Genomic DNA, 1,064,191 nt, shown 5'->3' with positions numbered 1-1,064,191 from the left:
GTTAAAAAAAAAACTAAACTACTAAACCTAAAGTTACCATAACGTTACCATTTAAAAAAAAACACAACGACAATACACATAGGAATTTAACTATAATGTCAAGTTAAAAAGAATAGAGTTTTTAAGACAATAAGACTAAGTAGAATGGCTAGTATTTGCTATTTACATAAAAATGTATGGAAATGTATGATCATTGGCATCATATAACATACATACCATAGGTTAAGGGTAGACACAATCTTGTTTTTAATATTAAAATCTCATTAGGCTAGAGTGTTTATTAACTGGGATGAAAAAATCTTCATTTCTTATAGTACGTATGTATATACCAAATTTAATAGTGACTGATTAAGCCTTTAAGGTACTATGAGGTGGTATATTTTAATAGATGGTAATGGAATGGTAACCCTGCCTGCGCTAACGGTATACGCTGACGGCCACCAGTGAGGAATGATAGGATAGGTGAGGGTGAAAAGGCAAGTTAGTTGGCCCATCCTGATGACATTTGGAATTCAGCACGATGGTTTCCAGAGAGAACCAATGTGGAGGTGTGTGGACTTTGTACAAAAGTCGATTGCTTGGGTACCTCTGTCACATTCGTGTTTCAACCGTGAAGCAGTTGTGTTTGCATGGCTGTGTTTCGGTTTGAAGGGTGGGATTTGGCGTGAATTTACTGGGTACAGAGGAATAACACCTGAGTCCTCAGGAATAGCAACGCATGGGGAGTATCATGTGCGAAACAGTATACTCTGTTATGTCCATGGTACTGCTCATGTCTATAGGCGACGGTTACCACTTTCCATCAGGTGGGCCGTCAGTTTGCTTGCCATTCTAAGTTGTATAAAAAAAAATGGGATTGATAGTCCACAATACAAACAGTCCCTCCCCCCCCCCCCCCACGGCGCTATGAGTTAAAAAGCAAATAAATTTTCACATTTATCATATTAGCACAGTTTTCGTTTATAAAACTAAAAAAGAATTAAGAGACTGGCTGGCTATAATCTAACTATACTTTTCTGTCTCCCTTAAAAACTTGACAATTCAACGCTAATGGAGGAATAAGTCCAAACTTTCATCTATTTACTACGCATTCTTGTAATTTGTTAATTATGGTGATTGTATATTAAAGATAACATTTTTTATTGCCTGTAGTTCCTGAAAAGGAAACTGTCTAAAGAAACTTTCATAGAGCAATATTAAACAAAAAATTGCAAAAATGTTCATTTACAAGTTTATGGCTGGTGTGGTCGAGACCTTTACAGGCGGTGGTATGTAATACATACATATATACTATGTATACATTCATAGACAATATGCACTAGTTGGAGCTAGTTATACAGGAAAACAGTCTACTCTTATGGAATGCTATTTTCTGCAGAAATAACTCGAATAATTTAATTATATCTACTTTTGTGATTTGTTATTTATTTATTTATTTATTTATTTTACACTTCATTGCACCGAGTAAAAAGAGAAATAACAAATACAGTACATATTAATGAGAAGTGATACAAAAGGCGGCCTTATCGCTAAGCAATCTCTTCCAGACATTTAATAGTTTGTACAGACATAAACATACACTTATAAGTTATTATTTAAAAAAAAAACAACAGTCCATGTTCTTGGCCATTTTTCTCAACTGTAATTAAGCTTCAAATTGGACCACAGAAATATATTTTTTTACAAAATTTGTAACAATATTTTTTTTATGATACATATAGAATGGCAAACAAGTTAACTGCCCACCTGATGGAAAGTGGTATCCCTCGCTTATAGGCATGTTCCATATGTCTATAGGCGAGTGTCGTCATGGTGCTGTTCTAACAGCACCATGAAGATTACAATCTACTGTGATGCCCATGGCACCCCTCATGCGTTATCATTCCTGAGGACTATAGTGGAATGACCCTGTAAATTCTATGCCATGTCCCCTAAACTGAAACACGGTCATGTAATCACAGCTACTATGGTAGAAACATGAATGGTAGATAGGTGTCTATGCAAATTACTTCTCTTTCTATATTTTTTTTTATTTTTTTTTCGGTATTTCTGCACATTTGCCTGAAAAGGTTACTGGTTACTTAAATGTGACTGCGTAAATTTGGTTACTGCGTTCTATTTTAAACACCTATATTTAGACTCTGATTTATTTATGCAACTTAGAATGGCAAACAAGCTGACGGTCCACCTGATGGAAAGCAGTAACCGTCGGCTATAGACATGAACATATTATAAATGATTGTACACCTTGAGTTTTTATACCTATGTACATCAACTAGTTGAATGAACTACTTGCCTCCTTCGCCTCCCTATCACGTCTATTTTTTCTTACCGGTATGAAAAAAAAACCAATTGGATCTAAAGATACGTAAATAGAAAATATAATTAAAATCAATTGAGCAGTTTTGGAGATATAGGTCAACGAACATCGTAAAACTAGATTTTTATATTTTAAGATGTTATTACTTTTTTATAGCTACAAAGGGGGGAAGGGATTGTTAGTAATGGGATCTAACAGCTCCATTGCTAGCAATATACCATATCAGGCTAATTCTCGCGGATTTCTTCACGATGGGCTAACTGAGCTGCTTTCGTCCTCGCCTATCATCCCTCACTGGTGCCCCGTTAGCGTATACCGATAACGCGGGCAGGGTTACCATTCCACATTCACTAAAAAAAAACTACAAAGGTGGGTAAATAAGTGTGCAGTTCATCTGAAACTGATGATATGCATACTATACCTGCGGACATATTGTTTGTTTGCTATATTTTGTCCGTGAACTAAATACGTTTACCACAGTAGTAGCTCTTATCAGTGTCGGAGTAAACACTGGGTATAGAGTATGTTAAATTGATTGCTTATGACTCACTGATCATTTACGCCTAGATGGCGCGATGAGTGTCAATTATTACCAGAGGGAGAGATATGTTACCGATCCTATGTTACCGACTCCGGAGTAAGCCAGGGTAGTACCCTGGGTCCATTGCAGTTCCTAATTATGATCAATGACTTGCCAGATGTTGTTAACACTGCTCAGTGTCTCATGTTTGCTGACGATGTGAAGCTATTCATGGCTATCGGAACCATGGAAGACTGTGTAACTCTACAGCGAGATATTGACAACGTTGTGGCATGGGCTGGACATAATAACTTGGAATTTAATATTTCAAAGTGTAAATCGGTCACATTCACGCGGTCTCGTGTTCCCCATTCTTATGTCTACAATATATCTGGTACGCCGCTTGAACGTGTGTCACAAATACGCGATTTAGGCCTTACGCTGGACACTGCTTTAACTTTTAATAATCATATAACCATCGTTTGTAGTCGTGCATATAAATCGTTAGGTTTTGTGATAAGACAGTCGGCACAACTTCAAGATAAAGGTGCAATATTATTATTATATTATTCATTTGTACGAAGCATTTTAGAATTCAATTCAATTATTTGGAACCCTCATGAAACAAAATACAAGATAATGATAGAAAGAGTTCAGAGGAAATTTGCACGTGTTCTATATAGTAAACTTTACGGCTACTATCCTTATTTGTACCCATCACTGTTCGTATCCGGTATGGTAGGTCTAGACACGCTCGAGGTAAGGCGAAAGTGCAATTTGATGATGCACTATTATCAGTTGCTCAACGGCGGAATAGACAATCCTGTAACTCTTAGCCGTTGTTCTTTGTACGCACCCCAACGCTGCATGCGATTGCGTGCTTGTAGACTACTATCGGCACCGCCGGTTCGTACCTGTACTGCTCAGTTTGCTCCCACGTATCAGGCTATTTCTCTGCTCAATTCTCTGATTGCTCAGCAGCCAGATATTGACATATTTAATTACAAAAGAAGTATATTTTTAAAATGTTGTACAAAATTTGTAAGTTTATGAAATAAAACTTTGGCTCACTACATGTTTTGGGAAACTGTAAGTGTAGTGAGAAATTTTCAAATAAATAAATAAATAAATAAATAAATAAATATATATATATATATATATAAAATAGTCTACGACCTATTCTTAGACCTACCAAATATACATTATAAACATAAAAATTCGATCATAACAAACACTGTGACACGAGATTTTTATGGTGTTTTTTTTAATAGAATGGTATCCCCTAATACGTCATCGGTATATACTGGTGGGGCACCAGTCATAAATGATAGGTTTAGGACGAAGGCAGGTCAGTTGACCTATCGTGAAGAATTCGACAAAAATTAACCACGATGGTGTCCAGTAAGGACCGCGTGGAGGTTGACCTGACTAGCCCCATTGTCAGCAATGGGGCTGTTCGAACTCATTACTATGTATAGATAATTTACAAATCGTCACACTTTTGCAGCTGAAGAGGATACAATTATATTTGATCCTCATGCACATCGTGTCATAGAAAAACCAACATCGTAAGTATTTACAGAAGAATATCTTAAAGAGATCCGTTCTTACTTACATATGTTCTTTTACAGCCTATGACATATATGACAGTGAATTTACAGGGTACAGAGGAATAACACCTGTGTCCTCAGGAACGCATTGGGGGTATCATGGGCGAAACAGTATACTTTTTTATGTCTATAGTACTGCACATGTCTATAGGCGACGGCTACCACTTTCCATCAGGTGGGCCGTCAGCTTATTTGCTATTATAAGTTGTATAAAAAAACCGACAACCGATAGGTAATTAAAGTTCTTGATCGGCGATCCCGTACCAGCAACCGTAGTGTAGGACGACTCCCACTAGATGAAGTGATAAGGGGCTGTTGTGTGGTATGCACGCATAAGAGGTACCATGGGAATAAAGGTGCTTTCTATAATTTTCATGTCTATAGGCATCGGTTACCACTTTCCATCAGGTGGGCCATCAGACTGTTTGTCATTCTGTCATAAAATAAAAATATGGAACAGGTACCTGGATACAATGATCCATCTTCTGAAGGCGAGCATTGGAGCAGGTATTCTGTGCATGCCGGACGCCGTGCGACGTCTGGGTTTAATTAATGGCGTTATTGCTATTCCTGCTATTGGATTCTTCGCGACTTACTGCATCCAGCTACTGGTATGTGGAATGTATTTTACCCGACTGGGAGAAAGTCGAAGAAATTGTCCTCTCGGTTGATTATATGTAGAAACCTTGTTATTAACTTGCCGAAGTACTACATAGAGATATATTATTTCATTTTGGCAAATAAAATAACATTGGATGCTTCTTTATAATCCACATACCAGTCCAATCCATTTTACAGAGGGAGACTTTGTACAAAAGTCGATTGCTTGAGTACCTCTGTCCCATTCGTGTTTCAACCGTAAAGCAGTTGTGTTTGCATGGCTGTGTTTCGGTTTGAAGGGAGGGATATGGCGTGAATTTACTGGGTACGGTGGAATAACACCTGAGTCCTCAGGAATGGCAACGCATGGGGGGTATCATGGGCGAAACAGTATACTCTGTTATGTCCATGGTACTGCTCATGTCTATAGGCGACGGTTACCACTTTCCGTCAGGTGGGCCGTCAGCTTGATTGCCATTCTAAATTGTATAGAAAAAAACATGCATTTTACATGTTCCGTCAATTCGGGCCCGGTACTTTTGCAAAGTGACTGATATATGACAAGGAGTATTTTAAATAAGCAGGCATAATTTGTAACGCATTCACATGCATCATCTGTAATTTTGAACAGAGAAGATTAAACTTTCCTACCAATCTCTCCACATTCCAGTGAAAGTCTCAGCTAATCCTCTGCAAACTTTATAAACTCAATAAAGAATGCCATGTATGATATTGATGAGCTATAAAATGTAGAATGAGTTCCCACAAACAAACTTTGTCACGTCTATTTCAGTTATTCTGTTAAATTTTAGATCATAGCACAGTACAAAATATGCCAACGAGAAAAGAGAGGTTATATGGCATACCCGAAATCCATGCTATTTGCACTACAATCTGGACCACCGTGTTTACGATGGAGTGCAAAATTAGTTTATTATTTTGTAGACATAGTGCTAGTTACATGGCAACTCGGGATATGCGTTATATATTTTGTATTCGTCGCGGAAAATCTTAAGCAGGTGAGTGTAAGAAATTACCAAAATTTTCCATATTACTATAAAAAAATATTGAGCATATGAACGGAATATCATTGATTTAGTATCATCTTGACGACCAATTTATTGTCAAACACTGAATATAGGCGTAGAATTTCAAGAAACAGCTTTGAGCTACTTATACCAATCCATTTTCTGAAACAGGTTTCAGGTCATTTCTCCGTTTAGTAGAGTATCTGCTGTATTTAACTTTTGGTCGAAATTTGTGTAAAGTTTCATCCATTTCGTGATGATTTGTAACATACCCAAATATGTTGCCAACATTATCACTTCAGCTTTACAAAACAACGAAGTACAATCGGTTGCTCAATTAAAAATATCATAATTTATAAATGCTCAAGAATAAATAATCATTATCAAATGAAGATATTGGTAATTATGGTAAAGACCTTAAAATTTTAATATTTTTTGTTTGCCGTGACAGGTTTGCGACCACTACAATCTTTTTGAAGCGTCGTTGAGGCTGCATCTGTGTTTAATCCTTGGACCACTTATCTTAATAAATTTAATCAAAGATCTGAAAATGATGACACCCATGTCCACTGTTTCCAACATAGTGACAATTTTTGGCTTGATCCTGGTATTTTTCTATCTCGTGGAAGATGACGTTTCGTTGCCTGATGACGCATATGAATTAAAAAGCCTCGTCGATATTCCAGTGTTCATTGGAATCACTCTATTTGCTCTCGAAGCTGTAGGAGTGGTGGGTGTTTCTTTATATCTTTACCGAAAAATTATACTTGTGCATCGAGTGTTCAGTACTAATTATTACGCGTACAAAATACTACCAATTTGCAGACTTATAAGCTGTGTACCAACAGACAGATTGATACGATAGTTTGCAACAATTGTTATTTAAAACGCAGTTAAAAATTTGTATACTAGCTATTATTTAATTCAATTAACTATTGATATCATGAGAAACTGAGCAATTTTTACGTCTCGATGTATTTGTTTAATAAATAATAAATTTCACATAATCCCACGAACCTTTGGGGGCCACCAGAATGCCCAGACTCAATTTAGAGAACTTCATTTCCTAAATGGATCAACCAAGAATCCAGCACCTAACTGCTAACACCTTTAAACACACAAATCATTAAACCTAAAACTTGTAGTCAGTACAATACTTAGTACTTCTAGTCATTTGTTCTTAATTAATATTGTTTATATTAATTAAGAAGAAATAGCTTGTATTTTATTTTTAATGGGTGGTAATGGAATGGTAACCCCACCCGCGCTATCGGTATACACCGGCGGGGCACCAATGAAGGATGATAGGTGAGGATGAAACAGGTCAGTTAGCCTATCGTGACGAATTCAACAAGAATTGTTCGCGATGATTTCCAGGGGGAACCACATGGAGGTCGACCTAATAGGGCATATTGCCAGCAATGTGGCTGTCGAACTCCATTGCCAACAATCCCTTTCTCCCCAATAGCTTATACTGGCATAGAGTAGGCCACCTCTTCCATTCCCGTGGGTGTCATAAGAGGCGATTAAGGGAAGGCGATAAATGGGCAGTAGCGTCTCTCTTAATATGAGGTACTTTAGATTTCTGATTTCGAAAAAGATACCGATTTTGACGTACAATCGGTTCAAAGACTACTAATAAAGTACTAAAATTAATTGATTAATTAAATATTAAAAAAAAATGATTTATTATTATGTTCCCGTATGGTCCCGGCATAGAATAAGCCACACCTTCCTTTCCCGTGAGTGTCATAAGAGGCGACTAAGGAAAGGCAAGGGTTGGACAGCACCGTCCTTCTTAAAATATCTCCAAAGCCCGACTGCGGTTGTCAATCCGCCTGACTAGCGTGGCAACTACTGGCAGAACCCCCCAAAGGAGGGTTATATTCAGCAATGGACAGTTAAAAGCTGATATGATTTCATGGTTTTATAATTTGTGTATAGTATGTATTATATAATATAGTAAATATAAATAATAGTGAGGGGGGGGGGGAATAGCAATGGAGTTTGACAGCCCCATTGCTGGCAATATGCTCTATCAGGTCGACTTCTATATGGTTCCCCCTGGAAACCATCGTGAACAATTCTTGTTTAAATTCGCTAACTGGCCTGCTTCATACTCACCTATCACCCTTCACTGGTGCCCCGCCGGTGTATACCGATAGCGCAAGCGGGGTTACCATTCCATTATCACTCATTGAAAAAAAATATATAAATAATAGTATATAATATAGTAAAAACATTATATTAAACTCTTTTACTATTTGCTTAAATATATCATCAGATTTTTCAAATGCAGATTTTGGCATTGGAATATAATATGGACTGTCCAAAGAAGTTCACCGGAATTTGTGGGTTGTTCAATTTAGGCATGATAGTTATTATGATTCTGTACACGCTGGTGGGTGTGTTTGGGTACCTCAAGTACGGCAACAACATAAAGGCATCCATCACACTAAATCTGCCTTCAGACCAAAAGTAAGTACTCGTAAATGGAGATAAGCGAACCCTTGCCTGCATCAGCCTTGCCTGATTGTAAAAATGCCTAAGTTTATAATAATAATCAACTATTATAAACTCGCAATTATTTTGTGTACAACAAACTAGAATATTTTGATTTATAGTATGAGTATACTTTATTTGCATTATACAATACTAGCGGCCCGTCCCGGCTTCGTATGGCTGGACATTTTTACAACATTTTAAAAAGTGGTCATTGTGACATAACGATAATAGTTGGACATATAGTATTGAGAAGTTTTTTGTAGTTATTGATATTATCTTCAATATTGTAGAACATACTTTTGTTCTATCACCAATAGTTTCCGCAGCGCACGCGACGAAAGATATTTTATATTTTTATTTTACATTTTTTATACCTTCTGTTACGTTACTAAAATTTTAGTAAGGATCCATAATCTTTTCTAGCAATAAATATAGCCTATGTTACTCAGGGTGAATGTAGCTTTCTAATGATGGAAGAATTTTTGAAATCGGCAAAGTAGTTTTGAGTTTATTCATTATAAACATACATACTCACATAAATACAAATCTTTCCTCTTTATAATATTAGTGTAGATAGAAAATAAGCAAGACGACAAATATACAATACAATACGATAATATTGGTTTGTAATTTTATGGTAAAAGGCGTTTTATAATGTAAACAGCATATCTTGGAAACGCTGAAGTGTTTTTCTACAAATTTTAAACATATAATCTCTAAAAGTGAAAATTTAGAAGTTTTACCATTTGATTATTGTATTATACTTAAAAACTTCATAACTTCATGATAATATCTTATTAAACAATTATAAGAAGTATGTTAAAAACCGGTAATAAAATAAAAAGTACTCATAATTAAGTTTATAAGTTAATATATTAAGAAAAAAGGAAACTTCTGATTTAACTGCATCAGTCTACCAGCCTAATTCGATTCAACCCCTTTTAGCTACATATATACTATAAAGATTCTTGCTATTTTTACAGAAAAGCTCAAGTAGCCAAAGTGCTGTTCGGGATTGCAATCTTTCTGTCGTTTCCACTGCAAAACTTCGTTGCATACGCGATCACGTGGCGCAAGATTAAAAAGAAAATTTCAGAAAAACGCTCCCTCTTTGTCGACTATTTGTTAAGAATAGTTCTGGTTCTTATACCCTGTAAGTATTATTTTATTATTGAACTAAGGTTATTTCGTAATTCCATTTACCTATTATCATATTTTATATAAATATATACTTGTATGTTTTTTTATAGCACTTAGAATGGCAAACGAACTGACGGCCCACATAATCATCAATAACCCAATGATAATCCATTGCTGGATATAAAACTACTTCAATGCCTACCAGTTCCCACCATCATTATAAGTATACCTCTATCCGACCCGTATTTCTACAAAAAACGCCTATATTTCTGTTTGGAATATGATATCACAGTAACATTACAGTATGCATAGACCATAGTCCTCAATGATAACAAGGCATCACATAAGAGGTACAAAGGGCGTCACAGTGTATTCTATGATGCCCACAAATTATAATTAAATTAGATTCTATGATGCCCAAGATCCATATCTATCGGCAACGGTTACTATTTATCCGTAAGTCGTACATTTGTAAAAACAAATTAAAGCAGTCCTACGCTTTTTACTTCCTTTGTCCTTTTGGAGTTCATTCCACCTGAAGGGAAGAGCATTTATACCTACATGGTTTGTACCGTATGTGGCCTGCACTGCTATAGTTTAAATCCCGATCTGTCATGCCTCAACGATTTATAATATATTTCAATTAAGCTTTTTTGTTCGCCAGTTGCTGTCGCGGTGGCGGTCCCAACACTGGGTCCTTTCATATCGCTTTTCGGTGCCCTGTGCCTGTCTCTACTCGCGATCGTATTCCCCGGATTGATCGACGCTTGCGTCTGGTACCCGACCACTTACGGTGTGTTCAAATATAAACTGTTTCGCGACATTACAATAATTTTAGTAGGCATGTTCGCCTTAATCTCTGGCTGTTACACTAGCATAATGGAAATCATTCAAGACTTTTAACATTGGCCGGTCGTCTTGAAGAGTTAATAATAATAAAAACTAACTTTTATTATGGACTTTTTTGGTCCATTAAATATTTATTAGTAACAATATTCTTAAAAACTAATGTTAGTAAATTTACATACACAATACACACACACATAATATATTATAGTATACAGATAATCACCGCTGTACAATTCCATTGGAGATTGCGCAGCAGTGATTAACGTACACACAGTGCAGCCTGCTTGCTATCAAACTCAGGGCGCTGTTGGCGCTGGCACGTACTCTGAGTACTAGGGATGTGCTCTTTTTCCGCATCGTGGCATAAAAACAATCAACACGATGCTCTGCGAACATCCCCGACGCGCTATAGAATCGTGGCAGCCCCATCAACACCCTGACGGCTTTATTATATTGGATACGGAGGTTGCTGTAGGATTTTTGAGTATATACAGCTCACAGGTTGCACGCATAGAATAATGTGCAATATGATATAAATAATGTAGTTTTAATAAATAATGTCGGTCATAAATGACAAGGTAAAGGATTTTCTTAAAAAGATTTTTTTATACAACTTAGAATGGCAAACAAGCTGACGGCCCACCTGATGGAAAGTGGTAACCGTCGCCTATAGACATGAGCAGTACCATGGACATAACAGAGTATACTGTTTCCCCCATGGTACCCCCCATGCGTTGCCATTCCTGAGGACTCAGGTTTTATTCCTCTGTACCATGTAAATTCACGCCATATTCCACCCTTCAAACCGAAACACAGCCATGCAAACATAACTACTTCACGGTAGAAACACGAATGGAACAGCGGCACCCAAGCAATCGACTTTTGTACAAAGTCGATACGTTAACGCTTTATGTTTTTTTTTTCTAACTATTCCTTAACGTGAGGACTGACTACTTTTAAAGGATATTACACTATTCTTTTATATAAATGTACTCATAATATATCATCATCATTACCATATCAGCCTTTCTTTGGTCACTGCTGATCATAGGCCTCCCCCATAGACTACCATAACAAACGTGGCTGTTCCTTATTTTAGTTTACCATTGAGAGGATTTTTACTCTGTACTATATAGATTTTACTCTGATTTCAACGCTATTATTATGTATATTTAAAAACAAATTTTAATTACAGCTTAATGAATTATAATACTGTAATAAAAAATTTTTACAGTCCAGTCGGATTATGAAATGATAAAATTAATATAATTTAAAAATTATTGGCGTATATCGCGTATATACGCCAATAATTTTTTTTTTAATTATTGGCGTATATACGCGTGCATCCTGTAGGCTGTATATACTCAAAAATCCTACAGCGACCTCTGTATCCAATATAATAACGCGTCCAGGTATTGATGAGGCTGCCACGATTCTGTATCGCGTCGGGGATGTTCGCTGAGCATCGTGTAGATTGATTTTATGCCACGATGCGGAAAAAGTACACATCCCTGGTACGCAGAATATATGCCAGCGCCAATTTTAAATACATAATTTTAAAATTATTAAGATATCTGACTTGATAATATCAAATAGTGTTTTGAAAATAACATGTATTGTTATGTATTAAATTAGTTTTATATAATTGTTGTTTTATTTCTAATATATATATATTCCCACTACCACTTCATCCTATACTGAGAGTATCCTGAGGGTACGTAACGGGTCTTCTTGATATCACCATTCTATCAGTCGTCCACTGCTGAATAGAAACCTCCCCTTTGAGAGAGGTTTGCCAGTAGTTGCCACGCTTGGCAGGCGGATTGGCAACCACAGGATTTGATGTTGTTTTAAAAAGGACACTGCTGGCCATACCTAGAACATTAAGTTCCTTTAGTCACCTCTTTCGACACCCACGAATAAGAAAGGGGTGACCCATTCTATGCCGGGACCACACGGCTTCTTATATGATAGAACACAATGATTATGACCGTCTAGGTCCCGACATAGAATAGTCCACCTCTTCCTTTTCCGTGGGTGTCGTAAGAGGCGACTGAGATAGAGCAAGAGGTGGACACCAGCGTCCCTCTTAAAACCCCTCTAAAGCCTAACTGCGATAGCAAATCCGCATGCAAAGCGTGGCAACTACTGGCCAAACCTCCAAAAGGCTTATGAATGAATGAGTATACTTTATTTGCATTATACAATATAGGAAATAAGCAAGACAATTAACAAACGCAACGATACAATTGTATAAGTACAGTAAGGCGGTCTTATTGCTGAGAGCAATATTTTCAAGACAACCTTAAGGTAATGGACTAATTGTTGTACAAGTAGGTATGATAGTGCTTATGTTCAGCAGTGGTCAGTTAAAGGCCGACATGATGCTGACAATCGATGATTCGATGATTACAGGTTTACCCGCCATACTAGTGAGCAAGTGCTACCTTTATACGTATATAACTCTCGGAAATAGAGGAATGTTTAGGGTTACAAACATAACCTTCAAGAAAAGAGCATATTCCCTTTTAAAAGGCCGGCAGCACACCTGCAATGCCGTTGGTGTTGTGGGTGATCATGGGCGGCGGTAGTCACTTACCATCAGGTGAGCCGCATGCTCGTTTGCCCCGTGTTGTAAAAAAAAACATGTCAAAACTGCTTTCTAAATAAGGACGCTAGTACACTTAAGAGGGGGGGAAAGGGATTGTTAGTAATGGAGACTGAGATACCCAACCAGGTCGACCTCCTCGCGGTTCCCCCTGGAAACTATCATGGTTAATTCCTGATGAATTCACCATGATAGGCTAACTGACCTGCTTACATTCTCATCTATCACCCTTCACTGGTGCTCCGCCAGCGTATCCCGTTAGCGCAGGCGGGGTTACCATACCATTTTTACCCATAAAAAAAAAAGTATATTTAAGAACCTCACCAGGTGTCGAATTATTGATACAATTTATATATATATATTTTTTTTATATATTGAAACAAATGTTAGGGTTGTCACAGCCACATTTATGCTGCAAGAGTTCGATCACTGCTTCACGGTGCGAACTGGAAACGGCGGCGCGGCCCGGTCGAGCGCGCGGTTCAACCGCTTGATGTGGCGGAGCTGCCGCAGCACCAGTCGTACGTGAGAGTCGCGTAACGCTCGCACCCCGCCTACCCACTCGTCCTTCGTAGACAACCGTTTGGACCCACCTATATATGACGGAAAAACACATGATTATCATAGGCGCTTAAATTATATACATGGAGCATCGAACATCAAAAACGGATCAACTTTTGTCAGGTAATTGTCAAATTAACTCGTTTTTTTATCAGTGTTTTTTTTTTAATGAGTGATAATGGCATGGTAACTCCGCCTGCGCTATCGGTATACACTGGCGGAGTACCAGTGAGAGGTGATAGATGAGGACGAAAAGGCTGGTCAGTTAGCCCATCGTGACGATTTCAACGATAAATTAGTCACGATAGTTTCCAGGGGGAACCGCGTGGAGGTCGACCTGATAGGGTATATTGATAGCAATGGGGACTAATCTCCCCATTACTAACAATACCTTCCCCCTCCCTTTTTATCAGTGTTCTATATGCTTGTTCTTGTATCTTGACGTATTATTTAATAAACAAAATGAGTGTTTACACATTAAAAAGATGCAAAAATAAAGGAATCACTCATAACTATTTATTACGCAAAATTGTATGAAAAAGTTGACCTGTTTTTGTCGAAACATTTCTATGAGGATACTATATATATTAGATTATATAGACTTATTTAAGAACAAAATTGTCTGGTGGTAGTTATTATTTGCCTGTCTATGTATTATTAATATTTATGCCATGCATACGGCCCACCTAATGGTAAGTGGTTACCGTAGCCTATGAACACCTGCATTACCAGAGGTATTACGCATGCGTTGCCGACCCTGAAGAAACCTTTTTACCTCCCTTTTGAAGAACCCCATGCTGTAGTCTCTTGGGAAAACCTCGGCAGGGAGCTCATTCCACAACCTGAGTATTCGTAGGAGGAAACATCTCTGAAACCGCGCAGTACGCGATCATTGAGGCTGTAGGACATGAGGATGAACTCACTGTCGATGGCGAGCCGTACGATGGTAGAAAGTGGCTGTGAGTGGGTACTGTCGTCGCAATACGCTAAAAAAAAAGCATACGCTGTCTACTGTCGTCTAACTTATTGGCTTGCCACTCCTAAAATCCACGCATACGAAGTCGAGCACTAAAAACTAGTTTTCAATACATTAGTTGCGGTTATTTTCTGCCCACATTTCATCAAGCATTTATTTGAAGGGTGTCATATTTGAGTCTAAAACGGTAAGAGGCGAGTCCATAGAGTCAGTTGCATTACCACCATTGCAATGCCTGAGAATCTAACTGGATATTCCTAACCTCGATTGAGAGAGTGAAACGATGGGAAGAAGAAATAACAATGATACCAAGAAATTTTACAGCTAACTTACCTTTCAACCGAAACATGCAAGCAAGCTGTTTGGTAGAATAAATAGGTAGGTAGGTAAGGCGGAGAAATATCAATTTATACAAAATCTACCTCAAGACATATAGATGCGATTTCATCTACACTAATATTATAAAGAGGAAAGATTTATATTTTTGTGTGTATATATGTTTGTAATGAATAAACTCAAAAACTGCATTGCCGACTTCAAAAATTCTTTCACCATTAGAAAGCTACATTCACCCTGAGTAGCATAGGCTATATTTATTGCTAGAAAAAATTAGGGATCCTTAATAAAACTTTAGTAACGTAACTCAAGGTGTAAAAAAGTGCTATAAAATATCTTTCGTCGCGTGCGCTGCGGAAACTATTGGTGATAGAACAAAAGTATGTTCTACAATATTGAAGAAAATATCAATAACTACAAACAACTTCGCGATACTATATGTCCAACTATTATTGTTATATCACAATGACCACTTTTTAAAGTGTTGTAAAAATGTCCACCAGTGCGAAGCCGGGACGGGCCGCTAGTACATTAATATAGCAATATGTATATATTAAGAGTCATTCATTCTATCAGCCCATAACAGTCCACTGTTGAACATAAGCCTCCCCTATGAGTTTTGCCTGTAGTTGACACGTTTGACAGACGGCTTGGAAACCGCAGTTAGGCTTTTAGTGATATTTTGAGAGGGATAAACCCACCCTACGAGACGCCGCTTACAACACGCATGAAAGGAAGGGGTGACCCATTGTATGTATATTTTCTATATATATGAAGATGCAGAAAGGGTTCCCAAAGAGGGTTGACGTCAGGCAGGCGGCCGGTCGTAAAACTAAGTATAAAACAATTCTTTTTGTAATATTGATAAAAAACATATTACGCCGACCCCAAATACTAATTGGGATGAGGGTAGGAAGGTGATGATGACGATTTGAAGGTGCAGAAATGTATATATTACATTATTATTATTACACCAGAGGGAGACTTTGTACAAGTCGTTTGCTTGGACACCACTGTTCCATTCGTGTTTCTACCGTGAAGCAGTTGTTTGCACGGCTGTGTTTCGGTTTGAAGGATGGGATATAGCAGTGAACTAACTGGGTACAGAGGAATAACACCTGAGTCCTTAGGAATGGCAATGCATGGAGGGGTATCATGGGCGAAACAGTATACTCTGTTATGTCCATGGTACTGCTCATACCTATAGGCGACAGTTACCTATTTCCATCAGGTGGGCCGTCAGCATATTTGCTATTCTAAGTTGCATAAAATAAAACTACATTATGGGCATATTACACTTACTTATTATATAGCCATCATCTTGGTACTTCTCTGCACATTTTCTGCACAAAAATACTTTAATTAAATCCCATTTTTTTTATAAAGATACAAAAGTCATTATTAGTAAAGTAACACGAATTGCTTTTCAATAATAATCCAATAATAAAAATTGTACAATAATCTATTAATATGTAACTCTAATATTTTTTTTAAACTTGCCAATTTAATTCACTGTTTATCATAGTTACAGATATTATTCACAATACCAGCATTATTATATGTATATTTCCAAACTAAAAAGAACTATTAAAATATTTTTTTAATAGATAACAAATATTTTAAACGTTATCATTATCATCATCATTATTTCAGCCATTATTCGTCCACTGCTGGACATAGGCCTTCCCTATATTATTCCCTATATTTCCCATTCGTGTTTCAACTGTGAAGCAGCTGTGTTTGCATGGCTGTTTCGGTTTGAAGGGTGGGATATGGCGTGAATTTACTGGGTACAGAGGAATAACACCTGGGTCCTCAGGAATGGCAATGCATGGGGGGTATCATGGGCGAAACAGTATACTCCGTTATGTCCATGATACTGCTCATGTCTATAGGCGACGGTTACCACTTTTCATCAGGTGGGCCGTCAGCTTGTTTGCCATTCTAAGCTGTATAAAAAAAAATATTATTACCTAATTTCTTAAAATTGTTTTATTTCTTTTCATATTGATTGATTATGTTAAAGCAAACGCTGTGAATACCTTTAATAGACATATGCATAGATATTGTATTGTATTTAATGTTTGTTATATGTGTCATAATGCAATATGCTGTTGATGTTCCTAAAAATAATCCAAAATAAATCAATAAATAGCCCGACCGTTTTAACGTATTGATATGTCTACCATAAAAAATTAGCAATACTGATATTCCTGCAACAGAAGAAGTAATAGAATAAAAATAATGATTTTTGTGAATTACATGCGTCCAGACGCCTGCACTGCCACGTGCTTGCAATCAGCTGAAGTTCGTGGAGTGGGCATCAGAGATACAGAAGCGGCGGCCACAGCTTGGGATACTCTGAAAAAAAAATGTAAGCGGTATTGGTTTTAAGGAAGAAGAGTAATTATAAACAGTTTGATCGGAGGCACGATGAAAATTCTATAATTTTTAAATATGGCGTTGTAACATGTAATAATGTTAATTTATATCCCTACTCATTATATATGTGTACACATACATATACACATATACATACATACATGCATATAAACATCTACACAAATACATAAAAATATATAAATACTGCTCACATGTATACGTAAATCACAAAGTTATAAAATTTTTAGAGATCTGAATAAATAAATAAACTAACTAGACAAATAAACAAATTAAGATGACAACTTTTTCCAATAAAAATTATAATACATGACGTGACATCCGTGAAGCTGTTCTACAAGCGACGGTTATCACTTACCATCAGGTGGGCCATCAACTTTAGCATTTCGAGTAACATAAAAGAAATGACAGTAAATACTTCGCTGCTGTTAGGCATGTGGATGACATATTTGTCTCTTGACAGGTGACAGGACACGGAGACACGGTGGCAGACAGTGGCAAGCTGGTCACCAGGTCGTGCAGCAAGCGACGTACAACACGTCGCCGATGGTGACCGCTTGATTTTCTCTTCGTTTCTACGTGTTGCTACTTCCACCATGTGCAAAGATGGTTCGAGAAGATTTAAACAAATTACTTTTTTTATGCAACTTAGAATGGCAAACAAGCTGACGGCCTCCCTGATGGAAAGTGGTAACCGTCGCCTATAGACATGAGCAGTACCGTAGACATAACAGAGTATACTGTTCCGCTCGTGATACCATCATGCTTTGCCATTCCTGAGGACTCACTCACTAAATTCACTGCCATATCCCATGCTTTAAATCGAAACACTGCCATGTAAATCCAACTGCTTCACGGTACAAACACGAATGGGACAGAGGTAACCAAGTAAACGATTTTTGTACAAAATCTCCCTCTTAAACAAGAAAGCAAGCAAAATAGTAGTTGCCAAGATATTCATTCCTCAGTATATGCAAGGGTAGATGTCAATTACTAATAACATCATAGGAAGCAACAATACGAGTAAAATATTGTGTTGTGGATAGTTATGGCGACCATAGCATATTTTACAGAATCCAAGATTAGATCTCCCTCTGCTCCACCCTTGCTTCTGTCAATATTTCAAAGGTGAATTATGGCAATGAAAATGCAAGATAAAATATAAGACCGTAAAAATCATTAGAATTAGCACCGTATGAGGTATAGCGTGGACTCCATTGAGTATTCTGTAATGACCATGGTGTAGTCCAAATTGTATAAAATATATAAATATAATTTTTCTTTCTTTCTTTATTCTTTATTACATGTACACAAACGGTTATTAAAATGTAAAAACAAACATAATAGTGCACAAAGGCGAGCTTATCTCCAATAGAGATATCTTCCAGCAAACCCAATATGAGAAAACTGACAGTTTATTAGTAGTTACAGTCATACAATTGTCCCAATCGACTTAAATGTTATAGTTAAAAAAAATAAAATAAAATGTCTTTACAATTGAAAAGACCAATAGGTATTTTTACCTTTATTTTCGGTGGATCAAGTATTGAGAGCTCATTGTCTTCAGGGAAATTCATCGGAAAAATCGCAAGATCCGATTGTCGGTGTGGCGATTCATGTCTTGAGGACATCACAGGTACCGGACTGGCCATAATGGGTACAAGCCGCAGAGGGCCCTTCGGCGGCTTCTCCGAGAAGTAGGCAGTGACATGCGACCAATCCGATCTAATATTCGAACAACTATTGTCAGAAACTTAAGCCAGATGGCCACTAGTGACGAATTCGACAACTAAACACAATGATTTCCAGGAGGAACCCCGTTGAGGTCGACCTGTCAGGATATATTACCAGCAATGGGGTAGCTAGTTCCCATTACTAATAATCCTATCCCCCCGCGTGGACGGGGGCCAATTAATCTTAGATCATCTTCATCTATCATCCTTCACTGGTACCCAGCCAACGTATACTGAAACACCATTCCTTTTCGTCTCATAAAAAACATTCCTAGAATGATGGGCCTCGCGCACTTTACAACAATATGTCGGCGCACGAGTTCACCATGCCACCGAACGAGATCGCTCCAATGCTGCCGGACGAGAGCCTGCAGGCATCCACTGTCATCGCCGGCCTCATGCCCGACTCGTTCGGCGTGATGTTCAACTTCTTAGACGGGGACAGTTTTGGAATTGGTTGGTCGATTTATTTTTTTATTTGTGTGGCGGTACCCTCTCCTCAACTAGTAGATATTTTTAGTTTGTGACGTCACGTGTAAAGTAAACATGCGCTTCCGTTTTTGGTATAATCTACCGGCGGCCTCCGTAGCACAAGAGCGGTTGTTTGGCTTTGCGATAAGGAGGCTCCGGGTTCGAGTCCCGAGCGGGCCAATGCAGGAGACGACCTTTCCTGTATAGGCCCGGGTCTGGGTGTTCTGAGTGGTGCCCTCAGATGTGTCCCCTTTACCGGCATTTGTTGTGGGTCCGGTCTTGTTATTGATTGTTGGCACTATGTTTTAAAAAAAAATAAAAAAAATAAACACTAGGGGGACACGTTTTTGTTTTAATGAGCGAAAAATAAAAAATAATTACAATTCATAAAGGTATAATGAAGACCTCAAAAAAGAAGCAGGTTCTATGTTTAATTGTAATTTTTTTTTTTCATATATGTCCACCGATTTTTCAATCAATTTTGGATTGGTTTTAAAATTGGCTTCCATCATCGCCTCAGCAGCCTGAAATTATGGGAGGGGAGAGGGATTATTAGTAATGGGAAGGTTAATCCCCATTGTCAGAAATATACCCTGTCAGGTCGACCTTCACGTGGGTCCCCCTGGAAACTATCGCGCTGAATTCCAAATGTATTCATCACGATGGGCTAACCGGCCTGCTTTTTCATTCTGACCTATCATCCCTCACTGGTATCCCGCTAGCATATACCGTTAGCACAAGCAGGGTTACTATTCCATTATCATCTATTAAAAAAACAGACGCATTGTTAGCAATATACTTTATCAGGTCGACTGTGTAGGCGGTTCGCCCTGGAAACCATCGTGGTTAATTCTAGTTCTTAACTCTTCACAATTAACTAACTGACCTGCTTCCATTCTTACCTATCATTCCTCACTGGTGCCCCGCCAGCATACCGTTAGCGCAATCGGAGCTACCATTCCATTCTCACCCATTAAAAAAAATATTCCACAAAGTATGAACCTGGACCATTTGCATACAGTAACACGCTGCCTCATATTCTAGAAATTTCTTTCCCCTTTGCTTTAATAATATGTATTTATTACTTGTTTATGGGATTAAATTAAATTAAGCAAGTATAAGCAAGCTGAAGTGGCCATGGGCTAGTCACATAGCTCGAAGAACCGACAACCGATGGAGAAGAAAGACTCTTAAGGTGCGACCCGGTACGGGCAAACACAGAGTATGACGACTCCCCACTAGAGGGAATGATGACCTAAAATGCATAGCAGGGAGTCGGTGGATACAGGTGGCTCAGGACCGTTCCTTATAGCAGTCTATGGGGGAGCTTATGTCCAGCAGTGAACGGAGAATGGCTGAAACGTAGATGATGAACTCGAAATTACATTTGATTGCAGCTGCATTCAGGTTGCAACGGATACGAGCAGTTGATCGCAGGGGAGTGGCGTCGAGACGACGCAGATGGACTGCGTGCGCGGGGCGCCGACGACACTGCACATCTGTTTTAGGAAAGATTAATTATGGTATATCTAAAATAATTAGTAATAGTTACAGTGGTCGAAATTTGATCACAATTTAAAATATAATTTTGAACATTATTAAGATTCTGTTTTCAAAAACTATACTATACATATATGTATAATGTGATTGACATACAATAAGACTATAGACAAATAATATTAAAAACTATTAATTAATTTAAATTAAAAAAAAGGAAAAAAAAACAATAAAAAAAATTAAAAACAAACAATAACCCCTTCCTTTCCCGTGGGTGTCGTAAGTCGACTAAGGGAAAATGATTAATGGGCACCAGCGTTCCTCTTAAAACATCTCTGAAGCCTAACTGCGGTTGCCAATCCGCCTGCCAAGCGTGGCGACTACTGCCTACTGCCTGCTACATAAGCCTCCCCCTTGAGGGGGAGACTTATGTTCTACTGCCTCCCCCTCAAGGGAAAGCAGCAGTGGACAGTTAAAAGCTGATATGATGATGAGTTAAACTAAGTTCTTTTCTAAAAGAAAAAAGTACTTGAAGTACGAATACATAAGCGGTGTTTCCCAACGTGGGGCTCGCGCCCTACAGGGAGGCAATTTGATAGTTAAGGGGGGGGGGGCATATAAAAAATGGACTCGAAGCTATTTTAACCCTCTTGCTCCGGGCCAATTAAAAGTAACGCTATGAGTAGATATTTGTGCTAAATTTAACAAAAAAGAGTAAATTAAAAACAATTCTGTAAATATTTATTAGGTATAATTTCGTTTAACATTACCAAAATATCAACTAGGCGATTATAATCGTCAAGTAAACTTTGTCCGGAAAAATTATGTATGGGGTATAAAAATTTTAGAAATGTTCAAGTGAGGCATGGCACAAAAAAGGTTGGGAAACACTGGTCTAAACAAACTTACCGAACTGGCGACGAGCGCGACCGACGACGGGAACTCCTCCCTGGCCGATTGAAATGAATTTTAATACATTTTTACATAATTAAATCCTTATAAATAAATGTGAAAATTAGTTTGTTTATCTGTTTGTTAACAGTTTAAGATATTTACCTTATACTTGATTTTTTTTATACAACTTAGAATGGCAAACAAGCTGACGGTCCACTTGATGGAAAGTGGTAACCGTCGCCTATAGACATGAGCAGTACCATGGGCATAACAGAGTATACTGTTTCGCCCATGATACCCCCCATGCGTTGCCATTTCTGAGGACTCAGATGTTATTCCTCTGTACCCAGTAAATTCACGCCATATCCCACCCTCCAAACCGAAACACAACCATGCAAACACAACTGCTTCACGGTTGAAACACGAATGGGACAGAGGTACCCAAGTAATCGACTTTATATAGTGATATAGTGAAGTTCATACCAGAAAATGATACTGTAACCAACAATAATAAGTTATTTTTCAAGTAAACATAAATATAAGCATTTTTGAATAGTCATTTTTTAGATATACCTCCCAATGTGGAATGCAAATTCAAAGTTGCAATGGGAGATTGCAACATTTTTTTTTATTTGTTCCTGTTCCGCTTATCTGTATCATGTCCCTCTTAAAACATCTCTAAAAGCCTAACTACGGTTGCCAACCTGCCTGCCAAGCGTAACAACTACTGGCAAAACTTCCCTTATGGGGAAGGCTTATGTCAACCAGTGGTCAATTAACGGCTGAAATAATAAAAAAAAATGTTCTTATACCTCGTGCAGGCAGAATATAGGACCATGGTTTTCCCTCGCCAGCACCGACTGAAGCCGCACAGTCACTGCCCTCGGATCTGTTAGTTTTAAACTTTTTAATACACAGCAAGTCTGGAGAAAACTATTTCACCTGATCATAAACGGCCACTGCATTTGTGGTCTATAAATGCTCGCAACAAGGGAGGAAAGGGGGATATGGCGTGAATTTACTGGGTACAGAGGAATAACACCTGAGTCCTCAGGAATGGCAACGCATGCGGGGTATCATGGGCGAAACAGTATAATCTGTTATGTCCATGGTATTGGTCGTGTCTATAGGCGACGGTTACCACTTTCCATCACTTGTTTGCCACGCTGGTTTGGGACGCTGTTGCCCATCCCTCGCTCTCCCTTAGTCGACTCTTACGACACTTACAGAGGAGGAAGGAGTAGCTATACTATGCCGGGACCATATGGGTAATTTTATATGACGATCACATATTATAGGATATATAAAAACTTACAACAAAATAGATGCCATTGTAATTGTAATTAGTTCTGTTATTAGGACGGTACCATTGAAGATTTTAGGATATTTAATGATTGCGCCAATCCCACGAGCCCAGACCAGTCTATATTAATAATGACATGGTGTGACATTGATAAAAGTGCATGGACTTATTTTTTTAGAGGACTATTGTAAATAGTTTTGTATATTTAATAAATGAAGTGACTTTTCAAACTACTTAAAAAAGAAGGCAGTTCTTAATATTTTTATATTTTTATGTGTTTTCTTTCCAAATTTTTTTCTTTCAAATAGACTTGTTTACAAGCACTTTTAATTTTTACGTCATTTTTTTAGTATATATATATATATATATATATATATATATATATATATATATATATATATATATATATATATATATATAAGTTCATATACATTTAGTTTATTTGTGGAAGAAGCGAAAGAGGTTTGTTTGAATCGAAGCATTTGGCGTTCCATTGTCTCTGCCTACCCTAATGGGAGACAGGCGTGACCGATATGTATGCATGTATGTATACATTTGTTTTAATATACTATGTTTAAAAATACTTGGTTATTAAAAACTTGTAGATGATTCGACTAACACTATAATACGTTTGTCATTAATATATCAAGAGTAATTGTTTAGTTTGTTTTATTACCTCATAACTCCGCCAGTTATAAATCGAATTGGAAAAATCTTATATTATTTGAAAGGATATACTTATAGATTGGTTCGAAAGAAATTTTATATTCGATCCAGCAGTGTAGTTTTGGAATCATAACTGGGTTTGCCACAATTGTGAAGTCGGTATTTTTTTTGTGAATCACAATCTTAATTATGTTATATTATTAAGAATAGAATAGAACAGAAATTATCTTTATTGTCGTATGGTCCCGGCATAGAATAGGCCACTCCTTCCTTTCCCGTGGGAGTCGGAAGAGGCTATTAAAGGAGGGCGAGGAATGGACAATAGCGTTTCTCTTAAAACGTCTTCAAAGCCTAATTGCGATTGCCAATCCACGTGCCAAGCGTAGCAACTACTAGCAAAGCTTCCCAAAGGGTAGACTTATGTTTTATTAGACTAACTTTTCCATTACTAACGACCTCTTGCCCCCACGCAGGCAAGGTTACCATTCCATTATCACCCATAAAAAGAAAACCCACTTGCTAATAGGATATCATCAAATCATATCATCAATGCAAATGTTTCGTTAAACGATACATTATATATATATACACATATGGCTAGATTTCCCAGTGTTCCCATCATGAGAACATGATTTGGTGACAATGAGAAATTTCACACTGCACGAGTCCCATACAAAAATATGGCAATACGAGATAAAACGACCTTCATCGAATAAAAAATATAAAATTTGTCACCTAATAGTCTTTATTATTCTAGCACCAGTCTCTCACAAAATTGGTTTTCATATCAAATTGTACCTCAAGTTGTCACTTTATTCTACCTTTTGTGAAGAGAAAATAAACCATTCATTCATTCATTTATTCATTCATTATTGACACTATAAATCATAATTTAATATAATATTCATTAAATAATACCTTTATAAATTGTAATTATTTCAGATTTATTGTTTATTGTCGTCGCCCTAGGGTCTTTTTTTATTTTATTTTGTTTTATAACACAGTGCCAACAATCAATAACAAGACTGGACCCACAACAACAAATCTGTAATTCTTTCAGATTTTTCGTTCATTAAAACAAAAAGGTGCAATGGGGGTTTTTATTTTTTTTATAAAATAGTGCCAACAATCAATAACAAGCCCGTACCCACAACAAATGCCGGTAAAGGGGACACATCTGAGGGCACCACTCAGAACACCCAGACCCGGGCCTATACAGGAAGGGTCGTCTCCTGCATTGGCCCGCCCGGGACTCGAACCCGGAGCCTCCTTATCGCAAAGCCAGACAACCGCTCCTGTGCTACGGAGGCCGTCGGCAAATTCTAACAAAAATGGAAGCGCATGTTAACTTTACACGTGACGTCACAAACTAAAAATATTTACTAGTTGAGGAGAGGGTACCGCCACACAAATAAAAAAAAAAATAAATCGACCAACCAATTCCAAAACTGTCCCCGTCTAAGAAGTTGAACATCTTTTTCAAATTCAAATTCAAATTCAAAAATCATTTATTCATGTAGGACATTTTAGCCGCTTATGAACGTCAAATTTTTACATTATAATTTTATATTTACCCTACCGTCCAGTTCGGTATATAGATCCAATTGAGAAGAACTGGCAAGAAACTCAATTGAATTACTTTTTTTTTTAAAGCCAGTTTATTTACAATGTATATTTATATAGGTGTCTATGTCTAACATTAAATGAAAATTCAGTGCATGAACAACTATTGCCATGCACACTCGTCATTCAAGTAATCGTTTAGTGAGTAATAGGCTTTGCTCAGTAAATATGATTTAACAGATGTTTTGAATTTATTTAAGGGTAATTCCAACATATCCTTTGGTATCTTATTGTAAATTTTTATACCTATTCCCATAAAAGACCTATTAACTTTTTCTAAACGATACTTGGGGACAGCAAGTTTGTCTTTAAATCTAGTATTAATATTATGAATATTGCTGTTTTTTGGAAATAAGTCAAGATTTTTATGAACATATAGAATATTTGAATATATAAATTGAGAAGCAACGGTGAGAATATTTGCCTCTTTGAATTTCTCTCTTAATGAGTCACGACTCTTCATACAGTAGATCGCTCGAACGGCACGTTTTTGTAATATGAATATATTCTTAATATCTGCCGCTTTTCCCCATAGTAATATTCCATAAGAGAGTAAACTATGAAAATAACTAAAATAGACTAATCTAGCAGTATCAGTATCAGTGTACTGTCTAACTTTACGCACGGCAAAAGCTGCTGAACTTAGTTTCGCTGCAAGGCTTTGAATTTGTGCACCCCATTGTGTTTTATTATCTAGTGTGATTCCTAGAAAGACAGTAGATTCTATAAATTCGAGAGATTCGTCATTTAATTTAATATTGCAATTAGTATTGAAACTTTTAGATAGAGAGAAATTAACACATTTTGTTTTTTTAGCGTTTAACATAAGATTGTTAGTTGTAAACCAGTGCAGGAGACGCCGCAAAGCACTATTTACATCGTCATAATTATTAGTCATTCTATTAACTTTAAAAATCAATGAAGTATCGTCTGCAAACAATACTATGCCGCATCTATCCTGCATCTCGCCGAACGAGTCGGGCATGAGGCCGGCGATAGCAGTGGATGCCTGCAGGCTCTCGTCCGGCAGCATCGGTATCGGTATCCCAGTATACGTTCGTGGGATACCAGTGAAAGATGATAGATGAAGATATGTGGGTACTAGCGACCCCATTACCGGTAACATACCTTGACAGGTCGACCTCCAAGCGGTTTCCCTGTAAAACTATCGTAGTTAATTGTCGAATTCGTCACTAGAGACTTGCACAGTAGCTTGCTATCATACTCACATATATTATCTATAATTTCGAGTATGAATTTTGAAACCTGTGTATCGGTTTTGCGAAAAAAAATTTTTATTTTTACATTTATATAACTTACAATATAAATATTTTTAATTTAAAAAAACACAGGTTGTAGTTTAAGTATCGAATTTTATTATACATTTTTTCAGATTTTTACTGTTAGATAGTATAGACGACGTACTCCAAAATGATACCACTTTAATAGTTCCACTAGTGTTTTTTTATATTTATTTACATAACAAAATTATAGTTATAAGACATTACACACAGAGATACAAGAATGGTATACAAAAATTCAAATCATTCTTATTCTTTTTTTAAATATACTATATGGCTTCTTTCCAGCCATGACCATACCGCCCACCAAGGACTATATGACAATATTGTCCTTAATCCGCCCACCATGAATAAATACTTCACAAAATTAAGATAACTAAAGAATAAACAATGTCCTTGGTAGAAATTTAACAATATTACACTACATATAATAATGAACAAACATAACATAATACTTTGAACTGCTTTAGATCTGAATTATAGTTATCAATTAATGTTAGATGCTCACTCTTAAAATAAACAAAATAACTATGGTAGAAAACAAAGTTTTGATACAGCCCTTTTTATAATGCTGTTTTTGCAGCGTAAACTAACAACACGTGTACCACCGTCCTATTCCCGGGTGCTTTTCAACTATAAAGCCATAAAGCCATTATACTCGTATGCTGGCGGAAGATCATTCTCCATCACCAACACTATGTCACCTATTTGTAGTTGTGGGACCTTATGATTTCATTTATATCTATGATGAAACCGAAGGAGATACTTAAGTAAACTTCTATATATTAATGAGAGTATAATGTAAAAACTGCGTAAAATAATGTACTGATGATATGTACCATTAATATTAGTACATTGCGACTGTCCATCATCTCTTAGAGTTTCATCTTCATCATTCCACGGATTCGAGAAGGTAAGTACACTTTTCTTATTACTAATCTTTCTTTTTTCTTTCAGATTCTTTAATTCATCGACCAGGTAAGTTTCTTGAAGATTCTCTAGATATTGTAACCATTTATTCAAAAGTTGTATTAGTAATTCTTCCTGTAAACCTATTTCAGAGAGCCATAACTTTTGAATGAATATTTTTGCTCGAATAACAACAGGTGCTAACCATCCAACTGGATCAAAAATCCGAGAAATTTCGGAAATAACTTTTCTTTTAGTTACAGGTGCCTTCAGTTCAGGAAGTTGTACAACATATTCAAAATGATCACAACTTCGATTCCAGGTAAGTCCTAGAATTTTCATAACACTATTTATTTTTAATTGCACGCTTTCTTGTGAAGCTATATCTTCTTCATTAATTACTTTCAATAATTCATTACTATTGCTACTCCATTTCTGAAGCTCAAATCCTTTTTTCAATAACTCTTTTATGTCCTTATAGATTTTAATACCTTCTTCGACTGATTCACAACCTGTTAGTAAATCGTCCATATAAAAACGATTTAGAACTCTTTCAGCAGCAAGAGGATAATTTTTGCCTTCATCATAAACAATTTGATGTAAACACCGAACAGCAAGGTAAGGTGCTGATGCCGTTCCAAATGTTACTCGTAATAGTCTCATATGTTGCAGTTCACTTTCCGGATGATCACGCCATACCAGACGTTGAAAGTTAGTATGTCTTTTTTCAACCTTTATTTGTCTATACATTTTAATTATATCAGACACAATACATATAGGATAACGACGCCAACGTATTAAGAGATGACGCAAGTCAGCTTGAAGAGTGGGTCCTACTAATAAATCTTGATTTAAAGATACGCCATTTGTACCAAGACAACTTGCATCAAAAACAACTCTTACTTTTGTAGTGGTTCTATCCTCCCGCACCACTGCATGGTGTGGTAAATAGACTGCTTCAGGATCATCTTGTTCAGTTATTGGTACTTTCTCCATGTGTCCTAATTCTAGATGTTCTGAAATGACTTCGGCGTATTTAATTTTTAAATTAGGATCCATTGATAATCTTTTTTCTAGTTGCAGAAATCTTTTAGTTGCAATAATTTTAGAATTGCCATATTTACAACTGGGATCATCACTACGGAATGGAAGATTAACTATATATCTTCCTGAACTGTCCCTCTTCGTACTATTTGTAAATATTTCTTCACATTTCTTTTCTTCCTCAGATAAATGTTTTTTAATATCTATATTGTTTTCAGCTTCCAACTCCCAAAATTTCTTTAATAAGTCATCTTCACTTACATGAGAAATATGCATACTAATCAGTGGCCTTTGTATATTATTTCTATCTATATTAACAGGGCCAGAAATAATCCAACCAAGCGTTGTTCGCTGAGCTATAGGTACACCTGGTGGACCTTTAATTACACCATCTAACAAGATCTGACTGTAAACATCTGCTCCGAGAAGAATATCGATTTTGTTTGGTGTATGAAATGATGGATCTGCCAGTTTGATATTTGAAAACTCCGACCACAGTTCTACAATAATTTGCCTCTCAGGGAGGATTGAAGTGAGTTTACTCAAGACAAAAGCTTGAACCTTAAATGTAAAATTGGGATCATGAAGTGATTGTAATGAAACCGATACCATAGACTTAGAGGTCAATGAATGACCCTGATCACTTCCTAATCCTGTAATTACACTTTTGTGTGGTATCTTCTTTAAGGTCAGCAATTGCACAGCAGATTCAGTAATAAAACTAGCTTGAGAACCTGGATCTATTAAACATCTCAGTGTGATACCGTTACCTGATTTCGATTGTGCGCTAACTAATGCTGTTGCAAGTAAGACTTGACAGTTTGAGGTCGAAACACAGGCCGTGACACTAGTGGATTGATCTACAGACGGTGATGTTGTTGCATGTGCAACGACATCTTGTTCAACCGATTGATTTGCGATACCTGTAGTGTCGGTTGAATTGATATTGGTAACATTTTTTAGATGGAGTAGAGAATGATGCTTCCGTCTGCATAAACGGCAACGAGAGATTTGACGACAAGCATATACTGAGTGCCCTGAACATAAACAATTAAAGCACAAACCCTGGGAATGGACGAATTCGCGTCTAATATCAGTTTCCTCTTTAGAAAACTTTTTACAATTTGCTAAACGATGACTTTCAGAACAGTAAGGATATATAAAATTGGTTGTGTGATATACTTTAGGGCTATTATTAATAACATTACTTTTATGCACTACATTAGACTTACACAATTTTGGATCAATAAACTCTAACGCTCTAAATCTAGTTTCTAAAAAGTCTTGGAATTGCTTCAAGGTAGGTAACTCATCTGAGAACTCGCTGATTTTGAGTTCCCACTGCTTGCGAGACTCCATATCTAATTTTTGACATATAATATAAATAACAAGCACGTCCCAAGTACTGATGTCTATTCCTAAATTGTTAAGCCCATGAAGACATTCATTAGTAGTATCTAGCAACTCCTTTAATGTATTAGCTGATTCAATACTGATGCTTTTTTGATTCATAAACCTTTTCAGAATACAGTTTGAAAGATATTTTTTATTATTATATCTTCTCTCCAATTGTTCCCAGCAAATAGTGTAATTATCATGCGTAATCGGTACATGACGTAGTAATTGCTCCGCTTCCCCAACTAACAATCCTTTCAAGTAATGCAGTTTTTGTACGTCATCTAAATGTTTATTATTGTGTACCAATGATACGAACAGATCTCTAAAACTAATCCATTCTGAATATTTGCCTGAGAACGGAGATATAGATATCTTGGGCAGCTTTAAATTGCAATTAAGATCTTTATTACTATTGTTTTGTTCGGAACAACTCGCACTTTCAGTACTAGACTGCCTTAAACTAGTCAACGCTTCCTTCAGTAGAAATTTGTATTCTATATATAACTCTTCAGTAGAATCATAGACGTTATTACATACGTAGGAACTAGCATTCAAATCTTTGTAGTTTGTATTTTGAATGAGTTTTGTATGTGTCGAACTAAACTGACGCCATAATTCTTCTAAAGCTTCCAATCTAGTACTAATATAATCTATAGAACGAAGTCGCTGCTTGGGTGCCTTTTTGAAATTGGACTTTGCCTTACTAATTCTTTCATTTAAATCAAGCTGTACTTTTATATATGAATCCATTGTATAAGTTTAATTTTAAAGTTTTAATAATATCCAAAGTTTTTACAAGTAAATATTTATATGAAATGTTTAGAGTAAGTTCCTTAGTCTTCTGTAATTAGATAAATAAAATGTACTCACAGTTCACCAGCACTTATCACTTACAAACACTATGTTTAGTTCTTCTTCAATGTCCTTACGGCTGCAATATGACGATTCAATATTCAGCAACAACAATTGACGCTCGCAGACTTCGTACAAAAATGCAGTTTTTAAATTTGTCGTTAATCCTCGATAATCCGGCTCGAAGGACCAAAATATAGACGACGTACTCCAAAATGATACCACTTTAATAGTTCCACTAGTGTTTTTTTATATTTATTTACATAACAAAATTATAGTTATAAGACATTACACACAGAGATACAAGAATGGTATACAAAAATTCAAATCATTCTTATTCTTTTTTTAAATATACTATATGGCTTCTTTCCAGCCATGACCAGATAGTCCAATCTAGGGATAATGTATTAAAAATGACTTTATCTAAAATGAGAAGGAAACTTCATTCGTATGAATTAAGACTTAATCATTTTAACATTAATTCTCTTATAAACAGATGATCTATGTCTGATTTCATTACTCTTTATAAAATAATAAATTATAAATGGGACAGTAGCATATTGTTGAGCCTTGTTTCATTTCGTACAGGTAATAAAAGAATACAAAAATTATTTTATATACCGATTTGTAATAATAATGTATCGTATCACAATCCAATTATCCGCATGTGCAGAAAATATAACAATGTATGCAAAGACCTTGATATTTTCCAACAATCCTTGCAATGTTACATTAAGGCTGCCAATTTGTTACTTTAAATTTATAGCCGTCATTCTTTTAATGTATATAATATCGAATGTTATGCAGAGCAGTTATTGGAGTGCAAATTTAATGCCGTTTTATGTAATATTTATTTTATAAATGTATTAATTTGTAATCTGTTGCCTTGATATAAATAAATAAATAAATTACTCTTTCATATCAAAACTACTGAACGGTTTTGAATAAAATTTGGTATATAAGTAGGTCATACACTATCTAAATTATATACAGTGCATTGGATACTTTATACCGACTGATTACTTACTGATTTACGCGGGCAAAGCACACACACGGGACACAGCTAGTATTCAAATTATCTGACTCAATAGATTCGTCGTACCTGTATTAATAAAAATAAAACAAAAGTATATAGGTATATTTTTTTAGTGACTTTATTATAAATTTTGCCCGTGTTCAAAATTCGCTTGGATCTGTGAATCATGTATAAATTTGTAGGGACCGGAATTCGGATCACCACCTGAAAGAAGATACGAGTGTAAATATATATATATATATATATATATTCTTTATTGCACTTGAAAATTACATTATTAATGCATTTATAAATGTTGTGAGCAAGGGTGGACTTATCTCTAACAGACATCTCTTCCAGACAACACAATGCAGTTAGAAAACATGTTGCTAGCGGGCAGCTGAAGTGCTACAACTATTAATATTTAGAGTACATAAACAAATATACAGTTAAATTAGATTACATTATATTATATTACAGAAACGTAGTATTAACGTAATGGTACTGTGTGAATTTGGCAGGCAATATTTCTAGCAATGGGACTCCTAGTCCCCAATACCAACAATCCACTCTCGCTCTGCAAACTACGGTTTTATCCCACTGTACTTTTTTTTATCAGATGTGAATGAAAAGATAACCTCACCTCTACGGGGAGAGGGTTTGTTAATAATAGAGATTAAGGGCTCCATTGCTAGCAATATATCCAACCAAGTTGACCTCCACGTGGTCCCCCCTGGAAACCATCGTGCTGAATTCCAAGTGTATTCATCACGATGAGCTAACTGACCTGTCTTTTCATCCTCACCTATCATCCCTCATTGGTGTCCCGACAGTGAATACCGTTAGGGGTTACCATTCCATCATCACCCAATAAAAAAAAACCTCGCCTGTACTATCAATGTACGTTCGCAGCGCACCAATGAGGGATGATAGGTGAAGATGAAAGCAGGCCAGTTGGTGAGGTGACGAATTCTACAAGAATTAACCATGAAGGTTTCCAGAGGCAACCGTGTGGTGGTCAATCAGATAGGGTATATTGCTAACAATGGGGTTGTTAGACCCCATTACCAAGAATACCTTTCCCCTGATACGCCTTCAAACAAACATAGCCATGCACAAGTGCCACACGACTGCAAACACGAATGGGACAAAGTTACCTAAACGAATAGAGTCCTCGCCTGGTCTTACCTGCACCGTCGGCTGATAAGTGTGCGTTGCCAACGATAAGATCTTCAGGTGCACCATCTCGACTGTCCGATCTGAAGTTGGCAGGTTGCACCTGGGTAACAATATATAGCGCTTTACATACAAACTTTTTTAATGGGTGAAGATGGAATGCTAACCCCGCCCGCGCTATCGGTAAAGACCGACGAGGCACCAATGGAAGATGATAGGTGAGAATGAATCCAGTTCAGTTGGCCCACCATGTTGAATTCGACATGAACCACAGTGGTTTCCAGAGGGAACTGCGTTGAGGTCGACCTGAGAGGATACCCTCTTATCATTATAATATTGCTAGCAATGGGGCTATTAGACCTCATTATGAACAATCCCTTTCCCCCCACATTTTTAAATACCCATCCACCAAAAAGGAGAATAATATTTTTCTCGTGTATTATGTACCTAAGTAACTCCATATATTTGTATGATGGATACTTGATAGATTTCAACCGAATTAAAAAAAAAAGGAAAATTATGCGGCTGTAATTTTTTTATCACTATGCCTGTAACCTCATAACTCCGTCATTTATAAACCGATTTGGCAAATTCTTCTTTTTTTCATCTGAAAAGATATACTTTCAAATTGGTCCCACAGGAATTTTATCAAAATCTGTCCAGTAGTTTAGTTTTTGAATCCAAATTACTAGTATTACGACGACTAAGTCTTTTGGAAGATGTTTTGGATTTTGTTTTGTGGAAAAAACTGATTATAGCAAACACAATGTTGTCAAATACGACGTACATTAATATACACTTTTTGAAGAACCTCATACTGTAGTCTCAAAGGAAAACTTCGCTGGAAGCTCATTCCACAGCTTGAACGTTCGCGGGAGACAACTCCTTTGAAACCACACCGTATGCAACCATTTAGGTTCTGGTTAGGTTAGAATAAATTCCCTATCGATGGCGAACGGTGCGATGACATAAAGTTACTGTACTATGTAAAAATCCTTTTGTTTTAATAAAGACGAGAAATCTCGTGTTCGTTTCTAGCAGAAACAAACAGTACTGTCTTTTTTCCTCTTAAATATTTGTTTCTTATGAACCACACGAATCATGCCAAGTCTATAATTATATCTCTTAGTCTTTTTCTCCTCCCTACTTTATTTATTCTTCTCCTAAACTATTATCTAAAGCATTATGACGAACTTATTGAAAAGGTAAACAAAATTTGTTGAAATTGTCACAGAAATATATCAGCAAATCGAATCGAAACATTCAATTGTTAAATTTTTTCTTTCCACTACCATTAGACATCAGCGGCCTGTCTCATGGTCGGGCCAAATATTCTTTATTTTACATTTATGATCGTGTTCTCTTGATAGAGACTCAATATATCCGAACTATTGTCACCTGTCCCTCGTTTCTCATCAAGTCAGCTGGCACAGCAGCTCCTGGATATCGGTTGTAGATGCCGTTCAGATTGTAATGCAGATTCATGTCTGGCCCGATGTTAGCTTTCAGTAGCTGCTCCCAAATACCACCTAAAATGTTTGTAATATACATCTTAATGCGTAACACTTCTAGCTCTATTTATGGGAAATAGTTCTTTATTGAGAAAAAAATATTATTTTTCCAGTAACTTAATTATGAATAAAGCCTCATAATTAATGCTACATTCATCGCAATTTTCTTTTTATTTATTTAAATATACTGATCTTAAATATATTTCTCCGAAACAGAATAACGATTTACATGATACATTGAAAAAAATTACAATTATTTAGACTTTTAATCGAAAACTAGGCTATACCATTCAAATATATTTATTTATATCAACCAATTTCTTAAATCTTCTATTAAAATAACAACACTGAAATCGGTCCATACATTTGGGTCCTTATATACTTTCTATGTTCATTACCCTTAACCCAAAAAGAAGCATGGCGTCATAACATTCGAAAATACTACGATCGATTAATAATTTATCATCAAAATAAATTTTATATTCTTAACACGACACGGAATGAGTCACCCCTTCCTTTCCTTTGAATGCCGTAAGAGGCGACAAAGAACATAATGGCCTAGGGATAGGCAACAGCATCCCTCTTAAAATATCACCTAACTTCAGTTGCCACCGCACCTGCCAAGCGTGGCAACTACTGATGAAATCCTTCATTATAGTCCTATGTTCAACAGCGGTCCCGGCATAGAATAGATATCCCCTTCCTTTCCTGTCGGTGTCGTAAGAAGTAACTAAAGGAACTGATAGAGGGATGGGCAGCAGCTTCTCTCAAAAAATATCTCTAAAAGCTTAACTGCGGTTGTCAACCTATCTGCCAAGCGTGGCAACTACTGGCGAAATCCTCTATTTTGGGGAAGGCCTATGTTCAGCACTGGACAATTGGCGGCTGATATGATGATGACGAATTCTTACCTTTGTCAATGGAAACTATCGGCCTGTTAGATTCCCATGGATATTCACCGTGAGCTTGGAAGTATATGGCGTACGTCGACAGCTAAAATTAATAAAATGTTGCAGTAATTATTCAGTATATTTTTTATACCTTACGGTAGGTCAGCGACACCCTCAGTCCAAGAACACATGCAATATCAAAACCATTACTAGAGCATGCATCAAAAAATAACTTTGCGACATGAAGAACTTAGATCACAGTACCCAGTGGGATTTATTAGTCAATGGCAGGGCTTCGTTTTGACGGAACCCCCTTGACGACAGAAAAAGTCATTGAGAATCCGCGCTGTTCACTCGATAGTTGAATTTAGGCGTTCCTTTATTAATATCGACGGCCCGGGAACCTCCTGATACCTAATAACTTCGGCAGAGACGAGAGGGAGGGGGATACCACTCATCCTGCCCAAGGGAAAGGAATTATTACCAATATGGTCTAACAGCCCCATTACTTGCAATATACCTTGCAATATCTCAGGTCGACCTCTACGCGATTCTCTCTAGAAACCCTCGTGGTTAACTCTTGTTGAGTTCGGCACGAACCAACTGACGTGCTTTTATCCTCTCCTATCATCACTCACTGGTACGGTATCGACGTATAACGATGGCGCAGGTGGAGTAGCTATACCATTTTCACCCATTAATAAACCCACCACTCCCTTCGCCTTTTTCTTGTAATACTGAAAAATTGCTATACCTGAGTATAATACAGAGCAAGCCAGTATTTCCCTCCATGTCCCACAAAAGCTGTTTCATTGGCATCCATCAGAGCAGCAGGTAATTCCTGGTGGAGCATTTCGGGGGATATGCGTAGGTTACATCCGTACCTGACAGTTACAACATGGTTAATAACGAAACATGAATGAATGAATGAGTATACTTTATTTGCATTATACAATATAGGAAATAAACAAGACAATTTACAAACATAACGATACAATTGTATAAGTACAGTAAGGCGGTCTTATTGCTGAGAGCGATCTTTTCAAGACAACCTTAAGGTAATGGACTAATTGTTGTACAAGTAGGTATAATAGTGCTTTATAATTAAAAAAGCATCTTTTGCAAATTAAAAATATATAAAAATTATATACATATATACACACATATACACATACATATATATACATACACATACACACGCATACATATACATACACATACATATATACACAATTACATACATATACATATCAATCAAACAAAATTATATAATCCCATGTGTATTGTATTGGAACATGTGTATTGTCATCATTTATCATAATCTTCAAAAAACCTCATTGGCACAAGTCTTCTATGTTATTGTGCTCCTACCAGGAGAACATAGAACCAGTAGAAGGAGAGAAAACGTCGTGAGCGACGCGCATACTCCTCTCATCATTATCTCTACCATATTTCGTCTACTTTCAATACACTACCGGGTCTTAGCGCAATACAATTGCAGGTAAACAGTACCTAGCAATCGCATCAAGTTCCGACCTCATCATCATATCAATCATTACCTGTCTGCTGCTGAACATAGGCCTTCGCCATCGACTGCGGCCATACGGACGCGCCATAAGGAACTGCCCTGAGCCACCTGTCTTCACTGACTATCTCAACAATCGGCAATGCATTCGAGGTCATCACTCCATCTATTGGAAGAACTTCCTACACTGCTATTGCCTAGAGTTTTTCACTTTTTGTTTAAACACTATTGACCAAGAAAACGTGTTACAAAAGGCGTTCTTAATGCTAATGATTTTCACTAGGGGGAAAGGGATTGTTAGTAATGTAGACTGCCAGTCCCATTGCTAGCAATATACCTTCTAGTTCGACTTCCACGTGGTCCCCCCTAGAAACCATCACTATCTCCCACCAGTTAAGTATTGGGTATTTGTGAAGTGCAGAAAAACATCGAAGGTAGTTTAGTGAGGATTAAAAATAATGTATTCAAACATTCAAAAAATTCTCACCAGTCAGGACAAGCTTTTAATAGATCATATGGTGCTCTGTAATACTCCGCCCTGCGGACCACCGGGTTCCTGATGTTGAACCGTTCGTTGGGGTCCGTTAGATTAATGCGTTTTATCTTTATATTTTTTCGTTCGCATATATAGTCGTAGTGGAACTTCGGCACTGACTCGCCACGAGCGCAGTATGTTGCTAAAAACATATATTGGCTTTAATAAAAATTATTATTTAGAACAATATATTAAATAGAACTCAATTCTAATTCGTACATAATAATTTGAAATGAGTAACTGTTGACTTTCTTGCGGGTTCTTCTCAGCAGATGACAACACCCTAAACCCAGAAGTCCAATCATAATCAAATGACGATTTAAAAGAGCTTGTAAACAAGTCCATTTGGATAAAGATTCTCTTCTGATAGATATTATTCTAACTGAACGGTTCTATACTAGAAAATAAATATTTTTTCAATAATATTATAAAAGAACTATATATGTATGTCGACCAAATAAGCGAGGTGCTGAAGAAGGGCTAAACTAAAAGTACCCGTGAACAGCGAGCATGTATGAAAGGATTTGTAAATGTGGCTGAAGCGGAAGAGGTCTCTATTGATCAATCCATTTGGCGTTTCTACCCTAACGAGAGACAGATGTGACAGATGTTGCGAATGTTAATACAAAAATAAAGAACTTATTCTCGTGGTATTATTATTTACGATATAGTCTCGGAAATCTCGGGAATAGTCAGTAGCTCCATCTATCTGATGACTTATCTAGCTGCCTTCAACCTTTAAATTTTTTTATACCCTACGGTTGTAGGGTATAAAAAATTTTAAAGGGTATAAAAAATTAAGCTAATTGCATTTAAGAAATTTAAGAAATAAGTACAGCCCAAATCAGTAAATAAACTTACTTTTATAAGTGCCATCCAATGAGTTCACTGCCGCGTATTTGTCGATGCAGTACCTGTACCCCAACACAGTGGGGTATCGGAGATATGGCACGTTACACGTGAACCTGGCTTCTTGGTACATTGCACCCTGTTCAATAAGAAGTCTTAATGTAGTCCGATGGGACTACATTAAGACATAATAGAACGATGGTTCTATTAAATAAATCCTGCAAGTGGACTAAAAATAAACCTCATAATTTCATGTATTTACATAAATCATCATCATATCGTTTGCTTGGGTACCTCTGTTCCATTCGTGTTTCAACCCTAAAGCAGTCGTGTTTGATGTCTGTGTTTCGGTTTGAAGAATTGGATATGACAGTGAATTTACAGGGTACAGAAGCATAACATTTCTTTTTTTTTATATATATTTTAAGGGCTTTTACCTTCTTCAGGTATATCAGTCCTATTGTACCCTGAACTGATTTCTCAAACAAAACTTTATCTACCTTCTCTAGACGCGGAAAGAGAAGAATTAATGGGCATCAATAATTTACAGAGATGTTCAAAAATTTCTGGTTTAAGTTCAGCTAACATAGTTTGAATAAGACCAACATTCAATTTATTTAAGTTTTAATCCTCAGGAATGGCAACGCATGAGGGGTATTAGGAGCGAAACAGTACACTTTGTCATGTCCATGATACTGTTCATGTACTGACACGGCTGGGCAGTGTTCGCAAACAGTATACTTTATTATATCCATGGTACTGTTCACGTCTATAGGCGACGATTACCACTCCTCCATCAGGTGGGCCGGCAGCTTGTTTGCTATTGTAAGTTGTATAAAGACAATCTGAAGCAACAATGAACCGATCGCGCCATATAACTCGAAGAACCGTTCCATAACCTTTGAAGAATGCAGGTTCTTTTGCGGTAACCTCAAATCGTAGTGTCAAACAAATCCAAACTGATGGACTGAAAACCTTAAACGGGTTATAGGAAGTCTGTCAATCGGATAACTCAGAACCTGTTCCGTGAAGTAGTAATAAAGAATGCTGAAATAACTGATTAAGATTATAGACGTAAACATATTTTATACTAGCAGTTTCCCGCGGCTTTGCCCGCATACATCAGTGTCTAAAGTGTCCTTTGTGTTAAATTAGGATACAGCCTATCTGTACACCAAATTTCATTTAACTCCAGTTAGTAGTTTTTATGTAAAAAAATAACAAACCTCCGTCTGTCCTCAGAAACTTTTGCATTCCACAACCTCGTCTATGCGTTTACTGACCGCCATAAAAAGTAGCCTATATCGTTCTCCAACCCATATAGTTTGTATATACTTAATTTTATTATGATTGGTCAAGCCGTTATGGCGCTATAAAGTAACCAACAAACAGACGACACTCACTTTTTTTTATACTACTTAGAATGGCAAACAAGCTGACGGCCCACCTGATGGAAAGTAGTAACCGTCGCCTATAGACATGAGCAGTAACATGAACATAACAGAGTATACTGTTTCCCCCATGATACCCCCCATGCGTTGTCATTCCTGATAACTCAGATGTTATTCCACTGTGCCCTGTAAATTCACGCCATATCCCACCCTTCAAACCGAAACACAGCCATGCAAACACAACTGCTTCACGGTAGAAACACGAATGGAACAGAGGTACCGAAGCAATCGACTTTTGTACAAAGTCTCCCACTGGTAGAACTTTCACTTTCACGATTCTAATATGAGTAAGGACTAACAGCTACTTGTGTACAAACCTTGCAAATGACGCTCCTCCTGCCCGGAGGCCGCGACACGCCGCCGAAACAGTACGTTCTAGTTCCATTGCTCATGATCTCAGTGGCTCCGATGTGGGATATAAGGGTGATGCCGTTAATGCCGGCAAGGGCGAAGCGCTGCAGCCCCGCCCTCTTGCGGACCTCCACGTTGTTCTTCATACTCATAGTGTTAACTATCGACTGCCAGCCGTACACGAACTCGTGCATTGGACCTGAGAAATTATATTTTAAAAATCGATCCAGGACACTTGAAATGGTGAGTGGTTACCGTAGTCTATGGACACCTTTAATATAGATAAAAAAAAACTTTAAATACAGTTTAAACAAACCAATATTAGACCTTTAATCTGTATGAAGTCGGTAAAGTATCGATTGAAGTATTTGAGTATTGGAGTATTATTGTAGACTAGCTGTTCTCCGCGACTTCGTCCGCGTTTCCGTCGTTTTTCGTAAAATAAGTAGCCTATGTCCTTCTCCACGGTTCAGTGGTTTTGATGTAACAGACACATTTCCCTTCACTGCTCTGCTCCTATTGATCGCAGCGTGATGAAAAGTATACTATAACCTACCCAGGAGTATGAAGAATAATTGTACCATGTTTCGTTAAAATCCGTCTAGTAGTTTTTGTTTCTATAACGCACATACAAACAGCCAAAAATTTTACTGATTGCCTTTTTGGAATCAGTATCGATCACTAATCACCCCCTGATAGTTATTTTGGAAATATATTTCATGTACAGAATTGACCTCTCTACAGATTTATTATAAGTATAGATAAATTTATATAATGTGACAGTAGATATAGCTATGTGGTCCCGCCATAGAATAGGTGACTTCTTTCTTTCCCTTGGATGTCATAGGAGGTGACTAAGATAAGGCGACGGATGGGCAGCAGCGTCCCTTTTAGAACATTTCTAAGGCCTGACTGCGATTGCCTATCCGCCTGCCAAGCGTGGCAACTACTAATAAAAGGATAGGCTTATGTTCGCTCACTGCATTTGCCCGAACGGGGCTGCCACTCAAGAACCTTTCTTCCCCATTGTTTGTCGGTTCTTCGAGCTATGTGACCAGCCCATTGCCACTTCAGCTTGCTCATCACCACCCACCTCAGGAGTATAATCGTTCGAATAAAATAAATAATTTTAAAAACGATCCAAAAATGATTGAGAGTTCGGTGTGCATATATGAAAAAAAAACAATATACACTGAAATATAGAACCCCCTCTTTTTTAGAAGTCGGCTAAAACTCGAATTTAAATTTAATTACAAGTCATAATTTAATGTAATATTCATTATACCTTTATAAGTTGTAATTCTTTCAGATTTTTCATTAAACAAAAAGGTGTAAGGGGTTTTTTTTATTTTTTTATAACATAGTGCCAACAATCAATAATAAGCCCGTACCCACAACAAATGCCGGTAAAGGGGACACATCTGAGGGCACCACTCAGAACACCCAGACCCGGGCCTATACAGGAAAGGTCGTCTCCTGCATTGGCCCGCCCGGGACTCGAACCCGGAGCCTCCTTATCGCAAAGCCAAACAACCGCTCTTGTGCTACGGAGGCCACCGGTAGATTATACCAAAAATGGAAGCGCATGTTAACTTTACACGTGACGTCACAAACTAAAAATATCTACTAGTTGAAAAGAGGGTACCGCCACACAAATAAAAAAAATAAATCGACCAACCAATTCCAAAACTGTCCCCGTCTAAGAAGTTGAACATTTCGCCGAACGAGTCGGGCATGAGGCCGGCGATGACAGTGGATGCCTGCAGGCTGTCGTCCGGCAGCATTGGAGCGATCTCGTCCGGTGGCGTGGTGAACTCGTGCGCCGACATATTGTTGTAATGTGCGCGGGCGCCGTCACCCTACGAAGATTTTTTATGAAACGAAGTGGAATGGCGTCCCAGTATACACTGATGGGGTACCAGTATAGGATGATAAATGAAGATGATGTAAGGTTAAGTAGGTCCCGTCCACGCAGGGAGAAAGAATTATTAGTAACAGAGCATTGCTGATAATATTCCCTGACAGGTCGACCTCCACGTGGTTTCCTCTGGAAACCATTGTGGTTACTTGTCGAATTCACAGTTATTAGGAGCCAATTGACTTACTGTCATCCTTCAATGGTGCCCCGCCAGCGTATACCAATAGCACAAGCAGGGTTACCATTCCAAAACGTAGTCTGTTTGTGACTTAAATTTGGGTACACCATGCTTTTCCCACAACTACATGTGGCATGTTCTCGCGTGGGGTAACTATCCAGATTATTTGTATTGGCTAAAACGGACTGACCAAAAATATTGTACACTCCATTGCGCTAAGATCTTGGTTTATTTTTCAAATATAAAAAAAAAAAATATTGTTCAAATAAAAATTCCGCCCACGAAGTAGAGGTGAACGATGAAAGACGAAGGATGAAAAGCCCATCGTAATGAATTCACCTGAAAATAAACACAATGGTTTCCACGAGGGACTCGGAGGAGGCTAGTTTCGATATTAGCCGGAGACCTTCATGAGTTTTATACGTAAACAATAGATGGAACATACATTGTTTACCATAAAGGTGGCAAACAAGCATACAGCCCGTCTGATGGTGGACGATCAATGTAACCTATGGAAGCCTGCAATACTAGGGGTTTCTGAAAAAAATCTTAATATACCCTTTTTGGAGAATCCCATTAAATATTTGAAGATAACTGGATAGATTTATTAATCATTTTTAAACAAATAAATATATACCATTGTACATATTACAGAGCGTCATCTATTTCTAAACTAAGCAGCTTCCGTGCTTCACCAGAGGAAGGCTTTTGCTTGGATACCTCTGCTGTCCCATTCGCGTTTCTACCATCAAGCTATTGTGGTTGCTGTTTTTCGGTTTGAAGGGATATGGCAAAGAATTTACATGATATAGAAGCATGATACCTTAGTTCTCAGGAATAGCAACACTTGGGGGGGGGGGGGGATAAAACAGTATACTCTACTATATCTATAGTTTATTTTGGGTGATAATGGAATGGTAACCCCACCCGCGCTATCGGTATACACCGGCGGGTACCAGTGAAGGATGATAGGTGAGGATGAAGCAGGTCAGTTAGCCCATCGTGACGAATTCAACAAGAATTGTTCACGATGGTTTCCAGAGGGAACCACGTGGAGGTCGACCTAATAGGGCATATTGCTAGCAATGGGGCTGTCAAACTCCATTGTTAACAATCCCTCCCCCCCCCCCCCCTATATCTATAGTACTACTCTTGTCTATAGGCGACGGTTGCCCCTTACCATCAGGTGGGCCGTCAGCTTGTTTGCCATTCTAAGTTGCATAAACAAAAATACATACACGTAAATACAAATGTCTGTATTGTGAGGGAACTCAATGCTCGTGGGACGGGCAGCAGCATCTATCTTAAAACATCACCAAAACCTAACTGCGGTCGCCACCCCGCCTGCTAAAAGCGTGCCAACTATCAAACCCCCCAATATGGGAAGACAGCAGTGCAGCATACGGCCAATATCGTCATAGTCGTAGAATACTGACGGATCTGACAAAGATTACATATATAGATCCGTCAGTATTCTACGACTATGACGATATGATGATAATGATTATGTACTGTCAGGGAATCGAACCTACTGTTATCAGAAGGTAAAACGGTGTGCAAGAATAAAGATAAGAATAAGAGTAACTTTTATTGATATAAATGTAATTATAGGATAGATAGATAGATAGATACACTTTATTGTTTCCTCCAAAAGATTACAATAGTAAACTTATTATAAATATAAACAATTACAAGAAATAATCACAATGAGAAAACAATGGGCGAACTTATCGCTAAAAGCGATCTCTTCCAGGCAACCTTTGGATGGGAGGAGTGATTATAAACAATTTTTATTTGTAAATAGTATTTTTTTTTATTATTCTACCGTCTATTTGAAATTAATTTTCAGCTGAGAAAAACGGACACTAATATATATATAATACAAATAAATATAAAAATTATGAGGTATCCCAATATTTTTTTTTTTAATTTTGTCTGTCTGTCACGAAAAAACTACTGCACCGAATGTGATGTGATTTCACAGTTGTATTTCTAAAGGTCACTCTTGCGCCACCTACCCACTTCTTTATATTGTCCTTTAACCAAAGGTTGTCTGTAAGAGATTGCCCTAGCGATAAGACCGCCTTTTGTACCCTTATGTGTATATTTCAATCTGTATTTATGTTACTATATTTCACTTGAATTACTCACTTGTCATTGTATATTTTTTTAGTGCAATAAAGAGTTAAATAAATAAATAAGGTCTAAATTAAAATCTGATGTATGTTTTATCTTGATACCCCATCAAGAAGTAGTCAAAATCATTGGTTTTCCAACTTGTAAAATTAAAAAACGTAATAATTAGTTTTTTTTTTTTTTTTTTTGATGGGTGAAAATGATGTGGTTACCCCGCCCGCGCTAACGGGATACGCTGGCGGAGCACCAGTGAGGGGTGATAGATGAGAATGAAAACAGGCCAGTTAGCGCGTCATGATGAATTCATCAGGAATTAACTATGATAGTTTCTAGGGGGAACCGCGAGGAGGTCGACCTGGTTGGGTACATTGCTAGCAATGGGATTCAGTCTCCATTACTAACAAACCCTTTCCCCCTCGTAATAATTAGTTGCATTGAATTAATTTGCATTTGAAAACATTACCTGTGCAAACCATAATGCAGCTAAGGTCACCGCAAGCCACATGATGTCAATCGACGGTGACGGCAACTAGCTGGCGACTATCAACGGTATCAAATTTAAAAATAATTGGTCCCGCCAAATTGCTTGTATATTTTCATTTAATAATTGGTTACAACTGATAACATTTGATTCCTATAAAAAACTAACAATGCGAAATACATTAGGTATAAACAGAACGTAGTCCACTGCTGGTCACAAGCCTTCCCCAAAAGGGGAGTTTTGCCAGTAGTTGCCACGCTTCACAGGCGGGTTGGCAACCGTAGTTAGGCTTTTAGAGATGTTTTAAGAAAGACGCTGCCGCCCATTCCTCGCCCTTCTTTCCTCTGTTCAGTTTCAGAGTCACCTCTCCCTTCAGCTATATGTATATTAAAATGATGAAGTGTACATACAATAATGCTACGATGTCTATTCGAGTACAGAACCAGAGTACAAAACCCATCCCAGTGCAGAAAGTTGTAAGACAGGGTGACGTCATATCCCCGAAACTCTTAGACTTGAAAAGATATAGTATAAACATCAATGGCGAATACATCACTCACCTTAGATTTGCCGATGGCATAGTAATCATGGCGGAATCCCTGGAGAACTTGAACACTATGGCACAATGACCTCAATGGTGTTTCTCAACAGGTAGGTCTTAAGATGAACATGGACAAGACTAAGATCATATCTAACGTTCATATCACACCTATACCGGTTACTATTGAGAACACTACGCTCGAAGTTGTCGACGAGTATGTACTCCTGGGACAAGTCGTCCGAATGGGCAAGTCCAACTTCGACCAAGAGACCAACCGACAAATCCAACAGCTGGGCAATGTTCGAAAACAGTATACTTTATGTCCATGGTACTGTTCATGTCTATAGGCGACGGTTACCACTTTCCACCAGATGGGCCGTCAGCTTGTTTGCCATTCTAAGTTGAATAAACAAAAATACATGCACGTAAATACAAATGTCTGTATTGTGAGATAACGGTCGAGGGATGGGCAGAAGCGTCCCTCTTAAGCAAAACCCCCCCTAGGGGGAGGTTCATTTAGCAGTGGACAGTTAAAAGCTGATGACCTGTATGCTGTTATCAATATGTCCTTAATGCTGGTAATACTGTACCAGGCTTGTAATGTAAATTGGACTCTTTCCCGCGCTTAGCCTCTCATTTGGGCTATTGTGCGTAGTCATAGCTAGTACAGCCAACCCAGCTGCGCCCAGAAGCAATGAAGTTACCTGGGATCTTCATAGTCCTCACGGAGCGACCTCACCGTTCCGAGGATTTCTAAACTCTGAAGGGCCACAGCTTTTCAGGATTAAGTGAGCAGCCGTTTCTTCAGCATCACAACAAGCTCGACATAGAAGGCTGTCTGTGGCTTCTATACTGTACCAGGCTTATTTACTACTAGATAATCCTCGTTAATACGTATGTGTAGATTTGAGAAGTTGGAAAACCAATTAAACCGTCCACTTTTAAATGGCAAATTGTGTGTGAAAACCTTGTCTATTTTGGTGCAGTAGTTTTTGAGTGATACCGGGACAAATATATAGACAGACAAACAATTTCTATTAAATTTTTTAATAAATATTGTTTTGCCCTCTATTGGTCTTATCAAGACCCCTATCATTTATTACTATTTTCTTAAATCTCTTCCATGTACAGACACAGTTCAGTTACAATTTTAGTAGTAAAATTTAACTGTAGAAGGGATCACCATAATTTGCAATTAATTAAAACAATAAATTGAAATTGATACATGTATTAATTTTATTTTATTGTACACTAAATATAAAATAGAATATAATACTGGCTACACAACCCAAAATAAAAATATTTTTTTTATAAATTTCAAAAATTCAAAAAAAGAACAATCCATCAAATTACACAATAGTACGACTAAAATAATAAAATATATAAATTAAAAGTAACTGTAACCATTAAAAAACAATGGCGATATTTATATAAATTATTTAGAAAACAAAAACTAATAAAATTGTGACATTATTTAGGTACAAAGTATGGCGTACATGATATTTACAACACAATTTCTTTATAAGAAATTATATAGAATTAGATGAGCAAATAACAGTGTGTAAACTAGACAACGCATAATTGCATCACCTGTTTGATTCTTAATAATAGATATTGTGAGTTGTACAAAGATTCACGCTAAGAATGATGCTAATGTTCACATCGACATTATGTACTGACAACAGCGCCTCTAGCGGACGATTTGTGAACTCATGAAATTGTTAACGTAAATTTTTGTACAACTTTTAGTACTCAACTAAAGGATATTGTATCCACCACTTACAATTATAAATATTATGAAAACCGATCAACAGATAAGAACTTACTTGACCGATCCAACGGTAATTATCAGTTTTTTCTATTATTTTTTTTTTATTTTATTTTATTATTTGCCACTACAGAAGGCACGTTATCTGTTAGTCTCGGCTATTATCGAGACGACAGTCTTTATGAATAATCTAATCTTATGTACTAATTCGAGAACGATATATCTCTATATGATGTCTTATTGGTGACTGTTTAAATGATTAAAAGATGTATACAATCTTTATAAGTGAAAATTAATTTTAAAACTCATATTTGCAACATTTAATTTTTTTGCGGAGCATGCAAAGCTGTTTTCTGATAAACAAGAGCTTTCATGTATAACAAAGGTGGCGTAGAAACTTTCACCGCCAAAGGCCGGCACCTCCAAACGAGTAGTAGTAAAGATGGTACATGTTTTCACTTATAAAGGTCGTGTTTTATTTCTTTGGCACATCACTGGCTTCTGCAAATTAATTTCCGCCATAATGGATAGAATTTTAATAGTGCAAACCGTGTTTTTATCCCCCACCCCCTCCTAAGATCACTGGTAATTATTGGAAGAAATACCTTACTGTATCCCTTAATATAATGAACATCTATGGTGCAAATGAAGTAAGCCCCCATTCACAATACGTCGGTCGGATTATTTCGCTGTTTCATCGAATCAGTCATTCACATTCAATCAAATCCGACACACCGAACACAATGTTGAAATAATTGAGTACTGTCTCAGTTTATTGTCAGATCGTCTACACAGAGTGTAACCGGAATCATTGGGCTCCATTCTCTTCATGCATTCTCTCTATTCTCAAAATCTTGATTATAAGAAGCAATACGACTAATTTTCAAATAGATTTAAGTCAAAATTAATGTAATGTATTATTATTAAATTAATATATTAGGTACAAGAGATAAATTTAGAGAAATTACACCTCGGAATCGAACCCATTACCATCCCTTTAAAGGTATAGTCTGAACAGTGAATTTAATATTCCCAAAAAAAAAAATTTGGGTCTCGCAGATCATCGAACGCAACTACATACACCTTAGTTGTTTTATCAATCAATTTTTCTTTGAGGGAAATATTCATTTTCACTGACTCTCGATGCGTAATGATTTCGGTTACATTAGGTATACGAACACAGACCACGCGACGCTACAGCCCGACTGACGTAGTGTGAATGAGGCTTTAAACCCAGGTTTAGTTTGATCAATATATTACCATTATATATTTATACTAAAGAGTTTTTTAAAGGTGACAAGTATAACAAAAGAACACACATCGTTTAGACAAAGTAATCAGGTTAACAATTATTAACATTAGTTCAATTTTAACGTGACTTTTTAATTGAACGCGTATTTTCGGTATTATTATTAACTATATTTAGTGAAAATCAAACCGCATACTAAACAGCTGGGAAAGGTATCTGGTTAATTATTACAACCAGGTCGTTAATTAAAAGCCAGTTGTATAATATCAATATTCATTGAAGATCCAAACACAGAAAATAAAAAAAAAAAACAAATATTCGAGTATCAGCAAATTATCGTTAATTAATAATATTGGTCTCGAATTATTTATAATTAATTTATATATATATATATATATATATATATATATATATATATATATATATATATATATATATATATATATATATTCTGCTTTCTAAGATTCTTCGAAAACAAAAATGCTATTTCAATTTTGTTTTTTTTTTATTATTAACACTTGTGGGGGCTTTTAACACGAATTGTATAAACACGAGTTGTATAATATATATATATATATATATATATATATATATATATATATATATATCTCTATATATATATATATATAAAAAAAGAATTAGATAATGATAAATGCAGTACGTACCTCACTGGACATTGAATATGTTACACTAATTGTGATCAATCTACTAGAGACCATAACTAGTCTTATTTTTCTTCACTGGTACTAAACAATTACCTTTTTAACCGACTTTTATAATGGAGGAAGTGTCTTATAACAAGTGCATCTTTTATGTGTTTATGTGTATTAGAAAATCTAAAAAACACTCCATTATTTAGTAGAACTACACGAGTATATATTTATTTTAATACTAAATATATAAAAGTAGAAAATTGCACCCTTATTAAGCAAGTTTATACTGAAATTTAGTAACGCCTGTATGTATGTATCAATATCTTTAAAAAAAAAAAAAACAAATTTTGAATTAAATATAAATAATAATAATCAAATATTAATTTTATATTAAAATATACAATTTTTTTTTCTTAATAGCTAAACATTCCAAAATTTCCATTTCCAAATGATTTGAAAAACAAATATAATTCATTTAATTATATCTGCTTACCCCATTCAGAGACTGGGGTGACGTTTATGATACAGACGTTGCCAAATTTTAGTATATATTGTACGAAATTTAATATAACTTTCTAAGCATGCGCATGAAACCGCAGCACCTAAAAATTATTACTGTGTTATGCGTACGGGGCATATTTTGCGCATTTTTTACAAACAAGCGCTCAGAGCCTTAATTTTTCAATATATCTACTTCAATCAACATATAAAAAATAATTTTTCGAGTTATACAAAACCGTTATGGGAGAAGAGATTCAAAATTATAGATTCTTCTTGTTTTTCCACTGAGACTCTGATAATTTTAGTCCTCCGCTTCCTCCACCGCCGTTAGGAACAGCTTTTGGAAGGCATGTGTGATCTTAACTGCAACAAATAAAGAAGGGTTTTTCCATGAGGTTCAGTACCATGAACACTCTATATAAGCAACTCATTTGAACAAATTTCAATAAAAAAAAATTATTGGGAAAAGTTGCTTATAGGGAAAAAATAAAAAATGTTACAGTGCGTTAAAAAAGCTCAATACATAACAACCAGAGGGAGACTTTGTACAAAAGTCGTTTGCTTGGCTACCTCTGTCCCATTCGTGTTTCTACCGTGAAGCAGTTGTGTTTGCATGGCTGTGTTTCGGTTTGAAGGGTGGGATATGGCGTGAATTTACAGGTTGTACAGAGGAATAACACCTGAGTCCTCAGGAATGGCAACGCATGGGGGGTATCATGGGCGAAACAGTATACTCTGTTATGTCCACGGTACTGCTCATGTCTATAGGCGACGGTTACCACTTTCCATCAGGTGGACCGTCAGTTTGTTTGCCATTCTAAAAAAGTCACCATTGATTCATATCCTGGTAGTGAGAGTTGACCACTACAAGAAGGTTATGGTCCATAGAGACATACCTGATATAGCTCCAACGGATTTCGGCTTGGACCAGACAAGGGCATAGTAAACAGGCACTCCGGCGAGGGTCATCGTCGCGCCAGCTCCCACCGCCACCGGCTCACTCAGTATTGGCACCACCAGCAGTACGGTGCACACCGTCACGAACACTGTGGGCATCCACAGCTGGACCTGGTGATAAATGGAAGAAGGGGATAATTAGTAATGGAAATTGTAATCGTGAGGGAAAGGGAGTGAGTAAAATCACAAAATAAATACCATTTTTCTTTTTTTATGGATGATAATGGAATGGTAACCCCGCCTATGCTAACGGTATACGCTGGCGGGGCATCAGTGGGGAATGGATAGGTGAGGATGAGAAGACAGATCAGTTAACCCAACGTGATGCGTACACCTGTAATTCAGCACGATGGTTTCCAGAGAGAACCATGTGGAGGTCGATCTGACAAGGTATAATGCTAGCAATAGGACTGGTAGTTCGCATTACTAACGATCCCTTCCCCTCAATAAACACCATTGGATATATCACACAACGCAGTCTAGTCCAGAACTAAATAAATCTAGACCTATACAGGGTGAAAGGAACAGCTTGGCCAAAACGAAAACAGCTGATTCATATGAATGGTCTGAATCAGATGGCACATTATTTCCCCACCGGAAACGCACCACAGCCATATAATTAACGATTCTTAGTTTTGACGCCGCGCAATGTATTTGAAATTTTACGATCCGCACGACACATAATACATAGGTATGGCGCGGTCAGTGTCGCTTCTTCGTAGGCAGTTTTGGTACCCAGCTTATTCCACGCGTCGCGGTAGTATTTTAATACATGCATTACATTGCTGTTTTTTGGTATTTCATAGTATTTTATTATAAAATATTATTTCTTTATATTATGACATAATATGATAGAATACTCGATTTTAAATGAAAACAGGAAAAAAATATTTGTATTTTTCCTTAATAAATTTCCAATGGTTTTCACTTCAGAATAATAGTTTGAATTCACTGTTTAAATTTTTGCTAACATGCCTTTTTGCTAACACTCTTTATAATATGTATGTATGTATTTACAACCATTTTTCTTAAATACATACTGATAGATAGATAGATAGATAGATAAACACTTTATTTGAGCCATTTAACACACGTAAATTAATGAATAAAATGATACAATTTGATTATTTACATTTTTTCAAATATAAAACAACATATAAAACATAAAATGAATATTGGAGATATGTTTTCACCAAGTGTGTCGCAGTGACCCAAAAAGGCTACAGCTCAGTGATACTTTTGCTTAAAAGCAAAGCACTGATTTTCAGCTGCAACCTGAATACCTGAATACTGTATATACAAAACAGTCCCAAGGAGGGGAAGATTGTTTTATTTAATGGATGATAATGGAATGGTATCCCGCTTCGCTAACGGTATACGCTGGTTTGGTTTCCAGAAACTATCACAATGACAGTTCTAGATGTGTTCATCACGATGGGCTAATTGACCTGCTTTTTCATCATCTCTCACTGGTTTTGCCGGTAGTTGCCAGGCTTGGCAGGCGGGTTAACAAACGCAGTTAGACTTTGTAAATGTTTTAAGAGGAACGCTGCTGCCCATCCCTCGTCCTCCTTTCTCCTCTCACGATACCCACGGATAAGGAAGGCCTTTGTGATTAATTGGAACTAACCACGATGCTTTTCTCCGACTGAGTTGTCGTCGCTCGTTTTTAATATTGATAACGGTACATTTATATGACTGGCATTCTATTGGTCACAGTACCTTAATAGGCCTGGGAAGTTGCGGTTTCTTGTAGCGCAGCCAGAGTACCGCGCTGCAGCTCAGCGTGGTGAAGAATGACTCTACCACCGTGCAGTAGGTGATCAGTGAGGTCAAGTTGTCAGGTATCAGCATTATCACGGACATCACCATCTGCGTAACAATTGTATGTATAACTAAAATTGTTTTTCAAAAACTGACTTCAATTGTAATAAACCCAGTTATTTTTATTAAAACTAAACTACGGACTCGAGTTTGTATATATATAATTCTTTTTATGCAACTTAGAATGGCAAACAAGCTGACGGCCCACCTGTAGGAAAGTGGTAACCGTCGCCTATAGACATGAGCAGTAACATGTACATAACAGAGTATACCGTTTCGCCCATGATACACCCCATGCGTTGCCATTCCTGAGGACTCAGGTGTTATTTTTGTGTTGTTTATATATATCTATTCAGATTCAAATTCAAATCGGTTTAAAAGTGGCGAAGTTATGATGTAACAAACATTAAAAAAATTATCGTCCATCTATGTACTCACGTGGAACACCAGCGAAGGCAATGGTGACATGCACTTGACATTGATATGCGCAAGCAATTCCGGCATATGGCCGTTGCGAGCGCCGGCGAAACACATCCGCGACGACGCCATTATGTGGACCGACAGTCCACCGACCACGGCGATCGCGACCAGCGTCGGCATTGCCCATTTTAAGAAGCCTAGAGCTGATACTGCGAAGTCCTGGAAACATACATTTTTTTTAATAGGTGATAATGGAATGGTAACCCCGCCTACATTATCAGTATACACTGGCGTGACACCAGTGAGGAATTATAGGTAAACATGAACAATGAAATGGTTAAAAAAATATCTCAGAAACACTTTTTAAATGAAATCAGAGATCAATCTAAATATTCAATAAATTAACGCTCAAACTGTTGAGAACTCAGCGGGCAAAATTGCCCACTAAGCTCTCCTGATGAGTTCTCAGCAATTAAAGTGTTCAAGTGTGCAAGTTTTTGATTTGCACAATCAGTCACAGTCACAGTATAGTTGGATCTAATTATTTTCTTTATGCAACTTAGAATGGCAAACAAGCTGACAGCCCACCTGATTGAAAGTGATAAGACATGAACAGTACTATGAACATAACAGAGTATATTATTTCGCCCATGACACTCCCCATGCGTTGCCAAACCTGAGGACTAAGATATTATACCGCTGTACCTTGTATATTCACTGCCACGTCCCTCCCTTCAAATTGAAACAGCCATGCAAACAATTGCTTCACGGTAGAAACACGAATGGGACAGAGGTACCCAAGCAAACGACTTTCATACAAAGTCTCCCTCCAGTGAACTGTCAAGTATGGAAAATTGTATTTTTTTTTTTTATTAAAATACTTACCACGGCAATAGCTTCTGTGGCGCGTACCCCGATGGGCCCGAGCACAGCCAGGTACGAGACGTTAGCTAGCAAGTATATCGCCGTCACCAGCGGCAGCGAGAGGTAGATGGCGCGTGGTAGATTCACGAAAGGATCCTTCAGCTCCTCGGTCATGAAGTTCAAGTAATTCCTGCAATTTCTTTAATATAAGGGAATGTCTTCATTTGCACGTATACGTGAAGTGTCTTTTGAGAGATACCTTAGAAATACGATGGTAAGGCGTTACCAATCCTCGTTATAAGAATTCACAAGTTTTCAAGGCACCAGGCTCCATCTATACAATCTAAGTTAAACCGTTAAGGGGCTATATATATTTTTATAATATTAGTAAGTATAATATAAAAAAATAACAATTGACTTACCAGCCTGAATACGAGAATATTCCAGAATAGAAGGCGATGGACCAGTCGCTCACGGACGTCTTGGTGCCCGCCCAGCCGTCTTCGAAGTACTCCACACCACCTATTAACAATACCACAGGTCACTGACCTTGACTGATCTATATAAAATCAGGTATTAAAAAATAAAAAAAAATAAATACAAACATGTTTATAATGTTAATCCTGCATTTGGGAATCGTGAAATGTTTATTTATTTATCTATATTTTTTTATGCCAAAAATTTTACGTATTCAAACTCCATAGTTCATTCTAAAATTACTATAGCATCGATGTGATAACGAAATGATAACTCCACCTGCACTAACGGTATATAGAGGCGGGGCACCAGGGGAAGGGTTGTTACAAATGGGTTCTAATAGCCCCATTTCTAGCAATATACCCTAACAGGTCGACCTCTATACGGTATACCCCACCCACGCAATTGGTGTACGCTGGCGGGGCACCAGTGAAAAGTGACAGGTGAGGATAAAGGCAAGTCAGTTGGCCCATAGTGACCAATTGAACAAGAATTAACCACTATGGTTTCTAGGGGGGACCGCGTGAAGGTCAACCTGGTAAGGTGTATTAACAATCCCTTTCCCCCCAGTAAAGCAGGTCAGTTGGCCCATCATGACGAGTTCCACAATAAATAATCACTATGGTCTCCAAGGGGAATTGTACGCAGGGTGATTTGATAGGGTCAGTTAGACCCTATTTACTAAGAAGTCCTGTCCCTCGGATTCTTAGACAATCTATCTATCCATTTAAGAGCTGCGCTCTTGTCGGTGGAGCTCTTGCCACTCACTACGATTTTAGACAATAACACAGCTAAATAAAAAAAAAAGAATCTTATTGCATGATTTACATTTGAGTTCGTTAACAAATCACTTTTTAAATAATTATGGTCATTGTCTTAAGAAAAGAAATTTTTTTTATTCCTCCTTGTATACAGGGTGTAAGAGATTGGCAAAAACTGAAACAGTGAATTCAGACTATTATTCTGAACCGAAAAACAGTGGAAATTCTTTGCAAACATTCGGAATGTTTTAACATTTAAAATCATGTCATTTATTATGTCATAATATAAAGAACTAATATTTTATAGTAAAATACTATGAAATACCAAAAAACAGCAATGTAATACACGTATTAAAATACTACCGCGACGCGTGGAATAAGCTGGGTACGAGAACTGCCTACGAAGAAGCGACACTGACCAACGTACTATGCGTAGTGCGGATCGTAAAATTTCAAAATACATTGCGCGGCGTCAAAACTAAGAATCGTTAACTATATAGCTGTGATGCATTTCCGGTGGGGAAATAATGTGCCATCTGATTTAGACCATTCATTTGAATCAGCTGTTTTCGTTTTGGCCAACCTGTCCTTTACACCGTGTATAATAAAAAAAATTGTGTGATGCTTTTAAATTAAAATTAATAAAAACTTAAACAAAGGAATAATTAATAATAAAGATCATCAACATACCTCTAGCAATCCACATAATGCCAGCTATGATGATGACGAAGAGAGCGGAGATCTTGGTGAACATAAACACGTTCTGCACCCGCGTCGTGAACTTCACATCGTAGGCGTTGATGAACGCGAGGAAGCCTGCAGAGAAAGGTGAAGCGTTACACCGGATTCATTTCATTACTTTTTCTATATCTAGTTATATTATTAGCCATCTTAGATTAGTTTAAGAAATGGTTACAGATACAGGAATGGCAAATAAACTTTTTTTTTAACAGAGGGCAAAAGAGCATGCGGCTCACCTGATGGTAAGTGACTACCGCCGCACATGATCACCCGCAACACCAGAGGCATTGTAGGTGTGCTGCCGGCCTTTTAAGAAGGAATATGCTCTTTTCTTGAAGGTTATGATGTCATATCGGTTCGAAAATACTGCTGCTGGAAGTTGAATCCAGAGAGTGGCTGTGCATGGAAGAAAGTGCCTTGAAACACGCATGATGGAGGACCGCCACTCATCCAGATGGTTGGGATGGAACTTTAGTCTGTGGCGGATTATACGATGGTGAAAATCAGCAGCAGGTATCAATCCGAACAATTAATAAATAATGTAATAAGACAACAAAGGACATTTTGGATCGACCTTTTAATAAATTTAAAACTGTCATTAGAAAGCACGTATTGTACAAAGTCCAATTACTAACCTTTTAGGTACAATGATGATAAACATGCTGGCAATGATGATATGTCTTTGGTGATATATTTCACCATAGAGGTGATGAAATATACTGATAAAGCTGGCGACGACGGATGCCCGGAGCCGTCTATCGCTGACTGAAACAGCATGACGCGCGTACGCACGTAACTAATTACGAACGCCGGTCGACGACCAGGGAACGTGTTCTCACCGTCAGCTATTCATAAAGACTGGCGAAATTCCAGCGCGCGAGCCGTATATATATGAAGATATTATGCCGCTTATTGGCAGATAGGACGATACGACAATACTGTGTTACCTAGAATAAGTTAGCAATCAAATAATTTGTATATCAATGAGCCGAAATAAAGAATGTAAGGCATCGACACATGCATATGTCCAAACACGTGATACCCCTCACCTATTAGTACCATTCAAACATATACTAGGAGCGCAGGCAGGGTTGCCATTTCATTTTCATCTCAAAGAAAGACCAGAAGTCTTGCTGATGATTTAAAATTAAATAGACGAAGAACACAAAACGGCGAATTACACAAAATGGCGAATGGCCCAAAATGGAAATTCAATAAAATAGCTAATGACACAAAGCTGCGAATAACATAAAACAAGCGGATGACACATATTTGCAAATTACACAAAAAGAGCGAATGACACAAAAGGGCAAATTATACAAAATGGCGAACGACACAAAATGGCGAACGACACAAAATGGCGAATGGCACAAAAAGGGCGCTTCACATAAAACTGTTGGGTCTGTTGAATAAAATATTTAGTACTTTTTATATGAAATAGTTTTATTTACTTCTTACTTACATATAGTAGCAGCCGCGATCAGCTTCCGGCACATAGGATCAATTGGACAATTCGGGAATATTGGCTCCAATATGTTATTAGCAAATGTCAGCGCCATTATTGCATTTGTACTTGGGCTGGGGACAAAAATAATCATTTATACTAAGTTTATAGCGATGCCCGCTTTCTGTACCATATTTTAATTAGTTTTTTTTTTTTTTATAAAACCATAAGCTTATTCGATATACACTCCTCGCAAAAATTAAGGGAACATAAAAATTTTTGAAATTTTTGGGTGATTTTCAACAGGCTGTATTTCAGTGAAAAATAATCGTACAGGAAATTTAAAAAAAGGGTTTTGAAGCTTGAAAACTCTAGTTTTCAGATTTTTTAGTGAAAACATTTTTTGAGCTCCGGTTTCCATGCAATTCTTAAACAAAGCTGAAAATAATTTTTTTCTAAATTTTCTAGGTTTCGTTTTTTACTCTATGGGCATGGAAAAAATTTTTCGAGCTACTCCATTGTATAGGTCTCTTAGCGTGTTTATTCAGCTTCAAAAATCGCTTTGGATGGCTCAATTACGACCATTTGTCTCCGAGATATCGAACTTTGAATGCAAAAGCATCCCTTTCCATTCAACTGCTAATATCTCTGGAACTACTGGTCGCACAGCAAGCGGGCGCCGAGTTTCTTTTTCTGCATAAAATTTCCAATAAAGCACAGTCAAGAGTTAGTGAAGAAAAAAATTTTTCCCACCTCTAACATTGAATTGAAAAAAGTGGAAAAAAGTGACTTTTTCTCCTTTTTTGGTTACTTGGCTGTATCTTCGCTAATATGGGCGGGAAAGCTAAGGTTTGAGGAAAATTTTACAGTCTATTGTTCCTTAAAGAACCCCTAAATCCCTGGAGCGATCGGTTCAACTGTTTTTCCCGGACCAATTGATTGAAATTTTGGAAAAAATAAGGGAACAAGGTTTTTGTCCCTTAAACTCACCCTAATCCATTCAAAAATCAATAATTTCATTTGTTTTTCACTTTTTACTCATTTTTTTGTTTTTTAAAAATTCATTATCAAAAAAAAATCGAAAAAAATCAAGAAAATTTTTAAGAAAAGTGAAAAACAAATGAAATTATTGATTTTTGAATGGATTAGGGTGAGTTTAAGGGACAAAAACCTTGTTCCCTTATTTTTTCCAAAATTTCAATCAATTGGTCCGGGAAAAACCGTTGAACCGATCGCTCCAGGGATTTAGGGGGTTCTCTAAGGAACAATAGACTGTAAAATTTTCCTCAAACCTTAGCTTTCCCGCCCATATTAGCGAAGATACAGCCAAGTAACCAAAAAAGGAGAAAAAGTCACTTTTTTCCACTTTTTTCAATTCAATGTTAGAGGTGGAAAAAATTTTTTTCTTCACTAACTCTTGACTGTGCTTAATTGGAAATTTTATGCAGATAAAGAAACTCGGCGCCCGCTTGCTGTGCGACCAGTAGTTCCAGAGATATTAGCAGTTGAATGGAAAAGGATGCTTTTGCATTCAAAGTTCGATATCTCGGAGACAAATGGTCGTAATTGAGCCATCCAAAGCGGTTTTTGAAGCTGAATAAACACGCTAAGAGACCTATACAATGGAGTAGCTCGAAAAAATTTTTCCATGCCCATAGAGTGAAAAACAAAACCTAGAAAATTTTGAAAAAAAATATTTTCAGCTTTGTTTAAGAATTGCATGGAAACCGGAGCTCAAAAAATTTTTTCACCAAAAAATCTGAAAACTAGAGTTTTCAAGCTTCAAAACCCTTTTTTTAAATTTCCTGTACGATTATTTTTCACTGAAATACAGCCTGTTGAAAATCACCCAAAAATTTCAAAAATTTTTATGTTCCCTTAATTTTTGCGAGGAGTGTATAAAGTTGTTATATGTTGAAAAAAGCCCACAAGAATGGATGAAGGTTGCTTAAAGCCATAAAAGCGGCATAGGGTAACAAAATAAGGATTAGTATAAATCAATCCTTCATATGAAAGAAATATGAATAGAAATAGATATACGTATTTATTTATTGTTTATTTATTAATTTATTATTTATTTAATTTTTATTTATTTATATATTCATTCCAAAAAAAAATCAAATACAGCTAAATCCAAGATCCAAATCTTTGGCTGGTATAACTCTTAGCTATATTTGATTCTTAGTGGTTGGCACGTAACTGTATTTGATACCAATGTCGGTTTTTGAACTGAATTTGCTAGAGATCCAGCTGCATTTGTTAGTAAACTGAATACACCAAAGCGTATTTAACTAATTAAACTAGATGGAGCCACGATTAAATCATTTTACGATTTTATGGCGTTTAGCTGCCTTTGATTTTGTAGGCTTTATATATATAATTAGCAATATATATTCCTGTATTTATTCTTGTTAATTACTTATAATAGTTTTTTTTTTTTTGATGGGTGAAAATGGTATGGTAACCCCGCCTGCGCTAACGGGATACGCTAGCGGAGCACCAGTGAAGGGTGATAGATGAGAATGAAAACAGGCCAGTTAGCCCATCATGATGAATTCATCAGGAATTAACCATGATGGTTTCCAGGGAGAACCGCGAGGAGGTCGACCTAGTTGGGTATATTGCTAGCAATGGGATTCTCACTCTCCATTACAAACAATCCCTTTCCCCCCTACTTATATTGGTTATTGATCCATTTTCCTGTTTATTAATTACAGTGTATAAAGAAACATAAGGACAATCGAGCAGCTTGAATCATGCACATAAATTTTCAACTAGAAAATGTAGTTCTTACAACGTAAATATTAGGCCATTAATATATTAATACTTCGTTTCCCGTGGATGTCGTAAAAGGCAACTAAGGGAGGGCGAGAGATGAACAACAGCGTCCACCTTAAAACATCTCCAAAGCCTAACAGCGATTGCCAATCCACCTGCCAAGCGTGACAACTACTGGCAAAACCTCCGAAGAGAGGCTTATGTTCAGCAGTGGACAATTAAAGGCCGAGATGATGATCATGTTGATGATAGGAAGTTCATTTTCCAAACCCCAAAAAACATTCCTACTTCATAAAATATATATCATCATCATCACAACATTGAACTGTCTACTGCATAAAGGGGGTTTTACACGCTTGGCAGGTGGATTGGCAACTGCAGTTAGTCTTTGGAGATATTTTAACCATTCTGTGCATGATTTTTTTTATTGGTGAAATAAATCAAGGTGATAGAATTCATGTTTAAAATTAAAGGAAAAATAGTTAAAAATATAAATTTGACAGCTATGTTTTTTTTTCCTGCAATGGACATTAAAAAGGTATCCAGAAACGATCATCTTAAAGTGAACTTGTTCTTTTATATAATTTTTGGGCATTCAATGTTACGATGGAAATTTCCACCATTATGTAAAGAAGGATTAAGAAGGACACTCCTCGCCCTCCCTTTGTCGCCTCTTACGACACCCATGGGAAAGTAGAAGGCGTCTTATTCTATGCCGGGACCACATGATAATCATCAACATCTTAGTTATCAGTTAAAACTAAGAGTAAATAAGTAACTTCCTTTATAGTACAATAGTAAATTATCACTATAAATTTAATTTTGTGAAATCACATACATGTTTTATGATTGCTAAGTAAACAAATCATCAACACTGGTATTTAAATTGATCAAATAAAAAAGACATAAAGCACCATCTATCGGTTTACGATTAAACATGTTCTCCGATAGATGCGCATGCGCACGACCGCGCTGATTAAAGGAATTCAATCTACGGCTCAGTGGTAAATGCCGTATTATTATTGAGTTGGAAGGGAGTGTCACTTTTACTTCGCCCTTATTCCTATAGTTATAAGTAACATTAATAATACACCGGGCCCTTTTTCGGTACGTCATGTCCAAAATTGACTCGCACAGTAATTGGAGTTCAATTAGACGGGGCGGAATGAAGACGAATACATTCCATATGGTCGCAGCACTCGACATGTCTTTAATTAAACTAGAATGTGCTGCCACCAATAAAAACTCTCTCAGATTAATTTGATGTAGTTGTGTTGTGTAGCCTCGAACTAAATTATTGTTTCGTCATACCTTTATCGCCGTAAACAATAAACAAGGAATATGTGTCGACTCTTTAGTAAACTTTATGCACTTTTAATTAAATTAAAAAGCCTCTTGTCTTTTTATATAAAATAGATAGATACTCTGACTGAATTCTTATAGGTGATTTAATTTCCTCTCATTTGAGCCATTGTGCGTATAGTCATGACTAGTACAAGCAACCCAGCTCCACCCAGAAGCACAGAAGCTTCCTGGGATCTTCACAGGCCTCAAGGAGCGACCTTACCGTTTCGAAGATTTCTAAATGCTGAAGGGCCATAGTTTCACATTCCAGGATTACGTGAGCCGCCGTTTCTTTGGCGTCTAAACAGCCTCGAGATAGAGAGCTGTCTGTGGCTCTTATTGTGTATAAATGTTTGTTTAATGGACAATGACCCGTTATTGTCCCTATTATTGTTTTAAGATTTTTTTATACTACTTAAAATGGCAAATAAACTGACGGCCCACCTGATGGAAAGTAGTAACCGTCGCCTATAGACATGAGCAGTACCATGGACATAACAGAGTATACTGTTTCGCCCATGATACCCCCATGCGTTGCCATTCCTGAGGACTCAGGTGTTATTCCTCTGTACCCAGTAAATTCACGCCATATCCCAACGTTGGCACGACCAATTTTTGATTGTCTGCAATCAGTAGCCTGTGTCCATCTTTGGTTTTGTATGTCAGCAGATCTTTGACGAATCCATGTTCAAAACTGCGAGAAAGGAAAAGGAAGAAGTGAATACGGGTCTAACACCCTCGTTCCTGAACCTCTTCTAGCTAGTTCGTCTGCGGCATCGTTACCATAAGATTCACTGTGCCCTCTTATCCACTGGAGGATAACTCGATTATTGTGAGATATCTTATCCAGTGCCCGGTGGCATTCGATTATTAATTTGTTATTTGTCTTGTTGTTTCGTAGTGCTTTTAGTACCGCTGTGCTATCAGAGAAGAATCTAATGCCAATACCATTTATTCCCAGCTTATGTACAGCTGCAGCAGCCTCGGTTATTGCTACACATTCGCATTGGACTATTGAGCTGTGTACACCAAGCGGTATGTATATGTTTATATTAAGGTCTAAAGAAAAGACTACGGCTCCTGAAGTCTTGGAGCCATCAGTGTCTATGCGTAATTCATGTACTCCAGATTGGTCCTTTGTCTCTTCTTTTATTTGTAGTCAATTCTATTTGTATTAAGTTAGGATATATCTTAATACATTGGATACCATATATACTAAACGCAAGCGAGCAAAGCCACGGAGAACGACTAACATTCAATATTGGAATATTTACTAGAAAATATTAAAAAATAATCAAATTTACAATATTTGTAATGTTAACATATATTAAAATATACATAAAAAGTATATTGTGTTGAACTATATTGCCATCCTATTGCCATTCCATAGGAATGGCATCGCATGGGGGGTATCATGGGCGAAACAGTATACTCTGTTATGTCAATGGCACTGCACATGTCTATAGGCGACGGTTACCACTTTCCATCAGGTGGACCGTCAGCTTGTTTGCCATTCTAAGTTGTATAAAAAAAAAATCCTAAAGGGAGATAACTGTAATGTATACTGAACCTAGTTTTAAACATCTAGTTCTTTTTTTTTAAACTTAAGTATATTTTTAACAATGTTACACATATACATACACGACGGGAATTCTATGAAGTTACTATGTTGCCATTTCCGACAATAGTTTCGACTACATCCGGAAATCTTTTTCAGGGACGCTTGCGTCACTGCATCTCGTCTCGTACGTAAGCCGTATTTTTTTAACGCTGTTTCCTGTTATTTTCAGTCTCTTAAGTTCATAAAATATATGCATATAGAGATCAATACTACCTTTAGAAACAATTAGAATTAATACTGAAATCGCCACTCATGACTAAGGGTTAAGAATGGTCCTAGAACTAGTCGAGGTTTTTCGACAAAATAACGGCAGTTAATTCATTAAAATTTATTTATTACTTACACAAACACTAGATTAGCATCCCACAAGTACAAAAATGCTGGTAATTCGCCATAGGCTTCGTTTATATAGTGGTAATCGCCTCCGCTCTGCGCCAATGTCGTACCTGTTTATGAAACAAAAAATATATAATTAATTTATAAATAATAAGAAATTTATCATAAAAATAATTAGATTTTTTTATGTATAGTGTATATTTAATAAATTTACATAATCTTAACTTTAAGTTCCATGCAGTATGTATAGTCAAAAGTCCTTTATTTTAATTTCAAATTTTTCTTTTTATATTCTTTATATTTCTTTTTTTTTTCCTTTTTTTTTATAACTCATTTCCTTGTCACTGAGCAGGATAAACAGTAGCCCAGTGTTTCCCAACCTTTTTTGTGCCATGCCCCATGCATGAACATTTCTAAATTTTTTATGCCCCCATACATAATTTTTTCCGACAAAGTTTACTTGACAACTCTCATTGCCAGTTGATATTTTGATAACTTCAAACGAAATCTACCTAACAAATATTTACAGCATTTTTTTTATTTACTTTTTTTGTAAAATTTGGCATGATATCCACTCCTATCATTGAATTTAAATGGCTCAGAGCAAGAGGGTTAAAATCGCTTCGAGTCAATTTTTTAATTGCCCCCCCCCCCTTAACTATCAAATTGCCCCCCTGTAGGATATGGGTCCCACATTGGGAAACACCGCAGTAGACTATGTCCTCCATCCCATATAATACTAATATGATAGTAATGTGTACATCTTCCATAGCGATTGATTAAGCCATGAACATGCTATAAAGTAACAAACAGATCCACTTTCACATTTATAATATTAAGTAATTGTTCATAGTATTTATAAGACAGCTTAGCCTTTGACCTAGAGCTCTACTATTAAACACCATTTTTTTTCATCCATTGCCTTTTTCTGTATATTGACCGAGCAATTCCTCTTAAGTCATAGACCTCTTTCTCCAGAACTCTCTTTTCCATCTCTTAGATATCCATTAATCAATTTATATGAGAATATTGACAAAAATAGTAACTCTTGGTAGAAAAATAAAATGTTATGTAATGTTATGTGGGATCAACGATTAATATTTTACCAGGGGTGAATATATAATGGGATGCTATACTGTTTAAATGATTTATTTTATGATGCAGAAGAAGAAAAAGAGATGCATATAAGAACAGATGCCTTTGGCATTGAATTCCCTTCACCTACTGTACCCCAGGAACTTTGAAAATAGAAATTTATGTAGTTAAAGTTATGCTTATTATACCTTGAAGATGAAATGAATGGGATCCTCTTTATGTTTGGCAAATAAATATATTACTAAGTTTTTCTTTAATATGTAATTATTGATAATTTTAATAAAATGTTGATAATAATGGTAATACTAAGGAGACGGTCCAAATAACAGTGCCACAATTGACAATGTCATTAGCAGATAAAATTTAAATAGTAAAATATATAGTGAAAGGAGCGAAAGTGATTCAAAACTGTGCTGAATACTTTTGCATGTCATTAGAGGATTTTTATATAACATACTTATATAAGAGTTTGGTATATTTACATAGACTATAAACTAACTATATATATTGTCTTCAATTTCTAATGTAAATAAAACATTATAGTGTATATATATTTGCAGTCAGAAATGCAGACTAAAATAGTTATCTTCAATTTTTTCTACTGTAAGTGGTGGATAGATGTACAAACCATAGCAAAATATTAATGGTATAGTCAGCCATTAACATTTTGCAACTAACGATTTTGCATTTTAACGATTAGTTCATCATGGACATAAACCATAAATGCAATGTGCATTTATGGTTTATGTCCATGATGAACTACTCGTTAAAATCAAATTTATGAAAAACCAACTTTTAAAACTACCTTTCCTCTGACTACCCTCCTTGATTAATTCCAATTAATTTCAATGACAGTTAATGACATCGATGTCATTATTCACATCAACTGTACTAATAGATGGATATCACTGACATTTCGGGGTATTCTACGATGCCCAGGGTACTGTTTATATCTACCCCATAACAAATATCACTTTTGATCATGTAAGTTGACAGCTTGTTGGCTATTCAGAGTTACATAAAAAAAAATATGGAAATAACACCTCCTTTGTTTTTATAAACACCTGAATCAGGTTTAATGAAATTCAGTATGTAGATAAGTAACTGAAATGAAAAAATAAAGAATTTCTGTGCATTGTAGTACTGCAACTGGCACTTTGTAAAATTTGTTAAATTATTAATTATATATATATATATATATATATATATATATATATATATATATATATATATATATATATATATATATATATATATATATATATATATTATTATTTTACTATCACCTACATTATGCTATAATGCAGTATAAGTAGTAAAGGTATTCACTAACCATAATTCTAAGTAAACCAATTTTCGAGTACAGGGATAGACTAGTCATGTGCATCATATCTACTATATATTTACTTTTAAAACAGAATAATTAAATTACTTACATATTTACAAATGTAGGTATGTTATTAATTTAAAAACTTACTTAAATATTGCGTAATTACTGATTTAAAACAAAAAAAGTGTAAGGTAGGCAGTTGTTTTAAAACCAGCCAGTCTAGTTTTTAAAAATAGGGAGAGATAAATTATATTTTGTTGCGTACATAATCTGAGTATTTTACTTACCTAATTCAGCGTAAGATAATGCTCCAAGAGTAGCCAGGATACCACATACCGCCCACACCGACAGTGCTCCCCAAACCGAACCAGTTTTTTCTATAACTTCCTTAGGCGAAATAAAAATACCGCTACCGAATATTATGCCTAAAATTATAGCCACACCCTCTAACAAACCTAGCTGTTTACGCATTTTCACCCTTTCTTCACCCATTTTCAAAATATATTAAAAAGGCTTTTAAACTTTTGACTAAATACTAAAAATAATTACGAGCGTGCTATGATAACGTACAGATAAAACTTTCTGATCATAGGATATTTTACATTTTAAATTAACACTAAGTAAACGTATAAATTACTAATCGTGAAAATATTAAAAGATTCACATAAAAAAAAGAAAATGTTATTTCGACAAACACCACAGTACAATACAAATAGAAGGTGCACTCTTTCCAAGCTAGAGCTTTTCTTTCTTGGAATTTTTTTCGCGCTATTAGATCTGTAGGGACGTAACGCCATCACCAACTAAGCATTCATCGATTGTGATTTAATAAAATCGAAGAATTTAATATTTTTGATATTTTATATTCATTTTTTTATGCACTATTATTTTAATTTTATATTATACTCTTTTGATAATGTACCATTGAATTGAATAGAACAGTATAAAAATATAAAAACTTATCATTTTCAAAAGTAGCTTTTCCTGTGTAATAATTGAAAAAAGACTAAGCAAATTGAATTAATACCAGTTTTAAATATTAACGTTCTTATTTTTATTTTGTACATCAGATATATTTTAACATTCATAGGTAATCGAATAATCTAATAAATCTATTCCTATCTCATTTGTATCGAGTCTTAGGCCTTACATATATAAAGCAAATATTGACTTTTTTGTTAAAAGCTTATTGTTGTATAAATTTATATAATTTTAGTAAATAACGTTCAAGGACTTTTCAATTTCTGACACTAATATGTAAAAAATATTTACACCTAAATAAAAACGATCCACTTTTACAAATTTACGACTACCTGAACAGTAACACGATTTATATAAATAAGCGTAACATGTCAAGTAAAATGTCCAATATTTATCTATATTAAATTATAATTACAGTAACTAGTTAAAATCATCGTTAATCTCATTTTATTACTTAATTTTTAAATTATAATACATTTCTTTATTGAAATAGCTTGAAAAATGGTATAATCAGAAAAGTAGCAAACCAGATGTAGATAACAAAATTATTTAGAAAAACCGACCAAAATTACACCATTTTATTCATACTTCTGTTTAATCCTTATCCAAATAAATCATATTGTTTTCAAAACTGTTTGAATTTATGTAGATCATTTTTTTAATTTTTTAAATCGTAGATATATTATAGCTAGCTAACCAGGCATTGTAGCGGTGCGGGAGAGGGGCAGGTAGGGGCGGGCACATTTATAAAATGTTGTAAAAATATCCACCCGTGCGAAGCCGGAATAGGCTCCTAGTAACTTATAAATAGAAAACTAAAAAATAATGAAAATATTAGTTATAATAATGAGTATCTAAATTTTTTTGTTAATTCTTTATTATAATATATTTAAAATAATTTTGGACTAATTTCTGGGTCCGGATCTGGATAATATTGAAGCAAATCAGCAACTGGTGCTTCTTGATCTTCATAAAACTCACACGCTAGAAGATATTCTCGCTTAGAATAATCGTCTCCTTTGCAGAACATTTCACCTGTATTAAAATATAGATAGATAGAGATATAGATGTACTGGACCGCATTGTATTGGATGGTTAGCATACCCACCATCATGCGGGCCGTATGCTTGTTTGCTACCTCAGTGGTAAAAAAAAAATTGTCTACGTGCCCAATTTTAACCGATAAGAGCATTTATTGATTTTAACGACAATTAACATTCGTTATGCAAAGAAAAACAGAAGATAGTAAGATTTTCAAATAACGTTGAACATTTTATTTAGGTCATATATATTACATCATAATGACGATGTTCCTGATATTGTAGATTTTAGTTTAAAAATAACTAAAATCTGGGCTCGTTTTGATATAAAACTAACAATCCTTGTGCGCGTTATATATATATATATATATATATATATATATATATATATATATATATATATATATATATATATATATATATATAACATTCACAGCGAAAACTTATATTACTTAAAAGATCCCAAAATTTATCGTATAACTGCATACCTTCGATATCCATAATATGAACTGGGCTTTTTGATTCCAAAGCCCCCACACAATAATGTTCTTCTGTAAGATCGGGATGCCAATACATGATCGCATCACGGCAAGAAGTACCAGCGATGGGCAACAATATTCTATCCTAGAAAATAAAGTATTATTTTCTTTTGTGAGTACACAGCATAATCTAGTCCTAAACTAGAGTATATACAATACTGCTGTGATATATAATAATATGTATGATAATAGATAACTAACATAATATACTCAGATATTTTTTTTAAATCAAGCATACCTAGAAAATTAATATATAATACAAACAGAAATATTTATGAATAATAATAATAATTTGTGTGCTTGAAATGTGGTATGTAGGTACAATAGGTCCTAAATAATGGTAGTGCTAGACATTTTGTTTTATATAAAGGTATATGTACAAAATTTTGCCTTTGTACATAATAGTAATTTTCAAGACGTGATTTTTAATACCATTAATAATTATATTTCATTATTAAGGACATAACCTCTTTTATTCATTATACAAATGCAACAAGAAATAAATAAATTTATGTTACAATCTCATTAATATTTTCTTTTACTTTGTACATACCAATATAATCATTAGTCATTTTTCTTAATTCTTCTACTTAGACCTTAAGTGATTGGCGGTGATTATTAATTTTTAATGAATGTAACTTACCTTACATATTATTTTGTTATTTACAATAGGTTCTTTGACTTCACCGGTGCAAAAGAATTTTCTCTTTTTTCTCATAATTACTGTACTAACTTCCAAAACTGTCTTGATACTATTTCCTAATAAGATAAGTATATTTTTAAATAATTGCATTACATTTACAAATCGATTATTCAACAATAAATATATATTTTCGTGCTATCTTAAAAATAGGTAATATTATTTTTGAATCACTATATATTTATAGCTTTTAATTAACATTCTAAAGACAAAAATGAGCGATCGCAATATGTCTATTACCTTTTTCTCCATTTATTGCTTCGAGCTCTCGCAATCCTCTTGCTTGGGTTTCTCTACTATTTTGTTGTTTCATATAATTAGATAATCTATTCATAGCCTCGACAAATTCGTCAATAGGACCTATAATGTTTTATTTTTTAAAGTACCATAGATGTACATATTAAATTAAAGGAATCTCTAAAAATGAGAATTTTCTTAGAATTTTCTGGTTTTAGATAAAAAAATAAAATAAAGGTGAAACAATTATTTACCTGTACCAAAACTTCCACCGTCTAAATAATTTAGAAATTGATAAAATCTTAATGCCTCATCAGATTCAATTTCATCCATTACAGGTCTCTGTATCAAATATATTATTTTATTAAATAGTATTTAATGTTATTTATTTAAATCTATATAAAAAATATAAAAATAAATTAAAGTAGGTGCTACAACTTACAAATTTGCCACTCCAAGCTCCTACATCAGAATAGAGAGAATTCACTCTACTTGGCATCCAGTCCAGCGACGAACGAGCTACTAAAACAGGATGCTGCAAGTAGAAATGGCAGTTTCATATAACTTGTATTACATTACAACAACAAATATTTCAGATATTGTTTATCACATATGGTCTATTTTTTTCATTTGTCTGACTCACTATCAATATTATAAATGTGGATAATATTTTTTTACATTATTTGTTTATATTGCCGAACTTACTAATGACGCCATCTTTGAGACAACATATTCAACCATTAAAACCAGAATCAAATAATTGGTTAACCAAGACCCCATTTTTACAACTACGTAGTTGAAAAGCTAATTTCTCATAGCTCATACAGAGTTACAGTTTATCAAGAACTGTAGTATATGCTGAAGTTTTAATTGGTATGTGTGCAGTTTTATGACTTCAATTAAATAGTAATATTTTTAAGCTATAAAATATTAATTAATAGCTGTATGTAAAATGTATTTTATTTAATATATTGTTTAAATTTATTTTTAAATTCATGATTTTTTTTTTGTAAATTTATACACATAGGTATCAAAATTTGTCTGTCTTATTTGGATACACATATCCATTTGATACGATTTTTAATAATAAATATTTTAAAAGTTCGAGATACTTCAAATTCTCTTTATGACTTCGCTTAGCGCAGCTAATGTAAAACACATAGATGTAGTACCACAATCCATAACTGAAAAGGAAGGCACACCAAAATGTCACCAGTGTGGTGCTGCTTTAGACACGGTGCAGCATGCGCTTCAATATTGTTCACAATAGACGCTGGTAAGACAATAATACATACCGATCGTGGATATTGATCTTGCGCTTCTTACCTCATAGAGAGAATAGTCTGGGACGAAAAGTTATGGAAGACAGTGTTTCCTAATTGCGAACATATAATGTCGCGTAAGAAGACTGACGAGAAGGAACGAGAATTTCGAAGGAACGAATCTTCGGATAGGACCAGCGACAGACACTTTCGCTGGCCCTGTCTGAAGTAGGTGTAGCAGGTGATGCAAAAAAAAAAACCGCGGCTAACCGACGGAATTTTTGCGCAGGTTATTGGAGTGTTCAACATCACAAAAATAAGTTTCAGTGTCCACCACAATCCATATACACACCACCACATTGTAAAGTATTTTTTCTGACGAAAAATATTAATTTTGTCGTGGACTTCATGGAATAGACAGTAACGTCCGTAGTAGATCTTATACGTGATCGCTTACAAGAACAAAGTTCTTGTGCATTCGTGCCTAATATTTAAGTGCTATTATTTATATATGAGTGTGACTTACACTTCAATCAAAATAATATATATCTATAATTATTTCCTATTTGCTGAATCGTGTGAGGTGGCATATAGTATCCTATGTATAATAAATTGCATTCAAGTCGATATAACCATTTGAGCGTCATTTAGTAATAAACACCTAAATATCTTTATATACATTTACATTAATTATAATATTAATAGTATCTAAGATAAGCCGACGGCCAGTCGTAAAACTAGGAGCTGAAATATTGAATAATTTTAATAAAGTCAGATTAATCCGAACTATATTCATTCATATTAAATAATATTGATAAATCGTTTTAAATAGTATTTAAATTTGACAAAAATAATTTCACAAGCAAACAATGTATAGAAAAGACTAAGAATTCCCTAAGAAAAAAAAAATGTTTATTAGGGAACCTTAGCTTAATTTACAGTTTTCTTTATTCGATCGATAATAACTATATTAGTCACAAAGAGATTGTGTCGCAGCTATTAACGACTGATTTATAATACAAAATGTATATAATAATAACGTAGGAGAAAATTAACAAAAATAAAATATTAAATGGGTTTTGTATATGTGCGCGTGTGTGAGTGTATGTGTGCCTATGACTGTGTTTGTGTGCACGTGTGCACATATGTGTGTGTGTGTATGTGTGTGAACGTGCGTGCGTGCATGTGAATGTATATAAAATTTTGATCAATTACTCGATATCATTATATTCAAGAGTCATTAGCCAATTAATCAATTTCATTTCATAATCACGTAATGAAATTGAATAGTTTATTAATAACATATTTATTTCATTATATAACTTGCTACTCATGTAATTATAATAACGGTTCATTTGATTTTTGTGTTTTATTAGAAGCTCTCCGTACAGTTATACCATAAACAATAATGAATTTTATAAGTGCAAAATAAGCAGTTTTCAAAATTTTAAAATCAGCGCCATTCCTCAATTTATTAAAAAGAATAAATTAGCTTCTTTTTACGTGTGATCACAAATTCAACGTGTCTATTCCAAGATATTATACTATCTACAATTATTCCAAGGTATTTGATATTGTCTTTACGTGATATAGAGAGGCAATGACAATCAGAGTTGACTCTAGTATTACATTGGTGTGCTAATATTTTTAAAAGTGTATCTGGTTGAGAGAGTTTATTGGATTTCGATTGTGCGTTGATTGGCTATATCAACGCACAGCCGAAATAGCTGATTATATAACCTGCAGATATTTGTAGATAGGTTTTCTGTAATGGTAATAAATAGTAAGAAAGAAATTTTGTATACATAACCCCTAACTGGGTAAAACTTGCAAACTCCATGCACACGAACTCGCGAGCAAAAGCTAATTTACTATAATATCTTGTTTTAATCTACCGATAAATGTTGGTATATATTGTAATGTGAGCATGAGTGTACAATAATTGGACATGTGAGCAGATTCTACGGATGAAGTTGTAGGAAATAAATAATATATACTAGATAATTTTACTGTATGTCAAGTTAAGTACTTTTCAAATACCTTAATGTGTATTTAAGAGTATATTTGGAATATTTCCAATGATTAATAACTTATTTTATAAAATTATTATCACAATTAGTCTACTTTCTTATGTATCTTCTATTTAACGGAACCTGTTTAGCATTTTAATTTTTAATTACGTACTATTATGAATTCTTTTAAAATCGATCGATTTACAATGTCACGTAGTACACAACCCTATTGTGTAAGCTTAATTTTCATTGGACGCATGTGACAGCCATTAAATTGTCATTTTTTAACAGTACGTGCCTTGTCTATTAACTCCATTTGCCGCCATTTTTTCATTAATAACACAACACACATTTTTTTCTTTATTCGATATTTTTATAAATGTTTTTATTTTCCAGTTTTATTGATTTTAGCATTTCGCCAAAATGCATGTTCGCGTGAGAATGTTAGGTAAACCTGATACCATAGTGGCTGTTGAATCAAGACTGACTAAGATAGACGGGTTCCGTAAAGTTATAAAAGAAAAATTTGGCGTTCTTCCGAAATTACAACGTCTCCTTTACGGCGGAAAGTTGGTAAGTGCTCTTTTGTATACCATAAATAGTAGTATGATAGTGTATACTGTAAATAGTAAAATTTTTTCTCTAAATACAGCTTTTTTTTTTTTTAGAAATACCTACCTACTTAAGTGTTTACAAATTTATGTAATGAACGCTAGTTTTTACCCATTATGATGATGCTCATGATGATTTCACGTGACTTGCACTTATTCTTGCGTTTAATATTTTTTTTTATGGGTGAAAATGGAATGGTAACCCCGCCTGCGCTAACGGGATACGCTAGCGGAGCACCAGTGAAGGGTGATTGATGAGAATGAAAACAGGCCAGTTAGCCCATCATGATGAATTCATCAGGAATTAACCATGATAGTTTCCAGGGGGAACCGCGAGGAGGTCGACCTAGTTGGGTATATTGCTAGCAATGGGATTCTTAGTCTCCATTACTAACAATCCCTTTCCCCCCTGCGTTTAATATTATTAGCTTATAACTGATGTACCATATACCATATGGGTTGTCGGGCTGTGATTCGGGATTGATACTTCATCAGCATCATCGTTTTACCCATTATCCTTCCACTACTGGACATATGCCTCCCCCATAGACTGCTATAAAAAACGGCCCTAAACCACCTGCATTCACTGACTCCCTACAGCACATTTTAGGTCGTCCCTCCATCTAGTGAGGAGTCATCCCACACTGTGTTTACCTGTAGCTGGTCGCCACTTAAGAACCTTTCTTCCCCATCAGTTGTCGGTTCTTCGAGCTATGTGACCAGCCCATTGCCATCTTAGCTTGCTTATTCTTCATGCTATTTAGGTTATTTTAGTTCTTTTGCGGATATCCTCATTTCAGATTCTATCACGCAAAGAGATTCCGAGCATAGCCCCCTCCATAACCCGCTGAGTAACTTGTAGCTTTTGCATATGAGCAATCATGTAGGACCATGTTTCGGTTCCATAAGTCATCGGTGGCAACACATACTGGTTAAAGACCTTTGTCTTCAAATTCTTATTTTGGATGAAAAGATGTAGTAATTTCCCAAATGCTGCCCAGTCACCAGATATGGTGGCAGATTCTACTCTTTGGTCTTCTGTATAATCTGCCGTAGTGTATGTATGTGGTTTATGGGGCTAAAGTCTTTTCGGAAGCCAGCTTGTTTGGGTGGCTGGAAGTCGTCGAGTCTATGCACAAGATAATTGGTCTGGACACCCGAAAACAGTATGTAGATGCGATTCAGATGGGATATCGGTCTATAGTTATTTCGGGATTCATACTTGTTTTGGCAAAAATATTCAATATATATATAGTATTATTTTTAAATGAATCCCAGTTTATAGTGATCATTAAACCCTATTTTGAAACTGGTTATAAAATAAAATTTGTAGAAAAAAAATTAACCTTTACATATCTCTTCATCCACTTTACATATTAATATTATTTAATTAGATAAATATATTTTTAGCTAGAAAATGGTTACACATTCCATGACTACAACATTAAAATTAATGATGTTATACAACTTATGGTGCGAACCCAGCCGCTGAACCTAAACAACACAAAAAATGCCAAAAAGGAGAATACCAATGAAGAACAAAACACAGTGGATTATAAAGGTTTGCCTTCATTTGATGTAATGTTCAAATAAAACAGAATTAATCTGTAAATGTATTTTGTGTAAACCAGTGTTTTTCAAAGTGTGGTTTGTGACCCCTTGTCAGGGTTTCCAAGCCTCAACACGCAAAGACATCGAAGCAGTAAAAAAAAAGTTTTGTAAAATAATCGATGTTTTTTTCAGATACCTTCAATATGTATTATTTATTTGTTTTATTTAATCCATACCTAACTAAGAATATAAATAATTGTACTATAATAAAATACATATAGGTTCCGAACTGCGGAGGGTAGAGGGTCGCAAGATATTTTTACATACTAAGGGGGTCGCGTTTTGGAAAGATTGGAAAACACTGGAGTAAACCAACCAATATAACCTTTTCGTAGCTGGACCCAAAATAATTGGAACTCATCTTTCTGCTATGCAGAGAGTGTTACCATTTACATAAGATATTTTACATATGGTGTTGTCGGAACTTGGTCCCATCTGGTCTTGATTGTGCTTATGAATATGTATCAAACCAAATTAAAGTTAGGTTGTAAAACTTACATTTATGTGTATTGAACATAGCAATGGGTGCCAATGTGACATTAGGTGAGCCTACTGCTAACCTTTAATCACATAAGTTTGGTTGGTTATTAATATTTTCTATTGTTAGAGCTACAATCAAAATTTCAAACTAATATAAAGTATTTTTTTTATGGGTGGAAATGGAATGGTAACCCCACCTGCACTATGGATATACAGTAGCGAGGCACCTGTGATAGATGATAGGTGACGATGAAGGCAGCTCCGTTGGCCCATCTGAAGAGTTTTACAAGAATTAACCACAATGGTTTCCAGGGGGAACCATGTGGAGGTCGACCTGATGCTGTTATAAATGGAGCTTTTAGAACCCATTACTTTTCCCCCTTTACCCCCAATATAAAGTATTTAGGATTGGATAGATTTCTACTATAATCTTTGTCATCAAAATATTTTATATATATAAAATAAACATTTCTTCCTTGATCTTCATAGATGCTGAGAGTGTACTGTATGAAATAGGGGATTTAGTTGATATAAGAGATCAAGAACATGGTGTTTGGTTTGAAGCTAAAATAGTGGGGATAGTTCACGATCCTAATGCATCCGCTACCGATATTGAGGCACAACAGTCCAACAATATTACAGAGACAAAGATTGATAAAGAAAATGACTCGGAAAATAAACCTCCAAGTGTTCGCACTACTGCTAATAGCTCTAAGTCCAAGGAGAAAGGTATAATTAAATATTTAACTAAATCTTCAAAAAGTGTTAAGAAAAAAACTGTCAAATTTGCTGACCAGTGCAGGACAACAGATGTAGGATTGTTGTACAAAGTTCAACTGGATGCAGAGTAAGTTTTACATTAAATATATTTATAATTGATTTAAATGATTTCCATATATGTAAATGATTTTGATAGTTAAAGTATCACAATATTTGAAAATTTGTTGGCTCGTAACCTTGGCTTTATAACCATATAAAAAATTTAATGAAAATATTGTCTCTAAAGAGGATTGTAATTTTAAACTAGTAAATAATGTGAGTGGGACATCATATTAAAATTTGAGCTCTTTTTAATTCATTCATATTGGAAAAGGACTTAAATGTTGAACATAGTACTTTTCAACCGACTTAAAAAGAGGGAGGTTTTCAATTTGATTGTAGTTGTTTGCTTTTGTTTTATATTTAACTCAAAACTTTGTCATAGTAAACCAATTTGGAATTTTTTTTTATCCGAAAAGATAAGTTTGATTACATAGAAATTTTATCCAAATGGGCTCAGCAGTTTAGTTTTAAAATAAAAATAACTGGTGCTGCCAAAATTTAAGTTAGCTTTTTTTTATACAACTTATAATGACAAACAAGCTGACTGCCCACCTGATGGAAAGTGGTAACCGTCGCCTATAGATATGAGCAGTACCATGGACATAACAGAGTATACTATTTTGCCCATGATACCATACCCATATCCATGCGTTACCATTCTGTACGCTGTAAATTCACGCCATATCCCACCCTTCAAACTGAAACAGCCATGCAAACAACTGCTTTTCGGTTGAAATACGAATGGGACAGATGTACCCAAGCAAACAACTTTTGTACAGTCTCCCTCTGGTAATTCAACTCAACACCGTGAACCATAAATAAGCTGATACCAAAGGGCAAGTAAGAGTTATTGGTACATAGTATGTGTCATTGTAGTGAAATGAAACAAAAATCCATAATTCTAATATTAATATTTTTATTTCAGAGAGGAGGATTCAAACCAGTATATTACGTTAAAAAACATTAGACCACGTGCACGCAATGTGATCAATCGACAAGATTTGAAAGTGGGCCAAAAAGTTATGTTGAACTATAACCTAGAGGAACCCCAAGAAAAGGGATATTGGTATGTCAGTTTGTTCTTTTAAGACTTTTTATTATCTTTTTTTACCATTACTCTATTTGTAAAACAAACATTAATATTGTCAATAAACTTGACCTTCTGTCAAGAGTTTTTTTGTCACATAGGTGGCAAGCTGCAGTGACCGTTTACCACCAGATGGGTTGTATCTGTCGATGGTAAATGGTCATTGTAGCCTATGGATGCCTGAAACACTAGAGGTGTCACATGTGTGTTGCATTGCATATATATGTTAAATACAACATATACATACCAAATAAAATGTATGTATTATATAAAAAAAAAACAGGAATGTTGTACAATTTTATATGTTAATTAATAAATGTTTTGTAATCAACAGGTACGATTTTAAAATTGAAGAAATAAAAGAAGCACGCAGGAGCTATAGTCTCGTAGGAACAATATATCTGGGCTCCGAAGCAATCCCTCAAAACAACACTGAAGTCAGGATTTCGGACAAAATATTTGCAATAGAAGAAGTCATTCCATTAGCTGAGAGAACTGAAGAATATAAGAAAATGATGGTGACACAGCCTGAAAAAAGTTAGTACTTATTTCTTAGTTATTTTTACAGTGTGACACAAATTTTTACTGGAACTATGTATTAAAATTTTTTGGATACATGTCTAATTGCCCTGTCTGCCCTGGCATAGAATGGGCCACCCCTTTCTTTCCCGTGGGTGTCGTGACGATCAAGAGAGGGCGAGGGATGGGAAGCAGCATCCATTTTAAAACATCTTTGCCACAACACATAATAACGCTTGCCAAGCGTGGCAAGTACTGGCAAAACTCTTTTTTTTTTATGGGGAAGACGTATGTTCAGCAGTGGACAGTTAACAACTGTAATAATTATAATAAAATGTTTTTTTACTCTAGGATCGCGACCCTTAAATTGTCTCACATGTCGTGATAATGAATATTCTCTATGCAAGGACTGCGGCTGCTGTGTGTGTTCAGGGAAGGACTTTCCAGATAAAGTGAGTAATTTTTATGTGCTACCATACTACCATCACATCCTGTATATTACCTTTACCTGAATCACATCCTAGATATTTTATACAAAAATGCCATGATGAATGGCTGTATCTATTGCATTAATAAATGACGCTTATATACTCACTAATGTATATATATATATAAACAAGCGATTTGCAACATGAGCAGTCCCATGGACATAACAGAGTATACTGTTTCACCCATGATACCCCCCATGCGTTATCATTCCTGAGGACTCAGGTGTAATTCCTCTATACCCTGTAAATTCATACCATATCCCACCCTTCAAACTGAAACACAGCCATGCAAACAACTGCTTGAGGGGAAAGGGATTGTTCGTAATGGGGCCTAACACCTTAATTGCTATCAATGTACCTGAAACAGTGGGAACACGTGGTGAACACGGGGAACAGTGTGGAGGTCGACCTCCACACTGTTCCCTGTGGAAACCATTGTAGTTTCTCGTGGAATTCTTCACGATGGGCTAACTGACCTGCTCTCTTCCACATCTGTCACCTCTCACTAATGCTCTGCCAGTGTATACCGATAGCGCATTCAGAGTTACCATTCCACTTTTACCCATTAGAAAAAACTGCTTCACGGTTGAAGCATGAAGAATGGGGTAGAGGATTTGAAATGTTTGATTTTTACAGATAGTCTTATGTGATGAATGCAACAACGGGTACCACATGATTTGCCTGACGCCGCCACTGCTCGAACTGCCCGAGGAGGACTGGTACTGCCCGTCGTGCAAACGGGACACCACCGAAGTGGTCGCGCCTGGCGCTGCTAAGCAGGCCAAGAAGAGGAAGGCTTCCAGCAGCACCAGGGACTGGGGCAGAGGCATGGCTTGTGTTGGTGAGTTCAATCGTTATTGTTAAGTTTTGGAATCCATTTTGGAATCTATTTATTTATTTAAAGGATCACCAACATCATATTGCATTATGACACATATAACAAACATTAAATACAATACAATATCTATGCACATGTCTATTAAAGGTATTCACAGCGTTTGCTTTAACATAGATAGATAGATAGATAGATAGATAGATAGATAGACAATTTATTTGCATTACTTACAGCACACAAATTACAATAAAAAAAAAAAAAAAACATACACGTAATACACAGCAAAAGAGACAAAAGAATAAAAATAAAAAAAGCACAAATAAAAAAACAAAAATACAAAAACAAAATACATAATCTAACAATCTCCTTTGTTAACATTCCTTCATGCGTGTGCCATAGTAACACAAAATGGTCACAGCTCAGTTTATTGCTTTGCCCTTAAAAGAGCAAAACACTGATATTCTGCTGTGGCCAAGAGTCATAATTATACAGTATGAAATAAAGTAAACAATTCTTGGGGAATTAAATAATACTAGACTAGAAATATTTTAAAAGTTGTGTTATTAGTTATGGAAGTGTACATGTAACCAGTGTTGTAATATATATATATATATATATATATATATATATATATATATATATATATATATATATATATATATATATATATATATATATATATATATATATATATATATTTTTGCTTTGTGAGTAATATTAATAAATATGATTGTAAGCGAATTATAATATATATGTATATTGTTGTTTTTGAATTGAATTAGTGTTCTATGATAATTTTCCTTTTAACCATTTCTCTGTTACTCTTTGCTTATACAAAAACTGCGAATTCTGTATTTTTCTCTTATGTAAAAGTTGTTTGCTATTCGAATTTATATATATTCTTTATTGCACTAAAATATACAGTAACAACAATAAATTAACAATGTTAGCAGAGGCGAACTTATCTCTAAAATATATTTCTTCCAGTCAAAAAACGATAGTTCACGATGGTTTCCAGGGGGAACCACGTGGACGTCGACCTAATAGGGCATATTGCTAGCAGTGTGGCTGTCAAACTCCATTGCTAACAATAGCTTTCCCCCCTAGTAGTGGATGGTTAACGGCTGATATGATGATGATGGTGCTAATTTTTTTTTTATTTATTTATTTATGTAGGCTTGATTTATATTCTAAGTTGCGAAAGTCAGTTTTGTATACACCAATTATATTTAAAACTAGCAATCCGATCCGGCCTTGCATGAATGGACAGAATTTTCGAAAATCAATACATATAACAGAAAAAAAGTTCAACTGATCAGGTTATTTTATAGCATTTTATATGTGATTCTTTAGATTGATATAACTTTTTTTTTTTTATTTAAGAACCGATTGATATAAGACAAACACTATATGTTAAGTGGAGCAAACTGCAATGCAATAGCGAATACTGTATTGAAATCTGTTAAGTCGTTTCTGAGATTAGCATGCACAAACCTACAGATAAAAATTCTAAAAATAATTGTTTTGGGTTCTATTGCCTTCATAAAGTCCTCCTATAATAGTTTTTCTTATATATCTTTCATTTATAGACGGCGACGAATTATTATATATATATATATATATATATATATATATATATATATATATATATATATATTGAGTGATGAAAAATGAATATTATATTTTAGGTAAAACGAAGACTTGCACGATGCCTGCTAACCATTTTGGACCCATCCCAGGCGTTGATGTGGGCATGTGCTGGAGATTTAGAATACAGGTATGGTATGATTCATTCTAGGGGAATAACAAGGTATTTTTTTATTGATGGGTGAAAATGGTATGGTAACCCTGCCTGCGCTAACGGGATACGCCGGCGAAGCACCAGTGAAGGGTGATAGATGAGAATGTAAGCAGGCTAACGCCTATCATGGTGAATTCATCAGGAATTAACCATGATAGTTTCCAGGGGGAACCGTGAGGAGGTTGACCTGGTTTGGTATATTGCTAGCAATGGGATTCTCAGTCACCCGTTACTAACAATCCCTTTCCCCCTTGAGGAATTAACAAGGTATTAGGGTACCATAGACAATGTATTCTGTAATGGCCAAAGTGCTTTTCATGTCTATAGGCCAGTGTTTATCTTATGTTAAAAGTTATTTCAAATACTAACTCTTCAAACATCGAACTTGTTCAAATACCATTGTTTTTTTTTTTCTTTTCTAATAAACTGAATCGAATTGTTGCGAAAATTAAAAACATTTTAGTATCGAATACAATTTTTTTTTAAAGAATGTTTTTAGTACTACAATAAATATATAAATGAGGCAGACAGAGAGAACTGTGTGTATTGGCGTATTTCAAATTATTTTCCAAAAGGGACCTGGCCCCTTAAAAAGGAAGTAAATTTACACTCAGACATGTCTTTGAGTTTTTCTTGAATTCTGTGGTGGCCATCAGATAGTTGTAAGGTGGAGTACGTCCTACCCGTCAGCCTTTAAATAATCTTATGATCAAGTGCCGAAGGCTGCTTCATACACTTTTCGATGTCAAAAATTTGCCGATTTCAAAAATTCTTACACCATTAAAAAGCTACATTCACCTTGGTTAACATAAACTATATTTATTGCTGTAAAGGATTATAAGTCCTTACTAAAACTTTAGTAACGTAACTCAAGGTGTAAAAAAAAAATATCTTTCGTCGCGTGCGCTGCGGAAACTATTGGTGATAGAACAAAACTGTGTTTTACAATATTGAAGAAAATATCAATAACTATAAAAAACTTCTCAATACTATATGTCCAACTATTATCGTTATGTCACAATGACCACTTTTTAAAATGTTGTAAAAATGTCCACCCGTGCGAAGCCGGGACGGGTCGCTAGTATTGTTATAATTTAAATATTTATTCCATAAAATATATCCCAAGTTCAATCGTGGACAAACCAGTTGTTTTGATTAAAAACCCAATCTACTGAACCGATTTTGATAAATTTTTTATTAGACTAATCGTTCAGTGACAATAAAAAAATCCAAATCGATTTATTAATGATGGAGTTATGAGGTAACAAACAAAAATATATTAAAGAAAATACTTTTACTACTATAATAAATATATTAATGAAATTTATATGTATATAAAATTTATTACAGCTCTCAGAGACTGGGGTGCATCGACCTCCCGTGTCTGGTATTCACGGACGTGACGTAGAGGGCGCTTATAGTATAGTACTGTCAGGTTAGTACAGTGTTGTCATCACAAATGTAATTAGATTCTTTAAATATGCATAGAGTAGAATATAAAATATTGCCAGAAAAATATAGTATATTTATATGTAAGAAGTGTCTCAGACAAGAGGAAAGTGTTTTAGCTGATTCAGTGAATGTCCCAGCGTTAGTATTCAGCCAGTACATAATTTAACATAATTTCTTTAGTCTTTGCTAATTTAATATTCTTGTTTACATTTGAAGAGGATTCTTTTTTAAATGTACCTTACTGTAGCATAAAATCCTAGTAAAATGTGCTAACAGTGATACTTTCTAAAAGGTGGTTATGAAGACGACGTAGACAATGGGAACGAATTCACGTACACCGGGAGCGGAGGCCGAGACCTGTCCGGCAACAAACGGACAGCCGAGCAGTCCTCCGACCAAACTCTCACCAGGGAGAATAAGTGAGTTTTTTTTTTTAAAGCTGCATAGCTGTGTTCTGTTTTCTGGCAAAACCCTTCAGTGGGATGTGTATGTTTAACAGTGGATAATTATATAATTTAATAGTGGATAATAAAGTCGACTGCTTGGGTACCTCTGTCTCATTCGTGTTTCAACCGTAAAGCAGTTGTGTTTGCATGGCTGTGTTTCGGTTTGAAGGGTGGGATATGGTGTGAATTTACAGGGTACAGAGGAATAACACCTGAGTCCTCAGGAATGGTAACGCATGGGGGGCATCATGGACGAAACAGTATACTCTGTTATGTCCACGGTACTGCTCATGTCTATAGGCGACGGTTACTACTTTTCATCAGGTGGGCCGTCAGCTTGTTTGCCATTATAAGTTGTATAAAAAAAATTTGATAGTCACTTAAACAAATGTGATGAAGTAAGACGGTTTTTATTGATTTATAATAAATATTATAAATAAATGTGAAGCTTTGAAAGATGTTTATAGTTGGATCACGCTTAAATGGTTGAAAAGATGATGAAGAATGATGAAATATTGTACATAAGTATGTTATAATCTAACTTAATAACCGTGTGGTCCCGGCATAGAATAGGCCATCCGTTCTTTTCCCGTGGGTGTCGTAAGAGGCGACTAAACGATGTGGTCGAGGAATGGTCGGGGGATGGGCGACAGGGCCCCTCTTTTATGTGCATTTTGTGTTTATTTTATGATTATAATTAATAAGTTACATCATGTAATGTAAGTTTTTGTTGTGTAGAATTATAGATACTTGTATCTCTATTTTAAATGTTTGAAGGAGTGTATATTACTCGCCAAACGATTTATGGCCGATTGTAAATTCTAGATTTACGTACACTGGAATTTATTATATTTGTAATCACTTATGATAAATAAAGAACTTTTGAAAACAAAACAAGTGCCCCTCTTATATAACATAACCAAAACCTAACTATGGTTGCCGATCCGCCTGCCAAGTGTGGCAACTACTTGTAACACCTCCTCAAGGGGGCCTATAGTCAGCAATTAACGGCTGATATAATGATGATATATTTTTTGTTTTTTACTAAATTGAACACGTGATTGCGATGTGTACGAAAAGTTTCAAAATTAATACTATCTTATATGATATGTTATAAAAAGACCAATTATATTTGCAACAGGGCCCTGGCGAGGAACTGCGCGGTGAATCAGATAAATGAGAAAGGCGGTGATGCGGGTGAAAATTGGCGCATGGGCAAACCAGTGCGCGTGATACGATCCTACAAAATGCTGAAACATTTCCCAAAGTACGCTCCGAAGGAAGGCATACGGTGTGTATACGAGTTGTAAATATTTAGACTTATATAACACAATGTCCCAACGTCCCATTGCTAGCAATATAGTCTATCAGTTCGACCCCCACGTAGTCCCCCCTGGAAACCATCGTGCTACATTCCAGGTGTGTTCATTATGATAGGCTAATTGACCTGCCCTTTCATTCTCACCTATCGTCACTCACTGGTGCCTCGCCAGCCTATACTATTAGCGCAGTAGGGTAAAGGTACAGTACAGGTAACCTGAGTCCTTAGGAATGACAATGGAGGTATCATGGGGGAAACAGTATACTCTGTTATGTCCATGGTACCGCTCATATATATATATAGGTGACGGTTACCACTTTCCATCAGGTGGGCCGTCAGCTTACATATATGACATACAGAAATTATAATGTACATATGTTTATTAATATATATATTGTGCAGTATTCGTATGCCTGGCAACAGGCACTCAGCTTTTGCTGGACTGATGTGCGTTCAGCGCTGATTTTCAGTTTGCACCTACACGAGGCACCGTTTTATGATAAAATATTTATATATATTGATGTAGATGTTACTCAATAATTGAACACAAATAAAAACTCAAATAAATAGTTTATAAAAATAATAAATAAAAGAAAAAAAAAACAGAACAAAAATCCAGTGTACCAACAAATTAATGACAAAAAAATCCTTAAAAAGTGATATACAATTTGCAAGTGCATTACATTCTTTGATGAGAGCCGGCTCCACGATCCGAGGGTTGCTTCCGTATAAGTAAGATCCTTTTCTTCATTAATCTTTTAAAATATAATGGCGTTAATGGTTGGTGTGAGGGTGGAGGCAGATCGTTCCAAATTTTTGCGACTGTAAATTTAAAACCTCGTCTATAGTTTGCAGATCTATGTGGTGGATTTTTTTAAGATATTTAATCTGCACTCTCGAAGTCCTCTATGATGTCTATTTCTAACCCAGTCCAGTTTTTGGTACAAATATTCTGGACGTCCACTATGAACAATCTTCTGGACAAAACAAGAGAAATGAAGCTCTCTTCTTGAAGCCATTTGTTGTAATATGGTGTAATATTCTTTAAGAATATTTGACATTGATTGAACTCATATTTCCTATTTATATAAATATCACTTTTGTGTAATTACAGATACGACGGTATCTACAAAGTGGTCAAATATTACCCAGAAAAAGGATTGTCCGGTTACAAAGTGTGGAAGTACCTGCTGCGGCGAGACGACCCCAGTCCGGCGCCCTGGGAGCCTACCGCGAAACAGTATCCTATTATTGTGAGTATATTTTGACTGATAAAAAATATAAATACACTATCCGGACTTAAAAAAAAAACAGGTATGTAGACACTTCATCTGTAATTTTTTTTCGTTCCGTTAAGTCCCAAATAGTGTATTTAAAAATGCCCCACAAGGGCGCAATTTGATAGTTAATGGAGGGCAATTAAAAAATTTACTCGAAGCGATTTTAACCCTCTTGCTCGGGACCATTTATAATGCAATGCTACGAGTAGATAACAATGCCAAATTTAGCAAAAAAAGTAAATTAAGAAAAATTCTGTAAATATTTATTAGGTATAATTTCGTTTAACATTACCAAAATATCAACTAGGCGATTAGAGTCGCGCAAAAATTATGTATGGGGGCATAAAAATTTTAGAAATGTTCAAGTGGGGCATGGCACAAAAAACACTGCCTTATAGGGAAGGTTTATATTTAGCAGTGGACGGTTAACGACTAAAATGAAAAATGATGAGTTAATAGATACTTTTTCTTGGAACATATAAAAAAAAACTTTTTTTTTTCAGTATCCAGATGGCTATTTAGAAGCGGAAGCCGAGAAACAGGCAACAAAAGAGAAATCCCGTAAAGGGTCCAAGTTATCTAAGAAGCGAGCACTACGGGAGAATAACCAAGGATCTGAAGGCGAATCACCTCCACCTGTCAAGAAAAAGAAGGCCAATGATATCAAAGTTTCAAAACAAGGCGGAAGTAAGTACTGTAGAATGTTAGATTAAAAAAAAAATACACTATTCTTTCTTGGAAACTTAGGTTTTTGAATGTCTCATTATTAAAATAAAATCATCAACTTTGATTAGCAATTTGCTATTATATATTGTATATATTTTACGTGCGAGCACGTAAACTGCACTTATTCGATGTTCCATTACGAAGAACAGAGTTCGCTAAGCATGCTCCCCTATCTCTTGCATTGAAACTACTCAATGATATTTTGAGCCAGTATCCGCAATTGGATGTATTTGCCTCCAACTTGCTGGAGTTTCGTCGAGTGACCACAGAGTGTTTGTGTTCAGACGTTTTTGCTTAAGTCTTTTTATATTATTCTTGTTATTTATGTATAATATTCCTTTTTTATATGTTATTGTACTGATGCTTTCCTGGGTGAGTGTATTGGAAGACTGTAAGGCTCACCCAGTGGATGTAATAAATAAATAAATTATTATTGTCTCCTTCAGAGACAATTTGACTACTTCATTTCTTTACAAGTAATAGATAGATAGATACATACATACTCTTTATTGTTTCCTCCAAAAGATTACAATAGTAAACTTATTCTAGATATAAAAATTTAAAGTTGTTTTCCAAAAATAAAAATATAACTTCAATTGTGGTAAAACAAAGTTATTTCAATTTAAAAACGGAATTATTGAATCGGTTTAAAAAAAAAAATCTATGAGACCTATCTGTATGAATATCCAATCAGATAGAAACAAATTTAATGCAACTTACAACTAACTAGCGGCCCGTCCCAGTTTCTCACGGGTGGACATTTTTACAATATTTTAAAAAGTGGTTATTGTGACATAACGATAATAGTTGGACATATAGTATCGACAAGTTTTTTGTAGTTATTGATATTTTCTTCAATATTGTAGAACATATTTTTGTTCCATCACCAATAGTTTCCGCAGCGCACGCGACGTAAGATATTATATAGCAATTTTTTTTTACACTTTGAGTTACGTTACTAAAGTTTTAATAAGGATCCATTTTTTTCTAGTAAAAAAAAAAGAAAAAGAAAAGATTTTTCTAGTAAAAAATATAGCCTATGTTACTCAGGGTGAATGTAGCTTTCTGCTGGTGAAAGAATTTTTAAAATCGGCAAAGTAGTTTTTGAGTTTATTCATTACAAACATACACACAAACAAAAATACAAATCTTTCCTCTTTATAATATTAGTGTAGATGGAGTTATGAGGTAACAAAAAAAAAATCAATGCCAGAATCTCCTTGTTTTCAAAATAGGTTGAAAAATACTTTAGCTCGTGAGGATGGCAGGAACCAGGGTCGTCATAAAATATTATATGTGCCTATTTATATCTATAATTTATAGATCTAGAAAAGTTATTGAATGGTTAAAATATCCCTTAAAAATAATCCCACAAAATCTTTTACCAAGTTATTCAGAAATGTGTTAACTCTCCCTAGGAATTATGTGTTAAATTATTAATATCCTTTAATATTTATTGTTTCAGAAGCCAAGAATAACGTTATTGTTATGAATTCAAGAGAAAAGATAGCCAGAACGGCGGGGGAAGGTCCCGCGGAGAATATTACCAAAGGGAAAAAACAGAAACCAAAAGCGACTGAGACGAATGACGGCCTGTCAGCCAACGAAATGGAAGCCATTAAGAAGGACACTCTCAATGAGAAGCTGTGGAGGGAGTGCTTGGTTGTGTATGAGGTCCGCGGGAAAGGGGTAAGTAGTATGGCTTTTGGCATCATGAACCCTTAACGACTTGATACAGGCATGATATACCTCTCTGCCTTATTAATTTAGCGTTGTGCTAATGTGGTAGACAGTTTCTCACCATCATCATATCAGCTGTTAATTTTTTTTTTTATACAACTTAAAATGGCAAACAAGCTGACGGAAATGCTAATGGAAAGTGTTAACCGTCGCCTATAGACATGAGCAGTATCATGGACATAATAGAGTATACTGTTACGCCCATGATACCCCCCATGCGTTGTCATTCCTGCGGACTCGGATGTTATTCCTCTGTACCCTGTAAATTCACTGCCATATCCCACCCTTCAAACCGAAACACAGCCATGCAAACACAACTGCTTTACGGTCGAAACACGAATGGGACAGAGGTACCCAAGTAATCGACTTTATTATCCACTGTGAAATTATATAATTATCCACTGTTAAACATACACATCCCACTGAAGGGTTTTGCCAGTAGTTGCCACGCTTTGCAGGCGGGTTGGCAACCACAGTTAAGTTTTTGGTGATGTTTTAATAGGGAGGCTGCTGCCCATCCCTCGACTATTGCATTCTCTTAGTTGCCTCTTACATCCACGGGAAAGGAGGGGACGGCCTATTCTATGTCAGGACCACACGTCCTCATTCAATACATAGGATACATTATATACTCGTATTCATTTACGTGAGCGAAGCCGCCGTATACAGCTAGTTAATTATAAAGATTTTCTAAACAAGTTGCTTTTACATTCTAGTAGTAAATTGATAAAAGAAAAAGTAAATTGGAAGAGATTACTTTAGCGATAAGATCGCCATTTGTATTTTATTAGTGTAGTTAATAATTATCTTTGTATTTTTTTTTTTGCTGGGTGTAAATGGTACGGTAACCCCGCCTGCGCTAACGGGATACGCTGGCGGAGCACCAGTGAAGGGTGATAGATGAGAATGAAAACAGGCCAGTTAGCCCATCATGATGAATTCATCAGGAATTAACCATGATAGTTTCCAGGGGGAACCGCGAGGAGGTCGACCTAGTTGGGTATATTGCTAGCAATGGGATTCTGTCTCCATTACTAACAATCCCTTTCCCCCCATTATCTTTGTATGTATTCTTTAAATGATGCAGTAAAGAATAAATGAATTGTTTTACTGTCAGTTAGTTGCTTTAATCTGACATGTTTGTTACAGCAATTCATCGAGTATTTAACACAAATGTTCCTGTGCATCATATGCCAAGAGGTAGCCGTCACTCCAGTCACCACGCCTTGTCTCCACAACTTCTGTTTAGTAAGTAATGCACTTGCTTTTTTTTACTTATGATTTTCTTTCTAGTATTAGTTATTTCTCGCCCCCTGCTTAATAGAAAACTAACCAGAGGGAGACTATACAAAAGTCGATTGCTTGGGTACCTCTGTCCCATTCGTGTTTCAACCGTGAAGCAGTTGTGTTTGCATGGCTGTGTTTCGGTTTGAAGGGTGGAATATGGCGTGAATTTACTGGATACAGAGGAATAACACCTGAGTCCTCAGGAATGGCAACGCGTGGGGGGTATCATGGGCGAAACAGTATACTCTGTTATGTCCACGGTACTGCTCATGTCTATAGGCGACGGTTACCACTTTCCATCAGGTGGGCCGTCAGCTTGTTTGCCATTCTAAGTTGTAGAAAAAAAAAAAACTAATTTCGAATGTTACCTACATCACAGTAGAAACGGTCGATAAAAATCATTGTTTTTTTTTTTTATTATATCCATTATGGATGTTTTTAGTGGATGAATATGGAATGGTCTACTCGCCTATCTTAATTGTACTCAATAGCAGGACATCAGTGAAGGATGAAGTCAGTAGGTATATCATAGAAAATTCACTCTGAATTAACTTCATGATACCCAATAGAGACTGCTAATAATGGACACTTACAACTTGCATTACTAAATTATATATTTTTATATCCCCCAGAGCTGCATAAAGGGAGCTTTCAAATCTACCGGCAAAAAATGCCCGTGCTGTCGTCAAAGCCTGTCGAAATACAAGCCGGAGACCAACAAGGAACTAACGAACGCCCTCCGCAGTGTCTTGACTGGATACGACGCCGGCAGGAATACATCTGAATGGTAGACGTTAACACGCTGTACGCTGTGCATGATAGATACTGGAGTTACTTAATTTTATATTACAATTTCATTGCCATTTATTATACCTACATATAATTACAGGTTTTTTAGTGAACAGTGCGCATAAAAAAATATTGTATTAACTTATTAATTATGGATAATTCGTTTTTATTTATAAATTTGTTTAAAAATAATTTATGTACACTCTTAGATTACATTGAAATAAAAATCTGTACATGTCAGTCGATAATGGCTGGACCGATTTATATTAATTCAATGGAAATAATAGAATAAGGAATATGAACAAGACATTATGGTGGATTCTAAGGCGTCTATCTAAACTTTGAAATTAAATTTTCCATTTAATATCACAGGGAAATCTATTGTAAGGGCCGATTTGAACTAATTTTAACACAAACAGGTAATGCTGCCCGTTATCTTGGGTGCGCTGCCTGGATATGGCGCGATTAAAATATAGGTAGAGGTAAGAGATAAATTTACAGTACCATCCCCTTAGAATCTATCTCAGCCACTGTCTAAGTGTACACAAAAAAAAAGCAAAAAACAAAAAAGCAAAAAAAAAATTGAATATAATATCTGTTTTTTTTTTAATTATAATTAGTAACCTGTTTTTTATAATTTGTTTTTTTTTTAGCGTTTTATTTGGTGAATATGTTGTGATTTGTGTTTTAGTGTAATTGATAATTTAAAAATAAGATTAGATAAATAAGATTTTAATACATAAATAATGTTATCCACGTCAGTTTGATCATTTTTAGAATATATTATAAGATTTGTTTTTTTACTGAATAAGATAAATAGAAACGAGTATATTTTGATGTGATTGTTTGAAGTATGAGCACCATTGTATGTTTAATTGAATTTGATTTTAATTGGTATTATTGATTTTTTTTTCATTTTTTATTAATATTGCTATACATAAATACATACAGAAGTTAATACGTGGATAAGGCACGAGTGTAGTTTAATATTTTTTTTTATAGTCAGACATTTGTAGGCGGTTAGAAATTAGTGCATGATTGCGTTTCATTTTTAGTGTTTTTCTTAGTACTGTTTTTAATTTAATTGTGAGTTAAAAATTATTTTATATGAATGATAATGTTATGTAAGTTAGTAGTTTTTTTTTTTAATGTACAATTAAGAATAAGCATGCCAATTGATTTAGTTTAAGTTGGTGAATGATTATGTGTAATTTAATTTTTATAATGATAATGTGTAATTTAATTTTTAAAAATAAACGTGTAATTTAATTTTTAAAATAATTACCAAAATAAATATTCGATAGATAACAATACCTCTTTTATAACATAGAAATCGTGAAGTGATATGCTGGTAACACTAAGAACCATTCGTCTCGTAAATGCATATTATTTCACTTTAATTAAGACTACAGTAGCGTTTGATTTGCAGTAATGTATCGATCTTTTAAAGACTTGACACATTTACTAAATGATACAAATATTTTCTTTTTTTTTTTTTATTTGTTTAAAAACAGAACAGATAAAAAGTATTATTGTGCAGTAATTTACGTATATTATTGAGTAGTTTGAAATAATTATAACGATTCGATCACTGTTTACAGTTACAGCACTGAAGCAATACTGTCATTTGGTAAATTAACCACTTTCCAAAAAAAAATGTTTAAATTTCTAAATTATTTAGTATTCCAAAAACGCAGGGTTCTTCATTTAAAATAGTGTAGTAGCTAAATAAAAAAAAAAAAGTATTAATATTTTTTTAACTTAGCTAGGTATTTTCTAATGCACCGTTGTTTTGTAGAGGGCATAGCAAGATTCTTAATTAATTGTGTCAAAAATAGACTTATTTAAGAATAATTGAAGAATAAATATCTCTCCGTCTACTTCATTCATACCAAATTTTTAACGTAAAGTGTAAACTTAAATACTTAAATAGTTATAGAATGCTGTTTTGCGTAACGCTGATTGTCAATAATTTAGATAATTATACATTCCTACCATTTTATGATTATAATATAATATAGTACAAACAGTTTTAGTTTATAAATTTTATGTGGAATAAATTAAATTGATTACAGATTTATCAGTCTTTCATTCAATTACCTTTACCCTGTTATCCTATAGCCAATGGAAACCTAACGTCAGTTTGTCAATCAACAAGGGCTTCTCATGCCCGCCGGATGATGTGTGGGCGGGCGAGGTAGGGGCTTAGGGGTATACCCCTCTACCCCGGCTTCAACTCCGGAGGCGACGACCTCCGGGTCGCTGGGTTCTTCAGCCGTCTCATTAATAGTATTATATTATCTGCGTCGCAGATAAAATATATCCAGTTTGAACATTGTAATTAGTGGTTTTTTTTTAATGTGTGAAAATGGAATCGTTACTTCGCCTATCGGCATACCCTGGCGAGGCACCAGTGAGCAATGATGGTGACGATGAAAGCAGGTCCGTTACCTTATCGTGACAATACCACGATAGTTTCTAGGGGGAACCGCGTGGAGGTTGACCTGATATATTGCTAGTAATGGGGAAATTAGATCCCATTACTCACAATCCCTTTCCCTCCCCCATCGGATACAGTTAGAATGAAATAAACATGGTTGTTTGAGGGGAAAAGGGATTGTTAGTAATGGAGACTGAGAATCCCATTGCTAGCAATATACCCAACCAGGTCGACCTCCTCGCGGTTCCCCCTGAAACTATCATGGTTAATTCCTGATGAATTCATCATGATGGGCTAACTGGCCTGTTTTCATTCTCATCTATTACCTTTCACTGGTGCTCCGCCAGCGTATCCCGTTAGCGCAGGCGGTGTTACCATTCCATTTTCACCCATCAAAAAAAAAAACATGGTTGTTTGAAACAAAATTGGGTTGACTTACAAATCTGCAATGAAGAATAAACAATAAACAGTATTCTGGTTCATGTAAAAAAGCAATTTAGGCAAATTGAAATAAAACAATCACTTTAATATAATGTTATATACTTTATTCGTGGGTTTCGACCCTAAATATATCGCTCTGAGCACAATATCACTGACGTGTGGAACACATCTCCAATACATAAAACTAATGAAACGAAACTACTAATATTATACATACATTACAACTATGAAACATCACAGATTCTTTAATAAAAGTTATGACCGGGTATTTTATACTATGTAAATATCATTTGTAATTATAATAGTATAGATTCTACCATTCATATATTGGATTTGAAGCACTGCGCAAGTGTAGAAGACACTTTGTATACGACACCAGCCATCTTGCTAGTTATAGGCCCAGGGCCCGATTTAGGAGTTTACCGGGCAAACGTTCAAAGTGGCAAAATGAGTACATAATTGTGGCATTTTTTTGCCCGTGACGACAAAATGTCTAACACATGATCTGAGTCATCGTAGTGTGTGTGTACCATCTACAAACACAACATGTTTCTCATGACAGTGTAGTATTGGTATTAAAGGAATCTACATTTGGGCAGTGCGTTAAAAACTATTAGTCAAGATACAGATGGCATTAAAAAAAGAGATACAATTTTATTTATATTTTTTAAATTAAATTTAATCATTACAAATAAAGAGAAGTTATTATTACCTATTATAAATCACGGGTTTCGGTCAATACAGACTTCGTAAATGATAAATAAGTGTAAAATATAAAATATTAAAAAACATTGCATTATTATTGGTTAAAATAATTAAAATAAATATATAATCATGATAAATAATGATGTAAATATATTAGTAATAATAAATAACGTAGAAAAGCCTAGCAAGAACATGTAAATAGGTATGGGATAAATTTTAATATCAGTATCTGAGACAAAAGGAAATATTTTATATTAGACTAAATAATTTTATATTATGCATTACGTGTACTAAAACAATGTGTACTCAGTATACTCGGCTTGTTTATACTAATTTTTTGTTGCAACTAAATTAAAACTAAATTATTCTCGCTTACGGGATTGTCACTTTTTAATAAATAATAGTTCCTTGCGTTACGCTTTAATAATATACCTTATATGATTGGAGAAAATTTAAATTAAACACTATTCTATTGTAATCAGGGTTGCATATTTAAAATTGCATAAAATTATGATATAAACATGGCCAATACAAAAATAAACTTTAAAAGTTCATTATTGCAGTTCAAATTTTAATCAGCACAGGCATCAAATGCCAAAGAAGTTATTTCAGAACATCTAGATGTGTAAATACAAAAAAAAAAATGAGTCACTAATTTAAAGAATGGAGAATAAACGCTCCAACAGACAAAGCAACGAAGGTTACGAATCAGACGGCGATATAATATACGTACATATGTACTTATACAAAATATTTTTGTCAATCATACGACACGTCCGGTCATGCAACGCAACGGAACGGTAACAACGCGAGGTCAAAGTGATTTCATAATTATTCTTGCCCTATTACAACTATATGATAAATAGTATAAATGCCGCCATTAAAGACAAATCTCATACAATTAATTGTATTGTTATTAACAATTGTAATCTAAAAACATTTAATTTCTTGTGCAGACTGTACTCTTTTGACGACACATATACAATATTTGCCGAAAAAACATTTTTATATATTACATACAAATATATTGGCACCAATCTACGACCCCTTGCTAATATGACGCGACTGTATATGTATTTTAAAAATACGTATAGCCTGTCAGATTTATTGAGTCATTGGTGCACCATTTAAACATTTAATATATTTATACATATCTTATAATAATGAAATGCCATGCGTCTCTCTATGTATCATAGGTAAAGGTATAACAGTTACTCGAAGCAACAACTGTAATTCTATAATTAAAAATATGGGCTGGCGGATCTTATTGGTGGTTCAAGTGTCTATGGAATAAACTGTGCAAATTATATATAAAAAAAAAAACATACAAGTACAGATTTCGAGTCAAAAAGTGATTTATTATTTGATAAAAAAACACAAAGTTACAAACACAAGATACAGTGGGCGCCACACTAGACGAAACTGTATCGTGGGAAATAAAAATAAAGTAGTATTAATAAATTAATTGTATTTCAAATTCGTATTGTAAAATAGTTTTTTTTTATGATATTTAATTCTATCGCACCAATCTGGTTATGAGACATGAATAGTTCAGAATTCGCCAGCCTATTTTAAATATTCAACCATTTAATGGCAAATAGCTCATTCAAGCGGACTCCAGGTCGCTTCAGAAATGGACTTTGATGTATGTCCGTTTATACATATACTATATATATACATATATATATTTAAACTTAACATTCATAATAATTAATAGTTCATCTCTTACACTATTTGTTAACAATACAATGGAAAGGTCTATAACAATAATACGTCGAAGAACTATGTCTAAACTTACTACCACATTGCCGTAAGGTCTCCCCGGGCAGTTGTACCATGGCACATTGCACTAACGTTACTGGAACGTCATTGTCCGCACACTGACCCCAGCTCGATGCGAGCTGCGGGGCTCGCTTAGACGCCATCCGTTATACTCGTACCGTTGACGGGTTCCGTACCATTGAATACGGGATGGGCGGCCCCGCCGGAAAACTTGTGGATGATGCCTTCAAGAGAGGTCCAGGTTCCGACGACGAGGCCCAAGATGCCAAAGATGACGACGACAGCGTTCTTGATGATCATGCGGATGCGTTCGGAGCGCGACACGTAGTACCAGTAGGTGCAGCTTTGAATGAAGGCGGGGAACGCGAGACCCAGTGCGGACAGGCAGAGGGCACCGAACAACGAGATGAAGAGGTCCAGCTCAGGAACAGCCGCTGCGATGCCAACTGTGAACGAAAGAAAAGATTGATGAACATTGTGACAGTATTCTGTAACATATCTTCTTGTGTTAAAAGTTTTAAAGCCCGATTCGTTTTGTTCAAAGATATCTGAGTACGTTGACCCAAAGATGCCATAATGGTCTTTGAGACGAAAAATCCAAAGATTAATTCGAAAAATTCATTTTATCTATAATATAATAAATAGGTGACAACAGAAACACCATAGTCATAGATTCAAAACCATTGAAAGTGGAAACTAATACGTCAATGCCATGGTTTTAATAAATATGCCTAAGACATTTGAGCGCAATTTCGATGTACCAACCCCAAAACTCATTTTTCATTCTTTCATTCATATCAGCTGTGAACTGTCCACTAATGAACATAGTTTATATTATTGTCTGTAGTTACCATGCTTGGTAAGAGGGTTTGGCAACTGCAGTTATGTTTTTGGTGATGTTTTAAGAGGGACATTTCTGATCACTCGACCTCTAAGTTCTTTTAGTGTCTTCATATGACATCTACGGGAAAAAGTCGAGTGGCCCATTCTATGCCGAGACTTTCTTTTTTGATGACTGAAAATGGTATGGTAACCCCGCCTGCGCTAACGGGATACACTGGCAGAGCATCAGTGAAGGGTGATAGATGAGAATTAAAACAAGCCAGTTAGCCCATCATGATGAATTCATCAGGAATTAACCATGATAGTTTCCAGGGAGAACCGCCAGGAGGTCGACCTGGTTGGGTATTTTGCTAGCAATGGGATTCTCAGTCTCCATTACTAACAATCCCTTTCCCCCCTTAAACTCTATGCCGGGACTATACGGTAAAACACAAAACTTATACCCGAAAATTATTGAGTATTCAGAAATTTTTTGAGTCCATATCTACAACTTAGTGAGAAACTTACACGTGATGAGTACGATGGTGGTTCTGAGCACGTATTCCCAAATGAGACGATGCTTGCTGTTTAATAGTCGGCAGCCTATGTACTCATTCCACAGAATGTCGATTGCAACGTAGCAGGCCAATCCGTGGGTGATGAAGATCGCGAACGCTAGCAGGCACTGCACTACGCTGGCCAAACTGCAGAAGAAACAATCACAAGGGATTTTGAAAATGATCTGTACAATTTTGGCTTAAAGTTTAATTTACTTTGATACGTAATTATCATTTGGATCTTATACTAAATAACTGCACTATTTTTAGTATTTCATCTCAACCGTTAACTGTTCACTGCTGAACATGAGTTTTCCTCGTTTTGCCAAAAGTTGCCAAACTTGGCAGACGAACTGGCAATGCAAGTAGGGTTTTGAGACGTTTTGAGAGGGGCGCTGCTGCCCATTTCTTTACCATTATTTTCCCTCAGTCGCTTCTTATGAGACTGACGGAAAAGGAAGCAGTGGCCAACTCTACGCCGAGAACCCACGGCTGTTATTAGTATATATGTTAGTATATAGTGTAATATTTTCAGATCCCGATCTCTACCTTTAATTTCGCTCTATGCAAAAATTAATAATTGCTAATTTTCAACCGACTTAGGCTCAATTAGGTTGTATTTTTCTTTTTTATGTTTATTACCTCATAACTCCATCAGATATAAACCGACTTGGAATTTTTTTTCTATTCTTTGGAAAGGATTTACATATTGCTCCCAAAGAAATTTTATCAAAATCGGTTCAGTAGGTTGGGTTTTAAATAAAAATATCTGGATCTGCCATAGTCACGGTAGTAATAGGTTATTTTCTGGAACACTCTCTTCAACCACAAATATGAATGTTTCTTTAACTTGCAATTAATTCATAGGCATTCGTCAAACTGATCGAGGGTGGGAGAGGGAGGGGAAAGTAAAGTAAAGACCCCTCCTTACTTTCGATCGGGTACTGTGTGTACAGCGAAATATGCAACTTACACTTCTTTGTCGGATGGCAGGTTGAGCGTGATGCTTCCTTGAGCGTTGTCTCCATACTGCAGGTACCCAAACAGTCCCATGCCCACGTACAGAATTATAATGCTGATCATCGCCCGGTTCAGTACACCGAACTTGCCTACGAAGTCTCTTGGGGTCTTCATCTCGTTCTCTAATGGTAGGATCTGTAAATGGTAAATGGTGGGAACAAATGTAGGAAAGCTCATAAAATATTATACCGAATTTAATGACAAACACTCCTCCTTTTACCGAGAGAGTTAATGAGTTAATTAATACGTTTTAGAGGAACTATATATTTAAAAGATTTATCTGTTTATAAATTTAAGAGTCGTTACATCATCATCATCATCATATCGGCCGTTAACTGTCCTTTGTTGAACATAGGCCTCCCCTATAAAGAGGGGTTTAGTCAGTTGTGGCCACGCTTGTAAGGCAAATTGGCAACCACAGTTAGGTTTTGGTGATGTTTTTAGGGGGACACTGCTGTCTATCCGTCGGCTATTAAGTTGCCGTTATGTCGTGTCTTACGACAATCACGGGACAGGAAGAGGTCGTCTATTCTATGCTGGGACTAAATGGCAAAAGCTGTTTGATTCGATCGCTTTATTCAAGCCAAAACTTTTGGAATAAATATTTCGATGAAAAAAATTAGTAATTCCAGAAATTTTTTTATACAACTTAGAATGTCAAACGGGCTGACGACCCACCTGATGGAAAGTGGTAACCGTCACCTATATATATATGAGCGGTACCATGGACATAACAGAGTATACTGTTTCCCCCATGATACCTCCCATGCGTTGTCATTCCTGAGGACTCGGATGTTATTCCTCTGTACCCTGTAAATTCACTGCCATATCCCACCCTTCAAACCGAAACACAGCCATGCAAACACAACTGCTTTACGGTTGAAACATGAGTTGGACAGAGGTACCCAAGCAAACGACTTTTGTACAAAGTCTCCCTCTGGTAAATAACATACAAATAATAAATAATTTAAATACAAATAAATATCTCACCACTCCAATGGCTTCCAAAGCGAACAGTACAGTACCGAAGAATAATGGGAATTTAGCCAGCTCTCCTACTGGTGATTTGCCCTCAAACGTCGGTACCACTCTGAAGATGTAATACAGAATGATGCCGAAGCTCACAATGGTGACTGCATTGGCTATAGCCGAGAATGGCGCCAAGTATTTCAAGTCCCGGACCCAGTTGATCAAGATCAGCGGCAAGAGGATCCCCGCCATCACGTGTATAGCCTGGACTTCCAAGCCGAACTGCTTTGTCAGAACAAATTGTATGTTTTCAGCAACAAACACGACGTAAACGCAGCACGTGCCGATTTGGTATATCAGGAGAAACGCATTGACCACATGTCTGTAAGAGAAACAGTTTTCGTGGCAAATAACAATGGATGCAAATTGTGTATGAATATAAAGTGATCAACAAATAAAAAGTATATAAAATGCATTCGCACAGCTCACTTTTGCCGTAAATTAAAACATGTAATTAGCACATAAGAAATTGCTATTTTATTCATAATATATAGTACATAATATATATATATATATATATATATATATATATATATATATATATATATATATATATATATATATATATATATAATAGCGTCCCCCCCCCCCCTCATTAGATTACGACAACATTAGAAACCTCTAAAATTATAAACGTTCTTCTACTATATTATACATGTATTTTAAATATAAACCTTCCTCTTGAATCACTCTATCTATTAAAAAAATCGCATCAAAATCCGTTGCGTAGTTTTAAAGGTCTAAGCATACATAGGGGCAGGCAGACAGGAATCGAATTTGTTTTATACTATGTAGTGATAATGGACAAATATGTACATATAACATTATTGTGTTATGGACTCTATCAAAGCTGGAATGTATATGCATTATTTGAAAGATCAAAGATAAAATGGTCTATCTACATTTATATGTTGGTCTATAATGATCTAATGTCTTATTAGACCATCTTATTAGACCAACTTATTGATCCCTATGCCACTGTGTTCGGTTGACTGGAAGAAAATTTTTTCTACTCTCTCAGAGATAAGTTCACCTTGCTTACTTGCTTGTTCAACTTGCTTATTTATTATTATATTTATTTCTATTGATATTATTACTGTAAATCTTAGTGCAATAAAGAATATGCAAATGCAAATGCAAATAATGCAAAAAAAAATATATATATAAATAAGTAAAAATTTGGGTTAGTCGCCTGGTAGCGATTGCTTTCAACATAACAATTATTGTGGTAAATTATTTATATTGTATGTTTAATTAATTAATGAAATATATTATTTATGCATCATTTATGTAAATATGTTACTATATAATAAAATTTTATCTTTGGCTGTTAATTTGGTCACATGGGGTTACACTCTGGGTTTGTTGTACGCGTCCGTGTAGCCCAAGTTTAGGCTGCAGCTGAAACCCAGTGCTTTGATTTTAAGTAAAACTATCACTAGCTGAAGCCTATACGGGTCACTGCGACACACATGGCGAAAAATATTTTTGTATTTTATCTTTTGTTATATATTTAAAAAAAAAAGTGTAAATAATTTGATTGTATGAACTCATTTGTTACTTTACATGTGTCATAAATGGATCAAATAAAGTGTTTATCTATCTATTTATATATCTTTTCATTTAAAAGTTTCCTCTTGTCGGTGCAACTAATTCATGCATCGTCCTCCAGCCAGCTCTATCCCAGGCCATATCCTTGGCCACCCTATACGACATGACACCTAGTGTTTCCTTTATCTGTCCCATGTAGTTATTCCTCGGTCTTTTCTTTCCTTTTTTTGCTCTCTATTTATATACCAAGACTTAGTAAAAATGTAATTCGCTTGGCATTGTTAATAAGGTATTCGTATATGTATATGTTAAGGTTTTATTTGAATTTTATTTATATTCAAAATACATCTTGGAGACTTATTATGAGCATTTAAAACCTGACAATAAATCATAATAATTCTGAATGTGTAAATTAAATTGAGCTGCACTGAGAATTGGCATTAAAAGCTTAGATAAAACAGGTCGGTTTGTAGTCACGCAACCTACTTGTAAATTTATCATATTTTAATACTTTATAATAATCTCCTAAAAGAATAAAAGCAATTAAAAAGCATACTTACGCAGCGTAAGGCGCGCACGCTTTGCACCAGTCAGGACCTTCGGATAACGCCGCCTCAGCAGCGGCAGTATAGGTCAGGGATGGCACCTTCCGCCTCTTGCAGAGTACGTAACACGCGTCAATGAGTATGTGGATGCAGTAAGTGCACAGCACACCGATTACAATGGTGCCTATAGATCCCACCACGTACCCGGAGTTTGAGAAGGCATGGGGCATTGCCAGGATGCCTGTGCCGAGACTGCCTTTGAGTAAATGCAGCAAGGTTTCCGTGTTCCTGTGAAAAGAAGAATTCATTGTATGTAGACACATTTTTTTAAGATATGGAAACGAAGAAGTCCTCTGTTCCATTCGTATTTTTGTCACGAAGCAGTTTTTTTTTAATGGATGATAATAGAATGGTAACCCCACCCGCGCTATCGGTATACACCGGCGGGGCACCACTAAAGGATGATAGGTGAGGATAAAGTAGGCCAGTCAGCCCATCGTGACGAATTCAACAAGAATTGTTCACGATGGTTTCCAGGGGGAACCACGTGGAGGTCGACCTAATAAGGCATATTGCTAGCAATGGGGCTGTCAAACTCCATTGCTAACAATTCCTTTCCCCCCTGTCACGAAGCAGTTGTGTTTGCATGGTTGTGCTTCGGTTTAAAGGGTGGGGTATGGCAGTGAAATTATAGGGTACAGAGGCATAAAACCTTAGGCTTAGTATCTTGGGCAACAAAATATACTCTGTTATATCCATGATACTGTTCATGTCTATAAGCGATGGAAACCCTTGGAAACTATCGTGCTGATTTCTTGGACTATGGATCACGATGGGCTAACTAACCTGCCTTTTCATCCTCACCTATCCAGATGTATTCATCACGATGGGCAAAGTAATCTACTTTTCTATTCTCACCTATCATCACTTTTTGGTGCCAGAGTATACCGATAGCGCCGGTGGAGTTATCATTCGATTATTACCCGTTAACATCGGTACAGAATGTTTACTGTGAACATGTTTATGTATTTTATCAATAGGTAGATTTCGAAATAACTAAGTAATCGTGTTATATGGATGGACTACTTAAACTACTTTAGATAAACTGTATTTATTTTGCAAAGAGATAGGTATTGAAGATTCTACTGCAGTGGAGAATGTCAAGTGAACGATGACCTTGGTATGGTGAGTATTGTATCTACTCGATTAACTATGTAAAGGACAGTAATGTATCTATTTGTTTTAAAAATAAAATATTTATTTATAAATTATTATTTGGACGTAATGTAAATAATGTAAAAAGTTAAGAAGTAACCGTTTATCCTGGTATGGGCACGTGATGCGCAGGAATGGGGAGCATATTCTAAAAAAAGTATTAAGAATGAATGTAGATGGCTATAAGAGGAGAGGAAGACCTAAAAAGACATGGATGGATTGTGTGAGGGACGATATGTCCAGAATGGGAGTGAATGCGGAAATGACTGGGAACAGAAAAGAATGGAAGAGGAGAACATATTACGCCGACCCCAAATGATAGTTGGGATAAGGGTAGGAAGATGATGATTATTTGGATGTAATGTTTGGTAATAAATAAATAATAAATAAATAAAAACACAAAACCTTACTGATTCACCAATAACGTTCAGTTTATTATACTGTGGACTTGTTTATTTATTATTCAATTATCAACCAATCATTAAGTATATCCTTTCAGATAAAAAAAAAATTCCAAATCGGTTTATAAGTGACGGAGTTATGACGTAACATACATAAAACGAAATGTATGCTTAAATTTTTAAAACTACGCAACGGATTTTGGAGCCGTTTTTTTAATAGATAGAGTGATTCAAGAGGAAGGTTTATATGTAAAATACATGCATAATATTGTAGAAAAACATTGATAAATTTAGAGGTTTCTAATGTGATGTCGTAAATAAACACATTTTTTTATGCTTACATTGCAAATGCTGGCTGAACCTCACGAGATAAATCAAAATAATGTACTACAGTATTATACACCTTAAAAAGGTCAACAAAAAAGTCTTCAATGGTATATGTCTATCTCTTAAGGATAACCCGCAATAACCATTTTTTATTCTTTACATTTTACGGGGAAAAATGGCTTATTTACGAAATGATTTCAAGCAATACAGCATTAATTTTTATCCAATTAAGTACCTTAAATACATTGTCCATTTAATATAGATCAATTACTTTTACAGCATGTAGTTTAAATGAATAGTATCAGCACTGCACCCGTGCAATGTCGGGACGGTCGCTAGTTAAATATAATATACCAATGAAGGTAGCAACAAGAGGCGAAGAATTCAAGTGTATGGAACGATTTTTTTATTATTATCCTCGTAGTACTTAGATGGTAAAATTGAAATTGCATCAATTTGGATAAAATGACCTTTGATATTTGCGTAAAAATCAATTACGTCTGTCAAACCTGTCCAGTCAAATGTTATCTAAGGTGCATATTTATGTACATTTTTTTTGTTACAATATCAATATATACATATATTGGCCAAATAACGGACATATTAAATATCTTTTTTTTGTACAACTTAGAATGGCAAACAAGCTAACGGCCCACCTGATGGAAAGTGGTAACCGTCGCCTATAGACATGAACAGTACCATGGACATAACAGAGTATACTGTTTCGCCCATGATGCCCCCCATGCGTTGCCATTCCAGAAGAATCAAGTGTTATACATCTGTACCCAGTAAATTCACGCCATATCCCACCCTTCAAACCGAAACACAGCCATGCAAACACAACTGCTTTACGGTTGAAACAGGAATATGTAATAACGACGTGAAGAACTTCACCGAAAAAAAAAAAACATAGTTATCCGTCTGATATGTAAAAAAGAATCTAATATTGTAATTATTTATATTTATAATAAATATACTATTGTAATCTTTTGGAGGAAACAATAAAGAGTATCTATCTATCTAATATGAAGATATTGGATTTAACACCGATACAGGCCTTGTCTAAGTGCCAAAACTCATGTATAAACGATAAGTTATCCACGAGGAAACGATTCGTGTAATACTTTATTAATTTAGTAAGTAGGAAAAAGCCTTCCACTTGTGTCCTTGTATTAATGGTACCGTGCAAACGGGACGTCAGGAAATGACGCCGTCTATGTGCAGATTATGCATTTGTCACTCCTAATTGTAACAATAAAGGTCGAGACGTAAATATACCCTAATAAGATTAACGGAAATACGTCCTGTTGCCTTGTTTAGAACTAGTCTCACCTAGAGAGCTGGTATAAATAGGTATTCACGATTTGCTCTTTAATAAAAGCGACTACAACTGTAATAAAATGTACCACATGACATTAGGTTTACTCGATATAATATGTATGTATGTAAAGGGATTGTTAATAATGGAGACTGAGAATCCCATTGCTAGCAATATACCCGACCAGGTCGACCTTCTCGCGGTTCCCCCTGGAAACTATCATGGTTAATTCCTGATGAATTCATCATGATGGGCTAACTGGCCTGTTTTCATTCTCATCTATCACCCTTCACTGGTGCTCCGCCAGCGTATCCCGTTAGCGCAGGCGGGGTTACCATACCATTTTCACGCATAAAAATAAATACATTGAGATATGCTTGTATTATAGTAATCAAATTATAAATATAATTGTGAGAGACTGGTACTTGAGATAGGTATAAGAATACCTGTATTACAGCTCACCAGGGCCTCACTCCGCAGGGTTATTTAATAAGTATGTTCAAAATTAACCTTTTTATACATTGACAATTGTAGTTTTTTATAAAAAAAAAAGAATATTTATAAACAATTGAAATAAAACAAAAAAATACATATAATACATCAAGTCAACAGACGGCAATTTTATTTTACAATTAATATAATATAAATAATAATATATAATAACAAGAACCAGCATATTTTACAAACAAAGTATATAAGTATAATAATATAATATAGTATGTGCATAAAATATAATGAATATAATTTATTGGAAGAGATGATTTATTATAATTCAATCTGAGAGTAATGTGTGTGTGTGCGTATGTGTGTGCGCGCGCGCTCCCGTGTGTGTGTATGTGTTTGCGTGCGTGTGTATGTGCGTGCGTGCATGTGTGCGTGTGTGTGCGCGCGCGTGTGTGTGGTTGTGTGTGTGCGTGCATGCGTGCGTGCGTGCGTGCGTGTGTGTGTGTGTGTGTGTGTGTGTGTGTGTGTGTGTGTGTGTTGTATTGTACATTAGTTTGTGCCAGCTGTTGAGTACGCAGAAATTTTAAAACTATGTGACTCTAAATGACGTGTCGAGATAAAATATACAAGATTTTACGTTGAACCTTCAGGAACACAACTGCAAAAATCGCATTCAATTTAGTGCAGTAATTAACGTGTGATATATATAACAGTAGCATAATACAAAAATAGACAATTAACTGACAAAATAAAAAAAAAATATTGCCTTGGCTTTTATTTTCTATTGTTATAATTAAGACTCTTCATATATACTTTTTTTCTTAAATCCGTCCTATGTACAGACGTCGTCTGTTTAAAATTATATTACATAAAGTCTTTATCAATCGTTTAGTAACATATAGTACACAGCTGTACTCAGTCTGAGACTAGATGACGTTCTCAGAATTCACTAGTCACATAATTTCATGATTTATTAATTTATTAAATGAAAAATGTTTATATTTATTTATTTACACATACACTAAACAAACCTTACATTTAAATGACATCATTAGTTAAATACAATTGCTCTTAAGAAAAATAATATAAATTATACATGTTACATATAACAAAACAACATAATAATGAAGATTGCACGATTATATAATAACATTACCATTTTACTTTTAATTTTGAATAAAAGAAAAAACATATAAAAAGAAAAAAAAAACAAAATGAATGTAGCAGTGTTTGTGCAAAGGACTGCTAACTCAGCATATGTCGCAGTTTCAAATCTGAAGCTACGACACTGATTTTCAGTAGGCCCTAAATATCGAATATCTATCATTATAAGAATTATATAACTATATATCTACTATTTTAATTTACTCAGAATAGCAGAGAGGCTAAAGGAAAACCATGATGGAAAGTGACAATTGTCACAATGGCCATAACCAGAGTGTTATTGCTTCTCTAACAATATTTAGCATGTACCAGGCACCTCTGTCACTCTTGCACAAATAATTTGCGTTGCGTCCTCGAGTCGGTTCAAAATACGATATTTCAAAAATGGTCGCTATTTTATAAACAATAGGACTTGAAGTGCAACGCCTTAGCGTTAACGGTCCTGATAATGAGCTATTACTACTGACCTGTTTCAAATGTCATTGAAATGAATTCTGAACTTCACTTTTGTTGATGGTCGAGTCATTAAAATAACTTAAAAATACTTGCTATACCTAATATGTATGTGTTGGGGGGAAAGGGATTGTTAGTAATGGAGACAGTGAATCCCATTGCTAGCAATATACTTAACCAGGTCGACCTCCTCGCGGTTCTCCCTGGAAACTATCATGATTAATTCCTGATGAATTCATCATGATAGGCTAACTGGCTTATTTTCATCCTCATCGATCACTCTTCACTGGTGCTCCGCCAGCGTATCCCGTTAGTGCAGGCGGGGCTACCATACCATTTTCATCCAATAAAAAAAAATATGTATGTGTTGGGGGGAAGGGATTGTTAGTAATGCAGACTATCAGTCCCATCCCATTGCTAGCAATATACTCTGTCAGGTCGATTTCTCCGTGGTCCCTCCTGGAAACCATCGTGCTGAACTCCAGGTGTATTCATCACGATGGACCAACTGATCTGCCTTTTCATTCTCACCTATCATCCCTCACTGGTGCCTCCCCAGCAAACACCTTTAGAGCAGGTGGGGTTACCATTCTATTTTTATCCATTATAGCTCAGTATCTGTCCATGAAGTGATGTAATAAGACTATTTTAATACTTTTTTTTTTTAAATTGTGTACCAAAAAGGTACAAAGGAAGAAGGAATGGTCTGTTACAGCACTATATCTCAGCAAATACTAATGACATTGACTTGAGATTTGAAATAGTTTTTCATATTATTGGTCCATATATATTACAATAGAAAGATACTCCTAGTGGAACTTAGACAATTTTAAAAAAGTCTTTTTTTCACCCATAAAAAGCTAAATTATCAGTGATAAACATAGATTGTATTTTACTAAAAAGAAATCGTGCGAGAGCACTGCGAGCTGCTTGCTACGTGATTAAAATGAAAAAAAAAACCATTAGAGATTAGGGATTTATATTTAGTCGTTGGCATAATAATTTTTAAACAATTTTTTAGTTATAAAGTAAAATCATTACTCACGTAGTCGGATGCTCCACCACTCTGTTGTCGTAGGGCTCATATTCTTCGACCTCCTGTATGTTCTTCTCTTTCATATTGACGAGGAAGATCCCCTTATCAGCACCGGGCCTTTTTTTCTCATCCTTTACCGGTGATAAACTGAAATATAATACATAAATTTATTTTACGTTGAAAAATATGTTAATTAATCCAGTATAATTAACTGTAAACATTATTTTTACATGGCAATGTTGACAAATAAGCACAGAGTTCCGTTTGATGATGGCCTACATACGCCTCCAACACCATGGAAGTAGCATGCTTGTTGTTGGCATTAAAAAAAACAATAGATTACCGTTTGGATTCTCACAAAAGTATGCACAATTTTAAGAAACCTATTTTAAGTATCTTGGGAAAACCTCGACGAAAACTCAGTAGAGGAAATACCTCTGAAACCGTATAGTTTTATCTCACCGGTTTCCGGAATACCGATATCCTCACCGCATGTCTTGTAGGATATAGGCAGAGAGAGAAAGAGTATAGTCCAAACGATGTCTATGCTTACTAAGATATTTATTCACTACTTTCACTTTTAACAATTGGCAAACTTGAATACTGTAAGTGTAAAATATTACATATATACCTATTGACATGTATAATTGTTTTTTCGCACACAATTTTCATTATTTTAATATAAAAAAAAATAAACACACACCTATCCGGTCGTTGAATCTCTATATTGTCGAATTCCGCCGTCATTTCGATATATATATATATATATATATATATATATATATATATATATATATATATATATATATATATTTTTATTTACAAATAATTTATTTTATTATTCACTTAACGTAACAATAATATTTTGAAAATTAAATTTATTGTTATAAATTTGGCACTGTTTGTTGACGACTAATATTTTACATTTTGTTATTATTTATAATTTTAATTTAACCACTTTTATATATTGTGACTAGTTAAGTATTATTAGTGAAATACATTCTGTTTATTTTCCCGTCGTGGACTGCAGCGGACGTCAGTAGCTCAGGGATGCACAGTATGATTGACGGTGGGCTGGTAAAGCTTGATTTGCCATCGCCTAGGAAACCAGGGTGGGCGCCCGTACTTGTTTGTTTATTGATCTACGTACCATACGTTTGGTTTCAGCTGATTCCATCGGGTTTACATTTTCCCAATTCCATTTCTATTGAACCAATCACATATTGTTAAGTTATTATTGTTAGTTTTACATATATGTAGTTGTAATTGTATAGTGAAACACAAAATTCGAGTTTCAAAAACTTTGAACACGTCGCCTCAAAGTTTCTAACGATATTTTGTTTTTGTTTATAATATTTATTATATATATATATTTTCTTATTATGTTGGATTTTTGTCTATATATGTTACACGACGTCTTTATCAGTTCTTTTTTTTATAGTAATGATAAAAATAAATTTAACTAAACCACAGATCTTTTGATTATGTCCACCCTGCTGTCTGGTGCTCACCACGTGACGCGGAGCAGAACTTTTAGCTATGCGTAAAAACATGGCTAAATATAAACTTAAATATGGCTGTAAAACTGATAGATATACTGTAGATGACAAAAAAAAATCCAGGAATGAAAATTAAAAATATATACGTAAAGGACCAGCTTTCTTTCCCGTGTGTGTCGTAAGAGGGGATCAAGCGAATCTAATGGTCGGGGGATGGGCAGCTGCGTTCCTCTTAAAATATCACCAAAACCTAATTGCGGTTGCCTACTAACCAAACGTGGCAATTATTGGCAAAACTACTCAATAGGGAAAGCCTATGTTCAGCGGTGGACAGCCAATAATAAAAAAAATCACGGAAAATAAGAAAAGTAGAGCCGTGAATGGGTGTTAAAAAGGAACAAAAGAAAAATGTGCCAATTTCGAATTTTGTAAATAATAATATAAGAAATTATAAATATGTAGTCTGTACTCCAGATGTTTAATTTTTTTTTTTGTAAATACATACATGTTGGACATAAAAAACACCCAGACCAATACACACATACATACACATGTTTGTATTGTGCGAGACTCGAACCTGCGACTGGAAGGCGAGGGAGAATGTTGAACCGCTACTCTACCAAGTTTGTCGTCATCACCATATCAGCCTTTAACTGTCCACTGCTGAACATAAGTGTCCGCCTTGAAGGGTTTTGCCAGTATTTGCCATATTTAGCAGGTGGCTTGGCAACCGCAGTTAGGCTTTGGAGATATTTTAAGAAGGACACTGCTACCCATCCCCAGCCCTCCTTTAATCATCTCTTACGACACCCACGGGATAAGAAGCCCATTCTATGCCGGGACTACACGGCTTGCTTGTCGTAAATATATACATACTTTTTTTATACAACTTAGAACGGCAAACAAGTTGACGGCCCACCTGATGGAAAGTGGTAACCGTCGCTTATAAACCTGAGCTGTACCATGGACTTAACAGAGTAACTGTTTCGCCCATGATACCCCCCAAACGTTGCCATATCAAAGGACTCAGATATTATGTCCTCTGTACCCTGTAAATTCACGCCATATCCCACTCTTCAAACCGAAACACAGCCATGCAAACACAGTTGCATCATGGTAAAAACACGAATGGGACAGAGGTGTCCAAGCAAACGACTTTTGTACAAAGTCTCCTTCTAGTAAAACATATATATGTATATACCTGTAAAACATAACTTATTTCCCGTCGTCTGTCGGTTGACTACTAAAGCCTTATATTTGGCATTACAGATTCACTAGTTAGTTTATGCATTGATTTAAAACAGCCGGGCGAAGGTCACAGTGACTGACTGGTGCAGTGTATCAAATATTGATTCGCCTCTAAGTTTAGATTTAACACGATTACATTTGATTTATTTACTTAGACACTTAAGTTGTCATTTGTTTTGAAAGAAATATAACACTTGTTCATTCTTACTAATATTATACATGTGAAAGTGTGTTTGTTTGTTTCTTACTTTATAGCTCCTTAACGGCTTAACCAATTACTATGAAATTTTATATACACGTACTATATGACATGGAGAATACTTGATAGCTACTTTTATCTATTTATTTCTATGTTTTTGTATATTCACTTATAGTACAGTATATAGGCTTATCCCTTAGAGTAATGTCTTCCAGTCAACTTTGAGAACCCAAAAGGAGAAAATGTTTATAGGGCTTGTATATGTTGCAGTTAAAACTCTTAACCAGTCAAAAGTACTATTGACTAGCAAAATCAGTCAAAAGTACTTTTGACTGAACAGCTCGGTCAAAAGTGGTTTTAACTGAAAATTATTGGTTTGAAAATAATTATTACTGCAAATTTGCGGTCAAAAGTAATTTTAACTACAGTAAAGCATCAGTCAAAAGCACTATGAACCCCCCAACAGGGGGAGGTTTAAGTTCAACAGTGGCCAGTAACGGCTGATATCATCAATATCGTGTTCTATAAAATGGGTAGATATGTTTCCTGTTATGGAATTCATATGGCTGTTGAGGTAGTCAGTGGGACAATTGCTTTTATTATTCAAAATGACATTTCAACAATAAATAAATGTACAATGGCCAATTAATTATTGACGTAATCCAATTAGTTTTACAGTTAAAGGGCCAAGATAGCTCACATTGTGAATTAGAACTCGATACCAATCCGTCAAGAATATGTTTTCTGTCAGTCTGTTCACAATATTACGTGTATAGTAGGGCAAGAGTTTCTATGTTGAGCCATCAGTATTCTTGACATCTCAGCTACGACCTTAAGTAGCTAAATTGTGTCAAAAATGGCTACATTTCAAATGTTTGACCGAAAATATAATAATATGCATTATATTCAAACAAAATTTACAAAGAAAATGGTAGTTAGGTTTTCTTACTCTCATCATTTCAGCCGTTAACTGTCCATTGCTGAAAGTCTGTCCTAAGAATTTCTCATAAAAGGAGATTTGCCAGTAGTTGCCACGCTTGGCAGGTGGATTAGCAACCGGAGTTAGGCTTTTAGAGACGTTTTAAGAGGGCGCTACTGCCCATCCCTACGTGTATATATATATATATATATATATATATATATATATATATATATATATATATATATATATATACGTATATTTATTTAAGTGATGACTATGTCTAAAATTACATGGCCATTATAAGGCCCGTGCATAATCGACTAACACCATGCATGCTTATCATTCAAGTAATAGTTTAGAGTGTAACAGGCTTTGAACGATAAATGTTTTTAATGACAGTTTAAAATTTATTAAAAGGTAGATCCAAAATATCCTTCGGTATCTTATTATAACATTTAATGCCCATTCCTATAAAAGATCAATTAACTTTTTCCAAACGATACTTTGGAACAGCAAGTTTGTATTTATATCTAGTATTTATTAAGTTTATTAAGATCGTTGTTTTAGGGAACAGTTAAAGGTTCTTGCGTATATACAAAATGTTTGTATATACTATACTGTACTGTGAAGGTACGAGAAGAATATTTGCTTCGTAAAATTTTTCTCGAATTGATTTACTGCTTCCTATAGAATAAATCGCGCGAATTGCACGTTTTTTTTTTAAATAATATGCCTTGGATGTCGGCTGCTTTATCTCATAATAATATTCCATAGGACAATATACTATGAAAGTAACTAAAATAAGCTAATCTGGCAGTCTCAATATTAGTATACTGCTTAAACATACGCCGCAGAACTTAATTTAGTTGCAAGATCTTGATTGTGAGTACCCCATTGAGTTTTATTATCAAGAGTGATTCCAAGGAAGACAGTAGAATCTATAAACTCAAGACGTTTGTTATTTAATTTTACAGTAACAATGGAATCGTGATAAGAGAAAAAATTACGGAGTTTTCATTTTGCATTCAACATTAGATTAATATTTGTAAATCAATGCAAGAGATGCAGAAATGCATTATTTACATTGTCATAATGTTAGGTCGATTTATCGACCTTAAACATTAAAGAAGTATCATCTGCAATCTATGCCACATCTATCTGTACATGGCAAAGGCGAGATCATTTATATAAACTAAAAATAGGAATGGCCCAAGAGTAGATCCTTGAGGTACACCCATTCGTACTAGTCACCCGTTTGATGTAACACTATTTTATTTAATGTTTTTAAATAAATTAATGCTTTTACACTCAAATATGCAAGGTTGTCGTCCAAATTACAAAATGCAAAAAAAAAAAATACGAAAGTAATATTAAATGTGGTGGATATAGTATATATATGTTGTACATTTAAAGATTTTTACGAATATCTATATATATATATATATATATATATATATATATATATATATATATACTAAATTTAATCACAACAACATACAAACTAAACAAGGCCGTCGTCACATCACGAGCTTCACTCTCGTAAGTTAATAATAATCATTCATTAAACAATAAGTTACTCACAAAAGTTGCTCGAGTAAAACTTGCACGTGTAAAGAAGGCATACAACTGTACACAAAATAGTTTGTATATATATATATCATTACAATGATATTGCGATAATTGTGTAATATTATTTGAAATCACATTAGCGTCAACCCTCTGCCATTCGTTACCGCAGATCAACTTTGTTTGCGGTATGCGGTCAACGGTGTGCCTCTTTTCGAATTCCCCTTTGTTATTATATGTAAGTAAGTGGTTTTAACATTGTACTCATTGGTGATGTGTACACATATGACTATTACTATTATATGTGTGAGTTGGTCGCCATCTTGTAAACTTTCTAGACCTCTTTCGCTGTAAATATAGGTATCCGACAATCATAAGCGGGCATTACCTTTGCGGTGTGAAATCGTCCGGTTCAAATGAAGGATTGATCATTGGTCCACTTTGTCTTCGTGCCCATTCTTCTGCTTCCTGTAAACAAAGAAAAAAATATATATTAGCACATAAAATGGCCTTTCGTTGTGATTATTTAAAAAAAATGCGAACACTGCATCTTATATCTATTATTATAAAAAATGTTAATTGTCCAGTCCTGAACATAGGCTTTCCTCATAAAGGGAGTTCTGTCAGTAATTACTACATTTGGCAAACGAGTTGGTAATCGCAGTTAGACTTTGGTGATGTTTTAAGAGAGACAGTGTTGCCTATCCCTCTACCACTATGTTCTCTTAGTCTCTTACGACATCCACGGGGAAAGGGATTGCCTATTCGTTGCTCGGACTTCATGGCAAACATTACATGTAGATTATGGCAATTTAGTGAATTTATTCACATTTTCTTGTACTCAACAGGTGAAAATATTCCAAAAAAAAAAAAAATTGCGATGACATTTGAGTAAACTTATGTAAATTGCATCATCGACAATCCACTATAATCATGAAAACCACGACCGTTTTACGACGAGTTACGACCGAAGAGAGAGATGTACTTCGAGTTTTTTTGAGAAACGATGTAGATTACTATTTATTCACTCGATCGATATATCTCGGACACGTAGACGAAGTCGCGGACGAAAATTAGTCAAACTAATTATTATAAAGAAGAAAGATTTGATTCTGAGTTTGTAATGGACGAACTAATAAATACATAAGCGATATTAAAAATTCTTTCTTTCCTGTAGGAAGTTCTATCAATAGCGAGTAATGTGGGATGTATTTTAATAAAAAAAATCTACCTATCTACATGGTCGAAGCCGGGATGGATCACTAGGATAGTAGATAAAGTTTGTGTATAGGAACCGCTAAGGGGCGCGACGCGGCGCCCACGCGGCATTCACAATATGTCACACACTGCGCGCGCGCACCACTCTCTACCAAAGACCCAAATAAGAACAATAATCGATCTTCGTGTGAATGCCCTCTAATCAGAACAATAGAGGATCATCTATCAAGAAATTATCTTCACACTCAATAAAGCAAATTTGTAATTGACAATTTTGTATTGGAATTCTTTGTTGGCGGTTTCCAAACGTGGCATGAATTTGAAAGTTTACGAGTATTAATTGGAAACATCGAAGAAGTTTTTGTATTGAGAATTACAATAATGTTACTGTACATCTCAATTATCCGAACATCGCCTACTGAATATCCGATTATCCGGACTTACTCTTCAAGGCTCTAATTACCAATTTAGAAATGTTATTATGTATTAATTAGGTAAATAGGTAGTTTATGGATGATAATGGAATGGTAACCCCACCCGCGCTATCGGTATACACCGGCGGAGCACCAGTGAAGGATGATAGGTGAGTATGAAGTAGGTCAGTTAGCCCATCGTGACGAATTCAACAAGAATTGTTCACGATGGTTTCCAGGGGGAACCACGTGGAGGTCGAAGGTAAATAGGTAGTATGTAATCAGTTATCTTTATAGCTCGTGTTTTTTTTATTTGATTTGACTTAAAAATACTACTGGATATCACTTCAGAGAGCAGAAGAAGAAGAATAAGAGAGCTCTCTCTCTTTCTTTCTCTTAGGGTCTCTCTTATGGTCGGGTCAATTATTAGTTTGTTTACATTTTCATTAACTGGTTACTTAATTAGAATTATTTTGTTTAATTCCGCTACCAATTAGTATGTGTATGACTGCCAATACTCGAAGATTGGCCGCAATCAAATTAATGATCAATCTTCGAATGTTGGCAGTCACACACATACTAACGGTAGCGGAATTAAACAAAATAATTCTAACTAAACAACCAGTGATGTGGATTTCCACAAGATAATACCTATTTCAGTTAAATATTTACGTTAAGTAATCAAACAAAATGTGATTATTATGGTATACCATAAAATGTGATATGTTAAAGTTAAAGTATACTTTAACTTTAACATATCACATTTTATTTGTTCTTCACAAATACATATTTATTAAACTATTTTGGCACTTCAATGCGTTAAATATGAATGAAAAACTAAAAGCTTCTTCGATTACATGTCGTGATCGATGTATTTGCGTGTATGTACCTATCATATGAACGTACAATACGCGGACATGTGACATGTTCATTTATTTTCGACGTATTTTTGTTTATGGCAATAAGTGCCAAATAAACACGTTGACTATTGGCTACCGCGTTAGTGATGTCAAATGTCGATTTATCAGAAAATATCGATATATATTTACAATTGCTATTTCCCTGAGTGTGGATAAGAAATATGTATGAAATGTGACATCAATCATCTTTTTTATCAAGATGTCGTAAGAAGCGATATAAACATGGTACAATATACTAGTAAAAGAGAAAGAAAAAGTAGATATAAGCCGACTAGAGACTGTGATATTAAAGGAATGGAATTTATCTTTCTTTATTTATTTTTTTACAATCAATAACATTATAAATATTTATATAAAAATAATGGTTTGAACTAGATTGAGACCCAGACAGGTGTACACACAGTATGGTTAAAGCAGTCGGCAAACAATGTTAAATTATAAATTATATAAAGAAAGCATATTTAGTGGCAAGAGACCCACATGCATTAGTTAATTAAGGTAAAATTATGTTGTTATTTATTTATTTATTTCAACAAGTACACATTACCGAAACTTAACAATAATGTATTAATTTATACAGAAAATAATGTTATGTTCAAGTTAGTTCTCCAAAAATATGCGTGATTCACAGCATGAGATGATGCATCATGAGCATGTATAAAAATATGCATCAATTTATATATATACTTATATTTATTTATTTATTTATTTATAGCAAGGCAACAGATTACAAATTAATACATTTATAAAATAAATATTATATAAAACGGCATTAAATTTGCACTCCAATAACTGCTCTGCATAACATTCGATATTATATATATTAAAAGAATGACTGAAATATTATAAAAAGACAAAGTTTGATTTTATGTATGTTTGTTAGTTGGTAATGGATTAATTCGAAAACTACTTAACCGGTCCCAAAAACAATTCATTATTAACATGTAACTTGAACAGTACTTTGTTTGTACAAAAGCAATGCGAAGCCGTGGTGAGTCACTAGTGCACAATATAAGGGATTAACTGCAAACTACAGAGGAAAACAATTCATGCATGTTGCGTCAGAAATTATTTAACTTTTGATCAAATACATCAATTGTGGCCATGTGACCGATGAAACCTCAAAATTTGTGGCTGTTGCCAATACGTTACCATTATTTTACATTAGATGAATAAAATCCTATCGATTTATTAAATATATCGATGTTCTTTTTTTAAATAATAAACATCCCTAATGTGTTAGTTCAACAGGCGCCTGCATGTATCTATTCTAATATTTGCTAAAAGAAATACACAGATGCCCCATTTGCATTTAAGTGTTGCCAACACTAAAAATATTTTGTAATCAGTATAAATAATATTATGAAATAGTTTGTCTGTCTTTAGATCGTTTTACAGACTACCCATCTAATGTAAATTGTCAAATAGCCTTACTAATATTATAAACTTACCATTCCGTTACCATTCATTTAAAAAAAAAGACCCCTTCTTTTCTCGTGCGTGTCGTAAGAGCCGTCAAAGGAAATTTAATGGACGATGTATGAGTAGTAAGGGCCCTCTTAAAACATTACCAAAGACTGTGGTTGCCAACCCGCCTGCCAAGTTTGGCAACTATTGGCAAAACCCCCCAACAGAAGGGGTCCCATGTTCCGCAGCGGACAGTTAAAGGTTTACTGTGGCAGTTACTTTTTAAATAATCATAAAAAAATTTAGAAAAATTGAGAATTGTTTCTTTACCTATCAATTTGGGGGGAAAGGGATTGTTGGCAATGGAGTTTGACAGCCCCATTGCCAGCAATATGCCCTATTAGGTCGATCTCCACGTGGTTCCCCCTGGAAACCATCGTGAACAATTCTTGTTGAATTCGTCACGATGCGCTAACTGGCCTGCATCATCCTCATATATCATCCCTCACTGGTGCCCCGCCGGTGTATACCGATAGCGCGGGTGGGGTTACCATTCCATTATCATCCATTAAAAAAAAATACTTATCAATATTCAAAAGGGAATATAAAAGTTGACAGACTTCCCTCTTTTGTAAACCACAATATGTCTTTTTTGTTTACAAAATTAATTCTAATAGCAACGTTGTCTAAGTGTTGAATAAACGGCCATCACTTCGCTACACAACTACGATAAAAACAAATATTGTGTTTGAAACATATAAAAATAGTCAAACAATTCACACTTTTTTACAAAACTTACATTTATTTGTATAAAAATCATGTGTACATCTGTAGGTATTATTACCGTATTACCGTATATTGAGATTGTCGCACGTTTTCCTGTCATTAAAATCGGCTTTGTCATTTTTTATCGTTAACATACGTACGTAGAGATTACTTACTAACAACAGGTGAGTGACATCATTATAATTTTGCGATGTACCATCAGTCACGTTTCGAAAATAAAACTAAGGTATGTCAACGTTTCGAATTCAAATAAGACGATACAAAAACATCTCTGCGTATTTACTATTTGTATTACAGATAGATAGATAGATAGATACTCTTTATTGTTACCTCCAAAAGATTACAATAGTAAACTTATTATAAATATAAACAATTACAAGAAATAATCACAATGAGAAAACAACACAATTATGTGTACGAAATACCCTTTAGTATAAACAAAACTTAACTACGAAGGACGTAAATGTCTTTAAAGTACCGTTATAAGATATGAAAATTGGTTCAAGGCTATGCACAATTGAGGTTTCTAATGTCCCTTTTCGAATACAAAGAAAAAACCAATTAGACATTTCTCCATAAGATCTTTATAAAGGAGAAAACACTTGTAATACTTCTATTGATTTATGATATATTTAATTATATTCTATTAGCCGACTAGTTTCATCGTATCAAGGCATTATCGAAGGTCTTATTAGCTTTTTTACTTAAAATAGCGTATCTGTTCCGGCTCTATACGTGCAATAGACAGATAGATTTTACCAGAGGGAGACCTTGTACAAAAGTCGATTGCTTGGGTACCTCTGTCCCATTCGTGTTTCAAACGTGAAGCAGTTGTGTTTGCATGGCTGTGTTTCGGTTTGAAGGGTGGGATGTGGCGTGAATTTACTGGGTACAGAGGAATAACATCTGAGTCCTCAGGAATGGCAACGCATGGGGGGTATCATGGGCGAAACAGTATACTCTGTTATGTCCATGGTACTGCTCATGTCTAGGCGACGGTTACCACTTTTTATTAGGTAGGCCGTCAGCTTGTTTGCCATTCTAAGTTGTATAAAATATATATATATATATATATATATATATATATATATAGTTATATAATTTATTTGATTTACTTACAGCACATAAATCACAAAATATAATATATACACATATGAAAATTCTTTCAGCCATATTCTATGGATGAAAGAATTTTTAAAATCAATTAAGTATTTTTCGTTTACTTATTACAAACAAAATAGTATTAGTTTGCATGGAAACGTTTTTAGGGTTCCGTGCCTCCAAAGGAAAAACGGAACCCTTATTGGATCACTTCGTTGTCCGTCCATTCGTCCGTCTATTAAGATCCTTTTTCTTAGGAACGCGTGGAGGTATCAAGTGTGAAATTAATATCATATACGCAGGTCTACAATCTCTTAAAGCAGTGAAAAAATGAAGCTTCTAAATCGACGCAATCAAAAGATATGGCCGTTTATGTTCAATTTATATCGCATATTTTGACATTCGCAAAGGGAATCAAAATCTATATGGTACTACCCATTGACCTAGAATCATAAAATATGACAAGATGCAATATCATGTATCACAAGTAAAGGAAAACATCCGCGATTCGTAAATTTGTAGTTATTTCACAAAAAAATACACTTGATGATTTTGTACGGAACCCTAGTTGCGTGAGTCCGACTCGCACTTGACCGACTTCTTTTAAAGCATCACGTGACCACTATACTTTTTATATATCCGATAATTTTTAAACGCTGCAGCTTGTAACCTAAATGTGTCGACACTAGCGCTCCACTGTCTAAAACAAGATCAACTTCCTTCAGACTTGTGTGTAACGAGCGACTTCCCTCCACTATGCACATCACAATTGGGGCCCATCATAAGTGCATTCAGGTATTGGCACTGATTCCTCACATCCCTCTTCTTTGCATTTGCAGCTGATGTACATGTATATTTGTATGCTGTTTTGGTACAACTATTAAATACTCTTATATGAAAGTGATTTATGCAACTTGATTAATAAATACGCTGTCACCAAGCCGATGCAAAGCGCTTCGTATAGTCATTAGTTGTTCTGTGACTTTGCCTGCGTGAATTAGTACAGAATGTACTATTTTTATTTTACACAACTTAGAATGACAAACAAGCTGACGGCCCATCTGATGGAAAGTGGTAACCGTCGCCTATAGACATGAGCAGTACCATGAACATAACAGAGTATACTGTTTCGCCCATGGTACCCCCCATGCGTTGCCATTCCTGAGGACTCAGATGTTATTCCTCCGTACCCAGTAAATTCACGCCATATCCCACCCTTCAAACCGAAACACAGCCATGCAAACACAGCTACTTCATGGTTGAAACACGAATGTCTCTCGTATATCGTTATGTTTCCACAGCTGAACATGTCATTTTATAATTATAGATGCATATTGTTTTTACAATATCCAGGTATAAATATGTGTACATAGAAGATTAACAAATGTTGTTTTATTTTTAATAAACTATTTATTTAGTAATCGATGTGACCCGTAATTTTACTCGAATGAATAAGCGTAAGACAAAGAAAATAATATTAGTAAACTAGAGAAATAACACCTGAGTCCTCAGGAATGGCAACGCATGGGGGGTGTCATGGGCGAAACAGTATACTCTGTCATGTCCATGGTACTACTCATGTCTATAGGCGACGATTACCACTTTCCATCAGGTGGGCCGTCAGCTTGTTTGCCATACGAAGTGGTATAAAAAAAAATTAAAATGGTTTACAGATATATAACTTTACAAAAAAAAAATCTTTGATAAACCTTATTGGAGATAGCAAATTAAAATCGGAAAACGTTATGTTCAAAATATGATATTTTTAATATAATAACTTATTAATATTGCTATTTCTAATAAGAACTCTCCCTTTTTGGTTATATCAATAGCCAGAAAGGGAGTGAATGCTGTAAGGAGGATGGAAGAGGAAAACATATTGCGTAAAACTCAAATAATTGGAATAACACGAGGACGATGATAGTAAAAATTTGAAGCTTGTTTGTGTTCAATCGACTTTTTTAAATTTAGAACATTTAATTTTGATGAAGCACGTTCTCCATTCGATTGTACTTTTTTTCTTTTTTTTTTTAGAATAAAACCTAAAATATTTATTGCCAGTAAAACACATAGTTATAACAAAAAGTACAATAATTATAATATAATATATATAAGAAATGTCTTCAAACCGAAACATCTTTAAATCTTTGATGTCAAGTGGCAACTATAAGTAATATTATAATATTGATTTTTATTTCTTTTATTTTTACTACATTATTTTTTTTTTCTTTCTGTATTTAAAGACTTAAAAAAAGAAAGGTGGAGTATGTGTGAAAATTCTCCTTCTATAAATATCGTGGCTAGAAGGAAGACTCCAATAGCTTTTATACGTAATATTTATTCTAAATCAAAGTGGCAATACACGCTAGGAGACGAGTTCGACCTTGTGAACGAATTCTCAGAACACTATTGATACAGTGTACAGTGATACGCTTCATTGAGTTATTTCTATCGTTTTTACATAAAGCCATAAAATATTACATTAGAATTCACATTAATTAACCATCATGTATAGCAAATATTTGACACTTTTATAGATTTTTAACAGAATTATATTATTTAATGGAATTTGACAGCGGATCTCTGAGTATAAAAACATATAGGCTCCACATATGTTTGCTTTTATAAATAATTTGATGGATTTGCCCTCGGTTTTCGTTAATCGGAAAGGAGGGCAGCAGCGTCCCTCTTAAAACATCTCTAAAGCCTAACTGCAGTTGGTAATCCGCCTATCAAGCGTGGCAACTACTGGCATAATCCCCAAAGGGGGAGGCTTATATTCAGCAGTGGACAGTTAAAGGCTAATATGATGATGATGATGAGGCGATATTCTAACCAATGATGCATCTAATTTGATCATCATTTTTGGAAATATTTAATTATCTATACTTATAATAAATCTGTAGAGAGGTCAATTCTGTACATGATATATATTTCCAAAATAAATATCAGGCGGTGATTAGTGATCGATACTGATGCCAAAAATGCAATCAGTAAAATTTTTGTCTGTCTGTCTGTATGTACGTTATAGAAAAACTACTCGACGGATTTTAAGAAAACTTAGTACAATTATTCTTCATACTCCTGGGCAGGTTATAGTATACTTTTCATCACGCTACGATTAATAGGAGCAGAGCAGTGAAGGGAAATGTTGTAAAAACGGGAGATGTTACTCCATTTTTAAGCTTCCGGCGCGTGTGCGGCCTTAACGGCCACTTTTTAAAATGTAAAAATGTCCACCCGTGCGACGCCGGAACGGGCCGCTAGTCTTTAATATTAATCTTGTATCGGTTGCAGTCGATACCTATCTGTGGAAATAACTCTGTGTTAACACTAATACATGCCTAGACAATGGCGGACCGGTATAAACGTAGTGGGTAGGCCGTGTAAATTATTACAACGGAACGGTCACCATACTACCCTGCAAATTGTATATTAATCACTCGGTTGAGACGCCCTCTGTGTGACACTACACTTTACTACTACAAGACTGTCTTATTGTTATGCTGTAAATCTTATGATAATATATCTTACCAGAGGGAGACTTTGTACAAAAGTCGATTGCTTGGGTACCTCTGTCCCATTCGTGTTTCTACCGTGAAGCAGTTGTGTTTGCATAGCTGTGTTTCGGTATGAAGGGTGGGATATGGCGTGAATTTACTGGGTACAGAGGAATAACACCTGAGTCCTCAGGAATGGCAACGCATGGGGGGTGTCATGGGCGAAACAGTATACTCTGTTATGTCCATGGTACTGCTCATGTCTACAGGCGACGGATACCACTTTCCATCAGGTGGGCCGTCAGCTTGTTTACCATTCTAAGTTGTATAAAAAAAAATAATTAATAAAGTTTAAATATATTAAGGACTATTACTGCACCAATCGGAGTATTTATTAATATTGTAACAAACACTCTGGAATTATTAATAATCATTGATAACAGTGCTTACTTATATCCACTTGAAATGGATAGATCTTCTAGCGTTCTACATCGGTTTTGCAACACACCAATGCAAATTCCAACACGTACAAGTGTACCACGAACAATACACATTTTGATGTTATCTTATTGAAATTTGGCGAGATTTACGATCCATTAAATGACGTTAGACTGTATTATGAATAATTTACAGGTTATCATAACATACGGTACATGTTGTAATAGTTAAAAATAAACTGACCCACTATACCGCAAGCCTTAAAATCATGTTGAAGACACGGTCTTTGCAATCGCCCCAGTGTAAGTACCCATGTGGTTTCCATGTGGTAACAGAGTAGTAATACACCGTTCCTTTTCACTTCCTGGTCGACTTAATGGTGAAAACCACATGTTTATGCCTTAACATAAATTATGTGTCTATACTAATATTGGAAAGAGAAAGACTTATTTCTATTATCTATTTTAAAAATTGTTTCATCTATAGAAAATTACATTATCAGAAAGTGGTAAATATTCTCGAAAATTTTCGAAAAAACTGGAAGTCTATTTTTGTTATTTAATAATAGTTCGTGTGGTCCCGGCAAAGAATAGGTGACCACTTCCTTTCCCGTGGGTGTCGTAAGGTACCGTAAGGCAGGCGGATTGGCAACTGTAGTCAGGCTTTAGAGATGTTTTAAGAGGGACGCTGCTGTCCATCCCTCATTCATTCTTCACGCTTAAATCACTAGTTTTTTTTAATGGATGATAATGGAATGGCAACACCGCTTGCGCTATCGGTATACGCTAGCAGGGCATCAGTGAGGGACGATAAGTGAGAATGAAATGGCAGGTCAGGTCATCGTGATGAAAACACCTGGAATTCAGCACGATGGTTTCCAGGGGGTCCACGTGGAAGTCGACCTGATAGGGTATATTGTTAGCAATGGGAGTGGCAGTCCGCATTATTAACAACCTCTTCCCCCCCACCCCTTACTTGTATAATTATAGACAGAGAAAGCCACTTTTATATTATATAAATGACTGTCTAAATCTATAAATAAATATGACTAGTTCTCAATCTAGCCAAGTGGTATCGAGCTCGAAATCGTTGTGATATGATTCATTTCAGAATCGCAACTCGATTACAGATCAAGGGCGTTATTAGCCTAATGACGACGTGAGAGATTCCATTCTTCGTGTTATTTGCATTCGAGATTTGATTTAAACCTCCAACTATCGGAAAATCGTAATAGTTTATAAATGTACGATTTATATCTGTTTCGTGTAACAGTAACTCGCCACCTAATGTTGCAGTTTACGCTTAAACAATTTAGGTAAATTTTAAATTAAATTTTTACACTTATAAATGAATAACATTAACTTAACCTACTTTTTTTTTGTATGTTATCCAGCATGTGAATCATTCTGCAACGATTCAAGTACTGGCAATCTGGACCGTCCGCAAATACCCTTAGGATAGTGTTAGAGCCGTCCCGGACCCTACGCATCAGAGATGTGCACCGCTTTCGCATAGTAGCGTAGAAACAACACGCGCCTCGGCGAACATTCTCGACGCACTACAAAACCGGGACAGCCCCAACAGTACCCTAAACGCATTATTATACTGGACTCGAAGGGCGCTGTACTGTTTCTGTGTATAAAAAGCCCACAGACTACTCGTGTAAAAGGACGTACAAAATGCTCTAAAAAGAGTGATTTTGACGTACCTCGAACAAAATAAAAAAATAAGTAAAAATTGTACTCTTTTTTTAAAGACATTTTTGTGAAAAAGAATTGTTGGAAATTAAAATAAAATTACTGTAGACATGTTTTTCTAGATTATGTGTTTGTTGAGGGATGGACAGCAGCGTTCTTTTTAAAACAACATTAAAACTGCAGTTGGCAACCCAATTTGCCAAGCCAAGCGTGGCAACTACTGGCAAAATCCTCTAATAGAGGTCTTTATTCAGCAATGACTAGCAAACGGGTGATATTATGGTATAGTAACTATTTATTTTAACGCTACAATTTTTATGGTATTTATAAGGACACCCATGTTGATAGCACACCTGGTGGAAAGTGGTAACCGTTGCCTATAGACATGAACAGCACCGTGGACATAACAGAGTATACTGTTACGCCCATGATACCGCTCATGCTTAGTTGCCATTCTAAATTGCATAAAAAATAATATCCCATTCTCCAAATTGGAACATCTATGCAAGCCACACGCCAGTTTCACGCCAGTAACACGACAGGGGTACCCAAGCAGACGAATTTTGTACAAAGTATCCCTCTAATTTCGTAAACAATACTGGCATTTTATGGTTATGAGCCGAAGCTCAAAATGTCCATTGATCATTCATTGACCGTTTGCCATCTGTACGATTCCATGCGTTCGGATAACAAATACTTAAAGTATAAAGACACATTCATGTACGCGCTAAAATACGCTTTAAAAAAAAATAGTTCACTTTTTTATTAGACATCGTTGACTAAAGAACAAAGCAGACACAGCTATCTATTTTTTTTTTAATCTTCACATTGGAACTTGTGACGGTGAAATATGAAATTTTCACACCTGCAACGCCTCTGGGGATGCGGATGATCATAGGCGGCGGTAGTTATTTACCATCAAGTAAGCCGCATGCTTGTTTGCCATTTGTATTATAAAAAAAAAATTACGGGCTACGGAGGGTAAACATCTTGTCCTCGGGAAAGGCAACGCGTGAGGGGTAACATGACAACATATTACAAAATATGTTACTATATCTGTGATGGTTATTACTTACTATTAAGTGAGTAATCAGCTTATTTGTCATTCTAATTAGCATAAAAAAATATAGTAACAAACTATTTGATAATAAAACCTAACTAGCTTTTACAGTGCACGGAGTCAGGGCTCGCATATATATATATATATATATATATATATATATCTGATTCTGGTTTCTTTTATCGCCCACAATATGTCTATCAGTTATACAGGCGTTTATATGTATTTTATTTTTTTATATATTATAAACAAAATATTAAATTATAATCTATTAAATTAAATAATTTAATCCGAAGTGGTGATATATTTCAGTTATTAATTTAAATACAAATAATGCACAAGGTAATTAAGTTTGATTGGTTTCATACAAGTAAAATGCAGTGAGTGTTATTTAATCAAACACGTAGTTTGATTAAACCCAACATAATTGTACTGTGGTATTAATTAAATATTTGCTAATAGATATAATGAAGTGTCTACTGAGTAAATTCGATATGATGAAATAAGACAAGTGTTGTTTTGAAAGACGTGAATGAAATTACAGGATACGGGAGCATAGTACCTTAATGTCTTAGCTTACCAGAGGCAGACTTTGTACAAAAGTCGTTTGCTTGGGCACCTCTGTCCCATTCGCGTTTCAATACCCTGAACCAGTTGTGTTTGCATTGCTGTGTTTCGGTTTGAATATGGTGTGAATTTAAGTTGTACATTAAAAAAAAAAAGAAAAGAAAAAAACATCATTCAGTATTTTTTACTTTAATAATTAGACATATCGAAGCTATATACGGTTTTATAAAACAATCTTTTTAAATATATATACTCGTGTCAGTTACAATCGTGCGTTACAAAAATAAATCACATTTACGATGAAACCGACTGCGTAAATATTGTTTCAATGGTGGTTATACAAAATGTCATCATATCCAATACAATAACGTTCGATTGGAAATTTCCGATAAATCGAGAATTTATTATTGTTCACGGATGAGTAAGTCAGAGTGTCGCCATTCGGTTTAAAGCATATATATATAAATAAATAAATATATATATATAAATAAATAAATATATAAATATAAATATAAATAAATATATATATATATATATATATATATATATATATATATATATATATATATATAAATTAATGCCACTTTTCGTTGTAATTTTATAACTCAAGAACGGATTCACCTATCCAAACCAAATGTTTAGACTTTGTTTGGACGAGCCAAACGAGCAAATATAGGAACTATAGGAACTAGCTAGCAATTAATAATTTTTTTTGTTTGATGTTAAAATAAAAAAAAAGTATTACTTCACTTTATACGTAGCGAAGCACCTACCGGGCCACTAGTATATATATATATATATATATATATATATATATATATATATATATATATATATATATATATATAAAAATATAAAAAAATATACGTAAAATTTATTAAATTAACGAGTATTTTTCCACAGGTTTCACTGAGTCCGTGCCTGTTTAATAAATGGTCGGACATCTTGGATCGGTTATAGCATTTGCTGACACAAAGTATTGTTATTTATATTGTTTATCTTCATTTTTTTTCTATTATTTCACAAATTAAATTCTTCTTTTAGTTTTATTATAAAATTTTATTTTTTTATAAAATTACTATAAAAAATTAAAATAATATAAATTAGGTCATTGTACTAGAGAGTGAGAAAAACAATATTTCAATTTAAATATTAAAGTGTACGTCATTATAACAGCAGCAACAGACGGTTTTATAGTGACGTTCGTTTAATTTATTTTGAACTCTATATTTTTACAATAAAGATGACTTATTGAATGAATTACTCTGTCTTCTTCAGAACGGAAAACAAAATATGTCATAACAAATTATCTGAATCTTTTTTTATTGGATTGTACGTATTCTTAATATCAATTTTACGATCCTAAGATCAGGCAATATCGACGTCCTTGTTTAGGCCAACTTTGAAATTTGATTTGCTGTCAAAATATACTCGATACAAAAATATACATGTATAATTTTATTTTTATTTATTGCCATATACAAAAAATTAAATGAGATTTTTTAATGGAACTGAAATACGGAAAAAGGACTTGTTAGTAATGGGATCTAACTCCCCCATTGCTAGTACTATGCTCTATTAGGTCGACTTCCCCTGGAAACCATCGTGGGCAATTCTTGTGAAATTTGTCACGATAAGCTAACTGGCCTGCTTTTATACTCACCCATCATCTCACACTGGTAACCCGCCGGCGTATACCGATAGCGCAGGCGGGGTTAACATTTTAATATCACCCATTAAAAAAAAAATTGGATCTCTTAACATGACATAATTACATACCTAATATTAAAATATTATCAATATTATAAATGTGAAACTTCACAGACAAATACCTAAACCATGACAGTAGCTAGAAGGAGCGGGGGCATTGAGGGGTAATGCCCTACCTTAAAAGACCCAATGCCCTACCTTAAAGTGAAAGGCCCAACAAAACTAGACAGATTCGCTTTTTCGAAGTCACTTAATGATGGTTTCTGCTCTGCCCTATCAAAAAGTTCTTTTGCCCTACCTTAAACTTAGGTCTAGCTACGGCCCTGCCCTAGACGTATTATATGAGATAGATATGAACATAGGCTATTATTTATCACGGTCATTTAACAAATTCCGGTCACGAGTACGAAGTCGCGGGTAAAAAGTTTAAATTAAATTCTACGATGATCACGGTAGCATATGGACAGGGGCGGCTTTAAAATATCTATAGTGTAGGGCACACGGGCGCTTTACAGAGCAGGCAGGCAGGCAGGGCACACGGGTGTAGGGTCTTAGGGGGCGCTGAGCGTCACGCGCGATACGCCCAAAGGGCACACGTCACTCGCCTGCATTGTTAAATACATATTTTGCTAATGCAAAAGCACAGAAAGTTACTATTTGTATTGTAATACGACCGTTCTTTAATATAATTATTTAAAAAAAAATTACATTATTTTTCAATAACTACAAAGTTGTGTTTTTTTTCTTCTTTCCTAAAAAAATATTTTTACTGGTGTACCTATCTTTCCCGATATTATTTAAAATTGCACTTTACGGCCCCGAGTTTTCGTATCTGTAAGTATTTTCAAATTTTTAAATGTAACTGTAAGTATATAATTTTGACTGGGCACCTACTAGAGGGCACCATGGTATTGATTACGTACCGATATCAGAACATTACGAAATACATTAATTTGGAAATAAAATTTAAGACATTCGACTAACGCCTATATTTATTAAAAACAGAGTACGTCTTGATGTTTAATTCTGGTTAAAAATTCCCATAATTCTTAAAATAAACAAGAGTTTGTAAACTAAACAAAAATCTTGAATTATTTTGCTCTCATGAGGCTTTGGGCAAATATTTGAACGTAACATTTTGGCAAGGTCCTCGAGTAAACAAAACGAAAACGCTTTCATTACTAACGGCGTGTCTCTCGTAAGGAAACTTAAGCTGATCGCACATTAGCTAACTGTCGCTTCCTCTCAGGTAAAGTTCTTTGTATACTCGGCAACAACTTGGTGTTAGTCGATCATGCACGGGTTTTTTAACGACCATGTAATTTTATACATAGAATATTTAAATAAATACACATAATGTTAACAGAGATTTAAAAGAGTAACTCTTGAGTTTCTTGCGAGCACTTCTCAACAGATAACAATTTTCTGATAATAAATAATGATTTAAAAGTGCTTGTAAACAAGTCTATTAAAATAAAGATGATTTAAATTTGAATTTGAACTAATGAGTCGTTATACATCATGTTTTTATTTAGAAATATTATACAACGCATGACATTGTTAGATTATAACCGCGATTCCCATCTTGTACTGAACCACATCAATACTAATCACGATAAATAGTGTGTTGCGTGTTAGTTTATTGTATTGTACAAAAGCGAGTTGTATTGCCACGTGGTTATACTGGATCGGTCGCAATGTACTTTATTAATCCTGACTAATATTATAAATGGAGGTGAGAAGTGATTGTTAGTAATGGGGATTGGCAATCCCATTTAACAAATATTTTCTGTCAGATCGACCTCCTGCCGGTTTATCCTGGAAACCGTCGTGATTGGTCTATTGTTGAATTCGTCACGACGAGCTAACGGACCTGTCCACGTCTTCATCTATCATCCTTCACTGGCGCCTCGCCAGCGTACATCGTCAGTGCAGGCGGGGTTACCATTTCATCCATTAAAATATTATTAATGTGACAAAAGCATTTATCAGTTCAACAAATTGTAATGAAATTTGGTACACACATACTATTTGAGATGTATAAAGGCCTAGGCTACTTTTTATCACTCGACATATGCCGAATGCGAAAACGAAGTTGCAGGTATGGATTAATAATTTCATAAATAGAAAACAAAACACTCATCGCGGAAACTAGCAGTCGCTCAAGTGTTTGTTAATGTACGGTTAGCTTTAAACTTAAAATACATAATACCGTCGAACGTTGACCGTCACTCACAAACGCGTTTACTTTATTTACTCCCAATATACCTAGTCGAATAACAAGTACCTAATTGAAGTACTACTGTACGTGCCATCAGAATTAGCAGGTGAAGATAAACAATATATTTGGCTATTGGCGTTTTGTTTTTTTTTTTTAAAGGATTCGTGTATTGTAACTTCTTGGAAATGTCGTCTATGGAGTAAAAAGTCGTGATCATTTGCAAAGTAACCAAGTGTATGTTAAATAATTGATTAAACATTGACATAGTTAAATTAACAGTCCTTTGAATAAGGTTGAATGGAAAATTACTGATGGTTGTTATTACAAGTACAATGCGAAGTTTGTATTAGTCGAGTATAAAAAAACTTGTTTACAGCCTACTTTCAATTTTTATTATCTAATTCGTAAAACAATTTCATTTAGAGTTGGCAACACTCGCCTTTACTATTGCTCTTTTAAAAGAATATTTGAATTTTTGATATTTAGAAATTTCGTGTGAATAGATATTACATAACAATAATAATTTAAGATTTAGTTCCATAAAAAAACGATTAAAACAAAAGTGAACTTTATTAACTGTAAAAAGAATCATCGAAATCTCTACAGAACTGTGAAAGGCATCGTGTAATAAATTTAAAATGAAAAATACCTTCGAATAGAGAACATCTATTTAATGTCGCTTAAAAAAATATATCAAATGTATACATACATAAATTAGAGTTAAGTAACGAACTGGTTATATGTCAACAAAAAAAAGTCTTAGTAATTTGCCTCAATAAGTCTTATATATATATATATATATATATATATATATATATATATATATATATATATATATATATATATATATATATATATATATATGTTTTTAATATTAATATGTATGGTCTGTACAATGTGTACAGGCCTTAACCCAGTCGCAATAACCGGATAGAACTGGATACGCCGAGAGTGATGGACGCCGAACGGCGTTGTGCAAAAGACACGCAGTGTTTTTAGCGAATTATATTTTTAATTAATTTTTATTTTGTATGAAACTTATTATATATTTGTATGACTTACAGGATGATGTTTAGATGAGAAAGAAGTTTATGGCACAATATATTCTTCATTTGACATGTGTTTTTACTTACACGTTTCTTTAATTCTTATTTTATTGAGAGATTAATATCATAATATCGGTGGGAAAGGGATTGTTAGCAATGGAGTTTGGCAGCCCCATTGCTAGCAACATGCCTTATTAGGTCGACCTCCACGTGGTTCCGCCTGGAAACCATCGTGAACAATTCTTGTTGAATTCGTCACGATGGGCTAACTGACCTGCTTCATCCTCACCTATCATCCTTCACTGGTGTCCCGCCGGTGTATACCGATAGCGCGGGTGGGGTTACCATTCCATTATCATCCATAAAAAAAATATCCTAATATCGTTAATTATTTTGATGACTATTAAAATTATATATTTTTTTTTATGTGTACAATGCAAAACTGTGTAAAAATATTTAATACAAAATTAAACTATTATTAATATTCTACATACAATTAACATACATTTTTTTATTATATATTTTAAAATATGTGTCAACAACGCAAGTTTATAATTAACTAATGCTACAATTGTTGTGTTGCTTGCACTTACGCTAATCACATTTACTAAATAACTGACTAACTAAACTAACTAATTACTAACTACGACTAACTAACTAACTACTAACGACTAACTGAATAGTGCCACTAACTGCCAAAAAAATATACGGTAATGCAGTGGACAAAAAGTGCAATTTACAGGTATCTATACACTGCAGAGTTTTAGTCATGACAACAACAATGGTGGAGTCAGCGAGCGACTTGCAGTTAGTTTAATCGTGCATTTACCAAATTACTACGTTAGCTAGTTTGTCGAGTGTTTTTTTTTTTATACAACTTAGAATGGCAAACAAGCTGACGGCCCACCTGATGGAAAGTGGTAACCGTCGCCTATAGACTTGAGCGGTACCATGGACATAACAGAGTATATTGTTTCGCCCATGATACCCCCCATGCGTTGCCATTCCTGAGGGCTCAGGTGTTATTCCTCTGTACCCTGTACATTCACGCTTCGATGCTCTATCTATATAATCTAAGACAGTAACGCAATGGAATAATTTCGTTGAGTTTAAGCGAAATTGATTTCATCATCAAAATCATCATACCAGCCTTTAACTGTCCATTGCTGAACATAAGCCTCCAACTTGGAGGGATTTGCCAGCAGTTGCCATGCTTGGCAGGCAGATTAGCAACCACAGTCAGGCCTTAGAGATATTTTAAGAGAGATTCTGCTGTCCATCCCTTGCCCTCCTTAGTCGACTCTTACGACACCAATTGGAAAGGAAGGGGTGACCTAATCTATGCCGGGACCACACGGCCATATTGATTTAATGATCTATAATGCATTCAAAGCCAACGTTGTTGTTACATACAGTGATTTGAACGTATCATTACAATGTTGAAATGTTGTTTACTCACATTAACTTTATACTTAAACCTGTTTTCTGAGAACGAACGAGTTTTTTGGCACATTGCACCTTAAGTTATGCCACTTTTATTGCGGAACGGCATCTTATCTATTATTAATTTATAACTATCAAATTTTGCGTGTTAAGTGGCGACCGAGTACGGGTAAACGCAGTGTAGGCCAACCTCCCATTAAATGGAGTGACGACTTTAAATGTATTGCACGGAGTCAGTTTTTATTTTTATACAAATTAGAATGGCAAACAAGCTGACGGCCCACCTGATGGAAAGTGGTAACCGTCGCCTATAGACATGAGCAGTACCATGGACATAACAGAGTATACTGTTTCGCCCATGATACCCCCCATGCTTTGCCATTCCTGAGGATTCAGGTGTTATTCCTCCGTACCTAGTAAATTCACGCCGTATCCCACCCTTCAAACCGAAACATAGCCATGCAGTGAATGCAGGTGGCAGGACCGTTCTTTATGGCAGTCTATGGGGTAGGCTTATGTCCAGCAGTGGACGGATAATGGCTGGGATGACAACGATACAACTATCTGTTTTAATTTTAGAAAAATATATTCTATTAATACCTCCGTCTTCTGTCATAACGAAGACCTTTTGTTAAGAACAATAACAATTAGTTGCGTACGTTAGCCGTCAATTGGCAGCTGGCGCCACAAATGGCATAACATAGTTTGATGTTCCGCTAAAGAGTGGACACTAAATGTGGACATTTTGACTGCGCAAAAATTCCTATCATGTAAGTGATGTGACAGCCCTGTGGTCCCAGTATAATGTGTGCTACAAATGTGGTACAATAAGGTAAATTTTTTTTATACAACTTAAAATGGTAAACAAGCTGTCTGCCCACACAACTGAAACACAGCCATGCAAACACAACTGCTTCACCGTTGAAACACGAATGGGACAGAGGTTCACTCATTTATCCGTTCATTCAAATGTAGTAAATTAGGACCTAACCTAACCTATCCTATATTACTCAAATCCGTCCAATACTTGTTGCTTAAAGAGTAACAAACCATATTTCCATGCATAGATCGTTACGAACTTTCACATAAATAATGTTAGTAAGTATATAGTAATAGTAAAATAAATAGGTATTCCTTAAGTATATAAAATCCACAATAGCTAAACGTCGCAATAAAAACATACAGAGTAGCGTTCGTAAATTAGATCGTAACTTGCTATATAGTAATTGGCGGTAATAAATTTCATAATACCGCGGATGTTGCCAACCACTGTTTGTCCGTTGCATAGTGCAATAAAAACTACCTAGTTGTAATGGTTATCTAGATTTAATGCATCCCAACAAATGATGCATTTATGGTTCATGCAAATAAAGCTACAATGTCAACTTTTCTTAACACCAAGATTAGCGTAAGGGGCAACAATAAAATTACAAACAATTTAACAATATATTTAATGTTGGGTGGTTACCAGAGGGAGATTTAGTAGAAAAGTCGATTGCTTCAGTACCTCTGTCCCATTCGTGTTTCTACCGTGAAGCAGTTGTTTGCATGGCTGTGTTTCGGTTTGAAGGTAGAGATATGGTGTGAATTTACACGGTACAGAGGAATAACATCTGAATCCTCAGGAATGGCAACGCATGGGGGGTATCATGGGCGAAACAGTATACTGTGTTATGTCCATGGTACTTCTCATGTCTATAGGCGACGGTTACCACTTTTCATCAGGTGGGCCGTCAGCTTGTTTGTCATTCTAAGTTGTATAAAAAAAAATGTAAAGGTTACCCAAAAACGTATGATATTGTCTCACAGTCATTGCAATAAATTTCATTTCGTTTCATCTCATTTTATCTCATTTTTTCTCATTTCATCTCTTTCATCTCAACTCATTTCTTCTCATTTCATCTTATTTCAACTTTTTTTGATATCATACCAAACCACCTGGCCAGTGATAATAGAATACGCATGTACCCTATAATATCAGTACCGTTCTGATACCTATATATGATATATACCTATATATGATAGATGATATATATTGGGTTTCTCCGAACATTGATAACGGAAAAAAAGGTCGTTACCCATTTGATATTGCCCATACTAGTTGGATATATATATATATATATATATATATATATATACATTTTGTACGGGTACTTTATTTCAATGTTATATATTGGATAACTGATATATCATATTAACATAGATACTACATATATATATATATATATATATATATATATATATATATATATATATATACCTGTACTCTTATAGGGAAAGCCGTATCTATTAGCGGAATGTTAATGCTGTGTTATGGAATCAGTGTTTACGAGTTTTTTTTTTATGGTACTTATCTGAGAATGGCAAACAACATGGCGGCCTATCTGATGTAAAGTGGTAACCGCTGTGAATAGGGTTTTTCCAAATTTTCTCTTCGTAAGAAAAAAGATTAAAAAAATTGCGAAATCGATCCAGCCAGATAATTTTAATTTATATGGATAAACATGGGCACCTCCTGGCTTCGCACGGATATTTCAATGAAATATATACCATACTACTCTATGATAATGTAACTTTCTATATGTGAAAGAATTTTTACAATCAGTTAAGTAATGTTTGAGTTTATCTATTAAAACAAACACATTATTTTTGTTTGTTTATATATATGTTCATATATTCGGTGAATGGAAATCCTTACTAATATTATAAACGTGAAATTAAGATGTGACACACACACACAGACACACGCACACGCACACGCACACGCACACGCACACGCACACGCACACGCACACGCACGCGCACACGCACACGCATACGCACACGCACGCGCACACACACACGCACACACACACACACACACACACGCACGCACGCACGCACGCATACGCACACGCACACTCACACGCACACACACACAGAGAGAGAAAGAGAGAGAGAGAGAGAGACACGCGCGCCACGTGTGTGTATATATATAGCTACTATATAGTATGGAAAAAGGTTACTTTATTTTGGTCAATAAATATATTTTATATCTCATGCGGACGAAGTCGCGGGTAAAACTAGTATTAATATAGATCTCTAATTGGGTGTATTTACGAGTAGATACCTATTACATTGCGCAGACGCACAACGACCTCTAAAAGCAATCTATTAAGGACGTCTGGGATTGCACAACTTTGTGTTCAATATTCGTTTGATTTTCCTTTGTTTTATAGAAATCTCAGTTAAAGAGACATATCATCTTGACAGATGACCTTGATCTAGCGGTTTACACGGACATATATCTCTATATTATTTATTGGTTTTGTTACAGTTGGGGTTTTTTTTTGATGGGTGTAAATGGTATGGTAACCCCGCCTGTGCTAACGGGATACGCTGGCGGAGCACCAGCGAAGGGTGATAGATGAGAATGAAAACAGGCCAGTTAGCCCATCATGATGAATTTATCAGGAATTAACCATGATAGTTTCCAGGGGAAACCGCGAGGAGGTCGACCTGGTTGGGTATATTGCTAGCAATGGGATATTCAGTCTCCATTACTAGCAATCCCTTTCGCTCCTACAGTTGTGGTTTTAAAATAAAAAAAAGAAAGAAAACCTTTAGTTATGGTGAAAAATTGAAAAATTTTAAATTGTCTATTTGAATGCAAAAAGGACAAAACAATAGGGCTGAGTAAGATATAACAGTAACTATATATTTTAGTTACAATATCTGCATATTGGCCTAATAACGGATATATTAAATATCAGTTATGCAATATACCATATAATAACGAAATAAAGAACCCGATTGAAATTAAAATACTTCTCTCCATCCAAAAGTTGCTTGGAAGAGATTGCTCTTAGCGATAAGGTCGTCCATTGTTTTCTCATTGTGATTATTTCTTGTAATTGTTTATATTTATAATAAGTTTACTATTGTAATCTTTTGGAGGAAACAATAAAGAGTATCTATCTATCTATCTGTACATGTGACATTTAAAAATGTAAAAAAAAATCAATCTGCACTAAATTGTGCAACGGGAGTGACCTTCAACAGACCGGTTCGTACGAGCAGCGCCCGTTCACGAGTATGACGGATCTACGACAAAAGAGACAACGTCTAATCTAATTCTTGTCTAATAGTAAAATACGTAGATTTGGAATTTGGATGTATGCCATTGTGAGTTTTATTGCCGACACGTGGTCCGCGCGTATGGCTGTTAAAAGCTTATGAAGCCGAATAATAAGTAGAGCTATTCTGTGAAGAAAAATTCGAATTTCACTAGGCGATTTACATTTACAGTATTCTGTAAACGAGTAACTAGGGCTATATCACTAGTATAGTAGTATAATATATATATATATATATATTAGATAAGACAGATATTGCATAAAATACCACCGATATGGGTGATATCGAAAAGAGGAAAAAGATATCCCAAAGAACCCTCTTTTGGATATTTTCTCCCTTTAATCTTTAATCCTAATTCGTCATTTTTAACAGATTTATAACATATAGGTATTTTTATCCCCATATGTACATATGTGACGGAAAATTAATGAACTCACTGCGTTTTTGTCGTTTTCGACAACATTTTTTGTCTCCTTTAAAATTATGTTCATATTAATTAAGCTACTGGTAATATACCAGAGGGAGACTTTGTACAAAAGTCGATTGCTTGGCTACCTCTGTCCCATTCGTGTTTCTACCGTGAATCAGTTGTGTTTCTGTTTGAATGGTGGGATATGGCGTGAATTTACAGGGTACAGAGGAATAACACCTGAGTCCTCAGGAATGGCAACGCATGGGGGGGTATCATAGGCGAAACAGTATACTCTGTTATGTCCATGGTACTGCTCATGTCTATAGGCGACGGTTACCACTTTCCATCAGGTGGGCCGTGAGCTTGTTTCCCATTTTAAATCGTATAAAAAAAGCTGTATATTAATTAAGCCTTAATTGAGCTATTATAGTTATATAGAATAGCTTAGTTAAGCCAAATTTTTTTATCTGTATTTACAAATAAAAATACATTCAGTCCCCGTAGACAACGTACAAAGGGCATGTTTATGATTTCATATGACCGGTGCATTGAAATGCATTTCATTAAAAAATGACACGGTTATTGTTTTATCTAACCAACTTCCTTACTAATAATATGTCTGTATGCATGTCTGTTTGTAACATTGTCTGTCGTATTCCAGTTAAATTATTTTATACAATAAAATGATACAATTCATATGAAAGCTATGCAAAATGTAACATTTGACGTTATCACTGATTACACTATAAAAAAGAAATATTATTAGGTATATTATGGTATCATTTAGCAGAGTGAGACTTTGTATAAAAGTAGATTGCTTGGGCACCTCTGTCCCGTTCGTGTTTGCATGGTTATGTTTCGGTTTGAATGGTGGGATATGGCAGTGAATTTACAGGGTACACAGGAACAACACCTGAGTCCTCAGGAATGGCAACGCATGCGGGGTATCATAGGCGAAACAGTATACTCTGTTATGTCCATGGTACTGCTTATGTTTATAGGCGACAGTTACCGCTTTCCATCAGTGGGCCATTACTAACAAGCTTTTCACCCCCATCAATGGTATTAGTCTATATTTTTAATGGATGATAATGTAATGGTACACCCCATTTGCGTTATCGGCATACGCTGCCGAGGTCCCAATCTCTCTAATCTGGGGGTATGATGCTCTTTGATAGTGATGGATGATGATTGCATGATTAGTTCAAGTACCGAGGGTACCTCGTTTAAAGGTGAAACACGTGTCGCAAAACATGCGTGGACGGAATGGCGGTCGGAGATTGATGCCGAACACGGAAGGTTGTAGAACTTCTGAGGGCCTACCATGAAATGTTTTCCGAAATTTCGGAGCCAAACGAAACAGAAATTTGATGTTAAAATTACATAAAACATGCCGTTTGGAAATATTAAAAATATTAAAATATTGTTCCTTTGGATTTTTATGATATTTTGGATGTATGATGAACGAAATGTTAAACTCCATTTATTCGTCCGATTTTGGTATAAACAAAAACACGAAATTGAGTCCGATATTTCGGAATTTCATTTCATGGTAGACCCGCTGATAATAATGATAATAGTCAATCTTATGTTAGCAATAGTGTTGGCAGTCGCTCGCACACTAATAGTGACGGAATTGAACAAAACAATTCCAATTAACTCCAACAACAACAAATCAACAAATAACAAAAAACAATAAAACCATGAATAAATAGTTCAATAAATTATATAGACAGTAGTCCAACTGAATCAGTGTCGCTAAAGCGTTAGAGTGACACAAAAAACATTAATACTTACGTAATTATTTGCTAGACATGTAAAAAAAAAAACTTGTTTACTTTTGGCATTGGTTCGACGCTGAACGAACGGACGACAGCTCACGAGACGTTAGTATACCTCCCGGATATTTTGAAAACGATGTTTGATTTTTAAATCTGTGTAGTGTTTATTTTGCAATTAGGATATTATTAGTTCCTTTAACAATTTTCAAGTTTCTCAAAAGCCTTTGATTCGAAATATAAGATAACGCCAAGTAAGATCTTGACATATTTGGAATCGGTTATAATCAATATCGCAGACAATTGTATCAAATAATGTAATATTTAGAAATTTCTAATATAATTTTGTTTTGTTTTTTATTTTTTTATTTAACTTTCTTTACGTTTATGTTTCTATTTATGTTTAATTTTTTTTTTCACTAATAGTTGCAACCGAATGGCTTCGTTGCAGTCGCATTTATTATTGGATCGTGCTGTGTGTGCGCATGCACATGTTGTGGCAAGTTTACCTGAACAATACATTAATGTACTTGCATGTTATAATTTAAGTTTGTATTTGTAAACTTCTGTTATGTGCGCCTAATAAATAAAATAAAATAAGACGCGTAAATTCATTGTGAAATAAATAATAAGTTTTCTTGATACCTAATTACGATATTTACCATTAAAAAATAAAATTAAAACAGTAGATAACTTTATGGTGAACTGTCCAATAATGGCGGAATCTTTATACAAGCTGAAAAGCCTTGTTTACAGATTTTGTGCTCCAATGTGCTGCTTTGTGGTCCCAGCATTGAATGAGCCACCCCTTCGTTTCCTGTGATTGTCAAAAGTATAGGCAGGAGTGTCCCTCTTAAGAATTCGTAACAGCATAACTGTGATTGACAACTTGTGATTGTTAGAAAAGGAAAATGACTCCATTTATTAGGTTGACCTTCACGCAGTTCCCCCTGGAAACCACCGTGGTTAATTCTTGTAAAATTCATCGTAGTGGGTTAACTTTTTTTTTCATTTAAGAGTTTCCTCTTGTTGGTGCAACTAATTCATGCATCTTCCAGCCAGCTCTATCCCAGGCCATATCCTTGATCTCCCTATACGACATGACGCCTAGTGTTTCCTTTATCTGTCCCATGTAGTTATTCTTCGGACTTCCTCTTCCTCTTTTGCCCTCTATCTTTCCTTCTACTATGCTCTTAAAAAAATCGTCATGTCGTATAAGGTGGCCCAGCATTTTGCCTCTTCTATTCTTTATTATGTGTTAAGTGGGTTAACTAACCTGCCATAATTTTTCAGTGTTTCTACCGTGAAGCAATTGTGTGTTTAAAGGGTGGGATAAGGCGTGAATTTACAGGGTACAGAGAAATAACATCTGAGTCCTCAGGAATGGCAACGCATGGGGGGTATCATGGGCGAAACAGTATACTCTGTTATGTCCATAGTACTTCTCATGTCTATAGGCGACGGTTACCACTTTCTATCAGGTGGGCCGTCAGCTTGTTTGCCATTCTAAGTTGTATAAAAAAGAAATTGCTGATTCGCCAGCGCATACCGTTACCGCAGATGAGGTTACCATTCCATTTTCAAAAATAATAATTCTGTATTCTTCATTCTTTCGATCTATGTACATAAAAAGCGATTGACTGAACGTATGCGTCTCGTCATAAAAACTAATAACTAACGCAAACTGACAACGAAGCCAAGCGTCAGCTGGCATGCAGTAGACGCCGGTGTTGGCACAGCGGCCGCTGTCGCATACCTCTTCAGTTTTGGACGAATTCTGTTCGCGCTAAATCCGATATTCTAAACTTGCCAGCAATTCGTACGTACTGCCACATGTTTCAAATATTTCTATATCCATGCCACTGTGTGGTAACGTCAGGCTAACTGAAGTTAACATATTGTACACCATGTCTGCGCCAAATTAATCTCGTGGAATGAGGTAATTATTTAAATCTACTTTTATCTGAAGTTCGAAAGTGGAATTTGGTTTAATTTGCTCCATTAGTCGGAAATTTAGAATTAAACAAAACAAGTAGGTGATTGACATATATTTATGATGGTATTTATGTGCATTATGATTGTAAATGATGGTATCTGGTGGCCCCATTAGAAAGAAAGAAGAAAGAAAGATGAAGATTTATTGGCAACTAGTTGCATTAATGAAGTAAAAAAAAAATAGAGCCAATAATATTAATTTGCTACAACTAATTTTTTTCTTTTTTGATAGGTGAAAATAGTATGGTAACCCCGCCTGCGCTATCGGTATACACCGGCGGGGCACCAGTGAAGGATGATAGGTGAGGATGAAGCTGGTCAGTTAGCCCATCGTGACGAATTCAACAAGAATTGTTCACGACCGTTTCCATGGGGAACCACGTGGAGGTCGACCTAATAGGGCATATTGCTAGCAATCGGGCTGTCAAACTCCATTGCTAACAATCCCTTTCCCCCCACAGTTAAGATTTGGCGATGTTTTAAGAGGGACGCTGCTGTCCATCCCTTGAGCATTCAGTTCTTTTAGTCATCTCCTATGATACCCACAGGATAGCAAGGGGTTGCCCATTCTATGTATATATATATATATATATATATATATATAGCTTTCTGCTGGTGAAAGAATTTTTGAAATCGGCAAAGTAGTTTTTGAGTTTATTCATTGCAAACATACACATACACACAAAAATACAAATCTTTCCTCTTTATAATATTAGTGTAGATTCGCAGCGAACACAAATCATTACAACAGTTTAATGATTCGTATCAACACACATCAAAATGTTGATTATTACATAACGGAAACGATACAGAAATAAGTTTGCGGAAACGATAATTAAATTTTGAAATGTCAATATGCTAATGTCTTGATTTGCAAGTGTTAAGAGTTTTAAGCGTGAGTTAAACTCGTATGCATGGGGTTCCGTATTTTTTTTATGGTGTAAATGGAATGACAACCTCCCCTGCGCTACCGGTGTACGCTGGCGAGGCACCAGTGAAAGGAGACAGATGAGAATGAAAATACATCAAAACTAGCTTTTTGTCCTCTAGCTTTTTGTTTGGCGGTCTTATTACTAAGCAATCTTTTCCAGACAACCTTTGGGTAGAAAGAATAAATCAATAAATAGGTATGTGGCCTAAATATACCCAAGCAGGTCGATCTCCACGCGGTTCCCCTTGTAAACGATCATGGTTAATTCCTGATGAGTTCATCATGATGGGCTAACTGGCCTGTTTTCATTCGATCAAAAAAAAATTTATTATGTGATTTTTTTTGATGGGTAAAAATGGTATGGTAACCCCACCTGCGCTAACGGGATACGCTGGCGGAGCACCAGTGAAGGGTGATAGATGAGAATGAAAACAGGCCAGTTAGCCCATCATGATGAATTCATCAGGAATTAACCATGATAGTTTACAGGGAGAACCGCGAGGAGGTCGACCTGGTTGGGTATATTGCTAGCAATAGGATTCTCAGTCTCCATTACTAACAATTCCTTTCCCCCCTAATTATGTGATTTACGCAGTTGTATTTGTTAAGGTGTAACTTAATATCTATAATATGTTTTATTCCAAAATCCACATGTATGAGAGAAGTCGCGGACAAAAAGCTAGTTTTGGTGTAAAATGAAAGTGAGATGTTTTTGTACAATTGTCAATCAAAACTTGTACTTTGTACTTTATTAAATTAAATTAAAATAATTAAATTTAAATGATTTTAAATTTATTTTTTTAAATAATACATGAAATTATTTATTGTAAATCGTCAGTAAATTTTTAAAAAGATATAAAAAAATATATCTATCAATGTGAAAGTCAAATTCACTTTGCTTTTTTATTTGCAGTTTAACTGTCATAGTATTTGGAATGAAGAAGAGCATAGGCTACTTCTTATATCAGGAAGTTACTGTTAAATTAATCACATATGATTGGTTCGAAGTTAAAAAAATAATAAACGCTACAACGATAACACCTGAGTGGCGCAACAAGTAGGTAATCGACGCAGGCTCAACCTAGATAGCCTGTTAATTCCACCTGCTCCCGAAGGTGGCGACTGGTGAGGAAAGCGTGGAAATTTTCCACTATCTGTGGAACCGGTCGTGCGCGTCGACCGGTCTGCGCGCGCGCATGCACTGGTACGCGCTCACCAACTGCACACGTCGGTACGGTGATTGCAATATTGAATGATGTATATGTATATATATATATATATATATATATATATATATATATATATATATATATATATATATATATATATATATATATATATATATATATATATATATATATATATATATATATATATATATATATATATATATATATATATATATATATATATATATATATATATATATATATATATATATATATATATATATATATATATATATATATATATATATATATATATATATATATATATATATATATATATATATATATATATATATATATATATATATATATATATATATATATATATATATATATATATATATATATATATATATATATATATATATATATATATATCAGGATGTATGTATTTGTATTTTCCATTTTCCTCACCTTTTTTAGACATTTTGTATTTTGGTTTATTATTTTATTATGTTAATTTTGAGTAAAGGCAAACTGCTTTTCATAAAGTAACGACCACAGCCAAACACATACTGTCTTATGAAAAATATTCATAAATATAATATAATATATTCCCGTTGCTTTTGAGACTACGGGCGTGTGGGGAGCGGAAGCAAAATCCTTCATAAGAGAGTTGAGTCTGCGCATTGCGGATGGGGGCCATGATCGCCGTTCTGGTTCGTATCTGGCTCAAAGGATATCTCTGGCAATCCAACGCGGAAATGCCGCAAGTGTCATGGGGACCTTTGGGTACGGGTCATGAATGGGACTGAACATTAATTTTTTTTTTGTGATTCTAAGAAGTATATTAGTTTTATATACATATTATAGATTATGTAAGTAAATAAGTTCATAATATAATATGTATCTAGTTTTATTATATTAAACAGTAAGATATTCACTTTACTATAAAAAACACATTTCTTTCATCTAACTGGAATACTGTCTGGGCGACAAAGGAAACCAGGACTGAAATTTAGAATTTGAAAATTAAATATATATAAATAAATATTCACATATATATGTATAGTTATTTATATATGTATTGTACGTGATTTATGTATGTAAATTATTTGTAAGTATATAATTCTATATGTTTGTATGTTTATTTATCATAAATTGGTATCTTTCAAAATATTTATTTAATTTACAATGTTTTTTTTTAGTCTAAACACCGCTATTTACTCTCTCCGTTTATCGTAACGGTTCACTGGTAGAGAATGCCATCAGGCATTAGGTCCGCCCTGTAGACATGTTCTAATGTTTGCAAAAGTAAATAATATAAAATAAAGTAAATAAAATAAATTATATAAATAAATTAATTTTTCTTTTAATTGATCAACCTGTCAATTGTTTTTAAAAAGAACCTTTTTAAGATTAAAATAATATGTTAATTAATAAACGTTACTATGATTTAAAATAAATATATTAAACATAGACATAAATAACCATCATTAGTTAATATTGTCTCATTATAATTTTTCTGTTATGTCCACGGTACTGTTCATGTGTTTCAGTTTGAAGGGCGTGAATTTACTGGGTACAGAGGAATAACACCTGAGTCCTCAGGAATGGCAACGCATGCGGGGTATCATGGGCGAAACAGTATACTCTGTTATGTCCATGGTACTGCTCATGTCTATAGGCGACGGTTACCACTTTCCATCAGGTGGGCCGTCAGCTTGTTTGCACATTCTAAGTTGTATATAAAAAAAAAGATTATATAGATAGATCCTTACTTACTGATATACATCGAGCCTTAAAAACGAGTCGACTTTTTGTCAGCTAATTGTCAAAATAACTGACTCGATTTTTTATCAGTGTTCTATATAATTACGCACGCAATGTATCTTGACGTATCTAATATTTAATTATTTAATAAATAAATTGAGTTTTCGCGCATTAAAAAGGTGCAGAATTTATAAGACAAAATAAATATAGAAGTTATAATGGAATCACTCATAACTATTTATCACGCATAAATTGTATGAAAAAGTTGACCCGCTTCTCTCGAAACATTTGTATGGGGACACTCTATCTTTATAGTTTATGGTCGTAAAGTATATTCCATACCGTTAAGTAATTTGGGTGTCCCTATCCCCAATTTGTATGGCAGAACGTTTGCCGGGTCAGCTAGTATAATATTAAAATATACTTAAACCAATAAAAGATTTTGTCGATCCAAATATTAATTTAGAACAACATTTTATGTTAAATAGATTATTAAATATTTATTATTAAAATATTTCATATGTAAAATTAACATTATACGCCCACGCGTTGCAGTTTTGGACAATTTTGAGCCATAAATGGAATTTCTATAATCGTAAATAAAAGGCGACAATGACCTGAATATACAAAAATAAAATAATAAAACATATCCTACACAAGTTTGCGCAAATTATAAATAAAATAAATCCATATTACAACCGTGGTCACTAATTTTAAATATTTAGCAATTCGCGTATAAAAGTCACAATATCTGGTTGCGACCAGTTTTGTAAGATTATCTCATTCAAGGATTGCAAGCTACTAACTAGTTCGGACGACGTACGCTATGCATCTAGAACAAGTCTCCAATTTCAATGATTATTGCCTATATAATGAATGAATTTATATTAGAACGTATATTTTTATTGATAAAATTGTTTTAGAGTACCTAAGATCAAACTTCAATGCGGATAATGAATTTGTGAGGTAAGGCGTCGTGGTGAAACAAGAAAATATGTTTAAAGTTTTTTGTTGTTTTAACCCATATCTAGAATATTTGGGTGAAAAATTAAAATATATTTACAATATATTTTCATTATCTATTTCACTATAATAAAATAAAATTTCGAAAAGTCACTATATTCCTGTCTACAAAGACAGGAATATACTGACTTTTCGAAATTTCCATACGAAATTTTAAAGACGAAGTCGCTGGAAGTAATTTTAGAAGACATAGGTTTCTTATTCAGATTTCAGTCTGTAAAATTTAACAAGTATGTTTGTAAAATATGCTGGTTCTTGTTTTATATATTGTTTTATTTATTAATTATATTAGTTGTAAAATAGTCGTCTGTTGACTTGTTGTTATGTATTTTGTTCTTTTTCAATTGTTTTATAAATATTCTTTTTTTATAAAAAAACTACAATTAATCAAAGTATATAAAAAGGTTAATTTCGAACATATTCCACATAGGAAAAGGTGTGAGAGAATTTAACAAATCATAGAAATACTTAAAATGAATTATTATCTTCTACTAGAAACAAAAGTAAACAATAATGTTGATATCGATTGCGTTGAACACGCATCATGTTACGCTTAGGACAATCCATCACGGAGCTGCCTAATTCCCATATCCTTGTAAATTCTGGTCTTATCACACAGCGGTCAAGTTTCCGAAGCTGGATAAGTCGATATTTGATACGTCTTCTTAATATGAGAATGAGGCATCGTATTATTGGCATGAGTATTTTTATATCTAGATTTTATTTCATACAGCTTTTGTTATTTGTTTATATCGCTGATGAATGTATAATGGCGCGTGAGAATGCCTTTTAGTGCTGTGCGTTTATTAAGCGATTTCTTTAAATCGGCCATAGTTTTTAATAATTGGTTATTATCGTGTTGTAAGTATTGTATATATAATGTAGGTTACTTACGATTGTGTGATCTATTGATCAGGGTTCGATATATTCTTCTGTTGATATATTTTTTTAATATTATTTATCCGGCTCGAAGGACCACTTATTATGTTTGTAAAATATGCTGGTTCTTATTATTATATATTATTATTTATATTATATTAATTGTAAAATAAAATTGCCGTCTGTTGACTTGATGTATTATATGTATATTTTGTTCTTTTTCAATTGTTTTATAAATATTCTTTTTTTTTTATAAAAAAAACTATAATTGTCAATATATAAAAAGGTAAATTTTGAACAAAATAGAACACACGATTTTTTTTATATCACTGAGGATGGCAAGCAAGCATACGGCCTACCTAATAGTAAGCGGTTACCGTAGCTTTACCAGGGGTATTAGGCGCGCGTTGCCGACCCTGAAGAAACCTCTTTACGCCCCCTTTTGAAGAACCCCATGCTGTAGTCTCCTGGAAAAACCTCCGCAGGGAGCTCATTCCATAACCTGAGTATTCGTGGGAGAAAACATCTCTGTATGTATGTGAAAACTTGATATTACACTGTGTCAGTTTGTCATTGCAGAATGAGTTACTCGCACGTCGTATCTAAACTGAAAGTACCTAAGTAATACCTATTAAACCGCTTTTAAACTTGCCCAGTGGCTTCAGATTATGAATTTGTATCTAAACACCACTTAACTAGCAAGCAACAAGGTAAGTTATCCACTTAGCCGTTTGCTATAAACGGTACCGCCATTCGAGATGTAGTTAGCGGAATAACTTCGACATTACAGATCCAAGCAGTTTCCCTGACGTTGTTTATTTATTTATTCTTTATTGCACAATAACAATTTGTATAACTGGCCAGTTTTATACTATATTAGATTCTCTATCGACTAACTATTGGGTAGAAACAGAAAGCGTATGAAAGGCAGTGTCAGTAAGTAAAATGTACATTTATATATATATTTTTTTATACAACTTAGAATGGCAAACAAGCTAACGGCCCACCTAATGGAAATGATGAAAAGTGGTAACCGTCGCCTATAGACATGAGAAGTACCATGGACATAACAGAGTATACTGTTTCGCCCATGATACCCCCCATGTGTTGCCATTCCTAAGGACTCAGGTGTTATTCCTCTGTACCCAGTAAATTCACGCCATATCCCACCCTTCAAACCGAAACACAGCCATGCAAACACAACTGCTTCACGGTTGAAACACGAATGGGACAGAGGTACCCAAGCAATCGATTTTTGTACAAAGTTTCCCTCTGGTATATATTCATATATTATTACATTTATATATTCACATTATTATATCTTTATATATGAAGTGTTACCAAATTATCTGCATTCCCTTTAAGGGGATATGGTATTACGCATATACGTAACGATAATGATAGAATTTCGTGTCTCAAATGCATAAAATTTTTCATACAAAAAAAAAATTAAATTTTTCACCCTGCGTATAAAGTGCCTTTTAAAAAACGTTACGCTAAATTCTTCCTAGTGAGCGCGACCAACAATGTGATAGAGAGAAGTATAGTTATAAGGACGTTTTACAAGCAAAGAAAAAATTTAGATATTTTATAATTTTTTTTTTTAAATATATTCATACTATTTTTAACATGAAATTCCTTTTTTATCGTAATGTATATATCTAATACAATACCCTGTAGCAGGGAATGCAGATAATTCGGTAACACCTTATATATTTTAAATTTAAAGAATTTTATTGCGCTGTCGAGTAAACTATTTATTAGGGGAGAAAGGGATTGTTAGTAATGGAGACTGAGAATCCTATTGCTAGCAATATACCCAACCAGGTCGACCTCCTCGCGGTTCTCCCTGGAAACTGTCATGGTTAATTCCTGATAAATTCATCATGACGGGCTAACTGGCCTGTTTTCATTCTCATCTATCACCCTTCACTGGTGCTCCGCTAGCATATCACGTTAGCGCAGGCGGGGTTACCATACCATTTTCACCCATAAAAAAAACTGTATATATATATATATATATATATATATATTATATAGTATAAAGAGGAATATAACTCTCCACTCCATCCAAAGGTTGTCTGGAAAAGTTCGCTTTTAGCAGTAATACCATTATTTTTTCAGTATGACCTTTTTTGTATTTTTTTTTTGTATTGTTTACTAAGTCGATTAATGCGATCTTTTGAAGGAAACAATAAAGAATCGTTCTTGAATGACTCGAGTGTTATTCCTCTGTACCCTGTAAATTCCCTGCCATATCTCACCTTTCAAACCGAAACACAATTGATATTTAGTATAAGCTTGGCAATTCCTACGTTTAGTTAGTCAAGTTTCACGTTCTCGTATTATTTTGCTGTTTTGATATATTTCAAACACAACGGACTTTGCCAACAGATTGGTATCTAGAAGCAAAACATATTGTTTTCTGAATGAGTCTTAATGCATAATCTGGTTTAAACCAGATAAAATCGGTTTTGTATGTTATAATCTATCCACTGAGGTCGTGCCTACACGGTATTGCGTATTTGCTAAATTTAAATAGATTTTGTATTTATTAAAACATGGATAATTGGCAGGTACAATATATTATTTGGTTACAGGAGTTGTTTAGTTGCATTTATGTTTTGATATAATAATATGCAATTTCTCTTTTTTTTTTTTAATTTTATTTAAATTTAAATTTTCAGTTTTTACACGAAATAAATGTCAAAAATAGTTTAAGGATCAAAAACAGCAACGACACACACGCACAAAGAAAGAGACAGAGAGAGAGAGATACACAGTTACATATATACATATGTAATAATAACAGATATAGAAAAATTATTGCGTGGTGACTCCGTACAGACAAGCGAAGTATAGGAGGACCACCCACTAGAAGGAGGGACGACCTCAAATGCATTGCGGGGAGTCAATGGATGCAGGTGGCTCAGGACCGTTCTTTATGGCAGTCCATGGGGGAAGCCTATGTCCAGCAGTAGTTTGATAATGGCTGAGACGATATGATGATATATGATGATAATCATGATGAAGAGGTCCCAAGGGCATCATAGTGTGGAGCGTAAAAGGTATTTGCCCTATTGCCACCCCTTCCTTTCCCGTAGGTGCCGGAAGAGGTGACCAAGGAAGCGCGAGCGATGGGCAGCAGCGTCCCTCTTAAAACATCTCTAAAGCCCAACTGCGGTTGCCAATCCGCCTGCCAAGCGTGGCAACTACTGCCATAACCCCCCAAGGGAGGCTTATGTTCAGCAGTGAACAGTTAAAGGCTGATATGGTGATAATAATAATATCTAAATACGTATAGCATTTTGTTAACAAAATATTTATATTATAGTGCGCCGTCTATGATTATGTAGATCTATGTTTTTAATTACGTCTCGAAACACGTGAAAGACACGTTAAAATGTAATGAACAGTTAAAATGTGCCACCTGGTAGTTTTATTGACTTTAACCAACAAATAGTACTGTACTGTTCATCACATAATAAATAAATTTATTTATTTATTTATTTATTATGGGAGTGTGATGTGTATGACATGTGATAAAGGATAAACGTGCCTAGATCAGCTATCATTAAAACAATCATCACAATGACTTACCATTCGTATGCAAATTTAAATACCGTTTCATTCAATTACCGCAATATAACTAAACACATCTATTTTCATGATGTATTTAATTACTATTTTGTTACATGCATGGAAAATTATTCGCATCCATACATTTGAATAGTAATGACACTGAAAATGTACAAGTAATTCAACAATAATATATACATATTCAATATAAAAAAAAAAAAAATATCTGCCTTACATATGGCCATTCTTATCGATTGTTCGCAGTAATAAATCCCAATCTCAGTACTTCAAAACCTGTACTATATATAGCGCAAGCAGAATTACCATACCATTATCACCCATTAAAAAAAAAACTACTGGTTAATCATAAGGGTATGAAGCAGACTTATGTCCAGCAGTGGACAGTTAACCTTTGATAAATATAACTGATTTTTATATGCATATTTATTTATTTTATTTATTTATACTTTTGCACACACTGAAAAATGTCTACAGGGCGGACTTAACGCCTGATGTCATTCTCTATCACTCAACTACCACGCCAAACAGAGAGCGCAAATGGCGGTGCACAGATTAAAAAAAAAAAATAGGAAATTAAATAAATATTTTAAGAGATAACAATTTATGATAAATAAACATACAAACATATAGAATAATATACTTATAAAAAATATTCACACATAAATCACATACAATAATATATAAGGGGGGAAGGGATTGTTAATAATGGGGTCTAATGAACCCATTGCTTGTAATATACCCTATCAGGTCGACCTCCATGTGGTTCCCCCTGGAAACCATTGTGGTTAATTCTAGTGGAATTCGTCACGATGGGCTAACTGACCTGCTTTCATCCTCATCTATCATCACTCACTGGTGTCCCACCAGCGTATACTGATAGCGCAGGTGGGGTTACCATTCCATTATCACCAATTAAAAAAAATACATATATAAATAACTATACGTAGTATATACTAAATTAATAAATATATAAATAATAACTAATTATATAAACAGATTAAGGCTTTTCATTGTTGTGATAAATTGAAGTAATGTACACGAAGGGATTTTTTGAAGGAAAATTTGGTTAGGGACTTTTTGATATCAATAGGCAGTGCAATCCAAAGGTTTATAGTAAGTTAAATAATGCAGTAAGTTAAAACGATAGATCGTCTAATATGGGTCATACACACCCCACACTGATACCACCTGTTTTTTTTATTAATATATAATAATGAAATCGTAACGCCGGCTGCGTTAGCGGTTAACGCCGGCGGCGCACTGAGGGAAGACAGGTGAGGATAAAAGTAGGTCAGTTTAGCCCATCGTGGCTAACTAACACAGTGAATAATTAATCTGACCATAAGCTACTGTTGTCCAATAGAAATAAAAACATAGAATCGATTAACAAATTGAATGTATCCATTTTTTTACTAATTTTGTCCACAGAGTGTTTTTGTGATAAAATCAAGTAAATTTGGTCATATAATAAATGATTGACTAGAAGAGATCTCTTTCAGAGATAAGTCCACAATTGTTAACAATATTTATATATATATATATATATATATATATATATATATATATATATTCACTAACAGACTGTACCTATGTTATAAGTATTCTGAGGAAATCATAAGGCATAAGGCATTCATAGGCGCGTAAGCGGTGATTCCCTGCGTATTCACAATTACGTAAGTACTTACCTACTTTTTAATCGATGATAATAGAATGGTAACCCTGCTTGCGCGGGGGGAAAGGGATTGTTAGTAATTCAGACTATCAGTCCCATTGCTAGAAGTATACGATATACCCTATCAGGTCGACCTCCACGTGGCTTCTTTGGAAACCATTGTGCTGAATTCCTAGTGTATTCATCGCGATGGGCCAACTGACCTGCCCTTTCATCTCACCTATCATCCTTCACTGGTGCCCCGTTAGTGCAGGTGGGGTTACCATTATCATCCATTGAAAAAAAATCTCCACTTGCGCTATTGGTATACGCTGGAGGGGTACTAGTGAGGGATGATAGGTAAGGATTAAAAGGCACCTCAGTTACCCATCGTGGCGAATACGTCTAGGATTTAGCTCGATGGTTTCTAGGGCGACCACGTGAAGAGCGATCTGACTGTTGCTAGCAATGCAACTAGTAATCTGCATTACTTAAGATACTAACCTACTGTTACTATCATTTTGTTTAAGGATAAATAAACGTGCTTATTTATATTAAAGATATAAAATCATAAAGATCGATGGCCGCGCTAGAAATTTTACAGTCTTATATTACTAATAGTAATAAAACTGAACGGTGTCTGTGCATGGGTGATATGAAAAATTGATATAACGGCTCTTAGTATGGGCAATAGAGGTCAAAATATAATTTTTTTGTTTCAAATTTTGTCTGTCTGTATGTCTGTTTCGGCGTCACCCCAAAAACTACTGCATCAAATTGTCTGCGCTCCTCTCAGTTGTGTTTTTGAAGGTCTCACATGAAATCTGGTTAAAATAGTTTACATTATAATACGCTATTTGGGGGGGGAAGGGATTGTTAGTAATGCAGACTACCAGTCCCATTGCTAGCAGTATACCCTGTCAGGTCGACCTCTATGTGATCTTCCCTAAAAACTCTATATCTCTCTCTCTTTGTACAAAAGTCAATTGCTTGAGTACCTTTGCCCCATTCGTATTTAAACCGTGAAACAGTTGTGTTTGCATGGCTGTGTTTCGGTTTGAAGGGTGGGATATGGCGTGAATTTACTGGGTACAGAGGAATAACACCTGAGTCCTCAGGAATGGCAACGCATGGGGGGTATCATGGGCGAAACAGTATACTCTGTTATGTTCATGGTACTGCTCATGTCTATAGGCGACGGTTATCACTTTTCATCAGGTGGACCGTCAGCTTGATTGCCATTCTAAGTTGTATAAAAAACAAAAATTCTACATTTCGGGCATTAACCGTTCACTTCTGGACATAGGCCTCCCTCGTAGACTGCCATAAAGAACGGTCCTGAACCACCTGCATCCACTAACTCCCTGTAATGCATTTCAGGTCCTCACTCCATCTAGTAAGGGTTTTATAGCTTGTAACAGGCGAAGTATACCGATCATCAATGATAATCATGTTAGCATAATTACACGAATCACATGTTTAAGTAAAATCTAATAAGACGTCTTACCTCGCATGTCCTACGTATAATTGATTTAAATTATCGACTGCATTTTGCTCGATAATATTAATTTACCGGATAAGTAGTCATTGTTATGTATTCCTTCTATTTAGTTCTAGACTTTGTCATTGCACCGTTCGCCATCGACAGGGAATTTATTCTTACAGGCTTGAACCTAAAATGGTCACGTAGAGTACGGTTTTTGGGAAATTTCTTCCTCAAACGCTGAGGCTTTGGAATAAGCTCCCTGCCAGGTTTTCCCTAGAGACTACAGTATGGTATCTTCAAAAAGGATTTATTAAGGTTTAAGGTTTCTTCATGGTCATATATATATATATATATCTACCTATCTACATGTCACATTGCATAGGAATTCGACTTTTGCCTCAAATGCGGAACCGAAGCGGTTATCCTTCGATTGGAATGGAACTGAGAACTGCCAAGTATCAATTAAACTGCAGTCGGAGTCTTAAGCCACGGTTTATACATATTAAACCTTAAATTAAATTATAACTAGAAGTAATCCAATTAAATTCTATCGCAAAAAAAGTGTAACTGGTGGATTCCAATACAGTTATTCGATGTTTACAGTCATCATTCTCTTATCAGCCGTTGATTGTCCTCATAGGCCTCCCCATTAGGGCGGTTTTGCCAGTAGTTGCCATGCTTGGCAAGCGGATTGGCAACTGCAGTTAGATTTTGGTGATGTTTTAAGAGGGACGCTGCTGCCAATCTCTCGCTCTCTCTTAGTCGCCTCTTACGACACTCACAGGAAAGGAAGCTGTCCACCGTAGTGGACAGATTTTTTTGTAAATGTGATAATGGAATGGTAACCCCGCTCGCGCTATCAGTTAGGTGTGATAGGTGACGATGAAAGCAGGTCAGTTAGCCCATCGTGACGAATTCCACTAGAATTAACCACGATGGTTTCAAGGCGGAACCACGTGGAAGTCGACCTGATAGGGTGTATCGCTAGCAATGGGGCTGTTAAACTCCATTGCTAACAATCCCTTTCCTCCAGCAGTGGACAGTTAAAGGCTGATATAATGATTATAACGAAATTATTGTGATGGCAGGGTGTGATCATTTTGACAACCTTTTAAAAGAATATAATTTTTATTATATAAGTATGGCATAAAGTAAACAAATATAGTACATATTCTCGCTAGGCTATATAGGCTATTTTATTTTTATTTATTTATTCATTAGTACAAATATGTGTACATAGCGGACTTAATGCTAAAAGTGTTCTCTCCCAGTCAACCATAGGGAAGTGTCAGAATACTCGAATGCGGTACTAGTAATTATTGATATACATACATACTAAAATTACATATATAAACGAATAAATATATATGAATAACAAATATACTTATACATATATGATATATACTATATTATATACGAATTTGGGAATAATATAAAGCACTTACTGTTCGGATAAAGATAAAAAGTGAGCGTGAACGCTTTTTTTGAAAGACGGTTTAGTCGGTAGTCTCTTAATGGCATCAGCATTTATATCTTAATTTACGCGGTAAAAACCGCGAGGCAGAGCTAATAGTAAATCAGCTATGGCCGTAACGTCGTTCATGTGGTGAATTAGGATTTTCCCATAGCATCTACTAGTACCGCATGTGGGTATTTCAACAATTCTCTAAGGTTGATTAGGAGAGAATGCTTTTGGCATTAAGTGCGACTTGTACAGATGCATGTACTAATGAATAAATAAATAAATTATAAATTATAATACAATTAAAATACAATTTTCACAATTTTTTCCAATCCATAGGTTTCAAACAGGAGTTAGACCCAGTTAAATTTTATGATTATCGAAGCCGTCAATTTACTTTGTGGAGCAAAAAAAAGGTATGTTGCAAAAATAAAATTTGTAAACATGTTATTCTACATTTTAAATTCATACATACACATCTGTCACGTCTATCTCCCATTATCCCTTTCGCTTCTACCACATTCATCAATCTTTTCACACACGTTAGCCGGTTACGGGTACTTTTAATTTGGCCCTTCTTCAGCACTCCGGCTATTTGGTCAACATACGTCCGTCTAGAATATTATTATATGCGATTACAAAACATCATATCATTTAACTTTTTAGTGGAGCAAAAACGATTTATATTTAGACTAATTGTACATACAAATGTAATATAATATTTTAATTTATTTTAAAGCCATAGGAAAACAATGACCAAAAAATATGGATCCAACACAACAGTGAATCCTGTCGATTGCAAAAACAATAAATCGTGAAAATCAGATTAGAATTGGCTAACGTACATGAAAACCTAGATTCCTCTCCTACTTGTTAAGTAAATACACAACCTACTTTAAAAAATAGCTAAACAAGTTCATAAAATGCATCCATAAAGTGCTTTGTTGATGATATTGTTTGCGTCGTGTAATGACTGTAAATTGACGTAGACAGAGGTTGATAGTAAACAAAATTCAATCAATGAAGTCATGACGTGTGTAACACACCACACCCACTTATGACGCAGTCGCATCGTCCCAAGTCGAGAGTGATGCGTGATGATACAGATATTTTAAATGATCCTGGCTCTTACCCGCAACTTCGTACGTGAATTTTGAAAGTAAACATTCCTAGATGGCGTACGAGTGCTTAAGTGAAACATATGTCCTTATTTTGTCGTGTGGTCTCGGCAGTGAATGGGCCAGCCTTTTCATTCTCGTGGGTGTCGTAAGAGGCGACTAAGAGAAGTTTATCAGAGGGAGACTTTGTATAAAAGTCGGTTGCTTGGGCACCTTTGAGCCCCTCGTGTTTCTACCATGAAGTAGTACTGGTGCCCCGCTAACGTATCGATAGCACAGGCGGGGCATCAGTGAGGGATGATAGGTCTCCACCTATTATCCCTTACTGCTTCATCTCCATGAAGCAGGTCAGTTGACCCATCATGATGAATTCTTCAAAAATTAACCAAGACGATTTCCAGGAGGAACCGCGTCGAGGTCGACCTGATGGAGTATATTGTTAGCAATAAGATTGTTAGATCTCCATTACTAACAATCTCTTTCCCCCCCAAGTGGGCAACTAGTGGGGAAAGGGATTGTTAGCAATGGAGTTTGACAGCCCCATTGCTAGCAATGAAAGCCCTATTAGGTCAACCTCCACATAGTTAGCTCTTAAAACCGCCGTGAACAATTCTCGTTGAATTCGTCACGATGGGCTAACTGACCTGCTTCATTCTCACCTATCATCCTTCACTGGTGCCCCGCCGGTGTATACCGATAGCGCAGGTAGGGTAACCATTCCATTATCACCCATTAAAAAAAAAGTGGACGACTTGTATAAAGCGTTTCTCCGATCTCGTATTAGCCGTGCGGTACTATACGAGTATATACAGACAATAATGCATTGTGATAATATCGTGCGCATGCGCAGGCGTGAACGTGTAGTAACGGTAACTGAGCGCAAGGTCAGAGGCACGGAGTTTACGATTCCTTCGTCAACTAACAACAAAGTCGGTATTGGTGTTCTAGTTAAATCACTAACTGATCCCCCCCTTGCCCCTCTCCTCTTTTAATTAGACGAAAATGGAATGGTAACCCTGCCTGTACTATTTATACGTGCGAGATACCTTCAAGTTTTTTTTATTAATGAATTTGCAATTTGGAGCTCTAATCTATGCCACAGATAATATAATACTATTGTCTATTCTAAGGCTAACGGTATTTTTTTTTAATAGATGATAATGGAATGGTAACCCCGCCTGCGCTAACGGTATACGCTGGCGGGGCACCAATGAGGGATGATAGGTGAGGATGAAAAGGCAGGTCAGTTAGCCCTTCTAACTGATCTAAACAATCAGGGTTCCGCATTTCACACTACAGTCACCATCAAAGAATATATTCCTCCCCCATAGATAGATAAATATATACTGCCATACACATAACTAGGGACTGCCTTAAAGAACGGTCCTAGGTCACTTGCATCCACTGACACCCTGCAATACAGTTGAGGTCGTCACTCCATTTAGTGGCGAGGGGGTCGTCCTACACTGCATTTGCCCGTACGGGGTCGTCACACTACAAGTGGTAATTATAAAATTAAACACGTATATTTTTTATAACAATATTTGTAATATTATTATTATTTTTCATCGTCATCATATCAGCTTTTAACTGTCCACTGCTGAACATAAGCCTCCCCATAGGGAGGAGGGGATGTCCATTAATTGCCATGTTTAGCATGTGGATTGGCAAACGTAGTTAATTTGCAGATTTGTAGATATTTGCAGATGTTTTAAGAGGAACGCTGTTGCATCATTAATTATTTATCTATACAAATTTGCGACAACAATATTGAGTCCTCAGGAATGGCAACGCATGGGGGGTATCATAGGCGAAACAGTATACTTTGTTATATCCATGGTACTGCTCATGTCTATAGGCGACGGTTACCATTTTCCATCAGGTGGGCCGTCAGCTTGTTTGCCATTCTAAGTTGTAAAAAACATCAGAATAAGTGGTACAAAAAGAAGACTGATAATTTTGACTGCAACGAGCCACTTACAAAAAATTACATCAGTGTCACTTCTACCGAAATAATTCTTATGTTAATACATCATATTATACCTACAGAGTCGGGCGCGTACAACTGTCGTCAACACGGAACAATAAAAACAAAGGCGTTACGAATCTTATATTATGTTACTTCTTAATGGCATACTCAGAATATGGATAATGATTTTCATACAATTACTCTTTACTAAAATGTCTCGCGTATATTTATTTATTTATTAAACACAAGAAAATTACGGTGTGAGAACATCGGAGCCCGCACTAGGCGAACTTGTATCGCAAGAGTCCATAAGAGATTACTAAGACACGGTGATTTATAAATATAAATTAGCGAGCCAATTTTACTCTGACGGCCTACCGTGAAATGTTTTCCGAAATTTCGGAGCCAAACGAAACAAAAATTTCATGTTAAAATTACATAATACATGCCGTTTGGAAATATTACAAAATGTTAAAATATTGTTCCTTTGCACTTTTATGATAGGATGTATGACGAACGAAATGTTAAACTCCATTTATTGGTCCGATTTTGGTATAAACAAAAACACGAAATTGAGTTCGAAATTTCGCAATTTCATTTCATGGTAGACCCGCAGAATAGTTTGTTTGGCTTTGAATAGTTTGTCAGACAGAATGCAGATTTATTTATAAATATTATCTATATATAAAAGATAAAGTTGGTATCTGTATCTGTCCGTCAGTCCGGTACCTTCTTTCGAATAGTGCAATGAATTTTATTACATGTGTTATTGTTAATTTAGATATTTTTAATAGTTTTTATGTATTTATATTTGTATGTACGTATAGTAAATTTGTATGCGGAAAAACAATAAGAGAAATACACCAATAATAATAAAAGTGAAGTTTGAAATTCGACAGTTGTTTTCAAATACAAATAACAAGCGAAATTCAAGCAAAAATGAATAAAATGCACCTACTAATCAGCGACTAGATGTTTTATAGACACATTAGATTCAAAATATTGAATCTTCAAATGTGAAATCCATTTCATATCAATTCGTATTAAGGAAGTAAAACTAATCGATTCCATAATGAATTATTCAAAATTAGTTCAAAATTTACACTAATATATAGATAGTTATCAACTCATTTTGAGAGGCCACTGATATTATAAATGTGAAAGTGTGTTTATCACCTTATAGCGTCTTAACAGCTTCATAGTAATTAGCACTATAAAATGTGCGCATCATATGGGTAGAGACGTTAAGGTAAAAATAATTTACCATCATTAATATCAGCCTTTAACTGCCCTTCCAGGTCGATCTCCACGTTGCCTTCCCCATAAAAACCTTCGTGCTGAATTCCAGGTGTGTACATTACGATACGCTAACTGACCTGCTTTTACAATCTCACCTATCATCCCTCACTGGTGCATAAGGTAATGAACAAACTAACTCGCATTCTCATTTATAATATTACTAAGGATTGGAAAGAGTCAATATATATGCAATAAAAAAAACATGGCCGTATAGCCCCGGCATAGAATAAACCATCCCTTCCTTGTTGTAGGAGATTTGTAGGGGTCGACTAAGAAAGGATGAGGGATGGGCAGTGGCGTCCCTCTTAAAACATTGATTTGATTGCTAAGCGTGGCAACTACTGGCAAGACCTCCTAAGGGGGAGGCTCTTCAGCTGTGGACAGTTAAAGGCTGATATGATGATGATGATGATGATGAAAAGAAACATGAGTTAGAGAACGAAAGAAAAATCTATGCGGCTGCGTCGTTTTGTATTGGAGGCTGGAAATTTTTGGTATCGAATTATTTCTGTTACGCTATTAAGCATTTACAGAACAATGTATTCACACATGTATAGTATAATAAACGAGTATTGTAATTAAATTGTATGTTTAGTGCCAATTGAGACATAGTTTAGATAATAACGAGGCATTGAAACCGATTTCGTATCGTACCGAGAGCTGTACAAACAAAAGGCAGTACAGTACAATTTGACATTGGGGTTCGGTGAGGATTTTGATATTATTTCCTGCCGGCTGCGTGAATCAGTATACAAAGTAAAATGATGTGTTAAAATGTAACCTATTCGTGTACCAAACTTCATTGAAATCTGTTGAGCTATTTAAACGTTATTTAAAATTCAAACCGCTTTACTAATTTTTATTTTTTTAATTATTTGTAGGACTGGACACTTATCAGTTAAGCTTGGGTACCTCTGTCCCATTCGTGTTTCTACCGTGAAGCAGTTGTGTTTGCATGGCGTGAATTTACAGGACACAGAGGAATAACACCTGTGGGGTATCATGGGCGAAACAGTATACTCTGTTATGTCCATGGTACTGCTCATGTCTATAGGCGACGGTTACCACTGTCCATCAGGTGGGCCGTCAGCTGGTTTTCCATTCTAAGTCGTATAAAAAAAAAGTTACTAGTATATATTTATATGTCATCATGTCAGCCTTTAACTGTCCACTGCTGAACATAAGCCTCCCCTTTGGAGGGATTTGCCAGTAGTTACCTATAGTTTGTATGTTCACTTAGCCATGTTTAAATAGCTGAACAAATTTATCTATCCTATTTAAGAGCTGCACTCTTGTCGGTGGATCTCTTGCCACTCACTACGATTTTCAGCGAGTCTCTTCACCTCACGATACGACACGACACCAACTCCTTCCTTGATCTGCCTGATGTAACTATATCGTGGTTTCCCTCTTCCCCTCCTTCCTTCTATCTTACCTTCTATTATAATGTTCATAAATGACATGATGATGTTGATGAGTGAACATACAAACATTCAAATGACTTCACTAATTTATTAAAAAATATTAGTAGATATGGATATATATTTATCAACTATTAGTATATATTTATATTAATATGTCAATTATCAATAAATAAATTTATAAACATCATCAGTTTATCGTCATCTGAAATGTAGTTGATGACTCATATATTAATATTGTATTAAAATAAAATAAAAATATCAAAACATGAAACAGTATGTAAAGTTATAGATACAATTTCTTATAAATATAATTATATATTGCCGCCGTATATATTGCCGTGTGGTCCCAGCATAGAATAACCCAGCCCTTCCTTTTCCTTGGGTGTCGTAAAAGGAGACTAAGGGATAGCAAGGGATGGGCAACAGCGTCCCTCTTAAAACATCTTCAAAGCCTAACTGCGGTTGCCAATCCGCCTGGCAAGCGTAGCAATTACTGGCAAAACCCCTGAAGAGAGATGCCTATGTTCAGCGGTGAACAATTAAAGGCTGATGTGGTGTTAATCTTTGTAGGTGTATCAACAAGCTATATTCAACTTATCTCAATATCTGACCACTATAAACATAATGCTGATAAATAGCTATCGTAAATAGATAGCGTACAGTAGTAATAGCGTACTTTTATAGTGTATACCATAGTTTAAAAAAAATCTGATACTAGTTTGAGATAAAATAGATATATATCTAATATATAAAATTCTCGTGTCACGGTGTTTGTTACCGAACTCCTCTGAAACGGCTTTACCGATTTTCATGAAAGTTTGTGTGCATATTAGGTAGGTCTGAGAATCGGTCAACATCTATTTTTTATACCCCACAACGATAAGAGTGAGCCACCCCTAAAAATTTTTTTTAATGTTTTGACTAAATTTTGTATTTTTATTTTAATATGATTTAGCATTGAAAAATACATACAACTTCAAATTTTTACCTTTTCACCCCTGTTTTTTAATAGCGATTTTGACATTCCGAAAAAGGGTTGCAAGATGGCAATTGAATATTCAATAATTGTAGTACGATATATTTTCATGTATAGTTCTAGAAATAATGTATATGGTAAAACAACGTTTGCCGAGTCAGCTAGTAATAGATAGAAGTTAGATGAAGCAAACATATACCAGGGCAAAAAGTAACTTGTGCTTCTCCATTTCAAATACTGCGTACCGTTCTTATACCAAATTACATATAAGTACGTTCTTCAGCTGCCCGCTAATGACATGCTTTCTTACTGTATTGGGTTGACTGGAAGATATCTCTGACAGAGATAAGTCCACCCTTGCTCACAACATTTATAAATGCATCATATTATATGTAACTTACAAGTGCAATTGGCTGTTTTAAAATTGTACACTGCTGTATCCGCTGACATTGATGCTCCTTTCCACTTTGGGTGTTGCTAGAAGAAAACTCTATCAGAGTTAAGCTCGGCTTTGTACTTTTGTTTACCTCTGTCATATTTTTATAACTAATGTATACAATAAAGTATTAAAATAAATAAATAAATAAATATATGTATATATATACATGTTAGTTATAGTGTAATTAATAGTGTATACAGAGTGTAAATGTAGTAAATTTAGAAAACCGTTACAGGAAAACTTAATAAAAAAAATTAAATGTCCTAAACAAATGGCATCAGTATATTAACCCGACATGTATATTCGACGACAAAATATTTATCTAGTAATACTATCTGACAAATAATTCTTGTAACAGATAATTGCAGTTGTATCCACTTGCATTTTTATTGTAATATTTCGTTGAGAAAGGAACTGACTGAAAACCAGCGCTGTGCAGCTGGTACACATTGCACTGGGACACTCGCAGCGTCAGCTGAGCCAGTTCCTTTTGCCTAATATGGAACACTTCTTATACATGTAATATTTTTGTATTTGATTTTAAAATTGTGTTTTTCCAGCCATAAATATATTTTGTTTTATTCTATTGTAAATTTTCATATTTCGATTAAAGCCAAGTTTACACTAATTTTTTAATCCGTCGAAGGTACAATAATAATAATAATATAATAATAAAGCCTTTATTCTCTGACATTTTTACTTTAACTTATATACTACTTATTACTAAGGTAGCTTTCTAGCAACCATTATGTTAGTCAGGTTGTCTGTCGACATAGGCCTCCCCCAACTGTTTCCACTTTCCCCTATCCCTAGCTGACTTTCTCCATCCTTTAGGTAAATCGTCCTCCCATCTTTTGATTTGTCCTCCTCGTTGTCTTTTCCCATTTCTAGGATACCATTCTATTATATCCTTCGTCCATTTTTCTTTGTTGGTTCTCATTATATGTCCAGTCCAATTCCATTTAAGTTTTCTTATTTTTTGTAACACGTCATTGATCTTTGTTTTTTTTCTTATTTTTGAAGTTGTCCATCGATCGAAGGTACAATACAATGCTTTCAATATTATGTAAGAGATGTCGAAGTCGAAAGACTATGATGGAGAGGAATTGAGAGTTTTATTTATAATGTAGAACATAAAAGAATGAAGCATGCCTGGTATCTTGTTAACGTAAAATAACAGCGCAGATAGCATTATCATCCCCCCAGAAACTTTCCTAGAAACCATAGGTTCCCTCTAGAAACCATCGTGGTTAGTTCTTGTGTAATTCGGTACGATGGGCTTGCTAACCTGCTTTCGTCCTCACCTATCATCCTTCAATGGTACCAATCGGGTTACTATTCCATTTTCACCCATAAAAAAAAAAGTTAGAAAATGTATTTCACATGTATGACTTACGAATAAACAAACACCGCGACTAACAGGGAAAATAAAAAAAAAATATGGCATCACCATAAGGTGAATAGAATTAATAGTGAATCAGATAGAAAACAATTGTTCTAAAATGTGTAAAAATACCATACACACACACACACACACACACACACACACACACACACACACACACACACACACACACACACACACACACACACACACACGTACGCAAACCCGAGTACGAATAATTACACAAACATATGGACAAAGAAGTTTTTTTCCTAGTTGACTATTTAATGACCGCATTCCTTTGACGTAATAAAATAAATTATTTTTATTGGAAAATTACATTACGCATAAATTATACAAATTAATATTGCTAAATTGTATCTTCCTTGTGACTGTACCATATGTATACGTACATGAATTTTTATAAAACAACACATACTCACACTATTATAAGTAGGTACATATTTCCTAAAAATAGTAATATAAATATTCATAATTGTTGAAGCAATATATTTGGTACATTTCGATCAAAATTTTTCCTTATTGTCGCTCCTTAGTTCCTATTTGATAGTGTTGACTTTTATACTGTCAAAATTTATTTTATTATTATTATTATATATATCAGAATGTATGTATTTATATTTTTCATTATCCTCGCCTTTTTTTTAAACATTTCGTATGTGAATTACTGATCTCAAGATTTATTTTGGTTTATTACTTTATTACGTAAAATATTTGGTACATTTCTGTAATTTTTTTTCCTTATTGTCGTCCTTTAGTTCCTTGTTCCAGTATTTGATAGTGTTGACTTTTATACTGTCAAAATTTATTTTATTATTATTATATATATATATATATATATATATATATATATATATATATATATATATATATATATCAGGATGTATGTATTTATATTTTCCATTATCCTCACCTTTTTTTAGACGTCTTGAATAAGAATTACTGATCTTCAGATTTGTTTTGGTTTATTATTTTATTATGTTAATTTTGTGTGAAGCGAGGTAAACCGCATTTCATAAAGTAACGACCACAGCCAAAAACATACTATCATATGTAAAAAATATATGTAAATAAAAACGTAAAGTAATAAAAACAAAACGAAATGACATAAAAATAAGTATAGAAATGATAACAACTGCCTTTTAAAGACATTGGGGTCGAATTTGATGTTGATACTAGTTCGTAAACACTATTTCTAAATTTCATAGTTTAGCCATAAGAATAAATAACCTAATCTAGTGCTTATTATTTTAACGAACTAGATTTTTTTTTTATAGGAGAAAATGCAATGGTAACCCTGCCTGCGCTCACGGTATACGCTGACAGGGCACCAGTGAAGGGTGATAGATGAGAATGAAAACAGGTCAGTTAACCCATCATGATGAATTCATCAGGAATTAACCATGATAGTTTCCAGGGGGAACCGTGTGGAGGTCGACCTGATTGGGTATATTGCTAGCAATGGGATTCTCTATCTATAAAAAGGTGTTATATTGCATAAATTCATTATTGATGAATTATGCAATATAACACTATTGATGATGATTATAAATGAATTATTTTAATTCCGCTACTAGTATATATAGGGGAGAAAGGCATTGTCAGTAATGAGGTTTAATAGCCCCATTGCTTGCAATATACCATCTCAGGTCGACCTCCACGCGGTTCCCCTTGGAAACCAACATGGTTAATTCTTGTCGAATTCATCACGGTGGGCCAACTGACCTGCATTCATTCTCACCTATCATCTTCCACTAATGCCTCGTCGGTGTATACCGATAGCGCGGGCGGGGTTACCATTCTGTTTTCAACAATTAAAAAAAATACGTTAATATATTTGTGACTGCCAACACTCGAAGATTGATTACCAATATTATTTTATTATAATATTAATAATTCACTTATGTTTACATTAGAAAACGTCGTTTAGTTCTGCCTATGTCCAGTGTACCGGGTGATCGTAGAAAGAACGACAAAGCTAAACTAACAAACTATAATCAATCCGACATAGGTTACTATTTATATTTGTCGCTTGTACAGTTACGATGCACACTTTTACCAGAGGGAGATTTTGTACAAAAGTCGTTTGCTTGAGTACCTCTGTCGCATTCGTGTTTCAACTGTGAAACAGTTGTGTTTGCATAACTGTGTTTCGGTTTGAAGGGTGGGATATGATATGGCAGTGAGTTCATAGGGTACAGAGGTATAACACCTGAGTCCTCAGGAATGGCAACGCATGGGTGGTATCATGGGCAAAATAGTATACTCTGTTGTGTCTACGATACTACTCACGTCTATATGCTACGGTTACCATTTTCCTTGTTTGCCATTCTAAGTTGCATAAAAAAACACTGGTTTAAAACGTTACTTTAGATACATTTTAAATTAATGATACCACAAACAGGAACTGAATTACTCAGATTGTGTTTAAAGAAAATCATAATATGTTCACGCACATAATCTCAAATAGGGTAGTTAGAGGCATTTGTCGATTGTTAAAGCTGTGATGAACGTCACACTCGAAATGCCAATGATTAGAATCTAATAAGACAGTTGACAAGCCACCATGTGTGGGATATGGCGTGAATTTACAGGATACAGAGGAATAACACCTGAGTCGTCAGGAATGGCAACGCATGGGGGGTATCATGGGCGAAACAGTATACTCTGTTATGTCCACGGTACTGCTCATGTCTATAGGCGACGGTTACCACTTTCCATCAGGTGGGCCGTCAGCTTGTTTGCCATTCTAAGTTGTATAACAAAAATGTCTTAATATTAAAAAAAAAAAAACATTATTATTAATTGAAAAAAAAAAACTAAGTATCCATCTGTACTTTAGTAGTTCCAAGATCATTTTACTTTCTAAGTGTTCAATGTCACACAATTGTATTGTCACGACGCATGACTCATGGACAATAGTGGTTTTTTTTTAACACTTTTTATAATTAAATTTGTCAATCGCCGAAGTAACATTCGCAATGGCCAACACTCGCCTCGCCTGAGATTCGCAACACCATTATGTAATGTACACATAACATAGTGAAAATTATGATTATTGATAGTTGCTTTGACTTACCTTCACTTTGACGACTCCATGCATCAATACAGACACTACCGTATACTCGGATGAATTACTAAATATATATAGTATTTATTTACTTATTTATTTACACATACACTGAACAAACTTTTCACTAAAACAATATCATTCATTAGATAAGATACATTCTCTTTTTAAAAATTAAAAAAAACATATATATATATATATATATATATATATATATATATATATATATATATATATATATACAAAACAACATAAAAATTATGATTACACAATTACATAAAGTATTAGATATATACATTACGATAAAAAAGGAATTTCGTGCCTAAGTAGTATGATATTATTTAAAAAAAAAATATGAAATACTTAAATTTCTTCTTTGCTTGTAAACCGTCCTCATAACTATATTTTTCTTTATCACATTGTTGTTGGTCGCGCTCACTACGTCAGTTTTATCGTTTTTTAGGTAAAAGGCACTTTTTATACAGGGTGAAAAATTTACATTCATTAAAGATTTTTTTTGTGTATGAAAAATTTTTGGAATGGAATTTATGGAAGTCGACTTGATAGATTTTTTTTTTATACAACTTAGAATGGCAAACAAGCTGACAGCCCACCTGACGGAAAGTGGTAACCGTCGCCTATAGACATGAGCAGTACCATGGACACAACAGAGTATACTGTTTCGCCCATGATACCCCCCATGCGTTGCCATTCCCGAAGACTCAGGTGTTATTCCTCTGTACCCAGTAAATTCACGCCATATCCCACCCTTCAAACCGAAACACAGCTATTTATATTTCTCCGTACTTATTGCTATAAATGTATCAATATATGCTGTGTTTGCCTATAAAAAATTGTTACGATTAGTTTTAAGATCCATAATTGTATATATATATTTACATTATTTTGTGGAAACAATTATTTTTGAACCTAAATAAATAAATTATAGGTGAATATGAAGTAGTTCAGTTAGCCCATCATGATAAATTCATTAATAATTAAACGCTATAGTTTCCAGGGGGAACTGCTTAGATGTCGATATGTAAGCAATAAACTGAGTTGTGACCATTTTGTGTTACTATGGCACACGCATGAAGGAAGGAAAAGAAAGGAGATTGTTATTTTATATGTTTTGTTTTTTTTTTTGTTTTGTGCTTTTTTATTTTCATTCTTTTATCTCTTTTACTGTGTACTATGTGTATGTTTTTTTTTTATTGTAATTTGTGTGCTGTAAGTAATGTAAATAAATTATCTGTCTATCTATCTGTATATATTACATCTACACCCATTAAAAAATCCCTTTCAGTTTTCAAGCACAACGCATGCAGTGTAGTTCATGTCGATGTACTACAGTCACCAGACTGTCCTGAATAACATGAAGAAAATGACATCGCCTGATGAGTAATAAATTAACAATTCCTAATTAAACAAACTCCATAATTGTGTAAAACGTAACACATCTGACATGTGACTTTGTACACTTGTACAAATATTATAAATCATTCATTTCGACCAATTGTGATTATCACAAATTACGTTTACAATAATATTGTTTTATGTACTTGTAAATTATGTTTTTTTTTTAATTAATGATAATGGTATGGTAACCCCACCCGCGCTATAGGTATATATCACCAGTGAATGATGATAGGTGAGGATGAAGCAGGTCAGTTAGCCCATCGTGACGAATTCAACAAGAATTGTTCACGATGGTTTCCAGGGGGAACTACGTGGAGGTCGACCTAATAAGGCATATTGTAAACAGTGGATCATCCCTCACTGGTTCCTATTCCATTTTCATCCATTAAAAAAACCTGAGGATTTCAGATTGCAAATTCTATTGCACAGCGTGTTGTATTTCGTTTCATAATATCTACTAGAATTTGATAAAAGAAATTATATCACTGATACTTTCACCTTGATTCACAGGTCTACAACGGAAAAGTATTCGAAATAATTTTAACAAATTTCTACTCAACTACCCATGCTGAATACAAATTGACAAGTGAAAGTGATTTATTAGTTTGAGTTTTTGCAATACTTGACATTTTCCGAATTTAATGATTCTACCCTCACTGAACTTGATAATGCTGATTATATTTACTTAGTCGGCATCGAATGTTAAAAATATTATGTTTAGTTAAAGTGATCTGTATTACTAAGTGATAAAAGTATTAAAAATAAAAAAAAATACGTATAATTTATAGCAAAATGTCTCGAAAATGTGTAAACAATTCCGACAATTTTTGTTACATTTGTGGTGAAGTGATATTTAATAAGCAAAAGTGTTCAATATCACCTGCAATAAAAAAAGCTTATTATTACTATTTTAACGAAAGCATAAAACATCAGGATAAAAGCTGGGTTCCACATTTTTGTTGCAATCCGTGTGCTACAGGCTTAAGAAATTGGCTGAATGGCAAAAAACCATCATTTCGATTTGCAGTGCCAATGCAGTGGCGAGAATCGACAAATCATGCAACTGATTGTTATTTCTGCCTGACAACCCATGTATTTGGAAAAGGCAAGGGTGTTTCTAAAAAAAAGAAAAAAACCATAGTGTATCCGAATGTACCATCGGCTACTCGTCCTCTGCCGCACAGCAATCTTCACCCGATTCCGAAACGTCCTCATATTGAGGAAGATGAAATTACACTTACTTCACCATCAATTTCTTCAATGTCAGAATCCGAAGTACCTAGTACGTCATCACAGCCACACAGGATAACACAAGCCGAATTAAATGATCTTGTAAGGGACTTAGATTTGCCCAAGAACAAAGCAGAACTTTTAGGATCGAGACTGCAACAATGGAACCTATTAGAAAGTGGTGTGAATATTACATCTTTCCGTACTAGACAAAAAAACTTAACGCAATATTTTGAAATGGCTGAAAGTTTAGTTTTTTGTATAGATGTTAGTGGTTTGATGAAAGCTCTTAAAATTACGTATAAACAGAATGAATGGCGACTTTTCATAGATAGCTCGAAGTTAAGCTTGAAAGCTGTTTTGTTACATAACCGAAATATTTTACCTTCGATTCCTATTGGTTACGCGGTCCATATGAAAGAGTCTTATGAAAACATGAAAACCCTTCTGTTGCGGATTAAGTATGATAAACACCAATGGCAAATCTGCGGGGATTTGAAAGTCGTAGCTCTGCTGCTCGGACTACAATTAGGCTACACGAAATTTTGTTGCTTCATTTGCGAATGGGATAGTCGTGATAGAAAAGAGCATTATAAAAAAAAGTTGTGGCCCCATCGTCAGACACTTCAACCTGGACAAAAAAATGTTAAAAATGACCCTTTAGTTAACCCACAAAATGTTTTACTTCCGCCATTGCATATTAAACTAGGACTGATGAAAAATTTCGTAAAAGCAATGAACAAAAATGGAGCTGCTTTTCAATATCTTCGCCAGAAATTTCCAAGATTAAGTGACGCTAAGGTCAAGGAAGGAATATTTGTAGGTCCTCAAATAAGAAATTTATTTAAAGATGATAACTTCGACTCGGTTCTAGAAGGTAAAGAAAAAAAAGCCTGGGATGATTTTCGCCTTGTTGCAAAAAACTTCTTAGGAAATAAAAGGAGTGACAACTATGCTGAACTTATAGAAAATATGTTATCATCATTCCAAAAACTGGGTTGCAACATGTCCTTGAAAATCCACTTTTTACATTCGCATTTGGATTTCTTTCCGGATAATTGTGGGGCTTTAAGCGATGAACATGGGGAGCGCTTTCATCAGGATATTGCCAACATGGAAAAGCGATATCAAGGCCATTGGAACGTTTCAATGTTGGCGGATTATTGCTGGACTGTTTGTCGAGATATTCCAGAAGCAGAATATAAGAGGGCAGCGAAGAGACCACGTCGAAATTCCACTTATGATTAAAAAAACTGTATAATTTCTGTAAATTTTTTCAAAAATCGTCTTATTTTTTTTTCTAAATAAGGGAAACTAATTTTAATGTTTATTAATTATTTTTGTGTTTAGTACGTGGAAATCAATAAAAAAATCTACTTTCCATGAACAATACTTTTTTAAAGTCAAAATTTGTAGACCAGTGTATCATAGTTATTTAGTTATTGCTAATTTTTATTATTAGTAATGAATTATTATCAATTTACGAATAAAATAAATTCCGACATTATTTCTCAATTTACAATTTACACAATTTGTTTAAATGTTAATGTTACAAATTTTTTTTTTTATGCAATTTAGAATGGCAAACAAGCTGACGGCCCACCTGATGGAATGTGGTAACCATCGCCTATAGACATAGACGCTAGTCTAGTTTATATTAATAAAGAATAGAATAGATTAATAGATAGATACTCTTTATTGTTTCCTCCAAAAGATTACAATAGTAAACTTATTATAAATATAAATAATTACAAGAAATAATCACAGTGAGAAAACAATGGGCGACCTTATCGCTAAAAGCGATCTCTTCCAAGCAACCTTTGAATGGAGAGGAGTAACTATAAACAGAATTAGAATATTTATTTATTTAAATAAACTCGTTCATAAGTACTTTTAAAGCATCATTTTCTTTAAATAGACCCTTGGGTTCGAGCGTTATTATTTTTTGAAAAGAACTCGTAGGGAACTGTTTGAACAAAAAAAAAAAAAATATTAGATAGATACATTACATAGGTACGGAAACAATAAATGCTTGTTCGACACGCGATTTCAGCTTGTTGTTACCTATATCAAGGCTGCTGTGTCCCTGTGTGAAGATGTATGTTCGCACAGTTCCACTAACAAGTGAAATAATACTAATTTTCAAGCATTGCACATACGGTAATTGAGTATAAAATAATGGGTACTATTCAAGTCGGCCACTTAGCCACCTGCTTGCCTCTTATCCTTATATTTTTATAAAACATCGTCTCTAACAATAGGTACAGTAAAAATTAGAATAAATCTATTTTTGAAATCGTTTAAAAATATATGTGACAATACAGCGACGATAATAGCATTTCGTAAGACATTAAAAGATGCATCAGTGGTACTATCGCATCGTTCAGATACGGAGATCTTTGTACTATTAATAATTTTTTTACAACTTGTACTATTGTGCCATATTTTTTTCCATTTATCCCTACTGGACATACAATGGTAGGGACAGGTGGGAAAAAAAATTCCACTCTTACCCCCCAAAGGGTAAAGTTGGTAGGATGAAGTGGAACTGGCCATATTTTTGACGTTTCGCAATTGTGCTTGCATGACTGTTCCATTTGAAGGGTTTTTTTTTAATGGGTGATAATGGAATGGTTACCCCGTTACGCTATCGGTATACGCTGACAGGGCACCAGTGAGGGATGATAGATGACGGTGAAAGCAGGTCAGTTGGCCCATCGTGACGAATTCCACTAGAATTAACCACGACGGTTAGGGGGGAAAGGGATTGTTAGCAATGAAGACTAAGAATCCCATTGCTAGCAATATACCCAATCAGGTCGACCTCCGCGCGGTTCCCCCTGTAAACTATCATGGTTAATTCCAGATGAATTCGTCATGATGGGCTAACTGGCCTGTTTTCATTCTCATCTATCACCCTTCACTGGTGCTCCGCCAGCGTATCTCGTTAGCGCAGGCGGGGTTACCATACCATTTTCACCCATCAAAAAAAAATATTTTATTTTATTATTTAAACAATTATTTTATTTATTACATTGCATATTTCGTTTCTATACTTATTAAATAGATACAATCTCACAGAGAATAATAAAAAAATGCATTCTATTGAAAACAAATTTTGCTGCGAAGGTCGCATGTTACCGCGCCGTGCATAGAACACGTTTAAACAGCACTAGTACTTTTGACTGAGCAAGGTAAACTTGTTACTAGTTCTATTCTCGACTCGATATTTTAAGAATGTTTTATAATAAATATAATTAATCACAAATAAACATGTGTTTGAGAAAGTCCAAGTACATAAATCCAAGGTTTTTTTTTTATAGACGAAAATGGAATGGTAACCTCGCTTGCGGGGAGGAGGAATTGTTAGTAATGCAGTCTAACTCATTGCTAGCAATATGCCCTATCACGTCAACCTCGATGCCATTCCCCCTGGAAACCATCGGAGTAATTCTCGTGGAATTCATCACGACGGACTAATAGGTATACTAGACTATACCGCTTATAGATATACTAGAGGGAGACTTTGTAAAAAAGTCGTTTGCTTGGGTACCTCTGTCCCATTCGTGTTTCAACCGTAAAGCAGTTGTGTTTGCATGGCTGTGTTTCGGTTTGAAGGGTGGGATATGGCGTGAATTTACTGGGTACAGAGGAATAACACACCTGAGTCCTCATAAAAAAAAACCTTGTGGTATATTGCGTGCTAGCACCTCCAAATAAATTACAGTTAGTGTGCAAGAATGAATGAAAATATTTAGTTTAGCAATCTGGAATTGGCTGTGTGGTCCCGGCATAGAATAGGCCGCGGCCAAAGGAAGGGCCTTTCCCGTGGCTGTCGTAAGAAGCGACTAAGGGAGGGCGAGGGATGGATAGCAACGTCCCTTTTAAAACATCTCTAAAGCCTAACTGCGGTTGCTATTGCCGTTGCCAATCCGCCTGCCAAGCGTGGCAATGATTGGAAAACCCTCCAAAGGGGGAAAACCCTCTATATGATGATAATGATATGTTTTTGCCATGAAACAGCTGAACTTGCGTAGCTGTAATAGACATGAAAATATAATACTACTATCACGAATGGGTGTCACAGTGTATTCTGTGATGTCCCTATCTATAGGTAACAATCACCACTTTTGATCTGGTGAGTCGATAGCCCGTTTATCATTTTAAGTTGCATAAAATTATAATTAGCCTGTTACAAATTATAAGTTATAAATAAATTGTTATTTTTTTCATATCAACACAAGGCTTATAGTGATTTCTTTAACTAAGCATGTATAATTGGTCACAGAGTACAGACGACAATGTAACATAAAATAAACAGTTTATTGATTACTATGTAAGATGTCCGATGATTTTTGCGGTCACTGACCGATCAATAGGACCTACTTACTTTATGTACCTAAAAGAATACCTCAATAATAAAATCATTAAATGCAAAATATAATCAGACTCGTCTTAGTTGCGAGAGGTCATCATTACCGATGTTTATTATCAATGTAAAGCCATTTGGTTTAACCATCGCCTGATGACGGTATGATCTCGCAAAAAACTTGTTATAAAAAGTTATTGAAAGACTCGTGACTGTCGACGAATACAATTCAAAGACTTTTAATTGGATTCGATAAATATTTGTTTAGTTTTTTTTTTGTACTAACTACTGGATTATTGGGGGGAAAGGGATTGTTAGTAATCAGGTCGACCTGCACAAGGTTCCCCCTGGAAACCATCGTGGTTAATTCTTGTCAAACTCTTCACGAAGGGCCGGCTGGCCTGTCTTCATTCTCACCTATCATCTACCACTGGTGCCTCTACAGCGTATACCGATAACGCAGGCGGGGTTACCATTTTAGTTTTACCCATCAAAAAGACTACTGAAATATTAAGAGAGGCAATCTTACTATTTAAATTAAAATATAATGCATGTATATCTACCATGAAACTTCCAAAAACTACAGAGTCGAACGAAACAATAAATTGACGTTTGAGTAACGAAAGAGATGCTGTCAAAAATTCACAATCTTTCAACCGACTTTGAAAGCGGGGTAGGTTCTCGATATGGTTGTATTTTTTTATATTTGTTACCTCGTAACTGCGTCATTTGTAAACCGATTTGAAAAAATCCATTTACATCTAAAAGGATACACTTTCTGATTGATCCTACATACAGATCTATCATGCCTGTTTCCCATTACGGTAGGCAGAAACAATGGAACGCCAAATACTTCGATTCAAACAAACCTCTTTCGCTTCTTCCACATTCATCAATCTTTTCACACACGCTCGCCGGTTACGGGTACTTTTAATTCGGCCCTTCTTCAGCACGTTTCGTAGTTTCGTGTTTCGAAGTTTAGATTTTAAACCGTAATAACTGGTTTTACCATAATTTAAGTCGGTTTTTTTGTGAAACACCTTACTATATCAGCCGTTAATTTTTCGCAACTGAACATAGGCCCCTCTTTATTGGAGAGGGGTTTTGCTAGTAGTTGCCATGTTTGGCAGGCGGGCCGGCAGCCGCAGTTGGGCTTTAGGGATGTTTGTAGAACACAATCCTAAATTAATATCGTTCACATGATCGGTAACAACGAATTCGGGTGCGTCACTTCAAAATTTGTTTACATGGTAGATCCACAGGTGATTTTTCTAGCCTGTACCTATCTTTTTTTAATGGGCGATAATGAAATGGTAACCCCACCCGCGCTATCGGTATACGTTGGCGGGGCACCAGTGAGGGGTGATAGGTGAGGATGAAAGCTGGTCCGTTAGCTCATCGTGATGAATTCCACTAGAGTTAACCACGATGGTTTCCAGGGGGAACCGCGTGGAGATCGACCTGATAGGGTGTATTGCTAGCAATGGGTTCATTAGACCTCATTACTAACAATCCCTTTCCCCCCCTTCTAGCCCGTATCTACAAGTTAGTCTCATTGTACATACACACTCGTACGTTTGTGTTAATTGTGATTCATTATGTATATGGGGCGAGTGACGGGTGGTTCGCGTATTAGCGCTTTAGCACTGATGCAATGTTTCCCAGCCCATTAGCAGTTTTATGGCTGGCATGTTTGCAGAGAACAGGGCTAATGATTTTTTTGCTATTTTACGTAATTATAAGGCAAAATTTCATCAAAGATTAATGACAACAAGTAATCATATTGTAAAGACTGTATTCCTCACAGCAAATCTGACGACGAAAGATTTTATAATGAAATAATTTAAATTTGTATTTTATAATTAATGTGTATTTTTAAAAAATAATAATAATAGTTTATATAATTTATAATGTAATTGTAAAGTATGGATATATACCTAAAAATAAACCTCGATTTCGGCTTTCACGAGGTTCTCGTCATGCGGTATGGTGACATCCACCAGAAACACCCTCGAGAGTGCCCGAGCCATCACCACGATATTAGGTTTGTTCGCAAGTTATTATTATTATTGCATGGCAGTGGTTGATTTAACGTTCAGTACGGATATACAGGTTGAGCAATCGAGATCGGTCGGTATGAGGAAGTGTGGAGCTGTCACACACAAGGAAATTCGTTGATTGCGCCCGATACTCATAGTTAGGTACGCTTCACGCTTCACTATACTAGTATTATACGAGTACGGACGATTTTATTGTGAAAAAAAAAATTGACTGATATTTTTTTTTTTTTTATACAACTTAGAACGGCAAACAAGCTGACGGCCCATCTGATGGAAAGTGGTAACCGTCGCTTATAGACATGAGCAGTACCATCTACATAACAAAATATACTGTTTCGCCCATGATACTTCCCATGCGTTGCAATGGCAATTGGCGTTGAATGCCTGAGGACTCAGGTGTTATTCCTCTGTACCCAGTAAATTCACGCCATATCCTATCCTTCAAACCGAAACACAGCCATGCAAACACAGCTGCTTCACGGTAGAAACACGAACAGGACAGAGGTACCCAAGCAATCGACTTTTGTACAAAGTCTCCCTCTGGTATAAAAACAATTTAAGATTTCGTCTCTTAAAAAACATTACCTATCTCTCTAATTCGCTTTGACGTTTACTATGTGTGATTTACCTTGATCTATTTAGTATATTAATGTATTTATGTTTATGTATTATTATTTATATTATATATGTATGTTTGTGTACTGTAATCTTATTTTTATATTTAGAATATTTTGCATTTTGTTTGATTCCTTTTATGTATTTATTGTGTCTGACTTGCGCCATCTACCTTTCTCTCTGTACTTATCCATTCCTTTTATGCCAGGTTGTCTGTATGAGATTGCTTTAAGCGATAAGGCCGCCTTTTGTATATGCACATTCTGTATAAATACTCCTTGTATACATCTCTACTGTGCGCAATAAAGAATTTATTACACGGACTTCAGTGATGGTAAATCCTGTTATTTTCATTTAGGGACTAAAGTACTAAACCGATTTTGGTACAGTTTCTATGTGTGATAACATTTTGGTTTGTAAACTAAACAACTGAATCGATGGAAGATTTTTCAAATCTATATAACAGAAATCGATTTATAAATCCGTCATTTAGAAATCGATTTCGAAAAATGAGGTAAGTAACAAACAATAATCGAATTGAGTACCCCTTACTATTTTTAAGTCGGTCGAAAAATTAAAATTTAAAATTACATTAAAATTTAAACTTAAAAAAAAAACTGTTCTGAATTTAAATAAATAAAACTTTTACAGAACAATGACACAAAATTAATATAATTAATATAACTATGGAAGTAAATTTTTCAATATGTGTGCTAAAAACCCAATACATAAAAAGATATTCAAATTGAGAAAAACTCCTTCGCAACTGAACATAGGTCCCTCTCCTATAAGAAAATACATCGTTAGCGGAAAACTAATTTTTCTTTATATGACTAAAATCATACTTATATTACTTAGGTTTCCAGGTTCTAGCGCACTTGTAAGGTATCCATCTCTTTTTTTTATAATAAAATAATCATTGTACCGATGTCACAAGTGACTATGTAAGTATATAAATAAACATCAGGAAGCCAGCGGAGTGGCACCGCGGCCGGGTAGGTACATAATAAACGTCTTGCCCTACTGTAATGGTCGTAAGCGGTCATTTCCCACACCAATATGCCTGTGAACGGTCCGAATGCACCTGACAACTTGGTCGCCTTGAGAATGCGCGATTGTCGAATCGGGGTTCAATGACCGCCCGTGATCAGGGTGAAACCTGAGGGCCTACTATGAAATGTTTTCCGAAATTTCGGAGCCAAACGAAACAGAAATTTGATATTAAAATTACATAATACATGCCGTTTGGAAATATTAAAAATGTTTAAAAATTGTTCCTTTGGACTTTTATGATAGGATGTATAACGAACGAAATATTAAACTCCATTTATTGGTCCGATTTTGTTATACACAAAAACACGAAATTGAGTCCGAAATTTCGGAATTTCATTTCATGGTACTCCCGTCGATGCACACTGTCTTGAGGGTTTCACTATCAAAATTTAAGTACAATTCGCGTTCGCTACCTCGACTTACGCGGACTTAGAAATACGCGACTTTTTAATCTTGTCGATTCGTTTTTTATTTCAACGCAAATTCAAATCTCGTTTACCTCGCATACTAAATTATAAGCATATTATTTTCTTCAATATGCAGCTTTAATTAATAATATATATATATATATATATATATATATATATATATATATATATATATATATAAACAAAGGTCAAGTAGACAACTTATACTAGAGATGCAATTGTTGCTTTTGCTCTTATGCAGTAATCAATACGCTTTTACAGTTTGTTAAAATAATTTATTAATTTGGACAACTATAGTACAGGCTTTTATTTTCTATTTACTGTAATAAATTATAATAAATAATTTTATGACTAATGAAAGGAAATGTAAAATATAATATATATGTAATTTTTTTTACAACACAGGGGGCAAACGAGAATGCGGCTCACCTGATGGTAAGTGACTACCGCCGCCCATGATCACCCACAACAACGGCATTGCTGCCGGCCTTTTAAAAAGGAATGTACTCTTTTCTTGAAGGTTATGTTGTCGTATCGGTTCGGAAATACTGCTGCTGGAAGTTGATTCCAAAGAATGGTTGTGCGTTGAAGAAAGTTCCTTGAAAACGCACGATGGAAGACCGCCACTCGTCCAGATTTATATATATTTTCAAACATTTGCACGCCGACATAGAGGCAGAATGTATATGGGAAATTTAAATCATTTCTCTTTCATCTAAATTTTTTTTTTTTTTATATACAACTTAGAATGGCAAACAAGCTGACGGTCCACCTGATGGAAAGTGGTAACCGTCACCTATAGACATGAGCAGTACCATGGACAGAATAGAGTATACTGTTTCGCCCATGATATCCCCCATGCGTTTCCTGAGGACTCAGGTGTTATTCCTCTGTACCCAGTAAATTCACGCCATATCCCACCCCTCAAACCGAAACACAGCCATGCAAACACAACTGCTTCACGGTTGAAACACGAATGGCAGAGAGGTACCCAAGCAATCGACTTATGTACAAAGTCTCCCTCTGGTAAAAATTACCTACATTCTAACAAAATACTCCAAAATTCATTTCATTTCATATGTATTTAATAGTTAAATGCGCAATTATTCATCGACTTACGTGGCTCCAACGCTCAGTTCCACTTATAGCCTTAGATTTGTTAATGTTTAAAGCATACCTTGCGCTGAACGTCAAAACAATCTCAAAGGAGAGTAATATAAGAACCTTATGAAATCTCTATTACTGTTTATTTGTATTATGCTAAATTTCCTGCGGCAATAATCTTAAATATAGAGCAATTGTTTAAAATCAAACTTCCTGATTAATTCGATACGTGCCTCTCTTAATCATAGGATAAATACAGTACGTGAAGTTCGCAGAAATTGCCTTAAGCGAAATTAGAAATTTCCATGTAACAGCTCGATTACTAGCAGGGTATAATCTATACTTATAATAAATCTGTAGAGAGGTCAATTCTGTATATGAAATATATTTCCAAAATAACTATCAGCGGGTGATTAGTGATCGATACTGATGCTAAAAATGCAATCAGTAAAATTTTTGTCTGTCTGTCTGTATGTTCGTTATAGAAACAAAAACTACTCGACGGGTTTTAACGAAACATGGTACAATTATTCTTCATACTCCTGGGCAGGTTATAGTATACTTTTCATCACGCTACGATCAATAGGAGCAGAGCAGTGAAGGGAAATGTGTCTGTTACATCAAAACCACTGAACCGTGATGAAGGACATAGGCTACTTATTTTATGAAAAAAGACGGAAACACGGACGAAGTCGCGGGCAACAGCTAGTTACTAATATTTTGTTAGTAATATATATCAGTAACGCTTATAATAATAATACCAAAAGTTACTTTAAACTTCGGACATACATTTTTCATTAAGCATCCAAATTTATTTTTTCCCTCTGTATATATTTAATTTCGATAGTTCCTGTCAATTGCACAAATTAACACCAAAATGGATTCAGAGCGAAGATAAAGGATAACATGGGGTCGATTTGAAATCTCTTTATTGTACACTAGCGGCCTGTCCCGGCATAGCACGGGTGGTAATTTTTAAAACATTTTAAAAAGTGGTCATTGTGACATAACGTTAATAGTTGGACATATAGTATTGAGAAGTTTTTCGTAGTTATCGATATTTTCTTCAATATTGTAGAACATACTTTTGTTCTATCACCAATAGTTTCCGCAGCACTCGCGACGAAAGATATTTTATAGCATTTTTTTACACCTCGAGTTACATTACTAAAGTTTTAATAAGGATCCCTAATCTTTTCCAGCAATAAATATAACCTATGTTACTCAGGGTGAATGTAGCTTTGTAATGGTGAAAGAATTTTTGAAATCGGCAAAGTAGTTTTAAAGTTTATTCATTATAAACATACATATACATAAAAGTACCAATCTTTCCTCTTTATAATACATATTAGTGTAGATTAACGCGAATAGGAAACGGATATCAATAGTTTTCGTGTGTAAACAGACGAAATAAATGAAAGAATGTTCATGAAAGAATGTTCATGAAAAAATGTACATGTTCTGGATAAAAAATTAATAAATAAATAAACGAATAAAATGGCAGTACCTAGTCACAGGCATTCAATCGATTACCCTATGATCTATATTACATTTTTTTAACGCCTGATCTCCTTTTAAATGTCTTTATCATCAAAGTTGTGTTTGCATGTCTATGTTTCAGTTTGAAAGGTGAGATATGGCAGTGAATTTACTGGGTACAGAGGAATAACACCTGAGTTTTCAGGAATGGCAACGCATGGGGGGGATATCATGGGCGAAACAATATACTCAGTTATGTCCATGATACTGCTCATGTCTATAGGCGACGGTTACCACTTTCCATCAGGTGAGCCGTCAGCTTGTTTGCCATTCTAAGTTATAGCAAAAATTATAGCAATAGTCGTTATAAATGTATATTTCTGAAACATATAAACTATACAGACCAATATTAATATACGGCCACGTGTCCGACTGTTTATAGAGAGCGGGGATCGAATTCGCAGCCACGGAATGGAAGGCGCCTTTAAACCGCGCCACCACGAAGGTCGACGAATTAATACAAACATTTCTTGTTATTATTACAGACCCTGGCACGAGGCAACTGTTTGTCTATATGTTACAAACTTAGGTTATATAGATAGAGCCTCGAGCCTTAAAAACAGGTCAACTTTTTCTCAGCTAATTGTCAAATTTGCTGACTCGTTTTTTTTTATCAGTGCTTACGCATAAAATGTATCTTGACGTGTTATTTAATAAATAAAATGAGTGTTTAAGCATTAAGAAAAAAGCAGAAATTATAAGACAAAATAAAAAAATAGAAGTTATAAAGGAATCACTCATAACTGTACACATCACGCAAAACGCGTTTGATCTATATTTATTTCTTTTTTTTTTTTTTAGTGGTATTTCGCGGCTCACTTTAGGCCACAACAGAATATCAGTGTATTGGTCTTTTTAGGGCAAAGCAAAAAGCTGAGTTGTAGCCATTTTGTATTACTGTGGCACACGTAGGAAGAAAAAAAATTGTTACTAATTCTATGCATTCTGATTATGTTTTTGTTTTTTTTTTTATTTTTGGACATATATCTTTTTTTATCTTTTTTTCACTTTGCATTTGTATCTTTTGGTAAGTGATGCAAATAAATTATTTATCTATCTATCAAAATGTTTTTTATAATTTAAATGAATACTTCAATCTTAAAACTAATTAAATTAATAATTAATAATAATTGACATGTAAGTGAAATTATGTTTATTTTATTTTAATTTGGTTATGATTATTCTTTGTCTTGTTAATTGTATTGTATAATATTTCATATTTATTTGTAATCAAGTAATGGTAATAGTATTGAATGTTTCGATGTTAATATAATTACCTGTTCTTAAATTGTTGCATGCCCGATAGGGTATAACTGTTGATACTGATGTCAAATTCAAAGCAATAGTTACTGCTATATGTATGTACACAGTTAGCAATAAAATTCTATTCTATTCTATTCTATTCTATTCTTAAATTGTACGAAAAAGTTGATCGGTTTCTCTCGAAGCATTTCTATGGAGACACTCTATGTACCTATATAATCTAAGGTTACCAAGTTATCTCAAATCGACGGATCATTGACAGACGCTGGGGTTTTTTCGTTTAACATTGATGAATATTAAGTTAACTGATGACGTAAGGAGATATCCGTCGCAAAATCAAAATTCAACGCAGGCAAAAGGAAAATGTTATAATTTTGTTCTATTCTTCTTGTGTGTCACTGTAGATCGACGAGATGGCCGTTTGTTGCTCGGGTAAGTCGCGGGTTTTACCTTTGCACTGTCCGTAAACCATAAATATTACAATATAAAAATTACCAGTTGAAACTGGTTGAATGTATGTATGTACATAATTATCATGTGTATGTTAAGGATTCCCCGAGCTCATTATTTTTTTAATAGCCAAGGAAACAACGCTGAGTTTGTCTATTTGTTTGATGAGTTATAGTTATATTATTTTATATACCCGAAGGAGACTTTGTACAAAAGACGAATGCTTGGGCACCTCTGTTCCATTCGTGTTTGAACCGTGAAGCAGTTGTTTGCATGGCTGTGTTTCGGTTTGAAGGGTGGGATTTGGCGTGAATTTACTGGGTACGGTGGAATAACATCTGAGTCCTCAGGAATGGCAACGCATGGGGGGTATCATGGGCGAAACAGTATACTCTGTTATGTCCATGGTACTGCTCATGTGTATAGGCGACGGTTACCACTTTCCATCAGGTGGGCCGTCAGCTTGTTTGCCATTCTAAGTTGTATAAAAAAAATTATTATTGTTTACATTGAATTGCTTATTTCTCAGCTTTTAGCGTTGGTAATTATACTACACTTAGGAGTACGTGACCAAGTATCTAAGTGCAGTATGTATGTTTGTATGGAAGGTTATGCTTGTGTATGTCGGGTGGCTACTTCATCCTCATCTATATCTAAGAATTTTCTGACTATTCTGCAAGTATTTAATATAGCAGCCTTTTGTAGGGAGATGTAGAGATTTCTTCGTAGACCTATTTGTTTTAAACAATGGTGTAAATGGTTGGGAATGACACCTGTAGATGAGAGGACTATCGGTACTATGTAAACTTTAGCACTGAAAAATACATACAGATTTAAATTTTCACGTTTTTACGATCAACCCCTGTTGTTTAATACCGATTTTTATATGCCGCAATAGATTTACAAGATGACAATCGAATATAATAATTGTAGTACGATATATTTTCATGTATAGTTCTAGAAATAATGTTTATGGTAAAACAATGTTTACCGAGTCAGCTAGTATAATATAATAATGTACAAAAAAATTAATACATTAAAAAAATCAACGCAATGACTGTAAACTGTGGGTATATACCTAAAACGATTTAATATTATTATGATTAACCAACATCGAAAAAGGAAGACTTATATATGTATTTTTATTATTTTAATTTACTATGATAACCGCTTGACCGGTTTTGCCTTTGAAGTAACATTTCCATTTGTTTTCTATGGTGCAATTAATTGACTTCAATGTCATTTTTTAGTTGTACAAGTCAACTTGGTTACGAGTTAATTTCGCCTTAGTATGAACGCAATTTTATGGTATCCTTTTGACCTTGACGATGAAGGTTTATTAATTAAAATATTCTTTTTAAATACGTTTTTGTAATTGTATTTTTTTTTCATACAACTTAGAATGGCAGACAAGCTGACGGCCCACCTGATGGAAAGTGGTAACCGTCGCCTATACACATGAGCAGTACCATGGACATAACAGAGTATACTGTTTCGCCCATGATACCCCCCATGCGTTGCCATTCCTGAGGACTCAGGTGTTATTCCTCTGTACACAGTAAATTGACGCCATATCCCACCCTTCAAACCCAAACACAGCCATGCAAACACAACTGCTTCACGGTTAAAACACGAATGGGACAGAGGTACCCAAGCAATCGACTTTTGTACAAAGTCTCCCTCTGGTAATCTATCTTATTGTATTTATTTTGTACTTATATCTACCGTGTAGTTTTTTTTTTGATGGATGAAAATGGTATGGTAACCCCGCCTGCACTAACGGGATACACTGGCGGAGCACCAGTGAAGGGTGATAGATGAGAATGAAAACAGGCCAGTTAGCCCATTATGATAATTCATCAGGAATTAACCATGATAGTTTGCAGGGAGAACCGCGAGGAGGTCGACCTAGTTGGGTATATTGCTAGCAATGGGATTCTCAGTCTCCATTACTAACAATCCCTTTCCCCCCATCCACTGTGTAATGGAATCATAGAATAGGCAACCCCTTCGTTTTCCGCAGGTGTCGTAAGAGGCGGCTAAGGGAATTTTAAAGTCGAGGATTGAGCAACAGCGTCCCTCTTAAATCATCACTAAAGCCTAACTGCGGTTGTCAATCCGCCTGCCAAGCGTGGCAACTACTGTCAATACCTCTATCTATGTGAGGTAATCCATATAAATACCGTGAGCGATGGTAATCCCACAATTCCATTATGATCCATTAAAAAAATCCTGCAAATGTACCGACAACGTTTTCCTTAAAGTTTTTTTTAAGGAAACGCATTAAATTTTACATATGTACCTATGTAGCGTAATTCGCAAACTCAGCCGAATTTAATTTGAGGTGATCGACCTTGATTAATATTTTATATCCTTACACATATGTACACATTTTATTACAAGTAATAACACATTTTTATCTTATTTCTTAAATTAACTTATCAAATAAATTAAACGAATAAGGGCTCGAGTATTAAATTTAACAAATAAACATAATATTTTCAACTTATAAATGTTTATTTAAACCAGTATAATTTTTGAAATAATGTATGAAAATCTATTTATTTAGGTGTATAACAATCTGCGATTTTTGCACGGTAAAAAATAATTAATTTAAGAATTCAATTAAAAAAAAATATTACACATGTATAATTGTATTGTTATTCTTTAAGTGGCGCAAAAAATAGTAAATAAGTAAATAAATTAAGTGACTATTATTCTATTCTTGTCAATATTATAAATATTTAAAAAAAAACTTTTAAAATTTTATTACGTTAATTTTTCGTTAATTTCAATCTTTCGCATGTTTTATACACGTATTTATACGACGTACGTACTTATGTTAGAATCCAGCGATATTTTAAACATTACTTTCATATCAAATTTCACATGAAACAGTACAGTCGTCTTTATGTACTAAAAGTTACATACATACATACATACATATCTGTCACGCCTGTCTCCCATTAGGGTTAGGGTAGGCAGAAACAATGGAACGTCAAATGCTTCGATTCAAACAAACCTCTTTCGCTAAAAATTACGTATCTAACATTTGCTCTTGACATGAAATTTATTATTAGGATCGTTTTATATATTAGCTATATATTATATATTAGCTATATATATTAGCTAAACATATATATATATATATATATATATATATATATATATATATATATATATATATATATATATATGTTAATTTTCGAAATTCTGTCCATTCATGCGAAGACGGGTTGGATCGCTAGTAGCTAATATATTGGGGGAGAGGTATATGACAAGTAGTGAAATATTAGCGGGTTAATATTACATTTAACTAAATACACATAACTTTAACAGAAATCTGAAAAGATAACTGTTAAGTTTCTTCTCGTAAAATAACTTCTGGAATCCACAGTGGTAACACAAAAAAAAGGTTTTTAAAAGAGCTTTTATGTAGACCTTTTTAAAAAAAAAGTTTGTATTTGAGTGAAACAATAATTTATATTTGAATTTCTCGTTTACATTTAACTGTAACCAAGATTATTTTATTAATATTATTATACCAGCTAAACATTTCAATAACACAAATAATTTATAGAATATCGATTACAAAAAAAATTGTAGTGAAACATTTGTTTTGGCGTTACTCCAAGCGTCGGCGGGTCATGGCGAGGAATTAGTACTACCGCTACAGCGTCGCCATCGGGCCGCGTGAAGCTGTACCAAGCAGTGGCACATTTACAGAATTTGATAGATGCACATCACTCGTGCCGCCAGATTCGGCGCCGTGGGCAATTATTGACACGGCACACTGAGATGCGTGTAGACGTTATTTCCGTCCGACCCTGAGACGCCTGAGTCTAGCCATACCATTCGGCAAGCGGTTTATTTTGATGAATATCTCGAAATACCCATAGTGCCTGAACGCAAGCGGGAAATAGTGTACGTTTCCTAGTTACGCGTCTTACGTTTGGCATTGGCGAGCGAAACTGTATCGAGAATCGAGACGAGCGGACGTTCGAAGTTTACATTGCACTTGTCCGTAGACGAAACACGATTGTTTTATATCTAAATAAAACAGAAACGATAATTTAAAAGAACTATTTCAACACAACTCTTTTATACATAAATCTTATTTAGGTTTCCTTGATAATAACATCTGTTAGACATTCATTGAGTCAAATTAAACTAGCCCAATTTTAATGGGATTGCTATTGTTTTATTACAAAATTGTTAGAAAAGTTTGAAGGAGTTTTGCCTCCATAAACTTTTGTTAAAATATTCGCTTTAAAAACGCCAGCCTTAAAAATAATATTACACATTTTAAACAGTAAAGATATAATGAAACAATTGAAATGAACGCTTCTAAAAACCTTATGGATACTTATGAAAAACTGTATGCCTTACCTTTTTATTCTGGCGAGCGGGCGTCAGCCCCACCTGGGAGCCCATCTCAGCCAATATATTCTTTGGCATCGTCACTGTTACAAGTTCACACAACAAACGAAATTCTAATAAAGTACGAGAGTCGCACGTGTTACGGTACAGCCGGGCGGCGTGAGGTGCGCGTCGTGCACGCCGTGTAACGAATGAGAGCGCGCGGCGCACGCGCACCAATATAACGCTGCTGCCGCGCCGCGTGTGACGTCAGCCGGTCTCGCGAATCCGCTCCAAGCCTTCCGCCTGCAGCCGTGGATGCAGCCAATGACGACGACAACCAGAGGTACCGACTGCGCTGCAACCGTAAAGGTTCTTTAATGGATGCTAATGGAATGGGGGGAAGGGATTGTTAGCAATGGAGTTTGGCAGCACCATTGCTAGCAATATACCCTATTAGGTCAACCTCCAGGTGGTTTCCCCTGGAAATCATCGTGAACAATTCTTGTTGAATTTGTCACGATGGGCTAACTGATCTGCTTCATCCTCATCTATCATCCTTCATTGATGCCCCGCCGGTGTATACTGATAGCGCGGGTGGGGTTACCATTCCATTATCACTCATTAAAAAAAAAGATAATGGAATGGTACCCCGCCTGCGCTAGCAGTATACACTGATGGGGAACCAGTTAGGGATGATAGGTGAGAATGAAAAAAACAATTCAGTTAGCCCATCGTGATTAATACATTTGGAATTTAGCACAATGTTTATTTATTTATAAAAGACACACCAACAATATGCTCACAATAATTAAGCAGACAATGTACAATGTTAAAAATAAGTAAAAAGTGAAAAATTACTACTCAAAAATGCTTAAATCTAAATGTTTACTTGAACAAAAACATCTCACTCCTCCCTACCAAGCATAAGGCCATATGAACACATCAATTAAAGGTGTATACAGCTCTCACAGAAAAGCGTCAATGTATACTAAGTAACAATTATACAATTAGAAAAGACCTAACTACCAATCCATATTATTAATAAGCCTAGTAAACTACAGTAAAGAATTACCAAAGATGTCGATATCATGGTCAACGTTTACGGCTTTATTATACGATGATAAAATTCTGTTGAGAGGAGAATTGGATCCTAAGTTAGTACGAGAAGCCTATGTTGAAAATGTGTTAACTATTTTAGCAGTTCTAATATTGAAATTACGTGGTACTATCAAGCGTATATCCTTAACAACGTCAGGTATCAAAATAAGGCCATTTAAAATCTTGAATAACATTATAAGATCTATAACCTTTCTACGCTGACTCAGTGACTTCATCTCGGAGAATTCCAGACGATCAGCATAAGATGCAGTTATTGGACATAATTTATCTTTGTAAGCCAAGTAACGTGTGAAACTTCTTTGCACTCTCTCAATACGATCATTACATACATTGATATTGGGGATTCTATATCAGAGAAGCATATTCAAGTGTACTGCGTACGTATGCGTTATAAAGTATTTTTAATGGCCTAACACCTTTAAATCCTTTACAAGTTCGTTTAAGAAATCCGAGCATTTTATTGGCTTTCTTAACTATATTATCAATAGGTCCATTAAGTGATAGTTTTGAATCCAGTATCATACCATATCGCTAGCAACAGGGTCCTTAGTCTCCAATACTAACAATCCCTTGCCCCCAACCATAAGGATTGTAGTTCTTTATCAGTCAATAGGGTCGACACCGATGGTGTGGTGGTTGAACAGACCGGCACATTTTCCTACGGTCGCGGGTTCAATTCCCGCGCAATACAAACCACTATACTCATTAGTGTAATTGTTTGTATTGGTCTGGGTGGACACCATTTTTTTTATTTCACTAATACGTATACATGCAGCTGCAATAAAAGTATATATGTGAATCTACCAGTTCCTAGGCAGGCTACATTATAATAAAGTCAGGTCAGTTAGCCCATCGTAACAAATGCCACTAGAATTAACCACGATAGTTTCCAGGGGGAACCACGTGGAGGTCGACCTGACAGGGTGTATTGCTGGCAATGGGTCAGTTTTTTTTTTAATGGATCATAATGGCATAGTAACCCCGCCTGCGCTATCGGGATACGCTGACGGGGCACCAATGAAGGATGATAGGTGAGAATGAAGCAGGTCAGTTAGCCCATCGTGACGAATTCAACAAGAATTGTTCATGATGCTTTCCAGGAGGAACCACGTGGAGGTCGACCTAATAGGGCATATTGCTACCAATGGGGCAGTCAAACTCCATTGCTAACAATCAGTTTCCCCCGGCAATGGGTCAGTAGGGGGGAAAGGGATTGTTAGTAAAGGGGTCTAATGAATCTATTGCTAGCAATACACCTAATCAGGTCGACCTCCACGTGGTTCCCCCTGGAAACCATCGTGATTAATCCTTGTTGAATTCGTCACGATGGGCTAACTGACCTGCTTCATCCTCACCTATCATCTCTCACTGGTGCCCCGCCAGTGTATACCAATAGCGCGGACGGGGTTACCATTCCATTATCACCCATTAAAAAAAAATGGGTCAGTTAGGCATCATTACCATCGATCCCTTTCCCCCAAACAAACACACTTTCAAATTATTTAATATATTAGAAGGATTAATCAAGATTTATTGATATTATGAATCTAGATTTACTCTGTTTACATTCGAGTAATGTTTCCATTTTCACCTTAAACTCGAACGAATATTAATTATGGAAATATAACAAATAGCTCTCAATAACAATTTATTAGGAAAAGTTTTTTTTATACAACTTAGAATGGAAAACAAGCTGACGGCCCACCTGATGGAAAGTGATAACCGTCGCCTATAGACACGAGCAGTACCATGGATATAACAGAGTGTACTGTTTCGCCCATGATACCTTCCATGCGTTGCCATTCCTGAGGACTCAGGTGTTATTCCTTTGTACCCAGTAAATTCACGCCATATCTCACCCTTCAAATCGAAATACAGCCATGCAAACACAACTGCTTCACGGTTGAAACACGAATGGGACAGAGGTAATCAAGCAATCGACTTTTGTGCAAAGTCTCCCTATGGTAACAAGTAAAAGTACGTAAATATCCCAGTGAGATATACTTTCTATAGGTGAAAGGGTTTTTAGAAAAGACCCAATAGTTTTTGAGTTTCTGCATTACAAACAACTGATCAGAATTTTCATTATTATATACATAAATTAGTCTGTGGGTACTAGCGGCCCCATTACTGGCAATATACCTCGCCAGATTGATTTACATATCATTCCCCTCTAGTAACCATTGCAGTTGTTTATTCTCGGTGAACTCTTCATGACGGGTCACCTGATCCGACTACATCGTCGCCTGGCTGAATGAGCGGTGGCGCTCACTGAAATTGCGGGTAAAAACCAGTATATTCAAAATATAAGCACAGGTGCGTGTATTTGCTTGCGTGTATGACGTCTTGTAGGGCCGAGAAGTCTTGCTAACAGCAAAGCTTGTTGGTCAATATTGCTTGTTTATTATTAATATACAACTAGGAGAATAATTTGGGATTACAATAAACAATATTGGGGAAAGGGGATAGTTAGTAATGGGGATCAAATAGCCCCATTGCTAGCAATATATTCTATCTCACTGGTGCCCCGCCGACGTATACAGAAAGCGCGGGGGAGATTACCATTCCAATATCATCAAAAAAAATATATACAACATTTGAAAAACAATGATAGTTCATAGATCTGGAGATAGATGGCGCCACTATAAAGTAAACACTTTTCAATTGCGAGTAATAATTAAATTTCCTACCTATTTTCTTAAAAAGACTTAAATGTTTTAATAAATTTAAAAGAAAATACATTTAAAGAAGTGTACGGAGGGATAAGTGCCAATAACAGGTATTGTGTTAATGTTTAAAATTTTTTGCAATGAGGGTACTTCATAAAATAAAAGTGCGGGTATAAATGTGACAGTTCAAACGTCACATTAACTGTTTATAGATTGTTAATTTTGCATGTTCTGATAAGTGCAAGTTGGTACAGTGGCGATTGCCTCACTGTCGGCGGAGTTGATTACATTCAGGACATGGACGGTCACGAATGTAATCGGCATCGCCTTTTTTTTATGGAATATTTTTCCTTTTTATAGCATACAAGTATTTAAATAATACTACATCAAAAACAAATGTTTGAAAATTAAACCTCTCATTAACTTACTAATATTGTATTTGCGACAGTTCGTGACGATGGATAGATGAAGGTTTGTTACTCTTTCACGCAGAAACACTGCACGGATTTTGATGTAACTTCACAATGTTATAGGCTATATATTTTTTTCTTACAACATAGGGGGCAAACGAGCATGCGGCTCGCCTGATAGTAAGTGACTACCGTCGCCCATGATCACCCACAACACCAGCGGCATTGCAGGTGTGCTGCCGGCCTTTTAAAAAGGAATACGCTCCTTTCTTGAAGGTTATGTTGTCGTATCGGTTCGGAAATACTACTGCTGGAAGTTGATTCCAAAGAGTGGTTGTGCGTAAAAGAAAGTGCCTTGAAAAACGCACGGTGGAGGACCGCCACTCGTCCAGATGGTTTGGATGAAATTTAAGTTTATGGCGGGTTGTACGATGGTGAAAATCAGCAGCAGGTATCAATCCGAAATATATCAGTAAACACATAGAAATAGTCATAGCATTTAGACATTTTGTAAATTGGTGAATGTATAACTATATTTGTGTGGTAAGTCGACAGAAAAACCTACCATTTGAGAGCTATTCGGCGTGTGCAGCATAAGAGTTTGCCTTTCTAAGTTGTATAAAAAAAAATTCGATGAGTGGTTTTTGACTTTATCAAAAAAAAAAAAGAAAATATTTGATTGTTTGTTGGTAATCCAACAAACAATCAAATATTTTCTTTTTTTAATATTAGTGTAGATATTGATTAGCTTGTGGGGACTAACGGCCCCATTATTTGCAATATACCCCGCAAGATCTCCGTACCATCCCCCTAAAAACCATCGCAGTTGTTAATTCCTGGTGAACTCTTTATGATGGGTCACCTGACCCGACCACATCGTCGCCTGCCACCGCTCACTCAGCCAGCGGAAACCAATACGGCAAGTAAGTTTACCATTTCCGTGTACTTCAGAATATGGTTTGCTTTTAACTACGGAATACTTTTTGATAACTTGTGTTAGGTACAATCTTATTAAAGTTGCTTCGAAAATTGGAAAAATGAGAAAATAACTGTACTTTGAACGGCAACCCCGCCTGCGCTACCGGTATACACTGGCGGAGTACCAGTGAGCGATGATTGAGAAAGATAGACACATTTTGCCCACCGTGACAAATTCGCCGAGAATTAACAATGACATATGATAATTGTTATCTATGAAATTTTGTGTACACTTACTATATGGGATTGAAATAGTCAGGCAGACGAACTCGCGGGTTAAACTAGTATGTTATAAACATAAGTGCATGTATTTGCTTGCATGTATGACGTCTTGTAGGGCCGACAAGTCTTGCTAACAGCAAAGCTTGTTGGTCTATATTGCTCGTTTCTTGTTGACATGCAACTAGCTTGCTTCCATACTCACCTATCATGCCTCACTGGTGCTCAGGTATACCGATACTGTAAACGGGGTTGCCATTCCATTATCATCTATCAAAAATATATACAACATTTGAAAAACAATGATGGTTCATAGATCATCGATAGATGGCGCTACTGCAAAGTATACACTTTTTAATTGCGAGTAATAATTAAATTTCGTACTTATTTTATTAAAAAGACACTTTAAATAAATTTAATAGAAAATACATTTAAAGACGTATAAGGCAGAATAAGTGCCAATAACGGGTATAGTATTAATATTTAATAATTTTTGCAATGAGGGTAGTTCATAAAATAAAAGTGCGGGTATAAATGTAACAGTTCAAACATCACATTAACTGTTTATAGATACAGATTGGTAATTTCGCATGTTCTGATAAGTGCAAGTTGGTACAGTGGACACTGTCTCGGCTTACGCTCCGAAGATGGAATTTTCGATATGATCAGTCGGAAATTTCACTTTCGTGGCGTTTTTTTTTTTTCCTTTACAAGAATATTTGATTAATACTATAACAAAAACAAGTATTTGATAATTAGATTTCTAATTAACTTATTAATACTTTATTTGCGACAGTTCGTGACGATGGACGGATGGAGAGATGCATGTATGAAGGTTACTAATTTCACGCAAAAACACTGCACGGAATTTGATGTAACTTCACAATGTTATAGCTTATATATCAGAATAGCGCATAGGAATGGTCTTAGCATTTAGATATAATGTAAATTGGCCAATATACCAGAGGGAGACTTTGTACAAAAATCGATTGCTTGGGTACCTCTGTCCCATTCGTGTTTCAACCGTGAAACAGTTGTGTTTGCATGGCTGTATTTTGGTTTGAAGGGTGGGATATGGCGTGAATTTACTGGGTACAGAGGGATAACACCTGAGTCCTCAGGAATGGCAACGCATGGGGGGTATCATGGGCAAAACAGTATACTCTGTTATATCCATGGTACTACTCATGTCTATAGGCGACGGTTACCACTTTCCATCAGGTGGGCCGTCAGCTTGTTTGGCATTCTAAGTTGTATAAAAAAAAAAGCAGGGTATCCTGGGTATCAGGTTAACCTCCACCTAGAAACCATGGTACGTGTTCATCACAATGGGTTAACTGCCGTGCCATTTCATCCTCATCTATCATCTCTCACTGGTGCCCCGTCGGCGTATACTGTTGGTCAGATATAGATAGTACAGGCGGGACTGTCCTTCCATTGTCATAAATAAAAAAAAAATTTAGTTACAGAGATAATAACAAGACCATTTAGCATAAAGGAGGACATACACCATTTTTAAACCCGGTTAAATAAAATATCCCTTCAAATAAAGTTGCGGATAGACTGCGCTATTGGTATATACTGGCGGGGCACCAGTGAGGAATGATAGGTGAGAATAAAAGCAGCTCAGTTAGCCCATCATAACGAATACAGTATTAAACACGATGGTTTTCAGGGAAACCGCGTGGAGGTCGACCTGACAGGGCTTGCTAGTAATGGGGCCATTAGTCCCCATTACTTAAAATCCCTTTTCCCCTCTAAAGTGACATGAGTAGCTATTTGGATAAAGATTAATTTATAAAATACAGGATTCAATTGAAATCGTTTGCTATGTCACCATTTTAATATATATTTTTTATATGTATTTATACATGAAAGATATATAAATACAGTCGCGGATTTTTTTCTAAACTTTATAAGAAAAACAATTCCGCCATACATTATTTTCGTCTAACTCTAACGGTTTGTTCATATGCTGCACACGCCCAATAGCTCTCAAATGGCAAGTTTTTCTGTCGACTTACCACACAAATATAGTTATATATTCACCAATTTACATAATGTCTAAATGCTATGACTATTTCTATGTATTTCCTGATATATTTCGGATTGATACCTGCTGCTGATTTTCACCATCGTACAACCCGCCATAAACTTAAATTTCATCCAAACCATCTGGACGAGTGGCGGTCCACCACCGTGCGTTTTTCAAGGCACTTTCTTTTACGCACAACCACTCTTTGGAATCAACTTCCAGCAGTAGTACGAGTATTTCCGAACCGATACGACAACATAACCTTCAAGAAAGGAGCGTATTCCTTTTTAAAAGGCCGGCAGCACACCTGCAATGCCGTTGGTGTTGTGAGTGATCATGGGCGGCGGTAGTCACTTACCATCAGGCGAGCCGCATGCTCGTTTGCCCCCTGTGTTGTAAGAAAAAAATATATAGCCTATAACATTGTGAAGTTACATCAAAATCCGTGCAGTGTTTCTGCGTGAAAGAGTAACAAACCTTCATCTATCCATCGTCACGAACTGTCGCAAATACAATATTAGTAAGTTAATGAGAGGTTTAATTTTCAAACATTTGTTTTTGATGTAGTATTATTTAAATACTTGTATGCTATAAAAAGGAAAAATATTCCATAAAAAAAAAGGCGATGCCGATTACATTCGTGACCGTCCATGTCCTGAATGTAATCAACTCCGCCGACAGTGAGGCTATCGCCACTGTACCAACTTGCACTTATCAGAACATGCAAAATTAACAATCTATAAACAGTTAATGTGACGTTTGAACTGTCACATTTATACCCGCACTTTTATTTTATGAAGTACCCTCATTGCAAAAATCATTAAATATTAATACAATACATGTTATTGGCACTTATCCTTTCGTGCACGTCTTAAAAATAATTTTCTTTTAAATTTATTAAAAGAATATTTTTAAGAAAGTAGGTAGGAAATTTAAATATTACTCGCAATTGAAAAGTGTTTACTTTATAGTGGCGCCATCTATCTCCAGATCTATGAACTATCATTGTTTTTCAAATGTTGTATATTTTTTTTTATGATATTGGAATGGTAATCTCGCCCGCGCTTTTTGTATACGTCGGCGGGGCACCAGAGAGGGATGATGACGATAACCATGCCATTTTCACCCATGTTTTCATGTCTTCCCCTCTCTCCTCCCGGGAGAGTCAGAAGACTTGTCGTCATCGTCGCTGGCGAATCGATAAAGAGTTATTATTTTGACTTTTATCTTTGAACCGAAACATCGCGAATGGTATAAATTTGTTCCGAATTTTTTTAATATACTTAGATACAAATTAGATGTAATTTGATAAAGGTCTACCAATACTAGTATTTTTTACATAAAAAGGAACTTGAATAGAAAAATAAAAACAAATCATCGACAATCGAACTGGGGTCTTATGTTTTCGGGACAGTCCGATTTCCCACCTGAGCTACCCACCCCACCTGAGCGTTTTTTTTTAAATGGAACCTGGCTAAATCGGTTAATCGCAACCAAAATCCCATGCATACTAAATTTCATAGAAATCGTTAGACGTTCCCAATATTATATATATATATATATATATATATATATATATATATATATATATATATATATATATATATATAGTAGTAGATACATACTGTATCACCCATCGTACTCCTCATACGTTGCCATTCAGGAGGACTAACATGATATGCCGCTTCTGTGTAATTTCATTGCCATATCCAACCCTTTAAACTGAAACACAGCCGTGCAAACACAACTGCTTCACGGTTGCTGTCTGCACACTGCTGCCCATCCATTGTGAAGTTACATCAAAATCCGTGCAGTGTTTTTGCGTCCATCGTTAAGAACTGTCGCAAATACAGTATTAGTAAGTTAATTAGAAATTGAATTTTAAAATATTTGTTTTTGATATAGTAATAATTAAATATGCTACAAAAAGGAAAATAATATTTTATATAAAAAAAAACAATGATGGTAGCATTCACGACGGACCATGTCGAGAATTCTACCATCATTGTACTAGCCGAGACAGTTTCCACTGTTCCAGCTTGCACTTATCAGAACATGCGAAATTAACAATCTGTATCTATAAACAGTTAATGTGACGTTTGAACTGTCACATTTATACCCGCACTTTTATTTTATGAAGTACCCTCATTGCAAAAATTATTAAATATTAATACAATACCTGTTATTGGCACTTATCTTTCCGTTTATTTTTTATTTTTTTTCATTTAACAGTTTTCTCTTGTTGGTGCAACTAATTCATGCATCATCTTCCAGCCAGCTCTATCCCAGGCCATATCCTTGATCACCCTATAGGACATGACGCCTAGTGTTTCTTTTATCTGTCCTATGTAGTTATTCCTCGGTCTTCCTCTTCCTCTTTTGCCCTCTATTTTTCCTTCTACTATGCTCTTTAAAAAATCGTCATGTCGTATAAGGTGGCCCAGCACTTTGCCTCTTCTATTCTCTATTATTTTAATTAATGTTCTTTTCTCGTTCACTCTTTTCAGGACTTCCTCATTCGTTAGTTTCGTACACGTCCTTAAATCTATTCTCTTTTAAATTTATTTAAAGAGTTCTTTTAAGAATATGGGCAAGATTATTATTCGCAATTAAAATGAATTTACTTTACAGTGGCGCCATCTATCTTCTGATCTATGAATCGATATTTTTTTTAATGGATGATAATGGAATGGTAACCCCACCCGCGCTATCGGTATACACCGGCGGGGCACCAGTGAAGGATGATAGTTGAGGATGAAGTAGGTCAGGTAGCCCATCGTGACGAATTTAACAAGAATTGTTCACGATGGTTTCCAGGGGGAACCAAGTGGAGGTCGACCTAATAAGGCATATTGCTAGCAATGGGGCTGTCAAACTCCATTACTAACAATCCCTTTCCCCCCTATGAATCATCATTGTTCTCCAAATTTATTTTTTTATGGATGGCATTGGTATGGTAAACCTGTCTTCTACGCTCACGGTATACCTGAGCTCCAGTGAGGCATGATAGGTGAGTATAAAAGCAAGCTAGTTAGTCCATCGTGATGAATTCTATAAGAGTTGACTAAGTAGTTTTTGATATAGTAATAATTAAATATTTTGTAAAAAGAAAAAATGTTTAATAAAAAAATAAATAAAAACGCCACGAGGGTGTAATTTACGAATGATCATGTCGAAAATTTCGCCCTCGAAGCGTGAGCCGAGACAGTGTCCACTGTATCAACTTGCACTTGTCAGAACATGCGAAATTACCAATCTGTATCTATGAACAGTTAATGTGACGTTTGAACTGTCACATTTATACCCGCACTTTTATTTTATGAAGTACCCTCATTGCAAAAAATGTTAAACATTAACACAATACCCGTTATTGGCACTTATCCTGCCTTATACGTCTTTAAAATTATTTTCTTTTAAATTTATTTCAAGAATATTTTTAAGAATATAGGTAATCAATTTAGACATTACTCGCAATTAAAATGTTTTTACTTTACAGTACCGCCATCTGTCTGCCGATCTATGTATCAGTATTGTTTTCCAAATTCAAGATTATTCGCCTAATTCCATTTTAACAAGAAACAAGCAATACAGACCAACAAGCTTTGCTGTTTAGAACGGTCCTACAAAATATCATACGCGCAAGCAAATAAATGCACCTATATTTAACTTTATAATATACTAGTTTTTACTCGCAACTGCGTCCGTGTGACCTTCTCCATCCCATATAGTTATGATTGCCATCTTTAAAATTTGGCAATCTGGACAAGACCTCTGAAAACCATGGATTTTAGAGCCCAGAACCCGGACATATCAACAGGTTCTTTAAACATAGTGTAATGAAAAACAGTTGAGAAATTGTGTTAACTGTCCACTGCCAAACACAGGCCTCCCCCTGTGCGGGGATTTGCCAGGGGTTGCCACACTTCACGATTGCCTTTGGTGATGTTTTAAGAGGGACACTGCTGCCCATCCATTGTGAAGTTACATCAAAATCCGTGCAGTGTTTTTGCGTCCATCGTTAAGAACTGTCGCAAATACAGTATTAGTAAGTTAATTAGAAATTGAATTTTAAAATATTTGTTTTTGATATAGTAATAATTAAATATGCTACAAAAAGGAAAATAATATTTTATATAAAAATAAACAATGATGGTAGCATTCACGACGGACCATGTCGAGGATTCTACCATCATTGTACTAGCCGAGACAGTTTCCACTGTACCAACTTGCACTTATCAGAACATCCGAAATTACCAATCTGTATCTATAAACAGTTAATGTGACGTTTGAACTGTCACATTTATACCCGCACTTTTATTTTATGAAGTACCCTCATTGCAAAAATTATTAAATATTATTAATTTATTTCATGAATACATATACACAGTTTATGTAATTGTAGGTACAGTTTGCTTGATTACAATAGGATTTGTTAAATTATTTATTATTTTAACTCAAGTGGTGTGTTGCTGTACCACTGTCATTATCTGCTTTACACAATTATGCGCATTTCGAAGACATATTATTTAGAAGCGAGCTGAGATTCGTACACAGCTATTGATACTTAATCACGCATTTATTTAAAGTAACTTTTTAACAAAATATTTATAATTATGATATTATTTATTTCTCGCAATTAAAATGTGTTTACTCTACAGTGGCGCCATCTATCCGCCGATCTGTGACTCGTCATTGTTCGGCAAATATTGCTTATTTTGATCCAAGTTTATTATTGTCTGGCACTGAATTCTTAACAAACAATGAAATATATATATATATATGTTTATTTTTCCTGAAAATCTAAAATTTCATTCTTCTTACATAATAAATCATACCTTGTATGTAGCGCAAAATACTCTAACAGGTTGACCTCCACGCGGTCCTCCCTGGAAATTATCGTGGTTAGTTTTTGATGTATTCATCACGATGGGCCAACTGAACTGCTTCATCCATCCACAGAAAACCTAGCGTAATAATAATAGCATTAAATCTTGATGCGGTGTGATCTCTGCGTAGAATAGGCCACCGCTTCCTTTCCCGTGGATGTCGTAAGAGTTGACTAAGGGAGGGCGAGGGATGGGCAGCAGCGTCCTTTTTAAAACATTTCTGAAGCCTAACTGCGGTTGCCAATTCACCTGCAAAAACAACGGCTGAAATATAACCTGGGGGGAAAGGGATTGTTAATAATGGAGACTGAGAATCCCATCGCTAGCAATATACCCAACCAGGTCGACTACCTCGCGGTTCTCCCTGGAAACTATCATGGTAAATTCCTGATGAGTTCATCATGATGAGCTAACTGGCCTGTTTTCATTCTCATCTATCACCCTTCACTGGTGCTCCGCCAGCGTATCCCGTTAGCGCAGGCGGGGTTACTATACCATTTTCACCCATCAAAAAAAAATCCACCTACCCTTTGTCCTTTTCTCAATGTCCTCTACACAAATTGAATGAGATTGCTTTTGTATCACAAATATTCACTGTATTTATTATTTTTTACTTGGTGCAATAAAGTGTAAAATAAATAGATTAAGTAATATAATTAATTTCTGACATTAAGCATCTGTATCGTACCATTTTTTTATTTTTTTAATATTCTCATGCCTTTTTTTATACGACTTAGAATGGCAAACAAGCTGACGGCCCACCTGATTGAAAGTGGTAATCGTCGCCTATAGACATGAGCAGTACCATGGACATAACAGTACACACACACATACTGTTTTGCCCATGATACCGTCCATGCGTTGCCATTCCTGAGGACTCAGGTGTTATTCCTATTTATCTAAACAGGTCCTAGGTCTTCCTATCACCAAGATGATTTTTACTTGATTACCACCCGCTTATATCGAAAAAATCTTTTTATATCTGAACACATACGTTCGTATATAAAAAGATTTTTTATTTACGTACTTATTTATTTATTACGTACGTATACCTTCAAACTTCAAGTTTTAAATAATAATAAAGTTTCTGCTACGACTAGTCCGTTTCCTTTTTCAAAAAGCATAATTTATTACGATATAACCTGCCTGTGATCTGATACATTCATATACATGGATTGTGTAGTTAAAGTTTGTAAATAAGCAGAGGGCCCGTGACTTCGCGACACGGGAAATCCTAGTGTGAAATCTTGGGAACAAAATGTGTAATTGTTACATGTTTGTTTGGATTTAAATAAATATTAATATTATTATATTATCATTCTTTGTTTTAATTTATAATATTATATCTTTTAAAGACACGAACCAAATAAAAAAAAGGTGTTTAATACACTATTATTATACTTTTATGCAGTTATACATACGTAAAAGTGAATTAAAAAAAATGGGATCCACCCAGACCAATACAAACTACTACACTAATGAACATAGTGGTTTGTATTGCGCGGGATTTGAACCCGCGGACATAAGAAGATGTGCCGGTCTGTTCAACCACCACACCACCGGCTCCGTCTCTATAGACACATAAAGAACGCTACCCTTGCGGCCGCAGTGTAAGCGGTAGGCGTGGAGCGGATTCACGGGACCGACTGACGTCACACGCGTCCGCGTCACGCGACGTCATATTGATGCGCGTGCGCCGCACGCACTAAGTTCGAATTTCATAACTATATGAAATATTTAACTGATCGTACAGACATTATTAATTTAAAAATGTATTTTACTACGAGTGTTTGACAATTTACTACTATTATTATTGCTATTCAGTCACGCTTAAACTGCTTACGGATTCAAATGGAATTTAGTTTTTTATCACACGGCAAAAACTACACAAGGAAAAAATAAATAAGTAGAGTAAAGGTTCAGATGGAATGGTAACCCCGCCTGCCGCCTGCCGCTGGCGGGGGGACCAGTGAGGGGTGACAGGTGAGGATGAAGGCAGACCAGTAGGCCCGTAGTGATCAATTGAACAAGAATTAACCACTATGGTTGTCAGGGGGAACCGCGTGTAGATCGACCTGATAGGGTGTATTGCTAACAATGGGTGTGTTAAACCTCATTACTAATAATCCCTTTCCCCCCAAAATAACACGTTATATACATTATGATATGTATTTTATTAATATTGGCATTAACCATATTGTGAATTCAAGTTTATCAGAATGGCTTATTAACAGACTAATTAATAATTAATGTAAGTAAAAATCTATCTTTTATGCAACTTAGAATGGCAAACAAGCTGACGGCCCACCTGATGGTAAGTAGTAACCGTCGCCTATAGACATGAGCAATACCATGGACATATTAGAGTATACTGTTTCGCCCATGATACCGCCCATGCGTTGCCATTCCTGAGGACTCGACAATCTCTCGAGCAATCGACTTTTGTACAAAGTCTCCCTTTGGTAATTAATCTAAAAAGGTACATACATATCTGCTTTTTAATTTCTTTTTCTACGCACTATAAAGATTATTGACTTCTGGTGAGTTCTATAAGTTATAAAATGCATAATTGGTGCCGTGTCATGGACGCCGGCATCGTAATGTTTCCACTAGTAGTGGGTACCTATTTCATTCATCAACATCGACACCAATTAAGGTGAATATGTTTGAATAAATTACTCATAACGTTTTCTATTGAACTTATGCACGTTAATGACATTGTATATAGGGGGGAAGGGATTATTAGTAATGGGAAAGGTAGTCCCTTAGTAACGGCAAAGTTGGTCCCCATTGATATCAATGTATCCTACCAGGTCGTCCTCCACGCGGTTCCACCTGGAAACTATCGTGACTAATTTATCGTTGAATTAGTCACGATGGATTAACTAAGCTGCCTTTTTAAAGCGATGGGATTTGTAGAATGTAAATGTTTATTAATACACTAATTCTTAAAAGAAAAGGATAAATACAAGTACAGAAGGAGAACAATAGAAAACATAAAAAAGGTATAAGTATCAAGACGACATGTATGTACGCGCCAACAACAACATTCCTCCATATACGCATGCGCGGCCTGCGCGCGCAACCCGTGGACGCCGAGCGCCTGCGCGTCCTGCGCGCGCTTTGGTACAACAAACGAGCTGCGTGCGCGACCGATCGGAGTAAGCTGGCGGGGCACCAGTGAGGGATGATAGGTGAGGATGAAGCAAGTCAGTTAGCATATCGTGATAAATTCAATAAGAATTATTCACGAAGATTTCCAGGGGGATCATGTGGAGGTCGACCTGATGGGGTATATTGCTAGCTATGGGGTTGTTAGAGCCCCAATATTAACTATCACTGCCTGGATTAGCTTAGGTATACATAAATAAAATAAGTTTTAAATTGATCGTCTGTCCATTCACATCTTTAAACTGAACAAAGTCACTTCCAAAAAAGACATATTCTTACGGTTAAAGTTCGAACGCAACAGCAGTTGTTTCAAAAGTTTCGTGTCATTTATCTTAATCATAGATAAATTGGGCTCGATCAATATTAATAACATAGCCCGAACTAGAGCCATATCCATAACCAAGGGGAACCACGTAGAAGTCGATCTGATAGGGTATATTGCTAGCAATAGGGTTATTAGAACCCATCACTAACAATCCCTTTTCCCCACAACACCAGGGGTGGCACGTGCGCGTTGTCCACACTGAAAAAACCATAACCGTTTTAAAGAGTTCCATATTTTAGCCTTTAGGGAAAACCTCAGCAGGGAGATCATTTCACAGCTTGAATGTTCACGGTAAAAAAACCTTTGAAATTGCACTGTACGCGACAATCTTCCCAAGATTCAAGCGTGTGAGGAAGAATTCCCTGTTGATGGGGATGGTAAAAGGTAATGCGTCAAAGCTGTAGGCGTCATTTCAAATAATTCCTCCGAACACAATCCTTTATACAAGCTGTAGAAAACATATAATACTATAATATATATGTGTTATAATTTAGCATTAGTACTACTCAGATTGGTATAATAATTTTTTTTTCGTAATTTCTTTAAGTATATCAACAGCATCTCGAGTCGATAGACAAGACAAGACCAGAGGGAGACTTTGTACAAAAGTCGATTGCTTGGGTACCTCTGTCCTATTCGTGTTTCTACCGTGAAGCAGTTGTGTTTGCACGGCTGTGTTTCGATTTGAAGGGTGGGATATGGCGTGAATTTACTGGGTACGGAGGAATAACACCTGAGTCCTTAGGAATGGCAAAGCATAGGGGTACCATGGGCGAAACAATATACTCTGTTATGTCCATGCTACTGCTCATGTCTATAGGCGACGGTTACCACTTTCCATCAGGTGGGCCGTCAGCTTGTTTGCCATTCTAAGTTGTATAAAAAAAAAAAAAGTACAAACACCTATACATACATTTTCAATACACAATCGGGACTTAACGTGATGACAAAACCTTTGCAGGTAAATTATACCTACATACCTACTTCCTTATTACCGACGTTTACGCCCTATACTCATATAGTACACAAAATAATGAATTAATAATTAAAAATGTAAAATCGTGAATAATACATATTAGAAGACAGTTGATAAACAATTGAAATGTGAAGGTAAATCTTTCAGTGATACAGGCGTTCTGAATTGCAACACCTGCGGCCTGTCGCCAATAGAGCCGAGAATAACTCGAGGCGGCTCTAACTGGTTACAAGCGGTTCGGACATACTCGTATTATAGGACCGACGGCCCCGGCGGGCCAAACGGAAAGCGTGCGGCCGTCTGGCAGCGGACATTTGAGCGCCACTGTACATCAGAATAAAATTTTGTAGAAAGCTTCATTCCATTTTTTTTTTCTCACTTACTCTTCAATCTTGCTGATTACTCTGTTTGAGTCATTGATTGTTTCAATTGCTTTTTTTTTTATTTTATTTTTTACAACACAGAGGGCAAACGAGCGTACGGCTCACCTGATCTAAGTGACTCACCCATGATCACCCACAACACTAACGGCGTTGCAGGTGTGCTGCCGGCCTTTTAAAAAGGAATATGCTCTTTTCTTGAAGATTATGATACAGTTTATGCTCTTCTAATACTTAATTGTTTGTTTCAGTAATATTTAATTTTTATTTATTTATTTAATATATTATATGAATGTTTATATTAGTTTAATTATATGTTAATAATATATGAATATATTAAGTATTAATTTTTATATTTCCTCAATTAAATAATGCATCATTTACTTATCCTCAGTTTGCCTAATGCTTGACTGATAGAGAACTTCTTCCAGTGAAAAGGGATGATAGGTGAAGATGAAAGCAAGTCAGTTGGGCTATCATGATGAATTTCACAAGAATTAGTCCAGATTTCCAGGGAGGCACAGAGGTCGACCAAATAAGGTATATTGCTAGCAATGGGGCAGTAAGGTGCCTTTACTAGCAACCCCTTTGCTCTCTGTATACATGGGTAGGTGACTCGAATCTGTCCTGTACACAGAAGAATTACGGACTCGAATCTGTCCGTAATTCTTCTGTGTATGGCCCTTTCAAATTGGTGAAGGCGTTAACTCATTAGTCGATCTAAGCGTGACGTTCCTTGTATTTAGACCTCGCATTCCCTTGTCATCATCATCACGTGGACGGTTAATGGATGAAATAATGATGTTGACGATGATTCTCGTGTCACGATGTTGTTCACGCTAATCTTCGATTCCGCAAAATTATACAATGCAATATCCTATTAATATGTAAAATGCGAAAATTTGGAAAGTTGGATGATTGGATGGATGTATTGCAGACGTAACCGCCGCATCAGGCGGCCCGTATGCTTTTTTGTCACCTCGGTGGTATAAAAAAAAAGTTAAAAATAATATTTCTTACTCTCTCACTCAAAATCTACTAAATATTTTTTAATGAAATTTGATACACGGATAAGACATAACTTTTTACGTAGGAAATTTTACATACTAATTCACGTGGGCGCAGTCGTCGGATAAAAATAGTGTTTAATAAGTATTCCTATTATTTATTTATTTTTATTTATTTATTTATTTAACAAATTATTATATTTTAGGCATATTAATTACCTTAGATTATCATTGGCCGTGTGATCCCAGTATAGAATGGGCCACTCCCACTAATCCTATGAAATAGACCAATTCTAGACAACGTATCAAAATGAAACATACACCAGATTTTAAGTTCTCTCGCGTCACAGTCACTCATCACTAAGTATCACGAAATGATCCCGAAACTAGTCGAGCTTTTTCGATCTAATTTCACCGTAAGTTGAACCGGTACCTATTACATTAAAACAATAGAGATGCGTGTTAATTTAGAATTTGTTAAATAATAATATAAAAACTATAAATAATACCTATATGTGGCCTATACTCCTTACTAGGGGGAAAAGGATTGTTAGCAATGGAGTTTGACAGCCCCATTGCTAGCAATATACCTTATTAGGTCGACCTCTACGTGGTTCCCCCTGAAAACCATCGTGAACAATTCTTGTTGAATTCGTCACAATGGGCTAACTGACCTGCTTCATCCTCACCTATCATCCTTCATTGGTGCCCCGCCGGTGTATACCGATAGTGCGGGTGGGGTTACCGTTCCATTATCATCCATTTATACTCCTTACTGGCAAAATTATAGGCTACCAAATTAAAATTGTCCCAACCGTACCCAGTGTGTCGTACTCGTTTCTATTCAGCCAATATTTCGTTCCCGCCGATAGTGGGCAAGCGTGGTCCGAGGATAGTTGATTGATTGATGTAACTAAGTTCGTTGATGGTGATTAAATGTTGCCGATTTATTGACGACTAGCTGATGCCCGCGTCTTTGTCCGCCTGGTATTTGTTATTCCTGTTTAGTATATATCGATCGATAGGGGGGAAGGGATTGTTAGTAATGCGGACTACCAGTCCCTCTATTAGCAATATGCCCCATAAGGTACCAGAGGGAGACTTTGTACAAAAGTCGATTGCTTGGGCACCTCTGTCCCATTCGTGTTTCTACCGTGAAGCAGTTGTGTTTGCATGGCTGTGTTTCGGTTTGAAGGGTGGATTATGGCGTGAATTTACAGGGTACAGAGGAATAACATTTGAGTCCTCAGGAATGGCAACGTATGGGGGGTATCATGGGCGAAACAGTATACTCTGTTGTGTCCATGATACTGCTCATGTCTATAGGCGACGGTTGCCACTTTCCATCAGGTGGGCCGTCAGCTTGTTTGCCACTCTAGGTTGAATAAAAAAAAAGGTCGACCTATACGTGATCTGCCCTGGAAATCATCGTGCTGAATTCCTGGTGTATTCATCACGATGGGCTAACTGACTTACGTTTTCATTCTCACCTATCATCCCTTACTGGTATCTAGCCAGTGTATACCGTTAGCGCAGGTAGGGTAACCATTTCATTACCATCAATTAATAAAAAAGTATGTACCTACCTGTTTATTATGTCTGGGAATAATGGACCAAAATCAACAAATGACGTGTCGTTCTCACTCTTTGCCTTAAGTCAAAATTACTTTACTTAAGTAGGTTGTGTACTAAACTGTATAAGTTACTATAATTTTTTAACTATTCCATGGGAACTCTTTAATTTACTGTGATTAAAAGTATCTAAAATGTTGACCGGGAATGTGAGGTACCACCATGCAAAATTTCATTTAAATCGGTCCCACAGTTTAGGAGATTAACCTGTACAAACAAATTGTGAAACAAAAAATTAGAAAAAATCTGGATGTATTCTATTTCACTTCTAACATGCCTTTTTTGGTTTTTAGTGTTTTTTTTTTTCTATGTACAGACAATCGACCTCTACAGTTTTATTGTATGTATATATAGGACTAAATAGACACTCGGGCTTTGTAACACACTAGTCGCTAACTGGTATGCGATCCACAATTAGGTAATTAATATAGTTCAGAGGCGCCGTTTGATATACTTTGGCCTAGAAGTGAGTTAGAAAAGGACAAACATAATATCTGTTATTGCTGTTACTGTTACGCGATAGTAACAGGTACCAATATATCTAATGTAATGTCTATGGTGTCCCTCACGCGTTGCCATTCCAGAGAACTATAGTATTCCTTATTGCTCATAAAACTATGGCCTCTGTACCTTGTAATTTCATTGCCCATACACACACCTTTCAAATAGAAACAGAGCAATGCATGCACAGCTGTTCAACTGCAGACGCACGAAAAGAAAAACCTAAAATAGATTTTTTTTTGATGGGTGAAAATGGTATGGTAACCCCGCCTGCGTTAACGGGATATGCTGGCGGAGCACCAGTGCAGGGTGATAGATGAGAATGAAAACAGGCCAGTTAGCCCATCATGATGAATTCATCAGGAAATAATCATGATAGTTTCCAGGGAGAACCGCGAGGAGGTCGATCTGGTTGGGTATATTGCTAGCAATAGGATTCTGTCTCCATTACTAACAATCTCTTCCCCCCCACCCCTCCTTAAAATAGAATGGTGAACGATCCCTGCATGTGGAAGTAGTTTAAAAATAAGGAAATCTCGCCGCTGATCATACTTATTTAGGTTCGCCGTCGTCACGGCCGGCAGTCGTTGGACAATAGCTCGGCAACCGGAGACCAAATCGAGCCAAGGTGATGGTTAGGATATAGGGCATCAACAGGAAGAAGGCGATTGTCCGCGCAAGGTTAAGAGGTTAATAATATAGCTGCCGCTACATGTGACACGACATGGATACTGTAGGTGGGTCGACGTCTCGACTGATTATATTAATACATTTAAAGAAGTAGCCAATGCCCACAAGGATTTCTAGTTCACGCGACTTCCTTAGAGTTTGTATAAAATTTGTTTTTCGTAAGAATATCTTTTATTGAGAAATCATCATCAGCTATCATTCGTCTATAGGAGAGGCTTATGTCGTACTGGACAAATAAGACTGCCATATTATTGAGTAAATTTACTAAAACGTTACCTTTATACATCTCGAACGTCTAATTAGGTAGGGAGAATAAATAATGAAAAGCAAACTAAATTTATAAATAATTTTATTACAAAACATTATAACACAGCCTCGCCAAACAAGTGCACAGACGTTTTACACAGTCACAAGGAAGCGTAATCCTTTCCTTTAATGAAACTTATTTACACAAAATTCATTTATTTAATATTAAAATCTTTCTTATCAGATATAGACATCTGTTCAAATTCAAAATTAATTGGATCATAAACAATTACAGACAAACACTAGTATTTACTACATGTACATAGATATGGCATATTATATTTAATATTGCGCATACATAAATATATGTATATAAATATATGTATATATATATATATATGTGTATATATATATGTATATATATATATATATATATATATATATATATATATATATATATGTATATGTGTATATGTATATGTGTGTTTAAGGGGCATGGAGGGAATGGGCTGTGGCCACCCCAGGATACGAGCAGTGCATTCAGTTGTGCTGAATGAACCGCTATATAGAAATGTCTGAGATATTTGGGTTATTTAAAGAGACACGCCTCGTCTGGAAAATAATCTAAAAGTGATTGGTGTAAAAACAAAATTGAACACGAAAAATACTGGCGCTAGGATGGTAGATTTATGTTTTTGTTGATTATTTCGTAATTAAACATAACTTGAAGCAAAATTTCTAAATTAGCGAATAAGTTTATTTAATTTTTACCGATATAGTAATAATTTAACATAACTTTTGTCTTTATTCTCTTGTACTATAAAACTTGGTTAAAAATATACACATATTAGCAAGGAACATTGTGATTGTTGGAATGCAGTGTCCCAGTCTTTTGCGCAACTGCTGTATCCCCCCCTTTCCTTTCCCACATAAGTCCCTTATTCCTCTCATTTAATAATTTCCTTTACGCATTTCCAACGTTCCCTTCCTTTTTTTCTCAATCCTCCCTTCCAAACCGTACGTAGCGGAAACCACCAACAAATGCATTAACAAAGAGGGTTGACGTCAGGCAGGCGGCCGGTCGTAAAACTATAAGCCAAATCCTTTAGTAATATGGATAAAACTATATTAGGCCGACCCCAAATAATAATTGGGATAAGGTAATGATAATATAATTTAATTATGAAAAAATGGCGTATTATGGGGGTAGGAATAACTAGTAGACAAAGCAGTGTAGCGTTCTAAAGCTATACGCCAATGCACAAATGACACGTGCATATGCATCACATCATACAAAAATAATAATATTACACTTAGATAAACCATACAACCATAGAGATCCAGTATTGAATTGTCTATGGTTACAAAAGGCTAGCCAATGGTAAAATATTTTCAATAATACTGCTTTAGTTTTAAAGCTTTCTTTGTGACTTATCAATCACATCATAGAAATAGAATAGCACCAGTAAAATTTGACCAAATTATACATAATACATTATAATTTCCCTTTTAAACATACAACACACTAGACATCACCAAATATTATCACCCTTCTATAATAATTATCAATAATATATTTTTGTAGAAACATTTGTATCAAAACTGTGACAAATTTATAATACAACATAATAATAGTTTAATCCTAAATAATTCGTTCTCATTAAGACGTGTATAATGAAAAATTATAAATCATAATTAATTATAAATAATGAAAAATATAATCAAAATATTGGGGGAAAGGGATTGTTAGTAATGGAGACTGAGAATCCCATTGCTAGCAATATACACAACCAGATCGACCTCCTCGCGGTTCCACTGGAAACTATCATGGTTAATTCCTGATGAATTCATCATGATGGGCTAACTGGCCTGTTTTCATTCTCATCTATCACCCTTCACTGGTGCTCCGCCAGCGTATCCAGTTAACACAGGCGGGGTTACCATACCATGTTCACCCATCAAAAAAAAAAAAAACTATGCGGTTCAGTTAGGTTACAAAGTTTCATTAAAATTTCCATGCGTGCAGAAATCAATGGCGGGATTTTAGGCTATACCAACTAATATAAACACCATAGATAGACAATATATTTAATTGACGTTATATAATTTCTTGTCATATTTTTATACCATATTTTATTTTCGATCTAACATTATGTCGCAATACAGGGGAGATCTATGGAGAAGGACTCTATGCCATGTAGTCACAGCATAAAATTGGCTACCATTCCTTTCACGTGGGTGTCGTAAGAGGCGATTAAGGGAACTCAATGATCGAGGTATGAGCAGCAACGTCCCTTTTGAAGATTAACTGCGGTTACCAATCTACCTACAAAGTGTGGCAACTACTGGTAAAATCCCCGACGAATGGACAGAGGTGTACAAAGTCTCCCTCTGGTATTTATTTATTTAAGGAACACCAACAGCATATTATTCACTACCGAACATAGTCTGTCCCCCCCTAGAATGCCATAAGGAACTGTTGTAAGCCACCAATGCATTTTAGGTCGTCGCTCCATCTAATGGGAAGTCGACTTACAACGTATTTGCATGTACAGGGTCGCTTCTCGAGAATCGTTCGTCTATTCTGAAGTTATAAGGTCAACCTATGGCATCTTTTCTGATTCTATCAAGTAATTAAATTTCCAATATAGCCCTCTTGGGGGGAAAGGGATTGATAGTAATGGAGACTAAAAATCCCTTTGCTAGCAATATACCCAACCAGGTCGACCTCCTCGCGGTTCCCCCTGGAAACTATCATGATTAATTCCTGATGAATTCATCACGATGGGCTAACTGGCCTGTTTTCATTCTCATCGATCACCCCTCACTGGTGCCTCGCCAGCGTATCCCGTTAGCGCAGGCGGGGTTACCATTCCATTTTCATCCACCAAAAAAAAAAAATATAGCCCTCTTTATAAAACATAATAATTACACATAATAATTAAATAAAAAATACTCATTTAATGACATTTAATAATTTAATTGCATTTTAATGTTTATCAAACACAAGGCACGCTGTGGTCGCCTATAAATGTAAGAACAGTTAGATCTAATCTGCCAGTGTATTGTATTGAAATGTTTCGCTGTATCTTATGTTGGTGATCCTATAAATAAATAAATAAATAAATAATAACCATTTGAATGTTTAAAAATTAAATATTTAAAAAAGCGAATGTCAATAATCAAATTATACATCATAATATAATAGCAATATTTAAAATAATTTATTTTTATTAAATATAACAGTAATAATTACATATATTTACAAATTATTCAAATATAATGATAAGAACACCAATTACGACGTGGACAATGTTTATACTTGCATGCATTCTGCTTCAATATATTAATTTTTCATTGAAACATATTTAAAAAAAAAAACATTTAAAAAAAAATAATTACAATAATTTTATATTTTATTACTCCTTCTGCCTATCAATGTTTTCTATTACTTTTTTTATAAGTTAAAAAACGGCCTTACTGATAAAAGTTTGTAAACACAATTTTGACATTTTCATTAAAACAGAACTGTCATTGAATAAAATTTAGATACAACAAATATTAGAAATAAAAATTACACAGTTGAATAAAACTAACACTCTTGATAGGCAGGTACTACCTACGTTAATATTTTTAACTGATATGTTTAGAGTACTATGGATTAAAATTCGAATAAAAAAACAAAAAAAATAAAAATAAAAGACATCAAAGCAAATTACAAATTCGTCGAAAACGAAAAAGTTTTCTTCAGTCAATTCGGTAGGCAAATAAAATTGTATATCTAATAAAACGCACAATTAATGTAATATTATCCGGCTCGAAGGGCGATACGGTATATTGGACTGCACGTATGTACAAACCACAGTATTATTTTGTATGATTAGTCGTGACTATCATTTGCTTACGTAATGAATGTATGAGTTATGATCATGTACATAGACACGATTTGCCACAGTATCATTAAACTCCGAGTAGTGTTTCAATATTACAGTTTAGAGAACAACCAACTGCATTTTTTCAATAAACCATACCGTCATCAATTAAAACTTCCTAAATAATTTTTAATTCATTTAACATTTTCATTCTTGCACTCATAAATTTCTTTCACTGTACATACATAAATTTATAATATATACAATACGTTAGTTACGATGTATAGGAATATTTTACAGTACCATAGACTAAAATGCGTGATACACAGTCAAGAACTAGCCTTTCTGCTGAAACAACCTTTCTGGCTTCAAATCACGTCGTAGTCACTTTTAAACTTTCGTATCATATGGTTTGTCCAGTCTCAGTAAGAATTCAAAAAAGTTATGCATAAATCCTAAATAATATGACGTGGACGCCTAGATAAAGCGAACATTTTGACACAGGTGACCTTGGCGAGGAGTAGGTTTCAATCATGTATCCCACATTTAACGTATAGGAATGTGTCATCACTGACCGTCATGGCCAGTCTATCAATCATTCATTACTCCATGTACATGCCCTTACTGCAAGTATAGACGAGTCACTACTCAGTAGCCCACGTCCCTACTGCCAGTATACCAATACTCGTAATGGAGACACGGGGCACGGGGAACCAAGCGGGGTTTATCTACCACTTACTGGTCCACGTGCGCGGTGACGTCACGGCTACGTCACAAGAGCGGGAAGTGCGTGTCGGCGTTGTGGTGGATGGCGCTAGTGAGCGTTGCGTACAGTGCGTGTGCGCGAGCGGGCGCGGGCAGCATCGCTAGTACGCGGGCCTCCGCTGCGGTCGTGCCCTCCGCACCAGTATACCGGGCTACACGGGCCATCGCTGCTGCACTTATCTATATGTACAAAACGATTTCTTACTACAGCATACAACTGGGTACAGACTTCTAAATTTGAATGTATGGCGTATGAGGATTTTCGAACTTCCATAAAAAACGATTCCTATACAATGCGTAAAATATTATACCGCCGTACATGCAATATGCAATACTCTATGATGTCCAAAGACGTGTCTATGGACATCATAGAGTAATGTCAGCGTTCGTGATTCACTGTTCATCCCAAAGGTTGACAACTAGAGAATGCTATTAAGTACGCCTTTTGTACCCAGTAACTACACTGCCACATCCAACTTTTAAACCGATAATAAACTGGCATAGCTAGTTGGCGGCAAATGTGTTTTCTGGTAAGATGATGCAATATTTTATAAGTGATTTTTAAAAAGAGATTACTCAAAAATTTAACAAATTTAAGAAAAATATATATAAATTATGTATTAGTACCTGGAACTCATCATCTTCATCGACGGCTCGACTCTCCGACGCCTTTGTAGGGCGCCGTTGTGTGACGCATAACTGTGACAAAGATTCATACGAGCATAAATAGTTTAATTTTGCATATATATACATATATAATTCCCAAGGAAAGTTGATGTCAGGTAGGCGACCGATCGTAAAAAGTATGTTGGTATGTGCGTGTGTGGGTGTGTGTGTGCGCGTGTGTGTGCGAGTGTGTGCGTGTGTGTGTGTGCGTGTGTGTGCGTGTGTGTGTGTGCGTGTGTGTGTGTGTGTGTGCGTGCGCGAGTGCGTGTGTGCGTATGTGCGTAAATTCGTGCGTTCGTGTTTGCGAGCGTGGATGCGAGCGTGAATGCGTGCGAGGATGCGTGCGTGCGTAATTGCGTGCATGCGTGTGTGTATGTATTTGTGTATATCTTACAAATATAATAAAATTCTACATACACGAGATGTGTACATGAGAGATATTTAAAAAAAAATATAAGGGATATTTAAAAAAAAATGATAGTCAATAGTTGCCAAAATATTAACATTTATTTTTTAATTTAATATTTTTCTATGAATCTACTGCAGAATTGAAATCTGATAAGAAAGACTCGCAAGAAAATCGACAGTTACACTTTTAAATCTCTGTTGTGTCTGAAATTTTGTTAGAGGATCTTTTTTTTACAACATTAAGGGCAAACAACCATACGGCTCATCTGATGGTAAGTGAGTGAAGAATTGCTAAGTTACAATCTTTTCAATTAAAACAACATGATCTATTTCTCGCGCGTAATGTCTCTGGTATATCATAGACTACGATAACTGCTTACCGTCAGGTGGGACGTATGCTTGTTTGCTACCTTAGTGGTTTAAAAAATATATTACCCAAATAGGCAAGAAATTAAGTAACATTTTTCTTTTAATATATAAAACGCTCACCTCTATAACATGCCCCTGGAAGGGGTGCAGTGTACAGAACCTGAAGTCTATCATTTCCACTATGCGCTCCGTTTCAGGATCCGCCACCACTAAGAACTGTAAAGAAATATAATGGTTAATTCTTAAGGCAAAAAAAAAATCCAATGCATCTACCAGATCTACGTCAATTCGAACAAAAAACGTTTGTATGTCACCATTTTCTTTTCCGTGAGTGTCGTAAGAGGCAACACAGGGAGGGCGAGGGATGGGCAGCAGCGTCCGTCTTAAAACATCTCTAAAGCCTAACGGCGGTTGCCAATCCGCCTACATGACATATTGTCAACTACTGGCAAATCCCTCCAAGGGGGAGGCTTATGTTCAGCAGTGGACAGTTAAAGGCAGTCAAGAACAGTCAAAAAAAGGTGATACCAATTAATTTAAATTTGGAAATTATATACGTTCAAATCAATATTTTTATTCTTTATTTAAATAGACTTTTTTTTTTTATTTACGTTTAATTTGGGATTTTTGTTTTTTAACATGTCAACCCCATACAATTTTAACAAGTTATCTACTATTATAATTATAACTTAGTAATGCTACTTACTAATTCACTTAAGCACAAAGCAATTTTGGTAGTAGGAGCATGCATTATGCTCTGAACAATCCCCACATCAAATTTTATTAATATTAAATGTTTTTAAAAATGTTTCCCTTTCCCTTCGGTTCCTGTCACATTCCATCAATAGGTGCTGCACATCTTCAACTTTTCCACAGACAATGCAATTTGGCGAATTTTCTTTTTTCAATTTTTTTTTATACTACTTAAAATGGCAAACAAGCTGACGGCCCACCTGATGGAAAATGGTTACCGTCGCCTATAGACAATAAGTCTATTTTTCAAATAGACTAATTTACAAGCTATTCTAAATCGTCAATTTTTATGATTGTACTGCTGGGTTCGGGATATAGTTACTTATTGAGAAGAAATCCCAAGAAACTTAAGTTACTATTTTCAAACTATTATGTACAAGACAATTTTACATTTGTATGTATACTGTGACTTCCCATTCTGCACGGTCATCAGCTGTGGCAGAGGGCCGATTTACTAAGTCATCGTGTATGGGGTTTAAAATATTTAAAATAATTTACAAATCACATTCTGATGATAAGTACCTTGTGCGTGATAAGGAGCTGCAGGGGTGCGTTGTCGAGCAGCACCTCGAAGCCGTCGACGGCGGACAGGTCCGCTAGTCTGAAGGTCCAGCGGACGCAGTCGCGTCGCCACCCGCTGATGCAGAGCTCGCCGCACTCGTACTCCGTGTGTAGTGTGCGAGGCTAAACATACACACACATACACACACACACACATAGGTAATCTATACTTATAATAAATCTGTAGAGATGTCAATTCTGTACATGAAATATATTTCCAAAATAACTATCAGGGGTGATTAGTGATCGATACTGATGCCAAAAATGCAATCAGTAAAATTTTTGTCTGTCTGTCTGTATGTTCGTTATAGAACCAAAAACTACTCGACGGATTTTAACGAAACTTGGTGTAATTATTCTTCATACTCCTGGGCAGGTTATAGTATACTTTTCATCACGCTACGATCAATAGGAGCAGAGCAGTGAAGGGAAATGTTGGAAAAATGGGAGAAGTTACTCCATTTTTAAGCTTCCGTCGCGTGTGCAGCCTTAATGGCCACTTTTTGAAATGTAAAAATGTCCACCCGTGCGACGCCGGGACGGGCCGATAGTGATGTAATAATAATATCCATTATTAATAATCCCTTTTCCCCCTGGTTACCTTATTTAGACTCTATCTATCTATCCTATTTAAGAGCTGCGCTCTTGTCGGTGGAGCTCTTGCCACTCACCACTATTTTCAGCGAGTCTCTTCACCTCTTGATACGACACGACACCAACTCCTTTCTTGATCTGCCTGATGTAACTATGTCTCGGTCTCCCTCTTCCTCTCCTTCCTTCTATCTTACCTTCTATTATAATGTTCATAAGTTCGTCGTGTCGTATCAAGTGTCCCAACATTTTTTCCCTTCTGTCCTCAATAGTTCTTATAATTTGTCTCTTTTCCTTAACCCTAAGCAGGACCTCCTCATTACTAAATCGATCTTATTCGATTTAGATTCTAAGAAGTAACAAACAAATAAACTCACTTTTAACTTTTTTTTATTACGTAAGTATATTATATTTCATTATAATTGTGTTAGTAAAACTATTTACATAATACTTACCGTTTAAAAATATTAAAAATATTATGGTAGGATTTATGACGAACGAAATGTTAAGCTCCACTTACTGGCCTGATTTAGGTGTGAACAAGAACACGAAATTGAGTCCGATACTTCGGAATTTCATTTCATGGTAGGCCTCCTGGTCATATAACGAATATGTTAAAAGTATGTTATCCAAAAAATAATATTGGATACTTTTAATATATTTTAAAAATAAATATCAAATGATGGGCGATGACCTTTTTTCCGCCATCAATGTCCAGAAGAATCTAATAAATAGATATGGGATCGGTCTCCATATTACCATTGCCTAAAAGACAATTTACCTGAGGTACAGGGTCCCAGCCGGTCTGCGTGAGTAGCCCGTGGCCGGCGTAAGCGACCAGGTCGGCGGTGGCGCTCAGCGGCTTCGTAAGTGCACCGAGCAGCCCTCGCCGCAGCGCTGCAGCACCGCTCTCCGTCTCGCCCACCGCCACGCCCACCAGTGGGTGATGGGCGAGACCGCCCACTGCGCCTGCGCATTTCACATGCGGATGTTTAAAACTTGTTAAATTTTTTAAGGTCTCCTACATGACACGCATCCTTCTTAAGATTTTTGCGACTATACTTATTATTTAACATAATTTCTTTTATCTCTTTCTAACATATATTTCTAGTCCTATTCATTCTGATAACTACTTAAATGTTTGTTACCAACCATTTTGATCAATTATTCAAGCGCATAATTTCAATCCACAATATTTATTGACATAAAAAAGTCTATTTTCATTGATTTAAAAACAAATTATTTAACGTAATTTCATTTGCGTAAATGAAATAAGGGGCGGGGGGGGGGGGGGGGGGTATCGTGGGCGAAACAGTATGTCTCTGTTATGTCCATGGTACTGCTCATGTCTATAGGCGACAATTACTACTTTCCATCAGGTGGGCCGTCAGCTTGTTTGCCATTCTAAGTTGTATAAAAAAAAAAAAAAATGAAAAATTTTAAGAATAACATTTTATTTTACAAAAAGAAACTTAGACTTCAATCGTGGCATTATTAATTATGTTGATTTAAAAATTAAACTATTGTATCGCTTTAAATAAAATTTCTTTACGACCAATCTGAAAGTATAGCGACTCAGACAAAAAAAAAAAATACTCCGAGTTGGTTTATAGATAACGCAGTTATGAGATAATATAAAACCAAAACCTTCTCATTATTGAAGTCTGTTGACAATTTGAACATCACTTTTATTAGAGTTTAAAAAATAACGACGTTTACAATGTCTTGTTGTAATAAAATTTTTGATTAGTTCAGTAACTGCAAAATTTAAATTTACTTTTTATTAAAACCGAAAAAAAGAGTTTATAAATCTATTATATTTAATTTATATATAGTGTTACTGCATAATCTATGGTTGCTGAAAGGAACGTGAAGTGTGAAGCAAATTGCGACGACCCACTAATCAGCAGCTACATTCACGTCATTCGTTATAATTTAATTGCATTATATATGCATATATATATATATATATATATATATATATATATATATATATATATATATATATGCATGCCCAAATATAAAGATAAACCAAAATAATTATTAATATTCTATGTGACAACTAACACTTACTCATCATATCAGCCGTTAAGTATCCACCGCTGAATATAAGCTTTCCCCATAAGGAGAGTCTTGCCAGTAGTTGCCACGCTTGGCAGGCGGGTTGCCAGTCACAGTCACGCCTTTGGTGATGTTTTAAGAGAGACACTATTGCCTATCTCTCGCCCTCCCTTAATCGCCTCTTACGACATCCACGGAAAAATAAGGGGTGGTCCATTCTATGCCGGGACCACACAGCGAACACTTACTATATCACATCTAATTATATGACAATCAACTCACCAAGTATATTGATCGCGAAGTTGGTTATCCCGGCCGCCAGCCCGGCAACGAAGCTGGGCGGAGGACGCCTCCTGGCGGCGGCGGCTCGTCTCGCATGCTCCTCATCACCGGCCAGCAGGTCCAAGTTCCTGGCCAGGGAGCCGGCCCACGCGCTCAGAGAACGAAGCAGCGCGGCCGCAGCAGCGGACGCCACCCCCCGGACACCCCCTGTAGCACCACCCACCCTGGCTGCTAGAGCCCCGGGAGCACCCAACAGCTCTAGTCCGCCCACTACCCATCCTGTTGTGGAGAAAAATGTATTTTCCCCATTATTATTATAGTCTATATATCCCACTTATGGATGAAGGGGATTGTTAGTAATGGGGTCTAATAAACCCATCGCTAGCAATACATCCTGACAGTTTTTAATAGGTGATAATGGAATGGTAATCCCGCTTGCGCTATAGGTATACGCTGGCGGAGCACCAGTGGGAGATAATAGGTGAGAATGAAAAGGTGGGACAGTTAAGCCATTTTGATGAACACACCTAAAATTCAGCACGATGGTTTCCAGGAGGGGACTACGTGAAGCTCGACCTGACAGAGTATATTGCTAGCAATGGAACTGGTAGTCCTCATTTCCAACAATCCATTCTCCCATCCTCCTCCAATACACCCTGTGAAGTCGACTTTCACGCAATTCCTCTTGGAAACCACCGCCTTTCATTCTTGTCGAGTTCATTATGATAGGCAAATTGGCTTGCATTCGTCCTTACCTATAATCCCTCACTGGTGCCCCTCCAGCACCGATAGCGTAGGCGGGATTACCATTCCATTATTACCTACTAAAAGCCCTTTCCCCAACTGTGTTAACTTCACATGATCTAGTCCAGAGTTCAAGCTAGTAGAAGAAAAAGTTTTGTTTTAAAATTTGTTTGGTGGCATCAGTTGTTTTAGAATTAGTATGGAACCAACATATGGATAAACCCTGTCGAATGTAAGAAGCATTATCAAGACCTCTTCCGAAGTATACAATTAAGTCAAGTTAGTGGACATGCAGAAAAAATATAGATAATTTAGCGCGGTTTCAAAGATGTTTCCTCCCACGAACACTCAAGTTATGGAATAAGCATCCTGGCGAGATTTTTTCAAGAGGCTATAGCATGGGGCTCTTCCAAAAAGGGATAAAGAGGTGGCCATTAGGTGGGCCGCATGCTTATCCAAACAAAATTATGTATATAAAAAATGTTGTATGCCAAACTGGCTCAATGTGCAAGCTACTTATCGTCATTGATTCCATCCCATTATGTATCACATTCACAGCAAATAAATATCATTTCATTGCAAGGCAATTGCCCAAAACGGCAAAAATTAACAAATCATCGTCTTCCTATCCTTATCCCAATTATTATTTGGGGTCGGCGTAATATAGTTTTATCCATATTACTAAAGGATTTGGCTTATAGTTTTACGACCGGCCGCCTGCCTGACGTCAACCCTCTTTGGGAAAATGAACAAATCATTAGTGTTAAAAGAAATTGTTAATTATATGATTACAATTGGATTACACTCGTGTGGGTGTTAGTAGGAGCTTTGTAACTATGGAGTCGTCTTACCGGCACCGAGTATGGCGGCGGACAGGTAGTGCACGGTGAGCGCATGCGTGAGCCGCTCCGGTGACGTCACCATGTCCTGCAGGCGGAACGCGCTCAGCCGCAGAGGGCTCTGGTCCAACGCTATGTACATACGCACCTGCGCAAGAGGATGGCTTGATTTTACATATTGTTCAAAAACACTTGTACTAAAAAAATAATTAGTAGCATAGTATGTATGTGCGTGCACTTGTGTATTTGTGTATTTGTGTGTGTGTGTATGCGTGCATGCGTGCGTGCTTGTGCATGTGTGCGTGCGTATGTGTGTGTATGTATACCAAAGGTGTTTGATTCAACTCCAAACAATGGGGAAACTGGATTGTTCGGATCAAAACACAATTTAGACACAAAATGTTTAAATTTGCTAACAGGCCAGTGCATAATTAATGTCAATTCTTCAAGTTATAATCACCATTATCCATCATTAAACCGTCAGCTTGTTGCCCACTAGAAGCAAACATAAAAACTTCTAAGGGATTTTACATAACCCAATAATTAGGAATGCAATTTTTCGGATTTCGTACCGCAGTGTGCAGTGTGAGCGTGAGATCGAGTGGTTGCACGTGTAACGTGCGCAGACGCAGCGGACGCTGCAGCGTGCGCTCGTCGGCCAACGCAGCGCTCGCCTCGCTGACTACAGTCGCTGGTAGCGCTAACCGCCACAGCGACACCAGCGCGCTCACGTACGCGTCTTCCACATACAGAGCTAGCGGACCCAGCGATATCTCCACCTCGGTTAGCTCTAAACAAGGATATCATAAAATATATGCAAATAATATATATATATATATATATATATATATATATATATATATATATATATATATATATATATATTTAACTCTTTATTGCACCATAAATAAAAATATACAATGACAAGTGAATAATTCAAGTGAAATACAGTAACATTAAATAATGATAGGTAAAGATGAAATAAACCAGGAATGAACCATAGAATATATTGCTAGATCTCATTTCCCGCCATTTATTCCCCTAGTCTATGATTTTAATACACTAAAAAGAACCTTACAGAAGGCATAAAGGAGATTAGATATTAGAATCGTTCAAGTTATGTACCGTTGTAGTCGCAGTTGGCGACGGTCCACTTGTCGTGTTGCAGGGCAAGCGTGAGCCGTGCGTTCCCGCTCTGCGACTCGAACGACTCTTGCTCGGCGAACATGCTCCACAGCGGAGGCCAGCGCTCGCTCGGCGAACGTTCGCCGCGTGTGCTCGCTACTACAGCGAAATCGTATTGTCCCGAGTCGTACTGTAGGTTGTCTATTTGTACGTCCGATATGGACAGCGTTGTTCTTGTTCTCTGTTTGGGATAAACAATTTTTATATTGAGCGAGAACTTCTCCTTATTATCATTTATCAATTTACTTTTTACAAAATATACTTCTTAGGAATCAGGAATAAATAGTATTTTCTCAAACATGCTTGGAAATGTGAGCATTATTTTGACAATCTTCTTAGATATAAATCAAAATTGCCGTACTGGCCAGATACATGCGGGTAGCGGCCGGCAAAAGTTGTATGAAAATCCATATCTGTCGTGTTTTGCGGCCAGATAAATTACTATGTAAACTCATATCTGTTCTGTAATTTAAAAATGGAATGACCTTTTACTTCGAAACATGGCTAAAAGTAAAATTGTGTTTTTGATTTCCGCGTATTGTTTGAGAAAAGTACTATACAAGCCTTGGCCACAACTAGGCATTGATGGAATCACGTATGTGTGCCTCGGCTACGCCTCGGTCCACATTTGCACGTTCGTCCATCAATACCTCAGTTGCTGGCCGCTGCAGTAATGTACTATTAATTATAACAACTGATTACTGATCATTTAAAAAATCTAACTATTCATTCGTCTCTGTATCACGATAGTGGTCGAGAAATGAGTCAAAATTTGAATTAGTTAATAGAAATATCTTATGGTCAAGTATTAGCTAGCTAAAATAATGAGATGGAAGGTAGTTAGAATATCTAAAATTATATTATAAAGAGGAAAGATTATATATTTTTTGTAATTAAAACAGGATTAACTCAAAAAACTACTTAATCAATTTTTAAATAATTACGGTACATTATTAACAAGTAGCAAGACCTATATTTCATTTCCAAAAACTTGTGCGAAGTCGGAGTGGATTGCTACTCGCTAGTGAACAATATATTGGTTTGGTCCTTCGGGTCGGATCGTTCAGGCGCTGTCCTATCGTCGCGCAGTCCTGTGCACGTTACCTTGCGGTCTGCGAGCATATGCAGCGCGGCGTGGTCAGCGTGCAACGCGAGTAACGGGCGTGCGTCAGTTGCGGCTGCCACCTCCAGCACCACTGCGTCCACCACGCATCGCACGCGCTCCATCTGCGGCCACGCGCCGCCGCTACCGCCGCCGCCTCTCTCCCATTCTAACACAACAATACAACACAGTCTTATACAACAGCATTCACAATTATAGCACATAATGACGAGGAGAGATGAGGGAGGCACTCTTAGTGTTAATATTGGGTCTAACAGGGATTGTTCTCTTGGTGACGTGCCTATTTTTTTTTATACAACTTAGAATGGCTTTGTTAGCCATTCTAAGTTGTATAAAAAACTGACGGTCCACCTGATGGAAAGTGGTAACCGTCGCCTATAGACATGAGCAGTACCGTGGACATAACAGAGTATAGTGTTTCGCCCATGATACCCCCCATGCATTGCCATTCCTGAGGACTCAGGTGTTATTCCTCTGTACCCAGTAAATTCACGCCATATCCCACCCTTCAAACCAAAACACAGCCAAGCAAACATACTTATACTTTTAAAGGTATTTTAACGTCGCCAATTTACCTGAAACTGGTACCTCGTTGAATGTGAACGCAGTGTTGGACGAATCGGTGTCGCCCAAATTGTTCGGATCGGTCTCGCCTTTCTTTGTCAGTGGTGATTTCTCAATTTCTATTCATGAAACACGAATCGTAAATTAATTCAAGATATTCATACTAGTAATTTCTAGACAAGTGGCGTACGAATCTATCGATAGATAGGATATCGCTACCACATACATGATATGAAACGAGACAGTGACGTCATAGTTTAATACGACTGATTATTAATGAGGAGAAGAATAGAAATAGTATGTATACAGGAAACTAAATGAAAAGGAGCGAAAGGTGGAGATATTAGGGAGGGACGTTTTTTTTAATGGGTGATAATGGAATGGTAATCCCGCCTGTGCTATCGGGATACGCTGACAGGGCACCAGTGAGGGATGATAGGTGAGGATTAAAGCAGGTCAGTTATCAGCTCATCGTGGCAATCATCCCATCAGCGTATCCCGATAGCGCAAGCAGGGTACCATTTCAATATCACCCATTAATAAATAGACTCAAATTATTCACGTCACCAAAGGAGGGCGATGGCAGTCTTTTTTTATCACTTTTTTGATGAAAATCTTCTGTTTAACTGGTAGAACACTTTATTAAAAGAATGATAACAATATTGATTTCACAGTGTACTTAAAAAAAAATATCGTACCTGACTCGATTCCTCCTCCATCATCCATCCCGGTTAACGTTAATGCCTTCATGGCATCCACGTTTCCATCAAGAGGCACGAGTGTACCAGCGTTCTGTACTCGCTCGTCCGGCACCTGTAGTTAGACATGGAATATAAAAAAAATAACACTGGTTATTTGATTAGAATCATTTTGTTTAATTCCGCTACCATTAGTATGTGTGCGACTGCCAACATTCGAAAATTGACCAACACTATTACTACCAGAAATTCCACAACCTTCCATATTAGCTATTAATCGCCGACTGCTATTTCGTTCAAGCACGTTTCGCGACACGTGTCTCACCTCTAAACGAGGCATCTTTAGGCAAATTAAAAATAACATGTGAAATTACATATGAAACAAAAAATCATTTATCACAGTTGTGATTTTTTTTTTCATTAATTAATTAATTGTGATTTTTTCAATATTTAATTCCCTTAACTATAAACTGCTATCATATCAGAGCGAATGCGAACATAGGTCTCCTTCATAAGAGATATTTTGCCAGTAGTTGCCACGCATGGCAGGCAAATTGGCTATGGCAGTTACGCTTTAGAGACGTTTTAAGACACTGCTACCCATCCCTAGACCATTACGTTACTCTTACAACATCCACGGTACTGTATAGACTGCTATCATCATCATCATCATCATCACATCAGCCGTCTACTGCTCACTGCTGAACTGTTATATTCAAAATCACAAAAGTTGTTTGGAGTTTCATGTTTCACTGGAGGCGTTAGTTCAATTTAATTTTCATTTTCTTTTTATACCACTGAGGTGGCAAACAAGTATACGGCCCTCCCGATGGTAAGTGGTTACCCTAGCCTATGAACACCTGTAATACCAGAGGTATTACGCGTGCGTTGCCGACCCTGAAGAAACCTCTTTACCCCTCTTTTGAAGAACCCCATGCTGTAGTCCCTTGGGAAAACCTCGGCAGGGAGCTCATTCCATAACCTGAGTGTTCATGGAAGCAAACATCTGTGAAACCGCGCAGTACGCGACCACTGAGGCTGTAGGATATGAGGATGAACTCCCTGTCGATGGCGAGCCGTACGATGGTAGAAAGTGGCCATGGGCATCATATTGAACAATTTATCTGATATATTACGAAATAAAAATAATCTATTCCTTGCCAACCTGCAGTGTCTCGTTCGTTTGCACAGTGCTGCCGGACGCGACGCTTTCCATTCTGGCAATCGCCACCGTTGACTTTTGTAAGTCTACTTCTGCCTTCTTAGCGGTTGGTGTTTGTTGCAGTACAGTAGATACATTTAATACTAGAATAAAGAGTCATTAATATATAAAAGGTTTACTTTTGACCTCAAATCCGATTCACTGCATTTTTTTTCAATTACATAATAATACCTTTTTTATTCTAAAGCTTTATCATATAAAAAAAAAATGTTCTGATCTCGTATTGGTCTTTCTGTGCATCTAATTTCTTTCCAACTCGTTCCACTATTAATACATAATTCGTCCATTACCTTAAGGTTGTCTTGAAAAGATTGCTCCCAGCAATAAGACCGCCTTACTGTACTTATACAACTGTAACGTTGCGTTTGTAAATTGTCTTGTTTATTCCCTATACTGTATAATGCAAATAAAGTATACTCATTCATGATTGAGCAAAACACACACGCAAGCACGCATGCACGCACGCACGCACGCACGCACGCACGCACTTTTATAATTTTAAAATTAAATAATAATAAAATAGCCCCTCTCACAGCACCACAGCAACAGAGTATAATTACATACATAGATTACACACATATACGTACATCACACATATAACACACACACTACTACACTTTGTTATGACCCTTTAGTATAGTAATACGCTAGCATAGTAGCGTGTATACCAATTAATACTTAGTAATAAAGTTAAATATAATAGTAATAAACGTAAAGTATGTAAACAAAAATAAAATATGGCATATCTGACAGGATCAAATACTAAAACTCACATTTCTCCTCGGCAGCTATCCTCTGCAACCCACATTTTGAATGGGAGTCGATGTTACTCTGAAAATATACGTACAACTAGCAATCCGACCCGGCGTCACACGAGTATAATACGAGATATATATATGTCCATGGTACTGCTCATGTCTATAAGCGACGGTTACCACTTTTCATCAGGTGGGCCGTCAGCTTGTTTGCCATTCTAAGTTGTATAAAAAAAAAATGTGTACATCAGAATTCGGCCGTGTGGTCCCGAGATAGAACAAGCCACCCCTTCCTTTCTCGTGGGTGTCTTAAAAAGCAACTGAGGGAGGACGAGGGATGGACAGCAGCGTCCCTCTTAAGACATCTCTAAAGCCTAACCGCGGTTGCCAATCCGCCTACCAAGCCTGACAACTACAGGCACTAAATGAAGCGGCTAAAGCTGCCAGATACAGTTAGTAATTGAATTCTAATTACCGTAAGGTTGGCAGAGTCTTGCGATATGAACGGGCCAAGTAATCTCCTTCTGATGTCGCTTGCTGATATGTCCCTCTGCGGAGTTAGGGTTTACTGATAGAATTATTATGAATTGATATATTTTAGCTGCTGTGAAAGGTCATTGCCACAAGTATAAATTGGATAAAATGGTATTATGTAATCCACTACCTATATAGCTTGTATTTATATATATATGTAATATGTACGTATGTAAAATCCTTTACATAATAAAAAATGATACGTAATGTAAAATTTAACTACATATTGCTTGTGTTGACTTCGAAATTTATTATCCGGATTTTCAATTATACGGTTTTATTTGATCCGGATAATCGAGATTCTACTGTATTTATAATGCTTTTTTATGGACAATATAAAAACTGCATCTTAATGAGATGTTGCTTTTATTTTTGACATACAATTTATATATGAATTATTTAAATAAATATATAAAAACTATATATTTAAAATTTATATCTAATCTATGTATGGGTATATGTGTAGGTCTATTATTCTTTATTTATGTATTATTATTATTTACATATGTAGATATATGCAGTTACTTTTTATTCTATTATGAACATACAGTTCAAATTTAACTAGTTATTATTGAGTTTTATCTTTAACTGTACAGTTTTTACTCTTGAACATTTTACAGTTTTTTTTTCAGCTTCTCAAATTTTGTCTGTAAGAGATCCCTCTATGGAATAAGTCCGTCATTGTATATTAAATCTTTTAACCACTTAATGCGAGGGCTTTTCTGTGAAATGAGGTCAAATGGCGAACGCATTAAATTTGAACGAGCATACAATAAATATACACTAAGCTCTATGAAATACAAACGGGCGAGAAGGTATCGCTCCAGATAAAAATATAAACGTAATATTTATAAGTGGCGAGAGGTACTCGAGATCACAAATCGGAACACATTTGATGCGCGACAGGGTCTCGTTCGAGATGCTTAAATGGGTAATGTGTCCCATTTAAATTATGTACCAATGTTACCATATTTCTTGCAAATAAATATTCATTATTTCATAAAAAAAAAATGTATGTGTAAATAAAGACAATACAATACAATGTGCACTATGGTCCGTACATGGTCGACGTCGTGCAGCTCGAGCAGCGTGGTGTGGTGGTGGGTGCGCACGCGCAGCTTGACCGTGACGCCGCCGCACACCTGCACCAGCTGCTCGCCCTCCGCCGCCGCCACCGCCGCGCACCACTGCGGCGCATCGTCTTCTGCTGTACAAGTAACACGAGCACCATGTGTAATATCACCACCATCATCATCATAACAGACTAACTGTTCACTACTGATCTTAAGCCTCCCCTTTGGGGTGTCGCCAGTAGTTGCCACGGGGGGGAAGGGTTAGTAATGATGAGTGTTAATGATGTGCGTTTGCGTTTTGATGATGAACGGGTAATGATGATGATGAGGAATAAATACACCTAGTATTTGAAGCGGTTTAACTAGGGTAAATAAAAATAAATAATTTTGAAGCGTTGATGTAATATAAATTTGATGTAATGCGCTGAAGTTTTTTTTTGCAAGTAAGTTACAGTTTGAAACCTGAAAGCTCATGTAAATTTCTCCTGCGTTATGATTGGCGTTCTCGCGATGTCGTGATGAGCGGCTCTTGTGACTGGTTGATGTTGTGTATGATTGTCTATTAATAACTTAGCAGTCGTCCATTGGCTTTACCGCTGAAACCGCTTCATTATACGCAGGAGTGATGAATATTCAGAGCATATTATTAATGCTTTAACAATGAGGTTAGCCCCTTTGCTATCAAGCTATTGCTATCAATATACCCTACCAGGTCGACTTCCACGCGGTTCCCCCCTGGAAACCATTGTGACTAATTTATAGTTGAATTCGTCACGATGGGCTAACTAACCTGCCTTTTCATCTTCACCTATATAGTATACCATCCAGTGTATACCATCATTCCATCATCATCCATTAAAAAAAAAAGTAGTTGCCACGCTCTGCAGGCGGATTGGCAACAGCAGTTAGACTTTAAGAGATATTTTAATAGTCTATATATAGATAGATCCCTCGCCAGAGGGAGGCTTTGTACAAAAGTCGATTGCTTGGGTACCTCTGTCCTATTAGTGTTTCAACCATGAAGCAGTTGTGTTTGCATGGCTGTGTTTCAGTTTGAAGGGTGGGATATGGCGTGAATTTACAGGGTACAGAGGAATAACACCTGAGTCCTCAGGAATGGCAACGAATGGGGAGTACAGAGTACAGAAACAGTACGATTATGTCCATGGTACTGTTCATGTCTATAGGCGACGATTACCACTTAACATCAGGTGGGCCGTTAGCTTGTTTGCCATTCTAAATTGTATTAAAAAAAATTAAAATAACGATTTTTCTATTCTAATATTTGTTAATATAATGAGTACTATATTAAATTGAAAGTACATATAACTGTACAATAAAACAGTACAGGTCTTCTTCGGTACAAGCAATCTACTTTTTTATTGATTCGATATTAAAAATTATACAATTTTTTTTTTTAATAATTTAACCTAGTTATAATTACCGTGTGATCCCGGCGAAGAACACTCAGGTTGTGGAATGAGCTCCCTGCCGAGGTTTTCCCAAGAGACTACAGCATGGGGTTCTTCAAAAGGGGGGTAAAGAGGTTTCTTCGGGGTCGGCAACGCACGCGTAATACCTCTGGTATTGCAGCTGTTCATAGGCTACGGTAACCACTTACCATCAGGTGGGCCGTATGCTTGTTTGCCACCTCAGTGCTATAAAAAAAAAAAGAAGAAAGAGCCATCCCGTCCTTTCCTGTAGATGTCGTAAGAGGAGACTAAAGCACCTTAATAATCAAATAATGTGCAGCAGGATCCCTCTTAACCCTTTTAGTGCCATTGATTTTTACTCATATCTATTTAAAAATGCCCAAGAAATCTTTGTCGTGTTGATGTCATTTACCCTTGTCTCCTAAAAAACTATATCTCCTCCAAAGATTATCCAATTTTAATATTTTTTTTACAGCAACCTAAACAGCGACTGATTTCACGAGCACTATGACGCTTGTCGGCACTCAAAGGGTTAAAACATCACCAAAACCTAACTGCGGTTGCCAAACCGCTTGCCAAACGTGGCAACTTATAAAGGGGGAAGCCTATATTTAGCAATGGACAGTTAACAATCGATATAATAATATTATTAAAGCATTTTTAGTCGACATTTGCATGAGTGTTATTTGTACCTAGTACACTTCTTATTATGTTACCTTTAGCTTTGGCGAAAATGAGGAATGGCACGGTAGGGGGCGCAGGCGTCGCTGGCGGCGGGTAGCGGGCACAGTGCGCCGGGCTCGAGTAGTGGGTTACCGCGTTGGGCTGCACCACGCACCACCATCGGACACCCGAGCATTCTGGTGTCGCCTGCGACCCGCGCGTAATGGGGGAAAGGGATTGTTAGTAATGAAATTTAAACAGCCCCATTGCTAACTGTGTAATGGACGATAATGGAATGGTTACCCTGCCTGCGCTAACGGTATACACTGGCGGGGCACCGGTGAGGGGTGACAGGTGAGGATGAAAAGACACTAGCCCATCGTGATGAACACACCAGGAATTCAGCACGATGGTTTCCAGGGGGGACCACGTGAAGGTCGACATATTGTTAGCAATGGGACTGATAGCCCACATTATTAACAACCCCCCCCCCCTCCGCCACATTGCTAGCAATAAACTATATCAAGTCGACCTTCACACGGTTCCCCTTGGAAACCATAGTGGTTAATTCTTGTTTAATTGGTCACTATAGGCCAACTGACCTGCCTTTATTCTCACCTGTCACTTTTAGCCATGTTTCGAAGTAAACGGTCATTCCATTTTTAAATTACAAGACAGATATGAGTTTACATAGTAATTTATCTGGCCGCAAAACACGACAGATATGGATTTTCATACAACATTTGCCGGCCGCTGCCCGCATGTATCTGGCCAGTACGGCAATTTTGATTTATCTCGAAGAAGATTGTCAAAATAATGCTCACATTTCCAAGCATGTTTGAGAAAAATATTAAACATGATTTTCATATTTTAATAATAGTTTTGGATAAAAAAATATATATATACTACGAGTATATAAGTATGTAATTGGTAGATCGCACAGGGTTTCGTCAGTAAACAGTTTTTCTTGGGTCTAGTCATGTCTGCCACTCGTATATTTTCTTGTTCAGTCAAAAATAAGTGAATGCTCACTTTATAAATTTATCATAACAATAGTAGCTAGTCATAATTTTATATATATATATATATATATATATATATATATATATATATATATATATATATATATATATATATATATATATATATATATATATATATATATATATATATATTTATTTATCTAGTTATAATTCACTGTTTATCCCCAAGACTGACTGATAGAGAATGCTACTAGCATTAACTCTTGTACCATATTTTCTATAGATCAATAAATTTAATTGAATAAATAAATAGAAAAATAAAACGTTACGCTTTATTATATTAATAAAAATAAACATACATTAATGTATGAGGTGGATGGTTCATCAGTGAAGTGCACGGGTTGAGCTACCGCCAGAGGGCAGCTCGTGCAGTTATGTACTACGAACTGCGGGCACGGGTCGCGCGCTACCGATATCAGCCACCGGCCGTCTTGCTTCAGCTGGGTCACTACCACCGCCACCTGTACAATATGTTTATTTAAAACATGACAAGCTAATTAAAAAAAAAAATCGACGTAGAAATAAAACAAGACGCAATTCCTCCCTTCCCTTCTTTTTTATTTTTCACGTTATCATCTCCCTACCCGTATCCCAATTATTACTTGGGGTCGGCGTAATACGTTTTCCTCTTCCGTTCTTCTCTATTTCCAGTCATTTCATTCACTCCCATTCTGGCCATATCGTCTTTCACACAGTCCGGCCATGTCTTTTTAGGTCTTCCCCTGCCCTTATAGCCTTTTTTAAAACATGCTCCTCATTTCTACGCATCACGTGCCCATACCAGGATAGACGGTTACTTCTTAATTTTTCTATCACTGCCGCTACTTTCATACTTCTTCTGATATTTTATTTTTTATTTTTCACGTATGTGTATAAATTCCTTTTTGCCTCATTGTTTCTTGTGACGATTGTAATATTTAGCATGAATAATTTTACAATTTACAGAATACAAGGAACGGGTTCACAGTGTGGTCCCGACATAGAAATGCTCACCCTTTCCTTTCCCATAGATGTCGTAAGAGGCAACTAAGGAAGTTCAATGGTTACGGGGAGAAGCATTCCTCTTAAAAAAAAACCACCAAAACCTAACTGCGATTGTCAACCCGCCTGCCAAACATGGCAACTACTGGCAAAAGCCTTATAGAGAAGGCTTATGATTTATGTTCAGCAGCGGACAGTCAACAGCTGATATGGAAGTACCTATTCGTTCTTGAATAAGTAAACTCACAGATCTGTTGTCGGCGTCGATGAGAGCTATAGCTCGCCTGGCTGGCGCGTGTTCATCCCCTACACGGATGGGGACAGGTGTGTGGGTGGGGTATGTTTCCTCGCCGCTCTTGCCTAGCGCCAGGCAGATATACATGCGCAGTTCTAAAGGGTTACCGCCGCGCCAGCGCCCGCGCAGCCAGAACCGGCAGAGCGGGGTGCCGTGGATGCTGGAAGGATAATAAATAATCTTTATTTCACTCTTTGTTACAATATAGTTTGAAGTCCCTAACTCCCGAGGTAGGTATGAAAAAACCTGTAATTCAGGAGTTAGTGCCCTCTTCTATATGTTGTTGTTTTACATTTTTAGTGAAACAATATGAAAAAAAGAAGTAACAAATACAAAAACAAAAATTACAATAGAATGTGAGTGTGCGAGTGTGCGCGTATGTGTGCGTGTGCGTGTGCGTCTGCGTGTGCGTGCGTGTGTGTGCGTGCGTGCGTGCGTGTGTGTGTGTGTGTGTGTGTGTGTGTGTGTGTGTGTGTGTGTGTGTGTGTGTGTGTGTGTGTGTGTGTGTGTGTGTGTGTGTGTGTGTGTGTGTGTGTGTGTGAGTGTGTGTGTGTGTGAGAGAGAGAGTGTGTGTGCGCCTGTGCGCGTGTGGATAAGTAGCGAAATTTGTTGATTTATTAACCCTTTGCACTCCAGGATAGTAACTCATGGAGGACACCAATAACTCGAGCACTATATTAAAGTAACATGGTCATTTAAAAGTCCCTACATGATGAACTAGAACAATCCACGTTTGTCATTCAAATAATCATTTAATGTGTAATAATAGGATTTGTAAAATAATACCACGTGGCGTGTAATAATTTTAAACTGTTTAATGCAAATAAACACATTTCATTTCATTTAAAAAGAAATATAACGTATTACTCCTGAGAGGTAACATTAATGTCATGGACGGCTCCGTATATTTCATTTGACCGCAATTAAATATTTTTTGAGAATTCGATTATTTATACAACAAAAAAAAAACCAGTCTGACCTCCCTTCCTTTGTAGGCGGCACCACTTTGAATGCTTTCGGACATAGAACGATGTCGTCGCCGACTTCATTCGGTACTGCAATCGCTGACACCTGGAAGAGTTTTCCTTCTAAATAGTATATAACAATATTGCTTTGTTCCTTCTCTTACTTCCTTTAAAGCACGTAATAAATTTTGGCACATATTAATTTAATTCCGCTACTTTATATATATATATATATATATATATATATATATATATATATATATATATATATATATATATATATATATATATATATATATATATATATATATATATATATATATAGATATATAATAGTACCAAACAATTCTAGTCAACTAACCAGTGACTTCCACAAAATACCATCTAGTTTAGTAAAACAGGTATGAGTTAATTCCTAAGAACAAGGAATTACATAGGAGTGATAAAATTGACAATTCATAGCGGGCTAGTGTGTAGAAAATGTTATACGGCCGTATAACCCTACCAAATGCAGATACAACCTGCTTGCATACTTTCTACATAAACCGTGTCTAATATATAATCTAGTAATGTAAAATTTGTCATTGACAAATAATTGACATATCAAACATTTTCTATACACTAGCCTGCTATGAATTGAGAAAAATAGCAACTGATGGTGTATCTTTCGTCCTCTTTTTACTAATTATATTAGCATAAGAAGAAAGGAGGCAACCGTATGATTTACAGTTTTTATTTTATCACTCCTTCTATGTAATTCCTTGTTTTAAGTTTAATTCAATCAACAACGTTACCAGTATGTCGTTGTCGAGCCTGTTCAGGAGCATGTACGTGGAGCCGACGCCGAGCACGTTTATTTCCTCTTTGATCTCGTAGTGCATCGTGAGTAGCGCCACCTGTCGGTACAAACACTTTATTTAAGAATAATTATCATTGTTTTCACTATTAGAATGTGACCCACAGAGCAGATGGTAGCCATTTTAAACTTGCTTTCTTTGCTATATCTATAATATATATGCTACATATAAGCATTCTTTTCGTTCCTTTTCCTTTTCAATTCTATCCTATCCTATTAATAGCTGGAAGATTATTTACCGACTATTATCAGAAATAAAAGATATTTTTAATCTTGAATATGTGTGTTTAACACGTGTTCCCTGGGCAAAAATTAAAGCAGGAATGAATGACAGCCAGTCTATTCATTACTGCCCTCTCCAAAAATTATAAAGACAAAAATAATGTAACGGATACATGATCGAATCAATTACAATACTTAAAAATCAAAAATAAAACAATTGACATTTCAATAATGTAATTATCATTTACGTGACAATATTTTATTAACATTGTACTATAAAATATTGTATTGTATTTATTAAATAAATATACTAACTAATCGAAAAAGGAATGTTGCGTTGGTTTGGCCATTTGGAGAGGATGGATGAAAGGAGAATTACGAAAGAGATTTATCGAGCAAAAAATCAGGCTTTTAAGGGTTAAAGTATCCAGTCCTCGTTATTGGACGCTGGTGATGAGCTGCCTATATATAGTTTATAGTGTAGTGTATTGTGGCGTCTGTAAATAAATATTGTAAATATTCATCTCATAGCCACTTGTCAATACAACATCATTACTTTCCTTTCCATCAAGTAGGTTAATTAAATTGTACATAGATATGTCACCTCTTTCTATCTTTCGCACTGGACGTACAGACATGACAGCGACGTTTACTTCTCACATTCATTTCTGCTGTCACTCTCTCATTATTATGTGAAATAATGAAGTTAGTTGTTGTGGCATATTTCCTCCAAACAACAACAGTGTAGTGCGGCACCTTGTGGCTGCACTGGACGGCGATGTGCGCGGCGTGGCCGAGCGCTAGCTGCCCGGGCGGCGGCGCTGCGTAGCGGCCCGGCTCGCGCGGACACACCTGCAGCTGCCCGCTCACGAACGTCTCGCGGCCCACCTCCACCGACAGGAAGAACGGCTTCTGGTGGTGCAAGTCCACAAACACTGTAGTCGAACGTCAACATGACAGGTACAGGTACCCACTGGTTTTATTACAGAGGTACCGTCACAGAATACAATGTCTCAATGAATGAGTACACTTTATTTGCATTATACAATCTAGGGAATAAGCAAGACAATTTACAAACGCAACGATACAGTTGTATAAGTACAGTAAGGCGGTCTTATTGCTGAGAGCAGTCATTTCAAGACAACCTTAAGGTAATGGACTAATTGTTGTACAAGTAGGATATACATACATATACATATATATATATATATATATATATTCTACTAATTACTAATAATGGGATTGGTATACCATATTATTAACAATTTTTGTCATCATGTTAACCCTTTTTTGATGGGTGAAAATGGTATGATAACCTCGCCTGCGCTAACGGCATACGTTGGCGGAGCACCAGTGAAGGGCGATAGATGAGAATGAAAACAGGTCAGTTAGTCCATCATGATGAATTCATCAGGAATTAACCATGATAGTTTTTAGGAGGAACTTCGTGGAGGTCGACTTGGTTGGGTATACAGCTAAGATTGGGATTCTCAGTCTTTATTACTTACAATCACTTTCCCCCCTCCCCCCCGGTGTGTTTTTTTTAATGAATGATAGTAGTATGGCAATCCTACTATCATTCTATCATTCAATTTGCACTACCTGTATACACTGGCGTGTTATCAGTGATAGATGATTGATGAGGATGAAAGCAGGTTAGTTAGCTCATTTTGACGAATTCAACTAGAAACAACCACGATGGTTTCCAGGGGGAACCACGTAGAGGTCGACTTAATAGGGCATATTGCTAGCAATGTCGAACTCCATTGCTAACAATCCCCCCCCCCCCCCCCCCCGGTATATTAGGTTAGGTTGGGTGAGGTGTGGTGCCGCACCTGTAGTAGGGCGGAAGGTGGCGCCACGGCGCGGCCTGGCTCCAGCCTGCACAGCGGCGCCGCGTCGTGCGCACGCAGCGTCAGCACAGTGGGCGCTGCGTTGCACAACAGCACCAGCGGGGACAGCCGCGCCTGCAGGCTGCAGCCGCCGCCCGCGCGGACAGCCTCGTACCGCACCTGGCGACCACGCACTCTTTTTATTTTTTATTTATTTATTTAAGGAACACCAACAACATATTGCATTATAACATATAGGTATAACAAACATTAAATATAATACAATATTAATGCACATACCTATTATAGATATTCACAGCATTCACTTTAAACATAGTTATACAGTGTAAGAAAATTAAGTAAATAACAAAAATAAACATGTAATCTAAGTTGTGAGCAATATCAGAAAATACGATTATGAGTGAATTAAAAAAAATATTAAAAAAATATATATTATGACAATTAGAGTAAATTTTCATAAGATTGTTGTACAAAGTGCTTCAGCAATTTATTCCTGTAGGAATTCGAAAAAATAGTGTTTAAATATTTTGTGGTGTAGGGCCCTTTGGTGACTCCTAGGCCCTCACCAACATTATTTATCCAAGGCACACTAATATTTACTGAGGGTAAATACAATGAGGTACAGTAAAAAATGAATTTACGCATAAACGGAGTGAACGCTGTTTTTAGTTATTAAAAGATGATTTATTTAAATGGTTTGCAAGCACATACACAATGATTTGTTATAATATAATATAAAGCGAAAATATACAAATAATATTTTTCTTTTATTTTTTTTTTAATTGGACATAGGAAATTTTTGATGTAACAAGTACCAGCCAGTCCTAAACACTTTAGACATACAAGGAATTACGCATTTAATTTTGAGCCCAGTTAATGTAATGTACAAAAAAGTAGAAAAAAAAAATAGTACAAAAAACCTAAATTAATAATAATAATATACTTTATTACTCAAACTACAATTTGGTCCATTTTGTTAGTAACAATTTTCTTACAAACTATGTTAGTAAAAAAAGAAAAGCAAATTAATTAAAGCAGTTCACTGAGATGTGAGCCAGCCGACTAGAACAGCATCTGAATGAAATGCCCAATTATACGCGAGTTATATTTCTCGCCTATTACTTTTAGAGTGCTGTTGGTGCTTGTCCTAACCCGTCGACCCTAAATTAATCGACGTAAAACAATTTAGCCGACTCCATACACAAATAAAAGATAAAATGCATAAAAACTCCTGTTGAATTCGAAACGAGTAACTACGAATTTAGAACGTAAGTTTTGGCTACAGTAACCAATTACCATCAGGTGGGCCATATGCTTGTTTGACACCTGAATGGTATAAAAAAAAAGGAAAGCCAACATAATATGTTGTTTTATTAGTGCAGTACAAAATTGACATTAGCAATAGATTAGATTAATATTGATATTAAATTCAAGAGTTCTACTTTTAATGCTATTTATTTATTATCATTACGGTGTTTTTTTTTTTATTATTTTTAATCTACACTTTAAGCAGAAAACGCTTTTTTATTTGTATACTATTGCTTTTTTTGTTCAGTTTTTGTTTCTTGTTTTGTGTGTTATTATGTGAGTCGCATGCCTCTTTAATTAAATTATTTCTTTCTTCTTCTTTTTTTACATAAATAATTACATTATATATTACATTTACTATTATATTGTTTTTATTTTACAAGTGCAATAAATACTATATACATTGTTTTGTGTTCTGTAATATATTTTTTTTATACAACTTAGAATGGCAAACAAGCTGACGGCCCACCTGATGGAAAGTGGTAACCGTCGCCTATAGACATGAGCAGTACCATGGACATAATAGAGTATACTGTCGCCAATGATACTCTCCATACGTTACCATCCCTGAAAACTCAGGTATTATTCCTCTGTACCCAGTAAATTCACTGCCATATCCCACGCTTCAAACCGAAACACAGCCATGCAAACACAACTGCTTCACGGTGAAACACGAATGGGACAGAGGTTATATCTTTGGCTATGTGGTACTCACGGTGACATCGCTGCGCGGCTGCAGCAGCGCCGGTTGCCACTCACCCGGCCACTGCTTGGCCACTATCGAGTACGGCCACGCGGACTTGGCGTCGCGGCCCGAGCGACGCAACCTGGAACCCACCACGTTCAATCATTTCTTAAACTTTAATACACATTATTATTTCAGCTGTAAACTGCCCACTACTGGCGGGAAAAAGATTGTTAGCGATGGAGTCTGACAGCCCCATTGCTAGCTAGCAATATACCATATTAGGTCGACGTCCACGTGGTTCCCCCTGGTAACCATCGTGAACAATTCTTGTTGAATTCGTCACGATGGGTTAACTGACCTGCTTCATCCTCACCTATCATCCTTAACTGGTGCCCCGCCGGTGTATACCGATAGCGCGGGCGGGGTTACCATTCCGTTATCACCCATTAAAAAAAAACTGCCCACTACTGGACATAAGCCTTCCCTATAAAGCAAGTTTTGCCAGTAGTTGGCAGACGGTTTGCTTTTTTTCTTGCTTTTTTTGTTTTTCATTCTCTTATCTCTTTTTACTGTGTATATCTGTATTATGTGTATGTTTGTATTATTATGTGTGTGCTGTAAGTAATGCAAATAGATTATCTATCTATCTATCAACCATTACAAGATGGCCGGTACACTCACCAGGCTAGTACCTCGTCGACGACTTCCTCGATGTTGTTGACGGGTGTCCGCTTGTCAAAAACAGACGTGTCCGTCACGCCGTAGTGCAGCGGCGCCGCCTCGCGGGTGACCGGGCACTCTATGTTCCTGTCCATGAAGGCATACATACTATACATACATTGTAATCTATACACAATACACAAACAAATTGAAAATTAATCGCGTAGTCATAGAATGGGCTACCCCTTCCTTTCCAGTGAGTATCAGGGGGAAAAGTAAGTTGTGTTTGCATGGCTGTGTTTCGGTTTGAAGGGTGGGATATGGCGTGAATTTACTGGCTACGGAGGAATAACACCTGAGTCCTCAGGAATGGCAACGCATGGGGGATATCATGGACGAAACAGTATACTCTGTTATGTGCATGGTACTGCTCATGTCTATAGGCGTCGGTTACCACTTTCCATCAGGTGGGCCGTCAGCTTGTTTGCCATTCTAAGTTGTATAAAAAAAACGATGGGTTTATTATAGGGTGATGATAACGAGGATGCAAGATTTAACCCCTTCAAAGTTTTATTTATCCATACCTGTATTGAAATGAGAGCTTGTGCCTGGCTGCTGTGGTGCCGGGCGCGACGAGGTGCGTGCTAGCACCGCGCCCCGGCGCCGTCTGTATCAGGGGCGGCGGCCGGCTCTGATCGTTTGGCGGCTCCGTCGACGATACTGCAGTGTCCGTCACTATCATCACCTGGTTATGTCATCATCATTGTAAATATACATATATCATTAGTGGACAAATATTGTAATACATATGTATTAACTATATGATTATTCCCACTTATATCTTATTCAGTGTAACTTTATGTACTGTTTTGTACGGGTAAAGCCGCAGGTATACTTTATTTTAGAGGTAAACTTAGGGAATGGTATCACAGAATCGAGCTCATCGCCAAACGATCATTCTTTGGAATCAACTTCCAACAGCTGTATTTCCGAACCGATACGACAACATAACCTTCAAGAAAAGAGTATATTCCTTTTTAAAAGGCCGGCAGCACACCTGCAATGTCGTTGGTGTTGTTGGTGATCATGGGCGGCGGTAGTCACTTACCATCAGGTGAGTCGCATGCTCACTTGCCTCCTGTATTATAAAAAAATATAAGTTGTCGGTGTGTACGTACGTCTGTGTCGAGGGGCAGCTGCGAGCGCAGCACGTACAGCGGCCACAGCGCGGCCAGCGACCGGCCGTCGCTGCGGGCGCGGGCCACGCGGCACCACACCGCCATGTACGGCGTCCCGCCCTCGCCCTCGCTCGGCACTGTTGCCGCACACATGTTATATAGTGTTATACACGCACACATACACATTGACTCAAGTACGCACGCATGCACGCACACACGCACACACGCACAAAAAAAAAAGAGGGTAGCCGTACGAATAACATCAAAGTTAACTAGGTCCGTAATATTTTAATTATTTATATAGTTTAATTTTATCTATTCTATGTTTTAAACAAGGAATTGTGTAATTTACTAGCTCTGTAACACTTTGGATTATTAATTCCCTAAATACTCTCACTTTCAAAAAGAAAAGAAAAGAAGAAAGCTTGATACTATTAATATGGATCTGTATGCAAAATTGAGTTCTAACATGGAGGCCATTGTTGACTTATTTAACTCGCGGATGGAGCAAATGGAGCGAAATATTCAGGAGCAGCAAACATCCAAACCCTCGCAGCCAAATCTCGAAACCTTGACACGTGAGTTCTATGATTTTAAGCAGCTTATTTGGAAATCAGTTGCAATGTTGAAAAACCAAATGGAGCTTATGCTGATAAGTCTGGACCGTCATGAAATGTCCTCTAGAAGAAAGGTCTTATTATTGCATGGTATTCCCGAAAATACAGATGAAGATGCTAAAACTTTGGTTACAAAAGTCTTCACGGAACAATTAAAAATGACGTCAGATTGTATCACTAATATATCTGTTGTTCATCGGCTTGGTTTTGGGCAAACTAAAGCAAGGCCTATATTGGTGCGTTTTATGAGTTATGCTATCCGTAGTCAAGTTTGGAAAAGTAAGACTCTTTTAAAGGGGACGCAGGTCACGATGTCTGAATTCTTGACAAAATCAAGGTATGACACATTTAAGGCAGCCAGAGCACATTTTGGAATTAAGAACTGTTGGACTTCTGATGGCAAAATCGTAATATTATTATCTAATAAGACGCGTCGCAAGATCGAACAAATGAGTGAGTTTCGTCTGTTAAGTACACAGTATCCAACAAAAGAAATAAACACGAAAGCCGCGGCGGCCCCGATGAAGTCGGCTAGGGGAGCTTTGGCCTCCACCAGACGTCAAGTTGCACGTAGGGATATGTAAGATACCGTTTCTGTGGAATTTTATACTATAGTAGTGTTCCTGCCTTGTGTGCAGTTATGAGCAGTATTTTTTTTTTCTTTTTTATTTACCTTCATTAAATTCTGGATTGGTGAGGGTGGGTGGAGAATAAAATAATAAATAAACTTGTTTTCTTAGAAATAAAAAGAGAATGTATAAGGGGTAGTTACATTTTGTTTTGAAGTGTGAAGTTATATTTTGTCTCCTAGTTTGCATTTAGGTTATTTTACAGTTGTTAATTTTAAACTTTTAAAATATCTCTATAGTTAATCAAATACATATGTCAATTCAGTGTAACACTGTCACTTAGCAAGCAACTGATGTATTGTTTAAGAGTTAACTCTCTTTTAAGTAAGACTAAGTGATCTATCTGTGCAACCATCTGCTAACATCAACGATCAAATGAATACTTAGATAGTATTAAAAACTTTATATGTTAATGTGTGTGTGTGTGTGTGTATATATGCATGTGTATGTATGTATGTATGTATATGTGCAGTATGTGTATGTGCAGCATGTGTATGTGCAGTATGTGTATGTGCAGTATGTGTGTGCGTGTGAGTGTGCGTGTGTGTGTGTGTGTGTGTTATGTTTATTACCTCTGTCTGAAATTAAAATATTACTAGATATTAAAAAGATATATGTAAGTAACTTGCATAATATAAAATTTTCGATTATGATATTCTGTTAGTATGAATGGTTGCACAGTTTTATTCGTAGTAACTTATGCTTGGATTGTGTTTATTATTGTTATTCATATACTGTTGTCAATCATCCAAATAAAATCAGACATTTTTATTCATAGATTAAGAATGCTTGCACAGCTATTTTTTTTACTTAGTTATTTTTGTTTCTCTCTTTCTGTCAATTATTTACTTCTTACATATCATCCACATGATTCTATTTCTGATAAATCCATTACGATTTCTTATGTAAATATTAATAGTTATAACATGTATCGTCTATTCCAGAGGATAGACATTTGTAATTGTATTTCTTTTTTTTTTTTTTTTTTTTTTTTTCCAGTTCTACCCAATAGTGTTGCAGAGCTGGGTCTGTGACTTTGTGAATTTGAATTATTGAGTCAGTGTAGTCCTTATAATATATTTTGTTACCAATAATTTATATTTATATATATAATATTTATCTTATTATAATTTATTTTATTTTAGTATGAATACGTCCTTAAACTTTAGTGATAGTTTTTTCAGCAGTTCTTCCGATGAATTTCATAGTGCAGTGAGTGATGATGATGCTGATCCTGATATGTTACTTAAAGATAAACTACAGTCTGCCTTTGCCTCCCATAAAAAGTTCTTAAAGATTGCTCACATTAATGCGCAGAGTGTATTAGCTCATTATTCAGATTTATATTCCACTTTTTCAGACCAGCAGGTTGACGCAATTCTTGTATCGGAATCTTGGCTTAAACCGTCTTTTTCATCAACTTTGTGTTCTCTGCCAGGTTATCATCTTTTACGCAATGATCGTGTTGGCGCTGGTGGGGGTGGTGTTGCGATATTTTTGCGTGCTAATATCCCTTACAGAATAATTAGTCAATCTGACTCAGTATATAGTGCTTCAGCGGAGTATCTTTTTCTGGAATTGTGTATCCATCATTCGAAAATCTTACTTGGCGTATATTATAGTCCATCTCTTCGTGTGGACTACTTTCAGTCTTTTGAGGCTCTTCTGGAATCACTTTGTCCCATATACAATGAAACTATTATTCTTGGTGATTTTAACACCTGCTTACTCAAAAATGACTCACGTTCTTTAAGATTGTGCTCTATTGCTTCCTCTCTTAATCTTCATCTCCTTCCACTTCAACCTACACACTCGCCTCCAAACAGTGCGCCTACACTTCTCGACCTCATGATTGTATCAGATCCTGATAAGGTTACTACATTCGGTCAGTTTTGTGCACCTTTCTCCTATCATGATCTAATCTATCTGTCCTACAAAATTCGTATGCCTAAGCCGAGAGTAAAATTTCTTGAGCTTCGAAATTTTAGGGAAATTGATTCGGAGAAATTACGGAGTGATTTTGGCAGGATTGATTGGTTCATACTTTATGATTTAAATACTATTGATGAAAAAGTCACATATCTTAATCAAACGTTAAATAATCTGTTCGATAAACATGCTCCTATCCGAAAAGTTAGAGTGAAGCATCTACCGGCCCCGTGGTTGTCACAAAACATACGCAATATAATGGCAAAACGTGATCAGGCTAAACGTAGGTATAAAAAGAATCACTCCATCGAAAATTTAAATAAATATAAGAGGTTGCGAAACCGAAGTAATCGAATGTGCAGAGATGCTAAGAGACGCTACTTTCATGAATCAGCTGAAAGTCTTAAGCCAGCTCAACTCTGGAAACTCCTAAGAACACAAGGGATTGGTAAATGTTTAAACTCGTGTCTAGTTAATTTAGATAGCAACGCATTGAATAGTCATTTTTCGACGCCTCCGGTAATTATGGAGGACCATATTAAAAAGACTACTCTTGGAGAACTCAAAAACTTGCCTAAACCCAATTGTAAACCATTTTCTTTCCTAGCTATTACTACGTGTGATATTAAAAAATCAATCTTGTCAATTACTTCCAAAGCAGTTGGTGATGACAAAATCTGTATTCAGATGCTTCGTCTTCTCTTAGATGAGCTTGCACCGATTCTTTCTCACATATTAAATTATTCTCTGGAAACAGGTTCGTTTCCTGCTGCCTGGAAAAAAGCCTACGTTATTCCGCTTCCCAAAACCAACAATCCCACGTACCTTTCCGAGTATCGTCCTATTTCTATCTTACCTGTTCTATCTAAAGTACTTGAAAATCTAGTTTACGATCAATTGTCATCTTATCTTTTTAAAATAAACTCCTTACTCCTTTTCAGTCTGGGTTTCGTACAGCTCACAGTACTGTCACTGCACTACTAAAAGTTACTGAGGATATTCGTCTTGCTAAGGATAGGAAACAGCTATGTATTCTCACTTTACTCGACTTTAGTAGTGCCTTTAATTCAATAGATTTTGATATCCTTCTCGGTATCCTTGACTCACTTAATATATCTCCACTGGTAATAGCATGGTTTAATTCTTATCTTGTGGGGCGTATGCAGTGTGTTCGGTCGGATGAAACCAGCTCCGACTGGTGTGGTCTTGTTGCCGGCGTTCCACAGGGTGGCGTCCTGTCACCACTTCTATTTTCTATTTTCATTAATTCCTTGGCAGGACGTTTTTCATCCTACTTCCATCTATACGCAGATGACTTGCAGCTGTACAGTTTTTTTGACATTTGTGATATCGGTACTGCTATAGACTTGATTAATCATGATCTGGTAAACATTTCAAGATGGGCAAATGCATATGGTCTATTAGTGAATCCAACAAAATCACAAGTTATTATTATCGGAAGCAGATACATGACAGATTTATTAGATCGTATGACTGTTCCACCTGTGGTGTATGAGGGGACAATAATATCATATACAAATGTCGTTAAAAATCTGGGCGTACTTTTTGACAGAAATCTTTCCTGGACGTCTCACGTAAACCAGATAAGTAAAAAAGTACATGCGACTGTTCACTCACTCAGACGTCTACAAAATTTTCTACCTATTAAAACAAAGGTCAATTTAGCCCAAACATTATTATTTCCCCTTATGGATTATGCAGATGTATGTTTTCTTGACGCCACTTCAGAGTTATTTTCTAAAATTGACCGTCTACAAAATTTATGCATTCGTTTCGTTTATGGTTTGCGTAAGTTTGATCATGTCTCCAAATATCGAAAAGAATTGAAATGGTTACCTTCACGTTTTCGATTGAATGTCCATATACTGACGCTTCTTTACAATATCTTGCATAATCCCTCCATTCCTTGTTATCTCCGCGAGCGTTATGAATATTTATATTCAAGAGATAAACCACTTCGCCCTCAGACACGATTACTTCTAAGAACTCCACCACATCATACTCAGGCTTTTGGGAATTCCTTTACAGTTATATCCATTCGACTATGGAATAGTCTGCCATCCGAAATAAGGGAATCGGCAAGTATAGGCATGTTTAAGCGTCGTCTAAGAGAGCATTACTTATCACTATGCTGACGTATTATGTATATGTGTATGTATATTTATATATGTTTATATGTGTATATATATGTATGTGTATATGTATGTTTGTGTAAATATATGTGTATGTTTACAGGGTATTTTATGTAATTTATAATGTGTAGTTTGTATTATTCTTTGTGTATACATAACTTATGCGTTTATGCAATATATGCAGATCGTATGACTGCCTATTTTTATTTATAAAATAACACATTAACATGGAAAGGTTTTGCTGGAAGAAATCTCTTATTAGAGATAAGCTCGCCTTTGTACATTATGTTTATAATGAATTGTAATTACCAGTATGTTTTGTGTACAATAAAGAATAAAGAATAAAGAATAAAGAATAGTTGCCACGCTTGGCTGGCGGGTTAGTAACCACAGTTTGGCTTTGGAAATGTTTTAAGAGGGACGCTACTGCCCGTCCCTATACTATCAAGTTCCTTTGGTTGCCTCTTATGACACCCACAGTAAAGGAAGGACTGGCCTATTCTATGCCGAGACCTGCATTGAATAGGCCATTAATGCTAATTAAATGTTTTATATTTACATTATTTTTTATTCTATTAAGAATATGTTAACTTACTTCTACCAGAGGGAGACTTTGTACAAAAGTCGTTTGCTTGGGTACCTCTGTCCCATTCGTGTTTCAACCGTGAAGCAGTTGTATTTGCATGGCTGTGTTTCGGTTTGAAGGATGGGATATGGCGTGAATTTACTAGGTACAGAGGAATAACACATGAGTTCTCAGGAAAGGCAACGCATTGGGGGTATCATGGGCGAAACAGTAGTCTGTTATGTGCATGGTACTGCTCATGTCTATAGGCGACGGTTACCACTTTCCATCAGGTATGCCGTCAGCTTGTTTGCCACTCTAAGTTGTATAAATAAAAAACTTGAATGGAAAATTTCAAAGTGGTAATTCTTCATAAACAGTACTATATCTGCACTATATTACGACACCCATATTGCTCCGGATCCTAGTAGTCTCATACAACGTCCATGGGAAAGGAAGAGGTGGCCTATTCTATGCCGGGACCACACAGTCTGTTTCAATATAACTTAATGACAATTTAATAATGTGTCTCATAAAAAGACCTACTAATTAATAATTAAACTAATGAAACTAATTAATCTGATTTGACAATTAAATTACTGAACCGATTATGGTAAAACTTCTATGGGACCAATCTGTAAGTATATTTTTTTAGATAAAAAAAAGAATATTTCAAATCGGTTCATTAACCACGGAGTTATGAGGTAATAAACATAAAAGAAAATACAATCGAATTGAAAACCTCCTTTTAGAAGTCGGTTATAAATAGCAACAGATGAATAATTAATATTTATTATTATTATTCGTTAGCAAAGTGCACTGTATAAAATAAATAAATCAAGGAAGGAAGGTAGTCTGAAAATCTTACCTTTCACTAACCACGGCACATTCTCTTTGGGGCATTCCTTCAATGGAATATCGCCCGACCAGCCGGTGTCGTGTGATGTGAACTTTATTCTATAATTACACAAAAAAAAATAGTAACATAGATGTCTCTGCGGAGACTTGTACCTTAAAAACATTGTCCATTTAATATAGACCAATATGACCTTTTACAGCATGTAATTTAAATGAATATTTCCGAAGATATTACAGATTTAAAATGCAGGGACATAGCGGTGCGGCGGTACCAGCGCGACCGGCGGCGCACTTTATCATGTTTGTATTGTCTAATGACAAAAAAGCTGTAAACGTTATTTATAAGGACATTTTGAAGTAGGTAGGTATATTTAGTATCAGCATTGCACCTGTGCGAAGGTAATGCGGGTCGCTAGTATATTCTAAAGTTAAAACTCTTAGCCGGTTCAAACTGGTTTTAACTAGTTAACAATAATGATGGCAATGCATACTTGAGCACCATGTCGCAGTCGGCGGCGCAGATGACGCTGCGGCCGACGCTCTCGTACTCGAGCTCGCCCGAGCACACGGTGCGCCACTGATTCGACGACGGACAGTGCGCACGCACCTGGAACGTGTACGAATTAACTATATTACTTAACGTTCGCTACCGATTGTGAAAAATACAATGTATAAACGGCAACATGACATCATAAATTAGAAATTAAATCCTGTACCTAACTATTTACAGTGGGGGAAAGGGATTGTTAGTAATGGAGACTGAGAATCCCATTGCTAGCAATATACCCAATAAGGTCCACCTCCTCGCGATTCTCCCTGGAACCTATCATTGTTAATTCCTGATGAATTTATCATGATGGGCTAACTGGCCTGTTTTCATTCTCATCCATCACCCTTCACTGGTGCTCCTCCAGCATATCCCGTTAGCGCATGCGGGGCTACCATACCATTTTCACCCATCAAAAAAAATCTATTTACAGTTGGATTTCTATCGCATATCTAAATAATTGAAATATAGAAAAAAAAGGAGAATTTCGACTTGTCTCTACCTTGAGGTTTTATCTATATTTTTTTATGTCTTTTACATATATATTCCATAAGACGTATTTTTTCCCGGAATAAAATGAATGAATGAACGATAACTTTATTTGCTCGAATACAGGTTATTACATTAAAAGTGTTTTATGTTAAAGAAAAGAACCTCTGAATTCAAGCGTGCGGCGTGCAAACAAAAAATCAATATGACGCCCACAACCACTTTCTACCATCGTACGGCTCGCCATCGAGAGGGAGTTCATCCTCATGTCCTACAGCCTCAATGGTCGCGTACAACGCGGTTTCAGATATGTTTTCTCCCACAAACACTCAGGTTATGGAATGAGCTCCCTGCCGAAGTTTTCCCAAGAGACTACAGCATGGGGTTCTTCAAAAGGGAGGTAAAGAGGTTTCTTCAGGGTCGGCAACGCGCGCGTAATACCTCTGGTATCGCAGGCGTTCATAGGCTACGGTAACCGCTTACCATCAGGTGAGCCGTATGCTTGCTTGCCACCTCAGTGGTATAAAAAAAAATCATTTGGAACTTGTTCTTAAAATATTACATTAAAATAGTCTTCAAGTAAATAAAGACATTGCTCTATAAGCCAATTGTAATGTTTTTCATAAAATTTTTTTTCTCTATCAGATATGAGATGACTGTATTCTGTCCGTAATTTATTATTTTTTACATGTTTTAATTTTTATGTTTTTTATGTTTTGATTATTATATTTTATATGTACACTGTAATACAATTATACCTCTATGGGTTAAGTACTTGGCAATAAAGAACATATAATTATTTTTTTTTTCAAAAAATTCACATCTCCCCTCTTAAGGAGAGGAGATGGGAAACTAACCCCCGGCAAAAGCATTGGTCGGGGTTCAGGGCCCCAGGGAGAGAAACCGGCGTACAATGCGGGCAGAATCTAAGAGCACCGCTTTCTGTATCTTCGCCGAGAGTGAGCCGCCTCGGAATCCCAACCGTCTGAGATGTTGTTCCAGACTAGTTGGGAAAAGACCGTTCACCGACAAAACGATTGGAATGATTTCGGTGGACGCCACCTCCCACATTTCGATCACTTCGTGAGCCAGGTCGAGATATTTTCTCTTTTTCTCGGTTTCGGCTTTCACGAGGTTCTCATCATGCGGTATTGTGACATCTACCAAAAACACCCTCGGGAGTGCCCGATCCATTACCACGATATCAGGTTTATTATTATTATATATGTTATTGCCATGTAAAAACAATTCTTGTGTTTAATTTAATAGTGTTTAAATTACATTAGTATACTGTACCTTGTAGAGCACGTTCCGCCTGAGCATGTTGGCGAGCGTAAGCCGGCCGGATAGGTGCATGGTCCTCGTCGCGCCCGCGTCCTCCACGCGCACGTGCACGTGCACGCCGTCTTCCAAACGGACGCGCGTGCTACCGCCCATGAATGGGATGCCTTACACATATACACATACAGTTGTAGTGTTATACAATGCCACAGTGTGAAGAACAAGTAGTGGTAGTAGATTTTTTTTAATGGACAAAAATAGAACGCAATGCCATAAAGAACAAGTAGCGACAATAGTTTTTTTTTTTCAATGGACACAAATAGAATGGTTACCCGGCCTGCGTTATTGGTATACGGTGGCGGGGCACCAATGAAGAATGATAAGTGAGGATGAAGCAAGTCAGTTGCTTCATCGTGATGAAGTCATCAACCACGATTGTTTCAAGAGGGAATCGCATGAAGGATAACCTGTTAGGGTATATTGCTAGTAAACGGGTCTGTTACATCTCAATATCAACAATCCCTTTCCCCCGGTAACAGTAGTAGTACGTGTAGTACCAGAGGTAACAGTCAGACAGCGTCGCCCTCTGGTGTCAAGTTTGTAGACCACCTTTATTGTGCATGCGGCCCTCTGACGTGGATAACTGACGTTTGACTTGACTAACATCACTGACTTATGCAAAGTCAGTCAAATTCTTGAATGAGCACATGACAGTAACGTATTTTACTCTGTAGGTGGACCTATCAAATGTTTATTTATTTATCTATTCTTTATTGCACAATAAAATTTTGTACAAATGGCGAGCTTAATGCCATAAGTGATTTTTAAGTGATTTTCTATAGAAATGATTTACTTTTCTATATGAAACACTAGCGTACTGGCCCGGTTTCGCACGAATAGATATAGCCTAAGTTACTCTCTAATAATGTACCTTTCTGTAAATAAAAGAATTTTTAAATTCGGTTAAATAGTTTTGTGTTTATACATTATAAACAAATCTTTATTATTTATGATTTATTAGTATAAATGAATGGAAATATCAGTTTCGAAATATCAGTAGGGGTCGCCCTAGAGGGGCGTATATCGATCAAATATGACGTGCTTAGATCTATAGATTATATAGATAGAGCGTCGAGCCTCAAAAACGGGTCAACTTTTGTCAGCTAATTGTCAAATTAACTGACTCGTTTTTTTTATCAATATTCTATATAGCTAACTTACGCATAAAATGTATATTAACGTATTATCTTATAAATAAAATTAATGTTTATATATTAAAAAGATGCCAGAGGGAGACTTTGTACAAAAGTCGATTGCTTGGGTACCTCTGTCCTATTCGTGTTTCTACCGCAGCAGTTGTATTTGCATGGCTGTGTTTCGGTTTGAAGGGTGGGATATGATATGATAAATAAAATTTTTATCTTTTTCTTTGTGTGCCGCCAAATTTTGAAATCGTTAAATATGTGCCGCAACAAAAAAAAAAAAGGTTGCAAATCACTGATCTATATAATCTAAGATGACCGTTTACGAATTGATAACAGAATGTGAAGAAATCGAAAGAGGTCTGTTTTACTCAGAGCATGCGGCGTTCTATTGTCTCTGCCAACCTCTATGGAGGACAGGCGTAACATATAATATACATGTAGATTTAAAGAGTTTCCATTATACGTATATGAGTGTATTTAGGACTATTCTCACTGAATATTTATTATTATTGTACTCACTGTTGGACCAACGCCAGTCAGCTGTGGGCCCAGCGAGGGCAATGCGCAGCTTCTTAGCAGCCACAGGACTACGCCACCTGAAAATTAACACATCATATAATAATACTAAAATAATAATATAAATGGTAGGTTGTTTCCAACCGACTTCAAAAACAAGATGGTTCCTAATTCGATTGTATTTTTTTTTTAATGTTTCTTACCTCGTAACTTCGTCAGTTGTTAACCGATTTGGATCTTTTTTTAACACATAGATCGGTGTCATATAAAAGTTATCAAAATTAATTCAGTATTTTAGTTTTGTCATTTTTATTACATACATACATACATATCTGTCACTGTCTGCCTGTGCATATATACATATCTGCCTGTCTCACATGTTGAATGTCTCAAGCATCTGTGTTTCCTTTTTCGTTATTGTCATTATTTTGATACATACATACATATCTGTCACGCCTGTCTCCCATTAGGGTAGGCAGAAACAATGGAACGCCAAATGCTATTACTAACATTACTAATACATAAATTACTTAATTATTACTTAAATTACTAATTACTCAATTATTCGCCAATTTTTATTACTAAAATATAACAGACAATTAGGCAATTTAAAAATGTTTATATGTACCAAATTTTAAATAATCATCATCTATCAGTTATTAACTGTCCACTGCTGAACATAAGCCTTCCCCATAAAGGAGGTTTTGACAGTAGTTGCCACGCTTTGCAGGCGAGTTGGCAACCGCAGTTAGACTTTGGAGATGTTTTAAGGGGAAAACTATTGCCCATCCCTCGCCTTCCCTTAGTAGCCTCTTACGACACCCACGAAAAAGGGGTGGCCTATTCTATGCCGGGACCATAATTCCAAACTTTTGAATGTTGCTACAATAATTTTAAAACGTTCATTGTTAGAGCAATTTTTTTAAATTTATTTTTTATGTAACAAAAAAAAAACAGTAAACAACAGTCCACGGCCAAATGGTCGTATATGTACATAGAACATAACAGAATACTCGGAGATGTCTCAAACATTGATATTTCTGACAACTAAAACGTTACGTAGACAATTTTTTTTTTGGTGGTATCTGGGAGTCGTGAAAGACTATGTACCTGTACGCGAGCCTGGCTCCAGGCCCTAGCGGTACGACTTCATCAGTGCCCTCTTGTCCGATACGCAGTGCGGACGCGCAGCTGTTGTGCACCCAAAGCGATACGCGGCCCTCCAGCGCTTCAGCCGCCGCCGCCGCCGCCTCGCCCGCAGTACGCACCTTCACTTCCGGTTGTGGCTCATCTGTCGCAGGCTTCCCCGCACACTGTATGCGTTTTGGTATATAGATTCGATTAGTTAGCTATTAAGATGGTATTTACAAAGAAAAATTATTTGAATTTCTCCCCTCCCCCTCCTCGTCGGCAAAAACATAACTGCCAATTAAAAACACTTGATTAGATTTTATTAATGAGATTTGGTTATAATTGGAAGCTCAAATTTATGAGTTCTAATAAAAACATCCTCGCTCTGAACTTGTAAGAATACCCTTTATAAATAACGCAATAAGGCAACGCATGGGGGGTATCATGGGCGAAACAGCATGCTCTGTTATGTCCATGCTACTGCTCATGTCTATAGGCGACGGTTACCACTTTCCATCAAGTGGGCCGTCAGCTTGTATGCCATTCTAAGTTGTATATAAAAAAAAAAACACACAAAACATGTATATCTAATCGCTATTTAGCAACAAAATTGTACATTTTGTCTGTTCGTCTTGCTTTTACATAATTAAGTATTAATTTTGTTTGAGAACATATTTTTAGGGTCGTACCTAGATCCAAGGTAGGGCAAAATAACTTTTTGGTAGAGCAGAAACTATAAATGACTTCGGAAATGCGAATCTAATATTCTTAGGAGGGGGGGGGGGGAGGGATTGTTAGCAATGGAGTTTAGTAGCCCCATTGCTAGCAATATCCCCTATTAGGTCAACCTTCACGCGGTTCCCATTGGTAACAATCGTGAACAATTATTATTAAATTCATCACGATGGGCTAACTGACCTGCTTCATCCTGATCTGCTTCATCCTCACATATCATCCTTCACTGGTGCCCCGACAGTGTATACCGATAGTGTGGGTAGGGTTACCATTCCATTCATCAAAAAATTCTTAGGGCCTTTGTCAAGGCTAACAGCCTCTAATTAATTTCTATTACATTTTGTACCTTGTCTATGGCAGCCTTCCAGTCGGCCGCGAGCGATAGCAGCGTTCGCATACGCGGCACGTGCAGTAGAGCGTGCACGCACGCGGCTCTACAGCGCACTCGGGGGCCGCCCGTCCCCACCGACGCGGCCGCCCGCACGCGGAACTCTTCCACCAGCTTCTCCATCGTGCCCGTCCCGCTGTCCAGGATATTGCTCCTGGAAGGTTAAATATATAGATAGAGAACCAGCCTGTACAATTTTCTGACAAAATAATCAAATTTTGTTGAACGTATCAAAGAATCCATTGGCCACAGTGACCGTTTACCATCAGACGGACTGTATACTTGTTTCTCACCTTTAGTGGTATAAAATAACAAGACACTAATAACTGTAACTACTAGTCGGATTTGAAAAACTCTTTTTGTATTTGATAGCTCGTTTCTTGAGAACGGTTGCAGGCCGTTCAATATCACAATATGGCCACGAGCGAAGCCACGGTATATACAAGTATAATAAGCTGACTCACCCGAGCTTAGCGTCGAGCAGGAGCATTTTGCCAGCGGGCGAGTCGAGATGGGCGTGGCCGATCACATCGCGAGCACTCACGCGCAGCACGCGGTGCGACCGCATCAGCGGACGCGACACGTAGTAGCCTTCCAACGCCGTCGCTTGGCTGACGTGCAATTTACGACACGACCAAATTTAAATAAAAAATATCCTTTGTAATATTAGAAACAATGAATGGAGAATTTTGACTTGGAGAAAGATGGGATGGAGAATTTTGGTTTAACACGAGTTTTGGTCCTAAAAGAGATAAAATTCGTGTCAGTTGTAACTAAAAGTTTATTCAATCTTATTATCTGGTGGGAAAAGATCATTAGTAATAGAAACTGGCAACCCCACTGCAAGAAATGCATTGCTATTGGAGCTATATTTATAATCTATTTATTTATATATGATAGGGTATGTCTTAACATACTCATAACAACAGAATGAGGTAGAAAGGGATTGTTAAAAATGCGGGCTACCAGTTCCATTGCTAACCATATATCCTGTCAGGTCGACCTCCACGCGATTCCCCCTGAAAACCATCGTGCTAAATTCCAAATATATTCATCACGATGGGCTAACTGACCTGCTTTTTTATTATCCGCCTGTCATCTCTCACTGGTGTCCCGTCGGCGTATACCGTTAGCGCAGTCGGGGCTACCATTCCATTATCATCCATTAAAAAAAAAACATAAGAACGATACAACATCGTATCCTTCAAGAAAGGAGCATATTCCTTTTTAAAAGGCCGGTAACACAGCAATGTCTCTAGTGTTGCGGGTGCTCAAGAGCGGCGGTAGTCATTTACAAGCAGGTGAGCTGCATGCTCGTTTGCCCCCTGTGTTATAAAAAAAAACTAACTGTTATGCGAATTACCTCAAATGGGTTCTTTATTTTTTAAAAAAAAAAAGCAATTGTTTACACTCACGATATATTAAAATAAATTACTTAGGACAAAATAGTTTGTATGTCCTTAGGCAACCGTTCGCTTTGAATGCTCGAGACAGACAGACATAAAAATGTGGCCATTGTTCGTCAAGGGAAGCAGAAATGCTGACCACGGTGGGTTAGAGCGCCAACGCAGCACTAACCCGTACAGGGCTATGGTACAACAGAACGTACCTTAATAAAATGCGATCGTTACCTAGTGAGCGCGGGCAAGGAATTGTGCGCGTTCAGCTCGAACGCGACCATCCGCAGCGAGAGCTTGGCACGCGGCAGCAGACGCGGCGCGAAGTACGAGTCCACGCGGAGTACGCCCGACAGCTGCTCGGCGGTCACGCCGCCGGTGGGTACGGACGTGCGGCCCGCCTGCGACCCGGGCGGACTCTCGCACGCCTGTTGCGAACAAACGCGTCAACGGATAAAGGCAATTCCATAATGAGCGAACGTGCTCAAATAAAGGCAATTCCATAATGAGCGCACGTGCTTAGATAAAGGCAATTCCATAATGAGCGCGCATTTTTTATACAACTTAGAATGGCAAACAAGCTGACGGTCTACCTGATGGAAAGTGGTAACCGTCGCCTATAGACATGAGCAATACCATGGACGTAACAGAGTATACTGTTTCATCCATGATACCGCCCATGAGTTGCCATTCCTGAGGACTCAGGTATTATTCCTCTGTACCCTGTAAATTCACTGTCATATCCCACCCTTCAAACCGAAACACAGCCATGCAAACACAACTGCTTCACGGTTGAAACACGAATAGGACAGAGGTAGCCAAGCAAACGACTTTTGTACAAAGTCTCCCTCTGGAGAAAGTTCAGTGCAAGTAGATCTACATTATAACCTATATCCAACCACCAGCGACACGTCATCGGACGACGGGTCTGCTAGAACGGCAAAGGCGTGAATTTACAGGGTACAGAGGAATAACATCTGAGTCCTCAGGAATGGCAACGCATGGGGGGTATCATGGGCGAAACAGTATACTCTGTTATGTTCATGGTACTGTTCATGTTTATAGGCGACGGTTACCACTTTCCATCAGGTGGGCCGTCAGCTTGTCTGCCATTCTAAGTTGTATAAAAAAAAAGGCATCATAGTCAACAGTGGGCAGACAACTGAAAAACTAATTAATTATTACTATCACTACATAGTATAAAACAAAGTCGCTGTCGCCGTCTGTCCGTCCCTATGTACGCTTAAATCTTTAAAACTACGCAACGGATTTCGAAGCGGGTTTTTTTAATAGATAGAGTGATTCAAGAGGAAGGCTTATATATATAACTAGCGGCCCGTCCCGGCGTCGCACGGGTGGACATTTTTACATTTTAAAAAGTGGCCATTAAGGCTGCACACGCGACGGAAGCTTACAAATGGAGTAACTTCTCCCGTTTTCCCAACATTTCCCTTCACTGCTCTGCTCCTATTGATCGTAGCGTGATGAAAAGTATACTATGTAACCTGCCCAGGAGTTTGAAGAATAATTGTACCAAGTATCGTTAAAATCCGTCGAGTAGTTTTTGTTTCTATAACGAACATACATACAGACAGACGAAAATTTTACTGATTGCATTTTTGGCATCAGTATCGATCACTAATCACCCCCTGATAGTTATTTTGGAAATATATTTCATGTACAGAATTGACCTCTCTACAGATTTATTATAAGTATAGAAGATATTGCGAAGCTGGGGCTGGCTGCTTGTAAACAATAAATAAATACAAACCAAAGGATCGGTTCTGGGCAAGAACTTGATCAGGTTGAACTCGAATGGTACAGTCTTGTCTAACGCCTCGGAGTAAGTGCGCACTCGCCACATTACGGCAAACACGGCATCTGAAACAAACTGTGATTGTAAAACAGCCCGCCGATGTCCAAGCAGTATTTCCGAACCGATACGACAACATAACCTTCAAGAAAAGAGCATACTCCTTTTTAAAAGGCCGGCAGCACACCTGCAATGCCGTTGGTGTTGTTTAGTGGATGATCATGGGCGGCGGTAGTCACTTACCATCAGGTGAGCTGCATGCTCGTTTGCCCCCTGTATTGTAAAAAATTCTTCTTTTCATTTAAGAGTTTCCTCTTGTCGGTGCAACTAATTCATGCATCGTCCTCCAGCCAGCTCTATCCCAGGCCATATCCTTGACCTCCCTATACGACATGACACCTACTGTTTCCTTTATCTGTCCCATGTAGTTATTCCTCGGACTTCCTCTTCCTCTTTTGCCCTCTATTTTTCCTTCTACTATGCTCTTTAAAAAATCGTCATGTCGTATGCGGGGCCACCTTGCCACGCATTTTGCCTCTTCTATTCTCTATTGTTTTAATTAATAATAGTATAAATAAAAAAAGCTGGTCAAGTGCAAGTCGAACTCGAGTAACGTGGGTTCCGTACAAACTAGTAGGCATGTAAAAAGTACATATTAAAATGAGAGCAGTTAGGCAAAAAAATATACAGCTACATTCACAAAAAAAAAAATGTTTTTCGTGAAATTATCCCATATTTATTGTATTTCAGATTTTTTCTTTTATTTGTGCTACATGACATTGCTTCTTGCCAAATTTCATGATTCTAGATCAACTTACACTTTAGTTATAAAAATATGACAGAGGTAAACAAATGTACAAAGGCGAGCTTAACTCTGATCAGAGTTTTCTTCCAGCAACACCCAAAGTGGAAAGGAGCATCAATGTCAGCGGATACAGCAGTGTACAATTTTTTAAACAGCCAAAATTAAATTAATTACATTATAATTTATTATTATTATTATTTATTTATTTATTTATTTAGGTCGATTCGTACAAATGTATGACTGTAACTACTAATCAACTGTCAGTTTATGTCATATTGGATTTGCTAGTTGTGTACGAATCGACTTTTCATCCTCACCCACCTGTCATCTCGCACTGGCGCCCCGCCAGCGTATACCAATAGCGCAGGCGGGTTTACCATTCCATTATCACCCATTAAAAAAAATATTGATAATATTGTGCACCCACCAGGTGGCGTGACGTACAGCTTCAACTCCCTAGGCTCGTGGACGGGCAGCTCGAAGTACGTGTGTGGCTGCCAGCAGCCCAGGGTCTGGCTGTACAGTTCCAGCACGCACTCTGTCTCCTTGTCCTACGCACATAGTACATACACAATGGTAAACAAATATATTTTGTAACTAGCGATCCAAACCGGCTTCTCACGAGTATATACAGACAGAATTTTCGAAAATTAATACATATCACAAACAATAAAAAAAAAAAATTCAGCGACTGTTTTTTTATACGTGATTCTTAAGATTGATATAACTTTTTTATCTATGAACTGATTGATTGAAATAAAACAAACACTAAACGTTAAGTGCAGCAAACTGCGACGTATTAGTGAAAACCGCATTCAACTCGGTTAAGACGTTTCTGAGAGTAGCGTGCATAAATGTACAGACAAACAGACAAAATTTCTAAAGATCATTGTTTTGGTTTCTTTTGCGTTCATAAAGCCTCCCTCTATAATAGTTTTTCTTATATATCTTCCATGTACTGACAGCAACCAGTTACGATTTTATTGTATGTATTGATTTTATAATTACACTCTGCAAAAAAAAGCAACTTTAATTCCAACAGATGCACGCAAACATGCATGAGTGCACACATACGCACTCTCAACACACACACATACATTAATAAATAACGACATCAATCATACACACTCGATTAAAAATATTTAAATTTAGAATACAGAATTCTTAATTTAAACATTTACTATCACTGTCGATTGTAAAGTCTTGTACAAAATTGACAACCTAATAGTGTAACATGGGGGGAAAGGGATTGTTAGTAATAGAGACTAAGAATCCCATTGCTAACAATATACCAAACTAGGTCGACCTCCACGCGGTTCTCCGTGGAAACTACACTCCTCGCAAAAATTAAGGGAACATAAAATTTTTTGAAATTTTTGGGTGATTTTCAACAGGCTGTATTTCAGTGAAAAATAATCGTACAGGAAATTTAAAAAAAGGGTTTTGAAGCTTGAAAACTCTAGTTTTCAGATTTTTGGGTGAAAAAATTTTTTGAGCTCCGGTTTCTATGCAATTCTTAAACAAAGCTGAAAATAATTTTTTTCTAAATTTTCTAGGTTTTGTTTTTCACTCTATGGGCATGGAAAAATTTTTTCGAGCTACTCCATTGTATAGGTCTCTTAGCGTGTTTATTCAGCTTCAAAAACCGCTTTGGATGGCTCAATTACGACCATTTGTCTCCGAGATATCGAACTTTGAATGCAAAAGCATCCTTTTCCATTCAACTGCTAATACCTCTGGAACTACTGGTCGCACAGCAAGCGGGCGCCGCGTTTCTTTATCTGCATAAAATTTTCTTGATTTTTTTCGATTTTTTTTTGATATTGAATTTTTAAAAAACAAAAAATTGAGTAAAAAGTGAAAAACAAATGAAATAATTTCATTATAGACATATCATAGAAAAATCTGAAAACTAGAGTTTTCAAGCTTCAAAACCCTTTTTTTAAATTTCCTGTACGATTATTTTTCACTGAAATACAGCCTGTTGAAAATCACCCAAAAATTTCAATAATTTTTATGTTCCCTTAATTTTTGCGAGGAGTGTATCATGGTTAATTACTTGTGAATTCGTCATGATGGGCTGACTGGCCTGTTTTCATTCTCATCTATCGCCCTTCACTGGTGCACCGCCAGCGTATCCCGTTAGTGCAGACGAGGTTACCATACCATTATCACCCATCAAAAAAAAAAAATAGTGTAACATAAACACAAAAATAGTCGTTTAAGAATAATGTACTGGAAATCGTTTAGTACACTTCGAGAATACTTATAATTTTTTTTTCTTTTGTTAATAGTATTCTATAGTATAGTACAGTATAGGACCTACCTGTCCAGGTATGGGGAAGGCAACGATCCGCGTCACAGTCCTGGGATGCGGGTAGCGCCACGACACCGCGTTTCCGTGTACCGTCACCTGATACGCCATCGGCAGCTGTCCGCCGCTCACAATCTTGAATGCACCACTCCTAAACAACCATATATGGCATACAATCTCCATAGAAATGTCTATATAAAAATGCTACGAGAAAAACGAGTCAACTTTTAAATACAATTTTGCGTGATAATTTTTTTTTTTTTATACAACTTAGAATGGCAAACAAGCTGTGTTCTATATAATTACGCACGCAATGTATCTTGACGTATCTATATTTAATTATTTAATAAATAAAATGAGTTTCTGCGCATTAAAATGGTGCAGTCAAAATAAAAATATAGAAGTTATAAAGGAATCGCTCATAGGGAGACTTTGTACAAAAGTCGATTACTTGGGTACCTCTGTCCCATTCGTGTTTCAACCGTGAAGCAGTTGTGTTTGCATAGCTGTGTTTCGGTTTGAAGGGTGGGATATGGCGTGAATTTACTGGGTACAGAGGAATAACACCTGAGTCCTCACGGATGGCAACGCATTGGGCTACATTATCGTGGGCTAAACAGTATACTCTGTTATGTCCACGGTACTGCTCACGTCTATAGGCGACGGTTACCACTTTCCATCAGGTGGGCCGTCAGCTTGCTTGCCATTCTAAGTTGTATATAAAAAAAAAACAGAGCGGATTTTTTACACTTAACTCACTCGTCACCGCTGGGGAGACTCTGAGATAAATACATCACGTTCTCATACATCGATAACAGGCATAATTACCTCAGATCATCCTTGTAGTAGTGATCACCAGCCTCGATGTCCACGGAGGCGACTGAGGAGGTGCGGGGAACTAAGCTCGGCACGGACGGCTGCGATATCGGACCGTCCTCGTGGACGTGACATGTGTCCTCGCTGTCTGAAGAGGTCGGCGGTGGACGCTAGCAAATCACAATGTCTGCTTATTAATCATAATAATACACACCTACATAAACTATTAATTAATATAGTCGAGGGATGGGCAGCAACGTCCCTCTTAAAACATCAAGAGCCTAACTGTAGTTGCCAATCCACCTGTCAAAAGTGGCAACTACTGAAAAACCCTCCAATGTTATATTTATTTATTTATTCTTTATTGACCACATTCCAAAAAAATGGTACAAAAGGCGGAATTATACTATATAGCATTCTCTCCCAGAATTTTAATTATATGGTAAAAAAAAAATCAAAATTGTTGTTATATGTCCTGTATTCACCAGTGGTCAGTTAAAGATTGATATGATAATGACGATGACTTATCTATTACATACAACTCACCACCTTCTCCCCGAATAGGTCGTCGACCGTCTGTTGTATATTACTGAGCACTGTGAGGTCCGCCGGTCGTAAGTCCAGAGTGATTCGATCGAAGTCCACGTTCAGTCGGATTGTCGGCTCGCAGGCCGCGTGGCCGCCCTCAGCACGACGCCACGCCTCCCACGTCGCTTGAAGCTCAGCTCTATTTATTCAGTGATAAGTAAAATTTTCGTAAACAATATATATTATATAATACCCATCTTGTGGGAGGCATATGTGCAACAGTGGACAGTAAAGGACTGGTATGGAATTGACTGGAATGGACTGGACTGGAATGGAATACAATGGAATGGACTGGAATGGAATGGAATGGAATGGAATAGAATACAATACAATAAAATAGAATAGAATAGAATGGAATGGAACAGAATAGAATAGAATGGAATAGGAATAGAATAGGAATAGAATAGGTAAAGATGAAGTAAAATATTCATATTTATTGCTCTGGCAAGCTCCGAGGCGTTTATTTTATAACACAGAGGTGTAATACTATACTCATTCGAAATAATACCGCGTGACAGTAGATACGGGCGTCACAGAGCGGACGCATCAGTCGTAGTTACATAAGACATGTAATGTAATGTAAATTGGACTCTGTTTTCCGCACTGAGTCTCTCATTTGGGCCGTTGCGCGTATGAGTCGTGGCTAGTACAGCCACACACACAGGCCTCACGAAGAGACCTTATCGTTCCGATGATTTTTAAACGTTGATGGGCCACAGCTTCAAATTCCAGGATCTCACGTGATCCTGGAATTTGAAGCTGTGGCCCATCAACGTTTAAAAATCATCGTAGTCGTTTCTTCAGCATCGAAACAGCCTCAACATAGAGGGTTAATTAGACACTACGTAAGACAGCACTTGCCCGATGATGAGAGGGTGAAGTAGCACGTGGCGGCGGTCGCTGGGCGGGCCAGCAGCCACGACCAGCGCGGTGATCAAAGCACGCGCGTGAGCTCGCTCGGGTCGGCTGCCGGCCGCGGCCTGCGCACACGCCGCGTCCCAGCCCACGGTGCCCTCTGACCCGCACACTAGCACCTGGCTCGTATGCACCGTCACACTCTCCAGCGAGTTTTGTACTGCAAGGCAAATATGTTACCTATAGTAAGACAGTCTAGTCCCATTCGTATTTCTACCGTGAAGCAGTTGTGTTTGCATGGCTGTGTTTCGGTTTGAGGGGTGGGATATGGCGTGAATTTACTGGGTACGGAAGAATAATATCTGAGTCCTCAGGAATGGCAATGCATGGGGGTATCATGGGCGAAACAGTATACTCTGTTATGTCCATGGTACTGCTCATGTCTATAGGCGACGGTTACCACTTTCCATCAGGTGGGCCGTCAGCTTGTTTGCCATTCTAAGTTGCATAAAAAAAGGCTACTAATGACCAAAAGTAGTACGAATTAAAAATCGATAAATCGAATGAATGTTTCGATTTGTTACTAATTTGATTTAGAGAACAAGTTTTTAAGAGAAACTTCGGCCATAAAAAAGATTATTAATCCAACATTCTAATAACAAAGCATTTTAATTAATACGCTAGCGACTTTAAGACTTCTACACACATCTCTATCTGTAGATACTTAGTAACAGCCGAATAATTTTATTATATTTGCTCTTTTTAAAAATTGCACATAATCTTGCAAGTGGTATTTTTTGTCATACAGTAATGTTATTTAATTATATTTTATTTTTATATTAAATATATTTATACTTTCACATTTTCCTATAAAATATTGAATATTCAAGTCAGTACAAAAAAAAATGCATCAATACGATTCGTAGAATAAATAAATCAAATCAAATCTTTGTTGTGGATCCTAAGTTAGTTAAAAAATAGGACATTTATCTCACGATTATATGCCGATAAAGTAAGTTAAGGACTTCACTGTCATATAATATTATTACAAAGGAAATAAATAAATTATCACAACATTAAATTAAATTAAAAATATATTAATTTTGTTGAATTAAAATAAATCAGTTTATTTAAACAAATCTCACGTCCAAAGTGATACGTTAAGCAAGAAGTCTATAACTGTCATGGAGGATTTTTCATGTTACCAATTTCCTTATTAATATTATATATACATACGTATACGAATATGACATAAAATTAAAATACATTTAAAATATGATAGTGGTATACCCATAAAACGTCGGAACTTGTACAAGAATGGTAGTTTGACCACGGGCGTCTGAAACTCCTGTACAGGACTCATTACTCTGCCCTCAATCTATAACAAAATATATCAAATTGACATCAGTTAATAATAATAATTAAAATTGTTAAATGGCATTTAATTATTAGAAAGATATTTTTTAATTTTATATCTATACAAGCTTCTACCCACAACCTCGTTCACGTGACTGTAATATGTTACTAACCGGGTTAAAATTAATTAATCTAGGTCCTTCTTCAATCCATGCAATGTCAAGTTAAGGCACCAAGAAGTAAACAAACAAACTTACTTTAATATTTATAACACTGGCAAGGATTAATATTGATTTTCACATTTGTAAAATTGTCTTTACATAATATTGGCCATTTTTTAATCAATATTGATCTTTTAAAAACAATACATAAGACAATCGTTCCATTGTGTCTACATAAGCATCGGTAATAACTTTCACCATGTGCAAAATAAATCAATTCCAGATGTATGATAGATAAATAAGAGAATAAAAAAGAAAAAAGAGAAACAGTGTCCATCTACGATGCAACTCACCAGTGCATGGATGCCTTTAATACGACGCAGCCTGTCTTCTGAGACTTCGATCTGTACTGGGCGTTCGACATCGATTCGGACAGTCCCGCGCCCGCTGCCGCTCGATGTGTATCCACCTGAATAACCAATCGATCGTATTAGTAGATCAATCTACCAATTTCAGCCGATCAATTAATTTAGGAAAATCAGTCACCAGATGGAGACTTTGTTTGTTTATAAAGTCATTTGTAGAAGTATCACCTGGATACTAGGATTGTATGTGAAACTAAGCAGGCGTGTACTTTCATGACTGTTTCGATTTGAAAGGCGAGGAGGACATGCACGCACGCACGCACGCACGCACGCACGCACGCACGTACGCACGCACGCACTCGTAACATACCCACAGAAAAAATACAGATGAATTGTTGAGCTACATTTTTTGGTTTTTTTTTCTATCGCAATCAACATTGTCTGTTAATATACAATATATAATATACTGTAACAACTCATTCCCATCAGCTGTTAACTGTCCACTGCTGAACATAGGCCTCCCCGATAATTGGAGTTTTGCCGGTAGTTGCCATACTTGGCAAGGGGGTTGGCAATCGGAGTTAGGGTTTGATGTTTTTAAGAGAGATGCTGCTATCTATCCCTCGGCTATTAAGTTCCCTTGATCGCCTCTTACTACACCCACAGGAAGGTCCATTCTATGCAGAAATGACATGGCAAGACAACCCATTAACATCCTAGAAATGCTCATGAGTCTCTGCATAGGGGAAGGAATATTGTCATGCTATAGCCAAGTCAATAACAAAACAATTACTATAGAATACATAATAGCCATATGTAGATACAAACCAACGGTGGGTACAACAATTTTCATGGTGGCCAAGGCGGGCGGTATATCGGTGACGGGGTCGGGCACGCCGCGGGCCGTCGACACGAGGGCCGCGTGCCACTGACCCTCCACTTGACCCACGCCGAGACCGAGCCACGCGTTGAACAGTGATACCTGGTAAAGACAATATTATTATTTGTCAATTTTGACAACCCTACTGGTGTGAGTAAGATAATTACTAGAACTTATTTTTTTACACAATTTAGAATGGCAAACAAGCTGACGATCCACCTGATGGAAAGTAATCACCGTTACCTATAGACATGAGCAGTACCATGGATATAACAGAGTATACCGTTTCGCCCATGATACCCCCCATGCGTTGCCATTCCTGAGGACTCAGGTGTTATTCCTCTGTACCCAGTAAATTCACGCCATATCCCACCCTTCAAACCGAAACACAACCATACAAACAGCTGCTTCACGGTTGAAACACGAATGGGACAGAAGTACCCAAACAATCGACTTTTGTACAAAGTCTCCCTCTGGTGACTCTCACTGGTGAAATGTATAGTAACCGATTCAATTAGTAATATATGCAGTCATATCTAATTCAAAGTGGTCTCGTTTGGAAACTCAATTCAAAAAAGTTAATTCCTAGTGAATTTATAAAGATGTTTCAAGTCTCTGCAAAAGACTGCACTCTTACTAAGTGCGCCAGAGGGAGACTTTGTACAAAAGTCGTTTGCTTGGGCACCTCTATCCCATTCGTGTTTCTACCGTGAAGCAGTTGTGTTTGCATGGCCGTGTTTCGGTTTAAAGGGTGGGATATGGCAGTGAATTTACAGGGTACAGAGGAATAACACCTGAGTGTTTGGGAATGGCAACGCATCGAGAGTATCTTGGGCGAAACAGTATACGCTGTTATGTCCGTGGTACCGCTCATGTCTATAGGCGACGGTTACCACTTTCCATCAGGTGGGCCGTCAGCTTTTTTGCCATTCTAAGTTGCATAAAAAAAATATCGCAGTTATATCATAGTCAACTGAATTGGACATAGTCGATTATTGTCTTTAATCTCCTATGATATTAGCACTTTATGGACAATTTACCTGAAGACTCTTCTGGTTTTTCCTCCTCCAGTAATAAAGGTTCGGCTGGTACAACGTCATGTGGAGCAGCGGCAGGTTGCCCTCGTGCTTCCTCACGTGGGACATCAGGGCCTGACCACATTCACATACAATTTAAATACATAAACAAATGCTGCTAGGATTTCCTGTTCGGAGCCTGTTAGTTAGTTCAAAAGAAAGTAATTAAACGTATTATCATCTACGTACCACCCATTACTGTTCACTGTTAAACATAAGCCTCCCCCTATTGGGGGGTTTTGCCAGTAGTTGCCACGATTGGTAGACAGGTTGGCAAGCTCAGTCATGCTTTTGATGATGTTTTAAGGGGATCGCTGATGCCCATTGCTTGACTATTTAATAATTCCCAAACTTTTTACACAACAGAACATCCAACAAATACCTTTTATTTTATTAGAAATATTTTAAAAGTTTAGCACTTTATAGTTAGTTTCCTTTAACTTTTTAATGTGAAGAATGAAATTGTTTCACTGTATAAATAATTTCGCGGAACATTGATGATTATTTTAAGCAACCCACTTTAAGAATTGTTGGATCATTAAGCCCCCTTAGTCGCCACTTACGACACCTACGGGGAAGATAGGGCCTGTTCTATGCCGAAACAACACAGCAATAGTTGGGTCAATTATTCTTTTGAAGCATTTTTAGTTTGTTTTGATAATGAAAAAAGAAAATGTATATTTCTTTAAAAAGTATCAAAACTAAAAATTTGTTAAAATAACCATAATATATAATAAAAATAATAAATGAATTAATAATAAAAATAATAAATGAATTAATAATAAAAATAATAAATAAATTAATAATAAAAATAATAAACTTTTTTAAATAAAGTGTCTATTATATGATACTAACCGCCCCCTCGAGCTTGGTCTTCCCAATGTCCGCGTTCCTGATCGTCTCCGTGAGGCTCCTGCTGCACTGAGAGCCTGCGAGCCTGTCGTCGTTAGCCGCCGTCTCCTTACTCTCTTCAACCACGGTCTAATACAATATAAATATTCTTTATTGCATTAAAACGTACAGTTATAATAATTAGAAACAATGTTAGCAAAGGTGAAGTTAACTCTCTGGAGATCTAAAGAGATGTCTTCCAGTCAACCTAACATAGTGGCGTAGGAAGTAGTGATTAGGCAATAGTAGTGCAAAATTGAAATCAATCGTTGTGATGAACAATCGTGATCATCATATCAGCCTTTAAATGTCCACTGTTGGACATAAACCTTTTATTGGGGGATTTTTGTCAGCACTTTCCACGCTTGGCAAGCGGATTGGCAACCGCAGTTAGGTTTTAAGAGGGATACTGCTGCCTAAACCTCGCTCTCACATATTTGTCACATATTTAAGCTTTAAAATATTCAATAACCGAGTAAAAATTTTTTCTACCAGCCATTTTTTTAGTTTCTTTTTAAATATATTCAAGTGTAGTGTTTTTATTTCGTCCGTTAATTTATTATAAATGCTTATTGTCATACAGTAGGCATTTCTGCTATACAAAGTTGTAGTTTTATAAGGTAGTACTAAGTTTTGATGATTTCTTGTGTTAAAATTACTGAGATCACTTTTTAAATAAATGTAAATGTGTTTTCGCGAATATGCATACTTCGTATATATATTTACATGGGACAGTAAGTATATTTAGACATGACCTGTATTTAGATACGGTGACTAAAATATATAGATAACTACATGCTATGTATTTTTAATGGGTGATAATGGAATGGTAACCCCAACCGCGTTATCGGTATACACCGGCGGAGCACCAGTGAAGGATGATAGGTGAGGATGAAGTAAGTCAGTTAGCCCATCGTGACGAATTCAACAAGAATTGTTCACGGTGGTTTCCAGGTGGAATCACGTGGAGGTCGACCTAATAAGGCATATTGCTAGCAATGGGGCTGTAAAACTCCATTGCTAACAATCCCTTTCCCATCTATTATTGCTATGTATTATCCACCCCAAGTAGTCATTATAATTGAATCCACAGTAATATAGTTTACCATGGTATGTCTTATACTTAAAGCCTAAAAGTTTTTAGTGTCAAACAGAAGCAAACTCATCGTGAGTTTATATATATATATATATATATATATATATATATATATATATATATATATACCTAAATAGGAATAAAAAAAACTACACTCACCTGCACGACAGGCTCTGTAGGCGCGGTGGACGGTAGCGTTGGCGGTCTCAGCGCTACCACTTCGGGGCTGCCGTCGTCAACAGTGTACAGCGACACCTCGATCATTCCCATCGTAACAAACACTTCCAAGAATTCAGACGCGTCAGCCCTGCGCGAGGTACTTGGATTAATATTTTTGGAATGGTTAAGACATAGATAATTTTCACTTAGTTATTTACAAAGTCTGTTTGTTTAAATCAAATCTTACATCATCATATCTGAAGATAAGTCTCTCTTTTTTGGGGGGTTTTGCCAATAGATGGCACGCTCGGCAGGCGAATAGCAAACGCAGTTAGGTTTTGATGTTTTAAGAGGGACGCTGTTGGTCATCCGTCGCCCATTAGGTTCCCTTAAACGCCTTTTACAACACCCACGGGAAAGGATGACTTATCCTATACCGGGAGCTACACAGGGAATGCAAATCTTGCATGCTAAATGAAACATTTTAGTAAAATTTTGTTAACATTTTTCTTACATCCTTAATTCTGAAGATAATACAATATGTAATATTGTACTATCCTCAGAACACACATATATATATATATATATATATATATATATATATATATATATATATATATATATATATATATATATATATCGCCGAATAACAGATATTTTAAATTAACGGTTATTTCAGTGCAATTAATATAAAAGGTATTCAAGGTATCCTAACTAAAATTTCAGAGCCAGTCTTTAAGATTTGGGTTTTTTTTACTGGGTGAAAATGGTATGGTAACCCCGCCTGCGCTAACGGCGGAGCTATGCTGGCGGAGCACCAGTGAAGGGTGATAGATGAGAATGAAAACAGGTCAGTTAGCCCATCATGATGAATTCATCAGGAATTAACCATGACAGTTTCCAGAGAGAACCGCGAGGAGGTCGACCTAGTTGGGTATATTGCTAGCAATGGGATTCTCAGTCTCCATTACTAACAATCCCTTTCCCCCCTAAGATTTGGGTTGAGCACCAGATCCCTATGCCGGCCAGTCTCAAAAAGTCCTGATGATCGGCAACCTCCAGTGGAGAAGACACGACAAGAAGAAGAAGAAAAAGAATGTTAATTAACTTACATTTGTTCCGCAAAAGCGACAGAGACGGACTTCTTGGTGAGGAGCGGCGTGTCCTCGGTATGGCGGCTCGATTTGTACGTAGAGTTTGAAGTTTCTACACCAGAGTCCGCTTGTACACTCTGGCCCATGTCACTAGCGCTCTTTGACGTTTCTAGTATTATATTGTTCCATATTTAATGTTACAATTTAAAAAATTATTCATTCGGGTCGGAGAAAAATAATGTACGTGACCTTTGGAAATTATTCCCATCCCCCCTACCATCCCTCCCATCACCCTGTCCATTAAAATATATAATAAACTGTGACAACCCATTCCCATCAGCCGTTAACTGTCTACTTATGAACATAGGCCTTCCTTATAAGGGATGTTTTGCCAGTAGTTGCCACGCTTTGTTTGCGGGTTGGCAACTGCAGTTAGGTTTAGGTGATGTCTTAAAAGGGACGCTGCTGCCCATCCCTCGACCTCTCTTAGTCATTTCTTACGACATCCACGGGAAAAGAGGTGGCCCATTCTATACCGGGATCATACAGCTAACTAAACTATTATTAGCACATCAAATAACACTGCTTGGTTTCTTCAAAAGGGGGGGGGGGGGTAAAGAGGTTTGTTCAGGGTCGGCAACGCGCGCGTAATACCTCTGGTATTGCAGGCGTTCATAGGCTACGGTAACCGCTTACCATCAGGTGAGCCGTATGCTTGATTGCCACCTCAGTGGTATAAAACAAAGAGATGAATTTTCGTCTCTGCAGTCAATCGTCACAGCTTGCATGACGGTGTTTCCATTTTATGGAATATCATAGTTAAATTACAGAGTACGGTGGTTTGAAACCATAGTTTGTTTGCCATTGTAAATTGCATAAAAATGTAAACAGTGATTAAAAATATATACTATTTGTGGGTGTTTAAATTGGAAAGTACCTTCGATGAGTGTGGAATCCGACAGTAAAGTGGGCGAGTCACCCGTCGTGTCGCGGCTCATGAGCAGCGTCGCGTACGGACACACTCCTGGCTTCTCGTCCTCCAATGTTGAGCCCGTATCCCTGAGAGATAATTTTAAAACAAATAATGAAAATGTATATATTATTCTCTTATTGTGATTATTTCTTGTAATTATTTATATTTATAATAAGTTTACTATTGTAATCTTTTGGAGGGAACAATAAAGAGTATCTATCTATCTATTATACATCCATATATATATATATATCTATCTATACAATTACTAAAAAAACTTATTCGAATTATTTATAGGCATTATAAGTATTTTCTATTATTCTCAATATATTTGGCATCAGTATCGATCACTAATCACCCGCTGATAGTTATTTTGGAAATATATTTCACGTACAGAATTGACCTCTCTACAGATTTATTATAAGTATAGATTACTGGTACTGCATTCGAGTATTCTGACACTTCAAAAATGCAATTAGTAAAATTTTTGTCTATCTGTCTGTCTGTATGTTCGTTATAGAAACAAAAACTACTCGACGGATTTTAACGAAACTTGTTACAATTATTCTTCACACTCCTGGGCAGGTTATAGTATACTTTTCATCACGCTACGATCAATAGGAGAAGAGCAGTGAAGGGAAATGTGTCTGTTACATCAAATCGCAGGCAACAGCTAGTAATAAATAAATAAATATCGCTTAATATGAGATGGAGAAGGCCACAGCTACGTACGTGGCGTGGCTGACGGCCCCGTGGATGTCGGCGAGCACGGCACGCAGCAGCCGCAGCTGGGCGGCGCTGAGCTCGACAGCGCAGTCGGACAGCAGGCTGAGGTCGACGGCGGGCCCGCAGCGCAGCACACCGCCAGCGTACAGCGCCGGCGCCACCACGCACCCCATGTCCACGCTGCAGTACCAAGTCACCACACGTTATATGGTATACACATACATACAGCATGCAGTGTCACAACGATATACCAGTCAACTAAGATGACGTTTGTCTGATTCCAATTGGTCACTTACACCGGGGATTCCCAACCTTTTTTGGTTAGGAATCATTTTTATATTATTCTTTTTTTTTATACAACTTGATTCACGATCAAATATAAACAAATCGAATATCTGAGATTTTTCACTTAATGCTATTTGTGATATTGTATGAAGTGAAATAACAGGTGCAACGCTTGATGTTGCATTTCATATGAAATTTCACATGCATACTGTGAAATGTGCAATGCCTATTTCGAAATATAGCAACTAATGTTGTTTGGGGGAAAAGGGATTGTTAGTATTGGAGACTGAGAATCCCACTGCTAGCAATATTCCCAGCCAGGTCAATATCCTCGCGGTTCCCCCTGGAAACTATCGTGGTTAATTCCTGATGAATTCATCATGATGGGCTAACTGGCCTGTTTTCATTCTCATCTATCACCTTTCACTGTTGGTCCGCCAGCGTATCCCGTTAGCGCAGGCGGGGTTGCCATACCATTTTCAATCCATTAAAAAAAAACTAATGTTATTTATATATATGTCAAATAAACAAAAAACTTTTACGATTATTTATAACTATACTATGATTATTTAGAAAACTATGAGGTTAATTATAAATCAATAATATTATTGAAAGTGTACAAACGCGTGCAACATGGGCGTGATGACGGGAGAGACAACTGGTTGACTCCACTTGAGCGCTGGGTTCTCGCCGCCAGTGCCCTTCATTATCTCCGACTCGCTCGCCTGCAATCCACACAGTTTTGTTAGATTTTTATGTTTTAAAAGATATATTTACTCTTCTCTATCCAAAAGTTGCCTGGAAGAGATCGCTCTTAGTGACAAGGCCGCCCGTTGTTTTCTCATTGTGATTATTTCTTGTAATTGTTTATATTTATAATAAGTTTACTACTGTAATCTTATGGAGGAAACTATAAAGGGGATCTATCTGTTTAAAGGTAACAAAAAACTTATTTAAATATTTATAATATTAATGTGTATAGTACTTAATATATACATGTTTCTGGGGCCATAACCTAATCTATACAAATTACGTTATGGGCCCAGAAATGCTTTTTTTATGATATTTATAGTAGCAAACAAGTTGACAGCCCACCTGGTAAGAAGTGGTAACCGTCGCCTATACATATGAACAACAGTATGGACATCACAAAAAGTATTCTGATTTCCATATCAGTCTTCCTGAGGACTCTGATCTTACGCCTCAGTATCCTGTAACATCACTTCTATACATACATATTTCACTTTTATCATACCCCTGTTAGGGTAGGCAGAAACAACAGAACACCAAATGCTTCAAACAAACCTCTTTCGCTTCTTCCATATTTATCAATCTTTTCATACATAGTTACGGGTACTTTTAATTAAGCCCTTCTTCAGCACGTCGCTTATTTTTTTTTTAATTGATGATAATGGAATGGTAATCCCGCCCGTTCATAACACGTCGCTTACATGATTTACATACGTCCGTATAGAGCGGGGTGGATGGTAAACATTGCTAATGGATATATCCTCTCTGGTCCACTACACGGTTCTAGTCGAATTCACCACGATTGGTCTGCTCTCTAGACAAGTAGCAAGCGAATTTATCGATGGAATCGACATCGCTAGTGAGTCTGTGAAGTAAAATGAGATAGCGACGTCGGATGTCTCATTCCAACACATATATTCGCTAGCGATGTCGATTCCATTGACGAATTCGTTTGCCACTTGTCTAGGAAGACTGATCTGCTTTTATGCTCGCCTATCGTCACTCACAGGTGAACCGCCAGGGTATACCGATAGCGTAGCGGGATTACCATTCCATTGTCATCCAACAAAAGCAGACAACTTTTATACAAAGTCTCCATCTAGCAAACTATAGACTCACCTCCTGGAAGACTAGCTGACTGAACTGCGCGGATCGTATGCCGACGTTCTTGACCAGCACTTCGTACTGGCGGCCCTCGTACGCGTTGCCGAGCCAACCGCTTTCGGCGCCGGCGTTGATCGAGCGCCTAACATATAATATGGCAGATTAATAAAATTATAGTAAATGTATATGTATGTATATATATATATATATATATATATATATATATATATATATATATATATATATATATATGATATAAATACTAATGAACCTCTTTATTCGTAAAAACTAAAACCTTTATTTTAAATATTACACTGTTCTGCCATTTTCTTTCAAACTATGAATTTAGTGTAAACGAAAGAGACAATAACCGAAATGGGTTTATGAGATGTTTTTTTTATGAATGAGAGGGTAAGTGTCTGTAAGTGTTCTCTTTTCATTTAACAGTTTCCTCTTGTCGGTGCGACTAATTCATGCATCGTCCTCCAGCCAGCTCTATCCCAGGCCATATCCTTTATCTCCCTATACGACATGACGCCTAGTGTTTCCTTTATCTGTCCCATGTAGTTATTTCTCGGTCTTCCTCTTCCTCTTTTGCCCTCTATTATTCCTTCTACTATGCTCTTAAAAAAATCGTCATGTCGTATAAGATGGCCCAGCATTTTGCCTCTTCTATTCTTTATTATTTCAACCAAGTGTAAGTGTTGTGAATTATTAAAATTTATTTTCATTCATTCATTTGCTTTGTGTAACCTGCTGATGTAAAAAATTTATAATAATAGACCAAATACGTCGTGGTCGTCAATACACGTCGTGGCCACGACGGAACAAACTGCCGACGTTTGTTCCGTCGTGGCCACAAAGAATAAAGAAGCTGGTACGTAGGTACGTACTATTTACCTGTAAAAGCTTTCACATCGCGTTCATTTCAGATTGTGTATTTAAAATATGTATAATAACAAATTAACTAAAATGGACTTAATATGATGATATGGGATATGGCGTGAATTTACTGGGTACAGAGGAATAACACCTGAGTCCTCAGGAATGGCAACGCATGGGGGGTATCATGCAAGCATACTCTTTTGCTAGTTTGAATTGACACAAATTTATAATTGTAAAATCAACTTTTTTTTTAACAAAAAACAACAGTTGAGATTTTTGCGTGTTCTTCTCACGTGAAATTACATTCATAATGGGTGGTAGATTTATAAAAATGAACTATTTAAAAAATGCTTGTTAAGTTGTTTAAGTTTCCTTCAATAAAAAAAAATATCAATACAGAGAACGCTCTATATAAGCAACTTCTCTATAAGCAACGTTCTTTATATTTTATTTATTCTATTCAGCTTAGTTAGTAAAAGAAATAAGTAAAAATATTTTCCAGACGGTAAGTATTTTTATACTCCTTTTTCCCCTGTAAGCAACTTTTACAAATAAGATTTTTCTTTATTGAAATTAGTTCAAATGAGTTGCTTATATAGAGCGTTCACTGTATTAACAATCCGTCAATATTACGCCCTTAATAAGAGGTCATTAAACACAGCAGGTTAACTAAAGCAAACATTATTATGATTCGTGCAAAGTGAGCTTTTAAGTTCATTTAAAATGTTGATTTCAAAACAGACCTGCATATAGGATTCTCCGGATGCGGGTTCACCGTGACCTTCCCCACCTAAACAAACGTAAGGTAACAATTTATTATCGTATCTTTTAATCCTAGTTTCATCACCATCTCCAGATTCTTCTCTATTCCCAGTCATTTCCGCATTCACTCTCATTCTAGCCATGTCGTCTTTCACACAGTCCATCCATGTCTTTTTAGGTCTTCCCCTTTTGGTCCTAGTATATTTTATTCCATCATATTCAGTCTAGTGGTACAATAAGAGCTTGTAACTGTATAGAACATTCTAGTACGTACTACAAACATAAAGGTGTCGTCATTCTCACTGTTCTCGTCCTCTGTGGTGACGAGGAGCCGCAGCCCGCCGGCGGTCACGTAGCAGAATGGCCACTGCCATGTAGATACCCTGAAATACATATAAAGTGTGTCATACTCGGTGAACGGCACCAAGGTTACCTACCCATCATACTCGTGGACGGAATCAAAGTCAGTCATTCGGCATACTCAAAAACAGTGTTAAAGTTACTCCTTTATCATACCCTTGGATGGAATAGAGGTCACTCGTTCATCATACTCGGTGACCGACATCAAGGTCAGTCGTTCGTCATTTTTGGAAACTACATGAAGGTATTCTACCGTCATACTCGTGAACGACACCAAGGTTACTCACTATTTATACACGTGAACATAAGAAAATTCAAATTTGCTAAACGATCATGAGTTTTACGTTCATTACAATACTCCATCTGATATACCCAATAGCTTGTGTACTTGCAACACTAGGATTATCATCACTATCACTGCATAGGAATTTTTCAATGAAAAAAATTAATTGTATTTGTACCTATTTGTTTTAATGTAATAATGTTTTATTTATTTTATGTTAATTGACGATATATATATATATATATATATATATATATATATATATATATATATATATATATATATATATATATATATATATAAGCCGTTTTCTTAATAGATATAGTGATTCAAGAGGAAGGTATATATGTATAATACATGCGTAATATTTTAAAGAAACACTGATAATTTTAGAGGTTTCTAATGTAATGTCGTGGATAAATACATTTTTTACGCTTACATTGCAAACGCTGGCTGAACCCCACGAGATAAACAAAAATAATGTACTACAGTATTGTACACCTTAGAAAGGTCAACAAAATAATCCGCGATGGTATATGTCTATCTCTTAAGGATAATCCGCAATAACCATTTTATATCCTTTACATTTTACGGGAAAAATGGTTTATTTACGAAGGGATTTTAAGCAATACAGAATTAATTTTTATCCAATTAAGTACCTTAAATACATTGTCCATTTAATATAGATCCTTTACAGCATGTAATTTAAATGAATATTTCCGAAGATATTACAGATTTAAAATGCAGGGACATAGCGGTGCGGCGGTACTGGTCCCGCCGGCGGCGCGTACGTATATAATAGCGCGTCGAAAGCCGCACTTCGCCCTATAGCACTTTATCATGTTTATATTGTCTAATGACAAAAAAGCTGTAAACGTTATTTATAAGGACATTCTGTAATAGGTAGGTATATTTAGTATTAGCATTGCACCCGTGCGAAGCCGGGGCGGGTCGCTAGTTGTGGTATAAAAATACCTATTCATACCACGTGACGTACTCGCTGCGCCATGCATATAAAAATAGTATTAAACTAACTTCCACACAGTATAGTATAGTAATAAATAATTATATAAAAAAAAACAATTACACCTGCACGTTGCCATCCTTAAAGAAACCTTAAAAAAATCCCGTTTTAAAAAGCTCTGTACAGTAGTATATTTAGAAATATCGTTTTATATTCACCTCTGCTCCACCTGTCCCTGTAGCGGGCAAAAAGACCGCGGCGACATCTGGTGTACGAGCGAGACAATGTTCTCCAAAACGCTCGGCTGCAGCACCACCTCTAGTGGCGCTAGCGTCGCGTATATTTCCCACATGCTGTCTGTACTCTATTAGAAAAAAAAAGCAATCTTCTGAAATATTTAAATGAATAATTTGTGGGACGTCAAAATAAAGGAGATTTCAAGATAAAGTTGATTATAAGTTTAAGACGAAAATAATATTAAATTAATTAAAGAATTAAAAAATAAAAAAATAAATTATTCCTTACAGTTTTCTGCTCCAGCAATTTTGGATGTAGTTCTTCTTTCCAGCTCGGTGGCAGATTTGAAATTCTAGAAAAAAATATTTATTATTATTCTAAAAACATTATCATTTTTTGAAGCAATTTAGAATGGCAAACAAGCTGACGGCCCATCTGATATAAAGTGGTAACCGTCGCCTATAGACATGAGCAGTACCATAGACATAACAGAGTATACTGTTTCGCCCATGATACCCCCCATGCGTTGCCATTCCTGAAGACGTAGGTGTTATGCCTCTGTACCCTGTAAATTCACTGCCATATCTCACCCTTCAATCCAAAACCCAGCCATGCAAACACAACTGCTTCACGGTTAAAACACGAATGGGACAGAGGTGCCCAAGCAAACGATTTTTATACAGACTCCTTCTGGTATATTAAATAAGAAGATATAATAACATGATGCTTTTTGTTAATACTTTTGTGAAATCATTTATTCTTCTTTTCCTCCATCTAAATAGACTTTTTTCGCCATTTTGACGACTATTTCTGGCTGCGTAATGTATAAAAGGCTCATACTGGATATAAAAATTATATTTATTTATTTAAACTTCAATGCACGATTATATAAATATAAGTTAGTGTACATATGGCGGACTTGACACCTAATGGCGTTCTCTACCAGTCAACCATGAGGCAAACAGAAAAAAAGTAGGCGGTGTATTTAATACTAAAATAAGTATAAATATTGTTACTACATATTACATACATACATACATCCATATATATATATATATATATATATATATATATATATATATATACACATATATATATATATATACATATATATATATATATATATATATATATATATATATATATATATATATATAATACACAACTATAATTCCGATGATAATAAATTAGAACAGCAGAGAAATTAGGCAGAAAAATATATCCAATTATTATTATTATTTCTGCTATCTACCATGTCTCGTTTTGCTATTTCAAAAGATTTTTTTTAAGAATAGAATAGAATAGAAACATTTATTGCCATACAATTACAATACAAAATACAAATAACATATACAAAAAGTGTCCCATACTCGGCAAAAGGAACCGGCTCAGCTGATGCTGTGAGTGTCCCAGTGCAATGTGACAGCACAGTGCTTGTTTTCAGCCAGTCCCTCTCTTAACAAAACAACCAAAATGCAGGGTACCACTGTAATTTTTTTTTAATTTATAAACGCGCCAATTTGAGTATTGTCTCAATCCTTCACATAGTTTTTTATTTTTATTTTATCCCCCGTTGCTATTCTATAAACCGATGCACTTACTGCGCCTGCGTGATGGTGACGGCGAGGAAGTGATTGTCTTCCTTCGCGTTGGTGGGCTCTCGCGCTTCCAGTACACGACCGCGGAGCACGCCGGCCGCCCAGTCGTCGTTGCTCGTGCTGTTTTAAAACAATATCAACGTTGTTTGACAAATAATTTATATAAACAAGTAATTTTTTTATACACGAATAAATAAAAAAAAATTAGTCGACCTGTCTACAATTAAGTAGATCTATTCAGCCATTCATATATTACAGAAAAAAAAAATTAAATTTGACTTTATTAAATTTATGATGAAAATAACGTCTAGAAATACCATGTTATTTCAACAAAGAAGGCCATGTTTAAAAAGAAAACCGATAAATGCTCCTTTCCAGATTATTTATAAGCACAGTTCATAAGCCATACTCTACCGTGATCTCTGGGATATCGTAACTCCCTTAGGGAGTTAGGAGGTAATAAACGAAATACAAAACAAAAATAATGAGATTCCCAAATCGAATCTGAATCAGAATTCTAAGGCAGTGGTTCCTAAAGTTGAGTATATAGCAACCCACCAAAAAAAACTACCGAACTTGGTACTCACTTCTAGGCTGACTTAAAATAAAAGGAGCCTGAACTACTAGTGATTCACAGGTTGGTATCGTGTTCGCAATTTAACAATATACAAAATAATTCTAATTAAATAATTAGCTAGGCCGTGTGGTCCCGGCATAGAATAGGCCACCCCATCCTTTTCCATGGGTGTCATAAAAGCCGACTAAGGGAGAGCGAGGGATGGGCAGCAGCGTCCCTCTTAAAACATCTCCAAAGCCTAACTGCGGTTTTCAACCCGTCCGCTGTGATGGTCCCCCCCTTTGTGCACCCCTTATAATAATAACCCTCTAAACTAACCTACACATGGAAACCTACAAAGCCTAAGAAAAGCCTACGAAGGCTTTACCTAATGAAATCCCATGAAAATCTAATGAAAACCTACCCTAAAGAATGACCTAACATCCTCAATATAATCCCATACCTATATTGCCTTATACACCCCAAACATCCTATGAATCATATAAACCCTTACAATAAACACTTAATATTGAACAGATCTTATAGTAGAACACTTGATCATCTGGCCAGATAAATAAATGTGTGATCGTCTAGTAATGTAGGACCCGTTGTGTGTGTAATAACCAAAAGGTTCTTTAATTGGTATATGATAGGAGTTAAATAATAAAGATGATTGATAAATCTTTAAGGATTAAGAATAATTAATGAATTATACTCATAATTCATGTAACTAGGAAGTTATGTTAATTTAATAGTAAATTACAGAATAACTGTAATAATAAAAAAATGGGGGAGCGGTCGGGCCCCTCACACGCCCGGACCAGTGGAAGACTTTCCAACTATCTATAACTCTTCCTCCAAAAAGGTAGGGAAGGGTATTACTATTTATTAATGCACTCTGATGGTAATAAGGGAATGAGTATTCTCAGTTCCAAACCAAACATAAGTACATTTACTTCAACATTACAGTGGCTCCACCAGCCCCACGATGCTTCCAGTATAAATTGGTGTTTGCCAGAGGCAAAAAGATCGGAACTGAAATCCCAGGATCACTCCGACACGAGAGCTTACTCATGGGCGATGACCCTTTCAGTCCTATATGGCGACATAGAGATCACCCACTAACAGTACGAAACTGTTTCCCAGCGTCACCCTGTTACGAGCTTACTCAATGGGGGTTTCCCTTCGGCTCCACAAGAGATCAGACCAAGAAGCGAGATCACCCAGACACCAGAACTTACTTTGATGGGACATAACCCTTCGGCCCTATAATGTGACATTAGAGATCACCTGTGAAGACAGTCCGATAGAGATAAAGATTTGTGTGATAGGGGATACCTTCCACACCCTGGAATTGGCCAAGCCATATAATGTTGATAATTGCTATATCATAACATAGCATTGTCAATTTAATATTATTTACTTAATACCAAGAATACTCAAGGTTCAAGTTAAATCTGTTGATTAGGCCGGAGCCTAAAAACGAGTAGTCCAACCCATAGGTCGAGAGCTACTAAAAGTAATGAGTGCTATTGAATGAACTATAAGTCCAGTCAATTATATATAATATTATTGTTGATTAACCACATTGTGAATTAACCAATTATTTATTCAGAGAGATATATCTAAAGGAACTATAAGTCCTTTAAAAGACACTGATTAATCACAAGTTAACAACGTCTCGTGAAATAACCAGTTGGGTTTTCTATAAGTTTGAGGACACTAAGTCCAACAAGCTATTATTGTGTTGAGAGTAATAGAAATCTTTTGTAATATTTGTAGAGGTTTGATTAATCACATTGTGAAATAATCAGATTAAATAATTATGTAGCTTTATAGAGAGGACTATAAGTCCTAATTGGTTGTTGTCATAAGTACTGATAAATTACACATTAAAGTGCCAGGTCAATTATTATATATAGGTATATAGGAAGGACAATAAGTCCTATTTGTGTATGTTGTAGTAGTAGAGGCAATATATTGCATAATTATAATGTGAAAGATATAGATTAAATATATATTTGTATAGAAAGGACAGTAAGTCCCATACAATTATTGTAGCTGTACTATAGTTATACTATATCTACTTCCTTTTAGTGTCTTAGTAAACCTATTTACTAAGAGGATTTCTCAGATAAACAAGTGTTTTAGTGTTTAAATCATCATGATTAAATCCCTAAGAAATTAGGTCTTTAAATAATTATCATATCATTTAAGTGAAATTTCTCATATAAATAATTCCAATATTTCCCCTACAGTTATTATAAAATAACAGAAAATTATATAAATTTTCTATAGACTTAGATATAGAATCATAACGTGTATAATCTCCTTTTTTGTTTGACGTCTGTCACTTCAATGACGTATTGATGTATCGAATTGAATTTTCATTATCTATCACATCTGTCAACGTAACAAATACTAGCAAGTTTGTTTATTTGTATTTGTTTAATATAATTAAATATAAAATCATCATATATCAACCGTAATATATAACTAAATTATCAGTGATATAAATAATCAAGGTTTACACCAGTAATAATTAATAGTATCCAGTAATACTGCAGTTTTATATTCATATCAGTAGCCAAGCTTACTTTCAAATTCAAGAATGAACAGAAGATTAGAAGTTTAACATTCTTATTGCAATTGCACTTGCAATAATATATACATACAGTACTAATTATCAAGAACATTCCTCAAATACATGTGTGGTGAAGATTTCCCAATATGCTATCTATTTGATTCCTAACCTCTAATGTAAATTTATTAAAGAAGTGAATAATCAGTGTTAGTGTTTGTTTTATTAATATTTAAAGTAATTGTCCTAACTTGATATTAATAGGATAATATCTCCTTGGATACAGTCCGACATAAACATATAACTCAATAATTAAATTTATAAAATACTAATATTATATTTTACTACTTGTATATCTCCATACTATTCCCATAAAATATTCAAACATGTATATTAAATATAAATCCAGTAAATATTCACTAATATTAACCCTGTCTGAATTTGTCTAGTCAATATAACATGTATAAACAACACACATACAAACCTTATCGCTATGACAACTTTCTTCCTAAATATGAGTAAAATAATATAATAAATAATAAATAACTCACACTTGTCATTTAGTACTAATTTTATACTGTACCTCATACCTAGTTAAGAGTAACTATAGTCAGAGAATCCTTTAGTACATTTATTACCATTAGGAAATAAATCCACACCTATAATATCAATATAATTAAATATTATTAAAAGCAGTAATATACAAAGAGTTGTTATTGTCAGCTTGCTCACTACAATAAAAGCAATATTAAAGTTTATAATAAATCAAGACAAAATATCTATTTAAACAATACAGGCTTGTTTACCATAAACACCCCACAGTCACATGAATTTATCTAATAACACAATTAATAATGTATTAAAAGTATTACATTCACATAATATTACATGCAACAGTTAAGCTGTTTCTTTGGACATCTGGTGTAAAACAAATCCCCACATGTAATCATGGGTAATTAGACGTATACAAAAGAATTATTAGTTCAGTCGACCGAGCAATGGTATGAAAACATTTTACCATAAGACGTTAAGCATGCACAGATATTCCAAACCAACACTGTAATAGTGTAATAAATACAACTATTCCATCATCATCATCGTCTCAACCATCATTAATCCACGACTGAACACAGGCAATTCCCACACACTACCACAAGGAACGGCCCGAGACTCCTGCATCCACTAACTCCCTGATCAACCTATAATAACTTTGCTTGCTTGCCTGACCGTTATAAATAAATAATGTTATATTAAACAATAAGCTGTCTTTATATAGGTGTTATAATAGCTTGATAGTTAATTCCTAAAGTAATCTCCAAATCTAAACAAGTACAACAATTTTGTAATAGTGGAACCTAAGTTTACATCAGCTTCACTGAATCAAAGTGATAAAGTTCTACTAAACAAATGTCTAATAAGAGTTTTGTATATGAATAGAATAACATAGATATATATCATCATATAGATTATTCATCATCATCGTTATATTGAAGTCAAAATTTTATCAAATGTGATAACATTTAAAGATTAAACGCATTACCTAAGCTTGTATTGACTCTAGTAAATATGTATTTCAATAGTTGGTGGAAATATTAAGTATAGACATTGCCTGCGATCACAGTCAAAAATCTAACTACGCAGTAATAAATGGAACGAGCTCACCGGATTCTCCAGTCTTCCATTGATTAATTTCACACTCTTAATCGATAGTGATACACTAAGGTCTCAAACCCCTTCATCGATCCAGTCCCTCCTAGATCTATATCCCAGTTAGTTTTTTATTTCTATTGCGCAATTCCTAAAACACGACTCCCGCGCCATTTTTTTTTTCTTTTTTTTTTTTTTTTTTTTTTATTCCTTTCTATTCTTTCTCTAATAATGTCATAGATTATGTCACCGAAGGGTAGATATTTCAATAATCAGATTTAGCCTATTATTCGAACTGAACTTTTCTTCAAATTCAATTTAATTATATGTTAACGTATTTTGGTATTTTTCTATTAATTTTATTATCGAATTTATAAAACTTTAAAGGCTCTCATAAACCTTATTAAACTGTGTTGTATGCATCCTTTTTACACCTGATGATAAAAGGTAAACTATAATTTGGTTATATATAAAATATAATATATTTTTGTTTAATTTATTTAATTTTCTTGTGACATCTACTACACTTTGGAAACACATCAAAGGAGTTTCCCTTCTGTGTCAGTATTTCATATATGGTAACGTCTTCTCTGTACGCTATTGTGAACCTTGACTTTAAAGTTTGTTTATATTAAATAGCTCAGCTTTCGCAGCGGTCACCCATAGGAACCCCTGTTTCTTTTCTATGTACTTATGGTATTAAACCTATTGTACTATAGGCGAACCGTCACACCGCCAAGCGTGGCAACTACTGGCAAACCGTCCCAAAGGGGAGGCTTACGTTCAGCAGTGGACAGTTAAAGTCTGATATGATGATGATGAATCAGCTAGGGAAAGTATTTCAGTATAGATCCCCATCTCACCGTTCGTAATGCCGCACGGAGGCGGACGCGAGCTTGACCTTGAGCTGGTTGTAGTGCTGCTGCACGTCCACGGTGGAGATGACGTCGTCAACGTCGAAGGCGAGCTTCACCCGCCGCGTGGACACCACCAGCGTAGCGCGGCTCACCACCCATTGCAGCCAGAAGAATGTTTTCATGTCCACCGGCTCTGTCGGTGTACAAAGGTTTGAGAGGCTTGAGGCTCGTTACTAATGTATTATGTACAGAGTGAAACCAATGATCGAGGGATAGACAGCAGCGTCTCTCTTTGAACATCGCCAAGGCTTGAATTCGGTTGCCAATCCGCCTACCAAGCGTGGCAGCTCCTGGCAAAACCTACCCAACAGGGAGAGACCTATATACAGAATGGATAATAAACGATTTATATGATGATTACAGTTATTATATATATATATATATATATATATATATATATATATATATATATATATATATATATATATATATAACTATAATTATATCACATATTTTTCACCACATCTGTCCTTCAATCGCTTTCTGTTTTTCTGTTTTTATCTAATAGTTAGCTGGTAGAGAATATCATACGGTATTAAGTTCGCCACTTGTTGTTGTACAAAGTCTTATTGTGCAATAAAGAATAAATAAATAAATAAGCTAATTACGAGGTCTGTCCGGAAAGTTCGTATAAAAGTGTTCTGGAATGCGAGAAAGAGGAGTGGGGAGGCCAGGTAAGCGCAGGACCCCTTCCTTATGTCCCTAACAATGCTTCAGTTCTGGTCTGACCGCCGTGCGGTGCGAACTGGCTTGTCACGCCATCTGTGAAGTTACCTCTTAACGAAACCCCGTCGGCATGGAGCCCGCTTCCGTTGAAGAGCAGCGCGTCGTAATCAAGTTTCTCTCGAAACTCGGCAAGAATGGCCGTGAAATTTTTTTGCAAAGAGTGGAAGATATCCGGGGAACCACGAACAAAAAAATCAAGAAAATCCCGCTCAAATGTCAAGACAATGTTGATTGTTTTTTTCGATGTTCGGGGGATTGTCCATCAAGAATTCGTCCCTCCAGGCCAGACAGTTGATGGAAAATTCTACGTCGATGTGCTCAGACGCCTCAAAGCTCGTGTGGCACGAGTTCGTCCAGAATTGGCGCGAGAGGGGCGTTGGATTCTTCACCACGACAATGCCCCTGCCCACACCTCTCTTGTTGTCCGTGAGTTTTTGAGTAAAAATTCCATTACGGTGACCGAACACCCCCCTATTCGCCGGATTTGGCCCCGTGTGACTTCTTCTTGTTCCCAAAAACCAAATTGGTACTTCGGGGGCGGCATTTGGGGGACATAAATGAGATAAAAAAAGCTACGACGGGGCAGCTGAGAAACCTACAACCAGAGGACTTTCAAGGAGCCTTCTCACAGTGGAAACGGCGTTGGCACAAGTGCATTATGTCACAGGGGGAGTACTTTGAAGGGGATAAAATTGATTTACCTGAATAATTGTAAAATAAAATTTTTAAAAACTTTTATACGTACTTTCCGGACAAACCTCGTATAATAAAGTACCAAAAATATTTGTTTCGCTTTTGACATCTACAAGTGTGAATGTTAAAATTTTAGTCTAATTCAGAGATAATGTTGTACCTAGTTACTGTATTTTGGTTTGATTAGTTAGTTAAATAAATATTATTAATTAGTTTTTTTTTTTTTTTACAGGGGCAATGAAGCATGCGGCTCACCTGATGGTAAGTGACTACCGCCGCCCATGATCACCCACAACACCAGCGGCATTGCAGGTGTGCTGCCGGCCTTTTAAAAAGGAGTCGGCCTTTTAAAAAGGAATATGCTCTTTTCTTGAAGGTTATGATATCGTATCGGTTCGGAAATATTGCTGCTGGAAGTTGATTCCAAAGAATGGTTGTGCGTGGAAGAAAGTGCCTTGAAAAACGCACGGTGGAGGACCGCCACTCTTCCAGATGATTGGGATGAAACTTTAGTTTATGGCGGGTTGTACGGTGGTGAAAATCAGTAGCAGGTATCAATCTGAATAATTCCTCAGAACACTGCCCATGATAAATTCGGTAGAAGATGCACAGAGATGCAATATCTCTATGCACTTTTAGCTACATAGTTAACGTATTATGATTTAAAATTTATGATTAATTTAATAGGATGAACATTCTTACTTTGCTGCACGGATTGCGACTCGAATATGGATATGAGTTCAGAGCGATTCTCGCTGGGCGTATCCTCCGACTGGCTGTTCTGTTCCTCCAACTCCGATACAGATCTACTAACATTTTACGCATTATTAGCAAACAGTCACTATTTTAATATAATTACTTATAAAAATAATTAAATATATATAATTACCGAGGAATAACTATATGGGACAGTTAAAAGAAACACTAGGTGTCATGTCGTATAGGGAAGTCAAGGATATGGCCTGGGATCGAACTAGCTGGAAGAAGATGCATTAATTAGCACCGACAAGAGGAAACTGCTAAATGAAAAAAGATATAATTCCTGATATTTTTTTATACAACTTAGAATGGCAAACAAACTGACGGTCCACCTGATGGAAAGTGGTAACCGTCGTCTATAGACATGAGCAGTACCATAGACATAACAGAGTATACTGTTTCGCACATGATACCCTCCGTGCGTTACCATTTCTGAGGACTCAGGTGTTATTCCTCTGTACCCTATAAATTCACGTCATATCCCACCCTTCAAACCGAAACACAGCCATGCAAACACAACTGCTTCACGGTAGAAACACGAATAGGACAGAGGTACCCAAGCAAACGACTTTTGTACAAAGTCTCCCTCTGGTATACCGATAGCACAGGCGGAGTTACCATTCCATTATTACCCATTAAAAAAATACAACCTTATAATGGTACGATGGGAGCCCCCCGCAGCGGTATGCACTTGTCGGGTCGCGGTCGGCGCGCGCTGTACTAAAGTCAATATGTGCTTGAAGCAGTGCAGAGCCGCTCCCACCACTTGCATCTGTTAAATGCACATGCACTATTAATAGTTCCGTTATCTTCTTCATATATAATGATTACCATTCCATTATCACCCCATTAAAAAAAACCACCGCAGTACAGCCCGTCTTCTATGCTGGTTTTGGGTGGCTTCGATGGGCAGATATATAGCACGGAATAGCTTTTTTTATTTAATTTGTCTAACACAAAACTGTATAGATAGATAGATAGATACTCTTTATTGTTTCCTCCAAAAGATTACAATAGTAAACTTATTATAAATATAAACAATTACAAGAAATAATCACAATGAGAAAACAATGGGCGAACTTATCGCTAAAAGCGATTTCTTCCAGGCAACCTTTGGATGGAGAGGAGTAATTATAAACAGTTTGATCGGAGGTACGATGAAATTCAATTATTTATGTATAATATGTTTGTATAAAGAATTTTTTATATCGATTGAGTGGTTTTTAAGATTATCCATTACAAACAGGCAATCAAAATTTTCCTTTTTTTTATACCACTAACGTGGCAATCAAGCATACGTCCCACCTGATGGTAAGCGGTTACCGTAGCCTGTGAACACTTGCAATACCAGAGGCATTAAGTGTTACGTTCCTGAAGAAACCTCTTTACCTTTCGAAGAACCCCATGCTGTAGTCTCTTGAGAAAACCTCGGCAGGGAGCTCATTCTATAAACATATTTCCTCTTTTAATATTAGCATAGATATAGACGAATGACTCGGTGTCATACCTGATCGTAGTCCAACCGGACAATGATTGGCGGCGTGTCAGCATGCACGTGTACCCCGAGCGACACCACCGGGCCCGCGACCGCCGCCGGCGCCGGCTGCTGCTTCGGCTCCGGCTACAATTTGACAAATAAGTAATCAGGATCATCAATGAAATGTAATAACAATACAACTACTACATAGATACCTAAATTAAAATTAATATTGTATAACTAAATTCAAGTTTAACTTTCAAATTGTTTATACACAATGTACTATACATTACTGCAGCGGCCAGCAATTGAGGCATTGATGGACGAACGTGCAAAAGTGGGCCGAGGCGTAGCCGAGGCACACAAACGTGAGTCCATCAATGCCTAGCCGGGCCAAGGCTTGTATAGTATTTTTCTCAAACAATGCGCGGAAATCAAAAATATAATATTACTTTTTAAGTTCAATAACGAATAGTGAACAATAATTTTTCACGCGCCATAATGTTCCTTTGTTTTTTTTTTTTCAATAAACAGCTTTCTATTTGCAAGCCAGTTCGAAATTTAAATAAAAAAAATTATTAGTTACCTCCTTGGTTCATGTTTCGAAGTAAAAAGTCATTATATTTTTAAATTACAGGACAGATATGAGTTTACATAGTAATTTATCTGGCCGCAAAACACGACAGATATGGATTTTCATACAACTTTTGCCGGCTGCTGTACGCATGTATCTGGCCAGTACGGCAATTTTGATTTATCTCGAAGAAGATTGTCAAAATAATGCTCACATTTCCAAGTATGTTTGAGAACATAATATTACAGTATACATACAAATAATTTCACACACCCTCCCACATACATACATTCAAATTACACTCTACACACAGGGAGCATATTTTTTCACAATTTTCATTAATACTAATTTTATTATTATCATCCCAGCCATAGTCCATCCACTGCTGAACACACGCCTGCCCCATAGACTGCCATAAAGAACGGTCCTGAGCCACTTGCATTCACTGACTCCCTGGTCCTACACTGCGTTTGCATATGGGGTCGCCACTCAAGAACCTTTCTTCTCCCAGCGATTGTCGGTTCTTCGAGTTATGTGATCAGCCCATTGCCCTTCCAACTTGCTTATCATTCGGGCTATGTCGCCATTATCATCATATCCACCATGTAACTGTCCACTGCTGAACAAACCTTCCCCATAAAGGAGGTTTTGTCAATAGTTACCACACTCGGAAGATTAGTAACCGCAATTAGCCTGCTGCCCATTCCTCGACCATAAAGTTTCCTTAGTTTCGCCTCTTACGACAACTACGGGAAAAGAAGGGGTGGCCATACCGGGACCACAAGCCAACAACAGTTATCGGCAGTTTTATAGACAAATATAAAGCGCCATCATTTAAAAATTCCAAAATAAATACAAAACTTACGTCTGGACTTGATTTTCTGCGTCTGAAAATAAAACAATATCAGTCATTAGTTATTTTGTTAGTAAATTATATAAAACGTTTTTATAAATAATACATACTTGGAAGGACCACGCACGAACTCTTTGAGTGTCGACGGCTTGAAGTCGATGCCGCCTTTAAAATATTTCATTCTCTGTACAAAAAAAAAAGAACAATAAGAAAAATAAGAAACGCGACACACATCCGTGCTGATCGTGCCTATTCGTGCTTAAAACTATGCAGCCAACTCGCCTCTTACACGAATTCCTCGAGTATATAATAATGAATTTTGTGACGTGAATTTATTCTTTATTTATTTATTTTTTATTTATTCTTTATTGCACAATAAAATTTTGTACAAATGGCGAGCTTAATGCCATATGGCATTCTCTACCAGCAAACCATTGGGTGAGAACAGAAAGCGTATAAAGGGCAGATGTGGTGAAAAATATGTGACAATTATAGTAACACATTAAGGCAATACACAATATAAATATAATATACACATATAATACATAAACATTACTTTTAATACATATGGATAAACTAATACATATGATATATATATATATATATATATATATATATATATATATATATATATATATATATACATATACATAAATTAAAACAACGATAAGCATTATGAGATTTAATAACTATTGAGTAATCTGTAACTACAGCTGGTTCTTTCAATCTAAATTGACATTTAAGAAGCTTGTTGTAAGAACTTCGAAACTCACATTTCCAAACAATTTTGAGAAAATAAATAGCAGTACTGAATATACTGTAACATACATGCAATGATAAATATTTGTACTCGAGTGTCTTGTGATTGCACGTCTGCATTGTACTTTTCCTTTTTGACGCAAACCAATTTTGTACTTTTATAATAATAAGAAATCTGTTATTAGCCTTAATATTTTAGATACTAGTATGTAAATCTTAACTGTAACGCCGTTGGTTTCTAATAAATAAATAAATAAAAAGATTGTCTGGGAGAGAATACTATATAAGCATTAAGTCCGCCTTTTGTACCAAACATTTTTTGTATTGAGGTCAATAAAGAGTCAATTAATAAATACAAATGTAATAAAAATAACCTTGAATGTACACATACAAGTGTACTTGATATTCTAGCGTTTATTTGAGCAAATCTTCTAAAGTTCTCAGTGTGTTTGCATGGCTGTTTCGGTTTGAAGGGTGGGATATGGCGTGAATTTACAGGGTACAGAGGAATAACACCTGAGTGCTCAGGAATGACAACGCTTGGGGGGTGTCAAGGGCGAAACAGTATACTCTGTTATGTCCACGGTACTGCTCATGTCTATAGGCGACGGTTACCACTTTCCATCAGGTGGGCTGTCACCTTGTTTGACATTTTAAGTTGTATAAAAAAAATCTACGTTATGAAATCACAGGTTTATTTCCGTGTTGCCAGCATTAAATCACTCGAAAGCCCTAATTAAGGGGTACACGGGGGAAGGGTTCTTGTTTTGTAGTTGGTTGAAAATAACACAAAATTACCTCCTCCTCTGCGGTAGCCTCGGCGTGTTTCTTCTGCTCCTTCCTGGTCATAGTTTTGATGTGCAGCGACTTGGTGACTACGGACAACGTGACGGTGGTGGTGACCAGCTCGAGCACCGTCCGCGGAGTCACCGCCGCCATCTTGATCTGCGAGCGGAGGCCGCCGGCCTGGTCGCGGGCAAGCGGCTCGGGGACCGGCCGGGCGGTCAGCGTGTAACACGACATGTCCGCTAGCCGCATCTTCCACGGGAACGACTCATCGTCGTCCGCTACAAAACAAAGATACGTGATTAAGTTTTAAAATCGGTTGAAAACTCATGCGAAGCCAGTCGAGTCGCTAGTATAGACATGTGCAGTGGCATAGCTAGGTAACCAAAGGCCCTGGGGCAAAAAGTAAACCATCCTAAGAATACAGGGGAGTTCCCCGCAAATTCTAAACAAAGATGTTCAAGACTTGTTGGGAATTCCCCCGTATTTTTTTCAAATAAGTTGCCATTATTAAAGTCGCGTTCCTGGAATCTGGTTTATTTATATTCCGCATGTGGAAGAAATTTTCACTAGTTCAATTTATAGTTTGTAAGTCAGAGTCCGAAGCGCTCTTGAGCTTGGGGACGGGCCACTAGCCCATCTAGCCCTTCGATAGCTACTCCATTGGATATTACCAAAGGGGGACTTACAAAAGTGTTTTGCTTGGCTACCTCTGTCCCATTCATGTTTCTACTGTGAAGCAGTTGTTTGAATGGCTATGTTTCGGTTCGAAGGATAGGATATGGCAGTGAATTTACAGGGTACAGAAAAATAACATCTTAGTCCTCAAGAATGATACATTATATAAAGGATATCATGGGCGAAACAGTATACTCTGTTATGTCCATGGTACTGTTCAGGTCTATATGCGATTGTTACCACTTTTCATCAGGTGGGCCGTCAGCTTGTTTGTCATTCTAAGTTGCATAAAAAAATATTTATAAATAAAAATATAATATTCTTACGATTATAATCCGGTTTTCTCATGACGAACGTGGGGCCATCGTGTTTTATGTCCTGCCACAGATGTTTTGTCATCGAGCTCGAGTGCATAGAGAGGCGACCGAGACTGGTAACAGTAAAATAATCTCATACTAAAGTCGCATTAAAAGCAATGCCCATTGCTGAACATAAACCTCCCCCTAGCGTGGTTTTGTAGTTGCCACACTTGGCAAGTTAGCAACCGCAGTTAGGCTTTGGTAATCATTTAACACAGACATTACTACCCATCGTTCGGGTGTTAAGTTCCCTTAATAGTCTCTTACGACATCCATAATAAATGAAGCAGTGGCACATTCTACGGTGGGACCATACGGCGAGGCTGACACACGGAGAGCCAGAATAACTGATTTTGTATTTGACATGTAATTTTGTGAAGTTGTGAAATCTCTTTTAGAGATAAATTTATTGCTTACATTGTTTCTAATTATTTTTATCACCGTCATCATTTCAACCATCATCCGTCCACTGCTGGACGTAAGCCTCCCCCATATACTGCCATAAGAAACGCCACTTGTATCCATTAACTCCCTCCACCCGTCGTCACTCCACCTAAAGGGGTTTATCCTACAATGCGTTTGCCCATACGAATCACTACTCATAAACCTTTTTTCCCCATCGGTTGTCAGTTCTTCGAGCATTCTATTGGGCGAAATGGTATGGTGCGAATCGCCTGATTTAAACAAAGATGTTCATTTTAAACTATTGCCCTATGTTTTTATATCAATTTAATAACTACCAGTTAAATTACGTGAATTTTAATCAAGAAGGAGACTTTGTACAAAAGTAGATTGCTTGGGTACTTCTGTCCCATTCGTGTTTCAACCGCGAAGCAGTTGTGTTTGCATGGCTGTGTTTCAGTTTGAAAGGTTGGATATGGCGTGAATTTATTGGGTACAGAGGAATAACATCTGAGTCCCCAGGAATGGCAACGCATGGGGGGTATCATCGGCGTAACAGTATACTCTGTTATATCCATGGTACTGCTCATGTTTATAGGTGACAGTTACCACTTTCCATCAGGTGGACCGTCAGTTTGTTTGCCATTCTAAGTTGTATAAAAAAAAAAGAAAAACAATAAAATTGTCCTATATTTTTTGCAAACAGGAACAAATATCCTACTATTTTTAATTATTGTTAAGCGTGTTGAGTCTCCCATCCGAGAAATAGGTATTGGCGAGCCGCACGCATGCTAAAGGTAAATGAGTTAAGGGGCCGCCTGAAAATCAGCGCTATATAGGTACATCTCGCTGAAGCTGTACATATATAGCAACAGCTGAGGTGGCTCCAGCAACCAGCAACATTAATTGTTTTTTTTTTATTGTTTTAATTTTTTATTTTCTTAATACTGGAAATAAAGGAATGTTGCGTTGGTTTGGTCATTTGGAGAGGATGGATGAAAGAAGAATTACAAAAGAGATTTATCGAGCAAAAATGAATGGAGATGTCGGTAGGGGCCGCCCTAGACGGATGTGTGTCGACCAAATAGGCGACGTGCTGAAAAAGGGCCAAATTAAAAGTACCCGTAACCTGCCGAGCGTGTATGAAAAGATTGATGAATGTGGAAGAAGCGAAAGATGTTTGTTTGAATCGAAGCATTTGGCGTTCCATTGTTTCTGCCTACCCTAATGGGAGACAGGCGTGACAGATATATATGTATGTATGGAAATAAAGGTTATTTATCTATCTATCTATTTTTTTTTTGCTCATCAGCTAAATAACAAATTTTAACGTAGTAGTTGGCACTTCAAGGACGTATTCGTATATCATGTGTAATACCTGAAGGCAATGACGTGCTTGTGGTCGGCGGCGTGCCTCTCCATCGCGTCGCGTACGGTGGCGCAGTCCAGCGCGGACGCGGTACGCGGCGTCACGTACACCAACACCAGCCCCAGCTCCACGCTCACCAGCATGTGCTTCAGGCGGCTGTGCGCGCGCAGCAACCATTCACCACTCCACAGAGGCTCGGGCGGCTTCGTCTGGACGTATAATTTATTATAACTACCCATTGCTGGGCTCAAGACAATTATATATTATGAAGAAAGAGGGAGCTGTTAGTAATGAAGCAATTCTTTATAAGGAGGAATGAATGATAACCCCGTCTGCCTTTTTTTTATACGACTTAGAATGACAAATAAGCTGACGGCCCACCTGATGGAAAGTGATAACCGTCGCCTATAGACATGAGCAGTACCATGGATATAACAGAGTATACTGTTTCGCCCATGATACCCCCCATGCGTTACCATTCCTGAGGACTCAGGTGTTATTCCTCTGTATCCAGTAAATTCAAGCCATTAACCGAAACACAGCCATGCAAACACAACTGCTTCACGGTAGAAACACGAATAGGACAGAGATACCCAAGCAATCGACTTTTGTGCAAAGTCTCCCTCTGGGCTGACCCATTACTGGCCTGAAGACAATTATTCATTATGAAGAAAGAGGGGACTTTTAGTAAAGAAGCAATTTTTTATAAGGAGGAATGAATGAGGAAACCATCGTGCTGAATTCCAGGTGTATTCATCACGATGGGCTACCTGTCCTGCCTTTTCATTCTCACCTGTCAACTCTCACTGGTGCTCCGCCAGCGTATACCGTTAGCTCAGGCGTGGTTACTATTCCATTATCATCCATTAAAAAAAAAACAGTCAAGTCAGTGCAATAAAATTGTTGGTTTACTAAGAAATGTAATAATTGTTAATTTAACACCGCACGTACTAGGCCAATGTATCGCCCCACCAATTATGTTTTAATTTCCTATATTTGTATTTAAATATTCTGTAAAACAACATATAATTCAATAAAAAAAAAAATTACGTACTGCCTGCGGCGGCGGCTTGGACTCCTTCTTTTCGCTGGGCTCGCTGCTCGAGCCCAGGCTCCGCGGCCTCACGTGCACCAGCTCAGCACCAGAACCCGTCCTGCTTGCACCGCGACCGCTTGACGACTGCAAGCAGTTACAATATTATAAACTTTCTTTATAAATATGAAAGTATGTTTGTTACCATGTAAACTTAACGTAACTTAAGGTTAGATTAGTTAACATTAGGTGGAGGAAGGGATTGTTAGGAATGTTGATTACCAGCAATATACCCTGTTGGGTAGGCCTCCATGTGATCCCCCCTGAAGACCATTGTACTGAATGAAAGTCAAACCTTGAATGTAAACACTGAACTAAAGTGATGCAATCAAACTACGTTTCAAATCACACCATGACTAAGCAAATGGGCAGAGCCAATGAAATAGCTTCTGCCAATCGCGTGATCCGCACAAAGAAACGCATGACCGACTAGCTTCAATCTACGGCTTTGCTCGCTTTAATTACCCTAAAATTATCCTATTGGTTAATCTAAAATGTGGAGCGTAAGGATTGTTAATCCCATTTTGCTAGCAATAAACCTTATCAGGTCGACCTCAACATGGTTGCCCTGGAAAACCATCATATTGAATTCCAGGTGCATTCATCACGCTGAGCTAACTGACCTGCCTTTTTATTCTCGCCTATCATCCCTCACTGGTGTCTCGCCAGTGTATACCATTAGCGCAGGCGAAGTTACCATTCCATTTTCATCCATTGAAGATCATTACATACACAAATATTTGTATTGTGTGAGGATTGAAGCCACGACTACCCTGAGGTGAGGTAGTGTAATAAACCGTTACACCATCAAGATCGTCAACTTTAACGATACCCATGAGAAAGAAGGAATAACCCGTTCCATTCCCATTCATACAGTAACCAGTAATACGGTAACCAGTACTTTATAACATATGGAGGGTAACCAGTAACATGGTAACCAATACTTTATAACATATGTAGAGTCACCAATAACACGGTAACCAATACTTTGTAACATGTGGAGGGTAACCAGTAACATGGTAACCAATACTTTATAACATATGTAGAGTCACCAATAACACGGTAACCAATACTTTGTAACATGTGGAGGGTAACCAGTAACATGGTAACCAATACTTTATAACATATGTAGAGTCACCAATAACACGGTAACCAATACTTTGTAACATGTGGAGGGTAACCAGTAACATGGTAACCAATACTTTATAACATATGTAGAGTCACCAATAACACGGTAACCAATACTGTAACATGTGGAGGGTAACCAGTAACATGGTAACCAATACTTTATAACATATGTAATCACCAATAACACGGTAACCAATACTTTGTAACATGTGGAGGGTAACCAGTAACATGGTAACCAATACTTTATAACATATGTAATCACCAATAACACGGTAATCAATACTTTGTAACATGTGGAGGGTAACCAGTAACATGGTAACCAATACTTTATAACATATGTAGAGTCACCAATAACACGATAACCAATACTTTGTAACATGTGGAGGGTAACCAGTAACATGGTAACCAATACTTTATAACATATGTAGAGTCACCAATAACACGATAACCAATACTTTGTAACATGTGGAGGGTAACCAGTAACATGGTAACCAATACTTTATAACATATGTAATCACCAATAACACGGTAATCAATACTTTGTAACATGTGGAGGGTAACTAGTAATAAGTAACATTGTAACCAGTGCTTTATAACTTAAAAAAAGGTATATAATTAATAAATATATAATAATGATAATGTGTTACTTACAGGTGGTGTGGTACGGCGTCTCAAGAAGTATTGCGTTGAAACAGGCTTCGTAGGGAGCGTAGTTGGTTGAGATTCTTCGAGCAAATAGAAAAAATATTAGGTATATAAGTGACAAAAACCGTCCAATATGATTAAATGATTTTGATTTTTTGTATAGACAATAGATATATATATATATTGTCTACACACAGCAGCATATAATAAATCGTGTGAAACATTCAGTATTTCACACGATTCAGTAACATAAACCGGAAAACAGCACAAAAACTGTAACTGGTTAGCTCAGTTACGGTTTTTGTGCAGTTTTCCGTATCACAGATCTTCTGATGATACGGAAAACTGCACAAAAAACACCTAGTCACAAACAGAAATGACGCATCAAAATCGTTACTCACCTGTGTTGGGTCTGACGATCGGTTTGTACGCGAGCCACGCCACGAGCAGCGGGTCGACCGCGACCGCCGTGGGCTCCGTCCACACGCCCACGAAGTCCAGCGAGTTGGCCACCGGCTGGGTGCACCATTGCACGGCGAAACGCAGATACGGTCTGAGCAAAACGATTACTTTTACGCATCATCTACACTACTTGGTTAGTTCCAAATTCGTGAATTTTTTTTTTTTTTTTGGTTCTACATTAGAATCTATCCATTATATTGTACAGTTAGTACTTCCGCCGCAGCAATTCACTAATAGAATCACAATTATCAAAACGGAAAAGCGTAGAAATTTTGAAAATTATTAATACATAAAAATCCATAAACTATGGTTCTACTTAATTCATAACCATATCGTAACCATAATCCATACTGACAACACACTGACAAAAAGATATATTTTTAAATTTATTGTTAAAAAAAAAACAAATAGCAATTTTACTAAATCGAATACATATATTAAAACTTTTTTTTTATACAACTTAGAATAGCAAACAAGCTGACGGCCCACCTGATGGAAAGTGGTAACCATCGCCTGTTGACATGAGCAGTACCATGGACGTAACAGAGTATACTGTTTCGTCCATTATATCCCCCATGCGTTGCCATTCCTGAGGACTCAGGTGTTATTCCTCTGTACCCTGTAAAATCACTGCCATATCCCACCCTTCAAACCGAAACACAGCCATGCAAACACAACTGCTTTAAAGTTGAAACACGAATGGGGCAGAGGTGCGCAAGCAAACGACTTACGTGGTGGTCGGTGCGTCCGGTGCGGAGAACAGCCACGCTTGCTTCAATTCTTCATCTTCTAGAATAGAAATATTGTGTAATCACTTATAAGTACATTAGGGACCTTTTTTTAAACTACTTTTTATTTTGGTCAAAGAATGTAATGTATATTTATTTATTTATTTATATTTATTCGCATGCCACGTGGTACAAATTAGATATTATAATAAGTTTATATAATATTATAATAAGCACATAAGACACGTGACACCCCGTAGGGGCACTGCGAATTACAGAGAGTACCATTCACTTTTGACGACAGTTAAATTCACATAGTATTATTTATTATTATTTATAATATTATATTATGAATTAAATGTAATAATAGTACATTACTGCAGCGGCCATCAACCGAGGCATTGATGGACGAACGTGCAAATGTGGGCAGAAGCGTAGCCGAGGCACACATACGTGAGTCCATCAATGCCTAGTTGTGGCCAAGGCTTGTATAGTACTTTTCTCAAACAATGTGCAAAAATCAAAAACACAATTTTACTTTTTTAGTTCAATGATGAATAACGAACAATAATAATTTATCACGCGCCATAATGTCCCTTTGTTATTTTTTCAATAAACAGCTTTCTATTTGCAAGCCAGTTCGAAATTTAAATAAAACCTTTTATTAGTTACCTCCTTGGTATCCATGTTCCGAAGTAAAAGGTCATTCCATTTTTAAATTACAGGACAGATATGAGTTTACATAGTAATTTATCTGGCCGCAAAACACGACAGATATGGATTTTCATACAACTTTTGCGGGCCGCTGTCCGCATGTATTTGGCCAGTACGGCAATTTTGATTTATCTCGAAGAAGATTGTCAAAATAATGCTCACATTTCCAAGCATGTTTGAGAAATACATATTAATTACTTATCATCAAAAATTTCATTTAATGTATAATATGTTTTATTTATTAGGTACTTTATTAAGTCAATTGCAATTTTTTTATGACTTTCTAAGTTTAGTAAAATAAATAACAAAGTAGTGAATGCGAATACTAACTGGTGGCGTGGTGAGCGGTGGCGCGTGCCGACTGTACGGAGAGTAGATGCGTATTGATATGCCGGGTCGTATAACCCCGGGCCGACACCTCCTCCGCAGTCAGCTCGATGGCCACGCACTCTGGAAGACATTATAAAAAGACTAGCAACCAGCCCCGGCATCGCACGGGTGCTTGCAGAAACAATGTGGTGCGGACTTATTAATAATATTACTATTCAGGATATCGGCAGTTACCTGTTCACTGCTGAACATAGGCCTTCCCCATAGGGGGGAATTAGCCAGTAGGTATACCATGCTTGATAGAGGGATTGGCAATCGCAGTTAGTTTTTTTTTAATGATTGATAATGGAATGATAACCCCGCCTACGCTATCGGTATACACTGGCGGGGCACCAGTGAGAGGAGATAGGTGAGAATGAAGAAGGTCAGTTAGCCCACCGTGATGAATCTAACAATAAATCAATCATAAAGGTTTCCAGAGGGAACCACGAGGAGGTCGACCTGGCAGGATATATTACTAGCAATAGAGCTACTAATCCTCATTACTAACAATCCCTTCTCCCTCTCCCCATCCGCAGTTAGGATTTGATGATGTTTTAAGAGGGATGCTGCTGCCTATCCCTCGATCATTAAGTTCCCTTTAATTGCCTCTTCCAACACCCACGGGGCTGGAAGGGGTGGCCCATTCTATGCCGGAACCACACAGCGAATGGTACTGTTACACCCATGATACCCCCCATGCGTTACTATTCGTGAAGACTAAAGCGTTAAGCCTGTAACTTCATTGTCATTGTATATTGTGAATGCATTTATTTTTGCAACCTTTTCCCTAAATCAGAAACAAATTTGATCATTTGTTTTCACCAAACCTTTCATTCATTGCATGGTGTTTTATAGAGCTCTTGCAACATTCTGGAATGTTAATGAATATTCTATTTTTTTTTTACATAATTTTGGTACAAACTGTCCTTACAAAAAAAATATAGTTACATTTATTTTTTATATTATATAAAAATAGATTACGAATACCGAAATAAATAGAATAGTATAAACTTATGTAGTTAATTAACAAAATTGAACTAGACTCGTATAAAGTACTAAACGCGTAAAAACTAACAGAGACATCGTATTTAACTGATACTGTCATATCGTACGTACCGGAGTCATTCAATGCATCCTTGGCAAGCGAGGTGTGCCGCAGTGCAGTGGAGGCCGCTTGCTGTACCAACGACAGCGGCACGTGGCACGCGGCCTGCAGGCGTGCTGCTGAACCGCACACCTTCGCCTCACCTGCGTTGAATAATTAAAAAAAAATTACATTATATCGTTTTTATCTAAAATACAATTTACAACGCCATCTAGTATCGACGGTAGAAAACAAACAATGTTAGAGTACTATAGTTGTTGACGGAAGGGAAGAGGGGGAGAATTAAAGAGAACAGCAATGGGATAATTTCCAATGATCACGTACATTCTTTTTCCCAGACCACACCAGACAGCTTACTATAATTTTACAACTATACCCTGTATATCCCCTATCTATCCTATTTAAGAGCTACGCTCTTGTCGGTGGAGATCTTGCCACTCACCACTATTTTCAGCGAGTCTCTTCACATCCTGATACGACACGACACTAACTTTTTCCTTGATCTGCCTGATATAACTATGCCTTAATCTCCCCCTTCCCCTCCTTCCTTCTATCTTTTCTTCTATTATAATGTTCATAAGTTCGCCATGTTTAAAGTGTCCTACTATTTTTTCTCTTTTAACCTTAACCCTGTATATATACTCACGTATTTTCAACGAGTAACTGAAATTGACGCTCTCCCGTCGCTCGAAGAACTCTCTGTTGAGCAGTATGTGCAGCAGCAGGCGTACGTCGAGGTGGGCGCACGGCCGCCGTTGGCACTCGGTCGGAGAGTTTATGCGTACAGCCAGCGACGATACTGCGGCCGAGATATGTAACCGCGCCCCTTGCCATAAAGGCCCGCTGTCGTCCGGCATCTGACAGGCCGCCGAGCACACCCTGGGGAGGACAACACGTATACAATTGTAATTTTTATAATTAACCGTAACGGTACAATGTCGACTCGATTTTATCGTCTCGATATAATGGGAGAAAAAATATATGTAATACTGAGACACCTTTAATTCTCCGCAACGATATCTTGAAATACAGCTTGATGATATCGTAGACGTGTGCGAATATTTAAAAGCGTTTACAGACAATTCTATTAAATTTTACTGTTTTAATTTATATCGTGGCGGTAAAATCGTACAATATTATACATACGCTCAATAGGAAAGTTGATCTTTAAGCTAGGGTTATGTAGCTTGGTGTTAAACAATAGGATAATGGTAAATTAATTAACTAAGCCACTTTCAAGAATTGTTTTTAAGTCTTCTTCAGGGCGAGAAAGGTGTTTACATCACACTACCTCATTTCTCATACAATATTTACAAGAACTCTTTACTTACAACACATATTCTATAGCACAGTGTAAACACAACAATGCTACGTCTTTAGCATGTCACAGCAGGGCAAAACAAAACACTAGGTCAAAACGTCGGTTGATTAGTTGTTGGAACGTTTTTTAAACTGTGTCTGTAAATTATCATAACTGTGACGATTCAACAACCCTTACCTGTGTGGATATAAGGGGCCGTTTATGAGAACGGTGGTATTGGGCAGTTCAAGGTCGAGCACGATCGGGGGCGCAGTGGACCGCTCGTGGGGCGAGTGATCCCACGGATGCACCCGCACTTGGAGCCCTGTCACTTCTATATTGACGCGACGCTGTGGCAGATTGTCGCAGAGCGCTTCACATTCTTCCACCGTTAGTGTGCGCATTGGTAAATCTGGGGAAATTATAAAAATGATAGTTGAAGACTAGACGAAACAAGATGAAAGGTAAGTGGCGAGGGAGACTTATATTAATCAATAAATCTCAGATAAATCATGTATTATCTGACGGAGGAGTCAGAAGACTTCGCAATAGGCGTATATTCATCATCATATCAGCCGTTGTCCACTGCTGGAAATAAGCCTCCCCATAAAAGGGAGTTCTGCTAGTAGTTACCACGCTTGGTACGCGGGTTGGCAACCGTAGTTATGCTTTTGATTTTTTAAGAGGGACGCCGTTGCCCATTACTCGACCTTTAAGTTCCCTTAGTCGTGCCTTACGACTCCCACGGGTAAGGAAGGGGTGGCCCATTCTATGCCGGGGCCGACACGGGGATCATCATATCTGCCATTAATTGTCCACTTCTGAACATAAGCCTTCTCCACAAGGGGAGTTTTGCCACGCTTGGCAAGCAGGTTGGCAACTGCAGTTAGGCTTTGGTGATATTTTAAGAGGGACGCTGCAGCCCATCCCACTTTCATTAAATTCTCTTAGTCGTCTCTTACGACACTTGTATATCCATGAGACAAATTATTATCATACATTTGAAAAGTATCTGCCAATCCACCCAAGCGAAACTGGGGCGGGTCATTAGTGCTTAATAAATAATAAATAATCATATAATTTCCAAGTAACATATATAATTTCCAAATTTTTTTGTTCGTGCGCAGTCGCATTGGATCTTTTTTTTATGCAACTTATGAAGAATGTTTTTTTTTAATGGGTGAAAATGGTATGGTAACCCCGCCTGCGCTAACGAGATACGCTGGCGGAGCACCAGTGAAGGGTAATAGATGAGAATGAAAACAGGGCAGTTAGTCCATCGTGATGAATTCATCAGGAATTAACCATGATAGTTTCCAGGGGGAACCGCGAGGAGGTCGACCTGGTTGGGTATATTGCTAGCAATGGGATTCTCAGTCTCCATTACTAACAATCCCTTTCACCCCTATGGAGAATGGTGACCTAATGGAGAATGGTTACCGTCGCCTATAGACATGAGCAGTACCATGTCATATAACATTAACAACAATAAACTGACCGGGCTGCGGCATCGGCGGTAGCTCTTTAAAGATGTTGTTGACGGCGGCCAGCCGGTGCACGAGGCCCATGCACACGCGCAACTCGACCAGCGCCAGCGTCACCCTCGTGTTGCACACCTCCACCCAGTCGCTATATGGCAACAGATGACATCATCAGGGTGGGGGAAAGAGACTGTTAGTAATGCAAGTCATCTAACATATCAAGTGAATCTAACCGTGCTCCCCCTAGAAACCATAGTGCTGAATTCCAGGTGTATCTATCTATCACAATTGGCTAACTGACCTACCTTTTCATTTTCACTCTCATTTATCATCCCTCACTGGTACCCCGCCAGTGTATACGGAATTGCCATTCCATTATTATCCATTAATAAAACATCATCACGACCAACCTTAGCCTACCTAGCATCCCTGGACCAACAGTACTACCATTAGGTTGATCCACTGCGCCTGCGCCCCGTCCGCGCTAACGGTATATGCTGGTGGGGCACCAGGAGAGATAATAGGTGAGAATGAAAGGCAAGTCTTTTAACCCATCAGTGATGAATTCAGCACGATGATTTCCAGAGGGAACCACGTGGAGGTCAACCTGACAGGTTATATTGTTAACTGTGACTAGTAGTCCGCATTACTAACAATCCCTTTCCCCCAGAGTATCTTAAAAAATTGTGTATGGTAAGACTTGTTCTCTGCAATCATAGGAGATTTTTATGGTGAAGCCCATTTACCTGTACTGAAACTCCAATGGCGGGTTGTCGTAAGGGTTGGTGTACGGTTGTGGCGGCGACCGCTCGTGGTTGTACTCCACGCTCAGTACGGGCGCTAGTTTACGCCAGAAGTCGTCACCTTCTTCGGCTTCTTGCATCTTAGGCTGCTCCTGCTGGTGAGACTCGTCCAGTTGCTCAGTCGTGGATCGGAATTCAGACTGCAAGACGAAATTGGTACATAATTTTTAATTAATAAAAAACTCTTTATTGTTTCCTTCAAAGAATGGTACAGATAATAAATAAAATATTTTTTTTACTTTCTATTTAACCAGACATTTACCATAATAAAGGCCATGTGACAGAACTTTTTGGTATTTGTTTAATTGCCTTAAAATTGTAGGTATGCACATTGAATTTATTAATTTAATAAGGATACATGGCGTGAATTTACTGGGTACAGAGGAATAACACCCGAGTCCTCAGGAATGGCAACGCATGGGGGATATCATGGGCGAAACAGTATACTCTGTTATGTCCATGATACTGCTCATGTCTATAGGCGACGGTTACCACTTTCCATCAGTTGGGCCGTCAGCTTGTTTGCCATTCTAAGTTGTATAAAAAAAAGACTGAAAACCGTGCGAAATGGAATAACATCATAAAAGAGGCAACAGACCCCTTTCAATAATACGTCCATCAGTAATGAAGTGGACGAAGAGAGAGAGAGGGACTAAAGATTAACAATATGTACATAAACAACAAGAATACTGAATTACATAAAAGCGTGACAAAGAGGCAACAATGGGCTTATTGCTAAACAACGATCTCTTCCAGGTAACCTTACTTCTTTATTGTACACAAAAGGTTATTTAAATAAAAAAAAACATAATAGTGCACAGATGTAAGCTTATCTCTAAAGGAGATTTCTTCCAGCAAACCTTTGATATGTGAAAAACTGACAGTTTATTAGAATTTACAGTCATACATATATACCAATCGACATAAATGTTATAGTTTGAAAATAAATAAATAAAATGTCTTTACAATTGAAAACACCGATAGGTATAAATAAATGAATATATATATATATATATATATATATATATATATATATATATATAGATACACCTTATTTTTATAACAGCTAATCTATACTTATAATAAATCTGTAGAGAGGTCAATTCTGTACATGAAATATATTTCCAAAATAACTATCAGGGGGTGATTAGTGATCGATACTGATGCCAAAAATGGAACCAGTAAAATTTTTATCTGTCTCTCTGTATGTTCGTTACAGAAACTACTCGACGGATTTTAACGAAACTTGGACAACAATTATTCTTCATACTCCTGGGCAGGTTATAGTACACTGGCGGAGCACCAGTAAAGGGTGATAGATGAGAATGAAAACAGGCCAGTTAGCCCATCATGATGAATTCATCAGTAATTAACCATGACAGTTTCCAGGGAGAACCGCGAGGAGGTCGACCTGGTTGGGTATATCGCTAGCAATGGGATTCTTAGTCTCCATTACTAACAATCCCTTTTCTCAATATGGATAAGGGTTAGCCCGTTATTTGTAACCCAGACTTGGCCACTTGCTCTGTGTTTTACTTAGCATAATTATTCAATTTCCTTCACCTGTAAATGCACCGGTGACACCCTGTAGCCCTCGTCGACTGCTTCTGCTGTCTCAATCTTGCCACTGTTCATATCCTCTTCGGGCCAGCACCACGCACCCTCCTGATCTTCGCTTTTACTTTTGCACAAATATATTATCGAGTCTTGATTGTTCTACACATACAAAATGTAAAAGTTACAGTCCGTTTGAATGGAAGTTAAGCAAAATGTAAATAAATAATTAACTTGACCATAAAAGAGTGTCTGCTTTCTTGTTATAAGACTGTTAATGTTAAAAACTGATTGTTTTCTCACTGTGATTATTTCTTGTAATTGTTTATATTTATAATAAGTTTACTATTGTAATCTTTTGGAGGAAACAATAAAGAGTATCTATCTATCTATCTATCAGCTTAAAATAGTAATAATAGTATAAATACCAATAATAGTATAAATAAAAAAAAATTTAATAGATTACATGTTTAGAGGGAGACTTTGTACAAAAGTCGATTGCTTAGGCAGCTCTGTTCCATTCGTGTTTCTACCGTGAAGCAGTTGTGTTTGCATGGCTGTGTTTCAAATCAAATGTTTCGGTTTGAAGGGTGGGATATGGCGTGAATTTACTGGGTACAGAGGAATAACACTTGAGTACTCAGGAATGGCAATGGATGGGGGGTATCATGGGCGAAACAATATACTTTGTTATGTCCATGGTACTGCTCATGTCTATAGGCGACGGTTACCACTTTCCATCAGGTGGGCCGTCAGCTTGTTTGCTATTCTAAGGTGTATAAAAAAAAAAAAATTTTGGAATTAATTCCATTTAAAATTTCTTTAATACTTTCAACTTGATTACTTTGTCATTAAACTTTATTGATAGAACATTTTAAATCCTATTTTAAATCTTAAAGTGCTTCGTTATGTGTGCATTTTGTTTCAAACTGGGAATTTAGTACAAAGACAGACATTTTAATAGTTAAAATAGGTTTAATATACGTTCAACCTTTTTATATTTTTTTACTCATAATATGGTTGTTTGTTTTAATTTTTTTTTTTATATCATAACGGTAGTAGTGGTCACTGAAACCCTAAGAACAAGGAATAAAAGTCTTTGCTGTAACCTATGTACGACCGCAACACTAGGGGTGTCGTGTACGCGTTGCTAATATATCTTTTTTGAACAATCCCATACTGTAGTCTCTAGAGAAAATCTTGGCAGGGTGCACATTCCACAGGCTGAAAGTTCGCGAGAGTAAGTTTCTTTGAAACCTCACTGGGCGTGGCCATTTAGGTGCAAGCGTGTGAGGATGAATTCCCTGTCGATGGCGAGCGGTGCCATGGTATAAGTCAACTCACAGGTGTGTCCAGGTGTCCGCAGGTACAGCGGCCGTGCGACTTCAGTGTGAGTGCGCGTGCACCGAGCCGCACACGCAGCGTTGTGGGTGCGCACACGCAGCTTTTAATCGCCGCGTGTGACGCACTCAACTCGAGCACGCCTCGCGCGCGTTTCCGCGTGCTACTGTCCACTTCCATGACCTGGAAATCGGTATTTCTTTGTTTTTTTTTTTTACTGAACCGATAGTGATTTATTTAAAATTAGATAGTAATAATAATAGTCGACTTGATATAATATAATAGTGTAATATACATAGGTATAATGGAATACAAGTGGATTTAAAAAAAATTTAATACGTTACGTAAACATACGTACGTAATATAAACGTTCGCATAGCCAGCATAGGTAAGCAACACAAGTATATAGAAAGGATTTCGTATTCGGCAAAAATCGTATCTTATGTAATATATAGCAACATATACGAACATATATCGTATTATAATTATATTCTTACGAATGAAAACAGAATAGCAACCATAACTGTAAGCATGGGTAATATGAATACCGATTCAATACCTATATATTGAGTTCTAGATATAAATGGTGAAAAAGGGTTATCAACTAATATCGATATCGACACAGTCTGATATCCATTTTCGAATATGTTAAAATTCTGTTATCCAATATTATTTTTTGGATAACATACTAGCCCTATTAGGTCGACCTCCACGTGGTTCCGCCTGGAAGTCATCGTGAACAATTCTTGTTGAATTCGTCACGATGAGCTAACTGACCTGCTTCATGCTCACCTATCATCCTTCACTGGTGCCCCGCCGGTGTATACCAATAGCACGGGTGGGGAAACCATTCCATTATCACCCATTAAAAAAAACATGTTCATTATTGGAGCAATATATAGATAGTTCTATATATTACCCACCCCTATTTAATTATGCTATTGGTGTACACTAATAGGGTACAAGTGAATGATGTTTATTTTCAAATCAGTTGACCCATTATGATGAATTCACCAGGAATTAATCACAATGGTTTCCAAAAGGGAATGTGTCATGTCACTGGATACGCTGGCGGAGCACCAGTGAAGGGTGATAGATGAGAATGAAAACAGGCCAGTTAGCCCATCATGACGAATTCATCAGGAATTAACCATGACAGTTTCCAGGGAGAACCGCGAGAAGATCGACTTGGTTGGGTATATTGCTAGCAATGGGATTCTCAGTCTCTATTACTAACAATCCCTTTCCCCCTCATCCCTGTATATTTCATTGTAGTTAATATATCACCAACCTTGAAAACAAATGAGACGTCATCCAAATAAGCGGTAAAGAATATAGGTGTGGGGGCGGCGGGCATGGGCGTCTCCTCAACACCCTCGCGGTCCATCCACGTGGGCAGCCACGACCACGCCCACTCCGACCAGCTCTCCTGCCGCGCGGGCTCCGCTGAGTTCGATGACATCACATCTACACAAACATACTATAATTAGTATGGTCAGATGCCATAAAGCAGTCTGCATGAATACTTCTGGCCCACACGTGTTCCTGCTAAGCTTCAAACAGCTAAGTTTCAATTTGTAGGAGATTACAGGGAGCTCAGGAATAGCAACACGTTTGAAGTACCAATGTTCATATTTACAGAAGATGGTTGCCACTGGAAAGTGGATCTGAATTTATATGGGATTAATGTTGCAAAAATTCACAAATTTATTATATTTTTTAATTCATTTCGTGGATATTCATAATTTCAATAACAATACATTTAAGGCATAATAGACTTCACATATTATTCCCACCAAGCCTTTTCGAGCTTATATTGTGTCAGTAAATAACCTACTTGTCTGTCTCGCTTTAACATATATTTTTCTCTTTTACATTGTCAATCTAAATATTTTTAATCTAAGGTCATGTTAAAATAGATACGTACGCAGCGGTGTGGACTGCACGACGCTGGGTTTGGGCGCTGGCGGCGGCTGCTTGGTGGCAGCGGTGCGCTCGCGCATCAGCCGCAGCAGCAGTACCAGCTGTTCGCTGGTGACGCCCCACGCGAGCCGCGTGGACCGCAGCTGCACGCTGAGGCTGCTCGCGCGCCTCGTGCTCGCAGACACCAGTCGAGTCAGTACCCTGTTCGTGTACGAGCATTCGTATCGTTGACACGCCATGACTTGATCGATTTACAACTTTAATGCATTTATCAGTTTATCGTGATATAGAAATATTTTTAAGAGAAGAAAGTTCTCAATAATTTTTTTTTTATGTTTCTATACCTTATACCACTCGGTATTACCTTATACTACACTGTCACTCCGTCATCACATTAGACAGAAATATTTATTTATTTACACTTTATTGCACCAAGTAAAAAGAGAAATAACAAATACAGTAAATATTAATGAGAAGTGATACAAAAGGCGGCCTTATCGCTAAGCAATCTCTTCCAGACAACCTTTGGGTAGAGGACATTGAGAAAAAGACAAAGAGTAGGTGGCGCACTATTATATAAATATTATCATATACAAACATATATAGATACATACATACATATATACACATACATATATAATATATACAAAATTAAATATATACATAACATACATACATACATACACATACTTAACAGCACACATACAACAGAAAAAAAAATGACGAAGGAAAACGAAGAGAGAACACAGGAAAATAGTACTAAAGTGAGAGGTAATAAGATTTAACAGAGGTTTTGAAGCTAGTAAGAGTTATTAATATAAATATTATTTCTCTATTAACTTTACTTATTGTATATCCATCACTTTCCATTTCACCATTACAGCCAATTCCCATAAATAATATAATAAATTAATTAATAACCCACCTGAGATCCAATTGACACCTGTACAACAATGGCTCCTGGTAGAAACGTATTTTGCCATCGGAGTCCGCACGGTCGAGACACAGTGTGAGGTCGTCCAGTCTCACCAGCCGCCTTATTACTGGCTCAGCTTGTTCTATATCTAGATTGAATAACAGAAAATAGTAGTTCTATGTTCAGTCTTATTACATATACAAACACAATACATATAACTACTATTAGTCGAATTTGACATTTGCCAAAAAAAACTCTCAAATTTCTTACGTGGTCATTAGGGATTAGTAATATATAGTAATATATATATATATATATATATATATATATATATATATATATATATATATATATATATATATATATATATATATTCATTTACAATATCTATACACTGATCAAACAACGATAATGTTAAAAGCCTGTTATCCAAAAAATAATATTGGAAAACAGACTTTTAACATATTCGAAAACAGCGGGTCTACCATGAAATGAAATTCCGAAATTTCGGACTCAATTTCGTGTTTTTGTTTATACCACATCAGATCAATAAATGAAATTTAATATTTCGTTTATCATACATCCTATCATAAAAGTCCAAAGGAGCAATATTTTAACATTTTTAATATTTCCAAACGGCATGTATTATGTAATTGTAACATCAAATTTGTGTTTCGTTTGGCTCCGAAATTTCGGAAAACAGTTCATGGTAGGCCCTCAGATATCTGCCGATTTGGGCGATAGCGAAATGGGTCATGACCTTTTTTCGCTATCAATATATAGAGGAACCCAATATATAAATTTTTTTTTGATGGGTGAAAGTAGTATGGTAACCCCGCCTGCGCTAACGGAATACGCTGGCGGTGCACCCGTAAAGGGTGATTGATGAGAATGAAAACAGGCCAGTTAGCCCATCACGATGAATTCCTTAGTTTCCAGGGGGAACCGCGAGGAGGTCGACCTGGTTGGATATATTGCTAGCAATGGGATTCTCAGTCTCCATTACTAACAATCCCTTTCCCCCAATATATAGATATTGGATAGATGTTCATACTATCTTTGCCTCCATATTATTCATGTCTAATGATCATCACATATAACATGCACATTACAGAATCTACTGTGACTCCCATGGTACCATTCGTCATGCATTGCTATTGATAAAAATTATGGTGTTTTTGCTATCATACCTTGTAACTTCACTCCCATATTCAACCTTAAAACTAAAACACAGTCATGCAATTGTTACACACACACATGTGAGTGCATAAGACTCGATATAGCATATTTGGTAGCTTTGACTTATTTTACCATATAAAAATATACCTGCAAAAGCGGGTTCCCAGTTGGCGCCAGCGCTGTCAACGGCCAAATGCTTCACGTTGAGCGATAGCACGATGTCGTCCTGCACGTACTTGACGATGAGGTGATGGACGCGGAGTGCTATGTTGCTGACGATTCGCCGCACCAGCGCCTGCATGTACCCGGGCGGCGCTTCCACCACTTGCGTCTTGCGACTGGTGGTAGTGAGTAAATAAATAGATAGATAGGTATATAATTTATTGCATTATCTGTAAGTTACAGCGCACAAATGACAACAGACATACACAGTAAAAAGAGATAAAAGAATGCATATATGTACAAAAAAAAACAAAAATATAAAACAAGTAACAGTTTCCATCATTCATGCGTGTGCCATAGTAACACAAAATGGACACAACTCAGTTTATTGTTTTGCCCTCAAAAGAGCAAAACACTGATATTCTGTTGTGGCCAAGTGCCAGTTGCGAAATTCCTTACTAAAACTTTTTATTTTTAGATAAAATTCTTAACCAGTCACTGTGTAAAAGAGGTAGAGTCAAAGCAGTTGACAGTTACCATTGATGTCATGTACTTAACATTCCACAGCATTTAATTATTAAAAAAAAATAACTGTATTTGTGTCAATATATGTTCTTTTATATTTAATTTACCTGGGAATCTCCGGCGGTGGGCTCTCATCGGGAGGTGGGGGTGGATTCAAACTCAAAACACACTCTGAAACAGAGTACATTTAAACCAATATTAATTTTAAAAATACTTGTAAAATAAAATGTGATAACATGAGAATCCTTTTCATTACTTTTTTTTGTAACTATAAAGTATGAAAATACCTATGTGACAGATACACAATTAAATAAGACTACCATTTTGCACGCCATAAAACAATGTGGCTAATTATGTGATTCTATAACATTAAGATCTACTTCAACCATATTTAATAAAAAAATAATTATTATTCTATTGTATTCTTCATTGAAACTCAACATTACATTTCAATGTAATATACTTATATTTTCGACTTTTTTTTATATATTTACATTTCTCCCATACAAGTACGTGTTGAAAAAAAAACAGCTTCACTTTTAAAGAGAGTTATATACTAGTATCACATTCAACTCACCTATTGTGTCTATGGTGACCACAATGGGCTCCGACATGATCTTCGTCCACGGCACCTGTATAAGCAGCTCGTGGATGCGGCCCGAGACGAGCGTGAATGGTAAGGCGACTTCTTGCTGCAGTACGTCAGCCTTGAGCACCAAGTTGTGAAGCGCCACCCCGCCGCCCCATAGTGACACCTAGTACCAATTCATAAATATTATTATATTATCAGAAAATTTTATTTCTACACTGACCCATAAACCCATATGGTATTGGCCTTTTACACTGTTTAAGTGTTAAAGTTGAATGAATAAATAAAATAAATATAATACAAGTTGTTATTTAATGCACTCACCTGTGCATCAGCTGGTTTGAAGTCCCGTACATATTTGTCGACGTAGCTGAGTAATATTGGTGTCACATATGACTCGATTTTAAACATTTTTCATTAGGCACTGATCACAGTACCACTGTGGTGAATTCCTAAACAGCAACTGTAAATAATTACATTATTGAAATTAGTCAGAAAAAAGAGACTAACGTAGAGTCATTTATAAATGTGGAAGCGAGTTCGTGTGGTACTGCTCATGTTTATAGGCGACGATTACCACTTTCCATCAGGTGGGCCGTCAGCTTGTTTACCATTCTAAGTTGTATAAAAAAAAATTAAAATAATCAAGTTAAAAATATTTATTCATTCTCCACAATACTGTATAAACAAACTATTTACTTAAAAATATGAGATTGACACTTGTGAGAAGGAAAAAGGGATTGTTAGTAAAGAATAATAATCAGGTCAACCTCTCTGCCGTCCACCCTGAAAATACTATGCATCATACTGAATTTCAGGTGTATACATCACAGTGGGCTAACTGAGCTGCTATTTTATCCTCACCTATCATTCTTCATTGGTGCCTTACCCATGTAATCTGTTAACACAGGCAAGTTCACCATTCCATTACCAAATAGAATATTTTATTTACTGATTCAAGAAGAAAAAGATACGACTTTTACATAAACTTCTTTCCAGATAACGTAATTAATTTTTAATGGGTAAAAAAATAATTAAATAACAATAAAATACACAAGTGTTTATTACTCGAATTCTTTTTTTATCAAACAGCCAGGATCAGGTGCTTAATAAACGTAGCTGATAAGAAATATACAGATATTAAGTATAACGCTTTGATGATTATAACATATTGATAATAAATATATTTGGTACATTTGAAGGCTAGTAAATTGAAATAAAACAAATTATCTGGTGACGTACTATATATACATTTTAACATTTAAATTAGATGTTATAACGTACCCATGGTAGTATAAATAAAATTATGCAGCAATTATGAAACACGTAAATTCACATTAGAATTATTGAAATTCGAAATGAAACATGACAGACATTATAAATTAATAAATAAAATACCGGTATATGAAATAAATTGTATTATTATTCAGTAGTAGATATATGTATTATTATGGTGATTGACGGATTGACATCCTAAATAATAACAAAAAGTTGACACTGATTGACAGTTATAGTGATGTACCTGAAGAAAGAATTAGTTTGACTGTAAATAATATTTCTATGAAATAAATACCAAGTGTAAAAGTTAAATTTCTCTAATTTTATGTTTGCTACTTAATTTACATAATAATTTATTAACATTTCTTTCATAATAAGTCTATATATATTTTTTATTAAAATCTTAATTACAATGGTAATGCCATTTTTTCTACCGATTCAAATCGTTTTAATTCAAATAGAATTAGAATTTTGAGATACAATTGAAGAATCTTGTGTATACGTATACGTAAACGTAAATCTTAATGTACTGTTTAACTGTGTACAACACACGCCACAGAAATTAATCTAGTTTCAAGGGTTTGATGTGTCAATGTCACTAAATTTTATTACCAATAGTTGTTCCAAGAAAGAATAGAATCTATGAAATTAATAGAGTCGTTATTTAATTTTATAGTAGAATAGATATTAAAGTTTTTGGAAATAGAAAAATTTACTCATTTTAGTTTTTAGCGTTTATTATTAGATTATTAGTTATAAAGTAATGGAAGAGATGCAACAAAGCACTGTTTACGTCAAAATTAATTTATCAAAATTAGTAATCAAGGAAGTGTCATGTGAATTTATGATTTTTTTATCTAAGAATAAGGAATTACAGAAATCTTTGGTATTTATAGATACATGCTTTACCGATTTGAAAGAGTCTGATTCCGAAATCTGAATAAATGAGTCATTTAAGATTTATACGCCAACAACAAAGTGCTGTTTGCATCGTCGGAGTATCAATTACAACAAATGGTGACAGTATGTTAATAGTTGAAGTATATGCAAAAAAGGTATGAAAATATGTGCAAAAAACATGAAAAACTGCATTTATTGAGTGAAATGAAGTTAACGGCATTCTAGATAATGATAGGACATGAAAGAATGGAATAAGTGAGTGAGTTTCTATTTTTGGGTTCATTCTTTATGACGGGATGGAAGGTGTAAGTAACGCATCTGCAGTTTCTGCAATTCAAATTTCATATTGTGGGAGTCTATGGACGGTAGGAATCACTTGCCATCAAGTGAACCGCATAATTGTTTGCTCTATATTATAAAAAAAAAAAAAAACTCATAAACCCGGCCGCGTACATTGGGTTATTGCAACATATTTCACGATTAGGTTATCGAGTTAGAGAACCTGAAGGCGTCAATTCTTTACAATAGAACGGTGCACTGCATATGGCGGGTTCTACGCACTCGATTTAAGTACCTAACATTTATTTATTTATTTATTTAACACTTTATTGCACCAACATAACAAGATTTGTTAAACAATTTTCAATACGTATAGTGTAGTACAAAAGGCGGTCTTATTGCTAAGCAATCTCTTCCAGACAACCGGTCAACAACATTCCGGTCAAATGGCATGCGTACGTAATATCGTCAACTCATTGTGTTAAACGACCAAATATAGTACCCGGAGGAGTGCTCGCCATCTATTCTCTATGTAGAGGTGCACATATTGGGTTCTTTTTTTAATGGATGAAAATGAAATAGTAACTCCTATGCTATCGGTAGTGTCGGCTACACTGACGAATCACTAGTGAAGTATGATAGATGAGAAGGAAGACATAGAGCCAATCGTGACGAATTCTACAAGAATTAATCACCATGATTTCCAAGAAGAACTATGTGAAAGTCGACCTGAGAGCGTATATTGCTAACAATGCAATTGTCATTACTAACAATGCCTTTCCATACACATCGTCGGGTTTGCTCGTTTGATTTTGTGGTCATTCTAAGTGTTGCTAGGATAGTGACGAACAAATATTATTCAAAATATGTGATACTTTGGATTAATCAATACTACAATTCTCAAATTTGTTATTAGGTAGATCGATACTTTTAAATTAAAGTTTATCATTTTGATAAACTCTATTTTAAAAAGGTACCAGTTTTCTGGGTAAAATACACAAATATATATTGGAGATCCAAAATATAACATGAAATTTATTTATAATAAAATACATTAATTTAAATAACAATAATTTAAAATTATTTTAATCACATTAAATTTATTTAAATTTATGAAATTTGTACCCGTATATATAGAGTAATAAATTTTGGAACAAGTTTTTTTATATATCCTCGATATTTTAAATAAAAATAATTTTGAAAAAGAATCGATTTCAATGGTTGTTGCTACTCCCAAATATTTTAGCCCCCAATACATTTTAAATGTTTGTGTACATCTCAAAAACAACTTATTTAATAAAAGTTATGAATACGCAAAACCGTTCTGAATATTATTTTACTATTTTGCGGCCAGAATTTGATTTAAATATTTCTATTTTACAAAATTGTGATCTATTGTAAAATATTACTATTTTACAAAAAAAAAAATTATTATAGCATTCAATTCTCTGTCTTTTCTTATATTAAATATATTTCGTGTTATAATTCAAAAGCATATTTTTAATTGAGTTATCAGTAAAATTCTATTTTCGTTGTTGTTTTATTTTTTATACAAATTCTAAGTGGAGTGGATAATTTTATCTCGATTTAACTCACTATATAATCATTAAAAATAATACTTTTGGTAGTACAACTCTATTTCTATATTTCTTAATCTGTGCAACACAGAAATATGCAAATTAGAGTTTAAGATACTGTCAGTTGAGTTATTTGACATGTTGACAAATCAAATGTCGAGTCGAGTTCCGACTGGAGTGATATGAGAGGTCGGTGGGTCACTAAAAATGTATTTTCACAGTATATTTTAGTTGCTCGTCATGGTTTTTGCTCTTTGTCTTTACGAATTATAAATTATGGCTTTTTATAGATACGTGTAAGTTGAACGCTCAATTTAATTACCCTATAATTTGTTGTAAGGTTACTCTGAAGTTTTGTTGTCATTTGGTTATTCATTTTATTTGGGTACTTACTTACCCTTTCTTTCGATTTTTTTCGGGTATTGATGGATTAAATATTGTTATATAATAAGGAACAACGATATTTGTATTGCATTCTTGTTTAGACCGTCAAGAGAGTGATTACACCACTAATTTTATTTATATTCTGTTATTACTTACAAATTAAATGTAAATCTTTGTTTACCAAGTACGTATAGTAACTGTTATTAATTATTGTATAAGAAAATGTTAATTATAATTTTAATACTAAATAATTTTTTCTCTTTCAGGTTACAAAGTTAATAATAATAAAAACAGAGCAAATTCCATGTCAAACAAATTTTTATAACGGAAATTATGCAAGAATAAGCAAATTAATTATGCTTGTATATAGTGGCTGTGGTTGCTAAGCTAGTCATAATTCCCTTAGCTAACATATATTTCTAAAGCTATGCTGAAACTGACTGACAGTTTTTACAGATACTTGAAAATCACATGTGAAACCGTAAGTTGTAGGACACATGTGAGAAAGATCACATATCTGAGTGTTACCAGGAAGAAATGCAGTGTGGAGGGTGGCATATGTACATTGTTCTCAAGCTCCTGCACTCCAGCTCAGTTACGGTTGTACTCAAACAAGAAGAAGTTAAATTTACAAATACCATTTTCAAGTTCAAATGAATCTGAAATACTCGAGCAAATGAGTGAGTTACAACCCAATCAGAAGCATGTTAGCCAAGGGGGGCGATTTCTTGTGTAAGTACAAAAAGAATATTCTTGTCAACTGTAATACCTGATAAGATATTATTTTGCTTCATCACAAGTCATCATCATCACATCGGCCATTATTATTCACTTCTTAGTGTAGGTCTCCCCCATAAAGTTTTGCATATTAGTTGCTATGCTTAGCAGGCGGGTTGGCAACCACAGTTAGTCTATGATGATGCTTTAATCCTTGTAGGTCCCAGCATAGAATAGGTCACCCCTTCCTTTTTCATAGGTGCCATAAGAGGCGACTAAGGGAACTTATGGCCAAAGTATAGGCAGCAGCGTTTCAAATGTTCACATACAAAGGCCTAACTGCGGTCACCAACCTCCCTGCCAAGTGTGACAACTACTGACAAAACTCGCCAATGGTAAACACCATAAGAAAACAGCTACCTGGTTTCTTTTAATGGGTGATAATGAAATGGTAATCTGTTATTGCGTTATCAGTATAGGCACCAAACATGGTGACAATGAAAGCAAGTCAGTTAGCCCACCATGACGAATTCTACTAGAATTAACCTCAACGGTTTCCAGGGGTAACTATATGGAGGTCGACCTGATAGAGTATATTGCTAGTAATGGGGCTGTTAGATCCCATTACTAACAATTGCTTTTCTCCCAATGGCCCCTGATTCCTGGTGGCTCTGCTATTCCATGCATTGCAAAGAGTCAGTTGATGTGGATGGCTCAGGATTGTTTCCTATGTTAGTCTATGGGGGAGGATAGGAATTCTTAGTAATGAGACTAACTAGCCTCCTTACAAGCAATATACCTTGTCAGATTGAACTCCTTGTGGTTCCCTCTAAAAACTATCATTATCGATTTATTGTTAAAGTCCTTATAGTGAGCTAATGGACGTGCTTCATCCTTGCTTATCATTTCTCACTGGTGCCCTGCCAGTGTATATGGATTACCAGAAGAAGACTTTGTACAAAAGTTGTTTACTTGGGCACCTCTGTCTCATTTGAGTTTCTTCCATGAAGCAGTCGTTTGCATGGCTGTGTTTCGATTTGAAGGGTGGGATATGGCTGTGAATTTACAGTGTACAGAAGAATAACACCTGAGTCTTCAGGAATGGCAACACATGAGGGTATCATGCGTGAAACAGTATACTCTGTTATGTCCATGGTACTGCTCATGTCTATAGGCGACGGTTACCACTTTCCATCAGGTGGGCTGTCAGCTTCTTTGCTATTCTAAGTTGTATAAAAAAATATTGATAGCGCAGACAGGGATACCATTCTATTTTCACCCATTAACAAATTATGAAGGAGGCCTATGTCCAGCAGTGGACGTATAGTGGCTGAAATGATGATGAGGATGTTTTAAGCTGCTTAATGCTGCTGTCTATCCCTTTAAGTAGGGGAAGGGATTGTTAGTAATATGAACCACTAGTCCCATTGCTACTAATATACTCAGGTCAACCTCCATGTGAGGGGGGAAAGGGTTTATTACTAATGGATTCTAACAGCCTTATTGCTAGCAATAGATCCTATCAGGTCGACCTCCACGCGGTTCCACTTGGAAACCATCGTGGTTAATTCTTGTTGAATTATTCACAATGGGCCAACTGACTTGCCTTTATCCTGAACTATCATTTATCACTGGTGCCCCGCCAGCGTCGATATCGGTAGCGTAGGCGTGGTAACCATTCCATTTTCACACATTAAAAAAACCTCCAACCCATTGATACCATTGTGCTGAATTCCATGTGAATTTATCGCAATCGGCTAATCTGCCTTTTTATTCTCACTTATCCTCTATCCTTTCGTTTCGCTAGCATACTCGTATACTACTAGTTGGCGGGGTTACCATTCCATTATCGTCTAGTAACTATCCCTCATACCATATAAATAAAATATTTAGTGTCACAGGATGAATATAACATTCAATTTTTCCCACATGTTCAACTATACTGATATCTAATGGGGCATTAGATCCTTTATCTGCCCTAATTACATTGTTTGTAAATGTATACACAGCGTTACAAAATATTGATACTTATCAATAATACGTATTAATTCGTGGGCAAATATTAATTACCAGTTATCTAGGTTCAAACTGAGATATTAATAAGTTAAGCGAATATTTAATTAGTTACTAATTAAATACATAGTAACAATCTAACTGCATGCAACGTTTGTTGATCTTACACCCTTTTCACATATTTGAACAAAGTAATCGAAAGTGCAAAATGTATACACCTATGGATAAACTTGCATCATCCATCTTTTTTTTTTTATTCTTCATTAAATTATTATTTTATTTTTAACAGTTACTAACAGCTAACCTGTGGGAGACTTTGTACAAAAGTCGTTTGCTTGGACACCTCTGTCACATTCGTGTTTCAATCTTGAAGCAGTTGTTTGCATGGCTGTGTTTCGGTTTGAAGGGTGGTATATGGCAGTGAATAACACTTGAGTCTTCAGGAATAGCAACGCCTTGGAGGGGTATCATGGGCGAAGCAGTATACTCTGTTATGTCCATGGTACTGCTCATGTCTACATGTCTATAGGCGACAGTTACCACTTTCCAATAGGTGGGCCATCAGTTTGTTTGCCATTCTAAGTTGCATAAAAAAAAGTTAATTTCGAGATGCATATTAAAAAGGTATAGTGCATAGAAATTGTTTACTTATCTTGCATGAATGAAAAATTTATGTTGTTGTTTAACTCCTGACAGCAATGGTAGTGGTCAGTCTTCGAGTGTTGGAAGTCACATACTTACTAACGGTAGCAGAATTTAGCAAAATAATTGTAATAAAGTTACCAAAAATTTGTTTGTTAACTTTATTAAACACAAGTAGCATATAGGTGAATAAGAAACAATATCATAAAATTTAACGAAATCATTTGTATTTTATATTAATTCTGCTTGCATACTTTTGCTATCTTTAAATATGGGACCAGGTCATATTAATTGGTACGAATAAAATATAACTTATGTGTCAACAAAGTTTTAGACCACAAAGCTATTGAGATGCCATAAATAAAAAATAACAACAAAGTATAACAAAATTAACTTTTCTACCAATTTTAAAAAGAGCGAGTTTCATATTTCGGTTTTTTTTTTTTATTTTTGTTACCTCATAACTTTGTTAGTAACAAATATTTTTTTTTTTATTTGAAAGAATATACTTACAGATTCGTTCTACAGAAATTTTATCAAAACCAGTTTGGTAGTTTAGTTTTTATATCAAAGTTGGTTTGGTTGCCACAGTTGTAGTCAGTTTTTTTGTGGAGCACTCTTTATCTAGCTCTATGAAATGTAAATAGAAAATAAACACCATTGTTTATGTTGTAATAATGTTTATTTGTTAGTTCACCAGACAACAATAGTGTTAATGATGATTGCGAGACCAAGTTTGGGGCTAACTCCTCAAGTAATGCCAGGAAACGCATCACCGTACCACCAGACTTCCGTGTCTGGGAGCCAGTAGGGAAAAGAAGTGATAAATCTGCAGGTAATGTACATATAGTATTCATTTTATTTGCACTTTTATGTACAATAGATTAAGCCAGTTTTTACATGCCACTTTGTCTGCGAGATACAGATGTGTTCATTAAAAAAAAAAAGGTTGTCTATGTCGTTCTCTATGGTATCGAATGAATAATAAAGTTCAGTAATTGCTTATATTATTAAAGTATTAGGAAGTAACAAACAAGTAAATTATTTTTCAGATTTATTTCAGTAAGGTCCAGCTATATTCTGTCGGTTTGCCTGCTTAACCCTTCTTTTCCATTATAACATTGAATGCCCGAAAAATTCACTTTTAAATTGATCGTGTCTGGATACCTTTTTAATGTCCATTGCTGAAAAAAAAAACATAGCTGTCAAATTTATTTTTTTCACCAAGTTTCCTTTGATTTTGAACATGAATTATATCACTTTGATGTATTAAACAAATAAAAAAAAAATCATGCAAAGAAGGGTTAAATTAGAATTAAATATACTGTACCTATTCCATTATCATCATATCAATTAACTGCCCACTGCTTAACATTGGTCTGCCCCTATTGGGGAGTATTGCCTGTAGTTACCACACAAGCCTAACTACGGTTGCCCACGTAATTAGGCTTTTGATGTTTTAAGAGGGACTCTGCTGACCATTTCTCGACTATAAAGTTCCTTTAGTTGTCTCTTACAACAGCTATGGGAAAGGACCCCATTATTTCATGTTATAAATAGATAGAGAAATATTGTTTCCTCCAACAGATATTATAGTTCAGTTATATATCAAATTTAATTCAAATCTCTTCGTCAAAGTGTGATTACAAATATATATTTACAATATTACTGGTACTAAAATATAGTTTTATTTGTTTATTTTTTTCTTATTTATCTGTGTATATTAGTGACCCAAACTGATCTGTTAATCAATTATGACATTGTTTATCGCAATCACAAAGATACTGGTCAGAGGGGGTAGATAAGCTTTCAGAATGGACGTGTAGGGCGTGCATGCATATGAGTTTTTAAATTATATAAAACCATAGTATTCGATTGACTATATTATTACCCCATAACTGGTACTATAGTTATATATAAATAAACAATCTATTGCTATGTATGTAAATAGGTTTTAATTTTTATTCAATAGCATATTTTAATTTTAGGTTCTTCGTTTAAATTCAAAGTAATGTCGTACAATGTGTTAGCGCAGTATTTATTGGAATGCCATCCGTATCTATACACGGACTGTTCCCCCAGGAACTTGAAGTGGAAAGTCAGAGCGGCACGCCTTTACGATGAAATCAACAGTTTGGCGCCTGATGTAAGAATATTTCGTATGAGTTTAATATAGTGTTTCAAAATTCTAACGAAACCCTCATAGTTATATTAACTCTTTATACTCCAATGTAATACTTCTTTTACCATACCAAAAGGGATTGTAAAGATTAGAATTAGGAATTATAGTATCTTGTGATTACTCATAAAATAAAGTTTATCATATACAAAAAAATCAATTTTGTTTACAAAATACGAAAAAACCCCTAAAACTTTAAAAACGCAATTTTAGCATGGAGCCGGTGGAATAGAAAGAAAAAAAGGCTTGAAGTGGAAAGGGTTAAATGTCTATTTAAATAGAAATTAATTAAAATTTAAATAAACGAATAATTTGGTCCGACCATAAGACAGTCTGTTGATGGTCCAATAGTAATACACATAAAAAAATCGATCGATCGATCGATCGAATGTTTCCATTTGTTACAAATTTAATTTAAGAGAGTGTTTCTGTGGTAAATTTAACAATACTTGGTGACTTTTGCATTAAGCTCTATTGTTAAGTTCGATCTTCATTCTTTATAAAACTTTAAGCATGGAATTTTATATCGAATACTTTGTTAGTTATTTAATCTCAGTCTTGTTTAGATAATTTTCCATTTATTTTTTACAATTTGAATAAAACACAATCAATAATAGACATATTGTATTTGCTCTAATAGTGTATTGACAACATTTGTGTGTTCAGTAGAATGTTAATATATATAATTTTTAATGGCTGACGATGGCAATGGGAATGCTAACATGGTAAGAGATGAGGATAGCTAGGAAGCTAGTCACTTGAATCATCATAACCAATTCATCAAGAACTAATTACGATTGGATTCTAGTACGGACCATGGAGTACAGCGTTAATGAGTCAATTGATTTGTTATATTATTGTCCACAGATAATTTGCCTACAAGAAGTGCAAGCGTCGCATCTTAAGAACTTCTACAACAAATTCGAAGAGATCGGTTACACCGGTATATTTAAACAGAAAACTGGCAACAGAAAGGACGGCTGCGCCATATACTACAAGCAGAGTATGTTCGAGAAAGAGGAGCACATCAGTGTAAGTGAAACGTTCATATCAAACAGTTATACAGTGCCTATCAGTTGACAAATTTTATTTCAACACTTGTGTATTATTTAAATCTTGGTGCTATGTCGTAATTGTAGTTATATTTTTTATAACATAGAAGATTCCGCCTTATATTTATGGTATTAAAAGTCATCGGCAATGTCGATAAGTCGTTTGTCTATACCTATAGTTGCTTGCCAAGCGAACTGTTTATACATATTCATATTGGGTTAAATGTACATGAATAACAGTGATTCATGTGCCTATCAAGTTATGTTCCATTTCCTGGTTTACAGTTGCTTTATTATTATTTTTAATTTTTTTTTGTGTGTGTAAAAAAACTATTTTCTTTTTCAATAATTTAAGATTGCAGAATAACCGTTTTCAATTTGGACGGGACCAATGTGAGAGTAAATTTCAAAATTGGCGTAAAAATCACGCAATATACAATTATACACACAAAAATAATAATCGCATTGATCACATGTTCCATGTTGAAATTGGTTGAAAAAGTAAAATCATTAATTGTAAATGATTGCGTTGGTATTTATATCCTAAAATGTGTGGGGGAACCTGCTGAACCTTGGCTCTTTGTGTATTTAGGCCATTTAGCTCGTCTCGAATGTTCCCGTGCTATTACATGATTTTGTCTTTGGTATTCGGTACATCACTGCAGACTATTTAATGTGAAGTAAGTCGCTTGCCGCCATTGATCCTGTGTACGGTGTTATTGAGAAGATTATTTTTTTGCCGAAAAAGGTAAGTATTGTTAATATATTTTAAAATCTGTTATTCCTGCAAGTCTTTTAAGGGTCACTTAACTTTTATATGCAATTGATTCCGCCTGGAAACCATCGTGGTTAATACTTGTTGCATGCAATCGTCACGATGATTATCGATTCAATAGTTTAGTTTTTATTGAAGTCTGCTTTTTTTTGTGTTGTAAGACAATATTTAGTTATCATTGCAAGTTTGTTGTTTTGATAATCGAGACTCTACTGTATACAGAAAAAATGCCTAAACCAACATAAATAAATATACTTAGAATAGTTCACGTATAGGCAATTACCAAGTGTGTCGATTTTACTTTGTCATGAAATATCCAATATTCTGTATTTGTTTCTATACAGAAATATCTCTCTCTTCTTTTCATTTCATCATCGAGTTTCCTCTTGTCAGTGCAACCAATTCATGCATTTTCTTCCAGCCAGCTCTATCCCAGGCCATATCTCACGACATGACCCCTAGTTTTATCTGTCCCATTTCCCATTCCCCGGTCTTTTCCTTCTTTTACTCTTTAGTTTTCCTTCTACTATGCTCTTTAAAAATCGTCATGTCGTATAAGGTGGTCCAGCATTTTGCCTCTTCTATTCTCTATTGTTTTTATTGATGTTCTTCTCTCATTCACCCTTTTCAAGTCTTCCTCGTTCGTTACTTTTTCTGTCCACCTTATCCTTTTCATACTCCTCCATGCCCACATGTTGAATATCTCAAACATCTGTGTTTCCTTTTTCGTTATTGTCATTATTTTCATACATACATACATACATACATATCTGTCACGCCTGTCTCCCATTACGGTAGGCAGAAACAATGGAACGCCAAATGCTTCGATTCAAACAAACCTCTTATTATTATTATTTTTAATGATAATTAAATTATGATATATTCTACTAATGAGTTTACCATAGTAATTTACTACACAGGTAAAATAGATAAGTTTTGCAATACAAAAATATTTTCAATTGTAGCTAGAAGAGTATATAATCTTACTAGAAATTTGTCTTATGACGGCAGATGCATATTTCAATAGTCACTCGTCAGCAATTGCCCAAAAAAATTTAGATTTTATAAAAGTAACTGAGCAGTTTAAAGACGAATTACGTGTTATATATGTAAGAAATGAATTCTGTATTTAAAAAGTATTGGCCTCATCGTACAATGATTTTTCGGTGATTTCGGAAATTCAGTCGCGCTAATTTTGGTGTAGAAGTTGCACCGAGGTCAAGACGTCTTATGGACGTTTGCACTGAAGAGAATGTAAAGAAATTTGAAACATTGATAAGAAAAGGCTGTCGAATAACTCATAAGCAGATAGAAGAGATCCTGCAGATTCATGCACCAAGCATTCACAACATTCTTCACGATATGATTCGAATAAAAAAAATTTGTATGGTTGGTATGGTATGTAGAAAATGTTAAAAAAGTATGAAAATGGAACTTCTAACTATATTAATAAAATCATCACTGGTGATGCAACTTGGCTATATTATTTTGATGTGCCTTCTAAAATCAAAAACTAAATTGTTTACCTAAACTAAATTGTGGGCCTACTTTAATTCAAGTTCGAAAGTTTTGGTCGGTAAAGAAGAAAATAGTTGTTGTATTTTTCTCAAGACGAGGAATTTTAGATAGAGTTGTTTGGGAAAATCAGCTTACAGTTACGGCCTTTTGATATATAAAAGAGTGTTTGCTACAGGTTATCCAAAAACTCAAAGAGCTCCGTCCAAAATCAAGACTCCATAATTGATGTTTTCACCACGATAATGGTCCTGCACATTTGTCACACTAAACTGTGACTTTTTCTATGTCATCGAAGTAAAACTATTTGAACATCGTCCGTACAGTCCTGATCTAGTACTCTGACTTTGGTCTACTCCCAGTCATTAAGAATCAGAGGGCCTACGACGAAATATTTCCCGAAATTTCGTTGCCGAACGAAACAAATTTGATGTTAAAAGTACAAAACTGTTTTAAAATATTAATAATGTTAAAATATTTCCATTTGACCATTAAGGAAAGATTTAAGACGAACGAAATGTTAAGCTGCATTTACTGGGCCGATTTCAGTAAGACCCGAAATACATAATTCAGACCGAAAATCCAGAATTTCATTTCGTGGTAGACTCCCTGTTTAAAGGAAATAGGTTTGCCAGTGACACCGATCTGTTAGCTGTTTTAGGCCAGGCCTCTCCCAGAAGAAAAATTGTAGCAAATGTTTGGTTTCTAAGAATAAGCGACAAGTTGTAATAGTAATTATTTTGAAAGATTGTAATAAATAAAGCTGTATTGCAAAACTTGTCCAGTTACCTCTGTAGTGTACTAGTTTACTTTGAACTAGTATTTTCATGAAACAGTATACTTGACTAATAATTAACTAATATTTATTCCGCCCTTCCTTTCCCGCGGGAGTTGTAAAAGTCGACTAAGTGAGGGCGAGGGATGGGCAGCAGTGTCCCTAAACATCTCTAAAGCCTAACTGCGGTTGCCAATCTGCCTGCCAAGCGTAGCTACTACTGGCAAGACCCCCCAAGGGGGAGGCTTACGTTCAGCAGTGGACGGTTAAAGGCTGGTATGATGATGAAGATGATTTATCAGACCTTCATTATAATAATTATGATCATATCAGCTGTTATCTGTACACTGTTGGATATACCCCTTCTCCATCCCGCGTCAGCTGTCTTGTAAATTAAACTAGCTTTTTCCCGCGATTTCATCTGCGTAATCGTGGGATATGTTTACTGATCGAGATAAAAGGTAGACTAAATCCTTCTCTAGCCCATATAGGGCGTGTATACAAATTTCATAGTGATTGATTAAGCTGTTATGGCGTTATAAGGTAACAAACAAATAAACTCATTTTCATATTTATAATGTTAGTAAAGACTAGTTATTGTCCGCGACTTCGTCCATTCGTAAAATAAGTAGCCTATGTCCTTCCTCACGGTTCAGTGGTTTTGATGTAACAGACACATTTCCCTTCACTGCTCTGCTCCTATTGATCGTAGCGTGATGAAAAGTATACTATAACCTGCCCAGGAGTATGAAGAAAAATTGTTGTCCAAGTTTCGTTAAAATCCATCGAGTAGTTTTTTTTTTCTATAACGAACATACATACGCACTACGTAAATTTTTCAATATGTCCATTTTCATTTGTTTTTTGTCAGCATACTTATGTAGCGTAAATATATAAAAAATCTTATATCTTTTGAATTTCTATAGAAAATTAAATAGTAATTAACAGGGCACATGCGAGGTTGCGTATGCAGAATAAAATTTGGTATTATTATTCTTTTAAATACATAGACGTTTCCCCATGCGTTGACATTCCTGAGGAATGGCAATGCGTAGGGAGTATCATGGGCGAAACAGTATACTCTGTTATGTCCACGGTACTGCTCATTATTATAGGCGACGGTTACAACTTTCTATCAGGTGGGCCGTCAGCATGTTTGCCATTCTAAGTTGTGTAAAAAAAAACAATTTAATTGAATATTTTAATTATTCGTTTCTCATACATATTTCAAAACGACTTCTTCTTTCTCCCGGCTATTATCCCAGTTTATTTGGGCTCTGCTTATCTGCGTAGGTACTTCAAAATTGTGTCAATACTTAATAGCAGTTATCAATCATTATTGATCATTGATCTAGCCCTCTAGTCTAGACAATTCGCACCAGAGGCTATCTGTCTAATTTATTTACAAACATGTTCAGGACATTGTTGCAGTCAGAATTGTAATCAATTTAATGTAATTATATGATTATTTATTGACATAGATACAATGTACTTACTCTCTATTAGTATTAGTACATTACTGCAGCGGCCAGCAACTGAGGCATTGATGGACGAACGTGCAAATGTGGGCCGAGACGTAGCCGAGGCACACATACGTGAGTCCATTAATACCTGGTTGTGGCCAAGGTTTGTATTGTACTTTTCTCAAACAATCAAAAACACAATTTTACTTTTTAAGTTCAATGACAAATAACGAACAATAATAATTTTTTCACGCGCCACAATGTACCTTTTTTTTTTCAATAATCAACTTTCTATTTGCAAGCTAGTTCGAAATTTAAATAAAACCTTTTAGTAGTTACCTCCTTGGTAGCCATGTTTCTAAGTAAAAGGCCATTCCATTTTTAAATTACAGGACAGATGAGTTTACGTAATAATTTATCTGGCCGCAAAACAAGACAGATATGGATTTTCATACAATTTTTGCCGGCCGCTGCCCGTATGTATCTGGCCAGTACGGCAATTTTGATTTACCTTGAAGAAGATCGTTAAAATAATGCTCACATTTCCAAGCATGTTTGAGAAAAAGTATTTTATCTTTATTTATACCTTTATAATTTTATTGGCTGTGTGGTCCCGGCATAGAATAGGCCATCCCTTAATATATTATGCTTATATTGCCATGTAGCCTCCGCAAAGCCATTATTTCCTTTTCCGTAGGAGTCGTAAGAGACGACTAAGGGAGGGCGAGGGATGGGCAGCAGCGTCCCTTTTAAAACATCTCTAAAGCCTACCTGCGGTCGCACATCCGGCTGCCAAGCGTCACAGTTTATTGAACTAATTATTATAAAACCTTTACGGTGCCAATTTCGAAGTACAGTGAACGCTTTATATAAGCAACTCATTTAAACCAATTTCAATAAAAAAATCTTATTGGGAAAAGTTGCTTATAGGGGAAAAAGGAGCATAAAAATACTTACCGTCTGGAAAATATTTTTACTTATTTCTTTTACTAACTAAGCTGAGTAGAATAAATAAAATATAAAGAATATTGCTTATAGAGAGTTTGCTTATATAGAGCGTTTACTGTATATCCTTTCAGATAAAAAAATAAGCTGAACTGTACTGCTGAACGTAGGCCTCCCCTTTTAGAGATTTTGACAGTAGTTGCTACGCTTGGCAGGCGGGTTGGCAACCGCTGCTAGGCCTTTGGGGATATTTTAAGAGGAACGCTGCTTCACATCTCTTTTTATAATGGATGATAGTGGAATGGTAACCCTGCCTGTGCTAACGGCATACGCTGGCGGGGCACCAGTGAGCGATGATAAGTGAGAATGGAAAGGCAGGTCAGTTAGCCCATCGTGATGAATACACCTGAAATTCAACACAATGGTTTCTAAGAGGGGACTACGTGGAAGTCGACCTGACAGAGTATATTGTTAGTAATAAGACTGATAGTCCGTATTATTAACAATCCCTTTATCCCCTGTTGCCCATCCCTCGACTGTAAGTTTCATTAGTCACCTCTTACGCCACACAGGGGAAAGGGATGGGTGGCCTATTATTTTATGTCGGGACCGCACTCAGATCATTAAAATGTTCAATATTAAAATGAAATCGTATTTAGATATGTCTGTACATGGGAGATAGTTAAGAAAAAATAACATACGGAGTCTTAATAATACCAAGGGCCGCTAGTTACATATAAACACAAAAAAACACCCACCTTTGGCACACGGAATTATATAAAATATCAAATAACTGTGTATTTATTTCGGTTTCGATTTTCAATGGAAAATTCTGAAGGTAACATAAAAAAAAGTCCTGAAAATAATAACGTTGTATGTATCTACATAATTACGTAATCGTACGTGTAGACATGTAGACATGCGTCAGTGACAAAAAAAAATCATGTCACAAAACCGGTACGAACTCGTCTTTTTACCCAAGGAACAAATAAAAAACAACTTGTCAAATAATAATCATTTATGTTTTTTTTTTTTTTATATATACAACTTAGAATGCCAAACAAGCTGACGGCCGCCTGATGGAAAGTGGTAACCGTCGCCTATATTGGGGGGATAGGGGTTGTTAGCAATGGAGTTTGACAGCCCCATTGCTAGCAATATCCTATCATATAGCCTATCAGGTCGACCTCCACGTGGTTCCCCCTGGAAACCATCGTGAACAATAATATGGGGTTCACTATGTATGTATATATTTTACAGAAGGTCTGTATGCATGTTTGTCATGCACCGGAGGGAGACTTTGTTCAAAAGTCGATTACTTGAGTACCTCTGTCCCATTCGTGTTTCAACCGTGAAGCAGTTGTGTTTGCAAGGCTGTGTTTCGGTTTGAAGGGTGGGATATGGCAGTGAATTTACTGGGTACAGAGGAATAACACCTGAGTCCTTAGGAACGGCAACGTATGGGGGGTATCATGGGCGAAACAATATACTCTGTTATGTCCATGGTACTGCTCATGTCTATAGGCGACGGTTACCACTTTCCATCAGGTGGGCCGTCAGCTTGTTTGCCATTCTAAGTTGTATAAAAAAAAATGCGTTGGCCTCTTCTAACTATATAGTTCCCGTATATCATTCCCATTGGAATACTTCATAAATCCAGTCTTATATTGTATTATATACATAAATAATAATTACATACCTAATACCTTCAAAAAAGGGGGAAAGGGATTGTTAGTGATAAAGACTGAGAATCCCATTGCTAGCAATATACCCAACCAGGTCGACCTCCTCGCAGTTTCCCCTGGAAACTATTATGGTTGATTCCTGATGAATTCATCATAATGGGCTAACTGGCCTGTTTTCATTCTCATCTATCACCCTTCACTGGTGCTCCGCCAGCGTATCCCGTTAGCGCAGGCGGAGTTACTATTTCATTTTCACTCATAAAAAAAAATACCTTCATAAAGTTTCAGCCAATTCAACTGATCGGTTATTTTATAGCATTTTATATATGATTCTTTAGATTGATATAACTTTTTTTATTTATGTACCGATTGGAATAAAACAAACACTAAATGTTAAGTGGAGCAAACCGCTACGTATTAGTGAAAACCGCTTTTAAATGGTTAAGCCGTTTTTGAGGTTAGCGTGCGCAAACGTACAGACAAAGAGACGAAAATTCTAAAAATCATTGTTTTGTGTTCTATTGCATTCATAAAGCGCCTCTGTAATAGTTTTTCTTATATATCTTCCATGTACAGACAGCGACCAGTTGCGATTTTATTATATGTATTGATTTATAAACTACATTAAAGTCGGTTGACCGATTTTGGAAATTTGTTTTTTGTATTTTTTATTTATGGATTTTGTATTTTTTTTTATTTTTGGATTTTGTATTTTCTTTTATTTTTGGATTTTGTATATTTTTTTATTTTTGGCTTTTGTATTCTTTATTTTATTTTTATCAATATGAAGTTTGTGATAGTCATTTTATCATATCACATTTTTGTTGAAAACTCAGCGTTTATTTAAAAAAAAAGTCACAGCCGAATTTCTTGACCGCACTCAGCTTTAATAGCATTCCGAACTGAACGGTAGATTCTTAAAAAAAAAACCTTCTCAAACATGCTTCTGTTTGAGTATATACTTGAATAGAAAATATATTTATTTATTGATTCAAAGCGTTTATCGTAGCCTGTGTATGGCTGCAACATCAGAGGCGTCACGTACACATCATTGTTGACCCTACGAAGTCATTAACTGACTTCTTGCATAAAGTTATTGTCCCACTATTTTATTATCACTTGTGTTAACACATCGTCAATCTCGCTACAACAATAAAACGCTACATATCTAAATTGTGTTTTATAAAACTAATTTGTCTTATTTAAACGATAAACATTTAATAAGTGTTATGTTTATTTGTAATTTTTTATTTTATTTTTTTTATTTATTCTTTATTGCACAATAAAACTTTGTACAAGTGGCGAGCTTAATGTCGTATGGCATTCTCTACCAGTTGACTATTAGGTAAAAACAGAAAGCGTTTGAAGGGCAGATGTAGTGAAAATATGTGACGTAATTATAGTATATATATATATATATATATATATAAATATATATATTAAAACAACGATAAGCAGTATGAGACATAGTAACTATTGACTAATTTGTTTGTATGTGCCAAAGCCTATAAATTATTTATTATATATATAATAATAAATTCAAAATATACATAATAGATTTAATTTCTCTCACTTATAGAAGTCTGCATTATCTACCAGTATATTAGGCTATATTTTTTATACCCCTGAGGTGGCAAACATACGGCCCACCTGATGGTAAGCGGTTACCGTTGCCTATGAACGCCTGCAATACCAGAGGTATAACACGCGCGTTGCCGACCCTGAAGAAACCTCTTTACGCCCCTTTTGAAGAACCTCAGTATACAGTGAATGCTCTATACAAGCAACTCATTTGGACCAGTTTTAATAAAAAAGTTTCTTATTGGGAAAAAATGCTTATAGGGGAAAAAGGAGTATAAAAATACTTTACTGTATCTGTAAATCTGTAGAGAGGTCAATTCTGTACATGAAATATATTTCCAAAATAACTATCAGCGGGTGATTAGTGATCGATACTGATGCCAAAAATGCAATCAATAAAATTTTTATCTGTCTCTCTGTATGTTCGTTATAGAAACACAAACTACTCGACGGATTTTAACGAAACTTGGACAACAATTATTCCTCATACTCCTGGGCAGGTTATAGTATACTTTTCATCACGCTACAATCAACAGGAGCAGAGCAGTGAAGGGAAATGTTGGGAAAACGGGAGAAGTTATTCCATTTTTAAGCTTCCGTCGCGTGTGCAGCCTTAAATATAAAAAATGTTGCTTATAGACAGGTTGCTTATATAGAGCGTTCACTGTATTACATTCTTAAATCGATCGACTCTTGCGCAACCATACCGATTTATTAGTTTTTAATAATACAAATTTTATTGTTTACGCATAAACAGATGTTAAACAATTTTTTAAGTTTTTCTTCGTAAAGAAAAATAGTTTTTTCAATCGTGCTGAATTCCAACTGTATTTATCATGATAGGCTAACAGACCTGCTTTTTTCATTATTCATCTATCATCCCTCACTGGTGCCACGCCAACGTATCCCGTTAGCGCAGGCGGGGTCGCCATTCCATTAATCGTGCAATAAAAAAATAAAAAAAACTGGGGTCATTCTCATCCTTGGCGTTTACATGGTGGTTTTTTGTCTAAATTATTTATTTACTTTCTTTGATAAAACTGTTAAGCTGCTATAATGTAACAAACAAACTCACTTTCACATTTATTATATTAGTCAGCATTATCATATCGGCCTTTAACGCTGCTAAACATAAGCCTCCCCCTTGGGGGGGGGGGGGGGGGGGGATGGTTGCCAAAAGTTGCCACGAACTAGCAACCGCAGTCCAAATATATGTAATATTGGACAGGACTAATAACTTGTGTTCTATACAATAGGGTCCTTTTTTGTGTAATGAGACTTGCACTATGATTTTTGCAAGGATAAAGACGTGTATTTGCTTCTGTTACTTTATTGGAACTAACTTCACAAGTGTTTGCGTTGTTTAACAACTATGATCAGGGAACACAGTATGAAGTTAGCCGTACAACAAGAGAAATAAAATTTGTAAATGATTTAAACAAAAACAACTTGTTCCTTAGAGTCTTAACAGTATCAACACTATATGGGATCGTGAGTCAGTGAAAACATTCCGGTCACGCGGACGAAGTCGCGGTTGGTAGCTAGTCCTATATATATTTAATACGACGTTGTACCCTTAATACAGTACCACTCAAGGTCCCTTGCACGCCCTATTAACTATCTGCCCTCAGGTCATGTAACAAATAGATAAACTATTGCTACCATAGTTTGCTCTACACGTGCCGTTTATCTGTTGTTATTTAGATGCATTACAGTGGTAATATATGTCTATGTACACATTACACAATGCTTGTTACAAATTATCCCTCTTTATTGATAAATACGTCGAAACTCTACGGTAAGCGGTAGCTGAACAGTTTTGTCCCTTTCTTCTACGCTAAGTTCCCAATTTGAAGGAAAGTGACAAACAATTCAATACTTGAAAGGTTGGTAGGTTTCAGTTTTTATGTATACCTAAGAGAGCACAGATTGTGTTTTTGTAAAAAACTAGTTTTCGGCCCCGGTTTCGCGCGGTAAGATAGAATTATCGAAAATTATAGCCTTTCGTGTCTGCTGAAATTTTCGAAAATAGTTTATTTTACTTGCTGATACGTGAAAGTATGTATAAAATTGCTCGAGTAGTTTTTGAGTTTATTCATTACAAACAATTAAATGTTTCCTCTTTTAATTTATCAAATTAAATTACATTAAAAATAAAATCTATTTTTTTTAAATATTTTAAACTAAGCCGTGCTTGTACTATGTGTATTAGACTAATATTGACAGACTTATTTCATTTCTTTTGGAAATAAATACTTGTTCATCATCATGTCGGATTTTAACTGTCCACTGCTGAACTACCAAAGGGGAGACTTCTCCCCCTTTGGTAGTTTTGCCAGTAGTTGCCACGCTTGGCAGGCGGGTTGGCAACCTCAGTTAGACTTTAGAGATGTTTTGAGAGGGACGCAGCTTCCCATCCCTCGACCATTAAGTTCCCTTAGTCGCCTCTTCCAACACCTACGGGAAAGGAAGCAAGGTTCATTCTATACTGGGACCCAACCGCAAATATACAAAATACATATGTAGATTTTTTTTACAACTTAGAATGGCCAACTAAATGGTAAATTGTCCATAAAGTGCTAATATCATAGGAGATTAAAGACAATAATCGACTATGTCCAATTCAGTTGACTATGATATCACTGCGATATTTTTTTTATGCAACTTAGAATGGCAAAAAAGTTGACGGCCCACCTGATGGAAAGTGGTAACCGTCGCCTATAGACATGAGCAGTACCATGCACATAACAGAGTATACTGTTTCGCCCATGATACCCCCCATGCGTTGCCGTTCCTGAGGACTCAGCTGTTATTCCTCTGTACCCTGTAAACTCACGCTATATCCCACCCTTCAAACCGAAACACAGCCACACAACTGCTTCACGGTTGAAACACGAATGGGATAGAGGTACCTAAGCAATCGACTTTTGTACAAAGTCTCCCTCTGGTAAAAGAATATGTTACACAAAAATATTCCCTTAAAAGAACTATGTAAACCCACCACGTCTACTTGTCAAGTCACTTGGAAGCCACTAATTTGTATCATCCTGGTACCCTTGTTTCTTTAAGAAATATGTTTGCTGATTAAAGTACTTGTACTACTTGAGCGGAGGGAGTGTACAGCCAATAAATCCGAACACGCCGCGTCTAGCCGTCAACTTGAGTGCGTGTCAACAGCGCCCTCTGTGGGGAAATGTTCGATTCCATCGGTGAAATACTTCTTTAAAGGGATGCCAATGATTTTTATTGCACGCTAGGGATTGGTATTATATTAACATATCTATATATCGCAGTTACAATAACTATATATCGGTCCAATAACAAGCATATTAAATGTACTATCCAATCACTTATTTTTTATTACTATTTCACTGATTTATCACACCATATCCTAGATTTCTTTTAATGGATGATAATGAAATGATAAACCCGCCTGCGCTAACGTTATACACTGGTGGGGCACCAGTGAGGGGTGATAGATGAGGATGAAGCAGGTCAGTTAGTCGGGCGTGATGTTCACATCTGGAATTTAGCGGGGGGAAAGGGACTGTTAGTAATGAGGTCTAATAGACCCATTGCTAGCAATATGCTATAATACACTCTATCAGGTCGATCTTCACGCGGTTCCTTCTGGAAACCATCATGGTGAGCCAACTGACCTGCATTCATTCTCACCTATCATATTTCACTGGTGTTCCGTCGATGTATACCGATAGCGCGGGCGGGGTTACCATTCCATTTTCACCCATTAAAAAATAACTAGAATTCAGCACGACGGTTTTCAAGGGCGGCCATGTGGAGGTCGATCTGATAAGGTTCATTACTAGCAAAATGGGATTAACAATCCTTTCACCCCACATTCTAAATTAATACATAGGATTTTTGTAGGGTAAATAAAGCGAGAAAAGACAGATTACAGTTTGCTAGCAAAATGAGATTAACAATAGGTACTTTCACCCCTCATTCTTCTTCATCCAGATTAACCAATAGAATATTTTTAGGGTAATTAAAGCGAGCAAAGCCGTAGATTGAAGCTAGTCGGTCATGCGTTTCTTTGTGCGGATCACGCGATTGGCAGAAGCTATTTCATTGGCTCTGCCCATTTGCTTAGTCATGGTGTGATTTGAAACGTAGTTTGATTGCATCACTTTAGTTCAGTGTTTACATTCAAGGTTTGACTTACCATGACACCCATCGTGACATTATTTACAGTTTTTTTTTTATGTAACTCAGAATGGCAAACATGCTGACGGCGGACTTGATGGAAAGTGGTAGAGCTAAATATAAAAAAAAAATGAGAACCGAATTGAAAACCTGCTTCTTTTTGCAGTTGGTTGAAAGAAATACCACTATCCACACGTAGGTAAAAGCTTGTCTATAAATAATAGTAAGGATTGCATCCAAAAAGGAAATGCTCCTTGTCGACAGGTGGAGTTTAACCAACCGGAGCTGCCCATCCTCAACCGGGATAACATCGGTGTGATGGTGAAACTGGTGCCCCGTTGCATGCCCCGGATGCCAATAGTGGTGGCCACCACCCACCTGCTGTACAACCCTAAGAGGACCGACGTTAGATTAGCACAGATACAGGTGTTCCTCGCCGAATTGGACCGGTTCGCTTATTACAACAATGGAAAAGAGTGAGTTAAATTAATAACAAATAAATACACTCTGGACATTTTTTTTTTATTAATTTTATTTTTTAATTTATTTACATCACTTACAGCACACAAATAACATTAGCTATTGGTACATATTTAAAGAAATTAAACCAAAACATATACAAAAAAAAAAAAAAAGAAAATACATAAAAGAGGTTACACAATTTCTCGTGAGTGTGTCACAGTAACATAGAGTGGTCACAAGTCAGTTCATTGCTTTGCCCTCAAAAGAGCAAAACACTGATATTCTGTTGTGGCCAAGAGTCAAAAGTCAGTCGCGAGACGAAGGAGAAGGAAGAGAAGAGAGGCATTTGGCTGTTGCTTTTATGAAACATAAGTGGCCCATTCTATTCCGAGATCTATATATATATATATATATATATATATATATATATATATATATATATATATATATATATATATATAAATAAATAATATTAAAAAAAAACTTTTTTTTATAAAACACCATTTTGAGTATTTAATGAAATTACACGCCCTTCAAGGCTCAAATATTATTTTGTTTTTTTTTTTTTTAAATATTAATATTTGTTATAGGTCGGGTCACTTACCCATAATCATGACGGGGGATTTGAATTCTACGCCGAACAGTGCCGTTATAAAATTATTGGACAAAGGTCACGTCAGGTGAGAATAAAGTCTAGCAACGCGGGAGGGAAACCGTTTTTTGTATGTATTTACACTTTATTGCACCACTTGCAAACATAATATCAAATTTCATTTCTGCTTTAAAATTTTTACACGGCACGGATTCAAATTAACAAATTTTTTTTTATACAACTTAGAATGGCAAACAAGCTGACGGCCTACCTGATGGAAAGTGGTAACCGTTGCCTATAGACATGAGCAGTGCCATGGACATAACAGAGTATACTGTTTCGCCCATGATACTCCCCATGCGTTGCCATTCCTGAGGACTCAGGTGTTATTCCTCTGTACCCAGTAAATTCACGCCATATCCCACCCTTCAAACTGAAACACAGCCATGCAAACACAACTGCTTCACGGTTGAAACACGAATGGGACAGAGGTACTCAAGTAATCGACTTTTGAACAAAGTCTCCCTCCGGTGCATGACAAACATGCATACAGACCTTCTGTAAAATATATACATACATAGTGAACCCCATATTATATATAACCCCATATGGCCATTACTTGGTGCATGTGATTAATAAAATAAAACACATAAAGAAAATTACTTTTTTATTCTTTTACAATGAAGGAGCGGGAAAAAAGCAACATTGCCGCCATTTGTAATTATTTTAAGTACAATATTTTTTTCTTTTCTGTAGACCATAAATGCTGCCATAGACAAAAAAATACCTAAATTATGAAATAATATTATTTGCGTTGTCTTCTGTCTCTTTTCATTCCATATAAGTTTTAGAACACAATAGAAAAAGACAGAAAACAATTGATTTTTTATGAACACGTGGCATTAAAAGAAGTTTGCAGAGATAGGCGCGGATAGCGACTTTATATTACACTGTCTAGAGTTTAATTTTGTTTAAATTCCAGTGCGAGCAAGTTCAGAGACAGTTCGGACTGGCAACGCATCGGCGTGACGGACAACTGCCAACATTTGTCTGTGTACTTGGACCGGTTACAGGGCAAAACTACGGAATTCAGCACCACACAGGTATTCAAATTCTAATTCACTGCTGACTGTGGCAGTAGATGGCGTCACAGTGTATACTGTGACACCAGTAACACCTATCTTCATGTGTACTGGCCACTTACCGCTTCAATCAGATGGACTGTCAGATTGTTTATTAAGTTGTATAAAAAAATCTTTACCGACTCCCTTGGGTGGGGGAAAGGGATTGTTAGTAATATAGTCTAAATGACCCATTGCTAGCAATTCACCCTATCAGGTCGACCTCCACACAGTTTTCCCTGGAAACCATTGTGATTACTTCTAGTGGAATTCGTCACGATGGACTAACTGATCTGCTTTCATCGTCACCTATCATCCCTCACTGGTGCCCCGCCGGTGTATACCGATCGCGCAGGCAAGGTTACCATTTAATTATCATCCATTAAAAAAAACACGTCAGCAGCCCGCTAACGAAATGCTTTCTCACTATATTGGGTTGACTGGAAGAGATCTCTGTCAGAGATAAGTCCACCCTTGCTCACAACATTTATAAATACATTATTTTATATGTAACTTGCAAGTGCAATAAAGAATATATATATATATATATATATATATATATATATATATATATATATATATATATATATATATATATATATATATATATATATATATAATTCCATTCCCAGATATACAATTCGGAGTACCGTCCAGCCGCGTCGGAGGGCCAGAGCCCGCCTGCTCTCCGCGAAGGTCACAGAGAGCTGTTCAACGGCAACCTGATCGGCCACTCGCTCAACCTCGTCTCCGCCTATAAAAAATACAAGCCGGACGCACAGTGTGAGGCGTCCACCTTCCAAGACAGTTGGGTCACCGTCGACTACATATACTTCAGGTATATTAGCTTTTAGACAAACGCACCGTATGTTTTATGAGCTTTTTTTTATGCAACTTAGATTGGCAACTTACATTGGATTTCATAATTGTACTATAATACAATTCATACACATTCCAAACCGTGGAGGGTGGGTGGTCGCAATATATTTTTTATTTAAAAATTTCATATACACTGGGCTATACTATCTGAAGGTGGCTGTTACCACTTTCCATCAGGTGTGACTCTTCCTGCCTGTCATTTCACGTTGTACAAAACTCTCTTTTCAGCTGCTGTGCCTCGCTGAAGCTGTTGGAACGTCTCCGTCTACCGACGGCGTCTGAATGCGAAGTGCTTGATTGCTTACCGAACGACGTCTACGCGTCCGACCACCTCGCGTTAGCAGCACTCTTTGAATTAAGACCCCTCATATCGTCGTTATAATATCAGAAGCCCTAACATCTGCGCAGACGACGGACAGTACCAGGTACACTCTAGTTGTTTTAATGTCTCTGACAGAGGACATTTTGTCCGCGTGCATAATAATACATTTTTATGCAAAATCCTATAATTGTATAATATATGGCAATGATGAATAGTTAATTAGGAGTGGTCTACACTATGGTATATCGAGATTGTGCCAGTAGTTCAGTCAATTTTAGTTAATTTTGTGTACACTTCTGCTCCGGTCCTAAGGACGAGTTCAGACAAGCGTGATATGTAATGTTATGCATCGTGTAATGTAACGCAAATAGTGTTTTTTTAATGGATGAAATGGAATGGTAACCTCGCCTACGCTATCGGTATACACCGGCGGGGCACCAATGAGGGATGATAGGTGAAGATTAAGCAGGTCAGATAGCCCACCGTGACAAATATGTCAATAAATCAATCACGATGGTTTCCAGGGAGAACAACGAGGAGGTCGACCTAACAGGGTATATTGCTAGCTTACTAACAATCCCTTCTCCCTTCTAACTCAAAAAGTTTTTACGTGTAATGTGAACGGTTTTAAGTTTACTTAAATCATGTCGATACGAATGTTACATGCAACGCTCGCGCTTGTCGTCTCTACGTAAAATGCGCGTTATGTTACACAGTATGTTACATGCTACACGTCTGTAGGCGGTCTGAAATGATTGTAATAACTGGCTGAAATTATAAACAGTGCTCCAATCTTGATATACATTTATATTCAATTCATAGAACTCTTTTCTAGTGATGTGCCTGAAAAGTAAGTCTTAGTAGTAAATAAAGGACCGCTTGCCATTTGTTAAACAAATTATTGTTGATTGATACTAAAAAAAAAAAAACAATTTTAATTGACAAGTAGTTAATTCGGATTAATAGTTTATAAATTCTAGTATTATTATTACAAAAATAAAATGGGATGTAATATAATTGGATTCTTTGAGTACAAATGTTTAAAAATCGTTAGTTTTACGCGTATGGGCTGGTTTTTTATTTAGACAAATCGTATATATTGGGACAGCAAGGTCGATACTGAAATGCGCTTTAAAATACTCTCTTAATACTAAAAAATCGTTACTTCTTTTATGCATTTTACATTTTCTTTTATTTGTTTATGTATTCTTTTATCTCTTTCTATTGTATATCTATGTCTGTTGCAATTTGCATGCTGTAATATAAATAAATTATATATCTATCTATCTAAATACATTTATTAGACTTATGTTGACTAATTAAGGAATTTTAAAAGCAATCCCAATATATCACGAATTGCCTAATTTAAAAAACACGACGTTCGCTTGCATTAGATTATAAGATTACATATATAATATTATTAGTATTCTAAAACCAGTCTATAAACACATTTTTTTTTTATCTAGTGAACATTATACTCTGCATTAGTTTATATAAAGTTTAGTTTTGTTTGAAAGCAAAAAGAACTACGCGCACGCCTTTACATGCGGCCCGTGAGGACTTTTGCTTCTAATATATACACATCATATAAATTATCATCACATTTTTACACCATCCTTTTAACATGTTTGTGTAGGTGTATGTTTAATTTGCTAAGTGTTAGAATATGATGAATGTATCATCACACCAGCTCGTGGTATTTAACCAGTTCACCACTATTAGAGTCGTTTTAGTTGTTTAGGTAACATATTTAATGGTGTTAGGTACAATTTCAGTCAATTCCAGACCAGCGATGCCAGTTCTTCTGTTAACAAGTTAATTACTCTCTTTCCGCAACCTCTGATCTAATCTCTATATATTTGTGCTCTAAATAATCTATTAACACTTCCTTACTTCACTGATCACTGTTTTGGTAATAACACACGTCATAACATGTAACATAACATATCGTGTAATGTAACACTAATAGTGTGCACGAGCAGGTATTCGTTGGTACCTGTTTTCTTTTTACACCCTGATGCTCGATGCCTGGTATGTTGGCACGAACTTAACAGTAGTGCTGTCCGTATGTGGATCCTTATTTCGTTACACGATACTAACGCATGAGTCTACAGGCCTTTAAACTTTAATATGAATAATATAATTCCATGGTATCATACTTTAATTTGGCTTCTGTCAAATCAAATAGTTAATTGATTTTTGTACGTCATTGCAGACACACTGGTTACTGGATTGGTCTTATTTTAACTTCGCCTATATACTGCCATTGTTGTAGTTGAATCATAAAATGTACCATTTTAATAAACAGCATTTGTTTATAATTTCCCGCTCGTAAAATCAATAATGTATAATTTGAGTTACATTATTTTTTTATCTTTTACAAAGATTTATTATGTACATTTTAAATTAATTGTTAATTTGTTGTATTCCGCCTCGTGGAATTAAAATAATACGTTAGTAACTAACATTTGTTATCTTTTATCGTTTTTAACATTTATATGTATTTGTTTTTCTTCATCATCACTATCATCATCAGCCATTAACTGTCCACTGCTGAACATAAGCTTCCCCTATACGGAGGGGCTTTGCCAGTAGTTGCCACGCTTGGCAGGCGGGTTGGCAATCGCAGTTAGGCTTTGGTGACGTTCTGAGAGGGATGCTACTGCCCATCCCTCGACCATTCACGAATCCCACGGGAAAGGAAGGGGCACAGGGCATTTGTTTTTCTTGAAGTACGTTATTTTTTTATAATTTACAAAATCTTTTAACATCTGTGTCTGTGTTAATTTATTGAATTCTACCATTGTATAAGCTTTACCGTGACACGTTTCTATGGAGAGTCGGTTATTTTTTTTATAATTTACATAAGTTTTTAATTCCTGTGTCTGTGTTAATTTATTGAATCCTACCATTTTACAAGCATTACCATGAGACGTGTCTATGGAAAGTTGATTATTTTTTATATTTTACAAAAGTTTTTAACTCCTATGTCTGTGTTAACTTATTGAATTCTACCATTTCACAAGCATTACCATGAGACGTGTCTATGGAAAGTTGATTATTTTTTATATTTTACAAAAGTTTTTAACTCCTATGTCTGTGTTAACTTATTGAATTCTACCATTTCACAAGCATTATTACCATGAAATGTGTCTATGGAAAGTCGGTTATTTTTTTTATAATTTACAAAAGTTTTTAACTCCTGTGTCTGTGTTAATTTATTGAATCCTACCATTTCACAAGCATTACCATGACACTTGTCTTGTGGCCTTGTACAATTTGTCCCATAACGTGTACACAAGTCTCATTATACATTATAAAAACAAAAGAAATATTTCTTGTCATCAATATTTATTGTAAAATTTCAAAATGGGAGATGGTTTTATTTTATGAATATTAAAATGTGAGAATATTGATTCTCTAATTCATAATAATTCTTGTGTAATTAATTAATAAATTTTACAAGTTTACATATATATATATATATATATATATATATATATATATATATATATATATATATATATAAATATATATATATATTTTAGTAAATAATGTCAAATTACCAGTAAACTTGTTTTAGCTTGAGGTGTTTAGTTCTTAGTTTAAATGTTTTTTTTTTATATAATTCCGAATATATTATGTGATTTTTACTATTCTATAATACAATGTTAAAATAATAGTATGTTAAATAATATTGTTACAAAAATATGGAAATTTTACTAAAGATAATATATATTCTTTTTAACTGATTATTTATAAGTATACATACCCCATAAAAAAAATAACATCACAATAGTCAGGTCTCAAAATTTTATTATATATATATTAAATTATTATCAATTAATCAAATGAGTATTAATGATACTGCAAATGGATTAAAGTTGTATAAACTGAACTGTCCACTGCTTCCATAAGAGGTGCTTTGCCAGTAGTTGCTACGCTTGGCAGGCGGGTTGGCAACTGCAGTTAGGCTTTGAAGACGTTTAAAGAGGGATACTACTGCCCATCCCTCGACTATTAAGCTCTCTTAATCACCTCCTACACACGCTCAGACATGGAAGCGGTGGCCTATTCTATTCTATTCTATGCCGGGACTACACGGCTTATATGCATACTGTTTTTTATTTATTGTATATGTGTAATTTTAAAAATTAAAAATTGATTAAAATTTTTACTTTTTTGGACAAAGTTTTGATTTTGAAGTGATGATCATTGGGTTTCGACTGGATACACTGAGCGCTAGGTACTGTTTTTATCACTCTCGAAACAGGAACCACTGTAGCAGTTGTATGATCCCGTCACTATCGTCCCCAAGTGTGTACAGTTAGGGTCATAATGTGACCATGAGCTGTTCGAAACTTGTTCTTTTGTTAATTTCCACTAGTAATTTGATTTTTATTGTATCTATTCTTTTAAATAAATTATAAACATTTTACTGTTTGTTTTATTTGCATTTGACCATACCCAATATGTAGGTGTTGGGGGGAAAGGGATTGTTAGTAATGGAGTTTGACAGCCCCGTTGCTAGCAATATGCCCTATTAGGTCAACCTCCACGTGGTTCCCCTGGAAATCATCGTGAATGATTCTCGTTGAATTCGTCACGATGGGCCAACTGACCTGCTTCATCCTCACCTATCATCCTTCACTGGTGCCCCGCTGTATACCGATAGCGCGGGTAGGGTTACCATATCATTATTATCCATTAAAAAAAAAACTAAGAGTTATATTATTCACTGATATTTTCAAAGGATCGCGTGGGTCTTTTAATGGTATAGTAACAGAATTGGGCCTCAGTTTCTGCCCCTTCTTTGTCCATTTCGTATATCTGTTGAAGATGCTGCTTGCGTGACTGTTTCGATTTGAAATTTGGTATATGACAGTGAAATTACAGGGTACGGGGGAGGAAGTTGCTAGGAGGCCCTATCGCTAGCAATATACCCAATCAGATTGACTTCCACGTGGTCCCCTCTGGAAGCATAGTGATTAATTCTGGTATTCACGATGGGAAAATTAATGTGCTTTCATCCTCGCCTATCATTGGTATACGGTATACGCTAGGAAGAAAGAGTATTGGTAGTAATGGGACTTTACAATCCCATTGCTGGCAATGGATCCTATCAGGTCGACCTCTACGCGGTTCTCCCTGGAAACTATTGTGATTAATTATATTGTTAAATCAGTCACAATAAGCCAATTGACCTGCTTCATCCTCATATATATATATCATATATATCATATAGGCGGGGCTACTATTCCATTTTCAACCATTACAAAAAAAAAACGATATACGCTGGCGGGGCACAATGTGGGATGATAAGTGACGATGAAAGCAGGTCATTTAACCCACTGTGACGAAGTACATTAGAATTAATCACGATGGTTTCCAGGGAGAACCGCGTGGAGGCCGATCTGATACCCTATCATGTATGTATTGCTAGCAATGGAGCTGTTAGACCCTATCTATTACTAACAATTTATTATATAGCATTTATTATTGGATCGTGCTGTGTGTGTCCATGCACATATTGTGGCAAGTTTACCTGAACAATACATTAATATACTTGCATGTTATAATTTAAGTTTGTATTTGTAAACTTCTGTTTTTTTTTATACAACTTAGAATGGCAAACAAGCTGACGGCCCACCTGATGGAAAGTGGTAACCGTCGCCTATAGAAATGAGCAGTACCATGGACATAACAGAGTATACTGTTTCGTCCATGATACCCCCCACGCGTTACCATTCCTGAGGACTCAGGTGTTATTCCTCTGTACCCAGTAAATTCACGCCATATCCCCCCCACCATTCAAACCGAAACACAGCCATGCAAACACAACTGCTTCACAGTTGAAACACGAATGGGACAGAGGCACCCAAGCAATCGACTTTTGTACAAAGTCCAAATAAATAAAATAAAATCCCTTTCCCCATCATACTTATCACTTCACCTCTTAGTACCCCACCATTGTAGACTATTAACACAGAGAGGTGGCTCATTCCACCATGTTTTCTATCAACTAAAGTATGGGATAATAATTGGTTACAAAATAAAACATCAATTACACTTTATTGAATCATTTATACAATTTTTCGATTTACAACTTATACGAAAAAAAACTCATTCTTACAGCATAGCACTGTTAACTCAAGTATACAAATTGGAAAAAGCTCCTGACCTATCATGGGAGAATAGAAATCGGAATCTGAAGCAAACTGTGTTCGAATGGTTTGGACGCATAGACGCGAGATATAAAAAACAAAGGAAAAAAAAACAATTTATCAAACAATTATAACATTAAATACGCAATTTGTATCAAACATTTTGTGTAAAGAAAAAAACAATTTACAATATAAGAAAATAGTTGAAAATACAGTTTTTTTTTTTAATCTTAATTATGCCAAAGTCATTTCACAGTTAAGGTATTAGTGATACCACGTAAATGATCGTGGAACACTAAAACATGAGCGATGGAAGTGACATCTACATCTGAAAAGCTATGTGCGTTAAAGTTTTTAATTAGTAAGTACACACAACTCTAATATTACAAATGCTGTTTATCATGAAACTAGATAAATAATAACATAAAACTAACAAATTAAAATAATACTATAATAATAATAATAATAGAGCCAATACTGCGACATCGTTCTCTTAAATTATCTCTGAAACCACAACTTTAGTTTGATAATTTCGCAAAAGTACCATTTTATGGTACATCCATAAACAAAACCCTATTAACATTATAAACATGGAAGATATTTGGATGTGAACCACACTGAAACAGCTATGTCGATTTTGTATCAAATTTAGTACATGGGAACAGTCTTAACACATTATAATAATAATTTATTTCAAAATAAATGTTACATTTTAAATATAGGTAAAACCCTGCTCCCTAAATAGGTAAATCCTGTACTTTAGGATAAGCAGTGCTCTTCCCTATACGGCATAATGACACAAAATTATATAAAAAAAGAAACAATACCATTTGAATACTTAGTGATTCATGCGCCGTGGAAAATAGTTTCAAATAATTTAGATTTGCAATACATGGAAATTTAATCCATATTGTTGCTTATAATACGAGTAGATTTCCCGTAATATCAAATGTAAATTTAAATTTTAAAGATAATATCAGAGAAATGGTGCCTCAGTATCGACGCCAATATATAACTAGTATAGAACAAAAAGTAGGGTCTAACGTCCAAACTATCTATGTTTACAGAATGTTTAAACATCTACTGTGTTATAGAGGAAGGCGTACCGACAGCGACTGGGGGACAAGTGGCACCACAGTCGCACGCTCCCATAACACGGCCCCACATTCAAGCACAATTCATTATGTATTTATAATATAATAACTGTAATTATTTCTGAATAATGCAGAGCTATATAATCTCATTACATTTTTGATGCAGTACCTACGCAATCACCACATTAAAAAACGGAAACACAATTGATCGCCAGCCGTAGTGATGGAATCTTATTTACACTATATGGCAAAATGTGTTAACAATTTACAGTGTATAAATATGCCACTAGCAGCGGGATCAATGTTTTACCAAACGAGTCCACACTTCGCCGTCTGTAGTGCTACTACGGACCCTAGGAACGATTTCATTCGAGTATGTTCTAATGCATGTTCTCATACACAATTCATTGCAACCACACTAACGATTGTAAACACTGCATTTGTTGAAAGGCAACACACTTGTTACTGAACACTCAGATATGGACAAATACAATAAGCGCACGTATATTTAATACAAATGTATTAATCGCCACCGAGTGGATTCTACAAAGAGAATAAAAATTCGAAATAAAAAGTCCAAAGGAACGATTTAAGGTTTTAAAACAGTTAATATCATATCTATGGATTTTTTACATGTTTGATAACAATTTAAAAAATAATAGAAAACAACCGAATGTCATGGAATGTAAACCGAAAAAAAAAATATCTGCGGTTGGTTTTTTGACTTGGCTGTAAAGCCGTCAACTTGGCTTATTTGTTAAATATACCCATTCGACGCAGATAGAACTAAATCAAATGATAAATATACTACTTTAATAACTCAACGTCGGTCAAAGTGGCAATTAATACAGTTTACAATTTCCAGCATCGAATTCTTCTTTTCTGAACACCTATCTGCCAAAAACGACAAGAACTAAACACTCTTCTAGACACGTCACAATCTAATTCTATTTCATTTGTTGGTCGCCTTTCTTGCTTCCTTTACACACGTTTGCTAAATCCACGTGATGTGTATCTACATATAATTATATATATATATATTATCTATATATCACACGAAGTACAATCTTGAGCCCCACACTGGAGTATTCGAAATACTTTCCTGTCTTCTACAATATAACAACATTCTGATTCCATCGCGTACTGTATCCAAAATTGCCTACGGTGTGTGTAAAGGGAGAAATAGTGTGGTTTACAACTTCGTCTACAATATTAACATTCACCAATTCAAGTACTCAAAAGTGCCAGACAGATAGCACTGTTCAACTAAACTCAACATACTGTAGACATCTAGACAGAGATTGGAGTGTAAAGAACGTCTCAAATAGCCAACTGCCAAGTCACGTGAATCTCATGTACAAAATGCTATTTTTTTACAAAAACGCAATTGCAGCCAGTACACATTTTTTATTTTATTTTCAAATCTGACGATCAGACGGTGTGATCTTGATTACAATAATCATATTATATGATTATATTATATTGTAAATGTGACAGCTTCCAACTACATTTAAATAATGTATCGCTACTGAAGACTTATTACTTGAAGGAGTTAACCAATATAAAGTATGTAACGCTATTTACACGAGATATGCAATAAATTACGAATTATAATATCTTAGAATGTATACAAGATATTATAATAAGAAATTATAATATAATACTGTAATGAATTATAAGTGTTTCTCCATCGACTCTCTTATAATTTAAATACGTATTAAATATCTTATGTGTTTCTAATAATAATAAAAAAGGGAATATTTCAACTCTATACAGTAAAGTTTAAAAAGTACGAATTACGCTGGTAGCGAGTGACTCACGCAACTTACTGAGATTCGCGTGACGCGGTTGGCTGATCCGTTATTTTTGCGATATTGTGAATTTAAATGTTCCATTTTTTGTCACTGTGTACAAGTCTTGAAGAACAAATAAAAAAAATAAATAATAATACATTCACAAAAAATAGATAAAATAGTACAAATAAATAAAACGATGTTACTATTATGTCATCAGTTACTATAAAAAAAATATTACAATTTTAAAAGAATGCCATTTTGAAAAAAAGAAACGATTATATAAAATAATAATTAATAAATATAAGTTAACAAATAAATTGATATAAATTCACAAATGTTTAATTAATAAAATAAAAATAATATGATTAAAATGTAAATATAAATAAATAAAGTTAATTATCAGTGACTTTTACAACATTTGTAGGGAGACTCTATCTAGATGTCTTGACTGACATGTTATTATTTTAATTACTTAGTGCGTAAAAAAGGTAATGTTTAAATATTGATATTTTTCAATTAACGTACATATAATGTATTCTTACATTTACTTTTATCATTCTCTATTGTTTGTAAGTCATTTTCATAATTTGAGACAACATTCTGCTTAATTAAACGACAATTATTTAATTCGGTCGCGTTGGTTCGACTCCATAGGACTCTATACGAGTCATTAGTTTTATCATAAATATGTGTTAAACCGATATAAGTAATCAGTTACAAATTCACTATGACTTACAATAGATTATACTTAATTTAATAACGTCACATTCACAATTAACTTCTCATTTCACATTGAAATAAATGCATCAGAATAAAATGTACACATAAAAAATGGCCGCCTTAACAGTTAATTTGGCTTAAAATGGCTAGTTAGATAATATGTTTCGGGTACCGTAGTGAACACTACACCAGCGACTCATCACGTATTCACTATAATTATCTAAAATTTAAAAATAATTATTCGTGATTTATAAACTAATAATGTCGACTTACACAGCACTATGAATGGGATCCCTCACTAAATGTTCACTATGAATATGGATCTCATTATTAAGGATGTACGATTTGATGAATTCGGAAACCTTCACGCCTCGTGAACTACTTTGGTACAGCGGTTACGTAGCGTTAAATTGTGCACGAGGTAATAAATGATCAACTTGAACAATGAAAGTCGTGTACGTACTATTTATTCATTATGTTTCTTTTAACTGTTTCCCTTTAAATAAACCTTGGGGATTGGTAGTTGGATCAACTATAAAGGTGGTATCGAAATCTATATTGGACATATTGGATATTATTTTCGAAGAAATATTAGTCAAAAAAAGACCAAATAACTTTGAGATTCCTATACTAACTTTACAGCTAACAGCGTCATGTTATTTCGAGAGGCCCAAGTTTCTGTCGTTTTTAAACTCTTCCTTTTTGATATTCCACTTTCACTTGTAGTAAAGTCCTTAAAAAGTTTACTAATGATTTATATTTTACCATGTACACTAGGTATGGAAGAGATTTTCGATATGATTTTTTTTAAGATACTTAGAATGACAAACAAGTTGACAGCCCACTTGATGGTAAAAGTTAACCATGGATCATGACTATAGGCGACTATGGACATAAACTACGAACTACACAGTAACGACCATGGTATTCCTAATATGGTCTAAATCCCCATTAAGACTATGGTGTTTCGCCTTCGTACTCTGTAATTTCACCATTATATCCATTTAATACGAAACATTCTAAGTATGATACAAAAAAACACAGCCATCCCAGAACAGATGCTTTATGGCAAAAAACACGGATGGGATATACGTTCCAAGCAGCTCAGTTTTATATAAAGACAGCTTTTATCTTGTAGTAACATTTCTAAACAATAATTGAGCACTTTTATAATATACCATAGTAGGGCATAATATCAATAAATTTACTGGAAAAAGAGCAAAATATACGCAGTACTGCCTTATGGTACAGTTCGCAAATTGTAACAGTTTATATTATTTTTTTAATATGGCAAGACTGCGCTCCGTCGCGCTCTTTCTGTCTCGATGACGACTCTAGTTTCTTTTTTCTTAAAACATTGTTCTTGCACTTTTGGATCGTAAAGGTGTCTCGTAAAGGTGGTAAAACTTCACACAAGTGAAGAAGCATTAATACGGATAAATGTATCGGTTGTCATCCTGTGTACATCCAGGACGTCGTGGTGTAAAATAAAAAAAGAATCCATATAAATATGATGGAAAAGAGGAAGAGGAAGACCGAGGAATAACTACATGGGACAGATAAAGGAAACACTAGGCGTCATGTCGTATAGGGAGGTCAAGGATATGGCCTGGGATAGAGCTGGCTGGAAGAAGATGCACGAATTAGTTGCACCGACAAGAGGAAACTCCTAAATGAAAAGAAGACAAACATGATATGGCTATTGTGCTGATCTAGGGTAAGTTATAAATGTGCTCATAATATCTTGCATTGATTCTGATTGACAAACTTAACTATCCAGGCCTTGTTCACACATCGAAGAATTGTAAATTGATATTTAATGCACGCGAACTGTCAAATACGACGGATACATTCAAAAATATGCAAAGACGAATCATATGTGAGAACGGTCTATTTTCCTTCATTTTAGTTAGAATACTAATAATAGTCCTGCGTTAGAACTATTACAATGTAAAGACTACCTTAATATAAGGCAGTAGAGTACACGATTCAACAGTATTAAAGTTGATCCTTTATTATCACTAAATCTATTCCGGCTCCTGGTCCCTGTATTAGGTACAGTGTAAACTCCATTATGTTTTCCACGACAAATTAATTCAGAATTGACTATAACAATGATGTGAACAATGCTATAAGTTGTTGTGGAAAAATAATGCGCTACAACTGTCCAGACCCACCTGGAGGTCACTTAGTACCGTTAATAAATAATTCGGAATCGAAACATTACAAAAATGTTATTAGGATTTCGGACTGTATGACCGCGCTTTAGGGATTACATTTGTATATCTTTAAAATCTTTTTGTTATTTAACGTAAGCAGCTGCATTGTAAACAGTTTCTTGTGTTTAGTAAAGTAAAACTCATTTTCATGAGGCAACTTATAATTTTATTTTGGGGAGAGACATATTGGATTTTGTTAAAAAAAATATTGATTTTTAAATTAAAAAAAAACCAATAATGTGAAACGTGCATTTTATTATACGAGTATATTTAAATTCGGCGAAACGAAGTCAGTGAAACGTATGGTATATGTAATACAAAATAAATTATTATTTGTCGTGAACCTGAAATATGTAATTCATAGTTTAGTTATTAAGTACATAAATGTGTTTTATCTATGTATGTTTATTCTGTATTTTTAAAATGTATCATTATGATACATTTTAAAAATATAATGCATTAAGTTAATGGGAGGGCAGTTGTAATGTTTCGATCACAAATAATTTATTTCGTTGGAGTCCCAATTCTGCTATTTTTTTTTTATTTTTTTTTTGTAAATGTTTACAGCAGCAAAAATTTAGTTTGTTGCCAGTCATGTATAATAATATAATGTATTGTGTATTTGTTTCGCTAATTATATATCTGATTATACTGTTCAGTTGTAAAATGTAAGTGGCAATAAATAGACTTATTAAAAAAAAAAAAAACTGTAAACATCAATTTTGAAAATTAAATATGTTTAGAAAAATAATGAATTAAAATTGGTCTACAATTGCTAGAAAAGTAGAAATCATATAATTAATTGAAAATGTTAATGTCATCTCAAAAAATAATGCCATTGTTGTTACAGTATATGAATTTCTATATAAAAAAAATATACCATTATTTTAATATGCTACAGAATGGAAAACGTATTAAATGCCAGGTAAATGAGAGTACGAAATGGTTGTTGCTAAACTAACGGTTCTAATTAGATAACATAATACACAACAAAAAAAAAATAAGTACTAAATGTCATCCTTGTTGGGAAGGCAAAATGTATCAAGACACATTTAATGGATTTTACAGGGAAGCAAAAAGGACCAAAACAACAACGTAAAATGTGATAATTAGTAGTATATTAAATGTCAAACAGTTATATTTGGGCGACGTTTGGAACAAACAAAAGTTGTGGAATGTAAATAAAATAAATATCTTTGATTGACCATTTTGTGACTTGGCTAATGCGCCACCAATTTTGAAAAAAGAACAAACTGAATTCAATGATATACATTTGCCTTTTCAGCGTCGATGTGGCAAATTATTTCGTCGAAATTCTGTATCGTGTATGTAGTAAAATAATAATAATGTAATAAAATAGCAGAACTTGGGCACGGAACATTCGAATAATACTATAAATACACTACGTCCGCGAGCGATGGGACCGTGGGACTAAGAGATCAGCTTGGAATATTTGTACTTAAGAATAATCTGTTGGCCAATTAGTGAACCTATTTTACATTAACACACTATTAGGAGCTAGAAAATGCCATTATCATTACACCTATTTATCTAATAATACTGGATGGATATTAAATACAATAAATTTTCGCGAAAAATTCAGATTATTTCATAAGACCTTATATTTTTTTTTTGTAAGTATACTAGTCGAAAAGCTCTTAATATTATAAATTCTTAATATCATCGTAAGAGGATTATGTAATTATGTATGTACCTAAAGAATACGCTCCTTATATTACGTGATGAAATTAAATACGAAGTGTCAATACCTATGTCAAGTAACAGGTAAGCTCATAGCAAACTTCAGCGAACGTTTTCAATGATTTATGAATAAAAACATTGTGACAACTCAAATATTACGAAGCTGTGTTATGAAAACAAACAACCCGCGGCGCGGTTGTTCAAATTCAATTTAGGGGGCAGTCTTTAAATAATTTTAATAAGACATTGGAGAAAATGAACGCCTCTGACTAACAAAAATGACTTATCGATTAATTCTTTTAGAAAATATATCCAAAAAGCTATCTTAGCTTTACATTAAAATATGTTGTGAAAAAACGATTCGTAATTGCATTGAAAACAATAATCTGAATTTAGAAATTTTCTCGAAACAAACATCTGTATAAATACACGATAAAAACACTTTTAATGTATAAAAAATGTAATGGACAATTTAAAGATATATCGATGCTAATTTAATATCCAATTGTATTTGTGATATATATTCAATTAATGAACACGCTTCAAACTGGACGGAGAGGGGGCAAGTGAACAAAGTAATTTAGCTACGGGGACAAGGTCGTACCACGGCAGAGCACTCGGTACACTGTTGTATGAAATGGAACTTCCCTAGAGTTAGTGTTAAGCTATAAATGTAACTACGTTAGGTGTCTAGAGAGGCGGTCGATGCACCGAGAGCTGTACGTGGCAAGCGAGGGGCAGGTGAGAGCGAGAAAGCGAGGCGGCGACGGATCGCTACATACACGACGGGTCCCATGGCAGGTTTCAGAATTCATACAAACGCAACGTCCACAACCGTTCCTAGCCGATTAAACAAGCAAAATATATATCTAAAACAAATTTAGATATACCACACAATGCTAAAGTTTGCAGTTATATCACCTAACTATAAATCTTAAAACAAATTGAATTCAATTTACAGATAAAATTACCGTTTACAGTTGTTACTAGAGACCATATTCAATACAGTCTGTTATACATAACGGACATTTTCAGACTTCTTAATAAATTTTAAATTTGCCAACTCCATCCTAACTACGAGATTGATATTCAAGTAAATAGAAAACGTGATTTCCTCAGCGAAATCCATGTGGGTTTATCTATCTACGATATTAAAAAATGTAATACAGGTAACAGAATAGAGTTTTAGTTTCGTGTAGCGGAGCTTTTCGGTGTGAGTCGTGGGAGTGAACTGAAAGTCTACGGTTGCACCGGGCCCGTATGTACAAGTACTACCTCTTGCCACACTTCTGCACATTCATCACGCTCCAGTACATCACACAAACGAACGATATTGTAACAACTAATAATACTGAGCGAAAATTATAATACACCATAATAGACGCGGCGTAACTACAGTTTTGGCCAACATGAGTAATTCACAAATATTTATAGCTTGCATCTCATGTGTAAGGATTTGTGTGGGTTTGACTCTCGGAGTCGGGGATACGCAAGCTATTAAGGGGAATGTAGTCACGCCTAAACACAGGTTGGCATCGAGATCGTTGATGTTATGCGAGATTTGTCGCTGACTTCCGATTCTGCTTCTGTCACCGTATGCTTTGGTGAAGTCAGTTACATTGGTTATTTCGCAAATTGAATAGCAATGAAACTATAGATCAGAGCGGTCCAAACCAATTAAGATCTCAGGATGATACAAACTATGAAATAGATTGGAGGGTCGCGGAAATAAATACTTTGAATTTTTTAAAAAAATACAAATAATGTTCATCCAAAATTATTTTATAAAAGGAGATTTTTCGTAGATAAAGAACATATCGCGAGATGCACGAATATAAGCTGCGTGCTTTGGACAGCTCTGCTACAGACGATGCCTACCTGGTCTTGTAATCTTTTTTTATTAAGGAAGTTTCGTTGGGTTCAAGATAATACAAGTCTTTGGACCACCGCACATTGTTATTTGAAAAATAATTGTAGATAGACACTAAATCAATCTAAAAACAATAATTTTGTAACACCGCGCAATACGGCATGCTACTAGCATACAAGTTTTTAAATAGATAATTGAAAAATCTGTCAGATTCTGATAAGTACAGATTCTTGAGATTTTCGATAATAAAAGCTGAAAAAATATTAATCTCACAGAAATATACAGAAGGTTGTCAAGGAGTATTAAAGCTCAGACATCTAAAACAAGAAGTTCTAATTCAGGGATCTTCAGAAAATTACTCAAAGAAGCTTATGCTTTTAAGAAAAACGATATTTGTGCATTAACAAGGGTCTTCTCTGGGCAATGCAAACTAAACAAGTACTTGGCCAAACTAGGCCTAAGCCCAATAAATGTTTGCACATTGTTATACTGAGGCAGATACGTCTCAACACGTCATTTGTTGTTGCAACCCACTGGACAAATGATATTAAGGAATTTTTTAAAAATTTATATATATTCTTAGGAAGGAAAGAACATCGCTACCAAGAGCTTTTTAAAATTCCTGTCACTGACAAGAATTAGCAACGAACTGTAAGAAAGAACGAGCATAATAGATCTCAGAGGTCGCAGTGTTTTTGCTTGATAAATTTCTTTCTTCAATGATAGTAAAAAGCAGTTTTAAACAGAAAAACAGGAGGTGTTTAAGAGCAAAATTCTCTGCAAGTAATCTGGATCTGTTTGAATTTAAATCTATCTATTAGCGACCTGAATTGCTGCTCATTCTTTAGAAAAAATAACTACGAAAACAAATCAATTTTAATACAAACATTAAAATTACGTGTCGACATTGACAACCTTCTTTTTATTTCTATGACGCTGGTATTATTGAGAAGTATCACTCCCTTGTTAATTTTAAATTAAAAATTAGGTGTGTTGTAATCGTGCAATGTTAAGTCTTGGTAATGAATTAAAATATGCTATTCTCCATCTCCAAAAACAAAATATGAGTTTAACACAGAGAAATTATTGCTGGAAGGACTATCTCCTCTAGTCTTAAGCTCACTGAGCGTTGTGATGTCTGAGAAATTGCTTTCTATCTATTGTAGTCTACGAAATACCGATGGCTTTCACATCGGATAGTTACAGTCTCAGTTGCTTTGTAATTTGGTCAAATCATCATATCAGATTCTAAAGACCAGTATGAACTATTATAAAATTATAATAGTAACTAGTAATAGTGGATCTACTAGAGACTAGAGTTGAGAATACTTTCAATTTAACTTTGCTAAATCATCAACTTATAAAATTAGAATTGTCAAAGCTAAGATTAGGGAATGTTACCACAACAATAATACCAATATTTTCTATTTTTTTGTTCAGTTAATAAAACAATATAATGAATAAAAGAACAGACAGCGTTCTATCTAACTTAAGCTGAATGGTTTTTTCAAAGATACATGGATGGAAAAAAGATATAATCACCTTTTATGCTAACTTGACACTGTTGCTGGTTGAGAGAGGTCCAAAACTTTTTGACCCATGTATCTATGAATAAACATTCAGTTTCATTGATATAACATAAGAGATAATGATTTCGATTAAACTCCCCCCTAGAAAATGTAAATCGGATATACCAATAGACATGTTATCGCTTCTGTATGCATGAGATAGCAACGTCTGGTGTTTTGTTCTATCTCAGTGTGTGTGCTAATAAAATAGAATAAAAAATATCTTTAATCAAATAAATTTGCTTATAAGCTTTTCTAAATCGTCACGTTTTGAGATTTTAATGCCGGGTTTGAAATGTTAAAAAGAGAAAAATACCCGCAAAAAAGAAAACCTGAAAAGAAACAATAATCACGAGAAACTCTTTTTCTACCAACTTTTTGAATAAACAGTTACTCTTTTAATTATGTAGAAAATAATTTTATATTTATATGTGTACAATGACAGTAATAAAATTAAATAATCAATTATTAGGTGTAAACACGACCAGTCTCCACAAGTTGCACCCGTTCACGAATATAACGAACGTGCCTATCATTATTACGCTCAACCATATTTTAGGGAGCTCAAAGACTAGTCTGGACCTTATATTGAACATAACTTGGTTCAGATTACTCGACCACGTTACAAGTATAACAAAACCTAATTAACGAAGACGTATCTACGGGTAATTTCATTGTCTAGGGGGTACTGTAAATCGAAAGAGGGCTAATAGCAGTGTGCACTGAGTATTGCGCAGTATTACATTAGCCAACTAGTCACGGGTCCCGTGTGCTAATGAACCGAAAAATTGTGTAACATCATGTTTTTATCACTACACGTCAAACAGATAATTATTACATTGTAACATCTTTGTAACATTGAAACATCTAATAGTTTTGTTGCAACAGCCTCGACTTCCTTGTTATGTATGTTGCACGGCTCCTCAGTACCGTCGTCTGTTGTTGCTGCATTCAACATTAGTTATGCTGAAGTACTTATGCTTACTGCTTATGCACTTTCAATGTTTGTTTCAACTCGTACGAGACACGCACTTGTGAGCACTGCTTTGAGATTTACGCTCACGACATGAATGCAACTGCATTGGAGTGATTTACAGCACTCACTGAGTGAGTTCTCAGCAATGATGTTAGTGGCAATATTTGGTTTAAGCTTATATTTTGACAATAAGTTTAATCAGCGTAACTAATTACAGATATGTCATCTTTTCGAACGGGTGTTATTTTTATAGGACGGTACAAATGGTAGGCCTAGATTGTAAGCAATATCTGCCGCGAAAAGACTAGCTTAGATATTACATTCCATTAAACAATTTGCATATTAAGTATTTATCAGTATTTTACAGGATTTTTTATCAATTTTAATTTCTCTTTGACATTTCTAAAATCTATTATGAAATTGTTATGTCAGACAGATCAAAGAAATAGTTGTTTTCGTGTCGTATCAAGAGGTAAACGGTATCGGCGAGAATCGTGGTGTGTGGACAGAGCTTCGCCTACAAATGTGCGACTCTCACACATGGAACGAATGGTTTGCTTTTCTCGGAAAAGAAAATTGTATACTTACTATGCAACTTGTTTAATATGAAACTGCTTTGATTTGCGTCCTATTCTCTTAAGAGGAAGATTGAATATTATTATGTGTTCAACATTTTTAAAAATGGTACTTAGTTACTTTGATAAATAACATTGGTAGCAAACTTCAGATCTCATTATCACTTCAGGTGAGATGGTAGTCAAACGCGCGTCAAATTTAATATGAAAGAAAAGTTTGAAGGCTAATATAAAGCAGATGGCAATAGATAATTCATGGCATGTGAATACTGCATAAATAAATAAAGAAAATTATTTGTTATTCGAGTAAATTTAATTTTAAATATACTTAAAAAAGGATTTTATTTTAATTACCGTACTGTACAGAATGCAATTTCAACTGAACTTCAGATGAACAGGCAAGAAACTCGATTATTATTTTATCAAACAAAAGTTGAATTTACTTGTATCCCATTAACGGCATAATGGGGAAAGTCAACTCTCTCTTCCTCCTAAGCGGTGTAAGCTATCGCGAACTAACATACGTAACGTAGATGAACAGTTGATATATTTCAAGATACGACTAAGGAATGCATCCGTAATAAGGGATTCACATCACACCAAACAAATATCATCTAAATACCGAGTACGTCCCATTGAATTTAAACACGCAAACATTCACTACATTAACATCGACAACAATGACTGTAATATATGTAAATAACACCGATCGAACTTGACAGGATGGTGCCAGAGTCATTTTGTAAGGAATGCTCCAGTTGACAAGGGGCAGTAGTGCGCAACCGTTATTCGAATTCTTGAATCTGTATTCAACCACTATTATGCGTTTCAAGTACATGTACTACCAGGGGCGTAGCTTTCTATTGAAGCCCTTACACCCCCCGAAAAATTGCTAATGAGGGGCTCAGAATAACAAGTAGGGGCTTCCTGCGCCACGTCGTCTGCGGACCGTCCGCCACGCCACTGATTATCGGACAATAAAATATTTCAAAGACATTTCATTTGTAACTGCACGACGTGTGAACTAGTTTACAACATAATCTATTCCTTTTCTATAGAATGTAATCGCTTTCTGCAATAATCCCGCGTCGCCACTGCCCCGCGAAATTGACGATCGGACAATTAGCGTCAAAAAAATCTATGCCCAGTAAAGGGGCAGCACTTAATTCTAATTAGATGCTATACCTACACTAATCTAATATATAGAGCGTAAATACCATGTCTTTTGTCTAGATGTAATACGCTATGAAATGTGTATTAATGATATGACGAAAAATATTAAGATGTATTTTAAATCTAGCACGTAATCATTAAATTCCTAATCCCATTTACACAACGATTATGTGCTGGCAGATTGGCATCGCCCATCATCCAGGCCGTATGCTTTCATTTGAAAAAAAAAAAGATTAATTATACGATTAATTGACATTTTTATGCATTAACGTATTGGAAAATGAATTAACGATCGGTTAATACCTGTGCAGAATTGAGTAAAAGTGAGGTGTCTACGTCCCATGTGTTGTTCTTTTTAATGGGCTCGCTAATGATAACGGTTCTGTTGATGGATTCGTTTGCCCTTTGCTCAGGACACCAGCCCCCCTAGACAAAGTACAAACGAATCTGTCAAAAGAATCGTTTCGTTAGCGAGCTCATGAGATAGAATGACATGGCGGCGTGCGCTGTCTCGTTTCCTCTCGTGCGAGCGTTGACCGAAACGATTCTGTCACTAGATTTGTTAGTACCACGTCTAGGGTGGGAGGAGAGAAAAAGGGAGAATATTAGGAAAATATCCCGGCTTAACTAAAAGATAGTTTTGATGATTCACGCGGTGAGCTGGTCGTATATTACTTGTTCGTAGTTATCCTAACAATCCGACACCATTGTTTGTGGAACTTCAGAAATACTTCGATATTATATTTTTTGGATACTAAGTGAAAGCCCAGATTTGATGTTTATCTTTTACAAGAAGCTGAATTTGATTTGGCATTTAGCTCTTATATCGATGTATTTTTTATTATTGTTGACAAGTTTACAGAAGGTGTAAGTACTCTGGTGTGTTACAACTTATAAGTTTATGTTAAACAACCAGTATCCAAGTGTCCATTCGTTAGGTGGCTGTCGGTTAATTGTGACGGAATGGTACAGTTACCTACATCCGGTTGAACTATTTTTATATTGTGACACTAGTGTCGTGTTGTCAGGTGTACAGTTTGATGTCGATATCAATCTGCCGGCGGACAATAACTTACGACGAACAACATATAGTAAGTAATAAATTCATGTCTTATCGGATATGTTTAGTGGTAACATTCTAAGCTATTCGTAATGTAATAGCTTCAAATGTCCCTGGTTATGTAGCCGCCTGGCAATCGTCGCCTCACAACCATCCACCCTATAATTAATGAACATCGACCAAAATACCAATAAAGCGCACCCGCAAGCGTTTGGCAGTGATAATAGCACGGGCCGCACTCGACTGCCGCCGGCCGGGTACGGGGCGCGTCTAAAACAACAAGATGATACGAGATCCTCATGGGGCGTAACTACACTGGCTCATAGAATATACTAACAACTACAACATTTATTAACTGTAACATCGAGTTCAAAGGGAATCCGAGGCTGTTGCACCACAAACACGCAGGTAAGGAGTACGCGGCGAGAAGTGCTCGCACGCATTGCTCTGGGATATTGAATATTATACTGGGTGTGTTACACGACATACAACATAAACAACTTATTCTACTACGTTCCTGCTCGCACGAGGTTGATATACTTAGCTCACAACCCCGATCTAAATGCGTTTGTTACCGAGACTGCGCATTGGACGTCGGAAACGAACTCTAAACGTATCATATTTAGAACCTGGTAGAATTAATGACAAGCTGCGCGAACGGCAAACCTACAGCGGCATGCGCAGGCGCAGGCGCGCGGCGCGCAGCGCCCGCAGTGGATCTATCAAGTGTCGGGCTACGCTCGAGCCAGGCTCGTATAGTTTGATCGATTATGGAGTATTTAAGGCCTACCAGCGTTAGGCCACAACGAACGAACAGCGCGGAGATGGTGTTCGCTGCTTCAATGGTATGTGTCATGTCTGTGTAGTGTAAGTCCGAGTGGGGCGTACGGGGGCCGCCCCGCCGCGAGTCTGGCGACTCGAGAACCGTTCGAACGGCACGGCCCGCGCCCTGCTCCCTGTTATATTAACGGTGGTAGCGGTGACGGCGCTGGCCGTCTCCCGCCCCGTTTGACTATTTACAAACTAGTGGTTAAGCAATAAGCGACACTCAAGAACGTTCCTCACGAACGAAACGAGTACTTCTATAGGCCTATTTTGATTATTTGTCATGAAGAACCATTCCTAATATTACACGTGTGTCGAAATGTAGAAAGTGACAAGCTGTATAAGCTGTTTATTATATGTATTGTAAGTACTATTTACAAAGGATCTGCGTCCGCGGCGAGTTGCGTTCGCAGCACAAGCTTATTTAAAAAAGAAGTATCATAGTACTCGAGAACACTTCGCCGCTAATATATGATTATCTACCTAACGGGTCGCTTTGCTTTCGCTCAAGTGAAGCACTTAGTAATAATATCAGGAGTTCATTTGACACTCAAAAGTCGGGGCGTAACGTGAGTAATAGAGTGGAGTGGACCTTAATGGGGCGGGCGGTGAGTTCTGCAGGGTCGGCGGTGTCGGCGGGGCGGGGCGCGCGTCACACGTGGCATGGCGGCGGCGAGCGCGCTGGCAGCCGGCCTCGCCACACTGCGTGTGCGTGCGCCTCCTCGCGCCCCGACGCCTTATCTGCAATATCAACGTACGCGCACATTTCACTACTGCACATCGGCATCCACTCTATACACTGTACGTATTTATTCTACCTATGGTTCACAGATATCGCTCGGACCACTCACACTTTATACACGAATACGTAAGTCAACATTGTGTGTTCATAAGTCGAAATGTATTGTTCGTGTACCTTCATGTTATTTTTTATCTGTGTACAATAACATTATTAATATAATAAAAAAAAAAAAGAGTTTACGAACTGAAATACCATAACAGCAATTAAATATGCGTATTTGATATTGTTTCGAAGAAAAAAAAAATTAAATAGAAAGAAAAAGTTCAAACAATTCGTTTGGACATTATTAAAACCATAATGCCTATATGAAAAGGGATTAAAAGGAATTGGCATTGACGTACGGATCCGTGTACTTATTGCATGCTTTACATTACACTCAAAACGTGCGAACTCATTCCTCAAGCGTCCACATGGGTTTTGTAGTGTTCGATGTATGGCAACAGTATGTACAATCTGCTGCTATCCCATCATATCTCAATATCAAATTATTATATTCACTGAAAACATCTATACTTTTATTGAAACAACATGTAAAACAGAGCACAAGGAGTTACATGAGCGGGGTCGTCAGGAAGCCATGCGTATCAGAGTAAGTATACCGTACCGTAGCCATGAACACAAAACACCTATAGCAAAAAAACATTTATACACAATTGTTTCAAAATCGTTAACGTCTCAAGTTTCAGACCTCTCTACTGAAGTTTAAAAAAATAGTTCTCATATAGATAATAATAGTGTAGTGCGACAGATAGTGAGTGTGTTTTGCGACAAGTTATTTGCGATTTACGTTGAAAATATAGATATACCTATAGATGACGTATTTATATATAATGTATTATAAACAATAATGAAAGTCTATTGTTATTAGAACATCGGGAAAAATACTTTGCGATTTTCGTGGTTTAACGACAATTAGATGTTTATTAAAAATGAAAACGAATGGTTTAGATGCCTTGTATTAATATTTAAAAAGGTTTCATAAGAGAGCGTCCTTTTTTTTAATCATCAGCCATAATTAGAAATGACGGTAGACAGGACCAACTTTAGCTCTAGTCAAAAGAGGAAAAGATATATATCTATGTGTAGTATGTCCCTATAAAAAAAAATTCTCTCTCGTAATTCTGTTTTGAGACAAAAGGACAATTTTTAAATTTAAGGAAACATTATCTATAAAATTGTCTCAGATGAACATTGTCATCAAAATCATGATATAGATAATATTTTTTTTTATACCACTGAGGTGGCAAACAAGCATACGGCCCACCTGATGGTAAGTGGTTACCATAGCCTATGAACACGTGCAATACCAGAGGTATTACGCGCGCGTTGCCGACCCTGAAGAAACCTCTTTACCCCCCTTTTGAAAAACCCCATGCTGTAGTCTCTTGGGAAAACCTCGGCAGGGAGCTCATTCCACAACCTGAGTGTTCGTGGGAGGAAACTCCCTGAAACATCTAATATAAATAAATAGTCCAATAGTTGTACTACTGAATTCCAATAATCACATATAATGAAATCAATATCATTAAAGAAGCAAATTGTCTTGAACATGATACTAATATAAAAAGTTAATAACATCTTTAGGGAACTAGCGACGAACTTTTTTAACGAAAAAGTTAAAAAAGTTACATCGACTTCAAGTTAAAAAAGAAATTTTATTTGGTATAGCGCAAGTCTGAATCAGATAAAGATTTGGGGGGCAGATCTGACAATCTTTGAGACAGTTAATTATCAAGGTGGCCAGTATCTAACTCTGATAAGACTGTTTTGTGGAAATTCTAGCGTTCTAACACCTCATACAATGGATCGGGCTTTGACTATGGACTTTAGCGATATGATGCTCCATCTTTAAGATACTGCAAAAGTACTTTTCACCAATTCTGTTTTTGTTAAGAGACAGTACACGTAAAAATATGTATAAAAATACGGCATCTATGAAGCTTCTGCATAACAAATAACTTGTCAATAAACTTTTATACGATGTCATATTAGTTGGTCAATTCTGCGACATGCGTATGTCAGTGTATGCGTAAGATCTGCCAGCAAAATTCCAGGTGAGGTCGCTACATCGGGACTAGCCTTACTTCAACTACTGCTGCTTCGACGAGTTTATGTACTCGCTCATTAGTAGGTACATTGCGTTTTATATTGTCCCCGTTTTTTCGATCACCTTGATTTTAAAACTGAAATCAATAAAACTCACTCATCTTTGACAATCTCATATAAGCATAGTTGATAGGTTACACTTGACGAAAACGGTTAACATCAAGAATACACAAACCACAGAAAGGAGTCATAAGTAGATATTGTTTAAGAGAATCACGACGTCACGAACTGCATGCGACAATTAGAGATGTCGTGTCCGAAGACAGCGCCCTTGTTACATCCAGATTGATGCATACTAAAGCGACACTAAGGAAGAGGACAGACAAAGGGACACTGGGACGTCCGCGCGCCTTACTTCTTACAATAATTTAGAATGTGTGCCAACGAGCCTGTCTTTATAATACCACAATGTATGCCAATTGTGTTTCTGTTACATATAATACATAGTCGGACGTATGGCAAGCGGATCCCGCTTCAAGGGGACATGCATTATAAAAATCATGTTGAACTTACACATTTACGAGCTTTGGTAATTATGTAGCTCGATTGTGCCTGAAGAAACGTAAAAATATGTTAATAATTTTTGAACGCTCAATTCCTGACGACATATAAAAAGTGGCAGACCCTAACAATTTAAATACATTTCTGAGTCTTGTTACGGGAGCGAGATCACTATCGGTTCCCGCTTCAAAATTTGGATGTTATCATGTGAGAGGAGCGTGGAGGACCGTGGAAAGGGGCGGGGTGTTGGTAGAGGACAGCAGGCAGCACGAGGGCGTGATGGATCTCGCGCGGCATCGATTCGGGGCTGCGACCGACCGACCCCGTGCACCCGAACACGTGGTTATGGTGTGGGGGCGGAACGGGGAAGCGACGGTCCGTCCGCCGGGCGGCGGGGGCGGGGGTGGGGGCGCGTGCGTGACGTCACGGGCGCGGGGCGGCCGGCGCGCTGCCGCAGCGGGTATCGATCCCGCACCATCCCGCATTCATTCAAGCCGGCGATCGAAGCCTGGCAGCTGCACCAATGCGCTGCGGTCGGCATGTGTGCCGTGAATGGTGCACGCCATTCAGTGCACGCCAGCCAACAAAGCAGCTTTGCATGTCAGAACCGCTTTCACGTTATGTACACACCACCCGGTGAAAAACTACCCATTATTAGGCCCCGACACGCTGGGAGGCCGCCCGAGATCGGTTCAGTCCTAGTTTCTTTCACGAGACACTTTTAATAAACATTATAATATTCGTGTTAGGCGGGTGTAGTGAAAACGAAAGTGTTACATTAAAAACATCTCATTGCTGACACATTATACACAAGTCACAGAAACAATAATAATTGTTTAATTTTATTTTGTTATTGCAAATGTTTATATATACCTACTCGTATAACAAATTACAATTTACAAATGGAAACAATTTCAAAACAAATTGTATTTCCAATAAATTGTCAAATAATTTTTAAACTATTTTTAATTATTTAACTAATAATTTATTTATTTACTAATTGTGTTTTATCATGTCAATTCGTTTTTATTTATTATAACTTTAGCATTAAAGATTTGTATTATAAATTAATTCACACATTTTTATTTATTTATTATTAATTTGTATTTTAATATAACGATATATTTTGAAATTGATTTAAAGTTTCGAAGGTAGTAGTAATCAGCAATAGATATAGCTATAAAAAGTATTTTTTTTATACATTTTAATGATCTTTTCTTACATTCGTATTAATCTATAATTTACCATCATAAAAATTCAATTAAAAAGTCTAGAAAATAAAGTCTAGTTGATTATCTAATTGGAAAAATATTTAAACCTTGTTCTTCAATATGTAAAAATATTTAGGATAAATAGATTTTATTAGTATTTCGAAAACAGCATTTACAAATAGAGATTACTGTTGCACAAACGTCACGATGATACTCGTAATAAATATTTGTTGACCATTTTTAATATAAAAAGAAGTGGTTAATCAATTTCTGAACATATTTGACGCCCTACCTATTTAATTATAATTAACAAGATATCGAGAGAAGCCAATGTAAATGTGTCCGATACCGATGAACAAGCACGAACGAAGCCAAGTAATTGTTATTTTCGTAATGATTTGATAAGGAAAGCATTTACGAAATTGTATAAGAAACTATGGACACAGAAAAAGATTAAATTTTTTATTAAAAACAAAATATATTTATTTTGTGTAGAAGTAATAATTTTATGTTATTTGTTTATTTATTTACACTTTATTGCACCATTTATGAAATGGTAAATACATTTAACTGTAATAGGAAATGATACAAAAAGGCGGCCTTATCGCTAAGCAATCTCTTCTAGACAACCTTTGGGTAGAGGACATTGAGAAAAAAAAAGAAAAACAAAGGATAGGTAGCGCACTATTATATATAAACAAATATATATACATATACATGTGCATATATATATATATATATATATATATATATATATATATATATATATATATATATATATATATATATATATATATTTGTGTTATGTGTATATATATATATATATATACACATAAACAAATACATACATAAACATACACAAACTTAAAAGTACACATACAACAGGAGAGAGTGACACTGGAAGATGAAGGTAGAACATGGGAATTTGTTACTTTTATTTTGTAAAAATATAATAAAAAAAGTATTTTATGTTAACTGCAAATGATTAATGACAACATTATTAAAATGTGGTATTACAAAAAGAATTTAATATTTAAATCACAATATAATTATTGAAACATTATTTACATATTTTTATAATATGTATCATCATTACATAATATAAAATAAAGTCTATTCTCGTCTGTTTGTCCCTATGTATTCTTAGATCCTTAAAACTACGCAACGGATTTTGATGCGGTCTTCTTCATTAGATAGAGTGATTCAAAAGGAAGGTTCATATTTATAATACATGCATAATATAGTAGAGAAACACTGATCATTTAATTGTACTTATAAGTATGTAAAGATAAATTAAAAATATATATATTAGAAATTGTATTTATTCTATAGTATATTTAGTATCAGCATTGCGCCCGTGTAAAGCTGGGGCGGGTCGCTAGTTTAATATAATAAAAATAATATTCTCTACACAATAGTTTTTTATTAGTTTAATTAATAAAACTGCAATTGATAAATTTTACGCAAAACTTTATGACTTCAATCAAATTTAGCAAATTGTCCTTTGGGACGATTTTTGAATTATTATAGATATTGGCGCCGTGTCGGTCCTGGCATAGAATGGGCCACTTTTTATTAGTTTTTTATTAGTTTAATTAATAAAACTGCAATTGATAAATGTTTATGACATTAAATGCGCCATTAAATATTATATTTCGATCAAACATTAATTATTAGGTTTATTTTACACATATTATTACAATTATTACATTTGTTATTGAAATATTTCAATAACAAATATTACAAGAATATAATAATATAATAACATAAAATTTTTAGATCGCTTTTAGCGATAAGGACGCCCATTGTTTTCTCATTGTGATTATTTCTTGTAATTGTTTATATTTATAATAAGTTTACTATTGTAATCTTTTGGAGGAAACAATAAAGAGTATCTATCTATCTATAAAATTATTTAATTTAATTAATTCTTTGTGTTATTCGGAATTTTATATTTATAATAAAAAAAAATATTTTAAGAGATGTGTTGGCGACAGACCTCTTTTTATATAATTTACCTTTTTAGCATTATATTTTTATATTATGAATATGTCTTTTTGATACTTATTTTGTTTTTCTATTTGATTGACACATTATTGTTATATTGTTGGATTGTGATTGTCTAAGAAATTATACTGGTAAGCCTCTCTTAATATTATTTATTATTGTCGCTGCCCTCCTCTCCAACTAGCGCCGTTTTTAGATGAGATGAGATTTATTCGTAAAAAACATAACTGTAGTTTCTTAACTAATATTAATATTATAGTTTTAAAAGGGTACAGCAGTTGTTTGTTTAAAAGCAGAGAAAGAGAGAGAGGGAGAAAGTGAAAAAATGTGTTAAGTAAGTATACTTAAAATAATTCTCTTTAATCTTTAACACATTTTTAATGATATTTGGTACTCGGTTCGAGCAATAGATACGTATAGATGTTGTGCCCCTCTCTCGGCATTCGTTTATTTCTGTTTGATTAGATCGACCCATTATCCTATATGGGTCAGCCGCATAGCGCGCTCTTTCCTTTCTTACGGATTCATTCGACCCTCGAGGTACTGGGGGAATGCGTCTCTTTTTAACGGTTAAATATATAAAGTTACTAGCTGACCCGGCAAACTTTATTTTGGCCTTTACCTGGCCCATTTTCCTTACCGGGATAAAAACTATTCTCTTAAAATTGGAGCAAACAATACGTTTTTCAATGAAACTGAAAGTATGCAACAATCAACGCGACAATATTATTATGGGTGTGTTTTTGATATTTTTACGCAAAACTTTATGACTTCAATCAAATTTAGCAAATTGTCCTTTGGGACGATTTTTGAATTATTATAGATATTGGCGCCGTGTCGGTCCCGGCATAGAATGGGCCACTTCTTTCTTTCCCGTGGGTTTTGTAAGAGGCAGCTAAGGGAATATATAGTCGAGAGATAGGCAACAACGTACCTCTTAACACATCTCTAAAGCCTAACTGCGATTGCCAATCCGCTTATCAAGCATGGCAACTACTGGCAGGTGGCTCAGGACCGTTCCTTATGGCAGTCTATGGGGGAGGCCTATGTCCAACAGTGGACGGGTAATGGCGGAAATGATGATGATGAAATGATGATGCATATTCTTAAATAACTCAATGGTAAATTCACATGAGTCCAGCAAAAGTTGAGTTTATATGTACTGCCAGTTATGTATACATAATGTATTTTGTAATATAATTATATCATATTACACTGATAACGATTGTATTGTAATTGTAAAATGTAAATGAAATATAAAATTAACTTAAATTAATTAATAAATTTTATTTAACTAAATAAACAAATAACAATTACTTAGATTAATAAACAAATAACAATTACTTAGATTAATAAACAAATAACAATATTATTATATTATTCAATAAATAGTAGATTTCAAACGTATGATCTACTTTTTTTTTATAATCATTTAATATAATCATTAATGTATAACACCTTTTGTTGTACTACTTAGTCAACTATATAATAATTAAATGTTATTTAATACATTACGTAAAACCAAGTCAAAATTTCGTGAAATCATTAATTCTAATGTCATGTACCTACGTTTACCTTAACGTAAGAGGATTTCATGTGTACCTATACGGATTTAACGCCTTTTGGCAGATCAAAGCGACCACAATGTATTTTATAGTATGCCCGTACTAAATCCAACAACCCTGACACCTGGATCGTGAATAGCTTATATAAATAATGCAAGATTTCAAACATGTCATGATTACCACAGATATAAACGGCGATAGATGACGCCAGTACCTTAATGGATATAAAGGCGTGTCACTGTTAAACTAATGATGTAACAATAAAAAATCTCCCCGAATTCTCCTTGTCGTAGATACCAACTATATTTTTTTTTAATCAATTATTTCATATCGCGTAGGGCTATTTCTGAACTTGCTTCTAATTAGTAGACTGTCGTTTAAATAATCCAATTTCATTGTGTTCATTTGCTTATATTTTGTTTTGGTGTTAGAAAACCATATATCTGATAATAAGAGGAAAATGACTCTATTGGTAGATAAAATATAGTTATAGATAGATTGATTGATTGATAGATTGATTTCTCTCTTAAATCCATAATAAAGGAGAAGACGTAAAATTTTGCTGTTTTGTTCTCGACATTTAATAGCGACAACGTATCCATCGACAGGTTTTTTATTCGACTTCGATGATTTCGGATATTTTGATACGTCAGTCTTATTGATATTGTAAACCCAAAGACCCGAATTTCAATAAATAATAAAAATAAATTTGTTGAACTCTTGTATACTTAATCGGAGTGAAATAAATTTATTTGAGCCTATTGAGGGCCAATTTTCAAAGAATATATGCAGTTGCGACATCTATTTTAATCCATATCTATGACCGTCATAAATGAGTAAGTAGGTGTGCTAATGGATGGTTAAAATTGGTCAATTCAGTGCATGCTTGTCAGGGTATTAGAGTATAAATATTTTATATAAATTTTAGTCTATAATCTTTAATTGAATGTTCATAATATTTAATTTCTCGAAACACTTGTTTTACTATTTTATTGTACTAAAGAAAAGGTTAAAAATCTTTTAAACCTATCAGCACGGAGGACAGCGAGGCACGCGCGCTGCTCAACAAGTTCCTGGGCGCCACAACGATTTTTTTCTCTTTCCTTTACACTAAATTCCCAACTTGAAAGAAAGTATATTAGATAAAGCAAATTTGTAGAAGGTTTCTGTTTTTATCAATAAAGGGGTAAAAGTAGAAGCTTTTTTTAATTAAAAATTGCAAAGGTAATATTAATTTTTCGATACAAAATAATGTTTTGATATAAGAATTATACAAATAATATTAAAATAAAATAAATCCTAGAAATCCTATTTAGTTGTCGGTATTTTAATACGCTTTTTAAGTTCTTTTTTAATTTCCTACAAAATATTGGTCTTGAAAAATAGTTGGTAGGTGTACTAAAAACTGTTTTTTATCCTTCTTTTTTTGTTTGTTTACAAGTTTAGCGAGGACCATGCTTGTTATTCTTGTTTCTGAATCCATCATGCTTGTTCATCGGTTTCGTAAAATTCTATTGGAAAATAACTGTTTAAAACATCTTTATTGGTAAAGTTAAAATAATATATGAAACATGTAGCCATCTATTTTATGTCATTATTTCATTAACTGACATAAATGTATTCAATAGGTCAGACGGCAGATCACTAATATTATAGTATGGAATAATAGTTGATTTTGAAATCACAAAAATGAAAATTTATTTCATAATGTTTCTTCATGACATAAGTTCTGATATAAGTGATATTCGTATTCCGTTTTGACTCTGTTCCTTTTTTTTTTAATTTAAAACACATTTTAATTTTTACGGTAAGTGGAAATTGGGCCGAATTTGTAAATGAGCTAAAATAATTTATTACTGTGTTACTAATACATTAACGTGCTATAAATTATATATGATTCATATTAAATTATCACTGAACTTTCACTTTTTCCAAATTCTAATGATTTGGAAAAAGTGAAAATTTGGAAAATTTAATATAAACTGACATTGTCAAATCAGTGATGTAATGTGACAGATTTATGTGAATAGCTCAATTTAAAATTTTTACATGGAAATAGACAATCTGTTTATTTTTTTTTTTCAATAGACAAAATCCGAAGTAAGGTTTCCTTTTGACTGCTTTAATAGCATATTTAATAAAAACAATTACAGATTTTTCTTTTAACCAAAAACTCCAATAGAACAGAAACGTTATTGTTTATTATAATAAATTAATTAATAAAGCCATTTATTTATTTGTGCATTATAATAAATGTAGTGGGGGGAAAGGGATTGTTAGTAATGGAGACTAAGAATCCCATTGCTAGCAATATACCCAACCAGGTCGACCTCCTCGCGGTTCCCTCTGGAAACTATCATGGTTAATTCCTGATAAATTTATCATGATGGACTAACTGGCCTGTTTTCATTCTCATCAATCACCCTTCACTGGTGCTCCGCCAGCGTATCCCGTTAGCGCAAGCGGGGTTTACATTCCATTTTCACCCATAAAAAAAAATGTAGTTCAATCTATGTGATAGGGGGGGAGGGGGTCCGTCATACGATAGAAAGTTTATCAAGCCTATACTTTACTGGATTAGTAATTATAACAGAAACTTTATATTAGTAGGTGTCTTTGTATTCAGCATTGATGTTTATATTTATATAATAAATATACGAATTTATTATAATTATATTAATATAAAAACGTAATTATTAGAATCCTTTTGAAGTATTCAACCAGCGAAACTATATTTTTTGTACGCAAAACGTGAAACAACAAAATTTTGGCCTTTCTTACTTGAAAGCTGAAATCGTATTGTTATTGTTATTAGATCATTAATTGAACACTCTATTAAATGAATGATAATGACAATGATTCAATCATCTTTATAACTACATGTATCTATATTCCTTTTACCATACTATTTCATTAATCGTTTGATCCTCAAGCTAGAATAATCTGTATTATATTAGGAATAAGGTAACAAATATTTGGGGTTACAAACCAGATACGAATCAATACAGAAAAATCCTTTTTTGAAATTGGCCCCAACCGAGAATCGAATTCGACACTTTATTTGCGTAGAGCAACCTGCCTCGGAGGTTGTTGAAAGATATATACATTTTATATTGTTATTATATATATACACGTCAGGTAAACGTCACTTACCTAATGGTCAGACGTCTGTCTCAATAGCTTCGGCGGCGTGAAGGTTGTTGACGCGCACGGTGCACGCGGCGCGGCGGCGAGCCGGCTCCCGGCGTGCTGGCTGAGCCTGGCCGCCCTCAGCGCGCAGCAGGCGCTGTGCCTGCAGCTGCTGCTGCTTCTGCAGCTCGTGCTGCTTCAGCTGCCCCACACAAACACCATAATGAAATATACAAAGTAACAAAACAAAATAGGCGATGTGCTAAAGAAGGGCCAAATTAAAAGTACCCGTAACAGGCGAGCGTGTATGAAAAAATTGATGAATGTAGAAGAAGCGAAAGAGGCCTGAATCAAAGCATTTGGCGTTCCATTGTTTCTGCCTACCCTAATAGGAGACGGGCGTGACAGATATGTATATATGTATGTAAAACAAAACATCTAAAGGTGTCATGAACCATATATCATCATCATGAATCATACTGAACATAGGCCTCCCCATACAGGGGGGATTTGGCAATAGTTGCCACGCTTGGCAGGCGAATTGGTATCCGCAATTAGCATTTGGTGATGTTTTAAGAAAGATGTTGCTACACATCCCTTGACCACTAAGTTGCATTAGTCGCCTCTTACGACACCTATTGGAAAGGAAAAAGTGGCCCATTCCATGTCGGGACTATAAAATTAAAGATAAATAGATGTTCTTTATTATTATTAGGTAGCGAAACTAAAAAAATACAAAAATAAAAGAAAGGGGATAAGGAGGAAGATGGGGAGGTAGATGGCGAGGATGTAAGAGAAAATACACTTTATTTGCACCACACATACATTTGGATATAAATAATGTTATTGCACAAACAGACAATTGGTATGAGTGCAATAAGGTGACCTTATTGCTGAAAGCAATCTTCCAAAGCTACCTTTGGGTAATGGAGTCGATTATAGGATAGGTAGATATGCAAAACAAGGAAAACAAGAAATGGAATACGAAATAAATAATAATAACAAAAAAAAACAGAGAAAAACAAGGCCGGACTTATGGCAAAAAAACAAATTCTAGGTTACTTTTGGATGAAGAGTAGTAATTATAAATAGTACAGATCTTTAACCAGTGTATATGTCGGTAAATATCTATGCAATTACAACCAAATTGATCTTTTCTGCTGTATTAGGAAGCTACGAGTTTTTCTTCAAGTTATGGAGAGGATTATATTTGGAGTTTCACTGCATGTTAGAAACCAGAATGAGGAAGAACTGAAGTGATTGATATAGTCCTAAGGACAACGAGCTGAAGGGGCAATGAGTTGGAGATAGCTCGAAGGGGGATAAAGGTTCTTGGATTAATAAATGGAATTAGTGATCAGGATCGAAAGTAGCTTATATCGTTCACTCCAAATACTGCTTGTAATCGAAATTTCAAGACGATAGCGGAGCCGTTAAAGGACTGTTAAAACTAATTACAAAAGTAAGAACTTATTGCAAGGATAAGATAAATACGTGAAGGTCTTTCATCGTCCTGTCCTTGGAAACTTAAAAATCCAAGTACTATAATTTGGATCCTCAATCAAAAATAGAACCCAATGATCTGAGAATAGAATTGTATGTTGCGAACCTGATTAAGACGCAGTAGGTCCTGGTGTTCGAGCGCGGCGATGTCATCCACATTGCCGGCTTCCATGGCAGCTTGCTGCTCTAGCAGCACCTTCTCTTCCTCCTTGAGACAGCGCAGGTTCTGCTCCAAGTTAGGGTCGGGCACCAGCGCATTCTCGTCCAGTTCCATCATATCGGAGGACGAATCATCGCTCATGGAGGACTTCTTCTGAATCGGCCCTGAAACTATTACACAATTCTCAACATTTGTCCAAACATCTTAAATACTTAAATACTTTGTACATGTCAACTACTATAGTAAAATTAGTTGTTTTAATAAATTTTATGAATTACTCGCAGTAATAGTTTTGTATATACAATATTCAAATAGTATGTTTAATTTAATAGTTAATATTATTTTAATTTACTAGGAAGTCTAAACAAGCTAAGGATTCAATCAAAGCATCTACAGTATCGAAAATAAAAGAAGCATTAAAAAAATTGTACACAATTATAACAAAAGGCAATTTATAAGCGATAATCTAACCTATTGTGTTGGTGGAAAGGGGTTGTTAGCAATTAAGTTTGACAGCCTCATTGCTAGCAATATGCCCTATTAGGTCGCTCTCCACGCGGTTATCCCTAGAAACCATCGTGAAAAATTCATTCATCATGTTAAATTCGTCACGATGGGCTAACTGATCTGCTTCATCCTCACCTATCATTCTTCACTGGTGTCCCGCCTGTGTATACCGATAGCGCGGATGAGGTTACCATTCCATTATCACCCATTAAAAAAATAAAATAAAATCTATTGTGTTGAATGCAATATAATACGATAAATCTTGACCCCCGGCGAAAAAAGCAGTTGTTAAAAGTTTCGATGCCTTTTGTCTGGCATTGTCGCTCGCGAAAGGGATACTTCAAAAAGTTTTTAATCCCTTTTTTTTGTGTGTATATTATATATAAGAAAACTTTTCTGTTAATCCTGAATTGATTTTGATAATCTTTTTGCAAACTTACGCTTCTCGTCAGTGTTTGACCAATATTATTTTGAACATGACGGGGGGACTTAACCTCATTTTTTGTAAAAATCAATATAAATTATTAAATTGTTGCCAGAGGGAGACTTTGTACAAAAGTCGATTGCTTGGGTACTTTTGTCCTATTCGTGTTTCTACCGTGAAGCAGTTGTGTTTGCATGGCTGTGTTTCGGTTTAAAGGGTGGGATATGGCGTGAATTTACAGGGTACAGAGGAATAACACATGAGACCTCAGGAATGGCAACGCATGCGGGGTATCATGGGCGAAACAGTATACTCTGTTATGTCCATGGTACTACTCATGTCTATAGGCGACGGTTACCACTTTCCATCAGGTGGGCCGTCAGCTTGTTTGCCATTCTAAGTTGTATACATAAAAAAAAAAACTGTGTGATTGCGTTTCTTTGTGAACATTAAAATTTTGCAATGGACCTTGTCGACCAGATTATGCCCAAAAATTAATAATTTTTTATGTTATTTATTCAATGTTATTGTATAAAATTTTTGGTAATATTAAACGTGTAATTTGTAAATAATGCTAGTACTATTTTATGGATCGGATAAAAACTCACTGTAAATGTAACAAAATATGATGCCGAGAGAGTAATAAACTCTGTAAATATTATATTATTTTATCACATCAGCTTTAAACTGTCAAGCTGCTAAGCATAAGTCTCCTCCTAGAGGGAATTATGCCAGTAGTTACCATGCTCGGCAGGCGGATTGGCAGCCGCATGGCTTTGGAGATGTTCTAAGATGGACGCTGCTGCCCATCTCTCGCCCGCCCTGAGTCACCTCTTATGTCATCCATGGGAAAGGCAGGGGTGGCTTATTCTATGCCGGGACTACACGTGAATATTATTATTATATATACTAGCTGACTCGGCAAACGTTGTTTTACTAACTATATATATATATATATATATATATATATATATATATATATATATATATATATATATATATATATATATATATATATATATATATATATTTCGATTACTATACATGAAAATTTATCCTACTACAATTATTATATTCGATTGCCGTCATACGCTATTGCGGTATATAAAAATCGCTATCAAAAAACAGGGGTTGATCGTAAAAGGGTAAAAATTTGAAGCTGTATGTATTTTTCAATGCTTAGTCGTAATAAAATAAAAAATAAAAAAATTTCATAAAAATAAAAAAATATATATTTAGGGATGGGTCACCCTTATCATTGAGGGGTATGAAAAATAGATGTTGGCCGATTCTCAGACCTACCCGATATGGACACAAAATTTCATAAAAATCGGTAAAGCCGTTTCGTAGGAGTTTGGTAACGAACACCGCGACACGAGAATTTTATATATTAGATTTACTAATTATATTATTATTTTATAGTTACCAAATAAAGTGATATTTAATTGCCAATATTGAGTGACTCTTGATTAAGCCCGATTTAGGTGAAATCAGTTTAAAATCTTGTTAATAAATTATGTTTATTAATATACCAATTTGGGGCACAAATACATAGATATGTAAGTTAAGATAATACAACTTTGTTTTGTGAAATAGTTTTATTTAAATAAATTAAAATGATTTATAAAATTAAATTAATATTGTTAATATTAATTCTTGATTGGCTCTTAAAAAAAAATTTTAATTATACCTTTTTGATTATATATTTTGGAATAATTTATGTTTTATTCTATCAATGTTACTTGCAGTCTGATTAATCGTCATCATATCGTCACAGTCGTAGAATACTGACGGATCTGACAAAGATTACATATAAAGATCCGTCAGTATTCTACGACTGTGACGATATCAGCTTTTAACCGTCCACTGCTGAACATAAACCTTCCCTTAGGGGTTTTGCCAGTAGTTGCCACGCTTGCCAGGTGGATTGACAACCGCAGTTAGGCTTTAGAGATATTTTAAAAGGGACGCTGCTGCCAATCTCTCGACCTTCCTTAGTCGCCTCTTACGACACCCACGGGAAAGAAAGGGGTGGCTTTTTTTAATGGGTGAAGATAGAATGGTAACCCCGCCTGCGCTATCGGCAGTATATATATATATATATATATATATATATATATATATATATATATATATATATATATATATATATATATATATATACTGCCTAGGCGTTACGCTACCAGTGAAGGGTGACAGGTGAGGATGAAGGCAGGTCAGATGGCCCATAGTGACCAATTGAACAAGAATTAACCACATTGGTTTCCAGGGGAACCGCATGGTGGTCAACCTGATAGCACCTTATTGCTAGCAACGAGGCTGTTAAATCTCATTACTAACAATTCCTTTTCCCCTAAGAAAGGGTGACTTATTTTATGCTAGGACTTTACAGCCATTTTTTTTTCTGTAATTAGCGGAGATGAATTCCTCATTTGATGAATTCGCTACGACGGGTCAACCAATCTGACCTCATCCCCTCAACGGTACCCCGTCAACGTCAATCAATAACACGGGCGTGGTTGCCATTCCATTTTCATCCGACAAATTGTTCCACGTAAATAAACAGCTATTTAGTTTCGAAATCCCCGAATTCTTAACAGTCTGGCCCATTGCCACGACGCCGTGTTAATACACAATATATTGTGCACTTGTTGATTTATAACTTAATTACAGTTTACATGAAGTGCAGTTTATCATCGTATTACACTTGACACCTGTGAAATTTAAAATGTTCAATCCGAATCGATAATCAATTAATATCAGTAACAGCATTCTGAGGGCATTGTGTAATAAATACGATAGCCCGATCCTCTCATTGTGGGTCAAAATTATTATAGGGGCCATAAAATAAATTTTGTATTTTTTTTTCTACTAACATAGTTTAAGTCAATTGTTACTAACGAGAATGGATCTTTGTAATCTATAAATAAATAAATATTATTATTATTATTATATTTGTCTCTTAACACAACTACATAGAGTTGATAGTCAACTGCATAGGTATTTTAAAACAATTATAATGGCAATTCGGTGTACGAAACATACAAACAGCAGCCGTGTGTATTGATAATCCAAAAGGGTTTACTGGAAGAGAACTCTTACAGAGTTAAGCTCGACTGTTGTACATCTTTATTTTATATATATTATATATTTGTAATTTTTTGTGTACAATAACGAATAAATAAATAAATAAAAGAACCCAATCCAGCGAAGACACTATCTCATTTACTCCCAAATAATTTAAGAGCGTTCCTACTGAAGTTCAATATATATATTTCTATATTGATAGTATTTAAAATAACGAACAGAGTTTCGTGCCTCCAGTCAAACTGTTTATAATTACTCCTCTCCATCCAAAGATTGCCTGGAAGAGATCGCTCTTAGCGATAAGGCCGCCCATTGTTTTCACAGTGTAATATTTTCTTGTATTGTTTGTATTTATAATAAGTTTACTACTGTAATCTTCAGCTTCTCGCAGGGCAGCTGCAATCAGCTGCGAGAAGGCAGCTGCGAGAAGCTGAAGACCGTGTAAAATGGAATAACATCATAAGAGAGGCAACAGACACCTTTCAAGGACACGACCTTCAGTAATGAAGAGGACGAAGAGAGATTGTAATCTTATGGAGGGAATAATAAAAAGTATCTATCTATCTTATCAAAGTATGGCAACGTCAAAACTATTATATTTTTTTATAAATAATTAAATATTTAATAATTTTCACTATTTGAAAAATTAATGCGTACCGTACGCACCTCAATCATATTTTATACGTTGGAAAATTTTCAAACACTTTCTTGTTATCGCATTCAAACATTTCACTGACAATAATAATACTCGTACTATTGCACGAATAACGTTTTACCCCTTTGTTCATAAAAACACCAAACGCCACATAAATCTATTTTTTTCCATTGAAGTATTTTGTCTTTATCTATTGCGCTAAGTTTCCAATTGGAAAGAAAGTGACACAATACTCTAATAGCTGAAATAGGTTTGATGAATGATGGAAAGTGGTAACCGTCGCCTAGACTAGACATGAGCAGTACCATGGACATAACAGAGTATACTGTTTTGTCCATGATATCCCCCATGCGTTGCCATTCCTGAGGTGTTATTCTTCTGTACCCAGTAAATTCACGCCATATCCCACCCTTCAAACCGAAACACAGCCATACAAACATAACTGTTTCACGGTTGAAACACGAATGGGACAGAGGTACCCTTCCGCTTCTAAAATTATTGTGTGTAATATTATTCCTGTAAATCTATAAATGTTTTCAGTTAACATTTCATATACATGTAGCATTTGAATATTTTGCTGAAGTTAAAAAAAAAATACAGGGTAATAAATATTTCAGTGTCGAAAACGAACACGAAAAATACATGCTGCGGCGATATCTATTTAAATTATAACCATGTTCATAATTTCATCGATTACCTCGTACGTCAGAACTTGGAAAGAGGCATTTATACAATCATCACATAGAACTGATAATAATAACAATTTGAATGGTAAAAATAGCATAGTGTCATCGAGCTAGAAAAACGGTATATTATTTATTTATTGTCGTATTTTTAAGGAAACTACCGTATCATTAATCTTGAAGATTGTAAAGCGACTTTTAAATCTATTAAATTAGAGTTTAAGCTCTTTTTTGTGTGTGCATGAAACAGTTTCACATCGCCAGTTGGGAAACTATTTTAATAATTATGTCTACAAACGACCGAGTCAACTGTCGTGTTGATCGTTTATTAAATTTGTGATGGTTGAAGCAACCGTTTATCTCTCCAGAGGTAAGTCCTATTTAATACTAAATGCGATAAATCAATAATGTTATTACTGTAGTTCATGGGTGTGTTTTAATCGTTTTAAATTAAGAATGTAACAGTTTTAAATTAAGAATATAGTATACAGGCATAGTGTAAAATGTGTTTTTTTTTTCCGGGCAGAAATAAATGTGTTACCAGCCAGTCTTAATACAATATTGGGCATAATCTACAGGGATTTATTTAATACCAAATTTCTATTTTAGTTGTATAGCAATCTACTCAACATCACACAACTATAAATGTCCTGAGCACTTATAGTTAGTATTCAATCTAAAAATAAGCATAGAAGCATAAAAAGCTACAAAAAAAAAAATAATTTACATTCACAAAATAAAAACTTACTTTCTGTCCATGTAATAACGGTGGGTAATGTGCTTTAATAAACTTATAAACAAAGAATAATTAAAATAAATATGAAAATAATAGTTTTAAGTGCTTTAAATCAATTTTTTTTAATATTATAATATCGTAAAGCGCACAGTACAATATGCAGTGTATATCAATAGAGTCGGTATATGTGGTAAGATTTGAATGAAGTCGGATTATAGAAAAGCATCTCTAAACGGCAACTCTTCGACTACAACATATTACACCTTATTATAATGATTGACGCGTAAGTAAATATTTAGAAATAATTAATTTTAAATTGCACGTGTGTGAAAATACTGAGAAGTACTCGTAAAGTAACAGAATTAACTTTGGTTTTGTAAATAAGCGAAGGGACGGGCGTAGTTCGAAAAATGTTGTATGGGAAAAATGTTCAGTTTCTCAAGTGGCTTACAACAAGGATGGTACTGATTTTGATTCTACCTCGGAATATGATTAATTTGAAATATGACTTGAATGAGTATACCGATGGATTTAGCACAGATAGCATTTTACTGTTGACATTCGAAAATGTACGCAACCAATATTTCATATTTATCAATCGTTACCAATTTTATAATAAACAAACAATACAAATTTCCCAATTCGTGTCCGAACACTCATTATGCTCCTATATGTAGTAAATAAAGCAAATAATTTGAAACCAATAAGATTTTTTTTTTTGTATTTTCAATCAAAGTAATGATGAGAATTCAATACTACATCGCCAATAAAAATGAGCTATATGTAATAATAATGGAACGGCAAAACTCACAAATAATATAGTTCAATCATGTCGAATATCATTAACTGTGTCCACGTGCTAACAAATAAACATAACCACTCAAATATAATTAAAATGAAAAATAAATAACAAATTTATTATCGTAATATCTTTACATCACTTATAACAATATTTACATTAGCACTACACTATTGCTCTTACTGAGTAGTATCACAAAAATCGTCTCTACCGATCGTATTTAGTCCGTAACGAAAGAGGGGGGGAAAGTACACTATCGTATAGTCATTGATCACTGCACACTTCGTCCTTCTCATCGTCCTTCCCACCTGAAATTATCGAAAATAACATAAAAGAAACAAATAAAATGAAATAAAAAAAAACAAAACATGCGATCCAAATCAAAGAGGAAGCTGTGTCATGCGGCTAAAATTCGAGTGACGATCCACATGTAACGCGAACATGATCACTCACTGCAATGAACGATGAATATGTGCTTAATAAAGAGTACGTTGGAACACGTATGAAGGCTATTTGATGATAACAATAATGGAAATGTAATAAATGTAAGTAGACTCACGCAAGTACGGCTCGCCCATGGTCCCGGGCAGGTACGGGCAGCTGGTGACGTGGTTGAAGTTCTGCGACTGCATCTCCTCTTGGTCGGTCTCGCGATGGTAGAAGTAATTGAAGTTGGACACGATGACGGGTACCGGCAGAGCAATGGTGAGCACACCGGCAATAGCACAAAGCGAACCGACAATCTTGCCCCAAACTCCAACAGGTCTATATTAAAATGGTACACGTTAATCTTTGTGAATGACAGGTTGGATAAATTAGATTTGTAATTAATTACGAGATTAAAAACTTTACCTCGATGTTAATAAACAATAATAGGTATACATGCGTTCAATTACTTGATATATACGAACCCTGTCGACGGAACTACTACACAAGGCAACAAATGACACTACTAAAATAAAATGTAATGATAAGGAAAAAAAAGTAAAATGAATGGTGGTATCATTTTACGTTTTCCATTGACTTCAAATATTCAGACCATTCGCAAAGCAACACTTGGGTAGACCGCAAGCAACAATTTCATACATCATCTTCCATACTCGCCAGCGTGTTACAGGAGTACTGTAACATTTTTAATTTATCGCTTTGCAGTGTTTATCCGCCAGCTGTGACATTCAACAATAGTCTAAAAACAGTTAACAAAAATGCATTGTACAGCTATTCTTTTTTTGACTTTATACATTTTGTGAACTCCATCGTGTGACACTTCGTCAAACTTTTCGCTGTTCTGACTGTCAAACTAATATTTGGACACGGAATTATTTATTAATAAACAAACGTTTCGCAGCAAAAAGTTAAACGCGATCACACCAACGGAGTCTCACGCTGAAGCTTTATCAAAAATTGAACAGATGTACAAATCATTTTTCATTAACAAGTTCCGCACGATGTTGAATGTGGTTTAAGAGTTTTAAAAAATAATTTAAAAATAAACAATACACATGACAAGTAAAACAAATAAGGGCACTAAAAAGGATTCTAAAACATCAACACAATCACAGGTGTTCTGTCTTACCTACTCAATCAGTTTTCGGTCATGCAGCTGATATTTAACGTCTAACATTCAGACACATGTACTCATAGTACCTCTATCGAAAATGGTGTGAAAGCTACGACGGGAAGCCATGACAAACTCAAGCATGACATATCTGAACAACAATTTTACATAGTAGCAGTCAGGTGTAAAATTTACCATTGGGACTAGTGGGAAGAGAAAGGTTGCTGGGCATTTGAAAGAAATTAGATAGAGAGAGATACTCGTAGACAAAATTATAGTCGGAACAAGTACTATATGGGGTGAACAAGCAAAATAATTGTAATGCCCTCTATGAAGAAAAATTGTGACGGCAACGTATGCGCACAATTGAGAATGGTCACCATTTTCGATGAGCTAATAATGTCAACATCATTTGTAACAAACACAACATCAATACGGGTAGGTAAACGGTATAAGGTATACATATATGTTAGCGAAAGCGTTACAGAGGAGTATACATTCTTTGGACGTGGGATTCATCAACAGGTTTCACTCCAACTCAGTCCCTGGTGTTCTGGCTAGGTACACTTTCGTTTCGTTCGTCACAAACACCACTAGAGTTGAAGTGTATTGGTATCACAATGAAAGCTCTCTCATAGAATACGCTTTGGGAGGGGCGATTGTCACACCGACGACAGACCACTTGGTATATACGAGCACGTTAATATTTTATGAGTGCAATGGATAATTTTACAGCTACGCTTCCATGTAAAATTGTAAAAGTTCAGGAAGATATGATGACAAAAGGACTGTAAAATAATAACAAGACATTAAGGGACGTTCTTAAACGTGCAATATTTCAAAAGAAGTGAATAAAAAGTGAAGTGATCGGTTAAGTTCTAAGCGAACCGACGATAAAAATCAAACTGAAGCAAATGTAGTTACATGATGTGGCGAAAGAAAATCACAGACGTGTTAAAATGCCAATGTGGGGTTGTAGGATAAAAATGAAATGACGAGAAGGCAAAGATGAGATTTAGGGTGAAGTCGCTGTATCATACGTCATGTCTCCGTATCCTACGGTCGTCATTGTCACGACCGCCCACCAAAACGCATCAGGTATGGATTTGAAGAAGCTGTTCTCACTTCCGGCCTCAGCGAAGTACACCGCAGATGAAAACAGCACCACACCTTTAAGAACAAGCACACACCAACGGAGAATACAGTGCGACATACAGTGGCGTTGGGAGCGGCGTTTGCGAGCGGGCAAGGGGGGCAGGAGTCAGGTCGCGCGACGCGGGTTTACCTCATGTCTCCATAGCCGACGGTGGTCATCGTAATTACAGCCCACCAAAACGCATCGGGTATTGAGGAAAAATTTGTATCGGGGCAATCTTTATCAGCAAAGAAAACGGCACTGGAGAACACGACCACTCCTGCGAACACAAAATACATTGTGCACGCAAGCTCGTGGCTGGCCCGCGCCGCGCCGGCACTGCACCGCCAGGCGAAGTCCGCGCGCCGTACCGAGCCTGCATAGCTGTCTCCACCGCATCGTGTCTCGTCTTTTCAGACCATAGATATTCAAGAAAGCACTGCCTTTATATCAAGGAAGCATTAGTATTTATGAATATATAAAGCGTCGTCCTTCCACTATTCAGAGGCGTACTTGAATATAAGACGTATCTATTATAATATAATCATCAAACCTATTATTACCCGTATTTGGAACTGATATTTATGGTAAAAACTCAAAATGCCTGCTATATTTTGAACAGTGAAAAAGTAAATAAAAAGTAATCAAAATTTGCTTGACACTTACCGATGAACAGGAAAAATATCAAAAGCCCAAGTTCTCGCATTGACGCTTTGAGTGTACGTCCAAGGATCTGTAGACCCTTGGAGTGGCGAGACAGCTTGAAGATACGGAAGACTCGCACGAGACGAATAACGCGGAGAATAGCGAGACTCATAGCTTGGTTGGTGGACTTGTCTTGCGGGGACACAGGGGCTCGAGGCAGATTCAAGGTGTCTTCTTCTTCTGCTACTACAGTGGCCAGAGTGATGAAGTAAGGGATAATAGCTATTATGTCTATAATATTCATCACGTCCCTAAAGAAATTGAACTTGTTCGGACAAGCTAAAAATCGCACTATCAGCTCGAAGGTGAACCAGATTATACAGAGTGTCTCGATCAAGAAGAACGGGTCAGTGATGTCGGGAACCTCGTCTTCCTCGATCTTGGTGCCGTTGGTGGTGGTGTTGAAGACCTTGTAGTGTTTGAATTCCGGGAGGGTTTCCAGGCAGAAGATGACAATGGAAAGAAGGATGACAAATACGGAGATGATGGCGACTACGCGGGCAGCCTGGGAGCTCTCGGGGTATTCGAACAGCAGCCAGATTTTGCGCTGACGTTCGTTGGAGGGCAGGGGTTTCTCTTCCTCCTTGATGAAGCCCTCATCCTCCCTGAAATCAAATTTGATCGTTCATATTGGATATATTCATAGGCCTGATATGTGTATGATGAACGCCCTTACCGAAATTTGTTGGTGGCCTGTTCTCCAAGCTCGTAGAATTTGATTTCTTCGGAGAAGACGTCCAGTGGTACATTAACGGGGCGGCGCAAGCGCCCCCCGCTTTGATAGTAATACAGAATTGCGTCGAAAGATGGGCGGTTTCTGTCGAAGAAGTATTCGTTCCTGGAACAACAATGAAACACATATCAATTGTTTGATTAAGAAATAAAACGATATCGTAACAATAATAAACATGTATGCCGATTTGTTTATAAAACATTTGGGAACTCGGTCAATGTAATATTTATATTCGAACAGTGTCTCACACAAATAGTAATAATAGATAATATTCTATTATTTAATATGTGAACTTAAAGTGCTTTTAATAAAATTGTTAAATAAAACCATTATGATCTACTCTCGAGGTTTTAGTCTGCGGGATATACATGTTTCGCTTGGATCTAGTTGGCATTTTTTAAAGTGGCACAATACGCAATGTATTACTTACTTACTAAATAACAATCATTATTATCATATCAGGTGTCCACTGCTGAACATAGCCCCTGCGTTTGGAGGGTTTTTGCCAGTAATTGCCACGCTTGGCACGCAGGTTGGTAATCGCAGTTAGTCGGTGGTGTTTTAAGAGGGACGCTGCTATCAATGCTACGACCGTTAAGTTCTCATAGTCGCCTCTTTCGATACCCACGGGAAAGGAAGGGGTGGCCCATTCTATGGCGGTACTACTGAAAGATGGGAAGCTGCAAATCGAAGATGCATAAAACGTCACCAAAAGGTAACAGCGGTTGCCAACTCGCCTGCCAAGTGTGGCAACTACTGGAAAACCCCTCCTTATGGGAGAGGCCTATGTTAAGCAGTGGACAGACAACAGCTGAGATGATAATGATGTTAAATTCATGGATTTTTTATCCATGAATTTACGTAAAATCTATTACTGATATTATTGCAATTTGTTAGTAATTTCTTGTTTTTTACTGTTAAATATATAGTGAGTACGCATTATATTTTAATAACAGACTTGCGCTTGAGTCACAGCTGCTTATGACTAAAGGTCCCGGATGGTCCCGAAACTAGTTGAGCGTTCTCGACTAAAATACACGTAACTGAACTTGATGGTTCTTCCAATGAAATAGAATGCGTATTATTCAGGCGTTACCTGTTTATAAAACATTAATTTGAACGCATTGTTATATTCGGTTTTTGGGGGAAACTGCCGGTGCATTAACGTCTCGGTACTCAGAAATGGCAATGCAAACAAGGGCGGCGCAGTATATTGTTCGATGTTTATGTTGGTAGGTGAAGGTTACCGCGTTTCATAGTGCAAATTGCCAGAATGTTTGTCACAATCTAAAAGATTCTCTATATATAGTTTATTACAATCGTAAATTTTGTCACAAAAAGCAAGAACTAATTCTATCTTTGATTGTTTTATATAAAACATTTATTTTGTTAATATTATTATTGTTAAATGTCTAGAAAATTCACATCTCCCCTCTTAAGGAGAGGAGATGGCAAACTAACTCCCGGTAGAAGCACAGTTGGCCGGAGTTCAGGGCCCCAGGGAGAGAAACCGGCGTACAATGCGGGCAGTATCTAAGAACACCGCTCTCTGCACCTTTCCCGGGAGTGAGCCGCCTCGGAATCCCAACCGTCTGAGATGTTGTTCCAGACTGGTTGGGATGAGACCGTTCACCGACAAAACGATTGGATATTATTATTATTATTATTATTAAAAGACGGGTTTATTCAATCAGAACGACCTGTGACGTTGCGACCTTTCCATGAACTTTTGTGCTCGCCCTTTTTAAAGTTCGCTGCTAATTCCTATCACTGATAGGAATTTTGTTATGTTTTTTGTAGCGATGTTTTTTATCTCTCAAGGTATAAAGTGAATTTTCCAAACAAGATATATTATATAGGGTGGGATATGGCGTGAATTTACTGGGTACAGAGGAATAACACCTGAGTCCTCAACTTAGAATGGCAAACAAGCTGACGGCCCACCTGATGGAAAGTGGTAACCGTCGCCTATAGACATGAACAGTACCATGAACATAATAGAGTATACTGTTTCGCCCATGATACCCCCCATGCGTTGCCATTCCTGAGGACTTAGGTGTTATTTCTCTGTACTCTGTAAATTCACGGCATATCCCATACTTCAAACCGAAATGCAACAAAAACACAGCCATGCAAACACTAGATGACGCTGAGTAGACTTGTATTGTACTCAATATAGATACATGGATTTAATATATAAAAGGCCAAAGTTAATTAGGAATACAATTTTTTATTCTCCATTTTTATGACAATTTTATTTATTCTTTATTTGAAATAAAAAAATATAATAAAAAGTTTTTATGCCAGTATTAATTTTTGTTGGAGTTTCCAACATGCTCGCCACACCAGCGGTTTATTAGTGGATAAATTACCAGAACAGTAACATGTGCTGCACAATATATAACATATAACAGAAAATGTCTTTACTTCATACTAATACAACTTGCATAAACATAACAGAACCATAAAAATATTACAGTTGATGGTTATATTAGTAAATCTAATATTTTGGGTGATGCCCAATTACATTACAATAAGTATAACAATAACAAATTGTATAAATAACTAAACAATTACAAATAACATATTCTTACTTCTCTTTATCGTTATACATTAAAAGAAGAAGAAAAAGAAAGCAGTTTAAAATGAGCAAATAATAATTAAATCTAGGCATCATTTATAGGAAGAATACATATACCAGATAAGGAACGTTTATAAGTTTTACCATTAGGTGTTACAACTTCGAAAGCTCTAACCTTCCCATCTCTACCTGGAAAAACCTTACTTATTCTAGCCATAGGCCAGTGCAAAGGAGGATTGTTTGGGTCCTTGAGTATCACCAACATTCCTACTGTTACATTAGGGTAACTCTTTTGCCATTTGGATCTAAACTGCAAAGCATTTAAATAGTACTTATGCCATATTTTCCAAAAACATTGTTTTAAATGTTCACATTGTTTCCAAAAACTTAGTCTATTAATAGGTAAATCTGATACATCATTTTCAGGATAAGCTACAATAGCATTACCAGTCAAGAAATGACCGGGAGTTAGATAACTAAAATCCGTTATATCAGAACTCATAGGTAAAATAGGCCTTGAATTTAAGACACCCTCTATCTGAACTAAAATTGTGTACAATTGCTCATATGTTATCAAAAGCTTTTGTAAAATCCTTTTTAAATGAAATTTGGTACTCTTGACAGCAGCTTCTGCCAGGCCAGCAAAAGTAGGTGAATAACTGGGTATGAAGTGAAATTTCACCCCTTGCTGCGCTGCATACGCTTGTATTCGCATTTGATGACCCTTGGAAGCTTGGAGCCGGTAAAGTTCAACAAATTGGTTCGCCGCACCCTTGAAAGCACCTCCATTATCAGCGAAATTTTCACTGAGAAGGCCACGTCTCGAAATGAACCTTTTAAAACAGGCGAGAAAGGTTTCGGTGCTTAAATCTGAAGCTAGTTCAAGATGAACCGCCTTCGTTACGAAACAGACAAATACACATATATAACCTTTAGTTTCGATTGCACGTCTGACTCTAGAATTCTTAACTCGAAGTGGACCGGCAAAATCTACGCCAACGGTCTGGAAAGGCCTACAGGCAGTAACACGTTGATATGGTAGCGAACCCATCAGTTGCTTTGCCGCCTCTGCCTTCAATTTAAAGCAAACAAGACATCTATAAGTTATTTTCTTAACTTGTCGCATGCCATTAATCAGCCAGTACCTTTGATTAAGACTCGAAAGGAGCAACTTCGGACCTGCATGAAATAATCTAATATGTTCATTCTGAATTATAAGTTCGGTTATTCTCGATTGCTTCGGTAAAACAATAGGATGTTTTTGATTATAAGATATTTCAGCATTATGAAGCCTTCCACCTACCCTTATTAAACCGTGCTTATCCAGGAAAATATGAAGAGGTTTTAAAATACCCTCTACATCTTTGCTTTCAGTCAACGATTTTATTTCAAGTCCTTTGTAGTTAAATAATTACATTTAATCTGATCATTTTTATTTTTAAGATTATGACAAAATCTTAATATGTAAGCTAACACCCTGATCATTTTATTTATATCCGAGTACTTATCTATAAGCTGATAGATATCACTCTTTATTTGTGTTGAGAGGGATACTACCTTAGAGGAATCTACAGCCGCACCAGAATTCTTCAATTCAGGTAAGTCAATAGGTAAGGAAGCCTTGTTTGTAAAATTGTACCTATTGTCTTTTAGAAAGTCTGGTCCGTCCCACCATAGAGAGCAAGATGGTAATTCTTTTGGATCTATACCTCTACTTATTAAATCGGTTGGATTTTCTTTTGTGTTAACATAATTCCATTGAAATTGTACAGTCTTTTCTGTAATCACTTTTACTCGGTTAGCCACATATGCTTGTAAATTAAAAATATCAGTATTAAACCAACCTAAAACAATCTTAGAATCGGTAAAGAGATAAACACTATCAATTGAAAGTTTGAGCTGTAACGTTTCATATGTCCTCCGTACTAGACTTGATAGCAATAAGGCCGCATTCAACTCTAACCGTGGTATCGTTATTGGTTTCGAAAACGAATTAATTCTGGACTTCGCACATAAAAGAAACATGCGCACATTACAATCAGAGTCTACCGTTCTAAGATATACACAGCATCCGTAGCCTATTTTACTTGAGGCATCAGCAAAGCCGATCAATTGCACAGCCTTAGAACTTGATGGAATTGGTATATTTCTATTAATATGAATAGGTTCCATTGCCTTAAGACCGTCAATAAAAAACAACCATTCTTCTTTAACATGATCGGAGGGAGAAGCATCCCAACTAATACCTTCAGCCCACAGTTTCTGCATAATAATCTTAGCCTTTACTATAATTGGACACACAAAGCCAAGTGGATCATAAAACTTAGCAATACAGCTTAAAATTGACTTTTTTGTTACCGATTTTATATCAATAGTTTCTGGGCATGTGATATTAAACCAATCATTCTTTACATCTAGATTTAAACCTAATACTTTCATGCTATAATTATCCTTTTGCAACTCTAGCTCGTCAAAATGTTGTTTACTAATTGGAATATCAGACAAAATTTCTGGATCATTAGCTGACCATTTATGTGTTTCAAAACTTCCTTTTTGTAGCAAAGATTGTAGTTGTTGCTTAGCTTCTTTTATTTCACTAAGATCTGATGACGAATAGAGGATATCATCGACATAAGTACAGTTTCGCAATATAAATGAAGCTATAGGAAATTCTTGACTAAATAGTTTAGTAAGTTCGAGTAAACAACGAGTTGATAAATAACCTGAACTTTTCATACCGTACGTAACAGTATTTAAACGTATACATTTTATTGCCTCATCAGGATTATTTCGCCAAAGAATATTTTGAAGAGCCCTGTGTTTGGGATTCACCAGAATATTCCTAAACATACGCCTTATATCCGTGGAAAACGTATATTTACCAATTCGGAACAATAAAATTACATCAAAAAGCTCTTTCTAGACTGAAGGCCCATTCAGTAATAAATCGTTTAATGAAACCTTTTTATCCGTCTTCATTGAGGCATCAAAAACGACTCTTGTGCGAGTAGTTTTACTCGATTTATTAATGACCGCATGATGCGGTAAAAAATATACAGCATCTTTGTCAAAATCATAGAAATCAAAATTAATAAAATCGCCATGACCTAGCTCTACATATTCATGAATAAATTTATTATATTCTGACAATAGATTAATATTATTTTGTAAACGCCTTTCCAAACTTAAAAATCGATACCAAGCTAAAACAAAAGAATTGCCCAAATAATTATGAATTTCATTATCCTCGACTTTAAGAGGTAAATTCACCTGGAATCTATTATCAATCAATTCTACAGAATTCTGAAAGATAGTTTCAGCTAACTCTTGTTCACCTTGATTCTCAGAAAAGATTTGTGGTATACTCTCAGCTTCCCAAAATAATTTGATATTAGCATTGATTTCAGGATCGCATTTAATACATAATAGTGATGTTACCTGTTTTGAAGCTTGCTGATATTCAAGCATTGAACCACCAATAATATATCTAAAACGTGTATTGATAATGCAGGGCGTAATGTCATCTTGACTAGGTAGCGGCCGGTGCAGATTTCGAGACCACGGTCGCTCAGGCTCATTGGGCATTATCACATGGAAAAATATGTCAGCACCCATTAAGAGATTTATTTCAGATGGAACATTAAATTGATAGTCTGCCAACACTATATTGGGAGGTAACTTCAATTGCCGAATATCAAGTTTTGTTTGTGGATGCTTGCAGGTAATTTTTTCGACTACATAAAAATTGGCAGTCATATTAAAAGAAGAATTAACAGAGTGTATGTTTAATGGAATACAATATCTTGTATTATTCTGAGCATTGCCTACACCTATTATATTTGTATTGTTGGGTGTTGGAGTTAAACCCAATTGTTGGATTAACTTGCTCGTAGCGAGGGAGGCTTGTGAACCTGTATCTAAAATCGCCTTCACTATTATCGTCTTTTTATCCTTTGTGAATAATTTCACTTGTACTGTGGGAAGCAAAACCTTAGAATCGTGGCCCTTGGATAATAAGGAAACAGGACCTTCGTCACATTCGTCATGATGAACTAGTGAGTTGTGTGCCTTTTTGCACTGATCGCATTTGAAATGAAATTTGCATTTTCCATTGTGCTTCTTCAAACAAATCAGACATAACTTATTGTCTTTACAGAATTTATAGCGTTCCACAGAAGTTATTAATTTGAATGTATTACAGGAAAATAATTTATGATTGTTAGACTTACAGTAATGACACGTCACCACTTTCTCACCAGCAGCCGCTACGTTGACTGATAAACCCTTGGCCTTGGTAGATGGCATCGCAGTTGACGGCGCAGCGTTCTCCAATGCAAGTGCCCTCTTCTCAAGATACTCGATGAAGTGCTTGACGCTGTGTTCCTCGGCAGTATCTTTTTCCATTTGATACGACCGAGCCGTGTATGTATCTAACTTACGATTAAGAATACAAACAATTATTGGATCCCAAGTTTCAACCTTCACATCTAAGTTTTGCAGAGCAGCCAAAGTCTGCTTAAGACTCGCTACAAAATCTCGAATGTTTTCAGGGGTTGATTTGACAAGCGCAGGTAAGTCTAGTAATTGACCAATATGTTCATTTACAATACGATACCTATTGTTATATCTCTCGTCTAATAATTGTCTAGCTTGATCATAGCTACTGGCTGTTAATGGTAAGTTCTTAATAAGATCATACGGTTCGTTTTTTAAATAAGACCTAAGATAATACAACTTCTGAACATTATCTAGTGTTAAGTCATTATGAATCAATGAAGTAAACAATGATTGAAACGCTACATATTTAACATAATTACCAGAAAATATGGACATTTGAATCGCGGGCAACTTAGTTTTTGATCGTGCAATAGTACTAACATGACCTTTAGAGTCCTCTACACTATAAGTCTTACGGCTAATCACTTCATTAAGAACGGTAAGAGTATATAGATATTTATCTTCAACAGCTGCTACGTCCTCGTCATCTGGTCGCATTGAAAGAATCCGCATATTAAATCCTTCATATTCACGGAAGGCTGTGAGCAGTCTTTCTTTACGCGTTGTAAGGGCCTGTAAGGTACTTTCTTCTAATTCAGACTCGTTGCTAACAAAACTGTGAAGACGAGTAATCGCCCCTTTAACATAGCCTCGCGAGGCGCGTAGTGAAGTTTCACTATCAGTGGCCATTGCACGACGATTGCCACAAAATTAAAATATGTAGATGTTATGGAAAATGTTCAAATGTATTTATTGAATATAAAAATCGTAGTTCCCACCTCGTGTCATGAATGAATTTGCCGTTGTTCGATGTATATTTTTCTTGCAGGCCAACTGAGATAATCGTTTGTCGTCGTCTATATAAATCTCTTAATTGACAACTAAAGAAATTGTAGTTACCACTCGGAGAAATATATAATATTTACTTGTACTTCAACAAAATTGCAATCGCCTGTCGAACGCACGGAGGAGAATAGATTTCATATATGTTGTATTCTTGAAACAATGGCGCTTCTCGTATCCACATATATTGAACTGAGATTTTTTGTAATTCGCTGTTTCTTGCCTTACGATGCTCGAAATGGACCAAATTTATATTGTACTCAATATAGATACATGGATTTAATATATAAAAGGCCAAAGTTAATTAGGAATACAATTTTTTATTCTCCATTTTTATGACAATTTTATTTATTCTTTATTTGAAATAAAAAAATATAATAAAAAGTTTTTATGCCAGTATTAATTTTTGTTGGAGTTTCCAACAGACTTTCCAGAGCCCATAGACAATGTATAAACAATTCTACGTATAGAATCATTATCGCCAGCGAGTCCATCTGATAGAATGCGATGGCGATATCGCTGTCTTGTTCTTTCTAATATGACCGCTGACCCAAGGGATTCTATTGCTAGAATCGTTTGTACTTTCTCTAGTGGGGCAGGTTTTTTTTTAATAGATGATAATGGAACGGTAACCTCGCCTGCGCTAACGGTATACGCTGGCGGGGCAACAGTAAAGGATGATAAGTGAGAATGAAAAGGCAGGTCAGTTAGCTCATAGTGATATATACACCTGGAATTCAGCATGATAGTTTCTAGGGGGGGCCACGAGGAGGTCGATCTGACAGGGTATATTGCTAGCAATAGGACTGATAGTCCATATTACTAACAATCTGTTCCCCTTCAGTGGGGCAGGGATATTATTATTACAATTTAAAAAGAGAAACAGTTGAGTTTGTCGCGGGTTCCTCTCAACAGATAACATTCGGGACTCAACAATAGAATCATAAAAAATGTCTATTTAAAAGAGCTTATAAACAAGTGTATTTGAATTAAGAGTATTTCAATACTATTCTACACTTACCGCAATGGATCAAAATATCGTATTCTCCTGGTTGGGTCTCCTAGCAGTGTTTCCGGGAATTGGTTAAGTGTACGCAGTTGGGTTTCGAATTTGAGGCCGCTCACCTGTTGACAATAGCAATATATTACTTATAGTCGAAATTAACAATATGAATAAGGCAAAATATAATACGAATAAATGGTATCCCATTTCATCCCAATCAATTTATCATATAAAAAATACATATAACCTATTTTTTTTTTGTTGGGTGAAAATGGTATGGTAACCCCGCCAGCGCTAATGGGATACGCTGGCGGAGCACCAGTGAAAGGTGATAGATGAGAATGAAAACAGGCCAGTTAGCCCATTATGATGAATTCATCAGGAATCAACCATGATAGTTTCCAGGGGGAACCGCGAGGAGGTCGATCTGGTTGGGTATATTGCTAGCAATAGGGTTCTCAGTCTCCATTACTAACAATCCCTTTCCCCCCAAAATAATAATCATATAACCTATTTATATGGTTTTTTTTAATGGATGAAAATGGAATAGTAAATCCGCCTGCGCTATCGGGATACGCTGGCGGGGCACCAGTGAGGGATGATAGGTGAAGATGAAGCAGGTCAGTTAGCCCATCGTTTTCAATTCATCAAAAATTAATCACAATGGTTTCCAGGGGGAACCGCGTGGAGGGCGACCTGTTTGGGTATATTGCTAGTAATAAGTCTGTTGGAGCTCATTATTAACAATCCTTGAAACAGTGACGTGTCGTTCCAACATAGAATAGGCAACCCCCTTCCTTTCCCGTGAGTTTCGTAAGAGGCGACTAAGGGAACTTAATGGTCAAGGGTCTTTTACTAGTGTGTGTTTTTTTTTTACATAATTGTACAGTACCAGAGAATTATGACAAAAATTATGATTTTTTTTGTACAACTTAGAATGGTAAACAAGCTGACGGCTCACCTGATGGAAAGTGGTAACCGTCACCTATAGACATGAGCAGTACCATGGACATAACAGAGTATATTGTTTCTCCTATGATACCCCCATGCATTGTCATTCCTAAGAACTCAGGTGTTATTCCTTTGTACTTTGGTAAATTCATTACTATAGTAATAAATTTAGTTGTTGGAGGGATAGTAAGATATATCCCGCCCTTCAAACCGAAATACAACCATGTAAACACAACTGTTTCACGGTAGAAACACGAATGGGACCGAGTTGCCCAAGCAAACGATTTTTGTACAAAGTCTCCCTCTGGTATATATACACATATAAATAAGTAAAAAAAAACTCCCTGTTCAAATAGCGGATACAAAACGTGAGGGAAATTAATTTCCTGAGCTCATTGTTACGTTGAAATATTAATATAGCTATTATTAATTCTGAAATATATTCTTTCAGATATCAAAGAACCATTTCATTGAATACACAAAGCTAAACATTAAAATTAAAAGAATTAATATTTTATTAAAAGAATTAAAATTAAATTAAATTAATAATTTATAATAAAATAAAATTAATATTTATTAAAAGAATTAAATTAATATTTTTTTTTTATTTACACTTCAAATCAATACGTAATGAGATTTTTGTAAAGATATACATATATAAATATATTTATAAAAACAAATATGTACATATGTGGCGGTGCAAAGTTCCCCCCTGTATAATTATTAAAACCTTATATAAATATTTAAGTAGGAAAATTAGAAAAAAATTTCAAATCCCTAATACATACATCATTAAAAACAGTGGAAGCTCGTATTACGAAGCAATTGCTTCTGTACTAGGTACGAGTCAGTGAAAAAAGCTTTAAGGGAAATTTTTCATCGACAAAGGTGGGCAGGGCAATCTATATGGCCCCTGGCTAAATTTATCATTAATATTACATTAGCTATTTTCCTTCTAATATATACAAATTATTCAAGCTACTAGTAAAACATATAATACTAACGGTTATATACTTAATAATATTAACAACGTGAAAGTGAGATTGTTTGTTACCAGTCACTATGAAATTTAATATACATGTAGTATGTGGATTGTTGATAGAAGAATAAATAGAACATGGAAGAAATATTGGGCTCAAAAAGAAATCCTTAAAGGGAACTATAACCTTAACTTGAAAAAGGCAATTAAAGACTCCTGCATCCTTCCAAGCCTAACATATGCATGCCAAACATGGACCTATACTGAAAAAATTAAGAACAAAATCCTATCATGTCAGCATGCGATGGAAAGAAGTATCTCAAAGCTAAGAAGAAGAAGAATACAGAAAACAAGAAACACTGATATTAGGAAGAAAACCAAAATAACAGATGCTCTTCAGTATAGTATGAAACAGAAGTGGAGATGGGCAAGTCATATAGTGAGGTACAAATATAAAAGGTGGACCCTCCATACAACAAAATGGCGAGGTCCAGCAGGAAAAAGAAGTGTTGGGAAGGCAAAGAAAGAGATGGGCTGATGACATAATAAAGACAACAGGAAAAAACTGAATAAATATTGCTACAGATAAGGAAAAGTGGAAAAAGATGGAGGAAGCTTTTACCCTTGGGGACCACTGAAGTGGAGAAAAAGCTATAATAATAATAATGTGGATTAGAGAAGGATTTAGGCTACCTTTTTATTTCGTTTATTGAATATATGCTAGTCAGATGAAGTCGCGGCCAAAAGTTAGTGTCCAACATTTAAAAACACGATATAAGAGGGGATTAACCCAAAAACTGTGTAAATAAACCCGACCTTGTTTATAGTGAAACGTGAAAAACGTATCTGAAACCTTGTACGGAGAATCAGTTCATCGTCACCTCATAAAGGCGTATGTTAATATTTTCATTGATAACACATAAACCTATTTTAATAATATTCATAAAGAACATCATTGTTTGTTGTATGTTTACGAGCGAATAAATTTACTTATCTGGACTGTTTTTGATGGAAATGTGTTTGTTTGTTTGTTACTTCTCAAGTATGTGTCAATTTATTAAATTGGGGGGAAAGGGATTGTTAATGATGGAGACTGAGAATCCCATTGCTAGCAATATAACTAGGTCGACCTCCTCCTCGCGGTTCCCCCTGGAAACTATCATGATTAATTCCTGGTGAATTCATCATGATGGGCTAACTGGCCTGTTTTCATTCTCATCTATCACCCTTCACTGGTGCCCCGCCAGCGTAACCTAACAATCCCTTCCCCCCCCTTACTATAATTGTACACTGTTGATGTACCTTTTAAAATAAATAAATGCTCACAATCATCACCTGTTGACCTTGCCCCTGTTTATTCGAAGTCAGCGTGATTTTTTTCCAGTTTACTCTATTTTTTCAGTTATTTTAGAATAAATACACTACCACGCTTTTGGTATAAAATTTCTAGCATTCAATCTTTTCAAAGGCTCGTGATTTTGTATTCTATTGGCCCTATTCCCTGGCGTCATTCCCCATCACCGAACTTCGGATTAATATAACTTTTCTATTCTAACTTGTAAAATTTACATCAGGCAATTTTCCCTAGAGCGTAGACTTCTTTACAGAAGTCTACTCTCTAGGGAAAATTGCCTGTATTATTGAGTTTATGCAGGCAAAGCAAACTGTATTATAACATGATATTAGTTGAGGTATTTATTATTTATTTCAGTCATTAACTGTCCACTATTGATCGTAAGCCTTCCTCATAAGAGGAGTTTTGCCCGTCTTAGTTGCTACGTTTGGCAGGCGGGTTGACAACCGCAGTTAGACTTTTACAGATGTTTTAAGTGGGACGTTGCTGCTTCCTCGACTTCCCTTAGTTGCCTCTTACGACAACCACGGGAAAGTAAGGGGTAGCCCATTCTAGGCCGGGGCGCAGACGACGATTAGTGGAGGTAACTGGGACTCAATTTTCCTATCCCTCCCATTAATGGGTATTCAAATCGGGACCCTATTTTTACCGATATACCCTATTAGGTATTTCTATACGCTTCATTATGGAACCATTGTAGTTGTTTTCTGGTAGGAAAAACTCAGCTACTTATCTTTCTTGGGGGGGGGGGGGGGGATGCTCTAAGAGAGTTCTAACAGGTCGACCTCCCCGTGGTCCTGCCTGGAAACCACCGTGCTGAATTCAAAGTGTATTCATCACGATGGACTAAATGATCTGCTTTTTTATCTTTACCTATCATCCCTCACTGGTGCCCCGTCAGCGTATACCGTTAGCGCAGGCGGGGTTACCATTCCATTATCATCCATTAGAAATAAAACTTATCTTTCTTTAATATCCCGCATACTATACTAATTTTCTGATATACTTAAACTTCGAAATTGTCACTGTCGAGATCAGATGTTGGCTACATGTGTTTGCATTTACGAGAATAGATATTACATTCGACTCCCCTTGACCTTTATTTATTTTTAGTGACTCAAGAATCTCGGTTTATTTGGACGTTCGTTTTGTACAATTTGGAATGGTAAACGAGGGAACTTTAGAAAAGTCAAAATTAGATCTGATTGTAAGAATAGCTCTACGCATGTCACAGAATACAAACATTCCCTTGCGTTTTTTTTTTAATGGGTGAACTTTTTTTTTAATGGGTGATAATGGAATCGTAATTCCGCCCGCGCTATCGGTATACACCGGCGGGGTACCAGTGAAGGATGATAGGTGAGGATGAAGCAGGTCAGTCAGCCCATCTCACGATGATCAACAAGAATTGTTCACGATGGTTTCCAGGTGGAACCACGTGGAGGTCGACCTAATTGGGCATACTGATAGTACTGGGGCTGTCAAACTCCATTGCTAACAATCCCTTTCCTCCCAATGGGTGAACTTGGAATGGCCATCTCGCCTGCGTTATGGGTATATGCTGGCGGGGCACCAGCGATAGGCAATAAGGATGAGGATGAAAGCAGGTCAGTTAGCCCATCATGATGAATTCGATAAGAATCAACCACGATAGTTTTCAGGAGAACCGCGCGGAGGTCGACCTGGTTGGGTATGTTGCTAGCAATGGAGCTGCTATATCCCCATTACTAACAATCCCTTCTCCCTTTACCCATGCGTTGTCGTTATTGAGGACTGAAGCCAGCGTGGTATACCAGGATCATATACTTCTCTTATATGATACCGTGTGGTCCCGGCATAGAATGTGATCTATCCCGTGGGTATTGTAAGAAGCAAATAACATTATGGTCAAGGGATGGGTTGCAGCGTCCCTCTTAAAAACATCACCAAAAGGCAACCAACCCGCCTGTCAATCGTGGCAACTACTGGAATAATTCTCCCAATGGTATACTGGCAAAAGGATCCGCCTCGTATCTTACGATAGTCTCTGGGTTGCCTATGTTCGACGGTAAACAGACAATGGCTGATATGACGATGATGATAAGACTAAACATGAGGCCCAGCAGTGGGAAGTAAGGGATTTTTTTTTGATGGGTGAAAATGGTATGGTAACCCCGCCTGCGCTAACGGGATACGCTAGCGGAACACCAGTGAAGGGTGATAGATGAGAATGAAAACGGCCAGTTAGCCCATCATGATGAATTCATTAGGAATTAACCATGATAGTTTCCAGGGGGAACCGCGAGGAGGTCGACCTGGTTGGGTATATAGCTAGCAATGGGATTCTGTCTCCATTACTAACAATCCCTTTCCCCCCGGAAGTAAGGGATTGTTATAATGTTGAATCCCACTAGGATATTAAATTGAAGTTTGTAAAGAGTTTTGGATTTTTATTCTAATTATTCGACCATAGTTAAACATTCAGTATTCAACAGTAGAACGTCTGACAACATCTCTGAAACTTAATTTACTAATCTGCCTGCCAAACGTGGCAACTAATGCTGATTGAAAGCTGATATGATGATGATTCGACAGTAGCTAGTTAGATTCGCACGAGAAAAGCTGTAAAACATAGTTATATTAATCATAAGTTGTATCAAATGCCATCCAGTGATTTAACTCGTGTCTCTGCTTTCTATCAGCTTTGTCTGCTTATTTGTGTTTCAAAGATTGGGATATGACAATGAAATTACAGAGTACCGAAGCATCCTTAGTCCAATGAAATGGACTCGGGAATGGCATCACACGAGGTGTTCCATGAGCATCACAGCGTGTTCCGTGATACGCATGCAGTCCATGTCTATAGACGACTGCTACAATTTTCCATCAGGCTTGTTTACTATAACGAGTTGCACAAAAACAATCGTGCACAATGTTAATAGAATAATACCGGGAACACGTTTAAAAATAACATTTTTACACTATGCGGTTGTATTGGGTTGGAGTTGTTACGAGTATATTTGAGAGCGCGCGCCACTTTGTCGAATCAATAATAAATATTTGTGGCCATTCGACTGGTTCACGGAAGTTTCATTAGCAACAGGTGGAGGTGGGTTTGGAGACTCGCTATAAATATAATGGCACGTGAGCTTGCCTTATGATCACACGTTTAGTTTTCGCTGGAATATCCTGAGACTTAAAGTCTCGGTTACATGTAGACATACTAGCATGTATGCAGTAGTTTCTATGTAGGGCACGCCTTCCTTTCCCGTGTCTGTCATAAGAGGCAATTAAGAGAATTTAATAGTTGAGGAAATAGCGCCCCTCTTAAAACATCGAAAGCCTAACTGCGGACGCCAACCTGCCTGCCAAGCGCAGGAACAATTAGCAAAACCATTGTTTATGGCGGGAAAAGGGATGGTTAGTAATGGAGACTGAGAAACCCAACCAGGTCGAACTTCTCGCGGTTCCCCCTGGAAACTATCATGGTTAATTCCTGACGAGTTCATCATGATGAGCTAACTGGCCTGTTTTCATTCTCATCGATCACCCTTCACTGGTGCTCCGCCAGCGTATCCCGTTAGCGCAGGCGGGGTCACCATTCCATTTTCATCCATAAAAAGCCCTTGTTTATGGGGGAGGCCTGTGTTCAGCAGTGGACGGTTTACGGTAGATATGATGATGAGAATGATGAATGTGTTGTGATAGGCAGATGACAACAATCAGACACCCAATAAAAGAACTATACAATCATGATAATTAAATAAAAATCTATCAAAGGACAATAAGTGGTGGTCAGACGGCTTGGTATAAGATTTCGTAATTTATTTTTTTAGTTGTAGAGGGGGGAAGGCATTGTTAGTAATGGGGTACAACTGACCCATTGCCAGCAATACATCCTATCAGGTCAACCTCCACGTGGTTCCCCCTAGAAACCATCATGGTTAATTCTAGTGCAATTCGTCACTATGGGCTAACTGACCTGCGTTCATCGTCACCTATCATCCCTCACTGGTGCCCCGCCAACGTATACCAATAGCGCGGGTGGGGTTACTATTCCATTATCACCCATTAAAAAAAATACTTTTTAGAGACAGGTTTTAAGTAATCACTTACACAAATTATGCCTTCATTATCATTTATAGTTTTATAAAATGTTGTCATTCTTTGACAATACATATCTTCGTGCGTATAACTTAACACTTGTCACGGAGTTAGCAAATAAACACTTCCGCGTGGATAAAACTATCGAATCAATATTTACAGCTCGGCCCGAATGCACCGGTACGCAGCGTATAAATTAATTTTACGATACGCGCGGATCCAGCACGGTTTCACACGATATTTCTTTCGATGGCGCGGATGTTACTCTGCGGTTGGCAATGTACCGTTCCAAAAATACATTTTATTGTGTATTGCCCAAGGGCGGCGCGAGGTGCGCGCACTGCAGGCAGCGAGGCGAGGACGGGCGGCGAGCCGGCCGTCAGAGCCCCGAGCCGTCATCAAAAAACTTTATGAAGTGATTTTAATTAATTTTCCAACGGTACAAACGCTGTAAAATCTGACCGCGAACGGTTCCCGGCATTACGGTTGGATTTTTATAACGTACGCTGTGAAGCGTGCGTAACGCGGTCGACAGAGGCTATGCGGCGCTCATGACGCATGGTTACGGAACGTATTTATCCAACTGCTGAAGGGGAGTAATATGAAAGCAGCCGCAAAGTGCTTGCTTGCATTTTTAATATGAAGGATGGGACTTTTTATAATGGAATAATAATCACGATCACGATGGACAAACTGACTGCCTTTTCATTCTCACCTATCATCCCTACTGGTGCCCCCTCCAGTGTATACCGATATCGCAAGCGGGCTTACCATTGCATTATCATCCATTTAAAAAAAAAACTATAATGCCTACAGTACCTTTAATGTGTCCTCATTCTTGAGAACTATGTCCTCCACACTCAGTAATTTAGTATATTGTATGAGAAATAATTCTCGTAACAAGCAATTTAGAGTGGTACCTTGCACTTTGGTTGTAATTTGTTAAGAGAGGGACTGGCTGAAAACCAGCGTTGTGCAGCTACAGACCTAGCGCTGGGACAGTCACAGCATCAGCTGAGCCGGTTCCTTTTGCCTAGTACGGGACACTTCTTGTATTTTCTATATTTTCTATTGTAATTGTGTGTTTACTGGCAATAAATGTATTCTATTCTATTCAGTAGATAATTGCACTGCCGTACCGCAATTTCCAAACAGAAATCCAATAAACCGGTCACGGTTACTATGTCAATATTTAAAGCAATTAAATTTTCCCATTACTTGATTGAAGTGCATTACAACCGTAATACGATGCACTGACAAGGCCGCAGTAAAATGTTAGGATATTTCTATAATTACTTCAAAGTTTACAGCTCACCGTTTACTGCAAGTAAAATTGCAATTTGTCAAAAGCGTGAAATATTATGTACTCTTAACGCCTACTACAATATAGAATTACTATTGCTAATAGTTTTTTTTATGCAACTTAGTATGGCGAACAAGCTGACGGCCCACCTGATGGGAAGTGGTGACCATGTCATATCAGCGGGAGACTTTGTACAAAAGTCGATTGCTTGGGTACCTCTGTCGCATTCGTGTTTCAACCGTAAAGCAGTTGTGTTTGCATGGCTGTGTTTCGGTTTGAAGGGTGGGATATGGCGTAAATTTACAGAAATAACACCTGAGTCCTCAGGAATGGCAACACATGGGGGGTATCATGGGCGAAACAGTATATTCTGTTATGTCCATAGTACTGCTCATGTCTATAGGCGACGGTTACCACTTTCCATCAGGTGGTTCGTCAGCTTGTTTGCCATTCTAAGTAGTATAAAAAAAGCCATTGACTGTCCATTGCTGGAAATAAGCCTCTCCTTATTGAGAGAGTTTTGCCAATAGCTGCCACGCTTGGTAGACACATTGGCAACCGCATTTAGGTTATAGGGATATCCCCATACCTAAATGCGGATTTAAATATTTAAATAGGGAATGATGTCCATTCCTCGACTATTAAGTTTATTTAATCATCTCTTATAATACCCACAGGAAAGTGAAGTACAAAGAAAAGTGTGGACCATTCTATGCCGGGACCACCATACTGGTAAAACCACTCTTATGGAAGATACCTATGTTCAGCAATGGACAGTTAACAGCTAATATGACGAATGGAGTCGCCACTTCGCAATCTTAACAATTCCTTCATTCCTATGTTTCAATATAAAGACATATACGAATACATATAGCGTAAATGGGTAGGGTCATGTTAAAATATCGACTTTCGTTACGTAAACTTGATTGCGTGCGATTGTACGGGTGGCAGTAGATGGCCACTGGCCAGTGCAGGTCTCGAACCTGTTGATTTATTGAGTTCGGAAGCTTGTTGATGTCCAAGTATTTTTTTTTTTTATTGTAATATATTGAAATAAGTACGTATCGTATTATGACAGATATAAGTGAAATTCCAAACACTGCACGGGAAATCACTACATAGTAACTGCCACATGATAGTAACTGGCACTGCTCTTATATTGTCGAGATAGGGAAATGAATCTGTGTAACCATCTAGAAGTATTAACACAATTTAATAAATGTATTCATAAAAATTTGTGGCCGCGAGTACTATTTCTGTACCACACAGTGGATGCAGGTGGTTCAGGACCGTTCTTTATGGCGGTCTATGGGGGAGGCTTATGTCCAGCAGTGGACTAATAATAACTGAAAAGACGAGTACTATTTCATCACCATATCTTTACTGTCTACCATTGAACATAAGCCTCCCTCTTTGGGGGGCTTTTCCAATACTTGCTACGTTATGCAGGTGGATTGGCAACCGCAGTTAGGCTTTGGAGATGTTTTAAGAGGGGCGCTGCTGTCTATCCTTCGCTCTTTCTAGTCGACACACTACGACAGCCACGGGTAAGAAAGGGGTGGCCTATCCTAAGCCGGGATCACACGGCGAGAGTACTGTTTACAGTCTATGAATTTGATCTTGCCAAGAGTTTATTTTTCTTAAACGAAAAGAAATCTTGTTAATAGTCTAATAAAATGTGCAATAAAATATTTATTATTTAATGCATTGTTATACCGTACAATATTCAAGTGGAATGTAAGGTATGTTTACTGAAGATATGAAAGCTTGCCAAAATCAACTAGCTAGTCGTTTATTTATTTTATTTACTTATTTACAAGAAACACGATAAGTGTATAGATGTTACAATAAGTATAAGTCCTCATATTTTGCCATAATTAGGCATGCAAATATTAACTTAAAAAAAAGAATAAATGTTAAATAATTCATTAAAATTCGAAATGTTATATAAAAAAAAATACATCAAAAATGTCAGACACTTGTCAACAATAAAAAAGAAAGAAATGTCACTGTCAAACCATGGACCATGGTTTGACATTTCTTTTCTTTATAAGTATGAACCATGGTTTTCATACATAGTCATTTAAACAAACATACTTATCACCTAAAAGATCGATAATTAAGGTAAGTATTGTAAAAATTAAGTTACTGACACTTCATTGTCATTATATCATTCAGTCAATCATTTATTTGTATAAACTTAGGTTCAACTTAGGTTGGCAACTGCAGTTAGGCTTTGGTCATGTTTTAAGACGCTGCTGCTCATCCTTCAACATTTAAGTTTCCTTAGTCGCCTCCTACACACCTACAGGAAAGGAAGGGACGGCCTATCTCATTCCAGGACCACACGGTACAGAAAAAGTATTTAAGAATGACTTAATAAATTTTATGTAATTATAAAATGCCAATATTTATAAAATACTGTAATCAAGTTTATTACTTTAAGTTATTTTTAATAAAACCTTTTTTTTTTGTTTAAACAGTTGTACATGATATTGTAGTAAGACATCAAAACATGCATTGAACACCAGCCCGTCGCTAGTTTAACCTTTTTGCGGTGAGACCGTCGAGTTTTATGTCTAACTCGTTCCTAGTTTTATATCTATGCCTTATCGCTAGAGATTCGCAGCTCGAGTCGGCCGTTAAACAGCTGTTTGCTCGGGACGGTCGCGTGCGAGCACTGCGACGGAGCACTACAAAATATACATATTACACGGATCGTTCGGTTTTTATTTATTCACATTTGCATACGCCTGGACTACCTACTCGTTTTTCTACTGGACGCTTCAACATTACGTGTCAGGGGGACTTCTAGTCGCATTGCTAGCAATATATCGACCTGCCCGTGGTCCCTCTGGAAACAATCGTGCTGAATTCCAGGTGTACTCATCACGATGGGCTCACTGATTTGCCCTTTCGTTTTCACCTATCATCCCTCACTGGTGCCCCGCCAATGTATACCGTTAGTGCAGGCGGGGTTACATTATCATTCATTGAAAAAAAAAGAAAAAACATCACGTGTCTGTCCACACAGACCGACTCGGATAGAAAATCAGATTTTGATCGAGTTTAAAGTTTTTTAGAATCTTAACGTCATTGAAATAAAGTTTCTTTTTCCATTTGTTATCCTTCACAGTATTCCGCTAGTTTAATAGCGTAAACTGGTTGTCCAATTTTACTATTGCATTTCATCTATTTCTCGTTTAATTCTGGCGTAGAATAGGCCACCCCTTCCTTTCCTGTGGGTGTCGTAAGAGGCCACTAAGGGAGGGCGAGGGATGGGCAGCAAGTTCCTTTTTAAAACATCTCCAAAGCTTCACTGTGGTTACCAATCCGCCTGATAAGCGTGGCGAATCTTTGGTTTGATATTTCTTATTGCAAATTAGCAGGTCAAAAGCTTATATAAAATATATATTTATCATTTGAGAAATATATAGGTTCGTATATATTTCTCAAAATTAACTTGAAACTAGATGGCGCTCTTTGTTACATAATACCTTAAAAATAAAACTTACATAAAAATAACAAATAACATCATTACATCATTAGATGTTTAGAAATCAGTGTTAAATTTACAACTAAATTTATGAGCACTATTTAAGCGATCTTTTTTTTTGTGGTTTTGATTTTTTTTTATATTTTTATATATATTAACTGATTGACCGCCAAACGTCGTTTTACCTTCTACCGCCATCTACCGGCCTACTTTGTCTTATCAGTAAAATAAGTATCTTATCTCAAGTTAGAGCAAAAAAATCATTAAAATCGATTTATTTTTGGAGATTAGCGTGAACGAATATCGTAACATGGAATTTTGTATAATAAATAAATAATTCTAGTAATACTTACATTTATAACTACTCTCTCGCAAAAGTCGTGATCGTGTTGTATTGGTTCGAATGTAACGACTCCTCCTTGGGGTGGCCGTCCAGTTTCTTCCTCTTGACTGCAAAGTTTCGGCAGCGACCTGAACAAAATATTATTGAATTAGTTACATGTCTTGTATACTGTGCAGAGGAGTGGGGATGCTTAGTAATATGTTGCTTAAGGATGGCATTTAGATAGCCGTATGGTCCCAGCATAGAATGGACCATCCGCGAGTGTCATAAGAGGCAACTACGGGAAGTTTATAGTTAGGTGTTTTTTTTTATTCAACTTGGAATGGCAAACAAGCTGACGGCCCACCTGATGGAAAGTGGTAACCGTCGCCTATAGACATGAGCAGTACCATGGACATAACAGAGTACACTGTTTCACCCATGATACCCCCCATGCGTTGCCATTCCTGAGGACTCAGGTGTTATTCCTCCGTACCCAGTAAATTCACGTGTAAGGGATGGGCAGAATCTTCCCTCTTAAAACATCACCAAACCCTAACTGCTATTAAAATACCAAAAAAAATAAGTTTATAAGGATATCCAAAGATATCGATGACGTATCAGAATTCATAGAGCACAGTCAAGCGGATAATGTTTTAATCAAAAACGTTGGTTGCTTGTCGGGAACTCGTTTGCATAATTATTATTTTAATATTTAACAAACAATCAAGTTTTACATTTAGAAGATTATTTTTCCTGTAAGTTAATATTTAATCTTGACGTATTTAAAAAAAAATACAGTTCGCGCGTCTTACATGATGGTAAGTGACTACCACCGCCCGCCCATAAGCATCTGCAACACTGTAGGCATTGCAAGTGTGCTGCCGGCCTTTTAAAAAGGAACATGCACTTTTCTTGAAGGTTATGTATATATATATATATATATATATATATATATATATATATATATATATATATATATATATATATATATATATGTATGTATGTAATTTTTGAATTCTTGTTTTAATTTAATATTGTTTACTACATTGTACCGTCGACTGGTAGATAATGCCATAAGGTTAAGTCCGCCATTTACACTTTCTAAATATCTAAGTTTAATTAATAAATAAATAAATGTTAGTTTTCGAATATTTTTTTCGAAGCTTTGCTTATTTTGAAATTATACGGACTGTGTAATAAGTCGAATGGTATTTATTATTTGAGGGTGATAATTGATTTCCACCTTTCAAGATTTCGTATACGATACAAAGACTTACAGTATTTATGCCAATAATAAGAACACTGTTGCGCAATGAGCGCAAAATGCCGAGAGTAGATATTTCATGAAGAAGTCGGACGTGCTCAAATACAAGCCAGGGTTAGAGAGCCCTCCAGTTTACCCGCCAACCATTTTTCGCTGCAGCGATTGCTTTCTGCCCTGTTAACCTTTAACAATAGGGTTGTCCAAATACGGTGTCTATATTTTCACACACCTTGTCTGCTTTGGTCTATCTAAAAGTTTATATTTTATCTCTGGAATGTCTTATAAAGCAGCCAGTGAGAAAAACGGCCATATGGTTTACTTGGTATCTCGAAACAAAAACCATTTAATTTTAGCAACCATTATTTAAATATACATGTATTTTAATTTAATTGAAAAATATAAGTAAAAATGACAGATTATAGTTGAAAATTCATAAAACATAATACGACTTAAAAAAAGAAATCGGTAACATTCTTAGACGGTTAAATTTTCTATTTGTTTCTATTATTTTTTTAATTGACGAAGATGGAACCGTGCATCCGTTTGTGCTAACGGTAGACAATGGCATCAGTGTAGAATGGAACGATGATGACGAAGACAGGTTACTTGGCCAATCCTGGCGGTTTCGGTAGGGTTACCCACGATGGATTTTCTAAGGGGATTACGGAGAGGCCGGCCTGACGCCATGACGGAGATTATTGTTTCAATTACTATCAATCCATCCTATCTCTTATATGTTACTATCAGTAGGCTTGTGAAGTGACAGCCCTGTATAAAGTGGTATTGGGAAAGTGCTGCGTTGCGCTGGACTCAGCACTAGACGCGGTGAGGGTCCAACGAGCGTTGTTTTTCTAGGCGCCTTTTATCGTGAATCGCTCTTCATACCACTCAAGATAACGTTTAAAAGATAATTCGATGAATTAAATACTCAGCAAGCAACAAGACCGTTAGCCAGAAATAGGTGAAGATCACTTTTAAGGGTCGCCCAAACGATGGATAATTTTTAGCGTACATATTTATCCGTTATATTAAAGCACAGAGAATGCGTGAGCGCGTGTTAGAGTTGTCCACCGGTTGTCTGTCGGTGATATATAGCAATATCTATATAGTGTTGTTACAATATCTATATATCGGTGTAATAACGGATATACTAATAAACATCAGTTATCCAGTATATAATATCGAAATGAAGAACATACCAGATAAAGAACACAAAAGTAAATTTTAAGTTATCCAGATAAAACAGTTCTCCATCTGGTTTGGTTTAATATTAAATAAATACAATTTTTAATATTAAATAAGATGAATTAATAATAAATAAGAGATAGTCTATATATATATATATATATAGAGTGTAGTTCCCGGCATGGAATAGGCCATCCCATCCTTTCCAGTAGGTATCGTAAAGGACGACTAAGAGAGCTTTTGGGGGAGGGACGAGCAGTAGCGTCTCTCTTAAAACATAACCAAAAGCCAAACTGTGGCTACTGCCTGTCAAGCGTGGCAACAACTGACAAAATTCCCCTTATATGGGAGACTATGTCCAGCAGTGGACAGTTAACGGTTGATACAAGAAAAAAAGTGGGGGGACCGTTACATTATCATCCATTATAAAAAAAAAAAACAATAAAATAAGTGACATCTAATATATAAAATTCTCGTGTCGCGGTGTTTGTTACCATACTCCTCCGAAACGGCTTTACCGATTTTTATGAAATTTTGTGTGCATATTGGGTAGGTCTGAGAATCGGCCAACATCTATTTTTCATACCCCTTAATCATAAGGGTGACCTACTCCTAAAAATTAATTATTTATTTTATTGACAAATTTTTTTATTTTTATTTTATTATGATTTAGAATTGAAAAATACATACAACTCCAAATTTTCACGCTTTTACGATCAACCCATGTTTTTCAATCGCGAATTTATATGCCGCAATAGGTTTACAAGATGACAATTGAATATAATAATTGTAGTACGATATATTTTCATGTATAGTTCTAGAAATAATGTATATGGTAAAACAATGTTTGCCGAGTCAGTTAGTTATTTTATATAAATGAAAATAGGTGGTTGAACTATCGTAATGAATTAACGATAAGGGACTTTTGCCTATTTTGCCTCAATGCCATAGATATAGCTGACGTTTAAACTTGCAAGTGATTATATTGTTTTCAACCAATCAACATATTAATTGTTATAAATCAATCCTGTGAATTCAGTACAAACTGCTCGCGTCTAAATGTAGATTCGTAAAGCTATAAAGTGAGAAACATTCCCATCAACTGATTTACAAGTGATACTAGTAGAATCGAGCTTAGTGTACTGGGGAAGTGCGAGAATCATTGATCTGTGTAAATAATAACAGCTCGTTTACTTCCAGACTCGTCTAAATATAATCATCGAATATAATACGTAGATCATCATCAGCCTACGCTTATCCTAACTATTGTCTGGTTTTGGGGGAAATGGATTGTTAGCAATGGAGTTTGACAGCCCCATTACTAGCAATATGCCCTATTAGGTCGACCTTCACGTGTTTCCCCCTGGAAACCATCGTGAACAATTCTTGTTGAATTCGTCACGATGGGCCAACTGACCTGCTTCATCCTCACCTATCATTCTTCACTGGTGCTCCGCCAGCGTATCCCGATAGCGCAGGCGGGATTACCATTCCATTATCACGCATTAAAAAAAAAACTATGGTATCAGCGTAAGTAGCTTTTCTTTTTCTTTTTCTTTATTTTCAGTCATTTCCGCATTCACTTCCATTCTGGCCATATCATTTTTCACACAGTCCGTCCAAGTCTTTTTAGGTCTCCCTCTACCCTAATAGCCACATTAATACTTAATACCTTTCTTAAAACATACTCCTCATCTCTGTGCATCTCGTATCCATACCAAATTAGAAAGAATATAATAAGTAAATATTATGGTAAATTAAATTTATTTAAAATAAATTTCAAATGTTCAAAGTCCTTTTTTAATTGCAAATCTATCAGCTTTTTTTCAATGAGTGTATAAAGGATATTTTTAAATTACCCAATTAAGTATATAAATTTTAAATAAAACGAGCATATTGCATTACGTTCATTAGCACAGGGAAATGGGACAGTTGTTACAGAGAATGTCAATATTAGAGACAAAGCTAAAGCGAGCCGGGGGAGATACGTAACAGTCGCTGCATAAAAGCATCTAACAAATCCATCTCACGGTGTTCCAGATATGTCGGGCGCACAAATGGCCGAATAAAACCACTGCGAGGACCCCCCTTTGTGATACGGCATTTATCTCCCAGCAAAGTTTCCTTAATGTGAGCAACACTCATTGATCTACGTTCACTTTGAGTTCGAGTTATAAAATAAATTCGGATATTGGAAAACATACCCGTCAGAAGCAACAATCACCATTATTGTTACCTTTTGTGTATGTTTTATGTATGTTTCATGGCAAATATTGAGCTATTGTGTTGGACATTACGTTGTATGTAATGATTAGAATTAACACTTATTGTGATACAGGTAAAATTAAATGCAATTTGCTTCATTTTGCCATCTTGCAATCCTATTGCAGAACATAAAAATAGCGCTTAAAAAACAGGGGTTGCTCGTAAAAGGGTGAAAATTTAAAGTTGAATGCATTTCTCAATGCTAAATCTTAATAAAATAAAAATAAAAAAAATTGACAAAAAAAAAAAAGAAATTTAGCTGTGCGTCACCCTTATCATTGAGGGGTATAAAAATAGATGTTGGCCGATTCTCAGACCTACCCAATATGCACACAAAATCTCATGAAAATCGGTAAAGCTTCAGAGGAGTTTGGTAACAAACATCGTGACACGAGAATTTTATATATTAGATATATATACATATATAATATAAATAAAAATGAATAGCCGAATGTATTATAAGCGGTTTTTACATCATAAGGTTATTACATCATAAGGGCTGCATCTTTTTGCCTAAACCCTGTAATTTAGTATATCCTTTCAAAAAAAAAAAAATCCAAATCGGTTTACAACTGACTACTTTTATGAGGTAACAAACATTAAGAAAAAACTAATTGAGAACCTCTCTCTTTTTGAAGGAGATTAAAAAAAATACCTTTTTTTTATCCACGTTTAATTTGGGATTTTTATTTTTTAACATGTCAATCCCATACAATCTTATCAAGTTATCTACTATTATAATTATAACTTAGTAATGCTACTTACTAATTCACTTAAGTACAAAGCAATTTTGGTAGTAGGAGCATGCATTATGCTCTGAACAATCCCCACATCAAATTTTATTAATATTAAATGTTTTTTAAAAATGTTTCCCTTTCCCTTCGGTTCCTGTCACATTCCATCAATAGGTGCTGCACATCTTCAACTTTTCCACAGACAATGCAATTTGGTAAATTTTCTTTTTTCATTAAATATGCAAACTTTCTTGATGGATCGTGACCAGATCTGATTCTTAAATACTTATTGCTCTTATTTGATGCAACAATGAGCAAAACGCTGTCCGAGCTCTAAATTGCTGCTGGCGGTAAACTTCCAGTCAATTCTATAGAGAGAGAGAGAGAATACTTCTTTTTTATGAGTTATATTTTATTGTTTCATTCACAACGACCTATTTGACTGTCAATCAACACAATTCCACGAAGGAATGTTTAAGATTCTTGGAAAGTTATAAAACAGTGAAACGAACGAATAACATTGGGATATACTCGTATACGTTATTTGTGTCACGTCTCTTTGGAGCGCTAATGGGATTTGATTATACGCTATTGTGCATTAAAATGATCGGAGGATATTTCATTGCACAGACCTAGTTAATAACTTGTTATTTTTATGTTTTTTTTTATACCACTGAGGTGGCAAACAAGCATACGGCCCACCTGATAGTAAGCAGTTACCGTAGCCTATGAACACCTGCAATATCAATGGTATTACGCGCGCGTTGCCGACCCTGAAGAAACCTCTTTACCCCCCTTTTGAACAACCTCATGCTGTAGTCTCTTGGGAAAACCTCGGCAGGGAGCTCATTCCAAAACCTGAGTGTTCGTGGGAGAAAACATCTCTGAAACCGCGTTGTACGCGACCATTTAGGTTGTAAGGTATGAGAGTGAACTCTTTTTATGTTATTTTAGCTAAATCTTTATTATCTTTAATATCAGCCGTTACCTGTTCACAGCTGAACATAGCTTTCTCCATAAGGGAAGTTTTGCCAGTAGCGACAGGCGGGTTTTTTTTTATGGGTGAAAATGGAATGTTAACCCCGCCTACGCTAACGGGATACGCTGGCGGAGCACCAGTGAAGGGTGATAGATGAGAATGAAAACAGACCAGTTAGCCCATCATGATGAATTCATCAGGAATTAACCATGATAGTTTCCAGGGAGAACCGCGAGGACCAGGTCGACCAGGTTGGGTATATTGCTAGCAATGGGATTCTCAGTCTTCATTACTAACAATCCCTTTTCCTCCCGCAGCAGGCGGGTTGGCGACCGCAGTTTGGCTTTTGATGCTGTTGTTGGACGCTGCTACGCATACTTTGATCACAAAGTTCCCAGAGCAACCTCTTACCGTAAGAGGTAAGAGTCTTACGGCACGAGAACAAGAGTGGTCTTTTCTATGCCGGGATCACATGGCCAAGTGTAGTCTACAGTAGTTTAATACGTTGCCAATTTGTCATAGAAGTACTATAACATAAGTAATAGTTATTCATGTATAGAAGAAACATTGGAAAATGAATGAATGAATGAATGGTTTATTTTCTCTTCACAAAAGGTAGAATAAAGTGACAACTTGAAGTACAATTTGATATGAAGACCAATTCTGTGAGAGACTGGTGCTTGCGGTAGGTTTAGAAGAACCTGTGTTAAAAGTCACCAGTGCCCCATCTCCAAAACACATAGTAAACAGTTTATGCTGTCCATAACAATCGTCAAGCCCGATGGAAGCATGTTGGAAGCTTCTAAATACAGATTGGTTGCGTATTCACACATATTTGTTTACAAACATTAGTTCGTAAGAGCAAAGTAGAATATTTGACGGATTTATCCGTCAACCGTGTTGGCAAAGCTGTGAGAATCGAAGCTGTAGCCGCACTAGGCAGTGAGTCACGCTCTCAGAGTTTATATGGAGTCGTTTACATTATTGAAATTATAATAATATAGATAATACTAGCGACGCCAAATGTATTAAGGCGGTTGTGTATTAAATAAATTTGGATACAAAACACTAGATGGCGCTAGAAACGAGAATCGTGGTTTTTGTACATTTTTTTATGGGTGAAAATGGTATGGTAACCCCGCCTGCGCTAACGGGATACGCTGGTGGAGCACCAGTGAAGGGTGATAGATGAGAATGAAAACAGGTCAGCTAGCCCATCATGATGAATTCATCAGGAATTAACTATGATAGTTTCCAGGGAGAACCGCGAGGAGGTCGACCTGGTTTGGTATATTGCTAGCAATGGGATTCTCAGTCTCCATTACTAACAATCCCTTTCCCCCCAGGTTTTTGTACATTATCGTGTGATGGCCTCAAATGCATTGTAGGGAGTCAGTGGATGCAAATGATTCAGGAACGTTCCTTATGGGGGTTTATGGGGTTGGCCTATTTTGAGGGAGGCAGTTGACAGATGATGGCTGAAAGGATGACGATGATAATGAATAGTGAGTGGCCTAAGTGGCTTAGAATAGTTTTATTTTAAATTCCCCCTCTTTCCTAATAGTACCAGAGGGAGACTTTGTACAAAAGTCGATTGCTTGGGTACCTCTGTCGCATTCATGTTTCTACCGTGAAGCAGTTGTGTTTGCATGGCTGTGTTTCGGTTTGAAGGTTACAGAGGAATAACACCTGAGTCCTCAGGAATGGCAACATATGGGGGGTTTCATGGGCGAAACAGTACACCCTGCTATGTCCATGGTACTGCTCATGTCTATAGGCGACGGTTACCACTTTCCATCAGGTGGGCCGTCAGCTTGTTTGTCATTCTAAGTCGTATAAAAAAACAAACAAAATAGTGTAATACATTATTCTTGTAAATATTTCTTATATAAACAATTGTTTACTTACTAAATCCCTATACACACGAATGCATCATTATAACAAAGACACTGTTCGAAGGTACACTGTGGGTGTGATATCCAAAACCGAACTGGTCCAGCTAAAATAAGGTTATTCTAATATTAGTCGAGTACGCTAAAACACACGGTCGGTTTGGAAAATCACAATAAATAGGAACATGCGGTGTGCGTGGGCGCCGACGAGAGACAGTTGTGACCACGCTGTGACAAGTGTGACGACATCGCCACACTGTCACTCTTTACTTGTCTTTAAAAAAAAAAATCATTTATCTAGTACAATTCTATCAGAGGGAGACTTTGTACAAAAATCGTTTGCTTGGGTACCTCTGTCTCATTCAACCGTAAAACAGTTGTGTCTGCATGGCTGTGTTTCGGTTTGAAGGGTGGGATATGGCGTGAATTTATAGGGTACAGAGGAATAATACCTGAGTCCTCAGGGATGGCAACGCATGGGGGGTATCATGGGCGAAACAGTATACTCTGTTATGTCCATGGTACTGCTCATGTTTATAGGCGACGGTTACCACTTTCTATTAAGTGGGCCGTCAGCTCGTTTGCCATTCTAAGTTGTATAAAAAAACACATTTTTATTATATGTACTTTGAAAAGCAAACAGGTTGATGACCTGCTTATTTGGATATGGTACCCATGTAATATGTAATACCACATTATACTCTGCATGTAATAGATAAAAATAAATTTATTCCTATAAACATCTGTGTGCAGTAAGTACATACTGGGTATTATAATGATGTTGTAGTTCTAACATGTTTTGCCAATATTGGCATGCAAATTTTTCGTTGACGACTGTAGCTTTACAAAAAAGATATACCTACTGCAATAATATAATAATAACAAATAATAATAATTAAAAAATAATGGACAAAAAATTAAATAGTTTTTGTAAATGTCCAAAATTTAAATGACATTTAAACATAGAGTACATAATATCTTTATAATTTACTTTAGTTTAGGTTTAGAGGCTATAAATATCAAGAACAAGTAATTAAAAAAATATTTAAAGATAAAAAATTTCTTTGAGTACACTGCCAGCTGGTAGGGTGCCTAGGATACTTGCTGCATTTCCACGCTGAATAGCAATGGAAATGCGTTGACCAAAGTATAGGCCAGCCTTCTGATCACAAGAGGTAAGTTTAGGTATGTCTTATTAAAATTTGTCAAATAGTTTTATTTGTTTTATTTTTCTTAAACAAATTTGTGTTTAAACTTTTGTTTAGCTCTGCAATTTTATTGTAGATTTTTAGTGTCATACACATAACACTTTTTTGCAGCCTAGCTGTATCGGTTGGAAAGAAATGTACTTATTACGTCTATTTCTAATGACCCTGTCAGATAATCTAGAAAATAAAGGTCGACTCCTACAAATATGGTCATTTCATGCCCATTTTAATCTCCTTTAAATTAACTTTATGTTTTATTTTTGGAGAATTTTCATTATTAATTCGACTTATACATAGGTCGCTACAAAGACTGGATTAGGTAAATCAATCTATGTAGAAAATGTTTATATAAAGCAGAAAAATTCTGCTCATTAGCTTGGCCGCGTGGTCCGGCATAGAATAAGTCACCCCTTCTTTTATCATGTAAGTCGTAAGAGGCGACTAAGGGAAGGCGAGGGATGGACAGCAGCGTCTCTCTTGAAACATCTCTAAATCCTAACTGCGGTTGCCAAGCGTAACAATTACTGGCGAACCCCCTAAGAGGGAGGCTTATGTTCAGCAGTTGACAGTTAAAAGCTGATATGGTCAACTCATGCTCACTTATATTTTAATCTAACATCTTACGTTACATATCTTCGAATATTTTGGAGTGAAAATAATTTTACATAACTCAAATTTGTAAGTACTATTGAAACCTCTTATCGTTACAACAGGATATGTGCTAATAAAAGTACCATATTATAATATGCAGTGATAGGGGGATAGAGGGGAAAGGGATTGTTAGTAATGGAGACTAAAAACCCCGTTGCTAGCAATATACCCAACCAGGTCGACCTCCTCGTGGATCCCCCTGGAAACTATCATGGTTTTTTTTATGGGTGAAAATGGTATGGTAACCCCGCCTGCGCTAACGGGATACGCTGGCGGAGCACCAGTGAAGGATGAGAGAAGTGAAGGGAGAACCGCGAGGAGCTCAACCTGGTTGGGTCTATTGCTAGCAATGGGATTCTCAGTCTCCATTACTAACAATCCCTTTCTCTCCAATAAACTATCATGATTAAATCCTAATGAATTCATCATGATGGGCTAACTGGCCTGTTTTCATTCTCATCTATCACCCTTCACTGGTGCTCCGCCAGCGTATCCCGTTAGCGCAGGTTCATACTATTCCATTTTCATCCATCAAAAAAAAAATTATAGTAATAGAAAAAACAAATAACTAAATCCCGACTGATAAATCTAGACAAAGCTTTGTAAAACTCCAGGAGACAATAAAATGGATGCGTTTATTTATATTCATAGGTGTAGTTGTAATATATTGTTGGAATTGCAACCGTCTGTCCATTATTTGCAGATTAAACCTAGACGGCTGTACGTGACCAGAGGAAAGAATGAGGATTTAGTACAAATGTTATTTGCTCGGGTGCATGGAGCCCACTATTCAGTGGCTTCGACCATAATTTAAAACGGACAATCGTGATCCGACGAATCAAGCGGGCAAACTAAAGAAGATCGCTTGAGACTTTTCGCATTATCCAATTTTATTGTCATTGATTAAGAGAAACTTGGCGTATTGGTGTGTCCCTTAATCCTTCTTTGCATAATGGTGGAAATTTCCATCATAACATTGTATGCCTAAAAATTATATAAAAGAACAAGTTCACTTTAAATTGATCGTGTCTGGGATAGATATCTTTTTAATGTTCATTGCAGCAGAAAAAAAAACATAGCTATGAAATTTATTTTTTAACCATTTTTCCTTTAATTTTGAACATTTCACTTTTTAAAGCAGATATAGCAAAAACATTTTTGAACTCTCAAGATCAATTATAATTATTTCTGTTATTGCTAATAAAGATTTTTTTTTAAACACTGCCTGTCGATTTTATTCGCTCTCTATTCATGTGTCATGTACCAAAAATGTTACTAATAATACATTAGTAACCGGACCCCTGATTCGGGAGAAGGCCATTTGTTTAAATTTATTTTGGCAGTCTTTAAATATCAGTTCTGCCAACGACTCGAGTCTATTCGAACTACTACTATTTCTTGTATAAACAAGTGGTAGCAAATGGTACCCAATAATGTTTGATGTATAACGCAATTATTTAACTAAACATTATTAAAAAAAAAAAAAATTAATCACACATGTTAAACTTAACCTTAATACTTTAACTATGATCACACATTATTCGTTTTATTTTTTAATTAAAAAAATATCTGTTCTCCTTTTGAATGGGATGTCGAAATTAGAAACAGTTTTCAGTTTTATTTGCAGATGTTCGATTGGCACATTTTTTAACACAACACATAATATTTATTTACTTATTTATTTGAGAATACCGTGCTTTAATAATTTAAAAAGATTAGTGGTCCCGGCATAGAATGGGCCACCCAATCCGTGGATCCATCCGTGGATGTCGTAAGAGGCAACTAAGGGAACTCAATGTTCGAGAGATGTATAGCAGCGTCCCTCTTAAAACATCACCAAAGCGCAACTGCGGTTGCCAACCCACTTGGCAAGCGTGGCAACTACTGTCATAACCCTCCAAGGCGAGGTTTATGATCACAAGTAGACAGTTAAAGGCTGATATGATGATGATGATGATAGAGCTGTTATTATTTGGATAATTATTATATTTCTCCTAACTTTACCAGAGGGAGACTTTGTACAAAAGTCGTTCGCTTGGATACCTCTGTCCCATTCGTGTTTCAACCGTGAAGCAGTTGTGTTTCCATGGCTGTTTCGGTTTGAAGGGTGAGATATGGCGTGAATTTACAGGGTGCAGAGATATAACACCTGAGTCCTCAGGAATGGCAACGTATGGGGGGTATCATGGGCGAAACAGTATACTCTGTTATGTCCATGGTACTGCTCATCTCTATAGGCGACGGTTACCACTTTCCATCAGGTGGGCCGTCAGCATGTTTGCCATTCTAAGTTGTATAAAATAAACTTCTATAAACTCATAATTAATTTTGCATCTATAAGTCTGGTATTTAAAATTTATAATTATTATCATATTATATATTATTAGCTAATATTAAACAGCTTCTTCAAAATTAGACCTATAGTAATGTAAAAGAGATTTTCAGTAACAAAAGCCTTTAGTCCCGCCCTAACAGAATATCTTTCTCTCTTGCTCCCATTACGATGCCTAAAAGTAGCATATGTGTCAATTTATTTTATATTTGACTATATGGTATGAATCCGTATGACAGTAATGAAAGAAATAGGGTAGAAAGGAACTGTTAATAATAGGGTCTAATGAATCCATTGCTAGCAATACACCCTATCAGGTCGACCTCCACGCGGTTCCCCCTGGAAACCATCATGGTTAACTCTACCGGAATTCGTAGCGATGGGCTAACTGACCTGCTTTCATCGTCACCTATCATCACTCACTGGTGCCCCGCCAGCTTATACCGATAGCGTAGACGGGGTTACCATTCCATAATCGTCTATTAAAAAAAATTAAATAAATAAATAAATAAACATTATATAGTGTGCAGTAAACTGAACAGGATTTGTACTTTATCAAGTCCATTGCGCACAGTGGAACGTTTATCGTACACATATTAATTAAAACATTTTAACAGGATGTCATTAGCACGCTAATTACCAGGCGGTGGAATGGTTCGGAATTAACTGGACATTGTATTACGCATCTATTTGAAAATAAAATGTGTTATATTTTTAGTTTTTTTTTTTTTTTTTTTTATTAACTGCGAAACTATAAAAGTTATTTGTTATTCTTTATCATAATATTAGCTGTTAACTTTCCACTGATGAATATAGGTCTTCCTTTATTTGCCACTCTTGGCAGATTGATAAACGCAGATAGGCCTTTTTTTAACCTTTCTTTGCATAATGGTGGAAATTTCCATCATAACATTGAATGCCCAAAAATTATATAAAAGACCAAGTTCTTTTTAAGTTTATCGTGTCTGGATACCTTTTTAATGTCCATTGCAAAAAACAAAACATAGCTGTCAAATTTATTTTATTAACTATTTTTCCTTTAATTTTGAACCTGAAATATATCACCTTGATTAATTTCACCAATAAAAAAAAATCATGCAAAGAAAAGTTAATAACGCATTTCACGAGTTTAGACGTTAGTTTAGAGTTTAACTTAGGTTAGCGAAAACATTAAAAAGATATATAGATGAACGTTCACGCTCACTGTTTTACTTTATCCGAGCAGTAAGTACTTTATATTATTCTCAATTTCGTGTATAATATAGTATATGTCATATATATGTAATCATATATATGTTATTTTTATTTATTTATTTATACATGTAAATTTATTGTACGTATGTATATCAATAATTACTAGTGTACCGCATTCGAGTATTCTGACACTTCCCTATGGTTGACTGGGAGATAATGCTTTTAGCATTAAGTCCGCCATATACACATATTTGCATTAATTAATAAATAAATAAATAGATAAAGAAATAAAAATAAAGATAATATAAACTTGACAGCTATGTTTTTTTTTGCAATGGACATTAAAAAGGTATCCAGACACGATCAACTTAAAGTGAACTTGTTATTTTATATAATTTTTGGGCATTCAATGTTATGATGGAAATTTCCACCATTATGCAAAGAAGGGTTAAAGTTTCTTACTACTACGCCCGAATGTTCTGAGATACAAATACAATTTCTAGGGACAGTGCAAAGCCGCGCCCAGTCGCAGCCGCACCGCGCCTCGCCGCATAGCGCAGGGTAATCGATCTTCCGACCATAGACGAGATGGAAAGACTGAGACGAGAATAATCGTTTGTCTAATATCACAAATATTCGAAAAGAGAGCGAGTGCCATTAACTGCCCACTAGTGAACATATAGGCCTTCCCCATAAGGGGAGTTTTGGAACTCGAATTGGAAACCGCAGTTAGGCTTTAGAGATGTTTTAAGTAAGACACTGCTGCCAATCCCTCTACCATTAAATTACCTTTTTCGCATCTTACAATAGAGTGAGGTGGCCTATTCTATTCTAGGATCATACGGCCATAAAAAACAAGAATACTGATCACATAGAATTGTTGGATTTTCAATTTGGATTTGTCAAATTCAGATTGAATCAGAAATTGGATTTTCTATGTAATAATTGACATGAGACAAAATATGAGTAAACTTTTCGACAACACACAAGAATAATCAAAACCAGTACACATTTCAAACAGATATTGCATGACATACAAAACAAAAATGTAAATTGAGAAACCCCATCCTTTGGATGTCGATCAGAACGAGATTATTTCACTTGGTAATCGAAAAAATTCTACACCTGGTGTACGTACGACGTTTAAGGTTTAATTTTTCCAATACTACGGAGGAAATTAACTGCGCAGTGAGATATATACATCGTTTCTAAATTGAATAAGATCGCGCATACAGCGAGTCGCTATTTGTTTTACGGAGTGTAAATTGGAATTATAATAAATATTATCTAAGCAACGGTAAATTGAAAATATTAAATTTCCGCGAGTAAAGTTGCTTGATTTTAATCGGCAAATCTCGCTCGTGGCATTTTTAAATACATTACAGCCGTTATACCTGCGTAATTGTAATAAATTAGAAATGCAAATAAAGTGTGCAAAATATTTAATAATCCTCACTAGTATTGCATCCTAGGCCATGTAGACCATCCCTTCCTTTCCCGTATGTGTTGTAAGAGTCGATAAAAGGATTTTAATTGTAGAGCGATAGACAGTAGAGTCCCTCTTAAAACATCTTTAAAATTCTAACTGCGGTTCCCAATTCGAGTTCCAAAACTCCCCTTATGGGGAAGGCTTATGTTCATTAGTGGACAGTTAATGGCTAAAATGTCGCTCTCTTTTCGAATGTTTATAATATTAAATAGATGATTTTTCTCATCTCATTCAAAGTCGTGATGCGAGCTTGGCAACTACTGGCAAAACCTCCCAAAGGAGAGGCTTATGTTCTCTCTCTTGTAAGGCTATTATCTCTTCAAAGCATATTGCCAAACATTCTACACGAGCAGCCTGTGGGTCAACTGCACACAGGCCTCACTCAGTGCTCTATGAATCCAGTACAATAATAGTTTTGTTGGGGTTACCTCGCTTTTATAGCGCTTCTAGCATGTTTGCTCAATCTCGCGTAGATGTTTACTACGCTATAAAGGGAAAGAGAACTGCATTATTGCTACATAAGGTTAGGACAAGCACCGACAGCATTCTAAAAGTAATAGGCGATAAATATTACTCGCCTACAATTAGGCATTTCATTCAGATGTTGTTCTAGTCGGCTGGCCCACATCTCAGTGAACTGCTTTAATTAATTTGCTTTTCTTTTTTTACTAACATAGTTTGTAAGAAACCTGTTACTAACAAAATGGACCGAATTGTAGTCTGAGTAATAAAGTATATTATTATTATATTATGCCCAGCAGTGGACAGTTAAAGGCGGATATGATGATAAAGCGTATAGTTCTATAGAGTATGATTCTAGTGGCGTTTGGGCTAGCGATCAAATTTCGTACTTTTTTACTAAAGTATTGTGAGAGGTATATTCATTCTATGCTTGCTTTTATTCATGAATTTACATTGGTGGAGTGAAAATACATTGTTTTGCTTTTAGTCTAAATCCTAGATTCTATATTGTAGTACATACATAACGTACAGACGTACTAGAATTTAGAATGAAATGTTTTTGTATAGTTTAATTTTTTTTACACAACTTAGAATGACAAACAAGCTGACGGCCCACCTGATGGAAAGTGGTAACCGTCGCCTATAGACATGAGCAGTACCATGGACATAACAGAGTATACTGTTTCGCCCATGACACCCCCCATGCGTTGCCATTCCTGAGGACTCAGGTGTTATTCCTCTGTACCCTGTAAATTCACGCCATATCCCACCCTTCAAACTGAAACACAGTCATGCAAACACAACTGCTTTACGGTTGAAACACGAATGGGACAGAGGCACCCAAGCAAACGACTTTTGCACAAAGTCTCCCTCTGGTAATAATTCCTTAGACTATAAGTTTTCATTTCATCATCACCATCTCAACCACGATAAGTCGATTACATATATCTTCCCCACAATTAGGAGGTATTACCAGTATTTGCCACACTTAGTAGGCGATTTAGCAACCGCATTTAGGTGTTTGGTGATGTTCTAAAAGAGACGCTGCTGTTTAACCCTCGACCATAAGTTCTCTTAATCGCCTCTTACGACACCTATAGGTATAAAGAAATGTCACACTCAGAGTCGATCCCGGAGTGAAACATTGCCAATCATACCACGGTATTACTATAATAAGCAAAACTCCAATAAATAATAATAAGTAAAAATCCGTACCTATAGTGATACAATATATATATATATATATATATATATATATATATATATATATATATATATATATAATAAATTATATGTATTTGATATTTTTGTGCATTACATGTTTTTATATTTTATGCATGAAAAATTATTAATTCACTCTTGCGCCACCTGCCCACTTCTATCTGTTCTCCTTTAACCAAAGGTTGTCTGTAAGAGATTGCCCTGGCGATAAGACCGCATTTTGTACCTTTATGTGTATATTTCAATCTGTATTTATGTTACTGTATTTCATTTGAATTATTCACTTGTCATTGTATATTTTTATTTATGGTGCAATAAAGAGTTAAATAAAATAAATGAATAAATACAATTTCAATGACTGGATAATATTGTAACAGATCCTTAGACTATTACTAAAGTGAAAAAAGTGTTGTCCTCCTCTCTCGTACTTGCTTTGCCCAACAGGGTCCATAATTGAAATGTTATCTACTGATTACATTACTGTATGCAATATGAAAGTAAATAAACAGTTGTTTACATTGCGTTCTGTTTCACATCGCATACATGTTAAGTGAATAATTTGTTCAGAAAAACAATAATATTTACATGTAATATTAAATCTAAACAAATGCCATGTTATGACTACAATGCTTTACAAAATTAACAACAGGCGTATTGCATTTGTTATGGTTATGTATATATGGGTAAATGCTATGGTTTTTTTTTTTATGAGTGAAAATGGTATGGTAAGCCCGCCTGCGCTGTCGGGATACGCTGGCGGAGCACGTGTGAAGGGTGATAGATGAGAATGAAAACGGGCCAGTTAGCCCATCATGATGAATTCATCAGGAATTAACCATGATAGTTTCCAGGGGGAATTGCGAGGAGGTCGACCTGGTTGGGTATATTGCTAGCAATGGGATTCTTAGTCTCCATTACTAACAAAATCTCTTTCCCCCAAATACTACGGTTTTTTTAATGGGTGATAATGCATTGGTACCCCCGCTTGCGCTGTCAGGATACGCTGGCGGGGCACCAGTGAGAGGTGATAGGCGAGGATGAAAAGGCAGGTCAGTTAGCCTATCGTGACGAATTCCATTAGAATTAACCATGACGGTTCCCAGGAGGAAACGCGTGGAGGTCGACCTGTCAGGGTATATTGCTAACAATGGGACTGGTAGTCTACTGTTAGGAGTAATATTAACGGACTGGGGGCAGAAGGGATTGTTAGTAATGGGGTCTCAACAGCTTATCTATTTGATACATTGAGTGACATTTAAGTGATTCTTCAGCAGGCAATCATATCTTTATACCGTATGGTCCTGGCATAAAATGGGCCACCCATTCCTTTCCCGTGGGTGTCGTAAGAGGTGACTAAGGAAAGGCGAGGGATAGACAGCAGCGTCCCACTTAAAATATCTCCAAAGCCTAACTGCGGTTGCCAACCCGCCTGCCAAGCATGGCAACTTATATCCAGCAATGGACAGTTCACGGCTGAAATAATAATAAATAATATGTTATGTGTATTATGAATAATATAATGTACAGTAAGGAAATTAAGAGCGTTAGCATCATTCGAAGAAAGTATTAGACCTGCAAAATTGAATATTTTCTCTAAAACAACATGGACTGTACGATTAAAAATACTTCTATACTAACAAATATAGATCGATCCAACTATCTATCTGGCACGGGAATCTTAAAATGATTGATCTATTACACGCATGAGTTTTTGGAAAATAAAAGAATACCAATGTTAATACTACAATTTCGACTCGACCCTGATATTTCTCTAAGATTGCCGTATGAAGGGATCATATACAGGGTGTATAGGATAGGCCACCCCTTACTTTCCCGTGGGTGTCATAAAAAGCGAAGGGAACTCGTTGAGGGATGAGCAGCAGCGTCCCTCTTAAAACATTACCAAAGCCTAATTGCGATTGCCAACCCGCCTGCCGAGCATGATTATTACTTGAAAGAAAGAAGAAAGAAAGAAAGAAAACATTTATTGACAACAACAAAAAGTTACATACATTATGAATTAAAAAAAAAAACTTTACATTTATTATTGCCAACGTGGTCACCACTCAGCATGTGCTGCAGCAATTTAATTGCTACAGCGCTGATATTCTGTGGTGCCCATACGTGACATTACGAACGACGACTTGCAAAACTATATTGGCTTTAACAAAAGGCTTATGTTCAGCAGCGGACAGTTAATGACTAATGATGATTTCTCTAAGATGATCATTTAAAAACCTCCAAAGAGATAACTGAAAGAGATCTATTATTGGACTTCGTGACAATAATAGAAAATGATTATAATGTCACAACACTATGGCATTATATTATGTCTCCATTGACGTTGGCGGCTGGCTATTAACTTCCGTTTACCATCACCAATCAATCAATGACAATCGTTCACAAATTCAGGTATTTAACTATGTAAGACAGAAAATACGAGTCGTGCACACACATTGGAATATTGTAACTAATACACCTAAAGTGGAACGCTACAAAATGCAACAATTAGTAATGTGTTCCCATCAAACGGGGGAAATGACAGCAGCGACGTTTATCGTTGATAGTACAAACAATACACGAATCGGGAACACTTTAAGGCAAGACTTACATATACTGTCTTAGAAATTACTAATTAGCCTGTCATCAGGAAAGTGATAGAACGAACATGGTATAATAACAGAAATACTGTGTCCCACCTCTTTGTTTCTGTCATTAGTGAGTGATTGTTAGTAAAAACAATGCAATTATAGGATAGATTGTAGGTATTAGAATAAATATAGTCTATTTTATATTGTATGCAAAGATAAATGGCGTATGTGTACATGCATGCAAGGGGGAAGGGATACTCCATGTAGTCCCCTCTGGAAATGTTCTGAACTCCAGGTGTATTCACAATTATGGGCTAACTGACATGCTTTTTCATTTTCACCTATCATCCCTCTCTGGGGGATTACCATTTCATTATCATCCATTAAAAAACATTTATGCAAGTGTATACATACATCGCGTCTAATTCTAGTACTTTTAGTACTAAAATACTAAAAGGTTTATGGTTTAGTAATAATAGCCACACAGAGTTTCTGATTTTAGCAAGTTCTCGATCCCATACAGTATTATCTCTTTCTGCGTACTATATTTTACTTGATCAACCTATTGATAATGTCTCGCAACTGAGGTTTTGGATTCAATTCTTGGGCAGGCCAATTTAGGAAAGTAACTTTTCTGTATTGTCTCGGATCTGGGTTGGATTCTGGATTGCGCCTTCAAATATTTCTCATCTAATTCCTAATTATACATGGTATTCTAGCAAGAGGACCGGGTGATTGTTATGTATGTGTGGCGTTTATTCAAGACAATCAATATTTTGAAATCTCTGTACTATGTCTTTCTAATCTTGTGAAAACTAATGGGAACCAACATACTGATTGCCTATTCTATATATAAAATAATCTACAAATTGCTACATAAAGACTTCACAGTAATGTAAACAAGCACAAAAGAAAATATCACTAACAAAATATATGATACATGTAAGTGGGTTTTAAATATAATGTTTCTCATTTTACTTTAAAGCTCGTGTGTCGAGCGTCTCTCACACCTTGGCAAATGCATTTCATTTGCATGAAATACTGTAATGTAATCATTTATTTTGAACTTTTATGTTGGTTTTACATTATTCAATACCATAATTTTATATACAGGATTAAATTGTTATATAAATAAAGATTTTAGCACATTTTATCTATCACTTTTGAGACTAATGTGTTGATTGTATTGATAATATTAATTATGAATCTATCCTCTGTTGTACATGTTAAAATTTCAACTGCTAGACTTACTATGTCAATATGAGAGATTCAAAAATTTTTGATACCATCTATTTTTCAGATGTGTTTCTTAGAAAAAAAAAATATCTTCACCAGTAGAACGCTAACAGCAATGTATCATGGCCAATGATCTCTTTAACTGAAAAGTCTAATTTTCGATACACCTTTTACTTTTTATATTTTATACAATTATCATTTCAGCCATTATCCATATTAAGTATATTCCTTGTATTATCATGTAATATAATAAAAATTTCTGGCACACTGTAATAGAGTTTAGAGCCAAAATATACTGAAAATGTATCTCCAATTTTTTCACCTGAATATTAGAAACAGTTCTTAATTAGTTTCTTTATCAATTTTTAGTTACCCGTGGGACAGTTTACTCACTACCAGTTAGATACTCTGGATTTTCAAGTAAAGAGACTCATAAGAAATGAGTTTAGCTGCAGAAAAAGTACTTCAAAATCTTCTTATCGAAATACATTATTGCATTCTGGGGAGCATAGAAAAGTTGCATAAATTTATTTCTACAAAGTTTTTCCGTCATTTTTTAATTACTAATTAATATTTTAAGCTTATAAATTTATATTAAATAATGATTTCTCTGAATCAATACTAAAATTATTAAAAATATTTTAATTAGTTGTAATTTTTTTAATCAGTAGGTAGTAAGTATAAGCGTTACTTATTTTATTAGTAGTAGACTATTACTACTTATTACTTATTTTAATTCACCTTACTTTTTTGTTGTTAAAGATTGATACTTTTGGAAAGAAAACTGTCTATATAGCTATGCTAGTTCAATTTACGACACACAATTAGGATCCCTGTATCGATTTTTCCAACAAATAGCTACAAACGGAGTCCAGTCGAATTGCTAATTTGACTCGAATAAATCGGCCTTGCCTTTAATATCTTTCTCGCCGCTTCCCATTATTTCTCCGCTGGGATTATAGTGCCAAAGAGCTCGGAGCATAAATCAAATTTACTGGAACTCTGAAATTGAATCGACTAAAAGCTAACGTCGCACTCTAGGTAGGGGCTTTGTACAGTACTCAAATGGCCTATAATTGGTACCCAGAATGGATAGTACAATGCAAAGAAATGTCGCTGCGTTGACCCAATGGCACACGTGCCAATCGTTTTTAAAATATGTTATGATGTAGTTAGTCGAAATAAATAATTTTTATTCACTGCACTTGCTATTACAAGTAATTTAATATTAAACAAACGATTTTGTTTGTGACAATGTTCATTAGAGAATAAACACATATTCAACATCAGTTCAGAATTGGTGAAGATATTACGCAACATTCTTACAAAAATTGTAGACGAATTCAGAACCAAGCCGACGGCGATCCGCTCGGTGGAAATTTGTAACCGTCGCCTATACACTATGAATATCATAGAATATTATATTCTAAAGAACCTGGCATCTTTCATGCATTGCCAATTATGAAGGTTAGGGTGTTATCTGAGAATCTCTATCGTCTGTCTTACTTTCAGACTTAAAATACAATGCTCGTATCGCTGTTTCATGTGGTTAGCTAGCTGTCTCATTACTTTATTGCAAATTGTAAACATGATCTCTATATTTGAATTAATGTAACACATTAACATCGTTTATATGTACAATATGTATATTATCGTCATTTTCGACGTTAACTGTTCACTGTTCAACATCTTTCCCCATAGAATGCCATAAGAAACAACGGTGAAGATTATGAAGATGTGCAAAATTTAAATTTAATTTGCATTTATTATTTATTAATTAATGCAAATTTGCACAGGGGCTCCCTGTTAACGCAAATGAGCATTAGGAATGGAATTTTGAAATTCTCACGGGAATGGGATATAAAGCGTTCAGAGAATCTAATTAAGTAATAAGCCTCGCTAAGCAATCGGAGCAGAAATAACTTCTTCTAAAACCAAAGGTTTTCTTAATTAATTTTTAGTATGCCATTCTGAGCGTTTATACAATAGAATGTAAAAAATATTGCAATAACCGATACAAATGTATATGCCACGAGTTGGTTAGAATGATGCTAGGTTTTATTCCTATTATCTTGTTTACATTCTTTGAACAATGTTTCACTAGTTTCGCAACAGATACGTATAATTCGCATGATGAGATGTGATTCTAATGTTTATCGTAACTGTTTTTCGAGGATATACAGTAGAGTGAAATAATATTTTTTGATGAGATCGAGAGTGATTTGTGCCAAAAAAAAAAGTATAAATCAACAAACACGACAGAATCAGTCATAACTCAGGTATTTGTAGTGCGGCCACGTACATCCCGAGCCATTTCCGACGATTTATTTATTATACGATACGCACATAGTATGTCGTGAGTCAGTTCTATACTAGTTAATATAATATCTTTATTGATCCACACTGAGAGCCGTAATCCTGAAGTAATCGCCCCAAAGTGTGCCCGGCACGCAGTTTCCAGCGCGTAACGTTCACAACGTCAATCATCGATATTTTTACAGTTCCCGGAGATGTAGAGGAGCAACGTCTGCTGCCTTGTTGACGCGCTACAGCCGCACTGCAGCACATTGGATAACTATCTCTCCGCAGAATTACATACAGATTAGATAAAGCCCTATTTGTTACTAGAACAGAAGAACGAGTATGATGCGGAAAAAAAGTCATTCTGTTATCAATACTGATAGTGCAGCATCATACTTTATAAGCCAATGGCGTGACACAGCCTCTGTAATAGAGGGTGAGTGTCCATTGTTAAAATTTCTTGAAAATGTACATCTTTCATGTTATCAGATGCGGACGCGAAAAGAATCCAGGCAGCACTTACTAGATGCCAGCTCGTAACGATTAGTTAGGCAATGGGAGGAGCATGAGAGCGTTAGTAAAAACTGACGACTCGAGGAGGCCGACTTACCAACACATGTCGAAGTACTCCATAATAACGTTGATATACATGAGTAATTGGAATCGAGGAGGCGAGGGCGGACAGCGCGCGTGCAGCGGACGCACCTCGATCGTCGTGTGGCCGCTGCCGGCGCACTATAGCACGCTTAAAATGTAACATATTGTGACGCAAACGGGACACATCCTGACCGCAGACCGCTTTACGACCGTTGCCGTAGCCGCCTCCAGGAATATTCAGCTCTATCAACATGACGCTATGATTATACGTACCTTTGGTCTCCGCCTTGCTCTTGGGCCCGGGGGCATTCCTGCCTCGGCCTGAGGACAGGCGTCAGCCCCCATTTCTCGACCAACTCTATGCGAGCAATGGTGGCTGCTCAATGTCAATGTGTCATCGGCTCGGAGCAGGTGCGGTGCAGTGGGGACGCGGCGGAGAGGCCGGCTGACCCGCTGCGCCCCCCGGCCGGCTCGTGGAGCGCGCCGCGGCCGCCACCTTAATCGCGAGCCATGGCCGTGCCCGTTCGCGCTGCGCGTGCTGCAGATTCCGCGCTACGCGTGTACCCTGGCTGCCTGCTCCGTGTTGCTCCTCATAATGAGCTTAGAGATTGTAGTGAAATGTTGCGATGCTCTGCGATCGCATCGCGCCCGCCCGCGGACACTGCGGCACGCCCGTCGAGCGCCGCGGCCGGGCAGCGGGTTCGCGCACCGCGCACTCGCCGTGAGGTGCGCAACTTTGCCGCCGAATTTTCCGCCCGCCCCGAGCGCGCGATCACGGCCGCGCGGCTTAACTATTAGCGATGGACGACTCTCATTAACTGATATTAAGTTGATTATGTGAGAATGTTCGATATTTTTCAGATATGTATAATGACGCGATTTCGATGTTTCGGGCGACGTTCGTGGCAGAGAGTTCTTACGTAATGCGTATTCGGGCGCGTGCGGCGGCGCCTCACCGGGCGCGGCGAGTCATGGTCTCGACGAAGAGCCGCGTGGCGGTCACGAGGCACGGGCAGACGCGTGTGTCGCCGTGGCGCGACGGCAGCGTACTGTTGCGGGCGCGCGTGCGTTCCCCCGCCGCACTCGCCGCGCCGCCACCCGCGCTTGTCCGCTCGCACGCGTATCGACACCGCGCGCCAACCACTGCATCGCGGCCTGGCTCGCCCCGCGCCTGCCACGCGCACGTCACGCCGCCGCTGCACGCCCGCAAATCGCACGCCCGCACGCAACCCCTAGACTCGCTGCGACTTTCCTAGGAAAACATTCGCTTTCCTTGCCCTTATTAGTAGTTCCGAGATCTAATTCACTTTCTTGTGTACTTCGTAATCGCTCCTTCCACGCTTTGACATGAATTACGACGTCAATGACAGATACGTATCGCATAGCCTTCATAACGCCGTAACTGAAAGGCAGCCTCTTATCCGTTAGGATCTTATCGATTCACCGCGCATGAAAACTCGTATTGTTTACTTATAGAGATTGTACCTAGTTAGCTATCTCAGGGCTTCCTATTTAAATTTTTAACATAACAGATCATCTACCATTTTTTTTATATGAAATAATTAAAAATCATATTCATTGTAATTTAAGTATGTAAATATAAAATCTTTTATTAGAAATATTTAGAAGCGACCACATCCCGTTGTACTGTATCCGTGCGTACTGTGTCATAGATCGGGTTTAGTTCTCGAACCTCTAAAAAAATATTTCGTTATTCAATTCTATTGAGTAGATATTAACAGCAATTGTTAAACGAGATGTCCCGCAGAGCATATGAAAAGGTTACGTTTAAAGAAATCGATTTGTTCTCACCTGGTTTCTTCTTCATTTTACATCTCACCTACTTCCTCTTGTAAACATTATGGCATAATATTTACAAGAGAAACTAGGTGAAATGGAAAATGACATGAGAATATGACCCGACAGGTAAGTAGGAGTGTAGCCTTGAAGAATGATTTTGTAAAAACCTGTGCAGAATATGAGGATCTCGGTGTCAAGAAAGATAAACTGCAGGCGTTTCGTAACGGATGTGACGTGTGCAAAGACACAGAAGAATTGGCTTTGGAATCTGTCAATCACAACCGAGAAGTTAAAGCAGAAAGTTAAAGTTATATAAGAAATAATGTGTTAATTTTGTTTCCCATTATAGACTGTCAATTAGGATTTGCATCCTGTTTCTCTTTTATGAAAAACTATCAGCTGGCCAAATCGTATACCCCCGTATACCTTGTCATTTTCCTGCTGAGCTTATAAGCTTATTCAGCCTCCCAGGAGATCAAGGATTCTTCAAATATTTTATACAGATTTCGCAGAGCCATGTTAAATATGAGAACTATTCCAGCTTCTCGCTATGCCAGACACGATGTATTGATTTTCAAAGATTTGCCCGACGCTTCTGGTGTATATTTAAGAAATAATAGTATCAGACGAACTCTGCAACCATTATATTACGGACCATCATTCCTTTTTACCTCCACAACTTTTAATACCGACAACTTAGGACATCTACTAGCAAAAAAAGGCTTAGAAAACAAAAGACCTAAAGGCCAATGATCAAAACGATACACGACGATTACAATCGAGACGATTTAAAGTATCCTGTAATTTCACTACCATCAGCTACTTTAACAGCTATGAAACCACAGACGCTTTGTGGAACATGAGTAGGACTAAGGTATCCATGTAAAGAGGCTTTATACAAAACTCGTCCACTTTTGTATAGACTCCCTCAGGTTTACCCATAGATTGCTACCATTGCCATCAGCAGTGGTAGAGATCTAGGTGAAACACTATTCTTTTACAACTATAGTTACCTTTATTCCTGTCAGCCATTCGACATTTTCGAAAATCTTAGAGGTATTGCAAGAAGAAAATTAATAATGCCGTCAAAGAAAGTGTAGTATACATTAAAAAATAGCATTAAATTAAGAATTTCCTTATTTTCGATATATATGGAAAAGTGGGTGAAAAATAGCCGTAAAAAATAGGTAAATTTAATTTCGGGAATTTTGATAAAAAAAATCCCTATAACGCTAATAAGGTTGTCAGGAACAAATCAATTTCAATGATAAGACGGCTCAATGTTTCCATGCAACCTATTTCGTGCAATTTTTGTTGTTTAACTTTTAGAGAACACAATAAGGAAATTCATCTGTATTAGGTTTCATTAAACCTCAAATTACTGTCAGATAATGAAGCCAGTCTGAAGCGCCATTCTCTAAATAAATCTTTAAATAAATACTCTTTATGACAAATACATTCTACGTTCTTCTTTGATTTGATTTAAAAACAAATTATAACTTTGTTTTTTGTCAGACAATAAAAAGTTACAGGCAAATGTGGAATAAAGGACTTGTAAAAAAAAATCATCTCATGTATGTACCAATAATCATGCAATAAATTATTTGATTTTGAATAAAAATCTATAGCCGGTGTCACTTGGAACGATGTAAAGATTTTGACGGTAGTGTATGTATCAAAATCTGTTCAGGCATTTAGAAATTATGGTTGAACAAAAAAAAAAACATTTACATAACCTAAAAACGTTACACTCCTTCGGAGAAACTATATTCTTTATTGCACTTGTAAGTTACATATAAAATAATGTATTTATAAATGTTGTGAGCAAGGGTGGACAGATCTCTGACAGAGATCTCTTCCAATCAACCCAATACAGTGAGAAAGCATTTCGTTAGCGAGCAGCTGAAGTGCTACAACTATTAATACGTAAACAAATATACAGTTAAATAAAATATTAAAATATATAATAAAATATTACATAAATACATACACTATAAATAAATATAAATACCTACGTACTTATATAATAAATGTTAAAATAAATTAATATACTACTTACATTAGAAATTCAGTTTAATGATTTTAAGATTTGACAGTTCAATTAGAACTATTGTAGCGAGAACTGAATGTGTGCTCTGGTCAATACTATTATAAATTTAGTTGACAATGGATTTTAAAGTATAGAATAATAATCACTTATTTAAAATAAAATAAATACATATTTCATAAACACATTTTTTTTTCATTTACACAACTTAGAATGACAAACAAGTTGACGGTCCACCTGATGGAAAGTGGTAACCGTTGCCTATAGACATGAGCAGTACTATGGACAAAAGTAAGAACAAAGTATATTGTTTCGTCCATTATACACTCCATGCTTTGGACTCAGGTGTTATTTCAGATTCTGTCAGTCAGATTTTAAATAGATCTAAATAAAAAAAAAAAAAAAAAACTTAATATTAACTCTATGAACGCTTAGTTCTTAATAATGTATACTTTATAAATTATAAATCCGTAATTGTTTGTAAATAGTAAAAATAATACTAAACTGTTATAGACTTTAATAGCTGTGAATTTTGTAATAATAAATAAATAAATATAAGTGGTACCAATAACAAAATAACCAAAACTGGAAGTACAAATGAATTTTATATGTTATACACGTAGCTAATAATAAAAATAAAGTTTACACATTCGAATATAATATATTATATACAACTATGTCGTAAGCATACAGCTTTGATCATCAAAGAGAAACGCGCCATCGATGTATGAGAATATAATGAATTATTATTTTGTATCTAACAATAACACGGAGTTTTTATCGTAGTTTATATGAACATAAACAATATTGACTCAGCAAATTGTCGAACATATAATACTTTTTGTTTATCGAATGTTAATGGTAACTCCGCCTGCGCTAACGGTATACGCTGGCGGGGCCCCAGTGAGGGATGATAGGTGAGAATAAAAAGGCAGGTCAATTAGCCCATTGTGATGAATTTTTTTTTTATACAACTTAGAATGGCAAACAAGCTGACGGCCCACCTGATGGAAAGTGGTAACGGTCAGGTCAATCTCCACATGGTCTCCTCTGGCAACCATCGTGCTTAATTCCAGGTAATAACAGAGGGAGACTTTGTACAAAAGTTGATTGCTTGGGTACCTATGTCCCATTCGTGTTTTAACTGTGAAGCAGTTGTATTTGCATGGCTGTGTTTCAGTTTGAAGGGTGGGATATGGTGTGAATTTACAGGGTACAGAGATATAACACCTGAGTCCTCAAGAATGGCAACGCATGTGGGGTATCATGGGCGAAACAGTATATTCTGTTATGTCAATGGTACTGCTCATGTCTATAGGCGACGGTTACCACTTTCCATCAGGTGGGCCGTCAGCTTGTTTGCCATTCTAAGTTGTGTAAAAAAATATATACTTACAGATTTCGTTCCATAGAACTTTTACCAATATCGGTAAAGTTTAGTTTTTAACTCCAAATGACTCGTTTTACCACAATTGAAGTCACGTTTTTTTTTATGATATACAATTTTAAGCTATTCTCATAAGACTGTGGAGTGTAATAACTTAAGTATACTTAAATTTAATTCCTTCAAAGAGACCCATCGTACATTTATATTCCGATCCAGAGCTTCCCAAAATGCATTTTGCATGAGACAAAAGACTGCAGTGCTGCAAGCTATTTGGTGGCACATACATTTATATGCCATTTTCTTATATACTGAAGTACTTTATGTACTTAGAAAGGAGATGTTAGTGGAAACGTATATGGGAACATTTATTTTTATACTTTTTGAGTATATTTAAAATATTTTTAGATAATATGGTTTTCCTATTAATAATTTAAGATTTACTTCAATACTTCAATGAAAAAAATACACAGGCAACAATTTTAAGAAAATGTATATACGACTAACATAGAAGTAAATTCTATCGATTGTAAGTATATATTATTGTAAAAAAACGTATCGTAAAAACTAATGTAGAATTGGCAAATATATGGCTTAACTCCCAAAAATTATCCAGAGGCCATGAAATTATGGCCAGTGGTGAGATATATATTTTTTTATGCAACTTAGAATAGCAAAAAAGCTAACAACCCACCTGATGGAAAGTGGTAACCGTCGCCTATAGACATGAGCATAAAAAATAATATGTAAATTATTATTATGTAATATATAAATTAAATAATAGCCATGTGGTTCGGACATGGAATGGGCCACCCCCTCCTTTCCTGCGGGTGTTGTAAGAGGCAACTAATTAAATTTAATAGTCGAGAGATGGGAAGCAGCGTGCCTCTTGACACATCATCAAAGCCTAACTGTAGTTGCCAACCCATTTGCCAAGCGTGGCAACTTGCACATATTCTCAAGGGGAGACTTATGTTAAGTATTGGACAGTTAATGGCTGATTTAATACGATGATGAGGAAATTATCATCATATCAGCCTTTAACTGTCCATTGCTGAATATACGCATCTCCATATGGGATTTTGCCCATAGTTGCCACGCTTGGCAGGCGGATTGGCAACTGAAGACTGACTTTAGAGATGTCTTAAGAGGGACGCTGCTGCCTATGTCTTGCCCTTCCTTAGTCGCATCTTACGACATCCACAGGAAAGGAAGGGGTGGCCTATTCTGACAGGACTACAAGGCATGTATATACATACATATATATCCTCCAAACTCGTCCATTTTGGTACTCAAGTACTTGGATTGTATATAGATATTTATACGTTATTGTATATATTATACGGTTTGCAATTAAATTTGCAAAGCACCACAGTTCCATCTATCGGCAAATATAAATTTCAAAGTTACGTTCATTAAACACCATTTACGTTTTATGATTGTAAACCAAGTTTCGACATTGTAAAACAAGTATTCAACAAGTACAAGTTTCGAAGCGTAAATACTTGTACAAGTTAGCACAAGTTAACCAATTCGATTTGTGTACTTCTATAGGTATAACGTAATTTATAGCTACTATAATTTCCTTTATGGACTTGCCGATTAACAATAAAAGTCTGTGAGTATTTAGCGTGCTATCTCTGTACTTAATACGCTGCGTCACCTTTTAGTGCGAAGCGTCAATTTTTATTTTTATTTTTTTTTTATTTTACACTTCATTGCATCAAGTAAAAAGAGAAATAACAAATATAGTAAATATTAATGAGAAGTGATACAAAAAACGGCCTGATGATGGAATACGCTAGCGGGGCATCAGTGAGTGATAACAGGAAAGGGAGAAAAGACAGGTCAGTTAGCTCACGTGATGAATACACTTGGAATTCAGCACGATGGTTTCCAGGGGGGACAGCGTGGAGGTCGACCTGGTTGGGTATATTGCTAGCAATGGGGCCCTAAGTCTCCATTATTAACAATCCCCCCCCTACACGGATAGGTTAACTAACTTAGCACATAAAATACTTTATATGTATATACTGATTCACGTAGGCGAATCTGCGGAATATAGCTAGTTAATCATTGATTATAGATAGGTAGGTAGGCGGAAATATTGGTGATGATGATGAGAAATCATAGGTTGTGAGCGAAAGGACTGTATGCTGGTATTTTAGAACGATAACATAATTATATAAAAATATACAAAGCAAACTAACGGAGCAAAAACGCGAACGAAACAAAACTTTAACGCAGACTTCAAATTATAAACAAAACATCTTTTTAATAAAATAAAAAAGAAAATAAAAAGGTGCGTCATGCACATACGTAATAGGTAACAATTATGGTTCATAAATAATCATATGGCGTGAATTTACAGGGTACAGAGGAATAACATCTGAGTCCTCAGGAATGGCAACGCATGGGAGGTATCATAGGCGAAACAGTATACTCTGTTATGTCCATGGTACTGCTCATGTCTATAGGCGATGGTTACCACTTTCCATCAAGTTGGCAGTCAGCTTGTTTGCCATTCTAAGTTGTATAAAAAAAACCCATATTTATTTTGTTCCATAATCATCCTAAACCAATATTTACTATTTGATCGTAAACACAAACTTTGTTATTTTTCAATCGAGCTACCAGGAGGGTTAATAATGCACAGGGATGAATAAAAAAAAAATACAGCCGGATGTGTGAAATACAAAAGTCGGTTAAGTGAGAAGAAGTAATGAGTGGGATGAGACGGCATAGGATGAATGCGGAACAAACAGGGTGTACGAATGCGGCGGGAGCCCAAACGGGCTGGCGCAATACACGCCGCAAATCGATAGCGGCCAGGGCTGCCACCCGCCGGCTACAGCGGAACAGGCGTGCACAGTTTGTTTACTGTCGCATAGCACCGCAACAAGTTGACGGAACAGATGGAATGTCCATGTCAAAGGCTTTATTTATGGGAACAAGAATGTATAAGCGAGTCGACTTCAAAAGCACGAAGCGTTCTCCCGAAACGCCTTGTGTACGAGAACTCTGCACAGTTTTGACGATATGTACACCTACATCTACACTAATATTATAAAGAGGAAAGATTTGTATTTTCGTGTGTATGTATGTTTGTAATGAATAAATTCAAAAACTACATTGCCGATTTCAAATATTCTTTCACCATTAGAAAGCTACATTCACCCTGAGTAACATAGGCTATATTTATTGCTAGAAAAGATTATGGATCCTTACTAAAACTTTAGTAACGTAACTGAAAGTGTAAAAAAATGCTATAAAATATCTTTCGTCGTGTGCGCTGTGGAAACTACTGGTCAATAACTACAAAAAACTTTGTGATATTTTATATGTCCAACTATTATCGTTATGTCACAATAACCACTTTTTGTGTAAAAATGTTCACCCGTGCGATGCCGGGACGGGCCGCTAGTGTATTATATTTTAGATTTTCGCGTTGCATGATTTACGATTTATAGAAGACGGGAATTTATGCGATCATTTAAGTCAAATATTTATTTATTTATATGTCTTTTTACTTTTATTTTCAATGTAGAAAATGTGGGTCATAACGTAAACGTACACAGGTAGACTTATCCTTTAAAGGGATTTCTTCCAGTCAACCTTGACAAGCCGAAAGGAGAAAGTAAATATAGGGTTTGTATATAAAGCGTAATAACATATATATGGTGTGAAAATAATAAATTATATTATTAATAGCTATATAATTAATAATAGAATATACATAGTATATAAATAAAATTAATTATCACATGTTAATTGACCTTGGTTATTTCTATGTTTCGAACAAGTTACACCGAACGTGGTCGGGTTTGATGATTATCAGCCGTTGACTGTCCACTGCTGAACATAGCCTCACCCATAAGAGGGGGCTTCTAGTAGTTATCACGCTTGGCAGGCTGGTTGGCAACCGCATTTTTGGTTTTTGGTGATATTTTAAAAGAGCCAATGCTGCCCATCCCTTGAGCATAAGCTCCCTTTTTCGACTCTTACGACACGCAAGGGAGAGGAAAGTCTAGGAAGGAAGATATCAATGTTGGTACTAGATTAATTTTATGCTAATTGAAGTGGTTTTGTTTTTAGGATTTTTTTAGAGGAATGCCAATCTTAATAGTCTTTTTATTAAGTTGATAATAAATTATTAGTTATATTGCATGTTTTTTTATGGGTGGAAATAAAATGGTAACCCCGTCTACGCTATCGGTGTACACTGGCGGAGCACCAGTGAGGGATGATAAGTGAGGATAAAGCAGGTCAGTTAGCCTACCGTGACAAATCTAACAATGAATCAATCACGATGGTTTCTAAGGTGAACCACGAGGAGGTCGACCTGACCTCTTCTCATAAAAGATTTGGCCAATAATTTGCCATGTACCTATAGGTACCAAGTTTGGTACATTGTTTCATTTACATTTTGCTTCGAACCAACGTATTGTATTAATCGTGCCTCCAGTCAAACTGTTTATAATTACTCCTGTCTATCCAAAGGTTGCCTGGAAGACATCGCTCTTAGCGATAAGGCCGCCCATTGTTTTCTCACTGTGATAATTTCTTGTAATTGTTTATATTTATAATAAGTTTACTATTGTAATCTTATGGAGGAAACAATAAAGAGTATCTATCTATATGCAACTGCAGTTCGTTCCACCTCGTTACGTCTTACGACATCCTGAATACAATAAAAGAAAGGAACAGATTCAAAAAAGCAAGATACGTAAAGACATCGAGCCTACGAATTGTGCTTATACATTCTGTTTTTTTCTCTGTAACTGCAAATTGGAGATATAGGAGTTCATGTCAGAACTGGCAGTAACAGGTGACAAAGGGTTACCATATCAAAGAAAAATACCACCTCTTTATGTTCTAAAATCCGCACTATCACATGGTAGTGAGGGGAATACTACGTTTAACAATTACGTCAAATTTGGAGAAACTTTTTTTTTTTTTATACAACTAAGAATGGCAAACAAGCTGACGGCCCATCTGATGTAAAGTGATAACCGTCGCCTATAGACATGAGCAGTACCATGGACATAACAGAGTATATTGTTACCAGAGGGTTACTGTTACTAGCCTACCAAAGGGAGACTTTGTACAAAAGTCGATTGCTTGGGTACCTCTGTCCCATTCGTGTTTCAACCGTGAAGCAGTTGTGTTTGCATGACTGTGTTTCGGTTTGAAGGGTGGGATATGGCGTGAATTTACTGGGTACAGAGGAATAACACCTGAGTCCTCAGTAATGGCAACGCATGGGGGGTATCATGGGCGAAACAGTATACTCTGTTATGTCCATGGTACTGCTCATGTCTATAGGCGACGGTTACCACTTTCCATCAGGCGGGCCGTCTGCTTGTTTGCCATTCTAAGTTGTATATAAAAAAAAATATTCGAGTGTAAAATTTTATATTAAGCCCCTCCATTGTTAATAATGTTAAAAAAATAAAGTTATAAATAAATTAAATTTTCCACCGAAAAGAAACAAAGTATGTATGTATATTAAAGAATAATGTACGAGATTTGATGAAATCTCTTACTGACAATGTGTCTGAAATAGCTGCGGTTAGGCGCGACCGTACCGCGGGTGTATGCAGTGTTGTGACGTCATTACAAGACGCGCAGGCAGCGTGGCCTATTTCCCTCGAAAACGGAGAAAGCGGGCATCTCGACCCGGGTTTTAGGTTCTCATAAACTTAAGCCGGATGTCCGGAGTCAACGGGTTTGTATGCCAGTTTCATGCCGATCCAGTCCAACGGGAATAGCAGTTAATTACGCGACAACCTTTGTCAACGAACTTCCCTTCCGAGGCGAAGATTGCTGTCAATTGTAAATTGACTTCAAAAAGAGGAGTTCCGCAACGCGAGGATTGCTTTCGAATATTAATTAACTTTAGAAAAAAAACGTGTTTTGCAATTCGACCAAATTTTTGTGCGTTTAATTACATATATAATTGCTTCGCTAAATGCGAATTTGTAGATTAATTTTTAATCAAACTTTGGAAGAAACCTTTTAGTTTTAGATTACATTCGGTGTATTTTCGAAAGTCTATGATTGTGTTTTTTTATTTAGGTATTTTTACAATTATTATTATCGTTAATACATATTTATTTTATATTTAAGTTTAGCATTTTGTTTGAAATATTTTAGTTCTCAGGAATGGTACTACATAGGTAAGTACTAGGGGAATGCTGTCATATCAATATCACGGTAAATACTATTAGTTACTATGGTGTTTATGATACTATTTGAAACTAACAGAATTTTTCATCGTGCCTACCATCAAATTGTTTATAATTACTCCTCTCCATCCAAAAGTTGCCTGGAAGAGATCGCTCTTAGCGATAAGGTCGCCCATTGTTTTCTCATTGTGATTATTTCTTGTAATTATTTATATTTATGATAAGTTTACTATTGTAATCTTTTGGAAGAAATAATAAAAAGTATCTATCTATCTATTTATGTGTAAGCATAGACGACGGTAATCCATCAGATAGGGATAGAAAGTGATATATAAATAACTTTAGTTTCCTTTTACATATATTCCCTTTACATATATTACCAATTTCTATTCCTAGCTTCCTTTGTCGCCCATAATGGGCATATAAACAGTGTAGTATACAAAAGAAGAGTCGAGAATGACCGAAACCGGCTTGTACATAGGCGAAGGCTCAGTAAACAAAGCGTAAATTAATATAGGATCGACAATGGACGGAATATTATCGATTATAAATATTAATTTGGAATTGGGGACGATAATGCGTGATGAAAACTGGAAAATAAATAGTGATAAGGTCGCATAATCATTCCGAAGGCCTTATACTAGCTGGGGTACTGCAGAGAACAGCCCAGCTTAAGGAACATGCATACAAAAAAGATAATTAAGTTTATAAATACATATAAAGTATGCAGAATGTAAAATAACATATTAAGAGAAATCAAACCACGAACATTTGGGGACACTAGTCAGAGTACCAGACACGAGTTAGTTTAGAAAAGTCTGATACTTAAATTGATCCAAATGGGAGTCGAATCCGGGACCACATCTACGCAAAGCAGCGTATTTTCTACAACGTTATTAGTGAGTCAACATCATTTTTGTATATTTCATAAAAATGATAACTGTAGCGACTTGATGACATTTCTATGGGACCCATATGTGAATATAAAATCTTATAGAACTTTCACTGGAAAGCTGTTTATTGTTATTATTGTATTGAGTTATTTGTAATAATTCCATATTATATGGAATACTAATTATTAATATACATACAAATTCCTTTACACATTCCCAACGTTCCCTTCCTTTTTTCCTCAATCCTTTCCTTTATACCGTAGTTGGCGGAAACCACCAACAAATGCATACCCAAAGAGGGTTGACGTCAGGCAGGTGGCCGGTTGTAAAACTAAAAAACCAAATCTTTTTGTAATATGGATAAAATCATATTACGCCGACCACAAATGGTTGGGATGAGGGTAGGAAGATGATGAATATACATACAAATATAACTGCTCAATCTAATTGTACAGTTTGCATGGCATTTATATCTTTACAGCAGACAAATAACAGCATGGCATGTATATGTATGCATTGCACATATGTACTCGTATAGATTGTAAGTGTACAAATCTTTCAAATCCAAAGTATTACTGTAGTATAACTATTTATTGTATAACTAGTATTGTAGTTTTTTATAAAATTTCATCCTCATAATAATATATTTTGAATACGCGTGTCGTGGCGGCCTTTAATTGAGGCAGCATTTTATAATGTAACCTTATTATAATGTATTTTATGCAGACATAAATGTATGCTTTGTTGGTTGCCCTTAAATAAATAAATAAAGCGTCGTAAATATTCATCCTTTGGAAATGGATATATATTTGCGGCGTTTGGAGTTGAAACTCTGGGTCCGTGGGGTCCCGACGCCATGAATCTTTTCAAAGAGATCTCACGCCGGCTGGTGGAAACCTCTGGTGACCAGAAGGCTGGCCTATACTTTGGTCAACGCATTTGCATTGCTATTCAGCGTGGAAATGCAGCAAGTATCCTAGGCACCCTACCAGCTGGTAGTGATCTCAAAGAAATTTTTTATTTTTAAATATATATATTTTTTATTTTTTAATTACTTATCTCTATATATCTAGATTAACTATCTCTTCTATTTAGATATTTATAGTTTATGGTTATTAAGATATAGCATTTTAATAAATAAATAAATAAATATGTCAGCTGAACACCTAATATACCACCATGGCGAAACAGCATTTCTGAATTACACGCTACAGGTTAGCATGCCTAGTGTGTAATCCGTAGAGTTAATCATTCATGTGAAAGTGTTTTGTCAAATAAGTATACATTTCATCCGTTCAGATGAAAAAGGAATTTTCCAAATCGATCTACAACGTTATTAGCGACGAAGTAGGTCATAAACATTAAAAAGAAACACAACCTAAATGAACAACTCCTTTTTTTTAAGTCGGTTGTATAAAGAACATATGTCTAAGGATATTGATGGCCAATTCCCACTACCCTGCACTTAAAAGGCCGGCCTGTGATAGACAACACATTAGAGACAATTTTCAACTCGTTTGCATCGAGCGACGTTACCGATGCGACTGATCCCAACCTAGTTCAGCGTCGCACTGATGCGCCATCCCTGGGAGCTGGAACAAGGCGGTGGTTACCCCATCCCCAGCACCTCCCGCCTCGTCCCCGGCGCCATGCCGGCTGTACGAAATTTGCGCTAACTCGAGATTACACTTGGTAAAATGTATGCCGTTAATCATAGATGGTTTCAAAACAGTTTGAAAATAGAATCGCACAGATCTTGAACGGTTTATGGTTTGATCATGATCTATGGCGGTACAGTCGCGCGCAATAAACGTAGCAACTGATAATTATTTTGATGATTTTAGCACTAAAATCAAGGCTATTCGCTTCGTTGTAGACAGCGTTAATCTCCTAAATATTCTGTCTGATCTATTTGTACGCTTCCTAGTTTTATTTTCCAGAAGAAAAATATCTTTGGATCATTCTTTTCTTTTTATACTACTTAGAATGGCAAACAAGCTGACGACCCACCTGATGGAAAGTGGTAACCGTCGCCTATAGACATGAGCAGTACCATGGACATAACAGAGTATACTGTTTCGCCCATGATACCCCCCATGCGTTGCCATTCCTGAGGACTCAGGTGTTATTCCTCTGTACCCAGTAAATTCACGCCATATCCCACCCTTCAAACCGAAACACAGCCATGCAAACACAACTGCTTCACGGTAGAAACACGAATGGAACAGAGGTACCCAAGCAATCGACTTTTGTACAAAGTCTCCCTCTGGTAAAATATATTTCTCTCTATATTTTGGGTAGCTATCTATATTTTGGGTAAGCACGTTCCGTCTTAAGTCTTGGGATCGTGTTTCATCAGGTAAGTCTAAGAGCAAACAGATCGTTTAATTGAAAAAGAAAAGCAATAAACTAGGCATGGGTAAGGTGCTTTTTTTTTAAACTAATAAATTTATTAGGATTAATGCAAGCTGCGGAACGTGTATGAGTGAGTATTATGTCGTGTCGTGTATATGTATGTACGTGTAGATGTGTGTGTGTGAATGAGGTGAAATATTCACCACATATTATGGAGTATTATTTCTACTAGAATACCATCTTACATCTGGATATAAATAGCAGAAAGATAGATTGCATGTTGTATTTTAAGAAAGAAGATAAGACACAAAACTACGTCTTTAATATATATACATATATAGTACATTAAAAATAAAAAAACAATCAAGTATGTTAAGTATTCTGTTTGAAGTCGCGTTAAAATTAAAGAGCACAAAAGGTGCGCTCTACGGAGTTGAAGGCTACGTTCGTTATCGTAGCTCGTGGTGCTACGCCGTAGCACTTGTGTTAAGGACTTACAATGTCATAGTTTCCCCTTACATTTTGTTACAGTGTTGTAGCTTAATAAGTTTACAAGATGCAAGCTCCGTAGAATAGGCCACCCCTTACTTTCCTGTGGGTGTCGTAAGAGACTAAAATAGGGCGAGAGATGGGCAGCAGCGTCTCTTAAAACATCTCTAAAGCCTAACTGCGGTTGCCAATCCGCCTGCTAAGCGTGGCAACTACTGGATAAACCTCTCAAGGGGGAGGTTTATGTTCAGCAGTGAACAGTTAAAGGCTGATATGATGATAACGATGAAGTTACGTAGTGTTCTTTACTAAGTATATAAAGAAATATTTTACAAAGTTTCATTTAAAAATATATTGAGCTTTGGTTCACTGAATGTTTACCAGACAAAAAAAAGCTTATTTATATCACATCTGAGTGCAGTACATAATTTTTTACAATTTCCCATCATTTTCTGACACAAATTTAATTTTGTATTCAACATTTACAATACAAAGTCAAACATTGTATTCTATGGAAGCGTCGAAGCAAAAATCGAGTCACGGACTGACTATGATGTGTACCCCTTCGTAAGGAAAGTATTAGGAAATTGCGGATATCCGTACATTGTCGTACGGAACCCTTCGTGCGGAACCCTGGGGAACCTGTACGCCATTGTACAATGTCACATAAATATAATCAAGCTCGCAAATAACATTCTATTATGTTTGATGACCTGGGTGGTACATTATGCAAATAGTTTTTTTGTTTTTTAACTTATTTTTATTATACTACGCTCACGGGCCGAAACCAAGTAAGTGCAGTGTGCGTCCGTGAATGCGTGCGTGCGTGCGTTTGTGCGTGCGTGCGTGCGTGCTTGCGTGCGTGCGTGCTTGCGTACGTGCGTGCGTGCGTGCGTACGTGCGTCCGTGCGAGCGTGCGTGCGTGCGTGCGTGCGTCCGTGCGAGCGTGCGTGCGTGCGTGCGTGCGTGCTTGCGTACGTGCGTGCGTGCGTGCGTGCGTACGTGCGTCCGTGCGAGCGTGCGTGCGTGCGTGCGTGCGTGCGTGCGTGTATATGTGTTTGTATGTGTGCATCTCTCTCTCTGTATTTATTATTAGAGATTTTTGTATTGTACTTGTATATAGGGTTTTACGTAAGTCTATTTCTTTCAGGCTATTTATTATTATTATTATTATTACATAGCGGTTCAACACACCGTTAACCAACCGATGGTCTCAGGTTCGATTCGCGGCCAATACAAATATATGTGTTATCTAATTAGTTATCTAATATCCATAGTACGAGTTTTACATAGTTGGAACATAGATGGCGCTACGCACGCAACTAGCGGTGTTATTTAAAATATTTATATCTAAATTTAAACTTATACTTTCTTATATTTATACTTTATTTCTACTATTTATACTTTCCAAATTTTTTTTTTATTTTGACGAATACTTATTTTGGTCTCCGTTCTATCATTGCATTTTCAGTTTGCAAGTCCTTGTAGTGTGTTTAATTTTTATGTTTAAATATTAATAATTTTAAATATTAAATAATAATGGTAATTAAAATTTAATTAAAATAATAATAAAAATTCATGGAAATAATAATAATCATAAATTAAAAATAAAAATAAGAATATAAAGGAAATAAACATAAGAATAAAAATTAAATTAAAATGCTTATAGTCTGTGATAGAACTAACTATGAAATATTAATCAAGTTTTGTCCAAATTATTAAGAATTATTCATCTATTACTAGCTTCATTGCTTAAGATTGCTTAGCGATAAGACCACCACTTCACGTAAATTATTGTCCTTTTTTTTCTATATCTGGCAATAAAATGTAAATAAATTACACAGCCAATGCCGAGGTATATTATAAGTATATTTAAGTATAGCCGTAGGTTGCATAATTAACATCGTATCAAGTTTAGTTACGAGTATTTATCACGTAACCGGGTCGATTCTCGGGGATTTTTGTTAAGTCTTGTTTTTTTTTTTTGTTTCGTTCCACTAAGACTGTATATTCAGATATAGTTTTAACATGCCACTCGTTAGTAAGATTAAATAATTTACAATTTCAAAGTACAATTTAAAAAAGGAATCAAAAATTCACACTTTTGTTTATAAAAATATTGACATAGATAAGGCTACCTGATAGAATTTGTTCGGTTCTATTTTAGTCGAGGTACAAGTGCCGCCCTCTGCTGGAAAATTTAAACAACCGTTTTATAACTAGCGCCATCGAGCGGTCGGTAGCAAGGTGTGGCTGTTTGTGCTCGTGGCAGCTTTTGCGGCTGAAAATAAAAGTTGCAGCAACTCGGTGTTGTTTTCAGGGAAATATAATAATGGTTGGCGCTGCTGGAATATGCACCGAACGGCTCTGTCGGTCGCCTAGTGGTACAGTCGCTCGCCGCTAGGCGGCGCTGGTAATGATATGCGTGTCTCAAGGCTGTCGCGGAACGAATTGGGTCGGTGGTGGAACGTTGAATTATTCAAGTCAATTGTATAATGAATAGAAATTATTTGATGTCACAGTTACGTAAGGAACAAAACAATCGGTGAGTCGTGATGATAATTTGCAGTAACCGCAAACAAAAACAATATCTGTGCAACGGAACAGTAGTAAAATGGTAAGTTTACTAAGTTACTTATGCACTTTTCAATTTACAACGTGCAAGTTTAATTAAAACTGTTTCTATTAAATTTAACTATAACGAAACGATAGCGTCTGATACAAGGAATACTTAGTAATTTTTGCACCATTATACAAGCTTATTAGAAAAGTGTATTATCGCATTTATTAAGGATTAAATGAGTAAATAATTAATAATTGTATATTAAGTCTTATAATCTGTCCAATGTAAATTATGTATAGCAAATATTTTTACAAGTATAATTACAAAAAAAATAGTAAATTAAATAATAATATAAAATTATTATATACAAATGTAATATAAACTAATTCTGAATTAATTAAAAAGTCATTAATCCTTATTTAATCAAATTTTAAAGCAATACAGAGTTTATTTATATTTTATTTAATTAGAAATGAAAAACATTTTAAGGGAGTATTCTACATGTGAAACTGAATAATTCTCTCAATGAACTATAATAAAAATTCAAGGCTCATTTTAACATCTTTTTTCAAGAGGCTTAAATAAAAAAAAAAGGTTAAAAGAGAAGGTGGTATTTTTACGTTATTGGTTACTTCATAGCTCCGTCAATTATAATGTCTATATATGTTAACAGCGATATATATATAAACTATTTATCGCTACGGAGCATTTCAATACTAAACATAACAAAAACAATAATGCCATATTTAGATCAAAGGTATCAACAGTTCAAGTCAATTTGGACTTGACATTCAAAGGGTTTTCAGTTAAGCTTTTTAATTTATCATTACAATCAATAAGTAAGTGTTGTGCTTCATAATATTGAAGAGGAAATAGTGGAGCTGCGTTTAATAGTCACTGGAGAAGGCTAATATCCGATATATATATATATATATATATATATATATATATATATATATATATATATATATATATATATATATATATATATATATATATATATTTTTTATTTATTTATTACATTTACTGGGTGAGTATATATGAGTTCCTCTGGCCACTTATTGCGATATCGCCAATATCAGTCGGATATCTATATTCGTTACGAGCGGTTTCTTTTTTTCGATATTATATATTGAATAACCGATAGTTAATATATCTTTTATTCGGGCAATATATGTGTAGATATTGTAACTACAATACATAGATATTAGTATATATTATCTACCCTTAATAGTTACTATTCACGGAACCATTAATCCACGGCCGACAGTGGCGAATTGTGCACACCCTACTTTGTCCCGGGACTTAGTTTGAGAAATGAGGGAAACAAAACGTTACCAAGGTAACCACAGATACAGCTTTAAATAGATGTCGCAACTGAATCTTTGTTTGCCCGCCAATTATTTTCACTAAGGGGCTTACAAGCATAATTGGAATTCGACTAAATTTCGAATGTTAAACAAGAAAATTTAAACCAAGAAATAATACAAAACGAACATAGTTTGTTTATGATATTTTATTGTACAGTAAAATCTTAAATAATAAGCTACTAGTGTTCTTAAGAACAAAATGTCTTAATCGACCTAAGAATGTCCGATCGAAGTTGGCGTAGAAGGTTTGTTATTGATAATTTTTTTTTTGACACAGGCCAAACTAACATGCGGCTCAACTGATAGGAAGTGACTACCGCCGCCCATGATCAACCGCAACACCAGACGCACTGCAGGTGTGCTGCCGGCCTTTTAAAAAGGAATGTGCTCTTTTCTTGAAGGTTATGATGTCGTATCAGTTCGGAAATACTACTATTGGAAATTGATTCCAAAGAGTGGTTGTGCGTGGAAGAAAGTACCTTGAAAAATGCACGGTGGAAGATCGCCACTCGTCCAGATGGTTGGGATGGAACTTTAGTTTGTAGCGGGTTGTACGGTGGTGAAAATCAGCAGAAGGTATCGATCCGAACAATTTAATTGCAACATTACAGAATATAACTGAAATCATCTTTCAGATAGATACTATATACGTATAGATACTATAAACGTGTCTTTCAGATCTTACTGTCGTTTACCATTTAACTGAGACAAGATCAAGCACAAAGCCTTCTTGAATTGAAGACACGCGTCATCTATCACCATGTGTGTCTGTGGTCGGAACAGTACAAGAAGTATAGAGTTGTTTGGTGGACTGTTAATACATGGCCACCTTTTAATTGTGGTAAACGTGCATCGATTGTGTCGGCGAGTGACCTACTGAATGTACGTGTATGATACGTAATAAGTACGTAAATAGGTTTATCGATCCGCTTTCAATATGAATACCTGAAGTATCTATTATATATATAAACATATTATATATATATATATATATATATATATATATATATATATATGAAGTACTAAAGTTATACATAAATAAATATAAAAATATATTTTTTATGTTATTTATATGCTTTTGTACTGTCAGTTATTACATAGATATTAGGTTATAACAAAAATATACACAGGCGAACTTATCCCTGAAATATTGTATATATTTATTTATTAGTTGTTATGTTATGCTTTATATAAAAACCTTGTAGATACTTTCTCCTTTCGAGTTCTCAAGGTTGACTGAAAGAAATCCCTTTTAGATCTCTAAAAGGGATTCAACTATCTTAACTATCAACTTAACTATCAATTGTATTGTAAGATCTATTTGTATAGTCTACTCCATTATGGTATGATTTGGGAGGGAATTGCAAAGTCTGTTAATTACTTAATAACATAAAAAAATAAGAATTTATTTTTGTGATAACACATTTATACATAAAAAAAAATGTTAACTAAAGAACCGTTCCTAAAAATAATTTAAGATTTTGCCTTGGTGTCTCAGCTTGGGGCGCAGGCGACCGATGTGTTTGTGCGTAGCGTTTATTATTATTATTTCTGGCCCATTGTCCCATGTTTTTAGGGGCCTGCCATTCGCACCATGCTACAACGTGCTGTGCATAAACAACGGAAGTAATTTAATTTCTTTCATAAAGTACAGAATGAATTTAAAACGCATCGCATGATGTCTAAATATAGAATATTATATATTTATATATATATATATAGGTATATTTTTATTTATTAAAAACTTGGATTGTTTTACTTTACGCCAACAGGAAATTGTTCAAATAACTTTACGACGTTTTGAAAACACAACTTGTGGGTGACAGAGGAAAAACTGGGCTAAAGTAATTATAGTGCAATCAACAATTAAAAATTTTTAACGAACGAACCTCGTTTGTATTGTATATATATATATATATATATATATATATATATATATACAATACAAACGATTTTTAAGCTCCTTTATTTAGCCGCCTCTTAAGACTCCCGTGGGCAAGGAAGGGGAGGCCTATTCCATGCCATGACCTATATGAAAAAAGCATATATACAATATATACAAAAAGGTGTCTAAGTCGTTAGCCAGAGGCACATAAAATCTTTCTTAACCTCTTAGGAATATAATACTTTTTATTAAATATATATATATAAAGTTTTTTGTTTTTTGTTATATATATATATATATATATATATATATATATATATATATATATATATATATATAACAAAAAACAAAAAATATATATAACAAAACAACAAAAAACTTTCTTAACCTCTTAGGAATATTAATACTTTTTATTAGGGAAAAGGGATTGTTAGTAATGGAGTCTGAGAATCCCATTGCTAGCAATATACCCAAAACCAGGTCGACCTCCTCGCGGTTCTCCCTGGAAACTGTCATGGTTAATTCCTGATGAATTCATCATGATGAGCTAACTGGCCTGTTTTCATTCCCATTTATCACCCTTCACTGGTGCTCCGCCAGCGTATCCCGTTAGCGCAGGCGGGGTTACCATACCATTTTCACCCATCAAAAAAAACTTTCTATTAAAAAAAAAAAAAAAATATATATATATATATATATATATATATATATATATATATATATATATATATATATATATATATATATATATATATATATATATATATATATATATATATATATATATATATATATATATATATATATTTCGAATGATGTTGAAAAAAAAAACACTAATGTTTTAATAAAACAAACTAATTAAGAATAAGAAATCTGATTAATCATTTCATAAACCATATTTCATGATGTTAAATTAACTCGATTCGAGTGGCTTTTAGCATTTTCAAGTGGTCATTACATTAAAATATATAAAACTTAAGATGTATAAAATGTAAATTATCCCTAATAATAATAAAAATATGAAAGTGAGTTTGTTTATAATAAAACTTGGCAACGGTATGCGTTATATTTTGATCGTTACATTTAATCTAGGTCAATATAATCAACGGCATATATAATATAAGCACGCGAACAAAGTCGCGGGTAAATAGTAGATTACATATATTTCGAAAAAAAATATGGACTCTATTTAATTCTACACTCAGATACATAAAATATAATAAAAAAAAAATAACAAATTAAAAAAAATAACAATAAACAAAAATGAATAAAACAAAATAACATTGAAATGGTGTCACTCCGCCGTACGCCACGACCTTTCTTTTTTTCAGCACAAATTTGTTCATCTAGTGAGGTAATAAAGGTTCCAAATAATTATACATTTTAATGTTTAAATTACTCGAATTCTTGTTTCGATGTGTGTTTAAACAAAATCCTTTTAAACAATTCAATTCTATACAAAACATTATTTATTGTTTAAAAGAGTTTGCCACTAAAAACAATACCTTCTAATTAGGTTATTGAATGTTAACATTTTTGTAAATACACAAAGCAGTATGAATTAAAAAAAAAAAAAAATCCCTGAATAAATTACCAAAGGGAGACTTTGTACAAAAGTCGATTGCTTGGTTACCTCTGTCCAATTCGTGTTTCAACCGTGAAGCAGTTGTGTTTGCATGGCTGTGTTTCGATTTGAAGGGTGGGAAATGGCGTGAATGTACTGGGTACAGAGAAATAACACCTGAGTCCTAAGGAATGGCAACGCATGGGGGACATCATGGGCGAAACAGTATACTCTGTTATGTCCATGGTACTGCTCATGTCTATAGGCGACGGTTACCACTTTCCATCAGGTGGGCCGTCAGCTTGTTTGCCATTTTAAGTTATATAAAAAAATATATATTTAAACATTAAAAGAAACAAGGATAAAAGAGGAAAAAGGATAAGCAAGCTGAAGTGGCAATGGGCCGGTCACATAATTCGAAGAACGGACAACCAATGGAGAAGAAAGGTCCTTGAGTGGCGACCGCGTACGGGCAAACACAGTGTAGGACGACCCCCCACTAGATGGAGTGACGACCTGAAATGCATTGGCATTGCGGCTGACTTGATACGCAAGTGGTTCAGGACCGTTCTTTATGGTAGTCTATGGGGGAGGATTAAGTCCAGCAGTGGACAGATAATGGCTGTATGAATAAGATAGTAGGATTTTTTGTGGGATGAACAATGTAATGATGAATGACTAGCCAGAGTCCTCTATCACAGATTGATTAAGTCATTTATATTAAGTAGATTGAAAATGATTTATAAGTGAATACATTTAACCTACTTCCTAAACAATGTACTACAATAATATACTCGTATGTATGTATGTATGTATGTATGTATATGTAGGCGTGAATAAATATTGCTAGCTGTGAGGCGGGTACCCGGCAAGGTTATAGCGCATCGCAAACACTTACATATGAAACGAAGGCAATTTCTTGGATATGAAGTGAATCAGTGATAATAATCTACGACGACTACGAACACAACAATTTGTAGAAAACACACACACACACACACATACATATATATATATATATATATATATATATATATATATATATATATATATATATATATATATATATCTTTATTGTTTCCTCCAAAAGATTACAATAGTAAACTTATTATAAATATAAATAATTACAAGAAATAATCACAATATATAATATATATACATAATATATAAAATAATAATAATAGTTTGTATAATTAATAATGTAATAATGTAAACTATGGGTATATACCTGAAAATAAAGAGTTATATATATATATATATATATATATATATATATATATATATACTATTTATTTGTATGTTATATATTATTGTAGGAGTCAGTTTAACTGTGGTTTTTTGCAAATCATTTAAGATTAAGATTCATTAAAAATGAAAAAGACATAGAATAATCCACTCCTTCCTTTCCCGTGGGTGTCGTAAGAGGACGAGGGGTGGCAGCATCCCGCTTAAAACATCTCCAAAGGCTAACTGCGATTGCCAACCCGCCTGCCAAGCGTGGCAACTACTGGCAAAATCCTCCAAGGGGGAGGCTATGTTCAGCAATGAATAGTAAAAGGCTGATACATATCAGCCCGTAACTGTCCACTGCGGAACTGAGTCTCCTCCTTGGAGGGTTTTGCTAATTGTTGGTATGCTTGGCAAACGTGTTAGCAACCGCAGTTAGACTTTGGAGATGTTTTAAGATGGACGCTACTGCCCATTCCTTCAGGAATGGGCAGGTCTTTTCTCGAATGGGCAGTCGCGTTTACGACGCCCACGAGAAAAGAAGGGGTGGCCTATTCTATGCCAGGACCACATGGCAGTTATCCAACAGTGGGACGTTAATTATCCAGTATAATAGTAACATCGATTTGATGTCTATCCCAAAACAATCACACCATAGTTGCTGGCGTTTGACAACCCTATCTGCGTACACATCAGATTTTAATACAAAATGTACCGTACAATACTTTCCCACATTATCACCCCCAAATCTCCCCAATAATTATTCCTGAGCCCGACCCTGACCTCGACACGTGCAGAATTTCGAAGGTTAGGTAACATATAGCAATCCGCAATGTATGCAAATAGAGGCCGTAAAGAGGGAACAATGTGCGCTCGGTATTGTTGTCTTTATTAGACACATACAGGAGAAATGAGAAGGCACCATGTACGGGCACATTTGATATTGTCAAATGTGCAGGATATTATGTTTATTCGTGTATCGTAAATACAGAGTTGTAACGAGGATTGATTATATTTTATAATATTAATTCAGCTAGTTTGTACCGTACATTTTCCTTAAATGTGATAAATAAGGAATTAATAAATTACCTATAGTATAATATCTGTAGGAATAATCTTGCAATATAAGCAAAATTAAAACTTAGATTATATAGAAAAAGTGCCAACATACAAATGCATAAAATCTCACCATAAACAAGTCAACTCATTTATCCATGTGTGCGTGAATAGGGTTACCATAATGTACATTTATTACTGAGATATGGGAGAAATTACTAATAAATTAACCTAATAAATTAATGTATCAAAAATAAAAACAATATAAAAATATTAAGAATATATATGGAGTATGAATAATGAATGAATGAAAATAATTAAGAATATGGAAGAACAACTATACAAAGAGTAGCAAAAAGCAAATAAAAAAAAAATAATAACATAAAAAATAATAAAAAGAATATGTAAGTGTATAAAGATTTATAATGATGCTTATACACGTATTTACTGATTATTTTGATTTATTTCCAATTATAACCGTAAAACAGATTTAAATTTTTAATCTATCAATGTGGCCTTTAACTGTCCACTGCTGAACATAAGCTACCCCATTGGGAGATTTTGCCAGTAGTTGCCACGCTTGGCAGGCGGATTGGCAACCGCAGTCAGAATTAAAGTGTTCTAAGAGGAACATTGCTACCCATCGCTCCGTATTTAGTCGCCTCCCACGACACCCACAGGAAAGGAAGGGGTGGCCTATTCTATGCCGGGACCACACAGCTAACTGTGTATTCACAGTAACTAGCATTGGATTGTAGTATACATAATTTGGATATGATCCAATCTATTAACCAAATTCCAAAAAAACCGTTCAGTCGTCTGAGCGTCATTCGGCAACAAACATCCTAACATCTTCAGAAAGTTTCTTTTTACTAGTTCCAACAGCATAATAAGTTGTGAAAATTTGTTTGTTTGTTACTCGCCCCTCTTGGCGCCTAACGGCTCAATCAATTATCACAATGTAGAAAACAAAGACATACAGTCGTTGTCTTTCATCATCGTCATCATTTCAGCCATTATTCGTCCACTGCTGGACATAAGCCTCCCCCATAGACCGCCATAAAGAACGGTCCTGAGCCACCTGCATCCACTGACTCCCTGCAATGGATTTGAGGTCGTCACTCCATCTAGCGGGAGATGGGCAGCAGGGTCTCTCTTAATACTAAAGCATCACTAAGGCAGTTGCCAACCCGCCTGCCAGGCATGGCAGCATACGATGACTACCCATATCATACCATAGGTTCCACCTTTCAAGAACGAAAGATCGATCGAAATGCAAATTCAGTTAAATCTCTTATTAGTTCACATAGCCGAGCTGATCTATATATCTTTACAAGCTGAATAGTATCAGGCCACATAGATAGTTTAAAAAAAAAATTAGATACTGGCCAGTTATATTTTATTTAGAAAATAGTATTGTATACTATCTAGTAAAAAGACAAATGTTCCGATTTCAAATTTCCCTCTACATTTTACGAGCTAAATTGAAATATCGTGTCTCGTTGAAAAATGAATCTACGTTAGGTACTCGTATATTTTCTCGCGTTGATTTTTACGATTTCAAATATCGCCTAAAACCGGTTTATTTCAAATAGCGAGAGCCGTTAAATCAACAATGTACTGCTGGTATAACGAAGAAAATAAACTATCAGTTGTAAATTTGAAAATATTTAGTATATTTAAAAACTAATTCTTAAACAGGAATGTAAACGCTGTGGATTCTAAGGCACCATTCTCTAAAATTACAATATTAATTTGATGACATAAAAATATGAAAAATAATAAAACTGTTATGGTTAGAACCTTTAAGAATTAAATATGATACGTAATTCTACATAAAACTAGTTTATACCAGTTATTAAAATAACGGTTTCACCGTACTATCAAATTGAAGTTTTAATTTTATAGATAGAGATGGGTGCTTCGGAATCGACTTCACTATATTCACAAAATGTCACAGTGCGTAACAATCGTTTGCTTAAATTAAGACATACTGAATTTAATCGTTGTTTTAATACGCAAAGCTTATATATAATAAAGAAATCTGGCGATAAAAACAGGTTAACGAACTTTAAGATGTCGTGTACAACTAAGAAATATAGTTACAATATTTCGCATAGCCGATCACGGACAGCACTAAAATCTCGTTTAACAAATTTTAAACGAGCGATTTTTTGTATTTTATATTGTAAGTAATTATAAAAAAAAAGTGTGTGAAAAATAATATGCTTAAAACGTATGTGAGTCCATCAGGATCAACGAAAAACATATTGATCCGCAGCAATAATGGCAGAAAGGTAATTCAATATTTCTGAAATACACCAGTCACAGTTTATAAAACCAAGAGGTCTACCATGAAATCTGATCGATGGAAATCCGAATTTTCGGGCTCAATTTCGTGTCTTTGTTGATACCGAAATCGACTCAGAAAATGGAGCTTAATATTTCGTTCGTCATAAATTCCACCATTATAGTCCAAAGGAATGATATTTTAATATTTTTAAACGTTACGTATCATGCACTTTTAACAACAAATTTTCTTTTCTTTCGGCATCGAAATTTCGGAAAACGTTTCATGGTATGCCCTCAAATGTAGAAATTCCAAATTGAAACGTTTAAGTAGGTATCCATTGTCCATTCTCTAAGGACCCGCCATCGTCGCCGTTATCAATGGCATAACTTCAGTTGGGTAAACAAATTTCTTCAATTTGATAATATTCTATTAAATCAACAATAGCTATGTAATTTAAGTATGCATACAGGGTGTAAAAGACAGATTGACAAAAACTGAAACAGTGAATTCAGACCACTATTTTGAACTATAAATCAGTGGAAATTCTTTCCGGAAAATTTCAAATTTGTTCCCTTTTTTTCCAATTTAATATCATGTAATAATATAAAAAAATAATAATATTTTATAGTGAAATACTATAAAATATCAAAAAAAAACAGCAATGTAATTAAAATTCTACCGCTACGTGCGGAATCAGTTGTGTAAGGTCAAAGCTTGTGGCGTTGACCTTACACACGAAAACTACCAACGAAGAAGCGCCGTCGACCGCGCGGTGTAGACAGCGCGTGGAATGCAGTACGTCGTAAAATTTCAAATACATTGCGCTTCGTCAAAACTAAGAATGCTTAATTATAAGGCTGTGGTGCTATTTCGGTGGGAAAATAATGTGCCATCTGATTCGGACTATTCATCTGAATCAGCTGTTTTCATTTTAGCCAATCTGTCTCTTCCACCCTGTATATTAATTAGCGAACATAACATAATATTACATATTCAAATTCCAGTTGTCCTGGTGAAGTAAGCTTCTATATATTCTGTAACGTCCCTAAACTAAGAGAGCAAATGCAGTATCTCCCATAAAGATGATTATCTTTATAAATACTGCATTTTAGAGAATAGATACTGCATTTTGGAGATAAAGTGACGATCTTAAGGTACACAGACTTTACCGTTATCCTGTTATTATATAATTTAAAAAGCTTTGCAAGTGTTTGATGCAACAAATCCTTGGCGTTCAACATAAAATACAGAGTACTGAGTGTTAAGAGAAATACAATACATAACTTACGCCTCAGTGTTGTCATCTCTAGACTCGGAGCGCTCAGCGTTGGCCTGCCCGCGGCGGTGCCGGGCGCGCTGCTCGTCGCCCAAACCGTAAAGGCCGGCGACTGCTGCCATCTTGCGACCGCTTCACAAGCCCACGCCCAGCTGACTCCGACGACGTAACTCACATAGTCCCCACAGCGGCAGAGCCGACGCACAGTCCCCCACGAGGCGAGCACTCCACTAACATGACACTAGTCCGCTACCATTACAACCGAATCGTCACTACACTATTGCCACAGCTCGGCTGCGCGCTTACTGGCGACGCAGCAATGTTGCCTACCGAAGAATATCTAAGATTTAATCTTAATTCGAAATATTTGGACGCATTATTTGGTACAGTGTGTATTTTTATCTAATGATCACAATGTAATTATTGTATCTTGTCATAAGTTTAATTGGGTGAATAATCGACAGTTTTCTATCTAATAAGCGGTTCGCCCCTTATGGCCAAGGGTGAGCTGGCCCCGGATGGTGGGTGCGTGCGATGAGCGTAATTGCCGTCCCTCTGCTTACACTCGTGCGCACACCGCAGCATCTGTGGAATGGTCGTGTTCGATCGGAAAGCTCCACTTAGGTGCTTTCCGATCTTGTTTACAGTTTCTAAGGCAAAGAGCACGGTGGTTCCGTCAATTTATAAAGTGGACATGAAGACTTTATTGCCGGCTAGCTAGCTCGGTTATTGAGATATTAAGGACGTTGATGTTGTAGACAGTGCTTGGATCTTTACTTTTCTCTTTTAAAGTCACATATAGTTTGTGGTCGTTGTTTATTTTGTCAAATATTAAATATAGTTATTTTCTGATTTATTAGTAAATTTATATTTTAATTTCTAACGCGTTGCAGGCGTGCTGCTGGCCTTTTAAAAAAGGAATACGCTCTTTTCTTGAATGCTGCAAAATTTGCACTCCGTTCATAAAACTAGTAACGTCAAATGTGAAAAAAAAAGAAATACGCTTAATTAAAAAAAGAACAAACTCGAGCGAACTTTTTCGTGTTATTGTAAAAAAAAATATGCAATTCAATTATTTCATAACAAAATACGAGTTTATGAGTCGGTAATATACAGGGAACAAAAAGGGGAATCTGCCGGGAGATCGCCGGCACCTAGTGCATGGAAGTCGAAAATTAATTAAACGCACCGGGTGCTAGCAAGCTTTTTTTTTATTGGATAATAATAACCCCGCCTGCGCTAACGGTATACGCTGGCGGGGCTCCAGTGTAAGAATGAAATGACAGGTCAGTTAGCCCATCGTGATCAATACACCTGGAATTCAGCACGATGGTTTCCAGGAGTAACCATATGGAGGTCGACCCGTTAGGTTATATTGTTAGTAGTCCACATTATTAAGAGAGTTTTTTTTTAATGGGTGATAATGGAGTGGTACCCCGCCTGCGCTATCGGTGTACGTTGACGGGGCACCAGTGAGGGATGATAAGTCAAAATAAAAAGACATGTCAGTTAGCCTATTGTAATAAATACATTTGAAATTTAACACGATGGTTTCCAGAGGTGACCACGTGGAGGTCGACTGGATAGGGTATATTGATAGCAACGGAATGGGGGAAAGGGATTGTTAGTAATAGAGACTGAGAATCCCATTGCTAGCAATATACCCAACCAGGTCGACCTCCTCGCGGTTCTCCCTGGAAACTGTCATGGTTAATTCCTAATGAATTCATTATGATGGACTAACTGGCCTGTTTTCATTCTCATCTATCACCCTTCACTGGTGCTCCGCCAGCGTATCCCGTTAGCGCAGGCGGGGTTACCACACCATTTTCACCCATCAAAAAAAAAAAGCAACGGAATTAGTAGTTCACATTATTAAAATATACCTACCCCCGGTGCTTGCGAGTTATAAAAAGCTTTGAAAAGCAAGACCTGGTAAAAGCACAATTCGAGTGAATCGAGGTCAACAATGGAGCGTTTCGTAACGGGGTTAAAATTAAAATTAAAAAAAGTACTAATGAACTCGGAAATATATGACGTAGCGTTTCTTTTTAGCAAATTAAAACGGAATGGTAGCCACGCCTGCGCTATCAGTATACGCTGGCGGGGCATCAGTGAGAGATGACAGGATGGACAGGACAGGACAGGACAGGACAGGACAGGACAGAAGATCAGTTGACCAATCGTGATAAATTCCACAAAAAATAACAGGGGTAACGGTATTTAAGTCGAATTGATAGGTTATATTGCCAACGGTGGAGCTGTTAGATCCCCATTACTAACAATCCCTTTCCCCTCCCTAATAGGGTTGTCAAATTATCAATAACGTGATAATTTTGATATCGAAGATTTTAAATAAGTTTTTTCTTTGATTAAAATGGGTGTTGTCGTTGCGTTATTCAAGTAACATCCCACAGCTGGGCATGAGTGTATGATAGATAGATAGATAGATAGATATATCGTTTGTTTGTTACTAATCACACACAACATGTACATAAGAATAGATAATACAAAAAACAATATAAGATTTATAAAATTTTATTTTTTATATCTTATGTTTTTTTTTATTGTTATTATGTGTGATCTGCAGCAATACAAAAAGTTCGAAGCTCAGCGTGTAACATTGTTCAAGGAACAAAACACTGATTTTCAGCTTTAACCCATTTGAGGGTACGTGAAAATAATAATTAAAATAAATATAAAATTAGAAAAAAAATTTTTTTGGTGACTGCCTGTGCAGTGTGTATATAGTAATATATGAGGTGGGATAATGGCCTTTAAGTGAAGCTTTTGTTATGTTTTTATTTTCATATTTTTTCTAAACAAATTTCATATATACCTATCACATGAGAGAGAAAATATATTAATATTATGTATTCTTGCACTACTACTGCCCACTCACTACTTCCTATGCCACTGCGTTAGGTTGACTGGAAGAGATCTCTTTTAGAGATAAGTTCGCCTTTGCTAACATTGTTATTAACTTATTGTTGTTACTGTATGTTTTAGTGCAATAAAGAATATATATACTTCTTTAGTGTCACGTAGCAAGTGACAATAATTTTAAATCGATTTTAAAAAAAAAAGTGGAAATTCGATTTTGTATTTTTTTTTGTGTTTATTTACAATTGAGAAAATAAAATGTTTAAACAACAATAAAAATAAACAATAATTATTGTTTGATACAATAAACCTTAACTACAGGACTATTATTTATTCGAAAGTTAATTTGTTTGCTTAATTATTATGCTCTCACGTCTAAACTGCTATATCGATTGTGATGAATTTTGGTACAGAGACAGAAGAGATCCTGTAAATGATTATAGGCTATTTTTCTGTCAGCCAGTAAACATATCTCGGTTACGCGGTCGAAGTTGCGTGTAAGAGCTGTCTATAATTTAATCATCATATCAGCCTTTAACTGTCCACTGCTGGACATGAGCCTCTCCCTTGGGGGATTTTGCCAGTAGTTGCCACGCTTGGCAGGCGGATTGGCAACCGCAGTTATGCTTTGAAGATGCTTCAAAAGGGACGCTGCTGCCCATCCCTCGCCCTCTCTTAGTCGTTACTTACGACACCCGCGGGAAAGGAAGGGGTGGCCTATTCTATTCCAGGATCACACGGCAAAATACGATCAATAGTAGTAAAATATATAAAATATATATATATATATATATATATATATATATATATATATATATATATATATATATTCTGTTTGTCTGTACGTATGTTTCTTTCTAGGAGGGCAGGGCCCTCCCATAGTCGCCTCTATAAACTCATAATATACTCATATAATAAATTTAATGCGTTTATTTTAAGTGTTTCGTAACGCTGTAAGGATTCAAAAACTGTTAATTTGACAATACTAAATACCTCTAAACGGTTTAGGCGGTAAGAATAATAAATAAACCTGTGGGTAGGTAGTTAAAATTGTTTTCGTTAAATTAGGAAAGTAATGGTTAAATTGGAAAGCCTGGAAATACCGATAAGCGAGGCCGTTGTAAATACTCGTAATCGTTAGTACAGAGCCTAATTAGCATACTAGCTGTATATCCCAGCTTCGCATGTGTTCATATAGTGTTTTTGATAACCTATAACCTACCTCAAGAAATGAGCTATCAAATGTTAAAAGAATTTTTCAAATCCGACTGGTAATTTCAGAGATGAGCGCGATTAAACGAATAGACAAACTTTTACGCTTAATTATATTAACATAGATTATTTTTAGCCCTCTGGTGGAGGAATAGAAAAACATTGGAATTTATGGTTATGTATTTATATGTATGTATTATATATGTACACTCCTCGCAAAAATTAAGGGAACATAAAATTTTTTGAAATTTTTGGGTGATTTTCAACAGGCTGTATTTCAGTGAAAAATAATCGTATAGGAAATTTAAAAAAAGGGTTTTGAAGCTTGAAAACTCTAGTTTTCAGATTTTTTGGTGAAAATTTTTTTTGAGCTCCGGTTTCCATGCAATTCTTAAACAAAGCTGAAAATATTTTTTTTCTAAATTTTCTAGGTTTCGTTTTTCACTCTATGGGCATGGAAAAATTTTTTCGAGCTACTCCATTGTATAGGTCTCTTAGCGTGTTTATTCAGCTTCAAAAATCGCTTTGGATGGCTCAATTACGACCATTTGTCTCATGATCGATTTACCGCCGGCATTAGCGTTACCCAAAGCATACCACGTGGAGGTTGCACGGTCGGATTTACGTGCGTAAGCACAAAAGAAGCGTCGATCGATCGATCATCAATCAAAGTTTTTGTCAAAAACTTTGATTTCCTTAAAAACGAAAAAAAAATTTTTTGTAAACTTTTTTCGACTTTTCAAAAAAAAATTTTTCTTAAAAATTTTCTTGATTTTTTTCGATTTTTTTTTTGATAATGAATTTTTAAAAAATAAAAAATTGAGTAAAAAGTGAAAAACAAATGAAATTATTGATTTTTGAATGGATTAGGGTGAGTTTAAGGGACAAAAACCTTGTTCCCTTATTTTTTCCAAAATTTCAATCAATTGGTCCGGGAAAAACCGTTGAACCGATCGCTCCAGGGATTTAGGGGGTTCTTTAAGGAACAATAGACTGTAAAATTTTCCTCAAACCTTAGCTTTCCCGCCCATATTAGCGAAGATACAGCCAAGTAACCAAAAAAGGAGAAAAAGTCACTTTTTTCCACTTTTTTCAATTCAATGTTAGAGGTGGAAAAAATTTTTTTCTTCACTAACTCTTGACTGTGCTTAATTGGAAATTTTATGCAGATAAAGAAACTCGGCGCCCGCTTGCTGTGCGACCAGTAGTTCCAGAGATATTAGCAGTTGAATGGAAAAGGATGCTTTTGCATTCAAAGTTCGATATCTCGGAGACAAATGGTCGTAATTGAGCCATCCAAAGCGATTTTTGAAGCTGAATAAACACGCTAAGAGACCTATACAATGGAGTAGCTCGAAAAAATTTTTCCATGCCCATAGAGTGAAAAACGAAACTTAGAAAATTTAGAAAAAAATTATTTTCAGCTTTGTTTAAGAATTGCATGGAAACCGGAGCTCAAAAAATTTTTTCACCAAAAAATCTGAAAACTAGAGTTTTCAAGCTTCAAAACTCTTTTTTTAAATTTCCTGTACGATTATTTTTCACTGAAATACAGCCTGTTGAAAATCACCCAAAAATTTCAAAAATTTTTATGTTCCCTTAATTTTTGCGAGGAGTGTATATTGTTTATTGGTATTCTTATATTTGCAAATTTCCTTATTTAGAATAAAAGAAGTGTTATGCATAGAGATATAATCATTTTAGATGTAACACCTATTATTTTTGTATTTTTTTTTTATTTTTTTTTTCCCACCAATTCACAATTTTTATCAGACATTCAAAGGTTGACTGGAAGAAATCCCTATTATGCGATAAGTGCACCATTGTACTCATTCTTAAGAACTTTGTATCCTGTAATTTAAAACTTGACTTTACAATAAAGTGTTATAACATTTTATAAACAAACTATTTTCAGCATATTTCATTATTTCATTCTGTTTTTATTTATCATTATATGTTTATTCTGGACCAGAATAAACTGTATTTTTAATTGTTATTCATCAGATATATACCAGAGTGAGACTTTGTACAAAAGTCGATTGCTTGGGTACCTCTGTCACATTCGTGTTTCTACCGTGAAACAGTTGTGTTTGCATGACTGTGTTTCGGTTTGAAGGGTGGGATACAGAAGGTGGGTACAGATGAATAACACCTGAGTCCTCAGGCAACGCATGGGGGGTATCATGGGCGAAAGAGTATACTCTGTTATGTCCATGGTACTATTCATGTCTATAGGCGACAGTTACCACTTTCCATCAGGTGGGCCGTCAGCTTGTTTGCCATTATAAGTTGTATAAAAAAAATCAGAAATGTTTCTAGCAGAAATACCTCTAGCCACCTCATGTGAAGTTCAATGAAGAAGAATCGCTCGTTCAACGTAACTACTTAAAATGTAAAATTAATTAATAACTATACCGCGGTTTGCAACGTGTGTTTGTTTTTAAGGGACTTAAAAAACAGATGGCGCTAAAAAGAGATTTTAATAAGGATAAGATTTTTAATTAGCTTGTGTTTTTAACGTATAAACGGTACTTTCGCGAATTATTAGTTCATTTCGAGTAAGTGATTTTAATACTATAAGGATAACTTCTATAAGCTAATATAATATTATATAATTTTGTCACAATAAAAGTTGAAGTTTTTTTTTTTCTAGTGCATAAATACTTCAATTTCATTATTAAAAAAAAAGCACAACATTACTAGATACTGATTATACATAATGTCGCCGCGTGTTCCCGGTACAGAAAGGGCCTCCCCTTCCTTTCCCTTGTGTGTCGTAAGAAGCGACTAAGAGAACTTGATGGTCGAGGGATAGCCAGCAGCGTCCCTCTTAAAAGACCAAAACCTAAGTGTGGTTGCCCACCCGCCTACCAATCGTGGCAACTATTGGCGAAACCTTCTTTCATGGTGGAACGTTGTGTTCAGCACTTCAGGATGGTTAGCGGCTAATATGATGATATGGCTTATACGTAATTAAATTCAGAAATAAAAAGAACTCTTAAAAAATGTTTAAGTTTTTCAAATATACTTTTCTCCTATAAATGTCCTGATTATAGCTACGGATACGCCCTTTCTCCTGGCAACACGTTTTTAAGCCTCGTAGGGTTTACATATTAAGTGGATACGCTCCCTATAAAGAAGTTATTTTATGTTATTACTTAACGTGGAAAAAATCTCTCTACTTTCTGTGTGGACTATTGAACCTCAGTTTATATTAGATTCAATAAAATACTGAAAGATTAACCGTGTTAGGGCTATAATTGTTAAATGTATAACCGAACGGTGTAACATGAAATATTTTTCGAAATTTCGAGGCCGAACAAAATACAAATATAATGTAAAAATTACATAATACATACTGCTTGAAAATATTAAAACATCGTTCATTTAGACTATTATGATAGGATTTATGACGAACAAAACGTTACACTCCATTTACAGGAATGGATTTCGGTATGAGAAAAAACACGAAATGGAGTCCAAAAACTCGAAATTTATTTCATTGTAGACCATGAGGTATGTTTAACATTTAATAATAGATGAAAATGAAATCTCCTTAAGAATGTATGCTAGGGTTGTAATTGAATATTTTTTCTCAAAGGACACGGGTCTATGAACGACTGGAAAATTTGAGCCTACTATACGAATACGGTGCGACCTTTGGAAATAAAGTCAGTACCAATTAGGCTCTATTCAGTCTAAATCACTTTGACAATACTTCGGAGTTCCCACATAGAATTGATGTTGAAAGACATTCTTCGGAGTATTGCCAACCATTTTTTTTTTTAAGATTTTTATTGCTAACTTTTTTTGTAGTTACATGTTTATACCAACGTCAGGCTTTCGTTTAGAAAGCAAGTAACTTAAGAAATTTGATAACAGAGGGCGACACCCGCACACTAATAATCTTCTTATATATAAAATTCTCGTGTCACGGTGTTTCTTACCAAACTCCTCCGAAACGGCTTTACCGATTTTTATGAAGTTTTGTGTGCATATTGGGTAGGTCTGAGAATCGGTCAACATCTATTTTTCATACCCCTCAATGATAAGGGTGACCCTTCCCAAATATTTTTTTTTAACAAATATTTCCATTTTTATTTTATTATGATTTAGCATTAAAAAATACACACAATTTTAAATTTTCTTCGTTTTACGAACAACCCCTGTATTTTAATCGCAATTTTTATATTTCGCAATAAGTGGTAAAACAACGTTTACGGGGTCAGCTAGTATACGTATATAAATTAGTTTTCTTATAAATTTTACTAATTATTAGTACATTTATCTTTATGTTTATTTAAATGTCACTAAAATACTTTAGAATTCCTGTCCTTTACAGAAATTATCATCGAGCTTTATAGAACAGGGCGAATGCTACAAATCCCACGGGTAAGGCGTTACTATTTGAACTAAACCGAATAATAAAATGAACAAAAAAAAAAACAAATATCCGTACTGAACATAGTAAAATGGAATATCTTATTGTGTACGTAACAGAAATGTGTGGGATTTAAATAAACATACGAATAGAAATATATGTATAGGTACACGAGTATGTGAGAAACACAATAGCAACACGGAGGGCCCAGTTAGGCTTGTTCTAAAGGATATTACCTCGCTATTTTATTATTCTTTCCGATTTATATTTGAAATAAATATGTGAGGCAGCTCTAATTTTTAAAGTGTAGTTTTTTTTTATATTTTCTTCTAAATTTTATAATTACTCCAGCCACGACAAAGTTATATTGGTCGGTCAGCGAAAACCTGGTTTTGGCTTTTTAATATGGATAGATTGTTGTTATTTTAAACTATAATTTGTAAGCTGTTGGTTTTTTTAATAAATAAATAAATATGTGGGGCAGTTCTAATTTTTTAGGAACAGTAATAATAATAATAATAATAAAGTTTATTCTCTTCACAATACCAGTTGTACATCTATTATATTCTAATACATTTATTTTTGGAGGTTACATAATTTAATGTATTGTGAAGAACTGGTGTCTGAAGTAGGATAAACCTGTGTTACAGATCACCAGGTCCTCACCCCACGGTGTTGGCAAAAGTAATATGCTAGAAAAATACAGATATATACAATTAACATAGATTTGAAAAATATAGTACAACCTGATCAAAAAGCTATATAAAAGCCCACTAAAAAAGAGATGCAGTCATTTAAATCGTCGTCTTAGTAATTTTAATTTGGAAATACTTTAGTAACATTAGACAAATTATTAAAAAAAAAAATAATATTCCAAGGGAAATCTTTTCCATCCTTCTCAAATAAGCGAGCTTTTAATTCTTTTTCAAATTACATGGTTTTTCCATAAAATTTGATATGGCATTTTTTAATTTATTTGAGAAAAAAAAAACTTTCTCTTTTAAACCGCTTTGAAAGAAAACTCAACAAACCCCTCTGAAAACCTTTGAACTTTTAATCTTTACAGAAGAATTTATTATTATACTCTTCTATTTCATTTATATTTGCAAACTGCCTTTTTCCTCGACCGTTTTACCTCAACTTTTTATATTACACCATTTCAACGCATATACAGGTGGCGTATAAAAACTTTTTAGATTTTTGCGTTTATTTAATTAAATTAATTCAAAACAATTTTTTGTTGACAATTATTTATCTATGTTGTGTTAGGTACATTGTCGCCCCTCCCACCCCTGCCCACTGCCTACTTGAAGTTAGATTTTTTTTATTTATTATGATACAAACAGTCAATATACTTATAAATAGATATTTAGAATTACGATATTTATTTTATTTATTTTTAATAAGGCACACATAACAAATTATAACCATGTTAGGTATATACGAGTATATAGGTAATTATGGTTTTAATGCTAGGTTACAATTCAAAAACATGTGTACAAAACATGATTAACATTTAGACATAACATTTCAATTTCGACACGTGGAAGACATAATAATTAGTAAACATTATATACATATACCATAATTTACATTAAAAGAAATTTAAACCATAAAACTATCACCACACAAGAAAAACAGCCCAGCCATCCTAAATATGAACTACATCACTAAATACCAGTAAACGTACAAGTTCATGCCAAACGGCTCACGCACCCCCTGAATAATGATATGATATGTATATATATATGTATATGTATACATATATATGTATATATATATATATATATATATATATACATATATATATATATATATATATAATGTGTCTGTATATATACTATAAATATACATATATCTTCATTATATCAGCCTTTAATTGTCTACAGCTGCACATAAACCTCCCCTTGGGGGTTTTACCAGTAGCTGCCACACTTGGCAGGCGGATTGGCAACAGCAGTCGGGCTTTAGAGGAAAAGGAAAGGGTAGTCTATTCTATGCCGGGACCACACGTACAATGAACATATAACTTGCTAATTATCAGCAAATTTTCTGTATATGCTATTTCAAAATTCGCTTGAACTCTCTCAAAGAATTTTATAAATTATATTAAAATTGTAAAAATCAAACCATTTCTGTGATAGAAATTTCTGTGTATCAAATGCTTTAAACACGTAATACCTAATTGTATTACGTTGAAATATCGAAGTACGTAGCGGGTATTCAACACAGTACGTGCTCAAGTTCTTGCACATTTGTGTTTCCTTAAAAAACTATGGATTTTTCAATTCTCGCTCGAAAACATTTAAAATTTTACAATTTCCGTCCAACAACTTGATATATCAAAGCGAAGATTGAAAACTCTAGTTCGAATTTCGTTGTAATAGTCTACATTTGTTATTTTGCAAAAATAAGCAACAAAATAATATATTTTAGTTATTTTTCTCAACTCATAAACTATTAAAAGAACATTTTGGTAGGACATTTATATTTTTATTATATTTTATATTATTAGATACATAGATAGATACTCTTTATTGTTTCCTCCAAAAGATTACAATAGTAAACTTATTATAAATATAAACAATTACAAGAAATAATCACAATGAGAAAACAATGGGTAACCTTATCGCTAAAAGTTTTGTTTGCGCTATCGGTATACACTGGCGGGGCACCAGTGAAGGTTAATAGGTGAAAATGAAAGCAAGTCAGTTTAGCTTAAAGAGGTGCATTCATAAAGAATGAACCAAAATGGTTTCCAGAGAGAACCGCGTGGAGATTGACCTGATGAGCCCCATTGATAGCAATATACCCATATTGCTATCAATGGGGCTCATTAGACTTTCATTACTAACAACCCCTTTCCCCTCACAGTTAAAGCCTTTTTTTTAATGGATGAAAATGGAATGGTAACTCCGCCTGCGCTATCGGTATACGCTGGCGGGGCACCAGTGAGGGATGATAGGTGAAAATGAAGAAGGCCAGTTAGCCCACCATGATGAATAGGCTAACCTACCCGCCATGATAGGGTATATTGCTAGTAATGGGATTCTTAGTCCCCATTATTAACAATCCCTTTCCCCCAAGTGTATACCGTTAGCCAGGCGGGGTTACCAAGCCATTTTCACCTATTAAAAAAATGATATTTCGTCAGCTATACATGTAATGGTATAGTGCAGAGGGGGGGGGAGTAATATTCCTGTTCAAAATTTACCTTTTTTTACATATATTGACAATAATAGTTTTTTATAAAAAAGAAAATTGATATACAATTGAAATAGAACAAAAAATACATATATATATATATATATATATATATATATATATATATATATATATATACATACATTTTTTACATCAAGTCAAGAGTATTTACATTTAATATAATTAATAAATAATAAAAATATATAACAAGAACCAGCATATTTTATAAACAATTTCATTAAAAAAAAAAGTTACCACACGGATCAGTAGCATCGTGGTAGAATTAAATTATCCAATAATAACACGAGTGACCTCCACGTAAGCCGCGCTATGTACATTATACAATAGCCATATAAAAAGCAGTATGCCGTGAAACTATCAATATGGAGGGCGGAAAACATTATGAACGAAACAGTGTTTGCACATGGCTTTATATAGTAGTAAAATATTTACAAACACTCAACTTTATACTTCTCTTGTTAATTTACACACTGGCGTACTCACACGCAGACTGTAACAGAAGTTCGGACAACTGATAGAAAAAGATCCTTGAATGATGGCCCTGTACAGTCAAAAGTAATGTAGGGGGACCTCTAACTAGATAGAGTGGCGACTTCTAATGCTTTGCTGTAGTGATCTTTGGTTAGGCCTATGTTCAGCTGATACAATGATGAGGATGTGCACACAGATATCGATAGACATAGATGACGCACACAAAATAACTGAACACTGAACGCTGTTCGTAAATAATTTTTTTATACTAAAAACTACGTGTATAACGTAGTTTTTACAATAGCGTATAAAACAAATGAATAAATAAAAGAAAAAGTCAACAAAGTACGTATAATATATTATTATTATATTATATTATATATTAACAGGTATATGTTGTAAAAATACCTATTAATATATAATAGTTAAGTCATAGATATTGGTCCCGGCATAGAATGCTTCACTCCTTCTTTTCCCGTGGGTATCGTAAGAGGCAACCAAGAGAATTTAATGGTTGAAGGATAAGTAGCAGCGTCCCTTTTAATATACCAAAGCCTAACTGAGGTCACTAGTGGGGGGGGGGGAGGTAAAGGGATTGTTAGCAATGAAGTTTGACAGCCCCATTGCTAGCAGTATGCCCTATCAGGTCCACCTACACGTGGTTCACCCTGGAAACCATCGTGAACAATTCTCGTTGAATTAGTCACGATGGGCTAACTGACCTGCTTCATCCTCACCTATCATCCTTCACTGGTGCCCCGCCGGTGTATACCGATGGCGCGGGTGGGGTTACTATTTAATTATCACCTATAAATAAAAAAGAAAACTGATGTCACTGGGGTAACATGGGGGAGAATTACATTCAGCAGTGGACAGTAAACGACACAAGCCATAACCAAATTATCGTTACTAATCCCAACCTGCTTTAAATAATTTCTAAAAAAAAAAACTGTTTTTGAGAATTCTCTAAATTAAACTTTTCCCGATATCAATATCACGCGGAAACTCCAGAGCGATATTTGACGCTGTCAAATAGACCCTTTTGAGCCTATGCTAAAGCCGAACTAATAATTCACTCGACCAAATAAAAATAGCAAGTGCAAACATGGCGAAACATGAACGCATGAACGAAGAGCTTTCTGGATGCTTTTGTAGATATAATAGTTTGTTTGTTTCCATTTACAAAGCAGAATAATTAAAATAATATAAAATAATGTAAAAAAAGCACTGTGTCGGTCCCGGCATGGAATGGGCCACTCCTTCCTTTCCCGTGGGTGACATAAGAGGCGACTAAGGGAGGGCGGGGGATGGGCTGAAGCGTTGCTTTTAAAACATCCCTAAATGTCTAACTACGGTTGCCAATCCGCCTGCCAAGCGTAGTATTTACTGGCAAAACTCCCCTTCTAGGGAAGGCTTATGTACAGCAGTGGACAGTTAACGAATGATGATGATGAATGTAAAATTTTATTCCGTAACAATTTTTTTTTTGCTCAAATATAAAAAAAATTCTCTTCCAGTAAACCCAAATTGGAAAGAAGCATCAATGTAAGCGGGTAGAGATAGAACGGTGTACAATACTGTGATAAATTTACAATAAAAAAAAAAAAACTAGATAAACTTAAGTTTAAAACTAATTATATCATATTTGATTGCATATATACACACATAAGTATATACGTACACAAACAAATAAATATATTCATAAGGATAGAAGGTTTTCTTTAAAAGTGATATCTATTGTAGTTCATGTCTATGTAACATATTACTTTGGGCTATTTTCGGTAAATTTAGTAAAAATATTAATGACTTAAGCAAACAACAATACTGTTCTCACAATGAATTCTAAAACAAGCGTATTGGAAGGAAGCACGGTCCGCGCGGACCTTTCGCTCCAATAATTTGTGAATCCCTATTTACATGTTGTGTTTATTGCTGAACGCATTTATATTAATTATTGGCAATTAACCGGGTTTTCGTATTCAAATATTGGAATAGGCATGTTGATTTTCGTAAAATAACACTACCTGGTTTTATTAATTTTTATTGGAATGTATTTTTCTAAAACATGCTGGGAAATGTGAGCTTTATTTTGACAATCTTCTTAGAGATAAATCAAAACTGCCGTACTGGCCAGATACATGCGAGCAGCAGCCGGCAAAAGTTGTATGAATATCCATATCTGTCGTGTTTTGCGACCAGATAAATTACTATGTACTCATATCTGTCCTGTAATTTAAAAATGGAATGACCTTTTACTTCGAAACATGGCTACCAAGGAGGTAACTAATCAAAGGTTTTATTTAAATTTCGAACTGGCTTGCAAATAGAAAGCTGTTTATTGAAAAAAAAAATAAAGGAAGATTATGGCGCGTGAAAAATTATTATTGTTCGTTATTCGTCATTGAACTTAAAAAGTAAAATTGTGTTTTTGATTTCCGCGCATTGTTTGAGATAAGTACTATACAAGCCTTGGCCACAACTAGGCATTGATGAACTCACGTATGTGTACCTCGGCTACGGCTCGGCCCACATTTGCACGTTCGTCCATCAATGCCTCAGTTGCTGACCGCTGCAGTAATGTACTATTGTATTAGACTATATAGATAGTCTCCATAAAAATGCTTCAAGAAAAACTTTGTCGACTTTTTTATAAAATTTTGCGTGATAAATAGTTATGAGTGATTCCTTTATAATTTCTAGGTATTTATTTCGTCTTATAATTTCTGCGTCTTTTTAATGCGTAAACACTCATTTTATTTATTAAATAATACGTCAAGATATATTTTATGTGTATGTAGAATACTGATAAAAAAACGAGTCAGCTAATTTGACAATTAGCTGACAAAAGTTGACCCGTTTGTGAGGCTCGATACTCTATCTATATAATCTAAGGTATAGTATTATAAACATATTTAGGACATTTTTTACAGAAAGATAGCAGAAGGTTCACTAATAAAATAAGTTTGTTTGTTTGTTACTTCTTCCCAATATAACTACTCAACCCTTCGTCACGTTTCATAAACATGTAGGTACTATTTGGGACAAAAAGGGCATAGGTTACTTTTTATTGCATTTAAACAATATATCTTAGTTTGCAATCGAAGTCCCTGGTAAATTTTAACCGTCGAATAAAGAACTAAAAAGATATAATAAAAACGAAAAAAAAAAAATACTTTCAATAGTATTTTAATGTTTAGATTAAATTTAATAATGACCTTACCCTGGCAACCGTAAACGCTATTCCCTGGCCTACTTAATATGTACAACATATTTACATTCACTTGTATAATGTTGGTAAGGGCGAAATAATCAGTTTCACGCCGGGCACAAAGGTGAAAGATTGAATTAATGTTAAGGGCCCGATCCCGTATCCCCATAAGCCGCGAGCCAGGGGACATATCTGCCGCACGGCCAGGGAAGATTTATGTATAGAGCGGTCATAATGTCGACACTCGGCCAGACACATGGGCTGCCGGTGGCCACTGGACCGCGAGCGAGAATTGGCAATAATGAAAAACAGTATTGTACTTTTAGTTTGTGACAATTCTGAATATATTGCACGAGTAAAGTCGAAAGCGTTCCGATATTCCCCTGGACATTGATGGCAGAAAAAAAAAGTATTAACCTATTTCGATATTGTCTATACCAGTCGGATATTTATACTTATTTGGATCGGGCTCTTTATTATATATTGCATTATATTATTATTTTTTTTTATTTAAATCTGTTCTTAAATAAAGGCTCCTATAATGATCACACTTTATATAACTAGATTAAATGACAAATTAAACATTTTTTATTTGTTTCTTTTTTCCAATTCAAAGATCTATTTAAAGATCTATTGTCTGCAATTATATTATTAAATTATTTTACAACAATAATATAACTAATTCCAATCATAATATATAGGTATTATAGGAATAAATCAATGCAATAATAATAAAAAATAAATGTTTTTGAATAATATCACATTTAATATATCCGTTACTGGATACCTACATATAGATATTGTAACTGCGATATATAGATATTGCTATATGTTACCCATCAGTAGCATGCAATAAAAATCATTGGCATCCCTTTAAAGAAGTATTTCACCGATGGAATCGAACATTTCCCCACAGAGGGCGCTGTTGACACGCACTCAAGTTGACGGCTAGACGCAGCGTGTTCGGATTTATTGGCTGTACACTCCCTCCGCTTAAGTAGTATAAGTAGTTCAATCAGCAAACGAATTTCTTAAAGAAACAAGCGACTCAAACTGTCAACTTACGAGTAGTAAGAGAGAAATGACCAATTGAATTACTTTAAAATGATACTAATTTCAACCGGTAGATGGAGACACTCGCATACAATATTTGGGTTACGGAGAAATTTGCTGACAACTCACGGTGTAACCGAATAAAATTAAACAATCCAAAATGTGTTTGCTGATTTAAAAAAAGTCTAACTGCGGTTGCCAACTCGCCTGCAAAGCGTGGCAACTACTGTCAAAACCTCCTTTATGGGGAAGGCTTATGTTCAGCAGTGGACAGTTAATAATATATAAGCCGTGTGGTCCAGGCATAGAATGGGCTTTACTCTCCCGTGAGTGTCGCAAGAGGCGACTAAAGGAACTCAATAGTTTAGGGATGAGTAGCAACGTCCCTCTTAAAACATCACCAAAGCCTAACTGCAGTTGCCAACTCGCCTAAAAAATCGTGGCAATTACTGTCAAAACCCCCCTTATAGGGAAGGCCTATTTTCAGCAGTGGACAGTTAATGGCTTATATAATAATAATAATAAAAATGTATTTATTTGTCGGACAGTAAGTTAATTAATAAGTGACTAGCTAGCTCGTACTAGCTTCGCACGAGTGAACGTAATTTCAAGTCGCCTATTTCTCTATTCTGAGAAACAGGCATCTTTTGTTATTGCTTGCTGTTGAGTTGTTTCTATTTTATGTTTTCGAATTCTTTTTACCAGAGAGAGACTTTGTACAAAAGTCGTTTGCTTGAGCACCTCTGTCCCATTCGTGTTTCTACCGTGAAGCAGATGTGTTTGCATGACTGCGTTTCGGTTTGAAGGGTGGGATATGGCGTGAATTTACAGGGTACAGAGGAATAACACCTGAGTCCTCAGGAATGGCAACGCATGGGTAGTATAATGGGCGAAACAGTATACTCTGTTATGTCCACGGTACTGCTCATGTTTATAGGCGACGATTAACACTTTCCATCAGGTGGATCGTAAGCTTGTTTGCCATTCTAAATTGTATAAAAAAAATTTTTATATATTATAATATGTCTTTGACTATTTCTATTTAAGATTATAAAAAAAATCGGCACAGAAATGTTTATTTCATTATCATCTGATCATCATTTCAGCCATTATCTGTCCACTGTTGAACATAGATCTCCCCATAAACTACCATAAGGAACGGTCCTAAGTCACCTGCATCCACTAACACCCTTTTGTACATTTAATTACCTCTGTCATATTTTTATATACTATCACTTTGTATAATAAAGTAAAATATAAATAAATAAATTAAATAAATATAAATACCCACCTACCTACTTATGCTTTAATTCTTTCTACCCAAAGGTTGTCTGGAAGAGATTGCTTAGCAATAAGACCGCCTTTTGTACTACACTATACGTATTGAAAATTGTTTTAACAAATCATGTTATGTTGGTGCAATAAAGTGTTAAATAAATAAAAAAATAAATAAAATAAATAAATAACATAAATATAGTTTACGTTATATTGACTTCAATTTTACAACTGTGCTTTAGAGTCAGAAGGTTACAGGATAGATATAGGAGATGATATAGCCACAATGATAGCAAATACCGAGAGAACTGCAGAGATGAATTGGCGAGAACATAACATTCCTATCCCAATATATATATAGTTAAGTTATATGTTCATTGTACGTGTGGTCCCGGCATAGAATAGACCACCCTTTCCTTTTCCTCTAAAGCCCGACTGCTGTTGCCAATGGCAGCTACTGGTAAAACCGAGGGGAGGCTTATGTGCAGCGGTAGACAGTTAAAGGCTGATATAATGAAGATATATGTATATTTATAGATAATTTATAGTATATATACAGACACATTATATATATATAATCAATTGGTTCATCATTAAACCATTAATTAATATAACTAAGTCAAATATTAATTGTCAATGTTTAACGATCTCAGACAACGCTCGTTTCAAATCGAATGGACAGATATCCAAGTACACCGAGCTACAGTATAAATGTTCCAGTTGTCCAATTTCAGAGAATTTCAAAGTGAATATAATTGATAAATTGAAACAGTCGTCGAAACGTAACGTAACTTTAGTGATGCAACAAGAAAATGAAGATGTTCATGGATGAATTTAAATAATAGTTTTTAAATACACTATCGGGCCTTCGGAATACAATTAGCAGATAAATAGTATCTACATATTTGACTTTTAATGTGTCTACATTTACAGTACAGTTTCAATATGTGTCTACAAATAATAATAATAATAATTTATTAGTTCGAAATGTGGTACAAAAAGTTTTAAATAATAACGAGCTACACATTTCGCCTTATCTATAGGCCTGCAAACTTTTATTTCAGCACATGCTAGTTACTTTTTTATTTTATTTAATAACTTATACAGTGCGAAAGTTCAAAATTAATAATTTTTTTTTAATATCTTATCAAATCATGTATTGCACGAATATGGGTACATAAGATAGTAGAAAATATTTATTACATGCCCATTGTTCCACATCTTAACGATAACAGATGTAAGCCCCTATCCCCTAACATTTATCCCATAAGGAATTACTGTCGTGAAGATAAGAAAGAAATGTTTTTATTCAAGTAAACTTGGATTTAAGCATTTTCAAATAGTCATTTTTTCATTACTAAATACAAATAACTTTATTTTGTTTGATAAGTGGCAAAATGGTACATAATATTTAAATATTGTTCACATTTTTCACGACAATCTGACATTTTTTTTTATGCGACTTAGAATGGCAAACAAGCTGACGGCCCACCTGATGGAAAGTGGTAACCGTAGCCTATAGAAATGAGCATAACAGAGTACACTGTTTTGCCCATGATACCCCCCATGCGTTGCCATACCTGAGGACTCAGTTGTTATTCCTCTGTACCCAGTAAATTCACGCCATATCCCACCCTTCAAACCGAAACACAGCCATGCAAACACAACTGCTTCACGGTTGAAACACGAATGGGACAAAGGTATGCAAGCAATCGACTTTTGTACAAAGTCTCCCTCTGGTCCCTTAATTTTAGTATGAATACAAAACAAAAACTGAATGTCACATATTTAATTATATCGTCATATATATGCCAATATATTACCACACATGGAACGTCTATGGTACTGCTCATGTCTATAGGCGACGGTTACCGCTGTCCACCAGGTGGGTCGTCAGCTTGTTTGCCATTCTAAGTTGTATAAAAAAAATATTATTTATTTTTTAATCTTTTAACAGTCAATTTATCAAAATATCGACAACGTCAATGCACAAGTTCTATTGTAAACAATTTAAAGTTACTCCGTTAGTTTATTCTAAAAGACAAGTGACAAGCGAGTGTTCCTACAATAAAAAAGTTTTTTAAAACAACAGTTTCACTATTGACAACTTCGGAAGCGCAGTGGTTTTACAGTACTTATTCCTATTTTAATTCCGATTCGGACCAATTTGGTAACGGAGTTCCAAATTTGAATTTCATCCTTGAACGCGTTGCATTGTCTGATTTTTATCATCCATCAGCCTTTAACTGTCCACTGCTGAACATATATCTCCCCCATAAAGGGGCGTTTTACTTGTAGTTGCCACACTTGGCAAGCGAGTTGGTAACCGCAGCTAGACTTTGTATTGCCATCTCTCGCTTCTGTATTATACAAATAGATTTCTTTAACAATTTTAATGTTAAAAAAACTGTACAAATTATGTGAAATATGAAAAGCTATTTAGATGGATACAACAGTAATATTATTGATCATTCCACACTGACACTTTACATTGCACCCGTGCAAAGTCGGTGCGGATCGTTAGTTAATTTATAAGTGAATTATGCTTCGCAACAAAGTTTTTCGGTACACAAATAAAAACGAAAGCTACAGTCTGACAAAATGACCACTGGATCAAAATGAAAGTAAATTAGTAACCTAGTACCCATTGTACAAATTCTTCTTTGGGACTAAAAAATAATAATAATATTTACAATATTTATTTATCTCACAACTTTTTGAGTATAATGGAACACTTATATTATAACTAGATGGCACTGTTTTGTAATATTTGTAAACAATATAAACATTTGTAATTTAATATAGACTGATAATTTGACTGATTTATCAGGTTAGTATGAAGAACTGCAGTCAAAAGATTTTAATTTAGCATGGACTATCTTATAAAATGGCACAGTAAAAATACAATATACTTTTGGTCAACTAAAGAAACAAGAATAATACACTAGTATTTGAGAAGCAATATTATTAAATATTATACCAAACCGTTTAGTCAGCATAATAGACTAGTAGTTTAAAAAAGCTTTTTACCTTTACAAACTATATTTCTAGAATAAAATTATAGAACGAGATAATTTCCTACTCTATGACCAAATTCAGTTTGTTACGTACTCTGTGGCCACTTGACAGACGTCTACGATGACGTTGACGTTTGCGGCTATGAAGTTTTTGATAAGACCGCGAAACTTTGTTGACTCGAGATTGGGGACGAGTTTGAAGGGACTTGATAAATTTACGGTATTCACGAAATCTCTTGAGAAAATAGAAAGCCGATTGGTTTCAAATTGCTGAGTTTTAAATGTCACGATTGCTGCACAAGATTTTAATTAAAAATTGTCTATAAAAAATAGAAGAAAAAAATATGATAGGAATTCGAAGAGCCATGATAAATTCACGTATTCACAAAATCACTTGAGAAAATCGAAAGATCTTCCATTTTCTCACGTGATCTTGGTATCAAATATCTCATAATGATAAGATTATATTCATAAGATTTATATTCAAAATTGCTTAAATAAATAAAAAGTATAAAAACATATGGTAGGATAGAGCATCCGCAATAAATATTCAGTATATAGTTATTGGGCATTTTAATAACTAGCACGTTACGATATTGATTTTATCGTTACGATATAATTGGAATAAAATTTATTTAATTGTATAATTAAATAGAATGGAAAATTTAAAGTGCCAGCATATATTATATTTATATATTTATATGTTTTAATATCACGTACGAATATAATATTATGATATAAACATTGGAAAAATTTAAAAAACATACGTATTTCGCCTATTATACCGTGAAGATACAATCGTATGATATCGTTTCGTGATAAATTACAAGAGCGTCCATTTATTATTTTAATCTGGTGCATTCAATCAATTTAAGCCTAACTTTACGAGTGGATAAACCGGATTAATCTAGAACAACGAATTTATTATATTTATGCTTATAGAAAACTACAGCGTGGGGTTTTTCTTGCCATATTTTATGTGTTCTTTTGTAAGATAAAAATGAATATGTATAGCTTTTTATGCAATCGACGAAAAGTGGTAACTGTCGCCTATTATATGAACAGAGCACATTATACGTCACAGAATATACAGTGACGCTCGTTGTACCTCTCCTATACCCTGTAATTTTACTTATATACACCGCCTCTTGGTCGTGTGGTCCCGGTATAGAATAGGCCACCGCTTCCTATCCCGTGGGTGTCATAAGAAGCGACTAAGAGCGAGGGACGGGCAACAGCGTTCCTCTTAAAATATCTCTAAAACCTAACTGCGGTTGCCAATCCGCCTGCCAAGCGTGGCAACTACTGGCAAAACCCGCCAAGGGGGAGGCTTATGTTCAGCAGTGGACAGTTAAAGGCTGATATGGTGATGATCATGATACCGCCTCTTAAATCGAAACACAGCCGTGCAAATCGCATTTACTTCACGACAAAATACAAATGGGATATGTCTTAAAATGTAACATCATCTGTTTAATAACGAAACCCAAATTATACATGAAATTGTTATTATTATCATAAATATGTTAATGAATCTTTGAAGCACTGAAGCTGTGAAGTTAATGTGCCCCAACATGATCCTTTATATAAGGAATGTACACAAAGTTGCCCGTTTTGTTTACAGAGTTGCACACGTTCTTCTTATTATTTCAAGTTTAATGCACAATTTAGGTGTAGGTTATGAAAAGTGAGGCCAGTTCTTTCTTGACAACTATTTATATACTACATAATGTTTTGCTATATTTATTTATTTATTCTTTAGTACATATAAGTGTACATGGCGAATTTAATGCTAAAAGCATTCTCTCCCAGTCAACCGTAGGGAAGTGTCAGAATACTCGAATGCGGTACTAGTAATTATTTATATACATACATACTAAAATTACATATATAAACGAATAAATATATATGAATAACAAAAATATATTTCCTTACACATATATAAAATATACTATATTATACACGAAATTAAGAATAATATAAAGTACTTACTGCTCGGATAAAATAAAACAGTGAGCACAAACGTTTTTATATAACATATATTTTCGATATTACTCTGTAAGCGAAAAGAAATATCTACTATTTTTTATTTAACTTTTTTTATTTTTTAATTTAATCTAATATAATAATAAAGTGTGCCTTATAATTAATTTACCTATTTCAAATATTAATATTTCATATAAAAAATTTGAATTATAAGAAATTAATACAATATATATACTACATATATTTTTAATAAAATATAGCACCATATGTATTTCAAACGGTCCGCAACGATTCTCAAACTGTGACCGGAACAAATGATTCGACCTCAATATATGAACGGCTACGGTGCGTACACGGGATGGCTTCCGTTAATTTAATACAAGTCGAACAAAAGAGATGCAAGGATCGGTACACGGTCCAGTTGGCATTTCAGAAATTGGGTCCATTTCATCAAACGCCGTTATGTATTATGAGTAAGCATTTCAAATACAAACTTCCCTGTTATTAAGTAGGTTACGTTAAAGAAATACGTAAACTGTTTAGAATTTTAAAATGTGCTAATGAAGCTATAGTGACAGCTTGTAGAAAGCTACGTTATCAGCGAGCGACAAGGGCGGTACTTTAAGAAAATAAATAAAGATCTTAAAGATCTACTTATTAACCCGCGCGAAGCCAGGGTGGATTGCTTGTTTTAAGTATTATTAAATTTAAATAAAAGTGCTTAGTGGTATAAAAAAGGGGAAAATATGTTTTGTTAAAAATTTCAATTTTAAAATTATAATTATATTTCATATAAAATAAATATATTTATAACTATAATAAAATATATAGTAACAAATTTGTCATATCATAAATAGGGAATATTGTAAAATTTATATAAGCATTTTAAAATTTTTGGATGGCTTTAAGATCATGTAAATGCAAATATTGATAAATACTTAAGAAAAATAAGATATTTTGTAGATACTTTGGAATAAAAATATTTGAATATAGAATACTGAATTACGTGCCTATAAAGGTGGGTACTGACTTGCGTTGTTATCCTACGTCGGGAGGCGTGTGGTAAAATACGTATAACATGCTCGTTTCGAACTCTTTGATTACCCGTGCTCTAGATTCGTGGCCATTCGCAGTAAGATGGAATAAAATTATAGATAGAGATAATTTCCTACTCTATGACCAAATTAAGCTTGTTACGTACTCTGTGTCCACTTGACAGATGTTTACGATGACATTGACGTTTGCAGCCTTGAAGTATTTGATAAAACCGCAAAACTTTGATGGCTCGAGATTGGGGACGAGTTTGAAAGGACTTGATAAATTGACGTTAATATCGTCAATCTCTTGAGAAAATGGGAATCCAATTGGTTTTAAATTGCTGAGTTTTAAATATGATTGCTGCACAAGTTATTAATTCAAAATCGTTTAAAATTATGGTATGAATTTCGACGGACTTGATAAACTCTATTTAGAAAATTGGATATAACTTCTTGATAAAATTGGTTACAATTCTTTTTAAATTGCTGAGTATCATGATAGCTGCAAGTTTTTAATTTAAAGTCGCTTAATGTAAATAAAAAAAAAAATTATATACAATATAAAAATTTGGAGAGACTTTTTATTTGGGAATGCGAGAAATCGGTTGGTTTTAAATTTCTGAGTATCAAATATCGTAATTGCTGCATAAGTTTTTAACTAGAAATCGTATAAAAAATATGATAGGATTTCGGAGGTACTTAAAAAATGCACCATGTTTACAGAAACACTTGAGAAGGTGGTTTTAAATTACTGAGTTTCAAATATCATGATTGTAATTTGCACAAGTTTTGATTTAAAAATCACCTAAATAAATAAAAAGAATATGGTAGGGTAAACATCCGCAGTAACTATCTGAAATTAAAAGCGTACCTATATATAATTCGCCTATTATACCGCGAAAATTCAGTCCTATGATATAGTTTTATGCTGTAATAAATTACAAGAGCATACATTGATTAATTCAATCGAAGATCTGTCTTCAAAGACTAATCTATGAAACATATTTTGTAGATTGAAATGAAAATATTCGAATCCAGAACGCTGAATTATGTGCCTATAAAGGTGGGTACTGACTTTTTGCTCATCCGTAGTTAAGATTTAGTTACGAAAATTATACGAAATAGATATTTAATAGTTATTATCTTTATATATATATATTTGGATTCAATAAATATTGTTATTATTGTTATTATTATAGTTATATACATAAACAAAAATTTTAAAGAACAAGACAGGAAAATAATTCAATATAAAAATATTTTTTTACCGCATTTTTTATATAACGTACCTAACGTTTATTCCAATTCAAACGTTAACTCCAATTCAAATTTTTGGCTACAATTATAATTAAAAATTGAGCCGCATAACGAAATTTTTTTGGAGATTTATAAACGTAAGAGATAAATCAGGAGTCCTTATCTTCAAAAATATTAAAGGAATAAAAAATCAAATAATGATACGGATTACATTTTTTTACACATTTTAGACTTGTAAAAATATTGTAAAAAATATGTATTAAATGTATAAAGTTTCATACGATTAAAACTATTATATAAATAGAATTATTTTAAAAAGTTTATTTGGAGCGTCTCCTAAAGAAAAGAGAATTAAATTCATTATTTTAAAATATATATGGACTAATCTAAACCTATACCAAATGTTAAACTGATAGGATTTACTATAACAAAGAACTGTAGCAGAGGGACCGACAAAGTCAGGCCTAAAAAAAGAAATCTCAGATATTAAAAGTATTAAAAAAGAGAAAGAGCCTACCTCAATTTGACTAGTATACCACGTCTGCTCGAGAACTTGCCGCAATATACTGAACATAATAACTTAAGAGCGTACCTTTTTATACTTGAAGGAACACAGAGGAAGAACGGTGGGGGAGGAGAGAAGGAGAGGGTTATGTTGAAGGGTGAGGAGTAGGGGATAGAGGAAGGGGAGAGGGTATAGGAAGAATGGGAGTACTCGAAGCTGCGCGCACCGAGCTTGCTTGTTTAAACATATTAACTGCACGGATGATCTCTTTGTAATATATTACATTACGCTCCATAACGCCGGTCGATCCCCATCATAAGTAGAATCTGCTTTAGAACTATTGTTTGTCGTTTACCCCGCGAAATAAAACATTAGCTTCAACCATCACAATATTAATTGATACCGGACTGACAGTACGAGTACAACACCTATGGGAAAGGAAGGGGTGGCCTATTCTATGCTGGGACTACACGGTAATGGATAGATGGATGGATGTTTATTACTTCTTCACGCAAAAAACTATTGAAAAGATTTGAACTAAATTTTGTTCATAGATGCGTTACATCCTAATTTAAAACATAAAGTAACAACATAACACGGTTATTTGTGGTAACTTAGGAAAGACTATGCAAATGTTAATTATATTACCTATTTATTTTATTGTAATTACTCGTAAGTAGAAGCGAACACCATTTCATTTTTGGCGTATCAAAAATGCTCAGTCATTTGGAGCGCATTTGTATATGTATTAAAGTGTACGTAGTTTCATGTACACATACTTACTTATTATGTAAATGTAATAATGTTTTACTCAGTACAAGAATATTTAATGTAGTCAATTAAGCGTACATTACATAGATAATGTATAAATGTTCATGTATGTATAATAAAATCAATCGATATAATTAATATCGTATGAATATGTTATTGAAATATATACTGAAGAAAGATTTTTTTAAATAGTGTTAATTGTTATATTGTACAATCGTGTATGTGAAATTAGTTCTTAGCATGAAGGTAGAGACGTTACGAAGTTGCAGATTCGATTCTAAACTATTTATTATATATAAAAAAGAACTTAAAAATGGTTGAATCACCCAAAGCGTCAAGCTACAATTTAATAATGATATGTAAACGTAGGAAGAGTTCATTTATTAAGTAAATTAAACACAAAAAAAAAAAACGAAGAAAATCCACAAAGTTTTATAATATTGATAAAATCTTACTCTAGTACAGGCAGCTCTAAGGTAAGTAGGTAAATGTTCTACATCAAATAATTTACTATATTTACTAACGGTGGAACGGTAGCTCTTTACGACTCATCAAATGTTGAGGGACACCGTCATTTTGTCAAAGAGCTGACCTATTAATTAATGGATGCGTGTTTATTATCCTCTCTCTACCCTAGTCGTCTCAACTACTGACTATGAGCACGGTTGTCAGATGCGATTTTATTTTTCCCCCTAGCATTAAATATATTTTTTTCCAAATCTATAAGGATTCTTTTACTTTTACCTAATGACAAACTTATGTTAGTTTTTACCAAGTGTGTACTTGGTACTAGTAGTGAGTTTTGTGTATTGTTAAAAATATATAATGTAATAAGTAGTTAAAATTAAATAAATATATATATAAATTCAATGGTTCATGTTTACATGCCATTTGAGATGGCGAAACGTAATGTACATCTTGTAAACTTGATAAAAGCATTATCAACAATTTCATTTCATTTCATTACTACATATTTTACGTTATCACTACAGAAATGTTAAAAAATCTTCCATCTTTACGCGTGAGGTAACCTCATGTTACTACTTTCACAGGTATAGTCTAAATATTCTATAAATTGATTCAAATATGTATTTTTCCCCAAAATTGTAAAATAAAAATACAATCTGGTAATACTGACTACAAGTTTAGTATCTTTCATTTACTTCACTTTCAAACTTGGCTTCAGGTAAGCGTCTATTATGTCTAGGACGTAATGCGGTTAATGATTCTTTTTTTAATTATTATTATATTTATATGAACGCATCACTAGTTAACAGTTACGATACATCATAACCTTCAAGAAAACAGCATATTCCTTTTTAAAGGGTCGGCAGCACACCTGCAATTCCGTTGGTGTTATGGGTGATCATGGGCGGCGATAGTTACTTATCATTAGGTGAGCCGCATGCTCGATTACCCCTGTGTTAAAAAAAATTAAAAAAAAAACAGTTGCACCTTCTATTCAGGTTATTCTTCGTATAATTATTTTTTGTCGTATTTATTAACTATCACTACAAAGTTTGTATGAAAGAAAATGATTGAAAAATCGAATGGAAATGTAAGAAAATTGAGTTAAAAAATCGTATACACATACCGTAAAGAGGATATTTGATGTTATTTTTTTTTTAATATTACAAGTGCAAAGCATTAATAAAATACAGCACCAAATATATTTCAAACGGTCCGCAACGATCCTCAAACTGTAACCGGAACAAATTATTCGACCTCAATATATGAACGGCTACGGTGCGTTCACGTGATGGCTTCCGTTAATTTAACACAAGTTGAACAAAAGAGATGCAACGATCGGTACACGGTCCAGTTGGCATTTCAGAAATTGGGTCCATTTCATCAAACGCCGTTACGTATTATGAGGAAGCATTTCAAATATAAACTTCCCTATTATTAAGTAGGTATTCCTTAAATATTACAAAACAAAAGTTCACAAGTCGAAAGTACGTTTTGTTCCTAAGTTTGGGTTTTAGTAAAATTTTAACGTTTGATGTACAAAGTTTCGATAATATGTAATCAACATTCACAACTTTCAAATATAATCGTATTAAAATAACTTCAATAATAATGTCCTATCAGAGCCTCGTTCAGTTGTGAGAAAAAAGTTAAAACAATAATCATTCCAGTAACGGCTTAAAAAAACCAAGTAAGAGCAAATTATCGTCTTTTTGTCGCTGATATTTGTCCTTCTTACTGTATTTTTGACAGCTAAATTTATTATTTAGATTCCGTGAAAGAAATTCGTAAACTGTTTAATATTTTTAAATGTGATAATGAAGCTGTAGTGTCAGCGTATAGAAAGTTACGTCGGTATTAATTAACAATAAATTAATTATATAATTAATGAAAAAAAAAGATCTATTTATCTACCCATGCAAAATCGAGGCGGATCGCTAGTTTTAAATGTTACTAATGAAAGAATGAATTAGGTAAAACATAAATTGCATATATACATATATGCAATTTAAGGGCTGAGTTATCGTTGTTATAAAAACTGATCGTTCGTTTATGCTCTACACCTTAAGAATATACTAAGTACTTAATGATCACAATTCGCACTTAAAGAGCTATATTTAGAATTCTAAAGACTGTTAATAATAGCTATTAAATAAGTGAATTATATTTTATTCTTTTGCCCAAAAAGTACAGGACTTTAATCATAACAAAATTAATAATGGGAGTAAATCATATCGTTTGAAAATGAATTATCAAAATTGGTTTACAATTATATTTCTCAGAAAATTAAATATACTTATATTTAAAACAGTAACAAATCTCTTGTGGCTTTATTTTCGTAAAAAAAAAAGTATTCTGACAGAATCATAAAAAGTCGACAATTTGGAGATGATATAAATAGTTTTTATATTTGATTGTTTTTTTTTTTACTTCATTTTTGTTTATTTGCGTTTTATGTTACTATAGCGAGCATTATGGACACCGTTGAGTGCAACAAGCAGTAATCCGAGATGTGGTATTAATGCATTTTATTTTTATAAAACATTTTTTTAACTTGATTCGCAAATTTTTGATACATTGTCAGATATAACATTTATTGCAATTTATGAAATAATATATTAATAGCTAGGGTAAATATAAATTATTATTATTAATAATTGAAATTAATTTAATAATACTACTAAAATTTTTAATATTATGGTACAATATTTACAATTATTATTTTATAATTTTATCTTAGAATAGAATAGAATAGAATAGAAAATCATTTATTCAAATAAACTTACATTGAAGCACTTTTGAATAGTCATTACATTTTTTTTAATCTACCGTTAGTTTATGTGACTCATTGACGTTGCAGTAGTATTAATTTACTGATATTGTATTTTATTCTAGTATAAATTTTAATTCAGTTTGAAATTATTAGGTAAAGGGAACCTTTATATAAATTATTATTTCTTTTTGTGGTTCGTTCACTTTTATTCTCTGAGATAGAACTATTTTTGGGGACTAAAATAAACTTAAAAATCAAGGCAGTCAATATCTTAATAAATAGGAAACATTATAAAATTTCTTAAAATAACTATGAAATTTTTTGTCTACTTTAAGATCGCTTGAAATATTTTTAGATCAGTCCCCAAAAACTAACTAGCAAGAAGGACAAGGTATTATTGTAAATACATTAGAATGAAAATATTTGAATCTAGAATGCTATATTACGTGCCTGTAAAGTTGGGTACTGACTTGCGTTGTTATGTTACGCCGCGCGCCCTGTACTAAAACACGTGTAACATGCTAGTTTCGAACTTTTTACTTACCCGTGCTTTAGATTTGTGGTTATCCGTAGTTAGGATTTAGTTAAGAAAACTATAAGAAATAGACACAATAGTTATTGTTATTAATATTAGTACTCTTGTCATAAATGAGTTTATAAAATGGCCCACATAAGTAAACTTGTTTTTGGAGATTTTTTAATAATTCTTAAAAAAGAGTGCTAGATAGGAACAACTTTATTGTATATATTCTTTATTGTACTTATATAACAGATATACAACAAATATTACTTATATAGCTTTTATTAAGTGATTTTTTTGCTTTTTTCTTGTTTAATCATAAATTTAAAGTTGCTTCAGTAAAATAATGTTTTCTTTTTTTACGATTTACGATCCTAAGTACAAAATTAGGCGATGTAAAAATATTATTATTATTATATTTAATAATAATTTTTAAACATTATTATTAAAAATTGACCGGCTTAACTAAGTTTGTTTTTGGAGATTTATATACTTCGGAAATAAGAAAAGGATCCCTTATATCTGAAGATTATGGAGTAAAAAATCTATATTAATGATACGGTTTATAGAACAATTTTTTTATGTTTTTACAAATTTTAAGTAACACTTTTGGTCCTATTAACTGTACCAAATTTTAAATTGATAGTATAATTAAGAGCTGTGACAGAAGGGCGGGCCAAGTTGCACTTTAAAAATGAAATGTCAGATTTAAAAGAATTTAATAAGAAAAATAGTCCTACCCAGATAGTTGACGCTTATGCCACGTCTGCTTATAAGGACACACTGCAATACACTGAACGTAGTAACTGAAGCGCACTCCTTTATATACCCGAAGGAATATAGCGGAAGGACAGCGAGGGAAGAGGTAAGGGGAGTATTCGAAACTGCGCGCACCGAGGTCGCTTGTTTGCCCGTTTGCACGGATACTCTATTTGTAATATATTACAATACGGTCCGTAACGCTAGTCAGTACCCACCTTAAGTAGATTTGCTTTGTAACTATTAGTTATTTATTTTTTATTATTTTTTTATATTTATATATTTTTATTATTACTTATTTTTTGCATTTTTATGGTTTAATCATGAAGAAGTCGCTAAAAAATTTTTTACGTCACCCAAGTATTTTAGTAATCTAATATTATAATGAAATTTTTATTTTTTGTTTGTAACGTGATCTATTATAAAGAGTACTTAATAGATTTAAAAATATACATGACAGATAGATAGATAAATAATTTATTTGCATCACTTACAGCACACAAACAGCAAAAGACACAAATGCAAAGTGAAAAAAGATAAAAAAAAATACATGTACAAAAAATAAAAACAAAAACAAAACCATAATGCATAAAATTAGTAACAATTTTTTTTTTTTACTTCACGCGTGTGCCACAGTAATAAAAATGGCCACAACTCGGCTTTTTGCTTTGCCTTAAAAAGAGCAAAACACTGATATTCTGTTGTGGCCAATTTTTAATAAATTTAAAAATGGAAAACTACCTAAACCGGAGCAAGTCAGAATTAATTAATTTATCACTTTAATTCGGTGCATCAAATTTTACAGTGTTGGTATTTTCTCTGACCACAGACCGACGCGGACGGGCAGCCGGTAAATAAAGCTTAAAATTTATAATATTGACATTTATATTTATATAAATTTTACATTATTTAATATATATTTTTAAATACTCAATAACGTCAAATTTCAATAACGACTTATGCAACTTAGAATGGCAAACAAGCTGACGGCCCACCTGATGGAAGGTGGTAACCGTCCCCTATAGACATAAGTAGTACCATGGACATAACAGAGCATACTGTTTCGCCCGTGATACTCCCCATGTTTTGCTATTCCTCTTAGGTGTTATTCCTCTGTACCCTGTAAATTCACTGCCATATCCCACCCTTCAAACCGAAACACAGCTATGCAAACAATTGCTTGGGGGGAAAGCGATTGTTAGTAATGGAGACTGAGAATCGCATTGCTAGCAATATACCCAGCCAGGTCGACCTCCTCGCGGTTCTCCCTGGAAACTATCATGGTTAATTCCTGATGAATCCATCATGATGGGCTAACTGGCCTGTTTTCATTCTCATCTATCACCCTTCACTGGTGCTTCGTCAGCATATCCTGTTAGCGCAGGCGGGATTACCATACCATTTTCACCCATCAAAAAAAAAAACCTGACTTAATGGACACTCATTGGTTTAATACATGGTTTCTTTCATACATGCACTTATATTACTTGCATACACCCACTCTAACTTGCCTACCTCGCTTCGGAATTATAATTTAAATTTTCATATATAAAATCCGTTATTGGCTGTATTTATAAGAGACTTAGCATGTAAATTGTGTTTTTAAGGACTGTGGATTTTTTTAATAAATAAATAAATAAATATAGACAAGACAAAATATCAAAGTAACACGTAATATAAATCATAAATGCGCTATCAATAAGTAGTGGTTATAAAATTACTTGACTCTCGACAAGTCGACACGGCAGCTCCTTCCTGACTAGTGTTGCCAAATAGTCGAATATCGATAATATATTTTATTCGATTGTTAATAAAAAAAAAAAAATGTAAAAACAGTGTTATAAATGTTTCATTTCATTTTATGATTTTATTGCAATTATAAAAAGTAATCTGTTGAGAAAAAGCTAGAAGAAAATCAATAGTTAGGTTTATCTTTGTAATCTCTATTATCTTGTTGAGTGTATTTATTTAAATGTATTTTTTGTTAAACAGTTCTTGAATATTTAAAATCCCGTGCACGATTTACTATCATAAGTACGTTTGTCTTCTAAGTCAACGTTTAAAGAGTAACTTTAGGCTTTACTTAATATATATTTATTAATAAAACTTCTATATTTATTGAAATGTATTTCCCAGATATTATTTGGTATATAGTAAGATTTGATACAAAAATAGATACAAAAAACAACAGCACTGAGAGCAAGTACTGGAATAATACTATAAATTCATTGATCCTTACTAATATTATAAATGTGAAAGTTAATTTATTCATTATCTTATAGCGCCTTAACGACTTAAACAATCACTATGAAATGTAGTATATACGTACTAATTAGGATAGAAAAGGTTATAGGCGAAGTTTTCTATCCTGCTCAATAAATATATTTCGGTCACTCGGACGAAGCCGCGGGTCAAAACTAGTATATAGTAATCGTTAGTATAGTTGCAGTAGCCTAATATAATAATATATAGTTGGGTTGTCTATCGATATCTTTAATATTATTATGCCAATCGATATTCTGACAAACGGTATCGAATAATTTATAATCGATTATTAGCCATCACTATTCCTAACTAGCAGACACGCCTCCTCGTTCCGTTTTGTTTCAGCCGTGTCGTACATAACAGAGGCATTTCATGGCACTTCCGTCACATCGACGTTTTGATCAGGTTTTAAACTTGCGTGTCGCTGAACACGATCTTTAACGAGCCCCTAATGGAGTGTTTCAACGCTTTTATTACATCGAAAAAGTTGCAGCCGTTTACGATTACGACTTATTTTACAAATTGCAAAGCGAATTTGTTGTTAATGTTGCCCGTTTAAAAATTGTTCATGCACGCTATTAGTTCGTAGTATTTTTTTTATGAGTGAAAATGGTATGGTAACCCCGCCTGCGCTAACGGGATACGCTGGCGGAGCACCAGTGAAGGGTGATAGATGAGAATGAAAACAGGCCAGTTAGCCCATCATGATGAAATCATCAGGAATTAACCATGATAGTTTTCAGGGAGAACCGCGAGGAGATCGACCTGGTTGGGTATATTGCTAGCAATGGGATTCTCAGTCTCCATTACTAGCAATCCTTTTCCCCCCAGTTCGTAGTATACATACATTTACACTGCGCATTAAAGTTTAAACAAATAAATAGTATGTATGATTAAATTAAAAGTTTATGATAGAAAAACATGTATGTGTATTCATTATTTCAAGCCATATGGTCCCCGTATAAAATAGGCCACCCCTTCCTTTCCCGTGGGTGTCGTAATAGACGACTAAAGGCCGAAGGATAGGCAACAGCATCCACTGTCTGTCCACTGTTAAAAGGCTTCTCCTCTTAAGGAAGCCAGTAGTTATCAACCACGATTAGGCTTTGGTGATGTTTTAAGAGGCCAATAAGGAAATTTTATGGTCGAACAATTGATATCAGGGTCCCTTTTAAATCATCACCGAAGCTTAACTGCGGTTGCTAACCCGCCTACCTACGTCAACTACTGTTAAAACCCTCCTTATGAAGGAGGCCTATGTTTAATAGTGAACTTAACAATGTTAGGTGATGATGATGATAATCATGATGATGATACTCAAAGGTCTATTATGTTAATTTATATTCAATAACATTATATGCCCTATTCAGTGTAAAATCACTTTCCCATAATATTCCCGTGACCTGTTACATTTTCCGATACAGATTAAAGTGTTGACCATCAGAAAACGCTTCCAACGGTGACACCAGAATAAAGCGATGATTTATTAACTGTACGAAGCGGTTTATTTGGCGGTGTTGACGGTATAACGGTTATTGCCTCTACAAACACGTTTGTTACAAAGGCTCTGTATTTTATATATATATATATATATATATATATATATATATATATAATATTTTATGTCATTATATCAGCTTTTAACTGCCCACTGTTGTACATGAGCCTCCGCTATGGGAGTTTTTCCAGTAGTCATCACGCTTAGCAAGCGGATTGGTAATCGCAATCAGGCTTTAGAGATGTTTTAATAGGGCCGCTGCTGCCCATCCCTCGCCCTTCCTTAGTTAGCCTCTTATGACACACGCACGGGAAAGGAATAGAATGAATTTTTTAATAGAATGTCAAAAAATGTAATAATATATCTTATTGCTATATCAAACATGTGTTTTATTTAAAGAATTTGAGAAAAAAAAACTTATACAGATTATGACGTTCTTCGCTAGATCGTACCATTTCTGAGACACCTGCATCCATCAGCTTCTCTATGTACTTGCTTCAGATCACAATATGTAGTCACATAATATCCGTATTATAACGCAGCTTAGTTTAAAAGGCAATAAACTCTCAGTTTAAAATATTTTATATTAAGCTCGCTTCGAATTTAAACACAAAATTCCTGTTTATATTGAGGGAGCCCTACATTTTCCAGGATTAAAATGTAAAAATTTTTTTTTTATTATTATTATTTTAAGGGCTCTTACCTTCTTCAGGTATATCAGTCCTATCGTACCCTGAACTGATTTCTCAAACAAAACTTTATCTACCTTCCCTAGACGCGGAAAGAGAAGAATTAATGGGCATCAATAATTTACTTCTTCTCTTTCCGCGTCTAGATTTAGAAATTGGAATCATATGTCAGTAAGTAAATTTTGAACTATGAACCAATAGTAGCTTTAAACATAACTTTAATATGGGACTAATACAAGGAATTATCGAAATACGCGGATTAAAAAATGCTACAGAAAAATAAACCGAATTCAGAAAACTTTTTGATTAAAGAAGTTGTAATAAAATTACGAATTATCACAGTTTCTACAAAGTACCTTAATATGTTTACTCGATTTTTTAACCGTCGTCTGTAGATATGAACAGTACCATGGGCATACCAGAGTACACTGTATCGCCCATGATACACTTTGATCGCAATATATCTGTGTTTAAGTGTATTTGTACATAAACATACGATGTTTAGAGGTACGCGTGGTCTAGACAGGTTGATTGGTTTCAAAGTAATATCTATTAAAATGCAGCTCCATCGAAACCTAATATCCGTTGCTGTTACATCAAAAAAACCTTTGATAGTGCAATCCGCTGCCAGCGTCATGCACTTCAATAAGTTATGCCACCATCCGATGGAAATGTTCGCTACAATTTTCGTAAAGGTTTCCCAACCTATGTGAAAGTGTAATTCGATTTTGAACGGATTTTGACGGGTTTATTTTCTACCTGTATTTTGATTCGTAAAAAAAAGCAATTTTTATATTAGAATATTGGCGATGCGCCCCGGTTTCGTACAGGTAGGTAGATAGAAAGATGTATTAGTAATTTATAATAGATTTAATAGACAATTTTTTGACACTTTTACTTACATTATTTTAGTCTTCGTAGGGGTCTGTATTTTTTTTTAAATAATATATTATGTAGCCTATCATCATCATCATCATCATCATGTCAGCCTTTAACTGTCCACTGCTGAACATAAGCCTTCCACATAAGAGGAGTTTTGCCAGTAGTTGCTACGCTTGGCAGGCGGATTGGTAACCGCAGACAGTCTTTTAGAGATGTTTTAAGAGGGACGCTGCTGCCCATCCCTTGCCTACCCTTAGTCGCCTCTTACGACACTCATGGGAAAGGAAGGGGTGGCCTATTTTATGCCGGGACCAAACGGCGTAGCTTTCTATCTGTGAAAAAAAATATTGGTTGAGTAGTTTAGAGTTTATCTATTATAAACAAACAAACAAAGAGTCAAATGTACTCTTTATAGTATTAGTATAGAGACACGTTAAACGACGAGAAGTCTTGTAAATCTCGTCGTTCCTAGGATAGGTAAGTCACAAAGTAAAATTTGCTTATGTATTTTTATTAATCTACCAATTTCAATATTTTCGATCTAATGTATTTACGAAGGGAGACAGTAATTGTTAGCAATGAAGTTTGACAGCCCCATTGTTAGTACTATGCCCTGTTAGGTCGACCTCCACGTGGTCCCCCCTGGTAACTATCGTGAACAATTCTTGTTGAATTCGTCACGATGGGCTAACTGACCTGCACCATCCTCACCTATTATCCTACACTGGTGCCCCACCGGTGTATACCGATAACGCGGGTGGGGTTTCCATTCCATTATCACCCATTAAAAAAAAGATATTTACGAAACATCTTGTCTTTCATTGGTGTGTGTTTATCTGTGAGTGTGTACGTACTCGTTTGTGTGTGCGTTTATGCATGTGTGTGCGAGTACATATACATGTATAAGATTGGAAACACACTCGACCACAACCCGTAAGTACCCGTACACCCAACTCAACAACGACACAAAAACACACGTGTTTTTTATCGTCAATGGATGATAAATGGTAACTCCGACTGCGTTATCATTTAACGCCGGCGGGGCACAAGTGAGGGATGATAAGGTGAGATGAAAAGGTAAGTCACTCAGCCCATCGTGATGAATACACCTGGAATTTAGTACGATGGCTTCCAGGGGAATACATGGAGGTCAACATCATAGGGTATATTGCTAGCAATGGGACTGATAGTCCGCATTACTAACAATCCCTTTCCCCCCAAACACGCGTGTTTATGTACAATATTGTCTGCAGGGCGACACATATTTGCATGATCTCTCTCTCTCTTCAGTCGTACACTCTTGATAGAGCGATCGTGGTTTTTATAATAATAGTGGATCGTCGATGAGGCATGATTCTTTCCTAAAAATTGACTTCCGATATTTAACTCTTCTTTGCATGATTTTTTTTATTGGTAAAATAAATCAAGGTGATATAATTCACGTTCAAAATTAAAGGAAAAATGGTTAAAAAAATAAATTTGACAGCTATGTTTTTTTTTCTGCTATGGACATTAAAAAGATATCCAGACACGATCAACTTAAACTTGCTCAGAGGAATTGTTTAATATGATGCCCCTTTCTACCATCGTACGGCTCGCCACCGACAGGGACTTCATCCTCATGTCCTACAGCCTCAATGGTCGCGTACTGCGCGGTTTCAGAGATTCTTCCTCCCACGAACACTCAAGTTATGGAATAAGCTCCCTGCCGAGGTTTTCCCAAGAGACTACAGCACGGGGTTCTTCAAAAGGGGGGTAAAGAGGTTTCTTTAGGGTCGGCAATGCGCGCGTAATACCTCTGGTATTTCAGGTGTTCATAGGCTTACCATCAGGTGGGCTGTATGCTTGTTTGCCACTTCAGTGGTATAAAAAAAAAAAAAACTTAAAGTGAACATGGTATTTTAAATAATTTCTGGGCATTCAATGTTATGATGGAAATTTCCACCATTATGCAAAGAAGAGTTAATTGTAACAGAGACAGATCACTGAGGTAATTTTATAAACAAATCTACGCTGATGCCCTAAAGCGCCGTAGATCAGGTTACACTTCAAACTATTCACGGTGGAGTCCAAGTGGTTTCACATTCAACACTGTAAAGTTTGCCAGTAAAAGTCGAGAGAACATTTAGTGCTCCAAATATTGGCACTTGGTAGCCGGGGACCGTTCAATGGCACTTCTGTATAACGTTTACTTGTTGCTAAGACTACTCACAAGAACTATGAGACACTGGCTCGCTTAATAGAACACAAGTTTTATAAAACAATGCAATTAATCTTACAATTTGAATCGTAACGACATCATAACCTTCAAGAAAAGAGCATATTCCTTTTTAAAAGGCCGGCAGCATACCTGCAATGTCGTTAGTGCTGTGGGTGATCATGGACGGCGGTAGTCTTTCACCATCAGGTGAGATGCATGCTAGTTTGTCCCTGTGCTGTAAAAAAAATAGTAAGACAGCGTCGAGAGTTAAAAAATAATCGATACATATAATAAAACAGTAACTGATCGCTGTCTGTACATGGAAGATATATAAGAAAAACTATTACAGAGGCCCTTTATGAATGCAATAGAACCCAAAACAATGATATGTAGAATTTTTTTATCTGTTTTATTTTGATCGGTTCATATATAAAAAAAAAGTTATATCAATCTAAAGAATCACATATAAAATGCTATAAAAGAATAGACGGATGGATATTTATTACTCTTTCACTCACAAAAACTACTTAGAAGAGATTCGGTACACGGGTAGATTATATTTCCTTACAAATCAAATAGGATACTTTATGTACTTATTCACGCGAGTAAAATCACTATATCAGCCTTTAACTGTCCACTGCTGAACATAAACCTCCCCTTGAGATGTTTTGCCAGTAGTTGCCACGTTTGGCAGGCGGATTGGTAACCGCAGTCAGTCTTTAGAGATGTTTAAGAGGGACGCTGCTGCTCATCCCTCGCCCTCCCTTAGTCGTCTCTTATGACATCCATGGGAAAGGAAGGGGTAGCCTATTCTATACGGGGACCACACGGCCACAGCTACGATACAGATATTTATAAATAAATAAATAATAGTTTATTCAGCAAACAATGTTACATTTACAAAAAATGTTCAGACAGAGTAACATAACATGTATATAAAGTGAAGGTATTACGAAATGTTTGCCGAAATGATTCCCGCTCAGCGTTATGCTGCAGCCGATGAGATGCAGCGCTGATCTTCAGCGGGAGCCTTTCGGATAGTTTTTATTAAATTAAATTTAAATTAACATAGAAGTACTCACATAATATCTTATGTTCATACATAAACAGCTATTATTCCTGTAGTTCCAGAATAGAATAGGCCACCGCTTCCTTTCCGGTGGGTGTAGTAAAAGACGACTAAGGGAGGGCGAGGAATGGGCAACAGCGTCGCTCTTAAAATTTCTCTAAAGCCTAACTGCGGTTGGCAATTCACCTGTCAAGCATGGCAAAACTGACAAAACTCCCCCAAGGGGATGGTTTTTGTTTAACAGTAGACAGTTAAAAGCTGATATCATGATGTATCCATCTACTAATATTTAGGGGATCACGCGGATCCGATCGATTAATTGCTTGATATTGTCTCATTAATAAACGAAACACGTGCCGCAATATGGGTGTAGACATAATAACGGTAGGAAGTTGATAACTGATAAGAAAGGTCGTAGAATACTTCTACGTTTACTAGTGGCAGTTAATTTTCCGCACCTACTTATTGATAACGTTAATACCGAAGCGTGACAACATCGGCATTATCTCTCTCTCTCTCTTCAGTCGTACACTCTTGACAGAGTGGTCGTGGTTTTTATAATGATAGTGGATCGTCGATGAGGCCCTCCTTCGCAATTGAGGTCCTCGCAATGCGTCTCCATCTACTTCTACTCGCAGCTGAGCGAAATTCCAAAATAGACTGTTGTGTGGCTGTTTTGATGAGATCAGTCCATCGCGTTGATCTATCCCGAGAACGCTTTAACGGGATTATCTATCGACTTTCAAAAACGATTGAACATTTTTCAATATTTTTGATTGATGTTTTAAAAAGCGCTCTGATAGTGAACGCGATTGAAAATGTCATTCATATAATCAAATTCTTATTATTAAATTGTCAATGAAAATTTGGATTTTTCTGCAGAAAAGTATTTAAAAGCTTCCTAAACATAAAATTGAAGTAGGTGCTAATTTTTTTTTTGTAAAATTAATTAAACGGACGCTTTAAGAGTACTTATTAAATTAAAAAATTAATTAATTAAAAATAATCGGAAATTCTGAAAACTGTTCAATCGTTTTTGAAAATTTCATGGATATTTGCAACGATGCTACTTAACATACGACGCTGATGAAAAAGAGTGACGATATATCAAACTCTTACGCCGTCATCACCACACAGATTTTATTATGAAATCGGTGATTATATCTCAAATGGAAGGCGGGAGAGCTCCATAGAATCTGTTGAAGTGGTTGTTACGCGGACGGCCGAAATGGTAATTAGATCTACCATCTTATACAAACAAACCCGTAATTTGTCTCCACTTAAAACGGCCGTAGAATTGCTGGCAGATATTTTGTATCTCGAGAAATTGGGGCGGAAATTATTGGGATCGTTTGTGCTGTTAATGTTCACATTGTTCAATGTACGCTGGCGTTTTACCCGACTGCCGATGAAAGGAAAGTGATCTTGGCCGTATGTATGGACGCACAGTATGTATGCATGTATATATGTATGTATGTATGTATGTATGTATGTATGTATGTATGTATGTTTGTATGTATGAATGTATGTATGTATGTATGAATGTACCATATATTACGAAGTCTTTTTTAATATATGATAACAGAATGGTAATCTAGTTTTAATCCCGAAATATACAACAATGGCTTCCAAAGGGACGCGTGGAGTGGGTTTGTTGCTAGCAATGGGAGTACTAACAACCTCTTTCCCCCTCGCGTAAGAGTTCATATAGACCCTTAATATCAGCACCCTAAAATGACTACGAGACTTATTTTTTTTACAACACAGGGGGCAAACGAGCATGCGGCTCACCTGATAGTAAATGACTACCACCGCCCATAATCACCTACAACACCAACGGCATTGCAGGTGTGCTGCCGGCCTTTTAAAAAAGGAATGTGCTCTTTTCTTGAAGGTTATGTTGTCGTGTTAGTTCGGAAATACTGCTGCTGGAAGTTAATTCTAAAGAGTGGTTGTGCATGGAAGAAAGTACCTTGAAAAACGCACGGTGGAGGACCGCCACTCGTCCAGATAGTTGAGATAAAACTTTAGTTTATGGCGGGTTGTACGGTGGTGAAAATCAGCAGCAAGTATCAATCCGAACAATTTATCCAACGTTTTGGAGTCATAAATTTGTGTTAGCAAGATTACATTTCAATAATTTTCTATGAAATATTATTTACGAGTATTTAAACATCAATGCACAGTGAAATTGTATGTACATTTGGCAGACTTAACACCGGACGGTGTTCTCTACCAGCCAACCATTAGGTAAATCCGAATTATATATTATAAATCTGAACGGTCTTTTCAAAGTTTTATTGTCATTATTTGATTACTTGTACTATAATTAAAGAACGAAAAAAATCTTTTTTTATGCAACTTAGAATGGCAAACAAGCTGACGGCCCACCTGATGGAAAGTGGTAACCGCCGCCTATAGACATCATCAGTACTATGGACATAACAGAGTATACTGTTTCGCCCATGATACTCCCCACGCGTTTCCATTCCTGTGGTGTTATTCCTTTGTACCCTGTAAATTCAAGCCATATAGAATTCAGTTGTGGCAAAAACTTTGTTTTAACTTCTAAACTACATAAGCGATTTTGAATTATTTGGGATCAATTTATAAGCATAACCTTTCAGATAAAAGAAATCCAAACCGGTTTAAAACTGACAGAGTTATGAGGTAACAAACACAAGAAAAAAGCTATTGAACAAAGAAACTTGTTTTTGAAATCGTTTGAAAATTAAGAACATATTTCTTAACTCGTTACAAGATATGAGGCTTCAGAGCTAACATATAATAAAATGCAATCACATTTTATTGCCAGTTTCCACGGTGCTCAAGTAGTAATAATAACAAGTTAACGAACTTCAACATCGATATTGCTGTATCGAGAAATTACAGATGAAGTTTCTAATCTTGTTCTATTAAATAACATTTCAAATGTACACTGGATTTTAAGGCAGGGTGTGAACATTTGAAATAATATGAAATTAATTTTTTTGTATACAACTTAGAATGGCAAACAATCTGACGGTCCACCTGATGGAAAGTGATAACCGATGCATGTAGACATGAGCAGTTTCCTTAACACTAAACAGGATCTCTCCTATTGTACATAGTCTGTTTTATTATTGTCAACATATTGTTAACGTATCTTTATATAAATAAATAAATATTACTGGTTGTAAGTGTAAAATGAACATTTAGCGGCGCGCAACTCGAAGTAGCGTCGTGTTAACCGCGGCCGGTTTACTTTAACTGGCCAACTTCACAGTACGCCCTGTATTCTGTATGTGGAACACGTATTACTGCAATATTTCGTCCGTGTTCATTAGCAGTCCTCCAACTATGGTACTCCATACAATTGCGGTCGTAAACGACTTTTGTACTTTTTTTTTAAAGTATATTTATTATTAAAATAATTGTAACTTTTAAAAGTAGAAAAGAAATCTTTTATTATTAACATTAATAATGGGGGGGGGGGGAAAGAGATTGTTAGTAATGGAGACTGAGAATCCCATTGCTAGCAATATACTCAACCAGGTCGACCTCCTCGCGGTTCCCCCTGGAAACTATCATGGTTAATTCCTGATGAATTTATCATGATGGGCTAACTGGCCTGTTTTCATTCTCATCTATCACCCTTCACTGGTGTTCCGCTAGCGTTACCCGTTAGCGCAAGCGGGGCTACCATACCATTTTCACCCATCAAAAAAAAAAACATTATTAATTGGCTTTGTAATACCAATATAGAATAGGTCACCCCTTCCTTTCCCGTGCACTAGGATTTATCTGCAACGTAATCAGGATATATTGATTAATCCGGATAAAACGTAGCCTAAGCAATTTAAGAGTATTTTAGTCCAGGATGTGATCCATCTTTGTACCGAATTTCATTCGAATCCGTTCAGTTGTTTAAGCACTATTGACTAACGAATATAATAACAAACAAATAGTCAATAAATAGTTCGTAAAATTCCTTAATTAATTTTTTTTTAATGCAACTTAGAATGGCAAACAGTCTGACGGCCCACCTGATGGAAAGTGGTAACCGTTGCCTATAGACATGAGTAGTACCATGGACATAACAGAGTATACTGTTTTGCCCATATATACATGCGTTGCCATTCCTGAGGTCTAAGGTGTTATGCCTCTATACCCCGTAAATTTACTACCACATCCCACTCTTCAAATCGAAACACAGTCATGCAAATACAATTGCTTCACGGCAGAAACACATATGAGACAGAGATACCCAAGCAAACGACTTTTGTACAAAGTTACCCTCTGGTAAAATTCAATTTTAAATTATTAATACAATAACGAATAACAAAATTCGATCGTGCATGGTGAACACCATGAGTCGGGAGTGAAAATCGATGGTGCTCGTTATGGTAATATAACGAGTCGATAGCCCCTGTGCCCTTCGTGTCTGTGCCGCTTTAAATTTGTTTTGGCCACTCCATTATGAGTAACAGCCTACAGTAAACCTGCGCACGTGATTTCATTTTCAATTTTAACTTAATAATGTAAGAAATTCAAAATATTGGGTCAAAATATTGATAAAAACATATTATATCGACCCCAAAAATATATATCGGAGTGAATGGCAACGCATGGGCAAAACAGTATACTCTGTTATGTCCATGGTACTGCTCAAGTCTATAGGCGACGGTTACCACTTTACATCAGGTGGGCCGTCAGCTTGTTTGCCATTCTAAGTCGTATAAAAAAAAGTCTGTTTGAAATAAGATAATTGAAATATTGAATACTGTAAGCTTTTTAAAGGAGGAAAACCATATTCTGTCCGTAATATTATGTCTCCAATATTGATACCTCGGTCTTCCCCTATCTCTTTTGCCCTGTATTTTTCCTTCTACTAGGCTCTTTAAAAAAAGCGACATATATATATATATATATATATATATATATATATATAAGATGACCTAGAATTTTGCCTCTTATAATATAATAAAATATGCAAAATAAATAAGATTATTTCCACAAATACAATATCAAAATGAAATTAATAATAGATAACCAATAACGGAGTAATCCTATCCATTTTAAAATATTTTACTATTTCAATAATTCATTTTTAAATAGGCTCTTGAATTGCCGCAACTTATATACGTATAAATATATAAAATCCAAAATATTTTGAATTTAATCGTGAAACAGTGTATCAACAAATAACCACTCCTCAACAAACAACATTTCGATCCGAAAAGAAAAAGGGCCTGTTTAATCGTGCCATAATTAACATGGGACCCATTCGCAAGTGAACCCCATCGATCGTTAAAGGAATTGTAAATTGAAAATCTAATTAGAATTGGCGACGCAATTGAAAATCAAAATTTCTGATGAATCGGAAAACTTCTTTCGGGAGTTGATTAAACGTCTTTGTGAATTTCTAATTGGAGTTATATTACGGATCTTGTTTGTACATTGGGTACATTAATTAGATATGGTATCTACACTAATATTATAAAGAGGAAAGATTTGTATTTTTGTGTGTATGTTTGTAATAAATAAACTCAAAAACTACATTGCCGATTTTAAAAATTCTCTCACCATTAGAAAGCTACATTCACCTTGAATCACATAGGCTATATTTATTGCTAGAAAATATTAGAGGTCCTTACTAAAACTTTAGTAACGTAACTCAAGGTGTAAAAAAAATGCTATAAAATATCTTTGGTCGCGTGCGCTGCGGAAACTATTGGTGATAGAACAAAAGTATGTTCTACAATATTGAAGAAAATATCAATAATTACAAAAAACTTCGCGATATTACATGCTCAACTATTATCGCTATGTCACAATAGCCACTTTTTAAAATGTTGTAAAAATGTCCACCCGTGCGAAGCGGGGACGGGCCGCTAGTATACTACACGTATATAATATTAAGAGACCACTCAAATTCGACAAGCAATTTGTAGTGGTGTTTTGAAATTGTTAATTAAATTTCTTCGTTCCGGTTGTGTGCGTGAAGAAACCTTAGAAGTAATAGATTAGCGACAAGATCGATGGGCACACGCCTTGGTTGTGCAAAGCCACTCGTTACCAGTGTTTTAACTTAAACATAAACATGTCAAGGCCACTTGTTCTCTACGGACGTTATTGCTGTAAACATGTGCATTTTTCTACGCAAAAATACAACGATTTTCAATGTGATACATCGATAAATGATGATATAGCGTAGACACGATTAATCATTACCATATCAGCCTTTAACTTTCCACTGATGGATATAAATTTCCCCCTTTGGGGGGTTTTACCAGTAGTTATTAAGCTTGGTAGGCGGATTGGCAACCGCAGTTAGGCTTAAGAGATGTTTTAAGAGGGACGCTGCTTCCCATCACTCGCCCTCCCGTAGTCGTCTTTTACGATAGCCACAGGATGGCCTATTCTATGAGGGGACCATACGGCCTTTACAGACAACTGCTTTTTAGAGTCATAAATTAAAATTATAAAATAGTGAAAATTACTTTTAATAAGACAATAGATAAAAAAAAAATTAGTAAACCTAGTATTTGAATTATCAAATACTTGATATGGTTAAAATCACTTACGGAAATTACAACGAGATCCCATAATGTAAATCTTGTAATTGTAAATTAATTGCAAACTTCCAGTTGGAACACTATACACACAGTGTATGCTGATAGCGCAGGCGAAATTTCCATTTTATTCCATTAAAAAAAAAATAGGTTGATAAAAAAATAAAGATAAAAACCGAATCATCCTTAGTTACACCGAGTTATCTCTTTACCGATTTTCATCTAATGCGATCCAAGCTGAAGTTCAGAGAAAATGTTACTATTAAACATAAAGATTAATGGACTCAGACTTTTGCACAGTGAAAATTTAATGGCTGTATTATAATCTTTTATACATATCGTTATTTTTAAACGAATTAAAAAACAAAGAAAATAGGCGGCTATATTTTTTGTGTACTTACGCGTCACATGCCAAATGCTGAATCAATTTTCATAATTATTACTGCAATTGATAGAGTTTTTTGTTGCCACTGTATTAAATTTTAAACGACTGACCATTGAGAATTTGTTTACTAAAACCCTGTTTGTAAGCTTGCGAAGCAAAATCAATTTTTGAACACAATTCCCCGTTCTAAATTCAAATCTTTCGAATTGAATGTGTCGGCGAAGCATGTTGGTTCATCTCATGGACGTACTATAATGTACTCACGTACTGACAGACTGGCAATGCAATCATAAAAGAGGAGACAAGAGAATGCTTACACTAGTGTGCGACTTTATATCTGTGTGCAAGTGACAGTTCTAAATTTATATTGAAGTTGCAAGAATAGCAAAAATTTCTGGACATTAAGAATTTATTTGAGTTAAATTAGATATGTTTTTCCACCAAACTAATTTTAATAATTCTAATTGTTTTATAACATTACAAGAGATAAATATTTAAAACATAATTAGATGAAAAATTTGCTATTTTGTATCTTTTTTTTTAAATTTACATTATATCCATATAAAGCACACTTAATTCTAACCACATTCAACTACTTTCAATACAGAACGTAAAAATAATTAGAACTTGTTTTGTTCCCACTCCCGCCAAATCAGCTTCGAGCTTATATTGTGTAGTGTCCTGCTTGTCTATCTCGCTCTAACATATATTTTCTCTATTTCCACACTGTCGAATCTATATACTTTATAATTCTAAGTTTCGCCTCATTTTATTCGTTTTAAAATAAGAACAGTGAATCTCACTGATTAGTAAGTCACTGTTAACTTTATTGCAACGAAATTCGGTGTTTACAATGCGAATGTGACATCTGTATTTATTAGTATAAACGTAATAGATTACATTTAGTGATGTAACAATTTCAGAGGTCGTGTCTGCTAGCGTTCAGGGCGAACGATACACTGACAGTCGATCGATCAATATTTATTAATGCATTGAACCGGTCCCTAGTATGTAGCAGTTGAACGTACCAAGTTTGCGTACAGACACGAACCCTTTGGACTTACTTACGTATTATACATTTACATGTAATAAACTAGGTATATATGTATACATATATATAATAAAATTGTAAATAAATAATTTTTGTATATTGACAATTGAGATAAATTGATGAGATGATCTTAATCGGATCAATCATCATCGTCATACCAGCCTTTAACTGTCCACTGCTGGACATAAGCCTCTTCCTTAGGAGTTTTGCCAGTAGTTGCCACACTTGGCAGGCGGACTGGCAACCGCAGTTAGGCTTTAGATATGTTTTAAGAAAGACGCTGCTGCCCATCCCTCGCCCTCTCTTAGTCGTTACTTACGACACCCACGGGAAAGGAAGGGGTGGCCTATTCTATTCCGGGATCACACGGCAAAATAAGATCAATAGTAGTGATTTTTTTTTTATGCAACTTAGAATGGCAAACAAGCTGACGGCCCACCTGATGGAAAGTGGTAACCGTCGCTTATAGACATAGGCAGTACCGTGTACATAACAGAGTATACTGTTTATACAGTATATAAAAAATTAATTATGAAAAAAAAATAATACAGTGGAGCATAGAAGGAAGGTTCTATTCCTTTTTTGAAATCGATTGAAAATAATTTAAAATAATACATAATGAGAATAATTTTCAATTCCTAATTTTCAAACTTGATTTCGTTCGTGTAACCAGGATATTTTGATAGACCTAGATAAAAAGTAGCTTATACCCTCCCCCATCTCATATATATCACGTGTGTATACCTAATTTTATGACGTTTGTTGTTATTAAACCGTTAATAGGCCAATAAATGACAAACATATATATATATATATATATATATATATATATATATATATAATTCCTAAATAAAGCTGGTAGAGAATTCTATTCAATATTGACGCCGCTTTTTGAACGATGTTCTATAAGTAGTCAAAGCTTTTCCTACTGACCTAATTTCAAAATATATCATCTAGGTATGTCTTTAAATGTCCAAATTCTATATAAAATACTAAAATTATTAACCTAATGGCCAATTATATAGGACGCAAAAAATAAATAGATTGTATTTGAAATGAAAAAAACGGGGAATAAAATAAAATGGAGGCAAATACGAAAAGCTTTATAGGGAAAGACAGAAAATCGTACACTTTAAGCGCTGTTCGCTAATCTGTTGAGGAAGTGAATTCAAAGGACATTTTCAAACGTGTGGCTGCGAATAAAAAGATTTCAGTACTTCGTATTACGCTTGAGAGCATTCGTCGTACTGAAGTGTAACGTCGGAATTATTAATTATAAAAAAAAAAAACAAATGAACACTTTTCAGTATGACCCATTGATTATGTAAAAAGTTCTACGTTAGTGTACTAAAATGACAACCAAATAATCAAGATTCTTGTTAACGATTCATTAAAAAATTGCTTATATAGAATAAACCACGCATTCCTTTCACGTGGGTGTCGTAAGAAGCGACTGAGTGAGGACGAGAAATGGGCAGTAGCGTCACTCTTAAAAGATCTTTATAGCCTAACTGCGGTTGTCAAGGGGGAAAGGGATGGTTAGTAATGGAGACTGAGAATCCCATTGCTAGCAATATACCCAACCAGGTCGACCTCCTCGAGATTCCCCCTGGAAACTGTCATGGTTAATTCCTGATGAATTCATCATGATAGGCTAACTGGCCTGTTTTCATTCTCATCTATCACCTCTCACTGGTGCTCCGCCAGCGTATCTCCGTTAGCGCAGGCGGGGTTTATCATACCATTTTCACCCATCAAAAAAACTACGGTTGTCAATACGCCTGCCAAGTGTGGCAACTACTGGTAAAACCCCCCAAGGGGGAGTTATGTTCAGCAGTGGGCAGTTAGAAGCTGATATTATGAATAATTGAAAATAAGTAGTTGCAGGCAAGAAATATTTGAAATTTTAAAGGATTAATATGAAATAAATATTTAATTGGTAGTGTAACTGACTTCTGTTCTACTCTACTATTACTGTTGGGTAACAGTCGTGCAAACACAACTGCTTCACGGTTGAAACACGAATGGGACAGAAGTATCCAAGCAAATGACTTTTGTGCAAAATCTCCCTCTGGTATTGCAACAATAGTAGCTGTTCATCCACTTTTATATTTTATTTATTTATATATTACTTAAATTTTATATTATTTATATCTATTGAGTTATATACAGTGCATATTCCTTTATATTTATATATGTATTATTTATTTTGTATAACTATACAATTTAGTTGTTATTTACCTATCCCAATAAATGAAGTACCACGTTCGTTCGTTCATCCCAAAGGTTGACTGGTATAAAATGCTACCAGCATTAAGTCCGCCTTTTGTACCTTATTTTAGTCGATAAAATTATTTAAATAAATAAATAAATATATAGTTTTTGAAATTGACAGATAATATCTATTAATATTTACCAATAATAATTACTAGTACCGCATTCGAGTATTCCGACACTTCCCTATGTTTGACTGGGAGAGAATGCTCTTAGCATTAAGTCCGCCATGTACACACACACACACACATATATATATATATATATATATATATATATATATATATAATGAATAAATAAATATCTACGTTGCGGTACTTTAGCGCGGCATCGCTTTTAAAGCGAACATTGTAAACTCTTGTAACTTTCCAATAATTACAAAGGCGAAACTTGTTCTACAAAATTTTAATCTTTTTAATAGAGGTTCGGGGGGGGGGGAGTGGTTGTTAATAATGGGCTAGCAGATTCTCATTACTAGCAGTATAAGCTGTCAGGTCGACCTTCACGTGGGGAACCATCGAGCTGAGTTCCACGTGTATTCATCACGATTTGCTGACTTGCCTTTTAATTCTTACCTATCATATCTTACCGGTATCCTGCCAACGTGCACCGTTAGCGCAGGCGGGGTTACCAATCCATTATCATATATTAAAAAAAAAATCTCTCGAATCCTTTTTTATTAACCTGTATTTGTGAATGATTATAGAGATAACGTAGAAAAATTTGCAACGAATGCATTAGATACTTATCAAAATTAAAACATATTAAAACGATGGCACATAGTTTTGGAAAATCAATAGAAAATATAAATTTCATAATAACTAATCAATAATAGAATGTGATTAATTTAATATTCAAAAATGTGATTAACTTAATATTCAAAAATGTGATTAACTTAATATTCAAAAATGTGATTAACTTAATATTCAAAAATGTGATTAACTTAATATTGTGAGCAGGTACTATCGTCTCGTGTTATATCTTATAGAAGCTGATGGATAACATCGTTTACTTAAATCATTTTGAAATACGCTGTAAATTCCCGCCTGCCGACGAGCTGAAGAGATTTAATTAAAATCGGTCTACGAAGTTAATGACATGAAAAATTATATACTTATATACTTTTTCTTTCTTTCTGGCTTTCTTCTTTTCTTTACATACACGCGCACGTACGCATGCACACACACACACACACACACACACACACACACACACACACACACACACACACACACACACACACACACACACACACACACACACACACACACACACACACACACACACACACACACACACACACACACACACACACACACACACACACACACACACACACTCACGTACTCACACATACACATACACGACATAATTATTACCCAAAAGCTTGCATACAATATATTTATATTTTATACGAACACACACACACACACACACACACACACACACACACACACACACACACACACACACACACACACACACACACACTCACGTACTCACACATACACATACACGACATAATTATTACCCAAAAAGCTTGCATACAATATATTTATATTTTATACGAACTAATAGGTAAATAGTGTTTCATTGCTAGCAACATACCCTGTTAGGTCGACTTCAACGTAGTTCCCCAAAAATTGTGGAATCCCTCTTGCTGAATTCCTAGTGTAATTATCTAAAATATATATATATATATATATATATATATATAATATATTTATATATATATATATATAATATTTTATATTTTTTCACAAAATTTCTTTTAACCTATACCTTGTTATTAAAATTGAATAGGTCCATGTGAAATCAAAGTGAGTTGATCATTTGATGCGATTGCAAAGTGAAATAACATCAAAGCCCAGGAATGGACCAGAAGTTTTTAGTAATATTCAATCAATGGCTTTCACCCGCGACCTCGTCCGGGTGACCGAGATATGTAAATTGACCGGGATAGTACGTGTCCCATATCCTTCTTCGTCCCAAATGGTACCTGTACAACAAATTTCACGACGATTGATTAAGCCGTTAAGGCGTTAAAAGGCAACAAACAAACTCACTATTAAATTTATAATAATAGTCACGATTACTTAAACTGAAGTATGCAAGTTTTTTTTTATTTATACATTTTTTTGTTTATATTTAAATGGATACATACATTATTTTGCATAAGTTTATTTTGTAGCATCTGTTAGTAAAGGATTTTTGAAAATTTCAACTTAAAAGATACATAAAGGTAATCTAGGATATGATTTTTTTAAAACACAGGGAACAAACGAGCATGCAGTTCACCTGATGGTAAGTGACTACCGCCCACGGTCACCCATGATTACCCACAACACCAGCGGCATTGCAGGCCTTTTAAAAAGGAATATGCTCTTTTCTTGAAGGTTATGTTGTCGTATCGGTTCGGAAATACTACTGCTAATATAAATATAGATAGATAGATACTCTTTGTTGTTTCCTCCATAAGATTACAATAGTAAACTTTTTAAAGATACAATCATAAGAGAATATTATACTAAGAAAACAATGGGCGGCCTTATCGCTGAGAGCGATCTCTTCCAGGCAACCTTTGGATGGAGAGGAGTAATTATAAACAGTTTGACCGAAGGCACGACACTGTGTTCGTTTTTTAAATACATATAGAGCTATGCATATATGTACATATAAATAAAATAAATTACCTGAAATTGATATAATGTATGATAATTCGAATTCCTACATGAATAAATTGCTGAAGCACTTTGTACAACAATCTAATAAAAATTAACTCTAATTATCATTATATATATATATATATATATATATATATATATATATATATATATATATATATATATATATATATATATATATATATCACTCATAATCGTATTTTCTGATATTGCTCACAACTTGGGTTACATGTTTGTTTTTATTATTTACTTCATTTTCTCGTACTGTATAACTTTGTTAAAGTGAATGCTGTAAATACCTATAATAGGTATGTGCATTAATATTGTATTATATTTAATGTTTGTTATACCTATATGTTATAATGCAATATGCTGTTGGTGTTCCTTAAATAAATAAATAAATAAAATTCGAATGGATTATACATTTATGCTTAATTGATTAAAAAACAAAATAGAAATATGCAACGTATAAAAAATGTGATTACACTAGTTGTGTGTCACTTTTTATTTTTGTTTATTTGCAATCAGAAATAATATCATAGAAATATTTATTTACATCTAAAATGTATAGTTATTTCTGCAACTTATGTATTTGTATATATTTTTGTTTATTTCCAATTAAATGGTTCTATTATTTTTTTTTTTTATTTTTATTACAAATGAAACATGAAAAATACGAATATAAATGTTATATAAACTTCTATTTAAAATATTTGTAATAAAATATTGAATGATTGAATGAATGAGTATACTTTATTTGCATTATACAATATAGGAAATAAGCAAGGCAATTTACAAACACAACGATACAGTTGTATAAGTACAGAGTAAGGCGGTCTTATTGCTGAGAGCAATCTTTTCAAGACAACCTTAAGGTAATGGACTAATTGTTGTACAAGTAGGCAAGATAATATTGAATAATTAAGAATTTTACAATAAAAAATAAATTTTTTTTTTATTATTTATTATAATAATTTTTAAAATAAAATTTATTAAGAAGGTAAAATATTGTATTGAAAAAGTATTTTTTATTGTACAGCGATGCGAAAAGTGCGATAGTATAAATACAATCAATACATATAATACAATAAAATCAATATACAATACAACAGAATCAATAAAATAAAATAAATACAAATTAAATCCAAGTTAAAGCCATAAGCTCGCCATCTGGTATTCTATATTCTAATACATTCGACGAAACATGGGCGTGGCAATTTCAATATTACGACAATCGATAAATATCTGCCTACCCCGTTACGGATTACAGCCTTGAGCATATTTTTATTGATACTTTAATTTCATTTATCTAACGCCTTTTATGGATCGTCGTAGCGGGCGGCAACAATAATTTAATTGTTTGCTCGCAGTTAACCATTGAAGTGAAAAGTTTTATAACCAAACCGTTGCCAGGCCTTGGCGATAATATATCAAACTGTATCTCAAGGCTCTGGACTCCGACCCTAAGGTTCCGCTAGTGTTGGCGCCGCGCCAAATCTTCCGAAGGTTCTACAGAGAAAAATACAGCTCCATCGGAAAGGAAGTACATTTAATATACCTACTTACATGGTATATGTAGCGATATAGCGAAATGGAAGATTCGCTTTAAAATGTGACGAGTACGTTTTCGTTGCCGTATCGGATGTGTTCACTCGTGGCAATCGATTGAAACAAATGTAAATCGATTGAAACACACCGATTGATTGTAATTCGTCTGTGGTAATTAGTGAATATACTCAAGTTACTTGGCGACAGAATAGTTTTGCACAAAGAATATGTTTTGTCTCATTTATCATCGTGCGAGAATTCAGAATAGAGACTCGTTACTGTATTAAAAAAAGTGTAATAGAAAAATAAAATAATATGAACGTTATTTCCAAAAGATAAAAATTATTTCTTAATTTCTTTATTCGAAAAATAAGAATCGAAAAGAGAAAAAATATATGTATCTCTCTCACTAGAAAAGCGCATTTGACTGATGAGTAAATGTATAATTTATTAAATTTTTTATAAATTTTTATATCTATTAATCTTCTTAAGAATAATAGAGTAAATATTAAATATATAACAAAAAAATTATGGCAATTAATAACAATGCACGCTAACATTATCAATGTCTCTTTGTTCTTTTTCGTCCCATAATTCTTTTCTCCCATAAAAAGAATGGTATAATAGTTTTTTTTATTCAGCTTTTGTACATTACAGAAATTTCGAATCAAACGAAAGAATTGAATTTATAGCATGCGTCGCGGCTACGGACAAAGGCTCGCTGTTCGAAATATTATAGTGGAAGAGGCGATAGATTTCCAGTGGAAAGCCAAAGGAATCGAGTGTAGTATGGTATCTATTTTATTTAAGCAATCATAACTCGGCGTGGAACTAGCTGATGGCCTTGGCTATGTTATTTTTACCAAGTGTTATATGGCCGCAAAGTTACATTTGCTTACACGGATCTGTGTTATAATTTCTTTATTATTTTTTTTTTGTGTTGAGAGAGGCATTGGCTGAGAACTAGCGCTGTGCAGCTGTAATGCACTGGGACACTCACAGCATCAATCGACCCAGTTTCTTTTTTACTAACATGAGACACTTCTTATATATTTGCTATTTTCTTTTTTTTATGCAACTTAGAATGGCAAACAAGCTGACGGCCCACCTGATGGAAAGTGGTAACCGTCGCCTATAGACATGAGCAGTACAATAGACATAACAGAGTGTACTGTTTCGCCCATGATACCTTGCATGCCTTGTCATTCCTGAGGACTTAGATGTTACTCTTCTGTGCCCTGTTTCTGTTGTAACTATATATCAGGGGGTATCATGGGTGAGACGGTGTACTCTGTTATGTCCATGCTACTGCTCATGTCTATAGGCGACGGTTACCACTTTCCATCAGGTGGGCCGTCAGCTTGTTTGCCATTCTAAGTTGTATAAAAAAAAAAAAAAAAAAAAAAAAAATTTTTCTGGCAATAAATTGCTTCTATTCTATTCTATTCTATTCTAACATTTTTCTTTCTATCTTTACTCTGTAAAAATATAGAATCAATTTGTTATTTTTCGTGCCCTTAACTGCTTAAATATTACAATATTCGATCTAATTTTTATTTGGAAAACGTATTCCAGTTTATTGATAACATATTCCCGTTAAAGGACATTTAAGATTTTGAATGACCAGACCTGTCAAACTGTCTGTTCTTTTTGTCCTCAAGAATACGTTTCCAATGTAACGAACCCGTCGGATGTTGAGACAGTGTGGTGCCATACTATAATAGAGTGGTAGGGCACCAGTGTGCATAGATAAAATATTAATACCAATTTTTTTTTCTACACTGCCTGTTTTCTTAATGGGTGATAATTGTATGGTAACCCTGCCTGCGCTATAGGTATACACTAGCAGGGCACCAGTGGTAGAAGATAGATGAGGATGAAAGCAGGTCAGTTAGCCCATCCTGACGAATTTAACTAGAATAAACCACGATGGTTTCTAGGGGGAACCACGTGCAGGTCAACTTGACAGTGTATATTGCTAGTAATCAGGCTATTTGACCCCATTACTAACAATCCCTTTCCCCCCTACACTGCCTGTTCTCCATTTACATCAGTGCATAATGTGCTGAGTTTACACTGTAATTGTCGAATTCATCATGGCGGGCCAACTGATTTGCGTTCACTCTCACCTATCATCTTCCACTGGTGCCTCGTTAATGCATACCGATAACGCAGGCGGGGTTACCATTCCATTTTCATCTATTAAAAAATAATCTCTCCTAGACTGTAGTTTATCATTTTTATTAAATTACTATTGACATTGTGACTTATGTGCAGATATAATAAGATATTTTAGACACGTTGCGAGGATGAATGATAGTCGAGTCCGCTGTCAAATCGATAAAGTACCGATCATCGATCCGTTTGAACACAGATCAAGTAAATTGGTTATATTGTATGTCTGTAGGATTATGCGAAACTGAGGAACCAGTATGTGTGTAAATATGTTAAAACAAACTAAAGCTGATTTAGCGCTTTGTAATATATACTTTTTAGTTTCAATATCTATCTATATACATATCCAATAACAAACATGTTAAAAATCTGTTATCCAAAAAATAATATTGATTTTTTACATTCGAAAATAGATATGGGCGATATGGAAGGTGGATGAGCTTTTTCCCGCCATTTTGAACATTGCACAGGAACCCAATGTATAGATATTCTTTCTTTCTTTATTCTTTATTGTACACAAAAGGTTATTAAAATGTAAAAACAAACACAATAGTGCACAAAGGCGAGCTTATCTCCAATAGAGATTTCTTCCAGCAAACCCAATATGAGAAAACTGACAATTCATTAGTAGTTACAGTTATACATGTGTACTAATCGACTTAAATGTTATAGTAAAAATAAATAAATAAATAAAAATATATATAAGTAAATACATATAAATAGATATATATTATATATAATACACAAATATAATAAGTGCGTACATCAGCATTGGGAGAGGTAATAATTCTTCAGACGTGATTTGAAAATCCCAATGCTTGGTCTATTTCTAATTTCATGAGATCAGATCGGTATCCATATATATATGCTTATTAATTACAGTTAACCAGTCAATTTTGTGATAAAATCAGCATTTATTAATTTTAATATTCTTATTTTAAATAAAATAATAAATAAAATAACAGACAACGAATATATGAAGATAACATTTAAAATATTTAAATTCAGAACGCGGAATAATGGTAGTCTATGGTTCACTACAAGCAATTTTCGCACGACGAAGAAACACTGCGGTTTTGATCGATACAAAATTAATATGGGATTGTTGTCCTGCAATTAGAAAAAGAATTGTAAATATCGATTCGGAATTAGTGACGTAATCGCGTCATATATTGAATATTTATATACCTTAGATTATATAAATAGAGTGTCTCTATAGAAACGCTTCGAGAAAAATGGGTCAACTTTTTCATATAATATTGCGTGATAAATAGTTATAACCGATTCCTTTATAATTTCTATATTTATTTTGTCTTATAATTTAGCATCTTTTTAACGCGTAAACACTCATTTTTATTATACATATAAATAATACGTCAAGTACATTTTATGCGTAAGTATTTTAACACTGATTTATTTTATTTTTATTTTATTTATATAATACAAAAATCCACAGCTCTAAAAAAAACAATTTACGCGCTAAGTCTCTTATAAATACAGCCAATAATGGATTTTAATTATATAAACGAGAATTATAATTGTTAAAAAAACAAGTCAGCTAATTTAATAATTAGCTGACAAAAAGTTGATCCGTTTTTGAGGCTATATATATACATATATATATATAAACCGGGAAACTAAGTAACGCACTGTATTTTTACTATTTCGGACTATTGTTTCGACTTCATCCGGAAGTCGTCTTCAGGGGACATTTGGCGCTTTGCGTCACAGCGGGCCGAAAGCCGCAGCGTTATATACTCGTATTGTCAAAAATATTGAAATGAACTGCGAATCTTCCTATGTTGTAAATTACTTAAAAAACGACTTTAATACTTACATAATAAAGGTTACATGTACCGCAAAAAAATCCAGCATCCGAATATATCATAGCATAAACAGTGGTCTTTGTTTTCCACATACATTTGATAAAGATAAATTAAGATTGTTTTCCACAAAAAAGAAAAAACTATTTCAATTGTGTCGAAATCAGTTATTTTGATTTAAAACTTAATTACTGAAACCATTTTTTTTTTATTTCTAAGGGACCAATTTGTATATATTTTTTATTCATAATCAGTTTGAACAACTATTGTATGGATAAGAAGGCCATATTTTAATCAAATATTTACATTTAATTTTTACTTTGTATTTTATTCATCATCATTATTATTATTTTTTGTTTTCGTTCCTTTTGTTTGTTCGTATTTTTTTTTTGTTAATTCCTATTTTTGTTTCTTTGTGTACAGCACCTTGTATCTATATTGTTGCTACTTGTGAAAACCTATTAGTGGCTTATTTTGTGATCCTAAACTGTATCTTTTTGCTCTAGTCTAGCCCTGGTTTTCCTATGAATAAATAAATAAATAAATATCCTTTCATATAAAAAAACGAAAGTTCTAAACGGCTTACAGCTGTCAGAGATGTAAGGTCATAAACATTAAAAAAGAATTCAACGGAATCGAGAAACTCTTTGTTTTTAATTCGGTTCAAAATTTATATTAACTAACCTCACTACAGTAGAATCTCGATTATCCGAATCGAATAAAACCAGGAGTATTCCATATAATCGAAAATCCGGATAATCGATTTCAATGTCAAATCAAATATTAATTAAATTTTAATATTATTCTGTTACGTAAAAGGATTTACGTACGTTATTTAGAGAATACGATATAAAATAAAATTGGTATTATAAAGATAATGGATTCTATGATACCTATTTACTTAATTAGGACATAATAATATTTTTAAATCGGTAATTAGAGCCTTGAAGAATAAGTCCGGATAATCGAATATTCGGATAAATGAGATTCTACTGTATTTGTATTTTAAAATGAATAAACAGCATCGATGGACGATGCAATAATTTAAATCATATACTTAATGAAAATGTAAACAAACAAATAGTCACTGTTGAACAACAATACAAACAAAAAATCTATTGAATGTTTTAATTTGTCACTAATTTCACTTGGAGAGTATCTGTGATAATTTAAATAAATCTTGTTCACCTTTTCATTTAGTTACATTAAAACAGATTATGGATCATATTGATTGTTCGATTTGTCACTTACTAATTTGTGGTAATTTAAACAAATATTGTTCATCTTATCATTAAGTTACATTAAAACAGATTATGGATCATATTGATTGTTCAATTTGTCACTTACTAATTTGTGGTAATTTAAACAAATATTGTTCATCTTATCATTAAGTTACATTAAAACAGATTATGAGTCATGTCGATTGTTAGATTTGTTACTTACTAATCTGTGGTAATTTAAACAAATCTTGTTTACGTTTTCATTAAGTTACATTGAAACAAATTATGGATAACGATGACTGTGGCAATAATGCTGTAATAAATTAATTATTCTATTGTTATAGGACGGGTGGTCTCGCGAACCGCACTAAATTAAATGTGCATGTCTTGTGCACATTTTCATTAAGTTATATTGGAATAGATTATGGGCCATGTTGAATGTTCGATTGGTCACTTACTAATCTGTGGTAATTTAAACAAATCTTGTTTACGTTCTCATTAAGTTACATTGAAACAGATTATGGGTTAAGTTAATTGTGGCAATAGTGCTATAATAAATTTATTACTCTGTTGGTATAGGACAGAGGGCCTCGCGAACCGCACTAAATAAATGCATGCCAATATATACAATTGCAACTATTGTCTTTTGTGTTTACTTTCCCTCCTTACAAACCCATAAACCCAGTGACCTCAGGGAAGGAAATGAACAGCCGTGTTGTCTTACTGATTAACGATTATTTGCTTTTTTTGTCATTGAACGCAAAAACCCCTATTGGTTTCTATATCCCTATATATCTCTAAGCCTACAGATGAACTAAATTTATTTTATTTTTGCCTTTTTTAACTATAATGTATCACGTAGTTTTTTATTGAGCAAATTATATGATATATATGTATATATATGTATGTATTAATATTGTATTCATATAGATTAAATAATTTGAGAAATTATGTAAATTGTTTTTTTTTTTTATTTCTGTTTTTGCTGCCTATTTAGTCCTTCATATGCCACTAGATCTCTTTTAAAGTTAAGTTCACCTTTATTTATATCGTTTCTAATGGTTATTATTACTGAACGTTTTATTGCAATAAAGAATATGTATTTATTTTTTTATAGTCTCAAGGATGATTCATCTAAATTTTACATAATACTTTCAAGCAATAGAAATATTCTTTATTTCAATAAAGTTATTTCATTTTAATTTTAAGCACTTTTGAATTTTTTTTTTTATGATTCCACCGCCCAAATCAGAATGCTCAGATCAAAAGAGATAATAAAAGTATAAATTTTAAAGTAACTTCTAAATAAAAAGAAAGTTATTCGATTTGTCTGTATTTTTTGTGTATAAGCGATTAGGTTGCTTAATCGAGTGTAACAATCGATATATTTTATTTCCGTATTAGTCTCGAGTTAAATTTAAGATGATTGAATCTATCTTTTTCGTTTGTGCAGTAAAATCCTAATTGTTGCAAAACAAAACCTACTTGTAGACACGATTACACGTTCTAAATTTAAACATTCAAATAAAGTATATTAATTTTATATTATTCTTTCTTTTTTAATTTAATAAAAGACTTAATTATCTTCTTTTTTCTCCTTTTATCTTTTTCTTTATGAACATATATTTATAATATTATTTGTATATATATATATATATATGTGTGTGTGTGTGTGTATATATATATATATATATATATATATACATATATATGTTTGTGTGTGTGTGTGTGTGTGTGTGTGTGTGTGTGTGTGTGTGTGTGTGTGTGTGTGTGTGTGTGTGTGTGTGTGTGTGTGTGTAATATATATGATTAAATAAGATATAATTAGTTATGTATAAACTTAAGTTAGTCTAGTTCTTCTTGTTTTTAAATTGTCACAATATTGTACACCGCTCTACCCGCTGACATTAAAGCTTCTTTCCATTTTCAGTTTGCTGAAAGAGAACTCTTTTAAAGTTAAGCTCCCCTTTGTACATTTGCTTACCTCTGTTATATTTTTTATGTATTATTACTGTGTAGAATAAAGTATAAACAAAATAAATAAAAATTATGGTGTGATAGACGCGTATGTATGTATTATTTGCGGAACAAAATATACCTACTTAATTTCCTTCTGAAAGCTATAATATTGACACTATACGCGGGCTACTTAATGACGATTATTACATTCAAGCCAACACAACTATTAATGAATTGACTATCGAAAAAATAGTAGGAAGGTAACTCTATAAATAAAGTACAAAGTCAATAACACCTACTATACAAACAAACGCAGAACTCACAACCGGCTACAGTAAGTAGTCAGAATGAAATTGTGGCTTTCGTATCTAAACGTGCGCTATTTAAAAAAAAAAAAAGTTACGCTTTTAAAAAAAGAATAAGGTTGCCATTTTTTAAATGGCGGGCTTTTTATAAATCTTGTAATTAATTGGTGACTTTTATCAAACAAACTGGTTTATGGTATTGGTAATATACGTTTAAATATTGGTAATATTTAAACATATATTCCCAATACTTAGTGTAAAAAAAAAAACAATACATCAGGTAACAATTGAGACGTTTGTTGACATTTGATTTGAGACGATTAAGATTTTAACATTCTGAACTGAATTTTTGACATTTAAATCTGTTGAAATTTTGATATTGCAAGAACACATTTTGCATATGTAGTGTCATTTTCGTATGTTTTTTTTGTACTATTATGTGCTTAGGATTGTTGAACGAAAAATTGTTTGTTGTTCAATAAATGTTTTTATTCTATACTTGTATGTTCTGAGACTAAACATTTATCGATACGCTCTTATGTAAAGTATTACAGCAATTCGGCACCGATAGGGGATTTTGAGTTTCTCACGGTGTCAGTCAATAGGTAATACACAAAGAATGAGAAAGGAAACCACTAAATATGGACTATATATATATATATATATATATATATATATATATATATATATATATATATATATATATATATATATATATATATATATATATATATATATATATATATATATATATATAGAGTAGTGACAGGGATACTAATATAAAAATGTCCAAAAGTAAGACTACAGCGTTAAAAACGAGGTCATGGTTTAGAAAGAGGCACGATTGTAACCTATGGGGTCACCAGGAGCCCACAAGGTCACGTCTGGCGCAACGGTGCGGGGTAGGTTTGGGGGTACCGTGACCTATTTATATGCATGAACCGCAGTGCTGCATTGGTGTGTGAAGGGAAACTTGGGGAATGTTCACTGCGGTAGTGATGCTTAATTGACATCATCATCGAATAGTCGATTACTAACCAATAGTCCGATTAAATCGATTATGTGTGTAATAATGTGGTAATATCGAATAACTCGACAATACTCTAATATCAATTAACCGTTAATGAGACAATATATTAATCGAGTATTGTTTACTTAAGAACTGAATTAATCGATAATATGATACAATCGGGAAGTACATTCGATTCTAATTAACTAAAATACTTTGATTAGTCAATAACACAACATAATTGATTATTAACAATCTATTATAACTAATTAACGGAATCGATATAAATCATAATACGATATATACGATTATTAAACATTAATCTAAAGTATTGTTTTGAACTGGCTACCGATATTCGATAGTATCTCTGGTATTGATCATAATCGATTGAATTAAATAAAATCGATTGATTAATCGATGTTATTCTTCTTTATTTGAAAAATCAATTTATTAGGCAACACTATTCTGCAGTGACTGTTCTCAAATAGGTTATCTATAAATAGCTACTTAGGCCTATACTTAACAGCTAAATGTTAGTGGGTTTATTATGACCGAACTAAAATATAGGTGAAGGTTGGATCTCGTTGAACTTGATCTTTTTCTACTTAGAATTTTGGTACACGAGGTAACATATGGCCATGTACTCCCGGCGTAGAATAGGCCACCCCTTCCTTCCTTCCCTCTTGGTTGTCGTAAGAAGTGACTGAGAGAACTCAATGGTAGAGCCCCACTTCAAACATCTCCAAAGCCTAACTACGATTGCCAATCTGCCTTCCAAGCATGGCTATTGCTGGCAAGACCTCCCAAGCAGAGGCCTACCTTCAGCAGTGGACACTGTGGACAGTTGACGGCTGAGGTAATAATGAGGTAAAACATGAAAGAAAATTTTGTTCACAGACAAGTCCCAAATCAAAATATTATTATAAAAGTGAAGAGGAAAGGCCTTTATTTATATGTATGATAGATAAAGATGCAAGAATAAATTTGAGAGAAATATTTAGCAATATGTACCAAACTGGGTATCAAAATCCAGCATTAATAAGGTAAAATCTTGTGTTAATGAGGTATCCTTTATTTTTATTACGCAACGATAGTGGCAACACCGAGGCGGATTGATAGCTGCATCAACTGAAATTACACTTTAAACGTGTTTGAGTAAATTCGAAAATGGCTGAACTGAATAGAGTTTAGAGTAAGTTGCTAGTGAGACGCGCCGAGCCAATCAGTCAGCTGGAATTTAATTAAACTTGATTTTAAATTACAAAATAAAAAAATCCAAAACTAGATGTTGATTTTTTTTTATTTAAATTAAAATGGTAAGCTTGTTTGCGAAACAAGAGAAAGGGTTACCTGTTGGATAGTGGTAACCGTCGGTTATAAACATAAGTAATACCATGGGCATAACAGAGTATACTGTGTCAACCATAATAACCTTCATGCGTTAATTGATATGTGTAGCTTTTTATTTTGGATTAAATACAAATTAAATGATTTTGTGATAATATTAAATAGTTTAAAATAAAAATAAAATCACTATTTTTGTCACGGGAATAATACATTTGATTTACTTGTAAAAAAAGGGTTAGTTCTGAGCATTATTGATAGATGGGTGTTTATTAATACATCCATTAACTTTATGGTGATGAAAAACACCGTTAACGAACTGAATTTATTATAGTGACAGCACTAGATTTGCACCTGCCACGTTAGATTCTAATACGTACGACGAAATGTGAGCTCGCCATGTGTTATGTATAGACGTGGATAATATCGGTACCACTAATATCTACATCTTGGGTTTCTCTGGACATTGATGGAGGAAAGTAATTCATTAACCATTTCAATATCGCCTATATCACTGGGATATGGTGCTCCAGTTCAGTGTTACGTATATTGGATATCCAGTTAAACATGGATAATATCGTTATCCATTCGATACCTATATATTATTTATATCTATATATTAGGTATATTTGGAAATTTATAGTTTAAAAAAGGTTATCACCCATATGGAAATTGCCTAATCGCGTCGGATATAATCTGACCGGTATAAGCGATTTCGAAATACGATAATTCTTTCTTTTTCATGTCGATATTATATATTGAATAAACGATATTTAATATATCTGTTCTTGAATCAATACATAGATATTGTATGTAGAATATATATATATATATATATATATATATATATATATATATAATATATTCGTTATTAGGCCAATATATTGTAACTCTAATATATAGTTACTGTAACTACAATATACATATATATATTGCTATATACTACGCACCCCTAGTTACGTAACACACGATTCGACAAATGCCTCCGTTTATCCGATAAAGCATTACAGCTGTGAGAATATTTATTTATTCTCCCTCTACTAACCATAGCGTAGACAATACGTCTTATAACGTAGAACAACGTAAACCCAACGAGCTACGTCCGATAGTAAGAACGAGCGAGACAGAAAATAACTACGTCTGTGAGCGCATCTAACAGATTTTCTTACAGAGCACTGATCCGGGATAAACTAGTCTTATAAAACGAATCCAGTGAAAAATGGTTTTGGACGGTAGCGTGGTGCACTTGTGTGTGTGTTTGTGTGTGTATGTGTGTGTGTGTGTGTATGTGTATGTTTTTATGATGAATGTGCCGCTGATTACGTATTGTTTCATGCAAACTGGAATATCCGGGCGGAATATTCAGTTTGTGGCATACAATAGTTTTGATTGTCCATGTATTATTTTGTATGTATTTATAAAAATGTATATTTGTGTATTTTAACTGTCCACTGCTGAACATAAGCCTCCCCCTTGAGGGGGTTTGCCAGTAGTTGCCACGTCTGGCAGACGGATTTGCAACCGCAGTCAGGCTTTGGAGATGTAAGAAGGACGCTTCTGCCTACCCTCGCCCTCCTTCAGTCACCTCTTACGACATCTACGGGAAAAAAAGGGATAGTCCATTCTATGCCGGGACCACACAGACAATATTTTTGTATACAAATATATAATATCGAATATTCATGACAATTGTATTTAAATAAATGTTATGTGATTGTAAAATTTCGAAGCGAACGAGAATTGAATCCGCACAGTACTATAACCGGTTACCTCTTTATTAGACGCTTGGCAAGAAATTAATAATAATTACTTTTGACTTATATTTACATATGTTTATCTATTGGTATTGGAGGTGTTTAAACTTTACTTAGTTTACAACTAGATGGCGACATGTGATATAATCATTATTATGATAAATTTATAAATAATACTATAAAAATTTATATACACAATACATGTAATCCTTCTACGAAATTATATAAGGCGGGCAGAGAGCACAAAAAACCTAATAGATCAAAGATAATGACCCGACCTCATAAACATTGTTTAATACGCTTAGTTCCAACTTTGTAACTAGATGGCGTTACTTATATGATACATACAATATTATTTCTTATTCCAAATTTATATATTAAAACGATAAAATTTAAATACGAAGCTACTCGTGTTAGATGCCCATTCGAAACCTGTAGACATTCAGGGTAGCGCACGGTAAAAAATAATCCAATTAACTGATAATGCCAAGCAGCTTTGCTAATCGCTGTGCAGTAAATTTAAAACAATTTTGTATATATTTGTTGATATATAATTACTATAAAATCATATAACTGGCATCTAAAAAAAAAACAATCCAAAACCTACTGAGCTAAGTAAATTTATTTTAGATTGTTAATTCCAAACGTCTACGTGGATAATTAGAGATTCTTATCAAAATAGTCTATCTTGAAAAAAATAATATAAGACCATAGTATAAATAATAATAATGATGAGACTGCAAAAGGACTAATGTTTTCCTGGTACCTGGTAGTCGTGCTTTCATGACAGTGTTCTAGTTCAAAATTCAATGAAATTACAAGATAAAGGGGGAGGGCCATTATCTCAAAAATGGCAACATATGAGTATTACGGTGAGTGTTACGGCGAGTGTTACGACGAGACGTACGGTGAGTGTTACGTCGAGTAGTACAGTGAGTGTTACGACGAGACGTACGGTGAGTGTTACGTCGAGTAGTACAGTGAGTGTTACGACGTGTCGTACGGTGAGTGTTACGTCGAGTCGTACAGTGAGTGTTACGACGAGTCGTACAGTGAGTGTTACGTCGAGTCGTACAGTGTGTTACGACGAGTTGTACGTCGAGTGTTACGACGAGTAGTACGGTGAGTGTTACGACAAGTTATACAGTGAGCGTTACGGTGTATTACGACGAGGGTGAAGTCCATTCTATACGGATTAAAAAAAATTATCTAAATAAAAAAAAATCAGTACATTATGAAAATGGTTGTGTTACTTTGCAAATGATATCATACCCGTATGCATAAAAAAGCCGCGCTCCACCATACCCTTGAAAATAAATATTCATATGTGTAGGCAGCAGTTACCACTTTCCATCAGACGGGTCGCCAGCTTGTTTGCATTTCCGATTCCGAGTTGTATAAAATATAGGCTGTTTTTATTATAAAAAAAAAAAAAATATTACAATAAAATTGACGGATATGTCCCGTAAATATAAAAATGTTGTAAAATTGTGAGCCTTATTCTTTTTTAAATTACTTATCTTCTTTCATGCGGTAACTTAAAATGGGACTTTATATAATCGTGGTAAGATTCAATGTGCCTCCGTTTTGGAGATGGTCCAAAATTTCGCACTCGTTAAATTTAAAAGAATATCAGGGGAACTCTATTATCACTCGTTTTAATATTTTTAAAGCACTTTCAAATGGAGGAAATTCTCCATTTGCCTGTATTTTTTTATATATATATTCCGCCCAATTCTGTGTTACCATTGCCTTTATTTTTATATATTCCAATTCTATGTTACCAGTTTTAACAAATGCTTTTGCAAAACGAGTTACTTATTGATTTTATCGCAATTAATACTTCAAGTTTTTATTACTAAGGATTTTTTTATGAGTCTTAGAAAGGAAAACAAGCTGATGGTCCACCTGATGGGAAGTGGTAACGTCGCCTATAGATATAGTCAGTAGTATGAATATCACAGAATAAATTATATATTTTTATTTTTCTTATTATTAGACTAGAGTAAAATACCCATGGTACGCCTCATGCTTTGTGACGACTGCTATATCTCCGTACCTATGTTGCTATCCTATTACACACACGATTCGATCAAAAATCAAACATTTAAAATCCAATGATATTGTAAATCGTCTCATTTTAAAATTAGAACAGTGAGACAGAAACAACATAGATATTAGAACTTCTTACTTCGTTACTTTACCTATACATACATGTATATAGTATGTATGTGTGTGTGTTGTATGTGCATATGACACCCTTGTTCTCCATCGGGGCAGATAGGAACAATAGAAACCCAAATACGCCGATTCAGACCTCTTTCGCCTCCTCCACATTCATTAATATAAAAGTACCTACACGTAACCAGCGAACCTTTTTTTTTTTTAAGTAAAATTTTCTTTTTTAGAATTAAAGGTATTTAAAATATGCTTATGAAAAATATATACACAGTTAAAAACCTAAACGTGACCATTTGCCATTGCAGTTACGTCACCGGTTGCCCTATATTAGCACAAAAAATCTCTTCTCTTGTTTGATTTATTTTTGTTTTATTCTTCGCATTATTTATTTACCAAGCTCTGTTTACTACAAATTCTTATTTATTTTTAAGGAGCCTTTATGAAGACGGTTGTATTGAGATTTTTCTTTTGAAAATCTCTTTGTAAATTTCGACTTAATGTTTGTGATAAAAAAATAAATAAAAAAAGTTTTTAAAAAATAATGCGTAGGTAAAAATACTATTAGATACTTATAAAGAAGACGTATACAGTTGTCGGAGATCTATGCAACCCTCTCTATGCAACATCAAAAATTTAAAACACAGTATGACATAATAGCTACTTTATGGTACATATGGATATTGTTATTGTCGCTGACAGTGCTAGCCGCCTTTTTTTATACCATTATATCATATTTTTCCCCATATTATTATGTGGCATATAAAACAAAAGATAAAAAAATGAAAGACGTTTATTTTAGAAACAAGCATAAGCATACAAAACTGCAAATATTTATGATTCTATTGTTTGTATGGCTCTAGATGGTTGCATAGCCTTATATTCCAAGATTCGTAATTACAATTAATGTCGTCTCTTAAACTGTAGTGATTACTTCCCTGACTGTTGAAACTGTGTAGATGAATTATTTATACGTATACTGTTAGAATTCTTTATTTAAAATGTAAATGAAATGGAACAAAATATTTTATAAGCATATGATTTAAATTTCATACATTTAAATTTTAAATGTATGAAATTTCATTTTATGCACCCTTCCCTGTGCACACATAATAATTTTATAATTAGAGTCAAGAGGGCTACAAGTTAGCAGGCTTAACGAATAGAAGAGATGCAATATAAACAGTTCGACAACACTACACTAAGTTTTCAAGACAGTGGTGTCACTAAGTTATTTATTCACATAAATAGCGGTCCGTTACTATTTCTTCCATATATAAATGATCTTCCAGATTCAGTTGACTAAAAATTCACCAGAGGGAGACTTTGTACAAAAGTCGATTGCTTGGGTGCCTCTGTCCCATTCGTGTTTCAACCGTGAAGCAGTTGTGTTTGCATGGCTGTGTTTCGGTTTAAAGGGTGGAATATGGCGTGAATTTACTGGGTGCAGAGGAATAACATATGAGTGCTTAGGAATGGCAACGCATGGGGGGTATCATGGGCGAAACAGTATACTCTGTTATGTCCATGGTACTGCTCATGTCTATAGGCGACGGTTGCCACTTTCCATCAGGTGGGCCGTATGCTTGTTTGCGACCTCAGTGGTATAAAAAAAAAGAACACCATTAGATATTAAGTCCGCTATATGTACTCTTACTTATATAACTGCACAATGAAGTTTAAGTAAATAAATAAATTACAATAAATATTAGACTCTTTAATTTTTCATTTCAGTTTAAAGTTAAACGAGCATAGTAATGTAAGTTATACCTGCGTTTATTTCATCCTCTTTATTCGGATAACGGCGGAAAAGGGTCAAGTCGAAAGCCGCTCAAACGATTTTCTTAGATGCAGTATTTACCCGTATTTAACTATTCATACAGATTTCCAAGTAAAACTTAAACCGTCGAAGTGCAGAGCGGAGATTTAAATATATTAATAACCGTAGCGGCATTTAGTGGTGAACTGAGTAGATCTCGTCTTATATGTGTTTTTTTTATACCACAAAGTTGGCAAACGAGCATAAAGCCCGTCTGATGGTAAACGGTCACTGTAGCCTATGGACGCCTGCAACAATAGGGGTGCCACGTGCCCGTTGCTCTAGAGAAAACCTCTGCAGGGATCTCATTCCACTGCCTGAGCATTGGCGGGAGAAAATTTCTTTTGAAACCACACTATAAGTGACTAAATAATTGATATAATAATATAATCATAATATCTTACCTTTACTTGTCCACTGCTGAACAGAAGCCTCTCTCTTTTGTTTTGCCAGTAGTTGCCACGCTTGGCAACCGCAGTTAGGCTTTTTTTATATACAACATAGAATGGCAAACAAACTAACGGCCCACCTGATGGAAAGTGGCAACCGTCGCCTATAGACATGAACAGTACCATGGACATAACAGAGTATACTGTTTCGCCCATGATACCCCCCATGCGTTGCCATTCCTGAGGACTCAGATGTTATTCCTCTGTACCCAGTAAATTCACGCCATATCTCACCTTTCAAACCGAAACACAGCTATGCAAACACAACTGCTTCACGGTAGAAACACAAATGGGACAGAGGTGTTCAAGCAAATGACTTTTGTACAGTCTCCTTTTGGTAATATCTAGTATATATATATGTATATCTGGTAGATATGTGAACACTTGGCTATTAGATTAATTTGATTAGGTACTACTACGCAGAATATTAAAGATCCATATAATCGTCAAAGGAAATAGTCTCGCAGAGATATTTGGAACATCTCAAAAGGCTCTCACTGGGCTTAAGTTTAAGAACTGGCTGCAAATAGAGATGCCCATACAAAAAAATTCAAATATCTTTATTCGTGTAGGTCTATTCCAGACTTTTATGATATGTCAGATCTACTCTCAGTTCGGAATGATATCGAGATGAGAAGAACTGACAAGAAACTCGGCTCGTATTCTTTTCAAATAAATTTTATACATGTTTACAATAATATAGATTCCATTTTTAAATTCAAATTTGAGAGAATAGAATGACCACAAGCATATATCGTCATAGTCGTAGAATACTGACGGATCTGACGAATATTACATATAAAGATCCGTCAGTATTCTACGACTATGACGATATATGTAACGTATCTTAGCAATACGTATAATGAAATAATAATTAAATATTGTAAATGCAATTAGTATTAAGTTCCCAATATTTGTATGTCCATGTATGGCGAAACACGTACTTGTGCTTCTTGTAACACCTCATGTTTAAAGTGAACAATAAATAAATAAATTAAATCAGATGAACAACGAAGATAAAATACCAGAGCGAAACTTTGTACGAAAGCCATTTGCTTGGACATCTTTGTTCCATTCGTGTTTCTACCGTGTAGTAGTTGTGTTTACATGACTGTGTTTCGGTTTGAAGGGTTCCCACCCTATATATGGTAGTAAACTTATAGGGTACAGAGGGATAACACCTGAGTCCTCAGGAATGGCTACGTATGGGGGGTATTATGGGCGAAACAGTATACTCTGTTATGTCCATGGTACTGCTCATGTCTATAGGCGACGGTTACCACTTTTCACCATGTGGACTGTCAGCTTGTTTGCCATTTTAAGTTGCATAATTTTTTTTTTTGTTTTCTTACGCTTGTGATACGCCATACTTTTTCTAATAATAGTGTCAAAAAAGGAAGAAATTGATTTGTAATATGATGATGTATTATGTACTACAATTTAATATAGTATGTATACATATGTATGTACATTACAGTAATTTATAAGTCAGGGCTTAGAATCTTATGTATATCTATTTTGGAAATAAATAAAGGTTATTTTTATAATAGCCTTATATAGCTACACATTTTTAATATTATATTTTCAAAGCAAAAATTTTATTTAATACAATACCTTTTAGTGTTGAGTAATTTACATGATCAGAGACTTTAGAAGTTACTAAAAAGTAATTCACAATTACTAAACTACTGATAATCATCATTGGAAACTGGAAATGGTGAAAAATAATTGTTTCGTTCATAAGTCTTCATTATCTTTGAGATAAAGTGGTTATTTTTTTCAATTGCATTCAATTAATTTACGAATACTAGGTTGCAGAAGACCGGGAAGACGCCACTTCTTCTTGTAAAAAAATTTAACTCATTGGTTCGGAATGAGCACCAGATCTCTTTTCAGGATGGCAATAGATAAGGTCAAGATTGCCTTGATGATCGCCTTCCTTCGGTAGGAAATGGCACCTTAAGAGGAAGAAGTTCACGAACAGCCAAAATTTAAAATGATTACACGAATTGGCGCGGTAGATTTAAAATTGTACTTATATGTATGTGTTCATAATCAACAAACAGATATATCCTTACTCAAACGTTGCTATTAATACTGACATTTCGGTTTGAATCCCATTTTATATCCTCCCTTGTTGTATTACCCTCAGGGATTATCTCAAAACATGACCACCGAACTCTGTTCTTATATTTAATGTCGTTTCTATATTGTCCATATTGTAAATCAACATAACCCCATAACCAGGATTACCTATTATGGGTTCGCATATGCTATTATTTTGTATTACTTACTATATGACTTGGGTATGGGTATGATATATAAGAGAGTTTCTATCATACCGGGTCTTTATCTGATAAGCATCCCAGTAAGTATCGAGTGTTTATATAAATGTATGTATGCTTATATAAATCGCTATGTGGTCCCAGCATAGAATGGACCTCTCCTTCTTTCCTATGGGTATCATAAAAGGCGACTGACGAAAAATTAATGGTAGAGAATGGGATAGTAGCGTCCTTCTTAAAAAATCTCTAAAAGCCTAACTGCGATTGCCAACCCGCCTGTCAAGCGTGGTAGCTACTGGCAATATTCTCTTTATTGGGAAGGCAGTGAATAGTTAACGACTGAAGTGATGATGATGATGATCTATATAAATAATAATGTATATAAAATAAAAAATAAAAAAATGCTAATGTAAATATATATTTATTTCTCTCATAAAATAACAACATAATAAAATTTACAGCTATATAGGTTACAATTTAAAACAACCATTGTAAGAGACTGGTGTCGGTACTAGGATAACCGGTCTTATAGATCACCAGGCTCTCAACTCAAGTACATCTTTTTCACTTGATTTGTTAAGGAAAGTATATAAATGAATTAGTAAAATCTGTATGTTACGTGAAGGTACTAGTATGGGTGAGAGGATGAGTGTAAAGCGCGTGAGTGCGTGTGTCTGAGTTTGTGTATGTGTGCGTGTGTGTGTGTGTGTATTTTTGAAAGTCTACAAGAATATATGTAGTTAGAAGAGTGGTAGAAAGAAGAGATTATGTGTACATAATTCAATTAAATTAATATTACAACAAGATTTTCCACAACAAGATAGTATATATAAATAAAAATAATATATAAATATTTTATAAATCTGTCGTTCTATTTCATTTCATAAGTTTGCTCAATATGCTGCGCACTCTTTTAAAATTCTTGAATTCTACAGAGAATATACGACATGTACATATAAGGTATTGAATATTATTAATCATATTATATTAGTCCCAGTGTATTTATTTTAAAACCAATATATATATGTAAAATCCATATCAATATATCTATATAGTTACGTAGTAAGAAATTAATAAACTAAACTAAACACAAAACAGATTACGAGTTTTAATACGTTTTTTTTTGCGTCATTAGGTTATTCAAGAAGAGATAAAGAGATTTCTTCAGGGTCGGCAACGCGCGCGTAATGCGTTCGTAGGTTACGTTAACTGTTTAACATTAGATAGGCCGTATATCATTTTAGATCAAGTGAGAATAGGTAGAATTAATTCTCAATAGTAATTTTAGTTTTTTTGTTTATTATATAGTAGAGGCGGTACTAATGTTTGTTCATTAGTCACCTCTATTTAAAACAAAACATGTCAAAATAAATATTGACGGCGAACGTGGATTGTACTATTATCACAAACTACATATATTGGTGGCAGATTCATAATTAGCAAGCTTGTTTACCGAAACATTTTAATAACTAGTCCTTTATACCAGTACAGGCGATTAACGGCAACTGCGTACAGCATTTAATCTGTCGTGTACACGTGCTGCGTACGGTGGCACAGTGCAGTCGTGTGCACAATGCGGTAACTTGGCCGGTGGCCATTACGACATCGCGACAAGCTCGTAAACATTCTCTGGACCCTTGTGGTACGCTGCACGCAATATAAGCTGAGGTTCCTATTAATGTTGTTAATATAACTAATTGAACAAGGCTTTGTACCACTAAATATAGTACAGTGTGTATTTGTTTAAATCAATTCGTAATTTAAATTTATTTTTAGTAATTATTCGTTATTTTTTTTTAATAAGGGAATAGACATAGGATCTTTTTTTTTATATTTTGATATATAATATTAATTTAATTTAAATATTAGTAACTAGTAGTTTCGTGATGTTTCTGTTTAGCATATTACTCTGTACAATTAAAATTTTTAGAATTAATGGTTTTACTAAACTAGGTGTTACTTGGCGATCATCTATATCACTGGTTAGTTAATTAGAATCATTTTGTTTATTTGCGCTACAATTAGTATAATTAAGTAAATGTATAAGTATTATAAATACACCTAAAGATGTAGTTTAAAAATCGACCGCATGTATAAATAATAAAAACATTTTAATAAAGACAGTGGATAAAGTACGAGTTAGCGGTGTGCGAATTCGAATTTTGTTATAAGAATAATTAGTAATTATAGATAGATAGATAGATAGATAGATAGACAATTTATTTGCATTACTTACAGCACACAAATTACAATAAAAAAAATAAAAAAAACATACACGTAATACACAGCAAAAGAGACAAAAGAATAAAAATTAGTACAAAAACAAAATACATACTAATTTGATAATTGGTCACAGCTCAGTTTATTGCTTTGCCCTTAAAAGAGCAAAACACTGATATTCTGCTGTGGCCATACTAATTTTATAATTCGACTACTAAATTAGTAATACACTATATTTCGTAATCGAATTATTTTACTAATTAGTAATCAATAAGGATAATGAAAATAAAGTCCTTTCCCTGTATCTAATACTACCAAGTCAGTTTCCTGTACCAACACACCACTACCTTACCACCTTAATACGTGATAATGAATAACGATAAAAAAAAACTATTATTGAATGAGTTTTGCTAATAAAAGAAGCGTATAGTAAATTTAATTAGTAGTTGAACGAAATTAGATATCTATCTAGATAGTATACTCTTTAGTAGTCGAATGTAAAAATTATTCGAGTAATCCGAGTGAATTGCTTAATCGAATAATTAGTAATCGGATTAGTAAAGTCGCGGATCGCTAGTACGAGTATTTTAAATAAATATAGACGATAAAATATTTCGTATTACGATAGAGGAGTTTGTTATTTCAGTAGCGCGCTTATTCTTCGTTCAAAGCGTTCCCTTCCAAGTTGAGACTCATTAGAAGATCCTCAGTTTATGATCTATGGTTTTTATCATCATACATTTTCTGCCACTAGCAGTAATTAACAAGCTGACGGTTAACACGGTGGTGGTTTCTCTTTCTTTAATCTTAATAATCACTCATTTTTATTATCATTAGCCTTGTATCCTTAATTCATTAATACATTAAATATGCATGCCTACAATTTTAAAGCAATTAAACAGATGCCAGAAAGTTCTGTCACATGGCCTTTATTATGTTAAATGTATGCTTAAAGCAAAATAAATATATCATTTCATTTAGTTTAATTTTCATTTAATTTCATTTTCATTTTATTCTTATTTAATTTCATTTTATATCATTTCATTTGATTTTCATTTCATTTAATTTTATTTTCGTTCCATTTCACTTAAAAATAATTAGAATCCGTTTATTAGAATCCACATTTCAACTCCACATGTTCACACAAAAATAAAACTAAACACACAATTTATGGGCATTGCAATGTACAATGCACTATAGGGCAACAAAATGTAAGATGGTGGTACATTCCCAACCCGATGGGTCGCATAAAATTTTATCACATGTACCGAGTTAAACATTCAATGTATTGTAGTAACAAATGGCACGTATCAAATTGCGATTTTTCAACGTTTTTCCACATTACACCCTAGTTTCGGTCACTGGGGACGATCAAATAGGTCGGGTGACAGACCCACACACCGGATTGAGTCAATAAAGATACAGGATTTATGTTGAACGCAACAGGGATCAAGTAATAGACACAAATTAAATTTGAAGTTAATTTCTCTTTTGTTCGTCTGAAAACTGGGTAAATAGAAAATAAGTTTTTATACAATCATTATAGTCCCCAAGACACAGGTCTGGCCTAGTTTGGGATTGATGACAATGCAGATATTTTTCTAGTTAAATATACATTGTAAAAATTGTAATTTGTAATTTAACGCAAATAAAAAATATTATTATTATTATTATTATATTCATTAATATTGTATAGAAATAAAAAGTTTTTTTTTTCTTCATTAAATAATTAGATACATATGACACGAGATGAAAATGAAATTAAATAAGAGATAAGTAATAAATAACAGGCCTATATTGGATTCATAAATCTGATAAAGGCCTGAAATTGGTACTTAGTTCTCTGCATTACAAGAGAACTGACATAATGTATGCCGTGTAGTTTCGGCATAGAATGGGATACCCCTTTTTTTCCGTGGATACCGGAAAAGGCGACTAAGAGAACTTAATGGTTAAGAGATAGGCAGTAGCTTCCCGTGTGCTAAGCGTGGCGACTACTGGTAAAACCCTTCAGTAGAGCTTATTGCCTATATTTGCTTATATACAGCACCACCTTCTATCATCGTACGGCTCGCCATCGACAGGGTGTTCACCCTCATACTTTACAGCCTAAATGGTCGCGTACAACGCGGTTTCAGAAATGTTTTCTCCCACGAACACTCAGGTTATGGAATGAGCTCCCTGCCGAGGTTTTCTCAAGAGACTACAGCATGGGGTTCTTCAAACAGGGGGTAAAGAGGTTTCTTCAGGGTCGGCAACGCGCGCGTAATACCTCTGGTATTGCAGGTGTTCATAGGCTTACCATCAGGTAGGCTGTACGCTTGTTTGCCACCTCAGTGGTATATAAAAAAAATACAGCAGTGGACAGTTAATGCCTGATGTGAATTTATGGGAATGTAATTGTAATTGTAAAAAATCTTTATTGTACATAAGTCAGATTAAATACTAGTAAATGATTTAGTATACAATGGCGGACTTATCCCATAAAGGGATCTCTTACAGTCAACCTTTGAGAAGCTGAAAGAAAACTGTAGAATGTATAAGGGTAATAATCGTACAATTAAAGATAAACTAAATAATACGCAGTAAAAAAAAAATAGAATATATAACACAATAAAAACAGCTCTATATACCTACATATGTAAATAATAAAAGTAAATTAATAATAATATAACATTAATAAATAAAAACTTATACACATACACATACATATATACACATATACACACATACATATACATATACATATATATATACATATATATACATACATACACATACATATATACACTCCTACATACACATACATGTATACATAATAAATACATATATTCACAATTGGCTCAATGAAGAGGGATTTTCAAAATAAAATTTTATGATACCTGCTTTAAAAGATTTCAGCGACTGTGCCATCTTTAAGTTATTAGGAAGTGAATTCCAGAGACGTGCAGCATGTACAGTAAATGACATGGCATAGCTTTGAGTATTAAAACAAGGCAAATCTATAATGAAGTCATTACTGCATCTCAGGCGAACATCAATTTCGCGAAATTTGAATCTTTCCTGAAGGTAATGTGGACATGTTGGATTAAAAAGGATATTGAAAAGAAGAGTAAGAATGTGGACATTTCTCCGTAGCCTGATAGGAAGCCATTTGAGTTGACTGCGATAACTAGATATGTGGTCATACTTTCGAAGGTTATAGATGTATATATATATATATATATATATATATATATATATATATATATATATATATATATATATATATATATATATATATATATATATATATATATATATATATACAATAAAGAATATAATTCCAAATATCTGTCTGGTATTATTCCCGCAATTAATATTGTAAATGTTGTAGTTTAATTCCACTGTCTGCTTCGTTCAACTCAGGTAGAATGCTGGACTGCTTTCACAGTAAATACCCATCTACAAAGTTAACTAGTACGGCATTTAATTTCATTTCTTATTCATATAAAAGTAAATTTCAGTTCTGTAGTTCTAATCTCTTTTAGCATGTCTGGAAGAGAGGTTCGCTTGTTAGTAAAAAGACCACCTGTTCTTCGCAGCAGCTTTGAATTAATTTCAATTTTATTACACAGTAAGTAAGAATTATTTTTCTTATTAATTTCAGGTAGAGACGTAACATCTTGTCATCATCAACATCTTCATATCAACCTTAAACGATCCACTGCTGAACATAAGTCTCCAATTCGGTAGGTTTTGTCAGTAATTGCCACGCTTGGCAAAAGGATTCGCTGCTGTAGTTAGAGTTTAAAGATGCTTTAAGAGAAACGCTGCTGTCCATCCCTCGCCCTCTCTTAGTCGCCTCTTACGACACCAACAGGAAAGGAAGGGGTGGCCTATTCTATGACGGGACCACACGGAGTCAACAATGTTTCTATTTGCTAGCAATATGCCCTATCAGGTCGACCTCCACGTGGTTCCCCCTGGAAACCATTGTGAACAATTCTTGTTGAATTCGTCACGATGGGCCAACTGACCTGCTTCATCCTCACCTATCATACTTCACTGGTGCCCCGCCAGTGTATACCGATAGCGCGGGTAGGGTTACCATTCCATTATCACCCATAAAAAATGTTTCTAACAAATAAATGTCGGTTAATTTAATTCTGAAAAGTCGCAATTTAATAATATATTACGAGATATCTTCGCCAATTCCTTTAAAATCGATAAAGTTTACTCCCACATTAGTCTTCATTTTGTCGGGAACAAAGATTCTCTTTTGTAAAACTAAACCATAAATTACTGCCCTATTGATCGTCAGTTATTTATAACTATATTTTTATAGTAAATCATTACACGTGTGTATTTTATTATATTTTTCATTTTGTTTTCAGAACAATTTATTTAGCCCATAGTGTTTTTAACACGACGAATGAATAAGAAATCATTACGTTTGTAGCGTTTAATATAAAATTCAACCCTATCATGTACATTTACCATAACTTCACATAGTTCGTGTGTTATTGCCTGAACACCGAAAGCGTTCTATTTAAAGCTTAAACACTTGAGGACAATGCCCTATTATTAACATGTTTATAGTTACTCTTAACCAATTAAATGTGGTTTCATACTACAATTTCATCTCAAGTTATAGGTATTGAAACTTCTTTGTAGCCATAATGTAAATTTAAGTCTGGTCACATATATATATGTTGATATTATTTTTTTATACGGTTTTTGTTTCTATTCAAATGGTTGTCTCGTCTTGTATCTATACGTATTATACATATTGTTGTTCTTAAGAATATTATTTTTCACTGTGACCCTCCACAATAAGTACATTATCGATTCTAACAAAATATACAAAGATGTTTTGTAGACACATTAGACTGAAAATATTTGAATTCGGAACGCGGATTAGTAGCTCCAAGTAGGTTTTGCTTTCCAGCAAACATTTTTGATACGCATAGAAAAACATAAGCTTCTATAGAAAAAAAAATCAGCAACGAATCCTCCAATTCGATGATTACAAGTAAGTTTTTTTTTTAATAAATTAAAAAATAAAAAATCTTAAAGAACAACATTGTCCTGAATTGAAAGAGAGTTAGTCTTTGTTAGCATGAACGCAGCAATATTTATATATTTAAATTCAGAGTAGCTAACTAATAGAAACCGAGCAGAGATTATATAATGGGATACTACAGACCTGGGAGTAGCGATGTGTCGAGTCAGCTTTTTTGGTATTTAAGTATTCGTCATACTCGTTTAAAAAAATAATAATCGAATCCTACCTCGAGTTCGAGAACTCGGACACGTACTAATAACTCGTACGGACATTCGAGTACTTTGTCAGATTCGAGTACCTTTTCAATTGATTTTTGAAATTTATATATAAGTAGATAATAAACGTTCAATAATGTAAATAAGTCATCAACTAAAATATGAATAAAATTTTAAACTCGAAACTAATTGCAGTAAACACACTATTTTTTTTTTTATACAACTTAGAATGGCAAACAAGCTGACGGCCCACCTGATGGAAATTGGTAACCGTCGCCTATAGACATGAGCAGTACCACAGAGTATACTGTTTCGTCCATGACACCCCCCATGCGTTGCCATTCCTGAGGACTCAGATGTTATTCCTCTGTACCCTGTAAATTCACGGCATATCCCACCCTTCAAACCGAAACACAACCATGCAAACAACTGCTTTACGGTTGAAACACAAATGGGACAGAGGTTTTCGAATACCATGCATCCGAGTTCTGCGTATTGAACTCGTGAACTCTCGTACTTATTAGTCAGTATTCGAGTCAGCTTGACTCGGCACATCACTACCTGCGAGTTTAGTTCGAGCGTAAACAGTGAGGTGCATTTAATATATTCGTGTGTACCGTGAACTAGTTTCTAAACGTCATCTAAATTGCATAGAACTTTTGTTCAGCAGAATATTCAATTACTCCGTGTTCAATCTTTGTTAAGCTTAATGAATGTTGAATATTGAAATTTTATTACATGATAAGGTGTAATTGTTTAAAAATTCTCTCTTTAATATCATTTCAGGTATCTACTTTGTTATTATTGAATTTATAATGATATTACAATCTTTTTCGTTGAAGTAATTAAATGGAGAAGGGGGGAGGGGGCTTGTATAAAAAGGCCACCCCTTTCTTTCACGTGGGTGTCGTAAGAGGCGAATAAAGGAATTAATGACCAAGAGGCAGTAGCGATCCTAAACCTAAAGCCTAAATGCAATTGCCAATTCACCAAGCAAGGCATTGGCAAAACCCTCCTTATAGAGGAGGTCTTTGTTCAGCAATGGACAGTTAAATGATGATAAGGATGGCGAGGGGTCGTGCCAGCCTCGATATTGTCTACTACCTACACTAGGATCCGAGGGAAACTTCGCATATATATCTGAGAGTACAAAAAATTTGTTGATTATAAATTAGTACTTACAAATTTAGTTTTTTCTTTACTTACGAGTATGAACGATTTCAAAATAATTTACACTAATAAAGTTCTATTACAACTTCTTTCACGATTCCAAAAAAAATTATATCTCTTCATACGAATAGATAAATTACTGTGATACGGACTTACCTTACGGATCTTCTTGGAGCTGGAAACGATTCTATAAAATTAATAAAAAAAATTTCGTTCATGCCCAATAAATCTTGGCGAACCCTTGCATAATTTGTACCGTATTCATCGCTGTTGAAAAGTTACGTACTTTATTTAAATTTTATCAATAAATTTATATTTGACAATTTTCGAAAAATCGCTCAAAGGCTTGTACAGTTTTATACGATAGGTAAAAATTATAATAAATGATATCATGCCAAAGAAATATAGAGGATACTTAAGCAGGAAACACCACGAGTAACAGCTCCTGCGTGCAATCCGTACTAATATTATAAATTTACACGGTACAAAGGAATAACATCTGAATCCTCAGGAATGGCAACGCATGGAAGGTATCATGGGCGAAACAGTATACTCTGTTATGTCCATAGTACTTTTCATGTCTATAGGCGACGTTTACCACTTTCCATCAGGTGGGCCGCCAGCTTGTTTGCCATTCTAAGTTGCATAAAAAAAATTTAAAAGTGAGTTTTGTTAGCTTATAGGCAATGATACAGCCGTTGACTGTTCATTGCTAAAAATAGGCCTCGTTTTAATGGAGAGTTTTGTCACTAGTTACCACGCTTAAGGTTGACAACCGCAGTTAGGCTTTGGTGATATTTTAAGAGGGACGCTGCTGCTCATCCCTTTGGCTGGCTGGCGCTCAGCTCATTGCCTTGTACGGCACTCACGGGAAAGGAAGGCATGGCTCATTCTATGTCGAGGCCAAATGGCAAAAATTTAAAGGTTAAAGATAATTTAGTTATTTGTAACCTCTTTGGCATGTACCTTAGATTATATAGATAAAGAGCATCGAGCCTCAAAAACGGGTCAACTTTTTGTCAGGTAATTGTCAATTTAGCAAAACTGTATGAAATAGTTGAACTGTTATTTTTGAAGAGTCTTTTGTATGGAGACACTCTACCTATCTAATCTAAATATGTATATTTCTATCTATACATACTATTTGGGATAAAAAGGGACAGAGTATATTCATCCTGACCAATCATATCTCGATCGAAAAATATAAGAATTAAAGTCAGTTCGAGTTTTAAGAACATTTTAAACAGTTAGCTATTTGCTTAAATAAATATACACAAATCAAAAAAGCTAGAAACGAACCGAGCAAAAAGATATGTTTAAAACAAAATCGTGCACGTCGACTCCGATGTTGACATGGACGGTCTAAGTGCACCTATTTAAAAGCAATAAGGTTTATATTTCCTGATCTAATCCTCCAAAGGGAAACTAAGTAGTGTTCAAAGGAGAATCTGTTTGAGACTGGAAATAGATTGCAAGCTCACGACACTTTAAAGTTACATTTGATGATGTAGATCACGGTGCAGACGGAGATGGCATTTAATATAAAATTTCAACGAAGCAAAATATTTTAAATATAGTTCAACTTTTCGTAAACGATTACGTTATATTTTAATATAATAACTACTGGTTTAACTCACGTGTAGTTAGATCGAGAAAGCTCGACTGGTTTCGGGATCAATTCGTGATCTTTAGACATGAGTTCACGATTAAGGTTTTAATCGGACGTAACTTCCTCGATCTAATTACACGTAACTGATAGTTATTGCATTAAATTAAAGATTAATAAATATAGTCAGGGAAAAGTGAGGACACTTGATGCTCTCTAAATGACTTTAGCGACAGTGATCATCAACTAAGTGGTATATTATACATAACTATAATTTTTTAGATACTAAAATTATATTTGTTACGTCTTTTTAATATCTTTCACTGTACACCAAAAAGAGAACCGAAGAAAAGTCGAGATATTAAACAATTCAACTAGCGTAACACCGGATTTATTCCTACGACGAATATCTTCCAGTCAAGAGTTTTAAAATACGGTATTTAATTAAAAAAGTTGCTGCTTAAATGAACAACATTAACTGATTTTGTTACATATTATATTACTTATTTATTCTTAGAAGTGTTAAAGAGTTTTTCGTAAATTTGACTGAGAGAATCGTATCTTTACTAATATTAAAAATGTGCCATATGGTCCCAGTATAGAATGTGAATGCGTGCTGATCATAAGCCTCCCGCTAGGAGATTTTGCCAGTAGCTGCCACGCTTGTCAGGCGGATTGGAAACCACAGTTAGGCTTTGGATATATTTTCAAAGGGGCATTGCTATCCCTCGCCCTCCTTAGTCGCCTCTTACGATACCCACGAGAAAGGAAGGGATAGCCTATTCTATAACGGTACCATACGGGAATATTAGGCCTTATCTATACTTATAATAAATCTGTAGAGAGGTCAATTCTGTAAATGAAATATATTTCCAAAGTAACTATCAGGGGGTGATTAGTGATCGATACTGATGCCAAAAATGCAATCAGTAAAATTTTTGTCTGTCTGTCTGTTTGTATGTTCGTTAAAGAAACAAAAACTACTCGACGGATTTTAACGAAACTTGGTACAATTATTCTTCATACTCCTGGGCAGGTTATAGTATACTTTTCATCACGCTACGACCAATAGGAGCAGAGCAGTGAAAGGAAATGTTGGGAAAACGGGAGAAGTTACTCCATTTTTAAGCTTCCGTCGCGTGCGCAGCCTTAATGTCCACCCGTGCGACGCCAGAACGGGCCGCTAGTATACAATAATTCTTTTAATTGGTAAAAAAAAGAAAAGTAATTCTTATATTATTTGTTACTACCGGCTATTATAAACTGCAATTTGTTAATTTGCTTCTTAAAAACAATATCTTTGATAACTAGTTGCAACCATTTAATAGATTGGTCTAATACGTGAAATTACTTTGCAATTTTAGAATAAGTCAGTCGCTGTGAGACAACTTTTAAATAGATTTAGGTCATAATTTAAATATTTCTATTTGTAGAGGCCAAACAATCATACAAAATAACCAGATCAATAATGTAGAGACTGAAATAATGCGCTCGTATTCACTGTTTACTGTTTTGAGCAAATTAATCATTTATGAAGTCATCATTATCATCATTGAACGTTAACTGTCCACTGCGGAACCTTAGCCTGCTCCTATTGCGTTTGGTTGCCTGTAGTTACCATCTTTGGTAAACGGATTAGCAACCGCAGTTAGGTTTCTGGTGGTGTTTTAAGAGAAACACTGCTGTCTATCCTTCGATAATTAAGTTCCCTTAGTTTAGTTTCGCCTCTTACGACACCCGGGAAAGGAAATTATAAGGATTTAAAAGGAAATAATTCTAAAATACATACCTGTTATATATATATATATATATATATATATATAGATCTATTTTTTTAACTCACCACCTACCTATTTGTTCTTTAATTCCTACTACCCAAAGGTTGTTTGGAATAGATAACATAGTTAACAAAAAGACCGCCTTTTGTACTATACTATACTTATTAATAATTCTTCAACAAGCTCTGTAACATTCTTGCTATAAAGTGTTAAATAAAATAAATAAATATAAATATAGTATATACAAACGTACTTCCCTCGTGAACACTAGCCCAGATCACTTCACCCGTTTGCAAGTACTTCCATACAATCACGCGCCTCACTGGTTGCCGTAGCTAGTGTTCTGGGACATATGCGAGACAACCATCCTCACGGGATTGCACAATCAATAGTAAACTTAATATTAGATTTGTCTGATCAAGCAGCACTACAGTTGAGTTTTTGAGGCAACATCCAAAAATAAAGTTCCCATATTCGTCTGTGTATGGACATTACGTGAAATCTTTCCGAATTGATTCTTGCGAAGTGATTTAAATATTTTTTCAGTACAATAATAATTATTATTATAATACATCACCATCATCATCATCATCTAGGGGAGTTTTATCAGTAGTTGCCACGCTCGACAGGCGGATTGGCAACCGCAGTTAGGCTTTGGAGATGTTTTAAGAAAGACTTTGCTGCCCATCCCTCGTCCTCCTTAGTCGACTCTTACGACACCCACTGGAAAGGAACGGGTGGTCTATTGTATGCCGGGACCATAAGTTATTTATTTTCATAGCATACGTCTGTAAATACTGTGTACATTTATACGAATGAAGACGCCATGTTTTTACAAAGTAATATTTAGTAGTCTCTGATAACAAACGGATGAATCTATGCCTCTAATAATGAAACTAGTGAAAGTATTAGATAACTAACAATAGCGAGACTGAACAAAGTAGATAATAATGCTTTAGTAGCTAACGAAATCGATTGCCACAAATAAGATATGAATGAATTATCAGACAAAACAAACTTTACAAATATGTGACTTACATAACATATATTTAGAGACGCTTTTACCATACTAATTGATTTTATACATGAAAATTTTATACGTGTTCTTTGTTATAAATTAAATTACTTTGCACCTATAAATTTTACGAGTATACAGAAGAAACTCTTAAAACGGGCGTGTAATATATGAGAATGAATTAAGTGTTACTTAGCAAGCTGGCTTTAAAAATAAGTTGGCTTGACGGCTGAACGCGACCAATCGTATTTTATATTAAAATTTCTTTTATATTTCCATTTATCTATTTAACGAATTCATGTACATACACGAAATTGTAATTCATCAATCTTCTCATTCATGTACAAAACAAATCAACTTTATATATTTTACATCTTGAAATTTTTATATTGTATTTTACGATAATTCCTTTAGCATTGTTTATCAACGAATCGTCTTTATTACCAACTACAATGTATATTACATCTTTAAAGAATTCACATCAATATAGAATAATGGTTATTAACCAATTAACATTGTAGTCGACTTATCAACTCCATTGGACCCGTGTACTGTTTGGTAGCACATTCTTGTTTAAATGACATTGCAGATATTATCAGGTCATTAAGAAGGAAGTGGACGCTCAAAAGGTTAAATGTGCAGAAAAGGCGTCACTCACAGACCAGTGAGAAATGCAATCAGCATTTTCTAGTTCCCTGATTCTTTTCCGATAGTTGTTGAATAAATGACACTGTGTAGATGACTCCGATCTATAAGACTAGATCGGTTCCAAGAGATTAAAACTTCTAATATCAGTTCGGATTAGTTTAGACTATTATACGCCATATGTACATAATACTTTATGTATTACGTACGTAATATCCATTTCTAAATCTGCATCTTCAGGAACCATCGATGTTAGATTAAGTTTAATGGACAATATATAAAGAAATTTCATTAATGCAATTTTATAACAGTTAACGTTGTGAAATTTTTCCATTGAATTAAATTAAGTAGAAAAAAGTAATAGAATTATTATTAAAAGGTATATACAATATTCATTCGAGCGTACGACAGGAAGCATCGTTCATCGTAATCATTCGACGCGATCGCAATAAAATCAGGTTTTCATGTTTAATTTGCGATTCTCGATCTAATAAATAACGCAATGAAACGATAAAATAAAAATTTAAGATGCAAGTGAAAAGGAGGAATGGGGTAGAATAACAATCTGTATTCAGAGCAATCATAACCAACAAGTCGAATAATAATTTCTGAATTACAGATAAATCATACACGAGTAGGTACATTTGATTTACAATAAGATGCAGATTAACATTGATTTAACTCTTACTGTGCAATAAATGTTCCAAAATGAATCAAGATAATTGATTTATTACAATGAGATTAGAATGGAAGAAGAGGTTTACAAGTGTAATTAAGAGTTTTAAATATCTTGTCCAAAATAATATAAATATATAACACAGCCAATAATACAGACAAGGCATTGATAGATGCTGTTCAAATTGTGCGATACAAAATCTAAGATTGATGTTTAAGTGTCACCACATCTACTCCGTTATAGATATCGCACGGACAAGGGGGAAAGTTCCGAACGAGATGGGTACATTGCGTGAATGAAAATACAGCTGATTTAGCTGTGACGAGTGAAATAACTGAATCAATGGATTCAATGGAAAACCAGAAGGCAAAAACAAAGATAAATGATGGAAAAGGTCTGTGCATAATGACGATGATAAATGCAAATTTAGGCAATGGTAGTATAAAGTTGTATGACTATATGCAACTAGAGATATACAGATCGAGAATGGGGATACCCTTTTTGCACCCGGGAGAGTGAGTATTAATTTACTGCTCAGTGCCCCATGTGGATTTGTAAATTGTGTGTGATTAACGGCCAACAAAGCTGACAGAGTTTGAAAGTCGTCTACCGGTCTCTGGATTTACTAATCGACCCTAATTTCCGATGAACGTAACTCCAAACCTAACCTAGCATTTCGAAGGTTTTTCACACTTAACTGCGTTTAATGCATTGATTATGTTGGAATATATTGAGAGAATGATAACTAGATAAGTTTTTTTTTATCCAACTTAGAATGGCAAACTAGCTGACGGCCCACCTGATTGAATGTGATAACCGTCGCATATAGACATGAGCAGTACCATGGACATAACAGAGTATACTGTTTCGCCAATGACACCTCCCGTGCGTTGCCATGCCTGAGGACTCAGGTGTTATACCTCTGTACCCTGTAAATTCACGCCATATCCCACCCTTCAAACGAAAACACAGCTATGCAAACACAACTGCTTCACGGTTGAAACACGAATGGGACAGAGGTATCCAAGCAAACGACTTTTGTACAAAGTCTCTCTCTGGTAAAAACTAGGTAAGTTCCTTGTGCAGCCTTGATGAGTAAATTTAAATAAATTGACGATATTTTAATTGAAAATTGTAATGATGATGATAGAAACTAAATTAATAAATATATAATAATCAGTAACAAAGTTGGGCATGTGAAAGGTCAGCTTTGACGAAATCTTTGATGTGAAGATGAACACAAAGAATAATTCCTAACTTATTTAAATATCCCTTAAAATTTAAACTTCAGCCATAAAACTCGATTCCATTCCTTTTACGGTTATACTTCGTAAATTATTCGGATTATCGATGCGGTCAAAATGTGGATTAAATTCATGCAATAGCAGTTCCTATGGATGCCGGGAGGTATTTTTAAACGACTTTCAAGAGACATTTTCGATTCATCCCTATTTTTTTTTATATTACGTAACTTTCTCGTATGAAAATCTATGTATCTCGTATGGTGAATCGTTTTTGATCCTATATTTATAAGTGTCTGTGTTTTCGTGACGACTGAATTAGTTGATTTTCTATGCTCAGAAAAAAACTACATATTTGGACAAAATCCAAATATATTTAATCTAATGCATATGCAAAACTTAATCAGTCTATTTTAAATTTGCAGAAGGAAATAAAATTTTAAAAAAAAAGGAAGTATTTTTTTTTGAGAAATCATTAACTTTCTCACGTTAAGTATTTCAGCAAGTTGAGCTTTAGATATTTAACAATTTTGCCGTTATCCAGTTAAACATATTAAAAGTTGTCTGATTTTCGTCATGTATTTCATATTGCAATAATTTATTCAATATAAAGTTTGAAATATAAATTACGATATTAATTGATTACGTATGCGCGCTTGACAGGAAAAATAAGAGGCAAAGAGGTCGTGGCAGTCGAGGCAAAGACCTCTCTTTAGTATAAACTGCATGGTGTGAAGTAAAATTACTAGCAATCGAAAGCGAATTGAATAGAAAAAAGAAACTTCGTGAATGTAGAGTTAGTTAATCTGCAGTTTTTATTTGCTTAGAAAAAAACATGTATTTGTAAATGAGTTTTTTTCATCATCATCATCATATCAGCCGTAAACTGTCCATTGCTGATCATAGGTCTCCCCCATAAAAGGGAGATTTGCCAATAGTTCCCTAAAACCTAACTAAGGTTGGCAACCTTAGTTAGGTTTTAGTGATATTTTAAGGGAGATGCTGTTGCCCATCCCTCGACACCTACGGGATAGGAACGGGTGGTCCATGCTATGCCGGGACCATACGACATTTGTAAATAAGTAATCAGGTTAAAAAAAAGCATAGATAAATTAATTAAAGCCGTTTGACTTGTGAAAAGAGTTCCTAAAATGATAATAGTCCATTTATATGAAGTGTTAGAATCAATTAGGAAAACGGATTCCATTCGAAAAGGGGAAGGGATCCTTCGTTTCCTGTTTAAATCGAATCCGTCTTCTCGCTATACAGAAGTACGGGGAAGAGTTCGTGGCCGAGAGAGGTGTCCTTTCATTGGTATATACAAGAGATATCTATTAATAAAATATATGTTGAAGGAATAGGTATCAATTGATTGACCATCAGAATACTTTATATATATATATATATATATATATATATATATATATATATATATATATATATATATATATATATATATATATATATATATATATATATATATATATATATATATATATATATATATATATATATTAATATTAAATATTAAAATATATTTGTAATGTAACTGTAGCAATTGTATTTCATTACTTTCTAATAAAACAGTTCTAAGTTGAATTCGTTCATCAAATAAATAATCTATGTATATTATTTAGTGAAAATGTTATAATCACATGGGAATACGGGTGAGTAATATACATCCATATCTATATATTGTAAGTTACAATATACATATATTGCCCCAATAACGGATATATAATGTCGAAATGAAGAAATTAAAATAAATATGTCACCCGACTGGTATGGGTGATAGAAGCGACAACAACTGCTCGATTTTACCGATTTTTCTATTAGAGATATAGATCTAATCCTACCCAATTTTCCCCCAATTATATCCAACCAGGCTACGTTAATTTACTACTAACGTACGTCGACGTTTGTTACATTAATTTAATTAATATAACAAAGTCACGTACTTACATGTACGCGACTAATGACTGCAGCTAAAATTTGCACTGAACTGACCAGATGTCGCCCTAATCGTATAATATTAATTACTGTATAAATCGAAAGTAACAAAAGCAATTACCGACAATTCAATGTGCCTTCAATGCAGGGAAAAGATTCGTTTTGCATTACGGCGTTTGCTAGCGATTTTTGATGCTTGGTGAAATTTGGAAATCATATTACTACTTCTTGTTAGTGATTTATCGAGTTGGCCTGACTCGAATATCGAATACTCGAAATTAGAATACTCATACATTGGTATTCACGTATTCGAGTACTTAATATACATAACTTGGATATATGGTATCGAATACTGGTTTCGAATACTGAAGTGCTCGAATTCTACTTGTCTATTTATCATAACATTTACTATTTCTATTTTTGAATTTTATAATTTTTATTTTTAAATTTTATTTTGTTTTTTTTTTCTTTTTTAATTGTCGAAAGGAAAATATTTCTTTACTGAATATTTCTCATCTTCGTAAAAAATAAAGTTTAAAAAATTATTAAAAACTTGAATTTGATAAAGTGCTCGACTACTTGTCCGAGTCCTTCGATTCGTGTCAGGATTCACGACTCAGCACATCACTATTTCCTACGCGTATTTGCGTACCCTCTGATATTAAGAGATTCTAAATCTAAAAATGAGTCTTGAACAAGTTCTTAGGTTACAGTCTGCCCTTACCTATAAAAACGATTAATTTCATGTCTGAACTTGGAACTTGAAAAGTGTTTCAAAAGTTACCCAGCACAATATTAATTAGAAACGAGATTTCGTAAAACCAAGAGGGGCGTGTTTTAAATACTTCTACTATTACTGAATATATAGCAAAATTAGAAACTTATACCATACCTAATCAGTCCTTTACTGTTTACTGCTAAACATAAGTCTTCCCGATAAGGGAGCTTTTGCCAGTAGTTGCCACGCTTTGCAAGCAGGTTGGCCACCGCAGTTAGACTTTTAGTGATTCTTTAAGAGAGACGTTGCTGCCTATCCATCCACCATTAAGTCCTCTTAGTTGCCTCTTACGACACCCGCTTACTAGAGGGAGACTTTGTACAAAAGTCGCTAGCTTAGGTACCTTTGTCCCATTCGTGTTTCAACCGTGAAGCAGTTGTGTTTGCATGGCTGTGTTTCGGTTTGAAGGGTGGGATATGACAGTGAATTTACAGGGTACAGAGGAATAACACCTGAGTCCTCAGGCATGGCAACGCACGGGAGGTGTCATTGGCGAAACAGTATACTCTGTTATGTCTATGGTACTGCTCATGTCTATAGGCGACGATTACCACGTTGTATAAAAAACAAATAAACCCACGGGAAAAGGTGTGGCCTATTCCATTCCGGGACCACACGGCAAGAAATTGAGATACGCAATTATTAAACTTGTGTTTCACTCAAGAAGCTGGAGGATGTTCAATAAGCGTTTGATCATTGTTTTCATCGAGATTGAATGAAAACCGCACCCATTGTTCCGACTTCATGTTTTATTACCTAGTTCAACGTGAATGGAAATGGAACAAAGTCTTGCAAGATTGTGGTGTAACGAATTTGAGATCCCGTCAATTAAATACTTCAAATAGATTTTATTATGTTTCGATACTATATACTGTGTTAAAATAGATGTAAGCTGTGACAAAAATTATTTAAATACGTAATTATGGTATGTATGATGATCCGGCCGTGTGGTCCCGGCATAGAATAGGCCACCCCTTCCTTTCCCGCGGGTGTCGTAAGAGGCGACTAAAGGAGGGTGTGGGATGGGCAGCAGCGTCCCTTTTAAAATATTTCTAAAGCCTAATTGCGATTGTCAATCCGCCTGACAAGCATGGTTACTACTGGCAAAACTCCCCGAGAAGGAGGCTTGTCTTCAGCAGTGGATAGTTAAAGGCTGGTATGATAATAATATAATTATGATATCAATAACAGTAATAGAGAAAGATTTATAATCATTGCGATCAAGTTTTTCATTTCGTAGTTACAAATTGAATAACCGATTCAGGTCCTACATGTTTATAATCATCGCACTAGGGTTGGGTCATATATAGCAATATCTGTATATTGGGGAGAAAGGGATTGTTAGCAATGCAGTTTGACAGCCCCATTGCTAGCAATATGCCCTATTAGGTCCACCTCCACGTGGTTCCCCCTGGCAACCATCGTGAACAATTCTTGTTGAATTCGTCACGATAGGCTAACTGACCTGCTTCATCCTCATCTATTATTCTTCACTGGTGCCCCGCCGGTGTATACCGATAGCGCGGGTGGGGTTACCATTCCATTATCACCCATTAAAAAAAACTATATATTCAGACAACTATATATAGATATAATGATATATTCTCATTGTATCGACTGCATATAAAAATTGCTATACGAGTATGTTGCTTGTGTAATGACAAACATTTGAATATTGTTTAATATTAACTAAGGAATGGAAATAAATAGATACTGCACTATATTATTTACGGAATGACAATATATTTAGATATAATACCTAAGTAATAGCAATATTTGAATATAGCTATATACTATCTAGGAAACGATAATATCTGGACATTGTTATATCCACTCCTAGTAAGAGTGTCATAAAAGTAGAGATAGAAAGAAGATATGTCCAAAAATAGAGTGTATTCTACTATAAGATGAAGAGATTTGAAAAACCTGTTATACCAATCCCAAATGAATAGATGTGGGACAAGGGCAGAATATAGAAAACTTTACGTAAATTTTCCTATAAGACGCAATATTACGTGTTACTTTCATGATAAATTGATGAAATAATAATATTATAATATATATGTTTCTTTTTTTCTCTTACTGTTTGTTTCGTGGTGTCTTTAAAACATATCACGGCCACGCTACGAAAGATATGTTTTTATTGTTTCATGCTCACATGACAGTTTTCATATTCTATGGGGTTTATGATGCATCAAAAATAGTTTCTTTATTGTTCTCAGATGACGGGAAAAAAGTTTACGAGCTCGCATTGGGAAGGGCGATCGAGATGACAAACTTGTGGAAACGAACAGTGTTAGAGTCGTAACGGGATAGAGGGGGGGAGGGTTGTTAACTGATCAGTGACTAATTCAATTGAACCTTTCAAAATATAACACGTAAAATACGTGACAGTTGTATTGAAAAAAAATATTGTTACGTAGTTACATATTTTTTTTTTTTAATAATATTTTAAGGGCTTTTATCTTCTTCAGGTATATCCGTCCTATTGTACCCTGAACTGATTTCTCAAACGAAACTTTATCTACTAGATTGAAAGCACAAATATAATTTTACGGTAATTTCAACATTGAAATATTAAAAAAAAAAAACGCGACCGCCAAGTGTCTTGTTATAAATTTCAACAGAAGCGGAACTATCATAACGTTTATTTTGATAAAAAGGACAAGTTTAATATATAGGTTAAAATATGACGTGCAGCCTAAATTTAATTTAATGTGTATTTTAGTGACATTAATCTATGTGTAGAGATGGTGTTTTCTCCCGAACACTTGGCGACATTTCAAATAAAACCACAAACTATATTTAATATAACAAATTGGTTGGACCGCTTATATTAAAGGTGTGACAATTATTACCCTATGGACAGTAACCCATATTATCGACGTTCAATGTGTTTTTTTCTATTAACCTACAAATATATAATCATTGTAGCTTAACAATTCAGTTTTACTTAGCCTAAAACTTACCGTTAACTTCTAAGCTAAATAAAGGGAGCAAATAAAGGAATTGTACCAAATATAATTATGAAATGTTACATTCGAGCCAACTAATATTTTTGCTTATCGAGAATGAATATGACATCGGAACATGGTGTTCCCACACGATTACCATTATAATGTAACTTTGTCGCGATATATACCATAAACATGTAGTCTTTATTCATATTAGAAATCAAGCCAACGCGCACTGTTAATCCTAAACGAGTGGGGCATGAAACTTTTCAAAAACAATTGAAAACGAATGGAGAAGCGCAACAATGATGTGGCCTCTCCGCCGTGCTTTGTTAAGCGGAACTCGATTCCAAGTTACACTGCCTAGAATTTTAACACCGTACTCTTTACCGTCGAACACTTTCAATTAATAACGCGACGATTAATCAGTGGCAGTTCATATGCCGGTTCCCTCGCTCGATACGCGGGAACCGGCGAGGAACTAGCCTTCGCGCGGCGTATCGGGGCGACGGGCTGTTTCGCGCGGTGGTAGGTTGCGCTCGCGTTGGCGGCGGGTGGTCGCCGGGTGCTGGCGAGCGGTGCCTGCCGCAAAGGCGCCTCCACGCTACTGCGGGTCTGCGGCACGCGCCCGACCCGCGCCTGCCCCGCGCCACCACGACGCATCCCCCGGCCGCGCCGGGCACTCGCCCCGCTCCCTGCCGCACCGTCACCCGCACGCACGCCGCATTCTTGCGTTCCGCCCGCCCTCAGCGCGGAAACAGCCCGCACAAAGAGGCTAGACCGCTCTCGGGGCGCCTACGTCACGGCGCCCGCAGGTTGCGCCCTGCTAAACACTTTCTGCAGATACACTGCGCGTGCTCTATCTGAGATTTAAATCTTGATCACATTTAATGCAACCAAAACACACCGCCATCAGCTGCACGTAATCGTGTTGACACTGCCTCTATCACGGAACGTTAATAAACAATTGCATAATTACAGTATTTAATTTTATAACTATTTGTCTGAAGATTTTACTTCAAATTTATACGACGAACAGGTTACTTAAATACCTCCATCCATGATGCTACCACTCAAATCAATGGTTTGAAGTAGGCCTAAAGTGTTAATCGATAGGAGCAATCTGGTAGCTGTTTAAAACTGTCGTTAAATCGGACACTAATGTGTAAATAACATCCTTGACCTTTTTAATATAAATGCAGTTGCCTGCAACGAACGTAGTTAATCCAACGAGGGGACGCGGGCCTGTTTGAACAGCGAAACGGAAGAATTCAGCCAAAACTTATTCTAGGTCATAGCGACAAAGATCCAAATTTATTACGCTGGGAATACATTTGGACAGTTGGGGATACAATTTGGGTAAATTATAACGGTTAGATTGCAATAACGTAAGGAAAGTTGTGCATAGTGCGGTCGGAATTATTCTGCCAAATTGCATGATGCTCGCTTCGGTTTTTAACGGTACCACAAAGTAATAAGTTTTATGAAATTTTGGAAATGTCATAAAACAAGACTACATTGTTAAGAGTCCCAACGTCGTGATAGATATTATAGTTTGGCGCTGTTATGATAGAGTACCTCCATGTTTTCAAAGACTAACAAAAAATTCTTGATATTTATATTAATTATTTTTATATAAAAATATATATAACAATTTATTTAGTACTTGATTATACCAAAATTGTTTAAGGAAGGTACCATAAAAAGAACAAAATATTATGTTTACAATTATAGTTTGATTTTTTTTAAATAAATTGTTACCCAAAAGCATTTCAAAGACAAGCAATAAATGCTTAATTGGATTCATTTACATTCAAATATTTAACATTATTTGGTGTCTACAGAGAGCGTGTCCTTAAGTTTGAGCATTTTTTAGGTTCGTATTAGCTATTTTTTAATCTACTTATTCTAAAAATTAAATTCTAAGAATTGTTCATCTGTGCACCAAAATATATGTAGCTGTTTTAGCATGATCTAAAAAGCACCTTTAGAAACTGGACATTTATAATATTTATTATAAACAGGATTACTCTGTAAAACGAACTCACACTTGGACATTTTAAACTCGCCGGCTACTTCCTTTTATGAGTTCAGATGTCAGATTTTATGGACATGTAAGTAGACTTTAATCTTACACTAAGAAAGCACATGAAAGTGTAAGCACCAAAGCACCTCTTGGGAGGTAATCCTCTTACATACACTTCAACGGACCTGCTTGCAAATCTCGTAAATAAAATAAAAAGCAAAATACGTAACAAACTAGAACCAGTGTTTTAATACGACGGTCTATTCAGTGAAATGTTGTGCAAAGCACCCCGGATGATCCTGATAGTTAAGTACGAAATAAGACATATGCGGACATAATTCTAATGCAGGTAAGTAAAAATATTTTTCCACGTCTGCACCTCTATTTATTTCTTCTCTATAATGTGTCTTTGGAGGAAGTATAATCGGATATATCTGATTCCTGTAAAATTTTTAGAAGAATTTCATGATCCAGTTAGCGCCAAAAGATCGTAACCAAAAACTCTTCGGTAACGGAAAACACCAGTGATTTAACAGTCTTAATAAAAGATACTTATAGACATACATATATTTCGGTATATTGCATTTAAATACATTCATCGTAACGTAGGCAAGTCGAGTGCTATGTTCGCTCGAATGGCGACAGTCGACTAATGCCTCTGGCAACTGCATTTGGGATTAGGGTTACGAGCATGCTTGCTCCTAAAACAACAACACACCCATTAGCTTTAACTTACAATTAATTAGCAATATTTTAGAGAACTGAAATTTATATTTATAAAATCATTTGTCTCGACTGTCAACAGTCAATAATACTAGGTCCAGAAAATTAAAATTTGGATTTTTTAAAGTAAACATCCACTGTGCTGCATCCGTGCAAAGCTACAGATAACAGGTATGCTGCACAACGCTTGCTGGTAGTTACTTTCCTCATTCATGTTTACTTAGTATGTATGGAAGACTTCAATATTGAAATATTGGGTTAAGTATCTTGATTGTATGGACTATTTTTTCCAGCCTCATGGGAATATCTAAACTCTTCTTAAGGAATGATTGTGACGTGGAATAAAACAATTACATTTCATCTATGCAAGTACGTATTCAAAGTTTTTTTTATATAACTTAGAATGGCAAACAATCTGACGGCCCACCTAATAGAAAATGGTAACCGTCGTCTATAGACATGAGCAATACCATGGACTTAACAGAGTATACTATTTCGCCCCTGATACCCAAGTGTTGCCATTCTTGAACACTAAGGTGTTATAACTCTGTATATACTGTAAATTCACTGCCATATTCCACCCCTCAAATTGAAATACAGCCATGCATGCATAACTGCTTCACTGTAGAAACATGAATGGGATAGAGTCACCCAATCAAATAACTTCTGTACAAAGTCTCCCTGTGATAATTTTCGATACTATTCAACCTGTCCCGATTTTCTTTTAATTACAATATAGCTTACATTAATTTCTGATAATGTAGCTTTCAATTACATAGTCTTTAAGAAAGTCACATGCGTATAAATGTTGTAATACCCTCCAATCGCGTTATACTCTACCGATTGCCTTGACTTAAGACTAACAGACAAAATGGTCGGCTCAGCCTAACGTCTACTGAGAAACACAGTACAAATTTGCAGTTTCTGTGCCTACCTTGATCAAGAACCTATTATGTGGAGAACTCCTGAACCCTTGAACATTCCTTATTGATCGCTCCCAAGTATTACGAGTGATTATTTACTTGATATATCTATATATATATAGTGTAGTTTTTACGAGTAGACTAAAATAGATCGACGCCATTGTGATATTCACGTGGCGTGGCTTCCTGAAACCTGGTGCATCCTGGTCGTATACCATCTACGCGATATCTGCATTCAAGGTGAGTCTGTTCCTTTTTAAAACCTACAAACTTCTTTAATGGGACCTAGAATCCAAGCCCAGCCTAGGTCTCATATTTCTGCTTTCGTCACCACGTGGTAGATGAGAATGAAAACAGGCCAGTTAGCCCATCATGATGAATTCAACAGGAATTAATTAACCATGATAGTTTCCAGGGAGAATCGACGAGGAGGTCGACCTGGTTGGGTATATTGCTAGCAATGGGATTCTCAGTCTCCATTACTCACAATCTCTTTCCCCCCGGTTTGAAGGGTAGGATATGTCAGTGAATTTACAGGGTACAGAGGAATACCACCTGAGTCCTCAAGAATGGCAACGCATATGGGGTATCATGGGCGGAACAGTCCATAGTACTGCAAATGTCTATAGGCAACGGTTACCACTTTCCATCAGGTAGACCATCAGCTTGTATGCCATTCTAAGTTGCATAAAAAAAATCAAGATATGGAAATATCCGTAATACGAGATTTACTTATTTGCGCACATCATGTTCTCTGTAATATCAAGAGGGAACTGCAGATCATGGAGGTAGCTGGCTATCGCCCTTGTGATATAGGATCCAAGACAAAATCCGATAAAAGCAAGTTTCAAGTGAATCTAAAGGTGCAGCTTTTGGCGCCTGAAAATAAATCTATAAAGACATTATCAGTAAAAAAGATCCTTCCAACTTTAGACCGATTTTTATATTATCTCTTATTATTAGTAAAGTTAATAAAATTCTTAAATACTTTAATATTTCAATACCAAGAGCACTTAATAATATGCCTAACAATACTTTAGTCTCTGTTTAAAATAATATCATATTATAAATTAATTTATTATTATTTGTGGTAAGTTAATAATTCATCTGATCGCTAAGATGACCGGCATATAATACTTAACACTAGCTGACCCGGCGAACTTCGTTCCGCCTAAAAGGCCTTTTTAAAAGGCCGGCAGCACACCTGCAATGCCGTAGGTGTTGTGGGTGACCATGGGCGGCGGTAGTCACTTACCATCAGGTGAGCCGAATGCTCGTTTGCCCTCTATGTTGTAAAAAAAAAAACTGCACGCGGTATTGGACAATACTTGGACATTGTAACATTATTTTATTATTCTAAAATAAACGTAGCCTAAATTACTCCTTATTATATTAGCTACCTGCCAATAAAAGTTCCGTCAAATCGGTCCGGTCATTTTAGAGATTAGCCCGAACAAACAGACAGAAAGACATAAATTGTAAAAAAAAATATTTTGGTGTCTGTACCGTATACGAGTATATATTCATATACATGTAGTAAAAAACGGTTATTTCAATATTACAAACGAACACTCCAATCTTATTTATATGTATAGATTGGGTGGGTAAACTGTAAACGTAATTGTAACTAAATAATATGATGCTACCCACTTTTAACAATATTGCACCAAAAGTAAATTGAAGATTGCAAATGAGTGTGTTTATGTTTTAGACTGCAACGTCTTTTATGAATACTTATGTTAAGTCTTTAACTAACCACTGAGATACAAGCTCAGCCTAGTTCGATGGCTAGTATATATATATATATATATATATATATATATATATATATATATATATATATATATATATATAGCTAGATCTAAAGGTGTAATTTGTTATTTAATAAAGTAAATAACAATAACTATTATTATTACTATATATTTGAAATTTACATATTTTGTATCTAGCGACCCGCCCCAGCTTCGCACGGGTGCACATTACATCACATCACATTAGAAACCTTTAAAATTATCAGTGTTCCCCTACTATATTACGCATGTATTGTACATATAAACCTTCCTCTTGAATCACTCCATCTATTGAAAAAAAAACCGCTTCAAAATCCGTTGCGTAGTTTTAAAGATTTATTTTATTTATTTATTTATTTACACATACACTAAACAGAGTTTTCATTTAAATAATATCATTAATTAAATACAATCGCTCTAATAATATAAATTATATATATTACATATAACAAAACAACATAATAATGAAGACTACACAATTATATAATAACATTACCATTTTACTTTGAATTTAGAATAAAAAGAAAAACATAAAAAAAAACAAAATGAATGTAGCAGTGTTTGTGCAAAGGACTGCTAACTCAGCATATGTCGCAGTTTCATATCTGAAGCTGCGACACTGATTTTCAGTAGGCCCTAAATACGTAACTCACGGACACACGTGTGCAAGAGATGTTATGTATAAATATATAAGAATGATATATAAAACAGTGATAAATATATAAGATAAACACGGGAATAAAGATAGGAGATATACATTAGAAATAGATCCAACGATGAGTCACATGAGACGATTCAAGTAGCGGCTTATAGTGGACAGCACCTATCCCTGCAAGCTGTAAGTTGCATACATAGGGACGGTCAGACAGCAACAGCGGCTTTGTTTTATACTATTTTGTAATGTTTGTGTGTGTGTTTTTATGATTTAAGTCCCTTATTTGCGGAGCTGATTGTATTTGCATAACATAATAAAAAAAAATTTCAACGTCATCATTTTAGCCATTATTCGTCCACTGCTGGACATAAGCCTCCCCCATAGACCGCCATAAAGAACGGTCCTGAGCCACCTGCATCCGCTAACTCCCTGCAATGCATTTTAGGTCGTCACTCCATGTAGTAGGGGGTCGTCCTACACTGCGTTTACCCGTATGTGGTCGCCAATCAAGAACCTTTTTTCCCCATCGGTTGTCGGTTCTGCGAGCTATGCGACCAGTCCAATGCCACTTCAGCTTGCTTATCCTTCGGGCTAAATAATAAAAAATATTAGAGTAACTAATTAAATGTCTGACGCGCAGCACTATATTATAGTATCTGGCATCGTTTTAATTTTACTGATTAAGAAGCATGAAATAGCTAAATAATAACTCGCCCCTTTTTTTTAATTAACTTCTTAATTTATCGCACTCAATGAGGCTTTTGGTTTCTCTCCATCCTTTTTCGTAGACTTTTCGCATATTTTTGTTATAAACGGAATATTTTGTACCTTGGAGTCCAGTAGGCAAATGAAATGGACACCCTAAAATTTTATGTCTGCCTATGTGAGGACGAGTCATTGTTCAAATTTTCAATTATTTTTAATAAATCATGTATAACATAGCGGTTTTCAGCCAGTCCTTCTCTTAATATATAATAAAATTATTCGTCTAAATTCCCTAAAGAAAATTATACATGAGTTTAAAATTAAAAAAATACTTGATTTTTATTTTGATTTCACTAGAGGGAGACTTTGTACAAAAGTCATTTGCTTAAGTACCTCTGTCCCATTCGTATTTTTATCGTGAACCAGTTGTTTGCATGGCTACGTTTCGATTTTAAGGGTGAAATATAAATTTACAGGGTACAGAGGAATAACACCGGAGTCCTCAAGAATGGCAACGCATGGGGGGTATCATAGGTGAAACAGTGTACTCTGTTATGTCCATGGTACTGTTCATGTCTATAGGCGACGGTTACCGCTTTCCATCAGGTGTGTTATCAGATTGTTTGCCATTTTAAGTTGCATAAAAAAAAATATTATTGAATGACATGTGACCACGCAGTTGCAGATTCAGTCTAATATTTGAGAATGAATTCTTTTTAATAACACACGTACTAGCCACTTATTTTTTTTTTCTTCTTTTGGCTTCGGCTGTTATAATATTTATTATAGAAAAATATGAAACAATGTCTATTTAAATTAAAAAAAAAATATTTTGACGTATTTTATTTAACTCGTCGTCCTTATAAATATATAACAGTTTAGCCGCATTTGCATCGCAATTGTCGTAGTTTTAAACACACGCCATTCTGAGTGAATACACAACATGATCTGTGAATGAGATCAACTGAAAAGTGAGGTTTTTTTTTTTTTTTTTTAATATATGATAATAGAATGGTAATCTAGCCTGCGCTAACGGCATATGCTGGCGGAACACCAGTGAGGGATGATAGGTGAAAATGAAAAGGCAGGTCAGTTAGCCCATCGTGATGAATACATTTCGAATTCAACACGATGGTTTCCAGGGGGGCCGCGAGGAGATTGACTTGACAGGGTATTCTGCTAGCAATTGGACTTTTTTTTTAATGGGTGATAATGGAATGGCAATCCCACCCGTGCTATCGGTATACACCGGCGGGGTACCAGTGAAGGATGATAGGTGAGGATGAAGCAGGTCAGTTAGCCCATCGTGACGAATTCAACAAGAATTGTTCACGATGGTTTCTAGGGGGAACCACGTGGAGCTAAACCTAATAGGGTATATTGCTAGCAATGGGGCTGTCAAACTCCATTACTTACAATCCCTTCCCCCCCTAGCAATTGCACTGGTAGTCCACATTATTAACAATCCCGATCCGAGATTATAGGAATCTAGATTCGAGATTAAGGGAACACGTCACGGGAAAGGCCACTCCACATTGTCCCTGTTCAGTTCACATAAGCGTTCGCCAACTTACTTGTTCGCGTACTTATTTGTATTCGGTTGCTTGGTTACCTTCTCATTTTATTGATACAAATTTAGTCACAATTGTTTGGAACGATCAAAGCGCAAGTTGGCGACAAAGAAACGCAATTATACAAACCCACTTTCATGTTTGTGATTACGGTAAGGATTCCAAACTTTACTAGGTGCCAGCGTTGATCAGAACACCTTTTTCTTCGCCAGGTCACGTTGGACCTACATCAATATATTGTTTTGCCCAATGTGCCCAAGACTGTTATAAACGTTATATGAATAATTTCAAAACGCACAAACTGTTTACAGAACTTTAAAACACAATTACGGCTTCCAATCACCTTAAACATTGTCGTTTCCAATTAATTAATACAAAAGATTTCAATTAACAAAGGGTGTTTATTTGTTCCGAAAATATTGATTGCCTATTAATTAGGTCAAAGATGGAGATATTTGGCCTAATTTGTAGTCATCCCTCAAACTCCTGCATCCTTTTGGTGAATTCCTCTCTGGTTTCCTGTAAGCTCAGGGTTGCCACTGGCAAAAAATTGCCGGAAAAAAGTAAAAGTTTTTTTCCGGCAAGTGAAGTGAATTGTTTATAGCTTAGATATTTTCATAAAGTTACAATTTTGAGGTCTTAATCTATTTTTAAAGCAAAATTTAACTTGGAGCAGTTTTTAATGATGTTCTCGCAACTACCTTCAAACGAAAAAATATGATTGAATTGAGCAATATAAGAATAATTACTCAATTCATGAATGCACTGCCTATTTATCTACTTGCAGAATGTTTGACTGGTAGAGAATACCGCGTTGTGTTAAATTCTTGTACATTAAAATTGTGCATTAAAATTTAAATAAATAAAATAATAAATAAATTATTATAATAAAATCTATTACTTCAAACATCTTTTATTTTTAAATAACATAGATTTTCTTTTATTTAGTCATATAAAAATATTACACACTGTTCTTTAGCAAAACATCTAAACATGCATTTAAAATCTGTCTAAAAATTAACCTTTCTTTTTTGTATTCTTTTATTTTTTTATGCAACTTAGAATGATAAACAAGCTGACGCCCCACCTGACGGAAAGCGGTAACAGTCGCCTATAGACATGAGCAGTACCATGGACATAACAAAGTATACTATTTCGCCCATGATACTTCCTATGCGTTGCCATTCCTAAGGACTCAAGTGTTATTCCTCTGTACCCTGTAAATTCACTGCCTTATCCCACCATTCAAATTGAAACACAACTGCTTCACGGTAGAAACACGAATGGGACAGAGGTACCCAAGCAAACGACTTTTATACCGTATCGTACCGGGGGTATCGTGGGCGAAACAGTATACACTGTTATGTCCATGCTTCTGCTCATGTCTATAGGCGACGGTTACCACTTTCCATGAAGTGGGCCGTCAGCTTGTTTGCCATTCTAAGTTGTATAAAAAAAAAACAGTGATGAACATTGTAATATAATTACTGGGTTAATTAAAAAAATATTTTTTTAACGAACCAACAAAACGTGGGATTCAATTCCCCGGATCGTTTCATTCCGTTGCCCGACGTCGGGAGTAATTAGTCATTTGAAAGTAATGCAGTTACGGAATTAAAAGTTGAATAGTAGTGTGACTAATTAAAATATGTTCGTTAAAGGCAAATACGAAGTACAAAGTAGTATGTATGGGTACTATTATCCCCATTTGCAATTTTAGTTCTAATTTACTGTAATCACAGTTACATAGTATGTAATATGTATGTAGTGTGGGCGTTTTCATAGCTGTGTCTCGGTTTGAAGGGTGGGATATGGCAGTGAATTAACAAGGTACAGAGGGATAACACCTGAGTTCTCAGGAATGGCAACGCACGGGGGATGTCATGGGCGAAACAGTATACTCTGTTATGTCCATGGTACTGCTTATGTCTATAGGCGACGGTTACCATTCCATCAGGTGGGCCGTCAGCTTGTTTGCCATTCTAAGTTGCATAAAAAAATTAGCTTTTATTAGTAAATATAGTATCTCCATTATCATATCTGCCATTACCTGTCCACTGCTGAACATGAGCCTCTCACATAAACTGTCATCAGGAACGGTCCTGAGCCACCTTCATCCACTGGTCTTTCCCAATGCATTCGAGGGGGGGGGGGAAGGGATTGTTAGTAATGGAGACTGAGAATCCCATTGCTAGCAATATACCCAACCAGGTCGACCTCCTCCTCGCGGTTCTCCCTGGAAACTATCATGGTTAATTCCTGATGAAATCATCGTGATGGGCTAACTGGCCTGTTTTCATTCTCATCTATCAGCCTTCACTGGTGCTCCGCCAGCGTATCCTGTTAGCGCAAGTTGCCTGGAAGAGATCGCTCTTAGCGATAAGGCCGCAACAATAATAATTGTTTTCTCATTGTGATTATTTCTTGTAATTATTTATATTTATAATAAGTTTACTATTGTAATCTTTTGGAGGAAACAATAAAGAGTATCTATCTATCTATCTATTTTCTTTTTTCAAACTACACCTTAAAGGCGGTAAAATGGTGGTAGCAGATTATATATAAAAAAACGGCAAGTTTCCATTAATAGTAAAGCCACATAAAAATATCACTTACTACTTTAACTTTTTGTATCGTAAAAAATCGGTAGATGGCGCTGAGCGAATTTTACAACTCGGTAAGTTTTAATTTTATAAAATTAACGTCGGAGGAAAAAATAAGACTCTTCGTTCTGTTCAAATGTTCTTTAAAATCAAAGTGTTCTTTTGTGATTCCGATAATTTCTGATTACTCGACTTATATTGTTGTCGTTCCTTTTTTGATATTGGGTTATTAATTTGGTACTTTAAAAGTACGTATCAGTGTTAATTTCTATGCTAACAAGTAAGTTGCTTACGTTTTTCTATATCTTTGTAACTATTTTATCTCCGTCTATACAAACAATCAGATCGTTAAACAAAATCAATATTAAAGCGAGCAAATTCGCTGGAAAATACAAACATGTAATAAAAAAATAAAGCAATAGTTAGCTATATGGAAAGAAAAAGTAATAGTGGAAACGTAAAAAGGGTTTATTTTTCAATATTGTCAACAATAAAATATCTAAAGTAAAAACAAAGAATTATTTTAAATAAAGATATGTAATTTTAGTATGTATGTATATCAATAATTACTAGTACAGCATTCGTGTATTCTGACACTTCCCTACGGTTGACTGGGAGAGAACGCTTTTAGCATTAAGTCCGCCATGTACACATGTATGTACTAATGAATAAATAAATAAATAAAGATGTCATATCCATTTATTCTCTAATTAATTAGCAATTATTGTGGAACAGTGGAGGTAGACAGTTTCAAGTTAATTACAAACTCAAATTCACAATATACAGGGTGATATAGAAACTTTAGCAATGCATAAAACAAAAAAAATTTACAATGCTACAGAATACAGTCATTCATCATCGTCATCGTGATCATCATCATCATCATATCAACCGTAAACTGTCCACTGTTAAACATAAACCTTCCCAATGAGGGGGTATTGCCTCTTACGACACCCACAAGGAAGGGGTGACTTATCCTATGCCGAGGCTGTACTAACATTTTTTTAGTGAAAAATCTTTAAATTCATTGACAGAACACTTGCTTCAGTGGATGCTGACAAATGAATTAAATTTAAATATTGTTTATTTAAGAGAATTAAAATAAAATATATGCATTTTTGTATTGGTAGTAATTTCTTACATATATCGTGCCCTCCAGTTTGGAATGCATTTTTAGCTGTTATAATGAAAGATTGTGTCCCACAAAAAGAAACTGTTTCCATTGTGATAAAACCATTTATTTTAATATAAAAACTTAACTGCTGAAGTGACTTTGGTAAAATGGGATCTATGTGATCGATCTATAATTATAAATCTTTCAGATAAAAAAGTAAGAATTTACTAAATCTGTTAAGAACTGACGCAGTTATGAGGTAACTAAAGGGAGACTGTACAAAAGTCGTTTGTTTGGTCACCTCTGTCCCATTTGTGTATTTACCGTGAAGCAGTTGTGTTTGCATGGCTGTGTTTCGGTTTGAAGGGTGGGATATGGCGTGAATTTACAAGGTACAGAGGAATAACACCTGAGTACTCATGAATGGCAACACATGGGGGGGTATCATGGGTGAAACAGTGTACTCTGTTATGTCCATAGTACTGCTCATGTTTATAGGCGACGGTTACCACTTTCCATCAGGTGTGCCGTCAACTTGTTTGCCATTCTAAGCTGCATAAAAATATATATAACCGAACGGAGGACATCCTTTTTGAAGTTTGTCGAAAAATGGGCTAGAAACTATTGCTTTTCGATATCCTCCTGTATATATAGTATCTTAGATTTGCACATCCTGCGAGACCGTTTCAAATTCAAAATTCACTCTATTTACATAGGCTTGTTTACGCGCCCCTTTAAATTGTCATTTTTTGTTTAAAGTCACTGTAATTAAGTTTAAATTTGTTTATACAAATAAACAAATTTATTTATATATTTTGTCGAAACGAAATTGTAGGAAATTGGAACCTTTTAAATTTGTCTACAGTGTTTATTATTATTATTATTATTTACTAAATTTGTGTTACAGCGTTTATTTGTTTAGAGTTTATATACCTATCCATTACTAAATACTTAATCTGGATTATCTATTGCCAGACGTGGTTATACATTTATATTACCTATTTATTTAAACTTTATTGACAAATGTGATACTAATGGCGGTATATAAACGAAGTCTGGACTTTTACTGTTTCATACTTATTTGGGTCACTGCGACACACTTGGTGAAAACATATTTCCATACTTTATCTTTTGTTTTATATTTAAAAAGGGTAAATAATCTGATTGTATAAACACATTCGTTAATTTACGTATGTCATAAATGGCTTAAATAAAGTGTTTATCTATCTATATCTGCCTGCCTTTAACACCATGTATTTTTTTAATGGTTGATAATGGAATGGTAACCCCGCCTGCGCTAACGGTATACACTGGCGGGGCACCAGTGAGGGATGATAGGTGAGAATGAAAAAACAGGTCAGTTAGCAAATCGTGATGAATAAATACATCAGCACGATGGTTTCCAGGGGGGACCACGTGGAGGTCGGCCTGACAGGGTATATTGCTAGCAATAGGACTAGTGGTCTGCATTACTAACGATCCCTTCCCCCCTAACACTATGTATTCACTCTTAATACTATTGTACTTTTGCGTAAGATTCACAGCTCTCTAATAATTTCTTCATTTATAAAAAAAAATATAGGTTAATATTATGGCTACAATAGGGCTAATATTATGGTAAAAAAATTAAAATACGCTTTAATCATCATTCATCATTTCAGCCATTATCCGTCCACTGCTGGACATAAGCCTCTCCCATAGACTGCTATAAACAATGGTCATGACCCACCTGCATCCACTGACTCCCTGCAGTTCATTTCAGGTCGTTACTCCATCTAGTGGGAGTCGTCCTATACTGCGTTTACCCATACGTGGTCGCCACTCAAGAATTTTCCCTATCGGTTGTCGGTTCTTTAAGCTATGTGACCAGCCCATTACCACTTCAGCTTGCTCATCCTTCAGGCTATGTCGGTTATTTTAATTCTTTTGCGGATATCCTCGTTTCAGATTCTATCACTCTAATAATATAATACAAATAGTCAAAAAAGAGGGGAAAGGGATTGTTAGTAATGGAGACTGAGAATCCTATTGCTAGCAATATACCCAATCAGGTCGACCTGCTCCTGCTGCTGCCTGAGGTGCTCGCGGTTCTCCCTGGAAACTATCATGGTTAATTCCTGATGAACTCATCATGATGGGCTGACTGGCCTGTTTTCATTCTCATCTATCACCCTTCACTGGTGCTCCACCAGCGTATCCCGTTAGCGCAAGCGGGATTGCCATACCATTTTCACCCATCAAAAAAAAAAACAGTTAAAAAAAGACAAGTGTTTAAATATAACGCTGTCGTGTAAACATAATATGATAGTGAACGAAATTTGTACCAATATATGAGACATGCAAATATCTACACGACGCACGTCATTCCTCTTGTCATACAGGACAATAAAACAATGCCCACGTGAAACAGAGGCTGCCGTGTTGGTCTCGACGTGCGAAACCGACAGACAGACGTGATTACACCCACGCCACCATTGCTAGTTTTTTATTTGACAGACAAACTAGTGTTGCCCAATCCAGAATAAAATTTAAACAATATTGATTCGAATAAATTTAATTTTAAACATTTTTTTTATGTGTCTTACGCCCAATACGAAAACTATTATAGCTAAAAGAATAAGCAAAGAACAAAAAAAAAAAATTATTTATTTGTTTACATTACTGTACTATTTGTAAAAATAATAAGTATTCTACGTTATAATGTGAAGTCGTAAAAAGGTGGCGTTATCGCTAAGCAATCGCATCAAGAAAATTATATAATTGATACTTCTATTGCGTCGAAAATGAATGTCTAAAATACTATCGTTTGATCGATATAATCACTAGTAACATCAGAATGTATCGCAACAATCATATCGACTTTGGAATTATGCTATTGATTCAATTGATACTCCTACTAATACAAATCAAGTCACGTCGTTTATAATTTGTTCATTTATTTACAAAAGAACGTGTAAAGCATTACAGCTTTTAACATTTCAAATGACAAGGCTTTATATAATAATACTAGCTGGCCCCGTAAACGTTGTTTTACCACTTATTGCGAAATATAAAAATCGCGATTAAAATACAGGGGTTGATCGTAAAACGATGAAAATTTAAAGTTGTATGTATTTTTCAATGCTAAATTATAATGAAATAAAAAATGACAAAAATATAAAAAAAAATTTTTTGGGATGGGTCACCCTTATCACTGATTGGTATGAAAAATAGATGTTGGCCGATTATCAGATGCCTACCCAACATGGACACCGTTTCGGAGGAGTTTGGTAACAAACACCGCGACACGAGAATTTTATATATTAGATTAAATAATCGATCCATGATATCGATACTGACCAATCGATATTTACATTATTTTGGGTGATCAGTATCGATTATAGGATCGGTTGTCAGACAACACTATCGTTGACGTGAACATGCCTTTGTCGCGTCTGCAAACTATTAAATTCCGTATTGAATCTCGACTAAGCGCCAAATAAATATATTTAACTGTTCCATTCCGTTTAAATTAATAGACCATTTTTATAAAGGATAGAAACATAATGTTAAGTATTGAATGATAAATTTTTGTGCTAGTGTCGGAAAAAGAGTAATTTTTGAGAATCAGTTTAGAAGGTTTTGCGTAAAAATGAGGGAAAAGGGAAATGCTGCGTTGGTTCAATCACTCTTTCAAAGAATATCAAATGAAAGATGTGTGTATAATGTAAAAGCGAAAGAATGCAGGTGTCGTGGAAGGACTAACCTATAATTTTAACAATGCAAAGAGTTATGAAAGTGGATGAAGCAAGATTTTGGACACGCGGTTGTCTCTCACTGTCACGTAAATGCCTAGGCGCTAAGATTTTGCGAAACATGTAACCTAAAAGGGTTTGATAGTATTGTTTTTTTAAATAGACATTTAAGACTACATAAAGATAGTAAATATGGCGACCAAAAATAATAAATCGAGTATTGGTGATGCTATCAGTTCTACCAGAGGGAGACTTTGTACAAAAGTCGATTGCTCGGGTACCTCTGTCGCATTCGTGTTTCAACCGTAAAGCACTTGTGTTTGCATGGCTGTGTTTCGGGTGCCCTGTCATCTTATATCAATTGCGCAGGCAGAGTTACCATTCCGTTTTCATCCTAAAAAAGGTCCTTTTAAAGCACATATTGATTGATAACATTTTTTTTCGATTTTTTACTATTACCCTAATACTACAAATGATATACTACTTGTATGAAGGTGGCGCAACCTGGTGTCAGAACTTTTAAGGTGGAATCTGTCTATTCTATTCCGCCTTTATTGCACAGTAGCGTTGCCTCGGTCGCGGCTTACCGGATGACAACATTACGTGCCTTCCGAAGCACGAAACCAGAGATAGTCATTTGAAAAATTCAGAGGTATTGGGATATTTGATCTTGGGACCCCGGATCGCAGTGAAGCGAACCGAGGTTGCGCTTTCATTTGATATAAAAGTAAATATATAAGAACATACGGAAAGATATATATATATATATGCTTTTTTTATGAATGAAAATGAAATGGTAACGGGATGGTCCGCCTGCGCTAACGGGATACGCTGACGGAGCACGCTGACGGAGCACCAGTGAAGGGTGATAGATGAGAATGAAAACAGGCCAGTTAGCCCATCATGATAAATCCATCAGAATTAACCATGATAGTTTCCAGGGGGAACCGCGAAGAGGTCGATTTGGTTGGGTATATTGCTAGCAATGGGATTCTTAGTCTTCATTACTAACAATCCCTTTCCCCACATATATATATATATATATATATATATATGTTTGTAACAGAAATTTTATGAATTTACTACGTTTGCCATTTCCGACACTAGTTTCAAGTTCTTCCATAAGTCCTCTACAGAATGAGTACAGTTCACAAGACGCAGTGTTTCGACTCGCAAAAAAATTAATATATGTTTTAAAAATAATACATAAAGATAGTAAGTGCTACTTCGGTATGTGATGGTGAGATTGATAACCGAATGTTGTGTGAATAGATCGGTACGCGTGCTACTAGAAACACCGATATATGGCCGAGGCGAGGGACAAATGGTTCGAATTTCGAATGCGATGACGTGTGAATATTTTATTTATTTATTTTTTTTTTTTTTAGAAAGCAAACGAAATGGTGTTGTTCCACTTGTGAGATGATTTTATGGATTGGATTTGATGGAGATAAATTACATTGATTTAAAAATCAAATTAAAAAAAAATAGTAATCATTATTCTTTTTTGTTTTTTTTCTTTTCTACACAACAATAGTATACACACATGTTAGATCTGTGTTTCCAAAAATCTAGTGGAAGTACTTCGTTGTAAACTATAAAAGTGTTATCCAATTTTAATTTCGTTAAACCATTAACTTTTTAAAGTCGACTCTAATAAATTCGGTTAGTTTGTGAGCAATCTAAATTATAATGATGTGATCATTTAAATCACAATGATTGTGTGCAGTGTGCGTAGAACACTGGGTACCGCAGTGACAGATTCACGGACGCGTAACTATATTTAACGCCTGGTTCAAAACTAGACGATTTTAAATATGCCGACAGATGTCAGCACGTGCAGTGTTAAATGACAGTTGGCTGTTCATTTCCTTCCCTGAGGTCACTGGGTTTATGGGTTTGTAAGGAAGGAGAGTAAACTCGAAAGACAATAGTTGCAATTGTATGTGCATTGCATTTTATATATGTATTGTATGTAAATGCCAATGCATGCACAAGACATGCACAAGACATGCACATTTAATGCAGTTCGCGAGCCCCCCCCCCCCCTAGTCCTACAACAACAGAATAATTAATTTATTATAGCACTATTGCCACAATTAACTTAACCCATAATCTGTTTTAATGTAACTTAATGAAAACGTAAACAAGATTTGTTTAAATTACTACTGATTAGTAAGTGACCAATCGAACATTCAACATGACTCCATAATCTATTTCGATATTACTTAACGAAAACGTGCACAAGACATGCACATTTAATTTAGTGCGGTTCGCGAGATCCTTTGTCCTATAACAACAGAGTAATAAATGTATTATAGCACTATTGCCACAATTAACTTAACCCATAATCTGTTTCAATGTAACATAATGAAAACGTAAACAAGATTTATTTGAAATAGTGGATTACCATAGATAGACTCTCCAAATGAAATTAATGGGGGGAAAGGGATTGTTAGCAATGGAGTTTATCAGCCGCATTGCTAGCAATATGCCCTATTAGATCGACCTCCACGTGGTTTCCCCTGGAAACCATTGTGAACAATTCTTGTTGAATTCGTCACTATGGGCTAACTGACCTGCTTCATCTTCACCTATCATCCTTCACTGGTGCCCCGCCGATGTATACCGACAGCGCGGGTGGGGTTACCATTCCATTATCACCCAATAAGAAAAAAAAATTAAATTAATAGCAACTCAAAACATTCAATCACTTTTGGTTTGCTTATTCATTTGTTTATATTTTCGTTAAGTTCTATTGAGACGTAGTACATCATGTTTCATCATCGTTATGACTTCGTCCACTCCGTCGTTACATACTGTGGACATAGGCCTCTCCCATGGAGTGCCATAAGGAACGGTCCTGAGCCACCTACATACACTGACTCCCTGCAAATTTTATAATATATTTAAATCTATTTAAATGTAATAATTCAAACAGAATTATTGCATCAACCACTGATGTGTTTTACTCATTTTAAAATAAGAATTTATTGAAGAGTTTTTTTTTTCGAGTTCTGTCTTGCTCGACAAATCTCTTTTGTAATTCTTTCATCCATCCTCCATCCATTTCATTCTCCATATGGCCAAACTAACGCAGCATTCCATTTTCGATTTTTATCACTACATCAACTTTTATATATATACATAATATGAATATTTAAATGACAATTTCACTACTATAGTATCCTATATTCGAATAGGTTAGTTAGAACCCGAACGTTTGCCGAGTTAATTAGAATAGAAATTATCCCATGTGTTTATTGAGGCACTTCTATGTACCAAATTTAATTCGAATCTGATCAGCCGTAAAATGTTTAAGTATCATAGAGTAAAGAACCTATCCATCTATCTATCTATCCATTTAAGAGCTGCGCTCTTGTCGGTGGAGCTCTTGCCACTCACTACGATTTTCAGCGAGTCTCTTCACCTCTTGATACGACACGAAAACAACTCCTACCTTGATTTGCCTGATGTAACTATGTCTCGGTCTCCCTCTCCCCCTCCTTCCTTCTATCTTACCTTCTATTATAATGTTCATAAGTTCGTCGTGTCGTATCAAGTGTCCTAACATTTTTCCCCTTCTGTCCTCAATAGTTCTAATAATTTGTCTTAAAGAACCTATATATATAATATAAGCTATCAATTGCCAAAACTCCACGGTTTACGTGGTGAGTTAAAACACTATGTAACTATTACATATTTACAATTCACACCTTTAATAGACTGTTTAAAGTTAATTTATTTTAAATCCATGAACACAATTAACGATTCAGGTCCAGTTAATGGTATGAAAATCCTGCACAGCTTCGTAAAGTTACTGTACATAATCGAGTTGAACAAATTTAACTTTTGTATCAGTAAATATATCTTAGTAAAGTACCATTTAGTATTTGAATAACTGTTTATAGATTTTTATTTATCTAATATATAAAATTCTCGTGTCGCGGTGTTTGTTACCAAACTTCGAAAAAAGTCCGGTAAAGCCGTACCGGTTTTTATGAAATTTTGTGTGCATATCGGGTAGGTCTGAGAATCGGCCAACATCTATTTTTCGTACCCCTCAATGATAAAGGTGACCCACTAATATTATTTTTTTTTTATTTTGACAATTCTATTTTGTTTTTATTTTATTATGATTTAGCATTGAAATATACATACAAATTAAAATTTTCACGCTTTTACGATCAACCCCTGTTGTTTAATCGTAATTTTTACATGTCGCAATAGTGTTGCAAGATGGCAATTGAATATAATAATTGTAGTACGATATATTTTCATGTATAGTTCTAGAAACAATGTATATGGTAAAACAACGTTTACCGAGTCAGCTAGTTTATTCATAGTTACAATATTATGACAGTAAAAACCAAATCAATGTTATATTTTTTCTATTTATTTTATTTACCAGAGAGACCTTTTACCTTTTGTACAAAAGTCGTTTGCTTGGGCACCTCTGTCCAATTCGTGTTCTATCATGAAGTAGTTGTGTTTGCATGGCCGTGTTTCGAATATATATATGATATGATAGTGAATTTACAGGGTACAGAGGAATAACACCTGAGTATTCAAGAATGGCAATGCATGGGGGGTATCATGGGCGAAACAGTATACTCTGTTATGTTCACGGTACTGCTCGTGTCTATAGGCGACGGTTCCATCAGGTGGGCTGTTAGCTAGTTTGCCATTTTAAATCGTATAAAAAAAAAAACTTTCACATTTATTATATTAGTAAAAATAGAAAAATTTCAGTCAAAATATACGTAAAAATATACAGTCATGTATTACAGTAATTTTAAAGTTAAATATATAAGTAAAAGTTATTAGTTTTATAATTCGTATTAGTTATTCGAAAAACATAAAAATAATATCAGTGAGAGATCAACTGTGTAGGCAATTTTTTATTCATAGTCAGCTTGAATAGCTATTGTATGGACAAGAAGGCCATATTTAAATCAAATACTTGTAATTCATTTTTACTTTGTATTTTATTCATCATTTTTTTTTTGTTTTCGTTCTTGTTTGTTAATTTTTTTTACAAGCTTTTATTTAACTTCACTATTTTTGTTAACTCCTATTTTTGTTGCTGTGTGTACAGTGTCTTGTATCTACATTGTTGCTACTTGTGAAAACCTATTAGTGGCTTATTTTGTTATACTAAACTATATTTTTTTGCTCTAGCGTAGCCCTGGTTTTCCTATGAATAAATAAATAAATAAATAAATGAGTAAAAATAGTAACATTATGCCCAGCACATTAGTGTCTAAACTAGGCCTAGTCTTTATCTAAGACCTTTTATTTTAGATTAGATTAGATTTCTTTATTTGCGAGAACATTGTTTTTTACAGATATTGATCGATTAGGTGAAGTACAAATGTTCGCCTTATATTCTAAAGCATGCAAAATTATTATTGGGTACAAGATAAATCACATTTATGGGATCCCTTATCAAACGATTACATATTAAAAACACTGTAATCTAAATAAGAAGTAAAGGGGGGAAAGGGATTGTTAGCAATGCAGTTCGACATTGCTAGCAATATGCCCTATTAGGTCGACCTCCACGTGGTTCCCCCTGGAAACCATCTTGAACAATTCTTGTTGTATTCGTCACGATGGGCTAACTGACCTGCTTCATCCTCACCTATCATCCCTCATTGGTGCTCCGCTGGTGTATACCGATAGCGCGGGTGAGGTTACCATTCCATTATCACCCATTAAAAAAAAAAAGAAGTAAAGCTTTTATTAGAAATATTTATAAGTATATATATATTATTTCAGTCGTCAATTGTCCACCGCTGGACATAAGCCTTCCCCATAAGGGGGAGTTTTGCCAGTAGTTGCCACGCTTGGCAGGCGGGTTGACAACCACAGTTAGGCTTTTAGAGATGTTTTAAGAGGGGCGCTGCTGTCTATACCTCGCCCACCCATAGTTGCCTCTTAGAACACTCAAGGGAAAGGAAGGGGTGGCCCATTCTATGTCGCGGCACACGGCGACAAAAGTGCAATACTTTATAGCTTCTTTTAATTTTTAATGTGAAAAATAAAACTGTTTCACTATAGGTACTGTTTTATTGACCTTTTTACGGAACCTCCAAGTCCGTGGAACACATTTTAGGAATCCTTGTCTTAGACACCAATATTGTAGTTTCTGTGTCGCAGTATTGATTTGAAATCGTCTCAGAGTGTGGTGGGACAAGACGCTAACCAGTTTGGCGCCTTTCTATTGAACGGAACTCAGCGCTGAGGAAATGTCAACAACATTGTGTCGAGTGACGTCACAGTTCACTTCCGCTTTGTTCATACTTACCGGGGGGGGGGGGGGGGAGGGATTGTTAGTAATACGCACTGTCAGTTCCATTGCTAGTAATATTCCCTCTGTCAGGTCGAGCTCCACGTGGTTCCCCCTGAAAACCGTCGTGAACAATTCTTGTTGAATTCGTCACGATGGGTTAACTCACCTGCTTCATCCTCACCTATCATCCTTCACTGGTGCCCCGCCGGTGTATACCGATAGCGCGTGTAGGGTTACCATTCCATTATCACCCATTAAAAAAAATACATACTTGGTGGGAAAGGGATTGTTAGTAAAACACACTGTCAGCTCCATTGCTAGTAACATTCCCTCTGTCAGGTCGACCTCCACGTGGTCCTCCCTGGAAACCATCGTACTTAACTCTAGATGTTTTCGTCACGATGGGCTAACTGACCTACCTTTTCATTGTCACTTATTATTTCTCATTGGTACTCCGCCAGCGTATACCGTTAGCGCAGGCAGGGTTACCATTCCATTAAAAAAAAATTAGGATATAAAAAGAGATACTCGTATCTTAACGTTCAGCAATATGTTTCATCACTAAAGTTGCAGTGTATTTTTTTTATACCACTGTGGTGGCAAACAAACATACGGCCCACCTGAGGGTAGGTGGTTACCGTAGCCTATGAACACCTGCAACACCAGAGGTATCACGCGTGCGTTGCCGACCCTGAAGAAACCTCTTTACTCCCCTTCTGAAGAACCCCATGCTGTAGTCTCTTGGGAAAACATCGGCAGGGAGCTCATTCCACAACCTGAGTGTTCATGGGAGGAAACATCTCTGAAACCGCGCAGTACGCGACCATTGAGGTTGTAGGACATGAGGATGAACTCCCTGTCGATGGCGAGCCGTACGATGGTAGAAAGTGGCTGTGGGCATCATATTGAACAATTCCTCTGAGCACAATCCATTGTACAGGCGGTAGAACACGCAGAGTGAAGCAAAATCTCTCCTAAGACTTAAGGGTTCGATACCGCTTGTGAGCCTGGGATCGTCGACAAACCTCATAGCTCGTCGTTGCAACGTGTCGAAGTGTTTTTTATAGATTATAATGAAAATGTTGATCTACCAAATTATATGCCTGCATTGTTATGCCAGTTAATCCACAGCCTGCCTTCGATCGTGTGGAAAGTATGCTGAATGAAAAATTGGATATAGTCACGAAAGACGAGTTTAATTGAAACTTCCATGTCGGAGCCGCATACTTCGGATTGCTCCGTGCATGTGTTGATATTTGATCGACTTAATCGTGATACAGTGGGGAAAGGGATCGTTAGTAATGGGGTTTGACCCATTGCTAGCAATACAGGGTGTATTGCTAGCAGTGGTCAGGTCGCCCTCTTTTTTTTTTGGGTGAAAATGGTATACAAACCCCACCTGCGCTAATGGGATACGCTGGCGGAGCACCAGTGAAGGGTGATAGATGAGAATGAAAACAGGCCAGTTAGCCCATCATGGTAAATTCATCAGAAATCAACCATGATAGTTTCCAGGGAGAACCGCGAGTAGGTCGACCTGGTTGGGTATATTGCTAGCAATAGGGTTCTCAGTCTCCATTACTAACAATCCCTTTCTCCCCAACCATCGTGGTGAGTTCTAGTGGGATTCATCACGATGGGCAAACTGACCTGCTTTCATCGTCATCTATCATCCTTACCTGGTGTCTCGCCAGCGTATACTGATAACGCAATCGAGCTTACTATACCATTATCACCCATTAAAAAATCGTGATATAAACGTGTATTTACAAAATAGTCACTCTCCAATTGATTGCACGGAGGAGACCGGTGTAAAATACCTTCGAAACCGCTTGTGTTTATTATAACAATTTGTATTAGGCTGTGCGCGTGTGAGTGTAAGTGTATATGTGTGTGTTTTTTCCTAATAATATAAATCTATATGAATATTATATATCAAAAAATCCCTAAACTGTAAGTGTGTGAATTTATTTGTAATTTTATTTTAGACTAAGCGCCTGTTATTTTAGTATTCTTGCACAATGATTTGCTATATCATATTTGGCAGGCGCTTTTATAATTATTTCATTAATACCTAAAATATTCTTGTTCTCTTTTATAAAGTATTCGTCATTACGTTGCTTTTTTATGCAGCTTAGAATGGCATACAAGCTCACGGCCCACCTGATGGAAAGTGGTAACCGTCGCCTATAGACATGAGCAGTACCATGGACATAACAGAGTACACTGTTTCGACCATGATGGCGCAAAACACTGTTTCGCCCCATCAAGAAATATTGTCAATTACGGAACATAAGCCTTTCTCATAAGATAAGCATATACATATATATATATATATATATATATATATATATATATATATATATATATATAACTAAGTTATAAATATAGTAATAATAATGATTACAGTTATATTGGTCGTATATTAGGATAAAAATCAGAAATAAATATTAATAAACACTAGCATATATTTTAGTATTTATTTATTATTGTATTGTACTTTTTTCAATTGAACAGGTATGAAAACTAATTTTGTTTTTATACAAACAAAATCTTACAAAGGTGCCCCCGTGTGAGGGCCTACATATTTCATATTAACATATTTCAAGTAATAAACTTAATTAAAACTTAAGTTACACCACTCTGAAGACAGCTGCTTCCAAATAAATGATGCTCACTTCCTCCATGATGTTGGTTGATCGGCTTATCTGAAAAAAAAGGCACTTTAATCTGTAAGTCTAAAATGCATCGAGTGGAGTGAACTCGAATTAATTGATAATATTGAAATTTGAATTTTAGCAGATATGTAAAAAAAAATTAAAAATTCAATTTTTTTTTATTTTTTCGTTACGAAAACATAGAAATACTTGGAATTTTCAAATAATTCTAGTTCACTCATTCATAGTTTTACAAATTTCAAGTGAATCGGTCAATGCGTTCAGTGATTTTCAAACTTTCCTCCAGGAAAGTTTGAAAAATAGTGTTTTGAGAAAACCGCGTTGTAAATTTTAAACTTTCCGCGTTGTTTATACATGTTTTAAATAAACTATCGGGACTTAACACTATAAAAAAATTATAGGTAAATAGTACCTACATACCTGCTTCTTCATTGCCGACATTGGGGTCCTGTCATGACCACGACGTGGTGCAATCCACGTCGAAACGTCAGCAATAAAGAAGAACGGCCTCTAGACAAGTGGCAAGCGAATTCGTCGATGGAATCGATATTGTTAGCGAGTCCGTGAGTTGGAATGAGTCATCCGGCGTTGCTATCTCATTCTATCTCGCGGACTCGCTAGCGATATCGATTCCATCGACGAATTCGCTTGCCACTTGTCTAGAGGCCCAGGTATGTAGGTACTATTTACCTGCAAAAATTTATCATTGCTTTAAGTCCCGATAGTGTATTTAAAAGACCTTTAAACATTCAAATAAGGTTAAAACTATGAAAATCTTAACTTACCATCAATCTGCGATGTCTGGTCCTTAGAACTCTCCTTCCTCTTCCTCTTGAAATTCTTCTAATGCGGGTTGTTCTACTCTTGCTTCAGTCCGGCGTTCGGAGCGTGCTATGCGCGCTTTATCGCGGTTTTGTGCATTAGCATATGCTTCGCGGCCATTCGGCCATCCCATAATTGCCATTATTTTTAAAACTGCTTGGAAACCTTCGTTAAATATGAAATTCTTAGAAATATACATTGCAGTCTCAATGATTTTGGCACCAGAGTACAGATGTTTTGCAGCGAGATTCCAAATCACAGCTGCAAGACTGAAAAATTGTAAAATTTAAGCTTCGATAACTTGATCGAGTAAAAGACACATAAATTTTGCTTTCTCTACAAATAACAGTAATGGAAATGGCAAAAAATACTGTTACGAATTCCAAAATGCAGTATTTGAAATTTGAAGTGATGGGAACCTCAAAGTTCTCAAAGAAGCTGATGTGTTATCCCTTCCCCTAAATTTAATGGTCAAGGGATGAGCCGCACTGTTCCTCTTAAAAGATCACCAAAGCTTAAATGCGGTTGCTAAGCCTGCCAATGGATATATTGCATGGGAAATACTAGCAGAACTCCCAATAGCTAATATGGATATACTGGCTGATATGGATGGATGGACAACGCGTAATATATAATTATAATCTTTTAAATACTTAACTGCAACTGACACTTTGCCTTGTAGTCTATGTTTAGCAGTAGACGAATAATGTCTTAAATGATGAAAACTGATCCTTTGTTCCCTCTACATTTTTAAGAGGTTTTGTAACTGCACTGTTATTAATTTTTTTATTCAAAAATATTTTAATCATTAAATTATCTAATAATATGGACGAATGAAAATTTATTTCAATAAACCATAACACTTACATATACTTAGATTATAAGTAATAACAACATAAAAATAAATAAATAAAATATAGAAAAAAAAGTTTACATTTATATATAAAGAGTAGTAGAAATCAGCCAGTGTTATGGTAAAGAAAAAGGATGCTAATTCAGCTTAAGGTTCCTGCAAAAGCGGAAACGCTGATTTTCAATTAGCACCTCATCAATATAATAAAAATAACTATAATAAATATGTTTATATAAGTCTCGTAGTCGTTTCTCTAGATTGTCTTAAAGCAAGGTTCGTAGTTCTAATGTATTAAATCTAAATTATGAAATGCAATAAAGATAGCAAGCATCGAATAAATTATACGACATAAACTAATAGAACTTGTCCGTAAACTTGATAACCGTTGGCTACCTACAATGTATTTAGGTGAAACATAGAATTATGCATTTGCAAGTCGGATAATTGAAAACTCTAAATTACACCGCTTACCTACAACCTCTGCTTTTACGAGACTCATGAGTGTAGCAGCTATATCGTGGCAGAGAAATAAGAATAAAACAGATTTTATAAAATACCTAAAAATTTCAAATTCATATAAAGAAATTGATGGAGAAAATTAGCTGGAGGATGTTCTGCTTAGGGTTAAGGAAAAAAGACAAGTTATTGGAACTATTGAGGACAGAAGGGGAAAAATGTTGGGAAACTTGATACGACACGACGTACTTACGAACATTATAATAGAGGGTAAGATAGAAGGAAGGAGGGGAAGAGGGCGACCGTGACATAGTTACATCAGGCAGATCAAGGAAGGAGTTGGTGGCGTGTCGTATCAAGACGTGAAGAGACTCGCTGAAAATCATAGTGAGTGGCAAGAGTTCCACCGACAAGAGCGCAGCTCTTAAATAGGATAGATAGATAAAGAAATTATTTCACTATTCGTAGTTCAACATGCATGTGTTCTAGATCATTCTGAAATCAACGGGTATAAAGTAGCAGTCAAAAAACTACTATATTATATTCAACGGTCTCAGGTTATCATAAATCTTTTATTATTGTCTGAAGAATTTCACTCAAATATAATTTCTTTCCATGTACGCCTTCGATTTTATATGAATAATTTCTTGGGCCAGAAGCAATTTGACTGGATTACCCTCTCCTAACATCCACCCGTGAGAAGAAACTGCGGCGGCTGTGGAATACAGGCCAAATATATTACTTATAGTTTTTATATCTAATTCGAAATTGGCACGTAACTCTATTGTTTAATTTTTTGTTTCTCCTCACGACCTTTGCCTTCTATGTTCCTTCCATTAATTTAAATATATTTCCAATTTGCATTCCTGGTTACTTTTGTCACATATTTTGAAACATATTCTTCACGAACACTCAGGTTATGGAATGAGCTCCCTGCCGAGGCCAAGAGACTACAGCATGGGGTTCTTCAAAAGGGGGGTAAAGAGGTTTCTTTAGGGTCGGCAACGCGCGCGTAATACCTCTGGTATTGCAGGCGTTCATAGGCTATGGTAATCGCTTACTATCAGGTGGGCCGTATACGTGTTTGCCACCTGTGGTATAAAAAAAATATTTTGGTCAATATGGGAACATAAATATTTTTCAATGTGTAATCTATCGACAGATCAACATAGTTTTGTTGTTGCCTCCGTTTGGGGGTCAGTACGTACCCTACATATTGATTCTTATCAATAGACATGTCAGTTCAGAATATGTCTTCATTCGCTCCATTATTATATTGGTCCCCTCTTCTTAATCTATTGACATTTAACATGGGGTGGGAGGTTAGTCCCCTTGCTATCAATATACCCCATCAGGTCGACCTCCACGCGGTTCTCCCTAAAAACCATTGTGGATAATTCTGCTTTTACCGATAGCGTCGGCAGGATTACTATTCCATTTTTAAAAAAGTAAATTAAAAAAGTAGTAAATAATTACTTCTAATTAAGGATCTTAATTTAAAAATAAAATGTTTATTTTTTTTTATACAACTTAGAATGGCAAACAAGCTGACGGCCCACCTGATGGAAAGTGGTAACCGTCGCCTATAGACATGAGCAGTACCATGGACGTAACAGAGTATACTGTTTCGCCCATGATACCCCCCATGCGTTGCCATTCCTGAGGACTCAGATATTATTCCTCCGTACCCTTTTTCCTCCATCTATATTCTTGAGGTAGCAATGTACGTTAGACAAAACTTTACATCATATAAATTAAAAAAAAAAAACCCTGTCGCAAAAACAAAATAGAATTACCAGAATCAAAAATGTAAATTTTTAAGAATAGCCCATTGTATAGATCGATACAAATTCATAATAAAATTCAAGAAGACATAAAAAAATGAAAAGACAGATAAATTATTTCATACTAAATAAAAAAAAAAAATTAATAGCAAATTGTTTTTATTCAGTTGACGACTTTTTAGCCAGTTGAAATGCAGAAGTGCGCCACGCCACGGTTCAAATCGCACATGACTTGCAAATAATTGACCAGATTGACATAACTATTATATACCTCAATAACTAGGCTGACTTCTTATTATTTTTACGATATTTTGAATTGTTATTTTGTTTAATATAAACTGATATTAATGCATGTACATTAGCTACCTATCAATATAATATTGCTACACCCAAACAGGGTTTCATGTACTTACTCATCATAAGAACATTGTAACAACTCTATATTATGTACATGAATGCATAATAATAATAAATAAATAAATGACAGAGTTTTGTGGTAACAAAAAACCGAAATTAGAATCTTCTTTTTTGAATTTGTATGTAAGACCAAGATAGACAGGCCATTCACGTACATGCCACTGGCCTGTTTTTAATTGGGGGTGTTGTCAACATAACAAATTGTGATTATTTTCGCGTTTTGAAGTGTAATTTTGTTTTAAGTGAACGTAATTAGTTGGGGTCACGCATGCGATAACTGGACACATTAGAAAGAAAAACCAACAAATTACATATTTTACACGTAACCTTTAAACGTTTAGCTCCTTAAATGCAACTGTTTAGTATCGTAATGATGCTTATATAAATAAACGTTTTTAAAAAGATGATCACGAGTTGTATTTTTTTGTTGTTTTTAATTGAATTTAAATTCTTGACGTTCTCATCTCTCCGTATTCTATTCAAAACTGCTAATAAAATTATTAACATCTAAAATATAATTACTGATTACATTTATTAATTTAAACCATACAGTTAATAATCTGAGACCTGACGGCCAGCAACCAAGACCGCTATATCTATCGGCAAAGAAAAAATCTTCAAAAACAAGCGCAGGCAAGAATAAAAAAAATGGAATATAATAAAGGAGACAATAAAAAAAACAGTGTAGACCGATGGACGTGTTAGAAGAGCTCAATATGAGAAAATATAAAATATAGTAAAGAATTAAGGGAAGCGGGAAAAAATAGATGCGTTTGACATAAGCTACGACGGGATTTGGAAACGAAATTATATTTAATAACACACTTGAGATAATTTTTTAAATGAAACATTATCCCCTTTGAATTATTCCGCAAAATAGAGACAGTGGTTTTGGTAAATAACTGCAAAAGTGACATCTGTCTTAATTCCAATTTATCTTGGATCAATAGACTTGGAAAGGCTTTGTTGATTTGTAAAGTTTGTTTTCGTTCGCTTTATATATATATATATATATATATATATATATATATATATATATATATATATATATATATATATATATATATATATATATATATATATATATATATATATATATATAATCCCTTTTTACTTAATGTGAGAAGCCATGATGGCGACTCAAAACAGATGTAGACGAGAAGAAGCCTAACATCATCCGTCCTAAAAATAAAACAAAACGAGCACCACCAGCACCCAAAAAGAAATCTGCTATTGAAACACCTCCATGTATTGTAAAATATAATATAGCAACTCTCCATTACTGTATGTATTATAAATCAATTATTATTATCATAAAATTATAAATTAAGATATGATTAATAAAAACCTTAGGATAAAATCTTAATTATATCAAATGAAACATTGAATATGATCATTGGGACCTTTATAAATATCTGATAAACTCCAGTTGTGTTTTATGTAAACATTTGCAAAATTTATATCAGTCATCAAAATTTATATTTTAATTCGGATATCGGGTCCCGAGTTAACTGGAATATTGATTTGGTAAATAATCACTAAATACTTAATGTACTTATAGAATTGAAAATAATGTATTTATCCTATTTTATAAAAAAAAAAAAGATGGTTGTAATGATTAAAAAACATAACTACATCCAGTGAGATCTTTATAGTTTTGGGTGTGGCGGTTTTAAACTTGAGTCTATTGACGATGATAGCCTTCTACACGATTTATGTCTCCAAGCCCACGTCGGATATTGAGTTATGACAAGCTTATACATGAGTAGGCATTACGGAAGTCGCCATTAAGAGAGATATTCTCGAGTGTCGGCTCAGAATTTGGTTTCACTGCCAAGATGTCAGCTCTAGACATAGATGCATACCAGCCAGCCGTCATATTGTCAATTATCATTTTCGTGTTTTGTAGATTTTTTTATATTTTTTTTTAAAACAAGGTATAGAGTAACGGCGTTATAATTATGTTATCAAGTACACATACTGTCTTATTAAATTTATACAAATGTTTAAAACATAGTAAATTTAGATAATTTTTCACAGTAAATTAATGATCAATGTTGATCATGAACTTACACAAGGTTTTGGCTTTGGATCCACAGTAAATTACTAATTGATATATATTTAATAGTGTAAATTATTTAATTAAAAAATTTTGCTTGTAAAAATACTTCATGCAAAGAAAACTTTACCAGTACAAAACATTTGTATATTTTGTACTGGTAAAGTTTTACTCGCACAGCAGATCTACAAAATCCAAGACAATTTGTTGCTCTGCAAACAAATGCAGCTACCTATGATACGATGCAAAATTAATATTGTAGTTTCATGTTAATTTTGTGGCAGGAGCAAATCCTGTAAGTTAATAAACGAATAATTAAAAATTCATAAATTGGTTGATATAACGGCACAATTTAACCATAAAATCTACTGGCAGCTTAAAACCTGTATTCATGGACTATAGTCAAGTTAGCTTACAATAGCTATGAGAGTAGAGGTTTACCCAGAAGGAAATGAAGATGATGTGGCTAGAAATGAAGGAAATGCTTAATAACTGCAAACAGATGATGATGATAACTGCAAAAAGAAGAATATAGACGAGAAAATCATATCCGCAAAGGATAGAATGGTCACAATGTCGTAATATAAAAAATAAACCTCTTTTCGCAGTCACTTATAAAAAAAATTGATTTGGGCCATAACAGTGTTGTGTAGCGAAAGCTGTAAATGAATTAGAGTGGAACCAACTCGAGTCGAGTGCTGTTAAATTATTCGTAACACTACTACTAGCCAGTTGGCCGCCATTGTTACCAACTGCAATCAGTCAGAATGTTTTATTTTCGCCCGATATTACAGATGGATAAAGAGATCAAGTCTTATATTTACATTACCAGCTTTTATCCACGACATCATGACTGGGATATGTGGAATCGACCGAGATAAAGTTTAGACGAAGCGGATGAATGTATACCAAATTTTAAGACGGTCGGTTAATCCATATGACATACGAGGTTTGTCCGGAAAGTACGTATAAAAGTTTTTTAAAAATTTTATTTTACAATTATTCAGGTAAATCAATTTTATCCCCTTCAAAGTACTCCCCCTGTGACATAATGCACTTGTGCCAACGCCGTTTCCACTGTGAGAAGGCTCCTTGAAAGTCCTCTGGTTGTAGGTTTCTCAGCTGCCCCGTCGTAGCTTTTTTTATCTCATTTATGTCCCCCAAATGCCGCCCCCGAAGTACCAATTTGGTTTTTGGGAACAAGAAGAAGTCACACGGGGCCAAATCCGGCGAATAGGGGGTGTTCGGTCACCGTAATGGAATTTTTACTCAAAAACTCACGGACAACAAGAGAGGTGTGGGCAGGGGCATTGTCGTGGTGAAGAATCCAACGCCCCTCTCGCGCCAATTCTGGACGAACTCGTGCCACACGAGCTTTGAGGCGTCTGAGCACATCGACGTAGAATTTTCCATCAACTGTCTGGCCTGGAGGGACGAAATGGACAATCCCCCGAACATCGAAAAAAACAATCAACATTGTCTTGACATTTGAGCGGGATTTTCTTGATTTTTTTGTTCGTGGTTCCCCGGATATCTTCCACTCTTTGCAAAAAAATTTCACGGCCATTCTTGCCGAGTTTCGAGAGAAACTTGATTACGACGCGCTGCTCTTCAACGGAAGCGGGCTCCATGCCGACGGGGTTTCGTTAAGAGGTAATACAGATGGCGTGACAAGCCAGTACGCACCGCACGGCGGTCAGACCAGAACTGAAGCATTGTTAGGGACATAAGGAAGGGGTCCTGCGCTTACCTGGCCTCCCCACTCCTCTTTCTCGCATTCCAGAACACTTTTATACGAACTTTCCGGACAGACCTCGTATCATAGACAAACAATCCGTAAAGGCTAAAAGGTCACAGACTAACATTTGCAATATTAGTAAAGGAGAGTTAGGATCTGCAAAGTGTGTGCAACTATTGGCAAAACTCCCTTTATAGGGAAGGTCTATGTTCAGCAGTGAATATTTAACGACTGGTATAATAATGGTATAATAAATAAAAAGGATTTATTCACTTTATTCTTTAGCACTTTCGTTACTAAAATAATAGGCTGAAATGGAATCTTCGGCATCATTTTAGACGAGTGTCGTACTAATAAAATTGGACATTTTTCTTATAGAAACATCGAAAATATATAAAAAAAAATTACGTCTCCCACACTCGCACTAACTTGGAATAATAATACGATTTTATACTCTAAATAAAGTATAATAAAAATATTCGGACAACACCATAAATCAGTATGTGCAGAGTTAAAAATTATTTAATACTTTATTGAAGAAACTATTTTTGGTACTGCACTGCAAGCACTATGTATTGTCAAATAGATTATTACGAAGTATACATATTTAAATGTTACGTAGAAAATAATGGTCACATATGACAAATGTCTCCGTCTGCCTCTTAATTGCTTAGTTTGAATTCCAGATTTCTCAGAAGTTACAATATTTTTATACTCTTCTGTACCCTTTCCGTAATTTGTCGTGATGATATAAACTTTATATACTATAATTTGACATAGAAAATAATATAAATTGGAAAATGTTTGGACTTATAATTGCAATATGTAATGTAGACTTAAAACCATTCTAACATGTGCATACCTCTGCGGGGTGCTGCATGTTATGTGCCTGTATATGTATGTAACGTCTTATTGTACCATGTAGCAAGCGAATAAATATGATTTGATTTGATTTGATTTATTATATTATTGTTATTTAATGTTTGGAAAAATATAGATATTAAATAAGTGTATGTTGCTACTGAACTCTATGCCAGTTCTTGGATCTAATTTGAAACAAAAATTATACTTTATAGGGGAACATAAAGAAAAATTTCTCTCATGTTACATCAATTTCACTTCGTATTATATATATATATATATATATATATATATATATATATATATATATATATATATATATATATATATATAATCTATAATATCTCTGAAACTTGAATCTCAACTCAATCAAAAGAAGTTTAGGATAATATTACCAAGTCTCTCTCAAATTTGTACCTTTTGTAAATTTTCGTTACTTTACTAATTTCAATGACGGGATTATACGCCAGATGGAAATGAAAATAAGACAGTTTATGTTAAGATAGATTTATTCACAGATAACCGATGTATGCACTTTAATTGATAAAATCAAATAAAAATCTCTTATAAATAAATACACTCAAAATATAACTCCAAATTTCCATCGTAAACGTTGTTCAAGAAGTTATGATTTTTTATTACTAGCAACTCACCCCGACTACTTACGACATATTTTGATATAACTGTTACAATTTGGCCAGTGTCAAACGTGGAAAATGACTATTTGGCAAATACATTGCGAATAAATTAAATTTATCTACTTATACGAAAGTTTAATGATAATATATTTATTGCGCATGCAAATGTTCTTCAGAAAGAAAAAAAAATAAAAATATGAAATCATTTAAATGACATACCCGTTGCGTGGCTTACAAAAATTTAATGGAGAACTCAATAGACACGGACAGGGATTTTGTTTTAGAAAATATAAAAATTATGAGGGCTATACTTCCATACGAGTACATCAGTCATCTGGCTTAGGAGTGTACGTCGCGCATTTTGTTATTGTTTCGTCAAATGATTGATTGATTGGTTATTTGGAACAACTGTGAGTAGCAAATTGATGTAGGGCATTTTGTACACATGTCTGATAACTTTCATCATTATTATCATCACCTTCATCCTAATCATTTATTTTGAATCGGCGTAACACCCTTTCCCCTTCCATTCATATCTATTCGCAGCCAGTAACGTTGATCATCTATACAATTATAAAAGTGAATGAAAGTAAATTTGTACATTTGTTTAGCACAAAGATCTGAACGAGATAACTTTGAATGTAACACGTGTCGCACTATACTTGTAGATTTAACAAAGGTCAGATTTATGGTTAACAGGAAAGATGAAATTTTACTTGTCCCACGCATACGACACGATACGACAGCAGTGTTAAACAAAATGATTCTAATCAACAAACCAACCGGCAAAACCTCCATTCGTCCCAGAAAACGCAATATGAACAAAACGCATTGCAGTCTAAATGACATGAGCCGACCCATTACAGATTCACCACGGAACTAGGTTATCGAGGCTCGAATGTCAATACTTCGTAGTTTGGCAACCGGCTGGCGTCGTCGGCGGGTACGAGTCCTTCGTTGCGGGCCATTAGTGTTGATATTATAATGTTGTGCATTTATAATAGACATAGTATAATATAATATTTATCTATAGAAAGCTACATTATAATTGATTCAACAATAAGGGATTTATTTTATTTAAAAAAGATGCAAGTCGATGCAAGTCGCTAGTATATTTTTGTTTTTGGTCGTATATCGAAAAAAAAACTGTTATTCTTTTTAATATAATTTTAAGTTTTTTTTTTAACCCATACGGGTTAATGTTCGAGAATAAAAACAAATATTTAAAAATAAAGGCATAAATAACCCATACACAATGTTTGTTTACCGATGTCCGTTTAAATATTTTGCTTTTCTGCAACATTTAGACAAAATCCTTTCTATTTTACAAATAACAAAAAAAAAAAAAATACAAATAAATAAAATCATAAATAAAGAAAATTACAAAATAATGTAATCTCATATTTTAACAATGAGTAAAATTAATATAAAGCAAATTAATGTAACATTAATTCAATAAATGCTGAATTCCAAGTAATCTTAAAATTGCATTCTCATTCACCTCCACAGTACGATGCCGTCGGACTCAATTTCCATACGAGCTTCTCATTTCAACTCAATTATACGACGTCTAAATTCAAACTTGCCAATCTGAGATAAATAAACGACAGTGCCCAAAAAAAGAATGCATTTTGTTTTTTTAATCCAGCAGACACAACAAAATAAATATGAAAATGATTTAAACTGGAACTGATTCTAATGTATGTTTTATTACAAGTGGCAATTACTTCGATAATGGAGTAATCATTATTGATAGTGACTTCAAGCGAGACATGATCAATATTGACCAGTGCTTGCGACTTACGAAATGAGGACTTCATAAATCGACTGATTTTTTTGTGATTATGCCCATTAATTATGGAAGAATTGTAAATACGCGACAATCGCGAGTCTGCAACTAGATTTTGAATTGTACTAAGCAGTTTACTTCTACACGAAAAAGAAAAAAATTAATGTTCCACAATTAATAGGGAATGGTCATGAAAATAAACTCCATCGAGTGAAAAGGAATTATTGAAATTTGTTCCGAACCTTTCAGGATTACATAATCACGTATTATCTACGAATCTTGCTAGACTTTCGTGATTTCATATGACAAAATTCATAATATGTTGAAGCTCGGACCATCTCTTGAACGTTGATGCTGATATCGCGTATACTGTTATTGGATACTGAGATTGCATTTCGAATCAAATTTTACTTACGCTCTCCGTAGTGCACCATTTTGGAAAACTTCACCGCAAAATTTAAAGTGAAAATCAAATTCCTCAGCTATAATTCACTGTTTTGTGTTGTGAATTCTTTATGGAACTTCGTAATATCAATCATATATTAACTTAAGGTAGTAATGATGCACCACACCTCTCCTCTCGGAAAAATCATCAGACCACAGAAGGTCCAAAATAATTATTCCATGTGTTAATAGTGCAATTGCTAAAAAAAATCATCAGACCAGAGAAGGTCTAAAAAAACTAGTCATCGTGTTAATAGCGCAATTGCTAAAAAAATCATCAGACCAGAGAAGGTCCAAAATAATTATTCCATGTGTTAATAGTGCAATTGCTAAAAAAAATCATCAGACCAGAGAAGGTCTAAAAAAACTAGTCGTCGTGTTAATAGCGCAATTGCTAAAAAAAATCATCAGACCAGAGAAGGTCCAAAATAATTATTCCATGTGTTAATAGTGCAATTGCTAAAAAAAATCATCAGTCCAGAGAAGGTCTAATAAAACTAGTCGTCGTATTAATAGCGCAAATGCTAAAAAATCATCAGATCAGAAAAGATTTAAAAAATACTAGTCGTCGTGTTAATAGCGCAATTGCTAAAAAATCATCAGATCAGAGAAGGTCTAAAAAACTAGTCGTCGTATTAATAGCGGAATTGCTAAAAAAAAACAGAGAAGGTACAAAATAATTATTTCTCGTGTTAATAGCGCGAATTTTTTTGTTTTATTATTTACACAGGCGATCGGTTTACACGCGTCGTCCTCGAAAGAATTTAAGGAAATTAGGATCCAATATTCATTGAAAATAATCTCCAAAATTGCTCAAATGGTTTTGATTAAATTTTGTAAATGTGTATTGTTTGCTTTAAATTTGATATACAATTTCATTAGATGAATTAATATTTCTCCTCTTGATATCGAGACGATCGTTAAAGCACTTGGCAGTATGCCGAAAGAACGTATTTTCTTAGGGCAGCACCGTAGACAACTTGCTCGTGACTTTTATTAGGTGCAACATTAGCAATATATTCTTAAAACTCGCTTTAATTATGTGTCATTTTTGAAAGCTCGCTTTAGTTTAATATGCCATTTTTAAAACTCACTTTAATTACAAAATATAATTATTAAAACTCACTTTGACCTTATAAAATAGCTGTTTCCCGTTGCTCTGCCCGCGTAATCCAATATAAACAGTATTTTATGTATTATGTTTGGAAATGACCTAGCCGTGCACCAAATTTTATTGGAATCCATTTTAGTTTTTGTGTCTTTATATTTCTAAGATTTTTAGATGGGTGATTATATATTTGTTCAAGCATATATTAATAATCAATATGAATATAAATAACAATTATAATTGGATGCTTTTATAATAAATACAACTTGATACCACAACATTTATAGTCACGTCGGCTAAATATTAAATTAAAATGTACCGTGCGAAGTTGGGACGTAAGTAAAAAAAAAATCTCTTCTATATCGAATGAGATCTTCCTGAGGCAAATGATTGTTACTAAATCTAATGTACTCATTGCAAACAATATACCCTATAAGATCAACCTTTTCGAAACCATCGTGGATAATATCCCAGTGAAATAGTCGCAACCTAATTTCGTCTTCACTAATTATCCTTCAAGTTACCTTAGAGCTTATACGAACAGCGATAGCGGAGCTATCATTTCATTTTCATCTCTAACAAACCCACGCTTGTTTCAATTCTATCGGTTCAGGTCCCGAAATGTCAGCGAGCAATCGATACGTTCACATCGATCCAACGCTAATTACTCAGCTGGTCCCTCCGTGTTGGCTGATCCAATGATTCAATGAGCCTATTGTTACAATGAACCAAATTGTTTCACTACACTCAACTGTAAAGAAAGGAGTTTTTATTTTTCGGCCTCCTCATCGAGTTCTCTATCTTCAACCAAATTACCTGTTGATGTCAATCATAAAGTAAATATATTTATCTTTTGAGACATTTTTAGGTATATTGCTTTTACGAACGGTTCTGTGACAAATTCACAAAATTACCTTATTTAGTACATAAACATGGGGGGAAAGGGATTGTTAGTAATGGGGACTCAGAATCCCATTGCTAGCAATATACCCAACCAGGTCGACCTTCTCGCGGTTCCCCCTGGAAACTATCATGGTTAATTCCTGATGAATTCATCATGATGGGCTAACTGGCCTGTTTTCATTCTCATCTCTCACCCTTCGCTGGTGCTCCGCCAGCGTATCCCGTTAGCACAGGCGGGGTTACCATTCCATCTTCACCCATCAAAAAAAAAGTACATAAACATGTCATTCCGTTATACAATATCGTTGTAAGACTAGTCGGTCATAAGCTCCATTATTGCATTAAATAAGTGTTTTAAGCTTTGCGTGCCAAAGTACCCGGAAAAGGTAAGGAAGTGACGATTAGATTTCCTAGCTATTTTCCGCCGATAGCCGTTGTCGACAACCCTAATGACTGCCGCTAACTAATCGCGGGAGGTTACACGCCTAATATTGGTATAATAGAACATGGCCCAATCGTTTTCCAACATATAGGATTACAATAAAGTGACAATTAACAGGTTATAACAGGTTATAACCGGCGCCTTCGTCTACGTGAACGGGATATATTAACGGATTGAAATCAAGTGTATTGTCCTTTTCATCTTAAATAACATATCTATTAAATTTCATAATGATTTGTTGAACAGTTAAGGCACAAACAATAAAGAACTTCACTTACATATTCATAATATTAAGCACATATTTGTACCTTAGAAAATAATAAAAAAAAAAACAATCATAAATTTTCTTACACTACAATAACAGAAACCTCTGATTCACTCTCATGTACCATTTCTCTCCGGTACCTTGCCAGGGTAACCCAATACCGTACCAATGTGGTTACCAAGTTACTGCAAAAAAATTGCATGCAGTTATTGATTTCGTATTGGTATAACAGTTTCGTTTGGGGGAGGGGGGGGGGAAGGGATTATCAGTAATGTGGACTACCAGTCCCATTTCTAACAATATAGTCTGTCAGGTCAACCTCCATGTGGTCCCCCTGGAAACCATCGTGCGTGACCACAATGGGCTAACTGACCTATCTTTTCATTTTTACCTATCATCCTTTGCTGGTGCCCTGCCAGCGTGTACCGTTAGCGCAGGCAGGATTGCATTTCATTACCATTCATTAAAAAAAACATAATGTTGACTTAACACTTGTAATTTTTTTATACCACTGAGACATTAACCAAGCATACTACCCATGTCGTTTACCCATATTTTGTTTTGGCAATATAATCACGTATATAGGTATTGTTTACGTGTAATGGTGCCACATTAAGAACTGGAATTGAATTTAAATAGGGCGCTATGCCTTTGTATCCATTTATTTCATTGCCATATCACCAAAAGTTTGTGTTATCTCATATTTCTTTTGATAACATCTTCAAAGCAAGAATTCTATAGTGGTCATATACTTATATATCCGAATTACAAAATATGAGGTTATTGGGTCACCGGAAATTAGTCTCAGAGATTCAACTTTACGAATACAGTAAAAATATATATTAAGATTTTCTTTACACACTAATGTGGCACTGATGTAATACTCATGTTGTATGAAATATAAAACATTTGTAATAAAAACAAAGAATCCTTTTAAGAGGATTTGTCATCCAATTACATGGATTTTCCAAAGAAATATGGGTCAAGATATGATAAAGATACATACGTCTCGCATACTAACATAGTGCGTCCAATTTCACTGACTGTGTTACGTATGTACAGATTTACTACGTGTAACTGTCTGTCATTTCCGATGTCCTGAACCGAGTGACCACATCACAGCCTCATGTATACTGACAATGTAGTCCAAGCTATAAATTACAGCTTATCAAATCAACGCCAGAACATGGAATATGCAAATTTATAAGCGTATAAGTGATTTATTAGAATGCATACCACATTTGAGATGTATACCGTCTTTCTTTAAATCCATGCAGTAAAAGGAGTATAGAAAGAAATAATTTATTCATAGCATATGCGACACATAAGAGCATAAATTAACAAACAATGGACATTGAATAAAGTTACATCATTACAAAATAAAGACCAGTACCTCCTACATGGACCATTGTAGAAGGTGCTATTAAGAAATACCCATGATGGGTATAAATGCGTTATACTGAACTATCAAAAGCTATCCAAAACTTGGAACAAGAAACAAATATTAAAAAAAAAAATAAGGCTACGAGACAACGACCATATTCCATTCCCACTTCTACAACACTGAACTATCCAAATGTCATCCAAAACTTGGAATAAATTTGACAATTTGTCAAAATGGCGACAAAATCTTCCTATTAAGACGCACTAATACTTAAAATTTCCAGTACCGCGCCGAACGTCGCGCTATTTGCACGTGTATTCCAATTTGTGTCAAACTGTAAACGTTCCCACTCACACTAACTGTGTACTGTGCTCTGTGTTATCTCGTTTCTAATCTATGTGGAAATTTGTAGTCACCGCTATATTATTAAAATTAAAGATTTAATACCTGCTACACCCAACGTAAAAGAAATTAAATATTTCGGTGCCGCACCAAACGTCGCGCTATTTGCACGTGTATTCCAACTCATGTCGGCCTACTGCGAGTTCTTCTCATGCTGCTATATTACCTTTTTACTACATTATTACATGCTAATGTAAGATTTTATTGTTCATAAACATTTTAAAATTAGTTAAATGGATAATAAATAAAAAAAAATTAACACAAATTAGTAACACCACAAGTAATCTACTGAATTATGTGGCTCAATTCATATAAGCAGTAGACAGTGGATAATAGGTGAAGGTCATTTGTTCTTCTTCTGGAAACCGGTCCGTTATCACGTACCATCTTATAACTTAAAAAAAAAAAAACAATTTTAAGAAATTTAAATTTAATTCGTGTAAATTAAATGTTGGCAATTAATTAAGAAATAGGACAAGTGTCATTGGCAAATATGGGCGTCAACTAAAACCAATGCGTTGGTAGCGTTGGTTGGTACACAGGGAATATATATAACAGCCCCCTGGGATAAAATTAAACTTGCACCTGAAAGCTGAAGTTTACGTTATTGAAATTCGTATTCTTGGCGCTGGAATCGTAGCAAACTCACCAAAGATATCTGAAAGCTCCTTAGATATATCAATTTCAAATTTAGTTTTGAATCTCTTACAAATGAACACTTGCCTTTACAATATTTGTAAACAATTCTCAGAAATAGCTGAGTTGCTCCTCTCATTCCCACTTATCAATACCTCATACGATATTAATTCCAAGTTACCTGGGTAGCCGCTGTCTACACCGTATAGCGGTTGATTAATTTTAATCATGAACAACGCTATAAATTTATCCACAAGGATACAAGAAAAATTCTTGCATACATATTATCCCAATTAGAAGGAGAAGTTGAAACAGCTTACTCGATGAAAGAAATACAAGTTATGGAGTCAATAATTTTTTACAAACAGATGGGTGGTTGAAAACATTACGCTCATTTATTAGCCGATCTTCGAGCACTAGTTGTTACTGTTGCACTGGTAGCAGATGGTATAGTTCCCAGAGACGTACGGCCTACAGGAAAAGTGATAGCGTTTCACTGTTATACTGGAAAATGCATTATGTAATATAAATAATAAAACTGCTTACATCTTACATTGCTGTCAACACTATTGACGTCAATATCACGCACTGCAGTTGCAGTTTGAATTTTACTATTAGCGTAAACATTCCTATTTTCTTAAAAACCGAGTCATACATACATACCAGCATAATCATCGTATTCGTACCGCTGTTATTCCATTAACGGGTTGCCTCAAACAAAATGAATAAACTGAATCCTCAGCGCTGCCGCCAATTCATCCCCGGGGCCACAAATCCGTTGTTCGTGCTCGTCAAATTCTAGCCATTTTAACCGTATGGCTACATCGCGACATTAAACCTTGTTTTCTGTAAGTCTGACGATCAACCCATAGATGTCCAACACCGTACATTCCGTACAAGGGCGATGGTGAAACTATCATAACTTTTTTTAAAAGCAAAATAAGGTTAGGCGCAGAGGGCGCCAAATTGACGGCAGCATTACGTGGCCAGTGTCAGCGCCATTATTACCGCGAGTGCGTGTGCTGATCGAGTAAAATTTTCAGAACACAGCGTCGACGATAAAAATGAATAAAATAAAAATAAAACTTTAAAAAGACGCCAAAATCAAGAATTGAGGTGAACAGAAATTGGTGAGGATGTAACTGAACGAAAGAAATTAATAAACAAAGCACTATTTGAAAAACCAACGACCGTACCCTAACTCCAACCAATCACGGAGAACTGTAATAACAATTCAGTAATCGCATTTTTCTATTATATTTGTTAAACGCTTTAAAAAAATCTTTGTAAAACACCATTCAACGATGTGCTATTTTTAAGTCTCACAAACAAATTACTTCGAACAAACGTAAATGCTTTTCATTTATCATTCTACAAGCATATAACGAAAGCAGTAGCGATGAAATTAAATGTGCATACAGCAAGCAGCAAACTAGAAACCAAAGAAAAATGAGACGGTGTGTTAAATCTTAGGAAAATCATGTTTCTCCAAAATCTGTTCATTACATCTTGATCCCTTATAAGGAATAGATAGAAACCAGAAATAATTGTAATATTATAGTGGTTGAGTAGCTGCATAGGAACAGTAAATGCGGGAAAATTTCTCTAGGTGGCGTGACTAGATTATTCAAGTACACGAAAAACCTGATAGGTGGCGCTTTATTGGTAATGTTATAAAAATCTAAACTTGTTGCATAATTTCATCACCATCGCTGCGAAAAAACAATAAATAATTTACTGAATTCAGTGTTATTTTGTAAAGTCCATACACTGATTAGAAATTAGGTTTAAATATAATATATTTAAATAGGACAACAAAGTGTGTATGTGTTGTAATTTTTTTCACCGCATATTCAAATTTCTGTTTAGCCAAAGGTTGACGGGGAGAGAATGCTACATAGTATTAAGTCCGCCTTTTGTATCAGACATTTTTTTTTAATGTGGTCAATAAAGAATAAATAAATAAAGTGTATCAAATGTGCCCGAATCATTTGTACGAAGATGCTTTCGAATTTCCGTACACGTCCACAATAGAATCGCTGAAAAATTGCATGTATTTTACTCTCTAATTATAATTATAACATAAGATCATAAGATATCGTGCCGGGCTATGATAAATATAAAAGAGGACATACATAGAATAATTTTTATTAAACATAGCTTTTCTATAGATACTTTGTCAAATGAAATTTTTGTTATATCTAACTCGCACTATTTGAAAATCTAACGACCGTACCCTAACTCCAACCAATCACGGAGGTCGTTCGTCACATCATCGCAGGAACACCAATTATGACCAATTATGAAAAAAATTTTCAATCTACGTGACTTTTCAATTTGTTAATTGCTTGCCAACAGATTGTAATAACGCTTCCGTAATTGCAATTTTTCATTATATTCGTTAAACGCTTTAAAAAAATCTTTGTAAAACACCACTCAGCGATGTGCAATTTTTAATCATCACAAACAAATTACTTCGAATAAACGAGAATGCTTCTCGTTTACCATTCTACAAGCATATATCGAAAGCAGTAGCAATGAAATCAAATGTGCATACAGCAAGCTGCAAACTAGAAACCAAAGAAAAATGAGACGGTGTGTTAAAATCTTAAGAAAAGAATGTTTCTCCAAAATGTGTTCATTACATCTTGATCCCTTATAAGGAACAGATAGAAACCAGAAATGATTGTAATAAAATATTTCGTAGATTAGAAGACATTATTCACAATACTTGCACTTTGTGTGTCTGCTCTTGTTTTGTTGTTGTATATGGCAAATTTATTGCATTTTTTTTTTATTAGGTATTAGAGCGGTAATTAAATTACGTTGTTATTGTCAAAAAACAAATCCTACCCAAAAGTACTTTGTTGTTCTTATGCAGACAACTTTCTTTGTTTTATTCTCTTACGTTTGATAATAACAAATTGATTTTGAAAGAAATAAATACAATAAAATAATATTGTAAACAATGCTGAGTACGAGCACGTTGTTGTTGGTCCAGCGGGACGCCCGGGAGTTTATTTTAGCTAGATCGACGCGCCAAATGGTTACCGGCCCTTTTATTTTTGAATTCTTTGTTTCTAAATAAAATTGATTTAGTCAAATCGCAGACTCTTTTCATTTCACCTTCATTAGAATATCATATAGTCGATATAAAGATACTAAAAAAAAACACCAACGTCAATTGTGACAGAACTACCTAAAATTATTGATGTATTTGACGAACAAATCCCAAGTTACCCTCCTTTGGAAAGTTAAAAAAACAAGGCCGGAGTTTAGAATGTGTTAGGGATAATAACATTATACACTACGTGTTCAATAATAATAATAATAATGGCCCACTGAATTATGAAGTATTTCATAATATAGGTCACGAGGGGAAAACAAAACACGGTTGTTTTGTTCCAAATAATCAAGCAAAATAAAACAATGTTTGTGCACCACAGCTAAACATAACACACATAACAAGTATTAACGTCGATAATGAAAAATAAACTAAAGAAATTGTTACACGTTGCTATCGACACTACCTATGGTTACTAGATAAATTTTAAAAATTACAGGTGTGTGTTTTCAAGAGCACACAAATAATTATTTGTTTGGTGGTGTAACGGTTTACCACACCGCTTTACCTTCTCACAGATGAAGATCCCAAAACTGTATGAATACTTAAATTTGTATTTGTCTAGGTTTTTTTTTTTTTGTTATATCTATGTACTCTAATACTTATATTACAACCTTTGCTTAGTTTAAAATTAAAAGCACTAGGTGATATATATATTGGGCATATCTTTTATGGATTCTATAGAATTACAGTACATACCTGCAAACTGTGGTTGCAAATGCAAAATATTGCTCAGACACTTACCTGAAAGCAACAAAACAATAATTATATTAATTTAGTGAAACGAATCAACATTATCTGGAGTAACATACCAATTAAATGCAATCATTTATTGCATTTCCATTAATTTTATTTTTTCAAAACGCCTTACATTCATATTTTATTTCATCCATTTTTATTTCGCAACTCGGCTCGTGTATTCACACCGGTTTTTATGGTTCTCTTTCGTCAGATACAACACAATCCATTACTGTAAGGCAGTTTAAGCCTTAATCTACAAATACATACTTCAATTTTCGACACGAAGATAGTGTATAAACTAGTCGACCTTAAATTCCTGCATGAAATATGGACAAATTTCTATAATAAGGCAAGCCATTTCAATACGATGAATTCAGAAGTCTTACACGATGTAGCCTTCTTCGCAGACACAGCAGTTGGACTTGAATTCATTGAGGTAGAAAGATATTGAATTGACAGAAAAACAGAGTACCTGACACAAATTTGAAATCATACGCTATAACCGTATAAGAATTGTTATATTTAAAAAAATAATTCTAAACAGTACGGTGGACACAAAACAACTAAAATGACAGGTGTAACTTAGCAATTTTACCTATATAAGTTAGGACAAAAAGTGTTTTATATGGTTTATTTTGTTTTCTTAATTTATGTTTTATTCTTTGTTCCTTTTTTATTACATGTATTTGTCTTTATTGCTTTAATTTTGTGCCAAATTTCATTAAAATTTATCCAGTCATCATGGCATGATGCGTTAACAAATACTTAATCACATAGTCTCCAGGGGAACTATGTAAATATCGATGTGACAAAGTGCTACTACATACTCAACAATAGGACGTAAATGATCGATACGGACGAGATTCATCCTAAAAAAAGTGAATTGGTCACGATAGGCCAAATGACCTGCCTTCATCTTCTTTTAAGATCCCTCACTGTTACGTCGGTATGCACTGGCGGGGTTACCATTACATTTCCATCTCATTGAAAAGATCTATCGCTTGCTACTTTAAAATACCAAGCGTGAACTGAGATACATAACGATATCTCCACAATTTGTTAACGGTTCAACGAACGCTTTGACGTTACAAAAGAGTCAGCGATCATAATGTGAAACAAAGAACGGAAAATATATATTTAAGCGGCCTCTATATTCACTTCGTTCATTGCTTAATATTTAACAATATTAATTGATCAAATATTTGCACAAATAATTATTAAATCCTTAAACATGGATTTAATATCCATTAAAATATTAAAATTTGTTTTACCAATAGCCGTATAAACTTGGGAATACTAAATACAGCTTTAGAGCTTTCTGTGAACACCTACTGACGTCATCAACCTTCTGTTACAACATATATGAATATATACTATGATTTGGTAACTTGTACGAAATGAGACAACCAGTCGATACTGCTCGTACTGCTGTATATACTATAGTGACACCAAACGGGCAGTAGCGAAATTAAGGTTTAAATTAGAGAATATATTGCATGATATACACAACGCCATCTATACGAATGTAGTAAATTCAAATGAAACTACGGTTAATGTAAGGCTACTTAGCTGGTATACAGATCGACGAAGAAAAAATTCGGGATGATCCTGTTACAAAACGCCATCTATAAGAATGTAGTAAATTCAAATAGAAACTACGTTCAATATAAGGCTACGTAGCTGGTATACAGATCGACGAAGAAAAAATTCGGGAAGATCCTGTTACAAAACGCCATCTATAATAATGTATTCTAATGAAACTACGTTCAATGTAAGGCCACGTAGCTGGTATACAGATCGACGAAGAAAAAATTGGGGAACATTGACTGTTAGACGGCGCAATTTTCTTAGTTCTGGAAAAGTTGCACAGATGGCGTTTTAGAGAAAATGGGAAAACGTTTTGTGAAAGTTACACAAATGGCAGTAAGGGTCGACGACGAAACGAAAGAAATTTGTGAAAAATCCTCGAGGTGGCGTAACTACATTCTCTATTTCCAAAAAAGCTGCACAGATGGCGTTTACCTACGTGCCTAATAAAATATTTATAATAAGAAAACAGTTGAAAAATAATTATTCTGAGAATCATACTGTATTGTAATTAAGTCTGCTTATCTGAGCCACTACTTTGGTTGAGTAGCTGCATTGGAACAGTAAGTGCGGGAAAATCTCTCTAGGTGGCGTGACTAGATTTTCCAAGTACACGAAAAACCACATAGATGGCGCTTTATTGGAAATGTTATAAAAATCTAAACTTGTTGCATAATTCCATAACCATCATAAAAAAAAAATAATAAATAATTTACTGAATTCAGTGTTATTTTGTGAATTCCATATCTCTAATTAGAAATTAGTTTAAAATATAATAAATTAAAACAGGACAACAAAGTGTATCAAATGTGCACGTATCATTTATACGAAGATGCTTTCGAATTTCCGTACACACAATACGATCGCAGAAAAATTACATATATTTTACTCTCTTCTAATCATAACATAAGATCATAAGATATCGTGCCGGGCTATGATAAATATAAGAGAGGATATAGAATAGTTTTCATTAAACATAGCTTTTCTATAGATACTTTGTCAAATGCAGTTTTTATTATATCTAAAAAAGTAAACAGAAAAGTAATAGAATAAAATATTGTAGAAGCATCCTTTGCATCAATATATCTCGTAGTCGGTAGAAAATTTTCTATACAAATTTATAATAAAATTCAAGAAGACATAAAAAATGAAAAGACAGATAAATTATTTCATACTAAACTAAAAAAAATATTTAATAGCAAATTGTTTTTATTCAGTTGACGACTTTTTAGCCAGTTGAAATGCAGAAGTGCGCCACGCCACGGTTCAAATCGCACATGACTTGCAAATAATTGACCAGATTGACATAACTATTATATACCTCAATAACTAGGCTGACTTCTTATTATTTTTACGATATTTTGAATTGTTATTTTGTTTAATATAAACTGACATTAATGCATGTACATTAGCTACCTATCAATATAATATTGCTACACCCAAACAGGCTTTCATGTACTTACTCATCATAAGAACATTGTAACAACTCTATATTATGTACATGAATGCATAATAATAATAAATAAATAAATAATTTAATTAAGTCCAACTTTTGAACACTTTGTTCATCTTCATATTATAGAACCAAAATAGTCACAAATGATGTGGTTTCAAACGAGTTTACTTCCAAAAATATTTATGCTTTGGATAGATAATTTCACCAAGGTTTACCATAGAAAATACAGTATGGGCCTCTTTCAAAAGGGCATAATAAGCTTTCCAAAGGATCGGCAATACGCGTGTGATGTACCTGATGTTACAGATTAATTCCTGCACAAACTTTGAAAAATATCTCAATATGAAAAATAATACAATTAATTATATATAAATTTAAGTTAGTCTAGTTCCTTTATTTGAAATTTTTCACATTATTGTACACCACCCTACCCGCTAACATTGTTGCTCTTTTCCACTTTGGTTTGCTGGAAGAGAACTCTTTTAGAATTAAGCTCGCCTTTGTACATTTCATATCTTCCATATTTGTATGTATAATTGGTGTGTACAATAAAGTGTTAAAAAAGAATAAAAAAGCAACGAAAATAACAGGATCCTCCACCTACGATCACGACTTGAAAACTGCTTCTATAGTGTCATACGAAGAAGATAGGTCAGATCACACAAACGAAGATACCGAATTGCTCCTTCGTAAAAGATATACGACGAATTAAATAGTCTATTGTATTGTATAAATTAATATAAAGAAAGTCGTTTTATTATTTAAAATTCTTCGGAATGACGAGGAAGTCTATATACGTATTCACTTTTCAGTGCCAGACGTGAGAACCAACAAGAGAATTCTTACCCTACATATTCCGTGACAGCACGAGATATTTAAATCAAGAAGATTAGCTATAATACGAGATAGGAATGGTAATATTTAATAAATTTATTAATTATTAAATAATATATAATAAAAATTTCTGTCGAGTGGCTGAACTAATTATTTCATATTAAATATGTGCAGAAACTACACCAAGAACACGTGTATACTTGAAGATATAGCCAAATGTGAGAAGGTGAAACATTGTTAATAGCTTTAAAAAAGGAGGAAGAACTAAATTCTGTTGTATTTTTTATGTTTGTTACCTCACTATTCCGTTATTTATAAACTGATTTAGGAAATTTGTTTTTATTTGAAAGAAACTCAGATTGGTCCCATGAACATTTTATCAAAATCGATTCTGATGATTTTAATTGAAATACTGGGTTTGTGACCATTGAAGTCCGTGTTTTAGTTGAATAAATTTCACTTTTCCTTATTCAACTAATGTGTTTTAGAGAAACTTTCCGTTTCCCCGGTAGAGCACTTCGTCAAAGGCATGCTAATGTTTACGTTGACATCCTGTACAGTTCAGAGTGCAGTATCCACCTTAATTTCTGAGTAGTGAACGGGTAAATGATCGTACATAGCTAGCAGAGACGGGGGCTTTGCCAATGTCATTTGGCACATGGAGGACATTAAATGTACCGCTATTGGGCACCGCTCCCTAGTAACACTTGTTCGGGCTAACTTCACTACCATATATGGTTAAAACTCAACTTACATCCTTCAGTGTATGTGTGTGCTACGCACACTAAACAGCAGCATAATAGAAAATCAATCCCACTCGGGTCTTCAATCGGAAAGTGCAACTACAGCGGTTATGCTATAACATGGTTTAAGTAAGTTATTAAAAACATAGAAAAGAAAATACTAATACTTGACTGCGTAAAAAATCGCTAAATTTCACTCAACCTATTTAGCCATTTCAGTTTAGACACGTAATGAATTAGAAGCATGCAAATATTTTGACAAACTGCCTCATTTACTAATACGGAGCAAAGTATGCAGTGCTGGGGAAACAGTTTCCAATTCATGCTTCTGTTTCTAATTATAAACGTGTCTCTGAAACTATCCGGATCAATTAGAAAACTAAGTTTCCCATACAGACACTTGCGAGACGACCGTTTATAGGTAAACTATTGTTTATGTACGAAAAGTTCTATAGGTATAATCAAAATTATGTTATTACTGTATTCTATTAAGACTATTATTAGAATCCACTCTTGTAAACTAAGCAAGTTTGCTTTCAAACAATAACAACTAAATTTCCTCTGAAAATTAAAAAAAAAATACGACTGCCCCTGTCAAGAAAACGGAACACTTTCCAAAGAAATTAGTCTCCACTGTTCGGAGTAATACTAATTACTCCAATGACCCCCTTATACATCGAAATCTCTCGAGACGTTTTGATGTTACAGTGAAATAAAAAGATATATCACTAATGAATCCAGATGATAATAAATTCCTTTTTTAATAACGGCGTGAAAATAATTTCAATTATAGAAGATTAGATATATAGAGATACGATTATTAACATTGATGTTAATACACATATTTCTTCAAAACAGTGCAGTGCAAGTAAAAAAAGGGGAAAAATTTACTACATTTACAGTAAAAAGGAACCGATGACGACCAAATGATTCGTAGAATACTCGATTCAAAATGTCATTTTTATAGACAAATTGAATGTCAGAGGTGTGGACAATTCCAAAACAACTTGTTACATCTCCATAATATATTCATATGAAAATCCTATGTCACGGTGTTATTTACGCTAATGGGCTAGCCTCTGAGCTAGATTATGCAATACCTAATGAGCTTTTAAACTTATAAAAGCCCTATAGTATGTGGTTACGCCGCTTCGATTGCACATGTGTTTATCTATTTTATTATACTCTATGGGCAAGTGACGCACCAAAAACGCCACAGGGAAGAGTGCAATTATCCCGCTTGCCGAGCGAACCCGTCGCGCGCGCGCACATGCAGTGAAAAATATACTATACAGTTTTGTGTTGGACAAATCAAACTTAAAAACTATTCCGTGCTATTCTGCCAATCGAAGCCACCCAAAAACAGCACAGAAGACGAGGAGCTGTACTGCGGTGGTTAGTTCATCCACTTAGGCACACCAGTGCTGTACTCGTGAGTTGCAGCTATCGAAGGTACGCATAACTTCCGCCTTTCGCCTTGTCCATATTTTGTTCTTAGTCGAACCGGATTACAATAGGATTCGCTTTATTTTTAAAAATATTCACGATTAAAATCCTATTGTAGAAAGCCAAGTGAATTGACTCGCGTGCTATATAATATGAACCTTATTGCGTATGCATAGGAGCTAATGAATAGCACATCAGACCTGCATGGAATATATTTGTCTTTATTTTATTATAACTATAGTGATATGATTATTTATATATTATATAAGTATTACATATTTATTTATTAGTTATAAATCTCGCTTTAAACATACAACGGTGGATAAAACTTGAATTTACCTGTCCTCAAAACGAATCGAACAAGTCACATCAGGCCATGTATGAAGCAGTGGATTACACATATACAACCATACTAAGTATGAAATATGCGCATATTTATTTATATGTGTGATAAATGTCATTCAAATGGACTTATTCAGTTAATAATTTAATAATTATAAACAATCATTAACAAGTATATTCCATTCAATTATTATGTCTACTGATGTCATATACAAGAGACTGACATAACTTTTCCAAGCAATGGCAGACTAAGGCAGTCAGAAGCCCGATACAGCAACGCTGAATAAGGCAAAATTTATGTAACGATTTATTGACAATTTATATAAGATTACTAGCTTTGGATTACTACATTTGTGTTTTCACGTTCAGACACAAATTTACCACAATTATTTTTTACCAATAAAATAATATTTTGCTGCATATAGAATTTACTGTTGATAATAGCTTTGTAGTTTTTTTATGAATAACAATTCAAAATTTTCTTTGTAATTCAATTAATGTTACAATGTTCAGGCTGTTTAAAATCTGTGAACACATCTGTGAACGTTTTATTTCCAATTCTACATGGAATAAATTGGCAATACAATATTCCAACATTGATTTTACTTTTTATTGTATAAAATTTGGTTTTGTCATTTCATATTTTAGTACAAAGAACAAATAACACACTATCAGAGTTTTGCTTGTTTGCTCTGACAAAAGGTCCATCACGCGGGACATTTGTATGAAATAAAATTTGTAAAAAAAATTCAATTTGATATAACAGCACAACGTTTATTCTAAAGACAAATATGAATCAATTTTGTAATTGATACCAACTCCATTTTGAAAATTCAGAGTACTAGTATTTTTGTCTTACCTTACATCGTTAATCAAATATGTAATGAGTATTTGGATGTCACTTACATCCAAATAATATTCATAAATTAAACTATTACAATAGAAGTATATTTTTATTTGGATATTTTATAGTAAGTGTCGATTATTTTGAAGGGAACTCTACGTCAAAATCGAACGTTCGGTCAGTTGATTACACAAGTGAATAACGAATGGTTTGGCAATGTAAATACTTGAGAACAAATGCTACGTACTTTTTATGCATTGTAAATAAAAATTGAAAACTTAAATGTTTTTTTTTTATGACTGATACTTGTATTATTTTATGACTTATTTCCTTTAATTTTGATTTCGTAAGATTTACAAATTTCTTTAATGTTACTAATAATCTTTTACTAGTACCATCACCTTGTATCTACCAACTCCATTTTGAAACTTCAGAGTACCAGTCTTTTTGTCTTACCTTACATCGTTAACCAAATATGTAATGAATATTTGGATGTCACTTACATCCAAGTAATATTCATAAATTAAACTAAATATATACCGGACGATCGCAGCGCGCCCCATCGAGGTTACTGGTGACCCAAGAGCTGGTAGCTACTTTGCCCAAAAGATAAGTTTGGCAATCCAAAGAGGCAATGCTGCCAGTATCTTGGGTACGCTGCCTCGGTGTGGTGCGTTGGGGGATTACTTTTAATTAGTGTTAGTATTTAAGGAATTTTATATTAACTTTAATTTATTGTTGTATTGTTTTTATGTCCTGTATCTAATTTTTGAATAAATATTTTAATTAGCGTTTAGAAAAAAAAAACTAAAAATTACAATAGAATTATATTTTTATTTGGATGATTTATAGTAAGTGTCGATTATTTTGAAGGGAACCCTATGTCGAAATCGAACGTTCGGTCAGTTGATTACACGAGTAAATAACGAATGGTTTGAGAATGTATAATTAAATTTTATTTTCATCTCAAAATTTTTATGGGTCGGGTGAAGGAACAAGAAAACTAGAATTATAAAGAGGTGTCCTTTCTAGTCAGTGTGCCAGATTTAGAAAAATAACGTCATCAATCAATCCTATTACCTAAACTATTAAAATCTGATGATGACTAAGATGGTAAAGAGGAACGACTTGATGTTTTTGTTTCAGATGGATAAACTTAATAAATGCTTAATCGATTTTAAATCGGCGAGTAACATGGGCATGGATATTTAATTATGGAAAAAACCGTACGAAAAATGTCTACTAGAACGTTTACTGTTTGAGTCAACTAAATTATTTCTGAAATATACGACTTTTTTTGTTTGTTAAATTATACATAATTCAAATATTGCCACCCTTTCCTGTTAAAGCTCTTAAAATCCAATCATATCAGGTAAATATAAAAGTGCAACCATTCATCAAAATTTCTTATTCAACAATGGAATTGTCGACCGCAGCTTATGCTCATCGCCGCCAGTTCAATTTGTCTCGGAAGCGGGAATAATTTAATCAGCACTAGGGTTACCACTTCGGATTCTTAAAAGTTCCGACATAAAATCCGATAGTCCATAAAATTCAGTTCCATAATGCAGTTCGGCTCTTATTTATAACGAGCAGACTTCATTCTACGTATAAATATTTTTATTTTAATGATTGAAATAAAATCCGGTGCGCAGCGCAGGTTACGAGAACTTTCAGTTAAATAACAGTTGGAGTTATTAAACGCCAGACTGAAATTAGGTGATCCATTTCTACCCAGTAAGTATCGGGGAGCTGGTTTGAATACACCTAAAGTTCGTCCCAACACTGTATGTGTTCGTAAATAAAAAAAAACCGAAAATGTAAAAAAATGTTAATCTTACTGTTTAAAATACTCGAAAATTTAAATTTACCTAAAAATAAGAATAAATTATCCAAAACTTATTAAATTTAAAGAAATAAATCAGGAAAAGAAAGTAGGCAGAAAGCATAAGTAAAAGCATAAATACGAGTAAGTCCGAAGGCAAATTGTTATTTGTTACTGTTTTGTTTTCAATTTGAAATGAATTCTTTAAAAATTTGTATGGGTGATAACCTTAACTGCGGCAGTATTAACGAGAATATTGCAATCCGCCTCCCACAATAAGGATATATAGGCTAATAGCCATTTGTAAAAATAATAAAAGAGATATCACTTTATACAAGCAAAAGCATTGTCCACGAAACAAGCAAGACTTAGCAATATAAAAACCGTTTGTTCCTTACAAAATTCGTAAGGCGTTAAAATTCATCACCCTAATTTCAATAGAAACAAAGTGTGGACTTTGGCCCAGGCCTAAAGAACGTATCTCCATGGATGTCGAAGATCGCTTAATGAATTAAAAAGAAACATAGTGAACTTTGCAATCTGAACAGCAACAGCACAAACAAGAGAGTTTTATTCCGATTCGGTTGCATCGAAAGTTAATCCGTCCACTCAAACTTGTAAATAAATAACGAATATTAATGCATTTCTGTATGAAATTAAAAATAAGAATAAATGAACGGGTAACGCTTGCTACAAATAATACATAATACCAAAGTATCGATTAGAAAAAGTTAATAGGTCTTTTATGGGAATGGACAATAAATGTTATAATAAGATACCAAAGGATATTTTGGATCTGCCCTTTAATAAGTTTAAAACTATTATTAAAAAAACATTTATTGAATAAAGCCTATTACACTCCAAACGATTACTTGAATGACAAATGTGCATGGTGTTAATCGATCATGCACGGGCTTTTAACGACCATGTAATTTTAGACATAGTACATTTAAATAAATACACATAATGTTAACAAAGACTTAAAAGAGAACTGTTGAGTTTCTTGCGGGCTCTTCCTAAAAGATAATATCCTTCCGAACCATGCAGTAGATTAAAAAATTAACTATTTAAAAGTGCTTGTAAATAAGTCTATCTGAATAAAGATGATTTGAATTTGAATTAATGTGCTAATTTCAAAATTGTATTAAAAGTATGAAACATACGAACGATCGGGTTGTAATACAACGTATTATTTTTTTAAATGTGCAAAAGCAATGCAGCAGGGTAGTTCTTGATGGGGTATCAAGATAAAACATACGCCATATTTTAAGTTAGACCTTCAAGAAAACAACCATGAAATCCAAATCCTATTTGGTCCAGCAATTTTTGCGTAATGCCAGAACAAAAATACAGATAGACAAACATTCTGAAAATTACTGTTTTAATATCTTCCATGTAAAAGACATTGCTGAGTTACTGTTTTTTTTTTTTTGTATGATATTATGTAAATTTGATAGAATTTTACAATCTATGGCTATTGTCACCCGTATTTGTCACATGTAAATGAAATACTCAAATCATGGCGAATCAAGTTCGATGACCGTCACAATGATACTTACTTGCCCAAGTGACACAAAACTTTCGCGGCAAAGTAATACGTGACATGAAATGCTAAATCTGTTTTATTTAGACGAACCTTTATTGATTGCTTTGTGCGAGGAAATACTCAATTCGCCTCGTTCCTGGCAGCGAGACAAAATATCTTTGATACTCATCATTATCAAAAGTAAATCAGAAATGTAAATAGGATAAAGTCTGGCAATAAATATAATTAACAACAGCAGGACAGGGGATTTCCAATAGTGAGGTCTAGAGGTTATGTTGCTAGCAATTTTTGTGGATGAACTGGAATCGATAAGGGCAAGTAATATAGCAAAAGAAATTGGGCCTATACATTTTCTTTTGCAACCAATACTAATATAATATAATTTTTATATTACTTTGTAAAGAGAATATATTTGTAAAACTCATTACTTTTTATAAAATATCGATTCCTAAATTGAGAGATAATTCATTCATGTGAAATAACCTCAAAATCCAGAAGAACTACATGATATATATTGTAAAAATTATCATTCACAGCGCTATATGGCTATGACATCTAGCAATATGTTCGCTCTTTATGCAATTATTCCTGGCCTTTGATCTATTTGCAGTTGCAAATATACTCAATTATTTTCTCTTCTATCGTTGGATTTTTTTGTGCGTTTCCATATATCGAACAAACAATTTATTTAGGTAATATTTTTAAAAGACAATTCAGTTAAGTTGAATGTAAATATTAAATAAAAATAAAACCATTTCACATATAGCAGCATACAGTCGAAAATAAAAAGTCAAAATGTACAACAAATATTGATATTACTCAGTAAAACTACAAAAACTAAAACTATCCAATTAGTTTTCCAAATATAGAACTTTTCAAAGCCACGTCAAAAAGGGGTTATCAATTTCACAAAGAAGGAATTTATGTTATTAGGAACAATATACCACCCCCAATAAGAATAATATACCACCCCCAATAAGATTGTCTAAAACTAAACACATTTTTAAAAAAGAACTTAAATTTTATTTAATTAATAAACAAAAAAATGGCATACCTAATAGGTACGTAGCGGAAATATTTATTGCCTGAATATCTGAACGACTCTTGGCCACAGCAGAATATCAGTGTTTTGCTCTTTTAAGGGCAAAGCAATAAACTGAGCTGTGACCATTTTGTGTTACTATGGCACACGCATGAAGGAAGGGAAAGAAAGGAGATAGTTAGTTTATATATTTTGTTTTTTGTTTTTTTTATTTGTGCATTTTTATTTTCATTCTTTTATCTCTTTTGCTGTGTACTATGTGTATGTTTTTTTTATTGTGGTTTGTGTGCTGTAAGTAATGTAAATAAATTATCTATCTATCTGTCTATGTTTGTATTTACATGTAGTTTTTGTTTGCATTTTATACGATACGTTCTTCATTTCTGTGCCGATTTTGATCGCTTTGCAGTGGAAATGGTTCACCGGTTTATTTGTCTTATATTGATTTTTTAAAAACTGAATGCGCTAATATCTGGAATCACCGGTCGAATTTGAAAAATGTTTTTTTTTGTAATTTGGGAAATTGTAATTTAAAAATTGTAATTGTGGAAAGTTATCAGCAACTCTATTGCACAATCACGAGCGAAGCTGCGGGATACAGCTAATTATTTATATCGACTTTGTTCGCGTATTTATGAGCTATCAACAAATCTTGAATTATTAGTACACCAACCTGATATACACACATACGTCTCTACCAACCTCGTCGTCTCAATCTACCCACAACCTTGGTGACCTCAACGTGATCCGAAACTGAACTACAATGAGAAGAAATCAGATGAAATTACTAGCGGGTCACATATAACTCATGGCCAAGGATCTACACATTTCCACCGGATCCCACAAGCGATTCTCACCGGTTGGAAATTCAAAAGGCACCTCGATCTTTGGTTAAATGTGAACTTTCACAAATATCTTCAATGGCTCATCCTTTGCTTGCCACACTAAGAGGAAGCGACATGAGAAATACTCCAAATGAAACTATAGATTCAAGTACAGATGCGATTTGAAGCCTAAGCGCCCCTCAAAAACAATGCGACGACTACAAATTTAACGCCGTTACATCAAAACTGCCTTAATCGTATGTTAAGGTTGAAAGGCAACGTAAAACAATAAAAGCAGTATGGATAACACGATAAATTGCATAAAAGAGTTACCCATCAATTCTTTTCAGACTACGTTGCAGTTATCGACAAAACTTTATTTGCTTGCGGTACTTTTTACTATGGAAAGATGCATCTTATGAATTTAGAAAGTAAAATCTCAATAACACCGTCCTAATACGACGGCAGCCCGGCTATGGGCTTTCGATAAAAACAGATTTTCATAAATTCCGATCACATGAGCTAAATAACATATATCAACTATGAAGTACATTGGAGATTAAATAAGACAAACACATAAATGTGAAGAAAAGTAATATTCAAACTCGAATTATACATATAAAAGAACTTGTTTAATAACAAAGTTAATGAAAACCGCAAATTAATAGCAAGCCGAGTAAAACAAACTTTACTTACAGTTTGTTTATGAGTATAACACGAATAGTGCAACTTTAGGGCCGTAGTGAAGTTAACAGTGTTGCCTACAGAGGTCTCCGTGCTCTTTACTGTGTTGCTATATAAGAACTCACCACGACTTGGATCAAATAATATAATATAATCAAGATCGAAAATCGAATGTCAAAATTCAGTAAATTAACATTTTAGGTATCTTAGTTATATCACATATGTAAATATCTATCAAAATAAAGAAACGTTTCACGGTAAGGATGCTGTCACCGTTGATTATGAAAAAGTAATTCGGCTCTTGAAATTGTATTTGTTATTTTACTATAAATTTTTGCTATATTAATGCTGATGTTATAATGAGTCAAGGGATCACCGGAAAATCAGCGCTGTATAAATGCATCTTGCTGTGCATGCATATAGCAACAGCTGAGGCAACTCTTATAACCAGCAAAATGTTTTTTTTTTTTTTCTTTATTATTATTTTTTTAACTTACAACAATATAACTTATATTGATGTTAGTGATGAAGAAATCGACCTGGCTACATATTTTATAATATTCTTAATTGTAAATATATATTTTAAAAATAATATATAATTTTTGCGTGTGTTTGTTTTTCCCATTATTAAAAAAAAAGCTCAATAAAGCTCCTCATTTAACTACTCATCGATTTCTTCCAATTCGACATGAAACTAGAACCGTTTGTTCTAGTATTATCTAACGTATAAAGATAATACAAAATAAATGTATATAAAAGTTTTGAATTTGTACTTGCAAAATATGTCGATCGATAATTGGGATTAAATATACAATAGGCGCGTTGCATCAACAATATAAACTTATTTTGCAAATATGCAAATATGGTTATTATATTTCAATTAAAGATGTGTGGAATCGGCATTTTGCGATAGGAAATTTTGTTGCCTATACCGTATAGTTGGATATTGATATTCGTTTTCAATATTAATGTATCATATGAGAGCTTTTTAATTGGTTTTTACTCGTGTTATTAAAATTGGAAATGTTTCATTTATCAACACCACTAATTAACATACAAAACATACATAATACAATAGCAGTAATGAAAAATATATTTGGTGGCAACCCCAACATTTTATTAAAAAACAATATTGTTATGTTCGGTTTGCACCCTTCGATCTCTCATCCCCCAGTACACAAGATGTTTACTATGTTGAATGAATAAGTTTGATTTGCACTTTTGAGGTCAGTAAATTAACATTTTGGATATCTTAGTTATATCACATATGTAAATATCTATCAATATAAATAAACAAAAAACGTGCCATTTTTCAGTGTTTCAAGTAGGATATAAAGGAGAGTTGATAAGAAGTAGTTTTCGGCCATAATAGACAAAAAATGATCTGTTTTCAATTATTTATAAATGCATTTGTATTATTGAAGATATATATTTTTTTATTCCTAAAGATTTTCGTAATAAATACTATATTAACATATTGCAATAATTGCTCAGAATGAGAGAGTTTGACCTTTTTTGATGTTTTTGCAATCATTAAATTAATATTTTTAAGGAAGCGTTCTATGAACAACAATAATTGTTTAGTTTTTATTTTTTTTTTTATACCATAAATTCAGTACAGTCAAAAAATTAGTTAATCTCATATTATATTCTTCTTTCCAGTCAAGAGACAACTAACCATATTTATAGAATCAGTAAAGTGACTCCGAAATATGCATACATGTGATGTAGAATATAGTGATGAAGAAATTGACCTGGCTACATTTTTTATAATATTCTTTGTTGTAAATATATATTATAAAAATAATATATAATTTTTGCGTGTGTTTGTTTTTTTTTTCTTAGTTCGCAAGGGCTTTTACCTTCATATATATCAGCCCGATCGTACCCTGATTTCACAAATAAGATTTTATCTACTTTCAAACTCAGATTATGAAGATGTAAAAGAAATGTAATTTGCGTTCAGCTAATATAGATTAAATAAGACCAATATTTAACTGACGTAAAATAATTACTATAATTTTTGAAATTGTTTCAACGGTCGATTAGTACAAATTGCAATGATTCCGAATAGAAATCATTGCTATATACATATTTATTAATAAAATTAACAAAATCTGATGAATTCTCATTTGGTACAGACTGTGCTGAGAAAATCAAGAAGGCACATGTAGTACTCAAGAAAACTAAGACCTAAGGAATATCCAGCTAAAAACCGAAATCTGCTGAAGTAAAAAATAAATCAATTGGAAAGGTCCAATGCACATCGACATCAACAATATTAAGCTCGTAGTGGGCAGAAACCCCAACAACCGGCAAATGACAGGAATCGTTTAGGATCACAGTCAAAAATGTTTAAAAAATTGTAGACGTACACCCATGTAAAGCTGAGGCGAGTGGCTAGTTTTAAGTTATTTTACTTATACCATTATTAGTCGGAGCTAGTTATAAACTTACCCGCCACCGGCGACGAGGATCATCTGCATGATGGATGGAGTTTTAGAGACAGTCCACGCATGGCACTGACCACATTATAATACCACACTACATAATGAATGCATCATACAGTACAAAAATGTTTTGTTCAGTCCTCTGTGCACTTTTCGAAATAAATATATTAAGTATAACGTTTTGTATCTACAAGCTGTCTATAAACTCGCATTTTAATTATTACTTAAATAATAATAAAAAAGATATTTGCAGTTTACAATGATTAGTTAGCAAATTATTGACCTCATTAGAAAAAAAATATATTTAGTACAAAAGGCGGTAATAATGCTATACGTACAGCATTATCTCGCAGTCAATCATTGTAAAAATGGAAATATAATTGTATTAGTCTTTATTCAAGACGGGTATAAATAATGTGTGTAAAATCAACGTTAAATTCAAATTCATTTATTCAAATAGACTTGTTTACAAGCGCTTTTAAATCGTCCAATGTTTCGATGGTTGAGTAGTTCAAATTGCATAGACATTACATGTCTAGGAAAATCCTTAAGTAGAATAATAAAAGCCAATATAAATACCAAATAGTTGTGGAGGAAATTAATGATGGGGCAAAACATAAGTTATCTATCAAGACTATCTAGAAAATCATTTATAATAGCCGAACAGCAGACAAGAATCTAAAAGAGGTAGTAAGAAATGCAAAAACTGACATTCTTATTTGGACATACAGACTGTGCTAAGAAATTCAAGAGGGCGCATGTACTTAAGAAAACAGAAGACCTTATTAAGAGGAACGAAGCCTGGTGTCCTCAGTATTAGCAGTCTATGTTCACATTTACTGTAAATATTGAAATTATGATAACATTGAATCCATATCATGCTTTCAATAGTCTGAAGAAATTACTAATATAATAATAGACGGTAATAAGCAGATCAATATTATTTGTCGGCTTGGCTGATACTTATAAATTGCACCATTCAGTATCGTCAACCTGAATTGTTTAATCAGCCTAGAAATGTATACAAGTGGATGGCCAGACAACTTCATAAACCAAATATAAATAACAAATGTTTTATACAGTTTTCAATGAAATTTTTTACTTATGTGCTTTTTATGGCAGGAATGTGACTCCTAATTTTTTCCTTAATGTTTACTTGTCAATCGTCTAAACATACTCAAACTCGTAGGAACTTTTTTAGGGTGTGTCAATGATTTTATTTTAAAAACTTTATTAATTCTTGCTGTTTAAGTTTGCAAAATTTCTTACTCGCACCGGTATTCTTTAAATTTAATAATTTACTTATCTTATTATCATTGAATAAATGTCACGAAGGAAAAGTACAATATTTATATCATACGAAAGTTAGTTGGCAAAAAGCCAATAATGGTTGAATCTCCACTGATAGTGTCATCATCATCACCCTTACTACCAAAAAATACAAAACCACCCTCAGTACCTAGGTATTACACCTACCACCATTTCCGCTCATGATTCAACTTGGAACTTCCACAACATCACAGAATACTTCACACGATTATAATATATTAACAATATTTTGTCTCCTGAATCTTGGACAAAAGCAGCAATTTAAAAAATGAAGAAATTCACAAGCTAATAAGCTTCAAGTCCTCACAAAAAAAAAAAATGTAACCCAAAAGAGTACACATGAAAAGAAAAAGTTTATTATGTGCCTATTCATTAGTTTGTTTCTATGTACGACTAGGACTAATGCTAAGGTGGCACAAATTAGGCCACCAAACACTTTAAACGTACCGAATGCATATTTTTGTAAAACGTTGAAATGAATATTTTGATGAAAGATTTTTAAGTTTCTATAATTTTTCGAAGGAAACAAAACATTTCAATAGGTGCAAAATGTTTTATTTCAATTACACTAAATATAACAATATTATTCCCTCAGATTACGACTCGAGCAACCTTACCCTACAATCATTGTGAACTTATGACAAAAATAAGATAAGGTCTACCCGCAATACTCAAAAAGAGCTAGCTCACTGCTTGAAACAAATTGCTGAAAAAAAAATCACTATAGCTTGTGAATCTTTATTCTTTTTTCGAAATTTATTGTACAACACTTTCTTCTGTTTGGACTTTTAATAAATTATTATTACAGACTACTTGTCTTGCATTAATAATTTAGTTAGCCATTGCCCTACTAATATTTTATATTTTGTAATAAGCAGCATTGTTAATTTGGTTTTTATATTAAAAATAAATAAAATAAAAAATTTACTAGCTCACAATAAATAAATACACTTCAATAAAATATGTAAAACAACTTAATTGGTCATCATCGGCTCGTAAAGTGGTGGGTCGTAGGAGATGCATAATAAAAAAAAAAAAGATCGGGCTCAATATGTGGTGGTATAACAGACTTAACGAAAGCAGCTCCACAAAGCCAACGTCAACGAAAGGTTTACAAAAGTAAACTGGTTTTTGAAATAGTTCAATAGGGCCCTTCGTATAGAACAGAACTTTTTTTTTAAACTTGGTAAACTTAGGAAGGACAGCAGAATAACTAAAAACACAAAGGTTCATCTCACGAAATGGCTTGTCTTTCCAATATTATTATACGAAAAAGAAAATTAAGCTCCGAGGACAAAAGACTGGTAGTGCAAAGACGAGTTGAAGGCAAACAGACTCGGGGGCATTGTCCCACACGCTGGAGTGTATCGATTACGACGATCACCTATTTGAATGTCACTCGATTTTTCCGTGAGGCCACTGATATAGGTATAATGTGGAGACAGCAATCCAGAATAAGGAGATAAATAATGAGAACCCACTGTGTACACCATCTACAAAACTGTGACCACTATAACAAGAGAAACTAAGATTTTTTTTTTCATATTTTGTATTCTACATTATTTAATTAAATAATCAATATTTTTAACAATATTTTTATTATAATGTGACATACATAATGCTATATCAATCATTTAATAGACGAGTTCAGAACTGCGCCGACTCTTACGGAATAGGGGTAGCTTTGTGTTGTGTCTACAGTAAGCTACCAGCTCATAAATACTGATTTTACTTCAATCGTCGCCTACCGAATATTGTTGAAGCACGCAATAAACAACTCACGGTGACCATCTTAGATTTATTTAGTTTTATATTAATATTCTAATGATCACGCGCAGTATCGGATCTGTTTTCAAAACTTAGGTGAGACGTCTACGCACGTAATTGTTCTACTTTCATTTTTTTTAACAAACATTTCAATAATTTCTTATCTTCAAACCAGTACTTCAAAATATTACTTGATTGAAGACAAAAACATTGAAAAATTAAATAACTCAAGTGCCATTTGTTTATTTTTAAGATTTTTAATAAAATTGTGGGTATAGGATAAACACCGCCGAAGGCATCACCAGCTGCCGAGGACAGAAGTGAAATCGAGAATGGAAATTGGAAATATGTGTATATTAGCAGAATGAACTTAGAAGACCACGGCCTAAGGGAAGCTATTCGAATTTGGTAAATAACAATATAAAAAAAATGTGACCCATACTCCACAAGTATCATGGTATAGTTTTCAACATAGTACTCGAAAATGCATAAACACACATTTCAGCTAGTTTTTAGTCAATGTATATATTATTGGTCATTATCAATATTGCAGCATAAACGATATTTAATTATTAATGATCGATCACAGCACATCATGGCATAAATCCATTCTGCTGACAGAAAGTTACTCAAATCACTGCAGAAAATATAGAAGGGCAAAGAAACCTATATTGACACAATTTCCAAAACACGAGATTGCACAAATTGAAATAGCAAAATTATGAAATAGTTAAAATGGTTTAGTTTTTCAAGAGCTAACATTACTATCTCCTTTTTGTATTATTATTATACGCCTTACTATAAAAGTGTGGAATAAACTTATTTTATATTCAAAGTAGCACCTCTATTGGTTCCTTCATGAACCAAGGAGTACCTATCCAAATTAAAAAAAAGTTCTATTTTTGAATGGAAAACAAAGTTAAAGATCTTGTCATCATCACCATCACCATCATTGCAACAACAATTTCGGTAATAGCAACAGCAACAACTTCATTACCAGCAATAGCAACTTCAACTTCAGTAACACTAATAGCAACTCGGCAATATAACATCAGCAATAGCATTAGAAACATCAGCAATATCAACAGCAACAACTGTCTGTTTTAGAGTAGATGATGGGAAGAATCATCAGAAAATACCCTGGTCCTAGTGGTGTTCGTAAAGTTGTTAACATGCTCACTCTTGTCCACTTCAATAATGTTGAATTTGGTTATTCAAAGGCCCGGAATGTTGAAACTCTTCTATTGTTTTGTGCTATGTATATATATTGTCAATTATCTTTAATTTATTTTCTTGTCATTTTTTTTTTTCTAAATTTAAAAATCTCACTTTTGCCCACTTCGATAATGTTGAAACTGGTTATTCAAAGGAGGCCCAGAATGTTGACAAACTCTTCAATTGTTTTGTGCTATGTATATATTTTGTTAATTACTTTTGATTTATTTACTTGTCATTGTTGTTTTATTTAAAATTAAAAATTGTTTTATTTAGATTGTATTATTTGTTTAGAATATAATAACACAATTCCTTAACATCTGCAGTTCTATTTCATCCCAATGATACAATAAATATAAATCAAAACCACACTGGAACATACATCCAGTGTCCTAATCGGTGCTAGTGAAATAAAACAATATTAGTAGATTCATCACACTAGAACTATCTAACACACTTTGGAAATATTTTGTTAAAGAAATGAAAATACAAAGACTGCAGTAACTAAATTCAGCAACCAGTTTCTTGATATTAATCAATATAGTTGTATAAAAAAAAAATATAGGAGCAAATAAATAATCTGTAGTGCAATGATGACAATAATAAAGGAAATAATGCACCATTAGCCAAGCAAACAATGATGTAAGCTGTCTAGAAACATCAGAGGGCACCACTCTTTTAGCATTAGTACATGCAATATACAGTGTTGAAGGCATTTAATGAGATTAACAAAGAACTAAGTACAAATTTACCTTTATTACCTATTATTTTCTTTTTTTTTTTTTATTAGCTATTCATTTTTCTGGTAACTTTCATGATATGGACATTGGATTTGAAAAGAAAAACGACAACATATGTCATAGAAGAGATTTTGTACATCACATTAAACTTGCAATGCCACAGTAATTAAGAAAACAAGTTTTCGACATAAAGCAATGTTGGTATAAATCTGCACCAACATATTCAATTCGAACACATATGCAATACATTTGTTATAAAAAGGGTATCCACTGACCCAAAAACCAGCCTAAGAATATCCACTGGCAAAACTTTCATTTCCGCTTTTTGGAAACACGTATTTTTACCGCTCAGTGAAATTAATTAAAATCAATTTCAAGAAAACTTTACCTGTACCTGTTATAACCACGAAAAAGTCACCTGAAAAATCTTGGAGATTTGTGGAGATTATACTCGTAAGACAAACCTTCTCCGTTCCAAAACATAAATTGAACATAGAAGAACAAACAAACCCCTAATATTACAATAATAGAATTAGTAATTAGTAATTAAATAACAAAAAAGGAGGGCTGATCGAGTTGCAATTAGACGGTATCAACCTTGTGAAAAAAACAAATATGACACGAAGCGAAAAATATATAATCAAGTGATAAAAGAGCACACTTCATACAAGCCATCTAAACCGACTTGGTCAGGAATATCTAACAATCTACACAGTGGGGAAAGGGATTGTTAGTAATGGAGACTAAAAATTCCATTGCTAGCAATATACCCAACCAGGTCGACCTCCTCGTGGTTCCTCCTGGAAACTATCATCGTTAATTCCTATTGAATTCATCATGATGGGCTAACTGGCCTGTGTTCATTCTCATCGATCACCCTTCACTGGTACCCCGCCAGCGTATCTCGTTAGCGCAGGCGGGGTTACCATTCCATTTTTATCCACCAAAAAAAAACCTACTTTTCTCGTTATGTTGCCCAGTCTGATGTTCAAAATGAAAACTAATAAGGTTATAATTATACTATAATAGTAGAAATATGAATCATGTAATACAAGAAATATATAAATTTTATATAAAATTGCATGTTCCGATAAATATTTTTCTAACAAAAATAAAAGACAAAATTGTTAAATATATTTATTGTTTTATACAATATTACATCGAGATCTCAATTTCGTAATAGTATTGATGGTAAATATAAGTTTTCAACACTTCCCGTAATATCTTGTAAATTTCTAGAGTAAACCTCGTAATAGAATCAACATTAATTATATATAGTCATTATTCCCACGTTAAAATAAAAAGGAATATAAAATACAAAGCTAAAACTGCATCATAACTGATAATATTCTTGTTAAATTGGCACCAGTGTGATTTCACTAAATTATTTGACTAAACGTTGGCATGATATTTCCTGACCAAATCACGTCTGTGATTTGTATTAAAAATATTCGTTACACAAAATGACATAGATAATAGGATTAATTCTGAGGTGCCATTTTTTAAACCTATCTCTAAAATTAAATATTCAATTTGGTTACACAGCAAATTTTCTAATATTATTATTATTATTCATTTATATTTAATATTATTATTACAGCAAAAATTATAATAAATTTAGTTTGTGGTGTTCCATAAAACAATAATACCGCGAATTTATCAAATTAAAATGTTAGAATAGGAAATCAATTAGAGAAATGGCGCTTCAGAATCGATCTGTCTTTTTTAATCTGTAGGTACTCGTAATTTAAAATTCTAACGTTGAGTATGAAATTAAAATATAAATAAATTTATTCATTTTTTTTATACCAAAAATTAGAACAATGAGTCTTTATATATATTATGATTACTATCCTTGTTATTTTTAAATACATATTTGTTTTTAACATAATTAATCTACCTCGCAATTGGTGGGCAAGTGTCTTCCAAAAAGACTACAATAACAGTAAGTATATTTAATTCTGGCAAAACCCCCCCAGGGGGGAGACTTATGTTTAGCAGTGCACAATTGAAGGTTAATGTGATGATTAGATTTAATTGTTAAATAGTAATTAGTTACATTATCCCTACTGATTCTATATACAAAGGTTAATTGTTACAAACGAAAGATATTTCCAAGTACAGTAACTATCTATTATATTAACATCAGTATTAATAATTCCCAATTGGACTAATTAGTCTATTTATTTTTAATTATCAATAAAAAGATATAAAATTTCACCTCAATTACTATTAGTATTTTTACTAGAAACTAGCCTATTTTCAATCTACATCAAAAAGAAAAGAGATTGAAGATTTGCAATCCCATTGCTAGCAATATACCCTATTAGATTGTTCTCTATGTGATCTAGAAACTATTGTAATTGATTTATTACTGAATTAGTTATGATGGGCCAACTGAACTTCTTCATCATTATCTATCATCCCGCACTGGTATCCTGCTAGACATACCAATAGTGCAAGCAGGGTAAGGATTCCATTCCATCCATTAAACAAAAACTTGCTTGTATAGTTTTTAAAGTTTGTTATATCATAACACTGTTAGTTGTAAACCTATTTGAAAAATGATTTTACTATTTGAAAGGAAATACTTACAGATTGAACTACAAGAAATTTTATCAAAATCAGTTTAGTAGTTCTTAAATCCAACTACTAGTTTTTCAAGTAAATTTTTTATTGGAATACAATTTAACTATTTTAACATTATCACCTTAAATCTTGCAAATTGTATGATAATAAAAATTTTCAATAACATCAATATGATTTATTATTTATTTTACAGGATATACATATGGAAAAATAAAAAAAAAAGGAAAAGAATGTGGCAACATGTTTCAGCGGCCCCCAATTTGATCTGGACGAACCATAGTGTATGCAGTGAAATGCTACATGCACTGCATGATTCTTAACGCCAACCATAACTGTTGATTGACTATCGGTCCATGTGTTGCAAGCACTGATTACAATTTGTGGTATGTATATTACATGTCAATGACATTTTGAAAGACTAATAACTATGGTACAAAATGAAATATTTGATGAAATTTCTTTATTATCACATCTTTCACTTAGATGTATGAACGCAAAGACAATGCCTGCTGTTACTTTGAAAATACCTAATTTGTTTGTAAATAAAATCCTAATTTAATAATTTAGTAAACTGTCTATTTATCTACTAAATTTTATTTTTATGCATTTGTTCAGCTACAGAATGCCAAATATTCCATTTTTAATTTAATTCAAATTTAAAATTGAGACAAGATGTGGTTAAAACTTAAAAGTAGTATTGATTAATTTATGGGCTCTCATACAACTAGTACAAATTGTGAAAATGAAAATAGAGAATTTTTAAAACAGGAAAGTTTTACTAACTTATTTGTAATTAATAATCCACAAGTGGTGCAATGTGCTGGGCTTCAAGGCCTAATAATATTAATTCCCTAATATTTATAAATGCTCATTAACCCTTCTTTGCATAATGGTGGAAATTTCCATCATAACACTGAAGGGCCAAAAATCATAAAAGAATGATTTCACTTTAAGCTGACAGTGTCTGAATACCTTTTTAATGTCCACTGCAGAAAAAAATGTAGGTATCAAATTTATTTTTTTAACCACATCTTAAATTTTGCACATGAATTATATCACCTTGATTAATTTCACCAATAAAAAAAAAATCATGCAAAGAAGAGTTAAAGACACTAGTCCCAATTATTATTGAAATGGTGTTCATCATACATAGATAGATAGATAGATAAACACTTTATTTGAGCCATTTAACACACGTAAATTAATGAATAAAATGATACAATTTGATTATTTACATTTTTTCAAATATAAAACAACATATAAAACATAAAATGAATATTGGAGATATGTTTTCACCAAGTGTGTCGCAGTGACCCAAAAAGGCTACAGCTCAGTGATACTTTTGCTTAAAAGCAAAGCACTGATTTTCAGCTGCAACCTGAAGCAAGGCTACACGGACGCGTGCATCAAACCCAGAGTGTAACCTGTGTAACCAATTTAATAGCAAAAGGTAAAATTATATTATATAGATACATACTTATATAGATGATGCATAAATAATATAATATATTTCATTAATTAATTAAACATAATATTTAACATATATAAATAATAATTCACCACAGTAATTATGTTAAAAGCAGTCGCTACCAGGCGACTAATCCAAATTTTTGCTTATTTAATAAATGTTGCTTTATCAACTTTTTAAAAATTGATTTGGATGCAGCTAGTCTCATTGGAGGGGGTATGTTATTCCAGCATACATCTGTTTTAACTGTTGAAGTGTTTCATCCTTATAGACCAAATGCTCAATTGATAATTGTATGGGCCCTCATACAACTAGTACAAACTGTGAAAACGAAAAGGGAGAATTAATTTTTAAAATAGGAAATTTTAATCTTGGAATATTTTAGGTCTGGCCGGTGGAACTACAATAACAAGTGGTGCAATGTGCTGGGGACTTCAACTTCTAATATTATTATTATTTAATTAATATTATTTAATTAATTTACAGTCAACTAGTCCCATTATTATTGAAATGGTGCTCATCATACATCTGTATGTGTGTAAATATCATTAAAGGAAGATTTATTTATATTTTCTGTTGTTTTTATCATTAGGAATGTCTAAAAATTATTTTATTACACTAGATCCTAACTCCCTCCCCGCACCATTGTTCATAAAGACCTGTCATAAACCTGTTTTATCTGTTGAAGTGTTTCGTCCTTTTGCACCAAATTCTCAATTTAAAGAACCGTGAGAAAACACTAATAGTTAAAACAGGTTTGTGGGACGTTTTAGTTTTTATGAATAATTGAGTTAATCTAGAATAGAAATATTGATATATGCTATTAGCACAACACTGTTATCGATAGTTTGTCGAATAATTATCGATTCCTCCAGCCCTTCATACCAAGTTGTTACCTATCGTAGAATGGGGTCAATAGAAATCTGGGTATGAATAAGGACTAAATAAGGGATGCTATTTAGAGTAAAAAAAATAAACAATATACATCATATGATTAGTAATTACATTAGCTAATAGTAAAATATTAAATTTCTCATCCATATCGTCAAAATTATGTGAAGTTTTACAAATTGTTAACTGCACTTGAATTTTTTTTTTGCTTTTAAACTTATTGTCGAAATATTTGAATTCTTTCTGAAAGTATACTGATTCGGGAAAGACAAGATTTTGTGTACTTTTGTCTAATAATGATATAGATAGATTACGGGGTTAATAGTCACAGTTTCGGGGAAAGGGATTGTTAGTAATGGAGACTGAGAATCCCATTGCTAGCAATATACCCAACCAGGTCGACCTCCTCGCGGTTTTTCCTGGTATCATGGTTAATTCCTGTTAAATTCATCATGATAGGCTGTTTTCATTCTCATCTATCACCCTTCACTGGTGCTCCGCAAGCGAATACCGTTAGCGCAGGCGGGGTTACCATACCCATTTTCACACATAAAAAAAATAGTCGGTATCAAAATACAAATATGAAAAGTTTACGCGATGTATCACTAGATGCCACTCATACAACTGATTTAAAGAGGCAAATTGAAGAGTTGCTATTATCTCAACAGGACATTTAAAATTCAAATAGAGAAAATATATCGTTAAAAAAAGAAATGCAGAACTACCAAAGGATTACAGAAACACTAAAGGTATCGGTAAAATGTCTCCATAAACCACATTTGGCAAAAAACAAAAACTTGCAGGTACCCATACATTTCTTCACTAAAGAAAACCACATTATTTTAGCAAAGTTTCCCGCCGGTCTGTTTGTTTGTACGTTCGCGATGAGCTTATTACAAACTACTAAACGAATTTACATTCGTTTAAAAGTATAATTCGTTATAGTTCGTAAATGTCGAAGGAAATAAAACCGTTTGGGAGGTATCATCAAAAATACTGCGTAATCCGTTTGAGTTTGAACAATGTATAGTGGAATTGTACCTCTTTATTATAACTACAAAAGAGCGATAGCATATGTAATTTAAACAAATTTTGTGATGTCCTTATCAAATTAAATACTTTAAAAAACTTAATAATTTCATATGCATAATACTTGAAATGAAATGAAATTTATTGCGATGAATGTCGTAAGTTTAGATAATATTATAAGTGTTTTTTTTTTTTTTGGTGGATGAAAATGGTATGGTAACCCCACCTGCGCTAACGGGATACGCTGGCGGAGCACCAGTGAAGGGTGATAGATGAGAATGAAAACAGGCCAGTTAGCCCATCATGATGAATTCATCAGGAATTAACCATGATGGTTTCCAGGGGGAACCGCGAGGAGGTCGACCTGGTTGGGTATATTGCTAGCAATGGGATTTTTGTCTCCATTACTAACAATCCCTTTCCCCCCCCCCCCCCATATTATAAGTGTTTGTATAGCCTTAACATTCAGTCAGCTTGGTATGCAACATTTTTACATGTATTAATATTGCCAAATATGAATTATGAGTTATATTAACACAAAAGTTACGTTGAGTTTTAAATTATAACAAATTAAAATTTTTTGTTTCACTTGTTTACAAGCACTTTTAAATCGCTTTTTAATCTAATGCAGGATTCGGAAGGTTGTTATCTGTTGAGAAGAGTACGCAAGAAACTCAAGTTACTCTTTTAAATCGCTGTCAACATGTATAGAATTAGCTGGAATACTTTACGTAGGTATCTTTATTACTTATTTATATTTTTACCCAACTGCTCGAGAAAGGGAAGTAGGTAACTTTTTTTGGTCATTTGTGAAAGTACAGGTCCTGAAGAAGGCTTTTTTCTTCGTACAAAAGCTATCTGGACGAGTGCATCTGTCCCACTCGTGTTTCTTCCGCGAAACATCTGTGATTGTACGGTTACGTTTAGGTTTAAATCACTCTGAAAACAAGAGGTTTACAATTGACATAAACTACTTTTGTTAAACTATCACTTAACATATTTTTAATGGACTTCAAAATTGAAAACGCTTTAAAGGGCTTGAACGTTTGTTAGTTTTTTAAAGGATGGTAATGAAAAGGATACCCAGTCTGCACTAACGGTATACCCTGGGGTACCAGTGAGGGAGGGAGGGAGGTGAGAATTTAGCACGATGGTTTCGAGGGGGAATCGCGTGAAGGTCGACCTGGCAGGGGATTTTGCTAGCAGTGGATCTGGTAGTCCGCTTTACTAACAAACGCTTCCCTCCCCCCCAACTTAGGGGCTTTCACCCTACTTGGGTGACAGCGGCTTACGACGTACGTATAAATAGCGCGTCGAAGGTCGCGGCTCGCCCTACAGTGTTATAAAATTTGCTGTGATTGCTCCTGTTTATCGGAGGTTTCTAGCAAGGAAATAAAATTGAAAAAGAGCTCATCAGCTCGACGCTTTAAACCGCACTTATGTGTACGACTTTCAGTATGTTATACAATTAATATAATACTAGTGGTCGAAATTCAACTATAACATATATTGTAGTAAATGAATTTATTATGGTTATGTCTGACATTTAGTAAAACTACAGTAAATAATATTAGAGACAAACAATATTAATCTATTCTCAATTTGACCACAGACTTTAACAATAAACAAAAGAATAGATATATGCGTGTGTGTGTGTCAAATACATGGTGGTGTGTGTAATTTTTTTTTATTGATTTAATGTATTTTTTATGCATAATTTAAAAAAAAATATTAGCATCCTGCACTTCTCTATAAAAAACTATGAGTGTGCGAAATATCATACCCCTCCGACCGCGCAATTTTTGTAACAAAAATCTTTGTACTCCAAAGTTTTTGCTTCACGTTTTAATGTATAGTTTTATCTGTTATGAGTCTATGTAAAGTACTAATATAAAATACCAATTTATCTCTTTACCAGCTCTAAACTGGGGCGAGGCTAGTAACAGATATTAAAACTCTGGATAATAATTCTAAATTAGAGCCATCTAGTGAATAAAAGGAGCACTATGAACAATATGTAAGTAAGAATATTGTTTTAGGCTACATAATGTTGGAATAGAAGAGTATTATGATATATATATATATATATATATATATATATATATATATATATATATATATATATATGATTAGACTTTAATGTACATATATCTACTCGTATCCTATGTCCTTAATAACAAATAAAATGAAGCTAATCTTAGATGCGAAGTAATACGATCAGAAAGTAATATAATTAAATATATATTCATAACGTGAATGGGATAAAGAGATTTCTTTATTCTATTCATATATTGTGGGCTTATAGGGTATTCCGAGACAATGAACATTAGCGAACAATAGCTACCTACTGTACACGCAGTTATATATACCTTGATAGTTTGTAGCATCACAATTTTACGATTTAAATCAAATCTTAATTGAAATATTGACTTTAAATAATAGTTATGTAATAAATGAATAAATTTACCAGAGGGAGACTTTGTACAAAAGTCGATTGCTTGGGTACTTCTGTCCCATTCGTGTTTCTACTGTGAAGCAGTTGTGTTTGCATGGCTGTGTTTCGGTTTGAAGGGTGGGATATGGCGTGAATTTACAGGGTACAGAGGAATAGCACCTGAGTCCTCAGGAATTGTAACGCATGGGGAGTATCATGGGCGAAACAGTATACACTGTTATGTCCATGATACTGCTTATGTCTATACGGTTCCTACTTTACATCAGGTGGGCCGTCAGCTTGTTTGCCATCCTAAGTAGTATACAAAAATGGAATACAATACAAGTGACGGTAGATCCTTACGTGCCAATTCTGTTGAAATATGCCATACTTATTTTTGCTTTAACATAATTCTGTAACCTAAAACAACAAATAAATGTTATATATATATATATATATATATATAGAGTAAATGTGGTTTACATGCCACTACTAATCTGTTGACAATACAATCAACTAAATAAATGAGGTCGAATTATTTAAATTTCATTGTAAAATATATATATTTTTTTATTAATATTTTTTTATTTTGTATTACTTATTACAAAGTAATCTTCGCTGTCTTTGAAATATATCCATCAAGTTATCAATATTTTTTAACTCCTCCTATATTTTTTATTTAAAAATGCAACATTACCCTGCATTTATTTTTATCCATAATTTTCAAAAACCAAATTGCAAAATTGTCTATAATTTCTTTCGTATTCTCAACTTACGGACACAATATTTTTTAATAAATACTAAATGTGCCAAAATCAACAAACATGCAAATCGGAACTATCTTATATAGCAGATTATCTTATAATAATATAAAAATCGCCTTGTGGTCCCGGCATAGAATGGGCCATCCCTTGCTTCCTGGTGGGTGTCGTTAGAAGCAACTAAGAAAACATATATGGGACAGATTCTTCTGTAACAAGATCGTTGTAACAATTTTTAAAAATAAATCAAATGGTCAATATACAGTGTATAAAACAACGTAGACAAACCAATTTCCCTAATTACATATATCCAGTATATATGTTTGCAATAGTGCTTAGTGTCTAATATAGATACAACAAAAAAAAACTTTTTTTTTCACAACTAGAATTCATATATTTATTTTGTTATAGATACTTTTTAAGGCGGATACATGACTTTTTCGTCTAATTTTTAACTTAAACCAAACGAAGGCGACTAAAAAACTAAACATACTATACTATAATAGCAAGAAGAACTCTTTAAAATCACAAAATAGGTTCAACAAATATTGTTTCAATAACTTTTCACTTGTATTTATTTATATTAATAATTTTTAGGAATCCAATGGCGGAATTGTCTATAGTTTCCTTCGTATTCACGATTAACGAGCACAATACATTTATTTATAGTAAATGTACTAATTGAAATAAACAAGGAAACCAGTAGATACATATCCAGTATATTTGTTTGCTGTAATGCCTAGTATCTAATACAGAAGAATTAACATCCAATATTATACAAGGTACGTTAATTTTATTTCTTGTTTTTTTTTAAACATTTATTTTCATTGGGTGCTGTAAAGCACTAACACATTTTACACTGATTTATTAGATTTAATTTAATTTTTTATTTTTTCAAAATTTTAATAATACAAGAATGAAGCAGATCACGTAATGACGATCGAGCTTCAAAACAAATACGGATAAATTAATAAAAACATCGCCTTGCGGTCCCGGCATAGAACGGACCACCCCTTGCTCTCCCGTGGGTGTCGTTAGAGGCAACTAAGAAAACATATATGGGACAGATTCTTCTGTAACAAGATCATTGAAACAATTTTTAAAAATGTTTAAAATGGCCAATATGCAGCTTATAAAACAATGTAGACGAACCAATTTCCCTAATGACATATATCCAGTATATATGTTTGCAATAGTGCTTAGTGTCTAATATAGATAAAGAAAATAAAAATCATATATTTTTTCAAAATTAAATCTTATACTTGTTTATTTTATTATGATTACTTTTTATGGCATAAACAAGACTTTTGCGTCTAATTTTTAATTTTTAACTTAAACCAAACGAAGGCGACTAAGAACTAAACATACAAAATATAATAACTATCATAATACCGAGAAGAATTCTTTAAAAACTCTAAGTGTCTTTAACAAATATTGTTTTAATAAACGCAGTGGCGAAATTATCTATAGTTATCCTTCGTATTCTATGAGCACATGAGAGATTCTTCTGTAACAAGATCACTGAAACAATTTTTAAAAACGAATTTGACGAACCATTTTCATATTATATATATATATATATATATATATATATATATATACGAGGTTTGTCCGGAAAGTACGTATAAAAGTTTTTTAAAAATTTTATTTTACAATTATTCAGGTAAATCAATTTTATCCCCTTCAAAGTACTCCCCCTGTGACATAATGCACTTGTGCCAACGCCGTTTCCACTGTGAGAAGGCTCCTTGAAAGTCCTCTGGTTGTAGGTTTCTCAGCTGCCCCGTCGTAGCTTTTTTTATCTCATTTATGTCCCCCAAATGCCGCCCCCGAAGTACCAATTTGGTTTTTGGGAACAAGAAGAAGTCACACGGGGCCAAATCCGGCGAATAGGGGGGTGTTCGGTCACCGTAATGGAATTTTTACTCAAAAACTCACGGACAACAAGAGAGGTGTGGGCAGGGGCATTGTCGTGGTGAAGAATCCAACGCCCCTCTCGCGCCAATTCTGGACGAACTCGTGCCACACGACTGTCTGACCGTTAAACGACGGTCCCCATTAACACAAGTTCGAATTCTTTCCACGTTTTCGTCGGAATGTGAAGTGGAAGGACGTCCTGAACGTGGGTCATCTTGAACGCTTTCTCGGCCCTCTCTGAATCTTTTTAGCCACTTGTGGACGGTTGGTTCCTTCACAGCATCATCCCCATAAACTGTTCTGAGATCGGCAAAAATTTCACGGCCATTCTTGCCGAGTTTCGAGAGAAACTTGATTACGACGCGCTGCTCTTCAACGGAAGCGGGCTCCATGCCGACGGGGTTTCGTTAAGAGGTAACTTCACAGATGGCGTGACAAGCCAGTTCGCACCGCACGGCGGTCAGACCAGAACTGAAGCATTGTTAGGGACATAAGGAAGGGGTCCTGCGCTTACCTGGCCTCCCCACTCCTCTTTCTCGCATTCCAGAACACTTTTATACGAACTTTCCGGACAGACCTCGTATATATATATATATATATATATATATATATATATATATATATTTGCGGTAGTGCTTAAAATAGAAGAATTAATATCTAATATTATATCGCAATATCGCAGAGTGGTGACCAAGAATTGGCCGGAGGAACGTTGGGAGACAACCCATGCGATGGACACGTGATATAAATAGAACGGTAGGCAAGACCTGGACGCGCATGACGAAGTATCGGGTCATTCGGCGGGATCATGATACCAAACAATGGGCGAACCCGGGTTGAAATAGATAGATCATGGCCGTAGCTAGATGGGGGTGGGAGCTTTTAGGGGCAATGCCCTACCTACCTTAAAATTAACCCCTCAGAAATTTTACACCTTTTTGAAGTCACTTAATTATGGCTTCTGCCCTACCAAAAAGTTCTTTAGCCCTACCTTAAACTTGAGTCTAGCTACGGCCCTGAGATAGATAGTATATCTAATATAGACAAATTAAAAAGACGCCGTGTGGTCCTAGAATAGAATAGGCCATCCCTTGTCCTCCTGTGGGTGTCATAGATTCTTCTGTAACGAGATCATTGAAATAATTTTTAAAAATGTTTAAAATTTAATTGTTGACGGACCAATTTTTCTAATGAAATATATCCAGTACATATGTTTGCGGTAGTAAGCTAATAATATACAATATCCGTTAATTTAATCTTTTTTTTTTCTTTTTAACATTTAGTTTTATAAGTTACCTATTCTATAAGAATAACCTGTCCTTATTGTTATGCTCACAATATGACCACAATTAATAAACTAGTAGAAACATATCCAGTACAGATATTTGCTCGAGAGCCTAGTGTCTAATATAGCAGACTATCTAATAATAATAAAAAAGGCGCCTTGTAGTCCCGGCATAGAATGGACCACTTCTGAAACAAGACCATTGAAACAATTTGTAAAAATATCTAAAAAAAGGCCAATATGTAGCGAACCAATATACCAGTAGATAAATAAAATGTAGACGAACCAATTCCCCTAATGAAATATATCCAGTTTATTTATTTATTTATTAATTCTTTATTGCACAATAAAACTGTACAAGTGGGGAACTTAATGCCATATGTCATTTTCTACCCGCTAACTATTAGATAAAACAGAAAGCGTATGAAGGTCAGACGCTGAGAGAGGTGGTTTTGGTTACTCAACAAATAATTGAAAAGTATATATGTTTGCGGTAGTGTTAAGTGTTAGAAGATGAAGAATTAATATCAAATAATATACAAGATCCGTTAATTTAATCTTTTCCTCTATAGCAAATGTTTCATGAACATTTTGTAATGCCCCTTCCTTTCCTGTGGGTGGACGACTGAAGGAGGGCGAAGGATGGGCAGCAGCGTCCCTTTTAAAACATCTCCAAAGCCTAACGACGGCTACTAACCCGCTTGCCAAACGTGACAACTACTGGCAAAACCATCCAAGAAGGAGGTTTACGTACAGCAGTAGGGAGTTAAAGGCGGCTATGTTGATGATAGTTGAAAGAAACATCTTAAGCCAGAGAAAACTTTACTAAAATCTATCAACAATTACTTATCTAATATATTTATTACCAGAAATTCCTATAATGTATATAGTCTTATTCTAAAACTGAAACTTGTTTATTTATTTTATTATTGATATTTCTATAATGGAATCATCAACTTTTTAATCTTTAATTCCAACATCAAACCAAACGAAGGCAATTGAAGAACTAACTCAATTATAATACCGAGGATAACTCTTTAAGAACTCAAAAAAAAAAAAATCTTCAAAAAATATTATTTTTACACTTTCTCCCTTATATTTATTTATATTTATAATTTTGGGGAACCGAGTGGAAAAGTAAGTCAGAGAAAACTTTACTAAAATCTATCAACAATTACTTATTTAATATATTTATTATCAGAAATTCCTATAATGTATATAGTCCTATTCTAAAACTGAAACTTGTTTATTTATTTTATTATTGATATTTCTATGACGGAATCACCAACTTTTTAATCTCTAATTCTAACATCAAACCAAACGAAGGCAATTGAAGAACTAACTCAATTATAATACCGAGAATAATTCTTTAAGAACTTAAAAGAAAAATCTTCAAAAAATATTATTTTCACACTTTCTCCCTTATATTTATTTATATTTATAATTTTGGGGAACCGAGTGGAAAAGTGTCTATAATTTCTTTTATATTCTCAATATACATCATATATATATATATATATATATATATATATATATATATATATATATATATATATGTATATTAATGGTAAATATGCTTTTTTATGTAATTTTAAATATTTAATAATACTTAAAAATCATATACTACTTTTACGTACTTTTTGCTGTACTGACTTATTTTTTTTTAATATCAATTTACTTATTTATCTATCACTGTATTTATGTACCGCTATATGGTCCCGGCATAGAATAGGCCATACCTTCCTTAGGAAGGGCGAGGGATAAGCAGCAGCATCCCTCTTAAAACATTTGTAAAAGCCTAACTGCGGTAACCAACCCGCCTGCCAAGCGTGGTAACTACTGGTAGAACTCCTTTTATGGGGAAGGCATATGTTCAGCAGTGGACAATTAACGGCAGAAATAATAATAAAATCAGGTACCACCGTAACATTGGTAAACTAATTATTATTTTAATTAGCATTAAATACTGTGACTTAATTCCATCTATTATTAAGTTTACTGACCATATTTTTTGGACAGGTAACGATAAATATAATAAGAATAAAAGTTAAAGGCAAGTACATGGTTTCTTTTGAGAACTGATAAAAAAAATTTAAAATATTTTAATTACTAGAGCACACTATGACATAATTACAATAATTGATCACAAATTGTAATGAAGCATAATAAATATAATAATGAAATATTTTATAACAGATCGACTTTACGCAACATAACAATGAGGTGTCAATTGACAGAAGAGGATAACGACATACGGATCTAAGAAGCGAACAATTTCATTTAATTCAATAAAATATTCAGTTGAAATCCAATAGATGCTCATTACCAGACCACTTTGATCCCAGATGATGTCAATCAGGATTGTTCAATTTACTAGCGATGCGCAACTACTAATTATTCGAACAAATCATTCGGATTATTCGAATGATTTTCAAATCATTCGACTACTAATTTTATTCATTCGATTACTGATGTCAGCCGACTACCAATTTCAATCATTAGTAGTCGTTGACGTACGAGTCGACACGAACATAACCGAGTCGACCCGATCGTTGAAATATTTTTATTTGGTAATGGGCAAGAGTGTTGACAATTTAAATGTAGTAAAAATAACAATTTTCGATAGTACTAATTAAAGTAAATAAGAAAGTAAAGTTTTAGTAAAATTTTCTGTATATAAAATTACGTTACTTATGATTAAACAGAAAAGTATTTTTTTTTTATACAACTTAGAATGGCAAACAGGCTGACGGCCCACCTGATGGAAAGTGGTAACCGTCGCATATAGACAATGAGCAGCAGCATGGACATAACAGAGTATACTATTTCGCCCATGATACCCCCCATGCGTTGCCATTCCTAAGGACTCCGGCGTTGTTACTCTGTACCCTGTAAATTCACGCCATATCCCACCTTTCAAACCGAAACACAGCCATGTAAACACAACTGCTTCACAGTAGAATCACGAATGGGACAGAGGTACCCAAGCAATCGACTTTTGTACAAAGTCTCCCTCTGGTAAAATTATTAGGAAATACTCATGTCATGTAAATTGTCATGTAAAGTAAAATGCAAAGGAATATATTGGAAATTATCGGTTGTTTTCACTGACATAACCGACATAGAGATATAGTAGCAGAAAATGCAGGGAATGCATTTCGTAGTAGCAGACACAGGGGAGGATTTTGTTATAATGCATCACTAATTAGTAAAATCATTCAAATTCTGAAATTGGAATTTATTACTAATTTATAAATCGAATTATAAAATTAGTAACTAGTTATTCGAATAACAAAACCATTCGGATTCGCACATCACTAGTATACACTGTGATGAGCGTGTAACATTCGCTTTGCTTAATTCAATAAAATATTAAATAGGATTTCAATAGGTGCTCAGTTCCAGACGACTGTAAGCCCAGATGATGTCAATCAAAGTTGTGCATTGTGGTGTACATAACACACGGATTGCTTATTGTATTCCAACATGACGGGGAGCGTGTCTATTGCCAAGTCTCGGATTAATTTGGTTTATTAACGGTGTTACGGCACCCGTCGTGATGACTGAGAGAGGAGCGTGTCTGTTTTGACCAGAGTGTTGGTTGTCAATTAAACTGATACCAAGTTACGGTATCTCCGTATTAGGTGACTAAATCTATTATGTAATTCATGATGTAAACTAAAATAAACGTATAGGGAAAATGTAAATCTTTTATGTCAATTAATCCGGCAAACAATTTCTTGTAATTTCCTTTAAAAATCTTAATTGGACTAATATATATATATATATATATATATATATATATATATATATGAAAATGGCATGGTGACCCCGCCTGCGCTAACGGGACTAAGGACTAAGGAACGGAAAGGAATGGGCAGCAGCGTCTCTCTTAAAATATTTCCAAAGCCTAACTGCGGATGCCAATATTGCCAAGCGTGGCCACTACTGGCAAAAATCCAAAGAGGTTTATGTTCAACTGTGGTCAGCTAAAAGATGATGACGATGAGATATTAGGAACGAGAAATCAGTGATGACGAGTCATAACAATAACAAACATCTGAAGTTTCAACTCGAAAACATATAATTATACAGAGATATGAAAGAAATAACGAGAGAACTATATAATTGGCTGCTCTGTAAGCTTCGCCCCGTTCGCAGTCGCCGCCAAGTGACAAGGGAGCCCGTAAACTAGTTTCAGTCGCTAACTTGGCTAGTAAGTAAGCGCGAACTAATAAACGAGTTATTACACCGTCAGTATTTTTATAATTAAAACAAGTATTTTATTACAGCTGTAGAACTATTTTTACTTTTTGCCTTTCCTCAACTACTTATTAACGACATGGGGTTGTAAGAGGCGACTAAGGGTGGGCGAGGGATGGGCAGCAGCATTTTTTCTAAAATATCCTCAAGGGCCTAACTGCGATTGCCAATCCGCCTGGCAAGCGTGGCAACTACTGGCAAAACTCCCCTTATGGGGAAGACTTATGTACAGCAGTGGGCAATTAACAGCTGCAATAATAATAATAGACATGAGTCTTTCTCCATAAGTGGTGCATATAATCTACTAATTGAAAATAAAAAGATAGTTTTAAGAAAACATGGGCACGGAATTTTTTTATATAGTAATAGGGAAAGGGATTGTTAGTAATGGAGAATAAGAATCCCATTGAATGTACCCAACCAGGTCGACCTCCACGCGGTTCCCGTTGGAAACTATCATGGTTAATTTCTAATAGATTCATCATGATGTGCTAACTGGCCTGTTTTCGTTCTCATCTATCACCCTTCACCGCCAGCCTATACCGTTAACGCAGGTTGCCAATCCGTTTTCACCATAGAAAAAAATATAGACATATAAATGAATTGAAGAGTAATTAATCCACTAGATGGCGTGACAAAGAAAAAAAAAATGCTAGCAGCCTTAGATGACCCAAGACCACACTTTGTTGTGTTCCACAGTAGATATTAAATACAAATAGATCGATAGAAAAAAAAAACAATGAAACAAATATATAATAAAAAATTTATCTATAAATAACATAAAGAGATTCTTAATCTATTGTAACGTACTTAGACTAAGAACACGGTCTTTACACTCAGATTAATAAACGACCTATCACCGTCATTAAAAAAAAAGTAGAAAATATCGATATATGCAGGGTAGTTCAGATTAACACTTCTGCCAAAGGTGTTACGGCCATTTTGAATATCGTTAAAGATCATTCGAAAGGTCGTGCGCAATAGTGGACAAAAGAAATTTATGAATTTACATTCCAATCTTTTTTTTTTTAATAGATAGATTACAATACATAAGAATTATATTTTAATAAAAATATTTATATAATATATAAAGTTTTAAAACACAAGAATTGAGATTTAATAAAAAATATTAATAATTTTATACTGAGCGAAATACGTTCCCGATTTACGGTAAGTTTTAAATAACATGAAGCAATAAATGTTTTTGTTTTTCTATACAGATATAAATATAGATGTTATTATAGATTTGTGGTAGTTATAATAATATATTTAATTTTTTTTTTGGATACGGGGTACCCTCATAGAGTAGGCCACGTCTTCCTTACCCGTGGGTGTCTTAAAAGAGGACGAGGGGTGGACAGCAGCATAAATCTTAAAACATTTGTAAAGCATAGCTGTAGTTGCAAATTTGCCTGCCAAGCGTGGCAACCTGGCAAAACCCCCCAAAGGAGAGGCTTATGTTCAGCAGTGAACAGTTAAAGGCTGATATGATGATGATGATGATTTAAAAATTGTTCTTTTAATTGTCTGTGTAATTATGTAAAAATTTAGAGAAATATTTATTTTGGTACTACCTTATTATTTATATTAATTTGGCTAGTAATCATACAGTTTTTAATATTCATACCCATAATTACTCCATCGTCGTTATCGTCATTATATCAGCCATAATTACTTATTTCCTACTGTAAATCTTCCTAACTTTGTAATATATACCGCCAAACATTTAAAAATAAATGTACCTCCATAACTCTGATCGAACCACCACGACAAGAGGGGAAAGGGATTGTTAGCAATAGAGTTTGACAGCCCCATTGCTACCAATATGCCTTATTAGGTCGACCTCCACGTGGTTCCCCCTGGAAACCATCGTGAACAATTCTTGTTGAATTCGTCACGATGGGCTAACTGACCTACTTCATCCTCACCTATCATCCTTCACTGGTGCCCGGCCGGTGTATACCGATAGCGCGGGTGGGGTTACCATTCCATTACCACCCGTTAAAAATCACCACGACAAAAAAACTGCACTAGTAAAAACTTCCCATTTTGTGGCGAACATGGACCCTCAGACCGGATGGTGATTATCAAATAATAATACTTTGATTTTGGTTTGTTGCAGATAGAAATATAGAAACAATGCATACAATATCGAATACAAGTATCGAATTGGTGGAATACCAAGTACCACTAACACTCGCCAAGAGAAGCAGAAGCTGCAGAAGTGGTAATAGACAGCATCTATCCACAGCCCTATAGAAATAGTTATTTTTTTTATTACTTTTTTCTCATGAAGAAGTTTATAAAACGCAGGAATTATATTTTAATAAAAATATTGATAATTTACAGATCTTTTATTTTACAGAAGTTACAGGTGGAAGAAGAAAAATGAAAGACAAAGTTATTATATATGTCATTATATACAGCGTAGATTGTTTTTATGGCAAAATGCGTAAAAGATACGCGTCACTGGTGCATAGGGTACGGGGCAGCAAGGGCATCCTGAATATGGTTGCAAGCGGGTTGGCTTGCCCTTACATTGGTCACTTGTAGGACCTCAGATTTTAAGAATTTTTTTTAGAAATTTAGTTTAATTTTTTTAGAAATTTAACCAGAGTTTAGACAGAATGTCTCAGCGGTGGCTAAATTTGTTTATGGTCTCTTTTTTTCTTTTATTTGTTCTTTTATATATTTATTTTATTTTAAAATATATTTGTTACTAACAAATTGGGCTATTGTAGCCTGTAATAATAAACTTTATTATTATTAATAACAAATCAAAATAAAAAAAAAACTGATCGTTAAAATAGTGTGCGTGTTTCTCATAATAAATACATATAACACATTAAAATGCTTATAACAGAAACCGTTCTTATCAATTTATGTATATTGGTAGCGGATAGTGGTATTATTTTATTTCAACCACAAATATTAAATACAATATACAAGTAAACCACAATTATTGAAAACATTTCAGATATTTAAATGATATGAGGAAATAAAATGTGAACCAAAATATTGTTTATTGTAATTGTGTGATTTTATAGTCTTTTCCAATGCGACTTTTCTATCTTCTGATGAATTATTACATTTATAATCATGTTTTAATTCATCTGATAAAACATATACATTTTTTGAGTGTATATATATATACAATCGCACAGAAGTTCTGGTCTTTTGCATTCATATAAAGTTTATAATAATATAATTACTATAACTTTGGGTTTGAAGATGATGCTCCGAGCTAGTGCCTGCAACGGACTGCATGTGAAATGCAAATTAGAATTGGAATAAATTATCAGTTCTTGTATTCTTATGAATGAATATAAAATTTTTTTTTTCTGTCGTGCTCTTCTTAACGTACGTGCTGTTGGGAATATTCTTCGATCAATTATTTGGTGGTTTTGAAATATTCAAACTTTTGGCAATTTAACTCGATTTATTATTTTAGCGCATTCCAGACCAAACGAATGTTTGTTGAAATAGATATTTGATAGATATTTTTCCGGATCATTTCAAGTGAAATGGTTCAATAGGGAATTAACAATACAAAGCTAAGGCGTATCAGGTAATTTTAGAGATTCGTTAACTGGTACAAGATTTAAGGTTCGACTTGTTTTGTATTAGGTTGTTATCTAGGCTCAGTCGCGCAACTTCGCTCAGGTCGCAGTGGTTTCTCAATCGCAAGTGACATTATGGGTATCTTAGTATTTTTATTTTATAACGTTTTGTTTTAAAAATTGTGAATTTAAACTTCTGCTATTATATTGCATACAGTAGCAATATATTTATTTCGTATTCAATATTCAATGCACAAACTATTTACTTATAATGTAAACTTTAACTTGGTGATCCTAAAGGAATAAACATGAATAACAATTAGCTAGTTTTTACTAGTTAATATTTAATCTATTAAAAAAATTAATTAAACAACGTTACGATGACGTAATAAACAAAAGTAATTCAATTAAAAAACTGCTGCTGACTCTGATCGCTGGCCTCCATACTTAGTTTTCGAGAACAGTGTTGCCAACTTTTTGACTTTCAATATTTCACTCCAGCCATTATTAATTTGATTCAGGTTAAAATTGTGTGTGTGTGTGTGTGTGTGAATTTAATGAAATATGCGCAATTTACTGTCATAATAGTCTCTTCGCAAACTTATTGCGTGACTACGTACATACAAACCACCTATTCATTCCATTTGTATAATTAATATTCAATGCCATTAGCTCGGTCTAAAGCTGACGAGTAGGTACTAACATATATCAAAAGAGAATATTTTTCCTGCATTCTATATTTGAAATTTTGGCTATTTATTAAGTACTTTTTTTTATACAATTTAGAAAGGCAAACAAACGGTCCACCTGATGGAAAGTGGTAACCGTCGCCTATAGACATGAGCAGTACCATGGACATAACAGAGTATACTGTTTCGCCCACGATACCCACCATGCGTTGCCATTCCTGAGGACTCAGGTGTTATTCCTCTGTACCCAGTAAATTTACGCCATATTCCACCCTTCAAATCGAAACACGCCATGTAAACACAACTGCTTCACGGTAGAAACACGAATGGGACAGAGGTATCCAAGCAATCGACTTTTGTACAAACTGTTTAGAATTTTCCATTTCTGCACATACGACTGGTAAACCTAGTTATGAAAATTCTAAGAAATGTCTAGTATGTCGTTAATTGATAAAAAAATTACATTGGTTTTGCTATATTTGCTATAGTTCTTTCTTTGATCTATATTCAGTAATGGTGCAATAATCGAAATTTAAAATTTATTATATTTTATGTATTCAGTTGGTTTTATTACAATTTCCTCCAAACGATTCACCATCTCTCGTTATTTGAGAATTAAAAAAAAACTCATTATTGCTCTTTTGTTACCTTTTCTACTTGTTATTTGTACATTGGGTATATATTCATTTGCTTTATTACAAGAAATATCAAGAAGTTTTCAGACTACTGTCGTTTATTTAGTTAATTCTATTAAATGATACGTTCTTCTTGTCTATCAAAAATTACGTCTCAGAAAAAAAAAATAGTCACATCTCCCAGATATTCACAATCTAAATCTAAATTTTTTTAACAAAAATTCTTTTGACAGTGCTACGATTATAGTAACATTAAAATTGAGTATTTGTTTAAATTTATTTTTACAAAATAACTGTAATCAAAAAAATTATAGAGACTTTTTTGTTTTTTTTTTTTTTGCTCTGTTAAACAATACCATATAGAACCTTTTAGAATAATATAAAAAGTTTATACAACTTTTTATATTATTATATATTATTAAATAAAAAAAGATATTTTATGGACTGTCTCTCAATGTATATCTGGATCTGGAGCAATTTATATCTGGATCGCTAGGCGACAGCAAGGTATCCTCTCCTCCTTGGATCCATGCCATGCATCCTTACACCTTGGCGAGCCAAGTCTGTCGCCCAAAGTTAGTGGAAAAAGAGGCGTGTGTTTATTCGCGTTCGCTTTGTCATGTGATTTTCTTCCTCAAAAGTTGTTGTAGTTTCTGTTTTTTTTTTTTTTCACATTATTTTATTGTTTCCTGGTAAATATTTCATACACGTCTAGTGTTATAAACAATGCATAATTAGGTAAATGGTGAGAACCTAGACTCATATATATATATATATATATATATATATATATATATATATATATATATATATATATTATGCTGGTCTCTACAATAACCATTTCTAAAACTAATACAACACAACAACGGATGATGCAACATCAATTATTTTATTCATTTAAGCTGTTACCATTACGAGAAATTAAAAATGCTATTATCTACAGCTGCAAGACAGCGACATTGTAATACAATGAAAAAAAAAACTAAACTGAAAAAGTTGCGACGTGAAACGTAAAGTTTCAGAGAGATATCCTGCTCGTATTAGAGAAGATTAAAGATTATGGCATCGAAAAAGAAGAATTAAAAGAAAATGGCAAATAAGTAAAACTAGTACTGTTCAAAGAGACTTTAGGAATAAAGAGAGTTACAAAATAATCTCTTAAAATAAAAATAAAAATCTAGTTTTTGCTCAGGGATAATGTTCCACGTTGTTGTTGGGAAAAAGAGACGGTTGCTTTTCAGAATAAAATGTTCAAAGATATTGGCATATGAGAAAAACTCTTTACTTATTACTTTTGAAAGAGCACCCGGACATTAATTTTTTTTTATACAACTTAGAATGGCAAACAAGCTGACGGCCACCTGATGGAAAGTGGTAACCGTCGCCTATAGACATGAGCAGTACCATGGACATAACAGAGTATACTGTCACAACAGTTATTTGTCGAAATTTGTATGACCTTCTTTGTCATCTTTATAAGCAAAACTATGACACAATGGTATGGAATAATATTTTTTAAATGTTTATAACATAAATTCAGTCACATCGAGCTGTATACAATAAATGTTTATCTTCTCTCTTATCATTTAAGAGTTTCCTCTTGTCGGTGCAACTAATTCATGCATCTTCCAGCCAGTTCTATCCTAGGCCATATCCTTGACCTACCTATACGACATGATACCTAGTGTTTCTTTTATCTGTCCCATGTAGTTATTCCACGGTCTCCCTCTTCGTCTGTTGTCCTTTATTTTTCCTTCTACTATGCTCTTTAAAAAATCGTCATGTCGTATAAGATGGCCCAGCATTTTGCCTCTTCTATTCTCTATGTTTGTATACTAATTAAATAATAATAAACTAAAAATCTGATTTCAAATAACTGCAAAGAAATTAAAACATTGTTGGGACTGAGGTGTTTTAAGCGAAAAATTGAAAACTACTGTAACTAGAGAATAATTTTAAATAATTTTTAGTAAAGAAAAAAAAAATACAAATTTGTTGTTTTAACAAATCTAAAAATTAAACACTTAGATTGTCGACAGAAAAGAAAAAGGTCCCAAATATATTATTTATATATTAGGCACTAGTTGTTTGACGACTGGGCTTTAACATCTCACCCTGAACTTAGCCCAGGTAACAAAAATATGTTAATTCATCTTTTAGTAAAATTTGTTTGCACATAAAACATCGTACCGTCGTGTCATCATTGTGAAATGGATTGGAGGAAGATTGCCATCAATCGTACAACAGACCCTTTTTAGAAAAAGGAAAACATTTTATATTTCCAACAGCCCACCATTCAATAACATGTCAATTTGTTTTTTGTACATCGCACCTTTTATATTTTTCTTATGATTTGTTAACAAACACCGTCTCATTACGTACATTTTATCTTTCCTCTGTAACATTCCTCCATGAGACCAACATTAGACAACTATTTACTAGAGCCTCATCTTATTTGATATTCTAAGTTGCTTAAAAAAATCAGAGACAGGTCACTGCAAAAAAAGTTAAAGAGAACTAAGAGTCCTCAATATAAGAGGCTGTCTGTTCGCGAAGGCTTAGAAAAATGGTTTTATACATGCACGACGTCGACAAAAAGAGGTACGTTAGACATGTGATATCGGATATCATATATTTTAGATGTCGCTTAAAAAAAAAACTAGAAAATTTAAAGATTGTTAATCTTAACATGTAAAAATGAACTTTCCTGATATATTTCAGTTATAATAGCAAATAGAAATGAACAAAGAAAAAGAATTTCTCTAATTTGAAAGTCACTAAAATCAAAAAAGTTTAACGACTGCTGCTCTTAATACGTAGAAATAAACTTACTGATGCATTTCGGTCACAATAGCAAATGGAAATGTACAAACGATGTGAACCTCTCTATTTTGGAAGTCGCTAAAACAAGAAAATTTTACGATTGCTATTCTTAACACTACTTTAGTACTATTATTAAAATAAAGGCACATGTTAGTTTTTTTAGTGATCGCTGATTGATGTGATTCGATAAAAATTGCGCCTTAATGAAGACAAATTATGCTTATTTAAATATCAAATGAAAAGTGGGAGTCGAGACGTCGCGACGCCACTGCCACTAGACAGGACGGCGGCGTCGCGTCGCTTACTAAACTAACTTCACGAGAACGACTTGAAATCCCTGCATAATGCACACTATACATTCGCGTACCATGTCAATTTATAATAATGTGTCAATCAACCAATCGATTTAATTTTTGTTTCTCGTATTGTATTCTATTTTCGTATATATTAATTTGTATAAGCTATATTTCATAGAGTGGCAAATTACAAAATTAATATGTAATAACTACTTCAATATGTGTTGATTGTTTTTTTAATCTGAAAGATTTACATTCACATTGTGGGTGTCGTATTAAAATTGAGGTTGACGTATCGTAATGAATTTCTTTTAAATTCGTCATGGTAGGCCAACAGATCTGGCTTTATCCGCATCCTTCTAAAATTTTAAATGTACAATTTTATAAAGATGTTTGGATGTTTGCTGCTCAATCACGTTCAAACGGTAGATATAAATCGAATAAGAAATCTTTAATCTTAGCTCGGAAATGTTACCAATCTTTAATCCCGGCTCTAAAACTCTTATTGAGTCTTGAAAACGTTCGTTACACAGGATTAATATCGGAATCATTAAGGAGAACCTTTCTGTTGTGCAAACTAACTTGACAGCTGAAGGCGCTGTTTTAGTAAGTATGTAATTCTCCAAAACCTTGGTTGTTTTTAACCCACGTTTCTTTGGATGAATGTTCGCTTTTACTGGTGAAATACGTTGGATATAAATAATTGTATCTAGCCGCTTTACTGTAGTTTTTTTAATAAGGTATTAGCATTAGTGTGTATTAACTGGCGCAAAAGCAAAGGTGTGTCGCCACCTCATCATGTGTGGCAGAATACGTCAGCAAGTCATGTGCAATGCAAGAATGCATATATTTAAATAGTTTATTATGTGAAATTGGATTAGTACAATTCGTGAAACGTTACATGCAGTTAATCAGGGAGCGATTCTTTTGGCTAGGGATCCCATATACCATTCCTGAAGTAAACACATCTTTATAAGGTATCATTTTATAAGCAATGTATTGAGAAATAATAAAAATATTCAATTAAGGTATGTGTCAACTAACTCGATGGTTGCAGATACGTTAACTAACGCTTTGCCTCAAGGGAAACATTAGTTTTGTATGAGAGGCTTATGTGTTTGTGTTACGTAAACCTCATAGCATTTTTTTTTTTACACTTTTTGTACATCTATGAAATTAATTTGTATTCTTATGTAGCCTTAGACAAATGCTACATACAAAATAATGCAACAATGCACATCATATGCAAGGCGATCCAGCAATGACTCTTCCACTGTCACCATACCTAATCTCGGAATCCAATCACGATGCAATATAACATGTACACAATAAGCTAAAAAAAATTTTGAAATGACAGTAAATCGTAATCTGACTCTAATACCAACCTGGAAATGGCGAGTTACCATCATTCAACATAACGAGTTCGAGAAATCTAAAGAGAGTTACAATGAGTGGGCGAAGTACTGGGCACCTCATTCAGCCCAAATGACCCTATATGTTTTGTGCTCAGTCGCCGAAGATATAACTGTCAAAAATTCAACCGTGTTTCAAAAACCGACAAAACAGAAAAGGGAAAGATAAAAATGAGACAATACCATTTTTCAGTAACATATGCCACGATTTTATTTGTAAACGTGATATGACTTGTACACAACAATGTAATGAAAAATTTTTTGGAACAACAGTATTGAGAGCAATTCATAATCTGATTCTAATGCCAACCTGGAATTGGCGAGGAGTTATTGTCATGAAAATTCAAAACAACATCAATTCGAAAAATCTGAAGAGAGTTGCAATGAGCGGGCGAAGTATTGGGAACCTCATTCAGCCCTAATGATTTTTTAACATTTTGAGCTCAGTAGCCGATAATGGAATTGTCAAAAATGCAACCGTGGTTCAAAAAACCGACACAACAGAAAAGGAAAAGATAAAAATGAGACAATACGATTTTTCAGTTACATATACCACGATTTTATTTGTAAGTGCGACATGACTTGTACACAACAATATAATGAAAAAATCTTTGAAACAACAGTATGGAGAGCAATTTATAATCTGACTCGAATACCGAATTGAAAAGTAATAGGAGTTACCATCCTCAAAATGCATCACAACTTGGGTTCGAAAAATCTCAAGAGAGTTACAATAAGCGGGCGAAGAATTGGGAACCTCATTCAGCCCAAATGATCCTACATGTTTTGCGCTCAGTCGCCGAAGATAGGATTGTCAAAAATCCAACCGTGTTTCAAAAAACTGACACAACGGTAAAGGGAAAGATAAAAATGAGACGACTTTTCAGTAACATATGCTACGATTTTATTTGTAAACGCGACATGGTGTGTACAACACCAATGTAATAAAAAAAATCTTTGAAACAACTGTATGGAGAGCAATTCATAATTGATTCGAATACCAACCTGGAAATGGCGAGGAGTTACCGTCATGAAAATGCAATAGAACATGGGTTCGAAAAATCTAAAGAAAGGTGCAAAACATGGATGGTAACAGTGGCCAACTATAAATTCCCGACTAACTATGATTATATGTGCCCGTAGTCAGATCATGTAGTCCAACATATCGTTGGCTATATAATGAATTACATATGGAAAAAGATGCGTCTGGTCGTATATTATATATGATCAAAAGTTTAAACTGTGCAACAAATCGTGATTTCAGATATGGCAAGCAAGATATAGACCTTTGAGTATGTAATTCGTTGGCAAGGTAATGTTTCCTCGATAATTTCGGTGCTTATGGCAAGGTTGATGTAATTATTTATTTATTTATCCAAAGTACAAAATACATAATGTATTTTGTAATATAGGTATATAGGATATAAAATATAGGAATAATTGCCAAGTGTTTGCGGTCCTTTTCGCAAGTTTGTAGTAAACTCCAACCTAAATAGTACACAAGTGATGGTATAATTATGGAAAACCCAAATAAAAAAAAAATCAAAATCGGTTCATAAACGACGAAGTTATTCGCGAACAAACATAAGAAAAAACATATACGGTCGAATTGACAAACTTCCTCCTGTTTTTGAAGTTTGTTAAAAAAAGAAGTGATTTATTTCACATAAATCTTGCAATTCAATAAAAAAAAATATCCGAAATTAATAAAAAAATATATGTTAAATTTTTAAACAAATTGTTCAATTTATTATTTTTATGCAAACAATTCTAACGATACAATAGTTGGATTTAGCTACCTCCTTCTTATATCTAGTATAAATATACAAAAATGTTAAAGACATTTCATTTTTCTTAATGTTTTGATCCAATCAAGACGTGATTTCTCTGTGTAACAGATGACCTTAGTTTGTGGTTGTTACAATATACGCATCCACATATCCAAGTTAAAGGGCACGTTATGAAAATTAATTATTTATAGATGTAACTTTGATGTATATTGATTGTAATAGAAGTTCGCCCCGTAACTAGCTGTCGACACTAATATGAATTACATAATTATATACTTGAAAATATTTACTTCCATAATCATTTCCTTATGTAAGGTTAAATAATTTTGGACTATTACCTATTGATAACAAATTGTTAGTTGAGTATTTGATGCTTTGTAACTAGAAATACGTTGAAACTATGTATGGTAATTATATCGTATTCAAGGAAAGAAAAATTATTATATTATGAAAACTTTACAAAACAGAATTTGCAGGTAGCAATCCTGGCGTTGTTCACGTAATGACATAATAAATTACAAATCCTCGATGTATTAAGATTTCAATTCGTATATTTGTTTAAGTTTGAAACTATTATCATAAACTATTTTTCCTTGTACTGAACGCATTATTGAAGAACTTTATAAAACTAAATATCATTAAGAGACTCGTTTAAAAAGATTAATTGTTGAGCTCTTTACCGGTCATCCCTGCAGGGAACAAAAAATCTTCAGTGGAAGACGACATAATTATGAAATTTTACCATTTAAAAACGCTTGTTAAGATATATATTTTAATATAATGTTTATTTATTCGATTCACGTTATTACAATAAATCAAAATATTTCGAATGTCTCCTTTTAATAAGGAATTTCGCGAGCGACTCTTGGCCACTACAGAATATCAGTGTTTTGCTCTTTCGAGGGTAAAGCAATAAAAACTGAGTTGTAATCATTTTGTATTACTATGGCACACGCATGAAGAAAAAAAAAGTTTTATATATTTTGCTTTTGTTATTTTTTGTTTTACATTCTTTTATCTTTTTTGCCGTGTATTATGTGTATGTTTGTATTGTAATTTGTATGTTGTAAGTAATGTAAATAAATTATCTATCTACGTAAAAGGCGCCCCCTAATTTCAGATGGAAATGCCGTATAATAATGATAGTAACCCCTATGTTATTATGGACAAGTAAAGAGGAACCGAAATAAGTATGTATGCATAAGACGAACAAGCAAAGATACCCTGAGTATATACTGTGTATAGTTTTTCATAACTTATGACTTTGATCTTCTAATTAGCTATATTTTTTTAAAATAATGATGAATGAATTATTTTAATTGATTGTAAAGATTTAAAGTCAACTGCTTAGCCGAGAGTTAATTTCCATTAGGACAGCAATGATTTGTCGACAAATTTGCTATGCACTTCAATGATTAAGTTCATCAAACTTCAGACACTTACGAGGCTAAAGTTCGGTCAGAGAGCCACAACAAACAGTTCTTGAGAATACTAATCTAGATTACAATATATCACGATTTTGTTTGTGAACGCGACGTTTGTACAAAACAATTTAAATAAAAAACCTTGTCGTACTGATAATTAATAATAATAGAATAAGAATGTCACAAAGAAAAGAAATAGGATGGAAGGATGTAAGAAAGAAGCAACAAAAAATAAATCTCTGATACGAAAATGATTCAAAAATTCAATTTAAAACTTAATGACGACGAAGATTACGAACAAGTTGAAAAAACAGTGGCCGGTCACGCTTTACAGAGCGTAAAAGCATTAAACAAACAACGAGCCTAGAAGGGTACAGATGGACAGTAAAGAATACGAACACCACCCTTGGCTTTATTAAGAAGTGTTTGATAAGCTATTCGACGTGCTCAAACGAGAGTGGAATGTGGGAACCGAAAGCCCAGGGCTTTTAAATAATGTGCTCTTCATGACAGTAAACACAAATGAGTTATGGACAGTCACGTAGTAAATGTTGACAGTCAGGTCAATCAAACTATACTTAAATCAGATATTTCCGTACACCTTTCTGAATTTATCAGTCGTAATAATTTACTTCTCTGCAAATCTAACAAAGACATTAATATTTCAGTTCGTCAAATTATATAAAGAATAACGATTGGAAAATTAAAAACGTTTAACAGAAAAAGTTGCAGCTCAAGCATAATCTCTGGATTGGACAACAATAGATGTTTGTTTTACTTTGATTGATTGTAGAAAAAAAGTTACTTCTGGGTTACAAAAATGAAAATTCAATGTTAATCGAAATGGATAGAAAAAAATATAATACTGAAATAATACAGTTGGGTAAACAAATCTCTTGTACAAGCAATACAGGTAACATTAACTAGTGATTTTTTCTCGTAATTTTGTTTTCTTTCTATTGTATAATATTAATTTAAAAGTTATCGTTTTTATATGTTACAGAGCTTTCTAAACGTATTTCTAAAATTTATCTTCTACTCTACTGGTTAATATTCTGTAATAGAGATTTAATATTTATTTTTACTTAATTATTCCTTTAAATTACCGGTGTCTGGTAAAATTATGATAAATCGAATCACTTATTATTCGATCATTACAATTGGTTACAATATCATCACCATTAATATTAATAATATCATTACGATACTTAGAGTTTATTTACTTCCAATAGTACCAACATATACATGTGTATAGAAAATGAATATTGAAAGTACGTTAATACTCGGATAAATACGGAACATTGCTCTTTAAATAAACATTTATACGCAACAGGAGTCACGGACAGTCTTCTATGTCAAAGCTGTTTTGACGCTAAAGAAACGACTATTCACGTAATCCTGGTATGTGTGTATGTGTAGCTGTGGCCCGTCGACGTTCAGAAATCTTTTGAATTGAGGTCGCTCCGTGAGATCTGTGAAGATCCCAGAAAGCTCCCGTGCTTCTGGGCGGAGCTCTACTGGCTGTACTAGCAACGACTCATACGTGCAACGGCCCAAATGAGAGACTCATTGCAGAAAAAAGGGTCCAATTTATATTACGTTACTTTGTACGATAACAATTATATACATTTCTTAGATAATCAATACATAAGACTATTAATAAACTATGAGAGACAATTTACAAAGTGCTTGTTATTCGATCGTATTCACTTCATGTGTGTATTTAGCGTCAAAAATAAAATGATTCGATGCGAACTGTTGTCATAGGACAAAACATAATTCATCAATGAAGACAAAAAATGGTTATTGGTCAACGATTTCTCTGTTTATCAAAGACCAATTTTTATTTTTAAAATAACATACAATTTACATGAAAAAGTTTGCTGGAAGAAATCTCTTATTAGAGATAAGCTCGCCTTTGTACATTATGTTTCAAATGAATTGTGGTTAACATTATATTTTGTGTACAATAAAGAATAAATATTGAACAAATCAGCCGACTACTAGTTGTAAGGGTGACTTTTTAAAAGCCCTCAGTATTCTAAAAACGATTTTTCTTAATTGTTGTTGCGTTGCTGGCGTAACGCCAGCTAAAATTGCTAGATAACGATAACATAGGCCTCAATGTGATTAATTTGAATCAATACAAAATTAAAAATTTGATGATATTTATTAGGCAATATAAGACAAAGGGAACGGCGGCAGTGCGGTGGGCCAGTAGCGACTACGTGAAATATATGAAAACAAGAAAGATGAAATGCTAGGCGTCTATTTATTAAAATTACTTATTTATACTGATTATAATAAAAATTTACTTCGTAAGTATCCACCTACTAAGAGCACGGAATACAACAATGGGTGGTTAACAGCTACGCAATGTTTACCAGAAAGGAAAAGACGAAATGCTTAGCGTGTGATTTAAATTGATCATAATAAAAGTTCGGTTCGTAAATCTCTATCTACTCTTTACAAAGTGTGGACGAAGTAGTGGGAATATACATGAGAATAGCATTGGGCATAACTCTTGGCGTGTTAATTTTATTTGGCAACAAAAACAGCAGGAATTCGAAAAATGGAGACAGAATTCAAATCAACCGGTGAAACAAATGAGGAAAGCACAAATCGTCGCTGTTATTTTTCAATGCGACACGGCGATGGGTAATCCTCCCTGATCAATTGAACCAAATGAGAATGATGGTTTATATAGATTAGACTAAATATAAGGGAGCTTGTACCCAGTTCCCTTAATAATACCATTGGCCCATATGACGGTGATATATTGTACCTATGTATTAGTACTACAGTACGATAGTACTGACGGTACTGACTTGATAGGCGGATACGCCTACCAAACATGGCAACTACTAATAAAGCCCCCCAAGAGAAAACGGTCCCGTAGTGTGCTAAAGGACATCGAACCACAGACTGCCCAAAAACGGATCACACAACACGCCACTCATGTACGCCCTCTGTCTTAGTAATCATCCTCCTATTATACTGTTGCGAAGTATATAGTGAAATACAAACTAGAAAACTGACACATTTCAGTAAAAAAGGTGATCTAATACAACAAAAGTAATCCGAAATTGCCAAAATGCCATCGTCTCCTAAAATTGTTGCATTTCCTCCACTGCTAAGTATTTGAACTCCGGAATTCCATCTCATAAAAGCACAGGTGCTAAAACAATTGTAAAAAAAAAGGAATTGTCTTATTGACAGTACTATTTAATGCCATTCTTCATCTATAGTACTTTCCAATACTTAAGAAATTTTCTGTTATAAATACAATAGCTAAGCCATTCAAGCCAACTACTAATGTAGATATATATCATATAGACCAATCAGTTAGAAACCAAATTAATAGCTAAATCAAACCACCTACTAATGTAGATATCATATAGAGATAGACCAGTCAGTTAGTCTCCAAACAATTGGAGAAAAGTTAATGAAAGAATAAATCAATATTAGAGAACCAAAATATTATACCGGAACATCAATTTGGATTTCGATGCCGATATGGGATAAGTAGATTCATCGGGAAGCGCATAAAATTAGGTAATGGTTGGAAAAAATGTAGTATTGCTCGTCGGTATTCCTAGATATCCAACAGGTCTTTGACCGAGTATGGTCAAAATATATATCTAATATATCATATGGTCAAAGGTCTCTTATATAAATTAAAACATTGCTTGCCAAATACTGCATATATGCTTATTAAGTCCTTCTTTAATACACCGGGCATTCCGAGTGCGATGTGGCGATGATTTCTCTACTATACATGGAATAAAATTTTGGCCTGTCCCAGGGTCAGTTTTGGTGTCACTATTCCATACACAATTTAAACCTATAATTTACCTACTTTATAAGATATAATGAAAGCAACATATACTGATAACACCGCATTATTTATATCAAATATAAACCACAACAGCAACCAGAAGCTGTAAAATCATCTCAATAACATGACTTCATAGTTTGGAATGTGTGTGAGAATTGGAGTTAGTGCTTCGAAATCAGATGACGTTTACCCTTTAAAAGGAAGACTGTTCTCCACTTATATTAAATGGAAAGTTACTGCCAGAATAGTCCACTGTCGAATATTTAGGCTTGAACCAAGATAGAAGGATGGCTTCAAAGGTTCACATAAAAGCAAAAACAGTGAAGAAATAAACATGTTATGTGTAACATACAAACAAAGATTTCAATACCCTCTCAACAATCTAGCCCTGAAGCTTTTATATACGAGTGGTGAAGTGTTCCGCTTCAAAAGAGGACGCATGGCTAAATTGTAAGTGGACCATTTATAGACGTAATACCACATCAGTAGACGAGCAAATCCTAAAAATGAAATACATATGGTAATCAGAACTATATATAATCAGTTTTGATTATAAGCCAGTAAAAGGATTGATGGCAGATAGATTAAAAAGTCAATACCTATTTATCATTTGTTATTATTATTAATTTGATATGTAGAGCTGTGCTGAGGTATGATATTTTACTCTTAGAAAATTCGATTGACCTTAGTAAAGTTTTCAGTGATCAAAAAAAGTGTATAAGGCGAACATGCGGGATAGGACGCCTAGATTCACATTTAACAAAATATAAAATTATTTACTATTGCATAGCCATAAGTATTTCCATTCAAATTGGGCTATTGTTATAAATTTATAAATATATATTTAAGCAAATACTATATGTGATATGGTTTCTTCGGTTCATTATTAATTAGTTTTACAAATTTTATTTAGAAATAAATATTAATAAAGCTTAAAAGATTTCATTTTGAACTCTAAATCAATTTATAAACTTAAAAACTTCTTCATCATATCTATTCAGTGTCATTCAACGACACTATTATGAATCCGTAAAAATAAAACTTTATCTTGAATTTCAACATATAATCTAATAACAGTAAATAAAGCTTTCAATTTATTACAGATTTTAACTTAGATTCGAATATATTCCAATTACGAAATGTGGTCGACTGCATTCGATACAGCTGTAATTGCAAGTGCACCGTCACATAATCTGTAATTATATTAGAGACCATTTATGCCCGTGAATTAATCAACCCAGAAATGAGACAAAGGATGGTGCATTACTGGCATGAAATGCATCAGTGGTTATAACCTTTGATATTAAACGGTACAGGTATTTGTCCATTTAAATAGTACTGGTGTAATTCAATAAGCTCTTTGTAGCTACGTTGATAAATAGAATATTACATTGATATTTTCAAATATTTTTTTTTTGAAAATTGAACAATAACTTCAATAAATTAAAATGCAAATAGGTAAATTTATTTAAAACGAATAAAGATGCTACAATGGACATGATTTGATCATTAAACTAGATCAAATTCGAAACAAGTACAATATTCTAAGCGCGGAAAAGTGCTGAACCATAAAGGGAAAGCTCAAACAATCGATACATGCAAATGAGATGAAAGCGCTACGATGGGTAGATGAAATCACTAGTTTGGACAAAGTTCGGAACGACCATAATGCTGTACGCATCGAAAAAGGTGTAAATGATACGAAGACGAGAAGGGGTGAAGGTAGTAATAATAACGATATATTTTTCTCACAGTCATACAAACATAATTGAATAGATTACAATTAAAATGTAAACAATAATAAAGAGATTACGAGACTAGGACGAATTAAAGCCTGTAACTCGGATACCAAACAAAAAACTTTTGTGCAATAAAAAAAAATACATTATGAGTATTTTAAGGCCACAGTACCTGGCCCTATTTTTTCTTTTATTTTTAGAACGGAGAATACATCTGACAGTATGCGGTTACAATTCACAGAACATTACTGAAGTGAATAAATGTTTAATTTAATCCGCGCACTTTCTCGAACGGGTCACTGGTGTGGAAAAGTGAGGTTTGAGGGCTCCCTGAAACCGTTGCCAGTTATCAAACTCATTTGAGGTTGTATATTATATTAGGTAACCCTTTTAAGGTTTTCTGAGTCAATCAAACTCGATTATATTCGTTGTTTGTATTCAATATTTATAAACTTTAAATTATGGCCTTTGAATGTAAAGAAACTTTTAAAGTCTATAAATTTTGTAAGTTTTTTATTGCATTTGGAGGAGGGTAAAGATTCCTTGTCATCCCCGTCAATCAATATGCTCCGCTTTTACAATCGAAGTCGCAGACAAAGCCAGTTGGCATCTATTTGCTAAGTCAACTTTCGTATCCATGTGTTAGAGCAGCCGGGAACCGTATTGTTTCGGTATCGTCGTGAATAATTAATACCGGTACATTATACCAGCAATCACTACATGAACGGTTAAGACCGTGCCTGCTTTAGTTCTCCGTGTATTTGTTATGAGAGACTTTTGTTCCTTTAAAAACACTTAATTGTATTCATTGCAAAAGCTTTAGATCTACATCAAAAGAAAATACTATAAATGAAGGCAGTTGTTGCAATACTAGATTTGCTCTAATTAAATTACATTCTGCAGTTCGCACCAAAGACTTTTAAAAATGTCCTTTCTTTTGGCCGAATATTTTTTCATTCGTCTTATCAAACAAATAATTAGATATCCCAACATTTGTATAAACTTTCACATTTATAACATTAGTAAGATGCATGTTTAATTATAAACTCCAATAGGTGCAAAATTTTTTAGTATTAAATTGCATCACATGCAATACACAACTTTCCACTTCTTGTTATGCTTCGAGCATCCGTTCAAGCCAAGATGTCAATTAAGAATTTTCTCTAAAAATTTAAGAGGGAAATCATGTGAGATGCGATGCTTTTAGAACTTAATATTTTTATGGGCACTTTTCATGCATAGTTCGCTGACACTTATTAGACAGTTTCTCTCATAGGGCATTATCGCGTATTTTTGTTCTTATTTCTCGCATAAACCTGTGACAGTTTGAACCTTGTGCAAGACAACAAAATCTAATGAAACAACATCCCTTCAAGTGAAACTTCACTAGTGAATCGAGTATTTTTTTAAAGGACCAATTATATCTCAAAGCTAAAGTACTAAAACAAAATTAAAACAAGTTCATATTCTAAAAGAAAAATATACGTAACTATGGAATCAAACATTTATATAGACTTGAAATTGTACAATAGACTGCAATTATGCCGAGTGGTGAATAAATTAGTACTCACGTCGGTTTATATCTTCGGAACATGTATGTAATATCCCATGCTACATAATTGTAGTTAATAAATGTCAAGTAACGATTGGAATTTCCAAAAAAATAGATTCAAATATTAAATTACTAAATGATTCGTAATTATCAATTAGTATATTTTATTCGAGAGATAAAACAACTGCGCTGTTCGTGTTTACAGATGTAAATTATAATTATTTATTAAAAAAATGTGACTGCATCTTTAATAAAAGGTGCAACAATTTTTTTTCTCTGAGATTATAAATTATAAAATATTCAAAGTTACTAACATTCTACAGTTAAAACAGTTTAACAAAGAACAAGTATTTTAAATGAAGTTGCATTCCAGGACGTCATAATAGCATTATTGCAAAGTCTTTGTCCAAACAATATTTTTATGAAAATACCATAACACATTTTCTTGTGTCAAACGGTAAGATCGGAATTCTTTAAAACGGCCAAGAATTTCTAATATAAAAAATAAAATAAAAACATATTGTATTTGTTTTTTTATAAAAAAAAACACATATAATACGGAAAATATGTTAGGCCCGTGGAAAATCACAAAAAGAGTGTACCTCCCGTACCCGATATTGATACAACGGGAAAACTACATGTATTTTATAATCCGGCAAGAGATTACTGCATGTGATATTGGCATCTGCAATTTACTTTTTCCTTATATCAATCATTCTATTATGTACACGTCTGACGTCTGATAAAATATCTGCTGACCTAATTTTATGGGATTCACCACATTACTATTCTTCTTATTTAACAATTATATCAGTAGATAGATATATATCAGATAAATAAATTAATTTAATTTAATAAATCAATTATAATTTATATAATATTATAGCTAACACATAGAAAATTTTGTAATATAAAATCCTGTTTCCAACATCGTATATTAGAGATATAGAGTTAGTTCTTTTTTTTTGTTAAAAAAAAAAACAGATACATCGTTTACAAGAGATTCAAGTAACGTTTCTGTTAAAAACAAAATTATCATTTCTTTGTACTTAATTTACGACTGATTTCTATCGCCTTTATTTCTTTATGTTACCCGATCCTTTTGGTTGTTCCAAATTGCTTTAGATATATTATATAATAATTATTTTTGAAATTGATACGGTTTCCTTTCGTGTTCACCCTGTATTTGTCCTATTGAAATAGGAGATTTTTTTGCGGAACAAAATTTTAAATGTTTAAAATTAATCAAGCTGTTCAGCTTACAAAGAAAGGAAACTACAAATATCACGTGGCGTCGAGCACACTAATATCGCCGTATGGTCCCGGCATAGAATAAGCCACCCTTTCCTTTCTCGTAGGTGTCGTACGAAGCAACTACGATAACTAAATGTTCAAAGGATGGAAAGCAGCGTCCCTCTTCAAATATCACCAAGCATGGTAACTACTGGTAAACCCCCTCTTATGGCGAAAGTCTATGTTCAACAGTAGACAGTTACAACTTCGGATATAATTTTAAAAGTCTAACACCACGGAATATTAGACATTCATTTAATGTAATTTACAATTGTTAAAGCTTACTAATTGGATAGAGGCCTACATTCGTATCTCTTTTATCCTTTACGTTACGCGTCATATGCTATAAATTGTACTAAAGCTATAGCTATCTCTGGCTGGAAATCGAAACCGAGACGTTTATAATGGAGGGATTTGCGGAATCCAAATGGTAATCATCTATACCAACAGCTATAAGTACATAGCCATAGTTGGTTATTGTTCGGTAGGTAACATATAATATTAAATGAACGGTCAATATCATACAGGGCATATTATTAAATATTTATTTAATATACAATTTTTTTTTAATCTATGCATCGTAACTTTCTCTGTTTAGCGTAACGGTTGGCTGGTAGAGAATGCCATCAGGCATTAAGTCCGCCCTGTAGACATATTCTAATGTGTGCAAAAGTTTAAATAAATAAATGGAAAATTAATACGGTACGGCGAATTGATTTGAAATACATTGATGCTGTTTTACTATATCTTACAGTGAATAATAAATATAAATGTTTAATAATTGCATTTAAGATGTCCTGTATCAATTTTGTAATAACCTATGCTACTTCATCTGTGGAATAACTATGTCTATGTATTACTGTGCCTCAATCTATTGAGTATGGCAAATTTTGGGCCATATCTATTTATTTTACTCTATGGAATCTGTTTGGTGTGATCACTGTACCTGATACTCTAAAAGAAGATTTTGGAAATTTAGAGAATTATAAAAAATCACATCTCGTAAGTCTGCTACAAAGTTATTGTACAGAATCTACAAAATGACGAAACAAAACTGAGAAACCATAAAGATCCATCTTGGTCGGAGTGCAATAAGGCATAATCTAGCCCTGCAAGCAAAAATAAAAGGGTGAACATGGGTTCAAAGTTTACATACGGAAAAAGATTGTGTAAACTAATCGAAAGGTATTGTAGAGATTTTGCTGAGCAAATAAATATACCATAAACTCGGATACTTCCTCTCGAACTGGAAAAGCAAAAATCCGTGAGAATATTCCCATGTTTGTTACTCAATCACGCATAAAAGGCTAAATGGATACGGGCAAAATTTTGCATGCATGTACTGGGTTTGCACTAAATGCTTTTTGTCCCGGTAATACGAAAGGTACTTTGTTGTTAAATAATATAATTTACAACTTTAGTGTACGCAGACAAAGTTGCAACATTCTTTAGAGCAAATGTATACAAAAGCACCAAACAATTAACAGTGGTCACTTTGGTTATTGTGGCAGACAACATGCATTAAAACTCCGTTTCAGTCTGAATTCACTTCAAATTAACTTTGATTAGGTATATCAGTCTGTGAACATAGAAATAACGTTTCTATAGATTTTAAGCCGGGAATAATTAAAGTTAAAATGCTACATGATAAAGCCACCTATTCAATTTATCCAACTTCAAAAGCTTTGTGCGAGACCTTTACTGTTGATGATGGAAACGGATCTATACTCTCACATAAAGAGACGTGATGAACTCGTACAATTAACTCATTGTATGAACATTTCTTATATCATAATACAAAGGTAAACAGTACAGGTAAACACCAGATACAAAAAAAAAAATTACCGAGTGCACGAATTAAAAAACAAACATTCTTTCCGAGAATAGGACGCACGAAACAAAGTTATGATAAAATTGGATGCAAACGGACAGTGACAATGGTTATACGAGGTCTGTCCGGAAAGTTCGTATAAAAGTGTTCTGGAATGCGAGAAAGAGGAGTGGGGAGGCCAGGTAAGCGCAGGACCCCTTCCTTATGTCCCTAACAATGCTTCAGTTCTGGTCTGACCGCCGTGCGGTGCGAACTGGCTTGTCACGCCATCTGTGAAGTTACCTCTTAACGAAACCCCGTCGGCATGGAGCCCGCTTCCGTTGAAGAGCAGCGCGTTGTAATCAAGTTTCTCTCGAAACTCGGCAAGAATGGCCGTGAAATTTTTGCCGATCTCAGAACAGTTTATGGGGATGATGCTGTGAAGGAACCAACCGTCCACAAGTGGCTAAAAAGATTCAGAGAGGGCCGAGAAAGCGTTCAAGATGACCCACGTTCAGGACGTCCTTCCACTTCACATTCCGACGAAAACGTGGAAAGAATTCGAACTTGTGTTAATGGGGACCGTCGTTTAACGGTCAGACAGGTGGCTGAAGAGCTTAATTTGGGCAAAACCGTGGTCCACGAAATTCTAAGAAACGAACTTCAAATGAAAAAAATTTGCGCCAAGATCGTTCCCAAGCTTTTGTCCCCGGATCAAAAATCACGAAGAGTTGCTTGCTGTGAGGACTGGTTGGAAGCCGAAGAGAATGGTGACTTTTTGAACCGAGTCATCACTGGAGATGAGTCTTGGTTCTACGAATTTGATGTCGAATTAAAATCCCAAAGCAAAGAGTGGAAGACATCCGGGGAACCACGAACAAAAAAATCAAGAAAATCCCGCTCAAATGTCAAGACAATGTTGATTGTTTTTTTCGATGTTCGGGGGATTGTCCATCAAGAATTCGTCCCTCCAGGCCAGACAGTTGATGGAAAATTCTACGTCGATGTGCTCAGACGCCTCAAAGCTCGTGTGGCACGAGTTCGTCCAGAATTGGCGCGAGAGGGGCGTTGGATTCTTCACCACGACAATGCCCCTGCCCACACCTCTCTTGTTGTCCGTGAGTTTTTGAGTAAAAATTCCATTACGGTGACCGAACACCCCCCCCCCTATTCGCCGGATTTGGCCCCGTGTGACTTCTTTTTGTTCCCAAAAACCAAATTGGTACTTCGGGGGCGGCATTTGGGGGACATAAATGAGATAAAAAAAGCTACGACGGGGCAGCTGAGAAACCTACAACCAGAGGACTTTCAAGGAGCCTTCTCACAGTGGAAACGGCGTTGGCACAAGTGCATTATGTCACAGGGGGAGTACTTTGAAGGGGATAAAATTGATTTACCTGAATAATTGTAAAATAAAATTTTTAAAAAACTTTTATACGTACTTTCCGGACAAACCTCGTATGAATGTAGGGGGGAGGGTCAACCTTCCAAATATATTTTTACAATATTTTATTATATGACTGTTGATCGATAACATACCTCAACAGATACTTCGTAACAATTCGAACACAATTTCAAATAAAATTGACCTCCGAAATACGTAATGCCTTCAAACTTGATACAGAGATTTCTCGTTGTCTCCAGGTTGTCTGTAAGAGATTGCTTTTAGCGATAAGGCCGCCTTTTGTATAAGCACATTCTATATAAATACTCCTTGTATACATCTCTACTGTACGCAATAAAGAGTTTATTATTAATTTTAAACTATATTCAACAATGACTTACTGTACACTAGAACACAGGTTTGTTTACAGATATATATTATAAATCAAAATACATTATATGGAACTAAATAAAACGAGCAGCGATGATGACAGATTGTTTGGATGAAACAGATTCAATTATGTGTAATGTCATTACTTGTTCTCATTTTTAATTACACAAACGACATTTGTCAAATGTCTCGTTAAGAACTCTTAATGACTGAAAGTGAAAGTCGTTTTTCGTGAGACGTAGTCAATACACTTATTGACTACGTTTCACGGCAAACGACACTTCTCATACCCTAAACTAATCGGGCAATCCTAAAGATACAATATTATTTTTTATTCAAAGATATTCACGAAAATAGGCCCAGTATTATAACAAAAATTTTTTTTTAAATATAAAACTTAAATATTGGTACTGGAAAGAAGCAAAAAGAATTAGATTCGAATTTAATAGTACTTTCGCCAATATTGCTAGACTGAGCATCTTTTAGTATATCCTATATAAACTTTTTTCGTTGTATAGCCTTAATTAAAATGGAAGCTAACATAGTAGTCTGTTCGGAATAATTATGTTAGTTGGCTAACAAAAACATTGTTGGGATACTTGTACAACTTGTAATCGAATCGTAATTATTGCAAAAATAGGGGCTAGTGATATTTAATGAGACTTTATCACGGATAAAAAGTTAGAATTATAGTACAAGTCAAACATCCCTCATTTCTTTATTGTATAGTAGTCATTCAAGAAACAAGAACAACGTATTTCGCTTCCGCGCATGATTCGATAAACAGTTTCCTATGTTGGTCCTTACTTTTTTTTATTTGTAAACTTAGGCATCCAAACAGATGGATTTTTTTCTACATATATATTATACATATTGAAGAATAAGCTCTCTATATACCCAAGTTTTTATCAAAAGGCAAGCAGAGGATTTTCAACGCGTTCATCAAAATATTTCTTTAAATAAGGACGATGTATAATATAAAAATCAATAGAAGAACAGTGCAAACAATTTCACTTTACATTAATTATGATTTAATCGACAAAGTGCAATTATTTCTCTAGTAGGTTATGACAACAGCTTAGTTTTCAAAGCTAGCTGTGATCCAAAAACGCCTAACAGTTATTCTGAGTAACAGAAAAATAAACAAATTTGCTCTTCTAAACCACAATAAATTAGCTGGAGCAAGCGAATGCGAGGTGGGCTGGCAACCGCAGAACGCTTTGGTGATGTTTTAAGAGAGACACTACTGCCTATCCTTCGACTAATGAAGTACCCTTAGTCGCCTATTACGACATTCAGCATTGAACACCATCGATTAAGAACTTGTAAATAAGTAGCAAGGGAATGAAAGGAGTAATAAATACCTAACCAGAGACTATTACCGAGAAAACCAAATATATAAATGAAACCACAATAATGTGATCGATATGACAAGGCGAATGTCGACATTAAAACGGCAGACGGCAGATAAATCAACCGTTAACTGTTCTTTGGTGACCATAAATTTCCCCTATAAAGGGAGAAGTTGCCCTATAAAGGGGAGAGTTACCATGCTTGACAGGTGGGTAGGCAACTGGAAAATGCTTTGATGATGTTTTAAGAGACACTACTGCCCATCCCTCGACTAATTAAGTCCTCTTAGTCGCCTCTTACGCCAGACGGCAATAGGGAGGTCTGTGGCTACTATGCGAGCCGGGCAAGCAGGGAGCCGGTCTAATTTTATTTGTATTTTATGTATCTTTACCATTTATTAATTTTGATATAAGTGTTTTTGTATTTTTGAATCGTAACTGTACTCTCAACAGACTCTTTTTATGGACCTATAATGAGCTGGTAGAAAACTCCATAAAGTTTTAACTCTACCATTTATCCACTTTGCTATATTTGGACATAAAGTCAAATGAATATTTTAGAAAAAAAAATTACCTTGAATGTCCTGAAACTGCAACTACGAGTACCATCTTTCACCACACTAAATACAAATTCGATATATCACAGCAGTAAACTTGCCAACTGCATTCTCTAGACAGATTCCTAACATAATCTCATTTAGATGCATTCCGAGAGAATACTATGCTGCTTGCGGTTTATTGGCGTAGAAATAATGTGATCGATACTTCAATATACGTAGCTTAACTGTTTTATACTATCGGTATAAGAATATGCCAGGCACTCCATTTTAATAAAGAAATTGTAAAGTACACCCTGCGTCATATTTATGAAATATCCTGTAAACTGACTCATAATCATAATACGACGTTGGATCATAAAGCAAAAGACTTTACACTACATTGACAGCTGAAAGATTGAAGTCCCACTACTGGGTATTAGTCAGTTTCTCTGTAGGAAGAGAGTACTAGCATTAGCATGATAATGAAGCGAGTATTGTTTTATTTCTATAACACCATATTAGGTCGCGTATGTTCGGTGACAGAACGACGATAGACCAAATTGAATGCGATTTAATACTTTCGGTCCCACTGCATCGAAGATCGTTCATTATGTCGACGAGTCCGACATCTGATCGGTCTTCGGTGCACGGATTTTTGATTGACATAAGTTCAGTAACGCCATACTGCATATTTTCTTATGTGATGTGCTATATTTAGCGGACGATCCCCCTTGAGCATACGCGTTGAATGGCATTAACTCGACCGCTCAATGTGCCTGTTAGCCTTATGATATTCTAGGAATGACAAGGAATAATGACATATATACTCTCACACAGTCTTAGTTTAATGTAGTTTTAGTTTTAGTTAAAAGAACAATTTTTTCTTTAATTATTTTATTTAACTTTTAATGTTTTAATGCAGTAATAATAATAAATGTTAACATATGATAGACTGTCAACATTCGCAGTGAATTAGCTATCCACATTAGAGCGAGCGAAACAAAATCCAGGCATACAATGAATTGATAACCTTAATCACGAATTCAATTCGTAACAATCTGTGAAATTAAATCCCTTTGTCAATAAGCGACAGGGAAAAACGCTGCATTTTTGGAACTAATGTCTGCTAAAGTGCAAAGTAAAAGCAGAGTTCTATGCTCAACTCTTTGACGTTAAAAGCTACCTTATTCTGGGCTCAATTTATAATAGTAGGATAGTTGCAATACCGGGTGGAGTCTATCGAATCTGAAGCGAATGAATGAACGTTTTACTTATAACCAAATTATCTCTGTGTAAATTGTATATTTACACAATACTATTACACAATGGACATAACATTATTCAATAAAAACATAATGGAGAATTCATCTGACGGGCCAAAATTTTCTCAAGGGCCAAGGTTTTCTCACATCGGATTTCAAAGTTCGGAGAAAAGACTTTTTTGTCCACATGCAAAGATGTTCCTCGTTTGTGCATATTATGATTTTTTTAAAAGAAAATTCAAAGTTGAATTAATTCCTATAAATTAAATTTTTAGTTTTTGGTAAGTGCATTGGTAAATCTGTAAAGCTCACCAAAAATACGTATATATATATATATATATATATATATATATATATATATATATATATATATATATATATATATATATATATATAAATAAATATAAGCATTTAATCTATTATTAATTTCTTTGTTAATTTAGTTGTCAATAGTTCTTTTCAAGTCATTCGAAAACAGGACAGCACTTGCATTCATAACATGCATATCAGAAATAATGAGATCATTAGTGTCAATGCATTCGACACCTCGTTATATAAGATGTAAATTATATTCTGTGACATGTTCTTATGGATATCTAGCTTGATTCGCAGTGTTATGCAATACCTGGGGAGCCTAAGCTACTATCTCATTAAATATTTTCTATGCAGCATAAGGTTCATTAGGTTCCGCTACGGAATATAATTCCTCCTTACATAAAAAAAAAAACTCTGCTATTGTTTATCGTGTTTATTTTTTTCTAGAAATTTCGAAGTCGAATGAAACAGGAATGTGATGAAGAAAGAACTGCTTTCAAAGTGATACAGACACGACAGTTTATAGCATGTTTTTTTTTATTAAACATAAGTTTAAATCCAATTTCAATAACAACGACTTGAATGATGTATGGTGAATTGTGCCCAAGATATTCGTAATTAAAAATTTTGGAGTGCAGATTCAAGGTATACCGACAGGTATCTTGATGATGTGATCACAATTTGAAATAACCTGCCAATGAAAAGGTGTGATGATACTACGCATTCTTACTTCGCCACCAAACACACGCATGCACAAGCCATATTTAAGTCTTGTAAAGATTTTAAGAAACAATTTTATGATCCCTATCAAATTATATGACCAACGATACATGAACAATAAATAAACATATATTAAAAATAATTAAAACATGCCATAATTGTAGCTGTACGTATTACGAATAACGGAAATCGAGCATTTACTATCTATGAATTAAAATCCACTCAAGTTTTCAATTGGGGCATTAAATAAACTAGGAGATACATACCCTTTTATGATAACAATAATATAATAGTGATCTGCAATTGTTATGATAACAAATTAACATCCCACGGTTGGGCATGACTCCATAGAAGGGAGTCTGTTATAAAAGCACACAGATACGATAGTATGGTAAAGGGTTAAATTTCAAATTTTCTTTTTTAGGTGCCAACGTACTGTTTGTTTCCTTAGTCACCTTTTACATTTTGGTGATGAAATAATGGCAGCTTCCTGTGAGTACGTAAACTTTTATCATAAAATATCCCTGTTATTATCAAATATACTAGAGTGAGTTTATAGACAGCATAATCATTACCATTCAGCAACGAGTAGTAAAAAATAAAACCGTCTTATATATAGACGACATATTGTGACATAATAACTCTTACACTCACTCTTGATTCAACAAATACATACATCGACCGTTTAAGTTTATGAAAGTCTTTGCGACATTAATTCGCCAACGGTAATAGGTGTCCAGACAGTAATTATTCTATGGCACACGACTGTATGATGTCAACTTCAATAAATTACCGTCACTGCCCGCCGAGGAACGAGTCAGTTAAAAAAAAAACTTTAAATTGTCTATGAGTAAACATTGACAGTTCGATTTTTAAACCGCTCGCTCTAGATTGACGGGAATCGGTAGTTTACGCGGGAAAAACATGGATTATGAAACGCAGTGCGAGCGTTTTGCGCGATTTTCATTTGTTTACTGAGCGCAAAACCACGAGTGGTTTGGCTAGTTGACAGCAGTGCCACGCATGCGTATTCAACCTTCATAGAATATTCTATCAAAAGATGTCCATACATATAACTCGAAATTTAATTAATTTAAGTGTTGAAGTAATCGAACCGTATACGAGTATGTGATCTACATAGTGTTCATTCAACTATAGAGAAGCGACATATTTTTAATAAATTTAATTTGAACTGCTTTTAATTAACTATGAATATGGTTACACAACTATTCATACTTCCTCCACTTTATTATATTTACTTTGAAATAACAATGTCTAGAACTGAGCCTCTCTTCTTTTGAGTCTTCACAGAGACTAGCTAAATATTGAGCACACTGTTACTGTTATTCTTTGGTAAGTAGGTAGTGGTTTCCAGATAAAATGGACCGTTCTGAGTCATTCAGTGGGGATCCCTTATTGTGCGGAGTTATTGGATTAGCTTATTATACAGACTACAAGGACGTCTGTAAACACGAAATCAGGCTTAACATATTACCTAATGTTTATTTCGCATTTAGTATTGTGTAATGCAATATTATATTTTAAAAATCTCCACAAAAACAGTACTATATGGGATTAAAGGAACGCATTAATATAAAAATGTATATATAAATCGATTCCGAAACCCCCGCGGAAACCGAATAAAAAAAAAATTATCAAAGGAATTTTTTGCTGTGTCTACGTAGACATCACCAAAAATCTAATTTGAAGAAACAATTTTTCACTTATAGAAGCCATAATTTATAATAATAATAATATAACTATAACATAATATTGAATAAAAAGCTTGCATCATATGCAACTGTGTAATAAAATGTTAACGCATGAAGGAGATCATTGCTCAACAACAAATTGAGATAAAACCACAAACTACGAACGCATTATAAATTCATTAGCGAAAATTTTTACAAGAAATTATTGCATTATACCTAAACTGTCTTACCTGGACATCAGCACAAAATAAAATTACGCAATTCTATCAATAATGTCAATGACGTAATGTCTAAATTAATCGGTTAATAATTCCACTATTGCCACTGCATTCAAAATTATAATTGTCACTAAACTGGTCGTTGGATAATTTTTACTCTTGGCCTCATATACGTCGTCCAGAGGTAATTGTCACGGAATTTTTACAACGGCTTTTATCCACATTCACATGTGTATTTGACACTAAATTGATCCATGGACAGTTCTTATTATCGCCATTTGCATTCAATAGTGGATTCGTCACTAAATTTAATTAGAGAATAATTGTTAGTTCCTGAACAAGAGAAACATAAAATGTAAAATCAACTTTATCGTGGCAATTAAGACAAAGTTAATAAGTACGTGCATCTAGGTCAGAGCAAACATTTCAGAGTTGTTTAATTTATAACAACTGTATCGTGTGATAACATGACAGAAAATCTGTAGGTACCCGTATATGCAGGCCATAAAAATAAATTTATAAATAATAATATATGGAACATAGACGGTTTAGGTATAATTATAAATATGCATTCACTTTTATTGAGTGAAATCGTCTAATTTTTTTTTTTTAAATTTATATTAAGACATAAGATAACGTTTTACAATCACAAGGTAAAGCAAAGTAGCAGACTATAATGGATGTACAAAATAATTGTCTAAAATCTTTACCAACAAGAGCCTAAATAGGCATTGAAGAAAATATGTGGTGAATATCAAAAACTTGAAATCAAGCGTAAGTCAACCTAGCAGATATGAGTACAGATGTCAGATCCAACTCCTGTTGTAATTTTTAAAGTTGCATCTAGACAGCCCGAGTTAAATCCAGTTGTAGATTGTGTAAATGTAAGTCTGTCAAACCACAACAAACTATGTCCATTAGCCACAAGGATGTTACACATTGCAAAATGGCGGTTGTTTGCGGAATACCAAGAAGCTTTCACATTTTTTAGTGTACTTTTAACTCTTATTATTAAAACACGTACTTTGTTGCAAATCAAAATTTTTTCTTTGTGTTCCTGACATATTGGCAGCTTTTATAAACATATTTTTTTTTTATGTTGTTCATTTAATATTCATCCAAAATGAGCAATGGCAAGCAAAGAGCATGGCCCATACAGCTTTGTCATGTTTTTATATTTTTTTTATGTAAATAGATTAAGCATAGTACCTTGTTCGTTAATAGTCAAAAAAATTTAAATGTAAGGAAATATCAATTAGTCTTAATAAATAAATCGGGCGTGAGAAGTCTCAAAGTGTCCTTTGGCAGTTCAAGGATGATGACCGACTATAATCGACTTTGTCTATAAAGATCTAATTATTTATTCTTATTTAGCAGTTTGTTTCATTAGTACCCACTCACATAAATTCGTTTCTTTCTGTTATTTTTGTCGTTAAAATGTAAAGAGTACATATTGTGCAATTGTAATTTTTTTTTTATATATTATGAATTATTATTGATTATTTAAATACTTTTTATTTTTTAATTGGAACTTTCTTGCTTTAAGCGGCAAAACTTAGAAAATCTTACACTATCTAAAGACGTAGAAACAATACACTAATAAATAAAAAAAAATATTCAAAGGAAATATTAGTAAAGAAATTAATTTGCCTACGTTGAAAACGCACCAATTTATTTATAGCGCGTTGTAATTTTATTCAACGCCATCTAGTGACGTGCAATCGAATTAAACCCGCATAATAGTTCACTAAATGCACAAAATTGTTATTGTTTAGTTTAGATTCTAGTTTGCCATAAGCCAAATAAAAAACTTTGTCTGCTAGACTCGTGCAATGAGACCCGATTCGCTTTGTTTCATTATTCCATGATTTTAAGTCAGAGCAATAAACGATTTAGAAAAAAAATAATCACTAGAATCAATACAGTCACTAGAATTGCAATTTGCACTACTGAAATTTGTAGATTTTTTTTTATAATGCATAGATAAATTTCGATGTTGCCTATTATACTTTACGGTAACATAAATATACATTGGATATTTTCCATACAATGATTTGTATAAGTTTTCATAAGGCCAAGTCCTTTTTTTTTTGTTACGAAGTGACATTACTTTATTGAATAAATTAGTCGAAACTATAACATAAAAAATTATAATTATTTCTACTATTATTCTACGAATTTTTTTATTATAATTGAAACATTAATATCAACAGAAATGGCAACAGAAGTAAATTAACATCAAACATCATTTAATAAAAACTGACATAATTTTATCAGACAGATCAATTGAAACTAGAACTCAAGAGATTGGAGAAGAAAAAAAAAATTATCCCACCCATCCATCTATTTTGTATGATACTTGTAAACAAACATCTGAACATACATTAAAATCTGACACTGTATAGAAACTTTAGTATTATACGCCGAGACCAATCCCGGCTCGATTGCCCTTCAATTAAATCTCTTTTAATATAAAAAAATGTGAAAATTTCAGCCAACCTACCAAAATAAACCAAGTATCTTTCAAGTGATCTTAGGTACCAACGGATTGGTGGAAAATGACTAGATGATTTAATAGAAACATTAATACCAAAAGAAAAAGCGGCTGCAGAAATATTAAGAATTGCCATCATTTATGTCAATTTACTACAGAATGGTATCACTGCTGGATAAATCGGTCGATATTATTACATAAGTATATAATAATTGTACAGCCAAAATTTTTTTAATTATTTATAAACCCTTTTATCTAATACTAATCTTATGAATATTAGAACTGCGTAAGTTGGGGGGAAAGGGATTGTTAGTAATTGAGACTGAGAATCCCATTGCTAGCAATATACCCAACCAGGTCGACCTCCTCGCGGTTACCATTGGAAACTATCATGGTTAATTCCTGATGAATTCATCATGATGGGCTAACTGGCCTGTTTTCATTCTCATCTGTCACCCTTCACTGGTGCTCCGCCAGCGTATCCCGTTAGCGCAGGCGGGGTTACCATACCGTTTTCACCCAGCAAAAAAAAACTGTGTAAGTTTGTAAAGAGGTTTGAAATTTGTAAATTTGACATTTTGTAACATTAATAATTGTCACAAATAGTTAATATTTTTTAAAAATAAGTTTTAGAAAACACTCAGACTGATCCTAGGCTCCAATAGACTGGCGAAGAACATTCAGATGTTATTGTATGTATGTGTAGAAGAAACAACATTATAAAGAAATCGAAAGCAGTCCACCCAAGCGATGTTAGGTACCAACGAATTACCGTAAAGTGCCAGAAGTTATTGAGTGTACAATGTGTACAACAAAACAAAATCTTAAAAAATTCGAACAGAGACATTCCAGTTGATTTTAGGCACCAACAGATTGTCAAAAAGAGACCGCATGCTGTGTGTACAACATTGTACGTATCTGTACAAGAGATAACATTGTACAATAGTCGAAAGCAGATCTTTCAAGTGATCTTAGGTACCGACGGATTGGTGTAAAGAGACCAGACGATTTAAGTATAGAAACATTAATACGAAAAGAGAGAGCTGCAAATAATATTAGGAACTGACACTCACTATTTACCAAAGTGGTTTCACAATTTATTGCATAAATTAGTTGAGACTATTACATAAGAATATAATAATTGTAATACACTATCCATTTATGAATATAATAGAAACATTAATACCAATAGTGAAGGATTTGCCTTCACTTACTGTATATATGTGTACAAGAGACAACATCATAGAGAAGACGAAAAAGGATTACCATAATGTACCAGAAGTTATTAAATGTTACACATGTACAGAAGATAAGATTGGAAAAAAAATTAAAACAGACATTCTAGCTGATCTTAGACGTCAACGATCAAGGTCAACGGTCAAGGATGCCCGAAAAGTCCTGATGATTTAAGTATAGAAACATGCATAACATAAACGAAGGCAAAGGCAGAAATATCAAAATCTAAATTTGATATTTCTGCCTCTCATTTTATAGGATTATGTAAATACCAAATTAGCATAATGTATAATAATAATAATTATTACACAATAAATTTTCGAAAGATGTTCCGACTAACCTCAAGTGCGAAAGCTATGGCCCTATAGAAATATAAAGAGTTAACATTATTTATGATAGAAATTATGTCAAACTCATTACAAACACTCACTAATGCTGATACAGTAGACAAATTCGAGACCAGCGAAAAGACACTGTGAAAAATCAATCAAGCAATCGGCTACGCAATAAAAACTCGATTATAAATGTAACTAATCGCCCGTTTGCCATGTTTTTGGCTTCGGTATCCAGCAGTTGTCAATTTACCAGCTGTACGCAGACTGTATCCTAGTGCGGTATATATTCAGATAAGGAACTAAAGGTTCATTGTCGAACTAGGGTACCAAATTGTGAGGTAGATAGTGGTGGCATAATTTCAATAGTCTATGGGTGACACATGTATTAATCTGCCATTGGTGTCTAATGAACGATTTCCAGACATGAACTAGCTGACCCAGCAAAGTTTGTTTTATCCCTACTGCCACCTATTGAATGCATTTTTCTTATAGAAACAAACCTAACCTAACCCTCATTAATATGCCTTATTAGGTCGACCTCCACGTGGTTCCCCTTGGAAACCATCGTGAACAATTCTTGTGGAATTCGTCACGATGGGCTAACTGACCTGCTTCATCCTCATCTATCATCCTTCACTGGTGCCCCGCCGGTGTATACCGATAGCGCGGGTGGGGTTACCATTCCATTATCATCCATTAAAAAAACCTAACCCTCATGCTGGGGGGAAAGGGATTGTTAGTAATCTAGAAGAGATCTAACAGTTCCATTGCTAGCAACCCTATCAGGTCGACCGCCACGCGTTTTCCCCTGGAAACCATCGTGGTTAATTTTCACGGAATTCTTCACGATGGGCTAACTGACTCGCATTCGACCTCATCTACTCTCACTGGTGCCCCGCCAGCGTATACTGATAGCTCAGGCGGGGTTACCATTCCATTTTTACCCATAAAAAAGCCCTCATGTTGAAGCAAATAATACATATTTGCAATGTTTCGGAGAGTATCTAAAAAGACGAGATTTTAAATATTTAGATAGACTACGCTAATTTTGTTAATTATTATTCTACACTAGTAACGCTGGCTCTAATGGCTGTAACAAAAAATTTAGTAGCATCCGGAGACATCTAACGCAATCTTGAAATAAAGGACTGTACGAGTTTCACGCTCAGCATGAGAGATGGCGTTATAAATAAAAAAATGTCCGCTTAATGTTGTGGAGTTCGTAGGAACTTTTTCGAGTTGTTCTTTAGAATAGAATAGAATAGAATAGAAATCATTTATTCAAATAAACTTACATTGAAGCACTTTTGAAAAGTCATTACATTTTTTTTAATTTACCGCTCGTTCGGAAAGCTGTCTCATCACAAGAAGAACGAGCAAGAAACTTGCGTGATGCTCTTTTAAATAATTTTATTATTATTTTACGTTTTTAAGTTTAATTGTGTGAATACAAACCACCAATTAGCACTAATTCAATTAAATACTCAAAAAGAAAAAAAAAATTGAATACATAACCAACTGGTTAAACAATTAATAAGAGGAAATCAGTCATAGTGATTAGAGCAGACCAGTCCCTACAAGCAGCACCCGTTCACGAGTATGACGGATGAGCCAGCCATCACTGCGCTCGACCATATTTTAGGGAGCCCAATGACCCGGCCCACCACGCCGCCACAAGTCTGGACATTTTAGTGAGCATGACTACTCAAAACACTAGACCACGTCAAAGCTACTCACAATTGCCATCTGATAGTTATAGTATTCACATTTTACATAAGAATGCATGCGGCAATTAATACAAAAAACCGCTACGCTTTCATATTTCTAAAATTAATCAATTAAATCAAGAAAGCAATGAGAAAATAAAATTATAACGTTGTATGCTAATAAACTAATTATTTACTTGATATGTTGTCATCTATGAATTCGTCTATCCTGTAATAGGCTTTCTTACATAAAAATTGTTTAATATAAGATTTGAATTGCCTCTCTGTCAGATTTAATACATGTTCCACACGTAACTCCAGATTGTTGTATGGCGCCAATTGAAACTTGATAATATAGTTTTGGAAGGATAACAATTTTCACTTTTAAACATTGTGATCATTACTTTGATGCTGGATTCTGGCTATAATTGTTTCTACTATTACTAACGACTAGCCGACACCAACTGTTTTTTATAATTTTTAAATCTAGAATGCGTTTTTTTTTTAATTATTTTTTATATTCTTTATTGATTATGTGAAAAAAATGTACAACTACTTTTTGCTTGTAGGCGAAAATAATTATTAAAATATTATACAATAAGGTTCTATTTTAGATTTCTACCACTATTGAACATCAGCAGACTGTCTTATGTTTGGGTTAATTTATCGTTTATTTACATTAACATTAAGCACTATGGAAGCAGATCATAATAGACCGCCATTTTGTTTAAAAATTAGGTTAATTTAAAATTTGTGTCTTCTTGATTTTCTTTATTTCGATTTCTTGATTCTCTTTAGGTCGAAATGGTAATTTTAAAAAAATTATAATAGTTTAGCATGAATTTTAGAGGCACGAACATTGATGATTTTAATTTATATCTCTTATATTATCAATGAAAAAAAATTGAAATATTTTTATAATAATATAATAATAATATATTTATTTGTGTCTCCTCACAAATAACTTAAATTTACACATAGGTATTTAGGATATAATATGGAAATCTGCTGTGAGGAGCAGGTGTCTGTAATAGGTTAAGACCTGTAATCAACAGGCCCCCAACCGATATGTGTTTAAATAATAATTAAACAAAATGCATTCCACTGAAATTACACAATTCAAAAACGAGAAAAGAACATTAATTAAACTAATAGACAATAGAAGAGACAAAATGCTGGGCCATCTTATACGACATGACGATTTTTTAAGAGCATAGTAGAAAGAATAATAGAGGGCAAAAGAGGAAGAGGAAGACCGAGGAATAACTACATGGGACAGATAAAAGAAACACTAGGTGTCATGTCGTATAGGGAGATCAAAGATATGGCCTGGAATAGAGCTGGCTGGAAGACGATGCATGAATTAGTTGCACCGACAAGAGGAAACTCTTAAATGAAAAGAGATACTTATTGTAATGTTACATCAACGCTTTTCAGTGGTGGTAGTTATGACCTAATATTAAATACAATATTGTTGCCCTTTCCTCGTTATTATTATTCATTATTTGATTTTACACCACACCCTTGGTAGTGTTGGCTGTAATCTAATATTAAATGAACTATTGTTACTCATCTCGTGCGTTTGTTTGTATTCGATAGCTACACGTGAAAGTTTGCTGTTGACAGAGACTTATTATTATCTGTATTGCAGGAAAACTGTTGATTTTCTATTATAGCGAGACGGCATTAACTTGACAGAATTCGGTATATATTTTTGTACGTGACACATATGTAATAATTGTACGATTGTTGAGCGGACGAATGTGGTTTTGCCACTAAAAGCAGAAAAAATTGACATTTTTTTTCTAGCAGGATAAACACTATCCTATGCCTTACATTACTATAAAAAAAAAAAACAATATTTCATAAATATCGATTGACTGGCGTTGCTGATGACTTGGACCCCCGTTTTTTTAAATGTGTTTAGATCGTAAATCATCTACAATTAAGTGTAGCTGTTGAGTTTCCAAACTTGCAGGGTTGTTTGTTCGTGCCACTTATTAGATATCAAACGTAGCGTACAGAGAGACGTGTCTGAATCCAGTGCTCCTAGCAACACGTTGCTCCTCCTCCAAGGTCGAGAACCGCTCCGCATTGCGGCCGCTCACTGTGCGCAACGCCTATAAAATCCTGATGAATTCAAAATGAACATTGTGCTTACAAGAATTTTACAGAAAACAAAAAAGCAACTAAATAATAGTTCGCTTCCACAAAATATTCAAGTTCAAACTAATACGGGTGCAACTCTGTAAAATATTTAGTTGCAGAAAAATGCATTTGTAGAAAAGAAAATAATCCATCCAAATCCAACAAAATTGAAATATATTAAAAACATTTGAATTTAGAATTAGAACAATAACGCACGTGTGTGTTTACAACATGGAAGTATTGTTTCGCAACAAGCAGGCTTTTTTTTTTCCAAAGGACAACGGGAGCTTCGATCACAAAATTAATATCGACAGGTTAACAAAGATCATTTTGAAGAATTGCACCGCAAAGAAAAATTGCAGCAAGAATAATCATAAAACTAATATGATACCAATGCAAAGCCAACCTATCGAATGGAAAAATAATTGACAGGTTCAAAATGGAGGACAAAATAGTCAGGGAAAAAATATTTTTAAACTAATTGAGATTACTCTTTTGGATGACGCCCAAACATGTAAAATGTTACGTACACACACCCTCGATTGGATAAAAGTGTTGTTGAGCTCAAAACCAGTCAAAGCTTGGCTCGTGTTTTTAACAAGTCAAAAGCATTTTTGCCCTTTGTTTCGCAGTTAAGAGTTGACAGCTTTTGTATTGTAATGTATACGTGTATACAGTTTAGATAATATTTCAGTTAACAGTTATTTGTAGCTCGAGATCTTTATAAAATAATTACTGTTAAAGAAAACTTATAATAAATTCATCTTAATATAACTAAATTGCAATTAGACAAATATTATTTTCTATAGAATTATAAACTCTATTTAGAATATACGCAGGTATATTGTGGATTATAATTGGATATAAAATTGGATATAAATATGGGCACGTGATGCGCTGGAATGAGGAGCATATTTTAAAAAAAGTATTAAGAATGAAAGTAGATGGCTATAAGAGGAGAGGAAGACCTAAAAAGACATGGATGGTTTGTGTGAGGGACGATATGGCCAGAATGGGAGTGAATGCGGAAATGACTGGGAATAGAAAAGAATGGAAGAGGAAAACGTATTACGCCGACCCCAAATGATAGCTGGTATAAGGGTAGGAAGACGATGAATTGGATATAAAAATATTATCTTTGAAAATCGACGTCGAAGTTTTTTAGCTAAAATATAAAACTGAGCAGGGACGATTTTTTAAAACACTATCGGTGTAGCGAACTCTTTGCTACATTTTTATATTCTTATTGTCATTCGAAATTTATATTTTTTTGACATATTGTTTTTACATATTGTTAAAATATATTTTGCTAATGTCTGTCTCCTCATCTTTTCTGTAGTTTTCCATTCTAAAATCCTTTCATTGCATATTAAAAGTATTATCTCCGTTTCAATCGGCATACAAATATAATTTATATAAAACTGCAGGTACTCCTTAAAATTTTGGATAATTTGTATCTTGTATCTTTGGATAGTTTGTATCTTTGAAGCTACCGCTCTGAGGAGCGAGGTGGTGCTACGACGTGGTAATCGTCTAGAGACCTTGTGAAACTTGAATATCAAGAAACCAAACCGTTCCATACGGGAAGAGAGAAAAATAACCTATGGCTTGTACAAATCTAACAAATGCCACACTTGCCTTCTGTCCACAAAGTAACGACATCTTTTTTTTTAATTTTTTCTAAAATCTGTCACTTTCTTTCGCTTGCACCTATGTGTCATTGTGTTTACTTTCCACAATACAACAGCTGCTATACACTGCTTGTATCTTTTTCTGTCCTCACATCAATTCGCATAATAAATACCTTTAATTGTCATTCAGTCCACTTACCTGAAAAAAAAACAAATTTAAAACATTAATATTTAAAAATTTTAATAATATATTTAAAATTTAAGATTGTGTACCAAAAAAAAACTTCAATTGTGACAAAACCAGTTATTTTCATTTCAAAATTTACTGAACGGAATTTATTAATACCTATCATAATCATCACCATTTCTGCTACTATCCTTCCACTGTTGGCCATAAGCCACCCCCATAGACCGTCAATATCTATACTGCTTATCATTTATTATGTTTTTTATTATAATTATGTTATTATAATTTTATTTTTTATTTTTGACACTTAGAATAACAAACAAGCTGACGGGCCAACTAATGGAAAGTGGTAACCGTCGCCTATAGACGTCTACAGCACCATGGATATTACAGAATATGCTGTTACGCCCATGGTACTCCTCATGCGTTGCCTTTCATGAGGGCTAAAATCTTTTGTTTTAATGAACGATAATGGTACAGTGAAAAATGAAGTGAGGATGAAAGCAGGTCAGTTAGCCCATCGTGAAGAATTCTACGAGAATTAACCACGATGGTTTCCAGGGGGAACCGCGTGGAGTTCGACCTGATAAGGTACATTGCTAGTAATAGAGCTGTTAGACCCCAATACTAACAATCCCTTTCCCCCCAAGACTAAGATGCCTCTGTAATTCCATTGCCATATCTCACTCTTCAAACCGGAACACAGCCACGCAATCTTAGTTGCTTCTCGGCAGAAATACGAATGGGACAGAGGTACCCATGTATACAATTTATGTACAGAGTCTGCTATACATATTACTATATTAAGAACTGACAAGTTAAAAACTGTTATAAAGTTATAAACTGGTTCTTTTAATTCCAAATTTAACTGTAAATTCATTTAGTACACTTAATATTTTTATTTTCATTCTCTTATCTTTGTAGATTAAAAATTATTTCAAGTAGCTATAAATACTTAATTGTGTTAAAGGAGGGGAAAGAGATTGTTAGTAATGGAGACTGAGAATCACATTGCAAGCAATATACCCAACCAGGTCAACCTCCTCGTGGTTTCCCCTGGAAACTATCATGGTTAATTCCTAATGAATTCATCACGATGGGCTAACTGGTCTGTTTTCATTCTCATCTATCACCCTTCACTGGTGCTCCGCCCGCGTATTCCGCTAGCGCAGGCGGGGTTACCATACCATTTGCACCCATAAAAAAAAAATTGTGTTAAAGAGTGCATACAACTTTGTACTTACGATATTGCCTTTACTTGATGATAGACTGCACTTGCATCTTTACTCAATTTATATGTTATTTATATATTTATAAATCCCAACTGCGCGGCTTATATGGGATTGAAGTTACATATTTAACAGCGGGGTAAACACACGTCGTATCTTGCACAATTAAAATAAAATAATTTACAGTAATAAATTTTATAATTGTCTAAATTATAAATGTTACTAGTTAAATAGTTTGGTTGCGTCCGATAGATGAGTACGGCCTCCCGGAGGGCGACTTTCTAAATGAGTGGGGCCGGTTAGATGAGCTGTCAGATGAGATAACGTAATGTATTGCTATCTCATACTACCTCTGCGACGCTGTACTCGAATGTTATTTATTATCTATTATATGTACTAAGGTTATGAAGAGGGCTATATTCGGAATCTCTTTGCGTGATAGAATCCGAAACGATGATATCCGCAAAAGAACCGACATAGCCCGAAGGATAAGCAAACCGAATTGGCAATGGGCTGGTCACATACGAAGAGCCGACAACCAATGGAGAAGAAAGGTTCTTGGGTGACAACCGAAAATGGGCAAACGCAGTGTAGGACGATCCCTCACTAGATGGAGTAACGACCTGAAATGCGTTGTCATTCAATCGTTGTTCAAGCGTTGTCATCAGGGAGTTAATGGATGCAGGTGGCTCAGGACCGTTCTTTATGGCAATCTAAGTCTAGAGTCATAGGTTATTATTAATAGCAAGATTAATATATCCCACACTTATGTATAAATTCCAAGAGCAATGAAGTGCCTAAAATGATAGTGAATCGGCACATTCACCCTATAACGTCAACAGTCTATAATTTCCTGTCTCTAACTCATTAACAATTATTAAGTCGACCTAGCGGTCCTAGCATACAAAAACACTCACTTCTTTACCCTGATTGTACGGAGCCAAAATTGAAATAACAAACATGCAAATGTCTTCCCAATATATCGCGGTTTTAGCCAAAGTGGACAGAAAAACCAGTTAAGAATCTTCGAGTCTATTGCAGGCCATATGCATCTGCGTCGTACATAACATACTGATGGCAATTCCAAATTGTTGTTCAGTTTTATTCAGAGGTATTATAGTTTTAAGAAATGAAAACGACACCGCATTTTTTTTTTAATTTTCATTCTTAATATAACTTTTTCTTACATCGTAACATCAGCCATAGACAAAGGCCTGATTATCATACAGCTATATTAATATTATGTTTTTATCTATTTATACTATAAACATATTACAATTATACAACAATGTAGTTTTATTTAACAGTCTCTTCTTATTTTAATATTCTTATGAATTACTATAAATAAAAAAAATATCTTTCTTTATATAAAACAATTTTAAATTAAATATTTCAGTTTGTATAATGTTTGTAAATATAAGAATAAGAATAATATTTATAAAGATGTTACAGATAGTTATTTTAGTCACTCATAGGTTTTTTTTTATACAACTTAGAATGCCAAACATGCTGACGGCCCACCTGATGGAAAGTGGTAACCGTCGCCTACAGACATGAGCAGTACCATGGACATAACAGAGTATACTTCTTGATAACATTTGAGAATCAACAATGTATTTAGCTTCACAGTTTGACAGAGCAACTATAGGGCTCTTGAACATCACTTATAGGTCCACTATTACGTTTTTTTTCTATATCTCTAGCAAAGTCCGAATAACTATATGTTTGTAAAATAGATTTTTTTTAATGGATGATAATGACATGGTAACCCCACCCGCGCTATCGGTATAGCACCAGTGAAGGATGATAGGTGAGGATAAAGCAGGTCAGTTAGCCCATCGTGACGAATTCAACAAGAATTGTTCACGATGGTTTCCATGGGGAACCACGTGGAGGTCGACCTAATAAGGCATATTGCTAGTAATGGGGCTGTCAAACTCCATTCCTAACAATCCCTTTCCCCCCTTGTAATAATATTTGGTCTCATTTCGTGTTATATACAATTTATATATATTTATTTCCTTTTAAGTATCTCTAATTGGCTTTTCCATATAAACAGTTTACAGCAAAAACTAAATTTGGTTTTATTTTGCTAGTTAGATACATAAGAGAACCAATGGCTTCTGTATGTAGAAAAATAGAATCTACAGTCTCTTTTTTGTTTCCTGTGTTATTTTTTTAGTATTTTTATTTTCTCTAATTATTCCGTTTGAGTGCAGTTGAAGCATTTAGCTTCCTCATTTTACTGAGGTGTGTAAACAGTATTTTTTTAATTTATATACTAATAGTATAGTAGTTAAGTTTCATATCTTTATTTCTGCACAATTTTTTTTTTTTATTATAAACTTGTGTAACTTTTCGCCATTGTTGAGGGCGCCACTATCGTATTTATAAATTTATTGCTTTATATATTGTTGTATTTTTACACTACAAAGGGTTTAATTAACATAATGATTTGTGCGTAGATACAAACATTGTTGATTTGTTTTTATTCTAATGTTGTCGATAGATGGCGCTGGTTTCTAAAACACGCTGTATTTTAATTCCCTTTAAGTCAGGTTCTAGCATTGATGAATCGAAATATTTCCTGGTATAATAATTTTTCTGTTTACTTTATAATCATTCCTTTGTATGTGTTTTGTTTTAGGCTGTCTGATACCACGTCTCGTACCCCATCACCCGCCATTATTGTATTTAGCAAACGGGCGTTCTAATCCGTTCTATCTTTTGCATGTGTCGTTTTACATAAGTAAATATCTCGCTTTTATTTCTGTATATATTTCATTTCAGTATGATCAATATAGTCATCAATTATAGATAAAACGTATTTTTTCCATCACGAGTAAGGGGATCTAGTATTCTACATGTATTGTTTGAAATTTTCTATCAGATTTGGTTCTTATATGAAATAGTAATCTCGATTTTTAACATTTATCACATGTTAAGTACATCTATATCTTTTTTATATTCAATCCATGAACAGTTTTTAAAATATTTTTAATGTTTATTTAGCAGGATGATCGAACTACTTCAGTCTTTAGCAGTTTCAGCCAGGTTTTTACTTTATATTCTTTATAATAGTAGTTTATATTATAGATGCCGTCAATATTTTTCTTTCCTAATATTATTTTTTTATCCTTTTGGAATACCATTCACTTCCTTTTTGATTAGTTTGGTAGTAGTGCATGCCTATATTTATTATTTTTGTTTGTTAAGGAAACGCCTTGTATGTTGATTATTGAGTCCTCTTCCGTTATATTGTGATAATCTTTGTTCTTATATTATTAATATTGCTATTAAAGTTAAACGTTTTTCGCATGATGGAGAAGATTCCCATGTAGTTATGAAATTGGAAAACTTTTGTGCTACTGTAGACAGAATTGGCAATTTGATATTGGCATATTTTCTTTCAAATTTTCGCCAAGTGAGTTTAATTTTTAATTTATTTCACAGATGTGCAATATCTTGACGTCTCGATTATTTTTAGAATACATGTATGTATCTTTAAAACTCTTAAACATTTCTATTCATCACTAGTCTTAGTTACGCATTATCATATGGATTTTTTTTATCTACTGTTTGGACAATATTATTTTGAGTTCGGACGTCTTTATCATTTAGTATCATAGAAATGGTATCATCGTTTTCAATTAATTCGTACGCAGCGTAACTTTTAAATGAGATTTCCAGTTGAAACTTCCAGTTGTCGATGGTCTGCATCAACTTTTATATGCCGAGTATTTCTTCAACACAAGCAGACTCCCTTTTTTTTATTTTTTAATTGAATGACTTTTCTATTTTACAATAGTTTCATGAACATTTGTTTTGGTTTTATTTTAATGTGAACATCGAACAATGGAGCTGCTAGCATACAGCGAATTCTCGATTGTTATTTGATTTTATACACAGATTTATAATTAGTTATAGAAAAATATGTTTCTGAAAGAGAAACTTTTTTTATAATTTTTAATTTTAAACCATTTCTTACATCGTAACATCAGTTATAAATAGATTAATTCGAGAATATCATACAGTTATATTCGTATTTATTATTTATTTGTTTATACATAACAATATAACAATTATACAACAATATAGTTTTATTTATGCAAATATCAAAACTATACACAACGTTAAACGTATATGTAAAATTTATATATAACAGAATAAATGAGAGATTTCTTAGATTGACATTGATTTGAATACAGATAGACAGATACTCTTTATTGTTTCTTAACTCATTATAAACACAAACCATTACAAGAAAAGATCACTACGAGAAAACAATGGATGGCCTTATCAGTAAAAGCGATTTCTTCCATGGAACCTTTGGATTGAGAGGAGTAATTATAAACAGTTTGATCGAAGACACGATTAATACAAATATTTGCAATTTATTGGAATACTATATTAAGATTCCTCTGAAGTCTCCGTCCCGTGTATTCTAACATGGCCTGTTAATGTAAACTTATTACTAATTTAGGTAATTAGTAATGGATGGAAATGGAAGAAAATTGGGCCATAAAACTAACAACACGCTGGACATAGTAAACGACGTTGAGAAGACCTAATACACTTTTTTAACATGAGAAAATCTTCAAATAAACCGTCTTAACCTCCGGAGCCCTTTCGATGTCTACTGAGAGAAAAAGGCGTTGGCTTGCCCTATTTGCGGATTTAATCTTATTTAAGCATACACTAAGTAGTTGCATGGACCAGAGCGCAAATTTCAAGATATAGACTCGGTGTTTGGACTAAAACTAGGGAAAAGAACGATGATAAAGGTAAAGCCACGCCCATACGACCCAAGGTCAAGGACAGATGAAGCGCCTTAAACGAATCAACGGCCGAAAGCCTATTCCAACAGAAAACTAATAATAGAAAATTATGTGATGGATGAGGACCATAGGAGCATTATTTTTCTGCAACGACAAACCTGGCCTCTCACATAATGGATGAATCACTAGAGTGATATCAAAATGTTCAAACGTCTGATTTCTGAAACGGAAGTAGGAAAAAGGTTTTCTCTCATTTTTAAAGTATGTGTATGGTAAATCTAAGCGGAGTGTCTCATTGCGTTTGCATTTTTGTCCTCGATTGAAATCCATATAAGTTTTGCAACAAAATGAATTAGTTGTATATTTTTGGTATATGTAAAGCACTTGGCCTAGTGGTCTTACATCAAAATTCCAACCATATACCTGTTTTGAAATTTAATGAAATTCCGCTACATCTCGCTGTGCGAGGTATCCACATCGTATGCTGCTAAGGCTACATAAATACATATCCCTACATAGGTATAAAGTATAATTAATTTAGTAGGGACTGAAACTTCGGTACCGGACTTGCATTTTTGTTTTTTAATTTAACGTAATTTTACATGGCCTTCTACCATTTTATTGGGGATTGCAATACAAATGTTTATATTGTTAATTATTGAAAATAAGGAAATGTGTTTTATTATTATTTATTATTTACAATGTTTCTGGCAAATAAATTTCATTTTATTTCCTGCATTCTATTTGTTACCCAACATCGTACTGTACTGTCGAAAAATGAAATTTTGCAACCCAATAGTAAATTATTCGCATGTAATCTATTTTTAAGAAATAAAAACATATACCATTTTAAACTCTGTTTCAGTAATTGGAAAATATTTGAATGTTTTCAAATAGTTTTCTCTAAATGAAATATGTACTTTTATTGTAAAATGTGATTTAATTGTCCATACATGCCTGTATTTATTGTATAGCTGTTTTCAGTACATTATATAGTCGAGTGTAATATCTAAGACCAAGTTTCCATTCCCCCAAAAATGTTGATATCACGTGCTGGAAGGTATCGTTGGTATTTAATCAGTGGCCCATATAACCGGCTCAAACATTCATATCACGTTTTCCGCACGATTCGAAGCAATTTGTGAGAGACAGCATTTGCTGCACTGTATCTAACTGTGGCTTAGCTTCTAACAGTGGGAAAGTAATCACTACTTTTCCTTATAGGCGTGAAGAAAGTGCAGAGTTCTAACAGATTAATCGCTACGAACGATGGCAACTCAAATTGGCAACCATTAATTATAAGTCAACGATCTCGAAATCGAATCCTAGACGACTTTATTTTTGGATAAATTTATCTTGTACGAATAAACATTTGCTTTGGCCGTCACAGAGCACGGTGAGCTATGAATGACGAATGGTGCATACGACACCAGAGGGCGACACTCACACAAGTAGTACGATAAAGGATAGAATATTTAAAATCACCTTGACGTTTATTGTTTTATGATAGTAATATAAACCAAATAGATATTTATGAGGGCATTGTATTACTATTTGCTAGAAAGACGATGCAAATATTGTATTTACTTTGTTGCACGCGTTAGAACATTCTTCCTATATTTTTTTAATAGATGATATTTACTTATTTTACACTTTTATGCACCATTTAAAAAATAATACAAACAGTTAATTTTAACGAAAAGTGATACAAAAGGCGGCGTAATTGCTAACCAATCTCTTCCAGACAACATTTGAGTAGAAGTTATTGAGAAAATAGACAAAGAATAGGTGGCGCACAATATTAAGATGAAAGCAGAACACGGGAAAATAGTACTAAAAGGGAGAGATAGTAGGACTTAACAGAGTTTATGATGACGGAATGATGAACCCCGCCTGCGTTAATGGTATACGCTGGCGGGGCATCAGTGACGAATTGTAGGTGAGAATGAGAAGGCAGGTCAGTTATCTCATTGTGACGAATACATCTGGAAAAAGCACGATGGTTTCCAGGAGGAGGAGAAGGATGGTTACAACGAGGAGATCGCATTACCAACAATCCCTTCCCCGCATATTCTTCTTATTGAATTTACATAAAAAGTAGTACATGAGAGTATTTGCTGTCTATTATTTATTCTTTTAAACTTTAAATTCTTTACATTATTTTTTTTTTCTTATCACAATTATGTAATCGCGTAGCAAGCGATGAAAAATGGAACGGATTTGACGCCGAGACGCCCCGAATTATAGCGAGAATCGGAAACAAGCAGGATTTCTCAAACAGTAACCAGGATATCGATTTTATCGGGGCACATCTGATTTTGGACTGTCAAAGAGACACTCGACCGACCACCGTGAATATTGTTCTAGACATTTGTCCAGCGTACTTTAACCACATGTATGTATGAGGAAAAAAAAACCTCTTTACTAACTGTCGTTTAATTTTCCTCAATCTTAATTAAAATTAATACCCATGAGTGCAGAGTGTCATCAACAATGTTTAAATACTACTTTCGCTTCACCGGAGCGGTGCAATAAATGGTAACTGATGTTTACTGCCCCCAATATCTACTAAACAACAATAGTGTTACTTAAGAAAATATTATCATTTAAGAGAAGATACAGTACAGCAAAATCCAAATTTTAACGCCACAACACTTTCTCTTAGAAATAACCGTAGAAGAAGACGTAGTCCTGTGAACTCATAAGTAATCAACACAGTTGGCATTAAAGAAAGGATTGTCTTACGCCAGTTGTGAAAATTTGTTTTGTTGTGTAGAATATTGTGAATTTAACATTTACAATTATAACAAACAATATTTTCATAAATAACACTGCGTTACAAATGAAAAAAAAAATTATGTACCCGCTTTGAAATGTCATGTTTTCCTATTTATTCCTATCGTTTAGTAAGCATACATAAATATTTTCTTTCCATCACGTCTCATTTTTTTCCCTGAGGATGTGTCAAATTATGCTAAAAATTGAAAGAATCAAACATAATTTAAAGAAATCTAATAAAATATACCAGATTTTTTTACATCAATCGAGTTTATTTTTCATCATTTGGGTATAAAAAATACAAGAAAAATAAATTCCGACGTATAAAAACAAATATGTTCAGAGATATGGAAGTTATCAAATAGAAACAATTTATAAATAAAAAAAAAAAAACAATAAAAAAGTATAATAACATCAAAAATCTCAACTGTTTCTTATACGCCTAAAGTGAGGGTACTTAAAATAATGATTGACATGTACCTCGAAATCTAGACGTGATACCACATATGTTTGGAACTTTTTATCTATGACTCATTACCTGTTCATTCCAGCTATCAGTTTAACGGGTACTAAAATCGTGTAACGCAGTGTAATTAATAAATAAAACCTTTTCAGTTCATAACATATGAAAACTTTCTATATGAAACTACTTCTGAAGTTAATTTATTATTATTGAATATAATAAATTTCCTTAAGAAATATAACAACCTCTTAAAAAAATTTGAATTTAATTTCTAAATTAATATATAAAAAAATATATACTCTATTCAAAAGAATTAATGATGAACATGTACCTGTTAGTACGTTGGTTTATCGAAATATATTTACACATTGATAGAATTCACAAGCGAGTTGTGATTTGTGAATTCTAAATTAGAAATAGCTAAGTTATTAATAAAAAAAAGAATTGGCTTACTTTTGTCCTCAACTTAAGGTTCCACATACGGAAAGCTACGGTTTTGAAACGACCGAAGCTAGTATATGACGCTCTAATCTGGTGGACAAGGACGAAACTTTTAACCATAACCACGAGGCTAAAGAGATTGTAAACGACCGACTCGAAGAATTGGCTTATTCTTATCCTCAATTTAAGATTCCACATATTTCCACACACAGACAGTTTGATAGAATTCACAAGCGAGTTTGACGGAGAAATATTTCCGTCAAACTCGCTTGTGAATTCTAAATTAGAAATAGCTAAGTTATTAATAAAGAAAAATTGGCTTACTCTTGTCCTTAATTTAAGGTTTTATATACTGAAAGCTACGGCTTTGAAACGACCGAAGCTACTATAAGACGCTCGTAGTTTGGTGGACAAGGACGAAACTTTCAACCATAACCACGAGGCTAAGAAGATTGGAAATGACCGACTCCAAGAAGAACGATTCACAGACGCAGAAAAAATTTGATTTATTTCTTTACTATTTCCATTCGAAAACAGAACAAATATATTTAGGAAACGTATTAATTGTAATTTCGTTAAATTCAGGTGTCAGCAACAACAAGCACGAAAAGACACTTTAATAGAATGCACAAGCAAGTTTAACGGAGAAATTGCTAAGTTATCAAAAAAGAAGAATCGACTTACTCTTGTCCTCAATTTGAGATTCCACATACTGAAAGCTACGGCTTTGAAACGACCGAAGCTGGTGTATGATGCACTAGTCTGGTGCACAAAGACAAAACTTTCAACCATAACTACCAGGCTAAGGAGATTGAAAACGACCGACTCCAAGAAAAGTTCCAAGGAGAAATTGCCAAATTATTAAAAAAGAAGAATTGGCTTATTCTTATCCTCTATTTAAGATTCCACATATTTCCACATACAGACAGTTTGTTAGAATTCACAAGCGAGTTTGACGGAGAAATATTTCCGTCAAACTCGCTTGTGAATTCTAAATTAGAAATAGCTAAGTTATTAATAAAGAAAAATTGGCTTACTCTTGTCCTTAATTTAAGGTTTTATATACTGAAAGCTACGGCTTTGAAACGACCGAAGCTACTATAAGACGCTCGTAGTTTGGTGGACAAGGACGAAACTTTCAACCATAACCACGAGGCTAAGAAGATTGGAAATGACCGACTCCAAGAAGAACGATTCACAGACGCAGAAAAAATTTGATTTATTTCTTTACTATTTCCATTCGAAAACAGAACAAATATATTTAGGAAACGTATTAATTGTAATTTCGTTAAATTCAGGTGTCAGCAACAACAAGCACGAAAAGACACTTTGATAGAATGCACAAGCAAGTTTAACGGAGAAATTGCTAAGTTATCAAAAAAGAAGAATCGACTTACTCTTGTCCTCAATTTGAGATTCCACATACTGAAAGCTACGGCTTTGAAACGACCGAAGCTGGTGTATGATGCACTAGTCTGGTGCACAAAGACAAAACTTTCAACCATAACCACCAGGCTAAGGAGATTGAAAACGACCGACTCCAAGAAAAGTTCCAAGGAGAAATTGCCAAATTATTAAAAAAGAAGAATTGGCTTATTCTTATCCTCTATTTAAGATTCCACATATTTCCACATACAGACAGTTTGTTAGAATTCACAAGCGAGTTTGACGGAGAAATATTTCCGTCAAACTCGCTTGTGAATTCTAAATTAGAAATAGCTAAGTTATTAATAAAGAAAAATTGGCTTACTCTTGTCCTTAATTTAAGGTTCTACATACTGAAAGCTACGGCTTTGAAACGACCAAAGCTAGTATATGACGCTCTACTCTGGTGGACAACCGCGAGAATCAGGAGATTGAAAAAGTCCGATTCCTATACTATCTATTTTCAAAATAAGACCTTAAATTCATAAACAATATACTAACATGCAAAATCATAGATACAAACCATGATCGGCAGATATTGTCAAGATTGGCCATGAAGAACTACCAAAATACTATGCTAGACAGAAAAAAAAATCACTGAAGAAATCTCAGTGATTAGAAATATTAATGGGTCATTCATTGTGTTTTTATATTAACCAGTATTCAATTATAGAATAGCATAGATAGCTGACTATAAATTAGATGAACTGATGCCATCGTCACCATTTTACCATCGTATCTTTTGCCAAAGAGCTGGATTTCACCCTCATTTCTTGTGTGCATAGTATACATTTCCATGGAATAAGCGTGTTCAATTGTCTTCAGTTTTGCCTTTATAATATAATGGGAATTTCCAAAAACGTGTCTACAAACATAAAGGCCGGCAACGCACAAGCAACTCGTTTCGTGATGCAGATGTTGTGGATTGTTTGCTTTCCTTTGCTTTCCTAATAATAAAAAAAAAAGTTTTGAGTTTGAAGCCCAAGAGTCAGCTGTGCATGTAAGATATGTAAGCCAATGTACGCAAATCCTAATAGCAGCATCTGCGCTTCTTAGTAAATTTGGAATAGCTATGTCATTTTTGTTTTGGTATTTAGTACATCTGATAGTCATGACTGACAATAACAAAAAATTGGGCCAAAGAGAAAGTCTAAGCGCAAAAATGTGATCTTAATAAAATAACCGTATGCCGACAGTGTATATTTTATTCCTCCAAAATGTTTTAGTGGAAATTAATAGTTGGAATTCAAATAATTTAATTTGGTCATTGATTATATGATCTGGATGAGGCACTTTCTGAATGGAATAATGAAAATCATAAATGGAATAATGAAAATCTGTAATTGTCCTGCAATGGCAGGATGTACAAAAAAATCATTAATGATAATTTAACAGAATATTAGACACCATATTTTGTTTAAATAGAAGCGAATAAAAACGTAGATTATTATTAATTAATCAAAATATACTGAATTCATTCATTCTAAAATGATTTATTAGTACATCTGATAAAATAGTACCTTGAGTATCCATTACCTATGCACAATATTTATAAATTGAGAAGCCGAGGCAAGCCAAGTGCCTTGCCAGTACGCTAACAAGATTACACTGCGAGCACAAATTACATTAAGCTAGAGGAATGCTTGATGAATACAAACAAACAGAGAACTTGGCGATGCTGCGTACTGAATCATAATTATATTTTGGGAATATTAATAGTCTCTGAAATTGATTTCAGGTGAATGCTGACCAATTTGTCTAGATTAACTTAAAAAATCGATTTGGTCTCAGAAAACTGTATTTCATTTTCAATCAACAAATGAGAGTATATACCCAGTTTGTAGTAGAACAACAGTACTTCAATTATTGATAAAGCCTATATTGAACTTAAATCTATTTATTTCTGCAAGCATATAATGTACGCTACTATCGAGGTTGGAAAGACGACAATATCCAGTATATTTACCAAGATCTAACAAAATGCTATAGAACATACTGGCAAAGAAGTTATAACAATATTTCAACGCAAAATTAATTGTATGTTATATGCAATAGTATTTAAAAAAGAACAAAAAAATATGAGTATTTAGAACTTTGACAAAAGGAAAGAAAGAGGATAGTTACTAGTAGATTACTATAATCGACAAGTAGATTTTTGTTTTAAACAATATTTTCCATTATGAATACTTATTTACTTAATTCAAGAAAAATCAAGGAATATATAAATTTGTGACCGTATACAAATACCTGGAGAACTGGGTCAGCGTAGACCATAATACCAATTACAATAAAAACGTGAAGATTAGACATACTGGTTGTCTTTCTACACGTGCAGCATAAACCGCCCTGTGCAGTCAGGTACAATAATGCTTTTTTCTCACAGTTCAAAATACAATTGCGACAACAGCCAACGGATACGCCGTAATAAACGATTTTGTGCAATTGCATGACATACGAATTAAGGAAAAAAGGACTTCGATCGTAATTAGTTTCATCCAAAAGAAATATTATTTATAGCCTCGATTTTTTAACCTTACTTTACATTTGATTTTTTTATTGGTCAAATAAATAAAGGTGATATAATTCATGTTCAAAATTAATGGAAAAATGGTAAAAAAAATTTAACAGCTATGGTTTTTTTTTGTTGCAATGGAACATTAAAAAGATATCCAGATAGGATCAACCTGAAGTGAAATTGTTCATTTATATAATTTTTGGGCATTTAATGTTATGATGGAAATTTCCACCATTATGCAAAGAAGGATCTTCCCTTTCAATACACCACAGATTAAAATATATTGAAAACACAAAACTTCCACTAACAACACCAACAATAATAAATAATAAACGTAATGTAACGAAATAAAAGTTGAACAAATACTGACAAACTTACAGCGTACTCCTTGCTACATTTTTGTATTATATATTTGACACAAATTTTTCACTATCTGTGTATTTGTTCCATGTTCTCCTTATAACAATAAAATCTCAAAAAAATCTTCTCCATCACGAATTACACTATCATTCCCATTTCATGAGCAAACAAAAATTTCTCAAGAATATCCCAGAAGATATCTCTGTGACAGTGTACAAATGCCTGGAGCACTGGGTCAGCGTAGACCATGATACCAAGTATAATAAAAATGTGAAGGTTACTTAAGAAATACTGGTTGTCTTTCTACACTCGCAGCATAAAGTGCCCTGTGCAGTCAGATACAATAATGTTTTTAGTGAGCCGAATGGACTGTTCTCTGTTACAGCCCTGTGGCGGCGGGTGCGCAACAGCTGTAACAGGTATCGTGCGCACAACTGCGGACATGTGTGATGCTCAATACACAGAGATTGGACAATTATGTTCAAGGCTCAATTCGCGCTACACAATAATATAGTTTAAAATAAGAATGTTTTATAAATTATTATTGTAACAGGTATATTATTTGGTCCTCTTAAGTATATTACCGATCAATATATATATACACAACATCAAGAGAAACAGTCTCACTTTACTTTACTCACTTTCATATAATGAACTCCTTGCTACATTTATATATTATTCCTTTTTTGTGTTCATAATTTTTTTTTTATTTTTATATTCGTACTCTTTTTACAAGACGGTGCAATAGAAAGCTAGCAAACATGACATCTTCACGACTCAATACACGATTGCGACAACAGCTAACGGAGATATAGTAATAATCAACTTTTTTGTTGTAATTACAAAAAAAAATTAATGAATTTCACAAGAGATGTAGTCAGTGTAGAGCATAATACCAAGTATAATGAAAACATGAAGGTTACTTTAAGTGATACTGTTTGTCTTTCTACACGTGCAGCATAAACCGACCTGCGCAGTCAGGTACAATAATATTTTTAGGGAGGTAAACATGCATAAAGGGCCGGCAGCACACTTGCAATGCCGGTGGTGTTGTGGGTGATCATGGGCGGCGGTAGGCACTTACCATCGGGTGAGCTGCATGCTCGCTTGCCCCCTGTGTTGTGCAGAAAGGTATAAAGGTACAATAATGCTTTTAGGGAGCTACAGTACCAGCGCTGTGTAGCTGTTCACATTGCGCTGGGACACTCACAGCATCCGCTGAGCCGGTTCCTTTTGCCGGGTGTGGGACACTTTTTGTATATGTCATTTATATTTTATATTGTAAGTTTACTGGCAATAAATGTTTCTATTCTATTCTATTCTTCTACAAGTCAAACATAAACCGCCCTATGGATCCGAATGGACTATTGAAACACAGCAGTGCCTCAGCAAGTTCATGCAAGCGCACACGAATGGAATTCTCAATATTCACAAATTGGACAATTATGCATTTTCAACCTTCAAATCGCACCTCATAATAAAATAAACTTTATATGTGTTTACTAAATAATAATATTGTTACTAACAAACATATGGATGTACTGTCAGGTGCAACCATGGCAAGGTACATTTTCCATACAGTAATCGAGTCTACGACTATTTTTGTTCGATTTCTTGTCTTTTTTGTCTATCAGTGGCACTCCATCATGAATGCAAATAAATAAAAAAATTTTTATTCATCCAACAATGGTCTAAGTTTTTGCTTGTTTAAATTTCAGTAGTGTGTTTATAGAATATTAATTTTTACCTGCGACTTTGTTTGCGCAACCAGGACACATTGAAAATAAGCACATTTTAAATAAATTAACTCGTACTTACTCAAATTTATGGTAATTACCGGTAAAAAATATTTATTTAAGGTACCATCAAACAGTCAGTGTGCCTTCAACTTGACACGGTATTTAAATTATTTCTTTTGCTAAGAAAAGTGTACTATGGTAGTTTGCAATTTGTTCGAACTCTAGACGGTCGAAATTGCGGGCAACATCCAGCTTTTTTTTTTCAGAAAAATTCACACTAATTCTGATTTCGTATATGTTTTCAGCTGCTGTTGTAATTAACTTGCCCTGTGTCACCTTGCGTCCCTGCACTGTGGGAAACCAATTTATATTTTAAACACTATGTGAGGCAAGCCTTTTGAGATTTATTTTTTAATTTTATGGTATCTTTCATTTTATGTTTATACTGTCTCATTAATACTGTATATATAGCAAGAGCGACCGTGTTTCGGTAAAGAAACTAGAGTCCATTTCGTCACATCTCTCTCTAAAATTCTTCATTTTCAATGCCTTTTTAATGTCTGTGTGCAAAAATTTGGTATAGACATCTTGAAAAATATAAATATGTAATATTTTTATAAGGGGCAAACGAGCATGTGGCTCGCCTGATGGTAAGTGACTACCGCCGCCCATAATCACTCACAACACCAGCGGCGTTGCAGGTGTGCTGCCGGCCTTTATTAATATGAATAAAAATGACAAAGTGATGAATACATCTGGAATTTATTATGATGGTTTCCAGAGGGAACCGCGTGGAGATCGACCTGACAGACTATATTGCTAGCAAAGGGACTAGTAACCTGCATTACTAATAATCCCTTCCCCCCAAATATGTGATATTTATGTCGTATGATACGAAAGTTTCTAATATGGAACTTCCACCCTATCATGTGACGTTACATTTTTCGTTATGAATGGGCGATATCGGAACGTCTAGGCAGATACATTATTTCTTAGGGATACATCTCTCGCTCTAAAGGGAATTCAAGCCACTAGTTTCGTATAGGGTTTATTTTTTTTTAATTTACATAACGAAAAAAAATAGAGAAATACCATTCGTCTACATTAGTCTTTAAATTTTAAACAAAATAAAACTTATGCATAATTTATAAAAAAAAAAAAGTTATGGAATAGACTTTCTTCGAACGTTACAAAGGAGTTGCTTTCAGGTACAAAAAATCACATTGAAATCGGTTCATCCTCTTGGGAACTACAGTGCCGTAAAACGGCACGAAGATTTTTTTCCGGAAATTAAAAATGCATGTTCCTTTGAAGAGGTTACAATAGAAAACAATGCAATAGTTTACAACAGCGCCGTCTACCGGCGCTGCTTATTCTACGCAGTTCATCATCCATTCCAGTTGTACGGTCCATGCAGAGTTATAGGTTTTGTGTACTGCGGTATTCCAATATCATAGAAGTAAATATTTTGTTCTTCATAAATTTTTGGTATATCAATTACTTTCAATTTAATAATCAAAAGAACAAACCAAATGTACCTTTAAAATAACTAGGTTTTACAAGGTTGTCTCCTAGGTACCCTACCAGCTGGCAGTGATCCTAAGGATTTTTTTTATCTTTAACTATTTAAATTTTATTCCATTATAATCAAACCTAATTAGTTATTTTTTATTTTAGAGCGCCGTAAGTCATTTGTTTGGGTAGTTATCGCTATCTCACTATTATTTTACAATTAATTTTAATTATAATTTATTTTGAATTTGTACGATTCTTTAACCTTATTGAAAGAATGTACTATTTAGTTCAATGATCTTCTAAACTACAAATGTTGAGGTGGAAGCTACTAGCTAGCTAAGATTTAGCAGATTGTTGCATCTCGCACAACGGCCTTAGTATTTGTTTTCCAACTCTAGTTTTAAACATACGTGATTAGTGTAGATTGTTTTAAATGAAATACTGTGTTTTGGAGTATTGTTAATAACTGTTTATGGTGCACTGAAAATAAATATAGAATACCGTTAGACATTTATTACATAAGACTTACAATAACTCACAATGACTCACAATTCGTAATGTATTATGGACAACCTGATAAGAAATAGCGAACGCTAGACACGATCGTATTTGTAAAGATATATATAGAAACATACATAAATATATATCAATATATTCAAAGTTTTAATTTTATATGTCACATTATTTTCATGTTATTGTAACATAACTACGTAATTATAATTATTCTTCTATCTATGTCTTTGTCTTTTAAAACTGCGCAACAATCACACCTATAATAATTCATATTAAAGCTCATAATATAAGCAATAAATGTAAAACAAGCTCAATTACACATAATTGGAAAGAATATTTGCTAAATCAATACTGCGATGCCGATCGTTCTATTTATGTTTAAAATACCATTCTCAAAATGGATTGTTGGGATAACATTCCAAGTATTACACGTATGGAGAAGAACAAACACATTATGCTCCATGGGAAAAACAATCACATTTTAATCGTCTCAAAGTACACAAATACGACGTGATATTTCCTAGACAGGTTAAATCGAAAATATTTTAATTTACAACGTAAAATTGTGTGCACACAATAGATGATGCTTGGTGGCAAGCAATTTTTTTCTCCGCACTAAAAAATGGTATTTACTTAAAGAGTTCAAATACCAGAAAGAGGGTATTGGAATTATAAAACACAGTCTTCTAATAATACGTATTAAATTCTTCAGCTCTCTTCAATGTTTATCTTCAAGTAACTAGATGTAGAAAACTGTATAGAGATGGAAATAGTTCCATAATGATTATGGAAATAGTTCCATAATGATTATGGAACTGTTATAAAAACTCTCGCCGTGTAATCCAGGAATAGAATGAGCCAGCTCTTCCCTTCCCGTGGATATCTTAAGAGGCGACTAAGGAAGGACGAGGAATGGACAGTAGCGTCCCTTTAAAAACATCAAGGTCTAAATGTGGCAACTACTGGCAAAGCCCCCCTTATGGGAGAGCCCTATATTCTAATACGATGATGTACATATTTACACATTCCAGAATAAGAATATCCAAGTTGCATAGAATACCCAATTGCAGTTGTGATATTCAATTGGTAGGAAGTTTCGTAACCTATTAAGACTTGACTAACTCGAATATGTTCCGGCTCCACTGTAACCTTATTAGTCAAGACAGTAGTATAAATGGATATGTACCTTTTTTTTTTTAATATATGTGCTTTTAATTTTTGTTTTAATTTTGTTTAATAGATGGTAAAATTGTTAGCCTCACATGTAAACTTGTAAATGTTGTTAACCCGCACAAATGGTCAAGTTGTTGACGAGTTAAGAGGAGAGAATATCACCGCGCGTTGTTAAGTGCACCTCACCAGATGCGTACATGTACGATTAAGGAACAGCTGAGCACCAGTTAAAAGCAAATCTGTATTTTTTCAACTTTTTTTTAAACGAGACCACTAAATTAAAGGGTACAAAAGCATAATACAATAATATGCAATAATGATAACGAACACCATGACAAATATATAAATACCACTAAATATATAATAACAATAAAAATAAACAATTAGGCACTGAAGTTTAAACAAATAAATAAATAAACAAAATTACGCAGAGTCATACAGTCATACTCGTATTATGGATGCAAGAGAGCTGATAGTGATATTCAATTGAGAAATACTATGAACATCATTCCCCTTATTAAAAAAAAAACTAACAAACTAACATCTTATAAACCTATTTTAGCTATTGAACTGTTTTGTCTCTTTCCTGCATGCTAAATTTACAATTTGAATGAAAGTGACATAACAGTGTAATAATTCAAATAGGTTCGTAGGAGGTTTTAGTTTTCATGAATAAAAGGGTATATATGTTACGAGATAGGAATGAAAAGGCAGGTCAGTTAGCCCATCGTGATTAATACACTTGAAATTCAGCACGATGGTTTCCAGGGGGGACCACGTGGAGGTCGACCTGACAGGGTATATTGCTAGCAACGGGATTGGTAGTCCGCATAACTAACAAACCCTTCCCCCCCAATAGACTTGTTAACAGACGCTTTTAAATCGATACCTATTATATACATATATGTATATAGGATACGATGCTACCACTAATAAATAAAAACAAATAGTTGATTCAAATTCAAATTATTTTTTGTTTATTGCTTACACTTGGGTCATACATGTGTTAAATAGAGCCATGTTGCAATCAAGCCGAAAATTAACTATGTAAGCCTTTATATGCACATATTTAAAAGTAGTCAATAGGTGGCGCCCTGCTGTGACTTTCTGGCAGCAAACAAACTGAATAGAGAGTGAAGTTTCAAAGGCTGCAAGCACAGAGGCATTCATTGCAGCGAGCAGCTGTGACGTTATTGAGCGACGTTTAACTTAGTCGCCTTTTATAAAAAACAATGCCTCCCCCGGGGTCCTGATGAAATTCTAAAAGTTTTACGACACATTCAATAAAAAAGCCGGTCAAGTGCGAATCAGACTCGCTCAACTAACTCCGTACAAAATCATCAAGTTTAAAATTTCTTTTTTCTGTGAAATAACTATAAAATTACGGCTTTCGGATCTTTTTCTTTACGTTTGCTACATGATATTGCTTCTTGCTACATTTCATGATTCTAGATCAACGGGATGTACCCTATAGGTTCTGATTCGCTTTGTGAATGTCAAAATATGCAATATTAATGGAACATAAGTGGCGTTTGATTACGTCGATTTAGGAGCTTCTTTCTCTGACTGCTTTAAGAGATTGCAGACCTGAGTATATGATATTAATTTTAACTTGATACATCCACACGTTCTTGAGAAAAAGGGTCTTGACTGACAGCTGGACAACGAGGTGATCCTATAAGAGTTCCGTTTTTCCCTCTGGAAATACGTAAGCATAAAAAGGTATGATCACGACCGTATTCCTAATTAGGAGCATATTAATCCATCGTCGACGTTGTGGTGAACTACATAATCCACATTAGACTGATCATAAATATTTGAATTTGACGAGGCTGGAGTCAAGCCTATCGCACATTTTCAAATCCTTTCCAATTTTTATATAAGGCCACTTTAAATTAATCAGTTCCAATACCTCTTGGAACAGGTAAAGCTTATTAAAGTACGTTCAATTTGTTAATGGTTATTCGAAAGGCCTGAATTTTATTATTAAAAATATATTTGATCGATATTTTAAAATACAACGTGATTAATACTATAAATTGAGTGCTGGATACCAACTTACAGACATAACAACTTACGAGTTTACATTTTTCACCCCATAGATTAGTATAAAATTATGTTATGTGTAGATAGAATCAATTATAGGATGTCATTTTTTGTAATTATAACATCATTTTCATTATTTAATCATTGAAGCGTGATTATGTAGCAAACATACAAACATCTTTACAAATATGCAAATAATATTATCAGCAAAATGATTTTTTTTTTCTTTTTAATGTTCTTTATTTTTACCTGTTATTATTGTTGTTGGTAATAAAGACTCTATCTATCCAAAATTAGTAGAGTCCAATAACACCTTATTTAGAGTCTAAACTTATATGATCACATATATTTCAAAATATAATGGAATCATAATAAACTACAGTAGTACTATCATTGATAGGGTTATATTACTTATAGTCGTACATCTATGACAAAACACATGTCAAAAACAAAATTTATTCAGTTACAACAACCAAAATGTAATGTGGCTACCGCAGACTAAGAGAAAGTCAAGCAAGAAGAGGGCGTATTGCGTAACCAATATTGCGTAACTTGCTCAAGTAGGGGAGCTAACGAGCATTCCAAAACCTGGCAACTACAGATATAAAAAAAAATTGCTCATAAACCAATAAGTAACTTACTTCAAAACTGAAGTAGTTATTACCAAATACGATCATTTATGCATCCTTAAATTATATGTTATCTATACAGAGTAAACAGAGGTCGGTGGCCGTATAAAGAACTAGGAATCTACGATTGTCATAGAATATTCAAAAAAAATCTCGAACAGCACACCTTAATTGAACAATTACATACATCGTATGGAGGATACGTAATTTTTTTTATCATTCGTCGATCCATGTTGTTTTTTTAAAAATAATCAACTTCAATGGTAGAAAATTCCTTTAAAAGTTAGTATTTTATTTAAATGTATATTGTACCTTGTATAATCAATAACAGTAAAAGATGTAGTCAGAAACATTGATTGACTGTTGCCGTTGTACTCAATATAATACTCGACATGCCCAATATATTTCAGTAAATAGGTGAAAAGGGGTGTTCACATATTTTGTTTCAAAAACAACGCTGGGATGTCCCTTTGGTGTAGCATATTCACTTTGATAAAGTACAAATTGCCTCCAGTGACGTGAGACAATAGTTTTCATATCACTATTGTCTTTCGGTCTGGCATTTCCATCAGTCATCCTCATTATTCTACAGATGGCCAAGATCTTGGTTTATATTTTGGATATTTTTTCAAGTGCCTATATAAACTGAAACTATCAGAACATTTAAGCAATAATTACTCTATATATTACTCGTATTATTTCCGTCAATAATCATAGCTATATAAATTAATAATAATAATGATTTTCTTCTCTCAAAATCCTACCAACACAAATAGATTACAATTGAAATGTAAATATGTTAGAAGGATCTCTGCGTTTCGATCTCAATTACTGGGTTTATATTGAAAGCCATGCTAAAACAGCTTTAAAAAATTTTGAAGTTCCTGACAATATGATCGTTGCATTTTATGCCGGATTTAGACATATTAATAACCTCATCAATTGTATCTATATGATGAAAAATATTTAGATATTATCCAACCAACTAATATAGGAAAAGATAATTCCCAAATGAACATTATTATGTTTTATAAATAGAATGCATAAGAAAACGAATCAGGAAACTGTTAAGCCATCTTAGTTTGTAATAATAATAATATAATAATGTACAGACAGCAAAAGAGTAGCCCCGAAGGAAATAAATACCCTATAAAGTAATAAGATAAAAGTAACACAAAGTCACTAAAAGATTCAGCGAATTATAAGAGCGTCGAAGATTAGTAATGGAAGTAATCTCTGAGTATATGATTAATCTCTGAGCTCATAGCTGATCTAGATGTCGTAAACAGAGTACAAAGTTCTTTACACCTTGACGGGTATAAAACTGAATCAAGTGACGGACAACAAAGACTGCCTTATAACAGATAAACGATTCTAGATTGATTTTTGCAGATAACACTATATTGTTCAAGTTATAGCCTGCAGCGTTGCATGCACAACTGCTATTGAAGATGTTCAGAAACAATATATTAGCTACAAATGTTAATATACTTTTGTAGAATGGAATATCAATATAAATGCTATTTTTATACATACATTATGAAATAGTACGATGAGATTTATGCACGACGTTAACTTATTCTATAAACGCAACGATATTACTCCTCGTGTGCAAGAACCGCTACAATCCAGGTCCAGGAAGTGTTGCAATATCTAGAGATTCTATACATCACAGCGAAGTTTCATTTGTATCGGGGAGTCGGTACTCAAGTCTCGATATTTGAAGAGCCATTAACTCTTTTCTACAAATTAAAATTGTATTAAATTCAAGACCTTTGTAGGCTACTAGATCCGTCCCTTACGATCTATCTGTTGACAGCGTCTTTAACAAGTGAAGCTGAAGATTAATTTAGATTAAAACAAGAACTTAATCACTCAGCGCACTAAATGGATCAAAGTTTCGTAATAATTAGAAGTGGGTTCGATGGTAATTATCAAAGACTACAACAGTACTATCGCTCGGACAATTATAATCGCGACGAATCTTATCACAAGCAATTTTTTAGCCTTTTTCTGCTACTAGTTTATGCTATAATCTAATAAGTAAACGTCATACGTAGTTTAAGATTAGTTGAGAATGAAATAGGAATATCTTAATTCTCTTTTGTTACAGATAAACCCAAGACATAGAAGCGCTGCATCCGTATGATAACTAGCATGTGCATTACTAAACTTGCTATTATAGGTGAAACTCCTTTTTGAAAAACTTTTGCAAATTGTAGTGACTTTGTGATTTTTACTGTTAACTTTTTATATAGATATAGAAGTATAGCATAGTTTATAAGGTAGTTGTAAAAAATTAAAAAATGACGCAGATTGCAACTTCTTTATCATTTTTTGACAAATAAGTTGCGTTCAAAAATGTTCTCGATGACATCGAAAAAGTCTGATTTTATTAACGAAGGCTGTTGATAGATAATTTTTATTGGACAGTCATGATTTTTTTTTAATTAATCGTTGTGTCTTATTTAAGAAATCTGAACAAATGGGGATTGCATCTTGACCACAAAATAAATTTTGATTTATCACGTTAATTTACATATTTTCTTCCATTATTTTACCTTTATAAAGAGACGCATCGCTATAACATATCGCTTGATAAAGTTGAACATCGTTCATTTCTCAGGTGTCTATTTTATAGTTTTTAACCAGAATACGTCATGCGCATTTAAGTGGATGACATTTTTGTCATCGTAATTTCTAGATTCATTTTTTATTTTTCTACATTTATATACTGATGTTTATTGAAAGGTATTCAAAACATAAATATTACCATTTTAAATCAAAAAGATTTCACTTCTTTTTTTTAGTATTGGCTTTTAATTCTTTTTTTTTATATTATGTTATTTACTGTTTTGTTAATTTCACTTGTCATATTTTTTAACACACATTGTATTAATCTGCTCATGTTTTGAACTTCTAATTTATTAAATTTCCATACGGTTACATTGTAATATGCATAGAATTTATCTTATTCGTTGACATTAGGTGAAATCACGTGTATGTGAAAACTGGATTACTTTTGGCGCCAAGCCAAGATCGAGATGCACAGAAATTGGCTGTAACATGCAATTTGATGTTTACTAAGTGAGCTTTTAAGTGCCTTCATCAGCCGACAATTCATAATGACAATTTCCATCCAAACAATATTAGTTCAATCTCTCAGATTTTATCTCGAGGAACGTTAGGAGAAGCTATCAACTTCGTACAGATTTCTATGCGTATTAGTTTCTTTCCATATTTCAATTCTTTCGCTACAAATTGAATAAGTAGTCAGTTTTTTTAATACATGATAATAGATTAGTAATCTCGCCTGCGCTAACGGCATACGCTGGCGGGTCACCAGTGAGGAATGACAGATGAGATTGAAATGGCAGGTCAGTTAGCCCATCGTGAATAATACACACGAAATTCAACACGATGGTTTCCAGGGAGAACCACGTGGAGGTCGACCTGACAGGGTGTATTGCTAGCAGTGGGATTGGTAGTCCGCATTAATAACAATCCCTGCCTCCCCAAAATAGTGCCGTGACCAGGATACGAACCATCTCTAACAGGAGTAGCTGAAGATTAGTTCAGAATGAAATAAGAATATCTAATATTCGAAATCGTTAGAAGTAGGTTCAATGGTAATTATTTATGATGACATCAGTACTGTCACTTACAGCCGCTAGAAATCTTATTAAACAACGATTGTTGAATACTTTAAGGCCTTTAGCAATAGAGAGCTAACTTTAAACCATAGATATTCCCATCGTAGTCAATCCTATTAATATAATAAATGTGCAAGTTTGTAAGAATGGATGGATATTTGTTACTTTTTCAAGCAAACACTACTTAATGGATTTGAATTAAATTTAGTACACAAATAGGTTATACCTAACTCAATAAACAGGATGCTTTATGTAAGCATAATCGAGGAATATAGCTAGATCTTGATAAATTCTTCACGAACAGATCTGCTTTCATTCTCATAAATTAATAGAATTCTTTATTAGTGATACTAGAAAATACTTATGAAAAATAAAAGGATGAGGGATTTTGTAATGCAGTTTTTTTTTTCACTTTTGTTACAGATGAACCCAAGACATAGAATTGCTGCATCCGTATGATAACTAGCATGTGCATTACTAAACTTGCTATTATAAGTGAAACTCCTTTTTGAAAAACTTTTGCAAATTGTAGTGACTTTGTGATTTTTACTGTTAACTTTTTATATAGATATAGAAGTATAGCATAGTTTTTAAGGTAGTTGTAAAAAATTAAAAAATGACGCATATTGCAACTTCTTTATCATTTTTTGACAAAGAAGTTTTGTTCAAAAATGTTCTTTTAAACGATTTCGGGAAAGTCTGATTTTATTTACGAAGGCTGCTGGTAGATTAATTTTTATTGGACAGTCATGATTTTTTTTTATTCATCGTTGTCTTATTTAAGAAATCCGAACAAATGGAGATTGTATCTTGACCACAAAATAAATTTTGATTTATTACGTTAATTTATATATTTTCTTCTATCATTATTTGAACGTATCGCTTGATAATATAGTTGAACATCGTTCATTTTCCAGGTATCTATTTTATAGTTTTTAACCAGAATACGTTATGCGCATTTGAGTGGATGACATTTTTGTCATCGTGATTTTTAGATACATTTTTTATTTTTCTACTTTCATATATCTATGTTTATTAAAAATGATAAACATGAAAGATATCCAAGACATAAATATTACCATTTCAAATCAAAAAGATTTCACTGATGAACCAAAGATCCGAAACTGTTAGAAACGTGTTGATTGGTGATTATCAAAGACAACTAACTGTACTCTGTTGCATTGGTCTCCGACTAGAGTTGCACGCTTTTTGCTTTGAGCCAATATTATTTGCTTTCCGTATTGCTAAAAGCAAACCCTGTTATTATAGGCGTATGTTCGTGTACATATAATTCATATAGAATGTTCTAATTGATAAAACAACTGTGTTCTAACACAAACCTGAAAAGGTTAAAAAAAATATTAAACAAAAAAATTCTACCAATGATTTTTTTAACTGCAGTGTTTCTTGTTTAGGTAAACTGTAAGCACGTTTCATCATTGCTCTCATTTATAAATTCTACTTTCATAGAACTTCTAACAAGTATATTTCTATTTTTACTATACTATTAATATTAATATTTAAATTTTCGACTGCACTGACCACTAATCAAATCAATCCGATATAACGGTGCTAGGTTTGTACGTTAATATAATTAAATATATCATATATTTAATATGTCATATATTAGACAAGAATTTTTCAAATTTTACGTTCACCTTAACAACAATAGTCAATAAATGCCTCTGAGTATCTGATTAGAGTTTATAATTATGACAATATCAGTATAGTTACTATAGCAGTACGACATTAATTAATACAGTTACAAGAACGCAAACGGTAGTTAAATATAATTATAACTAAAGTACAATGCGGATCACATGATCATGGTCAATTAACGTTGAATTTGCACTTTAAAAATTAACCACGTTATCATAATTTATTATTAACTGGCAACTATTTAACATTGTATCACGTAAACACTTCAAAAATAGGTCATAGGACAATGTATTCATTTCCTCCTTTAAGGTTTTGTTGACCAAGTTGACCAAAGGAGGCAGTTGTATTTCACAATCGCCTTTATACAGCGACTGTAATAACACATTAACACATATTCAGTTGAGAGTGTCAGTCGCTGGTATATCACCATCACTGTAAAGGGTTGCTAGATTGGATAGTTTTTCCCTCAATTTGAGGTAAAAATTTCAGAGTTTGCGAAATTTTGGCTCAATGAAATTGTTGAAGATATTTTTTCGAAGTAAAAGAAATTTAAAATTTTTCCTCATAGTCTGTTTTCATCGTTTGCGTAGTGGTTAGCGTGATAAAACGTAGTGGATAAAAATCGTATCAGTTTGGAGAAAAATATTTAATATTCAATTTCATTATTTTTCTATTATTTATTTGACAATTAAAATTATTTATTGGTTAAAATTAAAAATCTGGAACGCAGCGTGATTACATGAGTTCAAATAGACTCGTCCATAGATTTATGACACAAATAAATATTAATGTGTGATAAAGACATACATGAATAAATGTTGAAAATGAAATGGTTAAATATTTCTGCGCTATCAAAGGAAATACAGTTCAGAAAAATCATTGAAATATTTTCATTTATTTTATAAAGCTTTATGCGCTGAATTACCTGAAATAAATAGCATTGATGTAAATTTTAAAATCTCTATCCGATTTTAATTAAAATTTATTTCTGTTTATAAATGCTTATACTCGTATTATGTTTTCAGTAATAATTTGCAGAGCAGCTTGTTGCAATTTGTAAAACAGGTTTTAAACTTATTATAATAAGCTTTTAAAATATTATGTAAGAAGAAAAATTGTAAAGAAACAAGCTTTGGACTAAGAATATTTTACTATGAGATCGTTTTGTGGAAATCTCTATGCAGTGTTAAAAAAAAACTATAATAATGTGGGATACCATTATTTATGTCAAAATGAAATTAAAATATAAAGCGGGTCAAATACCATTATTTATGTCAAAATGAAATCAAAATATAAAGCGGGTCAAATACCATTATTTATGTCAAAATGAAATCAAAATATAAAGCGGGTCAAATACCATTATTTATGTCAAAATGAAATCAAAATATAAAGCGGGTCAAATACCATTATTTATGTCAAAATGAAATCAAAATATAAAGCGGGTCAAACAATCAATTATAATATTAAACTAAAACAAAGTGAAATGATTAGAAGTGAAACTCTAATTAATATTGACGTGGCTTATTAAGAGTTATGTCTTAAAACGAATACAAAGACTTGTCTTTGTTTTTGTTCAAATACAAACTTTGATTATAGGAATTTCAAATGTAATATACAAATATTAATACATGTCACATTTAATAAAAATATTCTTAAGCATAAAGTGTTTTTTTGCATAAAACTACGACATGGATCCTAAACAATTCATAAATAAAGTTATATACTTTTTTTGTAAATACATAAACCCATGAATATATTTACTTTTAATAATAGTTAGACACGTGACGATGCCTCAAATTCTATCAGAAACAAGATTTGTTAAACAATCCCTGAGTAAGAGCAACCTAAAACTTTAACTATGCCATCACCTAAGCCTAATTCACCGACTGTTCCACTGTGTGGGTTTACTAGCTGCTGTTTCACACGTCTCTTGAAATGGATCGAATCCATGAGTATAGGAAAGACAAGCGAGCGTCAAAACATAACACTACCAAGACCGTCATTTTATTATTGCAGATTTGTATCATGCATTAGTCGTACCATATTCATTTCAGCATTTTCGCTCGCACCGTCAGTGTGGCCTTGTACTCAGATGATGTAACCTTCAGGTCGCATGGCCCGACTCGCCGGGAATAGGCCACGCAGAAAACGTTCGGGATTTTATTTTTAGTGACTAATTTATATTTTAGCAAGTTCGTGTCGGGTCGCCACTACCTTGTGACATGTATATTAAGTACGGTATACTTTTGTGGCATGCGATAAAGATAACCAGCTTAATGTTTTGAACATTTTTTTTTTCATACACGTTATCTGCCATCTATCCTTGAATTATTTATTTATACTTTATTATACACAAAAATTACATAGCTAAAGTTGAATTATCATTAGGTCACTTACTAATATCAAAAATGTGAAAGTGATTTGAATAAAAAAGTGAAGCAATCTTCATGAACTTTGAGAAACACGCCCACTATATGGGATGGAGAGGTACATAGACTACTTTTTACCTCAGATAAATACCGATCACACAGGCAAAGCTGCGGGTAAAGACTATATAGTATAAAATAAAAAAAAAACCGTACAATAGAGTAACTTGTATAAACACAATAAGGCAACAGTCACTGCAGAAAGCAATCTCTTCAAATGTGCTATGGTCTCCAGTTTGTCATTCAGAGACACATTCTCCATAGAGAACTACTCATCCACAGTAAAGCGGCTTCACCCGGTAATGTCCCAGACATCTTTTCAGCCGACGTGTGTTGTTAACTTGAGCCAGTTGCACTTTAAGTTGAAGTTAAGATTTCGTTCTATGAAAGAACGGGGAGATGGTACCAATTAATTGTATTGTATTTTATTATAACTAAGAAGCTGTTAAATTACAATTTTAATTGATCAATTATTATGAAGAATGTTTAAAATAACCATTAAAAGAGAGTACAACGATTTTTTTTTATTTTGCTAAGATTAGATACTCGGATTTAATTGTTTCGTTAAAGGTATTTTTTTATCGTCAAAGAGTCAGTAAGAAATTTAAAATGAAACAAACTTTTCAGCGTTTAATTTGCTTAACGTAACTTTGTAATTTATAAACCAAGTGCCGCTACTGGGTGACGACACTCTCAAATAATTTCACTCCACCGATATTTTTAACTATCCTTTGCTGCGTCAATAATGAATACTGAGGAATTAGCATAGGAAACGTCGGTATTGCAATAAAATGAGCTTATTGCCACTAGTGGGAGCATTCATAAAACCAAAGTCCTACAAATTGTTCAACAGATCTATAAATTTCTCTATAACTAACTATTGTATTATCAAGGCAAAGTAAAGAACGTATGACCAATACTTTTTATCCCTAGAATGTCGTAAAAGCGACCGAGCAACGCAAAACAAAATGTACTCGTACAAAAAAAAAAGGAAAATCGCAGTCATGAATGAATAAGGGCTCCTGCCGAGTCCGAAACTAGTCGGTCATCTCGGAATTTAATACAAGAGTAAAACTGTTATAAGTAACTAGTAACTACAGTAGGAACTCTTCAAATACACTTCTGTATCAAGCCGCCAAAGGGTGGGCGTAAAATTAGGTGCGTTTATGATGATAGGCCGACCCAGCGATAAGAAATTATCAAAATAGTTCGTATACGACCATTAATCAAGGAAAGGTACGATGACCTATCAACTACACAAGTACACATGAGGTTAATATCCTTCTCGTATGACAAGTGACCCATCCTGGTGGTGAAACATTACCAAATTAGATTACATACGACAAATAAACAAGAAACTTAAATCAGTTTAATGTTACTTAATAAAGGGTACAATAACTTATCAACGGCACGAGTAGAGTGTAATGATACACATCAAGCTAATCGCCCTCTCGTGGCGACGGTCTGTCCCAGTAGTGGGACATTATCAAATTGGTTTAGCAGGCGATTGGCGGGCTTTAGCGATGTTTTAAAAGGGACGCTGCTGCCCATCCCTCGCCTTGCCTATTCTATGGCAGGATCACAAGGCCAGTTGCATTTACATACGTGATATAATAACTCAAGTAAATTTACGATGAACTTTATAAAAGGTACGACAACCTGCGATATACACAAGTTAGTACACAACTAACTGATCATCGAAACCAATACAACTAGTTAACTCGTAGAATCTGCGTTTACAAAGTCGAATTCCTACGTTACGGTTCGTAATAGTAGATTAAAGCATTTGACTAACCCACTTGGGACATTCGGACCTAATCTTGCTTTTCACAATTTAACAGTTAATTTATCTAAGTGCATACAGTGTCGAAAGCGAAGGATCAAACAAATTGTATAAGTTATTACTTTATTACAAGCAAACTTCTAACTATCTAGTTATAAGTTTGAAGCGACAAATGCTTCTAGACGTATTTCAAGTTAACTACATACAATAATTAAATATGGAGCAGGCAACCAGATAACTAGCGACGACTTAAAACACGATTATTTTGGACAAACCAAAAAAAGCATTGAAATACACGTTACAATGATTCTGTTTTTTTTTTTCATTTATTACAAAATTACATATAAATCTAAAAGTAATAAGAGAAACCCACTTGTAGTTACATTTAATGTTTAAGTTAATTTTTAAAAGGACTTCCAAAAGAAGGTAGCTTACAACAATTTATATCTCGTAGTTTTTTAATATGTATATTCACTTTTTAGCATAGCAATTTATTTGTTTCTATTTTCAATCATATTATCATACGATTTATTTTTTTAAATGACACTGCATGTAGTTAAATTTGTATGTTAGTTTTACTATCCGCGGTACATAATAAATTCTAGTATTGCACCTTAATATCGTATCGGATGATAATATAACATGGAAGGATTTACAAGCGATCCTAACACCTTCATATATAAAGTTATTGATGGACGACACAAGCCACGAGGTGCCCGTGCCGATTAAATTGAAGCTTAGATATATTGTTATTGACTTTCGAGACTGGCCCTGTACGAACCAATTTCAAATTGGGGTCACTTTTACAGTGTACTCATAATATGTATTTAAGATTACACAAATATTATGTATTCGCAACAAATCCGCAAGTTGAATTATTAAGAGGTCAAATGTCGATACCGTTGATCGTCAGTTCAATATTAATAACTAATTAATTACTTATGGTCCCCACATGAGCCGACTCGACCTGACTTGAACCCACATTTGTATGTTCAACCCACATTGTATGTTCAAAATGTAACGGGGGAACTGCATTAATTATAAAGTTATAAACTTGTATTAACCACTTCAATGAACAAAGTTGAATTATATGATTGTGTATATTGCTAGCGAACATTCCCGGCTTCGCTCGGATAAATAGAGAAGAACATAAATTATATTAAATACAGTGCATGTTTAACAGTGTGGTCCTGGCTTAGAATAGGCCACCCCTTCCTTTCTTGGGTGTCGTAAGAAGCGACTAAGAGAGGGCAGCAGCGTCCCTCTTAAAACATCTCCAAAGCCTAACTGCGGTTGCCAATCCGCTTGCAAAGCTTGTACAGTTAAAGGCGATAAAGGAGAGCGAGGAAGGGAGTAGCGTCCCTCTTGAAACATCTTCAAAGCCTAACTATGGTAGCCAATCCGCCTGCCAAGCGTGACAACTACTGGCAAAACCTCCCAATGGGGTAGCTTATGTTCAGTTATGGACAGTTAAAGGCTGATATGATGATAATTTATAAAATGGCGACCTTTATCTGCAAATCAGTAATGTACATTTTGCAAACAGTAACTGTGTGACGCGAGGTATCTCACCCATATATTTACGATAAAGCGATATTTTAGATGCCTAATACATCACTAGACCGACTTCCACAAGAACTAACCGTCGCCTATGGACATGATCAGTAGCGTGTACATAACAGAGTATACTGTTTCGCCCATGATACCTCCAATGCGATGCCATTCCTGAGGACTCAGATGTTATTCCTCTGTTATTAATACAACACATAAAATAGCGATCTTTATCCATATAATTAGTAATTTACACGTATTGCAAACAGTGATTGTGTAACGCGAGGTATACCGCACATATCGAGGTTTACCGACACCATACAAATATACAAATCGAGCGTTGGGCTTGAAGTGCCTACAACTACATCAATACTATCGGCTGAACACCTGCCCTTTAGTGTAGTACAAATACTGTTACATCACAACCACACCTCACGTCCACATCTCGGCGGTTTGGATAACAAAAGGAAAGCCATTCCAGAGGTTGAAAATTAAAGGTTCTCAAGTCCATCACTATTACTACATAGTATAAAACAAAGTCGCTTCCCGTCTGTCTGTCCCTATGTATGCTTAGATCTTTAAAACTAAGCAACGGATTTGGATGTTTTTTTTTTTTAATAGATAGAGTGATTCAAGAGGAAGGTTTATATGTATAATACATGCATAATATAGTAGAGAAACACTGATAATTTTAGAGGTTTCTAATGTGATGTGATGTAATGTACACCGGTGCGAAGTCGAAGCGGGTCGCTAGTTATTTATATATCGCATTGATATTGTTTTTTTTTAATGAAAATAAATCACGTCACCTGTACTAAATGCGGGAGAGTGTACAATAATTGAATATTATTACCTAAAACTTAAGTGTTCTCATTGTAATCACAATCAATAATGATTCTTAATTACAAAGTTGATTTGCCAGTGTGATAATCAGAACAAATTAAGATAATGTTCGTGTCGTGTTAACTTCTCAGAAATGTCTGTCAATGTCAGATTTTATGCCACAAGTTTGTTTCTTTTTCACGGTTGGCATCCATCTTTCTTAAGCCCCATCACAAGTTATGAGAATCTGGTACGCTCCAGTCACATTAGGTACATTCGCTCTCATTTTTTTTTCCGACGTAGATCTCCGCCCTTCTTTTGGACGTATATTAAATATTTTTTTTAATAAACAAAGAAATAACGTTGTTACCCAGCAATGGACTATCTCGACTTACAACAGTTACTGTTGCGAGTTCGAATCTGAGCAACACCAAAAACTTCGTATCAATTATAATTGCCAACTAACTCGCCGGTAATGGAATATACCGATAACAAACCAAATTAATCCAAGTGACAGCAGTAGGGTTGGCTCCTGCCATGTCGGATTTACATGTGGTTTTCAATAGTATTTGTTTGTTTAATTTTGTTTATATTTGTTTAATTCTAGTATTGTCTAATTTTGTGTTTCGTTTACTTGTATTTTATTTTGTGCGAATTCTAGTGGCTGCCAAATTACTATTTAAGTATATAATTATGTATTATTTTAGCTGTTTGTTTGCCTTAAATAAATAAATAATATGTCTGGAGAAAATAACGCAATATCAAGTATTACATTCACCACAATAATAACACTCGACAAATGCTTCTGACTACCTCGTTAAGGATTATAATTATATAAACATATATCAGTTTATAAGATAACCAACAAGTACGGGGGGAGAAGGGATTGTTAGTAATAAGGATTAGTGGCGCCGTCGCTAGCAATATACCCTGTCAGGTCGATCTTCCCCCTGGAAACCATAGTGCTGAATTCTAGGCATATTCATCACGGTGGGCTAACAGGTCAGTTAGCTCATTCTTCATCCTCACCTATCATCTGTCACTGCTGCCCCGCCAGTGTATACCGATAGCGCAGGCGGAGTTACCATTCCATGATCATCCATTAAAAAAAAACAAACGAGTACATTTAGAAGTAAACAGAAGATAAAATAGATTTATCACGGCTACTAGGAAAGATAACTACACCAAAAAAAAAAGCAAAAATCTGCGGTTTCAATCAGGACAAAATAATTATAGAACCCACACAAAAGTAAACAGGAATGCAATGTATTGATTGGAAAGATCAGACTCACAAAGTATAATTAAACGAAAAAAAAAACACTGTATTCAGAAATACCTCTGTTGGAAGTTACTTTTTAATGTACTATCGAACCATTCCTTGCGATAAAATTAGGGATGCACACAATGGAGAGGTGATAACGGGATATAATTATACGTAATATGTATGTGTGTGAGTGTGTGTGTGTACACAACCGTATTTTTTGATAAAAATAAAGTCTCTTCCTACAGTTTTGATGGATACATAACGGACGTAAATATATTTTTGTTCTAACACCAAATATCAATAAAGACGTACAACATTTTGAACATGACCAAGACCATATTTCTCATATCGTTCAAATCGAAATTATATGAAATAGTTCTTTTAGAAAATATAAAATTTGTGTGCCATCAAAAAGCAATTTTGTATCCACATACGACTGATACAAAATGATTAAACTAAAAATATTGTATTGCAATAAATTTTATACATGACATTACACAAATATAAAAGACAATGTTTCCCCATCTCTTGAAAACAAGGTGTGCAAAAGAAAATAAACAGGTATTTGTACGTAATATAAAATTTCTGGGTTATCAAAATGCAATTTTGTATCCATATAGGAGTGATATAAATTAGCAAAAAATATGATTACTGAATTTGCTGCAATACCGGCAGCTGCCACTTAATTTTAAATCGGTCGCAATGCATACTTATATACATAATCTTATATACAAATATATAAGATTTTTATGCATATTATCAAAAGCACAGAAACATTTCCTGGAAAATAAAATTTAGTTTCATATAGTTTATTTTGTTTTTTTTATAAACGTCCAAGTAAGGACGCTTCAGTTCTTTTTTCTTTTAATATAAAGTACAGATAACGTTTAAGCAAAGATTCCTCTTTAAATGCGCTACAGAATATTCTAGTTCGTTTCTTTAAAAAAATATTGAAATTTTTTTAACAAAATTATTTTATTTTCTTCCCTAATAGAGATGAACTGGGTGTAGAAACACTTCATCAGCTAAACATAAATTGAAATAAATTTCGTACACACCTAAAGTATTAATACTAGGGTATTCCCCTTTTGACACCTTGAGTGTAAAGGCTGTCCGCCGTAATGGCAGAACCGAAGCGAGATATGTCATCGGATTCGAATGCAGAGAAAACACAACAACAGAGACTAGCAGGGAAAAATAAACTCTATTTCTCAAGACTAGCCGATGAAATCAACAAATCGTCGTTACCAGTCCCACAAGGTCAAAAAAAAAATACTAGGGTATTTTATTTTGATTTCCGTAGGCAAATCTTTTGGTTGCACTTAGTACTGAGCTTAGAAAATTAAACTTTTCTTGTGTTTTACTATAATAATAACAATAAGATTTTTTTAATAAACCTAAATTCTTTTATTAAACTCAATTACAACTATTTTTTTGTATAGTCATTTGTATGATTCTAAATATATTTGCTTAGTTTTATAGTCAATATAAATGATGTACAAAACATGTATAACAACTACATTTGAATGGGGACCGGTATATTGAACTGGTAATGCCAGACAAATGTCAAACGATCTGATAAATTTCTAATAGAAGGCAATTATCTGTCTATTATTATTATGTAACTGGATTAACTAAATTTCTGATAAAAGGTATTTATATCTCTATTATTGTTTTTGTAACCAAATGACCTGGTGAATTTCGTGTTGCCTTCATTATATTTTGTTACAACATTTGATCGGCTATTATCAATACTAACGGCATCTATTAACAGTGATCCGCAATAGTGATTTTGAAAAAAGAATACGCACATACTTTTATACTGCATAATCATGTCTAATGCGGTGGAGAATAACGTCTAACTAATTACATTCAAGTCACTTCCTACAAACTGAACGCTAAGAAATAATCCGTGCGTCACCAAGTCATTCTGTAATCAACACAATAGAAATCATGTTTTTTGATACAAAGTAAGTACTTTATACAAGAGCCGCAGCGAAATTTATCTGTGTACATTGGTATTCATCTCATGACCCGTACGAATCTCCTGCGTTTCGAGTTGAGCACTTTTTTTTATTTAGAACTTACCTTTACAATAATGTTTCATGAAACACTTATAACTTGCTCTTTATGCGCGCCGAAAGAAATCGGAATATTAAATACGTAGACGGGACACGTTAAGTATTGTGGCGATGTATCAGGCGCTTCTTTGTAAACATTTGATCACTAAATCGAAACAAACATACAAATTATTAAATTCAAATACATTCCATAGTTCATGTCATGCGAGCAAATCTTTTGCATTACATTTGATGAAACATAACCTCTTGATATAGTACAAACACTTTGTTGAAAGTTGCAAGTTGGTTTACCTATACATACTATATTAAACATTATTCAAAACTGGAAACCTGGTAAACAAGTACATTCCCGCCAAAAAAATGGAAATAAAAAAAAGACTTAAACAATGACAAAGCACGAGTGTTTGAAAATATTTAAATTTTATATTTTACTATCTTAATGGCAAAGAAAGTTTAGATTGTCGAATGATGTTTCCACAAGATGATATTGCAATAAGCAATTTTCACTCTTCAAACGTCGTAAAATTACAATGGGACCAGCACGAAAGTAAACCCTTTCGATTGTAAACAGCATTATAAATTCACAACCGGCGGTGTAATCCCTTAATGTTGCCACAAAAAATACAAACGAATCAGGAATTACCACTTTTTTAACAATAGCTCATCATAAATCGACACCAAGCACGTCCCGTGAATTCGTGTTCATGTAGTAAAAATTTCGAATTCATTTTAATTCTACATATGCAATATTGGAGATAGATAGATAGATAGATAAACACTTTATCTGAGCCATTTAACACACGTAAATTAATGAATAAAATGATACAATTTGATTATTTACATTTTTCAAATATAAAACAACATATAAAACAAAAAATGAATATTGGAGATATGTTTTCACCAAGTGTGTTGCAGTGACCCAAAAAGGCTACAGCTCAGTGATACTTTTGCTTTTGGAGACTTTACTGTACCTATAGACTACTAATATTCGGTACATAAAAATATTATATACTTCAAGTTTCGTAAACCTTACCATACCATACCACCATACCTTAGCAGATATCTACAGAAACCAAATAATGAATGGATGGAGATAAACCATGTCGTCGTAATATTCACATTGTGTGTTATCACTAAGGTCGATTAGGGGTTGACATCGAATAACAATTTGGAGCTTTATAGGAGGGATACTTTCTGTAGAAGATAATCCGTGACGTGTGAAGTGACATATGGTATAGGAAAAGGCGGACAGAGAAGATCACTTAATTTCGTACGTGTATACCCTTCTTTGAGTTACAATGAAATCGCATTATATTAATTTATTAAAGGAAAATGTCGAGAAATATAAAATACATTTCTTGTTTTGCAAAGTATCAGTTGTTTAATACCGAGTACAAGTTTGGGAGTATGTAATGCTGGGGGGGGGGGGGGGGTTATTTAATTAATATTAATAACAAAAAATACTATTTTATATAATATTAATAACTAAAACCTTGACAAAAAATAGCTACTTTCATAATGAAAAGCAAAAATAATAAAAACAAAAACAAATTAACGCACCGATAGATTGAAGATGATTCATAGACATTATAAATTTGAAACATTGGATTCAAAACGTATAATTGTGTGGTCCACAAATACGTTTCCTCCATACAATCGTCCCATGACAAATTTTAGCTCTGCAAAGAAAAAAAAATAATTACTGCGGAGCTAACACGATAGTAGTAATGTATGTTGAATCGGCGATGTAATTGTGTGATAAAAAACAACAAAGAACAAAAAAAAAAAAAACAAATGTATAGAGAACCGTCTCTTAGATCACTTAAAAAACTATCAATGTCAGTAGAAACTGTAGCCAAACTAGACCAGCTAATGAAATAAAAGGCGCAACGACTTATACATAATCGAAATTCAATCTCTGTATATATCTTTCATAGTCACTAGAATGACAAAATCTCAACCCAACACTTAAAAAAAATTATCAACAGTAAATTCAATTCGTTAGCAACATGATAACTGAATTTTGTTTTTATACAACAAGAAAACAAGAAAGAACTATGTGTCGTATGTTAACATAAACATGGTCGATCATAAGCAATGAATTCCCAAAAACTGATATTGATAATGGCATCAAATAACCCCTCGGTGACCCAGACCTTATACCTTCTGACCTTTCCCTTTGAGGTCATTCGAAGAATTTGTAACGGTTCGCCATGTGTAAAAATACATTTAACGCCATCTTGCGGAGAAGTGTTGAACTTGTAAGAAATTTAAATGATAAATTAATATTTTAATGTTTACCGAAAAATGTATAAAGCTAGAACACGATCTAACAAAATTAATACTATTTGTCTAAATACTAAATTTTTATATTAAGCGATTTCGATTAGGCCTATTTTGAAGATTTTTGTATTTATTATCTTTTACATTATCTATTAAACTGTTTATAACAACTATTATTTTATCACTAGTCGTTCCCCACGGCATTGCCCGCTTCTAGGTATGTAGTTTCGTTTCATATTAGTGTAATAAAACATAACAATAAAAAAAATTAGAAGCCTCACACCTCTTGATTCTTTCCTCACGAAGTTATTCGAGGAATGTACAAAAGTAGTCCACTACCGGAGAAGAAGAAAATCGGTAAGCAAAAAAAAAGAAAATATCCAGAAAACAACTTCGGAAGTGCATATTCGTAAACGTACGAGATTGAACTGAAGAATGTCAGAGCTGCGAGGGACGACACTTGAATATATCCAGTTATTTTATAATAATTTCCCTGAGACTCTTGTTTACGTTACTAATATACAACAAGATTTTATAACAGTCCTTGTCTTTTTTATGCATCTACAAATGTAAGTTTTCTGATAAACTTTTCTGTATTTTGGCATTTTAGGTATTATATTTACCGCCGTCGTGGTATTAAGTTTTTTGTTGTAAATATAACAAATAGCAGATAATCAATTCCCTCAATTACATTGGAACTTTCCAATGATTTATAATAATAACTTTCCTGAAACTTTTGTTTACGTTACTAATATACAACAAGATTTTATAACAAGTCCTTGTCTTTTTTATGCATCTACAAAAGTAAGTTTTCTGATACACTTTTCTGTATTTGGCATTTTAGGTATTATATTTACCACCGTCGTGGTATTAAGTTTTTTGTTGTAAATATAACAAATAGCAGATAATCAATTCCCTCCATTACATTGGGACTTTCCAATGATTTATAATAATAACTTTCCTGAAACTTTTGTTTACGTTACTAATATACAACAAGATTTTATAACAAGTCCTTGTCTTTTTTATGCATCTACAAAAGTAAGTTTTCTGATACACTTTTCTGTATTTGGCATTTTAGGTATTATATTTACCACCGTCGTGGTATCAAGTTTTTTGTTGTAAATATAACAAATAGCAGATAATCAATTCCCTCAATTACATTGGAACTTTCCAATGATTTATAATAATAACTTTCCTGAAACTTTTGTTTACGTTACTAATATACAACAAGATTTTATAACAAGTCCTTGTCTTTTTTATGCATCTACAAAAGTAAGTTTTCTGATAAACTTTTCTGTATTTTGGCATTTTAGGTATTATATTTACCACCGTCGTGGTATTAAGTTTTTTGTTGTAAATATAACAAATAGCAGATAATCAATTCCCTCAATTACATTGGAACTTTCCAATGATTTATAATAATAACTTCCCTGAAACTTTTGTTTACGTTACTAATATACAACAAGATTTTATAACAAGTCCTTGTCTTTTTTATGCATCTACAAAAGTAAGTTTTCTGATACACTTTTCTGTATTTTGGCATTTTAGGTATTATATTTACCACCGTCGTGGTATCAAGTTTTTTGTTGTAAATATAACAAATAGCAGATAATCAATTCCCTCCATTACATTGGGACTTTCCAATGATTTATAATAATAACTGCCCTGATACTTGACGTTTCTAATATACAACACACTTTATAATAAGTCCTTGTCTTTTCTATGCATCTACTAAAATAAATATTTTAAGATACTTTTTCTGTATTTTGGCATTTTAGGTATTATATTTTCCACCGTCGTCTTATGGTGTTTTCTGTATGCTATACATTAAAAAAAACGACCAAAAGCCTCTCAACATAGCTATTAATCGATACCCTTTCCATTTCATTGGGACTTCATATTATTATAAAACGTGTGGAGTACACTGTTACATCGACCTAAGTATATAGTGAATAATCTATCACCAGCCAGGACAAAAGGTAGACAATAGAAAGCAGAAAGTCGCATAATACTACTTTCAACTGCACGTAACTTTATTATGTTGTCGTTCCTGTAAGGACATCAAAAAGTAGCGGTTGATTTCTACTGCCTAATGGAGTACACTACTACTCGCTTCACGGCCATCTTGAAAGATGAAACTACATTATGGAGAATGTACAAGGCAATCTAGATTCAATATTAACTTGAAATGCCATTAATTTATTTTATGGAAAGAGTGTGGTATACAAAAGATCATAAGACTTTGTTTATACAATATAATTATTTATATGAATTGTATTATTATTATAATTTTTTGTATAATAAAATGCCCTTTGAAGATTTCAGGTGTGTATTATAACCCGATATGAAAATATCATTATACTTCATTCATTTTCATTCAATGAAATGAATTAAAAAAAAAAGTGGTAAACAGAAAAAAAAACCTGATTGCTTTCAAGAAATTACTTTTGCGATAAGGGTGCCTTGTATAATTGTATATTCCGTACTCTTCTATGTCTTCATTGAGAATTTGTTAAGCTGGTAATAATTGCTGTAGATTTAAGAATTAATAAAAAAAAAATGGAATATAATAAATGTATAAATAATAAGACAGTGTTGACAATTGGCCGACATAGAAACTCAATATCGAGTAATTGTAGTTTAACTTCAAGTCAATTGACATAATATATATAAACAACGAAGTGTCATTATTTCACGAGTTAATATTTTAAGTACAACATATAAATGAGTTTAGTATACAATCATTTTGATTTACATATGAATATAAGTCACTTCGTATGTTACCACCACTTGGCGTTTTGACGACTCGACCAATGCTTTTAAAATTTTATACTTATAATATTTAGGATGAAAAAGATATAAAGAGTAGCCTATTTTTTTATTATTATTATAAACACTTTATTACAGCAATATTACATGACTTGTTGAAGAATTTTCAAAAAGTATAGTGTAGTACAAAAGGCGGTTTTATCCCTATTTATCCCAAATATTTGAATGAAATATATGAAGATATTTGATTTGAAAGGCATATATTAAATGTAGTACAACAATGTTTTTATCGCCTTAAGGTCTTATATAAAATTCGTAATTTATTATCGGAAAAAGTTCGTATTACACTATGCGAATCATTAATCTTATCCAAATTTAATTATGGAGACATTGTGTATGGACCACGACTATTGGCCAGAACTCAACGCCTGACTCAGAGAGTGCAAAATGCATGTTGTCGTTTTTGCTTTAATATTCCCCCCCCAAGCCATATTAGTCCCTATTTAAACAATGCTTCAATTTTGAATATGGAATCGCGAAGACAGTTACATCTGGCTAGTCTATTGTTCGATGTAATAAAAAGTGAACAGCCAGTTTATCTCTTTGAAAAGCTAAATTTCTCTTCACGTATGTATGGATACAGATTCATTTGTTCGAAATTATCATTTCAAGCACACAGAACTGTGGCATTTACTGGCAGCTTCCGCTACCAAGCAACAAAATGTTGGAACAACATCCCGCCACCATTTAGGCATCTGACTACCGTACAAAGTTTTAAAAAACATCACAAAGAATACTTATTAAAAAAACAAATTTTAGGCATTCCACAGAAATTTCTTGGCTAGCGGTTGCAAACTCATGTAATGATTTTTAATATTTTTTTTTCCATGTTTCTCTTATTAATATTTTCTTTTTTTTTTTTTCGCTTTATCCTTACCACTCAGTTAAAATTATATCAAATTATACTCTTGAACTATTTACATTATTTTTATTATACACACACTGCACAGACAATCACCAAAAATATTACTCTTTTTATTTTGTATTTATTTTATTTATTATTTTCACGTACCCTCAAATGGGTTAAAGCTGAAAATCAGTGTTTTGTTCCTTGAACAATGTTACACGCTGAGCTTCGACCTTTTTGTATTGCTGCAGATCACACATAATAACACAATTATAAATCTTATGTTGTTTTATGTATTGTCTATTCTTATGTACATGTTGTGTGTGATTAGTAACAAACAAATAAACGATCTATCTATCTATCTATCTATCTATCTAAATAATCAATGACATGAACAAATTTGAGGACAAAATATATTAATTTCATCTTACTAAAGCGATAGATGTGAAAGAAGAGAATTGAATTCTTGAGGAAAGTTTTAGATTATTCAACATCACGATCCAACTAGGAGCAAAACTGCGAGATATAGGTACTAGTTCACTGCCTACCGTCACTTACATTAATATTGTAATTTACACATGTCATTTCAATAACGGTAGCAGTGGAGTGCACATGTCTCGACTGTGATCAACTGATATAAAAATATTAACGGACATAGTAAAGCAGGTCAGTTTATTTTAATTAAATAGTATATTTATATATATATATATATATATATATATATATATATATATATATATATATATATATATATATATACTTAAATGTAAAAAAATATATGATTTACACATTTATTATATAAAGTCCAATATATATTATATCACGTGTCAGAGGTACACCCCAAATATAGACTTCCTCGTAGCCCATTCCTTTTGTATTTATATATACTAATATTGTATTTTTATGTAATATAATCCATTATATTCTCTAACACTGCAATCATTGAATCAGACATCTATAGGGCCGGATACAAAAGACGTACCGAACTGTATCTCGGGTCCACTCAACCATCTTGATGAAATATATGATGTATATATAAATCTACAATATATAGGAAGTAGATTATCTGACAAAAAGAAAATGAATTCGGTATATCCGTTTATAAGTTACGGACGGACAAATTCTTATATACGAGTATATATTCCTCATTGGCGGGAGGAAATATGTAACAACATCCATTATACATTTAATTTCATCGTGTGAAGTGAAAATTAATTTAACACGAAAAAATAAAAAAATAAAACAATGCTTTCCCATAATTTTAAAGATCTTTTTAATTATTTAAAAAAGGAAGAATCATATTTAAATATTACAAAGCGAGAACGCCACATTTTAACATAGGCCAGTATCACTGAGTGACGAGATTCATGAAGGGCGCCCTCCAACAGCGGTTTTCCACAACATTCGTGATGGAAACAAAATCACTAGTAGAAGATCTACACAAGATGATTCGGGGATATCCGGGGATCAGTACGAGTCAGATTTATGAAAATTTATATGCACATTGCTGAAATGAAGATGTTGCGTTAGGCAGGTGGCGTAACGCATATGGATAAAATACGCATTGACCATATGAGAGGATCTTTCAGAGTTGCAGCAATAATGGACAAATAAAAAAAAGGCTTCGATGGTATGGCTATGTAATGAAAAGGAATGATGATTGGTAATAAAAACTGTAATGAATATCACTACGACACGCCAGGGATAAAGGAAGACCTCCTGCTGCATGGTGGTCCAGTATCATGAAAATACAGAAACCAGCTCCTATAATAACCCAGGACAGAGAGTCCTTCAGTCGCTATACAAAAAGTTCTAATATGAAGGGTTGAAAGAAGAAGGTATACCACACATTGTTCCATAAAAAAGTCGGAGAAAGACGACAAACAATCCGCATCCGCTTGCACTATGACAGTGCTTTTTTCACAGAAATAGCAAGGGCACCAAAGACGTATTTTAACTTTGGAAAAAGACCTGAATCATCCTGTAAATAATTCAGACCTATTCCCACATCTAGTCACAGTTTTTTTTAATGAGAGCGAATAGAATAATAACCCCGATTGCGATATCTGTGAAAAATAAAATATTTTGATTAAATGTTTAGGGAAATTCTGCTGCATTTTAAAATATTATTAACATGTAATTTACGTCAAATGTACAAAATTCACAAGAAAACTATATGAAACTGTAATGTAAAACGAATATTTATTTATAGTTATTAACATCATTGTGACATCGTTCTTTTAATTTTGACTGACAATTATTATTTATTTAAATGTATTTGAAAATTGTAATGTGATGACGATTAATGGTATAAAATGGACTTGATGTACAACGTGAACTATCTGTGTAACCCCATATGTTTGTATGGCGTACAGGCTAAACATGTCGAACGTTATTATATTGTCAACATCTTCATGTATTTATACGCATGTTTTACAAATAAATATATCTTGAATCTTGTAATATTTTTCGGTTTTTTTTTTCTTATCTCCTTCGATTTCTTTTTAATTCGTTTTCCTCAAACAATAAATAAAAACATCGACAATAGTCTAGGAAATTATTAAATCTATTTAACGAATCATTATCGACCCATTTAATTATAACTTTAGAAATGTCATAAATCAAAAAAGCAAATGACAAAATCATGTTAGTGAAACAATCATTAAAAATTAATCACGTCCCATGAAACACCCATATTTCGCTTCCATGACACCTATCGCCGCGTGGTAATAAACGACTTGTAAATTTATCGGCGTTGTGTTATCGTAAAAATTCGCATTACTGAATAGTGCACGAAATGTAAATTATAATGGTTTCTTTTGTCCCGCGTAACGATTCAGTTCAAGGCCTACCGGAGGGTCGTTAACGGTTCAAGGTGGGCCCTGTTTCGAGGATCGGTGAAATTTGGGTGAGGTGACGTCACCGTCTGAATCCGCAAGCGCCCGCTCAAACTATCGCCACAGCCGTGATTCGTATATTCGTACAGCGTAATATACGATGTTTTATTTCTATTTAAATGTTAAATATTTTATTCTAAATTAATACATTTTTCTTTTTTTTTTCCAATCACAAATTTGTATCGATTTTCAATGCATTTTGACGAGTATCCATTATGTGAACAGTGAAAAAAAACATCTTTCTTAACTATTCTTAACCTCTTTGGTATAGTTTGGGTATATAAATAGCAAAAATCCCACGAAAGTTGATAATAAATTTATCATATAAATTATATTTTTATTATAATTTTAATTTGAACGAGTGAATCTCTTACGAAGAAGTTGACAACTCCATTCGTTTTTCATAATGTTACCAGCACTTGTGCTACATCGGTTACTTACTTACTCATTACAAATCTACCGAACACTTACCGCGTGAAAACTGCCTCTTTAGCCGAGGACACATCTAAGCCAGTTTTTTCTTACGCTGGATACATCAGTAACAATGGACTCCCTCCGCGGCGCTGCCATTGGCAAATTGCTTTGCGGGATCAGGCGGGATTGTTCCGGGATTGATTCCCGGTCGGGCCAATTTCAGAAACACGCTATTCTAAAAAGCCTCTTGTTTAAATGTTCTGGTATGTCCCATTAGATAATTGTGCAACAGTTCCACATATGTCAGGAGGTTTCTGGTATAAAAAATGGCTGACAATGCTCTTTGTTGTATAATTTGTTATGGAATTGGTAAGATAATTCTTAATAAAAGATGATATTAGGGTATAAGAAACCTAGCTCCTACATCGACTGCCGAGTTAAAGGCATCTTTAGTAGAAAAGGACGGAATTAAAAAAAAAAAGACAAAACTCAGTAAACCGATGAGAACTGATAACGTTTATGGGATAAAATTAGTTGTAATAAGAAATACAGCTCCCACGTCGATTGTTGACATAAACGCTGCTCTAAAAACGGAATAGGGGAAAGACCCCAAAAGAAGACGTAATAAAACTCATCAAACCGATGAGAAACAATTTGCAAAACTGTTATTGCGCGACAAGGGGTGGAAATACAAGTATTAAATTATTAAATAACAATAATCCCTTTTGTATTGTTTTAAATTCATTCCTTATTCTAATTTCCCTTGCTCCCTAAAATTAAGGCACCTTTAAAAATAATGAATGATTGCTTATGATTTTGATATAATTTATTTTCAGCATTAACATTTATAATGACCATTTTTATTTTATTTTATTTTATATTTAATTAAAAACTCATTGGATGCAAGGCAATTAAACGTTTCGGTAATTTCTATTAGCTTTATAATTGTTTGGACTTGGTGGCATTTAAAACTTGTGAACAAATGTAACAAAAAAAAAAATGAAATATATATCAAAATATATATGTAAAAAAAAAACACAAGAGTAATCTATAGATTAAAAATACAATTGTATTCATGGTAGAATAGTTAACCTCCTAGTTATTCAGCGAGTTTCCCTATTCACAAAAAGCGATGTTACAGACTATTTCATTGAATGGGACGCTGAGGCTGTAGCCTTGAGGAAGAATGAAGTTGAATAGAAAACATAAGGACGGAAACTTTGCCAGATGTACTTACAGTAACATCAACATCTGTTGAAAAATATTGTAGGAGACTCGGGGCCCCGTCTGAACGGAAACGAAATATTGTTGTGCTATTCTTACCCTTCTTTTGAGACAAACAAATAAAACGATGGTAAAGAACCATTCTACATGCCATATTGTGACTGAGTACTAGAAAGAGATTATTTCGCCAACATTTAAGCAATAAGTTAAAGTTTAGTGTCGTACTATATATAGTACGAACTTTGCATAAAAGGTATTGATTACTGATAAAATAGTATCTACTTTATAAAAGTAATTAAAGTTTTACGGTATTAATGATAACAAAATGCATGATTTACGAATAAGCCGGCGGCCTATCTGATGTAAGCGATTACAACATGGTTAACAGAGAACATACTGTGTCGCTCATAGGCTACTATGGGTGCCTTAAGAACATGATTATACTTAAACATGATGAGTAATTAATTATGACATTCCAGAACCATACTTTCAAATATGATTGGAGACCTATGTCCAGTGGGCCCACTATTCTACCAATATGATTGATAAATATTTAAATATATAGCAAAAATAAAAAATACTTCGTACTGTTTTTTGCCCGTCGGTAATTAGTGTAAAAGCCTTTTACAAAATTGCCCGTAAATTTACTATCGCCTCCTCATATATTCCAATAGCAAATATTAAGGAAAGAAGAAGGAAGCAATAACTCTAGACTGTGCCTGCATGGAATTTAAATAACTTAAGAAAATCCGAAATAAGGATACCGACAGTAGAAAATCAAACCTATTCAGCCTTGGATAATTAGTGTCTGAAATAATAAAGAAAATTTTAAAGAAATGGATAGTAAAAGAACAAAAGAAAATTACATTACCAATAGGTTTTAAAAAATATTGACACCTATCACAGAATATATAAAAGTTTATTCTGATATATTACAACAAATCGCGTGTGTTGTGTATAATTATGAATCTCTGATAGTATATGAAATATTATAAGACCTTGACCAAGAGCGGCAGTAAGCACGCAATACCAAATACGATTATCCAGTGGCTGGCAATATCCTGCCTAAATAGCGGACAAGGCAAACAAAGGGAATTTAAAAAAAAATATAAGCTTTTACCAGAATTGTTAACAACTCCAGAGACTATATTAAAACGCATAATTCAAATAAAAACTAAGTTGTGTGATCAAATCATATATATATATATATATATATATATATATATATATATATATATATATATCAAAGCAAAGATTGATAACATTTTGCACCAATAAATAGACTATTTGAAAAATATATGTTCTGATTATAAGGCCAGAGACCCAACAACAATTATGCAAATCAATTTCATTCAAGGCTCACCTCACTGAGTCATTTTTACGTTAAAATGTTCAATGTCAAAATACCCGCAGAACTAAATTGGTTACTAAATTACCTAACCGTAGTTCACACGCAGAGTTCGAAAGGCTACACGTTTCTCGCTAGTAACAAATTCCGTGCCCTCTAAAACTCGGTCAAGTTAACAACATTTTAAGCTGAGTAGGCGATTTGTCAAGTTAAAAGATCCAACTTTAGACAAATGTTTCTTTCAAACTGTAAAATGAGAAAACAGTTTCCGATGTTGATATGAATACTTGATGTTGACTTACTAAAAAACTGATTCCTTGTATCATTGCTTCTTCTTGTAGGTACATAGACCTCAATGCTCCGAGATTTGTGTGCCAAAATTCTTTAGGGTTTCAGTTATTTTTTATATGACGAGCGTTTTTACATCAATATTGCTTACCTCTTTCGTGGTTTTCGTCTTGGTCTTCGTCGTTCTCCTTCAAGCTCATTCTCGAGGCCTCGGCGCCTCGGGCCCGTACCACCACGTCTACGCTCCAGCTTGCGATCTTGCTGCGAGTCGCGGACCTCCTTGACTACGGCCAATCTTGGCACGCTGTCATCCTCAATATGTTTCGGGGTCTGCGGTGCGCCCATCCGAAGATGGCGTTGACGCCACCACAAGACCCACGAGCTGATGTTATCGCGAATTTTGGTGAACAGCGACTTATTGTCGAACGGTAACTCCGCGGACGGCAGCTTGGCGACGTATTGGGATCTACGGTCAACACTAAATCAACTCTTTATACAAAGAGTACCTAACCTAACTTATGCGATAGTGGCAGGTTCAGCTGGCAGTGAAAGCGATCGTGAAGCAGAAATGGCAGTGAACTCAGCAATAGCAGTCTCATTAAGTTATGTTTGACATGTTTGGAAGGAATGTTTTTGATATTCTAACCATCAGTCTTAGTCGTTCTTCATAAAAGTTCCACTCACAAGCAACAAGCGATTCAAAAACATTTTAAAACTTAGGTCTTAAACTTATTTGGCAGGAATATGTTGGCAGTATGGTAGTCGGAAAGTCTACATGGTTTACGTATAGCCGGTCAGGTGCGTGGTGGTAGCCATGACGACGGCTTTAATATCGCTGGTGGTCGCGAATGTTGACATGACAAGTGCGCGCGGGATGGTCAGCGGTGTAAGCGTGTCGCGCGTGCTGGGCCGTGGCGCACTCAACAGATGTCGGAGTAAATAGCGTTACGTAACGTGGCGTACCGAGCGCACGAGCGTGGGTGCGCGGCGACGCCGGACGCGCGAGTGTCGCGGAGGCTTTGCTCACATCGCATGGAGCCACGGCAGCCGTACCCCGCGCGCATTTCCCGCCCCCGTAGCTGCCGCCGCGCCGCCCTCTCGCATGCCGCCCACCGACACCGTACCTGTAGCGAGGACGCGGACGTCGCTGCCTCGCACTCCGCACTATTTAGTAGTACTTTTACAACTTTTTTTTTTGGTGAAAAATGAATATATTAATTAGAGACGATTTGAAAATAAATCTTTCCATTAGACACCTTCAATCCCCCCATAGCCGATGTGAGGTTGCGTCAAACGGTAATTTTATACGATTAGAGGAAAAGGTCTCAAGGTCAGAGAGGAAACATCCGATACGAATAAGTTTACGAGTCTTCTTATAAAACAGACGTATAGATGTTGTTGGTCGCATTGCGTAACCTTTGCATGTATGCGTCTACTTAACAATAATATTTATTGATAGTTTCCCTTGCTTCTGTTACTTTAATAACTTATTAATATAGCAGATTATTCTAATGTTCTATTTAATTTCAATTAAATCAATTACCATAGAATACCAATGCCGCGCAAAACAAGCTAGTCACTACTCGAGCAAAAAACTACTATGGCGAGCGAACGAGCACCTAACCCATACCGCGATTAGTAAATTCTCTACCTACCGACTTGCAAAACAATATCACCGTTAAAAACAAAATTTAAACTGAAAGCTTATTTACTGTCCAACCTTGCTAAAACAGCAGAACATTAATGTAAATATTGACATTTGAGAACGAAATGTAAAGTGTCACACACAAGCTCAAGATTTAAGTGGTACTAAAAATCTATTTTTTTTTTTAATGTATTTATGCTAATTAAATTTAAAAAAATTGATGTATTATTTTTTAAAATATCGCCAAAGCCTAACTGCGGTTCGGAACCTATTTTTTTAAATACATTTAATATTAATACGACAAGTTCAAATAATAACTTATGATTTGGCCTTTACATTTAGGACTTTTATTTACAAACGCTTTCAACGAGTGATATAAACATATCCAATATGTATATTTTTCTACAATTATAATACAGTCGTAAATGTTTGAAATTAAAATGAAAGTTTTAAAAAGACGTTTTTACTCAATAACAATGTAACTAAGTGGATTTTAATTTGATACACGAGTCCTAACTTAACATGTGGGATGGCTTATACAACGATTCATGCAGACACAGCCATGAGAAATAGCCAGTCATGTATTAAAGATTAAACAGATGTTATTAATTCAATGACGGAGATTCTGTTATCACCGCTTGTGCTCTCATGGAAAACTTAAAAAATAAGATAGAGAACCTATCATTATAACAATTTAAAATACAGAGATACTCGAGTACGAAGACATTTTGGGCCTTGCCAAAAGCCTGCTTATACTGACGGTATAAATAATTCAGCATCACTGAACTATCGTCACTTGATAGAGAAATAAAAATTACTCTAGAATCGAACAAAAGCGCCACCAAATGCATTTTAATTAATTTTGAATGGTTTCGAAACAAGAATTCGTGTTTAGTGATTGTTATAAAGTAGTACTTATCTGCTTAAGACATTACGTTAAGTGTTCTTTAGGTTTTTTTTTTTGTTTACCGCTTAATTGTTTGATAATAATTTTATAGTATTGTTAGCATATTTAAAATTTTCTATTTTCTGTCGGCGTATTTACTTTTATTAACGTGAATGTTATTGTAACAAAATTTTTATGTAAAAAATTCTGTTTGCGGGAATTTCACATATTGTTTTTAGTTAATTTTCCAATATAATTTTGTACGCCACATTCTGGTGAAAAATGTGTTCACTAGTAAAGATCGTGTACCAATTTTATAGGACTCTTCAAGCAAAATAAAGGTATTTGATTTATTACTATATACATTATTATTTTTTCTTTAAATATTATTTTAATTGTATGCACCTGATTGGTAATCGATAATGAGAAGCGGTATTAAATACTGCAACAGAGCACTTGTTAATCAACATTATGTTTTACATCTTTATTTTACAAAAGTTCTAGAATATTTCTCTCTGAATGTTAACGCAATTCCTCTTCTTTGTATCCGATTTCCTTTTGGTAAGTTTTGGCCGTGTTAAGAGCTACAATACAACAACAGAACACTTCTTAATCAAAAGTATGTTTTACTTTTTTTAAATACAAAAGTTCTGGAACTTTTTGTTCTGCTGCTACTGGGAGTACCCCAGCACAATAATAAAACTGACTAGACAGCGACTTGCTGGCTTGTCGACTGATGACGGTAAATACGTTCAACAAAACGTTAAGAGGATTAGTTTAGCTTAAACGCATCCCCTTACCAGGTGCTTCATTATGCAAAAAAAGCGCAATACAAATTCATACAAATAGAAAGTACTATGATTTTTCTTAAAAACTTTTTTACAACACAGCGGGCAAACGAGCATGCGGCTCACCTGATGGTAAGTGACTAGCGCCGCCCATGATCACCCACAACACCAAAGGCATTGCAGGTGTGCTGCCGGCCTTTTAAAAGGGAATATGCTCTTTTCTTGAATGTGTTGTCGTATTTGTTCAGAAATACTGCTGCCGGAAGTTGATTCCAAAGAGTTCCATTTATTTCATTTACAATGTATGCTAATTAATTTATTTGTTTGCATAAATTTTTACTTTTTAATATTTGATCGAGTTGAAATTTTGCATACATCTTCAGTTCTGTTAAAAAACAATATGCAGTACTCAACACTGTAAAATGTTTAAAGTGTTCATCGTTACAGTTATAAGAGTTATTATATGTATCTCTTCAACCGCCTTAATATGGATATTAAACAAAAGGGCTTGAAAAGCGGAAAATATAAAAGATGACGAAAGTGGCACTAAATAATAAAGCTGGCCGACATCATGTTTGCCATTCTAAGTTGCATAAAAAAATATATTGTGGCCGCCAATTAAATTGACGGATTAGGATTACAAAAGCATGTTTTTAAATGGAATTGTTATGAATTTTTATTCCCATACATGCCCTCCGATGCGGCTTCTTTGGAAGTCGGTCGCCGTCGTGTTCAATTTTTGCTTCATAAAATACTGAATAAAATGCATGCCGATACATCCGCATTATAAATTTTCATGAGACCTAAGACTAGCGGAGACAACATACAAATTTGATCCTATTGCCAGCATCGGACGATCTATTCCAAATACTTCTTTATTCATGAGAAACATTTTGATAAATTTATCAAGAATTGTATATGAATATTCACAAAATCGTCGGTCTCACCAACAAACAGGTGGATATAGCAGACAACGTCTAATCGATCGACGAAACTTCTAATAATGACCACACAAGACTACAGACCTCGTCTAAATATACGACCAGCATTTATAGCTTATAATTTAACACAGTCCTTACTCAACTATTGCCCTGTCCTGATTATAGATAATTTCAGAGGCCATCGTTGCGTCGGTACCTGACGTCCCAAAAGACCGATTGGTTCAGCACCGTTCAGGTTAAATAGGGAGTTTGCGCCACATTAATTAAAATTCATAACGATGAAATGTTAAAGGGGAAAGTGAGCAAAAGCTGTTGGTTGGGCCGGAAATACGTTAATATACCATAATTTCAATTTATTATAAAAACGTTTCGACAAAAATTTCCCAAATTAGCATCTAAGCATAAAATCGTCTCCGACACTAAAGACGCAAACATTTTCTTTCAGCTTAAATTACAAAATGGGATGCACGCACCAGGTCGTTATCCTTCGGTGCAAAACTGAAAAGATCCTTACGAAAGAGCAAAAGCTAATAATATTTTGAAAACGGCTTTTAAAAAGTTTATAACACAGTATGGAGAAACATGTTATACACAGCCTAACTTCTACTTTTTTTTAATGGATGACAATGGAGTGTTCACCCAGCCTGCACTAGCAGTGTACGCCGACAGGGCACTAGTAAAATAATAGGTGAGAATGAAAAAGCAGGTCAGTTAGCCCATCGTGATGAATACACTTGGAATTCAACAGATGGTTTCCAGGGGGAACCACGTGGAGGTCGACCTGACAGGATAGATGATAGATTGCTAGCAATGTGGCTAGTAGTCCGAACTACTAACAATCCCTTCCCCCCATAACTTCTACTTAGTATCCAAATCCATATTTATATCATTTCATGGTGAAATACCATTAGTCAAAATATTTAATTTACTGATAGCAGATCATATATTTTATTTCTACATGTTTTAATATTATGAAACATGTAAATATATGCATAGGTGTAATTATATATGTGTGTGTATTTATAGGATTAAATATAATAAATTATGTACAAATTAATGTAAAATTTTCACAATATTGTACACCTCTCTACACGCTGACATTGATACTCCTTTCCACATTGGGTTTGCTGGAAGAGAACTCTTTTAGATTTAAGCTCGTACATTACTCTTATCTATCACATTTTATGTATAATTGGTGTGTACATAGTAGTAAAAAAAAAAACAAGCAGTCCAGATAAGTCTATTGTGAAATGATAATTAATCAGTAATTACAATTGTGATATATATAATATAAAATACTATATAATACTAATAAAGACCGCGCCTTTCTTAAAACATCTCTAAACTAACTAACTTGTCAATCCTTCTGCCAAGCATGCAACTACTGGCAAAACCTCCTAAAGGAGAGACTTATATTCAGCAGAACATAGTTAAAGACTGATATGTTGATGATGGAGTAACATTCTATGATCTACATACACTACACATGAAACGGTGTGGTTTCCACTCGACAACGGGTATTAGAACTTTTTCTTTACCATAATAAGATATGAAGGTGTCGATATTCATATTTGATTGTACCCACAAAACTTTATTTGTACAATTTCGTTATCAATATTTCATATGAAATTCGTGTTAGCGATCATATCATCGTAATGGACATTATTTTTCAAGAACTGATTTATTCCTCGTCAAGAGAAAGCGAAACACGATTGTCGTCAATCACGAAGCGTCTAAAAAGCATTTCGCGTGTCGAGAAGGCTATTCATATTGTAAAAATTGACCAAACTATAAACATAATATAATTTACCTAATAACTTGTTCTACGCTAGGCTCTTTGTATGTTGTCAATGTTAACTCATATTTGTATGACGGTAAAGGCTATTCTCGATTAATCATGATATCCAAGTGGGCATTTTAAAAGTATTGTACGATGGTTGTAACTAACAAAGTTTGTTCTGAACTATGTCATGGTTTACTTTAGGAATAGTTTTATACCTTCATGCTTATAAAAGGCCCGTTCATTACTCCTAATTTCCTTCTTTTTTCAAATAGAATAAAAAAATTAATTAAAACAAAAATATTGTTTTATAATAATATACGTATAATTCCTTCTAAAATATAACGTTCCCACAGTACATTTCTAAAATCTATTTATAAATGTATTAGGAATTAACAAAACTTTAAATAAATGTTGAAATGTTCTTATATTGGGTTGGCTGAAAGTTAGTCTTTTTTTATGTAATAATATTACAAAAATTAATAACCAAAATGAACATATTACTTTTTACTTCAAAAATGAATGACCAAAGTAAATATGGGACTGTTACTTCAAAAATGATCAATCAAAATGAATATACGACTTTTTACTTCAAAAATGAATAACCAAAATGAAGGTACGACTTTTTTATTTAAAAAACGGTTAGTCCACATCTGGTATATGTAAGAAGGATGTTTCGTGTACTGTGAGGATGTGGTATGTACGCGTGTGTCAGAACTGGTATGCAAGTCACCGTTCAGAAAATTACAAAAGACCGCATGAATAAATTCCTAATTAAAGTTTGTGTGACCACATCAACTAATTACAACGCTTATCATAATTTGATTCTGATATTCATTTTACTAAGTCTCAGATTTCACTAATTTGTATCAATTTGTGACATCTTTATTTGCCAAATTTAATTTTGGACTTTTTGAAACATAAATACGATTTAACACGATACTGCATTCTAAAATCATCAATTCTACATAACATCTCGTCATTCACGGTTCAGTTTTTTTTTATTTTCCTAATGAGGTCACTGTTTCAACACAAAATTCACTTTTAATATTAAAAAACAATAGCTTTAATACAACTTATACATTGGCCCGTGATTATTAGGGCAAGGCTACCTACTGCGGTGTTTCCTATTATGAATAATAAACCTCAAATCGCACCACACCCTTATACGGACCATCCAATACTTTTTGTGCTTACCCGACGGCTAGCAAAAAGGTAATATATTTAGCAGTACCCCAAATCAGAACGTAATTACTTTCGAAAGTTGTTTACGTATTATACTGTGAACAAGAAAAATATTAACATTATCCAAAAATGTAGTGTTATTCTTACGATATTTTCCTCGATACTGTAATAATAGAAAAAAAAAAACATCAGGAAATCTCCTATTAATAATGAATCCATATGTTTAAATCCAAAAATGAATATTTGTCAGAAGAATTCAACCTGATTAAAATATAATAAACTCAACTTGAATGGCAAATCCTTTCAACACGATGGCAAAATTTAAGCACGACTCGATATGTAGATATCCTGCCTGTTCTACCACCTGTTCATTGCAGGACTTAATGGATGCTACAGAAAACACAGTTAGGCTGCCAAGTTCTGAACTGCAAAACATCTTATTTACTGTCGAGCAATTCACTTGAAAAGAAGAAGAGAATAATACTTTCAAGAAGTTTTACTCGTAATTGGAATGTGTATAAATGTACAAGAATGAATACCTTCCGTTAGATTTGCGAAAAACGACATTTGACTTAAAGGTTTTGCAACCGAGCCATAAAGACTTTGAAAAAAAAAACATTGTTTTCATTATAAATAAGTAGCCCGTAACTAAGTACTTTAACCAATTATTTGAATGCACTAAACGTTATTCCATGAAAAAAATTTAACATAAAATGTATCGGCGATAATGGTGCTTCTATTTTAACTCGGAGCACATTTTCTTTTAAGGAACACCAAGTGATAGATATTGATTTACACTTAGTCGCAAAAACATCTTACGAGCCCAAATATCGGGTTTGTGGAGCTGTATCAACCATCATATCGAACAGAGCTCTTACTATAAAATTTTATTTACTATAAGAAAATGAAAATTCACATACCAATATCAAAATGCAATATGTAAATTAATTAGATAAAAATCGACGATAAGGATAAGAAGGTACAGTGCTACAGATTGCTATCATTAAAAAAAATACATCTAAAACAAATAAACAGTGGAAAACAGTACTGATCATGTATTCGTAACTAGTCGTTATTCGCGACATCGTCTGGGTAGTCGGAATATATTGACAATGCGGGATAACCAGAGGGAGACTTTGTACAAAAGTCGATTGCTTAGGTACCTCTGTCCCATTCGTGTTTCTACAGTGAAGCAGTTATGTTTGCATGGCTGTGTTTCGGTTTGAAGGATAGGATATGGCGTGAATTTACAGGGTACAGAGGAATAACACCTGAGTCCTCAGGAATGGCAACGCATGGGGGGTATCATGGGCGAAACAGTATACTCTATTATGTCCATGGTACTGCTCATATCTATAGGCGACGGTCACAACTTTCCATCAGGTGGGCCGTCAGCTTGTTAGCCATTCTAAGTTGTATAAAAAAAAGATTGCATGCCATGTGGTGCCAGCATAGAATAGGCCATATCTTCCTTCGCATGGTTGTCGTAAGAGACGACTAAGGGAGGGTGAGGGATGGGCAGCAGTGTCCCTCTTAAAACGTCTCCAAAGCCTTATTGCGGTTGCCATACCGCCTGCCAAGCATGGCAACTATTGGCAATACTCCCAAGGGGGAGGCTTATGTTCAGCAGTGGCCAGTTAAAGGCTGATATGAAGATGATAGATAACGTCAATATTGATAGTGCAATGACAACAATTGAAAAAATGAACAAGGAAAATATATGAGAAACGGCGGAGTGACACAATAACCCAATACGTGCAATACCAAATAAACAATTAATCTTATTTGGCGAACTATTTTCATTATGCACTGCACGCACTAACATGAATGTTAGTTCACATCTTTCTACGTCTCATGCGTGTATAATACACTTCGTGACGATCGGTTGAGCCGTTAACACCAACAGGTAACAAATAAAAACTAACATATTAGTAAGGATTTACAAAATTAATGCATCACCAATGAGAATAAAATGGTGATATAAATAACTTTGAATGACAAATTAATTAAAAGTTTTATTAAAAACAAACTCGTAACGCTATCTGCTCGTCAAGGAAGAAGAAAGCAAAGAACAAGCCAATAATTTTTTTTAAATTTAATTTACCAGTAATTTCGGCATATTTCAGATGTTATCGACAGTCGTATCCGTTGTCCTTGACTCAACATTTGGGACAAAAGCTTTGCGCGCCCGGCCGGGTGCTATACGTCCTTGGAAAGGCAGACTGTCAGAGGGCGGTGTGAATATATACGTATAATGAAAATGTAATGAGACCAAAACATGAAATAAACATGATTTTCAATAGTGTAACATGTTTTTCACAAGGGAAATAATTAATACAAACGATCATTAATGACTATTGATGACTGTTAACCAGTAAACTATCTCCTAACGTACTTACGTCAGATAGAAAATACAATGGATTAGAATTATCCCAAGATAGTTTACAAGAATCAACTATCTTTCAAATATCTTCCTAATATCTACAGATCACTAAAAATAAAAATAGATCAACTCAATAATTATAATTATATGGACCCCAACAACTTGTTGAACAACCTGTACTTTAGGGTGAGTGAAAAAGAAAAACAAAAGGCGGTCTTGTTACTAAGTCTTATCAAAACTCTTCTTCACAACTTCGAAATGGGTATAACAGAAACAAACTTTTCGACCCCAATGAAATTTCCCGCAGAAGAGTGTATGTTTGGAAGAATGTCACTATAGATATTTCTGTCAGAGAAATCAATGATATTTTTCATGAAACTATTTTACCTAGAAATTTTATACTCAGATTTTTTAATTATAGTACTTTTCTTTCTCTTTCGTTACAATCCTAGAAGAATTAGCAATTCGCAATCCAAAGAAACTTGAAGCTTGATATTTTAATTAATCTCTTGTTCTGCAACAGTATTTCAATGGGTTTGCTGGATTTTTGTTGATTTTGTTTTCCAACGAATCCTCAACTATTCAATAAATTTTTCATAATGACTTTTCATAATTTCATAATGAATTTCATAAATAAAAAGTAAATAAATTTGCATCAAAAGGAAATTCGGTTTCCACGGTTTGTACATTCGAATCAAATAATGTCGTCTATCAATGGCAGCTAAGTACTTTGTATAAAAAGAAAAACAATTTAAACAAATCCTAATCTTGTACATAAAAGAAAATAAACTTTAGGGTTATCGTAGATTACTTTAGCATATTTGATTATGTAAATAGTAGTTATCTTCTGACTAGTAGGAAAGCTTCAAGCTTAAGCCAAACCGCACGAGGTTAGGAATAATTTATTTTGCAAAACGGTGAGAACGAGGTCGATCAGTAAAAGACGAGCACCGAACAACTATGTCTATTTCGTGGCCATACTTCAACAGCGGTCAATGCCACAAAGTAGAAAAGCGAAAAGATAATGGCATTTTTAAATTTAACATTAAATTGATAAAGAAGCCGTGTAGTGATTATGGTAAATTCACAAAGTAATTATTTGAGCGTGGATGACCAAATCCGGAACGAAGTCCGAAAAGAATTCTCTAGTATTATCAACTTAGAACCTAACAACTTCAATAATATTAAATTTCCAACCAGTACACCCAACTTTAGTAAATGTAGAAAATATAAAATAAACTTTATTAAGAGAAATTACTATACTCGTGTTACCTATAATCGCATGAACAATACCAGTGATGCGACCAATATGAACGATAATACAAGTATTATTCATGAAGCAGTGAGCAGCTCAATCAACTAAGCCGACATTCTAACAAGTTAATGTGCCACGAACTATTCATCGACAGGTATATAACAGAGAAATATAATAGATATTTATAATAAGCAAATTAGGAAATTTAGCATATCACTGATTTGAATTATTATTGTATCACCCGTTTATAAAAAAATTCGACATTTAAAATCCGCATGTCTTAAATTCAAACCAACTTCCATTAATTTGGATTTAATTTCAATTCAAAATATATATGTATACATAGCGTGGATTATTCACAGGAATCATAAAATGTTCTAATTATCAGAGTCAGTACACTAGAAATAACATGCAAGAATGAAATTTAAATACATACCTAGTGATATTTTTAATGGATGACAATGAAATGGTAGACCTTGCCCATGCTAACCACCAGTGATAGATAAGTGAGAATAAAAAGACAGGTCAGTTAGTCGATCATGATGAATACACCTAGAATTCAACACGATGGCTTCCAGGGGGAACCACGTGGAGGTCGACCTGACATATTGCTAGCAATTGGACCCTTATTCTCCATTACTAACAATCCCTTCCCCCCCCCCCCCCCCCCACTCTTATGTTGATCTATATTATTTAATCATTTCATATCATATTTCCAAATTATTTCAACTTATTATGGCATGACTATAAACGGATATTACAAGAAACAATAAAAAATCTTTTCCTTTTACACCTATCGCGTTTTTTATTGGCCGTTCGTAAAGGCGACCTTGGCCTATTTTTAATTCAGCTGTTGCTTTGCAACCATTTTTGTACCGATGTCAGCCGCTTAGTCAATAAGTTAAAAAAGGCGCCTTTATTCTTATTTTCGCTTTAATTTCTCATTCCTAAATAATACTTCACAGGTAAATAAATATACTAAAATTGAAACACTACATACAAGATTAGGCCAACGTGGGAATAACGCGCAAAATCGTAAAGCGCTCGATGTCGATTCCGTCGACGAATTCGCTTGCCACTTGTCTAGAGGCCCTGTAAGTTATTCGCAGTTAATAACACCGTTGTGCGTAGAATCGTAGCTAGTACAGCCAGCCCAGCTTCGGCCAGAAGCACAGAAGCTTCCTGGGATCTTCGCAGGCCTCACGGAGCTTCCTCGCCGTTCCGAGTATTTCTAAACGTTGAGCGGCCACGGCTTCATATTCCAGGATTGCGTGAGCAGCCGTTTCTTCGGCGTCAAACCAACCTCAACATAAACCGCACGTGATAAAAATCGCCTATCGAATAAGTTTTACAATATTGATTGTTTAAGCAAATCAGTTGGTATACTGAGATTTGAGTGATATAAATGCGATAAATACCTTTATAACATTACATTACGTAAAGTGTAGCTCTGCACATCTAGACTACTGCAAACCTGGCTTCTGATGTGAATCACAATAGTTCGACACCTTGCATTATAATTTTTATAATGAATGTTTTGCTATATTTTAGACAGTAATACCAGCTTACGCGGCTTTAAACGTCATCCGCGCTACGTCATTACCTAAAAATATATTACGGGCAAAGTTTGATAATATTATACGCCAATTAGTACGCCAAATAGTTCTACTGACGCTTTAGTTTAATTTATTATTTATATATTTAACAATTATCCGACAACCATCGACTTGTTAAATAGTCGATGTAACAATAAATTCCCACTTATAAATGTAAAATTATTACAAAATTGTGTGAAAAACTCAAATTACACCTGTTTTTTTTTTTGGGGAAATGTAGTCTTAGCAGTCATTTGTGATTACTAAAGATGCAACTACTATAGTAGCGCTCATACTATTTCGATAAACTCTTTTAAATTTGAGATGACAATAGAGTGGTAATCCCGCCTGTGCTTACAATATACACTAGCGGGGCACAAGTGAGTGATGATAGATGACAATGAAAACGCAGGTCCGTTAGCCCATCGTGATGAATAAACTTGGAATTAAACACTATGGTTGGTATGGTCCGCATTACTAACAATCCCTTTCCCCCCTCCCCGTTTTTAAATTATTAGTTTTATTTCTTTAGTTGATCAATGCAATTTTCCCCATGAACCACATTGATTTACTTATTTTGTTTTAGTTTCCTTAGTATTACAAGGACTTACTTGTTTATTGACTACTAAAAACTATCGTGTTTAGTTTATTTCAATAAAAAAATCTAATCTCTTTTTCTTTTAAATTTCTGTATATATTACATTAAAACTGTACTCCTACTTCCTACTCGAAAGTTTAAATTTAATAATCTAATCTGAAATTTGTAAATGCTTGTTCATTGCTCTATGCAAAATTATAAATTGTTCAGATACTACCGCATTCGGATTGAAACTGCTAAATAATTCAATTTTAAAAACCCGCTGCAAAAATAGGCTGCACAGTATTAATAAGGACAAATAGTTTCTTGAAAGTTATTGACCTGGTTACGTCCGGTTCGGTTCCAAGTTTAGAATGTTTAAGTAACTATAATTGCAGATTAGAATATCTGAAAGAGAACTAATAGAGATAGCAAACGACAACGAGTAATAAGAACCGTCTTATAACTGATTAATAGCGTAAGAAGTAGATATTGAATTTTTTTAGGTGTATTATATATTTGGGTTGTAATCGTACATAACATTGTGTGATGCGAAGTGCATTGTCTTCAATATACAAAAAGATGTATTTGGGCAGGTTAGATAATTGAAGGCGCAGAATACAACGGACGTCATAAGGAGCTAAAACTATATAAAAAATTAAAAAAGAAAAGAAGAGAGATTAATCATAAATTGTTTTATATTTATAACCAAATGTTACAGTTCTCATTGACGAGATAGACAGATACAAAAAGATGTATTTGGGCAGGTTAGATAATTTAAAGCGCAGAATACAACGGACGTCATAAGGAGCTAAAACTATATAAAAAATTAAAAAAGAAAAGAAGAGAGATTAATCATAAATTGTCTTATAAACATAACCTAGTGTTACAGTCCTCGTTGACGAGATAGACAGATACAAAAAGATGTATTTGGGCAGGTTAGATAATTTAAAGCGCAGAATACAACGGACGTCATAAGGAGCTAAAACTATATAAAAAATTAAAAAAGAAAAGAAGAGAGATTAATCATAAATTGTCTTATAAACATAACCTAGTGTTACAGTCCTCGTTGACGAGATAGACAGATACAAAAAGATGTATTTGGGCAGGTTAGATAATATAAAGCGCAGAATACAACGGACGAAAAATTAAAAAAGAAGAGAGATTAATCATAAATTGTCTTATAAATATAACCTAGTGTTACAGTCCTCATTGCCGAAATAGACAGATACAAAAAGATGTATTTGGGCAGGTTAGATAATATAAAGCGCAGAATACAACGGACGTCATAAGGAGCTAAAACAATATAAAAATTAAAGGATAAACTTGACGATATTTATTAGATAGGGTGTACCTAAATCTCTAAACCCCAGCATGAACCAGTAGTCACCATCCCATTTTCTTACATTAACTCAGTACAGAAAATTTTCTGGCGCTACAGAATTAAAAGAATCAATCCCACGTAATGAGGGTATGAACCACATTGATTTACTTATTTTGTTTTAGTTTCCTTAGTATTACAAGGACTTACTTGTTTATTGACTACTAAAAACTATCGTGTTTAGTTTATTTCAATAAAAAAATCTAATCTCTTTTTCTTTTAGATTTCTGTATATATTACATTAAAACTGTCCTACTCGAAAGTTTAAATTTAATAATCGAATCTGAAATTTGTAAATGCTTGTTCATTGCTCTATGCAAAATTATAAATTGTTCAGATACTACCGCATTCGGATTGAAACTGCTAAATAATTCAATTTTAAAAACCCGCTGCAAAAATAGGCTGCACAGTATTAATAAGGACAAATAGTTTCTTGAAAGTTGAGATAGACAGATACAAAAAGATGTATTTGGGCAGGTTAGATAATTTAAAGCGCAGAATACAACGGACGTCATAAGGAGCTAAAACTATATAAAAAATTAAAAAAGAAAAGAAGAGAGATTAATCATAAATTGTCTTATAAACATAACCTAGTGTTACAGTCCTCGTTGACGAGATAGACAGATACAAAAAGATGTATTTGGGCAGGTTAGATAATTTAAGGCGCAGAATACAACGGACGTCATAAGGAGCTAAAACTATATAAAAAATTAAAAAAGAAAAGAAGAGAGATTAATCATAAATTGTTTTATATTTATAACCAAATGTTACAGTTCTCATTGACGAGATAGACAGATACAAAAAGATGTATTTGGGCAGGTTAGATAATTTAAAGCGCAGAATACAACGGACGTCATAAGGAGCTAAAACTATATAAAAAATTAAAAAAGAAAAGAAGAGAGATTAATCATAAATTGTTTTATATTTATAACCAAATGTTACAGTTCTCATTGACGAGATAGACAGATACAAAAAGATGTATTTGGGCAGGTTAGATAATTTAAAGCGCAGAATACAACGGACGTCATAAGGAGCTAAAACTATATAAAAAATTAAAAAAGAAAAGAAGAGAGATTAATCATAAATTGTCTTATAAACATAACCTAGTGTTACAGTCCTCGTTGACGAGATAGACAGATACAAAAAGATGTATTTGGGCAGGTTAGATAATATAAAGCGCAGAATACAACGGACGAAAAATTAAAAAAGAAGAGAGATTAATCATAAATTGTCTTATAAATATAACCTAGTGTTACAGTCCTCATTGCCGAAATAGACAGATACAAAAAGATGTATTTGGGCAGGTTAGATAATATAAAGCGCAGAATACAACGGACGTCATAAGGAGCTAAAACAATATAAAAATTAAAGGATAAACTTGACGATATTTATTAGATAGGGTGTACCTAAATCTCTAAACCCCAGCATGAACCAGTAGTCACCATCCCATTTTCTTACATTAACTCAGTACAGAAAATTTTCTGGCGCTACAGAATTAAAAGAATCAATCCCACGTAATGAGGGTATGAACCACATTGATTTACTTATTTTGTTTTAGTTTCCTTAGTATTACAAGGACTTACTTGTTTATTGACTACTAAAAACTATCGTGTTTAGTTTATTTCAATAAAAAAATCTAATCTCTTTTTCTTTTAGATTTCTGTATATATTACATTAAAACTGTCCTACTCGAAAGTTTAAATTTAATAATCGAATCTGAAATTTGTAAATGCTTGTTCATTGCTCTATGCAAAATTATAAATTGTTCAGATACTACCGCATTCGGATTGAAACTGCTAAATAATTCAATTTTAAAAACCCGCTGCAAAAATAGGCTGCACAGTATTAATAAGGACAAATAGTTTCTTGAAAGTTGAGATAGACAGATACAAAAAGATGTATTTGGGCAGGTTAGATAATTTAAAGCGCAGAATACAACGGACGTCATAAGGAGCTAAAACTATATAAAAAATTAAAAAAGAAAAGAAGAGAGATTAATCATAAATTGTCTTATAAACATAACCTAGTGTTACAGTCCTCGTTGACGAGATAGACAGATACAAAAAGATGTATTTGGGCAGGTTAGATAATTTAAGGCGCAGAATACAACGGACGTCATAAGGAGCTAAAACTATATAAAAAATTAAAAAAGAAAAGAAGAGAGATTAATCATAAATTGTTTTATATTTATAACCAAATGTTACAGTTCTCATTGACGAGATAGACAGATACAAAAAGATGTATTTGGGCAGGTTAGATAATTTAAAGCGCAGAATACAACGGACGTCATAAGGAGCTAAAACTATATAAAAATTAAAGGATAAACTTGACGATATTTATTAGATAGGGGTGTACCTAAATCTTTAAACCCCAGCATGAACCAGTAGTCACCATCCCATTTTCTTACATTAACTCAGTACAGAAAATTTTCTGGCGCTACAGAATTAAAAGAATCAATCCCACGTAATGAGGGTATGAGCTAAAGACAAGAAGAAAATGGAGATTCATTTTGATCTACTACAAAAATATACTTAATTCAAAAAATAACTTTAATATCCTACATTTACAAAAATATTAATTGTAAATGAAATGAAAATATTTGTACTAAACATTGCAGAAATAATGATATTCCAATGCGACTTCGACAGTGCTGACATAATGACTGTGTTTATAACAAGTGCCCCACTTGTACTAGAATAAACAACCACGACAGAAAATAAAATTAATCCTATCATTGCTTCAAAGCAATTATTTCCTAACATGCAATCATTATGCCCCGTTAGCAAATACGGTCGCAAGTGGGGTTCGGGCCAGCTCTAACACTTCTAACACTATTCTTTTCCCGTGGTTATCCTAAGAGACCACTAAGGAAACTTAGTGATCGAGTAATCGGCGTTCTTCTTAAAACATCATCGAAACCTAACTGTTGTTGCCGACCCGCCTGCTAGTTACTGGCAAAACCAAACCGGCCTCAGGGAAAGCTTATGTTCAGTAGTAGACAGTTAAAGGCTGGTATGGTATAGTATTTGTTATAATTACTCAAGAAAAACAAAACATGTATGACACCATGTGCATGAAACGTCACCCATAGCGTTGTTACTGTCTACAGGTGACTGTTATCTCCATTAGGCAGGTTGACATGCCAAGTCGCATAAAACGAAAGAGAGAATCAATACTCTGATGGTTCTTGTCAAACATAGCCCATTATGCTATTGCTCTTTCGTTAGTTAAGTCAAAACTGCAAGCCTTGTATGGGCAGTAGGTGGGCAATGTATGTCAGGGATGAATCGCGATGCACCGTGGCACGAGGTCGTATTAACATGCAATTACCACCCTCCATTAGAAATAACAATGGAAATTTTCTGCATGTACAAAAATAGCGGACAAATCGATACAACCGCCCTACTAACTCGGTTACAGGCATAATGCACTCAAAATTATACCACATATTTAGGGATCCGTTAGTGACAGCAAATATACGACAAGCGTACCTACTAAAAGAAAATAAAATGCAGGCATTAGCACCATTTCCTGTTTATAACTGCCTATTTTATAACACTTTCTACTTATTATTATGTTGGATATGAATTTAATAAAATGAAAGAGAAACCACTGTTTTAGATGTTTTTATTTTTGCAAACAATACAATAGGTCCTCCAGAATCTTGAAATTGCCTTATTTAGAGATTCACAATAACCATTTTGAAAATTCTACCAGCGGTTAATATTTTTGATCAAATCCAATTCAATATTAACTTTTTCAAACACAAAATGCAATTCTTTATAAAACATTCCCTGTCATATTTTGTTGTATATGAATGACAGACCGGAATAAACTATGGAACAGAAAATGAGACAATATCAAATCAGTAAGATACATTTTAGACGTAAGCAAGCCTAGGATCTTTGTGCATTTTACATAGTAAACTACGAGCTATGCCTCAAAGGGTCGTCAAATTTTTCAGCATCCGCTAACTTCAACTATCACACCAATCACAAATTAAAATTCCACGAACACTCCTCGATGACTGGCGGTCCGCTATACACAATGTTTCACGTGAAATTTTCTGCCACGTACCGTACGTACATATGGAACTTAAAAAACCATAACAACATCTCCGAACAAATTTGAGTTGGAGATTTTAAAGAAAAAACATAGATCTTTTTAAAAGGCAAACATTACACGCCTTCAATATCGACCATGAGTTTCGGTGATTACTTTATCAGGTAAATTCAGTGAAGAAAGATTTCATTAAAAATACGTACCCCTTTTATGGGAAGACTTATATATTATTATATTACTCAAACTCAGCAAAGTTCAAGTTTGCCAGTAATCATTCTGCGTGCATAATAATAATAATTATTTCTCAGTAATTATTGAGATCTCTCTCTCTGCACAAGTACGAAATATTTATTTTAATTAAACCTAATTATTAAGTCTAAAACAATATTTTTGTCTAATCATAAATTGTCTTATAAATATAACCGAGTGTTACAGTAAGTGATAATAAACCTCATTGACGAGATAGATACAAAAAGATGTATTTGGGCAGATTAGGTAATTTTTTTTCCATTTAAGAGTTTTCGTTGGGGCTGAGCTGTAAGCTACCAACGGGGTCCACGGGTGGTGAATAGTGGAATGACCATCAGATATGGTGGTTAGCTCTGAATATATAAAATAAGGAGTCCCCAACCAACAGCGGTAGTGTCAACAGGATGTAGTGAGAATCTTGGTGGGACAAGATTACCTATAAAAAGCTACAAGAATCTTATGACGATACTATGACATGGCGAATAAATGCCGCCAGTAAATAAGCATTCCTCTGATATGGGGCAGCAGCCATATCAGTACTGGTAGAAGACCGAAGAAGAGACTTCTGGAAGGGCTTCTAGTCAGCGATCAGAGGGCGAAATATCGGTCTTTGAACTGCGGTGTAGAAAGCAAGATGGGAAACTACTGCACTATAATCCCATATGTAGCAACTAATGGGAATGAGTTACACCGACAAGCATAGATAATATAAAGCGCAAAATACAACGGACGTCATATTGAAGCTCAGGACGACGAAACCATTCTGGTAAGATCACGGTGTATATTAAACATCTAAAAACATTGAGCTCTAAGAGTTTAAAGCAGGAACATAATACATATACAAGTCACTAGTTCAGTTTAAATATTAAACTGTCAATAAAACCAAATATTATTACAGACATATTGATCTGCGTCTTCAGAAAGTATTAAACTGTATCCAACAAAATTAAAAAAGATAATAACTAATCACAATCGACACCAACTTAAATAATTGTTTAACAGACGTAACTGTCATAAAGTGTAGTTAAACTGTAAGTGTATACTAATTTGGATTACTGTAATTTAAAATTTTTACTCTATGTTGTCACAGCTTTTTGATATTCATAATTGTTATAATCTCTAAAATTAGTATCATAAATAGCAAATTTCCATACACATCAAAGGGTAACGTCGTTGAAAAAAAAAGAATTCAAAGAGTTAGATACTAAAAAGAACATTAAAACGGTGAATATACTCGTAACAGTTGTCATGTCGAAGCTCAGGTTTAGTTTAGTGACATTATAGCTGATGTTGGACATCTAAAAATATGGTCATTCGTAAGTCTTCTTATAAGCCTTTTTATCCGGAGAGTAGATAACCTAACTGGTACCTATTACATTGTTATTCTACGTTTTTTAGAAGTTATTCTTTTTATATATATTGGACTGGCACTCGGAAAAATCTATTTTTTATTTCACTAAAAATACCAAATAGTGTTTAACACAAATATATATTCTGATTCTACAACTACAACATAAAAGAGTTCAGTCTTTTATATATCTCTCTTCAGTCGTACACTCTTGGCAGAGTGGTCGTGGTTTTCACAATGACGGTGGATCGTCGGTGAGGCTCTCCTTCGCGATTGAGGTCCTCGCAATATGTCTCCATCTACTTCTGTTCGCCGCCGAGCGAGAGCATTCCACAATAGATTTCTGTGTGGCCGTTTTGATGAGGTCAGTCCATCGCGTTGGCGATCTACCCCGAGAACGTTTGCCTTGTACCGCTCCTTGGACAATTAAACGTTTCATACAATCTTCATTCCGGATGATATGGCCGAAGTATTTGAGAATTCGTATACGAACACCACATCTCTAGAGCATCAATTTTTCGGCGTTCTTGTTGCCTGATCGTCCAAGTTTCTGCACTATACAGAAAAATTGGAAAAACCAAACTCCTCATTATATGCATTTTGGTGTTCTTTGTAATATTGCGTTTTATATATATCAACATTTAAAATCTACATTGCAAAATCCTCCAAAAATGTCAACCCACAACCCGATATTAAAGCTAGTAAAATAGCATAATAGTATCAGAATCTGGCAAAAACGCTGGCACTACCTAATCACATGCAGGAAATATTTTGTTCAATACATCAAAATGTAAGAGGGAAGGTACCTAATTTCAGCAACCAGTTTTTTTTTTTTTATATTAATCAATTGTAGGAGGCCACATCCAAGCAAATGATGACGAATTCAGGTTTAGCAGTAGTAATATACAAATGAAATACCTCAAGGCATTAGAAGAAATTACCGAAGTGACGAGTAACGAAATTTACCTTTACCAAAATAAAGCTATTCATTTTCTAGCAACTTTTATAATTAAAATATGAACAAACAATAGCAATGTAACAAAGGAACAATTTTATAAAATCATATTAAAATAACCATATTGTTTCGGCAAATCAGACTAGCAGAAACGCCATCGGATAGACTATGAAGTATTCCATTTTTCACAGAATTCTATAGAAGCTTGACGATTAAAATATTTGTACTCTCGTTGGTACTTAATGATTCACGCGTTTGAATAATATTGTCCACGTTTTGATAATAGGTATTATTGACGGTCGGTAATGTGTGTGTAATATGCTTAGTGTTGCAGTTATTCAATTATACAGACTTATACACATTTACCAATGTAGTCATATAAAAACGAAACTTTACAACAATTAACCGACTCCCGCTTTGCCATTTTCTATTTAGTTAAGTTGGCATGTCACGTGCTTAGTAGTGATTTGACGAACTGACGTCAGCAAACTGCAGGGGCTGCAGGCCACGGTGAGGCCACAGAGGTCGGTCGCTATTCGTCTGTACATATATAAATATATACAAAAGAACTGACTTTTACTCAATAGATGATTCACATATAATTGTATAATTATTACCAAAATGTATGAAAAATAAACAATTACACCTAATTTCCTAGGAATGTAATCTTAGCAGTCATCTGTAGACACTGTAGATGTAACTACTGCCTATTATGCACTCGTACTATTTCGCTAGTTTAAATTTATTTTAAATTTATCTTAGGCAACACATAGTAAACACAAGTTTTTTTTAGTACAAACAGATTCAATAACAAAATTTATTATATTTCGTCGCTTCATTCTTCAGATACAATTTACCATGTAGTCCCCCCTCCACGCGTTAGCCACCACGTACGTCTTTAGTTTTTTTTTTATAACCTAAGGTTTCCTAAAACCTAAAGTAAGGTTTCCTTATAACCCCACCTAAATGTTTCTTCATTCCATTTTCGTGCATTGCACTGCACAGACGTCTTATTAAAATATATGATATAGATATTCTGGGCGACAATGCTGAAACGAAATTCAGAAGAAAAAATCGAGCACTATCGGAAAAAAAAAATAAAGAAGTTAGAAGAAAAAAGAAAACGATGTTCGCAAATTGATTATTCAGATTCTAATCACGACCTAAGTGTTACATAATTTCTAATATTTCGAGTAAAATAGTGAAAGATTTTTACTCGGCCTTATAATATTTATAATATAGGTAAACTTATCTATATTATAGCATGCTACATATAGTTATTATTTTAAATTTCAGGAACAGAAACAGAAGTTTAAGTTCCTTCTGACTCTGTGCTAAGCACACAAATAGTAGCTCCAAATGAATAGGGGGTAGATATTCCATACCTCCTTACTGTCGACAACAGTGAAATGATGACAAAGCAACTTGCCCCTGCTCTGGATCCAAATATCCTAACAGCTTTGGGTGAGATTACGGATGAAATACCCGAGTTTGGAGAAAAGATTCATGACAATCTTGCAAAAATGTGGCTTCCACTATTAAGAAAAGGTATGCTCAAAGAAAATAAAGAGATGCTCTTTAAAAAATACCTCATTCCAGAAAATTGTACCTTATTACAAGCTCCACTTCTTAATCCGGAGATTCTAGCTGCAATACCAGATTCGAGTAAATTTCGGGATAAGAAAATGTCATTTTGTCAACAACAACTGGAGGTAGGTATATCGACGGTTAACAGAGGTTTAGACCTATTGGTGAACAATGGAAACAATGTTGACGCCATTAAAAATATAAATGACAGATGCTGTATTTTGTGCAATTTGCATTATCAAAATACTGAAACTAGAATTAAGTTTATAACTCCTTCCTTAGACAAATCATTTATGTAAGTTGTAGCAAAATTCCAAAGATATAGTAGTTTATTTAGTAGTGATCTAAGGAGAAAATAAAAGCCTCAAAGCTGATAGCCAAAAGAGGCAAATGATAGGGAATTAAGAAAGAAAAATATAGATATAGAATGGAGTATTTCAGATAAAGCATTTAAAATCATAACTCTTAAATTAAGTCAACCAAAAATTGATTTATTTGCTTGTCACACTAATGCCAAATGTAGAACATATGTGTCTTGGTTTCCCGACCCTGATGCAACTTTCGTCGACGCTTTCACTATTAACTGGAAAAATACTTTCTTTTATGCTTTCCCTCTATTCGCACTTATATTAAAATGTTTGCACAAAAATATTCAGGTTCCCTTTATTGAAAAACATAATCTCGTCCGAAATTATATTTTTTTAACCTAGTGTTGATTTATTTCAAACACCTTTCAGGAATTATTGCCACCCACTACACAAACATCTTACACTGGCTGCAGCGATACTCTCTGGAAAGCATTTCTCATGCGAAGCATTCCATCCGAGGCGGTGAATCTTCACTACATTCCGATAATACGAAAAAACAGTATAGCGTGTCATATAAACTTTGGTGGGATTTTTGTCAAAGTCATAATTTTAATACATTTGAAAGTATGGTAGAACGAGTTATTTCCTTCATTTGGCTTCATATGGATCTCTGAATTCACATAGATCCGCACTATATTTATTGTTAGGCAATAACATTGGATCTGATAAAAGTATTAAGCGTCTCTTAAAAGGAACCCATAAACTAAAACCTAGTAAACCTAATTATAATTACACATGGAATCTACAGTTAGTCCTTAACCATATTTCAGAATGGTATCCAAATAAAAATATTGAGCTAAAGCAGTTAACTAAAAAATTAGTTATTCTTCTTGCATCATGTTTTCATTCTTGCATCAGCACAAAGAGATCAGACTCTTTCTCGTATAAAATTAGACAATTTAAAATTTTCTAACGATGGGATAAAGATTATCATCACTGATTTAATAAAAACCTCAGCCCTTGGAAGAAAACAGCCAGTTCTCTTTCTTCCTTATTTTACAGAAAAAAAAAAAGAATCTGCCCTGCTACAGTACTTTTAGACTACGTATCAATCACGGATAGATTAAGAGGCATACGTGAGGCAAGGTTAAACTTAACAATTAAAAAACCCAATAGACTTGCCACGGCACAAACAATCAGCCGATGGATCAAAACAGTTTTATCAGAAAGTGGTGTAGATATATCAATATTCACGACACACAGTATGCGACACGCTTCAACTTCTTCCGCTAGCTCTGCGGGTGTTTGTATTGACACAATAAGAAAAATAGCAGGTTGATCGAATCAGTCCCAAACTTTTGCAAAATTTTATAAACATAATATAATTAATGAAAATTAATTTGCAAGTTCTGTATGTTTAAAAAATGTATAATTTATTCATTTAGAAAATTATTATATAGAAGTTACCTATTTTTTGTTGAATTTACTATTCCTTTAATATAAATATAATTATCAAAAAATAAAATACCTAGTTGTTATTTATTTGAAATTATCCGATTATTTGCAAAACTCTATCTCTTTAACATCTACATGGTAAATTGTATCTGAAGAATGAAGCGACGAAATTTAATATATGATCAAACGAACTTTCAAGTGAAGTTCGATCATTATTATATGAGTCGCTTCATTCGAAGATAATATACTCCCACCCACTCCTGAAACCCAAATATATTTTGCAAAAAATCTATTGTATCTCTAAAAGAATGAAGAAACATCTAGGTGGGCTTATAAGGAAACCTTACCACCGACATAAAAAAACTAAAGACGTGCGTGGTAACTAACGAATGGAGGGGGGACTAAATGGTAAATTGTATCTTCGAATGAAGTGACTCATATAATAATGTTCGAACTTCACTTGGAAGTTCCTTTGATCATATATTATGCTGCACGTCGTTTCAAAATCATTGTAAAGGACAATTTCATGAACACTTTCAGGATATAATACCATAATTATTTTTAGATGGTCTTTTTAAGTTTTCTTACAAATAAATGTTCTAAAAGCACTATAAATAATTGACAATAAACAAATATGACATTCCTTTTGTGACTTTGTAAAAGTGATACCATTTACCGTAATGATGGGCAGTCTGACGCAGAAAACAATAAGTCATATTGATATGTCAGAATTGCGTCTCCCCTAGCGGTTAGCTCGTGGTTCCACTTCCGAAGGTAGAACTACTCAACACGTCATTAATTGTCAGGAGCGTATGTTTTTATAATATAGTTGTTTTATAATAACAATTTAAACAAAAAAAAAATCTTTGCGAAGTTTTTACGACATCCGAACTTCCAAGCGTCCAAGTAACAGAACAATAATAACAATTGTCCTATATATCGACAATCTTGTGAAGAGAAAAAAGGAGACTCTGAAAGTACCCTGAAATAGTTCACAAGGCTACTGTAGTCAAACGGACTGTAGGCTGGTTTGAAATCACGGTGTCTTGGAAATGTAATGGAATTTGTTAGTCAATAAAACATCTTACAGGCACCAAAAATACACAGACCAGCAGTGCATACCCGGCTGCAAATCCAGGGACCCGGAGGTAGTCGCCTCCGGAGTAGAAGCCGGGATGAAGCAGTACGCCCCGAGGCCTCTACCTCGCCCGCCCACACATCATCTAGCGGGCAAAGAGAAGACCCTGTTGTTGTTGTTGTAATGCAGCATCAAGCCATACAAATTATTGTAATAACTCATTGCAAGATCCAAAACAATACCCCTGCAATGCGACCGATAATGAGTCATTCGCAGTCTGGGCCCCAAAAGGACAACACTAGGCTAGGCATCACTGCTGGAATCTAATAAATTGCCTGTAAAGTAGAAACACTTGCATGGACAGAATAACGATCAGAGATGGATAACTAATATGGAAGGTCATATAATTTCTAATAATAATAATCTACAAGTGCTGGCAGTGGCACACATACTAATGGTAGCGGAATTAAACAAGTGCACATCAGTTCGCGAGTAGAGTTGAAAAACCTGGGCCATTCGTCCGTTGTTTTTCTTAACTTTGTAAAAGTGATATACCATTTACCGTATTGATGGGCAGTCTGACACAGAAAACAATATGTCAGAATTGTGTCTCTCCTAGCGGTTAGCTCGTGGTTCCACTTCAAAAGGTAGAACTACTCAAGACGTCATTAATTGTCAGGAGCGTATGTTTTTTATAATATAGTTGTGTTTTATAATAACAATTTAAATAAAAAAAAAAAGTTTTCGCGGATTTTCACGTACAACGGCCAATACGATAAGTTATAAAACGGAGTTCAATTAATATTTATAACTCACACTGAAAAAATTCAATATATTAATCTGATAACAGTTATTCTCAAAGGACTTCGTTCGGCGCAACGCATATTGTAAAGGACAATTTCATGCCCACTTTCAAGGTGCAATACCGTAATAGTTTTTATATGACACTCAAATTGTTTTTGTTTTAGAAATGTTTTAAACAAAATCTTAAACAATTTTAGATACAAAAACAAATGTACCACATACTAGGAGCGCCGTTACCAGGACCGTCAAGCACACTTCTTACAAATTTAGTCTGGATTAATCAAGTCGAAAATCTAAAACCTCTGAAAGTACCAACATTTACTTCACAAGGTTACTCTGGTTGAAAAGACTGCCTGGTATGGAAATACGGCGACTTGAAAAAGTAATATAATTATAAAACTAAATACATAAATGCAAAAAAAAAAAACGAAACAAAAATATGACAACAGTGACTTATTGTGAACCAGTAAATAATGATAGGTGAGATGGAAAGACAGGTCTTCCTTTCGTGACTCTATAAAAGTGATGCCATTTACCGTATTGATGGGCAGTCTGACGCAGAAAACAATAAGTCATATTGATATGTCAGAATTGCGTCTCCCCTAGCGGTTAGCTCGTGGTTCCACTTCAGAAAGCAGTACTACTCCTCAACACGTCATTAATTGTCAGGAACTTAAAGTTGTTTTGGATGTCAGCTTCACCTTATCTTCGAGCCAAGGAACCGTACGTCGCTAAAGATTTGGACACTAAGAATCCCAATGCTTTTAGAGATGTTCCACAGCCATTTTTTTTTCTTTTTTTGGCATACGGTTACATCTCTACTTATTTTGCAAAGGACTTGACGTGAATATACATAGATAGATATTCTACATATTTCGAAACATCTTTTAAAACAGCAAGTATATAAACAGCATTGATGTAGAGTTGTACAGTGATTTCACTTGTTAAATGCTAATTGTTTCAAGCTTTTTCATTTGAACCAGACTTGAACAAGAATCTTTTAATAAGAATTCCGCTTTGTTTTCAATGGTAGAAGACTGCCATCTATCGAAAATTTATTAAATTAGGGCATTGGTTAAATTTACAACCCTCATGGGTACCTTCATGTGATAGAAAGGACACGTATTAAAATAATGTATCAGGAAGGTAAAGCTTTATATTATAAATACTACTTTCATGAACTAAAAGATGTCGCTGCAAAAGTATTATATGACAACTTGAAAAACTGAAATAATTCAAGTTATTCCTACCCTCCGTAAGATGGCGCTGAAATTCATATACTACGCAGTACAAAGCTTTCACAAACAATAGAGATGGCGCTACTGGAAAATTCTTTCAGTTGCTTCGGACACTATATATTAATTATTATAGATGGCGTTTCGCATGCAATGCTATCTATAATAAAATAAAAATTGAATATCCTCAAAGCCGATATAGATTCGAACTTACGACTCCTACGACTCGAAACTACAAAATGTAAAAATAATATAACCATTTTTTTAACTTTGACTGTTTTGTGATGATTTAAATTATCTTTTTTGATACGTGTAATGTTTAGTTTGTACTCATGAATTTTAGTTTTTTTTATTATTTTTTTTTTTACTTATAATGTGTTAATCATGGATAATGATGTTATAAGTTGTCATTTATGGTCGTTCATTTTATATTCCGTGTTATATCATAGAACTAATGCATCCAAAGTCGTCGGCAAATTTATTAAAAAAAAAAATATTAATGCATTAGGAATACAGCAGACTAATAGTAATAGAAGGAGTAGGTTAACTGCAACTTCTATTTCGTTAATCAAAAATAAATTGTTAATTTTAGAAAATGGTAAACTCGTTTAAAAGACAAATAAAATTATAATTATTATTTAATTCAAAAAGATTCTTGAATCAAAACTTTACTATAAATTTGCGAAAGGTTTTTAAAATTTTTAATCAGGGAAAGACAATTGAATAAAACATGAATAGTGGACTGCCGTATAAAGGGGATACCGCACTGCAGATTACAATATGTAAAGCACACCAATACTAGAAAAACTTTACACACTTTGAATTGGGCTATCAAAATAATATTTTGTTATAAACAACATGTTATATAAACAAATGGTAAATAACAAACACCTTTTATTATACTGTTTGCGATCATTCACAAATGTGCCTATTTAGAATAATAAAAATCGAATTATTCGAATTTTACACATGTTATTATTTTGTTACGATTCTAATATTCTTCTGTTCACTTCGACAATAAACGCCATCCCTATATTCCCATATCTTGTTTTTTTTTTTCAATATTCCTCCAACAAACATTGTGGACCATAACGATCCGGATCAGAACACCATGCATTGGATTTCATTTACTACAATCCATATACAATAATCATGACAGAGGAATACAATCGATTAAAAAGACGCGATGCATCGTGATAAAGAGACGCATTACGAGGATCTATATTATTCGTACGCGAAAGAAAGTAAGATTACGAAATCAACGAATACATTACACAAAGTAGACCTCGAAAAATTTATGGGCACGTATGAACGGCCGAGCTTAATTAAGATGAAGGATGATGAAAGCGGAGATGATCATGGAGAGAAATCTTTAGATGAGGAGTATCGGAGCATGTTTGACGAAGTATTACACGACAAGGGTGGCGCTACAAAAAGTTATTGATGTCCACCGAGTTCCTAAATGCGGACTAAACTTTACGAGTGTCCAATCGAACGATACACATATCAATGATGGTATACTTCTTCCCGAAATTTCCATCCTAATATTTGAAGACAACATCACCGAGTGGCCGACATTCAACGTTTTACAAAATTTAATTTATAAACAGCGGTGAAACCGTAGATAACAGCTAGTCTAGTATAAATCCTCACATTTGTTTTTTCAAGTCTCGTTTGTGTGAAAGATCGATTGAACCTGTGTCCGTTTCATACATTTGTTTTCATTACATTATTTATGGTGCTATGTTAACAATTTAATTCAGCAGGTATTTTAGTTCTGAATATTTCAAAAACTGAACATTTTGAAGGAAAAAGCAAATACATAGTAATTTAATTTAAACTAACCTTTTATAATTTATGCATTTAATATTTTAAGACTCGTTTCTAATATAATGTTTGGCATTGCAGGACGTCTGGATATCAGTAGACTATTGAATGGAAGATGTTTCAATTTCCGAACCCAGTTACATATATAAATATAATAAAAGCAATGGAGCAAGTCTTTTGAAAATATTTTCTAGTCGACATTCCATTGTAGTTGAAGTTTAGTTTATGGGAGATCACTATATATTACAGCAGACAATTTTTTTCAATGGATAATTGTCTCCGAAACACAAAAAACACTAGCAGATGCACAACATAAGTGTAATTTAGCAAGAAATCAAAAACATTAGAAAAGGTGAACCAATTATTTTATGAAAAGTGAACTTAATATTCCACGAGGTATTATTAACTCACATTGTAAACATAACAAGCAAACAAAAACAAATGCGTCGTTTCGTCATTTAATTTGAACAAAACAAATATTCCTGAGGCGGAGTTGCATCTAAAGGGATTCACTTTTGGGATGAACATTCCAAAAGTTGACCGAAAGAGAATGCTACTAGCATTAAAACCGCCTTTTGTACCATATTTTCTTATAAATTGTTCACGACCACCGTCTAACTATATAGTAGAACCAGCATTATTAACTAATCATATAACTTAAATAATCCATTTTTTTCAGATTTACAAGACGACAATGGAAATAAAAGTGGAGCTAGATTTTTTTTTATCTAAAGTGTGGCATGCAGCGAAGGGTCTAGCACCAATGCCATCTCTTGAGGAAACAAGAGAAGAAAGTAACCTGCAGTATGTAACGACTCTGAAGATGGTACGTTAAATCGAAAATAGATAAAACTATGTAAGAATTTTAAACAAAGTAATTAGGGAAGCAAAAAAAAAAGATTGACTCGGAAAAAACTGTCTAAAAATGCTACATTAACTGACATAGAGGCACCAAAATGAAATCAAAGAAAATCAATTTAGTAATAGTACTAAATAATATTTATAAATAACCACGAGGTATTATTAATATTCTACCAAATTTTTTAGGTTACCAAATGATACAGTATCCAGTGATCAAAATTTGGCTTTCGATTATTTACAAAACAATGTAAAGTACGAAGATATAACATGGGAATATGTCACGTCGGTGGACTATTATGTTCGCAGTGTGCATTCTCTTGATTTGCCTTAATAAGATAAATACATTAATTGTTTAAGATCAGATATTTAACACAAACATCTTCATTATGGCGCATATAGTTAAAACCAGTGTAGTAAACCATTAATGAAATTTAAATCTTTCAATGAGTACTTCACACTTTATTAATGACGCGTTATTTTATTATTTTTTTTTTCTTTTTCTAACAACGGTGTTTAATCAATTTTATGGAACCCAGTTGCAGATATGTACGAAATAAAATGTTTAAAAGAGGCCTTGACTTCCTTCGTGCTACGAACATAATTAGATTCTCAAAAACATTAAGGAAGTGTTAATACATCGATTAGATAAATCGAGGTATCGATGCGAAATATAGCAAAATAAAAAATTATAAACACCGCACAAGAAAGAGGCAATTACATTATATATAAACAACTACACACAACAAGTCCCACTACCGTGATTTGAGATTAAACTTGTCTACTGCAAGAAATATAATTATACTCGTATTTTTCCAGACGTGAAGTTTTTTCGGTGCGTGTTGTGTTGGTAACATAAACTCACCAGCTCGGCGTGACTTCAGTGTTGGTGTTAGCATTTACATTCTCCCAGGGAGGTTTCGATTGCTTTTGAAATCCTGCGCCCCCACCCGCGAACATTAATTCAGTGGTTGACTGTACAACAATAAGCACTGAGACAACACAAACACCGTTTAAGGCGGTGAACACCATCTAACACGTTCACATCATCAACACAGGTGATCACAATTGTCACAGGGCGCGATATACTCGGTTATGTTGTTTACCGTATTATATTGTATATACGCGATATTTTTCCTAGCGCAACGTTATGGCGTTATCAAGCGCGCTCGTTCACACGTTTTCTTAGAATATTTTCAGTGAGTACGCCAAGTATTCCGGGAGTTTAATGCCGCGTCTCTCGGCTTGTCTGTGTTCACAGCCGCCACCGCTTGTTTTATTTTTGGTGCGGACGGTTTTTTTAACATTTGCGTAATTATGAACAAAGCCCTCATCTTTATGACCAGTCAATTAACGCCGGTTTATAATGACGGTTGTATAATGAATCCGGTTACTGTAAACAATAATGAGTTAATTTTTAATTGTTTTTAAAATTTGCAAACGTTGGTCACGGCGTTTGGGTCAATGTCAGACGTTAGTTAAAGTGATGATTGTGTCCAAAAAAAAATTTTTTTTTTAAAACGAATTTCTTACAATTATATAATATATCCAGGAAACCCTGTCGTATGATTTATGAAATTTAGGAGAAAATCTATCTATTGTTAGATATATAAACATTATAAATTGGAAATTTTATCCATATATCAACTGCGTCGGGATCACAAACAATCTGTGCTATCTTTATAAATATATTACATACCATTTATTTAATACTCATAACAGAATAATCAATGATTCAATAATACGAGAAAAATTGACTAAACTCAAAAGCTAATATATAAAATACCACTCAATATTACAGAATCTTTTCCTTCACTAGCGACAATGAAATTTGACACGGACCTTGCGGGTAAAGAGGTAGAGAGTTGTTTAGAATTTACCACCGGAAAGAAACTAAGACGAGCTACTGTTAACATATTTGTAGCCGACAATTGCACAACTTTTTTATATTTCTTTTTATTTTGAATTCTATATTTGACCCTTGTTATAAACCTCGCGCGGAATCATTAATACCGTCAAACACTAGTCCTCGCACCACCTGCAACGCTGTTGCCCGTGAAAAGGCTTAATGACACTGCCTTAATGGCGGTGCCTTAGAAACAGGAGGTGCCCAGTGGAATTCTGTTCTCTCGTAAAAACTTCAATAGCTCATGAATGGGTGCACACACCACGGGGCGCCATGTTACTGTCGTACTGACAGCCACAAATTGCACACCTTTTTCATATTTTTTTTTTTCATTTTGAATTCTATATATCACCCTTCTAATAAAAGTGAGAAATAACACAAGCAATACTGTCACATACAACAAATGTCCTATTTCCAAACAGATAAAAATGACATTAAAACTTCATGAAGTTTTCGTAAACTACTATTGCAAGATTATTGGATATATTAGTTTGGATTCAAGAAACAAGAAACATAAACCATTGCGAATTTTAATCACAGTCGACATCTTTACTGTAGTATCTATTAGTAGAATATTATGAAACGCTGAAAATACCTCAATTTTATCAGACGTTGTATAGATGTAGTTGAATATTCAAGTGACACAGACCGTCAAGTGGTCAGAGAAGCTTAATTTGGATTTCTATTAATAATATATAAATCGTAGCATAACTATATGAATATATATGTTTAATATGATTTCTTTTATACCACTACTTGTAGTACTTGGCAAACAAGCTAATCACCTGATGGATAGTGGAAACTGGTCCCTATATACACCACAGATATCAGTGAAAGTACTGTGATATGGTATCAAGATAAGGTAGCCTGAGATTTGAACTTTCTACGTACAGTACATGAACAGGTGCCAACAGTAACAAGCGCTGCGGAAACTCTGCAGCTATATGCTATGGCGATTGCCTTTTCAGTGTTGCGGCACACAAAGCTATCTGCACGTTTATTCGTATTATTTTTCTAACTTTGATTACGTGTTTGGTGAAGAAATAATTTATCTATAACACTTATCTACGTGCATTGCCGTTCACAAGGTGCTAAACTGCCTACGAACCCTGTAATTTTACTTAATACTAAAATATAGTTATGGAAGCTCATCTTGACAGCCGAAACACGCAAGAGGAGATAAGGATAAAAGATTTATATACACGGTTAATCGTAGTGGATAACAACCTTGAATAACAACAACAAAAATGATTTTGTAAAAACTGTTCCTAACAACGAAACAGGGTAAGATAGAAAAAATCGAGAGGCTACTAGGAGAAAGGATATTAATACTATCCAGTAAGATCCCTTTTATTAGAAAAATACTATTAATCCGTTAATAACTTTTGTTACTGGTGATTAACGTAAATTAAAAATAAATTTATCGTATACATTATGGATGAAGTTGACAATGGTGAGTGTAAAATATTTTTTTTTGTTATTCAATACTTGTTATATTCAATTTAATTTAATGATCTCTTGTATGATCACACTAAATTTCAGACACGATGTACATACAAATATTGATTCTGATAATCGAACAGTATCCTCTTTAGACGTCATATTTATCAATGACTAGGATTATAATTCATGCTAGTTAAAATAGCCAGCACGCTTCATTAAATATCATTGGACTAGTAACATTCGCTTCATTGAAGTCTATGCAAAAAGCTGTGAACAAAACATAAGACAAAAAGTCGGAAACGGACTATTCATGTAAATGGCATTTCACCCTAATCCAGTAACGAGATACAGTATAGAACACGAAATAAAAATTTATGGATGTTCTCTATACCCAATATACAGAATAGTATACAAAAATAAACAAGAATGCATATTTACAGTATCCCGGTTCGAGCAAGTGCTGTTAGTTTCTGAATCGAACTACCTACCTTTGATAACTGAGATTGTTCCACAATCCATAATGAAGTCACTTACCTGTCAAATAAAAATGTGTACGGTGAATTTATTTTGCTATTTAATCGAATAAATAAAGTCTATTTGATTCAACAACTTCGCAGTCCCATCAATCAAGACTTTAAGAATGTTTTAAAGCCATCCATAATTAAGAGGCTTAAATTACAAGTTGTTAACGATCCAAATTATCAATAAATAAATACAATGTCTGTCTTTACCCAAAATAGATTCTGTTACAGATTCCAATCCGCATAATAGACTCGAGTGTGGATATATAATTAATATCCATGCAAAATTTATACTATAACAAAGACAACTCCAATTCTCAAAATGAACCATAAATACATTATCGAAAACTTTTCTGACTGAGAAATTTGTTTCTAATTTCCTTTTATTAATGACCCGTTTTACTAATGTCTAGATATTGATATTGAATTTTATAACCTATTGGATTGATTTAAGAACTTTGTGTACATAAAAACCAATAATTTCCAACCTACACGTAATATCTTATAGCAAAATTTACATTGATATATCTCCGAAGATCAAACACGACAATGAACATAAAATTTCCTTATATACAATACGAGACTAACGTAATGAGATTTTTGTTCAACTTTTATAATCTAAGTAACTAAAACATCACTCACCTGTCTTGATTCTTGTCTGTCGATTCTGCTGAACTTTGTTCCCGCCTCCGATCATGCACCAACCCCATAAATTTGCCCAACCATGGATTCTTAGAATTGTGACCCATGCCAGATTGCCACAGGGTCATTTTTGCAATTTAAGGGCAGCACGAAGCTGCTGTTTTGCCGCCAAATAATTTATTGAAATACGTTCGTAATACTCACTTTACCGTTAAACCAGTAATATAAAATTTTAACGTTAACCAATAGAAATACGGACAGCACCACTATGAAACATTCATAAGAGGATTTAACACCATAACGCATATAAAAAGTTGTCAACGTTGATGTCAGAAATAATGGATTGTGTTGAATGTAGTGCTCTGATCTCGTAGGTTTAAGATTTAGTTTATATATGTTATATAAACTACAATAAGGATGTACAAAGAGTTTCGAGAGGCCATGTGGTATTGTAAAAATATTTTTTCGTTTACGACTTTGTCAATGTTTATAGAATATCATTTCCTACCAATAATTACCCATTAATTTAAATCTATAATAATAAAAATAACAACTGATCTAGCTAGCGACACTGAGACTGTTACAGATACAATGCACAGGGTAAACAATAATAGATAGAAGATAGAAAACGACATCAATGACAACTAAAACTAATGAAGTAAAAGTATTTCATTAACAATATTTGAATCAATATCTAATGCTGATCATCAAAGTAAAAATCGAGCAAGAAACGCACCTAATGCAGAAGCCCTCCTTTAATTACTGTTATAAATACATGGAGTCAGGCTAGACAAATTTCCAAACGAGTGTACCTAAATCAGATAATATAATAAAATCTATTTGGATAATGAAATCGCAGATACCTTAGTGTCTTTTTTCCAAATATACCAATAGTTACTAGGGATTGTTTAAGCTCCTCTACATCCGAAGCTATCTTTACCAACCACACAATGCAATATTTGATACTTGGGAAAACAAAATGATTGCGCTCTGGGTTCTTTACGATTCATCCATGCCATTTGATTGCATAGATCATATTATTTTACTGAATAAATTTAATTACAAATGCCTACAATAAGGTACTTTGTGGAAAAAGCTTTGTAACTAAGTGTAATCTATTGGACGAGTTTTGCGGTATCATATAATCGTCTGTCAGTTCATTATTATAACATTTTATAATAACATCATCGTTATCATTATATCAGCCTTTAACTGTCCACTGATGAACATAAGTCTCCCCTCAGGGGGTTTTGCCCATAATTATCACGCTTGGTAAGCGAAATGGTAACCGCAGTTAGGCTTTAATAACAAAATATAAATATAATATAGCCAATAATCAAACAAAAGCTAATTAAAAAATAATAACTGTATGAACGAACTCTGCTGTATTATATCAAATTCTCTGTCAATTTAGAATTATCCAAGATATTATTCATTACATCTCTGCACAAAAATAAAGTTAGTTACTTTAATTTTGGCGCAAAGCAACTACCAGCTCTTGGATTAACCAATAACCTCGATGAGACGCTCTGCAATAGAATCTAATGCTTAATATTCTCATTTTCATACAAAAGAATTCTACATAAAAAAAATTAAAACATCTTTTTTTTTTATTTTTCCATCGACTTTTTCCCCGCTAATTTGTACGCGTGGAATAGTTAATAAATAAGTAAGAAAACAATGAAATAGACCACTTTTAAACAGCGTATCAATATGAAGCATACACACCAGATTTTAAGTAAATATAATTATAAAATATACATAATCATATAAAACAAAAGAACGAACGAAATAAATTACGGAATGATATCAAACTAAACGTTTTAAAATATAAAAAAAGAAATCAAAAAGGTGCGTCGCTCACATCGTCTTATTGTAGTGCACTATAGGTATATGTCAAAATTACAATAAAACCTATACAAAATAAATTAAAAAGGTGTGTCGCTCACATCGTCTTATTGTAGTGCACTATAGGTATAAGATGTCAAAATTATAATAGAACCTATACAAAAGGAATTAAAAAGGTGCGTCGCTCACATCGTCTTATTGTAGTGCACTATAGGTATAAGATGTCAAAATTATAATAGAAACTATACAAAAGGAATTAAAAAGGTGCGTCGCTCACATCGTCTTATTGTAGTGCACTATAGGTATATGTCAAAATTATAATAGAACCTATACAAAATAAATTAAAAAGGTGCGTCGCTCACATCGTCTTATTGTAGTGCACTATAGGTATATGTCAAAATTATAATAGAACCTATACAAAAGGAATTAAAAAGGTGTGTCGCTCACATCGTCTTATTGTAGTGCACTATAGGTATATGTCAAAATTATAATAAAACCTATACAAAATAAATTAAAAAGGTGCGTCGTTCACATCGTCTTACTGTAGTGCACTATAGGTATAAGATGTCAAAATTATAATAGAACCTATACAAAAGGAATTAAAAAGGTGCGTCGCTCACATCGTCTTATTGTAGTGCACTATAGGTATATGTCAAAATTATAATAGAACCTATACAAAAGGAATTAAAAAGGTGTGTCGCTCACGTCGTCTTATTGTAGTGCACTATAGGTATATGATGTCAAAATTACAACAGAACCTATCAATAAGAAACTAAAAAGGTGTGTTGCTCACATCGTCTTATTGTAGTGCACTATAGGTATAAGATGTCAAAATTACAACAGAACCTATCAATAAGAAACTAAAAAGGTGTGTTGCTCACATCGTCTTATTGTAGTGCACTATAGGTATAAGATGTCAAAATTATAATAGAACCTATACAAAAGGAATTAAAAAGGTGCGTCGCTCACATCGTCTTATTGTAGTGCACTATAGGTATATGTCAAAATTATAATAGAACCTATACAAAAGGAATTAAAAAGGTGTGTCGCTTACATCGTCTTTTTGTAGTGCACTATAGGTATAAGATGTCAAAATTACAATAAAACCTATACAAAAGGAATTAAAAAGGTGTGTCGCTCACATCCTCTTATTGTAGTGCACTATAGGTATATGATGTCAAAATTACAACAGAACCTATCAATAAGAAACTAAAAAGGTGTGTTGCTCACATCGTCTTATTGTAGTGCACTATAGGTATAAGATGTCAAAATTATAATAGAACCTATACAAAAGGAATTAAAAAGGTGCGTCGCTCACATCGTCTTATTGTAGTGCACTATAGGTATATGTCAAAATTATAATAGAACCTATACAAAAGGAATTAAAAAGGTGTGTCGCTTACATCGTCTTTTTGTAGTGCACTATAGGTATAAGATGTCAAAATTATAATAAAACCTATACAAAATAAATTAAAAAGGTGTGTCGCTCACATCGTCTTATTGTAGTGCACTATAGGTATAAGATGTCAAAATTATAATAGAACCTATACAAAAGGAATTAAAAAGGTGCGTCGCTCACATCGTCTTATTGTAGTGCACTATAGGTATATGTCAAAATTATAATAGAACCTATACAAAAGGAATTAAAAAGGTGTGTCGCTCACATCGTCTTATTGTAGTGCACTATAGGTATATGATGTCAAAATTACAACAGAACCTATCAATAAGAAACTAAAAAGGTGTGTTGCTCACATCGTCTTATTGTAGTGCACTATAGGTATATGATGTCAAAATTACAACAGAACCTATCAATAAGAAACTAAAAAGGTGTGTTGCTCACATCGTCTTATTGTAGTGCACTATAGGTATAAGATGTCAAAATTATAATAGAACCTATACAAAAGGAATTAAAAAGGTGCGTCGCTCACATCGTCTTATTGTAGTGCACTATAGGTATATGTCAAAATTATAATAGAACCTATACAAAAGGAATTAAAAAGGTGTGTCGCTTACATCGTCTTATTGTAGTGCACTATAGGTATATGACGTCAAAATTACAATAGAACCTATACAAAAGAAATTAAAAAGGTGCATCGCTCACATCCTCTTATTGTAGTGCACTATAGGTATATGACGACAATTTGACAATGGAACGCATTCAAAAAGAAATCAAAAAGGTACGTCTCACATATCGCCTTATTACAGTGTAGTATTAGTGGCTCAGGACCATTCCATATGGCCGTCTATGGGGGAGGCCTATGTTCAGCAATAGACGGATAATGACTGAGATGAGATCCAGATAAAAACCCTTTATCTCAATTTCAAATCGAGTCCATCACAATCGAGACTATATAGAGATATTAATTTTCTATTTTAAATATATCATTAAAATATATTACAGATACTGAAACATATTCCAATATTTTATAAGTCAAAAAATATTATATTACAAAAGTATTGCAATGGGCCGAAAAGAGAACAAGCGAAAATCTTTTGGACCAGGACCGTAGTAACAGCTTTGAAATATCTGAAGCCCACAAATAATGAAGTATCGCGTTCAATAAGATACTACGCGGGGTTTTAGCCAATAGAAGTCTGGATTTATCCACGCCCTCCTTCTACGAGTAAGTTTATAGGTCTCCATAATAGATTTCACAACATAAATTGTTCTCGACCACCATCTAACCATATGATAGAACCAGCATTGTTAGCTAATCATATAATTTAAATAATCCATTATTTCAGGTTTACAAGATTCATCAATGAAAATAAGAGTGGAGCCAGAATTTTTTGAATATAAAGTGTGGCATGCTGCGAAGGGTCTAGCTCCCATGGCATCTCTTAAACTTCATAAGGCAGGGCACAAATGTTGAACTCAAGTACTACTTCTTGTCGTGATAAATCAATTTATTTTGGTCTCGCGGACAAAGTAGCGGGTAAATACTAGTCTATTCATAAAATTGTCAATATAACGTACATCCAAAACATAACAAGCAAACAAAAACAAATGCGTGATTTTGTCATTGAATTTGAACCAAATAAAAATCCCTGAGGCGAAATCGCATCTAAAAGTGATTCTCTGTTTATCCCAGAGATTGACTGGCAAAGAATGCTACTACAATTAAGTCTCCGCTTTTTGCACGATATTTTCTTTTGGTCAATGAAGTTATTTAAATTATTATTAGCGATGAATAATTAGCCGAAATTATAACAAATTAACTATCCGTTTTATTATGGTACAATAGCCGGCTAAATATCCAGCTATTTGGCTAGATTTGACATATCATATGAGTCTGGAATAGACCTACATGAATAGATATTTTTTTTTAATTCAGCTATTGTATGAAAGACTCATTATAATTGACCCAATAGTAACGCTTAGCGTTAGCAATTTAGTTAAACAACTGCCCAGCTGCATTACATAGAGTTCATCATCATCATCCACAACGCGGTAATATATAAGTTAGATGATGCGATTTTGTTTTTCTTACTCGATGAACTACTTTATAGTCACTATTAAGTACTTCCATTAGTAAAACAATCTCTTCATTTCTTCCATAGTGGTGCTACCTATGGAATGATTAAAGAAGCTTTGTTGAAGATTATCAACCATAATCGATTGGATCAACTCAAAGTTTAAAATCATAGACCATAGATGTCGCCTACTTTTGTTGATAAAATATTTACTACTAATATATTTGCAACTAACGGAATTAAAATTTTTTATTGATATATATATATATATATATATATATATATATATATATATATATATATATATATATATATATATATATATATATATATATATATATATATATATATTATTTAACAACCAAGCCGAAGAATGCTAAACGGATAAAGAGCCCTAACAAACCACGCGCCAGTAAGATACACATTACACAAATTCTGGTCAAACTTTCTCCGACATGAAAATATTTACCGGCTATGCATTTCTTATGCACTAAATTGTTCTAGTTTCACCTTGCGACCGCTCTCCGTACAACTGAACTCTGTAACTATAACATGAGCGATATTACACACGAAACTACCCTTTTAATATATTTTCTATTGAATTTTGTGTTATATTTGTTGAGATAGAGTAAGAAACAGTGTGATTAGAGATAAGTGTGGACTGAAAGACGATGTAGTGACAAAAATCGAAAAAGGAATGTTGCGTTGGTTTGGTCATTTGGAGAGGATGGATGAAAGAAGAATTACGAAAGAGATTTATCGAGCAAGAATGGAGATGTCGGTAGGGGCCGCCCTAGACGGACGTATGTTGACCAAATAAGCGATGTGCTGAAGAAAGACCAAATTAAAAGTACTCGTAACCGACGAGCGTGTATGAAAAGATTGATGAATGTGGAAGACGGGAAAGAGGTTTGCTTGAATCGAAGTATTTGGCGTTCCATTGTTTCCGCCTACCCTAATGGGAGACAGGCGTGACAGATATGTATGTATGTATGTATGTATTTGTTGAGATGAGGTTTAAAAACACAAATATTGAACATAACTTTTTTGTTATTTGTATATTATAGCGACCATAGTCACAGTGGCATATATTTAATTCTTGACACAAGATTTCACCTTCTTAGAACAATATTTATATAGGCTCAATAACAAATTAAAAACTCATTGATATATTTAATTGTAAAGAAAAATAACAAATACTGTTAATAAATCTAACGAAAATCCGCCCATGTATAAAAGAAATAAAATTCAAGTAAGTTGGAGACGATAAAGTAAACAAGAATAAAAACAGTATAAAGTTACTCTTTGAACAAAACTATAAATTTTGTGAAAAAACTAATTTTAGTGTCATTCTGTCAAGTCTAACTTCATGTTACCGATTGTGCGAGGAAACTACAAATTATATCTACATAAAAAGTTTGCTAAGCTTGGTAACAATACGTGAGTAGAACATTCTATATATGTAACAATTTATATTAGGATTGATATATGTTAAAGAAGCATATATAATAAAGAGTAAATCCCTGAGGATTTCGATAAACCTCTAGACAAAAATCATGTCAACATTAAAATATTTTTAAAAATGTGTTTAAATATGTGGTATGATTAATCAATATATATGGTAACGTCTGAAATAAATGCACATTACAATTGTGGAATAAAGTTTTTTTTTTTTTAACTAACAGACAAATTAGTAATAAACAAACGAATAATATTTTGTTTATCACTGTGAAAATAAATCATTAGTGCTTTTTAGTCAATCATGGCAGGTGACATGGTACATGGTGATGGCAAATCGCGTGCTCCACGCGATCGCTACACATCTAAAAAGAAAATCCGTAGCGGACTAGCGTCTTCCTCATAACTAGCACATTCCCCCTATAAACGTCCTATAATTTATCTATACACCCTCTTTCCAGATAGCGTTAATGTTTGCAAACTTATTGTTGGAGCTAGAATTTTAGATTATTGCACTTTTGATCGATTTAATTAATTTGGTGTAATATTATATAGAAAAAACTTGCTGGAAATGTACATAATAGATCTGCTACACGTAGATACTGCATATAGATTGACATACCCGGCCATAAAATTTTAGAACAGTGTATAGATGTAAAGTTTATGTAAATCACACAACTGAACACGACAAACCTCTTCTATAAGAATCCATTTCATCTGCATCAATCAGTTTAGGCTGCACCCTTGTAAATTTACATCCAGGAAAAGAGGTGGCAACTAACTAAATGAGCGACGTAAATTCACTACAATTTTGATACAACCGTTCATTTTCGTTATTTGTAATTTCAAATGTAATGTGTTCAAAGTATACTCATATGTGAATACTAAATAAAATCCGCAATGACATTAAATATGGCAGTACGCGGCTAAGACTGATTGATATAGCAAAACGAGAAACGGCTTCACTTCGTTTCGTTCTTATAACATGTGACGTATAAATTAATTTATAGTATATTTCATATAATATACGACGATGAATTTTTTTAATAACATGCCGTACCATTAGCCTTACTGTTGAACTCAGATTGGATGAACTAAACTTCACCAGTTCTTAGGATTTCTGTGGAACAATTCCAGCGCAACTCATAAATCTAGAATAAGTAGTCTGGAATTAAATTCTAACTAGACAATAATTTTAGCTCTCATTTAGAAATTCAATTCACTGCAGCCGAGCGCCACTAGAATCCTGCCTAATCTTTTATGTGCATTTTACTACTATTTCGATACCAAGAGAAACTAGAATTTTGAAATCTAACTTTTATAAATTATAATACAATTGTTCATATTTATTTCATGTAACAATTAAAGAATAAAGAGAAAATACAACATCAATGAAAAATAAAAAAAAAACTACAAACATCGTAATGTTTTATATAGATTATATCAGAAAGACCAAATGTCCAAGGAGATAGAAAAAAGTATTGCTACTGGATGGAAAAAGTTTTGGGCTTCGAATGAAATTATGAAAAGCAAAGAATTAGATATTAAAATTTAGAAAAAATCTTTCAATACCTATATTCTCCCCTGCATCATATGGCTGTGAAACGCTGATTAAAAGTCACAGAAATTTATAAAAATGTCAGAAAACCATGGGCATATCATGACTAAAATTAAAAGACAAAGTAAGAAAAACGGACATTAGAAATAATACAACACTAACAGATATCTTTTTACGTGTAAACCAACTCAAATGGAGATGGACTTCGTATATGCTCCGTTGCAAATATAAAACAGCACACACGTTACGATCTGTTTGTTACCCGAGAAATGGTTACAGGAGCCGAGGTCGTATAGTGCGAAGATGGGAGGATGACCTGAAAATTAACCTAGATCGCCTTTGGTTACGAGTGGAGTGGATAAAAAGCAGAGGAAGGCTTTGAAGGAGGCCTAAGTCAAAAGACATACCAAATGTCTGTACATATTGTAAATAGTTTAATATCATTATTTTAGAAAAAAAATGTACACAGAAGTTTGGAAATAAAGGCTTTATTATTATTATTATCAGAATTATAGTATTGTTGCATATTTACCAAATTGCGTACAGACTAAATTGTATTTATGCACGTCGCACAGTTTTGCTTATTTTATTCCTTTTTTTATACTCCTATTTAAATACTGTCTCTTTTTGACACCAAGATTTATCTGTCACACATATTTTTTTCGATTTATTTTGCACGTACATATATATAAGTAAATATCTTCGATGAAAAATAACCCCAGTTTATTCACAACCGCATAATGGATCTCGCTGATTAGTTGACTAGACTGGGCATAAAAAAGCATTGTTTGGAAGATCACCACACAGAATGAAATGCAGATATTAAAGGACGAAAAAAAATTAATAAGCATTAATCTTTAACAGTAAATAAAGAAAAATCTTGGTGAGAAGATGAAGAAAATGATATTTAAATAATAGTCAATGGCCATCTCTGCTTTAAATATATAAACAATACAATCCGCACCGATATCTATAGCGATACAAAATGCTACGTTATATTAAATTCAATTCAATAACACACGTTAGTTTTATTCAAGCTCCAAAGATCAAGAATGAAAGAAACTATATATCTGTTACAGCAGAGCTGTTGTAGCAAGGCGTATATATTAGATCCGCTACAAGAGGACGAATCGCAACGTTGCCTGTTTGAACGATATAATATCAATAAAGCAATTGTTTAGAAAAACAATTACTTAATCAGATTTGGACGGAGAAAGCAAACTCCCCCCCCCCCCAAGAAAGAGCATCATGCTGTTTAAAAGCGATAATCTCAAATCGTTAACATTTCGAAATTCTTCACATAAGTTATATGAAAGAATAACTAATAACTTCGTATAATAAAGATACTGTTTTGTAATTCATTAATCATAACAGTTGTGTATGTTACGCCAATTCCGTCGCTTGCGTGGCAAGGGGTGACGACCCTTACAATTACTCAGTATATACATCCTTGATTCAAGGTCTACGATACGTTCATTATATCATAAATTTTAATTTGAGTACTTGATCTAAACGATTCCCAACTGTTGAAAACATTTTTTAGAATTTGATTTATATTATTCATACAACACAACTTACTAATTCTCAATCATTTCATGGACAGATGTCTAAACAGACGTCCTCAACAATAAAATTAGGACATGTAATAAGCGTAACTACTTTGTTTAACTTCCTTAAATCGAAGCACCTCCAAATATACGGAATCGATGCTATTCATTTGAAACCTAAGATTATTTATTTTATTTAAATTAAATTGCAGAAGTGTATGTAATTTTATTACATACGTTGATTTTATATTTAAATCAAATTTTCAAACGCATCTCTATAGCTATTCAGTATGGCAATGCGGTCGGCCTATTAGATATCCTACACGTCAGAAGTTACCTTAAAGAAATTCTTGATCTCATATAAAAATTATATTTTAAGGTTTTAAAACCACTCGTTGCAAATATAAAGTTTGTTTCACTGCCTGGTGTAATTATTATATTCATTTATGCAATAACATTTCTAAAACCCATATTAAAAAAAAAAGAATATAAGCAGTTGAAAGTACAAAAGAGGATCTTATTGCTAATACAATCTGTTCCAAAGAACCATTGGGAAAAGAATAGCACGAGAAACATAATTGGTAGCGCATGATAGGAAAATAAACCAAATTCCCTAATTCCAATTGTAGACTGCGTACTGAAGAAAATAATAAGAATCATTCATTCAAGAAGAAAAAAAGAAACTAATGTCAGATTGAAATTTATAAATCCCATTATTGGAAAAATACGTTAAGTTCCAAATATACTATTAAAATTAAAAATCATTCATAAATTAGAGAATTCGAATTAATTACCAGTTCGTAATATGAATCAGAAGATATGATTTATTATTTTTATTGTTTTTAACTGCCGCCCTACATATTTCTTTACGCACGATTAACACGCTCTTATGCATATCTTTACAATCATCATCATAACAAGCATTAACGTACCACTGCAAGGCATAGGTCAGCTGGGGAGAGCCGCGTACATAAGAGGGGGACATTGACCTCCTATTACTAGGTCAGCTTGGTATAGATTTCAAGATATCCTTCGTTGCATTAGTATATTATTTTTTATTCCTTTAGACGTCTATCACTTCTTAAAGATGCAAATGTATGCGGATATTGAAAGGATTCTTACAGCATCACTAAAAGCAGCATTTAATGTGAATTTTATTAATGTAATTAAACAATTGTCCAAATGTTTCATAAGTCCTAAGACTTTAGTCATAGTGGTTACTTACAATGTTAAAATCATTATAAAACTTAAAATAATTTAGACTGTTAGTATTCATAAAACTGGAACTGTTTCTCCATTACTTCATAGTGCATAATCAAGTTGGCAAGTTTGTCTCAATATTTATAAACACGTAGTAACAATTCGTTAACATTTTTTGCAGAAACATCGACAAAATTAACGCAAAACGACCAAATAAGCACATACAATACCACATGTAACATTCAGAGGCACAATAACAAAATAAGAACAAACATAACAATATAAGGTAACACATGGCAACGAGGGTGTAGGCCGAAATCGCACCTCGATCGCCCCAATAAAAGTAAGTACATGCGAACATGTTAAAACTTGATCGGTGGCACGATAGCGAACAATGATTTTTGTGGCGAGCGTGCTGAGACCCGACCACGTGCCCGTGGCGTGCTTATTAACGACTACGAACTCAAAGCTCACTATAAGAAAACGTTACGGATAATGATTAAATACCACCGAGTTTTTGGACGGCCGGCGACTCACCGAAACTCAAGAGATCAGAGACCGGTAACATCAAATCCACGGTAGATTTGGGAGAACATCAACATCAACATCAACATACATGCACACCAATCAACTCCAAATAAAATAAACACATCAGGGAGTGATGGGGAGACACTGAATAGCACAATAGAACAGCACACAGCACATGGCTCCAATTAGAAATATGATTTGACGCACCATGTTTTGAGATTGACCGGACACGAGAAAGTTTTTTTTATCAATCAGTTGACGGAAGTGACACGTGAAGCGGGCCGCTACAAGGGGAGTGAACCTCCAGTGCCGCAGTATCGCAATTAAATAGGGCTGTCGTAGTTAAGTCCGCATCACAAGATTGTCGATAAACGATCCCTGATTGGTACACACAAATCGCCCTATAATTCAGGATGAAAATCCAATTTCAAAGATTACCAAGAAAATTATCCAAATTTGTGACTTGCAATAAAATAGAAAATTTTTACTTATTATTAAATTAGTAGAGAATTGATAATGAAGATATTCTCAAAAAGTTATTTATGAACCCAGTCTTCAACGTCTGCATTCGAATATAGGCAGCTTAATAGGCAAACTTCTAAATGTATACGGCGTGACATACGCCGGTTCAATGCTATATGCATTGAACAAGCAATAGAGCAGAATCAAGGCTCCAAAGTGTTCGCTAGAGATTTGGCTATTGAGCGAAGCCAACTAAAAAAGTTAAAGACCAACACCGATGATATAATTTCCGCCGCATCTGTTTTCGACTTACCGAATCGAAACATGGTCCTACACGATTGTCCGTATACAAAAACTTCAAATTACTCAGCAGGTTTTGGAAAGGGTTATGCTCGGAATCTCTACGTGTTAGAATCCGAAACGAGGATATCCGCAAAAGAACCAAAATAAGCGACATAGGATAGTAAATCTGAAGAATAAGCAAACTGAAGTGGCAATGGGCTGGTCACATAGCTCGAAGAACCGACAACAACCAATGGGGAAGTAAGGTTCTTGAGAGGCGACCGCCCATGGGCAAACGCAGTGTAGGTCAATTTTCCAATACAACAACATTTATATAAAACCATATAAAGATGAACACATCACAGGGACTCGAAATCAAAACGTGCATATTTGTCGAAATAAGATGCAATAAAATTTATGTAACAATTCCAAACATTTTCAAATTGAAAAATGGAAAGAAGATGGAAAATTTCTATACCATTTCCATCGACATGGCGTCAGTCTCATCACTGGTGCGGCGCGCGCACCTATCGCTACGTCCCGCCCCCTTCAGTTTTGATAACAAAGAACCGCACACATTTAAACTTCTCATTAATTTTTAGTTGTACTGCAGTGGAATAGAATTCACACTTCCCTAACATCCTGTACCACCTGACCCCATCTTGGTAACGTGCTGTTTATTTATATAGCTACACTGATAGCGGTAGCGCCAAGATACCTTTGCAATTCAGTGAATTCATATTTCTGCTCACATTTCATACGAGGGTGATTCTATAGTAATGATCGACTATTTACATTCTGATAAAAATTTAATCAAAACTGGCGACGCTTTCTAAGAATAAGAAAAATCATTGTAGTACTCGTATCATTACTAGAACTGACAAACGTTAAAGTAGAAAAAATAAGAAATCATCAACTACTTAAATAAGATGCACCAAAGAATCACTTTCTCCATATACCAGTTGTAAACTATCTAATGTAAGGCGTTTAAGCTGGACAAATATCCCAACATAGCAACGAAAACTTGTTTACGTTCTTCGCCGAAGAACACGTAAAAAAAATAAAAGATTTTATTTTAAAAGATAATAATTTACGAAAACCAGAAAAGTATATAACATTATATTTCACAAGTCGTTCATAACCACCGTATGAAACTGATTTTGTTTAAACCCATATTTTTTATAAATACGCGAAACTATTAAATCCAAAACATCCTTATAAGTCACTCTTTATTCATGGCACCTTACTCTAGGTCATCATTTATATAATAAAATAAATAAAATTCTCGATATTTATATAAAGACACGCGCAAATTGTAAGCGAGCAGTTCAAAATTGACCTTTGATGCAAAGTTATGAAGATACAAGTACTGTCTTTTATTGTTATTTCTGGTTAGATGTTAATTTTGATATTAATTACTTATTTCATTACTTCATCAATACTGTACCTATATTTTATGTTAGATTTATGATCAATTTTAATTATTGATAGCAAGTAAATAATATAAGTACTTATTTAATTGTCGTGGATATGTTACATATTAGAATTTAAATATGTAAACCATATAACGAAAGATTTGCCAGTAAATAAGAGATTGACAACCACCTTGAGGTGTAGGGAGAAAATTTGATGATGAAACAGAACTCATAGTCAGATTCGTACGTAGTAATGTAGAGTATAACTGACTGAAGAGATAGATTTTCAAAATGCTAGAGCCTGTGACGACCTTGGTTTATAGGTTTAACATACCACCTCGTCTTTACAATACAAACATTTGTATTCGTGAGTGCAACTTAGTTACTTTAACACTGTACCTATATTTTATGTTAGACTTATGATCACTTTTAATTATTGATAGCAAGAAAATCATATAAGCACTTAACTTATTGTCGTGGATTAAAATATCCATATTAGAATTTAAATATGATATACGAATAACTGTATACAATTAATTCACCCAACATCAATATACTAATAATAAGCGGCATAAGCAACCGCCACGAGCACGACCTCATTATAATCAATTTAATATTAAAAGTAACAAAAAAAAAAAAGAAACAGTCCTTCAATCAAAACAAAACATATACCATTTCATTTACTTGTATAGTATTTGAAAAAAGAAAAATGGTTGAACTTTGAAATTGTAATGGAAAATCTATTACGGAAGTAATTTTTAAAAAATAGATGAAATTCGAAAATTTATACACAGTAATGTTAATAAAAACATAGTATCCAAATTCAAAAATACAGACAAAAATAAAAACGACACAGAAATAGGCAGACTATTTTATAATAAGAATATTGAATTAGTAAAAAGATTTCAACAACTTGCAACGCAAGCGCCAAAATAAATCCAAATTGTCTATACTCCATGCCCATGTAATAACTGTGAAAGATTCAAGAAGCACATGCATGTCAGCTTTTCACATGTGTTTATTCTTGTAATTTGTTATTGACTTAAGTTATAATAATATTTTATATATAAGTGTGCGAGACGACTGTGAATATTTTTAATGAAACAATTACGTAAAAAATTTCAGAAAAAAAAAATTTATAATTACTCCAATGTCCATGAAAAGAAAACGTTACAGTCTTCTTTACAATCTGTCTTAACAGCACATGTATGAGGTTCATTTTTGATTAAAGATCACATCAGTATGTTGTTAAGACTACCATTTACAGTGCCTTAAAATACATATATTAATATCAATACATAAATTAATTAATGGTATAGAAACAGTTCGACAGGGAGCACATTACTATTGGCAGGAAAAACTCCTCAGAAACCATATTTGGACGTGGTAACCCCGACCCGATTCCTCCACGAGAGGTGGTTCATGTCTGGCGGTTAACGACGAAACGACCGCCTAATCGAAAAATCGCTAAAGCCCAGTATCTTAAGAGAGGCCAATCAGTGCACATTTCCAAAAGCCTCCACAGGTAAATCTTACCAGTCAGGAAATTAAAAAACAAAACAATTGAGTATTCTCCGAAGGACTGAGCACTTGCTTCAACAACTACGCCTGCAAAAGCACGGAAAAGTAACTGTTGAGTTTCCTGCGGATCCTTTCCAACAGATAACAATATGCCGAAAGTGGCGAATTCAAAGAGCTTATAATCAAGTCTATTTCAATAGAAAATTGTTTCATTCTATTTTTTTGTTTATTCATTATATTGTGGTAGAGTATGTAGCTAGCTTACAAAACTGAAATCGGGAAACTCAGACTATCCAAATGTGATCACTATTAACTAAATAAAGCTTTTTAATTTAGGTACAACTGACAGTCCGGTATGATATTTTTATGATATATGAAGGCTGACGAAACACCTGCTCATTTGCTGAAAGAACGCTAGAGCATAGTCCACAAACGAGAATGGATCCTGGCGTCATCTGGTTCCTTTCCAAACGTCTGCGACAATCTAAACTGCCATTTAGCATTTTGAAATATTCTAGGCTAGAAAACTAAACCACGCTCGGTTGCATGATAGCCTAATTGAGAGACCAAGTTTTTTGTTTTATTTTATAAAGAATGCGATACGCAATACATTTTCCAATAAATAACAAAAAGGAAGAAGCTGGCTTCTTAAACACAGGTCATGTACGGTTCAAAGTCAGAGATCACAATTTATGTATGTCGGAAATACATAAAAATACAACAGAAGATGAAAAACTTGCTTATGTGTGGAAGTAGAAACATGTGAATACTTTTTTTCTTTTTATAACATTTTAAATAACATATGTGCCTTTACTTTTTTGTTTTGTAAAGAATGTGATACACAATACGTTTTTAAATAAACATCAAAGAAGAAAGAAACTGACTTCTAAAATACAGGTCTTACCCAGTTCATAAGTCAAGGAATTCATTATATTAACATCTACTTCGGAAATACTTAAAGATTATTATTTACGAGTATATTTCCCTTTTGACAGCTTATATGGGCTATGTCAAATCTCTCGTAAAATTATTACTGTAATTTAATATACAGTAAAGTGCTAGTACATTATTAAGAAACCGACGCTTATTGCACAAGTACTAAAACTAAACAAACATAAATTTAGATATAACTGACAGCCCGCTATTACATTTATATGATATATCAAAGCTGAAACACCTGATTATGTGCTGATAGAATTCCAGAACATGGTAAAAAAGTATACCATTTTAGAATATCCTAGGCTAGAAAGCTAACCGCACTCTTATGTACAATAGCCCAATTGAGAAAACAAGTGTGAAGAAGTTCAAACAAACGAACTAAATACACCTCAATTTGCAAACCATAACCACCACAACATTGTTAGTTTTAATACTTTACTATTGTTAGTTGTTAACCGGTTAGAAATATATGACGCCACCACTGTGCCTAAAAAACTCCTTTTTTTCTCTTTTATAATAATGTAAATAACAATGTACCTTTACTTTTTTTTCTTTTGTAAAGAATGGGACACGCAATACGTTTTCTAATAAATAACAAACAATAAAGAAGCTGGCTTCTAAAATACAGGTCAAACCTAATTCAAAAGTCAGAGATCACAAAATTTTTACATCTTTCTTGGAAATACTTAAGATTATTATTTATATTTCTCATTTCTCAGCTCCTTCGCTGAATATATGTAGCGAACTTTCTATAGACTAAACAGAACTAAGATAGATATACATTCATTACCTTATAAGAAAGGGCCAACAAACAGTGATTTAGAACTAGTTTCTTTAATAAAAATTAGTTTGTTCATTATTTTTAAAGATAGCGTCGTTTTGTTTTTAATATTACCTTTTAGCTTCGTCATCTGACCTGGGCACTATACAAGACTAGCTTTTGCCAAAACAAACTTAAATAAAATCGATTAAACAATCGTAGTTCACGAGCTTCTACGCACACCTTCCATATTCATCATCAGACTTTGGACATCACAGAAAATTATAGTTCCTTTTTTTTCGAGACCAATGAAACAACCACAAACACAATTCATTTTTCAAATGTAGTTCACGAATTCTCACGCCCACCTTCTGTCTTCGGCATCAGACCAACTCGATGGTACCATAATATTGTATTGTCGTTAAAATTTTTTAACTTTTTTTTATATTTATCAACTTTCAACAATTTTCAGACGTAAATTTTTTTACTTTGTTATTACTTCTATTATTTATATTTTGTTTCATATTAACGTAGATTTCACTGCAACAGCAACACAACCACAAACATAACCTTGTTGCTAGAAACCGTAATTCTAGTAGAGTCAAATGTCCGTCTTTGATGAAGGAATGTTACAGAAACAGACAACATGTAGTAGGACGACTTTTATTCTACAATCATAGAAGCAAAATAGGAGACTGAAAATTATTTAATTTATTAGTAATTAATTACTTTATTCATTATATTAAAGATACTTTTATTTTGCTTTTTATAATAAACTTACGTTTTAATCACCAGACCTGGACACTACACAAGACTGTAGTTTTTATCGCAACAAACGAAACTAACTCAAGCACAATTGATTTATTAAGCGTAGTTTACGAGCTTCTATGCACATCATCCATCTTCATTATCAGACTCTGAACATCATCAGACTCTATACATCATACGAAATTATAGTTTTTTTTTTTTTTTTCTCAAGACAAATGAACAAATGAAGCAATCACAAAAAAAAATTTTTAAATGTAGTTCACCAGTTCCTACGCCCAACTTCCGTCTTCACCAACAAAGCAACTCGATGGTACCATAATATTGTATTGTCGCAAAATTTTTTAAACATTTTTTTTATATTTATCAACTTTCAACAATTTTCAGACGTAAACTTTTCTATTTAATTGTTACTCCCATTATGTATATTTTGTTTCATATTAACGTAGATTTCACTGCAACAGCAATACAACCACAAACATAACCCTGTTGCTAGAAACCGTAGAGTCAAATGTCCGTCTTTGATGAAGGAATGTTGCAGAAACAGACAACATGTAGTAGGACGACCTTTATTCAAGAATCATAGAAACAATGTAAGAGGTACGATAAACAAAAGAAATTGACAAGTTGAAATGTAAGTTGTTTATAATATAACTCTAAAAGCGAGATTCTAGATATTTGCTCTCATTACGTGAGAAACACCAGAAAAATTTGGAATTCTTACGAGAGAGGACCAATTAGAGAAGACTTCAAATTGTGTTTTTAATTTATTAGTAATTAATTTGTTTATTCATTATTTTCAAAAATTTGTTTTATGTCCAACTTCCGTCTTAATCACCAGCCCTGAGCACTACACAAGACTGTAGTTTTTAACAAAACAAACGAAACGAAATCAAATACAATTGATTTATTAAGCATAATTTACGAGCTTCTACACACACCTTCCATTTCATTATCGAACTCCGGACATCACATAAAATTATTAAAAAAAAATTCCAAGACAAATGAAATGACCACAAACACGAATGATTTTTCAAGTGTAAATTACGAGTTTCTACGCCCACCTTCCGTTTTCGTCATCACACCAACTCGATGATACCGTAATATGGTGTTATCGCCGAAATAAGACAAAAAGGCCAATTATGGTGCTATGACTCTATACCTGAATGTTCTATACTTTACAAACAAAACACCGATACAAACACTCTTATTTGACGACAGAAACACTTACGGAACAGAGACAGACACGCAAACGATTATTGTACAAAGTCCCTGGGCATCTGCATGGACAGTACTCTCTCTTTACTCAAACCTCAAAAAACTTGGTTACATAAGTAATATATTTTGGTTTGTAGACTTAGAATATACTAAATCCTGAATGGATTGACAAAATATCACGTCACATACACACAAAAAACCAGACCAACATATTTCCATTTCAAGTTACATAACAAATGATTGATATAGCTCTAAAGTTTGAGGGTAACCAGTTACGTAACATCAAACCGACGTGATAGGAATGTTCTTGAGTGGTGATCTTGTACAAGCAAACATCTCACGCCGAGCCCTCGCTAGAGGGTGGAGATGAATTAACCAATGGACCAATGTGTCCAGTCATGTCGACTTCCACCTAAGATCCTCTGAAAATCATTAATTCATCACAATAGGCCGACTGATCCGACTTCTTCATCAATTAGTCATCTCTCACTGGCACCCAGACTGTGTGAACCAACTATGGTGCCCCTGGCATTGCCTCAGGACATAAATAATACTTTTAACTAGCAGTACCAAGATTCAAGCCACAACAAGATTACAGTGATCACTGGCTTAAACAATGTTGATAGCTAGAAAAACTCCTCCACTCTGTCTTTGGAGATGGTCAGGTTTCTGAAAATAAAAAGTATATATTATTTAACCGTTTTTTTTTTACTCTATTATTTCTTATTTAATTCTAACATCAAAATATATTATCTCTAAAACAAAAACCTGTTCTCTCTTTATTTTATATGAATATGTCTTAAAACAATTTTTACAAAATTTTTTTATATATTTTTTTAACAAATTCCATTTATAATTTTTATGTTATATTTTATGCAATCAAAATATATTGTCTATAAAGAAATCATGTCATCACTTCAAGGGTGGCAATAGTTTGATCATAATTGAGCAATCAATAACATATGGAGTGAAAAAGTTCTCGAGTGGTGGCCCTGGAAGGGCGGGCGTGGTGTGGGACGACCCCCTGTGACATATCAAAAGTGTTGCAGTTAATTACTAGATGCAAGTGGATAACTGATAAGTTGTAATGATTAATGTTAATTTTATCACAATAACAAAACAAAAGTAATTAATTTTCTTTTTAATTATGTCTATTATAACCAAATATTTATTTATTGAGCAAACAAACTGACAACACACTTCAAGCAAAGTAATAACCATGACCTAAAAACAATAGGAGAACAATGATCATACACTGTGACACATATGGCTAAGTAGAGCTAATTGCTAATGTTCCTGAGGACTAACATACTCCAATTTCACTGCCACACCTCACCCTTCAAACTGCAACACAGCAGTGCATTTGTAATGGAATCTAATAGCCTCATTGTTACAAATATACCTTCCCTGTCAAGCTGACCTCCACACTGTCTCCTTTGGAAACCATTGTGGTTAACATGATTTCTAGAGGAGACAGTGAATTCATCACTATGGTTCAAATGATCTGACTACATCCTAATCTATCATCATTCCTCCAGTAGTACCCTACCAGTATACCATATACCTACAGTGCAGTGAAGAAGGACCATTATCATCAAAGGAAAGTATGTATAATAATGCAAGCACAAATGTTGAACAGTAAAATATGAATGATACAGACAACTTTAGTGTAAATAGTCTCCATCTAGTGGAAAACAAATGAATAGAAAATGCTAACTTACCCAGCCATAATGCTAAGGTTTCCTACATTCCAAGAGTATCATCAAAGGAAGGGCCGAACGAAGCATGCACTCTGAATACAAGACAACAAGCAGAAAGTTTTCCTAGCTGCCTAATCTCGTAGTACCGAAATAGATGGCGCAACAAGATTTATATGTAAGCTAGTATAATGTAATAAACAAAAAAATAAGGCAAAAACTCAATATGGATTGCATAATGGAAATTAATGTAAATCAATCGCAATTAAACAAAATTAAACAAAAAAATATCAGCAAGTACAAACCTACGCGCCTATGTGTATTTTCGAAAGTAAAAGAAAAACGTTAATTATGTATATATTAACTGAAATTTTTTCAAATTTTATACAATATGCAAATTCGAACTCTTTGCTCAAAACTGATGAATCGTTTAATATAAATAAAATTACCACAATATACATTTATCGCTTAGTATACGGGAGAAATTGTGTTGCAAGTAGGCATAGATAATACCGGTACCGCTAAAAATGATTCGTAATGATGTTTACCTTTACTGATTAATTTGATTTATATCCGAGCATACAGACCATTCCTTAGAGAAACGAGGAGATTGTCAGTACTGAGGGATACCTTGCAATATGCCTCGTCAAGCCAGCCTTCACACGGTCTCCTCCCAAAAATTGGTGCCCCACCAGTGTATACCATTAGCACAGGTGAAATTGCAATTCCATTCACATCCATTTAAAAAAAATTGGGTGACGTTCTGGCGAGTGACTACATATTACCATTTATTATTTCTTTCACCTAACTACAATAGCAGAAAATAAATAAAATAAAGCTATATATAAATAAAAGAAGAGCCTTTGTCAACAGCCAGTAAGATTTAAGTTCACTTAGTTATTTTAAAATTAATTTTCACAACATGACATTTACAGAACTAAAATGACTGACCTAGTCCAAAAGACATACAAGGTGGAGTGGCAATAGTTTGATTAACCAATAACCTATGGAGTGAAATGGTTCTGGAGTGGTGACCCCGGTAGGGTAAGGGGGAAAGGGATTGTTAGTAATGGAGACTAAAAATCCCATTGCTAGCAATATACCAAACCAGGTCGACCTCCTCGTGGTTCCCCCTAGAAACTATCATGGTTAATTCCTGATGAATTCATCATGATGGGCTAACTGGCCTGTTTTCATTCTCATCAATCACCCTTCACTAGTAAAAAAAATAAAAAGACCCTGGTAGGGTACTTGCAGTGTGGTACGACCCTCAGAATATGACAAGTCAAATGTTACACATAGTAAATGGATTACAATAACAGTGCAAAAACAAATAATTAAGTTTTTATTTGAATTGATGTCATTAAACATATTGCAGAAAACATTTAGGTAAATATAGAAAAAAATAAAATAAAAATTTACATTGAGGGTAGAAGCCTATTCCCAATCTATGGCTCATATCCAAAATACTACATAACAAATAAAATAACATAAATATTAAGATTTCTAGTAATAACCATAATGTAATGAATACAATTTAAATCTATTATTGAAAATAAATTAATGAAAATAAAGAGGCTTTATTATTATTTTAATTATGTATAACTAAATATTAATTTATTTAGCAACTTGTAGCAAACAAGCTGACAACACACCTGAAGCAAACTATGGCCTAAAAACAATAGGAGTACAATGATCATCACCGACTACACTATGACACATATGGCCTGGTATTGCTAATATTGATGTTCCCGAGAACTAACAGACTCCCGATTTCACTGCCATACCTCACCCTTCAAACTGCAACATGACAGTGCAATTTTAATGGGGTCAAGCAGCCTGATTGTTAGAAATATACCTTCCCTGTTGACTTCCAAACTGACCCCTCTGAAAATCATCATGCCTTGTGAATTTATCACTTGAAGCCAACTGACCTGACATTATCCTCACCTACTATTATTCACTGTAACCTCACCGGTATATACCAACAATACTTGATAGCCATTCTGTTATTGGTAAAAGCGTTTAAAGCAATATTAACACAATTGTTCAGCAGCAGATTGCAAGTGGAACAGAGACACTTAGACAAAAAACTATTGTGTAGTCACCCTCTACTAAAAATAGAATGAACAATTAGTTCCTAACTTGGCACCATCAAAACAGAAAATCCAAGGCAACAAGCAGCAAGCTTTCACTTTTCACACAGCAGTGAAATAGATGGCTACAAATTTAAGTAAATAATAAAAATAAAAGTTGTATATATCTTAAAGCAAAACAAAAACCAAACATATTTTGAGTAAATGTAAGCACAGATGACGTGTATACTCAAGAAATAAGTAGAAAAAATGCATAGAAATAAAACACTGACACTTAATGGGCAGTGCAAAATGTAAAATTATATGAAACAGGCATGAATAAACGAAAACTAACAAAAAAAAGTCTGAGTACCCAAATCTACCTTCATGTATTATTGAAAAAAAAAAATGGTAATTATTATACACCTAAGGTAATTTACAATAGAATGTTGCTAATTAATAACGCTGTATCGATTTTGCTAGCTGTATTGGCAAAAATAAAAAAGACAAAAGACGGATATACATCAAATAAACCTATGCACCAAAAGTACGTAACCGTAAAAAAGCACGTAAAAAGCTTGCACATCGCCTACAATGCTTATTGTAGGCGATATGCAGTGATACATAAAAAAAAAAAAGAGAAAAATTCAACAATACAAAACCACCTGAGAAAACCTGACTCGCAGCGACATATTTATTCGTAATAACCAATTAAAACTTGATTTTCGTTAGCTGATTGCAAAATTTCTTCCTACGCGATTAACTTTTTCCGACCGTTTATTAGATTTTACAAATAAGATAGTAATTTACCAAAATTACCTAAAACTTTGCTCGTATCGGTGATCTAATAGTATCACAGTTAATTACTTATATAATTAAACGTTAAAAATGATTTAAATAAAATTATAAATTGGACACAAATAAATATACATACTAACGTTTCGGAAGTCTGAGCAGAAAAGGAATTTGAAAAGAAGCGGTTAAATAAGGAAGGTCATTGAAAATGATATACGTTATCGATTGATATCGATTCTCAATCTTGATTCAATTTATAATTATTGTAATCGAATCCTTCAGAATAAATTGATTTAACAATGAAAGTGTATATTTATATATTTTTATTGCATTGGTTAATGTTATATTTTTATATTACGAGTACGTGGACAATGTAAATAAAATTGTACCCTTATTTATAAAAATTAAAACCTCTTACAAACCTTGGACTATTGGAGTTCATTGTCACTTTATTTTAAACAAAATTTTGAGCAATAGGAAAAGACAAAACACTTCAATAGGTAATAGGTATAAGTTTATGAGGTGCTTGGTGTTTTCTAAATTTAATCTAAACAAATACAAGTTTGTATCGGATAAATTAAAAAATTAGTTAACCAATTAACACAAATCTACATTACCGGCAAGTAACATAGCCAATTTTTTTTAAAAAACTTATCTACCTAGCCAAGCCGGGCCGGATCCCTAGTTACCTATAAAAAAACAATAATTTTTTGTACTGTTTTAATAAATAAACTTAAAAACTATTAACCGATTTTATAAATTATTTCAATTGTACCAAACGACATTATCGATGAGTAACGAATATGAATGGTTTGAATTTTTTTATAAATAAAGTACTTATTCATAAAAAACATCAAATCCCACATAACCTCTTTTAGTTATTTAAATACTTTGTCTTTTGCACTAAATTCTTAATTTGAAAGAGTGACAGAACACTGATAGTTAAAATAGATTTGTAGCACGTTTTAGTTTTATAAATAAGGGAAATAGATTACATTATTTTTAGAAAAATTAGAGATCCTTACGAAAATTACAATTACCTTAAAATATCCAAAATTTATTGTAGGATGACTATTATAATTGATTGTAGGACGACCCCCACTAGATGGAGTAACAACCTGAAATTCATTGCAGGGAGTCTGGATGCAGGTGGTTCAGGAACGTTCTTTATGGCAGTTATGGGAAGGTCTATGCCCAACAGTGGACGGATAATGGCTGAAATGATGATGAAAATGTCTGTATTGTGCCCATTATCATCATAAATTTAAATTACAATGATCTTGATTTAAACTTATTAGAAAATTAGTACATATCGGTCTCAATAACAATATAATATATGATATCAAATATAATTTTAGAGATAGGTTCAAAGAAATTGCGTCTCAGAGTCGACCCCAATTTGCCTTTTTTATAATAAGCTTTTGAAAAATTTGGTAAGTACGAATAAATACCAAAATAACCGACATACCCCGAAGAATGAGCAAGCTGAAGTGTCAATGGGCTCGTCACGTAGCTCGAAGAACCGACAACCGATGGGGAAAAAATATTCTTGAGTGGCGAACACGTACGGGCAAACGCAGTGTAGGACGACCCCCCACTAGATGAAGTGACGACCTGAAATGGGTTGCAGGGAGTCAGTGGATGCAGGTAGCTCAGGACCGTTCTTAATGGCAGTCTATGGGGGGGAGGGGGTTATGTCCAGCTAGATAATAAATATAGCAGCTAGATAGCTAGATAATGGCTGAAATGATGACGATGATGAATAAATACAACTAGATATACAGCGTCATCTAGACTTAAACTAAGTAGACTGTGGGTATTAGACATTTGTCTAGTAAATGAAAATCTTATTTTATTTTAAATCCACTAATATTATGCAATTGTGTCTTGTCTAGGGGTGTTCGACATATATCGACGTCAAAAAAATATCGATATTAGCTTTTGATATATCGCTAATTGATTTGATATTATCAAATAACTAAATATCGATATAAAAAATCGATGTATTTTATTCAATACAAAAAATAATTTCGAATACTTGACCTGATTTGGTATTACTTTATGGTAGGCTTTCATTAGGATTTGGAGTGGTAGTTGCTTTGTGGCAGCTGCACAAATAGGGCCGCTTGACCAGCGAAGTGCCACCCTCTTACAGAATATCGTCGTGAAATAGCAGACACTCTCAGACAGAGTTTAGTCTCTGGAGTGATCATCACAAAATAGTTCAGTGGAATTGGAAAACCAATAAAACTGACGAAAGCCTTTCAGATGAGATAACGCTTTATTTAAGGGCTCCAGTTAGTAGATTTAATGAAAATCCTTTGGAAGTATAGATGGATTACAAGGTATAGCTCTGTTCCATCTGAAAGGCATTTTTCAAAGGCCGCGCAGGTCTTAACATAACAGAAAAATCAACTGCAAGGTAAACAAGTCAATAAAATTTTATTTATGCAAGGGTTAAATAAGAAATATTGGGATCTTTATATAATTTTTTTTTATCGCATAATATCGATACGACAATTCGATATATCATATCAAAAAAATATCGATATATTTTTCAGATGACCATCCCTTCTTGTCATCATCACACAACCCGTACGCGGTCGTCACTCAAGAAACTTTTTCCCCATCGGTTGTCGATTCTTTGAACTATGTAACCAGCCTATTGCCACTTCAGCTTGCTTATCGTTGTTGTGTGTGTGTGTGTGTGTGTGTGTGTGTGCGTGTGTGTGTGTGTGTGTGTGTGTGTGTGTGTGTGTTATGCGGGCATCAAATCCACGACTATACGAGTACCTAATAATGTTAACTGGTACTTTAAACCAAGTTTAACAGATATTGAGTTACTATTAGGAGGGTAGAACTAGATATATAATTTTAAGATGCTCATCTGGGGTCGATTCTGAAGCGCTATTTTTTAATCTAGTATTTTAATGTGAATTTTAGCAAAATTACTGTTTTGTTAAATAAATAAATAAAGTTAAATTTAAAAAAAATGGGAGGGCTACCATTCCATTTTCGCCCATCAAAAAAAGACCCGCCCTTTCATCCTCAGCTATCTCTCACTGGTGCTTCGTCAACATATACCGTTAGCGCAGGCGGGGTCACCATTGCATTATCATTCAAATCAAATAAAAGTAGCCCAACTATTATTAGTTATTAATATCTACCCCCTAAAAAAGCGATACAAATGACAGAACCGTAGTAACGTATTCTGTGAAATAGAGTAAAACAAACGAAATTGGTCCTAAGAACTAAGAACATGGAATTACATAGAAGGAATGATCAAATAAAAACTATCAATTGTATGGTTTCTCCTTTATTCTTATTCAAATATAATTAGTAAAAAGAGGACACATCACCAGTTATCATTTTTCTCAATTTACAGCTGGCTAGTATAAAGAAAATATTTGATATGTCAATTATTCTTCAATGACAAATTTTACCTAATTTTACTATTCAACACAGTTTATGTAGAAAGTATGCAAGCAGGTTGTATCTGAATATGGTAGGGTTTTTTTTAATGGGTGAAAATGGAATAGCAGGCTCGCCTGCGCTAACGGTATACGCTGGCGGGGCATCAGTGAAGGGTGATCGATGAGAATGAAAACAGGCCAGTTAGCCCATCATGATAAATTCATCAGGAATTACCCATGATAGTTTCCAGAGGAAACTGCGTGGAGGTCAACCTGGTTGGGTATATTGCTAGCAATGGAATTCTCAGTCTCCATTAATTGTCTAGTGGGATGTCCCTTTCCCCTAATTTGGTACGGTTATACGGCCGTATAACATTTTCTATAGAGTAGCCTGCTATGAATTGTCAATTTTATCATTCTTTCTATTTAATTCCTTGTTCTTAGTAGCAGACTAATGTATAGATTTTCTATATTCGACACAATTTATGTAGAAAGTATGAAAATAGGTTGTCTCTGAATTTGGTAGGGTTACACGACCGTATACATTTTATATATTATACATACATTATTCCCACAGACTACTTAGAGAACTACGTTATTTTCCAAAAAATATTTATTATAAATTTGACCATTACTTTCTCAGGCAAAGGACCAACATGCTATACAGGTATATATTTTTCGTATTTTATCGGGATATTGGTAAAAGATAAATTATGACCATCAAATCTTATCATACATAATTATTGGAAATATATATTTATTTGTATTGAAAATTCTCTTCACTCAAAATGATATAGATAATATCTATGTGGCGTAATCTATGCTCACAATCACGGGTCAGGGGGTCTACCATGAAATGAAATTCCAAATTTTCGTGCTCAATTTCGTGTTTTTGTTCGTAACGAAATCGACCCTGTAAATGGAGCTTAACATTTCGTTTGTTATAAATTCTACCATAAAAGTTCAAAGGAACGATATTTTAGCATTTTTAATATTTTAAAACGGTACGTATCATGTAATTTTAGCATAAAATTTTTGTTTCGTTCGGATCCGAAATTTCGGAAAATATTTCATGGTAGGCCCTCAGCATCCAATTTAATTTAATAAGAACAATTCCAAAGTCTGGTATTCACCTTACAGGCATTTTTGGCAATGAAAATGACTTGCGGATTTTTTAGTATTGCTATTTTATTAATACATTTAATTTATAAAGGAGGCACAAATATAATTGTAATTTATTATTTATAATTGTTTGTAAAATATTTTTACTAATAATAAAAAAAATAAACATTCTATTATATTCATAGTTATACTATTTAAATATTATCTCATTATTGTGGTGTAAGTACAATGCAATTATTTAATAAATTAAGAATATTCATGGAGTTTCTATATTTAGGTTCATTGTTTACGAGAGATGTAAAATGTGACAGAGATATTGAAAGGAGCGTAAAAGCGGGAAACAGTGTTAACGGTGCACTGCTCTCGATTATGTTAAGTAAAAATGTATCGAGCAAAACTCGCCATAATTCAAGGAGTACTGACATTGACACTCATGTATGGAAGCGAATTGTGGGTATGGCAGAAGAAGCATGAAAGTGAGATAAATGCTGTAGAGATGAGAGCTTTGAGAAGTATGTGTGGTATTACATTAAAAGATAAAGTAAGAAATAGTGTGATTAGAGAAAAGTGTGGACTAAAAGACGATGTTGTGACAAAAATCAAAAAGGGAATGTTGCGTTGGTTTGGCCATTTGGAGAGGATGTATGATAGAAGAATCACGAAAGAGATTTATCGAGCAAGAATGAATGGAGACGTCGGAAGAGCCACCCTAGACGGACGTATGTTGACCAAATAAGCGATGTGCTGAAGAAGGGCCAAATTAAAAGTATCCGTAACCGACGAGCGTGTATGAAGAAGCGAAAGAGGTTTGTTTGAATCGAAGCATTTGGCGTTCCATTATTTCTGTCTACCTTAATGGGAGATAGGTGTGACAGATATGTATGAATATTCTTAGAATTTAGTGCAATAGTTTCTCTATCTGCGGTGCAGTGCTCAATTTTCATGTGGCAAGTCTACACCCTCCTGTCAAATAACAAAATTTTTTGTCTACATATTTTTAAAAGATTTTTCTTAGTTTAAATTAGTCTCATTTTTTAATTTGTATTTTGGATATTGGACCAGATTGTATGTTAGATTTTATTCACGACAACTATCCGTTTCTTAATATTTTGATAGATATTAGACCATAGTATTGGTGATTACTCGCATCAACAAATAAACGGAGTGGAAGTAATATACTCTTATCAACCATGTCTACGGATGCCCATAGAAAGTGTGCTAAATGTGGAGCAACTGCTTTTCAGGATGGAGTAACGTCATTACATCGGTTTCCTAAACTTGGAAAAACAAATATTAAGCGGTATGCGGTATTGTAACTTTAACGTATTATTAATAGGTATTTTTTACATAAATTTCAATTTTATTTTAGTATTATATAGTTTTACATTTTGTTTATTAACATGGTTGTTTTAATCAATAGACAAAGTAATGTTTTTACTTCTATTTAAAAAAAATCACATAGGTGCATATAATGTAATAATTGAAATACTTGTTTTAAACTTAGTTGTTAAGGATTAATTAATTACAAAACCTAAAATTAAGTATATAATTATCTCCTGTATTTTGCAGAGCAAGAGCTTGGGCTCAATTTTGTTGGCCAGAACAAGACTGGACATCATTGGCTGCTTTAACCCGACTTTATAAAAGTAATAAAGTGTTATGCAAAAGGCATTTTAAAGACATATGTTTTACTGATAATACCAAGAGTCAATTGGGAAGATTTTCAGTACCTACTGAAAGTAGAGATGCAGTCAGTTTTCAACCATCTATTAATAAATCATCATCTATAACTTTAGCAACAACTATGTTACGTTGTCCGACACTTGAACAGAGCTCATCTGAGCCAAATATTACAGTTGATAGACAGACAAATAATTCCGATAATGAATTACAGTGTATTACGTCACATGCCGAAGGTAAATGTTCGGACTCAAGATCAGATCTAGACAATGATTTATTAGCTTTTATGTCAGAAATAAAAAGTATAATCTCAGATTTTAAAGACCAACAGAATGAAAATATGGTAAAGATTTTTGAAACTGTGGAAAAAATCAAGATGCAAAATATTGATATACAAACGTCTACAACTTTCTTATCACAAAATTATCAAAGTTTAAAAAATCAAATTGACAAACTGCAGGCAGACTGTAACAGTAATTTGATACATATATGAGAATTAGAGGATAAAAATGTAGAACTAGAGCTACTTGGGTAAAAATTAGAAACATTCCTGTACAGAGACTGGAATCTAAAGACAATTTATTGAACACAGCAATAAAAACTGGGACTATAATTAATGTTCATATCCAGCCACATATGCTGTAAAGAATATTTTTCTTAACAGTAATTAGCTGGATACCACACAATTTCATCTTGGCTCCATTTATTATTTGATGACCTCATGATGTACTCATTCTATGATATGATGTATGTATAATAGTAATTTTTATGGCATCAGAACCCACGGACAATAAATAAATAAAATGAAATATATATAAATAATAAAATGTTAAATAAGAAAAGCTGAAGAAAGTGGCTTAAAAATAATGCATTATTTAATCTTTGTCAAGTGGACTTTGATTTTTTATTAATTATATTGAAAATAAAACTTATATAATGATTTCAACTTTTCATACTTGTATAAAAATGTTCACTGTAGTTAAAAACAGAGAGTTTAGCAAAAAAGAAACAGCAAAAAGTTACACTAAGAAATAAATAATCTTTGTATTCATATTGGTATATGGGTATAATATATATTTTTACAGGATTTTATTAAAATTGCTTTTCTATATATATATATATATATATATATATATATATATATATAGTGCAATAATTTGTAATTTCCTTTTCCATTCTTACTGGTTTGTTTGTAATCAATTTTTTTTCAAACAATTTCTAAGACGCATGCATTGTTATCAAATTACTATATTTATTTATACTCATTCAAATTCGATAACAATGCAAATTTATTGTGACTACAATAATAAGATCATAGCTGCTCTGATGAGGTGGTTATAAGAACTACCTACCAAAAAATGCAAATTCATCAGTATGGGTTTATTAAACCCATTAAAAAGTTTCCATTTTTTTGTTAAAGAACAATAACCTAAATGGACTATAAAGTACTTTATAGTTCATTTTGGTCATTGTTCTTATGACATTACGTTTGGACAGCTGAAAAAGTATAATTTTAACTCTTACTGGCGATATGATTTGTAGTAAACTGTGTTATGCGCATAAATACAATAAAGTTGATTAATATAATAGTTATTTTTATTAAAACATTATCTAATTATATAAGGATTGATTTCTATAAATAAGTAAAGAGACTCGGTCATCTTGGCGCTCAGTGGATGGAATACAACATAGTTTGATGAATAAAAAAAGAAACATTAGGATGAAACAGATATAATCTGTTTTTCTATGCTTGGCATATTAAACAATATTAAATATGACAAGCATAGAAAAACAGATTGTATGAAAATGAACTTTATCAATATTATCAAATGAAAATATTAAGAAATAACAGGATATTTGAAATTGCCTAAGGAGATTACCGCTAATATTTCGCATTTTTTTCTATAATGTTACACTAGCGGTGCGCGAATCCGAACGATTTTGTTATTCAATTTATTAGTAATTACTAATTTTATAATTCGACTACTAAATTAGTAATATACTAATTTTCGTATTTGAATTATTTTCATTAATAAGTAACTAATTAGAAAAAAGTCCTTTCCCTGTATCTATTACTACTTTAACAATAAAAGAGGATGAAGGGATTGTTATTATTGGGGATTAGAATTAGAAATTAAAATGTGAATGTTGATTTTGTGCCTATTCACCCATTTTACCCATTTTATGGTCAAAGATATGGGAATACCTTATTCTTAGTTAACGACAGTATAAAATTTTGATAAAATGACATTTGTTTTCGTACACATTTGACAGCTCCTTGACATTTTCTCTTAATAGTAGCTATATACAATTTTTGGAAAAAGGCGGGAAACTCGAATAAGAACAAGCGGGTTTTTTAAATTTTTTTTATTAATTTATTAAAACTATCTCTATCAATTCTTATTATTGAATAAAATATTATATTTTCACTAAATTCAGCGACAGTAATATAATTAGCATTCATGGGGAAGCGCAGTTGTAGAAAAAGGAAAAAAAAAGATGACGATTCAGGTGATGTAGACCATGAACCTTGTAATGACAAGGATATATATTCGGAAGATACTTCTACTGACTCAGAATCTGAAATTGATAAGGCCGATAAGTATAAACCTTACTACGTCACAGATTATATTAGAAGATATCCCGAGGAATCCCCTGGGACAGAATTTGTTGTCTTTGTAGAATCCTCAGATAGTCAGAAAACCATTGGATCCAGAGACTTGCTCTCACTCTCCTCCTGTTTAAAACGATTTAATAAAGGGGTAACTTATCTTAGATCTATAAATAAATTCAAAATCGGAGTATACTTTCAAAAGCCAGACTTAGCCAATGCTTTTTTAAATAATAAAACTTTTTTAAATGACTACCATTTTAAGGCCAGTATTCCTGCTTCTTCAACAGAAGTTACAGGCGTTATTAGAAATGTACCTACAAATATATCTAATAAAAAAATATATACTATGATATCGAGTTCTAAGAAAATTATTGCTATTAAAAGAATTTTAAGAAAAAATACCTTGACTCATGGATATGTGTTACAGCCAACTCTAACCGTGACAATTACTTTTGCTGCATCTGTATTACCTGAATATCTGGATATTGGAGGTTGGCGCCACAATGTCACTCCATATATACCACCAGTTAAACAATGCTACCGGTGCTTGAGGTATGGACATTTAGCTAAATTCTGTAAGAATTCTGAGCGTTGCAGCATCTGCAAAGGTGAGCATAATTATAAAACTTGTACAACTGGAATGGAAAACGCTATTTGTGTACACTGCAATGGAAATCACACAAGTGTATCACCGCAATGCCCTGTTAAACAAAAGAAAATTGCTGAAAATAGATCTAAATTCAGACCTGCTTCTTTTGGAGATATACTTAGCACTGAAATATTTCCTAAACTGGGTAACAAACCTAAAAAAAATGTAGACCTAATTTCAATTCTAAATTCTGATAACAAGAGTTTATCACTTTTAATAGAAAGCATAATCAAACTTATTTCACTACATAACACAAAGAACACATCTATTAACACTAAAAGTGTTTTGAATGTGTTATATGATACTTTTGGTAATAGACCTATTTCACAAAATTCAATCGAGACCAATTAACTATCATACAGTGGAACGCTCAGAGCCTACTGAGCAATCGACATATTTTTACACAATTTTTAAATGAACATCATATTCACATTGCTCTCATCTCAGAAACTTGGCTAAAACCACATTACAAATTAAAAATTAAAGATTATTGTATAGAACGAAATGATTGTGGTAATAACCACAATGGAGTAGCGATTATTATACATAATAGTATTAGATATAAAAAACTTCACTCTTTTTTCGACAATTCTTTGCAAACTATAGCTATTAGTATTGAAGTTAATAATTCTTGGTATTCAGTTGCCAGTATTTACTGTCCTACCAATAGTACACCTAGTTTTACTAAAGCCAAATTTAAGTTCTTTTTGGAGTCTCTTCCTAAACCCACTATCATATCTGGAGATTTAAATGCACATCATACTATGTGGGGTTGTACCTCCACTAATACAAGAGGTAAAGACATTCTTGATTGTTTAGATGAATGTAATTTGGTACTATTAAATGATAAGCAAGTTACTACTGTTGGCTCTCATATTTGGAGACCCAATGGCCTTGATTTAACTATGGTATCCCCATCCATATCATTAAAATGCGAGTGGTCGGTTCATGATGATCCGTTAGGAAGTTATCACCTGCCGACTTTTACTAAAATAAACACAAAGAACTCTTCATCAACTCCGTCAGGTGAACAACATGCTCCTATAGATGAAGTTAATAAACTTTTGTTAAATCGTATAAACCTACGTCTCGTTAATTGGGATCTTTATTCTGAAACTGTTAATCAATTACTTTTGGATTTCGAGTATGATGTCAATGAACCCTTAAACAATTACAATAGGTTCTGTAAAATTATTTTGACAGCTGTGGAACGTTCCGTTCCACGTAGGAACTTATCAAATAGCGGTGCAAATACTTCAAAGAGGCACAAACATATTGCAGTACCTTGGTGGAATAACAGGTGTGCGACAGCTGTCAATGATAGTAAAGCGGCTTACCTTAGGTTTAAACAAAATCCAACTCTCGATAATTACATAAATTTTAAAAGAGTTCAAGCTGTTAAAAAGTTAGTAATTAAGCAAGTAAGACAACAGGGGTGGCAGGAATTTTGTTCCAAATTTAATAGATTAACACCAATTTCCACTGTTTGGCAAAATATGAGAAAACTAAATTCAAAACATCGTCAAAATCATTTTAAAGATATATCATGGGTCAATGATTTTTTACGCAAATATACTCCTGATTTTGTACACTCACCTTTTGATGATAAACAGTTTAATTCTGTTAATTCATGCCCAAAATTTCTCACTGACCCATTCTCAATTGATGAAATATCCAGTGCAGTAAAATCTAGAAAAGATACAGCTAGTGGCCTTGATCGCTTAACATACAATATGTTTCGATTGCTGAATAAAATAAACCTTACTAAACTCTTACAAATTTTTAACGATTTATGGAAGGACTGTATTATCCCACCAGAATGGAAAATGGATTGTTTGATTCCAGTAATTAAACCCGGTAAAGATCCTACAAATTTCGACTCCTATAGACCTATAACATTGACGTCCTGTGCAGGCAAATTATTCGAACAATTAATTAAACAGCGTTTAGAGTTCTTTATTGAAAGTAATAGTATATTACCATCGAATCAATTTGGTTTTCGCCGTGGATATTCAGCGCGCGAAAGTTTAGCGAACTTCTATGTCGACCTTAGTACTGCTTTGAATAACGATGAATATGTTCTATCTGTTTTTTTAGATGTCGTAGGAGCTTTTAACAATGTAAATTTAACAGTTCTATCTTCGATTTTATCCTCATTTCTTCCAATGAAACTTATCGAATGGATTTATAATTTTCTTAGTAATAGAGAAGTGTATGTTAAAGTAAATAGTAAATTAATAGGACCTAGGTTAAGCTCTAAAGGAGTATGTCAAGGTGGTATTCTAAGCCCGCTACTATATATTTTATATATCTATAAACTTAATTCAATTTTAGGAAACAGTGTGAACAACTTGCAATTTGCCGATGATTTATTAATTTATATAAAAGGAAAGAATATTATTGATATGCAATTAGTGTTAAATGAGTCATTAAAAAGACTTGAGAAATATTTTTCTCTTCTTTCCCTCGATATTAGTTTAACCAAAAGTAAAGTAGTTGTTTTTCATCAAGTTCATAAATATGTTCCATTAATGAATATTATATATAATAATCAAACTCTTCCAACAGACTGTAGCGTTAAATTTCTGGGGGTAATTTTTCATCAAAATTTAAAATGGGATCTATACGTTGATTGCTTAGTAGATCGTGCTTTAAGAGCCACTAATATAATAAGATCTGTAATTGGTCGTAACTGGGGAACTGATCCTAAAATTATCCTTTTACTTTACAAATCTCTTGTTAGAAGTAATTTTGATTACGCTTTCTTTTGTTATGCCTCAGAACATAAATTAGTAGAAAAACTCGAAAAAATTCAAAATATGAATTTAAGACTTATTTTAGGTGCTATGTATACTTCTCCAATTATCTCAATGCAAGTAGAATGTAATTTGCCTCCTATCCTTCTTCGTTTCGAATACCTAAAACTCAAATTTCTCTTCAAAGTTTTTTCAGTTTCCAATAACCCACTCATACTCAAATTATTAAATTGCCCCATTTCTATGTTTTTGAATAAAACTATTGTCAATGATTTGAATTTACGAGATGAATATAACATCTATAGTAGTAAGATACTTCCTTGTTATAATGGCCTTTATGAGAGTAAGTTCTGTAAGATCAAAATTGTTATACGTAAAGACATAAAAGAAAAGCACGATATGTATGAGACTTTATCAGAATTTATTGACTACAGGCAGATATATACAGATGGTTCCAAAAATGCACTTAGCACTTCAGTGGCTTTTTACGATTTGTCAAATAGATTTGGTCACGGTTATAAAATTTCAACTTTGGCTAGTATTTACACAGCAGAAGCAAAAGCTATATTTTTAGCATTAGAATACATAGAAAAACAGGTACTATATTCGAAATGGATTATAATTACAGATAGTATGAGTGTTCTTATGGCATTAAAAAATAACACATTCATTTCATCATCAAACTACTTAATTCAAGAAATTCGTAATAAATATTATCATCTCTGTACTATATATGGAAAAGATATTATCTTCATCTGGACCCCTTCACATATTGGAGTGTTTGGGAATGAACAAGTAGACACTTTGGCTAAAATTATTAATTCAAGTGCTGCTCGTGTTCAAGATTTACCCCTTTGTTATTCAGATTGTAGTATTGGAATACATAAAATCGTTACAACTAAATGGGAGGAGCATTGGACTCAAATATTACAGACTAAAGGCAAATGGTACCGCAAAATTAATTGGCGTATTGGAAAACCGTGGTTCTGCAAAGGAAAGGACACAAACAGAAAATTTTACACCAATATTTGTAGATTACGAATCGGCCACGGACATTTCAACGAACACCTGCACCGAATGGGCATGATCGCTTCCCCATCATGCACATGGTGTAACTCAAATACAGCCCAATCTCTACATCACCTTTTTTTTGATTGCTCTGAATTTGTCATTCAAAGACACATTATGTTTGACGAACTTAGGATTATCTTCAAAAAACCCGAAAATATCCCGCACTCAATCCCGCTTCTCTTAAGATTTCCTTCTTGTTTCAAAGCTATTTTCACTTATATTACTACAACATTCAAGGAGCTATAAGAATACTTTTATTGAATTGCAAGACAATGATTTTTTATAATTATTTATTTTTAATTTGATAAATCCACTGGTTTAAGAAAACTCAAGAAAAGATATTTATGAAAATGTACTTACCGGATTTGACAAATGAAATATTGAAGATTATGACAATAATTGAAGCGACATTAGAAAAATAAAATTCCAGACAATTTATCTTTTTGAAGACTAGGCAGCATGGTCTCCGACCTTAGCCTGTTCCAAACGGAACAAACGTACTAAAAAAAAAAAAAATTAATAGTAGCGATAGAAAATAACCTAAAATATTTATTTTGAAAATAATTCTTATAAATAAGAGAAGTTACTTTATTATAATTCGTTTAATTATACATATTACGCGATAGGAAATTCACAATGTTAACTATTAAGAGATTGCCGACATTGTCGGCGTCTAAAATTAAATCAAAATTGCATTTTGATCTAAAAAGTTGTTATAATGAGAAACAATTAGGCAAATTTTGTAATCATAAGTTGTTAAAATTGTGTAGATCTTTTTCAGTACTACATAATGTAACGAACAAGTCAAAAAATCCGGTAAGTTGCATAACATGGTGTTTATAATTTTTTTTACGTATTTAAACTATATATTACATTATTGGTAATAATTCTCAAAAAACTTATCTGTGGACTGTAACTATTGGTAAATAAATTTATAAATGTTTTTTTATATTTGAATACTACTTGGATGTGCTGCAAGTTGTTTGTTATTATTTTTTTCCATTAAATGTCCACTGCTGGATATAAGCCTTTCCCATAAGGGATGTTTTGCCAATAGTTGCCACGCTTGGCAGGCGAGTTGGCAACCGCAATTAGGCTTTTAGAGATGTTTTAAAAGAGATACTGTTTTCTATCCCTTGCCCACCCTTTGTCGTCTCTTACAACATCCATGTGAAGGGAAGGGGTGACCTATTCTATGCTGGCTTACATATGGCCATGATGATGTTTGTACTGACCTTAAAATTGGATTTCTTGTTACAGCAACTACGCCACTTTAATGCAGAGTATAAAGCAGCATGCGCATTGTTGAAGCGATCCAATTTGCCTGGACTGGATTTGTTCACTAATAAATTAGGAATGCGCACATTGCACACAACCTCACCTAGTTTTAACCAAAATGAAGATAAAGATAAGGTATAATATTAATATTGTGTTAACAAGACTTATTTTTACAAAATATGTCTGCAAAGATAGCTCTATCCCGCTCATGTTACTGCTGTCAAGGAGTTTTGCTTGCATCTCTGTGTTTCTGTTTAAAGGGTAGAATTATAATAACAATATCCTGTAGGCCTACCATGAAATGATTTCTGAAATTTCGGGGACAAACGAAACAGAAATTTGATGTTAAAATTACATAATACATTTCGTTTGAAATTATTAAAAATGTTAAAAAATATCGTTCCTTTGAGTAATTAGGATAGGATTTATGATGAATGAAATGTTAAGCTCCATTTACTGGCTCGAATTCTGTATGAACAAAAACACGATATTGAGTCTGAAAATTCGGAAATTAATTTCATGGTAGACCCCCTGTATCGAGAAAGTTAGGGTGGGGACAATGAAACAATATGGCGGGGTGGGAAGGTTTGTTAGTAATGCAAACTACCAGAACCATTGCTAGTAATATATCCTGTCGAATTAACCTCCACACAGCCCCCCCCGGAAACCATCATGCTGAATTCTAGATGGGCTAACTTACCTGACTTTTCATCCTCTGTTAGTACAGCCGAAGTTACCTTTTCATTAGCATCCATTAATAAAACAATATTGTACTAAAATGTATATTTCAAAGTTAAACAATATATAAATAAATTTTAATATTTTCTTATTAGTGTTTTAAATGGTCATTTAGACAATAGGATATAAAAAAAAAATTACGAGCTAAAAAGATAATGGATTACATAATATCTATTTACTCAATTAATACATAATACTATTTCTAAATCTGTAATTGGAGTTGTGCAGAATAAGTCGGGATAATCAAATATTCAGATAGCTAATGTTCGGATAATGTATTTGTAGGTCATCATAAACTATTCATTGACAAGCTTATGTTTTTTTTCAAAAACATTTCAGATACAATATCTTAGCCATCAGGATTTGCATTGTATAAGAGATGATATGAAAATTGCAATGTATGTTATGTATTTCTAGTCTTGTTTATATCTACAGGTTTTTTTTATTTATCCACAAGTTGCACCTTAAGCCACATACAATATTATAGAGAACTTAATAATTATTTTTAGGATAACAAGGATAAAAAGAAGAAAGATGTAGACAATAACCTTCCTTCATTGATGATGAAAGTAGCGTTTTGGATGTTCACAACGTGCATTCTGGTGATTGCAAGTACACTTTTAGTTCCTGGAGACAATACACAGAATGAGGTAAGTGGCTGGATAATATTTGATAGAATAACAATAATAACCGTGACCGAAATGTGGGGGGTGACATCTACTGAAATCATTCCAATCGTTATGTCAGTGAACGGTCTTATCCCAACCAGTCTGGAACAACATCTCAGACGGTTGGGATTCCGAGGCGGTTCACTTCCGGGAAAGATGCAGAAAGCGGTGCTCTTAGATTCTGCCCGCATTGTACGCCGGTTTCTCTCCCTGAGGCCCTGAACCCCGGCCGACTGCGCTTCTGCCGGGGGTTAGTTGCCATTTCCTCTCCTTAAGAGGGGTGATGAGAATTTTTGTAAAATTTAAAAAATAATAATAACTGTATATTTATTTATTTACACATACACTGAACATACTCTTCACTTAATAGTATCATTCATTAGATATACTCTCTTTCATTGGAAAAAAATATAAATTATACATAATAATATGACAAGACTACTAGTCTCAAAACAACATTAAAATTACACGATTATATAATAACATCATTAATTTATTTTAAATTACAATAAAAGCAAAAAATAAACATAAGATGAATGTAGCACTGTTTATGGAAAAGCCATTTAAGTTTCATCCATATAGGTCAGTATACATTAGTTTAAACACTCCAGTTATAAGTTAGAACAATAATAAATTAAAACATTACTGGCCACAATACCCTATCACTAGTACTACACAGTAATACACTATCTATAGTGGGTTGACACTGAATTAAACGCACTTTTACACCCTAATATCAGTACACTGCCATGAGGCAACATTCCAATTAACGTGTAACTAGAATTTATTTAATTATCAAACCATTTTCAAAAGAAGAAGTTCTCATTTCCTTTGTTATTTTTTTTTTTTATATTTGTAGCCACATATTTTCTATCAGTTATATAATTTATATATTTGAAAAATTCTTTTTTATCTGTGGGACAAATTTACTGGTTGGTAAATATGTATGGAATAGAAATTTTATAAAAATCGGTTTGGTAGTTTAGTTTTGAAATCAAAAATAACTGCTTTTGTCACAACTGAAATCTGGTTTTATGTGGAAACCAATCGTAATTCAAAATTACATATATTTAGAATTACTTTGCCTTTGCTTCTATAGTGCCATCTATACTTTGTTCCCCATTTTACCCTGGTGAAGTGTAATAGTGCCACCACTGTGGGATGAGTACTTGGTGATCTGTAATACAGGTTTATCCTACTACAGACACCAGTTCTTCACAATACATCGAATTGTGTAAGCTAGAAAAATAAATCTCTCTTAATAAGTCATATTGAATATAATAGATGCACTACTGATATTGCAAAGAAAATTAATTTAAAATTAAAAACAAAAAAGGAAAACAGAATAGAACTGCTGTAAAAGCAGAGAAAAATCTAAAAAGACATGGATGGACTTTGTGAACGATGATATGTTCAGAATGGGAGTGACTGTGGACATCACTGCAAATAGAAATGAATGGAAGATGAAACATATTATGCAGACACCAAATAAATAATTGGGATAAAGGTAGACAGATAGTGATCGAATAAAAATAACAATAACTATGTTGTTTCTTATTGTGTGTTTGTTACAGCTTATACGCTATGTCTCTTGGAATGAGTTTGTATACTCGATGCTCTCCAAAGGGGAAGTGGAGGAGCTGATTGTAAGGCCTGACATGGAAGTGGTCACCATCATATTGCATGAAGGTGCTGTGGTTAAAGGGAAACGGGTAAGTCAAATATGTTGCAGTTAATATTTCAGGAGTTTTTTTTTTAAATCAAGTTAGTATATCTTTAGATTTATTGACAGATCTTTTGGATTGTTATTAATTGGACTTTTTTAAGGTATTTTAATTTGTTTATTTGGTTAAATTAACAATGACAAAATAAAGAATAATATAAAACATTTTTAATGAAAAATATTTGGCTAAGATGCCAACAATATTTACTTTATTTTATTTAAGTAATATATTTTGGTTGTACTGTTTAAACCACTATATTTATATGATCTCTAAATTTGCCTGGAATAGATTGCTATTTAGTCATAGAGTCATGTTTATGTTAGTGCATAAAGTACAGCAAGAAAATAGTTTGAGGTTTAATAATTGCTAATTTAGCACTACACATGCTGGGTTCCTGTGTCACTCCACCATTACTACCTTAACAAAAGTAATTGTTTATTATTTACTATGTAAATTAATATTTATCTGGTATCGTAAATTGTATTACGTGTCAGTACCGATCTCGTCCAGTCAATTCATCCCGCAATCTTTGAGGAGGACAGTGAGGAGTTTTATGAAATCATTCTTTCTCACTGCTACTCCGTCAGTGTAAATCTATATCGCAGGCGGAATTATCACTCCATTTTCGATAATAAAAAACCGAAATATAATCGAATTAAAAAAATTAAATACATATAAAAAACGAGTATTTATAATTGACTGCCACATATATAATAAAGTTATTTATATTCACTGTAAAAAACTAAATATTAAATAAACAAAATATTGTAGCATATATATATATATATATATAATAATAATTATTACTTCAGTCATTAAGTGTCTGCTGCTGAACGTAAGCCTTCCCCATAATGAGAATTTTGCTAATAGTTGCCACGCTTGGCAGGCGGGTTGGCAACCGCGGTTAGACTTTTCTGTTAGAGTTATTTTGAGAGCTGAGAGATGCTTAAGAGGTATGGGCAGCACCCATCTCTCTACCATAAAGTTCTCTTAGTAGCCTCTTTCGACACTTACAGGAAGAGAAGAAGTGGTCTATTCTATGCTGGGGCCACATGGATGTATATTATATTATAATATTTAAAATTATATATGAATTAGTAATTTTATTGTTTCAGGCCACACATCGAGTTTATCACATGAATGTTGGTGATATACATCGCTTTGAAGAGAAATTACGGGAAACTGAGAAAAATTTAGGTGTTAAAGAAGGTATGATGAGACAGAATTGGTTATACAGTTTTTTTTTCTACTGTCATTTAATGCCAGTAAACACACAATCACAATAGAAAATACACATACAAGAAGTATCCCATACTAGGAAAAGGAACCGGCTCAGTCGATGCTGTGAATGTCCCAGCGTAATGTGAATGGCTGCACAGCACTGGTTTTCAGCCAGTCCCTCTCTTAACAAAATACAACCAAAGTGCAAGGTACCACTGTAGTTGCTTCTTACAAGAATTGTTTCTCAAACGATATACTAAATAAAAAGAAAAGAAGTTTTCGTTTGTGCCTATATTTTACACACATACACACACACACACACACACACACACACACACACACACACACACACACACACACACACACGCACGCACGCACGCACGCGCACGCACACACACACACACACACACACACACACACACACACACACACACACACACACACACACACACACACACACACACACACACACACACACACACACACACACACACACACACACACACACACACACACACACACACACACACACACACACACACACACACACACGCAAGAAAGCACGCACGCACATTGTATGTAAGTAGGATATATTTGAGAAATTATACATATCGACGGTTGAAAGGCAACCTTAACTAAGCGACATTTAATAAACTTTACAGGAGAGCGGTTTAAAGTTGAAATTTTTGAAAAAAAAATCATAACTATTTACCTGATTGACGTATCGAAATAATTTTAACAGTTACGGAAAGCATATATTTTTTGTTATTTTTTGATATCAAAGAAAGTTATCCCAGACTAAAATTTGAAGTATTGTGACGGTTCGCCTATAGTACAATAGGTTTAATACCATAAGTACATAGAAAAGAAACAGGGGTTCCTATGGGTGACCGCTGCGAAAGCTGAGCTATTTAATATAAACAAACTTTAAAGTCAAGGTTCACAATAGCGTACAGAGAAGACGTTACCATATATGAAATATTGACACAGAAGGGAAACTCCTTTTGATGTGTTTCCAAAGTGTAGTAGATGTCACAAGAAAATTAAATAAATTAAACAAAAATATATTATATTTTATATATAATCAAATTATAGTTTACCTTTTATCATCAAGTGTAAAAAGGATGCATACAACACAGTTTAATAAGGTTTATGAGAGCCTTTAAAGTTTTATAAATTCGATAATAAAATTAATAGAAAATACCAAAATACGTTAACATATAATTAAATTGAATTTGAAGAAAAGTACAGTTCGAATAATAGGCTAAATCTGATTATTGAAATATCTACCCTTCGGTGACATAATCTATGACGTTATTAGAGAAAGAATAGAAAGAAATAAAGAAAAAAAGAGAGACGGCAGATCGGCGGGCGCGCGGGAGTCGCTTTTTAGGAATTGCGCAATGAAAGAAAAAGAAAGAAAAAAAAAGAGAGGACGGCAAATGGCGCGGGAGTCGTGTTTTAGGGATTGCGCAATAAAATAAAAAAATAACTGGGATATACATCTAGGAGGGACTGGATCGATGAAGGGGTTTGAGATCTTAGTGTATCACTATCGATTAAGTGTGTGAAATTAATCAATAGAAGACTGGAGAATCCGGTGAGCTTGTTCCATTTATTACTACGTAGTTAGATTTTTGACTGTGATCGCAGGCAAAGTCTATACTTAATATTTCCCAACAACTATTAAAATACGTATTTAGTCGAGTCCATATACCTTTAGGTAATGCGTATATCGTTAAATGCAATCACATTTGAACAAAGTTTACATCAATATAATTTACGTACTTACGTTATTCTACTCATATAAAAAATCCAATTATATGGTCGCTTGATAGAACTTCATCAATTTGATTCAATGTTCTAATTGTCCAGTTTTGGAAAATACTTATTAAATCAGCTATTAACCTATTATAATATTAACTAGTTTCATATCTAGTTATTATAAAGTATTTATTTATTGAGGATAATAGACTAAAGTGACTATGGTCTTGTCTCATTGCTAGGGAAACAACCATTGATGAGAGAGAGGGGTTATTGAGTGACGACTCTGTAAATGCAAATGCGGTGTGGGCTACCTTCATTGTTTGGAGTGACTGTTTTATGTGTATTGTGGGGCCGTTCCTTATGTCAGTCGGTGGAGGTTGCCTGTGTTCAGTCGTGGGTTGGTGATGGTTGGGACGATGATGATGATGAAATATTTGTATTTATTACACTACTACAGTGTTGGTTTAGAATATCTATTCATACTTAACGCTTCATGGTGAAGTGTTTTCATACCATTACTCGGTCGACCAGACTAATGATTCTTAGTCTATATTTGATTATCCATGACTACATGTGGGGATTTGTTTTACACCAGATGTACAAAGAGACAGCTTAACTGTTGTAAGTGATTTTATGTGGATGTAATACTTTTAATACATTATTGTGTTAGTAGATAAATTCATGTGACTGTGGGGTGTTTATGGTAAACAAGCCTGTATTGTGTAAATAGATATTTTGTCTTGATTTATTATAAACTTTAATATTGATTTTATTGTAGTAAGCAAGCTGATAATAACAATTCTGTATGTATTACTGGTTTCTAATAATATTTAATTATGCTGATATTATAGGTGTGGATTTAATTCCTAGTGGTAATAAAATTATCAAAGGATTCTCTGACTATAATTACTATTAACTAGGTAACTGTACCTCATGTACAGTATTAAATTAGTACTGAATGACAAGTATGAGTTATGTATTTTACTCATATTTAGGAAGAAAGTTGTCATGGCGATAAAATTTGTATGTGTGTTGTTTGTTCATTCTATATTGACTAGACAAGTTCAGACAGGGTTAATATTAGTGAATCTTTATTGGATTTATATTTAATATACATATTTTGAATATTTATGGGAATAGAATGGAGATATACAAGTAGTAAAATATAAAATTAGTATTTTATAAATTTCATTATCGAGTTAGTTGTATATGTTGGGCTGTATCTAAGGAGATATGAACCTATTAATATCAAGTTAGGACAGTTACTTTAAATATTAATAAAGCAAACACTAACACTGATTATTCACTTCTTTAATAAATTTACATTAGAGGTTAGAAATCAAATAGATAGCATATTGGGAAATGTTCATCACACATGTATTTGAGGAATGTTCTTGATAATTAGTACTGTATGTATATATTATTGCAAGTACAATTGCAATAAGAATGTTAAACTTCTAATCTTCAGTTCATTCTTGAAATTGAGAGTTAGCTTGGCTACTGATATGAATATAAAACTGCAGCATTACTGGATACTATTAATTATTTCTGGTGTAAACCATGATTATTTATGTCACTGATAATTTAAGTCATATATTACGGTTGATATATGATGACTTTATATTTAATTATATTAAACAAATACAAATAAACAAACTTGCTAGTATTTGTTACGTTGACAGTTGTGATAGATAATCAAAATTCAATTCGATACATCAATACGTCATTCAATACGTCATTGAAGTGACAGACGTCAAACAAAAGGGAGGTGAATCACGTTATGATTCTATATCTAAGTCTATAGAAAAATTTATATAATTTTCTATTATTTTATAATAACTGTAGGGGAAATATTAGAATTATTTATATAAGAAAACATACTTAAATGATATGATAATTATTTAAAGACCTAATTTCTTAGGGAATTAATCATGATGATTTAAAACTTGTTTATCTGAGAAATCCTCTTAATAAATAGGTTTTACTAAGACACTAAAAGGAAGTAGATATAGTATAACTATAGTACAGCTACAATAATTGTATGGGACTTACTGTCCTTTCTATACAAATATATATTTAATCTATATCTTTCACATTATAATTATACAATATATTGCCTCTACTACTACAACATACACAAATAGGACTTATTGTCCTTCCTATATACCTATATATAATAATTGACCTGGCACTTTAATGTGTAATTTATCAGTACTTATGACAACCACCAATTAGGACTTATAGACCTCTCTATAAAGCTACATAATTATTTAATCTGATTATTTCACAATGTGATTAATCAAACCTCTACAAATATTACAAAAGATCTCTATTACTCTCAACACAATAATAGCTTGTTGGACTTAGTGTCCTCAAACTTATAGAAAACCCAACTGGTTATTTCACGAGACGTTGTTAACTTGTGATTAATCAGTGTCTTTTAAAGGACTTATAGTTCCTTTAGATATATCTCTCTGAATAAATAATTGGTTAATTCACAATGTGGTTAATCAACAATAATATTATATATAATTGACTGGACTTATAGTTCATTCAGTAGCACTCATTACTTTTAGTAGCTCTCGACCTATGGGTTGGACTACTCGTTTTTAGGCTTCGGCCTAATCAACAGATTTAACTTGAACCTTGAGTATTCTTGGTATTAAGTAAATAATATTAAATTGACAATGCTATGTTATGATATAGCAATTATCAACATTATATGGCTTGGCCAATTCCAGGGTGTGGAAGGTATCCCCTATCACACAAATCTTCATCTCTATCGGACTGTCTTCACAGGTGATCTCTAATGTCACATTATAGGGCCGAAGGGTTATGTCCCATCAAAGTAGGTTCTGGTGTCTGGGTGATCTCGCTTCTTGGTCTGATCTCTTGTGGAGCCGAAGGGAAACCCCCATTGAGTAAGCTCGTAACAGGGTGACGCTGGGAAACAGTTTCGTACTGTTAGTGGGTGATCTCTATGTCGCCATATAGGACTGAAAGGGTCATCGCCCATGAGTAAGCTCTCGTGTCGGAGTGATCCTGGGATTTCAGTTCCGATCCGTTTGCCTCTGGCAAGCACTAATTTATACTGGAAGCATCGTGGGGCTGGTGGAGCCACTGTAATGTTGAAGTAAATGTACTTATGTTTGGTTTGGAACTGAGAATACTCATTCCCTTATTACCATCAGAGTGCATTAATAAATAGTAATACCCTTCCCTACCTTTTTGGAGGAAGAGTTATAGATAGTTGGAAAGTCTTCCACTGGTCCGGGCGTGTGAGGGGCCCGACCGCTCCCCCATTTTTTTTTTATTATTACAGTTATTCTGTAATTTAGTATTAAATTAAATTAATATATTATATTCTAACTTCCTAGTTACATGAATTATGAGTATAATTCATTAATTATTCTTAATCCTTAAATATTTATCAATCATCTTCATTATTTAACTCCTATCATATACCAATTAAAGAACCTTTTGGTTATTACACACACAACGGGTCCTACATTACTAGACGATCACACATTTATTTATCTGGCCAGATGATCAAGTGTTCTACTATAAGATCTGTTCAATATTATATGTTTATTGTAAGGGTTTATATGATTCATGGGATGTTTGGGATATATAAAGCAATATAGGTATGGAGTTATATTGAGGGTGTTAGGCCATTCTTTAGGGTAGATTTTCATGGGTTTTCATTAGGTTAAGCCTTCGTAGGCTTTTCTTAGGCTTTGTAGGTTTTTCATGTGTTAGGTTAGTTTAGAGGGTAGTTTTTATATAAAGGGGTGCAAAAAGGGGGGAACATCACAGTATTTTATGTCGGTTAGATAAAAAATACCTAGATTTGGTTACAGGTAAAATTATATAAATTTACCTAAAAAGTTAACAGAAACGAGTAAAAATATCGTTATCCTGATTCATCTAAATCTCCTTACAAGTACAATTATATAAAAACGTATATTAGATTGAACAAAATCAAGTAAAATTGTCTAGGTAAGTTCTTGTATGATTGTTGTGTTAGCAGAATATGTACCTTTAGTTAATAAATTTTCCTAAAATTATCCCAAACTGACTTTAAACTAATTATTATTAATTATTTATAATGTAATAATGATAATAAATAATACTATAAAATTAACAAAAATATTCATAATATAAGAAGACTAATTTTGCTTTCACATAATTTATCTAAAACCTGTCTTTAATTTTCGTCTATTAAAAAGAATAAATGATTGTTAGAGTTATAATAGGTTATCTGGTTTTTTATTATAATTAATTTAATAAACTATTTTAATTAATTATTAAAATCACAATTTTTAATATCTGATTAGTTTAGAGTGTCTTTGATATTTATTGCACGTGGAAAGCTAACAAAGCAATTAGGAATAACATTGTTTGTGAAAAGTTTGACTAGATCATCATATTTGGCTTTTGATATTGGAAGCTGCGATCGATAACAAGATAAAAGAGATATCTTGGTTTTAAATTGAATTTCAGTATCAAAAGAAGCGTTAGTGTTCACGAATATTTTATATTTAACGTTTTGCTTATCCTTCTTTGAAAGTCAAAATACAAATCTTACTTATCTTTGCAGTTAGATTATTAATATGCAAAAATTGTAAACCATTGAGATGGTGCGTAAACAATTGTATTCTTTAATCTATTCTGTCTTTAATCTACGGGTATATAAGTATGACCAGTCAAGAGAAAGTTTATTTTAATAGTATTAATATTTTCATACTCCTGTAGTGTTGAATGCAACATTCCTAATACAATACGATTACGATTTTGACCGGGACAACAGTCACAATATAAAAGTAATTGCTTGATATTTCCTCTACAGTATCTACAGATTTAATATATTTGTTCAGTATTGATACAATCTTATTTGATCCTCGTTTGCCATTAGTTTCATCCCAATAGTAACAGAAAACATTACGAGTTCCATTTTCATAAAAGCAAATATTGTATACTGCCAGTTTTCTACTATAATACAAAGGCTGGTAATTTTTGGATAAATCTCTTAACAGCATCTATAGTAGTTTTTTTTTTTTTTTTAGTTCTATTTGATAGACATATAATTTATTTGTGTTACTTACAAGCACATAAATTATAAAAAGCGAGAAAAGAGAAATTATTAAAAAAATACATAAAGCCAAGTACAATTTTTCCTTTTGTGCGTGTGCCATAACAATACAAAATGGTCACAACTCAGTTTATTGCTTTGCCCTCAAAAGAGCAAAACACTGATATTCTGTTGTGGCCAAAGGGGTTTCACATATTTCTGGGTTCAGATATCCCTCTCATATTTTCTTTCGTGCATCCAAAAGTAGAATCTTTTACAATATTGTAAATTGTTTTATCAGAAATGTTCAGAGTAGCTACTAAAAATTGTTGATAAACATACTTTTTACCTTCGCCTTTATTAATAAAATATTTAATAGTGTAGTTGCGCTTATCAGTGTCTGTACATTTACGTTTGATGAATCCTTTTTTGACATAGATACTAACCAATCACGGTGACGTGTTTGGTCAAGATCCCAAAAATCATTGAAAAATTTCCTCTTCTTACTTCAGATAGAGAACCACAGTTATTACCAGATTTTTTGCCAGAGCAAGGATTAGGCGCTGTTTTAACTATACCAGTCTTTGTAATATATTCTTTACCAGATTTTATATTTTTAGTTCGTTCTTTTCTTAGGTTTAATTTTTTAGCTTTGGACGCAGATTCTCCGATAATTTCTAGTTCTTGGTTATCAGGACTACCATCGTTAGTTTTAGTGTTATTTTTTTAGTACGTTTTACTTCTTATTATTTTTCTTCTATTTCATTGTATATTATTATCATCATCAGAGGTTACTTCTTCTCCTTCTGACCAATTATCTGAATCATTTTTGCCATAAAATATGGAAAAGTCTTCTTGATCTGACATATAATCAATATAACTAACATCTTTCTTAGGTATTCTTTTATATTTAATTGGATTTAATTCATTGGATTCTTTACTCAAACCGGTCGATGTAGATGGTGCATCATGGTCTGATGATAAAGAACGTGAGATTTTCTCATTTTCGTAATTATATATATTTGATGCAGAGTTATCAGATTTATTTAACGTTATGATATTATAATCATGATCAATCGATACAATAGTAGTGCCAGGAAATGCCACCTGTTTAGTTGATGCCGTGTTATCTATTATAGTGCTTGCAATGTCAATGGTAATAAACACATACACATTTTCTATTTGCCAAATATAATATTTGTATTTCGCGTACTGGTAAATTTATCTAAGCGCCATTTTTACTCATTTCAACGAGTCAAATATATGCAGTAAAAATATATACCGCTAAAAGCAAACGTATTTTTATACACGTAAAAATATCTAAGGTATAATTTACTTTAATTTTATTTTTAGTTAAATTACATAAATTGCAATATCACAAAATATTACATCAGGTAAAATTACATAACCAAATTATTTATATTTTTTTTAAATAGGTACAATATACTAAAACAGATAAAAACGAAATTTCATAACAAGTAAAAATTCCTATTTGCAAATAAAAGTGATAGCAAAGATATGAAAAATTGAATAAATCCATATTTCAACTTTTAAAATGGCGTAAGTAGCAAATATTCTTTAAATGACATTTTTTTTGTCGCTAAGTAAACATAAAATTGTAAATTTAGCTAAAATCACGCAGTACTTAACCGACAAAAAAATTATCGTAGAATTTTAAAACCTAGACCAATCGACGCAGAAAAATCAGGCGATTCGAATGGTATATAAAACTCAGTTTAGGTATTTTTGTCGCTTAGTCAATTTTGCCTTTCAACCGTCGATATAATTAAGAGCAATAGAAGATAAAATATTTATTTTAAAGTTTAGTCTGTCAGTCTAAATGTTTGTTCCACATCACGCAGAAACTACTGCTGCAAATTGGATGCGGTTTTCGCGGTTATATTCTTGAAGGTCTAACTTAAGATTTGGTCTATGTTTAATCTTGATTCATCTATTCAAACTCTCTCGAAACATGTCGTTGCTGTGATAAGTTTCAATATATTCACGACATGCTCTATTTTGATGGTGACTCTATATCATATATCATCTGTATAGTGTTAACTAAAGCACGTTGTTGTCAGGTGTGCGAGTGATCTACGACCGGAACGGTAGCGTGGCCGCCAAGTTCTTCACCACTCTGCTGATAGCTGCCGTAATACTGTCCTTCCTGTATTCCACCAAGTCCATGAAGATGAACATCAACATTGGTGGATTTGTGAGTATATGCATTATTTTGTTGCTAGTAACTACTTCATCGGTAATATCAATACCGGTCCAATATCTATATATTTGGATATACCTTTTATATATATATATGGATGTATGTATGTATGTATATAATGTGTAGTAACAATATTTATACATATTTTAGTAGTAAATGCACCGCCTTCTATATTTTCTGTTCGCCTCATGGTATAAGTGTTAAGTCCGCCATATGTACATTTATTTATATTACATAAATGTGCATTTAAGTTTAAATAAATAAACACATAATTAATAAATATAATAAATTTCAGAGCCAACTCGGCCGCGCCAAGTTCACACTAGTGGATTCGATGACTGGACAAGGCAAGGGTGTCAAGTTCGAGGACGTGGCTGGTCTGCGGGAGGCCAAGGTGGAGGTCATGGAGTTTGTGGACTATCTGAAGAGGCCGGAGCACTATAAGAGATTGGGGGCGAAGGTAAGGTTCTTTTTCTTGTGTAGTATCTATCTTCACGCCAAGTATTTTGTGTAGTAGACAGAGAGACCTGAGTGGCAAACTCCTTACATACATGTTTTGATTTACGACTGTGCTCGTGGTCGTATTATTTATTTATTTATGTGTGATTTAGGTGATAATGCAATGATAACTCGCATAGGCGGGGTTATCGGTATATACTGGCCGGGTACCAGTAAGGGATGATAGGTGAGATTGAAAAAGCAGGCAGTTAGCCCATCGTGACAAATTGAACCGGCGAACCGCGTGGAGGTTGACCTGATAAGGTACATTGTAACCAATGGGGCTGCCAATCCCTATTACTAACAATCCCTTTTCTCCCCCGGATGAAGCAGTTTAGTTAGCCCATCGTGATGAATTCAACAAGAATTGTGGTGCTCCGCCAGCGTATCCCGTTAGCGCAGGCGGGGTTACCATTTCATTTTCACCCATAAAAATAAACCACGTGGAGGTCGATCTGATACATCATTACTAATAATCCCTTTCCCCTAGTCTTAAAGGACCTTTTTTCCAAAGATACTTGTTTCACTTGTCCAGGTGCCCAAAGGCGCTCTGTTGCTGGGTCCGCCTGGCTGCGGCAAGACGCTGCTGGCGAAGGCGGTGGCCACCGAGGCCAATGTGCCCTTCCTGTCCATGAACGGGTCGGAGTTCATCGAGATGATCGGCGGACTCGGCGCCGCCAGGGTTAGGTTTGTTGCTTTGTATGTTTATTAAAGTTTAGCATTTGCACCCGTTTTGCATTTAGTACCCGTGGTATTTAGGACTCTTTCCTTTTTCGAACCCTGCATTCATAAAAAAATGACGATTTAAAAATGCTTGTAAAGGAGTCTATTTTTTTTTAATGGACATAGATAATTAAACGGTACCCCCGTCTGCCCTATTGGTATACGCTGGCGAGGCACCAGTGAGGGATGACAGGTGAGGATGATAGATAGATAGATAGATAGATAATTTATTTGCATTACTTACAGCACACAAACAACAATAGACATAGACAGACATGCACAGTGAAAAAAAGATAAAAAAAGATACATGTACAAAAAATAAAAAAAGAAAAAAAAAGAAAATGCTTAAAATTTGTAACAATTTTTTCTCTTCATGCGTGTGCCACAGTAACACAAAATGGTCACGACTCAGCTTATTGCTTTGCCCTAAAAAGAGCATAACACTGATATTCTGTTGTGGCCAAAAGTGAGCATGATGAAAGGGCAGGTTAGTTAGCCCATCGTGATGAATACATCTGGAATTCAGCACGATAGTTTCCAGAGGGGACCATGTGGAGGTCGACCTGGCAGTTAATATGACGATTATAATACGCGTCCAATAAATGTGTCCACGTATACCACTGTGCAGAGACCTGTTCAAAGAAGCAAGCTCGAGGGCGCCCTGCATCATCTACATAGACGAGATGGACGCCGTGGGCCGCGCCAGATCCTCGGGGCCGGCGAACTTCGGTCCGGGCGGCGGCGAAGGCGAGCAGACCCTCAACCAGCTGCTCGTGGAGATGGACGGCATGAAGAGTCGAGAAGGCGTCGTCGTGCTGGCCTCCACTAATCGGGCTGATGTGCTTGACAAGGTATTATATATGATTTATATAATATTTCATAGATATTTACCCCCCAAGGGGGGGGGGGGGGGCTTATGTTCAGCAGTGGACAGTTAAAAGCTGAAATGACGATGACTATGATTATATTAAGTAATTTATGGATAGTAACAAGGTATTTTATAGATGTACACTTTGACCCGGTTTTGCTTGGTTTTTTGGAAATAAAATAGATTCCATGTTATTCAATCATAATGTATCTTTATATAATATATATATATATATATATATATATATATATATATATATATACGATCTATATAAACAACTTCTCTATAAGCAACGTTCTTTATATTTCATTTATTCATAGTTAGTAAAAGAAAAAGTAAAAATATTTTCCAGACGGTAAGTAAGGATATATATAAGCAACATATAACCTATAAGCAACATTTCCCAATAAGATTTTTTTTATTGTAATTGGTTCAAATAAGTTGCTTATATAGAGCGTTCACTGTAGTTATTAAACCGTATCGTCTACGATAGTTCGTACACATCTGTAACTTTCTAGTGTGGCATTTGCAGGCACTGCTGCGACCGGGCCGCTTCGACAGACACATCCTCATTGACCTACCGACGCTGCAAGAGCGCGAGGAGATATTTGAACGCCACCTCAAGAGCATTGTGCTGGAGAAATTGCCCGACAACTACGTCAAAAGGTATACGTATTTTTCACGTCTTTCCCTATACGTTTGTGGATGCAGGAACACTTTAATAACTCGTTTATTTGTAATTTAGACGAATGTGAATTTATTATAAGATTTATTCGTAAAAACATAACTGTAGTCTCTTAACCAATATTAATATTGTAGTTTTAAAAGCGTACAGCAGTTGTGGTTTTATAACTGGGCTCCTAAATAGATTAAGGGGTCACAGTCCCAACCCTTTTAGTATTATGGGGGAATTAATTTTGATAAAAAGTAACTACAACAAAGTTTTATACATAATTTAACAATTAAAAATAAACAGTTTTTTTTTATACAACTTAGAATGGCAAACAAGCTGACGGCCCACCTGATGGAAAGTGGTAACCGTCGCCTATAGATATGAGCAGTACCATGGACATAACAGAGTATACTAAAATACATGATCTTATACATTGCCAATATATATATATATATATATATATATATATATATATATATATATATATATATATATATATATATATATATATATATATATATACCAAAATAAAATTTTACAAGGTCTAATCCGTTAGCTAAAGTAATTACATAGTATATAAAGAGCGAGTGAAGTTATTGTCTATCGCCGCAATAGCAGACCGTCTGTGTCTCACTTCACTACGGAGTAGTGTGGTTTATAATTTTTTTTTTTTATAATGTTTAATAAGGACTGAACAAATGTAATCTATTGTGGTTCCGGCATGGAATGGACCACTCCTTTTCCTGTGAGTATCGTAAGAGGCGACTAAGGGAACTTAACTGTCGAGAAATAGGCAGCAGCGTCTCTCTTAAAACATCAAACTCTAACTGCGGTTGCCAACTTGCCTGCCAAACGTGGCAATTATTAGCACAAGCTCCCCGTTAGAGGTAGGCCTATGTTCAGCAGTGGACAGCTAATGGCTGGTATGATGATGACGAAGAATCTATTGTTCCCCATTATAAATTTTTTTTTTATGGGTGAAAATGTTATGGTAACCCCGCCTGCGCTAACGGGATACGCTGGCGGAGCACCAGTGAAGGGTGATAGATGAGAATGAAAACAGGCCAGTTAGCCCATCATGATGAATTCATCAGGAATTAACCATGATAGTTTTCAGGGAGAACCGTGAGGAGGTCGACCTGGTTGGGTATATTGCTAGCAATGGAATTCTCAGTCTCCATTACTAACAATCCCTTTACCCCCATTATTATATTATAACTAGCTGACTCGGCAAACGTTGTTTTACCATATACATTATTTCGAGAACTATACATGAAAATTTATCGTACTACAATTATTATATTCGATTGCCATTTTGCAACCCTATTGAGACATATAAAAATCGCGATTAAAAAACAGGGGTTGATAGTAAAACCGTGAAAATTAAAATTTGTATGTATTTTTCAATGCTAAATCATAATAAAATAAAAATAAAAAAATATGTCAAAAAAATAAAAAGAAATATTTAGGGGTGGGTCACCCTTATCATTGAGGGGTATGAAAAATAGATGTTGGCCGATTCTTAGACCTACCCAATATGCATGCAAAATTTCATAAAATTCGGTAAAGCCGTTTCGGAGAAGTTTGGTAACAAACACCGCGACATGAGAATTTTATATATAAGATTATTATTTCAGCCGTTAATCCTTCTTTGCATGATTTTTTTATTGGTGAAATAAATCAAGGTGATATAATTCATGTTCAAAATTAAAGAAAAAATGGTTAAAAAATTAAATTTGACAGCTATAATTTTTTATCTGCAACGGACATTAAATTAATTAAAGGTATCCAGACACGATCAACTTAAAGTTTATAGGTTATTTTATAAAATTTTTGGGCATTCAATGTTATGATGGAAATTTCCACCATTATGCAAAGAAAGGTAAACTGTCCACTGATGAACCTCCTTTCCCATAAGGGGAGTTTTGCCACTAGTTGCCACGCTTGGCAGGTGGATTGGCAACCGCGGTTAGGCTTTTACAGATGTTTTAATAGGGACGCTGCTGCCCATCCCTCCACCATGTGCTCCCCTCTCCGCTCATATGCATATTGTTCCCCGTAAAGACAGTAAGTGTTTCCAGGTTGGCGTATCTCACACCAGGCTTCAGTGGTGCCGATATAGCGAACGTGTGCAACGAAGCGGCCCTGCATGCTGCCAGGTTCAAGCAGAACATTGTACGGGCGGCCGACCTCGAGTACGCTGTTGAAAGGGTCGTCGGTTAGTTCATGTTGGCTTTATTAACCGACTTCCAAAATAAGGAGGTCCTCAAATCGATTGTGTATTTTTTTTTCATTTTTACCTCATAACTCTGGCAGTTGTAATGCGATTTGGGATTTTTTTTATTTTAATAAAATTAGTTGTTTAGTTTTTAAATTACTATATTGCCTCCAAGTGAATGTTTATATAACAGTTCTAAAAATGATATCTAATAATAATTATTATATAAAACTAATATACTTCTTAGAATCACAAAAAAAAATTAATGATCAGTCCCATTCATGATCCGTACCCGACCCAAAGGTCTTTTCCAGTCTTTTCCCTTTGAGCCAGATACGAACCAGAACGGCGATTAGGCCCCTATCCGCAATGCGCAGACTCAACTCTCTTATGAAGGATTTATATATATATATATATATACATCCACACACACACACACACACACACATATATATATATATAATCATTACCTGTCATTAAATTAAACCAATGTCAATTAATTAAACCGATCAATTGTGTCATTACGTAAATATCAGAACGATTCATGGCTTAACATAGATATAAATTTGATTATGTATTGACTGTAATTCAGCTGTACGTTTTCCAAAAAAAATAAATAAATTAGTCATTTGCATATATCGACAACGCAGGCGAAGTTACCATTCCACCGTCACCCGTTAATGAAATCGTTATCATCACGTGACCTTCACCAGGCGGCACCGAGAAGCGCAGCCACGCGATGTCACCGGCGGAGAAGAAGATCGTGGCGTACCACGAGTCGGGACACGCGCTGGTCGGCTGGCTGCTGGAGCATACGGACGCCCTGCTCAAGGTCACCATCGTGCCACGCACCAATATGGCCCTGGGCTTCGCGCAGTACACCACGTCCGACCAGAAACTGTATTCTAAGGAGGAGGTGAGAGCAATGCCAATTTATCTCCTTAAAATCCTGATTTTTTAAATCTAATTAAAAAATATATATGTGTACCTTTTACTGTATTTACTAATGGGGAAAAATAGTAAAAAAAATCAAAACGATATTTTTATCTATTTTATTTATTAAAAAAAAAAATTTGTAACATGTGAACAGCCAAATATTAAAATAAAATCGATTGTAGGCGCCCAATGCGATTTATAACCCCGGTATCAAATTTGAAACTTCAGGTATTTAAGGGTTAAGAGCCTCTCTGGTAGGGGGGGGGGAGGGATTGTTAGTAATGGGGTCTAATTTCACCATAACTAACAATACACCCTATCAAGTTGATTTCCACGCGGTTCTCCCTGGAATCTATCGTGATTAATTCTAGTGGAATTCGTTACGATGAGTTAACTGATCTGCCTTTTATCCTCACCTATCATCCCTTACTGGTGCCCCGCCAGCGTATACCGATAATGCAGGCGGGGTTAGCATTCCATTATCACCCATTAAACAAAAACAAAAAAAAAACTCTCCCGGTGGGAGGGTGACACAAAGGTGAGGTGACAAGAGGTGAGGGCAAAGGGGAGTTTTGCCAGTAAATTCCACGCTTGGCAGGTGGGTTGGCAACCCACCAAACTGGTGGAGTGATGTTTTAAGAGGGACGCTGTTGCCCATCCCTCGCTTTTCTTTAGTCGCCTCTCACTACACCCACGGGAAAGGAAGCGGTGGCCTATTCTATACTGGGACTACACAGCGATTTTTTTAAAGCCGACATTTTATTGTGCTTTCCGCTCTTTTATTCAAGTCCAATTATTTTTTAATGTATTTGACATGTTTTGATAGAAAATAAATAATGTGTTTGCAGTTATTCGATCGTATGTGCATGGCGCTGGGCGGGCGGGCGGCGGAAGCGATCACCTTCAATTCCATCACCAGCGGCGCCCAGAACGACCTCGAGAAGGTCACCAAGATCGCCTACGCTCAGGTTGGTGTTACTCCCAATAACAATTAGGATTGATCACGTTATATTTTTATGCAACTTTTATGCAAAATGGCGTACAATACAATGGCATACAAACTTAAAATGGCTTTGGGCATGTTTTATGTGGAACGCTGTTGCCTATTTCTTACCTTGACTTAGTCGCCTCTTACGACACCCAGGGTATATTGCTAGCGATGATTTCCACCAGGATACCCACCACTTCCCATCAACTTGATCACGACACAAGTTAGAATAAAAACAATAATAATATTCCAGGTTCGAGTGTACGGCATGTCGCAGGCGGTAGGGCTGGTATCATTTCCGGACGTGAAGGAGCACGGCAAGAGTCCATTCAGCAAGACCCTCAAGAACCTGATCGATCTGGAGTCGAGGAAGCTAATCGCGGACGCGTACTACCGCACCGAGAACATCCTAAGAACGAACCAGGATAAGTTGAAGGCGGTAAGTCGATAGTTTATCAATATTATAGTAAACTGTTAAGGAAAAATCTTAATGTAATCTACATTTTTCAAAAATAAATATTTTTTTTTTCATACAACTTAGAATGGCAAGCAAGCTGACGGCCCACTTGATGGAAAGTGGTAACCGTCGCATATAGACATGAGCAGTACCAAGGACATAACAGATTATACTGTTTCGCCCATGATATCCCTCATGCGTTGCCATTCCTGAGGACTCAGGTGTTATTCCTCTGTACCCAGTAAATTCACGCCATATCCCACCCTTCAAACCGAAACACTGCCATGCAAACACAACTGCTTTACGGTAGAAACACGAATGGGACAGAGGTACCCAAGCAATCGACTTTTGTACAGTCTCCCTCTGGTAAAGTAATTAAATATAATATATAAAGTAAATATATAGGAACTGCCGCTCTTAATCGTGAGGTAATGTTGCAATTAAACCACTCTTCCCGGTTCGTCAGCTTAGAGCACCGTCTCCTCACTGCACTTCTTTTGCCAGTTTACTATCCCTGGATAATTAATTGGAATATTCTCCACTTCCCAGATGACAGATATCGTCGGAGATAGGCAAGGGTGGCGTCTCTAAATAAATATTGTTCACATTAATCTTATAGCCACTTGTCGACACCATCACTTCCCTTCGTCGCCACACAAAAACCTGTCTTTCCCATCGGTTGTCGGTTCTTCGAGCTATGTGACCAGCCATTGCCACAACAGCTTGCTGCATGATACAGTAATAAAATAAAATGTAAAATAAAAGATTTAAAATAAAATAATAAGAAAACGGATTATAACAAGATATTTATCTTTTTGAAACTCACGAACGTAACCTTCGTTCCAATAATACTCTCCAATTATCTTTCCCCTCTCACCGTACTGGTTACGCTTCAAACTCTTTTCTCCTACATTCTTCACGACTGTGGAACGCGCTTCCTGATGCCATTAAGAGACTACCGACTAAACCGTCTTTCAAAAAAGTGTTCACGCTCACTGTTTTACTTTATCCGAGCAGTAAGTGCTTTATATTATTCCCAAATTCGTGTATAGTATAGTATATGCCATATATGTGTAAGTATATTTGTTATTCATATATATTTATTCGTTTATATATGTAATTTTAGTATGTATGTATATCAATAATTAGTAGTACCGCATTCGAGTATTCTGACACTTCCCTATGGTTGACTGGGAGAGAATGCTTTTAGTATTAAGTCCGCCATGTACACATATTTGTACTAATGAATAAAAAAATAAGTATTTTAAAATTACTTGTTATAAAAAACCATGTACAGTCTAAACTTGCTGTTTTAAGTCGTGTGACAGGGGCACGAAGCCAAGCAGTCGAATTAATAATGCCAACTTTGTGTTGCAGCTTGCCGAAGAATTATTGAAAAATGAAACTCTGAATTTCCAACAAGTGCAAGATATACTCGGCCCGCCGCCGTTCCCGAGGAAGAAGTTCGTTGACCCGGTGGAATTCGAGAACAGTTTGAGGAACATGGAGAAGGCTGCGACGGCTGCAGACGACACCCCGGTGGGAGCACCGTCGGCCAAGCCCGAGTCGCAGCCGGGCGTGCAGTTCGTGTAATCACTCTTGTGTATGACAATAATCCTAAAGAGAGCGTACTACTTTAAAGACCACATTATAAATATGTAATTTTTAATTATGGTGAATAAAAGAAATCATTTCTGACTGTAACGTACATTTTCCATTTTGAATATATTATTTAAAATGGGAATTATGCGCAATTACGAAATACAAAAATGATATACGAGACGAGGCTGATAAGTTTGCTACCGCAGGTGCTAAATGAATGAAAAGTATAGTTAAATATTTTTTATTTTTCAAAATTATCCTCTTCAAGGGAAATACATTTTTTTACATCGTGAATACAAAGTGTTTATGCCTTTGTAAAAATATTCTTGGGTCTCTCCTCGAAATTATTTTCCACTACTATGTTTTCTACTGTCAGTCGAAATTACCAGAGGGAGACTGTACAAAAGTCCATTGCTTGGATACCTCTGTCCCATTCGTGTTTCTACCGTGAAGCAGTTGTGTTTGCATGGCTGTGTTTCAGTTTGAAGGATGGGATATGGTGTGAATTTACAGGCTACAGAGGAATAACACCTGAGTCCTCAGGAATGGCAACGCATGGGGGGTATCATGGGCAAAGCAGTATACTCTGTTATGTCCATGGCACTGCTCATGTCTATAGGCGACAGTTACCACGTTCCATCAGGTGGACCGTCAGCTTGTTTGCCATTTTAAGTTGTATAAAAAAAATCTTTGTCTATTTAATTCTTTTTTAAAATTTTGAAAAGAGAAAATGTCACTAGGATCCGGGTGTAGACTGTAGGTGGGTGGTTAATTTCTATGTATTTCTAAGTTATATAAAAAAAAACTTTTTTGTTATTATTCTTTTTTAAAATTTTTAAAAGAGAAAATGTCACTAGGATCCTGTTCTAGACTATAGGGTGGGTGGTTAATTTCTATGTATCCCATACTTTTTAAGGCATCTCTTACAACCGAGCGGTGTGAAGGGGCGCGTCGTCTTGCAAAAACAGCACTCCGCGCGCTAACTTGTCACATTTCTTCTATACAATCACGTGCTTGACCCAGTAATTTAGCGTAGTACTGTCCGTTCATTGTGTCCATGTAAAATCTCTCCAATTTGTTTCTTACTATACCGTATTTCTTCTGCTATCTGTCACAGTTTAAATCTTCGATTGGCCAGTACTATTCGTTCAAGTTTTTAACGTTTTCTTCGGTCACTACCATTACTGGGCGTCTAAGGCAAGGTTCTTCTTCTCTGTCTTCCTTGTTGAAATAGCCGAGCTCATTTTTCTACCATTTTATATGAAGGTGCATAATCCTGAAGAACCGGTGACATTTGTCAAACATTTTTTTGGTATATTTCTTTGGATTACAGCGCGGTGCTCCAAATTGCGAGAATTTTCAGTTTTCTCTGGCACGATGTTGTTTATTGTTTCAGGAATTGAGTTTTAATGAACAAAATATAAAAATGGGATATTATTTATACTTACAAGGAGTCATGCAATTAGTACTATCAGTCGATGATGAGTCAACGCCAAGTACCTTTAGTCGCGAACTTATCAGCCGCCCCTCGTATGTGTAAATACGACCGTTAATTAAAAAAAAAAACAAAATTTTGCAGGCAAAATTTATTATTAATAATTTTATGACTATAGATGTATTTATGAAAATTGTATGAGTCCCCACGCGTTTACGAAACGTGTAGAAATGATTTGTAATTTAAAAAAAAAATGTGTCCATGGTATTGTATACAAAAGTTGTCGACATGGGTACCTCTGTCCCAGCCGTGAAGCAATGTGCTTGTTCTATGTTTCGGTTTGAAGGTTGGGACATGACAGTGAAATTACAGGCTACACAGGCATAACACCTTAATCCTCAGGAATTGCGTCATATGTGGGTCACATTGCATATGAAATCAATTATCGACGGTGACTACATACCATCAGGTGGACCATCAGTCTGTTTATCACTCATAAAAATCTTTGCTGTTTTAGAATTAATTTATCGCCTGCAAATTCCATCGGTTCCGTAGGACGCCTCAATCTTATTGAGCAAGCTTACGTATGTTATATTGTTGTTATTTTAATTTTTTTAACTATATATAATTTATTTGTTTTTACATAATGTTAGACTATAAATCGCTGTGCATCGTAAATTTAAATTTAATGTATTCAAGTCGAAAAAATTCAAGTAAATGTAAATGTTGGAGATTAATTTTATTATTTAAATAAATGAATGCAAAAACGTCTTGTTTTTTTTTTTAACTTGTTAAATGCAATGCAAGTGTTTCATTATTCAAATACCATCAAATTCTACTAACCTCGTTAAATGGGGGGAAAGGGATTGTTAGTAATGGAGACTGAGAATCCCATTGCTAGCAATATACCCAACCAGGTCGACCTCCTCGCGGTTCTCCCTGGAAACTATCATGGTTAATTCCTGATAAATTCATCATGATGGGCTAACTGGCTTGTTTTCATTCTCATCTATCGCCCTTAATTTGTGCTCCGCCAGCGTATCCCGTTAGCGCAGGCGGGGTACATACCATACAATTTTTACCCATCAAAAAAAATTCGTTAAATGCATAATTTTTGGCTGTTTTATGCAACTGTTTCGGACTCCTCAGTGCAAACTTACCTCAAATGAGGTTTTGGTAATTGTTAGTAATGTAGACTAAAGGTTCTATTGCTGGCAATATACCCAACCAGGTCGACCTCCCCGTGATCTCTCCTGGAAACCATCGTGCTGAATTCCAAGTGTATTCATCACGATGGGCTAACTGACCTGCCTTTTTCATTCCCACTTATCATCCCTCACTGGTGCCGCCAGCGTATACCGATACCGCAGCAGCGGGGTTACCATTCTATTATCATCCATTAAAAAAAACAACGATAGTAATAGACATGGTAATATGGATCCGATATCTATATACTGAGTTTCTTTGGTTATTGATGGCAGAAAAATGTGATCACCCATTTCGATATCGCCCATATCGGTTTGATATCTATTTTTCAATACCTAAAAAATGTTAAGTCTTATCCATTATTATTTTTTGTATAACAGACTTTAAACCCTTTTAGTGCCATTGATTTTTACTCATATCTATTTAAAAATGCAAAAGAAATCTTTGTCGTGTTGATGTCATTTACCCTTGTCTCCTAAAAAACTGTATCTCCTCCAAAAATTATCTAATTTTAATATTTTTTTTACAGCAAGCTAAACAGCGACTGATTTCACGAGCGCTATAACGCTCGTGACACTTAGTTGCAATGTGCACTAGTGCGATGGCGCTCGTCGGCACTAAAGGGTTAACATATTCGTTATTGTAACAAAAATATATAAATATTGCTATACCACTATATCACCCCTAATTAGTATTATTGAGAGTTTCTTTTTACGCAGAAAAAAGATAAACAGGAAATGCAAGGTTGACACAAAACAGCGTAATCCCGTTACGGAAACAATTTTATTCACAATCAAAAGGGTAAGACACACAGAGCAAACAGCAATCCCCGACAATTTAATAGATAGTTATACCAAGAATTATACACATCAAACCCACATTACAGCTATACTACACTAATTTAATGTCTACTTACGTCAACACGGGACTACCTGAATATTTTAGTATCAAAGAAATTGCAGTCTTTAAAATTTAATTAAACTTTACAAGTCGTAAAGGGACTCTTATTCCCAAACTTTATAGTAAAAATGTAAATTCGAAGATAATAAGTCAATACACCTGCATTCCACGGTGGTCGAGTTCAGAAGCTCATTCATAAAAAATATGGAGCTAGTACTCATAACTATCTGCGTTCCGTTTCAATAGAACTTAATGGAAACGTCGAAATAGTTTTATTGATATTGGAGTCGATTCTGAAGTACTATTTCTTTTACAGTTTTACATTTGACAGTCTCGTGAAATTACTGCTTTATGAACCACAATAAACTAAATTTTCCATATACATAGCTCAAGCGTTGAATGTAGAATCTTGAAATTTTGCAGATGAGTTCTTTGTATAGCTTAAGTGAATAATAATTTTGAAAATTCAACTCCTAAGAAGGCAAAACAGGGATTCAAGTAGGTATGGGATTTCGTCAGTTTAGAAATTAGATACGTGAAACTTTACATTTAGGCGATTAATTAAAAACAAAAATTATATGAAAGTTTGTTTTTAGAGTTTTGATTAGAAACAGAACGTTTTTTAGCAGTTTTTAAGACTCATAAAAGAGTCAGAGAATGATTTGATTTAGATAAAAATTTGTATGTAAATTAAGTTGGGGAGGCGAAGTTTTAATCTTTGATTACCCACAGCCACCTTTAATAATCGCACAGCTCACCTTCGACAGAGAATTTATCCTCACACGTTTGAACGGAAATTATCGAGTACAGTGCAGTTTTAAAGGTATTTTCTCCCACGACCGCTCCGGCTGTGGAATGAGCTCCCTGCCAAGGTTCTCCCTAGATACTACAATATAGGGTTCTTAAAAAAATGTATATTAAGGTTTTTGCAGGGTAGGTAACACGCATGTGACACCCTTAGTGTTGTAGGCATTTATAGGTACGGCCTGTATGCTTATTTGGCACTTTTGTGGTGTAAAAAAAATAATAAAAAAAAAATCAAATTTAAACCAAATAAAGTTCTGAATGTGAATTGCGTGAATTGGAATTAAAATACATGAATATTGCCATTCTTGTAACTTCAATGTCATATTCAATGTCAATAAATGTCCAAATCAATGCCAAAGTTGTAACATGCACTCATTTACAAATACATTATAGGGACACTAGTGTAGATAAACATTTTCTCGTCTCACACGTTATATATATAACGCCTATGGTTGAGTTATTTGTTTGTTTAAACATTAAGTTCTATTAAAACAGATTATGGTTGGTGCCTTTCTTTTTCATTATTAGTTGACAAAAATTACATATTCTGGTCATCAATTAATATTTCTTCATATATATTTACATAGTACATAAAGTAAATGTAAATTGTACGTGGCGTGTAGCGCTACAATATATATGCATTTGGTCACATAAAATTCACTGTAGAAAGATTTACGCAATGTGATAACTGCTGCTCGTCAAATACCCACATATTTTGTCATAATTGCAACTCATATATATAGTCAACTCGTCACTAAAAGCGATAACTTTTTATATTGTTTTTAAAGAAACCATAATTTTGTTAATTAGATTAATTTTTAAAAAATAATGGAAGACTTGTATTTAACTATTATTTAAAAAAAAATTGACTAAAGTGACCGAATGTCGACGTGTATCTGTCAGTTTGACAAGCCTTCAGTGTTATGATTAAAATACATTAACATTAATCTATTTGATATATATATACATTCGGTATTATCGCCCGCGTAATTCTAATGACTGTAATATAACTCATAAGATTTTTGATTATATTTTCAAAATCTGTGTTCTTATTTATTAATATTATAATGTTTTGATTGAAGCTCTAAGTTTAAACAGGTTTTAATATTGAAATTAATCTAAATCGAACTTAATATTGATAAATATTGACTAAATCAGGTTTTTAAATTCGACACGGGAACAATATTGATTTAAAATATGGAATGGTTTTAAAATTTAGAGTTGGATTTAGAATTGATTAATGGTATGGGATTCTTTGTATTTTATTAGTATAGAAATAAGTTTAAACTCACAGGAATAACAGGCATTTTACATATGATTTTTACATTATTGCCAGATTTTATTAATAATGTATTAAATAGAATTACGAGTTAGTTGTATAGATGTATAGCAATCTGCTTATCCATACGCAGTTAAAAAAAAAGGAGGCGCCCATCATTTGTGACAAACTGCATTTATGACGAAATATGTTTATGACGAACTGCAAAGTGACTTAAATGTGTTCATAAGATGGAGCATGTAATTTATTATACGCAGGTATATGAGTATTAATTTTGAAATAGATATCGGTTACAAATTCCTATAGAATATAGATGTTAAATTGATTTTGTCAACAAGTTTTGAAAGAGAAAGGCAATGGTGAAGAGACTATATTTTATCCCGATGGAGCAATTTCTGATTAGTTGAAAAAAATAAAAAAAATAAAAAAAAAAACAATAAAAAAAACATTTATTTTAAAAGAAATTTTAAGTACGACATCGTATTGCACTTCATGAAACCGACAATGTTATTTATATTTTTTTCTTAATGTTCTTGCAGCCATATTGATTGCTAATATTTATGGGTAGTTTATTATTGAAATAAAAATCACAATACTTAAAAAATAAAGTAAAATTATGTAATTAAAATTCACAAATAAAGAATTCACATTATATACAGGGCTATATATTGTTTGCTAATATCTGTTTATTCAAAAATATACTTTATTATTAAAACAAAAATTGAAATAAAAATCACATTAAAAAAATTAATAAAATTATGTAATTAAAATTCACAAATAAAATTTTCACATAATATACAGGGCCGTATATTGTTTGTTAATATGTGTTTATTTAGTAATATTTATGGGTAGTTTATTATTAAAATAAAAAATGAAATAAAAATCCCAATATTTAAAGGAAATAAAATATAGTAAAATTATGCAATTAAAATTCACAAAGAATTCACCTAATATACAGGCCATGTACTGATGGCTAATATCTGATTATTTAAAAATATTTATGGGTAGTTTATTATTATTTAAATAAAATTGCAAACATTTAATAAAAATAAAATACAGTAAAATTATTTAACTAAAATTCACAACTAAAAGAATTCACATAATATACTTATTGCCCATCTGTCAATTGCTAATATCTGTTTATTTAAAATTAATCATGGATACAATAATATTATTAATTTATTATTAAAATAAAAATTGCAACATAATAAAAATATGTAACTGAAATTTACAAATAAACAATTCACATAATATACAGGGCCGTATTACTACGCCAGGGAGGGAATAATTCGTTAGGTTTGCCCTATTAATTATTAAATTATTGACGTCAGGGAAATTTTCATGATCCCCGGTTTATGTCGAGCCTGCATATGCATATAATTAAAACAATTTGTAAATATATCATTAAATACATTTCTGCTAAGTATAATATTTATCAACATGACCGCAAGAAAGATATCTTTACAAGTTATAAATAATAGGAATTGTCTTCAAAGAATGAAATTACAGTGACTCTTGTAGTTTCACTACTGTTTAAATTAGACAGTATTGATCATATTTATTCATTGTTTGATAGTTGCGAGTTGTACTTAAAAATGTTAACAAAATATCAATTATGTTAGATTGCCTCTCGGAGCTTTAAAATGAACTTAAAAATAATAAAAAAAAAAAAAAAATGTTTGACATTTTTTGTGATATCCATTGTGATGTGCGTTCAGCGTATTCGTTTGAAATAATTTATATCTACTTTTTTTTTCTAATAAAATAAATAACAAAAAAGTAAAATCTAACTTGTGTATGTACTTTGAAAGCACTGAGACTAGGTAAGTATGAATACGTATGAATACTGGAGTTTGCTAGATGTGGCAACAATACATCAGCAACTTTCGTATAATGATCACACAATACGTAGATTTTGTGTTATTATTTGTAATATTTTTTAGTGTCTCTATGTCGTGCAGTAACCACAGAGTATTTGTGGAGCTATTTTAAAACTAATATTAAACTATTAATAATATCGTGGTCTATTCTATTTTTGATCGTGTGTATAAAACTTGGGTCAATAAAGTATTAATAAATGCTGCACAATCATACTAATTAATGCCTTGGTTCTTGAGCTAGGATACCAAAAAATGAAAGTGGACGAAGCAAGAGATTTAAGAATAGAAATCGCAAGCACCGAATTTTTTTTTACATTTCTCGTGTACGAATTTTAGAAAGAGATATAATTGAAATTTGAACCACCAAAATTGTATGATAGTTAAAACGTAATTAATAAATTAAAATATATAAAATAAACAGTTATTATCGAAATAGATAACAATAACGGTAGAATATCAGATAGATTGGTGAGATGAAAAATCAATAACAAGTCGAAAAGTTTATCACAAAGGTACGTAATAACTTTGCTCCCAAGGTTAATTAGTGGTACAAATTTCAAATATGTAGATAAGAATTTATTTTGCTGACCCCTTGTGTAAATATATTGACGAGGAAATTTTCTAATATCATCAAATGAACTTTAAATCTATTTAGTTTGAATATGTGAAATACGTGCTCTATCGACGACCACGATAATTATCAATAATTAAATAGTAGTTGCAACTCAGAAAAGAATGCCTTTCTAATTATACACATTGAAAGCAATGTCTCCTGCACATTATATTGACCTAAGAACACGAATTAAAGAAGTACCTATACACTGCATTTATACAAATACTCGATCTCTGTTTCAATTTTAAAAGCTTAATTCAAACTGCTTTAACAATTTAGTCAAGTGGCGAGCAACTCGGTATAAAATGCTCGACTTACCCAAATATTGTTTTGTCGTTTCAGCTAAATTCCTAAATCAGTTTAAACTAGGCTCAAAAATTTTATGAAAGGTAGTATATTTCATTTCAAAGCAGGAATAGATACTTTACAAACAAGTAGATAACCACATTCGACTGCATGAAACGCTTCCTTTTGTAAACGCCGCGTCGCGTTCACATTCCAGAGCTATATCTACCTATTACAATTATTTCAGTTATTATGCATTTCATGAGGGCCCAATCTAGTTATTTTGCTGTTTCAGGGCAAATATGAACATTTATAGTTGCTTAATTGATTAGCATATTAACTCGCAGTAAGCTCTTTTTGGCGGTCAGAGATTTTGCCCGGCTGGCGCCCCTAGATCAGGCCCTGTATTTCATTAGAACCTAATTGTAATATCTGCATGGAACATTACACTTATATAAAACATATATTATAAAATATATTTTTTTTTTACATTGTAGGACTGTAGATGTTTATCATAAGACATTATGCATAGAGTAGTATTATAAAATTTTCCAAGTAAACGGTACTTGTACCTATGTAATTTTAATTATTTTAATAAGCGTTTAGCACTCGACGTGCATTGACAGACTTTGCGTACAATGAAATTCATATAGTTCTGTAGCTACTTAGGTACATGTATTTCACATATTTATTAAAATTTACCAAAAAATATTGTTACAAATGACTGCCATTTACAAATGTATATTTACTTAGTGAACAATACTTTAAAGTTCAAATATTTCCAATTATATAATCTTTGACATTTTATATCATGAAACTTAAGTAACGTCACCTAGTGGGAAGTTATAACAGAATATATTTTTTTCTATTTTTTTTTTTATCTCAGTCAATGAACATAATAATGTATCGGTCATGCCAACGAAGTCACGGGTAAAAACTAGTAAATATAAAACTCACAAGATGCCAATGTAATTTGAATATCATGATTCCCTTCATCATAGACAAAAATAGAATGGCTCAGACGTGATCTTAGACATACGACGACATAACTCCCCTATGCGGTGTCCCATTACGAAAGTCATTCAATCATTCATGATACAAAATGCAACGGTGGCAACCAATTCACGCGCAGAAACTTTCCAATGAATAATACTAACTGACATATTTATTGAGCATGGTTTTCATTTTTTATTCACTAAATTAAATTACACTTAAGAATATTGTGGACTTCGAAGGGTCAGAAAAGGTTTCCCGTTTACAGCCGGCGCGCGGATGGGCGGATATGACTTGTTTAAATATCTAATAAACTTATATTTGAGACATGTATATTTATTTGTAAGCGGATAATAGGGTTTATCTTCGAAGTATTTATACATTTTCGTCCAGTTAAATGGATATAGAATAACACTTATGTATTCAGGACCGTCAGTTTATAAGTCGTTTACGCGGAAAAATTTAAGATAGCGTTTTAAAAAAAAACATTGACATCAACTATGGCAAAACCAGTTATTTTGATTTAAAAACTTAAACTATTAAATTGATTTTGATAAAACTTCTACGGGATCAATCTGTAAGCATATCCTTTCAGATAAAAAAATATATTTAACAAATCGGTTTAAAACTAACGGAGTTATGGGGTAACGAATAAAAATATACAATCAAATTGAGAGTTTTCTTCTTTTTAGTTGGTTGAAAAAGAGGAGAGTTGATTTTATGGAATTTAACTAAAATATGTCGAATTTAAATGTAAGATGTTCTAAAATACATTACAGATATTTGCATTCGCTTTTTTTAAGTTTCTGAAAGGGGCAAAAATTTTGTGTGCACGAAAGCCCTCGCATGACCTGTGACGGCCCTGTAAATTGTCATTCCATATCTTAACAGGCGGTGACGTGGTTCGATTAAAAGAAAAAGTACTTAAGAGAATTTTATAATTACATCAAAGAATGTATTTTACTAACGGTAGTAAAATATACTGTTATAATTTACAGGATAAATTAGAGTTACACAGCCATGTGCCAATGAGTCCAGACGTAACACTGGACGAAAATATTAAATCGCAAACGAACCCACAGATAGATGTCGCTGTAACGTGCATGTGGTGTAACGAGACAGCAACGTCTGGCGCCCTCTGTTACGTGCGTGCGTAAACGAAAATGTGTATGGGGCAAATGAATACATCCGCGCATGCGCACCAGCCGGACGACAGATTATTTCAACTTAAAATTACAATCTAACAAACTTATCCTAAATATATTACGTAAAGCGATAAAACATTTTGTGATATTATTTGTCACAATACAAAGAAGAATAGTAGTAACAGGGAAGTGTCAATCCCCCCCTCCCACCCCCTTGACCCCTCAATAACAACGGTTACCTATGAGACAGTTATACATTTAGTCACACTCAAAAACTTCTATTACATCAAAAAGCACACTCATAAAGTTAGGTTTATTATCGAAAATACTTTTGTCCGGTTATTACCGGTAATAGCCGGTTAAAAGTATTTTTGACTATATACAATACATATATAAATATAATATAAAAAAATTTGCGCTATAATATCTACACAGTAACTACATAATAATATATAATAATATACTATAAAATGTATGGTAGTACACATAATTTGTGGACTCTGTATAACGTCATTTGGCCGACAAGAATCAAGAAATATATAATTTCCACTTTAAAAAGTTAACATTTTTTCTTATTATTATCAACATATCTATAGTATGTGTTGTGTAACATATAATATCGATTGCACGTTTGTAGGAGTTGGTATGAAGATTTTCTTCTAGTTTAAAATTCTATTCGAATCGTATTTCAAACTTACACAGGATGGAATCTAAATAATTAAGAATAGGGATGGGTTATATATAGCAATATCTATATATCGTAATTGCAATATCTATAAATTTACACGGTAATTATTTAATATACGATATCCATTAAAATGAATATACGTATGCAACCTGTATGGGCGATATTGAAATGGGTGATGACCCAGTACTGCCATCAACGCCCAGAGGGAGCAAATCGGTGTGGTAACGATATTACCCATACTTAGTAAAGGATAGTTGGAGGGATCGAATTAGCAATGAGGAGGTCCTGCTTAAGGTTAAGGAAAAAAGACAAATTATAAGAACTATTGAGGACAGAAGGCGAAAATTTTGGGACACTTGATACGACATGACCAACTTATGAACATTATAATAGAAGGTAAGATAGAAGGAAGAAGGGGAACAGGGAGACCGAGACATAGTTACATCAGGCAGATCAAGGAAGGAGTTGGTGTCGTGTCGTATCAAGAGGTGAAGAGACTCGCTGAAAATCGTAATGAGTGGCAAGAGCTCCACCGACAAGAGCGCAGCTCTTAAATAGGATAGATAGACTAAAGGATGTGTTCCTGAACAATTTTCCTCAAGAAACGCAACTCGGAAAACGGCAAAGTAATTTAAGCCCGAATGGGAGGACAAAATTTTTCGAGATGTTTAGATAAAAACAGTTCACATTTATCGGTAGAAAACTGTGTTAAAAGGATGCCAACGATCCCTATTTCATCCTGTGTAAGTATTAAGCTTATTACTATCTGACACCAGAGGGCGACACCCTCACGAGAACAGATTTTATTGAACGATTATATGTAGACATGATGTATTAATGCTAGACAAAAATAAACACTTATAATAATAATTCTATTACAACATATGGAATTAATGTTACTAAACTTCCTTGTATTGTACATTGTTAACGAAACGAACAATATTCGGGTCGTCCGCCACACATTCTACACAAATAAGTTAACAATTTGACATTTAGAAACACATTTTGCATACATCAAAGAAGACCGTACATATATATGGCTTATAATGAACACCGTACTAATATGGGAAAACGGTGTTGAGTATTAAACAAATATGCACACGACTATAACCCGCAATGGGGTCAGTCAGACAGGTGTCGATTTGCCGGTGTGGTGAACGTAGCACTTGGTATGTACACATTATGAATTAAACGCGACGCGACGTAGGCGAGCGTGCCGTCTTCACTCGGATTACTTGGTTCGTTGTAGATATTCTCCATCACAGAGGAGTTAGTCAAAAATTTAATTGGCACAAACATCTGGTACCGTCAGATTTGAAATCACGATTTTTCACCGTGTAAATCAGAACAGAACACAACCGGGCTACGACGTGTCATGCCATATCGTATTTTTCATACTTTGTAGATATCTCGACGGGTTGTAAGCGCAAGAATTTTTATTTCACACATTGAGATTCAACAAAATAAGAAAAAAAAAAAAAAATACTCAACACCATTTCCCCACAGAACACGTAGAATACCCTAACAATTACATTAATTCTCCCGTCCTCCATTCCAAACAAGACAGCGAGTCTGGTTATAATATAATTAATATTCTACTGAACAATACACAATAATATTTAGAATTCTCAATACCACCAATAAAATTGAATATTCATAACATTGTTTCAACATTAAATTCATTCCATATACATACACATTTATATATTATAAATAAATGCAACCGTACAGATGTGATGTTTTATCGAGTTACACTAGTCAACTCAGTTTCGGGACCACTACGTCGTGACAATAATCGACAGAAGTATACGTAGGTAAATATGCGGGGCGAATCGTACGTAATCGAATTGGGGTCAAAACTAAATTGCATCGAATCGAAATGATCTTCGTATATTTGACGTTTATCGGATGTGATGGTTTACACTTTTATGTTTAATGAATAGATGTAATCGAATTGGGGTCATGAAATCGTAATTACACTGAATCTAACTAATATTCTCGTATATATGACGTTAAACGGATGTAATCGATTACACTCGACATATAAGTGTCAATCAGCGAGTTTCGATTTAACTCCAATTCGAATGCGTAAATTCACCCCGCTGGTTGCATTTATCGGTCGGTGATATCAAATGCCGGCATGGCTGGAATGGAATTAACCTCAACATTCCAAACCTGTCTAACCATTACTCATACAAAACAGTTACAGTTTTGTGACAAGAGTCCACAGTTGGAAACCACGCAAGGTCCACCAATGAGGTCAACACGCATCGAGAAAGAATTAATTATTTTAGCACTTTCGCCATAATACTGGCAACATCTGAAGTATCTGTCAAATCTTATAAAATAAAATAAAAATAAAATTAACTACACCATGTCTGTATATGGGACATATTTAAGAAAAAAACTAACGTGAGGGTACTTAATAAGATTAATAGAAACAAAACTATTTTTTTAGGAATTTTGTCTGTTTGTACGTTACGAAAAAACTACTGCACCAAACTGATTGCGTTTGTATACCTGAAGGTCTAACTTCAAATCTAGTGCATGTTTTATTGCGATACATCATACAGAAGTAGTATATTCAATAGGTTTAGTACTTGTGAAATATACGCGTACAAAGTAGCGGGCAAAAACTAGTTAGAAATAAAAATCATAATTTTTACAACACAGATGGCAAACGAGTGATACGGCTTACCTGATGCTAAGTCATTACCGCCAATTATAGGCACCCATAGCATCAAAAAGTGCAGGTGTTGCTTGTGTTTTAGGAAGGAATATGCTTAAAATATATTATCCATTTATCTAATAATTGTAATAAAATAAATAAATTTGTAAGTTCAGATTATTATGAAAAATATATATCAAAATCTATATAAATATTTGTGATGTTATATGCATTCAATTGTATCAGTGTTATAGATTAAGTTCTAGCCCCTAAGACAGGTATTGTACATAGGCCTACGGTCTAATGAATCACTAAAATTAATGATCAACCTGTTTTCTCCTTCTAAGACTAAAATGTACCGGATGGATGACGTTGACAGATGTCATACAATATTTTATCACATTTCGTTCATTGCAATCTATATTGTTGTATCTATAAAGTAGCCTTACTAAATAAATAATAAAATTAAACACTAACTTAGTAATAAATAAATTAATAAACATTATAAATGTAAATCAATTAATTCGACTGGCAACACTGATGACGTAAGGATAAGTACCCTCATTCAGAACATTTTTTTGTAGTAGATAATTCGATCCAAATTGACGCTCATTGGTGATAGTCAATATCAAAGGCGTCTAAAGACACAGCTATAGCCAATGGGCACTTTTATAACTTATCGTATCACGACACGATTTTATCGTCACGGCAAAATAATCTAAAAATCAATTGCTGTTTGTTACGTCTCGCTAAAATAAAATAAACTGCTCGACTTGAATATTTCTTTTTTGTTTCACTCTTTACAACGTTTTTTCTTTTACACCTGGCTGGTGTAAAGGAAAAAAAGTTGGAAATACAAATTAGGAAATAAAAATAAAAATAGGTAATTTTGTATGGGAGTAGCTATTTCGGATTAGTTTTAATAAATGGCGAGATGGATGTAGGTGATGCGAATTTCACCGTGTGATCTAGTAGAAGATGTAGTTTAATTTCAAACGTTTGTAAAAATCCACGATTTCTGTGCTCTCCTATGATATCGTGACGGTAAAATGGTACGATACCGTACCGTGTTACGACATTTATAAATGTCCATCAACCGTTGAAGCGCTGCGTTTTCATATGGGAATTGTTGCAGTACACACATTTAATACTGAATCTGTCTTAATTTACAACAAAAACTTAATAAATGTACCGCGATACACCGCTCGCTCAAAAAGAGCGCCTACTTAATTATCATCTATATTGAATAAGTACTTATTACTATGACTATTAAAAAAAAAAAAGAAAACCACTAGAGTTACTGATATATGAGACTCTAAACCTTTATTGTGAACATGTTTCCAGCCGATGGATCTGCTGTGCAATAAGCACCCAGACACACACATTTGGTATAATACAAGAACAACACATACATACATTAAAATACAAAGAATGGGGGCTTACGTTGTAGGTCACCAGGTGGCACCACTAGCTCTTACGATATCGATCAATCAATATGTTCAACTAGTAATTATAAACATCAATGGATCAATTAAACAGCGCTATCATTAGATGACTAATAGATTGATGAGATTGTGATGATAATTCGAGGATAAATAATAACAATTGTAAAACAGATTTAAGCGTAAATGACACAATTTTGACACCTAGCTGCGTGTTGTGTTTACACGCCATCTAGTGGCAGCTTTTCAAAGTAAACCCCCATGACATTGATAGCCGTATAAACTTAGAAGACGATATGGCAAATTACTAACCATTAATTAAATTTATTGTAACATAAACATTAAAATTCCTTATAAAGTGTAAAACATAATTTGTACTACGATGTTGAATAGATTGCGTTGTCATTTGAATTTGTCTATGCCAAATGTTCAATTAACGATCATAAATAAATGTACAGTCTGTCACCTAATTAAGCATAACCGTTAACGGTATAGGTACAAGCAAAATGTAGATAAACATCCCTGTTACATGTACACTTAATACGACAACAACTGTACAATAGACGTAACGTATCGGATAAAAATATCGAAAGTACAATTAAATCCAGATACTGGCAGGTAAGAGAAACGAACGCCCAGAACGGCTAGTAGCCAGGGCCGTAAGAACGCCAATAAAAAATTAAACCAACAATATGGCGCCCGAAACACTGGCACTGAGTTACATTCACATTTTCCAATGACTTACAACAATCAATATCACTAATAAAAAAATCCAATTTCACGTACCATGCTCACAACACTGGGGAAAAAAGGAAATACCCAAGACGACGGGTTCATTGACCCTATCAATACACATATAATAAATACAGTAATTTCATCTAAACATCATTGAATTTTGTGACATTAAGAGACCACAAGATACAAATGAAGCGATCCATTGGACGCCGCCATATGTAAATTGTTGAAAAGTCAAACTTGAGTTTCCGTCCCGTCCGAGGTGAGACCACTTCCCACCAAACAATTAGAATTCTACATGCTTATAATCATCTCTTGATAGTCATTTTCGTTAATTACCAATTACCTGTCTGGATGGTAATGACAGATGTACTCCTATCCTTGTATCCTTCATTCTTGTTCCCTTTTATTCTAATTTCCTTTCCTAAGCAGCTTCTATCACCGACATTTACTTAGATTCTGACGTTTTCATTCCATCAACGGGAGGAAATACCTGAAAATAATGTTTTTGAATATTAATGGACAATCCTGAATAAGAATTTCAACAACAATGGAGGGGGGGGGGGGGGAAGTTTTTTTATACAACTTAGAATGGCAAATAAGCTGACGGCACACCTAATGGAAAGTGGTAATGGTTGCCTATAGACATGAGCAGTACCATGGACATAACAGAGTAAACTGTTTCGCCCATGATACCCCCCCATGCGTTGCCATTCCTGAGGCCTGCCACCCTGTAAATTTACGCCATATCCCACCTTTCAAACCGAAACACAGCCATGCAAACACAACTGCTTCACGGTAGAAACACGAATGGGACAGAGGTACTCAAGCAATCAACTTTTGTACAAAGTCTCCCTTTGGTGACCAGCAATATAACCTGTTAGATCGACCTCAACGCGGTTCCCCCTGGAAACTATCGTGGTAATTGTTAAATTCGACACGTAGGACCAACTGATCTACTTCATCCCAACCTATCATTCCTGGAGAGAAGGGATTATTAGTAATATGGACTATCAGTCCCATTGCTAGCAAAATGCCCCATAAGGTCGATCCCCCTGAAAATAATCGTGCTGAATTCCTGGTGTATTCGTCATGATGGGCTAACTGACCTGCCTTTTCATTCTCACCTATCACCCCTTACTGGTGCCCCGCCAATGTATACCGTTAGCGTAGGTGGGGTAACCGTTCCTATATCATCAATAAATAAAAAAACCTATCATTCCTCACTGGTCTGGCCCTATCGGTGTTTACCGATAGGTGGGGTTACCATTTAAAAAAACATACAAATTATATGATTTTAATAATGTTTAGGAGATCAGAGCCTATCATGAAATATTTGGTAGGTATCCGATATTTCGGAGCCTAACGAAATACAAATTTGATATTAAATTTACATAACATAAACCGTTTAATAATGTTAAAAATGTTAAAATATCGTTCCTTCGGACTATTATGGTAGGATTTATGACGAACGAAATGTTAAGCTCTGTGCTATCGGTATATACTGGCGTGGCACCAGTGAGGGATGACTGGTGAAGATGACAAGGCAGTTCAGTTAGCCCATAATGACGAATTCAACGACAAATTAGTCACGATGGTTTCAAGGCGGAACCGCGTGGTCGACCTAGTAAGGTATATTGATAGTAAAGGGGACTAACTTCCCCATTACTAATAATCCCTTCCCCTCTAGGCTTCATATTAGCAATAAATAATACAGTTAAATCTTATATATATATATATATATATATATATATATATATATATATATATATATATATATATATATATATATATATATATATATATATATATATATTTTAAACCTTATTTATTGCTCTACCAGCCGTTAATATGTTCACTGCTAAAATAATAAGTTCCCCCATAAGGGGGCGGGGGGGGGGTTGGGATCAGTAGTTACTCCACTTGGTAGGCGGGTTGGCTTTTGCGTTTAGGCTTTAGTGATATTTGAAGATGGACGCTGCTGTCCATTTCTCGAGCATTAAGTTCCCTTAATCGCCTTTTACGACACCCACGGGAAAGGGAGGGATGGTCCATTCTAATCCGGGACCACATGGCATATTAAACGCTATATATATATAACGCTGTATATATGTAAATATTTAAATACGATACATCGATATATATGTGACGAATATTGAAACAGTGTTGCCAACTCAATGTCAAGTTTTCAGACCAGTAATAGTAAAATTTTTAAACTAATATTTATTGTTTTATTAGATTATGTGTATAACTTAAAAATATAAAAGAGAATAAATTAAAACGGTCAGTAATTTTATAACAATGTTTATAAGTTTATAATATAATTTTGTCTTAATAAATAATCTGTAGTTACCTTTTACCGTTACCTTGGGTACTATATCAGAGGACAAATATAATGTTTAATTTTTTAATATCTTGTATTCTATTTCTTGGCAAACTTTAATTTTGGGTTACGGATTAACCCGTAAAATTTTGTACAAGGAATAAATTCTTGTACAAGACTGAATAAATAGAAAAAGAGCACTATCCAGCCTCGAAAGTTGGCAACACTGACAATATACATACAATAATTTAAAAAATATTCTACATATTAAGCGTTGCAAATAAAATTGTAAGTGTGCATCAAGTAATAAAGCCATTGACAGCGATATTCCACCTGTAAGCACCTCAACAGGCAATGAACTTCTGCGCGGTATCTGCTGGATGGTTTTCTCTTGTGCGTTGAAGTTGGTTTTCGTTAACCACTGCTGGCAGGCCGCGATGGGGTTTGTTTTCCGTCGGGCGCCGTTGACGCTTTGCCTCGTAGCCCCCATCGAGGCCAGACCTCGCAACTCGGATGGCTCCACGTGTGCAGGGGCGGAACCTCTGCGGCGCGTCCAGCACTCCTTTCCGGAGAGGGTCCGGCGGAGGAACTGTGGTATGGTGGCAGTCACTTCACGCATTCTCTTCTCTTTTGGTACTAAAAGTAAATATAGAAAGTTACTATGTGTTTGTGTGTGTATATGTATTATGTATGTGATCTCAGACGAGGATAGCTACTATTCTATTTCTGAAGATTTCATTGAGTTTGTTAAGACTTCATGGGAAGTGGTACGTTAAGTATAGCCATAATATCAAGAATAATACACGAATCTTGTGGAGTTTATTATATTCTTCATGCATTGCCCCTCCTGTTACCCAGACAAATGGTAAAGTCATCTTTAGACAGATACGTTTTCGACACCGTATGGCGCAAGATGAGAGACTCAGAGAAATGTTTGTTTTTTTAATTTGTTTAACGAATATTATATTCAGAAAGAATTCTTAAGGTTTTCATCATCTGGCACATGAATTGGAAGTAAAAAGTGTAATTTGTAGACAAAGAAATTAACTTACACAATTGGCTTTTTTTTATACAACTTAGAATGGAAAACAAGCTGACGGTCCACCTGATGGAAAGTGGTAAACGTCGCCTATAGACATGAGCAGTACCATGGACATAACAGAGTATACTGTTTCGCCCATGATAACCCCCATGCGTTGTCATTCCTGAGGAATCAGGTGTTATTCCTCTGTACTCAGTAAGTTCACGCCATATCCCATGCTTCAAACCGAAACACAGGCATGCAAACACAACTGCTTCGCGGTAGAAACATGAATGGTACAGAGGTATCCAAGCAATCGACTTTTGTACAAAGTCTTCCTCTGGTTTCTGATTTAACCAATAATATATTACAAAAATAATGTAAGCTCGAAAGAAGTTATCGGTACTGAGATAGTTTAGTTAAGAACAACAATCAACTTACTATATGCGACGGTATCAGCAGGCATAGACTTCCTTCGGCGTAGCAGCTGGTCTGAGGCGAGAGCGCCGAGATTGATGGCCGTCAAGTTGTCCCTCAACTGGCTCCCAATTGAAGCGAGTTCGCGGTGCCCACCGTCCGAACTATCCCAATTCAACGGGTCTTGATTTTCTTTCTCTAAATTACGGGAACACTCAGTTATATCTACGTTATTATTTTCAGAAGCGTCATCGTGATCAGTCTTATCGATATCATTCCTCTTGAATAAATTAATAAGTGTGCCCTCTTTTATGCTTGTTTCAAATTTAACTCCAATCTCGATCTTGGTGTGGCGAGACGAGTATAAAGACTCTTCGTTACTCATGTAGAGGGGACGTACGGCGAGTGCGTACGCGTGGGCTGTTGTTTCAAGTGGCGGGAAAGTCTGTTGGCGTATTAGTTTCCACGAGCCACCGTCCTTTAAGACAGTGTTGAGACGAGTCGCTTGCACCGGCGTGGTGATGGAGGCTATAGATGAGTCGGGAAGAAGTTTCTCAGTACTGAGAACTTTCTCGGAGATGCCATCGTTATGATCACAGTGTCCATGAACACTAAGCTGTGAGTGAATCGAGTGCTCACTACCAAGCGGGCTGGTGTTGCTCTTATTCTTTGGCTCCGCTACAGACGATGCTCGGCTCTTATCTTTATTTCTAAATTTGGTATCTTGGAACACATTAAGTGGAACAGAGAAACGCCTTAACTGTTCTTTAAGGCCAACTTGTTTGGAGGGGTTCAATGAACTCCTTCGAAGTGGCAATAGCAACTCCGAACTATCAGAGATATTGGTTCCTGAACAAGTCTCAAGGTCGTCATCAACCATATCAGCATCGGAAATCTCAGTTCCGGTTTCTTCAGCTATTTCTTGAGCCACCAATGTCTCCCATTTGTTCTGATTGTATAGCAAATTTTTCAACATTTGGTTTGACAAATCATTTTGTAGGAAGCGATGCCATTCAGTGATGAGAGGTGTAACGACGAATTTGAAAAACCCTGAAAAATGTACAAATATTACTAAAGTAAATTCGAAAACTAGGTACACTATAACATACATGATCCACCTCATTCGTTACCATTTCAGAAGATTGAGGTGTTATGTCTCTGAACCCTACAATTTTCAAAGCCATATAATTCAAAGCTAAATTTAACTGGCTGCTTCATGATAAAAACAAGAGGGACCCTCTCCGATCTATCCAAGCAGATGCAATTTGTACAAAGTCTTTCAATGATAAAATAACTATCAGTGTATACCTGTTTGTATTTTCGGTATTGATGTAGTGTGTCTGTCGCACAATGCTGTCACTGGCAAGTTCAATTTCCTCTCGTAGTCTCCCTGTCTGAAGAACTCCTCGCAGACTTTCAGACTCCACTTCCTGCTGATCTCCCAGGGTCGGCATGGGTTCGATATATCAGCACATTTAAGGGCAATCTGCAGCACCAAGTGTCTGTGCTCGCTCTTCCTCATATCAAGAGTGTTGGTGTCCAAATAATTCTGGAATTAATTATAAAGTTATTTTTAATACATGTTAATAATAACTAAATACTATTGAACGTATCACATCAGATTCATCTAGCTCCAAACTAGGCGGGATATACTACTATACTAGAAAAATAAAATAAAAATAGTATCCATAATCCTATAGTAACAAATAATATTAGCACCATAATAAATTATACTGTTGGGAAAGAGACTTTACTCAGAAGGAAAACAAGTATGGTAATTGAGGTTTTTCTAACAGACTACAGTGAGGGCTTCTTCAAAAATGGGGTAAAGAGGTTTCTTTGGGGTCGGCAACGCGCGCGTTATCCCCCTGGTATTGCTGGCATTTCTAGCCTACGGTAATCGCTTATCATTAGGTGGGTCGTATGCTTGTTTGCCACCTCAGTGGTATAAAAAAAATAGTTTTCGTCCTCCATATAACCAACAGCTACTACGCTTGTCAGGCGGTCAGTCGTGGGCTTTATTACTTTTTTTTTTTTAATAAAACAAATATATTTTAATAAATAAAAGAAAGACAAGCTTGAAAGTAAATAGTCATTGTATTTATATATATATATTTTTCAATTCAAAATTTAATTTTTGTTTGCAAAAACAACAGTCGAGTTTCTTGCCCGTGTTCTAAATTGAAATTGCATTCCGAATTGGGCGGTGGAATCCTAAAACAATACTGTTCATAAATGATTAAAACAAAGTCTATTTGAATTTATATTATTCCAATTAAATTAATTTTCATTAAATACAGGTAAGTAACGTGCGAAACTACAACCACATCGTCTGAAAAAGTATGCCGAATCCGATTTCTAAACACGATTTTCTGGCGTGACATTCGAAAGCGAGGATTCTGGCGAGAAAGTTTAATAACTGTGTGAAGTGAAACTAATTTTCTTTAACGTTAGCGCACATGAAATATTGTCATATTTGAACATTTTCACCAATGGGACATTTTGTGCAAAACTCGAAGCAGCACTACGACAGTAAAATAACATGTGTGGAGTACAAGCCACATATATTATTTATAGTTTTTATATTATTATTTACCAAATTCGAAAATGACACGCATCTCTATTGTTCCCTTTTGGCTTCCCTTCACTGCCCTAGTCTTCTAAGTTCCTTTCGACAACATACATATATTTCCAATTGCTGGTTTCCTTTGTCGCCTACAACATTTATGGTGGCTTACTATCTTGACTCTTTGCTGACCAGGAATTACATCATGGTTGAAATCTTTGGAATTGAACTAAAATTGTGATTAAAACTTAAATACAGAGAAAAGTAATTTTTTGGTCATGAACGCTTTGTAATCCAAACGGTATTTTCGGTCGTGGTAGGAGAACATACCTATACGCCAGTGCAATGACCAACCGGTCCACAACGTTTGGATATGAAAAGACGAGTTAACTCGTCAGCGGTCAGCAAAGTGTTAACTGGGGGTAGAAGGTATTGTTAATAATGAAGTTCACGATTCCGTTGCTAGCAATATACTCTATCAGGTCGACCTCCACGCGGTTATCATCGTCATGATTATATCAGCCGTTATCTGTCTATTGCTGCACACAGGTCTACCTCATAGTCTACCATAAGGAACCTCTCTTCCCTATCGATTGTCAGTTCCTCGAGCTATGTGACGAGCCCATTGCTACTTCAGTTTGCTTGGTCTTCGGACTATGTAGGCCACCTTGGTTCTTTAACGCGGTTACTTCTTAATGAATTCACCAAGATGGGCTAACTGATTTGTTTGCATCGTCACTTATCACGCTTCACTGGTGCTCCGGCAGCGTTTACCGATAGCGCAGGCGGGGTTATCACACCATCATCATCCACCAAAAAAAAATCTTAGGCTTCAGAACTGATAACGCAGAGTGATGTCAGTAGCTTCAATGTATAGTATGTAATGTCCATGGTACAGTTTATGTTATTGGTGTATTTATGATTATTTTCCAGTGAACCCTGGCCCCTGAAAAGGCACTTTAGTTTCAGACTCTTTGAAATCTTGCTTGGATCATGGGCTGTGCATCGGACAATTATACAGTGGGCACAGTCCCTGTGGTTCCCCTATAAATACTCCTATGGCAACGGTTCTTAGTAGTTTCTATTACGTGATCTATTTGGGCACCTCTGTCCCATTCGTGTTTGTGGCTGTACTTCGGTTTAAAGGGTAGGATACGGCAGTGAAATTACAAGGTATATATAAAATCATAACACATTAGTCCTTAAGAACTGCAACGTATTAATTATATCAGTAGCCTCTGTTATGTCCATGGTACCGTTCACGTCTATAGGCGACGGTTACCACTTTCCATTAGGTGGACCTTCAGATGATTTGCCATTCTAAGTTGCTTAAAAAAAGGTGAGACGTTGGTTACTGTTCCATTCTATTGAAAAAAAAAAAAAATTGAATTCAGAAATGTCTCGATTAGTACGTTTTTCGTTTAAAAAGGTAAGACGGTCCCTTTTACAATGCGCTCAGTAAATTTGATAAACTACTTGGACTATTTCCTTTGCAAAGTAGTTGTGTAACATTAGGACACTCGGAGATATTTTAATCTCAGATAACTTCATTTTTTGACTGAGTACGTATTGTGACATGCGGTATTTACGTATGTCAGTATATTTAAAATGTTATAATGATAATGCATTAACTGTTGATGGCATTGTTGACATAATTTGTGTTCCCTAAGAATCATCCAATAATAATAAATTAACCTTAGATAAATGGGGGAAAGGGATTATTAGTAATGAGGTCTAACCGACCTATTCCCAGCAATACACCCTATCAGATCGATCTCCAAGCGGTTGCCTTGAAAACCTGGGCGAAAACAATGGGATAACTGTTCTGCTTTATACCTCACCTATCATCCCTCACTGGTGCCCCGCCAGCGTATACTGATAGCGCAGGCGGGGTTACCATACCAGTATGTAATGGATAATTAAAAAAAAAACATCTCAAAGAAGAAGATAAAATTGTATTATCTCCATAGACATTGTAAATAATGTGTTCCCTGCCTAACTAGTACCAATATTGTTCCAAAAAGAACAAAAAAGTAAACAATCATTCGACTTTGGAAAATTAACAGCCAATTCTTTTCTGTGTGAGCTTGTCACTTATATTAAATAATAAGTGTACAAAGACGCAGATCTCTTCAACAAGCATGACGAACGGCTCTCAAGAACACAGCGACAAGGCGACAAAACAAACACAGTTGACAAAGCAAGCGGCGTTTATATTTGGAGCGAGTTCAGGTAATTTTAGCTGAATTGTAGGCGAACAGATATACTCACATCGACACGGCCGCTCAATGCATACGCACGGTTATTTTTATTATAAGATACACGATTGAAATCTATTTTCGACTGTTTACAGAGTTAATATAATTATATTACAAATGCATTTTATTATTACATTGACCCCCTGACACGTTCGATTCTAATATGAAATGCTCGGTGAAATATGCATGTAGCTTACGACCGAAAAAAAGGAGACAAATGCCTCTGACTATCCCATTAGTGATTACTGTTATTTAATATTTATTTATTTATAGATTACAAAGATCCATTCTTGTTAGTAACAATTGATTTAAACTATATTAGTAGAAAAAAAAATACAAAATTCATCTTATGGCCCCTATAATAATTTTGACCCACAATGAGAGGATCGGGCTATCGTATTTATTACATAATGCCCTCAGAATGCTGTTACTGCTGCCACGCAGTCGGTATAAAAGAGATGCGATCCGTTTGCGTCTGATGGCATAGAAGTCATCTGTCCATGCCGCTGCAAACATTGTGGATGCACTACAAAAACGTGGCAGCCGCAACAACACCCTGAAAACATTATTGTATTGAACACGCAGAGTTCATGAGTTCAGAGAGCATGAGTATATTTTTACTATTATAATTATAGCTCTACACCGTTGCCCGTATGCAAAAGCTTCAAGTTACTCAGCGAGTTATGGAAAGGGCTATTGATTGGAGCTTCTTTGCGTTATAGAATCCGAAATGAGGATATCCGCAAAAGAACTAAAGTGTCCGACATAGTCCGAAGAACAAGTGCGTTGAAGTAGCAAGGGCTAGTCACATAGCTCGAAACCATTAAAGTATAGGGGAAAAATAGTTCTTAAGTGGTAGCTTCGCACAGGCATACGTAGTATAGGATGATCCCACTAGATGGAGCGTTCTCCCACAGACTGCAATTCATTTAAGATTGTCAGATCTCAAATGCATTGTACTAACTCTCTGTTAGTGAATACAGGTGGCTCAGGACCGTTCCTTATGGTAGTCTATGTGGGAGGCCTATGTTCACCAGTGGACAGATAACTGCTTATTTGATGACGATGATGATTGTAATTATATTTGGAACGACTGTGTTTAGGTTCGTTATGTGATTAAATTTAAAATTAGAATATCCTTAAAACTAAATATTGTTTGGAGGTTAATGAGCTACAGAACTGGAAGAGTGGACAATCTAGTAGAAGTAGGAGGAAGTGGTGGAATGATTCTCGAGTGGCGATCTCGTGTAAGCAAACGAAGTGTATGATACCCTGAACATGTTGAAGGAACCCAGCGGGTATACGTTTCTCATGAAAATCTGTGGGCGAGGGCTATGTTCGACGTTGGCAAATTAATAGTTGAAGTAATGACGTCTCTTAATAGCGGTAGTACATTCTAATAATATAATAATACGAAGAGTCTGGCTCGCCTTATTCAAATACTCAGCACAATACGTACTTAATCGTAGTGATATTTGAAAAGCCCGACTTGACCTATTAAAATACTCAATACAATAGGCACATACTTAATTGTTGTTTATTCTATAAGAGGAATAGTGTATTATACATTTTCATGCGCTATTCTCCGCTAATGTTTATAACATGTGAAAGCGTGTTGGTTTGTTATCTCTTGGCGTTTTAATGGCTCCACCAATAGTCATTAAATTTACTGTACACGTACTATATGAGATGAAGAAGGATACAGGCTACATATTACCCCGATCAATCAATATTATCCCAGTAATACGGACAAAGTCACGAGTACAAGCTAGTTTATTGACAAAACACCAATAAATACGATCACTCACAGACAGAGCCCCGTTGACAAACAACGAAAATTAAACTTAATGATATTTAAATAGGGATTTAATTTAAACATCAATAGGATGATCTCCATCAAGTGCAATTCCTGTCCAACTTCGGTGGAACCCTTCAAACTGTGCTTTCAACTTCCGAGTCCCCAAGTAGATCCGATGGCCTCGAAATATAGAAGGAGGCATTTTACAGAATACTTTCGTACATACTTGGGCACGTCAACTTTTCTAAAGACACGAAATCAAAAAAGTTCGCCGAAATTAGAAATCGCACTTGATGGTAATCACTCGGCGAAATTGTTTTCAAGTTCAATACGAGTATCAACAAGTTGTCTATAACGGTCAATACGTCCGTCCAGTCACGGCCACGATTAGCTGTACGGGATACAGGAACCTATTATGTATTGGGCAGATTTCATTCGAACGCGACTCCCGAAAAGGATGCTCTCTTTGTCAGTCCGTTTGTATTTTTCTCTTTTGTTATATGATCACATTGCCGATTCTAAGCCCATATTGACAATTACTTTTGTCATTGATATGGTTCACTTCCTTGTTTTCATTTTATCGCCAAGTAGTCCCATCGATTTCGTCCGCGTGACCCATATATCGTTAGTAATATTACGAGTACGTTTGTTGACGCGTTAAAGCGGCAAATCGCAACAAATAAGCAAACTCAATTTCAAATTTATAATTGAGGATTCGGAATCGACTTTGATAATTCTTCTTGCCATGGATACGGCTTACTCTCGTATCGACGTCACATTTAATTTTGTGACGACTGAAGCTGCCGTTATACTCTGTCGGGCTAAAAAAAAAATATTTGAAATTGGAACGCGAATTCGTCGGTCCGATTCTAATTTCAAATATTTCCAATCTAATATATTCACGAATCGTCACGTCGTTCATAGATAGATAGGTTTTGTTTTTTTAAGTAATAATATAAAATCTTTAATCCATCCAAGGTCATCCTTAAAAGGCCTGAACAGATCTTCATACATTGTAGCTAAGAACCGTTTAGATCACGTTAGTTCTCAAACAAGAAAAATGTGTCATAATTGATCCATTCGTTTAAGAGTTACGATGTCATAGACAGAGACGTCAAATTTATAACACCACTCTTTGCGTTTGGGGGTTAAATTTAGTTTTAGACTTAGGTGCAAAAAAAAAAAAAAAATTGGATAGACTGTGTAACTTTGTAAAGTGCGCCTGAATGCCTTATGAATAAGACAGCAACGTGAAAGCTGGCGGGCTGTTTAACATTCATAGTGGCCGCGCAAATGTACGTAGCTCAATTAAAAGTTTTGTACTTATAGTACACGAGTACCCACGTATATTATCGTCGTAACAAACTACGTTCCACTTAACGCCCACTGCTGGGCTCTAGTCTCGTCCCATAAAAGAATATTACGATCCTACGCAGTATTATACTCACTATGTATATCTTTTAAATTTCTCCGTCTATTCAAATATAAATAATAGCATAGAATGGACCACCCATTCCTTTCCCGTGGGTGTTGTTAGAGGTGATTAACGAAATTTAATGGTCGAGGAATGGGCAGCAACATCCCTCTTAAAACATTACCAAAGCGTAACTGCGGTTGTCAACCTGTCTACCAAACGTGGCAACTACTGGCACTTTATAGGGGAAGCTTATTTTTCAGCAATTGACAATTAACGGCTGATATGATATGGCTGCTCAAAAAAAGGAATTTTATGGTTTACATATGTGAGTTCATTTATTCCATTATTTTATTTATTTATTTATGGCAACAAACAGTCATTCACAAAATAATTAACAACAATATATATTACAGTTTTAGAACAATAGACCTAACAGTGACAATAACAGTATTTTAAAAACATAGAGATAACTATTTATGAAGTCCCATGGAAACACGCATGAAATTTAGCAACAAAATCCAAGGTACTAATATATATATATATATATGTATATATATAAGTATTAAAGATGAAGAAAAAGAAAGAAGAAGCGTCGATTTAATTTTAACATACAAGTTTTTGAGTTAATTTACTTTTAAAAATATGAACAGATTCTTATATATTATAACTTCTAATTGTTTAAAAAGATATGCATGTATGGGTATTGTTAGAGTCCTCACTTCATTCCGAGTGATACTGGTTACAAATTTAAAACTAGTTCTTGAATTTTTAAATTGTCGCGCAAAATGGACGTCGTTCATTTCTCCCTTGGATTTCTCTTTTCCATACAAATTTTAAGTCACAATTGTAAAATAAAGACAGCGAGCTACATTGTGTGCAACAGTGCGACAGGAGAGATTGGGGGGAAAGGGATTGTTAGTAATGGGTCTAATTTCCTCATCACTAGTAATACACCTAATCAGGTCGACCTCCACGCGGTTCCCCCTCGAAACTATCATGGTTAATTTTGCTATTAATAATGCTTCACGATGGGTTAACTGACCTGCTTCATCTCCTCACCTATCATTCTTCACTGGTGCCCTGCCGGTGTATACCGATAGCGCAGGCGGGGTTACCGTTCCATTATCATCCATTAAAAAAAAACGAGATCCGTTCCATGTTTATTGATGTCTTTCAACCCCGTTCAATATTTTTAGAGTACCAGATGGAGAGGGAGACTTTGTACGAAAGTCGATTGCGTGGGTACCTCTGTCCCATTCGTGTTTCAACCGTGAAGCAGTTGTGTTTGCATAGCTGTGTTTCGATTTGAAGGGTGGGATATGGCGTGAATTTACTGGGTACAGAGGAATAACACCTGAGTCCTCAGGAATGGCAACGCATGGGGGTATCATGGGCGAAACAGTATACTCTGTTATGTCCATGGTACTGCTCATGTCTATAGGCGACGGTTACCACTTTCCATCAGGTGGGCCGTCAGCTTGTTTGCCATTGTAAGTTGTATAAAAAAAAAAGAAGAAAAAAAAACCATAAAAAAATGTTAGACAAATTAATTGTAATAAAGGAGAAACGATAACATTTTTTATTGACTGAGAGTTGACACAAAATAAACTCAGTATCTACTATTTATTTATTTATAGCAAGGCAACAGATTATAAATTAATACATTAATAAAATAAATATTACATAAAACAGCATTAAATTTGCACTCCAATAATTGCTCTGCATAACATTCGATATTATATACATTGAAAGAATGACGGCTATAAATTTAATGTAACAAATTGGCAGCCTTAATGTAATATTGCAAGGATTGTTGGAAAATATCAAAGTCCTTGCATGCATTGTTATATTTTCTGCATATGCGGATAATTGGATTGTGTGTACTATGATTATTAGACGGACGGACGGACGTTTATTTCTGGCATTTTTTTTACCTCAGCCATCATAGACAAATTAGTTGGGATTATGTATTTTATACATGAAACAGCTTTTTACAAATCTGCATATGACAGTATAGGATTTGTATGGATTAAATGTGTGGGTGGAAATGTAACAACTAAATTGTTTCTATGTATTACAATGACAAAGAAAAACTAAAACAATTTTTTTTTATGTAATTTAGAATGGCAAACAAGCTGACGGCCCACCTGATAGAAAGTGGTAACCGTCGCCTACAGACATGAGCAGTACCCTGGACGTAATAGAGTACACTGTTTTGCCCATGATACCCCCTATGCGTTGCCATTCCTGAGGACTCAGGTGTTATTCCTCTGTATCTTGTAAATTCACTGCCATATCCCACCCTTCAAACCGAAACACAGCCATGCAAACACAACTGCTTCACGGTAGAAATATGAATAGGACAGAGGTGCCCAAGCAAACGACTTATGTACAGTCTCCCTCTTGTAAATGTATGCTTGCAATGTAGAATCTCGAAAAATATTTGATTAATTTTAAAAATTCTTTCCTTTAAAGAATATTACTCTCTGATAATGAAGCTGTAATATTAAAAAAAAAAAAGTTAGAGATCCACCGGCGCGAAGTTGGAACGGATGGCAAGTCGTATACACATCGAGGCTGAATAAGTATATACTGTGCCGCTTCTGATCCCCAGGATATCATAAAACTCTAGTAGGGGAACAAAGTACAAATACACAATACACCAATACGAGAGAAGGGAAACTGTGAATAAAACTCAATACCAAGCCTTAAGGCCGGCGTGGAACGAGCCACGGATCCGTAGAGGGGTGTCACCCCGGGAAACGTTAAAATAAACGGGCACAACCTTGGAACTCCTGCCCACCTCCACGGAGGGTGAACAACAACATAACGGGAACCAACAATCTAACGAGAAAAACAAAATTTTTACGACTACGTAATATAAATAATCTTTATTTAAAAAAATAAATAAAAAAAAAACACTTCATTTTTGATGAGGTATTTTTTTTAATGTCGTCAAAATTGATCGAACGCACCCCATACCGATAATTGCGATGCTTTTTTATGGGTGATAATGAAATAGTAACCCCACCCACGCTATAAGTATACACTGGCGGGGTACCAGTGAAGGATGATAGATGAAGATGAAATAGGACAGTTGGCCTATCCTGACAAATTCAACTAGAATTAGCCACGGTGGTTTCCAGGGGGAACCACGTAGAGGTCGACTTGACAGGGTATACTGCTAGTAATGGGGCTATTTGACCCCATTACTAGCAATCTCTTACCCTCTCGATAATTGAGATGCAGTCACGAATTCTGTCGAATCAGATCAGATCCCAATTTAAGGGTAATTTTTCAATCAAACATTTAAGATTTCTGAACGCAGGGCACACTCTGAAAGAGATGAAATCGTGTCACGACGTACGGTTTTTCTCAATATTTTCTAACCAGGTCAAGCGAGACAGTAAAGCTAAATTTTATTAAAATAAATATTTAACATAGGCAGCTACTGCGTGTTCAAATAAATCAAAACGACAGGAGAAAATTAATTAAAACCATTGGTTTCCGATTTCACAAATTTAATTAGGTAACTTGAAAAGCTTACACTCACTAGGTCTATAATCAGGCCTCCGTCTGCTACTGTCTATTTATATTGTACATGTTACAGGAAAACTGTGTAGATCAGGTATTCTATATAATACCTAGGCAATGTATAAAAATTTATAAATTTTTTTTTACAACACAGGGGGCAAACGAGCATGCGGTTCACCTGATGGTAAGTGACTACCGCCGCCCATGTTCACCCACAACACCAGCGGCATTGCAGGTGTGCTGCCGGCCTTTTAAAAAGGAATATACTCTTTTCTTGAAGGTTATGTTGTCGTATCGGTTCGGAAATACTGCTGCTGGAAGTTGATTCCAAAGAATGGTTGTGCGTGGAAGAAAGTGTCTTGAAAAACGCACGGTGGAAGACCGCCACTCGTCCAAATGATTGGGATGAAACTTTAGTTTGTAACGGGTTGTACGGTGGTGAAAATCAGCAGCAGGTATCAATCCGAACAATTCCTCAGAACACTGCCCATGATAAATTCGGTAGAAGATGCACAGAGATGTTGCATCTCTGTGCATCTTCTTTTTCAGTGGGTCAAGTTGGACAGTTGTTCTTTATAAATTTTACCTGGGCATACAAAGCCCAGGGATTGGGAGTACTTTTGACCCACCGGAAATCTATAAAGTAACCCCTATAAAAACTAAAACAGGTTACAAACCTATTTTAACTATTAGAGTGTTCTATCTCCTTCTTCCAAGTTGGGAATTTAGCGCAAATAAAAGAGACAAAACAGTTCAATAGACAGAACAGGAGAACGTCTCATACGTTTGAAGTTATTATGAATAAGAGGGTATATGAAAAGCTATTAAAAATTGTTCGGGTAGGTCACATGCATTGTTATATAAAGTATTTACAGGAAATATCAAATTGTTTTTGACCAACAGTTACAGAATTATAAAGCTTCAATAACCAGAAATCACGATGTGAAAATTTTTCGGCTGTTTCTGCATTTTTTATTTCTCCCAACGGTTGTTCGTAACGCTGATTGTCAATAATGAACGGTATCCCTTCCCCGCTCTCGTTTTTTACACACATTACCTTATTCGGCATTGTATAGAATACCTTACACTGGTAAAAGATTTCTTCAATCAAGAAAAGCGATTTTCTCGGAATTTCAATGTAATATAAGCTTATCTCAAGTATATATACAATATACCAAAAATATATTATTTTAAACCAATCAGTCTCGTTTTCTCATTTAATTTTCAAGATGTAGAATCAATTTATTTAAATTGAAGTTTGTTATCTTTTAATTGAACTTAATATGATATTTTAAGGACAAAACAAAAAATACACTAACTGAGGAAAAATGTATGAAATCAGGAATAATATATATATATATATATATATATATATATATATATATATATATATATATTCTTTATTGCACTAAAACATACAGTAACAACAATAAGTTAATAACAATTTTAGCAAACGCGAACTTATCTCTAAATGAGATTTCTTCCAGTCAACCTAACACAGTGGCATAGGAAGTAGTGAGTGGGCAGTAGTAGTGCAAGACAGAAATTAAAATAAATATTTACATAAATTATATATCATATCATATTTTATATTAGGAACAATTAAATCATATAAAGATATTTTACGGTTTAGACTTCACTCTGTATATGTTAATTAAGTATAACTGTATTTAATTCTAATGGTATAATATGCTTTACATTATTATTTTTTTATTTATTTATAATTTTGCCATTTCAGTCGTTAACTGTCCACTGCTGAACATAAGCCTTCCCCATAAGGGAAGTTACGCCAGTAGTTGCCACCCTTTAGATATGTTTTAATAGGAACGCTGCAGCCTATCTCAATACTATTAAGTTCCCTTAGTCAACTCTTACGACATCCACGGGAAAGGAAGGGGTGGCCTATTCTATGCTGGGACCACACGGCTATATATAATATTAATAGGATTAGATTAGCACTTACAAAATTAAGCATAATCGATTACACAGATATTGCTTAGGAATAATTTTACAAGATATTTAAAAAATTACCTCTATTACCTCTTTCAAGAAAAGGTTGAAATCACATTTTCTTTCCCTTGAGTTATAATTTTTTATTTTTCTAATTTAACTGTCATATCTTAAAATCATTAAACTAAATTTCTAATGTAAGTAGTATATTAATTTACTTTAACATTTATTATATAAGTAGGTAGGTATTTATATTTATTTATAGTGTATGTATTTATGTAATATTTTATTATATATTTTAATATTTTATTTAACTGTATATTTGTTTACGTATTAATAGTTGTAGCACTTCAGCTGCCCGCTAACGAAATGCTTTCTCACTGTATTGGGTTGACTGGAAGAGATCTCTGTCAGAGATAAGTCCACCCTTGCTCACAACATTTATAAATACATTATTTTACATGTAACTTACAAGTGCAATAAAGAATATATATAAAAATAGTACCAAATATACTGTGTACACGCTCTTAGATGTTAACGACGTATTAAATGACAAGCCGTAACCCGCGCCTTTACACGCGTTAATTAGGATGAAAAGTGTCGTATTTGATATTGTTGCTGTGATCCAAAATGATCGTGTATCAAGTTTAAAATAACCTTACAAAATTTTATATTCCAAGTATTATTATTTTTTCACACAGTCTTCTAACTACTTAAGCAGTAAATTCCAGTACCTTTTTGAAACTCGTGATCGTAACCTTCGTTCCAGTAATACCCTTCAAGTTTCTATACCCTCTTACCGTACTGGTATCGCTTCAAATTTTTTTTTTCTTACATTCTTCACGACTCTGGAACGCGCTTCCTGATGCCATTAAGAGACAACCAACTAAATCGTCTTTCAAAAAAAAAAATGCTCATTTTTTACTTTGTCTGAGCAGTAAGTACTTTATATTATTTTCAATTTTATGTCAAATATAGTATATGTTATATATTTGTTATTTAGATATATTTATTCGTTTATATATGTAATTTTAGTATGTATGTATATCAATAATTACTAGTACCGCATTCGAGTATTCTGACACTTCCCTAAGGTTGACTGGGAGAGAATGCTTTTAGCATTAAGTTCGCCATGTACATATATTTGTATTAATAAATAGAAAATAAATAAATCCTTCACTGGTGCCCCGACAGTGTATACAGTTAGTGCGGGCGGAGATGCAGAAAAAAACAGCCGCTTTACGGCTTAAACATAGCGTTTTAAACATGAGTTCACCCTCCTTCAGTTGACTCTTATATAATATAGTTAACTAACAAACAATCACGTGGACGTGCCCATCTTCACACCTAACAGCGACTTTCATTTCATGACGTAACGGCCGCCATTATGCAATCCAATGAATATGTTTTCTAGAATTAATTCATAATATTTATTATTGTCACGCGTCTCTGTGTGTGTGTGTGTGGCGAATGGTATTTATAAACGCGTAGAAATGTCTCTGCTGTAGTGCCAAATAGTGTTGTGCCTTATTTCACACTGTTTCATCGCCTGTTTATATTTTTTTTAATGGATGTTAATGGAATGGTCACTCTGTCTGCGCTAACGGTATACGCTGGCGGAGCACCAGTTAGGGTTAATAGTTGAGAATGAAAAGGCAGGTCAGTTAGGCCATCGTGAAGAATTCATTTGAAATTGGAACACGATGGTTTCAAGGGGAACCGCGGGAAGGTTTTTTTAATGGATGATAATGAAATAGCAACCCCGCCTGCGCTAACGGTATACGCTGGCGGAGCACCAGTGAATGATGATAGGTGAGGATGAAAAAGCAGGTCAGTTAGCCCACCGTGATGAATACACTTGGAATTCAGCACGATAGTTTCTAGGGAGGACCACGTGGAGGTCCACCTGACAGTCCCTTTCCCCTCTGAGAAAGTTGACCTGACTTGTATTGCTAGGAATGCGGCTACTAATCCCCATTATTAACAATACCATTTCCTTTTCCCCCCACCTATTTCTCCATATTTAGAAATAATAGGGTCATCATCCTCGTGCCTCCAATCAAACTGTTTATAATTACTCCTCTCCATCCAAAGGTTGCCTGGAAGAGATCGCTCTCAGCGATAAGGCCGCCCATTGTTTTCTCATTGTGATTATTTCTTGTAATTGTTTATATTTATAATAAGTTAACTATTGTAATCTTTTGGAGGTAACAATAAAGAGTATCTATCTATCTATCCTTATATATTATAAGGGCAAAAGAATCCAATGTTCAGAATGGGATCAAAATAATAATGAACGGTTTAGAATTGTTCAAAGCTACCGAGTGAGATATGTAAACATGTATCGAATTGTGGACTTCCTAATGTAAAATGTTACATCTTATTTATTTATTTAACACTTTATTGCACCAATATTATAATACTTGTTGAAGAATTTTCAATAAGTATAGTGTAGTACAAAAAGCGGTCTTATTGCTAAACAATTTTTACCAGTCAACACTAGTTATTGTGACTTACAAATTAAATTTCTGAACCGATTTTGATAAAATGAATCAATGATCAATTTATAAATACATCCTTTCAGATAAAAAAAAAAAAAAGAATTTTACAAATCGCTTTATAATTGACGGAATTATGGAGGTGACAATCATAGCAGAAAATACAACCAGAAAAGAAATGAGAACCTCGTTTTTTTCATGTCGGTTGAAGAGGCTCGGAAATGTGTACTCATAACCAATTACACCATGCGTGCCCATTCAATGACCCTCGAGTTATATTCTAAACAGAAATAAAAACAAAATTGTGTCTGTTTACATTACAAGAAACCGGGCGCCGGACGGATGGTATGAAATATTTTTTTTTATATGTCATCTAAATAGTTACAGAAAACCGAATTAATACGGAAAAGACATATACAGTAACGGAAAAATAGGATTTCCGCACTAGTTTTGATTCAATTGAAGAGCGACTTTCGATTTTTTGAATCGATCTTTTTAATATACTATATCGAGCAAAACATTACAAAGAATGAGATTGATCTATCCCATTGTATGTGCCTTTTGTAGTTTTTTTCTTTTTAATTAACTCAAAAAGAAGTAGAAGACTTGGGAGTCTTCTACTTCTTTTTGAGTTAATTAAATCAATTCGGTAATTTTTTCATATTTGTTACATCATAATTTCATCAAAACCAGTTCAATAGTTTTTAAATAAAAAAAAAAACTATATTTTATAAAACATAATAATTTATTACGCTATGATTGAAGTCGATTATTTTGAATTGTGGAACAAAATTTTAAATTATATTTATAAAATTATCATTTCATATTTTTGTTTATTTTAATTTACATACAACCCTGGATCAAACCACTACAGTACTACACATCGGTGATTTTAACGTCGATTCTCTAATCGATTAGAGACTTTCCGATACGGATCGATTCAAAATCGGATATGTTTTGTCAAGATCGGAAAATACAGTGGAAAAATAAAACTGCAGTACTCGGTTTTAGCTGTAAACAATAAATAGTACGCGCGAGCCGTACTCGACGTGGCGTCGCGTCGGTACGTGTATTACTTGATTCATACTCATAGACGATCTGAATATTCGGTGAAACACGGTCACAGCGGAGTAAACAACTTTTTTTAGGGCACAGCGACGTCACACGGCAGTGGTATTATCTCGTCTTATTGAATTTCAAAATGTTCAGATAAGACTGCCTTACACCTAATCTAACTAACAACAACTCCGGACAAACTGTACTAGTAGTTCAGAATTATATTTTCTTTTAAATATATATATTTCACTAACAAAAAAATCTTCATTAAATTAATATTCACTAATAAATGAATAATTCTATTAATCTACACTAATATTATAAAGATTTGTATTTTTGTGTGTATGTATGTTTGTAATGAATAAACTCAAAAACTACTTTGCCGATTTCAAAAATTCACCATTAGAAAGCTACATTCACCCCGAGTAACATAGGCTATATTTATTGCTAGAAAAGATTAGGGATCCTTACTAAAACTTTAGTAACGTAACGCAAGGTGTAAAAGACAATGCTATAAAATATCTTTCGTCGCGTGCGCTGCGGAAACTATTGGTGATAGAATAAAAGTATGTTCTACAATATTGAAGAAAATATGAATAACTACAAAAAACTCCGCGATACTATATGTCCAACTATTATCGTTATGTCACAATAACCACTTCTTACATTTTAAAAGTTGATAGAAATACCGACTAAAATTACACCATGTATTCATACTTCTGTTTAAATCCTTATCCAAATAAAAATAAATAAAATATATATATATATATATATATATATATATATAAAACTTAGTCAATTTAATTAGGTAGGATCAGATAAAAATGTAAATGGTACTGCTCATGTCTACAGGCGACGGTTACCACTTTCCATCAGGTGGGCTGGCGGCTTGTTTGCCATTCTAGCTTGTATAAAAAAAAATGTCCACCCCGTGCAAAGCAGGGAAGGGCCGCTAGTCTATTAATATAATAAATGCGAAATTTGTTGGATAGACAGATATTTGTTATTCTTTCGCGCAAAAATTACTGAAGGAATTTAAATGAAATTTTCGTACACGAACAGCAGAGCTACTCTTGAATTTAATATCAATATCAATCCAATCTGTTGCCAATGATAATTTTATACTGCACTCATGAAATAACAATTAGGAATTAAGTTAAAACTCGGTTCGGTTTACAATAGTTTGCATTGGCAATTTGCACTTATGCGCATCTATCAGAACAGTATGGAACCATTATGTCGCTAGTGTTGCAATTCGAAAGTTTTTTTTTATACAACTTAAAATGGCAACCAAGTTTACGGCCCACCTAATGGAAAGTGGTAACCGTCGCCTATAGACATGAGCAGTACCATGGACATAACAGAGTACTGTTTCGCCCATGATACCCCCCATGCGTTGCCATTCCTGAGGACTCAGGTGTTATTCCTCTGTACCCTGTAAATTTACGCCATACCCCCACCCTTCAAGCCGAAATACAGCCATGCAAACACAACTGTTTTACGGTTGAAACACGAATGGGACAAAGGTGCCAAACAAGCAAACGACTTTTGTACAAAGTTAAAATAGATCGATATTTTACCAGAGGGAGACTTTGTACTTTTGTACAAAGTCTCCCTATGGTAAACTAAATTTATTTAAAGAGTAAGTAATAATAATAAGTAGGTCATATAGGATGCTTTATATACTGATTCACGCGAGCGGAGCCGCAGGATACGGTTAGTAGATAAAAAAAATCACAATTTGAATAAAACGTACCAACAGACGACGTGACGATTGATTTAAATTATTGCTTTTTTGAACGTGGTACCGTGTTTCGACAAACACGATTTTGCTCCACAAATAAAAATGGCGGCGAATCAATCAATTGCGACGAATTTAATATGGGACCAATACGGGAGTGTATCCTATCATTTGTAAACAGAATTATCAAAATCGTTTTTGAATTGACGAAGAGATTGCGTAACATATACGAGTATATCTTAGAACGGTAGACTCTGATTGTAATGTGCGCATGTTTCTTTTATGTGCGAAGTCCAGAATTAATTCGTTTTCGAAACCAATAACGATACCACGGTTAGAATTGAATGCGGCCTTATTGCTATCAAGTCTAGTACGGAGGACATATGAAATGTTACAGCTCAAACTTTCAATTGATAATGTTTATCTCTTTACCGATTCTAAGATTGTTTTAGGTTGGTTGAATACTGATATAACGGATTTTAGTTATCTATCTCCCGGTCATTTCTTGACTGGTAATGCTATTGTAGCTTATCCTGAAAATGATGTATCAGATTTACCTATTAATAGACTAAGTTTTTGGAAACAATGTGAACATTTAAAACAATGTTTTTGGAAAATATGGCATAAGTACTATTTAAATTTTTTTTTTTTTTTTTTTTTTTATTTATTCATTCTGATTCGATACATACAGCACGATTCAAGTATACACATAGATCTCACACAACGTGATGGCTTAACAACTAGAACATATTAAATCTTAAGATCAGACCAGAAAAATAAAGAAAGTACACTAGTTATTCTGTGAAACAAATAAATGACAATCGCCACCCACCAATGTTAGTTTTTTACATCAAAATAGACAGTACAAAAATGAAATGAAATGTATCTACTTTGTAACATCAACGCCAAGTAACGTGAGGGTAGTTTAGGCAACGAAAATGTTTTATGATTATGAACATATTTTATGTTTATCGTACCTACTCATAAAGATTCTATTTTATATAATGCAAAGGTAATAATAATATTTTTTTATTATACGTATGTACGTACATATATTATGTAGGTACACTAATGCCTATTATTTAACCAAAGTATTAGAGACATCATTTTGTTTATTTCTCCGATCCTTTCCCATAGTTTAAATGAAACTTAAATTTAAATTCTTCGACACTAACTAATTTCAAGTTTATATGAATTTAGATTTATACAAAGTGCTGAGGATTTTCTTCTACCCGCCGTATTAGTAGAAATACTGTATCACGGTCAAGTATGAATCCATGTTTGTGACAAGAAATGTAAACAACCAAAGACAATTTCATCCGTAAAAGTTCAAAAGTGAGTTAATGCTTGATTGCAATAAGGTACAATATTGTATACACTGTAAACAAAGCGAGCTGCATTTTTAGAACATAGTAAATGCGCAACTTTAAGATAATTCATTGTTAGAATTGTGTACATAACTTTATACGGATATGTATATATAATCAAATGCGCATGTATACATAATCGTCACAGTATCCTTTTTATGAATTTGGACTATTTAATTGTTTTTAAGTATACATTATTTTATTTATGACTAATAACTTAACAAAACTATAATATATAACTATAACCAAATAACCAAAACAAAACTATAAGAGACAAACAATTAATAAAGATTAAATATAGACATGCATGATTGTGTTCAAGATTTATATGTACATATTATGTAAAAAATGCGTGTGTGCGCACGCACGTGCATGCGTGTTATGTATGTGTGTGTGTGTGTGTGTGTGTGTGTGTGTGTGTGTGTGTGTGTGTGTGTGTGTGTGTGTGTGTGTGTGTGTGTGTGTGTGTGTGTGTGTGTGTGTGTATGTGTGTGAATGTGTGTGTGTGTATGTGTGTATGTATGTTTATTCATACTCTCATTAGATTTTCGGTAGCATTATTATCCGTTTCCAATAAATAATTATCAACTATTTTTTTACACAAATACGTAGAATACTTATATATTTCAACACATGCTGATACTCTGTTGTATACATATGGCCCCAAAAAACTTATGAAATTTTGAGCAAATCTAGTCTTAAAACCAGGAACATAGTATATTTTATCTTTTCTTCTCTTTAATGTTTTTACGTCAGTTGGTAATCTGTGTTGGAACACAATTAAATATTTTATGTACAATTTACGAACTGATAATATTTTTAGTTCTTCGTATAATTTATGTGTAGGATACATTATTGGCTTAAAAGTCATAGTCTTTAAAACAGCCCTATGAGCCCTCTCTAATGAAGTTATAAGGGATTTAAAACAACCTCCCATATACGAATACAGTATAAGATGATAGATTGGCACAATGAATTATATATAACTTTTAATAAGTTTAAGTCACAGACATTTCTAATGTTTTTGAAAATGTATATTTGCTTACGTACTCGTTTTGTCAATAAATAAATATGTTCCTTCCATGACAAATTTTGGTCAAGAATTAAACCAAGATATCGTATGGAATTTGCCTTATTAAGACGATAACAATTACATATATTAACGGTATCTCTACAATGGTGTACCTTAATAACTATGGAGTCATTAAGAGGTTGAGTGTTATTTTTTATACTAAATGTCATAAATTTGGTTTTTTCTTTGTTTAATGTTAGTAGGTTGTTATTTAACCACTTTATTATTATGTTAAAAATTTTATCAGCGTCTCTGCCTACTTTTATCCAATTTTCACCAGATATCATAACAGCAGTATCGTCTGCGAATGTAGTGATTTCAACATTCGGTGAAGTTAATCGACACAGGTCGTCAATGTATACAAGAAATAATGTAGGTCCTAAGACACTGCCCTGTGGTATGCCATAGGTGTTCTGTTCTTCTTTACTAATGTAATTATCTATTTTAACCGCTTGCTTTCTATCTTGTAAATAATTTTTAAAAAGTTGTAAAGGGATACCTCTTATACCTTTATTTTCAAGTTTTTGGAGAAGTATTGGTATCGAAACCGTATCAAATGCTTTCTTGATGTCTAGAAATATGCCTAAGCATTTTTTATTAGCGTCTAGGTTTGACGACACATATGTTGTAACACGCTGTACTGCATCAACTGTGGATCTCTCTGATCGAAATCCATATTGATTAGAAGAAAGTAAATTTTGTTTTTCTAAATAGTTTATAAGTCTGTTATTAATTATTTTTTCTATAATTTTAGACAAGCTTGGCAGTAATGAGATTGGACGAAAGTTAGAAATACAATCACTGTCTCCTGATTTATATATAGGAATAATAATCGACTTTTTTAATGCATTAGGGAAAACGCCGCTGGAAAAACATAAATTACAAATTATTGTAATAGGAGTTGTAAGTATCGAACAAGCACTTTTTAGAAAAGATGTGGGAATACCATCCCATCCCGTTGAAGAGTTGTTTTTTAGTCCTAATGTAATATTTTTTACTTCCGTCTCATCTGTTGGTAATAACATAAATGAATTACCAGCCGTGGGTGTGGTATTTTTTAATTTGGAAGCTAATTCATTCTCATTGCAGTTGGTTTCGTCAAGTACATTCTTAGCTAAATTAGCTCCAATATTCGCAAAATATGTATTAATAAAGTTTAACGAAATTTGGGGACTAGATTTTAGATTGATCAATTCAGATGAGTTATTTTTAATTTTATCCAGATAGCAGAGATTTTTAATTATGTGCCATTGCTTTTTGAGGTTATTATTATATTTATATAATTGTTGTCTATAATATAGTTGTTTTTGTTTTTTTAAGAGGTTATTGCATGTATTTCGATATCTACTATAAGTTATTTTGAGAATCATATTATCAGGGTCTTTTTTTAATTTTTGTTGTAAATTATTACGATTTCGTATGCATCGTATCAACCCTGGAGTTATCCAGGGTTTAATAATTCTTTTCTTCCTAGATATTTTGTAAACTGTAGTGTGCTTCTCGAAAGCCTTATTTATTTCTGAAATAAAAATATTTGTAGCCATATTTACATCGTCAGTCAAAATTTGTTGCCAATCAATGAATTGCAACTCTTTAATTGCTTCTTCATAGTTTACTTTAGTAATTGTAGGTATTTTATTCTTTCTTGAAATTTGTGTTTTTTGTAATGTTGTTAATATACTACAATGGTCAGTTATTGAGGTATTACAAACCATTGTGGTTACTGAGTTTATCGTTTTCACAAAACAGTGATCTAAGCAATTTTTATCACGAGTAGGTAGCACGTGTGATGGAAGCAAACCATGAGATGCAAGTAGGTCCAAATAATCAGCTGTTTTAGTGCTGTTATTTTCGGGTTTTATATCAATATTTATATCGCCTAAGAGTAATATATTTGCATGTTGTTTTAATTTTGTGAGGACTTTATCCAGTGACTTCAAGAAATTTTCAGTATTTTGATAGGATGGAGGTCTATATACACAAATAATAGCAAAATTATTTTGGAGTGTGAGTATTAGACAGTTTGCATCTACTATATCTGTAGATTCGCTTACTTTAACAATTAAGTCGTCTTTAACGAAAGCAACTACACCATCATTCTGATTTAAATGGTTTTGTGTAAAATATGAGCTATAGGTCGGAATTTTTGGTATAATAGAATCTTTGTTCAACCAACACTCAGTTAGAATAATTATATCTTGTTGAAAGTTAATACGATCTAGTAAAACAGTAAGATTATCAAAATTTTTATTGATGCTACGTATATTTTGTGTAAAAATATTAAGAGCGTTTTCAGAAATGGGCAAAGACGTACCATAGAGCTTCTCTTCATCAACAATCATTGCACTTCCGACATTGACACTGGAGTCAATGTCATCTAATACCTCTAGTGTATTATTCATTATATTTAAAGTCAATAATGCAGTATTTAATGAACATAAGGAAGTACAATATTGAATCTTCAGATAAGCATTGGATGAGAGCTTTACTTGTGTGTGGTATATAAATGTAAATAAAATGTGGATATAATATGTACGTATGTAAATGTAATGTAAGTGAACTAGTTTGTGTATGAGTATATGTTAAAATGTAAGCAACAACACATGCAGTATCCATAAAAAATAATCTGAAATTAACAAAGTAAAGTATAAAATAAAAATAAATGTAACAGTATATAGTATTATGATTAAGAATATCAGAGCATAGTCAATTTTGTAAGCCTGGTAAATCCATTTTTAATGCCTCAATTTGGGTTAACATTTTGACATGTATGGTAGGAGTATTATCAGATTTTTTGATAAATACCTTACCATGTTTTATCCAGCAAAATTTGAATCCGTGGTTTTTCTTCAGCATTCTGGCCTGATAGTGAAGTAACCTCGTATTCGAAGTGAGGAGTTCCGATATAAAAAGTGGTCGTTTTTCTCCTTTTAATCCTAATGTTAAGCTATTTAGTTTATTATCCTCATGATCCATATTATATTTCTTTACAGCTGCTAAAATTTCTTCACGTGCTTTTATAGTCTGATATTGAACAATTATATTATGCTGATTTTTCCCAACTTTTTTTAAGGAGATTTGCCGTACTTCACTATCATTTAGTGTAATCTTTAAGGAATCTTGTATTTTTTTAACAATTTCTGGGAGTTCCTGCTGCTCAATTATATTAACATTGCGTATTTCAATTGAAGTAGCGTTTTGGATACGTAGGCTTTCTTCTAATGTATCTTCCAAATTCTGTATTCTCTTTAACATTATTTCATGATCTCTAACGACAGAGATCACTTTGTTATTTAGATCATTATGTGAAGCCGTTATTACTTCCAATTTTTCCTCAATTCCTCTCTGTGCCTTTACTATAGTTCTGTTTTGTTCTTTTATTTCTTCCAAAGATTTATGTAGTTGACTATACATACAATCCTGGTTTTTATTCATATTAGACACCATCATAATTAACTCATCGCGAAGTTCAAGTCTGTCAATGTCATCACGTTCTTTGCGCTTTCTCAAAGATACAAAAGCATTGTCCGTTAGATTAAATAAATCGGATTGTGATGAAGATCTTCTTTCGGGAGGCGAACGTTGAACGGACATGTTTTGTCTTAACTCGTAGCATATACTATGCAAGCACTTGACGTCAAAGTATTTTTTAGTTAAAGATTATATTAAAGCTGCAATCAATTATCGACACAACACTGGAAATAATTAGGTGTAAATTACTTTGTAGTGATTTTTAAATTTATATTAATTTTACGGGACGCAACTGCTCACTACAAGAGCCGGACGATGATTGAATGCTTTGCAGTTTAGATCCAAATGGCAAAAAAGTTATCCTAATGTAACAGTAGGAATGTTGGTGATACTAAAGGACCCAAACAATCCTCCTTTGCACTGGCCTATGGCTAGAATAAGCAAGGTTTTTCCAGGTAGAGATGGGAAGGTTAGAGCTTTCGAAGTTATAATACCTAATGGTAAAACTTTTAAACGTTCCTTATCTGGTATATGTATTCTTCCTATAAATGATGCCTAGATTTAATTATTATTTGCTCATTTTAAACTACTTTCTTTTTCTTCTTCTTTTAATTTATAATGATAAAGAGAAGTGGGAATATGTTATTTGCAATTGTGTAGTTATTTATACAATTTGTTATTATTGTACTTATTGTAATGTAATTGGGCATCACCCACAATATTGGATTTACTAATATAACCATCAACTGTAATATTTTGTATGGTTTTGTTATATTTATGTAAGGTGTATTAGTATGAAGTAAAGACATTTTCTGTTATATGTTATATGTTTTGTAGCACATGTTACTGTTCTGGTAATTTATCCACTAATAAACCGCTGGTGTGGCGAGCATGTTGGAAACTCCAACAAAAATTAATACTAGCATAAAAACTTTTTATTATATTTTTTTAATTTCAAATAAAGAATAAAAAAAATTGTCATAAAAAGGGAGAATAAAAAATTGTATTCCTAATTAACTTTGGCCTTTTATATATTAAATCCATGTATCTATATTGAGTACAATACATATCTCGGTTACGCGAAGTAGCGAGTAAAAGCCAATCATTTACGAATAAATGAAGCAGTAACTTTGTACAACTTTTTACGAAAATTGCGCGGACAGAGGAGTATGAAATTTGGCACAATTATAAATAGTTGAAATGAAATGAAATGAATTTATTTTGCTAGAATGTAGGTAGTTTTCGCAGAAAGAGGTTTATATTTCCCATATACATTCTGCCTCTATGTCGGCGTGCAAATTATTAAGAATATGAAAAATTCACATAATTCTACATTATATTTCCCCTTATTAGTCATACTGTTTAACACACACAATTTATTACAGTAAATAGAAAAGATAACATAAGAGCCAAAGTGTCAATTACATCTCCAGTTAGACTGTCAACATTTGTTTTTTTTTTTTGAGTTTATATAGAGAAGTGTTTTTTTGAAATTATGCATAAAAATACATTAAGTCTACAAAAAAAAAATACACATTACCTTATCCTTTGTTTATTGTTAAAGTCTGTGTTTGAATTGAGAATAGATTAATATTGTTTGTCTTTAATATTATTTGTCTATAGTCTTACTGAATGTCAAACATAACCATAATAAATGCATTTATTATAATACAATATATGTTTTGGTCGAATTTCGACCACTAGTTAATATTAATACGTACAGCATCCATATATTTTATGTAAATAAAAAAAAGCGTTCGTTCAGGCTGAATGGAAACCTTACTTATAAATTCCGAACTACTATACGATTGCTAATGAATGTGTAAAGGCCTTTATGGTTTTGATATATCAAATTACGCATTGATTACAGAGTAGCGTAATTTTTGTTAATAATAAGCTCTCCCTCGTAGCGTTGTTTGCGTAAATTAATATGTATAGTATAAGTATTGTATAAATATCCCCTGAACTAAAATAGGGCATAATCTACCCGTGTACCAAATTTTATTCACATCCGTTCATTTGTTTAAGCATGATTGAGTAACAGACATATAAATAAACAAACACCTTTACAAAAGTTAATTTTGAACTTTCGCGTAATGGCGTCGCGTTAATTCCCGATCATGAATTTAAAATAAATCAATTTACAAACATTAATATTTACATTATTGGTCAAGATATTGAGTTACTAATATATTCACCCAGTATGCTGCGTATGACTGCATCCAAAAATATATATATATCTTGGTTCTTTTTTTTTTTGCAATGGCAACCAAGCTGATGGCTTGTTGCCATTCTAAATTGACCACTTGATGGAAAGTGGTAGTGGTGCGCGAATCCGAATGATTTTGTTATTCGAATAATTAGTCACTATATCAGCCTTTTAATTGTCCACTGCTGAACATAATTGCTCTCCTTAGGGGGTTTTGCCAGTAGTTGCTACACTTGCCAGGCCTGCTGGCATAAGCATTCAGGCTTTAGAGATTAAAACAACCCTTCTTTGCATACTGGTGGAAATTTCCATAATAACATTGAATGCCCAAAAATTATATAAAAGAACAATTTCACTTTAAGTTGTTCATGGACATAACAGAGTGTACTGTTTCGCCCATGATACACCCCATGCGTTGCCATTCCTGAGGACTCGGGTGTTATTCCTCTGTACCCTGTAAATTTACGTCATATCCCACCCTTCAAACCGAAACACAGCCATGCAAACACAGCTGCTTCACAGTAGAAACACGAATGGTAATAATAACACTAAACATTAGTAATATATAAGGTCGACCTCCACGTGGTCCCCCCTGGAAACTATCGCGCTGTATTCCAATTCCAAGTATTCATCACTGTAGGCTAACTGACCTGCCCTTTTAACCTCACTTATCACCCCTCACTGGTGCCCCGCTAGCGTATACCGCTAGCGCAGGCCAGGGTTGCCATTTAATTATCCATTGAAAAAAAATGGGGCAGAGGTACGGGCAGACGACTTTATTTTACAAAGTTTCCCTCTGGTAATTTTTTTATATAAGTATTTTAATATTAATCGAAAAAGATACGAGAGAAACCTTGAAACGTGGCACTCTACTAATGGGTATTTGACACGCCCTTGCTTGTGTTTCAAATTTATATATTCGACACAAATATAAATTTATAAAACAAGCAATTTTTCACGAGTCCAACACAGCAGGGAGTCAACATACCGCCTTCAAAATTAATTACGTTTTTAATGGTATTCCCATCAACAGAAAGTTAGTAGAACATTATAATTGGCTCACAGAATTTATGAAGTCAGATTACAATCCATGATTTTTGGTGTCTATAATTAGGAATATAAACCGGTTTATTTTGCCGTCAAACTTGTTTGCATATTGTGTACCGGCTTGAAGGGTGAGTTATGGCAGTGAAATTACTGGGACCAAATTTTCATGTAACAAGGGTCATGCAAGCGAGTGATGCCTTTGCTGTTCTAAGCATCCAAGAGTTGTGGTTACTGCTTAGATTGAATGTTATGTTTAATTAACATTAAATTAAACAAAAATTATATGCAAGGACGCCCTTTGGTATTAAGAATATACAAAGCAATAAATTGGGACCATATGTTATTATATATATATATATATATATATATATATATATATATATATATATATATATATATATATATATATATATATATATACTTTTACCTCTATTTTGTTCATTTTTATCTATGCTTATTGCTATTTATGTGCTGTAAGTAATGCAAATATAATATATTATCTACCTATATATCTATACTTATAAAACGAACAATTTTTATTAAACTGTATAATTTATAAACCCTTTTGAATAGTCTATTTTTGGGGGGAGAAGGGATTGTTAGTAATGGGGATTAGTAGCCCCATTGCTAGCAATATCCCTGTCAGGTCGACCTCTTCGTGAGTCCCCCTAGAAACCATCGTGATTGATTTATTGTTATATTCGTCACGGTGGGCTAACTGACCTGCCTTTTCATTCTCACCTATCATCCTTAACTGGTGCCCCGTCAGCGTATACCGATAGTACAGACGACAGATCATTCCATTATCATCCATAAAAAAAATATCTATCTTTCTGATTTTACCACCCAATCGGAATGCAATTTCAGCTGAGAAGAACGGGCAAGAAATTCAATAGTTCTTTTATAAATGCAAATGTGAATGTAAATGCAGACTAGCGGACAGCACAATAGTAAATAATTATATATTATTAATAATTAAATAAAAATAATATATAAATATAAAATTAATCGTAATAAGTTCAGTATTATAAATACTGATATATGTGTTAAACAAAATAAATAAAAATCGCTCTGAAATGAGAGTATATAATGATTCGTGTAGCGAGTGACAAATCTCGGCCTTCAGGACAAACACGTGAGATAACGGAGAGAATATATACCGTTTTATATATGTATACGTATCGTGTATATTATATATATAACATATAATACAATATAGCCGCCTTATGTAAATATTACCTATATTCGTGCGTACACATCAAAATGAAGCCTTTCCACTCTGAATCAAATGCACAAATCTGTTTTTTTTTTAAAACATGTTTGTGTATTGATTGATTTGAAAGGTTTCACATTAAGTTTTCTAAATAATTTTAGGCAGATTCTCTTTCGTATGAATCTTTTACTTCTGTTACTGCTACACTACCTTTTTACCTTTGGAATACATGGATTTTAGAAGTAGGAAACTCAATGAAATGGCCATGTGGTCCCAGTATAGAGTAGGCCACCTCTTTCTTTTTCGTGGGTGTCGTTATAGGTGACCAAGGGAACATAATTGCAGAAGAATGGGCAACAGCATCCCTTTTAAAACATCACCAAAGCCTAATCACGGTTGCCAACCCGCCTGTCAAGCGTGACAACTACTGGGAAAACTCCCTTTATAGGGTGAGGCCCATGTTTTCTTTTTATGCAACTTAGAATGGCAAACAAGCTGCCGGCCCACCTGATGGAATGTGGTAACCGTCGCCTATAGACATGAGCAGTACCATGGACATATACCGTTTCGCCCATGATACCTCGTATGCGTTGCCATTCCTGAGGACTCAGGTGTTATTTCTCTGTACCCTGTAAATTCACACCATATCCCACTCTTCAAACCGAAACACAGCCATGCAAACACAACTGCTTCACGGTAGAAACACGAATGGGACAGAGGTACCAAACAAAAAGTAAAGCAGGCAAAAAGGTAAGCAAACGACTTTTGTACAGTATCCCTCTGGTAAATGTATACATACCTGACGATAAAAGAATTTATAATAAAATTATTTAAATTAGTATTTTATTAATTAATATATAATTTAATAATATAATAATAGTTTGTATAATATAATAATGTAAAAATTGTAATTAATTAAAATTTAATTATCATCGAAATGACTGTAAACTATGGGTTTATATCTGAACATAAAAGATTTATTATATTGTCATGGTTAAAATGCCTACTTTTTTTTCGAAGCAGTATTTATCTGTCAATTTACCAAAACACACGTGTACAACAAAGGTGTTCCATTATATGCACATCGAAAGACCGAATGCATATTGTAAACAGAGAAATTTCCGTATTAAATGTACAAGTACACATATTAGATGCGAGTATATATATTGAGGAATTAAGGTAAATAGAGCGCAATCAGAAACTAAATCACGTTTATTAGTGGCGATAACTCGTTGTTGTTACGTATTACAAATGAGGAATCTTCACGATTAATCCAATAGGGTGGTCGTTTTATAAAATACATTTTGTTTCATTCAAATTATCTTTTTTTCAAATAGACTTGTTTTTCAAGCACTTTTAAATTGTCATTCTCTTTTTAATCTACTGCAGTTAGGTTCAGAAGGGTGTTATCTGTTGAGAAGTGCCCGCAATAAACTCAACAGTTACTCTTTTAAACTGTAAAAAATAATAAGTTCACATATATTTATATAAATGTACTATGCGTAAAATGATGAAAGAGGGATGGGCAGCTACGTCTCTCTTACAACATCTCCAAACCCTAACTGCGGTTGGTAATCCGCCTGCTAAACATGGAAATTTCTGGCAAAACTTCTCTTACGGGGAAAGGTTCAGTTTAACAATGGATAATTAAAGGCTGATAGGATGATATCTAAAATTACATGGTCATTAAAAAGCCCGTACATGATCCACTAACACCATACACGTTTCGTTCAAGTGCTTGTTCAATGAGTGTTTTTAATAACAATTTTAACTTTATTGAAATATTTATTAAAAGACACAATAAAGTACATACTAAAATTTCAGAGACTGCTATTGTAACAATATTATCTTCTTCATCCATCACTCATTTTAGAATGCAGAAGAATTGCACATTGTACATTCTGTAGATAAACAAATCTTATTATGAATTTATAATAATAATATAGCCTTTATTCAGATCAACTTAGTACATTAAAAACAAACATATAATTAAAAAAAAAGCTTAAAATAACTTATTCTAATAATTGTTTCTTGCTTATTTTTTGAAGATCTGTTTGCCATTTGGCAATGGTTCCAACCGTTTCCACTCTCGCCTATCCTGAGCCACTCTATATATATATATATATATATATATATATATATATATTATCTCTATAAATTATTTCAGTATCTATTATTATACATTTTATTTTCGTTTATTAAATTCATAATACTCTCGGCTCAGAATAGGCGAGAGTATTATGAATTTAATAAACGAAAATAAAATGTATAATAAATAGATATTGAAATAATTCATATAGATTTGTAACAACCCTAATATGTTTTCAACAAGAAATAGACGGGACAAAAAAATAAGAGGTAGTTATTCTTGAGGAAGCTCACTAGATGCGTACAGCATTCCATAACAAAAAAAAAAAAGATGCAAGTTGCCTTCGTACGTACATGGACGCGAAACCAGTTATATTCAATATACTCACAAAGGAGCCCTAAGAAAGTTGTGTATTGGTCTAAGTTATGAACGTAGATGAACTCAGTTTTCCAGATTAGGCAACCCTAGTATATATGTTATAATAAATAGAACATACAAATATAGAGGTAAATTAATATAAACTATGCAGACTTGTGAAAAACGTTCAGTAACAAGAGAAAACATGAAAATTGTAAGGGTATACGTATCTCGGTGCGAAATATAAGTATATTACCAGGGGAAGACTTTGTACAAAAGTCGATTGCTTGGGTACCTCAGTCCTATTCGTGTTTCAACCGTAAAGCGTGTTTGCATGGTTGTGTTTCGGTTTGAAAGGTGGGATATGGCGTGAATTTACAGGATACAGAGGAATAACACCTGAGTCCTTAGGAATGGCAACGCATGGAGGGTATCATGGGCGAAACAGTATACTCTGTTATGTCCATGGTACTGCTCATGTGTAAAGGCGACGGTTACCACTTTCCATCAGGTGGGCCGTCAGCCTGTTTGCCATTCTAAGTTGTGTAAAAAAATTCAACATACCTACTCTGAAGAAAATAAAGAAAATTATGTATTTCTCAAATAATAAACGTACGCATATCACTATAAACATTTAGGAAGATCATGTAACATACACACGAAAGAAAACTGGCATATTGGATAATAAGAACAATGTAAAGCAAGCTAAACCAAGTCGTAATGCTTTGTTACAGATCGGATAAGCTATTAGACACACTTTAATCTGCTGTCTCTTTTAAATAAAAACTTAAGATATTTCTGCTAGAAGGCCAAATTTCCAAGACATGATCAGTCATACCTTCTTTATATATATGTTGCGGCCTCTTTGACCGGTTTTATCGCTGGCCGCTAAGACATTCTACAATTAAAACTGACAGCTTGGAAAAAAAAAAGGACTTAGACAAAAGACCGATAAGAAGACGGACATAATTTTGATGACTAATTTGCCTTTTAATTTTAATACATTTAAGCGGTCCATCGACCTTTCAATATATATATATATATATATATATATATATATATATATATATATATATGTATTGCATTAATAACTTAATGATCTATCTATTCACCAAATCAGTGTACACACAAATAAATATAAAATAAAATTACATGCATTAAAAAATTGTATAATATATAATAATATTGTGTAATATATAAATAAATATATACGGACAAATCACACCAGATTGAGCTAGCCCCAAAGTAAGTTCGAGACTTGTGTTTATGGGATACTAACTCAACGGTACTATATTTATAATAGATACATATATAGATAAACATCCAAGACCCAGGACAATCAGGAAAAGATCGTTTTCCATCATGACCTGGCCGGGGATCGAACCCAGGGCCTCCACGTCGCAAGCAGGCGTGTTGACCGCTGCGCCACGGAGGACGACAAATATTGTGTGTAGTGTATAATAATATATAATTATTATACTCATAAATAGTAGTAATATGTCCACTCAAATAGTAACATTATGGTTCCACAGATAATCAGCGTTTAGGCACTATGCATAAATGCCTCGACATTTAGTCGAGCGGTGATAAGTTTTGGTCGCATAATTCCTAATCAGGTATAAGTTTATTTTTGTATTCTCTTTTTCTATAAGTTTATAATACAGGCCTATGGGGGGAAAGGGATTGTTAGTAATGGAGACTGAGAATCCCATTGCTAGCAATATACTTAACCAGGTCGACCTCTTCGCGGTTCTCCGTGGAAACTATTATGGTTAATTCCTGATGAATTCATCATGATGGGCTAACTGGCCTGTTTTCATTCTCATCTATCACCCTTCACTGGTGCTCCGCCAGCGTATCCCGTTAGCGCAGGGGGGGCTACCACACCATTTTCACTCATCAAAAAAAAAATATTGGTCTATAAAATCAACGGCAGCTAAACGCCCTTAAATCGATTTCATTTTTACTCTGTACTCAAATATAGATATACTCTGTTATGTTCATGGTACTGCTCATGTCTATAGGCGACGGTTACCACTTTCCATCAGGTGGGCCGTCAGCTTGTTTGCCATCCTAAGTTGTATAAAAAAAAAATATAGAGGGAGTTCTATTATTTAAAATTCAATTTATTACTAATATAATTTTTTTTTTATCTGGTCTAAAACAGAATATCGTTACATATCCTTGACAAAATATTACTTTTTGTAGTTTCCTGAACATTTCACAGACTTGGCTTTAGTTGTCTTTGATTTTATAGGCGTCAATTGTTTATGTTTTTGTTATTGGTATCAGCAAATCTTTTTTTCTTTTTAGTAAGAAATGCTGGCTTATTTATCATTCCAAGTTATTCGCATATAGAAAATATTATAAATACGCTACAACATTTTAATTTAAACCAACCCATGCATTCAAGCCACAGGGTCCGTTTTCATTGCGTACTTGCGTCACGTATCGAGTGCTCGGTACTCGGCTAGATTAAAACGATACCGTCTAGTAGGTATTCGCTGGGAACTAGGAACCAACCACGTTATTGGTCTAGCATTATGCACACGGCTATTTATATCTTATATAACATTTCATTTTCTTTGTGAAAACAATATTACTATGTATTCCTGTTTTATTTTATTTTTTCTTTTATATATATATATATATATATATTTTTCCTTTTATTAAATTTAGCAATATTTAAAAGAAGAAGGCTATCAAGTTCTTTGAACTCTTTTTGGTGATTTTCATATTTCTTTTTTAATATATTAATTTCGTGTCTATTGAAACTAGTGATTTTCTTTGTATTTTTTTTATTTCACAACTTAGAATGGCAAACAAGCTGACGGCCCACCTGTTGGAAAGTGGTAACCGTCGCCTATAGACATGAGTAGTACCATGGACATAACAGAGTATACTGTTTCGCCCATGATACTCTCCATGCGTTGCCATTCCTGAGGACTAAGGTGTTGTTCCTCTGTACCCTGTAAATTCACGCCATATCCCACCCTTTAAACCGAAAGTAAGTGGTCGGAAATATGAAAGTTTCCCCCAAAAATTTGTAACAAGTATATTGTTAATAATAACCTACTCGTAATCGTTGCATATACTGTATGGGACGCAGAAGGATATAGACTACTTTTTAACCTGGTCAACGAAAAGAGCCGAGCGATATTGCGGTTGAAAGCATGTTATGATTAAATTATGCCAAAATACACCAGTGAACGACTGTATGCATATGTCATAGGGAGCGTTTAGAGGAATGATTCCAATTAATACCAGCTGCTGAATTTCATCACCGCACAAGCATATGTTCCATCCTGATCATCTAAATGAGTGGCAGTCCTCCACCATGTGTTTCTGTAAATATTTTTTCCATGCACAACAAAAATACGAAACCAACTTCCAACAGCAGTACTTCCGGTCAGATACGACATCAAAACCTTCAAGAGTACATTCCTTTCTAAAGGACTGACAATGCATTTGCGATTTCTGTGATATGGCGATAATCATTTTATCATCAGACGAGTCGTATGCTCGTATTTAAAAAAAAATAACAAAAACGAATGTTTTAGATATCATCCTCATCATATCAGCCTTTAACTGTCCACTGCTGAACATAAGCATTCCCCTAGGAGATTTTGCCAGTTGTTGCCACGCTTGGCAAGCGGATTGGCAACCACAGTCAGGCTTTAGAGATGTTTTAAGAGGGACACTACTGCTCATCCCTCGTCCTCCTTAGTCTGCTCTTACGACACCCTCAAGATAGGAAGGGGCGGCCTATTCTATGCCGAGACCACATGGCTAGATTCAGATACATCACATTGAAAATATTTCAATTTTGAAACGTGGGAAAAGGTACTCTACATGAAACAGAGCCAACATTGCAAAAGTTTTTGTTTTGCAAGAACAGTATCTTCAATCGCAAATGGGATCAATATGGAAGTAAACCCTTTTGCTTGTAAAAAGAAACGGTGACGTAAATTCCACTAATGACCTATGGAAACATGGTTCTGCATGGTTTGCCGTATTAATTTCAACTTCAATTTACTCAGTAAACTATAGAGAGGGGTACGCTGGCAAAAGAACTATGGTGACCGATATAGTCCGAAGGATAAGCCAACTGAAGTAGCAATGGGTTAGTTACATAGCTCGAAGAATCGACAACCGAAAGAGGAAGAAAGCAAACGCAGTGCAGTACCAGACTCCACTAGATGGAGTAAGGACGTCAATTTTTTTTTTATACCACTGAGGTGGCAAACAAGCATACGGCCCATCTGATGGTAAGCGGTTACCGTAGCCTATGAACGCCCGCAATACCAGAGGCAGTACGTGCGCGTTGCCGACCCTGAAGAAACCTCTTTACCCCCTTTTGAAGAACCCCATGCTGTTGTCCCTTGGGAAAACCTCGGCAGCAAATACATTGTAGAGATTCAGACTACTGAATTCCTGCTACTGATGTATTTCTTCTTTATATCTTCACCCTAGTGTAGGGACTCAGGACGGTTCCTTATAGCAATCTATGGGGTAGACCTATATCCAGCAGTGGGTGATAATGGCTAATATTATGACGTTGAAATGCCACAAAATTGCAGATGAACTAAAAATCTAATTATTTTGGCAATTACATAAAGGAACTATACTGAAATTAACCCATAATCAATTTGCTGTATCATTTCACATCTATCTATACTTATAATAAATCTGTAGAGAGGTCAATTCTGTACATGAATATATTTGCAAAATAACTATCATGGGGTGATTAGTGATCGATACTGATGAAACAAAAACTACTAGACGGATTTTAACGAAACTTGTTACAATTATTCTTTATACTCCTGGGCAGGTTATCGTATACTTTTCATCACGCTACGATCAATAGGAGCAGAGCAGTGAAGGGAAATGTTGGGAAAACGAGAAAAGTTACTCCATTTTTAAGTTTTCGTCGCGTGTGCAGCCTTAATGGCCACTTTTTAATGCAAAAATGTCCACCCGTGCGAAGTCGGGACGGGTCGCTAGTATTAATATATAAAAATCTCGTGTCACGATGTTCATTCACGCTAATTTCCGTAAGTGTACAATAGATTTAACTTGAACGTGTATTGTTTGCTCCAATTAACTTTATAAATGAGTATTGTTTACTCTAATTTGAGAGGTAAAGCACTTTTTATGGCAGTAAGAAAAAATGGACCCGCTGGCGATAGGGGCAAAACATTTGCCGAGTCAGTCTGCAAATGTATATTTATATTTATAAATACACCTTATATATATATATATATATATATATATATATATATATATATATATATATACTAGCTGACCCCGTAAACGTTGTTTTACCAGTTATTGCAAAATATAAAAATCGCGATTAAAATACAGGGGTTGATTGTAAAACGATGAAAATTTAAAGTTGTATGTATTTTTCAATGCTAAATCATATTTAAATAAAAATAGAAACAATTGTCAAAAAAAAATATTTAGGGGTGGGTCACCCTTATCAGTGATGGGTATAAAAAATAGATGTTGGCCGATTCTCAGACCTACCGAATATGCACACAAAATTTTATGAAAATCAGTAAAGCCGTTTCGGAGGAGTTTGGTAACAAACACCGTGACACGAGAATTTTATATACGAGGTCTGTCCGGAAAGTTCGTATAAAAGTGTTCTGGAATGCGAGAAAGAGGAGTGGGGAGGCCAGGTAAGCGCAGGACCCCTTCCTTATGTCCCTAACAATGCTTCAGTTCTGGTCTGACCGCCGTGCGGTGCGAACTGGCTTGTCACGCCATCTGTGAAGTTACCTCTTAACGAAACCCCGTCGGCATGGAGCCCGCTTCCGTTGAAGAGCAGCGCGTCGTAATCAAGTTTCTCTCGAAACTCGGCAAGAATGGCCGTGAAATTTTTGCCGATCTCAGAACAGTTTATGGGGATGATGCTGTGAAGGAACCAACCGTCCACAAGTGGCTAAAAAGATTCAGAGAGGGCCGAGAAAGCGTTCAAGATGACCCACGTTCAGGACGTCCTTCCACTTCACATTCCGACGAAAACGTGGAAAGAATTCGAACTTGTGTTAATGGGGACCGTCGTTTAACGGTCAGACAGGTGGCTGAAGAGCTTAATTTGGGCAAAACCGTGGTCCACGAAATTCTAAGAAACGAACTTCAAATGAAAAAAATTTGCGCCAAGATCGTTCCGTGAGTTTTTGAGTAAAAATTCCATTACGGTGACCGAACACCCCCTATTCGCCGGATTTGGCCCCGTGTGACTTCTTCTTGTTCCCAAAAACCAAATTGGTACTTCGGGGGCGGCATTTGGGGGACATAAATGAGATAAAAAAAGCTACGACGGGGCAGCTGAGAAACCTACAACCAGAGGACTTTCAAGGAGCCTTCTCACAGTGGAAACGGCGTTGGCACAAGTGCATTATGTCACAGGGGGAGTACTTTGAAGGGGATAAAATTGATTTACCTGAATAATTGTAAAATAAAATTTTTAAAAAACTTTTATACGTACTTTCCGGACAAACCTCGTATAAGATATATATATATATATATATATATATATATATATATATATATATATATATATATATATATATATTAAAAGGAATATAAGGATTGACGAGGTTCAACGTTAGCTATTAATATTTGCTGCAGCGTACCCGTAGGCTTTGATGGATTTGTTTGAGGAGCAAAGTCCGAGATAAGGCAGAATGTACGTGCGTTAGATATATTGCAATAGATCATGACAAACATATACGAACCATTACTGAGTGGATCAAACGATAATCTCTCGATGGCCTATATACTTACTGACAAACTGAAAAAGAAAATAATAATAAATACACCCGATGGTCCTTTTGCCAGGGGTCCGTTTTTTAATGGGTGATAATGAAATGGTCACCTCGCCTGTGCTAACGGTATACGCTGGCGGGGCACCAGTGAGGGATGATAGGTGTCGATGAAAGCAGGTTAGTTAGCCTATCGTGACAAATTGCACTAGAATTAACCATAATGGTTTCCAGGGAGAACCACGTGGAGGTCGACCTAATAGGGTGTATTGCTAGCAATGGGGTAGTTAGCTCTATTACTAACAATCCCTTTTCCCCCGCCAAAGGTCCGTTTGACATCTCTTCATAAGAGATGTATTTTTTTAAATTATTTATTTATTTATTTATAAAAGACACACCAACAATATGCTCACAAAAATTAAGCAGACAATGCACTATGTTATAAGTAAGTAAAAGAAAAAAACTACTATTCAAAAATGCTTAAATCTAAATTTACTTGAACAAAAACATCTCACTCCTCACTACCAAGCTTAAGGCCATATGAACACATCAATTAAAGGTGTATACAGCTCTCACAGACAAGCGTCAATGTACACTAACTAACAATTATACAATTAGTGAAGACCTAACTACCAATCCATATTATAATTACATCATGATGGGTGTCGTAAGAGATTAAGGGAATTTATAGTCCAAGAATGGGCAGCAGCGTCCGTCTTAAAATATTTCTAAAAGCCTAACCGCGGTTGCCAACTGGCCTGCTAAGCGTGGCAACTACTAGCAAAAGTCCTTTTATGGGGAAAGCTTATGTTCAGCAGTGGATAGTTAACGGCTGAAATAATAATAATAAAAACACCACGGTGTTATCTGGTCGCAAACTAAAGAGAGCTTGTATTGAAAGTACCAGATAACTATATAAATAAATAAACAAACTGATATTTTATATTTCAGATGCAGTTTTTCGTCAGCAACATTTACATAATATATAGAAAAAGAAAAAAAAAATCACCAAGAGCAATACAAACATTTAATACTAACGTCTATATGTAAAACTTTTTAGCTTTCATACAAACACTGCACGCCCAATGGTCAACATAGTAAGGAGTGCTTAAAATGTTCTTTGTAGAAAATATTTATTTTCACTAGTAAAACACTCTCTTTAAAAGAAGCTAATGGTTTAGACTTCACTCTATATAAAACTGTACTCGATTCTATTGGCATAATGTGCTTTATATTATTCGCTGTGAGGTTCTGGTATAGACTGGGCCACCCCTTCCTTTCCCATGTGTGTCTTAAGAGGCGACTAATGGAACTTAAAGGGAGATGAGCAGTAGCGTCCTTCTTTAAACATCACTAGAGTCTAACTTTTTTTTTATACAACTTAGAATGGCAAACAAGCTAACGACCCACCTGATAAAAAATGGTAACCGTCGCCTATAGACATGAGCAGTACCATGGACATAACAGAGTATACTGTTTCGCCCATGATACCCCCATGCGTTGCCATTCCTGAGGACTTAGGTGTTATTCCTCTGTACCCAGTAAATTCACGCCATATCCCACCCTTCAAACCGAAACACAGCCATGTAAACACTGCTGCTTCACGGTTGAAATACGAATGGGACAGAGGTACCCAAGCAATCGACTTTTGTACAAAGTCTCCCTCTGGTAAACTACGATTGCCTACTTGCTTGCCAAGCGTGGCAACTACTGGCAAAAATTCCCCAATTGGGAGAGGCCTGTGTTCGACAGTGGACGGTTAATATAGTAATTTTTCACAGCATGGTTAGATTTTTATTTTCACGTCCTTACTTCAATTTCATACTGTTGTTTACCAGGAGATTTTTACTTGGGTACTTCTATCCTCCAGAGTTTCTGTTGCTTTTTTTTTACAACGCAGGGGGCAAACGAGCATGCGGCTCACCTGATGGTAAGTGACTACCGCCGACCATGATCACCCATAACACCAACGGCATTGCAGGTGTGCTGCTATGCACTTTTCAAGGCACTTTATTTCATATACAACCGCTCTTTGGAATCAACTTCCAGCAGCAGTATTTCCGAACCAATACAACATCATAACTTTCAAGAAAAGAGCATATTCCTTTTCAAAAGACCGGCAGCACACCTGCAATGTCTTTGGTGTTGTGGGTGATCAGGGGCGGCGGTAGTCATTTATCATCAGGTGAGCCGCATGTTCGTTTGCCCCCTATGCTGTTAAAAAAAATGCAGTTGTGTTTCCGTTTGAAGTTTGGGATATGAGAGTGGCTGGTATGATGATGAATTTACTTCATCTTTTGATTCAGTATATAGTTTTAAACACTTTAATTGTTGATCATCTGACGATGAGAAATTATAAAGAAATATTTAGATTTCCATTAGTAATAGTATGTAAGAAATAAAAATAGACGATATGAAAGTGGACGATGCAAGACATATTCTTTTATTATTATTATTATTTTAGACTTGTATAATTATTTTTTATATTATGGTTTATTTACTTGTTTTTTTTGTATATCCAGGAGCCGAGTGCCAGAATACTGTGTCACTTCCAGTGGTAATCTATGTATAATATTCTCTTTTCCAAAATGTATAAATTTTGTGGTATTGTAATAGCAATAAAGGTAATCATTATATTTAGTAAATTTTAGTAAATTTATTCATATATGCTGAGTGGTCTTTAACATTGGGTCTTCAGCTACTCCGTAAGAGACCTAGCGTGATGATAAATATACATTTACACAATATAAATACTGGAAAATTGTATTTATTGTTAAACTCACTATTTAACAAACATCGTATTGTAAAGTCGAAACGTGCCGATAAGAGGGTTCTAAGCGCTCCCCGTATTTATTCACGTACAAACATGTGTCCACAAATAACTACAAAGTACTGCAATATATTATATTAATATTGTACAGTGCGGAACTGTTGTACATTTGTATGAGTAAATAGTTTAATTAATAATAGTATTCCGTCAGCGGCTTGGCTCTCGCGCTCTCTGATTGGTACACTTTACTATTGCATTGTTCACGTTACTGCTAGTTAATATCCCACCGCCGGGGGGAAAAGGATTGTTAGTAATGGAGACTGAGAATCCCATTGCTAGCAATATATCCAACTAAGTCGACCTCTTCGCGGTTCTCCCTGGAAACTATCATGGTTAAATCCCGCTGAATTCATCATGATGGGCTAACTGACCTGTTTTCATTCTCATCTATCACCCTTCACTGGTGCTCCGCCGGCGTGTCCCGTTGGCGCGGGCGGGGATACCATACCATTTTCACCCATCAAAAAAAAATTTCCGACCGCTTGGCTTCAATTTCCACTTCTACCACGATATTACGTACGAGTGGACGTAGCACATTTTTATGGAGAAATACAATAATTTAAATATTTAGCATAAAAATAATTTCATACAACTTTTACCAATGACTTCGTCCACGTGATTGGGATCTGACGATTGACTGGGACTTTATGTGTTTAAAATCATTCCCGTAAGATTTAGAGCCAGATGCATTCCGCTATTGTTATATAGAAGCGATAAATTGTTTCATTTGCCCTTCTAAAACAGTAAATTTTGTTATAGTAATAATTATGAAATATTTATTTATTTATAAATATTATTAATAAATAAATATTTATTATCTATTTAATATATTAGCGTAATTATATAATAGTAATAATCGGGCACTCTCGAGGGTGTTTTTGGTGGATGTCACCATACCGCATGACGAGAACTTCATGAAAGCCGAAACCGAGAAAAAGAGAAAATATCTCGACCTGGCTCACGAGGTAACCGAAATGTAGGGGGTGACATCTACCGAAATCATTCCAATCGTTATGTCGGTGAACGGTCTTATCCCAACCAATCTGGAACAACATCTCAGACAGATTCTGCCCGCATTGTACGCCGGTTTCTCTCCCTGGGGCCCTGAACCCCGGCCGACTGTGCTTCTGCCGGGGGTTAGTTGCCATCTCCTCTCCTTAAGAGGGGAGATGAGAATTTTTGTAATGTTTAAATAATAATAATAAATTTATTCTCTTCACAATACCAGTTGTATATCTATTATATTCTAATATATTTATTTTTGGAGGTTACATAAGTTAATGTATTGTGAAGAACTGGTGTCTGAAGTAGGATAAACCTGTTACAGATCACCAGGTCCTCACCTCACGGTGTTGGCACTATTATACAATATGTTTATAATATATCAAGTATTATTTTTAATATTTCCTTAATTCAATAATGCATCGCCTATTTATTTCTCGGTTTGCCCAATGGTCGACTGGTAGAGAACACCGTCCGGTGTTAAGTCCACCATAAATACATAGTTTCACTGTGCATTAAAATTTAAATAAAAAAAAAATAGTAGCCTATGCTTCCATCATGTATAATATATAAAAATTCGTGACGATTAGATGGATGGTTAAGGCGCTAAAGGGTGACAAACATACTCACTTTCATATTTAAAATTTTAGTAAGGAGGGGTACTTCCATTCGTTACGTCACGTCACATGAAATACGTCCTGAAACGGGAGTAAAACAAAATTGAACAGTGAAACTAGGTAATTTGTTCTGGATGTAATTTTATCTCGATGTTAAGTAAATTGTTACATTGTAATCATGTAAGGAATTGATGTTATCTTTCAATATACGTCCAAAGAAATGGAACGATATGCTTGTTTCGTTTCTTAGGAATACAACAAGGAAATTCCATGTGTCTGACAGTTATTTAGAGATTTCGATAATGCCATTGTCCGAACTGTGTGTCAATCAAAATGTCACTGATTCACCGTCACTACTAGCTAGCTAGCGCTAGCGTGTTACAATTGGATTTTGGATTCATATTGGCGTCAGGAAACAAAGGGAAATTGTAAGGAGAGATGTGTTAAATTTAAATTCGAATATACATATATTGAATTTGCCTTTTTATTGACAGTGATTTGGCCGTGTAGGCCCGGCATAGAATAGGCTAACCCTTCTTTTCCCGCGGCTGTCGCAAGAGGCGACTAAGGGAAGACGAGGGATGGGCAGCAGCGTGCCTTTTAAAACATCTCCAAAGCCTAACTGCGGTTGCCAATCCATCTGCCAATTGTGGCAACTAATGGTAAACCCCCCCAAGGGGGATTATGTTCAGCAGTGGACAGTTAAAGGCTGATAGGATGATGATTGACAGTGTATAATAATTGGCCCAAACTCATACATATTGCTATATATATGGATTTGGACAAGATATAGAGGGAACGATAGATTATCTTTATTGTGGTAGATTACCGGCCAAAGTCGCGGGCAGTGCTTGTATTTTATATAAACAAGTGGAGATATCATCAAAGTCATATCAATCTTTATTCAAATAGACTTGTTTACCAGTAATCCAAGAAAAAATGCGTCACGAAACGTGAATTTTTCAACTCTCTCCGGGAATACAATGGAAAGCGTTTCATGTATTTTTTTTTTCAAGATCTCAATTTTAATTATAAAACTAACAATCAAAATAGACGTTACAGATTTCTGCCCGCGAATTTTTAATCGCGGGCAGTAATAAAATAAATCCAACAACTATATTTTCAAATTGATACTATCAGAATAATCTATCAGTGACCAGGGTCTCTAGACAAGTGGGAAGCGTATTCGTCCGATAGAATCGACATCGCTAGCGAGTCCGTGAAACAGAATGAGATGGCAACGCCGGATGACTTGTTTAGAGGCCCAGGACATTTAGATAAATGACAAATGAATTCGTCGATGGAATCGCCATCGCTAGCGAGTCCATGAGTTGGAATGAGTCACCCGACATTGCTATTCTCTTTCTATCGCACGGACTCGCTAGCGATGTCGATTCCATCGACGAATTCGCTTGCCACTTGTCTAAAGGGCCTGGTAGTGGCCGGATAGACGGATTGACAAGTACGGTTTTTTGGGGTCTTCTAAAATCTTATTTCACTGGATTCGTATTCCTAAAAACCGGAAATCATACAATTATATTAGGTGAAATAAACGGAGCATATAATAAAAGGTTACACGCTACGTTTGAATTGATTGACCTTTTTCAAAACGGGAATTTAATATTTACAGACCGCGGTGTATCGTTTGTCATCAGACGAACCGTATGCATGTTTATTACTATAGTTTGTTTACAATCAGCGTACATGATTTTGGCATAAGGTGCAGTAATTTTCCATTGTATGTATTATAATTTGTAAGTCAATATGAATACGTCTGTAACTGTTTATCCACATCAATTTTTCACCGCATAATTACATTTTTGTTTTGTCAAAGGTGGACTGGTAGACAATGCTATATAGCAGGAATAGCCAATCCGGTCGATTGTGGCAAATCAAAAAAATATAATATTTTGCTAATCTAGCGGAAGATGCTCAAAGACAATGCTCACATTAATATAAACAAGTAGTTACTAAGAATTATTTTCAGTTTTATGTTTTCCCTCTTCATTAAATAAAAAATACTAGAATACTACGTAATTGAATACTGAACTATGTTGTTTCATTTGAGATTTTAAGAAGTATATATTTGGTAGATCGTACAAAGTTTCGTCAGTAAACAATAGATCTTAGGTCTAGTCAAGTTGGCCACCCTTGCTACATAGCATTAAGTCCGCCTTTTGTACCAGATTTTTTTATGTGGTCAATAAGGAATAAATAAATAAATAAATGGTTTTGACATCGCATTCAATAATTCCTTAAAACAAATCGCTGTGCAAACAGTAGACAAAAAACATATTTACCTTGAACTGGCTGAGGTACTCCTGTTGCCTGGTGATGTCAGTGGCTAAGATCAGGGAGCTGATCTGGTTCTCCAGCTTCGACTGCAGATGCCTCATCTGGTCAAGGAGACCGCTTTCCATCAGGCAGCTGATGGCTGAGCGCCAGTGGTGATTCTCGAGGACAGATGTGTTCTGTGAGCAATTACAATATGATCAAATAAAACACGATGCAATGATTTTGACAAACAGTAGCGATTGTTAATGTGTTGGGTGATTGACAATTTCCATTGACTTGCTATTGATGCAGTGTCAATTTACGCTTAACCGGATAGTACAAATCGACTGAAACGATCGTCGATGACGTAACAAAACGACCAATTGGCAACTCAAAGAGTTTCAGTTTAAATTGTTATCAATTAACAAAAGGATAGTCACTTCAATTGGATTTGTAAACGATCAATAGCAATGTGTATAAGCCATAATATTATTTTAGGTAAAAGAGGAAAAAATAATTTGAAATTAAGCCCCTAACAGAAAGAAGTGAACGTTACTAGGTCAGGTGAAAATTTACATATTGATAGTGAGATTATGTTTAGTCCCAGTTTTAGGTACTGCGTGCATCGACCGCGAAGCCTGAATAAAGAGATTAATTAATGGGCACATATCCTTTGCTATTCGCAAGCCTGCATCTCTTTATGCATGCTGTGTAATCAGAGCAGTAGGTAGTAACAAAGACAAATTTGTTCTGGACAGCGTAAGCCTTTGTCATTTAATATGATCCTGAAATGATGGAAGGGTATCAAAATTATTTATATTCAATGAGCTCTTTTATAATTTATCGTAGTACGACACGATTTTGTCTAATTTTAACGGCACGATATATAGGGTGTAATCACAGTTAACCATACGAAATACTATCATATCTACCTCATATTATGTCACATATTTTTCACCACATCTGCCCTTCATACGCTTTCTGTTTTTACCTAACGGGTAGCTGGTAGATAATGCCATATGGCATTAAGCTCGCCACTTTGCTTGTTTGAAGGGTTTGAAGGGCGTGAATTTACAGGGTACAGGGGAATAACATCTGAGTCCTCAGGAATGGCAACGCATGGGGGGTATCATGGGCGAAACAGTATACTCTGTTATGTCCATGGTACTGCTCATGTCTATAGACGACGATTACCGTTAGCTTGTATGCCATTCTAAGTTGTATAAAAAAAAACCTGTACAAAGTTTTATCATGCAATAAAGAATAAATAAATAAATATTCATAAAAACTAAAATCTTCTGCAAGTCTATTTTAGCTGTTACACTGTTTTGTCACTTTTTTCAAATTGAGAATTTAATTTAAAAGAAAGAGACAAAATAGTTGAATAGGTAATAAGAATATACCCATGCTGTCATATCATCATCATCATATCAACCCGTTACCTGTTTACTGCTGAACATAGGCCTCCCTCTATTTGGGGGGTTTGCCAATAGCTGCCATGCTTAGCAGGCGGACTGGCAACCACAATTAGGCTTTAGTGATGTTTACAGAGAGGTGCTGCTGTCCATCCCTCCATTGAGTTTCATTAGCCGCCTCTTACGACACCCCCGGGAAAGGAAGGGGTGGCCCATTCTATGATGAATACAGACTAGAAGACAGCAACATATATATATATATATATACTTACATATATTCAGTGTGACATAGACTTAATTTAGGTTATAATAATTTATAAATAATATAATTACAGCTAGACACGTTTGTTTGTCTTGTAAGTAATAGAAAAGCTTTATTATTACATTGTCCATGTATCTCTAGCTGTCTATAGCTATCTATAGCTTGACTGCGGTTACCAATCCATCTGCCAAGCGTGGCAACTACTGGAAAATCCCCCCAATGGGAGGCCTATGTTCAGCAGTGGACAGTTAAGGTCTGATATGATGATAAATGAAGGCTTTATTTATTAGTCATTTCTTATTAAAACGTTCAAATTTTATGAAAGGTAGATCCAATATGCATATTTCTTGTTTTTTTTTATACAACTTAGAATGGCGAACAAGCTGACGGCCCACCTGATGGAAAGTGGTCACCGTCGCCTATAGACATGATTAGTACATATATTCGAAATGTTACCATAATTACTTCTAGCCACAAAAGAAATAAAATAGCATACACATATCAGGACAGAAATTTCGTGAATGAAACATTACAAAATTTTTGTTCTCTTATTAATTACGAGTATGTGACGATTGAAGATGTCGCTTTTCTTTGTGGAGCCCAAATTCCGCGTTCTAAATTCAAACATTTTCAAAAATTCCATAGGTAACCCGTCGTCGTTCACCGACGCGAGTGTTAACGATTGAAGTTGGTTTTTGCGTTGAACAAAATGTACCTGTTATTTACGAAATAACATTTTAAATTATTCCAACATTACTTTCATGTAGGAAGCGAGGCATTTTTCGCTTATTTGGGCAAAAAATGGGCGCACAGCTGGGGCAGTGGCGCTTCTATTTATATCTACGCTTGTGATCAGCCCGTTGTTGTTTTAATTGGGTCTCGCGTTATCTTTCAGGTGTTTGTACGAAAAGCGTCTGAGTTATCAGATTAAAAACTCAAATACATAACCATAAGAATCTAGATAATTAGCTTCAAGCATCTTGCAAAAGGAGATCTCAATTCGTTTGTTTTTTTTTTTCTTTTTTTATTATGCAACTTAGAATGGCAAACAAGCTGACGGCCCACCTGATGGAAAGTGGTAACCGTCGCCTATAGATATGAGCAGTACCATGGACATAACAGAGTATACTGTTTCGCCCATGATACGCCCCATGCGTTGCCATTCCTGAGGACTCAGGTGTTATTCCTCTGTACCCTGTAAATTCACACCATATCCCACCCTTCAAACCGAACCATAGACATGCAAACACAACTGTTTGTATGCCTTAAGAGCCATTTTTACAGATTCTGAATCGATTTTTACATTCTTTCTAGGCTTTTGTACCTCCAAAGTGAAAAAACAGAACTCTTTTAGGATTATCTCGTTGTCCGTCTGTTCGTCTGTCAAGCTCTTTCTTCTTAGGAACGCGTGGAGGTATCAAGTTGAAATTAATATCATATACTCAGGTCTGCAACCTCTTAAAGCAGTAAAAAAATCAATCTTCTAAATCGATGCAATCTAAAGATACGGCCGTTTATGTTCAACTTACATCGCCAGTTTTGACTTTCGCAAAGGGCATCAAAACCTATAGGGGTACTTCCCGTTGATCTAGAATCATATAATTTGGCAAGAAGCAATATCATGTGGCACAAGTAAAGGGAAAATCCGAAAACCCAAAATTAGTAGTTAATTTGTGGATAGATAGAGACTATTGTTTCCTCCATAAGATTACAATAGTAAACTTATTATAAATATAAATAATTACAAGAAATAATCACAATGAGAAAACAATGGGCAACCTTATCGCTAAGAGCGATCTCTTCCAGGCAACCTTTGGTTGAAGTGGAGTAATTAAATTATAGCAGCAGCATTTCCGAACCGATACGACATCGTAACCTTCAAGAAAAGAGCATATTCCTTTTTAAAAGGCCGGCAGCACACCTGCAATGCCGCTGGTGTTGTGGGTGATTATGAGCGGCGGTAGTTACTTATCATCAGGTGAGCCGCATGTTCGTTTGCCCCCTGTGTTGCGAAAAGAAATAATGACGATGAAAATGTATAAGTAAAAATTATTTATTCACTCTAGCGCCACCTACCCACTTCTATATGTTCTCCTTTAACCAAAGGTTGTGTGTAAGAGATTGCCCTAGCGATAAGACCGCCTCTTGTACCTTTATATGTATATTATAATCTGTACTCCATGCTACTGTATTTCAGTTGAATTGTTTATATGTCATTGTTTATTTTTATGTTTTTGGTGCAATAAAGAGTTAAATAAGTAAATAAAAAAATGCAATAAGTGGGTTTACGTACCTATATAGTGTATACATTTTCAGATAACGTTTTTCATTTAATTGAAATAAAACATAAGATATATATATATATATATATATATATATATATATATATATATATATATATATATATATATATATATATATATATATATATATATATAAAATATAAAAGATTCTCTGTACAAAAGCATATTATAAAATAAATGACATGTATTGATTTGAATATAGTATTAATATGAATTGTAATTGTAATTATTGTATTTTTTTTAATTAATATTATTTTATATAGTAATTATTATAATGTGACGTATCATAAGAGTCTGTAACAGATGTATATGAATAAAGATGATTGATTAATTGATATATTTCTTAAACACAGTTCGTGCAATAAAACTACGCCAATACGACCGCAAGTTCCCAACTACGGCTATAAAGACGTTTCAAATTTAATCGCCTCCATCGAAGCGCCCGATTCTCAACTATCGACGGGGAGACGTTTTAATTATTAAATGTAATACCGGATTGAGAGTGTCGTGTAGTTACCGCCTCGGATAAAGTGATTCCCGACTTAAAAGAAGTTCAGCTTAGTTTGTCAGTGCACTTCGCGGAATTTTGCATCGAATCCATTTGTATCTTCATTTGTATTTTTTCCTATTTATTTATTTATTTAGGATCACCAATATATGATACAGCGAAACATTTCGATACATTACACTAGTTGATTACGGCTCTCTTACATTTAGAAGCAACCACAGCATGCTTTGTATTTAAAAAAATAATAAAATAGAATTAAATTATTCAACAATTAAATGACATCGAATTAATAAAAACAATAATTTACATTCACCCGGTGACACCCAACAGTTGAAATTACTCAAATTAAATTAAAAAATTTATAACTATTGTCATACAAAATACAGATATAATTGCATTGCTTGCATACAAATGTTGACATCAGGGAAGCGTAACTAGCAAGTTTAATTAAAATTGTTAATAAATTTATAAACTACGAGTAAGTTATTTAAATAGGCAGGTATATATAAATTTATACATATAAATTATATACTTTTATATAAAACTTGGTTTAACGGCCCACCTGATGTGAGAAGTGGTAACCGTCTAGCCTATAAATAAACATGTACAACACAGAATAAAAACATGAAAGTGCCTTTGTAACATTATCCAAGTAAAAATGGATGTTAATTTATCAAATTTGTATGAATATTATGGCATATTAAACAAAATCATTATTGCCTGTATAGAAGAGTGCATTATTAATAATGTTTAAGTTACTTATTATTATGCATTCAATATTCGCCGTGTGGTCCCGACGTAGAATAGAAAAAGCCACCCCTTCCTTTCCCGTGGGTGTCGTAAGAGGCGACTAAGGAGAGCGAGAGACGGGCAGCAGCGCCCTCTTAAAACATCCTCTAGAGCCTAACTGCGGTTGCCAGGGGGAAAGGGGATTATTAGAAATGGGGATTAGCAACTCTATTACTAGCAATATACCCTATCAGGTCAACCTCCTCGCGGTTCCCGCTGGAAAGCATTGTGATTGATTCATTGATGAATTTGTCACTATGGGCTAACTGATTTGCTTCATTTTCACTTATCATCCCTCACTGATGCCCTGCCAGTGTATCCCGATAGCGCAGGCGGGGTCACCATTCCATTATCATTTATTAAAAAAACTGCGGTTGCCAAGCCGCCTGCCAAGCGTGGTAACCACCGGCAAAACCCCTTAAGGGGGAGGCTTATATTCATAGTGGATAGTTAAAGGCTGATGTGATGATAATGATTCTATATTCATTATCGCATTTTGGACTCTAAATATATTTACAATATGATATTTTTTATACTTTTTAATAAAAAGGTATGTTAAAAGGTTGTCTGCAAGAGATTGCTTAGCGATAAGGCCGCCTTTTGTATCACTTCTCATTAATATTTACTGTATTTGTTATTTCTCTTTTTACTTGGTGCAATAAAGTGTAAATAAATAAATAAATAAAATATTCATTCACGCTAATCTCCTAATCGCTCTGTCGATTTCAATACAATTTTGTAAAATTCGTATTGCTTATGCCCATTAAGTTCTCTTAGTCGACACTTACGAGACCCATGGGACAGTAAGAGTTAGTCCATTCTATGCCAGAATCACACGGCGTTAAGAAATGGGTAGCAGCGTCTCTCTTAAAACAGCACCAAAACCTTACTTCGGTTGCCAAGCCGCCTGCCAAGCGTGGGAATTACTCGCAAAAACCCCTTTATGGGGAAGGCTTATGTTCAGCAGTGGACGGTTAACAGGTGACATGATGACGCTGATGATTGTTTGTGCCATCTTGATAAATAAGATAGTTTTTATTTTAATCAGAAGAAGTGGACCCGGTAGTTGGCGGTGTAAGGCAAAACATGTTTTATGTGATCTGTCTAAGACACTTGCTTGTGATGATCAAACATACTCATACAATTATTTCACAAAAAATCTTTCTTTTTATGGTATCATACATAATGCTTTAAATTTAATCAAATCATATTTATCAGATCAAATTCAAAACTTGATGTAAATGGCGTTATATCTAACGGGTTTTTTGTGCGAATGAGTGTACCTCAAGGGTCTATTCTTGGCCCATTATTACTTTTAGTTTATATTAATGTTCCCCCATTTGTCATTCAGGGTAAATGTTGCATAATTGTATGCAAATAATATCTCGTAGATTTTTAATGCTGATAAAATAAATAAAAATTAGGACAATTTTAATAGAGCTTTGCTGCACCTCTTGCATTGGTTTTACAACTAGTAATCTAATGTAGAACGCTAGAAAAACAAAATGTAAGTGTAAATTTTCCCCTTTCTAAAATTCCTAATTTATACTTTAAATTTAATAAAGAACTTTTTGATTTTATAAATTGTCTTTTTAGAAATCACTCTTTATAATAAAACTCAATGGAGTCTTCACATTCAAAACTATGTCATTAAATTAAGTTGGGAGACGTATGCTATAAGGTGCAGAGTTAAACAGTATACTAAGACTGGCGGATTATTTATTTTCAAAGTATACTGTCCTATTGAATATGGTTATAGGGCAAAGCAACCGACATCCAACGCGTATTTCTTTTACAAAAAAGGTTTTATTCGCGCGAATTATTCTATGGGGTCATAAATTATTAAAAGATAAATTTAAAGAAGCCAATATTCTCACTGTAGATACACAGAATTATATACGCAAATATTCTGTATATATATATATATATATATATATATATATATATATATATATATATATATATATATATATATATATATATGCAGGAATCTTCAATTGTATCTTAAAAATAATGATTTCAATAATTTTAATTTTAGATACAAATACAAACTTGCTGTTCTAAAATATGGTTCAGAAAAAGCTAATAGGTCTTTTATGGGAATGGGCATTGAATGTTAAAATAAAATAGCTTTTAATAAATTTAAAATCATTATTAAGAAACTCTTATTGAACGAAGCCGTTTTACACACTAAACGATTACTTGAATGACAAACGTGCACGATGATCATGTAACGTGCTTTTTAATGACCACATAATTTTAGTATAACTAAATAAAAAGTTTACAGAGATTTAAAAGAGTAACTGTCGAGTATTTTGCAAGTTCTTCTCAGCAGGTAACAACATTCCGAACCTTGCGGTAGATTCATACAAATGACTGTTTTAATATGCTCGAAAACAAGTCTATTAGATTAAAGACGATTTGAGTTTGAATTTAAACAACATTTGCCGAGTCAACTAGTTCTTTTTTTTTATAAATACAATAATTTATCTTTAGATAATCAATATAAACTTACTCTGTATAGTGCAGCCAGATGGTTGGAGGTTGCAATTAGGAATGGCTGGTTTACTCCAGGATGATCCATGTCGTGAGCTATAGCGGCCAGCAGGGACGCCATTATCTCCAACGGTTCCAAGTAATCCCGGATCTGGTATGGTTAAATAAATATATTAACATTGAGGTAATATGTACATACATAGATGGAGCATTCGGATTAAAACGCTCTAAAAACGATCAGTCAGTTCTCAGCTGACTAGTTATTTTATTAAATTCTTCAAATGAATAATCTTTAATACAAATGTATTAAAGTCTGGAATAACGAGTATAAATAATGGGACTGTTTCTGAGGCAGTGTTTTTCTAAACCTATCCCTTATCCTAACACTTTATTAGATAATTTTGCGAAATTAGTATTTTATGGATTGATATTATAATAATTTTGACTTCAATAAATCTATTAGAAATTTAGTTCTAATTGGTCCTTAGAATAAAGATTTTACTGTGATAGCAAGTTGAAAGATTAATATTAGAGATAGGTTTAGAGAAATGGCGCATTACAATGGACCCCAATATATTAGGTATAAATAAATAAATAAATAGTTTGTGTTATAGCAGTCATCAATTACAAGATTTACTTGACCGGGAGCGAGTCGTGGCCGATATTACATTGTAAATATATTTAGCCTGAATTGTATTCCCACAAATGTAGTGAACAGTTACTATTTTCAAGATACAAACAACTGTACGAGTACTTTAAAATAAATAAACTAACAAAATAATTCATATTAAATGTGCGTCATTTAAAAATAAAAACTTAAACCGTTTTTGTCGTAGCGTTTGTAGAGAGATAGTCTATCTAGATGTTACTGATCTATGGCAGTTATGTTAATGTCAATATGTATACAAAAAAACAGAACACAAGACGATAATGTCTCGTCCTATCTCATGTAGACAGCAGCGTAAACGTGACTACCGGTATGATCGTTAAATAAATTCGTTTCCCACTTGTCTAAGGAAGCAGACCACTTATTGACAGAGAGAACAAAGTGCCTAACACACATCCTCATACATATAACAAACTAGAAACACATTAAATCCTTTTTAGATTTTTCGCTGAAAAGGCAACAGTACAAATGTAAGTACATTACTTATAAAGGATTTTAAATGTAACAAAGAACGAAGCGAATTTGTTTTGTGGGTGTAATGAAACATTGTGTATTATTTTCTATAGAGTTTCCAATTGATATGTCTAATTGAAAGATTTTCATGTAATAGGATTATGTACCGCCTTTAATGTTGTTCGCTCTTTCAATAAATAGCTTTGTGATACATTGTCGTAGGTGGCTTTAAGTGTTTTTATTCTTTATAGAGTACTCAGGGCAGAAGAACTGAGTAATTTCACTGCCGTATCTTACACTTCAAACCGAAATTAAAATATGAAAAGGCTAGATTTTAGATAAAATTGATACAACAATGAATCTAGAAAACAGGTTTTTTTATACAACTTAGAATGGCAAGCAAGCTGACAGCCCACCTGATGGGAAGTGGTAACCGTCGCCTGTAGACATGAGCAGTACCATGGACATAACAGAGTATACTGTTTCGCCCATGATACCTCTCATGCGTTGCCATTCCTGAGGACTCAGGTGCTATTCCTCTGTACTCTGTAAATTCACGCCATCGCACCCTTCAAACCGAAACACAGCCATGCAAACACAACTGCTTCACGGCTGAAACACGAATGGGACAGAGGTAACCAAGCAATCGACTTTTGTACAAAGTCTCCCTCTGGTAAAAATACAGGATATTTATTAATTAGCTTAGTATTACATTGGTCAGGCAGTTTAATACTTTATTCTCACATACAAACTGTTTCTAGATACTATTTCAATTATTTCCATTAAATATTGACAATCAAAATCATCAATTAGAACTGAAAGTACTCAATTGATTTTAGTGAGGTTTATTTATTTATTTATTTATTTATTTTAAACATAAATTATTTATTTATTTATTTTATACATTATTGTACACATTGATAATACATAAAAAATATGACAGAGTTAAATAAATGTACAAAGGCGAGCTTAACTCTAAAAAAGCTTTCTTTCAGTAACACGCAAAGTGAAAAGGAGCATCAGTGGAATTATTCAGGTCAACTTGGAACACATGGACTATTATTTTCTGGATAAGTGACCGAAATATTTATATAATTCAAAAAAAAAAAAAAACAACATTTCATAGGTCGTTCAGTTTAAAATAAAATAAAAAAAAAATACAATTAACAGCACCGAGCCAAGATTAATTCAGATACTCAATTTAGTATTGGATTTGAATTTCAAATTGGATACGGGCAAAATAAACTAATGGTTGTTATCAGATTATAAAATAAACTCTAAAGTTTTCGTCTTAAAAACAGCTTCAGGCTTTCAATAACATAAATACATACTAAGTTAATGAAAATGTAAACAAACCATAAAACAGTTTGTAGATGTCCGGTTGTAATACAAATCAAACAACGATAAATTGATTGGATGTTTTGATTCGTTACTAATTGCATTTAGAGAGGGTTTGTGTAATAATTACACCAAAACTTGGCTATTTTTTTATTAGTTTCTATTGAACTAACTATACATATATTTATTTATAAGATGATATCAAAATGTTTAAGTGTACGTCAAATTAAGAAATGTATATCAAGACAGAAATGTCGTGTAACAAAGATTTGGGTAGGAGTGACAACCATGCACTTTCTTTTGTGAGATAAGGCAGAATTGCCACAAAAACGGTACCCTTCTCTCCTTCAGATTTGAACTCGAATGTTGTGTCCTTTTAGAAGGTGAAGGTGCTGAATTTATAAGCATTTAAGAAATAATGTTACGATATGATGCTACTCACGTAAAACATATATACCAAAAATTGAGTCAGTACGTGGCGGTAGATGACAAAACGACGTTTATCGGGTCAGGTAGCAGGTGTAAAATTTTTTATATATAAAAACATAATAATAAAGCCTATCTCGAACTTTTAGGGGTTGATTTAACTAGTTATTTAAATAACTTTTGTACCCTCTGGTAGCCCCTGTTCACACTTTATAATTGTAAAATGAAATTTTGTTTGAAAAATGCAACAGTTGAGTTTCTTGTTTGTTTTCTTAGTTGAAATTGCATTACGAATGGGCGGTAGAATCATAAAAAAATTACTACTTACAAATGCTTGTAATTAAGTTTGTTTGAATAAAAATTATTCTTATTCTAGGACATTTATAATTTTACTTTGAAAGAACAATATTTGCTATTTAACTTCAAGGAAATTAAATCGTTTTGAATTATTCATAATATTTGCTTTAATTTCTTGGAGTTTTTGCAACGTCTTTCTAGTATTTATGAAGATTTAGTAATTGCTAGAAGGTTCTGTTAATCAGTTTCAAGACTTTCAACTTCAAATGTGGAAATTTATTTTTCTCCATTCGTTATTCATGTACTGCAATGTACAAGTAATTTAAAATATTAAATTTTAAATATATTGTTATAAATTGTTAAAAATTTTGTTAAAAATTGTTATTAAAAATACATTTATATATTTTTAACACGCAAATTAGAGAAAGATACCTGCTCTACAACAAGACGTTGAACACCAATTAATCTTTAATCGCTGTTCAATGACTCTGCTGACACTTTGTTTTTCAAAATCACTCGGAAAATATGGCTCTCTAATTTTCGAGCATCAATTACTTGATTTCTGTTCTCCAAAACAAGGCATCCTTTAACAGAATTATTCCAATCCGCACTGACTACCTAATGTCCGAATACGTAGAAACTCGTATGGCGTATGTAAGTCAAAGCTTTGATGTTACAACTGCAAGTTTCAGTTTCCTAACGGACGTATGCGATTTCTATCACGGTTGAACTGAATTTATGTAGTTCTGATGTGAAATGTTTGTGGATTGCTTGCACTCGGTAGACTGAAAATCAGCAATATTGATTTTGAGACTTAGTCAAATTGCAGTTCTAAACTACAATTTAACCTGCACCACCGGGTTATTTGCGAGTTTGAATTTAACCGAGAATTTCTCAATTTGTAGACGTCCGGTTAAAATGTTTTCCATTTATACTGTTACTTGTTCTTACCCTCAACTTTTGCAACTGATGTGCTTAGTTAAACGGACATCAAAATCTACGTAATGGGCAGATTTCATGAAAGATGCTCTCCTATAATTCGTTTGTATTTATTTTTCCTTTTTGTGGCTTTGCTATATGATAACATTGCCAATTCCAGGCCAACGTAATTGTCGATACCATCAAACGATATTATCAATTACTTTTGTAATCGATAGGGTTCACTTCCTTGTTGGTCTTGTATCGTTGTTAACTAATCGATACAAGTAATCTTGTCTGCGTGACAAATGACCGAGGTAAAAAATAATCTGTCTTTATCCACACTGAATGTATATTAAATTTAAATACCACTGATTGAGACACTAATGTGAATAAAAGGATTATGAGTTTTAACATGTAGTTTAATAGTTTGTTTAATACATATATTTATCTTTTCTATTCTCGTGCCAAGTCCGTTGCAAGATGCGCAGAGAGAACCGAATACCAAAATTATTTATTCTTACTGTATTTCTTGCATCATCCACTTTTGTAACTCTTGCGTGCATGTCAGTTCCGGAGACAACTTCAGATAAAAAATCAGTATAGCAAAGCTCTTCCTCGCCTTCATTGTTTGAGATTCTTTCTTCGTCTAAAGTATGCACTATAGTTTCGGAGACTATTGATTCCTTTATCAAATAGAAAACGGTCTCTGATATTAAAGTCAAGGTCCTTCTGGATACCTGCATCAATCCACATTCACATTATATATTTGTTTTATCAACATCTGACATTTTTTCCACATGCCTGAACCAACATAGCACGTCCATTTTCATTTTTATACCGACATTTCCTTATTACATGTAAAATATTTTTCTTCGTTTATTGTTTTTTTTTATTGTTTTTAATACGAACAAGATTTTATTTCCTCGTGGAAAGTTAATTTCTTTTGTTGATAACGTTATCTTCAATATCTCTTGCAATACACAAATCTAATTGAGACATAGCTCAAGTGTCAAAACCACAATTCGAAATTCGATGAGAGCGCACTTTCCAATAAATTTCAGTTGACTGTCAATTAGCGTAAATATATTTTTTTATTTATTTAAGAGTTTCTTTTTCTTGGAACAAATATTTCATGTATTCTTCTCCGACCACCTCTATTCTAGAGCACGTCTTTAACGTTCCTATAGGATATGATACCTAGCCCTTCCTTTATCTGCCCCATGTAGTTATTTCTCGGTATACCCCTATTAGTTTGTTCTGTCTCTATTCTTCTAGGATGTTCTTTATGATGTCGTCATGTTGTCATTTTGCCTCTTCTATTCTCTATTGTTTTAATTAGTGTTCTTCTCTCATTCATCCTTTTCAATATTTCCTATAAGAGGTATAATAGCGTATTGAATACACTACATATTATGTTTACACAAACTCGATAATATTTCATTTACAATTTAGAGTGTGGAAATGTAAAGGCTATCACACAGTTCTTTATTCATTTTAATAGTCTTTCTGAATCATTTTTTTAAATTATTTTATTAATATTTTTTTTCGGCGACTTGGATCCCCAAGATATATTGATTGTCGAGGATAAAAGTAGCCGATGTCCTTCGTTTTCTCGAATACTACGTGCGTAAAAAGTTTCATGAATAAATTGATTAAGCTTTTAAGACGCCAAAAGGTAACAAACAAACTTACTTTTGCATTTATTTTAATATTAGTAAAGATGGAAGGATACATCAAACAAGGTACGCGAGTGGAATTATTAGACTTGCGGTGTAGTCTGCATGAAGTAAATTTTCACACAGTATACATATGTAGGGATCAATTTACGTTTCGAACGCAAACCTAGGGGTCTCTTGAGACTCCCAACTCTACGGATACGGAGAAATTGGTAGACGAAGACGAACGTTACTACTCTGAACAGTTATTAGAATAGTTAATGAATTTGTTTTGCTATTCTGACGTAGATATGGCAGGTATTCATTTTAGTGGAACTATTCGAAAAAGAACAATAAATATCGGATAGTGAAATAGAAACAAGTACATCTTTCTCTGCCAAAAAACAGCCACAAATTTAATATTGTCCAATAGCCAGACAATTCTTATTTTAAAATGAATAAATTGCACCTATGACGACGATGCAGTTCGTATATTTGAATTTAGAACGTCGAGACGATTTGAATTTAGAACGTCGAATAGTTTGTTTACGAGTATATTTTGAATTGTAAATAAAAACAATTGTTAAATTGGGATGAAATTAATATGGCTACTATCGATTACAAAAGGAATTAACAAAATCCTTGGGACTTTGGGAAGATATCACGTTATATACACAAAAACAAGCGAATTGAGAGCCTCTTTTGGAAGTCGCTTAAAAGGAAGATAAATAACAAATAAACATTAATTCGTGTTTATTTCTGCAAGCTTTTATTTAATTTGCAATGTTTGTTTGTTTGTTTAGGTGAAATCTTTCAAGGTTCAAGCTGAATTAGAACCAGTTCCCCCTGACTGATCTTGCTAAAATATCGCACCTCTGTTCTGGTGACAATAAAATATGCAACACTATACTATGGTCAATATTGAAAGCATTATCAAAATGGCTGCCACTACAAGATGGCGGATAGAGTATATTCTGTAAACCCTGTTAATATGAATATAAAATTAAAGAATTAAAGTATGCGTATGTGTGTACACACATGCACGATATAGTTCGTGTAATTTCGACTCCATCTAGTCCTGCATTCCTCGAAACGGTGTAACGCAAACCATCGTACGCCTCTAAATATTTCTGAATGAAGTCGAAATAATTGTCGGAAATGACCAACATAGTAATTATATAAAATTCTCGTTGTAAAGAGACTAAGAAGATAAGATATCGTTAAAAATGAAAATGAGTCTTTTAAAAAATTTACTTGAATAGTTAACGATAAAATAAATAATATCATTTTAAAATGGCCGCAGCCAAAAGATGGTGGATTATACACTATTCGATTTATTTAGTTATTTTTAAAGTTGTTACCTGTTTTTGTTGCAAGAAGCAGTGCATGGCCTGGGTGACATCGGCCGCATGGATAGAGTTGTGGTATGGATTGGTACTATGGTAGCCTTCTTCAATAAGGCTGAACAGCTTCCAGGCTTTGGCCGCATCCAGGTTGAAGTAAGAAATCAGACCGTAGATGTGGAAAAGGTGAACACACAGCACTGGCAGGCATCGACCTGTTAAAAACAATAAACATCACTGGATATTTTATTTTTATTTTTATACAACTTAGAATGGCAAACAAGCTGACGGCCCACCTGATGGAAAGTGGTAACCGTCGCCTATAGACATGAGCAGTACCATGGACATAACAGAGTATACTGTTTCGCCCATGATACCCCTCATGCGTTGTCATTCCTGAGGACTCAAGTGTTATTCCTCTGTACCCTATAAATTCACGCCATGTCCCACCCTTCAAACCCAAACACAGCTATGCAAACCACAACTGGTTTACGGTTGAAACACGAATGGGACCGAGGTACCCAAGCAAACGACTTTTGTAAAAATTTAGTAAATTTTACAAAGCGCCATCCATTATCGATTTGAGAAACTTGTACTATGGGTCAATACCCAATATATACAATATATACATATACATACATATATATACACATTTTTATATAGAAAACTTTAAGATCAGTACAAATATACTCGTGAGGATGTGTTAAACCGCTACACCGCCAAGGTCGTCATATAGCTGGAGCCATTTTTTATTTTTTAAATACCGAACCTTAGCTAATTTTTATAGTATTGCGAGTGTTTAGGGGCAGTGGTAGTGACTTATTATCAGGCGAGTCGCATGCTGGTTTGACTATTTGTGAAATAAAGAAAAAAAACAATAACGCACGCATTGTCATTTCAGCGTAGGTAAAACAACTACTTGAACCCCACGCTCGTTCCAGTAGTCGTATCTACTTGAACGAGCATTAGATGAAGATATTGTTACTAGTACGGTTAATTCAAGTATCAAGAACATCAGAGTTCATAACTTTTGTGATGATATCTGATGATGATGATGATATATATATATATATATATATATATATATATATATATAATAAATTTCTATTTGTATAAATTTCTACCTTTTCAAGTATAACAAAAATATGATAGCTTTCCGGGGTTACGAATGTTCTTTATGCTGAAATCAAAAAGATTTCGGCTTTTTTAGCGCCACAATTAAAAAAAAATTTGATTTTTATTCATTAATTATAATATAATGCTGTGTGGTCCCGGCATAGAATAGACCACCTATTCTTTTCCCATGGGTGTCGTGAGAGGGGTACTAAGGGAAATTATTGATTGAGGAATTGGCAGCTGCGTCCCTCTTAAAACATCTCTAAAGCCTAACTGCGGTTGCCAATCCGCATTGCCAAGCGTGGCAAAACTGGCAAAATACCGTAATCGAGAGGCTTATGTTCAGCAGTGGACAGTGAAAGACTGATATGAAGATCAAGATGATTAGATTGTCCATTCAGTTATATTTATATATTAATAAATAAAAAAAAAAATCGAATAATCTACATTTTATCTTTACACTTTCCCTGAGAAATAAAAAAAGGTTCGTTCACGCCATTTCGAAGTGTTATAAACGCCACTTTTCTCTATCCCTATTTATTATTTACAAGCATAAATGACATCAAGCACAACAGACATTTGTCATTCAATAAAATTAAATAAGACCCCGTGTCTTCCGCTCTCAACACGGAATCTCTGCAAACAAATAAAGAATGCAGTACAAATTATTGGTTTTTAGGTGACCTTGACACCACAGATATAATAAATAAATAGATTGTCTAAACGCAACACTCGCAAATATTCCTTTGTGAATGTGACAATGGCGCAAAATTACTTCAGACCCTGCATAGTTTAGGGAGGGCTGTCGCAAATTTATTGACGTTAAATAATTTAAAGATATTACGACACGACTAACGTACGTGCGAGTGATCGAAACGCATACTCTGATTGCAATGTCTATTTGTTTGTAAGCCCTGATTGGTTTAGCTCTTAAAAATAAACAAGCGATCGGCGCATCAACGCAGTTATATAACTGAATCCATAGAAGTGTCGATTATACCAGGATATTTGACCTTGGCACAGAGATATGAGGAAAAAAGATTTGATTGCAAAAGTTTTTGAAATAAGCCGAAGAAATAAGCCAATATAATTTATATTGGACGAAACGTAAACAGACGGGGCTTCAGTGAAGGTTGGGGCAAACTTTGTTGAGACGTGGCATTGAACATGGATCACGGAAAAACCGGGATCGTATTATCACAAAACATCTGGTTGAAATTCAAATTGAATTATACGGCTTCAATCATTTCCGATAGCTGTACAGATTATGGAAAGCATGATAAACCGGAAACAGGGTGACAGTGATAAAAATTACGCGCTACTTAAGGATTTAAAATTTCACCCTTCGGAAGAACAGCGTCTTTGTCTTTGGCTTTGTCGCGTGTTGGATGTTTTAAAAATCGAGACAAAATATATACATAAACAATGTATTTACATTCTAGAAATAAGTATTTTTGAAAGTTATTTGATAACTAAGAGCACAGCATTTTGCCAAGATTAAGTTTTTAACAAAGTTTTAAAACGAGGGGATTTTTAATTAGTCTTCACTCCCTGTGACTACGTTGCACACTTACGTCGACAAATTTGAAAGGGCTTAACCTTGTGGTATTTTATATTAATTTTATGACGATTAATGCTGCCGTTTGGAGAGAAGGGATTGTTAGTAATGCGGACTACCAGTCCCGTTACCAGTAATATGCCCTGTCTGCTCGACCACGTGGTCTCCCCAGGAAACTGTCGTGCTGAATCCCAGATATATTTTTCACAATGGGCTAATTGACCTGCTTTTTATTTCTCACCGGTGCTCCGCCAGTGTGTATCGTTAACGCGAGTGAGTTTTCCATTCCATTATCATCCATTAAAAAAAATGCTACCGTTTTCCTTTGTAGACACACTGCAAAGCAATATCTACATATAGATATAGGACCCCGCGTTCGAAATTCAAATATCTCGTTTATCGGAATTCTGTCACAAGCAAAACTTTTGTTGAATAAAATTTTAAATTAGATTTATTGACATTAGATTGCAGTAACGTCTACGTATAAACATCTCTCGAATTAGACGGTGCATTGAACAAAGCGCGATTAAATAATGTTACTATAATTCATCTCATTCAATATATTTCATGGCAAGAGCTCCACCGACAAGAGCGTAGCTCTTAAATAGGATAGATAGAATGTATTTCATATTCTCTCTCTCATTTCTGTTAGTTCTACAAATTGTTGCTAGTACGACCTAGCTAGAATATAATTGAAATAATAATGCTTCAATATTTGCTAAACGCGTTAGTGTTATTAGCTCAATTGCATTTTATGTTAACATTTTGCAAGTAAGTACAATGATTATAACCATGCGATAGGTTTTAAGATAATCCTATTATGTTTATATCAAGTTTATAGAAAGTGTGTTATTTATTTGTTTATTACCTCTTAGTGTTTTAATGTTGCAATAAATCACTGAGACACGTAGTTGTAGTAGAGTATTTGAGGACTTGCGCTGATTTTTTATCACATTCATTCGACATATCCCAGCCACGCAGATGGAGTGGTTGGTCTATAATCTATATTCTAGTCTAGACTAATATTGTAATCAGGAAAGATTTGATTATTTCTTTGTAATGGATAGACTCAAAAATTATGGTTGAGTAGTTTGAATAATTCTTTGATCAATAGAACTGCATTATCAGTGAGTAGGTAATATAAGCTTTATATTATTTTAGAAACTTCGTTAGTCATTTATAAATGCGAAATAGTTTTAGAATCTATGCTTTAACTATTGAGAACTAATTTGGCGAGTTAGTAGGTGGCTTTATCAGCGTTTCTCGACTCGCGTTACCACGTGTGACCTGCCGCGCGAGTCGATGTAACCCCCACTGCATTGTTAACTAACACAGTATACTTCCGTGTTAGTTAACGTTACCTTAAAAGAAGGTTAAAGGTTATCTTAAAGGATGATTTTGAAAGTCATCTGTTTGGATATTTCTGTGCCACTCGTGTTTCTGCGACGTGTGCTTGCTGTGTTTCGGTTTGAAGGGTTGGACATGGCAGTGTAATTACAGGGCACTTAGGAATAACACCTTAGTTCTAAGGAATGTTAACACATCAAGGATATAATGCGCGTCATAATGTACTCAGTGATATTGTTTGCTATTAACGAAGTAATAACGTTTGAAAATAATATCGGATGCGGAGTGTAACTAACTGTAGGGAACTAATAAATGTTTGAAGTTGTTAGACGATTGAAGGTCGTTAGTGCAGGTGTAATGATTAGTTGTAATTGTAGAGGAGTCCTCGCACGAGTGCCCGGGGTACAATGGAAGTTTAAAGTTGAACAATTTTCCACCTGTTGCTTTGAAAGCGCCAGTCATTCGCAGCTCGTTTTGCCTTTGTCTTGGCTCTACGATTGCACAATAATATTTATAACAGACTAGCTTTAACACGCGACTCTTGTTCCTTTTAATTTTTTTATTTATTTATTTTTTTATTTGCTAGCAATTACTATTTGTTATGATAACAGTATACAATTTACAAATGAAAATAAAGGAACACATTCTGATATATCAATCAATCTCTTGTCTATCTCCCTATTTGGGATTGATTTCCTTTCGCTACTTTTACGCTATTCTTGGCGGTTTTGCGTCATTACCGGTATTAGGCCCATTGTGAATAGATCCTGGTGGAAAGTTGAAGCCCAGGTGGTCGGTGGACGTCCTCTGCTTCTATTGCCTTCGGCAAAGACCATCACTTGTTTCGTTATATGGTTTTTACTCCGACGCATCACGTGCTCACGTATGGACCAACGTAACTGACTTTCTTATATTTTCTGTTGTATTTCGCGTACTTTAAAAGTCCCTAGGATGTATTAGTTGCGATTTTTGTCGAGTTTAGTTATAACCACCGCCCAGCACAGTTTTCATTTATTTCGGTCTTCCTTCGGTCTTTTCGAATTCCCCAACACTCGGACCCATAGAGTAAAGCTGTTCTTACCGCTCGTGTGCCCTTGGACTTAATGGGCATTTTTGCGTTACAGACAACTCCAGTGTGACAGTGACCTCCATTGCCACCCAATTTTTATCCAGTTCTCAATGTCTCTTTAAATATTTGCATTTGTATTAACTATGGATTAAAGATACTTGAATTAAAGACTTTATTTAACGGGGTTGACAGCTGATTGTTTTTGGTTCCAGAATAACTGCAATGCAGGCATTCAGTTCCTTGTCAGCTCACTCATAGACCCTTGTTCTAAAGCTATTTTTTACAATTTGCAATCATCCTGAATTCCATGTGCAAGGATTCTTTAATTAAAACTACATAATTCACATGTAACAGTTTTGGAATTCTTAAGTGATTTAAGAGCAGGGGGCTCAAAGTAGATCCTTGGTGTACTCCGACTTCAAGTTTGAAGTTGTTTTTCGTGCCAATTGGGGAAACCACTCATGTAACAATATTTCTGTACATGTCTTGTATAATGCTGATGTATAGCTCTGATACTGAGCTCTAAGTGCTTGCCATATAAGTTTGCGGTTGAAGGCTTTTGCAAAGGTTTCTTTAGTGCTTTGTACTCGTATTTATTCATCAGTACCCTTACAGAGTGCATTCGTGGTACTTACGATAGCAGAGATTCCACATTAGTTTGATGTTGTTTTAGATAGTTTATTTAAAATTTAGTTTTTATTTAAATCTTTAAGGTATGTGACGTTAACTTTATACTTCTTTAAATTTTCTGACACCTATCCCAATTAAAAATGTACACATCGTTTGCAACTAGTAATAATACTTACATACATATTCAGGTAGATATTAAGTAGATACATTAATTTGTTTGTCACTTCTCATTGTCATGTGGACGAAGTTGCCGGTGAAAACTAGTACGATATAATTAAAAATTTCGCTCCACATAAAATATGTTGAATTTCTACCGTATAAAACTTTTCGGTAGTAAAGAGAATCGTCATAATTGCTTAAGAATTCACGAAGGTATATCTCGACTCAAATAGCTTTGCTCTTCTTTATATCAAATAACAAGAACATCAAATTTCATGTAAATTTGGTAAGCCGCTAAGTCGTCAAAAGGTAACGAACAAACTCAATTTCACATTTATAATATTAGTAAGTGTCTGAATGTTCATCAAACAAACAAACAATATCATCAAATCGAGAAGTTCCTTCTTTTTGAAGTCGCCCAAAAAGACGTCATTAAAAACAAACGTACACTCCGTTGCCCTTTTAAATTACGCCTCCGTACACCCCTTTCTAAGTCGCGCGTACTAATTACGAGTGACCTACTTTGAGTCGCCCTCAAAACTTGATCGTGCAATTGTAAAACGAACAATGACACGTGAAGCATTTGCAAATTGTGAGCTGCAAGTGAATTTACAATATGAACATTCCGCTCACTGAGTTTCGGATATAAATTTAAATGGAATGACACGTTCAGAAAGGCCTTTGATGAAGTTCTACGCACTATGGACGATATTAAATATTGAATTTATGAAAGTGCTGATGTACTTTTGATATCAGACATATATTTATTTATTTATAGGTTCACCAACATAAGATACAGCGAAACATTTCAATACAATACATTGGTAGATTAGATCTAACTGTTCTTACATTTGGAGGCAAACACAGCATGCCTTGTGTTTGATAAACATTAAAATGGAATTAAATTATTAAATATCATTAAATGAATAAACATAAACAATATAAGTAAATAACGAAAATTGTAGTTAAAATATTTTAAATTATAAATAAAAATAATGTACTGGCGAGGTACATCAACATTTTAATTTAGCCATGAACACAGAGTGACTATCGTTGTTAATATCAAGTTCAGGCTTGGTTTTTACAATATCGTTATACAGACGCGTTATGCGGACGATAGGTGATTCGCGGCCCAAGTTTACTCTGCAAGCTGCATTTTTAAATATATAATATAGATATATGTATATGTTATATATAATTTTACTATGTTTTTTTATAGATATAACTAGATATCTGTATGTAAAGACAAGTGTAGATATTTAAAAAGAAATAATATATAGCATCTTAATAGGAATCATAAAAATCAAAGCAGTTATTTTTAGAATTTTTGTCTGCTCCTAATAGAACGTGTTGCAATAAACTGTATGCAGTTTGTACACTTGCTTTTGTGAAGATCTAGTTTAAAAGGCATCTCTTTGGTAGTCTATTGTTTTTCTTTATTTTTGAAATCCATGCAAACGAAACCGCGGCCAAAATCCAGTAAATTTATTAAGAATTATTATAACTGTAATCTCTGACGGGCAGTATGAGTAATTTGTTATTACTACTTGTTGTTGTGTGCTATTACCACTGTGGTGAACGTAACACACGAGATGCCCACATTTTGCAGAGCATATTAGAATCTAACATGGCAGGGGGCGAGCGTACAGCTGTTACTCGGTTTAATTTGGTATGTTAATAGTGTTTCCCATTAGCGTAGAGTAAATTAAAATTGACACTTTTTTGATGATTGGTCAGATTTCGAATAAAGAATTTACAAGTTTAAAAATTTAGAATAAAAATACTTCGTACTAGTTGATCCGTTTTACTTTGTATCAATTACATCGCTTTTTTAATAAAAGTATTTCGAAGTAGTGATTCACATACAAAACTACATCTTTTAATTTTTCAAACTTTTTTGACCACCCCTGTATTACAAAGAATAAAACGAAAAAAAAAAAATTCAAATCGATTAAGACGTTTTTAAGTTTCAGCGAGACTAGCGAATGGCGATTCATTTTTATACATATACGAAGTAGAGAAGATTAATCCAGCGTACAGTCAATCTACGTACCAAATTTAATTTAAATCCCTTCACCCGTTTCGGCGTGATTGGATAACAAATATCTTTACAAACTTTCACATCTTAATATTTGGATTAATTTGAAAATGTGTACGTATGTAGCACTCAGTGTATGTTGCAGAATGTACTGCGATGCAAACGGTACCTCTCACGTGTTGCCATACCTGAGGATTAAGGTGTTATCTACGTACCGAGTAATCTACTTTATCGTATCCTTCAAACCGAAATGCAAGCACGCTTGTCACAAACACGAATGGGAGAAGTGTACTTTGCTTCAGTAGAACTTAATGTACAGTAATCAAGTTTCGTTATAATTACCACAGAAACTGTCTAAAAGAAATTAGTAATAAATCGAAACATTCAATTAATTGGTTTGTACTACTATAGGACTTATATTGCCGTGTGGTCCCGGCATAGAATAGGAAACCCTTTCCTTTCTCGTCCCTGTTAAAACATCTTAGTCTAACTGCCAACTCGCCTGCCAAGCGTGGCAGTTACTGGCAAACCCTAAAGAGGGAGGCTTATGTTCAGCAGTGGACAATTAAGGGTTAATATGATAATGATGATGATGAATAGAATACGCGGGAATGGTAACGGTATCCTGAACTTATCTGTAAATAAATTAGTCTTTACGTAAGAATGCTTGACGAAAGAACTAGATCATTATTAGTGAAGTATTAACACAGTTTTTAAGTACACTTACTTACAATGGATCCGAGTTGTCTAAAATAAACCAATAAAGATGACCATAGGACTTTAGCAGACTATGTTAAGATCGAATCAGTTTGTTTAATTTTTTTTTTTAATTCTCTTGACATGAAGTGTTCAGACGACTCGCAGTCTCTTTTTGGTTGAAAATTCAAATCGTTTATTAGTCTCTAATGTTACTTTTAAAACATTAGTTAAATTAGATTTGCTCCTAACTTCCAAGTAGTAATATCAGGGTGTGCAGGTCCCAGTGTAGAATAATTAATACTACAAGTAGTCCCGGGAGAGAACCGCTTGCCTACTCTGTCCTGTCCGGAATGTTTCCGCCCCTTATTCGAGTGGCTCGCGCTTAAGAATATTGCAATGGATTTTCCTATCTGCGTATATTTTAAGGGAAATTGCTTTCCATACTTTTGAATGAGCCCATGTTGTTCATGGAGTCAATAACGCATTTATTTATATCACAAATATACTTTAAAGAGAGAGAGAGAGATGGAGAGCGACTTCAATCGTGATAAAATACACCGTCGAACGTCAAGATGTTTCGTAAACAGATTGCAATAATGCGATCTTATTACAAAGTTAATTTCAAACACTGTCTATCGTAACAGTGTTCTACAAAACTCCGGCTAAGTGAGTAACATTATTTTTAAATAGTGTAGTTTATGTACCAAAAATAAATTGAAATAATCATCAACATATCGGCCTTTAACTGGTAAGTCCTCCTTGGGGGAATTTTGCCAGTAGTTGCCACGCTTGGCAGACGGATTGGCAACCGCTGTTAGACTTTAGAGATATTTTAAGAGGGACGTCGCTGCTCATCACTCGATTGTTAAGTTCCTAAGTCGCCTCTTACGACACTTATGGGAAAGGAATGGATGGCCTATTTCATGCCATCCCTTCCTTTCCCGATAATAAGAATGATTAAAATTTTTAAAATTTTTTAAACTAGTGACTCACTCCGACTTTGTACGGATAGATACTCGTAAATTAGTATTTTAGATTGGCACTTCGCCTGCGTCAATGGAAATAACAACAATACTAAGCGTAAGGCTATTCACTCGCATCGTGACATTTTTCTTACTTTTATAATTTTTATACCCGTCGTAACTTCTAAACGAAAGGTTCGATTCGAATAATTTAAAGAAGAAATTACATGTACATAATCAACCTTGATTAATGAAACTATTTAGTTGGGTAAACATTAATATTTAGTATTTTTTTTTGATGGGTGAAAATGGTATGGTAACCCCGCCTGCGCTAACGGGATACGCTGGCGGAGCACCAGTGAAGGGTGATAGATGTGAATGAAAACAGACCAGTTAGCCCATCGTGATGAATTCATCAGGAATTAACCATGATAGTTTCTAGGGATAACCGCGAGGAGGCCGACCTGGTTGAGTATATTACTAGCAATGGGATTCTCAGTCTCCATTACTAACAATCCCTTTTCCCCCAATATTTAGTATTTTGATCGACTAATTTGAACTAATTATGGTTATTGCGACTTAACTGTAATACAATCGATATAAGGCCATGCGGAATTTTTTGTGGGGTGATGAGTAGGTACTATATATATATATATATATATATATAGTACTTGAACATTATTTCATGTATCATCAATAGTTTTTACAGTTCTCGTCAAATAGATAGATGGATACGAATGATAATACGTATATATAGCTTTCTTTAGGTGAAATATTTTTTTAAATATGTTAAGTGAATTTTGAGTTTATCCATTACAAACAAATAAATCAAATCTTCCTATTTATAATATTAGTGTAGATAAGACCGACTTTTTTTTTTATTTTCAATTCAATTCAATTTATTCATAACAATATTACATTGTGTCGAATATGATAGGATTTTTTTATTTAAATACATATAAACAAATGTTAAACACTTTTTGGCAATTAAACGTCTCAACACTTCCTTATAGCAAGTTTAAACTTTTTGTAGTAAGACCTACAATTGAATTTTGAACGCAGAACTATGTTACCACTTTCCATCAGGTGGGCCGTCAGCTTGTTTGCCATTATAAGTTGTACAAAAAAAAAGGTTATTCTCGACAACTGGCAGCTTTGTACTGGGCAAAGAAAATCTACAGTTTTTGTCATCATCAAGTCATCGAGAGGGCTTGACTTAGGGAATCCTAGTGTGAAGTCTTGGAAAATATTGTAGTTATAATTGTTACATGTCTTATTGATTTAAAAAAATATTAATATCATTATCACAAAATGACTAAATGCATGAATAATTTACAAACGATTGCAAAACGAATAATCAAAATCGGTTCAAAATTGGTGACGTAATAAAAAAAAGGAATACAGGTGAATTGATGTCTCCTTTCCAAAGTTACTCTAAAATAGTAGTGTGCAGAGGAATAAATATTTACAATGTTCCCGTGCATTTCTCTTTTACGACGCCGAATGCACGGTAAAAGTTATTCCGGATTGCAAATGCATACAAAAACTGCAATCATACAAAGTGGAGTCATTCTTTCTTTTGAACTAATTTCACGGTTGGAAATAAAGGGACAAAACTCATCAATACAGTTAAATTATTCTAATAATGCCAATCTTTATTTAAGTAAACCTCACCAAGTACCTTCAAGTAAACCTAAGTTGAAATTTACGATCGATAAACGACATAGGCCTCCTTTAAATATTTTCATTTTGCCTTGTTCTTTGCTTTGCGAGTCCATATTGAACCGACTATTACTCTAATACCACCCTTCCTTATCTTACTTTATCTACCTCTGTTTCTTTTACTATTCCTTGGGTATCATTCTGTTATTATTCTTGTCCATTACTCTGTTTTTTTTTGAACGATCGATAAACGACATAGGCCTCCTTTAAATATTTTCATTTTGCCTTGTTCTTTGCTTTGCGAGTCCATACTGAACTGACTATTACTCTAATACCACCCTTCCTTATCTTACTTTGACTTCCTCTGTTTCTTTTACTGTCTCGTGGATATCTTCTTATTATTTCTGTTATTATTCTTGTCCATTACTCTGTTTTTTTTTTTTTCTATCATCATGTGTCCTGCCCATCTCCACTTTAGTTGGCTTGTAAGTTTCAACTTTCTTAATGTTTGTTTTACTTTTTATCGTTTTTAATTTTGCTAGGTCCTCCTTTTTTTATCCGTATTATGTTTCTTTCCATTCTATTTTGACAAATTTTTATTTTAACCGATTGCTGTTTTGTCAATGCTCAAGTTTGACTTTCATGTAGTGAACAAATACATACATATATTATATACTTTCCTTATTACCTTCATAGGCATTTCTTTGTTCTTTAGCATATCATTCAGTGACCAATATAGTTTTTAACAACAACAATAACAAATGTTTAAACTAATAAGAGTCAAGACAAACTTTTATTTAACTGGCTCGACATGTCTCTCTTTAATAATCTCATTTTTTAGGCGCGAGTGCATGAAAAATGGATTAATTTATTTTTAACACATCGGAACAGGCTGGCTTCCTGTTACGGTGAAATTTTATATACGCAAGTGAGATGACAATGCAATATTATAGTAACGAGGAGTTGGGTTGACGGAGCTGCGAGGTCGCCACAGGTACTTTGTAATGCAACCCCATCGTGTTTGTGCTCATTTGTCACGATCAATATAGCTCATAGAACGATATATTCCGATCGTGCGGGTATATCGTTTTAAAATTTAAATATAAAATTAAAGTTTTCCATATATTATTTATTTCTGAGTTATAATTATATATATAATAATGCACAATCTACCCTTTATGTATTTTTCTCAATATTCTCTATCCAAATTTTCTCTGAAAGAGATTGCTTAGCGATAAGGCCGCCCTTTATATCACTTCTCATTAAAATTAAGTACATTTATTATTTTTAAAATTTGGGCAATAAAGAGTAAAATAAATATTAAATATTTATCAGAGGGAGACTTTGCACAAAAGTCGTTTGCTTGAGCACTTTGCACTACTTTGTCTCATTAGTTTTTCTAGCGTAAAGCTTTTTTGTTTACATAGCTGTGTTTCGGTTTGAAAGGTGGGATATGGCAGTAAATTTATAGGGTACAGAGGAATAACACCTGAGTCCTCAGGAATGGCAACGCATGGGTATCATGGGCGAAACAGTATACTCTATTTTGTCCATGGTACTGCTCATGTCTATAGGCGACGGTTACCACTTTCCATCAGGTGAGCCGTCAGCTCGTTTGCCATTCTAAGTTGAATAAAAAAAAAGTAAATAAACAATTATATTTTAGTTTTTATCTATATTAAATTAAGTGCTCAGTTTGGTCATATTTAGTTTAGAAACATCATACAAATAAATACATAACTAAATCAGTACGTAAGGAATAACCATGGCGATCCACGGGGAACAATAGCACATAAACTGAAACAAATAACTTGTCAACAAAGACAGTTGAAACATTCAATACAAACTAGCGACTAAAAGACATGTTTATTTTTTTTAGTATTTTTTTTTATATTTATTTTATTAATATTATAAGGTTTAAAAGTATCGTATATTTAATGCAGGTGATGATCTATTTGCATACTAAATTTCATTAAATTTCGTTCAGCAATTTAGGCGGAATTTTAAAACAATAACTCAAATATTTTTATAATCTTTTACATTTATTTTTTTTTTATTACAGAAATACCAATAGCTAAAAAATTTCATTATAAATAAAACAGTAATAACGAAAAACCAATTACAGGTTTTCACAACTAAAATAATATTTACATTGAAAATACACGGTTATGAAGAGCATTACAGCTATTTTTTCCAATGTAACCTCAAATGGTTAAATAATATTTATTTATTTATTTAATGGAACACCAACAGCATATTGCATTGTAACACATATGACATTAATGCACATGCCTATTAAAAATTAATAGAATGACAATCTTTGAATGTTCGAATGTTTATTACTCAATCGCTTAAATGGTTGAAAGGTTTGGAATAAAACTTTGCACAGAGATAGACAAGATTTTAAACAAAGAGGTCACTGTATGTGACCTCTTTATATACTAATTTACACCGGTAAAGTCCCGGAATATAACTAATATTTACATAGTGACGAAAAACAGTTTACCTAATATGTAAATTATTATTTATATAACAAATAAAATCTGACATATATCTAAATATATTTATTTGGCATACAATTCAATATAATATTTACAATAATGGATTTGATTTGTCTTATAATTTGAATAAATCTTGTGCTGTTTTTAATCTGTATTGACGAGAAGTTATAATTGTAAAATCAAGTTTTGTTGTAAAAAGCAACAGTTGAGTTTCTTACTCGTCCTTCTCAGTTGAAATTGCATTCCGAATGGGCGATAGAATTATAAAAAATAACTATTCAATAATGCTTATAATTAAGTTTACTTGAATAAAAGTTACCCTTATTCTTAAAAGAAAGTGTTCAGACAATTCCGTGGATAGATTGTTACATGTTACAATGTGTTTTAAGAGTGTAAGTACTTTGTGGAGGGAAGCTGAAATGGCCCATCGTCTTATACAGGATCTACAGTAGTTAAGATTGTTTCATTACACCAAAGGAGAGAACATTGTAAATTTATGTTAGTACAAAATGGGATGTGGTCGGAGGAAGAATATGTTGGGTGTATAATAATAACTTTGATGGTATAATGGCTGAGGGATAGGCGGCAGCGTCCCTCTTAAAATATCACAAAACTCTAACTTCCGTTGTCAACCCTCCTGCCAGGCGAGGCAGCTACTGGCAAACTCCTACTTCTAGGGAAGGCTCATGTTCAGCAGTGAACGTAAAAGATAATACAATGATGATTCGCCATGTGGTTCCGGCATAGAATGGACCAACCATTCCTTTTCCGTGAGTGTAATACCTAACAGGTGACTAAGGGAAATTAATGATTAAGGTAGGGGCAGCAGCGTCTCTCTTAAAACATCACCAAAGTCTAACTGCGGTTGCCAACCCTGCTGTCAGGCGTGGCAATTACTGACAGAACTCCCTTATGGGGAAGGCCTATGTTTAGTAGTGGATATATATATATTTACACATGCTTCACTGACGAAAAATAAAAGCCATATTAATAGTAAATCGGTAAACAAAAATAATTCGACACGACACGCGACTAATCGCCGAGCAAATCGCCAGTGTGCGCAGTCCGGGCTACACACAATCGTCAAGGTTGCAAGTAAAACTTATTACATAGAATTTTGTAAGGTCTGACATAACCGTGCCGTAATAAGGGGCTTGTTACACTATCAAATAACAACACAGTCAAAGAACCATTTCTACGCGGTTGGTTGTATGAAGACGACTCAAATCGCTCAGTGCGCGGCAGAGGACTAGAACTATTCTTTGCTTGAATAAATACGAAATGAGGGCATCCGCAGAAGAAGCAAAGTGACAGACATAGCCCGAAGGATAAGCAATCTAAAATGGCAATGGACTGGTCATATAGCTCGAAGAACCGACAACCGATGGGGAAGAAATGTTCTTGAGTCATGATCCTGTACAGGAAAATGCTGTGTGGGACAACTCCCCACTAGATGGAGCGACAACCCTAAAAGCTTTGAAAGAAGTCAGCGGATACAAGTGGCTTAGGATTGTTCCTTACGGAAAGGGCTTATAATCAGCAGAAGATAGTTAAAGGCTGAAATGCTAAAGAGAAGGGAAAAATCAAACGTCGTTATTACAAATGCTCATGAGGACGACAGGAGAATAAGAAATATTTAATAATTAATAATATATGGATTCTTGTTAGACGACTAGGAATAAATTTTTACTTCATACAATTTGACAATAGTTTTTTTCATACAATAATGAAAATTACATCCAACGAAATTAGTATACGACAATAAAAAATATTTTACACAAAAGATTATCTTTAGTAAATTCTCAATAATGTAATCTTTAGCATTTTTGAAGGGATACTCTATCAGTGAAAAAGACTTAAGCCACAAACCAACTTGACAGCTGGTCGTACCATGTGGATATGAGCTACAGATTTATCTTTAGCCCTCTGACATACATAAATACAGGATTATTTTAAGCATCCCCAAGCAAGGATACATTTTATAATTTTACAATTAAAGCTGAAAGATTATTAACAATATTATTAATACAACACTATTATTATTATATTATACAGTTATTAATAACACCTGAGTCCTCAGGAATGGTAACGCATGGGGGGTATCATGGGTGAAACAGTATACTCTGTTTTGTGCATGGTACTGCTCATGTCTATAGGCGACGGTTACCACTTTCCATCAGATGGCTCGTCAGCTTGTTTGCTATTCTAAGTTGCATAAAAAAAGTTAGCGTGCTTCTTCATTAAACGAGAGCAAGCAGTTTCAAAATTAGTACTTCACTTTATTAGTGTAAAATTATTATGCCACTAGTGTTTACACGCGACTGCATTTGCGGAGACTAGCATAGTACATCCTTATTAATTTGTTTGATTGGCAACGAAAATTACTACCACACCATACTATATCAGCAATTAATTGCTCAATATAGGCCTCCCTCAATTAGATGACATTGCTATTAGTTACCAAAAACCTCAAATAATGATATGGACAATAACGGGCCATTGTCCATTAAACAAACATTTATACACAATAGGAGCCACAGACAGCCCTATATGTCGAGGTTGTTTCGACGCTGAAGAAACGGCTGTTCACGTAATTCAGAAATGTGAAGCTGTGGCCCATTAACGTTTAGAAATCCCCGGAACGGTGAGGTCGCTCCGTGAGACCTGTGAAGATCCCAGGAAGCTTCTGTGCTTCTGAGCGGAGCTGGGTTAGCTGTACTAGCCACGACTCATACGTAAAACGGTCCAAATGAGAGGCTAAGCGCGGAAAAGAGAGTCCAATTTACATTACATTACATTCTAGTAGTTATCACGCTTGGCAGGCGGGTTGGCTACCGCAGTTGGGTCTTAGAGATGTTTTAACGTCGCTGCTGCCCATTTCTCAAGCATTAAGTTTCCTTAGTCGCCTCTTACGACACTCACGGGAAAGGAACAGGTGGCCTATCTTATGCTGCGCACATACGGGGAAAATAAACAAAAATTTAATTGCAAATACTTGAGGTTACTGTCACATTTGTCTAGTACTATAAATGTAAAAGTTTGTAAAAATGACTGTATGTTTGTTACTGGAACATACTTAAAAGACTAAATGAAACTGAATGAAATATAGCACATGAGTAGATTGCCGTGTGGTCCCCGCATAGAATAGGTCACCCTATTATCTACCTACGTCGTAAGAGGTGACTAAGGGAGGGCGAGGGATGGGCAGCAGCGTCCCTCTAAAAACATCTCCATAGCCAAACTACGGTTGCCAATCTGCCTGACAAGCGTGGCAACTACTGGCAAAAACCCCAAGGGGGAGGCTTATGTTCAATAGCGGATGGTTTAAGTCTGATATGATGAGGATGACTAACTTAACACATAGGGGGAGAAAGGGATTGTTAATAATGAGGTCTAATAGCCCTATTGCTAGCAATAAACCCTCTCAGGTCGACCTCCACGCGGTTCTCTCTGGAAACCATCTTGGTTAATTCTATGGAATTCATCATGGTGGGCCAACTGACCTGCATCCATCCTCACCTATCATCTTCCACTAGTGCCTTGTCGGTGTATACCGATAACGCGGTCGGGGTTGCCATTCCATTTTCACCCATTAAAAAAAAACTCAACACATAGGATACTCAATGTACTGACTCAGGCGGGCAAGGCCGACGTAATGTTAGCTTATACCATTAGTCAAGCTATAACGTGACAGTGTAATGATGCCCTAAGTCGCGTCCGCGGACGCGTTACATTAACATTGTCACAGCACGGCGTAAATGTGTACGATTGTTTGGTATATGCTAATTTGTGGCAGGCGGCCGCGCATTGTAATGTAAAGTGGTGTCTGAAAACTGAATGTGTTGTGGAACGGCACTAACAAATGAACAATAACATTTTTCAATTATATCCGCGCTGTTCTTGAGGAATTCTTACATGTGTCTAAATTCACTAGCACGCTCTGAGGTGCTTGTAAGGTGAGATTGTTATATTTTTACTGTCGCCTCTAATAGGCCACCAACCTGTTTTTTCGGAACATCGCAGTGGGATCAGGGGGAAAGGACGGTAAACAAGTCCGTTTAAAAACACTTTTAAAAGGAAGCTTTTATTATATAATCCACCATCAGGTGGTCGAGATCATTTTATAATGATGACATTTATTTTATCGTGACCTACTTCCTCATCGAGCTCTTTCATTTGATACCCATATTAACAGGGTTGACAAAATATACGCCATCCGTCATCTTGTGGCGGCCGGAGGCCACTGAAAATATAACAATATTGAGTATGGATCGTCTACGACAGTGCTTTTCAACCTTTTTCATGACACGACCCCCCTTGTATGAAAAAATATTTCGCGACCCCCGACCCTTCGCTATTTTTCATGTACGCCACAGAGATGTTGGGACTGAATACTTCAACCCATAGAACACTTTTATGCATTTGCATAATTAGGTTTCAGATAAATATAGAATTAAGTACATATTTTTAGATCGAATGCATTTTTTACTGAGGTAGTTTTCGCGGCCCTCCAGGGAATTCCGACCCATACGTTGAAAAATACTGGTATACAGTAACATGGAAAGCTTCTCTGAAATATAAAGATTTAAAAAGGTGCGAGCAAAAATATTTAAAAGATTCCGAAAAGGAATATAATACACCTTTGGTCGGAATGCTATTGAAGACGTATCCACACAAACACAAATAGAGCACCACGTCTGTATATGGTCACACACACACACACACACACATTGAAGAAAAAAGTTGGAGGACAGAGCTGTGTTCACATAGACAATTTATACTGCATATTGTAATGCTACCAAAACTAAAGGTGTATGTACAATATCAGCAAAATCGATTAAAAGGAAGTGCTTCTTAGACAACTTGCAAGATTTTGACCTAAACAAACTAACACATATATTGCAAGTTACACAAAACTGGTTCCTATTCAGTTTGCAAGATTTGACCTAAACAAACCAACATATATTGTACATTAAATAAAAGTTTTTAAAAAGTTCACCTTACACGAATCATAACTGGATTTGCTTTATATAACCCGCCGAATTTAATAGGCTTCTTGCGTTGAGGGCGTTATATTTACAGAGTAGTACATTTATATTGGCGGGTTATACAAAGCATATTGTTTTTTGATTTATGTTAGTATAGATTTTTAGTACCCTTAAAAATCACGGTAAACAAGTTGCACAAAATCATAGAAAATGTATGCTGCGCCGTACACAATTTTGTATGTAAAATAGTTACTGCGCAGGTCACGTGGCGCACACTTTTTCTTAAAAATATCTACCTGTATTGATTTTAATACAAAAACACTTGAACTCTTGTACAAATTGTTACGATTAACACTTGACCGATTTCGCTTTTCAAGGCAATTTCAAAGGTTTGTTTATTTTTGCTTATGGGCCGGTATTTATGGGTACACATCAGTGCAAGAAAAGGTTAACTCGAACGCCCATACCAAGCTATTTGGTTACCGTGGTGTCAATATACTCGTAATGGGAAAAAGAGAAAGCAGAAAGAAGAGAAAGAGACATACTTTCTGCTCAGAAGTACTAGGCAGTAGTGCTAGAGCAACTATTACTCGTGTAAAGGTGGTGGCCTTTGACGCAAGAGTTTTTAGACTGCTATTATACATACGATAATTACAGAACGACCGATTGACTGAAAAATTTTGAGGATTAGGCTGAGACACGATGAATCCCTTGCCATATATTATGCCATTAATTATAAAAATAAATAATTTAGGTGAAATGACACAGCACATTGACCTTATCACTCACCAATTTTTTTCCTGATAACCTTAGAATCCACTTTTACTACTACGTCATTCTTGCCTCATAATGATACCTAATAATGTTGGCGAAATATACTGAAAGTTCTAGTAATTACGCTGAAAATATTAACAAATTAATTAATTTCGAAATATGAACACACGTTGTTTAAAATAATGTGGGCGCGATGACAAGAACTTTTTTATAATTTCCATTACAAATTTGCATGCAAGTCCGTATCAATTTGAATACACAATATACATATATTATGAGACTGCATTACGCCGCCAATTCCGAGCTGATTTTCACATTTTTTTTTTACAGTCGATAGAGTTCACTTCCGTGTTGCTCCCATTCCAATTTTGTGACGATTGAAGCAACCGTTTCTCTTAGCGGGGGGGGAAAAAAATCGCTAAATCTACTTATAAATATGCGAAACCGCGTTCTAAATTCAAATATTTTCAATCTACGAAATATCTTGATTGCTTACGATTTTGCTTTTATTGTGGACCAATAATCAACGTGAGTTCTTGTGTTTATTTTTGCAATGCCCATAGATTTTACTTGCGTTACGGTCGCGTACTGTTTTACCGTGATTGAAGTTGGTTTATCTAGTAGAATAAAATCCTAATTTCCTTGTAAATGTATGTGTGTACATACCAAACAACAGTGAATGCTGCGAATTCTAACCGCTAATCCCGTGTTGGAAGCGGGAATGAAATGGACAAACTATGAGTCGAGCAATTTCCATTTCATACGAGATTACACGCCAGCACCGTTAAATATGAGAACTAGTTAATTTTCGAACGTTGAATTTATGTATGAGCTAATTTGAACCTAAAATTGAACGTAAATTCATCAAATTATTTATAAGAGCGTCACAGTGTCACATGTAGGTATGTAAGCGACTTCAAAAAGAGGTCATTGTACTTTTTGTTCACCTGAATGATTTTTTCGTGTTACGAGACATCTTTGCAAAAATAATACTTATCGTACATAAAATAATAAATGCGAAGATCTGTAAACAAGTTTAGATGTTTGAATGCTCGTGTGTTTGTTACACAATCAAGGTAAAACGGTTGAACGGATTCCAATGAAGTTTGGTACAAGGGTATGTTATATATTAACACATAGCGTACATATATATGTACTATACAACGGTGCACGCAAGCAAAGCCGTGGAAAGCAGCTGAAAAATTAATGTTACACATTTTTTGTTCAAAATTTGCTTAAACATATTTACAAGCACTCGACTCGTCACATCCAAGATTCAAGGAATAAGTGATCCTCTTCTCAGAACAATGTTATTACGAGAATAGAATTTTCACAAATTTATTTTATTTATCAACTTAAAGAGCTTTATTTCTACTTGGCAAGTTAATACGATGCGAAGATAAAGCTACTTCCTTTGAGTTCACAACATTACTAATAAACAGGAGCGTAATATTTCTTTCAACTTTTCTAGTTGTAAATAGTCTGTGCATAGTTTGTTTAATTTGTTATGAAGCTTTATTCGTTGGCAAAGGTGAGATTCCGCTTTAGAACGAAAATAAACCTGCATTTCCTTCGATCACTCGAGTAAACTTATGAAAGATTCGCTCGGTCCTTGTGCAGGAATTGAGTTGCACAATGCAATATACTCAAGTATCTGCGCGCAGGTTGAGTACCGAGTTATTTATGAACTTGTAGTTTGTATATATTTATTTTTATTTTCAAAATATACAGAATAGTTATTACATTATACAAGTACGTTATGATTTGCAAAAAAGGTGACTTCGATTTTGTACACAGATCACGCGTACCTACGCTTACATGCACGCACGCACGCACGCACACAACAATGCCGATGAACGACAATTTTCGTATATACATTACATTGGAAATATTTGAATTCAGAATGCGGAATCGTGCATTTGAAAGCAAATTTTGCTTCGTAAAGAAATACGAGTACATTAGCTTCAATCGACCTAAAATTAATATGGGAGTAACTTGGGAGCAATTTCTAAAGTCTTCCGTTTGAAAGATTCCTAAATAGTACAATTAGTATAATAAAGGGTATTATGTCAATAGAAGAAAAAGTTTAAATTTAATTACCACGCGAACACTAAACGGAATTTCTAAAATGTGACTGAAAAATTATCTTTGTCGCAGTGACAGCCATGGATCGTTTGATCTCAGTAGAAGATTTAAAATAACACACGAGGCCCAAAGCGTCAGCATTTCCGCATACAGAGTTTGAAAACAAGTACATCCCAAACAATTGTATGTTATGAGGCATGCGTATTTTGAGACTTGTATGTACTGATTTCTGAGGATAAGCCTCATGGTCATGTAGTTTTTGTGTAAAATCTCTCTATGCCAATAATGGTATAATAAAAGAAACAAAGTCAGAGAAAAAAACATCTCGCAAATGAAATCTATAGATGACGCTGATAATGATGGTTAACCCTCCGCCAACCGTGTGTTTTTTTTGCACACCGTCGACCGTCATGGATGATATCGTCCCAGACGATAATTTGATCACTTAAAGGCAGGGAAAAATTCTAAAAAAATTCGGGGAATATGTTCTACATTTTTTTTTCTGTTTCCACAGTTTTTGACTTGACACCCTGATGAAATAAAATTTTGTAATCTCTACAAAAGTCGTAATTTCTGAGATTTCACTAAAAAATCGATATCTTGGATATAAATTAAGTTTAAGAAGAAATGTTTTGGAGATTTATTCTTCATATAAGCGCTTTTCAAAACCTTGCCTGTGAGGTACGCGTGTGTGTAAATTTTTTTACAGACCGATTCGAGGCCGCGTCCTTTTTTTCTTACAAAGATATGTATCAGGTTCAAATTTGGCATGGACGATATTGTCCTATACGGTTGGCGGAGGGTTAAATATATTGCATTATATACTATACAACATCGAACATCTTATAATGGTACCTACGTTTATGCAAATAAATGACTGATTAACGCTAGGTAGCAACACTAAGACATTTACACACGTAGGTGTATTTAACGGGATGGAGGTGGAGGGGAGGGCGTGACCACCTCAGATTTGTATGGTGTCCACCCCAAGATCCGGGCCAGGCGTAAAATCGTGTCTGAGAGTATGTATGCGCCGTTTTATGGGGCCAGGCCTCTCCTGGAAGATAATTTTAAATATGCTAATGCACTTCCATGCAAATGACAGGCACTGGACATCTTATTTATTCTTATTAAACAATCACTCTTTCCTTTGTAAATTATTATCATTTTTGTAAAGTTATCGCTCTTATATTATTCAAAATTTCACATGATAATAAGACACTTTTATATTAGGTTCGCATGTCATATTTATGGAATCTATTTGTTAAATTTATACTTCCTAAACCCAGTGCGCCTTTTAGAGTGATACGAAAGCGCGAAGTATACGGAACACATTATATAATTTTCCCGTGGGAATCACCAAACGCCTTTTCTATTGGATACCTAACCTACGTCAAATAAGTAACCTTTGTGAAAAATATCAAGTTTCTAAGAGCGGTGGTTAGTGTGTTTTCTCTTTTATATACCGCCTATTAACTACGGCATAGACTGGTTTAAATACTTGAATTTGTTGTTTACTGTTTGCATGATAAAATTTATATTTCATTTCATATCTACCTTAGATTACATAGATAGAGAATCGCGTATGTTCTAATTTAGACGGCTAATTTGACGTGTGGTTTTTTTTTTTAATTAAGATGAACTGCGCTTTTGTCGCTAGTAATTTAATAAAAAAAAAACATCCCAGAGCTTTTGGTTGATTTTTTAAATTTGTATTTAGAACTTTTTATTTTCTGATAGAATATAAATATGCCTATGCAAACGATGTTTATAAATTACGAGTAAAATAACAAAATAATGTGGATTTTGTTTCTTGTAACACATTTTTTTACATACAGTTTCTGGTTTAGACTTTTCATAATAATACAAAAGAAAATAAAAATAAATAATTATTACATAATCTAATTTTTTTCATAATTTCCATAAAATAATACAGTTACTTTACGCCAATTCAATTTTCAGTTTCAGTTCAGTTTTTTCATGTTTACTGAAACGAATTGCTTATAAATTAATATACATATATTAATTACATATAGCCGCCATTTTCTCTCAGATACAAATCAAAGTAATCAGTAAAAATAACATCATTACGAATCATTACTTATGAACTGTTAATCCTGTTCTTTTAAATAGATCATATCATCATCATCATCATATCAGCCTTTATCTGTTCACTGCTGAACATAAGGTATTTTGCCAGTAGTTGTCACGCTTGGCAGGAGGATTGGCAACCGCAGTCAGGCTTTAGAGATGTTTTAAGAGGGACGCTGCTGGCTCTTCATTTATGCTCTTGCATTGCATTCATTGCATTCTCGTTCTTCCTTAGTCGCCTCTAACGACATCCACGGGAACGGAAGGGGTGGCCTATTCTATGCCGGGACCACACAGCCAAATACATACGTACTTTCAAATATATTTGTGAGTATTATCAATCGTTATTTTTCAATTTAACCTCATACTACAGATTTCTCTCACAAACTTAGTATTAACTATTCACACTGGTAACTCGGTTTACGCACACATGTATGTTGACCTGTTTTTGTCGAAGAATGCAGAAACTTTATATATATAATTTAAGTTATAAAATATAATATTAAAGTCTAACGACTGGGTATAAGTCTCCCCATAAAAAAGATACAGTCTACTAGCAACAATAAATATAATAATACCCGTCAAACATCGTTCCGTCAATATTTGATTGAAACGTTTGAACTGGTAGCTACGTACAGTTTGTAAGGGGAAAAGAAAAATGAGACTAACGTATTTTCCGACAATTTTTAATTTTTTTTTTTTAATTCTTAGAATCATCCTTGGAATTAGGTTAGTGTGGCTCTTATAGGATTATGCGAATTTTATTTCTTTTTTATATATAAAGTATTAATTATTGATATTTTTAGCTTTTCTTGTCTAATACTTTTTTTATGCTTTGCTCTTTACCCTAACGACCTGCTGTGAGGTCACTAAAATGATAGAAACAGTAATACTAAAACGTACTTTACATATTTAGCAAAATACAGTCAGAAAATGATGCGATTATTAGATTGATTTCAACTCAAAAAATGCATATATATATACTTATTTCTTTAGATATCTAAAAATTTTATAACATTGTGGTTTACGTATACATACATGTGAGCAGTATTTATATATTTTGATATATTTGTGTAGGTGTTTATATGTATGCATGTATGTTTATGTATGTGTGTATAAATCTGCTATTGTAATCTTTTGGAGGAAACAAGAGTATCTATCTATCTATAGTAAGTATCTATATTAAAAACTAATAAAATACCAACCGTTGAAAATACGATGGTATAACGCGCAGAATATATGGTAGAATCGGAATACTTAACATTTCTTGAAGCGAGTGTTTTAAACTGAACATTTTAATTAGTACTAGTACAGCTTTCGAGCATTCTAACACTACTCTGAGGTCGACTGGGAGAGAATGCTTTTAGCATTAAGTCCGCATTGTACACATACCTTGTACTAAAGAATAAATAAATAAATAAACATTTATACCAAAGAAGCATGGGTCGAAAAAACGGGAAAAAATGTTGAATATAGCATTGTCGTTTGGTCCCAGCATAGAATGGGCCACCACTTCCTTTCTCGTGAGTGTCGTAAGAGGCGACTAAGGGAATTTATTGGTTGAATGATGGGCAGCCCTTCCAAAACATCACCAAAACCTAACTGCAGTTGCCAATCCGCCTGGCAAATAGTGGACAGTTCATGGCCGATATGATGATGATGACGCTAAGGATTACGATTTGAATTGTGTGTGTGTGTGTGCGTGCGTGCGTGCGTGTGTGTGCGCGCGCGCGCGTGCGCGCGTTTGCGTGCGTGTGTGTGTGTGTGTGTGTGTGTGTGTGTGTGTGTGTGTGTGTGTGTGTGTGTGTGTGTGTGCGTGTGCGCGTGGGTGTGCGCGTGTATGCGTGCGTGCGTGCGTGCGTGCGTGTGTGTGTATCAGTCGTCAGCTGGGGGTTTACCGTAAAATGAAATTCCCAATTTTCGGGCTCAATTTCGTGTTTTTGTTCGTACCGAAATCCTCCCTGTTCATGTACTTTTAACATCAAATTTGTGTTTCGTTTGGATCCGAAATTTCGGTAAACATTTCATGGTAGGCCCTCTGTACACTGCGACATACACAGTCTCCCCCATAAGGGGGGGTATGCCAATAGTTGCCACGCTAGACAGACGCTGTTTTTTTTTTTAATGATAATGGAGTGGTAATTCCGCCTGCGCTAACGGTATACACTACCGGTGCACCAGTGAGGGATGGTTGATAGGTGACAATGAAAGCAGGTCAGTTAGCCCATCGTGACGAATTCCATTAGATTTAATCTCGATAGTTTCCAGGGGGAACCGCGTGGAGGTCGATCTGACAGATATCCTGTTAGGTCGAGACGTTAGATCCTACTGATAGCAATGGGGTTTAACCTCCCCATTACTAAGAATCCTTTCCCCCCCAGGCAGACGTAGGCAACCGCAGTTTGGGGTTTGGTGATGTTTTAAGAGGGATACTGCTGCCCATCGCTCGACCAATAGCTTCCTTAGTCGCCTCTTACGACACTCACGGGAAAGGAAGGGGCGGCCTATTCTATACCGGGACTTACACTACTAATATTATATGCTATAAATAAAATGCATAACTAATTAACATAATTTTTAATTAATGCACTTTTTCATTATTGCACTTTATAATATAAAGTTGTTGCAACAGCAATATTTTAGAGATAGGAGATTATTGTTAATAGAAGTGCATCTGAGCGCCCGCTGGGAAATATAGTTGCAATTTTCTTAAGTCCACTGCAGTTAGGTGCATATGTATTAATAATATTGCATTATTGAAGTGTACATTTATTACTCGTATAATTATTCCCAGTGTCGAAGAAAGCAGATAACTTTTTTTTTTATAATATAAATTAACCTATCCTTTTAACCATATAAAAAATGATTTTCGTAAGGAAAAAAGTTAATAATAGGTGGATCGAACTAAAAGGAACCGTACGAATCCAATTAAATTCATTAAAAAAAAAAAAAAAAAGATATAACAACTTTTAACGACTGACATTTTGGATTTATTGTTTTTTTTTTGTAAGCAAAATTCATTAAATGGTGTGACAAATGTCAGGTACATTATAGGATATGAAGGCATGACGTTTTAATTCTTAATATGAAGTGGTAATGCCGTGTGGTCCCGGCATAGAATGGATCTGGTTGGGTATATTACTAGCAATGGGATTCCCAGTCTCTGTTACTAAAAATCCCTTTCCCCATGTATTTATTGATTTGTATTGTTCATGACTACAGCCGACGATTACCAAATTCCATCAGGTTGGCCGTAGGTTTGTTACGCGAGGCTTACAACTAGAGGTGGGAATATATAGCAATACAGATATAGCTATATATTTTAGATATAATATCTATACACTGATCTAATAACGAGTATGTTAAAAGTCTGTTATCCAAAAAATAATATTGGATACTCGAAAATATAACTGACCGGTATGGATGTTATCGAAATAGGTGATAACCTTTTTTCCAAGAATAACGTCTTGAGCAGGAGTGTCTAGACCCAAGATCTACAATTAACTGACGAAACCCTGTGCGATTCTACCATTTATGCACTTCTTTAAATCTCAAATGAAACAATATAGTTCATTACACAATTATGTAGTATTGTATAATTTTTTATTTGATTAAAAGGAAAAAATATAAAAGTGAAAATTATTCTTAGTAACTACTTATCTATATTAGTGTGAGCATTGCGTCTTAGCATCTTCCGCTAGATTAGCAAAATTTTTTTTTTGCCGTGCCACGATCGACTGGATTAACAGTCGCGATCGATTGGTCGATCACGATCAACCGGTTGACCACCCCTGGTCTAGAGATAACCCAATGTATACATATCGAGACACGTATGGAAGCTGGGACAGCAGTTAAAGTGTTTAGTTATAAAATAATACAGGTGGCGATACCTAGTATGTATTTTACTGTACTATATATATAATATACATATATCTCGGCAGCTTCCATTCAAAATACACCCAATACGGGCATCCTCTTGAAGGTTGTATCGTTAACCTTGTGCAAATTATTTTCGGATGAGTTGCTTCCCGCGGCATCGACAGATTTACAATATGACTTGGTTTATCAATAACAAACTATACTCGTAACCCATGGTTTCTCCCGCGCGAATTAATTTAAAATAATATCCTATAAAATATCATTAATATCTGTACTGATTTTTTTTAATTGATTATACAATTTAAAATTAACAGCCGGAGATTTAAAATTGGTATATCATCTAGCTTTATATTCAATATTTAAACGTTATAGTGTACTAAATTAATGAACACATCACGAGAATGAATCTTATTGTTTATAAAAAGAATTATCAAAATCGGTTGAGAAAAAAAATAGAACGCGCAACTGTTGCTCAATAACTATGTACAGCAAATATATACTGAAACGCATATAAAATCGCGTACGCACAGTAGCAACAGATAACTCGACTAAACGACTATAAGGATTTGTAGACAAAATAATTAAAACAAATAAAATTAAACATGCAACGAGGTCAAGGATCAGCCGTTAAGTAAATGTATTAGGCGGCGATGGCGCCGTATACAAATAACGTTTTTATGATTTTTATGCTGCCTCCGTAGTGATATTTTTATACCATAATATCACCATGAGATAAATATATATTTGTAGGTTATACGTAAAAATTATTAATTCACTCTAGCGCCACCTACCCACTTCTATATGTTCTCCTTTAACCAACGGTTGTGTGTAAGAGATTGCCCTAGCGATAAGACCGCCTCTTGTACCTTTATATGTATATTATAATCTGTGCTTCATTCTACTGTATTTCAGTTGAATTGTTTATATGTCATTGTTTATTTTTATGTTTATGTGCAATAAAGAGTTAAATAAGTAAATAAATAAATATTTATAAAGGAAAGTAGTCTATATCGACTTAAAACCAGAGGGAGACTTTGTACAAAAGTAGATTGCTTGGGTACCTCTGTCCCATTCGTGTTTCAACCGTGAAGCAGTTGTGTTTGCATGGCTGTGTTTCGGTTTGAAGGGTGGGATATGGCGTGAATTTACTGGGTACAGAGGAATTACATTTGAGTACTCAGGAATGGAAACGCATGGGGGGTATCATGGGCGAAACAGTATACTCTGTTATGTCCATGGTACTGCTCATGTCTATAGGCGACGGTTACCAGTTTCCATCAGATGGGCCGTCAGCTTGTTTGCCATTCTAAGTTGCATAAAAAAATAAAAAAGGTACTTGGGTTTCACACACGAAACTGACAAAGTATATGTAGAAAGTGATAAAGGTAGAGTTGTCGATTTATTTAAACGATAAAATGTACGTAAATGGTAATAAATATATACAAATTAAACAAAGTCACTCACCCATTACTACTAAACAAGTCTGCGAGCCTGGTGTAGTAATCACTGATTACAAATTGTGTACCTACATTTTACAACACAGGGAGCAAATAGGCATACGGCTCACCTGATGGTAAGTGACTACCGCCGCCCATGATCACCAACAAAACCAAAGGCATTGCAGGTGTGCTGGCGGCCTTTTAAAAAGGAGTATGCTTATTTCTTGAAAGCTATGATGTCGTATCGATTCGGAAATACTGCTGCTGGAACTTGAATTCAAAGAGTGGTTGTGCGTGGAAGAAAGTGCCTTGAAAAACGCACGGTGGAAGACCGCCACTCGTCTAGACGGTTGGGATGAAACTTTAGGCTTTGTTTTAAGAGGGACGCTGCTGCTCATCCCTCGACCATGAAGTGTTCATAGTCGCTTTTTACGACATTTAAGGGAAAAGAAAATAACCGACATAGCCCGAAGGATAAGAAAGCTGAAGTGGCAATAAGCTGGTCACTTAGCTCGAAGAGCCGACAACCGATGGGGAAGAAAGGGTCTTGAGTGACGAGTGCGTATGGGTAAACGCAGTGTAGAACGACAACCCCACTAGATGGAGTGAGGATCTGAAATGCTTTGCAGGAAGTCAGTGGATGGGGGAGGCTTATGTCCAGCAGTGGGCGGAAATGACTGAAATGATGATGATGAAGGGAAAAGAAAGGATATCTCATTCTATGCCGGGACCACACGCTATAAAATATATTAGAACAGAAGTGAACCGAAAATTCAAAATCGACAAATGGTTCTGCAAGCCTCATACGAGTATTTCAACAGTTCAATACGTCTGTATTAGCGTGGGCGGCTCATTATTATTTTATCATTTTTCTATCAATGTTCCTTTAGGAAAAACATTCAGTTACGCCGGTGGAACATACCCTTAAAGGGTGCTATCGTCTCCGACGTCAACCTGTATATTCGAATATGATTTTTCCGAATGCATGTTTGTGTAAACCGTTTCAATCGTACCGTAAACTTCGTATATTGTTATCGCTTCCATAATAGGTACATAGAAAGTTAGATTGACTCCAGGAACTGGGGGGAGCGGATTTTCGTGGCAAACTTACTAGACATTTGTGGACATAGCGTTATTCAGTATTGATCCGGACTCCAATTAAGTTGGTGATTAATTATGTGTTTGACATTATGCATATGCGTACTGACAATTTGGCGTTCCATTGTTGCTCAATAATCCAATATGTGACATATATTATGTTCGCAATGGTAATTTGACGAGTATTTAGCGAAATTAATTATTAATTGTTCACTAAATTGTGTACAAACACGATACAGTGTAAATAATAATAATAATATTTAGATAGATAGATAGACAATTTATTTACATTACTTACAGCATACAAATTACAATAAAAAAAACATACACGTAATACACAGCAAAAGAGACAAAAGAATAAAAATAAAAAAAAGCACAAATAAAAAAAAATACAATAACAAAATACATAGTCTAACAATCTCCTTTGTTACCATTCCTTCACGCGTGTGCCATAGTACCACAAAATGGTCACATCTCAGTTTATTGCTTTGCCCTTAAAAGAGCAAAACACTGATATTCTGCTGTGGCCAAGAGTCAGTCGCGAAACTTTTCTTTAAAAATTTACAATATGAAAATATATATATATATATATATATATATATATATATATATATATATATATAATAAACTGCATTGTATATGTCCATTATATTTATTTGCAACTACAACAAAAGTAAGAAAGAGTACAAGTTTAACATTTATACATTACTTTTATGTTTAAGTTTTAAAATAAAGGTACAAAAAAATATTTATATTTATAAATGACGCCCTTAAAATCAAAGACGGCTCAAACCAAGTCTGTCAAACGTTCAGGAAACTACAATAATTATTTTGTCAAGGATATGGAACGATTCTATATTTTAAAACAGATTAAAAATAAATTTGAGTATTAGTAATAATGTGAGTTTAAATTAATAGAACTCCCTATATATACTTGAGTATATTTGAGTACAGAGTGAAAATTATTTTATAGGCTTCAAATATTGAAAACTGCTCGCTGATACGTATCCCTTAATGACTGGATCGATATGGCTAATTCTTTAAACGTTTGTAAATAGTTAAAGAATTTATAAATAAAAATTGTATAACACTATGGCTGTAGGGCGAGATAATGTGTAAATATTGTACATGCCAATACAGAGCGAGAATGTACGTAATATGTCACCATTACATTTTGTCCACAGGACGTCGAAAGGGTGGATTACGAAAACAAAGCGTAAAATATTAGGCATGGAAAATCTCGAAATGCATATCTACTAGTATAAGCATCTTCACTATATACGTAGTAAAATACAAACTAAAATCCACCTCATTGAGCTATAACCAGTTATTTTGATTAAAAATTAAAATTACCGAAACGATTTCGATAATTATTATATTGTACCAATCTTAAAAATGTGTACTTTGTGATAAAAAAAAAAAAAGAATTTTCCAAACAGGTTTATAAATGACGGAGGTATTAAGTAGCACATACAAAAAAAAAAGAACCGAAATCTATAATATATATATATATATATATATATATATATATATATATATATATATATAGTCTGTCTAGCGTGGCAACTATTGGCATACCCCCCCTTATGGGGGAGACTGTGTATGTCGCAGTGTACAGAGGGCCTACCATGAAATGTTTACCGAAATTTCGGATCCAAACGAAACACAAATTTGATGTTAAAAGTACATGAACAGGGAGGATTTCGGTACGAACAAAAACACGAAATTGAGCCCGAAAATTGGAAGTGAACCGAAAATTCAAAATCGACAAATGGTTCTGCAAGCCTCATACGAGTATTTCAACAGTTCAATACGTCTGTATTAGCGTGGGCGGCTCATTATTATTTTATCATTTTTCTATCAATGTTCCTTTAGGAAAAACATTCAGTTACGCCGGTGGAACATACCCTTAAAGGGTGCTATCGTCTCCGACGTCAACCTGTATATTCGAATATGATTTTTCCGAATGCATGTTTGTGTAAACCGTTTCAATCGTACCGTAAACTTCGTATATTGTTATCGCTTCCATAATAGGTACATAGAAAGTTAGATTGACTCCAGGAACTGGGGGGAGCGGATTTTCGTGGCAAACTTACTAGACATTTGTGGACATAGCGTTATTCAGTATTGATCCGGACTCCAATTAAGTTGGTGATTAATTATGTGTTTGACATTATGCATATGCGTACTGACAATTTGGCGTTCCATTGTTGCTCAATAATCCAATATGTGACATATATTATGTTCGCAATGGTAATTTGACGAGTATTTAGCGAAATTAATTATTAATTGTTCACTAAATTGTGTACAAACACGATACAGTGTAAATAATAATAATAATATTTAGATAGATAGATAGACAATTTATTTACATTACTTACAGCATACAAATTACAATAAAAAAAACATACACGTAATACACAGCAAAAGAGACAAAAGAATAAAAATAAAAAAAAGCACAAATAAAAAAAAATACAATAACAAAATACATAGTCTAACAATCTCCTTTGTTACCATTCCTTCACGCGTGTGCCATAGTACCACAAAATGGTCACATCTCAGTTTATTGCTTTGCCCTTAAAAGAGCAAAACACTGATATTCTGCTGTGGCCAAGAGTCAGTCGCGAAACTTTTCTTTAAAAATTTACAATATGAAAATATATATATATATATATATATATATATATATATATATAAATAAACTGCATTGTATATGTCCATTATATTTATTTGCAACTACAACAAAAGTAAGAAAGAGTACAAGTTTAACATTTATACATTACTTTTATGTTTAAGTTTTAAAATAAAGGTACAAAAAAATATTTATATTTATAAATGACGCCCTTAAAATCAAAGACGGCTCAAACCAAGTCTGTCAAACGTTCAGGAAACTACAATAATTATTTTGTCAAGGATATGGAACGATTCTATATTTTAAAACAGATTAAAAATAAATTTGAGTATTAGTAATAATGTGAGTTTAAATTAATAGAACTCCCTATATATACTTGAGTATATTTGAGTACAGAGTGAAAATTATTTTATAGGCTTCAAATATTGAAAACTGCTCGCTGATACGTATCCCTTAATGACTGGATCGATATGGCTAATTCTTTAAACGTTTGTAAATAGTTAAAGAATTTATAAATAAAAATTGTATAACACTATGGCTGTAGGGCGAGATAATGTGTAAATATTGTACATGCCAATACAGAGCGAGAATGTACGTAATATGTCACCATTACATTTTGTCCACAGGACGTCGAAAGGGTGGATTACGAAAACAAAGCGTAAAATATTAGGCATGGAAAATCTCGAAATGCATATCTACTAGTATAAGCATCTTCACTATATACGTAGTAAAATACAAACTAAAATCCACCTCATTGAGCTATAACCAGTTATTTTGATTAAAAATTAAAATTACCGAAACGATTTCGATAATTATTATATTGTACCAATCTTAAAAATGTGTACTTTGTGATAAAAAAAAAAAAAAAAGAATTTTCCAAACAGGTTTATAAATGACGGAGGTATTAAGTAGCACATACAAAAAAAAAAAAGAACCGAAATCTATAATATATATATATATATATATATATATATATATATATATATATATATATATATATATATATATATATATATATATATATATATATGTGTGTGTGTGTGTGTGTGTGACAAGCTAAAACGTCCCGAATTGTCATATAATTGTTTGGGACATATCATACGCGTTGAATCACTGTTTGTTCATTACACTGTGTTAAAGCTTTCCACTTGAGTTAACTGTTTGGAAGTTAAACCTTGAATAGAGCGCACGATATTCATAATTAATTATGTCGATGCTTCGCCCGCGCGGAAACGCGTAATTTCCTATTCCCGTGGGAATTTCGGTGAATTCTTTGACTATGAGAGAAACCTAGAATTATATGTGTATACTTAGTTTAAGCGAGTGACTTAAAACTTAAAGTCAATTTGTCAATACAAGTTTTTTTTATAAGTTATCATTATTAATATCAGAAATGGCAGTGTGGTCCCGGCATAGAATAGGCCACCCCTTTCTTTCCTGTGAGTGTCGTAAGAGGAGATTAAGGGAGGGCGACAGATGCGCAGCGGCGTTCCGTTTAAAACATCTCTAAAGCCTAACTGCGGTTGCCAATTCGCCTGTCAAGCGTGGCAACTACTGGCAACCCCCTCCCCCCCAAGGGAAGGCTTATATTCAGCAGTGGTCAATTAAAAGCTAAAGCTAAAAAAGTACTATTACATGTAGAATAAAAATATAGACGTAGTTAAAAAATTTATATAATTTAAAAAATAATATGTGAAAGTGTGTTTGTTTGTTACCTCTTAGTCTTAATCACTTTACCAATCACTATAAGATTTGGTATACAAGTATATGGAATGGAGAAGGACATGGATGTATGTATGTATATAAATAAATAAATAAATATTTCTTTTTTTCTCCCAAACATTAAATATATCCTATTCACGAGTGAGCAGTCTAACTGTCCACTGCTGAACTTAAGCCTCCTCCTTAGAGTAGGGTTGCCAGTAGTTGCCACGCTTGGCAGGCGAACTGGCAACCGCAGTTAGGCTATAGAGATGTTATAAGAGGAACGTAGCTGCCCATCTCGCGCTCGAAGTTGAGCTTAAAAGCTAGTAACTATATAAAATCTACCCACATATATGCATGAATAAAATATACATGTATAACATGGAATTTTATTCGTTTGTGAGACAAAACCGCAGTGTCGCATTTGAAACTGCTATGTATATTGCAACAGTTTCTGTATAAAGTTGTTGAGATTTGTGATTTGCAGTGTCCGCGATCCTACATTTTCACATTGCAACGTTTTCATACGGTCGTTGCGGTCTGTTTTTAACCATAAAAATAATATATTTAAACAGAATCAACGGTTGATTTTTACTGAACAAATTATGCCATCTGAAAATATAGCAAAGAACAAAGAAAATAAATAAATTATCAAATAAAAAATAAATATTTATTTAAAAATGATAGTTAATTTTTTTTTCATGCAACTCATGCAACTCATCCACTAGGCCCGTCCCGGCTTCGCACGAGTGGACAATTTTACATTTTAAAAAGTGGCTATTAAGGCTGCACACGCGACGGAAACTTAAAAATGGAGCAACTTCTCCCGTTTTCCCAACATTTCCCTTCACTGCTCTGCTCCTATTGATCGTAGCGTGATGAAAAGTATACTATAACCTGCCCAGGAGTATGAAGAATAATTGTACCAAGTTTCGTTAAAATCCGTCGAGTAGTTTTTGTTTATATAACGAACATACAGACAGACAGACAAAAATTTTACTGATTGCATTTTTAGCATCAGTATCGATCACTAATCACCCCTTATATTTTGGAAATATATTTCATGTACAGAATTGACCTCTCTACAGATTTATTATAAGTATAGATTTAGAATGGCAAACAAGCTGACAGCCCACCTGATGAAAAGTAGTAACCGTCGCCTATAGATATGAGTACCATGGACATAATAGAGTAAACTGTTTCACCCATGATAACTCCCATGCGTTGCTATTCCTGAGATCTCAGGTGTTATTCCTCTGTACCCTGTAAATTTACTGCCATATACCACCCTTCAAACCGAAATACAACGATGCAAACACAACTGCTTCACGGTAGAAACACGAATGGGACAGAGGTGCCTAAACAAATGACTTGTACAGTCTCTCTCTGGTAAATAATAAGATATTTATTATCAAAGTTATTATACAAAACTAATAATATGACAGAATATATCAAGGACATTTCAATAGTGAATAATATTAATTTTTAATTTATGATTAATTACCAATTAGTATTGTATTGTATTGTAAAATCTTTATTGTACATAATTCACATTGAACACTGATAAATGATTTAATATACAATGGCGGACTTATCCCATAAAGGGATCTTTTATAGTCAACCTTTGAGAAGCGGGGGGAATGAGATTGCTAGTAATGGGGTCAAATAGCCCTATTATTAGCAATATACCCTGTCAGGTAGACCTTCACGTGGTTCCCCCTGGAAACCATCGTGACTAATTCTAGTTTAATTCGTCAGGATGGGCCAACTGACCTACTTTCATATTCATCTGTCATCCCTCACTGGTGCCCCGTCAGTGTTTCATTAATATATAATACAATAAAAACTTACATATGTAAATAATAAAAGTACATGAATAATAAATAAAATAATCTAATATATAAAATTCTCGTGTCACGGTGTTTGTTACCAAACTCCTCCGAAACGGCTTTATCGATTTTCATGAAATTTTGTGTGCATATTCGGTAGGTCTGAGAATCGGTCAACATCTATTTTTTATACCCCTCAATGATAAGGGTGACCCATCCCTAAAAAAAAAATATTTTCTAGAAATAATGTATATGGCAAAACAACGTTTGCGGGGTCAGCTAGTTAATACATAAATAAATAAAAACTTACACACATAAATACATATATATACATACATACACACACATATAGTTATTCAGCATTGTAGTGATCATCTGTCATATTATAAATTAAACATGTCGAATGGATAATGCATAACAATCATATAAGTAGTTAGTATATAATATGACTTATCTATCTTGATAAGTGTATTACATAGTAGAAATTATATTCATATTATAGATAAGATTATATATATATATATATATATATATATATATATATATATATATATATATATATATATATATATATATATATATATATATATATATATGTGTGTATTACATAGTAGAAATTATATTCTTATTATAGATAAGATTAAAAATGAATCTTATATATAAAATTCTCGTGTTATTGTTACCAAACTCCTCCGAAACGGCTTTACCGATATTTATGAAATTCTGTGTGCATATCGGGTAGGTCTGAGAATCGGCCAACATCTATTTTTCATACCCGTCAATAATAAGGGTGACCCTCCCCAAAATATTTTTTTTATTTTTTTGACAAATTTTTCCATTTTTATTTTGTTATGATTTAGCATTGAAAAATACATACAACTTTAAATTTTCATCGTTTTACGATTACAACAACCCCTGTATTTTAATTGCGATTTTTATATTTGGCAATAAGTGGTAAAACAACGTTTACGGGGTCAGCTAGTATATATATATATATATATATATATATATATATATATATACATCTTCTGTACAGTTCTTCAAGTTATTTATTAAAATAAAACAAGGGACTTATGAACGTGTCTACTCCTATACAGATCTTGTTTAGAGTGTTAAGGGAATATTGTAATATTAAATATTTAAGACCATATATATATACATATATACATACATCGTATGGGTATATATTAGTGTGTCAAATGTATTTTATCTTGTATATATTTATTAGACTACTTTTTTAACAGTGTGATGCCATGTAATAAACACACCTAATCCCAAAGTAATCAGACCTTGTACTATGGGTACTAGACAGTTATTTAGTTCTTATTAATAGTAGTTATCAGATGACAGATATATTTATAAATACAATATGCTGTATGTTTGTATGTTTAATAATGGGCCTCGTTTTTGTTATGTTTATTTGTTAAATGCAAATGCATGTTCACTTGTAATATAAGATTTTTCATTTTCCATTTAATTATTTTCATGTTATATAAAATACTATATAAAGCCTCGTGATACTAATTTTGCATTCCAAAATTAATATAAATCTATTAAATCAGCAATTTGCTTTAATCTATGACTAGCTTTTACGTACGACTTCGTGTAACCGGTATAGGTTCATTGACCGGGACAAAAGGTAGATTACGTCCTTCTTCATATCAAATAAAACATGTACATCAAATTTTATAGAAATTAATTAAACAGCTTAGAGGTAGTAAGCAGGCAAAACCGATTCCATATTTATCTACACTAATCTACATCTACACTTATAAAGAGGAAAGGTTTGTATTTTTTGTGTGTATGTATGTTTGTAATGAATAAACCTAAAAACTACTTTGCCGATTTCAAAAATTCTTTCACCATTACAAAGCTACATTCACCCTGAGTAACATAGGCTATATTTATTGCTAGAAAAGATAAGGGATCCTTACTAAAACTTTAGTAACGTAACTCAAGGTGTAAAAAAATGCTATAAAATATCTTTCATTGCGTGCGCTGCGGAAACTATTGGTGATAGAACAAAAGTATGTTCTACAATATTGAAGAAAATATCAATAACTACAAAAAACTTCGCAATACCATATGTCCTACTATTATCGTTATGTCACAATAATCACTTTTTAAAATGTTGTAAAAATGTCCAACCGTGCGAAGCAGGGACGAGCCGCTAGTAATATTAATAAAGAAGTTAGAACAAGTAAGGGTAGCATAAAAGGCCTCGTACACAGAACTGTCTATTTAAAAAATGTACGACTCTTGCTGTCGGCTCTTTATGGAACAACTAATGAAATATATCAGGTAAATGTACCAATATACCGACATAGAGCAGAGTTTATGTTTCTTGGGAGATTGCACGTGGGTGCAGAATGCAGTGCGGTGTTCTGAACTAATGAGAACATATACACACCTTGGGAAACATTAGGTGCACTGCAGGCGAGACTGTTTGCCTATTTGTGGCCTAAGCGACACGTGCGGCAATGTGTACGTATTGTTTTCGTCCGCGGTGTAAACGATAGAGGTACTTTTTGTCCGTTGATAATACCTATTGTACAAATCGTGTTTAAGACGTGTGCATTGTAGCAGTACAATGTAGATGGTTTTATGACTCGACTAAATTGTACGTCGCCCTCATTGGACTTAAAAGTCTGGGAATGTTTGTTTGCGGACAAAATGTCCGAGGACATTGAGGTGCAATCCTTTATACATGATTGTAAACATGCTACAGTTGGCACGAGGACAGTAATAAAGAAATAATTAAGTTCTTTTTTTAAATTTCTTAATTTTAGTAAGAACGCTTTTTTTTTTATAAAATATAAATTTACAGCTTTCCGCCACGATCAAAGATTCCTTGTTCTTAGGCATCAAGCCAAAGTAATATATTTTCACTTCTATCAATATTAAGTACAAATGTCAGATTTGACACATGTTTACATGGGCGTGACGTCACATTCGACGCCATAACACCTGCAAGCGTTTTGATAAGACATTCGAAATTCGATATACAACACTTATATATTATAAAAGTTTGTTACTGAACAAGTCAGTTTTGAACAATAATAATTTTGTTTTCTGGCTTTAATAAACCTGTAAGTGTATACACAAAACACATATTTTTAAAGTTACCATGCTTATTACTATGTATAATTAACACATATCTACATTCTAATTTTTAATGGGAGTCAAACAACTACATATGAAATGCTAATATTTAAATATGGAACAACAGTTCTCGTGATTGACAATGCATGATGGGCGAAATGGACGTTAAAGAAAGGGAAGCTATTGTACCTTGATACATTTTTCATTAAAACATTTATAACATTAAAAATATAATCAAAACATTTGTATTTTAAAAAGAAACTAATTGAGCTCAAAATAACAAAAATATACAAAAGTACATGTTAATATCGTAAAAGTTTTTTTTAAATTATTTTTACAGGGAAAGGCAATTTGATCAATCAAGGTGCAGCAATACCAACGTATTTGATACAGCATATGCTGCACCTTGACCATAGGCAGTTTTAAGACAAATAAAATGCAATGTGGAATCCAATATCAATGCTATATTTAATTTTCTATATTTCTTACAATTATATAACTCACGCAATAACAAGAGAAACTATATTGAATACAAATATATTAGTCATTAACTTATTTATTATCTTTTATCTATTCAGTTTGAGGCTAAACATGTTTTTTTTCTTTTATATCACACATATTTTTCTTAATCAGTCTCATAGTTTATATGAAAATAAAATATATTTACTTCTTATTTGATAACCACATAAACAGTTGAAATATTTAGAGTCTAAAGTGGGAACATTAGAATAGAACATAAACAAGGTTGTTATCATCGTAATTGGAATACAATAGCTTGTTGTTCATTTGTATATGTTACTTCTAATATTTTCGACATTTCACGAACGGAATTCAGTCTCAGAATTAGTTTTATTAGATTATTTTTTTAATATCTGCCCATAGATATAAATTTCGAAAATAGTGCAACTAAACCGTCGAACAATGCAGATGCAAATTAATATAATTTCCCTCTCCGTTATTTCTTGTAAATAGAACTAGCTTTTTAGTCCGTTTTGTTCTATTAGTAGGACTGAACGGATTTATTAGTTCGTTTAGTTCCACTAGTAGAACAGAAGAGTTCGGTTCTACTAGTAGAACTAAATCGTAGAACTATACAGATATAATCCTTTTACTAGATATTTCAGTTTTTTCAGAATTATTTGCATAAACTTGATTAGCAGATGATTGTACTGTTGAAAATTGTCTGATGTCGTAATTGACTATAAAGGACTCTTGTCTTCGCTGTTGTTATCTTCTGTACCTTAACCAGAATACAGACAACACTCTCAACTTTACCTATATATTCTATATTTTATAAAAAATAGGATAAGTTTAGCAAATGTCTATATAGCACAACGAAAATGCTAATAAAGTAAATTTCTTAAACAGCAAGTTATGAGATGTTTCGTATTTAATACATTTAGTACAGTATTTAGTATTAATTATATATTATCAAGAAATTTAATAAAAATAAAAAATATAAAACTTACCTTTAAACGCTAAAAAATGTATAACCGCATCACCTCTAAATGTTTAGAAATTATCATTTGCGTCTTACTTCATATTGTTAGTTTTTTTTTTAACATCAACTAACCATAGATAATCACCGGTAAAAAGAATAAGAATTGAAAATCTTCACATGATCAAGGTACGGCAACTTCCCCTATGTTATGAGATATCTATGCTATAAGACATTATATGATAGGTATAAATAAAATACTCTCATGCAACATAAAAGTACCTTAATATTTAAATTACCAATAAATAATTTGCAAATTAAACATAAATAAATGAGCAAATAACACATTTAAGACTTGATATACTTAACATGAACAACTTTATTAGTTTGGAGTGTCCTTTATATCACTTGATCAAGCAGATATTAAAACCTAAGTGGCTAGCCATAATCTCTGAACACTAACGTGCACAAGAGTTAAGCACTATCGGCGTAATTCGGAAGTTATCTGTGAAGTCCGAGTCTCAGACGTCTTAAAAGAGTTACGCTCTAACAGCGTAATTCGGAAATTATCTGTGAAGTCCGAGTCTCAGACGTTTTAAGTTAAAAGAGTTACGTAGTAACAGCATAATTCCGAAATTATCTGTGAAGTCCGAGTCTCAGACGTCTTAAGTTAAAATACGAGTAGTTACGCACTATCGGCGTCAAAACAACCTCGACATAGAGGGCTGTCTGTGGCTCCTGTTGTGTATAATTTTTTTTAATGGGCAATTGCCCGTTATTGTCCCTATTATTAAGTTTTTTTTCTATTTACATATAAGAAATGTTTTGATAGTCGTTGATTCAACGTTCGCAGGGCCAGTTTTTTGCCGGCAATCAGTAGACTGTATCCATCTTTGGTTTTGTATGTCAGCGGATCCTTGACAAATCCATGTTCGAAACTGCGAGAACGGAAGAGGAAGAAGTGGATACATGCCCACCACTTTCGTTCCAGAATCCCTTTTAGCTAGCTCATCTGCGGCATCGTTACCATACGATCCACTGTGCCCTCTTATCAACTGGAGGATTACTCGATTATTGTAAGATATCTTATCCAGTGCCCGGTGGCATTTGATTATTAATTTGTTATTTGTCTTGTTGTTTTGTAGTGCTTTTAGTACCGCTGTGTTATCACATCAGAATCTAATGCCAATATCATTTATTCCCAGCTTATGTACAGCTGCAGCAGCCTCGGTTATTGCTACACATTCGAATTGGAATATTGAGCTGTGTACGCCAAGCGGTATGTGTATGTTTATATTAAGGTCTAAGGAAAAGACTCCGGCTCCTGAAACGTTCTCAGTTTTGAAGCCATCGGTGTATATGCGTGTGCGTGTTAGTAAGCGTATTTTAGTATGAGTGAGTGTATTTTAGTACGGGAAGTTGAACTAAAATTACGAATTATAGCTACAGCCATGACTTTTTAAAGTTGTTCATGTTGATTTATATTTTAAACTTTAAGATGATATAAGAATGATTTTTTAATTTAGAAAAAATATAAGTAATAGAACATTACCGCCAGAGACGTTTTCTAACGTAAATGCATTGAACTTCCACAGCACTGACTGATTCAGGATGCACTGCAAAAAAGCAAAACAGTTTATTATTACAATACACACATGGTGGCTATTGGTAGTACCATGAATCACGTCCTGTATCGAGGTTTATTCGCTCTAGCGATAAATTAAAAAAATATTCGCAGACATTCAGCGCAGAAACATTAAGAAAATGCAAATGGTTGCGTTCGGCGAAGTCGTTGACCTCTCTGTGTAACTGGAAATATATAGCTTCGTTCGAACGAAACAAAGATGCATTATTGTTTACCAGATTCTTGGCTGATTGTCAATGTCCACTGCATCGGGCAGGAATTTTAATACTACGTACAAACGAATATGCCTATGTAGTCGCGTAAGGCGCCCATTACACGATACGTTTTGCTGTCCGTTTTAGTTGAGTCAAGGTATTATAGAAACTAGATAATTAACAGAATGTACAGTGCACTCTATTCTAAATACGATTGGCGGAGAACGAATTTCGACTTAATGACGTTGAAATTAGAGTTGAAATTTAAACGTTAATAAAAATTTACGATTATTAACCTTTAAAGGATGATGGTAGTAGATTGCATCAAACGCAGTCTTAAAAGTGACATAATATAATATTATGTCAAAAAAAAACCTACAATCGTGACAAAATTATTATTTAGATTAAAAACTAAACCATTGAATGATTTTAACTGAACTATAGTGTTTGTACATGGGGGATGTTTAATAAAAAATGATATGAATGAATACTTATATGTTGACGACCAAATACTGTTTGTATCGTCAGAGTATGAATTACAACAACTGATGACAGTAAAGAATGAAGCATCCGCAAGAATAGATATGAAAGTAAACGCGAAGAAGACGAAGGTAATGGTTATTGAGAGGAATGAAAGTTTAACGTCATGTCAGATAATGATAGGAGATAAAAGAGTAGAACAAATGAGTGATATTTGGGTGCATTGTTTACGAGGGATAGGAAGTGCGAGGGTGGTATTGAAAGGAGAGCGAAAGCGGGAAACAGCGTTAACGGTACACTGCTCTCAATTGTGGCGAGAAAAATGTTTCGTGCCAAGTTCGCCTTACCATAGTTCACGGAGTACTGATACCAACACTCATGTACGCAAGTAAATCGTGGGTATGGCAGAAGAAGCATAAAAGTAGAATAAATGAAGTAGAGATGAGAACTTTGAACAGAAGTATATGTGGTATTATATTAAAAAATAAAGTAAGAAATAGTACATTTAGAGAAAAGTGCGGATTGAAAGACGATGTAGTGACAAAAATTGGAATTTGAATGTTGCGTTGGTTTGGCCATTTTGGAGAGAATGGTGAAAAAAGAGTTAAGAAAGATTTTTATCCAGCATGTATAAACGGAGATATCGGTAGGTGCAGGCCTAGACGGATATATGTTGACCAAACGACGCGCTGAGAAGGGTCAAATTAAAATTTCCGTAACCGACGAGCGTGTATAAAAACATTGACGAATGCAGAGGAAGCGAAAGAGATCTGTTCGAATCGCAGCATTTGACATTCGCATATTGTTTCTGCCTACCTTAACGGAAGACAAGCTTGACAAATATGTATGCATGTAAGTATCGTCTTAATAAGAGAAATAGAATCTAAAACAATAATCTTTAGTAATTACATTTATCTGTCTGTCTATATGTTTTATTCCGGCATCACACGAAAACAACTGTATAAAATCCGACGACGTTTTCTTTGTTGTATGCTTGATGGTTTAACTTAAACACTGGTGTATGTTTTCTCTATCATTTAAGTGATAGTCAAGCGACTATGCAAGCATTTGTATCAATAAGAGTTAATTCAGGGTTAAATATTAATTAAAACCTAAATAATTTGGATAGGCATAATAGAGTTAATTTGGTATGGGTCCCTGGTCATATAGGCATTAAAATGAAAAAGTCGGTGAGTTGGCGAGAAGGGGATGAACCGTTGTACTTGCATCAAGTTGTTAACCATGACCTTGAGGAGTTTGCGAAAATAAAACAGAAATGGAGAAACAGGAATGGAGGACATTGAAGGGTCTCAGGCATTCTAAAATCCTTAACGACAAGGTTTAGCGATGGGATAAACTCATCTACAGCGGTGGCAGACAACTGGCAACACTTATAATGAGTTCCTTAACTGGACATATGCCAGTAAGTCATATACTATACAAGATGGGTCTATCCTTGGACACATTATGCAGATTGTGCAGTAAGGAATCGGAATGCGTATAAGTCTACTGGGAACGGTTTATCCAGAGCCAGGGCACTATAGATATCTTAAACCGCGGGATATCGTAAAGGTAACACATAGAAGCTATAAAATAATGGTATATGACTGGGGGTAGCACAAAAAAGCACAATGGGTCGACATGCAACGGCTTAGTTAACCCATACGCGAATAGAATAAAAGATAAAGAAAAGATCTTGATATGTTATTTAGAATTGGTCTATTTTATTGGATTTTTACTTCTGAAATCTACGTACACGAACTAGCGGGCAAAAAGTTTATTTAGAATAAAAAATAATTTTCCAAATTGGTTTGTAAATAATGGAGTTGTGAGGTATCAAAAAAAAAAAGGTAAAAATACCGAATTGAGAATCTTCACCTTTTATGAAGTTGTTTTAAATGGAACATAAACACGAATCGTGTATTGGTGCGCCTACGGTGCTAAATATTACGTTCTTACCACAAAAAAGTTAAACTTGTGATAGACAGGTGTTAAATTCACTTTTAGAAGTCCCACTACAAATGGGCATCAAACCCCTGATTATGTCTCAACTAGAAATTATAAAGTAAAAAAAGTGTTTAATGTAATAAATTTTATTGTAATATATCTAATAAATGTTTTGCCATTGCATAAAATTACAATAAAACATCATTACACCGATTAAACAACGTTCAATCACTAAGACAGTGTTTTGATAAACACCGTTTAGATAGGCGAGCGTTTTAAATGATTTCTGTGGTAAGAGCGTATGCAGTGTACGTATAAAGTACACATTAAACCGCGGCACTTCCTCATAATGTACTATTATGTTGTAAACATTGCGGCTCATACGACTATTTATAAATAGACACAGCTCTTTTAAAAGCGCTAATCATAACTGTTAATTTAGTTAAATGATTCGCTTGTTGACGCCTGTTGGCTTTAAAACATAAACACATAAAATATTTTGATTTGGTTATTATTAATTGATTTGTTATTATCATTTCGCAGCGCCGCGCCGCGCCGCGTACGTTTACAATATTAAAAGAGTGATGTCATATAAAAAGTCGAGCGTACACTGAGCCATCGTACACATAAAAATAATGTTTTCATTCGCTTAGCCCGTCCTTGTTGGTACTACTCAGGACGCATAACGATATACTACGATATGTCCCAAGAATATATACCTACAAATAGTGCGCGTGGACGCCTCATGAATACAAACAAATGACATTTAAATTTGTGGCACCGCTTGGAACAATACGAAGCGTATATATAGTGAAGGACTAGCGGAGAATGACCGTGATGGGAGAACAATGTGCACGGGCGCCTCCGAGTCACACTTAAGGCTCCTGTACACGTTGTCTCGCGATCTGGGCCACAGTTAGGAGCACCGCTGCCGTATTATTCCGCATCGGCCGTTCAGAGGTGTCAAAAATATCAATACAGCCGCAATTTATATTTTAAACGTGAAAACAAGAAAAAAATACAAACGGGCTTATACACGTTGGTCCAATGCACTAGAAAAGCGCGTTGGCCCAACGTGAATTGGGCCCTTTACCTGCACTTGTCCCAGCTGTAAATCGTCCAGCAGCGCCGTCTCTTGGCTGAGAGAGCGAGTTACGAGCCTCTTCTTGCGCCGCTTGTGCATCGTCAGGAAACGGCCGGTGCTGATGTTTGTATTATCCATGGTCTCTATCTCCGAGCCGCGATCGATCGAGCGGCGAACCGGAACTTCTTGATCTGAAATGAATACCTTCACTGTATTACACTAATTGAGACCGTGTTCACGTGCGGCGCCAATTAGCGGCTGTAAAATCAAGGGACGCGACACGGGACGATTTCTCGATTCGACAATCTGATATCGATACCGCATCTATCGGAAACAGAGCTGTTTATCTAGTACTTTGTTTACTGAAGCGTTGATAAAAAGCCAGTAAAAGCATGTATGTGCACGCTAAATATTGTCGCGGCCCTAAGTACCGCGGCAGTCGATTACTGGATCCTGTGAAACTCGTTATGAGAGAGATCGTTTACACCACACGATGATATTACGATCCGATTAATATATGGTCTTTTTTTTTATACAACTTAGAATCACAAACAAGCTGACGGCCCACTTGATGGAAAGTGAAGTGGTAACCGTCGCCTATATACATGAGCAGTGCAATGGACATAACAGAGTATAATACTGTTTCGCCCATGATACCTCCATGCGTTGCCATTCTTGAGGACTCAGTTGTTATTCCTCTGTACCCTGTAAATTCACGACATATCCTACCCTTCAAACTGAAACACAGCCATGCAAACGCAACTGCTTTACGGTTGAAACACGAATGGGACAGAAGCAAACGACTTTTGTACGAAGTCTCCCTCTGGTCTGGTTTGAAAGATTTGTATTGACTTGGACTTTTGCATACCATGATTTATTAATAATTTATAAGTGAACGGGATCACTTGGGATAGGATAACATTATCAAGTATAAACTTTGCACGCTACTTCGTATGCGTTTTGACTTAGCTACTTAAGCACCCATTTATAGATGGCCCATCAAGATAAAACATACACCAGATTTTAAGATAGTCTGGAACACAACTGTGAAAACCGCATTCACTTAAGTGCAGTACTATTTGCGTAATGCCGGAACAAAAATAAAGACGAAAATTGTAAAAAAAAATGTTGTAACCTTGCTTCTATTATTCATGTTAAGAGACCTTCAATTCAATTTTTCTTAAATGCCTCTTTTATATATTACATTATAACGCGGAAACAAAAGAAATGTAATTCTGGAAATATATTTTGTGTCCTTGACTGAGTATTGAATAATACGACACTGAAATATATTGAAAAGAGAGCAACAGAATTAAGAAAAATTCCATTGCACAATCTTATAAATAACAAATAAAAGTTAATGGACGAACGAAAAAAAAAAAAACAATTAGTTGGAACATACCGAAAGCAGTTCCCGGACTTTTATATAAATTAACCTTTTCATATGATTTAGCTGAAAATATTTAAAATTGGAACGATTTGCGACGTTAGTTGTAAACGCACTTGTTTGCCTACTGGGCTACGCCATACATCAACAATTTAATTTATTTCACACGAACCTATATACTCGAGTTTAAAAGTCTATCTATTTATTACGAAATGACTATGCTTGTACAAGCACCTTTTACGTTAATCTGTGTGATAATGGCAGTGAGTATTGGTCGATCGACAGATATGACCGATATTATAGTAGAGGAGAATAATGTGGCTACAATTAGGTCGCTGTCACACCGCCAAATAATATATTTTATTCCATAAGGGCGCTAATTTTGTTTAACAGAAAACGAGCTTATAAGAAACACTGCACAAGATACGTTTAGAGTAAAGCTTAAAATAAGTGCAATAGTGATTTCGTTAGCAAGTATGCGTATGAGACTACAGGTAATATTAAATACGCCAAATCACAAGACTAAAGGCATGCCAAGCAATATAAGACAAATGCATAAAATCCATGATCTGGCAAAGATGGTAATTTAGAGGAATGCATAAAATTTACTAATGAGTCGATGTGTGTAATTTGTAATTCGATTCTATATGCAAAAATAAAAATAAGCTTAAGAGACTGACGGAAAGCGGTTCTCCATTCATACAGTTTGTCATAATAATGTTATCATGTATTCATTCTTTTTATGCAAAAGGTTATAAGATTGCATAGAGAAATAAGATTATTTTATTGTTCACATGGTCTTTTAGTTAAAAAAGTAAACAGGTTTAAATTTATTGCAACAGTACTATTTTTAGTTAATGATCCGAAAAACAGTGTTCGTCTTTTTAAAATTTATGAAACAGACGCGCGTTGCAGTTTACTCTTACTACGTTTAGATTATTGTGTTGTGATTCACCACTAACATATTTGTTTTATATATGCTTATATAACATCGATAGTGTACTGATCTGCTAGGGTGTGACGACCCCTTTTAATCCCCGACATAAAAAGTGGGGAGAATATAAATTCATAGCTTTTTTCCATCTGTAGCACCGTAACTCCACGTCTGACGTTGCCTATTCCTGTATTTCATGTTTGTTCGATAGCGTTTGGGTATTATCCTTATTTTGTCTGAATACAAATCACATCCTTCTATTGAGCTTCATCTTCTCAAAGGTTGATCGTAAGAGATCCCTCAATAGGATAAATCCGTTAGTGTGTGTTAAATTTATTTTCAAGTTTCCTATATTCATATAGCTGCATGATAAAAGATTTTGATCAAACAAGTTTTGTAAAATATGATAGTAACAATTTCATAGAAAAATCATAAAAGTGAATAGGAGAAATGTTTTATAATTGAGCTGCAAGTTTAATGAGTACGTAATCGTGATGGGAATTACGTATGTTACATTATGTCTAAACATTAAGACATTTCGGTATAGGAGGCCCCGTAGTAAGCATATGGTCCGCGAAAACATGACGGAACATATGGTGTTAACTAATTTATTTTGTGTATGTACCTACAAAATGAATTAAAACGCTTATGTATTTAAATATTCACTTTAAGGAAATACAATTAGATGGGTCCAAAAAGAGTTATTATTACTTAAAAACATAGTAAATGTATTGTACAATGTACATAGAAAATTTTAAAATAGTTACCTAAAATACCTATCGACCTAGGGAATATATTGACTATTGTATATTTTTGAAATACGCTGAAACGGTTTATATACCTGAGTACTTACTTATATACTCGTATACATATATTTATAGTGCAGAAATAACTGTATATAATATACATGTTAATACAGACATGGCGCGCTCATAAACTTCAAAATTTATAAGTACTATTTTCAGCTAGCCAAAATGAATTTCCTGTATTTTAGAAGCTTGTTGTGAAGTCTTTGATAACTCAAAAATTGTTTAACCGATTTAGATGAAAGCTGTCGAATTTTAAAAAACTAACATTTGATTTTGCTAACCTTAAAAATTGCAAATTGGCCCAATATTTTCGATTTTTTGCCAAATACTTCCTGTAATCGTCGAATTTTTTACTTTTTCCAAGCTTAACGACGAAGTTACAGATTTGTTTGAAAAAAAAAGAAGAAAATTTCTTTTGCTTCGTTGTTAACAAAATAAGTCAAATAAACAAAGTTTGATAAAAATAAAGACTTCTTATAAAATCTTTTTTACTCATCTAATTGCATTCCCCCCCTTAAGAGAAGCTTTGTTATGCAGGTACAGGGCGGTTTGGTCGACCGTCACGTAAATTTACAAATATTTTCTTGTTTTACTTGGCATATTTAGTAAACAAACTTGACATTTCTTTTTTAAATGGGCCATTTATAAATAGGACAGGGAAAAATACATAATTAATTTAAAAGACGATATATTTTTTTCCAGCTGTTGTTCAAGGACTATTTGAAAAACAAACAAAATGTTTGTTTAAGAAACGTAAAAAGTATATAAAATCATAAATATCAACACTCCACTATAGTGAAATTAAGATTTTTAAAAATTAAATAAATATTAATTCTTATTTTATTTTACACGAGACGAGAAATAAAAATATACTTTTAATTACTTACGTATTTATACGTTTTTATTGCTTACTTACGTACACATATTTTGTAAATAAATTTGACATTCCTTTTTAAGTAGGCCATTTAAATATAGGACAGGGGAAAATATGTAATTAATTAACAAAAGAATTCTTTACTGTTTTTTTTAATTTACGGACTGCTATTTTGGAACCCAAACATACAATGTTTGTTTAGAAAATGTGTAAAAAATTTTAGAAAATCATACGAAACACACCCCCCCACTGTAGAATCATAACATTTTAATTGGATAAACATTATATCTATTTTTTTATTCATCATCATCATCCTATCAGCCTTTAACTGTCCACTGCTGAACAAAAGGCTCTCCTTTGGGGATTTTGCCAGTAGTTACCACGCTTGGTATTCGGATTGGCAACCGCAGTTAGACTTTGGATATGTTTCAAGAGGGACGCTGCTGTCCATTCCTCGCCCTCTCTTAGTCGCCTCTCACCACACCCACGGGAATGGCTGGCCTATTCTATGCCGGAACCACACAGCCAATTTATTTTACGTGAGTCGAAAATTAAAAATATACGAGTAGTTATTATTACTTACGCATTGACTTCCGAAAACCTGTACAACCAGGTTATGAAATGAGCTCCCTGCCGAAGTTTTCCTAAAAGACTACAGCATGGGGTTCTTCAAAAAGGGGGTAAAGAGGTTTCTTCAGGGTCGGCAACGCGCGTGTAATACCTCTGGTATTGCAGGCGTTCATAGGCTACGGTAACCGCTTACCATCAGGTGGGCCGTATGCTTGTTTGCCACCTTAGTGGTATAAAAAAAAAAACCATTGTACAATTTGTTAATGTGACAAGACCCTTATACGAGGTTTGTCCGGAAAGTACGTATAAAAGTTTTTTAAAAATTTTATTTTACAATTATTCAGGTAAATCAATTTTATCCCCTTCAAAGTACTCCCCCTGTGACATAATGCACTTGTGCCAACGCCGTTTCCACTGTGAGAAGGCTCCTTGAAAGTCCTCTGGTTGTAGGTTTCTCAGCTGCCCCGTCGTAGCTTTTTTTATCTCATTTATGTCCCCCAAATGCCGCCCCCGAAGTACCAATTTGGTTTTTGGGAACAAGAAGAAGTCACACGGGGCCAAATCCGGCGAATAGGGGGGGTGTTCGGTCACCGTAATGGAATTTTTACTCAAAAACTCACGGACAACAAGAGAGGTGTGGGCAGGGGCATTGTCGTGGTGAAGAATCCAACGCCCCTCTCGCGCCAATTCTGGACGAACTCGTGCCACACGAGCTTTGAGGCGTCTGAGCACATCGACGTAGAATTTTCCATCAACTGTCTGGCCTGGAGGGACGAATTCTTGATGGACAATCCCCCGAACATCGAACTCTTTCTCGGCCCTCTCTGAATCTTTTTAGCCACTTGTGGACGGTTGGTTCCTTCACAGCATCATCCCCATAAACTGTTCTGAGATCGGCAAAAATTTCACGGCCATTCTTGCCGAGTTTCGAGAGAAACTTGATTACGACGCGCTGCTCTTCAACGGAAGCGGGCTCCATGCCGACGGGGTTTCGTTAAGAGGTAACTTCACAGATGGCGTGACAAGCCAGTTCGCACCGCACGGCGGTCAGACCAGAACTGAAGCATTGTTAGGGACATAAGGAAGGGGTCCTGCGCTTACCTGGCCTCCCCACTCCTCTTTCTCGCATTCCAGAACACTTTTATACGAACTTTCCGGACAGACCTCGTAATGGAATTATCGGGAAAATGGTTAAGATATTCATGGACTAGTATAAAACATTATCTGCGTTGAACATTGTTAGCCCTTAGTTGGTTAGAATAAAAGGAAACTAAAATTATTACTGTACGTAATACAAACTAGCTCACTAACATTGTAAATGTGAAAGTTGGCGGGGATATTGAAAAGTTTGTATATAAAAACGGATTATTGGATTTTATTTTTTATTAGACCACTTGCTGGTAAGTGGTAATTGTTGTCTATTTTGCATGTTATATGAATAGCATTATAAACTATAAAGAATACTGTAGTGGGTAGCACTGTTATTAATAATTGGAGGGCAGTTACAAAATAAAGTGTGTTGTATATTGAACGCTCGCCTGTGATTTATCCCGCTACTATAAAATATTACATTGGCGACGAAATTAAAGTCAAAACTTACGCGGAAGTGCAAAACTATATTTAAAAAGACGGAGAATAATATAATTTTAGAAAAAAATGTCAGTAGGCAAAGTCAGTGAATTCAATGTTGGAAATGGCGCGTGGTCGGCATACGTGGAAAGATTGAATATGTATTTTGTTGCAAATGAGGTGAAACCGGAATTAAAATTACCGACACTGATATCAGTGATGGGTGATGAAGCTTACGAATTGTTATCAAATCTCGCAGATCCAAGGAAACCATCGGACTTAACCTACAAGGATGCAGTGGAATTATTACGTCAGCATCTGCAACCAACACCGTCAGTGCTCGCTGAAAGACATCGATTTAGACAGCGTCGTCAAGGTGTCGACGAAAACATCACTAGTTACGTGGCTGAATTAAAAAAACTCGCACGACACTGTCAGTTTAAAGATCTAGAGGAAAACCTAAGAGATCAATTAGTATGTGGTTTAAGAAGCGATATTATACGACAGAGATTATTCGCAGAAGACGACAAATTACTGACATATCATTCGGCAGTCAGGATAGCAACATCACTAGAGGCAGCGGAGCGCGACGCGGCAGCAGTGGAATTAAAATCAGCTGGGTGCGAGGTCTTAAACCTTGCGGACGACGGAGGAGCCCCACCAGTGCATTCGATGCAGGGGCGATTTAGAAGAGGATCACATAGCACACGTGGCGGACAGCGCGGCGGCGGAGGTCGGCCGGCAAACACCGCGCGGAGCGGAACAGTCGGATCACAGACTGGGGTCAACGGCAGCGGTGGCTGGGAGCGTAATTGTCGTGGTTGTGGAGCGGCTGACCATTATTATACAGTGTGTCGATTCCGCGATTATACATGCAGCAGATGCAGGCGCATCGGACACCTACGTCGGGTATGCCCGGAACGTAGCGGCAGTAGTCGTAGAGGTCACAACAATAACACGAGGTTGTACTACGGTGAGGCGACCGAGGATCTAACTCGTGACATAAACACCAATGAAGAGGAGTTTCATCATTTGTGTTTGAACGATTACAGAGCGGTGAGTCTACCAATGAAAATAGATAATAAATTGATTAATATGGAAGTCGATACAGGTTCAGCTGTGTCATGTATAAATCATGAAACATATAATAAATATTTCAAACATCACCAACTTGAGAAAAGCGATTTAGTTTTAAATTTTTATGATGGTACTAAAATTCAACCCCTTGGGATAATTAAACCCTTGGTTAGTTATAAAAATAATATAAAGAATCTCGAATTATTTGTTATAAAAGGAGGTACGACATCCTTACTCGGTAGACAGTGGTTAGCAGAGTTAAAAATAAACCTACCTGTTTTTAGCAATTGTCATAGTGTAGATTACGAAGTTGGTCACATGTCACATGAAATAAATTCATTGATTGACAGATATAAAGAGCTATTTAGCGGCGGATTGGGTCGGTACACAGGCGGGGTGGCGACGCTGCGGGTGCGCGAGGACGCCTCGCCGGTATTCCACCGCGCGCGGCCGCTACCCTACGCGTTGCGCGAGGCCGTCGAGGCCGAGTTGGACGCTATGCTGCGCGACGGGGTCATCGAGCCCATCCACTGCTCCGATTGGGCCTCTCCGCTAGTACCGGTAATGAAACCTGACGGTTCCTTGAGAATTTGTGCGGATTATAAGGCAACCGTGAACCCGGTCTTAATAATCGATAGGTATCCTTTACCTAGAATAGATGATATTATGGTAAAATTAAGCGGCGCCCGCTATTTTTCAAAAATAGACCTGTCTCAAGCATATAATCAAATTGAGCTTGACGACACAAAAAAATACACTGTCATAAACACACATAGAGGGTTATATAGGTACAATAGGCTAGTTTATGGACTTTCATCAAGTCCAGGAATATTCCAACGTACTATGTGTGATTTATTAAAAGGTATCCCTAATGTGGAAATATTTTTAGATGACGTTATTATTGGCGGGAAAAATAAACAGGAGCATCTGTTAGCGTTGGAGGCTGTTTTCTCTCGATTACATCGCTTTGGATTAAAGTTAAAAAGTAGTAAATGTGTTTTTCTCGTGAATGAAATACAGTATTTGGGATACGTTATAAGTAAAGAAGGCATCAAAACAGATCCATCTAAGGTTGAGGCGATAAAGAACATACCCAAACCATCTAACATACAAGAATTACGATCATTCTTAGGATTAATAAATTTCTATACTAAGTTTATTAAAAATATGAGCCAAAAACTAGTGCCCCTATATGAATTACTAAAAAAGGGGCGCATATGGTTCTGGTCCCCAGAATGTGAAAAAGCGTTTTTAGAAATTAAACAAACACTATCTAGTACTGAAGTCTTAGCCCATTATGATCCAAAAAAAACCTTTATTCGTGACGTGCGACGCGAGCGCACGGGGACTGGGGGGTGTTCTATCGCAGCCGAGCGATGACGGCCGCCGCGAGCGGCCGGTTGCGTACGTATCTCGTACACTTAGTGATACGGAGAAAAATTATTCACAAATACACCGCGAAGCATTAGCGATCATATTTTGTATGAATAAGTTTCACCAATACTTATATGGTCGCCATTTTACATTACGTACAGACCATAAGCCTCTGGTATCTATTTTCGGACCTAATAAGGGTATACCAACGATGGTAGCTAGTCGTATGCAGAGGTGGGCCATAATTCTCTCTGCATATACTTTTGATATTGAGTTTGTAGGTACTAAAGAAAATGGCGCGGATGGCTTATCGCGATTGCCGATTATTAGCAGTAAACAAGAAAATAAACCAACACCCCCGGAACAAACGTATTTACATTTTGTACAAGAGGCCTTATTATTAGATTATCGGGAAGTTAAACGGCAGACATCTCGAGACCCCTTATTATCAAAGGTACTAAGTTATATTCGCGACGGATGGCCTACGCAATGTGAGATTTCTAGTTTAAAACCGTATTATAACCGGAGGGAGGAATTATATGAAGAGTTGGGTTGTGTCATGTGGGGCCACAGGTTAGTAGTGCCAGATAAATGTAAAGAGAAAATATTAATTATGTTACACGAGCCTCACATGGGAATAGCCAAATCTAAAGCCTTAGCTCGCAGTTACGTATGGTGGGCCGGGGTAGACGAGGCGGTGGAGCGAATGTGTCGCGAGTGCGCGGCGTGCGCGGCGCAGGCGGACGCGCCGCCGCGACACGCGCCCCGCCTGTGGCCCTGGCCGGGCAGGCCATGGACTAGGCTGCACTTAGATTATTTGGGACCAATTTTTGGAAAAACTTATCTAGTGGTTATTGATGCTATGTCAAAATGGTTAGAAGTTTTTAATGTTACCAGTACTTCGGCTATTGGACTTATAGATCGTCTAAGCGAATTATTTAGTCGGTGGGGTTTACCTAAACAAATTGTTAGCGACAATGGACCACAGTTTGCGTCTAGAGAATTTGAAAATTTTATCAAACATAACGGGATAGAGCACATTTTTACGGCCCCTTATCATCCGGCATCTAACGGATTAGCGGAAAATGCCGTAAGGACTATTAAACGAGTAATCAAGAAAGCAGTACAAGAAAGAAAAAACATTGATAGATCCTTGTGGGCATTTTTATCATACTACAGAAACGTGGAACATTCTACTACTGGTGAGAGCCCGGCGCTATTATTGTTAGGGAGACGTATCCGCACCCGTTTGGATATAGTTAAGCCAGATAGGGAAAGTAATGTACGAAGGGCCCAGCAACGTCAACAAAACTCTGCAACAGGGGTGACAAGAGAAATAAAAGAGGATGATGATGTTTGGTATAGACAGTATTCAAGGGGAGATAAATGGGTACCAGGGCGAATCTCAGAATGCTTAGGGCCGAGTAATTTCGAAGTTATAAGCAAAGATGGAAACGTAGTACATAGGCATGTGGATCAGATACGTAAACGATCTAGTAGTCGATTATCGCTTGTTTCTACTCCGGATATAAATAAATCGTTAAACACAAATTCTCAAGGTACAACACAGGTTGGAGAAGGTACAGAGGAATTAGTACAGTCGGAGGAGTCAGAGGAGGAAAATATCAACCCGCAGGAAACAGAACGATCGGAACAAGTTACAGGGAATATTAGGAGCCCTTTACTTTCACCTGAGCAGCGACCACCTGCCCCGCCTGTTCCGACACCACCCCGAACTCGCCCAGTTAGAATGTGTAGACTTAAGTTTCCTAGACATAAGATTTAAAATTAATTTGTAATATTTTCTATAAATTTTAGTTAAGATTAGTTATAAATTTAGTGTAGAGGATTGTAGTGGGTAGCACTGTTATTAATAATTGGAGGGCAGTTACAAAATAAAGTGTGTTGTATATTGAACGCTCGCCTGTGATTTATCCCGCTACTATAAAATATTACAAATACACTGTAACGTTCATGGTACGGGAGGGGTATATATACCAGAGCGAGACTTTGTACAAAAGTCGTTTGCTTAAGCACCTCTGTCCCATTCGTATTTCAACCGTGAAGCAGTTGTGATTGCATGACTGTGTTTCGTTTTAAGGATGGAATATGGCGTGAATTTACTGGGTACAGAGGAATAACATCTGAGTCCTCAGGAATGGCAACGCATGGGGGGTATCATGGGCGAAACAGTATACTCTGTTATGTCCATGGTACTGCTCATGTCTATAGGCGACGGTTACCACTTTCCATCAGGTGGGCCGTCAACTTGTTTGTCATTCTAAGTTGTAAAAAAAAGGTATTGAAATGAGCTCCCCCCTATCGAGGTTTCTCCAAGGGATTACAGGGGGTTAAGAGGTTTCTTTGGGGATATTATTGTTGGTATTTATAGACTACGGTAATCGTTACCATCAGGTGGGCCGTATGATTGTTTGTCACCTTAGTGGTATAAAAAGTAATATGGTATATACCTCATACGTCGCCATCATTACGCCTCTGTGCCACACCTATATCTCACTCTTCAAATGGAATAACAGCCATGTAAGTACAGCTACTTTTTTTAAAATAAATTGTAATGGAATGGAAAGGTGAAAATGAACGCAGGTCAAAATACACCCAGAATTAATCGCGACTTTATAGCAGAGAAGACTGGAAGGAATGGGGATACAAAGACGGAGATACTCAAACGACTTTTGTACAAAGTCTCCGTCTAGAAAAAAAGCCGGTCAAGAGATAGTCGGACTCGCGCAACGACAGTTCCTTACAAATCCATAAAATTTAATTATTTTTGTTCTGTGAAATACCTAGAAATTTATGGTTTTCGAATTTTTCCTTTTACTTGCACTACATGACACTGCTTCTTGGCAAATTTCATAATTCTAGGCTAACAGGAAGTACCCTATAGGTTTTGATTCCCTTTGCGAATGTCAAAATATGCGATATAAATGGAACAAAAACGGCCGTATCTTTTGATTGCGTCGATTTAAAAGCTTGATATTTTTACTGTTCTAAGATATTGCAAACCTGAGTATATGATATTAATTTCTACTTGATACCTTCATGCGTCTCTAAGAAAAAGGACAATGAAATGATCCTACAAGGGTTCCTTTCCTTTGGTGGTACGTAACCCAAAAAAAAAAACCAAGACAATTTACTCCTTCCACAATACATTAACCTTTATAAATAACCTTATACATGCACAAAACGAGACTACGACATTGTACATTTTATTTAATGGACTGAAACCTGGATAGAGGTGAAATTATTGTATCCGATTTGTGATAAATTGCCGTTGGAACAGCGTTAGACCAAATTGCCTATAACAAACACCATGGCACACATACGCGCACGGGACACGGTACGCTTTAAATATTTTAGTAAGCTGATCAATATGCTATTGCGCGATGCAGCAGTGGCAAATTCAACATTGTAAACTGTATGCAGTATTGAAGCAAGTAATTATAAAGGTTTATGTTGCCTTGGCACTTTCATCGCTTTTAATCTATAGTAATCAATAATAACGTTGTTTTATTCATTTCAGACGTTAGTAATGCAAACTACCAGTTCCATTGCTAGCACTGTACCCTCGTGGTCTCTCCTAAAACCTATCGTGGTGAATTTGAGGCGTATTAGTCACGATGGGCTACCTGACCTGCTTAATATAGACGCCTCCCATAGACTGCCATAAAGAACGGTTCCGAGCCACTTGCATCCACTGATACTTCTTAATGCATTTAAGATCGTCGTTCTATCAAGTGGGAATGCCATACTACGATGCGCCACTCAAGAACCTATCTTCACCATCGGTTGTCGGTTCTTCGAACTATGTGACCAGTCCATTGCCACTTCAGTTTACATATCCTTCGAACTATGTTGGTAATTTTGAAAATGGAAGCAAACGGACAGTTGACTCGATTCTAAAATAATCTGCAGATTTTTTTTTATTCAACTTAGAATGGCAAACAAGCTGACGGCCCACCTGATGGAAAGTAGTAACCGTCGCCTATAGACATGAGCAGTACCATGGACATAACAGAGTATACTGTTTCGCCCATGATACCCCCCATGCGTTGCCATTCCTGAGGACTCAGGTGTTATTCCTCTGTACTCAGTAAATTCACGCCGTATCCCACTCTTCAAACCGAAACACAGCCATGCAAACACAACTGCTTCACGGTTGAAACACGAATGGGACAGCGGTACCCAAGCAATCGACTTTTGTACAAAGTTCCTCTCCCTGTTACTTGAACATTATTCAATAGTAGTAGAAATAAGAAACTAGATTAATTGATTGAATATTGCGATTGGTTATTTATTTCATTTGTACAATATGGCTTAGAACAGGCCAGCCCTTCCTTTCCCGTGGGTGTCGTAAGAGGCGACAAAGGAGGGTGATGAGATGAAATGAAATGAGCTGCATCCCTCTTAAAACATCTCCAAAGACTAACTGCGATTGCCAATTCGCCTTCCAAGCTTGGCAACTACTGGCAAAACTCCCCTAAGGGGGAGGCTTATACTCAGCAGTGGACAGTTAAAAGCTGATGTGACGATTAATTTTATTTAGAGGTTGTTTCTATGTACGTATTTTTGGCTACGTTTTCATGGGACTCTACTCTATAACTATATATATTAGTTTATCTATCAGCGAATTTTCCTGCAGTATTTTATTCTATTAGTATAGATTTTATTTTATTTATTTACTATTTTTCACACGTGACCTGGTTCGTATAACCCGGATAATACATTGATTGACAGGAATAAAAGAGATTTGCCATGGGAATATTTTGTACGGAAATCGTCTGCACTGGGCACATCTGTCCCACTCGTAATTTTGCGAGGATGTTTCGGTTTATATATTACCGGCCCCACATGGAGTGCTGCTGTCACTTATGGGCGGGAGCACCTAGATACCAGCTTGAACCTTTCGACTCAGTGCAACGACGAGCTATGAGAATTGTCGATGATCCCAGAGTTGCAAGCGGTATCGAACCCTTAAAGCGTCATTAACACCCAAAAAAATCGTATTATGTTTAACCTAAGCTGCTACGTAAAGACTACATTTCACATTATATATTTATTTTTATATAATAAATTTTAGATTAATAAATAAATATATAAATAGTTATTTATATAAATAAGCATTCTACAATTGTAAATAATAAACATGGTTATACATATGCACTTATACTCACGACATTCTTAACGAAGTAAACAAAGAATAACCAGTGCAAATGAATCTGCATTTAATAAGATTTTTCATAGCGTAAAGTAAATTAAATTAAATGAAATTAATTTCATGAAACCCACCATAACCGTACATAAATAATTTCTACATATAAACACCATGTCAATGTAAATAGATTGTGAATGTTGGCACACATTTTCCCTGAAATACGGGCTTTATTATATTACGAGCGCTGCTTGTCAGCGTCATTTGTATTTAATTATTCGTTTTTATGGTACAAGGACATAGACGGACTTACTACGGGAAAGTTAATCATGCTGTAGACAGTTTTTAAATAAGTATCTGGGCTGCACTAGTGCCTAACATGTGTTTGTCTGAACAAAAGTCGGTCTTATTAAATATCATTATTGACTAGAATAAAGGTAGACGATCCTTTCTGCACGTCATGTCCAACCCCATACATATAAGCCTTCCTCTTAGAGGGTTTTGCTGGCAAACTATTTGTAGTTGCCACGCTTAGCAGGCGGTTTTTTTTAATGGGTGATAATGGTATGGTACCGTCTGCGTCTGCGCTATCGGTATACACTGGCGGGGCACCAGTGATAGATGACTGATGAGGATGAAAGCAGGTCAGTTAGCCCATCCTGACGAATTCAACTAGAATTAGCCACGATGGTTTCCAGGGGGAACCACATGGAGGTCGGCCTGATTGCTAGTAATGAGGCTATTTGACCCCATTACTAACAATCCCTTTCCTCCACGGCAGACGGTTTGGCCACTGCAGTTAGGCTTTGGATATGTTCTAACACATTAAAGGCGGGAGTCGTAAGTACTATGATTTATCTCGACTGTAGCTTAAAGGTGGGAGTCGTAGTAATGCGATTGATCTTGACTGTAGCTTAGCCAGTTAATTAACGAGTACAGTCGTCATGGAGAAGTGACAAAATTGCCGCGTTACTTAGCATATTTTCGTCAAGATCTCTGCCTTTAATGTGTTAAGAGGGACGCTGCTGCCTAACTCTCGCCCTTAATCGTCTCTTATGACACCTACTGGAAAGAAGATGGTAGCCTATTCTTTACCGGGACTATACGGCGATCTTATTAAACATAAAAGGTGTTTAATGTAATAAGTTTTATTACAATAATCTATAATACACACACACACATGCACATAAAGCTTTATATAAAAAATTATACCACAGACTAAACAATGTGCAGAGTTTCAACAAACACAACAGAGAGAACACTGCCTATCTAAACAGGCGGTGTTTTCTCTGTAAATTATTTTTATTCTAAGAAAAAATACTCTATGTTTGAGTTCTTGATAAGTCTTAGAACGGACTAGTTAACTGTCGACAAGAGGAAAATGGCTACCGTCCTTTGATAACATGAACAGCACCATGGACTTACACCTACTATCGTTTCGTGTAATAGCTTCTGTTTTAAAATGACTTCAAACTCCCTCTATATCCAGAGGGAGACTTTGTACAAAAGTCGTTTTCTTTGGCAACTGTCCCATTCGCGTTTCTACCAGTTCTGTTTGTATGGCTGTTTTTCAGTTTGAAGGATGGGATATGGTAGTGAATTTACAGAATACAGAGGACTAAAAATACATATTCCTAAGGGATGGGAACGCATGGGGCGTATCATGGACGAAACAGTTTACCCTGTTATGTCAATGGTAGTGCTCATGTCTATAGGCAACCATTGCCACTTTCCATAAGGTGGGCTGTCAGCTTGTTTGCCACTCTAAGTTGCATAAAAAAAAACTCCAGTGATCCAATCCCATTAACAAACATAACCCTTTACAGTTGCATTAAACCAAGCTAAAGCAGTATAAAAAAAAATTTGCAAACAAATAACACAAAAATTTGCTTCACTGATTTTTAAGCAACTTCCAGAGAACATAGATTTTAATTTCATGCAATTTTTTTTCGCATATACATATAATGCAAGTACGTTAACAAATCTGAGCCGATTTCCACAATTATTTTTGCGTTCGCTCCCGTATTGGTCCCATTATGAATCTTGTGACGATGCAAGCTGATTTTTCTTTATATGCAAACAAGCGATTCCACGTTGCTTACTCAAATATTTACACCGTGGGGTATCTGTGAAACATTTCGTCTTTTAACGACTCGTATGTGTGCGTTACAAATGAAGCAGTTTTTTAGTGGAGCAATATATACTCGTTTGACCCTCGAGAGCAAAGTTTCAATACTGCAGGCATTATCGGTATCAAATGCTTTTGGGAATAGACATACGAAAATGATCTTGACCTCTATAAATAGATATAGACGTAGTAGTATATGTACAAATGGAATAAACACGGAAAACGTATGTACAACGCGCGATACGAAATAATATTATGCACGTCGCGATTTTGCGTTTTTGGCATAACTTCATTTGAAGGAAATGCGTTGATGTGCGCATTGGGATATAGGAAATTGTAAAAAGACAATTGTAATTCTATATTTAGCTCATCAATCAGCGCCAGCTAATAGGAACTGTCTGTATTATGATAAAATTCTACAGACAAACATACTAAGCGAATCAGTATATAATATGATCATGTGTAATTTATAGACTTTAATAGACATCGAACATTAGTGTTTTATTAATATATATATATATATATATATATATATATATATATATATATATATATATATATATATATATATATATATATATATATATATATATATATATATACCTGACCCCACTGATTTACTAAAAGAAAGATAGAGAAGAATTTATATTAATTGAGGTAGTCAACGAATGACTTTCAATTCATTGAAATCCGTCAAGTTCTTTAAAGTTGCGCCAGCGCATGTTACGCTAACCATCTCGGTTTACATATACCGGAAAATATCATACTTCTGCAGCCAGTAAAAATGGTTTTTTATATACGTAAGTACTAAAAGGCCAGAAGTAATTTCGGGGACCACTTGAATCCGAATAAGTTTTTATTAAACAGAGAATCACTGGCTTTGGAAAAATTAATATACACACAGTGACTTTTAGTCGAACTTTTGCTCTTAGTGCATAACTTATTATGTAGATCTCTTATTGTTTCCAACTTTTCAAGGCTTGAGTGATATTTATTTACTAGCTCTTGCCCGCTGCTTCGTACACGATTTTAGATGTAGACAGATACTCTTTATTGTTTCCTCCATAAGATTACAATAGTAAACTTATTATAAATATAAATAATTACAAGATTACACTGAGAAAATAATGGGTAGCCTTATCGAAGAGAATAAAATAAATAATAATAGAAGATAGATCTCTTCCAGGCAACTTTTGGATGGATAAGAGTAATTATAAACAGTTTGACTGGAGGCAAGAAACCGTTCGTTTTTAAATACATATAGAAATATGCATACGTACAACAATGTGAATACATATATAAATATACATTAGTGAATTAATGAATACATGAATTAAGCACCTACTTCTAAAATAGAAACCAAAAAGTACTTCAAACTAAACTTTCTAAATCAGAATTGTGTGAGCGAAAAAAAAACACATTTTAGTTTTTACGTAGTACCAAAACAAACATATAGATAGACGGACAGACACAAAAAAAAATTAAGACACAAACACTGTATACTGAAAAGAAACGAAATAAAAAATCGAACAGCGAATAAAAACAAAATCCTTTAAAAGGATATTATGGTTCCGATTTCACTTTACAAATGTTTATATTCATCTCGCTACGAGATAATATTGATAAATATCGTATTTAAATATTCATTGTGAGATACAACGCCAAATAACGCCGCCTATAATTACATTCATCAATTGATCATCATTAGCAAACGATCTACACAACAATAATATACCTGGCATTTATCCAACTTCATTAAAATCATAGATATACAACACTACCCACTGAGGGGACGTTCATTAATAAGGTTTTATTTTTTTTAATTACTCCGTAGTACGTAATATAATAGTTTCGATTTTATCGTAACATAGCACGCACAATGGCGTCGATTCTGAGGCGCAATCCCCTAAAATCGGTGTTTTTCAAACTTTTGCACGACGCGACCCCTTCAGTGTGTAAAAATATATTGCGACCCCCTACTCTTTGTGGTTTTATAACTGTTTTAATAATAATAATAATTGTCTTTATTAAATAATAAATTATATATATTTAGTTAGATTTATTAGTCACCGAACTAGGCCGAGCCTGTATCTCAATGGATAGTTAAACAATTTCCTTTGAGTTAAATATTTATAAAAGACGTTTGTAACTTGCATGTATTTTATTATATTGCAAATATCAAATCCGTACATTTTGATTTATTTTCGTACTTAGGTATTAGTTAAGTACAAGAAAATAAATAAATAATACATAATAAAGTATCTAAAACAGACATCGTTTACGTTGCGAAACTGTTATTTCTTTAAAGCTTCGCAACTTACGACCTGTAGAGGTTTAGGGACCCCCCAGGGGGTCGTAACCCACACTATGAAAAACACTGCCCTAAATTTATCTCCAAAAATAATATTTTAATTTGATAGTTTCATGATAGTACTGTTATCATAAACTATAATAATTTGACTTAAATCTATTAGGGATTTTGGTTCGTTTTATCAAGATTTCGGTGTGATATCAAATTAAACTTCAGAGATAGGCTTATAAAATGTTAGAGAGGACAAACAGATCTATAACATAACACGAGTATCTATCTATGCACTCGTTAGTTCTGTGGCGTGCTATATCCGTCCATATATTTTGGTGATGTAATAAACATACATATAATATTATAGCCGTGTCATTCGAAGATTACTATAAAAAATATATCGTTATATGCCTTGCTTATTATAGCTCTATTTGTGATGGATTTAATATCTTATGATTTTATTGTAACGATGTAATAGGAGAGCAGAATTTCCCGTACATTCATTGCACATTCATACCGTTGCGGAAAACTCAAAGCTTTGTATCACACCTCAATTGTATACTTCACTTCCCTATCATATCACCGTCACACACACACACACACACACACACACACACACACACACACACACACACACACACATATATATATATATATATATATATATATATATATATATATATAAAGATTGCTGTCATGAGTTTTTGAGATTTATACACACGCAGGCAGGCACGCACGCACGCACGCACGCACGCACGCACGTACACATATACCACTGAAGAGTTCGCGATTGATTACTATTTCGCGATTACTATCTCACCTGATTGGAAGCGATGAAATTAAATAAATATTACCATATTACCAAAGAGAATCATTTTATAACAAATCAATATAAAATTTAAATGTTAAAATACAGAGAATGGTCTACAGAAACGATCCCCTACTGTTTACTAGATTATTATGCTGTCATATGAAATAAGGTTGCTTCAAAGGAACGCTTGCAATTTGGGGAAGCATGGATTGTGTTTCGAACATTCTCACATTATTATATCCCTTTGTTCTTGGTTAATTAATGTCATAATTACGCACTGTTTGACTGTTTATTAACATTTATGATTATATACTCGTATTTATAAATAGTTTATAATAATATTCTTAATAATATTATGAATGTCAAAGTTAGTTTAATAGCGTCTTAACGGTTTAACCCGGTGTTTCCCAACGTGGGGCTCGCGCTCCACAGGGGGGCAATTTGATAGTTAAGGGGAGGTGGGCAATTAAAAAATGGACTCGAAGCGATTTTAACCCTCTCGAATACTACAAGCTACGTACTTAATGCTACGAGTAGATATCGGTGTCAAATTTAACAAAAAATTAAACTGAAACTTTTAGAAATGTTTATAAAGGGGCATGGCACAAAAAAGGTTGGTAAACACTGGTTTAATCCATTCTCATGAAATTTGGTATACACGTACTATATGGGATGGAGGATATAGGTAACTTTTTATCCTGATGAGTATTTTTTTATACAACTTAGAATGGCAAACAAGCTTACGGCCCACCTGATGGAAAGTGGCAACCGTCGCTTATAGACATGAGCAGTACCATGGACATAACAAAGTATACTGTTTCGCCCATGATACCCCCCCATGCGTTGCCATTCCTGAGGACTCAGGTGTTATTCCTCTGTACCCACTAAATTCACGCCATATCCCACACTTCAAACGGAAACACAGCCATGCAAACACAGCTGCTTCACGGTTGAAACACGAATGGGACAGAGGTACCCAAGCAATCGACTTTTGTACAAAGTCTCCCTCTGGTATATATCCTACATACCAGGCATGGACGACTTCACTAGACCCAAGACCTACTGTTTGCTGATGAAACTGTACGATCTATCATTTACACACTTTCTGAAATCTCAAACGAAACAACATAGTTTAGTACACAATTATGTAGTATTGTAGTATTTTTATTTTATTAAGAGAGATAATATAAAATTGAAAATTATTCTCAGTAACTACTTATTTATATTAACGTGAGCATTGCGTCTGAGCATCTTCCGCTAGATTAGTAAAATAATATATTTTTTGCCTTGCCACGATCGACTGGTTGGCAACCCCTGCTATATCATGTATGGACGAAGGCGCGGGTAAAAGTAAAAGCTAATAGCATATTTATAAAATAACATCCTTACTAGTTTTATAAGTATGAGTTTGTTTGTATGTTAGTTCATAGGGTCTTAACTAATCACTATAAAATTTGGTATACACGTTAGTACGTTATACGGATGGAGAAGGATATTATGGGGCTATACTTTTTATCCCGGTTAGTTACCATATCCCGGACACGCAGACGCAGACGCAGACGCAGTCGCAGGTAAAAACCAGTATGGTATATAAATGTTACAATATTTATTAATTATTAAATTGCCTTGCCGTGTGGTCGTAGCATAGAATACTCTATTCTGTAGTAAGAAGCTATTAAGGGAGAGCGAGAGATGGGCAGCAGCGTCCTTCTTAAAACATCTCCAAAGCCTAATTACGGCTGCCAATCCGCCTGTAAGCGTGGCAACTACTGGCAAAACCCTCCAAGGGGGAGGCTTATGTTCAGCAGTGGACGGTAAAAAGCTGATAAATATTTATACATTGGGATTGCACGACTAGTTTAACACTTGACTGAAACACTCATTCATTACGCAACCCTGAATTTATATAAATAAGTACAGCCGCCGCCAAGACCCAAGACATTCATTTACTCAACAAAATACATGTAATTTGACAGTGACGATTACAAAGCTGACATAAACTGGCGACGAACTACTTCATAGATCTATGACATAATTATTTCAAAAGTGGTTTTATATACAGTGTTTTATGGAGGGAACAGTATAATTATGCTATTTTGTTAATTAATAATTATATACGTGCCAATTAGTGGATTATTGGGGCCTATTGATTGAATTTGCAGTAATTGGCAGCGGTGCAATTTTAATCAAAGCCAATAGACTCATACCGGCCACAGAAGTTATTACAATGAGTTTTTTCACCCACTTCCGAAATTAGTACTGTGGGCATTATTATGGATTGTACTCGTATGTGTAATTATATAAACTTATATATAAAATTCTCGTGTCACGGTGTTTGTTACCAAACTCCTCCGAAACGGCTTTACCGATTTTTATGAAATTTTGTGTGCATATTGGGTAGGTCTGAGAATCGGCCAACATCTATTTTTTATACCCCTCAATGATAAGCGTGACCTACCTCTAAATATTTATTTTTTTATTTTTAGACTAAATTTTTTGTTTTTATTTTATTATGATTAAGCATTGAAAAATCCATACAAATTCAAATTTTCACGCTTTTACGATCAACCCCTGTATTTTAATTGCGACTTTTATATTTCGCAATAAGTGGTAAAACAACGTTTACGGGGTCAGCTAGTAATATATTTACTTATGTCTCCTCACAAACAACTTAAATTTACACATAGGTATTTAGGATATAATATGGAACGCTGCTGTGAGGAGCTGGTGTCTGTAATAGGTTAAGACCTGTAGTACAGATCACCAGGACCCCAACCGATATGTGTTTAAATAATAATTATATGATGAATTTAGTATAAATAATGAATTAAAGTATTTTTTTTTTATGTAACTTAGAATGGCAAACGCTGACGGTCCACCTGATGGAAAGTAATAATCATCGCCTATAGACATAAGCAGTACCATGGACATAACAGAGTATACTGTTTCGCCCACGATACCCCCCCATGCGTTGCCATTCCTGAGGACTCTGTAAATTCACCTGTAAATTCACCATCCATCCATATCCCACCCTTCAAACCGAAACACAGCCTTGTAAAAACAACTGCTTCTCGGTAGAAACACGAATAGGACAGAGGTGCCCAAGCAATTGTGTTTTGTGTATAAAATCTATAAAAGAATTAAGGAGTTTGCAACAAATACTCAATTCGATTATACTTTTGTTATTTTTTTTTGCTAAATCTCAATCAAAATTGATTATTATTCGCAATCAATAAGGTTTACTTTTGTTTTGCTCCTATATTAATATTAACACGTTTGGTTGATTATTTTGTATAACAAAACACAAAATTATTTTATGATCAAGCAAGCAAAGCCGCAAGATACAGCTAGTTGGTAATCATTAACAAGCCCGCCCGCCTGATTAATATATAAAATATTCTATGTTTTAATCAAGGACTTGATTTATTTGTATAATAAAATTTCACTCCAATTTCTCTACAATATTTTAAAACGTAACTGCGTAATAAATAGCCAAACTTTCATATTTATAATATTTTATTATTATTATTGAAAGACGGGCTTTTTTTTCAGGCAGAAAAAAAAGCTAAAAAAGGCACTACGACCTTTCCATGGTCTGAGATGCTCGCCTCTTTTATTCGCTGCTAATTCCTTTCAATTATAGGAATTTTAAAATGTTTTTGTAGCGATTTTTTCATTTCTTCAGGTATATAAAGTGTTAATAAGTATTTTCCAAAGAAAATATATTGTCTATATATGAGTGGGCCACAGCCACAAATTAAGTGCTGTGACGTTTCTTCCTCACTGTGACAAAATCTGCAAACGCTTTTTGGGCATAAGCCTGGTTGGGCCATATGCTTGTTTAGTTTGCAGTGTCCAGTGAGGGCCCTTGTCAGTACACACATAATTTTTACACTAAATAATTAATCTCAGTGTTTAATGAATAATAATGAATATCAGTGTTTTGCTCTTTTAAGGGCAAAGCAATAAACTGAGCTGTGACCATTTTGTGTTACTATGGCACACGCATGAAGGAATGGTAACAAAGGAGATTGTTAGATTATGTATTTTGTTATTGTATTTTTTTTTATTTGTGTTTTTATTTTTATTTTTATTCTTTTGTCTCTTTTGCTGTGTATTACGTGTATGTTTTTTTTTTATTGTAATTTGTGTGCTGTAAGTAATGTAAATAAATTGTCTATCTATCTATCTAATCCTGAAATATTTAAGTGTGCGTGGCGTGACATACATGTATGTATGTATATATGAATGATTTATTTCTGTATTAGTTTCATATCAGTTCTGTTTGAACAGGAGTTGATATTTGGTAATACAATCTTCAAAGACTGTTTTGGTTTTCCAACACTGTTCTGTTAACATGTTTTGATTATTTAATTTATAGACGAAATAGAAATTGATACCGATCATAATGCAGTAGTACCTCAGCCATTTGTAGCCACAACAATAACAGAAAGGATTGCGTGCCGCTGGTGGATCAAATAGGTCAATTATTGAATGATAAGTTAAATAATAATAATTATGTGATTGTGTGGGTTTATATTGGGTCATTTGTTGACCCCAAGCTCGAGACAGATCAATGATTTCTCTATATAAACACCATTTTTATATATAACTAGTACCATGAACATAATGGAATTAGGCCGTGGCATCTACTGTATGTGTCTACCTTACGCATTGGAATTTCTGATTGCTAAGACGTTATGCATCAACATCCTGTAATTTCAAGCCACTGTCGTGTACTAATTTATATATAAACAGTAGCGGATAACCGTTGATCTGTTCTGATACAAAGAAAAGGCCCAAGCCCAGAGGGTGGGGGGTAGGGGGTTGTATTTAAGTAATGCAGACTACCAGTCCTATTGCTAGCAATATACCCTGTCAGATTGATCTCCACGTGGTCTTCCATGGAAACCATCGTGCTGATTTCTAGGTGTATTCATCACGATGGGCTAACTGACCTGCCTTTTCATTTACACCTATCACCCCTAACTGGTGCCCCGTCAGCGTATACCATTAATGCAAGTGGGGTTAATATTCTATTATCATCCATTCATCCATAAAAAAACCCAGGTCAATACAAGTATACATAAATGTGTAATTTATTTTTTACTGCACAGTGATAGAATCCAAGACTGTCGAAGATTTAACCGTTGCACTGCCAACGTTGAACCAGCATGACAGTAAACATAATCGTTCACAACAGGACTTCTGAAATCGGTGCAGATTGGCGAAGATTATAAATTATATATATATATATATATATATATATATATATATATATATATATATATATATATATATATATATATATATATATATATATATATTCCAGAGGGAGACAGTACAAAAGTCATTTGCTTGGATACCTCTGTCCCATTCGTGTTTCTACCGTGAAGCAGTCGTGTTTGCATGGCTGTGTTCCGGCTGAAGAGTGGGATATAGCAGTGAATTTACAGAATACAGAGGACCAACACCTTAGTACTCAGAAATAGCAACGCATGGGGGAAATCACGGGCGAAACAGTCTACTCTGTTATGTCCATGGTATTGCTAATGTCTATATGCGACGGTTACAACTCCCTACCATGTGGACCGTGTGATGGTCCCCCCCCCCTGTGTGTGTACCCCTTTATATATTAACTACCTTCTAAACTAACCTACACGTGGAAAACCTACAAAGCCTAAGGAAAAGCCTATGAAGACTTAACCTAATGAAAACTCATGAAAATCTAATGAAAACCTACCATAAAGAATGACCTAACACCCTCAATATAACTCCATACCTATATTGCTTTATATATCCCAAACATCCTATGAATCATATAAACCCTTACAATAACATATAATATTGAACAGATCTTATAGTAGAACACTTGATCATTTGGCCAAATAAATAAATGTGTGATCGTCTAGTAATGTAGGACCCGTTGTGTGTGTAATAACCAAAAGGTTCTTTAATTGGTATATGATAGGAGTTAAATAATGAAGATGATTGATAAATATTTAAGGATTAAGAATAATTAATGAATTATACTCATAATTCACGAAACTAGAAGGTTATGTTAATTTAATATTAAATTACAGAATAACTGTCATAATAAAAAAATGGGGGAGCGGTCGGGCCCCTCACACGCCCGGACCAGTGGAAGACTTTCCAACTATCTATAACTCTTCCTCCTAAAAGGTAGGGAAGGGTATTACTATTTATTAATGCACTCTGATGGTAATAAGGGAATGAGTATTCTTAGTTCCAAACCAAACATAAGTACATTTACTTCAACATTACAGTGGCTCCACCAGCCCCACGATGCTTCCAGTATAAATTAGTGTTTGCCAGAGGCAAACGGATCGGAACTGAAATCCCAGGATCACTCCGACACGAGAGCTTACTCATGGGCGATGACCCTTTCAGTCCTATATGGCGACATAGAGATCACCCACTAACAGTACGAAACTGTTTCCCAGCGTCACCCTGTTACGAGCTTACTCAATGGGGGTTTCCCTTCGGCTCCACAAGAGATCAGACCAAGAAGCGAGATCACCCAGACACCAGAACTTACTTTGATGGGACATAACCCTTCGGCCCTATAATGTGACATTAGAGATCACCTGTGAAGACAGTCCGATAGAGATGAAGATTTGTGTGATAGGGGATACCTTCCACACCCTGGAATTGGCCAAGCCATATAATGTTGATAATTGCTATATCATAACATAGCATTGTCAATTTAATATTATTTACTTAATACCAAGAATACTCAAGGTTCAAGTTAAATCTGTTGATTAGGCCGGAGCCTAAGAATGAGTAGTCCAACCCATAGGTCGAGAGCTACTAAAAGTAATGAGTGCTATTGAATGAACTATAAGTCCAGTCAATTATATATAATATTATTGTTGATTAACCACATTGTGAATTAACCAATTATTTATTCAGAGAGATATATCTAAAGGAACTATAAGTCCTTTAAAAGACACTGATTAATCACAAGGTAACAACGTCTCGTGAAATAACCAGTTGGGTTTTCTATAAGTTTGAGGACACTAAGTCCAACAAGCTATTATTGTGTTGAGAGTAATAGAGATCTTTTGTAATATTTGTAGAGGTTTGATTACTCACATTGTGAAATAATTAGATTAAATAATTATGTAGCTTTATAGAGAGGACTATAAGTCCTAATTGGTTGTTGTCATAAGTACTGATAAATTACACATTAAATTGCCAGGTCAATTATTATATATAGGTATATAGGAAGGACAATAAGTCCTATTTGTGTATGTTGTAGTATTAGAGGCAATATATTGCATAATTATAATGTGAAAGATATAGATTAAATATATATTTGTATAGAAAGGACAGTAAGTCCCATACAATTATTGTAGCTGTACTATAGTTATACTATATCTACTTCCTTTTAGTGTCTTAGTAAACCTATTTACTAAGAGGATTTCTCAGATAAACAAGTGTTTTAGTGTTTAAATCATCATGATTAAATCCCTAAGAAATTAGGTCTTTAAATAATTATCATATCATTTAAGTGAAATTTCTCATATAAATAATTCCAATATTTCCCCTACAGTTATTATAAAATAACAGAAAATTATATAAATTTTCTATAGACTTAGATATAGAATCATAACGTGTATAATCTCCTTTTGTTTGACATCTGTCACATTAATGACGTATTGAATGACGTATTGATGTATTGAATTGAATTTTGATTATCTATCACAATTGTCAACGTAACAAATACTAGCAAGTTTGTTTATTTGTATTTGTTTAATATAATTAAATATAAAATCATCATATATCAACCGTAATATATAACTAAATTATCAGTGATATAAATAATCAAGGTTTACACCAGTAATAATTAATAGTATCCAGCAATGCCGCAGCTTTATATTCATATCAGTAGCCAAGCTTACTCTCAAATCCAAGAATGAACAGAAGACCAGAAGTTTAACATTCTTATTGCAATTGTACTTGCAATAATATATACATACAGTACTAATTATCAAGAACATTCCTCAAATACATGTGTGGTGAAGATTTCCCAATATGCTATCTATTTGATTCCTAACCTCCAATGCAAATTTATTAAAGAAGTGAATAATCAGTGTTAGTGTTTGCTTTATTAATATTTAAAGTAATTGTCCCAACTTGATATTAATAGGATAATATCTCCTTGGATACAGTCCGACATAAACATATAACTCAATAATTAAATTTATAAAACACTAATACCACATCCTACTACTTGTATATCTCCATACTATTCCCATAAAATATTCAAAACATGTATATTAAATATAAATCCAGCAAACATTCACTAATATTAACCCTGTCTGAACTTGTCTAATCAATATAACATGAACAAACAACACACATACAAATCCCATCGCCAGGACAACCTCCTTTCTAAATATGAGTAAAATACATAGCTTCACAAGTGTCATACAGTACCAATTTTATACTGAACCTCACACCTAGTTAAGAGTAACTATAGTCAGAGAATCCTTTAGTACTTTTATTACCATTAGGAAATAAATCCACACCTATAATATCAGCATAATTAAATATTATTAGTAATCAGTAATACACACAGAATTGTTATTATCAGCTTGCTTACTACAACAAAATCAATATTAAAGTTTATAATAAATCAAGACAAAATATCTATTTAAACAATACAGGCTTGCCCACCCTAAACACCCCACAGTCCCATGAATCCATCTACTAACACAACAATGCATTAAAAGTATTACATTCACATAAAATCACTTGCAACAGTTAAGTTGTTTCTTTGTACATCTGGTGTAAAACAAATCCCACATGTAGTCATGGTTAATCAAATATAGACCAAGAATCACCAATCTGGTCAACCGAGCAATAGTACAAAAACACCTCACCATGAAGCGCCAAGTATGAACAGATACTCCAAACCAACACTGCAATAGTGTAACAAATACAAATATTTCATCATCATCATCGTCTCAACCATCACCAACCCACGACCGAACACAGGCAACTTCCACCGACTGACACAAGGAACGGCCCCACAATACACATAAAACAGTCACCCCAAACAATGGAGGCAGCCCACACCGCACCTGCACATACAGGGTCGCCACTCAATAACCCCTCTCTCCCATCAACGGCCGTTTCCCCAGCAATGAGACCAAACCATAGTCACCCCAGTCTATTACTCCCAACAACTAAATACTTTATAATAACTAGATATGATAGATATGAGACCAGTTAGTATTGCAATAGTTCAATAGTTGATTCAATAAGTATTTTCCAAAACTGGACAATTAGAACATTGAATCAAATTGATGAAGTTCTATCAAACGACCATATAATTGGATTTTGTATATGAGTAGAATAACGTAAGTACGTAAATTATATTGATGTAAACTTTGTTCAAATGTGATTGCATTTAACGATATACGCATTACCTTAATGTATATGGACTCGACTAAATACGTATTTTAATAGCCATTGGGAAAAATATTAAGTATAGACCTTGCCTGTGATCACAGTCAAAAATATTAAGTATAGACCTTGCCTGTGATCACAGTCAAAAATCTAACCACGTAGTAATAAATGGAACAAGCTCACCGGATTCTCCAGTCTTCTATTGATTAATTTCACACACTTAATCCATAGTGATACACTAAGATCTCAAACCCCTTCATCGAACCAGTCCCTCCTAGATCTATATCCCAGTTATTTTTTATTTTATTGCGCAATCCCCAAAACACGACTCCCGCGCCATTTTTTTTCCTTTTTTTTTTTTTTTTCTTTATTGCGCAATTCCTAAAAACCGACTCCCGCGCGCCCGCCGATCTGCCGTCCCTCTTTTCTTTTTTTTTTTCTATTCTTTCTCTAATAACGTCATAGATTATGTCACCGAAGGGTAGATATTTCAATAATCAGATTTAGCCTATTATTCGAACTGAACTTTTCTTTAAATTCAATTTAATTATATGTTAACGTATTTTGGTATTTTATATTAAATTGATTATTGAATTTATAAAACTTTAAAGGCTCTCATAAACCTTATTAAACTGTGTTGTATGTATCTTTTTTACACCTGATGATAAAAAGGTAAACTATAATTTGGTTAATATAAAATATAATATATTTTTGTTTAATTTATTTAATTTTCTTGTGACGTCCACTACACTTTGGAAACACATCAAAGGAGTTTCCCTTCTGTGTCAATATTTCATATATGGTAACGTTTTCTCTGTATACTATTGTGAACCTTGACTTTAAAGTTTGTTTATAAATAGCTCAGCTTTCGTAGCGGTCACCCATAGGAACCCCTGTTTCTTTTATGTACTTATGGTATTAAACCTATTGTACTATAGGCGAACCGTCACAACCGTCAGCTTGTTTTCCATTTTAAATTGCATAAAAAAGTTGAATTGACAATCTCTACCTATTTAAAGGCGGTTGAAAGAAAAAAAAAAAAGAAATCACACGCAATGACCGGTCGATCAATCAAGCCTACCTCTTATTAAGTGCGCCTTAACACTAATTCCATTTTACCTCCTGCCCCACGTATGGAGTACTGGAAAAAATCAATGTTTGATTTGATAATCTGTGACTTATGTATGTACTCGTTTTTTCATTTTAATTTCGTAAACTCCCCATGGATATAACGTAATCCCAGATATTATCATGCCTCAATAGCTGATTTTTTAGTTGATTGAATCGACTAAAATTTCCAATTTGAATATTACCTTAATTTGGTTCCGCATTTTTTTTTATTTATTAAAAGGTATACACAACAGGTTACAATCAATAACATTTTTTTTTTGATAGATGAAAATGTTATGGTTGCCCCGCCTGCGTTAACGGGATACGCTGGCGGAGCACCAGTGAAGGGTGATAGATGAAAATGAATACTGGCCAGTTAGCCCATCATGATGAATTCATCAGGAATTAACCATGATAGTTTCCAGGGGGAACCGCGAGGAGATCGATCTGGTTGGGTATATTGCTAGCAATGGGATTCTCAGTCTCCATTGCTAACAATTCCTTTCCCCCCAATCAATAACATTATAAACATTTATATAAAGATAATAGTTTTAACTATATTGAGACCCAGACAGGTGTACACGCAGCATGGTTAAAGCAGTTGGCGAACAATGTTGATATTGTAATAGTCCTGTTAATTTAGAAGGATCTCCTGTCAATCAGTGTGCTTTTGATATTGCAAAACCGACCTTGATATTAGTAATTAATACCGGTATATTTTTAATTACATTTATATAATTATGCTCTTCCATGAAACCGGTAATTGGATTCTGAACGTTCAAAGTCTAAGTATGAGAACTAATATAAAATTAAAAATTTCAAGGAAAAAATGTTCAAATAATCTACAGCGATGCAGGTGCTCATTGGCGGCGGTAGTCGTGACAATATTTATATGGAACGAGACGAGATGGGAATAAATCTTATTCATAGGAGAAAGAATTGTCCAAGATATTGGATATCATGCAACAAAATAAAGAAAAAATCGTGATTTACGTGAACATGAGATGGAAATCCAATTCGTAAAAATATTTTATTCTAATAAAAAAAAAAGCAGAGAAAGGCAACAAAATAAGTGAGTAGTTATTAAAAATGTTACAGTAGAAGTATTTAGCGTCACAACTTTCAAGTAAGATTTCACTTGATTACTTAAAGAGTCTACATGCCTTCTGACTTTATTAATAAATGGTCCAGATTAGTGTCTACATGTTTCGTTGAGGTTTTCAAATTGTTTAAAACATTTGACATTAAATTCAAAACAGAATAAAATTTATTTTTATTTCTTTGTTTAAACTTTAATGCACAGTAAAATTCTACGTACATTTGGCGGACTTAACACCGGACGGCGTTCTCTACCAGTCAACCGTTGGACAAACCGACAAATAAGTGGGCGGTGCATTAAAATATTACAATATATTTTGCTTTTCCAACGTTGGCAATATAAATTAATGTAAAAACCAATAGTAGCGTCCACGGCCAATAATATAGATGGATCTAAGTACATTACGCTTTGACGCTAGTCCAACTACAAACTTCATGAACAAGCTGTCTGAACAAATTGTGCTCAGAAGCTAGGCGAGGCATCCGGTCCGAGTGGGTTGTACTAACAGTATACGAGTACCTAACGCTGCGTAAAGCACTTACCAAATTAAGGCGAAACCTCTATAGAAACCTCGTAACACTAAGCCAGCGCTTCTGGAATTTTTTTATGTTTCACCCGGCGTTTTTTTCGTTTAGATCCACCCACTGCGGTTTTTTTTATCGTTGAAGAAAGTTCATAATTACTTCTTGGTGCATTTCGATTAGACGCTGGAGTCTGTGAAATGATTCGAATGCTTTTTTATAATCTTCGTCGTATTTCTACTTAACTTTATTGGATAAAAATTATATATAGTTTGGATTATTGTTGTTTAAACAAGTAAAATATTACTGTGAATATTTGAAAAACGCATAAAACAATCACAATGTATTAAAATGAATAGTAAAGAGTAGCTACATCTTTGCTTTAAATCGAGCTAGTATAATTTTTATAAGACGGTAGGACAAAGAAAAAATGATAATTATTTTTTCTTTTTTATTTGTCCTGGACGCGGGACGCAACAATAAATCTTTTGGAACGAGTACTTTGCGCTTCAAATTAAAAAATACGACTAATCAGCCGAAATATAAACCATTTTTAGGAAAGGTCAGTGCCACTCGGGACGATGTAAGCTTTCTAAACATATCTCAAACATCCAAATCTGTTCAGCTGCAGAAGTTATAAAGAAATCCACTACACGTGTAGATTAATCCTGAAAATATTACACTCTTTTTGTGCAGTCGTGTAAAAAATATACTGTTCAATGTACAGAATCGTCCTCTCTACTATTTCATACTCGACTAGCTTTTTCCCGCAGGAATCCGGTACCTATTAACGGGTAATTGTCTCATCTGTTATATTCGCGCCATTAGGAATCCATACCTGTCCAAGTTCAGCGTAGTATTATTTTTTGAGATAAGTCACAAGTAATGTACCTACACTGGTATCGACTGGGCAAATTTACGTAGATTTAATAAAACAAACAAGTCTATGAGAATTCTAAATATATCGAGTTATTATTGATAATTATTACTTTTTTTTACGATTTTTTGCGCGACTAGCGACTGGCCCCGGCTTCGGTACGAGTAGATAACGTAGTCTCTGACGTTATCATCGACAGAAAGTTAAAACTTTATTTCGGTTTTTCTGCTATATTATATATTGAACATAGGATATTTTTGAAAATAAAATACAGTTAGTATGTTACTTGCTGATAATGTAGCTTTCTATCATCATCGTCATCTGTCAACCTTTCACTATCCACTACTGAAGCCTCCCCTTGGGGGTTTTGCCAGTAGTTGCCACGCTTGGCAGGTGAATTGGCAATTATAGTCAGGCTTTAGAGATGTTTTAAGAGGGATACTGATGCCCATATCTCGCCCTCCCTTAGTCGCCTCTTACGACACCCACGGGAAAGGAAGAGGTAGCCTATTCTATGCCGGGACCACACGGTCAAGCTTAATATATATTGTAGCATTCTATAGGTCAAAGAATTTATAAAACCAGTATTGTTTGAGAATATCCATTGCAAACAAAAAAAAATCCTTCCTTCTTATAACATCAGTTTACCGACACAAGAAACCTAGATTTAATCACATATATGAGTAAATAAATCAATTTCGATATTGAAAGGTAAAGGAAACCTTAGTGAAAAATTCTCCAACGAGTTTAATTTAGCCTATTATTATTGGAATTTTGTCCTTATATAATTGGACTGGTTGTTATTTCGTTCAAGTTTATATATATATATATATATATATATATATATATATATATATATATATATATATATTATACTACTTAGAACGGCAAACATGCTGACGGCCCATCTGATGGAAAGTGGTAACCGTCGCCTATAGACATGAGCAGTACCATGGACATAACAGAGCATACTGTTTCGCCCATGATATCCCCTATGCGTTGCCATTCCTGAGTACTGAGGTGTTATTCCTCTGTATCCTGTAAATTCACGTCATATCCCACCCTTCAAACCGAAACACAGCCATGCAGACACAACTGCATCCTTCAACAACTTCACGGTTGAAACACGAATGGGATAGAGGTACCCAAGCAATCGACTTTTGTACAAAGTATCTCTTTGATAAAATACCTATATATATAGAACAGCCGGACGGTTACAAATTGTGCTTGCCTACTGATGTTGTGCAACAGTTTCGTTAATTATAAAACTCTTACCGAGCTACGGACGAAGTTCGACAAGGAAATTCGTATTTGTCTTTCAGCTTTCTGATTTTCTACTTCAGTTGATGATGCGTCCAATAATAAAACTATACGGACAATACGCGTAGTGTAACCAGGGTTGTCACCTGTACTATATTATAATATACAGTATCGTATCATAAATGTAAATATATATTGGAATTATACTAAGAATTAACATCTACATGCTATAAATATCAAGAAAAAGTAATTAAAAATAAAAAATAAAATTAAAATAAACAATTTCTTTGAGATCACTGCCAGCTGGTAGGGTGCCTAGGATACTTGCTGCATTTCCACGCTGAATAGCAATGGAAATGTGTTGACCAAAGTATAGGCCAGCCTTATGGTCACCAGAGGATTCCAGCAGCCGGCGCGAAAACTCTTTGAAAAGATTCATGGCCTCGGGGCCCCATGGACCCAGAGTTTCAATTCCAAACACCGCAAATATATATCCATTTCCAAGGGATGAATATTTACGGCGCCTAATAGACTCCTGGTTTGTTGCGGCGGCACCAGCCCTCTTGGATGTACTTGGAAGGTGAGACGGCGCCATCGTGACGACGTAGGTGAAGTCCCATATAAGCGGACGTCCCATCCTCCAAGGTGCCAAGGACATCCCGTGAGGTCTCTTGCCGTCGTCACGTATCAAATCAGGAGATTCTAGATTGGCAGGCACGCCCGCGGTGACAAGAGCCCGACGGAGTATGCCATTAATAGCTGAGTGGCACAGCAAGCGCCCAGCACTCTTAAGACAAGTTAGGCCATGGTATCCCACGGCACTGACATTGTCCCCACACCTGCAGTGGGAGCATTCGTTTTGGCCCCCAATATGAGAGAGATTGAGAGTCTAAACGTTGCGTTATCCAATAATGTTCCGACATGAGGTGAGAGAATTGTGTGTATTTTATATATATTTATTTCTCTCATAAAATAACAACATAATAAAACTTACAGCTATATAGGTTACAATTTAAAACAACCTTTGTAAGAGACCGGTGTCGGTACTAGGATAACCCGTCTTACAGATCACCAGGCTACAAACTCAAGGACAACAATTTTATTTGATTTGTTAAAATAAATGTATACAAGTATAAATTAATTAGTAAAATTTTATAAGCTACGTGTATGTACTAGTATATTTATTTTTATTACTATATTTCAGAATTAAGAAAGAGATATATCGAGCAAGCATGAATGGAGATGTCGGTAGGGGCCGTCCTAGACGGACGTATGTCGACCAAATAGGCGACGTGCTGAAGAAGGGCCAAATTAAAAGTACCCGTAACCGGCGAGCGTGTATGAAAAGATTGATGAATGTGGAAGAAGCGAAAGAGGTTTGTTTGAATCGAAGCGTTTAGCGTTCTATTGATTCTGCCTATCCTAATGGGAGACAGGTGTGACAGATATGTATGTATGTATGTACTATATTTCAGTCAATTGTACCATATATATTTATAAAAAAATAATACAATACGAAAAGTACTATATTTTCATTGCAAATTTATATGTCGCGCTTTTTTTATATTATATGAATTGTGACTGGAACAGAACACACCCATAGCGCAAAATGGGAAATTTCTGAATGAAACCCACTTAAGGCACTTCTCACGTTACGGCAATTAAACGTCAACTTTCTGTCATCTAAGTCGTCTAAGTAAGGTAATCTAAATGTTTATTTATTTTCTGCTATTAAAATAAAAACATGGAAAGTGACGATGGGTCTTGTACGGTTGCATATTGCACCTCTCCTAACAAGAAGAAAAAAAAGAGCAAGACTTCAAAAATATAAGAACGAATGGAAGTCTGACAGTCTGAATTGCTTAGAGTTACATAATTATTTTAAAAATAATACAGTGTTAGCAACTAAAACGCATAGCAACAACAAATATTTATATAATAAATCCATATATATATATAAATAATAATTAAAAATAAATGTGTACTATATTTTTTATCTAAATTTCCCGATAGTATTATATTTTTACAACTTATTGACAAAATACTATTTTTCTTCAAAAAAAAAAATGGTGGTAACCCTAAGTGTACCGTACTCATGTAAATATAATGTATTCGGCTAATTACAGACTGGAAATGCAAAGACAGAGGCGGGGCTAGAAACAATTACACTAGTATATGTGTAATATAAATGCGATTATGTCATAATTACCATGTGGAAAGAAATTGCCGTTGAAAATATAACCAGCTGCCCACTTCAGCTACCCACGAGTGCTTTTCCTCTTTTTTTTTATATTCTTCATACAAAATTTAAACAATTAGAAGTACAAGCAAAAAGAATTAGCCAAGTGCATGCGGACGTTCTGAAGTGATGCGCTGACATACATTCGGCAAATATTTTTCATTTATATACATAGACTAGCTGACTCGGCAAACGTTGTTTTACCATATACATTATTTCTAAAATTATACATGAAAATTTATCGAACTACAATTCTTTGATTGCCATCTAAAATCGCAATTAACAAACAGGGGTTGATCGTGAAAGGGTGAAAATTTGAAGTTGTATGTATTTTTCAATGCTAAATCATAATAAAATAAAAATAATAAATTTTGTTAAAAAATATATTTAGGGGTGGGTCACCTTTATCATTGAGGGGTATGAAAAATAGATGTTGGCCGATTCTCTGACCTACCCGATATGCACATAAAATTTCATAATAAAGCCTAAAAAATAAATTGGTAAAGCCGTTTCGAAGGAGTTTGGTAACAAATACCGCGATACGACAATTTTATATATTAGACACTGACTTATTTTAATTTGAGGGCATCAATACTTTTATATAAAAAGCGACAACATTCTCTACCAAATTTTGGAGAAGACTTATAAGGGATGTAAAATATTTCATTTAAAACATATTTAACCTGTCGCCAATGTGGTCGCGGCATAGAACAGGCTACCACTTCCTTTCCCGTGGGCGTCGTAAGCAGTAGATCTCTTAAAACATCTCCAAGCCCTAAAGCTCTAACTGCGATAGCCAATCCGCCTGCCGAGCGTGGCAACTACTGGCAAAATCCCCCAAGTGGAAAGCTTATGTTCAGCAGTGGACAGTTAAAGGCCGATATAATTGCTGATGATATTTACATATAAAATGTGTAATTTTGAATTTTCTAATTTCAATTCATATATCCAAAAAGTAACCTTAACAAATGATGTTCACAAACAATACGCATTAAAACGTTAAAATAACAAGCACATGTTTTGTTCAAAACTAACTACTACGACAAAATTAGCACGTAAATTATTACATCTCTTTCTAACATACATGTTACTATAGTATGTTTTAATATAAATGATTAATCGACCCAACCATAAGACAATACACTGATGTCGAATAGTAGTACAAATAAAAAATCGATTATACATTCAATCGAGTTATTATTAATATTATTTGGTGATTTCTGTGACAATTACAAAAAAAAAACTTGATGATTTTCTCGTTTAATTCTAACGAAATAGACTATAAGCTTTTGTGTTTTTAATGATCAATCTTTACAGATTTAATTTAACATATAAACAAAAAAAAAAGGCAAATGTTTAAAGAAACAATAAAACCATCTTATCCCCGACCATTGTTACTTATTTACGTCTATGGTAGCAATCAGCATGCACCATGTAAAACCCCATTATGTAGATGATGCAATTAAGACCAGGAAAGTGGTAAACAAAATGTAATATTGGTTTCAATTCACATCCACTAATCGAATCATTTGGGGCATTGTAATTTATTAAGAAAAACAGATTTTTTATGGCTCCGGTCACGTTCTAATGTTTCCTGTAGATTCTTAATGAATGAATATATATATATATATATATGTTACTATCAATATCAATGGTTTTTTATGCAATTTAGAATAGTAAACAAGCTTACGGTCCACCTGATGAAAGACGGTAACCGTCGCCTATAGACATGAACAGTTTATTTTTTTTATACAACTTAGAATGGCAAACAAGCTGACGGTCCACCTGATGGAAAGTGGTAACCGTCGCCTATAGACATGAGCATTACAGAGTATACCGTTTCGCCCATGATACTCCCCATGCGTTGCTATTCCTGGGGAATAGCAACGCATGGGGACTATGTTTATAGTCGGTACCATGTTTATAGGCGACGGTTTTTTTAACGGTAGCTCTGCCTGCGCTAACGGTATACGCTGACGAGGCACCAGTGAAGGATGAAAGGTGGAATGAAAAGGCAGGTCAGTTAGCCCATCGTGATGAATACGCCTGGAATTGTACATGATGGTTTCCAGGAGGAACCATGTGGAGGTCGACCTGATAGGGTGTATTACTAGCAATGGCACTGATAGTCTGCATTACTAACAATCCCTTTCTCCAGTGAATTTACAGGGTACAGAGGAATAACACCTGAGTCCTCAGGAATGGCAACGCATGGGAGGTATCATGGACGAAACAGTATACCTCTGATGTCCATGGTACTGTTCATGTCTATAGGCGACGGTTACCACTTTCCATTAGGTGAGTCGTCAGCTTGTTTGCTATTCTAAGTTGCATTAATTTTTATTTAATGAAAACTATATCAGATTAGTTCGAAGACACCACCGTGACCTATATACAGTAATACAAGCCAACACGAGTACCTTTACACTGTCCTGCTGATGTCATAAACGTCCAACTTTATAAAGATATCTGTATGTTTGTTACTCAATCACGTCCGTCTTGGATTTGGGTTGTTACAAAAATAAATCACGGCCTGGATCGACACGTAAGATACTTTTTTATGCCGGTAACGTTCCAGGGATACCTGATTTAGATTGACCATACCAGCGTTTAGAAGGTACCTCTGTCCTATAGAAAAAGTCTGCATGGGTACCTCTGTACAATTCATGTCTCTGCCGCTAAGCAACTATGCTTGTACATATGGGTACCGATTAATTGATGGTGGCATAAGGTAGAATGATTACAATCAGACACCATAGGCGTCACAGTTTTTTTTAATGGGTGATAGTGGAATGGGAACTCGCCTGCACTATCGTTACACGCTGGTGGGGCACCAGTGAGAGATTATGAGGATGAAAGTAGATCAGTTAGCCCATCGTGAACAATTCCATAAGAATTAACCACGACGGTTTCCAGGAGAAACCGCGTGGAGGTCGATCTGATAGGTACATTGGGTGGCGACCACTAGCAAAAAAACTCCTTTTATAGGGAAGGCTTATGTCCAGCAGTGGACAGTTAACGGCGGGAATAAAAATAACAAAAATTACTATTGTAATTAGCTAGTAACTAGTTTTTTTTGATGGGTGAAAATGGTATGGTAACCCCGCTTGCGCTAACGGGATGCGCTGGCGGAGCACCAGTGAAGGGTGATCGATGAGAATGTAAGCAGGCCAGTTAGCCCATCATGGTGAATTCATCAGGAATTAACCATGATAGTTTCCAGGGGGAACCGCGAGGAGGTCGACCTAGTTGGGTATATTGCTAGCAATGGGATTCTCAGTCTCCATTACTAACAATCCCGTTCCCCCCGCTAGTAACTAGTTAGGAACTAGTTTCCTGCGTACTTGACCAATCGGGATGAAATACATTTTACACACGTCTAAGTCCTTTTTCATCCCCAAACAGTACGTGTACGAGTACACTAGATTTAATGACGACTGGTTGAACGGTTGAAGCGCTAAGAAATAACAAACTCACTTTCTCTTTTATAATATTAAAAAGAGATTTTATCGTTAATTTTGATTTTCTTTTTGGGGGCAATATTAATTGAATTTTATAAACTTTCTATAGGCCCACACAGAACAGAATGGAAGATTTTGGAGGGGCCCTTTGTTTACGGACAAGAAAGGATTTTCAAAACATTTACTGATTGAACATTAATAATTGTTGAATTATTTATTTTATATCTTTTAATACAGGCTTATATTTTGGCCTACAGTTTGACCCACATTTTGCTCAATACACTGTGAATATTTTATCACAAAATGGATATTTTTTCTCTACAGTTTTATTACCGGTGTAATAAGAAAATGTTAGATTGGCCGTCTGGGCGAGAATATCGGTGGTACATGAATTAGATGGCGCTTGAGACTATGAGAACTAGCTGGAGGCGAATGTTGGTTGGTGCCGCAAAACACTATTCTCACTAATATTGCAATTTATCGTATTATCGGGTTATATTGGAAAAAGGTCACTTATATTCTCTATGCCGAATACTACGTACTATAATACGCTAAATTTAATGACAAGTTTCCAGGAGGAACCGCGTGGAGGTCGACCTGATAGGGTTTATTGTTAGCAATGGGGTTAATGAACTCCATTACTAACAATCCATTTCCCCCCAACCGTGATAATTTCCAGGGAGAACCGCGAGGATGTCGACCCGGCTACCCAGCCAGGTCGACCTCCTCGCGGTCTGACTGACTGAGACTACCATTGCTAGCAATATACCCATATTGCTAGCAATGGGATTCTCAGTCTCCATACTATATATGTATACTAACAATCCCTTTCCCCCCGACAACAGACTCACTTTCATATTACATATTAGTGCTTACGTGAACGTGAATTTTTTATTTTCATACAACTGCCTATTTCGCTCACATATTATAGGTATCGTGACGAGAATACTGTACGATATCGTGACGTGTCGCGGCCAATTATAAAAACGCCCACAAATATGATTCGCATGACAGAGATCCTTGCTTATTAAACACATCTTAAAAGCTTTTAATGTTACATTTCGTTAAAAATAAACACTATCAATGAAAATAAATAAATACTCGTGCCAAGATACGCTGCTAATGACCCACTCGTAATAAAGTGTTCAATAAATAAATCTATAATTGGACGGCACTAAATCATTAAACATATAGGAGTTATACAAGATATTCCTGGAATAAGGAAATAGATTTATAAATATTAAAAAGAAAAAATAGGAACATTAAAAATATTTACCTAACAACATTAGGGATCCGATTTGACCTCATTCTGACAGTGAAACTCGTATGAAAGCCCATCAGTGTGGTGGGGAAAGAGATTGTTAGTAATGGAAGGCTAAGTCCCATTGATAGTAACATATCCTAGCAGGTCAACCTCCACACGGTTCCCCCTGGAAACTATTTCGGTAAAGTCTTTATGAGTTCATCACTATTCTGCCAAATTGACAATAATCATCTCTCACTGGTGCCGTGGCAGCAGATACCGATAGCGCAGGCGGAGTTAGCATTTCATAGCCTACATACATATCACGCCTGTCTTCCATTTGGGTAGGCAGTAACAATGGAATCAAAGAACCACTCGTTAAAAAAATCCCATCACGTAGTCTAGACGTAAATGGACGAACAAACTATTTCATTACAGGTAACTCTATACCGCAGCTTCATCCACGTCACGTTGAATATCCTAGAACCTTCTAGAAGTTAGCTATTAATCGCCAAAACAAATTTTGAAATCCCACTAGTAGTTCTAAAACTATATATAGCCTATAAAGATTAGTGCGCTCAACCAGACAAAGTGTTCCGCTTCATATATAGATATTGCTTGTAATGGGCATTACCGTCCCCAGCACTAACAATCCTTCATCCTTGTTGATGAGCACGTGGCCGGGCAGATAGAATAAACACAGACATGGGATATAAATACGAAACTAGTAAACAATTTATCAACGCTGCGGTCTGAGGGGAAACGTTAGTGTTACCAAGGATATCGTCGAACGTGGTTAACCCACAAAGTACTGTCTTTGTGCAATAGCATCCGGGCAATCCATCATTGTTTTGTGTTTCTTATATATTGACAGTTGATTCGAGTGCTTAAGTACAACAACGTTCTATGCCCTATACAGCTTTATTTATGTAAATACATAAAAGTAATGTCGCCTTCTGGCGGCAAGAGTTTCTAGTTTTATATTTTTTTTTATGGGTGATAATGAAATAGTAACCCCACCCGCGCTATCGGTATACACTGGCGGGGCACCAGTGAAGGATGATAGATGAGGATGAAACAGATCAGTTAGCCCATCGTGACGAATCTAACAATAAATCAATCATGATGGTTTCCAGGAGGAACCACGTAGAGGTCGACCTGATTGGTATTGCTAGCAATGAGGCTGCCAAACTCCATTGCTAACAATCCCTTTCCCCCCAGTTTTATATATTTTAATAGCTTTTCTCTCGATGCTTCGTATGTGCGCATTTCAGAAATAGGTAAACGAAAGAATTAACCCGATTCTAGATGTATCAATCAGTTTTTAATTCAGACTTCCAGAAATACTACTATAAAATTGTGTCTGACTTGGTACAGACAAACTAACTAAAAACACATCTATTCATCATCAACATATCAGCTTTTAACTGTCCATTGCCAAACATAAACCTTAAGATAAGTTTTGCCAGTAATTGCCACGCTTGGCAGGCGGGTTGGCAACCGCAGTTATGCTTTCGAAATGTTTTAACAGGGATGCTGCTGCCCATCCCTCGCCTTCCCTTAGTCGACCTTTACGACTAATGGTAAGTGACTACCGCCGTTAATGGTTACCCACAACACCAAAAGGCATTGCAGGTGTGCTGCCGGCCTTTAAAAAAGGAATGCTCTTTTCTTGAAGGCTATGATATCGTATCGGTTCGGAAATACCGCTGCTGGAAGTTGATTCCAAAAAGTGCTTGTGCGTGGAAGTTGAGATTTCTAATACAACGATAGGACATTTATAATCGTGATTTGGATATAAATATCCTAACGTTTACAAAATTATTGGTTATTTATAAAATATTTTTTTTCTTTAATCTTAATAATCATCAACATTAGTTTTATAATCTTATACAATTAATACATTAAATTTGCATGCCTACAATTTTAATGCAATTAAACAGATGCCAGAAAGTTCTGTCACATGGCCTTTATTATGTTAAATGTCTGTTTAAAGTAAATAAATATTTCATTTCATAACGTTTTACTAATATAATAAAATTGTAACCACACGCTGTCTGTACATGGGACTACACGTCCTCCTAATATGAGGGGTCTGGGGGAAAAGGGATTGTTAGTAATGGAGACTGAGAATCCCATTGCTAGCAATATACCCAACCAGGCCGACCTCCTCGCGGTTCCCCCTGGAAACTATCATGGTTAATTCCTGATGAATACATCATGATGGGCTAACTGGCCTGTTTTCATTCTCATCTATCACCCTTCACTGGTGCTCCGGCAGCGTATCCCGTTATTGTAGGCGGGGTTACCATACCATTTTTACCTATAAAAAAAAAGTATAAAACAATACGACCTATTCTCGTATCGGTTGAGTTATTTCGGAGGAGTTCGACCACAAACATACGATACATACAGTAACACGAGATTTTTATACGTGTATATAACATTAACTTAAAAACTGGTGTACTTTTTATCATGATACGCCATGCAGACGTGGACGATTTCAATGGTTTACCTACTTCCGAAATTCACGTATAAAAATAGCCGGCTAAAAGTTTTAGTTACAATATAAATTTCATTAAAATTTTAATTGTATTTTGTATTGTACACGGTCAAACTAGACGACAGTTTGTTAGCTAGCGGGACTTACGAAACTACGCAAATTAATACGTTGAAAACAAACTGCGAAGGGCCTTTACGACATACCTGTATTGACTTTTTCCGTTGCCCTGCATGGCGAGTAAACAGAATAGTATTTGTTTTTTAGTAAAATGTTCGAACGGTATTCGTTGCGTGTCCTTTGTTTCAAATTTGTAACAAATCCCCGCAACTATATTTCCAAAAAGCAAAACCGACCAAGTCGCTAGCACTCACGCGTATAAAAGGCGAGATGTTTCGACATTATGAACATTTAAATTTGGAACGCGGAATTGCACAACTATGCTTCGGGGACGTCAAGTTACGCTATTTTTAGATTTTTGACCCTCCCCCCTTATGTAATGTACCGAAACATTTTTTATACCTCCTATCCCCTCCCTAAACGTTACATACTCGTAACATCCAAGTGACCATCCATATTTACTTAAAAGTCACAACACTAAGAAATACTGACAACGAAAATAAAAAAAAATATAGTCAAGGGATCCCCTGTAAAACAAATGAAAACATTTGCCAACTTGGAAGATTACAATTTCCTAGTTTTTTATCTAAATAAAAAAAACTGATACGTAACGCGTTGTTCGAACCCCCCTTCTGCCCTCTAACGCCTTGTAACATTTTATAAGACCTCTCCCCCAATTACGTTTTTTTAATGGATGATAATGAAATAGTAACCCCGCCTGCGCTAACGGTATACACTGGCGGGGCACCAGTGAGGGATGATAATTGAGAATGAAAAAACGGGTCAGTTAGCCCATCGTGATGAATACACTTGGAATTCAGTGCGACGGTTTCCAGGGGGACCAAGTAGAGGTGGCTATATTGATAGCAATGGGACTGTACGGAAGCATGCATTACTAACAATAGCTCTCTCCCCTCCCCCCTCCATTATTATTTTATGAACGTCCCCTTCGTAAGAGGCAGCTTTTTGCTCCACAAAAATGGAAACTTCAATTTAATATGGGGCCAATACGGGAGCAAATCCTATGGATTGCAAAATAATTGTGATAATCCCTTCATACGAGTAATTGGCCAATTAAGTATAATAACGTGTGTACAAAAAAGGAGAATTGGGGACGTCTTTTTGGAAGTCGTAAAACTAAGAAACTACGTTCGTTCTTACTAATATTACAAATGCAAAAATAAATTTGTTTATTTGTTATTTTATAGCGTCTTAACGGCTCAACAAATCACTATGGTATACATAACAATATACATAAATTTGGTATACACGTAGGTATACACATGGAATGGGGATACATGAAATCTCGGTCACGTGAAGTCGCGGGTAAAAGCTAGCGCGCAATAACACCAATCATCCTTATTACAAACAATTGGGTATGTTTATAATATATATATATATATATATATATATATATATATATATATATATATATATATATATATATATATATATATATATATATTATGGATGATAATGGAATGGTTACCCCACCCGCGCTATCGGTATACACCGGCGGGGCACCAGTGAAGGATGATAGGTGACGATGAAGCAGGTCAGTTAGCCCATCATGACGAATTCAACAAGAATTGTTCACGATGGTTTCCAGGGGGAACCACGTGGAGGACGACCTAATAGGGCATATTGCTAGCAATGGGGCTGTCAAACTCCATTGCTAACAATCCTTTTCCCCCAAATATATATATTAGATGTATGGTATTTATAAAACAAGCCCTGCTTGGTTTGTGACTATTTACTGCAATATGTCCAAGTTGTGGGAGAGTTTATTTATATATGTATTTTACCACTACCGTTATCAATCTTTACCAATCCTATTACGAAAGTTTGTTACGATGGATGGATGGGATGTTTGTTATTCATTCACGCAAAAACTACTGAAAAAAAAAAACACGTGTACGAAATTTCACACGAATCCATCGTGTGAAATTTCGTACACGTGTTTTTTTTTTATACAACTTAGAATGGCAAACAAGCTGACGGCCTACCTGATGGAAAGTGGTAACGTCGCCTTTAGACATGAGCAGTACCATGGACATAACAGAGTATACTGTTTTGACCATGATACCCCCCATGCGTTGCCATACCTAAGGACACAGTTGTTATTCCTATGTACCGTGTAAATTCACTGCCATATCCCACCCTTCAATCTGAAACACAGTTGTGCAAGCACAACTACTTCACGGTTGAAACACGAATTGGACAGAAGTGCCCAAGCAAACGACTTTTGTACAAACTCTCCCTCTGGTACACGGGTAGCTGATAACCTAATTTAACAGATAAGATATTTAGGTACTGATATGATTTTTTTTACGACGGGTGAAGCCGTGGGATATAGCTAGTAGTACAAATGTAATAGTGAGTGTTTTTACATTTGGCACCCTTAATGGATCAATAAATTTTCATGGAATTTGGGGAAGGATTTTTAATAACAGCCTATTTTTAATAACAACAATAGTAATTAGCAATATTACTAAGTACTTTTTTGTTATTTTTCTTGTAACCCAAAATTTTTTGTCAAATTTTTGCGAAATAAAAGATTTGCTGCACTTAACATTTAGTGTTTTATTTCAATCGGTTATGGTAAAAAAAACTTTATGGTATGTATATGTATATATGTATATATATATATATATATATATATATATATATATATATATATATATATATATATATACATTGATTTGGCTTTTGCTGTTGTAATTATTTTAATAAATAAATAAATATATATATATTTTGCCCCGCTAAAGCCTTATTTAATACATAAAGAAAGCCGAGCATTGTCTGGCAAAGCGTACTCGTTGGTAGCGCAAGCGAGGCCCGCTGCACTCTGCGCTTGCTACTTGATTGATGGATTGTTCTCCACGTCACCACCACGAGAATTGTGTGAATTGTTTATTTGATGAAATAAAATTACAATGCATTTGCATTTTGATGAAAATCAACGCTCCACTGTCTGTGCGTTTTAAAATTACTATGTAATAAAAATATGTACTCGTATACATATATGTAGGGGGGAAAGGGATAGTTAGTAATGGAGACTGAGTATCCCATTGCTAGCAATATACCCAACCAGGTCGACCTCCTCGCTGTTCCCCTGGAAACTATCATGGTTAATACCTGATGAATTCATCATGATGGGCTAACTGGCCTGCTTTCGTTCTCATCTGTCACTCTTCACTGGTGCTCCGCCAGCCTATCCCGTTAGCGCAGGTGGGGTTACTATACTAATTTCACCCATCAACAAAAAAAGTACATATATGTAATAGATACATTACTAAGGGAGGACGAGGGATGGGCAGCAGCGTCCCTCTTAAAACATCTAACTGCGGTTGCTAATCCGCCTGCCAAGCGTGGCAACTACTGACAAAACTTCCCTTATGGGGAAGGCTTATGTTGCGCAGAGAACAGTTAATGTCTGAAATAACAATAAAAATACACATATTTTACATTGTATCAGCCGTTAAACATCCACTGTTAAAAATAGGCATTTTCCTTGGGGATTTTGCCAGTTATTGCCATCCTTGGCAGGCGGATTGGCAACCGCAGTTAGGTGGGGGAAAGGGGTTGTTAGTAACGCGGACTACCAACCCCATTGCTAGCAATATACCCTGTCAGATTGACTTCCACATGGTCTCCCCTGGAAAGCACTGTGCTGAATTCCAGGTATATTCATCACGATGGGCTAACTGACCTGCCTTTTCATACTCACCTATCATCCCTCGGTGGTGCCCCGCGAGTGAATACCGATAGCGAAGACGAGGCTAGCATTTCCATTATCATCCATTAAAAAAGCGCAGTTAGGCTTTGGTGATGTTGTAAAAGGGACAAAATATTCACGATTATAATCTGCAAAAGGGTAGTCAGAGGTATTCGTCGACTGTTGCCACTGCGATGAAAGTATAATACGATATGCCCACATTTCGAAGAGCATTAGAACATAAAGTGGCAGGGGACGAGTCTGCCGCCATCACTCGGATTAATTCCATTTATTATCGATGTTTTCCATCACTGGTGGAGAGCTAGTCGAAAATTAGACAAACAAAGTGTTTGTCGAGTCCACCTGAATAGAACTCAAGGGTGGGCGAGGGGGGTCGTTGATAATGGGACGGTTCCTCCTCACCCCTAGCAATATCAGGTTGACCTCCACGCGGCCCTCTTCATCTTATTCTTACTTATCATCTTTCATAGGTACTGGGGTACCAATAACCAATGGAATATCAACGTATACCATTTTTACAATCTTTGCGATTTAAAGTCATAAATAGTGAAGAACTGAGGGCCTACCATGAAATGTTTTCCGAAATTTCGGAGCCGAACGAAACATAAATTTGTTTTTAAAATTACATAATACTTACCGTTTAAAAACATTTAAAATATTATTCCTTTAGACTTTTACGGTAGGATTTATGACGAACGAAATGTTAAGCTCCATTTACTGGGCCGTATTAGGTATGAGCGGAAACACGAAATTGAGTCCGAAACTTTGGAATTTCATTTCATGGTAGGCCCCCTGGTCTAGCGTGGTTGCGACACGATTAATTAAACTAAAATGTAATACTGCGTCCTGTTTTTCATTAGGCAATGTGTACACAGTATCGGGAATGTCAAATGTAACATTAAACAGTCACTATATGCACTGGACTTAATAAACAGTTAAGCAAACTTGTTTACATCGACAAAATATCAAAGGAAACCTTTGTAGAACAGTCAATAGCTCTATTTGAAATGAATTCAATTTTTAAAATACAAACCGTCTGTTGAAAGATTTCACTTTGAGATACAACAAAACGGAAAATGTAACGTATTTTTTTATATTTATGGTTGAATAACTGTTTACATCCATATTGAAACTGATGTTTTTTTTTTTTTCATTTAAATTCGTACTGATAGCGGATATGAAACAGAAATGAAAGATATTAGATTTTTTTTTTTTATTTACATGAACTTTTAATGATGTATTATCGACATAAGACAAATCAGCAATATTCCATTTTAAAAGTTTTCATTTTCTTATTTTAAACGTTCGGTTTTTCATCCTTAATTATTTATTTATTTTATTTATTTATTTAAGGAACACCAACAGCATATTGCATTATAACATATAGGTATAACAAACATTAAATATAATACAATATTAATGCACACGCCTATTATAGGTATTCACAGCATTCACTTTAACATAGTTATACAGTGCAAGAAAATTAAGTAAATAATAAATCGATCGATTCTATAAATTTAATCCTTCCATTAAGTTTGATTACAAACATATCGCCCACATATATCATTTTTGGTTTTTTGACATGCAACGATTTACTTTTGCAAATTATTACAGAGTTGCTTTTATACATGGCAAGATATTACTCCAGTAGGTACATTACTGGAATAAGACGCCTCATTAGCACAGCCGTTGTATATAATATCTATCGTCTCAAATTTACAGTTTAATATTGCGGATATCCTAAACGCTTCAACGTTCTTGTCTGTACCAATTAACGGCCTGAAACTAGGGAGAGGGGTTGTTGGTTGAGGACGCTCGTCCCTGATGCTAAATAAAACACCCTATTAGGTCGACGTCTATCTATATGATCCTAGTAAAACCAGCGACACCTTACGACCGTTTGGCTTTGTATCAGTAGGTGTGCTCAAACCCTAGTTTCCTGTGTGATCCCGGCATAGAATAGACTTTTTTTTTTATATACAACTTAAAATGGCAAACAAGCTGACGGCCCACCTGATGGAAAGTGATAACCGTCGCCTATAGACATGAGCAGTACCATGCACATAACAGAGCATACTGTTTCGCTCATGATACCCCCTATGCGTTGCCATTCCTGAGGACTTAGGTGTTATTCCTCTGCACCCAGTAAATTCACGCCATATCCCACCCTTCAAACCGAAACACAGCCACGCAAACACAACTGCTTCACGGTTGAAACACGAATGGGACAGAGGTACCCAAGCAATCGACTTTTGTACAAAGTCTCCACCCTTTCCCGTGGGTGTCGTAAGAGGCGACTAAAGGAGAGCGAGCGATAGGCAGCAACGTCCTTCTTAATACATCTATGAAACCTAACTGCGGTTGCCAATCCGCGTGGCAAGCGTGGCAAATACTTACAACTTGGGGGGGGGGGGGGGGCTTATGTTCCGCAGTGAGCAGTTGGCTACTTTATATTGTACTTTTTTAAATATAAAATAAATATTAAATTCTGTCTTTATTTATAAATGCAGTACGTATTTAAATAAACGAATAACTAAATATACAAACACAGGGGAAAAGGGATTGTTAGCAATGGAGTTTGACATCCCCATTGCTAGCAATATGCCCAATTAGATCGACCTCCACGTTTCGTCACAATGGGCTAACTGACCTGCTTCATCCTCATCTATCGTCCTTCACAGGTGCCCCCCCCCCCCCTCGGTGTTAAGAACACATTTAAAAAAAAACACAAACACGGGGTCTGTCGGATAAATCGCATCAGTGAATTCGTTACGATGGGCCAACTGCCTAACTTCATCCTCGTCGATTCATCCTGTACTGGTGCTTTGCCAACGTAACCCAATAGCGCAAGCTGTTTTGCCAATGCATTTTAAAAAAAGAATTAAAACTTAGATAGTACGAAGGCGAGGCATTATGAAAGAGGCCTTTCGGGCTTTGTCCGGCGCGTCAATAAACACTTTGTTCTGTTCATAATTGAATTTTCTATGAATAGAGCTATGGAGTATACGGCCTGGAGCGTCGAAATTTTCTGCATTGGAGCTAAGCCGCCTTCACGCTACTACGGCGTACAGCGAGACCGTGTCGGTGTATTAAAATGCAAATTAGCTACATAAGCCGCGGTGACATTTCCATTAATAGCGAACGTTAGTGCACACACACTAACACATTTGGCACATGAGCACATTTTGCTTCTCAAAAAAAAAAAACGACTTCAGTGATGAACAGTCAGCGATAAACAACGAGATCTTTCGTTGATACCTTATACATTGTAGATATTTAAATTTCAAACGCGTTATCGCATGTTTATACGTAGCTCATATAGGGATCAAGGGCGAGACAGTATGCTCTGTTATGTTCACGGTACTGTTCATTTCTATAATTGACGGTTACAACTTTCCATCAGGTAGATTATGAGATTGTTTGCCATTCTGAGTTGTATTTAAAAATATGTAAATTTTGTTTATCAGCAGGCAGTTTTGTTTCACAAAAAATGGCAACTCCAATCATGCCACAATTGACTTATATGGATGCATGGATTGCAAAAAGAATTGTAAATAACATAGCCATAAAAATTCGCCGTCTATGCCCCGGCATAGAATAGGCCACTTCTTCCTTTTCCGTGGACGTCGTAAGAGGCGACTAAGGGAGGGCAAAGAATGGGCAGCAGCGTCCCACTTAAAACATCTCTAAAAGCCTATCTGCAGTTGCCAACCTACCTGCCAAGCGTTGCAACTACTAGCAAATCTCCACTTATGGGCTTATCTAGCAGTGGACAGTAAGGGCTGAAATAATAATAGTCATAAAAAACCTAAATAAATTAAGTATCTTTCATTGTACAAAACGATGTTTACATCGTTTTGTACAATGTAAACATCGTGGGCTTATGGCCAAAAGCTGAAAGATCTTGAGTTTTAGCCATGATTAGTTTCGGACTAAGCATTCGGCGACTATTGGTCGAGATACAGCTGCGCTCATTAATGAAGGTCTCCCATAGAGTCTGTAACTAGCCAGTTTTCTTCCTTAAAGTGAAATGAATATTATAAGGAGGCAGATATCGTTAATATGTAATTGTTTGCATGTGTTGGATTATATAAAGTTTAATTTCAATAAAGTTACAAAAAATATTAATATAATGTATCGTTCATGAGTGGTAACAATTGTTTTTTTGGCGTCTATTTCTGGAAGATAGACTTTTTTTAATGTGTGCTCTCTTGTCTGTGGCTTTAGCCAAAGATTCATGTAAAATTTTGTTCTGTGAAAAATAAAGATTTCGTAATATTGTCCGTTGTTGTTTATAAAAACACCAGATCAAGTTTCAAGCAAACAATAGAAATTTACATCAGTATAATCATATTAAAGTTTTAACACCGCTGCAACTCTTAGGTCGATCGTTAAGAAATTATTGTAAACGAAATCTGTGTCGCAAATCAGGAATTCAGATCGGGGAAAAAACATATCAATAATGTACTTTCTGTAATGCATTCGTCGTAGTGTGTAAGCAAATTGATTAATATGATGTTATTATTGAATTTCGTATGAATCAGCCGCCACAAAATGGAAATAGTACGGCGATATTTACGCCTGGGATATTTTGCAACGTTTTGCCAAGTTTATGATTAGACGAGGCTTGCTGTTTATATCTGTTTGTAATTATAGTTCTTTTGTTTTCTTTTTTTCAATTCGTCTAACAAAATGGATAATTACAGAATGGACTGAAACGCCCTTGGTACTTCTCAAGCATTGCCATTTCTAAAACCTAAGATACACTGTACTTTCTTTTAAAATGAAATATCAGCCATGCGAGCATAAATACTATACAGCAACAAGCAAGTAAAGTTATGGACTGCAACTAGTGATGAATACGGTTAATTAAATAAATTAGCTTAATATTTCTACTTTCAAAAAGGGTATGGTGTCCTTATATAACAGATTAAATCGCCAGGAAGATCGATCCAAAGATAACATTTATGAATAATATTATATTCATTAAGCTTCTATGCCTTTGACAGGATTTTTCTATCAAAGGAGCGAGTAAGATTAGCTCGGGAGAGCTTAGCGTCATTATTATATATAAATATCGCAGGGACAAGTTAAAAAAAAAGACGGAAAAGTGAGAAATGGATTCACACTGTTATGGAATGAGCTCCCTGCCGAGGTTTTCCCAAGACTACAGCATGGGGTTCTTCAAAAGAGGTTTCTTTAGGGTCGGCCACGCGCGCGTTATACCTCTGGTATTGCAGGTGTTCATAGGCTTACCATCTTACCGCTTACCATCAGGTGAGCCGTATGCTTGTTTGCCACCTCGGTGGTATTAAAAAAAACTGTAATGGTTGTAACAGTGTGCGATTCTTGGTACGATTTTTTTTCAAATGGATGATAAAATAATGGGGAGATTAGTCTACATTGCTATCAATATGCTTATCAATATAAATAGGGTATCGGGTCGATCTCCACGCGGTTCCCCCTGGAAACTATCGTGACTAATTTATGGTTAAATTTATCCATCCTCACCAATCATCCCTCATTAGTGCCTCGCCAGTGTATACCGATAGCACAGACGGGGTTGCTATTCCATTATCAGACATTAAAAAAATCCTCCACGACGCAGCGTTATGCATAATGCTTTACTTAATGGGGTCCCGGGTTCAGTTCTTGGTAGGGTCAATTTAGGCTATGAACATTTCTAAATTGGTATGCATTTTGTTATTATAGATACCAGCTATATATTACCAGATTCCTCATAATATGTTATGGTATGATACCTTGTGGGGCTTGTTCTAAGATGCGGCGGCTGATGTGATTGGTGTAATTATATAGCACTTTGATTACATTTAATACTAACGACTCGCCGCTGCTTTACACGGGTAGAAAATACTTTTTTGAAGATAAAACACAGTCCCTATTATTCCCAGATAATGTTGTTTCCTATAGATTAAGAAATTTTAAAATAGTTTAAGTATATTATTGAGTTTATTTATTACAAACAGAGGAAACAAATCTTTTCTCTTCATCTAATATATAAAATTCTCGTGTCGCGGTGTTTGTTACCAAACTCCTCCGAAACAGCTTTACCGATATTTATGAAATTCTGTGTGCATATTGGGTAGGTCTGAGAATCGGCCAACATCTATTTTTCATACCAGTCAATGATAAGGGTGACCCACCCCTAAAAATTTTATTTATTATTTTTTTGACAATTGTTTCTATTTTTATTTAAATATGATTTAGCATTGAAAAATACATACAACTTTAAATTTTCATCGTTTTACGATCAACCCCTGTATTTTAATCGCGATTTTTATATTTCGCAATAAGTGGTAAAACAACGTTTACGGGGTCAGCTAGTAATATAGTTTAGAGAACAAATAATATCTTTCCAAAAAAAAAAAAAGGTTTTTATAGCAGGAAGCATGGCAAAATAGTCGAACGCTTACAGCTTCTTGTACTTATGGTACTTCTTCATATTGATTGAATTTAAAAGGTTTAATGGAAGTACTTTCCAAATATAACGCAGTTAAAGATAAAGAGATATATAAGAAATTACAAGAAAAGAAGAGAAGTAAAAGTATCAAATAAACATAATTTGGCATTTTTTAAAGAGCAAATTTTTTATTGTACTGTTGAGTACGAAACGTTGTAATCTGTTGAGAATACGAGGAACTCAGCAATTACTCTCTCTTATAATAATAATTTACAAATTTAGAAATTTGATTGGGCACAATTTCTGTCAAAAAATATCAAAACATATCAATACATGTCATTTATATTTGGGCGTCATTAATTTTTCCTATACATACCATCATCCGATCACCTAGAGTTTCTTTTTGTCATTTTGCTGAAGGATTCTAAACATATATTGTCATCGTAGGCTTGTGATGTGACATAAAAATGATTTACATATAATAATACCCAATTTAACCACCTACGAATATTATTTCCTTTATTAAAGCAAATTGTATGTGATCTAAAGAAAAAATCGCCAATTATTCCAGACTAGCTTTTACTCGCAAATTCGTTGGCGTGACATAAAAAATCTATCCCCTTCATTCATAAAAACGTCAAACGTTTACTATTGAACTGTTTTGTCTCTTTCTTTCGTAGTAAATTCTCAATTTGAATGAAAGTGACAAAACAGTGTAATAGTTAAAGTAGGTTTGTAAGACGTTTTAGTTTTTAAGAATAAAGGAGTAAGTCTTTCTTTGGGATAGTCCATATCGCCTTCCTTAGTGACTGATTAAAGCGTTGAGGTGTTAAGTACTAACAAATAATAAATTTTTACCACAGGGAAACTTTGTACAAAAGTCGTTTGCTTGGACACCTCTTTCCCATTCGTGTTTCAACCGTAAAGCAGTTGTGTTTGCATGGCTGTGTTTCGGTTTGAAGGGTGGGATATGGCAGTGAATTTACAGGGAACAGAGGAATAACACCTGATTACTTAGGAACTTTGCGTTGCCAACGCATGGGGAGTATCATGGGCAAAACAGTATACACTGTAATGTCCATGGTACTGCTCATGTCTATAGGCGACGGTTACTACTTTCCATCAGGTGGGCCGTCAGCTTGTTTGCCATTGTAAGTTGTATAAAAAAAATAGACGTATAATATAAATCATGATATTTCCCAGTGCATTAAAGAAGTAACTTTAGCATCTGAAGGATTGTATGTTTGTACGTCACTGCCGCCGCTACTGAACTCCATCGTGAATTCTTAACAAATAAACCACAATTTGTCAATTAATCTAACTTCGTTCTTACCTATAGTCGCTCATTTCTTCCATTAAAAAAATAATCTCGTCTAACGAGGTGACATTTCCGTTATCGCTGTTTGGTATACCGGAAGTGTATACCAGCAACGCAGGCGGGGTTACCATTCCATCATCATCCATTACAAAAAAATATCACACGACAATAGATGGCGCTTTCGTGGATATAGCTAGGCACGGAACGAAGTTTATTTATTTATACGTAAACAGATATACAAATTAATATTTTACCTCGTTGTTGTTTTTTTTTCCGAGCTGCATCTGTTGGCCACAGATGGCATTTACAGCTTCACCGGGCGTGAGAGCAGGGGCGAGTGCGAAAGCACTCCAAGCCCGCGAGAGGGGAGCGACAGAGTGTCGACTCTTACCAATGAATTGTGACGTACGGCTTAGGGCACTAAAACGATTCGGACCTCGGCTTAGACCGCCACACTTCGACCCCCGAGGGACGGAGGATCGGTTACATTCGAGGGGGGAGGTGTTGGCGAGTTGTGCTCAGGAGTGTACCTGATTAAGTGCGAACGGTGCGGTTGGGGTCTTCATCCTCCATGGCGGGGACATAGTTAATGGTGTGAGTGTATGAATGTGCATGACGAGGGTTCAGTAGAAGGGGGGGGGGGGGGGTAGTATTAGACACATAATAACGAAAAAGCCACGTCTTTTGCAAGCTTCTACAGGAAAGTATTGGAGTTAATTGAATAGCAAAAGTTTAAGTAATTATTTATTGAAATTAAAAACTATACCTATGTTAAATAACTCAGGTGTAAATAAATTATTGTTTATTTGTTAAACTGTCATGCTGTGTTTCCCATAAAATGATTGTATACTATACATAAACAGATTGCTGTGAGACCAAATAAAGAAATAAAAAAAAAACACAATCAGAAAAACAACAAAGAATGTTGCATAATAAAATTTTTACAAAAGACAAGGGGCATTATCTACTAGAAGTAGCTAATCATTACGTAAAAACGGTTATATTTCTATGATTACTCGTTTGACGGGTTGATTACTGACCTATAATGGTATACGACAGTTGGAGGTAACGTATCATTCAATGTCCATTTTCCAATTCTAAGAAATGCACATGCAACTAAATAAGTCTTTGCATCGCGTGATAATTGTTGTTGTACTAATACTGTAATGTAATACGTGCAATACAATTGTTCTATATAATAATACATTTCGTGAACATTATGCACCTTGTTTGTGATCGTATGCCTAAATGATATGATTATGTTTCGAGTGCTTCACTGAGTATTTTAATTTCATTTTAAAAGGGTTTTTAGCATTTATATTTATTAACTGTACCGGCAATTTTGTTCATATGTTTGGGTTCAAAATTTGGTCCCGTCCATGTCATGTCTTTCTCCATTCCAAATGCTACGTGTATAACAAATTTCATGCCGATTGGTCGAGCCATTAAAGGACTAAGAGGTAACAAACAAACTCACTTTCATATTTATACTTCAAAATAATATAACTGTGTCTCGCGAATTTGTTTGCGTAAATTAGTATACAAAGTACTCTTTAAGGTAGGATATAACTTGTATGTGTACTAAATTTTATTCAAATCAATTCATTAGTTTTTGAATAAGAATATTTCTTACATATTCATGCATACATAAATTTTGCTTGGGTACTTCTGTCCCATTCGTGTTTCTACCTTGAAGCAGTTGTGTTTGCTTTGATTCCGGTTTGAAAGCCATGGCAATATAGTAATAAATTTACAGAGTACAGAGGCTTAACATCTTACTCCTTAAGAATGACAACGTATGGAGGGTATCACGGGCGAAACAGTATACTCTGTTATATCCATGGCACTGTTCATGCCTATAGGCGACGGTTACCGTTTTCCATCAGGTGGGCCGTCAGCTTGTTTGCCATTCTAAGTTGTATAAAAAATAAAGTTATATCTAGCGAAACAGTAATTAATGGAGTTTCATTAATGTTGAAATATTTTGAAAACACTCTGAAACTCGTTTAATACGGTTTGAATAGGAGCAATGTAAGTATGTTTGAACGGGAACAGGGGATCTGTTAAATATTATCTCAATATCGATTTTAATCTCTCTTGAGACGCAACAATTAGGAATTAGGTCAGAATTGGGGACCGCGTTTATATTTGCAAGTTACACTAATAAATGTCAAAATAGCGTCAAGAGTACAGAATAATTTAGTGATGTTCTAGTTAATGAGAGCACAATTTTTTTTTATACCACTGAGGTGGCAAATACGTATACGGCCCACTTGATGGTAAATGGTTACCGTAGACTATTTAACGCCTGCAATATTAGGAGTATTACGCGTGTGTTGCAGACCCTGAAGAAACCTTTTTACCGTTTCCTTACTTCTTTTCTTTTTAATTAACCCGGCATAGAGCGGGCCACCCCTTCCTTTCCCGTGGGTGTCGTAAGAGGCGACTAAGAGAGCTCAATTGTCGAGGGATGAACAGCAGCGTCTTTCTTAAAACATCATCAAAGCCTAACTACGGTTGCCAAACCGCCTGCCAAATGTTGCAACTACTGACAAAATACTACAAAAGGCAAGGAGTGGGGCGGGGGGGGGGGGAAGGCTATGTTCAACAGTGGACAGTTAACAGTTGGTAAGATGAAAGGCATGTGTCCCCAATGTGGTCCCGATATGTCGCTAGTGCAAATCCAGAATGCGAAACGTTACAATTGCAACATGGAACGATTGGAATTTATTTTTAGAATACCCAACAGACAGATCGGGAATTTTATTTTTCCTCTACATTACACTCGAACGAAATAATAATATTGTATATTTTCCAAGGTGTCACGGAATTGATAGGTTTCACTAACTTATTTTATCCGCGACTTATTTTGAATGCCTTTATTTTATTTTAGTAAACGAATATACCATGTGTAGGTGGCAAACATTTATAACAATGTATAAGGAAATGTATAATTTATAAATAATTAATATTTTATAAATTATATTTGAAAAATATTTTTATGTATTATCTAAATTTTACCAGAGGGATACTTTGTACAAAAGTCGTTTGCTTGTATACTTCTGTCCTATTCGTGTTTCAACTGTAAAGCAGTAGTGTTTTTTTTTTGACGTGTGAAAATGGTATGGTAACCCCGCCTGCGCTAACGGGATACGCTGGCGGAGCACCAGTGAAGGGTGATAGATGAGAATGAAAACAGGCCAGTTAGCCCATCATGATGAATTCATCAGGAATTAACCATGATAGTTTCCAGGGGGAACCGCGAGGAGGTCTACCTGGTTGGGTATATTGCTAGCAATAGGATTCTCAGTCTCCATTACTAACAATCCCTTTCCCCCCAAGCAGTAGTGTTTGCATGGCTGTGTTTCGGTTAGAAGGGTAGGATATGACAGTGACTTTACAGGGTACAGAGGAATAACACCTGAGTCCTCAGGAATGGCAACGCATGGGGGGTATCATGGGCGAAACAGTATACTATATTATGTCCATGGTACTGCTCATGTGTATAGGCGACGATTATCACTTTCCATCAAGTGGGCCGTCAGCTTGTTTGCCATTCTAAGTTGTATAAAATATTATAATATATATTATAAAATATTACATATATAATATTGCTACAATCAAACAGGGTTTCATGTACTTACTCTTCATAAGAATATTGTAACAACTCTATTTTATGTACATGAATGCATAATAATAAATAGGTTGGATATAAAGGATAATTGGATAGTAAGTGTGGACGAAAGTGTTGTATGCTAGTATAGAAACAAGATGTTTTTTAAAAGATAATACAATTACAAAAATATATACAAAGCAAACAAAGGGAGTAAATAAGCGAACAAACAAAATAATTTGACACTAACTTCAAAAACACAAACAAAAACTTCTTATTTATAAAATTTAATATGAAACTAAAAAGGTGCGTCGTGCACAGTAAGTACGCTTGCTCCCTAAGGATGAAGTAATCCGAGGAACGGAATTACAAAAGTGGATAAAGCAAGAAATGTATGCGAGTATTAAGATACCTTATCCATGCTCTCTGCCACTTTTATCCGTATGACACAGACAGTTGGTATAAAATTATAATTCAAATAATTTCTACTCAAATTTAAATTGCTTACAAGCTCATTTAAACCGTCATTTTTATTGATTTATTACAGAGTTCAGAAACGTGTTATCTGCTGAGAAGAATTCGCAAGAAACTCAATAGTTAATCTTTTAAATCATTGTTAACATTATGTGTATTTATTTAAATGTACTAAGTCGAAAATTACGTGGTTATTAAAACACCCGTGCTCGATCGACTAACACCATGCACATTTGTTATTCAAGTAATCGTTTAGTACGTAATAGAGTTTGTTTAATAAATGTTTTTAATAACAGTTTTCAATTTATTAAAAGTTAGAAACAAGAATATTCTTAGGTATCTTAATAAATTTATATAAAAAATTATGGCCTATTAACTTTTTCTAAATGATACTTTGGAAATGCAATTTTGAATTTGTATCACTAGATAAGATTATTCTGATGGATATATAATAATTTTACCAGAGAGAGACTTTGTACAAAAGTCGATTGATTGGGTACCTCTGTCCCATTCGTGTTTCAACCGTGAAACAGTTGTGTTTGCATAGCTGTGTTTCGGTTTGAAGGGTGGGATATGGCGTGAATTTACTGGGTACAGAGGAATAACACCTGAGTCCTCAGGAATGGCGACACATGGGGGATATCATGAGCGAAACAGTACACTCTGTTATGTCCATGGTACTGCTCAAGTCTATAGGCGACGGTTACCACTTTCCATCAGGTCCGCAGCTTGTTTGCCATTCTAAGTTGTATATATATATATATATATATATATATATATATATATATATAAAATGATAATATAAAGAGAGAAGATTAATTTTTTGGAGTTGCCAGTAGTTGCCAGCTTGGCAGGTGCATTGGTAATCATAGTCTTTAGTGACGCTGCTTAAGAGGGACTCTGCTATCCGCATTCTTCGACTATTAAATTCTTTTAGTCGCCTCTTACGACACCTACGAGAAAGGAAGGGATGGCGTATTGTAAGCAGGGACGACACGGCAGTAGTATAAAATATAAACGTTAGCGTATTCAATACCGTACGTTAAACAATTGTGGCAATACGCAAAAGAAGTTTCAAGAACAATTAGTAGATATACATAAATAGTTGGAAACTAACAGTAATATTACCGTAATGAAGTCTAAAGACTATACACAGATGTCGCTTCGCGGAATACCAATTATTGCCATTCACGTGACAAGAGGCTGGTCACAATACATACGGTGCGCTGTACACCGATGAATTATGATGAATAGGTGGAAGATGTATAGCGTAAGTGCCAAGTAAAGTAAATAGGTGCCAATTCGTTTTTATACACGTTTAGATTTATTCAAGCCCTTATGGGATTTTATATGAATATTTTTTTTACTGATATCTATGTGTCTTTATGCAACTTAGAATGGCAAATAAGCTAATAGCCCACTTGATAGAAAGTGGTAACCGTCGCCTATATATATGAACAGTACCTCCATAAAAGATATGCTGCGTCGCCCATGATACCCCTCATGCGTTGCCATTCCAGAAAGAGAAGTGTCGTGCCTACGTACCTTGTTATTTCATTGTCATATCCCTTCAAACCCAAAAATAGGCTTGCAAACACAACTGCTTCATAGCAGCAATACGAATGGGACAGTAGTACCCTCGGATGGGACACTGGTACCCAATCAGACGACTTATTATACTAAGTTACCCTCTGGTCACCTATCTTATACATATATATATATATATATATATATATATATATATATATATATATATATATATATATATATATATATAAACTACGATATTCGTGCAGGTAATCTTCGAAATCGTATCGGATCGCTCAAGCGATTATACATATAAAAGTGTATTATTTGCTACAACTTGAGAGATACGTTAGTTTCCATGCAGATAAGAAAAAATTAGACGGTGAATGGTGGCGGTAGGGGGACAAAACAAGGTTTGTCAGGTCAGCTATTATATTACGCTAACTTTTATCTGCGACTTTATTGGCGTGACCTGGATACGAAAAAATAACATATATCCTTCATATCCCATACAGTACTTAGTACATATCTGATCCACTCGTGTCTTTTTTAATGGATGATAATGGTGACCCCGCCTACGCTAACGGTATACCCTGGCGTGGCACCAGTGAGAGGTGATAGGTGAGCATGAATATGCAAGACGGTTGGTCGTACTGCTCATGTCTATAGACGACGGTTACCACTTTCCATCAGGTGGGCTTGGTCAGCTTGTTTGCCATTCTAAGTTGCATAAAAAAAATTAAGCTTAAGCGTGTGAGAGAATTCATCCCTGAATTCACTTGATGAAAAGTGAATACCGCCGGCCATGATCACCCAGCAACACCAGAGGCATTGCATGGAATTTAATTTTTTATTACAACAGGGCGCCCGCACCTTAACTATATTACCCACTAGCTGCCCGTCCCGGCTTCGCACGGGTGGACATTTTTACAACATTTTAGAAAGTGATTATTGTGACATAACGATAATTTTTGGACATATAGTATCGCGAAGTTTTTTGTAGTTACTGATATTTTCTTCAATATTGTAGAACATACTTTTGTTCTATCACCAATAGTTTCCACAGTATACGCGACGAAAGATATTTTATAGCATTTATTTACACCTCGAGTTACATTACTAAAGTTTTAGTAAAGATCCCTAATCTTTTCTAGCAATAAATATAGCCTATGTTACTCAGGGTGAATGTAGCTTTCTAACGTTGAAAGAATTTTTGAAATCGGCAAAGTAGTTTTTGAGTTTATTCATTACAAACATACACATTCACACAAAAATACAAATCTTTCTTCTTTATAATATTAGTGTAGATAGCTATTGACGAGTGTTTTACTTGATCCGATGCAGTTTGTTTTTATTAAATCACGACAAATTTAAGTTAACCACTGTTGGCCGAACGCCAATAACGGTTACCTCTATTTGCATAGAGTTCAATCTTAAAATGGTCTTGCTAACTTTCAGCAGCCAACAGTAACTTAGAAATACTGAGTTTAATTGATGAAACCCGATAATGATAAACACACCAACATTAAATAGTAAAATATATTAAATAAACTAAGACATTCTAAACATTGTTTTGTAAATATACATTATTCACGTAATCAGATATCTTGTAGCGAATCGATATTGTAACCCTTAAGAGAAGAGTAGGTATTATTATTATTTCAGCCATTACCCGTCCACTGCTATACGTAGGCTTGCCCCTTAGACCGCCATAAGAAACGTAACGTAACGTACATACATACATACCTGTCACGCCTCTCTCCCATTACGGTAGGCAGAAACAATGGAACGCCAAATGCTTCGATTCAAACAAACCTCTTTCGCTTCTTCCACATTCATCAATCTTTTCATACACGCTCGCCGGTTACGGGTACTTTTAATTTGGCCCTTCTTCAGCACGTCGCCTATTTGGTCGACATACGTCCGTCTAGGGTGGCCCCTACCGACATCTCCATTCATTCTTGCTCGATAAATCTCTTTCGTAATTCTTCTTTCATCCATCCTCTCCAAATGACCAACGTAACGTCTGCACGTAATAAGTAATCTAACGGATGTGCATTTTTTTATATTTTCAAATGCATTATTTTAGAATTCACGTTAATATACTTGTGTTTATTGAATATTTTGAATAACATCAATACATTGTTTTCTAGTTTACATTCACTTTTGTTTACACAGTATTTTGAACAACAATAAAGTGAATTATTTATAAATAAAGCTTTGCTATTGTCGGTTTTAAGAATAACACAGGCTCGGGCTCGCGTCACGACCGTCCATGACTAAGGGTCCCGGATGGTCTTGAAACTAGTTGAGTTTCCTCTACTAAAATACAAGTTAAAGCGGTTGTTATTATAATATTTTAAAATATAACACGGTAAAACTATAAATATTAGGTACAAAGCGTAACATTATGTAGAAGTCAGTTTTCTATACAATTTATCTTCTACAGCATTCTAGAGATGGTGGTAGTGTTGCTTTAAGCGATCAATAACTTCGGCGACTGACTAAAAGAGAGTGGCGTCTCGCATTATCACTTCAGGCTATATATCACGCTCACGCTTGTCCGTTACATGTAATTCATTCATGCTTCAGGTTAGGCCACAGGGAGACTTTGTACAAAAGTCGATTGTTTGGGTACCTATGTCTCATTCGTGTTTCTACCGTGAAGCAGTTATGTTTGCATGGCTGTGTTTCGGTTTGAAGAGTGGGATATGGCGTGAATTTACAGGGTACAGAGGAATAACACCTGAGTCCTCAGGAATGGCAACGCATGGGGGTATCATGAGCGAAACAGTAAACTCTGTTATGTCCATGGTTCTGCTCGTGTCTATAGGCGACGGTTACCACTTTCCATCCGGTGGGTCGAAAAAAAATTAAATAACATGTATAACTAAATTCAAGATCGTTAATAGAAAAAGAAAATTAGTATGGTACCAATATCATATGCTATCGAAGAAATGAATGATAAAATCGATTCAGATTACGCAATCTTGAATCGGTTACAGCATATCGTTAACACTACGAGTCGATTACCATTGAGAGATGAAGAAAGAAACAAGTATGAACTACTTGGCCATTTCTAACGGTTCCTGTTTTGAAACCATTGTATTACTGTTGCTCTAGTGCAATGTTTTTCAAAGTGTGGGTCGCGACCCCTTGGGGGTCCCCGAGCCTCTACAAGGGGGTCGCGGAAGGTCGCGAAGCAGAGAAAAATCAACAGTTCCGTAAATACATCAATATATAATGAAGTATCTATAACAGATATCGATTACAAGTTAGTTTTAGATACTTTGTTATGTATTATTTATTTTATTTAATCAATACCTAACTATGAATATAAATACAACTGTACGGGTTTCATAATTGTACTATAATAAAATTCATACACATTCGAAACCGTAGAGGGTGAGGGGGTCGCAAGATATTTTTACATATAAAGGGGGTCGCGTCATGAAAAAGATTGAAAAACACCGCTCTAGTCCGACCGATTGGTCTCGTGCTCGTCGTTGCGTCATCCACTATTTCACATAACGCGCGTACCATATTCATCCACGAAAAAAGACGCTTATCACCAGTCGCAAAGTTCACCTAGATTCAAGGCACGTGACGTCACAAGTTTCTTATCGGAATGTTTGCGAAATTAAACGACCGAAACTTGAAACGAATTTTCAACTATTTGTCATGTCACAAGAATCTTAAAATGAGTTTTGAGAACATTTTTGAAGAATCCTGATTTCGCCATGTCGATATTTAATATACAAATAAACATATATGGAGATATTACTCCACGTCCGATAGTGTCAAACTAAACTTGGCTTATTTATGAAATATTATATTTAAATATACATTTTTTAAACATACACATTCTTGTTAATAATATAAACGCGAAAGTGAGTTTGTTTGTTTGCTACACCGGGCGCGTGCGCAGGGGCGAAGACGGTTTTATTTTATGGATGATAATGGAATTGTAACCCCGCCTGTGCTATCGGTATACACTGGGGAGGCACCAGTGAGGAATGATTGGTGAGGATGAAAAGGCAGGTCAGTTAGCCCATCGTGACGAATTCAATCATAAATTAGTCACGATGGTTAAGCTAAGGAATGCGGTTAGCACTCCAAGCCCTCGAGAGGAGAGTGCCAGAGTGTCGACTCTTACCGATGTACTGCGGCGTACGCTAAAAGAGTGCTAGAGCGGCTCGGAGCTCGGCTTAAACCTCGGTGGGATCGACTTTTGTTGAGAGACGGAAGGTCGGGTTGGATCGAGGGGGTGGAAGGAGTCGGTGTGTTACGTTTAGGTGTATACCTGATCGTGCGCAAACGGTGTGTCGGAGGGTAAAGCATTTCATAGAGAGGAAAGTTATTGTTAGTAATGGAGACTGAGAATCCCATTGCTAGCAATATACCCAACCAGGTCGACCTCCTCGCGGTTCTCTCTGGAAACTATCATGATTAATTCCTGATGAATTCATCAAGATGGGCTAACTGGCCTGTTTTCATTCTCATCTATCACCCTTCACAGGTGCTCCGCCAGCGTATCTCGTTAGCGCAGGCGGGGTTACTATACCATTTTCACCCTTAAAAAAAAGTATTTCATAAAATGTTTACGATGTGGTTATGTGCGTGCGTGTATAAGGGGATCGAATCCATGCTCATCGGAACGTGAGGCAATGTGATAAACCGCTACACTGCCAATGTCAGTCAATATTCAATTAATTTGTTTTTTTTTTTAAAAGATAATGAAGGGTTCATTTGGTAACATCGTCATAATCGTAGAATACTGACGGATCTGACGAATATTACATATAAAGATCCGTCAGTATTCTACGACTGTGACGATATTAAAATAGGTAGACCCTCACTACGTTTGCTTAATTTTGGTCAATCATAGCATCGAGGGAAGTTGAGAAACCAACTTATCAGTATTCCCTCCACGATGTAATTGAAGGCGTAAATGACTCGATTAGTTGAATGGTGCGGGTTCATATACCATTCGATAGGTATCTTAGTTTTTTTTTTTTTTCTATACAAATACTAGCTTTTCCCCGAGACTTCGTGCAAGTGATAGGAATAAAATGTAACCTATATTTACTTTTGCACGTATACGAATTTTCTCAGCGATTGGTTAAGCCGTTAAGACGCTATAAGGTAAAAAACAAACTCACTTTCATTTTTATAATATTAGTAAGGAGGATTGAGGCTCAATCACGCTCAATCGGTTGAACGATTTTTTATAAAATTTTATATAGAGTTCAAAGTTGTCCTGGATTAACAAATACTAAGTAGATCGTAATAATGCGCTAACATGGCACGCCAGTGGGGTAGGGATTATTAGTAATGCGAACTACTAGTCCCATTGCTAACAGTATAATTTGCCAGGTCGACCTCCACGTGGCCCCCCTGAAAACCGTCGTGCAGAATTCCATGTGCATTCAGTTAGCACGATGGGATAACTGACCTGCTTTTCATTCCCACCTGTCGTCCTTCACTGGTGCCCCGCCAGTATATACAGTTAGTGCGGCGGGATTGCCATTCCATTATCATTCATTAAAAAAATAGACAGTAGTTAAAAAAGGATATAAAACCAGAGGGTCTACCATGAATTATATTCCGAAATTTCAGGGCCGAATGAAACATAAATTTAACGTCAAATTTATTGTTAAAATATCGTTCCTTTGAATTTTAAAGTAGGATATGACGAAAGAAATGTTAAGCTCCATTTACTTCGTCATTTTTGTGTATGAACAAAAACACGAATCTGAGTTAGAAAATTCGAAATTTCATTCCGTGGTAGACCCCCACATGGCTTGCACATTAAACGACATATGCGGGTTGTTAGCACCCATTTTATATTCCTACTTTTCAACTCGTACTAAACCTGTTTAACGTTGAACAATGAATATTTAAAATGCGAATGATGACTTTTTTTTATACAACTTAGAATGGCAAACAAGCTGACGGCCCACCTGATGGAAAGTGGTAACCGTCGCCTATAGACATGAGCAGTACCATGGACATAACAGAGTATACTGTTTCGCCCATGGTACCACCCATGCGTTGCCATTCCTGAGGACTCAGGTGTTATTCCTCTGTACCCAGTAAATTCACGCGATATCCCACCCTTCAAACCGAAACACAGCCATGCAAACACAACTGCTTCACGGTTGAAACACGAATGGGACAGAGGTACCTAAGCAATCGACTTTTGTACAAAGTCTCCTTCTGGTAAATGATTTGTATTAAAGCTACAATATAGTAACTATTCTTTTTTATATGACTGAAAATGGCATGGTAACCCCATCTGCGCTATCGGTATACACTCGGTATACAATCGGGACACCAGTGAAAGGTGATATGAAATATTTAAAGATACATTTTTTAAACATACACATTCTTGTTAATAATATAAATGTGAAAGTGAGTTTGTTTGTTTGTTACACCGGGCGTATGCGCAGGGGCGATGCGGTTTTTTTTATGGATAATAATGGAATGGTAATCCTGCCTGCGCTATCGATATACACTAACGGGGCACGAGTGAGGAATGATTGGTGAGGATGAAAAGGCAGGTCAGTTAGCCCATCGTGACGGATTCAACGATAAATTAGTCACCATATTTTCCAGGGGGAACCGCGTGGAGGTCGACCTGCTAGGGTATATTGATAGCAATGGGGACTAACCTCCCCATTACTAACAATCCCTTCCCCCCTATAGTAACTATTATTTCTCAATAGGGAGATGCCTATGTTCAGCAGTGGACAGGTGAGGGCTGGTATGATGCTACATGTTGTCGTATGGTCCCAGCATAGAATATGCCACCTTCCTTTTTCGTGGGGTCATAAAAGCCGACTAAGGGAGGGCGAGGGATGGGCAGTAGCGTCCCTCTTAAAAGATCTCTTAAGCCTAACTGCAGTTGCCAATCCGCCTGCCAAGCGTAGCAACTACTGGCAAAACCCCCCAAGAGTGAGGGGGTTAAGATCAGCAGTGAATACATAAAAGCATAATATCCCGGTCACGCTCTTTATAAATGTGAAAGCGAGTTTGTTACAACTTAACGCCTTAACGATTTAACCAATTATTTAATAGATTTGGTGTACATATCTATGTGTGATGGAGCAGAAGATAAACTATGTTTTATCTCGGGCAGTTAACGTGTCCCGGACACGCGTACGTAGTAGCTGGTAAAAGCTAGTATATTAACTCTATTGCATGGATTACATCTCCATATGCATTTAAAAAAAGAAATTTCATCGTGCCTCCGATCAAACTTTATAATTACTCCTCTCCATCCAAAGGTTGGCTGGAAGAGATCGCTTTTAGCGATAAGGTCGCCCATTGTTTTCTCACTGTGATCATTTCTTGCAATTGTTTGTATCTACAATAAGTTTATTATTGGAGGAAACAGTAAAGAGTATATATCTATCTGTCTAGTGTTTTAATAAATTCAATAAAAAAATGTATTAAACTATTAAATAAAACAAATAAACGTTGCAACAAATTATTTCAACAACTAAGTTGCACGTAGTACCCATCACCGTCTGGCTATTTTTGTCGACAGTACATACTGTCAACGGTGGTTAGTATTGCGAATGATTTCTACATTGCAGGTGTATGTTAGAGACGAACCTTGGTCCTTTTATAGATTTTACGCAATGTACATTTATATAACTATTGGTACGTTACAGATTTGGCCATCAGCGAACGTTGACATTTAATTGATAATGGACTGGTAACTCCGGTTATTATGTTAGTTTATGCTGGCGGCGTACTATAGAAGAGACCTGTCAGTGATTCATTAGTAACGTTGTAGCACTTAAGGTTCAAAAATATTTGCACTTGATTTGTTTTAGAAAATCAAATGACACGTCTTCTTACTACATTGTTTTAATGCGAACTGAAGTAACAATCCCTTTTACTAATACTTTTACATCTACACTAATATTATAAAGAGGAAAGATTTATATTTTTGTGTGTATGTTTGTAATAAATAAACTCAAAAACTACTTTGCCCATTTCAAAATTTCTATCACCATTAGAAAGCTACATCCACCCTCAGCAACATAAGCTGTATTTATTGCTAGAAAAGATTAGGGATCCTTATTAAAACTTTAGTAACGTAACTCAAGGTGTTAAAAAAATGCTATAAAATATCTTTCGTCGCGTGCGCTGCGGAAACTATTGGTGATAGAACAAACGTATGTTCTATGATATTGAAGAAAATATCGATAACTACAAAAAACTTCACGATACTATATGTCCAACTATTATCGTTATGTCAGAATAACCACTTTTTAAAATATTGCAAAAATGTCCACCCGTGAGAAGTCGGGACGGGCCGCAAATACGAGTATATTACAAAACGATAGGTGACGCAGTATAGTGTATTTGTGTGCGTTAAGTATGTATGTATGGTATATCTGAATGGATTGGTGTGTGGACTAAGTGTTAAGAATACATAATTATATTCCTTTATTTTTATCTTTATAAACAATATACCATAATTAGCTACAACGAGTAGATTCAAATTAAGCAACTTTAAACTACACTGTACAAACATATTGAACAAGTAAAAAGTTTATCAATCACGTCAACCTTTTCCGGAACGAGGGACGGCAGCAATGATACTAATCATGCACCAAATTGATAGTTCGTTTGTCGTCCAATAATAAAGATAAATTGTGACGGACGGGCACGCCGCACGGATTAAATAGGATATGTTCGTTAATTGATTGGCGATCTGAGGTTGATCCTTTGATATATCGTGTTATATACATATAGGATTGTAATCGATACTGCACTTTTGTACGACGACCCTGACAATTATAGTTAAGATGGTGTTCTATAAAAAAATCCAACTTCAATTGTGATACAATCAGTTATTTTAATTCAACTTACCAGTGGAAGACTTTGTACAACTCTTTTTTTTTTTTTACAACACAGGGGGCAAACGAGCATGCGGCTCACCTGATGGTAAGTGACTACCGCCGCCCATGGTCACCCACAACACCTACGGCATTGCAGGTGTGCTGCCGGCCTTTTAAAAAGGAATATGCTCTTTTCTTGAAGGTTATGTTGTCGTATCGGTTCGGAAATACTGCTTATGGAATCGTTTGCTTGGCCATTCCATTATCATCCATTAAGTACAGATTACATGCATATTAATGTCACAATATAATTAATATAAGAAATTAATTATTATAAAATTCAAATATAAATATATAGCATGACTAGGCAATACCATCAATTCCACATGCTCTCAGTACGTTACCGCGAAACTGTCAACGAGTCATGGCTTACGTCCATATTCGTATCTAAACCGCATATACGATTATAGTTATTGCATAGTTGGAATGAGACATCCGATGTTGCTATCTCATTCTATCTCACGAACTCGCTAGCGATGTCAATCCATCGATGAATTGGCTTGCTACTTGTTTAGAGGGCCAGATGTCATTTCTCATGCGCCTAGTAACGAAAATGTATTTACAGTACATTTCAATAGAATTTAATCAAAAAGTAACCAAGTTATGTAGAAATAATTACAGTGACGTGAATTTACAGTAGAATCTCGATTATCCGAATCAAATAAAACCAGAGAGAGATAGAATAAATAAACTATAATATATATTATAGTTTATTATATATACAGCCTCTGTCCCATTCGTGTTTTTACTGTGAAGCAGTTGTGTTTGCATGGCTGTGTTTCGGTTTGAAGGGTGGAATATGGCATGAATTTACTGGGTACGGAGTAATAACACCTGAGTCCTCAGGAATGACAACGCATGGGCGAAACAGTATACTCTGTTATGTCCATGGTACTGCTTATGTCTATAGGCGACGGTTACCACTTCCCATCAGGTGGGCCGTCAGCTTGTTTGCCATTCTAAGTTGTATAAAAAAAAATATATATATAATCGAAAATCCGGATAATCAATTTCAAAGTCAAATCATTACATTTTATATTCATATTTTTTTTATTACGTAGAAGGTTTTATATATTAGTATGTACGTCATTTAGATAATACGAAATAAAAAAATTACGAGCTATAAAGATAGTGTATTACGTCACACTTATTTACCCAATTAATACATACCTATATACAATTTTTAAATCGGTAACTACAACCGTGAAGAATAAGTCCGAATAATCGAATATTCGAATAAATCGTTCGGATGTTCGGATAATTGATGTCCGGATAATCGAGATTATACTGCAGTATCAAATTCAATTTATTAATAGCTACTGTAGTAACAAATCGAAATATACAATTCGTTAATAGATTTTTTATTTATATTACTATCCATACGGCATCACTTGATTGTTTTATGGTTGACTCAATTATTAGTTGGTTCATGTTTTAATGAAACACCGTTGAAACCGATTATACCAATAAATTCACTCGTATTTGTCTAAGGGGCAGGGGTGTGGTTTGCACGCTGGCAACCTTGAATCGAGCTTGGACTACTTATAGATCAGTTAGTTATAGTCAAACACACTTATAGCCACTTGTTCTGTGTAAACCTACAGTATCAAGCAACGTTGAAAGCATTTAATGAGTTTATGACAAGTAATATTATGGTGCAAAAGAATTACCAACACGTTTTCAAAACTGATAAAATATTAAATCTTATATCCATATTTATCATCATACAAGTATTAGCCTTTAATAGTCCACTGCTGGACATAACCCTTCTTTGAATACTGGTGGAAATTTCCATCATAACATTGAATGCCCAAATATTATATAAAAGAACAAGTTCAGTTGATCGTGTCTGGATACCTTTTTAATGTCCATTCCAAAAAAAAAAACAGCTGTCAAATTGATTTTTTTAACTATTTTTCCTATAATTTTGAACATTAATTATATCACCTTGATTTATTTCACCAATAAAAAAAATCATGCAACGAAGGGTTAAGCCTCCTCCTTGTGGGGTTCTGCCAGTAGTTGCCACGCTTGGCAGGCGGATGGGCAACCGCAGTCAGGCTTAAGAGATGTTTAAGAGGGACACTGCTGCCCATCCCTTGCCTTCCTTTAGTCGCCTCTTGCGACACCCACTGGAAAGGCCGTGCCAAAAAGTATTCTATGCCGGGACCACACGGTCATTAACGATATATTCATATTAATCAAAATGATTTTCGTACATAATCTTTCACTGTTGACTATTATTCCGTTTCGAGAACAGAATCTTTACCATCAGTCATAACGTATACTTAAGCTTTTTTTTGCATGATTTTTTTTATTAGTGAAATAAATCAAGGTCATATACTCGTAATTCATGTTCAAAATTAAAGGAAAAATAATTAAAAAATAAATTTGACAGCTATGATTTTTTTTCTGCAATAGACTTTAAAAAGGTGTTCAGACACGATCAACTTAAAGTGAAATTGTTTATTTATAAAATTTTTGGTCATTCAATGTTATGATGGAAATTTCCACCAGTATGCAAAGAAGTGTTAATAGTCACTCCTTATGACATAAAAACTTGATGCAGGTTAAAAAAGGATGGGCAGTGTTGGGACATCATGAGTTAAAATAGATAAAAAGGATGCTATAAAATATAAAATGCAATTTCAGTCATACACTACAAAACTATGAATAGTTTTGTAGTGTATGACTGAAATTGCATTTTATATTGGTTGCCAAAGGTTGCCTGGAAGAGATCGCTCTTTGCGATAAGGTCGCCCATTGTTTTCTCATTGTGATTATTTCTTGTAATTGTTTATATTTATAATAAGTGTACTATTGTAATCTTTTGGAGGGAACAATAAAGAGTATCTATCTATCTATCTAACTATTACAACTTACTAATGTGTATACATATATGAATGTGATAAAATTCTCTTCTACGCAAGGCTGATTTAGGTGTTTAATACGATATCGACGTTATCACGTGACCCCAATCATAATCGATACATTTAGAAACTAATTTAATTGCGACATCGGATTGGTCCGATTGTAATAGTTGGCATCGCTTTTTATCACTCTACTCGTATATGGAGTATCAAAAAAATATTAATTAATGATAAAGAAACAAACTATTAACTTTGTTTTCGTGATAGGTAATTTGATAACAACATTTATATATTTATGTTGTGTGGGTGAACAAAAATGTATTCCAAACTCCATCAGGTCCGTCTACAAACATCAGCATCAATTTAGGTGCTGTGATAACAATTAGTTAAATAATAAAATCAATCGTCACGTTTCCGCTCAATACCATGGAATTCGTACGCTCGTTTGACATTGGGCAAACTTTATTATGGACTCGTAGAGGATTGTTATTTTCTAGCGATAACAGTCTATACTATTATGAATCTAGGTAATTCGTTATGCATATAGTTTTCTGACCGACAATTGAAAATTCAAATTTAAATTCAAAATATTTACTCATTCGCCACAATACTGTATTAACAAATTATTCACTTGTTAGTAATGGGGTCAAATAGCCCCATTACTAGCAATATTCCCTGTCAGGTCGACCTCCACGTGGTTCTCCCTGGAAACGATCGTGGCTAATCCTAGTTGAATTTGTTAGGATGGGCTAACTGACCTGCTTTCATCCTTATCAGTCATCTATCACTGGTGCCCCGCCAGTGTATACCAATAGCGCAGGCGGGGTTACCATACTATTCACTTAAGAATACACAGTTTATGTATTCTGGAGACTGATGGCTGAATTAGGAAAACAGTGGTGCTACAGCCACCAGGCCACCACTTCCAGACAACTTGTAACAATGTAAGTAAATAACATGCAAAGTAAATGACAAAATAAACTATCTAACGTTAACTATACTAATATATATAAATACACATAACTAATATACATATATAAAATGGAATGGTAACCTCGCCTGCGCTATCAGTATACACTGGCGAGGTATCAGTGATAGATGATAGGCGAGGATAAAGGCAGGTCATTTGAGCCATCGTCAAGAATTCTACGAGAATTAACCACGATGATTTCCAGAGGGAAACCGCGTGAAGGTCGACCTGACAGGGTATATTGCTAGAAATGGGGCTGTTTAACAGCCCCATTTCTAGCTATAATATTCTACTAATATAATATAATAATAATAATCCTCACTATTAATAATCCCTTCCCTCCCGGACGATAGTGACCCCCGAAATCCCGCATAAGTAAAAATTTACTAATGATCGAAATATGAACATGATAATTCGTAGGATTAGATTGAAACTGAGATTCGATAATAACTATTTAAATGCAAAAATACCATGTTCTCATCAAATGTACATCGTTTATCCACATGTATGGTACTAAATTTTACCAGAGGGAGACTTTGTACAAAAGTCGATTGCTTGGGTATCTCTGTCCCATTTGTGTTTCAATCGTGAAGCTGCTGTATTTGCATGGCTGTGTTTCGGTTTGAAGGGTGGGATATGGCGTGAATTTACTGGGTACAGGGGAATAACATCTGAGTCCTCAGGAATGGCAACGCATGGGGGGTATCATGGGCGAAACAGTACACTCTATTATGTCCATGGTACTGCTCATGTCTATAGGCAACGGTTACCACTTTCTATCAGGTGCACTACCAGCTTGTTTGCCATTCTAAGTTGTATAAAAAAAAATGCATGTTGCATGCATAAAATACAATTTTTGGTTGTTAACATTTAGTTACGACAATATTACTATCAAAATGCATGTATCAAAAACATGTTTTACTATATGTAGTTTAGTAGAAATAAGGGTAATATTACATAAGTACACAATAAATGTTTTATTAATAATCTGTAGCTATATTAATAATAAATAAATAAATATACCACTGACATAATATTACATAAGAAAATCAACTTCATGCCAGTCGAAAGAGCGTAGCATACCCGATGCCCTGTGCCCATACCTGACCGTAGACAAGTAGCCACAACGGCTGGCAAAGCGTCAAAAATAATTGTTTTCACCTTGGATCGTGGTCACAGTACTTAAGATCATATTGACAGAAATACAATCAAAAGCATCAACAATGTGCTATAGTCATTTTACAATGTGGCGGCCGTTTGTAAATTGTATGTATGAGTAGACAAGAATTCAAGACAAGTCGAGATGTACATGATTTTGTATGTAGACATAAGTTGTATCTAAATATTACGATGTAGACGGACTGTATACAGACGACCCCAGTTAAATCAATGGCATCCTTCACTGATATCATCCTCACACGATAGAACTTAAATGGTCGCGTATAGTGCGGTTTCAGAAGTTTCCTCCCAAGAACGCTCAAGCTGTGTAATGAGCTCCCTGTCTAGATTTCCCCTAATGACTACTATGAGGTTCTTCAAAATGGGCATATTATTTCTTCAGGGTTGACAACGCGCCCGTGACAATTCTGATGTTCCAGGTCCATAGGCTATAGTGAGCGTTTACCATCAGTGTCCGTCTTATGTTCGTAGCCATCTTTGTGGTATCAAAAAATAAAAAAACATAATCACAGATCCCAGAAGTATTACAAATTATAGAAAAACTAAGGGCGTCATTACTAACTTCGCTTATATGGAGACGAAACACGGCACGTTACGAAAGACGTCACTATCAGACTTCGGGTGTTCGTAAACAAATGTTTACGACTGCTTACAAAACATCTCCAATACAAACCAACGACAATTAATGGTAAAGAATTTCGAAAAAAAAAGGGACATTTAAAGAAACAGATTTGGATTGGACTTCAACTGTGAAAACCAGACAATCCAAAAAAGATATAACCAAAGTAGATCTTAATAGACAGTCAGGTGACCATAGATCCTTGTGACTCAGAACCATGCAGGATTCAATTGAGAAAAAGGCTGCATCAACTGGACCCTGGTGAAATGATCTGCTGATATTTGGTCAATCAATTTGATATTTAATCTCCTTTTGTTATTTGTGCGCCAATTACTGCCCTATTGTGTGCAGATAACTGCTGATCGAAAAATTAATATTACATAGCAACATTTCAGAAATTATTCAATCTTCCATGATTAGTCAGCGAGTAATCTTTCGCTCTCCCTATATATACATATAAACATAATAAATACCAATAGTGAAATATAAATAAATATCTTTAAGTACGCACGTAGGTACTTTACCTTGAACACACAAAATTCAACTAAAAACAATACTACGTACAAAGTAGATCTTAAAGAATCTAGGTTGCACGAAACAACGTTTGTGTTAATATATTGTCTTGAATTGTATTTTCGCGGTGTGTTGCAATAACAAAAATTAAACATGTTATATATGTATTATACACTGGCAGATAACAGATAAAGCCATGTGACGATTTTATATGTTTTGTATTTACTAGAGATTGAGTAATAAACGTTCAAATAAATAGTTTTACAATCTTTAATATTTACAATACTAAAAGGATTCCTTCGCACACAATAAAAATCTTATACAAGGCAAGGCGAAATTAATGCCTGGTGGCGTTCTCCACCAGTCACCCGGCGCATTGAACAAGAGAATAAAAGGCGGTGCATTGTAATAGAATATATACTGGACAACTTATACAGTACGTTTTACTTAGAAGTACTCGAGTCATATAAACTCTCATATCTTTATGTGAGACATCAAGAGAGTATATTTTAACAATTTGATTTTAAAAAACAAGATGGCCCTAGTAGTTCTAGTTGTGTGGTCCCGGCATAGATTGGACTGCCCCTTCCTATCTCGTAAGGGTCGTAAGAGGCAACTAAGGAAAAGTAAATAAAAAAAGTAAGGAAATCATCAAAGTCAAACTGTCGTTGCCAACCCACCTGCCAAGCGCGGCAACTACTGGCAAAACCTTAAAACTTATCGGAAAGGCCTATGTTTAGCAGTGGAGAGACGGCTGGAATGATGAAACAAGACATAAATTCTGTTGTGGAAAGTGGTCACCGAACGGCTAGACCTGACGTCGTGCACAGCCATCTGATCGGACATTAGGTTTCTAAACCGAACGAGTGGAATCGTGCATAGGGTAAGGAAAGGTATATTGGTGATAAAAATGAAAAAAACTAGTTTTATAAGAATTTTGCAACTAAGCAAAAAGTCACTTTTGTTTTACTACATCATCTATTATTTGAAGTAAATATTAAGAATAGTTTTAGTAACAAAAATCTAATAACTTTAAGAATAAATCTCAATTTAGTACACAAGAAGCCGAAGGTAAGTTGGCGATACAGTTCGGTAGATTGGTGATACTGGGTAGGAAATTTGGTGATAGTATGAAAATCTCTTATAATCAGATATTTTGAACTTAAAATATAAAGTATTTGGTACTTTAATAAATATTATTCCATGCAACTATCACACCTATAATACAGCTGTTCTTCGGGATCAGTATCTTCGATGGATGCCCAGATCTCGTAGTATGGCATGAGGCAGTACGAACACTGGATCCATTTGGCTCCATTTCTTTTTTTTTACATCAGCTAAGTACAAGACCTCACATAATCCACACTCCCAATCATTTTCTATTTCTTGAATTTTACTTTTTTTTGCTTTTTGAGCAGATTTGCCCGACGTTGAGGGCTGAGACTGAACGTTTTCTTTCATCGAATCTTTATTTGCATTAGCAATTGTCGGTGTTAAACATTTCGCGCTAGAATCTCTTTTTCTTGACTTTTCTAGGCGTTTTGAAGCTTTGCGTGTTTTCAAAATTAGATCTACTTTAGGTTTAGTATTTAAAGAAAAACTTTCAGATGCTGCAAGAGCTATGTTAGTTAAAGCTGAAGGTCGTAATGCTTCCTTTGAAATAGCATTTCTGTTTAAAGGACATATCCCCGTTTTTTTGAAAAGTACTTTCAATATTCCTTTTAGTAATCTCCTCTTGATTCTCTAGGTATCGCTTTAAGGTGCTCCATGGGACGTCTGCTTCTTTGGAAGCTTTATATATGGTTTTACCTTCATTTCTTACTAAACTAATGGCTTTTTGAAGTTGCTGCTGATTATATTTTCTATATTTACTCTCTTTTTCCATTGCCAATCTAGAGATATAACAAAAATAGGTTATTTAGTGATATTAAAAAATTATATATAGGTAATTTGGTGATAAAAAAAAATATACTCAAACTCAAAATAAAACACATTCACAAATTCCTCAAAATAATACCTTTCGAACTCTATATTAGACTTCCCTAGTTTATTTTTAATATAAACACAAAATACATCTCAAGTTAATCTCTCAAAAATGTATCCAAAACTTTGGCAAAAACACTAAGAAACAACGGTCACAACTTAAGAAATAAAAACTCACCTTAACTGTGTCACGACTTCACTACAGTTTTTTTTCAATAATCATTAGTTTATTTAGAGATTTTAGTAAGTTTTTACACTGATTCACTAATTTATTTCAGTTAATTTTAACGAAATACATAACGTAGCGCAAACTCAGTAAATAATGGCGCCACTGATGCACAATCAAGATAAAAGTTTGTTTACTAAACGCAGGAATCGTGTATCGAAGCGGTTAATATATATATATATATCTTTCTCACTCTCGTAACAACTTGCTAGCGCTGCCTCTTGAATGTGCTTGTACAGGTACACGAGTGGTATTCTTTCTAAAAACTATCACCAAATAACTTATATCACCAATATACCTTTCCTTACCCTATGTAGAGAAACGTTCTATTGCATGGAATTAACATCTTTATTCGATAACCTGATTGGGGTATTTGACCCCAAAAAACTAATGTTTACCGCCAGGTTTACTGTCGTATTCAATCATGAACAGGTTCCTAGATATTAAAGAATACTTGATAACAGCATCAGAGAGACCGTGGCACCTTCGTGCGTTTCAAAACACAACAAAACATGTGTTGACGACATGTTTTGCGACATGAATTTTGATAGAAACAGTTGTCATTTACAGAAGAAAATATTTTTATACATATTGGTACATAACAACAAGTATAAAACTTATATACTTATATATACTCACTAATATTATTAATGGGAAAGTGAGTTTGTTTGTTACCTTAACGCGCCTTAACGGATTAATCAACCATTATGAAATTTGGTATACACATGCTGTATGGGGCGGAGAAGGATATAGGATATGTTTTATGGCGGTCAGTAAACATATTCCGGTCATGTGGAATAGTAGCGCGTAATGGTTATTCATAAAATAGTGTATATGTAGGATAGTGGAAACAAAAAATGAACAAATGATTGATATTAAAAATAATAAGAAATATATGTTATCTAAGCCGACTAAGGACGAGGGATAGGCAGCAGCGTCCCTCTTAAAACATAACCAAAGCCTAACTGCGGTTGCCAATCCGCCTGCCATGCGTGACAACTACTGGCAAAATCCCCCCAAGGGGAAGGCTTATGTTCAGCGGTGGACAGTTAAAGACTGATATGATGATATGCTACCTAAGCAAGTAAAAATGCAGTGTTTTTCCACAAACCACACTCTTTACTCGTTTGAGCGAAAAAATTACAATTACGCCCCAAATGTGCTCATAATAAATCGTTATTTATGCGGTTCGCGCTAAAATGTTTTCAATATGTAAGCCTACTTGAGTAGAGCACTCAAAACTTAAGCTTATATACAAATAATAAATTGTACATATATTTATTTGTAGAAGTCTTAAAGTTAAAATTTAATTACATTTCTCTTAATGTTATGAATATAGATTTGTAATATTTTTAGAGAAATTTGCTGTTCAAATAATTCAATATTGGTCACCTAATCCATAAGTTGAGGGGGGAAGGGGATTGTTAGTAATGGAGACTGAGATTCCCATTGCTAGCAATATACCCAACCAGATCGACCTCCTCGCGGTTTTCCCTGGAAACTATCATGGTTAATTCCTAATGAATTCATCGTGATGGGCTAACTGGCCTGTTTTCATTCTCATCTATCACCCTTCACTGGTGCTCCGCTAGCATATCCCGTTAGCGCAGGTGGGGTTACCATATCATTTTCACCCATCAAAAAAAACCCAAAAGTTGAGGGGGGAAGGGGATTGTTAGTAATGGGATCTACTGAACCAATTCCTAGCAACCTACCTACACCTTATCAGGTCGACCTTTACGTGATTCCCCATGGAAACCATCATGAATAATTCTTATTGAATTCGTCACAATGAGCTACCTGACCTGCTTCGTTCTCACCTATCATCTCTCACTGGTGCCCCGCCAGTGTATAACGATAGCGCTGGCGGGGTTACTATTCCATTATCCCCCATTACAAAAACCCCCAAAAGTTGAACAGCGTCCAAGTAATGGACAAAGCGAACTTTATTACAGGCTTAATTATCTATACAGTATACCTGTACGTTGACACTACTAAGAATCTTATTTTTCCTGTAGATCATGTAAGACCAATCTCTGTAGACCTATGGAAAAACCCATGGAAGAGTAATTCAGAATTACTTATGTGTTCATTTATTGATAACATATACTTGTACACTTTATACATAGTACTGATCATATTATTAGCTTTTAAGTGTCAACCGAAGAACATAAATCTTTCCCTTGGGGAGTTATGCCAGTAGTTGCTACATTTGGCAGGCGGATTGGCATTGGCATCTCTAAAGCCTAACCACAGTTAGGGTTTAGACATGTTTTAAGAGGGACGCTGCTGCCCATCCCTCGCCCTCCCTTAGTCGCTTCTTACGACACCCACGTGACAGGAAGGGGTGGCCTATTCTATGCCGGGACAACACGGTCATATCGACTACATATTTAGTATCCCATTCGTGTTTCAACCGGGAAGCAGTTGTGTTTGCATGGCTGTGTTTCGGTTTGGAGGGTGGGATATGGCGTGAATTTACTGGGTACAGAGGAATAACACCTGAGTCCTCAGGAATGGCAACGCAGGGGGGGTATCATGGGCGAAACAGTATACTTTGTACGTCCATGGTACTGCTCATGTCTATAGGCGACGGTTACCACTTTCCATCAGATGGGCCGTCAGCTTGTTTGCCATTCTAAGTTGTATAAAAAAAAAATAGTAGAAACTCGATATAAACACACACTGTAGTATCCTAAAATGTTCATCACTGCAGATAGCAATCCCCACTACAGTTATTTTCATCACATTGATAAAAAAAACTGAGTCGACGAACTAAATGTTTTTAATACAATTCAACGAGTGACATTCGCCGGTGTAAATCTGTGATCGGTCACAATAGAACTCTTAAAAATGACGCACACGTGTGCATACAGAGGAATCATGTGTGTTGACAAACTATATCTCGGCTGCATAGTCCTTTGCTTCTTCCTATTGTGACGCAGTATGATTGTATTGTAACAGACATTTGTCTTATCGATGGTGGGAGAGATAAAAATAGTACACTGTGGTACGCTCGCGACGAAAACGTATCCGATGTTACGCTCGCTTGCATTTTACGACAACTATATTATGACTTGAGTAAAACTTGAATATGTTTGGGGTTTCGTTCGTAGTTAGGTAGCGTGCGACTTTATATAGCTCTAGTTTCGTATCGCTACGAGAATCGCCGTTTCAGTGCCTCCGACTAGATGACGTTGTGTACTCATATAATACGTGCGATTTATATTTACGATGTAATAATATTTCTAGTTTGATTAAAATTTACTCCTTCTGGGTAAACGCGTTTCATTTTAGATGTCGCCGTCATTTTCTATCACGTGAGCCATGTTCGAGCACGAACGCATTGTGTAATATAAAAAGTACATACCTAGTTATTTATAACTCTATGAAAATATACAATCTTTCAATTTATAAAGTTTCTTGATTTTAGGTTAATTGTCCAGGACAGGGGTTCTCAAACTTATTTTGTCTACTGCCCACTTTGAGAATAAATTATTTTTTAGCGACCCCCATTTTTTCACCTACTTAAAAACCACTTTTATTTTAAATTAAATTAATCAATTATTGTGAGCTATATTAGCGGAGATTAAACATTAATTCTAAACGAGCCTCTACACAACGCCCCAATTTTTTTTTTGGGTCTCTTATCGCCCCCTTTAGGCCTGCAGCGCCCACAAGGGGGCGATATCGCTCACTTTGGGAAAGGCTGGTCTAGGATAAAAAGTAGCCTATGTGTTTCTTCAATCCAAATGCTACGGGTGTGCCAAACTTTATATTTGAGGCATTAAACTTCCAAAAGGTAACAAACAAACAAACCCATTTCCACATTAATAAGAAGAAGTAAATAATTCATGCATTTTTAATATGAGTTGTACAAAGTTGATAAAATTACTTGGCGTGTACATCCATAAGAGAATGTTCTACCAGTGGAAATTAGGCATTCTTCTCGAAACATGGGTCGAAAAACGATGAAAAATTTAACGCCTCCCCTGAAACACACACACCGTGTTTATATGAGGGAATACTTCCTTAAAAGCATGTTAGTTATTTTGATTTCCACCTGTTTACTGAACATTCCGCTCGGAACTCGAACGTTGACAGTTTCGCACGAAAGTTGTAGCAAGTTACCTGAGGGTTTAAAATGCAATACACATTACGGTGGCGCAATCAAGTGTAACGACTCTATTCACAGTGTGTTTGCACCATTCGGTACACATCATCCACCAAATACACCGTGTACCGTGCATTAATAAAATACTAGACAAAGTTCTTCTTCGATAAATCAAACATCAAATATTAGCACTGGATACAATTTCATAGCCTTCAAAATGTTTACCGCCGGTAAACATGGTTACAACCGAACCTTTATTGAAAGTAGCAAGATGCAGGGTACTCCATTATGTTTGTTTGTGGCTACTCTATCGCTTGCAACTAAATTCACCGGGTGTTTGATTTCACAAACGGTACAAGTTTGGAGGTTATTTATCTTGAAGGAAACTTGCCTTGGACAAATCAAAGTCAATTGACAAATAAAACTATTAATAATGTATTAGAAACATCTCTAATATCATACGTAAAAAACGCACAAGAGAAATTATTCACTGTAGATGCGTACAAAGAAACCAAAACAATAAAAATACAGCTATATGCTAATGATATTCGGATAGATGTATGGATGATGAGATTTAAATTAAATCATGAAAATAGACGGACCATGCCCTACATTAACACACGAGACACATTTCTTTTGAACAAATTTGTATGAATACATACATAAAGTTTTTTGTATTATAAATCATTATAATAATGTTTTTTTGTGTAACGGTTATACTAAATCTATTCAAAATTTATATATTACTTTGTAAATATTTATACTTAGTTTATATTCTGTTTTTTTTTTTTTTTATTTTATTTATTTATGATGCTCTATATCTATTTATAAGGCTGTGCGGCGATATGTTCTTTGCCTGGTGGCATAGGACAGAAGGTATCCTAGCTTGACCACTCGACATTTGGTGTGGTTGTGTAGCATGGCACAGTCATTTTCAGTAAAGAGTTTCTTTCTCCTACAAAACAAAGACTTTAATTATTAGAAAATAATACGGGATCAAATTATTCCTATTGCAAACAAAACCGGTTAACAAGAAGACGCGAAACGTAACTTTCAGAAAAAGAATAAGGGTGTACAGACAGGTGCTTTATAGATGCCACTTTAGAGCATGCATAACAAAGTGTGGCAACGCCGCATACATATGTCAATAAAAAAAAAAACAATTGAACATTGCTTAACGTTACAGAGTGATCATTTAAAAAAAAATCTTGTTAGCGAACTAAATCAATCAAGCATTAATATTCTTATTAAGCTGTCACCGAAAATTTGGATTTGATGACCAAAGTGTATTTGATAAATTTCAAAACAAGATATGAAGTGGGTGCAAGAGTTTAGTGGTAGATTTATATGCAATGTAATCTATGATTAACATTCTAGTTGGCTAGCAGAGCACCTTTTAAATAATCAATCAGAAACAATGAAAATTATTAAATTGTTTTCGAAGATTGACCAATAAATGCGCCGTTGCCACACTTAAGTAAGCAAAGTTAAGAACGGTATTAAATATGTGTATTTCATAAATAACTAAGTTATTTCATGGCAGCTTATCAAAGAAAATATTGCACTATCCGTAATGATGAAACAGATAAAAATAGAAAATAGTGGGTTGAAGTCGCTCGGGTTTCCGGGCCAACGGAAGTAATACCTCGAAGAGGATACAATTATGAGGTTTCTTTTATATTTATAGTAAACTGGGCACTTTCAACTTGCCGACAGTGGGCCGAGCCAATTTCCGTGCGACTGTGCGTCTCTGAGGAAGAAACGCAAGACGCCAGACAGACGTTGGCAGAACGATTAAGCGGTAACATCACGTGTTATTCCACGCAATTAATAAGACCGGCAAATTGGCAGTATTTATATTTTCCTTATTTAATTACTTGTAAATCCCGGCATAGAATAGGCCACCCCTTCCTTACCTTGTGGATGTCGTAAGAGGTGACTGAGAGAGCTTATGGTCGAGACTTGGGTAACAGCGTCATTTTTAAAACATCACCAAAAGTCAAACTGAGGTTGCCAACCCGCCTGCTAAGCTTAGCAAGCGACTACTAGCAAAAACCCCTTATGGGGGAAGCTATATTCAGTAGTGGACAGTAATTTATTTATTTATTTATTCATTAGTACAAATATGTGTACATGGCGGACTTAATGCTAAAAGCATTCTCTCCCAGTCAACCATAGTTAAGTGTCAGAATACTCGAATGCGGTTCTAGTCATTATTGATATACATACATACCAAAAATACATATATAAACGAATAAATATATATAAATAACAAATATACTTACACATGTATGACATATACTATATTATACACGAAATTGAGAATAATATAAAGCACTTACTGCTCGGATAAAGTAAAACAGTGAGCTTGTGAACGGCTGTGCGGTGAACGGCTAACGTACAAAAATATTTTCCTTATTTATTTATTTATCATAACCGCATCATATTAGTCGTTAATAGTTCACAGGCTTCCTCTTATTGGAGGGGGGTCAGTAATTGTCACACTTGCACACGTTTGCAACCGCAGTTAGGCATTGGTAATGTTTTAACCCTTGTTTGCATGATTTTTTTTTATTGGTGAAATAAATCAAGGTGATTATAATTAATGTTCAAAATTAAAGGAAAAATGGTTAAGAAAGTAAATTTGACAGATATGTTCTTTTTTCTGCAATGGACATTAAAAAGGTATTCAGACACGATCAACTTAAAGTGAACTTGTTCTTTTATATAATTTTTGGGCATTCAATGTTATGATGGCAATTTCCACCAGTATGGAAAGAAGGGTTAAGAGGGACGCTGTTTTTTTTTTTGATTGATGGAATGATGGTATACACTGGTGGGGCATCAGTGAGGGATGATAGGTGAAGATGAAAGCAGTTTAGTTAGCCCATCGTGATGAATACTCTTGGAATTCAGCACGGTGATTTCCAGAGAGGACCACGGGGAGGTCGACCTGTTAAGGTATATTGTTAGCAATGGAAATGGTAATCCGCATTACTAACAATCCCTTCCCCCTAGAGGGACGCTGTTGCCCATCCTTCGACTAAAGTTACCTTTAGTCGAAGGATGTTAATGTAAGTAGTTTTTTGCGACACTTATGAGAAAGGAAGGGGTGGCCTATTCTATTCCGGGACAAACCATAATACAGAGTAAAATACCAAGTAAAAATGAACATTTATCCCAAAGAAATATGAATTGTAATGATAAAAATTTTAAACCATAAAATACAAATACGGTTCACCCAGCAGCTTATGGGAGGCTCGAATTTTTAATGATTTGTTGACCTCACTTGCCTTGTTCAAATTTCACTTATTTTTTCTTTCTAAAATTTTAATTGGGTTACAACATATAAAAAAAATATATTATAGCCAGCCTAGCCTAATTGTTCTAATGTGATGTGTTTACCAATGGACAATTATTTTTTACTTATATAGATTAGAATCCATTGCCACTACTGGACACTCTTGTCTTTAGAGAACAATATTTAAAAATCTGTAACATTCCGGATATTTGATAACATACAGATTAGATATATTAATATTTTAAAACCGTTATTGGCCATTTAGTTTCAGCATAGAATAGTCTACCCCTTCCTTTTCCGCGGGTGTTGTAAGAGGTGACTAAGGGAGAGGTATAAGCAGCAGCGTCCAAAACATCTCTAAACTAACCTAACTGCGATTGCCAATCAGCCTGCCAAGCGTGGCAACTACTGGCAAAACCCTCTAAGGGGGAGGCTTATGCGCAGTGAATGGTTAAGGGTTGTTATGATGATAAATGTAAAACCAATGGCTTTTTTTATTTCAAATTTGGTAATAACAATGGCCATAGTAGTAATTGTTGGAAGTCTGTCAAGGAATGCAAATAATTTTCATCTATAGCCAACAATATCTCGACGCAAAAGCTGAAAAAGTGAACGCCGCCGGACCCGACACATATATATATATATACAAAGATATATATAGATAGACATACATGAATATAAATAAATATATATAAACATAGAACTATTATATATCGGTGTATAGTTTTAAGTATTTTAATTGTTGTTTATGTTTACCATCAGACCGGCTGTATGCCCGCTTGCCACCCTCGTGATATAGACAAAAATTAATAAGTGCATTAAAGAAAATTATGTATAAAATGTTAATCTTGCAATACTACTCTCATTACGACGATCTATTACCGAAATTTTGTATTCTAATTGTAAAAAAAGCATTCAGAAAGCATTTTTGGTTTCTTCAGGGTCGGTAACGCACGCGTAATGCTCCTAGTATTGCATGCGTTCATAGGCTACGGTAACCGCTTACTATGAGGTGGGTCGTTAGCTTGTTTGCCACTTCAGTGGTATAAAAAAGGAATCTTTAAAAGTAAAATATAAATTACAAGTAATATATTTAGTTTTATATCTAAGTACATACATAATATTCTATGATTAATATTTTTGGTCCCCATTCATAAGATTGTTTTTTAAACCATTCTCGCAGGTAGGTAACTTATAATTTGCTAGCAATAGGGACATCAGTGCCCATTGGTCGCAACATGCCTATTTCCACTTAGTCTACCTTGAAAATGAGCATGGATGCCTGCGAATTCTTTACGATACGCTATCTGACCACACTTAATCCTAACCTACCATTCCCGGATAGTACTCTCCGCCAGCAGTAACGAATCGTAATTGAAATAACCATTAATTTTTTAATTTTTTTATATCAAAATATTTTAGAGTCAGTTTAGCAAACACAATTATTTGCATTTAATAATTTATATTTGAAGCAACAATGTAAGAGTCTTAACGGAAAGAGATAACCATGGAAAGGTTAATGCTTCCCAACCAGTGGGCCGTCAGCTTGTTTGTCACTTCTGTGTATAAAAATCAAGTATAGGAAAACATAGTAAGCTACAGTGTAACAAAACCTCTCCATACTATAAATATAGCGTAACAGTTGATTGATGACTCCCAGTAACTCGGTGTAGAGACAACCGATTGGCCTTGGCTCATTTGGTACCTAATCCGATATTTTAGGGGTTTAGGGGACTGCGTATTTATCAGGAGGTACATTTGTTGAGGTCTCGTAAACTATTTGTGTAAAAACTAAACGATAAATTATATTTGATGGTACCCTGGTAAAGGCAGTATCGATTTCTTGTAAAAAAAAACATGACGAATGTAGACAGAGACAATAATCGATTAAATGTCTTTAATTCATCACCAATTGCAGCATTCGTGTACATTTATTTAGAACAATAATTGTTCACGCAAACGAGGGACATGTTTTTTTAAATGCGTTTAATGCTTACGCATTTGGAAATGCTAAATTATTAATAGATCCCGTTATGTAACTGGATACTCAGCCCGGATAGCGCAGCGGTGCGGCTTTCAAAATGATATCGGGATCAAGTTGTGTTGGATGGTATTTTTTTAACCTATATAATTGACGGACATTTTATCTACGGAAAATTACTTTTGACCGAGGCTTTTAAATCTGACGAAAGATAAATCCTTGGCATAAATTTTAGTCCGTCCATAATAAAACCCCTGAAATACACGTTCTGTGCAAGTACATTGCGATTTATATGAAGGGAAATGTTTGGTTCCCGAGACAAATGTCTACCGTCTGCGCAAACCTTAAAGTGTATTTCGTGATAAATATTAATAAAATTGTATACTTACTAATCTCTTCGGAGTCATCGGATATATCCGAGGATTTGTCTTCAATTTTCTGCAAATAAAAATTAAGAATTAACAAACGTAATAGTAGACCGCCGTGTGGTCCCAATATAGACCACACCTTCTTTTACAGTGGGTGTCATAAGAGGCGATTAAAAGAGCTCAATGGTTCCTCTTTAGGCATTATTAAAAGCCTAACTGCGGTTACCAACCCACCTGTTAAGCGTGGCAACTACTGGCAAAACTCCCCTTACGAGGAAGACAGTTCTGATGTAGCACAGTAAAGTTCCGTCCCATTATCTTAGTTCTTCATTTTAAGATTTATCATAACAGTAACAACCCCTGTACACACGAGTACCACTGTTCGGGACAGGTCAAATATGAGATATTATAAGCTTCTCATACACAATGTGACACGTGACTATTATGTACTTGTATATAACGGTGGTGAGCTCGCTGCCTGCCATGTTAGATTCTAATTAGGTTTGGCATATTTCACATGTGAAATTTCGTATATCGAAATCATACGTTACTCCAGTAACGTTGCTTTATATAGACTGTTACAGATAGCTGTAAATGAAATTGCAGTTAATCGCTGTTTTTTTTAATGGATGGCAATGTAATGGTAACCCCGCCCGCGCTATCGGTATACACTGGCAGGGCACCAGTGAGAGATAAGTGAGGATGAAAAGGCAGGCCAGTTTGCCCATCGTGACGAATTCAACGATAAATTAGTTACGATGGTTTCCGGGGGGGAGCCGCGTGGAGGTCGACCTGATGTGGTATATTAATAACAATGGGGAGTAACCTCGACATTACTAACAATGTCTTCCCCCCTAATCGCTGTGTTCGAATTTACACATATCGGCTGCCCTGGATTAGTGGAGAAATGAAATCGCAGCAGACGTCCGAATGGGGCATAAAGAGTGAGCGAATAGAGACTTTATCATACCGCACTTGTCTATTCGCTTCTTCATCATCATATCAGCCGTTATTCCTCTACTGTTGAACATAGGCCGCCCCCATAGATTGCCATAAGGAACGGTCATGAACTACCTGCATCCATTGACTTTCTGCAGTACATTTGAGGTATATAATATGATGTCACTCACTCACACTTATAAAAATCACAATTAATATTTCACTTCGTTGCGAACGAAAATCACTTTCCATTTATCACAGGTGTGAAAAATGGACTTTACTAAACAACAATGAATTAAATGTAGCAATTATTTCGATACAATATGCAATACCCAATATTGTAATATTTTCAAAATGGAAGCCGTTGTCAATCCTGACAATATTGGTATCAAATTTAAGAATAATTTGAGTATTGCCACTAATATCATAATGATACGGTATTAAAATATCAATGTATCTACATTAGCCGCGGGTGTACAATCACTTTAGTGATGGGCCAAATTTGGGGCTATCTGTATAGAACGCGTATCGTCGAGTTAATCTGCAAGGGCGAGACATTGAGAAAATGAGGAAATAAATCAAGTTTTCTTTGAAAAGTAGAATTGAAGTGGGCTATTTTCCAGAAATATTGAATTGGACACAGCTAGATGATGGCTTTTAAGAAAATTACGTTTCGAGAATTTTCGCTATTGATATTTCATTGAAGTAACGTAAATAGCATTAATATCCTGTTGTCGGGATCATTTCACTCCTATTTTTTTACCAACCTCCAAATTTTATTCGACACATATTTTTATTAATTTTTTATATGATATTTTACCTTTAATTATTTTCTCTCTAACTGCACTAGGTTGGCTGGAAGAGATCTCTTTTAGAGATAAGCCCACTTGTGTTAACAAGTTGTTAGACTAATCGCTATATCTCTTGTTCAAGTGCAATAAAGAATTTAAAGGAAATCTAAAAGTCAGTTTGAAAGAATCATCTTTATTCTTTTTTTTTTATACAACTTAGAATGGCAAACAAGCTGACGGCCCACCTGATGGAAAGTGGTAACCGTCGCCTATAGACGTGAGCAGTACCATGGACATAATAGAGCATACTGTTTCGCCCATGGTACCCCCCATGCGTTGTCATTCCTGAGGACTCAGTTATTATTCCTCTGTACCCAGTAAATTTACGCCATATCCCATCCTTCAAACTGAAACACAGCCATGCAAACACAACTGCTTCACGGTTGAAACACGAATGGGACAGAGGTACCCAAGTAATCGACTTTTGTACAAAGTCTCCCTCTGGCTCTACAGCTATCATTCGGAAATTAGTAAATTAAGCAGCCAATGGAGCTCATCTCCTTTTAAATTCTGATTTTCAAAAACAGCTATTCAGTAACAGTTGATGTCTACAGTTGATGACGGTTGCCACTTCCCATCAGGTGGTCCATTCCAAGTCACAAAAGGTATGTATTACCTATTTCCAATAAATAAGTTTTCTATTTGACACTAAACGATCGACATGGTCTAACTAATAACAAGATTTAATTTTAATTAATTCGATAACCCCTGAGTAGTTGAGAACGTTGAATTAAATTTATTTTAATATAAACGGCTTGTAATTGTGGTGTGTTAGTTAATAACTACGACATTGTTTTAACGATCAAATTGATCAAACAGATACTTCTCTATATTATATATATATATATATATATATAAACAAACAACCGTGTGGTCCCGGCATTAAAATAGGTCACCCCTTTTTTCCGTGGGTGTCGTAAGAGGCGACTAAGTGAGGGCGAAGGATGGGCAGCAGAGTCCCTCTTAAAACATCTTTAAAGCCTATCTGCGGTGAACAGTTGTGACAGTTGAAAGCTGATATATTAATGATAATGAAACAAGTTTACAACAAAACAACAATAATTTTACCAGAGGGAGACTTTGTACAAAAGTCTATTGCTTGGGTACCTCTGTCCCATAAGTGTTTCAACCGTGAAGCAGTTGTGTTTGCATGGCTGTATTTCGGTTTGAAGGGTGGGATATGGTGTGAATTTACTGGGTACAGAGGAATAACACCTGAGTCCTCAGGAATTGCAACGCATGGGGGTATCATGGGCGAAACAGTATACTCTGTTACGTCCATGGTACTGCTCATGTCTATAGGCGACGGTTACCTCTTTCCATCAGGTTTCCGTCAGCTTGTTTGCCATTCTAAATTGTATAAAAAAAAAGAATAAAACGATTAGCGTGTGTTAAAGGGAATGTTCTGCTAGAGAAACTAAATAACACAAAAAAAAATAACATGTGTCGAAAAACGTGAAAATTTTTTGAGTTTCTCATATTAACACAGTGCGTACAGATGTTGAGGTAGTATGAGGATTAAACTCAGGATATTTATACGCAATTTGGGTACCGAACGGTTGACACTAGGCTCAGAGCAGCGACCTAATAATTTACTCGAAGTGAAACACGTGTCACAAAACGTGCGTGAACAGAATAGCAGTCGGAGATTGATAGGTAATATAAACAGTTGTGGAAATTCTAATAGTAATAGTCAATCTTCGAGTGTTGGTAGTCATACACATACCAATTAGCAGGTAGCAGAATTAATCAAAATAATTCTTATTAAATAACTAGTGATTTTAGCTGTTACGTACCACTAAAGACTGTTATAGTTATAATACCATACATGTATTTTTTTTTAATGGGTGATAATGGTATGCTAACCCCGTCTGCGCTATCGGTATACACTGGCGGGGCACCAGTGATAGATGACTGATGAGGATGAAAACAGGTCAGTTAGCCCATCGTGACATATTCAACTAGAATTAGCCACGATGGTTTCCAGGGGGAACTGCGTGGAGGTTGACCTGACAGGGTATATTGCCAGTAATGGGGCTATTTGACCCCACTGCTAACAATCCCTTTCCCCCCTATACATGTATTTTTTTTTTGTATGAAAATGGTATGGTAACCCCGCCTGCGCTAATGGGATACGCTGGCGGAGCACCAGTGAAGGGTGATCGAACAGGCCAGTTAGCCCATCATGATGAATTCATCAGGAATTAATTATGATAGTTTCCAGGGGGAACCGCGAGGAGGTCGACCTGGTTGAATATATTGTGCTAGCAATGGGATTCTTAGTTCCCATTACTAACAATCCCTTTTCCCCCTATACATGTATATTAATAATAACTTGAAACTTAATTAAACTTAATTAATTGTCAGGCTGTTATGAATGCATCGCCAATGGCATTCTGTCGCTTATCACAAACCACAGAGTATCATTAATATGTGCGTCAACCGCCCATTAATTTAGGAATATTGTAACTATTTAATAAACATGTTAGTGGACTGTCCTGGACAACACAGTGTTCAAAGGCAAAATATATGAACACGTCCAAAGTTTGGGAGAGAGAATTACTGTTAACAGGGACATCAACACGCTCGGTCAAGAACCATCGTGATTATTTCCAAAAACCACATGGCATATAACTCGCCGTGTGGTCCCAGGATAAAATAAGCCACCCTTTCCTTTCCCGTGGGAGTCGTAAGAGGCGATTAAGGAAGGGCGAGGGATGGGCAGCAGCGTCCCTTTTAAAACATTACCAAAACCTAATTGTAGTTGCCAATCCGACTGCCAAACGTGGCAACTACTAACAAAAATCCTTCAAATGCTTATGTTCAGCAGTAGACAGTTAAAGTCTGATGTGATGATGATGACGATATAGCTTAGTTATAGTTGAGTTTCCCGCGTATTCCTCGTATTTTACGAGTACTTCTATAAGTAGCCACTCCTTCCTTTCAAGTGGGTGTCGTATCGTCGAGGCGACTAAGAGAACTTAATGGTCGAAGGATGAGCAACAGTGTCTGTCCTAAAACATCACCAAAAGCCTAACTGCGGTTGCCATCCCACCTGCCAGGCATGACAACTACTGGCATCGAATCCCATTGCTAGCAATATATCCAACCAGGTCGATCCCCCCGCGGTTCTCCCTGGAAACTATCATGGTTAATTCCTGATGAATTCATCATGATGGACTAACTGGCCTGTTTTCATTCTCATCTGTCACCCTTCACTGGTGCTCCGCCAGCGTATTCCGTTAGCGCAGGCGGGGTTACTATACCATTTTCACCCATCAAAAAAAAAACTGGCATCTAACTATCCCTCTTATTGGGGAGTTCCATGTTCATCAGTGTACAGTTAACGGCTGATATAAATGAATGCTTTTCTTTTCCATTATGTTTATTTTTATTGTTTAAACAAATTTCATATTGAGTTTACAGTTAAATTAATCATTGAATAAACATTTTTCTTTTCATCAATCTAATTCATCAGACGGGCCAACTGACCAGACTTCACGTTCACTAAACATCATTCATTGACACCTGAGCGCGTGCTTACCAACCAACCGCGTAGGCGTGTTTATCATTCCATTTTGATCCCATAAAAAAAAAAACATATTATTATTATAAATTCGACTCGCCTTTGACCTTGTCAAACGTATCTAAACTTATTTGGAAGGAATCTTTTGAAATGTTTCGTCTCCTTCCTTGTTCTTGGAATTGGCTAATTTAAGGTTAGCTGATACTGAGCAACCTTGCAAAGTATTTGAAAGAAAAAATAAAGAAATCTTATTTGGGCAAAAATTATAAACAAGGAAAGAAAAACAAGTATGCTCACGACCATAATCTCTAATGGAATATACAGTAATTAGAGGCATTAGTTGACTACCTATATGTTAATAAAAGCAACAATTGACATCCCAATACGTCCCTGAAACTCTATTATATATGTATATATAAAAAAATTTCGGCAATATAAACATTAACTGGTCAATATCTCGTCGTCAAATTTATAATAAATAACATAACAAAGTTCTTTTAATTAACTTGTTGAACATAAAATTATGACCATTGGTAATAATAAATTAAAATTGAGGTCATGTACCGATAATTTTTTTTTCATACTATAATGTAATATTATAATAATAAAATATATATATATATATATATATATATATATATATATATATATATATATATATATATATATATATATATATATATATATATATATATATATATATATCAAATTATTGTAAATTTATATAGTTTAGTTGCAATATTAATAATCATATTTAAAACAACAATTCGTTATTGCTGCAAATGCAGTAAAATAAACTTGGAACTGCCCAATCAGCAAGGGCAAACCAACGCACACATGCCCAAATATATAGAATAACCAAAATAATTATTAATATTCTACGTGAGAACAAACATATATATATATATATATATATATAGGTATGTTTATAACGTTAGTGTTGCCAGATATTTATTACATTTATATATGAGTTTTCGCTATATATTCCTTATGAAACTTGTTGAGGTACTTTTATATAACAGCTCGACATGTAGCTAACATCAAATGTGCGCAGAAGCAAGACAGGGTCCAATCCACCAATTTATTACTTCACTTATGAAATAATAATTAGGAATTAAGTGAAAATTGAGATCGGTTTGCAGTTTGGAATCATTATGTCGCTAGTATTACATTTCGAGAGTGCGAAACATTTTAATTTCAATACCGATGTATTAGAGTTTATTTCAAGAGAAACCACACAGGGATCTCATTATTTACGTGATCCTGATTCCCCATTTGCTCTACTATTTTCGTTTAATATCTGTTTTTCTATCTCTTAAAGACGTTAAGATTGCAGTTTGGAGGAAACACATACAATAGGAGGTCCTTCTAATTTTTTTTTATAGGGGCTAGTCAAAGAGATCCAATCCACCTGATGATAAACAAGTAATGGGGTTAAAACGTAAGGCTTTTTGTTATAATGCTGTTGACCGCAGATGGAGTTTACAGCTTCACCGGTCGCGGCTTAAGGATCGCCATCACAGCAATTTATACTGTGTTGACAATCGTCATCTTGACAGTCTAAGACCTTTTGATAGGATTAAATAAGTAGGAATGTCTGGGGGGGGGGGGGGATTTTTAGCAATGCGGATTACTGATTCCAATGTTAGCAATATACCCTGTCAAGTCCACCTCCACGTGGTCCTCCTGGAAACCGTCGTGCCGAATTTCAGATATATTCATCACGATGGACTAACTGACCTGCCTTTTCATCCTCACCTATCATCCCTTACTAGTGCCCCACTAGCATATACCGTTAGCGTAGACGGCGTTACCACTCAATTATTACCTAATAAAAAAAAGCTAGGAATATCCTTACCTATCGTGTAAATTTATCTTTACCTGTGGCTACGTCCACATAATTAGGTTATATTGAATCCGGAAAATTAAATTTACGTTGACATGTATGAAGTTGTGGGCCAAAACTAGTTATTTCAAACAGTCTGAAGATGGGGGGAAAGGGATTGTTAGCAATGGAGTTTGACAGCCCCATTGCTAGCAATATGCCTTATTAGGTCGACCTCCACGTGGTTCTCCCTGGAAATCATCGTGAACAATTTTTGTTGAATTCGTCACAATGGGCTAACTGACCTACTTCATCCTCACCTATCATCTCTCACTGGTGCCCCGCCGGTGTATACCGATAGCGCAGGCGGGGTTACCATTCCATTATTATCCATTAAAAAAAACAGTCTGAAGCTATAAATGCTATTATTATTAATAATTAACGTATGCAACGCCTTTAGTGTTGTGGGTGATCATGGGCGACGGTAGTCACTTACCACTAGGTGAGACGCTTGTTCGTTTGCCCACTGTGTTGTAAAAAAAAATCACAAACGTCTTACTACGAAAATAAATTAAACACTAGTAAATGAATTAACACCTGCTGAACAATAGTTACTCAGTGTAATGTTTATTTTTGCTTGCCAAATCTAAATAGAAGAGGATGCTGATTGACTGATTGGCCCATATATCAACGCGCCACCGAAACCGCGGAATCTAGAATCTTTGAAATTTAGCAAAGTATCTTTATATAGCGTAAGTGAACAATAAGAAAGGAGTTTTGAAAATTCAACCCCTAAGGTGGGTAAAACAGGGGTTGAAAGTTTGTATACAATTTCATAAATTTAGAAGTTAGACACGTGGTATTTTAGATTTAGATTCTAGGTTCAAAAGAAAAATTAATATGCAAATTGATGTTTGAAGAATTCACCCCTAAAGGGGTGAATTTGTGTAGGAGGTTTGTTATAATTGAAGCTAGAAGTACGAAAAATTAGTTGTAGACTTCTAATTATAAATAAAACTATTCAGCGTTTTTGGATCCCTAAAGGGTTGAAATGGGGAATGAAATTTTGTATAGAAATTCTGTTAATATTGATGTTAAAAGTACGAAAGTCTGTTTTTAAGCTTTTGACTAAATACAAAAGGGTTTTCTGCATTTTTTACAAATTCTACCCCTAAGGGCGTGAAATAGGGGATAATTTGGTTTAGACGAAAATTTGTTTAATTTTATAGAAAGTACTCATACCTACAGTCATAAAATTTCCTCTGAGGCTACCCTCTGAGGGAGTGGAATTTTGCACACAATATGTCTAACATTATGTGTCTTTTTTAAAACTTTGACCTTCGGAATAAACAATACAGAGTATCTTTCTGCGAAGGGGCGAAAGATATAAAGAGGTTTTGCAATATAACCGAACTCTATACGGACGAAGTCGCGGACAAAAAGCTATAATTAATAAGACTGAGATCTAAAAGTGATTCACGCGACAAATTAAATATATTGAATTTATTTAGACAATATCTAATGCATGTTTAATTATAAACCGATTTTAACCACTTTTTTTGTGATAGAACTTTTAAACATGTACTAAACACCTGTCTATTGTAAGTCCAACCTTTTTGTGGTAAGACCGTTATAGTTTAGGGAACGACAACACTTGCATATTTGCATATGAAACCGTAAATAAACGGGCGGCGGTACCGCCAAACATCAAAGGCGTTGCGCTACCGTACGGAAGACATAATATTGTGGCACTACGTAGCTGTACTATCTCCATGTAATGGAGGCTATATTTTTCAAGGAAATTCCCACGGGTATGCGCGGGCGTAGAGGCAAAAAAAACTTACAGTTATTTATATAAACGTTATTAAACTGTTATCGATTGATTTTTCAGAGAAAATAGTTTTTTACAACTATAAAAAAATAATAACAAAGAAACGTTTAGAGCAGTGATTCTCAACCAATGTGCCGCGGCACTTTTGTGTGCCGCCAAATTTTAAAAGCGTGCCGCCAAATTTTGCATATATTTAAAATATTTGTCATAAACTATTTATGCAGTGTGTTGTAGTAGGTAAGTAATTTTTATCTTTTTCTTTGTGTGCCGCCAAATTTTGAAAACGTTAAGTATATGCCGCAACAAAAAAAAGGTTGAGAATCACTGGTTTAGAGTGTGTCTATACTTTATTTACAGAAAACATTTGATCTACTATCCGTATCCGATCAAGAATCCAGTGTACCAACAAATTCATGACAAGAGAAATCCCTAAAAAGTGATATACAATTTGCATTTCCATGATGAGAGCCAGCTCCACGATCTGAGGGTTGCTTCCGCAAAAGTAAGATCCTTTCTTATATTTGTTTCCATGGCTCTGTTTCGGTTTCAAGGGTGGGATATAGCAGTGAATAAACAGGGTACAGAGTAATAATACCTGAGTCCTCAGGAATGGCAACGCATGGGGGGTATCATGGACAGAACAGTACACTCTGTTATGTCCATGATATTGCTCATGTCTTTAGGCGACGATTACCACTTACTATCGGGTAAGCCGTCAGCTTGTTTACCATTCTAAGTTGCATAAAACAAATATTGCCAGTACCAGGCATGTACAGAATATCACAGAATATATTGATACCTGATTCCTCAAAACTATTGTACACCCATACACTCACATGCAATCGGCTGTTTCACCGCAGAAAAAAATTGGTAAAAGGTGGCCAAGCAGACGACTTAGTACAAAGCCTCTTTCTAGTAAATGATACAAGTATTTAGCGATATGTGCCGTGTTCAAAATGAACGCTTTATTTAGATACATTCATAGTTGTAGTTTTTAATAAAAAAGAAAATTAAAAAAAAAATGAATTATAAAAAAATATATAATATATAAGTAACATCGAGTCAACAGACGGCATTTTACTTAGAATTAATATAATTAATAAATAATAGTATGTATAAAACAACAAGAACCAGCATATTTTATAAACATGCCGTTTCTAGCAGGAGGGCCTATAAGTCTTTGGAAATCTATCTATATGCACAAAAGAGGAAGCTGAGCAAATGACAGACTGACCTACATTTTACCACAGCAGAATCTAGAATCTTGAAATTTTGCACATACGTTTTATTTTATTTTTTTATATAGCGTAAGCGAATAATGAGAGAAACATTTTGAAAATCAACCCTTAAAGAGGTAAAATGAGGATAGAAAGTTGATAAATAAAATACTTGTCAGCGTTTTCGAAAATTCCACCCTTAAAGAGGTGAAATGTAGGATGAAATTTTTTATAGGAATTCTGTAATTTTTCTGTAGTTAAACATTAAAGTTTGTATAAAGGTTTTTGATTGAAAAATATTATTCAGCTGGTTTTGAAAATTCGCCCGCCAAACGTGGTGACTCTTGGAAAAACCCCTCTAAAAAAACTCCCTGTGTATTGTATTATTAACACATGCACTTGTATGCGTACATAAAAACCCATTTAAGTGCAAGTCAGACACTTGGACCGATATTTGTGATATTTTATAGTTTTTTTTTTTTAACTACTAATGGTCTTTTGTACTACATTTTATTGATCAATAAAGTTTATATAAATAAACGTAATGGCAAATAAGCTGCCGGCAGTACCTGATGAAAATGTTTTTGCTCGAGTTGTAGCCCAGCGCAATAATAGCACTGCTGTATACAATGCGGAGACTTCCTGAACCTCTATCGAGTTGACCTTATTATTTGTTTTACTAGTATCTCGACCAAATTATTGTGTACTTGGGATCTCGTATTGTTTGTGCATTGATTTGTTTATAAGACCGTTAGGGCCAGTACATCACAATCAAACTGGACGTGTAACAAGCCAATCTTAATGTTCAATTAATTGGACATTTCATTAAGCAGATGCACGATTCAGATAATTGTACATCTGTCTTTTACTAGTATTCCCTTATCACATCTTATCTGGGATGCAATACTGTGAAATGTTAATGTAAAAATAAAATAATAGATGCTGATAAGCACATTATATGAAAACGGGAGAAAGTAACAATATATTTACATAAAGGTTTGAAAAGTCTTTTCTCCCATTCATACCATGTGGGCGATAAAAGTTGACACAATTGTTCAGAAGTTTCAGCCTATCTCATATATATATATATATATATGCTTACAATTAAGTTTGAAGATTAAACTTAATTGTAAGCAGTTTTAATAGTTTTAATTTTTTTTTTAATTTTTAATATAATTCTTCGGAGAATAAGATCTAGGCCTTAAATCTGCCTTGAATATATATTAAAATGTATGAAAAAGAATATATAAATAAATAAAAATATAATGCTGTAGGAGTATTATTAATAAACATATAAAATAAATTACAACAAGATCCGCCATCTAGTTCCAATCTAAGAATTATATTTGTATAATAATTAAATACATTTTTTTTTACAAAATTACAAGAAAAGGAGACATAATACCATAGTCCTCGTGAATGACAATGCATGAGGGATACCATGGGCGTCCCAGTGTATTCCATGATGTTTATGGTGCTATTCATGTGTGTTGATGGTAACCACTGTCCACCAGGTGGGTCGTCAGCTTGTTTGCCATTTTAAACGTCATAAAAAGTAATTGTCATAGAATGTAGTACACTCTTCGTGTGGGGACGGAGTTAAAATACAATGTCGCCATCCTTTGCCATCTGTGGGATGTTGTAAAAGGCGACTAGGGACATTTAAGCGCAGTTCATCAGTGTAAGAGAACATAAACTCGAAATGGCCCTTAAATGACCCGGTTCAAACGGGTTAGAATCACACTCTCATAGTAGACCGACGTAAATTAGTAGTATTTTTTTTTATAGGTGTAAATGACATGGTAACCCCGCCTGCGCTATCGGTATACACTAGCGGGGCATCAGTGAGGGATTATTGGTGAGAATGAAAAGGCAGGTCAGTTAGCCCATCGTGACGAATTCAACTAGAATTAGTCACGATAGTTTCCAGGGGGAACCGCGTGGAGGTCGACCTGACAGGGCATATTGCTAGTAATGGGGATATTTGACCCCATTACTAACAATCCCTTCCCGCCAATTAGTAGTATTATATTGTTTACTGTGTCTCACACGATAAGTGATGAGATCTGAAGTTCCATAACCTCATCCCTTTTTGTTAGTAATGGAGAGGTTAGTCCCCATTGTTATCAGGTTGACCTCCACGCGGTTCCCCATAGAAACTATTGCGATATTGGAAATGATATTACCTCAGGAGGGACTCGGTACTCCCGTGCAGAAGAATATTTATTTGAGCATGTTGATGCTCACCTGAGCGTTGGGTCACATTGCCTGTCGTATTCTGAGAAGGGTATGCAAAACAACATCTCTCGGGAAAACTTCGAAAAGTGCTAGGCAAAACTTATGTCTGACATTGAGATTTCCTTTTGAAGGGTCTCTAATTCAGGTGACCATAATCTCGTCCGATTTAACCCCCTGATGACACAAGTCTACATGTTTACCGCGAAAAAGGCTCCATTTGTTGCGATAAATCACTTCAAAGGCACCTCCACCCCTTCTCCTATTTTATTCCCAGCATCGGAATCTTTAGCATTTGATGTTTCGAATAATGTACAATTCAAAGTCAAATTGGTTTCTAAAAAGTTTGGGTGTTCTGAATAGAAAAAAAAGTATTAATGTTGCATATGACTTGGAGTGGAGAAGAATGGAAAAATAAAACATATTATGTTTCTAAATCCAAATGATCATAGGCATATTTAAAGGAGGAGGAGGGGGGGGGGGGAAGACCGTGCTCACCCCAGAATCGTCTGGTACCAACTTTTGGCATTTTTTAGTATTTTTTAAGGGTCGAAGCCCCTCTGGTTGTTTGGAGGAAAGGGATTGTTAGTAATGGAGATTAAAAATCCCATTGCTAGCAATATACCAGGTCGACCTCCTCGCGGTTCCCCCTGGAAACTATCATGGTTAATTCCTGATGAATTCATCATAATGGGCTAATTGGCCTGTTTTTATTATCATCGATCACCCTTCACTAGTGCTCCGCCAGCGTATACCGTTATTTTTTTTTTATTCATTAGTACAAATATGTGTACATGGCGGACTTAATGCTAAAAGCATTCTCTCCCAGTCAACCATAGGGAAGTGTCAGAATACTCGAATGCTCCAGTACGTTAGCGCATGCGGGGTTACCATTCCATTTGCACCCATAAAAAAAAAACCCCTCTGGATAATAATTTTAAATATCCCAATGCGGGATAAGGGCAGTAAAATGACGATGATGGACTATAGTTATGGGATATGATTATGTAAAATTATTTAATAATGATGAGAAGCAAACTGTGTATGTATGTACAATAAATTAGACATAATATAATGGGTAATTCGAACACAATTTCCTGTATCGCTGCAGAATATTACAAACTAGTGTTGACAACAGAATTATGTAACAATGAATCATTTATTTAAAACAATTTATTTTAATTAGTATTTTTTTTTTTAAATGGATGATAATGCAATGGTAACTCGCGACCGCGCTATCGGTATACACTGGCGGGGCACCAGTGAGGGATGATAGGTAAGGATGACGTCAGGTTCGTTGATCTATCGCGACTAATTCGACAATAATTAATCAAGACGATTTCCAGGGGGAACCGCGTGGAGGTCGATCTGATATATATTGCTAGCAATATAGATTAAAGTCCCCATTACTAGCAATGGGGCTGTCAAACTCCATTGCTAACAATCCTTTTCCCCCCAATATACACTATTAGGTCAACCTCCACGTGGTTCCCCCTGGAAACCATCGTGAACAATTCTTGTTGAATTCGTCACGATGGGCTAACCGACCTCCTTTATCTTCACCTATCATCCTACACTGGTGCCCCGCCGGTGTATACCGATAGCGCGGGTGGGGTTACCATTCCATTATAACCCACTAAAAAAAAAGGGATAACCGATGGGGAAGAAATATTCTTGAATGGCGACCGCGTATGGGTAAACGCAGTGTAGGACGACTCCCCACTACATGAAGTGACGACTTGAAATGCATTGCAGGGAGTCAGTGGATGCAGGTGGCTCAGGACTGTTCTTTATGGCAGTCTATGAGGGAGGCTTATGTCCAGCAGTGGACTAATAATAACTGAAATGATGATGATGGTATCATCATACAACATGGCAGCTATTGGCAAAACTCCCCTTATGGAAGGCTGTATGTTCAGCAGTGAGCAAATAACAGCTGATTAAATGATATCATGCAGCATCATCTAGTATCAAAAACTCAAACTTTTTTTGTAAATATATACATACATATAAAACACCTGGACCAATCCGAACAGATGATAAACTCATGAATTTGTTTTATGCAGGACTAGAACCCATCACCATCGGATGATGAGGCTGTGTGTTAAATAGCTGCACTACCCAGTTTATATTATTTATTTATTCTTTATTGCACAATAAAACTTTGTACAAATGGCGAGCTTAATGCCATATGGCATTCTCTACCAGCTAACCATTGGGTAAAAACAGAAAGTGTATGAAGGGCAGATGTGGTGAAAAATATGTGACAATTATAGTAACACATTAAGGCAATACACAATATAAATATACATAATATACACATAAGAAATGCACATATAATACATAAACATTACTTTTAATATATATGGATAAACTAATACATATAAAAAAAAATATTAAGTAAATAAAATTAAAATAAACAAATGCAATTAATTTTATATAATCATTGTTTTTGTTTTCCTTTAACCAGAGGTGATAAAATACTGTAGGCATGAGTAATATTGGTACTGCCCTGATATCTATATAATAATAATTGTGTATTATACATATATTAATATAATTTTATATATATTTGCTAATGTTAATAAATAAAATTATAGGGAATAATAATAATAAATGTTTTTATTCTGAGTTAACAATATTTTAGTATATAATATAAATTTGATACATAAAATAATTATAATACATGCACATTCAAATTATATGTTATTTCCTTTTTAGGACATAAACTGCTCAGTCTTCTCAGTTTGCCTTGTGACATAGGCCTCGTTCGATGAACTCCACAGTTGTCTATCCGACACTTTACTTCTTCGCATTGGTCCAGCTACTGTCTTTAAGTCATCTTGCTATCTTTTCTTTTGTCTTTCCCTTTTCTTCTCTCATCTCTGAAGTACTAATCCATATTATTATTAAGCCATTTCTCTTTCTTGTTTTTTCTTTCATTGCTTTTTCTATTTCAGCATTTTGAGTATTTAATTTTATCTTTTGTGTTAGTTGGATTTTAAGTTTCATTTTTAATTTTAATTCTCATGTTTAAAACAGTCATGGCTATATATATATATATATATATATATATATATATATATATATATATATATATATATATATACATACATTAAAATAGAGAGGGTGGGGGCGACAAACCTGATCCGTTTAGTACTCAATTGAACAACAATTTTCTTACTGTACTGCACTCATTAACGTAATATAATGAAGGAAGTCGGAAAGTGTATATATATATATATAATAAATAATTACCTATTTTGTGGGATAACAATATGGGTAATGATTTTATTTCCATCATAGATAGATATATAGATAATTTATTTGCATTACCTACAGTACACAAATTACAACATATATAGATATACATAAAAAGCGAGATAACATAAATGATTAAAAAAATACCATATGTGCCATAACAATACAAAATTAGTCAACATTAATTTTCATGGGTTTCTTCATTTCAATATTATATACTGGATAATCAGTATTTAATTCATTATTGGTCCAATATATATATATATATATATATTGTAACTACAATACACAGATATTGTTATATATCATCAAGCCCTAAAAGATTACCCTCCTGGTAAGATCATCTTTAATACTTATTTTTTATAAAAGTCTTTATCTTCATCTGCATTTTGTTCTACATTTATTTCTAATTAATTAATGTTGTATATTTTTATAATAAGGTGTAATAAATAATTCAATTAATAAATAAGAATTATAATTTATATAAATTCATTATAATTTATAAACGGAAATAATAAGAAAACTCTATTAGAATTAAGCTCGCCTTTGTACATTTGATTACCTCTTTTCATTTTCTTATAACTGATGTGTACAATAAAGAATTAAATAAATAAATAATAATAGAATAATAACGGACAAACGGAACTAATTGCATTGTTTACATATAGTGTACAGTATGCCTGTTAAAATTGTTTTTTCTTGTCAACTAGATACATCAAGCCCGCTTATCTTTAAATTAGACATGGATTACGAAACCATCTCAACGGGGTCGATTCTGAGACAGCAATCCCAGAACTTATCTATGATTTTGTTTACAACACGGTGCAAATGAGCATGCGGCTCACCTGATGGTAAGTGACTACTACCGCCTATGGTCACCCACAACAACAAAGGCATTGCAGGTATGCAGCCCGCCTTTTAAAAAGGAATATGCTCTTTGCTCGAATTAATGTTTCAATTTTCAAGTCAATAAAATGATTATATTGTGGACCATCAAGAACTAAATTCAAATTTAAGAAATAATGATTCTCTAATAATGATTCCAATGCATGATTAAATGATATGTAAATAAAATAAATAGTGAATCAAAAATACTATACCATTGTTTGTCTATAAACCTATAGTTTTCATTTCAGAACTTGAGTTATTTTTGTAGATTATATACCTACATTGACACAGACAACAATCAAAACTAAGTCCAGCATGTAAAAATAGTATAGTGGAATGCAGTTAAAGATATAAAAATTCTAAATAATAATATCATTTGAAAGATCCAATTGAATTATATTTGTACAGAGACAAATATAACAATACAAACTTAAATGCAACTAATAAATAATTTTATTAATTTAAATAAACTCAATATTAACATAATATTTTCTTTTTCAATTTAAAATAAAGTGGTAACATTACTAACAATCTTTATTTTTTTATTATATATTTTTTGTTAAATAAGTAAACTATCTATTCCTTTTTTGAAATATTGACATAAGTACAGTTCACATTTGTGTGGATATTTGCAATTAACATCATAGTGAAATTTAACTTTCACTTTAATCACAGAAGTTAACCTGGTCAATACTATTTACTTTTATCAAATTTGTTGAGGGGACAATAATAACAATGGATTTATGTAACAAATGGTTAACAGAATAAAGTGGTAAATAAACATAAATTAACAGGGTATCACATGTGAGCAAAATAGGTAAACAAGTTGATTAGGTGCCTAGCCCGTCATGACACTTAACAAATGCAACCTGCTTTCAAGAAAATCAAAATATAATGAATGAAAAGCACATGTAAACATGATTTAGATGATGGGTGAATATATGTAGAAGAGATATTTACCAGAGTGTCTTGATCACCGAGCTCTCTGTAATAGGACTCACTGCTACCTCTTCTGCTGCTGACACACATCGCTCGCCGCAAGAGACCGGATAACATTGAGCAAAACCCACATTGTTGCATAGTTCCTATTTTGATAGCTTTTAAAACAAGTCCAATGTCGCAAAAACCGCCGAGATCGGCACAGCGTGAGATTTATCTCACCACCCCGACAAAACACTAATATTTTGTAACTCGTTACATTTTGTTGCGTGTAATCTAGTTAGAGAGCGGCTCGGAAGCAACGCGTCTCATAACAATTAATTTTTTCACCGGCTCAATTATTTTAGTTGGTATTTATTGTACGTGAACGCGATAAGAGAACCGATAACTATAAGAAGACTACGACAAGACGTCGCACTAATAAATCGGGCGATCGGGAGCACAGCTGCCTACCGACAGACGATCGCACTCGACCGTCGCCAGTTCGCCGACTAGCTAAGTACCTAAGTACGTACCATCTGTACCGCTCATGCGCAAAACAAATAAGTATCAAATTACTTTTTTAGATACTTTATAAACACAACTGCAAATCAAATACCTATAAAATAATCATTTATTTATTGTACTCAGTGGTACTCTTAATTTATTTATTAATGTATTTGTTAATTTTATAACAATAGTTTTAATATTTTTTGGTTTCTATGTGTTAATATTTATTATATTTAACCATAGTAAATGACGATAAAAATAATATTGCATTGATTACGAGATTTATTAAATTACACGAGCTGTTTTTTCCTTTTTGCTAGAACTTTTATGACTGACTGTTAATGTAAAATTATAATATATAAGATTATAATGAACAATTTTAGAGGAGGTATTGAATAAAAATTTTCTGCAGTAACCTTTTCATTACTTCATGATCCATTACGTGTATAAAAAAACTAGACGGAAAAAAAATAATATGAACAGTGGTTAAAACTTTTAAGTGTAAATTTTATTATATATTAATTACTATCTTCTATCAGTTACTAGTTTTTACCCGCAACTTCGTTCTCGTGAACGGTATATGTTGATTAACCGGGATTTAAAGTAGCCTATGAAAAAGTATCTTCATCATCTAAAATATGTGTGTACTTAATTTCATAGCGATTGGTTCAATCGTTAAGACATAAAGATGGTAAAATAAAACAAGCCTACTTTCATATTTATAATATTAACAAGAATTATAATTATTAAATAAATAAATTATCATAAATTAGACAAAGCGTATTTCTATCTAAATATAAAGTTATGGCACTATGTTTAAGAGTTTTACATATGCAGCCAATAGCAACGTAGCTACAGATAATGTTGCCAACCAACAATAATGTACAATATCCACAGACTCACATTACGGATTTTTAAACTGTCAGGCGCTGTGGTCTATTGACTAATAAACACACGTATTATGTCATTTGGTTTCAAAGACAGAGTACTCACCGACTTATGAAGAAAAGATAGTGAACTATTTTTGTTATCTGTTACGGGCAACTTCTTTTCTATATTACTTGTTTGTATAGACCGATTACAAATCAGTATTCTACCTATTTGTCTAATGTATCGTTATAATGTATCAGACTTAACTTGTTAAGCCGCTTACGGACGGATCTTTATTATAAATTTATAATAAAAAATGTAAGAGAACAGAAATTAGGTGTTGAAAAATAGTATGTAAAATAAAATTTAGGCATAAAATTATTATTAGTTAGACATTTTGTTGATATTGTAGACATCATATTTATTAAAAGGTACAAGACGTATTAGTATTAAATTTCTTAGTTATTTCGGTTTAATCTAATGCTAACATAAGTACAGAATCAGTGTATAATATATGCAGAAAGGTATGAGATAGAATGACGTTATATAATCAAAACTCCACAACAGCATTGGAAAATGTTTTCAAACTCGTGGACTGAAAAAAAATGTGGTATAAATATTAATGGCAAATAGATCATTCACCTTTGATTTGCCGATGGTATAGTAATCATGGCGGAATCCCTGGAAGACTTGAATACTATGTTCAATAATCTCAATAGTGCTTCTCAACGTACCTGTTGTTCATGTTCATCTTAAGACCGGTAGGTCGAGTGGTTTTTATTATTACCTATAATTGTGAAGTGGCGGCTAATACGCCATCTTCGCCTGAATATATTTTAACCTACACAATCGCAATGTTTCTTGCTAGTATGTGTTTTTTTAACAAGTTGTACAATAAATAAAAGCAAGAGAATAAAGATAAAAATTATAATAAACTATTACTATATCAGTAGAAAACAAATAAAACCATTCGCCAATTTAAAAATTTTACTTAAAATAATCGACAAAAACCACAAGTTTCGATTCTAGCTTCATCTAGTATTTCTTGTCCAATTTGATTAGTGATCAACCATAATTACCCCTCAGCTAAACAAGAGGAGATAACTTGGAGCCAAGGACCTGAGGGTAGTCGTCGTCGGAGTTTAAACCGGGTAAAGGTGACGCCTTTATCAAGGTGGCTCCGAAGCCCCCACCTAACCCTTTCAGTAAGGTTTACAAGACCTGTATTAATTAATAATCTTTGTGGTAATGGTAATAAGACTTTGTGGCCGATTCTGAGTTACTCAAGTTGTTAGACTGCTTCAGGATCTTTATTAAAAATTTATATAGGTCCCGATTCTAGAACTATCTAGTATTTCTTGATCAATTTTGTTTCCTGACCAATCACCTTAAACATTAATTAAATGGGATCGGTTGGAGATAAATCAATGATGTAAAACGACAGATGGCGCTTTGTACGATAAGCCCTTGTTATTCTACCAATTGATTAATACTTCAGTGTTATATCTTAAGAAATATTCCAAAATTTTTGGCTATATTTCAGTGTTTAGTTTGACAGTTACTATTGCTAGTCTCAGATATAGAATCAATATAATATAAAAAAATGGATGAATAATATAGGATAGTATTTATTATGCTTTATCTATGTACATAACAATGCACGACTACAGTTTAAAGAATTCTACTTATTTTTCATACAGGAGTATGAGGAAGAGTCTAGATAGGGTAACTTTCGAGGTAAGGTGGAAACGAGGGTTACCAAACAGCCATACATTCATTTAATACCTGTTAGAGGTTAACAATGTATTTATTAATACTTTTAAATTGCAAAATGGTTGGTTAATTTTTATTACTTATATAACTATATGTTTTATTATTTTGGACAGTTTTAGTCGTCAAATATAGATATTTTTTTTAGCAAAAGACACGACCTTGAATGAAGCCGAATGATCGTGTACTGTACCCATAAGATCAATTTTATCTACGTGCGAACGCTTAGGCTCTGGAATGAGCTTTGATTTTCCATATACGTTATAGAATGGGTTTACCGCCGTGTGTATCCCGGCATAGAATAAGCCACACCCTCTTTTCCATGGGTGTCGTAAGAAGCGACTAAGGGAGGGCGAGGAATGGACAGCAGCGTAATCTCTCAGCTCAGTCCCTCTTAAAACATATCTAAAAGCGTAATTGCGGTTGCCAACCCGCCTGTCAATCGTGGCATCTGCTGGCAAAACTCCCGATATAGGGAAGGCTTATGTCTAGCAGTGGGCAGTTAACAGCTGAAATAATAATAACCGGTTTTTTCAAAAAGGGTCAATTTTAAGCGTCCATAGCATTAACATGAGATCCATTTTAAGCGTCCATAGGCGACAATGACCCTTTATCATCAGACGGGCTTACCATTTGCTATCACTGTAATATAAAATAAAATCTGGAAGTTTTTTGTTTGTACTGTTCTGCTCGAATAGGGCGCATGGGAGATATCCAGCATAAGACAAGCAGACAATTTTGTACATAAAGGTTCTATTCTATCTATTTTTTTGATATGGAATCTTAATTATCCATCGAGTATGGGCAGGTTACCGTTGGATTGATCTAAACAACAAGTATTTGAGTTGCACATTGATCAGCTAAATATAGAAAAGGCCGAGGAGTCAGTTTACATAAATTATAATAATGTGTCTTTTGACTAAAGCCCCGTAATTTCCTTCACGACGTCCACTGTAATTATTTTATGTTGACAAACCCAAGTGGGTCGAGGTGAGTAGTAATATGTCTGTCTATTGACAATTTATGGTTTGCGCACACGAGGGATAAGTGTTTATTCTCGGACAAAGTTTTCTTTTTACCGTACATAACTTTTTTATGGGATCAAAATAAAAATATTCTTCTGCGCTAACAGTATGCATCGGTTGGGCATCAGTGAACATTGGCTTATTAAGAACAATATTTAGCTGGGAGGGGGAGGGAACTTGACCTGTAATAAGGTATATAAGGTATATGTATGTACTCTCAGACATTGTTAGTATTGGGGTCAAATAGCTACTATATACTATATAAACTATAGTAGGTAGGGGCAAAAGCAGTTTAGTTTGCCCATTGTTACGTCATCATCATCATATCATCATCATCATCAGTCGTTAACCGTCCACTGCTGAACACAAACCTTTCCCATAAGGGAAGTTTTGCAAGTAATTGTCACGATTGGCAAGCGGGTTGGCAATCGCAATTAGACTTTCAGTAATGTTTTGAGAGGGACGCCGCTGCCCATGTCTCGACCATTAAGTTCTCTTAATCGCCTCTTACGACAGCCACGGGAATGGAAGGGGTGGCTAGTTCTATGCCGGGATCACACAACTTATTTGAAGAGCATGTTGTTGGCATGACCGTCGTGATGTATTCATTAATTGAAGAGGGCGCTTCGTGGAGGTCGATCTGATGATGTATATTGCTAGCAATGGAGACTAACATTCCAATTACTAAAAATCCTTTTCTGCTCCGTGGAGGGATTAATTCTAGGCAGATGTCAAGAGAGACCAACGTACTTTTTAGTATTTTAACCCTTTGAGTGCCGACGAGCGCCTTCGCGCTCGTGCGCATTGCAACTAAAAGTGCCACGAGCGTCATAGCGCTTGTGAAATCAGTCGCTGTTTAGCTTGCTGGAAAAAAAATATCAAAATTAGATAATTTTTGGAGGAGATACAGTTTTTTAGGAGACAAGGGTAAATGACATCAACACGACAAAGATTTCTTTGGCATTTTTAAGTAGATATGAGTAAAAATCGATGGCACTAAAAGGGCTAATAGTTTATTTTTATTACTACATAAGTATAAATTGTACTTAGGTCTTAACAAATAGATAGGTGTATGCATGTATTATCTATTTGATTTGTTCATTGCCCTGCTTATCAAAATTATGAGCCACATTTCATGCGACCTTTCATTGAAAGTGGGTTAGGTCATACTTGACAATCGCGTCTGGCTACCATCCAGCATCCCGGTGGTCCGCTATTTATAATTTGTCCTGAGTACATAATGATAACTTCTACTTTATAACAATTAACAGGTGATATCAGAATTTTATCTATTTATCTATATTTAACTTATCTATTATAGTATCTAATTGTTAAAAAGATTTTGATCACAAAATGGACGGAACGATGCTCATAGGTATAGGTCTACATTCGTGAGAACGAAGAATTTTTTTTAATAGATATCATTTGGACCAGTGTTTCCCAACCTTTTTTGTGCCATGCCCCACTTGAACATTTCTAAATTTTTATGCCCCCAAATATAATTTTTCCCGGTAAAGTTTACTTGACAGCTCTAATTGCCCAGTTGATATTTTGGTAACGTCAAACAAAATTATACCCAATAAATATTTATGCCATTTTTAATTTACTTTTTTTCTTAAATTTGGCACCGATATCTACTCGTATCATTTAAATGGCTCGAAGCAAGAGGGTTAAAATCGCTTCGAGTCCATTTTTTTAATTTTCTTAACTATCAAATTGCCTCCTTGTGGGGCATGGGCCCCAAGTTGGGAAACACTGATCTAAACAATAGATCTGGATAGATCTAAATAGATCTAAGGACGATAGTTGAGAATGAAAAGGCAGGTCAGTTAGCCCATCGTGCTGAATACACCTAGAGTTCAGCATGTTTGTTTCAAGGTGCGGACGTCGACCTGACAGGGTATATTTCTAACGGGACTGGTAGTCCGTATTACGAGTATTAACCTTTCCCCCCTGAACTCAGGAGTTATGCAAAATAGAAATGTAAAATTTATTTTGTTTATGCATTAAGAATCCATCTTATACGACATGAGGATTTTTTTTAAAGAGCATAGTAGAAGGAAAAATAGAGGGCAAAAGAGGAAGAGGAAGACCGGGGAATAACTACATGGGACAGATAAAAGAAACACTAGGTGTCATGTCGTATGTTGGGCAGTCGGGAGCGAGTGCGGGGGCACTCGACTCCACCGGGGGGTTTTAGCCGGTAGGAGTCCGGCAGTACCCACATATCTCCCCCGAGGTATGTGGGTCTGCATGAAGCATTTCCCCTCGAAAAAAAAAAGGTGTCATGTCATATAGGGAGGTCGAGGATATGGCCTGGGATAGAGCTGGCTGGAAGAAGATGCATGAATTAGTTGCACCGACAAGAGGAAACTTTTAAATGAAAAAAAAATGCATAAATAAATTCGGAAAATCACGTTTCTCTGCTTATAGAGTTTTATCTATTTAATAAGAAATATCTTTTTTTAAGCTATACTTATAATAAATCTGTACAGAGGTCAATTCTGTACATTAAATATATTTCCAAAATAACTATCAGCGGGTGATTAGTGATCGATACTGATGCCAAAAATGAAATCAGTAAAATTTTCGTCTGTCTGTCTGTATGTTCGTTATAGAAACAAAAACTACTCGATGGATTTTAACGAAACTTGGTACAATTATTCTTCATACTCCTGGGCAGGTTACAGTATACTTTTCATCACGCTACGATCAATAGGAGCAGAGCAGTGAAGGGAAATGTTAAAAATGTCCACCTGTGCGAAGCTGGGACGGGCCGCTAGTATTATTTAAAGGTTTCGATATGACACTTAAATGAAGAATAATAAAATCAGTACATACACAAATTTATCATACAATAATTTAAACTTATATATATATTTTTTAAAATAATAATATAATATACTTTTTGATAACAGGCTCATTGATCTTTTTTATAAATAAATTCAAAAGAGTTACCGCTGAGTTTGTCTGTTCCGGGATTTCCTCAGCAGATAACGACATTCGGAACTCAACAGTGGAATCATAAAAACGACGATTTAAAAGAGCTTGTAAACAAGTATATTTGAATAAAGATTATTTCTATTCTGTTTTTTGCCTCGCATTAACCAAAGGTTGTCTGTAAGATTTTGTACTAGCGATAAGACCGCCTTTTGTACCTTTATGTTTATATTTTCATTTGTACTTTACGCTACTGTATTTTCTAATTGTCGTTGAATATTATTTATGTTTTTATTGCAATAAAGAGTTAAGTAAATAAATATGTATATTTTAAACTATAAGTTATAAAATATAAGTTAAAATATTTGATATAATAAAAGTGAATATCCATCTATAATTATTAAATGTGAAAGTGAGTTTGTTTGTTACCTTTTACCGCCTTAACGGCTTAATCACTATGATGTTTGGTATATACGTACAATTATGGAACTGAGTAGGACATAGGTTATTTGGATGCACCTAATTTGGTCTAGTAATTATTATGTGATGCCAGAACAAAAAAAAAAAGAGTAAAATGTATTTATTACCAAAATATGTTTTTATAAAAAAATATACAACCGAATTTAGAATCTCCTTCTATTTGAACTCGGTTAAAAATATTAAAAATTTAAAAATTATAAATAATACAAAGTAATTTGGGTTCGGCGATAATCTTAATAAACTTTATATGGATTTCTGTAATGTATATGACGAATATTCAATAATAAAAAGATATTTAAAAATAAAGTTACCAAAATGGGCAACAGTACGAATATTTACGTTAAAAATTTTTTTGTGATTATCAATAACATTTAAAAAAGTTTGTAGAGCCGCAGAATAAAAAAAAAATCATTAATAAAAAAAACAAAATCCCAATTCAAAATTAAAACTTTATGAGGTATTGATGAGGTATATGAGGTATAAATAAAAAAAAAATGTAAAAAGTAAAACTGGCTGTAAAGATTTCCCATTAAATTATGTTAATAATATAACAAAACACAACGCGCGATATAGTACATATTTTTGAAAATTTCTTTAGCAGCATTCTTATTGACATTACATTATCATCCCAAAATGTAGAGAAAATATTTTTAAATAATAATAAGCTCAGGGCCGTAGCTAGTTCCATGTTTAAGGTAGGGCAAAATAATGTTTTTGATAGGGCAGAAGCCATAATAAAGTGATTTCGAAAAAGCAAATCTGTCTATTTTTCTTGGGGCCTTTCATTTTAAGGTGGGACATTGGACCTTTTAAGGTAGGGCATTGCCCCTTAATGCCCCTTCTTTAGCTACGGCCATGATATAGTTACTTGTCTGTATATATATATATATATATATATATATATATATATATATATATATATATATATATATATATAAAATTTTATTATTAGTATTCACAGTAATTTTAAGTTCCTTTAAATAATTGAATAAAAAAAAAAATGGAAGATCATTGAGGCTATATTAATTTCATAATTTTGCTCCATAATTAGCTGTTATTTTTATCAAATATATTGGTGATGGTGTTTTTTTTTTCTTACCTAATGAAACTTGGTAAATTTATATCACTATTTAAGTCCGGGGAAAAATCCGAACTAGGTAATTACAGGCCTATATCCATCTTGCCAGCATTAAGTAACGTGTTTGATCCCATTTTAATGAAAATGGACTGGTTCACAGCCAACAATTCCCTTTTACGACCTGTAAATCTACAACAGACGCACATTTTTGATCGTTGGGGGAAATCTCGGAATGCTCTTATAGTATTTTGTGACCTATCAAAGGCATTTGATTATATTGATTTTATTTATTTAATACGTACTTATTTAATACATACTTCTACATAAATTTGAACATTATGGGTCTGTTCTACAGGCCTTAAAGATGATGTAATATTTTTTACACGAGAGAAATAACATTGTTGATTTATGTTAACAAACTGATTTCTCTCAGGTGTTAAAGTTTGACAGAGCGCGTGTTAAAATAGGTTTTCCGCAAGGATCTACAATAGGCCCTTTTTTGTTTGTAATTTACATAAATGACCTTTCTTATATGGTGGATAAAATAGCTAACGTAGTTTTATTTGCTGATGATACTTCATTAATTTTCAAAGTCAGGCGGCATATTAATAATTTGAATAAAACAAACAGCGTTCTTTCTGGTGTCCTAAAATGGTTTATTGTTAATAATTTGTTACTAAATGCTTTGAAAACTATATGTATTAAATTTACATTTCCTAATTCAAGACAAATAGTAAGTTCCCACATAAAAAGACAAAACCTTTTTTTTTTTTTTTTTACAACACAGGGGGCAAACGAGCATGCGGCTCACCTGATGGTAAGTGACTACCGCCGCCCATGATCACCCACAACACCAGCGGCATTGCAGGTATGCTGCCGGCCTTTTAAAAAGGAATATACTCTTTTCTTGAAGGTTATGTTGTCGTATCGGTTCGGAAATACTGCTGCTGGAAGTTGATTCCAAAGAATGGTTGTGCGTGGAAGAAAGTGCCTTGAAAAACGCACGGTGGAAGACCGCCACTCGTCCAGATGATTGGGATGAAACTTTAGTTTGTGGCGGGTTGTACGGTGGTGAAAATCAGCAGCAGGTATCAATCCGAACAATTCCTCAGAACACTCCCCATGATAAATTCGGTAGAAGATGCACAGAGACGCAACATCTCTGCGCAGTTTCAATGGGTCAAGTCGGACAGTAAGGCGTTGACTATCGATAATTCGAGCCGCCCGACTTTGAATGCGGTCTAACGGAAGGAGTTGGTACTGTGGCGCTCCTGCCCACAGGTGAGAACAGTATTCCATATGCGGCCTGACTTGGGCTTTATATAATTTCAGGCGGTGTTCTGGCATGAAATATCGTCTCACCCTATTGAGCACTCCTAACTTTTTGGAAGCTATCTTAGCCTTCTCCTCCAGATGACCGCAAAACTGGACGTCGCAAGATATATCAACGCCCAGAATTCCTAGACTTGACTTTTTATCAAGGGAAGTGCCCTGAAAGTGAGGAGATACGACAAACGGCGTCTTTTTTGCGGTAAACGCGCAGACTTGTGTCTTTTTGGGGTTAAATTGGACAAGATTTTGTTCACCCCAGATCGAAACTTGATGGAGTGAAGTTTCGATTTCAGACATAAGTCTATTCCGGCACTCATCGGTATGTGCCCGCGAGATCTTTGCATGACCGGTATATAATGTATCTCCTGTACTGTCGTCCGCATAGCAATGAATATTACTTATCTGTAACATATCATTGATATGCAGAAGAAACAGAGTCGGAGATAGTACACAGCCTTGCGGGACACCAGCATTCAAAGGTTTTAAATCAGAGCATGCACCGTCGACTACGACCTTAATGCTACGTTCCTTGAGAAAACTGGCGACCCAAATGCACAGTCTCGCAGGCAACCCAAATGAAGGTAGCTTTGAAAGCAGCGCTCTATGCCACACCCGATCAAAGGCCTTCGCAATATCCAGACTAACTGCTAAGGCCTCTCCCTTACTCTCGATTGCCACTGCCCATCGGTGTGTTAAGTAAGCTAAAAGATCACCGGCCGAACGTCCCTGTCGAAAGCCATACTGGCGATCACAGATCAGCCGGTGCTCTTCTAGGTACCGGAGCAGTTGACGGTTAATGATGGATTCCATAACCTTCGAGAATAAGGAAGTGATAGCTATGGGCCTATAGTTAGCTGGATCTGAGCGATCTCCCTTTTTAGGGATCGGATGCACCAGAGCAGTCTTCCAAAACTTTGGGACTATGCCCGATGAGTAGCTAAGCCGAAAAAGACGCGTAAGAACCGGAGCCAACTCTGGTGCGCACGTCCTAAGCACAATTGGAGGAATACCATCAGGCCCACTCGACTTATGGATTTCGAGAGAGAAAAGTGCTCTACGCACTGAGCTATGCGTGAATTTAATGTCAGGCATAGAGCTCCTACAACACGTGATGGTCGGTGGTGGTTTCTCCCCGTCATCCAATGTCGAGTTTGACGCAAAGATGGATCCAAGAAGATCGGCCTTTTCTTTAGCGTTCTGGGCCAACGAGTCATCCTCCCTGCGCAAAGGTGGAAAAGATGACTTACAGAAATTCCCTTGTGCAGCTTTGGCAAGAGACCAGAAAGCTCGAGTCCCAGAGGGCAAACTAGCCAGTCTCTTGCCAATTCTACTAATATGCTCTGACTTCGCTGTGGCTATAACTCTTTTGAAAGACCTAGAGGCAGAGTTATACTTCTTTTTAGAGCACTGGTGTTAGGATCTCGCGACGCCACACCTTTAGCCCAGGTTAGGAAGCACTCCTGTTTCAGACGAGATGCTGTTCTACAGGAGGCTCCATACCAGGGCTGGGATTTCCCGCCGACGGGCACCACAGAGTTAGGAATAAATAATTCCATTCCCTGAAGCACCACATCAGCAATGGAATCGGCAATGGCGTCGGGATCATCCAGTGTGAAGCAAACCTGCCTCCATGGGTAAGATGCGAAAAAAATCCGCATCTCATCCCAATCCGCCGACCTGTAGTGCCAAATGCGACGTCTACCCGTAGAACGAGGTGGAGTCGGACTCGTAAGAGGCACTTCGCTCCGCACCAAACAGAGATCCGACGATCCAAGCGGGGCTTCGACGGAGATCACATAGTTGTCTGGGTGGGTGGTCAGCAGAAGGTCCAGCAGTGAAGGTGAATGATCCAACACATCAGGGATTCGCGTAGGCGAGGAAACAAGCTGTGTCAGACCATAAGCCAAAGCAAAGTCATGAACAGATCTTCCCGCATAGTCGGTTGTACGCGAACCAAGCCATTCGGCATGGTGGGCATTAAAGTCGCCAACAATCACGACTTCAGCGGAAGGAATCTGCTCAAGCAGGGAATCTGTAGCCATTTGGACGTGCTCAATTAGTTGGTCGGTTTCAGTGTTACCGCTGTGGGACCTGTATAGGCACGCATAGATGCGGGGATGGTCATTGCAATCTACGCGCAGCCATAGAATGGACAGGTCCGTACCTTCAAGAGTCCCAAGGCGTCGACAGCAGATATCCTCTCTGACATACGCACATACACCGGCACGCGAAACAAAACAATGTTCAAGCTTATACCCCGGGTAGGTCAGGTATGATGTTTCGTTAGGAGGGGATATCTGTGTCTCCGTGAGGAAGAGCAATGCCGGCCGCGCCGTTTCTAGGTGGTGGTGGACAGCGTTCAGGTTTGAATGAATTCCCCTAATATTACAGAGGCTCACATTGAGCAAAGGGGATGCCGCAGAAGTCTTGCTCTGTTTGCCCTTGGTCCCATAGAGCGGAATTTTGCCCCCCCCAGAATACGCCGGGCAGCCCGAGCGTGGTTGCTCGAGGGAGGATTCTCCAGCAACATGGCTGCTGGTACCTCCCTGGGGTACGTTATTTTTTTTAAATTCCACTGCCATGGCATTGAAAGATGGGGGGACGGAGTTGGGGGAGGATTTTAGGATAAGGAAGGGGATGGGTATAGGATGGGCCTCCGGACTCCCTCACTCACCATACGGAATGTGGTCGCACTAAAAGTGCGGCCACTTAGCGTCGGTATTCTGTGAGGGTGTGGTACTTCCCCGGTCGAGCCGGCCCATTCATGCTGCAATACCATATGGTATTACAGCGTGGCTCTACCACCTACTACCTACAAACCTTAAATTTAATTAATGATAGCATATTTTTAAATATTACAATAGACTATAAGTTGTAATGGAGTGAAATATATACTATTTCTAAATTAACTAGTAGTATTAGCTCAGTTGTATATGCAGTTGATAGAATTAGGTAATTAATAGATGTAGCAGCTGTTAAAATTGTTTATTTTAATTATTTCCGTAGCATCGTGTCGTATGGAACTGATGTGAGGCAAAGCGTCTGATATAAATACAATATTTATTTTACAAAAGAGGGCCATTCGTTCTATTTATGGCGTGGGTTCAAGGGAGTCTGCACGTTTCATAGAATCAAACAACCTCACAGTTGCATCTCAAGACATGTGAATATTATGTATGCAACGAAATATATTATATTTTTTTTTAATTTGTGATTGGACTAATAAAGACAATAATCTACTTTAATATTAGCCAAATACCGTCTAATAGAGACTAATTTTTTTCTATAGGAATTATGTCTGTTCTAAATTTTCTTGAAGAAAGGTTTAAATTTTATATAAAACGCGTTCTTTGCAAAAAGGCTTATTATAGATTAGACGAGTTTAAGAGTCATCATCATCTTCCTACCCTTATCCCAATCATTTGGGGTCAGCGTAATATGATTTTATCCATATTACAAAAAGATTTGGTTTATAGTTTATACCGGCCACCTGCCTGACGTCAACCCTCTTTGGGTAATAATAGACGAGTTTAAGATTTACTAATATATATAAAAAAAACTGTTTTATATTATTTTTATAATATTTAATTTGCAAACATTTTTTATAATTTTTAATAGGCATAATATGATTGCTTAGCGGTTTCATTATTTATTACTGCATGACCTTTTGTACCAAATCCCTTTTCAGGATGCCGGTGGACAAGGTAGAGAATGTCATAATGATCGTCAACCTCCTGATGATGAGCATGTGATAAGATGGCACCTTAAGAAGGACCAGACCAAAGAAAGACTTTGTATGAAAGTCGTTTGTTTGGGTACCTCTGTCTCATTCGTGTTTCTACCGTGAAGCAGTTGTGTTTTCATGGCTGTGTTTCGGTTTGAAGGGTGAGATATGGCTTGAATTTACAGGGTACAGAGAAATAACATCTGAGTCCTCAAGAACAGCAACGCATGGTGGGTATCATGGGCGAAACAGTATACTCTGTTATGTCCATGGTACTGCTCATGTCTATAGGCGACGGTTACACACTCTAAGAAACACGAATGGAACAGATGTGCCTAAGCAAACGACTTGTACAAAGTCTTCCTCTAGTAATTGTACAACTAGTGTTGTATCAGTAATAATAACTATTAGGTATCTATTTCGTATTAAACATATAATAAAGGTCATTATATTTCTCATATATATATATGTCATATATATTGTGTCATATATATTTATGTTTAAAATTTTCACCGTGTGTGTTTTATTCGCATCTGAGCGGTATTTCTTTTACAATCCACTACTGGACATCAGTAAAATGTCTTATGATTGAATCAATTATTTGTTTGTTTAAATATAAATTTGGTTTACTTTTACCTCAGTATTTTTTTTTATATAATTACGTAGTCAGTAAATGAATCCATCATCTTTACACGGAACTAAAAGTCAGTCTGACTTCGAAGGTTCATCTTGATAAATTTTAAATTGATACAAATGTTCAAGGCTCCCTTTCAAATGGTAATAAGATGGTAAATATTACACTCGTGCGCGTATCCTTCACATTAGTACCCCCAGATGGTAGCGTTTTTTATCTATTTATATTCCTGAACTAATATTGTAAAGGGAAAAGATATGTTTTTTTTTTTAATGTTTATTTGTTTGTTTGTAATGGATTAAGTTAAAGAACTGTTTTATAGACTGCAAATATTCTTTCATCTGTAAAAAAATAATAATGTAATAAGTAAACAATAATATAATTTACATTTGAACGCTCAACGAAGACTGTTTTTTTTTATGGGTGAAAATGGTATGGTAACCCCGCCTGCGCTAACGGGATACGCTGGCGGAGCACCAGTGAAAGGTGATAGATGAGAATGAAAACAGGCCAGTTAGCCTATCATGATGAATTCATCAGGAATTAACCATGATAGTTTCCAGGGAGAACCGCAAGGAGGTCGACCTGGTTGGGTATATTGCTAGCAATAGGATTCTCAGTCTCTATTACTAACAATCCCTTCCCCCCCCCCCCAACGAAGACTGTTAGGTTAATAAATATGAAAAATTTCACGTGTGTATAAGAAAGTTTTCTTAGAAATACCCACGGGAACAGCTTTGCTTTAAGTGAAGTAACTGAGCTCAAAATGTCTTTAAACTAAGAAAATAAAAGACAGGTTGATAGTTTACATAGAACATCGTTATAAAAAGGGTTGATGTTTATTCCCACGTGAATGGAAGCTAAGGAGACCGCATAGTCACGGAAAGCAGTTTATCCATTATCTACTAATATTATAAATGTAAATGACAATAAAAAGCACTGTTATCGGTTGCTCAACGGCGGAATAGACAATCCTGCAACTCTTAGCCGTTGTTCTTTGTACACACCCCAACGCTGCATGCGATTGCGTGCTTGTCGACTAGTATCGGCACCGCCGGTTCGCACCTGTACTGCTCAGTTTGCTCCCACTTATCAGGCTATTTCTCTACTCAATTCTCTGATTGCTCAGCAGCCAGATATTGATATATTTAATGACAAAACAGATATATTTTTAAAATTTTATACAAAATTTGTAAGTTTGTAAAATAAACCTATGGCTCACTACACGTTTTGGGAGACTGTAAGTGTGGTGAGTAATTTTCAAATGAATAAATAAATAAATAAATAAAAGATGAGAGGACGATTTACCTAAAGGATGGAGAAAGTCAACGAGGGATAGAGTGAAGCGGAAGCAATTGGGGGAGGCAGGCAACCTGACAATACAATGGTTGCTAGAAAGCTAGTTATTAATTAGTTTCTATATTAATTTAATGTTATTGCGAATAAATTGTAGACACTTTGTTTAATAACTATATTATATAAATTTACAATTGTAGTCAGCGAATAAAGGCTATATTATTATTATTTTTTAAATTTCTAGAAAATTCACAATTTTTAAGAAGAGGGGATGGCAAACTAACCCCCGGCAGAAGCACAGTCGGCCGGGGTTCAGGGACCCAGGGAGAGAAACCAGCGTACAATACGGGCAGAATCTAAGAACCAGGTCGAGATATTTTCTCTTTTTCTCGGATTTATTATTATTATATAATTAATATAATAAATCTACGATAAGCTAGCGCAAACTGTCAAGGCGAACAAGTGGTGGAAGCTAAATTTTGCAAGTCCCAACGCTTACAAAGAACTCAAAATCTCTCTGGATTTTATGAACAAACTTGCTTCATCCTCACCTATCATCTTTCAATGGTGCCCCGCCGGTGTATACAGATAGCCTGGGCGGGGTTGCTATACCATTATCACCCATTAAAAAAAACTAGGCAGGAGTAATACCGTACTTGTACCTCTCTGATATCTGTATATATAAAAACCTTTATCTATTATACAGCTGAATGGATTTAAATATGGCACATGAGTTGGTCATACATTAACACAAAGGATACTTTGTACTGGATAGTTCTACTTAGGATACCTCTACTTCTTCTTACTAAAATTTCATCCCAACCATCTGGACGAGTGGCGGTCCTCCATCGTGCGTTTTTCAAGGCACTTTTTTTTTATACAACTTAGAATGGCAAACAAGCTGACGGTCCACCTGATGGAAAGTGGTTACCGTCGCCTAAAGACATGTGCAGTATCATGGACATAACAGAGTATACTGTTTCGCCCATGATACTCCCCATGCGTTGCCATTCCTGAGGACTCAGGTGTTATTCCTCTGTACCCAGTAATTTCACGTCACATCCCACTTTCTTCCACGCACAATCACTCTTTGGAATCAACTTCCAGCAGCAGTATTTCCGAACTGATACGACAACATAACCTTCAAGAAAGGAGCGTATTCCT

At 34.9% G+C, this 1,064,191-nt stretch overlaps 15 protein-coding genes, 2 long non-coding RNA genes and 1 pseudogene across 48 annotated transcripts; 8 read left to right on the top strand and 10 right to left on the bottom strand.

The window, feature by feature from the left end:
• Positions 1 to 1,092: 1,092 nt before the first annotated feature.
• Positions 1,093 to 12,030, top strand: LOC113512668 (proton-coupled amino acid transporter-like protein CG1139). The gene is made up of 8 exons (XM_052896716.1): positions 1,093 to 1,268; positions 4,348 to 4,408; positions 4,911 to 5,061; positions 5,863 to 6,069; positions 6,530 to 6,808; positions 8,378 to 8,556; positions 9,567 to 9,736; positions 10,388 to 12,030. The coding sequence occupies exons 1-8, from the start codon at positions 1,217 to 1,219 to the stop codon at positions 10,624 to 10,626; spliced, it is 1,338 nt and encodes a 445-aa protein (XP_052752676.1). The 5' UTR covers positions 1,093 to 1,216; the 3' UTR covers positions 10,627 to 12,030.
• Positions 12,031 to 13,551: 1,521 nt separating this feature from the next.
• LOC128201050 (uncharacterized) lies at positions 13,552 to 23,555 on the bottom strand. Its single transcript, XM_052896590.1, has 9 exons — positions 23,364 to 23,555; positions 22,861 to 22,937; positions 22,064 to 22,103; positions 21,043 to 21,156; positions 18,977 to 19,178; positions 17,872 to 18,038; positions 17,316 to 17,414; positions 16,356 to 16,396; positions 13,552 to 13,773 (listed from the first exon to the last, which is right to left on the bottom strand). Exons 1-9 carry the CDS (start codon positions 23,378 to 23,380, stop codon positions 13,607 to 13,609), a joined length of 924 nt encoding a protein of 307 aa, XP_052752550.1. The 5' UTR covers positions 23,381 to 23,555; the 3' UTR covers positions 13,552 to 13,606.
• Positions 23,556 to 27,574: 4,019 nt separating this feature from the next.
• LOC128201078 (uncharacterized) lies at positions 27,575 to 30,253 on the bottom strand. Its single transcript, XM_052896704.1, has 3 exons — positions 30,127 to 30,253; positions 27,781 to 29,817; positions 27,575 to 27,645 (listed from the first exon to the last, which is right to left on the bottom strand). Exons 1-3 carry the CDS (start codon positions 30,251 to 30,253, stop codon positions 27,575 to 27,577), a joined length of 2,235 nt encoding a protein of 744 aa, XP_052752664.1.
• Positions 30,254 to 32,274: 2,021 nt separating this feature from the next.
• On the bottom strand, positions 32,275 to 45,250 carry LOC113522359 (uncharacterized). Its single transcript, XM_052896580.1, has 10 exons — positions 45,143 to 45,250; positions 42,126 to 42,306; positions 40,414 to 40,646; positions 38,658 to 38,784; positions 37,749 to 37,938; positions 36,491 to 36,620; positions 35,758 to 35,839; positions 34,734 to 34,864; positions 33,348 to 33,438; positions 32,275 to 32,384 (listed from the first exon to the last, which is right to left on the bottom strand). The coding sequence occupies exons 1-10, from the start codon at positions 45,182 to 45,184 to the stop codon at positions 32,302 to 32,304; spliced, it is 1,290 nt and encodes a 429-aa protein (XP_052752540.1). The 5' UTR covers positions 45,185 to 45,250; the 3' UTR covers positions 32,275 to 32,301.
• Positions 45,251 to 49,360: 4,110 nt separating this feature from the next.
• Positions 49,361 to 66,620, bottom strand: LOC113518694 (large neutral amino acids transporter small subunit 1). Its single transcript, XM_052896634.1, has 10 exons — positions 66,152 to 66,620; positions 63,447 to 63,549; positions 57,379 to 57,494; positions 55,866 to 55,991; positions 54,360 to 54,459; positions 53,959 to 54,127; positions 53,092 to 53,292; positions 52,552 to 52,701; positions 50,769 to 50,940; positions 49,361 to 50,235 (listed from the first exon to the last, which is right to left on the bottom strand). The coding sequence occupies exons 1-10, from the start codon at positions 66,354 to 66,356 to the stop codon at positions 50,174 to 50,176; spliced, it is 1,404 nt and encodes a 467-aa protein (XP_052752594.1). The 5' UTR covers positions 66,357 to 66,620; the 3' UTR covers positions 49,361 to 50,173.
• A 1,080-nt stretch (positions 66,621 to 67,700) lies between these two features.
• On the bottom strand, positions 67,701 to 70,241 carry LOC113518749 (uncharacterized). 3 transcript variants are annotated; one of them, XM_026903721.3, is made up of 7 exons: positions 70,067 to 70,239; positions 69,804 to 69,896; positions 69,616 to 69,703; positions 69,365 to 69,484; positions 69,068 to 69,183; positions 68,374 to 68,509; positions 67,701 to 67,880 (listed from the first exon to the last, which is right to left on the bottom strand). In XM_026903721.3, exons 1-7 carry the CDS (start codon positions 70,139 to 70,141, stop codon positions 67,735 to 67,737), a joined length of 774 nt encoding a protein of 257 aa, XP_026759522.1. In that variant the 5' UTR covers positions 70,142 to 70,239; the 3' UTR covers positions 67,701 to 67,734. The 3 variants fall into 3 exon arrangements, with proteins under 3 accessions (XP_026759522.1, XP_052752575.1, XP_031767197.1); XM_052896615.1 differs by having other exon boundaries at positions 70,005 to 70,076; XM_031911337.2 differs by lacking the exon at positions 69,365 to 69,484 and having other exon boundaries at positions 70,067 to 70,241.
• A 313-nt stretch (positions 70,242 to 70,554) lies between these two features.
• Positions 70,555 to 92,006, top strand: LOC113516552 (E3 ubiquitin-protein ligase UHRF1-like). Its single transcript, XM_026900975.3, has 17 exons — positions 70,555 to 70,637; positions 73,032 to 73,208; positions 74,657 to 74,807; positions 75,827 to 76,184; positions 77,085 to 77,225; positions 77,581 to 77,783; positions 78,117 to 78,217; positions 78,890 to 79,094; positions 80,777 to 80,865; positions 82,240 to 82,324; positions 82,634 to 82,760; positions 83,929 to 84,078; positions 85,223 to 85,361; positions 85,892 to 86,075; positions 87,580 to 87,803; positions 89,004 to 89,102; positions 89,774 to 92,006. Exons 2-17 carry the CDS (start codon positions 73,059 to 73,061, stop codon positions 89,930 to 89,932), a joined length of 2,565 nt encoding a protein of 854 aa, XP_026756776.2. The 5' UTR covers positions 70,555 to 70,637; positions 73,032 to 73,058; the 3' UTR covers positions 89,933 to 92,006.
• Positions 92,007 to 92,893: 887 nt separating this feature from the next.
• On the bottom strand, positions 92,894 to 186,227 carry LOC113518757 (proton-coupled amino acid transporter-like protein CG1139). Its single transcript, XM_052896614.1, has 8 exons — positions 186,036 to 186,227; positions 113,003 to 113,082; positions 107,190 to 107,327; positions 100,838 to 101,110; positions 98,688 to 99,048; positions 97,651 to 97,832; positions 96,649 to 96,824; positions 92,894 to 95,744 (listed from the first exon to the last, which is right to left on the bottom strand). Exons 1-8 carry the CDS (start codon positions 186,102 to 186,104, stop codon positions 95,431 to 95,433), a joined length of 1,593 nt encoding a protein of 530 aa, XP_052752574.1. The 5' UTR covers positions 186,105 to 186,227; the 3' UTR covers positions 92,894 to 95,430.
• Positions 186,228 to 186,229: 2 nt separating this feature from the next.
• Positions 186,230 to 310,703, bottom strand: LOC113516347 (intermembrane lipid transfer protein VPS13B). 13 transcript variants are annotated; one of them, XM_052896604.1, is made up of 87 exons: positions 310,539 to 310,703; positions 309,579 to 309,717; positions 309,243 to 309,420; positions 308,773 to 308,836; positions 308,126 to 308,316; positions 306,809 to 306,947; positions 305,888 to 306,084; positions 305,252 to 305,427; positions 303,964 to 304,143; positions 302,629 to 302,781; positions 301,009 to 301,205; positions 300,280 to 300,410; positions 298,980 to 299,193; positions 298,128 to 298,360; positions 297,493 to 297,624; positions 296,335 to 296,454; positions 295,294 to 295,351; positions 294,502 to 294,653; positions 294,107 to 294,180; positions 292,289 to 292,414; positions 291,244 to 291,443; positions 289,431 to 289,534; positions 288,439 to 288,707; positions 286,992 to 287,065; positions 286,894 to 286,915; positions 285,485 to 285,598; positions 284,628 to 284,749; positions 283,921 to 284,027; positions 281,746 to 281,932; positions 276,102 to 276,218; positions 274,789 to 274,852; positions 274,482 to 274,627; positions 272,931 to 273,039; positions 272,638 to 272,684; positions 271,025 to 271,151; positions 269,780 to 269,880; positions 268,877 to 269,050; positions 268,109 to 268,230; positions 267,190 to 267,340; positions 266,078 to 266,225; positions 264,787 to 264,912; positions 263,896 to 264,006; positions 262,804 to 262,957; positions 261,964 to 262,079; positions 261,384 to 261,471; positions 260,100 to 260,313; positions 259,197 to 259,377; positions 258,663 to 258,820; positions 257,847 to 257,985; positions 255,948 to 256,071; positions 254,674 to 254,783; positions 253,137 to 253,330; positions 251,970 to 252,116; positions 251,464 to 251,659; positions 250,362 to 250,564; positions 249,255 to 249,331; positions 247,546 to 247,697; positions 245,705 to 245,820; positions 245,224 to 245,312; positions 238,463 to 238,599; positions 237,869 to 238,029; positions 237,306 to 237,431; positions 236,652 to 236,763; positions 234,611 to 234,787; positions 233,532 to 233,687; positions 232,492 to 232,593; positions 231,712 to 231,803; positions 230,685 to 230,892; positions 229,756 to 229,917; positions 228,467 to 228,620; positions 226,306 to 226,451; positions 225,186 to 225,260; positions 224,729 to 224,786; positions 223,899 to 224,038; positions 222,734 to 222,848; positions 222,047 to 222,154; positions 221,453 to 221,619; positions 220,289 to 220,529; positions 219,736 to 219,953; positions 219,176 to 219,311; positions 217,581 to 217,859; positions 216,019 to 216,206; positions 214,608 to 214,769; positions 213,453 to 213,548; positions 212,517 to 212,588; positions 211,864 to 212,069; positions 186,230 to 186,363 (listed from the first exon to the last, which is right to left on the bottom strand). In XM_052896604.1, the coding sequence occupies exons 2-86, from the start codon at positions 309,663 to 309,665 to the stop codon at positions 211,896 to 211,898; spliced, it is 11,964 nt and encodes a 3,987-aa protein (XP_052752564.1). In that variant the 5' UTR covers positions 309,666 to 309,717; positions 310,539 to 310,703; the 3' UTR covers positions 186,230 to 186,363; positions 211,864 to 211,895. The 13 variants fall into 13 exon arrangements, with proteins under 13 accessions (XP_052752564.1, XP_052752568.1, XP_052752565.1 ...); XM_052896608.1 differs by having other exon boundaries at positions 186,258 to 186,358; XM_052896605.1 differs by lacking the exon at positions 186,230 to 186,363 and adding an exon at positions 198,553 to 198,573.
• A 2,697-nt stretch (positions 310,704 to 313,400) lies between these two features.
• LOC113514649 (protein angel homolog 2) lies at positions 313,401 to 340,992 on the top strand. Of its 4 annotated transcripts, none has more exons than XM_052896526.1 (10): positions 313,401 to 313,477; positions 314,129 to 314,404; positions 317,737 to 317,879; positions 319,033 to 319,190; positions 320,091 to 320,255; positions 333,443 to 333,654; positions 334,231 to 334,320; positions 335,215 to 335,335; positions 335,986 to 336,191; positions 336,461 to 340,992. In XM_052896526.1, the coding sequence occupies exons 2-10, from the start codon at positions 314,349 to 314,351 to the stop codon at positions 336,612 to 336,614; spliced, it is 1,305 nt and encodes a 434-aa protein (XP_052752486.1). In that variant the 5' UTR covers positions 313,401 to 313,477; positions 314,129 to 314,348; the 3' UTR covers positions 336,615 to 340,992. The 4 variants fall into 4 exon arrangements, with proteins under 4 accessions (XP_052752486.1, XP_052752487.1, XP_052752485.1 ...); XM_052896527.1 differs by having other exon boundaries at positions 313,407 to 313,477; positions 314,120 to 314,404; XM_052896525.1 differs by having other exon boundaries at positions 313,423 to 313,477; positions 313,939 to 314,404.
• A 1,615-nt stretch (positions 340,993 to 342,607) lies between these two features.
• LOC113520464 (potassium voltage-gated channel protein Shaker) lies at positions 342,608 to 756,618 on the bottom strand. Of its 9 annotated transcripts, none has more exons than XM_052896693.1 (11): positions 722,643 to 722,695; positions 721,831 to 722,145; positions 403,745 to 403,862; positions 391,244 to 391,347; positions 382,245 to 382,406; positions 381,530 to 382,173; positions 380,769 to 380,898; positions 378,730 to 378,935; positions 371,226 to 371,449; positions 369,641 to 369,818; positions 342,608 to 359,036 (listed from the first exon to the last, which is right to left on the bottom strand). In XM_052896693.1, exons 2-10 carry the CDS (start codon positions 722,022 to 722,024, stop codon positions 369,648 to 369,650), a joined length of 1,953 nt encoding a protein of 650 aa, XP_052752653.1. In that variant the 5' UTR covers positions 722,025 to 722,145; positions 722,643 to 722,695; the 3' UTR covers positions 342,608 to 359,036; positions 369,641 to 369,647. The 9 variants fall into 9 exon arrangements, with proteins under 9 accessions (XP_052752653.1, XP_052752652.1, XP_052752656.1 ...); XM_052896692.1 differs by having other exon boundaries at positions 721,831 to 722,157; positions 722,643 to 722,670; XM_052896696.1 differs by lacking the exons at positions 721,831 to 722,145; positions 722,643 to 722,695 and adding an exon at positions 756,374 to 756,618.
• On the bottom strand, positions 573,820 to 616,362 carry LOC128201077 (uncharacterized). Of its 2 annotated transcripts, none has more exons than XR_008253064.1 (3): positions 615,974 to 616,362; positions 574,825 to 575,130; positions 573,820 to 574,069 (listed from the first exon to the last, which is right to left on the bottom strand). It is a non-coding gene; the product is annotated as an uncharacterized LOC128201077 (long non-coding RNA). The 2 variants fall into 2 exon arrangements; XR_008253063.1 differs by lacking the exon at positions 615,974 to 616,362 and adding an exon at positions 610,536 to 610,715.
• LOC116413294 (uncharacterized) lies at positions 617,212 to 634,687 on the top strand. Of its 4 annotated transcripts, none has more exons than XR_008253062.1 (7): positions 617,212 to 617,524; positions 618,362 to 618,551; positions 619,540 to 619,618; positions 622,188 to 622,287; positions 623,475 to 623,573; positions 625,349 to 625,533; positions 634,339 to 634,687. It is a non-coding gene; the product is annotated as an uncharacterized LOC116413294 (long non-coding RNA). The 4 variants fall into 4 exon arrangements; XR_008253060.1 differs by lacking the exon at positions 634,339 to 634,687 and adding an exon at positions 627,351 to 627,724; XR_008253061.1 differs by lacking the exons at positions 623,475 to 623,573; positions 634,339 to 634,687 and adding an exon at positions 627,351 to 627,723.
• LOC128201037 (uncharacterized) lies at positions 743,756 to 744,690 on the top strand (annotated as a pseudogene).
• Positions 756,619 to 785,410: 28,792 nt separating the features above from the next.
• On the top strand, positions 785,411 to 787,222 carry LOC113513083 (uncharacterized). The gene is made up of 2 exons (XM_026897062.3): positions 785,411 to 785,750; positions 786,020 to 787,222. Exons 1-2 carry the CDS (start codon positions 785,641 to 785,643, stop codon positions 786,621 to 786,623), a joined length of 714 nt encoding a protein of 237 aa, XP_026752863.2. The 5' UTR covers positions 785,411 to 785,640; the 3' UTR covers positions 786,624 to 787,222.
• Positions 787,223 to 793,742: 6,520 nt separating this feature from the next.
• Positions 793,743 to 819,074, top strand: LOC113513082 (paraplegin). Its single transcript, XM_052896537.1, has 15 exons — positions 793,743 to 794,036; positions 794,481 to 794,633; positions 795,746 to 795,886; positions 797,479 to 797,616; positions 798,744 to 798,837; positions 807,769 to 807,902; positions 808,204 to 808,368; positions 808,942 to 809,093; positions 809,758 to 809,980; positions 810,530 to 810,663; positions 812,752 to 812,888; positions 813,602 to 813,804; positions 814,673 to 814,792; positions 815,066 to 815,251; positions 816,647 to 819,074. Exons 1-15 carry the CDS (start codon positions 793,857 to 793,859, stop codon positions 816,860 to 816,862), a joined length of 2,376 nt encoding a protein of 791 aa, XP_052752497.1. The 5' UTR covers positions 793,743 to 793,856; the 3' UTR covers positions 816,863 to 819,074.
• Positions 819,075 to 823,618: 4,544 nt separating this feature from the next.
• LOC113520474 (dual specificity calcium/calmodulin-dependent 3',5'-cyclic nucleotide phosphodiesterase 1C-like) lies at positions 823,619 to 1,047,866 on the bottom strand. 2 transcript variants are annotated; one of them, XM_052896730.1, is made up of 11 exons: positions 1,047,411 to 1,047,866; positions 1,029,899 to 1,029,947; positions 942,880 to 943,061; positions 939,073 to 939,136; positions 896,739 to 896,935; positions 889,640 to 889,771; positions 881,874 to 882,044; positions 838,017 to 838,257; positions 836,733 to 837,758; positions 835,604 to 835,906; positions 823,619 to 833,440 (listed from the first exon to the last, which is right to left on the bottom strand). In XM_052896730.1, the coding sequence occupies exons 1-11, from the start codon at positions 1,047,528 to 1,047,530 to the stop codon at positions 833,424 to 833,426; spliced, it is 2,502 nt and encodes an 833-aa protein (XP_052752690.1). In that variant the 5' UTR covers positions 1,047,531 to 1,047,866; the 3' UTR covers positions 823,619 to 833,423. The 2 variants fall into 2 exon arrangements, with proteins under 2 accessions (XP_052752690.1, XP_052752689.1); XM_052896729.1 differs by having other exon boundaries at positions 835,614 to 835,906.
• LOC128201082 (uncharacterized) lies at positions 948,821 to 953,415 on the top strand. Of its 2 annotated transcripts, XR_008253066.1 has the most exons (3): positions 948,821 to 950,069; positions 950,441 to 950,651; positions 953,024 to 953,415. XR_008253066.1 is itself a non-coding variant. In XM_052896731.1 (2 exons), exons 1-2 carry the CDS (start codon positions 949,101 to 949,103, stop codon positions 950,444 to 950,446), a joined length of 975 nt encoding a protein of 324 aa, XP_052752691.1. In that variant the 5' UTR covers positions 948,821 to 949,100; the 3' UTR covers positions 950,447 to 951,652. The 2 variants fall into 2 exon arrangements, 1 of the variants encoding a protein (XP_052752691.1); XM_052896731.1 differs by lacking the exon at positions 953,024 to 953,415 and having other exon boundaries at positions 950,441 to 951,652.
• Positions 1,047,867 to 1,064,191: the final 16,325 nt, after the last annotated feature.

Source organism: Galleria mellonella, unplaced genomic scaffold, assembly GCF_026898425.1.
Source record: "Galleria mellonella isolate WM207_F2 unplaced genomic scaffold, CSIRO_AGI_GalMel_v1 utg33, whole genome shotgun sequence".
Taxonomy (NCBI): domain Eukaryota; kingdom Metazoa; phylum Arthropoda; class Insecta; order Lepidoptera; family Pyralidae; genus Galleria; species Galleria mellonella.
Note: the sequence above shows the minus strand (reverse complement) of the source record. Positions and strands in the feature narration are given on the sequence as shown.

What these genes read in the sequence shown, in the direction of transcription:
- LOC113520464 (XM_052896693.1), bottom strand. Translation starts at nt 722,024, where the DNA reads ATGGGCGCACCGCAGACCCCGAAACATATTGAGGATGACAGCGTGCCA. An exon ending in CAGGCCACCAACAAATTTCG is followed by an intron (nt 382,174 to 382,244) that starts GTAAGGGCGTTC and finishes ATTTGATTTCAG; the next exon opens with GGAGGATGAGGGCTTCATCA. An exon ending in GATATTTTTCCTGTTCATCG is followed by an intron (nt 380,899 to 381,529) that starts GTAAGTGTCAAG and finishes TTGTTCTTAAAG; the next exon opens with GTGTGGTGCTGTTTTCATCT.
- LOC128201082 (XM_052896731.1), top strand. Translation starts at nt 949,101, where the DNA reads ATGTCAGTAGGCAAAGTCAGTGAATTCAATGTTGGAAATGGCGCGTGG.
- LOC113513082 (XM_052896537.1), top strand. Translation starts at nt 793,857, where the DNA reads ATGTTAACTATTAAGAGATTGCCGACATTGTCGGCGTCTAAAATTAAA. An exon ending in GGGCTGATGTGCTTGACAAG is followed by an intron (nt 809,981 to 810,529) that starts GTATTATATATG and finishes TGGCATTTGCAG; the next exon opens with GCACTGCTGCGACCGGGCCG. An exon ending in CCAAGATCGCCTACGCTCAG is followed by an intron (nt 814,793 to 815,065) that starts GTTGGTGTTACT and finishes ATAATATTCCAG; the next exon opens with GTTCGAGTGTACGGCATGTC.
- LOC128201050 (XM_052896590.1), bottom strand. An exon ending in GAATGCAGCTGCAATCAAAT is followed by an intron (nt 19,179 to 21,042) that starts GTAATTTCGAGT and finishes TTCGAATATTAG; the next exon opens with ATCGGATTGGTCGCATGTCA. An exon ending in ACATGCCTAACAGCAGCGAA is followed by an intron (nt 17,415 to 17,871) that starts GTATTTACTGTC and finishes TTTTTTTTTCAG; the next exon opens with AGTATCCCAAGCTGTGGCCG.
- LOC113513083 (XM_026897062.3), top strand. Translation starts at nt 785,641, where the DNA reads ATGTCTACGGATGCCCATAGAAAGTGTGCTAAATGTGGAGCAACTGCT. An exon ending in GGAAAAACAAATATTAAGCG is followed by an intron (nt 785,751 to 786,019) that starts GTATGCGGTATT and finishes TGTATTTTGCAG; the next exon opens with AGCAAGAGCTTGGGCTCAAT.
- LOC113516552 (XM_026900975.3), top strand. Translation starts at nt 73,059, where the DNA reads ATGCATGTTCGCGTGAGAATGTTAGGTAAACCTGATACCATAGTGGCT. An exon ending in CAGAGGCATGGCTTGTGTTG is followed by an intron (nt 79,095 to 80,776) that starts GTGAGTTCAATC and finishes ATTATATTTTAG; the next exon opens with GTAAAACGAAGACTTGCACG. An exon ending in TTATAGTATAGTACTGTCAG is followed by an intron (nt 82,325 to 82,633) that starts GTTAGTACAGTG and finishes ACTTTCTAAAAG; the next exon opens with GTGGTTATGAAGACGACGTA.
- LOC113516347 (XM_052896604.1), bottom strand. Translation starts at nt 309,665, where the DNA reads ATGTTTAAAATCGAGTCATATGTGACACCAATATTACTCAGCTACGTC. An exon ending in TGGAGGAGGAATCGAGTCAG is followed by an intron (nt 222,155 to 222,733) that starts GTACGATATTTT and finishes TTTCATGAATAG; the next exon opens with AAATTGAGAAATCACCACTG. An exon ending in ATATGCTCGCAGACCGCAAG is followed by an intron (nt 220,530 to 221,452) that starts GTAACGTGCACA and finishes TATCCCAAACAG; the next exon opens with AGAACAAGAACAACGCTGTC.
- LOC128201078 (XM_052896704.1), bottom strand. Translation starts at nt 30,253, where the DNA reads ATGGAGTCTCGCAAGCAGTGGGAACTCAAAATCAGCGAGTTCTCAGAT. An exon ending in GTTTATTGATCCAAAATTGT is followed by an intron (nt 29,818 to 30,126) that starts GTAAGTCTAATG and finishes CCGACACTACAG; the next exon opens with GTATCGCAAATCAATCGGTT. An exon ending in GCAATGTACTAATATTAATG is followed by an intron (nt 27,646 to 27,780) that starts GTACATATCATC and finishes AACTACAAATAG; the next exon opens with GTGACATAGTGTTGGTGATG.
- LOC113518749 (XM_026903721.3), bottom strand. Translation starts at nt 70,141, where the DNA reads ATGGGGTCTTGGTTAACCAATTATTTGATTCTGGTTTTAATGGTTGAA. An exon ending in ATAACAAAATAATATGTAAG is followed by an intron (nt 68,510 to 69,067) that starts GTAAGTTACATT and finishes TTTATTTTCTAG; the next exon opens with GATAGAATATTGTTGCCCAT. An exon ending in TCATATTATGGATATCGAAG is followed by an intron (nt 67,881 to 68,373) that starts GTATGCAGTTAT and finishes ATTTTAATACAG; the next exon opens with GTGAAATGTTCTGCAAAGGA.
- LOC113518757 (XM_052896614.1), bottom strand. Translation starts at nt 186,104, where the DNA reads ATGCCAAAGAATATATTGGCTGAGATGGGCTCCCAGGTGGGGCTGACG. An exon ending in CCGCTCGCCAGAATAAAAAG is followed by an intron (nt 113,083 to 186,035) that starts GTAAGGCATACA and finishes CTTTGTTTACAG; the next exon opens with GAAGCAGAAGAATGGGCACG. An exon ending in CTGCCATCCGACAAAGAAGT is followed by an intron (nt 96,825 to 97,650) that starts GTAAGTTGCATA and finishes TTTCTTCTGCAG; the next exon opens with TTTGGCCAGCGTAGTGCAGT.
- LOC113512668 (XM_052896716.1), top strand. Translation starts at nt 1,217, where the DNA reads ATGTTCATTTACAAGTTTATGGCTGGTGTGGTCGAGACCTTTACAGGC. An exon ending in CGAGACCTTTACAGGCGGTG is followed by an intron (nt 1,269 to 4,347) that starts GTATGTAATACA and finishes ACACTTTTGCAG; the next exon opens with CTGAAGAGGATACAATTATA. An exon ending in CTCTCGAAGCTGTAGGAGTG is followed by an intron (nt 6,809 to 8,377) that starts GTGGGTGTTTCT and finishes TTTCAAATGCAG; the next exon opens with ATTTTGGCATTGGAATATAA.
- LOC113518694 (XM_052896634.1), bottom strand. Translation starts at nt 66,356, where the DNA reads ATGGGTGAAGAAAGGGTGAAAATGCGTAAACAGCTAGGTTTGTTAGAG. An exon ending in ATTATCTTACGCTGAATTAG is followed by an intron (nt 63,550 to 66,151) that starts GTAAGTAAAATA and finishes TTTCATAAACAG; the next exon opens with GTACGACATTGGCGCAGAGC. An exon ending in GATCGCGGCTGCTACTATAT is followed by an intron (nt 55,992 to 57,378) that starts GTAAGTAAGAAG and finishes CTTTCTCTGCAG; the next exon opens with GCTTCCTCGCGTTCATCAAC.
- LOC113514649 (XM_052896525.1), top strand. Translation starts at nt 314,100, where the DNA reads ATGCTGAAACTGACTGACAGTTTTTACAGATACTTGAAAATCACATGT. An exon ending in AGAAAGAGGAGCACATCAGT is followed by an intron (nt 320,256 to 333,442) that starts GTAAGTGAAACG and finishes CCTTGTCGACAG; the next exon opens with GTGGAGTTTAACCAACCGGA. An exon ending in TATTACAACAATGGAAAAGA is followed by an intron (nt 333,655 to 334,230) that starts GTGAGTTAAATT and finishes TATTTGTTATAG; the next exon opens with GTCGGGTCACTTACCCATAA.
- LOC113520474 (XM_052896729.1), bottom strand. Translation starts at nt 1,047,530, where the DNA reads ATGCAACAATGTGGGTTTTGCTCAATGTTATCCGGTCTCTTGCGGCGA. An exon ending in CGATGACTCCGAAGAGATTA is followed by an intron (nt 943,062 to 1,029,898) that starts GTAAGTATACAA and finishes TATTCATTTCAG; the next exon opens with ATCAAGAAGTTCCGGTTCGC. An exon ending in AATACCGAAAATACAAACAG is followed by an intron (nt 837,759 to 838,016) that starts GTATACACTGAT and finishes TACATTTTTCAG; the next exon opens with GGTTTTTCAAATTCGTCGTT.
- LOC113522359 (XM_052896580.1), bottom strand. Translation starts at nt 45,184, where the DNA reads ATGTGGCTTGCGGTGACCTTAGCTGCATTATGGTTTGCACAG. An exon ending in TTAAAAGCTTGTCCTGACTG is followed by an intron (nt 36,621 to 37,748) that starts GTGAGAATTTTT and finishes TGTAACTGTCAG; the next exon opens with GTACGGATGTAACCTACGCA. An exon ending in TGATGAGAAACGAGGGACAG is followed by an intron (nt 33,439 to 34,733) that starts GTGACAATAGTT and finishes ATTGTTACCCAG; the next exon opens with GTGCAACCTGCCAACTTCAG.